At 44.3% G+C, this 1153433-nt stretch overlaps 1 protein-coding gene, 1 long non-coding RNA gene and 1 other non-coding gene across 27 annotated transcripts; 1 reads left to right on the top strand and 2 right to left on the bottom strand.

Annotated features, from left to right (window-relative positions):
- Nucleotides 1–225266: 225266 nt before the first annotated feature.
- Nucleotides 225267–225337, bottom strand: TRNAG-UCC (transfer RNA glycine (anticodon UCC)). The gene has a single exon. It is a non-coding gene; the product is annotated as a tRNA-Gly (tRNA).
- Nucleotides 225338–333421: 108084 nt separating this feature from the next.
- ZFAT (zinc finger and AT-hook domain containing) lies at nucleotides 333422–670099 on the bottom strand. 23 transcript variants are annotated; one of them, XM_049854205.1, is made up of 22 exons: nucleotides 614174–636464; nucleotides 591495–603693; nucleotides 584003–584112; nucleotides 581799–581882; nucleotides 581301–581412; nucleotides 564111–565111; nucleotides 561711–561815; nucleotides 520558–520734; nucleotides 500607–500858; nucleotides 468272–468460; nucleotides 465403–465553; nucleotides 457097–458553; nucleotides 456042–456274; nucleotides 444819–444906; nucleotides 442305–442454; nucleotides 439467–439640; nucleotides 418285–418373; nucleotides 391269–391407; nucleotides 376538–376656; nucleotides 367996–368122; nucleotides 364363–364493; nucleotides 333425–334667 (listed from the first exon to the last, which is right to left on the bottom strand). In XM_049854205.1, the coding sequence occupies exons 7-22, from the start codon at nucleotides 561742–561744 to the stop codon at nucleotides 334428–334430; spliced, it is 3750 nt and encodes a 1249-aa protein (XP_049710162.1). In that variant the 5' UTR covers nucleotides 561745–561815; nucleotides 564111–565111; nucleotides 581301–581412; nucleotides 581799–581882; nucleotides 584003–584112; nucleotides 591495–603693; nucleotides 614174–636464; the 3' UTR covers nucleotides 333425–334427. The 23 variants fall into 23 exon arrangements, with proteins under 23 accessions (XP_049710174.1, XP_049710175.1, XP_049710162.1 ...); XM_049854197.1 differs by lacking the exon at nucleotides 581799–581882 and having other exon boundaries at nucleotides 564111–564264; nucleotides 564755–565111; XM_049854198.1 differs by lacking the exon at nucleotides 581799–581882 and having other exon boundaries at nucleotides 591495–591592; nucleotides 592216–603693.
- A 701-nt stretch (nucleotides 670100–670800) lies between these two features.
- LOC126058536 (uncharacterized) lies at nucleotides 670801–1007483 on the top strand. 3 transcript variants are annotated; one of them, XR_007513246.1, is made up of 5 exons: nucleotides 670801–670878; nucleotides 786474–786920; nucleotides 938294–938454; nucleotides 948148–948282; nucleotides 1007415–1007483. It is a non-coding gene; the product is annotated as an uncharacterized LOC126058536 (long non-coding RNA). The 3 variants fall into 3 exon arrangements; XR_007513245.1 differs by lacking the exon at nucleotides 1007415–1007483 and having other exon boundaries at nucleotides 948148–948491; XR_007513247.1 differs by lacking the exons at nucleotides 938294–938454; nucleotides 948148–948282; nucleotides 1007415–1007483 and adding an exon at nucleotides 817828–818204.
- The last annotated feature ends 145950 nt before the right edge of the window (nucleotides 1007484–1153433 follow it).

Below are 1153433 nucleotides of genomic sequence, written 5' to 3'. Positions count from 1 at the left end.
TGGATTCGAACTGCTGACCTTTTGGTTATCATCTGAGCTTTCAACCACTGCACCACCAAGACCCCTCAATTACCCTGGTTGGGGAAAGAAATGCATGTTGGGTGCTTCACTGAATGGATTTGAATAGAGAGGTAAATGTGGGCATACATATGGAAGGCATTCTCTCTTCTCTCAATCACTGTCCAGCTGTTATTTGTTAGAGGAAGAAAGGCCAGTTAGCCTTTTGATGACAAAAAAACAGAAAGTCTTACTTTAAACTCTCCAATTAATTGACTTTACAAACAGGGCATAGCTTCCTTCACAAAGGTCTGCAGTGATTCTGCTAAGTTCCTACAATGGTCACAAATTTTCCTGTTCCAACATTTATCCAATCCACACTCCTTAGGATTTGAAGAGCTTGTCAACCGTGCTGGGGAGAGCCAATCACTGGAGGTATGAAATGGCTGCCAAATTGCTCTTCATTTGTTAAATTCCTTTGACACATGCTGCAACTTTGAAAAGGACGAGCTTAGTATTTGTCAATCCATGAGTGCACTGCAAGAAGATTTCAGGGAGCATTTTATGTACAACACACCACAGTCTGACTGGCAGCTGAAAAGCAGCCACAAGCACACTTGGTATTAAGGGAAGTTATTAAAACTCTATAACCTGAAATGGATTGCTTGCCCCCTTTTCCTCCTCCCATTGCAGATTCTGCTGACCAATAATTTGAGTCCACCCATTTTATCGCCTGTACTTTGACTGTACTAAGTGAAATCTAAACAGGCCCAAGAATGAAATCTCATTCCTTGTTTCCTTCCTGCCATCTTGCTGTCCACATTTATTAATTTATTAAATACCTACCATACAGTACTGTCTGTGCTAAATTATATGAGAATGATAGGCAAATGAGATATGATCTCTGACCTTGGCATCTCAGTCTAGATGGGAAGCAAAAAGTAAGTTTTCTCCATGATTTACCTCTATATTTCTACTGCACACTTTACATAATTGCATTATGCTATAGCATCACTATGAGTCAGAATCAACTCGATGGCACTGGGTTTGGGTTTTTTGGTTTTAAGCATCACAGTGCATCATAATTGTTTGTGCTATTGTCTTTATTTCCTTAATGCTTACCTACCTCTTCTGTTTATAGATCCCACCGTTCTGATGACAAGGATGAGCTTGTGAATACGGTGGGGCCAGTCATAGAAAGTGTCCCTTGGGCCACGATTATTGATTCAGGGTTGTTCACACAACCCAAACTTTATGAGCTGGAAACGTTCTCTGCAAAATTTCTGCTGGAACTGGTAACAGAAGGGTGTTTTTTGTTTGTTCATTTGTTTTAATTCTCTATTGTTTGTGGTAGAGTTATGAGGCTGTGACTCTGACGGCTCTTTTACTGCCACATGGATAAACCCATGAGAATAAAGCTGATCTCTAGAGAGACGCAGTGCAGAGAGTCAGACAGAAAGATCTCTGGAGGCATCAAGTCACTTGCTTCTATCCACGAGGTATCTCTAGTCAATATTTCTCCCAGTAAATTTTCTTCCTTAAGTTAAAACAGGTTGATTTTTGGACAATTTGAACTGAAAGGACACTAGTATGGAATTTGGTACCAGAAATAGGGTTGAAATCTTTGAGAACTGAAATGTTGAAGTGCCTCTGTCAAGATGGGATAGGGGTAATTTTATTTCCCTGCCACCCTCAGATAGGATGCTGGGAATTTTTTTTTTTTTTTGGCCAGGTAGCAAAGAATCTGGTTACATACTTCTTATAGTATCTTGAGACTTCAGTCTTCTGCCCAATAAACTGGACATCTAGTGACTTGGTAGACAATTTCAGGATATTGATTGTAGGCTTGTCCTACAGTCTTCAGTAAGATTTCAGAAAGAGGAGGCAAACTGGTCTATCTGAAAGTAAAAGGACACTTTATACACATTTGTTTAAGAAACCTTTTCTAAATGACCTTATCAATGTTAAAATGTAAAGCTCAGGCAATAATAAACCCTGTAAAATTGCAAAACGGCATTTCCTATCCCATGATAAATATGACCAGACAGGACAGTGAGATATGAGGCGTAAGATGAATTCTCCCCTGCCTGACGAAGGTAATAATTCCTGACGGCATAAGTAACTCTGATGCAGTTGTGGGCTGGAAAGATTAGCCTTGTTTTATCATCCTATCTTGTTCACTTTTCTCTGAGGCAGAAGTCAAGACAGAAGCTATTAATCTGAGGCCAAAGAGGATGGCCTGAACGTCAGATCTATCGATAAGAGATAGAAACTAAAAGGGTAGTGTCCTGATTCAAAGATAATCACCAGACATAGTTTCTGGCATCAGTTCCTGCAGTCTTTAGAAAATGGAACTGTCAGATAGTTGACTGAATTTTTAAGGGATATTTATGGCTAGTGGAACACCAAATCTCATAAAAAGAGGTCTGGATTTCCCACACTCTAAGATTATCAGCAGACTCATTAAAGTATGTTAAGTAATGGTTCAGGCCCAGAATGTGACTTCTCCTCACTGCAATGCACCTTTCAGAAATGGCCAGGGATAATATTTGATGAAAGAATCCACTTAGTAGGCAGATTTTATGGCAACCATATTGGTTGATCAAGGAACTCAGTCTATTGCTAACCAGCAAGACAATAAATGGATGTATGTTTCCATTCTTATCCGTTGAAGTATTGTATATCTCACTTGCTCTTTCTCTCTTTTTCCTATGGAACATGTATTGTGATATTCTATTTTACCTCAGGATTGTTTATTGTAGGAAGTAGGTAGTTATATTTATCATTAGTTCAAAGTTTGCAGAATCTTTCTCAGCCACAACTAGATCTAGGAGAGGAGAAGGCGTAGCGTTGAAAGACCCTGGAATTGGGAATACAGGCAACATCTGGACATGATTTCAGGGGCAGGAATTCTGTCTATACACACAGCCGGTGTATTATATCAGGTGGGGGCATTTTTGGAATTCTGTATATGCTAACAAGTATTTGTACATATTCTGGGAACTTGAAAAGCTAGATTGTACACAGTACACAAATCCCCTTTCATTTGGTAATAGAAATAACCTTCTCTGACCACCACTGATGGGGGCACAAATCCAAGTTTAGACCTCCCATGTTACTCTGTTCCCCTAGGGTTATTTTAGGGAAAGGCACGTGACCTATGCTGGGCCAATCTGAGTCTTTTTGAGGAATTTTCTGCTATGGCCATTGAGGAGAGATCTATTTCTGTTCTCAGAATTTTTGGAACTTTAGGAATTAACCCTTGAAGGAGACCTCCTGCCAACATGGCACTATAGATGGAAGCACCATGCTGTCCCTCCACAGCAAAGACCTGAAAAATAACAGAGGCAAGCACCAATCCTGGAACCCTAAGCATCAAATGAAGAGGTAAAGAACTCAGACAAGCACCAAATGAAATAAGAAACTGACAGAGAACAGAGAGTGAGGAGAGATACATGCAGAGCTTCCCTATCAGATAATGCTGCATGGATTTGCCAATTTGGATTCCTGTTGGAGATTGGCGGACAGGGAGTACAGGAAAGCAGCATCGTGGAGCTCCCAGCAGGAGACAGAGCACCAAGTAGCCAGCGATATATGCCTTCCCATCCCCCATCCTTCTCCTTCGTGCTCTACCTCTGCAGCTTCCTAGGTGGCTGTGGTAGCTTGGCCAGTCAGGAAGTGCAAGGACTGTGCTGCTTGGATTCGCCCCACGCACACTGGAGTTCAGCAGACAAAGAGTACAGGAAAGAGCTTCAAGGAGCTCCCAGAAGGAGACAGAGCACCCAGTAACCAGCGATATATGCATTCCCACCCCCAACCTTTCTCCCCTCCCCCACCCTGGCCCATTGGCCTCCTCTGCTTCCCACTGGCTACAGTCTCTTGGACAGAAGGCACTGGCTTTGGCCCTGTGCCTGTTGGATTCGCCCCCCCCCAACCCTGGGCGGCTCCCAGAGCACCCTTTGTTTGTTGCTGGTGTTGCTTTTTTCCACTTCTTTTGGTTTCTTCCGTGCCTCTTACCACCTCCCCCTTCTTTCTGTTGAACACCTGGCTCTGTGTGCTACCTTTCCTTCTTCTTGAAACGTTGTGAAGTACCACTCAACTGGGGAGTTGCTTCCCCAGCCCTCACCACCATGCTGGTAGGATCCCTGGGGCTTTTTTTTTTTTTTGCTCTCATTTTGCTTTGTTTGTTTTCTGTTTCTTTTCACAGCTTGGGAGTCCCTCTAACCCAGCTGTCCTGTGCAGATTGGAAGCCACTTCCTCAGTTGGAGCAGCCACGCCAGTGGGATTCCTGAGGGTATTTCTTTTTCCCTTTTTGTCTTTCTTCATTTCTTAGTTTCTGGTCTCTGTATACTTACCTTCTTTTCCTGTCTCCTGAATACCTAAGGCTGTGTGACATCTCTACCCCTTCTAGCCATGCAGTACTGTGCAGCCTGGGAAGCACTTCCCCAGTCTTCACAGCCTCACCAGTGGGCTCCCTCAGTGTTTTTTTATTTTAATTAATTAATTAATTAATTTTTCTTTTTCTTTTCTCCTCCCCCCACCTTTGGTTCTCTCCATTTCTCAGCTTCTCATCTCTTCATTCCAATGGCAAACTCCCTTAGCACTTTTTTGTTTGTTTGCTTGCTTGTTTTTGGCTCCTGTTTCTCTCTCCTCTCTCTCATCTTTCCTATTTCCCATGCTCCACACTCTCAACCTCACACCTCCTTCCTGCCTATCTGAACTGTGAGCTGAACACCACACCCCCAACCAACACAGGCACAGCCTACTGGAACCTGACAAGCACTGATTCCCAGCCTGCCCTAGCAGCCCTAGTATGTGCCACAAACAACCCATCCCAGCCCCTCACCTTCAGCTGCACCTGCCCTACTGCACCATAGCTGAGTGACTGGCCCCACCCATTGGACAAGGAGGTGAAAAGTATCATGCCAACAGATAAGCAAACAATAAAGAATGCACAGTCCCCCTGCTCAGATATAACAAATGAAACAAAAAAGCAGGACAAAAACAAACAAATCTACAATCAATAAAGGAAGAAAATAACTACTGAATGTCCCAAAGACAGCAGAAAATGTCAAAACATAAAAAAAAAAAAAGGACAGGATGGTTCCAGTAGGTGTCCAAAATAAAACACCAAATGACTTTCCAGTAAAAGAAAAGGCACTAGAATTACCTGATACAGAATTCAAATCTCTAATATTCAGAGCTATTCAAGAGTTGAAGCAAAAAGCAGACAAAAATGAGGAAAAAATAGAAAAATTCATGGAAAAGGCAGGCAAATTCGTGGAAAATACAGACCAAAAAAAAAATGGAAGAATTCAGGAAAATAATACAGGAACAAAGTGCAAAATAAATTCACAACTAGAAAGCATACAAAAACAACAATTAGAAACCCAAAAGATAAACAACAAGATTTCAGAAATGGCAGTGTCATAGAAGGAGTGAGGAGCAGGTTTGAAACTATTGAAGACAGGATTAGTGAAATTGAAGACAAACACTAGGATATAACTTCATTTGAGGAAAAATTGGAAAAAACAAGAAAAATGAAGAAACACTGAGAATTATGTGGGACACAATCAAAAGCAAAAATTTGTGAGTGATCAGATTTCCAGAACAGGGGAGAAAACAGAAAACACAGAAAAGATCATTGAAGAATTGCTGACAGAAAACATCTCTAATATCATGAAAGATGAAAATCTGACCAACCAAGAAGCTCAATAAACCCAATATAGTATAGACCCCAAAAGAAAATCACCAAGGCATGTCATCATCACACTCGCTAAAAACAAAGACAAAGAATGAATCCTGAGAGCAGCTCAAGAAAAACAAAAAGTCACATACAGAGGAGAAAAAAAGAATAAACTCTGATTATTCAGCAGAAACCATGTAGGCAAAAAAGCAATGGGATGCCATATATAAACCCTTGAAAGAAAAGAATTGCCAACCACGAATAATATATCCTGCAAAACTCTCGTTCAAATATGATGGTGAAATTAGGATATTTCCAGATAAACAGAAATTAAGGGAATATGTAAAAATCAAACCAAACATACAAGAATTATCAAAGGGAGTTCTTCAGTCTGAGAACAAATAATATCAGACCATAGCTTGAATCTAGGATGCAAGATAATACCAGCCAGATACAAACCTAGGAAATGAACTCTCAAGGACTATACAAAACCAGAAGAATTACAACAGGGAACCAGAGAGGTTAATCTGTAAATGACAACAGCGTCAGAACAATAAAAGAGGGAATAAATGGTGTAGATATAGAACTTTCTAATGATGAGGAAGGCAAGGCAATACCAAGTAATAACAGACTGGTCCAAACCTAGGAAGACAAGGGTAAATTCCAAGGTAACCAAAAAAAAAAAAAAAAAAAAGTTAACAAGCCTACTCATCAAAATAAAGAAGAAAAAGATAAAGTCTCAGTAAAACCAAATCTACAAAAACAAAATTACTAACAAAAGGAATTCAGCACAGGAGAGTAAGAGAAACAAAGAAAACATCAGCACCACAAAGAAAAGCGCTACAAAATGACAGCAATAAACTCACACCTAACAATAATTATGCTGAATGTAAATGGCCTAAATGTACCCATAAAGTGACACAGAGTGACAGAATGGATTAAAAAAAAAGCATCCATCAATATTCTGTCTACAAGAGACACGTCTTAGAAACAAAGATGTAAATTTATTAAAAATCAAAGGATGGAAAAAATATTATCAAGCAAATAACTACCAAAAAAGAGCAGGAGTGGCAATACTAATCTCCAATAAGATAGACTTTAAAACGAAATCCACCATAAAAGACACAGAAGGGCACTAAATAATGATTAAAAGGATGATCCATCATGAAGACTTAACCATAAAAAACATCTATGCGTGCAATGATAGGGCTCCAAAATACATAAAACAAACTCTAACAGCTCTGAAAAGAGAAATTGACAGTTCCGTAATAATAGTAGAAGAGTTCAATACACCACTCTAGGTAAAAGACAGAACATCTAGAAACTCAACAAAGATACAGAAGAGCTAAAGGGTACAATCAGCCAACTTGACCTCATAGACATATATAGAACACTCTGCCCAACAGCTGCAAAGTACGCATTCTTTTCCAATGCACATGGAACGTTCTCCAGAATAGACCACATCTTAGGCCACAGAACAACCCTCAACAAGATCCAAAACATTGAGATAAACAAAGCATATTCTCTGATCACAATGCCATGAAGGGAGAAATTAACAACAGGAAGAGCAAGGGAAAAAAATCAATTACATGGAAACTGAATAACACCCTGCTTACAAACCACTGGATAATAGAAGAAATCAGAGATGGAATAAAAAAATTCCTAGAATCAAATGAAAACACATCATACTGAAACCCTTGGGACACAGCAAAGGCAGTCCCCAAAGTTCAATTTATGGCAATAGATGCACGTATCAAAAGAGAACAGAGGGACAAAATTAAAACACAACTTGAACAAATAGAAAGAGAACGAAAAAAAAAAAAAAAGCCCACAGCAAGCAGAAGAAAGGAAATAATAAAGATCACAGCAGAAATAAATGAAATAGAGAACAGAAAAACAATAGAAAGGATCAACAAAACCAAAAGTTGCTTCTTTGAGAGGGTCAACAAAATCAACAAACCGCTGGCCAAACCAACAAAATAAAAACAGGAGAGGGCACAAATAACCCAAATAAGAAATGAAATGGAGGACATTACAACAGACCCAACTGAATTAAAAAAGATCATAACAGAGTATTATGAAAAATGAATTTGAAAACCTAGAGGAAATGGACAAATTTCTATAAACACACTACCTACTCAAGCTTACACAAAATGATGTTGAAAATCTGAACAGACCCATAACAAGAGAAAAGATTGAAAAGGTAATAAAAAAAAAAAAAAAACTCCCAACGAAAAAAACCCCAGGCCCAGGTGGCTTCACTGGAGAATTCTACTAAACACTCAGAGGAGAGCTTCCACCAGTACTACTCAAACTATTTCAGAACATAGAAAAAGAAGCCATACCTCCAAATTTATTCTATGAAGCCAGCATAACCCTGATACCAAAACTGGCAAAGATACCACAAAAAAAAAAAGAAAATTACACACCAATATCTCTCATGAATATACATGCAAAAATTCTCGACAAAATTCCAGCCAGTAGAATTCAGCATCACATTAAAAAACAAAAAACGCTACGACCAAGTAGGATTCATACCAGATATGCAAGGATGGTTCAACATTTAGAAAATCAATCAATGTAATTCAACACATAAATAGAAGGGAAAAACGACATGATCATCTCGATGCAGAAAGGCATTTGACAAAGTCCAACACCCATTCCTGATTTAAAAAACTCTCAATAAAATAGGTATAGAAGGGAAATATCTCAAATAATAAAGGGCATCTATGCATTTTTTTATGCAAAACCAATAGCCAACATCATTCTTAATGGAGAGAGGCTGAAAACATTCCCCTTGAGAACAGGAACAAGACAAGGATGCCCTTTATCACCACTCCTATTTAACATTGTGCTGGAAGTCCTAGCTGGAGCAATAAGGCAAGAAACAGAAATAAAGGGCATCCAAATTGGTAATGAAGATGTTAAACTGTCCCTAGTTGCGGATGATATGATATTATACACAGAAAACCCAAAAGGCCCACCAGAAAACTACTGGAACTAATAGAAAGATTCAGCAGAGTGGCAGGACACAAGATAAACATACAAAAATCAGTTGAATTCCTATACACCAATAAAGAGAACCACGAAAAGGAAATCAGGAAAATAATACCATTTATAATAGCCCTAAAAAAAAAAAACTTAGGAATAAATCTAATCAGGGATGTAAAAGACCTATACAAAGAAAACTACAAAACACTACTGCAAGAAACCAAAAGATCTACATAAATGGAAAAACATACCACGCTTACCGATAGGTAGACTCAACATTGTGAAAATGATGATTCTACCTGAAGCGATTTACAAATACAATGCAATCCCAATCCAAATACCAACAACATTCTTTAAACAGATAGAAAAACTAATCATTAATTTTATATGGAAAGGGAGGAAGCCCCAGATAAGTAAAGCACTATAGAAGAAGAAAAATAAAGTAAGAGGGCTCACACTACCTGGCCTCAGAACCTACTATACAGCTAAGGTAGTCAAAACAGCCTGGTACTGGTATGACAGATACATTGACCAATGGAACAGAATTGAGAATCCAGATGGAAATCCATCCGCCTATGGTCACCTGATCTTCAACAAGGGCCCAAAGTGCATCAAATGGGGAAAAGACAGTCTTTTTAACAAATGGTGCTGGGAAAACTGGATGTCCATCTGCAAAAAAAAAAAGAAACAGGACCCGTACCTCACACCATATACAAAAACTAATTCAAAATGGATCAAAGACCTAAATATAAAGCCCAAAACTATAAAGTTCATAAAACAAAAAATAGGATCAATACTACAGGGCCTAATTCACAGCATTAACAGTATACAAACCATAACCAACAACACACAAACTTCAGAAGATAAGCTAGATAACTGAGATCTTCTAAAAATTAAACACGCTCATCAAAAGACTTCACCAAAAGAGTAAAAAGAGAACCTACAGACTGGGGAAAAAATTTTTGCTATTACAAATCAGACAAAGGTCTGGTCCCTAAAATCTACAAGAAAATCCAACACCTCTATGACAGAAAGACAAATAATCCAATTTAAAAAATGGGCAAAGGAAAAGAACAGATGTTTCGCCAAAGAAGAATCAAGCAGCCAACAGACACATGAGGAAATGCTTGCAATCATTAGCCATTAGAGAAATGCAAAGCAAAACCACAATAAGATACCATCTCATCGCAGCATTACTGGCACGAATCAATAAAACAGGAAATAACAAATGTCAGAGAGGCTGCAGGGAGATTGGAACTTTTATGCACTGCTGGTGGGAATGCAAAATGATATAACCTTTTTGGAAAATGATACGGTGATTCCTTAGAAAGCTAGAAATAGAAATACAATTTGATCCAGCAATCCCACTCCTGGGAATATATCCGAGAGAAATAAGAGTCATCACACGAATAGACATATGTACACTCATATTCACTGCAGCATTGTTCACAATAGCAAAAAGATGGAAACAGCCTAGATGCCTACCAACAGATGAATGGATAAACAAACTGTGGTACATACACACAATGGAGTATTACGCAATGCTAAAGAACAATGATGAATCTGTGAGGCATCACATAACATGTATGCATCTGGAGGACATTATGCTGGGGGAAAAAAATCAGTCACAAAAGGACAAATATTGCATGAGACCACTACTGTAAAAACTCATGAAAAGGTTTACATACAAAAAGAGACAATCTTTGAGTGTTACCAGGGAGAGGAGGGGTGGGGATGGAAAAACATTTAATAGACAATAGGTAAGTGGTAATTTTGGTGAAGGATAAGACAGTACACAATACTGGGGAAGGCAGCACAGTCTGTACAAGGCAAGGTCATGGAAGCTCCATAGAAACACCCAAACTCCCTGAGGAACCGAATTGCTGGGCTGAGGGCTGTGGGGACCATGGTGTCAGGGAACATCTAGCTCAATTGGCATAAAAGAGTTTATAAAGCCTGTGAGTGGCCATCTAAGATACTCCCCTGGCCTCACCCCACTGGGAGCGAGGAAGAATGAAGAAAACTAAAGATACAAGGGAAAAACTAGTCCAAAGGACTAATGGACCACATCTATCGCCGCCTCCACCAGGCTGAGTCCAGTACAACTAGCTGGTGCCCAGCTACCTTCATTGACAGCTCTGACAGGGATAAAAATAGAGGGTTCTGGTCAGCGCTGGAGGAAAATATAGAACAAAATTCTAACTCACAAAAAAAGACCGGACTTACTGGCCTGACAGAGACTGGAGAAACCCTAGGAGTATGGCCTCCAGAAACCCTTTGGCTCAGTAATGAAGTCGCTCCCAAAGTTCACCCTTCAGCCAAAGATTAGACAGGCCCATAAAACAAAAGACCAAAGGGGCACAACAGCCCAGGGTCAAGGACTAGAAGGCAGGAGGGGACAGGAAAGCTGGTAATAGGGAACCCAGGTAAAGAAGGGAGAATGTTAAAATGCGGGATTTTTAAAAAGTGTCATCCAACGATACGTGTACTCACGGTTTAATGAGAAACTAGTTTATTCTGTAAACCCTTATCTAAAGTACAATAAAAAGTAATAATAATAATTTTTTTTTTAAAAGAAAGAAATTTAAAAAAATTAACCTTCGGACCATTTGGTTGCAAGAAAGACAAACTCTAGGAAGAAGAAGAGACAAGATTGGTCCAATGCTGACCTTCCATTTCTGGTCTCTGATGTCCTCAGAGCTTGATTCTTGTGGTTCATCCTGAAAATATGTGAACTAAGCCAGTGTCTTTCCTGTTAATTCTTTTTGATTAAGATAGTTAAAAATGGGTTTCTGTCACTTCTACATTGCGTCCTGAAAGGTGTTCTAATCTTTTCATGCTGTCATTGGCAATTAGTGTAACATAATGCAACATTTCTTAACTAATAGAAAATTTTAATCCAAATTAGTAATGCATTTAATGCTTGTTAATTAAGAGGGAATCACTATGAAAGGAAGAATTGATATAAATCACTATTAACAGTCTTCCAATTGAAACATGTTTATCCTCTCAAACAATACGTTCAGGTATCATACCTATTCATTCAGATAATAAATAGTATGTAGCTAAAAGGCAGTGGAGCAGAGTGGTTAAGATCCTGGCCTTCTGAGTGGACCATCCCTGGGTTGGATCCTTACCCCATCATCTACTAATGGCATGACAGTTTAATTACCCTTCCTCAACCTGCTTTTCCTCATCTTTAAAATTAACACAATACTGTGATGGTTGTAAGAATTAACTAAGCAACCTTGCAATACCCTTAGTCAGCACACACCTCAGGATTAATAAGTGGTGTTTTTAGTGACCCTCTCACTCATTTATTCAGATGTTAAATACACACATTCAGTGATTCCCATGTGTATCAAGATTAGGTTCAGTTATGACATATATACATACACATACACACACACATATATATATAATTAAATGAGATATCACTTTGTCTTGCTCATGTAAAAGAAACCCAGAGCTAGGCAATCTAAGTCTGGTAAATGGGCTCCACAAAGCATTTAGGGGAAAAGGCTTCATCTAGCTCCTCACTTGTTAGGTTATGCCTCTCATCCTCATGTACAAGATGGCTGAGTGTGAAGAGACCCTAAGTTGTCCCCCAATATAGGTTCTCTGTCTATACACATTAATACATCTTTGGGGATATCACTGTCTAGAGGTCTCAACTTCCCTGACAGCTGGGTATGTCTGCAAGATAAAGTTCCTACTAATAGAATATGAGTAGAACTAAAGGGTGTGTCTTTAGTGGGTTGTATCTTTAAAAGGACATGTTGGTGCTCTTCTGGTTCTCCTAGGAGGTGGCTAAAATTGTAGCCAAACGGCCAACTTGGATCAAGAGATGGAAGCCATGAATTGATACTAGAGTTGTCTAACAACCCTGGATGGAGCCCAGGTGATGGTGCAAGTGGTTTGCGATTGGCTGTTAACCAAAAGATTGGAGATTAGAACCCACCCAGCAGCTCCCTGGAAGAAAAGGCCTGCCAATTTGATTTTGTAAAAACTTCAGCCAAGACAACTCTATGGAGCCGTTCTACTCTGCCACGTGGGTCTACGAGAGTTGGAGCCGACTGGACAGCATCACAATGAAGACAACCCTGGAACATGTTCTGTTGTTAACCATAAAATTCTTGATGGACTCAACTCTACCAATGGTCATGGAGTTGACACGGGACCAGGCAAGGTTTTGTTCCGTTATATATAAGGTTGCCATGAGTTGGAGTGGATTTGATAGCAACTAGTTAACTAAACAGCATCCCTAGACCTCCAGCTTCTAAGCCAATATGCAAGAAAACAGTTAACTGCTATACAGTTTAAGCAGCTATGTTGTTGTTCTTAGGCTCTGACTCATAGCGACCCCATGCATAACAGAACGAAACACTGCCCGGTCCTGTGCCATCCTTACAATCGTTGTTATGCTTGAGCTCATTGTTGCAGCCACTGTGTCAATTCACCTCTTTGAGGGTCTTCCTCTTTTCCGCTGACCCTGTACTCTGCCATGCATGATGTCCTTCTCCAGGGGCTGATCCCTCCTGACAACATGTCCAAAGTATGTAAGATGTGGTCTCGCCATCCTTGCTTCTAAGGAGCATTCCGGCTGTATTTCTTCTAAGACAGATTTGTTCGTTCTTTTGGCAGTCCATGGTATATTCAATATTCTTCGCCAACACCACAATTCAAAGGTGTCAACTCTTCTTTGGTCTTCCTTATTCATTGTCCAGCTTTCACATTCATGTGATGTGATTGAAAATACCAAGGCTTGGGTCAGGCGCACCTTAGTCTTCAGAGTGACATCTTTGCTTTTCAACACTTTGAAGAGGTCCTTTGCAGCAGATTTGCCCAATGCAATGCATCTTTTGATTTTTTGACTATGGCTTCCATGGCTGTTGATTGTGGATCCAAGTAAAACGAAATCCTTGACAACTTCAATCTTTTCTCCTTTTATCATGATGTTGCTCATTGGTCCAGTTGTGAGGATTTTTGTTTTCTTTATGTTCAGGTGTAATCAATACTGAAAGCTGTGGTCTTTGATCTGCATTAGTAAGTGCTTCAAGTTCTCTTCACTTTCAGCAAGCAAGGTTGTGTCATCTGCATAACACAGGTTGTTAATGAGTCTTCCTCCAATCCTGATGCCCCATTCTTCTTCATATAGTCCATCTTGTCGTATTATTTGCTCAGCACGCAGATTGAATAGGTATGGTGAAAGAATACAACCCTGATGCACACTTTTCCTGACTTTAAGCCAATCAGTATCCCCTTGTTCTGTCCGAACAACTGCCTCTTGATCTATGTATAGGTTCCTCATGATCACAATTAAGTGTTCTGGAATTCCCATTCTTCGCACTGTTATCCGTAGTTTGTTATGATCCACACAGTCGAATGCCTTTGCATAGTCAATAAAACACAGGTAAACATCCTCCTGGTATTCTCTGCTTTCAGCCAGGATCCATCTGACATCAGCAATGATATCCCTGGTTCCACGTCCTCTTCTGAAACTGGCCTGCATTTCTGGCAGTTTCCTGTCGATATACTGCTGCAGCCGTTTTTGAATGATCTTCAGCAAAATTTTGCTTGAGTGTGATATTAATGACATTGTTCTATAATTTCCACATTCAGTTGGATCACCTTTCTTGGGAATAGGCATAAATATGGATCTCTTCCAGTCAGTTGGCCAGGAAGCTGTCTTCCATATTTCTTGGCATAGATGAGTGAGCATCTCCAGCTCTTCATCTGTTTGTTGAAACACCTCAATTGATATTCAAACAATTCCTGGAGCCTTGTTTTTCGCCAATGCCTTCAGAACAGCTTGGACTTCTTCCTTCAGTACCATCGGTTTCTGATCATATGCCACCTCTTGAAATGGTTGAATATCAACTAATTCTTTTTGGTATAATGACTCTGTGTATTCCTTCCATCTTCTTTTGATGCTTCCTGCGTCGTTTAATGTTTTTCCCATGGAATCCTTCACTATTGCAACTCGAGGCTTGAATTTTTTCTTCAGTTCTTTCAGCTTGAGAAACACCAAGCGTGTTCTTCCCTTTTGGTTTTCCATCTCCAGCTCTTTGCACATGTCATTATAATACTTTACTTTGTTTTCTCGAGAGGCCCCTTGAAATCTTCTGTTCAGTTCTTTTACTTCATCAATTCTTCCTTTTGCTTTAGCTGCTTGATGTTCGAGAGCAAGTTTCAGAGTCCCCTCTGACATCCATCTTGATCTTTTCTTTCTTTCCTGTCTTCTCAATGACCTCTTGCTTTCCTCATGGATGATTTCCTTGATGTCATTCCACAACTCATCTGGTTTTCGGTCACCAGTGTTCAATGCGTCAAATCTATTCTTGGGATGGTCTCTAAATTCAGGTGGGATACACTGAAGGTCATATTTTGGCTCTGGTGGACTTGCTCTGATTTTCTTCAATTTCAGCTTGAACTTCTGTATGAGCAATTGATGGTCTGTTCCACAGTCAGCCCCTGGCCTTGTTCTGATGGATGATATTGAGCTTTTCCATCGTCTCTTTCCACAGATGTAGTCAATTTGATTTCTGTGTGTTCCAACTGGTGAGGTCCATGTGTATAGTCACCGTTTATGTTGGTGAAAGAAGGTATTTGCAATGAAGAAGTCATTGGTCTTGCAATTTTATCATTCGATCTCCGGCGTTGTTTCTATCACCAAGGCCATATTTTCCAACTACTACTCCTCTTTGTTTCCAACTTTCACATTCCAGTCTCCAGTAATTATCGATGCATCTTGATTGCATGTTCGATCAATTTCAGACTGCAGCAGCTGATAAAAATCTTCTAGTCCTTCATCTTTGGCCCTAGTGGTTGGTGCATAAATTTGAAAAATAGTCATATTAACTGGTCTTCCTTGTAGGCGTATGGATATTATCCTATCACTGACAGCGTTGTACTTCAGGATAGATCTTGAAAAGTTCTTTTTGACGATGAATGCAACACCATTCCTCTTCAAGTTGTCATTCCCAGCATAGTAGACTATGTGATTGTCCAATTCAAAATGGCCCATACCAGTCCATTTCAGCTCACTAATGCCTAGGATATTGATGTTTATGTGTCCCATTTCATTTTTGACTGTTTCCAATTTTCCTAGATTCATACTTTATATATTCCAGGTTCCGATTATTAATAGATGTTTGCAGCTGTTTCTTCTCATTTTGAGTTGTGCCACATCAGCAAATGAAGGTCCCGAAAGCTTTACTCCATCCACGTCATTAAGGTCGACTCTACTTTGAGGAGGCAGCTCTTCCCCAGTCATCTTTTGAATGCCTTCCAACCTGGGGGGCTCATCTTCCAGCACTACATCAGACAATGTTGCGCTGCTATTCATAAGATTTTCACTGGCTAATGCTTTTCAGAAGTAGACTGCCGGGTCCTTCTTCCTAGTCTGTCTTAGTCTAGAAGCTCAGCTGAAACCTGTCCTCCATGGTTGACCCTGCTGGTATCTGAATACCGGTGGCATAGCTTCCAGCATCACAGCAACACACAAGCCCCCACAGTATGACAAACTGACAGACAAGTGGGGGTAAGCAGGTATATCTGGTGTATTTTCACTATATAGCAGTGTAGCCTATGATTTAACTAATACACTGTATTCCACACAGTAGGATAAACAAAGGAAGAGAAAATAAGGGGGAAAATGTACCTCTAAGATGTCTTCTAATGAATTTTCTCTTACGTTACCAAATGATACCTTCACTTACATCTAATTGTTCAGAACTTAGTCACGTGGGAGCCTGGAAAATGCAGTTTCATTCAAATGACCATGCTCCCAGTGAAGGTCAAAGTCAGGGATCTGTCACTGAGGGAGACGGCAGGAAAGAATGTTGGGGTAACTCATGGCCTTTGCCAGGTGGTCAAATCCCACACATAAAGGGACTAAAGGAGGTTCTGCAGCTCTGGGTCCTTCATAATATTATCTCCAAGTGTTTCGTTTGTCCCCAGGGACTCTCTGCTATATACACGTCTGTACTTATCTATCTATCTATCTGTATCTCTATCCCAGAAAACCAGTTGTCTTTGAGTTGACTCTGACTCATGGTGGCCCCATATATGCCAAAGTAGAATGGGGATCCATGCTCTATAGGGTTTTCAATGGCTGATTTTTCAGAAGTAAGTTACCAGGCCTTTCTTCTGAGGTGCTTTTGAATATATATAATGAGTCTTACCTGACTATGGGACCAATGCATCTCCTACTTTACACTGTATGGGGTGACTAGCATCAGGCCTCAGACAGGGAAGCAGTTTCCCCTTTCTTTTCCAGCACCCACCTTTGTCTTTTGCCCTTTACTCTGTCACACAGCTGCCGAAGGCTCACCTTAGGGATGCTAGCTTCAGCTGGATTTTAGCCTGCCAGTTTGGATCATTTCATCCATCTTTGGTAAAACCCATGCTCTAGCACAGAAGCCCTCACACAGAGTTAGAAACATCCATTCCCACACTGCTCCCTCTTCATTATCCTGTGTTTTATAACCATCTCAGTCTAATCAATAACAGAGGCCTATGCAACCCTCTGTGAAATGCCCGGTGCTGAGTGCCACCAGGAATCTCCAGATGATGCAAGAAAAGGCCTCCAGCAAAGTATAGAGAAACAAATAATTTAGACACTTAAATGCTTGCTTCCCAACACACCCCTTCTCTTTTCCATTTCAAATATAACCAGTGGAACACAATTATGAAAAATTCAATTAAGATAAGCTTGTCTTAAAAGAAAAAATAAACATTTTCAATTTATACCATTTCTTAGAATTAGCTTGGTAGGAAAAAAATTCTCATCATACTATTAAATTCCCTATTCAACCCTCAGCCAGAGAACAAGGGCTCCTGGCAATAATTGCTTTTTTAATGACTCACTGAAACTCAGGGTAAACCCTGCTGTAATTATAGTCTTGCAAGGGAAGTACCTTATGATGAGATTTGGGACAGAGACAAAGTATCATCTCGTGTTTTCTGCCTCTTTCCTTGAAAGGTCTTCAGTCTCTCATTTCTGACACTTATTGAGTAAGTTCATTTGACAAAATTATCGTTTTCTTTTGAGGAGCTAAGTAGGCAAGAGGAAAGAAAAGATTCACAGAACTGCCCTTACGATTGGCTTAGAGAGCCGCTCAACTGTGACCCTCCATCCTATCTCGCCTGGAGTATCTGCTTCATTCATCTCACTCTGCAAACTGGCTACCCCATTCTGTGCAGAGGGCAAATAAATGAACTCTTCCCCCAGTCCTGGAACAACCTTAGCTCTCATTTGGGTACTACGCCCAACTGCATGGTTTCCCAATGTAATGTCCCGATTCCAAATTCTAGGGAAAGGGGATCTCATTAGCCCTGCATGGGCCAAGGACCCCCTCTGTTACTTGGGAGGAAAGATCGTGCAGCACAAACGCTTCACCCTCATAGGTGGACAGGAGAAACGATTGTTTGATAAGAGGGCTGAAGGTTGATCGGATTGCCCAAAGGGTTCTACTTAGCACGTGTTATCCCCAGTTTAGGAGTCCCTGGGTGGTGTGAATGGTTAAACACTAGCTTAGTAATGGAAAGGTTGGTGGGTCAAACCCACACAGAGGCACCTGCTCCCTAAAGGTCACCGCCCTGAAAACCTGTGAAACAGTTCTACTCTGCACACCTGTGGTCATCGTGAGTCAGAATCAATCTGACGGGAACTAACAACAATGACAGCAACACCTTCAGTTTACTGCGAAGGAAATTGAGGCCCAGACAATTTAAGTAATTTGATCAACTCACCCAGCTTTTGAGTGTATAGATCTGAACTCATGTCTGACTACAAAGCTGTGGTTCCTACTAAATTCAAACAAAAAGCCAGACTCATTGCCGTCAACTAAATTCTGACCCATAGTGACCCTATAGGATGGAATAGAACTGCCCCATAGGGTTTCCAAGGTTGTACATCTTCGCGGTAGCAGACTGCCACATCTTTCTCCCACAGAACATTTGGTGGGTTCAAACTGCCAAGTTTTCAGTTAGCAGCCGAGGGCTTAACCATTGAACCACCAGGGTGCCCTTCCTATTAAATCAGTAGTCTCCAAAGTGGGGTGCACAACATAATTCACTGGGCTTAGGAAGAAAATGTTAGACCTTCTTCTCTTTTTTACCTTATAAATGAGAAATAAATTGTAATTAAATTCCTGCATTTATAATGCAGATCAACACCAAGGCCTTCACTTGGTCCACATGTCAAATGGAAACACATATTGTAGGGATAGGTGGTGGTTTCCTACCATGGAGAATTTGAAAGTTACATCCACTCATTTATTTCCTCCCAGGTTATTCATGTATGTTGCAGTTTAGGTATGCCTAGTAAAGAGGGGCCACAGGTTACTTTACATAGCTTTGACTAATTTTACTACCACTACATGGATAAATAATCTAAAAAGAAAAATAGTCCTGCAGAGAAACCAAGGCTTGAACATAATACTGATAATTATGCAATAAAAGGATCAAGGAGAAAATGGCAAAGCTATATGAAATGCAGATTTAGAGCCACTATTCTTCATGATAAATCTTGCTTCAAGCGTATAGTGAGATATTAGCTAACGAGAATACAAAGCCACTCCAATTAGAAAGACATTTAACATTGAAGTATCCAGAACATTATTAATAGTAATATGCCTCAGTGAAGAAAAAGGTTCTCTGTGCTAGGAAAACTCAAATGACAAAATTTTTAAATGTCACTTATTGCATTTTCCTCTCATCCCTTCTCGATTTATATTTTGGGTTGTTATTACAACATATTAGGTCGGACTGTATGAAATGGCCACGTTTGGTAGGTTACAACGTTGAATATTGGCGATTTCATATGGTTTAACCCATTTATAATTACCAGCTGCCATCAAGTCACCTCTGACTCATGGTGACCCCATGTGTGTCAGAGTAGAACTATGCTCCACAGGGTCTTCAACGGCTGATTTTTTGGAAGTAGATCTCCAGGCTTTTCTCCTGAGATGCCTCTGGGTAGACTGGAACTTCCATCCTTTTGGTTAGCAGCCAAGCGCGTTACCACCCAGTGACTCGACAGGAACTCATATGAGTTCAGGTAAATAAATATGAATGTATTGGAGGAACGGCTGTATTTTTTTTTTGACAGATGGGGTGTATGATCAATAAGTTTTATTGTCTTATACCATGTTATAATAGACGAATACTTCCTGGAGAAGACAGCATTGGATGGCACCATAAAGGACAAGTAAACTGGCAACAGATGGAGAACTTCTAAAGGAGAGAGGGAAGGAATCTGGGAGCAGGAGGTAGAAACTAGACTGAAGTCAGCATGAGTCAAGGCAAGAAGACATGGAATACATGTCGGACTGGGGCAAAGGGATTCATTTTCTCTGGCGGAAATGTGGAGGACAAGGTGACATTCACTTGCTTGCATCGAAGAGAGTCATCAAGTAGGCAGCAGGACGGGGCAAACTCTAAAGGTATATGCCTTACAGCTACTGCCTGGACATAGTACTACTCACCTGCCACCTGCCACTGAAGACCCTCTAAGGCGAGTGGAAGGGCTGATCTCAATGGTGGCACCCGCTTTTTCTGTAAACACTAGATGTTTTACACATTTATCTGGAAAAAATACAAAATATGTTCCTTACTGCTCTTCTGAAAGGAGCCCTGGTGGCACAATGGTTAAGCGCTTGGCTACAAGCCAAAAGGCTGGCAGTTCAAACCCATCCAGCCACTCTTGCAGGTGAAGACCTGGTAATCTGCTCCCATAAAGATTACAGCCTAGAATACCCTATGGGGAAGGTCTATTCTGTCACATGGGGTCTCTATGAGTCAAAATTGACTCAACATCACCTAACAACAACTGCTTTTCTAAGATTTTTTTTCCTCTGGGGACCACCAATTTTCTGTCTCCACCAATATGTGACACAGATTTAGAAAGTCAGGTGTAAGTCCATGACTACGTCTGTGAAAAAACAGCTAAAGACAAAAAAAAAAAAAAAAAAGCTGACCACTGTTTAATACTTTAAAAAGTAAAAAAAATATATATTAAAAAGCTTGTCAAAGTAGCATGAACCATCTCTCTCTCTCTCTCAATTTCTCTCTCTCTGTCTCTCTCACACACGCACACACACACACACAGAGTTTTAAGTTATAATATTTTTTGGTCAGTGATGCAGAACTCACATTTATAAACCATTAACCAAAAGTATCCTCAGTAGTCAAAAAATCAAACGACATACCGCATTGGGCAAATCTGCTGCAAGAGACCTCTTTAAAGTGTTAAAAAGCAAAGATATTTTGAGGATTAAGGTGAGCCTGACCCAAGCCATGGTATTTTCAGTCACCTCATATGCATGCTAAAGCTAGACAGTGAATAAGGAAGACTGAAGAAGAATTGATGCGTTTGAATTATGATGTTGGCAAAGAATATGGACTATACCACAGACTGCCAGAAGAGTGAACAAATCTGTCTTGAAAGAAGTACAGCGAGAATGCTCATTAGAAGCAAGGATGGTGAGACTATGTCCCACAAACTTTGGACATGTTATCAGGAGGGATCAGTCCCTGGAGAAGGACATCATGCCTTGGTAAATTAGAGGGTCAGTGAAAAATAGGAAGACCCTCGACAAGATGGACTAATACAGCGGCTGCAACAATGGGCTCAAGCATAACAATGATTTTGAGGATGGTGCAGGACCAGGCAGTGTTTCATTCTGTTGTACATAGCGTTGCTATGACGTGGACTCGACGGCACCTAAAAATAACAAGTGTATCCTACTACCCTCTTTTTGGAATGGAGAGTAGGAGACTCTAGAAGGAGGAAGAAATCTGTTGGATGTTCTAGACATGATTCACCTTACACACACACACACACACACACACAAATTTTGTCGTGGTATTTCACATCTTTCCTCTAAAAATTGAAAAAAATACTTCTGTCATGCCAATGGATTTTTGTCACCCATATGTTATAACAAGATAAAGAACTTGACTATAGGATAATTTGTGTTCAATGAAAAGGCAAACCAGTTGTCCTTAGCTGTTTATTTTCCTTACTGCTTTGTGCATCCAGAGTACTTTATGGTTTATCGTTAGAAAATGTAGTTTAAAATGTCTGTGCTTTTCTAAATTCTTCGTGAAAAACACTGATGAATTATTGAGTAATCTAACCCAGCTTCCTCCTGTTAGCCATGCTTGAAGTAAGTTCAAAAGCTTTGCCTGTATTATCCTAATCAGGGACTACTAATCTTCTGGTATCAAGGTAAGAATGACTCACGGGAGTGTAAAGGAATTAAACATGTTCTCAAGGGCTCCTGAGAAAACTTAACCCTTCACCTGGAGGGATTATAAGCATCACGATTTCCTAGGGTTTTTTCTTTTCTTTAATAGAAGACATGGTTGTTTATCCAACATTTACAGAGCTCAGCTTAAGCAGTGTAACTCAGAAAAGAGGTGATAATCACTGTGATATTTACATTATTATTTTCAATTTGCTTTATTTAACCCATGCAGACTCTTCATGAAGAAGGTATTATTAATCATTGTTATTATTATTCCAGTCCTATTTTTACAGGTGGAGAAACTGAGCCAAGTATTTTTTTGTGTGTGTGTGCCAAAGAGCTTAAATACAGCAAGATACAGGCAGGGCTGGAATGCTCGCTCAACCTCAGAGCCTTCCCTTCCGCTATGCCTAAAATTACAAGAAGAATCATCTTTAAACAAGCCCCAAAATGCACCACATAGATAATGATATTTGTATTAAAACTTTGATGTGGAGAAAATTTCTATAGCAAATTCTTTTTACTGTGCTTTAGGTGAAAGTTGACAGAGCAAATTAGTTTCTCATTAAATAATTACTACATACATTGTTTTTTGACATTGGTTGCCAACCTCGCGACGTGTCAACACTCTCCCCTTCTCAATCGTGGGTTCCCCATATCCATTCACCCAGCATTCCTATCCCCTCCTGCCTTCTTGTCCTTGCCCCTAGGCTGGTGTGCCCATGCACCCATTTAGTCTTGTATATAGGGTTGAACTACGTGTGATATTGTTTGTTTCATAGGCCTGTCTAAGCTTTGGCTGAAGGGTGAACCTCAGGAGTGACTTCAGTACTGAGTTAAAAGCGTGTCCAGGGCCATACTCTTGATGTTAGCTGGATACATTTTGACATATCTTGTATCAGTCAGCTTTGAATAGGCTGTGCTGCAGTAACAACTGATCACAAAATTCCTGAAAGTTTAAAACCACAAAGATTTCATTCATGTTCATGCCCACGTCAGTAGAATGCAGCTCTGATCCTCATCCATTTCATCCTAAGAGCAGGCTGAAGGAGGCGCGTCTATCTGAGATATGGTGGACGACTGGCAAAAGTAATACAGCAATCATAGAACCGCATGATGGCTCTTAAAGGTTGTCCTGGGACATGGCATACTATACGTGACTTCCATTCATATTCCATCAGCAAAAATAAGTAATGTGGGCAAACCTGATCCTCATGTGGGGAGAACCCTCCTGCCACAGGGAGGGACGCCAGAGAGGGGACTCTGTAAATGGGGCTGCTCAGAGGATGACAGCAAATATTTTTAAAAAACAAAGACAATATTATGCATAAGCATACCAATTATTTAATGAGGCATTAAACCTATAGTTAATGACCTGGAAAAATATGCATGATGAATATTCTACCGTGATAATCACCCTTCTCTTCTCACTACAAAGTAAACTGAATGAGGGCAGAATTCTTGTCTGTTTTGTCCATTGTCATACCCTGACTGCTTTGGACAGGCTGGAAAAAAATCACAAACCTGTAATGAAAATTTGCCAAATGAATGAACAAACGAATTTTACTCACAGCACAATTTTATCTTCATATCACGATATTTATATACTATTTGAATCACCATTCAGTCCAAAGTACTTTCTTCTTTTCATCATGATTTATTTTTTGATCCATTAGTTATTTAGAAGTTGCATTAAATTTCCAAATGTATAAATACTTTTGCATGTAAGAGCTGGACAATGAATAAAGAAGAACGAAGAATTGATGCCTTTCAATTGTAGTGTTGGCAAAGAATATTGAATATACCACAGACCGCCAAAAGAACAAACAAATCTGTCTTGGAAGAAGTACAACCAGAATGCTCCTTAGAAGCAAGGATGGCGAGCGTATGTCTCACATACTTTGGACTTGTTATCAAGAGGGATCAGTTCCTGGACAAGGACATCATACTTGGTAAAGTAGAGGGTCAGGGAAAAAGAGGAAGACCCTCAACGAGATAGATTGACACAGTGGCTGCAACAATGGGCTCAAGGATAGCAACAGTTGTGGGGATGGTGCAGGACCTGGCAGTGTTTTGTTCTGTTGTGCATAGGGTCGCTGAGTCAGAACAAACTCGACGGCACTTAACAACATAACAACAACATAAATACTTTATTTACATTCTAATTACAGTGATATTATAAAAATAATGCATTTGCTAAAGAACCTTTGAAATTTACTAGGATTTATTTTATAGCTCAATGTATTGTAAATATGTTTGTAAATGTTCCCTGTGTACTGAAAATAATATGTATTCTCTAATCTTTGGATATAAAACACCTTTATATGTACACTAGATCATATAATCAACTGTTTTGTTTAAATCATCTCTACTCTTCATTTTTTTTACCTTGAATTATCATTTATTAAGAAAAGAATATAAAAATTTCTCACAATTAATCTGGACTTGTACATGAATTCTTATAATTCTGTCAGTTTTATTTCATATATTTTGAATCTGTTATCAAGTACATATACATTTTGAATTGTTATAGTTTCCTGCTAAGTTGAACCCATCATTGCTGTATAATAAGATAGCCCTTTACTAATATTTTTGCTTGAAGTCTACCTTGTTGGCTATCAGTATGACAACACTAGCATCACTTTTTGTTTGCCTTTCGTAGCTTTTGCAAATCCTTTCCCTCTTGAATTTATGTGCCAGTATCTTTTAAACCGTTGTTGGTAGTTGCTGTTAGGTCAGCTCCGCTTCATATTGATCTTGTGTTGCATCTTTTAAATTAGTCTCTGTTAAATAATCTATTGCTTTATTAACTTTTCTATTCTGTCTTCAAATATTTAATAATTGCTAAGTTTTTTCCATGAACAGAGTAGTCTAGCCACATAGGAGGCCCTCAACAAAAAGTTTACTGAAGCTACCCCCAAATTTGTAGAAACCTTGGTGGCATAGGGGTTAAGTGCTACAGCTGCTAACCAAAGGTTTGGCAGTTCGATTCCGCCAGGGGCTCCTTGGAAACTCTATGGGGCAGTTCTACTCCCAAAGTCCACCTTTCAGCCAAAGGTCAGACAGGCCTATAATCAAACAATAACACACGTGAAGAACGTGCTTCTTAGTTCAGTCAAGTATATGAGACCAAATGGGCAACACCTGCTCAAAAGCAAAGACAAGAAGACAGGAAGGGACAGGAAAACTGGATGAATGGACACAGAGAACCCAGGGTGGAGAAGGGGAGAGTGCTGACACATTGTAGGGATTGCAACTAATGTCACAAGTGAATTTGTGTATAAATTTTTGAGTGAGAAACTAATTTGTGCTGTAAACTTTCAACTAAAACACAATAAAATTTTAAAAAAAGAATTTCAAACAAACAAAAGTTTGTTGAATGAATAAATGAGTGAATAATTGAGTAAGTTTTGGGGATTACTAGTATTTTTGCATTTTATTCTATTATTTTCTTTTGTTATTTACTGTAATTGTGTGTGTTTGGATTTATTTCTACCCTTTTATTTTGCTTTCTCACTTTCCATTATTACCTGAAAGTGAAAGACAGCAGTGCAGAGATTCATACGCCAACGATACGAATTCTGCCACCCCTGGAAGGCAGAAGCAGTTTCATGCCACTCAAGTGCTTGACCCTGCCATGGTACATCTGTTTTTTCTTTCCAGGTTACAAAATGATAGCTCTACAAGAGACCCTGGCAGTTCCAGAGGGAGCGGTGTGTCGAAGACTGAGAAAAATGATCTAGTTGGTTCTCTTTTTCTTAGACATTTATTTATTGACCATCTCTTGTGGGCAGGTCCTGTGCTAATGCTACGGCCACAAAGATAAATAGGACGTTCCTTCTCCTTGAAGGGCCAATGTCTAGTGGCGGAGACAGGGACACAAACCTGTAATTTCACAGAGTCCAAATAGCTAAAGCGAGCGTTAAGGCATGTCCTGGAATGTGCAGAAGACTTTCTGGAGGACAGGAAGCGTGGAAGAGCTTTTAAAATTCAGAGGGTCAGGCAACAGAGGATTGTTGTGTTGACAGAACTGTTGAGAATCTTCACCCTGGTGATGGACATGCAAACATACAGGTGATAAAACCGCATAGAACTAAACACACACAAGAGAATAAGTAAAACTGGGTAATTCTGAATAAGTTCAGTGGATTCTATAACTGTCAGCATCCTGGCTGTGATATGGTACCACGGTTTTGCCAGATGTTATCACTGAGGGAAAATGGGTGAAAGGTACACAGGGCCTCTCTCTGTTATTCCTTACAACTGCATGTGGATCTACAATCATCTCAAACTTTTAAAAGAAAAAAAAGTTTAGTCAAAAAAGGTCTTTGAGGAGAACAACAGGGCCATTCCAGCTGGAACTGGAGCCTGGCTGGAGCTGACATTTTGTACTCAGTCACGGGGCTGTCGTCCTACTTCCGTGAGCAGCCTGCCTCCCGCGGCTCCAGGGAAATACTGGGCCCTCGGACGTGTTTGGGCTGAGGCAGAGATGCTGGGCCTGAAGCCTAGTCTTTCTGAGAGGACTGCGGGGCCGTTTCTTGCAGCCAGAATTCTGGCAAAAAGCCCGAGCACTTACGGATAGAGTGGAGCTGAGGTGGGATGGCTGGCCATTCTCATAGACAGCACCTGTGGGAGCTTCCCTCAGACTGGTGGAGAGGCTGACCCGAGACAGGTGAACCCTCTGCCGTCGAGTCGATTCTGATTCATAGCAACTCTGTAGGACGGAGTAGAACTTCCCCATATGGTTTTCTAGGCTGTAATCTTTACAGGAGCAGATGGCCAGGTCTTCCTCCTGCAGAACTGCTGGTGGATTTGAACTGCTGCCCTTTTGGTTAGCAGCAGAGCATTTAACCATTGCACCGCCAGGGCTCCTTGAAGCAGGCTTATGGGTCAGAAATGTGCTCCATTTGGGCAGGTCAGCCATTGAGGAATTCTGGCAGGATACCCATTTATGGTCTAGAGGCAGGACTTCCCTTGGGAAACCCCTGCTTTTACTCTTAAGGCCTTCAATGATTGGATGAGGCACCCCGACTACGGAGGAGAATCTGCTTTACTTACGGCCGGCTGCTTTAAATGCTAATCACGTGCAAATAATTCATAGCAACATCTAGACTAGTGTTTGACTAAACAACCGGGCACCATCACCAAGCCAAGCAGATGCTGTTGTGACTTTCTGGGTGTGGTTTCCTACCGAGGCTTTTAAACCCCGAGTTAACTCAGAGAACGAGATGGTTCCGGGACGCACTGGGAAACCACGAGCAGCCAACTCCACACCAGCTCCCAGTGGAGTCAGCTCTCAACGGCTCCAAAGCTGCCCCTGGGCTGGAGCTCCTCACAGAGGACCCACGCACCCTAACGGTGCTGAAGGGACTGGCTTCTTACGTCGGAGGGCAGTGATCCCTTTCCCCCGTGTCTATGGTTTGTTTTGTTACTCAGATCATCTGTATCAGGGCTGTCTTTGAGTAATATTTAATATCCTCAGCTGCTAACCAAAAGGTTGGAAGTTCAAGTCCTCTCAAAGGCACCTCAGTAGAAAGTCCTGGCAATCAACTCCTGAGAAATTAGTCACTGGAAACCCCGGGGAGCACAGTTTTGCTCTGACACAAGGAGGGGGCCATGAGTTAGAGTCGACTTGACTCGGCAACCGGTTCAGCTATTACTGACTCAGCAGGTCGGGCAGGCGGGGCTGCTGGCCTTTTCGCTCCTCGCCGCCCACCTTGTGCTCCAACGCAGATTAGCACGCTTGGCTAAAGACGGCAACTTCCCCATCTGTCCAGGCAAGGCTCCAGTGGAGCACGCTGACTGCATTTCTCCTTTCTGCCACCGTCGGAAACTGCTGAGGGGCAGTGTCAGGGTGACCACAGGTGAAGCAAAGGTCTTCCCTAGGCAGTGGAGAAGGATGTGGTCTCTACAATGAACAGTAAAGACCATGAGACCCGGAGGCTGTGGGCACCCCATCCCATCATTTTTCTGTTCTATTTTCTGTTCAACCACCTTCCTTTACTAAACGTTTGAATCCAGGGGCTTGTGATTGTTGACTACCTGGACCTGTCTGGAATTCTCCATTTGATTTAACTGAATCTTGAAAAGATTTAAAGCAAAAATTCTCCTTAACTTCCTCTATTTAACTGGCTTACTTGGTAAACCAAAGTGATCCAATGCCCCTATAGAACATTCTAGACTGAAGCTGTCTGCAGAATGAGTTCTCACCCCCAACAGCCTTTCGCCTGGGATGTTTTACTACTCCCAACAGGTCTGCTGTGTGTTAAGAGTCCTTGTATCTTTCTGAAAACTGTTTCACAAATCAAAGATCTATTAAGGCAGAAAGAGAAAACGTCTGTGAAAACTACATCAAGCACCTTGCAAAGACTCCAAAAAAATAAGGTACATTGCTTTAAAAAATGCTGGAAAATTAAAGGAGGTCATTATAACTGGGAGAAAAAATGCGAGAGGTGTCATAAAAATCTAGAAGATATCTGCATTGAAATTGTAGCTCAAGTATCATAAATTCTTTCTCCACTCTAAGGAAAGAAAAACCAGAAATGGTAGAGGATACTTTATGTACATAGTTTACACAAGAAAGACAAGACAGGACTGTACTTAAAGAAACAGCCTTGATGTTCGCCATGTTTAGTAAATGCATTTCTATTTATACTAGTAAGTATTTATATAATTTGGAATAAAATACTTAAGGGCTTAAGCTATGTATATATAATTTTTTTTTAATTGCCCACCTTGACTTTTTCACTTAGCCAATGAGCCCTTGGTTCCACTCACTTTGGAGCAGAGGGTGGTAGAACCTTTTCTTTAGTGACTGACTCAATGAGAGGCTTCTGGAAGCAGTGCTCAAGAGCATGGGCTTTGGAATGTGAACAGAGCTTGTTATCAGAGCCCTCTAGGTCTTCAGGACTCTCACCTGCAAAGTGGGTGATTGAGAAGATTAGACAAAATAATTTCAGTTAGGTGTTTGGCAGATTTCCCAGCATATATTAAGAATTTAACAAATATTGGTGACTATGAAAATGATAATACTGATGAGTTATTAGACTGTTACTAATTGTCAGGTCACAAGCTGAGTAGACACAGTTCCTACCCACATGAAGCTCACAGTCCACTAGGGACAAAAGGCGCAACAGATAATCTCAGTAGATGTGTTCATTCAACAACTAGGTACTGCACACCTAATTGCTGTTGTTAGGTGCTGTCAAGTCAATTCTGACACATAATGACCCTACGTACAACAGAACGAAACACGGCCCAGTCCTGTATGACCTTCATGATTGTTGCTATACTTGAGCCCATTGTTGCAACCACTGTGTCAACTCATCTCATAGAGGGTCTTCCTCTTTTTTGATGACCCTCCACCTTACTAAGCATGATGTCCTTCTCCAGGGACTGGTCCCTCCTGATAACATGTCCAAGTTATGCTGAGACAAGGTCTCACCATCCTCCCTTCCAGGGAGCACTCTGGTTGTACTTCTTCCAAGACAGACTTGTTTGCTCTTCTGGCAGTCAATGGTATATTCAATATTCTTTGCCAACACTGTAATTCAAAGGTATCAATTCTTCAGTCTTCCTGATTCATTATCCAGCTTTCCCATACATAAGAGGCAATTGAAAATATCATGGATTGAGTCAGGCATACCTGAGGCCTTAAAGTGACATCTTTTCAACACCTTAAAGAGGTCTTTTGCAGCAGATTTGCCCAGTGCAATACATCGTTTGATTTCTTGACTGCTGCTTCCATGGGCATTGATTGTGAATTCAAGTAAAATGAACACTTTGACGACTTCACTCTTTTCTATTTATCATGATTCAGCTTATTGGTCCAGTGGTGAGGGTTTTTGTTTTCTTTATGTTGAGGTGCAATCCATATGAAGGCTGTAGTCTTCGATCTTCATCAGTAAGTGCTTCAAGCCCTCTTTACTTTCAGCAAGCAAGGTTGTGTCATCTGCATAACACAGGTGGTTAATGAGCCTTCCTCCAATCCTGATGCCCCACTCTTCTTCATATAGTCCAGCTTCTCAGATTATTTGCTCAGCATACAAATTGAATAAGTATGGTAAAAGGATACAACCCTGACTTCTTCTGATTTTAAACCACGCGGTATCCCCTTATCCTGTCAGAACGACTGCCTTTTGGTCCATGTACAGGTTCCTTATGAGCACAATTATGTGTTCTGGAATTCCCATTCTTCGCAATGTTATGATCCACACAGTCATAGGCATAGTCTATAAGACACAGGTAAACATCTTTCCGGTATTCTCTGCTTTCAGCCAAGATCCATCTGACATCAGCAATGATATCCCTCATTCCATGTCCTCTTCTGAATTGGGCTTGAATTTCTAGCAGTTCCCTGTTGAAGTGCTTCTGCAACCACTTTTAAATAATCTTCAGCAAAATTTTACTTGCATGTGATATTAACGATAACTGTTCGATAATTTCTGCATTCTGTTGGATCACGTTTCTTTGTAATGGGCACAAACATGGGTCTCTTCCTGTAGGTTGGCCGGGTAGCTGCTTTTCAAATTTCTTGGCATAGATGAATGAGCACCTCCAGTGCTGCATCCATTTGTTGAAACATCTCAATTGGTATTTCATAAATTCCTGGAGCCTTGTTTTTTTGCCAGTGCCTTTAGTGCAGCTTAGACTTCTTCCTTCAGTACCATCAGTTCTTGATCCTATGCTACCTTCTAAAATGATGGAACATTGACCAATTCTTTTTGGTACACTGACTCTGTATATTCTTTCCATCTTCTTTTGATGCTTCCTGCACCATTCAATATTTTCCCCATAGAGTCCTTCAAAAGTGCAACTTGAGGCTTGAACTTTTTCTTCAGCTCTTTCAACTTGAGAAATTCCAAGTGTGTTCTTCCCTTTTGGTTTTCTAACTCCAGGTGTTTGTACATTTCATTATAACACTTTATTTGTCTTCTTGAATTGCCCTTTAAAATCTTCAATAAAGACATCTATTAATCACTGCAGATTTACAATGGTGATCGGTACAGACCCCTTGCCTTCATAAAGGGAAAATACAGTGGAGAAAATGTTATTAAATACTAAAAACCCATAAAGTATGTCATAGAGGAACTAATATGAATTGACTTGTGTCACCCAAAAATACATAGTGAAGTCCTAGCTGCCGTATCTGTGTATGTGATCCCATTTAGAAAATATACTTTCTCCTCGCTTATCGACTATCTCATTATTGGACATTTTGTGTTTACGACCATAATAAAAAATCTACTATCTGACTGTTTTGCGGATTAATGACATACATCTGGCATATCAAACACCAAGGTATGAGGCTAGAGTAACAATGATTTTGATGGTTAAGATTATGTGTCAGTGTGGCTGGGCCATGATTCTCAGTGGTTTGGCAGTTATGTAGTAATGTAATTTGGCAACTATATAATGATATGGTCATACTCTATTTTGTGATCTGATGTGGTCATCCTCCATTTTCATGTAACACTGATTTCACATAACTACCTGGTCTTTGAAACCTAACCATGTTGATAAGTAAGGAGAGGATGTACGGTTTTCTTTTGTTATATTAATAAGGTCATACCAGAGTAGGGTGGGTCCTAAATCTAATCACTTCTGAGATATAAAAAGAACAATAGGCACAGAGACACACACAGAAGGAAGATACCATGTGAAGACAGACACACGGATTCATCTACAAGGTCAGGGAACTCCAAGGATTGCCAGCTTTGAAATAGACAAAGAAGAACCTTCTCTTTGAGCCACGTTCTGGATTAAGACTTCTAGCCTCCTAAATGGTGAGAAAATCGATTTCTGTTCTTTAAAACCACCCACTCGTGGTATTTTATGTTACAACAGCCCTAGAAAACTAGTCTACTTGTCTTGGACACCATCATAGAAATAACCTCTCAAGCTAAGACAGAGTCTGATGGATACTTAGGGAAACTTGGTATTTGTTGAGCGCTAAACCACCTGGCTCCAGAGAGTGACTCATTTAGGGAAATGAGGCTTCCAAACAAAGGAGGAAGAGCAGGTAAAAGCTGGAAGAGTCAGATGGAAGACACACTCATTTGAAAACTTTCACACTGTCCACATGCATTTTAACAGATGCTTCCAAGACTTGCTGATGATGAATGCTCTTGGGTACAGACTGATGACAACAGAAGTCACTTGAGCCCTGGCATTGGTTTTTGTTCTCTTAAAATGAGACAAGGCTGATAAAATGGTCTGCACCTCTGGAATTGGCAAATATTAGGAAGATCAAATACAATTGCCAGAGCCATTGAAGTGCCTCGCACTCTGTGGGGCACTGGGGCTGAATCCTTTGAAATCCTTAAGTCTGCGGCTGGTGGGCTGTTCAATCACAGTCTGCATTGCTTTGGAACCACAGCTACATTTTGGTATGGAAGAGACTATCCACACTGAGGCCCTTGGGGAGAAAACACAGCAAGATGTGTTGTCAGGATGATTTTAAGCAGTGATCTGAGACACAAGGTTTCACTGGGTAAGGCAATTTTCGAGCTTCAAGCTTTTTTCATGTTCCCATTTTGCTGTTTCCAATTTGATGTACAATATCCACAATTCAAATCCTTCCCTGGGAGCCAATGGTAAACATGCAGACTTAGAAAAGCAGTGCGACCCTGGGCCTTGGTTCCGCCTTATGTAAGGGGAGGGGTGTCCTGCTGCATAGGCGCTGGGCCTCCACTTGGTGCCAACACTTTATCATTAATCGGCTGAGTGTATACATTTGGATTTAGTCAATACTTATTTAGGAACTCTAAAACTGAGGCACTTTAAAAAGGTCAGTGGTTGCTGGGGGCTCAAGGGAAGGGAGGAAGGAATGAATAGGCTGAACACAGGGCATTTTTGGGGTAGTGAAACTATCTTGCATGGTACTGTAATGCCAGACTCATGATATACAATTCTCAAAACCCATAGAACTGTACTACACAAACAGTGAGCTGTAACATAACCCATTTACTTCAGTTAATAATAAATATCAACATCAGCTGGTCAGTTGTAACAAACATACACACACGAATGCGAGATGTTAATAGGAGCATTGGTGTGCAAGGCGTGGAAGCATATGGAGCTCTCTATACTCTGTGTATAATTTTCTGTAAACCTAAAACTGCTCTAAAAAAATTAAATCTTTAAAAAAAAAAAAAAAAATGGCTCCGGAAACATTCCTTCTGGAAGAGCCATGATTATACTTAGTTTTTCTTGAAAAAAAAAATTTTTTTTCAAATTTGCTTGCTTGATTTTGGAATTTTTTCCAAAGACAGTTTGAAAATAATACATTTCTGTCTTTTCTTTCTTTCTCACTCCTTCTTACATTCAACAAATACCCACAGGGCATCTGCTATGTGGCAGCACAGTTTGCTACAATGGGGTTCAAGTTTTCGATTGCCAACATGGGCAAGGGCTCCCTAAGCTTCAACATAAATGCAGAAACAGTCCCAGATGTGTAACGGCTCAGATGTGTAATGGCAATGACTTCCTCAACTCTCTGTACGGGGACGCTCTCAAACCAGTTCTTCCAGGATTTAGAGATAGAATCTGAGTGAATGAGCTCAGAAATGAAAAATTGCCAAACACCTGAGGGTATAAGCCATTGAGAGTGAGAGTAGCCAAAATTCAAAGCAAACAAACAAGCGATAACTTAATGATTGAAACTATGGGAACGTTAGTACCATTAATGCTTTCGTATCGAGGTTCTCATGGATGGTATGCAGGCACCCAATTTGTAGGATTTATTGCTGTTATTCAGGTTCATCAAGGCTGGCCGTGACCTTTGGTAATTGGGGGAGGGCTTTCTTATTTTCTTCCCAGTTAACTTCCTCTTCTTGCTGTACTGGATGAGAAAATGTTTAAATAGGAGCTAAGCTGCTTATATTTGAATGTTGTCTCTACCAGCTACTGGCTGTGTTATCCTGGGTAAACTGAAGCCTCTGTGCCCAAGTTTCCTTCATTGTAAACTGGGGTGATAATGATACCTCTTGTGATCCATAGGGTTTTCAACAGATACTTTATTGTTGTTAGGTGCTGTCAAGTCGGTTCCAGCTCATAGCAACACTCTGTACAACAGAACAAAATACTGCCTGGTTTTACACCATCCTCATAATCTTTGCTATGTTTGGGCCCATTGTTGTAGCCACTGTGTCATTTCATCTCATTGAGGGTCTTCCTCTTTTTCACTAACCCTCTACTTTACCAACCATGATGTCCCTCTCCAGGGACTGGTCCCTCCTGATAACATGTCCAAATTATGTGAGGCATAGTCTCGCCATCCTTGCTTCTAAGAAGCATTCTGGCTGTACTTCTCCCAGAACAGATTTGTTCCTTCTTTTGGTAGTCCATGGTGTATTCAATAGTCTTCATCAACACCATAATTCAAAGACATCAACTCTTCTTTAGTCTTCCTTATGCATTGTCCAGCTTTCAAATGCATATGAGGCAATAAAAATACCATGGTTTTAGATCAGGTGCACATTAATATTCAAAGAGACTTCGTTGCTTTTCAACACTTTAAAGAGGTCTTTTGCAGCACATTTGCCCACTGCAATATGTTTGATTTCTTGCCTGCTGCTTCCATGGGTGTTGATTATGGATCCAAGTAAAATGAAATCCTTGACAACTCCAACTTTTTCTCCATTTATCATGATGTTCCTTATTGGTCCAGTTGTGAGGATTTTTGTTTTCTTTATGTTGAGGTGTAATCCATAATGAAGGCTGAGGTCTTTGATCTTCATCAGTAAGTGCTTTAAGTCCTCTTCGCTTTCAGCAAGGATGGTTGTGTCATCTGCATATTGCAGGTTGTTAATGAGTCTTCCTCTAATGCTGATGCCACATTCTTCTCCATGTAGTCCAGCTTCTCTGATTATTTGTTCATTGTACAGATTGAATAAGTATGGTAAAAAGATACAGCCCTGGCACACACCTTGCCTGATTTTAAATCATGCGATATCCCCTTATTCTGTTCAAATGACTGCCTCTTTGTCTACATACAGGTTCTGCATCAGTACAATTAAGTGTTCTGGAATTCCCATTCTTGGCAATGTTATCCATAATTTGTCATGATCCACACAGTCAAATGCTTTAGAACAGTCAGTAAAGCACAGGTAAATATCTTGATGCCATTATCACCCCATTTTACAACAGCAACCTTTCATTCATTCGTTATTGATTTCTGCCTTACACCATAAGTTGGAGCTGACTCGATGGCAACTAACAATGACAATGGCACCTAACTCTTAAGATTATTGTTGTTGTTGGGAGCTGTCCAGTAGATTCTGAGTCATAGCAACCCCATGTGATGAGTAGAACTGCCTCATAGGGTTTTCTTGGCTGTAATCTTTACAGAAGCAGATTGCCAGGTCTTTCTCCCAAGGGGATGCTGGGTGGGTGCGAACTGCCAGCATTTCACTTAGCAGTGAAGAACTTAACAGTTGCACCACCAGGGCTCCTTTGGAATTATTAAGAGGATTAAATTAAGTAATACATATAAAATACTCAGAACAGTGTTTATCATCTAGTTGAAGAATACTACTATTATTTTAAAATCACATTGCTTGATTTTCTCTACCCTGCAGTCAGAGATTCTGGTGGAAATGGACTATGGTCCCTGGAAAAGGGGAGTGGAGGAGGTAGGAGGTGGGGGAGAAAGACAGAGGCCATGGGACAGAAGGAGTGCACATTCTCTGAACTGAAATCAGTGGGAAATCCGGGCGATGACTCTACAAAAGCATCCAGAGGGCCAGCCTGGACAAAATCCATGTTGAGAAGAAGGATGGCCAGTTGGATAAAGTGAAATTCCCTCAAATTTTCTTCCTCACCGAGACCTTTCCTGTAAACATTGTGTAGGGTCATTTGAGAGCTGACTTCACCAGTTTATGAGTCGTAAGTCATAGAACGAGGAGGTGGGAATATGTAACATGGTGAATAAATGAAAAGATTCAGTCACAAGAACAGTAAGAGTGGAACAGAACTGTGGGAAAGTCAAAGGGAAAAGAGAAATTTGCAGAGCCATCATGGAAAGAAGTCAGCGATGGGGAGCGACAAGAAGGAGAATTGTGTTCTCCATAATTTGCTCAACCTTAGACTTTATGGCAAGTTGAAATAATCATGATTTATAACACATTTATTAGTCAAAATTTTTCATATTAAAACATAATACCTGCTTATAAAACCAAAGATTAAAAAAGAAGAAAAGGTATAGCAGCAACAACCACAAAAACTCTCCCAATGTTAGTTTCTTCGTCCACAAATGGCGTATGAAATGTACCCAATGGGGTTGTTCTGAAGGACACATGCCATACCACGTGAAATGTTCTGGCAATAGTGTAAATTCTCAGTAAAATTTAGCCATTGTCATTGACCATAAAGTAAAGTGGAGCCTCAGTGGAAAACGAGGAAGACCCTCAAGGAAATGGATTGACACAGTGGCAGCAACAATGGGCTCAAACATAGCAACGATTGTGAGGATGGTGCAGGACCCAGCAGTGTTTCATTCTGTTGTACAGAGAGTTGCTACGAGTCGGAACCAACTCAACGGAACCTAACAACAACAACAACAACAATTAACCATAATCTTAATAATAGGTGGTGAGCGTCCTTGTAAGCTTTTTCTATGCCTTGTTTTTTTAATATATAATTGTAATCATACTGTATGTATAAATCTAGAACCTGCTTTTTTTTTTTTTAATGTTATAAGCCATCTCTTTTGTTTTTAAAAATATCACATAAACCCCTCTTTAAACTCCGTCCCCCATTTTTCCACTTGCCCTTGCCTCTCTTCTCGGCTGCCTGACATTTCTGCTTCTACAGGACAATATTCTCTCTGAAGGAAATGCTTCTCATTTCTGCCATAATGTGCTGTTTGTTCCTGGGTGTGGAGGAACTCTGTCTGGAAAATGTGTTGACCAGCTGGGCAGCCTGGAGCTCTGACCTAAAGACCTTTCTGTATTTTCATGAAAGATGTATTTCAGTTGTTTCCTCTTTACCACTCGTGTTTCTCCCAGCTGTTTGTGTGTCCCTTTCTGTGAGCAGAGAGCTCAGACATAAATTACCCATAATGGGCTGGCGTCAATTTATATCAGAATGAAGAGAATAATGACAGAAGGAGCGTACAACATGCAATTCAGTTCATACTCATGCAATGAGTTACATGGTTATTATCTCATCGAATTTCCAAAAAGCTCTGTGAGAGAGTCAAATAAAACAGTATTCTCCTCCTTTAAAAAATTAAAAAAAAAAGAAAAAGCCAGATCCAAATCTCCAGGAAGGAACGCAGCTTGCCTGATGTCCCACAGTTGATATCTGGTGGTCGCCACATTAGCTCTGGTGTCTGACCCTCAGCTAGCTGTCATTTACAAAATCAGAGACCTGCTGAGCTGGAAGAGACTAAAACATCACTTGGAGCAAAGGTTTTAATTTTCACAGGAAGACATTCCACCTGGTTGCCCCTGAGTCCACTCTGACTCATGGCCTAGAACTGTGCCTCGTGGCTGATATTTCAGAATTAGATTGACAGGGCTTTCTTCCCGGGCATCTCAGGGTAGACTCAAACCTCCAACCTTCCTGTTAGCAGCCAAGAGCGTTAACCATTTGCACCACCCAGGAACTCCATGAGGACATTAGGTCTAAAGAATTGACTAAAAATTATGATTAATATTTATATAGAAACTTGTATTTTATATTATCAGTTAATAACTCATTTCACCCCTCCAAGAATTGAGTAATAATATCATTCTGATGTGAAGACAGGAAGAGTAGGGTTTTTCTAGGGTGACATCAGAACTAATCCAGCACTGATCCTGGAGTCGGAAAGCCTGCCCTGGAATCCTGATCCTGCTACTTGTGAACCATGGGTCCCTGGGAAAGTCACAGTATCCCTCGAATCCTCAGTTTTCCTCATCTGCAAAATGGAACTTTGAAACATACCTAAGTCACAGAGTCGTTGTGAAGACCAAAGAAGATAATATCCGAAGGAGGCAAAAAGAAATCAGTAAGCAAAGAAAAGAAACAATATTCCCTAAAAAAAATTTCCTGAATCACTTATTTAATATGTTTGGGAAATGCTTACATCCTGTCCTGTATAAACAATCTCAAATAGTCCTGGTTTCATTGTGTTTTACCCACCATTCTCCATCCTTATTTCACCACAGAATACTTTTCCCAAGACACTATTGTCGACACTCACAAAATGATGGCTTGGTAGAACATGTTTAGTGGAATATCCCTGCCAAGCCTTTAACTATGCTATTTTGCTTTTCCCTCTCTCATCTGGTAACCACAGACCACACCAGATCCTCTGACTCCCCACCTCCTGCTCCTTCTATCCCACAGGCTGCCTTAGGGTGAAGAGGCAGACACCCCTTCTGCCTTGCCTTGGGGAACAGTATTCTTTCCAGGTTCTGACAGGTATGAATTGTCAGTCATAAGTCAGTGTTATGCAAAAAGGGTGATTAATTGATGGTTAGCTAGAAGTTTGCCAGTAGGGACTGCCGATAAGGGAAGCTGGCTTCTTGGAGGTGCACTATGAATATTTAGCAGCTCTCATCACCTCTGTTGACAGATAATGGCAACAGCAGTGTTGAAAGTAGAGATGATGCTGCTGGAGCACTTGCCCTTTAACCTCAATCACTCCTGAACAATATCACCTGGGTGTCGATATCACCTGGGTGTCCATCCGATCAAAGCTGTGGATGCTCTGAGCTCCAGGAGCCTGGATTTCTGGAGGAGGCTTGAACGCACTGCAGCCCAGGTTTTCCAAGAAAATGGTCAGCATTTTGTGATGCTGAAACTCTGATTTGGATCACTCAATTTATTTCAGAGGAAAACACTGTGCAAGGGGGCAGCGAGGTGTCATGAAAGGAGCCTGAACTCGGGAGTCAGAAGAAGCACTCACCATCGGTTACCTCATGTGGCTTTGGGCTATGTCTCAGTTTCCTCCTTAACAAGCATTCATGGGATTAGTTCCAGTAGGCATCACTAGTACCAGAGGTACCTCCAGGGGCAAGGACATCATGGCAATAGCTTATACAGAGTCTGGATGGCTTCACCCCATGGCTCTCTGTGGATGTCATTCAGAGCAGATCCATCACACAGCAACAAGAAAATGAGAGGGGTGTCTCCTATGGACCAGGCACCTATTGGTCCCTTTCCAAAGGTGTGATGAAGGTTGTGTGTCAAGCTGGCTGGGCCATGATTCTCAGTGACTTGGCAGTTATGTAATGATGTAATTTGGCAGTTATATAATGATGTAGTCATCCTCCATGATGTGATCTGATATGATAAGCCAATTTGTTGTAAGGGAATTTTCCACAGGACATGGCCTGCATCCTATATATACATAAAATAGACATTATGGCAAAGCCCACTTGCTTGCTCTGAATTTTGAGTCTGGCTCATCATCATCTGACCTCCAGTTCTTGGGACTTGAGCCAGTAGCCTGCCATATTGCTGGCCAATCTTGGGACTTGTCAGCCTCCACAGTCTGTGAGCCAGGTGAAATTGTGCACTACAGATTAGTAAGTAAGCACAATTAAGCCCGTGCATACCTTGCTTATTGGGTAATCTGTCCCTACCTAGCAACTTAGAACCTAGGCGTGGGCTGTTCTTTCAGGAGGAAGACCTAAGTACTCCAGATAGTAGAGTCTAGAAGAGAAAATAAAGGTCAGGAAGTTATGAAGGAAGAATACCTAGAACCCAAATATACCCAACCAAGGAAGAACAACGCAAATCAACACCATAGTGGGACTGTTAGCAGCAAAGGTAAAGGCTGATTCATGAAGTAGCAGTATAAACATGGTATTTAGATACATAGAGTTAAATCCTAAAAGAAGCAGCCAATGGTGTGGAAAGTGGTTGCCTCTGGAGAATGGGGAGTGGAGCCTGCCGGGTACAGTAAGCGAAGCATGAGGCTTGAAGACATGAAGACTTATATGGCTTTAACAGGACAACAAAACTAAGTGCATGTGTTACCTCTGGAAATAATAAGAAGCAACCATAATAATACATCCTGTAACAGAGAATACATTATTCCCAATGGGCTTTGCCCCAAGTTGGGCAGATCAGCTATCAAAGCACAGATAATGCACCATGAAATCAATGGTTTTTCCTTTGGAAATGTGACATTTATTCATGCATTTGCGACAATCATGAATGGAGTCTAATGTCAGAGAACATTTCTTGGAAAACTCCTTCGGTGTGGATTCTGCTCTCTGTGAGCAGCAATGTACCATTTTCTAGGAAGTTTATAAATTATTGATACAGAATCGATCAAATATATATTCCAAATCTGTAATCAAATCTGAATCTTCACTCAGATCCCTCTCCTGATAGCAAAAACGGGTTTTCCCCATAGCCTCTGGACCTCTCAATTAGAAGCTGGACCAGCACTTACAGCTAGGATGCCCCAAAACATCTTCATTATGTTGTTGGGTGCCATCAACCCAATTCCAACTCTCCTTGAAAATACCAATAAATTTGATAAGCCTCTAGCCAGACTGATCAAGAAAAAGTCAAAAAGATACATATTATCAATACCAGGAATAAACAAGGGAATATTATCTTAGATCCTAAGACAGTAAAATTGTAAAAAAGAAATTATTATGAACAACATGAGAACAAATCTAAACACTTTGATATACTGGATAAATTTCCTGAAAGGTAAAAATTAGCAAAAATATAACAAAATAGAAAATTTGAAATGAAAACTATAGACCATAACCCCTTAGGAGAATAAATGGAAAAATTTTCAAAAAATATTTGTACATTGATCCAATATTATATAAAATAGATAACATATCTCAATCAAGAGGGGTCTACCCAGGGAATGCAAGGCTGGCTCAACATTTGAAAATCAGTCAATAAAATTAACCTTATCTGCAGACTAAACAAGAAAAACCAAGATTATCTCACAGATGTAGAAAGACTGACAAAATTGAACATCACTCCTGAATAAAAAAATTAAAAATCTCTCAGCAAAGTAGAAATAGAAGAGGGCTTCTTCAACTTGATTAAGGATATATATACTAAAAAAAAAAAAAGAGAGACTTAAGACTAGGGTCATACTTAATGGTGAACCACTGAATCAGTTCTCCCTAAGAACAAGGGAATTCATGAATTTTATTCAAATTGTACTAGAGGTTTTAGCCAGTGCAATAAGATCAAAAAATAAAAAGGCACAGAAATTCAAAAGGAATAAATAAAACTGTCTCTGTTCATGGACAATGTAATTACTCATGTAAAAAATCCAAAAATATTTCAAAATAACCTCTTCAAATTAATAAATGAGTTTAGCAAGCTTGAAAAATACCAGGTCAACATACAATATATTTTATATTCTAAAAAAAAAACAAACACTTTGCCACTGAGTTGATTCCGACTCACAGCGACCCTATAGGACAGAGTAGAACTGCCCCATGAGGCTTCCAAAGAGCAGCTGGTGGCTTCAAACTGCCGACCATTTGGTTAGCAGTTGTAGCTCCTAATCACTGTGCCACCAGGGCTCCATTTTATATCCTAGCAATGAACCATTAGAAATTGAAATAAAAGCGGTACCATTTACAATAGATCTAATGGACATAAAATACGTGTAAGTCTTACAAAATACATTCAATATCTGTGTGCTAGGAACTACAAAACCCTCATCAAAAATAAAAGAAATCTATGTTTATGAATTGGAAGGTTCAATTTTGCTAAGTTGTCAGTTCCCCTCAAACTGCTCTATAAATTCAATGCAATTTGAAACAAAATCCCAACAGGATTTTTGGTAGAAATCAGCAAGCTGGTTCTAAAGTTTATACGGAAAGGGAAAGAAAATGGAATAGCCAAAACAATTTTGAAAAAGAACACAGAATTCTCTAACTTATATTGGAAGCTATCTCAGGAAACACTGGTGGAGATAGGGCAAAGTGAGACAGGGAGGGAAGGAGCCAATAAAGGGACCATTCTCCAGCAGGTCACCAATGTCGGGAGCAGGAGCTTAATCCCAAGGGGAACTCTGGGAGGCAGTGTAAAAGAAGACCATTAGTTACCCACCCAAACTGTGAGGAAGCATGGGCATCTCTACACCAATTCCCACCATTCTTTAGGCGAGGGCTGCTGAAAGGGTGTATTAATTTCCAGGCATTTCCAGCCAGGGCAGGGATAGACAGCAATGTGGGCTCTGTCAGGTAAGGAAATCCCTCATACAAGAAAATACTGGGGCAGCCAGTGGGAACTCAGGCCAGGGAGCAGGGCAGTGGTAAAGGAAGGGGGCCATGGCAGGCACCAAAAGCATCCTCCACACGGACCCAGTCAGACCCTCTCCATGAGACCTCCAGCACAAGATCATAATTAATGACTGTCTAGTTTGTCAGCAAAGTCTGTGAAAATGCTTCAAACTAATTAACAGGAGCCCAGAGAGACAGGCTCATCTGCAACAGGCACAATACTTCTGGCTGTCTTCTCTCTCTTGGGAGGACATCGATGCCCTTCACTGACAAAACTCATGTTGTTGTTAGGTGTGGTCAAGTCCATTTCGACTCATGGTGACCCCGTGTGACAGAGTAGAACTGCCCCATAGGGTTTTCTAGGCTGTAATCTTTACAGAGGAAGCCCTGGTGGTGTAGCAGCTAAGAGCTACAGTGGCTAACCAAAAGGCTGGCAGTTCGAATCCACCAGGCCCTCTTTGGAAACTGTATGGGGCAGTTCTCCTCTGTCCTATAGGGTCGCTATAAGTCAGAATTAAATCAATGGCAATGGTTTTATTTTTTTGTTGTTTGTTTTTTTTCAATCTTTATAGAAGGAGCCCTGGTGGCACAGTGGTTAAGAGATTCACTGGTAACTAAAAGGTTGGTAGTTCGGACCCACCAGCAGATCCCACAGGAGAAAACACCTGGCGATCTGCTCCCATAAAGATTACAGCCTAAGAAACCCTATGCAGCAGTTCTCCTCTGTCATATGGGGTTGCTATGAGTCAGAATTCACTCGGTGACAAGGGGTTTAATCTTCACGGGAGCAGATTACCAGGTCTTTCTCCCACAAAGCCCCTAGGTGGGTTTGAACCTCCTTTTGGTTGGCAGCCAAGTGTTTAACTACCACGCCACATAGGACATGTTAGAGCTGGCTGGAACAGTGAGGGGGCCAGCCCTCTGGCTTTGTGGCACACCAATGCCATTATCACGTTACCTCTATTCTGTTTCTCAGGCCGACCATCTTGCTGTGTGTGTGCTGTAGGGTAGAGGAGGCTGTTCAACTTTCTCTCTGACCTGCTCTGTTTCCCTCGGCTTTTTAAAAAATTTTTAATTTTTTTTCTCTGCTTTGTACCTGCACGGAAAAGCATTTCGCCAGAGGTAGGGCAAAGGTTAGAGAGTCTTATGGTTGGGAAATTTGAGCTTTTCTAGTAAAGGTTCAAGCGGACCTTGTCACGCCCCATCTCTACGCCCTCAGAAACTGGTTTTCAAATATTTTGTAGCTTTTCACTGAACTCTAGAAAAGCAGGGTCAAGGGCCAAGCATCTTTCTTCTTGCCCGCTGCTCTGCCAGAGAATGAACTCGAGACTACCCAACCACTGACAGAGGCACCGTGGTGGCAGGGGCCCCGTATGTGACACGACTCTGGCAATATTTACCCACCGTGATTGGCCAGACCCCTCGGACTAAACATATTTCACAAAGGTGATCACTGTGGCTGTGGATAATTAGACCAAGGTGAGATGAGGCTCAGCCGAGAAACTCTTTGAGGACGCAACTTTGGCGGTTAAGACACTCTTCCTGGAAACATGGTGCCCCGTGGAAGGACCAAACCAGTTACCACGGAGTCAAGTCTGACTTGTGAAGACGCCATGTGTGTCACAGTAGAGCCGTGCTCCATAGGGTTTTCAATGGCTGAGTTTGGGGGGAAGAAAATTGCACAGCCTTTCTGAGGCACCTCTGGGTGGACTTGAACCTCCGACCTTTCTTTTAGCAGTCAAGTGCCCTAACCATTTGTACCACCCAGGGACACAGATGGGGACTGTCAAAGCCCAGAGCCCTGGGTACGAAGCCGGAGATGCTCAGTGGGCTTGTTGGTGTGAGCTGGTTTCAGCAGCTACAGTGAGGTGGAGGGGAGGGAGGACAGCTGATGGAGGAGGGACGTAGGTGCATCCTCAGAGCAAATGGACCAGGGTGAAATTTTCAAACTTATTCTCATATCTCACTCTGAAAAAGCTCCTTACCCTGAAGATTTGAGGGAGGGTCTGGGAGACACCGTAGTTGAAGGATAGATGGAGGGAGAAGGTGACCACACCCCCTAAGTCCTCAGATCATATTTTCTGCATCACTTTCCCATGTTTGGTTTGGCTTCATTTAAGACTAACAATCATTAAACACTTAGTTTGTGCCAGAGACTGTTTTTAGCGTTTTGACTGTGTTAATTCATTTAACCTTTCCTATACTATGGTTCTCACCACCCATCTGTCAGTTTGTCATACTGTGGGGGCTTGCATGTTGCTGTGATACTCGAAGCAATGCCACCAGTATTTCAAATACAAGTGGGATCACCCACAGTGGACAGATTTCAGCAGAACTTCCAGGCGAAGACAGACTAGGATAAACGGCCTGGAGACCTACTTCTAAAATTAAGCCAATAAAAATTTATGGATCGCAACAGAATATTGTCTAACTGGCTTGCTTTGGATACATCATCAGGAGAAATCAACTGCTAGAGGAAGATGTCATGTTTTGGGAAGTAGAGGGCCAGCGAGGGTGAGGAGACCTTCAGTGAGATGGACGGTGTAGTGGCCACAATGATGAACTCAAACGTGCCAGTGATCACGAGGCTGACACAGAACCAGGCAGTGTTTAGCTCTGTTATACCCAAGGTTGCGGTGAGTTGGAGTCAGCTTGACCGGGCGGCTCTCTCTCTCTCTGTCTATGCTATGATTCAGGTATTATTATCATCCTTATTTAAAAAATGAGAAAACTTTGATGCAGTAAGTCAAAAGTCTTCCTCAAAGCCACACAGTAAGAGTGACAGTCTGTACTGTTTTTTCATTAAAGGGCAGGAGGATGTAAAGGGCTGTAAAGGGAAAAATGGTGTGCTATGCTGTGGGCATCTCTGAAGGACACACAGAATCTTTGGTGGATGGTGTCAGAGAAACAAAAGGAAGCATTGATGGGAGGATGGGAGGAGGTGAAGTCAGCTGTGGGGATATGGGAAAGAGGTGAGGGGCTGGATGGCACCCATGGTAGAGTTGATGGGGAAGGGGGACGTGGGGAAAAGGAATTGGAGTCATTGGGGAGGGAGAGTAGAATGACCAGGAGGTGAGCCCAGCCCCCTCTGACAGGATGCCAATTTCTGCCCTTTAGTGGTAGCTCACAGAGTTGCTGCTTCCCAGAGGGCTTGAAAACCCAGGACACTGTCCCCTAGTGGGCATGCCTGGTGCTTGTCATGGCCTCCACTCACCCTACTGTCCTCCAACCCAGCTGGGATAGCCTTGCTGGTCTCACAGTCCAACAGCTTCGCCTTCCCCCACCCCATGCTCTTTCCAAGCTGAGCCATTTGTTTCATTTCAGGGCTCTGTGAGGTACGGACTTGAACGAAAGGCAAGTTTGAAGAGATCAACCTAACAATAAGAGCGAGCATCTGTCTGCTTCCTGGGTGCCACACACTGGGGTTACCGCTGGTCAGGCCCTATCATGAAGTCCCTGGGTAACATAAATGGTGAAGCTCTTGGCTACTAAGTGAAAGGCTGCTGGGTCAAACCCATCCAGAGGCACCTTGGAAGAAAGGTCTGGCAGTCTGCTCTTGAAAGGTCACAGCCAAGAAAACCCTATAGAGCACAATTCTACTCTGACACACATGGGATTGCCATGAGTCAGAACCAACTGGAAGGCTACTAGCCTGTTTCTTTAGGCCCTATTAAGCTATTTTTTTTATTAAGCCTACTGCACACTCATAACAAACCACAGGGAAAGGCGCTTTAATCCTCGTGTCGCAGATGAGAAAACTGAGGTGCAGGGAGCTCCCTGTGGCCACCCAGCCTGGAAGAGGTCGAGATGAGATGGTCTGACTCTAGGGCCCTCACCCTGGATGACCAGGCTGCACCACCTGAATCCATGGCCACAGGGGACCCACATCGTGCATCCACGCACCAAGAAACACACCTTCCAGCCATCTGGTTACATGTTTACTGACTTCTACTCTGAGCAGGCTCTGTGCTGGGCCCTGGGAATACAATGATGAAAGAGGGACCTCAGGTATGGGGAAATTCGATGACTAAAGGGTGGACAAAAAGCCTAAGATAATTGAAAGAGAGTAGTCAATCAGAGAGGAAGGAGCCCTAGTGGTGCAATGGTTAGGTGCTCATCTGCTGATCAAAATGTTGACAGTCGGAACCCACTCCGTGACTCCACAGGAGAAAGAGCTGGTGATCTGCTCCCGTGAAGATTACAGCCCAGGAAGGCCCACAGGGCAGTTCTACTCTCTCATATGGGGTCGCCAGGAGTTGGACCAACCCGACAGCACAGAAGAACAGAAACAATCAGAGAAGGTTGAGGCTGACTAGAATCGTGGCATTGGCTCATTCTGGGAAGTTATCTTCCTAATGAGGAAATAGGGAAGCAAGAATGATTTGGGAAAATATATGCTTATCTTAGGGTGTTGAGAGCCCAAAACAAAGCATCCAGAGTTTCAAAATGACACCAAACAACACCAAGATCAGGGTTCCACCAAAAATTCCTTCATAACCCTCAGGTCTCATTAAAAATAAAAAAAATTAGAAACACACAACTGGTAAATCATTTAGCTCTGCTCTCACTGGGGGCCTGGAATCAGAATTCCAACGCGAGTATGCAAGCCCAGAGGAGTTCCACTTGATTTCCATCCCCATCAATTTGCAGGTTATTTGCCTGAAGGCCTGTGACAGATATAGCCACCTCAGCTGGGTTCTGCGATTTTATGAGGGCATTTTGGCGAGAAATGCTATTTTAAGCACCATTTAGGCTTTGCTCAGACTGTTTTTATGGGGAAAGTTATGATTCTTGGTAATTGCTGGAGTTTACTTTTAGCGCCTCCCCCTCAGATGTTAACGTGGGCGTCTTTGCCTTCTGGAACGGTTGCAGCGCATTGCCCCTTGGTCTCTAGGCTGACGTTATTTACAAGCAAATGACAGGGCAATAAATATTGTAGTAAACAGTTGTGGGTGATATTTGCTGAGCCAGTTACAGGTACCTGGAGCATGCTCCTGTGTGAGGTGGCTTTCACCATCCCTCCCATTACAATGGCCTATGGTGTCCATAAATATGCATCTGCCACCCCCTCCCCAACACTGCCATTTCCTCCTAAGATCAATGGACCCGACCTTTCAATGGAAACTGCTTCACATGCACTCGTCCCTGCATGATTCCTTTGACAAGTTAACATGTTGAATTCAAAGGAACCACTACATACCCTGAATGGATCCAGTTCCAATTTTTTGCATAGGGTCCATAAGCCACATGTACTGATACTTATTCTGGGTGGGACTGGGCAGTGTTTGTTCTGTTGTACAGTGGGTCATTATAAGTCGGAGCCAGCACCTAACAATAAACAGCAACACCCTGCATGGTGCAAACAGTTAGCAGACTTGTTTACTAACCAAAACGTTAGGGGTTGGAGTCCACCCAGAGGTGCATCGGACGAAAGGCCTGGTAACAAAGCAGCCACCGAAAGCCCTATGGAGCACAACTCCACTCTAACACACGTGAGATGGCCGTGAATCAGGGTCGACTCAATGGCAACTCGTTTTTACTATACTAAGACACTCTGCCGTCTGATGCTGGGGTAGAGTAATGAAATGCCTTTCTTAAAAGAGCTCATACTCTAGAAAAGGGGGTGAAAACGTAAACAATTCAACACACCCCAAAAGTAACTAATGTCTTTAAAAAGTACAGATAAAGTGACACAGGAGAATTAGAGAAATTATTTAAGGCTAACCTCTGCATTTGTTCCCTGGCTCCTGTCTCCTCCCACCCAAGGGGACTCTGCTCTTACACTCTACACACCTCTCTCCTATACCATCACTTTTTCCTCTTTCTTCCTGAGTGAATCCCATGAGTTTATAAAGCTGCTGTCATAACTCCCAACTTAAAAAAAAAAGGGAAAATATACTTGACCTTCTATTTCTCTCCAGCAACTAACCACCTCCTTTCCTTGTTAAAAGCTAAACTCCTTTAAAAAAAGACCAAAAAAAAAAAAAAAAATTGCGATCAAGTCAATTCAGACTCATGGCAACCCTATAGGCCAGAATAGAACTGCCCTATAGTTTTCCAGGAAACCCTGGTGGAGTAGTGGTTAAGAGCTACGCCTGCTGACCAAAGGTCAGCAGTTCGAATCCACCAGGCACTCTTTGGAAACTCTATGGGGCAGTTCTACTATGCCCTATAGGGTCGCTATAGTTTTCCAAGGAGCGGCTGGTGGATTCAAACTGTCAACCTTTTGGTTAGCAGCCGAGCTCCTATGGTACTTAGATGAACTAAAGCAGATTTAGGTGTTTAAAAGATATAACAGAATAGCATCCCCTTCTCCAGATTCTTGGAGACAAAGGCGGAGGGTGTGCTACAGCGTGCCAGGAACCATGCATTGGAAGCGTGAATAGCATAGAAAGGCTTCCATGTCTATTTCAGGCTTTATGCTGTCAAATGCAGTAACGGGAAGAAAAGAGGCAAGGGCTAGCTGAGAGACCTCATAAAAAATACACGGTTCAGACTCTTGTCTTGGCATGAACCCGCATCTCATTAACAGTGACTTGATAACAGGTCTTATTTCCACACTTATTAAAGAAAGAATTATCTGTCTTCAATGGTACTTGAGTCCAATATTATACACATGGCACATGAAATGCAGATGAAGTTTCAAGCCCATCATATCCTAAGTTTGGAGAGAAGAACAAGCTGATGACAATCATACGTCATTTCTCAAGCCACAGACTAGATGTCATTTAATCTGTGAAGCCTTCCCAAATAACCCCGGCAGAATGAATCACTCTCTCTTTCAGGCCCCATAATTTTTGCTTTTTTTAACATTCTTCTGCACTGCAGAGTAGACTCTGTTGGAAGGACAGTCACCAGCTGAAATATCATTGCAGTTACGTCAACTACAAAATGGACGTAACAGAACTTACCATATATAACGGGAGAGAGGGAGGTTTGGATAAAATGGAAGAACGAAGAGGTGATTATCATAAACCCTGGTACTAAGGAAACGTCACATAATTACTCAATATAATGCCTTCATCTTTTGGTTTGAGATACAAGACCTGGCCAGCTCTCCTCTGCCCGCTGGCATCTCACTCCAAGACAATCACAGTTGAAATGACCAGGAGTCTACTTTAATTTTTTTAACATAGTGGATTAGATGAGAAATAAACCTTAATCTCTTTTGAGGATGACCACACTTTTATTTTTTAGGAAACCTAATTGTAAAAGGCTCACTACCTAAATAGGAGGACAACATAGATAAATAATAAGAGACAGATCCCCAGTAACAGCTACTCCGTTTGTTTCTTTCTTATGGCTACGGAACACATGTTGGGCTCTACATTCTGGTGCAGAGCTTGTGCTCCGCACGTCACTTGCGATGCCAAGACCAAGACACGGTGGTGGGTTCAGAGTTTACTGCAGAGAAAAATGTGAAAAGACAACATGGATGCTTTGTGTAGATTAGGCCTACTTGCCCCTAAACCAAAAGACTTCCAGCTTGCTATTTTCGTTACTTTATTTTATAGTCTATCTTCTAAAATATTATATCAGCTGTCAGGTGTCACTACCCACTGCTGTCAAGTCGATTCCGACTTTTAGCGACCCTACAGGACAGAGTAGAACTGCCCCATAGGATTCCCTAGGCTGTAATATTTACCACACCAGATGGCCAGGACTTTTCTCCCTTGGAGCTGCTGGTGGATTCAAACCGATGGTCTTTTGGTTTAGCAGCCGAGTGCTTAACCATTGAGCCACAGGGCTCTATCAGTTGTTACTACTCACACCCTATTTCCCTTAATCAATATTGAACAGGTTATTACTGTGTTAAAGCAAGAGTAAATAGGGTCTGAGTGAGGCCTTGAAGAGTGATTTTACCAATTAAAAAATGTGAGTTTAGTGCCAGCATTTCCTGATGTCTATTTCTGCTTCTGTTTACCTCTTCTGCTTTGAATAACCGAGGTGGGCTTTAAAGAACACTTTGGATAAGGCAACCCAGGGTGTTGAGAATCTATTCGTCATATAGGCTTTTTAGGGTGCTGTAAAGCACAGAATGCAAAGAGGTGCCACCGTGTGATCAGATCACTGTGGGTGGAGAAGCGTCAGATCCGGGAGTTTGATTGGATGGTGCACGATTACCCAGCTTCAGCCTCCTCCTTCCCGCCCTCTGGGATCTGCATTTCTCCATCTGGGAATTCACAGGCCAGCAGTAAACAAATTCCAGGCTTCATTTCCATAAACTGACAGAAGATAGTCCCCAGAGTAAAGACGGCCTTCCACCCTTCATCCTGGAGACTTACGGCAGTAGATTTGATAATAAATGTTAAGGGGGAGCAATTAACATACAAAGTAGCAGCTGGAAAGGGCACAGCTGACAGGCGCTGGCTTGAGTCCCTTCTGTGCCTGAAGATACTGAGTAGCTAATAAATGCTTCTCTCTAAGTGTTGCCTTCTGAGGCACTGGGTTTTGAGTGTTTTTTCGGTCCAGAGTTCATCTGATCTCAAGCACTCACTCCCCAAAGGAGGAAGAGGCCACCATCTTTGCCCTGGATCGGCAAATAGAGAACGTAAAGAACTAAGAAATTCTAAGAATTCCCCAGAGGGGAGAGAAGGAGCCAGGGGACTTTTTGTGTCAGGTAGCCATGTGATGCTCTCATTCTTTCAGCTGACATAATCCATTGTTGGGAGCTGCCGAGTTGATTCCGACCCATAATGACCCCACGTGGCAGAGTAGAACTCCCCCATAGGGTTTTCTTGGCTGTAATATTTAAGGGAGCAAATCGCCAGGTCTTTTTTCCCAGGCAGCCGCTGGGTGGGTTCAAACAGGCAACCTTTCTGTCAGCAGCAGAATGCTTAACCAGTGTGCTACCAGGGCTCCATTAGCATATGCAAAATGCTTAGAAAGAGGGCCTAGAACAGAGAGAGTGCAGAATATCTGATAGCCACCACCACCAGCAGCGCCACCATCATCATACACCCGGTTCCAGATATTATACCAGCTTCTTAGGGTTCGGATATTAAACAAACATACGTACATACAGATAGGATACCCCTAAGCATTCAGAATGTATGTGTGGGCAAGTTAACAAGTCTAATTAACTTCTACCATCCATGAATGTACAGAAAATCACAGAGAGCCATGGTTGTATTTACTGGCGCAGTAGGTTACATGAAGGAGATCTGCAAAGAAGAGGTAACACAAGCTAAGTTACCGTTCACCAGGCAGGCAAGGGAAAAAGGACAGTTTCAGGGAGAACAAACACACAGACATGCAAAGTGGCTGGCGCACCTGGGGAATTCTAGGAAGTGCACTTTGTCCCTTGAATCTGATGTGAAGAGGTAAAGGTAACAGGTAATGCTAGGGAGAGGTAAGCAGGCACCAAACTTTGGAAGTGTTTATTTAGATAGAGCCCTAGTGGTGCAGTGGTTAAGAGTTTGGCTGGTAGCCAAAAGGTCAGCATTTCAAATCTACCAGCTGCTCTTTGGAAACCCTATGCGGCAGTTCTACTCTGTCGTATAGGGTTGCTATGATTCAGAATTGACTCAATGGTGATTTTTTTTTTTTTTTTAATGCTGTCCTGTTAAGGTGTTCAAGTTGTATGTCATGGGGGCCCATTGGACAGTTTCAAGAGGGCCATGTCACCAAGTCCCTGAAGATAGTAGGCCCTGATGATAGCAGACCTTTGAAAACACCTACACAAATTTGAACTCCCTACTTTGACTTCCCCACCTATTAAGTAAAGATTATCATGAATGGAACGTGTTAAAAGATAAAAACGAAAGCAACACTCAAATCTTAGGGAGGATCACAGAGTTTTGTGTTGGCATTAAAACTTGAAAGATGCAGGGAGGGGGCAATTTGAATCACATTCCCATTTAACTTGTCTGTGTGTATGCTTCTTACAAAGTAGGATAGATTTCAGAAGTCAATGGATTGTTGCAAATATAATATAGACTTGATTCCAACTGTACTTACTGTCCCAGGTGCAGTTACTGGATCAAACAAACAGTTTCTGGAGCCAGATACGGTGTTATTATTCCAGAAAACAATTACTTTTACTCAGTCCCATGGGTCCACAAACCACAACCCACGGGCAAAATTTAACCCTCTACTTAGTTTTGTAAATAAAGTTTTATTAGAACACAATCATGTCCATTCATTTATATATTGGCTATCACTGCTTTCATGCTACAATGACAGAGATGAGTCACTGCAACAGAAACTGTTTGGCTGACAAAGCCTAAATTATGTACTATCTGGTCCTTTACAGAAAAAGTTTGCTGACCCTGGTTCTATCATAACAAATAGAGAACATCAGAAACAGGGTGCTTTTACCTGGCATGGACAGCAGTCCACCTTTCCTGAAATTACCTGGAGCCATGGCAACTCTTACACTGCCTTTATAATCCAGTCCTTAAGAACACTGATCATCTTGATATTCTGTAGAACACCCAGCTTTTCCACTTATACATTTGATATCATGTTGATAGGATCTGGTGAACAGAAAGTAGAAAGTACTTTAAGTCTTTTGGTAAGACTTAAATGACAGGAGGAGGTGTTGCTGTTGTTGTCAATTCCAACTCATAGCAAGCCCACTTGACAGTAGAAATGCCCGATCAGGTTTTCTAGACTGTAATGTTTAGGGGAGCAGATCTCCAGGTCTTTCTCCTGTGGAACATCTGGTGGGTTCTAACCACCAACCTGAGGAACTATAAGGCTGTCAGGTTTTGAGACAGATAGGGTTAGCTGTGCTGGTGGAACAAGAGTTTTTAAAAAGATTACCATCTAGAAGTTGGGTAAACAAGAACCCACCCTGTCAACATGAGATAGGATTGGGGCAGCCCTTCAATTCCTATCTCCTTCTTAGTGTCTTTCTAGTCCCCTTCTTCTTTGCAGGCTCCATATGCGTGCAGAGGAGCAGAGTATGACTGCTGTCTGACCTTTCGTGGCCCTCCAAAGATGGTGATGTAGTGCTGAAGATCAAGCGTGCTTGTACTATATCCCATAATAAGTGATGCCAAGGGCTGCCGAGAGGGCTCCATCTTGAATATCAGCGGGTTCCATCTTAGATTCCAGATGCACGGCATTCTAATTAACATGCACCGCCATTCCGAGAAGTACCCGCCCCTTGAAAGAAGCCCACTAAATATTCATTATTCTGTTGTCTCCACCGAACCCATATAAGCCCTAGCCTTGCTTCCCTTTTCCAGTCAGTCTTTTGGAGAGGCTTAGATCCCCGCTGACTCCTTTTGCTTGACTCAAACAAGACAAAACTTGCTGAAGATAAAGTTTGTCTTTCACATGTATTCTTACTGGGGAAAAGACAAGGACCCTTTGTGTCAGATTGGCAACTGGTAACAGTTTGAGTGGAACTCAGAGCAAAAGAAGATTCTCCAGCTAGCACTGGCTGCAGTTCAAGCAGCTTTGCCATTTACGACCATCGGATCCAGTGGTACTCAAAACGTCAATGGCAGGTTAAGAAATATATGAAGCCTACTGCAAACTATAATAGGAGATTTAACTGTGCATGTCTAGACTTTTGAAGCAAAGCCAGGCAATTGCAGGCAACCAACAATTCTGCCGTTGAGAAATATCTCCAAACCACCTTAGCACACCCTGGCAGGAGGTAAGCAGCTGACTGGGATCCAAAACACAACCATGAGCCCCGAGCTTCTCATTAGACTGTGTGCCAGAAGAGTAGCAAAACCATAACCTGTGCATGCCATTCTACTTTGTCCCTTCCTCAATCCTACTGCCTGAAAAGCTGAAGCCAGCTCAAAGATCACATGGTAGCAACAGTGCAGGGTGAGTTAAAAAGAGCTTGGATTTTGGAGGACTTTATGGAGCAGAGCAGTGTTACAAGACCCTGTACTGCAAAACCCCAAACTTCCATCTTATTAAGACTCTGCGGCTCTCAGGAGTAACACCCAGGAGTGGACAGCAGTGTAGAATTATTGCCTTGAATCTACAAAGGGATAGAGAAGAGTATAAGTGCCTCTCTCCTAAAGAAAAATCTGAGGGATTTTCATTTAAAGAACATGTGTAAAAATAACACAGGTGTCATGGATTGAATTATGTCTCCCCAAAAATGTTTGCATCAATTTGGTTAGGCCATGATTCTCAGTATGGAGTGGTTGTCCTCCATTTTGTGATTGTAATTTTATGCTGAGAGGATTAGGGTGGGATTGTAACACCACCCTTACTCAGGTCACCTCCCTGATCCAAGGTAAAGGGAGTTTCCCTGGGGTGTGGCCTGCATCACCTATCTCTCAAGAGGTCAGGTACAACTATTTGGTCTTGAGAGACTTAAAATTTTCTTATTTATAGGATGAGGATAATAATATCTACTTTACAAGATTTTTATGCAGATTAAATGATAACTTATATGCAAAGTGTACTTGGAGTTGCCTCACAGAACTAGTGAGAGTTGCAATACTCAATATCTGTCTCTATCTACCTGTTCTCATTAAAAAAAAAAAAAAAAAAAAAAAAAACTTTCAGTGATGTAATTGTAAAGTGGAAGACCAGAATCATAGCTACCGGACTTGTCAAGTTTAACCCACAGGTAAGAAAGAGAAGGTAAAGTAGAAGGGTGGAGATCGAGGTTTGCACAATGTGATGTCGATCGAAAATGGTCTAGAAGAGCATTTCTAGAAATGGACATAAACAGTGTAATTAAAGTTCCAGAATTCCACTTTAAACATCAAGAATACAGAACTAAGTCATATGTTGTGACATTTTACTTTAAAATGCACTTCATATGTATTTTTCTAAGTTGTATTCAAGAGCTTAGATATGACAGTTATGTTAGGTAAATGGAACACAATGAGATGCTATAGCAATTTATGAGATTTAAGTTACGTGCATATTTGACTTGAGACACGGGAAAAGGAGAAGACAATTCATGTACTGGAGAGATCTTGAGCCTTACCATAGTATACATATACATATATATATCTGGGGAAACAGAGACTGTGTCAAAATTGGCTAATATCTAGACAGTAGGGATGGTAACTAGCTCACGGTAAATAGTAGCTCAGTCCTTGAGTTATCACTTAACCCCGTAATCCGTCGTGGTCAAGTTAATTCCAACTCATAGTGGCCCAATAGGACAGAGTAGAACTCCCCCATAGGGTTGCCAAGGAGTAGCTGGTGGATTCAAACTGGCAACCTTTTGGTTAGCAGCTGAGCTCTTAACCACTACACCACCAGAGTCTCCGAGTTATCACTTGGGCAATAAAAATGATTGGGTGGAGAGCTAAAGAAGTAATCTAGTTTACTGACTAAGAGCAGGAAAAATCATGTCAAATAACGTGCGTTGTTTGAATTCCGCCTGCTCACTTCCTCATCATAAACCCACAAAACCCAGTGCCGTCATCATAAGTCATCTGATTATTTAGTCAACCTTTCTGCAATTCGTCATCACTTTATTTTTTCAGTGTCTATGCCAAAGACCAAGATTGGCTCCTTTCTTTGAAATGAGCCTCCGGGGGATGGGTAGAGGACAGAAAGGAGCCAGGAGAACCTGTTTTCCCCTGAGTTTGCTGTCCTGAGCACTCTCTTCCCAAAGCTTTTAGTCCTACTGCCAGGGGATCACATCCCTCAGGTTTCATGCGCCTACTCATTCATTCATCTGTTCACTCATTAGCTATTCAAACATTCCCATCATCCATATTCATGGAGCCTCCATATACCAGGCCCTATTCCAGACTCTTGGAAACCCTGATGGCGCAGTGGTTAAGTGCTATGGCTGCTAACCAAAGGGTTGGCAGTTCAAATCCGCCAAGCACTGCTAGAAAACTCTATGGGGCAGTTCTTCTCTGTCCTATGGGGTCTCTATGAGTCGGAATCAACTTGACGGCACTGGGTTTTTTTTATTATTATTATTCCAGACTCCAGGGACACAGTGGTAAAAAGAATGAGCCAGGTTTTGCCCTCTTGGCCCTTATATTGCAGTGGAGGTGATAGAACTTAAACAAGTAAATGAATAAATTGGAACAAGTAATTGCAGGCTCTTATAATTGCTACTAAAATTGCTTTAGAAATTTGGTATTATGAATTGGAGCTCTATGACATGCCCAGGGCAAACCATCAGAGCTCTCAGTCTCCTTATCTAAAAATAGAGAGCTAAAAATAAAAACTGTCTACTCAGAGCTTTGAAGAGTCTTAAATGAGACAATATATGTATAAGGGCTTTGGAAATAAATTATATAAAACTGATCATGGCTAACATAAAAACTTCATTTTCATTTTTCTGACTGCACTTGCAGGTTTGTCCCTGGTGGGCAATGATAGGTGACAGTGCAGGGAAGGAAAGTCTGTCAGAGTCGTCTCAGGGACACTTTCAGCTGCACACGGCTCCACTCCAGCTCCTTCCCCTACACAAGTAAGGGATGAGGTGTGACAGGGTTCAAAAACCAAAACCAAACCCATTGCTCTGGAGTCAAGTCCAATTTACAGTGACCCTATAGGACGGAGTAGAACTGCCTTATAGGGTTTCCAAGGCTGTAATCTTTACAGGAGCAGATCACCAGCTCTTTCTCTCTCAGAGCCACTGGTGGATTCGAACCGCCAACCTTTCGGTTAACAGCTGAGCGCTGAACCACTGCGACACCAGAGTTCCTTCACTGCAGGTTTAAGAACCATTTTATGCTGTGTCCTTGCTGATGCAGAGCCTGTGTCCCAGGTTCCGGGAAGAAGAAAAACGTGGGACCCAGCTCGAGACATGCTGACGTTGAGAAATCCTTACTGCAAACTAGTAACAGGCTACTGTAATTTATCAATCAGCTTGACTGGAGTTTATTTCATAAAAATCAATTAATTCCCTGGGGCCTAATTATTCATGGCAGAGCAACACTGATGCTGATTCAGAACCGGCACTCCTGGGAACCACACTGGGGTTACACGGTTAAGAGCTCTCCCAGTTTCCTCAAGCCCAGACTTCTAGCACAGCATCAGCTGGAGCCTCGTACTGGGCAAAACCTGCAGAAAAACCTCTGAAGGGGGAGTGTAGAAGCCAGAGCAGTTTCTCCAGAATGCTCTACTAACATAAGGAGTGCAGAGACAATGGGGGAATCACAGGTGTTGTTATGGACTGAATTGAGTGCCCCCAAATATATGTTGATGTCCCAACCCATCACTGATGAATGCGACCTCATTTGGAAATAGATTTTGAGTTTCTTGGCTATTATCAGTTAAGTCGAACAAGGTCATATCAGAGTCCACCCATAGCGACTCATAACGACACTATACGATAGAGTAGAACTGCCGCATAAGGCTTCCAAGGTTGTAAACATTTACAGAAGCAGACGACCACATCCTTCCCCCATGGAGCAGCCAGTGGGTTCAAACCACCAACCTAAGTGCTTAACCACTGTACCACCAGGGTTCCTCCACACCAGGGTACCAGAAAACCAAACCCCTTGCTGTTGAGTGGATTATGACTCACAGTGACCCTATAGGACAGAGTAGAACAGCCCCTCAGGGTTTCCAAGGAGCTGCTGGTGGATTCGAACTGCCGACCTTTTGGTTAGCAGCCGAATGCTTAACCACTGTGCCACCAGGGCTCTTCATACCAGAGTAGGGGGATACTAATCCTACTCCCTTCCGAGAGGTGTCTTTTAAAAGAGAAGAATGGGCACAGAAAGAGAGTCACACACAGGGGAAGGCAGACGCCATGTGACGACAGAGGCAGACACACCTACAAACAGCAAAGGAAGGCCGAGTATTGCCAGAAAGCAGAGAGAGGCATGCGGAAGCCCCTCTCTCAAAGCCTCACAGGAAATCGGCACGGCGGACAGCTTGACTTGGACTTCTAGCCTCAAGAACCATGGGAGAATAAATTTCTGTTTTTTAAACCCACCCACTTTGTGGTATTGTTACGGCAGCCCTAGGCAACTCATACGGGTACAATGCCCAAACACCTGTTGGAAAATTCTCAGATGCAGGTAGCAGCCATTGGATTACTGGAGAGAGATGTCATCACCGACATAAAGGTTGTATAACTTGAAGGGAGAGAAACTTTTGATATCTGAGTTCCTATTACGTTCTATGCCCTATGGGTGACTAAGGTTTCATTCCTCTCCTGCAGTCTAGAGAGGAGGCAGAGAAAATCAATAGACAGCAAGTGCTGTGTTGGAGGTGTGTGCAAAGTACTGAGTGAGGCCTGGTCAGTCTCCGATCGGGGCATGGAAGGTCTGTCCGGGCTGACCACAGAGCTAGCCTTAGAGAATGGGTATGAAATTGTCATCCAGAGATGGGGTAAGAACTTTGAAGGCATCAGACATAGAGACGCCAAAGTTCCTATGGATCCATCAGACAGAGTGTGCTTGTGTGACGAAAAGGAGGGACACGGGGGCCAAGTCAGCAAGGGCTTTGATGCCAGGTTGACTACCGAGCTCAGATTTTACTTAGGAGCTAATTTTTTTCTTTTTTAAAGGAGGACACAGAAAAATGTTTTGTTTGGCTAAAAACTGAAGAAGGAAACAGTACATAGAAAGACCAAGAAATTGCCAAGATTATCACAGGAATAAAGGAAATAAAAGGAGGAAGGAAAAAAAAAAAAAAACCCTCAATAATTCCCTTCAAAAGTGCCCTACTCTAAAAGTCAAAAGCTTCTTTACGCTCCCAGGATCTCAACACGTGGCTAACGTTGGTAAGTGGTGAACCCATGAATCACTTGGCTGGTTGCGGTCCTGTCCTTGAATGTTGCTTAGCTGAATTCTCAGAGTTTAATCAAACCTTTCAGTTAGAGGAAGAGACCTCTGTGGGAGCAGGTTTTTTTTTGTTGTTGTTTCTGAAACAACCATGATGATAATACGTAACAAGAGCTGAATACGTACTCTTGCCTGACACTGCGTCAACACATACTGTGCACATTTACTCATTTAATCCTCGTAACAGTTTCAGGAAGTGGGTACTGAACTCATTCAAAGACACACACAGTAAGTCAATGGTATAGCCAGGATTTGAACCCAGAACCCATGTTCTTAACCACTAGGCTGGGAGCCAGTTTTTTTTTTTTTTTTATTGCACTTTAAGTGAAAGTTTACAAATCAAGTCAGTCTTTCACACAAAAACTTATATACACCTTGCTATATACTTGTAGTTGCTCTCCTCCTAATGAGACAGCATACTCCTTCCCTCCATTCTCTATTTTTGTGTCCATTCGGCCAGCTTCTGACCCCCTCTTCTCTCTCATCTCCCCTCCAGACAGGAGCTGCCCACATAGTTTCATGTGTCTACTTGACCCAAGAAGCTCACTCTTCACCAGTATCATTTTCTATCCCATAGTCCAGTCCCATCCCTGTCTGAAGAGTTGGCTTTAGGAATGGTTCCTGCCTCAGGCTAACAGAAGGTCTGGGGACCAAGACCTCCGGAGTCCTTCTAGTCTCAGTCAGACCTTTAAGTTGTTACTGCAAATTGCAGATTCGAGCCGCCTGCCGCAAGCCAATAGTGAGACAGGAGGAGGAGGAGGTAAGCAGCAAGAGGGCTTTATTGAACATCATGTACAAGACACAGAGGGGGCAAAGTTTCCCCCAGATTCTGTCTGCCCCAAGAGGGCTACAAAAGGATTTTATAGGGAGAGGGTCAGGGTTTAGAAATTCCCAGGAATGTTGATTCCTCTTTGAGGGGGACGTAATGATAAAGTGACTTATTGTTGACATCTTGCAGGCCTCTTTACGCCATCCTGGTTTCGGTCACCGGATGGGTCCGGGTTTTGCTCAATTATGCCGGGTGCTGATGGTATCGCTCATTGTTTTTGTCACCTCGGAGAGAAACATGGTTTAATCAACAACAAAAATCTTGATTATCTTGTTTTTCTACAATGGAATTTGTTTTTCTACAATGGAACAATCGTGAGACAGATTCCAGAGCAAATAATCGACGTTTTTAAAGACTAAAGATTTTAATCACAGCTTATACAGCTAAACTAGAAAATATATTCTCCCTTGTTTTAATACTAAAACACTACAGAAAATGTATTTTCTCTACTTCAAAATCTGATCTTTTTACAAGAATTTCAGGCCTGCATCCCACTGCTCTCCTGCTCCCCCAGGGGTTCTCTGTTGTGTTCCCTGTCAGGGCAGTCATTGGTTGTAGCCAGGCACCATCCAGTTCTTCTGGTCTCAGGCTGATGTAGTCTCTGGTTTATGTGGCCCTTTCTGTCTCTTGGGCTCATAATTACCTTTTGTCTTTGTTGTTCTTCATTCTCCTTTGCTCCAGGTGGGTTGAGACCCATTGCCGCATCTTAGATGGCTGCTTGCTAGCTTTTAAGACCCCAGACACCACTCGCCAAAGTGGGATGCAGAATGTTTTCTAAATAGATTTTATTATGTCAACTGACTTAGATGTCCCCTGAAACCATGGTCCCCAAACCCCTGATCCTGCCACACTGGCCTTCAAAGCATTCAGTTTATTCAGGAAACTTTATTTATCCATTCATCTGTTGATGGGCACCTTGATTGCTTCCATTTCTTGCGCTATTGTAAATAGTGCTGCAATGAACATGGGTGAGCATATATCTGTTCGTGTAAAGGCTCTTATTTCTCTAGGATATATTCCAAGGAGTGGGATTGCTGGATCCTACGGTAGTTCTATTTCTAGTTTTTTAAGGAAGCGCTGAATAGATTTCCAAATTCGTTGTACCATTTTACATTCCCACCGGCAGTGTATAAGTGTTCCAATCTCTCCACGGCCTCTCCAACATTTATTATTTTGTGCTTTTTGGATTAATGCCAGCCTTGTTGGAGTGAGATGGAATCTCATTGTAGTTTTGATTTGCATTTCTCTAATGGCTAATGATTGTGAGCTTCCCTCATGTATCTTTTAGCTACCTGAATGTCTTCTTTAGTGAAGTGCCTTTTCATATCCTTTGTCCATTTTTTAATTGGGTCCTTTGTCTTTTTGTAGTCGAGTTTTTGCAGTATCATGTAGATTTTAGAGGTCAGTTGCTGATCAGAAATGTCATAGCTAAAAACTTTTTCCCAGTCTGTAGGTAGTCTTTTTACTCTTTTGGTGAAGTCTTTGGATGAGCATAGGTGTTTGATTTTTAGGAGCTCCCAGTTATCTAGTTTCTCTTCTGCATTGTTAGTAATGTTTTGTATACTGTTTATGCCATGTATTAGGGCTCCTAGCATTGTCCCTATTTTTTCTTCCATGATCTTTATCATTTTAGATTTTATATTTAGGCTGGGAGCCAATTTTTAAAAGTTATCCAGATAAGTGGCGTGATTACAAACAGCAAGTTAGAAGGATGGCAGTCACAGCAGTGTGGAGAACAGACTGGTGGGAGCAAGACAGGTCAAATGGCCCTGGAGTGAGGTGGTTCTTGTTAGGTGTCATCAAGTTAACTTCAATTCAAAGTAACCCCATGTGGCAGAGTAACCCCATGTGGCAGAGTGGCAGAGTAAAACTGCCCCACAGGTTTTCTAGGCTGTAGTCTTTACATTTACATTGTGTGCTGAGCAAATAATCCAAGAAGCTAGACTATATGAAGAAGAATGTGGCATCAGGATTGGAGGAAGGCTCATTAACAACCTGCAATATACAGATGACACAACTTTGCTTGCTAAAAGTGAAGAGTACTTACTGATGAAGATCAAAGACTACAGCCTTCTGTACAGCTTAAACCTCAACATAAAGAAAACAAAATTCTTCACAACTGGACGAATAGCAACATCATGATAAATGAAGAAAAGATTGATGTCGTCAAGGATTTCATCTTACTTGGATCCATAATCAGTGCCCATGGAAGCAGTAGTCAGGAAATCAAACGACATATTGCATTGGGCAAATCGGCTGCAAAAGGTCTCTTTCAAGTGTTGAGAAGCAAAGATGTCATCTTGAGGACTAAGGTGTGCCTGACCCAAGCCATGATATTTTCAGTCACCTCATATGCATGGGAAACCTGGACAATGAATAAGGAAGACTGAAGAACTGATGCCTTTGAATCATGGTGTTGGTGAAGAATATTGAATATAACATGGACTGCCAGAAAAATGAACAAATCTATCTTGGAAGACATACAGCCAGAGTGCACCTTGAAAACTAGGATGGTGAGACTTCGTCTCATGTACTTCGGACATGGTATCAGGAGGGAGAAGGACATTATGCTTGGTAGAGTATGAGTGAAAAAGAGGAAGATCCTCTGTGAGATGGATTGACCCAGTGGCTCCAACAATGAGCTCAAAGATAACAATGATTGTGAGGATGGTGCAGGACCAGGCAGTATGTCATTCTGTTATGAGTCAGAACTGACTCAACAGCACCACTACCAACAACAACAATCTTTACAAAAGCAGATGGCCAGGTCTTTCTCTCAAGGAGCCACTTGTTGGATTCAAACTACCAACCTTCTGGTTAGGTGCCTTGCATGTAACCATTGCACCACAACCCCTTCTTGTTAAGATGTCCCAGCTGGCAAATGTTGAGCAGTGGCTGGTCACAAAGCATCATGCCTAGCCCTCTACCTGGATCATTTCCTAGGATCCTCCCAACACTCAGGTTCCATAATCACTCCATTTTACAGATAAGAAACGGAACATGAACTCATCCAAAAGGATGAGTTGTCCAAGGTTAGGCATGTGGTATGTGGTTGTGTTGCAGTTTAACCAGAGGTTGTCTGACTCCAGGTTGCATGTTCTTAACCATTAGGGAGAAGTTTCCAGTGCAAGATAAACAAGAGCTTTCTAACAGACCACAGTCATTAGGTTCCTGGGAGAACAAATAAGGTAACGCACATGAAGGAGACAGAATGAGGCAGCGAGCCACCTGTCGAAGGAGCTGAGCATGCAGGTACTGTCCGCTGAGGCTTAAAGAGTTGAAGAACTTTCTCAAGGTCACTTGGCTCATAGGAGCCTAATCCAGAATGCAAATCCAGACTCCCCTGACCTCAAAGCTTGTTCCCCGAAACATATTTCATGCTGACATTTAGTGTTCCCTTCCGTCTAGAGGCTACATTTCCATGCCTTGCCCTTTAATTCCCTTTAAGGGGAGCACCTACAGCTAGCTGCACGTCAAACCCTCCTCTCTCTTTTCTCCTTAATTGGGGCTTTTCTGTCCTGCTGGAACAGTTGTGTTTAGAAGCCCAACAGGGTCACAGATAAAGGGCCAGGATCCTTCCTTTTCTCCTGGTCCCCCTTCCATCTGGTTTCAAAGGGAAGACAAGGAAAAGAGCCAGCTTTATTTCAGGCTCTCCTTGCTAATTCTGAACACCAGGTCTCCACTGTAGGAGTGGAACATTAAGGCAAAAAGTGTAAGGACTAAAAGAAGAGAAATCCTTTCAGTAGTTGTCCATGACGATGTGAGCAGAGTGCATATGAGTTTGTGAAGGTACAGATGTTAATGTGAGAGTCTGAGTGTGCATTCGTGCATGTGCGTGCATATGTTTGCATGTGTGTGCATGTGTGTGCGTGTGTGTGCATGTGTGTGTTGGCTCTCTAAACAGGCCAAAGAGAATAAGAGTAATCAGGGCAAATTAACCACAAGCGAGGTATCAATTGGCTTGCACTGAGCAAGGTACAAATGGCTTAACTGTATTTACTTGCTAATATGTGGCGAGCAATTTCACATGGGTTTCACCACCTCAAAGATGTGGTGAAGGAGCCCTGGTTGCACAGCGGTTAAAGTTATTGACTGCTAACTGAAAGGCTGGTGGTTCGAAACCACCAGCTGCTCTGCAACCACCAGCCACTCTGCAGGAGAAAAGATGTAGCAGTCTGCTTCCATAGAAATTTACGGCCTTAGAAACCATATGGGGTCGCCATGAGTCAGAGTTGACTCAATGTCAGTGAGTTTTGGTTTGGTTTGATGTGGCAGGGGGACAGGTGAAATTGTACACTACAGATTGGTGTGAAGGCACAACTGGGCCCAGAAGAACCTTGCTTCTTGGGTAATCCAGCCCTAAGAATAGTAATGCAGAAAAATAAAAAGTGTTTAGGAAACTTAGAGGACATGGTGTGGTGTAGAAGAAAGGTCAAGAGATCAGAGTCCAAATGAACTGGGTTTGAGTCCCTTCTTGACCATTTACCTGCTGGTTGACTTTGGGCAAGTTAATATCCCCTCTTCACCTGTAATATGGGAGAAATTCAGTGTGCTCATACAGATAAAAGTATCTGTAAGTCCTTATGCTCCATCCATGTTATAGCATGTATCAAGACTTCATGTCTCCTTCTGGCTGAGTAGTATGTATGTACATTTTGTTTATCCATTCATCTGTTGATGGGCATTTAGGTTGTTTCCACCTTTTGGCTATCGCGAATAATGCCGCAATAAACATATGTCTGTTCGAGTCTACAGAAGAAGCATGACCAAAAGGGAGAAAATGCAGAACACAATTTCAAATTCTCATGGAATCCAGACTTTCTGGAGCCAGGAGGTTGGGTGAACCCCTGAGACTATTGCCCTGAGGTAATCTTTTAAACTTCAACCAAAATATCCCCTGAAGGAAGTCTTAAAACTAAATAATAGTTTGGCTTAACTAGTAAACAATGTCTGTCTTCAGCATCGTGCTCTTTTGAGAACTGCCTTATAGGATCAAATTGACAATAGCAACTCAAAAAATTAGCTAGGAAACTTAGGGGGCAGTGATTTTTAGTGGGGGAGGAACAATTCAGAAAAAGAGGGTGAGGCTGGTTGTACAACTCGAAGAATATAATCAATGTCACTGAATTGTACATTTAGAAACTGTTGAATTACTGTGTGTTTTGCTGTATACATTCTCTGCAACAACAAAAAATAAAATAAATATTAAAAAATCTATTAGAAGTTTAAAAAAAATCTGTTAGGACAAAAAACAAAAACCAAACCCACAGCCTTCAAGTCAATTGCAACTCGTAGCAACTCTGTATGCCTGGCCCATAACAGAGACCTCACCAGTGTTGTGCCCTTTTCTGCTTACGTCCCTGGACCTGTCTACACTCCATACCTCCTTCCTCAGACACGAACAGGAGCCCTCGCAGGTGACTGTCTTCTGTAATCCTCAAGGGAGCACTTAGGGCTCCCCTCACATTTGACCCCTGGGACCTTAAAATGCAATGATGAGTGAGCAAAATGGAGCAATAGTATCCATTAAAAGCACCTGTTTTTTCCCCAACTGGACCCTTTGGGTCTCTGGGCATCTGTGTCCTTGCTGACACTCACCTGAATGAATGCTGTCGCGTGTAAGGGCTGGCCCTCCAAAGGTGTCAGAAGAGGGATTCGCATCTCTCATAGGAATGGGAACTAGCTATCCAGAGGCTCTCAAGGGTCTGAAGTTTCCTCCATGTGTATGTTTTGTTTCCATGTTAATTACCAGTGCAGTCCAATTTCGGCAGAACCAACCAGTTGCTGTCCAGTCAGTTCCAACTCAAGGCAGCCCCATGTGTGTCAGTAGAATCATACTCCATAGAGTTTTCAATGGCTGGTTTTTTGGAAGCACATTGCCAAGCCTTTCTTTCCAGGAACCTCTGGGTAGACTCAAACCTCCAGCCTTTTGGTTAGTAGCCAAATGTATCAACCATTTGCATCACCCAGAGACTCCCCAGCAGTGGCAGGGTCCCATCTTTCCACATCCCAAACGGGGAGTTGTCTGACCCTTTTCCTGTGTCAGCAGAAAGAAGGGCCAGGAAAACTATCATTCCTCTTTATGCTTCTGGAAGAATCTTCCGGTCTGTATTTCTCTGTTTTTTGTTGTTGTTGTTGTTGGGCACCATTGAGTCGGTTCTGACTCATGGTAACCTCATGTGGCAGAGTAGAACTGACCCATAGGGCTTTCTTGGCTGTAAGCTTTACAGAAGCAGATCACCAGGTCTTTCTCCCAAGGAGGAAGAAGAGAGTGTGGAAATGTCTGTTTTAACTGTTTTTAAATGATTGTTTAGCTCAGAATGCAATTCTAGGTTGACCCATGGCCTTGCCATGCTGACGACAGCATTACTTAGGCTTCTGGCCTCAGGCGTTGCTGTTGAGACATCTCTGAAATGGCTGTCCACAGGCCTGATGTGTCTGTGTAGTGAACCTGCATTTTCTCTTTGGTTATTTTAAAAGCCACCTTCCTCCTCTTTGGTCTTATTTGGCTCTACAGAGCCAATAAATAAAATTAATTCACCCTAGATAAATACTATTAAAACAGCAGAAGACTAAAGGCTAGTAGAGTCTTGAATCTGAGGATTGATAGTTTTTCATGAGTTCTAGAAAGCGCTCAGACATTTTCCCTTTGATTATATCTTCCCCCATTCTATTTCTTCTGGAAATCCTAGAGATAGGTAAAACCTTTTTAATCTACCCTATTTTTTTTTTTTTTAATGCCAAGGATTCCTGTTGGCACAGTGGTTAAAGCACTTGGCTGCTAATCGAACGGTCAGCAGTTCCAACCCACCAGCTGCTCCACAGGAGAAAGAGGTGGCAGTCTACTTCCAGAAAGATTACAGCCTCGGAACCCCTATGGGACAGTTCTACTCTGTCCTATAGGGTCACTGTGAGTCAGAATCAACTCAATGGCGGTGGGTTTGAGTTGGGTTTGCTTTGTCTTCTTATGTCTCTTTCAAACTCCCCCCTTCCTCAGCACTGTGCGCTACAGCCTGGGTAATGAGGCACCCCCACCCCCACCCCCCAAAAAGAAGTTGCTGCAGAGTCTCTCCTGACTCACGGTGACCCTGTGCCCTCAGCCATCTCCCAGTTCACTAACTCTTTCTTCAGGTGTGCTACTGTAATTTGATGTTTAACTCATCTATCCCCTGAGGGCTCCTCACCCAATGGCAGTGATTTTTACAAACATTGAATCAGATCTTTTTCAGATTTGCCTGTTCTTTATTCATTGTCTTCTTAGTTATTTTTTATTTGTTGTTGTTGTTGTTGTTTTAATTTTGTATCTTTAACATTTGAGATATACTTGCTCCACTTTCAGGTTGTCTTTCTGTTATCTCAGCTTCTCCACAGTCTAATCCTTTTCGTTTTATCTGAAGACTTTCCCTCACAGTGAGTATTTTCCATTTTGTTATTTGTTTGTTTGCTTTTAGTATGAACTCATTTCTTTCCTCAAAGCTTTATGGTTCTTTTTTTTTTTTTTCATTTGCCCCTGAAAATCCTTTTCTGCTCTGTGTTTTGAGTATGATCCTCCAGAGAAGTCTGAGTTTCTATAAGTATGTCCAGCCTGGTTTTTATGTCAATTTCTCAGCACGGGATGTCCAGACCCCTATAAAGGCAACATTTAATCAAATCCCAGGTCCACATGAAGCACAGCCTAGGTTTTCCATCCTCAAGGAAAACTGTATTTTTCCCTCCCAGAGTCCAGGCAGCAGAGATCATCTTCCTGTTCTAGATTGTTTTCTGTTCTACCTTATGAAAACTTTGAATCATAAATCCTTTAGTCCTTATTTCATCCTTGGCTAGAAAATATAACTGAAGCAGAATTTAAATGAAATTCAGTGAGCAGTTAATAAAGAACTCTTAAGAATTGGAAGTCTGTTGACTCAGATACTTTGAGATTAGCCCTGAGCTAGACAATATATCTTCTTAGATAAAGAAGGAAAATATTAGCGGATCTAAGCATCACTGCTATGATAAAAATTAAGTTAATTCTATATTTATTCTGAATCATGTCATCATGGAGCCGAGTTTCTTTCTGAGTTTGCTAAAATAGGCAAAGGTCTTTTTTATAATATTGAAAGGTTTACAATATACCACAGTTACCAGGACTCTTGACTTGCAGCCTTGAGGCTAAACTATATTTGCCATATAACAAATATTGTTAAGTGTTTGTACCATAACAGTGAATTTATTGCCTCACATTACAAGCTATGTTTGTCATTAAAGGTTGATCTTATCCTCCCACCAGGGTGATAAATGGACTCGCTATAATTACCTCATTCTGACATCACCGATGTAACCCTAATTAGCTTGATCTTTATAAAGGGCCATAAAGATATTTTTTAAAATAAGGCAGGTAGCTAAATCCATAGCTTACCTGGTAAGATGTATTCACAAGTGAAACCAAAACCAGTTGTCACTGAGTCAGCTCCAACTCATGGTGACCCCAAGTGTGTCAGAGTAGGACTGTGCTCCATTGGGTTTTCAAGGCTGAATTTTCAGAAGGACATCATCAGGGCTTTCTTCCAAGGTATCTCGGGGTAGACTGAAGCTTCCAACCTTTTGGTTACCAGCCAAGTGTGTTAATCATTTGTACCACCCAGGGACTCCAATTTACATGTGAAAGCAGGTGACAGATTAAGTACAATATGGAATCTCAAACCCCTCCCCCCCTACTGAAGCTACATAGCTTTACCTCAAGACCCAGGACCTCCTCCTCTGCCCTCACTAGTATTAAGACCCAAGCCCATAGGTTACTGGGAGGTTTTATATTTTTTCAGAGTCCCTGGATAGTGCAAACAGTTAACACACTCAGCTGATAACCAAAAGTTTGGTGGTTCGAGTCCACCCAGAGGATACTTGGAAGGAAGGCCTGGCAATCTATTTCCAAAAATTCACTCACACTCACGTGACCTTGGCTCTCACTCAATATTTGTTAAAAATCTTGGGAAGTACATTGGGCAATTTCTATTTATCTGGATTTTGAGGGAACTGAGTCTCAGGCAGGTAAAGTAATGTACCATGTCATTAGATTAGTAAGTGATGGAGCAAAACCTTAAGTTATTGACTCCTATTCTCCTAATGTAACTGTTATATGCAGCACTGTCGCAAAAGCTGAATCATGCAGGAGCTATACATAAACCCCCCCAAAACAGAAATTATTTAAGGGTAAGGTAAAGCACAGAGAAAAGCCACACAATACCGTGAAGCAGCATCAAAGCCATCTTTAGCGTTTGGAGAGTGACATCATGCTGCACAATGCCTATCCTCTCTACAGCTTGACCTTGACAACATTATCCATTAAATACTGGGTTGGATGAATGAGGGAAGTGACTGGGGTGTCAGGTTGAACGGCTTTTCAACACTGGAGAAATAGAACAAGTTTTAAGAGCTCCCAAGAATGGCTTTGCCAATTTTAAGACTTCTATGTGGCAATGTGGTATAGTGGAAAATATGTTTCTTAACAGAGGCCTGGGGTGGAATGCCAGTGTAGTTGTCATGGCCACGTCCCCTCGCCTAGCTAAACCTCAGTTTTTTCAACTTTGAAATGAGAATGATAATCTACACCACACAGGGAAGATTAAATAAGATTTTATATGCAAAGCCCTCAGCACATAATAGGAGCATAATAAATCCATCTCCACCTCTACTCATACCTAGAGGGAAAAAAATCAGAGAATAAACTAAATAAGCTCATACATGTGCTTGGACATCTTGCAGGACCACGTTGCCTCTTGCACTACAACGTAATACATTATGTGAGCATCTAAGTGGGGTGAGTAGCTAACAAATGCCTGTATAAGTCCCAAAGTTGTCATCTAGCTGTTACGCAGAAGCATAAATCAGGACTTTAAACTGGTTCTTCCCCATTTCAGTCATGGCCAAGAAAATGAAACCCAACAGACCTGAATTTTTTTTTTTTTTTTAATTTGGGCGAACTGGAAAGGAAGAAATGACAGCTTAGAGTTCTGCTAGAAACTTAATTTCCATCTTAGTAAACAAGAGCAGCGTATGCCTTGCATAGCAACCAAATATCTTGCTGGTGGGATTTTGAGCTGAGTTGGAAACAGTGGTGCCCTGCTTGAAGACGGCGGCCAGCTGCTCTGCTTTGTATGTGTGTCGCTCCACACAGTCCTGCCAGCAGTAATCCAGTCTCATACATCAGGCTTCTGAAAGGGCTCCCTCCACCCCTTCTGAGTCTCCCATTCCTGGGCTATGACCTGTAATTTTTACCTTCCGGATCATTCTGAGTCACCCAAATTGTAAAACTTTTGTTTGTTCTGGTTTTGCTTCATTGGCCATGACTGAACCAGTTTGAAGTCCTGGTGTAAACACTTTGACTTTTGAATGGGCTGAGACCTCTTTGCTCATAATTCCCTTTAAGTAAGTTCTGACTTGGCACACAAAAAGAACAATTCTTTCCAAACGTTTTGCTTTGAGAAGCTTATTGAAGCAATTGTAGATATATTATTCTACTCTGATCTATCCGCACCGTTGGTTAATTCCACATCTCCATCAGTAAAAAAAAAAAAAAAAAACTAGCTACCCTAAAATAAAGGTTTGCTAGACAATCCCAGGGCCAAGCCCAGTGCCAGAGCCCACGGAGCCAGCTGCATTTAAAATGTGCATCTCTGGCCAGGAGAGCTACAGCACTGTCTGAATGAAGGTTCCTGCTCGGGCACGCTGTGTGCTACAGAGCAACAGAAACTTAATAGCAGCCAAGTGATGGAAAGACCCTAATCACAGAAAAGCGGTGGGGAAAAGAAAAAAGATAAAGAGATTTCAGCAAAATGCTCTCCGAGAGGTAATAAGGTTGGAAGTTCTTCAGAAATTGGTAGTGGGAGGCGTCATTAGTGATTAAAGGAAGAAACTGGGAATGAGATGACCTTGGTTCAGCTTCTGGAGGCAGGGCCATTTGCCAGGTGATCCAAGCAAAATAGAACTTACCTTTGATGGTAGTTACCTCCTTAAGCTGTAAACAAGCGCCCTCACAGGGCAGTTAGCAATAGTTCTCCCTGTGTACCTCACTCTATAAATGGCAATGTGGAGTTGTTGAAGGAGCACAGACTTGGCATTAGTGAGACCTGGGCTCAAATCTCAGTACCACTGCTGGTTGCACGACAGTGGATAAGTTTCAAATTGCCCTGCTGAGTCTCTGTAAATAGTTCTCTGAATGCCTATCAGGTACTGATGTCCTGATGGGATTGTCCATACACAGCATATGAAATGGGGTTCTCCTTTGCTTTAGGTATTTTAGAAAGGAAATAGACCATAATGATCATTTGGTTTGCTGCCCTATCAATTTTCCCTCCCCTCTCTTTCCCAGCCCCCACTCACTACCTCCCTAGTCGTCTACAGGATGTGTTAAAGTCATAGGAGGGAGAAGACCTTGGCTTTGTCCAGGCTCTACCTGTTTGCCGGCTGTATGATGCAGTGGGTCATTAACCTCTCTGAGCCTGTTTCTTCATCATTAACATGAGTAATGCAGAATTTCCCCCATTTACTAGTTATCCTAAAGAGCCGTGGTGGTGCAATGGTTAAGCGCTCAGCTACTACCCGAAAAGTTCAGCTGTTCAAACCCACCAGCCACTCCTTGGGAGAAAGATGTGGCAGTCTGCTTCCAAAGATTTCAGCCTTGGAGACCCTATAGGGCAGTTCTACTCTGTCTTATACGGTGGCTGTGAGTCGGAATTCACTCGATGGCAATGGGTTTATGGGTTGACTTATTGTTCTGCATAGCAAAAGAGATAACACACATGCAAGGATTTTACAACTTGTGAGGACCATACAGATATTAGCGGCTAAACACAAGGCCTCAGGGACATGGGCATGTAGCCAATTATGTATTCATTAAATGTGTGAAAGCTGCCTATTGTGTACCTAGCAACATGGCACGTGCTAGGTTAGCAGAGATTTTTTTTAATGTCGTCATTAAGGAATTCACAGCTTAACATACAAGACCACCAGAGTGCAGCCAAAGCAGCATAAAATAAAGATACTGGAACAGAGCAATGAACTCTTCTTTTTCTGGAAAGCTAGATCATGAGTATAAAGTTACGAGAACAAGGATTGAGGTAGAGACCTTAGGTTGAAAAACACAAGCAAATCAAATTCCCTAATTCACAAGTGGCCGTGAAGGATGCTAATGGACCCGATAAGACTTGGCGTGATTCTTCAAGCCCATATACACCCGTGCGCCACATCTGCATGTATGTAGATATTGTAGACATATTTTATGCATATATTACACATATGTGTATTACATGTGGGCGTCGTTGGGTGGTGTAAACAGTTAATGCACTAGAGGCTAACCAAAACGTTGGAGGTTCGAGTCTACCCAGGGATAGTTTGGAAGAAAGGTCTAGCAACCTATTTCCAAAAATCAGCCATTGAAAACCCTATGGAGCACAGTTCTACTCTGACACACATGTGATTATCATGAGTCAGAACTGAGTTGATAGCAACTGGTATTACATACATGTATATTACACAAATGTATATTAATATGAATACATATATGAATGTATATGACTATATATACATATGAATGAAGTTCCAGATTTTTTAATACGGTAACTTTCTATTTTAAAAATCATAAGCAGATGGAATTTGACTTTGGCACGGAACCTCCCTTTATTTACTTCAACCCAGTGAAGTTAACCAAAAGCAGATGCTTCATGCTGAGATTTCTCTTCAGGAAAACAAATTGGATACAAGGGCCGTGGTATGCCCTCGAAGACCTGGAGTTGTTTTTCTCCTAAACTGGCCTTCAGCCACCATATTCCTGACAACAATGGATGGCTCTTGGGAAACGATTGCCCACATTAGATTGAAGTGGCGCTCTGGCCAAAGCAGAGAGGTTGTGCTGACGTGATTCATGCCTGGCTGGAAGGCAGATCTTGAAGAGGGCTGGGCTACTTGTCTCTGTCACTCATGTGGTATTAATCCAAGTAAGGCAGTTTTTTTTTTTTTTTTTTTTTTTATTGTACTTTCGATGAAGGTTTACAGAACAAACTATTTTCCCATTAAACGATTAATATACATATTGTTTTGTGACATTGGTTGCCAACGCCACAGCATGTCAACACTCTCTCTTCTCGACCTGGAGTTCCCCGTTACCAGCTTTCCTGTCCCTTCCCGCCTTCTCGTCCTTGCCTCTGGGTTGGTGTGCCATTTACAGGCCTATCTAATCTTTGACTGAAGGGTGAAACTCAGGAATGACTTCATTACTGAGCTATAAGGGTGTCTGCAGGCCCTGCTTTCAGGGCCAAATAATGCAGATTTGAGAGGACACCTTGTGGCAATTGCATTGTCTCAGTCACGGGACTAGACTCTACCCTCATGAGTGGTGTGGGTTCACCCTCAACATTCTCCTCCCCACTTTTATTTTTACTTTTGCTTTTGTTACCAGTCTGAATCTTTATTGTTCTGAAATAAATGTTATAAACATACTCAAAGCAAAAACTTCAAGATCCAGTCTCAGGAGCAGAGTGGCTGAGTTCCTATCACATGCTGCAAGAAAACTTCCTTTAAAAGGTGGTAGTGGTGGTGGTGGGGTATTATGAGAAACCTTTCGTCTAAATAAAAATGCACCCTTTGGGTTTTTCCTCATCTCGTTAGACTGTGCGCTTGTGGGAGGGCAGTCCAGGCAAAGGAAGTGCATACAAAGGTAATCAGTTCACACGCAGTCCAGGGAGGTGTATGAAGGGCAGCAGTGGGGCCCAAGGTGCTGGTGGGGGGGGGGAGTTGGAAGAGGTCTCCAGTGACACTGTGACATTATCCTAGATTATCCAGGTGGGTCCAGTCTAATCACATAAGCCCTTAAAAGCAGAGAGCTTTCTCTGGCTGGAAGCAAGACAGATGCAGCAGAAAGAGAAGTTAGAGAGATTGGGACTCAGTTTGCCATTGCTGGCTCTGAAATGTAGGGTCCCACACACAAGGATCAGAGAGAGGTTCCACTGAGCCCATGGAAAGCAGGAGAAGGAATGTGGGCAACCTATAGGAGCAAAGACTGGCCTTTGGCTGATAGCCAGCGGATCCCAGTATCTCCCCTTACCTTGCTTTCTTTTTCTCCATTACACATACCACCACTGACGCTCTCTGCATTTTTTTTTTTAATAGTCAGCCATTAGCCTACCTCCTTCACTAGCATTTAAGCAGGGAGGCTTAAAGGAAGGGACTTTGTTTTTTCATCACTGTATCTACAGTTCCTAGAAGAGTACCTGGTCTATGGCTGCTGCTCGATAAATATTTAAGTTAATACGTTATTTATATCAGTGTATCCTACTAAGAACTCCATGGAGTCCCTGGGTGGTGTAAACAATTAATCAATCAGCTGGTAACCAAAAGGCTGGAGGTTTAAGTCCGCTCAGAGGCACCTTGGAAGAAAGGTCTGATGATCTACTTCCAAAAAATTAGCCATTGAAAACCCTACAGGGCACAGTTCTGCTGTGACACACATGGGGTCATCATGAGTTGGAGTTGACTAAACGGCAGCTCATACAAAAGCCCCATGAGGTAGTCATTATTGTCCTTGTTTTATAGAAGATGGAAAGGGTCTCTGTGCGGTTAAGAAATTGGCTCCAGATCTCACACCTAAGTGCCTCCAGCTCTTCACCTCAGCACCTAAGGCAGGTAGGAGCCTGCTAAACGCTCTCTGACTGACTGAGGGGGCTGCATTTGAACCCAGGTCTGTCTCTCAGCCAAGGCATGGGATCTTTACAATATCCTGCAGCCTCCTCTGCTCAGGTGTGCTTGGGTGTGCACGGATGTGCAGGTGTGCCCCAACGTGCCAGGCACTGTGTGAATGCAGGTCTGCCCACCTCTGTTCATCTCTGTACAGGTACTTCCCTCCTCCTTGAGTTTCCCCTCTCCTCACTGGTAAAGGCTCAGTTTATTTCATGCCAGAGTAAGCTTCAGCTTTGAATCACAACAACGAACATTACCTGACATCAATTGCCACAACTTTTTTTAAAGAGGTTTAGGCTTGACAGACTGTAAAGTCGTTTGCAAAGGCTAGAGCTGAGTGACAAAATGCCCGTCATGAGGTGTAAACCTGTCAGCCACAATCGCCCACAGGGGGATTCCAGGGAAGCAGAAGAATTAAACCTTGTAAACTTAAAGGCCCAATTGGAATGACTTACTTATTGAACAACATTTAACGAAGGCTCCCAAATGAAGTTTGCTCCTCTGCACAGAACTTTGCTTTCTCCCTGTTTGCGTAAGACTGATCCACAAGTGGAAAGGGGAGGTTCTGGAAAGGTGTCCAGGTACTGTGAACTCTCCATGCTGTAGATCAGAGGTAACTCTTCATTATCCAGACCAGGCTGCCCAAAGCCATCCACTGGGACTACCAACTGTAGTCATATCTTCCAATCTATATCAACAAAGGGCACTAGAAAGCTTCTGGTCCAACTTTGAGAGACCCATCACAGTGCTCAATAAAATATGGCATCTGTTCATAAAGTGGGGCTGGAGCTGAAATAATGTTACATATTCACCAAACCTCACTTTTTCCTCCTGTCCACACAGCTGCATTTAAGTTGTAGTGTTGGCAGAGAATATTGAGTATACCATGGACTGCCAGAAGAATGAAGAAATCAGTCTTGGAGGAAGGAAAGCCATAATGCTCCTGAGAAGCAAGGATGACAAGACTTCATCTTGCTTACTTTGGACACGTCATCAGGAGGGGCTGATCCCTGGAGAAGGACATCATGCTTGGTAGAGTAGAGGGTTAGCAAAAAAGAGGAAGATGCTCAATGAGATGGATTGACACAGTGGCTGCAACAATGGGCTGAAACACACTTACTATTGTGAGGATGGTGCAGGACTGGTCAATGTTTTGTTCTGCTGTACACAGGGTCACTATGAGTCAGAACTGACTTGACAGCACCTAACAACAACAACAGCAACACAGCTAACCTAAATTTTCCAGTCTCATTTCCAGTTAGGTAAGGCCATATGTCTATGCTTTCATAGATAGAATGAGAGTTGAAGTGACAGGTCATATCTACCTCTCTCACACTCTTCCTTCCTCTCTTCCCGTATATGCCGGGCAGATGTAGAAAGTCTAGCAGAATGCTCTATGGCCTCATAGGATGCTAAGGCCACTAAATAGAAAGAACCTGAGTCCCTGAATGACTTCATGGAGCAGAATTTCGCTATTGCCCCTCTCTGTTCCAGTATATATTAAATAAATGGTAGGTTTTGACAAGGAAGGCATCAAGGTATTTTTTGAAGAATGACTAGAATCTGAGTAGGAAGGAAACATAGAAAAAGTTTTTATTGGATAAAAAGGTCTTGTTTTGTTGTTGTTGTTGTTGTCTGGTGCTGTCAAGTTGGCTCTGACTCATAGAAACTCTATGTACAACAGAACAAAACACTGCCCAATCCTGCCCCACTGTTCATGATTGTTGTTATGCTTGAGCCCATTGTTACAGCAACTGTGTCAATCCACCTCATTGAGGGTCTTCCTCTTTCTTGCTGACCTGCTACTTTACCAAGCATGATGTCCTTCTCCAGGAACTGGTCCTTCTTGATAACATGTCCAAAGTATGTGAGATAAGGTCTCACCATCCTTGCTTCTAAGGAGCATCTGGCTGTACTTCTTCCAAGACAGATTTGTTTGTTCTTCTGGCAGTCCATGGTATGTATACTCCATATTCTTCATCAACACCATAATTCAAAGGCATCAATTCTTCTTCGGTTTTCCTTATTCATTGTCCAGCTTTCACATGCATACGAGGTAACTGAAAACACCACAGTGTTAGTCAGGCACACCTTTGTCCTTAAAGCAACACCTTTGCTTTTCAACACTTTAAAGAAGTCTTTTGAAGTAGATTTGCCCAATGCAATGAGTTGTTTGCTTTCTTGACTGCTGCTTCCATGGGTGTTGATTGTGGATACAGGTAAAATGAAATCTTTGATAACTTCAATCTTTTCTCTGTTTATCATGATGTTGCTTATTGGTCCAGTTGTAAGGATTTTTGTTTTCTTTATGTTAAGGTGTAATCCATACTGAAGTCCATGGTTTTTGATCTTCATCAATAAGTGCTTCAAGTCCTCTTCACTTTCAGCAAGCAAGGTTATCATATGGTTGTTAATGAGTCTTCCTTCAATCCTGATGCCTCGTTCTTCTTTATATAGTCCAGTTTCTTGGATTTTTTACTCAGCATATAGATTGAATAAATATGGTGAAAGAATACAATCCTGACAAACACCTTTCCTGACTTTAAACCATGCAGTATTCCCTTATTCTGTTTGAACAACTGCCTCTTGATCTATGTATGAGTACCTCACGAGCACAATTAAGTGTTCTGGAATTTCCATTCTTTGTAACGTTATCCATAATTTGTTATGATCCACACAGTCAGGTGCCTTTGGATAGTCAATAAAACTCAGGTAAACATCTTTCTGGTATTCTCTGCTTTCAAATCAGCCAGGATCCATCTGACATCAGCAACGATATCCTGGTTCCACGTCCTCTTATGAATCAGGCTTGAATTTCTGGCAGTTTCCTGTCGATGTACTACTAAAACCACTTTTGAATGATCTTCAGCAAGATTTTACTTGCGTGTCATATTAATAATATTGTTTGATAGTTTCCACATTTGGTTGGATCACCTTAAAAAAAAAAAAAAAAAAAAAAACCCTAACCCATTGCCTTCAAGTCAATTCCAACTCATAGTGACCCTATAGAACAGAGTAGAACGCCCCATACAGTTTCCAAGGAGCAGCTGGTGGATTCGAACTGCCAACCTTTCAGTTAGCAGCCAAGCTCTTAACCACTACGCCACCAGCATTTCCTTGGATCACCTTAGATGGTAGAAAACATATATTTCTTAAGAATAACAGTGCTACTTAGCATAGATTAACTGATTTCATACTTGGATGTCTTAGATTTCTCAAATACATCATATTCCAAATTAAACTCTTGTTTCCTAAATCTCCCCCCACTCTATAAAAAAGGATCCTCTCCCACTCTTCAATTTGTTGTTGTTATTGAGTGTCATTGAGTCAATTCCAACTCATAGTGACCCTATAGGGCATAGTGGAACTGCCCCATAGGTTTTCTAGGCTGTAATCTTTACAGGATCAGATCACCAGGTCTTTCTTCAGCGGAGGTGCTTGGTGGGTTTGAGCCACTGACTTTTCGGTTAGCAGCTGAGTACTTAAAACACTGCTCCACCAGGGCTCCTTACTCTTTCAGTTTAGTAAATGGCAATTCCATTCTTTCAGTTGCATAGAACAAAATTCTTAGAGCCAAACTTGACCACTTACTTTTTCCCATATCCCACATGTAACTTGTTAGCAAGTTTTATTAACCTATTTAAAAATTATACCCAGATCCAACCACTTCTTATCACCTCCACTGCTAGGAATATTCTAATTCCCATTCATCTTTCACTTGAATGACTTCTAAACCCTCCTAACTCATTTTCTTGTTTCTGCCTTTTCTCCATCCCCACTATTGTTTCCTCTTCACACAGCAGAGAGATCCTCTGAAAATGTTTGTCAGTTTTTTTGCTTTCTGAACAGCTTCCTATCTCACTAATAACAAAAGCCAAAGTCCTAACAATGGCCTGTAGGGTCTGCATGAACTGCCCCTTCATTACGCCTCTGGCCTCCTCTGCCACCACTCACCCCTCGCTGGCTCCGTTCCAGCCACACTGGCTTCTTAGCTATTTCTCAACAACAAAGCACACTGCGACCTCAGGGCCTTTGCACTTGATGTACATTCTGTCTGAGAAGATTCTCTACCCAGGTAGCGCACTGTTGTACCTCAGATATCCCTAAACAGGGGAGCCCCCCACCCTATTTGAAACAGCATCCTCACCACTCTCCACCTCTGTGTCCTGGTTTATATTTTCTGCATAACCCTCATCCGACCCTGATATAAGGTCCCATATTTTTATTTATTGTCTAGTTCCTGCACCAGAATGTATGTTCCAACACAATAAAGATTTCGAGGCTTTGTTCACTGCTTTATCCATGTTTACCCCCTGCTTTTTCCACTTAGCTTTACGTCAGACTTTTTACCACAGTGTTAAAAATAGCCTTGAGCCAGTTTTTACTTAGGGGGTATTGAGTTTACATTAATAGTAGTGGAAAAAAATCTATAAACACAAAATGATTTGTTCTGATGATCTTATAAGACTTTGTAAATTTGATGGCATTTAAATGGAATCTTCAAGGGTGAGGAGAATTTCAGCATTTGGGAAAAGCCATCCCAAGCAGAGGGAACACACGGCATTAAAATGCCATCTCCGTGGAGGCATGGCCTCTTGTATGCTTTTTCACTGCTCTCTCCAGTACACAGTGGAAACTCCATCTGTGGAATGAATGAACATTCAATAAGCAGAGGTGTGGAGAGGCAAAATTGATTAACTACAGGAAGAGCACTAATGCTGTGTGGTTTATACACCGAGACTGTATTGAACCACAGTAGTTAGGACACCGTTGGTAGCAAGTGACAGAAACCCAACATATACTAGGTTACAGAAAAAGGGAAATTAGATGAATACCAAAGTTATACCAGGCAATCAAGAGTTGAGTTGTCCAGTGTGTTAGTGCCTTCCAGCCAAAGATCACCAGGAACATACCTGTACTTATATAAATTGGGTTTATCACTCATTGCATCAAGGGCAAATGCTCACCATAGGGAACCATAGGGTGTCTCAGTAAGATAGTGTTGTAAAGAATCTTACAGGAATTGGGCTTTTGTTGGGTGATTTTGCCAAAGCTTTAAATGGTGGGACTTTGCTCTGGATTGGATGCTGTCAGGAAGCAAGGGAAATTAATTAAATGCTTGAGTAGCTTAGTAAATCATATTTATAAGTAGGGCAGGCTACAGCAAGGCTAAATTGCCATTGGTAAAGAAGTAGCAGCCACTCACGTTAGCTGAAGTTGTTGGTGTGAGCTGCCATCAAGTTGGTCTCCAACTCAGGGTAACCCCAGAAAAAAAATGCTGCCCAATCCTGTGCCATCCGCATGATTGCCTGTGGATTGGACCGTTGCGATCCATAGGATTTTCACCGGCTGATTTTCTAAAGAAGATTTTTGCCAAGCCTTTCTTCCTAGTTCATCTTAGCCTGAGAGCTTTGCTAAAACCTGTTGAGCATCATAGCAACCAATCCTCCATTGACGGACAGGTGGTGGCTGCTCATGGGGAGCATTGACTGTGAATCGAACCCAGGTCTCCTGCATGGAAGGCAGGAATTGTACCCCTGAACCCCTACTGCTTCCTATTGGCCTTTACAGGGGACAGTTGGGACGTCATAGTTTAAACAATGTCCATGTTTCATTCTGTGTTCAGAAGCGATTATGGACTGGTCTTGTTTTGTCTTGATCCACCACAGTCACAGAGTGGCCTTGTCTGATGTTGACATTCTATGAGATTGTTTATGTTCACGGGGGCCTAACTGTGAGTGCCAAGCCAGGTTGTAGCAAAAACAGAGTCTAGCTGAGAAGGCTGGGCCAGCTCCTGGATGTCAGGGCCTGCTTTGCTCTTTCTCAAGCGCAGTGAGGGAATGGCAGGATGCCGTGGGTTTCAAGAGGAACTGAAAAAAAGGAGAGACAGTCAAGTCTCCCCTTTCAATCCATCTCTCCTTTCCACCTCAGTCTATGGGTCCACTGTGTTCTGCTTGCAGTCAAATTCCCCTTGTTGTGGGAAATATGGCACCTGGCAGCATACAATTTTCACCACTGAAAATTTTAATGAAGGAAGAACAACATACTGACTTTCTCAGTTCCCACTGAGAGCATCCCTTATTGCATACTGATTTGACAAGCTTTGGTCAGCTGCCCATCTTAAATAATCAGCTATTATTGTGTGGATAAAGGAGCCCTGGTGGCACAGCTGCTAGCTGAAAGGCTGATGGTTCGAACCCACCCAGGCACTCTGGTAGAAACACTTAAAGATTTGCTCCCATGAAGATTGTTGTTGTTGTTGTGTGTTGTCGAGTCAATTCCAACTCATAGCGACCCTACAGGACAGAGCAGAACTGCCCCATAGGGTTTCCGAGGCTGTAATCTTTATGGAAGCAGATCTCCAAGTCTTTATCCCAAAGAGACACTGGTGGGTTCAAACCGGCACCTTTCGGTTAGCTGCTGAGCACTTAACCATTGTGCCACCTGGGCTCCTTCCCCATAAAGATTAAACCCATAAAGATTACAGCCTAGAAAACCCAGTGGGGCAGTTCTACTGTCACATGAGGTCGTTATGAGTTGACATCAACTCAACAGCACCCAAAAACAACAATAATTGTGTTGATGGCAGTAGGGAGTAGATTCTGTAGGAAAACAATAGTTTTTGACTTTTCATTTGAACCACATGTTAGTCAAATGGTGGTGGCAGGTATTCAACCTGAAATAGCCAATTTTCCCAAAAGTCTTCCATAAGACTGCACTGCAGGAATGTAACAATTTCTCCAAGGTGATCTTTTCTCAAAACTTGCCAAACATGGGGACACTGCCACTTTCCCTCTCTGCTCACGCTATCACACAGAGTTGTAGTTTCACGCCTGGGCCCTGCTCTCACACCAAGGTCCCTTGGCCTGGCAAGAAAACATGTGCTAGCTTTTAGCACTTACTGTGTTTTCTTATTTGCAAGGGGCTATTTTTTTTTTTTTTATTGTCGCTATGAGTCAGAATCAACTCGACGGCACTGGGTATTTGCTGCACCGGACAGTGACCTCCTGCCTGCAGCAACCTCCAGCTCCTCAGTGAGATCACAGGCCATTTCACTTCATAATAGGGTTCTTTTATTATTCCCCTAGGTATGCAAATCAAACGGCATCTGGAGCTCAGGTCTTTGCTCAGCAAAGAAAGCTGGCAGAGGTGCCAAGTTGAGAATGGCTTTGGCTGGATCTGTTAATGGAGCTGCCGCCAACCCACCTCCTTCCTTCAGTCTATGTGCTCTGTTGCCTTCTTCTCAAAGAAATCATGCCCCACTGTCAATTTGCTTTGAGGCTAAGAAAAAGGGTATCTTAAGGGGCAAGGAAATGACCAAGAATTTATTGAGCACTAACTGCGAAACAAGCACTGCACAAGTGTTGTTTCATTTAACCCTCCCAACAGCCCTCTGGAGGTAAATATTAACCCCCATTTTACAGTTATGTAAAGCCAGATGTAAATCGAGGCTGAAAGAATTAATGTTTCTTGCTGGAGGGCACACAGCTAGTAAATAATAAATCAGAGATTTAAGCACACCCTCTATTTAGAAGAACACCATCTAGGATCAGGGAGCACACAGAGACAGGAACAAAGAGGTTCATCAAGTCAGACAGCAGCTGGTATCCAGACTCCAAGAGGACACAGCAAGTGGGAGATCCCTTTTTGCAGTTTCTCAGTTTGGAGGGAAGAAACTAAACCCAGGCTCTGGAGGCAAGAGACAGGTAAATATTAGGCTAGGAAGAGTCTCTCCCTCTCCTTCTTTCCTCTATCTTCAGTCCTGCCCTCTCTCCTTTCTTTTCTTCCTGCCTGCCTGCCTCCCTCCCTTCCTCCTTTTCCTCCTTCCTCCCCTCCTTCCTCTCTCCCTTCCTTCCTTCCTTCTAACACATGCTCCTAGGCAGGCACTGTGCTACGAATCAGAACACTGAAATGAGTTAGCTACAACCTCTACTTTTAAGGGCTACTGCAGTGCAGAAATCAGGATCCGGGACCAGCCTCAAAGTAGACTGATGTCAGTTCCAGGAACCCTAAAAGAGTCTCTGCAGACAGACAGGGCAATACCCAGGAGGATGAAGGGTGCACTGGCAATGTGGAGTTTATGCAGGAGCACCCTGGTGGACCACCTAACATAGGAAGCGGAGATGGACTCCTGGACCTCACATGAGTGGGCAAGAGTGCTTTCCAACCTAGCAAGACAGGTTTTCCAAGCTTTGGGCCTGGGAAGGCTGGGGCTGGACTAGCAGGGGCTTTCAGCTGGACTGGTGAGGCAGCTGAAGCTGAGAGTACCAGTGGGTTGGCCTCAGCTGTGGAAACTCCATTCCATTCAATTCTTGTGAGCACTACGGCCTCACCTTCTATTTCTGTCTCGATGTAGGTCCCCTACTCATATAAGTCAATGTTTACTGAGCATCTACTCTGTGCCAGTCTTTGTGTTAGCACTGGTATAACAGTGATATGTAATGGTGGGCAAGACAGAGAGGGCTCCTGCACTCACAGGATGAACACGGTGGAGGAGCCCGAAAATGGATATGAGGGCTAGGATGAAGGGAAACAGTGATGCAGCCAGGGCTTGTGGGGGCATCCAGGTACCCCACCTGCTAGTTTCTTTTTGCGGGGATTGGAACAACTTCTATAGGTCTCTGCATGGGGCAAACGGTTTGTGCAGGACTACTAACCTAAAAAGGTTGGTGGTTTGAACCCACCCAGAGGTACCACAGAAGCAAGGTCTGGCAATCTGCTTCTGTAAAGATTACAGCCAAGAAAACCCTGTGGAGCAGTTCTACTCTGCATCACATGGGGTTGCCATGAGTCAAATTGACTCAACAGCAGTAGGTTTTGTTTTCAGTTGGAGCGATTGCTAGTCCTCAGTCCAGGCTTTGCTCACACTGAAACATCGCAGAGAGCGGAGACTCTGCCTCCTCTTCTTGAAAGAGTAAGGCTGGAATTTAGGATCCACAGGAGCTAAACTCAAAGACTCCCCTGTTGTAAGCATCTCAAAGGCTTTCGTTTCTAGTCCCGTGGTGCCTCATTCAGTGTCTGAGTTTTCTCTGTGTCTAAGAATCCTGCCAGGTGGAGAAGTGAGCTCTGCTGCAACCCTCCAGCACAAGAGCTACCTTATATCCCAAGAGAGCCCTCTTATATCCCCAGGCCATCCTTAAATTGCTCTGAATTTACTTTTTCTCTGCTCGGCTCAGTTCACTCTCTTAGGGCCTCAAACAATATGTCATCTAACGAATACTTTTGGCACTTCTATGTGCCAATTTTTTTATGTGCCAATCACTCTTTTCTTTTTTCTTCTAAATTTTATTTATTTTGTTGTTGTTGTTGAGAGTGTACACAGTAAAATGTACACCAATTCAACAGTTTCTATATGTACAGTTCAGTGGCACTGATTGCATTCTTTGAGTTGTACAGCCATTCTCGCCCTCCTTTTCTGAGTTTTTCCTCCCCTATTAACATAAACTTACTGCCCCCTAAGCTTCCTATCTAGTCTTCCAAGTTGCTGTTGTCAATTTGATCTCGTATAGATAGTTCTTAAAAGAGCATAATGCTTAAGGTAGGCCTTTTTTTAAGTTAAGATAAACTATTGTTTGGTTTAAGAAGATTTCAGGGGATATTTTTGGTTTAAGGTTTAAAGATTATCTCAGCAAGATTATCAGGGGTTCATCCAGCCCCCATGGCTCCAGAAAGTCAAGAGTTCATGAGAATTTGAAATTCTGTTCTGTACTTTCCCCCTTTGGACCACTCTTCTTCTATAGAATTTTGGATCAAAATGTTCAGTAATGGTAGCTGGGCACCATCCAGTTCTGGTCTCAGGGAAAAGGAGGCAGTGGTTCATGGATGCAATTAGCCACACAGTCCGTATCCTCCTCCTATTTGTGCCAATCACTCTTACCTATGACCAGCCTTTCACCTGTTTGAGGAGAGTTCTAATAAATCCCCAGTTATTCTCCTGGCCAAATGGAAAGGCAAAAGTTTATTTTACCCCTAGGATTTTTGTTTATTATTGGTTGACAAAATACCCAGAGTATAAACGTTCCCACTTGCATACCCATTGAGTATTTACACATATAAAATGAAAACCCTAAAGCCCAGCTACAGACAGTTTACTTTCTCCCAGCCAGAGGCTGGGTGGCGTCATGGCAGGAGTGCTGGCTTTGGAACCAGAGAGAAGTGGATCCCAAACATCGTGTCCTCGCTTACAAGCTACGTTAAGCTTTGGCAAGTGTGTGCACATCACTGAGTCTTATATTCCTTCTCTATAAAACAGAAGCAGTAGAGTCTAAACATTAGGGCTGCAGTGAGAATTAGTTGTTCCTTAAATAAAGCACATGACCAGGACCTTGAAAACACCTGTTAATATTAACTCCAAGCACAGTCCTATTTGCCTTAAAAAATCTATTTGAATTCATAGGATGGCACAGCAACGAGGGATTTCAAAGATAATTTAGCCAAGTATTCTAAAGGTAGCAGATGATGAAAATAAGCCTGAAATGGTCTGTGTAAGATCACACAACAAAATCAGAGAAAGAACCCCTGGCCTAGTGCCTCATCTCACTCTGCCTGTGTGCTCCGAGGAGTCTCTGCGTGGTGCAAACGGTTAAGTGCTCAATTACTAACCAAAAGGTTGGTGGCTCAGACTCACCCAGAGATGTCTCAGAAGAAAGTCTGGAGATGTGTTTTGGAAACGTCACAGCCTTGAAAACCCTACGGAGCACAGTTCTACCCTGACACACATGGGGTCGCCATGAAGCAGATTTGACTCAAAGGTAACTGGGTGGTTTTTTGGCTTGTGTGCCCCCAAACCTTGGAATTTAGCATGAAAGCATTTGGAAACTTGAATGGGTGAAGGGAAATTTCAAGGAGTCTATAGTCTGCCCCAATCCCATTACCGCTAGGGGGGGAAAAAAAAAACAACTTGCTGCCATAGAGTCAATTCTGACTTATAGTGACCCTATGGAACAGAGTAGAACTGCCCCATAGGGTCTCCAAGGAACGGCTGGTGAATTCGAACTGCTGACCTTTTGGTTAGCAGCTGAACTCTTAGCCACTGCGCCACCAGGGCCCCCAGAGCAACCCCTAAACTTATCCTTTCAATACGTTGGTGTTCTGTACACGTTCTGGGGGTCCCCGGGTGGCACCAACAGTTAAGCACTTGGGTACTAATCAAAAGGTTCATGATTCAAGCCACCCAGAAGTGCCTTGGAAGAAAGGCCTGGCAAATCTGTTTCTGAGAAATCACAGCCTTGAAAACTCTATGGAGCACATTTCTAGTCTGCACTCATGAGGTCGCCAGGAGTCAGAATCAACTCGACGGCAAAGAGTTTTTTTGTTTGTTTGTTTTTATATAGGTTTTTATTTGGAAAAAAAAAAGGTACTACTGCTTTAAAAGGAAAAAAAAAAGAGTTCACACATCTCTTTAGAACACCATGTTCCAATGCCTTAAGAAGGATATAGACACTTGGCTAATAAGGCTCCCTGTCGTGTTGTATCTTCAGAGAGCTGAATTTTTTAAAAGTGCATATTCACATAGGCTGTCAAGCTTTAATTAGTCCGCCTTTGAGTGTGAGAAACTTTACTTACCAAGATCAACTTATTCCCCACCGCCTGATTCCCCCATTAAAAACCCATTTTAAAGGTTTAGCTCAATTACCTGAGTTGAATGGTTGATATGGACTATTTCAAATAATAGAGGCAGGCAGATAATTGGAAGCATTTTTCAGGGGCAAGATAAGCAGTGAAACACAGAGGCCCTCTAAGGATAGGGTGCAAGGTTTTTTCTCTGAATTTTCATTTGAAAGGATCCCTCCCAACCCCTGCCCGACTATAAAGAACCGACTGCCACCCCAAGCCACAGAGCTTGCTCTGTCCTGCCCAAGAAAACACCCAGCTGGCTGGAAAAACGGATCTGAATTTAATAGAAAAACGCAGTGATGGGAAGGAAATTTAAGTGTATATAGATTTTTTTTTTGCTGTTAGATTATTTCAAGAAGCATCCATTGCAGGGAAAAGGAAAAATGTTTCTAAAACAGTGGGTGGATTTGCATCAAGTCCTTAATCAATTAGCTCTACCGCTTCAGTCACTACCAGTCATTTGACTCGCTGCTTCCAAATAAGAGAACTTGTAACCCCATGAGTAAGCAACACTGCCCACGGTGCCATCCTTTCATACATGCTGTGCCCAAAACGCTGCCCAAGCCTGCGCCATCCCCATGATTGGTTGCAGATAGGGCCCTTGTGATCCTTAGGGTTTTCGTTGGCTGATTTTCAGAAGTAGAAAACCAGGTCTTTCTTCCTAGTCTGTCTTAGTCTAGAAGCTCTACTGAAACCTGTTCAGCATCACAGCAATACACAAGCCTCCACTGACAGGCAGCTGGTAGATGCACATGAGATGCGTTGGCCAGGAATCGAACCCAGGACTCCTGCATAGAAGGCGAGAATTCTACCACTGAACACCACTGCCCTCTCTCATGCTTACCTATCTGGTGACCTCTGAACCAATGCTGTCACCCTGTACAGCCTTCTCTGGGTCTGGCAGCAGACAGAAGACCCCTTACCTGATTCAGCCATTATGTCTTGCTGTACCTCCATTATAACACATATCACTCCCTACTATTATAAAAAAAAAAAATTTTTTTTTAACTATTATAGTTCAGATATAATAGTAATAAACCAAAAAAAAAAAAAAAAAAAACCCCACTGCCGTCGAGTCGATTCCAACTCATAGTGGCCCTATAGAACAGAGTAGAACTGCCCCACAAGGAGCGCCTGGTGGATTTGAACTGCTGGCCTCTTGGTTAGCAGCTGTAGCACTTAACCACTATGCCACCAGGGTTTCCATAATAGTAATACTGACCACCAAATCCCTTTTAATTCACACATCAGTCTACTATGGTCAATATGCTCATCTCCATTTCATGGTGGAGAAAGCCGAAGTTCAGAGGGGTAAAAGAAATTGCTTGAGGTCACAGCTAGTCAGAGTGGACTCTGATGAGAACCCAGGTTTGAGGTCAGGTGGTGAGTTCCCTGTGTTTTCTGACTCTTCCTCCTGGAAACATGAGCTCCCAGAGAGCAAACTAAGCAAGTTGTTGATGCTCAATAAGTATTTGTTGAAAGCTTTTGAATTGGACACATCTGGTTTTGCCCACTTGGGTTATGTATGTCCATGATGCTGATTTGTAAAGGTGAGCCATGGTCACCTCTTCATGAGGGAAGAGGTTTTAAGAAGTCCCTTGTCCTTGTAAATCATCTATGAGATGGGCAGGGTCACCACCATTCATTCCCATTCCCTATGACTTTCCAAGGCAATAGTAACATCATATTTTCTGACCACTTCTTCTAAAACTACAAGTCCTTTAGTTAGATAATACGCATCCCAAGTTTCCAAAGGCTAACATTTTGCCAAATATTTGTGTTGTTGTAGGTGCTGTTGAGTTGACTCCAACTCGTAGTGAACTTATGTATAACAGAATGAAATATTGCCTGGTCCTGTGCCATCCTCAGATTCATTGCCATGTTTAAGCCCATTGTTGCAGCCATTATGTCAGCCCATCTCACTGATGGTCTCCTTCTTTTTTGCTGACCTTCTACTTTACCAAATGTGATGTCCTTCTCCAGGGATTAGTCCCTCCTCGTAGCATGTCCAAAGTAAGTGAGATGAGGTCTTCCCAACCTCACTTATAAACCAAGTAGTTGCTACTGCATAATACAGATCTCCATTTTCCAGCCTCCAGTAACAGCTTCCTCACTGCCCAGCAACCAAATTGGGTTTTTTTGGGTAATGACAGCACCTTCGCTGTTCAGTACTAATTTCTGTATCATCCAAAATAGGCTAGATTATGCTGTGTAACAAACAGCCTGGGAATCTCCACGGTTAAAATCAACCTAAGTTTAATTCATGCAACTTGGGCGAAGCAGATTGGCAGGGAGGTTCTGCCCATTGTGGTCACTCTGAGAACTGAGCTGATAGAGACTCCATATCAAGAGAAGACTTCACAATCCCCAAGGCAGGAGTAAGGGCATGTAAGAGTTGCTCAGTGGCTTTTGAAGCTTCTTCCCAGGAAGTATCACTTTCACTGACATTTCATTGGCCAAAGTTAGTTACACAGCCATGCCTATTCAATCCTCGTAGCCAGAAAGAGAGCCCCAAATATTGTGGGCAGTCTTAGCTACGCTTACAGCCTACTTATCAACTATGCCCAGATGTAAAAATAAGCTCGGATGACATAAACTCAGTATCTAGGAAGATTTCCAAGAGTTTGTCGTTTGAGGTAAGGGGTATCCCACAATCGTCTTTCAGAAAGAAGTCTGGAACAATAGGGGTGAAAACCAAGGAGTATCCCACTGAAGTCACCTGAAGGGCTGGATTTCCTACACACAAAAAAAGCTCAAAGTAGTTGATGGGTAACTAAAAATATTGCTATAACAGCTGGTAAAGACCTACTGCTGACATTGGGAATCTGTTGTTTATTGACTTGGCTTTGTACCTAAATCATATCTTCCTCACATCTCATAAGAGGGTAACACAAAGACTCTGAGCTTTCTTCTGTTTCTGGTTTTGTTTTTGCATTTCCTTGTTTCGGGTGATCCATCCCTTAGATTGTGGTATCAAGAAAATCACATAAACTGTTTACTGGTTTTAAATAGGAATAAAAGTGATCACAGCCCTACTTGAATACCTCGTGGGGTTGTCAGTGGAATTCAACAAAATCATATAAGACAAACCGTTTGGTCAACTTTGAAACAAATCCAAACCTTGACAATTATGGGGAAGATGTCCGGGTCATCATTAACAACAAATTCGATCAGTGTCCACAGAACGGAGAGATTTATTAACCAGAACTCAGCACCAATTCAATTGTCACGTTCAAACATTGAAAGTAAAATCCCAGCCTGTTCATAAACTAATAAAGAATTTATGAAAAATGTTTGGAAACTATCCTTCTGTATTTCGAAACCAAATGCCCAGACCTGTCAATGCAGTAATATATCAGAAGACCAAAGAAGAATGGATGCCTTTGAATTATGGTGTTGGCAAAGAATACTGAATATATCATGGACTGCCAGAAGAATGAACAAATCTGCCTTGCAATAAGTACAGCCAGAATGCTTCTTAGAAGCCAGGATGGGAAGACTTCTGTCTCATGAACTTTGAACATGTTATCAGGAGGGACCAGTCCCTGGGGAAGGACATATGCTTGTTAGACCATCAGCAAAAAAGAAAGACCCTCAAGCAGATGGATTGACATAGTGGCTGTAACAACAGACCCAAACATAGCAACAATTGTGAGGACGGTGCAGGACTGGGCAGTATTTTGTTTTGTTGTACATAGGGTCGTTATGAACAGGAATTGACTCAACAGCACCTAACGACAACAACGTAATACTCTAGTTTTATCTAGATTAGACTTATCAAAACAAACCAATACTGTTTGCTACAAACTAAGTTCATTTTACATGCAGTAACTAGTTTAATCCTTACAGCAAACACACATGGTAAATACTATAATCATTACCACAACATATGAATATATACCCTCTGCATTATCCTGTAGATAATGGGAAACCATTTGTCTTAGTCATCTAGTGCTGCCATAACAGAAATACCACAAGTGGATGGCTTCAACAAAGAGAAATTTATTTTCTCACAGTCTAGGAGGTTACAAGTCCAAATTCACGGTGTTGATTCCAGGGGAAGGTTTTCTCTCTCTGTCAGCTCTGAAGGAAAGTCCTTGTCCTCAGTCTTCCCATGGTCGAGAAGCTTCTCAGGCACAGGGACCCTGGGTCCAAAGGATGTGCTCTGCTCCTGGTGCTGTTTTCTTGGTGGTATGAGGTCCCCAACTCTCTGCTTGCTTCCCTTCCCTTTTATCTCTCGAGAGATTTTCTTGAGAGATAAAAGGTGGTGCAGGCCATACCCCAGGGAAAATCCCTTTACATTGGCTCAGGGATGTGGCCTGAGCAAGGGTGTTACATCCCATCCTAATCCTCTTTAACCACAGGCAGAGATTATGATTTATAATACACAGGAAAATCACAAAATGGAGGACAACCACACATGGCCTGACCAAGCTGACACATATTTTGGGGGAACACATTCAGTCCATTACACTCCACCCTTTGGCCCCCCCAAATTCACTTCCCTGCAACACGCAAAACATATTTACCCATCACGTCATAGAAAAAGTCTTAACTCCAAGTCCAAAATCCAAAAATTCCTCTTCATCTGTGAGATCTAGAATACAAGTTATCTGCTTCCAAGGGTAAAATGGCAGAACAGGTACAAGCTAGACATTTCCATCACAAATGGGAGAAACTGAAGGAAAGAAGGCATAACAGTCACCAGGCAAGTCAGCAGAACACATTACATTAGCCCTCAAAGCTTTGAAAATATTCCTCTGTTCTCTGAGACAGTTCACACAATAACCCTGCCCTCCAGCCTCTAGGTATTGGCCACACTCTCCGGATTCTGAGTGGAGGCCTCTTGGCCCCAGGTTTCAGCTCTGCCTTCCAGACCCACTGGGACAACTCTGCACCCTCGGTTTTAGGGGCACCATTCTCCCAGTCCATCTGAGTGGCGACTCCACCCTTAGAAACACCAGAGGCCATGGCTCCAACCTTTGGAACCCCTGAGGTCATGGCCATACCTTTTGAGACTGAGGCAGCTCAGCTTCTTGTGTTCCTTGTCTCTTCAGCTTCTGTTTCCTGGTTTCTTGATCTCTTGGCTCCTCAGGCTTTACACCCACATCTGCCCTGCTGGGGCAAGTGTTCCAAAGCTCTGTAGCTCCACTGATAAGTGCCTGGAGGCACCCCACCCTGCCAGGGAGCCTCCTGCACACAAATACTCAGCTCTCTGGCTTTGTGTGTTGGCAAGCCTAGCTCAACCAATAAGTGCCCAGAGGCACCCTACTCTACCAGGAAGCCTCCTGTGCACAGGCACTCAACTCTTCTTGCTCCGTGGGTCAGCTCCAGCACTGTCTTGTACTGGTCTCCTGGTTCTGCTGCTGCTGGTTCTCTGCTGTGCTGCTGTTACAGCTCTATTCATTCACAGTTTCAAAACCTTCTTCCACATTTTAGGTATCTGTTAGAGCAGCACCCCACTCCCAGTACCAAATTCTGTCTTAGTTATCTAGTGTTGTCATAACAGAAATACCACAAGTGGATGGCTTTAACAAAGAGGAATTTATTTTCTCACAATCTAGTAGGTTACAAGTCCAAATTCAGGGCATCGGTTTCAGGGTAAGGCTTTCTACCTCTGTCAGCTCTGAAGGAAAGCCCTTGTCCTCAGTCTTCCCCTGGTCAAGGAGCTTCTCAGGCACAGGGACTCTGGGTCCAAAGGATGAGGTCTACTCCTGGTACAGCTTTCTTGGTGGTATGAGGTCCCCAACTTTCTGCTTGCTTCCCTTTCCTTTTATCTCTTGAGAGATAAAAGGTGGTACAGGTCACACCCAGGGAAAATCCCTTTACATTGGTCAGGGATGTGGCCTGAGCAAGGTGTTGCATTCCACCCTAATCCTCTTTAACCACAGCAGAGATTATGATTCATAATACATAGGAAAACCACACAGTGGAGGGCAGCCACACATAGCCTGACCAAGTTGACACATATTTTGGGGGGACACAATTCAATCCATTATACCATCGAAGAGTTACAGGCAGGGGAGTGATGGTGCCAGCTCATTGTCTTGGAAATGAGCGTCATATGGAGCGAGAAAGGAAGAAGGAGAGTCAGGAATAGGAGGAGGAAGTGGAATATGTGGCTACTGCCGCCATAAACACCTGCCATGTTTGCAATGAGGCCAGAAAACTGGATGGTGCCCAGTGACCAGTACTGAACATTTTGATCAAAGATTCCATAGAAGAATTCTGATCAAAAGGGGGGGAAATGCAGAACACAATTTCAAATTCCCATGGACTCCAGGCTTTCTGGAGCCATGGAGGCTGAATAAACCCCTGAAACTATTGCCCTGAGATGATCTTTAAACCATAAACCAATATATCCCCTGAAGTTTTCCTAAAACAAAACAATAGTTAGCTTAACTAGTAAAAAAAGGTCTGCCTTGAGCATTATGGTCTTTTAAGAACTATCTGAATGGAATCAAAATGACAACAGAAACTCGAAAGTTTAGATAGGAAGCTTAAGGACAGTGAATTTATGTTAACGAGGGAGAAACAACTCAGAAAAGGAGGGTGAGAATGGTTGCAAAACGTGAAGAATGTAATCAATGTCACTGAATTGTACACGTAGAAACGGTTGAATTGGGTATATGTTTTGCTGTGTATAGTCTCAACAACCACAGCAAAATAAAATTTAAAAAAATCGTATTCTAGTAAGTTTTAAATAATTTATTTATGTACTAATTTATTACCAGAGATTAACATTAAACCACTTAAAAACTAAAAAGAAAAGAGCATCATAGATGTTATTGTTTGCTGCTGTAGAGTTGGTCCCTGACTCATGGCAACCCCACACACAATGGGACCAAACGTTATGATCTGTAGGATTTTCATTGGCTTATTTTTTCAGAAGCGTATCTCCAGGCCTTTGTTCCTAGCATCATAGATTGTCACTGTAGCTATTATTATTATTATTAGTTGCTGTCGAGTCGATTTTGACTCATGGCAACCCCATATGTGCTGAACAGAACTGTGCTCCATAGGGTTTCCAAGGCTGTGACCTTTCGGAAGTGGATCACCAGGCCTGTCTTCCGAGGTGCCTCTGAGCAGGTTCCAACAGCTAACCTTTCAGCTAGTAGTCGATTGTTTAACTGTTTGTCTCACCCAGGAGGAGCATAAAACTGGTATCAGGGAGCTCGATCAGGAGACACGTTCAGCCCTAAGGACATGAGATGGTGGCAGAGGGCTTTGACTGGAAGAGATGGAGCCAACTGATGTTTAGGAGACAGAATTAACAGAATGTGGGAATCAGGGATCAGGGAACCAGAAGAGCCAAGGCCAACCCCCGGGTGAAAAACTGGTGGGACCATTGGCTAGAGGGAAATAAAGCAAGGCCAGGGCCTCTTCTCAACAAGCAGTGAGTGTGGCTCAGCCTTCATCGAGAAGCCTGAGATGTAAGGTTCAGTTTGCACCCCTCTCTTGAAACACACCCAGAAGCAATGGCTACTGGTCAAAATGGAGGGGAAAAAAAAATGACGATTTGGTCAGCATTAACGAAATGGAGCTGAAATGTCAGCTCTTGGGAGCCACTTCAGTTCTGCTTGAAATGAAATTCCTTTTTCGTTTCCTTTCTGTTTGTTTAGTAAGGAAAGAGAAAGCAGGAGAAAAGAGTACATTTTCTGTTGCTGCCTCACAGTCCCCATCCACTTTGGAGGGCGGACGTGCCTCTCAGCCTCACAGAGGGCTAGCTGGAGCTCATTCGTTAATACTCACGAAGCTCGTCCAGGATGAAAACCAGTGTGTTACGTGATGACGACTCCTGGGATGTTCCTGCAAACTTCATTTTCAGTGCTGAGTCACTTTCATTAACATAAGGGGCAGTGCATGATCAGTCCCTCTCACTGACCATCCCCCAGCGAATCCCCCTGAAAGGATAGACATTTAAAAGCATAGTGTGACACTGGAAAGTGTAAAAACAACCTGGGGGCAGTGTCTGACCCCCTCTAATGTCACAAAGGGGAAGGAGACTCAAGACCAACAGCCCAAGGCTGATTCCTCTGAGGCAGAGATTACACGCGCCTCCTTCTCCACCATCTTTACCAATTCTGACACCAATCGTCCCTCCCATGGCACTCTCTACTGAGGTCGATAATTCATTGCAGTGGCCACACAGAACTCACAGACCATACTCACGATTATGGGGTTTATTAGGGAAGCAGCAGCTACAATTCAAGCTTAGGAATACTCAGGATACAGCTTCTTTTCAGCTGTGCTCGCAGGCACACCTCTCCCTAGCCCTGGGCCTCTGCCCAAAGACACTCGGCTTTCTCTCTCCGTGGGCCAGGAAGCCCACCACACTGTCTCCTGCTGCCGTGTCTCTCCTGCCATCGCTTCTTACCGTCTTCAAGCTGGCTCTCCGTCTCCTGGGTCCAGGAGCTTCTCAGTGCAAGGATCCCAGGTCCAAAGGACACCCTGGCTTCCGGCCACTCTTCTGTGGTGGTGCTGGGATTCTCCTCTCTACTCTGGAATTGGCTCTCTTTAAGGCACAACTGACCAATCCCCTTGGCAGGCCACAATTACCCTGTGGCACAATCCTGCCCAGTCACCTGGGTGGGAGTTACAAGACCGTCGCTAGAAAGGCCACACGCCAAAGTAATTAATCCACCACAGGAACATGGTCGGAAGGGTGACTACAGTCTAGTTTACCTGCTGTTGTCCATGTAACCCCCTGCTCAGGAGAAGGTTTGAGAACCAAAAGCAGAAGATAAGAGGCTGCCAAATGGGGTCTCAGATGGAAACTGGTATTGGGGAGAGGGTGGTTTGGATTTTGAAGGCTGAGCATAAAACAAAGCATATCATTTTCGTACAATGTTATTGCTCTGGAAAAAAAAAAAGCGAATCTCAGATCCATGTTTCACAGCTTCTGAATCCTGAATGGAGGCCCTGGGTGGCACCAAGGTTAATGTGCTCAACTGCTAACCAAAGGGTCGGAGATTCCAGTCCACCCAGAGGCACCTCAGGAGAAAGGCCTGGCAATTTACTTCTGAAAATTCAGCTGTTGAAAACTCTATGGAGCACAGTTTTACTCTGACACACATGGAGTCACCATGAGTCAGAATCAACTTCACGGCAACTGGTTTGTTGTTTGTTTGTTTTTTGTTTTTGTTTTACATCTAGAATATCTCATATTGTATTCTGAGTAACTTTGGGCATATAAGGAACTCCTCATATATAAGAGTATCCTTAAAAGATAAGAGGTTGTTATGAAATTCAAGGAGTTAGAACAGTGCCTGGCCTACGTGAGTTCCCTGTAATTGCCTGTGACAGCAGCGGAATAACGGCGGTGTAGCAGTCGTGGTGACAGTGGTGGTGGTACTGTATCCATTCACCAAACTCTCAACAAACTGTCACTCGGTTCCTAAAGTGAGTCAGGCCCAGTGCTAGGCACTGGTAATAAAAATGGAAATAAAATAATGTTACCTTCAAAGAAATCCTATCAGTTTATTCATTCATTCATTCTTTGCTGCATCCATTTGACGGGCATGTATCCATTAAGCACCTAGTATAAACAGCTCTCTGCTAAGCACTGGAGAACTGGCCAAAATGGAGTGACCTCTGTCAACAAGGAGCTCGTAACTGGTTCATTAATTCATCCATTAATTTCCCCACACACATTAAGCATGCTTTCTCTCTCTGTCCCAGGCACTGTACTAGGCAAGTAGATGCTGGAGAAAACGTCTGGATTTAGCTTCAGAAAACCTCACTTTACGACTGAGAACACCCATTTACTAACTTCAGCTGAGTCCTGTCCCCTCCTTCAGCCTCACTTCCTTCACCTGTACATTTGTGCTAGTTTCTGTACTCTAGGTACCTTGCAAAGCCTTCATGAGGTGCAAATGAAATGGTAGGTGGCATAAGCCTGCCACACAAACGTGCCATGTCATTATATTATTTGTCAACTCTGATATGATTGTTGTTCTGTGCTGTTGAGTGGATTCCAACTCACAGCAACCCTACAGGACAGGGCAGAGCTGCCCCCATAGAGTTTCCTACGTGAAATTCTTTACAGGAACAGATGGCCAGGTCTTTTCTCCTATGGCGCTGCTGGTGAGTTCAAACTGACGACCTTTTGGTTAACAGCTGAGCACTTAACCATTGTGTCACCAGGGCTCCTTGTATAAATATCTGATGAAATAAGCGGAGGCTTCAGGATCAGGATCAAAAGACCAGATACGCCTCTGAGTACCAGTTATTCCCAGCTATGGGATAACAACCGTCCAGTCAATTCCTACCCACTGTGACCCTGCAGGACAGAGTAGAACTGCCCCATAGGGTTTCCAAGGCTGTAAATCTTTAAGGAAGCAGACTGCTCATCTTTCTCCATCAGAGTGGCTGGTAGTCTTGAACCACAGACCTTTTGGTTAGCAGCTGAGTGCTTAACTACTGCACCACTAGAGCTCCTCAATAATAATAATAAAAAATAATAATAGACACCATTAATATTAATATGATAACATCGATAACATTATTGTTATTACCACTATGATATAGTGGAAACCCTGGTGGCATAGTGGTTAAGTACTATGGCTGTTAACCAAAAGGCTGGCAGTTCAAATTCACCAGGCATTCCTTGGAAACCCTATGGGGCAGCTCTGTTCTGTCGGACTGGGTCGCTATGAATCGACTTGATGGCAACAGGTTTTTGGTTTTTTTTAATGGTACAGTACCAAAGCATAGTATTTAAAACAGAAGCTTTAAAACCAGAGAGACCTGATTTCAAAGCATAATATTTAAAACAAAAGTTTTGAAATCAGAGAGACCACTTCCCAGCTATGCAACTTGGATAAGCTAATGCACCCCTCTGAGCCCCAATTCCCTTGTAAGTAAAATGAAGACGATAATCAGAACTACTTCACAGGGACGTTTGTAAAGATGGAATTACACAGATGGAGGCATTCTGCTTCTCTCTCTAGCTGGTAGAAGTGGCTTGGTGATTGGTAGCTATTCATACTATTGCCATGGGAATCTACTGGTGTAGAAATATCATAGAAATGATTGCACTCTCTACAAGTTAGGAAAAAACAGTTTGAAAACTGAGACCAGAAAAAGCACATAAATGAGCATAATTGACCCAGTGCAAAAATGGCATTACTTGTCAACAAATCATAGAAATGAAATACAAATGGTTCAACTATAGTGAGCACAGAGATGTGCTGTTTGGAAATGTGGTGTAGAAATGGAAGGAAAGGACTTAGCTCCGTCCAGGACAGAGCTACGGCACAGTACAGAAGGTATACGGTACAAAACTTACTGACTCCCGCTTCCTGTACCAGGCGGCATCTCTACGCCTATTCCACTCCCTATGGAGCCAAAAGGAGCTTCCCTGATTCTGTGTTTAATATTAAAACTATGCTCATGTTGCAATTTCTAGGGTGTCTTTTGCTTGCGAAGTCATTGTTGATTAGGGAGAAACATGGAGAAAGTCAGTGTTTTTCATCCTGTTGTTAAAACATAAAGAAAAAGTGGATTCATTCCTTTACTCAAATCCTGCTTCATATCCTAGCAGCAGTCAAGAAAATGTCAGCGTCTCAAGAAGAGTCTAAACATTTCAAATGAAGCCTATGCCTGTGGAGCGTAGATGTGGAAGACTGTCCTTGCTGGCCCTCGGTATTGGCGCCAGGGTCATGTGTTCATCAGAAGCTTACCCTACCAGATCTGTGGCTTTCTTAAAACCACCTCCATCAGGAGGGCATGCCCCTTCTTAGAGTTTTTATTCCCAAAGCACTTTGTTCATATCTTTCTTATGGTATTTGTACCGAGAATATGTTTTGAAATATTAATCCAGGTGGATTTTTCCATATTTCTTGTAGCTATTACCTTTTTTCTGCTATTCGGGCAGAAGAATAGCTTTCTAAACTCACTGCATTCATAGGGGAGAATTGTTCAGGCTGGAGGGCAGAATCAAATTCTTGGCTTTTAGTTTACATACAAAAAGAAACAATCTTTGATGGTTACAAGGGAGGGGAGAGAAGGGGTATGGATGGAAAAACACTACATAGACAACAGTTGAGTGGTAACTCTGGTGAAGGGTAAGACAGTACACAATATTAGGGAAGCCAGCACAACGTGTACAAGGCAAGGTCATGGTAGCTCCATAGACACATCCAAACTCCCTGAGGGTTGGAATTGCTGGACTGAGGGCTGTGGGGACCATGGTCTCAGGGGACATCTAGCTCAATTGGCATAACATAGTTTATAAAGAAAATGTTCTACATTCTGCTTTGGTGAGTAGTGTCTGGGGTCTTAAAAGTCTGTGAGCGGCCATCTAGGAAACACCACTGGTCTCACCCCTTTGGGAGTAAGGAAAAATGAAGAACACTAAAGATACAATGGAAAGGTTAGTCCAAAGAACTAATGGACCACATCTATGATGGCCTACACCAGACTGAGTCCAGTACAGCTAGATGGTGTCCGGCTACCACCACTGACTGCTCTGACAGGGATCATAACAGAGGGTCCCAGACAGAGCTGAAGAAAAATGTAGAACAAAATTTTAACTCAAAAAGAAAGACCAGACTTGCTAGCCTAACAGAGACTGGAGAAACCCTGAGAGTATGGCCCCTGGACACCCTTTCAGCTCAGTAATGAAATCACTCCTGAGCTTCACCCTTCAGCCAAAGATTGGACAGGTCCATAAAACAAAATAAGATTAAAGGGGCACACCAGCCCAGGGGCAAGGACTAGAAGGCAGGAAGAAACAGAAAGCTGGTAATACAGAACCTAAGGTTAAGAAGGGAGAGTGCTGACGTGTTGCGGGGTTATTAACCAATGTCATAGAACAATATGTGTACTAACTGTTTAAGGAGAAACTAGCTTGTTCTGTAAACCTTCATCTAAAGTACAATAAAAAAAAAATTCTTGGCATTTAATTTCAAATAAATGTTCTTGAATTATGTTGTTGTTGTTGTTGTTAGTTGCCATCAAGTCAATTCCGACTCAGGGCAACTCCATGCATACAGAGTAGAACTGCTCCACAGGGTTTTGAAGGCTGTGACCGTTCAGAAGCAGACCACCAGTCCTGTCTTTCAAAGAGTCTCTGGGTGTGTTTGAACAGCCAACCTTTAGGCTAGTAGTAGGGTGCTTAATTGTTTGTGCCACCCAGGGACTGCTACTTCAACAAAGGCAAAAGGCGTGAAATCCAGGCCCAGAAGATGATCACAGGAGGCTGAGAGAGGAAGAACGGCCCCAAAGACCATGGCCTCGTATATCCAAGGATCTTTAATTTATCTTCACTTTGAAGCTGGACATAAAATTCTGTATTTCCTTTAATACAGTAAAAGCGTTTCTCCTTTGGCTTCTTGCAACCAGGGCTGCTGTTGAGAAGTATGACGTCAATTTCTTTATCGTTCTTTGACAGGTGATCTGCTTCTTCGGAAGCTTTTGGAATATTCTTTGCAATCTTCTAAAATTTCACCTGTTTATAATGTTTTTGTTTTGTTTTCACCTGTGCCACACTCCTTATCGTCTCATTCCTTAACTTGAGAAATTCTCAGCCATTCATTCTTTATTTCTTCTCCACTTAATTTCTTTTTTCCCCCCGGAAGTCCTTTCTTAAAGGTGTCAGTATTCCACTTCTACCCTTTATATTTATTAGCTACGCTGCATGTTTTCTTTCTCCTAATTCCTTTGGGTGCTTTGCAGGAAGGGCCCTTCATCTGATCTTTCGGTTCAATAATCTGTTCTGGGTTTGTTCCTGTGCACTGATCTCAACCTTTATATTTTTGTTACTTCAACCATTATATTTTTCCTGGCCAGTATGCCCAGTTTTTTCTTCTTTATAACTTCTTGTCTCTGCTTTATGTTACAAATATCTTCCTTGACCTCTTTTAGAAAAGTTTGTTCTATCTGGTCCATTATTTTTGCTTCACTTGTTGCCTGCTTTGTTTTCTACAGCGTTGTCTTCACTTTGTTGAAGTTGTGCTTGCTTGTTTCATGATGTTGTCCTGTGAACTCATAGTCCTGATGGTAACTTGTACAGGGAGCAAGGCACAACAGTTTCCTGCTTGTTACCCCTCCTGCCAGGTAAGTCTGCCTCTCAGGGATATGCCCTGTATCTCTGAGTAGAGCCGTGTACTTTTTCAAGATGGTTTATCAAGTGTACAGAGGGAATGAGATGAGAAAGCCACCTGGTCAACCTGCGCAAGCCATTAGATACTTCTCACTCAGCCAGGTTTTAGAGCCCTCTGCTTTTTCCCTGCCATCCTTGGCAAGCCCCTGTCTGGTGCTGTTCTTTCTCAGTTTTTCATTTGGCACTGAATGGGCACCACGGACCATCTTGGGGAAAAATGGGGGACTTCTCTCAAAAGGGAAACCCAGTCTGTCCCCCATCTGGATTACTTCAATCTGTTCTTGTCTATGATCCTATCTCCCCAACAAAGGACCCAAATGTATTGCATTTGGTAAACTGTATTTGGTAAAATCCTGGGGCTTTACCAAACGTTTTTTCTTTTTAAATTTTATTGTGCTTTAGGTGAAAGTTTACAGTGCAAATTAGTTTCTCACTCAAAAATTTATACACAAAAGGACATACTTAAGTGGAAAAACATACCCTGCTCATGGATAGGAAGACTTAACATAGTAAAAATGTCTATTCTACCAAAAGCCATCTATACATATAACGTACTTCCGATCCAAATTCCAATGTCATATTTTAAGGGGATAGAGAAACAAATCACCAATTTCATATGGAAGGGAAAGAACCCCCGGATAAGCAAAGCATTACTGAAAAAGAAGAAGAAAGTGGGAGGCCTCACTCTACCTGATCTCAGAACCTATTATACAGCTACAGTAGTCAAAACAGCCTGGTACTGGTACAACAACAGGCACGTAGACCAATGGAACAGAATTGAGAATCCAGATATAAATCCATCCATGTATGAGCAGCTGATATTTGACAAAGGACCAGTGTCAGTTAATTGGGGAAAAGACAGTCTTTTTAACAAATGGTGCTGGCATAACTGGATATCCATTTGCAAAAAAATGAAACAGGACCCATACCTCACACCATGCACAAAAACTAACTCCAAGTGGATCAAAGACCTAAACATAAAGACTAAAACGATAAAGATCATGGAAGAAAAAATAGGGACAACCCTAGGAGCCCTAATACAGGGCATAAACAGAATGCAAAACATTACCAAAAATGATGAAGAGAAACCAGATAACTGGGAGCTCCTAAAAATCAAACACCTATGCTCATCTAAAGACTTCACCAAAAGAGTAAAAAGACCACCTACAGACTGGGAAAGAATTTTCAGCTATGACATCTCCGACCAGCGCCTGATCTCTAAAATCTATATGATTCTGTCAAAACTCAACCACAAAAAGACAAACAACCCAATCAAGAAGTGGGCAAAGGATATGAACACACATTTCACTAAAGAAGATATTCAGGCAGCCAACAGATACATGAGAAAATGCTCTCGATCATTAGCCATTAGAGAAATGCAAATTAAAACTACGATGAGATTCCATCTCACACCAGCAAGGCTGGCATTAATCCAAAAAACACAAAATAATAAATGTTGGAGAGGCTGCGGAGAGATTGGAACTCTCATACACTGCTGGTGGGAATGTAAAATGGTACAACCACTTTGGAAATCCATCTGGCCTTATCTTAAACAGTTAGAAATAGAACTACCATACAACCCAGCAATCCCACTCCTCGGAATATACCCTAGAGATACAAGAGCCTTCACACAAACAGATATATGCACACCCATGTTTATTGCAGCTCTGTTTACAATAGCAAAAAGCTGGAAGCAACCAAGGTGTCTGTCAACGGATGAATGGGTAAATAAATTGTGGTATATTCACACAATGGAATACTACGCATCGATAAAGAACAGTGACGAATCTCTGAAACATTTCATAACATGGAGGAATCTGGAAGGCATTATGCTGAGCGAAATTAGTCAGAGGCAAAAGGACAAATATTGTATAAGACCACTATTATAAGATCTTGAGAAATAGAAAAAACTGAGAAGAACACATACTTTTGTGGTTATGAAGGGGGGAGGGAGGGAGGGAGGGAGAGGGTTTTTTATTGATCAATCAGTAGATAAGAACTGCTTTGGGTGAAGGGAAAGACAACACTCAATACAAGGAAGGTCAGCCTAATTGGACTGGACTAAAAGCAAAGAGGTTTCCGGGATAAAATGAATGCTTCAAAGGTCAGCGGAGCAGGGGCGGGGTCTGGGGAACATGGTTTGAGGGGACTTCTAAGTCAATTGGCAAAATAATTCTATTATGAAAACATTCTGCATCCCACTTTGAAATGTGGCGTCTGGGGTCCTAAATGCTAACAAGCGGCCATCTAAGATGCATCAATTGGTCTCAACCCACCTGGAGCAAAGGAAAATGAAGAACATCAAGGTCACATGACAACTAAGAACCCAAGAGACAGAAAGGCCCACATGAACCAGAGACCTACATCATCCTGAGACCAGAAGAAGTAGTTGGTGCCCAGCCACAATCGATGACTGCCCTGTCAGGGAGCACAACAGAGAACCCCTGAGGGAGCAGGAGATCAGTGGGATGCAGACCCCAAATTCTCATAAAGAGACCATACTTAATGGTCTGACTGCGACTAGAGGAATCCTGGCGGCAATGCTCCCCAGAGCTTCTATTGGCACAGGACAGGAACCATCCCCGAAGACAACTCATCAGACATGAAAGGGACTGGTCAGCGGGGGGGAGAGAGATGCTGATGAAGAGTGAGCTAATTAAATCAGGTGGACACTGGAGAGTATGTTGGCAACTCTTGACTGGAGGGGGGATGGGAAGATAGAGAGAGAGGGAAGATGGCAAAATCGGCACGAAACGAGAGACTGAAAGGGCTGACTCAATAGGGGGAGAGCAAGTGGGAGAAGGGAGTAAGATGTATGTAAACTTACATGTGACAGACTGATTGGATTTGTAAATGTTCACTTGAAGCTTAATAAAAGTTAATTAAAAAAAATTTTATACACAAATTGTTCTGTGACATTAGTTGCAATCCCTGCGATTGTCAGCACTCTCCCCTTTCCCTTTATATGCTCGGTTCCCCAAGTCCATTCCTCCAGGTTTCTTGTCCCTTCCTGCCTTCTCATCTTTGCTTTTGGACAGGTGTCGTCCATGTGATCTTGTTTACTTGATTAAACTAAGAAGCACATTCCTCATGTGTGCTATTGTTTTTTCTATAGGTCTGTCTAATCTTTGGCTAAAAGGTAGACTTCGGGACTAGCTTCAGTTTTGAGTAAGCAGGGTGTCCAGAGGCCATAGTCTCAGGGATTCCTCCAGTCTCTGTAAGACCAGTAAACCTGGTCTTTTTTTATGAATTTGAACTTTGTTCTACATCTTTCTCCTGGTCTGTTCGGGACCCTCTGTTGTGATTGATGTCAGAGTAGTCAGTAGTGATAGCCAGGCACCGTCTAGTTCTTCTGGGCTCAAGCTGGTGGAGGCTGTGGTTTGTGGGGTCCATTAGTCCTTTGGACTAATATTTTCCTGATGTCTTAGGTTTTCTTCATTCTCCTTTGCCCTGAACATAATGGGACCAACTTCCTACAATTTTTATACTCATTCTCATATCCATCAATCTCTTTGTCATTTTTTTGTGGCATCTCAAGGTTGAGTATCAAGGAAATAGCAAGGAACCTATGAGATGACCACCTTGACAATAACTAGAAATTCTAGTCTCAGTTTTCTCAGCGGAATCATTCAAAAGAAAAAAATCGATTGCCTTATACCTCTGTCTATAACCGTCAGTGGTTCCCCATTGCTTTAAAAATACAGATGGAGCTTCTCAGCAACACATATAAGGCCTGTCCCCTGCTTCCTTTGTCAAGGGGTCACGCCTTCAGCTGGTGTGAGTTTTGCAGAGAATCTTCCATGTTCACAATGCTGTTTTGCACCTCTTACCTTTGTGCATGTGACTGCTCCTCTTTTTCTTTTACAAAATCTTGAGATTTCTATTTATCTTTCTAAAAGTCCGGCCAGATCTCCCATAGCCACTCCTCACTCCACTAGGGGTTTGGTCCCTCCTGTCTGTCCACACATCGCTGTGAACATCTTTTTCATACTTTTTGTCATCCAGGATAACTACCTGTCTACTTACTAATGGAATATAGTCTATCAATATCCCCAGTATTCATTTTTTCTTTTCAAATAAGTTTAGATCATTTGATCAATCAAATGGATGTTTATTTAAAAGCACTGTTTTATTTATTTTTTTGCTTGCTTATAGTAGCATTTTGTCATTATATATTTTCTCCAATCACTGGATATTAAAAGAACTATAACAGGACCTAGTAAATCGTAATAAATTCACTAAAAATAGCTTTATTATGTCTGACTGAGACTGGTGGAACCCCTAAAGCTATGGCCTCTGGAGGCTATGTTAACCCAGAGCTAAAACCATTCCCAAAGACCACTCTTCAGACAAAGATTAGACTGGACTATAAAACATAAAATACGTATGAAGAGTGTGGTTCTTAGTTCAAGCAGATACATGAGACCAAATGGGCGGCTCCTGTCTGGAGGCAGGATGAGAAGGCAGGAAGGGACAGGAGCTGGCTGGATGGACACAGGAAATCTGGAGTGGAAAGGGGGAGTATGCTCTCACATTATAGGGATTGCAACTAGTGTCACATGACAATATGTGTATAAAATTTTGCATGAGAGGTTAGCTTGAGCTGTAAACTTTCACCTAAAGTACAATAAAAAGTAAAAATAATAATAATAACTTAATTATTTAATACATAAATTAATTCTTATACTAGATGGTCTAATGACTCTCTTGTGAAACAACGAATTTTTTGTGTATAAAAACTACATGTTACAGGATTATTGTATGTTCAATCTAGGCTTCAGGCTTAGACACTATTGACGGTTGTATTTACTTTTCTCCAGTCCTTAATGTATCCATTCCATTTTGGGTATTGAAACTTGCCAGTTTGTCTCCTCTGTCTAGCGATTTGATTCTGTGAATAGGAATGGAAGAATATTCTGGGAAAAAATGGAGACTGGACATCCCAAATGGAAACCCTGGCGGCGTAGTGGCTAAGTGCTACATCTGCTAACCAAAGGGTCGGCAGTTCAAATCTGCCAGGTGCTCCTTGGAAACCCAATGGGGCAGTTCTACTCTGGGTTTAGTTTTGGTTTGGACACCCCAACCCTTCCACTTTAAAGTCCAAAGTTATTTAAACGCATCTGATGGACTGGGGTAGCTCCCACTGCGGCTAAATTTCAAGAAAAGGTGCCGTAAACCTGGGGTGGGGGGAACTTCTCACAATGGAGAGTGGTCTGGGCTGGGAACTCATAGCCCAACATCTGGGCTTGGGTCTACAGAGGAGAATTTACACCACACAACATGCTGGTTGAGGAGTGAGGGAGACAGCTTTGGGAGAAGACTCAGATGTATATGACAGACGCTTTAATGGACGCATCATTTTCACAATAAAGCCATTTGGGGGTCATTTGGGTACTGTTTAATGCCCTCCTATTTTGTAGTCACTGGCTGGTGAAGTCCAGGACACAACGGTTGCGCTATGTAGATTTTAGATGAGAAAAGGGACTGTAGTGGTGGAAAAGGTTAGAAGCCCGATTGATTTCCTTGTCCCCCAGTGGTTTCAAACTCCTTTCCTCAAAGCCTTAGCAGTTTAACAAAGGACCCAGGGGGAGCAGATGGGTTTTAGTGTTTCAATTTCCCTTCCTTATTTCAACTACATGTCCTACTTTTATCTATTTTATATATGAAGTGTCAAGTAAGATTTAGGTATTTGACAACCTTTGATGTTGTTGTTAGTTACCCTCGAATCAGCCCTCGATTAATGGCAACTGTCTTAGTCATCTAGTGCTGCTATAACAGAAACACCACAAGCGGACAGCTTTAACAAAGAGAACTTTATCTTCTCACAGTCTAGCAGGCTAGAAGTCCAAATTCAGGGTGTCAGCTCAGGGGAAGGCTTTCTCTCTCTGTTGGCTCTGGAGAAAGACCCTTGTCATCAATCTTTCCCTGGACTAGGAGCTCCTCTGCACAGGAACCCCGGGTCCAAAGGACACGTGCTTTGCTCCTGGCACTACTTTCTTGGTGGTATGAGGTTTCCCTTTCCTTTTATCTCTTGAGAGAGAAAAGGCAGTGCAGGCCACACCCCAGGGACTCTCCCTTTACATTGAATCAGAGTAAGGGTGTTACAATTCCACCCTAATCCTCTTTAACATAAAATTACAATCACAAAGTGGAGGACAGCCACAGAATACTGGGAATCAGAATCGTGGCCTAACCAAGTTAATACACATATTTTTGAGGGGACATAATTCAATCTATGATATTCCACCTTTTGACCCCCCCCAAATTCACATCCTTGCAAGATGCAAAACATATTCATCCCATCATATCATAGCAAAAGTCTTAACTCCAAGCCCAAAATCCAAAAATTCCTCTTTATATGTGAAATCTAGAATACATGTTATCTGCTTCCAAAAGTATAGTGGCAGAACAGGCACAAGCTGGACATTTCCATTACAAATAGGAAAAAGTGAAGGAAAAGAAGGGATAACAGGCACTAAGCAAGTCAGCAGAACACATTACATCATCCCTCAAGGATTTTAAAATGATCCTCTGTTCTCTGAGACAGTTTACACAATGGCCCTGCCCTCCAGACTCTAGGTATTGGCCCCACTTTTCAGATTCTGAATGGAGGTCCCTCGGCCCAGGGCTTCAGCTCCACCTTCCAGGCCCACTAGAACAGCAACTCTGCTCCCTTGTCTTCAGGGGCACAATTCTCCTAATCCATCTGAGTGGCAACTCCACCCTTAGAAACACCAGAGGCCATGATCCCACACTGTGAAACCCCAGATGTCATGACCATACCTTTTGAGGCTGAGGCAGCTCAGCTTCTTGTGTTTCTTGTCTCTTCTGCTTCTGCTTCCTGGTTTCTTGGCCTCTCAGCTCTTCGGGCTTCACACCCGCATCTACCCTGCTAGGGCTAGTGTTCCAAAGCTCTGTAGCCCCACTGATAGGCACCCTACTCCACCAGGAAACATCCTGGGCAAAGGCACTCAGCTTTCTTGTTCCATGGGCTGCAAGCCTAGCTCTGCTAATAAGTGCTCAGAGGCACCCCACTCTGCCAGGAAGCTTCCTGTGCACAGATACTCAGCTTTCCCGCTCCATGGGTCAGCTCCAGTGCTGTCTGGCACTGGTCTCATGGTTCTGCTGCTGCCGCTCCTCCGCCTCTGCAGGTTCTCAGCTGCTGCCAGTTCTCTGCTGCTGCTGGCCCTCTATCTCTGCTGCCCCTCTATCCATTCACAGTTTCAAAACTGCTTCCACATTTTAGGTATCTGTTAGAGCAGCACCCCACTCTTGGTACCAAGTTCTGTCTTAGTCATCTAGAGCTGCTATAACAGAAATACCAGAAGTAGATGGCTCTAACAAAGAGAAATTTATTTTCTCACAGTCTAGTAGGCTAGAAGTCCAAATTCAGGGTGTCAGCTCCAGGGAAAGGCTTTCTCTCTCCGTCGGCTCTGGAGAAATGTCAATCTCCCCCTGGACTAGGAGCTTCTCTGCACAGGAATCCTGGGTCCAAAGGACTCGCTCTGCTCCCAGCCCTACTTTCTAGGTGGTATGGAGTCTCCCCTCTCTGCAAGCTTCCCTTCCCTTTTATCTCTTGAGAGAGAAAAGGTAGTGCAGGCCACACCCCAGGGAAAATCCCTTTACAATGGATCAGGGATGTGACTTGGTAAGGGTGCTACAATCCCACCCTAATCGGCTTTAACATAAAATTACAATCACAGAATGGAGGACGACCACAGAATACTGGGAATCATGGCCTAACCAAGTTGATACTCACATTTTTGGGGGACATAATTCAATCCATGACAGCGACCAGGGCAACTCATGCACAGCATAATGTTGCCCAGTCCTGCACCATCTCCATGATTGGTTCTAGACTGGATCACTATGATCCCCAGTGTTTTCGCTGGCCGATTTTTGGAAGTAGGCTTCCAGGCCTTTCTTCCTAACCCGTCTTAGTTTGGAAGCTCTGCAGAAAGCTGTTCAGTGTCATAGCAATGTCTAAGCCTCCACTGACAGTCTGGTAATGGCTATGCATGAGTTGCGTTGGCCAGGGATCAAACCTGGGTCTCCTGCACAGAGGACTCAACCACAGGGCCACCAGTGCCCTCATCTGACCACCTATACCAACAGAGAATTCACTGCACCCCAAAGTATCTCTTTCCTCATAACTATATTCATTACTGTTAATGTGAGGTGGCTCCCAGTAACTCATTCTCATTCACAGTTTCAGGCTTTATTCTAGCATCTCGCTTCTCCAGTGTGGTCCAGGGACAAGCATCAGCAGATTCTGACAGCTTCTTAGATTGCAGAATCTCAGGCCACATCCAGAATGACTGTATCAGATTCTACATTTTAACAAGATCCCCATCTATCTGTGTGTACATTAAACTGTGAGAACAATTAATCTAGAACTAAAAGTACAAGACAAGCCTGAGGGACAAAATTACTGGGGTGAGGGATGTGGAGACCATAGTTTCAGGGAAAATCTAGCTCAATTGGCATAACATAGTTTATAAAAAAAATTCTGCGTACTACTTTGGTGAGTAGCATCTGGGGTCTTAAAAGCTTGTGAGTGTCAAAGTAAGGTACTCCACTGTTCTCAGACTGCCTGGAGCAAGGGAGAACAAAGTAAACTAAAAACTGAAGGGAAAGATTAGTCCAAAGGACTAGTGGACCACAAGTACCACAGCCTCCACCAGACTGAGTCCAGAACAACTAGATGATGCCTGGCTACCACCACCGACTGCTCTGACGGGGATTACAATAGAGGATCCCGGACAGAGCTGGAGAAAAATGTAGAACAAAATTATAACTCCAAAAAAAAAAAAAAAAAAAAAGCCAGACTTACTGGTCTAACAGAGACTGGAGAAACCCTAAGAGTATGGTCCCTGGACACACTTTTAACTCAGCAATGAAGTCTCTCCTGAGGTTCACCCTTCCCCCAAAGATTAGACAGGCCCATAAAACAAAACAAGACGAAATGGGCACACCAGCCTAGGGGCAAGGACTAGAAGGCAGGAGGGGACAGGAAAACTGGCAATGGGGAACCAAAAGTCAAGAAGGAAAAAGTGTTGACGTGTCATGAGATTGGCAACCAATTTCACAAAACAATGTGTGTATTGTTTAACGAGAAACTAGTTTCCTCTGTAAACCTTCATCTAAAGTACAATAAAAAAAAATAATAAAAGTACAAGTGAAATGCAGCTTTGTAAATTTCCCCTTCCGTACTTCACAAGGGCATTGTGTGTGCGTCAAAAGGCATCTACATCAAAGCAAAAAGAATAAATCTACACTTTTTAAACCATGGCATCAAAATAATATCTGAACTTCTGACGTTATACTGTACTCCAGAAATTAGACCAGCAAGCCCTGGTAGGCAAAAAATTTGATTCTATTTTAATTTTAATGCTACTGCTTACGTGTGGTAAGCTCGGTTTGCCCAGTAAAATTATCCTTAATGTAAAATAAGTTAAAAAATGCACACACCCACTTAAAATAAATTGGAGAACTGTTACTCAGGTTTTAGCCAGCTGGGTGTCCAGCTCATTGGAATAGCGATAAGCAAAGCACATTCTCTGAATTGTCTTGATTAAGTAGGAGGGTCCAAGATGGTCCATTCCAAACCCCGACCCAGCCTCAGAGATGGGCGCACTCAATCTGCCGGCAGACAGAGGGTAAAACCGGGCCAGAGTGGAGAATTCTACAGGAGAGATGGGGAAGACTAGGAATGAAAAAGAGCTGGAGAAGACTTTAGGAATGACTTAGTTCAACCTAAGAGCCCTTCTGGTACAGTGGTTAAGTGCTTGGCTGCTAACCAAAATGTCAGCCATACGAACCCACCGATCCCTCCACAGGAGAAAGATGTGGCAGCCTGCTTCCATAAAGATAACAGCCTTGGAAACCCTATGGAGCAACTCTACTCTGTCCTATAGGGTCACTGTGAGTTGAAATCAACTCAATGGCAATGGGTTTCATTAGTTCAACTTCCTCCAACCACGGGTGAAAACACTGAGAGTCATGGAGATGAAGTGAAATGCCCCAAGTCATTTGCAAAACTAGGATACCTGGATGTATTTAAAAATATATATTTTACTTTCAACAAAATATAAAATGAATTTGTCAATCACTTCCTTTATGACAGAAATTAATACATGTGTTGTTTAATAGCTTTATTGAGGTGCCATTTACTTATACTACAATTCACACATTGTAGGTGCACAATTATATAATTTTAGTAAATTTGTACAATTATTCAACCATCAACACAATCAGTTTTAGAACATTTCCATCAGCCCCCAAAAGTACCCTTGTGTGCATTTGCAGTTAACACCCACTCATCCCCAGCCCTGGGCAACCACCAACCTGCTTTCTGTCTCTAAAATTTTGCCTTTTATGTAGATTTCATATAAATGAATTCATACAATATATAGTCTTTCATGTCTGGCTTCTTTGCCCTTGAATAACATTTCAGAAGTTCACCCATGTTGAATACATGTCAGTAGTTTGTTCTTTTTTTATTGGCAAAAAGTACTCCATTGTATGGTGTCTTAGTTATCTAGTGCTGTTATAACAAAAATACCACAAGATGATGGCTTTAGCAAACAGAAATTTATTCTCTGACAGCTCCAGAGGAAGAGGAAGGCTTTCGGTTCCTGTGGGCTGTGGGAGAAGGTCTTTGTCATCAATCTTCCCCTGGTCTAGGAACTTCTCAGAGCAGGGACCCTGGGTCCAAAGGATGAGCTCTTCTCTTAGCTCTGCTTTCTTGGTGGTAGAAGGTTCCCCTGTCTCCCTGCTTGCTTCTCTTTTTTGTATCTCAAGCGAGATTAACTCAGGATACAACCTAATCTTGTAGATTGAGTCCTGACTCATGAACATAACTGCCTCTAATCCTGCATCATTTGTTGTTGTTAGGTGCTGCCGAGTCAGTTCCGACTCATAACAACCCTATGTACCACAGAAGGAAACACTGCCTGGTCCTGCGCCATCCTTAAAATTGTTGTTATGCTTGAGCCCATTGTTGCAGCCACTGTGTGAGTCCATCTCATTGAGGCTCTTCCTCTTTTCCGATACTCTGTACTTTATCAAGCATGATGTCCTTCTCCAGGGACTGATGGCTCCTGACAACATGTCCAGAGGATGTAATGTGCACTCTTGCCATCCTTGCTTCTAAGGAGCATTCTTGTTGTACTTCTTATTAACATCATAGAGGTTAGGATTCACAACACATAGGAAAATTGCATCAGATCACAAAATCAAGGAAAACCACACGATACTGGGAATCATGACCTAGCCAAGTTGACACACATTTGGGGGGACACAATTCAATCCATAATAATGGGCATACTACATTTTGTTTATCCATTCAGCAGTTACTGAAGCTTCTGGTTGGTTCCAGTTTGGGATGTTCTCCTGTGTTGTGGGACCAGTTTATAATCTAGCAGAGCCATCTGGGACACACTACATTGCTTCCCTGAGCTTCAGTTTCCTAACAGGTAATACTGAGATCATAGTCTGTGTCTTCTCTTTCCCAGGTTCTGGCTAACTGCAGGCTGCCTCATGCTTCCCTGGGAAGCTTCTGAAATACAGAGATTCTGTTTCTGCTCCAGAGATTCTGACTCAGTAGGTCTTGGTTAGGGCTCATTATCATCAAGGTCCGCAATTGCCTCTCACGGGCCACTCAGTTTGGGAAATGTTGTCTATCTCATAGGGTTATTGTGGGTATTAAATCAGACATGATGCAAATACCCTAGCGCAGTGTCTGGTGCATAATAAGATCAATAATCAATGGCCATTATTATTATTGTTGTAATTATTAGCTTGAAATGAGATGATGCGTATGGAAATGCCTAACATAACACCTAGCGCGTGGTCTCCTCGTATCGTCTAGCCCCAGGTAGCACCCAGTGACTATTTAAGAATGACTTTGTGATTAATTCATTGGCAGGGTTTTCACTCTGGCAGATTAGAAAAATCAGATAGCGTGTTAAATGTTCTATAAGACACATTCAACACATAGAGTGTGAAATTCTATGAAAATACCGACATCACATGACAAGGATGCGATGCAAATGGCAGATGGTTGAAAGTCTCACTTCATGCAAGGCTATTTTGAGCTGATCAACAGAATATCTGCTCTGAGCTTTGTCATATGGTGTTGCCAGAAGAGGAAATGTCTGGCCAATTTGGCTGTGCTTGCTCTCTGTCTGATCCACTCATTCACCTCAGAATATATTAAGATGGTCTGTCAAAGGAGCCTGTCTGCCCAGGTGTCTTTATAAAACATATTTTTGGTTTTGTGTTTTTCTTTACCTGCTGGATAGAGTTTTTTTTTTTCTTAGGAAGAAAGTTTTAAAGACTCCAGACAAAGTGAGGGTGGGATATGGGCTGGCTCTGTCTCAAGACAGAGATTTGATGTCATGTGCTCTTTAAAAATCTTCAGGGTTCCTCCGAGATGAGCAATTTAAAATGTACCTTGTAAAAAAAATTGCTTCATTAGAAGACATTAAGGAATAATGAGATGGCAATAACACCATCTTGTACAAGATATTGTACAATATATTTAAAAGAACCCATGCAAAGAAATGCTGGGTTGGCCTTGGGCAAACTTGTGCAGTAGAGAAATCTCCTCTGTGGCAAATGTCTGTTATTGTACCTTATTATCTTTGTGATGACTTTTCCCCTCATTTTAAAGGTCTGGTAGCTACTAATACCTCAAGTAGATAAAGTCATATCGAAGGCACCACACTGGAGGTAGTGGTGTCAAACAGACGTGCATGAGTCTAGCTCTGCCTCCACTAACTGGGACACTTGAACAGTGACTAGTCTTGCATCTCAGTTTTCCAATCTGTAAAATAAGGTTAAGTGATACAAAATGTAAAACTCCTGGCATAGAAGTTTAGTAAATCTTAGGCCTCATTACTTCTTTATCTTGGAGATGGAAGGACTGAGCTTGCTGGCTCTTCTAGACAGAGCACTCTAAGCAAATAACTTATACTCTCTTTGCTTCCCTCATTTGTTCAACAGGAGTGATAATCCCTGGTGGCTCGAAGGTTGAGTGCGCCACTGCTAACCAAAAGGTTGGCAGTTCAAACCCACCCAGTGGCTCCGCAGGAAAAAGACCTGGAGATCTGCTCCGGTAAAGATTACAGCCTAGAAAACCCAATGGGGCAGATCTACTCTGTCACTTGGGATCGATATGAGTCAAAAATCTAGTCAACAGCACCTAACAACAACATCTTTATCAGATAAAAGCTCAAAGGAATTGGGAAGATCAAAGGATAGGTGGTTACGCTCTCAAAAAGCCTGGTCAGGGACTTGAGAGACGACAGTACCCTCTGTTTTATTAATTGCTTTCACCGCCCTCGTCGGAGGCAAGGAATCACACCAACTCTTTCCTACTAACAAGTTAGTGACCCAATGTCAGCCCTCCCAGGAGTCTGCTCATTTTAGAAGGGGATACAAAGGAAACGTTAACCTACAGGAAGAATTCATCAGCAGTGAAGTGTGTGCATATGACATCAGCTGAATAAATATTCCAGGCTGAGGCATTTCCCAGTGTCTTCAAACTAGACCACGGGCATTGAACTTGTCAACTATATCTAGGTAAGGTAACTCTTAATGTACACACTTTTCTTCAACAAGATTCAAAAGATTTAACGTTTGAAATTTCAAACAAAATTCAAGGAAGTCTCGTCAAGTAAAATCTTCCTGAACATGTAACACAGAAACAGGGACTGAGTAACCCATAACAACACAGATTTATGCGTTTAAGATTCCTTTACAATAAAATTTTCCCAAAATTCTGTTCTACAAAACCCTTGTTCCATGTCATGTAATAGGTGTTATGAAATAGGTGTTTCTTCTGGGGTAAAATTAACTTGGATAACACTGAGTTGAACACAGTCAAATTTTTGCAGCACTTCTCAGAGACTTTAAATTCCAATGGGCTTTATAAACTTATCAGAGTGGTTAGAGTATGTAGCAGATCTGCCTTCATTTACTAGGGCTGCCATGACAAAAATACCACAAGTGGGTGGCTTTAAAGAACAGAAATTTCTCTCCTCCCAGCTCTGGAGGCTAGGGATCAGAATTCAGGGAATTGGTAGGGCTAGGCTCTCTCTCTGTAGACTCTAGGGAGAGATCCCTGTCTTTTACAGCTTCTGTAGCCCTAGGAGTAAGGAGCCCTAGTGATGCAGTGGTTAAGTGCTCAGCTGCTAACCTACAGGTCAGCTGCTCTGTGGGAGAAAGATGTGGTGGTCTGCTTCCTTAAAGATCACAGCCTTGGAAACCCTATGGGGCAGTCCTTCTGTCCTATACAGTCACTATGAGTCGGTCACTATGAGTCAGAATCGACTCCACAGCAATCCCAGAACCCAGTGCCGGTTTGGTTTTTCTTAGCCCCAGGCATTTCTTGGCTGCTCAGAGATGTATCTTTGCATAGTGTCTTCCCCTGTGTGCACAACTCCCAAGTCTGTTTTCCCTTCTTAGGAGACACCACTCAGAAGGGATTAGGTTGAGGACTCACTCTGCTCTGGTATGACCTTATTAACATAACAAAAGAAAAACTCTATTGCCAACAGGGTCACATTGGCAGATACAGGGGTTAATATCTCTTTAGGGGGCATAATTCAATCTGTAACAAGTTCCCACATTACTTGGCCATGGAACAATTTTCCCCACAGTGTTTCACTAGGAAACAGTGTCCTTAGAACCTTGCTTTTGATTGTGATTTATGAACCAATAGCCACAGCTTTACCTGGACCTAGTTAAACATGCAGACTCCAAACTCCTATCCCAGACTTCGTGAAACAAGAAGCCTGGATGATTTGAGTATATATGAAAGTTCAATAAGTGCTACCTCGTGCTATTGCGAAGTTCAGTTACAAATTACTGAGCAGTGATGACCACAAGGGCTTAACTGAGGGTACTTTCTAAGTACACAGATTGAATAATGATCTCTCTGGATGCCAGAGATGGAAACCAGCTTGGAAGTCATCTCCTTCAATGGTTTTCAAACCATCTTGTAGTGGTATTAATGGAATCTTATATGGAAGTCCAATATAAGAAGGAGAAAATAAGCAGATCCTAGCTGGTTGAAGCCAGGCATGGCTCATTCTCTTTACTCTCCTCCCACCTCACCATTGACCCTGTCCTGCATACTCAGAATCCCTATGAAGCTGCAGTCCAACCCTTTCAGGCACATAATCAAGAGTCCTGCAGATAAGGGAAATGACTTGCCATCTTCCCCAAAATCTTTTCGCAGCAAAGCTAGGAATACCTACCAAGTCTCTAGCTTCCTGCTTCAAAATTTGTATGGTGACACAGAAGGTCAGCTCAACTGGACTGGACCAAAAGCAAAGAAGTTTCCGGGATAAACTGAATGCTTCAAAGGTCAGACAAGCAAGGGCAGGGGTCTGGGGACTATGGCTTAAGGGGACTTCTAAGTCAATTGGCAAAATAATTCTATTATGAAAACATTCTGCATCCCACTTTGAAATGTGGCATCTGGGGTCTTAAAAGCTAACAAGCAGCCATCTAAGATGCATCAGTTGGTCTCAACCCACCAGGATCAAACGAGAATGAAGAACACCATGGTCACACAATAACTACGAGCCCAAGAGAGAGAAAGGGCCACATGAACCAGAGACTTACATCATCCTGAGACCAGAAGAACTAGATGGTGCCCGGCCACAACCGATGACTGCCCTGACAGGGAGCACAACAGAGAAGCCCTGAGGGAGCAGGAGAACAGTGGGATGCAGACCCCAAATTCTCAAAAAAAGACCAGACTTAATGGTCTGACTGAGACTAGAGGATTCCCAGCAGTCATGGTCCCCAAACCTTCTGTTGGCCTGGGACAGGAACCATTCCTGAAGACAACTCATCAGACATGGAAGGGACTGGACAATGGGTTGGAGAGAGATGCTGACGAAGAGTGAGCTACTTGTATCAGGTAGACACTTGAGACTGTGTTGTCATCTCCTGTCTGGAGGGGAGATAGGAGGGTAGAGAGGGTTAGAAACTGGCAAAATTGTCATGAAAGGAGAGACTGGAAGGGCTGATTCATTAGGGGGAGAGTAAGTGGGAGTATGGAGTAAGGTATATATAAGCTTATATGTGACAGACTGACTTGATTTGTAAACGTTCACTTAAAGCTCAATAAAAATTATTAAAAAAAAATTTGTATGGTGAATAATCTCGATCTATATTGCATCTTTTAACTGCCCTCAGCCTGTGCCATTGGCCACATGTTCCCTACACATTCTGGATAGACAATGGCGTCTCTGCTACATTCTTAACAACCAATGTCCACAGTCAGGTTGGCATCCCTGGGTTGCGCAAATGTTAACACGCTAGGCTGCTAACTGAAAGGTTGGAGGTTCGAGTCCATCCAGGAGCACTTAAGGCCTGGCATTTTACGTCCGGAAAATCAGGCACAGGAAAACCTAGGGAGCACAGTTCTACTCTGACACAAGTGAGGTCACTATGAGTTGAAGTTGTTGCGACAGCAATTTTTTTTTTTTAATAGTTGGGTTAGAACTCAAGCAAAAGCCTTTCATTACACCTAGGTGGTAATTTGTTCTGAGGATTCCTGATTCTCCACATAGTGCCTGCCCATCTCACAATGAGGAAGGACAGGTTTTGTTAAGCCCATGCCCTCAGGGGGAAGTACAATAATTGAGATGGGACTTGAAGACATAACAAGTGTAGAAAGGTATTCTAAGTTTGTGGGGGGAGGTTGCATAGATGATGGCATAAGGTGCTTGAGTATAAAGGACAGAGTGTACCCCACAACTGCTAGAACACAAAGCCTGGAGGAACTGAGGAAGGTGCTAATGTCGAACAGCTGAGACTGGACGGTGACTGGCTTTCAGGTCTAAGGAAAGAATATTGGATTCTACCCTATTGTTCCTAAGTACACTCTACAGCACCCTAGTTCCTCCAAATTGCCTTTGAATAGAAAGGGCTCTGTGGTTGAATATGTTTGGAACCTGTTTGTAGTCCCGCTCTTGGAGTCTCAAACGACACACATATGCAGGTTTAAAAAAAAGTAGGGGGTGGAGGTCAAGAAGTCCTGAAGTTAAAAAATTAACTTTTAAAAATTTTATTTTATTAATTTTAGGCAACCGCCTCCCCCCCCCAAAACACACACACTTTTTATTTATTTATTTTTTTGGTAACCCCTATTAACATTGCAGGGAACATGATTTGGGAAGTATGCTTTGGGCAAAAGGGGAATCACTGAATGTTTTTGACAGCAGGATTCACAAGGCCTAGTTCTACCTCCCACCTCTAGCCACTCTTCTACAAGTCCTGCAGCCCCACACCACGTACACTGTTCCCTCCTTCTAACTCCCAATAAGTCTTCCCCAGGTTTGTCCCCCTTTTCTCCTCCCCATTAATAAGAAATATATGAGAAACTTAGAACTAGAACAGACTTATTTTTCAAACAGTATTTTTCAGTTCTAGAAATTCCATCTGGTTCTTTTTTTTTTTTAAGTTTCTATTCCTCTGCTGAGACTTCCTATTTCATTATTTATTGCAAGCTTATTTCCCTTATTTTTTAGCAAGATAACAAAATCTGCTTTAAAATACTTGTTTGGTAACCCCAGTAACTGAGTCATCTCAAGATTGGTTGATGTTAATTTTCTTTTCTTTTGAGAATGATGACCTTCATGGTTCTTCAAATCTTGAGTAGAATTTTATTGTGTCCTGGACATGTTAATGTTATATTGGAGACTCTAGATCCTGTTATAGTCTTCTGAAATACGGCTTTGTGTGATTGTCTGCTTGTTTGCTTTGTTTTAACAGGTGCTTAATGTGATTAGACTCAAGCTGCAGACTCTAGCCCTTGGGTGGCGGCTGAAAGTTCAGTTCACGTCCCCTTGGCTGGAATCTGTCCCACACTTGCGTACTTCCTAGATTATTCAGAGATCAGAACAGAGTTTAAACTTGAAATTTCAGGTACCCCCTCTCTGGCACTTTCCTTTCAGGGATTCTTCTCACTTCCCAGTGGCTGCAGTCACCCCAATCTCTGTCCTCCAGTTCCACAGGCCAGAAAGATGGTAGGCTTTACTTCCTTTTGTTTGTGTTTTTAACCATAGTTGTAGCCACCTAGTGGGGCATCAAGGAGCGCTGGTGGCACAGTGGTTAAGTATTCAGCTGCTAACCAAAAGGTCAGTAGTTCGAACCCACCAGCCACTCTGCAGGAGAAAGATGTGGCAGTCTGCTTCTGTTGAGATTCAAAAAAAATACCAAACCAGTCGTGTTGATTCCAACTCATGTGAGAGGGCCAGGGCTGGTAAGGGAGAGCTACTTAGCCATACACAAACACCTCCCCCTCACTTTTTGTTTTTCTTGCTAGTGCCGAAAGCCAGTCCCAGTGAGGTAGGTTAGTCAAACAATTGATCGGCAACTTATCAACTCACCATTTTATGTATATATATATATTTTTTTTACAATGCTATATGGGGGTGGGGGACAAAAGAAGCTCAAAATATGACAGACCCTTATTGTTCACTCTTCTAAGAGCTGTGTTGGCTGAAGAGCTCTTCTTGGACCGGCAAGGCCCAGGGTGGAAGCCTTTCCTGGGAGACAAGGGGCAGAGATTCTGTCCCCAGTTCTACCGCTACCCAGCTGTGAGCCGTGGGTGAGACACCTGACCTGTCTGGGACTCAGTTTTCTCATTGGAAATGAGAACCAGTTGTACTAGGGAATTTCTGACTTCCTGTTAGCCTAATGTTCTCTGGTTTTTCTGAAGAGAAGTAGCTACTTCCGGGGCCCTAGATGAGCAGACAGTTGTCATGATGGAGAGCTGTCAAGAGGACTTTTTTATGTTCTTGGTTTTTCACGTCCAGGGTTATTCCGCACAACACCACACTGTGAAGAAACCAAGAGAAGGTCCCTTCCTCCTTTGAGCTTAATACATAGGCCACAGGCTCTTCTAATTGGGTAGGTCGCCCTGGATGGCCTCTTACACTTTGATGGAACGAGACCAGAGGTTGGCTGGGCACCCCTGGGGAACGGCACAAAGATACGGTACAAAATCCAGGTTATTAACCTAAGTCCACTTATGAGGTAACTGTAGCCCAGGAATTAAAATACAGCTTAATTTTGTTCTTCATGGAGGGCAGGTTTTAGAGCCAGAAACATCAGGGCTTGTATCCTATTTCACCACTTAATAACTGTGTGTTGTGAGCAAATTATTTCAACTCTGAGCATCAGTTTCCTCAGACGTAAAACTGAACTGGCAACCCCGAGTTACATAGCAGCTGTGAAGACACGACTGTTAACAGATGTAAAATGCCTAGTGGTGGTGATGCCAGTCGCTTAGAGTTGAGACTTACGGCAATCCCATGGACAAGAGAACAAAATGCTGCCAGGTCCTGCACCATCTTCACAAGCTGGTGTGCTGGAGCCCATTGTTGCAGCCGCTGTGCAGTCTGAGTGCCTTCCAACCTAGGGGACTCATCTTCAGTACCATATCGGACAGTATTCTCTTAAAATCCATAGGGTTTTCACTGACTAATTTTCAGAAGTAGGTCGCCAGCCCTTTCTCTAGTCTGAAAGCTCCACTGAAACCTGGCCACCACAGGTGACCCTGCTGGTGTTTGAAATCCCAGGGGCACAGCTTTCAGCATCGCAGCAACATAGGAAACATCACAGTATGACAAACTGACAGGCAGGTGGTGGAAAATACCTACCACAGCGCCTAAAGTGCAGTATTTGCTCAGTAAATATCAGCACCTCCCCTACACTGAGCTAGGCTCTGGGCAATGGGACAAGAGAGGGAACGAAAGGAAGCCCAGCCTACAAAGCATTTGCAATCCTACGTGGAGACAGAAATACTCCACAGTTGGATGAAATCTAAAATGCATCGTGGCAGATGGTTAAATTTGTGTGGATTGTAGGCATTTTTATTCACTACAGCTTGTCAGAAGATGCCTGCAAACCTTGGGGACTCAGACGTACTATCTCTTATCTACTTCCAAAAAAAAATCCAAACCCCTTTGTCATCGAGTCGATTCTGACTCATAGCCACGCTACAGAACAGAGTAGAGCTGCCCCCTATGGTTTCCAAAGAACAGCTGGTGCTGACCTTTTGGTTAGCAGCTGAGCTCTTAACCACAGCACCACCAAGGCTCCTTATTTACTTAGCCATATGTAAACTTGCAATTTTAGTTTACAAACACGTTGTTGTTGTTAGTTGCCATCAAGTTGGCTCTGACTCATGGTGATCCCACGCACGATGGAACGAAACGCTGCCTGATCCTGTGCCATATTCATGGTCGTTGCTATGTTTGAGCCCATTTAAACCTTAGAATGACACCACAATGCAGATGGAATACTTTTTATCTTCCCTGGGTTGTAGTGGAGGCAAATGAAGTTTAGATGGGCCAAGAGACTTGCCCAACATCTTATAGCTAGAAAGCAGTAGTGTTGTACCTACATTCCAGTTTTGTCTGAGTTTATGCCCATTTCTCTTTCCCCATCCCATTTCTGCAGTCAGTTCAGACCTTTAAATGATTTTGACCAGGCCCAATTACACTGTGTCTAGTGGGACATTGTATAGTGTAAGCATCACATGTTGTCCTGGGGGGTTTCATGTAGCAACATAACCCATGAGCACAGAGAACTTATTCTGAGGACACTTAAAGCATCTGACATTTCATAGAAGGTTTCCTGAACTTGAACCTGCTTTTCCTTTCCTACCATTCTTTATGTTTTTCCAGACTTAAGTGCTCCTGACAGCTCTGCTACCAATCTTTTGTGTGGCCCTGAGGGAGTTTGTGGGTGGTGCGAACAACTAAGCACTCAACTTTTAACTGAAAAGTTGGAAGTTTGAACCCACCAAGAAGCACCTTGGAAGAAAGGCCTGGTGATCTGCTACTGAAAAATCAGCCGTTGAAAACCTTATAGAGCATAGTTCTACTTTGACATACATGGGGTTGCCATGGCGACTGGTTTTTTTTTTTTTTTTAAGGAATCCAACTAATCTGACTTTCACAATATTCCTTACTTCTGTACCTAACTCCCATCCTACGACTTCTCTCTGTGTTCTGGTTCTCATCATTTCCCTCCTAGACTGTGTGTCTCTCTGGTGTACCTTCAGGCTCTCACCAAGTGAGCCTTCTAACTAAGACGCAGATGGATCCAGCTGCAGTCTTCACTGGTTCGTCATGGCATTGTGAATCCTAGCTGCTTATTTGCAAGACATCCAAAGTCCTCCTTGATTTGGGTTCTTCCTAATTCTCTAGTCCTGCCTTTTGCACGTTGTCCCCACACACCCTCTGGTCCAGTCCCCTTAAGCCTATTTCCCAAAACCTATTACCATATGTTTACGAAAATAACGCAGGCCTTCTATGTTTGTTTGCCAATGGCCCCCTCCACCCTTGAGGTATTTTCATAAGCACGATATGTTAATTTTTTTTTTTTTTTACAGCAACATGTAAAAAAAATCAGCATTGCCTGCTTAGGAAGTTACCTCATGGGGGAAGGAGCTGTTGGCAAACAAACAAAGAAGGCGTGCATAATTTGTGTAAAAATACAATGTCTGGTTTCAGACTGTGATGGTTAAGGTTGTGTGTCAACCTGGCTGGGCCGTGATTCTCAGTGGTTTGGCAGTCGTGTGATGTCGTGATCACCTCCATGATGAGGTCTGATATAGTATGATCACCTCCATAATGGGATCGGCTGTGAGTAGCCAATCAGTTGAAAGGGAGTTCTCTGGGGCATGTGGTCTACATTGAATATAAGTGGACAAGGTTTATGGGCTTTTTGTTCACTCTGGATCCTGCAGCTGACTCCTGTTCATCTGACCTCCAGTTCTTAGGACTTGAGCTAGCAGCTTACCTGTGGTCTTGTTTGCCTATCTTGGGATTGTTGATCTTTGCAGCCTGTGAGCAAAAGCCCTGCTCTGTGACCTGCCAATCTTGGGCTTGTCAGCTTCTATCCTGACCCACAGGCTTGGGATGTTCCAGCTTCTACAACCACATGAGCCATTTCCTTGATACAAATCTCTCTGTATTTATATTTATATACTTTATTGGTTTGGGTTCTCTAGAGAACACAGCCTAAGACATAGCCCTATATGCCTTTTCTTATCTCATTCCTCTTCTCTATCATTATCTCTTTAGGGTAAATTATTTTGAAGGCTTGGTCAATATACTTTTTATTCAGCAAAGCTCTCCTGCATCTCAGACAAAACTAATCCCATAGTCCTCTGTAGTGACATCATCTCAGTAGTGTCAGTCATATGAAACAAAGGCTACACCAGTTGCCATGGATTCAATTCTGACTCTTGATGAACCTATGTGTTGCAGAGTAGAACTATACTGCATAGGGTTTCCATGGCTGTGACCTTATGGAAGTAGAGCATCAGGTCTTTCTTCCAAGGCACCTCTGGGTGGGTTTGAACTGCCAACCTTTCAGTCAGTAGTCGAGCACTTAACCACTTGCACCACCCAGGGACTCCAGCAAAGGCTATGAACTTTTTTTTTAATTAATATGGTAAAATTGGAGCCCTGGTGGTGCAATGATTAAGAGCTTAGCTGCTAAACAAATGGTTGGCAGTTCGAATCCACCAGCTGCTCCTTGGAAAGCCTATGGGGCAGTTCTACTGTGTCTTATAGAGTAGCGATGAGTCAAAACTGACTTCGTGGCACATAACAACAAGAATGGTAAAACTGCCTTCCAAAAAGGCTCTACAAATTGACACTCCCGTCATCAGTGCCTGAAAGGACCTTTCTCTAAATTGCCATCCATACTGTTAATATTACCCAGTTTTTTTGTTTGGTTTAGTTTTTTTTCACCAGAATAATGGGCAAAAAATGATGGCATGGCATGGTTACTACTTGTGGCCCCTTCCTGTCTCTTATAGTGGGCAGCCTTTGCTCAGGACCCCCATGGCCTGGCATCCCCGTCTTAGAACGGTGCTGTGCACTGAGCCTTTTCCTACCCAGTTTTCCCTTCCAGCTCTCCTTTCCCAGGCACCAGACCTGAATCCTGGGCTGAAGGGTCACCCCATCCTCCTGCTCCCTCTGGATTTACCTTTCATAGCATTTCCCCTATAATTCTCATCCAAGTCCAATTCCATCTTGCAGCTGCTTCTGGGAAAACCTAAACTAGCACAATCAGCTTGGCATGTCCCATTGAAAACCCTGAGGAAATTGTATTTGTTCCATTGACAATCCTGGTGAAATTTTATTTTGTCTTTTAATGAATTTATGGACAGATTTTTGGAGAACCACCATCTTTACAATATTGACTTTTTCCATCCAGGAAAATTATAAGTCTCTTCATTTATCCTAGTCTTCATTCATACCCATCAATGAAGTTTCATTCTTTTATTTATGTTGGACTTTCGTATTTCTTCTTAGGGTTATTCTTAAGCATATGAAAGTTTTGAAGCAATTATGAGGTTTTTTTTTTTCCTAACAGGCAATTGATCATTTATTATACCACGTTGAGATGGTCTATTTGGCAGCCTCCACCACACTGAGTTTGTTGAGGACTAGGACTGTGTCTGTTTTATTCACCAGATTGTCCCCATTGCTGAGCATAGTACTTGCCACATAATTAGAGCTTAATATGCCTTTCCTTGATTAATCATAGCTGATGTGTGTGCTACCAAAACCTATTGTGTCATCATTAAAAGGACAACAGTACTCATATTTTCACCAGATTTTGTCCAGCCATTGGAACTAATCCTTCTGCTACTGGGAGAATGGAGCACTAGCTGAATGGAGTCCAAACCATGTGCTCTGCAGGGCATTTATTTTTGTAATTAGTGGAAAAAGTTCTGAGCCTTCTTGTTGGCTACTCTGACAATGTGGCTGCTCTAAGCAACGCCATTTTGATGCTTGTCCACTCCCTGACTTTGCTAATTCTTCCTTGCAGCTGAATGTCCTTTGCAAAGCCACTATCCCTGATCTCCTGTCCAGATTCTACTCATCCTTAAAGACTCGGCTCAATTGTCACCACTACATTAATGCTAAGACTTTCTTGGCCCTCTAAGCTTCAAGGAAATGCTTACTCTTCTGCAAATATGCGCAATTATGGTGTGTGTGCTTATAGCTAATATAAACATGTGTGTTTATATATATCAGCTAGTTTCTGTGTACATATGAACTGTTTTATTTTTAACAAAACAGAAAATGTTTGAAGTTAAGTGAAATGAAATGATGTGACATGAAATGAAATATAATGAAATGACATGAAGTGAAAGCAGCCAGGAGGTTTGTATAGCCATGCATCACTCCATCACTGTCCATTCCCTCAAGGAGCCTACATCCAGAGAACAGAGACAGTCAAGAAAAAGGTTATCCGGAACACTAATGATGTGTCAGGCGCTGCATTCACAAAGGGCAGAACCTTCCATTCAGTTGTACATCAGGTTGCCATGGGTCAGAGTCAACTCGACAGCAGCTAATGACAAGTTTATGATCATTTGTTAAGCGGCCATAGAAAACAAATACAAGAACTCTGAGTTTGGGCAGAAGATCTTACTAGCTTCCAAAGAGAGGAAAAATTAAGTTTTCATATGCAGGATCAAGGATAGAATGAAGCTGGACTTTTCACCAATAATAATGAAAGCTAGAAGGCATGGAACAATGGCCTCCCAATTCATTTTAGGATGCAAAGTCCAGTGAAACTTATTCACTAAGTATTAAAAACACTTGTTGCTGTCAAGTCGTTTTTGACTCATAGCGACCCTAGGGGGAAGAAATATTTGTAATGGAACATCTCAGAAACTTTACATGCAATGCGTCTATTATAGGATGATAACAGGAACTCTGTTCCATCTGAACTTGGACAGAAACCAAAGAAGAGGAAGAATGGGATTCAGAAAGCTGAGAATTCAACTTGAGAGAATCACAAGGAATCCCCAGAGCTAGGTGGACAATGAATAAGGAAGACCGAAGAAGAATTGATGCCTTTGGATTGTGGTGTTGGTGAAGAATATTGAATATACCATGGACTGCCAAAAGAATGAGTAAATCTGTCTTGGAAGGAGTACAACCAGAATGCTCCTTAGAAGCAAGGATGGTGAGACTGCATCTCACATATTTTGGACATGTTGTCAGGAAGAATCAGTCCCTGAAGAAGGACATCATGCTTGGTAAAGTAGAGGGTCAGCGAAAAAGAGGAAGACCCTCAACGAGACGGATTGACACAGTGCCTGCAACAATGGGCTAAAGCATAAAGAGAATTGTGAGGATGACTCAGGACTGGGTAGTGTTTTGTTCTGTTGTACAAAGGGTCACTATGAGTCAGAATTGACTCAATGGCACCTAACAATAACACAATAATGGTGAAGGAAGACCAAAGTTGGCAGCCACACACTAGTCCTAGAGAGCAAGTAGCCCAATGGAAACAGGTCAGAAGGCTGTGGGAGAGATGCTTTCAAAAAAGAGAGTTGAAAGATTACCTAATGGAGTGAACATTTTAGAAGAAATTTTTATAGCAAAGGCAGAATCTGGGGTCAAATTAGTAAGAATAATATTTAAAAAGTAAGTAAACAGGCAAATAAAATAATAACTTTGATGGAAACAAATGTAAGATAGGAAAAGAAAAATCACAGTCCAACTCTTACTGTTGTCTGCACACCCGTGATAACATCAGCGCTGAGAGCAGGGGCTGGGGAAGCGGGGAGTGCGCGTGTGCAGAGGCTTAGAGCCAGGGGTGTGGAGCTGAACACAGGCCTATGTTCCGTTGTGGAAAATGAATGGATACTAACTGTCTCAGTTTCCTGAGACACCATTATGAAGGAGTCCCTGGGTGGTACAAATAGTTAACATGCTTAGCTGCTAACTAAAAGGCTGGAGGTTCGAATCTACCCAGAGGCTCCTCAGAAGAAAGGTCTGGCGATCTACTTCTGAAAAGGCAGCCACTGAAAACCCCAGGGAGCACAGCTGTGCTCTGACACACATGGGGCTGCCAGGAATTGGAGCTGACTCGACGAAGGCAATTGGTTAGTTGCTTGTCATTTCAAAACATCAATAGACATTTATTTTCTCACAGTTCTGGGGGCCAGAAGTCCAAACCAGGGTCTTAGCCATGTCAATTCCTTCTGGGAACTTTGAGAAAGGAACTGTTCTAACCTCTCTGCTCCTTTCTAGTGGCTGCTAGCTATCCTCAATGTGTTCCCTTTCTGCTTATCGATCCATTTGCCTCTGTTGTCACGTGGTGGCTGTCTTCCCCCTGATGATTCTGTTTCCACGTCTGTCCCCTTTTCCCCTTTTAAGATACACCACCACTCAGAAAGGATTAGGGTTAGGACCCTTCTTCTCCGGTATGAACTCATTAACTTAGCTGACAACATCTGCACAGAAAAACCCCATTTCCTCAAACAAGGTTACAGTCAACACTGCAGGGGTTAGGACTTCAACATATCTTACTGGGGGACAAAAATTAACCCATAAAACTAAATGATGAATAGGTAGCAATATAAACAGGTCACTTAGAAATACGAATTAGCTAAAAGATTTCAAAGTGGTCGACTCAGCACAACATCTGATAAGAGTTAAGAGTGTTTTGCAGCGTTGTTTATTTTTTCTTCTTCTATAACAAGCCTGATGGCATAGTTATGGTTAAGTGTTCGGCTGCTAACCAAAAAGCGGCAGTTCAAATCCACCAGGCACTCCTTGGAAACCCTATGGGACGGTTCTACTCTGTCCTGTGTGGTGGCTAAGCATCGGAATTGACTCAGTAGCAATGGGTGTGGTTTGGTTTTTGGTTATAACAAGGCTTGAAGGGCTATCTGACTTTATAAATGCACTTTAACTAAAATATATATAAAAACAAAATGGAAGAAAGAGAGAGAAGGAAGGAAAAAGAAATGAGGGAGGGAGGGGATGAAGGAAAGAAGGAAGGGAGGAATAGAAGGAGGAAGAGAGAAGGAAGAAGGAAGGGAAGAAGGGAGGAAGGAAAGAAGGAAGGCGCAAGGCAGGCAGGCAGGCTGGGAGGTAGGAAGGCGGTGTCAACATAGAGGAATCCCTTATTGATCTGCTGTGCTGTCATTCTCAGAATTTTGTTTGTATATGACAGGAGATGTTCCCACAACCACCGTCTGGCAAGCCCTTAACTGAGTGGAACCAGGAGACACTTGCTTTGGTTTCTTTCCCAGCTCAGATTCTAGTTTTCTTAGGACCAGTTAATGAGAGTGGAATTTCAGGAATGTATTCTGTGAAATAATAGTTTGCTTAAAAAAATATTTGGGCAGCAGCGAGGTGACAGCACATATCGTATTAAAGAGGCAACACCTCACGGAGGTTCTGTGAGTTTTCTTTTGATCTGTTAACATGCAAAGCATTCAGTGGATTTGATCTGAAAATGATACATTGCCCAAGTTCTTGCCAGAATGTATAATTTTCTAGCATGATGGCTTTGGCAGCTGTACATTTAATGAAGATGCAGGGCCAAAACAATAATATTCTCAGGAAAATTCTAAGTTTAACTAAATAGAATTTCAGAGGAAAAGAAAAAGGAGGTAAAGGAAGCATCTTGTTTGAAAAGAAATGAGGAGGAAAAAAGAAGTATATTTTGAGAGCAACTTGTATGCAACCTTGTAAGAATTCAACATATGTCACAAGCAAACACACATACACAAACATGTACACATCGACTCGCATACCTGTACACACACACACATCAAGGAGGCAGTCAGAAGGGGAGAAGTCGTGGTCAGATGTCAGTGAAACCTTTCTGTCTCTTGCTTCCTGCTTCTATGTCTCTCAGTACATCCATCTCTACCGCCTCTCAACTTCTCAGCCTGTTCTCTTAAACAGACTGAGGTGTCAGCTGATTTCACTGAAAAGAAGTGCATAAAATATGGTCCTTCTCTTTGCAGAAGATACAGTACGATGCGATGTAATTGCTCTGGGAGTCCCTGGGTTAACGTGCTCAACTACTAACCAAAAAGTTGAAGGTTCAAATCCATCCAGAGGTGCCTTGTAAGAAAGGCCTGGTGATCTAATTCCAAAACAATCGGCCATTGAAAAGCCTACAGAGAACCATTCTCCTTTACACCTGGGCCACCATGAGTCGGAGTCAACTTGATGGCAACTGGTTTGGTTTTAGAATCTCTCAGTTGTGCAAAGAGTTAACGTGCTTCATTGCTAACTGAAAGGTTGGAGGTTCAAATCCACCCACAGGTGCCCTGGAAGTAAGGCTTGGCAATCTACTTCCGAAATATCAGCCACTGCAAAACCTATGGGCCACAGTTCTATCGACACACATGGAGATGCTGTGAGTCAGAGTCGGCGCCATGGCAACTGGTTTTTACGAGACTTAAGTGCAAGGTACAGTCAGCTACATAGAGGAGTCGAACCATAGAACATTCTGGCAGTGAGCTGGCACTGGGAAAGGAGTTTGGGTAAAGAGAGATGACTCTGGGTTTAATCCTGCTGTGTCCGAAATGTGCAGCTAGTATAAGCTCTGGTATATACGGCAGGACGTGGCCAAACGCGAGGCTGCTTTATGACTTGGTATAAAGTACAATTCTCCGCTTTGCAAGGTTGTTCAGGGTGGCCAAGACAAAGCACTTATTGGATTTTTTTTATCTCGTTCACTTCATTCATATATCCATTCATTCACTCATTCATTCATCACTTTGTTCTTTTGACACATGTCTTGAGTGTCACAGACCATGCAAGGTGTTAGAAATACAGACGTGAACAAAAACAGTAGCTGCTCTTGAAGTATTAAATGTCTAGCAATAAGGCTTCAAGAACTTCAAAGGGAGGCAACATAGAGACAAGTCATAATCAATACAATAAACGTGCCTTTGATACGGGGGGATCTGGAGGTTTCTGCGTGCTTGGACGGGGCCAGGGAGAATCTGTGGAATGTTCTGGAAGGTATAGAAATCGTAGAACTTTGGCAGGTGCTTTTGGAAGGGAAGAGCATCCCAGGCTCAGGAAACAGGTTGAACAAAGTCCTGGACTGAGAGAGCAGAGACATGTCTGAGGAATGGTAGAACGAAACATTCTCCAAAGCTCCCTGATCAAGTCCAGAAGCAACCCTTGAAGCGTACAGTGCCCAGCTGTCTCTAGTTCTAACATCAGTCACAGATGGGCACAGGCTGGTGGCTGGCAAGGGTCCACTCACAACATAGGTGGTGCCACATTAACTCAGAAAACGCCTAACTCTCCGTGACATAAGCCTGACTAAAGTCATTCCATTCGGTAATGGCTTCCTAGGAATAGCAGTGTCCTCAAAGCTGCGTTCCACTTCACAATTCACAAGGAATTTTCACATTCAACCCCTCACCCTTCCCAGGGAATATGTATTATTGCCTCCCTTGTACAGATGAGGAAATCAGCTTTCCAGCAGCCATGTGTCCTGGGGTACCACAGGGCCATGTAATCTGGAGGGCGATCAAAGGGTCCAGGACAGCCAGTGAGATGAGGTATGCCCTGACAGTTTCGACGTGGTTGAAATGGCAGTTTTAAAGGTGGATTGCGATATGCTAAAAACAAAGTACAATCAAAATTCGAATGAGGGCAGTTCATCTTTAAACAACAGTAACTTCCGGACTCCATATTAGAAGTTGGGTAATAGAAGCCCAGGTTTTAGGACTACTCATGTGATCGGGAGGAAAAGCTAAAGGTAAACAGAATAAAGTAACAGCAAGCTTGTCCCTAGTTCAAGCATCAGCTGTGATGCACTGAAGTGCATCGAGGAAGAAAAATGGAAAAATACCCTCTTAATACGATTTTTAAGATCGAAGTCATTTTGCCAGAACTGGTCAAAGGCAGAAGTAGAGGAACCATTGAGAATACACCGCTCAGTCTTTGCATTCTCATGATTACTCATGGTGGATCAAGAAAGCCAATAAATAGCACATTCAGTGGTCGTTGCAAAAACGTGGAGCTGAGTTGATTTTCCTTTTCCATCTTCTCTGTTATGACCTATTAATTCCTCCTCTCACATCAAGACCAAAATTCTAACTCCAAGCTTTTTTGTCAATCTATTCCACTTTCTACAACCCCTTTTAAGATAACTTTTCTGTTTTATTTTTACTAGGTAATCTATAATTTAAAAAGTTGCTTCTTTCTTACCAGTGTGGAATCCACTGCCCTGGTGTTCTCCTCGTTGGATTCACAGTTCTTAGAAAATCATTGTATCTCAGATATCAAAGAGCATGAAAAAGTTGCCTAGCTCAAACATCTGCCCACTGATCCTTGTCAGACAGCCTGATAAAATTGTGCTGGGACATCTCCAGGGAACACAGTACTAACCGAGGCTTCTTGTTCTATCACTGGGCAGCTATTTATCACAAGAACTCTCCAGTTCTGCTTCCTGAATCCCATGGAACAAGCCCGTTTCTACTTCTGCATCAAGCTTCTTCAAATAATTGATGGAATCCTACCTCTCTCCAACTCTGCTGCAGGGTACCAAAAGCTTCTGCAGGTTGAACATCCTCGGTTCTTCCAACAATTGTTATGACACATTTCAGCCTGTTCCCTACCCTACCTTGTATGGATCACCCTTCCCGAAATGGGCCTCAGTCATACAATGAGCCAGGGGCAATCTCCCAACACATATCAGAAGGCAACTATGCGTTCCTTTGTCACTTTGTATTTCTTAGACAATATTTGTAATACAAAATCCGGGTAAAATTAAATCAGCATCTGTGTAGTGAACGTGTGCCCTTTGCCTCTTCAGCAGCCACTCTCACTTCATGAGGCAACGGGCCCAAACGTTATGTGGAGGTGCCTGTGATGGTTAAGGAGCACTGATGGCAGCACCCACTCTCACTTCATGAGGCAATGGGCCCAAACGTTATGTGGAGGTGCCTGTGATGGTTAAGGAGCACTGATGGCACAGTGGTTAAAGCACTTGGCTGCTAACTGAAAGGTTGGCAGTTCAAACCCACCAGCTGCTCTTTGGGAGATAGGTGTGGCAGTCTGTTTCTGTAAAGATTTACAGACTTGGAAAACCTATTTGGTAGTTCTACTCTGTGCTAGAGGATCGCAATGAGTCAGAATCAACTCAGCTGCAGTGGGTTTAGTTTTTTTGGTGATGGTTAATGTCATATGTCAACTTGGCTAGGCCATGATTCCCAGTATTGTGCAGCTATCCTCCATTTTGTGATCTGATGTGATTATCTTCCATTTTATGTGTTGTAAAGCCTAACTTCTATATGTTAATGAGGCAGGATTAGTGTGGGGTATATCTTGAGCCACAGCCTTACAGGAAGGTGTGACTTAGGTTGCATCCTTACTCAAGTCATACCCTTGTTCAAGTCATATCCTTGCTTTGATGTAGGGGGAGTTTTCTTGGGGGTGTGACCTGCATCCAATATATATATGGATGCTCTGGCAAGGCTCTCTTTCCCTTGGTCTGGATCCTGCATCCAGCTCATCATCATCTGCCCTCTGGTTCTTGAGACTTGAGCCTGTCATCTAACCTGCAGATTCTGGGGTTCATCAGCTCCCACAGCCCCGTGAGCTAACAGCCTACTGTCTGACCTGCCAATTGTGGGTTTATCAGCCCCTGCAATCACAAGAGTCAGGAGAAGCCTCCAGCCTGACACCTGACCCATGAATTTGGAACTTGACAGCCTCCCCAACCATGTGACCCATTTTCTTGAGATAAATCTCTCCCTAAATATATATATATATATATATATATATATATGCTTCACTGGTTTTGCTTCTCTAGAGAACCCAGCTTAAGACAGTGCCCATTCCTCCACGCTCACGTCATGATGTTTGAGTCAGGCTTACCCTCAGCCCTAGAGAAGAAGGTGAAGCAAGTCTTGGAAAATCAGCAGGCCTTGATGATTGGTTCAGCAACAGGCTCATGGCCTGAGTCAGTCCAATCCCAGCTAACCTCAACTGGGACATCAACTGGGCATACGGAGACAAAGGTGGCCACTTTAGTGCTGGATTTGAACCTTGAGGATGCAGGCTAAGATCTGTGCATAGCCAACTGGTTCCCTGAGAACCTGTTGGAGAATGGGTCAGCAGAGAGGAAGCCGAGCCACAGAGGGAAAGAGAAACCAAGTCTTCACGGCACTAAAGCAGATATGCCGCCGTATTTGGAATTGGATGTATTCTGGGGTAGGAGGGTTCCATGAGCTGATACAATCCCTTCTGTGGTCAAGTCAGTTTAAATCCAGTTTTCTGTTATTTGAGCCTAAAAGAATCCTAATTAACAAAATATTGCAGTACAGTCAAGAATGTAGGAAATAAAATTAAAAATTGTGTGTCCTAATTCTGATGCAGATTTATAGGACATTTTCTGGGCCTGTTTAGCCATCAATAAAATCAGTAACTTTATATCCATTATCAAAGGGAAGCCACATGGCTTGTCCAAAAAGATTTCAAGAAAATTTCTGAAGATGGCTTTAGTATATTGTTATTGTTAGTTGCTGCCGAGTCAACTCTGACTCGTGCTGATCTTATGTGTAACAGAACATAACGTTGCCCGGTCCTGCACCGTCCTCATGATCGCTAGTATGTTTGAGTCCATCTCTGTGGCTCTTGTGTCAGTTCATCTCACAGAGGGTTTCCATCATCTTCGCCCACCCTCTACTTTACCAACCATGATGCCCTTTTCTAGCGATTGGTCTTTCCTGACAATATGTCCAAAGTAAGCAATCCAAAGTCTTGCCAACCTCATTTCTAAGGGACATTCTAGTTGCATTTCATCTAAGACTGATTGTTCTTGAGTACACTGCAGTCCACGGTATCTTCAATGTTGCTCACCAACACCATAATCTGAATCATCAATTCTTCTCCTGTCTTCCTTTTTCGTTTTCCAGCTTTTGCGTGCACAAGAGGTACTGAAAAGACCATGGCATTAACATGAACATATGAATAACAGAAACAAATCCTGTCCTACCTTTATTGGTGAATCAAAATATATAAGATTTGAAGCTGCTACATGGACTTGGAAGTGAACTGACTCTCGAGAATTGAAGAATAAAATTACTGTCTTCTTGTACTCTAACACATAATAAGCTCACAGGACATGTGGGCTGAACAAATAAATGATTGAATAACTTAGATTAGACAGTTTTTCCTACCTAGACCTTGTATATCAATATATATTCAAAGACACTGTTCTACCCTCAACAACCATGAGAGAGGGTTTTGTGTGTGTGTGTTAGATATATATGTAACAAAACACTAGCCGTTTCAACATTCTTCACATGTACAATTCAGTGACATTACTTGTGTTTGTTTTCATCATTTTGTGCAATGATCATCATTCTTTCTCTAGATTTTTCCACCACCCTTCATAAAAGCTCAGTGCCCCCTAAGCAATGAGTCCCCACGCTCCCCTCTCTTCTACCCACCCACAGTAATCACCAATAAACTTAGGTCTGTATACACTTGCCTATTCTAGATATTTCATACAAGTAGAACCATACAATGTTTGTCCTTTTGTGATTGTCTTACTGTAGATGTATGACAATTTCCCATGCTAACTAAGTGGATGGTCTTATGGAAGGGCAGTCCCTGGGCAAAGAGGTAGTTGAGTAAACCAAAACATAGTTATCAAAACTACACCTACAATGAACCTGTTTTCTCAAGCATACTCCCACCAACTAACATTGTCATACATCCAGTATCATCGAAATCTGAGATAAGCAAAGGAGCCCCAGAGCAAGGTGGGGGGTTCCCCCAGGAGAGCCTGACACTCAAGCCCTCAAAGAGAGCATCACCCACCTGCCACTGAAAGGGCATGAGTCAGAGCCAAGGCCCACAGCAAATTACATCAGCTTACTCTGACTTAGAGGTCTCAGTGCATTTTTACAAATAGAAATAATAAACCCAGAGGAAATGTTAGGAAAATGAATCTGTAAACACTGAAATTGAATGTAATCAAGAGAGAGTCATAGCTTAGATTAATGAAGAATAAATTACGCTGAAATGCAGAACAGGCTTTGTTTCTCAGCTTGGCTGCAAAAAAAAAGTGTCAGTGGGAGGAAATGCCCTGTGACTCTGAACTTGAAGACACCAGTCCATGAACCACTGCAAAACTGCCCTCTGGACAGACTCGCTTGGCGGTGAATACAGGTCAGCCACATGAGCTGGAAAATCATAAAAATATTATAACATTGCAAGAGCTCTTTCTTGCTCTAAGTCGTCCCCTCTTTTTCCCTCCTCTGCTCTTCTCTGCTTCAAAGGGATGCGGGCTTGTTAATTCCTTGGGGTCTATTTGACCCAGATTTGCTGCTCTAAAAACCATCATCTTTTTCCCCCAAAGATACTGCCAAATAGTTACAACTTTGGGTTTGGAACCAGGTTTTCATTACTTTCTCATTATGGAAATATATTTCTCCCCTTTTTGTTGCCACTTAAATTGCAGATTCAATCCCGTGGCCATCTCTTGGGCCAGTTACTGGCATAACCTGAAGTATCTTGTCTTTTGTACCTTTGCCGGCCAGATCATTAATGTTTAAACTTTATTCTGAAGAATATGCTTTATTTATACATTCTTCCCTGTTTGTGTACCTGAGATGAATGCTATCCATGCCCTCTACACTCTACCCAGCCCAATATTTCAAAATGAGAATTCAAGTTTTCAAAGAGAGCATAGATCTGCACAGATCATTGAACTCCAACCCTAAGCCACACACCCATCGCCACACAGAATCTGGCCTCTGTCACCTTTGCATTATTCATCTCTTTAGTCCTCAACTACTCACCCCAAGGCATTCGAGGCCATACTAACTAACTTTTATATGATCTGACAGTTTTCATAATCATCTTAACCCAGGTGTGGTAGCCAGTCTCCAAGATGGCCCTCAGTGATTCTTGCCTCCTGATACCCAAGCTCTTGAATAGAGACATGACTAATGGGATATTACAAAAATGACAGCGTGTGACTTTCAAGCCTAGTCATAAAAGTCATAGTGGCTTTTACCTTGCCCTTTCTTGGACCACTCAGTCTGGGAGATGCGAGCTGCCATGTTGTGAGAGCACTCAAGCAGCCCTAAGGGGTGGTACATACGGCAAGGATCCAAAGCCTTCTGTCAACAACCAGCAATGACTTAGCAAGTAAGAGTGAACCATCGTGGAATTGGGGCCTCCAGTCCCAGGCAAGCCTTCTGCCTGCTACAGTCCCAGCCAAAATCTGGACTATAATTTCATGACACATCCTTAGCCAAGCCATTCCTACATTGCTGACCCACATCCACTCTGTGAGGTGGTACATGTTTACTGCTGTTTTAATCCACTCAGTTTTAGGGTAATTTACAGGTTAACAGATGACTAATACATGGAACATTCTCAATAGCTTATATACACCAACAATATTTTTCCTATTAAAATAAGACCTTATGGAAAATAAAAACAATCATTCAGGCACTTAATCTACTTGTCAATAGTATTAAATGACAACTACGTATCAGAAATTGTGATTTAAATGAGTTGCATTTATATTCATCTACCAACTATTTATCACCTGAATTATGGGGATAAAAGAGTACTACAATACAAAGTTTGTATGAGAATTAAATAAGATAATGTATATAAAAAGTTTGTAAATATCTGGCGTATCAGTGGCATTTAATGAACGTTAGTAATAGTAGCCATACTTATTATTAATATTTTGATGTTTAGACAGTTAAGTCACGTAAGTAAGGTCACAGTAGGTAGGTGGCAGGTAAGAACTCAAACCCAGGTCTATTTGAGCTACCGTCCATGCTCTTAAAAATCAACTGGCTACAATGATATAACCTACTATTTTGCCAAGCACAGTACTGGGCATTTAGGATAGGAAAGAGAATGTCAAACATTCTCTGTCCCCAGCCTTATAGGGAAGTAAAGGCAACTTATATTTTATAAGTGCTACCATTTTTTTTTTTTTTTTTACCAATTTGAGTCTCCCCAGAGGCACCTCAGAAGAAAGGCCTGGCTATCTACTTCAAAAAAATCAGTCACTGAAAACCTTGTGGGGCACAGCTATACTCTTACACACATGAGATCATAATGAGTCAGAATTGGTTGAACCATAACTGGCTGTAACCAATTCTGGAAAGCATCAGCATAGAAACTATGCAGCATGGAGTCACGACGCAAAGAACAAAGTGACTGATCAGCTGCTTTGGCTTCTTACCTTCACCTCTAGCCATTTGTGACCCAGGCCTTGCCCACCTTCCCAACGCCATCTTTCCCCACACACCCAGAGATTTTCCTCCAGCCACACCGAACTGCTTACTGTCTAGTATGTCTCCCTGCACCGTGATACCTCACATACTCAGATGCTTGTTCTCGTTTTTTGAAACCACATGTTGCACTGGGGGCTGTGGCTTCTGAGGGGTCAGCACTTCCGGGTCTGTGGTGACAGGCCTTTGACATAAACCTCGCGGACTTAGATGCCGTTGGTTGCCAGTCACTTGCTCGGCCCCCTGGCTTGATCTCAGCAGGTCTTTGGACGGAAGAAGGAGGAAGTGAACCTTTCAATACCAAGGATGGCAGATGGGCAACTTCTACCCTTCGAGAGGAGCTGGCTCATGCTCCGTTACTGAACATTTTGGTCAAAGATTTTACAGCAGAAGCCTGATCAAAAGGGGGAAAATGCAGCATAGAATTTAAAATTCTCGTGGAATCCAGAATTTTTGGAGCCATTGAGACTGGATGAACCCCTGAAACAATTCCGCTGAGATAATCTTTAAATCTTAATATATAGCCCTTGGTCTTCTTTAAACCAAACAGTAGTTTAGCTTAACTGGTAAACAATGTCTTCCTTGAGCACTGTGTTCTTTTAAAGAACTATCTACCAGGAATCAAATTAACAAAAGCCACTCAAAAGGTTACAGAGGAAGTTTGGTGGAGGGGATGGAGGGGCAGTAAATTTATGTTATTGGAAGAAACAATTCCGAAAAGGAAGGTAAGAATGGTAGTACAACTTGAAGAATGTAATCAACGTCACTGGATTGTACATGTAGAAATTGTTGAATTGGTGTATGTTTTGCTGTGTGTGGTTCTCAACAACAACGAGAAAATAAATTACAGGAAAAAAAAAGTGGCACAGGCACTATTGATGGACTTCATCCTAAGGAGGGCTTCCTTGCAAGGCCCCATCCTCCCCGAGGTCTACCTTCTTCCAGAACCTCATTATTGCTTAGCCAAGTTTACTTCTCCAGCCACAAGGAGAAAGAAAACTTTTCTTATTCTTCAAAGAGGATAAAGTGAGGAGTGGGAAATTTTGACTTAGCTTGTTTTCAATACCTGTAGCATGGAAGACTGGCCTGGCGACTTGCTTCTGAAAGGTCACAGCCTTGAAAACCCTATGAACCAATACTATTCTGCACATGGAGTCGCCATGAGTCAGGATCAACCTGACGGACTGACAACAAGCATCCCTGCAGAGATGTTATACTGAGCCAAGAGTTTTCATTTCCACCAGTGGCAGTTCCTGTCAGCCCTCGGTGGCTGACAATCATTGCAAATGGGAACATTCTCAAATTACCACTTTCCATTGCAAACTATCATTCCCCCAGCTCAGGCCCAGCTGGTCATTGGACCCAATGGATAAAATGCACGTGATGACAGGACTGGCTGAGGTTTAGGCTTCTGCCATCCTTTCACCACTGTCCAAGCTTTAATTACACGTTTGTCATTGTTCCCAAAGCTCTAAAATGTTTCAGGAGCGTATGCATGCTTGAAGTCCAGGGGACAGAGAAAAGGCTAGTGGTAAAAATGTGGGAAGGAAATATCACCTCCTCCTTTGTAAACTCAACCAATCTGACCCACGGGACAGTGACAGGCCGTAAATACAGAGCTGTGTGACGTCGTATTTATAGGCGTTTTATGAGTGTCATAAGCCCATGGCTGATATGCAGTTGCGGTTTATGGAAACGGTCACTTGGGCTGGTTCTCTTTATATATCCTCCTTCTGCATTCTTTACAGAGAAATGAGTTAGCTGGCCCTAGTTCTACGTAAATATATGAACATACCACTTTCCATCCTTCTGAGGAGAGCCAAGATGAACTTAAAATCCTGCCTTTGTGCAGTTTTTATACTAATTAATGCACTTTTATTGCAATCCATTTATACTTAATGATCCATCCAATAGCAGGACAATTTGGAAAATGTAAGTGATGTTACATTTTTTATAACTTTTAACTTTTTTTAAGCTCTTCTATGTCATGGAAAAATGGAAAGGATCAGCCTTAGTTCATCTTCTAGATCAGAAAAGAACACTTTGCAACTTTCTTTCTTAATTGAAAGCTTGGTTCCCCCACGGCCCTTCTTAGTAATTCCTTACAGCCCACTCCAGGCAGCCAGAGAGGAGGTTTAGCAAGACATTGCCACATGTGAATGTATTAACTGGGAAATGGATCCATCCATCATGTGAATGTTTTCAACCACTCCGAGGCGGACAGCGAAACTCTAATGAGAGTCCATTGTACACTGTGAGGGATAACACCACTGACAAGTGCTTTTAATCAATCAATCCCAAGGCCTCAGTTAACCTTTCTTGGAGTTGGTTTTGTTGTGCTTTGTAGTTTCACAAGATTGTACACGTGACCAGGCCAAACCAAGCAAGGTATTGCCTGTGCTTCAGAGCAAAATCACCCTGAGATGTCAGGTGGTTGGGGGCTGAGGGAGCAAGCACTCCATGTGGGGCCCAAAAACGTTGCCTTCCTTAATGAATGTAAAACCAAATACCTCCTTCCTCCCTGTCCCCCTCTTTCTCCTTCCTCGATAACCAGGTCTAACACTTCCACGAATCATATTTTGTATGGTATATTAGAAACGCCAGCTACGCATACCTAATCCTTTACAGCCAACTTATGAGAAGTTTCATTACCCCAAATTGTTGTTGCTGTTGTTAGGTGCCGTCGAGTTGGTTGCAACTCATAGCGACCCTACGCACAACAGAACGAAACACTGCCCAGTCCTGCGCCGTCCTTACAATCATTGTTAAGCTTGAGTTCTTTGTTGCAGCCACTGTGTCAATCCACCTTGTTGAGGGTCTTCCTCTTTTCCGCTGACCCTGTACTCTGCCAAGCTACCCCAAATTATTATCTCCAATTTTAGCGATGAAGAAACAGATTGAGAGACTGACATACAACTACGGGCAAAGCCTGAGACTTGGACCTGATTTCATAAACAACCAGCTGCTGTCAAGTCAACTGCAAGTCGTGGAGACCCCACATGTGTCACAGTAGAGCTGTGCTCCACGGGCTTTTCAATGGCTGAGTTTTCAGAAGTAGATCACCAGGCCTCTCTTCTGAGGTGCCTCTGGGTAGACTGAGGCTTCAAACCTGCTGGTTGGCAGCCAAGCATGTTAACCGTTTTCACCACCCAGGGACTACTACCTAATAGATAACTCAGAATAATCCTCTAAATTATATATTATCTCCATTTTATAGAAAAGAACTTTATAGCCAAGGTCACTCAGCCATTAAGTGCGAAAGTAATATTTGAATCCCAATTCTGTCTGAATTCAAAGGTCTTAACCACTATGCCCCACTGGCGCCGAACAACATGTGATAATTAAAATTTCACTGCATCCTTTGGTACTGTTATTGAGGATGAGGGCAGAGGATTAGATGCCAGTCTAAAATCAGGAATCTGAGGCCCTGGATTTCTATAAACATGTATCACCGGATGTTTGAAGGAACACATATACCAATTGTTATAAAACATTCATTGTTGCCAGAAGCTTATTTCTTTTCTCAATGACACTCGTTAGGTAGTTGCCTTCAAGTAGATTGTCACTCATGATGGCCCCACCTGTGCAGAGTAGAACTGCTCCACAGGTTTGTCAGGAGCCCTCGTGGCACAGCCCTGGTAGGGCAGTGGTTAAGAGCTATGACTGCTAACCAAAAGGCTGGCGGTTCAAATTCGTCAGCGACTCCTTGAAACACTTCTGCTCTGTCCTATAGGGCTGGAATGGGTTGGAATCGACTTAGTTTGGATGGATTTAGTTTGGTTTATACGGTTTTCAAGGTTGTGACCTTTTAGTAGCAGATGAGTAGGCCTGTCTTCCAAGGTGCTTCTGGGTGAGTTTGAACTGCCAGGCTTTGGTTAGTAGTCCAGCACATAACCATTGTGCCACCCAGGGACTCCTGTGATGAATAAAATCAAGAATAGAAAATATATCTGGAAAAATGTATCTCGTGACCCCTCCAAAATACTAAAAACTGCATCATTGAACGGAAGAGACTCTGTTTCCCTTACCTCCTCTTCTTTCTTTGTCTTTTTTTTTAAATCAAATAGTTTGTCAGCTTTTGCAATTAATTTGAAGTAGAGCACACCAGTTCGTGCTCTGTAATGGTAGAAGAAAACATATAAATAAACCTAAACTGTGGGTCAGGTAGGACCTACCTTGCCTGACAACCAAGTGTGTCATCAAAGCAGAGTGGTTCTGGCGGGTGAGGACATGGCAAGACGGGAGATGGAGTACAAAGTCCAGAATTAGACCAAAATCTATGTCAGCGTTTGGCATTTGATAAAAATGAAATTACAAATCAATTCAGGAAAGAAATGATTATTCAATACATTATTAGGAAAAGTGATCGTCGTTTGGAGTTAAATATCTCAAACCTTATACTAAAATAAATTACAGATAGTCCGAAAACTTATTTTAAAAAAATGGGTACAATGACTGGAGGAAAATATGTATACACAATCTTGACGTGCCTAAGACAGTTCTAAGCATGGCACAAAACCCGGACTCCCTGAAAGTCTGACAACACAAAAATAAAAACAAAGTCTGCACAAGGGAAAAAACATAAACAATATAAAAAGGAAAACTGAAAAACAGTAAAATTAAGAGCAGAAATAAAAATTCAGTTTCCTTAATATATAAAGGAAAAAAGTGTATATATAAGGAAAAAAAAGACCTCCCCCCCAAAAGGAAAAAAAAATGGGCAAAGAGAATGAAATTATTATGTTCAATAATAAAAATATAAAGAGCTCTTAAACATTCAAAACCAGATTATTAACTCTACATATAAAAAGAAAAAAGCAAATTAAAAGGGAAGAGTCAATTGTTGTTGTTAACTGCCATCTAGTCAGTACAACTCCAATGTACGACAGAACAAAATACCACCCAGTCCTGTGCCATCCTCACAATCACTGTTACGTTTGAGGCCATTGTCGCAGCTACTGTGTCAATTCATCTCACTGAGACTCTTCCTCTTTTTCACTGACCCTCTACCTTACCAAGCATGATGTCCTTCTCCAGGGACTGGCCTCTCCTGATACCATGTCTAAACTATGTGAGATGAAGTCTTGCCATCCTTGCTCCCAAGGAGCATTCTGTCTGTACTTCTTCCGAGATACATTTGTTCATTCTTCTGGCAGTCTATTGTATAGTCAATATTCTTCACCAACACCGTAACTCAAAGGCATCAATTCTTCAGTCTTCTTCACTCATTGATCAGCTTTTGCATGCATGTAAGGCGATTGAAAACACCATGGCTTGGGCCAGGTGCACCTTAGTCCTTAAAGTGACATCTTTGCTTTTTAACACTTTAAAGAGGTCTTTTGCAGCAGATTTGCCCAGTGTAATGCGTCTTTTGATTTCTTGACTGCTGGTTCCATGGCTGTTGATGGTGGATCGAAGTAAAACGAAATCCTTGACAACTTCAATCTTTTCTCCATTTATCATGATGTTGCTCATTGGTCCAGTTGTGAGGATTTTTGTTTTCTTTATGTTAAGGTGTAATCCATACTGAAGGCTGTAGTCTTTGATCTTTCACCAGTAAGTGCTTCAAGTCCTCTTTACTTTCAGCAAGTAAGGTTGTGTCATCTGCATAAAGCAGGTTGTTAATGAGTCTTCCTCCAATCCTGATGCTCCATTCTTCTTCATATAGTCTAGCTTCTTGGATTATTTGCTCAGCATACAGATTGAATAAGTATAGTGAAAGAATACTTACATGTCTTCATATACTGATTCTAAATCATGCAGTAGCCCTTTGTTCTGTTTGAACGACTACCTCTTGGTGTATGTACAGGTTCCTTATGAGCACAATTAAGTGTTCTGGGATTCCCATTCTTTGTAAAGTTATCCATAATTTGTTATGATCCACACACTCAGATGCCTTTGCATAGTCAATAAAACACAGGTAAACATCTTCCTGGTATTCTCTGCTTTTAGCCAAGAGTCAATAGTGTGATACATAGTCTGTTGAAGAGGAAATGGATAAACTAAGCATGTTTATACATTGCTGTAGAAATATAAATTGATACACCCCTAGGAAAGGCAGGTTGCTTATTCTCCAGTTTTCTATCCACCTTTCCCTTATACTTTCTCTGCCCTTTTGTGCATCCTGCTTTGTGTCTACAGAGGCTGATTTCTGTGGGCTATGTGACCAGACTTTCTTACCAATTGGCTATGGTTGGGTTCGACTAATGGGAGGTGCCAGAGAAGTTAGGCCATCCCCCTCCCCACCGTGGGGTGCATCTGATAGGCAAATAACTTGACACTCTGACACATCGGAAGTATCCAACTTTTATTTGGAAGAGCAGCCGAGTACTGGAGGAGGGTTGACCTGGAGACCAAGTATCTTTCCCAGAATGTGTTGTTGTTAGGTGCCATCAAGTGGGTTCCAATTCACAGCGACCCTAGGTACAACAGAGCAAAACAGGGCCTGGTCCTGTGCCATCCTCACAGAATGTTGTCACTGCAAAATGCTCTGTTGAAAGTGTTCTTTGTCACAGATTTGGAAAGTAGGCCATCATATCACTCCCTTAGAAATTTACCAAGCACAGGAACATAGTAAAAGCCCTAAGAAGTCCGGCGAAAATAGAATCTTCCTGGATTTCTTTAATCCAGAACTGCAAAATTTTGTTTTCAAGGTATCGGCCAGAAAGTCAGAAATATGCAGAGTGTGCCAGAGACAGGCACAGCCTTATCAGCAAAGCTGTGCTGACATCAGAGTCTTGGGGAAAAATGTTAAGTATGTGCATACAAAAAGGTGAGTAACTTCCTCATAACAGTAGCAAGGGTAACAAGGGCTCTGACGTAGGAACCCAACCATCGGTGCCAAGTCTGAGGAGCCTGAAGGGGGTGGCATCCAAAGCGGTAATGAAAGGAAAGTTGGATTGTAACACAATGTATTCTTTACATATTTCTAAATGAAGAGGGTCTTATATGTAATTATAGTTTGTTATACAAAAATCCGAGTTTAAGATAACTATGGTGAACAGTTTATTAATTCCCATGTGAGATGCTTCTTCTATTTCTTGTTTGTTTTCTTCTACAGTGGGCCAGGCTAGGGTGGGGTGAAGGACTGGCCAGATGGTATTACTGGAGGGCCAGAGATTACAGGAAAGGCCTTCCTTCTTTCCTTCCTTCCTTTTTTTTCTTCTTTCCTTCCTACCTTCCTTCCTGTCACTTCCTTTCCTCTTCTCCTTCCTGTCTTCTTTTCCTCTTTTCCTTTCTGTCTTCCTTCCATTCTTTCTTCTTGTCTTCCTTTTTTCTTCTTTCCTTCCTGTCTTCCTTTCTTCTTCCCTGTCCCTTCCTTTCCTCTTCTCTTTCCTTCCTTCTTTCCTGTCTTCCTTTCTTCCTTCCTTCCTTTCTTGCTTGATTCCTGCAAGTCCCTTCAACCAAGGCCTTCTGTCTCTACTTCCACAGAGTTAAAAGTCGTCTACCTCAGACTGAAGTGCATGGAAAAGATAAATCACCATCCCGCTACGGAACATGGAAAGCTAAAAGGGAGAAAGAAATTGCCTTCGCCTTCGTGCTCAATGTCTCAAAGTAATTTATGTCAGAGCTACACTGCCTGCTTTCATACATATTCGGTTTTAAATAAAATCAATCTCTCCAAACCCGTAATAGCTTTCTTTGCAAGGCTCTTTTTAAAAAAGTGTTGAAATCTGGTTCCATTAGAAGCGAAGCTGGTTTATTGCCTCACAAAATCACTCATTCTAATTGGGTGCAGGTTAAGTGATGTTCCTCAAATACATTAAACAGTTAATGACCATCCAGGAGCTGAGAATGAGGCTGTTAGAGCTTACATCCAAACCGGGCAAGGAAGGGTTAACTATGCAGGCTTTTAGACTTGGGGAGGGGAGGGGCCCTAGAACCAGAGGGGCTTGGAATGGACCCTGGGGAGGTGAGACCAAATGGTGAGACCAGAGGATTTCAGCCAGCAAAGAGGGTCATGAGGACCAACAGGTGGGTCAGCCTACTCATCTTCTGGAATCAGCCTAACTAGGAACAGAAGGGCTAGCACCATTTTCACACTGGGAAGATTTATTTTCAATTAAATTCAACAAAGTTGTATTAAGAGTCTTCTATGTCCTGAGTACATGCTAAACCCTTGAGAATTGAAGGACAGTAAAAACTATGATGAAGGCTACAGGGTAAAGTGTCATTGATTAGAGGAAGAATATAATGAGGTGGTTAATAGCAAATCCTGGACCATATTTCTGGCTTCAAATCCAGCTCCATCACTTAAAAAACCAAACCCATCGCTGTTGAGTCAATTCTGACTCCTAGTAACCTTAAAGAATAAAATAGAACTATCCCAAAAGGTTTCCTAGGCAGTAATCTTTACAGAAGCAGAAAGCCACATCTTTCTCCTGCGCAGCGGCTGGTGGGTTCCAACCACCAAACTTTCAGCCAGCAGCCAAGTGTTTAACCACTTCACCATCAGGGCTCTTTCCCACCAAAAACAAATCTACTGCCATTGAGTTGATTCCAACTCATAGCAACCGCATAGGGTTTTCAAGGCTGTAAATGTCTATGGAAGTAGACTGCCACACCTTTCTCCTGCGGAGCCACTTGCGGTCAAACTGCCAAGCTTTTGGTTAGCAGCCTATCGTTTTAACCACTGCACCTCCAGGGCTCCTTCATGGCTCCTGAGTAGCTGTTAAACATCAGCTCAGTTTGCTGACCTCACTGAGCCTGTAAAAGATGGACAAATGGGCTTAAGTAAGGTAATAAATGTGAAGTTCTCAGAACAATCCATAGTACATAGAAAGTTATGGGTAAATGGTAGACATTTTTATCACTGAACTTGAAGAGTCTCGAGGGTTAACCAAACATACTAATTCCATCAGTGAGGATACTGAGGCCCAGAAAAGCAAAATAAAATATGAGTTAAAAATAAATTCCAAGTGAATTTATGACCAAGATTTAAGACTTCAAAAAATATTAGAAGAGCGTAGAGAAAAATATCCTGATGATCTTGGATGATCTTGGAATAGGAAACAATTTTTATACAAGAGCCAAAAAAAAAAAAAAAAAAATTCATAAGGAAGAATTGTGACACCGTCTAAATTTCAAAATTCCACACAATGAAAGACACTATAAACAAAGGTAAAGTACAAACACAGTCTCAGAGAAAACACTTGAAACTCATAAACCTGATGCAGGATTTGCATCCATTGTTATAAGACCATTCATTGTTGCCAAAAGCTCATTTCTTTTCCTAATTACACTTGTTAGTTAGTTGCTGTCAAGCAGATTCTCACTCATGACATCCCCACCTGTGCAGAGCAGAACTGCTCCATAGGCTTGTCAGGAGCCCTACTGGCACAGCCCTGGTAGTGCAATGGTTAAGAGCTACAGCTGTTAACGAAAAAGGTCAGCAGTTCAAATCCACCAGCCACTCCGTGGAAACCCTATGGGGCAATTCTACTCTGCCCTATAGGGCCATTATGAGTCAAAATTGACTTAACAGCAGCGGGTTTGGTTTGGTTTATAGGGTTTTCAAGGCTGTGACCTTTCGGAAGCAGATTGCTAGGCCTGTTTTCCGAGGTGCTTGTGGGTGAGTTTGAACTGCCAGGCTTTGGTTAGTAGTCCAGCATATAACCATTGTGCCACTCAGGGACTCCTGTGATGAATAAAATCAAGAATAGAAAATATATCTGGAAAAATGTATCTCATGATCCCTCCAAAATACTAAAAACTATATCATTGAATGGAAAGGACTCTGAGTTTCCCTTCCTCCTCTTCTTTTTTTGTCAGTTTTCTTTTAATCAAATAGTTTGTCAGCCTTCACAGTTAATTTGAAGTAGAGCACACCAATTCATGCTCTACAATGGTAGAAGAAGACACAAATAAACCTAAACCTGTGGGTCAGGTAGGACCTACCCTGCCTGACAACCAAGTATGTCATCAGAGCAGAGTGGTTCTGGGGGATGAGGAGGTGGCAAGACAGGAGATGGAGTAGAAAGTCCAGAATTAGACCAAAATCTCTGTCAGCATTTGGTATTTGATAAAAATGAAGTCACGATCAATACAGGAAAAAAATGATTATTCATTGTATTGTGTTAGGAAAAGTGGTAGTCATTGGGAGTTGAATATCTCAAATCTTACACTACAAATCAATAAGAAGGTGACAAAGAACCCAACAGAAAAATGGACAAAGGATGTGAACCAGCAATGCACAGATGAGCCAGTAAACACATGCAAGATGCATAACTTCAGTGGCAATCTAGGAAACAGAGAGGAAAATAAAAATGAAATACGATTTTACACCCAGTAGATTGTCAAAACTCAAAAAAAGTTGACTATCAACTGTCAACACAGATGAAGATGAACAGAAACTCTGGGGCTGGGGTATCTTTTGGTACAACAGTTTTTTACACTGTCTTAGTAGGGTCCCCACCAGAATCAAACCCTGAGACCAGAAGTCACATAACCGATGAGTATCAAAATAGGAATTCTATCCAGGTCATTGGATTCCAAGTCCAGTGCTCTTTCTGCCACAATTTACTGCCACCCAAGGTGGATGAAATAGACATTGATAGTAAAACCTTCAACTTACAGTGCTTCTAATGTCACAAAACGTTTCTCATCCATGATCTCACTGGATGACATAAAGCTCAGGGGAGGTTAGATACGGTGCTATGAAAGGCTCAGGTCATTGAGGGTGAACCTGAAGTCGGCTGCATTTCAGGGAATCGAGCATAAACAGAAATGTTAGGAAAGTGGAGCCCATCCAGAACACCAGCAGGATGGGGAGATGAAAGCCACGGGATGGTGGTAAGCCTCAGGTCTCCTACCTGCGAAACAGGCATAATTCAGAGCCACCGCACTCAGAGCTGTTGACGTGACCATCTCAGTACCTGGTCCCTATGCATTCATCCCACCACTGTGAAGATCTGCAACGTGGCGCTCAGCACCCAGGCACTGTGCTAGGTGCCACAGGCTCCAAGACAGCAAATTCTGCCACATCTATTAGGGGATACGGGCGCATAAAATACCATGTGAGGTGATAACATTCTGCTGTTATTCATAGGATACCGATTGGTTTAAAGTCAGGAAAGGCGTGCGTCAGGGTTGTACTCTTTTACCATACCTATTCAATCTGCATGCTGAGCAAATAATCCGAGAAGCTGGACTATATGAAGAAGAACGGGGCATCAGGATTGGAGGAAGACTCATTAACAACCTGCGTTATGCAGATGACTCAACCTTGCTTGCTGAAAGTGAAGAGGACCTGAAGCACTTACTGATGAAGATCAAAGACCACAGCCTTCAGTATGGGTTGCACCTGAACATAAAGAAAACAAAAATCCTCACAACTGGACCAATGAGCAACATCATGATGAAGGAAAAAAGATTGAAGTCGTCAAGGATTTCACTTTACTTGGATCCACAATCAACAGCCACGGAAGCAGCAGTCAAGAAATCAAAAGACGCATTGCATTGGGCAAATCTGCTGCAAAGGACCTCTTCAAAGTGTTGAAGAGCAAAGATGACACCTTGAAGACTAAGGTGAGCCTGACCCAAGCCATGGTATTTTCAATCGCATGATATGCATGTGAAAGCTGGACAATGAATAAGGAAGACCGACGCCTTTGGATTGTGGTGTTAGCGAAGAATATTGAATATACCTTGGACTGCCAAAAGAACGAACAAATCTGTCTTAGGAGAAGTACAACCAGAATGCTCCTTAGAAGCAAGGATGGCGAGACTGCATCTAACATACTTTGGACATGTTGTCAGGAGGGATCAGTCCCTGGAGAAGGATATCATGCTTGGCAGAGTACAGGGTCAGCGGAAAAGAGGAAGACCCTCAATGAGGTGGGTTGACACAGTGGCTGTAACAATGAGCTCAAGCATAACAACGATTATAAGGATGGCTCAGGACTGGGCAGTGTTTCGTTCTGCTGTGCATGGGGTCGCTATGAGTCGGAGCCGACTCCACGGCACCTAACGACAACAAGGTGATAACGGGGGCAGCAGTGGTTCAGTGGTAGAAGTCTCCCCTCTCGTGCAGGAGACCCCAGTTCTACTTCCAGCCAATGAGCCTCATGCACAGCCACCACCTGCCCGGCAGTAGAGGCTTGAATGTTGCCGTGGTGCTGAACAGGTTTCACTGGAGCTTCCAGGCTAAGACAAGGAAGAAAGGCCTGGCAATTTACTTCCACAGATGCATACACAGTAATTTATTTTCCCATTTCCTATTGATAGGCATTTAGGCCAAAACTGTTTTTTGTTTTGTGTGTAATTACAACCAAGTGAGAATCCTTGTAAATACATCTTTTTCACACTTATGCAAGTATTTTTGCAAAAAAAAACATCATTGTGCTCTAGGACCCTGACCCATTGCTGTTCCTCAGACACACCAAGTTCATTACCACCTCAGGACCTTTCAGCTGTTCTTCCCTCAGCCTGGCAAGTTCTCCCAGAGAGCACATGGCTCACCCTCACCAGGGCCTCACAGAGGCCTTTCCTGACCTCGCTTTTCCACATTGATGCACCTCTCCCCACCCCTCTTGCTTTGTTTTCAGAACTCTTATTAATGCCGAAAATTATATTGGAGCCCTGGTGGTGCGGTGGTTAAGCACTTGGCTGCTAACTGAAAGGTCAGCATTTCAAATCCACCAGCGACTCCACAGGAAAAAAGACCTGGCGATCTGTTCTCATGAAGATTATGGCCTAGAAAGCCCTCTGGGGCAGTTCTAATCCGTCCTGTAGGGTCATTGTGGGTTGGAGTCGACTCCCAGGCACATAACGACAACATTTTACTACATATTCTCTTATTTATTGTCTACCTACTAGAAGGCTTGGTGGAGGCAGGGACTTTGTTTTATTGACATCTGTGCCTCCAACATCCTATATGATCTTGGCACCAAATCAAAAAACCAGACCTGTTGCAGTCCAGTCAATTCTGACTCACGGAGACCCCATGTGTTACAGAGTAGACCTACTCCACAGAGTTTTCTTGACAGTAATCTTTACAGAAGCAGATAGCCAGGCCTGCATTCCAGAGAATCACTGGTTAGATTCAAACCACCAACCTTTAGGTTAGTAGTGGAGGGCTTAACCATTTGCACCATCCAAGAACCTAGTGATTCTGGCACACAGAACTCAAAAACTAAATGAAAGAATGAATTCATGAGTTAGGTAGAATGGCTGAGTTGATGAAAATGGGCATTTAATATTAACAGATATTGCCAGATTGCTGCTTTGAAAGGTTTATATTCTCTCCAACATTGTAAATTTTGCTTACCCATGCCAGAATTGTGTCATACGAATACATAGTAAAAAATGCCCTCGCCCAGCCCTTTTTTTCGGGTTTGATTAGTAATGAATTAGTGAGGTTGAACATATCTCCCAGTTTGGCCTCTGCATTCTCTGTGCCTGTTTTGTATTGAGTTCCTTCTTGTTTCCTTATCTGTGGAAACTGCAGTACATGGCTGTTAACTTATTATATGACACATGTTTTTCCTGATCAAAGTTTTGGGTACCTTATACTCTAGAGAAGCCATTCTTCCTTAATTATTATTTATTTTGTTGTTGCTGAAAATATACACAATAAAACATATACCGAATTCAACAGCTTCTACATGTACGACTCAGTGACGTTGATTACATTCTTTGAGCTGTACAACCATTCTCACCCTGGTTTCCTGAGTAGTTCCTCCTCATTAACATAAACTCATAAACTCACTGCCCCGGGACATTCGTATCGAATCTTTCCGGTTGCTGTTGTCCATTCGATCCTATATAGATAGCTCTTAAAAGGACACAATGCTCAAGGCAGATCTTTTTCACTAGTTAAGCTAAGCTATTGCTTGATTTTAAGAAGATGAGAAGCCGTTATTTTTTATGAAGTCAAATCTTTTCTTCTATAAATATGTTTAGCTGGGACTGGAACACTGTATAGGAAGGGAAAGGCTGGAAACAGGAGCTCAGACAGAGGCTGTTGGATGAGCTACTAGAAGTGACAAGGCCTGAGCTGAGTGCATGATTGTGGGTAGAGAGAAGAGGACAGCTGGCCGTGGGTCCCCTGTTAAATAGTGGCATCTTTGGGGCAAGTATATTAGCCTGTCTCTCTATCAGTTTCTTCCTCTATAAAATGAGAATCAAACACATTGCCACTCTGACCTCGCAGGGGCTTTGTGGAGGTCAAGCAAGATGTTCCTTCCGTTTACTGTTTATTTTCTTCTGCACTGGGTCAGGTGAACCCCAAAGCACAGAGCGTTCTACTCTGACACAGGCATCAGATGGGAGAGCGAACAGAGTGATGTTGACCCAACCTCAAGGACAGTGCTCAGCCCCAGAATCAATTTACAGGGAAATAAGTTCAGAAGAAAGATTTCTTCTAAAGAACCCTAGTAATTACCTCCAAATAATCACTCGAGTTAATTAATAAGCTTGTTGTAATCCTCTTGTCTAGTAGGAAAGAACACAGGAGTTAGACTCAGGCAAGCTCAGTCCTACCCCTGCTTCTGCACTAACATTAATCCCTCTGTGTTAGCATCTCTGAAATGCAGGCTTAGTTTTTAAAAAGATAATTAAAAACAAATGTATCTCCTAGAGTTTCAGTGAAGATTAAATGAGATTTTTGCAAAAGTACCTTACAGGCAATTATTATGGACTGAATTGTGTCCTCCAAAAATGTGTGTCAAATAGGCTAGGCCATCATTCCCAGTATTGTGTGATTGCCCACCATTTTGTCATCTGATATGATTTTCCTATGTGTTGTAAATTCTACTTCTATAATGTTAATGAGGCAGGATTAGAGGCAGTTATATTAACGAGGCAGGACTCAACCTACAAGATTAGGTTGTGTCTTGAGTCAATCTTTTTTTTTTTTAATCGTACTTTAGATGAAGGTTTATAGAACAAACTAGTCTCTCATTAAACAGTTAGTACACATGCTGTTTTATGACATTGGTTAACAACCTCATGACATGTCAACACTCTGCCTTCTTGACCTTGGGTTCCCTATTACCAGCTTTCCCATCCACTTGTGCCTTCTAGTCCTTGCCCCTGGGCTGGTGTGCCCCTTTAGTCTCCTTTTCATTTTATGGGCCTAATCTTTGGCTGAAGGGTGAACCTCAAGAATGACTTCATTACTGAGCTAAAAGGGTGTCTGGGGACCATACTCTCAGGGTTTCTCCAGTCTCTGTCACACCAGTAAGTCTGGTCGTTTTTGTGTGTGAGTTATAACTTTGTTCTACATTATTCTCCAGCTGTCAAGGACCCTCTGTTTTGATCCCTGTCAGAGTAGTCAGTCATGGTAGCCAGGTACCATCTAGTTATACTGGACCCAGACTGGTGGACCCATGGTAGCTGTGGTGCATTAGTCCTTTGGAATAATCTTTACCTTGTGGCTTTAGTTTTCTTCATTCTCCCTTGCTCCCAATGGGGCGAGACCAGTGGAGTATCTAGATGGCCGCTTACGGGCTTTTAAGACCCCAGACATTACTTACCGAAGTTGAATGTAGAACACTTTCTTTATAAACTATGTTATGCCAATTGAGCTAGACTTTCCCCGAGACCATGGTACCCACAGCCCTCAGCCCAGCAATTCATCCCTCAGGGAGTTTTGATATGTCTGTGGAGCTTCCAAGACCTTGCCTTATACAAGTTGTGCTGACTTCCCCAGTATTGTGTACTGTCTTACCCTTCACCAAAGTTACCACTTTTCTATTGTCTATTTAGTGTTTTATCATCCCCACCCATCCCCTCCCTCATAATCATCAAAGATTGTTTCCTTTTGTGTGTAAACCTTTTCATGAGTTTTTATAGTAGTGGTCTCTTATTCCATTGTCTCTTTTGAGATATAAAAGAGAGATGCGAGCAGAGAGACAGGGAGGCCTCATACCACCAAGAATGAAGAGCCAGGAGTGGGGCACTTCCTTTGGACCCAGGGTTCCTGCACTGAGAAGCTCCTGACAAGGACCTTCCCCCAGAGTTGACAGAGACAGAAAGCCTTTCCCTGGAGCTCGCGCCCTCAATTCGGACTTCTAGCCTCTTAAACTAAAACTTGCTCTTGAATTTCAAGTAACAAAAAGAAGAAATGATGAAGTAAAAGAGCTGAAATGTTTCAACAAACAGATGCAGCGCTGGAAGTGCTCACTTGTCTATGCCAAGAAATTTGGAAGACAGCTACCTGGCCAACCGACTGGAAGAGAGCCATATTTATGCCTATTCCCAAGAAAGGTGATCCAAACAAATGCAGAAATTATCGAGCAATGTCATTAATATCACATGCAAGCAAAATTCTGCTGAAGATCATCTAAAAGTGGCTGCAACAGTATATCAACAGGGAATTGCCAGAAATTCGAGCGGGATTCAGAAGAGGACACAGAACGAGGGATATCATTGCTGATGTCAGATGGATCCTGGCTGAAAGCAGAGAATACCAGAAGGATGTTTACCTGTGTTTTATTGATTACACAAAGGCATTTGACTGTGTGGATCATAACAAACTATGGATAACACTGCAAAGAATGGGAATTCCAGAACATGAGGAGCCTTTACATAGATCAGGAGGCAGTTGTTCGAACAGAACAAGGGGATATTGACTGGTTTAAAGTCAGGAAAGGTGTGCGTCAGGGTTGTATTCTTTTGCCATATCTATTTAATCCTTATGCTAACAAATAATACGAGAAGCTGGACTACATGAAGAAGAACAGGCCATCAGGATTGGAGGAAGACTCATTAACAACATGCATTATGCAGAAGACACAACCTTGCTTGCTGAAAGTGGAGAGGACTTGAAGCACTTACTAATGAAGATCAAAGACCACAGCCTTCAGTATGGATCACACCTCAACATAAAGAAAACAAAAATCCCCACAACTGGGCCAATAAGCAACATCATGGTAAATGGAGAAAAGACTGGGGTTGTCGAGGATTTCATTTTACTTGGATCCACAATCAACAGCCATGGAAGCAGCAGTCAAGAAATCAAAAGATGCGTTCATCGGGCAAATCGGCTGCAACTTTAAAGTGTTAAAAAACAAAGATGTCACCTTGAAGACTAATATGCACCTGACCCAAGGCATGGTGTTTTCAGTCATCTCATATGCATGTGAAAGCTGGACAATGAATAAGGAAGACTGATGCCTTTGAATTGTGGTGTTGGTGAAGAATATTGAATATACCATGGACTGCCAAAAGAACAAACAAATCTGTCTTGGAAGAAGTACAACAAGAATGCTTTTGGAAGCAAGGACAAAGAGACTGTGTCTCACATACTTTTGGACATGTTGTCAGGAGGGATCAGTCCCTGGAGAAGGACATCATGCTTAGTAAAGTAGAGGGTCAATGAAAAAGAGGAAGACCCTCAACAAGATAGATTGACACAGTGTCTACAACTCAATGGCACCTAACAACAACAACAAAACTGTGAAAGAACGAAATTGTCTTTGTTAAAGCCATCCACTTGTGGTATTTCTGTTACAGTAGCATTAAAAACTAAGACAATGATGAAGGTATGTAAGAATGTAAGTGAATTTGTTATTACGATAATGGTTAAAGCCCTAACTTTCAACGATGGTCACTCTAGTGGTTGTACATGTCTGTATGAGAATAGTGAGCATGGGTGTTGTGGCTCTTGTTAGTTCCGGGGTTAGATCTTAAGTTATTTCTTCCATGGAGTTCTTAACTTGTTTTGTGTCTTTTGTGTTCCTGCATTTGTAGAGGCAATGGGTCAGTCCATTTTAACTCTGGTAAATTACTGCCCTTGCTGCCTACACTGAGCAGTATCAACTCTGGAAGCCAGTGGGTACTACTCCCTATTCAGGCCCATGAATACACGTTATTATAAGAATTGCAGGGAAAAAAATACAGCATTTTTTAAAGATAACATCAGGATAAATGAAGTACCACCGTTGTGCCCTAATTTTAAGTACCTATTTAAGTGCACTCAGCTGCTAATCAAAAGGATGGAGGTTTGAGTCCACCCTGAGGTGCCTGAGAAGGAAGATCTGGCGATCTGCTTCTGAAAAATCAGCCACTGAAACCTGTATGGAGCACAGCTCTTCTCCGACTCACATGGGGTCTCCATGAGTCAGAATCAACTCGATGACAACAGGTGGTGGTAGTGGCGGCCGGTTAAGGGAGGCTGGTTGTTTTAGTTCCTGTTTATAGATTTGAAAACCAAAGTCTAAGGAGCATAGCTGGCTGGCCAATAATGACAAATAATCGTTGTCCAAGCAAAATGGAAATTCAAGCTTCCTAACTTTTTTTTAACTCTAAATGCGGCATCTTTGCGCTGAAACAAGCCGCCTGCCACCCACCTGTCATGTGACATTGTGTAAGTCGTCTAAATTCTCTGGAATTCAGCTTCTGTGTCTGTCAAGTATTTAAAATTCTTAGCAAACTTTATAATTTTACAGCCTGTCTAAATAGCCTTTAGAACCCTTTCAGATCCTTCTCTCAGGGAGAAGGAAGCCTTGTTATAATGCAAGCCCAGTGATGTTTTCTTCAAATCCCCAGCTTTAATAACATCATTGGGCACCTTAGAAATGGAAGAAGCCCTGTGTCTCCTGGAAGTGGAGGGCTGGAAGTGGGGAGAGCAAGGTGAGCTGGTGTGGAGCCTGTTCACCCAGGTCAGCCACATCCTCAGTGGCCATGATGTATGGCACTGCTGGGCAGCCCTGACTTCCTCTCTTGCTTTTTAATCATTAACCTTGTGAGCAGAAGCCGTAGTTTAATCATCAAGGTTGCAATGAGTCTTCTCATCTGTAACCACTTGGTTCCCAGATGGAAGCCAACAGAAGTTCTCTCTGCTGTCAGCCTAGCAACACGAAGCCTTTGACAGATCTTTTTCTAAAAACAGAGCATGCTGCTTCCTGGGAGTGGCAGACGGGACAGTAGAGGTGTGTGAGGCTCACACTTCCAGGGGCTCAGGCTGTGGGGCCAGAGGCTGGGATAGGGGGACAGGTTGGACCAGGGAGTGCCAGAGGAAAGTAGCAGCAGAAGGAAGAGACCTGAGTTTAAGGTCAGGGTGTTTGGGTTCAAACTCTGACTCTGCTATTGTGAGCTGTGTGGATCCTTGGAAACTTACTCCCAAGCTTCAATTCCCTCATCTATAAACCCATAGCCGTAGAGTTGATTCTGACTCATAGCAACCCCGTTAGACAGAGGAGAACTACCCCATGGGATTTCCAAGGCTGAAGTCTTTATGGAAGCAGACTACCACATCTTCTCCTACAGAGCAGCTGGTGAGTTTGAACTACTGACCTCTGGGTCAGCAGCCCAGTGCTTAATCACTGAACCACCTTCCCTCATCTATAAAATGGGGATAATAGTGTCCTGAAAGCAACTTGGACAGAAGCAGGTGCAGCCCTGGATGGCCACACCAGCCGGACAACAGAAGCTCTCAGGAAGCATCAGTTGACAGGGTCTGTGTATATTTTTATTACATTAAAAAAAATCCATTGCCATCGAGCTGATTCCGACTCACAGCAACCCTATAGGACAGAGTAGAACTGCCCTATAGAGTTTCCAAGGAGCAGCTGGTGGATTAGAACTGCCTGTTTGAAATAACGTAAACAAATAAGTAGAATTTTTTTTTTTTCTCCTGGTGCTATTATATCAAAGAGCACCATCAATGCCCTCTGCCCCAGGAGTGAAAATATCTTCCTGTGGCCCTGCCATCACCTTCAGTCTTCAGCCTTCATCTCTACTGCGTTCCTGCCAATCTCCCTCAAACACCAGCTCTGTCAATCCCCTGTCACGTCCCCCGTTCAGAATTCCTTGTCTCCCATGAGGCCCCATGGCACTCTGCTCACACCTCCAACGCAGCCTACATTTTATTCCCTGGAGGTGAACTGATGTGTGTACATATCCGGCTCCCCTTCCACACTTTAAATTCCCCAGGGTGCTGCAAACAGTTAAGATCTTGAATACTAGCCGAAAGGCTGATGGTTCAAACCTACCCAGAGGCCCTCAGAAGACAGGTCTGGAGATCTGCTTCTAAAAGGTCACAGCCTTGAAAACCCTATGGAGCCATCCTGCTCTGTACGTACACGAGTCAGAGTCAACTCCATGGCGACTAGCAGTAAAAACATATACGTCCTCCTCGCTCCCAGACCGTGTCTGAGAAACGTCTCAGCCCTCAGTCAGTGAGTCAGTGTGTTGTAGGAACATTAATTTAACTTCACTCGTATGCTCTTCCCAAAGGAGACTGCGTATCTGACACTTTCACAGTTCTTCACTTGAGAGAAATCTGAAAGGAAGGGCCCACTGAACACCCTTCAGAATTCATCTAACTTGAAAAATCCTGAAGCCGTTGTAACTTTTCTTTCCACCTTCCCTGAGAACCTTCACAACTTCTCCTGTGGCCTTTGTTCAGGGCTTTAAAGGTTGTGTGCTCCTCCTAGCACTGCTTATCTTTCAAGGAGTTTCACGGCATCACTGCAGATTTATCAAGAGAAAGTTCTTCTAGTCAAATTTTCCTGCCTGGTAAACAGTCTTCAAAGCATTTGTAGTTGGGCTTCCGGTGAGTTGAGCGGTCACAGCTTCATCTGTGCTAACGTTGGTTGCTTGGGCCTGCAGCTATCTGAGCGCGCAGATTTGGGGGCATGGCTCCCACCAAGGTTTGAGATTTTTCAGCTTGTTGTCAAGGAATCAGGTATAATAGCTAACTATGCTGGCCATGAAGTCCCTGCGCAATGTAAACAGTTCATGCCCTGGGCTGTTAACCGAAAGGGTGGCAGCTCGAGTCCACCCAGAGGCACCTTGGAAGAAAGGCCTGGTGATCTACTTCTGAAAAATCAGCTGTTGAAAACCCTGTGGAGCACAGTTCTCCTCTGACACACGAGGGGTCCCCAGGAGTCAGGGTTGACTTGACAACAACTGGTATGCTGACTGGGTGTCAGCACTGTTCTCAGTGCTTTACATGTAATAAACCATGTGGCCATCACAGCCACCCTACAAAATAAGAACTAATACAACCCTCATGTGATCGATAAGTAAACCGAGTCATTGATCCCTGAAGGAGCTTGCCCAAGGTCACACAGCTGTAAGTGTAGGACTGGGCTCCAGCCACTCAACGCCACTGGCTCTGAATTGACAGAGCACCATGTGCTACGGCCGGACAAAAGCAGCTCCATCCACATGACCATAGTAAACCAATGAACCTCTCAGAACGCCATTTTTATCATTTATGGGAAGAAGATGGCACAGGTACAAATATCAGTTCCATGAGCTTACTCATGCAAGGAATGGAACTTTAATTTTATATCTCTGATTCTGTTAATGGTAGCCTAACTTTCAAGCAATGAGATGCTCAGAATGATGCATTCAGTGTCTACAGGTGAGACCAACACGAGCTCAGCGGAAACTGGAAATATGATACGAAACACTAGATGAACAGGAAGTTTGGGAGCCCTGACTAGCTGAGAATGTGAAGAGGGTGAGTGCTGATAATGGGAACTGAGTGTGGTGAGTGGCTTGGGCCATCTCTGGCAGTTGGAGTCAAAGCCAGTGAAAATAGAGGAACATAAAGCTTAAAGGGCCTGGGAGCTGAATGTAGTTCCTGGAGAGTTCTGCTCAGGTTCCTCTTGACCGCTCAACAGCTGATGTCCCTCCACCTTATGGTCTTAGCTCTCCAAGCCAGGTAACATGCTACATGGAAGGACCTAAGGCCGGACAGCTCTGGGTGTGCACACAGTGTCCGCCTCCTGTGGAAGCAGCCTAGTGCGGTTAAGAGATCGGCTCTGGAGTTAGACTTAGCTCTTCCGCAGAAGAGTTATATGACCTTGGGCAACTTACATCACCTCTCTTTTCTTCCATTTCCTAATCAATAGAACGGGAAAAATTATTGGAGGGGGAATGCCTTTTCTTTTGACCTCTGGTTTTCAGAACAAGGAAGGGATTGTCCCTCAACAGCCCTGGCCTCTTGCCCCACCCTCCCCCCTTCCTGTCAGAGGTGGAGTAAGTTACCTGGTTGGTGAACGATAGCCATTGGTACACATTTTTTGTTTGGGTAGAGCTGATTTATCAAAAGCCCTAAGCACAGCTGTTTCCATCTCTTTTTGGCTCCCACCTGGACTGGAGAAGTGAAAGCACATTGCCATCTACGTGTCTGCTCTGAAAATCCCATGTATCTCCTGGTGGGCTTTTCTAAGGGCCAACTTGGAGGCAAGAGCAGTGTGGCCACACATCTAAGTCTTGTCCTCTAACTCCGTTTTTTGCTTTTATTGTGATGATAATATACATAACAAACATACCCCATTCTACATGTACAATTCAGTAACATTGCTTACATGCTCCCAGTTGTGCATCCGTTCTCACCATCCTTTCCCAAATCATTTCACTACCAGTGACATAAGCTTAATGCACCTCTAAACAAAAACTCCCCCTTTCCCCTTCCCTTCCAACTCCTGGAACCACTAATAATCTTTAGTTTTTATGTATTTGCTTATTCCATATAAGTGAGATCCTACAGTATTTGCCCTATTGAGACTGACTTATTTCACTCAGCATAATGTTTTCAAGGTCATCCCCATAGGGACCTGCAGCAGGACTTCATTTCTCCCACTGGCTGAGTAGTGTTCCACTGTAGGGATACACCACATTCTGTTTATCCACTCATCTGTTGTTGGACAGTTCGGTGGTTTCCACTGTTCCTATTGTGAATCCAACCCAGTTTTCATCAATATTTTGGCTGATTTATTACTTCCACCTACCTCATTATATAGGTTTTTTTTTTTTTTTTGCAATTATTTGTGGATATTTGGCTTTGACAAGTCACGTAACCTCTCATTTGCTCCGTTTTCTTGTCTGTAAAATGCCATTAATAATTGTAACAATTAAATAAGAAAACATACATAAATTACTTAGCACATGGCTGTTGCTGTTGTTGTTAGCTGCCATTGTTCAGTCAGCTCCTGACTCATGATGACCAGGCAAGGTTTCGTTCTGTTGTGCGTAGGGTCACCATGAGTCGGAACCAACTTGACGGCACCTAACAACAACAATCTTTATGGAAGTAGACTGCCAGTTCTTCTTCCATGGAGTCACTGGGCAGGTTCAAACAACCAACCTTTCGATTAGCAACTGATAGTTGTTGTTGGTAGGTGGTGTTGAGTCATTTCCAACTCGTAGCGACCCTATGTACAACAGAATAAAATACTACTGGGTCCTGTGCCATCCTCACAATCGTTGTTATGCTTGAGCCCATTGTTGTAGCCACTGTGTCAATCCATCTCCTTGAGGGTCTTCCTCTTTTTCACTCACCGTCTACTTTACCAGGCGTGATGTCCTTCTGCAGGGACTGATTCCTCCTGGTAACATGGCCAAAGTATATGTCCTTCTCCAGGGACTGGTCCCTCCTGATAACATGGCCAAAGTATGAGACGTAGTCTTGCCATCCTTGCTTCTAAGGAGCATTCTTGCTATACTTCTTCCAAGACAGATTTGTTCGTCCTGCTGGCACTCCATGGTATAGTTAATATTCTCCATCAACACCATAATTCAAACGCATCGATTCTTTGTCAGTCTTCCTTATCCATTGTCCAGCTTCCCCATGCATACGAGGTGACTGAAAACACCATGTCTTGGGTCATGTGCACCTTAGTCTGTAGCTGTTGGAGGGAGATAAAAAAGTGGGCTTGGGAGGAGGAGAGAGAGAGAAAGAGACAGAAGTGTGGAGTGTGGTAGAGTCAGAGACCCAGACACCGTGGTAGCAGAGAGGGGTCCAAAAGAAACCTATGGCTGTGGAATTGAAAGCAGTGATGCTATGATGCTGAACAGGTTTCAGAGGAGCTTCTGGACCAAGATAAACTAAGAAGAAAGGCCTGGCAATCCACTTCCAAAAACCAGCCAATGAGAGCCCTATGGATCACAATAGTTCGATCCCATTGTGCATGAGGTCATCATGAGTCAGGGGCCAATTTAACAGCAGCTAACAACCAGCACCAACTGAGGGAGTGCTGTGGGATTAAATGAGCAGATACATACAAAGCTCTAGGAGTAGTGTCTGGGCCCATAATTATAAATGCTAGTTATTATTTTTATTATTATTCTCAGCTGTGAGTCCTTAGTGAAAAATCTGAAAGTGTAGGACATAAGCCATGTAATGCCTTGCATCACCCAGAGAGCTCCTAGTTCAACCACTCCATCTTCTAATGAGGAAGCAGGCACCCACAGGCTCTCAGAAACAGGCCCAATGCTCACTGACGTTTTCTCTTTCTCAGCGTCCATAACATCCATTACCTGAATTATATGTTTTAGAAAATGATTGCATTTAGTTTTAGAATTTGATTAGAGCGGCTAATCCTTTTCTCTGTAATTTCTCTGTAATGGAATGCTGAATAAGACTCTCCCTGTTTCCAAAGAATTAAGACTTAGCGCTAAGAACAAAGAAAGCCTAATTACCCCACGTTCTAAAGAAGGCGATAAACAACTAGGCCTGGGCTTCTCACTCAGGCTAAGAGATAAAAGAACTACCCCTAAAACAATCTTCAGCCATCCCACCCCCCTGCCTATGCTATAAAAGGGAAGGAAAGAGAAGGGAAAAAAGAAGAGAGAGAGTAGGGGTAATTGTCCTAGAGGGTAGAATTACCCAGTAAAATACTGGACACAAGTTAAATTTAAACTTCAGATAAACAGAATTTTTTTTAATCTGTAGGTATGTCCTAACTATTGCATGGGACATAGTTATACTAAAATCTGTTTGTTGTTTTTCTGAAAATCCAATTTACCTGGGCCTCTGGGTTTTTTGTTTCGTTTTCTTTAATGTTTTTGCTAAATCTGGTAGTTCTATTGTGGAGAGAGAGGATTCTGTCCCCTCTGGGATAGCCAGGGTGAAGCCGAATACCCCCTAACGAAACCATACACACCACTCTGCCAAGGTGGCCATATTTGGGAATCATATATCTGGTAAGGTTATAATATCCAGAATATATAAAGAACTTCTATAACTCAACAACAAAAAGACAAATTCAGCCATAAAGAGAAATGAAGCCCTGATGCACACTACAATAAGGATGAAACTTGAAAACATTATGCTAAGCAGAATAAACCCATCACCAAGGGACGAAAATTGTAGGAACAACCTAGAATAAGCCAATTACATGAACTCTCTAGAATAAACAAACGTATACATACCGAAGTTTATTGGTGGTTACCAGTGGTGGGAGGATGGAGGGGAAAGGAAACAGTTGTTTAGGGGGCCCTGACTTCTGCTAAAAGGGTAATGACAAAATTTAGAAATGGATAGTGGTGATGGCTGTACAACACAATGAATGGAATTAATTTATATATATGTATAAAAAACATTATGAACATTATTGTTGTTGTTAGTTGCTATCAAGTCAATTCTGACTCATAGCGACCCCATGTACAACAGAAAGAAACATTCCTGGGTCCTACACCATCCTCACAATCATTGCTATGTTCGAGCTCATTGTTGCAGCCACTATGTCAATCCACCTCATAGAGCGCCTTCCTCTTTTTCACTGATCTTCTACTTTACCAAGCATGATATCCCTTTCCAGGGCCCAATCCCTCCTGATAACATGTCCAAAATATGTGAGACGAAGTCCCGCCATCCTTGCTTCTAAGGTGTGTTCAGGCTGTACTTCATGGCAGCCCATGGTATATTCAACATTCTCCACCAACACCATAATTCAAAGGTGTCAGCTTTTCTTCAGTCTTATTGTCCCACTTTTGCACACACATGAGGCGATTGAAAACACCGTAACTGGGTCAAAAGAATCTTAGTCTTCAAGGTCCTTTTTAATGCTTTGAAGAGGTCTTTTGCTGCAGATTTGCCAAATGCAATGCATTCTTTGATTTCTTGACTGCTGTTTCCACGGGCGTTGATTATAGATCCAAGTAAAAGAAAATCCTTCACAACTTCAATCTTTTCTCCATTTATCATGATGTTGCTCATTGGTCCAGTTGTGAGGATTTTTGTTTTCTTTATATTGAGGTGTAATCCCTACTGAAGTGCTTCAAGTCCTCTTCACTTTCAACAAGCAACCTGTGTCATCTGCGTAACACAGGTTGTTAATGAGTCTCCCTCCAAACCTGATGCCCCGTTCTTCTTCATATAGTCCAGTTTCGTGGATTATTTACTCAGCATACACACTGAATAAGTATGGTGAAAGGATACAACCCTGACACCCACCTTTCCTGACTTTAAATCACTCAGTATCTCCTTGTTCTATTCGAACAACTGCTTCTTGATCTATGTACAGGTTCCTCAGAAGCACGATTAAGTGTTCTGGAATTCCCATCCTTCGCAAAGTTATCCGTAATTTGTTATGATCCACACAGTTTAATGCCTTCACATAGTCAATAAAACACAGGTAAACATCTTTCTAATATTCTCTGCTTTAAGTCAGGATCCATCTGACTCAGCAATGATATCACTAGTTTCACATCCTCTTTGGAATCCAGTTTGAATTTCTGGCACTTCCCTGTTGATGTATTGCTGCAATCACTTTTGAATGATCATCAGCCAAATTTTACTTGCCTGTGATATTAATGATATTATTCAATAATTTCCACATTCAGTCATATCACCTTTCTTGGGAATAGGCAAAATATGGATCTCGTCCAGCCAGTTGGCCAGGTAGCTGCCTTACAAGTTTCCTGGCATAGAGACTGAGCACTTCCAGCACTGCATCCATTGGTTGAAACATCTCAACAGGTATTCCATCAATTCCTGGAGACTTGTTTTTTGCCAATGCCTTCAGCGCAGCTTGAATCTCTTCCTTGAGTACCATCGGTTCCTGATCATATGCTACCTCATTTCTTCCCTTTGCTTTAGCTGCTCAATGTTCAAGAGCAAGTTTCAGAGTCTCTTCTGACATCCATTTTGGTCTTTTCTTTCTTTCCTATTTTTTCAATGACCTCTTGCTTTCTTCATGTATGATGTCCTTGCATCATTTCACAACTTGTCTGGTCTTCACTCAATAGTGTTCAACACATCAAATCTATTCTTGAGATGGTCTTTAAATTCAGGAGAGATATACTTTGGCTCTTGTGGACTTGTTCTAATTTTCCTCAATTTCAACTTGAACTTGCATATGAGCAATGGATAGTCCATTCCACAGTCAGTCCCTGGCCTTGTTCTGACTGATTATATTGAGCTTTTCCATTGTCTCTTCCCACAGATGTAGTTAATTTGATCCCTGTGCATTCCATCTGGCAAGGTCCATGTGTATAGTCGCCAATTATGTTGGTAAAAAAAAAAGAAAAGGTATTTCTAATGAAGAAATCTGTTTACACAAAACTCTATCATGTAATCTCCAGCATTGTTTCTATCACCAAGATCACATTTTCCAACTACCAATACTTCTTCATTTCCAACTTTTGCAACCCAATCACCGGTAATTATCAACACATCCTGATTGCATGTTCCATCAATTTAAGCCTGCAGAAGTTGATACAATTCTTCAGTTTCTTCATCTTTGGCCTTAGTGGTTGGTGCATAAATTTGAATAATAGTCATATTAACTGGTCTTATTATGGGCGTGTGGATATTATCCTATCACTGACAGTGTTGTACTTCAGGATAGATCTTGAAATGTTCTTTTTGAGGATGAATGCAATGTCTTTCCTCTTTAATTTGTCACTCCCAGCATAGTAGACCATATTATTGTCTGACTCAAAATAGCCAATACCAGTCCATTTCAACTTTCTAACAACTAGGATATCAATGTTAATGTGTTCCATTTTATTTTTGACAATTTCCAGTTTCCCAGGATTTATACTTCGTACATTCCAGGTTCCTTTTATTAATGGATGTTTGCAGCTGTTTCTTCTCATTTTGAGTCATGTCACATCAGCAAATGAAGATCTTAAAAGCTTGACTCCATCCACATCATTAAGGTTGACTCTACTTTGAGGAGGCCGCTCTCCCCCTAGTCATCTTTTGAGTGCCTTGCAACCTGAGGGGCTCATCTTCCGGCACTATATCACACAGTGTCCCACTGCTTTTCACTAATTCTTTTCAGAAGTAGACTGTCAGGTCCTTCTTCCTAGTCTTAGTCTGTAAGCTCAGCTGAAGCCTATCTGCCGTGAGTGACCCTGCTGGTATTTGAATACCAGTGGCATAGCTTCCAGCACCACAGCAACATGCAAGCCCCCACAGTACGACAAAGTGACAGACATGTGGGGGAGCTAGGCCATAAAACAAGCTTCCACAAAATTTGAAGAATTTAAATCATACAGGCATGTTCTCGGTCTACATAGAATCAAAGTAAAAATCAAGAAAAGAAAACTAGCAGGAACATTTCTAAACACTGGGAAACTAAACAGCACACTTCTAAATAATGCACGAAGCAAAGACAAAATCTCAAGGGAATAAAAAAGTATGTCGAATTGTTGAATGAAAATACAACATACCAAATTTGTGGACCTCCCTTAAGGCAGTGCTGAGAGGGAAATTTAGAGCAACAAATGCTTACAAGAGAGGAAAAGCCTCACATCAATAAGTAAGCTCCCATTTTAAGAAATTAGGAGAGCAAAATAAAGTCAAAGCAAACGGAAGGAAACAATAAGAGCCGAAATTAATGAATTTGAAAACAGAAAACCAATGAGAAAAGCAATAAAATAGAAAGTTGGTTCTTTAAAAAGATTAACAAGGTTGACAGACCTCTAGCAAGACTGACAAAAACAAAAATGAGAGAGAAGACAAATTATTAATATCAGGAGTAAAATAAAGAATGTCACTGCAGACACCAAAGATTAAAAAAGCTTAATAAGGAAATACTACAATTTTAAAGAAATAACTTTGACAACTTAGAAGAAATGGACCAATTCCACAGAAACTGAAAACTAACCTAATATGAAAAAGATCATCTGAATAGTCCCATAACAATAAGAAAATTGAATTCTAATTAAAAACTACTGAAAAGAAATCTCCAGGTCCTGATGGTTTCACTAGAGAGGTCTACCAAAGGTTTCAAGAAGAATTAATGCCAATTCCACACTCCCTTACCCAGAAAAACAGCAGAGGCAGAAACATGTCCCAGTTCATTCTATAATACCAATATTACACTTGTACCAAAGCCAGACAAAGACACGTTGTTAGGTGCCATCGAGTCCGACTCACAGCAACCCTATGTACATACAACGGAACGAAACACTGCCCGGTCTTGTGCCATCCTCACAATGATTGTCAGGCTTGAGCCCGTTGCTGCAGCCACTGTGTCAATTCATCTCGTTGAGGGTCTTCCTCTTTTTCGCTGACCCTCCACCTTACCAAGCATGATGTCCTTCTCCAGGGACTGATCCCTCTGGATAACATGTCCCAAAGTATGTGAGCTGAAGTCTCACCATCTTGCTTTTTAGGAGCATTCTGGTTGTACTCCTTCCAAATCAGATTTGTTTGTTCTTTTCGCAGTCCACGGTATATCCAATACTCTTCGCCAATACCATAACTCAAAGGCATCAATTCTTCCTCAGTCTTCCTTATTCACTATCCAGCTTTCTCATGCATATGAGGAGATTGAAAACACCATGGCTTCAGTCAGGTGCACCTTAGTCTTCAAGGTGATATCTTTGCTTTTTAACACTTTAAATAGGTCTTTGGCAGCAGATTTGCCCAACGCAATATGTCGTTTGATTTCTTGGAGTAAAATGAAATCCTTGACAACCTCAGTCTTTTGTCTGTTTATCATGATGTTGCTCATTGGCCCACTTGTGAGGATTTTTGTTTTCTTCATGTTGAGATGTAATCCAGACTGAAGGCTGTGGTCTTCGATCTTCATCAGTAAGTGCTTCAAGTCCTCTTCACTTCCTGCAAGCAAGGTTGTATCAAAAAACTACAGACCATCATCCCTTGTGAATACAGACATAAAATCCTTAATAAAACACTAGTAAACTGAAGGTGCTCCACAGGGTTCTCAACGGCTGATCTTTTGGAAGTAGATCACCAGGCCTTACTTCTGAGGCACCTCAGGGTGGGTTCAAACCTCCAACCTTTCAGTTAGCATCCAAGTACATTAATCATTTGCACCAACCTAGGGATTCCCTGGGGACCATAAATAGACCAAAAACCTCTCCTAGGAGTTCCTTTTATATGGATTTTTCACAGTAGTTATGAAATTCCTGGCATCTAAAAAGAATAGAGTGAGATGGAATCGGATGGGAGAGCACTGGTAAACCAGCTGCTGTTGGGCAGATTCAGAGGATTGATAGGACTGGAAATGAAAGAGGCCTGGAAGAAGAAAACTCCTGAGCGTGCCGTTCAACAAATGCTCCACGAACATGTATTGAATGCCTACTAGGTGCCAGGAGCCCTGGTGGCCCAGTGGTTAAGAGTTCGGCTGTTAACCAAAATGTCAGCAATTTGAATCCACCAGTCACTCCCTGAAAACCCTATGGGGCAGTTCTACCCTGTCCTATAGGGTCCCTATGAGTCAGAATCAGTACAACGGCAATGGGTTGTTTTTTGTTTTATGTGCCAGGGACCCTTCTAGGCGCTTAAAATACGTTATTGTTGTTGCTGTTAGTCGGTGCTAAGTCAGTTTGGACTTCTGACGACCCCGGGTGTGCAGAATAGAGCTCCGTGGGGAAGCAGATCACCAGGCCTGGCTGCTGAGGCATCTCGGAGTAGGTTTGAACTGCCAGCCTTTCAGCGAGTAGTTGACAGCAGTGAATAAAATTAATAAAAAATCTTGCATTCATGAAGCTTACATTGAAATGGAAAAGACAGAAAAGAAAAGAGAAAAAACAAACAAAGGAATGACTAGTATATTGAAAGGTGATAAACTTTCTGAGGAAAGAATCACAACCCCTTAATTTAAAATGTGAAATCTGAAGTTCTGAGTAAGTAGCTCATGAAGTCAAGCATAGTAAGAAACAAAGCTGCACTGGTACCCAAGGTCTGCCTAGACCCAAAGTCCCTGAATGTGGCACAATGAAATATAGCGCTCTTAGTCACTAATTCATTACTAACACCTCAACAAGAAAAATCAATCTTAGTCAGGTAAGTTACCCTTTGGCTCATGGAACATTGGCCATAGGGTGTAGGAAAAAGAACAAGTAAGTTTTGATTGTTGAGGGATGAAGAAGAAGAAATGGGTAGACGTTCCTCAAGAAGGTTGCTGCTCTGGCAGTTCCTGGGCATAACTCTTATAGAAGGTCAGGCATGACCAGGAGAGACAGCAATCAGTACCAGGGGCATGATAGATCCTAGAACAGTAGATACTTCTTGCAGGTAGAAGGGGCTCAGTAACCTAAGAGGCAAAGCTACAAGAGCAGCATCACTGATTGGTTCCATTACACATTTACTGAACACATGCCTTGTGTTGTGAGCATTGTGTGAGGCACTGGATAAAACAGAGATGTTTGAGACACAGTCAAAGCTTTCCAAGGCTCTCATGGCCTAGTGGGGAACCAGATGGGTCCACAGACTGTTTCAATCCATGATCGCAAGTGCAAAGTTAGAGGAAACCTGGGGCAAGATGGAACCTTGGAAAAGAGGTATTTGGTGCCATGTTACAGTGGACCTGATGTGGTTTCCAAGGCAGTATTCATACCCCTTTCCTTTCAGATTTCGACAAACCAAGAAATAGACATACATGCCATAAAAGAAGTATTTTTTTTTTCTTTTGGTAAAAGCTGTACAAGTACCTCAGCTTAGACCTGCAGTCAAAATCAGCCTGGATCTGGAATGAACAGAAGGGGAGAATTAGGTGTGAAGAGCAGACCAGAAAGCTGGAGAAGCCCAGTGGCTTCACAGCTAACAAGCAACGAGAAGACAATTCTCTTTGTTAACCATGAACCTGACAAGCTACTCCTTTTTTTTTTTCAATTGATTAGGGAAACAGGTATAATTGGCATCTTAGAGTACCCTAAAGATGCCCAGGCTTCAAGAATTCATAAAAGTGAGCCAGATACTGTCATCAGGGAAAAGCTTCATGGCTTACGTAGGGAACCTCATGTGGTCAGAATCACAAGGCTTCAATGTTAGGGAGAGAGTGCAGTCTGCCACTGGTGCATAGAATAGCGTGCATTGGGGGCGGTGAGGACCAGTGGGCTGGAGAGAGGATGGGGATGGGGAATTCAGCACTAGCTCTAGGATGTTGGAGCTAGTGGGGTCAAGTGGCTCCTGATGAGGGCCTGACAATCAGGAAAAAAATATGATGTTGTGTGCATCCAAGATGGTGCCATGGAGAAGAGTAAGCACAACAGAGGCTCCATCCACTCCACCATGCTCTCGAGGGCCAAGTTTGCTGGGGACACACTCCTCTGGTACCCGTTGTTCGTGACACAAGATTCTGAGATGATGAATTTTGAATTAAATGTATTTTTTTCCCAGGGACTTTCACTACTAACATTCTCTGTGAAAATCCTTTTCTACTTTCTTACAGAACAACTCCTTAATTGTGGCATCTGTAGTGCAATCTGGAGCTTAACCCCTTTCAGGGTCATCAGCCCACCTGAGATTCATCTGCTCCCTGGCTGAGTTACTGGGGGTATCCCACAATAGCTGGCATCTCCAAGCACTTTTCTTTCTCAACTCGACTATAAAGGCACGCTTTTCCAAATGCCTGCCTTTAATTTGCCATGCATCTTCCTTCCTTTGGTCAGGGCCTGAGTTTTGAGTCCCAGCTTCAAACTCCCAACGTGATCTTGAGCAAGTCTCCTAAACTCACTGAGCCTCACTTTTCTTACACATAAATTGGATATATGAATTTCTAGGATTATGTGGAATATTAAAGGAAACAGCATTTATAAAACATCAATCAAGAATTTGGCATCATCTCGGATCAAGTAGATACTTGAGACTATGTTGGCATCTCCTATCTGGAGGGGAGATGAGAGGGCAGGAGGGTTAGAAGCTGGCAGAATGGACACGTAAAGAGAGAGTGGAGGGAGGGAGCAGACTGTCTCATTAAAGGAAATGCAATTAGGAGCATATAGCAAGGTGTATATAAATTTTTGTTTGAGAGACTGACTTGATTTGTAAACTTTTACTTAAAGCACAATAAAAATTAAAAAAAAAAAGAATTTGGCATCAATCAAAGGCTGAAGTAACAGGCTTTTCATGGAGACTTTCAATTACTACAAAACAAACCATCACAAAATTCAGTAAAACAATTAGCATTTTATGGTACACTTTGTGGGGCAGGAACTCAGGTAGATACTGTGAAGATGATTCATCACTGTTCCCCAGTGTCTAGGGTCAGCTGGGGTGACTCAGATGGCTGGAGATGGCTGAGATGACTCAGTGGGGGCCTTGTGTCTGGGGCATCAGTTCTGGCTGCCAGCTGGGTTCCTTGGTTCTTTTCCACATTGGGTCTGGACAGGCTGGAATGCCCAAGATGGCTTCTTCTTCCTCATATGTCTGTGACCCCAACTGGGATAGCTGGAACAGTTGGGGGCTGCTTGGGCATCTCTCTCTTTCCACACTGCCTCTCTACATGGCTGGCTTGGGCTTCCTTGCAGCATGGTGGTCTCAGTATAGTTGGATTTTTCACATGACAGGCCTCTTTCCCCAGAATGAGCATTACAAAAAGTCTAGGTGTAAGCCGTAGGTCCTCTTATAACCTGATTTCAGAATCCTGGTATGTTTGATTACTCAGGCAAGTCACTAGGGCCAGCCTCAATCCAAGCAGAGAGGAATTAGACCCCACCCCTTGACTGGAAGAGTACAGAGGATGTGCAGCCATCTGTGATCTGAGTATAAAGCAAGCTTTTCAGCCTCTCTGGTACCCATCACAAAATCCACTAAGAGATCTCTAGATCTTCCTGATGGAATTTCTCTGGGTAGGTCTTTTCCTCATCCTCTCTTCTCACTTCTTGAGTTTATGGCAAATTGTACATTATACACACTTCTTTCTACTTCTGATACCTTAGAGACGCAGTCAATATGCATCGTCTGGACCTAAAAAGGAAGCCGAAAAGAGCTGTTGATTCAACAAGCACATTTGCACTCTCAGGGCAGCAAGGGCTTTGGATAAAACAGGGACAAAGATGTTAGATCACCCAGCCCTGGGCACACAGTGAGCTGGCATCAGACTTTAGAAAAAAAGCGACTATGCCCTTATCTGCCTGATCTTCCATCATTGTGCTTCCTCCCTCATTCTCAGCCACCTGTGTCCTATCGGGAAAGTTGGCCTGGTTTAGGAAAAGGTTCCAGGTTCTCTCCAACAAGGCTTTGGGTATGATATGATTATTCTGTCTTTGCATTTTTCCAATCATGTATTAAGTAAACCATAACTAATGAGTTCCAACTACATACCAAGTTCAGTTAGGCACTGGGGTGCATTTGCAAATGAATGACCAATTCCCTACTTTCATGGAATAATAATTCTAATGAAATAATAATCATAGCAATGACAATAATAATACAATAATAATAATGAAGTAAATGGAATCCTTAGGAAAATGACAACAGGTTACTAAAAAATATCAATTTAATATTGGTGTAACAATGTAAAAGTTTAGGGGAAGATTCACAAAACTGTGTAAGAAATAGGCATTCCCATTGCTTTCCAAGTGGTTTTAACATCCTGCTCCATGTTAACCAAGCACAATAAAAACAAACACTAAAACCGGCCTCAAAGCCAATGTACTCTAGATATCGATTATATACTGGTTTGTAGGGTTATGCCATAGGCAGGAAGGTCTTCTGAACTCCTTATAAAGTTATTATTCTCTAAGTTTCTTGTTCCATTTTAATGGGTCTATTTTAAACCTTTCATTTGTTTTAAACTTACCCTGTTGTAAAGTGGAAGGTAAGAGTTCAACTGTAGTTGAGATAGTTACTCAGTTGTCTAAAGAGCATTTACTGAATAACACAATTTTTTAATTTATCCACTCATTTGTCAACAGCTTTGTGGGCACTATTGTGTGCCAGGCACGGATCTAGGTGGTGGAAATACAGTGGTAACACAAAACAGAAAGCATTCCTTCTCATATTAAGCTTCACCGATATCAGATGCCAAATTTCTTAATCCATTCGGGTCTGTTTTTGGACTTCTTATTTCATTCCTCTGAACTGTACATTAATTTATGTGCCAGCACCACTCACTTCAACGATTGGGGCTTTTAATTAATATGCTTAATGTCTAATAAGGGGAATTGCTCCTTAGTATACTTTTTGAGGCGCCCTGGTGGTGCAATGTTCAAGGCTCATCTGCTAACCATAAGGTCAGCCATTTGAATCCACAAGAACGAACAAACCTGTCTTGGAAGAAGTACAACCAGAATGCTCCTTAGAAGCAAAGATGGTGAGACTTCAACTCACATGCTTTGGACATGTTATCGGGAGGGATCAGTTCCTGGAGAAGGACATTACGATTGGTAAAGTAGAAGGTCAGTGAAAAAGAAGAAGCCCCTTAATGAGATGAACTGACACAGTGGCTGCAACAATGGGCTCAAGCATAACAATGATTGTGAGGATGGTACAGGACCAGGCAGTGTTTTGTTCTGTTGTACTTGGGGTCACTGTGAGTCGGAACCGACTTGACGGCACCTAACAACAACAACAACAACAACATTCAAGAATGTAATAGATCTTTCTAATTTTTGAGCAGTTTTTTGTATTCCTATGTAACTATTTTTAGTTTTCTTCATATAAAACCCATCAACCAAACCCATCACCATCAAGTCAGTTCTGACTCATAGTGTCCCTATAGGACAGAGTAGAACGCCCCATAGGGTTTCCAAAGAGCAGTTGGTGGATTCGAACTGCCGACCTTTTGATTAGCAGCCGAGCTCTTAACTACTGCACCACCATGGCTCCTTTCTTCATACACATCTTTCGAATTTCTTGTTTTTTACCTTGTATGTTGCTATTGTAAATGTCATCTTTTCTTCTATTCCGTCAACTAACTGGCCATTTTGTATATATGAAAAATATTGATTTCTCCATATTCTCTTTCTAACTGAATTTTCTCATTATTTGTACTATGATTTCTATTGATCCTCCTGTGTTTTCCAGGTATGTAATGTTACCGTCTGTAAATAATGATTTGTAAATGAATCTTGTAAATAAATTTTTCAAGAACCACTTGTAACAGCCACACAACGTTCTGCCTACTTCCTTGCTGGAAGACTCCAACCCAGTCTTCACAGTGCAGCTAAAGTGGGCTTAATAAACCACGGTGTAATCATGCCCCATGGACTACACCCCATCCATCCCAAATGCTCCTTGTTTTTCTTAAGATAAAAACCAAAATCCTTTACAACGCAACTCTGTATAGTTTCTTATCTAAATTTCTAGCCCTATTCCACGCAAAACGTTTACTTCATCTCTATTCTCCAGCTCCTTGACCGTGCCAGGCTTCTTCCCAACATAAGGAATTTGCCAAAGCCTTTACCTCTGTCTTGAATGTTTTGATATCTACTCTGCCTAATTAACACCTACTCATTCTTGGATTTCAACTGTCAAAACTTCAGGGACTGTTTCCCTTGACTTCCTGAATTCTGGCTCATATTCCTGTTATTCACTTTCATAACACCGTGTATCTACCTTCAGAGTGCTTATCACACTTGTAGTTCTATGACTGGTCAACTTCTCCTTACTCTAGATGCCCCATGACAGAGGGGTCATGTCTGACTGCTCTTGTCATTATTTCCCAAATTCCCAGCATGTGCCTGCCTCACACATGGTAGGGGCTCAATGAGTGTTTGCTGAAAGCTTGCGTGCCTACCATTGCCCTCCCCAGCAACGTTATGAATATTTAGAAGCGAGAACCCAAGTCTTACTCATTTGCAGTTTTATCTGTTATCACAGTGCCTATACAATCTGACACAAAGTTATATGATGATTTTAACACCTGAGTTAAAATTAATTCATAAGATTAGATCTTATCACCTAGATGCTGTACAAGGCAATGAAGTTTAGAAGACACAAGAAATGGGATGAGTATGGGCGTGAGAAATAGGAAACGCCCGGAGTCAGGGATCTATACGAAACGGTTGGGGAACACCAAGGATGAAGACAGCTTACATATTAGCCTGGCTTGTGTCAATAAATAATATGTAACTTCCGCTTAATCTTAGCTCTACCATCCAGACCCCATCCTCTGAGCGTCACCTGAAACTGCTAATGGTAGTTTAAATTTTGCCCCCAAAGTTTCTGAAACAGCCCAAATAATCAATTAATTATATGAACTCCAAAAACTCTATACCCAAGGTGAAAATGCGTTCCTTTTTCTTTCTCCAACTCCAGCTATGTTTAGGCAAATTGTCTAATACAGCTCGTTAGAGATTCTGTGGTAAGATTTAAGAATGGCTGGAAGATACTTTGATACCTAAAAATCCATCACATAGAAATGCCCTGAATTTGTCCACAAGTACCACAGTTGAGTACCAGACAGAGCCTAGAGCAACTAGACGGTGCCCAGCTACTGCTACCAACTACTCTGATATGAATCACAATAGAGTGCCCTGGACAGGGATGAAAAAAAATGTACAACAAAATTCTAACTCCACCCCCCCCCCCCCGAAAAAAGAAAAAGACCAGAGTTACTGGTCTGACAGAGTCTGGAGAAGGTGGAGAGTATGGCCCCCAGATGTACTTTTAGCTCAGTAATGAAGTCAGTCCTGAGGTTCACCCTTCAGTAAAAGATTAGACAGGCCCATAAAACAAAAAGAGACTAAATGGGCACACCAGCTCTGGGGCAAGGACAAGAAGGCAGGAGGGGTCAGGAAACCTGGTAATAGGGAACCCAAGGTCAAGAAGGGGGCGGTGTTGACATGTCATGGGGCTGGCAACCAATGTCACAAAATGATTCGTGTATTAATTTTTTAATGAGAAGCTGGTTTGCTCTGTAAACCTTCATCAAAAGTACAATAAAAAATTTAAAAAAGAAATACCGTAAATTTGAGTAAAAACCACCCCATTATCAAATTTGCAGAAAGAAATTAAACTCCTTTTGTAAGATAAAACCTGAAGAATTTAAAGTCTAAAGGAATTAAAGGCTAAAATCAAGTTCTCTTGCCTTTGTTAGCTAAAAGTCTGTAGACTGTGGCATAACCGTCCACTAAAAATTCAAGCTCCCCTTTCATAATACAGAGTTGTTGTTGGGGAGTGGCTGCTGGCTACATTGCCCAGACCCCTCCCCGCTTCATCCACGTGGAGCCAAGTAGTTGAGTCCTGGGTTTGCTCGTTACAGCAACCAGCATTAACTTAACCAATAGAAAGTAAAAAACAAAGCCTAAAATTCGGCACCCCTAAATTTTGTTTCAGAAAGCCCTGGTGGCACTATGGCTAAGTGCTCGGCTGTTAAACAAAAGGTTGTCAGTTCAAACCCATCAGTGGCTCTGCAGGAGAGAAGGCCTGGTGATCTGCTCCTGTAAAGACTAAAACCAAAAAAACCAAACCCACTGCCGTCGAGTCGATTCTGACTCAGAGCAACCCTATAAATCTGCAAAGATTACAGCCTACAAAACTCTATGGGGCAGTTCTATTCTGTCACATGGGTTCACTATGAGTTGAAAATCGACTCAATGGCACCTAATAACAACAATGATAAATTTTGTTTTATGATACTCAGTCTCAGCCTGGATGTTCACTTACAGGTAAAGGTAGGGTTACAGTTCCTTCTCGAGTCCACTCTGAGCTACTCCACATATATGGGACCTCAGCAAATGAATCTCTTTGGAGCCTGTCTTAGTTACCTAGTGCTGCTGTAACAGAAATGCCATGAGTGGATGGCTTTAACAAAGAGAGTTTATTTTCTCACAGTAAAGTTGGCTAAAAGTCTAAATTCAGGGCATCAGCTCCAGGGGAAGGCTTTGCCTCTGTCAGCTTTGGAGAAAAGTCTTTCTTGTCAATCTTCCCCTAGACTAGGAGCTTCTCTGTGTAGGAATCCCAGGTCTAAAGGATGCGCTCTGCTCCCGGTGCTTCTTTCTTGGTTGTATGAGGTCCCTAACTCTCTGCTTGCTTCCCTTTCCTTTTATCTCTTGAGAGATAAAAGGTAGTACAGGCCACACCCCAGGGAAACTCCCTTTACATTGGATCAGGGAGGTGACCTGAGTAAGGGTGGTGTTACAATCCCACCCTAATCCTCTCAACATTAAATTTCAATCACAAAATGGAGGACAACCACTCCATACTGAAAATCATGGCCTAACCAAGTTGATACACACATTTTTGGGGTGACATAAGTCAATCTATAACAGCACCTCATTACAGAAAGAGTTCAAATTGTTAATATGATGCATAAGATTATCACACCCCTGGTCACAGCCCTGTGAAATTTAGAAAAAAAGTAAACCCTTAGTTCCTAAGGTAGTTTCACCAAGTAAAATGATGTTTCCAGAACCTAAGAAACACAACCTCCAAAGATGAAACTGAGGGAAGGAGGGTAGAGAGATAGAGGCATCTTCCTTGGGTTCAGCCCGGCCAAGTGATCACTCAATATAACGATGACTGGCCAGGGCCTGTGACCTGTGAAACTAAGTACAATTGCAAGCGGTCTCCCAGAGGGGATCATTTTAGTACCAGGTTACAGCGTCATATTTTCCCATGCTGGGGACGGAGAACCTACCTATATACTTCTCATCTTCCAGAGAATGGCATTTTTAGCAAAGTTTCAGATTTTACAACGGTGCCATCCCTGGTGATCAGATCTTACTCAAGGTGTTTTTCCTTCCCATGCTTCATAGTCAAAATCTCAATTTCTGTCACCTTTCTGAGCCCCCAAGCGTTTGATGGCCTTAGTTTAGAACTGAATAAGCATGACAACAAGTAGAATTGCCTCCACAGTCTCCTTTGAACCAGGCTCAGTTCTTGTGCCCCAACGGCTATTGATTCTCCTTCACGATTGGAACTGCTTAGATCAGAGATATTGCTTTCTAGGGTATTTTTTCCTCTAGTGCCCATATTTATTCCCAATGGGGAGTCATCAACAACTTCCTGAACAGAAACCACTGCTGATGTTACTAAGGCCCATGCCTCCAGGGGCTTTGGAGGATAGACAACCACCATCGGCCTCACCTCAGCTTTTCAAAGTTCTTTCTTGGATATCAGTTGCCGCGAAGTTGATTCAGACTTATGGCAACACTACTTGTGTCAGAGTAGAACTGTGCACCATAAGGTTTTCAATGGCTGGTTTTTCAGAGGTGGATCACCAGGCCTTTCTTCCATGGCACCTCTGGGTGAGCTTGAACTGCCAACCTTTTGGTTACTAGCCAAGCATTTAACCATTTTTGCCACCATGAGCTGGAATCAACTTGACGGCAACCGGTTAGTCTTGGGTAACATTTCTTCTATCTTTATCTTCTTTTTTTTTTCCTATATTTTTGGACATATTTCTACTGATTCATTCCCATCTGCTGTCCCTCTCTTGGTCTCAGGGGTACTCAGCTGACTTTCTAACAGTTTAACTTTCCTCATACGTCAGGCCCTCTCCCTCTCTAATACACATAGGCCAGTCTGTTTACTAGAATTCGGTGCCTGTCTTCCTTTTTCTTCCTCGTCTTGCAGATAATATAATATACATCCTTCTAGAGTGTTTCAAAGGGTTGGCAGTTCGAATCCACCAGGCACTCCTTGGAAACTCTGTGGGGCAGTTCTGCTCTGTCCTATAGGGTCGCTATGAGTCGGAATCGACTCGATGGCACTGGGTCTGGGTTTTTAGAGTGTTCCACCTCAAAAATGACACTTGTCTTCATTCCCTCACCATTTTACTTTGAACCCATCTTTCCAGAGGGCACAGGCAGCAACAGAGGAGAAGCATCATCCCATTATTCACCGCCGTGCCTGCTGTGGGTCTCGCACATGGCAGCATCACAAACCTCAGCACGCTGGCATGACTAACGTGGATCGCTGAGCTTCAGCACACATCCCAGCGGCATCCTGGAGCTGAAGCCAGCAAGCCTGATGCTCTCACTACCCCCCACCATCCTTGCTAGCTCCAAGGAGTGCCAAGCACTGCCAGCAGCTACTTTGATGACTTACAGACATGTAGACTGGATCTGTAAGCCCCTTATCAGCCTACAAATGACTTTGACAATTTTTCTTGTGTGACTTTTTTTTTTATCTTCAGTTCGAGGGAATGTTTGGATTCCTGTTGCATAGTCTTGTTTATATACCAATTAAAGCAGGAAGCAATTATCATCAATTATCATGTGAGACTAGCTACTGTCTTATAATTACCGTGTTAATTGACATTAAGTTTAGATAGAAATTCTCGTTGCCTCTTCCCAACTAAAACTAAAGAATGGCATGTCAGGAGTAAAGAAAGCACGTCCACAAATGTAATCTTCCTCTCTAAGAAAATCTATCAAGAGAATACTTTCCTTAAATCCTTAAGTCGCTCACTCATTCAAAAATTTATTATGATGATGTGGTATATAGTCTCCAGGATGGTCCCCAATAACCCTTGCTTCCTAGTCTTCTTCTCTTTGTATACGATCTCCAAGATGGTCCCCAATAATCTATGCTCCCTGGTCTTCTTGTCCCATGCTCCAATCATCAATTAAACTGACCCATATAAGCAATAGGATATTGCAAAAGTGAGGGTGTGTGACCTCCAAGGTTAAAATATTGTTAAAGACATCGCAACTTTGACCTTGCTACTTGAATTGTCCACTCTGTGAGAAGCCAGCCACCATGTCATGAGCACACTCAAACAACTCTATGTGGAGGCCAACATGGCAAGAACTGATGTCTCCTGTAAATATCCACCACCAACTTGCCAACCACGTGAGTGAACCATTGTAGAAACAGATCCTCCAGCCCCACTCTTCAGAGGGCTGCAGCCCCAGCTAACATCTTAACTGCAATCTCATGAGACCCTGAGCCAGAACTACCAAACTAAGCTGCTCCCAAATTGCCAACTCACAGAAATTGTGAGGTGTAATTTATATTTATTTTTTTAAGCCACTAAGTTTTGGGGTAATTTGTTACACAGCAATAGGTCACTGATACTTATGGTGATTATTATTATCGTTGGTGATGATGGTGATGCTAACTCCCAACCCCTGGAGAGAGACAATATATACTTAGACACAGGATTCTTCCTTTAAGAAAACAACTCTAATCAAAGATAACTCACAAAGCAAATCACTTGGAGCTAAAACGACATAGTTTATTTAGATTCTGGTTGGATATCTTGGTGATAAAGGTAGAGTAAAAGCTCCGATATTTTGATTCCAGGACCTAAAGGAAAACCTTATTTTCTAACTAAGGAGATGGAAGCAAAGTTCTCAGAAAGAAGAATAATGACAGGGCTCTTCTCGCCCACATGTAGGCATTTCTCTGTTGCGTTTCCTACATTCGGTGTGAAGACAGACACGGCCTCACTGTCAAATTGTTTTCTTACAGAGCTGTCTTTACCCATCTGAAATGCAAACCTCTACGTTTGCACAGATGTCAAAGTTTGTGAGACATGTTTTAGATCATTTTATAAAGCGATATAATACTTTTCTATCTGAAAAAACATATTAGAGGAGATAATCAATTTTTACAAATGTTCCTTTTGTTACTTATTTAGATATAATTGAACTGAAAATAAACCTACTTTGTTCAGCTTGTTCTCCTTAAATTGAAAGCAGTAGTGAGCAGACACTATTAAAAAAACACACAACAAAATAAGAAACTCAGCGCAAATTCTGGTGTTTTGAAGTGACAGTTATAATTTTCTATAATCTTTTTTTAGCGGTTCACAAAAAAGATTGATCCAAATAATAGTACTTCCAATTGTTTGCAATGTGAAATCTTACTCATCTTCACATGCGTGTAGCACTTTGTGGTTCATAAAGAAATCTTTTACTCATTTTGCACAAAAATTTGTAGGATATCAACAATACAAATAACAACCAAGGAGATATTTTGATACTCATTTTACAGAGAAGAAAATTAAAGATCTGAAAAGCGTGGCAACTGATCAAAGGTCACTCAACTAGAAAGGCCAAGCTAGAACTGGATTCCAAGCTTATTAAGTAACATACCCTGGAGCTGAGTCCAGGGTTTCTGACTTTAGACTGTGGCTACAAGTGACCGTAAGTAAAAACCAACCAGTTACCATCAAGTTGATTCCAACTCATGGTGACCCCATGTGTGTCAAACTAGAAATGTGCTCCACAGGACCTCAATGGCTGGTTTTTCAGAAGTAGCTTGCCTGGCCTATCTTCGAAAGTGCATTTGGGTGGACTTGAACTTCTAACCTTTTAGAAGCATGTTAAATTTGCACCATCCAGGGACTCCTAATTACTATTGAATGGCATTTTAGTCAAAGTACCCATGAATTTGCTAATCCTGGCAGGCTCTACCACCACACCCCACAAGGTTCCCAAGGAAAATATATGCCTAGGACCCACCTGGCAAAGCAAAGCCCTTTCTCATTAGCTGGGATTTTGTTCCCAGGCCCCAGTACAAAACACTAGTAAATCAGGCTGGACCATGTGACCCAATTTCCCTAAAATCAAAGCTAATTCTTCATCTTACCAACATATTGCAATTATACTGGGCAGAAGACACAAAGGCAAAGAATGCAAATTTATCTTGAATGTAACAGGCCTGGCTATTGGCCCCTGGCCGTCTCAGACTGGAGCTACAGGGCTAGTTGTTGCTACAACATGGGAAAAAGAACAAGTTTCCCGAGACAGAGGGAAACAGACAGATAGACACACAACTGGCGACCAGGCTGACGTTACTCTCGGCATTTGATCCACACAGAAGGGCTGATGGAGGAGACTGCACCTGCTACCATGCAGTCTTTATTTCTTTTCAAAGCTTTACTGTGAAAATGTGGCCCAACCAGTTCCATAGACAATGACCTAACCCAATGAGAGTCCTGACCTCAATCCTAGGGAGTCTGGCCCCTGACCCTGATTCCTCCTTATGGTGTTGCTAGAGCAGGGGAAATTAACGTGCTCAGGGCCCACATCTAAGTGTTTTCCATCTTGCCACTCTCTTCTGAGGAACAGGATTCCTGCCATGGTTTCGGTTCCGTGGCTGTATATTTACCACCTGCTGAGAGATGCACCTCCCCCCCACCATGCTAACTACTTACTAAACAGTCTGGATGTCTGTGTCCCATCTGCTCCTGAGTTATCAGACTCCACCACATCTTGGGTTGGATCTTACTGAAATGCCAATCACTGTGCCAAACTACCCATCACCAGCAGCTGTCTGTTGCCTGATCTACCGATGGAGGTTTTGTCCAGCCCACCAGGCTGTCCTCCCAGCATCCGCAGAAGGCTCTCCCTCTGTTCTCCTCTCTCCAGCCCCACCCTGCTCAGGCACCACCTCTCACCAGGATGACCGTAATAACCAGTCCCAACACTCTCCGCTACCCCTTTACTACCCAGTTTCCACACAGGAGCAGAGTAAGTCAGATCACAGCACTCTTCTGCTCAAAGCCCTCAAACCCATGAAATGGCATCTAAACTCCTCACCACGAGCAACAAGAGCTGATGGAGGCTCTGCCTGTCTCCAACCTCGTCTTCCTAGTGTCAGTTTCCACCTGGCTCCTATGTTTTACGCCAGTGACTTTCAAACGTTTTTGGCCAAGACCCACAGTGATAAATAAATTTTACACTAAGATTCAGTCCATATGTATGCGTCTGTATTTGCACACTACACATACACACACACACAACTGAAATAAAAGTTGTGTTAATAAATCTTAATGAATCTTCCTAAGTACTTAATATTAGTGTGATGGACTCTGATATATCTCATTTGGTTTTATTTCAGTCTATGCTATTATTATCTATCCATCCAGTTTTACTCTATTCTATTACATTTAACATGTGGATATAAGTGTTGGCCCACTTAACTCATTAGCACATGACAAATTCTGCAATTTGGCACACATCATCTATGACACACTGGTTTGCTTTCTATTCTTCAAACATGCCAAGCTCAGGGCAGCCCTGGGGCCTTTGCAGTGATTCCTCACATGGTGGTTCCCAATGGGCCCTATTGGCATTTGGGGTGGGACAATTTTTCATCCTAAATGACTGTCCAATACATTGCAGGATATATACCATCCTTAGCCCCTAACCCACTGAATGCCAGTAGCATCCCACAATCACTATGATAACCAAAAAATATTCCCATATATTTCCAAATACCTACCCCCCCCCCCCACACACACACTCCAGTCGAGAACCACTACGTGGAAGGCTTTACCCTAAATCTTTCCATGGCTGTTCCCTTCTTTTTATTCCAGTTTCCCCTTTCAAGCCATCTGCTCAGAGAGGCCTTCACCAACCAGTTACCAGTTACCATCAATCCCCATGCCCTGCTTTAATGATCCCATTAAACTTCTCATTCCCTGCAGTTATTTTACCCATTCATTTACTTGTTAATTAGCTGTCCTCACCTTTCACCTTAGACTGAAGTCTCTCTCCAAAGCAGGAAATTAGCTTGCCTTGCTTTCTGTGCTGTCCCAGCATCTAAATGATCTGGGCCCATGGTATGTGCTTTGTGAATAAATGGATTAATCCCCTTGAATCTTGGTATGATTCCAGACCTAAGTTTGTCTGTCTGTTTTTTCATTCTGTTTATAATTCTTCTCCTCTCCCTTTATATCTTACAGGCGTAAGTCATGTCAACCAGGAAACTTGGCCTTTCCAGACCGAAGCAACCCCGTTTTTTCGGTCTGATACCTAAGAGCAAATACCCACACTTCTAAATAATGCAGTGTTGAAAAGCAAGGATGTCATTTTGAGGACTAGGGTGTACCTGACCCGAGCCATGGTATTTTCAATTGTCTCATATGCGTGTGAAAGCTGGACAATGAATACGGAAGACCAAAGAAGAACTAAATTATGGTGTTGGTGAAGAATATACCATGGACTACCAGAAGAATGAACAAATCTGTCTTGAAAGAAGTACAGCCAGAAAGCTTTTAGCAGCTAGGATGGTGAGACTTCATCCTATATACTTTGGACATGTTATCAGAAGGGACCAGTTACTGGAGAAGGGCATCATGCTTGATAAAGTGGAGGGTCATCGAAAAAGAAGAAGACCATCAAGGAGATGGATTGACACAGTGGCTGCAAAAATAGGCTTGAGCGTAGCAAAGATTGTGAGGATGGCGCAGAACTGGGCAGCGTTTCATTCTATTGTACACAGGGTCGCTATGAGTCGGAGCTGACTCAATGGCATCTAACAATAATTAAATAACTCCTGAATATTTGGGGGAGGATTTCCCTGAATTTCACAAGCACCATGGTAGACAAGAATAAGCACTTTGAACCCGAACAAATGTAAAACTTAGCTTCAGTCTTGAGTTGTTATTCACCAGCTATGCAATATTGCACAGTTTTCTAAGTTTCAGGTTTATCTTCTGGAACAATGGGTCCTTAATGCCTACTTCTCAAGATTATTATAAAGATTAATCAAGACAATATATGTAGAACACTTGTTGTATAGTAGTACTCAATAGATGGTAACTCCTCCAAGGGTTTACCTTCACACTAAATATCCATATCCTCATCCAGGAGGTGAATGTGCTCATTTCTATATCCCTTATTTATAACATTCTCTGTAATGGATCCATCCAGTAGGTTAACTACAGGCTCCTATAAAGTAGGCCATGTGCAGGAGCTCAAGGACAGAGTAGCTCTATCCCTCTAGCCTTGTAGAGCCTGTACCCCCAAAGCTAAAAGCTGCCATAATGAAGAACATCAGTGTTGCAATATTCAGATGCACTTGGGGTCCTAGTAAGGTTTTCTTAGTAATTTCTCCCTATGAAATGATCACATGCATTCTGCTAGCTACACTCGTGTAGTTCTCATGTCCCCTTGTATGCTGTTTGGTGCTCAGATTCCTGTTCCTGCCTTAATTCTGCTCATTCTCTTCCAGTTTTATGCAGCAAACATTGTGGTTTCTCTATAAATATGAGCAGCATCATGGCATAGCGGCATCACGGTGTAGTTGTTTGAACTGTGGATTTTGACCAGGGCTTCAAACGGGTTCATTCCAGTTCAAACCCCTGATGAGAATTTGCATTTCCATCCCAGATATACTGAATCCAAATCTACGTTTTAACAAGATCCCCAGGTGATTCTTATGTCTAATAAATTTTGAGAACTACTCTACTGCTGTACTAGTGGTTCTTAGAATTTGTCCCTAACCAGCAGCATTACCATCGCCTGGGAACATGTTAGAAATGGGTTCAAACCAGAATGAACCAGATTGAAGCCCTGATTTTGACAAAGAAACCTGAGTTTTAAGCAGATCTTTGTAACTAAATGGCTGTGTGATCTTGGAAAAGTCTGAAAGTTTTCTGAATCTCAGTCGGCTCACCTATCAAATGGACGTTGCAGCACCTAACTGACCTGCTCACGAGATAGTTAGGAGGGGAAATGAGAAAACACATGGAGGTGATTGATAAAATGTAATAAAAAATAAGCTCCTATAACAGTACCCTGAGATAGCACCTATTCAAAAAGGAGCTCTGGAATAGATGAATGAAAAAACCAAGTAAATGGACGACTGTGTAACCATGTACCTTGCCTGCTATAAAATCTTTGGGTGGCCCCATCAGGCTTTCAGGAGAAATCTAAGCCCCTTAGATCCATGCCAGGTGGGTGCCTCTCTAGCCATCATCATCCCCTACAATTGTCTGGCCATGTCCTCCAGCCTCCCTGTATCAGCTCGCTCAGGTTCCTCATGTCACCATGCCTGGGCACATGTTTGTCCTTCAGAAAGCTCTCACCCTCCCTGGGCCTCCCAAGTCCTCCCCATCTGGAGTCTTTCTTGGCATATATGAGTAGGCTTCTTCCCCAGTGCTCCCGTATTACCCAATGACAACACTTATCACACTGCATTTTTGACCGAATATAAGTCTTGACGTTAATTATTTTTCTACCTCCCAAGTGACAGAAGGCTGTTATGGATGGGTCAGCATCTAGAACATCATATCAGTTGCTGGTGAAGAGTCACATAGCTTTCGTTTGTCAGGATAAATGTCCTCAATGCCCATAGGGCTCCCTTTGTCCTTGATTTGTTCCAAACAAGTAAAAAGCTAAGCATTGCCCAGAATTTGTTACCCTAAACTAGAGGAGGTCTGGAAGGAAGTAGAACTAAACAATAAGGCAAACTCTCTTCAGTCATCTCCATACTTCTCTGCACATGCACACCTATCAGTTAAAACTTGTTGAGCACGTGCCCTAATATGTTCTTGTTTGCATAGAAATTAAATTAGTGTACGTAGTCGGTCTTCGTTACTTGCAGATTCTGTATTTGCAAGTTCACCTACTCGTTAAAATTTATTTTTTAACCTCAAAATCAATATTCATGGCACTTTCACAGTCACTCACATTTCATTCGGCTACACACAAGGTTGCAAGAGCCAGAGCCAACTCCATGACAACCAACAACAACAATTTATAAATGAAGTCTTAGCGGCTGTTAAGATTGAGTAGGCACAACAGGTGAAGAGGGAACAGCAGTTAAGCAGAATTGTTGTCTTGGGTTCCTTGAAAGTCTATGGTCTTGGCAGCTTCCTGAGAGCAATGACCAACTCATTCATCATTGTGTTTCCAGTCTCTAGAGCATACAGTCCCTGTACTTTGCACACCACAAATGTTTGTTAAATAGATTAATGGATTAATAAACCAATGGATGTTTTAAAAGGAATCCTCCCCTGAAGCTTGGTTGAAGGCACAAATAATCTGCCTCAGTTTGGAAAGAGAGAAGAGGGTCTTAGGTACTTAACTTCACAGTGCTCACCCAACACCATAAAAGCATCTCAACTCACACAACCAGCTATCTGACAATGATGCCTTCCATTTGCTTAAATTTGCTAGGGCTTACCTACATCATAATTGATTTTGTTGGATTCTGGAATGTTTCAGGGTAAAGGGACTTTAGAGATCATCTGTACTAGGCAAGGTAGGCTCACACCCATTATCAACAACTCCAAATTATAGTGGTTTACCACAGTAAGGATTTGTTTCTTGCCTATGGAGCACTCTCATGCAGGTTCAGTGGTGTGTAGAAAATCGAGGCTCCTTTCATCTAAGATTTTGTCGTATTCCATGCATACCCCTGTAGCCTCCCAATGGACTGTGTAGAGAAGCAAGAGCTTGAGAAGCCTTGTACAGAAGGGTTTATGGGCCAGGCCTAGAGCTAGACTTCCTCCAGCACTCACTGGTCAGCATTCAATCACATGCTTCATCTACCTGTACAGGGGGCTAAGAAATGTGGTCTAGCTGAGTGAGGTGAGGGATAAGAGAAGGAGCCATGCTTATTAAGCGTCTTTTCAGTATCTGTCACATCATGGAGCCCAACATCTCACTGAGGCAAGAACTCATCTAGCACACTCGGCCTTGGGAGATTGTCATGGATTGAACTATGCCCCCCAAAACATGCGTCAACTTGGCTAGACCATGATTCCTAGTATTGTGTGGTTGTCCTCCATTTTGTGATCTGATGTAATTATCTTCCATTTTGTGATGTGTTATAAAATCTAAACTCTGTGGTTATAATCCCGTTTGTGAATGGGTTGTGTTTGTCGTGTCAATGAGGCAGGGTTAGGTTATGTTAATGAGGATTAGGTTATGTTTGTTATGTCAATGAGGCAGGATTAGGGTGTATCTTGAGTCAATCTCCTTTGAGATATAAAAAAGATAAAACAAGCAAGCAAGAAAGTGGAGACAGGGGAAGAGAAATGCCAAGCCATATAAAGACCATCCAGGAGCAGAAGCTTAAAGAGACAAGGACCTTCCTCCGGAGCCAACAGAGCAAGGATACCTCTCCCTAGACCCGCACCCTGCATCTGGACTTTTAGTCCCCTAAACCATGAGAAATAAATTTCTGTTTGTTAAAGCCACCCACTGTGGTATTTCTGTTGTACCAGTACTAGAGTCCAAAGACAGAGGACCTGTCACCTAAGGACATCGAACCTACTACTTTGTGAGATACTCGATTTAATTTTTAGATGTTTGGAATTATTAGAAAGTTCTAGCATTCACCTGGGTAACATTTAACATTTTGCAGTGGCAGAAGAATACTCACATTAGAGTCCCTTTGCCTTGGGTTCCAACCTCAACTGTGCATTCACCAGGTGTGTGCCTTGAGGTAAGTTACTTTGACTTTCTCAGCCTCAGATTCCTCATCTATATTGTTGTTGTTGTTATCTGCCCCATCAAGTCAGTCATGATTCATGATGATCCCATGCACAACATAACAAAATGATGCCCAGTCCTGCACCATCCCCATGATCGTTTGCAGACTGGACCATTGTGAGCCATAGGGTTTGCACTGGCTGACTTTTGAAAGCAGATGGCCAAGTCTTCCTTTCTAGTCCATCTTAGACTGGAAGCTCCCCTGAAACCTGTGCAGCATCACAGTAATAGGCAAGCCTCCACTGACAGATGGGTGGTAGCCATGTATGAGGTACATTGGCTGGGAATGGAACGCAGGTATCCTGCATGGAAGGTGAGAATTCTACTACTGAACTACCAAGGTCCTCCTTCTCATCTATAAAATGGGAAATAATGCCTGGTTCAGAAACTAATGAAAATACTAAATAAGGCAATTATTAAGTTCCTGGCTTATGAAAAAGGTGCTTAACTTACATCAGTCTCTTCCCCCTTTAATTTTCATCCATTTGCTCTGGTCAAACTTATCATTGATTAGAGAATGTTCTCTCCCTCTTCCAAAAGACTGCCATTTGGATTATTAAACAACAGTATTCTCCTTATAGTTCCACTCCTAACAAAATGGACCAGGTTCCCTCAACAGTGAGCAACCTGGCATAGTTTATGATTTTTATTGATCCTACAGAAGGTCAATATGAGCTCAACAGCAAATAAGCAAAGTGGACCTGTCGGGCTACATGTATATTTCTTCAGGAAAAATAGGATCGGAGAAGTGGTGGCTTGTCTGAGGTCACACAGCCAATTATTAGGTGAAGTAGAACTAGAAGCCAGCCCTACCCCAGCCCTATCTTCTTCCCACCTGCTTCTTCCCTGCCTTGCCCAGGGCAGACACTATGTGCCTTTAAGCTGCAGTCACTTTCAAGCCTCAAAATGAGAAGTTGTTTTCACACAGTTTTGCTCTAATTAAGTCATCAGAACAACTCATGAAAACAAAACTGCGCCTTTTTAATTAGCGTCTTGAATGTGAATGAATGGTTCATTATTCTTTCCCATCTCAAGCTGAGATCACTATTAAAGTTTGAAGAAATAATGAATTGCCAGACAGGGAAATTCAGAGCAGTATGGGGAGGGTCACTGTTCCTACTTGGACCCCAAGAGCACAGGAGTGACCTGGGAGGACAGGCCCAGTGACCAAGCAGCAGGTTGGACAGTGGGAAGCCAAAGAAAGCTCCCAACACTTGGGCTTGGGGCATTCTCCAAGTGAAGATCCACCATCTAATAAATAAAGACTTTCTGGTAAGATCCACCTAGGTCTCTTAGAGGAGCAGATAGCACATACAGATGAACAGCCAATCCTATAGAAGGCCAATTATCTTGACTCTGGATCACAGAAGTCAGAGCCATTTTTCCATTTGTCCACTCCACAAACACTTGTTGAGGACCTGCTATAAGATGCAGTCCTTAACTTCAAAGAAGAGACACAGTCAATCATGACAAATGAGTGCAGTCCACTACATCAAGTTCATTCAGCAAAGCTGACTGGCTGTTTCCCCAATGTTCAGGGGAGGTCTTTGCAGAGGAGCTGATGTTTAAAACTGGGTTTTGAAGATTTAGAGGGAGGTTGCCAGGCAGCTTGATGGCAAGAAGGAAGAAACTTTCAGGATGAGAGCACAGCACAGACAAATGTGTGAGGCATGAAATAGCAGACACACTCATTGTCAACATCAGGAGAAATGGGATATGGGCCTCGTAAGCCAGAGTGCAGGTCCCAGGCTGGCAGATCCTTAGATCTACTCATCCTCGCTACCCTGCTTTGAATCACAGGGAGGCTGACCTTTCAGGCTCCATGTCAACTGGTTTCTAGCTGTATTCAGGCAATGAGAGAGAAGGGGTTGGAGCATTGGAGAGTCAGAAAATGCCAGGATATTTCTTCCTTCACCCTGGCTCCTGTGACATCTCTGGAAGCAGCTGTGCCTCCTCTGTGGCTCCATCTCTCATTGGACTGACCTGCCCATGATGGTTTCAGCTTTCACAGGTGACCATGGCCCCTAAGTGCCAGTAACACCAGCTCCTGCCTCTGTCCCTCTGGCTTAGGGCACTGTTGTCACTAAACTCTGGGTTGCCTTACTACCCCTTGTCTGCCTTCTCAGCAAAGCAATCAGCAATATAACTAATTCCCTGCATGGAAGACCCTCCATATGAAATACTTAAGTGGTCTCTGTTCTCTGGTTAGACCCTGAATGAGACACCACGGCTTAGTTATCTAGTGCTGCTTTAAAAAACAAATTTTTTTCTCTCATAGTTTAGGAGGCTAGAAATTCAAATTCAGGGTGCCAGCTCGAGAGGAATGCTTTCTTTCTCTGTTGGCTCTGGGGGAGGGTCCTTAGCATCAATCTTCCCTTGGTCTGGATTCAAACGACATGTTCACTCCTGGCTCTTCTTTCTTGGCGATAGAATGTCCCTACCCACATTGCTCGGTTCTTTCTTCTGTATCTCAGAACAGATTGACTCAAGATACAACCTAATCCTATAGATTGAGTCCTCCCTCATTGGCATAACTGCAGCTAATCCTGCCTCATTTACATCATACAGGTTAGGATTTGCAACACATAGGATAATCACATCAGCTCACAAAATGGTGGGCAGCCACACCATACTGGGAATCATGGCCTAGCCAAGTTGATACACATTTTGGGGGGACACAGTTCAATCCATAACACACCATTATAAAGACTTCAGACTTTATTCTGAGCTGACAGAAGGCCACAGAAGGTTTGCACACACTGGAGTGACTATTAGAGTCATTTTAGTAGGACAACTCTGGCTGGAGAGTGGAGTGTGGATTAGAATGGGAGACCCTGGAGACAGGGAGGCCAGAGAGGAGAATAATCAAGAGTGCAGGTGAGCAATGTTTAAGCTTGAAGCAGAGCATATGTATGACAGGCTGATCTGGGAAAATAAAGAAAGACTTCCTCAGCAAGTTCTTTTTTGGTCGCCTCTGACATCCTTAATATCATCACAAGTCAGTTAAGTATAGTGGGATCGAAGTCAGAGAAACTGAATTCGAGTGCTCACTCTGCTCCCAGTATGCTCTGGTTCTGACCTTGGGCAAATGATCTTATAGGAACTCCATGCATACCTACTTAGGGAGAGAAACCTTCTACCACTGAGTTCTACAATCACCTGCAAGATAGTATTTTTAATACTCTATTTTAAGGAAAAAAATGGAGGTGGGGGATTTAGGATTCAGAAAAGCTGAGCAAATTACCCAGGATAACTTAACAAGCAATGGAAGCAAGAATTGAATCCGGGTCTGTTTGACCTCAATGCCTATATTTTCTCCACTGTGAAAACCCATCTTATTGTGTGTCATGGAATTAATTGTGTCCCCCCAAAATATGTATCAGCTTGGCTAGGCCATGATTCCCAGTATGGTGTGGCTGCCCACCATTTTGTGATCTGATGCTATTTTCCTGTGTGTTGTAAATCCTAATATTTATGATGTAAATGAGGCAGAATTAGAGGCAGTTATGTTAATGAGGGAGGACTCAAACCATAGGATTAGGTTGTATGTTGAGTCAATCTCTTTTGAGATATAAAAGAAAGAACTGAGCAAAGCGGGTTGGGACATCCTATCACCAAGTAAGAACGGCCGGAAGCGAGTGCATCCTTTGAATCCAGGGTCCCTGCACTGAGAAGCTCCTAGACCAGGAGAAGATTGATGATAAGGTCTTTCCCCCAGAGCCAACAAAGACAGAAAGCTTTCCCCAAGAGCTGGCACCCTGAATTCAGATTTCTAGCCTCCTAAAGTATGACCGAGTAAACTTCAGTTTGTTAAAGCCATCTACTTGTGGTATTTCTGTTATAGGAGCACTAGATAACTAAAGTACTGTGCTGGTGCCTATCTAGTTTACTGACTTTTAGTCATAGAATCTTCCAGCTAGAAGGGACTTGCAAAAACTGTCTGTTATAGCAGTCTTATTTTTGAGATGAGGGAGCTGGGATTAAAAGGGGTAAGAGGCTTGATCTAAAGCCTTAGCGTCAGTGCGTAGAAGGGGCAAGAACCTCCAAGGGCAATTGTTTACCCCTAGCACATTAAAGATGAGCCTCTCAGCTAAGCTAGTGATGTGCCCAGTCCCCCAGACCCCCTGACTTCCAGCCCACTGCTCTTTCCATGCACCCTGTTGCCTTTTCAATTTAAAAGTTTGAATGTTTTTATCCGTGGCTACAGTACTTTTAAAGAGATTGACAGTTAACCAAAATGCCAGCAGTTCAAAACCACCAGCAGCTTGTGGTAGAAAGACGTAGCAGCCTGCTTCCATAGACATTTACAGTCTTGGAAACTCTGTGGAGTCACTATGAGTCAGAATTGACTCAACGGCAGTGGTTTCTGGAATAGCACTTCGGACTCTGTGTTTCAAAGTGTATTATGTTTCCCACAGTGTTAAAAGGAAAGATCGTTTTCAGTTAACAAAAAGAACCCTATGTCAATTATTCCTCAAAGGCAAGCATTCCGGGCCTTCTCCAAGAAAGAAGGGAGGAAAGTCTCTGATTTCATTTACTGGTAGAGAACTCTAATACTGAATTCGGTGTGTTTTTCTAGGTAGACAGAGAACATTTTAGCTTCTCTCTCCAAGTCTCAGTCTTCAAATCCCAAGCTCAAGATAGTAAAATAAGGTTCATAGTCACGCTTACTTTTAGGTGCGACCCCTACTCATTATTTACTTAGCTTTGTGATCTCACTTTACCTCTTTGGCTAACCTAGAAGGAAATATCTTCTTTGTAGAGTTAAATGAGAACGTGTCCATAAGTTATCTGATAAAAATCAAACAACGAATAGCTATGCCCTTTCCTCTGCCCAGTGTTATACAGCACATTTTTTTTTTTTTAATATCATCCTAAATATTTCATGACATCTACTTTAGAGGACCTACCATATAACCAGATAAAGATAGTGGTTTTACTGAGAACCTTTTGGTAGCTCACAGCTGTGCTAGGCACAGTGGGGTTATAAGTGATATAGCAGCTGGGTTCTCAGCCTATCACCGAGGGTCATTGTTCTCCACTAAAAGAGATAGAATCACAAAGATCATCTCATTCTATGATCAAACAAGGGTTGTTCTAGTTCCATTTGTTAAATTAGCTTGGACAAGTGACTTTCCCCTCTGGTGTCTCATCTGTAAAATGAAGAGATCAAAATTAGAGTCGCTAAGCTCCCAGCATTGTAAGTCTATGATTCTACAATTTCTATGAAATATGTTTCTCCCTTTGAAGCAAAGTTCCGGAGTGACTCCACCCACAAAGACAGCCCTGAAACTCAGTTAAATGCCAAGATGTCCGATGGCCGAGAACAAAAAATTCATTACCCCAGAACATTGAAGGAGAATTTAAAAAATCCATCAGAAAGTAGCCAACAACCTTGCTTGTAATTGTGAGAAGGAGACGGGCCCCCTGTGCCGACCCACAGAGCCAGGTTGTAAACGAGGGCAAGTCAGCGGAATGAAATGCTTGCCGGGAGCAAGGACCCATAAATATTCCATGACACCCAATTGATTTCTCAAAACGAGTTTCATTTCTCATTTGTGAATCAAGCCGATGAGGCTTTTGGCTGCTCTTTAGCCTCCGCCATCCTCCACATGCTGTCCACAGCTAAATTTCTTCTGCTCCAGTCAAATAGTCAACCTCAATCTACCTTAATACTGCCAAGCCTGCTGAAGCTTTCTAACATTTGGCTTAGAAAAGAGCCCCATTAGGTGGAGAGGGACACTTGAGAAAACTGGGGTAAAGTAGTAAGTAAGAAAAAAATCGACAAGGGTGATGTGATGAAACAAACAGTTCTCAGGACGAAATGCTCCTTTCTCCTAATTCTTGAGATTAGATTCTTTTCACTTACACTGTTTCTCAGTTTATACAAATTATAGCATGCAGAGAAATGATCACTTTTGTCTGATACATTGCAGCTAATCATTGAGGCTGCTTGAAACTGGGGGAGATAGGCCCAGAGGTTCTGAATGCCAGGTATCTCATCCCAAGGACTAAGGGAAGCCGTAGTTTAGCATACCTGTTGTACCAGCCAGGTAATCTGGGCCAGTTGCTATAACAGACAAAATCTTGGTGGTTTAATATAATCAAAGTTTATTTCTGTCTTGTGATTCTTCTTGATGTTAAAATGTAGATTCTGATGCAGTATATCTGGGGTGGAAATGCAAATTCTCAGCAGGGGGTTGAACCGAACTGGTTTGAAGGCCTCATTATTGCCCCAGACAAGCTCACATTCACAGGTACAGAGGCTAGGAATTTCACATATCTTTTGGGGGGACACAATTCAATCCACGGCATCCACCAACAGACAAAAACAGGAAATGAGGGGACTCCTGGAACATTTTATGCTCTAGAATCCATCACTTCCTCCTATCCTCCATTGACCAGGTACCAGTCATATGGCCTCAGCTAATAGCAAGAGAGTCAAGTATCCCTGGTTGCCCAGAGAAGGGAATGGGGTGGTTGAGCATCAACCAGTCTCTGCCACATCCAGGCTCCTTCTTAGACCTCTGTCCCTTAAAGTATGGTTCATGACTAGCTGCCCAGGCATCACCTGGGACCTTTTCAGAAATACAGGAGATTGGGCCCCAACCTATGCCTACTGAATATGACTCTACATTTTAATAACATCCCCAGGTGACCTTGTTTTGAGAAACATTGCACCAGACCACACACATTCTTAGTTACCATGTTGAACTCATCAAATAGCAAAGAAGTATAATCCATAAAGGTTTTCTGTGATTACTCTCCCCAACTCAAAAGTGATGTGAATTGAATGAATAGAGAAAGGCACCTATCACGCAAGGAAATCAATATTTATTAGGCACTTATGTTGTGTCAGAACCCTGGTGATGCAGTGGTTAAGAGCTCAGCTGCTAACCAAAAGGTCAGCAGTTCAAATCCACCAGCTCCTCCTTGGAAACCCTAAGGGGCAGCTCTACTCTCCTATAGGGTTGCTCTGAGTCAGAATTGACTTGTCAACCCGAGTTTGGTTCAGGTTTTATGTTATGTTAGGCACAGAACTGGACACACCACCCATATTACCTCATTTAAGAGTTACCACAATCCTGAAGGGGGAGTTATGATCTGCTTTTAAGAAACATGTGAGGAAAAAAAAAAAAAAGATAAATTTGATAAGAGGAAGAAACTTACCCAAGTTCACCTAACTGGTTAGTGAGACAGTGAGAAGAACTCCATGTTTCTAATCCGGTACTTTCCACTCTCTGCCATGTGGCAGCTGAGCTACATTTCGAGCTTGTTCTTTAGAAAATGGCTCAGTGGATAACAACTTGTAAGGAGCTCTAGAATTATGTGATTTGGAGGAGAAAATGGAATACTCAGTAGAGACTCATAACATGCAAATTTTAAATTTTTGAATTATTCAGTGAGGGGGAAAAAAAAAGAGGGATATTGTCTTTAAATTGGATTAAAAAGAAGAGATGAGAGTTTACAGGCTGTTCCAGCCAATGTGAACCTCCACGGGCAATGTAACATTTCCCATGTGTCTGTGATTAGAAGTCCAGGAGAGTCAGGACACCCTGTCTCATGTTGATTTCCATGAGGACTGTATGGCTTGTGGGGACAATTATAAAACTAAAACTCATCCAGTGTGAACAAGAGGAAGAAAATGAACCACAGATTCCAATATTCCAAGGGCGTGGAGGACCAGGATATACCAGCCTTTAATCATTCCCTGAAGGCACCACCATTGCTGTAGGCCTCTGAGCTCTGAAATGCCCCTTCCTCCTTCTTCTCTCTATTTAGTCTCCTCAAAGGCCTCGTCAAATTCTGTCTTCTCAAGAAAGCTCTCTCAACCTCATCTCCTACGGGAATATCAGCTATTAGCTTTTTGTATATACTCCTGTAGGGGCCATGTTATAATACTTATTTACTCCTCCAGTAGTTGTTTGCCCCTCATTGGGGTGACGTTGGTCTTTGGGTGGTGCAAGCAGTTTGCACTTGACTACTAGCCTGAAGGTTGGCAGTTCAAACCCATCCAGCAGGGCCACAGAAGAAAGGCCTGGTGATCTGCTTCCAAAAGATCAAAGCTTTGAAAACCCTATGGGATTGTTCTACTCTAACACCTGGGATCTCCATGAGTCAGAACTGACTCAACAGAAATGGGTTTCATTTGGGCTTGGTTGGGTTGAGGTTGGGGTTTCTAATGATCTCAGGAAACGAAGTATTTCTCATGATGTTGACTGACTAGTCGTTCTCAAAAGTAAGTAAGCATGAGAATCTGGGGAAAGTTTCCAACACAATGTGTGAGAGTGAGTATCTAAGAGACTCCAGCTGAAGGTGCTAACAGGGAGGTGCTCACACTGGTCTGTAGGCCAGGAAGGAGGGGTAGGCTGGAGGGTCCCAAATACCCAAGGAGAGGGAACAGCTCACAGACAGGCAATACTTACAATATGATACATCTACTTAGAGACTTTGGAAAGAGAAATGTGCAATCTTCAGTATTGTTTCCTGCATAACTCAGCAAACAGATTTTCCTCCTGCCTTTCCTTCAATATGAAGTTGTTGTTAGGTGCTGTCAAGTCTATTTCAACTCATAGCAACCCTATAGGATGGAGTAGAACTGCCGCATAGGATTTCCAAGGCTATAATCTATATGGTAGCAGATCACCAGGTCCTTCTCCTGCAGAGCTACTGATGGGTTTGAACCGTGAACCTTTTGGTTAGCAGCCAAGCACTGAACTGTTGAGTAAACAGGGCTCCTTCTTCAGCATGATAGCTAATGTTTTTACTGAAGGCCTGACAAATGCCAGTTCATTCTACTGAGTGTCCACTCGTGCAACAGACCTGTAATTCCAACGCTATTTATTTATTGTAGCATGCATTGATGTTTAGCTTCTGTGTCGTCTTCTCCCTTAACATTTCTTGTACCAGTCTTCTCCTCTTTAGTTCTATGGCTGCTGTCCTAGTTAATTACCTCCTAGTTCCCACTCCCTACCTCCAGTCTTTCATTTAACCCCTGACCCAGCCTCCACGTGCAATCCAGAGACTCCTCCTTAAGTACAAATCTGCTCGTGTGGCAGCTCTGCAAGACTCACAGGTGAGTGTCCAACCCCTCTGCCTATGGAGCCCTTCCACCCTCAGGCTCCAGACACTTCCCAGTCTCATCTCAGACTCCAGACACTTCTTCAACCTCATCTCAGGCTCCAGACACTTCTCTAGTCTTATCTCAGACTCCAGACGCTTCTTCAATCTCATCTCAGGCTCCAGACACTTCCCCAGTCTCATCTCAGGCTCCAGTCACTTCCCCAGTCTCATTTCAGACTCCAGACACTTCTTCAATCTCATCTCAGGCTCCAGACACTTCCCCAGTCTCATCTCAGGCTCCAGACACTTCCCCAGTCTCATCTCAGACTCCAGACACTTCTCCAGTCTCATCTCTCAGAGAGTACCCTTTCATTCCTAAGCCCTACTTTTATCCTTCTACTCACGGCTCTCCAAACTTCCTGCTACTGTTCTTGCTATTCCTCTGCCCAGACTGACTTGTGAATCTGTGCCGAGCTCTTAATAACGTTCACATGTGCCACCTCCTCTCGGAAGGCTACCATAATTCCCAATCAATGCAAGAACAGCCTGCCTTCTTCCTTGTACTCTCACTGTGGACGTTTCTAGCAATGTCCCTACAATCCTGCACTATACGTATTACAGCTCTGTCTCCCTAGGACAGAAGACCTATTTTGCAGGTGAATGTGAAATTCGACATCGGAAGGCTTCTTTCCCTAAGTGGTTATGTGTGGAGTTGCTACAAAATCACTTGTCCAAAGTCACAGAGCATGTTGGGAGCACGGTGAGCAGCGAACCCAGTTCCTCTGACTTCAGCCCATTGAACTTCCCGTTATACTTAACTGCCTTTTGACAATATCAAGAAAAGTGACTGTATCTCATTTGTCTTTTTATTTCTAACACCTGGCAAATGGTGCCTAGTAGGCCCTCAAAAAGTGTGGCAAATGAGAACAACAAAATATTTTAACTCCAGGGCTTTGAATGGGTTTATTCTGGTTCAAACCCCCGCTGAGAATTTGCTTTTCTACCCCACACATATTGAATCAGAGTCTACAGTTTATCAAGGTCCCCAGGTGATCCTAATGTAGGATAAATTTGGAAACCCACTGCTCTACTAATGGTTCTCAGAATTGGTACCCAACTGGCAGCATTAGCATTGCCTGGGAACTTGTTAGAAATACAGATTCTCGGCAGGGGCTGGAGCCTGAACAAACCAGTTTGAAGCCCTGCTGAAAACCTGCTGAAAGCCTGTCCTCTGTGGGAAAAGCATTCAGTGTGAGCACCTTGGGAATTTCCCATCAGGGCTACGTGATTTACGAGTTGTATGATTTATCAGGCTTCAAGTACGAGGTGTCACCTCTGCATTCAGCTTCACTGATCAAGAAAATGAATTCGATCCCGAATCTCTGTCCTCCTGATAGCAGCTTGCCAGAAGAAGTCGGTAATGCGGTAAATTATCTTCCCAGCTGTTAATATCGTGTACCCGTCTTGTTTCCCTTCTTTGAGTTCAGCTGAGCATCAATTTGCTCAGTGATATTTACATGAATATCTTCATTTCGTTGGGACAATTGTCCATCTGTTTGGCTGAGGGTTGAACTACCAGGCTGTGGCCAGGAGTGGAAGCATTAGCCAGACTGAAAGATAACCTCTCCCCAGAGAGAAAGCTGCCTCGTTCCTCGTTGTCTGGCCCCTGCTTACAGCTGAAATACAGCCTGGCAGACGCAGAGCAGAAGATTAGAAAAGCCGTCCTTTAGAAGAAAGGGAAAAAACAAGGGAGCATTTGTCTTCTCCGAAACAGAGGCTCTGCCATGGGAGCTGAGTGGAGAAAACAAAAGCAGCACCTTGATTTTTTGAGCTGAGTTCTTGGCGTGCAGTCCCACATTCATCATATACACATTTTTAAAAATGTGTTAAAAAAAAAAAAGAAAAAAACACTTAAGTTCTTGTGGACCTACTATGTGCTGGACTGAGCACAAAGGATGCAAAATAGTCTCTGAATTCTTCTCCATTCTATTCCATTAGGTCAACAAATATCTCTGGCACATCTACTGGGTACCAAGCACTATTCTAAGCACTGGGTATGAGCAAGGATGAAGAAGATCATGCCCTTGGAGTCTGAGGAGTTGGTGTTTGAGTTGAAAGCTGCATGGTGAAAACATCAGGAGAAAAATTTTCCAAGCAGAAAGAGTAGCCCATGCCAAGGTCCTGAGACAGAAATGAGCTGGACATGTTCAAGGTAGAGAGAAAAGGTGGTATGGTGGCAGTGAGGAGGTATCTGGGAAGATGAGGCCTAAGAAACAAGCAACAGCCATTGCATGGCTTTTGGATTTTTAGTATGATGGGAAGATATAAAGGGTTTTATGAGAAGTGCTGACATGATTTCAACTACCCTTAAAAACTTCACCTGGGCTGCCTCTGTGTAGAAAATGGACCACAGAGGAAGGAGGCTGGAGGCAGGTAGACCACTTAGAACTAGTGCTCTTGTCAAGGTGAGGGATGCGGTTGGCTTCAGCTGGGGTCGTTGCATTGAATATGGTAAGAAGTGACAGAATTGGGGATATACTTTGTGATAAAGTGGACGGGACTTCCTAATGGAACAGAATGTCTTATGTGTAAAAGAGGGAAGCTGGCTAACTCCAAGGTTTGTTGTCTGAGCACTTGCGTGGATGGCAGCACCATTTATTAAGGAAAGAAGGCTTGTAAGTGGACAGCAGATTTGGAGAGGAGAATCAATAGGTCTGTTAAGAAAGTGTTACATTCGAGATGTCTACCAGACTTTGGAGGGGAGATGTCAAGTGTGCGATTGGAGCTTAAGGAAGACAGAAGAGCCTAAGGAAGACAGGTGAGGGCGTTAAAACAGGAACCTGAATGGTGGCTTAAAAACACTGCACTCAACAAATCATATTGCTGAGCATCGGCCATATGTCAGGCATTAGACTTTAAATCCCATTTCACCCACACTGCCAGGGAGATGTTATTTCCAGAATGGTATAGGGCTCCGTGTGAGCACTGCAGTCTGTCCGCCTTTGTACCCCAGCTCCGCTACTTTGTTTGTATGACCTTGGGCAAGTGACTTAACCTCTCTAGGTCTCTGTTTTCTCATCTGTGAAGTGGAAATATTAATATAACCTTGACGAGGAGTAAAAGAGTTAACACATGTAAATCTCAAATTACAGCAGATAATAAGCAATTACTAAATAATAGATATCTTGGTTAGCATTGTTTATGATAGTTCTATTTTACAAGTGAGGACATGGAAATCCCATAGAAGTGGCCTTGCTCACCTGAGGTCACATGGCAAAAAGTTGACACCTCTGAATTCATATCAGGGCACTATGCTGGCTCTATCCAGCTCCTGTGAATTGTGAAGCACAATATTAGGAACCTTTAGGACTTGTAAATGACTTAGACAATCAGTGCCCTAAGGGTACCCACAGTCCATGGAGACAGGGAGAAAACTGAGCAAAGTGAGCTAAGTGCTGCTACCAAGTTATCTAGGAGCCGTAGTGGTGAAACGGTGTTAAGCACTTGACTGCTAACCAAAAGGCTGAAGTTTCTGCTCCATGAAAGAAAAGACCTGGCGACCTGCTCCCGTAAAGATTTCAGTCTAGGAAACCCTATGAGGCAGTTCTACTCTATCAAAGAGTCACTACAAGTTGGAATCATCTCAATGACATACACAACCACCAGGCTACCAGAAAAAGGCAATGGGAGTATACAGTCTGAGCCATTCTGACTTGGGCAGTGGTCAAAAATTTGACAAGGATGTGAAAGAACTGGACGCGAACTTGCATAGTGAATGGCAAATGTAAGGAGTTAAAATGAACACAAGTGTGTGGCCAGCACCTGTGAAGTGTAAGAAAGAGCACAGAGTATGGACTCAAGCAGAGGAGGGAGGGAAGGTTCCATTTGTACAGGCTGCCTGGCACTCTGCAAAAACCCTTTACGCACACTGTCCGACCAAATTCTCACACTAGCACTTTGAGGAGGGCGCTATTATACATGTATTGGACACACAAGAAAACTGAAGCTTGAGGGGCTAAGACCCTTGCCAACCTCATTCCTCATCTTGACAAAAGCAATAGTTCTAAGTGGTCTACCTACCTCCAGCCTCCTTCCTCTGTGGTCTATGTGCCACACAGAGGCAGCCCAGGTGATGTTTTTAAAGGCCACACAGTTACTGCCTATGGACAGGAATAATAGGTTGTCCCTAGTCCCAGGACCCCCTTTTCTAGCCACTATGCTGTACTGGTTCTTATATTATTTAGTTATGAAAAATAATGTTCGTCATTCATTCATTTATTCAACAAATCTCACTAGTGCCAGACACTAAGCTGGGAACATACTGGTGAATAAAACAGATACAGCTCCTGCCCTCATGAATTTATAGACTAGTGGGAAAGACAGAAATTAACCAAGAAAACAAAGAAATAACTAACTTATCACAAATGACTTTGTTACATTTACAAAAAAAAAAAAAAAAAAGATGTGGTAACATAAAAATGGAAAGGAGCATCTGTTTAGATTGGATAAGGAAGATCATTCTGAAAGGGGACATTTTAGATGAATCCTGGAGTACTGAAAGGGGGTCAGCCATGCAAATAGCAGCAGGAAGAAAGTTCCAGAAGGCCTGAGGAAGGGAAATGCGTTTGAGGATCAGAGGAAGACCAATGAGACTAGAGGAAGTGAGTGAGGGGAAAGTAGAACCATTTTACCTGCAGACTGGCAAGACCTGGAGAAGAAAGAGATGTAATGAAATACTAATTTTAACACTCTCATAATATCAATGATAATGACCTCCTTTTATACAGTCCATTATACTTCAGAACGTACTTCTCATCTATATCTCACTAATTTTTCAACCCACAATCCTGGGCATTAGCAAGGCAGGCCCTAAGAAGTCCATTCATATGAAATAACTGAGGCCTGAGAGGTTGTGACTCATCAAAAACATAGCTAATGGTAGAGACTGCAAGCATTCAATTTAGATCTCCAAGATCTAAGTCTAGGCTGACTGGAGTCATTATGTAATGATACTGGTCACTCTTAATCCTTCACTTCACTAAGTCATTGGATCCCTCTGCAGACCCCCAACTCTTCAGTAGAAGCTCTTACCCCTGGACCAGCAGGACCTGTGAAGCTCCAGTCTTCTAGCTTAGACACTTCCTGTAAGCATGGCACACATTCAATGTGACTCTACTAATCAAGAAAATAAATTAGATCCCAGAATCTCTTTTACTCTGGATAATAGCTCATTCCAGGAAGTCATTAATTCAGTAAATCAAACTCACAACTGCTGACACCATGAAGGCACGTTGTTTACCTACCTTTGATTCAACCAAGTATCAATTAGCTCAGTGATATTTACATAAATATCTCGATTTGGAGGGCAGAATTGTCCATCTGCTTCTGCAAAGATTTAATTAGGTTCGTTTTGCTAGGGAAGAAGAAATTAATCCTTTTCAACATTAACCTTTTTGATTAATATATGTTTTGCAATGTATCGTGTAACATGTCTTGTTACATAAATTGGACATACTAGAATATATCAGGCTAGGGAAATGGTGCCTTTTTAAAACTGCAAACACATCTCTCTTTCCAACTTGTGAAAATAAACGCTTACATACATGCATTTCCTGCTTGATGAAGGGTTTGTTCACCCTGACTTCTTGAAGGTTTCTCTTTGATGTTGCACATGTCCTTCAATCTATAGGGAAGGCTCATGTCCACTCTACCTACCTGATTAACTCCTGCTGGGCCTCCAGTCTTAACATTCTCGTCATCAAGGCATGAGGCCTTCCTCAAACCAACCAGTAAGAAATATCAGGACCCTCTGTAACAAGCAGGGGGGCAGATCATGCAGTAGGCAAGGTAAGCACAGTTGTTTACCAGATCATCTATAGTGAAAAATTTCACATTTTTTTACCACATCAAAGATTCTGCTTCTAGGTATGGCTGGCATCTGTCTCTTTCCCAAACCCACAGTACCTTCCTACAGAATCAAAGCCTCTTTTCAATCTATAATCCCTGTCAGGGATGGATTACCCAGTAACAAGGTAAGCATGGGCTTACTTGTGCTTAACTTCCTAATCTGTAGTGAACAATTTCACATGTGTGGTGAAAAACATGTGAAATTGCTCACTATAGGTTAGGAAGTAAGCACAAGTAAGCTCATGCTTACCTTGCTTATTGGGTAATCCACCCCTGGTTATAAGCCTTTAGCTCCTTTGCCCTTTGCCTTCACAGGACACTGCTCTTGTAATGGCTCTTTTATGTGTGGCTCAGGGACCATGGATTCCTTGCCCATTGCTGTTTGCCTTGTGCCTAGAAGAGTGCCTAGCACATGGAAGGCATTCAACGAGTGTATGTGGAATGAATGAAGGAGTAAAATGGGAACCATAGGTGACAGTTTTACTGTGATCTCACAGCCTGTAACACAGCTCACAGAAGCAAAACTCTTCTTGATGCTACATGAACTTCTAAAGTAGAAAGAGGATTAAATGCAGAAGTCTCTCCCCTCCCTCCTGTCTACATCCTGACAGGAACAAGAGCTGCTGTCCCCAGGCATCCTCACCATGAGCCTTGTGCAGCCAGGTGAGCTCTCAGGAGCTCCTGCCCGCAAGCATCCTCACCATGAGCCTTGTGAGGCCAGGTGAGCTCCCTGAGATGCTGGCGTTGCTCATCTTGACTTTCTGAGATCTCCCTGTTTGAGGAACAGGGCATTTTGGCTTCATTCCCTAGGATCTACCTCTTCTCTTCTCTCTCACCTATACTCAAGGTATTTTTCAGTCCCCTAGAAGCTTTCCATAAGGGCTAAATGTTTCCATATAACTTCTCAAAATCTTCACTCAATTCAAGGAGGGGTTATCACAATAATTATAGCCACCACCTATCAGATTCCTACTATGTCCCAGGCGCTGTTCTATGTTACCCACTAACCCCTCTGCCATCGTTCCGATCTATGTTACTCGCATGTAAATCCCTAAACTTACAGTGGCCCTGAAATAGTTGCCATAATCTGTTTCATAAGTGGCAAATCAAAGACTCAGAGAAGTAGGTGATCTCCTCAAGGTGCCATTGCTAATTGGGTAGATTTTTAAACTCAGATCTGTGTGTCTCAAAAACCCTCCTACCTGCCTGCCATTAGGCCACACTCCCTCCAGAGCTGTACTGGGCCAAAGCTTCAGTGCTGAGTGAAAGACTAGGTCTTCAGTTACTACTTTGTTACACCAATAGCCAGGGTGGAAATGGCTCAGAAGAGTTGGTCTCTAAAGATGTGACTCTATGTTATTTCTTCAAAAAGAAATCAGCCCCTCTGTTAAACTGGTTGACAAAACCTGACCATATGGAGCAGGGATCAGCAAATTATTCCTATAAAGAGCGAGATAGCAAATATTTTTTTACTTTGCAGGTCATAAAGTTGCTATCACAACTACTCAACTCTGCCATGGTAGAGAGAAAGTAGCCATAGGTAATACATCAAGAATGAGCATGGCTGTGTTCTGATAAAACTTTATTTACAAAAACAGGCAGCAGGATGGATTTGGCATATTTTGCCAGTTTGCTTCTTTTTGGAATAGAGGGAAATTTGACTTGATATTTTGAACAGTCTACATTAAGAATATCGTTTAATACTTATATTAATGTTTGAAAGTAAGTATGAGGATTACTTCCCCAAGTTAAATAATTGGCTGAAGGTTACACAGCTATTAACTGTGTCTGTAGCCACGAAACCAAGTAGGTCTCTATTTCAATGCTGGGTTGTTGTTGTTTTTCCAGTAAACTGAGAATGTCTTTCAACTGAGGTGTCAGAAGATCTAGCCCTTTCGGGGACTTCAACCACTCATTATTCAAAGCACTCTCCCTTAGTCACTCCAAAGCTCCCTGTCCGTGGTGAGGGCAGGGGACACAATTCATGAGCTGTTATACGAAGGTGCCAGAGACCAGATTTCCCAAGGAAGTGACAAGAAGTGACAGCTCATGACAGAAAGGACCATGACAGCCTTGAGACAGGCCAGCACACAGTGATGATCAATAGTTCAAATACTGAATGATTTAAGAGAATGGGGGAACTTCATGGGAAAGGGTCAGCTGTGTTGATTTGGGATGAGACAGATTATTAGAACTGTGGCTTTTGGTCAGACTGACCTCCCCCAAGTCCTAATCTTTCCATGTGTTGAGCAAATGACCTTGGGAAAGTTACTTAACGTTGGTGGACCCAGTTTCTTCATCTGTAAAAATGTCAGTGATGATGCGAATACCACTTTAATAAGTTGTGAGGGTTAAATAAGACAATGCATGTAGGTACCTAGCTCAGGTTATAACCCAACAAATGGCAGCAATTGTGATAATTATGATCACCGCTATTATTTGCTGTATGTACCACACTGGTAATTTTGGGCTCTCTAGGGTTTCCGTGGTCATCTTCCATCCTAGAGAGAAGAGCCATGTACAGGGGTTAAGAGCAGAAAGCCCTGTTGTATAATATACTGGTTTAACCACAGTTGAATTTATCACCACCCTGTCTCAAAGACCTAAATTCTAAAAGACGTTAGCTTAAAAATATACCGACATTGCAATGTAAGATGATGGTGGGTGCCAATATGGAAAAGCTACCTGGGTAGCACACTTTACACCTGGGTTGGTAACCGAAAGGTTGGCGGTTTGAACCCGCTCAGTGATGCCACAGAAGAAAGGCCTGGTGATCTGCTTCCATAAAGATTACAGCCAAGAAAATCCTATGGAGCAGCTCTAAGCTGTCGTACACGGGGTTGCCATGAGCCGGAATCTAGGCAACGGCACAGGACAGCAAAGATGCCAGTGTGCAGGCTAAAGAGGAAAAAGACAAAGGCAGTTAGGTTTACTGAGGCTTATGAGGGTTTTTTTTTTTTTTTTGGTGTTTTGGCTTTTATTGAGTTCCATTAAAAGCACCACCGTGTTACTTAGGAGATAAGAAAAACGAAGAAAAATTTCAATGAACTGACATTTAAAAATCAATTAAAAAACAATTAAATCAATTTAAAAAACTCCTCAAGCCCTAAAAATGAAATGAATCTAGTTTTATTGACTTACGCATTCATAAGCTCACCATTTCTCTAACTCCTTTAAAGGGCGTTTATATTAACTGCACTTTTCTTAATCGCTCATGAACTTCTGTGTTTCTGCTTGTGGACCACAACACAGGCTGCTCAGCTGATTGCCTTTCCCTTTTCCTCCATGTTTACTACTGATTTCCATCCAACAGAGGCACAGTGAGACAACCGGGCTCTTCGGAGGAAAAACTGACAACCGTTTTCACGAGCTATGTCTACGCCATCAGACAGACTCCCGTAGAACTTCCGAGACCAGTGCAGATGGAAGACGCTCAGAGCAGAAGGTCATGTACTTGCCACTCCAGATAACCAGGCCAACTCATTGACCAGTGAAGCAGGCAGGCCTTGAGTTTTCTGAGAGTTCTCGTTTCACAATATTTCCACGCGAGAGGATTAGAGATGTATCACAAGTCCCCTGAAGCCCCCGGAACTTACTTGTCCCCAAAAGGGCAATCTAAATGGAGTTAGCAGATCTGGGTTTGAGTATAGCTCCACCATTTATTAACCATGTAACCTTGGACAAGTCACTTAGTTTTCCCAAGCTTCAATTATATTAGCTGCCCTACCGACCTCACCAGTTTCTATTTTAATCATAATTGATTCATTCCTGAAACACAAACTGAGCACCTACAAGGTGCCAGACACTGTGCTAGATGTTTAGAACTCAAAATGGAATGCACAGATCCTGCTCTTAGGAACCCAGTAGGGAAGACAGACACACAGAAAGACAACCAAAATAAAGGGTGCTGTGGTAGAATTCTTGCCTTCCATGTGGGAGACCAGGATTTGATTCCTGGCCAACGCACCTCATGTATAGCTACCTCCTAGTTGACAAAAATAATTCTTGCTGCTATCCAGAATTAATATGAGGCTGAAATGAGGGAAGAACACTGAAAAGGAAAACATACTTATGTTGGCTAATGCTAACATGACATGGTATTGAGAATGAACCTCAGAAAAGTTGAAATGTAATAGAATAGCTAACATTTTGTTTGTTTGTTGTGAACTATAGAACAAGTACCATCACAAGCGTTAACTGCCTTCACCTTTCTAACATTACTATGGGGTAGGCATTTTTCATATTTTGCAGATGAAAATAGTGAGTCCTAGAGAGATTTTAGTTACCTAACAAATATTACACAGCAGCTGGGCTCTGAAACCAATTGAGTGTACATCTCAGCTTATCAAAATCTACCCACGTCTCCCATGTCAGTGCTGGGGTGCAGAAAAGCACTGGGGCAGCTGGTGAGAACAGGTGGCTTATGCCAGACCCCTGAGTGGTTTGAACAATGATTTTCATACCGTGATAACGAAGCTCAAACATGTGACTGACAGTCAAAATCAGGACAGAAGACTAGAGCAGTAATACTTAAACTCTGGTCATATCATCACATGGGCGCTCACTAGAAATGCAAATTCTCAGATCCCACACAAGGATCTGAATCCCTTGGTCTGGGACCCAGAAATCCATTTAACAAGCTGTCTAGGGGACTTTTAAGCACCTTAAAATTTAAGAAACCCTGGGTGGGGGAAAGGTGTCTACATGGTTTACTATACTTTCGACCAATTATATGTGTTACAGAGAAGCATGTAAAATGTCTTCTCTCAGGGAGTATGCCCCAGGGATGTTGTTGTTGTTGTTAGATGTTGTTGAATCGGTTCCAACTCACAGTGACCCTATGTACAACAGAACAAAACACTGCCAGGTCCTGTGCCATCCTCACAGTCATTGCTATGTTTGGGCCCATTGTTGCAGCCACTGTGTCAATCTATCTCGCTGAGGGTCTTCCTCTTTTTTCCTGATCCTCTACCAAGAACAATGTCCTTCTCCAGGACTAGTCCCTCTTGATGACTTGTCCAAAGTATGTGAGACAAAGTCTTGCCATCCTCTGTTCTAAAGAGCATTTTGGCTGTACTTCTTCCATGATAGATTTGTACATTCTTCTGGCAGTCCATGGTATATTCAATATTCTTCAACAACACCATCATTCAAAGGCATCAGTAAGGTCTTCCTTATTCATTGTTCAGCCTTCGCATGCAGAGGAAGCAATTGAAAACACCATAGCTTAGGTCAGGCGCACCTGAGTCCTCAAAGTAACATCATTACTTTTAAACATTTTAAAGAGGTTTTTTGCAGCGGATTTGCCCAATGCAATGTGTTGTTTGATTTCTTAACTGCTGTTTACATAGGCGTTGATTATGGATCCAAGTAAAGTGAAATCCTTGACAACTTCAATCTTTTCTCCGTTTATCATGATGCTGCTTATTGGTCCAGTTGTGAGAATTTTTATTTTGTTTATGTTAAAGTATAACCTATACTGAAGGTTGTAGTCTTTGATCTTCATCAGTAAGTGCTCCAAGTCCTCTTCACTTTCAGCAACCAGGGCTGTGTCATCTACATAGCGTAGGTTATTAATAAGTCTTCCTCCAATCCTGATGCCCCGTTCTTCTTCATATAGTCCAGCTTCTCGGATTATTTGCTCAGCATACAGGTTGAATAAGTGTGGTGAAAGGATGCTGCTGTGGGCAACTGCGGCTCAGCTCCACAGAGGACCTTCTGAAAGCCTATAAACATACGGTGAGGAAGCGAAGGTCCTTATCTGCCAGCCTTCCTCCTGCACTGGTTGAGGGGTGCTCCTGGGGCTTTAACCCCTGACTCTTCAGGCCTGCCTTGTCACATACAAAGCACACTCCAATGGCCAAAGAGACTCATGAAACTGCAGGAGCGTGTGGGAACTGTTTGCAGGTGACCTCTGGGGCAGCTGAGGAGTCCAGGTGAGTGCTGGCAGTTATTCTGCAATACAGAACACCTCCTATAGAACCAAACCCACAGGCCTTGTGTGTCTGAGGGTCGGCGACATTGTTGCCAGCAGGAAAATCTATTGCTGTCTCCTGCTCCTAAACCTCAATTTGGGCAGGACAGAGTTCTTTCTGTTGGCTTCCGCAGCCATCCTATGTCTTACAGAGTAATGAAAATGTTTTCCAGTGAGATATGCAGTGGTAAAACACGCAGGGGTGACAGGATTCCAGGCAATGGCATTTCCATTCCCCGGCGCAATCATTACGGTTAAATGTAAGGAGACATTTGTCAGAATATGTGAAATACTGAAAATTACTGGAGGGTTCTAATCATGGCCTACAAAGACACATGAACCCTCTTTGGATGCCTTAGCAAGGTCCTGAGCCATGCAGACTCAGTCTCTGCATCCCTGAGCCCACCAAACGCCCCACAGGTCAGGAACTCACCGGCGGTGTGAGGTTTGCTGACTGCGATAGACTTTCCAATCTTTACAGGGCTTTGGGTGTGCCTCATTTCATAGCGGCCTAATTTGTTTAAAAATTCTTAGAGTTTCAAATGGATATGTTGAAAATTCACGCTTTCATTCACTTTTAATGAGAACTTTCTTTTTTCAAGAATAATGTGCAGACTGCCTTGAAAGTAATTCCACAGCCATCTGGAAGACTGGTGCTGCTACTTAGAAGTGCTAAAAGGGGTATATATGGAGGCTGGCTCCAGACAGGCTTGGAAAAGAAGGGAAACAAGCTCGAGCAATACCCTCTCCCTTTCCACCCTCTCTCTGCGCCCCTTTATTCCCCAGAACCTGGGCTTCAACTCCAGGCAAGCCTCCAAACCAGGCGAATGCTATGGAAGTGTAAGGTAGCACTCTTCCACCAATATATTCTGTTTTACAAGGACACCTGGAGGAAGAAATACTTACCTCGCAAGAATGCCTCAATAATGGCAGCATCTCAGGCCTGGTGATTTCAGGCAGGAAAGACAGTCCAGGACAAAACACTCTGTCCAGCGCTCCAGAACCCTAAGACATGAGCCGGCTGCATCTATTCCTAGGAGCGAAGTCGGGCTTCAGCACCTCCACTCCGTACACATCCCCTGAGCAGGTATTGAGTGCCAGGTACTGTTCTAGGCACAGAGGAGACACAGATGGGAAATCCACGCGTCCAAACACAAGGTGGTACAAACAGTTAATGTGCTCACAGCCAGCTGAAAGACCGATGGTTCAGGTCTACCTAGAGCTGCCTCAGAAGAAAGGCCTGGTGATCTACTTTCAAAAAACCAGCCATTGAAAACCGTAGGGAGCGTAGCTCTACTCTGACAGCCTCCGGGAGCCTGTAGCCCACACACACATACACACACAAGGAGAGACGACATCTTGATTCTGCTACCCGTTTGTCAGTTTGCTGCACCATGGTGGTTGGCATGTTGCTGTGATACCGGAAGATATGGCACCAGTATCTCACATACCAGCAGGGTCACCCGTAGTGGACAGGTTTCAGCAGAACTTCTAGACTAAGAGAGACTAGGAAGAAGGGCCTGGTAATCTGCTTCCAAAAATTAGCTAGTAAAAACCGTAGGAATCACAACAAAATGTTTTCCAATATAGTGCTGGGCAATGAGTCCCCTGTGTTGGAAGACACTGCTCAATGGCCACAATAATGAACTCAAACGTAGCAATGATGATGAAGATGATGCAGGACCGGGCGATGTTTCATTGTTGTATGTAAGGTCGCCACGAATTGGAGCCAACTTAACGGCAACCAGCAACAACAATAACACACTTCAATGAAATGCTGCGGTCTAAGCCCTGTTGTGGGTGTTTTACAGGTGTGAATTCATTTAACCCTTACAGCATCCCATAAGGTAGATGCTGTTACCATGCCCATTGTACAGATATGGTAACTGAGGCACACAGAGGTGAAGTAACTTGTCCTGGCCACACCGCTCAGTGGTAGAGGCAGGATTGGAACTCAGGCAGTCAGCTCTAGGAGTTACACCCCTAATCACTACCCAGAGAAAGAAGCAGAGCACGAGATGAGGAAGACAACGACCAAGAGGAAACATTTAGGGAGAGCTTGCTATGTAGCAGTCTGGCTCCAGACAAAGCACTTGGGAATCTCACTGTCCTTGAATCAACACCGTGCTTTTTGTACTATTATATTCCCATTTAACTGTGGAAAAAACTGAGGTATAAAAAGAGTAAATAACTCACATCACTGCTGATCTTGAATTCTTCACCACTGGGCTGGAAGGGGCGATGGGAGCAGACAGTGGAGGGGAGAGAGAGACAGACGAAGGAATGGAGGGATACCACACACATCATTATATGTCTTGTCTCCCCAGATAAACAGAAAATTCATAATTGCACCTCCTTGGTTCCTATCATGAGGCCGAGCACACAGTAGGTTCTGAAATCTGCTACTAAATTTAAGGGACAAAACTCTCCAGTGCACAAGCCTTTTGCACATGAACAGCCATGAAGACGAAACTGAGATTAGTTTGCATCAAAAAATATGCGTATTCCTCTTGTAGCCAAGGAAGACTTTCCCTCTTGAGAGCCTTTAATGATTCTAACCCACCAGCTATTTTAAGACCCAGATTTTATTGCTTTCGTTTGTAGCCCTAAAAGATTCTGATAGTCCTATCCTTCTCTTTTAATATCTTCACACATCCTCCCACCTAATTCACTGGGAACGCATAACTTGGGGTCACGTTCTCTGCCAGTCCTATCTAAAGATAGCCAGCCACACGTTATGAAAACGGCCCGGCCAGGCTGCGTCTGGCAGCGGAGTGTCTGAGGTCAGCAGACACAGTGCAGGGGCCGCAGGGAAGGGGAAGGGGGGACCAGGCTATTTGGTCCTGTGTTGACGGCAGTTGTGCTTTGAAATTGCCTTTTTAAAGAAACTCCTTTCAGTTGAGAAAATGACATAAATTTGATGTGACAAAGCAAGCATGGTGTGATTGGAAAACTTTGCACTTCTAGAGGCTTTGGTATTTTCCAATGCAGATCTACAGCTAATTCCTAGCAAAGGGAAGGACAAAAATGCCATTTCGTTGCGAGAGGCTTACACTGTAATCCCTGGACTATTTGTTAGAGATTAATAAGAAACAGAGTCTTATATTTTGTGTTGGTTCAGCTCAGGGACTTTTGCCAAAAAAAATATATATATATATAATAAGCAGAAGAAGGAAAATAGATACAGAGACACACACAGACAAAGATATGGGTAGAGATAATGGAGATAGGATGTGTGTATGTGTGTGTGTGTGTGTACAAGTGTGCGTGTGTATGAGTGTGCGTGTGTATCTATGTATAGATTCCTAAAAGGATTTCATGAAGTTAGCAGTAAAGGGGATAAACCCAGCAAGAATAACCCTAGAATCCACACAATAAAATTAGAATAATAGACTTAAAAGGTTGCCTTTCAGCAGCCACCACTGTATAATAATTGCTACAGGCAAGAATCATTTAATTGATGTTGTTCCGGTTACTATTTCTGCATTGCAATGACCTCAAAACTCAGGGGCTTAAGCGACCATTTTATCTTGCTTGTGGTTTTATAGGTCAGGAATGTGAAATGCCTTTTTCTGGGCAGCCCTCGCCTGCAGTCACTCATACAGTCAGTCAGCTGTAGGATGGAGAGGCAGCCATCTGTGAGGCTCGCCTCAGCGGGGGCCATCCGCCACAGCTCACTCACTTACTCACTTGGTGGCAACCGATCCTGGTGGTGGGCTGTTGACCAGAGAGCCCACTCACAAGCTCCCCGGTATGGCATTCTCAGGGTGGCCAGGCTTCTCACATGGCCCCGAGCTCTCCCCAATGCCAGCATCCTGAGAAGACAAGGCAGAAGCCCCATGACCTTTGGTGAGGTAGCCTCCAAAGCTACATAGCATCACTCCCCTGTGCTCTAGGGCCAGAGCCATCCAGCCTCACCCAGATTCAAGGGGAGGGACGCAGACCCTGCCTCTCAGTGGGTAGAGTCTCAAAGACTTTTGGGACCACTTTTTATAAACTGCCACCACCCTAGTGATCTGCTCCTAGAAAACCCTATAGGGCAGCTCTACTCTGTCACATGCAATCACTTTGTTGTTGTTGCTAGGCTCCGTTGAGTCAGTTCTGACTCACAGCGATCCTATGCACAACAGAACGAAACACTGCCCGGTGCTGCACCATCCTTACAATCATTGTTATGCTTGAGCTCATTGTTGCAGCCACTGTGTCAATCCACCTCATTGAGGGTCTTCTTCTTTTCCCCTGACCCTGTACTCTGCCAAGCATGATGTCCTTCTCCAGGGACTGATCCCTTCTGACAATATGTCCAAAGTATGTAAGATGCATTCTCGCCATTCTTGCTTCTGAGGAGCATTCTGGTTGTACTTCTTCTAAGAGAGATCTGTTCGTTCTTTTGGCAGTCCATGGTATGTTCAATATTCTTCGCCAACACCACAATCCTAAGGCATCAATTCTTCTTCGGTCTTCCTTACTGTAAGTCACTATAAGGTCACTACAAGTCAAAAATCGATTTGACGGCACCCAACGACAACAACATGTTACCAGCATCCAGTAACACTTTATTGCAGAAAAGAATATCTACACAGTCTCCAAGTATTATTTATTGCTGTTATTGTTCAGTGCCATCAAGTCAATTCCAACTTATAGTGACACCATGTGACAAAGGATAACTGCCCCATAGGGTTTCCTAAGCTGTAATCTTTATGGGAGCAGATCTCCATGCCTTCTCTCTGGTGGAGCCGCTGGTGGAGCCTTGCGGTTAGCAGCTGAGAGCTTAACCATTGTGCCACCAGGGATGAAACATATCTTTACAGAGGCAAAATCTGACAGGCAGCACGTTAACCCAGAGAACAAAGTTGCTATCGCCAGTAAGGACTTATTGCATCACGTGTCTCTGATACGATGTATTGAGAAGACACTTGGATTTAAACAGGAGAAAACAATAGGACCATCCCTAATTGGGGGACATTCTACAAAACAACTGCCCTGTCCTCTTCAAAAATGTCCATGTGCCTGCATACGGGCAGTGCCTACCCCCTGCCCTCAGCACTCACCATTCCAGCATTATATCCAGGGCTCTCCAGTGGTAAGCTGGAAGCTGGGAGGCTAATGGATCAGCCTTCATCCAATAATAGAGGCGGTTAGGATAACACCCCTGCTTTCTCATCCACCAGGTAGGAGAACTCTGGGGCATTTTCTACACTGTCTCCCAGAGCTCCTCATTGGAATTTGCATCTTGGTTGCCTACAAGGGTAACTTGTTCAATAACACACCTATACTGGTGACCTTCCTTTCCTTGTTCCACTTCCCCACTCTCTACCCATACTTTCTGGAATCACCACTCAGATACCTACTTGCATTCAAATCCCTGACTCTGCATCTGCATCTAGGAAAATCCAACCTGACACAGTCTCAAAGACAACAGAAAAGACCGAGAACACATACTAAATTAAAGGAGAATAAGGAGACATAGCAATAGATGCAATGTGTGGTCTTGGATTGGAACCTAGAATGGAAAAAAAAAAAAATGCTATGAATGGCAGTATCGGGACCGTTAGCAAAAGTTGAGTATGGGCTATAGATTAAACAACAGTATTGTATCAGTGTTAAGTTTCTTAAATTTTATAATTACATTGTAGTTACTTAAGAACATGCCCTTGGTCTTAGGAGGCGCATGCCAGCATATTTCTGGGCCATGACGTCTGCAGCTTACCTCAAATGGTTTAACAGATAAGCAGAATTGGAGAGGTTTAAAGCAAATACAAAGAGATATTAACAATAGGTGAATATAAGTGAAGGCCATATATGTGTTAATTGTTTTATTCTTGCCACTTTTCTGAGCTTTTGAAATGGTTTTAAAAATCACAAAAGAGTACTAATGATTAAAAAATATGATTGATGTAATAGAAATTAGAAAAGTTACATGTATGGAAAAGGAGAGTAGCTGCAGCTAATAGAAGAGAAAGAAAGAGGGGGAGGGAGAGAGTGTTGGGAAGGGGGAAGGAAGGAAGGAAGGAGGCGGGGGGAGGGAGGCAGGTGGGCATGAAGGAAGGAAGGAAGGCAGGAAGTGTAGCTGTGAGCTTCCTGGCAGGTAACAAAGGTAAATGGTATTGGCAGATGTAGTGCCTGCTGAAGACAAGTGAAAATTTCCTTGAATTTTAGATAAATGTGAAGACTCAGGCTTATAATGAGTTTAAGGCAAATGAGAAAGGAAGCTAGTTTCTGCCTCAGCACCAGGCGATTTGCACCATTCTCACCCTTTCATGGTAACGCCTGCATGACTAGTGTCTGTCGTGTTTGCATTGATCTGAGCTGCTACGAATTTCACAGCACCCCCATTTCTTTCAATATTGTGAAGGTGTTCCTCCAGCTCAGAGAATGACCCAAGATCTCACAGCTAAAACTTGGCAGGGCCATGATTCAAACCCTGGTCCGTCTGCGTCAAAACCTTTCCTCTGTTACCAGCTCCCATGACACATTCCGATTTTCCATAAAGAGACAGAGATGCTGCAAGCCGCTGTCTAGCCTTGGGGAAGCATGACCTTTGTCATCAAGGCTGTTAGCTGTGCCAGTGTCAGCACTGGCCTGTGCGAGCCCCTGGGTTGACTCCACGTGGCAGACCCTATGTCCCTAGGTAAAGGGACAAGTAGGCTGATGGGAGATGCTGCCCCCATTGTGGGCGTGGCAGCTGTGAATTATATCCCCCCACCCTTAAGGGAAACCAGTTGCCACTGAGTCCACTCCAATTCATGGGGCAACACCATGTGTCACAGTAGAACTGTGCTCCACAGGGTTTTCAATGGCTGATTTTTTAGAAGCAGATTGCCAAGTCTTTCTTCTGAGATGTACTCGAACCTCCAACCTTTTGGTTAGCAGCTGAGTACGTTACCATCTGCACCATCCAGAAGCTCCTCTGAAGAGAAGGGAACACTCCTGTGACAGCTGCCAAGCCCTCGGCCGAATCACCCAAGAGTGTTGCTGGACTGCGCACCACGAGTCAACACTGCTGCCAAGAAAAGCTAATTGAAATTCAAACTGGAATCACTGGAGGTCCAATGTAGTTTATTATTTTATAGAACTCAGAGAAACCTTAGCCACCTAATCCGCAAATTTTTACCAATGAGGAAACTGAGGCCCAAGGGGGAGAGATGCCTTGGTTGGAGCTGCAAGCTAATTAGCAGAAGAGGTGGGCACAGAGCCATTAGCCAACCCAGGGTGGTTCCCCCAGGGAAGAGCTGCAGGCATTCCCAGACTCCATTTTTCTTTCTTTATTTAAAATCATGCTCTTTCTGTTTTATTGAACTAGAAGTGTTCTGACAAGCTTGGAAATGTTAATAGGCTGAGAGAGCTGGCCCCATATACAGACGAAAACTTAAAAAAAGAGAGTCAGGACTCTGCCTTCCTTTTTCCCTTCAGTGTAGCTGATCTTCTTCCACAGGCCAGTCTCAGGAACAACTTCACAGAGACTTAGCCAGTCACCATTGCATTGAATAGGACCTCATGTGTGTCAGAATAGAACTGTGCTCCATAGGGTTTTCAATGGCTGATTTTTCAAAAGTAGATCCCCAGACCATTCTTTCTTCTGAGGTGCCTCTGGGTGGACTCGAACCTCCAACCTTTCAGTTAGCAGCTGAGCACATTAACCCTTTACACCAGCCATGGGCACCTCATCTGGATTAGTGTGGCCATCAATGATACGCAGACTTAGGACAAGCCAGGCCCTGAAAAAAGGTCCATTGCACTGACAGGGGAGTCAGGAAGTCAAAAGGGCCGTGGACAGAAGTAAATCCCTTGAACCAGCTTGGTGCCTTCATTTCCTCAGGCTGATGTAACAAAATACCACAAAGTGGGTGGCTTTCAAGAACAGAAATGTATTTTCTCACAGTTCAGGAGGCTTAAAATCCAAATGGCCCCACTGATTCCTTCTGAGACCCCTGAAAAAGGAAAGGTTCCACAGCTCTCTCCTAGCTTCTGGAATCAACTCAACGGCAATGGGTTTGGGGTGTGTGTGCATTTCTTTTCTGAGAGCAAATAAGCTCTAGGTCTGGAGGCTGAACATAGAACACTGGCAGGTGGAATCCAGATGTCTTCCCTCCCCACTTGGTCTAAGTGAGATGAGATATGCATATTTATATTTGAAAGACAGTCAATCAGCAAAATAACTCTGAAATTGCCCACTGTTTGGCCCAGATTCATACACCTGAGCATTAAAGCAACACTGATCTTTATTTCTAAATTGCTACCTTCAGGCACTCCCCAGAGAAAGTGACTGATGCCCACAGAGTTCAGAGCATGGACGTTCGTAAAACAAATGGGCGAACTTGGTTTAAAACCCACCCACAAACCATTGCATCATCCTAGGGCTGGCCGTCTTTAGGATGCATGACCACACGCTTGGAGGGATGGTAAATTTTATGGGGCCATCATCAAATCAACACATTATTGGACTCCATCAGATATGCCAACAGGACTGATGGTTGCCCATCAGTGAAGTCAGGATTTGATCCACTGGCCCAAGGGTGTAATCAAAACATCACCCACTCTGAGTCCCAGGACCTGAGGAGAAGTTAGTAGGGGGCTGTTTTTATTATTGATGTTATTAATCCCTCCAGTGGCCTCTGTGACTACTGAATTATCACTGGTTTCTCTTAAAGTTTATTGCAATTTGCCATTTTGCTCCTCATGTCAAAATCCCAATATAATCTTCAGCCATAAAAATTAGGCACTACATTGTGATAATGGCAGCAGTATTTCATCCATCAGCAGGGACTGAATGCATTACTTAACACATTGCAGTGGAATTCATGATGAATTTGAAAAGTTGCCCTTTTGGAAAGTACGTACTTAAATCTTTGGATTACCTTCTAGGTTTGGGGAAAGCCTGGCAGCCTGGCCTACCAGAGATGAGAGAGCTTTTGCAGAGAGTGGCCAAGACCACCTCCCACTCACTGATAGGCCGGGGGAGGGATAATAAGAATCAGCTGGAAGGAAGTTCACAATCTGGCCATGGCTGCTCCAAATCCCACAGCCACTGGCTTTGAAGAGCCATCTGTCTAGACTCAATTGGCTCAGAAGGCTGGCACACAGAGATAATGAATCCAAGGTCACGGGGTCAAGTTCATGTACATCTGATCCAACTAGCTTGGGGAGGAGGGTAGGAAACCATGAATTCACAGCTTCTGGATCTCCTCCAGCTCCCTTGGCTTTGCGTACAACATTAATTGCCAAGAAGAAAACGGGCAGGAATGGATGGGTAGCTGGTTCCTTCCACTCAAAAAGCCTGGCTTGAGCATCTACTATTTGAACAACATGATGCCCTCCCAAATAAGTGGAGTTAGCAAAAACAAGACCTGATCCCTGTCTTCAAGAAGTTCACAGTCTGGTGGAGGAGTCAAAGAGGTAAACAAGCAATTCTCATTAGAGCTAGAATAAAGGAAGAAACAGAATGCTATGGAAATGACAGGGAGATAGTATCTTAGAGGGTGGGAAAGGGCTGGGGAAGGTGGCAAGGATCAGGTGGTATTTGCAAAGAGCCCCGGGGGAAAATTATTATTTCACTAAGGAGGAACAGAGGGTGAGGTTTGGGTAAGTACATTTCCAGGTCACTTCTTGAACAGTCACTGCAGGTCCCTCAATGACAGATGTCTGTTCTTCATAAGGCAATCTTCTCTATATGACTCTACCCTCTTTAAGTTTCAGTAGCCACTCAGATTTCTTCACCCAGTATGTCCTAGAGGTGGTATCTTAGTTTGCACACTCTAAGCCAGAGGTTAGCAAATTTTTCTGCAAAGGGACAGATAGTAAACATTTTCAGCTTCCCAAACCATCCAGTCTCCGTTGTAACCACTCAACTCTGCCATTGTAGCACAAAAGCAACCATAAGCAATACCTAAAGGAATTGGCATGGTTACGTTCTAAAACAAATTATTTACAAAAACAGACAGTGGGCTGGATTTGGCCCGTGGGCCAGTTTGCCAACTCCTGCTCTAAGCCATGGATTAAAGAACAAGCAGTTTATTGGTAGCATAAGGAACATAGGTAGGAGAGATGGGACATGTTGTAAGGAAGGAAAGGTGGCCAGGAACAATTGAGACTTTAAACCAGCTATTAAAGTGGGTTACTAGAACTTAATCCCATGCGGATACTAGAAAATGGTAGAGCACACACATCTCATAATATCCTGGCCACCAGGCAAGGGAACTGAGGTATTTATACTCCCATATACAGGAGTCATTGGTTGGACATTCCAACCCCCCAGATTCTCAGGCAGATTGAGTTTTTTTTTTTTTTTTTTTTTGCCTCTGACAAATACACAGACACTGGACTGGAAGTCAGGCTGGCATACACAGAAAAGGCACTATGCTCTATGGCAGTGGACATGTGACAGGCCATCCCTTGACCCCTCGGATCCAGTCATGCCCCACATTAAGCTGGCTCAGCCAAGTAACTAAATCTTCAGATGTGTACCTAAAATAAGTTAAAACAAGAGGGTCAGTGGGACATTGGGCAAGCTACAGGTTCTACTACTATAGCAGAAGGCAAGGCCGTAGTTGATAGTCATCAGCTGTCTCCTCTACCAGCCATTCTAGATCCCCACCCTCAGCCAGCTCTTTTGCTGGCCAAGCTTACTTGCCAAATGGTATAAAAAAACCTTAATGCTCCTTTAACCATGAGCACATATTACTTTGAAAACAAAATATATTTCAGAAGAAAATAGCGACACTATCTATAAATCTCTTAGCAAATAATAGGTGCTCAAAATCATTAATTCTCTTCCCTCAAATTGTACCCTGCTCACATGCGAAATGAATGTGTGAGCTTACTTCCCAACAATATAGAACGCTTTTATGTTTTGTTTAGTTTTGAAACCCTTCTTTTGCCTGATTTCACATGCTAACGTGTTCTTGCCAAATCCAGCTGTTGGCTCATCAAAGAGAGTTCATTAGCACTGATTCTTCTTGCGCTTCCCTAGCAGATACCATAGCATGCCACTTAAATAAAACAGCAGCATTGCTGGCTGGCAAAGCCAAAGCCAGAGAGATGATCCTGTGCCCAGAAGCAATTTCCTCCCCATCACACTATCTGCTCTTCCCGTCAGCTGCCCTATGGAGCCCTGCTCCACAGAGGGAACAGCTCTTCTTGCCCAGGTGCTGCTGCCTTTCCAGAACCCTGGGGTTCTTCCAAACAGCATATTTTCAGGCTCATTTCACTTGCTACTTTTGCTCCAGTAGTCTGTAAGGGAAGTCAGGAGCATGGCGCCCCATCCCTTTTCCCAGGGCTTGGAGAGGTCATACCAGCCAAGTTGATGTCAATCTCTTGGGCAGAAACATGATGGGGAGAGGACTCTGGAGTCCCTTGGTGCTGGACGTGCTCATGAAGCTGTTGGTGAAATCAGCTTTTTCTGTACCCCCATCCTGAATGAGGAGAAGCAGGCCATCAGGGATGAGTCGGCATGGCTAAAATGAGAGTCTGCAGAAGAGGCGAAAGAGGCCTTCTCTCCCACCTGACTCCGCAGCCAAACAAGGGAGCTGTAGGAGATCCTCGCAGCCAGGGCACCAGTGGTTGGGGTTCCAAGTTCAAGCAGAGACCAATGGGCAACTCGTCCAGCATGGAGACAGCGCAGCTGAGCACGGCACAGGATCCTGGCTGTCCCTGGCTCTACTGCCTACTCGCTGGGTAACTTGGCCAACTTGCATCATCTTTCTGTGGAAAGGAGTTGGTAAATCATGCCCTATTTCACCAAGGTTCTTGACAAAGACTAAAGCTAAGGCCATAAATTGTTATGGATTGAATTGGCGGTGCTGGAATCCTACCCTCTATAGTGGTGGATGTAATTCCATTTGGGGACAGGGCTTTCTTTTTATGTTAATGAGGCCGTATCAGTGTAGGGTATGTCTTGAACCTAACTGCTCCTGAGTGATGAAAAGGGCAGGCTAGGCAGAGGAGCAAGTGCATGCTGGGGGGCGGGGGCGGGGTGCCAGGTGAGATCACCGAGGAACTGAGGCACCAGGCTACAGAAGCTGAATTCAGGAGACAAGGATCTTCTACCATAGCCGACACAGAGAGAGACAAAGAGAGTGAGAAAGAGAGAGCGCCTTCCCCTAGAGCCAGTGCCCTGAATTTGGACTTCCAGACTCCTGAACTGTGAGAAAATAATTTTCTATTCTCTAAAGCCACCCCCTTGTATTTCTGTTACAGCAGCACTAAGAAATGAAGACATGGCATATTCAACTGTTTCGAAAACTGTGAAACCCATTATCCTGAGTCTCGATGTGGCTGCAAGGAAAAAACCTCGTTCAGGAGTCTTGGGTTTGAATCCTGGCTCTATCTAAGATTAGTTAGAAGACTGCAACACTCTTGACCTCAAAGTTCTATTATTTTAGAAAATCAAGAAATGAGTTCCCCCAGCAGTGGTCTGCCTTGGACTTTAAGTGACCATGTTCAGAGTTTCTTGAGGCAAAGAAGCAGCTCCTATTTATCTCTGGCTCCAGTGTATGGAGCATAGAAGGTATAAAACAAAGCAAACAAATGCGTTCCTTGAATGAATGAGCAACATAAGTTAATGTTAGTACAATGTGTAACATAAAGCAAGATCACAGACTTAAAACATTAACAATGGTAACAATAACAACAATAATAATGACAAATTTCATCAAGTCAGGCACTGTTCTAAACACTTCGCCTGCATTATCACATTTAATCCACACAGCACCTGGCGGGGGGGATCATTCACATCGGAAAAGCAAGGCTTAAAGAGGTTAAGCAACTTGTCAAAAGTCACCGAAATAGTGTATGGGAGATCCAGGACTCAGAACCATCTCTCTCTCCGCTATGAGTCGGAATCGACTCGACGGCACTGGGTTTTTCTCCACTATTATAGAAAAGGTTTAAACACAGAATAAAACATTCTGTGATGGGTGTGAAGGGAGAGGGGTATTCCCTAATTAGAGAGTGGACAAGAATTATCTTAGGTGAAGGGAAGGACAAAACGCAATACAGCGAAAGTCAGCACAACTGGACTAAGCCAAAAGCTAAGAAGTTTCCTGAATACAACCAAACACTTCCAGGGACAGAGTCGCCGGGTTAGGGGTCTGGGCACCATGGTTTCAGGGGACATCTAGGTCAATTGGCATAAAAAAAGCTTATTAAGAGAATGTTCTGCATCCCACTTTGGTGAGTGGTGCCTGGGGTCTTAAAAGCTAGCGAGCAGCCATCTAAGATGCATCAATTGATCCCAACCCATCTGGAGCAAAGGAGAATGAAGAACACCAGAGTCAAGGAAAATATTAGCCCAAGAGACAGAAAGGGTTACATAAACCAGAGAGTCCATCAGCCTGAGACCAGAAGAACTAGATGGTGCCCGGCCAGAACTAATGACCACCCTGTGACAGGGAACACAACAGAGAGTCGCTGATGGGGCAGGAGAAAAGTAGGGTGCAGAACTCAAATTCTATTAAAAAAAAAACAGACTTAACGGTTTGACTGAGACTGGAGGAATCCCGGAAGACATGACCCCCAGAGTCTGTTAACCCAGAACTAAAACCATTCCCTAAGCCAACTCTTCAGACAAATATTAGACTGGACTATAAGACATAAAATGATAGTCGTGAAGGGTGTGCTTCTTAGTTCAAGTAGATACACGAGACTAAATGGGCAGCTCCTGACCAGAGGAGAGATAAGAATGCAGAAGGGGTTAGGAGCTGGTTGAATGGTTACGGTAAAATACAGGGTGGAAAGTAGGAGTGCACTATCACATTATAGGGAGAGCAGTTGGGGTCACATAACAATGTATGTATAAATTTTTATATGAGAAACTAACTTGAGCTGTAACCTTTCACTTAAACCACAATAAAAAATATAAATAAACATAACCATCTCTCTTTGACTCTAAGGACCATGTTCTCTTGGATAGACAGACAGCTATCCACATACATGTGCATGCATCAATAAGGGCACAGAGCTTCACGTACACACATGATCATAAATGGTTAACACTGACGGAGTGTGTGCAAGCACTTCACATGCATTAACCTTACAATCTTGCTACTATCATTAGCCCCATTTTACAGATGAGAAAATCGAGGAATGGTGAGGCCAAATAACTTATGCAAGGACAGCCCCTAGTAAACGGCAGAAACAGGATTTGAATCCAAGCATTCTGGCTCTAGAGTCGAGGCTCTAGGCTAGTAAAAGGCTGGTTCTAACTCACTGCTTCACGGACATACACAGCCACACAAAGAGAGGTGCATACACGCTTGTGTGTGCGTGCACACACCACACACACACACACATACACACACAGACCCCTAACCATGGGACTCTCTTCTTCCACATGGGGTTTCCCTTCCCCTCGTTCTGTAGGACCCCTGCTAGTATCAAAAGGAGACAGAGAACTCCCATGTCACAGTCACGAGTGGAACCTTCTGGCCCTGCCAGTATCAGAGCCCCTTGGGGATGGGAAACTGCCAAGGCAGCTCCTACATGGGTCAGGTACCAGGTGTGTCTGAAAAGGCAGGGTTGGCCCATGAGCTCAGAATTCTGAAGAGTCTGGTGTCACTTTGAGACTTTTCTGGGTCCACAGGACAACAAAGGAAAATGAGCCACAGGCTACTCTCAGCATCTCCTTGTGAGCCATCCCACTTTGCCTTTTTATGTTGCTGGTAGTGAATCAGTAGTTTCTGTTTGCAGTGGAAAAACATCCCACCTGGAGGGAGCCCTCAGCTCAGTCTTCACTGACATCAACAAGGCAGAGACGGGGCTGTAGTCCACAGAGAAAGCAGGGAACCTTGGAGGTGGGATGGAAAGACCACCAGCAGCTGGGACTGCAAAATGCAAACAGGTGCGCCCACCCCTGCAGCAATATGCATCTGTAGGATTTTCTGTCTCCAGGGCACCCACCCCCCACACCTTCCACCTCCACCAACACCAATCACTCCTCTTCACAGTCCCCCCATCACACCTCTGCATAAAACCTCGATGGCTCCCATTGCCCTCAGGAAAAATCGAAACTCTTCAGCAAAGCTTACAAAGACCCTCCTGATCTGGCTTTGGCCAGTCACCCCAAACCTCATCTCCTGACACCTCGCACATGCCTTGCCACATCCATACTAAGCTGGGCAGCCTTCCCCACATGACAGCATCGATGCTTTTGCCTCGGCCTATAACATCTTTCCCTTCTATCTTCCACTTCACAAACCCCGACACTTTCTCCAAGATTCAGATTAGTCTTCTCTTCCCTGACTCCACCCAATCACCACACACACCACCAAAACCCAAAACCAAAACACCAAACCCGTGCCGCCAAGTCAATTCTGACTCACGGAGACCCCGTGTGTTACAGAGTAGAACTGCTCCATAGTGTTTTCTTGGCTGTAATATTTACAGAAGCAGGTAGTCAGGCCTTTCTTCCGTGATGCTGCCGGGTGGTTTTGAACCACCAACTTTTAAGTTAGTAGTCTGGTGCAAACCATTTGTGCCCAGACCTTCTCAATTTCAGATCCCCTCCTGTGTGTTTCGTAGGCAGCCTGCACTGTTCTTTCTCAGAGCAGGCATCCTGCTATATTATAGTCACTGACAGGAATGGACTCTGAGCTCCTTATGAGCAGGACCAGGGCTTATCCATGCCCAAATCCCTCACCCCACAGACAATACCTGGCATACAGTACATACCGAACTAACACCCACAAATCACCCTCATTCACTGCCCAGCTGGAATCCAATCAGATGGTAGATGTAGAATATTTGGTAACCTGAAAATAGTTATGCAGGTTAAATGTGCTCATTCATAACGACTCCTCAGATAAAAGGACTTTTGTCAAAAGCCTATCTGAGAGACATTTCTGACATAAAAATTGTCGATTTAAAGTGCTATTTCAATATTTATCAGCAATTTTTTTCTTACAACAGAGATTTCCTTTTTTTTTAATTTTGTTTATCTGCGTAGATGTAGGTGTGGTTTTTTGTTTTTATTTATACCCCCACCTTATTCCAGAAAGATCTGAAGGTAACTTTTAAAGGAGTCTACATTTTCTATATTTTCTACCCTCCAGCCTTGCCAAAGACACCCCTGGGCAGCACCAACGGTTTATGCTCAGCCAGTGACCTAAAGGTCAGTGGTTCGAACCCACCCAGCCACACCACAAGAGAAAGGCCTGGTAATCTACTTCCATAAGATTACAGACAAGAAAACCCAACGGAGCTGTTCTACTTCCTCACACGGGGCCGCCACGAGTCAGAGTTGACCGTAATGAACTTAGTTTTGGTTTTGGAACCTTGCCAAAGGGGTAAAAATGTCACGTTGCCTGAATTTTGGTATATTCAGAGGTAACTTCACTTGGGAGTGTTGCTGACTAGGGTTCATAGGGCTGAGAGATCTATGATGGTGGGGGCAGGGGTAGTGAACGTTAATCCCAGAGTTTACACTCGGTCCAGGCTTTGGAGATAAACTTGAGATGGTAAAAAAAAAAAAAAAAACTAGGCTGTCAGGACCTTCTTGAAAAGAGAGCAGTCAGACCAGCTTAAAACCAGTTGGCAGTGAGTCAGTCCCAACTCATTGTACCCACGTATGTCAGAGTAGAGCTGCGCTCCATAGGGTTTTCAATGGCTGACCTGTAGGAAGTAGACTTCCAGGCCTTTCTTCCAAGGCAATTCTGGGTGGGCTTGAACTCCCAACCTTTTGGATAGCAGCCGAATGTGTTAACCAGACAGACTTAGACTCTGGTTAAATATTACTAACTTCTATTAGAACTCCCTTTGTAACCTGTATTAAGTGCTTTGCATGCATAATGTTATTTAAATCTTACAGGAGGAAGCCCAATTGGCTCCCAAGTTTATATTTGAGGGACCTGATGTTCAGTGAGATGAATCAGCTTGCTCCAGCCTCAGAGCAGGGGTTACGCTCAGGACTGTCAGAGATGTCAAGTCCGCCCTCTGTGACCAGCATCAACCTGTGGAGCAATCGCTCTGTTAAAGCAGAGGATGGCATCATCGCACCTCTGACACCTGCTCTGAGACGTGCATACAACAGGATGAGGCGGCCTGTGCGTGGATGGACCCACGGTCAAAACCTCCTCCTGGGTGCTGGTGAAAGTCTCAGGAGGCCCACCAACATGCAGCACAATAGGGTATGGAGAGGAAAGAATAGGCTCGGGGGTTCAGAGAAACTCCAGAAATTCTAGTTCGACTTTGTAAGCATTCGTGTTCTTTTTAACTTAGCCATATTATAAACGAATATTCAGAAATTAAAGATTCCTGTAGACATGCTCATATTGAAAAGCATGACATACATTTAAAAGAGTTTGAAGCAGTGTTGCGTGAAACATTTAGGATCCATTAAGTGGTGGTGTATCTGACCAGGGGAATAAAACATTAACGATCTCTTTGTTCATTGAGATTTTAACCTTTAAATATTCCACATAAAGTTCTATTGATTATGGAGACTACGTTCCTTTTTGGATGACCTGGACAAATTCATTTTAAATGCATTTCTCTGGCCACCCTGCCGCAGAGCGAGTGTTGTCGCTGGAACTCAGTGAGGCACCCAGAGGTGGTAGAAGTGAATCTGTAGGGATAGTGAGTTTACAAGGCCAGGATGCAGTGACTGATTGGATTTGAGCCGGGGATGCATGCAGGTGGTGGGGAGCCAAGAATCACAACAGAAAATGAGAGAGAACAGCTTTAAGAAGGAAACGATGGGTTTGATTTGTACGGGTAGAAGCCTCTGTGAGGAAACTGGGACAGGGCAAGGACGAAAAGGAGGCAGCCGACACAGCATCCCAGGCTCACCTGGTTGGTACCGTTTACCTGTTCTATTCTTTCTTCCTATAAGCCCTGGTGGCGCAACGGGTAAGCACTCGGCTAACTGAAAGTTTGGCAGTTCAAACTCCATGGGAGAAAGACCTGGCGATCAGCTCCCATAAAGATTAGAGCCTAGGAAACCCTATAGGACAGCTCTGTCATATAGGCTCGTTATGAGTCGGCATCAATTCAACAACACAATATTCTTTCTTCCCGGTCTTAGTCTGGAAGCTCCGCTGAAACCTGTTCAGCATCATAACAACAAGCAAGCCTCCACTGACAGACAGGCCGTGGCTAAGCATGAGGTGCACTGGCTGGGAATCGAACCCAGCTCTTTCACATGGAAGGCGAGCGTCCTACCACTGAACCACCAATGCCTCAGGCAGAGATGTTGCCTGTGTAATAAGTGTCAGGTTCCCAAAATTGGGGATCTCGTTAGCTCTGGGACCCAAGCAGAACCCCAGACACAGATCCAGTGGCCAAGACTAGGCTTCAGAGGCCAGGAGGACGTAGGGATTAATGAAACACCCTTAGGACCAGTGGTCCCTTGGGCCAAGCCTGGGGGCAGAGGTGAGGCATGGGTGCACTGGAGAAGGCGAAGTCTCTGAGCTGAACTTCCAGTAGCTTTGTTTTTGAAGGCAGTTGCTTGGACAGGCTCTGAACTAGTCAGGGGCTGACCATCCACAGCGCACCTTCTCAGCAGGCTACTTCTCTCCTGCCTCAACTCCATCTCCCAAGGGGAACAGCCTATAAGAACTCACAGCCCCCTGTCTTCCAGGACAGGGAGATGCCCGCTCTGGCAGGAAAGTGTACCCTGCAGCTGACAATTAAGAAGAGCAGACTTGAACTTCCCTACCTCGTGAGCAAAGAGAGACACACACCAGCTATAACACAATACTGCTCTTGCCTCACCGGGATTATTACACGGCTCGATCATAACAGTAAAACCAATCTATTCCTAGCCCAAGCTGTCTGTGGAGATGCAGCCTCAAAGGAGCGAAGCAACTCCTAAGCCATCAGAGGAAGCCACGTGTCATAAAAGTGCCCGGGAAAAGAAAGGGCTCCCAGGTGGCAGAGGAGCAGGGCAGCCTTGTGGGCCCTGCGATTTGGGGTGACTCTTAGACAATTTCATTTTTATTCTCGCTGCAAGACAGGCCCATTTCACTGCCTCTTAGCTCTTTTCCCAAAGACAATTTAGTAGCATCAGGGGCTGGATCTGTCTTTTTTATGATCTGATAAATAACAATCACCCAGTCTGGCCTTGGTGGCTATTCTCTCCAAATATTAAATTGGCTTCTGTGGGAGACAATAAATTTAAAAGACATGCCTTATTGTTTCCACAAAATCTGGGAGCATTGGGGCAGGGCCTGCTCAAGCTGGGATTGCAAAGGGAAGGACAAAAAGGCAGAGAAGAGGGGCAGCCCAGGCTGGAGGGTTCACCTTGTGTGGTCACGCCCCCTGCCAAAGTTCTTCAACTAGATGGTCGTAATTTTATAACAATTCTCAGATCCCAGGCTCTTTATTATTTTCATCTTGGAAATGAATACCAATGACTTCTCAATGTTTTTCTAGAAAGGCTTTGTGAACTTAAGACTCAACAACATCTGTCAGCCTCCATCCTGTCCCATCCTCGTTACTTAGAATAAGAGTCCAATTGTTGCAGGGTCCAGCTCTTCCGGAAGCAGTGAAAGGAAAGCTTTATTGAGCGTTTTGCCTATAAATCAAACAGGCTCAGGAGCAATCCTTGTGACTCCTTGCCTGAAGGTGGAAGCCCTGAATGCTCCTATTCATGTATTCATTCATTCAATGAGTAGATATTAAACACCAACTGTGTTCTTGACACTGTGCTGGGCACGGGAGGCACTGCCATGAACACGTGTGTCTTAGTTATCTAGTGCTGCTACAACGGAAATACCACAAGTGGATGGCTTTAATGAACAGAAATTTATTCTCTCAAAGTCTAGGAGGCTAGAAGTCCAAATTCAGGTACCAGCTCCAGGAGAAGCCTTTCTTTCTCTGTCTGCTCTAGAGGAAAGTTTTTGTCATCAATCTTCCCCTCATTTTAGGAGTTTCTCAGCACAGGGACTCTGGGTCTAAAGGATGTGCTCTGCTCCCATCTCTTCTTACTTTGGTGGTATGAGGTCCCTCTGCCTCTCTGTTCACTTCTCTCTTTTATATCTCAAAAGAGACTGACTCAAGATACAACCTAATCCTGTAGATTGAGTCCTGCCTCATTAACATAACAATCTCTAATTCTGCCTCATTAACATCCTAGAGGTAGGATTTACAACACATAGGATAATCACATCAGATCAGAAAATGGTGGACAACCACATAATACTGGGAATCATTTTGGGGGACACAATTCAGCCTATAACAACGTGCTTGGAGAGATGACAGCTGAGTCAAGGAGAAAGGCTTTGGGAAGACCATTACAATCCAGTATGTGTGTGGACTGTACAATAGAAAATTTAAGGGTGCTGTTGAAACACGCAGGACAGGCACCCAACCCAATCTCAAGTCATTAGAAAAAGCTTCCAAGAAGAAGTGAAGCTAAGGCCTGAAGAACGAATGTGAGCTGCCCAGGTAAGAGGGAGCATACTGTCAACACAGGCAGAGGTAAAAGAGAGCCCCACGTCAGACTGGCCCATGTGGCATGAAGGGGGAGTGATGAAAAAAGAGAACAAAGAGCTAAGTGGGGGTTAGACCATGCGGGGTTTAAAAACTGGCACCATACTCAGTGGAAGTTTCCAGAATTCCCCTGTAGAGTGACCAGGTTAATTGTCTTATCACCTTTTCCAGGAATTTTCCTGTAACCTCCCCATGTTCTTTTCATTCCACTGATTTTCCCTCCTAACATGATCCCAGTGACAGGATTTTTCTCGAGTTAGCATCTCTGCCATTGGCTACTGCAAACATTACACCTGGAAAAGTCACGTAAAGACTAGCTTGGTTGAGGTTTATAGAGAGAATTCATACCCAGCTGTTTGCTATCACGCACACAAGTACCAAAATTGAGTCAATGAGTTTTCCTACTTCCCAATGGAAGTAGAAGCTAAACCTACTCCCTTACCCCAGCAGGCTCCCCGAAAGGTGCTGCAACGCACCCGGGAGTTGAGGCAAGGAGACAAAGGCCCAAGAAAAGCTATAGGGCCAGCAATTTTCCCTAAGGGACCTCTTCCTGTCAAGGCATCTCTGAGTTACCCTATCAGAGGAAAATTTCCTTCAGAATCCAGCTCAGCAAAGCACCACGGTGTTCCTCTGGAAACTGACCTTCCAGAATCAATATATTAGCTATTCCGATTCCTCAGCTCCTCTCCAAGGCATATCAGGAAAAAGCTGGTAAGCCACAATTATTGCATTTGTATTTCATGCTCTGTGACCAAGTTGATTATTTTGGAAGGCTAAGTTGAATCTCAATTCTATAGATCAGCTTTTGGAATGAGGTAATCTGCTAATTTTTACAAATTCATGTTATTTAAAATTACATGCACACAAGCATATCCACACAACCTGGGTCACAAACCCAAGGGCTTACAAGGACAAGGCCAGCTACAAAAATGAGTAAAACTGGTCCTAGGAGGACTGCGATGAACTGGAGAACAAATGACCTCTAGAGGGCGCTACCCCCATCAGTTCTATCAATGTGTGGCCATGTGGAAATGTGAATACAATATGGCAATACTCTAACCCACTGTCAGTAACTTCAGTCTAATGTTTTGTCTCACTGTCCTAAATGTTGCCTTAAACCTTCACTTCCTAAACTCACTGAGTAGCTTTGCACACCGTTTTACCATCTGAAGTCCACCTCAGGGTTCATTGAGCTTCACACAACTCAGTACAAGACCAACGTGACATTCCGAAGAATAGATGACCCCTCTCCCGGATAAGTCTCCCACACTTCTGTACACAAAATAGTCAAAACAAACATTTCAGAGAACATGGCAAGCATTAAAACACTCTAAATTTACAAACATTAATTTCCTTATTAAAACATAAGAAATCTCCCTCTCTATTTCATACACTGGAGGTTGGTCAAAACTCCGTTGCAGGAGTCATGTACTTTGGATGAATAAAGAATTTGTTATGGAATTTTGGAAACATGGGTGTATCTCTACTATCGTTTAGCATACTCTGTTACCTTCACGAACCCACACTCTTCTCAGAGACTCAACTTTTCCCACTCATTGCCATCACTGTTTTCATTTTTTATCTCTACTGGTCTCCTCTTGGCTACTAGCTACATCATCTTTATCATTTTTAGCTCCTGTAAAGCTAGTCATTTGCAACAACTACCCTTCCTTTGCTATTTTCCTACCTTCTCCTTTATCCTCTTTACCTTCCCAACTCCTTGAGCCTCCTCAAAAGGGAAAGGTAACCCAGAGCTCCAGCATCAGGACTTGAGTATCTGCCAGGGACCCCGACCTTCCTCCTTTTATCTTACCTTTCTCTTACAGATGTTCATTGCTTTTCCATAAGGGGGAACCCCTTTTGGTTTCCTTCTTCCCAGGTGCCTTTGCAGACTTGGCATAGCTCTGATTTGACCAGGTACATGGTTGCCCCTTCATTTCAGTTGCCAGAATGGAGTGGACAGATATTTATAGGCACCTTGGTTCCGCCACATATTTCTAATGCTTCCACTAAAACCATATCCAAAACCTGTCACAGGACTCCCTTGTCCCAGGTCCCTGTTTACAAGAGCAGACACTGTCAAGGGCCCCGCCCCTTAACCCTCCCCACTCACCACTCCAAGCATCCGTAACTCTCTGCATGAGAACTTTCTGTAGCCACAATGGTGTCCTCCCCTGGCATGCCAGGCCATTCAAAAGTGCTGGGGAGTGGATACCCTTGGGAGCTGAGGTTATGCAGGATGGAAGTAGGGGTGCAAATCGTCCAGCTTCCTCACTTCTTGACTAGGACAACATGGTCTACACTGTTTCTCAGACATCCCCAGTGAGATGGAGCCTCAGTTGTGCCTGGTGGTAACCCACCATTAATGCACCCTGGGTTGGCTTCCTTCCCTTCCTGGCTTCACTTCCCCTCCCCTTATAGGAGCTTCCTGGAACCACCTCTCAAATAAACTACTTGCAATCCAATGGGAACCCAACAGAGACCAACATGTTTTCCATCCACTGCTGATAACACCTCTTGCTCCACCAATCAGAGTTCATATCCAGGTTTCCTTCAGGGGCATCAAAACTTCATGCCCATTTGCAAACTTGACCCTAGGATAAATTGAATAATACTAGCCTGGAAGCAGCATCCCTTTGAAAAACTTCATCCTGTCTGAACAGGCTTTGCTGGCTTGGACCCCTAAGCATGGATCTGTTGAGCTCTATTACTGGGGTCCCTACAGTGACCATCTTATACACCTGCTCACTGGACTAAGTAGCTGACACTCCATTCTAGTCACCATTACATGCTCTGCTTAATGCCAAAGGCACAGAGCTAACTCTTAGTAGCAGGCAACTTCAATGGCTCCAATTGCAACTAATTTCCAGAGGGCGCCAGGTGAGTGAGCTAAACTAATTTCCACAGAGCACCAGGTGAGTGAGCTAAACTAATTTCCACAGGGCACCAAGTGAGTGAGCTTCCAGCATTTACCAGAACAAGTTGATTCCAGAAAGTGTTGCTGGGGAGTAGAATAGAAATGATATCTCGTGTGTGCAACTAAATTATTTATTATCTACACCATAATAAATAGGAAACCCTGGTGGTGTAGTGGTTAAGCGCTATGGCTGCTAACCAAAGGGTTGGCAGTTCGAATCCACCAGGCGCTCCTTGGAAACTCTATGGAGCAGTTCTACTCTGTCCTACAGGGTCGCTAGGAGTCGGAATTGACTCAACAGCACTGGGTTATAATAAATAAGTCAGTAGGAGAAACAAAAAATATATAGACAATCTAATATTCTATCTTGAATGGGTAGTGTTATGGATTGAATGGTGTCCCCCCAAAATGTGTGTCAGTTCGGCTAGGCCATGACTTCCAGTATTGTGTGATTGTCCACCATTGTGGCCTGATGTGATTTTCCTGTGTTGTAAATCCTGCCTCTACAATGTTAATGAGACAGGATTAGAGGCAGTTATGTTAATGAGGCAGGACTCAATCTACAAGATTAAGTTGTATCTTGAGTCAGTCTCTTTTGAGATATAAAAGAGAGACACGAGCAGAGTGACAGAGGGATCTCATACCACCAAGAAAGTAGTGCCAGGAGTAGAGTGCATCTTTTAACCTGGGATCCCTGTGCTGAGAAGCTCCTAGACCAGGGGAAAATTGATGACAAGGACCTTCCTCCAGAGCGAACAGACAGAGAAAGGCTTCCCCTGGAGCTGGCACCCTGAATTTAGACTCCTATCCTCCTAGACTTTGAGAGAATAAATTTCAATTTGTTAAAGCCATCCACTCGTGGTATTTCTATAGCAGCACTAGATAACTCAGACAGGTAGGTTCAAGTTAATTCAATTCCCTCTTGACCTAATTCATTATCTGTGGGACAAACCCATCTGAAATCCCTACCTAGATGTTCCCCAAAGTGGAACTGACTAGACAGATTCTGTGTCTAATTGCCATTTACCTCACTTTTATGGGGTTTCCTCAGGATAACGTCATAAGATGGCTGGCTGTTGCCAGGACTGCCAGGAGTGGTGTTTGGGAAGTTTCTGCTTTTATTGCAACTAAAACTCCACCTACACAATTCTCCATTTTGTGCCTGTCACTTCACTATGGTCAACAGAAGCCAAAACATCCTCAAGTTTTTCCATTTTCTTGCCCTCTTTTGCTCTCTCTTTTCTTAAGACCTTGTTACATTGAAATTAGCTGACTTCAGTACCATCCCCTGCAAACACTAAGCATCCGTTAATGGCAGTGGGAAATTTGGCAGTGGGTACCTACCGGTGATGGCCACACATCTTGAGTAATGTAATCAGTGCCACTGTAAAAAAAAGTCAGATTGGCAAATGTTGGGTTGTATATATTTTACCACAAGAAAAAATATCTTCCCCTTCTCCTATTTAATAAATTCCCACTAATAATTCCCTCTCTGATCAATAATATAACTCATTAACCAGATGTCTTACTTCTTCGAAAGAAACCAAAACATCATAATTTTGACATAAAATCTCCAGATTTTTAAGTATAGACAATAATTTTTTTTTTAATTAAAACATTCTTTGGACCAACAAGAACACCTCTACAGACTGAATGAAGTCGACTTGCTTCTGATAATTACGTTAATTTTATTTGCCCATGGCTCCACCAACACACCATGATGTCTCCTGCGTCTGTGCCTTTCCATTGACTATTCTCTTGGCCTAGAATTTCTCCTCTACCCCTTCAGACTGCCGTATCCCATCTTACAACCTTCCTCAATGATGTCTGCTCTGTGGAAACATCCTGTTCCCCTACCCTGTTGATCAGAGTCCACACTGCCTCCTTTACAATTCTTCATGACTTCCGTGCACACCTTCAGCTGTATTCAACGTATTATACAGCGTTTGGGGGAGCATTAGGGTCTCCTCCACCAGCTAGTTCTTCAACATCAGGGCCTTGTCCTGTGCAGCTGGGCATATCCACATCTCCAGCATCAAGCACTATACCTGGAAAAGGAAGGATGCCCAGCGCAACTTTATTGTATAAATAAAAGATGGAGAGAATGAATGAATGGGTAAAATGATTTCTTCCACATGCCATGAATTAGAGGTCTTCAACAGCACAAACCATAGAACCTAGTCAGTGAGCCTGAATGTGTCTGCCCCTCAAACTTGTGACCCTAAACTTGGGGAATATGCAAACAACATCCACAATGCTCAACTGCTTACCCACGTGTCGACAACTCCCACATATTATCACTATGCATGTATTTGCATGGTTGTCTGCTATGAGCGATTTTGCCCCCCAGGGAACATTTGGCAATGTCTGAAGACATTTTTGTTGTCCCAACTGGGGAGTCCCAGTGGCATCTCATGGGTAGAGGCCAGGGATGCTGCTACATCTCCTGCTACACACAGGACGGCCAGCCTCCAACAACAAAGAATTGTCCAGTCTAAAAGGTCAACGGTGCCCAGGCTGAGAAACTTTGCCCTAAGAGACATTCACTTTGGTTGCTACATTAGTAGGCACCCAAAGGATGTTTACTGAATTTAGGTGATAAATAAGTGTGGTGACTCAGAACGGAAACTGGGCTTGGAGTCAGCAACCACTTCACAGAAATGCTAGCACGGACTAGAACATTGTTCAGGCGAAGCTGCCAGCGCCCTGACCTGAGCTCACTCCTTCCTAAGAACTGCTCCGTACTATGCATGACTTGTTGTGTGACCTTTCCAGATGAATTTGACCTGAACTGCACAATTGATGTTAAAGAAACAAATGGGCTGCATTTTCCCCTGCAATTTTGATGAGATTAGACTATTTTCCTCTACAGAAGTCAGTGCCTTCTGTCTGGCTTCTGTGGAAAATACCACTATTATAATAGTAATGCTGTCTTTGTCAGCTGCCAACAAGTTGGCCCCTAATGGTGACCCAGGCACAATAAAAGGAGACGCTGGCTGGTACTGCGCCATCCCCATGACTGGTTGTGGATCAGACCATTGTGAGCCACAGGGTTTTTACTGGCTGATTTTTGACAGTAGATCACCAGGCCTTTCTTCCTGGTCTGCCTTAGTCTGGAAGCTCCACTGAAACCTGCTCAACATCACAGCAACACACAAGCCTCCGCTGACAAACGGGTAGTGACTAACCCTGTAAGGTACACGGAGCAGAAATGGAACCCAGGTGTTCTGCATGGAAAGCAGGAATTCCACCAATGAGCCACTACAGCCCCCTTATAATAGTAATCCAGCCGTCCCTCGGTATCTGCAGAGACTAGTCCCAGGACCCGTGTGGACACCAAAATCGGAGGATGCTCAAGTTCCTTGTGTAAAATTGTATAATATTTGCATATAACCTACACACATCCTCCCATATAAAAAATAAAAAAATCATCTCTAGATTACTTATAATACCCAAAGCAATGTAAATGCTATGTAAATAGTTGTTATATTGAATTGTTTAGGGAATAATGACGAGAAAAAAAGTGTATTTTTGTTTTCAAATGTTTTCAATCCATAATTGATTGAATACACAGATGCCGAACACCCAGATACAGAGGGCCAATTGTACCACCCAAAAACCAAACTCATTGCCGTCAAGTTGATTCTGACTCATAGCAACCATATAGGACAGAGTAGAACCGCCCTGTAGGGTTTCCAAGGTTGCAAACCTTTACAGAAGCCAACTGTCACATCTTTCTCGCATGTAGCAGCTGGTGGGTTCAAACCACCAACCTTTCAGTTCACCAAACCAACATCCGTTGCCATCAAGTCAATTCTGACTCATAGCAACCCTGTAGGACAGAGTAGAACTACCCCATAGAGTTTCCAAGGAGCACCTAGTGGATTCGCACTGCCAACCTTTTTGGTTAGCAGCCATAGCTCTTAACCACTATATCACCAGGGTTCTTTATAGTAGCAATAAACCAAAATCAAACCCGTTCCTGTCGAGTCATTTACAATTCATAGTGACCCTACAGGACTGAGTAGAATTGTTCCATAGAGTTTCCAAGGAGCACCCGGTGGATTTGAACTGCTGACCTTTTGGTCAGCAGCCATAGCTCTTAAGCACTACACCACCAGGGTTTCCACTATGCCAGGGTTTCCATACAGCTACCTTTTATTGAGCATCTACGATATACTAGACCTGGTATATATAATACTTCACTCAGTCCTCGAAACCATTCATGAAGCATTAGTATTCCATTTTACATTGGATAAAAGTGAAGCTTAAAGAAGTTGCATAACGATCCTACCGTCACATGGCTAATAGCAAGAGTGTTTGGATTCAAATTCCAATCTGATCCCACATACCACGCCCCTAATCACTTCTCCTCCGTGGGCCCCAGGTTGTCAGTTTCCCCTCTCCCCGATCCAGGCCTGGAAAAATCAGAATTTCAGTCAAAGCTTTGCTGCTTCTCTTCATCCTTCAAAGTATGGGGTACGATTTTCACATAAACTCTCATACATTCTAATTTTCTTTTGAAATGAATCTTTGTCTAAGTTTACCTCGTAACAACAGTCATGAGAATGGCTCAGGACTGGGCCGTGTTTTCTTATAATCCTTAGGGATAGTCAATCATTTGACTTGGCCACATCTCTGCCTTCCCAGGAGCACTGGTGATATAGTGGTTAAGAGCTGTGGCTGCTCACCAGAAGGTCAGCAGTTCATATCTACCAGGCACTCATTGGAAACTCTATGGGGCGGTTCTACTCTGTCCTATACGGTCACTACCAGTTGGAATGGACTCAAAAGCAACAGGTTTCGTTTTTTCTGCCTTTCCAGAGGGTCTTTCCTGTGCCCAAGGGTTCCAAAGGAGCCTTCCCAGTCTCATCATTTGCAACTCTGCTTCCCTGCCCCAACCTGAGTTCACGCGAAGGAAGACCTCCAGGTGAAATGTTTATTTTATTTGCTTTGATGCCACAGACCTGGGCTTGGAGTCCCTGCTCAGTCTTTGGCTTGGCGTCTCCAGGTCCTGGTCTAGAAAACACAGACGGGAAGTGAGTCTTTCACTTTGTCTAGGCTTCTACCTGCCATAGCATCACCTATGAGGGTGCTCCAGTCCATGGCCAAGCAGTCCAGGTAATATCTCATAAAATAAACACCTTCTCTATTTCTGACCAGAGACCCCTGTGGCACAATGGTTAAGCGCTTGGCTGCTAACAAAAAGGTTGGCAGTTCAAACCCACCCAGTGGCTCCCCAGGAGACAAGACCTGCTGATCTGCTCCCATAAAGATTGTTGTTGTTGTTGTTGTTGTATGCCACCAAATTGATTCTGACTCACAGCGACCCTATAGAACAGAGAAGAACTGTACCATGGGGTTTCCTAGGCTGTAATCTGTCTTGGAAGAAGTACAGCCAGAATGCTCCTTAGAAGCAAGAATGCTGAGACTATGTCTCACATACTTGGGACATACTGTCAGGAAGGGCAAGTCCTTGGAGAAAGATATCATGCTTGGTAAAGTAGAGGGCCAGCAAAAAAGAGGAAGACCCTCAAGGAGATGGATTGGCACAGTAGCTGAAGCAACGGGCTCAAGCATAACAACAATCATGAGAATGGCGGAGGACTGGGCAATGTTCTGTTCTACTGTACATAGGGTCACTATGAGTCGGAACCGACCCGACGGCACCTAAACAACAATAACACTCTTTACGGAAGCAGACTGCCAGGTCTTTTCTCCCTCGGAGCAGCTGCTGGGTTCGAACCACCAACCTTTCATTTAGCAGCCAAGCACTTATCCATTTCACCACCGGGGCTCCTTCCAGTAAAGCATACAGCCTAGAAAACCCTATGAGGGGCAGTTTTACTCTGTCACATGGGGTTGCTATGAGTCAAAAATCAACTCAACAGCACCCAACATTTGTGGCCAGGATGTAAGCCCTATTCCCATCTTCTTGCCCACTCTGTGGGCCATCCAGGCTCATAATCACCACCCCAGCCCTGTGATACATTCCTGCCACACCACATTGCCCTTTCCCTTGCTCAGCCCGTTCTCCAATTCCTTAGCAGCTATTTCTGACTCCAGCAGGAAACACCCGACAGAGACCATCAGGGGCAAAGGGCAGGGTACAGCTTGGAGGACACGGTTGAATCTGTTCTGGAAGGTGGTGACAGATGCACAGTTGCAGGGTAGGTCTCTCATAGGTCCTGCCGTGGCAACTTCAGAGCCTCCCCTGATGACGACCTCTAAGGACAGCTCTTTTAAATGCAGACAGTGTCTCCTCTCCACCTGGGCTATGCGGATCCAGTCATTTTCACCCTGGGCTTTGGCAGTTCAGTCCCCTCGCTGTCTCTATTGAGCTCCTGCTGGGCCAAACACTGCTTCCAAATTTCTGTATGTTTACTTGGAGCCTGTAGAAATTATAGTTTGGCACTTTGATAGGAACCAAATGTCTGATGAACTGAGAGTTAGCGGTAGGTCCAGTTTGCTTTATATACAAACTGCATTTCTGTTAAGTATGCTTTATTGTGGTAAGCCTTCCAGCCTCGGTTGCTGCCAGCGCTACTTTGGGTGAACGGAAATGTAAATTTATGCAGTGAGCCACTCACTATTGGATGGAAAAGTAACCAAAAAGCAAAAATGAAACCACACTATTTGGGGCCATGTAGAGAACACGTTCCCATTTGCCTTCAAGCTGATTTCTGACTCAGTGACCCTATAGGACAGGGTAGAACTGCTCTACAGGGCTTTAGGGAAGCAGACTGCCACATCTCTCTCATGTGGAGCAGCTGGTAGGTTTGAACTGCTGACCTTTCAGTTAGCAGTCAAATGCTTCAACCACTGTGCCACCAAACCAAAAACCGTTGCTGTACCCCAGAGGTCATGGTCCTCAGACCTTCTGTTAGCCCAAGATTGGAACCATTCCCAAAGCCAACTCTTCAGACAGGGATTGGACTGGACTATAAAATAGAAAATGATACTGATGAGGAGTGAGCTTCTTGGCTCAAGTAGACACATGAGACTATGTGGGCAGCTCCTGTCTGGAGGGGAGATGAGAAGGCAGAGGGGGACAGAAGCTGGCTAAATGGACATGGGGAATACAGGGTGGAGAGAAGGAGTGTGCTGTCTCATTAGTGGGAGAGCATCTACGAGTACATAACAAGGTGCATATAGATTTTTGTATGAGAGACTGACTTGATTTGTAAACTTACACTTAAAGCACAATAAAAGTAAAAAAAAATTTTTTTTTTAAAAAGAAAAACCATTGCCATCAAGTCAATTTCAACTCATAGTAAACCTATAGGACAGAGTAGAACTGCCCCATAGGGTTTCCAAGGAGCAGCTGGTAGATTTGAACTGCCAGCCTTTTGATTAGCAGCTGAACTCTTAACTACTGTGCCACAGGGCTCCTTTTATGTAGAGAACACATCTCCCTTCATTCTGGGTTTCCAGCCCATCACCCTGCTACAGCGAGGCTGAAAGTCTTGTTTCCCGAGAACATATGTGTTTATCTGTTTTAACACATCCAAAACCAAACCCATTGCCTACTGTCGAGTCTATCACGACTCATAGTGACTCTACAGGACAAAGTAGGGTTTACCAAGGAGTGGCTGGTGGACTCAAACTGCTGACCTTTTGGCCAGCCGCTGAGCTCCCAATCACTCTGGAGTTCCCCCAATACCAGGGCTTCAAACTGGTTTGTTGGGGTTGGAACCCCTGCCGAGAATTTGCTCTTCTCACAAGTTTCCAGGTGATTCTAAAGCTGCTGGTTAGGGGCCAATTCTGAGAACCACTCGTAGAGCAATGGTTCTCAAGATTTATTATACACAAGAATCACCTGGTGATCTTGTTAAACTATAGATTCTGATTCAGTATATCTGGGGTGAAAATGCAAATTCCCAGCAGGGGTTAGAACCACACCGAGCTGGTTTGAAGCCCTGCATAACAGAGGGGTTTGCACTGGCTCTGTACCTGGGCTTCAGATTGGGCCCCTTCTGTGCACTTAGGCCCCACTTAGGACTATAACGCCACCTGCTGGGCCCCAGCCCTAACAGCCAGCCACACCTCCCCTCTCCCCAAGACTCCCACCCTGCTCTCCAAACTCTGGCTCCTAAGAACATCTTTTCACTGAACTTGCCATGCTCTCTCTCCTGCTGGCCTTCACTACTGCCCATCCGTCTTGGCCATGTCCCCTTGCTAGTTTGCATTGCCAAACGGACCTAGCCCAGGTCAAGCCCGAAGCCACCACATTCCTTCAGAAGTCTAAGGATTGGAAAACCTGGGGTGAAGAGGCAGGGGATGGCCCAGGGACATGCTGCCAAGCTTCCTCCCCTACCTGATGTTACAATCCTAACAGGCCTTGCAGATGAAACCGTGCCAGTTAGGATAGTTAATAGCCTTGTCCCTCAAGACATGTATCATCCAAATCCCTCCAGTAATCATTAGGCCAAGCCAGGACCCCATTAGAGTGTAGCTTCTGGGTACCCAGAGAGCAGTTTTCCAAGGCTGACCTCATTCTTTCTTTTCCTTGCTTTTTAAGATTTTTTTTCTGTGATAAAAGTAATACATTCATAATGTAAAAATTAAAAAAAAAAAAAAAGATAATTGAAATAAAAAGCACTTTCTGTTGTATTATTCTTCCCAGGGAGAATAGTGGTTTTCACTGACTGTTTAGTCCATTTATCGCCATTGCATGGATGCACCATGATTCATTCATCCACCCTCCTACATTTCTCTTGATAATTAGGGTCCTTCCTGTAATCACCCAAGAAGCTTTCACTTAATGCCACTTATATTCTTGCCATAAGAAAATATCATTTCATGGGCCATTAATGAGCTTAGCAGTCTTATTAAAACAGTAAAAATTCTCAGTTATTTCTAAGTGAGGTTGAAGCAAAAGCAATATGCTTTGATCCCTCATTTCATTTGCGCTAATATTTATTTAGCACCTTCCTGGGCCTGAAGCCCTATTTGACTCACACAGCAACCCAGTGAGGTAGGCATGAGTGCCCCTTATGAATGGGGAAACGGGTGCAGCAAGGTTACTTTGTAAATGTCACAGTGTTAGGAAAGTGTAGAGTCATGATTCAACCCCAGGTGAGCATAGTACCAGCGTCCATGCTCTGTGGCATGTGACCTCAGAGAAAACAATATATGCCCTTAGTAATTCTGGTTTAGAACAGAATCTGGAGCCAGGCTACTGGGGTCAGCGGCTTTCTCCACAACAAGCAAGCTCTGTGACCTTTACTCCATGTCTCAGTGTTCTCAGCTGTAAAATAGGAATACTAATAATGGTGGCCCCACCAGACTGCTGTGAGAGCGAGATCATACAGGGAAGTGCATAGAAAAGTGCCCTCCAGGGCTCTTGTATGTATACTGTGACTGCGGATGTGACCATCTGGCTTTCTCATTTGAAAAGCTAAGCTTACATTGCAACCTTGTGTATTTCTCCTATAGCAACTTTAAGACCTTTTAGAGATGAGACTATTCATTCCTTCCTCTTTATATATAACTAAGATTTCGCACATGCTTTCCCCTCACCTACCCCCATGCTCTGGAACCTTCTTCCTATCCCCTTTCTCTAACCAGTAGCCACCAATTGTTGAAAGCCTTCCCTTATGCCGTCCTCTACCTTCCCCCTGGCTAAGTCAAATGTGTCTCCTCTGTTCTCCCACAGTCCTCAGATCTTGCCCTCAAAGCAACATTTTCCCAGGGCGTCATAACTGTCAATAACCCCTCCTTCTATTAGACAGTGAGATAAATGCATTCTTAATGCCAAAGAGTACCATAATCCAGTCTCCAAACAAGACACATCCTCTTCACTCCAAACCAAACCCACTGCCGTTGAGTTGATTCAGACTCATAATGACCCTATACATCAGAGTAGAACTGCCCCATAGGGTTTCCAAGGAACAAGCTGGTGGATTCTAACTGCTGACCTTTTGGTTAGCAGCCAAGCTCTTAACTACTGCACCACTGGGGCTCCCTCTTCACTCCAGACAAGTGCTTATATCAACCTATTTGACACCACCACAAGGATATCCGGAGATACTGGAACTTTCTCTATACATCCAACAGAACTCATGAGCTTCCCCCATAAATCTGGTTATCCTCCAGTGTTCCTTGTCTCAATAAATGATTTTGACCTTAGTTTAAGCACCCTCAGAACAGACCCCAAGACAGGGATTCAAATGTGAGTATTTTATTTGGGTGATTCAGGGACTATCAAGAGTGGAGTGGGGAAATAATATAGGAAGGAAGGGCATTATTACTGTGGTGACCGGTGTTGAATCTCATGGAAAAGTGGTCAAAACACATACCTCAGAATTATTCCACCTGAGGGTCAAGGAAACTGGAGTACTGATACACCAACTCCAAAAAGTCATTGGTTGAGGCTGTTCCTGTGAGAGTATATTCCCCCAAGACTTTCAGCCTGCCACACTCACAGATAACACAGCCTCCTGCAATCCAGAAGTCCTCAGGTGTACAGATGCCCCTAGTGCAGGTGAGTGTTGGCAGGAGCATGCTGAAATGGCCAGGTCAAGGGATGTGGGTGGGGCATGATTCATCTAGAACATTGGGGGACATTCTTAACACTTCCTCTACCTTCAGTCCCCATATACAGCATAGCACTGTCCTTCTATCTCTTAAATATCTCACGCGTATGAACCTTTCTTTCCATCCCCACTATCATCATTAGCATAGATTTCAGTTGTGACCATTCATTCCTCTTACCATAAGAGGTTTATACAAGGAACTTGCTGTTCCTTCCAATGGGAGGAGTGAAATTCCCTATCGTCTTAACATTAAATGGCTCAGCCATACAACTTGTACATAAAACGTGATCAGAAGTGACAACTCACTTCCAAGAAGTTTAAAGAGCCTTGATATGGTCTCAGCTGTAGCTCTTTCCCCACTTCCAAGAGAATGGCATGTCCCACACAGGATCTGGACCTTCATACTGGACCCCAGAATGAAGAGGACGCTTGGAAAAGAGTCAACATTTACCCACAGCCAATATGTAATGTGAGCAAGAAATAAAGTTTTGCTAAAGTAAGCTACTGAGGCTTTGGAGTTGATTGTTTATGCAGTGTAACCTAGTGACTACTAACTGCCATACCCCTAAACAGGTCCCTTTCCCATCTACTCTGGCCCCCTCCACTCACTCTCCCACTCCATCAAGGGTGACGTTTTAAAAATACAAACCTGATCCTGTTACTTCTCCTTCTTAAAAGCATCCAGTGGTTTCCAGAACCACCGCTCTTAAAATCAACAACAAATTCTTGATCTTGGCTTCCAAGGCTTGGTCCCAGCCTCCTTCTCCAGTCTCCTCTGGTACCACTCTGTCTTTCTTCTCTGCATTCTGGTCACTGTGCCCTTTTTTCATTCCTGGAAGGTGTCACCTTCCCTTCTACCCAAAGCTTTTGGACATACTATTTGTTTTCCCTGGAATTTTCTTCCTTCCCTCTTTCTTTGTATACTTAATTCGTATTCATTCTTAGACCTCAGCTCAAAGGAATCTGTATTTATTCAGTGGGTATCTACCGAGTGCCCGCTAATACTATACACTCTTCTCTCTTCTGAAGACACAGTGGCAAACATTTCTTCAGGGAAGATTGTTCTTAGCCTGTGTGGCACCCTGCACTGTCCTTCATTGCATACAGAGTCACATATTTACATATGAGATTATTTGAATGAGGTCTGTCTCCTCGCTAGAAGTTCCATGAAAATGGAGGTCAAATATGCATCATTCCCCACTCTATCTATTGCCTGTGTTTAGTACAGAACTGACTCATGGTAGGTTTCATTAAAAATTTCAAACGAGACACAGCTGCCATGTTGCAGGCATACCTCATGAGAACCCTATGAGTTGGGTACTATTAAGATCCCCGTTTTGTGAATGAGGCACACAGAAGTTACAGAACTCAGCAAGATCATCCAGCTAATATGCAACGGAGCTAATCTTCAAATCCAGGCAGCCTTGGTTCCAAAAACCATGCATGCCCTAAACCAGTACATGAATGAATGAATGAATCTCCTTGGAGCACATGAAAATGTACCTAATTATTTCTACAGTCACACCACTGACAGCACAGGACCTAGCACTTAGTATTTAATAAGGACTTGTCGAATGAATCAATCAATCCATAGATAAACGAATGAGCTGCCCCAAGTGGTTTGCCATTTCAGAGACTGGTAATGTAGCAAGTCCCTTCTCTTGGGGACTCAACATATGCAAACGCTTTCTGTGACAGAAGTAGCCACTTGAGAATGAGTGTCAACCACAGGGGCCCTCCCTATGAAACATATGAGAAGACCAACATCCAAAGGGTCTCCTTTAATCCTGGAACCACTCATCCATTCTTAGATGCCAACTCTGAAGACTCTGTCTTCCCAGGGGGAGGTGGGATGGGAGTGTTATCTACAAGCTCTTTTTAAGGTAGCCCAATTGCCTTTAGTCCCCAGGAACTCCAATCAGCTTCGATTTGCAGCGAGGGAGGCCTGGTTTGTGAGAAGATGCTGAGCCTCTTGCGTACACAGACCAGCACCCTGGAGAAGCTTTTTGCATTCCAGTTTCCACCAGGAAGCAGTTAGGGAAAAGCTATTTAGGCAGCACATATGTCCCTCGGAAGAAGTGACAACAGGTTTTTACTAAGCGAACCATAAACGAATAATACGCTAACACGCTGGATCTGATTGGAATCCAGTCTTCATCACTTTGCTTGCTTCCTGAAAAGCTGTACATCAGTGTAGGCGAACGAAAAGGCACATGAAATGCACTTGGAACTTTTCTAAATGCACTTAGAACATTTTTTTCAATAAATGTCCCAGAGTATACTCCTGCCAGGCGCTGTGTGGGCTAAACAGATCATTGAGACCCTACATCAGCCTTCAGGGGCTCACAGCATAGAGGGACACGAAGAAGCTCACTGGCAATTTTGCGCAGAAAGTGCTATGGAAGAGAACAGAGGCAGAAACATCTCTCAGCCTAAGAGGGAGCTTCCTGGAAACTGTGACATTAGAATTGAACTTGGTGTTCCCTACATTGAAACCTGTTGCCCCAAGTTGATTCCAACTCATAGCGACCCTATAGGACAGAGAGGAACTGCCCCATAGGGTTTCCAAGGTTGTAAATCTTTACAAAAGCAGGCTGCCACATCTTTCTCCCACAGAGCAAAGCAGCTGGTGAGTTCGAACCACTTAACCACTGCACATCAGGGCTCCTTCTTCTAACATTGAAAGCCTTCGTAAAACAAAAAAGTGCTTTGTAAAACAAAGAGTGTGAAGTAGGAGAAGGAGGTGAATATGGCTGATGCTGACCAAGCTGCAGGAGAGAGAGGTGGTGAGAGAGTAACAGGGCGAACCCTCCAGGGCTGGGGCACCATGTTGAGGACTCTGACTTGTGTTCTGAGAGAGATGTGGGGAGCATTCCAGGTGTTGGAGCAGGGGAATAACATGAACTGACTTATATGATCACTCTGGCTGCTGTGTTGAGAACAGACGGAAGGGGGCAAACCCCGAAGCAGGTAGGCCAGGTAGGTGAGAGGTGATGGTGACTTGGAGGAGGGTAGTAGAGGTGGAAGTGGCCAGATCTGGATCCCTTTTGAAGGTAGAGCCAACAGGATCGATTATGTGGTGTAGGAGAAAGAGCAGAGTCAAGGATGACTTCAAGCTTTGGGGGTGGTATGAGGATGAGGAAGAAAACCTTTACGATACACTTGGCAGAGTACCTAGCACGTGATGGGTACTCAACAAAGGTCAGTCAACGTTGTTAGTATGGCCATGATTTAATTTTCCCAAGAACCTGATTATCTCCTCAACTCATCCCCAGCAAGGTAGAAAAAAACAATTGAGGGAAGAGAGCCACTCCTAGAAAAGGACTGATTGGAATGAACAGAAATGTCAGTCAGCAAGAGAAGAGAAGGCTGGACAGATTCATCAAGAGGGGAACACAAGAACTTGCCAAAGCCACAGCCAACCAGAGGCAGTCAGGGGAGAGCCCATGTTCCTTGATGCCTTGGTACATCCCTGGGAAATATTATGTTATAAAAGTTAATTTTCTTAATGCCCGTGAGTAATCCAGAAGATTAGATTATGTTTATTGCATTCTGCTTAAATGATCAGTAAAGTGTGCAACCCATTATAGAAACAGTTCCATCTGAAATGTTTAAAATAAAATGCTTGATGCTTAAAAGGATAAGTCCTCAGATACATTTTTTAAAAAATGGCGATCTCGCGATTTTGGGACTCTGCGTGTTGTTGTAACGGCATAAATCCACTTATATTCACAATATGAAAGATATATTCACATCCATTATCTCCTTTGATGCTCATAAAAGCCCTATGAGGTAGGTAATTATCCCTAACATCATAGGCATGAAACTTTATAAGCCCAGAAATATTAAGTGATGTGTTGGAAGTCACGATACAGAATGGATCAAAAGCCAAAGCTAGAAACATGGAAGGAGGACTCCTCCTACCCCAGGTTCTTTTCATTGGCCCATGCCCTCCCAGACTCCATGTACACAGGAAAGTTACCCACACTGGGAGGATCAAGACCTAGGCTTGAAATCCAGTTCTGCCACCAAGACCTGCGTGATCTTTTATAATCTAAGTATGGGATAGCCAACATTTTGGTTTACATGCCAACTGCAACTACTCTATAATGGCCTCTAGGACTCCTGTGCCCAAGAACTTCATGACCAGATAGACTCAACTAGTAAGAGATATGAGTTTGATTAGCAATGCCTGCCATGAGCACAGAGTGGGACATGGAGACATGCATGTCTCTTATTTGTCATTGTTGGGTTGTTGTTGTTGTTATTGTACTTAGTTGTGATCCAGTCAGCTCTGATTCCTGGCGACATTACATATCACAGAATAAAACATTGTCAATCCTGCAGCAACTTAAAAATCAGTCCATCTCATCTTCCAGCGCTATATCTGACAATGTTCCACTGTGATCCATGGGATTTTCACTGGCTGATTTTTGGACGTAGATTGCCAGGTCATCCTTCCTAGTCTCTCTTTATCCTGAAGCTCTGCTAAAACCTGACCACAATGGGTGACTCTGTGTTCGTACTTGCATATCAGTGGCATAGCTTCTAGTATCATAGCAACACACAAGCCATGACAGTACAACAAACTGACAGACGGGAGGTGGGTCACTGGGTTAGACGACCTATAAATTTCCTTTCAAATCTCATGTCAGATGATTACCTCTAAACAGAAATGTTCAGACACATGAGTAAAGGAGGAATGGAAATTCTTGAACAGACCAGTCTTTATAGATATTAACCTGCTTTCCACAATACATATCTCTCCACTAGAGGCTTTTTGTAGCATAACATTTTCAAAAATTTATACTTCACATTTTTGGAATACCCTTGCTCTGAGAAGCTCAAAATAATATACTTTACTTACAATTTTGTTTATTTTCCAATTGCCAGTTGTAAAAACTTTATCTTAATCTGACACTATAGCCAACAGGTCTTTGCTCGTATTTCCACAATGTGTGCTGCCATTAACAGTGAAGGGAGCTTTATTGCCTAATCAGTTACTCTACAAATCCTAATTTGTTGAATATACGACATTTTTACAGAGAAATAAAGTCATGGCCTAAAAGTAGTTGGGGAATGTTGCAATTCCTACACCCAACACTAACAAGAATTACCTGTACACTATGCAACTGATGTTACTGTTGCAAGGTGGCTTCTATGGCTTAGTTGGGATGTATCACTTTGGATGGGGGCTCTGATATCAGTTATGGGTGTATCTGTGTAACAAAGGTCATTCTGACCATCTAAAAAGGCAAAGGCCTAATCACAGTTCCTTTGACACTGGTTTATTCCAGAAATTATTATTTACTGCTCTGAATAAAACTTCAAAACAAAACTCATCGAATTGAGTCTGACTCATAGTGTCCCTACAGAACATAGTAGAACAACCCATAGGGTTTCCAAGGCTGTAGTCTTTACAAAAGCTGACTGCCATATCTTTCTCCTGTAGAGCGGCTGATGGGTTTGAACCCCTGGCCTTTGGTTAGCAGCCAAGAACTTAACCTTCTGAAGAAAATGTATCTGTGAAATCAACTTGCAGCAAGCAGAAGAACTCCATTATTTGAACGATAAATATACACCAAGTTCTATCCTGCCCCCTACCTCATGTAACACTGACAACCTTTGAGAGAAAGGAGCCAGTCACAAAAGACCATGTATTATATGGTCTCATTCCTTTGAAAGTTCAAAATAGGGAAATCCACAGAAATAAAAAGTAGGTTAGTGGTATCAAGGGGCTGGGAGGAAGGAGAAAATTGGGAGTGACTGCTAAATGGGTACAGGGTTTCTTTTTGGGGTGATAAAAATGTTTTAAAATTAGACAGCAGTGATGGTTGCACGATTCTGTGAATATACTAACACCAACTGAATGGTATATTTTAAGAGACTAAATTTTATGTTATATGAATTATATCTCAATAAAGACATTGTTAAGAGAAAAGAAAAAAACACAGAAGTCCTTTCACATGTAACTGACTGGGCTAGACAGCAATATCGATGGGAAAGCACATAGATCAGAAATAGATCCTCATATTTCTAAGATTTAAGATATGACAAAGGAAGTATGGCAAATAAACAGCAGACAGATTATTCAAGACAGAGTGTAAAAAAATGGCTTTTACTAAAAAAAAAAATCAAATTTAGATTCTCACCAACATACAGCAAGGAAAATCCCATTTGTGCTAATGATTCATACATTTAGAGAGAAACCAGACACAAACATTAGGGTATTTCTTGCTCCGTAGAAGAGAAAAGACTTTCTGGCCATAGAAGCAACAGAAGGATCACCAACTAGAGCGCTGAAGGATGTGCCACCTCAAAATATCAACAAACAGCTACTGAAGAGAAAGGCCTTCAAAATGTAAAGGACAGCAATATAACTGAACCAAATGTACCTAAAGAATTCTTCACACTAGCGTTTAATATTCTTACTTAAACAGCTCATTAAAAATGGATGACTGCCTAACTGGAAAATGAATAAATAATATTAAAAGACAGAAGAAAATCAAATAGCTAATAAATGGTGCAATTTCATAAATAATAATAGAAAATTGGGATATTTTCCCACCCTTCCACCTAGAAAACATTTATAAAACAGTGCTGACAAGGGAAGATGAGTTAACTGAGACATTCTGGTGGAAGCGCAAATCTGGACAGAAACAAGTGTGTGACTTGTAACATGCTCTTGAACTGTTTAACATCCAGGTAAAGATGGATCGAGAGCTTTGAAATAATTCATTCTCTGATAAATGGACTTCTAGGAATCTATCCTAAGGAAAAACTCAAATACGTAAAGGAATTGATACATGCGTATACTATTCATTGAACAAATGTTTACCAGGGCATCTACTATATGCCCTGGTAGTGTATGGTTAAATCACTGAGCTACTAACAAAAAGGTCAGCGGTTCAAACCCACCAGCTGCTCTGCAGGAGAAAGACGTGGCAGTCTGCTTCCATAAAGATTACAGCTTTGGAAACACTATGGGGCAGTTCTGCTCTGTCCTATAGCGTCCCTATGAGTTAGAATTGCCTTGACGGCAGCAGATTGGTTTTTTTGTTCGTTTGTTTGTTCTGTTTTTGTACTATGTGCCTGGTTCTATCCTAGGTAATAAGGAGTTCAGCAGAGAACAAAACAGACCAAAATCCCTAACATTATGAAGCTTGCATTCCAGACAGACTATAAACAAAATAAACCATTAAAATGCATGCTATATTAGATGGTGATTAGCTCTGCCTGCTGGGAGGGCTACCTTCTGTCTTGGGCACAGTTCTCTAGGAAAACAAAACTAATGAAGCATCTATATATACAGAGAGAGAGAGAGAAAGATTTATATCAAGGAAATGGCTCATGCAGCTGTAGAGGCTGGAAAACCCCAAGTCCATGAGTCAGGATGGAGGCTTGTCCTGACTCACATAGCTGCAGGGGCTGGCGAGCCCAAGATCAGCGGGTAACACAACGCCACTGGCTCACAGACTGCAGAGGCTAACAAATCCCAAGATTGGCAGGTAAGCTGCTAGCTCAAGTCCCAAGAACCAGAGGTCAGATGAGCAGGATCCAGCTTCAGGATCCAGAGTGAGCAAAAGTGTACCTATACTGGACTGATCAGCTACTCACAGCAGATCCCATCATAGAGGTGGATCACATTTTATCCAATCTCATTATGGAAGTGATTACATCATTATATGACTGCCAAACCACTGAGAATCATGGTCCAGCCAAGTTGACACGCAACCTTAATAATCATACCTTCCATTTCTCTTTGCCTTTTGGGGGACCACCCATGGGTGGGGCTGCAACTTGGCAGCAGTCCATTTGGGTGCACACCCTCATCTCTCATGCTGACCCATCTAGTAACCTGACCCAAGTGTCTGTCCTCCTTTGACAGCTGGTGGTGTGTGTGCATGTGTTGTGTGGTATTGAAGTGATTCTGATTCATAACAACCTTATAGGACGGAGTAGAACTGTCCCATAGGGTTTCCTAGGTTGTAGTCTTTACAGGAACAGCTGGTGGTAGGGGATTTGAAAAGTCTGATTTCTGCAACATACAGCATGCTGTCCCTCTGGTAAATGGCCACACATCTTTTGGGGAAAGATTGAAAGAATTTCTGCTATATTTGCTTGCTGCTGTTTTGCAGGTTTCTTCTGCAAAGGGACTCAATCTCCTCTCAAACAATGGTCTCTGGGTCTGAGAAACATCTAGAAACGGGGTGGTAGGTCACAATTTTCCATTGTGATGGCTGGCTTCACCTTTCTCTTCACCAGCTTTTGATTTTTTCCAGCTATACAAGTCAAGCGACACTCTAAAGGCTACCTGTACATCTCTATGCCCCTTGATGCATGACACGGTTGCCCCTCCAGCCTTGGTGACCCCTTACTGTAAGTATATCCTCCAGACTCTGCTAGTCCAGAACCTATCATACCCGGTTCTGGGGCATCATCTGTGGATGTCAACACTGGCCTATCAATGACACTGGGCTTTGCAAAGATGCCATGCCCCCTCAGCTGGGTATCCCTTACTGCCTAAGTGAAGGGTGTGCCATCCTACCTGCCCTCCCAGGGAGCATACTCAGGTAGTGCAGGTAGCTCTCACATAAGAAACCCATCCTGCTACTCCCACCTCTCCAAGCCTTCTGAGCCCCTCCTCATTTCTCTGCTAAGGTTGTCTGGCACCTCCATCTCACTAAGCCATAACTGTTTCCAAGTCTCAGGGAGTCATCCCAACAAAAGATTAAGATTAGCTCCAAGGTGTCTTTCACAGGACATTAAATCTTGAGTTGTAGGAGAGCACCTCCAAGTCAATAATTTCCCCCTCTCCAGCGTACTTTTTAAATTCTCTAATCTAAGACCCTCAAGAGACACTCTCAGACCTGCTGCCATTCCAATACATGCATATTAGCCAGATCCTGCAATCCTTTCACTGTTTAAGCTATTTCCTCCTAGCGAAGGCACTGTATTCCCTACTTAGGGGATGCCCAATAAATATCCACTGAATGAATGACTACTATATCCACACATCAACTAATTTACCTAGTGTTGTATATGCTGAGGTCTGACTCTATTGGCTTGGAGACACCAGGAGAAAGTAGGGGCAGATTCTGAGCGGAACGAGCATCATGGCCCAAGTCACCTGCCTCAGATAAGGTCTCTGCATGAGTTTCTAAGTGCGGCTTCTCTCATCTACCAAGGGGAGGAGAGCTGCTTCTGACAACCTGGAAGGTTCAAAGAAATCTGGGGATTTAAGAAGCCCACACACTCCACTCAAATGCCCCATCCCAGGTCTCAGGGCCTTATTCTTCCCCTGTTATGGCCCTGACTTTGACATTGGAGACCTGTGGAGGCTGTGCATAGAGTCTCCTTTGCAGCTCTGACACCTTTACAATTCAGTCTCGGGCTTGATTTTTCTACAGCCTCCCTGCTACTGCAGGAGAGAGGGTCTCTTTAAACTTTGCTCCAGAGGCATTCCCACTTTACAATGTGCCAATAGTTGAGAGCTGATTTGAGCCTGTCATTTACTTTGTAAAGGCTTCTGAAGCTGTTAACAGAATCCAGCCCACTTCTCAATTCTTATAATCATCGTCGTTCCCCATGCTATTCACACACAAAGGCTACTGCACAATCATGGTGCAGGGCATCCGCTCCAACCTGCAGTCATTCCTTCAGGTGAAAGTTGTAGTAGTTTTGATGCTGCAGCACGCCAGGTATTCAGAGGCGTGAGGGGTGAGGGCAGAGGGAAGCACTTGCCCCTGGGGCAAGTCCAAGGGGGCACCAGACAAGGTACAGAATGGTATTCCGAGGCACCACAAATATGAAAGGTGCCCGGCTGAGGCAGCTGGACAAGAAGGCGGGAGGGTGTTCCTGCTGATGCGACACCACTGTCAACATCTATTCATCTTGAAATTGTAGGAGGTAGGGGCACAACTTAGAGATTGTCCCTGGGCATTTGAAATGGGAGGGGTACAACTTAGAGATTGCCCCTGGGCACTCGTTACCCTCTATAGGCCCCTGCAGGCATTATCAACACCACACTTAAGTTACCAATTGGGTTCTTATCACGGTCTGATTTGGTGAGTGTTCTTATTCCAGAATCTCATCCAGAGGACCTGCTTTATATGGGGTCTTTCCAGTGTCCTCAGAAGCAGAGCCTGACAAAGGACTTGAACAGACATTTCACCAAGGAAATGTATGCGTGTGTGTATATATACATAGATTTCATCACAATAAATGTTGTTGCTATTGTTAGGTGCTGTCGAGTTGACTCTGACTCATCGCGACCCTACGTACAACAGAACAAACACAGCCCAGCCCTGCGTCGTCCTCACAATCGTTGCTGTGTTTGAGCCCACTGTTGCCGCCACCAATAAAGATTAGAAAAATAAAAATTTAAAGAGCGGAGCCTGAAACTAGAACTTGTGTGCAGGTGGTGTACTTGGGAGAGGTGAGCACAGATGAAGTGTGAGGGGCTGGGGGGAGTATATTCATTTCCCCTCCAAGAATCGTAAGAGGCTTTCCCATTTTAGAGATGAGGAAGTTGAGTTTAGAGAGGCTCAGTGTTGTGTCCTAGGTCTCCCAACCAGTGCGCGGCAGGGCCGTGATTCAGACAGCAGAGCACGCTGCTTCGTCGGTCCTGACTCGGGCTGAGCCGGCTGAGCTGAATGCTGAAGCTGCCCGGGACTTGCATCTGTGTGGCTGTCTGATTAGCACCTGCCCTGGTAACCTCTCTGGGTTATTGCAAGAAAACCATAACTAATATAAAAGTGCATTGTCAGGGATTGTGCCCAAGAAAACATAAGGGGTTTTGCTGATGTGTTTATTATTAGTTAGTGCTATTTTGTTGTTGTTTTTATTCTTGTCACCATCATCATCTTAATTTAAAATCCTAGCAGGCTGAAGAATTAGGAAGGCAAGTAATGAAACCTCTCGTGGTTCTTTCTTCCTTCCCTACTTGGGACTATAAATTAAATGTGTGAGAAAACTAGCCTTGACTCCTGAGGAGAGATGATTTAATGTTGAATGACACCAACCCAGGCAGAAAACATCCCTGATGAGATAGGAAGTCCAGGAGTAATATAGTGTTTGGAGATGTTCAAGCCGGAGATCACCCCAGGAGGCAATTAACCCAGAGTAACATGACCAATGGTTTCTGAACCCTGACAAGCTGAGGTGAGGAAGGTCCAGCAAGTCTGCGGGGAGCCATCCAAGGGGATCACAGTTTGTAATCAAAATATCCAGCGAGGGTGGAGTGACGCATAGCATCTGTCCAAGAAGGGTTGTTTATCCAGAAATTTATTCTACCTCGACAGCAGGCATCTGAGGGGAGCTTCCAACCATCTGTCCAGGGCTGTTTGTTGTGGGGGTAGTGTGCATGTACACATGTGAGTGTGTATGTGTGTGCACACATGTGTTGTATGCATGTGTGTGTGCATATAACTATACACACTTGTGTTTGTATGTGTACGTGTGTGTATATATGTGAGTGGGTGGGTGTGCATATGAGTGTGTGTATATGTATGTGTGTGTGCGTGTGTGCACGTGTGTGTGCATGCATAGAGACAGCACATATGAAATGCAATAAACCAAACACCTGGAGCAGAGGTGCAATGAGTGAGGCAGGACAGTGTCATTGTAAGAGCTCACTCAGTTCTTTGGAATCAGGCACAAGTATGTTTCGGTCCCGGCTCTGACACCATGTGTTCCTCAGAAAGGTTCTTAAGCTTTCTAAGCTTCCGTTTCCTTCTGTGTAAAACAGGAGTGGTAACTGTAGTGCTTCTGGGAGGATTGTCTGAGTTAATGTACCTAACATGCCAGCTGCATAATAACAAGTTATCAATAAATTTTATCCACGAACTACCATTATTGTTTGTCTATTCTGAGAGCACTGCAGAAGGATAATAAAGCAAAAAGCAGATTGCTTGAATTTTCTTCTTTTTAATCATATGTGTGTTTCTAGGAGCCCGAGTGGCACAAATGGTTTGTGATTGGCTGCTAACCTAAAGGTTGGTGGTTCAAACGCACTTGGCAGTGCTCCAAAAGAAAGGCCTGGCAAACAGCTTCAGTTAAAATTACAGCCAAGAAAACCCTCTGGAGCACAGTTCTACTCTGTGACACCTGGGGTTCGCCATGAGTCCAAATCGACTTGAAGGCAATGGCGTGTGTTTGTTTGTTTGTTTACCTATGTCTCAAGCAAAAGCAGCTGGGATTAAAAACCATCAGGAAATTTAAACAGTGGGCCACATTCAAAGAACAACTTTTGAATTACTTCAGAGCAAATTCTTCACAAAACAGAAGGTCCTTGCTACTCACATTGTGCCCTGCAGACCAGCAGCTTTAGCATCCCCTTGGAGCTTGCCAGAAATGCAGAATCCCAGGTCCCAGCCAAGTGATTTGTAAGCACAATGAAGTTTGAGAAGCACTGAGCAAGGACACCTGCCTGTATTTGTCCACAATTGTGTTAAAGTGCTAATGAAGAGTCCATTTAGTAAGCAGCCGATCCATTCAGTCACACCTGATCAATTTATGTCCCAACAAGGAACCAGCCACACTGACCAGCTCTATGGAACAGTGGCCAATGCTATCATCCTAAATGGGAAGCAGATGGTGTAGGTGATGGGCCATTCAAACACATTTTAAATAAGACAGCCTCTTGGCCCCATGAAGTTTACAGCTTACCAGAGGCAACCAAGGAGTGAACTACTGGTCATCTTGCTAGGTGGGTAACAAGAAGGGAGTGTACTCTAACTTGGAAATTCATAGAAATTTTCTCTGAGAATGAAGCATTTTAACAAGGCTTCAACCTCCTCCCCCCCCAAGTATTTGCATTCCACCCTAGATATACTGAATCATGTGTATACATAAGAATCACCTGGGGATCTCGTTAAGCTGTAGATGTATACATAAGAAAAGAAGCCCTGCTAACTGAAAGGTTGGCAGTTTGAACTAGCCAGCCACTCCACACAGGCGTGGATTATCCAATAGGCAAGGTAAGCATGGTGCTTACCTTGCTTACCAGATCATCTGTAGTGAACAATTTCATATTTTTTCACCACCTCAAAGACTGTTTCTAGATATGGCTGGCATCTGTCTCTCTCCCGACCCCACAGCACCTTCCTGCAGATTCAAAGCCTCTTCAAATTTACAATCCCTGACAGGGGCAGATGACCCAATAAGCAAGGTAAGCACAGGCTTACTTGTGCTTACTTCCTAATCTGTAGTAGAGAATTTCCCATGGGTTTCACTTTGATGTGGCATAATGAAACCCATGTGAAACTGTTCACTACAGATGATCTGGTAAGCAAGGTAAGCACCATGCTTACCTTGCCTTTTGGGTAATCTGCCCTTGGCTCAGTGGGAGAAGAATGTGGCAGCCTGTTTCGTAAAGATCTACGGCCTTAGAAACCCTAGGGGGAAGTTCTACTGTGTCCTATAGTGTCGTTATGACTCAGAATCAATTCAGAGACAATGGGTTTGGTGGGGGGGGGTATACATAAGAATCACCTGGGGATCTTGTTAAAATGTAGATTCTGATTCAGTATATCTATGGGATAAATGCAAATTCTCAACAGGTGGTCAAACTTGAATGAGCCAGTTCCAAGTCCTGCATTTCAAGTGAGTGATAAATGGGCAGGATTTCGGCAGGTAGAGAAGAAGGAGAGGAAGACGCAGTTCAAGTGAAGGGCCCCATGAGGGGTGACAGCAGGAAGTGCAGAATACATAGGTTCAGCTGCAGGAGGGGGCATATGAGAGCTGAGGATGATGGATGTTTGGGGCTGGATTGTGGAGGCCTCAAAGCGGTCAGGAGTTCCAGCTCCACCACCAAGGCAAAGAGAGTAGACACAGCAAGGACCTTGGCTTTGGAAAGGAAGTGACTTCAGCATGTGCTTTTAGGCCACTGTCTTCAGCCTCAGCATGAGCAAAAAGGCACAGTCCCTACACCCTGAGATGAGACCATTGTGCATGTTCTGGCCTGGGTGTGCTGTGTTTGGGTAAGAGTCCTGTTTGTCCTCACCCTGAGGCATAAGGAAACCATCCCTCTCTGCTGGGATTTCCAGCCTCACTCAGTTATTTCTCTAATACATAAAATGGGCACCTTAGGCCCAGAAACTGGAGACAGAGGTGGCCAGCTCACCATGAAAATTTGGCTTTCACCTTCCAGAGTAGAGGGTTGTCACCAAAAAGTCGCTTGTCATTCTGGAACTTCGCTTCCCAGCCTCCCTTGCATTTACGTGAAGCCGCGAGACTAATTCACACTAAAAGACAGAAGCAGGGGCGGTGTGTTCACTGCCAGGTGAGGCATCGAAGAAGTGGCTGTTGACGGCGAGACCCTAGAAGGTGGTGGAGCCTGGGCCCTGAATCACCAAATGAAGTAAAGCCAAGGGCCAACCAGTAACATTCTCATTGGACTGATACACAGGTAAGCAAGAAGCTTCTGTTGTATTTGAGCCACCGTATGCTTCTGGGTCTCTATGTTACGGCAGAGAACTGGATTGGCAAGGCCAATGGTGGCAGTCCCAGCTGGTTATGAAGAACCTCTGATGCTTTTCTGATGCCCAGGTAGGTGTAGACCTTAAAGGGCCAGCAGGGGCAGCAGAGAGCAGGGCCAGGGGCCTGGCTGGGATAAAGCAGTAAAGATGGACAGTTACAAACCCCAGCTGCAGGTGAAGACAACACAAGATTCCTGGCAGGGTGGGAGGGCTGACCTCACTACACAACTCCAGGGACACCTTTGCCTTGCCTACACTGAGTACAACACAATGGCGCCCCCTGGAGTTGTGCAGGATAGAGCTGTGAGAGCTCACTAAGAATAGCAATAAGAAGCAGCACCATGGACTGAGTGCTTTGGGTGTGCCAGGCATTGTGCCGAGGACTTTATAAGTTATCTAGTTCTCCCAGCAACATTGTAAAACCAAATAATCAAACCCTTTGCTGTCGAGTCAATTCCAACTCATAGCAACCCCATGTGTTACAGAGTAGAACCAAGCTCCATAGGGTCTTTTGGCTACAATCTTTACAGGTCGGTGGTTCAAACCCAGCCAGCGGCTCTGCGAAAGAAAGGACGTGTCATTTAATAGTCAAACTCAAGACTTGGGGAGATTAGTAACTTAGACCAAATCATTTGGTTTTTAACTAGCCAAACCAGAATTGGAACCCAGACAGTCTCACTGCAGAGCTTGAGCCCTTAAACACTGGCATATACTGCCTTCCTACAATCAGATAAAAAGTTACTTCACTTTGCAAGATGCTGTGCACAACCGTTTTTGAATTCTGCTCTAGCAACTGAGGATCCCTCCCTAATGTGCTGATTCCAGGATCTCACCTGGGAGGAGCCTCTGTGTTATAGTGCCAGGGCAGGTAAGAATGCTCTGGAAACATGCCCCCAGAGAGAGAGTTGTGCCGGCAGACCTGGCCTTGCAAAGCTTCCCCAGCAGAGCAGGACAGATTGCCCCTTGCAGAGAGGTCGGTGGCAGTAACAGGGCGTTTATTAAGTCCCCCTGGCTAAATTCTCCCTTCAGATGAGAGCAGACGGCACCTATTTTCCTTAAAGAGAGCCATGTAAGAGAGTTCAAGGGCAGAGCATAGCCAGGGGCTGGATTCTGAAGGCACAAAGTCGGGGTGCATTGTGACAGCCGGGGCTTCACCCACACCTTTCAGAGAGAAAGCTGTCAGTGTGGAATGATGCCTGCCCAGCGGCAGCGATGGCTGTAACCAGGAGACCCCTGTCTGTAACAAGAAGAGGGGACAGCGTCTCTGCAAAAAGAAGACACACCTGTGACATTTCTTCACCAAGATGTCCAGGTGTCCCCTGGCTCTGCTACGCTGAGGCGAGTGGAAAAAAGTGGGAGGCGAAGCAGCTTGGAAAATCGCAGCTTAATTCATTTCACTATTTTCTTCTTCTTTGACTGCTTTATTCTAGGTCACCTTGTTGGTAAACTGTATTTCTATCTTTTAAATGTTAGATTTAACTTTTCAATCTTCCTGGGACCTGGTTTGGTTTAGTGGTAGTCTCTTTCTTCCTTCCTTTCTTTCTCATTGTTTTGTCTGCTTTTCTGTCTTTTTCCTTCCTTCTTTCCTTTTCTTCTACATCTTTTATTTTTTGAGCAATTTTACGTTTCCAGAAAATCTGCACAGCAAGTGCAGAGTTCCTGCCCACCTCCCCGTCCCCCCTGCACACACACTCCTGTTAACAGCTCGCGCTCCTGTGGCACGTTTGCTCTGCTGGATGACCCAGTACTGATACATCAGGATTAGTAAAAGTCCGTAGCTCGCTTTAGGATGCACTCTTTGTGTTGTGCAGCCCTGTGGGTTTTGACAAATACGTAATAACACGTATCTGCCATTACGGTGCGGTACAGAATCATTTCACTGCCCTGTAAATGCCCCACTCCACCCATTTCTCCTTCTCCCCTCACCCCCTGTCTTAGTCAACTGGTGCTGCCATAACAGAAATACCACAAATGGATGGCTTTAACAAAGCGATATTTATTCTCTCACAGCCTAGTAGGTTACAAGTCCAAATTCAGGGCGTCAGCTCCAGGGGACAGCTTTCTCTCTCCGTCGGCTCTGGAGGAAGGTCCTTGTCCTCAATCTTCCCCTGGTCAAGGAGCTGCTCAGGCACAGGGACCCCATGTCCAAAGGACTGGCTCTGCCCCTAGTGCTGCTTTCTTGGTGGTATGAGGTCCCTAACTCTCTGATTGCTTCCCTTTCCTTTTTATCTCTTGACAGATAAAAGGTAGTACAGGCCACACCCCAGGGAAACTCCCTTTACCTTGATCAGGTAGGTGACCTGGGTAAGGGTGGTGTTACAGTCCCAACCTAATCCTTTTAACATGAAATTACAATCATGAAATGGAGGACAGCCACAGAATACTGGGAATCATGGCCTGACCAAGTTGATACACACATTTTGGGGGGCACATAATTCAATCCATGACACCCCCCTCCCAAGTCCCTGGCAACCACTGATCATTTCACTGCTTCTATAGTTTTATCTTTCCAGAATGTCACATAGTTGGAATGATACCGTTTGTAGCCTTTTCAGACTGGCTTTTTTGCACTTAAAAAACCAGTTGCTGTCAAGTCAACCCCCAACTCGTGGCAATCTCATGTGGGTCAGAGTGGAACTGTCCTCCACAGGTCGATCTGCGTACAGGCTCCTCACGAGCCCAGTTAAGTGTTCTGGAATTCCCATTCTTCACAGTGTTATCCATAGTTTGTTATGATCCACACAGTCCAATGCCTTTGCATAGCCAATAAAACACAGGTAAACATCCTTCTGGTATTCTCTGCTTTCAGCCAGGATCCATCTGACATCAGCAATGATACCCCTGGGTCCATGTCCTCTTCTGAAACCAGCCTGAATTTCTGGCAGCTCCTGTTGATACACTGCTGCAGCCGTTTTGAAAGTACTTCAGCAAAATTTTGCATGCGTGTGATATTAATGATGTTGTTCTATAGTTTCCAAGTTCGGTTGGATCGCCTTTCTAGAGGATAGTCATAAATATGGATCTCTCCCAGTCAGTTGGCCAGGAAGCTGTCTTGCATATTTCTTGGCATAGATGAGTGAGCACCTCCAGTGCTGCATCTGTTTGTTGAAACATCTCAATTGATATTCCATCAATTCCCGGAGCCTTGTTTTTCGCCAATGCCTTCAGAGCAGCTTGGACTTCTTCCTTCAGTGCCATCGGTTCCTGATCATATGCTACCTCTTGAAATGGTTGAACATCAACTAATTCTTTTTGGTATAATGACTCTGTGTATTCCTTCCATCTTCTTTTGATGCTTCCTGCGTCGTTTAATATTTTCCCCATAGAGTCCTTCACTGTTGCAACTCAAGGCTTGAATTTTTTCTTCAGTTCTTTCAGCTTGAGAAATGCCGAGTATGTTCTTCCCTTTTGGTTTTCCGTCTCCAGGTCTTTGCTCATATCATAATACTTTGTCTTCTCGAGCCACCCTTTGAAATCTTCTGTTCAGTTCTTTTACTATATCTATTCTTTTGCTTTAGGTGCTCGATGTTCATGGTCAGGTTTCAGACTCTCCTCTGACATCCATCTTGGTCTTTTCTTTCTTTCTTTCCTGTCTTTTCAATGACCTCTTGCTTTCTTCATATATGATGTCCTTGATGTCATTCCACAACTCGTCTGGTCGTCAGTCACTAGTGTTCAATGTGTCATATCTATTCTTTAGATGATCTCTAAATTCAGCTGGGATATACTTAAGGTCATATTTTGCCTCTCATGGACTTGGTCTGATTTTCTTCAGTTTCAACTTGAACTTGCATATGAGCAATTGATGGTCTGTTCCACAGTCGGCCCCTGGCTTTGTTCCGATGGATGATATTGAGCTTTTCCATCGTCTCTTTCCACAGATGTAGTCAATTTGATTCCTTTGTGTTCCATCTGGCAAGGTCCATGTGTATAGTTGCCATTTATGCTGATGAAAAAAGATATTTGCAATGAAGAAGTCGTTGGCTTTGCAAAATTCTATGATGCAATCTCTGGCATTGTTTCTATTACCAAGGCTATACTTTCCAATTGCCGATCCTTCTCCTTTGTTTCCAACTTTGGCATTCCGATCACCAGTAATTATCAATGCATCCTGATTGCATATTCAATCAATTTCAGACTGCAGCTGCTGATAAAAATCTTGTATTTCTTCAGCTTTGGCCTTAGTGGTTGGTGCATAAATTTGAATAGTAGTCATATTAACCGGTCTTTCTTATACTGACAGTGTTGTACTTCAAGATACATCTTGAAGTGTTCTTTTTGACAATGAATGCAACACCACTCCTCTTCAAGTTGTCATTCCCAGCATACTAAACTATATGATTGTCCAATTCAAAATGGCCAATACCAGTCCCTTTCAGCTCACTAATGCCTAGGATATCGATGTTTATGCATTTCATTTCATCTTTGATGATTTCCAATTTTCCTACATTCATACTTTGTACATTCCAGGTTCTGATTATTAATGGATGTTTGCAGCTGTTTCTTCTCATTTTGAGTCATGCCACATCAGCAAATGAAGGTCCCCAAAACTTTACTCCATCCACGTCGTCGTTAAGGTTGACTCTACTTTGAGGAGGCAGCTCTCCCCAGTCATCTTTTGAGTGCCTTCCAACCTGGGGGGCTCATCTTCCAGCACTATATCAGACAATGTTCCGCTGCTATTCATAAGGTTTTCACTGGCTAATACTTTTCAGAAGTAGACTGCCGGGTCCTTCTTCCTAGTCTGTCTTAGTCTGGAAGCTCAGCTGAAACCTGTCCTCCATGGGTGACCCTGCTGGTATCTGAATACCAGTGGCATTGCTTCCAGCATCACAGCAACACGTAAGCCCCCACAGTCTGTCAGTTGTCGTACTGCGGGGGCTTGCATGTTGCTTTGATGCTGGAAGCCTCCACATGTCTGTCAGCCTTCATGAATATAAATGTAAAAATCCTCAGAAAAATTATTAGCAAACCAAATTCAACAACAAATAAAAGAATTATAAACCATGAACAACTGGGATTTATCCCAGAAATGCAAAGTTGGTTTGGCATCCAAAAAATCAATTATGTAATACATCATATTAATAGAATAAAAGACAAAACCATACGATCATTTCAGTAGATACAGAAAAAGTATTTGACAAACCCCAAGACAAATTCATTATAAAAATTCTCAACAAACTTGCAACAGAAGGAAACTTCCTCAACCTGATAGAAACCACTTATGAAAAACTACAATGAATATCATCCTCAACCTGATAGAAACCACTTATGAAAAACTACAATGAATATCATAATTAATGGTGAAAAATTGAACGAGTTCCCCCATAAGATCAAGAACAAGGCAAGGATGTCAATTCTTGCATCTTCTATTCAACACAGTACTATTGCTTCTAGCCAGTGCAGCCTGGCAGGAAAAACATGAGTAAAAGGCATCCAGAGTGGACAGAAAGAAGTGAAAATATTTTTATTTACAGACATTATCACATATATATATATATATATATATATATATATATATATGATTACCTATATGATATATATATATAATCCTAAGGAATCCACACACATACAAAAAAACTATTCGAACAAGTAAGCAATGACATACCATTTTACATGCATCACAAAGGCTATAATAATTAAGACAGACAATAGCAAATGTGTTGAGAATGTGGGGAAATGGGAACCCTCGTGCATTGCTTTTGGTAATATAAAATGTTACAGCCACTTTGAAAAACATTTTGGAAGTTTCTTAAAAAGTTCAAAATAAAAGCACTGTATGAGCCAGCCGTTCCCCTCCTAGGTACCCACCCAAGAAATGAGAACATTTACCCACACAAAGACTGCAAATAGATGTCCACAGCAACATTGTCCATAACAGCCCAAACCAGGAACCAACCAAAATGTCCATCAAGCAGTGAGTGAATACACAAAACCTCTATCGAGGCTTGCATTGAGCCTAGGGATCAGCCCGAGATGAAAGCACAGGGTCCTCTTGGGTATTTCCTGGACATGTGTGAGGCTTTTTAAACCCCCCAGTGCATGGGTGCTTTCCAATGCCCTAATTTCCCAAAGAAACTCTATCCTGTTCTCCTCCTAGGCCCACTCCTTAGGCACCTATTACAAGTCTCCATAGTTTTCTTTTTCCCAGGTGGCTAAAGAAATGAGCTTTACTGACAGTCTTTGGACAATGTCTGCCACTCTTCAGCCCTATGTGAATTCGGAGGTAGATCAAAGAGAAGCCACCACCTTGAGTCAGTCCTTCAAGGAGCCCCTGGATGGGCGGGAGTAGACACCGTCAATGTTGACCATAGTCTGCTCTGCTTCCTCCAGAGCCAGGGACCGGCGCCTCTCTCTGGGAAGGCTACCATTGCAGCTTTAAGAATGCCATTGAGCTGGGAAGGTAGTGGGGCATGGGTGGGTACAAAACACACAAGGTTTTCCTAACATTTTAAAATTATCACTTTCTTGATTCAGTGTTTGGTTGTGGTAAATCTTTGGTTTCTAGAGTTCTGACAAAATTGGTTCTGCCAGTTTCTGCTTGTTTTTGCGGGGGGGCGGGGGGCTTAGGGTATTTCTGTAGGTGGACAGGAATGTGGAGCTACTTACCCTGCCATTGTGCCTCCTGGATCTTGTGTGGCTTTTTGAACACTTGCTACTCCCTGGCTTGTGGAAGCGCAGGTGTGACTCAAATGTAACCTTCTTAGTGAGCCCTGTCGTTGCTGTTGGGTGCTGTCAAGTCGATTTCAACTCATAGCAACCCTATAGGACAGAGTAGAACTGCCCCAGAGGGTTTTCCAGGCTGTAATCTTTGTGGGCAGATTGCCAGGTCTTTTCTTCCGCAGAGTGGCTGTTGGGTTTGAACTACCAACCTTTCAGTTAGCTGCCAAGTGCTTAACCATTGCATCACCAGGGTTCCTTTCACCTTTCCCCACATTTCTATTCCTTTGATTGCTCCAAAGCATTGACCACTGTCTTAGTTATCAAGTGCTACTATAACAGAAATACCACAAGTAGATGGCTTCAGCAAACAGAAATTTATTTTCTCACAGTCTAGGAGGCTAGAAGTTCGAAATCAGGGTGCCAGCTCCAGGAGAAGGCTTTGTCTCTCTGTCAGCTCTGTGGGAAGGTCCTTGTCATAAATCTCCCCTGGCCTAGCAGCTTCTCAGCACAGGAACCCCGGGGTCCAAAGAAAGCACTATTATCCTGGCTCTGATTTCTTGGTGGTATGAGGTCCCCTTGTCTTTCTGCTAGCTTCTCTCTTTTATGTCTCAAAAGAGATTGACTTAAAATATAACCTAGTCTTAAATTGAGTCCTGCCTCATTAACATCATAGAGGTAGGATTTACAACACATAGGAAAATCACATCAGATGACAAAATGGTGGACAATCACACAATACTGGGAATCATGGCCTAGCCAAGTTTTGGGGGGACACAATTTAATCCATGACACCCACCATCTTACACTGTGGTAGACTACAAAAACCAAAGGCTTCAATCCCTTCCTTGTACCCACTCCTCTTGTAATATGACTTTGCAACTCTTCCCAGCAAGTGGGCAGGCCTCTGCCATTTCCCCATTAAATAAGATGCTGGCTCTTGCAAATCCCACACTTTTAGTATCTGTTGTTGTTGTTAGGTGCAGTCGGGTCAATTCCAACTCATAGCAACCCTGTGTACAACAGAAGGAAACACCGCCCGGTCCTGTGCCACCCTCACAATTTTTGTTATGTATGAGCCCATTGTTGTGGCCACTGTGTCAATCCATCTTGTCAAGGGTCTTCCTTTTTTTCACTGACCCTCTACCTTACCATGCATGATGTCCTTCTCCAGGGACTGGTCCCTCCAAGGAACATATCCAAAGTTTGTGAGATGAAGTCTCGCTATCCTTGCTTCCAACGAGAATTCTGGCGGTACTTCTTCCGAGACAGATTTGTTCATTTTTCTGACAGACCATGGTATATTCAATATTCTTTGCCAACACCATAATTCAAACACATCAATTCTTCTTTGGTCTTCCTTGCTCATTGCCCAGCTTTCCCATGCTCATGAGGTGATTAAAAATATCATGGCTTGGGTCAGGAACACCTTAGTCCTCAAAGTGACATCCTTGCTTTTCTGTCTTTTTATACCTTATACTAACTTAGCCGGTGGAGAAAGGAGCTGAGAGATAAAACAATGATGACACTAGACCATTTTACAAACATGAAAATGCAAAAACAAGCTCACCCTACTTAAACCCAGGCCCCCTACTCAGTTCATTTCTCTTTCCAGAACAACCCAATGCCACTCAGACAATTATTAACTGATCCTAACCTTGAACATTCACAAAGCACTTGAGTCATAGTCTGCCAAAGCAATAATTCTAAGCTTGTCCGCGTGATAGCCCCAGGAGAGAAGCAAGTCAACCAGGCCATAAACAGTACAAAGGCAGCCACACAACCAAAGGTATAAATAGCCTTCCACAGCTGATGCAAGTGGGATTAGAAGTAATAAAGTTTCATCACTGAAGACATTGCACTTCACTGCAGAACCAATTTAGTTGTTCCTCCGATGTGTTTTATAAATAATCCAGTGCTCTCAGAGGCCGGCTCAATCAGGTTCCCACCCTCCTGCCAAGAGCTTCTTGAATCTCAACAGCGTCAGTCACATCTGAGGCCCTGGTTAAATCTAGGCCTGCTTTAAGAAATTCTACCCCAAAATTCTATATGGTAGCATCAGATAATTTACTGATTATTTGTAATTAATATGTGACAACAGCTATAATTGGGGGATTATGGGATGTCATGGGACCCTGCAGCCGAGGGACTAGCCTGCTATGCTCTAAACATAAATGTTGGGGACTCTTTAGCATATAGATGGTAATCATGGGATTAAGTGATTTTGACCAGGGGAATTTGAAAGATAAAAAGAAGAGGACCAAGAGTAGAACTTCAAATAATGGCAGCCAGCAAAGGAGACTGAGGTGGAGCCAAGAAAGAGGCAGAAACCCTGCTGGTGGATGTTACAGTAGCCAAATGGAAATGGAAATTTAAAGTTAGGCAACAAATAGCTAATCCCAGCAATGGAAAGCTAGTCCATTGATTTTAACGCTTTCGCCTAGAATGATAGAAAAGCAGGATAAATGTCTGCTTTTTTAAAGAGAAAAAATAACCGTTTAAAATCATCAGAAAACTTCGTTCAGTTATAGGTTGGGGGCCAAACTTCTATAGAAAAGGAAAACATGAGTACAGGAGCTCAACATCATAGCAATAGAAAGGACACATAGGTCGTAAATATATGGGTAAATTTAAATTAATATGGACTCTAAAAATATAATAATACTGTTACGTGGTATTTAAATATGTCGTATAGGATTAAAATATTATATACGATAACAACAGGCAAAAAGGTAGGAGAGGATAAATGATGTTAAAGTATTTTAAAGTCTAGAAATGAAAAAGTACTATTTTACACTGGTCTACAAGAACTCAATAGTGCATGTTCAAATGCCTATGTAACTCCCATCAGGATAATACAAGAATGTATACCTAATGACCGCCACGTGTCTATCAGACGGACTAGGAAGAAGGACCCGGCAATCTACTTCTGAAAAGCATTATCCAGTGAAAACCTTATGAAGAGCAGCGGAACATTGTCTGACATAGTGCTGGAAGATGAGCCCCCCAGGTGGGAAGGCACTCAGAAGGTGACTGGGGAAGAGCTGCCTCCTCAAAGTAGAGTCGACCTTAACGACGTGGTTGGAGTAAAGCTTTCGGGACCTTCATTTGCTGATGTGACACGACTCAAAATGAGAAGAAACAGCTGCAAACATCCATTAATAATCAGAACCCGTAATGTACAAAGTATGAATCTAGGAAAACTGAAAATTGTCAAAAATGAAATGGAACGCATAAACATTGATATCCTAGGCATTAGTGAGCTGAAAGGGACTGGTATTGGCCATTTTGAATTGGACAATCATATAGTCTACTATGCTGGGAATGACACCTTGAAGAGGAATGGTGTTGCATGCATCGTCAAAAAGAACTTTTCAAGATCTATCCTGATAGACCAGGAGTCTGTCTTAGTCTGGAAGCTCAGCTGAAACCTGTCCTCCATGGGTGACCCTGCTGGTATCTGAATACCAGTGGCATGGCTTCCAGCATCACAGCAACACACAAGCCCCCACAGTACGACAAACTGACAGACACGTGGGGGCTATTGCACATACCCTCGCCAATACTGCCAGAAATATAAGGCACATCAGTTTCCTCCTGATGCTAGTGGTGTTGAAGTCAGTGTCTCCGAAGACTCCCAATGAGACCAACTACAGAATGCTCCTTCCTCAAATTGTGCCCTTCTGGACATTTAATTCTGAGCCCTGGTTCGATCTACATACTCTAATAACAGAACAAAATTCTCTTATCACATGTTCTCCTGCTTCCTCAGGACTAACCACCCCAGGATATTAGTCCTTCAGACTCAACTCAAAAAAAAAAAAAAAAATAGGGTAAAAATGGAAAAAGAAAACCACTTTGTCAAAATAAAATTAGATTTCTGCTATGAATGCCCAACTGAAAAATCTCATACACTGGTGATCTTCTAGAACCATGCTTGCCTGATAGAACTTTCTCTGCAGTGATGGAAATGCCCTGTATTTGTCTTGTTCGAGATGGTAATCACGTGTCACATGTAGCTATTGAACATCTGAAATGTTAGACTAGTGCAACTGAGGAACCGAAGTTTTAATTTAATTTAATTTTTATTATCTTAAATTTAACTTTAAATAACCACATATGGATTGTTTTACCTGAAGAGAGCAACCTCATCCAACATGAGGCCCTCTTCTTAGGGTGACCCATATCAATGAATGTCCCACAAGGGTAGAAAGGCCAGGCCAGGCCTCTCGCCCCAACTAGGGAAAATGAGGAAAAGCCATTTCAGCTTCAGAGCTTCCCATAGGGTCGGCCAGGCTCCATTGGGACTGCTTCACAGCTTGAATTCTCCTCTGACTGTCCTGCCCCCTTTTTCTTCCCCTCCATAGGTGGTGATTCCAATAGCACTTCCTAGTCAACACTCTGCTTGCTAATATTGAATACACTGTGGACTGCCAGAAGAACAAAAATGTCTCAGAAGAAATACAACCAAAATGCTCGTTAGAAGCAACGGTGGTACTTTGGTCATGTCATCAGGAAAGACCAGTCTCTAGAAAAGGACATCATGGATGGTGGTAAAGTAGAAGATCAGAGAAAACAAGGGAAACCCTCACTGAAATGGACTGCATAACAGCCACAGCAGTGGATTCAAACATACCAATTACCATGAAGACGCTGCAGGCCCAGGCGAAGTTTTACTGTCATACACAAAGTCGCCGTGAGTTGGAGTTTACTCTGTGGCAACTACCGATAATGCTAATCTCTAATTCAGAGACTCGGTCGCAGGGAACCCAACCTGAGTCATTTGGTGCTACAAGGACTCCAAGACAGCGGATTCTATTATGGGATTTTGAGCTCGGTTACCCTCCCCCTGGCTGACAATGAGGACCCCATCACTGGTGGCAAGTGGTGCATATATAGTTAAAACTTGCACCCATTGTGAACTGGGATGGAATACTGGTGGAAAAAACATGTGAACTGGTGTGCTGCATCAGACATTTGAAAAATATGGGAGGAACAGTAAATGTAATAAAGGACAACAGAGTACTGAAATTGAGTGATTGTTCTGTTTTGATGGATGCAATGGAAACAAAATAATGAACAGCTGAGAATAATTAAACAGCAACTAAAAGGTAAGTGTCAAAGTCAAGAGGGCTTCCTTGGTAGCATATTATAAGGTTTCTCTCCCCTGTAGTAAAGGGCAGAGAAAGCTGAGAAACAGACCCAGGACCAAATTACCAGAGTAACCAAGCTCCAAAAAAGGTTGAACTTCCAACTAAGGCAGGGTTCAGAGCCAGAAGCCCATTGAGGATGTTTGAACCAGCCATTGTGGGAAACGTAGCATTATCGGAGTAGACTTACAACATGCCCTGCCATCTCCACCTGGATTCATTAATTAGGCCCAGATAGGTCATCTCTAATATTCATAACTCCAGCCCAGCATCAGAGGCAAAGGGAGAAATCACTATGCTTCACAGCTGAAGGCCTCAGCCCTTTGATGGACCACTTTTGCCATGTTGCAGGTCAAGTGCTTCCTCTGGCTTCCCAAAGTGCTCTGGTTGGACTCCCCAGGGTCCTGTCAGATGGGTTTGAGGAACGAAGAAACCAAAGTCAAGCCCACTTGTATTTAACTAAATGCACTCTGAGTTCTCACTGATTGGCCTTTCCCCTACCTGGGGATGCAGATCTCAAAGACACAGCACCCTACTCTTGAGAGGACCTCTTGCCCTGCATTCCTGACTCAGTGTCACCTCTGTTTCTCTTCTTGTCTTCTCCGACACTCTTGTTATCATTGTTCTCCTTTTCTCTCCTTTCCTATTCTATGTCTCTCTCTTTGGTCTCTACGTTTCTTTATCTCATTCATTTACTGTTTCATGTAGTCATTCCACAGATGTTTTTAGCACCTATTTTGGGCCATACACACCACCCACCTGTCAGTTCATCATACTGTGGTTGCTGTGATGCTGAAAGCTATGCCACCAATATTTCAAATACCAGCAGGGTCACCCATGGTAGACATGTTTCAGCAGAGCTTCCAGATTAAGACAGACTAGGAAGAAAGGCCTGGCAATCTACTTCAGAAAATTAGCCACCAAAAACCCTATTGATCTCAACAGACTCTAACTTCTCCTCACTTATCAACATGGTTAGGTTCTAAAACCAAATGCAAAATTGGCATTATGCAAAAATGGAGGATGACCACTTCAGATCACAAAACGGAAGATAACTACATCATTATATAACTGCCACAGTATATCATTATATAACTGCCAAACCACTGAGAATCATGGCTCAGCCAAGCTGACACATAACTTTAACCATCACAGCCAGCATCATTCTTGCCTCACACCTCGGCATTCATTACTGCTAGACTTACATCAGTAATGCACAAAATAGTCAGAAAGTAGATTTTTTACTATTGTTGTAAGTGCAAAATGTCAGATAGTGAGATACTCGAGAAGTGAGGAGAAGGTGTACTGTCCTATATTGTGCTGAAAGATGAGCCCGCTTGGTTGGAAATCACTCAAAATACAACTGGGGAAGAACTGCCTTTTCAAAGCACAGTAGACCTTAATGATGCAGGTTGAGCAAGTCCTTCAGGACCTTCACTTACTGGTGTGGCACGGCTGGAAATGACATCCGTCAATGAAATGCACTGGCATAATAGTCACAACAATCGGTTTTAGAATTCAATAAAAAACATCTTTTTAGACAAGAGGGGTACACTCAGGTTCTGATCACTTAGAAAATTCTCTGAAGAAACATTAGCTTTCTTATCTCAGCTTCCTGATAGGGATGTCAAGGGGCCCTTACAGGTTTAACTGTGCCATCTGTGGAGGTGTGTGTGTTGGCTTACATCTGAGGGAGTTGGAAGGTGCTTATTTTGCTTGAGGAAGGAATAGGCTGGTCAGAGCAGTCCAGCAAAGGAGCCCTTTGGAATGAGCCAAGAGCAAATGAACTTCTCAGTGCCCCACAGCTGGAGAGGAAGAGTCCCAGATGTGCTCATTGGAAAGCTGAAGCCCCAACACATCAAATTGTTCTTCCTGTCAATTGCTTAACTCACCCAGTAGCAGTGGAAAAAGCCCTCCCAGTTTTGTGCTGACATACACAATGAAAATAAAAATTGGGCCCACTTGTCTCTATTCTTATCCTTCGGTGGTACAAAAGGTTAACATGCTCAGCTGCTAACTGAGAGGTTGGAGGTTTGAGTCCACCCAGCAGCACCTTGGAATAAAGGCCTGGCAACCTAATTCTAAAAAGTCAGCCACAAAAAATGCTATGGAGGATGGTTCTACTCTGACACACATGGGATCATTATGAGTTGGGGTCAACTTGACGGTAACTGGTACTGGTATCTCTATTCTCCAATTTAAGAGATGAAATCATGACCAAAGAATGGATTGTTCCTCACCTTTGCAGCCTCTCCTCCTACTCCAGCAGTCCCCCCATGGAGCTTAATAGCTTGTGTAAGGGCTTCTAAAATAAAGCTGTCTGGTGTAGCTGAGAAAGTTGGTTCCGACTCGAGCTCAAACTCCATTTTTGGTGACTTCTGCTTTTATCCTAGCAGCAGTTAACCTTTGTACAAACTTAAATGTTGTATCCAAGGAAATGTTTTCTTTGTAACTAAGCTATGCAAGGCACTCCCAGGAACCACATTGTACAAGAAAGCTATGTTAGCAGAAAAGAATGTCCTATGATGGTTTTGTAACTACCCTGTAAACCCCCTATAGTCACCACGCAGTAACTAATCACCAAAGCACCCATATTGCTGAGTTGTAATTAATCAACAGACTTTTTAAACCCATCATGTAAACCCACACATGTTGTTCTCACCAATCACTGTAAAGCCCTGCTTTTGTGACCCCGCCTTTGAATTTTACAAATCACTGGAGTAAGCCAATCAGAACGGTAGGTTGTTAGTTCCTGGTTTAACAATATAAATATGCCTGGATGCCTGTGCTGGATTCCGAGTTGTCTTTCCTTTCAATAAATCTCTCGATTTTGTTTTAAATGGAGTATGCGTTGTCACTCTATGACAAGATCTATTGGAATTTATGTTCTGTCCCCTTTAACTTTAAAAACTGGAGTACAATGAGCTATATTCAGAATATTGAACTGGACTGGAAACGCTGATAACCAGCTAATTCGCTCTGGGGAAATCATGTAGCTCTTCTGAGATTTGGCTCCGTGACTTACAAAATGAGGATGAAAAGACGATACAGGAATGGTCTTTCCCACGGGATTGTTGTGAGATCAACTGCGCCCAGAAGCAGCACGGTGTCCTGAGGAAGAGTCTGGCTTGAGTGGAATCTTGGTTCTACCACTTGTTAGCTGCATGTCCTTGGGCATGTCACTTAACCTCACCTTATTTTGGTGTCCTTATCTGTAAATGTGATATAAAGAGCACCCACCTATTATTTCAAGGGCTACTGTGAGAATAGTAATAAGTAAACACATGTGTATAAAGTGTCTACTGCATGCCTGGTACATGGTAGGAGCCCAAGAAAATATAGCAATTAGAAGCAATAGCTACATTAATATAGGAGCCCTGGCAGTGCAGTAGTTAGGTGCTCAGCTGCTCTTTGAAAGGTCAGCGGTTTGAACCCACCAGCTGCTCCATGGGAGAAAGACCCGGCGATCTGCTACCATAAAGATTACACCCTAGAAAACCCTATGGAGCAGTCCTACTTTGTCCTATAGGATCGCTATGAGTCAGAATTGACTTGACAGCACATGACTATAACAATAAATGCAATTTAAACTATAAATCACTCTAATATGTAAATACGATCAAGATCACTAAGATTAACACCCAAGTCAAACCCTGCCTTCTTCATGAAAAGGTTTCCTAAGAACTATTGTCTATTGATCTCTCTTTTTCCTAAACTCCTCCTGAATCTCTTCACCATGCTACATATTTGGAAATTGACTATATCCTCCCATATATTTTCTCTAGTGGTTTCAGTTATAGTTCAGAACAAATGGCGCTCTCTCTCGGGCTATACCTCTCAGGTGTGGGGGCGGGAAAGGGAGCAGTACAGGATGAGCCACCTAACCCAGGGTCAGGCTCCCCTCCCAGCAGCTAGGGACTTTACTCAGAGTCCATTCCCAGAACTGAGCAGTCTCTCAGAGGCTGACTCATGCTAACATCCTCCTCAACTCCACACATACAAACACATGAATATAAATAATCCTAGATTCTGGTGGGTCCTTTGGAGTGGGGGGTAGCACCTTCCAGGCAAGAGAGTACTACATTTCACAACGCAGGGGCCCCTCATTGGCTGGAAAGCTGGGAAGTGCCTGGCATGAAGTAACTGCTCAATAAATACTCATTGACTTAATAAGTGAATATGACTAATGAGAGGATTGTTGGGGTATCAGTTCTCTATTGCCACAAGAATGCTGCAAAACAAGAAACCAAAAGGCCTTGATGACAATCCACAGGTGTTTACTGCTTATACTTGTTGTTGTTAGCTGCCATCAAGTTGACTCTGATTCATGGCCACCCCATGTGTGCAGAGCAGAACTGCTCCATAGGGTTTTCCAGGCTGTTACCTGTCAGAAGCAGATGGTCAGGTGTATCTTCCAAGGCACTTCTGTTGTTGTTGCTGTTGTTAGGTGCTGTCGAGTAGATTCCGACTCATAGTGACCACGTGTTCCACAGAAGAGGCACTTCTGGGTGGGTTCAAACCACCAACCTTTCAGCTAGTAGTCGAACGCTTACATATGTCTGGTCATCTGCAACCAGGCTGAGTGCTCGGCTGTGCTAGCTGACAGGTGATGGGATTTGTCTATGACCATCATCACTGGAAGTGACGGACAGGAGTGGTCCTCTGGTGCCCAGCCCAGGGCCCTCTCAACAGTCTCAGGTCCTTCCAGGTCCCCGTCATGCTAAGATCCTGTGTTAGACAGTGGTAGAATCTACAGGGGAGGTGGATCCACAATATCCATGCACAAACACAAACTTCCCATTGCATGCGGGACCAGTCACAAATACCAGTGAGCTGGGTCAGGCCGGAAACAAACTCTAGTACCATCACCAAGTTCAAGGAGGCAGAATTTGGGCCAGTGCTATTAATGGGCTAGATCTAATGATGAACCAGGAAGCAGAAAGGGCTCCATGGGGGACAGGAATGTTTGCCTACAAGAGGAAAATCATCTGTCTCAGCCACTGCGAGGGAAGCCATTCACTTGACACATGCATGGATTACCTCCCAAGAGAGTGTTTCCTCTTCCAGCTCACAGATAAGAAATCTTCAGGTTGTGAATGACTTATTACAGGCCTTCTGCAAACCTGGATTCAGGGCTCAGAATGGTCCCCACTGGGTCCAAGGTTGCAATTACACACACAAACCACTGCAATTGAATTAATTTTAAAAGCTCTTATAGAATCCATTCAAAGTTCTATTTATCTCCTCTTTCTAGCTCCAGATAATCAGTTGGGTGGACTGTTTTGATCTTTACCAGTTGGCTCACACAGAAAGAATCTGAATGTGGGAAAGGCAAGACAGCCTTCTGCTCAAGGCCATTCCTCCTACAAGGGCATCTTCTGATGTCAGCTGATCTCAAGATGTAGCATGGTCACTATTCTGTTATGATTCATTCATCCATCCAATAAACACATATTGAGCGTTAGGTGTCAGCCATTGTGACAGACACTAGAGTCGAGGAGTGAATGAGCCACAGACTGTAACCCAAAGAGCTTTTTTCCCTCCCTAATGGTTTTTCTGGGTAATAGGTAATGAGTCAGAATCAACTCGACAGCAACAGGTTTGGTTTTTTGTTTTTTGGGTTTTTTGTTTGTTTGTTTAATGGGCGAAAAATAACCATAAATAATTATAAAACCTTTTTAGAAAAATATTGTAAAAGGTGTATGAGCCACATGACATGAGATTAACAAGTGAGCTTTAAGGTGGAGGTGACATTTGAGGTTGTCCTGAAGGATTAGAAGGGAACTCTAAACAGAGAGAAATTTGTGTGCTGGACAATGTGGATCAGATCTCTCTAACTCCTTCCCATCATCCTTCTAGGGGAGACTGGGAACTAAAATTCACATTGCCCAGGCTCCCTTGCAGCTAAGTTCTGTAAACCAGTCAAATTCTTCTGATCAGATGCATTCGAGTGGTGTTTGAAAGGCAGAAATAAGTTAAGCCCACCTCTATGTGACAGAAATAAGTTAAGCCCACCTCTATGCCCATTTTTAGGCTGCTTTTGCTGATGATGAAGGTCATAGGAATGTGAGGATTTCTGCAGCAGCATTTAAGGTCTACCCTCCAGTTTTGTGTCTTTCAGTAGGCTTTTGAAATGACAGCAGAAATCCTCTATTTCAGAATAGCTCACCAGCAACCTCAGAAATAGACATTTCCCTGATGAATCAATGTTATGCTGATTTGGGGGTGATTCTTTACAATGATTTTATTAGCACCCAATTCCCTGTACTAAATTGGTTTGTTTCCTGAAGACCTGAGATTTGTTAAGCTTACTAGATTTGAAAGCAGGAACAGTGCCATTACCATTTGAACACGGGACACGTGGCACACAATGGCAAAACAGTTTTGTAAATTATCACCTCTGAGCTTCCAGCTATGATGGTCCAACTGGCATCAGGTTTGCCACCCTTCCATAAACAATCATAAAACTGGGAAAAATATATACGGCAGCTGTGTTCAGGCATGTGACAATGGGAAGCACAAAACTGAAGTCCTCGAGAGAACGGATATCCATAAGATGAGCCTTATAACTGCCCAGATCTCTCTATGAAAGAGCAATTTCCTGGCTGCGGACTGGAGCCCAAGCACAGCACAGTTAGAACCTCTGAGCTGAAGAGGCAGAGGTCAAGTTCAGAACAGCTAAGATGGCTGAACTCTGTAGAGCAGAGCATTGGAGAAGAGAGAGCTGTACAGAGGGGGGCCCAGAAGTCTAAGTGTGGAGGAGGTGGGGATGCCTGCAAGATATTGACTGGGGGAAAGCTGCACAAGCAAAGGGTGGGACGACCGGAGACTTACCAGAGAGTAAACCAGTGTCCATCAAGTTGACTCCAATTTATGGAGCCCCCATGTGTGTCAGAATAGAACTGTTCCCCACAGGTTTTCAATGGCTTTCAGAAGCAGACCACAACTTTCTTCCAACATGCCTCTGGTGGACTCAAACCTCCAATTTCTCATTTAGCAGCCGAGCGGTCCTAACCATTTGCACCACTCAGGGACTTCCCAGAGAGAACAGAATAGAGATACTAAAGGTCGAACAGTGCCAGGGAAGTAGAAACCTGGCTCAGCAAGAGTGTCAAGGCATCCCTGAGTGGTACAAATGCTTAAGCACTCGTCAACTAGCCCAAAGTTCGGCAGCTTGAACCCATCCAGAGGCACATCCGAAAACCCCATGGAGCACAGTTCTATGCTGCACACATGAGCTTACCATGAGCCAGCAACTAACAATGAAAGTGGAAAGAGACCCAGGCATCAAGCTAGATAACAAAAAAGCCCTGATTTAGGTTTAAAGACCACACCCAACAGTAAGGCCTGTACTGTTGTTGTTATTGTTGTTGTTGTTATGTGCCATCGAGTCAGCTCTGACTCACAGCAACCTATAGCACAGAGTAGAACTGCCTGATGGGGTTTCTAAGGAGAAGCTTGTGGATTCAAACTGCCGATCTTTTGGTTAGCAGCCCAGCTCTTCACCACTGGGTCACCAGGTCTATGTTACATCTAACAAATCCTAAAAACAAGACATGATAAGACCTACGATACAGACAGAGTTTAGAGATTGAGTCCCCTCAAATTATAGGGGCTGAAGAAACACTTTTAACCTTGGTAGCATAGTGGTTAAGAGCTACGGCTGGTAACCAAAAGGTCGGCAGTTCAAATCCACCAGGTGCTCCTTGGAAACCATATGGAGCAGCTCCACTCTGTCCTATAGGGTCACTATGAGTCGGAATCGACTCAATGGCAACCGGTTTGGTTTGGTTTTAAGAAACACCTTAGGCTTTTCACAGATCAACCTTTACAAAACAAAACAAACCAAACCAACAGAAGTTCAAGGTGATCATCTAATAATTAAACCAACTCCAAAAATAAATCAATATCTTCAGAGGAGAATAACAGAATCCAGAGTGTGTATAATATATCATCCATATTGCTCAGTAAAAAACTCAAAAGTGCTAGACATGCAAGGAAAAAGAAAATGTAACCTATTCTAGAGAAAGAAAAGTCAATAGAAACCCAATCTGAATTGGCACAGATGTATTATTTAACAGACCAAAACTTTAAAGCGGCTATTATAACTATGAAACCCTGGTGGCATAGTGGTTAAGTGCTATGGCTACTAACCAAGAGGTCAGCAGTTCGAATCCACCAGGTGCTCCTTGGACACTCTATGGGGCAGTTCTACTCTGTCCTATAGGGTCGCTATAAGTCAGAATCAACTTGATGGCAGTGGGTTTTGGTTTTTATTATAACTATGTTCATAGAATTAAAAGAAAATATAATCTAAATAAGTGAACAGATTAGGGAATCTCATCAGAGAAATGGAAACTCTATAAAAGAATAAAATGGAAATTCTAGAATTTAAAACTACAATATTTGAAAGGAAGTAACTGAATGGGCTTGATGGAAGATGGAAGAGGGCAAAAGAGTCAACAAACTTGAAAAGAGGTAATCAGAAATTATTGAATCTGAAGAGCAAAGAGAAAAAGATTGAAAAAACTGAACAGCACTTCAAGGACCTGTGAAACTATATTGAATGTGTGATGAAAGTCCCACAAAGAGACAAGAATAAGAACAGGCAAAAAAAAAAAAAAAAAAAAATCTGTGTTTCAAGAAATCACAGGCCACTGGGTTAAAGGCAGGAATTCTCAGAAGACTTAATGAGCTCTGCACTAAGAATCTTCAAAGACTGACAAGAGACCATCATGAGTAGAGTCTGCCAAATGCATCTGGCCTGGAACTCTCGTTTCCTGGAGCATCGAGCTGAACTCTGTTCTGTAGATTTCACTTTGGGAAACATTGCCTACAGATTGGAAATGCACCTCAGGCTTTTCTTGTGGAAGGTGGCCCAGGTGAGGAGTGTTCCCGGGCCCCCAGAGGGTGGTGATAGTTGGCTGAGTTATGATGACAAGAACACTCTAGGAGGTCAGAGGGGACACAAAGAGGGAGGTGGAGACAAATAGCCTCTGTAGGCCCTGATCCCTGGCTCTGAGCCAGTCCCCTTTCAAGCTCTACTTAACTTTGTCAGGTCTTCAAGCATTACATGTGAAAGCATCCCAGGAAGCCCCTAGGGAAATCTGGATCCAGGACTCAGAAAACTCATCTTCACCAAGGGAGATAGAAACCTTGGAGAAGTGTCAAAATCCAGGTGGAAAGGATTGCTTTGGGTTTTCATTCCATTTTCCGAAAGTGACGGAATTGCAGGGAAGGCTACCTGATATAAGAAAAATAGCACAAAACTGCAAATCACAGTTCCCTGGATCACAGCCCTGGGTCTAGCCAGCGTGTCTCGTGTGACAAACGGAAAGACCCAGAGGATATCAAGTAAGATATGCCACAACACATAACACAAAAACTCAGTTAATGACTAAGAGGCAGGCCACGTGATTCCCCATAGAAACTCTCACAAGCACACAGCCCTTTCATTTACAGAGATTTGAGAATTCATCATTGCATTTGATCTGCAGGACAACCTGCAACACGTGTGGCATATTTTCCATTTCACAAATGAAGAAACTGGGACTCAGGAAAATGCTGTGAATTTTCAGAGCTCACATATTTAGTAAATGACAGGACAGAGACCCAAATGTAGCCCGTTCCTTTTTAATAACCAAAAAGAATGAAGAGCCCAGGCAGCTGCTGTTATTGCTGTTGGGTGCCACCGGTCGATTCTGACTCATAGAAACCCCCTGTGGCAGAGTAGAACTGCCCCATAGAGTGTTCTTGGCTGTAATCTTTACGGGAGCACATCACCACCGGGTCTTTCTCCCATGGAGTGGCTGGTGGACTTGAACTGCCACCCTTTAGGTTAGCAGCCAAGTGCTTAACAGTTTGTGCCACCAGGCTCCTTAGCTCTGGCAAAAGTGTAAAAATGATGCTTCATCCCACTTCATGTCCAATGTCCCTCTCCCCACCCCAGCATCTGCTCACCGATCCTCATCATACCCTTGAACCTGGCAGCTCTTTTCTTCCATGGTGCTATTGTTTCTTAGGCACAATTGGGCAAGTTACTCTCTCTGCCTCGGTCTCTTCACTTATAAAATGGGATGATAATTCCTTCCATGCCTATCCCGTGGTTGTAAATATCAAACAACAACAAAGAACGCACATGAAAGTACTTGGATACTAAATGCTGTGTAAGTTCAACTGGAAGGTCCCTTTGTCCCATCCTACCAATTAAATCAGTATTCTACACAGCTGGATTTTCTCCACAATGAAAATAACTCCATTTTTCTAATTATAAAACAACTCAAGCAGATTATGAATAATTTAGACAACTATCAAAAAGTATAAGGAAGAAAGTAAAACATTCATTTTATAGACACACACATAAATACACATATATATAGCTGAGATTCAATATTGTAATGATGTCATTTATCCCCAAATCAATCCAAAGATTTAAAACCATCCCAAATCCCAGTTGGTTTTTCAGTGGAAATTGACAACTGATTCTACAGTTTATACGGAAATGTAGGGAGACCAAAAAAACAAGAAAATCTTGAATAAGAACAAAGTTGAATAGATTGCCGATTATCAAGATGACAATAACTAAGATGGTATGGTGTTGTATAAGGACAGGGAGAGGCTGACAGAACAGGATACTGAGTCCAGGAATAGACCCACACAGCTATATCATCACCTGATGTATGACAGAGGTGGCGCTACAGAGCCATTGGGATAAGGTGCTTTGTTTAATAAATGATATTGGGACTACAGGATATCCATATGAGAAAAAACTAAACACTAACCCCTCCCTCTCACCATGAACAAAAATCAGTTACAGATGAATTACCTATCTACATGTGAAAGAGAAAACAACAAAGCTTCTAGATGACAATATAGCAGAAGATAAGCGTGGCTGTGAGGGAGGCAAAGCTTTCTTAGGACACAAAAAGCAGTAACCACACACACACACAAAAAATAAATTGGAGGTTTTTTTTTACTCAAAAACTTTTTTTTTTTAATCAAAACACACCATTAAACAAAACATTTGTAGTATGCATATCCAACATAAAGGGTTCATATCCAGGGTACCTAGAGAACTCCCCCAAGTCAATAAGAAAAACACAGATAACCTAATAGAATATAGTGAAAATCTTCATGAAGGAACATAGCAAAATGGCCGATAAGAGCTTTTTCCACTTCTACCCCTCATCCTAGGTCATCATTTTGACCAAGGGGGCATCAGCCCAACCCTCATCTATTATCAGATTTCTCCTCCAAGTGAACTTTGGTAGACGGGTGGGCGGTTCTGCCAAAATCACAATATAGGTCATTACCATCCTGTCCTATGAGGCCGCTAACTCAGACACACAACCACCAAATGACCCAGGTGGGGTTCAGGTCTACCCCTCAGGCCATGCCCCTAACCCTGCCATCCCCACCTTATTTCCAGAACTGAGTTCAGTGGGAACCCAGGAGGGCTTTGTGGAGAGGGCAGGACTTGAGTCGGCCTCCCAGGAATCTCCCTGCCTGTGCGCCATCAACAGCCTTTGCTGACTGCTGGTACAAAAAGGAAGCAGGTGATTCTCTTCACAGTGGGACGGTGGCTCCCTCCTTCCAATCCATTAAGCGTGGCGTGAAGCTGTGTAATTCTGTACACTCCTGGCTGTTCTGTATAAATAGGGACCATCCATCAGAATGTCACAGACAGGAAGCCAATGGAGTCTGTACAACCAATTTACAACCAAGATCCGTTGTGAAATACACGCGAAAAATGCCTTAACAGACTGCGAGGACGTGAAATTCATATTATGTATGGCCAATGAAGCTCTGTTAAATCCAGGGAGTTTGCAGAAGGTTCAAAGAAGAGAAAGGTGGAAAAGCACACAAACGAGGAAAGAAACGAAAAGAGAAGCAGGTGGGCTCCCCTGCGCATTTAAGGACGAAACCAGCAGCCCCATAAATAGGAAGAGGAATAATGTCCTGTTTTTTGCCATTGCAAATTCAGCAAATCAGGGGCACTCTTGCAAAGAAGTTTTCTTCTTGATGCTGAATTTATTACCACTGGGCTAAAAACTGTAAAAATTGAAGATTTCTATTTAGACAGAAGATAAATTTAACCAAGAAGATAGCAAAGCAAATTTTCTGTAGTTGAACTGCCAACTTCCCTCAACCTTATCCCAGAAGATTCACTCACAAGCCTAAAATTTCTGCCTGGCACCTAAGTGATTTCACATAATCATTACCTATAAAAAAAACAGTCTCTGTCCCATAAAATAAACAATAACACCCAAGAGGAACATGCTTCTTAGAACAATCAATTATATGAGATCAAAAGAACTTTTGCCCAAAAGTACAGATGAGAAGGCAGGAAGGGGTAGAAAATCAGGACAAAAGGAAACGGAGAACCCAGGGCAGAAATGGGGAGAGAGTGGACATGTTGTGGGGCATGCAACCAATGCCACAGAACAGTTTATGTACAAACTAGGGGATAGGAGACTAATTTGCTCCATAAACTTTCACCAACTACACAATTTTTAAAAAGTTGCATTGAGTCAACTCATGGTGACCCCCTGTGTGTCAGAACTGAACTGTGCTCCACAGGGATTTCAGTGGCTGAGTTTTTGGAAGTAGATGACCAGGCCTTTCTTCTGAGATGTCTCTGGATGGGCTAGAACCTCCAACCTTTTAGTTAGTAGCCGAGTGTGTTAACCATTTGCACCATCCAGGGACTCATTAGGTCAGTATTATAGGCCCGCTTTACAGATGATAAAACCTAGACTTAGCGAGACTAATTATCAATTAAGTGATAGAATCAGGATGCCAGCCCCAGTCTTTCGAGAGGCCAGACCATCACCTACAGGCTGGCAATTCCCAGTGTGTTTCTCCATTCCAAATGCATCTACCAAATTCCTCACTAGTATAGTTATTAACTAAATCTAATAAGAGTCTCAGATTTAACAGGTCGAAAACAGAGCTTTACTATACATACAACTTGCAAAAAATCTCCCCTTCCACAGTCCTTCCCTTCTCATTATAGAGCAACTCCTTCCTTGGTGTTGCTCAAGACAAACACCTTGGGGCCATCCTTAACTCCCCTCTTCCTCTCCATGCATCACCCATCAACAAACACTTTAGACTCTACCTGCAAAACCCAACCATTTCTCACCACTCCCCTGCCATCACCCTAAGCCAAGGATTACTACTGTTGTTGTTGTTATGTGCCATTGAGTCGATTCTGACTCATAGCAACCCTATGTACAATAGAATGAAACACTGCCCAGTCCTGTGCCATCCTCACAATCGTTGCTATGCTTGAGCCCATTGTTGCAGCCACTGTGTCAGTCCATCTCATTGAGGGTCTTCCTCTTTTTTGCCGGCTCTCTACTTTACCAAGCATGATGTCCTTCTCCAGGGATTGATCCCTTCTGGTAACGTGTCCAAAATACAAGAGACATAGTCTCGCCATCCTGGCCTCTAAGGAGCATTCTGGTTGTACTTCTTCCAAGATAGATTTGTTTTTTTTTTGGCAGTCCATGGTATATTCAATATTCTTCTTGTTAGCTGTCATCAAATCAGCCCCAGTAAAATGGAATGAAATATTGCTGGTTCTGTACCATCCCCATGGTCAGCTTGGCATCAGATCATTATGAGTTATACGGTTTTTATTGGTAGGACTTTGGAAGTCCAAAAGGCCTTTTGCCAGGCCTTTCTTCCTAGTCTGCCTTAGTCTGGACACTCCACTGAAACCTGTTCAGTATCATAGCAACACGCAAGCCTCCACTGGCAGATGGATGGTGGCTACACAGAGGTACATTGGCTGGGAATTGAACCCAGGTGTCCTGCATGGCGGAAGATGAGGCTGTAAAGATTATAGCCTCAGAAACCTTATGGGTCAGTTCTGCTTTGTCCTATAGGTTCACTCTGAGTCAGAATCAACTCACGGTAGTGGGTTTAGCTTGGTTCTCCCGCATGGAGGGTGGGAACTCAATAGCCTCTTAACTCGCCTCTTTGCTTCTGTCATTCCCGCCTTCATAGTCTAGTCACCAGACAGCAGCCACTGGGGTAGCTTGTTACGCTAATTGCCCCAGTGCCCCTGCCTTCTGATATCCACAACTGTGTGTGATCATCATGCAGGCTGTGAAGACTCTGGGTGGGGTGGAATTAGCACCTGTGAGTCAGGCAGAAGCTAATAATGTTTGTTCTCCAGGAATGTTGCCCTCCTAGGAGGAAGCCCAGGCAGGTGTAGGCTCTCTGAGGATGGAAGACCACATGGAGAGAGAGGACCAGATGTCCCAGCTTGCCCAGCCCCCAGCCAGCCCTCCAGCTGAGTGCAGCCCCAAGGAGAGGGCTCAGGTGACCCACAGGACTTCCCAGTCAATACATAGGATTGTGAGAAATAATCAACCATTGCTGCTCCATTCACAGCAGAGACCTGAAGCAGAATCCTAAGCCAGTCTGATCATGTCACTCCTCGGCTCGACATCCTCCAATGGCTTCCCATCTAACTCAGAGGAAAAGCCAAAGTCCCAGCAGTGGTCTGCAAGGGCCTACCTAATCCACCCGCCTGCTCCCTTTCTGACTCATCCCCTGCCACGCCCCTGCCTCCTCCTGCCAGACCCCACGGGTTTTCTCCAGCCAGCCCCGAGGGCCTCCTCCCCCACAGCCCCTCAGGCCTCCTTGGTCTTAACCAGGCACACACTGCTCCAACCTGGCTTCTTTCCCTGCTCCCTCCTTGACCAGTCAGGTCCCCCCACAACCCCTCATCCTCTCCTCCAGGCCTCCTCCCCTTGCCTGTGCACTGCTCCCCAGCACTCCAGCACCACTGCAGACACTACACGTGTGGTCGTTTATTGCTTGTTTCCCCGAGTGTAGCGTAAGCTCCACCAAGGCAGGGGTTTTGTCTTGTTCTGTTCTCTGCTGTATCCTCAATGCCTCCAACAGCGTCTCAGTCACGGCACTGACCAGCAAATATTTGTTGAAGGAAATGAATGAAATCAGAGAGTCTAACCACCTGTCCAATGCTGTTGTACGGAATCTCTAAGGATGCTGCCCTGGCTAAGCACTGGAGCGGAACCGAGAACTCCGACAGGCGTGATGTTAGCAGCTGAGTGCTTAACCACTGTGCCACCAGAGATCCTTATTAAATTGCTACTTTTTTTTACTACAAAGTATTAAGAATAACTTCTACCCCACGCATGTCAGTTTGTCATCCTGTGGGGCTTACACGTTGCTGTGATGCTGGAAGCTATGCCACTGGTATTCAAATACCAGAAGGGTTACCCATGGTGGCGAGAAGAATGAACAAATCTGTCTTTGGAAGAAGTGCAATTGGAATGCCCCTTAGAGGCAAGGATGGAGAGACTACGTCTCACATACTTTGGACATGTTATCAGAAGGGACCAGTCCCTAGAGAAGGACATCATGCTTGGTGAAGTAGAGGGTCAGCGAAACACCCTCAGCAAGATGGATTGACACAGTGGCTGCAACAATGGGCTCAAGCATAACAAGGATTGTGAGGATGGCCCAGGACCGGGCAGTGTTTTGTTCTGTTGTACACAGGGTCACTATGAGTTGGAACTGACTCAATGGCACCTAACAACAACAATACAAAAATCACTCTTAGGCTAGTTCTTTCACTCTCCCATTCTCTGCAAGAGATCAGCCTGGTTCTCAAAGCTCATGTTTGCCCCCTTAATAGATCCGTGTTTCTCCAGGCACTGGAAAGAGGGGCTGGAGTGGTTGCTTACCGAAGATGAGAAGTCAATTCCACAACAGAGCAAGAAAGTCATTTTCCAAGGAGCTACACCAGCCAACAAACAATATTCAAACCTCTGGCACTGGCCTCGTCCAAGGAAATAGCTCTTGAATTTCAGGAAGGAAACAGCCTGCAGAAATCCGGGTGAAGTTGCCTGTCTAGAAACTGACAAGACCAATGACAAAACGTGGCAGCCGAGTTCTCAAGCTCTGCACAGTTAATAGAAACGTCTGTATAGGTTTCAAACTGCCATCCACTGGATGCCGTAATGTCTCCAAAGTGAATACAGATCCTGTCAATTACAAACGAATGAGCCTGCCTTCCATTGTAAATGCCGCCGGATGAAAATGAGGAACTTCTTTATGAGCCCGGCGTTGAACGCGACTTGTCAAATCAGCTGTGTCCTGTGCTTGCAGGTGGCAATGGACTCAGGGCTCTGGAGTTGGCTGTGTCTGTATTCCGGAAGGCTACGCAAGGGCCTTGAGCTCTTAACCACTGCACCACCAGGGCTCCCGGGACATGATAGAGATCCATTAAGTGTTTAGTAGGCATAAGGAAAAAAAACAGTTGCTGTCAAGCGGACTCTGACTCCTAGCACCTCCGTGTGTCAGAGTAGAACTGTGCTCGTTACGGTTTTCATGTCTGAATTTTTGGAAGTAGATCTCCAGGCCTTTCTTTCCAGGTGCCTCTGGGTGAACTCAAACCTCTAACCTTTGGGTTAGCATCCAAGCACACTAACCATTTGTACCAACCAGGGACTCCATGGTAAGTGTAACATTTAATGGATTGTAGCAGATGAGGCCGGCGTCCTGCCCAGATCCCCTTCACCCACCTGGTGCACCCATCACCCAGTTGTCAGTGTGGCTCAGACTACACCCTTCTCTGCACAGTTGCCCTTGGCTTCCCCCGTGAGAGCATATTCGCTTGTAGATGCCTGGACATTGAGGCTTCCCCCACAGCTGGGAGCAACTCAGAAACAGTGGCTACTTGGCAGCCTTCTTTTCTTTGGGGCAGGAAAACCACTGTGGTGTCATTCATGCTTCCAATCCTTGGTGGGATCAGGCGGAGGCCAGACTTCCCTGGAGCCACCTTTCGTTGCCCAGCTCCTTTCCTTGACTCCGGCTGCCCTCTGCTTTGGGGACTTCCTCGATGAAACCCTGGGGCATGAGAACTCTTGTCAGATTCAGCTTCTAGGGAATCTGGCCTAACACACTGGCAACACTTTACACTCAACAGAGTAAAGAAGGAAAATAATTCCCGCAAGGTGCGCTCACTGCAATATTCCTGTGGTGGTTGTGTGCCATCGAGTCAATTCCTACTCACAGTGACCCACGTGACAGAGCGGGACTGCCCCACAGGGTCTTCTAGGCTGTGATCTTTACAGAAGCAGGTTGCCAGGTCTTTCTCATGCAGAGCAGCTGGGGGGAGGGTTAGAACCGCCAAACTTTCCAACCTTTTTGTTAGCAGCCCAGCACCACCTAGGAAGAAAAAACCCCAGAAGCAAATTCCAAAAAGGGGAATTGAGGACCAAAAATGTTATGATCGGACAAGGGAAGTGGGGGTATAGTGAAGAGTTGACCAACTGAAACGGAAGAGGCCTGGATGTGTTTTGAATAACTGTTATCAGTAATTTTCCTTCTTAATCATAACAACCTTGTGAGGGCTATACTATCCAGAAGCTGAGGATCAGAGAGCAGTGTACCCAAAAGTCAACGTGTTAGAGTGGCCTAAGGCTGTAACAGTCAGCCCCCAGATTTCAGTGGCTCGTCACAGGAAAAACTTACTTCTCCTTCATTAAATAGTCCATCAGAGATATTCCTGGTCAGACAACTCTCCAGGAAAGGGAAATAATTTTGGGTAGAATTCTCACCTTCCATATGGGAGACCCGGGTTCACTTCCCAGCCAACGCACTCATGCACAGCCACCGCCCGTCTGTCAGTGGAGGCTTGCGTGTTGCTGTGAAGCTGAACAGGTTTCCACAGAGCCTCCAGATGAAGCTGGGCTGAGAAGAAAGGCCTGGCAACCTACTTCTGAAGATCAGTTATTTTCAGGTGACAACAATCCGGTGCCACTGTGCAGGAGGTCGCCATGAGTTGGGAGGCTGACTTGACAGCAGCTAACAACAGGAACAGTAGACCCTGGGAACTGTTTGAGCTGAATAATTCCGGGAAGAAGGAACTGTACAGAGGATAAGGTGGCCCCCTCAGTCCCTGTGGCAGAAATAAAGTTCAAAAGCTTGTCACAAAATTATGGCTTCACCAAACATCCTAAGTAAGAGGAAAACTGGCCACACAGCCTAAAACCGCCTCATCCCTAGTAAGTATAATGAGACGCTCTATTGAGGCAAAGTATCCAGTGATTAAAACTTCATAAACATGGGAGCAGACAAGAGAATACCTGGATGCAAGTAAGACCCGAGAAGTGATGGGTAATTCCTAAATCTTCTTCTCACTGCCCATCTCAGTAAGGGGGATATTCAGTCAATACTTATTTCATCACACTAAATTTATCTTGCTGTAATTATTTAACAGAACAGGCAGTGTTTCATTCTGTTGTACATAGGGTCGCTATGGGCTGGAATCGACTCGAGGGCACCTAACAACAACAACCATGTAACATCACTAAGCTCCACATTTGTTATCTGTAAACTGGTGCCAATAATTTCCACCATGTCTGGCTTCATAGGATTATGTTAAATCCCAAATTAGATCATTCACGTGAGTTTTCTTTATAAACTCTCAGGCACTATGCAAATATATTTACCTTTTCTGAAAGCCAGAACCCAAAATCGAACCAGCTGCATTGAGTCAATGCCAACTCACGGCAACCCCGTGTGTTACAGAGTAAAACTGCTCCATAGGGTTTTCTTGGCCATAATCTTAATGGAAGACAATCGCCAGGCCCTTCTTCTGTGGCACTGCTGGCTAGGCTTGAATGGCCAACCTTCAGGTTAGTTGTGGAGTGCAAATCATTCGCGCCACCCAGGGGCCTTCTCTGAAAGCAACAGTCCCAAAATATGAGCATGTTAATTATGTTTTTAATGGTTGGAAAATGAAAGGAAAGCCAAAAAGTGACTTAAGAATACTGTCAAGGACACAGGAGATGGGGGGAAACGCTGCTTGCCATGAGAAAAGGCATTAACCTGTGGCAACTTTTTGCTCCTTCTCTTCCAAACTTGGGATGATTTGCTGAGGAACCAGCTGGGTGCCGGTGGGTATGTGACCTGCCCACAACAATTACACAGCTTTATGGTGCTTTACTTCATCCCAAAGATAAAAATCAAAACCAAAGTTTTGGAGCTTGTCAAAACTAGTCTAATTAAAGTAGCAAATGTTCCAGCTACCAAATGTGCCTCTGTAGCAACATAACTCAGATACTGTTGGCTGTAGAGCATACTGGGGTCTTGCGGGCATGGGTGGATGGGGAAAAGGATAGAACTCAAACTGAGGGGTGAGGGGCAGAGGGCTTGAGAGTCTAAGGGCAGCGGGTGTCCAGTAGTCCAGAAAGTAGTGTTCAGGGGGCAGTGGTCCCAGGCTTGATTGGGGCTGGCCATAAGGCTCAAAAACATCCAGGCTGATGGGGGCAGGGCGGAGGCAATGGGCAGTTCATTTGGAAAGAGGACCCTAACCAGTGGTTGGGAGCATTGGTGTAGTTCAGAGGCTCAGTCAGGAGCTGTCCGAGGTGCTGATGGTCCAGACATGCATCAAACCCAGTCTTAGTGCGCAAGCAACTAATAAACTGGCAGGGAACGCAAAAATATAAGCAGGGCATTTTTACACAATAATAACACAGGTGCCATTTATTGAGCCACTATTAAGTTCCAGATAGTGTTTTCGGCATTTTTGACACCATAAACATAAATAGCCCTTAACACAACCCTTCATATTCTGGCCCCTGCCTACATCTCTGAACATCTACCTCAATTACACTAGTTTTGGCAAGCTCCAGAACTTTGGTTTTGATTTTTATCTTTGGGATGATTTAAAGCACCATAACGCTGTGTAGTTGTGGGCAGGTCACATGCCCACCAGCACCTGCAGTTTCTCGGGTGTTCTTGCATCTAAAAACCAAACCAGCTGCTGTCAAGTCAATTCTGACTCACGGCGACCCCTTGTGTGTCAGAGTAGAGCTGTGCACCACAGGGTTTTCAATGGCCGTGATCTTTTGGAAGTACATCTCCAGGCCATTCTTCCAATCGTTTGGTTAGCAGCCGAGCACATTAGCCATTGGCACCACCCAGGGACTCTGAAAAATATAGTAGACTCCCAATTAATATGTATTGAATCATGGAATACATATGAATTCAAGTGTTGGCTGTCCTTTACTATTTAGACGACCTTGGGAGAGAAAAACCACTCATTTTCTCTGAGTCTCAGTTTCCTCACCTATAAAAATTAACAGCCCTTGTAAAAATATATATATACATATAACTTCAAAATGGCATGGTTCCGTGACATGGGGCCTTTGGTGGGTATTAGAATGAGAACCTTGCCCTTGAATAACTTTTTTTAACGACTCCTCCGTAATGCAAACAGTGAAGTTGCACAAGCGTGATGTCAAGGTTGATCAGCCCAAATCCCACTGAGTGTATTTAGTCTGAGTAGAAATGAAACCCAATCATTCACTTCATAACCACCTCAGGGGCTTCCTAGAGCACCCATCCTGTCCACTTTACAGCTGGCGGATTGCATCATAAAATTCATGGATCCTGGCATTTATCTCTGTCTGCCAGTCTACGTGCAGAGGAGGTGTCTGCGTTTATCTAACATTAATGACAACCTCAGCTTTTGGTCCCTGGGCTGGGCTTAGAGCAGTCAGAGGCAGGGAGGATAAGTGTTCCAGCCCAACTAGACCACCACTTATCCTCTACCCTCCTTCCCACGCAGTCAATCAGACTTTCAAAGAAAATAGTTGTCAGTCACAATTGCTCCCAACATTTGGCAGAGGCGATATTAAAGAAGATTAACGGGCTGCAGCCAAGACTGCTTTGCCTTTTACTCTATTCTTCTTGCAATTTACTTAACCCCTCTTTAAATACGGTTTAGCTAATTCTATGTTCCAAGTTATTTCTTCCTGTAACATTTTGGAACTATTTCTCCACTGTCTTCTTGACCCCTCTGATGTCTAAGGCCAACCTGTTTGTAATCCTTAGTGAGCAATCTGTCCTTTCTCCCAAATCTTTGAGAGCAGCAGGAGAGCCGGGTGTTTGAGAGACCAGGCTCTGGAGCAGGAGACTGGGGGCTTCAAGTCCCAGCCCCTCCATGTCTTGGCTGTGGGACCTTGGCCAAGTCAAATCCCTGAACTTCAGGGTCTTCATGTGCAAAATGGGGATAATAAGAGACCCCACATTGCAGTGTTGCTACAAGGACTAAATAAGTTCATGAATGTGAAGTGCTGAGAGCAATGTCTGTCACGTAATGTCGTTGTCAGCTGCCGCTGAGTCAACCTCCAACTCATGGCAACCCCATGCACAACAGAATGAAAGGCTGCCTGGCCTGTGTCATTCCTGTGATTGGTTGCAGATCAGACCATTGTAATCCATAGCGTATTCACTGGCCGATTTTCTAAAGTAGATTGCCAGGCACTTCTTCCTCGTCTGTCTTAGTCTGGAAGCTCCGCTGAAACCTGTTCAGCATCACAACACACTGACAAGACAGGCGGTGGCTGCACTTGAGGTGCATTGGCCAGGAATCGAACTTGTGTCTCCTGCGTGAAAAGCAAGAATTCTACCACTGAAGCACCAGTATCACTGGATTAATATTATCTGCTGTCATTTTTCGATTTCCTCTTTGCCTTTAATAGCCTTAAGTTTTTTTCCAACATGTAAAGATGTCTGACCCACCCTGTCTTCCACTCCATGAGGCTTTTCAATCCCAGACTTGTCATTGTTCTTGACTTTCGGGAAAATTTTAAGTCATTATTTTTATAATGACTTCCCTCCATTTCTTTTTGTCTTTCCTTCTGGTGTCTCTAAGGTTCCTAGGTGGCGTAAATGATTTGCACTCGACTTCTGACCTAAAGGTTGGCGGTTCAGACCCACCCAGCGGTGCCACGGAAGAAAGGCCTCGTGGTCTGCTTCCATAAAGATTACAGCCGAGAAAACCCTATGGAGTAGTTTTACTCTGTCACACAGGGTCGCTAGGAATTGGAATCAACTTGATGGCAGTGGGGTTGGAGTTTATTGTCTGGTATTTCTAGTATAAGATTATTGACATTTCTTTAAGTCTTTTTTCCCTCCTGACGTCTTGTGGGAGAATTCCAGCTAACTTTTCCTTTGACTATAAGCATCTGCCAGGTAGCCCTTCTATTGCTTTTTTTATTTTAACATCGTATTTTTCCCAGCCTGCATTTCAATTTGATTATGTTTTATTAACTTCTTGCTCCTGCTCCTATTACCAATATCCTTCCTTATCTCTGCAGGAAAATTTATTATGCTTGTTTTGAATCTATGGCCTGTCTAGCCCATTCATTTTGATTTTTACAGTATGCCGGGATCTCATATCCTTGTCTTTCTCTTATAGTGACTGTGTCCCTCAGAAGTGTGGTTAGTTTTCTCTGTGCCGTTATCTCCCCAGAGAGTATCAGACACTAGTCCATGGCCCTTATAGCAAGGGTGTGTTCGATTAGGTAACACCAGCCAATACAGCAGATAAACACACAGTTCCAGTGACTTTTGCATTGCAGACTTTTATTTCTCATGACCATAAACCCCAAGTCTTGTATCCCCTGGTGGAAGCATCTATCTCCTTGGGGACGAAGATTTCCAGACCATCAAAAGTCCAAGTCATTGGGGCAGAAAGCAAAAACTCTGCAAGTGGACTATGAAGTATAGAGAGGCCACTGACCTTGAGCAAGATTTTGTGAGGATCTTGTTTAGGATTGTGCTGGAACAGTGATGCCTCCTAGTACTCAGGTCAGAACAGAGAGTGTCTGTGTCATGGATTGAATTTTCTCCCCAAAAAGATATCTGAGAGTCCTAACCTCTGTTCCTGTCCACGTGGCCCTGTTTGGAAACAGGGTTTTTGAAGACGCAATCAGTTAGGTTACCATGAGGTCACAGTGGAGGAGACTGGCTGCTACTGCCATATAACGGGAGTTCTTATAAGAGACAGAGAGACAGAGGAAGGACACCACGTGACACTGCAGTTGCAAGCCAAGGAATGCCTGGAGCTACCAGAAGCTAGGAGAGAGGCATGGACCAGATTCTGCCTCAGAGCTTCACATAGAATCAACATAGCCGACACCCTGTTCTCGGACTCCCAGCCTCCAGAACTGTGAGACAATAAGTTTCTGTTCTCATAAGCCACGTGATCTACAGTATTTTGTTACAACAGCCCCAGGAGACTAATCTATCCTCTAAGACAAGACCAAAGAGCACCAGAACAGCTTTGGTTCTGGAGCAAACCTGATCCACAGAGCTGAGAGGAAACATACTGCTCAAGCCTGAGTCCCACATGCCTAAGTGGGTTCTCTTTACCTCTCCCACACTTGGACTTTGCAGAGACTGACTTGGGTTCAGATCCCAGTTCTGCCACTTTATTAATTCTGTGGCCAAATAATGTAGCCTCTCTGTGTTTCTGTTTCTTCACTGTAAAGCAGAGCATGCTGTGAGGATCGCACATCAAGCACCTACCATAAGCCAGTCAGTGATCAAGATGAGTCATTGTCCCTAACCCCCTGGTGTTCACAATGGCACAGACTAGCAGACACACAACTACCATAGGGTGATGGGGCCTTGGGAGAGGCAGATGTGACTGCTTCAGGAGTGGGAGGGTGGGAGATCACAGATGGCTTCTTTGTGATCCTGCACTGCAATCTCCTTTCACATTGATCTCTCAGCCGAAATCAATTGCTAACTCAAGCTGTGAATAACCACAGCACAATGTTATTACAGCAGCCATTTCACAGAGATAAGGTTCTACCCAGATCACATCCACGTCCCCCTCCTTCTGTATGTTCCACAGAGGGCTCTGGCCAGCAGACAAAGGACGGACCCCCTTTCCCTCTGCATCCCAAAGTCCTCCACTGACTCTAGCTCCCCCGACAAACTCCTAAACAAAGTGGGCTGGAGCCTAAGGCATGCCGGGACCTTGGGGCCTGTGTCCACAGAGAGCAGGAGAGCAGGGGATTGGCAGAGCCAGACTGGGGGGCAACTGGGCCAGTGTAGGGGTGGCCCAGGGTGGGATTGTTATTGGCAGGGTTCCAAAGAAGCAACCATTGAAAACCCTATGGAGCACAGTTCTACTTTGACACACATGGGGCCGCCTCCATGGAAAATGGTTTTTTGGCTTGGTTAGGGCATAGAGTGGTTAATTGATCACAGTGAATGAGAAGTTGATTCTGCTAGGGCCAAGGGCACTCCAGGCCTTGGAAATGGTCAGAGATGGGAACACGGCAGAACCGGGCAACAAGCTCTGCACCTATGCGCCTGTGCCTGACCTCAGGTAGCTGCCCATCCAGAGCTGGAAAGAGCAAATGAATGCTTTACAATGGTTCTGTGCCACATGTCCATCTCTGTAGGCCTAATGGGGACACAAAACGTAGAGCGTTTACAGCTGTAGAGGGCTGGGCTAGGACATTACGGGCTTAGAGAAGGGGCTCCCAACAAGCAAAGGCCCCTCTTAACATCCAAGCCTATTTGCCACAGTGGTTCAGAGACCAGTTTCACTGTGAGATCATCCTATATTTGAATCCCAGCATTTCCCAAATATATTTGACCGGGAACCCTTTAGCTTTTGACAGCAATTGACATCCTGTAGAACCAGTGCTCCAAGGAAAACCCTGGCCAGAACATGGCTCAATGGCATGTCCAGACAATGTAGTACTTAATAAACATGAACTTGTATTGATCCCTAATGGCTTCAATTAATCAACCATGGATTAAATGAAGAGAGAAAACCCACTTGGAAGAGAGAGAAAAATATCAATTTAAGATAGCTACGCACTTTTTTTTTTTTAATGCACTAAGTTTTTTTTTTTTTTTATGCACTAGACTGGAGCCCTGGTGGCGCAGTGGTTAAGAGCTCAGCTGCTAGCCATAAAGTCAGCAGTTCAAATCCTCCAGCCACTCCTTAGAAACCCTATGGGGCAGTTCTACTCTGTCCTATAGGGTCACTATGAGTTGGAATCAACTTGACGGCAATGGGTTTGGTTTGGTTTATGTTTTAACTTATTTCCCTTATGTTGAACATATGATCCCCTGCCTGAAAAATTTTCCCCACAATTCCCTTCCCAGCACGTGCTCCATCATCCCAAATCCTAATCCCACTTTAATTCTCCCTTCAGTCATCCCAGGGGAGCATCCCAACCTCTCCAAGTATTTACACACATCCCCTCTGCCTTCCAGACACCTGCATAAACCGCTAGGTAGTAGTGTCTCCTGGTACTGAAATAAAGAACTTGTCTCCCTCACAGGACAATTTAAGCCCAGGTACAGGGTATCTTGAAGACAGAAGAAGAATTGATCCATCAAATTGTGGTGTTGGTGAAGAATGCTGAATATGCCATAGGCTTTCAGAAGAAAGAACAAATCAGTATTAGAAGAAATACAACCAGAATGCTCCTAGGTAGCAAGGATTGTGAGATTTCAGCTCACTTACTTGGACATGTCATCAGGAAAGACCAGTCAATAGAAAGGGGCTCATGGTTGGTAAAGTAGAGGGTCAGGGAAAACGAGAGAAACCTTCAATGAGATGGATTCCCACAACAGCCACAGCAATGGACTCAAACGTGCCAGCAATCATGAAGATGGCGCAGGATTGGGCAACGCTTTGTTCTGTTGTGTATAAGGTCACCATGAGTTGGAGCCAACTGGACACAAAGTAACAACAACAACAGTAGGGTATAGGAACTGCAGGCCTTAAGGTGATGCTTTTCAAGTATAAGTTGTTAGAGAACACTGGGGACGGTATTAAGGGCCTCAACAGACTGCTGGCACACAGAAAGTGTTACACACGTCTTGTTGTTGTTGTTAGGTGCTATCAAGCTGGTTCCAATTCATAGTGACTATATGTACAACAGAGCAAAACACTGCCCAGTCCTACACCACCCTCACAATCATTGATATGCTTGAGTCCGCTGTTGCAGCCACTGTGTCCCTGTCGTGTGGTGAGTGCCGTCCGACCTGAAAGGCTCATCTTCTGCCACTATATCCGACAATGTTCTGTTGCTATTCACAGGTTTTCACTGGCCAGTTTTCTCAGGGGTAGGCCACCAGCTCCTTCTTCCTAGTCTGTCTTAGTCTGGAAGCTCTGCTGAAACCTGTCTACCTTGGTTGACCCTACTGGTATTTGAAATACCAACGGCATAGCTTCCAGCAACACAGCAACAGGCAAGCTACCGCAGGATGACAAACTGACAGACCGTGGTGGACATACATCCTAGAACTTCCTAACTCATGGCTCTTCCTCCTTCTTCCCCACCTCGCATTTACCCCCAGGCTATTCTCCTCGCTACCACCTGTGTGATTTTTCTCAAACACATTTCGTGATATTTCTCTAACTAAAGTCCTTTAAAGTTTCTTCTTTGCCCACAAGAGAAACTTCAAATCCCCTGCCGTGGCTTATAAGTCTCTTCACAACCCAGCCTCTCTCTCCACTCCCCAACATGAATTTGCTCCAGTGGAAAACCAGGTGCTGCTCTGTCAGCTCCAACTCCTGGTGATCCACATGTGTCAGAGTAGAACCGTGCTCCGTAAGGTCTACAATGGCTGGTTTTTCCAAAGTGGGCAACCAGGACTTTCTTCCAAGGCACTTTCCAAGGTACTTGAACTCAAACCTCCAAGTACATTAACTATTTGCGCCACCCAAGGACTCCTTATTCTAGTCAGATCAGAGTAAACTGTAGTTAGTTTCTGAATCTAGCATGTTCTCTCAAATTTCCACAAAATGTTCTCTCACTTTAGCCCTTCTCCAATCTACTAACTCACCTTCTCTCCCCTCAAAACTCAGTCAATGCAGTTGGCCCTCCACTGCGCCTGCCCTGAGCCTACTCTCTGGTTTAGATGCCCTCCTTTGTGTTCCCATGATGCTCTGTCTAGCGCCATCTTGACAACCCATGCTCCATCCCATCTCTGTCCTCTAACATGTGACCCCTTCAAGAAGCGCCCCGCAGTCAAAGCCCCTGGCCCATGGCTGCCCACAGCTCATCCTCAGCAAATGCTGAATGGATGGGTGGGTGGGTGGATGGATTAGTGACCCTAGTTGTTGCCTTTCTCCAAACTGAAAGATTACCAGTGTTTTGTTTTTTTAATCTAAAAATGGGAAGGGGTCTGACATCATGTGAAAACACACTCTGATTTGAGTTAGAAGAATCTTGGGATTATGATGGAAACCCATGCGCTGAGGACTCCTAGGTCTGGATTCAGATCCTGGCTCTGTCACTTACTTGCTGTGTGACCTTGGTCCCATGACTGAGCCTCTCAGAGACAGATATAGCTAAACTATCCCTCCCATAGATAATTGCAGAAATAAAATGATCTGGAAATGTAGCCAAGAAGAGGATGATATTAATTGCTACACGAGCAAGCACAAGGCCCCAGCACACATTTGCTGAATGAATTAATGAATAAATTACTTAATGAACAAACGAAAATGGATTCCTCCAAGCCTGGAGGTAAACTTTCAGAAAGAAGATTTAAATGTTCCCTTGGTCCTTTTGAGAGCTGTGTGCAGAGGGCTCACAGTCTGTATCAATTTAATCTTCCCCTGGAGAAGCCACCAAAGGCACTGTTTACAGAAGGAGCCCAGATCTGCTCTGACACGTTGGTTGCAAACTCAGAACCAGTTGAGGATTTCACTGTCCCAGCCCTCAGATCCTAGGCTGTGGCTGTCGAATGGGTCCTGGTATCAGTGTTTTAATAAAAATGGAATCAAGCAGGATCAAGTCCTTGCTGCATATGAGCTCCGTCTTCTGATACACGGTGAAGCCAACAGAGCGAGTCACATCTGGATGTGGAGGTGCAGCCTCGGTTTCCCATCAGGGAGACAGGGGGTAATGCAGCCCTGGGTCATAGGACCGCTGTGGGAAGCCACGCTCTGGGGTTCAGGCAATAATTCTAGAATCTTCCATGCCAATGTGAGCTCTTTGTATTGAGATAACTGTGGCATCATAAGAAGAGGTTGACTTTATTGAACAAAGCTAGTAGGATGGGGAGTGATACAAGGAGCCTTGGAGGTGGAGAGAGCTGGGTTGAGATTCCAGCTTGGCTACTGTCTAAGTGAGGGATATTGGCAAGGTACTAAACTCTCTGGGCCTTAATTTCCTTGTTTGTAAAACAGGAATAATAAAAATAAACACCTCATTAGGAGAATTCAAATCAAAACCATGATAGATACCACTTTGAGCTCACTAGGATGGCCATTATCGAAAAACCGGAAAATAACAAGTGTTGACAAGGACATGGAGAAGTTGGAACCCCCGTGCATTGCTCATGGGAATGCCAAATGGTGTAGCTGCTATGGAAAACAGTCTGGTGGTTCCTCGAAATGTTAAACATAGAATTATAATATGATCCCGGCAATTTCACACCTAGCTATATAGCCAAGATACTTGAAAGCAGCAACGTAAACAGATACGTGTACACCAGTGTTCATCGCAGCATTATTCACAATAGCCAAAAGGTGGAAATGGCCTAAATGTCCATCGGCAGATGAACGGATAAACAAAATGTGGTACGTACATACGGCGGCATATTATTCAGCCATAAGGAGAAAGGACCTTCTGATCCATGCTAGAACATGGGTGACCTTGAAAACATTATGTTGAGTGAAATAAGTCAAGCAAGATACCAAAGGACAAATAGGGCACAGTCCCACCTCCATGAAGTGACTAGAACAGGCAAATGCATAGAGACCAAAGCCGATTAGGGGTTACCTAATCAGGTGGAAGGGGGAGTACGTGGGCACAGGGTTTCTGTTCAGGGTGATGAAAAAGTTTTGGAAATAGATAATGGTGATGGTTACTCAACATGGCGAGTGTAATTAAGGCCACTGAAATGTACACTTCAAAATGATTAAAATGGCAAATTTCACTTTATATTATATATATCTCCACAACGACTTTTAAAAAATGGTTTAAATGCCAATTTTATGTTATATATATTTTATCACAATAATAAAAAAAAAAAAAGCCTCCTGGGATTGTGAAAATGTGAGAATTAAATGCGATGATGCCCGTCGTTAGTCCCAGACACCATCCCACCAGCTTGTCACAGGTGCACGAGGGAACAAGAAGCCAAACCAGCCCAGAAAAAGAGCCCAGACCCAGGGTAGCTCTGGGACGGTGAGCAGCAGAATAGGGCTGGTGCCATTCGGCACCTGAGAAAGTACTGGAACACCTTGCCCTGGCTGGAGCCTCCGTGTTTTCTCAGCAGGCCCCGTCAGTGGGAACCCACAGGCTGACATCTTCCAGGGTACAGGGCAGAGGAACATGAAACACTGTGCCCCAGAACTTGAGACACTCCCCTGGCACCCTGGAAATGATGGAAGTGCTTCTTTACATGGGGATGAGGGAGCCATGGAGCAGCCAAGCACAAGGGGCTTGTTCTTGACATAAACCCGGGAAACTGAGGAGATGGAGCAGGATGGAGTCTTCAGGGCACCTGAGGACTGCACTGTCGCCTGCCCAGCCGAGTCACAGGTGAAGCCAGAGAAGACAACCTTCCCAAGTTCAAGCTATGGGTGACGTTCCCCAACTGCAACTTGTCAGTGGATAACAGGAACAATATTAAGCCCTATATGAAACAGAAACGTGACTTCTCCACCTTGAATCCCTATGAAATGCTCCACAGGCCATTTTATTGACTTTTGTTTTAAGCAATATGAAGCAAACAAATGTGGCTGGGACATACTGTGCAATCATGAAAGGTTCCTTGAGTTGAATCACAATGGAATGCATAATTTTATTACCTCAGGGAAGCCATTCGAAAGGGTTTTGGAAAACACTTTTGTCTAATTAGCCAAAATGATCAGGTATCTATGGAAACAACAGTGTATTACTGCTGAAAATAGGCAGTCGCTTCTTGAATGCACATTTCAAAACAATTTCACAACGATTAAATCTGGTTCCATCACATCCTAGCAACTTCCTGAATTAGACAATACGGGAATTAGCAAGCAGATGAGGAAACGGAGACCCAAAACAGGAGAGACAGCAAGGTCCCATACCTGGTGAGTGACAAAATCCACTGCCACTCATCACGTGCCCCTTCTCTGAAAATGACATAGAGAAATTGCAGTAAACTCATCTCTGGGGCAGGTCCTCCACAACCCTGCTATCCATGCGATCATTACAACTAAAACAAGAGGTAAAAAAGAAGACAAAAAATCCTTGCCACCAAGTCCATTTTGACTCGTGGTGACCCCATGTGGTAGAGTAGAACTGCTCCATAGGGTTTTCTGGGCTGTAAATAATGCAGTAAAAACATGATAGAAAGGAAAACGCAAAGCATAAATAGGACTGTAATATCCTCCCATGCTGCCTAAAGAAATCTTAGTGGAGGGAACAAGTACACAGGGCCTGGGCCAGAGGTCCAAAGAGTTGGGGTCTGGGAAGCAGTTTTACTAAAGGGAAAGAACAAGAGCCATGGAAACTAAAGACCCCGGAGTGAGTGCCAGCTCTACCCATTATTAACTGTATGGCCATTTAGTCTTGGCTTCTTTCAATCCTCCTCATCTGCCTCTTTCATTTAACAAATATTTCTTGAGCGCTTACCATGTGCTAGGTTCTGACAGAAGTCAGGCCAGAGCAGTGAGAAACACAGCCTACGCCATAACAGGGAGGTACTTATAGAAAGAAATAGCGACAAAGGAATATAAAAGTCTACCTCTGATAAGTGCAATAAACAAAAAAGAACATGGCACCAGAGAGTACATAATCGGGGATCTGACCAAGTCAGTGAGGTCAGGGAAAGTTGCCCTGAGAAAGCAGAGCTGAACCAAGGCCAGAAGGAAAAGAGAGTAAGAAGGACCAAACCCAGAAGAGGGACAGCGTGTGCAAAGGCCCTGTGGTGAGAGGGAGCCTGAGGCCCTTGGCAGATTAGAGGAATCTGAAGTCCAGTGTGTCTGAGGCATAGAGTGTATGCAAGGGTGGTGCAAGATGAGACCAGAGAGGTAGGCAGAGATGAAAGCAGAAAGAATGCTATAACACATGGTAACAATGGGAATGTTGATCCTGAAACTGGAATAGTTAAAATTCCAGGTTCCAGGATGGGTGGAGGGGCTGCAAACCATGCAGCCGTGTAGGAGGAAGCAAGAAGAGATACCTCAGCTATAGATCTTAGAAAAAACCCCCAAAATATACTTCTGCAGTTCAGAGGTATATTCTGGGGTACAAAATTAAAGCCCTCATCCAAGGTGCAGTAATGGAGGAGTACCAACTGACAGCAGGAAAATCCCTGCTTCTGCTTTAAGAAGCAAGGAACAAAGAAATAAACACGAGACACATGGAAGACATATTTGTTGGAAGCTCACTGCCTGTGCGGCGGCGGCGCAGGAAAAGAGAGGCCTGACATTGCAACAAGGTGCCTTAGTGGCACAGTGGTGAGCACTCAGCTGCTAACCAAAAGGGCCACGTTCAAAACTTGTCAGCTGCTCTGTGGAAGAAAAGACCTGGCGGTCTGCTCCTACACAGAATATAGCCTTGGAAACCCTGTGAGGCAACTCCACTGTATCCTGTAGGGTCTGTGAGTCAGAATCAATCAGACAGCAACAGCTTTGGTTTTGTATTGCAATGATACAACTGAACAAAATGGCAACTGCCTATCTCCATTAACAGTAAAGGTAAATAGTCATACAGGCGCCACCTAGACAAAACCCTGGATCATAAGAAGTTATTTTAGATAGCCTGGAACACAACCTTGGCCCTTCCCCTGAGTGAACTTCCTCCTAATAGCTGGTCTAGCAGGAAAAAAAAAAAAGATCCAAGCCTCCAGCACTTCACTAATGAGTGCTATGAAATGGGCCTGCAGATAATTCATGTAAATACATCCTGAGAAGGGATAAGGAAACATCAACTGGCAGGCAAAGCAGATTAAAAATAGGGCCAATTTGGTATGAACTAAAACTCTACGAAGCAACTGCAAAAAAAAGCAGCAGTGCAGCAGCGGGAAGGGACAGTGAGAAAACAGGCATCTGGGGACTCACCTTGGTCCTGATGTCTGGTGGCCTTGGGTGCACACAAGTCACTTGAAGCCCTTGTTCTAACCACAAAGCCTCTTTGGGATGCTGTTTTCAGGAGACGAGGAGTCTGTTGTCGCTCTGTGGGTCTTTCTGGGTGCATGAAGACGTTGTGGGGCTCTCAGTGCCATCTCTCTGGACACCCCTCTCAGCCAGGTCCACTCTGCTTCCGGAGCCGTTGAACTGGAAGCTTCTAGGCCCTGCTCCATTCCCTGGCTCTCCTCAGGAATGGAAGGACAGCTTCTCGAGGCTCTTGGGCTCCCTGCAGCCTGTCTGGGGCCCCCAAGGTGGGCCTGGGGCAGAGGTGGAGCTGGGTCCTCCCAGGAGCACACAACAGTCCTCTCGTTTCCCCAGCCCCTCCTTTCTGAGTCCAGAGAATCCTCACCTGGGCCTGGCAAAGTCAGCTCTTCCTCTGTCCTTATGAGTCCCATCTTCACGGCACACATGTTTACATTCCAGGTCTTCCTGGCCTGGGGTCTGTGAAATCCCAATGTACTCCTCTCCTAACTCAAAGCCCTGGCTATGGCCCCTCTCTGCTTTTGCGCTACCATCCGTCCCTTGAGGAATGGACACCACTGCCAGGGAGGAGAGGTCAGCAAGGAGAAGAAAATGTGGAGGGCTGGCAGGGCTGTTCGTACCCAAAGCACTGTGCTGCATGTAACTGCCAGGGTCTCGTGCACACGGGTGCACAGTGAGCCGTGGGGGTAGATGATGTCCAGAGAGAGCACAGGGTGAAAGAAGGGTACCCCAAATCCAGCCCTGGGAAACAGATGCCTTAAAACAGGGGCCAGCCACCTTTCTCTATAAGGGTGGGGAGAGGAAATATTGTAGGCTTTGCAGAGCCTCTCACCTTTGCCTTTGTAGGCCCAAAGCAGCTGTAGATAATTCCCAGATGAATGACTGTGGCCATCCAACAAAACATGGCTTCAGAGTCAGGCATCCGGCCAGATTCGGCCCAGGTGCTGTAGTTTATTGACCTCCCCCCCACCCCCCTCCACCGCCCCTCCACCTCCACTGTAAAGGGGTAGAAGTCTCTGGGTGGCACAAACGATGAAGGTCTGGGCTACTAAACAAAAGTTGGCAGTTCGAATCCAGTAACTGGTAAAGGGGTGAGCCTGAGACCAGGCCCCAAGCTGGAGGCTGAGACAGGAGCAAAGGGAGGGAAAGGCCTTCAGTGTTACAATTTACACTTGGGTCTGTTTCTTGCACATTTCAATCACAGACTGAACTTTGAAAGGTTCCAGCGACCCAGGCCCAGCCCAAAGATTCTCATGTAAATGGTTTAGGGTGAGGCCAAGGCTGCAATTCCAAGTATGGTTGGGGGCGGGGGGTGGATGCGGGCTTCTCCAGTGCTGCCTGGTGGGCCTTGGTACCAACTCAGTATCGCCCCCTGAGTCCCTGCACCTCCTGCCTTCCCCTCAGCTCAGAAACACAGGGCAGCCGTCTGAAGTCCTGCCCCACAAGGTGCTGCAGGGACCCTGATTTCTCCATTCCAGGGGTCAGGGACGGCTGCCCAGAACAAACCCAGAGTTGTGGTAGGAGGTAGGACAGAGGAAGCCTGTCACGTTCTCATGTTTGGATCCTAGTTGTCACAGGAAACAACAGCTTCCTGGCTGGGGCACAGATTCCTTTTGCCTTCTTTTGTTTTGGGGCTGTTTTGTTTGAAAATGAGGCCAATGAGAAGGGCTCCTGCAGGGAGCAGAGCTGGGGGAAGCTGGGGAGCTGAACTTTACCTTTGGACTCCAGCCAGGCGCTCCAGTGCCCAGCAAGGCCCAGGGTGCTGGGGATCTGAGACGCCTGAGGACCAGGGGACAGCTCCTTTTTGTCCGTCAGGCCCCAGTGGGCACCAAGGCCTCCTGCCAGGGAAGAGACCCTGTGAGCTGGCAGCCTTTCCTCTCATTAGCAGCCCCTATGGAGGGAGATTCCTCAACCGGCTTCCTCCTCCATGAAGAAGCAATCACCTGCCTGGGTTCACCGTTCCTGCTCTCAGCAGGAGGAGGAGGAGAGAGTCAGGAACCACTCTGGGAAGGACGATTCCAGCCCACTCAGAATCCACCCGCCTGTACAGCAGCATTAGCAGTCATTTCATACCCACAGTAACCCCACAGTAAAGAAACCGAGCTTCACAGAAGCTAAGTGTGCTGGGCTCACAGCCAAACCCGTTGCCATCGAGTCGACTTCAACTCATAGCAACCCTACAGAACGGAGTAGAACTGCCCCATAGGGTTTCCAAGAAGCGGCTGGTGGATTCCAACTGCCAACCTTTTGGTTAGCAGTTAAGCTCTTAACAACTGTGCCACCAAGGCACACACAAGGAATGGGCAAATCTAACCTCAAACCCAGGCCAGCCGAACCATGTAAGCCCAGCTCTTTCCACAACATCATGCTGCCCAGTGTCCTCCTGAGGCTTTGCATGGGGATAAGGCAGGAGCTGACAGTGCTGGCCAAGGCCTCAGACAGAGTGAGCAGGGGCCATAACTGCCTGGGGTTCAGGAGAGCGGGCCTGACCCCTGATGCCAGGATCACGGCCTTCTATGGTCCAGCTCCACCCTGTGAGGAAGCCTGGCATGTGGTCCAGAACACAGGCTGCAGAGCTGCACTGCCTGGGTTCAAATCCTGGCTCTGCTACATACTAAATGCAGGATACTGGGCCAGGCATTTAGACTTCACTTTCTGCATTGGTACATGGGGACCCTGCCCGCAGCGTCCACCTCACAGGATTTCCCTAAGATGAGACTTGAAAATGCTTAGTCAGTGTCTTAGTCATCTAGTGCTGCTGTAACAGAAATACCACAAGCTGGCTTTAACAAAGAGAAATTTATTCTCTCATGGTCTAGTAGGATACAAGTCCAAGTTCAGGGTGTCAGCTCCAAGGGAAGGCTTTCTTTGTTGACTCTGGAGGAAATTCCTTTACATCAATTTTCCCATGGTCGAGGAGCTTCTCAGGCACAAGGACCACAGGTCCAAAGGACGTGCTCTGCTACCGGCACTGCTTTCTTGGTGATATAAGGTCCCCAAGTCCCTGCTTGCTTCTCTTTCCTTTTATCCATTAAGAGATAAAAGGTGGTGCAGGCCACACTCCAGGAAAACTCCCTTTACCTTGGATCAGGGAGGTGACCTGAGTAAGGGTGGTGTTACAATTCCAACCTAATCCTTTTAACATAAAATCATAATCACAAAATGGAGGACAACCACACAATATGGGAATCATGGCCTAAGCAAGTTGATACACACATTTTGGGGGGGTCATAATTCAATCCATGACAGTATCCAATAAACCATGCATTCTCAATGGGGGCATATCATCCCGAAGGGGGTAAATACTGGTTCTTGGGAGGTGAAAAATCTTAGACATTAGTTTATGGCCCTCCAAAGCTCAACCCTATTTGACAAAACCTTATTCCTTAGTATTTAATTTCTTTCGTTAGGGAGAAATTTAATTTCAATTTCATTTCATTTTTCTCCTCCAGGGAGCAATAATAAAATACAGGTTGAGGAACACTGCGATAAACATTGGCTCCCATTAGCTCTCTATACTTATCGCTCTATGTCCTACGTACCCTCTCTCTTCTGTAGAATGAGGTAGAATTGGCCCTTTTCACCCATAGCCCTGAGATTCTCCCGCCCTGGAAGTCTGTCCGTGGTGTTCCTCATTCAGGAAGGCTTCCTCCCCTCCCTGACCTGTGGACATTCACTTTGTCTTTCACAATCCATCTCAAGTCTCACTGCTCTGTGGAGCCCAGCCCTGTCTCCCCAAGACAGATGAATCTCTCTTTCCAAAGCCTGCCAACTATGCCTCTCTCAGAGCAAGGAATTCACTCTGCATCCTAACAGAGAGAGTTGTTTACATGGATGAGGATGAAAACGGGGAGATATTGAATCACAAGTTCCCATAATTCCCTCACCCCACCATGCTTCACCTTCTTGGGAGAGTGGACTCCTGCCAGCTGGGTCAGCTCCAGGGCCCTCCTCAGCAATGCAGACTCTGAGTGGAGACACTAGAGTGGCCAAGGTGGTGACATTTGCAAGAGCTGGGCCCAGGGAGGAGGCAGGCAGGGCTGTGTGCCCTGGGGAGGTTTGGGAAGCCCTAGGTCGGACCCTGGGGGCACCGTGGTTAAAGAGCTCGGCTGCTAACTAAAAAGTCGGCAGTTTGAATCCACCAGGTGCTGCCTGGAAACCCTATGGGGCAGTACTACTCTGTTCTATAGGGTCGCTGTGAGTTGGAATTAACTCAATGAAATGCGTTTGGGTTTTTTTTTTTGTTTGTTTGTTTGTTTTTTAAGTCAGAGGACAAAGTGTGAGGCCAAGCATGTGGGGAATAATGCCAGGACGTGAAATTGAGGGCAAGAGAGGTGGGGGACTCAGGGCGTGCAGTATCTCCTGAGCATTCATTACTCTGGCATGTTTTCAGGAAACACAGGAGCGATGTCAGTTTCTTTTGCTGACTCTGGGCAATGGGTTGATGTTTCCTTTCTTCTGTAGCTGCACCACGGCGCTGAGCTCGAACCAGAGGTTGCTGGGCTCCTCGGGGGTCCTTGGTCTTTCACAACATGGGACAGGTAGCACTGGGAGAAGACAGGCAGGTTCACGCACTGGGGTCCCCCAACACCTGGTCCCAGGCAAGTCCCGAAGGGACCCCACCCCACCTGTCCCTGAGAGTGCAACTGTGGGCACATCACCCCCCTCCCCAGCCTCAGTTTCTTCACTGGGAACAGAGGAGTGGATTAGAAGCTCCCCAGATTCTTTCTTGTTCTTAAGTTCCTAGAGGCTACTGGTAGGTTCTGTGGGCGGAAGGAAGGAAGGAAGGAAATTTATACACAGAATTTAGGGTGCCCCCATGTGGCTCTCGCCTTTGTGGGTTTACCTTCTCACTTGGAGCGGCTGAGGTCCTCCCAAACTCATCCTCTTGACTCCCCAACCAGTAAGACTGCACAAAGTCTGAGTTTCCACCACTCCTGGCAGTGGCGGCTGGAAACCACCCTCAAGTGCAAAGGTGTAAAAGTGGGAAGCCAGCCAGCCCCGATCCCTTCACCCAGGAGTCAAATCCCCTGTCAGTCACCCCTGCCTGCTTTTGTTACTCTCTGGGGCCTTCACACACTGTTGTTGCTGTTTGTTTCTAATGTATTATCCAGAGTTCATAATTCTTATTGGAGGGATGGCTGGTCACCAGCAACCCCACCTACTGGAGGCCATACTGCAGCTGTCAGCAGAGGTGTCTGATGCAATTAAAAAAAAGAAAAACTTGTTATCGATTCCAACTCATGGCGACCCCACGTCAGAGTAGAACTGTGCTCTATAGGGTTTTCAATGGCTGCTGTTTGGGAAGAGCAGTAAGTCCCAGGTTACAAACATCCAACTTGGGGACAATTCATTCTTGCCCTTTAATGTTACATAAATTTGCCCTCACTTTGAAATAATTGAACCAACTCTTACTCTCAATAAACTCTCCATCGCAATCGCCTTCACCTGCTGCACGTGCCCCTAAACCACTTGAAAAGGCTCCGGGCCTGTTCTTGCACTAACCACCCAAACCAAACCCGCTGCTGTCGAGTCGACTCCGACTCATAGTGAGCATATAGGACAAAGGAGAACAGCCCCGTAGGGCTTCCAAGGAGCGGTGGTGAGTTTGAACTGCCAATCTCTTGGTTAGCAGCCGAACTCTTACCACCGTGCCACCAGGGCTCCCTCTTGCACTAAGCCAAAAACCAAACCCGATGCCATCGACTCAGTTCTGACTCACACACTAAAGTAAGGCTAAATAAGCACTTCTTGGTGTTAGGTGCTTTCCAGTCAGTTCTGACTCATAGTGACTCTATGTGCCACAGAATGAAATGCTGCCTGGTCCTGCGCCATCCTCACAATTGTTGTCATGCTTAAGCCATTGTTGCAACCGCGGTGTCGATCCATCTTATTGAGGATCTTCCTCTTTTCCACTGACCCTGTACCTTGCCAAGCATGATGCCCTTCTCCAGGGACTGATCCCTCCTGACAGCATGTCCAAAGTATGTAAGACGCAGTCTCACCATCCTTCCTTCTAAGGAGCATTCTGGTTGCACTTCTTCCAAGACAGATTTGTCCATTCTTTTGGCAATCCATGGAATATTCAATATTTTTCGCCAACACCGCAACTCAAAGGGGTCAATTCTTCTTCAGTCTTCCTTATTCATTGTCCAGCTTTCACATGCATATGAGGCGATTGAAAATGCCGTGGCTTGGGTCAGGAACACCCTAGTCTTCAAGGTAACATCTTTGCTTTTCAATGCTTTAAAGAGATCCTTTGCAGCAGATTTACCCAATGCGATGCATCTTTTGATTTCTTGATTGCTGCTTCCATGGCTGTTGATTGTGGATCCAAGTAAAATGAAATCCTTGACAACTTCAATCTTTTCTCCATTTATCACGTTGTTGCTCATTGGTCCAGTTGTGAGAATTTTGTTTTCTTTATGTTGAGTTGTACTCCATACTGAAGGCTGTGGTCTTTGATCTTCATTAGTAAGTGCTTCAAATCCTCTTCACTTTCAACAAGCAAGGTTGTGTCATCTGCATAACACAGGTTGTTAAATGAGTCTTCCTCCAATCCTGATCCCCATTCTTCTTCATATAGTCCAGCTTCTCAGATTATTTGCTCAGGATACAGATTGAATAGCTACAGTGAAAGGATACAACCCTGAGGCACATCTTTCCTGACTTTAAACCACACAATATCTCCTTGTTCTGTTCGAACAACTGCCTCTTGATCCATGTAAAGGCTCCTTATGGGCACAACTAAGTGTCCTGGAATTCTCATTCTTCCCAATGTTATCCATAATTTGTTATGATCCACACAGTCGAATGCCTTAGCATAGTCAATAAAACACAGGTAAATATCCTTTTGGTATTCTCTGCTTTCAGCCAGGATCCATTTGACATCAGCAGTGATATTCCTGGTTCCGTGTCCTTTTCTGAATCCGGCCTGAATTTCTGGCAGTCCCCTGTTGATATACTGCTGCAGCCACTTTTGAATGATCTTCAGCAAAATTTTGCCTGCATGTGATATTAATGATATCGTTTGATAATTTCCACATTCGGTTGGATCACCTTTCTTGGGAATAGGCATAAATATGAATCTCTTCCAGCCGGTTGGCCAGGTAGCTGTCTTCCAAATTTCTTGGCATAGACGAGTGAGCACTTCCAGCACTGCAGCCGTTTGTTGAAACATCTCAATTGATATTCCATCAATTCCTGGAGCCTTGTTTTTTGCCAATGCCTTTGGTGCAACTTGGATTTCTTCCATCAATATCATCGGTTCCTGATCATATGCTACCACTTGAAATGGTTGAAAATCAATTCTTTTTGGTATAATGGCTCTGTATTCCTTCTGTCTTCTTTTGATGCTTCCTGTGTCATTTAATATTTTCCCTATAAAATCCTTCACTATTGCAACTCGAGGCTTGAATTTTTTCTTCAGTTCTTTCAGCTTGAGAAACACCGAGTGTGTTCTTCCCTTTTGGTTTTCCATCTCCAGCTCTTTGTTCATGTCATTATTTTACTTTGTATTCTCTGGCTGTTCTTTGAAATCTGTTCAGTTCTTTTACTTCATCATTTCTTCCTTTTGCTTTAGCTGCTTGATGTTCAGAAGCAAGTTTCAGAGTCTCTTCTGACATCTATTTTGGTCTTTTCTTTCTTTCCTGTGTTTTTAATGACCTCTTGCTTTCTTCATGTATGATGTCCTTGATGTCATTCCATCACTCGCCTGGTCTTCAGCCATTAGTGTTCAACACATCAAATCTATTCTTGAGACGGTTTCTAACTTCAGGCAGGGTGTACTCAAGGTTGTACTTTGGCTCTCGTCGACTTGTTCTAATTTTCTTCAGTTTCAACTTGAACTTGGATATGAGCAATTGATGGTCTGTTCCACAGTCGGCCCCTGGCCTCATTCTAACTGATGATGTTGAGCCTTTTCGTCATCTCTTTCCATAGATGTAGTCAGTTTGATTCCTGTGTATTCCATCTGGTGAGGTCCACGTGTATCGTCGCTGTTTAACATGTTGATGGAAAAAGGTATTTGCAATGAAGAAGTCATTGGTCTTGCAAAATTCCTTCATGTGATTGCCGGCATTGTTTCTATCACCAAGGTCATATTTTCCATCTACCGATCCTTCTTTTTTTCCTACTTTTGCATACCAATCACCAGTAATTATCAATACATCCTGATTGAATGTTCGATCAATTTCAGACTGCAGAAGCTGGTAAAAAACCTTTGATTTCTTCATCTTTGGCCTTAGTGGTTGGTGCGTAAATTTGAATAATAGTTGTATTAACTGGTCTTCCTTATAGGCATATGGATATTATCCTATCACTGACAGCGCTGTACTTCAGGATAGACCTTGAAATGTGCTTTTTGTCAATGAATGCAAAGCCATTCCTCTTCAAGTTGTCATCCCAGGCATAGCAGACCATATGATTGTCTGATTCAAAATGACCAATACCAGTCCATTTCGGCTCACTAATACCTAGGATATCAATGTTTATGTGTTCCATTTCATTTTTGGTGATTTCCAATTTTCCTGGATTCATACTTCGTACATTCCACATTCCAATTATTAATGGATGTTCGCAGCTATTCTCATTTTGAGTCATGCCACATCAGCAAATGAAGGTCCTAAAAGCTTGACTCCATCCATGGATGACTCTCCTTTGAGGAGGCAGGTCTTCTCCAGTTGTCTTTTGAGTGCCTTCCAACCTGGGGGGCTCATCTTCCAGCACTACATCAGACAGTGGTCCGCTGCTATTCTTCTGAATACCAGTGGCATAGCTTCCAGCATCACAGCAACACGCAAGCCCCCACAGTACAACAAACTGACAGACACGTGGGGGCGTTCCAATTTAGCTACAAATTTAGCTTAAAGACATACTTAGGAATGTATCAGCAGAGTGCCTTAACCGTTTCCACCACCCAGAGACTCAACTAAGGCAACTGGTAAACAAAGCCATAGGTCTTTCTCTCATGGCAGCTTAAATCAAGCCAGCTCAGAGTCTCAAAGATGGGAAGGACCCTGGACTAATCTAGTGTTTGCTTAAACTGGGTGTTTAATCAATGTTGAATTAAACTCAACAGCAAATGTTGGGATTTTGGGGACTGACTTGTACAGCTGAAACATGGCTCTGATCGACAGCTTATTGACTGCTGTCTAGTCTGACACTACAGAAGACATCTGGGCAAGCTGGTGGGGAGAGCCAGAAAAGCATGTGTCCTGGGAGAAGGGTGTGGCTTCACATAGGGCCAGGCTGGAAAACCACCTCCCCGCCCACTGCAAGCTGCCGTAATTCTGTGCCTTTATGAACTCAGGTACAGGTCACCAAGCTCGAGACCAGAGTGGGAGAGGCAACGAGGAAAAGTTGCAATTTGGTAGCTCTGAGAACTAGGAGACATAGTTTCATAAGGAAAATGTCCCAGCATAAATTTAAAAAAAAAAAATGCTACCAGACTGTGCTCCATAGGGTTTTTAATGGCTGATTTTTCAGAAGCAGATGGTTAGGCTTTTCTTCCAAGGTACCTCTGGGTGGGTCCCAACCACTAACCTTTGGATTAGTAGTTGAGTGTATAACCATTTGCAGCATCCAGGGCATCTTTGGGTACAAGTGTGATGACCATATAATTCATCACCCAGAAGAGGCACTCATGAGATCAATGGGAGTTTCCAGTGATGATGAGCCAGCACAGGAGGCCTGAAAGGACACCTCCCCGCCAAAGAGGCATGTGTAAGACCCAAGCAGTGCTGGGTGCGGGCAGCTGTCCTGCTGGCATTGGAGGATGACCTGCCCATGATGTCCCACAAGCAATAAAATAGTGAGCCACACGGTCATTCCCCAGCCAGCTTGCATGCCAACAGCACAGCTGCATTAGGTTGGCCCTGAAGCAGGCTAGAACTTCAGCAACGGGAGCCTGAAAATTGGGAATCTGGCTATCTATAAACCAAACAAAAAAAATCAAACCCGTTGCCGTTGAGTCAATTCCAATTCATAGTGACCCTATAGGACAGAGTGTAACTGCCCCCATAGGGTGTCCAAGGAGCAGCCAGTGGATTCGAACTACAGACCTTTTTGTTAGCAGCCAAGTTCAATTGCTGCACCACCAAGGCTCCAGCTATCTCTAAAAAAACCAAACCAGTTGCCATCTAGCCTATTCCAACTCATAGCAACCGTATAGGACAAAGTAGAACTGCCCTATAGGGTATCCAAGGAACGGGTGGTGGATTTGAACTGCCTACCTTTTGGTTAGCAGCTATAGATCTTCACCACTATGCCCCAAAAACCAAACCCGTTCCCATCAATTGTGACTTATATAGTGACCCTGTAGGACAGAGTAGAGCTGCCCAATAGCGTTTCCTAGGCTGTAAATCTTTACCGAAGTAGACTGCCAAATCTTTCTCCCACAGAGCTGCTGGTGGGTTCAAATTGCTGATCTCTTGGTTAGCAGCCAAGCGCTTAACCATTGAGCCACCAAGGCTCCTTTCAAAATGCCCAATCCCAGGAAGTCCTCAAAATCTAGCCAATCCTGCCTAACATTAAACTCAGGCCAAACTCTGGGGCCCAGCTCACCAGTTCTAGCCTCTTGCCTTCCCCGGCTCCCATTGCTAAGGCTCCAGCCTGCTGTCAGGTGTGAGCATACACAGCGCTGTGAGCTCTTCACCCCGGGTGCACGCACCCTTGTAAGCCTGGTTTGCCTCAGTTCCCTTTTGTTCACCAGTTCTTTGCTTAACCTGCAGCCCAGACATGAACCAAGCAATCTCAACAGAACCCAGACGACCTGGTGAGTCCTTGAAACCCCTGTTTCTGGAAGTCAGGCCCTGACTCCCATAAATTGGGGTGTGCTCTAAACTGCCACCATATCCTTAACCCCAGTGCTCAAGGAATGCTCGTTGAATGAAAGGCTGAATGGATGAAACCTGCCAGAATTCCACAGCTTCGGAGTCTCCACAGCCTGCAGCACCACTTGCTTCTGGTCCCCAGGTTTACAAAGAAGCCTGCACCTGGGGATGGAGTGGGGCACTCACACCTGTCACACCCACTGCCGGGTGCCAGGAGAACGTCCAGACCCACCTGCCACTGGCCTGTGGCTGACCTTAACCTGCCAGCTGGGCCAGGGCTGAGCCTGAGGGAGGAAGCTCAGCAGGCCGAGGAAGCAGGACAGGCAGCTATTTCGGAAAGGCTGGGAATCTCAGGGAGGCCAAGACACACCTGTGGCTGAGGATGGGGGAGGAGGACAGGAGAAGAGCACGGGACGGAGGAGCCGCTGCTCGGTGCCAGCCACACCTCTGCTCTGTCCCGGCATGTGCCAGCTCCCCTGAAGACAGACCAGGGCTTCATAGCTAAAGGTGGTTTCCCCTTCGATCACATCCTTTCTTCACCCCTTCCTCCTCCCTATGGCCCTCTTTACTCCCTCCCTGGGTTTCCCTGACAATCATGCCTGCATGAAGTCACATACACCCAAACTCCTGCCTCAGGCTCTGCATCTAGGGAGCCCAACCCAAGACAAGGGTTAAAGGAGATACCTCCAGGGAACCCCTGACCTCTCAGCTCCCTGCCCTCCCAATCCCTCCCTAGGGTACTAGTTCATTTGGACAAACCAACCATTCCAAGTCCCAGCAGCAACTGCATTTTAATGGAGCACTGTTAGAAAGAAAAAGGGCTTCAGAACCCACAGGAATTTTCTCTGTGCTACGCTTGGCCCTGAGCCCGTGGGTCAGACAAGCGGTGAAATTGCTTGGCTGTTAACTGAAAAGCCAGAGGTCTGAAACCCCCTGGTGATCTACTTCTGAAAAATCAGCCAGTGAAAACTCTAACACACACGGGGTCGCCATGAGTAGGAGTCAACTCGATATCACCTGGTTTATGCTGGGCTAGGGTGACCTCCTCTGCTGGGATGAAAGCTGGAACCTGGGGTTCTTATCTGGGCTTTGTGGTTGTAGATTTGCTCTCTGACCTGGAACAACTTAATCTCTTTTACAACACCCAGTGGTGGGAAATGAGGTTGAAAGCTCATGACTGAAGAGGCCATGTTGAGCCCTGTGTACACTTAGGTTATGAGCGAGCAGAAATCACCAAGCAAGCAAAAGCCTTGGGCTGCACACAAGATACGCTGAGCAGAGGAGGTCAGGTTCGCCAGGGGCTTAGTGTCATGGATTGAATTGTGTCCCCCCAAAATGTCTGTCAACTTGGCTAGGTCATGATCCCCAGTATTGTATGATTGTCCACCATTTTGTCATCTGATGTGATTTTCCTATGTGTTGTAAATCTGATTACTATGAAGTTAACCAGATGGATTAATGACAGTTATGTTGATGAGATCTACGAGATTACATTGTGTCTTAAGTTAGTCTCTTTAGATATATTAAGATAGAGAATCGAGCAGAGACATGGAGACCTCATACCTCCAAGAAACAAGAGCCAGGAGAATAGAGCATCCTTTGGACCCGGGGTTCCTGTGCTGAGAAGCTCCTTGACCAGGGGACAATTGATGACAAGGAACTTCCTCCAGAGCCCACAGAGAGAAAGCCCCTGGAGCTGATGCCCAGAATTTGGACTTGTAACCTACTAGACTGTGAGAGAATAAATTTCTTTTTGTTAAAGCCCTCCACTTGTGGTATTTCTGTTACAGCAGCACTAGATGACTAAGACACTTAGTGTCAGAAGAAAGAAGCAAACATGCTGCTAGAGCAAGACCCTCGTGTCCCTTGAGAGAAAGAAACAGAAAAGGTCCCTGAGCTTCTTATCCTCACCCAGGCCTCCCATGTCCTCCGTAGCCCCGCTTTTCTTAAGGTGGCCTGGATGACTGTCTGCACCTTCCAACCAAAGAAGAGCCTAGGGCGTCCTTCCTCTTCACACCTTCGTTTGGCCAAATCTTGCCACCTTTGAATCACAGTATGACCACAGCCTCCTAGGGAGGCACCCTGACCTCTGTCTGATTTAGATGGCCCTCCCTGTACTCCCATACCCACCCCTCCAAGCACTTGCGGTATCTAATTTTGTATTTGTCTTCCTGATAGACTGTGAGCACCCCCAGGGCTGGGGCTATGTCTTATCCATCCCTAGACCCAAAGCACAGTGAGCAGCACACAGCAGGTCCTCAACAAATGACAGCCACACAAGCTGGGCACCATGATGGTAGGCTGGGAAAGGGATAAGATGCAGCTGTTCTCACGTTGCTCCCACCTTCAGAAAGTGGCTGGTGCACGGCTAGTTACTATGTGAAGCTGGTTGCTGTAGCTGTCACTACCCAGACGTTCCCCAGGAGAACACAAAGGAGAGGTTAATTCCAAGTGGGCAACTCCAAGAAGGTTTTCAAGAGGAGGTAGCGTCTGAGCGGGGCTTCGAAGGATGAGTTGAACACTGACAAGCAGACAGGAGAGGCTCTGCTGGGTGGGCTGGGAAGCCAACATGGCATCTGAGAGGTGAGAGGAAGTGAGGTGGGGAGACAGCTCTGGCCCAAAAGAGACTTCCTCGAGCGCTTACACCAAGGTCTGCTCCTTCTGTCCACCTGGTCAGGCCCAGTGCAAAAACAAAGGTTGTTAATCGGCTGCCGCAAGTCAGTGCTAAGGCCCAGCTTGGATTTACAGTGACACTCATTGATTTTGGCTCTCGAGGGTGTCAGCTCCCCGATAAATTAGAAGATTTATCTGCAGGTGCTACAGTGATAAATGGCTTTGCAAGTAAATACCTTTTTGTTTCTTAAAACTAAGAGTGCTAATGTGCTGAGGGCGTTTCCTGGGAGAGGCTTGAGAAAACTCCTGTAAGATCCCCGGGGTCAGCCCTGGGTGGCACGTGAAGATGACTGAGGATGTCTAAAAGGTCTCAGCTTCTGAGGCATCAGCAACGTGGAGTCACGATGTCATCAGCTTGCTTGCACCCAAGTGCACAGAAACCCACTCTAACCTTACAGAAGGAAGAGGTGTGCTGTCTGTCCTTCATTCCTTGCTTGGTTCTAAAGGAGTCACTTACTTACTCATTAGTTCATTCATTCTCTGAAATCTACAGCAGGCCTGCTATTGGCCAGACTCTGGGCCAGGCTAGCAGATGAACGCAGAGATGAACAAGGGGAGTCCGGCCCTGGGGGAGCTCACATCACAGTGGAGGAGATAGGCGATAACTAACTGGGATGTGATCAGGTGTGACCAGGGAAGAAACTTCAATAACTGATGTGAAAGCTACTCAGATGGGGTGGTGTGGGAAGGACTCCCTGGACATGACACCTGAGCAGAGACCTGAAAGATGAGAATGACAGCTTGCAAGGAGGAGGAGGATAGAGAGTATTCCAGAGGGAGCTACAGAGGCCGGGCAGAGCTTGGAGTGTCCCAGAAATGGAAAGGAGGCCAGTGTGGCTGGAGAAGGAGGAGAGTAGGCCTGGTGGGGAAAGTACGTGGAAGGTGGAAAAAATACCCCAGAGACCTCTTTAAACTGAAGAAAATAAAACAAAGATATACTGTTAATTGCCCACCCCACTATCCCTACCCCCTACAGGTGTGTGCTTGGGAGGAAGGTTGGATCAATTCTAGAACATGTAGGTGCTATACTTCCCTGCACACCTAACTCTAGCCCACGTGTTTGTGACAGCCTCTCAGTAGCTAAGTGCCCTTGGGTGTGCTGCTTAACCTCTCTAAGCTTCAATTTCTTTGGCCACAAAATAGGGAAACGAGGCAGAGCTCAGAGCATTGCTGGGAGGAGTGAGATACTATGCCTGTGACATGCAAACTGAATGGGGGCTCTGGGAGCTCACAGAAGACACCCCCTTTGGGATGATAAGACCTTGCGAGAAGGCAGGGTTTTGAGAGGGAAAGGTGGTAGGGGCAGAGCCCTGAGTGAAGGGAACTGTGGGAGCAACTCCCGGAGGGCACTGGGTATAATGGAAGCAAGATGGAAAGAGGGAAGCTTTGAGAGACAAAGCCTCCGAATGGGCAACTTTCAGCGTCTGATGGTCCATGCACAGTTGTTGTCAGCTGTCATCAAGCAGCTCTGAGGCATGGCCACCCATGCACAATGGAACGAAATGCTGCTTGGTCCTGTGCCATTGTCACAATCATCGGCATTCCAGTCGGACAATATTCTGTTGTGAACCATAGAGTTTTCTTTAGCTAATTTTGGCAGTAGATCACCAGCCCTTTCTTCCGTGTTTTAGTCTGGAAGCCCTCCTGAAACCTGTCCACCATGGGTGACCCTGCTGGTATTTGAAACACTGATGGTATAGGCTCCAGTATCACAGCAACACACAAGCCACCACAGTAGGACAGACTGACAGACGGGTGGTGGTCCACGCACGGGACCTAAATGCTTGAGAACTTCCTGGGCCATTTGCCTACGGAAAACCCTGCAGTCTCTCCCGATTTGTTTGGTTGGTTTTCGGCAGTGCTGGAAAAGACTCTTTTTTCTCTTTTCCCAGCAATACATCAAGAGAGATTAAAGTTGTAAATCCAACCCCCGGCACAGAGGCAGCCAGCCAGTCCAGGACCTGAGTCCCGGCTTCAGGAAGCATCAGCCAGAGGCAGACAGGGACGAGGGTGCTACAGGGCAGCCAGCACACCAGTCAGCGAGGGGACAAAACCTTTCCTCTAGGCTGGAAAATAAGAGCGATGGGAACTCGGGGGATGGCTAAGAATCCAACATAGTCATCTTTGAAGACTATTAAGGTGGAATGCCACTCATCCCAGTGCCAGCCCACCCCAGATCAAACAGAGCTTTCATTACAGAACAGACAGGGGACGAACGATGGAGAGACGATGTTCTCCCGAGTGTGTGTGTGTTTTACAGACTGCACTGATAATTCGTGCTGTACATAGTGATGAGGCCCAGCCGCCTTCTGGGCCCTCCCCCAGCCGCCAGCACCTGCTCCCCAGTCCTCACCGCCACAGCCTCCTTGGGGGCCCCGTCCCTCTCTCTGCCTGGGACCAGCAGCTCCTGCCAGCATGTCATTCAGCGCCTGACACGCCCGTGACAGATGCGGACATCCCCTGTCAGCCTTTTCCTTCCGCCCACCCAAAATCAAAGGGGCTACAGTGTGGCAGCGGGTCCTCCCTCCCATTGTCCTCTGGGGCTCGCCCTGCCCACCGGGAGGAGGCCGGCTGAGTGGGCCTCCGGGATGCAGGCTTTGTTCTGATTGGTCTCTGCCCTGCAGGCAGCAGCCAATTAGGTGCGACCCCCTGGGGCCCGCTTTTCCTAAGGTCCCAGATGCTGCCTGAAGCCACAAAGCAGGTTTAAGGTGGGGAGGAGGAGATGAACTTAGAATTGCACCCCCTCCTGCTGCCCCCAGCCCACTTCTCCATTCAGATTGTCCCAGCAGGTCCCTGGGCAGACTCTCCTGTTCCTTGGACTTCTCCCGTTCCTGTTCTACTTTATTACTCAAAGTGGCACTGATACCCTGTCCTGGTGGCCACCCAGTCCCCATGGAGGAGGGGTGAGATTGGGACTCAGTCCCGGCTACTCCCCGCCCCCCCCCACCCCCAGCTAATGAAGAGGCTGCAGCCCCAACTCAGCCCCTCTTCTTACTCCACACCCCCCTGAAGTGAGACTTAGGACTTCAAAGCAGCCCCCATTAGATAACACCCAGACCATAATGCAGGCGTGGGAAATGGGCGTGGTACTGAAGATTTCACTAGAGACTAGAGAAGAGGGTCACATCACACACTTCAGGCACTTTCCCCATTTATCTCCCTCTTGGTTCACTTTTTTTTTTTAATTTATTTATTGTGCTTTAAGTGAAAGTTTACAAATCAAGTCAGTCTGTCATACAAAAAGCCATACACACCCTGCCATGCACTCTCAGCTGCTCTCCCCTTAATGAGACGGCACAGTCCTCTTCTCCAACCTGTGTTCCCCATGTCCATTCAACCAGCTCCTGTCCCCCTCTTCCTTCTCATCTCGCCACCAGACAGGAGTCACCCACATAGTCTCATGTCTACTTGAGCCATGAAGTTCACTCCTCGCCAGCGTCATTGTCTATCTTATAGTCCAGGCCCATCCCTGTCTGTAGAGTTGGTTTTGGGAATGGTTCCAATCTTGGGCTACCAAAGGGTTCAGGGACCATGACCATCAGGGTCCCTCTGATCTCAGACCATTAAGCCTGTTCTTTTTACAAGAATTTGAGATCTGCATCCCACTGTTCTCCTGCTCCATCAGGAATTCTCTGTTGCATTCCCTGTCAGGGCAGTGATCTGTGGTAGCTGGGCACAAGCTACTTCTTCTGGTCTCGGGCTGATGGAGTCACTGGCTTATGTGGCCCTTTCTGACTCTTGGGCTCATATTTACCTTGTGTCTTTGGTGCTCTTCATTCTCCTTTGCTCCAAGTGGGTTAAGACCAATTTATGCATCTTAGATGGCTGCTTGCTAGAGTTTTTGACTCAACATGCTTATTGAGCACCTATGTGATATCAGGCGCTGTGCTAGATCCTGGGGACAGAGCAATGAGCAAAATAAGGTCCCTTCCCTCCTGGGCCTTATGTTGTAGTGGGAGAGTGGACAATTATGGCATATGGATAGGGAGAGAGAGAAGTGGTAGCTATAGGTATTAATATTAGCTATTGCCGTCCAGTCAATCCCAACTCATATGGACCCTATAGGACAGAGTAGAACTGCCCCATTGGTTTCCAAGGCTGTAATCATCACAGAAGCTGACTGCCACATCTTTGTCCCATGGAACAGCTGATGGGTTTGAACTGCCGACCTTTTGGTTAGCAGCTGAGCACTTTAGCCACTGAGCTACGAGGGCTTCTTATGTACAGATACTAGTCAACATCAACTGATGGAGAAAAACAAGGTAGCAGCAGGGTGGGGAACAGTGGTGCAGTGGGGGGGGGTGTTGTTGTTAGCTTTAGGGTGATGAGGGACAGCTTCATTAATAAAGACTAGAGGAAGGGCAGGGCAGGCCCTGTGGCTGGGGTGAGGGAGGGGGGAAGGAATGCTCCAGGAATGGATGAGCAAGTGCCATGCTCTGAAGTGGGAGCTGACCTGGCATGTCCAAAGATGGAAGGCCGGGAGGCTAGAGGGAGCAGAGGGTCAGGAGACGAGGTCAGAGAGGTCGAGGGGCAGATGAGGTAGTGCCTGGTGGTAATACAGGGACTTTGCTTTACCCTGATGGAGTGATGAAGCCTAGCAATCTACTTCTGAAATCAGCCAATGAAAACCCTAAGAATTACAACAGAAGGTTGTTTGATATGGTGCTGGAAGATAAGCCCCCTAGGTTGGAAGGCACTCAAAATACACAGTGGTAGCAACAATGCTAAAATATCATTTTTCTTGGGTCCACAATCAATGCCCGTGGGAGCAGCAGTTAGGTGATCAAATGATGTATTGCATTGGGTAAATATGCTGCAAAAGACTTCTTTAAAGTGTTAAAAAGCAAAGATGACACTTTGAGGACTAAGATATGCCTGGCCCAAGCCATGGCATTTTCAACCACCTCACATGCATGTGAAAGCAGGACAATGAATAAGGAAGACCAAAGAAGAATTGACACCTTTGAATTACGGTGTTGGTGAAGAATGTTGAATATATCATGGACTGCTACAAGAACTAACAAATCTGTCTTGAAAGAAGTACAGCTGGAATTCTCCTTAGAAGCAAGGATGGCAAGACTTTGTCTCACTTACTTTGGATACATTATCAGGAGGGACCAGTCCCTTGGAGAGGGGCATCATGCTTGGTAAAGTAGAGGGTCAGCAAAAAAGAGGAAGACCCTCAACAAGATGGGTTGACACAGTGGCTGCAACAATGGGCTCAAACATAATAACTGTTCTGAGGATGGTACAGGACTGGGCAGTGTTTTTTTTTTTAATAATTTTTATTATTAAAAGTGAAGGTGATTTAAGTGAAAGTTTACAAATCAAGTCAGTCTCTCACACAAAAACTTATATACACCTTGCTACATACTCCCAATTACTCTCCCCCTAATGAGAAAGCCCGCTCCCTCCCTCCACTCTCTCTTTTTGTGTCCATTTTGCCAGCTTCTGGCCCCCTCTACCTTCTCCTCTCCCCTCCAGGGAGGAGATGCCAACAGTCTCAAGTGTCCACCTGATCTGAGAAGCTCACTCCTCACCAGCATCCCTCTCCAACCCATTGTCCAGTCCAATCCATGTCTGAAGAGTTGGCTTTGGGAATGGTTCCTGTCCTGGGCCAACAGAAGGTCTGGGGGCCATGACCACTGGGGTCCTTCTAGTCTCAGTCAAACCATTAAGTCTGGTCTTCTTATGAGAATTTGGGGTCTACAATCCACTGCTCTCCTGCTCCCTCAGGGGTTCTCTGTTGTGTTCCCTGTCAGGGCAGTCATCAGTTGTAGCCGGGCACCATCTAGTTCTTCTGGTCTCAGGATGATGTAGTCTCTGGTTCATGCGGCCCTTTCTGTCTCTAGGGCTCATAGTTACCTTGTGTCCTTGGTGTTCTTCATTCTCCTTTGATCCAGGTGGGCTGAGGCTGATTGATGCATCTTAGATGGCCATTTGGTAGCATTTAAGACCCCAGAGGTTGGACAGTGTTTTGATCTGTTGTACAAAGGGGCACTATGAATGAGAACCAACTTGACAGCACCTAACAACAACAGCAACAATGCACTCAAGCATGCCAACAATTGTGAAGATGGTGCAAGACCAGGCTATGTTTCATTCTGTTATGCACCAGGTCTCCATGAGTGGAAGCCAACTCAGCAGCAACTAACAATACGTAGAAGACAGGAAAACACAGCTTCCTTGTGCGAGGCCCTGCTGGGTGCTGCCACTATGCCAGGCCCTTTTCATACATGGCCTCGGCGAAGCCTCAGAATGGACCTAAGAGGCGGGACTCCTCAGCCCATTTTATAGATGAGGGTTGTTAGCATAGTAAGCATCCATCATGGACTGGCCATTGTATTTATGAGCTGAGGACTGGGCAGTGGAGCCAGCACTGAAACTGGGGGCCATCTGACTTCAAAACCACTTTCTTTCTCCCGTGCCCTCAGCTGCCCCCTAAGAAGTTTTCTCTCTATCTTGTCCTGGAGCAGAAAGACTACCCACTTCCTCTAGCCTGCAAGTCTCTCTGCTCAACTGCTTCACTGAGTCACTTGCTGTTTCTCCCCCATTTCTTCTTTCCTCCTTCCTCCCAGATGACACCCTGCTTTTACGTCTTTGAAAAGGAGCAATTTTATGAGGGAAAGAAAAAAAACTGCACTGAAAATTATATAGACAATGTAAACTCATTTTATAAACCAAAACACATGTTTATACCAACATCGCGGAACCCTGGTGGCACGTGGTTAAAGTAATCAGCTGCTACCCGAACATTGGCAGTTCAAACCCACCAGCCACTCTGCAGGAGAAAGATGTGGCAGTCTGCCTCCATAAAGACCACAGCCTTGGGAACCCTGCGGAGCAGCCCTACTCTGTCCTACGGGATCACTGTGAGCCGTAATCGACATCGACTTGAAGGCAGTGAGTTTATACTTGTATCAACACGTTGAAAATAAATCCACCAAAATGTAAACAGTAGAATTATCCAGAAGTTTGCATTTTCTTGTTTAAGTCTTTGTGTAATTCCAAACAATCCACAATATTTAGGAGGCATTATCACATGAGGTTTACAACTTGGGCTTGGGGATTGATTATACGGTCCGGATTCACCCTCAGCCCCAGACCTGATGACCTGGGGCCATTACTTGGCCTCTCTTTCCTCTTCTCTAAAATGGGGGTTATTATAACACCTGCCTTCTAGGGTTGCTACCAGGGCCCAGTGAGGTAAGTTAGATGAACTGCTTACCGCATTCTAGCACGCAGTTAGAGTCTGACGAATGGCAGCGCTCACAATGAACCTGTGTTGCTTTGAAAATCATGGGAGGCGAAGTATTTTTAGAGGAATATTTAAATAGTAATTTCAAAAGCTGGGGTTGGGGGGAGAATTAAAACTTGTTCTAATCTTCAAAGTACATGAATCGAAGGCTTCTGGGTTGGGAACATTTCAAAGCTCCCTGGAATCTATCTTCATTTGGTGCCCAAGCCCTGGGGAAGCATGATAAAGAGGCCCGCGGTAAGAGAGTCAATTAGCAAGCCATGGGCTATGGGAGACAGTTCTCAGAGAACAAGCAGGGTCTCCTTTGCTCGTGTGTGTGTGTGTGTGTGTGTGTGTGTGTGTGTGTGTGTGTGTGGACATGGGTTCCCAATGCTGGTACAAGCTGCAATGGCTGGAGGCTCAACTCCCTGGCTCCACCTTGATCATTTCTGCATGCCCAGAGCCTGTGTGCATTGGCACGTGTGGGCTGGGCATTGAACAGCCAGATGTGCAGAGGGCCCAGGGGTCAGATCATAGCCATGTACCCACTCGTGAGCCAAGCACATCTGGAATGGCCGCCCTAGGGACCCTTGAGGCATCTCATGGAAACAATGGCAGACTAGATGGCCTGGCTCTGTAAGATCCTGCCCCTGGCCCAGAGAGCCTGGGCTGTGCGAGGCTGCCCATAAAAGGATGACTTGAGAACTGTGCCTGGTCCAAGAAGTGGACCCTGAGCCACAGCACTCCCCCCGTGGTCCACTGTGACTCATTCTGTCTCACGGCCTTCGCTCTGTGAATTTCCTTCTCCAGATGCTGGGCTGGCACCTTCTAGCTGGTGCCCTTTTAATGGGCCAAGGGGAAGGTGGGCAGCTCATGGAGTTCGCTCAGAGCAGGGTTGGAAGATGGAAGAGGTAGACCCTGGGTCACTGTACTGAGCCTTCTGGATTGTTACCCAGGGGTCATGCCCACACTGATGAGTCACCAGAGATGTGACCTGAGGTGAGGTTGGAAACCAGGGAGTTCAGGACCAGATTAGAGGGCTGAGTGGGAGGCAGGACAGGGGAAATGGCTCAGATGGAGCATGGGACCAAGGACGGGATGTTAAAAGCATCTTCTAATGGGCGTCTGGCTGCATTCTCGCTGGTCGGGTTCTACCCACTCCACTGCTCCTCTGCCTGGCCTCCAAGGACTTGTGCTCACCTCCATCACTGACTGTGGAGTCCGGCTCACTGCACTGCACCAGGCTGAGTGGTCTGGGGGCCTGGCTGTGGTTCATCCCAGAAGCCAGCATGCAGGAAGTGGGAGGAAGAGAACGTGAAACCTGGAGTGGGCTGCCTGGCAACCAGACATGACAGTGTACATAAGGGGTGGGCACGTCATTCAACCGCTCTGTGACCCAGTTTAACATTTTAAGAAACTGCCATAGGATCCAGCCATTCCACTGCTAGGTCTCTACCTAAGAGAAAAGTAAATATATGCTCATACAAAGACTTCTATATAAATGCCCACGCAGCTCTGTTTGTCACAGCCAAACACTGGAAACAACACAAATTTCCAACAGGAAAATGGAGAAGCAAGTGGTGGCACATCCATACAATGGAATACTACTCAGAACTGAAAAAGAATGAGCTACTGATACACTCAACAGCATGGCTGAATCTCAAAATAACTACGCTGAGTCAAAGAAGCCAGACAAAAAAAGGGTATGTAATGTATGGTGTTGTTGTTAGGTGTCGTCAAGTTGGCTCTGACTCCTAGCAACCCTAAGTACAACAGGATGAAACACTGCCCGGTCCTGCGCCATCCTCCAATCATTGTTATGCCTAAGCCCATTGCTGCAGTCACTGTGTCAACCCAGCTCATCGAGGGTCTCCCTCTTTTTCGCTGACCCTCTACCAAGAATGATGTCCTTCTCCAGGGACTGGTCCCTCCTGACAACATGTCCAAAGTATATGAGATGTAGCCTTGCCATTCTTGCTTGTAAGGAGCATTCTGGTTGTACTTCTTTCAAGACAGATTTGTTCGTTCTTCTGGCAGTCCGTGGTATACTCAATATTCTTCACCAACTCCACAATGTACTGCATGCATTATATCAGATTCTAAGGAATACAAACTAATGTATAGGGACAGAAAGCAGAGCAGCAGTTGGCTGCGAGGTGGCGGGGGGATGGGAGGCGGTGTGGGAGGGAGGCATGACAACATGGCAAGAAGAATTTTGGGGAGGTGATGACTATATTCATTGTCTTGACTGGTAATGGGCTCACAAGTACATACATATTTTGAAACTTCCCAAACTGTACACTTTCAATATGTGCAGTTTATGCAGTGTAATTACACTTCAATAAATCTGTTTAAAAAAACAAAGGTAAGACTCAAGGCCAGCCCAGATGTGTTACGGAAGCGACTGCACTGGAGCATGAATATAGTACCGGGAAGTATAAGTCATCGGGGGCCATCTTTGGAGACCAGCTACCACGTGAGGACGGGGGAGAATCGTCTACTTCCTTTGTTTCCCCCCATTGCTTTAGCATAGTGTTGAGCATGTTCAATCCAAGAAGCATTTACTGAGCTCCAATCCATGCTAGGCCTTGTCCTGGGCTCCGGGCATGCAGAGGACACAGACACAGGAGGACATGGGGAGGGGTACGACCTACTGCAACTTGGGGTGGGGCAGGGAAGCATTCCTGTTGTGGTGGGCAGAATTCTAAAGAGGGCCCCTCCCCAAGGTCCCCATCCCCTGGTTATTCAACCAAACATGAATCTAGGTAAAGTCGTGAAGGGGCTTCACAGATGGAATTAAGGTTACTCATCAGCTGACCTGGAGATGGGGAGATTAGCCCAGATTATGTAGGTGGGCCCAACACAATCACACAAGCCCATAAAAGGTTAGGCTGAGGGGTTGCATTAGGGAGATGAGGCAGAAGGAGAAAACTGAGTGAGACTCAGGGTGCGAGAGGGACTCAACCTGCCATGCTGGCTTGCCGGGCACCAGGCAGGGAAAGCAGGTGGAAGCGGAAAAGATGCAGAACTGAGGAGAGTGAGCTTCTGGTTTGAAGTGAGCCCCAAAGCCTGGGTCAGGATCCATCTTCCACTCTGATGGGAGCTGCGGAAGGGGTGGGTGTGTGGGGTTGGGAGGGTCAGAGTACAGGGCTCAGCCTTAGGCAAGATAGCTAGTTACCAGGTGCTGTTGAGCTGACCCGGACTCCTGGCAACCCCATGTGTGTCAGAGTAGAACTGTGCTCACAGGGTTTTTCATGACTGGTATTTCAGAAGTAGATTACTGGACCTTTCTTCTGAGGCACCTCTAGGTGGGCTTGAACCTACAACCTTTCAGTTAGCAGCCAAGCACATTAACTGATTGCACCACCCAGGGACTCCTAAGCATCATAAACCAAAAACCAAACCCACTGCTTTCAAGTCGATTCTGACTCATAGCGACCCCATAGAACAGAGTAGAACTGCCCCATAGAGTTTCCAAGGAGCACCTGGCAGATTTGAACTGCGGGCCTCTTGGTTAGCAGCCATAGCCCTTAACTACTACGCCACCAGGGTTTCCCCTAGGCATCATAGAGCCTACATTTTAGAGGGACATTCTCCTAGCTTCTTCAGGAAGGGCAGCTGAACCAAACTGAACCCACATCCCTGCCTAGGGCAGAAAGCACAAACTGCTTTTGCAAGTCTGAGAAACATCCTCCAATTTAACAAAGATTGTTCTGCTCCGGGAACAGCTATCAACTCTTGGCAAGGCAGTAAAGGAGGGTGGCTGGGGGTGGGAGGAGAGGAAGAGCCCCTGGGTACTGGCTGCTGTGCTGAGGCAGGAACTTCCCCACCCAAGGGGTTTGCTAAATGATCCTCCAGGCAACAGGCCCCTGATGTCCTCAATCACTAAGAAGAGGGAGCAGAGCAGCCTCTTAATTAATCCACAGAGAGGCTAGCCCCAGCATCGCCCCCTACTTCCTCTCACTCAATCCTTTTAATTTCCCAGCAATTTAATTAAAGGATCTTCCCCCTTACAAGAACGTCTCATTTTCCTCAGAGCAGCATTAAAAGAATCAGGAGCCAGGAAAGCTGATCCAATCACAGTTGTCTCTGAGACGTTGGTCTAGAATATCACAGCAGAAGAGAACCACCAGGATGGCTCGGACTCTCCCCCCCCACCCCACCCCCATTAAACAAGCAGGAAACTGAGGCCTAGACAGAGGGACTAGCCTCAGGATCACACCAGGAATTGGTGGCAGGATTAGACTCTGACCATCCTTTCCATCTGCTCCACCCTAGCAAAAAGGACTGGGACCTCCAGCCAGTGATCTCAGTTTATTTGTTTTTAAAATAGCATAATATCTGTAAAAATGAAATTATGAGCATAAAAATGCTTGGCTATTGGAAATCAAAACACAAATACCTTTGCAGTATCTATGAATCTGGCCCGGTTAGACCCAAGCATCTAGGATGTGGATGAGCAAACTATGGTCTGTGGGTCAAATCTGGCCCACTACCTGTTTTTGTAAATAAAGTTTTATTGAAACACAACCATGCTTATTCATTAACATACCATACCATCTATGGCAGCTTTTGTGCTACAGGGCCTTAAGCTGAACAGTTGCTACAGAGATCACATAGCCCGCAAAGCCTAGAATATTTACTATCTGCCCCTTATCTAAGTTGCCCCTGTACAGAGCTGTAGAAGCTCATGACTCCATCAAGATTCCTCCAAGGGCTGGAAGAACCCAAATACTACCCTAGAGCAAACAGCAATAACAGCTTTCCGATAGGGAGTACCCACTGTGTGCCGAGTCCACCACATGACGAGTTTTAGAATGGTGCCATACTCAACTTCACATCCACTTTACAGATTGGTACGAACATTCCCAGAGTCCCTGGGTGATGCAAGCTGTAATGCACTTGGCTGCTAAGCGCAAGGTTGGCAGTTCAAGTCACCCAGAGGTGCCTCGAAGAAAAGCCTAGCAATCTATTTCTGCAAACTCAGCCATTGAAAACCCTGTGGAGTGAAGTTCTACTCTGACATAGGGTCGTCAGAGTCGGAACTGGTTTTCCTGGTATGAACGTTCCCACTTACAGATGAGCGAACTGAAGGAACCTGCCTGAGGACAGAAGTCCTGTGAGCCATGTGACTCCACACCTTCCCCAGGTGCAGGCCAGGACAGGAGAACTGGTGGGGCCTCAGTGATCTTCCAGCCCAGCCCCCCGCACTCTACTGCAGGGAAACTGAGGTCCAGACAGCAGAAGAGACCTCCAGGGTCACTCAGAGAGTTGGCTGCAGCAATGGGGAAGGGTCTAAGGACTCCCACTGCCCTGCTCCACCCAGCTACACAGGTGGGCTCTATTGAGCACACACTCCAAGTCAGGTGAGGCCCTGGGCAGGTAACAGACCTGATCCCTAATCTATACGACAACTGTGGTAGAAGTATCATTAGCCCCATTTCCCAGATGAAGACACTGAGGCTCAGAGACAGAAAGACATGAGTTCCAGGGCACACAGCTTGCAGATCAGGGCACACAGCTTGCAGATCAAGGCACACACACAGGTTCCCCTGACCCTGCAGCCCATTTTCTCCCCATTGCTCAGACTGCAGGGTGAACAGAGCTGTCAGGAGAGCAGGGGAGGGCAACCCCGCTCAGCTCTGCAGGGCAGTATGGAGTGCTGGCAGCCACCGCCGGTCTCCATGGACCCAACATGGGCCCTGCAGGAAGCTCCTAGCACCCCCTGCTGGTGTGCGGCCTCCAGAGCTCCACTCCTCAGTTTTTCTTGTGAAGGCTACCCTAGAACCACACGTACCTGCATGCTGGTCCTGTGCCTGCAGGTACAAAGAGGTGCCTCAGGCTTTAGTGCAACAGGCAGAGCGTGGGGTGGGAACGGAGGCAGGAAGGGAGGGCCCTTTTGGGGCTGGGTGGAAATGCAGAGGCTCATGAGAAGGTGACGTACCCGGCTAGCAAGTGGTCAACCCGTGACTCAGACCCAGGACTCTGATCTCAGACCTAGCATAGGTTCTGTCACTCACAGCATACCCACAGTTCTTCACAGAATGCCAGGTGATAGGCTGTTAGGGAGTGAATTATATCCCCCAAAATACGGTTTGGAATCCTAGCCCCTAGCCCTGTAGATGTGATCCTGTTTTAATATAGGTTTTCTTTGATACGTTAATTAGATCATACCCAGTGGAGTGGGTTCGAAACAGGACTCCTTCCAAGTTCGAACCCATGCCAAAAATTTGCATTTCTAACAAGTTCCCTGCTGAGAATTTGCATTTCCGCCCCAGATATACTGAATCAGAATCTACATTTTAACAAGATCCCCAGGTGATTCTTACCTATAACTTCCTGGGAACTCATTAGAAAGGCAAATTCTTAGCAGGGGTTTGAACCAGAACAAGCTGGTTTCAAGAGGGAGTGGAGGGGTGGGTTCTAAATCTAAACACTTCTGAGTTATAAAAAGAACAGATTACACACAGAGACACAGGAGAAAACAGATGCCACCTGAGGATCGCCAAGAACACCTGGGCCACCAACAGGGAAGTAACTGACATGGCTGAGACCCTGATTGGACTTGTGGCCTCCAGAACTGTGAGAAAATACATTTCTGTTCTTTAAAGCCACCCTCTTGTGGTATTTCTTTTATGGCTGCACTAGGTAACTAAGAGTAGTCCCTGGGTGGTGCAAACCACTAACCATTTGGCTACTAATAAAAGGTTGGTGGTTCAAGTCTACCCAGATGTGCCTTGGAAGAAAGGCCTGGTGATCTCCTTCCAAAAAAGCAGCCATTGAAAACCCTTTGGAGCACAGTTCTACTCTGACACACATGGGGTCACCCCAAGTCAGTCAGCTTGATGACAACTGGTTGGTTAGGAAAATAAGACATCAGCCTATGGAGACACCGGACTGGGTGAGGTGGGCTCTGCTGATTATTACAGGCAGAATCCTGCAACCCACAAGAGGCAGACGCAGGTGAGCACGCCTTACCTGGACCCTGGAGAAGCTGTCTTTCGGGGCTAATTTCTGTCTAGGCATCTGGGTAGCTGTGCCTGACCTAAACACCTGTCACAGATGGTCTCCCCTGATCCACTGTGAGCCCCCGAGGGCAGGGCTGCTGTCTGGGACATCACTCTACCTCCCACAGGTCTGGTTCTGGGGACTCTCCGGAAAAGATGTGCAGATGGAGTCACCCTGACCGAGAGCTCAGGAAGCAGCAAGCCAGACTCGCTCCACTGTGGCCCCCCCACCCCTCCCAAGTGACTCTGGCCTGACTCTGCCTCAGCTGTCTACGCAGACCTTCCTGTTCCCTTTGTCTGCTTTGTGACGGCTAATAGAGCAAGCCAGCACTGCTTCCTTAGCCTGCAGGAAGTGTAACAACTGTTATCTACCACGAGCCACCCAAGTCTTAAATTGCAGCAGGAATGGTGACAGTGATAGATTAGAATTTTTTAAATCAAACCCAAATGTGTCTCCACCGTGACAAAGGGCTGAGTTGACTTGAAAATAATTTACTTAGAAAATTTTGTGATGCATGGTAAATTAAGCACAGCCACCCCGCCCCCCCAACTCAGCACATTTGTCCCAACTCAGCACATTTGTCTTTTTTTCCTCCTCCAGCCAACTATTAGCCTACTTAATTGATTCCCGAGGCCTTGCCACTTGGACTTAAAACCATTACCGCTGGGACGACAGAGATGCAAACGTGGCTTCCACCCAAGGGCAGAATGGACCATTCATTCTGAAATTTTAAAAGGGGTGGGTGGGGATGGGTTCAGATCCAAGGGTCTTTGTCTTCCAGCCTTGAGAGACAGAACCCGAAGAGCGACATCATCAGTGAAAATCATCAGTGACACCAGCTAATGAATTTTAAAAGCTTACCACAAGAAAAATTAATCTGCTAGATTGGCCCTGTGGATGCAGGTTATAACACGAGTTACCATCTCCTCCAAAACGCAAAGCTCAGAGCAACGAACGCAGGTCAGACCCGCTGTGCGTGGCCAAGTTGGAAGGTCATGTCCACGTTTCTGAGCCCCGACAAGAGTGCCCAGAACTTTCTGTCCTCCCCAGACACTGTGCTAACCACATCGCAAATATTATCTCATTTAGTCTCCACAACTCTGGGGTGACTTTATAAACTCCCTGAAAGCCGGTGTGCTCATCTATAAAGTAGGGTGAGCATTTCTGCACCCCACTGTACTCCTGGGGACAGAAGGAGAATCACATAAGCCCTGCGCACAGTCCTGGACACGTGCTGAGCTGTTAACGCTGTGGTTAGTGGCTGTAGAGCTGGCTGTGATTCATGGCGACCCCACATACAACCGAATGAAACGTTGCTCAGTCCTGTGCCATCCTCACTATCGTTGGTATGCTCAAGTTCATTGTTGTAGCCACTGTGTATTCGAGTGCCTGCCAACATAGGGGGTTCACCTTCCAGTACTATAGTCAACAATGTTGTGATCCTTAGGGTTTCTGTTGGAAAATTTTTGGAAGCAGATTGCCGGGCCTTGCTTCCTAGCCTGGAAACTTTGCTGCCCATCAGGGGCGCCCCTGCTGGTGTTTGAAATACCGATGCCATAACTTCCATTGTCACAGCAACGTGCAAGCCACCGCAGTATGACACGATGACAGACGAGGTGGAAACTATTAATGTCTTGGGTGATTCCTAATTTAGCTTCCTCGTTGCACTAGCAGAGGAGAGGTGATACGACCTGCCTGAAGTTACACGACCGTTAACAGGCAGCGGCAGGCGCAGGTCTGTTGTGTGGTCTGCAGCTCCTCACTTCACCTTCTGGCCTTTTGTCCCCTTGTTAATCGATTCCAGCCTGAGGGCAAGTGCACACTGCGTGGGGAAAACTTGACCAGAAGCAAGATCTGGATTAGGGCTGCCGCAAGGGCGCCTTTGGGATTGGGCCGGGGCCATCCGGGGCCAGCCTGTGTGATGCTGCTCTGGGTCCCTCTCCATCCCCCCAACCACTGCAGACCCCTCTCCATGGTCACCCTCTCCCAGCTCAGCTGTCTCTGACCTTGGGCTGGCTCTAGCTCACACTGGCTGTCACTTCTCAATAACATGGTCCCTGGGCTGGAGCCCCCTCCCCACCTTTCTGGAGTCAGTGCTGACAGATAACGTGGGAGGTGCGGGTGGTACCTGATGAATCAGGAACCTCACACCTGGTCTCAAGTCCAGGTGCATCACTTTTTAGCCTCAAATATCACCCGTGGCAAGTTCCTTATGAGCCTCAGTTTCCTCAGCTATAGAAGGGAGAGAAGAGCTTGCAGAGGGCACACTGATTACTAGTCCAAATATGGACACAGACAGCCTGGGCTCAAACATTGCCTCCACCACTTCCTGTGTGACCTTGAGCAATTACTTAACCTCTCTGTGCCTGACAGTCCTTGTCAATACTCTAACAATAGCATCTAACTCACCAAGTTGTCAGGATTAAATGAGGACATCCATACGTCTGGCATGGGGTAGGCACTCTAAAAGAGTTCACAGTTCAGTCTTATAAGACGCAGGTGGATGGGAAGATTAAATATGGTGATGCACATTAAAGCACTCTGTGTAGTATCTAAGGAGCCCTGGTGGCACAATGGTTAAGTGCTCAGCCGTTAACTGGAAGGTTGGCAGTTCGAACCCACCCAGTGGTTCTGTAGGAGAAAGAACTGGTGATCTGCTTCCCTAAAGACTACAGCCAAGAAAGCCCTATGGGGCAGTTCTCCTTGGTCACGCGGAGCTGCTATGAGTCAGAATCTACTCAATAGCACCCAACACAATAGTGGGTATCTGGGTCACAAAACCAAAAGAAATGAAACCAGCTGCTGTCGAGCTGACTCTGACTCATGGAGACCCCAAGGGTAGCAGAGTAGAACCACGTTCCATAAGGTTTCAGTGGCTATGACCTTTCAGAAGTAGATTGCCAGGCCTTTCTTCTGAGGTACCTCTGGGTAGGTTCAAACCACCAACCTTTCAGTTAGTAGCTGAACCCTTAACTGCCTACCCCACCCAGGGACTCCATATCTGGCAGTGGTTAAGAGCTCTGGCTGCTAACCAAAAGGTGGGCGGTTTTAATCCACTAGCTGCTCCTTGGAAACTCTATGGGACAGTTCTACTCTGTCCTATAGGGTCACTCAGTCAGAATCGACTCGATGGCAATGGGTCTGGTTTTGGTTTCTGGTGGGTACTGAATACACATTTAAAATAGGAAAACAGGGACCTATTCAGCCTTTCAGCACAAGTTTAACCCTGTCTGACACAAAAACACCAGGTGGGTCAAAAAATATCAGAGAACAGAAAACAGCCTAACACTAGTGGCACTCTGAGAAGGGGCAGCGAGAAGCTGCATTTTAAAATCACTCACCTGTCCTCTCTCCCTCCCGCCCCTTCCTCCACCCTTACTATCAGGGGTCCCTGCCGCCCTCCTCTAGAAGCACTGGCCAAGGCCCCCCAGGCTCCCAAGGCTCCAGCTGTAACACAGGGGAACGGCTGGGAGAGCAGTTCTCAAGTCAGACAGCCATGTCTCAATTCTGGCTTCTTTCCGGCTGTTGACTCTGGGCAAGCTTCTCAGCCCCCTGACCTGTTTCCTCTGGGTCAAGCACAGGGGGGTGTGGGAGGAAAGAGTAGGATACAGGGAGCCTTCAGCAGGGCACTGGCTCCCGACCAGGATGGTCCATGTTTGCTCCTAACCTTGACCATGTGCCCTTTCCCAGAGGGTTATGTTGGTTTCAGCCTTGGGGCCGTGCTGCCCTGCTCTGCCTGGCCCATGGCATCCCACAGAGCACATGGGCCTTCCTACTCTGCCCCACTGCCCACCCAGCTCCACCCACCACTGCTCTGAGTATGGGCTGTGGCGGCCTGTTCCCTCCTCCCACCCCTGACCAGATCATGAATTCCTTGAGGCCCCAGACCATGTGTCATCGTGAGTTGTGTTCTCAGTTCACAGCTCAACGTTTGGTACCTAACTGAGTGGTAATCAATTCATGTTTGTGGAATCAATGCATGCATGCTAGGTCTCGTGACAGGCCCAGGCGACAAAAGGCAGAGATGATGACAATGGTATCATTGCAGGATCAGAAAACAACTAAGATACATGGGAACTTTCATTCCGCTCACTGGCAAACAAATCCTACATCCTAGGTCAAGCCGCCATTTCTCATTTGCCACATGGTCTCTATAAAGAACCTACCATGAAAAATGGGGAGGTAAAAAAATAACATTGTGTTCCTACTCTGTGTGGTACAACATGCTGGGCACTTTGACATATGCTATCACGGTAAACCACGACTCCTCTTCAGTCTGTTGTACCTCTGAAATGTGCTGTTGAACACAGAGCAGCTAAAGCAAATGGAAGAAATAATGAAGTAAGAGGTGAACAGATTTCAAAGGCCAACTTGAGAAGACAAAGTAAAGTATCATAATGACATGTGCAAGGACCTGGAGTTAGAAAACCAAAAGGGAAGAGTACATTTGGCACCTCTCAAGCTGAAAGAACTGAAGAAAAAATCCAAGCCTTGAGTTGCAATACTGAAGGATTCTATGGGCAAAAAATTCAACAATTCAGGAAGCACCAAAAGAAGATGGAGGTAATACACAGAGTCAGTGTACCAAAAAGAACTGATCAACGTTCAAACACTTCAGGAGGTAACATGATCAAGAGCTGATTATACTGAAGGAAGAAGTCCAAGCTGCACTGAGGGCACTGAGAAAAAGCAAGGCACCAGGAATTGATGGAATATCAATTGAGATATTTCAACAAACGGATACAATGCTGGAAGCACTCACTCGTCTATGCCAAGAAATTTGGAAGATATATACCTGGTCAACTGACTGGAAGAGATCCATATTTGTGCCCATTCCAAAGAAAAGTGATCCAACAATATCATTAATATCACATGCAAGTAACATGCTGAAGATAATTCAAAAACAGATGCAGCAGTTTATCAACAGGGAACTGCCAAAAATTCAAGCCAGATTCAGAAGAGAAGATGGAATGGGGGATATCACTGCTGATGTCAGATAGATCTTGGCTGAAAGTAGAAAATACCAGACAGATGTTTACCTGTGTTTTATTGACTATGCTAAGGCATTCGACTGTGGATCATAACAAATTATGGATAACACTGCGGTGAATGGGAACTCCAGAACACTTAACTGTGTTCATGTGGAACCTGTACATAGACCAAGGGGCAGCTGTTGGGACAGAACAAGGGGAGACTGCATGGTTTAAATCAGAAAAGGTGTGTGTCAGGGTTGTAACCTTTCACCACACCTATTCAATCTCTATGCTGAGCAAATAATCCAAGAAGATGGACCCTATGAAGAACATGGCATCAGAATTGGAGGAAGACTCGTTAACAACCTGCGTTATGCAGAAGATATAACCTTTCTTGCTGAGAGTGAAGAGGACTTGAAGCGCTTACTGATGATGATTGAAGACCACAGCCTTCAGTATGGATTACACCCCAACATAAAGAAAAGAAAAATCCTCACAACTGGACCAATAAGCAACATCATGATAAAGAGAGAAAAGATTGAAGTTGTCAAGGATTTAATCTTACTTGGATCCACAGCCAACACCCATGGAAGTTGCAGTCAAGAAATCAAGAGACGCATTGTATCGGGAAAATCTGCTGCAGAAGTGTTAAAAAGTAAAAATGTCACATTGAGGACTAAGGTGCACCTGACCCAAGCCGTGATGTTTTCAGTCACCTCACTTGCATGTAAAAGCTGGACACTGAATAAGGAAAACCGAAGAAGAATTGATGCCTTTGAATTACGGTGTTGGTAAACAATACTGAATATTCAGAGGAATGGACAAATCTGCCTCGGAAGAAGCACAGCCAGAATGCTCCTCAGAAGTGAGGATGGCAAGACTTCATGTCCCATACCTCGGACATGTTATCAGGAGGGACCTAGAGAAGGATGTCATGCTTGGTAAAGGGTCGGCTAAAAAGAGGAAGACCCTCAACAAGATGGACTGACACAGTGGCTGCAACAATGGATTCAAGCATAACAATGATTGTGAGGATGGCGCAGGACTGGGCAGTGTTTCATTCTCTTGTACACAAGGTTGCTATGAGTCGAAACCGACTCAATGGTACCTAACAACAACACACCATGCTCAAGTTGAAGAGTGTACAGGGCTGAAGAAGACCCAGTAGATACCTAGCACCTTCGCCCTGGAACAGAGAAGGGCCAGGGCACGGGGCTGTGAACTCCACCCTCTTCATCCCGGCCACCTGGCACTCTGTACACTATGTGTTTATGCACCTGAAGACGGCTTCTCAGAGGACACACACCTTGACCTCAGTGAGATGGAATGGGGGAAGATGTGAAGAGACCACAGGGCTACATGGGGCAGACGGACTCCCCTCCAGACCTTCCACAAGGGGTACAACACATCGTGGGGTCCCCAAAATGGATGGAATTAATCAATAGCGGCGAGCTTGAATTTTCAAACAATACTGCATGATGAAGGCTTCTGATTGTCAGTTTATTGTTCCTCCCAAGTACAGTGTGGAAAAGAGGGTGCTGCCATTTCTCGGCTGGTGGCGAGCCGTCTGCTGGGAGCCAGGAAACAGACGATAAAATCTTTAACCCCAAACAGTGGGCCCCAGGGAAAACCTAAATGCTTTACAGGGGAAGGAGCATCGTCTGTACTATGAGTGCCTGGGTCTCGAAAGGGGTGGTTCGGGGTGGTTCTGGGTGGGGCCCACCGCAAGATTTCACTTCAGGAAGGGGATATGAACCCCCAGCTGAGGAGCAGAGCAGTCAGGAGAATATTTACTCCCATCCACCTTGCCTCCTTAGAAGCGGTGGTAACAGTGAAAAGCACATTTTTTAAAAGGAAAAGAATTCCGAGATGGTGGCTGAGGCTCCACCTGAGATGGGGTAGCGAGCTGGGGGCCAGAGGAGGGGTGTCACCGAATCCTGCTGACTTCACTGATAACAAGCACCCCGGTGACCGGAGGCAGGACAAGCCAGGCACCCTGCCCCTATAAGCCCACTTTCAACGGGATGGCTGTCTCCCTTTTGCCAGACTGAGCAGAGGTCCCCAATGAGGGTTCTGTGCCTACATGGGGTGGCGAACTGGGGACGCAACAGGGAGGAGCTGACGGGGTCTGGGAGTCTCTTTCTGAATCTTGCAGCAAAGGGGTGATGCGGTGTAGGGTGTGTGTCAGGGGAGCTGATGGGGAAGTCTTTCCGGAAGCAGAGGATACAGGGTAAAGGGGGGTGTGTGTCTGTGCTGGGGGTGGTGGTGGTGAGAGCTGAGCCACCGGTCCTGTGTTGCTGGTGATGCTAATCACCTTGCCCATCCAATGCCAGTGGTAGGACGAGACGCTAGGGTGGGGAGCACAGTGCCATCCTGCAGGGCCAGGCGGGCTGGGAGGCTCCTGCCCTGGTGCATGCCCGCAGCCACTGTGCCGCGTGGCCCTAGAGCTCTGGGCCAGGTGGCTCCGCAGGCTGCCCCTCGGCGGGCTGCACCGCCTCCTGCACGTAGAAGATGAACTCGGAAGCCTCGCCGCCCTGCGTGTACACCGTCACCGTCTCGATGCCCTCCACGTCGTTGGAGGACACCACCAGGTGGTGCTGCTCGGCCAGCTCCACGGAAGCCTGCTGCAGGGTCTCTTGGATCATGACCGTGTGGTTGGAGCTGGGCTCCTCGTCCGTCACCTGGGGGAGGCAAGAGACAGGTCACATGGGCCCCCGTAAGAACAAAGTTATAACAGGCATGTTCCAGGACCCTGCCTGCACTGCACACAATCCTCTCGGCTGTGCTTCATGCTTACTCTCGCCCCATCTCACAGACAAGGAGAGCAAAGCTCAACGACACCAACAACATGGCCAGGCCCCAGGCTGTGGTAAATGGGGGAGCCTGAGTTCAAACACAAAGCCCGAGCTCTTTTCTCGACCCCACACTGCATCCTGGACTCCCAGGAAGTACCCGGGTTGCCCAAGGTACCAGCGTTAGAAGACTCAGTGGAAGTTGTTTACTTCAACACAGACGGCGGCGGGGCGTGGAGGGGGGAGCTGGGGGTGCACCTGGAGATTTAGAGCTGGTCCCCTTGGCAGTGGGAAGGGACTAGGCTGGTCCCGGGTCATCTGTCTTCCCACACATTCTGAGAGCCCAACACTTTGTGAGAAGATCAGTATCATGCCAGGCGGGAGCAGATGGCCTCGCAAGACTGATTTTGCCCAGGTGTCGTCCATCAACACTAATGCCTCACCCACGCAGGGTGGAGGTGGCTGACGGAAGCTCACTGACAGGCGCGGGTCAGGCAAGTCCAAGGGAGCATCCATGAGTGAGAGGACCTGCTGAGTCTCCCTGTCTGGCCTTTCTCTGCCAGCTCCAGGGAGGCTGGCTTCTGCAAGACCCAATTCTGGCAGGTGCTACTTCCCTGTTCCTGGCTCCATGAGCTCTGGGCTGTCCTAAAGAACAACTGGCTTAGAGCTTGAGAAGAGAAACAACTGCATTTCAAGAACATGGGAAAGAGAAAGAATGGAGACAGGAGCTGCAAAGATGGTGACAGGTGAGCAAACCAGACCGGGAGGAAAGCAGAAGGCCAGAGCACGAGAGCCCGCAAACTCGTGAGGGACGTCAGAGAGGCCTGTCCATTTCCAGGGCTGGACGGTAAGATGCAGAGAGCGCACGCTTTGTCCTGCTCTAACTGGGTCTGAACATCAGCTCCACTTCTTAGGAGCTGAGGGCCTGGCCGAGGTACCTCCCTCTACAGCCCTCGGGATTCTCGTCTGTCAAACGGGAATTAAAACGCACACTTAGGGTTTCTGGGAGAATGGGAAGAGGTTCTGCATGCAAAACCAAAACCCAAACTCACTGCTGTTGAGCTGATTTCCACTCGGGGCGACCCCATGGGCTACACAGCAGAACTGGGCTGTGGAGTTTTCCTGGCTGTGATCTTTATGGAAGCAGGTCACCAGGACTGTCTTCTGTGGCTCTACTAGATGGTACAAACCACTAAACTTTCCAATTAATGCACAGCAGGGCTTACTTGAAGCAGGCAGTCATGAAAGGGTTAGTAAGGGTTATTAACCATCCCATAATAGCTGTTTTTCAGAAAAGTCTACCCTTGCTTCATTTTTGTTACAACTTTTATGGCACTTCACGATGATTGGTCAAATCTCCAGATTTCTTGTCCTGGCAGGAGGCGAAGGCACAGGAGCACTGACTCCGAATCTACCCGCTACATGACCTTCCTGGGGCGGCAGCAGCAAGCCGTCACCATTTTTCAGGGCTGTGCACAGTATTTTTAGAGCCGTGTGCAAAAACCCATTCACTAAAATTACGCGGACTGCGCACACATCACAAGACCGAAGGTCCTCCCCTCACTGTTCATGCATACGTATGGTACTCCCTATAAAAGGAACCAATCTGCCCTGGTTCAGGGAGCTCGCAGCCTTAGGTCACGAGACCCTGCTTGTCTCCCAGTTTGCAAACTGTGAATAAACCTTTCTGTTCTTCTAGCCCTGTGTCTGGCTGACTTCAATTCGCTAGTCCGCTGGGCAAGAACCTATTGATGGCTTCATACTGACATCACTGCCCTTTCCATGCCTTCAATCATTCATCAACAGCTGATGTAGACATCTTTCCAGAAGCAGACGATATGGGTAAGGGTGAGTGGTGGTGCTTTATTAGACAGCTACTACCTGAAAGGGTGCTGTGCTGTGTCAACTGTCCGTTCGCTCGTTCAGCAAACCTCATCTCACCAGACTGTCAGCTCCGGGAGGCAGAGGCCCCTGGCTTGCCACAGCTCTTCTCCCAGAGCCATACTCCATGCCTGCAAACAGCAGGCACGCAATATGTGCTCAGTGACATCCACTAGGTGGCAGATACTGTGACAGCACAGAGACACCGCATTAGAAAACCACAGGCTCCAGGTCTAGGGGCAGCCACATGCAGAGGTGACAGAGGGCAATGGGTGGGCAGTCAGGGAGGGCCCCCAAGGGGGTAGAAAAGAAATCGGGGGGTGGGGGTAGGGAGGGGAATAGGCCTTCAGGCTGAGAGGACAGAACAACCAATGACTCCCGGGGGGACAGGAGTGGCAGTTTGCTCAGGGAGCCTCCTCTGAGCTCTTATTCATCCACCTCTAACCCCTCCCCCAGCTCAGAGTGGCACTGCGAAGTTCCCTCCCGACAGCCCTATTCACATTTAGCGTCCTCCGACACCACAGGCTCTCACTGCATCCACTGTCAGCGCACCATAACGCCACGTGCCCTGTCCACCGTTAGCGCTCCATGACGACACACGCTCTCACCCCATCCACCATTACAGCTCCATGATACCATGTGCTCTCTGCTCCGTCACCATTAGCACTCCATGACACCATGTGTTCTCTACCCTGTCCGCCATTAGTGCTCCATGATGCTACGCTCTCTCTGGGAATGTATCGATTGGTTTCCCAGGGTCTCATTCTAGCTCTGGGATTATCCTGGGGCTGTGAGCAAGGAGAACTGTGTCAAAGGATCGTTGTTGTTACCCTTGAGTCAGCTCCAACTCATAGTGACCCCATGTACAACAAAACAAAACATTGCTTGGTGCTCACCATCTTTGCAATTGTTGTTATGCTCAAGTCCATTGTTGTGGCCACTGTGTAATTTGAGTGCCTTCCAACCCAGGGGACTCATTTTCTAGCACTATATGCGAAAATGTTCTGTTGTGATCCATAGGGTTTTTGTTGGCTAATTTTTGAAAGTAAATCACCAGGCCTGTCTTCCTACTCTGTCCCAGTCTGTCCACCATGGATGACCCTGCTAGTATTTAAAATATCAACAGCATAGCTTCCAGCATCATAGCAACACACAAGCCACCACAGTATGCCCAACTGACTGAGGGTGCTGGGTCAACAGGGTGGCCATTTAAGTCAGAAAAACACACAACGCACCTATGCTGGGCTCCTGACAGTGTCATGGATGGGAAGGGGCTCTTAACTTGGGCTGACAGAATTCACCAGGAGCAGGAGAGCTGTTCTGAGTAGAAACTATTACTACATTTAGCCTGATTTGTTTGTCCGGAGTAAACCAAGACCTCTTCTCTTATTTTACCTGTGGTTTCATTTCACTGGGAAGATGTACCGCAAATCAGGACTTTAGACATAAATACTGATCTGTTTCACTTTGAGAGAAGGAGCCTAACAGAGGGTTGGGGAAGGGGAGAGAATCGATGACAAATGCATTTCTCCTTTTAGCTGTCAGTAAATTCTACACAAAGGAACCGGCGAGGGTAAAGTAAATTCTACACAAAGGAACCGGCGAGGGTAAAGTAAATTCTACACAAAGGAACCGGCGAGGGTACAGGACATGAATTCTGCTCAGGTCCCCAGGACCTCACATGTGCAAACGAGCTTATCGCACTCCAGGTGAACAGACGCGTGATAAATACAGTGAGGTCAACTGATACTCAAGATTTAAGACATATTCTCACATGTGATGTCATTACTTGGACACAGTGATTCTCACAGAGGCTGCAGTCTAAGACGATGACATCTTCACTGACAGAAATCTTCCACTGCCTAAGTGTAGGGGTTCAGCTGTGGCTCCAAAAAAGATATGTCCATGACCTAAGCCCTGGAGCCTGTGAATGGGACCTTATCTGGAAAAGGGATCTTTGCAGATGTGACTAAGTTAAGGACCTGGAGATAAGACCATCCCAAACTGTCCAGGGACTCTAAATCCAATGACAAGTCTGTTTATGAGAGTGAGGCCGGCAGGGAGCTCACACACACAGAGGAGAAGGCCACGTGGGACGGAGGCAGAGACCTGAGTGAGGTGTCTACAAGCCAACAAACACCTGGAGCCCCCAGACATTAGGGAAAGGCATGGAATACTTTCTCCCTCAGGCCCCCCGAAGGAACAAGCCCTGCTGACTCCTTGATTTCAGATATCTAGCTTGCAGAAGTGTGAGAATGAATTTCTGTGGTTCTAAGCCCCCAAGTTTGTGGTCATTGGTTAAGGCAGCCCTGGGAAAGGACACAGGAAGTTACTTTCCTTTAAACAGCTCTAACACCGCGAGTATTGACAAGGCGACCTGCTTCCAAAAGGTCACAGCCTTGAACACCATGGAGCAGTTCTACCCTGCACACACGGACTAGCCATGAGTCAGAATTGACTCGATGGCAACAGCAACAAGCCAGTGACTTGCGTATTAGTAGCGACTTGCGCATTAGTAGCTGCTCAGTAAATGGTTGTTGGCTCCAAAAGCGAAAGATCAGACATTGAAAAAAAAGGGGGGGTATAACCAACAACTCAGATATAGCAAAAAGAAAAGAATAAGAGATAAAATAAGAAATGACTGCCAAGGATGAGGAGGGCCTGCCCCGGCCCAGGCCTTTGAGAAGCAGAGGCCACAGCCTCCTGTCCCCAGACAGCTGAGTCAGCACACGCTGAGCCCTTGCCCCAGGAGAGCGTGGGAAACCCAGGATGACCAAGACATGGCCACAGCCACAGACATGGGGGAGGAGACAAGGCGAAGCCAAGGGGCGGCCAAGGGCTGGGGTAAAGGTCAACTGAGGAGCAGGTGTGTGCTGGCTGTCTCCTCAGGGCCTGGGGACACACCACGGGAGGGGGGTGTCACACACGGGCCACAGTGTGGAAGGCACTGCAGGTGGAGAGGCGAAGCAGAGAGCAGTGTGCACCCAGATGGCCCTGCCAAGTCACCGGGCACCCCCATCTCCAGCCCCACTGGGAAGTTCTGTCTTCACCCTTCAAGAAGGCACTGTGCCATCTGCCCCCACTGGCCTCCCCGGGACGTCCTCATCCCTGGATTCTGGGGTCTATCCCGAGCCCTCCCCCAGACTCCAGGGCCCTCTACTCCTCTTCTTCTGCCCCTCACAAAACCCGGAGGGGTCCTGGATCTCCATCCTTGACACCCAGCCTCTGCTCCTGGCTGAACCGGTGACTCCAGACCCCAGCCTGAGCAGTGCCCACGTCCACCTGCCCAGACCCAGCACATGGAGGTCTCGGGGATGTCTGCGGAATGGACAAGCGAACGGGCTGGCCGTAAGTCACAGGGTGGGGGCTGGGCAGAGGCAGATAAGGCTCAAAATGAGTTCTGGACCAGGTCTTGAAAATCCTGATCACCGGCTGAGGCTGAGACTTTGTTTTACAGACAAATGAAGACACTGTAGTTTTCAAGGAGGAGCCCCTTATCACCCAGTCTGTGGCACCTTGTGACTCAAACCTCACCTGACACGAGCAGGACTCACTGACCTCCAAATATTTAGGTTTATGTGCCCAGAGAGGGAGCCCTGGTGGTGCAACAGTTAAGTGCTTAAGTCCTCGGCTACTAAGCAAAAGGTCGGTGATTTGAACCCACCCAGCTGCTCTGCAGGAGAAAAAACCTGGTGATCTGCTCCTGTAAAGATGACAGCCTAGGAAACCCTATGGGGGCAGTTCTACTCTGTCACTTGGGGTCACTATGAATTGGAATCAACTTGACAGCACCCAACAACCACACCATGTGCCCACAGGCCCTTTTTTAAGTATTCAGGCTATTTAAAGGGAACTCTTTCTCCATTTTTTTTTTTTTTTTCAGTTCTCAGCTCCAGGGTTTTGCCCGGCAAAGTCACCATTAAATGAACCTACTGCTAATTCCCAGAGTAAATAAAGTTCCCAGTCATGGTCCTCTGGGCTTCATTCCCTGGGAAGAGGAAGAAGGCATGAGCAAGTGGGTACCCCACACGAGTTCTGCCAAGAGCAGCCTTCTTCGTCAGGGCCAGTGTAACGGGCTTCACGGTGCTGCCCAACCGTCTGCACGGAGCGTCCAGAGCCCATGTAATGAGCGGCCTGCTCGCTTACCTCTTCAGGCTTCCTCGAGGGCTCTGCCGGCCTGCAGGTGCTGGCCCTGAGGAAGGCCCACATTCCATCAAGGTGATGTGGCAGTATTTCCTAAAGAACACTGATCAGTGGTGAAGGCCCGGGGTGGCACAATGGTTAATTAGGCATGCAGCTACTACCCAAAAGGTCGGTGGCTCACGTCCACCTAGAGATGCCTCAGAAGAAATGCCTGGTGATCAACTTCCCCAAAATCAGCCATCGAAAACCCTCTGAAGTTCTAGTCTGACTCACATGGGGCTGCCGCGAGTCGGAATTGTTGATGAGGATGGGGGTTTGCTTTACAGAAGGGGTTTATAAGTTGTCTGCAGAGGAAGCCCCACCTCCCCACACTGACGCTCTGTGACTCACAGTCTACTTGCTTTTAAGCAGTTTCTACAAGTCCTGCGCTTCCTTGTCCCCGTGGAACCCAACATTCGCCAGCCCCTGGCAGCTTACTGAGCACTCTCCTAGGCTCATCCCAGTCACACACACACAACACCTGTGAGGCCTGGTTATCTCCTTTCTCGCTTTACAAATGGGGACACTGAATGTCCAAGTGGGCCAGTGGCGTGTCTCAGCTCAAACAGCTGGAGAGCAGCAAAATCTGAACTGGGACAGCGGGACTGCAAGTCCAGGGACACTCCTCCACTGCCTGCTGTGGCACTGTGTGTCAGAGATCAGCAGGACTAAACGGTCGCTCAGTACCCACTCATCAGCTGGCTGCATAACTCTCAGCCGCTCCCTTTATTCAAAATGATCATGCCAGCAGCTTAATCTATTAGCACAGGCTTAAAATTGTTCTCTGCAGTAGAAATAGCATGGCTTTCACACAGTCATTATCCCCTGAGATGGTACTCCACTTTCCCCCAAACGCTGTGTCGAACACATCTTTCAGCTAAATGATTAGCAGCAGAGATAGCTGAGTAGAAAATCTTAACCCACGGGACTGCACCGATTACCCGCTAAATCCGGCACTGAGGTCTGCACTGAGGCCCGCCTCCAGTGTTCTTCTAGAATCTAGACTGGACCACTGTCAGAACCCTTTGAGGCAGTGGCAGTTCAGGGACAGAATTCTCGCCTTCCATGCGGGAAACCCGGGTTCGATTCCCAGCCAGCACACGTCGAGTGCAGCTGCCACCCCGTCAGTGGAGGCGTGCCTGTTGTTACGGTGCTGAACGGGTTTCAGTGGAGCTTCCACACTAAGATGGACTAGGAAGAAGGCCTGGTGATCTACTTCCAAAAATCAGCCAGTGAGAACCCTGTGGATCACTAGGGTCCAAACTGCAGCCAATCATGGGGATGGTGCGCAGGACCCAGCGGCGTTTCATTCCATTGTTCACGGGGTCACCATGAGTCAGGGGGTGACCCTACGCCAGTTAAGGACGACATCCATGCTGAGGAGCGGCTTCCTGTCGAGAGACTCTCTTCCACCTCTCCCCGTCCGCTTACTCAGCGAACACTGACAGAGACTTTGCTCTGGGCCAGGCAGCCACATATGTACATGCCTCACCTGCCCTGTTTCTCTCCCTCCCCTCAGCCCCCCTTTCCTTTTTAAAAGCTGTCCCTAACAAATTAAGGTGCCCTGGTGGTGTAATGATTAAGCATTAGACTGCTAATGGAAAGGTCAGCAGTCCGGAAACCCCCCTCACCTCCAAGGGAGAAAGACCTGGCGATCTGCTCCCGTAAAGATTACAGCCTAGGAAACCCTGTGCGGCAGTTCCACTCTGTCATATGGGGTCACTATGAGTCGAAATCACCTTGAAGGCACACAGTAATACGTTAAGCTTTCTCCCTCTCAGCACGTGAGGGAATTCCCAGAACCCACAGCTCTGGGGGCCCACCACTCTCCTGATGCTGTGTGCATGCTCTGCAGAGCAGGTTCACACTGGCTTTGTCCTACACCCCATCTCCTCTGCACACATCTCCCCATTAAGCTGGCAGCGTCCTGAAGGCACGAACAGCCCTGACTCCTCCATCCCCAGCAGGGCCACCCTCTCGGCAGGCACACGGATGATGCTGGCGAGGTTTGAAGAACTCTTCACGATGAAACCTTCTGGCAAAGTGAGGATACAGGGGACAGTCTGGAGCAGCCACAGACTCCACACACAGTGGCTGCTTGCCCCGTTTCACCTCTGCTGACAGGAGCCAGCCCAGATGGTGAGACAGCAGGGGAGATCGACTATGGCCCATGGAGGAGAACCCCAAAGCTCCAAAAGCGACCCTAACATCAGTTCCTGTATTTTAGGGGTGAAGGGCCAAGGCTTAGAGGGGTACTAAGCTGCCCAGGGCCATATTCCATCCAGAAGCGGAGCCCAGATGATCCAACTCTGGAAATCTCCCCACCCTGCAACAGGCAACTTCACACCAAGACACGAGCAGTTTGGTTATTGGAAGAACATGGCCAAAACGTCAGTGTGGCGCCTGGATGAACGCTAAATGGATTTTCTCTGGAATTACTGAATGAATAAAGGAAGCGGCAAATGCATACAATGTGGAGAACACAGCTGAGAATGACTCTGAGGCCCTGAGATAGACTGTTTCCTTGTGGCTAAGCGCTGTCCAAGTAATCTGTAGGAATAATAATAAAACGACCGTCATTAGTACTGTTGTTTGAGTTGGAATTGACTTACAGACAACGGGTTTGATTTTTGTTTTGGTATGTCAGATACTGCGTTTAACATTTTACGTATAGTATCATATTGACTTTTTGGGGATCATATTGACTTTTCATAACACCCTAAGAGGTGTTACCCAGTTACAGAGGAGACTAAGGCCATCAGGATTGGTGGAGGACTCATTAACAACCTGCGTTATGCAGATGACACAACCTTGCTTGCTGCAAGTGAAGAGGACTTGAAGCACTGATGAAAATCAAAGACTACAGCCTTCAGTTTGGACTCTACCTCAACACAAAGAATACAAAATCCTCACAACTGGACCAATAAGCAACATCATGATAAATGGAGAAAATACTGAAGTTGTCAAGGATTTCATTTTACTTGGATCTACAATCAACACCCATGGAAGTATCAGTCAAGAAACCAAACGCCTTAGTGCATTGGGCAAACCTGCTGCAAAAGACTTTAAAGTGTTAAAAAGCAAAGATGTCACTTTAAAGACTAAGGTGCACCTGACCCACCAATGGTCTTTTCAGCTGCTTCATATGCATGTCAATCTGGACAATGAAAAAGGAAGATTAAAGAATTGATGCATTTGAAATGTGGTGTTGGCGAAGAATTTGAATATTCCATGAAGTACCAGAAGAACTAACAAATCTTAGAGGAATACAGCAAGAATGCTCCTTTGAAGCAAGGATGGCGAGACTTCATCTCACTTACTCTGGACATGTTATCAGGAGGTACCAGTCTATAGAAAGGCATCATGCTTGGTAAAGTAGAGGGTCAGCAAAAAAGAGGAAGACCCTCAATGAGATGGACTGACACAGTGGCTACAACAATGGGCTCAAACATACCTACTATTGTGAGGATGGCAGAGGATGGAGCAATATTTCCTTCTGTTACATGGGGTGACTACGAATCAGAGCCCACTCAATGGCACCTAGCAACAACAAGAAGGCTCGGGGGAGGATGAGAAGCTACATGGCGTCCCACTTCCCCCACTGGGCCATGAGCTAGTCTTGTCCGGGCTGCTGCACTGGACTCTGAACAGATGGCTTCAGGGCATCTTTCCCAGCCCAGGACTCGCCACACACCCTCTTGATGTTCCCACTAGCCTGCTGCACTTGGTCCTGGCTCAAACTCTTCTCACCCTTCTACTTCCTCTTTAATAAGAACATGTCCACAGACTTCTCTGTAAAAGTGTCCCCGTGCCTCGGAATCAGATGCTCTCCAACATGTACAGAGGGTGGCAGGGACAGGGAGGGGGCCCCTACCCCTGGGGTCGTCCCCTGATTCTCCTTCCTCAGGGACCCGATGCTGGCCAGGAGCAGTGTCCGAAGGGGGTTGCTGAGCCAAACAGGGACAGAGAGCACTCAGGGAGGCATGGCCTTCCTTTTCTGGCCAGCCTACATATCCTCTGAACCCAGTTCCCTAAGACACATTTTTCTGTGTCACAAATTGCACCGACTACAATCCCTCCCCTGGACATGAGAACAGCCCAGAGACACACTTGTGGGCACCATAAGACAACACACACAGACTAAGGAAGAAAGAGCGGCGTCTCACAGCTGAAAGCCATGGAGTCGGCCATGGGAAAAGGGAAAAGACCACTTGTTAAAGTTGCTGGTGGAGGAGAATAACCAGCCCACGTCTGCAACACACCTTTCACCAAAGCTTTCAAAACACAAGCCCATCACCTCATGGAGCCCGAGTTCCCTGTGTGCTCCTGCCAGAGGGTTTCAGGCCCACGAAGCCACAGCCCTCATCAGCTCAATTACCTACTCGTACGTAGGGTCGCTATGAGTCGGAATCGACACGACGGCAGTGGGTTTGGTTTTTTTGGTTTGGTCCTGACGGGCACCGGGATTTCCAGGCATCAGTCAGGCTAGGTGGAACCTAGAACATTATTTGAACTCGGCTTCTGGCAGGTACATAAATGATGAATAAAGAAAGATAAATGAAACCTTTGTTGGCCCTGAAATGGAAAGAAGCCAGAACGACATTTATTGGGATGACATGGGTTTAATACCTGTTCGGTTTATAACCCTTTGAAGTGAAAATCGCCACCAAAGCACCTCCATTTAGAAGGTGCCCAAATGCCCAGAAGTCTGTTACCCTCATCAGGCACTGGAAGGTGATGATGCCTTCACTTGGGGAGATTCTTGTTTGCAGCATCTCTTTAGGACAGGGATAATCCTCGATGTTAGTGGAAAAGAAACAGCAGTGCGCCACTGCCACCTCATAAAGGCCACCGTCATCACTGCAGTCACAGCCACCACTGGGAGACGGTTTTGCTCCAGGCATTCTTCACATTTCAAATCCATTTTTAAGTAAGTTGAACTGGATTCCTATTTGTTAAACTGTATCTTGGGGAACAGCTGTCTCTCAGATGTCATTAATGTCCTTGGAAGGGAAGGCACCTGGGGCTGCAGCCCAGCAAGTTCACAGAGGAGCCGCTATTCACTCTTCTTTGCTGGCACTCCCGTTGTTCTCATGGTTAACTCTCAGGACCTGCTGTGTGTCTGCACGAGACCCAGCCTTCGGTAGTTTGGGGGACGCGGACAGGACTCAGAATGCCAGCGGAGGAGAATACAGGCAGGACCAAGATCATCAGTACACAGAAGGTAACAAGCACTCACAATGTGCAGGGCTTAAGGAGACCAGGCATGGAGGATGCAAAGAATCCAAGACCAGAGCCAAACTCCCATGACTTCTCAGGCTAGATGTATGTGGTATGGGCATGTGTGTATACACGTGCATGTGTATGCGTGAGTATATGTATATACACGTCCATGTGTACATACATATATGTACATGTATGTATTTGTATGTGTGCATGTGCATGAGGGTATGGGTACACATGTGTGCATATATATGTGCAGCCATTGGGCATGGGTATGTGTCTGTGTATATACATCCATGTTCCCGTGTATATATGTGCCTGGGCCCATACATGGGTATGGCGGAGGCTGTGTGTGCACCTACCCTTGTATCTCTCTCTCTCACTCTATCTCTAGCTCACATCTCAACAAAGCCCTCCAGGTAGAAGAGATCTCTCCTTCTCCACACTTCCTTCTGTACCGTCTCAGTCTGTATCCCATTACACCACTTTCTAGTATAGTCATTTCTAGTAATGAGTTGACAGGTAGTCTCTTCACGGTCTGCAGAGTACTTCCAGATCCCTTAGTGTATTTAATTCCCATGCAGCCTGGGAAGAAGGAGGGCAGGGAGGAATTCTGCCATACCCCTTTGAGAAGCTGTGTTCAGAGCGTTTCTGAGATCCCTTAGCTGGGAACAGAAGAGTCTGGAATTTAAAGAAAAGTAAAGAGCCTCCAAGGTCCATGGTCTTTCATTTGGAGGCTTCCTGTAACCCTCAGGAAGAAGCTGTTTGGTGAAGAGACCCCCAGGAGGAAGCCCTCTGGTGAGGAACCCTCAGGAAGAAGCTCTTTGGTGAGGAGACCCCCAGAAGGAAGCCCTTTGGTGGAGACCTTCAGGAGGAGGCCCTTTGGTGGATACCCTCAGGAGGAAGCTATCTGGTCAGGAGATCCTCAAGAAGAAGCCTTTTGGTGAGGAGACCCTCAGGAGGAAGCTGTTTGATGAGACTCTCAGGAGGAAGCCCTTTGGTAAGAGTCTCTCAGGAGGAAGCTGTCTGGTGAGGAAACCCCCAGGAGGAAGCTGTTTGGTGAGGAGACTCTCAGAGGAAGCCCTTTGGTGGAGACCCTCAGGAGGAAGCCCTTTGGTGAGGAGACCCTCAGAAGTAAGCCCTTTGGTGAGAAGACCCTCAGGAGGAAGGGCAGACAAAAACCCAAATACGATCAAAGAAGAATTAAAAAGAAAGAGGCAGTCAATTCTTTTAGGTGAATCATTCCCCTGTGTGCTTAAGCTCTGGGGAAGGAGCCTTAATCTTTCAGCAAGTAGGGTTGCACTCGCTGCTTAAGTTATAACTGAGCGACAGCTGCCTCTAGCTGCCTCGAAAGGGGACCAGCAGAGCCATGGGACAAGGTCAACAAGCAGTGCCTTGGCCTTCACAGCCTGGATGGAGTGTGGAGCTGTGTGCTGGAGAAGGAGGGAAATGGTAAATACTATCCTGAATTTACAGAGGAAAGAAGAGGTGTAAATGAGGCCAAGATGGCGGACTAGGCAGACGCTACTTCGGATCCCTCTTACAACAAAGACACGGAAAAACAAGTGAATCGATCACATACATAACAATCTACGAACCCTGAACAACAAACACAGATTTAGAGATGGAGAACGAACTAATACGGGGAAGCAGCGATTGTTTCCAGAGCCTGGAACCAGCGTACCAGTCAGGTACGGCACAAGCACAGAGAGCTGCTCCACGCCCCTGAACTAACCTCGGGAGGGGGACCAGCCGGTTCCACGGGCGGCGTGGGACGCAGCCAGTAGAAAAAGTCCCCGGGAGGCAGTGACTGCTCTTGGAGCAGAAAGAGCAGCGTCCGAGCCGGGGAACCGTCCCACAGGGATTTGGACTGGACACAGGTACGGCATAAACACGGAGAGTTGCCCCACCCCCCTGAACTAACCCCGGGAAGGGGACCAGCCGGGTCGAGCGGGCGGCGTGGGACGCAGCCGGTAGGAGAAGTCCCTGGGAGGCAGCGACTGGTATTGGAACGGGGAGAACAGCGTCCCAGCCGGGACACTCGGTCACGGCACAAGCACGGGGAGCTGCTCCACCCATCTGAACTAACCCCGGGAGGAGGCCCAACTGGCTCTCGGGTGCGGCACGGCCACGCGGCTGGAGGGACGAGAAGTCCCCGGGAGGCAGCGACTGATTTTGGAGTCGAGAGTGCACCGTCCCAGTAGGGGAGCCTTGACGCTGGGCGTGGGGCTGGAAGCGGAGGATCTGACCGTGACTCCAGCGGGCCAGACCCCCCGGGGGCAATCTCCACACAGCCAGCACACATAGGCGACGCGCCCCGCGGGAAACTAAGATATAATAGTCATTCCAAGCAAGACAAGCAACTCTGGCTATATTCTGAGGTGCTACTCTCCTATCTCTCTGTTCCCTCCCCCACCCTCCCCAGGCGGCTTCATTAACATCTGAATAGCCTGAGCCAGAGGGAGAACTCTGATAGGGATCTGACTGCATTTTTTTTTTATCGGATCTTCTGGAAAAACTAGTTTCCCAGTGATGGCGCAGAGACAACAATCCATATCAAACCACTTAAAGAAGCAGACAATGACAGCTTCTCCAACCCCCCAAACAAAAGAATCAAAATCTTTCCCAAATGAAGATACAATCCTGGAATTATCAGATACAAAACATAAAAAACTAATTTACAGAATGCTTAATGATATCACAAATGAAATTAGGATAACTGCAGAAAAAGCCAAGGAACACACTGATAAAACTGTTGAAGAACTCAAAAAGATTATTCAAGAACATACTGGAAAAATTAGTAAGTTGCAAGAATCCATAGAGAGACAACATGTAGAAATCCAAAAGATTAACAATAAAATTACAGAATTAGACAATACACTAGGAAGTCAGAGGAGCAGACTCGAGCAATTAGAATGCAGACTGGGACATCTGGAGGACCAGGGAATCAACACCAACATAGCTGAAAAAAAAATCAGAGAAAAGAATTTAAAAAAATGAAGAAACCCTAAGAATTATGTGGGACTCTATCAAGAAGGATAACCTGCGGGTGATTGGAGTCCCAGAACAGGGAGGGGGGACAGAAAACACAGAGAAAATAGTTGAAGAACTCCTGACAGAAAACTTCCCTGACATCATGAAAGACGAAAGGATATCTACCCAAGATGCTCATCGAACCCCATTTAAGATTGATCCAAAAAGAAAAACACCAAGACATATTATCATCAAACTCACCAAAACCAAAGATAAACAGAAAATTTTAAAAGCAGCCAGGGAGAAAAGAAAGGTTTCCTTCAAGGGAGAATCAATAAGAATATGTTCTGACTACTCAGCAGAAACCATGCAGGCACGAAGGGAATGGGACGACATATACAGAACACTGAAGGAGAAAAACTGCCAGCCAAGGATCATATATCCAGCAAAACTCTCTCTGAAATATGAAGGCGAAATTAAGATATTTTCAGACAAACACAAGTTTAGAGAATTTGCAAAAACCAAACCAAAGCTACAAGAAATACTAAAGGATATTGTTTGGTCAGAGAACCAATAATATCAGATATCAGCACAACACAAGGTCACAAAACAGAACGTCCTGATATCAACTCAAATAGGGAAATCACAAAAACAAACAAATTAAGATTAACTAAAAAAAAAAAATACACATAACAGGGCATCATGGAAGTCAATAGGTAAAAGATCACAATAATCAAAAAGAGGGACTAAATACAAGAGGCATTGAACTGCCATATGGAGAGTGATACAAGGCGATATAGAACAATACAAGTTAGGTTTTTACTTAGAAAAATAGGGGTAAATAATAAGGTAACCACAAAAAGGTATAACAACTCTATAACTCAAGATAAAAGCCAAGAAAAACGTAACGACTCAACTAACATAAAGTCAAGCGCTATGAAAATGAGGATCTCACAATTTACTAAGAAAAACGCCTCAGCACAAAAAAGTATGTGGAAAAATGAAATTGTCAACAACACACATAAAAAGGCATCAAAATGACAGCACTAAAAACTTATTTATCTATAATTACGCTGAATGTGAATGGACTAAATGCACCAATAAAGAGACAGAGAGTCACAGACTGGATAAAGAAACACGATCCATCTATATGCTGCCTACAAGAGACACGCCTTAGACTTAGAGACACAAACAAACTAAAACTCAAAGGATGGAAAAAAGTATATCAAGCAAACAATAAGCAAAAAAGAAGAGGAGTAGCAATATTAATTTCTGACAAAATAGACTTTAGACTTAAATCCACCACAAAGGATAAAGAAGGACACTATATAATGATAAAAGGGACAATTGATCAGGAAGACATAACCATATTAAATATTTATGCACCCAATGACAGGGCTGCAAGATACATAAATCAAATTTTAACAGAATTGAAAAGCGAGATAGATACCTCCACAATTATAGTAGGAGACTTCAACACACTACTTTCGGAGAAGGACAGGACATCCAGTAAGAAGCTCAACAGAGACACGGAAGATCTAATAACAACAATCAACCAACTTGACCTCATTGACTTATACAGAACTCTCACCCAACTGCTGCAAAGTATACTTTTTTTTCTAGCGCACATGGAACATTCTCTAGAATAGACCACATATTAGGTCATAAAACAAACCTTTGCAGAGTCCAAAACATCAAAATATTACAAAGCATCTTCTCAGACCACAAGGCAATGAAACTAGAAATCAATAACAGAAAAACTAGGCAAAAGAAATCAAATACTTGGAAAATGAACAATACCCTCCTGAAAAAAGACTGGGTTATAGAAGACATCAAGGAGGGAATAAGGAAATTCATAGAATGCAACGAGAATGAAAATACTTCCTATCAAAACCTCTGGGACACAGCAAAAGCAGTGCTCAGAGGCCAATTTATAGCAATAAATGCACACATACAAAAAGAAGAAAGAGCCAAAATCAGAGAACTGTCCCGACAACTTGAACAAATAGAAACTGAGCAACAAAAGAATCCATCAAGCACCAGAAGAAAACAAATAATAAAAATTAGAGCTGAACTAAATGAATTAGAGAACAGAAAAACAATTGAAAGAATTAACAAAGCCAAAAGCTGGTTCTTTGAAAAAATTAACAAAATTGATAAACCATTGGCTAGACTGACTAAAAGAAATACAGGAAAGGAAACAAATAACCTGAATAAGAAATGAGAAGGACCACATCACAACAGAACCAAATGAAATTAAAAGAATCATTTCAGATTATTATGAAAAATTGTACTCTAACAAATTTGAAAACCTAGAAGAAATGGATGAATTCCTGGAAAAACACTACCTACCTAAACTAACACATTCAGAAGTAGAACAACTAAATAGACCCATAACAAAAAAAGAGATTGAAACGGTAATCAAAAAACTCCCAACAAAAAAAAGCCCTGGCCCGGACGGCTTCACTGCAGAGTTCTACCAAACTTTCAGAGAAGAGTTAACACCACTACTACTAAAGGTATTCCAAAGCATAGAAAATGACGGAATACTACCCAACTCATTCTATGAAGCCACTATCTCCCTGATACCAAAACCAGGTAAAGACATTACAAAAAAAGAAAATTATAGACCTATATCCCTCATGAACATTGATGCAAAAATCCTCAACAAAATTCTAGCCAATAGAATCCAACAACACATCAAAAAAATAATTCACCCTGATCAAGTGGGATTTATACCAGGTATGCAACGCTGGTTTAATATCAGAAAAACCATTAATGTAATCCATCACATAAATAAAACAAAAGACAAAAACCACATGATCTTATCAATTGATGCAGAAAAGGCATTTGACAAAGTCCAACACCCATTCATGATAAAAACTCTCACCAAAATAGGAATTGAAGGAAAATTCCTCAACATAATAAAGGGCATCTATGCAAAGCCAACAGCCAATATCACTCTAAATGGAGAGAACCTGAAAGCATTTCCCTTGAGAACGGGAACCAGACAAGGATGCCCTTTATCACCGCTCTTATTCAACATCGTGTTGGAAGTCTTAGCCAGGGCAATTAGGCTAGACAAAGAAATAAAAGGTATCCAGATTGGCAAGGAAAAAGTAAAGTTATCACTATTTGCAGATGACATGATTATATACACAGAAAACCCTAAGGAATCCTCCAGAAAACTACTGAAACTAATAGAAGAGTTTGGCAGAGTCTCAGGTTATAAAATAAACATACAAAAATCACTTGGGTTCCTCTACATCAACAAAAAGAACACCGAAGAGGAAATAACCAAATCAATACCATTCACAGTAGCCCCCAAGAAGATAAGATACTTAGGAATAAATCTTACCAAGGATGTAAAAGACCTATACAAAGAAAACTACAAAGCTCTACTACAAGAAATTCAAAAGGACATACTTAAGTGGAAAAACATACCCTGGTCGAAGACTTAACATAGTAAAAATGTCTAGTCTACCAAAAGCCATCTATACATTTAACGCACTTCCGATGCAAATTCCAATGTCATATTTTAAGGGGATAGAGAAACAAATCACCAATTTCATATGGAAGGGAAAGAAGCCCCGGATAAGCAAAGCACTACTGAAAAAGAAGAAGAAAGTGGGAGGCCTCACCTTACCTGACTTCAGAACCTATTATACAGCCACAGTAGTCAAAACAGCCTGGTATTGGTACAACAACAGACACATAGACCAATGGAACAGAATTGAGAACCCAGACATAGATCCACCCACGTATGAGCAGCTGATATTTGACAAAGGACCAGTGTCAATTAACTGGGGAAAAGATAGCCTTTTTAACAAATGGTGCTGGCATAACTGGATATCCATTTGCAAAAAAATGAAACAGGACCCATACCTCACACCATGCACAAAAACCAACTCCAAGTGGATCAAAGACCTAAACATAAAGACTAAAACGATAAAGATCACGGAAGAAAAAATTGGGACAACCCTAGGAGCCCTAATACAAGGTATAAACAGAATACAAAACATTACCAAAAATGATGAAGAGAAACCCGATAACTGAGAGCTCCTAAAAATCAAACACCTATGCTCATCTAGAGACTTCTCCAAAAGAGTAAAAAGACCACCTACAGACTGGGAAAGAATTTTCAGCTATGACATCTCCGACCAGCGCCTGATCTCTAAAATCTACATGATTCTGTCAAAACTCAACCACAAAAAGACAAACAACCCAATCAAGAAGTGGGCAAAGGATATGAACACACATTTCACTAAAGAAGATATTCAGGCAGCCAACAGATACATGAGAAAATGCTCTCGATAATTAGCCATTAGAGAAATGCAAATTAAAACTACGATGAGATTCCATCTCACACCAGCAAGGCTGGCATTAATCCAAAAAACACAAAATAATAAATGTTGGAGAGGCTGCGGAGAGATTGGAACTCTCATACACTGCTGGTGGGAATGTAAAATGGTACAACCACTTTGGAAATCTATCTGGCGTTATCTTAAACAGTTAGAAATAGAACTACCATACAACCCAGAAATCCCACTCCTAGGAATATACCCTAGAGATACAAGAGCCTTCATACAAACAGATATATGCACACCCATGTTTATTGCAGCTCTGTTTACAATAGCAAAAAGCTGGAAGCAACCAAGGTGTCCATCAACGGATGAATGGGTAAATAAATTGTGGTATATTCACACAATGGAATACTATGCATCGATAAAGAACAGTGACGAATCTCTGAAACATTTCATAACATGGAGGAACCTGGAAGGCATTATGCTGAGCGAAATGAGTCAGAGGCAAAAGGACAAATATTGTATAAGACCACTATTATAAGATCTTGAGAAACAGTAAACCTGAGAAGAACACATACTTTTGTGGTTACGAGGCGGGGAGGGAGGGAGGGTGGGAGAGGGTTTTTTATTGATTAATCAGTAGATAAGAACTGCTTTAGGTGAAGGGAAAGACAACACTCAATACATGGAAGGTCAGCTCAATTGGACTGGACCAAAAGCAAAGAAGTTTCCGGGATAAAATGAATGCTTCAAAGGTCAGCGGAGCAAGGGTGGGGGTCTGGGGAACATGGTTTGCGGGGACTTCTAAGTCAATTGGCAAAATAATTCTATTACGAAATCACTCTGCATCCCACTTTGAAATGTGGCGTCTGGGGTCTTAAATGCTAACAAGCGTTCCTCTAAGATGCAGCAATTGGTCTCAACCCACCTGGAGCAAAGAAAAATGAAGAACACCAAGGCCACACGACAACCAAGAGCCCAAGAGACAGAAAGGGCCACATGAACCAGAGACCTACATCATCCTGAGACCAGAAGAACTAGTTGGTGCCCGGCCACAATCGATGACTGCCCTGACAGGGAGCACAGCAGAGGACCCCTGAGGGAGCAGGAGATCAGAGGGATACAGACCCCAAATTCTCATAAAAAGACCAAACTTAATGGTCTGACTGAGACTAGAGGAATCCCGGCGGCCATGCTCCCCAGACCTTCAGTTGACACAGGACAGGAACCATCCCCGAAGACAACTCATCAGACATGAAAAGGACTGGTCAGCGGGTGGGAGAGAGACGCTGATGAAGAGTGAGCTAATTATATCAGGTGGACACTTGAGATTGTGTTGGCAACTCTTGTCTGGAGGGGGGATGGGAGGATAGAGAGAGAGGGAAGCCGGCAAAATTGTCACGAAAGGAGAGACTGAAAGGGCTAACTCAAGAAGGGGAGAGCAAGTGGGAGTAGGGAGTGAGATGTATGTAAACTTATATGTGACAGACTGATTGGATTTGTAAACGTTCACTTGAAGCTTAATAAAAGTTATTTAAAAAAAAAAAAGAGGTGTAAATGAATATGGTTTGCAAAGAAAAAAAAAGCATCATAAATTCCTAATTCTAGAAATATGTATGTACATCCAGGATAAAAAAGGGGGGATATTATGTATGAGAACTTGTGGAACTATCAAAAGATATTCATAAAATATTCATAGGTGGGCAGAAACTGTTCTGTACATCAAATGAAGATTTAATGCCTTTTAAAAAGCAGGGACTGCATGGGAAGTAAGGAAGGCCGTGATTCCTCCCAGTGTCAGGTTAGACATCTTTCATGGAGGAAGATGACAGGCCTCCCCTCCTCTGCTATTTTTCTCTGGGTTCTAAGTAGACAGCAGATGCTTTGTCTTTCTGCAAATATAGACCTCGTAAGCGGTCCAAACCCCAAGCTATAAAGGTCACTTGCTAAAAACAGCCACGGACAGTCCCCTTCTGTGTATGTCCTGGTTCTCTACAATGCTGTGACCCTGTTTCTTACATGTACCAGGGGAGACAGAGCCACTCTGCATAGGGTCACGCCACCTTCAATACAACGTGTCCACTGTGTTCCCCAGACAGCAGAACAGGAAGAGCCAACTCTCTTCCCTGCAAGAGAGGCCTGGATGCTCAGAGGAGGGATGCTAGTCCCTCCTACCGGCTCCTTAGTCACACACAGGATCAAGATAAAAAGGTTTCCATACTGGCCAAACCAGCTCATTAGGGAGCCGAGGGTTTGAGACGGATACCCCGGGCAGCAAAAAAAGGGTACATGTGGTTAGAGCACCTTACCTCGTATGTCTCAGGGATCTAAGCACCGTTTGACCTGATCTGGATAATTATCTGAGAAACGAAGAATCCTTCTTCTAAACTGCAGTGAAATGGGGAAAGCAATGCAATTTCTCAGTGCGTGAGAATTAAGAGAGATAGCGGAGCCCCTGGGTGGTGCAAACAGTTAACACTCTTGGCTGCTAACTGAAAGGCTGGAGGTTTGAGTCCACCCAGAGGTGCCTTGGAAGAAAGGTCTGGCGATCTACTTCTAAGAAATCAGCCACTGAAAACCCTATGGAGTACAGTTCAGCTCTGCCACACATGGGGTCATCATGAGTTGGAGTTGACTCAACTGCAAACTGGTTTTTAGTGGGGAATAAAGCGCCAGGCGCCTGCCCCAGGCTGGGTGCTTAACACATGGATTTAGATTGTTACCGTGTGCCACCCCTTCCAGGAGGGCTTGTCTGATGCCCGCTGGCCCATCTCCCTCGCTGGGCTGCTGTTCCATCCACCTCACATGCCCCTCCCATGCCCTCAGCACACCCCCTACAGACCAGGTCCACACAGCACCAGTCTTCTAGTAGGTGCTCAACAAAGGTTTGAACTGAAGTATTCTAATGCGTACCTCAGGAAACACTTCAAGACGGAACTGAACCAGAACCAGGGCATGTGGATAGTGAAGGGGAAGGAGGAGGGCAGAGGCTTCTCACTGCCTATGGATAGCCTGTGATATTGAGACAAGTTTACCACATATCACACTCTATCTTGCTGACCTTTGAGTGCATCTAGGCTGACCTTCTATTTTATTCAGTGCCAGGCACTGTGGGCACTACGTCACGACCACACCAGAAAAAACAAACCCGTTGCCATCAAGTCGACTCTGACTCATGGCAACCCCACGTGTGTCAGAGCAGAGCTGCGCTCCACAGCTTTTCAGTGGCTACGAGTTATGTAACCTGCCAGTGATCCACCCCACAGGCGGGCATCTCTCAGGGTCAGGGGTGCCCTCCTCGGTTCTTCTCCCCTAAGCCCCCTCCATGGCCGTGTAAGAGCATCTCCCTGGCACGCTCCTCAGGAGAAAATCCCTCCACCCACTAGGTCACAACACACCCTGAGCCACCATCCTCAAAGGCTCTGGCCTCGCTCACTGCCGACGGTTCCGCCATGGTAAGGTTTCATTCTACGTTTCTTTTTAGGTTACTGGAGGGTTTTAAACACAGACCCTGTGGCCTGATTTACATTTTTAAAAGATCACCCTGTCTGCTGTGTGAAGACTGGGCCTGAGAGCAGCAGTGGGGAAGGAAGGCAACCAGTGAAGAGCAGCTGCTGTAAGCCAGCTGAGACAGTGGGAGCAGCACTCTCAAACTCTGGTGTGCACGAGGCACCCGGAGATCTTGTGAAGACACAGGTCTGACTCGGGAGCTCAGGGCCTGGCTGGGGATCCTGAGTGTCTAACAGGTTCCCTGGTGAGGATGCTGCTGACCCCACTGGCCCCGCTGATCCCATTGGCCCTGCCGACCCTGCTGGCGCTGCTGGTCCTGCTGGCCTTGCTGACCCTGCTGATCCTGTTGGCCCTGCTGACCCCGCTAACCCCACTGATCCCGTTGGCCCTGCTGACTCTGCTGGCCCTACTGGCCTTGCTGACCCTGCTGATCCCATTGACCATGCTGGTCCCACTGACCCCGCTGACCCCACTGGCCCCACTGACCCTGCTGGCCCTGCTGGCCTGGTTGGCCGGGGACCACACTGTGAGTAGCAAGGGCTAGGATGAAGGCAGCAGCCATGGAGACGGGCTATTCCAGCTACATGGTGAAGGCAGAGTTGTTAGGCGTCATGGATTCCAACTCATAGTCACTCCCTGTGACAGAGTAGAACTGCCCCATAGGGTTTCCAAGGAGTGGCTAGTGGATTCAAACTGCCGACCTTTTGGTGAGGCAGCCAAGCTCTTTACCACTGTACCACTATGGCTCCCCGTAAAGGTTACAGCCTTGGAAACCCTATGGAGAAGTTCTACTCCGTCCTATAAGGCCACTATGAGTCAGAATTGACTCGATGGCAATGGGTTTTGGAATCTTTACAGGAGCAGATAGCCAGGTCTTTCTCCCATGGAACCACTGGGTGGGTTAGAATTGCCAACCCTTTGGTTAGCAGCTGAGCACTTAACCACTGCGCCACCAGGGCTACTTGGCGAAGAAGGTAGAGTGCATAGAAACTGCTGAGAGGTCAGAGGTGGAGTGACAGACACCGAGCAGTGAGCCTGGCGCTCGGGTTTTAGTCTGAGCCCTGCAGTGCGGAGCTTGCCATTTTCTAGACAGGAAAGACTCCGGAGCAATGGAATGTAGAGCCAGAGTCCTCGGTGGGAGGACTTCTCCAGCCAGGATGGAGGCTACTGCACCAGGGGAATGAAAAGTAAGGGCAGCCCAAAGCTGCGCCGGATGGGGACAAACCAAGGAAGGCCTGCATGGCGCCTCCCGTTGGTGGGCATCATGGCTCTGGTTTTCCCCTCTCAGGGCTATAATGGTGCTGTCCTTTGCCCCAGACCTGAAATAGACTGAGTGATCTCACACAGCAAGGACGTCCTCTCAGGGTGTGCTGCAGAGGGGAACGCAAGCAAAAAAGACTGCCCGGCCTGGCAGAGCACCTGGGTCAGGAAGTGGGCGCCCAAGCAAACTGTGATAAAGATGACAGCATTAAAATTCAAATAAATTGGGGTTCCACAAATAGCACCAACCAAGCTGCAGCTTCTTGAGGCATGACTGCAGAAAAAATCAGGGCTTAGGAAAAGGAAGAGAGACACGTAGTTCAATAGGCCGGCGTCCTCAGATGAGTGAAAGATGTATTACGTGGGAAAAAGCACCAGAACAGCACAGAGAAAGACCTTTATTCTCTGTTTTTTCAAACCATTTCCCATGTGGCCACAGCTACTCGCAGGAGTTATTTTTACTCTAAAAATTTCACAAAGAAATGGAATTTGCCATAGCTACTTTTTACTGTGGAATAAGAAGACTCAGCAGGAAATAAAGGGCTGTGAAACAGATGCCATTTGGTACATCAGCCCCCAGAAATCGCACCAGAAGCAGAAATCTCTGAAACAAGTTTTACTTAAGACAAAGAAAAAGAAAAATTCCAATGACAAGGGAGAACTAAGGAAGGCTGACAAAGGCAAGGGCTGGCATTAAGTGACAAGGGAGAGGGCCCACTGCCAAGACCCTGAATGAATTTTCTGACTCCTGGTCTGCATGCTGAAGGCCACTGTCCAGTGACAGCAGATTGAATGTTCTAGAAGGGATGTGACGTATGAAAATATTTTGAAAGGCTACCTGTATGTCTAGTTAGGGGATTGATATAATTAAAGTTGGCAGAGCTCCGGGATCAAATCAACTGCACCACAAAGTTCTCTAGGCAGGTGCCAAAGCTTACCAAGCAAACATGCAGCTGAAAATTGGGTGTCACTGTCAGGGTTCTGACAAAAGGGAGAAGCAAAGAAGGGAATCAGTTAGGCTTCAGTGTTTTACAGAGATCAAAACGACTGGGAATTAAAAGATAAAAGTCAAGCCTGGATTGTAAGCATCTATTAGGAGTCTGAATCGAATACCCGGGAATCCAGTATTCCCTCTTCTGTGGGCTCCGGGGACACAGGGGATGCTTATGTTCTGGGTCCCTGCAATATGCAACTGGCTGAGATCATCTATGAAGGACACATGTAACTCCCTTGCATGGGTCTTGCAAAAGGCATGAATCTACCATGACTGTAATGACACTCTAGCGTCAGTAGGCATGGAACGCAAGTGACGTTCCAGTGGCACAGTGAGTGGTCACAACAAACACAAGCAGTTAAAGTGGACAGAAGCCACGGTTACTATCAGTCCTTGTAAATTTTAATATAAAGACACTACTAATCTCCTAGGAAATGGTGCTGGAGAAGAATATTGAATATACCATGGACTACCAGAAGAATCTGGGTTTTTACCAGAAGAATGAACAAGTCTGTCTTGGAAGAAAGTACAGCCAGAATGCTCCTTAGAAGCAGGGATGATAAGACTTGTCTCATGTACTTTGGACATGTTATCAGGAGGGACCAGTCCCTGGAGAAGGGCATCATGCTTGGTAAGGTAGAGGGTTAGCAAAAAAGAAGAAGATCCTCTACGAGATGGACTGACACAGTGGCTGCAACAATGGGCTCAAACATAGCAACAGTTGTGAAGAAGGCACAGGAGCGGGCAGCGTTTTGTTCTATTTTAACTAGGGTCGCTATGAGTCGGACTCTATGGGAACAAGAAAAGGGAAATCCCGTTAACTCCTCAGTTATTTGAGGTTAAAGGGATAGCTAAAAAGGAAGGCTTCACTCAATCCTTGGATAGGATAAGGGGAGAGAACTCAACTCAGACACACTGTTAGACAATGGCCAGTACCTTCTGTACTGTCATCTGAAAAGGGCTAAAGATTACCCCACACCAATAGGTTTTTCATCCATGGTCTCCTGAAATGTACTTATACAATCAGATTAACAGAATACAGTGATTGCTTTGAAAAGATAATGAAACCGGATTCTGACGACTCACATGAGTCCTCTCCGTATCACTCTCCTTATCACGGCAGCCCCGCAGGTGTCAGGGTACAACTACGCTCCGTAGAGTTTTCAGGGTCTGACTTTTCAGAAGCAGATCACCAGGTCTTTCTTCTGAGATGCCTCTAGGTGGATGTGAACCACCAACCTTTAGGTCAGTAACCAAGCACTTAAACGTTTATGCCACTGAGGGACTCCAAGTCTTATGAAAGTTCAACATACGCCCCAAGGGCAAGGAGAGCAATTTAGGCTCCCCTTTCAGGCAGATCACAGGGCAGGCAGCTTCTGTCTGGCCAGAGGCTGCACTTGAGAAGTCCCTTCTGCACCCATCAAATGTCGTTTACAGACTAGCAGTGGAAAACGGCTCCAGGGGACCAGCTAAGAAGGACCTTAAATGAACACAGGACAGGCTGGAGCCGTACTTCCTTGCAAGCAGGCCACTGGTGTGCATGGTCACCACAGACGTGGACTGCATTCCCTTGCAAAAATAACGCACCGCAAATACCTAACAGTGATTCCAGTGTTGGCTGGCAACCAGCATATGTCTTCCAGTGAGAACTGCCATTGCAATTTCCTCTCAGATGCAGCACTGCATGCTGAGCCCATAAAGGGGCTCTGCCTGGTCCTCTCTGCCCAACTCACACTTCCTCAACTTCACCCTCCAGCGCCAACCACCATGGCGGCCAAGCCAAAGACAACAGAGGTCAGGGGGAGCAGGTAGGTTGATTTTGGCAAAGCTGGAATTCATCTTTTTTTTTCAATCAGCAGTAAAAACATGGGAAGAGCATGGTGGATTTTGAACAAGGTTATGGGAGCATAACCATGCACCATGCCAGGCAGGGGTCTGTGTGGGGGAAGGCAGGCGCCTGCAGGTCTGAGGTGGCCTTAACTGCTCCTTCCCAGGGTTCTCTGCCACTTCTGCCACCAAGGCACCACACGACAGCTTGGAGGATCTAGCACTTCAAGGAAAAACAATAAACAGAAGAGAACAGTGGCAATCCCGGGGGCCTTGCAAAGAACCAGGACAGGGGAATGGGTAGGCCACCCTCCAGCATGTGAGCCATGGCAGCCAACTCCTAGGCTGCAGGCGAGATGCCCCGGCGGGGACAGAGACATGGCTCCACCGACAATCAGTGTTACTAATAACAGTTACTAGTGAAATGCTGGCTGCCATGAATGGTGATTCTTATGGAATAGTCTGCTGGCTCTTGCCCAGGGAATTAAAGTGGCGTACTGGCACTCAGCGGAGGACTTCTGGGGGTCAGGTGACTGGGCTGCCATCTCCTCGAGGGCCTGCAGGGTTGAGCTGAATCCTTGAACCCAGAACTAGTTTTGGGTCCTGTGGTTGATGCATAGATAACAGAGATCTTTAAAAAGATCTGGAAACATGCTACTCAGTGGTCATTTCAGAAATACTTGCCCCCAGTATGGGCCATGCACTTCAAGATGAGGCACGCTAGGTTTTCTTCTCTGCTACGGATTTGCAGGATTTAATGGAGGACTCGAAGCGTGAAACCCACGGCATCTGCAGTTTGGTTTAATAACCACCGATCGAGCACTTACTCTGTCTGACGTCCTGGGTTGGAGTTACACAAAGTCCCCAACACCAAGGTGCTCCCCGCACAGGGGAGAAGGAAGCACGTTCCTGCTTACTAACAGGGGCACCAGAGTTCATGTTTAAGTGACTTGGAAGCACTCTCACTGTGCAGGTATAATTTTCCTACTAAAAAAAAATAATAAAACCAGGATTTAATTAAAAGAAATCAAAACAAATTTGTCTAATAAAAACAGCTACATTTATATTTAAATGACATGACATTTAACTGAATTCAGTGGGCATTCTTTCAGCTAGGAGAGCCTGGAACATCACAATCTCTCCCTTATAGAGTGAGCGTTTAATGTTCACCTGCCCATCCGTCCACCCGTCAGTCCGTCCGTCCATCCGTCCACCCACCATCCATCCATCCACCCACCCATCCATCCATCCACCCACCCATCATCTTAACCATCATCTATCAACGGCATGGATGAGCTAGGTTCTCATCCAGGCAAGCAAGAAAATGATTAGAACATTCATGTTATTCTAAAACATTTCTAAACACAGTTAATCAAGACTTAAACAGTGACACTACTCTTAAGCCTTGTGTTTTCAGCAAGATAAAAAAGAGTCCCTGAGGGGTGTCCCTGCTGTCTCTTACTGTGAGCATGCTGTTCCTGTGTACACTGGTTGTCCCAGTGCTTACCTGCCTTCTCCCTTGTCGCGCTGTCAGGCTGATGCCTCGCAGCATATCTAAGCTGTATCCTAAACCCCACGACCTTGTATATCGCCGCATTGCCTGTGATGCTCAATAACTCATGTCCCTGAGTAGCAGCAAATCAATCTTGCTCTTTCAAGGAAGACACAAATCACAATCTGCAGCACCTTCCTGCAATGCATGAGAGGCTTTGGCATATTAAACGTCCAAAGTTCCCCTGATACCGTCCCTTCCTGAGGGGCCACGTCTAGCTCGGGATTCCACATGCCAAGATGCAAATAAAGAATTTCAAAAGAGATTTATAAGACAATCTGAAGACTTCAATCTAGGAATCACCAAGAAAAGTTAAAAGAGGATTTGGTTGGACGTAGATGACTCTGTTCTCGGTCAATACAGAACACCAGCCCAGGGCAGGACTGAAAGACCAGACTGCCTACTCCCCAAGCTCTGTCCACAGCTGTTTGGAGAGAAACCACACGTATGTAGGATGGTTTCAGGACATACTGTTCAAACTTTCATCTATAGGGCTGTGGATCGTGTCTGTGGATCAAGAAATCCCGAGCTGAACCCTAATGTACTCGTTCCCGAGAGGATGATTTAGGCTGAACATCATGGTCTGCACTGAGTGCTGGGTACACCTGGAGGCACAGTCATGAAGAAGCACTGAGAAGTCCACTCCCGACCCATCGAAGGCAGGTCTCTGCGGACGCCTCGCTCAGGGGTCCCTACCCAAGAGCCCTCATTAAGGAATATAGATCCGTAAGTGCCAAGAAATCCTATCCTTTCCCCTAATGTTAACTGTTTCGTGTTTCCCTCTTGTTTTCTGTTAACAAAATTCAGTATCAAATTTACTGTCAAATTTGGATAACTCCAGCCTCACACACCTCTCCCAGGTCTCTGCTCAAACGTCAGAGCCACCTTCCCCAACCATCCACATACCCGGCCCATCTCCACTCCCCTTGCCTTGCTTTGCTCTTCCACGGCACGTGCTCACTGTCTGACATCCTGTATGCCTCGCTCGTTTCTTTGTGCATTATCTCTTCCCCACTAGAGAATAACCACCATGACAGGCATCGGTCCGCTCCCGTATCCCTGGCAACAAGAATGCGGCCTGACAATAGCAGCACTCAATAACATTGACGGAATGAATGACTAAAAGAATGGATAACTGCGCAAAACCCTATGGTCGGTGTTTCAACTTTCTCCGTAAACTTGAATTTCGAGTCTAAATTATATATCTCCCTGGTTCCAACATATTTCCTGTTTTGTTTTTAAGTATTTGTGTAAGCCAGCTTAAACCTTTTGTAAGAGGAGGCGGGAGATAGGTACACGGATATACATGCATCGAGAGGTAGAAAGGGTGATTTAATTACCTAGCACACTGCGTTTCAGCAGATGGCAAAGTCCCTACTGAGGACAGAAGAGGAAATGAGCCAGACAGTACAATTATCAATAAGTAGAGCAACTTTTAGTCAAACACTGCTCATTTCCTTCCTGTCTGTTCAGTCCTCCTGTATTGATCTGATCGGGTAATGTTTTATATTTAAAAAAAATAAAAAGGCTTAAAAAGACCAGTCCACTGGGAAACCTCCCAGCTTCTCCGCTCTCCCACAGTTCCCAGGCTCTCCTTACTGGCACCTGAGCACCCACGGACGTAATCATGGTAAGGTGTGTCTAGATCATGTATCATGTTTGTTTTCATTCTAGGAGTCTTTACGAAGAGCTTCCAGATTGCTTTGGAAACACACTACGCCTCTCCCAAATGCAGAGCTATTGAAGACACCGTCCCACAACAAGTGGAGGTGGAATATGAACAGGCATGAGGTGAGGCCAAGTTCCTTCCAGGCTCTACCTGAGACAAGTTAAGACCTTGGAGAAATCAGGGGGCAGGAGAAAAGGAGGATTCCTTACCTGCTTCACAACAGTCACGGTCCCTGGTGCCATGGCAACCACCGAGGCCACAGCGGTGGCGTCGTGGGTCTCAGTGCCCAGCTCAATGATCTGCTGGAGGATGTTCACAGCTGTGGGGTCCAGTCTGTCACCTTACAGGGAAGAAGCAAATGGGAGACCGTGAGGCCACTTGTGCTGACGGTCACTGAGGCAAACCCAGCCCCTCTGTTCTCTTGGGTGAAACCTCTTCTGTAAAACACGTGACTTCTCCGTCATCTCTCCTTTTGACAAGAGAAGTGATATGTAGTCTCAAAACCCCAGACAGCCCTGTGAGGAAGATGATACTGTGATGATACTGGCCCCACTTCACAGATTAGACACTAAGGTGCAGAGAAGCAGAGAGGCTCTTCTCAGGCCTTGGGGGCAATCGAATCACAAAGCCAGAATGCAAGTCCAGGTATGCTGAACACAAACTCTAAGACAAGGCTTCTCTCAAAATGGAAATGCCCAGGAGGATCAGTTCATACATTAAACCACTGAGTTAGTTTTCCTTTAGCACACAGTAAACCAAAAAAAACCAAACGTGCCATCCAGTCAGTTCCGACTCATGCAAGCCCACGTGTTACAGAATAGAACTGCTCCATAAGGTTTTCTCAGGTATAATCTTTATGGAAGCAGGTAACCAGGCCCTTCTGCCATAGCACTGCTGGGTGGGTTCAAACTGTCTACCTTTCGGTTAGTAGCTGAAAGCAAATTATTTATTCCAACCAGGGACCTTTTAGCACGTAGTGGAAGGTACTCAAAAAAGTCTGCCAACTTATTATATAAGTTACAGGTAAAACATCTAAGGATGTCTCAATTATCATACTCATGGGCTTTATAATTCCAAATGAATTTAAGCTCGGGATCCTATTTTAATCATCTCACAAGACTGGAGTCCACATGACCAGGGCAGCTGTTTAGTATAGCTGCCTGCCCTCACCATCTGTGCGGCCATCTGTAACTCCCCCGGACACGGCACCCTGGCCCCGGTCATTAACTTACTAAGAGGGAAATTACTGCTTGATCTTTGTGTTCACATAATGTCATGGAGCCTCTGCCAACACTTGCTTCCTCATGGACAGCTTCCAACGCGGGCCGATCAATACAAGATGAGAGAAGGTATGTCCTGTGTAGAGTGTGGGGCACGGCAGGTGACTGAGGCAGTGACGTCAGTGACTCGCACACTTTCACAATGAGCCTTTCCAGGCTTTCTCCCAACACGCCCCTCAGGGGAGATGTTTCAATTACGCCTTGGAGCCAACCACCCGAGTGTCCAAAGATGAAAACACGTGCCTCTGAAACATACTCCTTCAATGACCCTTTCTCAAGTACTGTCAGCTGGCCCTGGGTGGTGCAAACCATTAACATGCTCTGCTGTTAACCAGAAGGTCAGAGGTTCAAGTCCACCCAGAGGTGCCTCGGAAAAAAGGCTCAGCAATATACTGAAAAATCAGCCACTGATGGTTAACCTCCTCGGGTGCTAACTGGAAAGTTAAAGGTTCAAGTCCACCCAGAGGTGCCTCAGAAGAAAGGCCTGGCAATACACTTCCAAAAACCAGCCACTGAAAATCCTACAGAGCACAGTTCCACTCTGACACACATGGGATCACCACGAGCTGGAATTGATATGATGGCAACTTGTTGTTGTTGTTGTTATTGTTAATTGTTGTTGCTGTTGTTAACTGTCAGCCAGGAAAGTTATTCCTCAAGGAAATACAAAGAACTAGCCCTCTCCCCACTTCTCCTCCCAGAGCTCATAGTCTACTGGGACGGAGCAATCACTAGAACCCCTTGGGAGGTTCCAATTAGGGGAAGCCCATAGAAGGCAGCTGGGTTTCTGAGAGGTGACACACAATCTGAGTACTGAAGAAAACACGCTGTGGGGACCCGGAGAAGAGGGCCGGCAAGAGGGGCAAAGGGTCAGACCACGTGCTGTTGAGCATGGAGTCTGTGGGTGAGAAACGCAGCAGCTGCTGGGACCTGCAGAGTCTGGTGGCCAGAGCAGAGGTGGCAGGGGTTGCGGGCCAGGAGATGCATGGCAGACCAGCCCAGGAGCCAGGCCACCACCTTGCTTGCTGAGCTGCAAAATCGGAACCATGTTCTAAAAACTAGTGAGAGACATTGGAGGGTTGTTAGAAGGAGTGAGTGTGCGTACGTGAGCGTGTGTGCGTGGGTGCGTGCATGTCTGTGCACACACATGCGCGCTGTGTGTAAATCTTCGTGCGTGTGCATGCGTGTAAGCATGTGTGTGGGAGGAGGTGAAGACAGATCGCATTCTGCAGCTCTTGAGCAATCACTGAAGTCACTGAACATTAGGCAAGGAAACAAATTCCGGAAACTGCACTTACCGGCCTGGCCTGGACTCTCCCCTCTGCAGAACGTGCCACCGCCAACGGGCTGCCAAGTGGGGTTGCTATCTCCCAAAGCCCCTCAAGCTCAGCAAGCAGTGGATGTGGACCTGCCAATTAGTCTCCTCTAAACTGAACAGCCCAAAAGAGGTTTCCACGCAGCTTTCTTACAACCTGGGGTTTAGGGGTTTATGAGTTCATATCTCCTGGTGGCGTAGTGGTTAAGAGCTACAGCTAATCAAAAGGTCTGCAGTTCGAATACCCCAGCCACTCCTTGGAAAGCCTATGGGGCAGTTCTACTCTGTCCTATAGCGTCGCTATGAGTCGGAATGGACTCAACGCAATGGGTTTTTGGGTTTTATCTCCTATAAGGTCGCTATAAGTGAGAATCGACACGATGGCAATGGGTTTTATCTCCCAGCACCCCTTGACGTGACCTAGTGCTTTCCTCTTCCCCCTTCCACCTGGTCAATCTCTGACCCCCAAATACAGATAGCACAGTGGTATGGAACACTGACTTGCATTCTGTTTATATTTTGGAAAGAGCATCAAGAAAAGACGCCCTAATCCCACAGGCTGGCGCAGTGGTTTATTTTTTAATACTTATCTAATATTAGAAAATCATGACATTTGACATAAAAATTCTCATTTGGCCTTTCGGGAGACCTGGGGAGCAGGTAGTCCTGGGCCCCGTCCCTGCAGGCGGCCCTCAGCTGGAGTTGGCAGCAGCCGTGCCCTTCAGTAGGAGCTATGTCCCTGAGCACGCTGCTGTCTCAGGCACTCTCCACCTCTCAGACCCCACACACACCCCTGCCACTGCCAGCCTGGCCCCACAGGCCTTTAAGTGTGGGGCTCCAGAATAGGCGTCCATGAGGAAGCAGGAATGGGGAAGACACCCTGACGAGAAGTCAGGAGACCCAGGTTCCAGGACCAAGTGGTGACCCCCAGGCAACCATCTACAACAAAAGGCCACGTTCTGCTCCCAAGACGTGAGAACAGCAAGCTCTGCCTCTCCTGCGGACTATTCCGATGGCCGACTGTGATAACATGTGCAGAAGCCTGGCACAACCTTTGCTGTGGATCTGCCTGGGTATTTCTGGTGGCAGAGCTCCCTGGCCCCCAACAATGGGCCGGCTTCTGAGTCTGAATGCCAGGTCAGGGATTTTAAAGTCCATCAACTGACTGACACCACTCACTCCCAAATGCACTCACTCAGTGCGTCCTCTAAAGGCCTGTTCTAAGGGGTTAGAGGGAGTCTGCTCACCACTCTCAGAGCTGTATCTCAGATCCTGGAGTGCGGCCACGGCCGCCTGCGTTCCCTGAACGTCCTCTTCAGCTTCTGTGATGTGGAGATACTGGGTGGATGGTTCCTCAGGAGTTTCTGTTGAAGGCTACATAAAAATATAATGTCATCTAAGTGACCTTCTGGAAGATTAACAGTTACCCAGAAGTTCAAAGATCATGTATTAATACCAAACCAACGCACATGACCAACTCATACTCTGTGATATCCTACCTGGTATCCCTGGGGAATCAGCTGTGCCAATAAATATATTTTCCAGACAGAAAACGTCTTTTTGCAAGTACGAAGACTTTCAAAAACCAGTTTGATAGAACACTTTCTCCTACGCAGTCTTGCCTTAGGAAACAGAGTGTGCTGTTCATAAGGAGAGATTTGACATGCGCAGATACTACGATTGTACGTGTGCTTCTGATGGCTCCTCCGCCTCCTTCCTCTGCCACCAAGACTGTCTCTAATCTGCCTCTTGCACTGGGGCCTCAGGCTATGTGGCTGCCAGAGGTGAGGACACGGCAATGGAGCAGCTGATGATGGAAAGAAGGGGACGTGGATAATTACATAGCACCTGTAAATCTTGACACTTTGGGCCTGGCACACAGTAAGAGCTCAGTAAATCTTAGCTATTCATGTGAATCTTATTTTTATAAGAAAAATACGATAAACAAAGCTGACCAGAGAAAAATGTATTAGTGCAAAATCAGAACTTGTAATGGGTAAGAGGAAGGAGCCCTGGTGGCAAAATGATTAAGTTCCCAGCTACTAACTAAAAGCCTGGTTCAAACCCACCAATGGCTCCATGGAAGCAACACCTGGCAATTTGCTCCTGTAAAGATTACAGCCTACAAGACCCTATGGGGCAGTTCTACTCTGTCACAGAGTCATTGTGAGTCCGAATCGACTCGACGGCACCCAACAACAACAACTACAATGGGTAAGAGGAGTGAAGACAGCATTCACAGACACTTTGTACCTCAAGGAAAGACCAGGTGGAACAGAATTTACATAAGACCTAGATATTAATAATGGTCTCTTTCTAGAAGGGCGGGGGGGCTGCAAGTGAAACTGTAAGGCAGACAGCATGAGCATCACCAATAAAGAAGACCAAGATGGAGGACTTTAGACAAAACTGATAGGTGTCAATTTTACCATGCCCTGTGAGCACTTATCAGTAACTAACACAGAAAAGTATGTAATTATTCTTTTACAGCCAAGTGGCCAAATTCATTTGGGTATTTACACCCTGACATATAGCAGACACCCAATAAATACTTGATGAGTGCATAAACGTACAAAAAGAAGCATGATTCCTTTGAATTACCATTAAGCAACGCATTAACCAACACTGTTTAGATACAAGTAATGCCTTAGAATGTGAAAGAATAGCATTGGATGGGTTCTCCTTCTCACTTTGGGAAAAGCACATGTAGTAATCACTCGAGAGAAGGACTGTCCTCATTGCCAGGCATTCTTGGGAGCCAGGTGGCAGCCAAAGCTGCTGGGAGAGGCAGCATGGTAGTCTACCGGCAGCCATCTGCACCAGCCTCTTGGCCGCTCTGCTGCCTCATGGAGTGGAGTGCATGGACTTGGTGTCAGCTGTTTTTGTTGAGTTCACAGCTCGGCTGTGTTGGAATCTGCTAGAAAGGAGGCCTTCAGAGATGAGGGGCATTACTGTACATCCTGCCTGACCAAGACAGACTGAGTTACATCAGGAATTGTCTATTTTGCTTATAGGGAGCAAATTTATGCAGTATGAATTTGAAACATCAGGGGATTAATTGCTTTATTGTAAGGATGGCACAGGACCGCAGTGTTTCATTCTGTGGTATGCAGGGTTGCTATGAGTCGCAACCGACTTAACAGCACCTAATAATAACAACAGATGGGAATGTGATGTTGATGACATCATCACCATCAACAATTATCATAACAGCTGCCATTTACTGAGGGCGTGCTGGGGACGAGATACTGACCTTAGTATTTTATGTATTGTTTCTCTCGGTCCTTTTGACCTCCCAGGTGCTGTTAGCCTCACTGTATGGATGAGAACACTGAGGCTACAGAGACTAAATAATGGCTGAGTCAAGCAATTTATAGGCAAGAGACAGGATTCAAAAGAAGTCTGTCAGACTCTAAAGTGCATACAGTTTTATTTTTTTAATTTTTAACAGTAAATTCCAAACGAACACAGAACCAGACAGATGAATATAATGAGCCTCCATGTACCTGTCATTCAGTTTCAAATTCGATGAGCATCAACTCATGGCCAATCATATTTCATCCATATCCCCACATAATCAGCTCCCTGCCCTTGGATCATTTTGAAAAAGCAAACCTAGAAACCGTATCATTTTCCTGTAAATAGTTCAGAATGTATCTCCAAAAGATAGACTCTTTCAAAACATACTGTAATACCACTGGAGCCCTGATAGTGCAGTGGTTAAGGGCTCAGCTGCTAACCAAAAGGTAGTAGTTCGAATCCACCAGCCACTCCTTGGAAACCCTATGGGGCAGTTTTACTCTGTCCTATAGGGCTGCAATACCACTGTCATACTGAAAATTCTTAATAATTCCTCAGTATGATCATACGCCTAGGCAGTGTTCAAATTTCCCCAATTATCTCATCTTCTAACAGTTTCCTTGTTCAAATCAATCTAAATAAGGTCAATGCATGTGAACTGATGGCTGTCGAACAGGGCTTCTTTAATATACTGGTTCTCCGTTCATCTCTGACTTTTTCCCCTCGTAGTTTATTTGTTGATGAAAGCGGGCTGCTGCCTCACAGAGGTCCCACCAGTCTGGATTTTGCTGATCATGTCGCCACAGAACCATGTAACCTGCTCCTCTCCCCTCTGTGTTTCCTGTAAATCAGTGCTCAGATACAGAAGCTTGGTCAGGTTCTGCTTCCCTTTTTGATAAGAGTGCTTCAGCGGATATATTGTGTACTTCCACTGGAAGACACATAATAAATGGTGACCTCTTTGTTTGTGACGTTAGCAGGTAAGTGATAATCACTGCCACATCCATCACGTTGTTGTTGCTATTGTTAGCTGCAGTTGAGTCTGCCCCCGGCTCATGGCGACCCCACACACACAGAACGAAACGCTGCCCAGCCCTGTACCATCCCCATGATCTGTTCCAGATTGAACCATTGTGATCCACAGGGTTTTCACTGGCTGATTTTCAGAAGTACATCTCCAGGCCTTTCTTCCTAATTACATCAGCAGGGGACTGCAAAGTAGCAGTATTCAAATTCTGCGTTTGTTAGCTGACATGCTTCTATAAAGAGAAGTCTGTCCTCATCAAATATTTGGTTACCCTGAGATACAGTTTATTTGGAAAAGGTAGAATAATTGCTTGATTCTTGGCCTTTATTTACCAACTCAAAATAAAGAGTTGACTCCCTAGCATCCAACAAAGGTGACTAGTGAGTTGTTCCTTCCCAGTGTCATTATAAATTCATGGATTTAAACGTATTTTATGTTTTACTGCAGTTATTAAACACTAACAACAGCCTTAAAATAACAACACCATCCCTACCACCGAAAACATAATAACTGTAAACGATTCATTTTTTTTTGCGGTTCTTTTTGCCCTCAGGTTATATCCCACTGAAAACAAAAAACCAAACGTGCTGCACTTATTCCGACTCATAGTGACCTTACAGGACAGTAGAACTGCCTCATGGGGTTTCTAAGGAGCAGCTGGTGGATTTGAACTGCTGACCTTCTGGTTAGCAGCCATGGCTCTTAACCACAGCACCACCACGGCTCCTATATCCCATTAGGGAGATACAATCAAATTACTATTTTAAAGTCGCTTGAAACAGTTCATCTCTGTAGTTAGGCCACTAGTTTGATAAAAAGAATCATTTATTTCATTTTGCTCTCAATTTTTACAGCTTGCTTTTTTTTTCAAGTTTAATTTTGTTTTTATCATTATGTAAAATATTTCCATAGTTTCAGAGTCAAAACTATACAATAAGGTATGCTAAGAGGAGTCTGGCTTCTCTCCTCGTCCCCTCCATCTTGTTCTCTCCCTCCCATTCCCCCTTATGATGGCCCCCCCATCAAGGTCCCTGGGTGGCGCAAACAATTTGCGCTTGACTACTAATCAGAAGGTTGGCGGTCCAAACCCAGCCGGTGGTGCCTCAGAAGAAAGAGTTGGCAGTCTGCTTCTGTAACATTACAGCCACTGAAAGCCCGACGGAGTGCAGTTCTCATCTGAAACACATGGGGTCTCTACGAGTCAGAACCAACTCCACAGCAATGGGTTTTGCTTTTGTATTTTTAGAACTATTTGATTTTGAAATAATTTTAGATTTACAAAAAAGTTTCAAAGATACTACAAGGAGTTCCCATATATCCTTCACCAACTTCCCCTAAAGTTAACATCTTACATACTGGTGGTACAATTATTCAAACTAATAAATGAACATCGGTACAACGCTCTTAACTAAGCTACAGACTTTATCCAGATGCTGCCAGTTTTTTCACTAGGATTCTTTTCTGTGCCAGGATCTAGTTCAGGATACCACATTACATTTAGTTGCTACGTGTCTTAGGATGGGCTCTCTAGAAGAGCAAAACCAGAGAAGCGCATATATATTTAAAGATAGAGAGAAATTTATTTCAAGGAAATGGCTCACACAGTTGTGGAGGCTGCCAAGTCCCAAATCCGTGGACCAGGTGTCAGGCTTCTCCTGACTCACATGGTTGTAGGGGCCGACAAACTCAAAATTGGCAAGTCAGCTGGCAGGCTGTTAGTTCACGGAGCTACGGGAGCTAGTGAATCCCAAAATCTGCAGGTAGGCGGCCGGCTGCTGGCTCATGTCTCAAGAACCGGAGGTTGTATGATGATGAGTCAGATGCAGGATCAGGAGAGAGCGGGCTTTGCCAGAACATCCATATATGCTGGAAGCAGGCCACGCCCCCAAGGAAATTCCCCTTACATCAGATCACAAAATGGAGGATAATTATATACTGTACTTTTATGCAAATACTGCATGTCTTCTGTGACCGTTCGCCTGCTGCGTCCTCCCTTGTGAGGTATTTTCGTAAGTGCTTTATGCTAATTTTTTTACAGCAACATCTGGAAGAGGACTGGCATAGTGGTGTTTGTAAGGGTGCTCTGCCGGGTGGTTTTCTATTTCCCTTAATCCTTCTACATTTGTTAATCAGAATCCTTCTTTGGGGAAGAGTTGTCCCTTCTCCATTTATTTATTTATTCAACCATTTATTTATATTGGTATGGACTCATGAGAATTTTATTTTGGGGGTTATAATCTAATGTTGTTGCTGTGTGCCTACGAGTCAGTTCTGACTCACAGGATCCTATATGACAGAGGAGAACTGCCCCATAGGGTTTTTCCTAGGCTGTACTCTTTATGGGAGCAGATCGCCATGTCTTTTCTCACACAGACCTGCTGAGTGGGTTTAAACTGCTGATTTTCTGGATAGCAGCTGAGCGCTTAACCATTGCATCACCAAAATGTAATACTATCATTATTTTGTTGCTCAAGTTGTTCTAGCTTTGGCCTTTGGGAGCTCTTTCATGTTGTCTCCTGCATCATTTTGACATGTCCTTTTTCTGCTCATGAGGAACCCGTACACAGATCAACAGGGAGCCATTGGAACAGAACAAGGGGATGTTGTGTGGTTTAAAGTCAGGAAAGGTGTGTGTCAGGGTCGTATCCTTTTACCATACCTATTCGATTTGTATTCTGAGCAAATAATCCGAGAAGCTGGACTATATGAAGAAGAACAAGTCATCAAGATTGGAGAAAGACTCACTAACAACCTGCGTTATGCTGATGACACAACCTTGCTTGCTGAAAGTGAAGAGGACTTGAAGCACTTACTGATGAAGATCAAAGACCATAGCCTTCAGTATGGATTACACCTCAACATAAGAAAACAAAAATTCTCACAACTGGACCAATAAGCAACATCATGATAAATGGAGGAAATACTGAAGTTATCAATGATTTCATTTTACTTGAATCCGTAATCAAGACCCATGGAACCAGCAGTCAAGAAATCAAACTACACATTGCATTGGGCAAATCTGCTGCAAAAGACCTCTTTAAAGTGTTGAAAAGCAGACATGTCACCTTGAAGATTAAGGTGCACCTGACCCAAGCCATGGTGTTTTCAATCGTCTCATATGCACGCGAAAGCTCAATGATGAATAAGGAAAACTGAAGAACTGACGCCTTTGAACTGTGGTGTTGGCAAAGAATATTGAATATACCATGGACTGCCAAAAGAACAAACAAATCTGTCTTGGAAGAAGTACAACCACAAAGCTCCTTAGAAGCAAGGATGGCAAGACTACATCTCACATACTTTGGACATATCATCAGGAGGGATCAGTCCCTGGAGGAGGACATCATACTTGGTAGAGGGTCAGTGAAAAAGAGGAAGACCCTCAGTGAGATGGACTGACACAGTGTCTGTAACAATGGACACAAGCATAACAACAATTGTGAGGCTGGCATAGGACCGGGCAGTGTTTAGTTCTGATGTACACAGGGTGGCTATGAGTCAGAACTGACTCGACAGCACCAAACAACAACAGTGCCAGAAGAATGCTCTAGGCCCCTCATGTATTTTCTCTTCTTCAGCCCTGGAATCAATCACTTTTCCAAGGGACTCTGGTTCCTTTTATTGGACAATGCTATTAGAAACCAAGATCTGGGCACAAGGTGTACTCATTGCTACCGGGGTATCACTGCCTCTAGGCTCTCTTAGCACAAAGGGCTAGGGAAATATATGCATGTATTACTACCCACGTCCAAACGTATATCTAACTATCCCATGTACACACATGTATCTATAATTATTTCTGCATCTATCTGTATGTACATATATATAAAAAACTGAGTTCATATATATTTTTTAAATGCCTTCTCTAACAGTGAAAAACCTGGTTCTCGTGATCGACGACATATTTACTTATTTCTTTGACCCTAGTGTACATAATATACACATGAAGTAGTTTCAGAGTTGTTAACCTATACTACTGTCAGAAACACATTCACTGTGATAATTGACTAAGACCACTGTAGTTACATAAGGTTTTTTCTTTAGCCTTCGGGTATTCAGCAGAAACACCGTTTTCCAAAATTTCTTAAGTCAGCTCCTTTCTTCCCTGCCCCCTTCAGTGTGACTTTCATCTGAAACATGGTTAAAGTCATTTGTCACACATGCTCCTTTTTAAGTTTATCTATCCTTCCACATTTTTTAATATAAGCAACACACAAACACACACACACTTTTCTTCACCTCACTTTTTCACTTAACAGTAAACCCTGGAGACCACCTAGAACAGCACGGGGATGTCCCTCGCTCCCTTTGACAGCTGCGTGATTCTCCGCTGTGTCTGCATCACCATGTTCTCAGCCAACCGCCTGTGGACAGGTATTAAGTTGTTTCCAGCCACGTGCTGCAATGGGCAGCCTTGTGTAGATACTTTTTCTTATTTTTGCCAGTGTAACTTTGGGATCATTTCTTAAGGGTTGTTTAGTTAGTGGATAAAGAAATGCATTTGTAATTTTGCTAGGATATTTCTAAATTCCCCTCCACAGGAGTTGTGCCATCTGCATTCCCATTAGCAAAGTATGACAGTGAGTATTCCCCTCACAGACTTGCCAACAGAGATGACATTCAACTTCTGGATTCCTGCCAACCTAACAGGTGAGAGAGCCCACCTGAGACTAATTTTAATTAACAATGCTTTTATTACGTGTCGGGCTAATTAGATTTTCATCTATTCAAGGTGATCTGCATTTCGTGTGCTATGAACTTCTTTCTTGCCCATCTTTCCACTGGGTTGTTGATCTTTCTCATCACTATTTTTAGAGGCCTTTTATATTATAAAAATATTAATCCTTTTTCTATATGACTGCAAATGCTTTTTGTCTTTTGCCTTTTTACTTGGCATATTTTTTTTTCATAAAGTGTTTAAAAATTGTTCATGCAGTCAATTTTTTTTCCCTTATGGAATCTGGATTTTTGAATTATGGTTTGGAAATTTTTTCACAGTCTCAGTTTGTGGATGAATCCACTCATGTTTTCTTCTAGTATTAGTAAGACATCACTGTGCATTTAAATCTCTGACTCTTGGAATTTATCTCACATAAACTGAAAAACAGATGTGATTGTATCTTTTTCCCTAAGGTTATTTAGTTACCATACATGACTTATAAAAAGGTCCATCTCTTTCCCATCGACCTCAGAGGTCCTCTTTACCACACGCTAACTTTCCGTGCATGATTTGGTCAATTCTGCAATTTCGATTCTGCAGCTTTAGACTGTCTGTGTGTTTACACACCCTTACCACACTGTTTTGGTTATAGAGGTTTTGTAACATGTTTTCATATTTGTCAGAACTGTCCTCCCACTGTCACTTTTCCCAAGGTTTTCCTAGCTATTTGTACTTGTTCTTCCAAGTAAACTCTATAAATAACTTTTTAAGTCCAGATCAATACCACACTTTCAAAAGTTACCTCCCACTTGGGGTCTCCTTCATTTTCCACCAGCTTCAGCCCATGTTTGTTCTTCAAGTGCCTGTTGAACTCCCATTTGGTGCCATATACAAAGCTGCAAACGGGACACTTCATACCACCTGAAAAAACAGAGGCAAAAAGACGTGTTCCTGAGCACACAGAAACCCAACGTTTCGTCCTTCCAGCCAGGCACCTCGAATCTAGGAAACCCAGGATTTTGTCTCCAGCACTGACATTCAATTCAAGCTTACATTAGCATTTAAACACAACAGCAACTGTATGTATCTCAGTGCAGAGTTGTTTTTTGTTTGTTTTGTTTTGTTTTTATTGAATAATCATTTGCTGAGAGTCTAGTATGTGCTTGATATTTTAAGTCTCAGAGAGAAATAAGATGAATAAGATAATTCCCTTGGCTGGGTGGATAAATGGCTTGAGTCATTCTTTCATTTTTCCCTTTGTAAATAATAATTGAGGGAAAAAAAAAAAAAAAAAGGACAATGGCTGCCTTTCTCAATCTCCCTTTTCCCAAAACTCTTAAGACTGAGAACAAGCCTCTCAGGCTCCTGCACATTAGAAACAGTCACTGGTATAACTACCCCGCCCCCTGCCCCCATGAATTTCCCAGCAAAGGACAACTGGGAAAGCTGCTTACATTCTAAGATGTCACTATTTCCTGAACTGACTCAATTTTGCCCATGTTCTTGGGAGTGTTTGGATGCTTTAGAAAAATGTCAAACTCTAGGCTAAAATACAAAAATTGAAGATTCATACAAAAGACTATCTTTCTAAAAGTATACCAATTAGGGCCTGGGTAAAAATCCCTTTGAACAGGTTGTGTCTTTAGAAGCCAACTCAGCCTCAGGGCTAATTCTTGTGCCGTTGTCAGGCCACCAGGGCCACCGACCTGGCATGGGCCTGAGTCACCCTGTGGCCCAGGTGACCTGGACTCAGGCCCTCACCACAGTCCCCATCAGCGTGATGGTCTGGAGCTTTGAGGCTCTGCAATTCGGGCAGGTCACCCTCCAAGCTGCAAACCCCTGGAGCCACCCAACCACTCTTTCCCGCACCCCATCCTGCTGTGTGTTCTCTTCCACGACCCCTCAGCTTCCCCTCTCGTGCCAATCCCTTCACCGCAGCCTGAGTCTCAGAACCCAGGGCAACACAACTGCCTATGTTAGCTCATCACAGACAGTACGCTCCTCCCCACCCCCATCCTTAATTAAGCCCTGGCTGGTCCCTAAAGCCACACTCCTGGAGGCTCTTTATGCTCAGAAGCCCCAGGTAAGGAGGAGGTCAGGGGCAGGGGCAGCAATGCCACTTCCATCAGAGAGTAAGAGCGTTTCCTGGTTTTATTCCTCCACTCACAGTGCCATGCCCATCACACCCAGGCCCTCTCCACTCTGTACTGTTGTTGTTGTCATTTGCCGTCAAGTCAGTTCAACACTGACTGGTCCCGTGCCATCTTCATGATCATGAGTGCCCAAAAAACCCACTGCCATCAAGTCAGTTTCTACTCATACAGACTCTACAGGACAGAGCAGAACTGCTCCATAGGGTTTCTAAGGCTGAAAATCTTTACAGAAGCAGACTGCCCCATCTTTCCCCTGCTGAGCAGCTGATGGGTTCCAACCGCTGACCTTTCTTTAGTAACCAAGTGCTTTAACAGCTGTGCCACTAAGGCTTCTTATGATCGTTGGTAATTGGATAATATTCTGACTGTAACGTTAGATGGAAAGCGTTCCCCACTACTTCACTGTTGGTGAAAATCTTCTTCATTCATGCAATTATTTAGCACCGCATTGTTGTTGCTGCGTGGGAAAAAGTCTGCTTCCGTAAAGATTACAGCCTCGGAAACTCCATGGGGAAGTTCAACTCTGTAACATAGGGCCTCTATGAGTCGGAATCAACTCGACAGCAACAAGTTTCATTTTTTTTGGTTTTTGTTGTCGTTGGGTGCCATCAAGTTGATTCCAATTCATGGAGCTCCTATAAGACAGAGAAGAACTACCTAGGTTGTAATCTTTACGAGGGTAGACTGCCAGGTCTTTGCTCCTGTGGAGTGGTTGGTGGGTTCAAACCGCTGACCTTTCAGTTAGCAGCCAACCACTTAACCATTCCACTACCAGGGAGCTTTTGGCACCATGCGCGGGGTTGATCCAAACACCCTGCTCTGACAACAGTCTGCCAACATGCTCTTACTCTCACTACAATCATGTTTTGATTTCTTAGGGACCTCCAGTTTGTACCCTGGTCCATTTTTTCCCATTCCACCAGCCTCTCCTATCTCTCTTTCCCTCTCTAAACAGCCTATACCCCATGGCCCAAACCTTCAAACTTTTATAGATAAAACCCTCAAAGTCCTTATCTACTTCTCATTCTCTCAAACCCAAATGGCAAATCCACAGCCTAGAATCAATGCAACTGGAATCTAGAGAGTAGAAGCCAGGGGTGCTGTTAAATACCCTATGATGCACAGGACACCCCACACACACATACACACGCACACGCAAACAGAGAATTATCTGATCCCAGATGTCAGTAGTGCCAGGTTGAGAAGTTTTGCCTTAGACCATGGCAATCTACTTTCTGCCCCCAATTCTCTGTTGGCATTGCACATGACAAGGTCACCAACTAACTTCCTCATGGATTAATCCAATGAACGCTTTTTATTTGTTACTTTACTATTAATACTACTAGCACCATCACCACCAGTAACAATACACCCTCTCCTCACTTATCAACATGGTTAGGTTCCAAAGACCAGGTCATTGTGCAAAATTGGCATTATGCAAAAATGGAGGACAACCACATTAGATCACAAAATGGAAGATGACAACATCATTACATAACTGCTAAATTACATCATTACATAACTGCCAAATCACTGAGAATCATGGCCCTGCCAAAATGACACATAACCTTAACCATCACAGCCAGCGTTACTCCCACCTCATACCTCGGTGTTTGTTGCTCCTAGACGTACGTCATTAATGCATAGAATAGTCAGATAGTATTTACTAGTGTTGTAAATGCAAAATGTCAGATAATGAAATAGTCAATAAACAAGGAGATGGTGTAATGACAACAAAACACATCTTCCATTTATTGGACAGTTATCATGTCAGACACCTCATATGTGAAGTCATGTGTCTTTACCACAGCCCAATGATACAGGTGTGATTACCTTGTTGTTTTACAGAGGCTCAGGATGGTCAGATATTTCTGGGGCCACACTGCAAAACCAAGAACTCAATCCAAGTCTCTCTAACTCTAGAACATACATCTTTATCCCCCAGGCTCTGCTCTTGTCCAGAGTGAATTTTGTGCATTCTATGCTAATGCTTCGGAGAGCAAGTTTGAGAGTCTCCTCTGACATCCATCTTGGTCTTTCTTTCTTTCCTGTCTTTTCAATGACCTCTTAGCTTTCTTCACGTATGATGTCCTTCCACAACTCATCTGGTCTTCGGTCACTAGTGTTCAATGTGTCAAATCTATTCTTGAGATGGTCTCTGAATTCAGGTGGGATATGCACAAGATCATATTTTGGCTCTGGTGGGCTTGCTCTGATTTTCCTCAGTTTCAGCTTGAACTTGATATGAGCAATTGATGGTCTGTCCCACAGTCAGCCCCTGGCCTTGTTCTGACTGATGATATTGAGCTTTTCCATCATCTCTTTCCACGGATGCGGTCAATTTGATTTCTGTGTGTTCCATCTGGTGAGGTCCATGTGTATAGTCACTGTTTATGTTGGTGAAAGAAGGTATTTGCAATGAAGAAGTCATTGGTCTTGCAAAATTCTATCATTCGATCTCCGGCATTGTTTCTATCACTAAGGCCATATTTTCCAAATACTGATCCTTCTTCATTTCTAACTTCTGCATTCCAGTCGGCAGTGGTTGAGCAGCTAAAGCAAAAGGAAGAATTGATGAAGTAAAAGAACTAAACAGAAGATTTCAAAGGGACTCTCAAGAAGACAAACTAAAGTATTATAATGACATGTGCAAAGAGCTGGAGATGGAAAACCAAAAGGAAAGAACACGCTTGGCGTTTCTCAAGCTGAAAGAACTGAAGAAAAAATTCAAGCCTCAAGTTGCAAGAGTGAAGGATTCTATGGGGAAAATATTAAATGATGCAGAAACCATCATAAGAAGATAGAAGGAATACATAGAGTCATTATACCAAAAAGTATTAGTCGACTTTCAACCATTTCAAGAGGTGGCATATGATCAGGATCCAATGGTACTGAAGGAAGAATTCCAAGCTGCTCTGAGGGCATTGGCAAAAAACAAGGCTCCAGGAATTGATGGAATATCAACTGAGATGTTTCAACAAACAGATGCAGTGCTGGAGGTGCTCACTTGTCTATGCCAAGAAATATGGAAGACAGCTTCCTGGCCAACTGACTGGAAGAGATCCATATTTATGCCTGTTCCTCCCAAGAAAGGTGATCCAACCTGATGTGGAAGTTATAGAACAATATCATTAATATCACACACAAGCAAACTTTGCTGAAGATCATTCAAAAACAGCTGCAGCAGTATATCGACAGGGAACTGCCAGAAATTCAGGCCGGTTTCAGAAGAAGACGCGGAACCAGGGATATCATTGCTGATGTCAGATGGATCCTGGCTGAAAGCAGAGAATACCAGAAGGATGTTTACCTGTCTTTTATTTACTATGCAAAGGCATTCAACTGTGTGGATCAAATTATGGATAACATTGGGAAGAACGGGAATTCCAGAACACTTAATTGTGCTCAAGAGGACCCTTTACATAGATCAATAGGCAGTTGTTCGGATAAAACAAGGGGATACTGATTGGTTTAAAGTCAGGAAAGGTGTGTGTCAGGGCTGTATTCTCTCACCATACCTATTCAATTTGTATGCTGAGCAAATAATCCGAGAAGCTGGACTATATGAAGAACAGGGTATCAGGTTTGGAGGAAGACTCTAACAACCTGCGTTATGCAGATGACACAACCTTGCTTGCTGAAAGTGAAGAGGACTTGAAGCACTTACTAATGAAGATCAAAGACCACAGCCTTCAGTATGGATTGCACCTCAACATAAAGAAAAGAAAAATCCTCACAACTGGACCAATGAGCAACATCATGATAAACAGGGAAAAGATTGAAGTTGTCAAGGATTTCATTTTACTTGGATCCACAATTAACAGCCATGGAAGCAGCAGTCAAGAAATCAAAAGACGCATTGCATTGGGTAAATCTGCTGCAAAGGACCTCTTTAAAGTGTTGAAGAGCAAAGATGTCACCTTGAAGACTAAGGTGCGTCTGACCCAAGCCACGGTATTTTCAATCGCATCATATGCATGTGAAAGCTGGACAATGAATAAGGAAGACCGAAGAAGAATTAACGCCTTTGAATTGTGGTGCTGGCAAAGAATATTGAATATATCATGGACTGCCAAAAGAACGAACAAATCTGTTTTTAAAAAAGTACAACCAGAATGCTCCTTAGAAGCAAGGATGGCGAGATTGCGTCTTACATACTTTGGACACGTTGTCAGGAGGGATCAATCCTTGGAGAAGGCCATCATGCTTGACAGAGTACAGGATCAGTGGAAAAGAGGAAGACCCTCAACGAGGTGGACTGACACAGTGGCTGCAATAACGAGCTCAAGCATAACAACGATTGTGAGGATGGCTCAGAACCGGACACTGTTTCGTTCTATTGTGCATAGGGTCACTATGAGTCAGAATCGACTCGACGGCACCTAACAACAACAACAACGTGACAATGCTGACCACATTCTCCAGCCATGATCTAGTCTTCCCGGGTTTCTGTGATACCCCCCATTCCTGATACTTCTGACAAGCCTCCCTCTGACTCAAACTGATGGGCAGTCTACTGGTTCTGTCTTGAGTCCCACAGCCTCACAGACACTCAAGTCTCTTCTATACCCCTGATGCCTCAAGCTTTCCCTTTCTTCCAACACACACCTGCCTTGAACAAATTACTAAGATGCTTCTATTTTTTTTTTTTTAGGCAGGAAAAGAGCTGAGCTGAACACTGAATGTATCCCAGCCCGTCACAGTTATTATTGTTATTGGGGCACTAAGGAGGAGTGGAAGAACTGTGTTCTGATGTCGTGATCGTCTTGACAAATCATATAAGAAGCAGGTAAATCTCATGGGAATACATCACACAATTTAAGTATCTCCCTGATGCAGTTACGATATGTTCCGTCTCCTCAATCAATTCCATGTCAGTGGAACCTATACAGAGCACTCTTGTGTAATTGGGGTTTCCTGTCTATCAGCTGAGGTGGAGGGTGATTCTTCAGTCATTAGCAGAAATGGAGGCCAACGCGGATGACGCACGGTGCATCCTCCAGGACCTCCAGCTATTTGCTGTCCAGCTCCCAGCCCTAGAAGAGCACAGAGAGTCCTACAGAGACAGAAGGACCCAGCTGGGTGGGCTCCTGCCATCAGGAGAAAGGCTGGCAACAAACACATCTTTCAGTTCCAGAAGATTTTACAGGAAAGGCAGCTCAAATAGGTATGTATTTTCTGAAACAAAAACACGCTTTTTTTTTTTTAAGGCAACATAAAATGTGTTCTTTCTTGTCCAGAGAATAAACTTAATTTTTAGCCCCCTTTGTGCAGTGGTTAAGAGCTCAGCTACTAACCAAAAGGTCGGCAATTCAAATCTACCAGCTGCTCCTTGGAAACCCTATGGGGCAGTTCTACTCTGTCCTATAGGGTTGCTATGAGTCGGAATCAACTCGATGGCAACGGGTTTTTCTTTTTTTTTTTTTTGTCGTTATTAATCATCTAAAATGATGTATTTTCCTATAATCATTTTTTTAACCCCCCCCTCCCGCCCTTGCCCATGGTGTGGTAGAACCTTCCTGCCTTTTCTTTTGGTTAAACTGATGCTGTTTCTCCCATAAAGACTTAATATGCTTCAGGATCGAAAGCAAACTACCTAAGGTTAAGCTTAGGCTTTAAGAGATGATATTAAAGTAGGCTGTTTACTGGAAACTAATTAGGGAGGGAAAACTTCCTTATATTATGTTTAAACTAAAACTTGTATGATAATGCCCTCACATTAATTAAAACTTCAACCTTTGCCGTGGTGACTTTAATTAAAGAACAAATGGAACTATGTACTCTAGATGGAAATGTATAACTGTGCCAGTGAATTGACAGCAAAGCTGAGGGAAATTAACTTCTGTTTCAACTGATGAAATTTGTAGGCAGTGCACAGTAAGGGTCAGGGAAGGAGCTGGTGAATTTACTTCCAGCACTGATATTAAGGACACACCACAAAAACTGCAAATGAAACTGAAACCCTCGAATCCCGATTTCCTCACGTGGACTGATTAACCAGGCACAAGTATTGAATTTTAGAAGCAATTTGAAAAATCAGTTGTGGCATCTTTTGCATTCTTTTGGAATGCAATATATTCCAGAGGAGCCAGGCATTAAAGTATCTGCACGCCTTTGTGGTGTCTGATGATATTGAAAATTCAATTTCACTTTCAATAACATAACTCCTGGAATGGCACAGAGCACCGGATGGGGCAGCCAGAGGACCTGAGCCTGGTACTTGCTCACGTGACCCAAAGCTACTCCCTTAGACTCCGAGGTGTCAGCTTCCCACTAAGGAAGAAATGCTAAAGCCCGTAACATTGAAGAATGCACTGTGGGAATCAGGATAATGACCCCCGAAATGCCCAGGCCCAATCCCAGAACCTGGGCACATGTCTCCTCACATGACAAAAGGGGCTTTGCAGGTGCAATGAAGTTACAGGTCTTCAGATGGGAAAGAAGCCTGGATTGTCAGGTGGGCCCAATGTAACCACAAAGGTCCTGATGAGGGAAAGAGGGAGGCAGGAGGACAGCTCATAGTGATGCCATGGGAGAGGACTTGACAGGCCACTGCTGGCTTTGAAGATGGCAGAAGGGACCATGAACCAAGGAATGCAGTCAACCTCCAGAAACTGGAAAATGCAGCTAGAGCCTCCAGGAAGACATGCAGGCCTGCGGAAACCTTCATCTTAGGCTGGTGAGACCCGTTTCAGATGTCTGACCTCCAGAACTGTACCTCAATGAATCTGGGCTGTTTTAAGCCACCGTGTTTGTGGTCATCTGTAACAGCAGCCACAGGAAGCGAATGCAGGCACTAGAGGGTTCACTGGACCAAAAGCAGCTCAAGCTAACGAGTAATCGTATTTTTGTAATATTAACAAGTGAAAGACAGAGTCGGACTGGTTGATGTACTCATTTCTCTTGCTGACTCTTAGTGTCTGCTCCGGAGCCCAGCCTGAGTCCCAGCCTGGCACCAGGAAACACGTTAAAGGGGCCTCACCATGTGGGAGTCACATGCAAGCCCTGTGGTAGAGGGTTCCTATCTGACACTCAACCCAGGGATATCTGAATCCTGCCTCAAACCCCAGTCCCCCTCCGCACAGGGTCCCCAAGAGAAACAGTATAAGGGAAAATATAAACCAAGCCCGTTGCTGTCGAGTCAATTCCAACTCACAGTGACCGTACAGGACGGAGCAGAACTGCCCCATAGGGTTTCCAAGGCTGTGAATCTTTATGGAAGCAGACAGCCACATTTTTTTCCCAGAGAGTGGCTAGGGGGTATGAACTGCCAACCTTTCAGTTTGCAGCTGAGCACTTAACGACCGCACTACCACGCCACCAGTACACCTCAAGGGAAAACATGGGAGAGAAAAACAAAGTTCATTTTATTCTTAGCCAGCTGATGTCCTGGACTCCAGTGCAGAACATCTGGTAAACTGAGCTTAAGCAAGATCTCCACCGTTCCCCCTAGTACCACACACACTCCCCAAAATCTTGGGATCTGAGTACCCTCTGGTCAACCATGGGGAAAAAGCAGGAAAGGAACACAGGTCCCAGAGACGGCCTTGCGTCAGATGAGCAACCAGCCCGGGGGCAAAGAAATAACAAGCTTAGTAGCCCTGGTGGTGCAACGGTTAAGCACTCAGCTGCTAACCAAAAGGTTGTTTGTTCAAACCTACTCAGAGGCTCCTTGGGAGAAAGATCTGGCTATCTCCTTCCATAAAGAAGCCAAGGAAAACCCAATGGGTATATTCCACTTGTTAATATTATGAGACACAATCACAACCAAGAAAACCCTATGGGGAATTCTACTCTGTCACATGAGGTCCCTGTGAGTCAGAATCCACTCGATGGCACCCAACAACGAGCAGCACCCCATGTGTGACCTTTCCATGCGTGATCACGCGGCCAGAGCAAATGCAACCCAGTAAGTGTCCTAGAATAGGACTTCCCCTCTTCCTACCCCAGCCCTCCTCCTGAAAGAGTGCAAGCTTTAGAACAAAACAGAAACAGGAGACACCTCGAATCAGGAGACTGGGTTTGGCTCAGCCACTGACTAGCTCTGTGATCGCGCTTGGTGACTCTGTCTTCGTTTCATTTCTTCATCTTAAAACAGTAATGACGATGCCATCCTCAGGGGTGATTATGAGGAATAAATGAACATATAAATCAATCGATCAATGACATAACAGCTCCTTGCTGGGAGCATCTACCAATAATTTATTGAATCTGGGCCCTAATAAAAACAACTTCAAAATGAAAATGTCCCCAGATCAGATCAACGACTGTGGTGATACCTGATAGCCACCAGGTTTTCTGTGATATCAATTTTCCCCGAATCTAGTGTGAAACTAAGATATGCATGCCAAGGCACAGACATACATGTATTTACACTCTGATACAGCAGTTCAAAGCAACATACCAAAGATTTTGGCAGGTGCCAAAAACTAAGCCTCCTCTTTGACCTCCTCCTCTTCTAGCTCCTCTTATCTCCAGTCCCTTACCTGCCCCCTCAATGACCCTCTCAAACTGGGGGCCTCTGAGAAAGGTCAGCTCCATGGTAGAACCAGTTAATTCTCCTCCTGTGAGCTGAGGGTGCTGGTGAAAGGAATACAGGGTTCTCCTGCTACAAGGGTGGAACGTGGAGCCTGGGGAGGGCTGCTCGGCCTCCATTCCAACCTCAGCAGTGTCAGAACGTGGAGCCTGGGGAGGGCTGCTCAGCCTCCGCTCCAACCTCAGCAGGGTCAGAACGTGGAGCCTGGGGAGGGCTGCTCAGCCTCCGCTCCAACCTCAGCAGGGTCAGAACGTGAGCCTGGGGAGGGCTGCTCGGCCTCAGCTCCAACCTCAGCAGTAATAATAATAAGTGTCATCAGGGAGTCGCCTTGTCCGACGCCATCCCCCAGTGCTGGGTACACTGTAGGAGCCTGAGAGATACCTGCCGAAAGAGGGGCCGTGTGGGTAAATACAATACAGTGAAACCTGTCAGAGCTGGAACCAAACCCAGCGGGACTGCGTTGTTTTTCCAGATCTCGCAAGCTTTCCGCCTTTGACAGGGTGCAGTCTTACCACCATTCTGTCACTTGTTTTAGTGGAAAATATTGGAGTTTTCCTTCTCTGACAGGATTCTGCCTTAGAGAGTTTCCAGCTTTTGAAAGGTTTACTGTATACGTTTGAACCATTTATCAAGCACCTACTACATGTCAGGCACTGTCTGGGAATCTCAGAGAATAATTTCTAATCTTTGCAACTACTGTTGAATACATATGAGTCCTTGCAGAGAAGTTATGTAACTGGTCCAAGGGCAGCAGTGATCAGAGACCCAGATCCAGGTTCATCTGACTCCCAGCCCTGTGCTCATTCCAAAAACCTTGAGTAACTTGAGGGAGTGTCTTGTGGCCACTGGAAAATGACCAGTCTCCTAAGCCCCGTCTTTATCCCACGATGAGCTGCAGGAAGAAGCTAATAATTGGAAAAGCTTAGCACCTTCTGCCCTTCACAACCTGTAATTTACTGAGCCAGATGCGACGCTAGCTTAATGGGGCGTATTGTAAAGGGAGGAAAGGGGGCAGGCACACAGAAGCAATGCAAGTCTGCCTTCCTTAAACATGAAAATGTGCACTTGTGTGGGAGGCGGCCTTGACCCCAAGTTAACGAGCAAGTGATGGGTAGAGACGAATAAACAAGGCGTCATCTGACCAATCTGCCTCCAAACTATCAGATGTACAAAAACTATAAACAGGCAGTGAACCATGTAAACAGTGCTCAGTGCAACCCAAAGGTACCAGAGTCCTGAGGGAGTGGTACATCCTGAAGGGGCCCAGCTGAGGGGGACTGGGTGGCGTTCCCATGTGCCCACGGGGCCAGAGCATGCTGGAGCCAGCTGTGCCTGCTCAGGAACTGCGTGCACACGTGGCTTCCCAACTCCACGTGCAGTGATGTCATACCGGCAGCTTAAAGTTGGACATATAAAAACCCAGTGCCATCGAGCCGATTCTGACTCATAGCGACCCTATAGGACAGAGTAGAACTGCCCCACAGAGTTACCAAGGAGCGCCTGGTGGATTCGAACTGCCAACCCTTTGGTTAGCAGCCATAGCACTTAACCACTACGCCACCAGGGTTTCCAAGTTGGACATGGTGGGAGTATTTACACCGTGGAAATCGGCAAACGCTATAAACCAGAGCCTGCATCTCGTCCTCACAGAGCCAGTTGTTAGATCTTTACGGCTACCACTGGGTACACCTGAGCAGCCACCATTCCCACAAGCTTCTGGAACCCGTTGAAAATAACCAAAACACCATGGTAAATGCCATGGTACCTTCTTTCAGGAACCCACAAAGAATAGAAATGTCCCATCTGGGAAAAGCTCAGTTCCTGTTGGGCCACCTTCCCTAACTCCTCCACACCACTGGACATTGACTTCCTTCCCAGACTCCCTTGTGGCTCTGTGAGTAGAAGAACCCGCACTGGCAATGGATGGCTTTGTGCATGTCACAGTGTGTTGATGGTCTTTGGACACAGTTGATTGTGTTTAAACTCTGCACTTGGTTTATGGACGGTGTAGTATCATTTTAGGGAAACAGTTATGATTTTTTTATTACCATGGAATTACTTTAACACCTATCCCTCTCTATCAAAACAAGGAATTATAAAACCCCATGAAGATATTTTTTGGGAGTGAGTGGGGCGGAGCTGGGGGAATAAAATAAAATCGGGGTGGGGAGAACTGTTTGAAATTAATCAAAAGAAAATGAAAAACTCCAGTGGCAGCAAAACAACTCCTCATTTCCAACCCAGTAATTTAATCTGGTCTCATTCTCTCCCTCCGTTCTCCTTCCCTCTCCAGGCATGAGATCAGTGCGGGCTTTGTGCTTCTGAGATCGCTAAAACATGTCCATACGCAGCCAGCTCTCTGATCCCAGGCACTGTGCCCCTGCCAGGGCTCAGCAGCACAATGTCCCCTAAGAGCCAACACCATATAAGTTGTCTCTTTGAAGAGGGAATATATAAATACATATATACTATACATGATTTGAAATTGACTAGACAGCAATGGGTTTGGTTTTTTATATATGTCTAAGGAGCCCTGGAGGTGCAGTGGTTAAGTGCTCAGCTGCTAACTGATAGTCAATAGTTCAAACCCAACAGCCGTTCCATGGGAGAAAGATGTGGCAACCTGCTTCCATGAAGATTAAACCCGCTGAGGGGGACAGAAGTTGGCTGAATGGACACGGGAATACAGGGTGGAGAGAAGGAGTGTGCTGTCTCAGTAGGGCGAGAGCAACTAGAAGTATATAGCAAGGTGTATATAAATTTTTGTATGAGAGACTGACTTGATTTGTAAACTTTCACTTAAAGCACAATAAAAAATTTTTTTAAGTTTTTTAAAAATTAAAAAAAAAAAAAAATAGATTAACCCTTGCCATCGATTCTGATTCATAGTGACCCTACAGGACAGAGTAGAACCGTCCGATAGTTTCCAAGGAGCGCCTGGTGGATTCGAACTGCCAGTCTTTTGGTTAGCACCCGTAGCATTCAACTACTATCCCACCAGGATTTCCACATAAAGATAACGGCCATGGAAATCCTAGGGGGCAGTTCTACTCTGTCCTATAGGGTTGCTATGAGTCGGAACCAACTTGATGGTGATGGGTGGGTTTTGGACACATACGTTGGAAAGAAGATGACCAAAAAAATAGCCCTTGCTAAGATTAAAGACTGAAAACTAAAACCAAGACCCAGTTAAGAAATGCCAGCTGATTATAGACAGTCTTAGGAAGTTAGGTGAGAGCTAAGGGCGTGAAACTGTCCAACCTCAGCACATTTCTGCGAGGCAGTGATGAATGTCTGGAACCAATGATGCAATGACAGTGTCATCCATCAGGTTCCCACCGCTTGTCCAACAGGCACAGTACAATAAACAGCTATTTCCTGCCAATCCGACCCAAGAGCCTGAAGGATGTTAACGGGCCTCTCTAGCCCACTGCTCCAGCTATTTACTGCGACTCTAAGCAAATCCATTTGATCCTGTGATTTCTGGACAGGGAAGTCATCCAAAATAATGCAATGGGTACAGAGGCCTTAGATTTTTTCAGGGGGGAAAAAAGGGAGTGAAAATTTATTGAATGCCAGACGCTTGGTCTCTCCAGCTTAATCCTCTCAACCATCACGTGCGCCACTGTGCAGATGAGGCCCTAAGGCAAAGAGGTAGTCAGGTGGCTTGCTCAAGTGGACACAGCTACAGAAGAAGGCAGATTGGAGCCCGGGCCGTCTCCACAGCACCATCCTGCTTGCCAGCTCCTAAAATGGCCAGGAAAAGAACCGCAAGGCAGGCACACTCCCTTACCCCAGACGGATGGCTTTCAAGTCATCCTGAGTTTTTTACACTGCTCTTCTATTTCTGTACATCATCCCTGTCACTGAGAGCACTGAAGGATACGGTCAATTCATTTGTTTGACATTAAGATGCAGTCCATGGCGCTTACAGCTGCAGCGGTTTCAAATCTCACATCTCTGTTTACTGGGGGCTGAATTCTAAAACCGGCTTCTGCTTCACATAGTCACAGGGCTTGGCAGCGAGCAGCAACCAGCACACTGTGTGCTGCAATCATTTTTTAGCTGAATTACCAAAGTGCAGATATAAACACAGCAGCATTTCTCTGCACGGTTACGGCACAGGAGCCGAGCCCTCCCAAGTGGGAATACTTAATGCTTGATAAAAGAAGGGAAAAAAAAAAAACAAAAAACCTATTTTTCAATAACATAAGAGGTTTTCATCCATTCTCATTAGTTTAAATGCTCTAACATGTTTTTCTTTTTCAGGACGAGCAAGTAATCTGAGTACACGGTCAATATTTTTAGATCATCCAGAGAAGCTCACCTCTCAATACGCTTACCACAGCACCATTTGCAACTGCAAAAAAAGAAAAATCTGGAAAAAAGGTCCATAACAGAAGGATGGTTAAATAAAGTGGGGAACTGCCACTCGCTGCTATATCACAATTGCTCTCTAAGTAATGTAATTAGGAGGGCAAGTTTCCAAAATAAAAGAAAATGTTCACGCTACAATGTGAAGCAAAGAAGGTAAACCATGAACTTTTATCAGAGCAAGCTGCACTTAAGGACAGAGAACGTCGTGGAGGGCGGTATAACTGGTGGGTCATTTTTACTTCCTTCATTTTAGACTTCCATTAAAGCCATTATAATGTTATCCAGGCAGTGAGTAACGGTGATAGATAATAACGAGGAGGAGGAGGAGGACAACAGTAATTACAATGAAGAATTAACATCACTCAGCGTTCACGGGTTAGAACTCAACGGTCAGATGCCTACACGTCTTTCACCCAGTATGTCGGCCAGGAGGCACTGGGCGCAGGGGTGGGCGGGGGGCCTCTCACCTTGCTGAACCAGTGCTTCGGCTGCCAGCTCGCCGGTGCCCACGTTGGTGTACTCCTCGTTGGGGTGCTTCCTGTTGTAGTGCCGCTTCAGAGAACCGGAAATGTTACAGGAGTAATGGCAATGGGCACAGCGGAAAGGCTGCAGGGACAACGAGGAGGGGGAGTTAGAGAGAGCCAACCCCAGGTGAGACCAAGCCCCTCAAGGAAAAGACACAACTCCCCAACGAAAGGGTTTCCTTCACGACTTGTCCCACCTGCTGAGTGTCTGACAACCCGAGTGCCTGTGATGGGCATCCTGTTACCCTGTGATATGCTTTAAGGGGACACGCTGACCTCGGGAACACCGGGTCCTGCTGCAGCAACCACCAACCAAGTGACCAGGGGCACGTCGCTCCCCAGATAGGAGTCCTCTGCTGAGGGGTTGCTTTCCTTTCCCTTTAGCGCACCCCAGAATTTACAGCTCTTGTTCAAGAAGAATGAGGCCCTTGGGTGGAGAAAACTGTTTGCTCTTGGCTACTAACTGAAAGGTTGGTGGTTCAAACCCACCCAGTGGTGCCACAGAAGAAAGGCCTGGCAATCTACTTCTGTAGGATTACAGCCATTGAAAGCCCTATGGAGCACAGTTCTACTCTGAAACCTGTGAGGTCGCCATGAGTCAGAATCAACATGATGGCAGCAGGTTTTGTGGTTTCAGAAGAAAATAACAAACAACACAGTAATCGATCACTTTTCCTTTTCTTAACTGAATGTCTCTAACAGTGTCTCCCGTTACAATTCTCTGACAGACTTGTCACTAAGTGACTTCCTCCGCAGCGTCTACACTGAGCACCTCACACAGGGTGTTGGCCATGGCAGTCCACTGCTAAGGAAATCCACCTGGTAGAATCTATTCCAGCCCCTGTGGGGCCAAGGACAGGCCCTTTCAGAACAAGAATATGGACTGAGGCACACAGCCTTGTCTGCCAGCTTGACACTGCTTTGGGAGGGCTTCTAACAAGTGCTGGGCTTGGAGGGGTGCCTGCTCAGGCCTCCAGAGAAGCCCATGGAGATCTGGCCACCATACAGTGACTGGCGTTACACCCTGATCACCGTCACCTCCCACACCCTTATTCCTGGTCAGGACACACACAACCAAGCATCCTTCTAAGCCACGTGCTGTGCAGTCATGACAGTGGAGTGCTGCAGGAGCCCCAGCTTTTCACTGGGACCCGTCTGGTCCTCCAAGCAGCTGTGCTTGGAGGACCAGAGGAACAGAGGAACAGAAGAGCAGGGAGCAGCCCACAAGGGCAGTGACAGTCTGCTGAATCAGGAAGGTGCCTGCGACTTAGACAATGCGAGTCCAACTATGCCTCGGACTCTAAGGAGTCCTGGTGGTTCAATGGTTAAGCACTAGGCTGCTAACTGAAAGGCTGGCAGTTCACACCCACCTAGCTGCTCTGTGAGAGAAAGACCTGGCAATCTGCTCCCATAAGAGTTAAACCAAAAACCACCCAGTGCCGTCGAGTCGACTCCAACTCATAAAAATTACAGCTTAGGAAATCCTATGGGCAATTCAACTCGGTCACATGGGGTCGCTAAGAGTCGGAATTCACTCAACAGCACCTTAAACACCTAAAAAAAAAGGAGGCACTTCTTATTGTTTTTATTAGCAATTTTACCACAACTCTTCCTGCGCATCTGGGACCTGATGTACCATTGTGTCTGTTCAGATCTCAAAACCACCCTGACTTGACTGTCCAGTTCTTCCATGGCTTCACCACTATTACCCAGGAGCGCAAGGCCAACAACAGTGGCATCTCTGAACGTGAAGTGCAGCAGCAACAAGTAAGGAGAACTGTCCTCTTGAGTATTTAATCAGCCCTCTCTCAAAGGCTTCTTCCTTTCAAGAAACGCCTCTTGGACATGGCTCTCACCAGGCTCGCCTTCTCACTCTCTGAATTTTCTTTCTCAGTTGATTTGCGAGATCTGCTTCCCAGGTATGATGGTTAGTTTTATGTGTCAACTTGGCTAGGCCATGGTGCCCAGTTGTTTGGTCAAACACAAGTCTAGATGTGCTCTGAAGGTATTAAAAAAAAAAAAAATTGCCACAGAGTCAATTCCAACTCATAGCAACCCTACAGGACAGAGCAGAACTGTAAATCTTTAAGGAAGTACGCTGTCACATCTTTCTTCCGCAGAGAGGCTGGTGGGTTCAAGCTGCCGACCTTTCAGTTAGCAGCCAAGCACTTAACCACTGCGCCACCACATGGGATTAACTTTTAGATCAGCTGACCTAAAATAAAGCAGAGCAGTCTCCGTTATGTGGGTGGGCCTCATCCAATCAGTTGAAGGTCTGAAGAGCAAAACCTGAGGTTTCCCGAGGGAGAAGGAATTTGTATCAAGACTGTAACATGCACAACCTTTCGGAGTTTTCAGCCTGCTTGGTCTACAGGTTTTGGATTTGTCAGCCCTCACAATCATGTGGGCCAATTCCTTAAATCTCTCTCTCTCTACACACACACACACACACACACACACACAGACAGACATATATATGAATACACCTTATTGGTTCTGTCACTCTGGTGAACCCTAAGACACCAGGCCTAATACTTAAATGCTGGCTTTCTCCAAGGTTCTGTCTTTGGGCCCGTTTTGTTCTTTTGCCCGGTTCCAATTATCTCCTTTACACTGCTGATTGCTGGATCTGTATATCCAGTTGTGATGTCTCTCCCAAACCACAAACAGGAATTTTCCACTGCCTTCTTGGTATCTCTACAGAGTATTCTATTGGCATCTCAAAATAAACAAATTCAGATGCACTACCTTCCTGCGAGATCAGCTCACGACCCTAAGACAGAAACCCGAGGGCTATCCTAGACTTCATCTTACTATTGAAATAACTACTGAGCCTCGTCCAGTCGACCTCCGACACCTGCCCAGACCTGCCTTGTCCTCTTCGTCTGTCACTCCGGCAGAGAAAGGTGCTGTCCCACACTATAAAGGAGAGAGTATTGTCCCCAGGAGGGTCGTTCTTGGAGAGAAAGACACAGGGGAGTTTATCCTGTGAGCCACCCTGCTCTAGAACATTCCTGAGGGACTTGGCTCTACAGCTCTGGTGCCCGGGGACTTTGTGCTCCATTGAATGTGCCCTGTTTGGTCCTCCACATAAGGGCAATCCTTGCATTATGACCACAAGCATTAACTAAACAAAGGGACCTGGAATAAAGGCAAAAATTAGTCAGCCTTTCTCATCTAGCTACTGAGCAGGGAACAGGTGGCTCAAATTCCAACATGTAATGGCTGCTAACCAAAAGGTAAGGAGTTCAAACCCACCAGTGGCTCTGGGGGAGAAAAGGCCTGGCGATCTACTCCCGTAAAGATTACGGCCTTGGAGATCTTACGGGGCAGTTCTCCTCTGTCCTGTAGGGCCACTATGAGTCGGAGTCAACTTGACAGCAAGGGGTATGATTTTGGTTTACTCGAGTCAGGCACTGTTCTCTAACACAGGGACACAACGACAAGAGACAGATTTGTGACTCTGAATATACACAGGGCTCTGGACTTAGGTACCAATTCCAAAGATTACATGCTAGCTAGGCAAACTAAAGCATAAAACTTGGTTTCTAAATCAGATGCTTGAAAATAGCAAATGACACTAGATCTGAAAAAGCAGTTATTTATCGAAAGCTTTCAAGCCAGAATCTGGCAAAGAGTTAAGAGGACAAGGTAAGCAGGCTACAGAAATGTAGTTCATTTGGAACAAAACCCAAAGGTTCTCACTTTGATCAAAAAGAAACTGAATCAAAAGCAACACAAGGAGCCTGCTTTCAAGCCTGTTATTCAATGTTGACTGGAGCTGTTAACCAAGGAACGAGCTCTAACATAGTGATTACTGCTATCTCAGCCAACATTTACTGATGGCTACCATATGCCGGATAATTCTAAGTGTTTTGTATGGATTAATTCGCAAAATCCCCATGTAGTAGGTAAAATTACTTACCCTATTTTACAGATGAGGAAACTGAGGCACAGAATGGTTAAGGAACTTACCCAAAGTTTCAGAGTCTCCTCATCTGGCCATTTGGTCTGCATTAGAATTTGGGACCTGGGCCCAGTCAGCCATAAAGAAATGATTTTGCTTCTCATTCACCATTATTTCCTGAGCGTTTATGTTCCCTGGGAACCCCAGTGGGAAGGGCATGGTGTCGTTGGATCTCCTGGACATAAGGCAGCCCAGATCTAATCATTGACTTCTAATAATGGGAAACACCTTGGTAGACTGGAAAAATGTAGGCTGTTGCTGTGTGTTATGGATTGAATTGTATTCCCCCCTAAAAAATGTAAGTCACCTTCACTAGGCCATGATTCCCAGTATTGTGTGACTGTCCACCATTTTGTCAGCTGATGTGATTTTCCTATGTGTTGTAAATCCTGTTCTACAATGGTAATGAGGTAGGATTATCGGCAGTTATGTTAATAAGGCAGGACTCAATCTGCAAGATTAGGTTGTATTTTAAGTCAGTCTCTTTTGAGATATAAAAGAGAAACGTGAGCAGAGACAGGGGGATCTCATACCATCAAGAAAGTCGTGCCAGGAGCAAAGAGCATCCTTGGGACCCAGGATCCCTGCACAGAGAAGCTCCTAGACTAAGGGAAGATTGATGACAAGGACCTTCCTCCAGAGTCAACAGAAAAAGAAAGCCTTCCCCTGGAACTGGCACCCCAAATTCAGACTTCTAGCCTCCTAAACTACTCTCAAGGGGCCACGTGTACCAGGTGAGGAAAGTGGACTTCAGGTAATGGGAACCACCAGCAGGTGTCAAGTTGGGGGCGAGAGAACCATCTTCACATTTTAGAAATATCACTCCAACAATAAAATGAAGGATGGATTTGAAGGGAACAAGAATGGAGGCAGGGAACCAACTCTCAGGTTACTGCAGTAGTTTAGACAAGCGATATCAAGGGCCTGAAATGAGATGGAATGATAGAAGAAGAGGAAGCAATAGTTTAAGATGGAGGAGGTTGAACCAGCCAGACCTGATGACTGGGTTAATGTGTGAGAAGGAGATGGAGAGCCTCAAGGATGACTCTCAAGTTCCAGCATGGATAACAAAGGGGACAGGAAGGCCACCAGCTGTAGGGAAAGGTCTATGGATAAGGAGAGCGTGAGTCTACAGAACTCTGGCCATCAACGGAGGTAGGTCCAGAAGGTGGTTGGAGACATGAGTCCAGAATTCAGAGGAAGGTCCTGGACTATAGATAAAGATCTCAGCACAGCCAACGAGCAGGCGCCCTGAGACTGAACATGCTGTTGTAAAGCTAGAAGAAGTCAAATTAGGAGTATAAGGGACAGACAAAAAAAAGGGGAGCTCACGAGGAGGACAAGGAAGAATGATGGTGGGCAGAAGAATCAGAGGAGTCTGGAGTCACAGAAATCTAGGGAGCAATGTCCCAAGGAGGGGGGGGGACAACAGGGTCGAGTGCACTATGATGAGGCCTACCAAGTTCCCAATGAGTTTGGTCACTGATGCCCTTACTGAGAGGTGTTTTCAGCAGCAGGCTAGAAATGAAAACCAGGTGACAGCAGGTCAAGAGAAGAGAAGGGGTGGAAGCTGGGTTTTGGGTCATGTTCCTTCTTCCAAAGATGCATCGACGGTGGTTTCTCAAAAGATACGTTTGAATATCACCCATCTGCATTAAAGAAAAAGGGCAGTTGGGTTTGTTGAGGCTCAGGCTCTTAAGATTTCTGATTTATGTCAATAATGCTTACAAATTACATGTTTTCACAACTGGAGCATTTCCTGCTCTGACTCTTCAAATAGAAAAAGAAAACAGAAGAGGACTGGAAGTCCCGTCTCACTCGTTACAAGACACGTTAACTTCATTAAAGAGAGGCTAATCCAATTTCCTCTGGCGTCAGGGAAGGGGTTTGGTGTGATGTTTTAAAGCAGATTAGAAGCTGGTGATGACGTAATATCCAAGGTCATGACACTGGTGACCAATTATGAAGCGTAAGGGTAGCTTTTTAGTAAACGGACCCGCTGCCTCCATTCACAGTAAGTAGGAAGGCCCCCACCAGGTAAGATTTTGCAGTCTGATTTGTGCAAACCAGTACAGTGTGATGGTCACAGAACTGCATCACCAGGCACAGAGATCAAAGTGAGAGGCTGCCCTGTGTGATGCGCCCACCACTCTCAGCGGAGGCCGGAGAAGAACGCACTGGAAGAGGTTCTGCATGACACCAGTGGGGTGAGGCCTGAGCCTTAATTCACGATTTCATAACCTGACAGAGACAGAGAAGGCAACCAACCATAAGCCTAACTAGTACCCAAGTGAATCTGTACCCAAAATGCAGAAAAAGGCCATGTGATCGTTACAGCTGACATTAAGTGCGTCGGTTGGTAGAAGCTAATTTAGACTAGGTTTTGACAGATGCAGAACTATTAGCAAGTGGATGCCTTTGCCGCACAGAGACCTCTGTGATGACAGGTGTTACGGACTAAATTGTGTCCCCCAAAACGTGTATCAACTTGGCTCAGCCATGATACCCAGTATTGTGCGGTTGTCTACCATTTTGTGATCTAATGTGATTTTCCCATGTGTTGTAAACCTAAATCTCTACCTGTGGTTAATGAGGCAAGATTAGGTTATGTTAAAGAGGATTAGGGTGGGATCCAACATGTTTACTCAGGTCACAGCCCTAAGCCAATGTAAGGGCAGTTTCCCTGGTGTGTGGCCTGTATCACCTTGTATCTTACAAAAGATAAAAGGAGAGAGAAGCGTGCAGAGAGAGGGGCCCTCATACCACCAAGAAAGCAGCACCAGGAGCAGAGTGCATCCTTTGGACCTGGGTCCCTGCACTCAGAAGCTCCTAGACCTGGGGAAGATTGTGACAATGACCTTCCTCCGGAACTGACACAGAGAGAAAGCATTCCCCTGGAGCTGGCGCCCTGAATTTGGATTTCTAGCCTCCTAGAATTGTGAGACAATAAACTTCTGTTTGTCAAAGCTGTCCACGGGTGGTGTTTCTGTGGTAGCAGCACTGGATGACTAAGACAGCAGGGTATTATTTTCTCATCAGGCACAGGGAGAAGAGTGGAGTAAACAAGCATGAACCAGGGGCCAGAAAATCAGGGGTTTGGTCTTGGGCCTGCCGCTAATTAGCTGGGTTGCTCTGGCTGAGCCCTAAAACTCCACTGCCTTTCAGTCCATCTCTGTGAAGTGTGGAGCACAAACCTCCCCTGCCGACCTGAGAGGGTTTGAGCGAGGCAGCAAAATGCAGAGGATGTGACTGCGCTTCGAGAAGAATAAAGCCCATCAGGCTTGCTTTCTGCGGTCCTTAATTAACGAGCATACCGACATTTGTCGACGTGGTCACTGAAGGCACCGGAAACCTCCTCCTGGTGGATTCATCCCAATCCCTCCACGAAAAGGGCAGCCTCCCTCCTCGGTGGCCTGTGGCTCTCCCATAGGGCCCAGTCACGGAGGAGGGCAGTTCCATCCGCAGGAGCCCAGGCAGGTCCCCACCATTCAGCAGCAGGGACATTTTTACCTCCATCACAGGCTCCAGTGCCCCAGCTTTAGAGGTCCCCCCCATACCACATCACCCATACAACTGTACGCACTTCACATATTACTCACTCCTATAAAAACAGCTACAAAGAATTGTATAATGTTGCTTTTTAAATTATTTAGCAACCCTAACATCACTCTAATAAAACATGATTTCTCAATGGCAATCAAGCTGAGCTCATAATAATAGCAAGCAGAGCTCATAAAAACGACAAAACAGAAACCACCCAATCCTTCATCTGCAATCACATGAATAAAGACACCATGTTAAGTTCACACAGTGGAATACTATTTCACTCCATTAAGGTCTTGCAGTGGAATACTATACAGCCCAGAAGGGAATGCACCAGAGCTGCACGGGAAACTGCTGATAGTCTTACCTATATAATGTTGAGCAAAGAAGTGAAGTTCAAAACAAGGTCCAATATGGTCAAATTGGCATAAAGTTCAAAAGTATGCAATGTTAAATTACTTTGCTTAGGTGTGTGTACGTGGATGGTGAAACTATAAAGAAAACAGAAAAGTAATGCCCAGAGAAGACAGAAAAGTATCACCCCTGGGTAAAGAAGGGAGTGGAGCCAGGCGTGGGTCCCATGGGAAGAGATCTGATTACCAGCAGAGGTCTGTTTCTGGGTGGTAGCTACATGGTGTGATACATTCATTCATCGTACCACCTATTCGTGTTATATGCAATGTTCAGGGCATATCTTCTACTGCACTAAGTAAAAAAAGATAAATAAAAAAGAAGTAAAAGAAAAAACAAAGAATCACAGAGAACTTACAGAAAAGGCTTAGAATGATGCGCCACATGTAGCACCCAACACATGGTGGCCATTACTACTATTAATAACACTACCAACAATAACAGCACTTACACCCAGGCATGCAAAGCCATTTTTAGGTATCTTTTCTTTCATCTGTGTGATGAAAATGTCATTGATACCAGTACAGTGTCCTAACACATCCGCCATAATCCAAAACATCCAAAAAGGACACTGCAGCCAGAGTCTCTCTCTAAAGGCCCGGTGACAGGCCTGGAGAAAATATGAACTATAGCTCTGGCACTGCCACACTTAAATCAAGTTACACAGGTGGTGAGCCAGTTGTGGCTCCTGCAAGTGCTTCCCTGGGGCTCTGGCTGCAGGGCACCTACAAGATTTACCACGGGCACTTCTGAGGCTGAGAGACCTCCACAGGAAGATGGAGATTTTTTCATTAGTGTCAGAGGTAGCCATCAATTCCCTAAAATGCAAGCTAGCACCAAGTGACCCTGAGACCTGTACAACTGGGGGAGGAGAGGTACTGAATTCTTTAGAACGTGTAATGTGGGCTCTTCCCTCTCTCAGGCTTCATTCAGTTACATCTGAGGCAATTTCTTCTCCTCAGAGCCTCGTTGAAAGGAAAAGATGCCATGGTGGCTTCTTCAAACTGAGGTTTCACCTGGGTTTTATTTCTGGAAAAAAATAATCAGAGCAGATGGTTCTGATAAATCCCTCCCCAGCCCCACACCCACGCCTACCCCCATTTGCAGTGGAGAGCTCTGTGGCCACAGGACATTTCTTGTTAACCATCGTGTGGCAGAAGTTTCTGGAGTCAGAGAGACCTGGAATCAAATAGGGTTCTACCATTCGACGGCTTTGCAACTTTGGGCAAGTTTCCTCAGTGGATGGCAAGGCTTAGTAACGATGTCAGTCAAGCAGCTCCTGGAGACGCTCGTTAAATTGTCTTCATGGACTGCTGAGACAGGAACTCAGTGCCAACGGCATCCTCTCAAGGGAAAGAATGGTATCCCTTTTGCCTGAAAACTTCCGTTTGGAATCTGCGAATGTTCATGTTTACATTCTGCATGCAGCAATGAAGGAAACCCAGATGAAGGAAACCAAACCAAACCTGTCACCATAGAGTCTATTCCAATTCATAGCAACCCTATAGGACAGAGTAGAACTGCCCCCATAGGGTTTCCAAGGAGCAGCTGGTAGATTCAAACTGCCTACCTTTTGGTTAGCAGCCGAGCTTTTAATCACTGCACTACCGAGGCTCACCACATAAAGAAGGAAAACCATAATTCACTGGTAATAACAATAGTTCTCACCAAATCTCTAATACAAGCCTCACAACCCAACCTTCTGTGTAGACAGCAGTATTCCCATTTCACAGATGGGTTTGCTGAGGCCCTGGGAGGTCATGTGGCTTGCTGAAGGTCACACAGTTAGCAAACCAGCCAATCCAGGATTTGGATCAGGTCTATCTGGCCCCATGCTCCACTATTCGCGGCCACTGGGGCCACTGACCACCAAGCCCCACTGCAAATGGGAACTGCTTTGGGGACAATCTCTCCTGCTGATGGGCTGTCATTGTTGGCTGACATTAAGTCAATTCTGAGTCCTGGCAACCTCATGGGTGCAGAGTAGAACTGATTCACAGGGTTTTGAAGGCTGTGACCTTTCGGAAGCAGACTGACAGCCCTTTTTTCTGAGTAGCCTCTGAGTGAGTTTGAACTGTCAACCTCTCAGCTAGTAGTCGAGCGTTTAACCATTTGTACGACCCAGGGTCTCTGATGCGTTGATGGACTATTTCTCCAAATTTCCCTGTTATGATGTATTTTCACTTCAGCAAATGGCTTTTTGTTTCAAATCAAAGAACCAACAAGACGGCGCTGTTTTTATAATAGGACTTTCAGCACATAAAGTTCTGGTAGCTCGAACTACTTCCCATTTTCTCCCTTCCCTTCCTTACTCCTGCCTCGCTTTGCACAGCGCCCCCAGACGGACTACCCACAGAACTACCTGCTACCTACCAAAACCAAACTCACTGCCGTTGAGTAGAGTCCGACTCCCAGTGACAGAGTAGAACTGCCCCCTGGGGTTTCCAAGGCTGTAAATCTTTACATCTTTCTCCCACAGCGTGGCTGGTAGCTTTGAACTACTGACCTCTTGGTTAGCAGCTGAGCACTTAACCACTGAGCCACCAGGGTTTCTTGCTACCTACCAGCCCCCTCCAAACACTGCAAGTCAGACAGAAGTAGCACGCTGCAGTACTGAAGAGCTGTATTTCCACAGATTTCCAAAGACAAACCACAAACAGATTATGTACCATCCCTTTTACAGGAAGGCATTTCCGTCCACTGTGAGCTGTGAGGTTCCTTGAACATACTACGCTAATGAAGCAAGGCTTACTGTGCCCGAGTAAGGGAACGTGCACTTCCAGATTCTCGGTCTGCTCTTAGCTCCTGACAGGTGGCTGAGCCTTTTCTGGTGATTGTCCCTGCACCCGCCCAGGGCCTGACTCACAGCAGCTGGTCAGTAACTTATGGGAAATTCAGAGAATCACGTGAGCCTTGAGTCCACAGCTCAGTTACCTCAGGACACAGCACCTCACTTTCAAAGAAAGTGCTAAGACACATTTTATCACATTTTCACCTCACTATGCCCCTCACTGGGGGCAGTGGTGGCTCAGTGGTGGAATTCTCACCTTCCATGCAGGAGACTCAGGTTCGATTCTCAGCCAATGCACCTCACGTGCAGCCACCAGCCCTGTGGCAGTGGTGTTGTGTGTTGCTAAGATGCTGAACAGGCTTCAGCGGAGCCTCCAAAGTAAGATGGACAGGGAAGAAAGGACTGGTGATCTACTTACGAAAATCAGCCAACGAAAACCCCGTGGATCACAATGATCCAATTGACATCCAGTAATCAGGGCGGTGCGGACCAGACAGTGTTTCACTGCTTTGTGCCTAGACTCTATTTTTTTTTTAATTGTGCTTTAAGTGAAAGGTTACAAATCAAGTAGTCTCTCATACAAAAAATTATATATACCTTGCTATATTCTCCTATTTGCTCTCCCCCCAATGAGACAGCACACTCCTTCTCTCCGCCCTGTATTCCCGTGTCCATTCAGCCAGCTTCTGACCCCCTCTGCCTTCTCACCTCCCCTCTAGACAGGAGCTGCCCACACAGTCTCATGTGTCTGCTTGAGCCAAGAAGCTCACTCCTCACCAGAATCATTTTCTATCTTACAGGACAGTCCAATCCCTATCTGAAGAGTTGTGTGCCTGGACTCTTTAAATGCTTAACTAAAGGTCACCACGAGTCAGGGCTGACTCAGTGGCAGCAAACGGCAACAGAATACACCCCTCACTACCACAAGGCAGGGGAGGCATTGAGAGGCAAAGCAAGTTGTCCAGTCATCTGACAGCCGAGTGAAGAGGAACCGAGAGATCGATAATGGAAGGTCTACTGAATTCCATGCCCTGTGGCTGACGGGGCCTAAAAAGAGCTGGAGTCCCACCTCCAACTATCCAGAAGTCTTTCATCATGAATCTATTTCACTGAAGTTCGATAGAATCCATTCATTTACCCATCAGCTCTGTTAATGAATGTGTGCCGAGTATTGTCTAGGTGCGGAGAAGAGAACAAAAGCTACAACAGTGTCCCCACCAAGGCTGACATTCTAGTACCATAGACAAGCAATTACATAATTCCTCAGATGCCACTGAACACCATGCAAAAAAATAAAGGTGGGATGGGGGAGTGACTCAGGGGAAGGAGGGAAGATGGTGACTCTTCTGGATTGGGGAGGGGACACAGGGAGGCCTCTCTGGTAGGTGGCATGTGACTGAGAGCTGCAGGAGGGGAGGGAAAGCCATGCAGATCTCTGGGAAGAGGGTACTGCTGTTGAGGAAGGGCAGGAACATGCACCGTCAGGGAGGGGCCTGCGTAGGAGCACAGGGTGCAGGGGGAGAGTGTGGGGACTGGGGGCTGGGATGAGCCAGGGCCAGGGAGAGCAGCGCTTAAACCATTTGCAGGATTTGGGCTTTGAGTGTGATCGGAAGTCACTGGAGTACCAGATATATGGGCAAACCTCGTTTTACTGCGCTTTGCTTTACTGTGCTTCACAGATACTGTGTTTTACAAATTGAAGGTTTGTGGCAACCCCGTGTCACTCAAGTCTATCAGTGACATTTTTCCAATAGCATATGCTCACTTCGTGTCTCTGTGTCACGTTTTAGTAATTCTCACAATATTTCAATTTTTTCACTATTAGTGTATCTGTTTTGGAGATCTGTGATGACTGATCTTTGCTGTTACTACTGTAATTGTTTTGGGGGTGCCATGAACCGTGCCTGCGTAAGATGGCAAACTAAATAAATGTTGTGTGTTCTGGCTGCTCCACTGACTGGCCATTCCTTATCTCTCTCCCTCTCCTTGGGCCTCCCTATTCCCTGAGACACAACAATATTGAAACTAGGCCAATTAATAACCCTACAATGGCCTCTAAGTGTTCAAGTGAAAGGAAGAGTCGCACATCTCTCACTTTAAATCAAAAGCTAGAAATGATTAAGCTTAGTAAGGAAGGCATGTCAAAAGCCAGGACAGGCCAAAAGCTAGGCCTTTTGCACCAAACAGTTAGCCAAGCTGCGAATGCAAAGAAAAAGTTCTTGAAGGAAATTAAAAGTGCTATTCCAGTGAACAAACAAATGATAAGAAAGCAAAACAGTCTTACTACTGACATAAAGTTTTAGTGGTCTCAATAGGGGATGAAACCAGCCACAACATTCCCTTAAGCCAAAGCCTAATCCACAGCAAGGCCCTCACTCTCTTCAATTCTATGAAGGCTGAGAGAGGTAAGGAAGCTGCAGAAGAAAAGTTTGAAGCCGGCAGAGGTTGGTTCACGAGGTTTAAGGAAAGAAGCTGTCTCCACAACATAAAAGTGTAAGGGAAAGCAGGAAGTGCTGATGTGGAGGCTGCAGCAATTGTCCAGAAGATCTACCTAAGATAATTGAACAGCCTTATACTGGAAGAAGACGCCAGCTAGGACTTTCATAGCTAGAGAGGAGACATCAGTGTCCGGCTTCAAAGCTTCAAAGGGCAGGCTGGCTCTCTTGTTAGGGGCTAATAATTCAGCTGGTGACTTTAAGTTGAAGCCAATGCTCATTTACCACTCTGAAAATCCTAGGGCCCTTCAGAATTGTGCTGAATCTACTCTGCCTGTAAATGGAACAACAAAGCCTGGATGACAGCACATCTGTTTACAACATGGTTTACAAAATATTTTAAGCCCACTTTTGAGACCCACTGCTCAGAAAAAAAGATTGCTTTCAAAATATTTTTGCTCATTGACAATGCACCTGGTCACCAAAGGGCTCTGATGGAGATGTACAAGGAGATTAATGTTGTTTTCACGCCTGCTAACACACCACCCATTCTGTAGCCCATAGATCAAGGAGTAATTTCAACTTTCAAGTCTTAATATTTAAGAAATGCATTTCATAAGGCTATAGCTGCCATAGACAGTGATTCCTCTGATGGATCTGAGCCAAGTAAATTGATAACTTGCTGGAAAGGATTCACCGTTCTAGACCCATTAAGAACATTACTGATTCATGGCAGGAGGTCAAAATATCAGCATTAACAGGAGTTTGGAAGAAGTTGATTCCAACCCTCATGGATGACTTTGAGGGGCTCAAGACTTCTGTAGAGGAAGTAACTGCAGATGTGGTGGAAACAGCAAGAGAACTAGAATTAGAAGTGAAGCCTGAAGATGGGACTGAATTGCTGCAATCTCATGATAAAATTTTAACGGAGAAGAAGTTGTTCCTTAGGGATGAGCAAAGAAAGCGGTTTCTTGAGATAGAATCTACTCCTGGCGAAGATGCTAAGAACATTGTTGAAATGACAACAAAGGATTTAGAATATTCCATAAACTTAGTTGACAGAGCAGTGGCAGGGTTTGAGAGGACTGACTTCAACTTTGAAAGAAGTTCTACCGTGGGTAAAATGCTATCAAACAGCATCACATGCTACAGGTAAATCTTTATGAAAGGAAGAGTCAGTCAATGGAGCAAACATCATTGTTGTCTTATTTTAAGAAGTTGCCACAGCCACCCCATCCTTCAGCAACCATCACCCTGATCAGTCATCAGCCTTCAACACTGAGGCCAGACTCTGCACCAGCAAAAAGATTATGACTCGTTGAAGGCTCAGATGATATTTAGCATTTTTTAGCAATAAAATATTTTTAAACTAAAGTATGCACATTGTTTTTCAGACATAATGCTACTGCCCACTTAACGGACTACAGTATAGTATGAACGTAACTTTTATATGCACTGGGAAACAAAAACATTCATGTGACTTTGTTTTACTGCAGTGGTCTGGAACTGAGCCCACAATATCTCTGAGGTATGCCTCTACGGAGGAGTTCCTTATGCTATTTTTTCCCCTTTTATGTTCTCTGATAGCCAGTATTTCCCAAAGTCAGTTTTACAAATCTAAGTGCTGGGAGGCACTTTGGAAAATTAAAACAAAAGAAGGTTTCGTGGTCAAATAGGTTTGGAAATTACTGCACACTGTATCTGTCTTAGTTATCTAGTGCTGCTATAACAGAAATAGCGCAAGTGGATGGCTTTAACATAGAAGAAATTTATTTCCTCACAGTCTAGTAGGCTAGAAGTTCAAATTCAGGGTGTCAGCTCCAGGGGAAGGCTTTCTCTCTGTTGGCTCTGGAGGAAGGTATTCGTCATCAATCTTTCCCTGAACAAGGAGCTTCTTCACACAGGAACCCCAGGTCAAGTGCTGCCTTGACATCTCTGAGCCTCACAGGGCCCCAGAAGCCTAAATGTGCACTTTCCTGCTCTCGCCAGATACGTGCTCTTGCCAGATAAGGCCCCCACCCCAGTGAGAAAGACTCCCCACCTGCTAGTTTCCCTATCAGCTAGACCAAGTCCTCAACCTAATGGGTTTCAGTTCCTTGTTGGCCCATGGAATTATTCAAACAAGCGGATCACATCTTCCTGCCGGAACGAGGGTCACCCCACCCTCTTTTTACTACAAAGCCTGTCTCCCACTATACCTGCTGGTTCACTCTGCTCCCAACTTCAACAATTCCCATGTGGCCCTGCCTGGTATGTGTGTCTTCTTCCCCCCACTGTGAGTGTATGTGACTAATTAACTGCTTCCAATCTCATCTGTTCAGCGTTGAGTCTTGTACTGTTTAGGAGGGTGTGCTGTTCATCCTCCTCCAACAATGGGGTTAATAGAAGGTGATCATAACAGCAGGTCAACCACCAAAGAATGCATTTGCACTCCTAAACAGGAAAGTAAGCCGAGTAAAAAAAAAAAAAATCTACATATTCATAAGAAAAAGGACTAAGATTGCAAATTATTAACACAGACAGTGATGCTTATAAGGGAATATTTGTATCTGGATACCACCTGTCTCACCTCCACCTCTAGCCTCAGCTCAGCAGAAAATATGAAGTACAAACTCATACAGCAAGGTAGGATACTGGTAAGCTGCCTCCCAAGATGCCATATATACAAATAACCTAAAGATGCACAGTCACAGGAGACGGAGAAGAGAGAAAGAAAATGAAGAGGCAGAAGCAAGGAGATATAAAGAAACACACACTAAAAAGGAAAAAGGCCTACATAACAAGGAGCACAAGGAACCCTGGTACCACAGTGGTTAAGCACTTGGCTGCTAACTGCAGTTTAAACCCACCAACCACTCTGTGGAAGAAAGATATGGCAGTCTGCTTCCGTAAAGATTACAGCCTTGGAAATCCTGTGGGGCACTTCTACTCTGTCCTACAGGATCACCACGAGTCAGCATCAGCTTGACGGCAGTGGGTACCAGGGAGCACCAAGAGGGAATCACACTTTCACAGACTCACGTTCCCAATGTTTAGCCTTTAAAGATGTTTTTACTAAAGTCTTCCACACAACACTGGGTGCTCACAGGCTATCACCATGCGTGTCATTCCCTTCTCCTTGTCCCACTGGCCATGCACAATGCAGACAGGCTATTTCTACCACGGGACTCCTGCATGGTATAAACTGTTAACATGCTTGTCTGCTAGCTGAAAGGTTGGTGGTTCAAGTCCACCTAGAGGCACCTTGGAAGAAAAGTCTGGTGATCTACCTCCAAAAAAAAGCAGGCTTTGAAAACTCTGTGGAGCACAGTTCTACTGTGACACGCATGGGGTCACCATTGGAGTTGACTTGATAGCAATGGATTTTGATGTACACCAACTGTGCCTACGATCTCGGCCTTCCTGGAACCCAGTCACCTTGCACCACCCCCATCCAGAGAGTACACCCACCCACTCCCTGGCTTGTGACTTTGTATTTATTTATTTCCCTGAACTCCCCAGGATTTATAAATGGGAGAATACAGGGCTGGGTTGTGTTCAGGGTCAACCACAACAGGGACAACATCAAGCCTGGGATGGAAGACCCAGACAGAAAAAAGCCAGGTCTTCCTATCTCTTAGCAAGCACAAAGCTATTCCTGTTTTTAAAATAAGACCAGAGACAAATTAAGCAATTTAAAAGAATAAATGTTTTGAGACCCAGAGGTACCACAAGGTCAAAACTGACTTGCGTGGAGGCAATTATCTCATCACAATAAGTAACAGTAAATCAATCCGTACTAATTGCTTTTTGTGCAAAAGCTTAGAGGACTCTTTAGCGCTCTCTGATTATTGATCTTTTTTGTAATCGCTTGTGCTATCAAAAATTCAATATTTCCAGAGAATATACTGCTCGCTATTAGACAGACAGATTTTAATTTAGCATAAAGCAATCCAATTTCTGTTTTTTCCTTTCCCGATGTGCTTAGAAATCTACAATACAATGAAGCAGAACATGGCACTAAGAGGCTTTCAGCAAAGATGATTTCAGTTCAAAACAATCTAATAAATGGCCTTTCCTGGCCCCCTCCTCCACCAGGCCCCCTCCTTCTCCCTACATGCAAACACGTCCGGTAATCCCCGATTCTCCACTATGGGGCAGATTCAACGCTGAAAAGCAAAGCCAACAACAGAAACAGAAGCCCCACACTTCGCTCCCTACCGTCTCTGTCCCCTGGTTCAGCAATTCCCATGGATCTTGGGGAACGCTCTGCTTGCTAGGTTTACACTCAGTCAGCATTTTGCTTAAAGACTTTGCTTGAGTTTTGATAATTAAACGTATAACTTCAGGCTTATGTAATCAAGGCAGCAAAGAGAAAAATGACAAAACCCAAAACCCACTGCCATTGAGTCAATGCCCACTTATAGCGGCCCTATCCGACAGTGCAGGACAGCCCCACAGAGTTTCCTAGACTGTAATCTTTATGGGAGCAGCTGTCACATCTTTCTCCCACGGAGCAGCCGGTGGGTTTGAAGTGCAGATCTTTCAGTTTGCACCTGAGTGCTTTAACCATTGTGCTTCCAAGGGGAGTACAAAATGTCCCTTTGCTTTGCATGAAAAAATGTAGACTACTGGATAGAGAGCAGCTTTGTCCAAAAGGGACACGGATCAAAATCCCAGGTCCCCCACTTCCTAATGGTGTTACTCTTGAGCATGCTACTTAACTGTGAGACAGAGCCCCACAGCGCTGTATTCTTTACATGGCTTCCTCTCCTACCGTGTTGTATTACAAAATCCTTCCCTTTGCTGGGCTCCCCCCACCTCAGCTTTGCATTTGAATCCTGCTTTTGCTTGGACGTTATAGGTAAACCCTATTGTGCCTGTGTACTATGATTAAGAGTGTTGCTGACATCCCTTGTATGAACTTCCTACTTGTAAAATCCTTTAAAAGTAACTTACCTGCCGGCCCTTGGCAAGCAGTCTTGGCAGCAGGAGCTCCCACTGACTCCATTTCCTTGTACAATGAAATAAAGGCGCCTTTCCTGTTCTCCTACCTCGGTCTCTCATTTTTTGGCCGATGAGTCATGCCCAGTAGGAACCTGGGGTTTCCACCCGGTAACAACTGGACTCTGGGCCTCAGCCTCCTCATCCGTAAAATGTGGCTATTAATACCTACCTCATAGGGTTTTGTGATTGCTACCTAAGGTTAACACAGGTAGCACACCTGCTGTAGTGGCTAGCACGTAGCTGTTATAAAAGGGACCAGCTCACTTGTCTTCTTTATTCTGGTTCTAGATATGTGACTGGAAACCGTGGTGGGATAGTGGTTAAGTGCTACAGCTGCTAACCAGAGGGTCGGCAGTTCAAATACCCCAGGCGCTCCTTGGAAACTCTATGGGGGCAGTTCTGCTCTGTCCTATACGGTCACTATGAGTCAGAATCAACTCGACAGCACTAGGTTTGGTTTTTTTTTTTTTTTGGTTAGACATGTGACTAAACGTTCAACCCTGTGGTGGAATCTTCTGGTGGAAAGAGAAATCCATCTCAATAACAGGAAGAGTTGTAGGACGAATGAAACCATAAGGTCATAAGCGATGCCACATGACTCATCACTCTGAGGGGCACTAACAATCTCAGACTAAGAATTAAGTTAACCTGTGTACAAATGTGTGGCATCCAATCAATCCTGTTTATTTAACACCATCTCCTCACTTTTACTCACTTGCTAAGTTTAGAGTAAAAATTCAGAGTAAATTACTTACACAGCCACATCTTTGGCTGACATCACCAATTATAGATTGAATTATGTCCCCCAAAACTTTATGTTGAAGTCCTAACCCCTGAACCCGTAAATATGACCCTATTTGAAAATATGGGTTTTCTTTTGTTACGTTAATGAGGTCATGCCAGAGTAGGGTAAGTCCTAAACCTAATCACTTCTGAGTTGTGTCTCATAAAAAAAGAGCAGAATAGACACACACAGCAGGAAGAGAGACGTCACCTGGAGATACATCTACAAGCAGCCCAGGAGCCCAGGGAACACCAAAAAACGCCTGGGGCTATATAGACAGGAGGAAACAAGATCTTCCTCAACAGCAACCACAGAGAAAGCCTAACCCTACTGACGCCCTGAATTAGGTCTCCTAGCCTCCAGGACTGTGAGAAAAATAAATCTCTGTTCTTTTTTTTTTTTAAAGCCACCTACTTGCGGTATTTCTGTTACAACCACACTAGGGCACTAAGACATCACCTTGCACCACTTTTGTTCAGTGTAGCACCTCAGCCCCTCACGCATCCTGTATGCTCAAACGCCTGGCGTCTTCTGTACAGATAACTGGTTTTAGCTTCACATGGGCACATTATGAAGACCTTTCAGACCCATTTCATTACCAGGAATGCATGAGAGATTGCACTAAGGTCCTTCGATCTGTGGGTATCATTCAACCAGAGAACTTTCAATCTACAGATTTCACGGGCTAGGATAAGATTCACCCAACTAAAACATGATTTTTTAAAAAATGATAGAGTTGGGATAATTAGTTGGTCTTCCGGGTTCCACAGAGTTTTTGTACATAACTTTCTGGTGGTACTTCACATATCTTGCTGTCATGTTTATGCACATACTGCTCTCCCCAGGCTTGTGAGCCTAATCCCCCGTCTCCAGTATAGAACCTGGTACACAAGGTGCACAGAAAAGGTGTGGTACATGTGACATCTTAGTACTTCATTTGTACTTGGGCTGTCTCTTAAATTTCTAAATGTTAAATTATGGTGTCCTGTACTCCGCACAGAAGATTTAGCAACTGTTCGTCTGTCAATAACAAAAGCAGTGATTGAAATCTTCCTGTCATGGATTGAATTGTATCCCCCCCACAAATATCTGTCATCTTGGCTAGGTCATGATTCCTTGTATGATATGATTTCCTTACATGTTGTAAATCCTATCACTATGATGTAATAAATGTAATAAATGGATTAGCAACAATTACACTGTTGAGGTCTACAAGATTAGATAGTGTCTTAAGCCAATCTCTTCTGAGATATAAAAGAGAGAAGCAAGCAGAGAGACAGGGGGACCTCAGACCACCAAGAAAGCAGTGCCGGGAGCAGAGAGTGTCCTTTGGAGCTGAGGTTCCTGCGCTGAGATGCTTTCAGATCAAGGGACGACTGACACATCACAAGGACCTTCCTCCAGAGCCGACAGAGACAGAAAGCTGTCCCCTGGAGCTGGCACCCTGGGTTCAGACTTCTAGCCTAGCGGACTGTGAGAGGATAAACTTCTCTTTGTTAAAGCCATCCGCTTGTGGTATTTCTGTCAGAGCAGCACTAGATGACCAAGACAGTTCCTTATTCCTCACTAAGTTTTGTAAAAATAATTTAGTCGTGCAAATTTTAAATCGACAACAGGCAATAGGTTTCTTCAGGGTTCATGATACGAATTTTTGAGGATTCAATTTTTTTAAACACATACTGAACTTAGAGTGTCATTTCAAGGTGACAGTGTGACTGGTTCCATTGCTGAAAGAACAACTCAGCTACAAATAACAGGTTTACGGCCAAAAGAGAGACGGCCAGCCCTCGCCTTCCGAAAGCCAGGGGCAGAAGAACCATCAGAGCTATTCGAACACCAGCCGAGGGGGCTACCTTGCTTCAGGAATGAAGAATTTGAAAGCAAGAAAAAGTCACACAGAGCGTGACATTTTCCAAAATGCACAAATTCTGAAAACTGCTGACTTCAGGCTGGTTTTTTTTTTTTTTTGCAGGCTTGCACTTTCACACCCCAAAGTCTTGACTTGTTTCCCATAAATCAGGGACCTCTTGGTACACTTGGAGTCTGCCTGATTCTCTGGTGCTACTATAACAGAAATACCACAAGCAGGTGGTTTTAACAGACAGAAATTTATTTTCTCACAGTTTAGGAGACTAGGAGTCCGAATTCAGGGCTCCAACTCTAGGGGAAGACTTTCTTTGTTGGCACTGAGAGAAGGTCCTTGTCTCTGAGCTTCTGCTCCTGGGAGATCACCATATGGCTTGGCATTGCTCTTCCCCCATCGCTGGTTTCTTGCTTCATCTGCTCCCTTTATATCCCAAAAAAGACTGACTCAAGACACACCCTACACTAATACTGCCTCATCAACATAACAAAGAAAACCCATTCCCAAATGGGACTATACCCACAGGTATAAGACAAAAAACCAAACCCACTGTCGTTGAGTGAATTTTGACTCATAGTGACCCTATAGCACAGAGTAGAGCTGTCCCATAGGGTTTCCAAGGCTATAAATAGGGGTTAGGATTTATAATGCATATTTTGGGAAGACACAATTCAATCCATAGCACAGCCTCACAGGGGAAGATACAGTGCAAACTCCTTCCAGCACTGGTGCCTGGTGGCACGTCTTAGTGTGATGCAAAAATCGGATAGGAAGATGTGATAAAGGGAGAACGGTGTGCAGAAGGAAGGCAGGGCTAGGCCCTTTTAGAGGGAAGCCAGGCTCTGTGGAATTCCGGGCAACAGGTCCATCAGGGAAGGCAGTGCGTGCAGGAGGGACAGTCACTGCGGTAGGAGGACGAGAATTTATTACGAACCCTGCATGGAAGATGCCCCTGATCAGGGGACTTAGGTGAGGATGACCCAGTGAGCAAACACAACATACCCGGGCGCCAAGAGCCCCACAACAAACGCATGATAAAGAGGAAGAGACCGTACAGTTTTGATAGTCTTGAGACAAAATGAGAAAGGAAGAAACTGAGATGGAGTTGGTGTCAAACTAATATTTAAGAACTATGTGCCAAGCTCTCTTTTCACTTACTTAATACTCACAAGTCCCCCAAGAGGGAGCCACTCCCTTCCTCCTTGGGCTGCAATAGGTTTCAGAGGCTAGGTGGTTTGCCCCAGGTCTCACAGGTAATAATAGCAAGGCTGCATTCTAAAATAGTCTGAGGGAAAGCCAAGATGTGGGATGTCAAAAAAGGCAGGGCTTGTGCCAGACAGAATCTCAATGGAATTACAAAATGCAATTTGTCATTATCTTGACAGCATGCTGCCAGGGATGAGAAACAGTTACATTCTGCTTGGACACCGGGTGATTTCCAAAATAGCATTTTGTATTTAGTTTTCCTGCTTTTTACTTAAATTTACTGAATAGCTACAACATTCAATTCACCTGGTCCAAAAGTTATACACAGGGAAAAGTCTCTCTCCCAGACCTGTGCTCCCACCCACCAGCTCCAGCCCCCACCTGCCCTGGAACAGGTAATGCTTCTGGGTTTCTTTTGTGTGTATTCTTCCAGGGGCTTTAAAGTAAAAATAAGTAAATACAAATATATCTTTGCCCTTTTTTATCCCAACGGCAGCATACTACGGGCCCCTGGTGGCATAGTGGTTACGAGCTCACTGCTAACCAAAAGATGGGCAGTTTGAATCCACTAGCCGATCCTTGGAAACCCTATGGGGCAGTTCTACTCTGTCCTGCAGGGTCGCTATGAGTCAGAATCAATTCGACAGCCAGGGATTTTGGCAGTATGCTCTGCTCTGCTCTAAATCTTCCTTTTTGCACCACATACTGTATCTTACACAGCCTTCCAGAGAAGTGAGCAGACAGGTTCCTTAATCTTTTATAGCCACACAGCATCTGTTGTCTGGATGCACCGTTGCGTATTTAATCCTTACCCTATTCATGGGAGTCCCTGGGTAGTGCAAAGGGTTAACGCACTTAGCTGTGCGCTGAAGAGCTGGAGGCTCGAGTCCACCCAGAAGCTCCTCGGAAGAAAGTCCTGGCCATCTGCTTCTGAGAACTCAGCCACTGAAAACCCTGTGGAGTACGGTTCCACTCTGACACGCTGGAGTCGCCATGAGTCGGAGTCAGCTCCACACTAACTGGTTCACCCTACTCACGGGTGTTTCCCTCGCTTACAATGAATAACCTACCTCTGCCCGCCCTTGCGTCTGCAGGCTACACCCCACCCAGTGGCAATGCTGCGTCAAAAAGAATATGCATTTGCACTTTTGTGAGATTCTGCCAAACTGCCCACCTTGTGGGCTGCAGCCATTAACACTCCCACCGGCAACGTGCAGGAGTGGCTGTTTTCTCACAGCTTCCCCAAGGGAGTGGCTATCAAACGTTTGAATATTTACTAATCTGATCAATGAAAACTGGCATCTTAGTGTGGTTTTATTTGATTTTTTTTCTATTACCAATGAAGGCGGGCATCTTATTGTACACCCCAGAGCCACTCCCCTCTCTGTGGCCTGTTCTGTTTATATCCTCTCCCTGAATTTCAAATGGGCTGCTGGTGGCAGTTTATTTTTAATATAAGATCATCATTCACAAAAATAAATATTAAAAAGCATGAAAAGGAAAATAATTCCAGCTGTTTGATCATTTTTTCTTGGATTTTTAAAAAATATATCTTGAAGTGCCATTCTCAGCTTTCAGTATCTAACAAGTTCACATAGAAAAATCTAGGGTAGTCTACTAGAATCAATAGGTGAATCCAGCAAGCACACAATGTGAGGAGCGAGTCAGAGCAGCCAGAATCAGCTAAAATGGCACATCTGTAGACCCATTTTGTAAGGGGTTCTGATGCAAGCCCCGATTCGTCTTTCCTCTGACATTTTCTTTCTCTGTCTCATCAGCACCTCCCACCTCAACCTCAATGCCTCTGATGACAAAAGGGAAAACAGCACAACTGCTCCTTTCAGAATCTGTCATTACAATTCAATATTTCATAGGTTATATAAATCCCAGGGAGCCCCTGGGTGGTGCAAACGGTGAGCGTGCTCGGCAGCTAACGGAAAGGTTGGTGGTTCAAGTCCACCCAGAGTCACCAGTGAAGAAAGCCCTGGCGATCCACTTCTGAAAACTCTTCGGGGCACATCTGTACCGTGGCACCCACAAGGGTGTCAGGAGTCCGTATCAACTCAATGGCAAGTGGCAGTAATGAATCCCAGTGAATACGAACATATAACAAACTATGTACGTGATGATTTATGTAAGGTTGGCAAAAGAATCCCCTCTTTAAATGAGTGTCTCTTTTAAACGAAAAGGTCAACTTTATTTAAAAAGAAAGTCACTTTTGATTCACAGGCAAGGATATTGCTGCTGAATCAACCAGCCCTGCTTTCTTCTCAGTCATGATTCTAATATCACCAACTGTAATAGAGAACACTTCTCCATTATATAACAGAGCTACGGGTCAGCGTGCGTCTACAAGACAAAGAAAAACCTACAAGGTGATTCCTACTTATCAATCACACTGCCTTACATAACGGTGTGTGGGCTATTTACTTGCAAGGAAACAAGCCGTTGACCAGATGACTGAAGGAGCAAGCCTATTTGTGCTTAGAGACTCCTGGCTCACCACTGCTTTCTCTTGGCCAAGCACCCCCTCTGGTACTTTCAGTGGACAGTGTCAGCTCTACCCCGGAATGCATTTTAACTGCAACTGCAACAACACCTAACATTGTCACTATCTGTGACTTCTCAATGCAGCAATAGGCCTCACTGGGGGTGCTCCAGCCCTTTAGGCTCTAGGATGGCATGGGAATGCTTTCAACACGAAGATGTCCATTATAGAGTTATTTATAATAGCAAAACCTGGGAAAGACTGAGCTATCTAATCACGCAGGGAATGGTTAATTAACCATGATACAGACATCCTTCAGCAGCCATTAAAAAAAACGTTTATGAGTACATTTTCATGGAACAGGAAAATGCCCATGAAATGATTATAAATAAAAAGAGCAAGATTTATAATTGCAGCTAGACTCTCCAGCTCTGCCTCTGCCTGGGAGGTTATCCTGTCTAGCTCTGAAGTAAAATATTCTTAGCAAACCATCTGGCCGCTCTCCGAAGCCACGTTCTTCAATAAAGCTGTCTCAGCAATAAAGCTGATGCTTTCAATCTCCATCAAAAAAGTTGGCATTTACAGTATGATATCAAGTATGTAAAAACGATAATATCACATCAACACATTCTCCAAGGTAAGGGATCAAAAAGCACTCAGCAAATCTTACGGAGTGAACACATATTACTTTTATCTTAGAAATACACAATACAGGAGTTTGTCCTTATTCCAATGTTTCCTGACACACACATATATATACACACACACACACATATGGAGCCCTGGCAGCAAAGTGATTAAAGCAATCGACAACTAACCAAAAGATCCACAGTTCAAAACTACCAGCAGCTCCGCGGGAGAAAGATGTGGCGGTCTGCTTCTGTAGAGATTTACAGCCTTGGAAACTCTACGGGGTCACTATGAGTTGGAACTGACTTGATAGAAAAAAAAAAGTTTTTTTTTTTTTTTCGACTTGATAGCAGTGGGTTATTTATAGAGAGAGAGAGAGAGAGAGACAGAGAAAGAGATCTGGAAAAGCAAATTAGCTTCATCTTGCAAACGACAAGAGATGAGTAGTATTGGCTTGAGGATTTTCAGGCCCCAGTAGGCTCAGTAAAAACACAAGCCTTGATTTCTTAGTAATGTTTGCCACTGGTATGAAGGGAGGTGTGGGGTGTGCAGGCTACGTATATTCTGACCTTGATGAAAACTTTCTGACACAGAGTAGATGTGAAGGGAAGAAAAAAAAAAAAGTGAGGGGAATGTGGTAGGCAGAATAACAGTCCCCCAAATATGTCCAAGTCCTAGCCCCAGAAACTGTAAATATGCTACTGTACATGGGTAAGGGAAATGAAGACTGCAGATGGAATTACAGTCACTAATCAGATGACCTTAAGACGGAGACATCATCCTGGGGTAGCCAAGTGGGCCCAAGGTAATCACAAAATCAGCTGCAGTTAAGGCTACTCCCACTCTTGACAACCTCGTGTGTGCAGAGTAGAACTGTGCTCCAGAAAATTCTCCAGGCTGTGACTTTTCAGAAGCAGATTGCCAGGCCTTTCTTCCGAGGCACCTCTGGGTAGGTTTTAACCATCAACTTTTTGGCTAGTAGTCTAGCCTTTAACCATTTGGGTCTTTAAAAGTGGAAGAGGGAGACAGAAAAGTAGAGTCAGAGACAGAGATATAAGAAGACATGCTCTGCTGCTGGCTTTGTGGATGGAGGAAAGGGCCACAAGCTGAAAGGTGAGTTCTTTCCACATTCTACCATCAGGGATTTAGAGCTGGACACAACGTCAACAAACATTTTAGGGCGAAATGTTTGCAAATCTTGATGATTCTACTTCTCGTGTGTATACGCCGGCATCAGAGTCAGCATCGATTTCCAGGGCCAAGCTTACCCAAGTACTGAGCAGAATATTTCAGAAAACAAATTCACTGGACACGGTTCTTGCTGTCAATACCTGCACCCTAAGCAGTGGCAAAGCAGATCTGACCACCTGCACTGAAGAAACACTGATGAGAGGCATTTAAGGCACACCACGAGTCACCATCTCCTGAGCCCCTGCTATGTGAGGGGTGCCGGGCTGGGCACCCATGAACACTCTCTCCAGCTCTTACAGCAGTCCGCCAGGTGGGCATTTCCACACCTGTCATGTTGAGTGATTTCCCTGAGACAATCCAGGATCTGAAAGCGCACACGTGTATCCCTAAAGCCTATACTCTTTCCTCTACATCGCTCTGGTTTTCCTGCAAACAGCCTGCCTTTTCCCAGGCCGACATCCTCACACACACTGTTTCTTGCCTTGGTTTCCAAAGTGCAGAGAACATGCTACGTATCTGAAGGGAGCGAGCATAAAGGGTACCATCCAAGGAGACCAGAAAATGAAGATAACGCCCAAGGTGATAAAAGGATGCTCCTCTGCCTTCGTTGTGGAGAGCGATGCCCTCTGCCCAAGCACCCATCTGCCTGCCAGACCCCCATACCTTGAAGGAGGCGTGCTGTTCCATGTGCCGCAGCAGCTGTGGCTTCTGGGCCGCCGTGTAGTCACACACCGTGCACTTGAACTGCTTCCCTGCAAAGAAGGGGAGCACCAGGTGAGCACAGCCGGCTGACAGTCCCTACGTGTGACCTCAGAGCAAGGCACGGAGCTGGGCACACAGAGACGTCCCTGCCATCTGGGAGTCCAGAATCTAGAAGAAACTAGCAGAAACATGCACAAACACACACAGCCTGTCCACTCAAGAGCAGAGCCCAAAGTGGTGGGAACGGAAAGAAGCTTGATCGTGGAGAGGCCAGCCTGCTCCGCCTGGGGAGATTCCATGAGCAATGTACCTGGTGGGGGGGGCCTATAGAGTGAGCACAGGTGTGCCCAGCTGATGAGAGGAAAGGGCACCAAGGGAGAGGGACGTGCATGGGTGAGAGCACGGAGGCATGGACCCCAGGTGGTCAGGACATTGGAGCAGCTGGGACTTTCTCCAGAGCCTAAAGAGAGGGCTGGAGCCAACCAAGAGAGCTCATCCTGCAGAGACTTTGGAGCAGAATGTCACAGCCCAGAGCATCTCACTGAGGGGGGAAGATGGTATCCTGGAAGCCAGGAGGATCTGTACAAAGAAACTCAGCACGGGAGCAGAAGTCTGTTTTAGAACTTCTACCTCTGGGAGGGGTGTCAAGGGTGGATTTGAGACAATGACAGAAAGAAAATTACATCCACTCCTCACTTGCTGATGTGGTTAGGTCCCAAAGACCAGGTCATTACGCGAAAGTTGGTGTTACGCAAAAATGGAGGATGACCACACCAGATCACAAAACACAGGATGACATCATTACATAACTGCCAAACCACTGAGAATCGCGGTTCAGCCAAGCTGACACATAACCTTAACCATCACAGCCAATGTTTTTCTCGCCTCGCACCTCAGCATTTGTTACTGCCAGATGTATTCATTAATGCAGAAAACAGCCATAGAGTAGATTTTTACAATTGTCATAAACGTGCAATGTCGAATAACAAGGCGGTCAATAAGCGAGCAGTAGGTGTACAGAAGACCCTCAAACACTGCTATCTTAAGAGGGTTAATGTTTTAGCAATATGTAAATATTTAAAAATGGGGTGAATAGGCACACATGTTAAAAATCAATTCACAGATATACACAGTGTATTACATGTTTTGCTCCTGATCAGCTTAAGTAAAACTTAATTTGCAATAACGCAAACATGTGCAATCACACATAAATATGACCTGCTTCTCAATCCTGATTCAGGTAGCAGTCAATTGTCAGGGTGAGAACGGTGGCTCAAAAAGCAGTCTTTGCTGCAACCACAGCCTCTGCTGGCTCCTTCCCATCAGGCCTCGCACCTTTCCTTCTTATACCAGCTGGTGAAGAGCTGCCTAAGTGGCAGTCTCCATTCTCCCTTCCTATAGACCCTTCAAGTCAATGGAAACTGGCTGTTGGCACCAGCTCACCCAAAATCTGTCCTCACTGAGGTAACCAATTAACTCCATGATGCCAAGCCACTGGGCGGGTGTCAGCCCTTATGCTACTGGACACTTTACTGCATGTGTCTCTGCTGACATTCCATGCTTAGAGGTTCTCTGTTCCTTGCAACCCAGGACACCACTGCCTACCTGAGCCTCTCTGACTATCCATTCTTCGTACCCTGGAGGCACTCCCTCCCACCTACCACCTTCTGCAGACTCACGTTCCACAATGGCCCAGCCCACTTACCTATTCTTCTCCTTCTGCAAGCATCCTTGCACCTAATTGCTTGCTATGGGCTTTTATAAACTGTTAATGTCAAAATCTGCATTTTCTAGTCTGACCTCTTCCCTAACCCTGATATCTGATTACCCAACTATCTGATGGACTAGCCACTTAGCTGCCTCAAATGTCCTAAGCTGGACTCATTATCTTCCTCACCAAACAGTTTCCACCTCCAGCCTTTCCTGTTTATGACCCACCTGATGACCCAAGTCAGGAACCTGGTAGCCTCCTCAACATCTCCCTGCCCTCAATTTCACTTACCTTGTTTTTGTAACACCTGATTTCAACTCCTAAATATTTCTCATGACTCTGTATTCCTCCTTATTTCCAATACTTCAACATGAACTTAGACCCTCCCCATTATCTTTCCTGGACAATGGCAAAAGTTTCTGAACTCTTCATGCTAATCTCCCATCCATCCATCTGTCATCCATCCATCCATTCATCATCCACCCATTCTGATCATCCACCTATCCATCCATCCTGATCATCCATCCATCCATCCTGATAACCCATCATCCATCCATCCATCTGTCCATCCATCCATCCATCCATCATCCATCCATCCATCTTGATAACCCATCATCCATCCATCCATCCTGATAACCCATCATCCATCCGTCCATCCATCATCCATCCATCCATCATCCACCCATCCTGATCATCCATCCATCCATCCATCCATCCTGATCATCCATCCATCCATCCTGATAACCCATCATCCATCCATCCATCTGTCCATCCATCCATCCTGATCATCCATCCATTCTGATAACCCATCGTCCATCCATCCTGATAGCCCATCATCCATCCAGATGATTTAAAGCAGAAGCCCTTCCACGGCCCTCCTGCATAAAACCCACCAACAACCCCAACTGTGGGACAAAGTCAAAGTTACAGAGCATGGCACAGAGGCCCTCCAAGATCAGAATCAATCAATCCATCAATCAATATCTCTGTCTTTCTGACTTCCTCTTTTGCCTGTCTCCTCTGTATGCTAGATTCTATAACACAGAACTCCTGCAAACACCGCATCATGCCTTTGCAGTCTCAGACCCCCAGGGCCTTTGCTAACCTTTTTTGTGGCTGGGATGTACTGCCATCCTTCACTTAACTCAAAATTCAATTTGAGCTTCTCCAGGAACCAGGGCTTTGAACCAGTTCATTCCAGTTGGACCTCCTGCTGAGAATTTGCATTTCTACCCCAAATATACTGAATTAGAATCTACATTTTAACAAGAGCCCCGATGATTCTTACATATACACACAAGAATCACCTGGAAATCTTGTTAAAATCTTACTTATACAAAAGAATCACCTGGGACTCTCGTTAAAATGTAGATTCTGATTCAGTATATCTGGGGTAAACCCAGAAACCCAGTGCCGTTGACTCGATTCCAACTCATAGTGACCCTATAGGACAGAGCAGAACTGCCCCATAGAGTTTCCAAGGAGCGCCTGGTGGATTCAAACTGCCAACCCTTTGGTTAGCAGCCGTAGCACTTAACCAGTACACCACCAGGGTTTCCACTATATCTGGGGTAGAAATACAAATTCTCAGCAAAGCATCAAACAGGAATGAACCTGTTTGAAGCCCTGCCAGAAACCATGCTAAAAGCTAGTCCCTTCTCAAGCTCCCATCCCACACTGGCCACACACTTCTGCCAGGGCCCCGACTCTACAGCATTGTAACTACCTGTTCACAAGTCTGGGTTGCCACCCGCTGCCCACGGCCAGGCACTGTTTCTTAGCCATCTTGGTGCCCCCACCACCTGAGTACTTGGCACATATGGATCATTTTATTAAACTGAACTGACCAAGAAACTAACAGGAAGCTTGGTCCATCTTACGTTAACAACACTCTTCAGAAGAGCAGCATCCTTGTTCAAACAGAAGGCCACGGACTGCACACGCCCATCTCTGCTGACCCATGGATCACCTCAATGATTATCATTGGGCAGGGCAGCCTGCCTACAGGGAGTTTGGGTTCTCCACATCCAGAGATGGGGAGGAAAGCCGACAGCCATTTTCCGAGTTGATAAATATTCTGTCACTTGGTGTCAAGCCACTTGAACCAAAAAGTAAAACATTAAGTGCTCAAACCCATACCTAAAACCCATTGCCGTCGAGTCAATTCCAACTCATAGCGACCCTATAGGACAGAGTAGAACTGCCCCGTATGGTTTCCAGTGAGCGCCTGGTGGATTCGAACTGCCGACCTTTTGGTTAGCAGCCGTAGCTCTTAACCACTATGCTACCAGGGTTTCCAAGTGCTCAAAAGCAATCCCAAAATGACTAAATGGAATTGCCTCATTTGAGGCCAAGGGTCAGTTTTTTACAGATACACTCCCAAGGCTCGCAGGAGAGCGAACGCTGGCAGCTCCTAAAAGCCACCCTTTCCTTAGGTATCAGAGCCTTGGCAATAAATATTACAAACGTTTGCACCAACCACTACAAAACTCATCAAACAGGCCTGGGAGAGCATCTGACATGATCGTCTGCTGCCTAATTAAAATAATGGAATGCAGCTTCACGACTAATCAGAAAAGAGCAATGCACTGTGATGACCGGATCGTTTTCCACCAAAAGACTCTTGAGAATTACAGGGAGAGATGACAGTGATGCTGAGTACTTATTCTAGGTTATAGTGACCTCAAAGGGCTGGGAGATGAACATTCAAAGGCTGGCTCTGGATGCAAATCGCAGGGCACCCCAGGAAAACAAAAGGATTAGAAAGAAAAAAGGGAGGGTGATTGCTAAAGAAGTAATTCATTTTCACACAACATACCTAGCACTATGGATTGAACTGTGTCCCCCAAAAACGTGTGTCGGAATCCTAACCCCTAAACCTGGGAATGTAATCCCATTTGGGAATAGGGTTTTCTTTGTTGTGTTAATGGAACCACATCAGTGTAGGGTGTGCCTTAAACCTACTCACTTTTCCTACACAAAGAGTGCAAACGAGGCACAGAGAAGCAAGCACAAATTGGGTAAAGACAGATGCCACATGGAGATCTCCAAGAAACACCAAGAAGAATGGTGGAGAAGCTAAGACAAAGATTCCCCAGAGTGGACAGAGAGCCTAGGGAAAGGCTCTGGCCTTCCTCTAGGGCCCGTGCCCTGAATTCGGACTTCTAGCCTCCTAAATTCTAAGAGAATGAATTTCTTTCCTAAAGCCACCCACTTGTGGTATTTCAGCTACTAGTGGAGTGGTTAATTGTTTGCGCCACCCAGGGGCTCCCAAAATAAATAACCAAAATAAAATAACCACCGTTGGAGGAATCCCCAAAACTATGGTCCCTGGACGTTCTGTTAACCCAGAACTGAAATCATGCCCGAAGCCTACTCTTCAGACAAAGATTAGACAGGACTACAAAACAAAAAAATAATACACATGAGGAACATGCTTCTTAGTTCAATCAGGAGACCAAACGGGCAGCTCCTGTCCAAAAGCAGGATGAGAAGGCAGGAAGGGATGGATAGCTACTGGTCAAATGGACACACAGAACCTGGAATGGAAAGGCGGAGTGTGCTGTCACATTGTGGGAACTGCAACTAATGTCACAGAACAATATGTGTATAAATTTTTGAATAAGAAATTAACTTGAGCTATAAACTTTCACCTAAAGTACAATATAAAAAAATAAAAAACCTTCCTGTTCATGGAAATGTACCCTAAGAAATTAATTTAAAAGAAGAAAAGATTTCTGTTTAAGAAAAGCTTTTCCTGCCACGCAAGTTATAAAAATGACAGGAAAAAGGGAATAATAACAAGAACATTGTTCAAAAGTAAACAATAGGTTATGTAACTCATGGATCACTTTGACGTAATATTCCACAACTCTTAGATTTGTTATTTATAGAATAAATGATAATATATATAATACTAATTTTAAAATAATAAGAATAATATCTATAGTTGAATCACAACCATGTACTCATTCTATATGAACGTGAATAAAGATTAAAAAGAACATTAAAAAGAATAATTTATTTGTTAGGTGACAGAATTGTGGCACATGGGTAGGAAGGGGTTGGATTTCTGTTATGTTTTAATGTTGCCCAGCTGTTGGAATCCTAACCCCTCTACCTGTGGAGGAAACCCTGGTAGCGCAGTGGTTAAGAGCTACAGCTGCTAAACAAAAGGTCGGCAGTTTGAAACCACCAGGCACTCCTTGGAAACCCTATGGGGCAGTTCTACCTGTGGATGTGATCCTGTTTAGAAATAGGGTTTTCTTTATTACATCAGTGAGGCCATATCAGTGCCCTAAACCTCATTACATCTGTGTTATACAAACAGCAGATGAGACACAGAGGTACCCACACCTGGCGGGAGACAGACGCTACGTGAGAATTGTCTACAAGGCAAGGAACCAAGGAACGCCCAGAACCACCCACAAGGAAAGAATTCACACAGCCAAGACCCTGACTTGGAACTTTCAGCCTCTGTAACTGTGAGAAAATAAATATCCGTTCTTTAAAGCCACCCACCTGTGGTATTTGTGTTACAGCAGCACTAGGTAACTAAGACACTGCAACAAAAAGGTATTTAGGACCATTAGCGTCTACCTTGAAAGGGTTGAAAGACAGGTCTTTCAACACAGAACCCTAAAATGATGTCAATGATTTCTGAACTTGAATGTTCAAAAAAAGTTCACTGTCTTTAAAGTACCACGCAGCCCTGACCAGCTACAGGCTGACTTATGGGCACTATTCTTCGTGAAGGGCCTGCAGAGATCAGGGCCCACCTTAGTGTCTAAGCTCAGGGATGGCTACTTCCTGTCCTTGGAGGCAGGACTTAACTTTTGTAGACACTCAAAAGTCATTCTCAGCTGAGTCTTGTCAACAGGAAGATGGAAGAATGCTGAGTCATGCCACTTTTTGGAAAAACACTCTTGCAGAAAGCACACCAAGCTTACTGCCAAAAAAAAAAAAAAAACACTGCCATGATGAAAAATGCTAATGGCAGTGACAAAGGCTTTCCTTTCACAAACTCCGGGATTCAGAATTTCATTTAGGTGTGAAGTTCTTCCAATTTGACCAGGGACCCAGATGCTAAAAGTCAAAACCGCAACAATCTAGATGAAGCTGAAAAACGGGATGTGAAAAGACACCAAACCCAACAGCACAGACAGTGCAGGAATGAATTTATAGAAAGTCCAAAGACAGACAAAACAAAGCTATGGCGTTAGAAGTCAGCGTATGGTTACCTGTGAAGAGGACGGGGCTATAGCTATGGCGAGCGGGGCCGAGGGGCGGTTTTGAGGGGCTGGCAGTGTTCTGTTGGTTACCCTGGGATACGATTTCATAGGTGTGCTTCCTTTGCGGTAATTCACTGAGTTGTACATTTGTGAATTATGCACTCTTTGCATGTATGTGACACTTTCATTTTAAAAAAGAAAAAAAAAAACACAAGAACAAAAGAGTCAGGCTGCCTTCCCCAGGAGGCATTCGGGAATGTGCATCAAATTAAAGACGGGAAAGTGATGTCCCTCAGCTCAGGGATAAGGTTTGAGGATTACACCACACGGGAAAGTGATGTCCCTCAGCTCAGGGATAAGGTTTGAGGATTACACCACACAGTCTGTAGACTGTGCAGGCTGCTGCTGCAGGAGGGAAGAAAAACCCACAATCAGCATTGTTTACCCACACAATTTGCAGCCAGGCATCTTCCCAAGTGCCAGGCTTGCTGGAGATTTCCACTGCAGATACTGCGGCTCATTCTGGAATCAATATTTCACCATCAGCTCCCTCAAAGCTGTGTGATCTGCTACAACTTCCCTTCAAAGATGGGGGGGAGTGTCATCTCCACTATTTCTATTCATCTCTCACAGGTGTGGTGCCACCTTTGCAAATACGTTCCCATTTCAAGTTTTCTTTTGGAAGGAGTCTGTTTCTTCGTCCAACGTGAGCCCTTCAGCCAGCATCTCATGGACAGCTGGCTGACAGAACGAAGCTCAACTGTGAGCTCTTTAGCATGGGCCTGGGTCTGGCGACTGGGTGTCGGCTTCAAGTGGCACCAGACAGTAAAGGAAAGAACAGGGCCTGAGGTCAGAGAGCGCTCAGCTCTCCCCTTTGCTCAGCAGCTGATTCTGACCCATAGTGACCCTACAGGACAGAGCAGAACTGCCCCATAGGGTATCCAAGGAGCAGCTACTGGATTCGAACTGCTCATCTTTTGGTTAGCAGCCAAGCTCTTAACCACTGCACCACAAGCGCCCCTTGTTTCCCTTACCTAAGTAGAGAGTTACTCAGCTCCTCCTGTTACGGTGGGGGAGAAAAACCTGGAGGGGGACTATTGGAACGGGAATATTTATTATTCTGCCTTGGGTTATGTGGCACAGTGGTTAAGAGCTACAGCAGCAGTTTGAATCCATTAGGCACTCCTTGGAAACTCTGTCTTACAGGGTTGCTATGAGTCGGAATTGACTTGATAGCAATGGGTTCTTTGGATTATGTAAAGAGAAGTACACCCAAACCCTGGGACTTGGGACTGCCCTTCCTGTTGAATTTCCTTCTGTTATGGAATGACAGAAAGGAGCCCTGGTGGCACAATGGTTAAGCGCTTCACTATTAAGTGCTTGACCTCTAACCAAAAGGCTGGCAGTTCAAACCTACCTGGCAGCTCCACGGAAGAAAGACTTGGCAATCTGCTTCCATAAAGATTACTGCCAAGAAAACCCTACAGGTCAGTTCTACTCTGTCACACGGGTCTCTATTAGTGGAAATCACCTCGCCGCCACTTAACAACATGGGAGGAGAGAGTGGCACAGCAACAGAGGCTGCCTGGCTGAGGGCTCCCTGCTCAACGGAGTTATCTGAGTAGAGGGAGGGAGCCTGATATGCATTGATCTGTCGGCCCCCAAAAAGATATGTTTGAGTTCTAACTACCAGTACCTGTGAATGTGACCTTATTCGGAAATAGGGTCGTTGCAGATGTAATTAGTTAACCTAAGGTCATACTGGATTGGGTGGGCCCCAGTCCAATATGAGTGGTGTCCCGAATAAGAAGAGAAGAAGACACAAAGACGCAGATGCAGATGCAGAGGGAGGACGGCCAGGTGAAGACAGAGGCAGAGACTGGAGTGATGCTGCCACAAGCGGAGGAGCACCTGGGGCAGAAGTGGATAACTCAATAATCAAGGTAAGCATGGGTTTACTTGTGCTTACTTCCTAATCTGCACTGAACCATTTCACATGGGATTCTTGTACTTCCTAATCTGTGAAACCCATGTGAAACTGGTCTCTGCAGATTAGGAAGTAAGCACAAGTAAGCCCACGCTTATCTTGCTCCCTGGGTCATCCGTCCCTGTCAGGGATTGTAAATTTGAAAAGAGGCTTTGATTCTGTAGGAAGGTGTTGTGGGGCTGGGAGAGAGACAGATACTAGCCATACTTAGAAACAGAATCTCTGATGTGGTGAAAAAAGGTGAAATTGTTCACTACAGATGATCTGGTAAGCAAGGTAAGCACTGTGCTTACCTTGCCTACTGGATAATCTGCCCCTGCCTGGGGCTACCAGATGCTGGAAAAGATAGAAGGATCTTCCCGTCGAGACTTTGGAGAGAGCATGACCCTGCTGACACCTCAAATTTGGACTGCCAGCCTCCAGAGCTGCGAGAGAATCCATTTCTGTTGTTTTAAGCCACTTGGGCTGTGGTATTTATAAGGCAGCCCCAGGAAGCTAAGATAGAGCCCCCTGAGGGACACGGAAGCACTAAAGCACTCGAGTTGCCCTGGACCTCCGGAGCTGAGTGATCAACACTTCAAACTTCAGTTTTCTGCTCTGCAAAACAAGGTGACCGTAGGAGGGCCCGTTCCAGGATACAGGAAGGCCCGTCTGGGGACCGGAACTTAGTGAGCACATAAATCCTTGCATTTCCTTTGTTTCTACTCCATCCCTGTCTGCTTGATGAGTTTCCCTGAGGATGGTTCCAGATGCCTGGTCACTTTACAGAGTTCTGTATCAAAGTAAGGAGGAGTGGAATGGCAGAAAACAACTTAAACCGTCACAGGAAAATAAAACCACCACCTTGGGCTTCCGGCACTTGGATTCCATCAGAACACACAGAAAGAGAACAGTGGAAAATTCCTTCCGATTTAAGGCGACTTGTTTGAAATAACCTGTAAAATTAAATCATGCCTGCCAAATCGAACTTTATGTGTACTTCAAATGTGAAGCAGCATTAAAATGTTTAGAGAAAGAATTTTCATAAATCTAAACTGTTATTAGCAATAACACCTAGAGGTATAAAAGTAAAAATGCTCCCTTGTGAGCCCCGATAGCACAGTAGTTAAGAACTCAGCTGCCAAGCACAAGGTTGGCAGTTCAAATCCACCAGCCGCTCCTTGGAAAGCCTATGAGGCAGTTCTACTCCGTCCTATAGGGTCACCATAAGTCAAATCAACTCCATAGCAGTGGGTTTTTTTTTTTTTTTTCTAGTTTTGTGAGTATTTATCCAGTCTTACTGGGAAAGACAATATTTCACATTAACTAAATTCTTCAGAAAACTGATTTTACCTTTTCAACACAGATACTTTTTGAATATTAATATTGCACTCCACCTTCATCGTGGTGGGGGGATACAATCTAGTGATGTCTTTCCTAGATGACCTAGACTGACCACTACAAACATCCATTCTCACTCTGTGTCCTTGAGAAATGTCAGGACTATTTTTTGGGTTTTTATGAGAACACTGACCATGAAAGGTACACCTACATCTACCGAACACTTAGGCTAAACCCAGTTCATCTTCCCACAACCTCACTGGGGTAGGCTGAATAATGCCCTCCACAAAGATACCAGCTGCCGTCAGGTTACCTCTGGGTCATGGCAACCCCATGTGTGTCAGAGGAGAACTGCACTTCATAGGGTTTTCAGTAAGTGGTTTTCTGAAGTAGATTGCCAGGCCTTTCTTCTGACGCACCTCTCAGAGAACTCAAACCTCCAACCTTTCAGTTAGCATCCGAGCACGTTAACTGTTTGCCAGGGGACTGCTCCACAAAGACATTCAGATCCTAACCCCCAGGGCCTGTGAATGTCACCTTATGTGGCAAAAGGGACTTTGCAGATGTGATCGAGGTAAGGATTTTGAGATGGGGAGATTGTCCCACGTTATCTGGGTGGGCCAAATGCAAAGACAAGGGTCCTTAAAAGATGGAGGCAGGAGGGTTAAAGTCAGAGAAAAGAGACTTAATGATGCCAGCAAAGGGCTAGAAGGAGACTTGAAGGCACTGCTGTCGGCTTTGAAGATGGAGAGCAGGCTCATGAGCCCCAGGGTGCAGGAGCCTCTGATTGGACGACTGACCTCCAGAACTGCAGGATGGTAAGTGTGTGTGGTTTGTAGGCCACTGAGTTTGGGGTAACTTGTTACCGCAGTCATGGGAAACGGATACACCCACGTTACAACTGGGGAAGATGAAGCCGCCTGTTCAAAGCCACACAGGCAGGCAGTGGTTCCACCCGGGGTCTGCCCTCTACAGCCCGTGGTTTTTCCCATGCCGCCTCACTGCCTCCCCACATAGCCTGGCCATGTAGGTTTGCCACCTGATGTGAGAAGCACATCCTGCAGGAAGCGAAGCAGGCACTCTGCACCTGCGCTGTACAGAGCACGTATCTTCACAGCTCCAGCATCTGCAGTAATTTGTGCAATGGCAAATCAGAACAGAAATAGCTCCAGCCATCAAAATACAGTTTAGGACGTCTCTGTGCTTTAAAGGCTGAACGTCAGGCAAGCGCAGATGTAGACACTGGCGACTCTCTGTAATTAGTACACCAGCTTTGACACCAAGAGGAACCAGCGGCAGGCCAGGCAATGCAGCAGAAAATGGCAGCAGGGAGCCAGGTGACAGGAGAGGAGGGCGAATGGGTGCAGACGGGTTAAAGGCGCAGACCCTGCACCAGACCTCTGCAGCTGAGCCCTGTCTACCCTGGTGAGAGGCTTTAGGTAACTGAGACCCATTCAACAGTTAAATCTGTACACTAGTCTAAGTTAACTGTCGGTAAGCTGTATAGTTAATTTTAAGGAGCACAACGGTTAAGCACTCAGCTGCTAACTGAAAGGTTGGTAGCTCAAACCCACACAGCAGCTCTATGGGAGAAAAGGCCTGGTGATCTGCTCCCGTAAAGATTACAGCCTAGAAAACTCTATGAGGCAGTTTTACTCTGTCACATGGGGTCGTCATGAGTCAGGATCGACTCAATGACACCTAACAACCACAACAACAACGTAGTTCATTTTATAGAATGGGCTCAGTTATTCCCAAGGGATCTTGGGGTTTATAAAAACCTGAGATATAAAGCATCCCTTGGACCCAAACAGGATGTACTTATAAAGTGGTGTCCTGGGGCCTTGAAACCAACCGTCTGTCTCCTGCCCATTACCCATGGCCAGCCCACAGAAATAAGTAACAGAAACGTGGAGTGGTCAAGGCAGTTGCCCCCACACCCACTCTCTGCCCCTGGGGTGAGTACAAGGAAGGGTGAGAAGCACTGGCAAGGGCCCAGGCTCACTCCTTGGTAAATGAGCTTGGTAAGATCAGCCAAGCTGGCAGCCCAGGTCCTTTTCTTACTTGCTCCCGGTTGTTTCTGGAAGGAAGAGACCGTGGGATAAGGGGAGATGCTTTATCTTCAGTGATTTTACTTCTCAAAGGACAGAGGAGAGAAGAGAAAATGAAAAAACAACTCCATACTACCTGTCCTAGAATACTTCAGTGTGTATACACGGGATCTTTATGATAGGTGGAAAAATGGGAACACTGGCCACTGCCTCCTCTCAGACTCGATTTCCATATTGGCCTCCCTACTTGGCTAACTATTAGACATGTAAGAACGCTTGAAGCCTGGACCGTTCCCTTTGTAAACTTCACAAGAAAGCTTCTTCCTGACTCACATGTATGAGGGAAGGTTGGGTTGTGGGGAGGGGAGGACCCAAAGGAATGAGCACTGAACTTCAGAGCGCTTTTTATTTTATGATTAAAGAATTTGTGTTTGGTTACAAGACATAAAGCACTGCACCATTTAACCCTTCTCCTATGCTCAGGGTGGGAAGAACCACGTATAAACCTCTAGACCACACGTCACGTCTAGGTCCTCTCTAAAGTCAAAAAGGGAGTGACGTCTTACAGCATGACTTTGCATTACATTCTCATAAACTGTTGGCATCCATGCAAAGGGGTTAACTGGGCCCTTTACAGATCTATCTCCCCTCTGTACATACTGACTGGCAAACTTTCCTAACTGAAACCTGACCTATCCTTTCTAAGGTACAGTAATACATTCCTTGGGAATTAGGAATGTAATAAGCAAGGATGGTTGTTGGTGTGTGCTGTTTAGTCACTTCTGACTCACACTGACCCTACAGGACAGAGTAGAACTGCCACTTAGGGTTTCCAAGGCTATAATCTTTACCGGAGCAGATCACTAGGTCTCGTGTGCTGCGGAGCTCCTGAGTGGGTTTGAACCACTGACCTTTCAGTTAGCAGCGGAACGCTTAACCACTGCACCACCAGTGTTCTCTAAATAAACCAATAAGTATGAAAACTTAGATTTGCAAGCAGGCAAAAGGGAAGGCAATTACTCAATTCTTACTTCATTAAAAGATACACAAGAAGATTCATTTAATAAGTGAGTCCTGCTATCATATTTTAAAAGACCTAAGTCGCAAGGGCTCCAAGTCACAAGCCTTTGATTTAACATAACTAACGGAAACCCTGGTGGTGTAGTGGTTAAGAGCTATGGCTGCTAACCAAAGGGTCGGCAGTTTGAATCCACCAGGTACTCCTTGGAAACTCCATGGGGGAGTTCTACTCTGTCCTATAGGGTCGCTATGAGTCGGAATCGACTCGACAGCACTGGGTTTGGTTTGTCTCAGAGATGAGATGGAGAAAACCACTGGTACTTCTTAAGTGCTACACATTCCAATCACTTTATATAAGGCATTTTACAACTGTTTTTCACTCTTTCAAGCAACAGGTATTTACTGAGAACCTACTATATGCCAGGCACTGTTCTAGGTGCTGGGTGGGTTCTAGGTGCTAGGAATACAGAACAAAATATAATAAATAAAAAAGCCCTGTGTAGGGAGCTTACTTCTAGTAGAAAAAAAAAAAATAGAAGAGACAGAAAAGTCATAAATAAGGAAACTAGATAGTACATTAACCTACCCATTGCCGTCGAGTCGATTCCGACTCATAGCGACCCTATAGGACAGTGTAGAACTGCCCCATAGAGTTTCCAAGGAGTGCCTGGCGGACATTAGAGAAGTTAAATCTTAGGCGAAACTGTAAGGAACATGGGAGAGGGTATGGAGTAACTGGTGGGACAGTTCTAGTGGCAGAGACAGACACATGATAAATAAGGAGACTACACAGTACACCAGAAAAAGGTAAGTCTATGGAGAGAAACCTGGGAAACGCAGAAGGGAGTGTGGATTATTTGGTGGGTCATCGAGACTTTAGATGGAGCCCTGGTAGTGCAGGGGTTAAGGGCTATAGCTACTGACCAAAAAGTCGGCAGTTCAAATCTACCAGGCACTCCTTGGAAACACAATGGGGCAGTTCTACTCTGTCCTACAGGGTCACTATGAGTCAGAATTGACTTGACAGCAGTGGGTTTGGTTTTTGGTTTGGGGGCTGTAATGGATTGAATTGTGTCCCCCCAAAATAGGTGTCAACTCGGTTAGGCCATGTGTGGTTGTCCTCCATTTTGTGATTTTCCCACGTGTTATAAATCATAATCTCTACCTGTGGTTAAAAAGGATTAGGGTGGGATGTAACACTCTTGCTCAGGTCATATCCCTGATCCAATATAAGGGCATTTCCCTGGGGTATGGCCTGCACCACCTTTTATCTTATAAGAGATAAAAGGAATGGGAAACAAGCAGCGAGTTGGGGACCTCATACCACCAAGAAACCAGTGCCGGGACCAGAGCACGTCCTTTGGACCTAGGTTCCTGTGCTGAGATGCTCCCAGGCCAAGGGAAAACTGATACATCACAAAGACATTCCTCCAGAGCCGTCAGAGAGAGAAAGCCTTGCCCTGGAGCTAGCACCCTGAATTCAGACTTCTAGCCTACTGGACTGTGAGAGAATAAATTTCTCCTTGTTAAAGCCATCTACTTGTGATACTTCTGTTACAGCAGCCCTAGATGACCAAACAGAGACTTTAGATACACAGCTGGGAAGGCTCCCTGCAAATATGCCTCTTAAGTAAAGCCTGACATGAATGAGGTCGAATTAGAATATTGGGGAAGAGTACTGTCTTAGTGGGCCTGCTGCATCAAATGTCCTTCAAAGGACGTGGGCCTGGCAGGTTCTAGGAACAGCAGGAGACCAATATGTCTGAAGAGATGAGAGCCTGGGGGTGATGAGGAAAGAAAGGTGACACGGTAGGTGGGAGGATCAGGCAGGGTGGCGTGAGGATTTTGGCTTTTACTCAAATGAAAGGAGATACATGGGAAGGTTCTAATCAGAGGAGTGATGAGATCCAATGTCCCACAAGATCACTCTGGCTGCTGTGTTGAGAACAGACTGTAGGGAAAAGGATAGAAGTAGGGAGTCCAGTTAGGAGGCTACTGGAAGAAAGGAGCCAAGGAATAACATTTATTTGGACAAAAGAGGAGACACCGGGGATGATGAGAAGTGATAAGATTCTGCATTGTGTGGAAGAGAGAACACACAGAATTCATTAAGGACCAGATGTGGGTGTGTCAAAACTTGTCCCAAGCAACTGGAAAACCAGCCGCCATTCACTGAGAGGGGGTGAACCATGGGTCAGCAAATCCACGGCTCAGGCCAAATCTGGCCTGTGCCCTGTTTTCATACAGCCTACAAGAATGAATTTTATGATTTTCAAGGTTTATAATAACGAAACAAAACAAAAAAAAAGGAAAAATATGGAGCAGGGACTGTATGTGGGCCGCAAAACCTAAAATATTCACTATCTCTTTACAGACTAAGTCGGATGACCCTGGAGCATACAAGGCGCAGGTTTGGGAGGAACACCAAGAGCTCATGGTTAAACATGTTAAGTTTGAGGTGTCTTTTGGACACCCAAGTAAAGACGCTGAGTGGGCAGTTGTAGATACAGGTCAGGAGCTTGAGGGAGAGGACTGGGCTGGAGATATAAATGTGGATGTCTTCAGAATAGATCGGGTTTAAAGCTAGCAGGCTGGAGGAGATCACCTAGGGTGTGAGTATAGAAAGAAAAGAAGTGATAGACTGAGCCCTTGGGCCTTCCAAGACATAGGTGGATCAAGGCACTCCTTCTTTACTAGTTAAGCTAGACTATTGTTTGGTTTTTAGATGACTTCAGGGGATGTTTTGGGTTCAAGGTTTAAAGATTATCTCAGGGCAATACTTTAAGGGCTCATCCAGCCTCCACGGCTCAGAAAGCCTGGAGTCCATGAGAATTTAAAATTCTGCTCTGCATTTTCCCCCTTTTGATCAAGAATCTTCTATAGAATCTCTGATCAAAATATTCTATGTTAATTGGGGAGGAACAGCTCAGAAAAGGGGGGTGAGAATGGTCACACAACTCAAAGAAGTAACCAATGTCACTGAATTGTAAATGTAGAAACAGTTGAGTTGGTGTGTGTTTTGCTGTGAATATTCTCAGCAAAAAAAAAAAATTTTTTTTTTTTAATTAGAGGAAAAAAAAAATATGAAGAAGGATGAGGAGGGACCAGAAAAGGAGACAGAGAAGGAACAGCCAAAAGAGCAGGAGAAACTCCAGGCAACTGTCAGGTGCCACTTCCTGTCATCTGATCCTCAAGCCCACTTAGCAAGGTGGGGAGCGATAAGTATCCCCATCTTACTGATGAGGAAAGTAAGGCTCAAAGAAGCAATCTGACCAAGGTCACCCTACTAGGAAGTGACAGACAAGACTCAAATGCAGGCCTTTCTGGCTCTACCCTACTCCACAAGGCTTCTTTTGGAAAAACCAACTGAATTACTTCTGATACAATAACTACAATTAAAACCAGATAATTTCAGGCTGGCTTTAGAGCAATGCTTGCTTCTGAATTAAGAGTTAATCCTGTGGTAAAAGCTGACGGCCTCACGGAGGCAACCATGTGATTAGTATGACCACACCTCTCCAGAGAATTCAAAGCACATTACAGGTGTTGTAAAATGGCAACAGCACCAAGTGTCCTTCTCTTCTTTCACAAAGGGGAAGGGATTTTTCATACCTCAGTCAGTCAATTGCAAGGTTCATCCAAAGTAATAATAATTAAATGACAGCTAAGGAAAGTCCGGGGAGAAGGGGCACTAAAAGCAGGAATAGCGCGTGCCTGTTTGTGTTTAATTGTACAGGCAGTGCCTGGCCTACGAAGCAGACAGGTTCCTGGGCACGTCTGTAGGAATCTGTAGGTAAGCTGGACCGGGGCGTACCGTTCTGATTCAGGCTGTCTGTAGGAATCTGTAGGTAAGCTGGACCGGGGCGTACGGTTCTGATTCAGGCTGTCTGTAGGAATCTGTAGGTAAGCTGGACCGGGGCGTACGGTTCTGATTCAGGCTGTCTGTAGGAATCTGTAGGTAAGCTGGATCAGGTGCATACGGTTCTGATTCAGTCTGTCTTTTGTGCAAGAACGGGCTCAAAGTCTTTTCAATGATTTAAAAGCTGCACTTGCAACAAGTGAAGGTGATTGCGATGGACAGTTTGTTGTGAGCAGCCGTTGGTTCAATGGCTTCAAAGTGAGAGCAAATTTACATAACACTAAAGGGCAGGTGGAAACCCCGGTAGTGTAGTAGTTAAGAGCTACAGCTGCTAACCAAAAGGTCAGCAGTTTGAATCCCCCAGGGGCTCCTTGGAAACCCTATGGGGTAGTTCTACCCTATCTCTATGAGTTGGAATCGACTAGACCGCAGTGGGTTTGGTTTTTTGTTTTTTAAAGGGCAAGTATGAGTTGTCCATAAGTTGGAGGTTTGTAACCTGGGGACTGCCTGTAATTATTTTTTTAAATGCCATGTAAGACAATGTACCACAACAAGGATCACTGAAATAGAACAAAAAACCCAGAATCAGACCCAGCATCTTGGGATATTCTGGCATTTCAAAATAACACTGAAAGGGTTATTTCTCTATAAATATGCTGACTCAATTAATAACTGGAAACAGACTAATAAGATCCCTACCACACATCACACACCAAAATAAATTTCAAGAATATTAAACTTCATAAATATTTTGAATGCATAAAATAAAACTTAAAAAATATATAAAAGAATTTTTCCCTAAGTGGGGAGATTTCTTTTAACATATAGAAAACATGGAGGAAAAATAAAGAAAAAGACTGACAAATTTGTAGTTTTTTAAATCTGCATATAAAAAATACCATAAAATTTAAAAGCAAATGATAAATTGAGGGAAATATTTGCAAAATATTCAAAGCATTAATATACAAAGAGCCCTCAGAAATCAATAAGATAAAATATGAGTATTACCCAAAAATAGGCAAGGCAGGAAATAAACTTTCTTCAGAGTTTCTGTAATAAACATGTATTATTCTATTATCCGGTGGATGAAACTTTAAAAGAAGTTTTAAAGAAAAAAATAGTCTATAAATTGCTTAAACCTACCTAATAGATCATCAATGGCATTGGAGCAACTGGTCTATGACTTAATACCCCACTCACCAAACCAGCCCTCAAGAAAACGTAAGACTATAGTAAGTGTCAAAAGGGAATTATAAATAAGGTGCCATGGCAGCCCTGGGAAGAAGTGATCACCTTCAGTTTAGAAAGTATAAAGCTATTTTAGCACCTCTTACTTGCATACCTTTAGCCTCCTCCACCCTTGTCTCTTGGAATCAGGGTATTAACACTAAAAGATACCCAAGAAAGAGAAGGTCTCATTCTCCTATTTCACAGATTAATAAAATTGAGGCCCCAAATAGGGAAGAAAGTTGGCCCCCCAAGGTAGGCCTTCTGTCCCAGTGGTGTTCTGTTGCCTCTGTGACTGATACCTCTCCTCCTAGGCTGCTGCTGAGTGCCTGAAAATAAAACACGACTTTACAAATACCTTATCCTCTCAAAAATATTAGGAAAAAAAATGGACAGAAACAACGCAAATTTCCAAAGTTTTGTTAGAAAAAATTTCACAGTGGCTGGATGAGGACTTTCAAATTTAGGAAGGTCTTTCCCTTTTAAAATCTTAAATAAGTTACCATCGAGTCAGCTCTGACTCATGACGACCCCATGTGAGTCAGAACAGAACTTTGCTCCACAGGGTTTTCAATGGCTGATTTTTCAGAAGTAGATCACCAGGTCTTTTTTCCAACATGCCTCTGGCTAGACTCAAACCTCCAACTTTTTGGTTGGCAGCCTATTGCGTTAACTGTTTGTACCGCCTAGGACTCCCTCTCCGTTTTAGAAAGCTTTGGCTACAGAAACCACATTTTTGCCTCTTTGATTTCCTCTTCCTGCTGCAGAACTCAGAGAAGCAAGTACACTGTCAGGCAGAACACGCTGTGCGGGCCACTGTGATTCTGTGATACTCCACGCACACCGAACCTACACTCAGCGCAGGGTCCTCTGGATGCAGCACTCTTCCTGTCTCCTCCTGGAGGCCTTTCAGCAGAGTGCCAGGCAGGAGCCACGCATCCTCCACGCCCTGCGAGCTCCTCCTGGCTCCTGTGGCCTCATGGACCCTCCAGGCCACACCAGCTCTGGGGACAACTCCTCTTCATTATAGTCATCTGTTACTAGGGACTTCAGTGAGCAGTGTGCTGTCATGTCAAAAAAACACGGTGCTTGGCTAAATGCTCAGGCAACTGAGAGGCAAGGATTGTTTGTGGAGGCGGAGAGTTCATGAATAATTACATGACTTTAAAGCGTTCATAATTCAGGATCTGACTGCTTTACTGCCACGGACTTTTTAGTCATTTGGGTGATGGATGTTTTCTATTTACTGAGCACTGCTTAAATTTTAATAGTTGTGATTTTGGCTTTCTCCCAGGCCTAGGCAAACCTGTGGTCCTTAATTCTGACGAATCCCATTCAAGCACTCAGCCTCCCCATTGAGTCCCTCAGGTTCAAACAAATCCTGCCCAGGATCCAACTAGACGCTGCCAGGCTCAACCAGTGACAATGCTCACACAGAGGACAGGTTCTCCAGAACATTCTAAAATAAAGGTAGGACCCCATCGATGGCTCTCTCATCCTCTTAGCTCTGAAATCAAAAATTATCGTTGACACCCGAGAGGAATATGCTCCTTAGAACAATCAATTATACGAGATCGAAAAGGCAACATTTGCCCCAAAACAAAGATGAGGCAGCAAGAAAGGGCAGAAAATCAGGATGAAAGGAATTGGGAACCCAGGACAGGAACAGGGAGAGAGCTGACACGTTGTGGGGAATGCAGCCAATGTCACAGAGCACTTTATGTACAAACTATCAAATGGGAAACTAATTTGCGCAAAAAAAAAAAAAACCCACAAAAATTGTTGAACTTGCTTTGATTTTTAAAGTAAACTCTAATTTTTTATGTAATTATATTAAAATAACAATAAATATATGTATAAATATAGTTTATCTATCCCATTACACACTCTATACACAAGTCCTTCACACAACTGGGGTTTTTAGTAAAATCAACCTTTGTAAAGAGCTGTTCTGGTTCAGCAGCCTGCCTCCCTAGGACGAACCTTCTTTCCCTCCATCCAGCCCTCACCACTGCCCGCCAGGACTTACCCCTCCTCCCCGGGGCTCCCAGCTCTCTGCCGTCACAGCACCGACCCTGACCACAGCCTGCATGCTCTCTGTCCTCTTTGCCAGATTATAAACCCCTTGAAGGCAGGACTGTTCCCTGCTGACCTTGTACCCCTAAAGCCTATCTTCATGGCTGGCACACTATTAGAACTCAATCAATGGTTCTCAAAGAAATTAATTAAATTAGAGATCCATGTAAGTGTACTTCACCAGGTCAAACTTGCCCAAATATTGTTTCTATTTTAGACTGAGCCCCATTCTTCCCTGAAAATACCAGACCTCTGATATAGGAAGATGGTAAGAACATCCACTTAAAAAGCCAGACCGTGTGGAGTCCTGGGTGCCCCTCACAATCCTCAGGCTCCAGGTACGTGGAAACAGTTGAAGAGGGTAGAAACTTCCAGAACCACGTATCAAGGCTTCATGAGGATGCCTTCTTCCCTGAAGCACCTTCCTTCTCGTGCCCACTGCCACCACGAGCACTTAACAAGCACCTCAGGCTCACTCCAGGTGCCCAGGGCACGGCTGTGGATGAGCTGGGCAAGGGCTTCGCTGCTCTTTCAGAGAGCAAGAGCTAAGAGACACACCCTCTTTCCTGCCTCCTGGTATATGGGCAGTTTCCTGGCCTCGGATGCAGCGTCCAAACACACATTTAGAGGAAAAAGACTCACAGTGGAGTCATTTACTCACCATCAGCCGTGTGAAGGAGCTTGTGACTTTTCAATGTCCCTTTTGATTTGAATTTCTTGCCACACATGTCACATAGGTGGGTTTTCTCAGTGCTGTGACGGTTCATATGAGCCTTGAGGTTACTCTTGCTACGAGTTGCATACTCGCACAAAGAACATTTGAAGGGTTTCACACCTACCAGGAAACAAAACAACAAGCGTGTATGTGTTACGTGTGTGTATCTGCCTTGGTCCTCCAGGCTGTGCCTTTCTCTGACCCTCCTGTATTAGTCATCTAGTGCTGCTGTAACAGAAATGCCACAAGTGGATAGCTTTAACAAACAGAAATTTATTCTCTGTATAAATATATAGAGAGTACAGTAGGCTAAAAGTCCAAATTCAGGCTGTCAGCTCCAGGGGAAGGTTTTCTCTCTGTCGGCTCCGGAGGAAGGTCCTGTCATCAATCTTCCCCTGGACTAGGAGGACATGCTCTGCTCCTGGCGCTGCTTTCTTGGTGGTATGAGGTTTCCATGTCTCTCTGCTCACTTCCCTCTTTTATATCTCAAAAGAGATTGGCTTAAGACACTATCTTGTAGATCTCATCAACACAACTGCCGCTAAACCCTGGTGGAGCAGTGGTTAAGAGCTATAGCTATTAACCAAAAGGTTGGCAGTTCGAATCCACCAGGTGCTCCTTGGAAACCATATGGGACAGTTCTATTCTGTCCTATAGGGTCACTATGAGTTGGAATCGACTCAGTGGCAATGGGTTTGTTTTTTTTTTTTAATTTGTTTTAATCCATCTCATTAACATCACAGTGATAGGATTTACAACACATAGGGAAATCACATCAAATGACAAAATGGTAGACAATCATACAATACTGGGAATCATGGCCTAGCCAATTGGGGGACACAATTCAATCCACGGCACATCCCAAGTACAATTCTTTGCCTCCCTATCCACGTCACAAACCCTGCAACTCTCTATTAGCAACGTTCACATGCGTTACTGTGAGCCGTCACATCTGCCTCCCCCACCATCTGGGAGCTCCCTGAGGGCAGAGACCCTGAGCTGCTTACAAAGCACCGATCATTAAACCATCTGAACTGAGTCAAACTGAAAAAAGTTAAAGAACCAAGAGGCTTTGCAAAAATCAATGGCATCAAGCACCCAGGATAAAATATGGTAACCGATGTAAAAGCTTATTTTACTTCTGAAAATCATGAGCTTCACAAACACTAGTTGTTGCTGTCACCAGGGTCATGATGCAGACTATAGGGACATCAGGCATTCAGCTACTCCTTCATTCAGGAAATGTCTGTGAAGGAGTTACTTTGCACTAAACACTGAGGGTTTAATCTTGAAACTGAGAAGACGTGGTCCCTACCTTCACTGTGGTGGGAAATGCAGACAAGTAAACGGACAGTTACAGTAGAGAGCAATGGGCTACTCTATCATTGGGGGTGCCCAAACCTGACCAGAAGGGCATAACAGACCATTTTTACTGAGCCAAGCATTTTTACCCATTATCTATACTGCCCATGACTTTGCAATTGAAGAAACCAAGACTTCCAAGAGGCTGTGGGATTTGCCAGGGGCACACAGCTGAGAGCCACACACAGGCCTGACTGTGCTTTATGGCCCAGGCAAAGGCCAGCACTGGGCTAGACTTCTGGAAACTGGAGTGAGAATCTGACCACGAGCACCAATACATGTGGGACCATGACCTAGTGTTTGGACCTTAGTTCTCATGTCTGCAAAATGATGGGATCGGAAATCACCTCCCAAGGAACCTACTAGACAGCCTACCCCCTCTCCTAGGTTGGTCATTTATAACACACTCTGATGAAGGGAAGCCACCACCTGTCTGTCAGTTTGTTGTACTGAGGTGGCTGTGTGTTGCTATGATGCTGAAAGCTATGCCACTGATACTGCAAATACTAGCAGGGTGACCAATGGTGGACAGGTTTTAGCAGAGCTTGCCAATTTCAACAGACTAGGAAGAAAAGCCTGGTGATCTATTTCTGAAAATTAGCCGATGAAAACCTATGGGTCACAGCAAAACACCGTCTGACTAGCTTGTTTTGGACACTTCATCAGAAGAATCAATCCCTGGAGGAAGATGTTGTGTTTGGTGACGCGGAGGGCCAACAAGGGTTAGGGAGACCCTTGTGCAATGGATTTGCACAATAGCCATAATGAAGGACTCCAACACACAGGTGATTGTGAGGATGATGCAGGACCAGGCAGTGTTTTCTTCTATTGTACATGAGGTCGTCATGCATCAGAGTTGGCTCAACGGCACCTAACAACAGTGAAAGCAAGATCACAGTGCTGGTGCTACCTTGGGTTGGACAGCATCTTTCTGTATCACATGGGAACCTGACCAGCCATTTCAACAGCAGGTCCAAAGTACAGGTGTTTCAAGGACAATGACCACCATGGAGGAGAAGACCACACCAAACACGTAAAGACTGAACATGGCTCAGCAATGCTATCTTTATATTCATGTATCATTTGACCAGGTGCTCTTCTAAAAGATTTAAATAATTCCAGAATGCAGACACACCCTCTTTCACAATCCCAGAGAAGCCAAATTCCTAATTTCTGTTCTTCAACATGACTGGGAAGAGAAGAGCAAAGTAAACACACAGGCTTTGAAGCCAGATGTGTTTTCATAAGTCCTGCCTTCACACTGGACAGCTGTGTAACCTTGGGCACCCTACCCTAACAGCTCTGTGCCCTGTGCCCTCACCTGGTGTATATAATGGTTGGGGTAAAGGAGGTGGACCTCTAAAATGCTGCACGGACACATGAAGTTAAAAGTGTGCTCTTTTTTGAACAATGAGTACTCACCTTCATGAGCCCAGATGTGACGCTGTAGGTCTGAGCCATTCTTCATGAAATAGAAATCGCAGTACGGACACTTTGTGGCTCTCTTTCCAATTAGCCCTTTCAGCTGCACCCGCCTCCCGAGAACCTCAGAAATGGTGCTCATGGAGACCTCTGGAAGAAAACAGGGCAATAATCAGAAGCAGCCAAAGAACCTCAGTCAAGGTAGATGTAAATGAACCTCGCGACAGCAGCTCAGCCCACTGATGGACCTCAGCATCACTAGAAGTGGCAAACCCAGGTGGGATGTGTCTCTTGGTGTCATGGGATAGAATTCTTGACTAAGAAGTGAAACCAGACTCCAATCGAGTCTCAGATCTAAATACCTGTCAACATAAAACTGAGGGATGTACAGAGAATCCCTGATAGAGCAGTGTTTAGAACAGTGAGATGCAGACCTAAAATTCTCGTGAAAAGACCAGGCTTAATGGTCTGACTGAGACTAGAAGGACCCCGAAGGTCATGGACCCCGGACCTTCTGTTAGCCCAAGACTGGAACCATTCCCAAAGCCAACTCTTCAGACGGACTGGACTGGACTATAAGATAGAAAATGATACTGGTGAGGAGTGAGCTTCTTGGCTCAAGTAGACACATGAGACTATGTGGGCAGCTCCTGTATGGAGGGGAGATGAGAAGGCAGAGGGGGACAGGAGCTGGCTGCATGAACACGGGGGATATAGGGTGGAGGAAAGGAGTGTCCTGTCACATTGCAGGGAGAGCAACTAGGGTCACACAACAATGTGTGTATAAGTTTTTGTACGAGAGACTGACTTAATTTGTAACTTTTCACTTAAAGCACAATAAAAAAAAAAAAAGAAAAAAAACATGGAGGATGCAGAAGCAACATTGAGAGGCAGCAACTGACAACTGCAGAACGTGAAGTAGCCCAGTTTCTGTGAAGTAGCCCAGTTTCTGTGAAGTAGCCCAGTTTCTGTGAAGTAGCCCAGTTTCTGTGAAGTAGCCCAGTTTCTGTGAAGTAGCCCAGTTTCTCCAACAAGTCAACATCACAGGAAAAAAGGCATGGGGGCTCTTCGGGAATAAAAGAGACTTAAGTGCCATAACAACTAAAAGCAAAATATTTGGGTCTTGAGTCAAATGAACTAATTGTTTGAAAAAAAAATCTTTGTACCAACTGGGGAAATTTTAATATGGACTAATGCTAGGTGATAATAAAGAATTACTGCTAATTCTGGTTGTTTTAATAGTGGCATGGTGGTCATATCATACTGAAAAAAAATCCTTATTGCTTAGATATGTGTACCAAAGATTTTATGGAGAAATGACATGATGTCTGGGATATACTTTAAAATATTCCAGAAAAAAAAAAGGTGTGGCGGGGAGGAATATATGAAACAAGTTTACCAAAATGTAGGTAACTCTGGAAGCTGCGGTACGGGTTCACGGGGGTTCCTTATATGGTGCCGTGTACTTTTGTGTATGCTCATGAACAAAGGTCAGTGGTTTGAATGAATGTGTCCAGCTCACACAGGACCACAGGCTACACAGAACATGGGTTAGCATGGTAAGGACAGAATGGGGCCTTCAGAGGATCACATAACCTCCCTGTCCCCCCATGAGAAGGCCTCTACCCTCCATCCATTCCCAGAAAAAACACGAGTGGTAGAGCCCTTCTGCCATTTATTTTCCTCTGTGAAGTACCACTTACAAGCAGGGAGTCACTTTCCTAATATCAGGAGCAGACACAAAACAGAAAAAAAGAGATATGGAGGAAGGAAGAGGTGTACTTGGCTTACTTGTAACCCACGTGTACAATTCATACACCAGTGCCTGCTCCCCAGCCCTGCTGGAGACATGGTTCTGAGGCACTGGGCATGTGGGGAGATGGCGATAAAGGACAGATGGCTAGAGCCCTGTGAGTGGGGTCAGGGCAGCTAGAGGAGTGCATGGAAGGGCCTCACCCAGACTGGGAGTCACAAAAGACTCCCCTAGGGCAGGGCTCTGGGGGAGAACTTAACGAATGAATAGGAATTAGCCAGAAAGAAAAGAGAGGGAAAACATCCCAGGCAGTGAGGACAGGAGTGACCAGGCATGGAGGCCAGGGGCCCATGCCTGCCATACCTGAGAAGCGTGGGGAGTGAGGAACCAAGGTTCCTCAGCCTGGGTGGGAACTAATGCCCCGTCATAAGCCACCCTTTAGGGATCACAAACTTATGGGCCCCGTTGGGGGAGGAGGTGGGATCTATGTCAGACCTCAGAATCTAACAGGATTCAGTTAACTTTAAATGGGAGAGCTGCAGGGGGGAGATGCATCTGAAGACAAGATAAAGGATAACAATAAATTAATAAGTATTAAAAAAAAGAGTTACAACTCTTTAAGTAGAGATGCTTCCCTTGAATTTACTCGTGTCTTCATCCCTCTTCACTTCCATCTAGTGCAGCTGATATACACTGCTGTGCTTGAAAATAAACATAAGCATTGTTAAATTAATCTTTTGCTCTAAAATACATAACCTTACCGGGATGGTTGGTCTTGATATGTGACTTTATCAATCGATCTTCTGAAAAAGACTTTTCACACACAGGACAAGAATAACTCCTTTTGTCCTTAACAGAAAGAGAGTACAATCAATTGATTGTTTCATTTAAACTTGGGCTCTGTGGAAAAATAACCTCCACCACCAGCACCACCACCACTGCCACCGTTACCATCATTACCACCACCAGCATCACCACTGTCAGCATTACCACCACCAGTACCAGTACCACCACCATGATCATCACCATCACCACCATCACCATCGCCATCACCACCGCCACCATGATCATCACCATCACCACCATGATCATCACCATCACCACCATCACCATGATCATCACCATCACCATCACCATCGCCATCACCACCGCCACCATGATCATCACCACCACCACCATGATCACCATCACTACCGCCACCATGATCATCACCATCACCACCATGATCATCACCATCACCACCATCACCATGATCATCACCATCACCACGATCATCACCATCACCACAATCACCATCATCATCGCCATCATTACCATCACCATCATCGCCATCATTACCGTCATCACAGCAACACCACCATCACCACCACCCCCATTACTATCATCCCTACCACCACCACCACCATCACCACCATGGCTACCACCACCTTCAACACTACCACCACCATTACCATCATCACACCACCACCACCACCATCACTGCCATCATTGCCAGCAACACCATCATCGCCACCACCAACACTACCATCATTACCATCAACATCACCACCACCATCATTACCATCATCACCACTATTACCATCACCACCAGCACCACCATCACCACCAGCACTACCATCATTACCATCACCATCATTACCACCATCAACCCATCACCACCACCACCACCTTCAGTAACAGCAGCAGTAGCATCAAAGCTAGACACGCACTGCAGCACAGTGCACCTTTTAAAGTAATGTTAACAGGTAGCCTCCACCTGGCCCCAGACAGCCTGGGGAGCTCAGGAGTAGGGGAATGGTGCCAGCTCCATTTGAGAAGACAGGTATAGGGCTTAATGGGTCTTGTGAAGATAGCTGGACTGGTAAAGGGCGGGGTTCAGCCTCAAGGCCAAGAGTCCACCACGCAGGCCAGTGCAGCTACACGACCCAGCAGCTTATTACCCCCTTGCATTTCCCCCAACACGAAATGTATGGTCCGTATGGGGTTTTCACAGAATTTCTTGTACATGAGACTCGCAACTACTCTCAAAGGTTATGTTATGGTCACAGTACAGATTGGGAAACTGAGGCCTGGGGTGATGAGCCCTAGGTCCGAGAGGAAGAGCCAGCATCTGCACACAAATGCCCGCCCAGGATGCCTCCCATCACACCAAGACTGAGTCCCACGCAGGCCACTGGTGGGGGGTTCGCTCTGCACTGATGTGACTTGACCAACCCAGGAAGCTCAGTGTCACCTTCTCAATTAGGGAGAAGCCAGCTTTAGCTCATCTGCCTTTCCTCCCACTACTTCACTTTCCAGCTGTTTCACACCGAGGTACCATTTTCCCTAGAGGGTGGGTGAGCTGAGACAGGAAAAAGAGCAGCAGTTGGAGTCAATTCTGCCAGGTAAAAAAGATGCTTAGAAGGCTGGTGGGATGAAGCGGTTCGTTATCTGGTCAACGGAGGGCTGCAGGGTGCAAGATTTCTGCCTGTCCCTCTCAGCTCCCCCCATCACCTCCATCAGGGAAGACAACGAACTGAAGCAGCATCTGTGCAAACCTGTCAAACAGAGAAACAGCCTGGCTACACCCAGAGCTGAGCTTCAAAAGTGTGACCAGGATCATATGCACCAAACACCCACCTGAGCAACAAGGTTTACAAGTCCACATTCTTTGCTTTTTAACACTTTAAAGAGGCCTTTTACAGCAGATTTGTCCAATGCATTGTGTCCACATTTACAAAAACAAAGCAGGTGTTTTGTGCAGAAGCAGTGACTATGAGGAAATGTTTTGGGCATGTTTCTCAAAGCGTGTTCCATAGGATGTCAACAAGGTCTCTGCTCCCTTCGATTTAATAGGTGAATGAATTTCCACCACTTACTGAGCCCCTACTGTGAGCTCAGGATGCACTAAGGATACAACCCTCACACCACCCCCAAGAGGCACAATCCTCGTGCCACTAAGTAATGATAATAATAATTGTTGTTGTGTGCTATTGAGTCGATTCCGGCTCACAGCAGCCTGATAGAACAGAGTAGAACTGCCCCATAGGGCTTCCTAGGTGGTAATCTTTACCGGAGCACACTCCTAGGTCGTTCTCCCATGGAGCCTCCGGGTGGGTTTGAAACGCCAACCTTTCAGTTAGCAGCCAAGCACTTAACCACTGCACCACTAGGGCTCCTTACAATAATAATAGTTGTTGTTGTTGTTAGGCGCTGTCCAGCTGGTTCCAGCTCACAGCGACACTATGTACAACAGAATAGACACTGCCCGGCCCGGTGCCATCGCCACATTACTGCTATGTTTGAACCTACTGTTTCAGCCCCTGTGTCAATCCATCTCATCAAGGGTCTTCCTCTTTTTCGCTGACCCTTTACTTTACTGGAAACCCTGGTGGCACAGTGGTTAAGAGCTACAGCTACTAATCAAAAGGTCGGCAGTTTGAATCTACCAGTTGTTCCCTGGAAACACTATGGGGCAGTTCTACCCCGTCCTATAGGGTCGCTATGAATTGGAATCAACTCGATGGCAACAGGTTTGGGCTTTTTTTGAGGGGGGGGGGTTCTACTTTACCAAGCATGATGTCCCTTCTCCAGGACTGGTCCCTCCTGATAACACGTCCAAAGTACATGAGATGAAGTCTCGCCATCCTCACTTCTAAGGAGCATTCTGCCTGTAGTTCTTCCAACACAGACTTGTTCATTCTTCTGGCAGTCCACAGTATATTCAATATTCTTTATCAACACCATAATTCAAAGAGTCAATTCTTCTTCAGTCTTCCTTATTCATTGTCTAGTTTTTGCATGCGTATGAGGTGACTGAAAATACCATGGCTTGGGTCAGGCACACCTTAGTCCTCAGAGTGACATCTTTGCTTTTTAACACTTTAAAAGAGGTCTCTTGCAGCAGATTTGCCCAGTGCATTGCATGGTTTGCTTTCCTGACTGCTGCTTCCATGAGCATTGATTGTGGATCCAAGTAAAATGAAATCTTTGACAACTTCAATCTTTTCTCCATTTATCGTGATGTTGCTTATTGGTCCAGTTGTGAGGATTTTTATTTTCTTTATGTTGAGAAGTAATAATGATAAAAAAAAATATAATATTTTTTTATATATAATATAATGATAGCTAGCACTTATTCAGAACTTACTGCCTGCTGAAGCTATGAGAAACACTTTGCGTACCACAGCCCATAAAGCATTGGGAAGGAGCCCACGGTCACCCCACCACAGAATGCAGGGCTGGACGGCCACACCGGGCCTTGGGCTCCGGAGCTCCCTTGCTCTTCTAAGACAGTGACTAGAATACAGACTCTGGGCTTAGAGTCCCTGAGTTTGAGTCCTGCTTTCACCACTTATAAGCTGGGAAGCTTTGGGCAAGTGACTTAGCCGCTCAGTGCCTCAGTTTCTTCATCTGTAAAAGGCAATAAAAACACTGCCTCCTTTGCAGGGTCACTAGAACGGTAAGAGAAATGCATGGGAGAAAAGACTTGGTGATCTGCTTCCATAAAGGTTACGGCCTAGGAAGCCCTATGGGCGTTCTACTCTGTCACATGAGCTTGCTATGAGTCAGAATCGACTCAACAGCAAACAACAAAGTGCTTAGACCGGAACCTGGCTTACAGCGAATGCTCGATAAATTTGAAAAGACTTGACTGCTGTGCGCTGCGTTGTTATCACGCAACTCTGCCTCAGACAGCAGGCCTTCACGGAGCTTCTCACGTGCTAATGCCCACAGCAAATCTCCCAGGAGGGGATCTGAATGAGCACTTCCCCCAAATCTCCGGAGCCAGAGTCTCTTTGTAGGTGGGCCAGGGCTCCACAGGGCATGCTTAGGAAAAGGGCTGGCAGTTAACTAGCAGCCATCCAGTCAATTCCGACTCCTGGTGGTTAACAATCAAGCACGTTAACCAGCTGCACAGCCCAGGGACTCCTAGAAAAAGGGTACTTTATATTTAAAAATAAAACAAAAGCCCTCTGAACAAAACAATGCAGCAGCATCCCCCACTAAGGACTGGATACCAAACCACACCTTCCAAGGTAAGATGTCCCCAGGGTCCAGGCAGCGCCTGTGACGCGGTCCTCAGCTGCCCACCCAGACAATGCCACACACCTCTGCACAGTGACATCAAGGGCTCCGGCTTCTCCGGGTACTCCGTCCCCATCCTCCCCTGCCCTGCCCCTCCAAGGTCACACACCGCCCTGTGTCTGCACCCGGGAATGGGTGCTCATGCCACCATCCTAGAGCAACACCCAGGGCCCTCTGACCTCCTGAAGAAGGGCTCTCAGCACCCCGGCAGCCCCAGGTGCCCTTGTCATCAGAGTAGATGGAGGCGCTCAGGAGGGCTTTGAAGGAGTTTACAGCTATCTCCCTGGAGCCTCTGCTATTTGATTTTTATTTCTTTTAATCTCTGATTGTCTGAAAGTAAATTATCTTAGAGCTTGTCAGGGCCCCTTATTTCTTGATGCCTTTGAAGACGGTCATAAGGACACGGCAGTAGGAAAGGGTGGTGGCAGAAAGGTGGGCTCTTAGGACTCATTTCTTTCTTTTTCAAAACCTCTGTTCTGTGCTGGAGATGAAAACCCAAACTGACAGCAAACTTATAGTGGTGGCTGAGGAGTTCTTGGCATAGGTCGAGAGTGTGAGACCTAGGCCGTAATGACAATGGAACAGGCCGGCCCTCAGAGTTCGTTCCTTGTGATGGGACCAGCCTTCACAGAAGCATCAGGCCCTTTAAAGAAGGGGTGGAGTAGCAAAAGGCAGTTATCATGGCCTGGGGTGCACACTGAGGCCATAGTGGGCTCTCTGCTCTGGGCAAGCCTCCCTCAGGCTAGGCCTCAGAGGCACCTGTCCAGCCTCACAGGCACTGGAAAGTTGTCAAATCTACCAAAAAACCAAAACCAAACCCACTGCCATCGAGTCCATTCAGACTCACAACAACCCTACAGGACAGAGTGAGAAACTGCCCTACAGGGTTTCCACGGAGCGGCTGGTGGATTCGAACTGCCGGCCTTTCGGTTAGTAGCCAAGCTCTTAACCACTGTGCCACCAGGGCCACATCAAATCTACAGTAGGCATTAATTGGTAAAGAAGGTCTGCCTTGGGCATTGTGCTCTTTTAAAAACTATCTATATAGGATTAAATTGACAACAACCTGAAAGGTTAGACAGGACGCCTGGGGGCAGCGAGATGTTGACTGTGGAGGAACAATTCAAAAGAGGAGGGTGAGAACGGCTGCACCACTTGAAGGATGTAATCGGTGTCGGTGAATTGTACATGTAGAAATTGTTGAACTGGTGTATGTTCAACAACAACAAAAATCAATTAAATAATTTTTTAAAAATCTACAATGAGCAGTGGTGCAGAATATCAACCCCGCCTCCATGTATGTAACTGCTACAAAGTCAGGGCACCTAGAAAACATTGGCATCAAATTTTTAAAACAAATGAAGGTGTGAGACTCTGCTCCAAACTCTTTCTCAGGAACCAAAGGCCCACGGTTACAAGATATCTGCTCTCCTCTGCAGATTCCCACATCCAGTCCCCAAAGTGTCAGGGCCCGATACTGTTCAGAAGTCCCTGGGTGGCCCAAATGGTTATCCACTTGGCTACTAAACAAAAGGTTGGAGGTCCAAGACTACCTAGAGGTGCCTCAGAAGAAAGGCCTGGAGATCCACTTCCATTAGAACAAAACCAGCCACTGGGAACCTGATGGAGCACAGTTCTACTCTGGCGCACGTGGGGGTGCCAGGAGTCAGAGCTGACTCAGTGGCAACTGTCTTTTCTTTTTTTTTTTTTTTAATTATGTGCCAGGCACTGTGCTAAAGACAAGGATGTGAGATACTGGCCCTGCCCTCAAGGGGTTACAAGCGAGTCAGGACAGATGTGCCACCACCCAGATGACATGCCATTGAAGGCCATGTGCACTACGTGCAGCACAGGACGGGGACGCTGGGATGGTGACTGATCTGGACAAGCTGGGAGACAGCCAGCACTCCGCTTGGGGCATGAGCCTCACCCGAGCTTCTTTCCCACTGAACACAACTCGTTTCGCCCGCGATGCCTCTTCCTCGAAGCATCCTGGTTTATAAGGCTGCTTTATACACAGGATTCTCCGGTGGCCTGAGGTCTTCGGTGCTGGGGATCAGCCCTAACAGGGCAACCCAGAAACACACTTGTTGTTGATGAGTGCTGTCAAGTTGGTTCCAACTCATAGCGACCCTACGTACGACAGAATGAAACACTGCCCAGTCCTGCGTTATCCTCACAATCGTTGTTATGTTTGAGCCTACTGTTGCAGCCACCGTGTCAACTCATCTTGTCAAGTGTCTTCCTCTTTTTCACTGACCCTTTACCAAACATGATGTCCTTCTCAAGGGATTGATCCCTCCTGACAGCATGTCCAAAGTATGTGAGACGCAGTCTCACTATCCTTGCTTCTTAGGAGCATTCTGGCTATACTTCTTCCAAGACAGATTTGTTCATTCTTTTGGCAGTCCGTGGTATATTCAATATTCTTTGCCAACGCCATAATTCAAAGCCACCAATTCTTCTTCAGTCTTCCAAAGAAACACACTTACTTATGATCGAATAAGAAAAGACCATATTGCTATAGCCGTTGGAAAGGAAAACGGTTATATTCAACCATTTCAGTTAAATAACATTTTCTTCCACTAAAAAAAGAATACATCCTGACTGGGCGGGCACATTGGTTTCCAGAAAGATATTGGAAATAGTTCCTTTTACTTTCTCCGTGCTTTGTTGGCAATATATTATTTTACCTTATTTCTAGGAAGAACATTTAAAAATTTTTTAAATATATGTATGTTTATAGCCAAAAACAGACTATGCACTTCTCAAAGACAGGGGCCAAGTATGAACTTAAAACCTGTGCTGAGAGATCACCAGATACCACCACACCACAGCAACTGTTCCCATGGCTTCTCCTGGAAAGAGGAGAGAGCTGCTCTGTCTAGCTCTCATTAGGTACCTGGGACTATGCTGTGTCCCTGTCTCAGTCACCTAGTGCTGCTATAACAGAAATACCACAAGTGGATGACTTTTACAAACAAATTTATTTCTTCACAGTAAAGTAGGCTAAAAGTCCAAATTCAGGGCGTCAGCTCCAGGGAAAGGCTTTCTCTCTCTGTCGGTGCTGGAGGAAGGTCCTTCTCATCAATCTTCCCCAGACCAGGAGCTTCTCCGAGCAGCAGACTCCGGGCTCTGCTCCCAGCACTGCTTTCTTGGTGGTATGAGGTCTCCAACTTTTCTGCTTGCTTCCCTTTCCCTTTATCTCTTCTAAGATAAAAGGTGATGAAGGCCACACCCCAGGGAAACTCCCTTTACATTGGATGAGGGATATGACCTTAGTAAGGGTGTTACAATCCCACCCTAATCCTCTTTAACATAAAATTACAATCACAAAATGGAGGACAACCACACAATACTGGGAATCATGGCCCAGCCTAATTGATACACACATTTTGGGGGAACACAGATAGTCCCTTACAAACATAATCTCACTAAACTCATGGGCAGCCCTGGAGACAGGGATTGTTATGCCTATTTGGAGATTTCTTTTCAGTAGTTTTTGTTAGGATTAAATTTCCTTAAGAGTTGTAAAAAGCAAAAACACCAAACCTGTTCCTGTTGAGTCAATTCCAATTCAGGGCAATCCCATGTGTTACAGAGTAGAACAGCTCCACAGGGTTTTCTTGGCTGTAATCTTTACGGGAGCAGATTGCCAGGTCTTCCTTCCAGAGCACCGATGGGTAGGTTGCTAACCTTTAGGTGAGCAGATGAGTGCAAACTGTTCAGGCCATTCAGAGACGTGGATATGGTCAGAGTCGGGGAAAAATTGCTATTTTAAATGTCCTTTGCTTTTGCTTTGCATGGGAATCTGTGTTGAAAGAAGGTTAAGTGCTGGATCACAGAACAAATCTGAGCCTGGTCTCAACCTTGGGATCACTGATAAAAAAAAAAAAAAAAACCAAGCCCTGTATCAATTCAAGAACTTGCCCCAGGTCCCACGCGTTTCCCAGTCAGAGCAGCACGGCTCTCCAACTCAGTAATACCCTTCCATGATCAGTGAGCCAGCACATTCACACTATTTCATCGGAGCTTCGCCCCTTCCTGAGAAAGCAGAGCGGGTCATTCACTCCAGTCTATGGAGGAGGGAAGGAAGTCCCAGCCGCCTGCGCCAGGTCGACAGCCGGCACGACTGGGAGCCGAAGCTGGGACTCCAAATCCCCGCGTATAACCACTTGACAGCAGTGAGGACCCACCAGTATCAAGAAAGGTGAAAGACAAAAGACAATGGGGCAGTGAAGATGACACAACTATTTACGGAGGCAGCAATGAAAAATAATGGGAGCCACATGATTCTCAGATGCTTTATAATTTCCGAAAACCTTTCCAAGGAGAAGTTAACATTTAACCCCCAAGAGACAGCACGCTGTACTTGGCAGACTTCACAAAGAATTGGATCAGATCTTCTCAGGGAGAAGAAACCGTGCCTGAAGGCTGTAACACAGACATTCTGCCTGAGTTTCCAGTCTGCCTGCTCTGTGGATTTTGGACTTGTCAGTCTCCACAATGACGTGAACCAATTCCTTAAAATACATCTCTATAAATCTTTCTCAACAAACGTATATGTTGTTGTTGTTGTTAGGTGCCACTGAATTAGTTCTGACTCATAGCGACCCTATGTACAACAAAACAAAACACTGCCGGGTCCTGTGCCATCCTCACAATTGTTGTTCTGCTTGAGCCCACTGCTGCAGCCACTGTGTCAATCCACTTTGTTGAGGGTCTTCCTCAACATATATATATATGTACATAGTTGTTAGCTGCTATTGAATCAGCCCCTGACTCATGGCAACCCTATGGACAACTGAACAAAACACTGGCCAGTCCTGTGCCATTCCCATGATGGGCTGCAGATAGGACTCTTGTGATCCACAGCGTTTTCATTGGCTGATTTTCCGTAGATTGCCAGGCCTGTCTTCCTAGTCCATCTTAGTCTGGAAGTTCTACTAAAATCTCTTCAGCAACATAGAAACACACAAGCCTCCACCAACAGACGGGTGGTGGCTGCACATGAGGTGCACTGGCTGGTAACCAAACCTGGGTCTCCCACGTGGGAGGCGAGAATTCTACCACTCGACCACCGCTGCCCCCGTGTGTAGGTATGTATGCGTATGTATCCTATTAGTTCTGTTTCTCTGGAGACTGGTGACTGATACACCCCCACGTTGCCATATGGCCAGTATGTTTGTTTATCTCCCTACAAAACGAAGAGTGCCCTGAAGGCAGAGCCGGATCTTACTCTTGTTTGAAATCCCAATAGGTGGTACACAGAGAGCGGGGCCTCCAAGCTATGTCAGTGAGACTCAGAAGCAGCAGCTGCATGTTCACCTCCAGGAGCACAGACAGCACCAACACAGTCCCTGCCTTCGGCTGGCGCGCGCAGTTAGCTAGGTGACAAGCACCCTGCCGAGTTCTTTGTCTGGTTTACAGGTAGTCCCCAACTTACGAAAGACTCGTGTTACGACGAACCGCACTTACAACCGTCTTTTTGCTGCTGTTGTTGTTGGTATATCTTATTGTTAGTAACATGTACCACATACAATGTTGCAGCAAGTGGTTTGCTGATGGTATCATTCTCAGGCCAACCCCAAAGACAAATAAAGATCAGATTTATAAAGATATTGATAATAAAAGGCAATAGTAATGAAACCTAAAAAAAAATGAGGCATTTGACTTGTGCAGGACTGACTAGCGATGAAGCCATCGGAACGGAAGCCTGTAGTAAATCAGGGACTACCTTATTAGAATCTCCCAATAACCCTAGGAGATATAGATACATACAAATATAAATAATACATACATATATTTCATATATATGCACGCACACACACAAATACACGTGTGCATATGTACACGTACATATATGTATGTATACATGCGTGTGAATACTTGTCTATAGATACTGTCTGTATACATGCAGGTATACGCGTGTGTGTACTCCATTTTATATATACTTATACATTTTTATTTTAGAGAGGCTACCAGGTCTCAGAAAGGTCAAGTGACTTGCCCAAGGCCACACAGCTTGTGAGCTGCTAGATGCAGTATTTGAATCCAGGTATCTCTAACTCCAAAGCCTGTGCTCTTACCTAACCACTTTACCCAAAACCCTGAATTTAAACTTCACGCCAGAAAACAGGGGTAACACTTCGAGTGTCTGGAGCCTCAGTCTGTACTTCTGAAGCATCCAGCAGAATGCAACCAACGCACAGCCACACCTGGGGCCCGGCCTGCTCAAATCACTCTCAGCTATCAGCCTCCTGAGTTAGGTTAGAGTTAGCAAAAATAAACATTCATTCATTGTGTGGCATGATCTCCCATGAAAAAAGGAAATATTACCATCGTGAATTATTAACCTGATTACGTACCCTGAATTAACTTATCACCTTTTTTTCTAAATAAAAGTGTTTCACAGAGAGTTTACAATAAATAACATCATAGTATTATCTCAAGAGTGGCAGTTGGCATTTACAGACTCTACTAGGAACCAAACACTGTGCTGGCACTTGACAGGCGTTATCTAATTCAACCTCCAACAACCGTTTGGGCATCTATTATTATTATCATCCCTGTTGTTAATAATTCTTTAAAATGTCATTTAAGAAATCTCTGCTTTATTTCTACTCTGTAGACCTTACCCTATAGATTTTCTACGATCCTGAAGAATTTGCGTAGAAAGCAAATTCATTCCATCTCATCTTTTTTTCAAGGTACTAGAGAGTCTCGCTGTGACAGGAACACTGGGGTGAATGAGGCCTTCTGGAAAGTGAAGAGGGGTGGGTTTAGTGAGAAGCCCCTGTCTACCTTTTCCGGGTCACCTCTCGGGTTTACTTGCAGCCGGACACCTCGATATGCACGTATTTGAGAAAGCAATGCGCACCCAGGGGAAACGGGCTGCCGCTCGGCTTGCTACTTACCAGCTCTGTGTGAACTTTAAGATGTGCCTGTAGCTTATATTTATCTGGAGTCGAGTAGTCACAGCCGTCAGTGGGACACTTCAGCAAGATGTTACTGTGTTTCTGAATTACGTGGCGTTTAAGGCAGTTTTTGGTGATGGAAGAATAATGACACTGGGAGCAATAATACAGATGTTCTCGGGTGTGGGTGCGGACATGCATGTCAAAATGCACTTGGTACCAAAAAAGTTTGCCTAAAAAAATATTTTCACATGAGAACAAGGAAGTTTCTTTTATACTGAATTTGATTTTTTTTTTTTAATTATTTTTAACTACTATATTTCTCTCCCTCATGTGCTTGTCCTGGTCACCCTTCACAATTTCCACCACATCTCTGTCTGGAAATGACTTTTCACAGGTGGGAGACTGACTGCAAAGATTAAGGGTGCTACTATTTTTGCACAAGGTCAGAGCTGGGGAAGGAGAAACCCGTTGACTGAGGGCCGATTAGGGTGCCAAGCGCTGCTACGCACACGCGTCAATCACAGGGTCTCTAAGCTCTGCTGACTCCGGGGACACATGGTCCAGGGCTGGGCCTTCTACTCCTGCACCGCCAGCTCTCTGGGAGTTTCAGAAGCCAAACATTCTTTGTGACTCTGCCTGGTTAAGGTCAGGGCCTCCCTACATGGAGCTGCAGCCATATTAGCGTGCTCTGCTCACCTAGAACACGGCCACAACTTAACACTCTATTTTAAACATGTCACATACCAGAAAAATGCTCTTCTTGGTTAAAGTTCTGAGGTGGTGGATAAACCTCCGCGTGAACCCCTGGCCAAGCCAGCACGCTTTACTGAGCTGTCATTGAGGCAGCCTTCCAAAGACCAGGCACTAAACTGTACCATGGATGGGTACCCATTCCTGTCTATATGTGAAGGAGGACAGCTCACTCAGAAGGTGTCTTTGCAAAGAGACATGAGCTCAAACACACCCAGGTGACCCAAAGCACAACGGAAGTGGTTGGGGGTGCCAGGAAGGAGAATGCCCGCCAGCCACTCGCCTGGCACCACCCTCCTTACCACAGTATTCACACTCCAGGTCTCCGTACACCTTCCGGATCCTCTCACACAAGCCCGTGTTCATTTGCTTCTTCTGTAAACTGTTTAGGATCTTCATGAAGGGAGTGACATCACTTTGGGGCTCTGAGGCAGGTTTGCAGGAGTCGGGCTGGCGAATGACAACGTCCCCACCACCCGCCACGGGAGGAAGAAGTTCAGAGGCCTCAGCTGGGCCTGACCTGAGATACCTGCTAGGGTCTGGGCTGGTGGGTGGGAGGGCAGCAGGGTCCTGCCGTTCACACGGAGGGCTCTCTGCATCCCGGGCCTCCCGGTGCGGGTTAGTGCCTTTGTCCTTAGACAGCAGTAGTACGATCCCTTCGTCCTGAGTGTGGGTTGGGTCTCCATGCTGAGGGTCCACGGTCTTTTCAGGCACAGTGTGAGCCTCAGCAGTGGAGGAGGTATCATTTTTCAAGAGAAAGTCACTGGAAACCACTGCAGGTGAAGAAAGGGCTGATGACACCACAGTGGCTCCCAGCTCGCAGGGGGGCAGGGTGGCACCTTCGGCCGGAGGGGTAGCTGAGTGCTCGGCCGGGGCAGGGATTTCCACAGGGGCCTCCGGCTCCTTCTGGCCCTCCTCAGGCCGAGGATCCGCAGGACAGGCTGCCTCTTTGGGGGCACTCACCCCCTGGAACACAAGCTCCTCTTCTGCCAGCTGCAGCTGGTCCCCCAAGGCTTCCTGGTGGATGTCCCCCCCAGGCTCCAGCAGGCAGAAGCTCTGGTTGACCGAGCTGTTGAAGACCGCGGCCTCCTGGGCAGCCCCGTGTGCCTCTTTGATGTGGGCGCGCAGCCTGACAGAGCTGACGAACTTCTTGAAGCACAGGGCGCAGACGTACACAAAGGGGTGCTTCCGAATGTGCAGCTCCAGCGCCTGGTACTTGGTGGCGCCGTGGCCACACAGCTCACAGGCGAAGGGCCACTGGTCGCCGTGCACCAGCATGTGGCGGTCGCGGTCCAGCTCGTTCTTGAACTTGCGCTCACAGATGTGGCAGTCGTAGAGCAGCTGCCGCTTGCCCTCCCTGGTCATCAGGCAGAGCTTGTCCAAGGCCTCCTTGACCTTCTGGTCCTGCGGGTCGTGCGCGTCCCTGATGTGCCTGATGAGGTTCTTGACGTCCGAGTACTTCTTCTTGCAGAAGCGGCAGTGCTGCTTGATCTTCTTATGCACCCGCTCAATGTGCACCTTGAGGTGGCCCTTGCTCAGGCAGGTGAAGGAGCAGGCATCGCAGGCGAACTTCTCGCCCGTGTGTTTGCGCAGGTGCACGTTGAGGTTGGCCTTGATGGCACTGGCGTAGCTGCACTGGGGACACTTGTAGGGCTTCTCATTGGTGTGGATCCGCAGGTGCGCCTGCAGCGAGTGCTTGAACTTGAAGACCTTGTTGCAGTATTCACAGGTGAAGATTTTCAGCTGGGTGGGACCTAGCCTGGGAAGAGACGACAGCACAGTTACATTGGGACATCCTGCACCTTCTTAAAGTCTTGCTGAGAATTTGCTTCTGATGAGCCAAATGCCGAGGGCTGAACAACAGTGAACCCAACGAGGCTGAGGATCAGTGGGTGTGGTCATTCATTCATTCAACAAGCAGGACCTGAGGGCCCAGTAGGAACCAGGGACACACAAAGATGAAAGAGTGGGTCCTTGTCCCCGAGGAGGTCACAGCATGGGGGAGGGTGAGCAGCACCGCAATGAATGCATCACAGTGTCTAAGCATCACGGGGACAGGTGCAAGGTGAGGAGAGAAAGGGCCCTCTGAACTGGATTAAAGGGAGCCCTGGTGGTGCAGTGGTTAAACGTTCAGCTTCTAACTAAAAGTTTGGTGATTCAAACCCACCAGCTGTTCTGCAGGAGAAAAGATCTGGTGACCTGCTCACGTAAAGATTACAGCCTAGGAAACCCTATGGGACAGGTCTACTCTGTCCTATCAGGTCGCTATAAACCAAAAAAAAAAAAAAAAACCTGTTGCCATCAAGTCGATTCCTACTCATAGCAACACTATGGGACAGAGTAGACCTGTCCCATAGGGTTTCCAAGGAGCACCCGGTGGATTTGAACTGCCGACCTTTTGGTTAGCAGCTGAATTCCTAACCACTGTGTCACCAGGGCTCCATCAGGTTCCCACAGGGTTGCTATGAGTTGGAATCAACTCAACAGCACACAACAATAACCTGGATTAAGGTAGTTGAGAAAACCCACTGAAGAGGAGATATCTAAGTCAAGGTTTGAAGAACAAGAAAGAAGGGCCAAGAGGAGGAGGGAAGAGGGACATGCCATTCACCACCTGCACAGCAGTAACTAGCCGGGCTCTGCAGCTGGCCTGTGTGTACCTGGGGGATTTGGAAAGGACCTGTCTTAACAGGATGAACTCAGTCTCTGTGACACTGACGAAGCCTGATCACGTCTGCTCAAGAGCTTCAACAACTCCCATCTGCCTACTCATTCCACTGGCTGTTGAAGGTAACCCTCCTTCCCTTTGCGCAAGTTTCCACGTGAGGGCCAGCCACCAGTGAACACTCCAGCCGTTCTCCACGGCCTCGCTTCTCCTCAGTGGAGGAGAACTGACGAGTCTGACAGGGGAGTCTGGCACAGGACCTAGCATTCACGGCTGCGCCCTTTTCTCGAAAGGACATGCCTGCAGCGGAGAACATGTGCCGTTGCAGGCACTCTGCCGGTAGGCACCTGTGAGCTGGCCAGCAGCGGACGAGGACTGCCGGTGAGGGATGGCCAGGCTGTCCACCTGGAGAAGGCAGGCAGCTCACTGCCGACTGCACCACGCTGTTTCTCTCACTGCTGAACCTACCATTTCCCCTCCTCACCTCAGCTGGTTTAGAGCTCTGACAGGGAGAACAGAATTGTCACTCACTGACCTCATAGGCCATTTATTAATTAATGATTGGCATTTATTACCTGTTGCCCTCAAATCGATTCCGACTCATAGCGACCTCATAGGACAGAGGAGAACTGCCCAGTAGGGTTTCCAAGGAGTAGCTGGTGGATTCAAAGTGCTGGCCTTTTGGTTGGCAGCTGAGTTCTTTAACCCCTGCGCCACCAGGGCTCCTGGCATTTATTAACACCTGCCAATATGTCTCAGACACCATGTGAGACTTTGTGTGTGTAGTGGAGAAGACAAGCATGGCCTGCCTCAGGGAGCCTTTCTCCTTCAACAAGGCAACGTGGATTCTGACTGAGGTGATAGTAACAACTAATAATTGTGGGGAATTTCAGATATGCCAAATCATATGCTCAGTATTTTACCTCAATCCTATTACTAGACCCATTTTACAGATGAGAAAACTGAGTATTTGCCTAAGGTCATACACTTAGTAAGTGGTGAAGCCAGGATTTGAACCCAAGCAGGTTGTCTGACTCTAGAGTCTGGGCTCCACGGGATTTTCGAAGGCTGATTTTTTAGAAGTAGAGCACCAGGTGTTTCTTCCACGGCACCCCTGGGTGGACTCAAACTGCCAACCTTTCAGTTAGCAGTCAAGTGCTTAACCATCTGTGCCACTACAAACCAGAACGCTGGTAGTTCAAACCCACCCAGTGGCACCTCGAAAGAAAGGCCTGGTGACCTGCTTCCAAAAAGTCACGGCCTTGAAAACCCTATGGAGCACATTTCTGCTCCGCTCACATGGAGTCGCCGTGAGTCGGAATCGACTCGATGGCAACTGGCTTGGTGTTTTTTGTTTGTTTGTCTGTTCAGAGCCTGGGCGTTTATTGTCATCCCTACATTGCCTGAAAACACCGATGCACACCAATTGCCTCCCCACTGTGGCCGTATACATGGAGAAGGTTCCCCGTATGGGGCTTCCATTGCTGTGGAAATGGTCCGAACTTATGTCCGAAATCAGCAAATGTTGGTCACCAAAGCACTACCAAGGGGACACAAAAAAATCACTCTGCTCTTTGACCAAGCACAGCGTGCACCAAAGCAGAGCTGGTGAGACTCCTTCCGCCCCACCTGCTTCCTGCAGGTGCTGTGCCGGCCTTATTAAAAAAGGGCTTTAGAAACACCGAGAATCACGTAGTGCCATTGACTGCAGATGATTAACGTCCACGTTGCAGTTGTGAGGTCTGTAATTACGAAACTACCCATACGGCTATGCTTGATCAGCACAGGCTGCCTTGTCTTTAAATTAGAAATATTTAAATGGATGGCATTCCACAAACACCAGAGGGCACGATTCACATGACGTAATTAAAATTTTCAAACATGAAAGTTACTAGGAGGCCTGTGTGCTAAACTCAAGGCTAATTTAAGGAACCTCACCTGAATCTTTCTCAGATGACAAAGGTCTCTAGAAGGCAATACATTTTACGGGCACAAAGAACGCCAAAGGAAGAACTCATGGAATCGTGACAGAATTTCTCCTCCAATGCAAGTTCTAAATGGTCTTAGGAGAATCTTTTGCATTGATTTTTTGATATTATTAGACAAATACCTGGGAGGACCCTCAGTGGCCCGCTTCCCGCCGAGGGCAGTGAGTCTCATGAAGGTGCTCAGCAGCCCACGGTGGAAACTCCGGCCCCAGCCACCTATGACTGCACTGATGCAGCTGTAATGGCCAGGAGATTGCTATTAAATGACTTGGTTCCAAACCCTGTAGCTGCCTATTCAGCTAGAGAGGCGCTCTCACCCACTGTGGTTCAGAAAGCAATCTAGCAGAGCCTTGAAAGGTCACTCCCCTTAATCCAGTTATTACACTGCTGGGAAGCTGTCTGACAGGAAGAGTACACCAGCCAGGGGAGGTGTTTTTGTACCGTTCTGCATGACAGTGAGGAATCGGGAGCTGCTCAAAGGTCCCAGCCTAGAGGCCAGTTTGCTTATTTATTTTTTTCGCTTGTTCATTCATTCAAAAAAAATATTCTAGACACTGGAGACACAATAGGGTACAAACACAGGCCAGGCTCTCAAGGAGCTTAGGTCCCACTGGGAGGAGGGGCAGCAGCCTGCTGGTGGTGTTAGGTGCTGTCAAGTTGGCCCCAACTCAGGGAGGCCCATGCACAATGGGACTGAACCCTTGTGATCCACAGGATTTTCAGTGGCTGAGTTTTGGAAGCAGGTCACCAGGCCTTTCTTCCTACTCTGTCTTAGTATCAGAGCAACACACAAGCCTCCACCAAGAGAAGGGTGATGGCTACACTTGATATACATTTGGCCAGAAATCAAACTGGGTCTCCCATATGGAAGGTGTTGTGGATTGAACTGTACCCCCAAAAAATATGTGTTGTAAATCCTAACCCCTATACCTGTAGTTATAATTCCATAAGGGAATGGGTTTTCTTTGTTATGTTAATGATGCAGTATTAGCGTAGGGTGTGTCTTAAATCAACCTCTTTGGAGATATAAAAGAGCAGATTAAGCAAGTCAGCAAGCACAAACGGAGGGGAAGATGTGTGATTGCCAAGGAACCTAGGAATAGAAGCTGAAAAGAGACAAGGACCTTCCCCCAGAGCAGACAGACAGAGAGAGAGAGAGCCTTCGCCTAAAGCTGGCACCTTGAATTCAGATTCTAACCTTCTAAACCATGAGAAAATAAAATCTGTTCGTTAAAGCCACCCACTTGTGATATTTCTATTATAGGGTCGCTATGAGTCAGAATCAACTTGACAGCAACTGGGGTTTTTTTGTTTTTTTGGTTTAGATAACTAGGAAAAAGAGCCCTGGTGGCACAGTGGTTAAAGTTTCTCAGCTGCTAACCAAAGGGTAAGACATTCAAACACACCAGCTGCACCACAGGAGAAAGATGTGGCAGTCTGCTTTCATGAAGATCACAGCCTTGGAAACCCTAGGAGGCAGTTCTACTCTGTCCTACAGGGTCACTATGAGTCGGATTCAACTGGATGGCCGAGGGTAGATAACTAGGAGAGAAGGCAAGAATTTTACCACTGAACCACCACGGCCCCAGAGGCACCAGACTAATAATCATAAGACAGTGACCGTCGGCTGCTGAGAAGGAGAGGGCAGGCTGCTCTGAGAGCCTGGGTGAGAGCCGGTGGGCCTGGTCTAGGGCAGGGGGCCTCCCTCAGGACTCCACACTTGGGCCAGTGGCTGAGGCATGAATAGGAGTTAGCCCAGCATGCAGGAGGGGAAGCATGCCAGGGAGAAGGAAAGGCACCTGTGAGAAGAGAACAAGGAAGTGAAGAAGGGCTGATGGGGGATCACAGAGAACCAGGGGGAATGTGAGTAGGCAGGAGAGGCAGTAGGACCAAGCGCCCATGCCTGTTAGGCTAAGTTCTCCCATAAGCAACATGAAACCTTAGGCAGTAACAATCAGATGGACATTAGAAAAATCTCATTGGCTACAATGCTGAGAACTCAGTAGATTGCAGGACACCCTCACGGAGGTAGAGCATGTCAGTTTGTGACTAATTTACGAAACAAAGGAAAATAAGCATAATGTGATGACATTTGGAAAGCAAGATACAAAATTGCATGTAAAATATAAACTCAATTTTACACAACATACGCACTAAAAAAAAGGCGGGAAGGAAATACATTAAAAGTATTCATGGTGCTTATCTGGATAATGTTACAAATGATTTTTCTCCTTATAGTTTTCTGGTTTTCCCAAATTCTCTAAGTATATATTACATTTGTTGTAAGAAAAAAAATTAACATAACCTAAAACTTTCTTCTACGTTGTGCAAAGCAAAATCGTCATGCGTAAATGTCTCTTCCATAACTGACTCATGATTTACACATACAATATTCATGGAAAGCATGAGAAGAGGAATACAGCCCAGGTCTGTTGGTTAAATACTGACTATAGTCACCTGTAACTAGACTGGCATTTGGTTGAGTCCCTCCCCAGGAGACCCTGAAATACTGTGATGATAATCAGGTAAGGTCTACGAATCGACCCGGATGGAGACACAGGCTTATCCTGAGATTTCCATCTATTACAGATTTACCTGAAAATAAGTATTCTTACAACTTCCTCAACAAATTTGGTGCTCACATGTACCAGAAGAGAGGACTCAGGCTACTAATTAATGAAGCATCCCCCACATCGTATTAGAATATAATTTAATGCAGCCCAACACGTGCCAGACACTTTACATATAATCTACCATTTATTCTCATCTCTAAGCTACATCAGATTCTATTAGACAACTAATTATGGCTGATGTAGGAGAGGCTGGGAAAAATGGTTTCAGACCTCAGGTGATAAACATTTGCTAATCTACTCCCCCAGGTGTATAGCAGAGCTAAAGACTTGAGAACCTGGGGAGGCTGTGGAGAAACAGACGCTCTCGTTCACTGTCGATGGTGTGTCAGCCTGTCCAATGTTATCAGGAGGTCAGCTTTTAACGTCCATTAAAACTGTGGGCACTCATACCCTTGGATACAACAGTTCTACGTTCAAACAATCTACCTCACATAAAGTCTTGAAGTACGGAAAGATGTGCACACCAAAATGTTCATCGCAGCATCACCGATCAGAGCCAAAACTGGCTCCGTAAACTATGGTACCATTATATAACAGCAAGCATAAACTTTCAAAGTATGTACTGGAAATGAAAGGTTTTCAAGGTGTACTAAGTTAAAAAAATAATAATAATTTGTGAATAGTGGATTTGGTATTCCATTTTGAAAAAAATTAATAATAAAATTGAAGCAATATATGACTGCCGACTGTTTGGTTAGCAGCCGTAGTGCTTAACCACTATGCCACCTGGGTTTCCATGATATATGTGAGCACATCGCAGAAAAATATGGACGTACGTGATCCAAACTGTCAACAGACGTTACCTCTGACAGGAAGAATTATGGGGTACTTAAACTCTACATCATATGGGATGTTAGAACTCTCTACAACATGCATGTGTTGCCTTTGAATGTCCGGGGTATAAAATACAGAATTGTTTTCATTATAAAACGGAAAAACTGAGACAACAAATGTCGGGTGCAGCTGTGAACAGCAAATTTGTGAAGTAAGGCCTTGTTCACACTTGCTACACTGGTTCGCACTTCCTTACAAGGTTAAACATATTCTTGCTTTAAGTAAAATGCTCCCCCTTCATTAACCATTTGGTGCTCAGCTCCACAAGAATGTTGACCTGCCACAGATTTCACAGAACAACTTAGGCTCAGCCAACACACCAATGGCTGCAATGGAGGGACTAACTCTCGCGTTACGTCAAGCCCTCCATCTCCTTTACAGACAACTCTGTACACGGAGCTCTGATGGACTAACATGCTCGGCCCTCTTCCCTCGATGGAGATCACTGGTGTTCAGCCTTTGGAGTTTCACAGAACAAAACCCTTTACCTGCTTGACTTCATCGGTTGCTCATATGGCGTCTGCTGGATGGCATACTCCTGGTACCCTCTGCGATGTGCCAGGTCAGCCACAGCGGTCTCTGGGTTCGCTGCCTCTGCTTCTGGGGGCCCCGCTTCCACTGGAACAATCTTGGTAGCACCTGACATCGATGCACAAAGCACTGCTTGTTAACGAGGCTCCACAGGGGGCACTGAGCCCACCCCAAGGAGGAGCCATTCTTGGGAGTATATTTCTTTACCGTAAGATACTACGCAAGCTCAATTTTCCTTCAGTTCACACATGTAACTTCCTTCTCTCTGTGTGTGTGGAGGGGCTGTTTTTCTAATACTCTGCCAAAATGTCTTCTTGGCCTACATTTTCACCTTACCTACTTGTTTTATACACATACATCTATACACACACAACATTTGTGTCTATTAGGTACTTGGAAAATTTTATATGGGACCACAAGAGTTTAAGTAAATTAAAACACCCACTGCTGTCGAGAGTGAATTCCAACTCCTAGTGACCCTATACGACAGAGTAGAACTGCCCCATAGGGTTTTCAAGGAGCAGCTGGTGGATTCCAACTGCCACTGACCTTTTGGTTAGCAGATGAGCTCTTGACCACTGCATCACCAGGGCTCCAAGTAGTATGGAAGAGTAGAATAAACTGTGAATTGGAATTTAAGTCACCTGGAGTCCCATCCCAAACATGCCACTAGCTTAACATCTCTGCACCTCCATTTCCAGCCTATGAAATCGGGGTTTGAAGCTGAAAATATCAAAGGTCACTTTTACTTCCGCAGTTCTTTGATGTGAGATAATCAAAGACCTTTTGCAGCAGTGGACAATTCACATGTAATGTGTACATACGTGTGTGTGTGTGTGTGTGTGTGTGTGTGTGTATCAACTACACTAACGAAAAGACTCTAATCCACCCCTTGTTTCTGGAATAGTAAAGGAAATTAATCAGACTTTTCACACCACTTTACAGAAATCTCAAAGTATCACCACTAATTTTTAAGAAGAAATTATGGAAACTTTCTCTAGAGACTACTGAGAACAGGAGAATCTACTACTGCTCTCTCAAGTAGGATGGGGTAGACAAGACGGCTTTCCAGAAAGTGTTTCTAGTCACAAATATTATATGGCTTATTCTCTACTGATCACCTTATTCTGCACGGAAATATAAAAGAGACATTTATTCAAAGCTCATTTTAAATAGTGAGTTACTATTGGCACTGAAAATAGATGCTTACAATTTCTATTTTCTGAAAATTCTAAACCTGACTTTTTTTTAAATTTTTATTGTGAAAGTTTACAAATCAAGTCAGTCTCTCATACAAAAATTTATATACACCTTGCTATATATTCCTAATTGCTCTCCCCCTAATGAGGCTTTTTTTTTTTAATGAGGCAGGCCACTCCCTCCCTCCACTCTCTCTTTACGTGTCCATTCCGTCAGTTTCTAACCCCCCTGCCCTCTCATCTCCCCTCCAGATAGATGATGCCAACCAAGGCTCAAGTGTCTACTTGATCCAAGAAGCTCATTCTTCACCAGCATCTTTTTCTATCCCATTGTCTAGTCCAATCCCTGTCTGAAGAGTTGGCTTTGGGGATGGTTCCTGTCCTGGGCTAACAGAAGGTCTGGGGGCCACGACGGCCATGACCACCGAGGTCCTTCTAGTCTCAGTTAGACCATTAAGTCAAACTTAACTTTTCAAATTTTATTTGACAGCTATCACATAAATGCTTAGGAGAAAAAAAATTATTATATACAACTGCATTTTTGTCTGAAGTGTCCTGTTATGGGTTGAATTGTGACCCTTCAAAATACACGTTGGAATCCTAAACCCTATCCCTGAGGGTTAATCTAACTTAATCTAATGTAATCACCTTCCATAATGCAACCTAATGTAGTCAGTTGATCAGTTGAGGTTGTATCAGTGTAGGGTGTGTGGAAAACCTAATCACTTCTGAGTTATAAAAAGAGCAGAAGAGACACAGAAGCAAGTATACACAGAAGACGGACACTAGGTGACAATGAGGAAGGCAGATGAATCTACACGCTCAGGAATGCCCAGGATGGCCGACCAGTAGAGCCTCAAAGGGACGAAGAAGGACTTCACCCTGGAACCACACCCTGAATTTGGACTTCTAGCCTTCTGGGCTGTGAGGAAATAAATTTCTGTTCTTTAAAGCCACCCACTTATGGTATTTCTCTTACAGCAGCACCAGGAAGGTAAGACAGACCCCATCCTGGAAAAGGCCTTTTTAAAAAAAGCCAGTAGAACATACCCATCAGCTGCTTTTTGAGAAAGGAGATGGAGATGGACATTTCCAGTACTATAAGTATTTTATGAAACCCACTAAAAATACAAAGAAGTTAGGCAGAGGGAAAATAAGTTGCAGCATTTTGGAGGAGCAGCCTGGTTGAGCAGCGTCTACAGTGCACGGGAGGCGGCATGGCTGACAGCGGGTAGGAAGAAGGAGCACACCCAGATGAGGGGCTGGATGGGGTGGCGGTGGGGGGTGGGTGGTAAAGAGGAGAAACACTGCTCTGACCGCTACGGTAAGGACAGGACGTGGTTGGAGGGGAGGTGGGCGCAGAGGCAGTAGCCCCCGCTACCTTTTCTTTCCTGAGGGCTTTGGATCCTTCCTACACATTGCCCACAGCAGCCCTAGGCAGTAAGTAGGTCTGCTGTCTTCCAGACCTCACAGGTCATTAGATGGAGAGACTAGATCAGTGAACGCCCTGCTCAGGATCACAGGATCCAAGTCCAGTAACCTGTCTCATGCTATTGCCTCAGGCTACCCTTTGGTACAGACTTGCCCAAAGAGTCTCATTTCGCCACCTCCCGTTTGTTGTAGTCACCTGGAATAGCTTCGTGTGCAGTCAGAACCACGCTTATAATGGGCTTCTTCACTCCAGAAAGCTGCCCAGCCTCCTTTCCTGAGGAGATTTTCTGGACCTTCTCTGTTTTCTGTGCTCGGGGTCTTTTCGAGGCCTTTTCTCGATCATCTTCCTTGTACTTCTTTTCCAGTTCAATGTCAGACTCATTACCTAAGAAGCAAATACCAGAGATATATAAAATATCGTTTTATATCAATGATAGAATTGGAGAGCAAACATGATTCTTTATGGGCTAATAAAGGAAATAAATATACATATAAAAATACATACATATCATATTTATAAATAAATATATACACACACATATATAGGAGCCCTGGCGACACAGCAGTTAAGTGCTTGACTACTAACTGAAAGGTCAGCAGTTCGAACCCACCCAGCCACTCTATGGGAGAAAGATGTGGCAGTCTGCTTCCATAAAGACTGCAGCCTTGGAAACTCTATGGGGCAGTTCTGCTCTGTCCTATAGGGCCATTATGAGTTGGAATTGACTCAACAGCAATGTGTTTGTTTTATACATATAAAATCTTAGATCCACGGTGCTGTGGAGACCCACTGTATTACTTCTGGAACTATCTTTGGCCTGTCTTTCATCCCATTCAATAAACATTTACAAAGCCACCACCTAGGCCTGGGATAAAGCAGGCGCAGTCCCCTGCCTTCATAAAGCTTAGCAGACTTCAGCATCATTAATAAACAACATGGCAGAGAAGGTACAGTCTCCAAGATTTACAGTCCAAGAAAGAAATCACTCATTTATTCACCATACATTTGCTAGGTGCCTTCTATGTGCCAGGTACTTTGGATAAAACATCATCTGAAACAAAGACTCTGCCCTCAAGGGACTCACAGTCCAGCAGGGAAACAGATGCACAAACCAACAGTGCAAGCAAGGACTGTCCACTGCGCGTTGATTCAAATGAGAAGGCGCGGTACCTGACGTTGATGGGAAGGGATGGTAGAATCTGCTTGGAAGGTCAGAGAACCCTTCACTGGGAAGGGAAAGCTTCAGTTAAATAGAAAACCAAGTGTGTGCAAGCAATGTCTACAGGACACAAGGAACAGGCATGAGGCAACAAGGGGAGTCCCCGAGTGGTGCAAACAGTTAAGCACTCAACTACTCACCAAAAGGTTGGTGGTTCAAACCCACCCAGAGGCATCTTAGAAAAAAGTACTGGCCATCTGCTTCCGGAAGGTCACAGCCATGAAAACCCTATGGAGAAGAGTTCTACTCTGCAACACATATGGGGTCGCCATGAGTCAGAACTGACTCAATAGCAACTGGTTTGGTTTTTGGTTTTCATGGGGGAAGGAAGTAGGTGTGCTAAAAAAATGGCAGTATTCCATCTAGGAAAGGGACGGCAAAGACAGAGAGCGCGCTGTTAGCCAAGCATACTGTATGGCTACAACCTGATGGAGATGCAAGGAGGGAGAGACAAAAATTGGTGGAGGGAGTAAGAGCTAGGTCCTAGAGGCCTTGGATGCCCATGAGAAGTCTGGGGTGTGCCTTTGGTGAGAGCCAGGGGATAAAACTCAAATGCTCACAGGAACCAGTCAAGTCGTGTGAGTGCGTAAAGCTGACCGTGTGGCAAACAGCAGAGCATAACCCCTAGCCAAGCGCTGCCCTGAAAGGACATGGAACAGAGTGACTAAATCTTCTGATGGCTCAAAGGAAAACTGCAATTCCAGATTTTTCCATGAAATCTTCTGATTTTTCAAGGTTGGCTCTAATTTGAAATTTCTTAAAACAATGTGGGAGCCAGACAAAATGCATCTGGGGCCACATCTGACCAGCAGCCTCCCATCTGCCACCGCTCAGTGGCAACAGTAAGCCACTGAGGAACATGAAGCAGGAGGATGGCAGGAATAAATTTCTGCTTTAAGTCTGTGCCCTAAATCTGTGCCCAGGCTGGAGGGAATGAATTGAATGGGTTCAAACTACCTGCAAACACGCTGAAGAATCAACGTCAGCTAACTTCACAGGGCTGAACTTGGCATTAGCCTGAGGGGTGAGAAAAGCTTCAACATCAGAGTAGAGAACAAAGGAGCAGTCTCTTAAATGCATGCTATTCCAGACTCCTAAGTGAAAGGAATATAGAGCAAAGGGATGGAAAGAAGTTTTCTCTTTCTTAAAATCACTGCCACAAAACCCACAACCGCCTGCCCAAGAATCACTTCTTCAGAAAGGTATGACAAGCACACAGGGAACACGACCCGCTCTGAGATGTCCCTGGGTGGGTGGGTGGGTGGGTGGGGGACCAGCAGGAAAGCAGGCCGACGGCGGGGCAGTCAACACGCTGGAATGTGGCGTCATCCGCGAGGCTGAACTTGAGCCGCGTGGTAATAACGCAGACTCTGGAGCAATGGGAGAGGCCAAGGGGAGCTGTCAGAGGCAACGCGGTAAGTTCACTTTTCCTGTGATTCCCGTCTGCACATAGATGTGCCAGCGAGCGCCTGAAGGGAAAAGATAAAATGAAGAAGCAGGCCTGCATTCTTAGGAAGACATGCTGGTTGGAGGAAAGCCCTCACGACGAGGCAAGGAAGGGACTTGGCTGATGGGGCAAATGGATCAGGACAAGCATTCTCATTTTCTAGCATCTATAAAAGAAAAAAAAAATTTTTTTTTCTTTTTCTATAAAAGAATGTCTTTTGGTGCTTGTCTCCAAAATCCAGGGGCTCAGATTATTTTGTGACCCAGTGAAACTTTAACGGACTTGAAAAGGGCCTTAACTGTTCAGTGTATTCTCACGCCAGCTAGCAGATCAGCTCCTGCTCTGGTTTCCTTGGGCTTCATCTTACTTAGACAACGGGGCCTAGGGAGGAGGCTGCCAGGGGGCTTCTGAGAATGGAATCAACACTAATGTCGACGCTAAATGTGTTGACATCAAACTGAAAAAAAAAAGTAGATGAGATCATGAATCAGACAGAATAGTGCATAACACTTCCCTAGGCCAAAGGGAAAAAAAAGCCATTAACCGCCATGCTCCAAGTGTGCGATGTCTCATATAAAGGCCCAAGAATGGGGCAAAAATAGTGATTGCCAAAGTCACTGCCCGTGTCCACATTTGAGATGCCTGATTTCTATCACAGCTGATGGCAAGTCCTACTTTCTTTTATTTATTTATTTCTTAATGGCTATCGTGCAAAACATTTCAAAAGGTCTATAAACTGCCTGAGACAGAGTTCCTTACGTGGCCTACAAGTTGGGTGATACAAGTACACAAATCATTACAGAAGAATGTACTGGATATGACAGAGGGATTACCTGTTTCTAAAATGGTGCTTCGCTTTATAAGAGAATTCACCACGGGATACATTTCAATATGTAAGTGATGTGGCAGGAGTAGAAATGCTTACATAAAAAATTTAAAAAAGCCCTGAAAACTAGAGTTCACCATAAGTTTAACCCAGGTTAACAGCATGAATCAACAAAAAAACCAACACACAGGCAACATTAGACCCATTCAAAAGAACTAGCTAAAGAGATTCTAAGTAAAACGTTTTTTCCATACTCTGCACTGGATGACCTCGACATAGACTCTGCTCTGGGCATCACAGGTTAAGATACACTGAAGGGCTGGGGGCATAAGGATGGTGGACAGGTGAGGGTGAGGGTTTGGAATCCAATAATTAGCCCTAAGCTGGCCAAGGTGGAGAAGAGAACGCTTGGTAAGGATTTCATCATCTCTCACACCAGCCCTACCCTGGTTTCCTTGCCTCTGGCTGCTTCTCCTCTGTGGAGCCCAAATCTCAGTCCCTTCCCTTCTCGAGGGCAACACCACCTCTCACTACAGGAACTGAAAATGCTGTTCCACCCATCCTGGCAGCTAGAGCATGGCCACAGGACTTCATCTTGGACAAGAGGGCTTCTGAGAATGGAACAAATGACAAACCGAAGGCAGTTCAAATTTCCCCTCCTCTAAAAAAAAAAAAAAAAAATTTTTTTTTTTTTAGTGATACTCTTATTGCTCTTCACCTTTGTATCTCCACCATTCTCTTTACACAGATGCACACACACACATGCACCAACATATCAACTGTTGGATCTCCCACAATGCCTTGCAGGTATCTGTTTATATGCCTTCTCTGTACTGTGACCGCCTGGGGACTGGCTCTGTGTCTTTATTTTATTAAGCATAACATAGGCCAACAGAAGATAAACGGCCTAACATAGAAGATAAAGAAGACTTGCTCTGCTGTGCTCAGAAAGATGAAGCCAGAACCACTGGGTAGAAGAACTCAGGCAACAGACTGCAGCCCAGAGAAAGACACTATCAAGAGTCAGAGCTGTCCAACAAGGTGACTTTCAGAGATGTGTTTCTAAGGAAGGTTTTCAAAAAAGTCTCAAACACATTTGTGATGCTGTGGAAAAGACTCTGAGCCCCACGGGAAGTCAAACCAGAAAACCCCTGTATCTCTACATTCTAAAACCCTAACACGCAGGGGAGTGGAGCTACTGCTTATGGAATATGGAGAGAGAAAGGAGGTGGCAGGAAGAGAAGAAGGTAGATGACTGAGAAATATGAGATAGTCAAAGGAAAATAATCTATCATTTACTTTCAAAAGTTGTCTTTTCTCCACTGAAAAGGCCTCCCGGACTCAGTCCGGAAGTCACGCTGGTGGGTGCTTTCTTGAGTGCCCATATTTCTCATCTTCAGCTTACAGGAATCATAGCATTTCAATAAGGTGCTTTTAAACAGTCTCCTGCTTCCTTTGAGTTACTGACCTGTTGTTAAACTTTGCCACTTTCCCTCCAAGCTAGTGCCTACACTCCCTTCAGTTTCCTTTTCTCTTTAAAACTCAAATATGACATGATGGTCCCCCTCCTGAGCCTGGTCACCATGAGCACCAAGGCCAAGGGCTGCTGTGGGCCTGCTAATGGGACAAGGAATGATGTGAAGGAGACCATGGGGCATGCTGAGTATCTGAGTCAGGTGGGCCAGGCTTGGACACCACACAGCCACGAACAATGGAATTTGGGGAACTGATTAATCTCCATAAACCCCAGGTCTCTCATAAAAAATAATAATAATAATAATAACAAAACGGACCTCAAAGAACTGCTATGAGGTTTAGATAACACAATTTACGTGAAAGCCCCTGGCACGTGTTAAATATCTCACCGCTGTTCATCTTTCCTATCTTCTTCCGGAAACATTTTTGGAACTCTACCCCAAAAGACTCTACAGACCACACTACATCCATAGCCACTCTCACACAGCAGTCTTAGCAGTCTGCCGATGGACACTCATTTTAGGAATCATAAGGACCAGGCAAAACTAAGTCAGTAGCCATAGTTGGTCTTGGTGCAGACCCTTTCTCACCTTCTAAATGACTGTTTTAGTCTCCTGGTGCTGCCATACAGAAATACCAGAAGTGGGTGGTTTAAAGAACAGAAATTTATTTTCTCAGAGTTCTGGAGACTCAGAGTCCAAACAAGGTTCTTGGCTGTGTTGATTCCTTCTGTGGCCTCTCTCCTAGTTTCTAGGGTCTGTTCATAATCCTTGGCATTCCCTCGTGCTCCTTGGCATCTGTGTTCCCCCCATGTGTGTGTCTGTGTCTATTCTGGTCTTTTTACAATTCAGAAGGGATTAGGTTTAGGACCCACCCTACTCTGGTATGACCTCCCTAGCATAACAATAGAAAACCCCTATATCCAAACAGGATCATATCCACAGTTCCAAGGGCCAGGAATCGAACACATATTTTGGGGGAACGCAATTCAATCCACAATAATGCCTATCAGAATGTCCCAGGCTTCCATGCAAACCTTTCAGAACAGATTATCCTGGAGGAAGAACCATGGTTCCCTACAGTGAGAAATGCAACAAGGCCCCTATACTCCTATTCTCACACTCAACACAGTCCTCTTCCTCTGCTGGAAGTACCTGAATTCTTTCAATCCAAAATATTTTGCTTTTGCATTTGGCTTTGTTTTGCTTTTAAGATTTTTAACATTATACCTGCTCTGCAAGTTAAATTAATATATAACTGTGCAGTAAAGGATTAACCTTACCCAAAGAAAGACTTGGCCCTTGGCCCCGGCTCCTGGGAGGTAACCTCCAACTCCTTGCCTACTAAGAATGTCTTTGTTTACCTGGGGCCTTGGATCATACCAGAGTCTACGTCAACACTGAGATTTACAGTGGGGGCCTTGCGTCACATGGTATCACCTTGACCTCTGGAGTAACATTGGAATTTCTGGTGGGGGCCTTGCGCCACATGGTATCAGCTTGACCTCTGGGGTAACACTGGAATTTATGGAGGGGACCTTGCACCACATAGGATCAGCTTGACCTCTGAAGTAACGCTGGAATTTATGGTGGGGGCCTTGTGCCACATGGTATTAGCTTGACCTCTGGAGTAACACTGGAATTTAGGTGGGGGCCTTGTGCCACATGGTATCAGCTTGACCTCTGGGGTAACGCTGGAATTTAGGTGGGGGCCTTGTACCACATGGTATCAGTTTGACCTCCAGTGTAACGCTGGAATTTATGGTGGGGGGCCTTGTGCCACATGGTATCAGCCTGACCTCTGGAGTAACACTGGAATTTATGGTGGGGGCCTTGTACCACATGGGAGCAGCTTGACCTCTGGAGTAACGCTGGAATTTATGGTGGGGGCCTTGTGCCACATGGTATCAGCCTGACCTCTGGAGTAGCACTGGAATTTATGGTGGGGGCCTTGTACCACATGGGAGCAGCCTGACCTCTGGAGTAACGCTGGAATTTATGGTGGGGGTCCTTGTACCACATGGTAGCAGCTTGACCTCCGGAGTAATGCTGGAATTTATGGTGGGGGACTTGTGCCACATGGTATCAGCCTGACCTCTGGAGTAACACTGGAATTTATGGTGGGGGCCTCATACCACATGGTATCAGTTTGACCTCTGGCATAATGCTGGAATTTATGGTGGGGGCCTCGTACCACATGGTATCAGCTTGACCTCTGGAGTAACGCTGGAATTTATGGTGGGGTCCTCGCACCACATGGTATCAGCTTGACCTCTGGAATAATGCTGGAATTTATGCTGGGGAGGCTTGCATCACATGGTCTCAGCTTAACCTCTGGAGTAACACTGGAATTTATGGTAGGGGTCTTGCACAATATAGTATCAGTCTGACCTCTAAAGTAACACTGGAATTTATGGTGGGGGGCCTTGCACCACACGGTGTCACCTTGACCTCTGGAGTAATGCTGGAATTTATGTGGGGGGCCTTGCACCACACGGTGTCACCTTGACCTCTGGAGTAATGCTGGAATTTATGGTGGGGGGCCTTGTACCACATGGTATCAGCTTGACCTCTAAAGTAATGCTGGAATTTATGGTGGGGGGCCTTGCATCACATGGTATCAGCTTGACCTCTAGAGGGGCTGGAAACTAATATCAGCCACATGGACAAGCAGCCATACTTGCATGCCCAATTCCCAATGAAAACCCTGGACACCCAAGCTCGGGTGAGCTTCCCTGGTTGGCAACACCCCATGTATGTTGTCACACATCATTACTGGGAGAGTTTTGTACCGTCTGAATGACTCCAGTGGTGGAGGATAACTGGAATCTTGTGCCTGTAAATACCATCTAGAAATACCAATAACAACAATTAAGAAAAGCTGCGGGGCAATGATACAGCAACACACCCGAAACAACAAAAATTCTGAGTTCTAATCTAGATTCATTGACTTAAAGGTCTAAGGGCAGGTGGAATGGTGGAAAGTTATTCTGTACAACTCCCTGTCACCAAGCAGCCATAACCAAACCATCTCAGAAGAAAGCTGCCTATGCTTCTTATAAACCACTCTGGGATTGGGGACCCACCATTACAAAGCAGGGTTTGTACAGTCACCTGCTTAGAAACAAGCAGTTCTGCCCAACACGCCCTGGACAGACGAGAGAGCCCTTGAGCTCACCCTCCATCAGCTGTGGGCTTGTTTGGATAAACTGCAGATGATCTCAGCCATGGCTGCCACAAGCAAATCCACTGCTGAGAACTTTACAGGAAACACACAGAGTGAAAAGCATTTCAAAGACACACATGCCCCTGGGTGACCAGACCAGCCACTCTTCATCTGTGTAGAGGTGGCAAGAGAAGGGAGGCCAAGTATTAGGCTGCGTGTCTACCCACTTCCTATCACCAGGCTGTCCTCTTCCCCGTCCCTCCTGCCACTCCAATCTCTTACCTTACACGACATGCATGCTGTTTGCTGCAGAATGAAGGAGGGAGTAGCACTCCTGGGCTCAAGACTCTGGAGGGACTGTGACTTCATCAGTGAGGGACCCACTGCGAGAGTCCCTGGTCCTTTGGGATCATGAGAGAGCCCCAAGAACTCATGGAGCCACCCTCTACCTTGTCCTGGCTTAGCCTGCATTCCCCACCCAAACTGTCCCAGGACACGTCTATACTTGGACACACCACGGAGACACTCGCTCCAGACCTAAAAGCCTTTCCTCCTCACCTGGAAATGCTGGAACCTGAGACAAATTGAACTGCCAGGCTCTTTGCACCTGGTCACTTTTATCTGACTATGAGGAACCAAGTCAACTTTGGGTCTGACTTCAAGCTGCCTCTTCGGCTTCTACACCTACTTGCTTTTACCCTCTCCTCAACGTGGCTAAGGAGCATTCACGTCAAAAATTGCTCTTCTGGAAACAGAATTTCCATCTCTAATACCAAGTTCAGCAATATCTGTTTACTATTACTTCATAAAACATTCACTTTGTGAGCTGGTTTCGCTTTGTGAGTTGCGTTTCTTGTCTCACTCTCCTCCTATTCCCAAATGTTCTGCATTGTTACTACACAAAAGAAAAAAATATTTACTTGGCAATTATCTAAGCCCTACAAAATATTATTTATTTATCTATTTTGCTAGCCACAGTTCATTCAACAGATGCTTCTGGACTGCTAGGCACTGTTCTGGGCATCTGTGACACTTTAGTGTACAAGACAGAGAGAGAGCCCTGCCCTCTGCTGTTTACATTCTAGTGGGAACAGACAATAAAAAAACATGATAAATAGGTAAATTATATAGTATGTCAGAAGGTAATAAATGAGATGGGGGCAGGAGAGAGGACTCAAACATCTGGGGTGAAGGGCAGGCTGGGTTTTTAGATTGTTCTAAGTTCTGCACTAACTAAACATTGCGGGGTGACACCTCACCAATGAGCAAAGTTGCTGCTAACTGATCTAGCTGTTGGCTCGTCTCTTGTCTGTCTCCCCCAGCAGAATGTAAGCTCAATGAAGCCCAGCCCAGAGCCAACCCAATGCTGTTGTTGCTGTGGTCGTTCGCTGCTATTGAGTCAGCCCCCAACTCACAGCGACCTCATGCACAGCGGAACAAAATGCTGCCCGGTCCTGCACCAGCCCCATGATTGGATGCGGATAGGACTGTTGTGATCCACAGAGTTTTCACAGGCTGGTTGCCAGGCCTTTCTTCCTAGTCCCTCTTAGTCTGCGAGCTCTGCTGAAACCTGTCCAGCATCACTGCAACACACAAGCCTCCGCTGACAGGTGGGTGGTGGCTGCACATGAGGTGTACTGGCCAGGAATCAAACCTGGGTCTCCCGCGTGGAAGGCAAGAATTCTGCTGCTGAGCCACCGATGTCCCTGTCAGCAAAATGTGCTCACTAAATACTTACTGAGTGGAGAGAGAAAAGGGCCTCAAGCCTCACAAAGCTGGATGAAAAGTTATCCACTCATTGTGTGCCTGGCCCTGTGCTGGACACCGGGGCCCATCTCTCCCCTCAGGGAGGCCACGCTCACCTGGGTGGCAGACACGCAAACACCAGCCACTGCCCCGGCAGCCTGCAGCACGCCACACACGCTCACCCGGGTGGCAGACACGCAAACACCAGCCACTGCCCCGGCAGCCTGCAGCACACCACACACGCTCACCCGGGTGGCAGACACGCAAACACCAGCCACTGCCCCGGCAGCCTGCAGCACGCCACACACGCTCACCCGGGTGGCAGACACGCAAACACCAGCCACTGCCCCGGCAGCCTGCAGCACGCCACACACGCTCACCCGGGTGGCAGACACGCAAACACCAGCCACTGCCCCGGCAGCCCTGCAGCACGCCACACACGCTCACCAGGGTGGCAGACACGCAAACACCAGCCACTGCCCCAGCAGCCCTGCAGCACGCCACAGACATCGTCTTCTTTAGTCCTCTAAAGCCCTAAGGTGGCAGGACTTTACTAAGCTCTTTGGAAAGATAAGAGAACGTGGCTCAGTGGTGATGCAGTGACAGGGCCACAAAACTCTCCCCTGTAAGTCCATCTGACTGCAAAGCTGGCACTTCCTGCTACCCTCTCCTGCCTCAGATGTTGCACGGAAGTCAACATTCAGCAAATAGTGCTGGGCAGATCAACTGAACACCAGGCTTCACCATGGGGTGGGGTGGTGGGCACAGCACTGAGCTTAATGTCTTATGGCGGCCGAGGGAGCAGATGGGCTGGCTAGTGGGCCAGTAAGTGATCTCCACAAGAGTCACTGCCTCCTTGTGGGGAAAGCTGCTCAGCCTCCAGGCGGTCCACACACCGCAGCCTCTGGACATCACCTCCAGGCACCCCTCCTCCCAGCACAGTTCTCCCAGAGGGCACCGGCCCATCACCTTGCAGCACCCCCTCCTCCCAGCACAGCTCTCCCAGCAGGGCATGGCCTATCCACACTGGAGGCTGAGTGGGGGAAGTAAAGGCTGGATCCACTCCGTGTGCTCTCAGCTGAACTCTGTCAGCGAGGAGTCTATTTGCACCTAATCACTTTATGCAGATGACAGGCCCCACTCAGGTAGGCACCAGCCCACCAGGACTAAGGCACACCTCTTGGTCAGCTGCACTGCTGGCTCCTGGCACAACTGGCTGCTGCTCCAGCCCCGCATCCAGGGCCAGGATTTAAAGTCCCATCACAGCCTGTCCACAGCATGCACACTTTATCCTACGCCGCAGCCAGGTCCCTGCTATGAAAAGACAATGCTGGGAAAGTGAAGGAAGTAACAGCTCTGGCTCTGTTCACACAGGGTCAGAGATCCTAGTGCAAATCCAGCTCCCGCTGCCACCAATGGCACTTCCAGCCAATTTACTCACCTTGGTTCAGAGCCTGCCCAGGGACCCTGGGCCTAGACAGCCTGCCCAACTAGGAGTGGTGTATGGATTGCACTGTGTCCCCCCAAAACATGTTCCCCCCAAAACATGTATTGGGGTCCTAACCCTTACACCTGTGGATATATGGGAGTAGGGTTGTCTTTGTTAGGTTAACGAGGCCATATCAGTGCAGGGTGTATCTTAAATCTAACCACCTCTGAGTGACAGGGAGCAGCACAGACACAGATACAAGCGAGGAAGCCAGGCTCACATGTGAGAATCGCCAAAGAAGCTGAGACAAGGATCTTCCCCCAGGGCCAGAGACAGCCTTCCCCTAGATCCAGTGCCCTGAATTTAGACTTCTCGCCTCCGAAACTGTGAGAAGAGGAGCCCTGGTGGCACAACAGTTAAGCATTCAGCTGCTAACCAGAAGTTGGTGGTTCAAACCTACCCGGCGGCTCCACGGGAGAAAGACCTGGCGATCTGCCCCGGTAAAGATCACAACCTGGAAAACCCTGTGGAGCAGCTCTACCCCGTCACACCTGGTCGCTTCGAGTAGAAAACTGACCGCACAGCATCTAAGGACAACCACAAAACTGGGGACCCTGCGGAGCAGCTCTATCCTGTCATACATGGTCGCTTCGAGTAGAAAACTGACCGCACAGCATCTAACGACAACCACAAAACTGGGGACCCTGCGGAGCAGCTCTATCCTGTCATACGTGGTCGCTTCAAGTAGAAAACTGACCGCACAGCATCTAACGACAACCACAAAACTGGGGACCCTACGGAGCAGCTCTACCCTGTCACACGTGGTCGCTTTGAGTAGAAAACTGACCGCACAGCATCTAACGACAACCACAAAACTGGGGACCCTGCGGAGCAGCTCTACCCTGTCACACGTGGTCACTTTGAGTAGAAAACTGACCGCACAGCATCTAACGACAACCACAAAACTGGGGACCCTGCGGAGCAGCTCTACCCCGTCACACGTGGTCGCTTTGAGTAGAAAACTGACCGCACAGCATCTAACGACAACCACAAAACTGGGGACCCTGCGGAGCAGCTCTACCCCGTCACACGTGGTCGCTTTGAGTAGAAAACTGACCGCACAGCATCTAACGACAACCACAAAACTGGGGACCCTGCGGAGCAGCTCTACCCCGTCACACGTGGTCGCTTTGAGTAGAAAACTGACCGCACAGCATCTAATGACAACCACAAAACTGGGGACCCTGCGGAGCAGCTCTACCCCGTCACACGTGGTCGCTTTGAGTAGAAAACTGACCGCACAGCATCTAACGACAACCACAAAACTGGGGACCCTGCGGAGCAGCTCTACCCCGTCACACGTGGTCGCTTTGAGTAGAAAACTGACCGCACAGCATCTAACGACAACCACAAAACTGGGGACCCTGCGGAGCAGCTCTACCCCGTCACACGTGGTCGCTTTGAGTAGAAAACTCACCGCACAGCATCTAACGACAACCACAAAACTGGGGACCCTGCGGAGCAGCTCTACCCCGTCACACGTGGTCGCTTTGAGTAGAAAACTCACCGCACAGCATCTAACGACAACCACAAAACTGGGGACCCTGCGGAGCAGCTCTACCTCATCACACGTGGTCGCTTTGAGTAGAAAACTGACCGCACAGCATCTAACGACAACCACAAAACTGGGGACCCTGCGGAGCAGCTCTACCCTGTCACACGTGGTCACTTCGAGTAGAAAATCGACAGCACAGCATCTAACAACAACCACAAAACTGGGGAAACAAACTTCTGTTCTTTAAAGCTACCCATTTGTGGTATTTCTGTTACAGCAGCACTAAGAAGCTAAGACGCGTGGCCAGCAAATTGAGGCCTGTGAGAAGTACGGCCAACGCGGAAAACGGGGAGGGGGCCCAGGTCAAACCGAGACTTCTAGACGTTGTTCTCGAGAACCATCTTCCAAACGCCCTGCTTTGTTACATGGTTAATTATACAATTAAATCTAAGGTAGTACTTTGTTTTGCAATTGTATTAAACATCTAAAATGTCTTCTCCACGCTCCAGAGAAAGTTCTTTATTCAACAGAAAACAGGGTGCAATTTTAGTGAGATCAAGAGCTGAAATCTGCCTGAGATACTGAGAGGGCAGGTCACGTCAAACCCGAAAGGGCTCTTTACAGCCAGGTTCTGGGCCACTCGCCCCCGTGCCAGGTCACAGGAAGGGGGGAAACATCTGACAGTGGCCGGCGCCTGTCTGGCATTTTTCTCTCGTCAGTAGTCAGACGGGGAGATGAATACACCACTATAACACTCACAGTGCACTCTGTGAATGGCACAGGACACCCTGCGACGCACTTCTACGAGCACTAAGGAGCACCTGGGACGCTGAAGTCATGGACTCAGCGTGCTTTTTTAACCAATCTCGTTGTGTTACCTTTTTCTCCACGGCTCTTCATAGACGTGCTCTTCGAGAATACAGACCCTTAGCTGAAGTCTCTCCTCCATTAAATGTCACACCACGCTGCATCGCCGTCCGAATCTGACTGTGATCACCAATGCATTAGGATGCTGGTTCTCTAACTGTTTTTAGCAGCAGGACCTTTTCAAGTGGGCTCTTGAGGCAATTTCAATATAAGCAGTAGATAAACGAGCCTGGCTGCTCTAGTTAAAGTGGGTTCCTGCCAGCCTCTGCCTCGCTGCCTCCCACACCAGCCCTCTCTCTCCATCCAACCCCAGCCACAGGCACCTTGGAAGGTTCTGGAAACAACGTTAAAACTACTGGATTAGGATTACAAGGCAGGCAGTGGTGGTTCAGTGGCAGGACTTCCATCTTCCATACAGGAGACCTGGGCTCAATTTCGACCACTGCACATTAAGTCCAGGCACCACCCGTCCGTCAGTGGAGGCTCGCGTGTCGCTACGATGCTGAACAGGCCTCAGCGGAGCTTCCAGACTAAGAAGAACTAGGGGAAAAAAAGCCCAGTGAACCACTTTCAAAAATCAGCCAAAGTAAACCCTATGGGTCACAACGGTCTGAGCCACAGCCCATCCTGAGGATCGTGCAGGAACGGGCACTTTTTTGTTCCACTGGGCACGGGGTCACGACAACAACAGGATGTACAAGTATTATGTCAAACACTTGCATGTGTTGGGGGGTCCTGGTGGAGAACGTGAGATCTAGAGTCCACGGCATCGGCGCTAAAACGCAGGCTCTGCCGTGTAGCTGGATGGACTTGGAACACTAAAGGCCACACGGCGCATTGCAAGATGAGTCACCGCACAGTTTGGATGCGGGGACACAAGCAAAGTCTTCTCACGTGGGGAAGGAGCACACAGTCGGGCTCAGAAGTGTCTGCTGGGTGTGAATCTGATGCCTTCATGTCTGAAGATCCGTGTATGTCCAACTCAGGTGTAAGGCCAGGATGACCATTTCTGGAAGGTTCCATTTTGTCTGCACTAATAACAGAGAGCTAAGTGAGTACTTGCCTCACCAGCCACCTACCTTGTGTGTTTGCCAACATACTGAGGTTCTGAGAACTACTTTTAAATTCTTGACATGGGGGCCGTATTGCTCTTCAATCCCAGCACATTAACACAGCTCTTTGTATTTCATTTCCTTCTGAAAAGGCGGTACTTAAAAAAGCAATGACGCTGGGTGATGTGGCATGCAAATGTGAACCAGGGAGGCAGATGCACGAACCCTGTGAGGCAGAGATCTTTTACTGCAGCAACCCGGGCCAGTGCCCCACAGCCCAGGGAGGCCTTCAGGGTGTAAACTTAGAGGCAGTGATGGCTTAAGAGCGGGGAGACAATGCCTGTGTCCCTTTGAAGGGTAGATAATGAGCAAAAATCCAAGCAGTGCCTCTTGTTCTGGAGAGTTTCCCTTCCCCCCATCCCCATCCTCCCTCTCTCCTTGTTCTATTCCACTGCTGTGGCCCCAGAGCTGACCTCTGAAGCCATACCAGGGGCTCCACTGCCCTCTGGCTTCTAGGTGGTATGGCCAGTGAAGGCACCAGCAGGAGATGAGGGGAGGGAGGAGAGTGGGGCAGGGGCTTATCCTCCAGGCTCACTCCCTCTAGCCAAGGCCACAGCCACCATCAGGCCTTTCTCTAACTTGGAGTTCTGGTGACAAGTCTCCCCACTTGCCTTCTTAGCCTGGGTGGTAGGAACACCTCATTGTTACCAACGTCCTCCAGGACCACACCATGGCTGGGTGTTGCACCCAAGCCCTGCCCATACTGTCACCAATAGTTCCTTGATCAAACTTGTCTCTTGTGAGTGAGTCCTCTGCCTTTGGCCAGGGTCCTGACTGCTCTGCTTGGCCATCCATTAGTCACCTCCACCTGACTCCTCTTGCCGCCAACCCCATCTCAACCATCTCCCACTGACCACCTTCCACTGGTGCTGCTCCTGCCCAGGTCAGCAAGGAGGCCCATCTCCAAAACCAACACTCTTTATCCCAGCTTCACTTTACTTCATCTCCCTGCATCGCCGACCATTGCTGACACATTCTCTCTCTCCTCACGAGGGAAGCCTTTCTGCCTCCTCACCTCTCTGGACTCTCCTCAGGAGCCACCACCTTCTAAACCAGGGTCCTCCCAAGACTGCCCTTGGGGCTTTGATCTACTTCCACCCAGTGCCCCTGATGACCCCCATCCACTGATGAGCCCCCAGGGGGCAGTTCCAGCCCAGCATTCCTGCTGGCTCCTCACCCAGGCCAATGGGTAGCATCCTCCTGGGCAGCCTGCAGTCAACTAAACTCAGTATGTGACCAAAACTAATTCATCCTCTTTCCCCTAAATCTCCTTCCCCTCCCGGGTTCTCGAGATTGGCAGGGGTGCCACCATCTCCCCCAGCAGTCAAGTCCCACCCAAAGCACCCTCCCGTCTCCCTGCTTCTCATTTTCTGCACACTCCAATCTCTGCCTAGGTCCTGAGTTTTCACTTCTCAACATCTGTGGAATACGCCCCCTTCTCCCTACACCACTGCCTACTTTACATGCTGTAAGACCCCCACTGCTCACTGTGACAGCCTCCTCAGATCGCCACACCACTACTGGTGGTTTTCCAGCCACGTGCCCTAAACACACACTGGTCCCTCTCCCAGTGCGGGCATCCCCCACTCCAATGCCCCTCCCTCCATCCCCCTTCCACTCCTGCGCTTAGAATATGGTGCCTACATGGCCAGAATGCTTCTTAGAAGCAAAGATGGAGAGACTGCAGCTCTCGTACTTTGGATGTCATCAGGAAAGGCCAATCACTAGAAAAGGACATTAGGGTTGGTATAGCGGAGGGTAAGCAAAGACAAGGGAAACCCTCCATGAGATGGATTGATACAAGAATCAAAACAATGGATTCCAAGAGACAGAAAGGGCCACATGAACCAGAGACTACATCATCCTGAGACCAGAAGAACTAGATGGTGTCCAGCCACAACCAATGAATGCCCTGACAGAGAACCCCTGAGGGAGCAGGAGAGCAGTGGGATGCAGACCCCAAATTCTCATAAAAAGACCAGACTTAATGGTCTGACTGAGACTAGAAGGACCCCGGAGCTCATGGCCCCCAGACCTTCTGTTGGCCCAGGACAGGAACCATTCCCAAAGCCAACTCTTCAGACATGGATTGGACTGGACAATGGGTTGGAGAGGGATGCTGGTGAGGAGTGAACTTCTCGGATCAGGTGGACACTTGAGACTATGTTGGCATCTCCTGCCTGGAGGGGAGATGAGAAGGTAGAGGGGGTTAGAAGCTGGTGAAATGGACACGAACAGAGAGAGTGGAGGGAGGGAGCGGGCTGTCTCATTAGGGGGAGAGTAATTGGGAGTGTGTGGCAAGGTATATATAAGTTTTTGTGTGAGAGACTGACTTGATTTGTAAACTTTCACTTAAAGCACATTAAAAATTATTAAAAAAAAAAACAATGGACTCAAACATACCAACAATCATACAGACAGCACAGGGCCGGGCAACGTTTCGTGCTGGTAGCCATGAGTCAGAGCCAACTCATGACAATTACCAGCAACAAACACGTGCTTTCTAACCTCTGCCCAAGCTTTTAGCCACGAGCCCCCCCACCACCACCTGCTCTCCCAGGCCGCTTTGGAATCACCTTTACTGAGCTCCCTAAGACCCTGCATTACTCTACAGGATGCTCAGCATGCTTACCCCCACAGAGCTGTGCAGTGTTCCATCTGGCCCACTAACTGCAAGCAACTGCTCTAGGGCACGAGCCTCTGCCCGCCTGATGCCACGTTCCCAGCCACCACCACGTGGCTGGCACACAAATAGTAACTGCTCAGTGCATTTGTTGAATTAATGAATGACCCACAGCAAGGGTTCAAAAATGCCATTTTTCTCAGAGCCTAACCACACACAAAGGAGCCCTGGGAGTGCAGTGTTTAAGAGCTTGGCTGCTAACTGAGAAGTCAGTGGTTCAAACCCACCATCCGCTCTGTGGGAGAAAGATGTGGCAGTCTGCTTCTGTAAAGATTATAGTCTTGGAAACCCAACGGGGTAGTTCCACTCTATCCGACAGGGTTGCTGTGAGTCAAAATTGACTTCATGCCAGTGGGTTTGGGTTTGGGTTTAGAACCACATGTGCGGAAGAAAGGCCTGGCAATCAAACAGCAAAACAATTACACACACACACACCTTCGACTCTGAGATGTTCTCTAACCTTACTAAGAAAAATGAGTCCATATGATACAAACTCTCTCAAGTCCATTCCTTCTGCCTCAAATCATCCTGTCTCTTAGCTCACCAGCCTATTACCATCAAGTCAATTCCAACTCATAGTGACTCTATGAGACAGAGTAGAACTGTCCCCACTGGGTTTTCAAGGCTATAGTCTTTATGGAAGCACACTGCCACATCCTTTCCTGCGGAGGGGCTGGTGGGATCCAACAGCCAACCTTTCAGTTAGCGTGGAGTGCTTAACCACTGCACCACCAGGCTCCTCTTGGCTCACCATCCCCCCTGACTTTTGGATGAGTTCTTTTAGGAGGGAATCTGCCCTTGTTCTCTAACCCTGCACTCCTAAAGCACAGAGGGATCTGAGTCTGTATGCTTTACCTTTGAATTCCCCACAGAGCTCTGTTACAGAGTACCCGACATGGAACAATATTTGAGCAAAGTATGTCGCACTATTAACGAGCAGGTGAGGAGTTAAATGGAAATGGAATCTCGCATCTGTAGAAATTGGTTCATATGCATTCATCTATAATTAACACCGCACTAATATTCTCAAGTACCTATTCTAAATTGCTCAAGAACTAATTAAATCTCAGAACACCCCAGCGAGTAAAGTGTTATCAACCACATTAATAAAAAGCCCCAAACAGTTGTCAGAGCAGCAGACTGATAAGGGATTATATTCTGGGACTCTGCCACCAATTCATTCCACCCTGCTAATATAGCAGTTTAAAACCTTATCAGGCCCGCAGTAATTCTCTCCACCTGCTGAATAGACATCACTCTCTCTTTCCCTTCCCCTCAGGCTTTCTCACGTCCTCCGGTCTCTCCTGCTACCAGAGGGGATAGGGCAGCACAGCCCTCCCTCAAAGGGATTACCAACAAAGCCAAACTCCTTGCCGCAGAGCCGATTCTGACTCGTGGCGACCCCATGTGTGCAGAGCAGAGCTGCTCCACAGAGTTTTCAAGGCTGTGATCTTTCAGGAGCGGATCTCCAGGCCTGTCTTCTGAGGCACCTCTGGCTGGGTTAGAACCGCCAGCCTTTGGGAAAGTAGTCCAGCATTTAACCATTTGCATCTAAAGCAATTCCAGAAACCGACAGTTGCAAACAAGTATCTTTAGTGCTATGATCACTGCACACACACTAAAAAATAGAAATCAAACCAGTTGCCACCACATCGATTCCAGTTCACGGTGACCCACGCGTGCAGAGTAGAACTGCACTCTGTGTAGGGTTTTCAAGGCTGTGACCTTTCAGAAGTAGATTGCCAGGCCTTTCTTCTGAGGCACCTCTGGGTGGGTTTGCACTGTCAACCTTTTGGTTAACAGTCCAGTGTTTAAGTGTTTGCACCACCCAGAGACTCCCACTGGAAGTTCCTAGAGGACAAGTAGTCCCCGATATATGAATGAGATCCGTCCCCAAGTTTGTCTTTAAGTAGTATTTGCAGGTAAGTCAGAACAGGCACATATGGTTCTCACGTAGCGTCAGTTAGTCAAGTGTTTGTCTACCTTTCTATGTATACAAAGGAAACCCTGGTGGCGCAGTGGTTAAGTGCTACTATGGCTGCTCACCAAAAGGCCGGCAGTTTGAATCATCAGGTCCTCCTTGGAAACTCTATGGGGCAGTTCTACTCTGGCCTATAGGATCACTATGAGTCGAAATCGACTCAACGGCAACAGTTTTTTTTGTTTGTTTTTATGCATATAAAATACTTGAGAAACACTTCCAAACCGAGCAATGTTTTCATGAGCATCACAAAGTAGTGCATGTGTACGTTATTATGAACCACTGTACGCATTTAACTCAAATTTTTGGTAGAATAGGTTTCATGGCATCCCATTCTTAAGTGCAAGCTGTCTGTAAGTCAGGCGTTTCTAACCTGGGGACCACCTGTAATAAAGGTCACGAGCATGGACTTTTATGAGGGCAGAGCCCTGGTAGCGCAGTGGTTAAGAACTCAGCCTCTAAACAAAAAGATCTGCAGTTTGAATCATCCACCAGCTGTCCTTAAAACTCTATGGGGCAGTTTACTCTGTCCTATGAGGTCACTACAAGTCAGAATCAACTCAACAGCAATGGGTTTTTTGGTTTGGTGCCCTAAAGAATGAGAGGGAGCCAGTTAGCTGGCTAGGAGATGAGGGAGGCTTCCAGGAAGGAAAAGCCACCAGCACACAGGACCAACGGTCCCTGTGGGGCAGAAACCCTGCAGTGGGCAGGGGCCTGGATGAAGCCACCCAGTGCAGTAGGGTGTGACCCCACTGGGCAAAAGGTGGGTTTACGGGGAGCAGGTCTAGAAGGAAAGCGACTGGTCAGCCAGAGAGGTAGGAGGAAAGTCGGGGGAGAGGATTATTGACTGTGCCAGGGCAGATTTCCCAATTTACAAGCATCCGGAAGACCGGAGATGGCTGGAGGCCGCTGTACTAGAGGACCTCCGGACTTCCACCTGCCTGGTTAGGACAGAGATAAAGCCAGGTTTCACTGTGTGCCGTCGAGTCCATTCCAACTCATAGCAGCCCCACGTGACAGAGCAGAACTGCCCCATAGTGTTTCCTAGGCTGTCATCTTCACAGGAGCACATCGCTGGCCTTTCTCCCCAGAAGCCGCTGGGTGGATTCCAGCCACACCAACCTTCAGGTTAGCAGCTGACTGCCGAACCGCTGCACCACCAGGGCTCCTAAGCAAGGTTTGCAAGGCATCAAAGAGGAACAGACATCACCGTCATATAGCTCCCCAGAGAGAACAACTGTCTGTTCAGACACTACCAAGGCACTGCACTCTCACCTGCAGGTTTTCAAACACACACAGTTCTCAACCACAGTAGCCACTCATCAAGTCAGCTGTTTCGCTAACACATACACAGCAGAAGGCAGAGGCTGGCGATACTGCTGTAAAAAACCTTCCTGAAGATTCTAGGTGCGTCTTAGGTAAGACCATAAGATAAACACCTTGTCTTCTTCATGAGGGTTTCACAAGAAGGAAAGCAAAGTTGTGCCACTCTTCTTGCTTACAATGACCCCAGCAATAACAAGCCGAGAAAGGTTGAAAAGCCACTTTTATAAGTTTGACATGTTGATTTCTGTAGCCCGCAAGATGGCTTTTCAAAAACACCAGCTGTTCCACATAACGGCGGGGGAAAAAAATCTTCTTTTCCTGGTTTCTCTTACTATTCAAATGCAGAGTAAAATAAATAAACGTTGAATACATAGCAAAACTGTCATTTTAACTTGCCCTGGCTCCGAAAAAAAAAAAAGGGAAAAAGAGTATTTTGTTTTCTTTAAATTGTTTTAACAAGCTAAAGCGTCAAGGTCAACTATAGGAAATGTCACTAAATTGCTCTTTACAGGGCATGTATGAAAATAATTAGGGGAGAATTTTCCTAATACCGTGCTTGGCAAACAAAGAACATGGGGCAAGTCACATGGCCGTCAGCCACCAGGCAGCCTGGGCATAAGGTCACTTCTGCATATTTTAGAGGCTTCACCAGTGGCCAGGAAGGGAAAAACACACAGTGCTTTTACCTTTCCACTTGGTATTCATTAAATTACAACCCAGTTCGGCCATTCAAACCAATGGGATGTGAGGCCATTTTCTGCACAGGTATTTCTGGGGGAAGCCGATAATCTCATTAGAGAGGAGCGGGCTGTCTGCGTGGCTGGAGAGACTGCCTCGTTAATTACAGAGCAGAAAACAAACACTGGGAAACAGACTGGAACCTTCACTTCTTATAAGGTCAGAGAAAAATCTGAGATAGATGCACGGAAAAAAATAAAATATACATCCGTGAGGTGGAAATACTATGCTGTTTGAAGACACCATGGGATAGACGGGGCTGGCGACAGAGAAGGAGCAGGGAGACGTGGGTTCCTACCCTGACACTACCCCAAATGGGCTGTGTGGCTTTGAATAATTAATACCTCTAGACCTCAAATTCTTCACAATTTGCAGTCAGGTCTAAAATTTGAAAATGGGGCCTAAATTCAAAATCAGGTCTAAAAGAGAATGTTTTTTTAATGTACTCTGAAAAGGTCACATAGTGTATGATCCAATCTATACGGTGAAAACTGTGAAAGCCAGAACTTGATAGGACTGCCTTATTTTTCTGGGTTGCGAAGGTTTGCTGCCCTTGACGGGGTGCAGTCTTGCTTTTCTATCACTCGTTTTGGTGGAAAACATTTACGTTTTCCTTCTCTGACAGGTCTCTGCCTTCCACAGGTTCCGGCTTTCACAGGTTTTGCTGTACAATATTCTCAAAAAGACAAAATTACGGAGCTGGAGAACAGATTAGGAGTTGCCAGGGGCTGGGGAGGGGGTGACTGTGAGGGGTAGCACAAAGGAGACTTTGTGGTGATGAACAGTTCTATCCTGATTACGAGGGTGGCTGCACACATCTACAAACGTGACAGGATGGCACACACCTAGACCCACACGTTGCCCCAGTGGCAATTTCCTGATTTTGATATTATACTACAGTTATGTAAGATGTAGCTATCGGGGGAAACTGGGTGAAGGGTATGGGGGACTTCCCTGTACTATCTTTGCAACTTCTGTAAATCTGTAATTCTTTCAAACTACAAACTTTCACTTTTCAAAATTTTTTAATTTTTTTAAGACTTGAAACTGACAAAGGCCTTATCATTTTCTCTACGGAGCCTATGATTATAAAGATTTCATCTACCAAACTGCGTTTACTATAATTCCTTTGTCCATATTTAATGATCAAGTGTGTATGTGTGTGTATATGAATATACGAAACATGTTACTTTACAACCTACACTAAACATGACTTCCAGGTGGATCAAAGACATGAGTAAGAAATGCAACCATACAAATGGCAGTGGAATATACAGAAGCACATTTTTATAATTTTGGGGTGTGGGTGAGTTTTCTAAGCATGATTTAAAAAAAAAGGCAAGGAATTTATACGAAACATTTGACAGTGGTGCCTGTACAGAAACTTAGAACACCAGCAAAACGAAAAAAAAAAAAAAACATTACAAATGAAAAACTGTGAGGGAAGTATTTTCAGCACATACGACAATCCAAAGGTGTAGTAAGTAAAGGACACGAATGAGGAATGCCCAACCACACAGAACACACAACAGCTAACAACTCTGTGGAAAGACAAGGAGTCCTGGTGGCATAGTGGTTAAGCCCTTGGCTGAAAACTGGAAGGTTGGCGGTTTGAACCCACCACTGGCCCCATGAGAGAGAAGACCTGGCTATCTACTCCCATAAAGATCCCAGCCTAGAAGACCCAATGGGTCAGTTCTACCCTGTCCTACAGGGTCAGTATGAATCAGAACTGAGTCAATGGCAATGGGGTTGGTTTGTTTTTTTACGTGAAAAGACAGTTCAGTAGGCACCAAATAAACGCAAATTAAAACAACCAAAGAGGGTCACTTACATATGAGGTCAGCAAGGATGAAGACTGACACAACCCAGGATAAACGATAAAGGTGGATCTGAGGACACAGCCTATGATAGAAGCATAATTGATACAAACTTTCTACAGGGCAGCTGGACAATATGTATACGTATCAAAATATAAGGCATGCCCTATTAGCTCAGCAACTACATCACTAGGTAGCTGCTTAATAACGGCACAAGTGCAAAAATAATAATAAAAATGCACACTCAAGACTGTTCACCTGAGTAGTTAGTGTTTCTTTATCAGGGAGACAAAATTAAAAACCAACCCTAAATGTCCATCCACTGGAGACCGATAAAGTAAAATTTATGGCCCCTGCGTAAAATGAGATACCGCCCAGCCTTTAAAAATGACATATATATACACGCTTTCTTTTTTTTCTCAGAAAGCATAGCGCAGTTGTCAAAAGCACAGCCCCTGAAGCCAGGTCACCAAGTTCATAACCCATCTCCCCGCTTCGGGCTGTGTGGTCTAAGCAAGCTGCTGAATCCCTCCGGGCCTCCCTTTCCTCTTCTGTAAAATGGGAATAATAACAGCACCTGCCTCTTAAGATTGCCATGAGGATTAAGTGAGCTAATAGTTGTAAAACATGGAAATCAGCATCTGTAACACAGAAAGTGCGAGAAAACTCCTTGTGAAATGAAAATTACTGACATGAAAAAACCTACCTGCCACATTAAAAAAAAAAAAAAAACCAAACCCACTGCCATCAAGTCAATTCCGACTCACGGCGAGCCTACAGGACAGAGCAGAACTGGCCCCACAGAGTTTCCAAGGAGCGCGCCTGGCAGATTCGAACTGCCGACCCCTTGGTTAGCAGCCACAGCACTTAACCCGCCACATTGGTGAGTGAAAAACGATCCCAGAACATTATGAATCATCCCACTTCTGTAAAACACGTGTAGGAAAAAAAACGCAGGTAGAAGTGAGAAGGCTCTTCTGTTTGTGGACAGTTAAATCGCTGTTATACCTGGGCAGTAAAATTCTGGATTATTTTTATTTATTTATATCACTGTTTTGTTAGGTGCCGTAGAGCTGGTTCCAATTCATGGCGACCCTGTGTCCAAGAGAATGAAACACTGCCCCGTCCTGCATCATCCTGACGACTGTCGTCATGCCTGAGCCCATTGTTACAGCCACTGTGCCCAGCCTGGGGGGTTCATCGTCCGGCACTATATCAGACAATATTCCACAGCTATTCACAAAGTTTTCACTGGCTAATTCTTTTCAGAAGTAGACTGTCCTTCTTCCTAGTCTGTCTTAGTCTGGAAACTCAGCTGAAACCTGTCCACCATGGGTGACTCTGCTGGTATGTGAACACTGGCGGTATGCCTTCCAGCATCACAGCAACATGCAAGCCCCCACAGCACAACAAACTGACAGACACGTGGGGGTCTGGATCATTACCCAAAAAACCAAGCCCACTGCTGTCTAGTCAATTCTGACTCAGGTATTTAAAAAAAAAAAAAAAAACGATAATATCCACTAGGCACTCTGACACACTTTTCGGATCAAAATTGATGTGAGCTCTCTACGGGAAAATTTGTGATGATATGTAAGATGCTTTTTGGCCCAGCAGTTCCACTTCGAGGAATGGATTCTAAAGAAATAGCCACACAGATGCATATATGTATGCACACACAAACATACACATATGCACATGTATACACATACACACACCCATAAGGATATTTGTTAAAGTACCATTAATAGCAGCAAGAAATTGGAAAAAACCTCAACATTCATCAACTGATTGACAAAATCCTGGTCGGTACAAACAATGGAACGCGTGGGTCAGACTCTCAGAAGGACCCCGGCAGAAACGGCCAACAGCTGCCTTCTGCTACCGATGGCCAAAGCTGGCCCCTCTGATTAAAATGCAACCACTATCTGCACAAAAAAGCGAGTGAGGGCACGTGTGCGAGAGCGAGACGTGAGAGAGCAAGAGGAAGGATGACAGACTCCACGACAGAGCCCAGGGAGCAGCTACGTCACGGGGGAAACTGGAGTTCCAGGTCCAGGGGAGGCATGTCCCGATCCCCCGCCCTCGGCCAACTCATTTCCAAGATTATCTTTATTTACCAAAAGGACACCATCTGGGGACAAGACGCTGCCTCCTCTGCAGTGACAGCACTCTCTGCCCCCTCCTCTCACGTGACGACTGCTCACACTCCATCCGGGGACAGCGGCCACCGGCGCCTTAACTTGCTCAAATCCTCGTCCTTGATTTGCATCGTCCCTGCAGCCTGGTGAGGTCTCAGGAGCAGCTTTCTGAGAGCGGGACACTGCCCTGTATTTTCTACCATCTGCAGAGATGTTGCCAGCGTGCCTCAGCCACCACCCGAGGTGTGTGTAAGTGTTAGCTGATGAGTTACTCAGTAACTCATGCTACCTGTGCCAGGACCTTATACTCTAAGGGCCTTGCTTTCACTGTTGGGAGGCGTTTACGGTAAAGGGCTTCAGAATTGGGGCTCAGCGTCAGACGCCTGGGTTCAAAAGCCAGGTTTCCTTTATTAGCTAAAGGGCCCTGGACAAATTACTTCACAGCTCAGTAAAATGGGAAAAGGCCAACAGTACCATTTCCAGGCTTGGTAAAATAGAGGGTCAGGAAAAAGAGGAAGACCCTCAACCAGACGGACTGACACAGGAGCTGCAACGATGGGCTCAAGCACAGCAACGATTGTGAGGACAGCACGTGACCAGGCAGTGTTTCCTTCTGTTGTGCACAGGGTCGCTGTGAGTTGGCACCGACTCGACGGCACCTAACAACAACCATTCCCATAGGGCTGCGAAGAGCTGTCAGTAACAGCTAACACTGATGCTTTCGACAGGACAGTTCCAAGCACTTTACAAGTCCTTTCTCATTTAATCATCTTTTAATCATCAAAGCAACCACATGAGACAGTACTGTTTATATTCCCATTTTACAGATGAGGAAAGTGAGGCTGAATGTTCTTGTTTATACAGTTAGTATAAGCAGTGCTGGAACTGGGATTCAAACCCAGGCAGCCATATTCCAGAGCCTACGGTCTTAACCAGTACAGCCTCCCACGAAACATGCTCAGCGCAGTACTAAACACACACTAAGAGCTTCTTAAAATATCAAGTATAGTTTTGTGCAAGAACCAAACAACAGTACCCACAGCAGAGGCCCTCATCTCTCCAGTGCGGCTCTGCTATCTTGTTTCTTCTAAGAAGGCCATGGACAAGACGTACTACACGGCAGTGGCTTCACTCCCTGCTCACGTCCATGTTCCTTTCAGCCTCCCTCTAGTTGCTTCAGAACGGAAGCCTAACCCAGAGCCGATTTGGAGGAAATACCCTGATATCCTTTATTTTCTTCAAGAATGTCAGTGCAGTCTAGTCCTCAGCCACCTCACGGGCCTCGAGCACCCTAATCTCTGTGCTTCTGCTCACATGGTTTCATCCAGCCACCAACCCTCCCCCCAAGGCCCACCTGAACGGTGAGACCCAGGCCAATCCTGACTTCCCATCAGAATGCTTTCTCTAGCTACCGATTTACTGCCACTTCACATTTTGCACTTTCAAACCTTCCACCCAGGGCATAAACTCACTGAAGGCGGAGATTATGTTTCACGCATTCTGCAACTCCCAGGAAAAAAAAAAAATAGTTGCTGTCCAGTCAACTCTGACTCCTGGCGACCCCATGTGTGCAGAGTAGTAGAACTGCACTCTGTAGTGTTCTCAAGACTGCAACCTTTCAGAAGGAGATTACCAGGCCTTACTTCTGAGGTGCCTCTGGGTGGATTTGAACCGCCAACCTTTCGGTTAAACAGCCAAGGGCTTAACCGTCTGTACCACCTAGGGGACTCTGCAACCACCAGAACATCCACTTAAAGCCCCCACGACATGCACCCCATGGGCATTCGAAAACCAGATGACACATTCAATTAAAACGTTGTAAAAATGGTTTGACAGGGACGGGCAAGTTAAACATTGTCCTGGGGGGAGTAACAGCATGAAGTGGCTGGCTTACAAGCTTTCACGGGTGCGCTTACCATCAAAATGAGAGGGACAAGTGAGGATCCCCACTGAACAGTTTCTCTTTTCCTGATGGGTCAGGGGAAGAGTGGGTGGAGGACAAGGCTGATAGGATTATATGATTCAGCTGTGAGTGTTGGCTCTTAACTGGGTGATTGTAGAAACTGCAACTATAAAAGCTGAAAGTGTGAAAGAGTGGACTAAGGGAGAGGTACTGCTTGACTGAGTACAGTGGCCGAACCTAAAGTCTCTTAAAGGTTTTGCTATGCTGATAACTTGTGAGGCTCAGAGTAAGGGAATGGTCTTCTCTCAGGTAAATTTTATCGGAGGCCAGAAAGGGTGAAGATGAGACAAACTTTTGGAGAACCTGACCAAATCAGATGGATACCTACAGCAGACCTAAACGGCTGGTACCTGAGTAACCTCACCCTGTAGACTCTTTGCCCTATTGAAGGACTAACTATTAATGTCTGTTTTAGACTGGTAAAATAGGAGGAGGAAGTTAATCTTTCAAGTATGAAACAGCCAAAGGCTAGCAGTGTGTGGTACTGTGGTAGCTTGTGTGTGGCTATGATCCTGGAGGCTATGCCGTTGTATTTCAAATATGAGCAGTGTCACTCATGGTGGGCAGGTTTCAGCAGAGCTTCCAGACTAAGAAGAAGGACCTGGCCATTTACTTCTAAAAAAAAGAAATTAGCTAGTAAAAACCATATGAATAGCAGCAGAACACTGATATAGCGGGACCAGGCAGTGTTTTGTTCCATTGTACATAAGGTTGCTATGAGTTGGAACCAACTTGATGGCACCTACCAACAACAACAACAACAACAAACCAGTGCTCTGAGGAGACAGGCATGTTCCCTGGTCTTGAACAATCTTGCCATCATATCCCTGTGGCCTTGGGCCTCTGGCTGGATGGAACCAGATGACCCTGGCTGCCTAGCAGTCATCCCATTGAGCCACCTGGCCCTTGCCTGGAGCTACCCCAGATGTGGCTTTTCTCCCCTGCCGGGTAACATCTCTCCCTTTCCTTTCAGCCATCACAGATAACAATAGCCAAGGTAACCACCCAAGAATCACAAGTTCCACGCCCCACGCCCCTCCGTTCTTTCTCTTACAGAGCCCCACGCTTCCGTGAGTCTAGGACTGCAGTGAATTCTGCTTCTGACACCAACCCTAAAACTGGCAGCTGAACTGTCTGACCTCCTCCAACTTCACAAGCGGGAAGAGAAGCAAGATCAACAGCCTAAGGCTGCTTCCTAGGAGGTGGTCGTCAGACACACCCCCACCCTCTAAACTTCTTACCAGTTCTGACACCAAACCTCTCTCCCAGGGCACTCTCTACTTCTCTGCTAGGTTCAATAATTTGTTGGAATGGCCAGACAGAACTTACAGACCATACTTACAGTTATGGGGGTTATAAGGGGAAAAAAGGTTACACCACCACATGTCTGTCACTTGGTCACACTATAGTGGCTTGTATGTTACTATAATGCTGAACACTTCGACATCCATATTTCAAATACCAGCAGGGTCAGCCTTGGTGGACAGGTTTCAGCTGAGCTTCCAGACAAAGACAAACTAAGAAGAGGGACCTAGCAGTCTAGTTCTGAAAAAACTGACCAGTGAAAACCTTATGACTAGCAGCAGAACACTATCTGATATAGTGCTGGAAGATGAGACCCTCAGGTGGGAAGGCACTCAAAATACGAATGGGGAAGAGCTGCCTCCTCAAAGAAGAGTCAACCTTAATGACATGGATGTAATTAAGCTTTTGGGGCCTTCATTTGCTGATGTGGCATGACTCAAAATGAGAAGATACAGTTGCAAACATCCACTAATAATAGGAAAGTGGACTTTATGAAGTATGAATCTAGGAAAATTGGAAGTTGTCAAAAATGAGAAGGAACACATGGAGATGGATATCCTAGGCATCAGTGAGCTGAAATGGACTGATATTGGCCATTCTGAACGAGAAGTCATATGGTCTACTAGGCCGGGAATGACAAACTGGAGAGGAATGGCATCGCATTCGTCATCAAAAAGATCATTTCAAGGTCTATCCTGAATGGAGCACAACTACCACAGCCTCCACTAGGCTGAGTGCAGCACAACTGAATGGTGCCCAGCTACCACAACCAACTGCTCTGAAAGAGATCACAATAGAGGGTCCGGGACAGAGCTGGAGAAAAATGTAGAACAAAATTCAAATTCACAAAAAAAGATCAGACTTACTTGTCTGACATAGAAGCCTTAAGACTATGTCCCCCAGACACTCAGTACTGAAGTCACTCCTGAGGTTCACCCTTCAGCCAAAGATTAGACAGGCCCATAAAACAAACAATAATACATGTACCACAAACATGTATACAAGACTAAATGGGCACACCTGCCCAAGAGCAAGGACGAGAAGGCAGGAGGGGACAGGAAAGCTGGATAAATGGAAATCGGGAACTCAAGGTCGAGAACGGGAGAGTGTTGATGCTTTGTGGGGTTGGCAACCAATGTCACAAAATAATATGTGTATTAATTGTTTAATGAGAAGCTAATTTGCCCTGTACACCTTTATCTAAAGCACAATAAAAAAAAAAAAGAAAAGGTAAAAACAAAAAAAAGATCTATCCTGAAGTACAATGCTGTCAGTGGAGGGATAATATCTACATGCCTACAAGGAAGACAAGTTAATATGACTATATTATTCAAATTTACATACCAACCACTAAGGCCAAAGGTGAAGAAGCTGAAGATCTTTACCAACTTCTATAGTCTGAAATTGATCAAACATGCAATCAAGACGCACTGATAATCACTGGCGATTGGAATGCAAGAAATTTGGAAGACAGCTACCTGGCCAAACGACTGGAAGAGATCCATATTTGTACCCATTCCAAAGAAAGGTAATCCAAAAGAATGAGGAAATTACCAAACAATATCATTAATATCACACACAAGTAAAATTTTGCTAAAGATCATTCAAAAGCGGCTGCAGCAGTACATCAATAGGGAACTGCCAGAAATTCAAGCCAGAGTCAGAAGAGGACATGGAACTAGGGATATCACAGCTGATGTCAGATGGATCCTGACTGAAAGCAGAGAATACTGACTATGCAAAGACATTTGACTGTGTGGATCAAAACAAGTTATGGGTAATATTGCAAGAATGGAAATTCCAGAACACTTAATTGTGTTCATGAGGAACCTGTACATAGACCAAAGGGCAGTCATTCGAACAGAACGAGAGGATACTGTGAGGTTTAAAGTCAAGAAAGGTGTGCCATTTCACCACACTTATTCAGTCTGTATGCAGAGCAAATAATTTGAGAATATGAAGAATTACAGACCAGTAAGTCATATATGAGAATATATGAAGATGGGGCATCAGGATTGGAGGAAGACTCAGTAACAACCTGTGATATGCAGATAACACAACCTTGCTTGCTGAAAGTGAAGAGGACTTGAAGCACTTACTGATGAAGATCAAAGACCACAGCCTTCAATATGGATTACGACTCAACATAAAGAAAACAAAAATCCTCACAACTGGACCAATAAGCCACACCATGATAAATAGAGAAAAGACTGACGTTGTCAAGGATTTCATTTTACTTGGATCCACAATCAACAGCCATGGAAGCAGCAGCCAAGAAATCAAAAGACACATCGCACTGGATAAATCTGCTGCAAAGGACCTCTTTAAAGTGTTAAAAAGCAAAGATGTCACTTTAAAGACTAAGATGCACCTGACCCAAGCCATAGTGTTTTCAATCACTTCCTATGCATGTGAAAGCTGGACAATGAACAAGAAAGACTGAAGAAGAACTGATGCCTTTGAATTATGGTGTTGGCGAAGAATATTGAATATACTATAGACTGCCAAGAGAACAAAAAAATCTCTCTTGGAACAAGTGCAGCCACAATGCTCCTTAGAAGCAAGGATGGCGAGACTGCATCTTACATACTTTGGACATGTTTTTAGGAAAGACCAGTCCATGAAGAAGGACATCATGCTTGGTAGAATAGAGGGTCAGCAGAAAAGAGGCAGACTGTCAATGCGATGGGGCTGACACAGTGGCTGCAACCATGGGCTCAAACATAACGATTCTGAGGATGGTGCAGGACCGGGCAGTGTTTCCTTCTGTCGTACACAGCATCACTATGAATCAGAGCTGACTCAATTGCACCTGACAACAACAACAGGTTACAGGGCAGGTTCAGGAAGCCTCAGGATCCAGTTCTTTGATCAGGAGAGCCTCTTCTCAGCTGTGCTGCAGGCAGCTCTCTCTGGCCCTCGGCCCCTCGGCTTGGCCTCTGCCCAGCTCAGGCAAGTGTTTCAAAGCTCTTTTAGCTCTGCCGGTAAGTGCCCAGAGGCACCCCACTCCACCAGTAAGCTTCTGCCCAAAGGCATTTGGCTCTAGCTCTGTGGGTCAGCAAAACTAACTCCACCAAGTGCCTGGAGGCACCCTACTCTGCCAGCAGGCCGCCTGCCCAAAGATGCTCAGCTTTCTTGCTCTGTGGGACGGGAAACACACCACGCCGTCTCCTGCTGGTCTGATTCTGCTGCCACTGTTTCTCTACCGCTGCTTCTCACTGTCTCCAGTGTTACAGCTCTCCCTCTCTGTCCTGGTTCTGTTGCCTCTCTCTGTCTTCTGTGTCACGGGTCCTTTCTCTCTCTCTCTCTTTCACTTTCTCCACGTCTCCCTTTAAGGCTTGCAGGATGGCAAAACTGACCAATCCCCTTGTTAGTGTTTCATATACCTTACTTGCATGGTCCCACCCCCACAAGGGTACCATGCACCTTATTTACATTTAGCAAGCTATCCAATCCCCTTGGTGGGCCATAAGTACCTTATTTGCATAGTTTAACCCAGTCATTTGGTGGAAGTGACAAAGACAATTACAAGTGACGAAGTGGCTAGACAATTACAGTAATAATCATCATTATAAAAATAAGCACTTTTCCAGATGGGGGAGACCCGTGTAAACACAGGCTATTTCCACGTACTAGAGTATAAATTTGGGTTTTGGGTTAGAGTATAAATTGCCATGAGCAGTTCCATCTGTTGACGAGAAAACGGCACGTTCGCCTTCGGCAGCGTTTACCTGCGTCTCCGTCCTCCTCGCCCAGATTCAGCACTATAATGCAGATGTGCTTTCTCAGCTGGCGGGTGTTGGAGAACTTTCGGCAGCATTTGCTACACTCCAAGCTGCTTGGCGCTAGGCTGCTCCCTTCCTCTGAGGCCAGCGGACTGTTCTCAGCTGGAGTCATGACGTGCTCTGCCAGCTCCTCTTCAGCACAGGGCTTCTTCGTCGACCCCTTCGGCCTGCCTCTTTTCCGCTTCACTACCAAAAACTCTACGGAGGAAACAAGAAGACACCATGTAGTCGCATGATCAGACAGTGCAGGCCTGACGCTCAAATGTCCAAGCTTGAGAATATGCTCGGGTGTCACGTTTCTTTAAAAACAAAAAGCGTGAAGCAATTCCAGACACTGACAGTTGCAAACAAATAAATACCTTTAGCGCTATGAACACTTCATCCACACGAAGATAAAAAAAATCAAACCAGTTGCCGTCGAGCCAATTCCAATTCATGGCGGCCCCATGTGTGCAGAGTAGAACTGCACTCCACAGGGTTTGTCAAGGCTGTGACCTTTCAGAAGTAGATCGCCAGGCCTTCCTTCTGAGGTGCCTGTGGGTGGGTTCGAACCTCCAACCTTCTGATGAGCAGCCTAGGGCTTAACCGTTTGTGCGGCCCAGGGACTATTCCACCTACATAGCAACATATAATCAGTTCTGGAATATTTTGAATAAAGAATATTTTATCAGAACCTTTGCGCACGTTTCTTCTGCAAAGCTGGGAGGATTTTAAGTTGTGACTGTCAGCCCCAGTTAACAAATCACGTTCCTTGTTAACCACCACTTTCATTTAAATCCAGTTCTCAAAAAAGAGCTTAGGAGCCTCTTTGCAAAGGGTTCTCTAAGGCTGCTTGGCCTTCCATACTCTTTATGAGTCACTACTCAGCCTACCTCAAGGAGTCATAACTATCATAGCCTGACTGACCTGGTGAAAAAGAAAAATAACTACAATTTAAAGCCACCAATTGCAGCATTGAGGACAATTATAATATTTTTTCACATTTGCAAGAAACTAGTGATTTTAAATGTCACGATCAGAGCTGGTTTGGCAGTTCCAAATCACTTCACAACCACTGGACATAGAGCAATCATTGTATTTCCTCTTGACTGGCATCCATTTTTAAGGGAGGTGGACGAGACAGCTCCAGCACCAAGGTGATAATGAAGACAGGTGAGCGGGGCTCAGGGAGCATGGTACAGTTGTGTGAAGGTGAGCGGGTGGTCTTAAGTCATGGTCTTAGGTGATGTGGCTTGAGAGGTAGCCCTGCGACAGGCCAGCAGAGGGCACTTGCCACCCTGGCTGACATCCCGCCACCAGTCAGGGATCTGGCTGAGGCAGTGTGCTGACAATCCCCTTTCAACCTGAATGTCAGGGTGGATGTAGACAAAGGAGTCCTGGGATCTAGCACCATCTTGGGCCAACGTTCATCTGTAGAACTGGACTGTCTTCCAGGTCCCTTCCTGCTCTCTCTGGAGCTACGCCTCTGTGCAGTGAAACATTAGTCACGGTACTGGCTGCTACCACTGTGGGGATACGTCTAAGTCCTTCACTCATGAAGCCTTGAGGAAATCAGAGAGGGGAGGCCACAGAGCGGGAGGGCAGTGGGTCCTGGAGTAGAAGGTCCAGGAAAAATGCTGCATGACAATGATGGCTCTGGACAAAGGAGTCTGCTTCAGCACAGGGTCCACAGGGGCACAGGGTCCACAGGGGCCCAGGGAGACTGGTCACCAGGTGAAGGAGGGGCCCTTGACAGAGCAGAGCTTCTACTGAGCTGCAACACCAAGGGAGGGTCAGCCTCGACTGAGAGCTCAAACGAGAGCTCCCCTGGACCATGCAGCCAATACAATTCCTTCCTTCCATCTCACTCAGGATGTGTTGGGAGTGGGGAGACGAGGATGGGTAAAAATACCTCACAACAGGAAGGCAAATGGAGAGATGAGATCAAATGACCAGTGGACGGAGACCCTTCAGTCCCCTTGCCCACACTGAGTTTCACGGAGGAGGAGAGCCAAAGCTGTGCTTACGTGAGAGTCAGCCAGTGAGTATGGGCGGCAGTCAGCAGTAAGAACGGAATACGCGGAGCAAAGACAACCCATTCAACCTCAAAGTCATTAAAGCTTTTTTTGTCATTATTCTCTACGACAGCATGTACTTGTACAACCTACTGAAGCAGCAATTAATAGTCAGAGAAGCAGAATTAGAGGAGAGGCTATAAAACACCCACCTTCTGTCACATCAGTTGAGCTGCAGAAACATGTTACGTAAGAGTTTCCTGAGTTTATGGCCCAAGCCTAGCCCCAATGACAAACCCGACTTCCTGGCCATGTGGATACAAATGACTCCTCTCAAATGCTCCATGGGGTGCACAGCTTTTCCCCAAGGGCCGTGCCCAGGCACAGTGATAGCAACTGCAGTCCCCAATGTGTGTGAGACCCCGTGCTTTCCACATAGTGTGAGCACGGCCCTGGCTGCCATCTGCGAGCGTTACCTGTGCGTCACTCTTCTCAGACTGGGGGCTCCTTGAAGGCAGAGCTATTGTCTTGATTGTCTTATCACGTAGACTGGTCCCTACAGAGCAAAAACTCAAACCCATTGCCATCGATTCCAACTCATGGTGACCCCATGGGCAAGCAACACATCTGGGTGCATTGGCCTCACGAGCAGTGTGCAATCTAGGTATCAAGGATGAAGCCCAAAATGGGTCCTGAAAGCTCTGGAAAGCCTCTAACACAACGGTGACAAAAGCAATCCTACATTTTGCTGCGTCCATAATTCAGCTCCTCAAGACCAATTAGCTCAAAATGAAATATTCAGAAATAAACTTGGAATAATTTAAGCACTCCAAACAATTGCTACTGTCAACTACCCACATTTATATAAGAGCTGAGGTTCTAGGAATCGAACAAGGAAAACCTTGTAACCTCTAAATCAAAAAATTTTAATGGCGTCACCTTGAATTCCTCCTCCTCCTTCCTAAACTCTTCATTTAATCTGCCAGTGAACTCTATGGATTTTGCCCTAAATTACTCAGTGCAATTTTCTAACCAGTTGCTGTTGAGTCTATTCACTCACGGCAGCCCCACGCATGTCAGAGCAGAATTGTGCTTCGTAGGGTTTACAATGGCTGATTTTTTCAGAAATAGATTGCCAGCCCTTTCTTCTAAGGCACCTCTGAGTGGACTCAAACCTCCACAAACTGAGCAGGCTAGTAGCCAGGCGTGTTAATGTTTTGCACCAGTCAGGGACCTCTAGGCACCGTAATACCCACAGTTAATCCCTGTCTATTTTTAGTTACCTGTATTATCCCCCCTTCCTGTGACCACACCCCAAACCCAATTAGATCCCAAACCCCAAATCAAATCTTAACATTTAAGGTCCAGTCCAAATGTCAGCCCCTCCTCCACGAGGTGCCTCCAGCTATTTAAGAAGGACAGCCACTTCCTCATCTTGGGTCACGTTCACAGTCTGAAGCCCACGTATGAGTGTATGCTCACCAACACTGTTTCCTGACTGTGTTTCTTCTTCCCCAACCTATATCATAAACCCCGAGGTCTGAGTGGGCCCTGTAAGTGCCGGCTTCCCGAGGTCTTGTGAACAGAGCTGGATATGTAGAGTAAGCACTGAACAAACACAGGCCCATCTGTTGCCTAAGCAGAGGAACAGAAACATGTGGGAAATAAGGCATCGCCCTGCATCTCAAGTTTCCAACAGGACAATAGGACGGAAGGGGCTGAGCCACCTTACGTCCTGGACCCTCTTCTTTCCATGTCTCTAGCTTGGGACACTTCCTCTTGGTCAGAATATCATCTTAAGAGATCCAAGGTCAAGGCTGGGGATGGACAGAAAGAGTCAATTGAAGGCTTTTAAATTCAATCAAAAGACAACGTAAGCGTTATAAAAGTCTATCACTCAATGTTTCAAGGCACTTTCCCAGCTATTATTTCATCCTCATAAAAACCTTAAGTGATGATGTAGCAAATGTAATTCCCTGGATGGAAAAAAAAAGGGAGGGGCCAAGAGTGTAAGCGACTTCGCTCGTCTGCAGAACCAGCTGCTGGGCAGGCAGAGCTAGGACGCACTTAGGTTTCCCTTCTCCTACCCAAGGGTCCTTCTGCTGAGTCATCTTGTCTCCCGTACCAGGTTGGTAAGTACCAACCAGTTGCCATCCAGTTGATTATGACTCATTGCAACCCCATGTGTGCCAGATACAACTGTGCTCCCCTAGGTTTTCAATGGCTGATTGTTCAGAATTAGGTCTCCAGGCCTTTCTTCCTAGGTGCCTCTGGGTGGACTGGAACCTCCAACCTTCCGGTTAGCAGCTGAGCATGTTAACTGTTTGCACCACTCAGGAACTCCAGCTTGGATAGTATCCTCCCCTCCCCCCCTCAAAAAAAGTGTCCTTCCTGGAACCTCAGAATAGAACCTTATTGGAAACAGGCTTATTGTGGATGTAAATCGGCTGAGATGAGGTCCTGCTGGAGCAGGCTGACTGCTGTCCTTCTAAGGAGTCAGACATGGAGTCCGACAAAGGGACAACAGTCACATGAAGATGGCGTCAAGAACGCCTGCGGTTACCAGAAACAGGGAGACAAAGAAGGGTCCCCCCCAGAGGATTCAGAGGGAGCAAGGCCTAGCTAACACCTTGATTTCAGAATTCTAGCCTCCAGAACCCTGAGAGGGTAAGTTTCTGCTGTTTGAAGCCACCAGTTTGCAGTACTTTGTTAAGGCAGCCTTAGGAAGTGAACAGGTCCCTAGGTAGCACAAGCAGTTTGCGATCAGCCACTAACCTAAAGGTCAGTGGCTCAAACACACCCAGTGGCTCTGTGGAGGAAAGGCCTGGGGATCTGTTTCCGTAAAGATTACCGTCAAGAAACCCTAAGGGGGCAGTCCTACCTGTAACACGTGGGATCACCACGTGTTGGAATGGACTCTATTGCAATGGCTTTAGGAAACTAAGACACCTCTCCCCAGGTGCGGATGACAGAGGTCGGTTCTAGACATCTTAACAGTCTATGTGTGTGATGGAGAGAAAGCTGCCTTGGAGTCAGACAGACCTGGATTAAAATCCTCCCTGAGCCTCAGTTTCCAGTGTGAAAAATAAATACGAAACTGCCTCTACTTTATAGAGTCACTATTAGTAAAATCAGTCCTTTAAAATGCTGAGCACAGTACTCGGAAGGTGACCAATAAATGACAACTGTTTCTCACTATGGCCACAGTTGCTAATATTCTGACTTGGAATACCTCTCTGAAGACACCTGTACCTCCAGCCAGCCCACTGGCAGCTAATGCGGTTACGTGATGTATACACATTCTCATTCACTCTGGCTCAATATTCATTTCTTCCTTGATTTCTTCATTCTAAAATATCTCACACATCAAGAAATCTAATATAGAACTGGGGGGGGGGACAAATTTAATTATGCTAAGCCCACAGATAAAGGCAGCCTTCCGCGCCACCGCAAGAATTTAGGGAAATTCTGAAAACCTAACATTTTAGGGCTCTGCCAGTTAATCTTTCTGACATTTATTTCCAAAGCCCAGGAAGCAAGAAGGGAGACAATGAATTATTTATCATGAGCCACGGAGTGCGAGCCTTTTAGGCTTACAAGGAGGCAACACCCCTCTGCGGGGACCGGTTGCCTCCTCTCCTCAAGTCAAGGCCCTGGGAGGCAGAAGGCATTCAAGCCCACTGTCTGCGGCCCGCAGAAATGCTGCAGAAATAACAGCAATAACTAGTCATTACCAAGTACACACATCGCCTGCACCCTGCTAAGCACTTCACACACAATTCCTCCTTTCACCAGTGAGGCAGGCATCAGTATTATCCCCATTACACAGATGGGGACACTGAGACTTGAGAAGATCATTGATTTGCCCCCAAGGTCACAGAACTAAGAAAGTGGCAGAGCCAGGATTTTAACCCAGATCTCTTTGCTTTGGCCAGTGGCCATGACATGTATTTTTACAGCAAGTCCATCTGGTCAGTTCGATCCACATTACGAGATGAAGATATCGAGTTGTGACCTCTGCTGAGTTTTGCAGAAAAAACCCTGCTGCACTCAAACTGCCTCTTTGCCTAATGCCATCCTCATTGTGGTCTGACTCTCTGGACTGAACAGCGTAAAGGAAGGCGGAGGGGTTCTATCTGCACCAAGCACTTGCTATGCACTAAGACACATATTAACGTTGTTTGTCTACCAAAACCAAAAACCAAATCCATTGCCATCGAGTCAATTCTGATTCATAGCAACCCCATAGGACAGAGTAGAACTGCCCCACAGGGTTTCCAAGGAGTGCCTGGTGGATTTGAACTGCCAACTTTTGGTTAGCAGCCACAGCACTTAGCCACGACGCCAACAGGGTTTCCTATTTGTCTACAGAACCTGTGGAAGGGGCTAATATCTTATCTCCATTTGACAGGTGACAAAGTCACATCTGGAGGGGTTATCACTCACCCAAACTATCACCAGGGCCTCCCCAGATGTGAAGCAGCTTGAACCTGTTGCTGTCGAGTTGATTTCAACTCATGGCGACCCTGTAGGGCACAGTAGAACTGCCTAACAGGATTTCCAAAGAGAGCCTGGTGGATTTGAGCTACCAGTCTTTTGATTAGCGGGGGAAGCTCCTAACCACTGTGCCACCAGGGCTCGGGGCAGGTTGAGTGGGGTGGATACAAGGGCTGAACTCCACCAGCCAAGCCCTGAGCTCTGGCACTGAGGCATGGGCCTGAGGAAGGGACACAGCACACCATATGTCTGTCCCCAGACGGGTGCCTGTTCTAGATCATCGGCCAGGAAGGGGGCACCATTTTGTAACGTGCACAAAGGCACCTTATGTGCCAACCTAGGTCCAGGCAGTCACGTGGCTGCCCCAAGGTTGCAACCTGAGTCTGTGGCTCCACCTGAGTGCTCCAGCATCCCTCCCAGCCCCTACCGGAGGTTGCAGGGCTCTGGTTTCAGGTGTTACTGAAAATCAGTACAACCTCCCCGCATACACTCAGAGGGATTTCATTTGTGGTAAATGCTCTGGAGAGACAACACATAGATTTAAATTTAGATACCCACCTCCCCTGGGAAGGCTCCTTTTACCTAAGCTAGGTTAATGACTGCCATTTGGCAGCCAACACTAGACCCTAGAGAAGCTCTTTCCCTGCTGCACTCAAACTGCCTCTTTGCCTAATGCTATCCACAGCCAGGGAGGGGGACCCGCAGACAGAGATATAACTAAGACACGGCAGGGAGGGCCGTGCCCTGGGCGCCCCTTAGGAGGGCACTAAGGAGCAGTTTCTATTGGCCATCAGTTTTCATTGCTAGCTGAGATCGTTCAGCAATTTAACACTAATTGCCCTACGCACTACCTTCCTTAGACAGGCCCTGCCTGCAGGGACAGTGCTGGGTCCCCACTGTGCCCTTAGCACGTAGCACAGTGCCTGGGCAGGCTCCGGATAAGCACTTACTAAACAAGGACATGGAGGAAGAGAAAGCAGCAGAGGAGAGGAAAACCAGGGGAGAAGGGAAGAGTTCCCGTGGAGGCCGGAAGGGAGAAGGAGGCAGAAGAGCCAGAACGAGGCTAGCCAGGAAATTTTCCTCAAGGATTCCGATTGCTCCAGCCTTGTCAGGGTGAATGAGTGTGCACACAACGCAACACTCCCTCACACTCACATGTACAAGCTCACCCAAGACACACACGTGCACACACACTCACACATACAGACTCACCCGTGACATACACGTTCACACATACTAGCACATAAAGCTCAACCAAGACACACACATGCACACACACTGGCACAAACTCACCGGTGACACACGTGCACACACACTCGCACATACAACCTCACCCAAGACACACATATGCACACACACACAAACTCACCCATGACACACAGCATTCACACATACTTGCACATAAAGCTCACCCAAGACACACACGTGTACACACTCACACATACAAGCTCACCCAAGACACACACATGCATACACACTCACAGATACAAACTCACCCAAGACACACACGTGCACACACACACATACAAACTCACCCAAGACACACACATGCACACACACTCACACATACAAACTTACCCATGACACACACATGCACACACACACAAACTCACCCAAGACACACACATTCACACATACACACACAGACTCACCCAAGACACACACATTCACACACACTCACACATACAAACTCACCCAAGAGACACACATTCACACACACTCACACATACAAACTCACCCATGACACACACATTCACACACACTCACACATACAAACTCACCCATGACACACGCATTCACACACACACATATAAACTCACCCATAACACACATTTTCACACACACTAACACATACAAACTCACCCATAACAGATGCATTCACACACACTGGCACAAACTCACCGGTGACACACGTTCACACACATTCGCACATACAAACTCACCTGTGGCACACACGTGCACACAGACTGGCATATACAAACTCACCTGTGACACACATTCACACATACAACCACACACACAGTCACAACACAATCTCACACTCACACACATACAATCACACACACAAATAATCACACACTGATATGCTGAGATGCATACAGACGCATGTGCACGTACGAGGGAGAGAGGGAGAGAGATTAAGATTCCACTTGGTCCATTAGGCAGTTTCTTCTGGGCCACAGGCAGACACCTGATTCGGACGAGAGTAGGAAAATGAAAGGTTCTGCAGACCACTTCCTTCAGGAGCAAAAAAGATTAAAAGGCTATAAAATAAACCAGAGGAATTAGGAACCTTCTTGTTCTAAAGGGAGGCCAAAATAATAAATCAATTACTACTTGGTTAAAGGTTTAATTAAACCATTTCAAGTATCTCTCAACTTAAAATGAATTGTGAAGGTTAAACCTGAATGGAAATCATTAGAGAGAAACTAAGACTCTACAAGCCTCAAATTTTATGGACTTTCACAAAGAGAAAAAAAAAAGTGGGGGTTGGGGGGCTTGGATCTCTTAATGAAGGACTTCTGAAGAAATTTTCTCATATTAAAAGCCTGAGTTTAATTAGTGTCTTAAAAAATACTTTTTTAAATTAAACCACACAGGCAACTAATCTTCCAGTATACAGAACAAAAAAGAGAAAATGTATTCAAGAAGTCAAAAGTAAATTATTTAATAAAGGAAAGTAATTTCTAAAAGCAGCTCAACGTTGAGAATTTTATTATACACAGAGTACCCCAGACACATGCCATCAGACCAGCTAGGACTAAACCCCACTCTCCCTACTTATCAGCCAGGTGATCTTGAGTAAGTTGTTTTAACTCCTCTGCGTCTCTGAGCCACATATTCCTCAGTTATAAAATCTGGGCAATAGGTCAACAAGCAAGTAGAAGAGTTAACTAACTCTGTAAACCAACTAGACCTAACACATCTGCACAACACTCTGTCTAGAACGTATTCTTCTCAAGGCACATGGAACATGCTCCAGGACAGACCACACGTCAGGCCATAGAGCAAGTCTCGATAAATGCAAAATGACTGAAGTCACACAAAGTATGTTCCCTGGTCAAAACCGAATGCAATTAGAAATCAATAACAGAAAGAAATTTGAAAAATTCACAAATTATGGAAATGAAATGGCACAATCCTAACTAACCAGTGGGTCAAAGGAGAGATCAAAGTGAAATTAGAAAATACTTTGAGATGAACAAACATGAAAATACAACACAGCAAAACTTACAGGATGCAGTTAAAGCACTGTGTAGAGGAAAATTTATAACTGTGTATACCCGTTGCCATTGAGTTGATTCCAACTCATAGCGACCCTAGAGGGCGGAGTTGAACCTTCCCATCGGGTTTCCAAGCACAGTGGTTAAAGCGATCAACTGCTAACCAAAAGGTCCGCGGTTCGAAACTACCAATGGCTTTGCAGGAGAAAGATGTGGTGGTCTGCTTCCACAGAGACTTACAGCCTTGGAAGCTCTGTGGGGTCACTACCAGCCAGAGGCAGCTCCACAGCAGCGGGCAGGTCGTCTTCACCGAAGCTGACTGCTGCGTCTTTCTCCCAGTGTGGCTGCTGGGTTCAAACGGCTGACCTTTCCGTTAGCAGCCGGGCACTTAACCACTGTGCCACCAGGGCTCCTTGTAGCTGTAAGTAAAAATAACAAACCAAAACTGTTGCCTTCAAGTCAATTCTGACTCATAGTGACCCTATAGGACAGAGCAGAACTGCCCCATTATGGAAACAGCTGTAAATACCTGCGTTAAATAAAGAAGAAAGATCTCTTTAATAGCCTAACTTTTCAACTTAAGAAACTAAAAACATAGGACCAAACCAAACTCAAAGCAAGCAGAAGGATGGAAATAATAAGTATTAGCATGGAAATAGATGAAACAGAATAAAGAGAAAATGAACATGTTTTTAAAAGATCAATAAAATTGATAATCCTCTGGCTAAACTCACCAAGAAAAAAAGAGATAAGATAAAAATTACAAAATCAGGAATGAAAGATGGGAAATTTTCAGCAACCTTACAGAAATGGTAAGAATTATATGGGGATACTATAAACAATTGCATGCCATCTAATTGCATAGTCTAGATGAAATGGAAAAATTCCTAGAAATATACGAATTACCAAAACTGACTCTAAAAGAAATAGAGAATCAGAATTCCCCTATAACAAGAAAACGGATTGAATTATTAATCAAAAAAGTTCAATTCCACTCAACATTTAAAGAAGAATGAAAGGAGGGGCCAGCATCCAACAGGGAAAAAACCAGGCCCAGGTTTAACACTGCTCCTTGCCTGGCAAAAACAGTTCGCGCCTGGCTATAAAGGTTAGCGGTTTGCACCCACCCGGTGGCACCATGGAAGGGAGTCTTGGTGCTCTCCTTCTGTAAAGATTGCTGTTGTTGTTTGGTGCCATCAAGTTGGTTCTAACTCATAGTGACACTGTGTACAACAGAAGGAAACACTGCCCTGGCCTGCGTCATCCTCACAATCCTTGCCATGCTTGAGCCCACTGTTGCAGCCACTGTGTCAATCCATCTGACTAAGGGTCTTCCTCTTTTTCACTGACCCTCTACTTTACCAAGCATGATTTCCTTCTTCAGGGACTGGTCCCTCCTGATGACATGTCCAAAGTATGTGAGATGTAGGCTCACCATCCTTGCTTCTAAGGAGCATTCTGGCTGCACTTGCTCTAAGACAGATTTGTTCGTTCTTCTTGCAGTCCATAGTATATTCAATATTCTTCACCAACACCATAATTCCAAGATGTCAATTCTTTGGTCTTCCTTATTCAATGTCCACATTTTCCATGCATCTGAAACAATTGAAAACGCCATGGCTTAGGTAAGGTGAACCTTAGTCTTCAAGGTGACATCTTTGCTTTTTAACACTTTAAAGAGGTCTTCTGCAGCATATTTGCCCAATGCAATACATCATTTGATTTCTTGACTGCTGCTTCCATGGCTGTTGATCATGGATCCAAGAACAATGAAATCCTTAACAATCTTTTCTCCGTTTATCATGATGCTGCTTATTGGTCCAGTTGTGAGTATTTTTGTTCTCTCTATGTTGAGATATAACCCATACTGAAGGCTGTGGTCTTTGATCCTCATCAGCAAGTGCTTCAAGCCCCCTTCACTCTCAGTAAGCAAGGTTGTGTCATCTGCATAAGGCAGGTAGTTAATGAGTCTTCCTCCAATCCTGATGCCCTGTTCTTCTTCATATAGTCCAGCTTCTTGGATTCTTTACTCAGCATACAGATTAAATAGGTATGGCGAGGATACAACCCTGATGCACACCTTTCCTAACTTTAAACCACAAAAGTATCTTCTTGTTCTATTCGAACAACTGTCTCTTGATCTATGTACAGGTTCCTCATGAGCACAGTGAAGTGTTCTGGACTTCCCATTCTTCTCAATGTTATCCATAATTTGTTGTAATCCACACAGTCGAATGCCTTTGCATAGTCAATAAAACACAGGTAAACATCCTTCTGGTATTCTCTGCTTTCAGCCAGGATCCATCTGACATCAGAAATGATATCCCTGGTTCCATGTCCTCTTCTGAAATCAGCCAGAATTTCTGGCAGTTCCCTGTCAATGTACTGCTGCAGCCACTTTTGAATGATCTTCAGCAAAATTTTACTTGCATGTGATATTAATGATACTGTTTGACAATTTCCACATTTGGTTCAATCACCTTTGGAGTAGGCATAAATATGGATTTTTTCCAGTTGGTTGGCCAGGTAGCTGTCTTCCATATTTCTTGGCATAGATGAGTGAGCACTTCCAGCACTACATCCATTTGCTAAAACATCTCAACTGGTATTCTGTCAATTCCTGGAACCTTGTTTTTTGCCAATGCCTTCAGCGCAACTTGGACTTCTTCCTTCAGTACCATCATTCCTGATCATATGCTACCTCCTTAAATGGCTGAGGAAGCCCTGGTGGTGTAGTAAGTGCTACGGCTGCTAACCAAAAGGTCGGCAGTTTGAACCCACGAGGCGCTCCTTGGGAATTCTATAGGGTTGCTATGAGTCAGAATTGACTCATTGGCAACGGGTTTGTTCTGTTTTGTTTTAACGACCGAATGTAGACCATTGTTTTTGGTATAGTGACTTTTTGGTATATTCTTTGCATCCTTTTTTGATGCTTCCTGCATTGTTTGCTATTTTTCCAGTAGAATCCTTCAATATTGCAACTCAAGGCTTGAATTTTTTCTCTTGTTCTTTCATCTTCAGAAATGCCGAGCATGTTCTTCCCCTCTAGTTTTCTATCTCTGGTTTTTGCACATGTCATTACAATACTTTGTCTTCTCAAGCTGCCCTTTGAAATATTCTGTTCAGCTCTTCTACTTCATCACTTCTTCCATTTGTGTTAGCTACTTGGCATTCAAGAGCAAGTTTCAGGGTCTCTTCTGATATCCATTTTGGTCTTTTCTGTCTTTCAATGACTTTTTGCTTTCTTCAGGTGTGACATCCTTAATGTCATTCCACAACTCATCTGGTCTTCAGTCACTAGTATTCAATGTGTCAAATCTATTCTTGATATCATGTCTAAATTCAGGTGGGATATACTCAAGGTCGTACTTTGGCTCTCGTCGACTTGTTCTAATTTTCTTCAACTCTAACTTGAACTTGCATATGAGCAATTAATAGTCTGTTCTGCAGTCGCCCCTGACCTTGTTCTGACTGATATTGAACTTTTCCTTCGTCACTTTCCACAGATACAGTCCATTTGTTTCCATCTGGCAATATCCACATGTATAGTTATCATTTAAGTTGTTGAAAAAAAAAGCATTTGCAATGAAGAAGTTGTTGGTCTTGCACAATTCTATCGTGCAATCTCCGGCATCGTTTCTATCATCAAGGCCATATTTTCCAACCACCAATCCTTCTTTGTTTCCAGCTTTCGCGTTCCAATCTCAAGTAATTGTCAACATCCTGATTGCATGTTTAATTTCAGGCTGCGAAAGTTGGTAAAAATCTTCAATTTCTTCATCTTTGGACTTAGTGGATGGTATGTAAATTTGAATAACTGTCCTATTAACTGGTCTTCCCTTTAGGCATATGAGTATCATCCTATCACTGACAACATTGTACTTCAGGAGATCTTGCAATGTTCCTTTTGACAATGAACACAATGCCATTCCTCTTCAAGTTGTCATTCTCGGCATAGTAGGCCATAATATCCAATTCAAAATGGCCAATACCAGTCCATTTCAGCTCACTAATGCCTACGATATCCATGTTTATACGCTCCATTTCATTTTTTACGCTTTCCAATTTTCCTAGATTCATACTTCCTACATTCCATGTCCCAATTATTAATGGATGTTTGTAGCCGTTTCTTCTCATTTTAAGTCATGCCACACCAGCAATTGAAGGTCCCAAAAGCTTTACTCCATCCACGTCATTAAGGTCGACTCTACTTTGAGGAGGCAGCTCTCTCCCCAGTCATCTTTTGTGTGCCTTCCAACCTGAGGGTCACATCTTCCAGCCCTATATCAGACAGTGTTCCGTTGCTATTCATAAGGTTTTCACTGGCTAATTCTTTTCAGAAGTAGACCGCCAGATCCTTCTTCCTAGTGTATCTTTGTCTGGAAGCTCAGCTGAAACCTGCCCACCATGGATGACTCTGTAGGTATCCGAATACCAGTGGCATAGCTTCCAGCATGGCAGCAACACAAAAGCCCCCACAGTAAGATAAACTTACAGACACTTGGAGGCCATAAAGATTACAGCCAAGAAAACCCTATGGAGCTTAGTTCTCTTCTGTAATACACAGAGTCACCATGAGTCAGAACCGACTCGCTTGCAACAGGTTGGGTTTTTGAGCACATACTAGCTGCATTACCTGAAGCAAGTTATGACGTTTCTCTAAGGCTCACTTTGCTTATCAGAAAAGTGAAGACAAATATGCCTGTTCAAAGGTAGGGGCAGAGGTGCGATGAGGATTAAATCAAAGAATATGCTAACCGCACCTAGGATAATGCCCAGCACACGGAAGACAATAAAGGGAAGCTGGTGTTTTAGCGTAAATGATGACTAAATCAGTAGATGTCATCTTAGAAACAGTGTTTCTGAAATGATCATGTAAATCTGCAACAAGGATTCAAATGGCAAAGTTTTGATTCACACAGAATCCTTCAGGTTCACAGTCCATGTACAAAGTGAGACTCATCTTGTCTACAGTGTACAGATGTCTTCTACTGAATAGTATCAGGTGCAGCAGGTAGACGGATTAAACAAGCTGTCCCGCACAGTAATTAGGTCCCCACAGACAAAGACGACACATAGCACAGGAGGAACCGCTGCAAACCAGAGTGAGAAAAATCCCCCACAAAACTATTTTTACTTGAAGAGGGACAGCAGCCAGCCTCCTGTGCAGAAACACAACCTATAGCAATAAGCATCCCACTGCGGGATTCACTAGCCACACTAATAACCAACGGCTACTTCCTGGGAATATTCAGACTGGCATTTCTGAACAGGCTGCCTTATCGACCATCTGCCTGACACTGGTAACAAGGAGAGACTTCAGACAGAAAAGGTTTTCGTTAACAAGTTCCTCTGGCCGTTCCCAGGGTGCTCAGAGAAATATACCTGGCAGAGGATTAAGTCATTCAGAAGTTAGGAGATGTTCCCTGAGTTACTTTTAGTGGCATAAGGTGAAAACTAAGAAAATACAGCACCTGAAACTTGTTGTTGTTAGGTGCCCTCGAGTTGGCTCCAAATCGTAGTGACCCTATGTACAAGAGAACAAAACACTGCTCAGTCCTGTGCCATCCTCACAATCATTGTTATGTTTGAGCCCATTGTTGCTGCCACTGTGTCAATCCATCTCACGGAGGGTCTTCCTCCTTTTCACTGACCCTCTACCAAACATGATGTCCTTTTCTGGGGACTGATCACTTCTGATAACATATCCAAAGTATGTGAGCCATAGTCTCACCATCCTTGCTTCTAAGGAGCATTCTGGTTGTACTTCTTCCAAGACAGATTTGTTTGTTCTTTTGGCAGTTCATGATATATTCAATGTTCTCCACCAACATCACAATTTAAAGGCATTCTTCTTTGGTCTTCCTTGTACACTGTCTAGCTTTCACATGCATATGAGGTGACTGAAAACACCATGGCTTGGGTCAGGTGCACCTTAGTCTTCAAGATGACATCTTTGCTTCACCTAAAACCAGTAATGTCAAATAAGGAGGAGCAACTAGTGTATTTAAGGACATCACCATCAATTAATATTGGGGTGTGGCCGTGGGACTCTTTCTATTTGTGATGTCACATAGCTGTCCAAGAGCTATTCATATACTTTTTATGTAGCATTTCTGAAACTGACATATGGTTTGTAGCCTGAATACTTATTTCTCTGCCTCTACTGTGAGCTCCTTAATGTCAGGAGCTGGTCTCTCTCTCTCTTTCTCCGGCACCTAGCAAAGGACCTCACGAAGCCAGTATTCAATATATGCTTGCTGAAATGAATCATATGTTGCTGGGGTTCTATGTGATTTTCTACACCTCGCTCACGAGTGAATCAAGGCTCAGAAGGCAAAGTAAGCTGCTCAGAATCACACAGTTAGTGAAAGGCAGAGCCAGGTATCCTATCCTGGTCTTCCTAACTCCAAAGCCTATGCTTTTTCTACCAACCCACTAAACATTCAACTCATGTCTTAGCATTTCCAGATGTACCATCTAGACAACCTTTTCTATGCACCTCATGGAGGTCAGGACCACCAAGAAAATGTTCTCCATACTTTCCTGACACAGTATTCTCAGACTTGGAAATACTGAGTGCAACATGCTAGAGGTAGCTTCCCAGGATTGTAGGTAAGAGTATCTTTGGACCTCTCCCCAAGGGCTCCAGCCTGCAGTTGACTTGCTGGGTTGAACTGTATTCCCTCATTAAAAGGTCATCCCCCCATCTCCACCACGATGGCATCACAGACCCAGCCAGCCAGTTTCCCACCAGAGCCTCTGGCAGCACCTCTCCATCCGGATGCATCTCACCCAAAGCAAGTGCCCAACTAATGGAGGCTTTTCCTTCTCCACTCTCTGCTGTGGGTCATCCTAACTGAGCACCAGTGGACACCCTGGTGTCCTACTGACAAGGGCTCCTCACCCCAGTTTGCAAAGGGCTTGCCTAGAGAACCTCTGGCTCCTGATTCTCACAACAACAGCTCCTTGAAGCAGAGCATTTTATAAATGCAGAAACAGGCTCACTTGCCACAGTTGTGGAGTAAATAATGACCACCCAGGTCCTTTGGACGATGTAGAGCTTCTCTTTGATATCCAAGGCGAATGCTCTGCAGTTTCCTCCCCTTGAGGCCTGGCATTCAGACATGGGACAGGAAGGATCAGTCCCCCTTAAACTGGGTTGCATTCCTGTACCAAACATTCTCCAAAGTCCAGAGCCAGAGCAGCATACTGTTAACCAGGGAAAGGTCAGACATAGGGGCCAAGGCAGAGCCACACATCGACTTGGGTTCTTGCCTGTGTGGGTCTCAGGGCTGCTTCCCTCTGTCCCTGGGAAAGAGAGTCAGGGGAAGAGTCTCACATCTCAGCTGATGGCACACATCTGTCAGCTACTGGAGAGGCATGGGTGCCAGGTGCAGAGTCCAGGGTTGGGACTCAGACCTGAGCTCCAATCATAGATCTGTCCCTGACCTTGGGCAAGACGCTGATTTTCTCTGTGTCTGAGTAAAGTAAAATGACAGTTGTCTTTGTCTTATAGCACTGTTGTGACAACAAAAGAAGAAAATAACTGTAACCTACTAGGTGCAGTGCCTGGCTCTTAGTAAGTGCTCAGCAAGTAGAAAGGCCATATAAGCTAACATCCAAGCCGAGCCACTTCTGAGATTGAAAGAGGGCGTTAACTGAACCTGAGACTGAACAACACACAAAAACTGGGACTGTCCTGGGAAACCGGGACACATGGTCCTCCTAAGTAGTAGCTATTTCACGGTAATGATCTACTTCTGTGGAACATCATATTATGGCCACTTAAATGGCAATTGCTGTTGTTGTTGTTAAGTGTCAGAGAGTCAGTTTCAACTCATAGTGGCCCCATGTACAACGGAACGAAACACCGCCCAGTCCTGCACCACCTTCATGATCGCTGTTATGCTTGAGCCCATTGTTGCAACCAGTTTGTCAGTCCATCTTGTTGAGGGTCTTTCTCTTTTTCGCTGACCCTCTACTTTACCAGGCATGATGTCCTTCTCCAGGGACTGGTCCCCGCTGATAACATGTCCAAAGTACTTGTACTCTCGCCATCCTCGCTTCTAAGGAGCGTTCTGGCTGTACTTCTTCCAAGACAGAATTGTTTGTTCTTCTGAAAATCCGTGGTATATTGAATATCCTCCACCAACACCATAATTCAAAGGCATCAATTCTTCTTCAGTCCTCTTTATTTATTGTCCAGCTTTCACATGTGTGAGGTGACTGAAAATGTCATGGCTTAGGTCAGGCACACCTTAGTCTTCAAAGTGACATCTTTGCTTTTGAACACTTTAAAGAGGTCTTTTGCAGCAGACTTGCCCATGGGTGTTGATTGTGGATCTAAGTAAAATGAAATCTCTGACAACTTCAATCATTTCTCCGTTTACCATGACACTGTTTATTGGTCTAGTTGTGAGGATTTTTGTTTTATGTTGAGGTGCAATCCATACTGAAGGCTGTGGTCTTTGATCTTCATCAGTAAGCGCTTCAAGTCCTCTTCATTTTCAGCAAGCAAGGTTGTTATCTGCATAACACAGGTTGTTAATGAGTCTTCCTCCAACCCTAATGCTATGTTCTTCTTCATACAGTCCAGTTTCTCAGATTATTTGCTCAGTATACAGATTAAATAAATTTGGTGAAAGGATACAACCCTGATGCACACCTTTCCTGATTTTAAACCATGCAGTATCCCTTTGTTCTGTTTGAATGACTGACTCCTGGTCTATGTACAGGTTCCACATGAGCACAATTAAGTGTCCTGGAATTCCCATTCTTTGAAATGTTATCCCTAATTTGTTACGATACACACACACAGTTGAATGCTTTTGCGTTAAATGACGATAAAATGCCTACGTTATTCGGGTTTCTTAGGTAGTTTTAGTTTTCTCTTTAACATGCAGCTTTTTGACACGTAGGTACACTGCGGCAGGAATTTACTACATTTAGAATACATGACTATAAAAATCACACACATATCGATGCATTCTGAATACACGCTGGCCTGCGGACAGCACACAGCTTGTTATCAGAGTAAGCACAGAGCCAGCATCCTGTGCTAAAATACCTGCTCTGGCTCCCCCATCAAGACGGTGAGACCCTAGAAGCCAGACGCAAAGCTCTGCATTTCCAGTACCAGAATCGGGCCTGGCACATAGTAGGCACTTAATAAATGTAACTCTGGAACAAGGATTCAAATACACGCATGGGACAGGAAAGTCCCTGGATTAGCTTCCCAGGGCTCCTGTAACAAAGTACCATAAACTGGGGGCTTGAAACAACAGAAATGCATTCTCTCACAGTCCTGGAAGCTTAAAATCCAAACCCAGGGTGTCTGCAGGGCCGTGCTCTTTCTGAAGGCTCTAGGCGATGGTCCTTCCTTGCCTCTTCCTAGCTTCTGGTGGTCCCGGGGCTTCCACGGCGTCCCTTGGTTTGTAGATACATCGCTCCAGTCTCCACCTCCGTCCTCACATGGCTGCCTTCCCGGTTTCCGACTCTGGGCCTCTTCTCTCCTCAGGAGGACATCAGACACACTGGATCAGGGCTGGCCTTACCGACCCCATTTGACCTTGGTGACAACCGCAAAGATCCTATCTTCAAATAAAGTCATATTCACAGGTACTGGGGATTAGGATTTCAAATATATCAGTTTGGGGGAAATGATTCAACCTATGAACTCATAACAGTCGCCTAAATAATTCTTTCATTAATCTCCCCAGTTCCCCAGTTTTGTGGTTGATCATTAGTTCAAATGCCACCCAGGCACCTCTAGGTGGGTTTGAACCGCCAACCTTTTGCTTAGTAGTCAGGCGTTTAACCATTTGCATGACCCAGGCACTCCATGTGTGAACTAGTAACCCCAACAGGGCAGACCACAGGCAGCCGGGCTCCGTGCAAAACACAAGCTGTGCCAACCACGTGACCAGGACACCACGCTCCTCTCAATATTGGTGTTTCGTGGTATTCTTTGCCAAGGACAGAACCGAAGCTTAAAGGAGCTCAGCCCCGCAGTCCTTCTCCTAGCCTGTCCTGGAAGGAATTTTTCCTCAACTTTCTGCTCAGTCCACAAACAGAAACCTAGCACCAAATCTGTGCGAGTGAATCAGCACTGTAACCAACAGGCATGGGGAGAACATGGCACCGTGGCATGGCGCCCCACCCAGCACCCCGCCCCCTTACCATCTCCCGTTTTGCTGGGGTTAGTGGGCTCAGGGGTGCTCAGAGGTCGAAGGGGAATGATGATCTCATCCGCGTTCACCCCTTCTTCCGCGTGCTTCTCAGAGACGTGGGAGAGGAGTTCCGACTGACTCGGTGAGAAGAGGTTACAACATTTACACATGAAGATGGCAGTGTTTTCTGTAAGAGAGAAAATACAAACCATGTTATTTCACCTCCCACCACAATAATGACAACTTCCAACTGCTACAGGAAAACGCTAAGGGTCTCCTTCGGAAGCACCAGCAGCCTCCAGCAGGTGGCGTCGCTCTGGCAGACACCGCCGCTGCTGGGCAGCTCAAGTCCACAGAGGCACCCTTTCCATCTTCCGAAGGCTCCAGTTGTAGAAAAGTCCATCTTCATGGTTTCAGAACTCCGGTCCTTCTGCATAGTGTCTAATATGGGCCTTCCTATTACCCAGATCTGGAGTCCCTGGGTGGTGCAAACAGTGAACATGCTCAGCTGCTAACCAAAAGGTTGGAGGTTCAAGAGACACCTTGGAACAAAGCCCTGGAGATCTACTTCTGAAAAACCAGCCACTGAAAACCCAGTGGAGCGCAGTTCTGTACTGACACAGGGGGTCATCGTGAGTCAGAGTCGACTGAACAGCAACTGACGGCTACCTCCACCTACGCAACGGCCCAGAATCCAGTGCAGGTACAAACGGCAAGGTGAAAATTCACCTGGAACGTGAATCACCAAATCCCACCCTTCAGATGAATGAGCCGCACTAGCAGCAATTAAACATTCTAGCTAGACTCTCTGAAATCCGGTGCGAGAAGGAATGGAACAAATGGCGTTGCACAGGAGCCAAGACACCTTCACTGACCCGCACAGGAAGGGAGGACACAAAGATGGGACTCTGTTGCTTGGGTAAGCCCCTAATTCCTACTGAAAGCATTATCACCTTTCACCAACACTTACTAATAGTCCATTATGCCCGTCCCAATATACTAGGCAGGAAGACATAATTGGAAAAAAACACTCATTTTTGAGTCTGATAAAACAATTATAGGCACATATAAAAATGTTAAATTTAGGATTGCAAATTAACAATTAAAACCTAGATTTTTTTTTTTTTCATTTACACTAAAAAGAAGAATTGTTAAAATGGAAAGGACAATCAATGGCTTTGAAGTCAGACAGGCCCAGGCTGAGTTCTTGGCTCTAGTCCCTAAAGCCAGGCAGCCTTGAGTAGTAACAGTCTCTCAGGTGCTGGAATTCCATAGGAAATGCAGGGCAAGTGCCTACTCGGTAAGAGACATGTAAAGCCAGTTGCCATCAAGCCAGCTCCAACTCATGGCGACACCATCTGTATCCAACAGGGTAGAACTGTGCTCCACTGGGTTTTCAATCGCTGATTTTTCAGAAGTGGACCAACAGGCCTTTCTTCTGAGGTGTCTCTGGCGGACTAGAACTTCCTTTTGGTTAGCAGCCAAGTGCGTTCACCATTTGCACCACCCAGAGACTCCCGAAACACAGTGTCGTTGTTGTTGTTGGGTGCGATTCCAACTCATAGTGACCTCATGTGACAAAACAGAGCTGCCCTGTAGCGTTTGCTTGGCGGTAGTCTTTACGGAAGCAGATCACCAGGCGTTTCTCTCACAGAGGCGCTGGGTGGACTCGAACTGCCAGTCTTGTAGAGAGCAACCAGTGCTTAACCGTTGGGACAGCAAGGTTCCTTAGAAACATAGCACCCGTTGCCATCGAGTTGATTACGACTCACAGTGACCCTGTAGGACAGAGTAGAACTGCCCCATTGGGTGTTCAAGGAGCAGCTGGTGGATTTGAACTGCCAGCCTTTTTGGTTAGAAGCCTGAGATCTTAACCACTGCGCCACCAGGGCCCTGGAAACACAGCAGGCACTCAGTAAGCCACATCCTAATTCAATCCATCTCTCCAACTGCCACCTGCCCTCTCCCAGGCAGATGGCCTGGGGAAAACCTCCACCCCTCTGCCTGGTTCCCCAATATTCACCATCCCTAGCCTGAGGGGACTCCACAAGCTGCCACTTGCATCTGAGGTCTCCAGGCTATTTGCTCTCCCTAGGGCAGAAACAAATATTTCACACCTCTCTCCTTTCCTCACTCCCTCCTCACTCTCAGCTGCTGACCCTGCTTCCTCTTTGACCTGAAGCAGCCAGAAGACACCTTCCACGAGCTTCCGCCCCACCTGCCAGCTGCCTGCACCTGTGCCCATCCTCTCGGCCTCCCTCCAGTAGATATGAGGTTTGGCAAAAGCGGTGGCATACAAGTGGGTGGGGGGGGAGGCTCAGCAGGGTGGTTCACCCCAGTTGGAAGAGCGTATCATCACTGCCATAGTTCAGAATTGCCAGTCCACGGAGATTATAAAAAGGAGCCCAACTTTTAGCTGGTGCTATCATCACAGTGGTTAAGAGCTCGGCTGCTAACCAAAAGGTCGGTAGTTCGAATCCACTAGCCACTCCTTGGAAACCCTATGAGGCAGTTATACTCTGTCCTAAAGCGTCGCTAGGAGTCAGAATCAACTCTATGGCAACGGGTTTGTTTTTTTGTTTTTGTTTATTATTGCTGTGAAATTCCCCAAAGACAATGTACCCCTTACTGCCTGCGCCTGGGGGGAGGGGGGCTGCTCCCACAGCCGCCACCCTGAAGGCCACTGGACAAAGGACAATGCTACCACTTGTGCACACCAAATCCTAACCTGTAGTCATGGATTGAATTGTATCCCCCCAAAATATGCGTATCAGTTTGGCAAGGCCACGATTCCCAGTATTGTGTGACTGTCCACCATTTTGTCATCTGGTGTGATTTTCCTATGTGCTGTAAATCCAACCTCTATCATGTTAATGGACACCCTGGTGGCATGGTAGTTACGTGCTGCAGCTGCTAACCAAAAGGTCTGAAGGTCCACGGTTCAAATTCACCAGGCACTCCCTGGAAACCCTATGGGGCAGCTCTATTCTGTCCTATAGGGTCACTATGAGTTGGAATCAATGGCAAAGGGTTTAATTTTTTTGGTTTTTATGATGTTTATGAGGTGGGATAGGCGGCAGTTATATTAATGAGGCAGGACCCAATCTACAAGATTGGATTGTATCTTGAGCCAATCTCTTTTGAGATATAAAAGAGAGAAGTGAGCAGAGAGTCAGGGGGACCTCATGCCACCAAGAAAGCAGTACCGGGAGCAGAGTGCATCCTTTGGACCTGGGGTTCCTAGGCAGAGAAGCTCTTAGTCCAGGGGAAGACTGATGAGAAGGACCTTCCTCCAGAGCCAACAGAGAGAAAAAGCCTTCCCCTGGAGCTGATGCCCTGATTTTGGACTTCTAGCCTATTAGACCATTAGAAAATAAATTTTACTTTGTTAAATACCACTGGTGGTATTTCTGTTACAGCAGCACTAGATGACTAAGACACTCCCACAGCAACTCACAGACATGGTCCCAGTAATGTTTCTTTATCCAGACCATCAATTTTCCTTCTCTGTTGGCTTTTTCCTATTAGCCTGCAAACACGTCATCATTTCTCCTGTCCTGAAACACAACAAAATCTTTCCTGATTCCCATTCCTGCTCTCCCTACCCCATTTTTCTCCTTCTTTTCACAGAAAACCTCCCAATGCAGAGAAGAAATGAGAAAGGAAGGGGATGGCCCAGGGCGACATAGCTATGGTGCAGACAGGCCCCGGCAGGGCACTGGGACCACAGGGGCAAGGCCACTCTCTGGATTCAAAGAAAGGGTTTCTCCATGAGCCAGCAGTGAGGAAATGGCCTAAGAGAATTCTCCCTACCACACAACACATGAAACAGAAATTTAACAAAGCAGAACATTGCTTCATCAATGAAATTCTCTCATGAATACTGCCAATAGATATTTTATTTTTTTTCCAAGAAATGTCTTATTCCTAAGGAACCCAACATGCTTCCCAAACAAGAGATTACAGGAATGCTTTTTTTCTTTCTATGAGGCCATGTGGTTTTCAATGTGCTTCCTGCTGGTCCTACAACAATCTTATTATTCCAGCAAAAAAGGCTTCATGATCCCCAGTGTACAGATGAGGAAACTGAGGCTGAGAGGGGTAAGCAGCTTGCCCGGGGCCACCGGCCCCACGCACATGCTCTCGTTCAGTTTTCCACTTCCCTTCATGACCCTCCCGTCATAGGTGCAGGCCCAGGTGTGGAGGCTGCCCTTCCCCAGGTCACACAGCCAGGAAAGCCCAGGGCCAAACTGAACCAGTTTTACCCAGCCGAAACCCAGAGTCGTCAGGGTGCACGGCCTTCCCAGAGTCAGCACTGAAAAGGACCATACAGCCACACAACAGCCACCAGGCTGCCGAACCCCTCAGCTGCGCTGGTGGTGTACTCTCCTTGGCTATTAACAATGCAACCGTGTATTTAAAAACAGCCTGTTCCACCACTATGGAAAACAGTTAGGTGATACCTTAAAAAGTTAAACAGAATTACTATATGGTCCAGCCATTCGACTCCTAAGTATATACCCAAGAGACTGGAAAGCAGGGATGCAAACAGAAACGTGAGCACCAACGTTTACTGACGCGCTACTCACACTAGCCAAAAGGTGGAAACAACCCAAGTGTCATCAAGAGATGAATGGATAGACAACATGGATAAACATACAGTGGAATACTGCTCAGCCGTAAAGAGAAATGCCGTTCTGATACACGCTACAACATGGGTGAACCTCGAAAACATGCTGCTGAGTGAGATAAGCCAGACACAAAAAGACCAATCCTGCGTGATCCCACTTACAGGAAATATCCAGAATAGGTTAATAATGCTCAGAGACCAGGGTTGATGAGTGGTCACCAGGGGCTGGGGAGGAGAGAGAACGGGAGTGACGGCAGCAGGGGTCCCGGAGTTTCTGTCAGGGGTGATGTAAAACTTAGGGTAGCCGTGATTGGTGGCAGCACATGATGAATGGAAATAATGGCACTAAACTGTACGACCAAAAAAATGGTTAAAACGGCAACTTTTTGTTACACGTATTTTACCACAAGATAAAATTAAAAAAATTAAAAACCAGCCTGTTCCAGGAGATGCCAGGGCAGAGCACAGGCACTTATACCCTCTTAAAAATCCCTGTGGGGCCTCCCAGGCTTCGACCTGAGGGTCCTGCGCTCTGCAGGTGCTCCCAGGGCACAGTACGGAAACGCCAAAGCCAGCGACCTCACGCAGAGCGCCCAGTCAGGCTGCACCCTCAAATACTAAGAGCTGCTAATCTACCAAAAGAACAACAAAGGAGCTATTTTCATTTTTTATCATGGACCAAAACGAAAAAATGTATCTTGTACCCTGAAATATAATCATAATTACGTTGTCAGCTAATGCTGATGAAGATGCTATAATTTGGGGTACATTTTTAGGTCCAATTACTGCACACTCATCCTTAGCACAAGAATTCAAAGGAAAAATGATATACTCGGCACGAGGCAAGTAACACAAGTTTGGGGTTTGAGCATTCATTCAGTTTCCATGAATTATTGGCCAGTTGTTAATCTGTGACTGTTCTATTAAAAGGAAAACCTTAAATAACTCTATAAACAAGTCCTCATTTCCGAGCTGATTTGCAAACCTTCCTAGGCAGGAAAAGCCAGTCCCTGCTGCACCCTTCGCCTGCCGTCTGCTCACCACCCTGCTCACCACCCCACCCCGATGTGGTGTCTGGGGACAAGGAAACAGTGAAGAGCTCCCACCTGCTCCTCCTGGGACGAAGGGCAGGGATCAGGATGGGTCTGTTCCAGGAGGCTGGCTAGGCCCCTTAGACTCTGGAGGGCCACCGCCAGGTGAAAGGTCACAGCCAGAGGGTGGCTAGAGGGTCATTGCCAGGTGAAAGGTCACAGCCAGAAGGTGTCTAGAGGGCCACTGCCAGGTGAAAGGTCACAGCCATAGGTGGCTGGAGGGTCACTGCCAGGTGAAAGGTCACAGCCAGAGGGCAGCCGGCGCTCTGGCCTCTTCCTCTGGCCACAGGCAGCAGATGTGGTCAGCCAGAGCTGGCCTCCTCCTAAAGGAACCTCTCCAAATGTCAGGCCCATGAGTAAAGGGGAGAGAGCAGTTAGTTCAGCCTGGAGCTTAAGGCACATGCTCCAGCCAGCTTATGGGGCACTCAGGCACCCAGCACACAGTCAAGGGAATCTTCCCCTTGAGCTAGCGTCCTCTGAAAGGCCCTCTTCTGTGGGAGCCTCAGCGGGTGGGGCGACGAGGGCAAGGCAGGGTTTGGACATTTATGGTGTCCCAGCTTTTATACCAGCTTTTGACTATTATTATTATTATCAGGGTCCATAGGTGGAGCAAAGAGTTTGTGATCAACTACTGACCTAAAGATCAGCAGTTTGAACCCATCCAGCAGTGCTGCGGAAGAAAGGTCTGGCAATCTGCTTCTATAAACATGTCAGCCAGGAAAACTCTATGGAGCAGTTCTACTGCGTAACACGTCAGGATCAACTCAATGGCAATGGGGAAAAAAAATTATTTACTGCGGGTTTTTTACTGCAAAAGTTACAATACAAACACATGCTCACTGTAAACAGTCCAATAATACACAACCACGCAGACTAGAAACGGCCCCTTTCTCGTTCTCTCTGGGAATAAGGGCACCACTGCACTTCCCTGAGCACGGTGTGCCTGCACTTCCCTGGGCACGGTGTGCCAGACCTATTGCTGCATGCTAGGGACCGGAACAGGCAGATGCGTCGTAGGGGAGGGGAGAGAGGGTGGTTAATACTATCTCAACAGCATCCACACCTTCATGCAAGCCCCTCCCCCCGTCCTGGGGCCCTGTGCCCTCCCCTCCCCTCCCCTCAGGGTCCCTGGAACCTGCGCCCTTCCCCCTCAACCAGGGTCCCCCAGGGCCCTGTGCCCTCCCCTCCCCCCAGGGTCCTGGGGCCCTGCGCCCCTCCCCTCCCCCCCACCCCTCTAGAGTCCTGCTTCAGATCAGGGCTCAGCACAGGAAGGCAGAGGAGGTATCTAGTGTTGCTACCATGGAAGGTCTCAGAGGCCCTGAGTGGAAACTCAAAATCCATCTTCTTACAGACACAATGTTAGAAAACAGCATCCAGGTCTGAGAGGTCTCATGGAAACTGCCTAGACCTTGGTGCCCGAAGCCCTGTGTTCTGGCCCTCTGACTGGCTGTACATCTCTAGGTAAGCCACTGAAGCTTCCAGACCCAAAGATCAATGGTGGAAGGGGCAGCTTAGGGAAAAAATGTCCCTTCTGGTGCAGGTCTGATGATCCAGGAGTGACACCAGACAGCCTGCACTTTACCGTGAAGCAAATGGCTTCAGTGGGTTACTGGAGAAAGGAAGTACAGGGTGTGACCTGCTCTCCACATGCCAAGCTTTCTCCTTAAAAACAAACACCATGAGGACACGGTTCTCCTGTCTACCTGTCTACAGGGAGCCAAGTCCAGTCAGGCCGAGACCAGGATGTGGAAGGAGGCAGCTGTTAGGGCCTAATCAAAGCAATGTACTCTCAGCTGCACCTGGAAACATTTATTTTCCAAATGAAAGCTGACTAAAATGAAAGCCAGAAATTTAGGGTAAGCTGGAGGTGAGAAGAGGAAGGCAGCTCAACGGCAAATGTCAAGGCCTTGGGGTGGGGGTAGCGGGGAGCTGGCGGGTGGTAAACAACAGGGAGCTGTGGGGAGTGTGGCAGCCTGTAGGGCTTTCACCCTCCGCCTGAGGCACTCTGATACACACAGCGTTTTTAAAAAATGCTGTGGCAAGAAGTTCCAAAAAGATGCGGTAGATGTTCTTTTCTCCCTTCCTCCCACTAAGTACAGTTGAAAAGCCTGGACATTGTATGTAAACCAAGTACGCAAAGACCATGAATGTTGGAGAGAAGGCAGCAGACCAGCTAGCAACCTCGGGACCTAAGGAACAATGTGGTGGTAAGCGCCAGACATGGAGCTGAAGAAGCCAGCAATCGCAACACCAACAACAGGGCGCAGGTAAAAGCAGCTTCAAGACAAGCCTGCTGTCTCCAGCCAGAGGGACAGGAAACAGCCTGGCAGGACAGGACACTTGTGAGCAATCGACGCTCTGCCACAGCCAAGCAGCACGGAAAAAACCTGGGCCTCACCCCCACTCCACCAGCAAAGGCCAAGTGGCAAGCTGTCCGCCCACCTGGTAGCCAGAGCCTCACCTGACTGAGCACCACCTTCCTCAAAGTGCGGCGCTGCCAGGCACCCAGTGAGCACTCCACAAGTGTTATATGAATGAACGTTACAATATGCTTCAACGTTTATCAATAATCACAAGAAGACAAAATGCTACATTATTTAAATCGGTTCATTTAAAAGCTGTGGTTTAAAAATCTCTTACTTCCTCTCTTTGTTAGCATAGATCATTCCTTCTGCTTTTAACAATCTTTTATTTAGATTTATTAACTTTGAAGAGAGTTCAACAGCCAAAGCTATGATCTTATTAAATTATCTGTCTCACGAGCAGAGGATGTTGTTGTCATTAGGTCCCGTCAAGTTGGTTCCGACTCATAGAGGCCCTGTGTACAACAGAAGGAAACCCTGCCCGGTCCCGCGCTATCTTCACAATAGTTTCTGCGCTTGAGCCCATTGTTGCAGCCACTGTGTCAGTCCATCTCATTGAGGGTCTTCCTCTTTTTCGCTGACCCTCTACTTTACCAAGCATGATGTCCTTATCCAGGGACTAAACCCTCCTGATAACATGTCCAAAGTATGTGACACCAAGTCTCACCATCCTTCCTTCTAAGGAGCGTTCTGGCTTGTGCTTCTTCCAGTGCAGACTTGTTCATTCTTCTGGCGGTCCATGGTATAGTCAACATTCTTCGCCAACACCATAATTCAAAGGCATCAGTTCTTCAGTCTTCCTTATCTATTGTCCACCTTTCGCAAGTATATGAGGTGACTGAAAATACCATGGCTTGGTCAGGCGCATCTTAGTCCTCAAAGTGACATCTTTGCTTTTGAACACTTTAAAGACGTCTCTTGCAGCAGACTTATCCAATGCATTATACATTGTTTGATTTCTTGACTGTTGCTTTGACTGCGGCATTGATTGTGGATCCGAGTAAAATGAAATCCTTGACAACTTCGGTCTTTTCTCCATTTATCGTGATGTTGCTTATTGGTCCGGTTATGAGGTGTTTTGTTTTACGTTGGGGTGTAATCCATACTGAGGGCTATAATCTTTGACCTTCATCAGTAAGTACTTCAAGTCCTCTTCACTTTCAGCAAGTAATGTTGAGTCATACTCCAATCCTGATGCCATGTTCTTCTTCATATAGTCCAGCTTCTCGGACTATTCGCTCAGCATACAGATTGAATAAGCATAGTGGAAGGATACATCCCTGACACACACCTTTCCTTGACTTTAAACCATGCAATACCTCCTTGTTCTGTATGAATGATTGTCTCTTGATTTACACACAGGTTCTGCATAAGCACAGTTAAGTGCTCTGGAATTCCCATTTTTTTGAAATGTTATCCATAATTTGTTATGATCCACACAGTCAAATGCCTTTGCATAGTCAATAAAACACAGGTAAACATCCTTCTGGTATTCTCTGCTTTCAGCCAGGATCCATCTGACATCAGCAGTGATATCCCGGGTTCCACATCCTCTTCTGAAACCAGCTTGAATTTCTGGCAGTCCCCTGTTGAGGTACTGCTGCAGCCATTTTTTAATGGTCTTCAGCAAAATTTTACTTGCATGTGATATTAATGACACTGCTCGATAATTTTCATCTTCTGTTGAATCACCTTTCTTTGGAATGGGCACAAATATGGATCTCTTCCAGTTGGTTAGAATAGCAGGGAAGTGGATTCTTTGAGTCTTATTTTTTGTTTTCTTTTCCCTTGTCCTTATGTTATTAAATTCATATGAGCTGGCAGCTTCTCAATAGGAGTGGAAATATTTTAACAACAGGAAGTCAGACTGCTGTCACATTCAACTTAATGAATAAAGTCTCATATTGTGTAACTTAGTACAATTTAAAATACTTTTTTTCTTTATCTGCAGGAAAAGGGGCTCGGGTTAGGACAAGACACTTCCCTTCCATTTAGCTTATTCTGCAGAACTTACAGCCAGCTGTGCATCTGCTGTACCAACACCATCATCATCACCACCATCATCATCACACTTACTGAGACCCTGCTGTAAGCAGAACAATGCAATTCAAAGAGGAAGAAGTCGAAGGAAGCTTTGATGAAGTGAGCCCTCGCCTGGAGCCAGGGACCGACCATGCGAGGCTCGTGCTAGGCATATTTAATCTTCACACCAATCCTATGAAATAGGTGTTATTACTGTATTTCCTCCAACCTAAGACAACATCTATTTTAAGGAGCACTGGTATTTTACATACTACTAAAAAATTAACAAACGCTGCCACATAAACTATGACACACTGGTTCCTTATCACACCAAGGGCAAGACACCCCCTGATTTTAGAGATGTTCAGATGTGAGTCTTTGAATCAAGAAAATTCAGTCGCTGTTGTTAGTTGCCGCTGAGTCCATTCCATGTGTGCTGAGTAGAACTGCCCCATTGGGTTTTCAGGGCTGTGACCTTTTAGAAACAGATCACCAGGCCTGTCTTCCAAAGTGCCTTTGGGCGGGCTCGAACTGCCAACTTCCCCATATTTCAACTGAGGATATGGAGGCTAAGTGTGGTCCAAGTGATGGGCAGAGGTGGGGCTGGGACCTGAGCTCAGGAAGCCTCACCCCCAACCTTTGCCTGCTTTTCCACTAGAAAGCACCTTCTCCCCACTCTACGCTCCAGCTCAGGCCGGAAGCCCCGCTTCTGAGGTTACCTCCACGATGGCACTTCAAACCCTGCTTTCCAGAGAAGGAAGGAGACTTAACTGAGTAGCAGGCACTTCCCCAGTTGTTAACACATTCAATCCAGACAAGCAGGGCTTGCAAGCCCATAAGGTATCTCCAGGAGAAGTGGAAAGCGCCCCCTTCCGTAAGACACCAGCCCTCCTGCTCAGAAAGTAGTCATACTGATTTTGTTGGAACAAGACCCTTGACTACCATTTACGGAAAACTGTCATAATGTACAAATCTACATGGTGAAACAAACCTCCTCAGATGTGGCATTCTTCTGCAGTGTACAACCCGCACGAATGCGCACCACGGCACAGCTAGTAGGTCACACGTTGCTGTTAGCTGCCGTCGAGCCGGCTCTGACTCAGGGCAACCTCCTGCGTAACGGAGTAAACCGCTGCCCGGTCCTGCGCCACCTTCACGGTTGTTGGCGTGTTTGAGCCCGCTGCGGTGGCTACTGTGTCAGTCCATCTCACTGAGGGCTTCTCTCATTTCCACTGACCTTCTAAGAACCTTACCAACCATGATGTCCTTTTGTAGCATTTGATCTTTCCTGATGACATGTCCAAAGCAAGCGAGCCAAAGCCTCACCATGCTCGCTTCTAAGGAGCATTCTGGTTGTATTTCTTTTAAGACTGATTTGTTTGTTCTTCTGGAAATCCTGGTGGCATGTGGTTAAGAGCTACAGCTGCTAACCAAAAGGTCAGCTCAAATCTACCAGGCACTCCCTGGAAACTCTATGGGACAGTTCCACTCTGTCCTATAGGGTCACTATGAGTCAGAATCGACTTGACGGCAGTGGGTTTGGGTTTTGGTTTTGGCTGGTTCTTCTGTACCCTATCGTACATTCAGTATTATTCGCCAAAACCACAACTGGAATGCATCAATGCTTCTTCTGTCTCCTTTTTCACTGTCCGGCTTTTGCACGCGTATGAGGCAACTGAAAAGACCACGGCAGGGGTCAGGCAGGGGTCAGACGGGAGGGTATCGTTACCCCAGGTGAGGAAGCTGTCACTTGCTTAAGAGGATCAGCTTCAGGCCTTTTAAGCAGCTTAAAAATTAGGCGGGAAGGAGGCAAGGTATGTGTGTATGGGGGGGGGGTTATAATAAAACGTGCTAACCATATGCCACAGGGGGGTGTCTGGAGGGTGCAGCAACCCCTTGCTGGGGAAGGCTTCTCAGGGGAGGGGAAGTTGAGCTGGTTCTCCGAGGAGGGCAGGACAGCTGGAACGGGTAAGGAGAGGGGGGCATGCTGAGGCAGGGGGCGGCAGCTGTCCCCCTGTGGGAGGTGAACTGGGGAGAACCAGACACCCACGAAGAGCTCTGAATGTAAGGGGGAGCAATTCCAAGGCCTGTGAAGCAGGCAGCAGCTCCTCAGGGAATCCACCAGACGTTTAACCAGGAAGGGCAAGAGGTGCAGGCCTTCCTAGCAGAAGGCCCGTTCCAGGAGGGGTGGGGATGGATTGCAAAGCACCCAGGGAGCCTGTCCCATAGGAAGGTACAGCTGATGGGGGCCAAAACACTGTATGTGAAATCTCCCGAGGTTTAAATGCTGGCAACGAAATAAGATTTTTCTGCAAAAACACCGTGCAGGTTAAACAGAGCAAGCCTGCAGGTTAGGTTGGCCAAGGGCCACCAATTTGCAGCTTCTGATGAACGGTTTTCCACGGGGAAGAGAGGAAGGCTATTAGCCTGAAGGGAGACATGGAGAAACTGATCTGAAGCAGGCCTTCTGACAGGTTCCTTCTGGCTCAACCCTCCCTCGTAATCTGCGTTTCTAACAAGTTCCCAGGGGTGCTAATACTGCTGCTTAGGGGCCAGTTCGGAGAACCACCAGCCCAGAGGAGGCTCTCAACATTTATTCTACACATGGGTCACCAGGGGTTCCTGTAAAAATGTAGATTCTGATTCAGTATATCTGGGGTGGAAATGCACATTCTCAGCAGGGGCTAGAACCGGAATGAACTGGTTTGACGTCCTGATGTGTAGAGACAGGCGTGGCAGGGAGAGGCCGGCCCCACTGTTTTCGCATCAACATCCAACTGGCCCCACAGCCCAGCTGTAGGGTTGACTCCAAGGAGGCACATTACAAACGCGAGCTATTTTCTACTTCATAAAGTTCCTCTGAGCCTTTCAGATTTCTCACAGTGGGAATTCCATTTGTACTCCAAGGAGAAAAAAATACATTTAAAAAAAAAAAAACATTTAAGTTGATATTAGAAATGGAAGTAGGTAAGCGACAAAATACTAAGGTCTCCCTCTTTGGGGAGAAAGGTGTATTGATCTCCAGACAGCCTTGGAGAAAGCGCCTCCGCCAATCCAAGCACACACAGGCTGAGAAGGAAGAGCAGGAACCAGGGCTGCTGACCCTCGGGGAGACAGGGCAAAGCGTACTCACAGACGGCTGATGATATTTTGGTATTTCTCTTTGAGTTGATCAGACATTTGACTGGGTGGGCGAGGATGGGCTGGGATATGCCCCATGCCTCTGTCTTCCTATCATAACGGCACTTAGAATGATGAAGTGAATAGTAGATGACAAAAAAAAAAAAAGCCCACATACACACGAGCACAAAAAGGAAATTAGTTTAACCAGGAGCAAGATAAATTTAGATTTGATGAAGAAAAGTCATTCCTGAAGGTGGGTGTGAACAGCCTAGCCGTTAAGAGAAGTGCCTGAATCCTGAGCGGTAAGCACCTGGACTAGACGAGCAGAGAGCCCAGGTGAGCAGAAGGTCCAGGTGAACAGAGGGCCCAGGTAAGCAGAGGATCCAGGTGAGTAGAGGGCCCAAGTGGGCAGAAGGTCCAGGTGAACAGAGGGCCCAGGTAAGGAGAGGATCCAGGTGAGTAGAGGGCCCAGGTGGGCAGAGGGCCCAGGTGGGCAGAGGGCCCAGGTGAGTTTAGGGCCCTGGTAAGCTTAGGGAGCAAGTGAGCTCAGGGCCCAGATGAACAGAGGGTGCAGGTGAGCTTAGGGCCCAGATGAACAGAGGGCCCAGGTAAGTTTAAGGCTCAGGTAAGCTTAGGGACCAGGTGAGCTTAGGGCCCAGGTGAGCACAGGGCCCAGGTGAACAGAGGGTCCAGGTGAGCCTAGGTCCCAAGTGAGCTTAGGGCCCTGGTGAACAGAGGGTCCAAGTAAGCTTAGGGCCCAGGTAAGCAGAGGGTTCAGGTAAACTGAGGCTCCAAATGAGCTTAGGGTCCAGGTGAGCTTAGGGTCCATGTGAGCAGAGGGTTCAGGTGAGCAGAGGGTCCAGGTAAGCAGAGGGCCCAGGTGAGCAGAGGCCACATGTGAACAGAAGGCTCAGATGAGCAGAGGGGCCAGGTGAGCTTAGAGTTCAGGTAAGCAGAGGGCCCCGGTGATCAGAGAGTACAGGTGAGCAGACAGCCCAGGTGAACAGAGGGTCCAGGGTTAAGGGAGGCAGGGAAATTTCAGGCAAGGAAGGTACAAGAGTTGTGAGACGGGGGGTGGCCATTCCAGGAAAGTTTCTACACATCCACCAAGGGAGAGAGAGAGGCATCAAGACTCCATGGCCCAGAGTGAGGTTCACAATCTAACCACTTTGGGTTCTTCACTGGAACATAGAAAGCAGCGTGTGAATGTGAGCTCCAAGGTGGTCCTATACCTGCTACAGATGCCCCTTGGAAATCTGAGGAAGCAGGAAAGTATTCATATTCAGTATTCGTTGACTGAATCAACAAATGAATGGGCCCAACCGGTAAAAACACTACACATGTGGGCGCACACAGCCCACGCAGAGAGGGTGAAGTCCCTGTGAACTAGCCACAGTCCTCCTTCCTTCTCTGGCTGGCGCCCAACTTCCGCTGCCCACCCAGCTGCTGAATAAGATCTGGACTGCCTCCTGCGGATCCTCCCTGCGGATCCTCCCTACGGTTCTGGGAAGGAACCAACTAGCTGATACCACCATCATCATCCTCGATTTACAGATGAGGGAGCTGGGACTCAGGGAAGTTAGCGATTTGCCAAAAAGCCCCCAGTCAGATAAATAATGTCAAAACTTGAGCAAGACTTTCAAAGTCAGTCCCTCCATCTGCCATCTGCTGGTAGCCAACACTGTGCTGGAGATAGTCTGTTATTTCCTGACACCCACACAGAGCTGCTGTGAGTAAAATAAGTCTTGACATCCCCAACCCATAGTGGCGTCACGTTAGAGCGGGAGTTCCACAGTCTCCGCGTCTCCAGGCCTTCCTGCCAGGATTCAACTGAGGGCGGGAGGCCCCTAAGCTTGTGTTCTCCCCGTCAGCCATCCCAAATGACTGATTGCAGTGAAGGAGTAGCTACGCTAAAGAGGGGCTTTGCTCTGTGTCGTAATTTACTACGGCAATTCATTTCAGGGAACAACAGGCTGGAAAATGAGAGGGCCATTTGTGGTTAATGCTCACTCAGTGAGGCACACACGTAATTAGCATGTCCACTGCACAGCGCGGCAACAGCTCCAGAACCTGAGACAGCTGACACGGAGGGCCACACGGGTATTCAGCAAAAAAACGTTGGGAGTTAGCAACACAGAAAACGCAGGCCCTTCATCAACCGGCAGGCGCCATACACGTGCTGACAGCTCCCTCTTGTGGCAGATCTGGGCACTACGCCTCCTTTCGCAGGCCGGGGTTATTGCCAAGACCCAGGAGGCCAATAGAAAATGCTGTTGCGTGCTGGCGAGTTGGTTCCGACTTATAGTGACCCTATAGGTCAGAGCAGAACTGCCCCATAGGGTTTCCTAGGCTGTAAACTTTATGGGAGCAGATCGCCAGGTCTTTTCCCCCATGGAGCTGCTGGTAGGTTCGAAATGCCGTCCTTTTGGTTAGCAGCCACAAGTAACAGCTCTTATTTCCATTATAAGAAGCCCTGGTGGCACAATGGTTAAGCACTTGGCTGCTAACCAAAACGCTGTCAGTTCGAATCCCCCCAGGAGCTCTGTGGGAGAAAAGACCTGGTGATCTGCTCCAATTCTGCCACTGAACCATTAATGCCCCCATGGTGGGTCAGTGGTAGAATTCTCGCCTTCCATGCGGGAGACCTGGGTTTGATCCCCAGCCAATGCATCTCATGCATAGCCACCACCCATCTGTCAGTGGAGGCTTGTACGTTGCTATGATGCCAAACAGGTCTCAGTGGCTCTTCCAGACCAAAACAGACTACTTGGCGATCGACTTCCAAAATCAGCCAGTGAAAATCCCTATGGATCACAATGGTCCAATCATGGGGTTGGTGAAGAACCCAGCAGAGCGTCATTCCGTTGTGCACTGAGTCACCATGAGTGGGGCCAACTCGATGGCAGCTAGCAACAACAACATGGACATACCAATTCAAAAAATTTTATAAAGCAATTTTTGAAGAAAATGAGATAGAAAGAAAAGGGATATTCGGATCCATAAGCCAATCTCTTATTTTAAAGCATAGTGAAGTTAAAGAGCAGCTTGAAGCCCAGGCCTAGAGCTGAATCCCAACTCTGCCCCCTAGTGGCTGTGTGGCCTGGCCGCCATACTTTTGCTCCCCGCAGGAGACCAACCAGACACCTCTGAGGCACTGCCCTTCATGAAGCCGCAAAGCGGCGCCCGGGGTCTCCCACCTTAACTGGCCCTTGCACCCCTGCTGGGACAAAGTCTGCATTCATCTTTGAACCTCTTTAGACCTCAGTTTTGTCATCTGAAGAATGAGCGGCCTAATTTAGAAGTAGAGTGGTGCAAAGGTTAACACGCTCAGCTGCTAACTGAAAGGTCAGAGGTTCAACCACCCAAAGGCGTCTCGGAAGAAAAGCCTGGTGAGCTATTTCCGCAAAACCAGTCTGGAAAACACCTCTAGAGCACAGTTGTACTCTGACACACATGGGGTCTCTGTCAGTTGGAGTCGACTTGATGACAACTGGTTTGGTTTAAATCAGAAATGGCCTTTGAAGGTTTTAAAGCAGAAGCCGCTCCTCAAGCCGTATCCAGAGACTAAATGTGGAGACAGAGACAGAAGCACCGGGACCAAAGCAAGGGTACAAGGACAGAAGCACCAGGACCAAAGCAAGGGTCCAAGGACAGAAGCACCGGGACCAAAGCAAGGGTACAAGGACAGACCCACCCGGCATCCAGAGACAGAACCACCGGGACTAAAGCAAGGGTACAAGGACAGAAGCACCGGGACCAAAGCAAGGGTACAAGGACAGAAGCACCCGGCATCCACCTCCCCAGGAGCCTGGAGGGGCTCTGGGTGAACCGACCCCTCTCCCCCACTCCGCTGCCCATAACTAATCTCCAAGGTGCCCTCCCAGCTCTGATGCTCCGAGGGTGGAGGTCCCAGTGAGCTCATACCCTTAATCTGGGGTATTACCATCGGGCATCTCATAAAACGCTGAGGAACATGTCAACTTCTATAGCTCACAAAGTTAATGTTTTTATTAAAGGCAGGGGAGAAATCCCATGGGTGTTTCTTTGCTGAAACCAGATTACCAAAATAAAATGTGAAATGCTCAGCATCAGCTATAATTAAGGTTGGGCCAACAGTCGCATGATAATTTTATGCGCACACATTTCTTCCATGTAGAAACTTGGCATAAAATTTTTAAGTTATTTTTAAGCACTCTCAAAGTGAGAGCCCTGGACTGTGAAGTAGATTCACATTGAACATAATAATCAGAGCTGGAAAAAGTGGCCCTTTCCTTTGGGAAACAGGAACCACCCCAGCCCCCAGGTTCTCTGAGTGACAGTACGCATCCCCCCCGTCCACCCAAAGCAGCTGTGTAGGAGGCTCTGTGGACGTGGGGAGCTCCGTTGACTTCACGGCCCCCTGTTTTCAAACTGCCAAGGTGGCCGGGATTAGCCACCCACACAGAACTCCCCTCTAAAGTAACCAAGTCTCTGTGGTCACGTCCACACTAAAAACAAATATGCTGAATCCTCTTCCCATTGCATAATGTATCTGAGGGGAAAACAGGGATGTGTGCCACCGCCACCACTACCACCCCGCCTCGGGGTTTTTGGTGTGTGCTGCCGTGGCATTTTTTACTTCATTTTGGCTCCTGTGTATACCTGGCCCGCTTTTCGCCTCACTTCCGAAGCATTAACATTTTCTCCAGTTTCCACTGAGGCGACGCCAACTCCCGGCGACCCCACGCATGTCAGAGGAGACCTGTGCTCCACAGGTTTTCAGTGGCTGGTTTTTCAGGAGGAGATCGCCAGGTCTTCCTTCTCAGGCACCTCTGGATGGACACGAACCTTCAACCTTTCGGTGAGCAGTGAGAGCATTAACCATTTGCTGTTTATATGAGTAAAGTACAAGGCAGAGCGCTGCCTCATAACAGTTTTCAGAAATACTGCCTGCCTTGCCCCCACTCCTACAGTCGTACCACCTGGAGTGAGGCTGCAAAGGCCCTTAGACGTCCTCATTTCATCCAATCCCCTGCTCCTGCTTAGGCAGCGTCTTAATTTTACAAATGTGTAACTGGCACATTTTTTAATGAGTTTACAGGTAAAGCGTGGCAGGCTCCAAACCAAGGCCATCACCGTCAAGTCAGTTCTGACTCCTAGTGACCCTACAGGACAGAGCAGAAACGCCCCATAGAGTTTCCAAGGAACAGCGGGTGGATGATGAACTGCTGACCTCTTGGTTAGCTGCGGAGCCCTTAATTACCACACCACCAACGGTAAGGACAGTTTGCGCTTGAATGCTAACCTAAAGTTTGGCAGTTCAAACCCACCCAGTGCTACCACAGATGTGGTACGATTGATTATTTTTGTGTGCCCTTTCTAGCCATGGTCTTGTAACTCTCACCCAGGTGTTTGAGCAGGACTGTGTGATAGGGTAATTGTGGCCTACCAAGGGAATTGGTCAATTTTGCCTTAAATGAGAGCCAACTCCAGAGCAGAGAGAAGGATCCTACCACCACCAAGGAAGAACAGCCAGAAGCAGAGAGCATCTCCTTTGGATTTGGAATCCCTGTGCTGAGAAGCTCCTGGAAGCAGGAGACTGAGAGAGAGAGTGAGCTGTAACCCTGAAGGCTGTGAGAGAGAGTGAGCTGTAACCCTGAAGACTGTGAGAGAGAGTGAGCTGTAACCCTGAAGACTGTGAGAGAGAGTGAGCTGTAACCCTGAAGACTGTGAGAGAGAGTGAGCTGTAACCCTGAAGACTGTGAGAGAGAGTGAGCTGTAACCCTGAAGACTGTGAGAAGCGGTGGCAGCAGAGACCCTGGCAGCAGGAGACAGCCTGGGGGGCTTCTTGGCCCACAGAGAGAGATAGCTGAGTGAGTGCATTTGGGCAGAGACTGAGGCCCGGGAGAGGCGTGCCTGTAAGCACGGCTGGGAAGAGGCTGTCCTGATGGAGAGCTGCATCCTGATTGTTCCCACGCCTGAATTGTAACTGTTACTTCCCTAATAAATCCCATAATTGTGAGTAGGGTCTGTGACTATGGCCTGTAGTTGTGTGTGGCCATTGCAATGAATTATCGAGCCCAGGAGACAGCACTGTGGGAGGGATGGTTGGTGTCAGAACTGGTAAAGGCGGTGGAGAGAAGAGTTGTATCTAACCTCGACCTCAGAGGAATCGGCCTTGGGCTGTTGATTTTGGTTCTCCTGCCGCCTTGTGAAGTTAGAGGAGGTCAGACACCCTCATGCAGGTTTTTTCCCAGGGAAGATGAAGATCTGCTTCCGTAATGACTCCAGCCAAGAAAACCCTGTGGAGTGGTTCTATTCTGTAACACATGGGGTTGCCACGGGTCAGAGTCAACTCAGCGACAACTGGTTTGGTTTGGTTTTATACCCAGAATACTATCATTTCAACGTGCAATCAATTTTAAGAAGACTGAGAAATTTTACAAAGCACTCAACTACTAGCCAAAAGGCTGGCAGTCCAAATCTACCCACCAGCACCTTGGGAGACAGGCCTGGCAATCTGCTTCCAAAAGGTCAAGCCTTGAAAGCTCTATGGAGCAATTCTACTCTGCACGCATGGGGTCTCTATTAGTTGGAATTGACAAGACGGCAAGTACCAACAACTGTGTTTTACACTATTTTACACGTTTTTTGCTGCACATCACAATACGAACTAGCCCCAAATCCAGTACAGGCAGTCCCCTGCCTAGGAACGGACAACGTGAACGAACGACTTACGGACAACCTGTCCTTGCCCCTTAATGTCATATAAATTTGCCCTCACCTTGAAATGACTGAACCAAACTACTGGCAACAAACTCTCCATGACAATCACCTTCACCTGCAGCTTTTACATCACTGAAAAGGCTTCGAGCTGGCTCTTGCACTAAACACAGCCTGAATCAGAACCGTACCCCCCAGTCCAGCTTACCTACAGATTCCTACAGACAGCCTGAATCAGAACCGTACGCCCCGGTCCAGCTTACCTACAGATTCCTACAGACAGCCTGAATCGGAACCGTACGCCCCGGTCCAGCTTACCTACAGATTCCCACAGACAGCCTGAATCGGAACCGTACGCCCCGGTCCAGCTTACCTACAGATTCCCACAGACAGCCTGAATCGGAACCGTACGCCCCGGTCCAGCTTACCTACAGATTCCCACAGACAGCCTGAATCGGAACCGTACGCCCCGGTCCAGCTTACCTACAGATTCCTACAGACAGCCTGAATCGGAACCGTACGCCCCCGTCCAGCTTACCTACAGATTCCTACAGACAGCCTGAATCAGAACCGTACGCCCCGGTCCAGCTTACCTACAGATTCCTACAGACAGCCCGAATCAGAACCGTACCCCCCTGGTCCAGCTTACCTACAGATTCCTACAGACAGCCCGAATCGGAGCCATACACCCCTGGTCCCGCTTACCTACAGATTCCTACAGACAGCCTGAATCGGAACCGTACGCCCCGGTCCAGCTTACCTACAGATTCCTACAGACAGCCCGAATCAGAACCATACGCCCCTGGCCCAGCTTACCTACAGATTCCTACAGACAGCCTGAATCGGAGCCATACACCCCTGGTCCCGCTTACCTACAGATTCCTACAGACAGCCTGAATCGGAGCCATACACCCCTGGTCCCGCTTACCTACAGATTCCTACAGACAGCCTGAATCGGAACCGTACGCCCCGGTCCAGCTTACCTACAGATTCCGAGCCGTACACCCCTGGTCCAGCTTACCTACAGATTCCTACAGACAGCCCGAATCAGAACCGTATGCCCTGGTCCAGCTTACCTACAGATTCCTACAGACAGCCTGAATCAGAACCGTACCCCCGGTCCAGCTTACCTACAGATTCCTACAGACAGCCTGAATCGGAGCCGTACACCCCTGGTCCAGCTTACCTACAGATTCCTACAGACAGCCTGAATCAGAGCCATATGCCCTGGTCCAGCTTACCTACAGATTCCTACAGACAGCCTGAATCAGAACCGTACGCCCCGGTCCAGCTTACCTACAGATTCCTACAGACAGCCTGAATCAGAGCCGTACGCCCCGGTCCAGCTTACCTACAGATTCCTACAGACAGCCTGAATCAGAACCGTACACCCCTGGTCCAGCTTACCTACAGATTCCCACAGACAGCCTGAATCAGAGCCGTACACCCCTGGTCCAGCTTACCTACAGATTCCTACAGACAGCCTGAATCAGAACCGTATGCCCTGGTCCAGCTTACCTACAGATTCCTACAGACAGCCTGAATCAGAACCGTACGCCCCTGGCCCAGCTTACCTACAGATTCCTACAGACAGCCTGAATCAGAACCGTACGCCCCTGGCCCAGCTTACCTACAGATTCCTACAGACAGCCTGAATCAGAACCATACGCCCCGGTCCAGCTTACCTACAGATTCCTACAGACAGCCTGAATCAGAACCGTAATGCCCTGGTCCAGCTTACCTACAGATTCCTACAGACAGCCTGAATCAGAACCGTATGCCCTGGTCCAGCTTACCTACAGATTCCTACAGACAGCCTGAATCAGAACCGTACCCCCCTGGTCCAGCTTACCTGCAGATTCCTACAGACAGCCTGAATCAGAACCGTACGCCCCTGGCCCAGCTTACCTACAGATTCCTATAGACAGCCTGAATCAGAACCATACGCCCCGGTCCAGCTTACCTACAGATTCCTACAGACAGCCTGAATCAGAACCGTAATGCCCTGGTCCAGCTTACCTACAGATTCCTACAGACAGCCTGAATCAGAACCGTATGCCCTGGTCCAGCTTACCTACAGATTCCTACAGACAGCCTGAATCAGAACCGTACCCCCCTGGTCCAGCTTACCTGCAGATTCCTACAGACAGCCTGAATCAGAACCGTATGCCCTGGTCCAGCTTACCTACAGATTCCTACAGACAGCCTGAATCAGAGCCATATGCCCTGGTCCAGCTTACCTACAGATTCCTACAGACAGCCTGAATCAGAGCCGTACGCCCCGGTCCAGCTTACCTACAGATTCCTACAGACAGCCTGAATCAGAACCGTACACCCCTGGTCCAGCTTACCTACAGATTCCCACAGACAGCCTGAATCAGAGCCGTACACCCCTGGTCCAGCTTACCTACAGATTCCTACAGACAGCCTGAATCAGAACCGTATGCCCTGGTCCAGCTTACCTACAGATTCCTACAGACAGCCTGAATCAGAACCGTACGCCCCTGGCCCAGCTTACCTACAGATTCCTACAGACAGCCTGAATCAGAACCGTAATGCCCTGGTCCAGCTTACCTACAGATTCCTACAGACAGCCTGAATCAGAACCGTATGCCCTGGTCCAGCTTACCTACAGATTCCTACAGACAGCCTGAATCAGAACCGTATGCCCTGGTCCAGCTTACCTACAGATTCCTACAGACAGCCTGAATCAGAACCGTACCCCCCTGGTCCAGCTTACCTGCAGATTCCTACAGACAGCCTGAATCAGAACCGTACGCCCCTGGCCCAGCTTACCTACAGATTCCTATAGACAGCCTGAATCAGAACCATACGCCCCGGTCCAGCTTACCTACAGATTCCTACAGACAGCCTGAATCAGAACCGTAATGCCCTGGTCCAGCTTACCTACAGATTCCTACAGACAGCCTGAATCAGAACCGTATGCCCTGGTCCAGCTTACCTACAGATTCCTACAGACAGCCTGAATCAGAACCGTACCCCCCTGGTCCAGCTTACCTGCAGATTCCTACAGACAGCCTGAATCAGAACCGTATGCCCTGGTCCAGCTTACCTACAGATTCCTACAGACAGCCTGAATCAGAGCCATATGCCCTGGTCCAGCTTACCTACAGATTCCTACAGACAGCCTGAATCAGAACCGTACGCCCCGGTCTAGCTTACCTACAGATTCCTACAGACAGCCTGAATCAGAACCGTATGCCCTGGTCCAGCTTACCTACAGATTCCTACAGACAGCCTGAATCAGAGCCGTACACCCCTGGTCCAGCTTACCTACAGATTCAACTTGACCTCGTTCATTACCCAGGGACGACCTTACTCTATTTCTAAAAGACCAGCAACGTCCTCACCATAGATGAGAGAAGGGTGATACTCACGTGCCCACCACCACTCCCAGTGAGCAGGGAATAGGCCTCCACCACCCTCAAATCTCCGAGGCCCACAGAGTCAGCAAAAAGAAAGTAAACAATTAGGAAACATAGAATCTGCAGACCAGAGTTGCCATCCACACCAGGGACACAGGAGAGGCGGCTGGCAGGAAGGAACATTTTCATTTATGATTATCATAGGTTTAACAGTCGGCTGTCTGCTCTGGGCTCCCGAGGTCATAATAAAAAGGATAAAATTACAGCCACAACAGGAAGTGGAGGCAGGATGTGGGCGACATGCAAATTCGACTTCAAGTTTCAAATGTCTCCTTTATTTATTAAGAAAGCCTGAGACTGGGCCCTGTTACAAAGTGTTCTGAATTTGAAAATTAATTCTGGGAGAAATTAATATTCAGACAACCCAAGGTCTTTTCGTATTCCAAGCGTAGAGCTCTCCACTGAAGCAGGAAGAGCCACTGGGGTAAGAAGAATTCTCCACAGCTCCACCGGCCGACCATCCCCAGCCTACCAAAATCACCTCATCCGTTTTTCCTGCTAACTAAAAATATGAAACAAGCGGTACATATATTCCCCAAATACCTGGTCTATCTAGGAGGTATTAAGGGAAAAAAGTAAAAACATTTTAAATTTATGTTTATTAGCCACATAATTCATTCAAATTTTAATGAATGCCTAGGGCGTGTCGGAGTCCCTGGGTGGTGCAATCGGTTAAGCGTTCAGCTGCTAACCAAAGACTGGAGGTTCAAATTCCGCCAGAGGTGCCTAGGGAGAGAGTACTGGCAACCTACTTCTGAAGGATCACAGCCACTGAAGACCCTGTCCAGCACGGTTCTACCCTGAAACACACGGGGTCGCCAGGAGTCAGACCGACTTGACAGCAACTGGGAGTGTACGTCACATGCTGTGCTGGGCACATTCGGAAACAGCTTATATCCAGATCCTCCCGTGAGGAACTGAAACAAATCCATTTTGTTCATGAGAAAAATTTTTCATTCCTGTGGTTTTATTTGTAGCCTAATGTCACAGCCTGTTGCTCTTGGAAGGGGCAGCGAAGTGCCTGAGTCCCTCCCGCTGCCCAGCCAGTGTCTAGGAAGGTGGGGCAGCACCCACCTGATCCCTCCCAAAGATGTGGGGACGTAACATTCTTGGAATTTTACAAAGTCAAACTGTCCATCTTACCCCTATCAGGCTTCCCTCTCCTCCCCCAGCTCAGGCTGCTTCAGCCTCTGGGTGACACTGGCAAGCCCCATACCTCCCCAGAACAGCACTGTAGTATCTAAACAGGGCTATCCGGTGACCCTGGGTCTTCTCTCACATGCTCGACTTCCCAGTCCTCCAGCCCTTGCCAGTCTCGGACCCTCAGGTGCCATGGGTACCAGGTCCATGCACATGCATGTCCCCTAGGGGGCAGTAGAGGGCAGCACAGAGCTCTGCCACAAGAGGCAGTAGAGGGCAGAGCAGAGCTCCACCACAGGGGGCAGCGGAGGGCAGCGCAGAACTCCACCACAGGGGGCAGCGGAGGGCAGCGCAGAACTCCACCACAGGGGGCAGCGGAGGGCAGCGCAGAACTCCACCACAGGGGGCAGCGGAGGGCAGCGCAGAACTCCACCACAGGGGGCAGTGGAGGGCAGAACAGAACTCCACCACAGGGGGCAGCAGAGGTCAGAGAAGAGCACCCCCTGCAGGGGCCAGCAGAGGGCAGAACAGAGCTCCTGCTGCAGAGCTGGTCACCTGGCTCCCTAGAAATTCTGCCAAGTGGGGGGAGGGGGGGCCTGCCAAGCACCTGCTCTCCAGTTATCAAGGTTTTTTTTTTTTTTTCCTCTTTTCTTTTTAATTCAGGAAAATCATTCTTCATATCTCAACTCCAACCTCAGAAGGACCTTTCTTAAACTCCCTTCAATATAAATCGGGTGTCCATTTCTCTCTTTCCCCCTGTATTTGCTTTAGTAGCAATTACTACAATTTGTAATTATGTATTTAATGGTATGTTTATGTATTTAACCTCTGTCTCCCCCAATAGACTGTAAGCTCCAAAAACATCAACATCATTTAATTCAAAAAACAGTTAAATGTTAGGTCAGTGTTAGAGGTTATACAGGATATTTGCCTATAAAACAGAAAGGCTGCATTTCCTCTGTCGGGAAGACTAAAATGTTTCCACAGTGTTCACATAAGAGGCCCTGAAAATAATGTCACTCAAGTCACCTCTAACAAATGCTTCCTAACAAAGCATGCAAGACAGTGAACTGGGGGAGAAAGAACGGGCTCAGGCTGGACAGCCCTGTCCAACCCTGGCCAGGGGAAAGTACTTAACTTTTCTGACCCTCTGACTCATCGTCTATAAAAGAGCAATCAATGTAACAGCGGGATGGTGATTTTGAGGAGAAATCAGACCAAGCCCGGAAAAAAGATGCTCATAATGGATACCAGACCCCAGATTTGACAGGCACCACTCCCCCACTGCATTGGGGCACCATGCTTCAATTCCACAGACTCCCTGGAGTCTCTACTCCTTCCTGGAAACTTACGCCCTGGCAACATCTCTGCCACTCCCTGTCAAGACCTAGTTAGAAAAGCAGAGTAGGGTTGCATCAATGCCAATGTCCTGCTTGTGATATTGTACTACAGTTATGCAACATGGTACCACTGGGGGAAACTGGGTGAAGGGTACATGGAGTCTCTATTATTTCTTACAACATCATGTTACTCTACAAATATCTCAAAATTAAATTTTTTTAAGTTCTCTCCCTGCAGTACAAGAAATACACTCACAACAAAAACTCACATACTCAAAGAAAATAAATAAAATAAACAAGTACAGGAGAAATAAATGAATATGAGCAGAAACAAATGGACTGAACCACATTTTAAGTGAACAGAATAACTGCTCTGAACCTGGAGGAGAGGGGAGAGCTAACCCAAGTTACTTTGGAAGGTACTGTTGGTACCATATGCCCTTGGGCTACAGAGAAAAAGAGCTCTAATTAAATACTGAACTCTAGTTAGTAGGTTTCTTTTTTCACAAAGGCATGGGTTAGCAATTCTGAAAAACTATTTTAAGTGTATTCTAGGATTGAGCAAATAAGTAAATATGCTGTGGAGACTGGAAGCTGGTTTTCTTTCCGGCAGAAAAGTGAGTTACAAAAGGGAAAGGGGAGAAGACAATAAACCCTGCAGAGTTGGACGGAGTTGGAAGAATCTGTATGAACTCAGTGGTTTTTAAGATGGAAAGACATGGAAATACAGAGATGGGTGGGGCATTTATAAACATATACACACATATTCATTGTGTCTGTTTGTACACATTATCTATCTTAGCTGTGTTTACTGAGACGGCCAAGAGGCAATGGCAGCCCAGTGACAATGAGCTCACCTGGTACCATGATCTGCACTTCTAAATACCATTCTCACTAAAAGAAACCAAGGCTCCTTGTAGAAATAGCTGACTCCAGAGCAGGTACAGAGAAGGTATGAAATCAACCCAGAATATTTTCTTGTGCCAAAAAGCAAGGAAGTGCTCAAAGAGGGGGCAAGCGTAAAGGGGCTTCAACTGTCCAAATATGGGACCACTTGCTCATTCTGAGCATCAAATTAAATAAATATGATAAAGCATTATAAACCATCGACTAAAAAAAGAATTTGTGAGTCCACACTACTATAAGAACGTAGATAAAAGAGGAAGGTTCTTACACAGAAAGGCAATCAATAAATGCAGAAGAAATGATGGAATTATAAACTCATCCTTTGAACCATCATAATGGTAACTGATTGAGGCAATGATTACTGATAGATGCTAAACTGGAGACTGAAGAGAGTTTGCAGAGGATAAGTACAAAATACCTCTATAAGACATTTAATCACAATCAGGTAAATCAAGGTCATGTGCCTCCTGATATGACGGGCTGAGAATCCAGTGTCGCTACAGTGGTATTCCTGCCAAAAGTGCAGAATCTAATCATGAGGGGATGCCACACAAAGCCAAAGGGAGGGACATTCTACAAAATAACTAACCAATCCTCTTCAACAAATGGATGCAACACTGGAAGCACTCACTTGTCTATGCCCAGAAGTTTGGAATACACCTACCTAGCCAACCAGCTGGAAGACATTTATATTTGTGCCCATTCCAAAGAAAGGTGACCAGCAGAATGCGGGAAATTTTCTAGCAATGTCATTAACATCACATGCAAATAAAGTTTAAAAACAATTGCAGCAGTACATTGGCAGGGACTGTCAAAAATTCAAGCAGGATTCAGAAGAGGATGTGGAGTGAAGGATACCATTGCTGATGTCAGATGGATCCTGGCTGAAAGCGAAGAATGCCAGAAAAATGTTTACCTGTGCTTTATTGATTATTCAAAGGCATTCGACTGTGTGGATCATAACGAATCATGGATAACATTGCAAAGAATGGAAATTCTAGAACACTTTATCGTGCTTACGCAGAAGCTGTACACAGACCAAAAGATAGGTGTTCGAACAGAACGAGAGGATACTGCATAGTTTAAAGTCAGGAAAGGTGTGCATCAGGGTTGTATCCTTTCACCATATTTATTCAATCTGTATGCTGAGCAAATAATCCCAGAAACTAGACTATATGAAGAATGCAGCATCAGGATTGGAGGAAAACTCACTAACGACCTGCGTTATGCAGATGACACAACCTTGCTTGTTGAGAGTGAAGAGGACTTGAAGCACTTACTGATGAAGATCAAAGACCACAGCCTTCAGTATAGATTACACCCCAACATAAAGAAAAGAAAAATCCTCACAACTGGGCCAATAAGCAACATCATGATAAACGGAGAGAAGACTTAAGCTGTCATGGATGTCATTTTACTTGGATCCACAATCAGTGCCCATGGAAGCAGCAATCAAGAAATCAAACAACATATTGTACTGGGCAAATCTGCTGAAAAAGACCTCTTTAAAGTGTTAAAAAGAAAAGATGTCACTCTGAGGACTAAGGTGCACCTGACCCAAAAAAAAGAAAAAAAAACCCAAGCCATGGTATTTTCAATCTCCTAATATGTATGTGAAAGCTGAACAATGAGTAAGGGAGACCAAAGAAGAATTGATGCCTTTGAATTGTGGTATTAACGAAGAATATTAAATACACCACGGACTGCCAGAAGAACGAACAAATCTGCCTTGGAATAAGTACAGCCAGAACACTACTTAGAAGTAGGGACGGTGAGACTCCATTTCACATACTTTGGACATGTTATCAGGAGATATCAGTACCTGGAGAAGAACATCATGCTTGGTAAAGTAGAGGGTCAGTGAAAAAGAGGAGGACCCTCAATGAGATAGACTGACACAGTGGCTGCAACAATGGGCTCAAAGATAGCAACGATTGTGAAGATGGCCCAGGACCGCGACGTGTTTCGTTCCGTTGTACACAGGGTCACTATGAGATGGAACCAACCTGACAGCACCTAACAACAACATCCTCTTCAAAATTATCAAACCCAAACCCAAAGACAAGGTCGCTATGAGTCGGAACCAAATCCACAGCACCTAACATCAAGGAAATTCTACAACTGAACACAACGCACGACTCAAGATTTTCTTTTGCTATAGAGGACGTGGAAACCCTGGTAGCGTAGTGGTTAAATGCTATGGCTGCTAACCAAAGGGTCGGCAGTTCGAATCCGCCAGGCGCTCCTTGGAAGCTCTACAGGGCAGTTCTACTCTGTCCTATAGGGTCGCTATGAGTTGGAATCGACTGGACGGCACTGGGTTTGGTTTTGGTTTTGGGTATAGAGGATGTTACTGGGATAATTGGTGAAATAGTATTACGTGGATGTTATTTTCCATTTGACAGCTGTAATATGGTTATGTAAAGAGCCTTGGTGGCTCAATGGTTAAGAGCTCAGCTGTTAACCAAAAGGTCAACAGTTCGAACCCACTCAGAGACTCCACAAGAGAAAAGACCTGGTGATCTGCCCCTGTAAGGATTACAGCCTAGAAAACCCTATGGGACAGTTCTACTTTGTCACATTGGGTTGCTATGAGTCAAAATTGACTTAACGGCACCTAACAACAGCAATGTGGTTACGTGAGAAAATGTCCTGGTTTTTAGGAAATAAACTGAAAATATTTAGGGGTGGGGAATATGTCTTCAACTTACTCTCATATGATTCAGAAAAAGATGATGGACAGACGGACGGACGGACGGACGGACAGATATATATAAATAGATAGCGAAGGGGGTTAATGCAATATGGTTAAATATTAACATTTGGAGACTCTGGATGAAGGGTACATAGAATCTTTTGTACTATTCTTGCAACTTTTCTGTAAATCTAAAATTATATCAAAGTAAAGTTAAAAGAAAAAAAATTCTGTAGGTTCAATATACTTTGTCCAATGTCTGAGAGTCTCAAGGTTTCAACACAACACGCTGTATTCCGCCACCACTATGGCTCATTCACCTCTCTCCCTTCCATTGCTGGTTCTCCCCCTACCTCTCAGAAGGTTCCCAAAGCGCCAAACCCATCCGTTGATTTACAGAGAAGTCCCTGAGCGGTGCAAATGGTTAAAATGCTCAGTTAACCCTTCTGTCATGGAGCACCCGGTGGGTTTGAACTGCTGACCTTTCAGTTAGCAGCCGAGTCCTTAACCACTGTGCTACCAGTAGTCCTGGACAACTGGTTTACTGGTTTTTATTTACAGAGCATTCAGCTCTCCCAAGCTCCTGCACATGAATGCTCAAACTGAGAAGCTGCTCAAAGAACAAAATGCTTACAGAAAGCCTCTCTCCCTGGGAGGCATTTGGGATATTAAATTAAAAAAAAAATTTTTTTAATGAGTTATTACTACAGCTATTACTATAATTAAAATTCCCTTCAATGTTTCCCCAGTATATATCTGAGGTTTAAGAAAAAGAAAGCTGAAATATAAGTTGTCAAAGGACTTTTCTATAGTCAAATATGACTGAGAATAAAGTCACCTGAGAATGGCTTAATACAGGGAGGATTCTTGTGCCAACAGCACCCTAGGAAGAAACAATATCAGCATGATTTTCATGCCACAAACTCACAGGCTTTCAGGTTTCAGGTGGGAGAAACAGGGAGACTGTGGTCCAGGCAGGGAAGGCTGGATGGAGGTCCCAGGCCTCACTTCCCAGGCACAGCCCACCAGCTGCCCAGCTGTGTCAGATCACTCCACACTGGGCCTGAGTCCATAACATGGGCCATGTGAAGTCCACGGGGATAGGATCACCTCCATGCCCCTCACCACCATGTCCCCAGCACCTAGTACACGGTCTGGTACAAGAAGACCTTCACATGTGATTATGAATTACTACAGCTCTAAGATCCCTTCACAAATCATTCCAGGCACTGACGGTTTGTGCTCAACTACTATCCTAAAGGTTGGCAGTCTGAACCTGCCCAAAAGTATCACGGAAGAAAGGCCTGGCGATCTGCTTCCAAGAAGACTATATGGAGCAGTTCTACTGTAACACATATGGGGTCACCATGAATTGGACTCGACTTGATGGCAACAGATTTTTTTTTCTTATGGGACTTGGCTCCAATTTCAGCTCAGTCGCTGGTCATGTAATCTTGAGCAAATTACTTAAGCTCTCTGGGTTTCCATTTCTCTGAAAGGGAAGTTGTTGTTCTGAGTGGCCCTCTAAAGGCTCTCCCAGCCCTGAAACTCTGGGGTTCTCAGTCCTATCTCTCCAGCTAATATTACTATGGCCCTTGACACAGTCCCTACTACTGCTGGTGTCCGTGTGAAGGGAAATGGCCGTGCTGTCTCTGGCGTGGAAGTCAGAGGGAACCACACAGCCCAGCCCTTCCCTGACAGCAGGGTGTTACTAGAAACTACGGAACTAGGAGATTTCAGCTATGTCTAAGAGGTCTAGAAGGAGCCCCAACATTGGCCTCACCACCAGGTCCCAAACCAGGGTGACCACTCAGGTCCCTGTGATCAGTCCCTCCCCTGGGAGGAAGCTCAGTGACACTGGCCCTAGAGGGACCAGCCTGAGCTTCTGGTTCCTCATAAGTAAGGTGGAGACAATAAGGCCACCTCACAGTGCTTCCGTGAAGATTGAACTAAATAATGGTGTGAGGCCCCTGGCAGGGCAGGTCTACACAAATGGCAGCTGTTATTACGGGCCCCACAGTATTTCCCCTGGGATGCATGATCTAACATCATGCATTATTGTTTATTACTACAAATGCCTTTTATTATTGCATTTAATTCTTAAAGGTGCTGTCAAAAAGTATAATACTCTCATGGGAAGAAGTAAAGCTGAAAAAGGGAGAATGGAGCAGAAGGGAGGGAGAGGGCAGGGGGAAGGAAGGACAAGGTGATGGGGAAAGGGGAAAGTAGCCTGCCATGTGCCAGGTGTGCTCCAAACTTCCTCTGTGGAATCATACCACCTCAGGCTCAATAGGTCGATAGAGACTATTTTTGTTTAGCAGTCGACTGAGTGCCATGCCAACGTCACACAGCTTTTGAAGTAGAGGATTGACAGGTAGGATCAGGGCTTCAGTCCATTTCTTCCAATGCCAATGTCCCCTCTCCCTGCATCACCTGAGCCTTGGTTCTCTGACTGTAACCCGAGGTGATAAGTGGGTGAGGCAAGGCTCGCTCCTGGCCAGGACAGAGTCCCAGAGCTCCTGATGCCCCTAGCCTGTCAATGGCCCAAGGAAGCCCAAGGCCCTCCTGAGGCTTGGAGGCACGTGATTTTCAGCCCCAGGAGCTCAGTCTCCAAGAAGGGTCTCCCGAGGTGCAGGCGAAACCTGGCAAGCCCTGCACCAACCCCCTGGCCCAACTCAGGAATAAAAACAGGGGGCAGAATTCTAAAGGGGCTTCTCGCCACCACTGCAGGGGTGAACTGAAAATTGAAGACAAAGGCTGCTTGTGGGAACCCTAGAAGGTCTACCTGTCCCTGTCCCTTTCCCTAACAACATGTACAGATGGCAGGCTTGCTGGTCTCTAAGGAAAAACTCCCTTGGTCACTAGTCCCCTGGGCCTTTTCTCATAACTTTGCCTCCACCCACAACTACAGCCAAGGTGAGCATCATCAACCCATGACTGCACCACTGTGGCGCCTCCTGACTGTCTCTCTCCCACCTGCATTTTTGCCGCTCCGAAACTCTCCTCCTACTTTCTCTTTATAGCTTCAAAAACTGCTACAAAGCTACAATAATCAGGACAGTGTGGTATTGGTGAAGGACAGCTAAACAGATTGATGGAACAGACCACAGAGCCCAGAAATGGGCTCACGCATAACTTCCAACAACAGGGCCATAGTAATCCAATGGAGAAAGGAAAGTATTTTCAACAAGTAAGGCTGGAAAAACTGGACACTCACGTGGGGCAGGGGGGGACTTCAACCCCTACCTCACACTATATCCAGAAACCAAATTGAGATAGATCGTAGGCCTAAACCTAAAAGCAAAAAGTATAAATCTTTTTTTAAAAAAAAAAAACCTAGGAGAATATCTTCATGACTATGAGATAGAAAAAGATTTCTTAGGTCACAAAAAGCACTACCCAAAAAAGCAAAATATAAAAAAAAAAAAAAAGAGAAGCAAGCAGAAACTGGGAGAAAAATATTCACAACACATATATACGGCAAAGGACTTGTATCCAGAATATATAGAGAATTCCTATAGCTCAATAACAAAAAGAGAAGCAATCCAATTTTAAAAATAAGATAAAAAACCAAATCAAACCAAACCCATTGCCGTAGAGTCAATTCCAACTCACAGTGACGCTACAGGACAGAGAAGAACTGCCCCACAGGGTTTCCAAGGAGCACCTGGGGATTTGAACTGCCAGCTTTTTGGTCAGCAGCCATAGCTCTTAAGCACTATGGCATCAGTGTTCCCTAAGATAAAGAAAAGGCCACCAAAAAAAACTTAAACTCTGTCCTATCTTTCCATCCACAACTGTCACAAGCAGATGACAACATATGGCGCTGATCCTGGGTGAGGCAGGGACAATTAATATATCCTGAGTAGCGTGCAGTAAGTCTCACTGTACATCTGCAGAGGCCAGAGCACGAGTTCTTTCCACCTGAGAAACATTCCAACCCTTAAAGCTAACGCCTGCCCTTGAGAAATTCCAAAGATAATGAAAGTTGAACAGAGCAAACAGCTGAGAACAGAGGAAAACTTAACTCTAGGGTAAATCCCTTCTAGGTAATTCAATCAGCCCACCGAGGGGGGAAGGAGTTCTGAGGGGGGGCATGCAGGAAACCCTATAAAAGGAAATGCAATCAAGGAAAGGCTTTTTAATATATCTAATCCTTGACTGCCCTTGCCCTAGGCAGAAACTTAATTCTACTTAAGGATAGCAATCTTTGAAAAATCGTTATGTAAATTATACGGTTGGAGAAGAAAAGCAGCAGGAACCATTTCACCAGAGGCCAATGAGAAAGAAGCTGGCTGAGAAGGGAGCACTGCAGGAACAGATTTACAGCCAGGACCATCTCGGCTCTTTTACCACCTAGAAGCTGTACCTTCCCGACTATGACCACGTACAACTCCATCTCATTACCATTTATTGTACTGCCTCTCCAAAATTAACCCAACCACCAAACAAACCAGGAGCCTCTTTTTCAAAAACTGTCTACTAAATGTTTCAAAACACGGTCTTTTCTCATTTGTTACAGCTGAAAACTGAAACAATCTACAACACATATCCAGGTTATTTTTTTAAAACTGTGAGTAAATTTCAGCAGATAGACAGAAGGTTCATTGTCTGTATCAGCAGAGGCAGAATGACTTCAGGGAGGGGAGACACCAAACCGATGAGAAGTCATTTTTCACAAAGGCATGCCCAACTCAGTTCAGGGGTCCTGTCCCAGAGTTCTGGCTTTGTGCCAGCTCTGTCATGCCACTAAACACACAGGTATCTCTGGCACAACCGTTCTAATTCTCCTGGAAGCCAGGTTTCTGGGTTCATGGAGTGGGGGTGACCCACCCAGGCCATTTGCCCTCAGGTATTTGTTAGGGATTGAATTATGTCCCCGCAAAATGTGTCAACTTGGCTAGGCCATGATTCCCAGTATTGTGTGGTTGTCCTCCATTTTGTAATCTGATGTAATTATCCTGTGCTGTAAATCCTAATCCCTATGATGTTAATGAGGCAGGATTAGAGGCAGTTAATAAGGCACTACACCAATCTACAGGATTAAGTTGTTATCTTGAGTCAATCTCTTTTAAGATGTAAAAGAGAGAAGCGAGCAGAGAGAGAAAGAGGAACCTCCTACCACCAAGAAAGAGGAGCCAGGAGCAGAGCACTTCCTTTGGACCTGGGGTCCCTGTGGTGAAAAGCTCCTAGACATGGGAAGATTGATGACAACGACATTCCCCCAGAGCCAACAGTGGAAGAAAGCCTTCCCCTGGAACTGGCACCCTGAATTCAGACTTCTAGCCTTCTAGACTGTGAGAGAATAAATTTGTTGGAGCCATCCACTTGTGGCTTTTCTGTAACAGCAGCACTAGATAACTAAGACAGTATTCCTTTGAACCTTGAGCCTTGAAGGAAGTCACCATTAAGTCAAACAACAGCCTAGTAAGCAGCTTAGTGGAGACCTTTTTGCCTTATCCATGTTCAGTTTCAAGAAACAGGAACTCCAGGGTCTGACTGGAAGCTGTGTTTCAGGATAAATTGTTAATACATAAATATTGTGCTGCTCCCCCCCACCCCCCCGCCCCATATCCATGGCAATGCTGATAAGACGATAAGATGTGGTATAAGAATTTTGGAAGTTCTTTCATCTTCAGAACATTTCTGACTCTCTAGTGGAAATGTTACTCCAACTTGCAAATAGTATATTAAATAAACTTTAATCAACTTCTATCATTGGCTTAATATGATTATTTTAATAGCCCACACTGCTTTTTACCTCTTCCTCGTATGTGAAGGGGGGGCACCATACAAAGCTGTTGGCTTAAAACGAAGAAGTCAAGAAAGGTGCCTCTTGGGTCAGGGGTGGAGGGGACAGTGGTGATACCAAATAGCCAGCAAAGCTAAGCTCAGGAGGGCATGGACCTCCCTGTCTTCTCCACCCTCGGCATGGGGTCACTCACTACAGATGTTTCCATGGTGGAAACGGTAGACTGAGAAAGATCCAGCTGGAGAGGGGCAGCTGGAGAGGGGCAGCTGGGGAGGGTAAGCCCCAGGACTACATGAGGTTTGCACTTCAGAGAGGTCATGGAACAGGAAGTGACCAAGTTAACTTATTCATCCTTTTATTCAATAAATACACATTGAGCATTCACAATACACCAGCACTATTCTAAGGGATGGCCGTAGGAGTGAGGCTGGGGTGCAGAAGTTTGGATTTTATTCCAAAGCGGAGGGAGCTGGCTATAGGCTCAGTTCTGCCATTGTAAAACTATGAGGTTAACTTCTCTGAACTTTACTCCTCATCAGTAAACCCAAAACCCATTGCCATCCAGTCCATTCAGACACATAGCGACCCTATAGGACAGAATAGAAATGCTCCCTACGGTTTCCAAGGAGCAGCTAATGGATTCCAACTGCAGACCTTTTCGTTAGCAGCCGAACTCTTAACCACTCAGCCACCAGGGCTCCCTCATCAGTAAATGACCTACTAATTAGAGTTGTGAGAACTAAGTGGCAAAAGGTGTGCAGTGTCCAAATGTGGATTTTCCTGTTAGAGATGAGGGGCCCAAAGCTCAAGGTCAAGTGACTTGCGCCTGCTAATAAGAAGGTTCATCAGACCGTATGGATTCAGGGGCTCTGAGGGTCCTGGCAATCTACTTCCAAAAAAATTACAGCCAAGAAAACCCTATTCAGCAGTTCCACTTAGTAACACTCAGTGTCGCCACGAGTCGGAATTGACTTGACGGCAAGGAGTTTGGTTTGATTTTTGGTTACAGGACACAAAAAAAAACTTTTCCTCCGACAGCTCAATTGAGCCCTGATCCTTCAGGACATCCTGCCAAGGACGCTGGTCTAATAATTACCGAAGCTGCCTTTTCACAGATGACAAAACTGAGGCGAGGCAGGAAGGGGTTCCGCCAAAGGTCCACCCCGCCAGCGTTAGCAGCGTGGGGATTTGAGCCTCCCGCCCGCCAGGACGCAAACGCTCCGTCGAAGACGCGCGCCCTGGCCCAGCCGTTGCCCTGGAAACGCCATCCCCCGCGCACGCGCAGCTCTGCTTTCTCCGTCGCGCACTCTCTCGCGCCTTCGTTACTTTTTTTTTAACAAAAACCCAAGGCGGCAGGATACGGCCAATAATTTTGAAGGACGCCGCTACGTTCGCTCTCCGCCCCGGGCCAAGGATCCTTCCGCGTTCGGCGGCCTGCGCGCTTCTTTCAGACTCCACGCTCGAAACGGCTTCCCGCGCCGCGCCGCACCCCACCCCCACTCCACCCCAACCCCCAGCCCGGCTCACCTGCCTCCTGCGTCTCCATGGCAACGCCCCCACTGCAGAGGAAAAAAAAGCCTCGGGCTCTTCCGGGCCCCGTCCCGTGCCGACCGAGAAGGCGGGGCGACCCGTTGACGCTTCGCTTTTTATTTTTATTTTTTTAAGAAAAGAGCCGGCGAGCTTATGGCGAATCTGCGGCATCCAACATGGCGGATGGAGTCTTCGCCCTCCTCCCTACGGGGCGCTGACGCCGACGTAGCGAGCGTCAGCTTCGGATGACCCGCCCCCAGCGCCTCGCGCGGCCGTGCTGGGCTGGGTTACTGCGCATGCTCGTATCCGTCGGGCGCGCTTTTTCTTCCGCTCCGGTGATCCGCCGTTCCGCGTTTTGGGCTCTCCCGGAACACCGGGAGACCTGGAGTACGGATCGAAGGATTGCGAGGCGTCCCAGTTCCGCCCGGAGCCGCATCCTCCAGCCCACGCTGGGACCCACCTATCGTGCAGCCTCGGGGACGGGATGTGGGAGCAGCGTCCAGGGTTCGAGTCCTGGGCCTGACCTGGACTAATCTGGGCCGGCGGTTTGACTTTCCCTGGCTCGGTCCACTAACTTTGGAGCCGGGGTCGTTACAGCCCCACGTTCTGTGTTAGGAGAAAGCGTTTCCCGGAGAGTGAGGTGCACTCCGCTGGGGCCCCCACTTTAGTTGGCACCGACAGAATTAAGCAGCGCGGAGTCACATCGTGAGAGGCAGTCCCTTTTCTTGGCGTCTTCCTGTTTGGAGAAAGTCTCAGTCGGGTGCGTGTGAGCATGCCTCTAACACCTGCTCATTTCCCGATTTTTTTCCCCGGAGCTTCCGAGGGCGACCGTGTGCTTGAAATTCAGGGAAACCGTTTGACTCGACTTGACGGCACTGGGTTTTCTTTGGGGTTTTAGGTTTGGACTTTAAGGCGATTAGCTGTCACTCGCTTCAGATCAAGTGATGTCTCAAAAGGGACCCTCCCCGACCAGCCCACCTGGGGTGATCTTTCTGTGTCCCTTTGTTTTCTGCAGGGAATCTATTAGCATCTGGAATTAATTCACCCCGATTGCCTAATTCTGCCTGTCTTGGTCACCCCTTTAGCCCCAGAACCTAGAATGGAGCCTGGCACAATTATTTGTCAAATAAATGAATAAGTTTGTGTTTCCTGTGTTTAAGTTGCCTTCTTTTTATAGTAAATGATAATGTTTTTTTCATTTTTGGTAGTAATACAGTTTTCTTGTCAAGCTTATTTACATTTTTAAAAGTAATTTAAAGGAAATGGCAAAAAAAAAAAAAATGTAAAGGTGCACTTTAAGTTACTGAAGTTTGGGAAAGTATTTTTATGGTTCCCCTGAAACGCTAGTCTTTACCGTTATGTGTCTTTTCCTGGAATACCCCACCCTGCCTTAGGAATCCCAGTTAACTTGCTTGGCTGCTAATCAAAGGGTTGGAGGTTCAAGTCCACCCAAAAGTGCCTCAGAAGAAAGGCCTGGAGATCTGAAAAACCAGCCACTGAAAACCCTGTGGAGCACAGTTCTACTGAGTCAGAGTCCACGTAACAGGGGCTGGTTTTGGCTCCTGCTCAGCGTGATAAGATTTTTCTTCAAGACAGCCCTGAAACCAGAGTCTGTGTCTTCCCACAGCTCTGGGCCATACTCACCTGGCAACATTCCCCACCCAGAGCTGCATTCATCTGTTTGTCCAGCCTTCTCCCCCACTAGACCATGAGCTTCTTGGCACAGAAACCAGACAGGTCTGTTTCATCTTCATTCTCCCAGAGCCTACATCATAGTAGGAAACCCTGGTGGGGTAGTGGTTAAGTGCTACAGCTACGAACCAAAAGGTCAGCAGTTCGAATCCGTCAGGCACTCCTTAGAATCTCTGTGAGGCATTTCTAATCAGCCCTATAGGGTTGCTATGAGTTGGAATCTACTCGGCAGAAAAGGGTTTGGTTTTGGTTTTTTACATCATAGTAATGTTACTGAGTGAGCATATTTGTTTCCATTGTCACTTATTTTTCAGTACGAAACCCCATGGGCCTAGGGCTTTGAGATGGCTTGTCTGATTTCTCAGGAGCTTTTCTGCCTTGCTTTATTTTTTTTTTTTTTAAATAATTTTTATTGAGCTTTAAGTGAACGTTTACAAATCAAGTCAGTCTGTCACATATAAGTTTATATACACCTTACTCCATACTCCCACTTACTCTCCCCCTAATGAGTCAGCCCTTCCAGTCTCTCCTTTCATGACAATTTTGCCAGTTTCTAACCCTCTCTACCCTCCTATCTCCCCTCCAGACAGGAGATGCCAACACAGTCTCAAGTGTCCACCTGATACAAGTAGCTCACTCTTCATCATCATCTCTCTCCTACCCATTGTCCAGTCCCTTCCATGTCTGATGAGTTGTCTTCGGGAATGGTTCCTGTCCTGGGCCAACAGAAGGTTTGGGGACCATGACCGCCGGGATTCCTCTAGTCTCAGTCAGACCATTAAGTCTGGTCTTTTTATGAGAATTTGGGGTCTGCATCCCACTGATCTCCTGCTCCCTCAGGGCTTCTCTGTTGTGCTCCCTGTCAGGGCAGTCATCGGTGGTGGTCTGCCTTGCTTCTTAATCCTGTTCTTGGAGATAAGGATTCATGATAAGACCTCTCATTTTCACTGTTCATTAAATATAGGTTCAGAGGTTCCTCCTCATCTCATTCTTACAACTTGAGGGATCAAATTGGACACATACGATTTTTTTTTTCCCCCAGATGAGAAAAGGAGTGTTCAAATGTTCAGAGAGGCTATGTGACTTTCTGAGATTACACAGCAGGCCAATGTGGCCTTTCCGTGCTCTGTTCTTCCCACTGTACCACATCACCCATCCGGGATGTACCCAAACTATGCAGCATGCCCCCCAAAAAGAGCCAATTCCAAGACAACCATGGAGTTATGGGTACACACCCACACATTCCACATCACAAGATGGATGGCTTCATGGGGCCCATCACAATCTTTTATTGGGAAACAAACTGCTCAGAAAACTACATTGGAATGCATCTCATTTTAGAACTACACTTATTTACAACAATTACTTTTGCTGTGAATCGATTGCTGTCAGGAAATCAGAGTTGTTCTGAGTTGCTGACAATATTGGTCATGTGCTGGTTGCCTTTCTTGCTGCAGCATTTAAATATGATGTATTGATTAGCAGATGGATTCCTCCTGGATATTGTGACCAAAATGAATTCTGGAAATGAAGCACTTTAAAATTTGTCTCACAACCCAAAGTCACCTCAGAATATTAACAAAGTCAAATTAAGAGAAGAAACTAGACTATGGTTGATGGCTCTGGGTTAATTCTTTGGATATCTATGATTCCATTATTTCCATGACATTTTCATCCATCTATCCATTCGTCATTCAAAGAATTACTGAACACCTATTATTACTAAAAATTGCACTCGCCATAGGCACATGGCAATGACTGAGAGACGGTCATTTTCCACAAGGAACCCAGATTTGTAAATAGAGATGAGTTTCACACCTGACTCTTCCATTGCCTTGCTAAGTGATTTGTACATTTTCATTCACAAGGCTTTTTATACCTTCCATCTGCCAGTTTGCCATCAATTAATGAAGAAGCATTAGTAGAGTTAAACATAAGTTGTTCAAAATTATATAATTAACGGCACTCCACATCAATGAGGATTTCTAGTGAAGATCAGCTTCCCAGGGGCCCAGTGGGGGCAGTCAGCCTCCAAAAGCCAGCTTATGAATGAATTCACATCAATTCATCGACATGAAATGGCATTTAGTTATATCATAAAACCAGTTGAGTATATTCCTGTCAATTTTATAATTATAACCAATAGTTCTATGACAAATATGCATTTACATACAAACAGAATAATTTGTGTACATAATTTTATAGCAGGTTTTGATAGGGGATACATATGGGTGACCTCAAAATAATGATCTTTGAGGCAACTAACAATGGTAAAGTCAGAGGTGGGAATAATCACAGTTTGGGTGAAGTGTTAAGAATCTAAGTTGGCACGTTGTAGAGAAAATTTAGTTGAGAAGGGCAGACAAGGTAACTATGAGTAAGTCAGATACTCCCAGAAAGTGTAGTCACTGTACCAAAACCAAGAAGGGCAGGTTAGGACCAACAGTTTCATAAATAACCAGGTAGAAAGAGGGTTCAACAATTTGTGTTGCAAGTTAATGCATTAACCAAATCCCCTAGGAGAATAGCTGATAGATTAAACTGCTTATATGGCCCTACTAATTACAACTAGATGTTAATGAAGTTAATCATAAACTGAGGCAGGGCATCATGTACCCAAGACTTAATGTACACAGGGGTGAAGATTGCAAGAACATGCCTAGAAATCGCATTGGCAAAGCAGGTGAACCTAGGCTGAGGGAGCCAGCCTGGACTGGGAAATCCGGCTCACCTTGGAGAACGCTGCGTCCTCTCCCAGAATCCATCGGTCCAGAGGCTGCGACTCAGTGCGCCTCGGAATGAGATCATTTCTCTTTTGAGTTTGAAAACTGCAATCCTGGAAAAGTGCAAAGTAAGTTTTATGGAGATAATAAAATTAAAAACTGCGATTTTTACAAATGGGTTTAAGTATAGTGATTTTTCCCAAGGCGTTTGAAACCAAAACACCAAACCAGCGTTTAAAACCAAACCAGTTGCCATTGAGAAGATTCGAACTCACGGCAACCCCATGTGTTGCAGAGTAGAACTGTGTTCCACAGGGTTTTTAAGGCTGTGACCTTTCAGAACAGATTTCTGGGACTTTCTTCTGAGGCACCTCTGGGTGAGCTCGAAGCATCAACCCGTCAGTTATTAACTAAGTGCTTAACCTTGTGTACTACCCAAATCTAAAGATGTGTCATGCATTGAATTGTGTCCCCCAAAAATGTGTGTATCAATTTGTCTGGGCCTTGATTCCGGGTATTGTGTGATTAGCCACCATTTCGTCATCTGATGTGATCTTCCTATGTGTTGTAAACCCTGCCTCTATGCTGCTAATGAGGGGGAATGGGCGGCAGCTGTGTCGATGAGGCAGGACTCAAATCTACGGGATTGGATTGTGTCTTGAACCAGTTTCTTTTAGGATATAAAAGACAGAAGCGAGCAGAGAGAGGGTGGACCTCATACCGTCGAGAAACAAGTGCTGGGAGCAGAACATGTCCTTTGGACCTGGGGTTCCTGCACAGCAAAGCTCCTAGTCCATGGGAAGATTGATGAGAAAGACCTTCCTCCAGAGCCAATGGAGAGAGAAAACTGTCCCCTGGAGTGGACACCCTGAATTTGAATTTTTAGCCTACCTTGACGAAATAAATTTCTCTTTGTTAAAGCCATCCACTTGTGATATTTTTGTTACAGCAGCACTAAACTATGATAGGGTGTAAATTTTTAAAGAAATTTGATTTCTAAGGTTCTAATTTTTTATTAACCAGCTGTAATTAGTGTTTAAATAGTTTAGAAAACAAGTTAATGGATTTCTAAGTGTAATAAAGTGGTTTTAAACCAATTACAAGTTGTAGTAGCTGGTCCACTGAAATAAAACAGTGCAGGGGTGACCACGGACCCCAGCAATAAGTGAAAGAAACAGCAGAACTAACCATGGCCAACCAGACCCTACAGACATGCAACCAAAAAAAAAAACCTCATTGCTGTCAATTCCAACTCATAGCGACCCTACAGGATGGAGTAAAACTGCCCTGTAAGGTTTCCAAGTAGCATCTTTTGGATTTGAACTGCTGACCTCTTGGCTGGCAGCTGAGCTCTTAACCACTGTACCACCAGGGCCCCCCTTTAAATCACGTCCTAGCATAGTCCCCTCCCAAGTTGACCTTGGGATTGTCCATGTGACTTGCTTTGGCCAATGGAACGCAAGCAAGCACAACATAAACAGAAGCTCAGTAAGCTCTTGCACACTGAGTCTTGTCCTCTTGGACAGCTCCCTTTTGGAAACCAGCCACCATGCTGTAAGGAAGCTCAGGGGAGATTACCAGATGAAGATATCTAGCCCCCTCCCGACATGCAAGACCCAGCTGCATGCCTGCCAATGCAGCCACATGAGTGACCTCAACAAGTCCATGTGATATAGAAGAACTATCCAGCTGAGCCCAGTCAACTCACAGAGTTGAGGAAGGATAAACCATCGTTGATTTAAGCCTTTAAGTGTGGGGTGTTTGTGAGGTGGCCATAGATAACTGACACTGCATCACCCGACTTTGTCTTGGGAGAAGCTAGAACCTCAGTTTCAGAGAGGATTTTTCAGAGCCTCGTGTCCATTGGGGTAGGATACCGCCTTCAGCTTGCTTCCCCAGAAGCTAAGGGGAAATTAGACAATAGAGGTTCAGAAGGACTCTAAGCTGGCTTTCAACCAAAGATTTATTGAAAAAGAAAGAAGACACTTGGCTGAGGAGGGGTGGTTAGAATTTGGATCAGAGGAGACGGCGAGGATGGAGCAGGGGCAATCAGGGCCGAGAATAATCCAAGGAGGGCCTGACCTCAGGAGTCATACAATACATACTGGTGGTGTAAGGAAGAAGGGGTTGTCCAGAAGAGTCGCAGTTCCAAATATCCCATCCTGCTCTTGGTTCAGAAACCCTGGTGGCATAGTGGTTAAGTGCCACAGCTGCCAACTAAGAGGGCAGCAGTTCGAATCCACCAGGCACTCCTTGGAAATTCTGTGGGGCAGCTCTACTCTATCCTAGAGGGTCACTATGAGTCAGAATGCACTCGGCAGCAACAGGTATTTTTGCTTTGGCTCTTAGTTCACCTACATGACTCTCAGGCCACGTCTGTCGATGTGGGGCCCAGAAAACATGCTCACCAGGCAGAGCTGCAACAGGGGTGAATCTTCTTGCTGCTGCCAAAGTGGGTGAAATGAAATCAAATAAAACAAATTGTAACGATGGCATGGGCCCTGTCTTCTGGAGTGTTCCAAGCCCTTTAGTGTTCATCATCTCACAGCATCCATCACCGTCCTGTAGGGGGGGACGTGCAGGGGAAGAAGCTTCGCTGTAAAGATGGGAGACTTTCCCACAGCCACACAGACCATCAACAGTAGCCGCGGGGCCAGAAACAAAGCTTTTCTGCGTGACCCCTCTATCACTTCCTGCCAGATCCTAAAAAAAAATGGGTCCTTGATTCACGGCCAATGCGCCTCATGTGCGGTCAGCACACATCAGTCAGTGGAGGCTTGCTTGCTGCTGTGACGCGGGGCAGGATTCAGGGGAGCCTCCAGACTAACCTGGACTAGGAAGAAAGACCTGGCCATCTATTTCCGAAAATCAGCCAGTGAAACTCTATGGACCACAACAATCCAGTTCCCAGCTAATCACAGGGATGGCACAAGACCAGGCAACGTTTTCGTTCTGTTGTGTCCGGGGGCCGTCGAGAGTCAGGCACTGACTCAACGACTCAACGGCAGCTACCAACAACAATAACAGCGTACAGAGAGGAGAGCATCTTTACCTGAGTCCCCGTGGAATGGGAAAGAAACGCAAGCGGAGGCGGGTGGGGGGCGGGGGGCCGGGGGAAGGCGGCCTGGTGCTGGTGTCTGGCCAGAAGCCTCGCGTAGAGCAGCAGGTGGAGAAGACGCCTATGAAATGTTACACTCCTTGCCGCCTGGCCCAGATCTGTGCCACCAGGCACCACGTTCCACTCCCTCTGCTGGCCTCTGCTCAGCCCCAGGGCATTCCATGGATCCCAGAGGTTCCCCTGCCCAGCCGGTGAGCATTCGGCTGGCTGCCACAGCCCAGTTTCCAACGGTCAGCTGCTTTTCTTCTTGCAATAAACTCAAGTTTGGGCACCCAGCCTCGGTCACTGATGCTGGAATGAGAGGAAGGAGGCTTACTGTTTTAATAAATTCTCACAGGTACCTTTTCAGCCTCAAACCAAGGAGCTCACAGGCTGCTGGAAGAGGCAGACACAGTGGAGGAAATGAATGCTCTGTCCCAGAGGGTTGTTTATAATATACGTACCTGCTTCCCCTCATACCAGACACGTTACAGTTCGCCTAACAACCCACCGTTCCACAAAGATGCCAGGCCGTTATACAACCCTGAGACTTTGCACGTGTCTAGACAATTTTTCCTACATTTCTCCACCTGTTGGACTCCTTTACGTCCTTCAAAACCCAGACCAAATGTCCCCTACTTTGCACTGGGCTCATCAGGCTCCTCCACCCTATCCACGCCAGGAGGGTATGCCTGCACAAGACACCTACCCAAGCCAAGATCCTGAATCATCCTTCTACCAGTGAAAACTTCGCCAATAAGCCAATAACAGATTTAGACAGCTTACAGCAGCACTTCGGAAGTTCACATTCCTGGCATGGCTTTCGGATGTGAAAAATTGAGGGTCTGTTTTTAAAATCAACCTGCGTGCACACACATCACAGCATCTATGCTGAAATATTTTGAAGTAAATTATATGCCATATACCTCTCTCCTTTTTTATTGAATTGGTGATGATTTTTTTTTAAACAATTTTTCCAGCTACTTGTTCTGGATTTTATTTTTAATAGGAAGTGAAATAAAATGTATGATTTTTTGTTTTTGATTTCAAAATTACAGAAACACACTATATACGAATATCATATTTAAAAGTTTAAAACAGCCCTTAAAAATTCTTCTTAGAGGGACTGTATTATACGAGGAGAAAGCACAGCTATCCAAATCAATAGCCCTCCCTCGACTGACGCAGTTATAGACTGATGACCTGTTATTCATAAACAGACTCCAGCGCTAATGGGCTGCTGAGCTGACCTCACACAATCTTTCCACCACAGCAAATTCAGGACATGGGCTTAACAGGAACGTGGGGCATATGAAAAACAAGAAAAAGGAAAAATGTTTCAAAGCTTGTTTACATGAAAATGGAAGATGCATTTAACAGTTTGAGTGAAGGATTTGTGTGGATCAGCTCATAAGCTGATGGCTGGACAACTTAATTTTATCCAAGGAAATGGTCAAGATAGTAACTTTATTTAACTAGATGTGTGTTTATGGCACGCTGAAAAAAATAGGTGCTAATGGACAGCCTGATCTGTATGCTTCAGTTAGCCTTTGCTCCATGCAAACGGCCCAACGTTTGGTGGCTTTAAAACCACCATCATTTACTATTGTAGTTCCCATGCCTGCGGGCCAGCTGGGTGCCTGCTGGTCTAGGTTGGGCTCAGCTGGTGGCAGCTGGGCTTGCTCATGCCAGTGCAGGTTGGATGGGGATTCCACTCCAGCCTGGATTTGGCTGGGGCACCTTAGCAGGAGCAGCCCTGCTTCACGTAGCTTTCATCTTCTTCAGGGACAGCAGGTGAGCCTCAGCATGTCCTTCTCTTGTTGACCGCAGAAGCACAAAAGGGCAAGTAGAAATGTCAAGTGTTTTTTCCAAGTCTCTCCTAACATCCGATTGGCCAAAGCAAGTCACGTGGCCAAATTCAGACTCGAGGGGCAGGGAAATGTAATCTGCTTCTTGACAGGAGAAGATAAAAAGTCACAGGGCAAAGGGCATACCTAAGGGTGAAGAGTCGGCCACTAATGCAATCTACCCCACATACCATCACATACTCACAGCATAGCACTTGTAGGGTGTGCCCCAAGTACATGTCTTCTAAACAGCTGACCCACTACATGCTTGGCTGAGTAAACAAGGGGGAAGGCTTGGCAGAGGGCCTGGGAGTTCCTTGTCATTCCTGGCATCTGTTTTCTCCCCGTATGTGTGCCTCTGTGTCTGTTCTGTCTTTTTACAACACACCACTCCAAAGGGATTAGGTTTAGGGAAGCACTTTATTCTGGTATAATCTCACTAGCATAACAACAAAAAAAAATTCCTATTTCCAAACAGGGTCACATTTACAGGTACAGGGGTTAGGACTTCAACCCATAAAAATCCACTGCCATTGAGTCAATTTGGACTCATGGCAACCCTATAGGACAGAGTAGAATTGCCCCATAGAGTTTCCAAGGAGTGCCTGGTAGATTCAAACTGCCCACCTTTTGGTTAGCAGGACATCAACATAACTTTTTTTTTCACGGGGGTGGGGGGCAGAGAGGGGCATAATTAAACCCATAACAGTTGGATTAGGTAGCTCCTCTGTGGGATTTCAACCAGCTCACCATTCCAACACCTTAAGTGGCCAAACTGCCAGGCCCCAGAGCCTGGCCTGCAAAGGAAGGTTTCCTTCCAAATATGCAGTGGTGTTGTGATTTAAGCAATATCTATCAAGCTGTTGTTGTTAGTTGCTGCCAAGTCAATTCCAGCTCATGGTGACCCCAGCGTGTGGAGTAGAACTGCTCCATATGGTTTTCAGAAGTAGATCACCAGGTCTGTCCTCTGAGGAGACTCTGGGTATGTTTGAGCCACCAACCTTTTGACTAGTAGTCAAGCACTTAGCTGTACACCGCTCAGGAACAAATACTCTGAAGCTGTTGTGTGCCATCAAGTGGATTCCAATTATAGCAACCCTACAGGACAGAGCAGAGCTGCCCCATACGGTTTCCAAGGCTATAAATCTTTACGGAAGCAGACTGCCACATCTTTCTCCTGAGAAGCAGCTGGTAGGTTCAAACCACCAATCTTTTGGTTAGCAGCCAAGCACTTAACTAGTGTACCACCAGGGATCCTTTCTCTGCAGCTAGACTGCCTGAATTTGTAATCCTGACTCCACTGTGATCCTGACTCCATGTTTACAAGCTGATACCCTGGGCAAGTTCTAAAACTTGTCTCAGTTTTCCCATTTGTAAAACAAGGATGATAACACCTACTTCACACACCTGTTGTGAGGCTTAAATTAATACATGATAGGTAGTACTGTCTTTTAAAACGTGCAAAGCCATGTTCCCATTAGACTCTATGGAATCTGACTTCTCACAAGCCTAATTAGTATTTTCATTTTCTCCACCCTGCCTTTATCATGATAAATGGAGAAAAGATTGAAGTTGTCAAGGATTTCATTTTACTTGGATCCACAATCAACAGCCATGGAAGCAGCAGTCAAGAAATCAAAGCACGCATTGCATTGGGCAAATCTGCTGCAAAGGACCTCTTCGAAGTGTTGAAGAGCAAAGATGTCACCCTGAAGACTAAGGTGCTCCTGACCCAAGCCATGCTATTTTCCATCACATCCTATGCATGTGAAAGTTGGACAATGAATAAGGAATACCAAAGAAGAGTTGACGTCTTTGAATTGTGGTGTTGGCGAAGAATATTGAATATACCATGGACTGCCAAAAGAACAAACAGGTCTGTCTTGGAAGAAGTGTGGCCAGAATACTCCTTAAAGGCAAGGATGGCGAGACTGCGTCTTACCTACTTTGGACATATTGTCAGAAGGGATCAGTCTCTGGAGAAGGATATCATGCTTGGCAGACTACAGGGTCAGTGGAAAAGAGGAAGACTCTCAACGAGGTGGATTGACACAGTGGCTGCAACAATGGGCTCAAGCATAACAACACTTGTAAGGATGGCGCAGGACTGGGCAGTGTTTAGTTCTGTTGTGCATAGGGTTGCTATGAGTCGGAACCGACTTGGCGGCACCTAACAACAACAGCCTTTACATTTTGACAGTGTTTGTGTCAGTTAAAGTAGGCTGGTCTCCTGCAAAATCCAAGTATCAGAGGTGCCTGCCATCTGGGTTCGCAGGCCTGTCCTTTGGTCCTTACATGCTGCTGACACTTGTTTCAGGAAGAAAGAGGGAAAAGAAGTCTGGTGGAGAAATGAGTTGCTACAAAGAAGTAAACCTCGAGAGTGCTGCACATGCAAGGTGCACCCTCTGCATCTCCAGAGGGAATGATGCCCCAGGCCCAGCGCCCCAGTGACAAGGCACAGGCACAGCAAAACATCAGAGCTCCTTTCTCCCAGTTAGCTTGTTACCCTCCAGCCTCCACTGATGGTCATCAGTGTCAACATTTCCCATGACTCTTGCCTTTTAAAATGCATTTGGCATAGTTACAACCTCCCGTGGAGCCCACAGGGTACGCTAGGCACACGATCTGCGACCCACCCTCTTCCTGCCCTAGCTGTGTTTGTAGCAAGAGAGACCTACACCATCTGATTGTCCTTAGCAGCTACTACAGCACTTGGAACATTCTCGGCACTCAGGAAACATCCACTGTGAGAAGGAGAAAATAAAAGAATAAATATCTCCATTCTCCCCTGACAGCACATGTCTGGGAGAGGTTAAGCAAGACCATCAGGGCCCCACATTTAGAGATGCATGTGGACTCTGCAAGAGTTTCCATGATAACATTTAACACAGAGTATTGGAGTTAGAATGACTTTGTTGTTCTAGTTAGGTGCCACAGAGTCGGTTCTGTCTCACAGCGACCCTACGTACAGCGGAACAAAACACCGCCCGGTCCTGCGCCATCCTCGCAATCATTGCTATGCTTGAGCCCTTCGTTGCAGCCACTGTGTCAATCCATCTCATTGAGGCCGTTCCTCTTTTTCACTGACCCTCTACTTTACCAAGCATGATCTCCTTCTTCAGGGACTGGTATCTCCTGATAACACGTCCAAAGTATGTGAGATGGAGTCTTGCCACTCTTGCATCTAAGGAGCATTCTGGTTGTACTTCTTGCCAGACAGATTTGTTCGTTCTTCTGGCAGTCCACAGTATATTCAGTATTCTTCGCCAACATCACAACGCAAAGGCATTATTCTTCTTTGGTCTTCCTCAATTCACTGTCCAATTTTCACATGTGTATGAGACAATTGAAAATACCATGGCTTGGGTCAGGCACACCTTAGTCCTCAAATGATTTCAAAGATCTTTTTAATCAAAACCCCTTGTTTTACAAGATGGGGAAACTGAAGGCTCGAGAAGCTAAACATGTTCATCAGGTGACCAGGATCATGAGGGCACATAAATCCACTTGTCTTAAAGAAAACCAAACTCGTAGCCATCAAGTTGATTCCGACTCATAGCTACCCTATACGACAGGGTAGAACTGCCCCATAGGGTTTTCAAGGAGTGGCTGGTGGATTCAAACAGCTGACCTTTTGGTTAGCAGCTAAGCTCATAATCACTGCACCACCAGGGCTCCCCACTTACCTTAAGCAACTTTAAAGAAGTTGGAATGTTTTGTCTCGTTCTGGAAAAGACAGCATTAAGTGGGGGAAATGAGACTTAATTTTTAAGTATCTGAAGTGTTAGTATATGAAGAAGAGCTTCCTAAGGGACCGGAACTGTCCAAAGAGGAAACAGTCGCCCCCTAGAGGCAGGGAGTGAGTGCTCCATCACTGGAAATGGCCAAGCACAAATTGAGCAATAGCTTAGGGAAGAAAGGCATCAAAATGGAGGCAGAGGAAACGGCTAGAATGAGAAAGACAGAAAATACCAAATGTTGATAGAATATGGAGCAACTGGAACTCTCAGGCACTGCGTGTGGAAAGGCTAATGGTACAACCACTTTGGAAAACCATTTGGCAGTTTTTAATAAGGTTAAACTTACATATAACCTATGATCTAATAATTCCAGTCCTAGGAATGCAGTCAACAGAAATGGATCTGTATCTTTTACCAAAAGACATATGTGAGAATGTTCATGCTGAATTACTCACAATCCCCAAATTGGAAACTACCCAACAGCTCATCAACAGTAGAATGCATAAATACATTTTAGTGTATTCACACAATAGGATATTACACAGGAGCCAGAAAACTTGAAAAGGCCCAGATAGTATTTTTGCTTTGCAGACCACATAGTCTCCATTATTACGGTTGTTGTTAGTTGCCATCGAGTCTGATCCAACTCATAGCAACCTTATGTATAACAGAACAAACCATTGCCCAGTCCTGCACCATCTTCATGACCACTGGTATGTTTGAATGCATTTTTTTGGCTATTGTGTCAATCCATCTCATTGAGTGTTTCCCTCATTTTCGCTGACCCTCCACTTTACCAACCATGATGTCCTTTTTTAGTGACTGGTCTTTCTTGATGAGTGTCCAAAGTAAGCACGTCAAAGTCTTGCCATCCTTGCTTCTAAGAAGCATTCTGGTTGTATTTCTTCTAAGACTGATTTGTTCATTCTTCAGGTAACCCACAGGATATTCAGTATTTTTCACCATCATCTCTTCTTCTGTCTTCTTTTTGAATTCAGAACTTCAAGACTAAGACACACTAGGAAAAAAGGCCTGGCTATCTCCCTCCAAAAATTAGCCAATGAAAACGTTATGGTTTCCATTGCACCTGCTTAGTTCTGTCACTGTAGCATGAAAGCAGCCAGAGACCATACAGAAATGAATAGGCATGGTTGTGTTTGGAAAATAAACCTTTATTTATTTTTTTAAATAATATTTTATTCTGTTTTTGTCAAAAGTTTGCATAGCACATTGGGTTCCCATTAAACAATTTCTATACAAATTGTTCATTGACATTGGTTATATTTTTCACAATGTGTCAACATTCTCATTATTTCTGCCCTAGTTGTTCCATTTTCAGTAACCTAGCTTCCCTGTTTCCCCTCTCCCCGTACCTTCTCATCTTTGCTTTCGAGTAAAAGTTGACTATTTGGTCTCAAATAGATGATTTCTTTTTTTTTCCCCCCACTTCAAAGCCACTTTGTGTGTGTGTGTGTGTGCCTTAGATGAAACATACAGAGCAACTTAGTTTCTCGTTCAACAATTTTTACACAAATTGTTTTGTGACATTGGTTGCTATCCCCGCTATGTGTTAACACTTTCCCCTTTCACACCCCAGGTCCCCAGTTCCATCTGTCTGTTTTTCCTGTCCCTTCCTGCCTTTTCATCATTGCTTTTGGGCAGGTGTTGCCGTTTTAGTCTCGTATACATGACTGAACTATGAAGCATGTTCCTCACATGTGGTATTGTTTTATAAACCTGTCTAATCTTTGGCTGAAGGATGAACTTTGGGAATGGCTTCAATTCTGAGTTAAAAGGTTGTCTGGGGGCCATAGCCTCAGGGGTTCTTCCAGTCTCTGTCAGACCAGTAAATCTGGTCTTTTTATTTTTATTTTTTTAATTTGAATTTAGTTCTACATTTTTCTCCTGCTCTGTCCAGGACCCTCTATTGTGATCCCAGTCAGAGCAGTTGCTGGTGGTACCTGGGCACCATCTAGTTCTTCTGGGACCAGGCTGATGGGACTCTGGTCCATTAATCCTTTTGATTAATATATCCCTTATGTCTCTGATTTTCTTTTTTATTGTGCTTTTAGGTGAAGGTTTACAGAGCAAATTAGTTTCTCGTTAAAAAATTATTACACATATTGTTTTGTGACATTGGTCGCCAACCCTGCGATGTGTCAACACTCCCCCCTTCTCGACCTTGGGTTCCCCATTTCCATTCGTCCAGCATTCCTGTCCCCTCCTGCCTTCTCATCCTTGCCCCTTTGCTGGTGTGCCAATTTAGTCTCATATACATGGTTGAACTACATGTATTATTGTTTGTTTTATAAGTGTATCCAATCTTTGACTGAAGGGTGAACCTCAAGAGTAACTTCAGTACTGAGTTAAAAGGATATCCGGGGCATACTCTCTGGGTTTCTCCAGGTGTCTTTGATTTCTTCTTTGTCCTTTGCTCTGGATGGAATGGGACCAGTAGATGTATCTTAGACGGCCATTCACAAGCTTTTAAACCCCAGACGCTACTTACCGAAGTTGGATGTAGAATATTTTCATGATGAACTTTGTTATGCCCATTGACTTAGATGACCCCCATGGCCATGGTCCCCAGCCCTCAGCCCCAGTTATGTAGTCCCTCAGGGTGTTTGGATGTGTCTAGGAAGCTTCTATGGCTTTGCTTTGGTCAAGTTGTGCTGACTTCCCCTATATTGTGCACTGTCTTTCCTTTCACCAAAGTTAACACTTAGCTACAGTCTAGTTAATAATTTCCCCTCTTTTCTTTACCGCTCCTGTCCCTCACAATCATCAAAGATTGTTTCTTTCTGTGTGTAAACCTTGTCTCAAGTTTTTATAATAGTGGTCTCATACAGTATTTGTTCTTTTGTGTTGACTTATTTCATTCAACATAATGCCCTCCAGATGCAACCATGTTGTGAGATATTTCACGGGTTTGTCATTGTCCTTTATTGTTGGGTAGTACTCCATTGGGTGTATGTACCATAATTTGTTTATCTGTTTATCTGATGATGGGCACTTAGGTTGTTTCTGTCTTTTTGCTATTGCGAACAACGCTGCAAGGAACATGGGTGTGCATATGTCTATTTGTGTGATGGCTCTTATTTCTCTAGGGTATATTCCTAGGAGTGGGATTGCTGGATCATACAGTATTTCTGTTGACAAACCTTTGTTTACAAAAACAGATGGAAAGCCAAATTTGGCCATCAGGCTGTAGTGTAGTTTGCCAATCCCTGCTATACGGCAAGGGGAAGGAACAATCTAGAATTGCTTGCAACAGTATGGATGAATCTCACAGTGTTGGAAGCTTGAAAGAAGCCAAACCCGAGTAGTTACCGCATGATTCCAGTAATAAAAAGTGTAAAAACAGGCAGAGCTACTATCTAGGGTGTTGGAGTCAGGGTAGTGGCTATCCCCTTGCAGTTGGGGTAGGGGGAGGAGTGGGTGACTAGAAGGGAACATGAGGGGGCTGCAGAGATGCAGTTTCTTATCTGCGTCCTGAGTACATAATGTGTTCAGCTTTTGAAAGCTGATCAAGGTTCACAGTCATGATATGTGTACTTTTTTGGTCTATTTAAAAGCTTTTCAATAAAAAGTTGAAGAATAAATAGGGGCAGGGGAGCTGTTGGCCTATAAGTGAGTCTCCATGAATTTATGATGCAATGGCTAGTCCCAGATTTCATAGCTAGATAATAGCAAAATTGGGACTGAAACCCAGGTTTCCAGCTCCCAGAAAGGAGAGGGAACTCATTTTTAATGTTTCCTGTGTGCAAGACACAGATGATAACATTTAATACCCGTAATAGTGCTCAGAGAAGGAACTCTCATGTTCATTTTGGCAGAACAGAAACCTGGGGCTCAGAGAGGGTACAAACATCTCCGGGATTATACAGCTAGTCAGCACCAGCTGGAACGGCATTTGAACCCAGGTCTGTCTGATCCCAACCCCATGTAAAGCTGCCTCTTAGGGCTTTAAATGCACATACGCTATTTCTTATGTATTACCGTGAGTATAAAAATAAACTAAGTCCCACTCTAAGAAATATTATCTACTTATCAGTGTCAGCAGCTAAGGCTGCTAAATCTTATGAGGGAGAACCGTGCTGGCTTCTTCTTGGCCAGTACCGCCACGGGGCACAGCTGGAACAGGCCCTGGCCTCTGCAGGCATTTTCTCTGTGGTGTCTCCCTCTGAAGCAAGGAGGGAGAGTGGGAACCAGGCAAGGTGCTGGGCTCTGCAGGACCCACAGTGGGGGAAGGCTGGGAAGGCAGCCCCGGTGAGGGTGAAGGGGCTGGTCACAAGCTCGGCGTGTCCAGAGGGTATCTAGAAACCACGCCCCCTTCAGGAGTCTTTGGTCCTCACGTTTGAGTCTGCCTCTGTTATGGATTGAATTGTGTCCCCCAAAGAGATATGTTGAAGACCTACCCCCAGAACAGGTAAACGTGACCTTGTTTGGAGATAGGGTCTTTCTCTGAAGATGTGATCCATTAACAATGTCATACAGGAGTACGGTGGGCCCCAATCCTTTCTGAGTGGTGACTTATAAAAGGGCAGAGACGGAGGGGGAAGACAGATACATGTGAAGACACATCTAAAAGCCAACCAGCATCTGGGGTAACCAGAAGCTGGAAGAGGCCAGGAAGGGTCTTCCCGTAGAATGGACAGACAGAGAGCATGGCCCTGCCAACACCCTGAATTCAGACACCCAGCCTCCAGAACTGTGAGAAGGTAAGTTTCTGTTCTTAAAGACACCCACTTTGTGTTATTTTGTTATGGCAGCCCTAGGGGCCTAGGACAGACTCTGACGTGATTTTCTCTCTCACCCCTACCCCACCCCAAAACTGGTTATCAAATGAAGAGAAAGGCACCTCCTGAGCCAACTTAGAGAATGGCTTAGGGTGAAGGTCACTCACCAGCAGCCAGTGGGCTGAATATGGCTAAAGTCAGCCCTTCTGTTTTTTTGCGACAATTTCAATTAGTTCCCAATGGATAAAAATGAGGATATTTCATGGAACCATCAGGATTTCTGGCCTCATTGGGGAACTCCGATCTGCTAACATTGGCCCTGTATTTCTAGATCTGCCAGAGTTCAGCTGTATACAAACTGAGGCTGGAGACACGCACCTTCTTTTCTGGGGCTCCCTTGTTAGAATAACCCAGTTTTGTCACAGCTAAAGTGAGCCAAGGTCACCCTTGTATGTTACCTGTCTGGCATTTGGGTTATTGGAGTTTGGCATATCGAGGGGAAAACTGCAGGCTGTTAAAGTTGGAATGGCCTTAGAAACAATTTAGTGCAATGGTTTTCCAGGTGGGCTCCTCAGAGACCTTTCTGTCTCTGGGGTGGAGGGGCTTAGAGGAGATGGTGCTATGTGTGGCCAGGGCTCTGGACCCCTCGCTGCTGCTTCTTCACTTTTATCTCCTGGACCTATTGGGCTCATCGCACAAGATTCACTTCAGTAAGGTGGTCTCTGGATAAAAAATGTGTGCAAACCACTGGACTTGTCCAATGGCTGCCTTTAACACATGAGGAAACTGAGGCTCAGAAGGGAGATGACTACCTGAAGGTTGTTGCTCAGAAGTGAAGTTGGTCCTGTATGTATTGATTGTCTTCCTGGAGTTTTCTCTACTTGCTGTTGTTGGGTGCCATCGAGTTGATTCTGACTTACAGTGACCCCAGGTAACAGAGTAGAACTACCCAATAGGGTTCCCTAGGCTGCAATCTTTATGGGGAAAGATCGCCAGATCTTTTCTCCCATGGAGCCTCTGGTGGCTCTGAATTGCCAACCTTTCTGTTAGCAGCCGAGTGCTTAACCATTGCACCACCAGGGCTCCTTTTCCTCTACTAGAACACCCCAGTTCTCCATTGGTTTCTCATCACTGGCAGTTCCTTATGGCATCACTCATTGCCCACATGACTTCCAAGAGCGCCTCCCTCCACCTGTCCAGGGCTGGTAGTTCACCCGACAAGCTTTGTCCTGTCCACACCCATCTCAGAGGAGCCGAAACCTTCTCACGTCAGGGCTCAGACAAAGAGGTTTAATTAAAAGACAATAAAGGCATGTGGACCTTACAAACATTAGCTCTCTGCGATGCTTTTGGGAAATGAGAATCCTGCATGAAAACCTTCAGCTTTTGATGTGCTCACCCTTGTTCTAGAGTGCTGGAAAGGCGGTGGAGCACCTCAGGCACCCACCCCTGCTTTAGGAGGCCATTTCGGGATTCTGCTATGAAGCTACTGTCTGTGTTCAGTGTGCAGGCTCAGAGCACTCAGCCCTCCAGGAGCAGCTTCTATGCTCAGCTTTGGGCTGCTCCTGCCATTCCAGGCTGCTCCTCCCATCCTAGGCTGTTGCCACTCCAGGGTGCTCCATCCATCCGGGGCTGCTGTCTCCACCCCAAGGCTACTCCTTCCCCTCCAGGCTGCACCCTCCAGCCCAGGCTACTCCCTCCACCCCAGGCTGCTCCCACAACTCTAGGGTATTCCTGCCACTTCAGGCTGCTCCCATGCTCTTGTGACCAGTCTTTATTTTTTATTTTTTGTGGTAAATATGTATATATATATATAAAATATATATAATGTATATATATACACAAAACTTTAGCCATATCAACATTTTTTTGTATGCACAATGAAACGACATTAATTACATTCATCATTCTGAACAACCATCCCCATTATTCATTTCCAAAATTTTCCATTGCCCTTAACAGAAGCTCGGTGCCCCCTAAGCAATGACAAGTCTTTATTCGTAGGAAAGATGTTGTCATGAATCTTGGCACCTCCCCTGAGCGGCTGTGTCCTATATGACGTCAGTGGATTTCTTTCAGTAGGTTGGCCATACATCATATATACCCGTAAATGTTTATGTCTAATTATCTTGTGGTGGAAGCTCGTCATCTTGGCAGAGAAGATGACCGTGGACAAGCACTGTGGGACAGTGTGGTAGCTCAGGACGGGGGTGGGCCTGGAGCCCGGAGAGTGAGCGCAGAGGAGGGACAGATAACCCTTCCTCCCTCCCCTGATTAGGGCAGCATCTCAGAGGAGCTGAAACCTGAGATGTGTCTTGAAGAGCAAGCAGGTACCTGATAGGAGGCAGGGCATCCCCAGCAGAGGGCACAGCAAGGGCAAAGGCGTGAAAGGACATCAGGTGTGCAGGGAAGGGCTGGTGGCTCAGGGTGCTGGCATGTAGCTATTGACAATGAGACAGAAAGACCTTTTCAAACCAAGAAAGAATGAAGACAAGCAGCAGGCTTAGCCCGAGGGCATTAGAGATGGCCAGGAGGGAAGCAGCAACCTAATCCTCTTATCAGATCACTGGCGCCCCATCCCGCCCCCACTTCTTTCTGCTCTGTCCCGGAGTTCAACCGTTCAGCATCCAGGGCCAGTGACCCACACCTGTCATTGTTCCCTGTGTAGTCTGTGACAGTAGAAGTGAGGTCACATGGGCACAAATGTCCCCTTCTCACCTATTCCTACTCTATGATTTATTAGGGGGGCTGTCCACTTTAGGAGTTGGAATCGACTCGACAGCACTGGGTTTGGTTTTGGCTTTGGTCCACTTGGAAACCCTGGTGGCATAGTAGTTAAATGCTACGGCTTCTAACCTAAAGGTCGGCAGTTCAAATCTGCCAGGCGCTCCTTGGAAACTCTATGGGGCAGTTCTACCCTGTCCTATAGGGTCGCTATGAGTTGGAATCGGCTCGACGGCAATGGGTTTGGGTTTTGGTCCACTTCATCCTCCTTCGCATATCAACTTCATCCTAAGTTGGGCCTTTATGATCTTGGAATGTCAGAGCTGGAAAGATGTTAGAGCCAGGTCCTCTGAACCCACAGCCTTGAGGGGTGATATGAACATCCAGAAATTCTATACAAATTTTGGTTAGTCTGGGCATTTTTCCTAGGAAAAAGCTCCCGAGTTTTCATCAGAACTTCCATCTCTCACTCCTATCCGAGTACTCTCCCACGAGATCGCTGGATTTCCAAGCCTGCTTACTTTGTTGTCGTTAGGTGCTGTTAGTTGGCTCTGGCTCATAGCGGCCCCATGGATAACAATGAAATGTTGCCTGCTCCTATGCCATCCTCACAGTCGTTGCAGTGACTGTGTCGATCCATCTCGTTGAGGGTCTTCCTCTTTTTCGCTGACCCTTTACTTTAGCATGATGTCCTTCTCCAGGGATTGGTCCCTCCAGATAATGTGTCCAAAGTAAGCAAGATGAAGTCTTGCCATCCTCGATTCTAAGGAGTGCTCTGGCTGTACTTCCACCAAGACAGATCTGTTCCTTCTTTTGGCAGCCGTGGTATATTCAGTGAGATATTACTTTATATCCCATTAATTATTCAAGCAAACAATTTAGTTTCCCTCAAAATAGGGACAAAAACCCATTTTGTGCACAAAGACGATTGCCCTGCTTCTGCTCCTATCAAGGTCTCTTAGCTGTTACTGTAAACACTCCACCCAATTACGATACTTTGAGGACTGACCTACCAGGGCTAGGAATCACCTTGTCATTATCTCAGTTCCTCTAGTTTACTGTAGCTTATATCTCAACTTCTTATGAACATATTTGGAGAAGGAAATCATTTTGCGAGCATCAGCAAAGAAAACAAACATGGTAGAACTCAAATCTTCCTTCAATGGCTCCACCCAGCCTCCTCCCTTGTGGTACAGCGGTTAAGAACTTGGCTACTAACCAAAAGGTCTGCAGTTTGAATCCACCAGCTACTCCTTGGAAACCCTATGGGGCAGTTCTACTCTGTTCTATGTGGTCACCATGAGTCGGCATTGACTCCGGGCTAGTTAGTGGTTTCGCCTAATCAGCAGCCTTCCCTGGGAATACTCTTATTGCCTCACTCACAGGCCGTCTGGCCTTGGACAGGCCCAAATCCCCTGAGTGTCTGCCTCCTTATCTAGAAATGAGATTGATAATGGCTATCTTGGGAGGAGCTGGTGAGGATTAGCTTTTTATTGGTTCATTAGTCCATTAATGCATACAAAATATGTGAGCACTGACTACGTGCTAGAGATGAAGCACTGAGCAAAAGCAGACCCGAGCCCATTCCTCAGGGAATTGTTATCTAGTTGGGAGAGGATATCAGCCACTTTCTTTGAGTAGGTTGACCATATATCAACTGCACCCATAAATGTTTATAAAGTAATGATCATGAGTTAGACACTGTGCCTACTTTCAAACTGGAATAAATGCCATCAAAGAAATCACACAGCTCCCTGTGAGTGGGGGAGAAAGTTGCTCAGGTGAGGGTGGGGGGCAGAGAGGGAAGGGTTCCCTCCAGAAGAGACACCAGAGCTGAGAGCTGACCAGTGAAGGAGGAGGTACCAGGCGGAAGCAGAGGACAGCACTCCAGGCAGAGAGAAGAGTGTGCCAAAGGCCCTGGGATGGGACGGCCCGACATGGCTGAAGGACCCACGGGAGAGGGGTGTGAGGAGGCACAGGGCCTACACTGAGAAGCAGGCTTCAGTCATCCATCCTCCAGGAAACCTGCCAAGGGAACAAGCTCGGCTGAGGCTGCACAGTCACCGTGATCAGCAGCACCCTCAGGACACTCGGTTGGGGGAGGACTCCTGTTAACAGGGTTTACAGTGAGTTTGAGGGGGGTATAGCTGAAGTCATTCTCTGTTCCTTCCTTTGTATTGTGAAATCCATCTGTGAACCACCTCGGAAAGGACAGCACCACGGACACTTTGCAACTTGTAAGAATCTATTAGAACAGAGAATACTCTCTTATTTTCATCATCTCACCTTGCCATCAGGAGTCCCTGGGTGGCCCAAAGAGTTAAGCACCAGGCTACTAACCAAAAGGTTGGCAGTTCAAATTCACTGAGAAGTGCCTTGGAAGAAGGGCCTGATGGCCTGCTTCCAAAAACTCAGCCACTGAAAAGTCCACAGAGCACCGTTCACACATAACACACATGGAGTTGCCATGAGTTGGAATCTACTCAAGGGCAACTGGTTTGGTTTTTGTTTTTGTTTTTTAACCTTGCCATCAGTCCAAAAAAAAAGTGTATCAAGCATCTGCAGACTGGGAGTCAATAGTGTGCGTGTGTGGTAGTGGTGTGTGTGGTGTGTAGTGTGTGTGCGGTATATGCTGTGTGTGTGGTAGGTGTGGCATGTGGTACGTGTGGTATGTAGTGCGTGTGTGGTATAAGCTGTGTGCGTGTGCTAGGTGTGACATGTGGTGTGTGTGGTATATAGTGTATGTGTGGTATATGCTCTGTGTAGTGTGTAGTATGTGTGTGGTATATGCTGTGTGCATGTGGTATGTGTAACATGTGGTGTGTGTGGTATGTAGTGTGTGTGTGGTGTGTAGTGTGTGTGTGGTATATGCTGTGTGTGTGGTATGTGTGACGTTTGGTGTGTGCGGTATGTAGTGTGTGTGTGTGGTACATACTGTGTGTGATATGTAGTGTGTGTGTGGTATATGCTGTGTGTGTGGTATACGCTGTGTGTGGTATGTGTGACATACGGTGCATGTGATATATAGTGTGTATGGTATATGCTGTGTGCATGTGGTATGTGTGACATGTGGTGTGTGTGGTGTGTAGTGTGTGTGTGTGGTATATACTGTGTGCGATATGTAGTGTGTGTGGTATATGCTATGTGCGTGTGGTATATAGTGTGTGTGCGGTATATGGTATGCATGACATGTGCTGTGTGGTATGTTGTGTGTATGTGTGTATGCACACATACACAGGCTCATGATACAGGGCAGTATGAGGGTAAGGAATGGAGAAGAAAGTGTAGGCATCTGTGATCAGATGAGAAGAATCCACCATTTGGAACTGGGGTAGATTTCTGTTTAAGATCTGAATCTGCTACTAATTAGCTCTGTGACCTAAACCAGGTCACAACCCCTCTCTGAGCCTTAGTTTCTTGATGGACAAAATGAGGATAAAAGCAATCCTACCCTGGGGTGTTGTGAGAGTCAGATTCCTGCATTCTTTCATCTTCTGGTACCAAATGCCACAGCTTCCAATGGGATATGGGATATGCCTCTGCACACACTGAGGTCCTAGATGCTGGGAGGAGACAAACAAGGAAACAGGTCATTACAAAGGAAGCCATGGGGTATGATGGGACTAGAGATAGAGGTAGATGAGTGCCTGAACTTGGATTCTGCTAGTGCCCTGCTGATGTCATTTGCCCTTGTTATCCCAACTAAACCAAAAGCCAAACCCGTAGCTATCAAGTAGATTCTGACTCCTGGTGACCCCATGTGTTACAGAGAAGAACTGGTCCATAGGGTTTCCTTGTCTATAATTTTTAAGGAAGCAGATTGCCAGGCTTTTCTTTTATGGTCCCACTGTGTAGGCTCAAACCACCAACCTTTAGATTAGTAGCCAAGCACAGGCCATTTGTGCTACCCAGGGACCTATTTCAATTGAAGGTGCCTCATGTCTTTTACCTGGGGTCTTTGGCCACTGGAGTCCTCTCTTCCCTGCAGGCTGGATGTGAGGGGGAGTTACTGCTGCCAGGAGCAGCTCTCCATCTATGAATGACAGTGGTGTGTCAATATCCAGCTGCCTCAGGCCTTGGGTGGGCTAACTCAGAGGTAAATGTTAACCCTATTTCTTAGAACCTACCGGTAGTACTGCACTCCAGTTGCCCACAAAGACGACTTGCACAGCAATGGACCCTTCATGGACTCCTTCCCTTCCTTGTTTCAATTCCCCATTTCCTTACTTGCTGTAATTATTCCCCAACTAACTCCTAGCACTCAAATCCTTGAGTCAGAGACTGCTTCTGGAACAACCCACTGTCAGGCTAGGCACCTAATGCTGCCGAGGAGGAGCAGGAAGATATTACATCTGAGCTGAGAGACATCCTGAATGCAGGCACACCTGCCCAGCCCTGAAGGTGAGGCACAGGTAAGGCATCAGAATTAGCATCACTGTTAAGAGGAGAATAAGCCAGCACTACTCGAAGTGAGGAGCTTAGCTGCTAACCAGAAGGTTGGCAGTTTCAATCCACTAGCCACTCCTTGGAAACCCAATGGGGCAGTTCTGTCCTATAGGGTCGCTATGAGTGATTCAACAGCAATGGTTTCGTTTGGTTGGGTACATGAAGTGTAGGAGCCCTGGTGGTGCAACAATTAAGCATTTGGCTACTAATCTAAAGGATCGTGGTTCGAACCCACCCACTGTCTCTGTGTTAGACCTGGCGATTTGCTCTCATTGTCGTTGAGTCAATTCTGACTCATGGCAACCCTATAGACAGAGTAGAGCTGCCTCATAGGGCTTCCAAGGAGCTGCTGGTGAATTTGAGTTGCCAACCTTTTGGTTAGCAGCCGAGTTCTTAACCATAGTGCCACCAGGGCCCCCCATAAAAATTACAACCTAGAAAACCCTATGGGGTGGTTCTACTCTGTCACACAGTGTTGCTATGAGTTAAAATCGACTCAACGGTACCTAGCAACATGGTCCTTGAGCTGGTGCAGGCCCACGATTTGTTCCCAGTTCAATGGCAGAAAGTGAGAGTAAGCATCAGTCTACAACAGGTCAGAAATTAAATAAAACAAAACTCACAGACCTTTATTACAGAGAGTTTGAGAAGCACTAGTTCAGAAAACCTAGTTCTCTTCTTAGCCACGTTTTTCTGTTTGCTGTGTCCATAGTCAGAATAAGCGGGGCTTTGTCCCAAGCCTTTTCTAGCATAGGTCAACCCAGAGGAAGAACAAAGCACAAAGGCTCTCACATGGAACTTAGCCTCAGGCTCCTGAAACCATGGAATGCCCTGGCCTTTGGAAGGACCTCCGGCCTCTAGCTTTCCAAGGACTCAGCTTATGTGCTTGATCCCCCCCACCCCAAGAAGGCTGGGGAGCCACCTTTCTAATGACCCTTGGCACAGACAACCAACAAGCTCCAGGAAGCCAATTAGCAAAACAATGTCTGAAGTCCTAGTGACAAATAACATCAGTATTTTACCCACCAGACCCAACTTACAAACACAACTTTGAACAGATTTCTAATAGGTTGGGAAGTCATTAAACTTGACATACAATCCCCATCCCCCCCACCCCACATACAACAACCAACAGAGCCTGGGGCCTTTCACACAGGAAGTGCTCAAGAAAGTTTTTAAGTGGGTAAATGAAAAAATATGATTTTTTAAAATTGTAAATCCAGGCCCCTTTCCAACAGAATTCAAACATTCCCAAGTATTTTCCCCCACCCCTCCCAAAACACAACTGCCTCCCACCTGTCTGAGTCCTACTTCTTGTCTCTCCCCTATACCTCTTGGCCAAGTTCTTGAAAGAACGATCTTCAGTCTATCTGTACTTCCTCATCTCCTAATTATTCTCAGATCACCTCACTCTGGCTTCCGCCCCTGTACTCCACCGGAGCTGCTCTGGCCAAGGTCTCTAGCAACCTTCTCCGTCGTTAAGTCAAATAAACACTTCTCAGACAGAGTCTGTATTTTACTTGCCGTCTCTGCAATGTCTGGTGCTATTGACCACTTCCTTATTCTCTAAATACTCTCATTCCTTGGCTATCATGATGTCACACTTCCGTCTCCTTCCTACCCTCTGGACTGCTCCACCCCAGTCAGCTTTGTAGGTCTGTTTTCTCGTGCCTGTTTTTTACATGTAGTATTTGCCAGGCATCTTACCTATGTCTTCCATTCTCCTCATGCGTGCCCTCCTGGGTGATGGAGACATTCACCATGGGTTCAATTGCCATCTATAGGCTCGTGGCTCCTGTAGTAGTTTCCTGAGGCTGCTGTAACAAAGCATCACAGATTTAGTAGCTTAAAAACAACAGAACTTTATTCTCTCACAGTCCTGGAAATTAAAAATCCAAAATCCAGCACAGCTGTGCTCCCTCCAGGGCCTCTATGGGGGAATCCGTTCCTTGCTTCTCCTAGCTTCTGGGGTTGTTGTCATTCCTTGGCTTGTGGCTTAATCTCTCTGCTCCTTCTTCACATTGGCTTCTTCTCTATGTGTCTCTTTTTGCCTCTCTTATAAGGATACATGTGATGATATTTGGGCCCAGCCTGGATAATCCAGGGTAATCCCCTCATCTCAAGATCCTTAATTACATCTGCAAAGATCATTTTTCTGAACAGGGTAACATTTACATGTTCCATGGAACAGGACATGATATCTTTGGGTGGCCGTTATCCAATCTACTGAAAATCAGTTGCCAATGAGTCGATTCCAACTCATGGTGACCACCTACTCCTTAAATACATATCCCAGTCCAGACCTCTCTTCTTAGCCCCAGAATGATATAGGCTGCCTGCTTGGTTGTCCCACAGGCACCCAAAACTGAACACACCCAGAACATAACTTACCATCCACCTTAGTCTTACTTTTCATCCTGTGGTTCCCATGTCCGTTGAATGGCAGTACCATTCTACTAGTTACTCCAAAAAGAAACAAAGATACCATTTCTTCTGTGCCTTACCAACTCCTCAAGCCAATCAGTGAGTTCTTTAGAGTCTTCCTCCTAAACATTTGATCCACCAGCTTCTCCCCGCCCCACTGCGAAGGTTCAGGCCACCGTAATTTTGCTCTTGAACCACTGAGATAGCCCCTTAACTGGTCTCCCTGCTTCCAATCTTGCTATTTCCAATCCAGTCTCCTCTCTGAAACCAGGGTACTTTTTCTAAAAAAAGGTTTGTCTGACTTTATTTTTATGTCAGGACAACACTTTTGCCAAATTTAATCTTCCCAGACCCCCTGTATCAACCAGCTAAGAGCAGTGGTGGGATCACTGGCTCAAGGGACTCCTCAAGCAACCCTAGGACTCTATGGGACAGTTGAAAACTGTCCTAGGGGTAGATCTGATTACATCCCTCTCCTTTTTAAAATGCTCTGAGATCTGATTACATCCCTCTCCTTTTTAAAATGCTCTGAGCTCCCCACCATAGTCCGTTCCAATTACCTAGCATGAGCAGCCTTCCCATGAGCTGGCTCCTTCCTGCCTTTCTCTGGTAGACACCGCTCCACACACTGGCTTACTTCTGTTTCCTGATCTCATCCTACTCTCACTGCAGGCCTCAGGCAGGGGTTCCCTGAATGCTCTCCGTCCCCTTGTTCTCCAGGCAATTTCTGCTCACCCTGTAGGTCTCAGCTTCGATGTCATATCCCTGGGCAGACATCTCTGACCTTCTGAAACTGGGTGAGGGGATCTCTTAACACACAGTGCTCATCACTTGTCACCCTGTGTTAAGGGTCTAAGTCCCCCTCCAGCACTTTGTGGCGAGTAGGAAACATGACCTTTCACCTCTATAGCTCTCCCACACCCCAAGTCCAGCGCACACTCCATATTGGTTGTAGGCATGAAAAGCAGAGTGCCTATTTTATCCCAGGCACGTGGTAAACCAAACTCATTGCCATCGAGTCGATTCCAACTCATGGTGAACCCATGTGTTACAGAGTAGAATTGCTCCATAGGGTTTCCTTGGCTGTAATCTTTTTATAGAAACAGATTGCTAGGCCTTCCTTCCGAAGTGCTGCTAGGTGGGTTGGAACATCTAACCTCCAGTTTAGTAGTTAAGAACAAATTGATTGTGCCACCCAGGAACCTTCAGGCACACGGTGCCAAGCCCATTGCCTGCAAGTCTATTCTGACGCACAGCGACCCTACAGGACAGAGTAGAATTGCCCTGTAGGGTTTCCAAGGCTGTAAATCTTTACAGAAACAGGCTGCCACGTCTTTCTCCAGCAGAGCGGCCGGTGGGTTTGAACGGCCAACCATTCATCTGGTTAGCAGCCGAGCACTTAACCACTGTGCCACTAGGCTCCTTAGGCACATGGTACACACTCTCATTTGTGACATCTCATTGAGTTCGCACAACAATTGCTTTACATCTATTTGCTGGTGGTGAAAGTGGCACTTAACCATGGCCCCACAGTAAGTGATGGAGGTATGACTACTCAACTCTATGTAGAAAGACCTCTAAGCCGCTGCCTGTCTCGTCACCCCCCACTACCCCTATGGGATCAACTTGGAAGCCTCACTGGTTTAGATTAATTGTGGCCAAGGTCAATCTAAATTAGTGAAAATACAACTATTACACTCTTCTTTAAAAAAAAAAAAAAGTTCTATTGCCGCCAGGGACCTATGTAATTGCAGCAAAGTATTACTTGGAAGAATGAATTTAGGAGACAAATAAGAATTCTTTAGAATCAGCATGTCAGTTGTTTATTTGTAAAATAATGCTTTTCATAAAGTCATGGAATCTTAGTATCAGGATAGCACTTGAAGGTTGCCTGGTCCAGGCCACAGCCCCACGTAAGCACTGTCTCTTCCTCGACCTTGGCACCAGCCTGTCCAGTGACAATAGAACTCTTTGAGATCATCACCCACATGTCACGGACTCTCTGTTTCTATCGATGCAGCCTAAAATCACATTGGCTTTTTTTTTTTTCTTAAATAGCCACATGGCATTGTTGGCTCATATTTAGTTCACACTTGGCTAAAATCTTTGGGTCTTTTTCAACCAAGTCAGAGCCTTTCAATCCTGAACTTGGATGTTGGACATTTTAACCTACTGTTTCAGCTTGCTTTCTAGCATGTTCAAATCCTTTTAAGTCTGAGCCTGCAATGCGAGGTATGGCCTCCTCCTCCAGGTCTGGGTCAACTGAACAGTTGACACATGAGTTTTCTATCTCTTCATCCAGATATGAGTCAAGTGTTATAACAGACAGGTTCAACGGTAGAGTTCTTTGGGGCTGGCATGACAAAAAGCTAATTAAGTTCAGTTAACTGATGGCTAAAAAAAGAATAATTCTTTAATTGAATTATTGAATTAGCATCTGTACTTTGTGAAAATTAAGATATGGTTTGCCTATGACATTTTCTTTCTCCAAGAAACTGGTGATTCTCTCAAAAATGGATACGAGATTAAAGAGAAATAATCGTTCCTTAGAAAAATTAGGCTAATTCTTGGTGATTACTCATGATCATAACCATCCACTAAAGGCACACTGTTTGTCAGGGACTGATAGTATTATACTCTGCTCCTGGAATGTACCTGCTTCATCTTTCTAAAGATCCTCAGAGTGCTTGGAAACCTAGTTTAAACATCGTTTCCAAAATCTTGTTTATATAAATAATTGGCTTAAGTAAATATTTTTCCTAATAGACTTTTAAAAATAATTCAACCCTCTCTATTCTGTTAATCCAAAATGCCAAATCATCAGGGTCCTAACAATGTTTCTAACTACTATTATTTATAATTCACATACTCCCAGAGTATAACCAAATATACCGAGCCTGTGAAACACATTTATGGAACTTGTAAATATGAAGAGCAAATCCGGATAAATTACGACCTTCAGGTCAGCAGTGAAGGAATCCAGGCCACTTGTTTCTCTTTGTTCTTTATTTTTGAGGTAATCTTTTCTTCACTTTTTCTGAGGCCCTGGGATTTTCTGCTTCCAATTCCTTTTTTATGAAAATGAAGGCATCAAACCCCATATTAAGATCTGAGAAGACCAAAGGAGATGCAAATTAATCTGAAGATCTCGGTCTCTGATGCTTAGTGAAAGCCACCTGGGCTTTGGTCTTGATGAAGTCCAGAATTCATGACGTGTGGAAAACAAGAATCAAAGCTTATTTCCCATAATGAATGTGCATAGTATGTACAGATGGGTAGATCTGTCCATTTCATTACAATATCAAATATTCATTGGATCACAGAAATATTGGGGCATTTTGGGTAGTTTTTTAAGCATTTTTAAATTGAAAATATGTTACACAGACAAGCGCATAAAAGGCATATGTACAGTCTAACAAGTGGTTGTCATGCAGACACCCGTGCAAGCACACCGTGGCCTAAACCAAAACCAAACCAAACCCACTGCCGTCGAGTCGATTCCGACTCATAGCGACCGTATAGGACAGAGTGGAACTGCCCCATAGAGTTTCCTAGGCTGTAACCTTTATAGAAGCAGATTGCCAGGTCTTTTCTCCTGTGCAGTCATTGGGTGGGTTTGAACTGCTGACTTTTTGATTAGCAGCCAAGCGCTTAACCATCGTGCCACCAGGGCTCCTTAGAATATTAATAGCATCAAAGAAAAAGAAGTTGTTACCAAGTCGGCTCCGACTCATGGTGGGCCCGTATGTGTCACAGAGTAGAAATGTGCTCCACAGGGTTTTCAGAAGTAAATAACCAGGCCTTTCTTCCAAGGAGCTTATGGGTGGACTTGAACCACCAACCTTTGTGTTAGTAGCCAAGCACATTAACTATTTGCACCGCCCAGTGACTTCAGCACCACAAAAGTTCCTCTAAATTCCTTACCAATAACAACCCAATCCTACTCTCCAAAGGTAACCACTTTCCTTTTATGGTGATAATTTTCTTGTTTTTCATTGGAGGGTTATTGCCTGTGGATGCATTTCTAAACCATACTTACCAGTTTCAGCCGTGGCTCTCAACCACTATGCCACCAGGGTTTCCATTTTTAAATGATATAGAAATGAACTATATCATATTCTTCTTTTGTGACTTTTTTTTTTTTTTTTTTGCTTTACAGTGTAAGGTTCATCACATTGTTGCATATTTGCTTAAGTCTTTGCCCAGTTTTTCACTGTCAAGTGTCTGTCTTTTACTTGTTTATTTTTTAAGATTCTTTATATATTCTGGATTCTAGTTCTTTTATTATAAGTTATTATAAGGACACTGTGAGTTGGAAATGGCTCAAAGGCACACAACAACAGCAAATATTCTATCTCTTGGCCACAGGGTGCTTGCATGGGTGTCTACATGACAACCACTTGTTGGACTGTACATATGCATTTTATGCACTTGTTTATGTAACATATTTTAAATTTAAAATTGCTTAAAAAAATACCAAAAATCCCCCTATATGTTGATTATATGTTACAAACATGTTCTCCCATTTGGTGGCTTGTATTTTAACTCTTTTTAACATCTTTTGATGAACCAAACCAAAGCCAAACTTGTTGCTGTCGAGTTGATTCTGACTCACAGTGCCCCTGTAGGACAGAACAGAACTGCCCCATAGGGTTTCCAAGAAGCAGCTGGTGGATTCCAACTTTTGACTTTTTGATTAGCAGCCTGAGCTCTTAACCATTGTGCCACCAGGGATCTTTTTTTTTTTAAATAATTTTTATTATGCTTTAAGTGAAAGTTTACAAATCAAATCAGTCTCTCACATATAAACTTATATACACCTTACTACATACTCCCACTTACTCTCCCCCTAATGAGTCAGCCGGCTCCCTCCCTCCAGTCTCTCCTTTTGTGACCGTTTTGCCAGTTTCTAACCCCCTCTATCCTCCCATCTCCCCTCCAGACAGGAGATGCCAACATAGTCTCAAGTGTCCACCTGATGCAAGTAGCTCACTCCTCATCAGCATCTCTCTCTAACCCATTGTCCAGTCCAATCCATGTCTGATGAGTTGGCTTCGGGAACGGTTCCTGTCCTGGGTCAACAGAAGGTCTGGGGACCATGATCGCTGGGATTCTTCTAGTCTTAGTCAGACCATTAAGTCTGGTCTTTTTATGAGAATTTGGGGTCTGCATCCTACTGTTTTCCTGCTCCCTCAGGGGTTCTCTGTTGTGCTCCCTGTCAGGGCAGTCGTTGGTTATGGCCAGGCACCACCTAGTTCTTCTGGTCTCAGGATGATGTAGTCTCTAGTTCATGTGGCCCTTTCTGTCTCTTGGGCTCACAATTACCTTGTGACCTTGGTGTTCTTCATTCTCCTTTGATTCAGGTGGGTTGAGACCAATTGATGCATCATAGATGGCTGCTTGCTAGCATTTAAAATCCCAGATGCCGCTCTTCAAAGTGGAATGCAGAATGTTTTCTTAATAGATTTTATTATGCCAATTGATTTAGATGTCCCCTGAAGCCATAGTCCCCAAACCCCCGCCCTTGCTCCGCTGACCTTTGAAGTATTCAGTTTATTCAGGAAACTTCTTTGCTTTTGGTCCAGTCCAGTTGTGCTGACCTCCCCTGTATTGAGTGTTGTCCTTCCCTTCACCTAAAGCAGTTCTTATCTACTATCTAATCAGTAAATAACCCTCTACCACCCCCTCCCTCTCCCCTCTCGTAACCACAAAAGAATGTGTTCTTCTCAGTTTATAGTATTTCTCAAGATCTTTTAATAGTGGTCTTATACGATATTCGTCCCTTTGCATCTGACTAATTTCACTCAGCATAATGCCTTCCAGGTTCCTCCATGTTATGAAATGTTTCACAGAGTCATCATTGTTCTTTATCGATGTGTAGTATTCCATTGTGTGAATATGCCATAATTTATTTATCCATTCGTCCGTTGATGGACACCTTGGTTGCTTCCAGCTTTTTGCTATTGTAAACAGTGCTGCAATAAACATGGGTGTGCATATATCTGTTCGTGTAAAGGCTCTTATTTCTGTGGGATATATTCCGAGGAGTGGGATTTCTGGGTCGTATGGTAGTTCTATTTCTAGCTTTTCAAGGAAACGCCAGATCGATTTCCAAGGTGGTTGTACCATTTTACTTTCCCAGCAGCAATGTATAAGTGTTCCAATCTCTCCACAGCCTCTCCAACATTTATTATTTTGTGTTTTTTGGATTAATGGAATCTCATCGTAGTTTTAATTTGCATTTCTCTAATGGCTAATGATCGAAAGCATTTCCTCATGTATCTGTTAGCCGCCTCAATATCTTTAGTGAAGTATGTGTTCATATCCTTTGACCAGGGCTCTTTTGATGAATGGAACTTTTAAATTTTAATATAACCCATTTTTGAATTTTTCCTTTATGTTTAATATTTAGGGCTAGGATCCCTGTTTCAAGTTACCTACTCCAAAGTCATTAAGATAGGCTCAAGTCTCTTCTAAGAGCTTAGTATTTTACCTTTCATATTAGGTCTTTAATCTACCTGTGACTGATTTTCTATGTGATATGAGGAAGGTGTATATTCTCAACATTTTCCAATATGGATATCTAATTGTCACATCATCATTTTTTTTTTTAAATCTCTGTCCTACACCTCCTTGGTAAGTGTTGGTTTATGAAGTCTCCGCTCGGCCTTCTCTTCCAGAACAAAAACACCCACCCCACAGGATTTTCATAAAAATAAAATAATACAAGTGGAGAATGCTTTGCACAACCCGTGCAGGATCACAGCAAACACACCTTCCCTCCTTTTTGTTTCCCACGTAGAAATCTTGATTAGAGACAAGAAAATTGGTGCTGGGTAATGAAGATCCTCAAGTAAAGAACAGAGAACGAATCTGGGCAAAAGGAAGAGCAAGTTGTCATGAGATACGCACCAGGAAGAAGTATATTGGGATATAATAATTCTCCTTTATATTTTCAAATATATTGTAATTAATTAAATTAAACATATAATTAATTAAACCATCTATGATTGTAAAATACTTTGGTAAGAAAATGGATATTTATTGGTACGCAATTTGGCTATTTAAATGAGGGCATTATTAATCTTATTATCATATAACATTAATGAAGCAGTCAGATTGTGCTCACGAGTTCCATTAGACAGGCTTGCCCCTTGGGAGTTTCTACTCTGATAGACAAATTAGCAAAACCAATGATCACTGACAGACCCATGAAAAAAAGCATTTGAGGCAACCCAGGTGGATGGAGGGAGCACTAGTCCGTGGGTCTGAACTCCTGAATTCTGAGTCTTGTCACTAACACCTTGGCCTCAGTACACTCCATGCATCTCCTCTGTAGCATTTACATGGTTGTAAGTGCTTAATTTTAAAATACCTGTCTCCCTCAGTAAACTAGACAGAGAACAGGAGTTGTGCATACCAATAAATCTATCCCCACTACCTGGCACAGTGCCTGGCTCACGGTGGGCTCAGGAAATATTTGTTGACTACTTTACCAAACTATCCGGAATGTACCGACAAGCTTCTTTGTCTCTCTGCTCCTCAGTTTCTTCATCTATAAGATGGAGTTACACTGTGCTCCTTCAAAAAGTCACCTACTTGAGGCCAAATAGTCAACAATTAGATTAAAACATAGGTGAGAATATAAGGAAGCAGGGAAACTAGATTAATGGAAATGGAACAACCATATGAAAACAATGAGAACGTTCATGCATTGTAAAGACTGTGACAAATGTCACTGAACAACTTGTGTAGAAATTGTTGAATGGGAACCTACACTGCTGTGTAAACCATCACCAAAAACACAGTAAAATATTATTAAAAATGGCAAAAAAAAAAAAAAAGATGAAGGGGTTGCTAAACGGTCTCTAAGGGCTCCCTTCACTTGCTCACCCTTTACTCCTCGCGATTGCCTTCTTCCTGGCCTTCATCACCCCTCATCTTTTGTGTCTCTGGGCTGAGGTCTCTGCTTCAGGCCTCGTCAACTCCCACACTGTGGCTAGAGCTCTCTGTAAGTGCTTATCTGACCAAGTTGCCTCCCTACTTAATACTCTTCAAATCCCAGCCTCTGCAGGCTGAAGGCCAAACTCCTTAGCCTGGCAGAGAAGGCTCTTCCACCTCTGCAGTACTCACACTTCACACCTCACGCTTAAGCCATCTTGAACCACTTAAAGTCCCACAGTGCCTCTCCCACTCTGTGGCCTCTCAGCCTTTCTTAATTCTCTCCCAATGGCCTGGCTGTCTTCTGACCTCTCCTTTCCAGTCACCTGAGATCCAAGTAACTCCTCTCTTGAGACCTGGCTTCCTTCCGTGCTTCTCTGAAAGCTTCCTGACCTCTTTTGCCTTAGGCTATACCTCACGCAGACTGGTTTTCAAGTTGTTCTCCCTCTTGAAGGGTGTGGCTGTCTTTATGCCCTGAGCACTGGGCGCTGTGCTTGGCATGCGTAGGTGCTGGGTCCATGTTGAGACAACAACCACTATGAAGACCATTAATAACGCTATAGACTCACAGAGCACGGCACCCACTCCCTACTCAGCCCAACTGCTGGTGCCCGTGCCAAGACTCCCAGGCATCTCTCAGCTGAGATAAAAGCATGTCTACTCTGAGTGCTCAAGTCAAGGCTCTTTTTGGGAAAATTCAAACATGCTAAAAATAAGACAGTTTTTTTTTTTTTTTTTTTTTTAAAGATTCATAGATTTCATGGTTTTCTGGAGTTGCAAACAACATGTAGCTGGACTTCATGCCAAGTGAAACTGGGCTCTGGGCAGCAATTAGAAACCAAAATCTCTTCTCTCCACTGGCTGGGGGCTGCCTGAGCTAACTGGTTCTGCTTTCTTCTGGACATATGCTCCAGGCTCCCTTTTTGCCAAAAGAGCATCTTTTCTCTCATTCACTTGGGGAAGCACAGTTGTCAAGGACACAAGTTCTGGAACCAAACTGCTTTGCTTCAAATCCCGGCTCTGTCACTGCATGGGATGTTACTTAGCCTCTCAGTGACTCAGTTCCCTCTTCCATAAAATGGGGTTACTGGGGTATTACATGATTTAAAGAGTTAATGTTTGTAACACAGCCACAACAGTACTGGGCACAGGGCAAGCACTGAATAAATATTAGTTGTCGTTATTTCGCACAAGGCCAACATAGACCCCCAGCCCTGACTCTCTGTGGTCTTTCAGCTCAAGCACATACTACTGGCCAGCCCAGTTTGTTAGTGGCCCATTACTGTAAGCCCAAGGGAGAACTCGGCCTGGGCCAGCTCTTCCTTTCAAGACATGTGGACTGACCTTCAGTCCTGCATCTGTTCCTGAGTCAATTAGCTGTGGCCAGCAAGGAAGGGCCACAATCTGTACTGCCCATTCATCAAGGGCTGTCAGAGCATAGACTTTAAGGAATGAGGCAGGGTGATGGTATGTGTATGTCTTGTCTAAAATCCCATTCTTCTGTAAGCATCCAAACACCTTGAGCTCTAAAGGGGGACAAAGAGTGGCATGGAACATGGTCCTCATTCAAGTACAATGGGGGTCTTCTACTGACTGCTGCCCACATAGACTGTACTGGCACTGGCCTACCTAGTACTTGATTAAATCAGTCGCCATTAAGGATCGCCACCCTCACACTCCCCACATAGTCTCACTGGTTACTATGGATCTCCTTCCCTCGGTAACTGAATCCATCCTGTGTCTTTGAGGAGCTCAGATTTCTGTTCTGGGATTGATCAGCCTGTGAGTAGCACAATGGACCTGAAGCTGGGAATCGCATTCTGCTGGGTTCTGGTTTCAGTTCTGACTCATGCTCACAATATGGCCTTGGAAAAGTCTGCTGACTTTTATCGTTCTATAAACAGGGCTGTCACGAGGAGTAAATAAAAAAAGAAATGTGGAAACATGCTATACATTCTAAATGATCTATTTAGATATCTATTAGCATCGCAAATGTTAAAAGACTAACGGATTCTGAACAAGAGGGATAATGGCCGATAACGGGTCTTTGGCCATTGATCCAGCACCCTGCCCCAGTACAGCTCCTATAGTAGCAGGAATTTCGTGTTAAAACAAGATGTCCTGTGCATGGAGAACTCTTTGCAGTTTGTTTGGTTGAGGATGGGGAAAACGGAACGATGGAGATTGTTGGGAAATTAGGGGGCTATGCCAGGAAAAAGCCAGTTCATGAAGAGACCTTGTATAACTTACCAAAAAAGTGTGGATTTGATCACATGGATGACTGATCCCCTCCCACATGGCTTGAAGAGCTAAAAATGTTTATCCTAATAATTCCACCTTTGGGAATTTATCTAACGGAAAAACTCAAAAGATCAGGAAAGGTGTGTGCCCAAAGATATTTCTTACATTATTTAGGATAATAAAAATTGGAAGCAACCCACAGAGGAATAGTTAAGTACTTATTAAATAAATGTTTGTTGAATGAACAAACTAATGTTTATTGACTATAAAGCAGCCATTAAAACTGAAGTCCAGGTTAACAGTGTGAAAAGAAAATCTCTGAAGAAAGCTGGACAATGAATAAGGAAGACTGAAGGATTGATGCTTTTGAATTACAGTGTTGGTGAAGAACACTGACTATACCATGGGCTGCCAGAAGAACAAACAAATCTGTCTTGGACGAAGTGCAGCCAGAATGCTCCTTAGAAGCAAGGATGGTGAGACTTTGTCTCATGTACTTTGGACATGTTATCAGAGGGGATTAGTCCTGGGAGAAGGAGGTCACGCTTGGTAAAGTAGAGGCTCAGTGAAAGAGAGGAAGACCCTCAACAAGATAGATTGACACAGTGGCTGCAACAATGGGCTCAAGCATAACAATGATTGTGAGGATGGCACAGGACAGGGCAGTGTTTCATTCTGTTGTACAGGATTGCTGTGAGCTGGAACCAACTTGATGGCACCTAACAACAACAACAATATGGGTGAATGCTCTGAGGTGGTCGTCTGTGGTGTGTGCTGCCCGGTTTCCACCACTTCAATCCTCTTTTATAGCTGCACACTCTGAAGAACCATCTGCTTCCCCATCTCATCCCTGTGCTCCAGGTAGACCCTGAGACACTCAGCACATCCCATTCTCCCTGTACAGGTACTGGGTCAGAAGGGAGTGTGACCCAGTGAGAAGTGCCGAGGGGGTGAGACTGAGGCAGGCATGCAGGGCCGAAGCAGGTCCGCTTCCTGATGCATCTGAAGCTGGGAGGAGGGAGGGCACGAGCCACTGCCTCCATCTTGGTCAACTTGCATAAGTAATTGAGAACAAATCCAGTACAGTGGAAGGCAGAGCCGAGATGGAAAACAGAGGTTTTGGGTCTTGGAGACAAAATTTAAGTCCCAGAGTCAAGTTGTTTCTGAAGCAAGCCATATTTTTCCATTGTTCAGCTAAAACATTCCTTTCTTTTTTGTTGCTAAGATAGCTTGGAGTGAGTCCTTTTGCTTAAGATAGTTTGAGCTGGATCTTCTTTCACTTGCAACCAAAAGTCCCCCAATCTAACAACTTCCCTCATGGAGAGAGATCACAGGTATCAGTGCAAGCACTGCTCCTGGCATGGGGTCATTGTTGAACAAATATTGGCTTCATTCTCTTCTCTTTCTCCCTCACTGGGATTCCACCTCCTCTTTCTTCCCCCTTCTCTCATTTCTTCATCAAGTTTCCTCCTTCCTTTTGGGCCCTATCCCTACAATCCCCCTTTTCCTTGAAGCACAGGGATAAGAAGGCCACCCCTCCTCCCTGTAAAACTCTGGTAGAAGACGTGGTGAGCTCTGCCCTTGAGCTCACCATCGCTGTTCTGCACTTCTTTGAAATCAGACCACATTAATAATAACCTCTCACATTGGTACAATATTTCACTAAGGGCTCGCACATTCATATTCTCATTTAAGTTTAGTAGTGTGCAGTGCCAGGGCAAAGTACACTTACCATCATACCCATTTCTCAGATGAGGACTCAAAGGGACAGAAAGGTGAAATGACTTGAGCGAAGTCACACAATGAGTAAGTGCTGGAACTGAGGCACAAACATAGGTCCCGGTGCCAAACCTAGTGCCCTTCCACTCTCCAGCACAAAGTAGAACATGTACCATGTGCACAACACGAGGTCCTGGGGATACAGTTCAAAGAGCATCTTATGGGTGAGGGAGGGGACAGGGTAAGATGAGAACATGCAAGACTTTAATATACGAGTCTGCTGATGGCTACAAGATAGGTACTAACTGCTGTGGACATTCAGTGGAAAGATTTGGGGAGCTGGATCTGGGGACCAGAGGATTTCTGGATATGGTGGGAACTGAGCTAGGTCTTGAAGGATGGTTAAGGTTTTGACAGCATGGGTGTACAGGGTCTGGAGTTGCTGCTGTGTGCCACTCTGACTCATAGCCACCCCATATGACAGAGCAGAGCTGGGTTTTCTAGGCTGTAGTCTTTACGGGAGCAGATTGCCAGGTCTTTCTCCCACGGAGCCGCTGGTAGGCTCAAACCACCGACCTTTTGTTCAGCAGCCTAGCGCTGAACCATTTTGCCACCAGGGCTCCTTAGAGGCTGGAGCGAGGTTATATACTGCAGTCTCTTCTGGCCTTTAATCTCAGAGGGGTCTAATGGTGGCTAAAGCAGAAATCAACAACGCACACATCCAATGCATACACCTGCGATAGAGGGCCGTGTCTACAGAAACACCTGCAGACAAGGGCGTTTGCTGATCTCAAATCATTGTCCTTTGTTGATTCATTCCATTCAACAATTATTGAGCCCTACTATGTGCCAAGCAACATAGCAGGCACTGAGGATACAACCACATGAGACAGGCCCAGCCAACCTTCACAGAGTCGAGGGAGTGATGGGAAGACAGGTTGTGAACAAGTACCTTCAAGACAGTGTGTAGAGCATCATGATAGCAGAAGCATAAGGGCTACAGAAGCACATGGCAGCGGAGCTTAACCTAGTCTGGGGAATCAACGAAGGCTTCCCAGAAGTGGTATGTAAATAGAACTTGAAGGGCAAGTCGCAAAAAGTGATACTCGCGATATCTGGTTAGTTATATCTCCTCTGCTCTTTTCAGTGTAAAGAAACCCTGGTGGAGTAGTGGTTAAGAGCTACAGCTGCTAGCCCAAAGGTCGGCAGTTCAAATCTGCCAGGCGCTCCTTGGAAACTCTACGGGGCAGTTCTACTCTGTCCTATAGGGTCACTATGAGTCGGAATCAACTCGACAGCATTGTTTTTTTGTTTTTTGTCTTTTCAGTTAGAGCTGCCGGGAGCCCAGGGTCCTCAGGTAGCACACCCCAAGCCCTGAAACCGTCAGACTCACCCTCCTAGAAGGAGCCAGATGTTGCACACACACTTTAATTGTGATCAGAACATTTCAGATGCTTGTCCCGTTTTCTCAGGGTTCCTGCACAGCAATCTAGTAAGTAACCATGTGATGGTGGTAATAACAACAATGATAAAAATAACAGTAGTGTTGTTAGGAGTAAGAAGGGGTAGTAGCTGCTGCTTACTGAGGGCTTGCCTTGTGCCAGGCACTTCCACCTGCTTTAACTTCATTCTCATTTACTCCTCCCACCTGTGAAGAGGGGCGAGCTGTCTCTGCTTCTATTTAAGGTCAATACCTTTGTAAGTGCCCTGGTCCTTCTCCTCTTGCCTATTCAAGGACTGTGCTTTTACCAGTGTCCCCTGAGTCCTGAAATATCTGTCATTCCGTTCTCAGCATGACCTGCACGCCTTCCATTATCTGCTTATCTCGCTGACTTCCTCTCCTCTTACACCTGATCTCTCTCACTCTGCTTCCATTGCAAGGCTCTTCTTGGGTCAGGTCAACTTCATTGCCACCTCAGAGACATGTTCTAGTTATTCCCTCTCCTTAGTATGTTCTTCCTCCAGACTTTGGAATGATTTGCTCCCTCATCTCGTTTAGGTCTATCACAAAATCTTACCTCCTTAAAGATACATACTTGACTTCATTATCTAAAATACACCCGTCCTCACTCTCTTTTTCCTTACCCTGCCTTTTTTTTTTTTTTTGGTGTGGCACTCATTGATTGATTTATCAACATATTTAATTTAGCTACTTGAATATAAATTTGCTAGAATGTAAGCTCCACAAGTGCAGGGATTTTGACAGAGTCACCACTATATCCAGAGCCCTTGTGGCGAAGTGGTTAAGACCTTGGCTGCTAACCAAAAGGTCGGCAGTTCAAATCTACCAGCTGCTCCTTGGAAACCCTATGGGGCAGTTCTACTCTGTCCTATAGGGTCACTACAAGTCAGAATTGACTCGATGACAACGGGCTTGGTTTACCACTATATCCTTGAGCCTAAGAATAGTGCCTGGCACACCGAAGTTGCTCTATAAATATTTGTTGAATAAATGCATAAATGCATGAAGGAATGATCTGTGTGGTAGCCCTATGAGTCAGATATTACCCTCATTTAATCAGTGAGGAAGGCGTGGCTTGGAATTTTCAGCAGCTAGTCTGAGCTCTTTTAGTCTGAGCTCTGTAACTAGCTAATGGTTCTGCCTTCCAGCATTTCTAGATTTCTAGGATTTCCCAAGTCTATCTGATTGTGGTGCAAAAGGTTAACACACTCAGCTGCTAATTAAAAGATTGGTGGTTTGAATGTGTCAGAAGAAAGGCTTGGAGATCTAATTCTGAAAAAGCAGCCATTGAAAACCCTATGGACCACAGTTCTACTCTGACACACATGGGGTTCCATGAGTCAGATTCAACTTGATGACATTTTTTTTCTTTTTTTTTAATGCAATTCTATTAGACCTGGACTAAGAATTAGGAAATCTGGCTTCCTATCCTGGCTATGAGGAAAATTTTCTGCACGACCTTGGGCAAATTACTTGAGTTTTCTAATCCTGTAAACAAAAGCCAAAGTTTTCTAAAATCTCCAAGGTCCTTACCAGCTCTACTGTTACTTAAATAGAAAAGAACTCACAGTTTTAAGTTAATCATTGTTGTATTTGCTTCCTGCCTTGGGACAAAGAATGCATAAGAGAATAGTTAAGGTGTAGATGTGTAACTCCATGGTCTCACAGTCACCCGGCCAAGTCTACACCAACCTTTCTGGTCCCTGGCAGGGAACCAGGTAACTCCTGTACTTTCTAGGCAGCTGGTGCCCTTGTTCTTGAAAGTTCTCTTATCTTGGGCAAAACATTTAGTCTCCCTAGGTATTAATCAGTGTTGCAAAGGTTTAGTGGGATAAAATACCTAAGACAGTTGAAATTGCTTATGGTTTTGTATGTTTTGATGATTGCTCTATGTAGCTCTTACATTGAAAATACGGAAAATATTGCCTAACTGTGGAAATACAATAAATATAGGATTTATGTATTTTATCTGGGAAAGAAATTAGATAGATGTGCAATCTTATACAGACTCATTAAAGGCAGCAAGAATATAACCTTGAATGTGTCTCATAAAATCAGCATAGCTTTTGCAGGCCAAGGGTAAACAAAAAGACCAAGTGGCAAGTACCATGACAGATGCTGTGGATATATTATCCCATTTAACGCTCAATAAATATTGTTGGCACAACAAACCCCTGTTCTCTATGGTCAACTACTCAGGTATACCTGATGTTCATCTTTTTATTGGTATGTTCTTAAGAAAAAAGGCTATTTTTTTGGGGGGGGTGTAATCCATACTGAAGGCTGAAGTCTTTGATCTTGCTTTTTAATTGCACTTTAGATGAGGTTTACAGAACAAACTAGCTTCTCATTAAACAATTAGGGCACATATTGTTTTATGACGTTGGTTAACAAGCCCACGTGTCAACACTCTCCCTTCTCGACTTTGGGTTCCCAGGCACCAGCTTCCCTGGCTTCTCCTGCCTTCTAGTCCTTGCCCCTGGGCTACTGTGCCCCTTTAGTCTTATTTTGTTTTATGGGCCTGTCTAATCTTTGGCTGAAGGGTGAATCTCAGGAGTGACTTCATTGCTGAGCTAAAAGGGTGTCCAGGGACCATACTCTCAGGGTTTCTCCAGTCTCTGTCAGGCCAATAAGTCTGGTCTTTTTTTGTTCTACATTTTTTTCTCCAGGACCCTCTATTGTGATCCCTGTCAGAGCAGTCAGTGATGGTAGCTGGGCACCATCTAGTTGTGCTGGACTCAGTCTGGTGGAGGCTGTAGTAGTTGTGGTCCATTAGTCCTTTGGACTAATCTTTCCCTTGTATCTTTGGTGTCATCATTCTCCCTTGTTCCCGACGGGGTGAGACCAGTGGAGTATCTTAGATGGCTGCTCACAACCTTTTAAGACCCCGGACGTGGTGTACCTTGTCAGGGGGGACATAGGGATCTCTCATGCATTGCTGGCAGGAAAGCTAGCTGACACAGCCATTCTGGAGAACAATCCGTCCAGTTCTCAGCCAAATTCCAATCACACATCTTTTGATCTGGGTATGTATCATGGAGAGATTTGTTTATTGCAGTGTTGTTTATGAAAGCCAGGAGCTGAGATAGGCAGCAGTGTGCTGGAGCTTCCATGGATGGTTTGTGAGAGCCAACTGTTAAATTTTCAGGAACTTGGACAGCCAGTTACTAAACTCAGCCGTTATTAAAAATTGAATTATATAAACTTACAATTAAATAGTTTAAAGACAAAAGAAATACCCAAAAGTCATCATTTCCTGATTATTTTTCTCTATTTTACCATTATCTATGCTCTTGAGGTTAGTGACACCTACCATGTTTGTCTGGTAGAATACTGTATAATGGTGTACTGCCACTGCTCATCTCTTCCAAACTCTGTTCAGTTATATCACGTTGGTAGCTTGAAATAGCCAAAAACCCCACTGCTGTCAAGTCGATTCTGACTCCTGGCGACCCTATAGGATAGAGGAGAACTGCCCCATAGGGTTTCCAAGGAGTGGCTGGTGGATTCGAACTGCTGACCTTTTGGTTAGTAGCCCTAGTTCTTAACACTACCCCGCCAGGATTTCCTGAAATAACCTGTGATGGGAATAATTACACCATGGAAATCAGCAAACACTATATACCAGGGCTTCTTTTTTTTACCTTGAGAGTTAATTGCTAAACATTTACCGCTTCACCGGAGATAGGTATTAACTCTTCTTTACCAACGAGAAAATAAGGGTCAGGCAAGTTATGAAACTTGTCAAAATTCATACAACTTGCACATACTGGAAATTGGGATCAGACCCAGGTCTGTCCCAGACCTTGTTCTTTACTTGGATAAAAACTACAAGTGAGTTCTAACATTTAAACTGTAAAATTCTGTTTTTACCTTACCACTACCATGGTACTTGTATTGTTTGATAAAAAACAAAACAAACCAAACAAACAAAAGCTACAAAAAACTATTGGCTGCCAGCACCTGGGTACAATGTGAAATCGAGAAAAGCACAGCATTTAGATCCACCTGTTTACCAATCGAGCTTCGTGAACGCCTTGTGTGAGAGCTACCCTGAAACACAGGTGCCGCTGCTTCCAGCATGCATGAAAAATAAATGAGCTCGGCTTTCAAATTCGTGTTGTTAGGCTGTACAAACCAATCATTAAACATGACAGCTAAGATATTTTAGCTGTTTAATTTCCAAGATTTGCTAACAAATAATGCTATTGGTACACTGGAGGCCTTGAGCCCGTCTCTACCCATGTCAGAAACTTGTGTGTGTGTTTACACTGAAGTTACTTCCTAAATTTTCCTTGGAGGGTGACTTGAAATTTAGCCATATATTCTTCTCATTGCCAAATATTTTCTCATGCATTCAGTTCATCACTAACAAACATTTATAAAGCACCTCCTATGTACAAGATACCATGGAAACAAAGATGAATAAAATATGCCCTTCGGAAGCTAACAGTCCAGCATTTTAAGTATATAACTCTAGTAAGACCCATACAAAGGCTATAGAAATAACTAACTCATCCTTTAAACTGAACAGTGTTGGGTCTCTTTGGCCAAGGAAATGGTAACTTGGGTCCTGTACCAAAGAAATAAGGATAGAACCGTCTAGCCTGAATGAGATTACTCTCGTAGAGATTACACTGTTGATCAATTAAGCAAGGGAATGGATACCAGAAGACACTGATACAAGTTCTGGCTCTGTTGCTTCTTTATTGTGTGACCTTGAGCTAGAACTGAAAACTTCCACCTGGGATTCAAACTTTTCATCTTACGTATTGGTTAAAGCAAGGGCTAGGTTGTTTTAACAAAGTAACCCCAGAATACAGCGGCTTCAGGAAGACAGAAGTTTATTTCTCTGTCTGAGAATAGCCTGGCTGATGTAGGCCAGCAGGGTAACTCAGGGCTATGAGATCATACTCGAACACAAGTCCCTTCCACATTGCTGCTCAGACATGCCCTAAGGTGTGGTCTTGTTTGTGTGGTTGAAGCTGGGTTGCAGGCATGCCTCTGTTCAGGGTGCAGGAAGTTGCATGCATTACTTCTGTTATATTCTATTGATTAGATGGCCCTGCCTGGCTGGAAGGAAACTGGAAAATGTAGTCTCTGGTTGGGGTCTTTAGGATCAAAAAAACGAGAGGAAGGACTTTGAGGGAGGAGTCACTTTGTCTACTTAGTTGTTGAGCGCTTCCTTGGCTGTGGACAATTACGTTAGACACAGCATTCCTCTCACTTTGTATTCACACTCATTGGTCCACCTATATGGCTCATACTCAAGACTTCCTGGTCTCTGCCCTTCCAATCTTGTCTTTTTAGGCCCCTGAGCACCAAGCCATTTGCTACCGCCTAAGAGCACTTAACCACTATGCCACCAGGGTTTCCTATTTATCCACACTTCAGGTCCTTTATCTCTTGATGTAAGATGAACTGATAGGAAAACTGCCGACTGGCAGGATTTTCCTTGATCACTGTCCTTACGTTTGTGTGAGCTGTTGTGTTACAGCAGTGCATTTTCAGCCAGCGCAAACATACTGAGTCAACCCACCTGGAGGCCTCATTGTTTCTCTTCCTCTGCTGGTTGGTTGTGGGGAACGTGCACTCCGCCAACACACACATGCTGTGAAGCAATAGGAATAATTTGAGTGAGAGATGTTGAAGCAACAGAGGTAGTCATCCAAGGAAACCTGGGTCACCTGTTCAAGCAACTTGCTTGTGCCCCCTGGACCTGTTCCCAAATGTATGGTTTCCACTGTGTGAAGGATTGCTGATACAACTACCTGACTCATGGCTCTGTAGACAGAACACCCAATTCATAATGCCCCACTCTGGTTGGAAAGTCACTAGTTAACTTTCGTCAGTTATTCAGACTCTATTATGGCTAAGTCACATGCCAGGAGTTGCTTTTCAAATGCTGAGTACATCTCTGCTTCAGAACCCAAAGGCTATGAAATATGACTCTCCTAACTGCAGTTTGCCAGGGTCCGCAGAGCACCTTGATTTAGCAGAGATACCATTAGAACCAAGTATTTACCAAGTCATACAGACCAACAAGCAGCATGCTACTTTGCAGTGCAGCCTGGCTGTGCTACAGAGCCCTCTTACTCTAACTCTAGGACCCAATTAAAACTAGAATCTTTCAAAGCCACCTAAAAAGTGTATTGGAGCAATATTCCTAAATGTTTGCTGTCTCCAAAATCCAGTGAAGGACACCAACCACTGTGCTCTTAGTGCCAGGTGGTGCAAACTTTTAAGAACTGGCCCATTGTCTTAGAGGAGGTGGACTGACATTAGATCCTTTAAAACTTGACTGCTGTGACAGGTCCCTGAGACTTAACAGGTTTTATATTTCCAGCCTTTGGCAGGACTGTTTCTTACCAGAGTATCTAAAGGACTTTCTACTCCCTGCAACCTAGTCCGATTAAGATGATATCATCAAAATCATGGTACAGCATTATCTTCTGAAAAATGCCAGGATGGTGTAGGTGCCTGTGAATTATATTGACAGATCTGCAGTTAAATTGCTCTGGAGCATGGTCGTGAATGTATATTGCTCTTCTTCCCACATAAATGCAAACTGCTTTGTGTGTGCATGTGTGCCTGTGTGTGTGTAGTGTGTATATGTATATAACAAAACATTTGCCATTTCAACAGTTTTCACGTGCACAATTTGACATTAGTTATGTCGATCGTGTTGTGCAACCATCACCATTATGTTTCCAAATTTTTTCAAAATGCCAACTACTTTTTCTTTTTAATTTTTATTGTGCTTTAAGTGAAAGGTTACAAATCAAGTCAGTCTCTCACACAACTTATATATACTTTGCTACACACTCCCAATTGCTCTCCCTCTAATGAGACAGCCCACTCCCTCACTCCACTCTCTCTGTGTCCATTCCGCCAGCTTCTAACCCCCTCCACCCTCTCATCTCCCCTCCAGGCAGGAGATGCCAACATAGTCTCAAGTGTCCACCCGATCAAAGACGCTCACTCCTCACCAGCATCCCTCTCCAGCCCATTGTCCAGTCCAATCCCTGTCTGAAGTTGACTTTGGGAATGGTTCCTGTCCTGGGCCAACAGAAGGTCTGGGGGCCATGACCACCGGGGTCCTTCTAGTCTCAGTCAGACCATTAAGTCTGGTCTTTTAATGAGAATTTGGGGTCTGCATCCCACTGCTCTCCTGCTCCCTCAGGGGTTCTCTCTTGTGTTCCCTGTCAGGGCAGTCCTCGGTTGTAGCCAGGCACCATCTAGCTCTTCTGGTCTCAGGCTGATGTAGTCTCTGGTTTATGTGGCCCTTTCTGTCTCTTGGGCTCATAATTACTTTGTGTCCTTGGTATTCTTCACTCTCCTTTGCTCCGGGTGGGTTGAGAGCAATTGATGCATCTTAGATGGCCGCTTGCTAGCGTTTAAGACCCCAGATGCCTCTCTCCAAGATGGGATGCAGAATTGTTTTCTTAATAGATTTTATTATGCCAATTGACTTAGATGTCCCCTGAAACCATGGTCCCCAAACCCCTGCCCCTGCTACGCTGGCCTTCGAAGAATTCAGTTTATTCCAGAAACTTCTTTGCTTTTGGTTGAGTCCAGTTGTGACCATGCCTGTATTGCGTGTTGTCTTTCACAGCACCTAAAGTAGTTCTTATCTACTATCTAATTAGTGAATACCCGTCTCCCACCATCCCTCCCTCCCCTCTCTCATAACCATTAAAGAATATTATTTTCTTCTCTGTTTAAACTATTTCTTGAGTTCTTATAATAGTGGTCTTATACAATATTTGTCCTTTTGCATCTGACCAATTTCACTCAGCATAATGCCTTTCAGATGCCTTGCCAACTACTTTTGATCTTCTCTATTGATGGGGATTAAGAAGAACACTTGTAAGATCAGTACCCATATATCATGGACCAGAGGTTGTGTTGACTTGTAATGGTACTTCTGCCAGCACAGCGGCTATGACTGTACTGGAAGAAGCATCATTACAAATAATTTATGTCTACAATTGTCAAGTGTAATCCACCAAAATTCATCCCCCTACTCGAATACCAAAAACATGAACTGAATGAGAACATGATGGGGATTCCACTTCTACAACCACACTAATTTCAAAAATTTTTCCCAGGTTGTTGAGGGATTGCTTTTAATGTTCTGTCTTGACCAGGGAACAGAGGTAGCTTTAGGGACCTCCACTTTCCATTCTTACTTATTCCAGGGAACTAATGTGAGTTTTCTATTAACTGCTAAATACATCAATCTCAAGTATGTACTAAGAGACTTAGGGAAAAAGTGGTTGAATCCATTGTGAGATGGATCCAATGGGTCAAGGCACTCTGGTTGCCATTCCAACTTGTTACGTGTTAAGGTAATCATGCCTCTACAAATTAAATGTTGCCACCTGTCCTCTGCAATTCCAGAATGCTATACCACTGAGACAAGGATTTCCTACCATCGACAATGACCCATGGAGGACAGTCACTTCTGAGCTTCTCAAAAATCAAGGCATCACCAGTAAGTGCCTATAGCTTTAGTGGAAGGAGTGTCCTTTAGAGACGTAGTCAAGTTTGGCCTATCTCATATCACATAGCTGAACTATTCTAATAATCCCACCTCCTTGAGCCTTCTGACCCATTCCTGAATGCTCTTCCAAGGTAGTTCCAGTATCTCCATCTCATTTACTGAGGGCCATTGTAGTGTCCAAGCTACAAGGGACAAGCTCAGCACATACAGCACAACTGCAAGTGTCTTTGCCAGAACATTAGACCTTCAGTCATAGGAGAATTCTTCCATATCAACAATTTCTCCCCTTTACGGCCTTGTATTTCATCTTCCCTGATTCAACATCCTTAAGGTCCACTCCATCACAAGTTCTCCTGGCTCATGTTAGTGCATATTAACCAAATCTTGCAATTCTGTAGGTGTGTATATTTCCTCCTGGAGAAGGGGTTGCACTGCCCTGAGACCTGACTCTTGGTCTGGAGTAAATAAGAGAGTTAGAGGCAGATCTTAAAGACGACAAGGAACACCTTTTGAGGCTCCTGCCTCTAGTAGTGTCTTCACAGGATGTGCAGGCAAGGGAGACTGTTCTCCTAGGAAGTGGGGAGGGTGCTGCTTTTCTGGTGTTCAGAGGAATCTGAGGGTTTAAGGTTCTCAGGTTTTTCCATTCAAATAACCCTATCCCATGCCTCAGGTCTACTCTTTTCCTATCTGGGTCCTGACATTGAACTCGAAGATCTGTTGAGGTCGTGCATTTTTCTCCTTAGTAAGTGTGTGGCTCTCACAATTAAAATCTGGGACTGATTTTCTGCAGTCCTCTTGTGGCTGCCATAAGGAGGGGGCATTTCTATGCTGCTGTAGAAGCTTTCTGACTTTCACAGCATTCCTTGAGGTTGACAGTTGGCTAACTTTCTTTTCCTTTTACAAGACTTCTAAAAGCCGTTAACCAAAGCCAGCTAGTTTTACATTCCTTATAATTAACATTGACCACATATTTTTTATGTGGTACCACTAGCACATAAGTCAATTCTTCATCTTCTACTTTGGGCATTCCAATTACAACTGGTGAAAATCTCAGTAATTGTCATGCTACTGTATGCCAGGGGTTAACACCACCCCATTTACCAACATTAATGGGGTCCTTTTTATCTATTTCATGGAGCCCTGGTGGTGCAGTGGTTAAAAGCATGTGGCTGCTAGCCAAAAGATCAGCAGTTTGAATCCACCAGCCACTCCTTGGAAACTCTATGGAGCAGTTCTACTCTGTCCTATAGGGTTGCTCTGAGTCAGAATCGACTCGATGGCAATGAGTTTTATCTCATTGGCCCAATTCCAGAATCCATGGAGAGTCTGTTGTATGGCTACTTGTAGCACCAGATAGCTTAGCATAGATTCCAAAGTAGCAGAGCTGAGACAAGTGTTTGGGTATGAGTTTATTATGGGATATGATTCTAAGGAACAGAAATGGAGGATTGGGAAGAGGAAAACAGGGAAGGAGGACAATCCAGTTCAAGGGTGCTTTATTGAGTTGATCACTTCTAAGCGGAAGTATGGCATTATTTTGCTGGGAACTCTCTGAAGAGTCCTGTAGAATGGGCTTCAAAATTGTCCACTTGAAGGGTGAACGTGGTGAATAACTTTCTACTGGCTTTCCTCCCCACCCCCCCGCCCCCGGGTAAGGGTTACCTCATGAAATTCCAGGCACCCAATCCTCTTGTGTTTTCACGAATATCAAAATAGTTGAGCAGGTTCCTGCAGGCAACACGTGTGATGGCAGCAGAAAAGATTCAGGGGAAAGGATATACAGGGTGCAGCTGAGGCATGGTACGGTTAACTTTTACCTTTGTGCAGCTAGTTGCCACAGCAATGGTTAAAGTAAAACGTCAGGTTAAGAGATTATGAAACAGAGCACAAGAAGTGTCTGATACAGCTGATTAGCTCATTTCCTCTTTTCTAACGTTGTTGTTGTTAGGTGCAGCTGAATCGGTTCCGACTCATAGTGATCCTATGTACAACAGAACTTAACATCCCCCGGTCCTGAGCCATTCTCAGTCTTTGCTATGCTTGAGCTCACTGTTGCAGCTACTGTGTCAATCCATCTCATTGGGGGTCTTCCTTCTTTTTTGCTGACCCACTACTCTACCAAGTATGATATCCTTCTCCAGGGACTGGTCCTTCCCGATAACGTGTCCAAAGTATGTGAGAGGAAGACTTGCCATCCTTGCTTCTAAGGAGCATCCTGGCTGTACTTCTTCCAAGACAGATGTATTCATTCTTTTGGCAGTCCATGGTGTATTCAATATTCTTTGCCAACACAACAATTCAAATGCATCAATTCTTTTTTGGTCTTCCTTATTCATTGTCCAGCTTTCACATGCATATGAGGCAGCTGAAAATATCATGGTGTACTTTAGTCGTCAAAATGACATCTTTGCTTTTTATCATTTTAAAGAGGTCTTTTGCAACAGATTTCCTCAGTGCAATGCATCATTTGATTTCCTGACTGCTGCTTTCATGGGTGTTGATTGTGGATCTAAGTAAAATCAAATCCTTGATAACCTCAATCCTTTCTCCGTTTATCATGATGTCCTTATTGGTCCAGTTGTGAGGATTTTTGTTTTCTTTATGTTAAGGTGCAATCCATACTGAAGGCTGTGGTCTTTGATCTTCATCAGTAAGTGCTTCAAGACCTCTTCACTTTCAGCAAGCAAGGTTGTGTCATCTGCATTTTGCAGGCTGTTAATGAGTCTTCCTCCAATCCTAATGCCCTGTTCTTCTTCATATAGTCCAGCTTCTCGGATTATCTGCTCAGCATACAGACTAAGAATGGTGAAAGGATACAACCCTGATGCACACCTTTCCTGACTTGAAAACACACAGTGTCACCTTGTTCTGTTTGAAAGATTGCCTCTTGGTCTATGTACAGGTTCTGCATAAGCACAATTAAGTTTTGTGGAATATCCATTCTTTGCAATATTATTCATAATTCGTTATGATCCACAAAGTCGACTGTGTAGATCTTTTCTAATACGTGCATTTAATTCTATAAATTTTCATCTAAGTACTGCTTTAGCAAGTTTTGATATGTGATTTTTCATTATACTTTCATTCAGAATATTTTCTCATTTCTATTATGGTTTCTTCTAACACTGATGTGTTATTTTATATACATACAGACATATATGTATTTTTTTCCCCAATCACAGGGGATTTTATAGTTATCTTTTTGTTACTGATTTTCAGCTTAATTTTCATGATCAGAGAATGTATTCTGGCTGGTATCAAACCTTTGGAATGTGTTGAGAATTTATGGTTCACTATATGGGCAATTTTCATAAATATTCCACGTATACTTGAGAAAAATGTGTATTTTGCAACTGTTGGGTTCTTCATAGGTCCTTTGGATTCAGTTTGGTAATCATGTTGTCTATCTATACACTTCCTGATAGTTTGCCTACTTGTTCCATCAAATTCTAGACTGTGTTAAAAATCTGTCACTATGACTGGATTTCTCCTTATATTTGCAACAATTTTTGCTTTATATCTTTTGAAATAATGTTAATACATACAAATCTATAATTAATATATTCTCTTGGTAATTTGGACTTTTTATCATTATATTTTGACCCTTTATTCTTAGTATTTTATCTGCTAATAACTGTTGTTGTTGTTGTTAGGTGCCATCGAGTCAGCTCCAACTCAAAGCGACCCTATGCACAACAGAACGAAACACTGTCCGGTCCTGAGCCATCCTTACAATCATTACGCTTGAGCTCATTGTTGCAGCCACTGTGTCAATCCACCTCGTTGAGGGTCTTCCTCTTTTCCGCTGACCCTGTACTCTGCCAAGCATGATGTCCTTCTCCAGGGACTGATCCCTCCTGACAACACGTCCACAGTATGTAAGACGCAGTCTCGCCATTCTTGCTTCTAAGGAGCATTCTGGTTGTACTTTAAGGCAGATTTATTCGTTCTTTTGGCAGTCCATGTTATATTCAATATTCTTCGCCAATACCACAATTCAAAGGTGTCAATTCTGCTTCAGTCTTCCTTATTCATTGTCCAGCTTTCACATGCATATGATGCGATTGAAAATACCAGGGCTTGGGTCTGGCGCACCTTAGTCGTCAGGGTGACATCTTCACTCAAGAGTTTAAAGAAGTCCTTTGCAGCAGATTTACCCAGTGCAATGTATGCTAATAATACCACAGTATAATTTCCATCTTTTTACTTTCAATATATTGGTATACATATATTTTAGATGTGTCTCTAATGGTGTATAGTTGGATTAAAAAAAATTAGTCTTACAATCTTTGTCTTTTAACTGGAGCGTATATTCTATTTACATTTGATATTACTGATATATTCAAATTCAAGTCTATTCTTAAGTACTTTGGACATGTTATCAGGAGGGACCACTCCTTGGAAAACGACATTATGCTTGTTAAAGGAGAGGGAAGGTGAAAAAGATGACCCTCAACGAGATGGACTGACACAGTGGATGAAACAATGGGCTCAAACACAGCAACAATTGTGAGGATGCCGCAGGACCAGGGAGAGTTTTATTCTGTTGTATGTAGGGTCACTGTGTGTTGGAGCTGACTCAACAGCACCTAACAACAGTACTCTTATTAAATGTTTTTTATTTATTTGGCCTATGTCCTAACATCCTCTAGATTTTTGTCTTCCTTTTTTTATCATCCCATTTTGGACTCACAATTAGTTAAGTATACACTATTTTCTCTGTTGTTTTAGTGGTTACACTAGGTGTAAATATACACTAACTTATCAGAGTCTGATGTGAATTGATTCCTTTACTCTCCTCAGACAATGGAAGGACCTTAGCACACTTTAATTCCATTTACCTGCCTTTAAATTTATAGGCTATTGTTGTAGTGTATTTTGATTCTAAATTTTTTTTTTTTATTTCAACTTCACAAGATATCATTTTCTTTGCTCTCCATTCATCTCTCCATCAGTAACCTTCTATCAATTTGAAAGTTATCACTAAAATTTCCTTTGTGCAGGTTTATGGGTGGCAAACTCTCTTGCCTGAAAATGCCTTTATTTCTCCATTCTTAAAGAATAATTTTGCTAGGTGTTGAATTCTGATTTGGTAATTAATTTCTTTTAGCACATTTCACCACTATCTTTTGGCTTCTGTTATTGCTTGAGAAGTCAATTCCTTACTTTTTTAAAGGTAAGCTTGCATTCTCTTTCTTTTGTCTATCTTTAAGATATTCTTACTGCTTTTAGTTTTCTACAACTCCACTGTGAAGTACAGATTTTGTTTATCTTGTTTGACATTTGTATGGGCTCTTTAATCTGTGGACTGATGCCTTTCATAAGTTTTGGAAAATTATCTGCCACTATCTCATGCAAAATTGACTTCCTTCTATTCGTCTTTCCCTCTGGACTTCAATAAATATATACTAGATCTTCTAACTGTATCCTTTAAGACAATCTCTCTTCTATTCCTTATCTCCCAACTTTTTGTCTTTTCATTCATCCTGAATTACTTCTTCTAACCTATTTTCTCATCCACTCTCTCTTTAGCTGTGTCTAATTTGCTGTTAAATCCTTCCAATGAATTCTAGAATTTTACCTAAAATTCAGAACCTAGAATTTCTATTTAGTTCTTTTTCAGAACTGACATTACTTTCTATGGTTGCCAGTGCACTGCTGAAATTTTTGGGTTTGGCTTTTGTCTCCTTGAACATAGTCCACTTGTTTTTCATTGTTAGCAGTAATATGTGAAAGCCCTGTGGGTCTCTTTTGTTTCTGTTGTGTGTCTCACTTATGCTGTCTGGTCATTTTAGGGACTCATTGTCTTAGACTGTGTGCCTTATACTGTAATTGAAATATTATTTACAGAAATAACTTGAGGCATAGGAAGTCCTTTGTTTCTGCTAGATGCCTGCAGATGCTTACAAATTTTGAAGTTGTCTGTGTTCTGGGCCACCCATCTGACACGATCTCTGGTTAAGTAGATTGATGGCTGGTTTATTTCTGGTTTTCTTTTGTTTCCAGAATATTATGCAAGGGTACTCTCCCTGATAAGCCCTGGGCTTTGACTTTTGTACCTGTAGTCCCACAATGCCATAACAATAAAGCTCCCCATACAGCTTGGTGAATACTGCCAAAAGTGGTTGTGAGTGCTAGGCTAATCATTCTATATTTGCACCTTTTTTCAGATCACAGGTGGCAATTCTTCACTATCTTATTAGTTCTCTTTTGCTTTAAAAATATTTTTTATATTTGGTTTGGATTTTTTATTGCTTCTGTGGGAAGATTTTTCAAATTATGAGTCTTCCATTACCAGAAGGAGAAAAATCTATTATTATTTCCCCACAGAGTCCATAATCCTTAGTTATTTGACAGAACTAGTATACTAAAGGTATAATAACAAAAATCAAAGGAGTGAAGTCCAATATTGAGGGTAACACAGGGGTGTGAAAGGATCAATGGGATGGAAGAATGGAGATGCTGAATTGTACTCATATTTGTTATTGCCACCTTTATCATCAGAACAAATAGCAAAAGCTATAGCATTTGAATAAAGCATTATGGTTAAAGATAGTTCCCAATCAAAATGGCAATGTTTAGGAGGATCTTTAACCAACCCCTGATAGTCTTTATCAACACTACAACCCTTGTTTGCTATGGACGGTTCACACTTCTTGATCTTATATAAATGCTGCTTCCAGTTTCCTTTCAAACTGCTAACCTTAAGTCATCTTACACAGAAACAGAAGCTCCTCTCCTGATACATCATGTGATTTAATATGTTCAGCAAAGTTGTATGGTATTCTCACTTTATAGACAAAGGCTGAGGCTTAAAGCAGACTACTCTAATCACAGTTTCTAGATCCAAATTCAATGTTCTTCCCATTCTGCCATTTTACTTGCTCACTTTGGGTAAAACATTTCAAACCTCCTTCCTGAGACTCAGTTTCCTTACAGGAAAATGAGAAGATGAGACAACATGAATTCTAAGATTTCCCCTCCTGCTCTGACATTTTTTGGAAAACAATTAGGCCTGTTTGGCTGATGGACTTTTGTAGCAGTTACATAAGAAGTCCTGAGGGAGAAAAGCCAGCTGGAAACTCTCTTTTAGTGGGTGGACTTCTAAGCCTTCTCTGTCTGCTGTGCTGAGGACCACACTCATATAATTTTAAATGAATAATGATGGTTTAACAACTTGCATGTGTTCTCTCACTTCCATTTGTGGAATCTTAAGATGCAGAGTGGTATCTACACCTCCAGATAATTACAACAGGATATGAAGGGGCTTGTGTGTGAGTACCTAATCAATTCCATGCCTCAGAAGGATAAACTTTTTTCAAGATAAGAAACAAATGGAGCTCTGGAAAGTGACATCCTCTCCCATGCTTAGAGAAAAATCACACATGTTCTCACTTGAGGACGTAGTGGAAAGAGTATCTGTAATCAGGAATTCTGAATTTATGTAAAAGCCCTCTACTATTAGCTACGTGACTTTGGGTAAGTCATCAAACCTATCTGGGCTTTAATCTTCTCCTTTGTAAAATGAGAATGAAGTAAGATGTTGCTAATTCTTTGAAAATGATATTCAAATGTAAATTATTACCTTGTAATAACATCAGTCTGGGCACTGAAGACATAGGCGTAGGGGCAGAGAATGCAGGTTTCCTCATCTTCTCCAAAGGAAAAAATAAGAAAGCTGTTATTGTTAGGTGCGCTTGAGTCAGTTCGGGCTCATAGCGACCCTATGTGCAACAGAATGAAACACTGTCTGGTCCTGTGCCATCCTCACAATCATTGTTATGCTTGAGCCCATAGCTCCAGCCACTGTGTCAATCCATCTTATTAAGGGACTTCCTCTTTTTTGCTGATCCTTTACCAGGAAACTCTGGTGGTGTAGTGCTAACTCAAAGGTTGGCAGTTTGAATCGACCATGCACTCCTTGGAAACCCTATGGGACAGTTCTACTCTGTCCTATAGGTCACTGAGTCAGAATTGACTCAACAGCAATAGTTGTTTTTTTTTTTGGCGGTAGGGGGGTTTACTTTACCAAGCATGATGTCCTTCTCTAGGGACTGGTCCCTTCTGATAACATGTCCAAAGTACATGAGACGAAGGCTTGCCATCCTGGCTTCTGAAGAGTATTCTGGCTGTTTTTCTTCCAAGACAGATTTATTCATTCTTCTGACTGTCCATGATATATTCAGTATTCTTCATCGACACCATAATTCAAAGGCATCAATTCTTCTTTGGTCAACAGAGCTAAACCAAAAAACCAAACCTGTTGCCCTAGGGGGGTGGAAATTTATACGCTAGGGCACTTTATTTTGCTTCCTGTAACATATTTGCCTCTGATAACAAGGTTTCTTATTGCATGGTCATTGGAAAACAGTAACGCAGTGGAAAGAATAAAGATTTTAAGTCAGATGGACTTGGTCCATTCCTTAGCTGTGCCACATGCCTATAAATGGGGATGGAGCCCTGGTGGGTCAGTGGTTAAGCATCTGGCTGGAACCAAAAGATCGGCAGTGCGAATCCACCAGCTATTCCTTGGAAACCCTATGGGGCAGTTCTACTCTGTCCTATAGGGTCGCCGTGAGTTGGAATCGACTCCACGGCAGTGGGTTTTTTTTTTTTTTCTTTTTCTTTTGGTTTTAAAATGGGGATAGCCTTCTAGGATAACTGTGTAGATTTCCTGATATACCCTAGTGGGGGGGAGGGGTGGGGAACACCTAACATAGTGATCTGGACAGTAGATGATCAATAAATGGAAATTCCATCATTCATATAAGGGAATTACTACACTTATGAATTTAATTAAGTTAAACTTTCACCAGAATTCACTGAGACCATCAATGGAATGAGTTACGGCAAGGTAGGGACATTCCATAGAACTTTTTGTTCTGTGATAATTATCTAGGAGAAATAAAATGCCAATTAGGGCATAAGGCAAAGGAAGCTTAAATATCATCTAAGAATGATTTTGAAAGCAGTGTGTTTTATACAATAAAATACATTAAGTGGCACAGCTTCCAATTCATTCCATGTTTCATTGACTCACACCATCTTGTAACAATCAAATGTAAAACACTCTTCCTTTCAAGGGTATGATTTGCTGTTTTTTTTTTTTTTTTTTTCCTTAAAGCATAACAAAGTATCATGGAACTTCCTGCTAGCTTTCAAATTACCCCCATTTAACCCCAGAAGAATATTCCAAAGAGCAGCATCCTCTAGCTGATATTTCAGCTTAAATGTTTTTATAACTTCCCAGCTGAGCTGTCATTCTTAAGCCTTTTAAAAATTAATTATTAAAACCATTTCCATTAGGCTTTTGTTTAGCCTTCATGCAACCATTATTCTTTTGCTGTTTAACAAGTGAAAAACCACCAGCATTAGCTATAAATACACGGCACCCGATACGGAGAGAAGGGAAGTAGCTGGACTTGCGTGACTCATGCTGGGTTGTTCCCTAGGGTTAACTTGGTGATGACTGCATTCTGGGAAGTATGGTGTCAGGTCCACTCTTAACCTACCAACAAATTAAAACAAGCCGCACTATGTTGAGAATTCTCCTCTGTCGGTTCCTTTTACTCTCCTACATAGTTCAAGGTTTTGGGACACGTCATTCACTTTGGTCCATTGGTAAGTCCTTCATCTGTCTGTCCATCTGTGTATCCAGTAAACATTACTGATTACCAACACATGCTTGACACTAAAGGCAGAATCTCAAATAAGAATGTGTCCTTGCCCTCAAAGAGAACACAATTACAGTGGCGGAGAGTCTAATAAATTAACTATTAGAGCACAGTGGATTCTATGACGTTGATGCTGTCGAGTCGGTTCCAACTCATAGCGACCCTACGTACAACAGAACCAAACACTGCCTAGCACTGCGCCACCCTCACAGTCACAGCTATGTTTGAACCAATGGTTGACGTGGTAGTGTCAATGCATCTCATTGAGGGTCTTCCTCTTTTTTGCTGATCCTCTGCTTTACCACGCATGACGTCCCTCTCCAGGGACTGGGCCCTCCTGATAACGCGTCCAAAGTAGGTGAAGCAAAGTCTCACCATTCTCGTCTCTAAGGAGCATTCTGGCTGTATTTCTTCCAAGATAGATTTGTTCGTTCATCTGACAGTCCATGGTATATTGAATATTCTTCAGCAACACCATAATTCAAAGGCATCAATTCTTCTTCGGTCTTCCTCATTCATTGTCCAGCTTTCACACACTTATGAGGTGACTGAAAATACCATGGCTTGGGTCAGGTGTACCTTAGTCCTCAAAGTGACATCCTTGCTTTTTAACACATTCATGATGATGTTGAGCTTCTCCAATGTCTCTTTCCACAGATATAGTTGATCCGATTCCTGTGTATGCCATGCGGAGAGGTACACATGTATAGTCACCTTTTATGTTGTTGAAAAAAGGTATTTGCAATGAATAAGTCTATTCTGCAGTTGGCCTCTGGCCTTGTTCTGATACTGAGCTTTTCCATTGTCTCTTTACACAGATGGAATCGATTTGATTCTTGTGTATTCCATCCAGAGAGGTCCTCATGTAGTTACCGTTCATGTTTTTAAAAAAAAGGTATTTGCAATGAAGAAGTCATTGGTCTTGCAAAATTCTATCATGCAATCCCCTGCATCACTTCTATCACTAAGGCCATATTTTCCAACTACCGATCCTTCGTTTCCATCTTTTGCATTCCAATCACCAGTAATTATCAATGTATCTTGATTGCACATTTTATCAATTTCAGACTGCAGAAGTTGGTAAAAACCTTCAATTTCTTCATCTTTGGCATTAGTGGTTGGTGCGTAAATCTAAACAGTCTTATTAACTGGTCTTCTTTGTAGACGTATGGATATTATCCTATCACTGACAGTGTTGCGCTTCAGGATAGATCTTGGCATGTTCTTTTTGATGATGAATGCAATGCCATTCCTCTCCAGTTTGTCATTCCCGGCATAGTAAACCATATGATTGTCTGATTCAAAATGGCCAAAACCAGTCCATTTCACCTAATGCCTAGGATATCTATCTTTATGCATTGCATTTCATTTCTGATGACTTCCAATTTTCCTAGATTTATACTTTGTACATTCCATGTTCTGATTATTAACAGATGTTTGCAGCTGTTTCTTCTCATTTTGAGTCATGCCACGCCAACAAATGAAGGTCCCGAAAGAAATGATAGAGGAGCAAAATGAAGGCTGTGGAAGCACACACAAGCGTATCAGGGAAGATAGCTAGGAAAAGGTGCTATTAAGGAAAATTAAGTGTCATCAAAATTCAATATGTGCATGTGTCATTTCCAGCGGAGAAACAGCACATGCAAAGGCAAAGGACTGCAAAACCGAAAGACTCCGTGGAGAACTGCCCGTCGTCGAGAACGGCTAGACTGGAGAAGTCACGTAGGCTAGTGGCCAGAGATGAGGAGAACAAAATAGGCATACTTAAATCAGTGGTTTTCAAATTGTGCTTCTCAGATGCCATGAGGCGCAAGCGCATGCTATGGACTGAACGTGACCTTCCCCCTAATGTGACAGCGTTAGCCCTTGTTCTATGACCTTGTCTGAAAATAGGTGTTTATGTTAATAAGGTCACCCCAGAGTAGGGTGGGTCCTAAACCTAATCACTTCTGAGTGGTGTCTTATAAAAAGGACACACACACACACAGGGGAGACAGGCATGTTAGGACCCATCTACAAGAAAAGGGATGCCAAAGATTGCTGGCAGACACCAGAAACTAGGAGGCCCACAGAAGGAAGTGACATGGCCAAGACCGTGATTTGGACTTTTAACATCCAGAGCTATGGGACAATTCTGTTCTTCAAAGTCACACACTTGGGGTATTTTTTGTTATGGCAGCACTAGGTAACTAAGACAGTGCGGAAGCAGCCCAGCAGTCGGGCTCACATTTAAATGCTTTACACATTGGGCGTTGAGGCAAGGCTGCTCTCTATAGAAGAGGCTGCACTCCTAAAAAAATACTTGAGAACTACTGTCCTAGCTTATTGTCTGTGCTACACCAAAGAGTTTGAACCTTATCCTCAAATCAATGCTCAACAGATGGAGGAATAGAATCTTTGTCTTATTTTGCCTCATTCTGTACAATACAGGAAGTCTTAACAGCAGGAGGGGGATGAGTTCGAAAAACAATATAATTAAAAATTTAGAACATAAAAAACTGTGTACTGTTTCAACAATATGAACTACAAGAAATGAAATCAGACAAAGCTGGCTGGGGGAATACGGATTAAGAATGTTGCAAAACACTGCTGGAGAGGTAAACCCAGCACGGGACACACTGCAAGCATAGGGAACCTATTTGCTTGTAGCTTATATATCTCCTGAGTCTGCTAACCAGCAGAAGAGCACGTGTAGGGGAATTCACCGTCTATACTTTGTACTTTAACAGCATTATTACATATGAAAATAGAACAGTTACTCACATTGCCTTATGCCCAAAATGAGGTTTCCCTTGGCTTCAGTTACCTCTTTAATTTGGAAAGTTTGGGTACATGGGCATAATTTAAGTCTTTTTAAAAATCATTGCTAGAAAAACAGAGTGTGTGCTGTATGTATGTATGCATGTACATATACATACATAACCTACTCTCTCTTCTGGCAATGATTTTATATACCTACAGACTTATCTGTATACCTATTTTATACGCCTTTTCAAGTTAGGAAGCTGGAGTGGCCACTAGCCAAAAGGTTGGCAGTTTGAATCCACCAGCCGTGCACTGGAAACCTCATGGGGCAGTTCTACTTTATCCTATAGGGTCGTGATGAGTCAGAACTGACTTGATGGTAATGGGTTTTTTTTCAAGGGGGCAGAAAAACTTCAGAGCATATGTTATGATCAACTTCCTTCCCACTACTCTTTTGCAGTTGTAAAGATGTCGGCGGTACGTGTAATCTATCATCCACAGACTTTAGGGTTTTCGAAGCATTTTTGTATCTATCATATTATTTTTATCCCCGCAATCCAACAGGTAGGACAAATGTGGTGACTGAGGCGCAATGCATTCACGTGAACTGCATAAAATCACTGAATCCTGTTTAGGGGGAAGAAAAAAAACACAACCAAACCAAACCCGTTGCTGTCGATTCCGACTCATACCAACTCTATAGGACAGAGGAGAACTGCCTCGTAAGTATTCCAGGGAGTGCCTGGTGGATTTGAACTGCCAACCTTTTGGTTAGCAGCTATAGCTCTTAACCACACCACCAGGTTTCCATTAAGGAAAGAGCCTACTAATTTCTATCCCAGTGTTTCAACCCCCCAACACCTCCCTTCTAACTCACCCCAATGCCTAGGACTCAAAAATTAAAAGAAAAAGTTGCCTTCTACAAAATGTTTAGTCAGTCCTCTGATGCAGCATGTTTACAAAACTATATAGATGTTACATCATTGGCTTTACCCTGACCTTGAGGTTGGGCCTTGTACTTGAGTTCTGAAAATAAGCAGAACCTCCCATCATTTCTATCTTCTTCAGTTCTCCGTGCTGCCTCAGTAAGTCCCCCACTCACCTATCCCTAGTTCATATCCTGGGACCAATGACTGCCTGAGGCAGGATGGCCAATGGGGAGGGATGTTAGGTCCTGACCTTTCAGGACACACAGCCTACTATTTGACTCAGCCTAGTAAACGGTAATTATAGTAACGTTCACTCTTCTTCACCTACTAAACTCTGGCTACCCTTCAGGGTCTACCTCAAGTCCTAAATGTTGTAGGAAGCCTCCCCTAACTGCCCCATCCACACTGATGTTTTCTCACTCATCTTCTCTAACAGCTGGTTCTTTTCGCTAAGCTATTTAACACTTAAAGATTTTAGCTTTCTTATTTGGTGAAACATAGGTTTTGAGCCAGAGATGTGGGCGCAAATGCTAGCTCAGGGACCTGTCAGATTTTCATTATCTAACTTCTCTGAGCCTCAGTTTCTATGCGAGAAACAGGGATATTACTCACCTTGTCAGGCAAACATGCGAACAACACATAATGCACTTAAAGTGTCTAAGCTCCTGTCCACTAACGCACAGTAGGTGCTCAACAAATGCTGATTGAGGAAAAGGTAGGGACCATGCCTTACTCTTCTCTCATTGCTTATATAACCTGGTACAGGCTACAAAGAGCTAAATGAGTATTACTTTTCCTTATTAATTGCTGACACAGCTTACCTTGGGCCTAAGGAAGCCATGAGAGTACGTGTTTGTTCTCCTTCACAACTGCAATTAGCCTGCCTGAATGTCTTCATGGTCAGGGTGACAATAATTTTAGAAGACTCATTAACACAGTATTTTAACATTTATAAGGTTTTTTTTTTTTTTTTTTAACGTTTATTATCTCATTTATCTCATTCGATTCTCCCAGTAAGTACAGAAATGTAGGTAGGGATGATATCATTAAATTTGATAAATTAGGAAACAGAGCTGAGTGGTTAACATTACCCTAATTTACAGTTTACAAACCATTTAAGAAATTTTTTTTTTTACAAAGCACTTTAATGCCTGTTTTCTTATTTTGTGACCTTTTTTTTAGAACACTATCTGCACTCACCCTCCTCCTGTCTTTTGTGTCACTGTATGATGCATTTTCGTTCCAGATCTGTTAAATCCCAGTTTAATAGTATTCACTCCTATTTGTCCACATACTAACCAGCCCCATTGCTCTTCATTAATCCTGCATTCCTGGATTTCATCTGGGATCATTCTGCTTCCGCCTAAAGCACTCTCTTTAACATTTCTTGTTGTGCACACCTACTGCGTGATGAATCCTCGATTTTTCCCCCTGCACAGGCTGTATTCTGCCATCACATTTGCAGTGTGTCTTTTTGCCCTTGCCCCTTTTTCCTTTTTGTTATTTGGAATGTGAGCAATGCAGCTGCCATTTTTTGACCATGAGAATGCAAACTGCATGGTGGATGAGAGAGAAAAGGCCAGGGCCCCAGTGAGCTTGTAGAGCTACTGTACTGGACATCGGAGAGAAAAATAAATCTCAACAGCTTAAGCCACTGTTGCTTTCATTCTGTGTTGCCAGAAGGCAAGTGTCATTATCGAAAACAATGTCCTTCATCAATTCTGGAAACTTCTTAGCCACTTCTCTTTCCATATAGTTGTTAAGGTACCTGTAACGTACTTTTACCCAGCATGTACAGTGTGGTATTATGTTCTACTCTGCATACATGGGGTTGCATGAGTTGGAATCGACAAGAAGGCAACTATCAACAACATATGTGTAGTTACTTATGCAAAGCCATCACTTAGGCCCTGCAGGCATTCTGATCAAGAAAGTGGAGTCCAGGAAGATCAGCTAGCACTCCAGTCAGGAAATCCATAGTCCAGAGGAAACTATTCTAGGTACTGTTATCTGTATCTTGATCATCATACAATGCTGTTAATTTATACACTAAATTTCAAAGAGATTTTTATTGGTAACATTAACGGTTTGTTAACTAGCATGATGAAATTAAAAAATGGGCCTCCGGTGGTAAAACTGAAGGTTTCAGGATTAAATGAATTGGCTCATAAGAAAGTTCCCCCAGCCTTTCAAGAACCAGCCGTTAAGAATCCAGCTTGGCCTGCAGCCCTTACCCTTTGGGGTCATGCCCTCCTCTAATCCCCTAAAAGGCCCTATGTCCAGTCAGGAACACTGGTTTTGTTTTGCCTAAAGCTAGTGTTGTGTAACTGAATTCTGCCTCTTGAAGAACCCTTTCCGGCGAGATGGCAGTCAGAACATCTGTGCCTGAAAATACTGTGCGTGAAGCCATTAGCTTAAGTCATTCCCAAGTGTCTCTCCTCACTGTCTTTTCTCCCTCTTCTTCCTGAAGTACATGTATACTGACCCTTACAGTTTCCTCCATGAGTTAATCTTCTGCTTTCCATCTCTTTTCTGCTACCTTCTGGCTTACTCTGTCCTTTCAATAATTTTCTTCAGATGTGTCTAATATTTACACCAGTTAATTTTTTTTCAATGACATTATGAGCCCCAAGTGGGCAGACACTGCCCTCTGTTTTACTCATTGCTTTATTGCCAGCACCTTTAGAACGCTACCTGGCACCTAAAGCAGGTGCTCACAATACTCGATTGTAATGTAAATTTCAACCCTTTCTCACGGAAATCTCCCTTTCCCCACCCTAAAGTCCAGTGCAGACTACTTGGGGCCTCCCTGGGATATGGTGTGGAGCTCTGCTAGCCCCTTTCCGAGGCTGCAGCACCTTTTAGATCTTGGCTTCACGCAGGCCTCAGTTTCAGCCTCCCTGCCTGTGTCTGTGTTGAAACCCCAGAACCCCTTACTGAGGCTCACAGTCAAAATCATCATCCCCCTGGGCGGGGGTGTTTCAGCTCCTGAGTTTATACCCTAGCTCTGCTTTCTCGTCATCCTTGGGAGCTGGCATTTCCCTTTTCTCTAGCAGTCAGCTCTGTATCTTTTTGTTATGTTTCAGTTGACATTTCTATGAATTTGGAGCTGTGTGAGGCTGATGGTATGACAGTCTGTGTTAGTCGGCCAGGCCACCAAGACTCCTGGAAATAAACCCCACTATCTCTAGACATTGCCCAACGAAATGAGTTATCTACATTTAACTTCTCTACCCTCGTAGGAGATCCTCTGACCTATGACAAATGGCTACTTAAGCCCTTGAAAAAGTGAAACAGAGTTTGTACAATGACCCAACCGGAACTTTGAGTCTATTCAGGTGGCTATGTGCCCAGCAGAAGAACTGTATTTCTGGGCCTCCCTGGCAGCTAGTGGGCAGCCATGTGACAGCTGTGGCAAATGAGACATCAGCTGGAGTTTCTGAAAAAGCTTTGTCTTCCTGATAGAAGCAGCGACGTTCTGGGTTCTCCCTCTCACTCGCTGCAGTCTATCCTGAGGATGTCACAGCTGCAATGCCAAAAGCCAACTTGGCCACTCCATCTTGTTTAAGTCACTGTTTTAGTTTTCTGTTACACTGCAGCCAAATTCAATCACTAACTTACATACTTCGAAAAACAGATCAAGAAAGCACAAAACTGAGAGTTGGAAAAATATGTTCATCAAAAAGGTATGAAGTACCCAATTAAAAAATGGGTGAAGGATATGAACAGACACTTCACCAAAGAAGACATTCAGGTGGCTAACAGATACATGAGGAAATGCTCATGATCATTAGCCACTACAGAAATGCAAATCAAAACTATAATGAAATATCATCTCATTCCAGCAAGGCTGGCACTAATCAAAAAAACACAAAATGACAAATGTTAGAGAGGTTGTGGAGAGACTGGAACACTTATGCGTTCTGGTGGGGATGTAAAATGGTACAACCATTTTGGAAATCGATTTGGCACTTCCTTAAAAAGCTGTTAATAGAAGTTCCATACGACCCAGCAATCCCACTCCTTGGACTATATCCTACGGAAATAAGAACTGTCACATGAACAAATATATACACACCCATAGGTGCCCATCAACAGACAAATGGATAAACAAATTATGGTACATACACACAACGGAACACTACGCAATGATAAAGAACAATGATGAATCCACAAAACATTTTACAACATGGATGAATATGGAGGGCACTATGCTGAGTGAGCTGCAAAAGGACAAATATTGTATGAGACCACTACAATAGGAACACAAGTAAAGGTTTAAACACAGAAGAAAACATTCTTTGATGGTTATGAGGATAGGGAGGGGGAGAGGGGTATTCACTAATTAAAAGGTAGACAATCATCTTAGGTGAAGGAAAGGACAACAGACAATACTGGGGAAGTGAGCACAACTGGATTAAACCAAAAGCTAATAAGTTTCCTGAACACAACCAAACACTTTGAGGGACAGAGTAGCTGGAGTCTGGAGAACATGGTTTCAGGGGGCATCTAGGTCAACTGGCGTAACAAAGTTTATTTAGAAAATGTTCTGCATCCCCCTTTGGTGAGTGGCGTCTGCAATCTTAAAAGCTTCTGAGCGGCCATCTAAGATTCATCAATTGGCCCCAAATCACTTGGAGCAAAGGAGAATGAATAATACCCAAGACACAAGGAAAACATCAGCCCAGGAGACAAAAGGGCCACATAAACCAGAGATTCCATCAGCCCGAGTCCAGAAGAACTAGATGGTGTCTGGCTACCAACAAATGACCGCCCTGACAGGAAACACAACATCAAGTCCCTGATGGAGTAAGAGAAAAGTGTGGAGCGGAACTCAAATTCACGTAAAAAGACCAGACTTAATGGTCTGACTGAGACTGGAGGAAGCCCTAAAGCCAGAGCCCCCGGATGCTCTGCTAACTCAGAACTAAAACCATTCCTGAAGCCCACTCTTCAGACAAAGATTAGACTAGACTACAAAACATAAAATACTTGTGAAGAGTGTACTTCTTAGTTCAAGCAGATACACGAGACCAAAGGGGTGGCTCCTGTCTGGAGGCAGGATGAGAAAGCAGGAAGGGACAGGAACTGGTTGAATAGACATAAGAAACCTGGGGTGGAAAGGGGGAGTGTGCTGTCACATAGGGATTACAACTAACGTCACATAATAATATGTGTATAAATTTTATATGAGCAATTAACTTGATCTGTAAACTTTCACCTAAAACACACATACATACATACGGACCTACATATATATATATATATAAAAACTGCTCATTGACAATGCCTCTGGTCACCAAAGAGCGATGGAGATGTACAAGATTAATGATTTCATGCCTGCTAACACAATGTCCATTCTGCAGCTCACGAATCAAGGAATAACTTTGACTTTCAAGTCTTATTTAAGAAATAAATTTTATAAGGCTATACACTCGACGGCACTGGTGGGTTAGCTGCTGTAGATAGTGATTCCTCTGATGGATCTGGGCAAAGTAAACTGAAAACCTTCTGGAAAGGATTCACCATTCCACATGCCATTAAGAACATTCATGATTCATGGGAGGAGGTTGAAATATCAACATTAACAGGAGTTTGGAAGGTGATTCCAACCCTCATGGGTGACTTTGAAGGGTTCAAGACTTCAGTGGAGGACCTAACTACAGATGTGGGAGGAACAGCAAGAGAACTAGAAGTGGAGCCTCAAGATGTGACTGAATTGGGGCAATCTCAAGAGGAAGCTTTAATGGATGAGTTGTTGCTTCTTATGAATGAGCAAAGAAAGTGGTTTCTTGAGATGGAATCTATGCCCGGTGAAGATGCTGTGAACATTGTTGAAATGACAACAAAGGATTTGGAATATTCCATAAACTTAGTTGATAAAACAAAGGCAGGGTTTGAGAGGATTGATTCTAATTTTGAAAGAAGTTCTACTGTGGGTAAAATGGGTTCTACTGTGGGTACTGATGCAGTAAACTTTGTGGTTGTCTTATTTTAAGAAACTGCTGAAGTCACGCCAACCTTCAGCAACCACAACCCTGATCAGTCAGCTGCCATCGACACTGAGGAAAGACCCTTCACCAGCAAAAAGATTATGCCTCGCTGAAGGCTGAGATGATAGGATGATAGTTTGCAATTTTTAGCAATAAGGTATCTTTAATTAAAAAAAAGTATGAAGGTAGAAAGCCAGCAGGAATAGGAAGGGGAGAAATGAGAAAAAGGGGGATTTTGAGAGGTGGCTTTAAAACACGGTAACTGGGAAATAATCTAGGTCAAACTCTCACAGGTAATGAAGTTTCATATGCCATAATCACTAGATTGAAAAAAAAAAACTAATAATCAAACAATTTTATTTGCATTAGTAGTATTGAGAATAATTTTCACTACGATGCAATCAATACAGAACTACCAGTCCCAGTGTTTTCGGGGCATGTCTCAAGTTAACAATGGGGAAGGTACCCACGTGGGAAAAGTAGGGTGAAGCAGAGCCTTCCTGTGTTCAGAAAATATCAGCCTTTAATGATGTAGCTTAATACTCAAGTATGCCTTTGCCATTTGGTCCTTTACTTACTCTTCCCTACAACATTAGCAAGATGGAAGTAAAATTATTTGGTCACCATTTAACATCTCAGTTCTATTTTTCAACACCCAACCAAGGGTATCAACTAATTTAAACAATATTTCTAACAGTAAACAATTAAGTACTTGTATATGATAAAATAAGCTGGTTCTTCTAAAATTTAGAGGGTATAGTATTAACTGAACTAACTCCATTCAAGAAATACGAGTGTCTTCTATTTGCCAGACAGTGCTAGTATTGTATGGATATTATAATATCATAACAACCTATGAAATAATATCCCACTTTGTAAAGCTGAAGAGATAAAATAGCTTAATCACTGTCACATGGCTAGAAAGTAGCAGAGCTATAATACGAACCAGGATTTTTGATTCCAAGATCAATGCTTTTTTATAATACCGTTATGATGCCTTTATACCATTTCTGATCATAACAGCATTTTATACCCATTTAGTCAACACTTTTCTCCATCTGACAGTGCTTTCTTATTTTCTTTTATTATAAGGCAAACAATGTGAAGACGAAAAAGTAAAAAACTGATCTAATTCTTACGCTTAAAATGGCAATTAAACAGCTGATTCAAAAAAAGAAAAACAGTGGTTTGTGAACATAGCCAGGATTTTTGAGAAAATTTCTCTGTATCACCTTTGCTCTGGGATTAACTTCCACCATGGGGGCGGGCGGGGCGGGGGGAAGGCTCCACTCAGAAAAGTGCCATTTTATTCCTTCAACAAATACTTCTCATGCCAGACACTGTACTTATGACCATGACTAACCAGCCTCTGTCCCTGAAGGGCTCGTCATCTCGGCGGGGAAACAGACACACAGACCAGTGAGTAACGAGCTAACAAGAGTGGCAGGGCTAACCCAGAGGTGAGTGCCATACATGTTAATGGCACAAACAGAAGATCAACTTCTACCAAGAGATCCAAGCTCAAGATACTATTAAGACTTGACCTCAGAACTCAGCTTTGAAGAATGAGATGTTCCTGAGTGCTTGGTAAGTGCCACGCAGCGTGCTGAGTGGAGTAGCTGAATTACCGAATTAAATCCTCAACAGTTTAAGAACCAGACAACCCATTTTAGAGACAAGTCCAGGCTGTTTAGCCAAGAACTCACACTGCTAAATACTGTGCTCTACTGACACACACACACAATAAAATAGATAAGCCGACAGAGTCACAGAGGGAAAGGAATTTACAAGACTTTCTCATTTTACATACAAGAATTAGGAGGCAGAATGCTTAAGGAATTAGCCAGAGCACAGTATTTACTCTCCAGGGCTTGTCTGGTGTCTGATCACTTTTGCCGCCAAATGTTAACCCATTAGCTCTGAAGCCTATCTCAGATCATACCCCAACTTACCAGAGAAGTCATTAAATGGCTGCAGCACAAGGACACATGGTGTAACAGGGTTCGCTTATATTGAAAACAAGATATTTACTGTAAACATCAGTGTTTTATATAAAGACTGAAAAGCAAGGAAAACAAGTTGGTCAACTTTTATGAACATTGCTTTTTACATACTCAACCTACTATATATGGAAATAGAGAACGTAGGGCATGAATTCAGACACCAGGATGTCTTCCCAGGGCATGCTAACCCTGCACACCTATGATAGTCTGGTTTTTTTTTTTTTTTTTTTTTACTGTTACAATTTCCCCATATGGCCTGGCCACATCAAGGTTTTCTAGGCATGCTGATTGGGTTTTTTCCTGCTTTCAGTCTTTGGGAGTCTTCCATCTGCCTTCTCTGAGATGTCTGAGACACGTTCAATCATTTTTTTTAATGTATAACTTAACAGTATAGGCTACCTTGTTTGTCCAGTTTGAAGCTAAAAGTTGAAGGCTTGTGTGAAACAAAAAAGTCTGAAAGACTTCCTTAGGGTCATAATACAAATCTATCATTCTTATACTGCATGAAGTTTTAAAAATATACTTTACGTAACTTAAAGGTTCAAAGCAGCCAACTTTTAAGATTGATTAGAATTCTAACCTAGATAATTTGCTCAATGCTCATGTGCAACTATAATCTTTTGTTCTGGTTTAGGTATAACATATGAATGGAGGGAAAGGTTATGCAATTTTCTCAGTATCACTGCATTTATTTCCTACCTTAAAGTGAAGACCCAATTATAAATCCTATTGATTCCAGAACCATAAACACATAAAAATTTACAGAAATCAAAAACTATCAGCAAACTTATTAATAAGGTAAAGACAAAAGGGTGATCTATTTGGCAGCATAGCATGTATTTGAGGATAGACCTCTTCCATTTATTTATTTTTTTAATCTCCGCAAGGAGAAAAAAATTAAGTTCAGAGCTTCTATCAAATTCCAATTCAAAGCTGTTAACTACATAATTTGTCTTAGAAGCTTTATTAATTTTGTGTCTAAAAAAAATATCTTTTTTGGCCTTAAGTTTTGAAATATGTTACCACAGTGCAGTGCAAAGCCAGGACACATTCCAACAAGTGCTTTCAGTTAACACTGCTGCACTGCCCTGGCCCCTGAGGGGCTACAGTTTCTAAATACCTTCTAATAATGGTCCCTGAACAAATGATGCTCGGAGCCCTGGTGGCACAGTGGTTAAGAGCTCAGCTGCTAACCAAAAAGGCTGGCAGTTCGAACTCAACAGCCGCTCCTTGGAAACCCTGTGGGAAGGTTCTATTCCATCCTCTAGGGTGGCTATGAGTCGGAATCGATTTGACTGCAACGGGTTTGGTTTTTTTCTTGGTTTCTACCCTTTAACTCCCCTCATTTTTATCTTCTTCCCTCCATTCAGACATCTGCTCTTTGCCTGCTTCCATAAAAAACACAACTAAAAAATTAAGAAAGAATCTGAGGGCTTTTCAGTTGAGCCTCATTCAAAGGAAAATACGTAGTTCCATGTTGAAAACTTTCAGTTGACAACATTTTCAGTCATCAGATAATAAACAGGTGGTGAGGTTTCTGGTCTTGAAGACATCACCACTTCAATTTCCGATGCATCAAAAGCGTCTTCACTACTCTCTCTCCCACAGGGAGCCTCGGCTCTGAAGTGTGGGTGACTCTCACTGCAGCCTCTAAGAGAGGTTTCTTTAGAAAGGTGAAAACACGGGTGTGGGACGAACATCTTTTCTCCCAGCAGGCAATCTGTAGGCCCCACATTCTGCTAACTCAAGGATGCAGCTGTATTATTCAGAACAGATAGTATATCACTGCTACTTCAAGGCGTGTCATATGATTTGGAGGTAGACACTGAAGAAACTCTTATGAGCTTGAAAGAAAAGGAAAAAGAAATATTTACTGAACACCTATGTCCCTAGCACTGTGCAGGGTCCGTCACATAGTTCTTTTATTTAATCCTTATAACAACCTGATGTAGTCATCATCATTTTTTTACAGCAAACTATAAAGGGAGCAACTTGCCCATGGTCACAGAGATGGTCAGTGATGGAGGTCTTTCTACTCCCTGGTGCACGCTCCTTTCAGCACACTGTCTCCTCAGGAACCACTGGAAATGGAGGGGCCTCTGCTTTCAACATGTGCCACTCTGTGGGCTTGTGATGATAATGGGTAAATAAAAGAGACTCAAGAAAAAAGAGAAAATATTTGTAATTTAGTTTGGCCATACAGATGAATAGCACTCAGTCAGAAAAGAAAGAAAATGCCAAAATGGACATCAGAAGAGACTCTGAAACTTGCACTTGAAGGTAGAGTAGCTAAAGAGAATAGAAGAAATAATGAAGTAAAAGAGCTGAAAAGAAGATTTCAAAGGGCAGCTTGAGAGACAAAGTAAAGCAGTATAATTAAATGTGCAAAGACTTCAAGTTAGAAAATCAAAAGGAAAGAGCTTGCTTTTATTTCTCATGGTGAAAGAACTGAAGAAACAACTCAAGCCTTGAGTTGTAATATTGAAGGATTCTATGGGCAAAACATTAAAAGATACATAGTCACTATACCGAAAAGAATTGTCAAGGTTCAACCATTTCAGGAGGTAGCATATGATCGATAACCAATGGCACTGAAGGAAGCAGTCCAAGATGCACTGAAGAGATTGGCAAAAAAACAAGACTCCAGGAAACTGACAGAATACCAATTGAGATGTTTCAACAAACAGATGCAACACTAGAAGCTCTCACGCATCTATGCCTAGAAATTTGTAAGATAGCTACCTGGCCAACTGACCAGAAGAAATCCATTTATGTGCTCATTCCAAAAAAAAGGTGATCCAATGAACTGTGGAAATTATTGAACAATGTCATTAATATCACATGCAAGTAAAGTGCTGCTGAAGATAATTAAAAAACGATTGTAGCTGTACAATAACACGGAACTGCCAGAAATTCAAGCCAGATTCAGAAGAGGACGTGGAAAGACAGATATCATTGCTGATGTCAGATGGATCTTGGCTGAAAGCAGAGAATACCAGAAGGATGTCTACCTGTGTTTCATTGATTATGCAAAGGCATTCGACTGTCTGCATCATAACAAATTATGGATAACATTACAAAGAATGGGAATTCCAGAACACTTAATTGTGCTGTACATGGACCAAAAGGCAGTTGTTCGAACAGAACAAGAGGATACTGCATGGTTTAAAATTTAAAAAAAGTGTGCATCAGGGTTGTATCATTTCTCCATACTTATGGTGTCACAGTGGATAAGAGCTTGGGTGCTAACCAAAAGACCAGCAGTTCGAATCCACCAGCCGCTCCCTGGAAACTCTATGAGGCACTTCTACTCTGTCCTGTTTTAAAAAAAAAAAAAAAAAAACCCATTGCCACTAAGCTGACTCCGACTCATAGTGATCCTATAGGACAGAGGAGAACTGCCCCATAGAGTTTCCAATGAGTACCTGGTGGATTTGAACCGCTGACCTTTTGGTTAGTAGCCACATCAGACTGGGTTGCTATAAGTCAGAATCAATTCAACAGCACCAGGTTATGCAAACTGTAGGCTAAGCAAACCATCAGAGAAACCACACTACATAAAGAACATGGCGCCAGGACTGGAGGGAGGCTGACTACCAACCTGCGACACGCAGACGATCCAACTCTGCCTGCTGAAGAGCTGCTCACCTCCAGATAGTTCACTGCCGTATACAGACGATACGACTTGGCTTACTGAACTAGGAAGACAGACCTGGTAGTCTACTTCTGAACAAACTGACCAGTAAAAGCCTTATGAATGCCAGGGGAACACTGTCTTACGCTGACAGTAATTTCTATACATGCATGTTCAGTGTTCATTTGTTATCCATGTAACACAGTCTTCTGGGATCTAATCATGAAGTTGTATCAGGTCTGCAAAAATACTTATTCACTGCATTTAATACAAAAATGTCAATTTAGGGAATTTATAACATAAAAAAATTAGTATTATAAAATGAACGACCAAACATTTAGAAAGTGAACTGCAAATGAAGGCCTGCCAATATCTAGTCTCCAAACTGTTTCTCATTCATACTGATATTTTTACTTGAAAGTACCTAAGTATTTTGGTTAATATAGAGCCCTTTTGTGCTACAGGGTAGGCCCAGGAGATAATTTTAAGTGACTGTTAAATATAACAGGATCCCAAAACAAAAATTTTCACAGATAATCTAGAAGGGGGAAAACTTCTCATAATGTCAAAATGACCGGGCTATCTAAAGGAAATCGTTAGGGACTTTTTATACTTTTTCAAACAAAGAACCTTAAAAAGAATCCCTTTTTTTCCTAGGGAATTTGAACTCCTGTAAAATTATCATAGTGAACTAGTGGCAAAGGAATTTTTCCAATCTACTTTTTAAAAACAAAACAAAGCCTCCCAAACCCTGTTTTTAAATGTTTTTAGACAGCAGGGCCAATACTGAACCTAGCTCAGTAGTCTTTAAAGAATGATTTTGAAATAAGCAAGGAAAAGGTCACAGCTTTTAAACCAGTTATAATTGCATCCAGATAGTCCCAAGACAGACAGTTAAGTAGCTGAACAGGTTCTACCGCTAAGGTTTTGATTCATGGAACAGTTTTAGTTAGCCTCACAGGAATAACACGGATTAAATTATAAAAACGCCCTTGGGGCTAGTTCTCTTCTGTGAAATGAGCAGAAGGCTAATGCAAAAAAAGTAATCCTAATTTTTAGACATATAAACATCCTAAATGTAAAACTGCTGTTGATTTCACAATGTACTGGTAGCTTTGTGAAGAATTAAAAGTTTGTTTTATTAAAAAACAAAAACAAACAAAAAAACCTTTCAGTTTAACCCAGAATTTGAAACAAGCATATTTCTATTTTTTAAAATAAATCTCAGTATTACAATATTAAGCCATTAACAAAGAGGTTAACAGTTGCTTATTACAATTTTGTATAATATTTTGCATTGAATCACACTTTGACCTTTTCCTATAAAAAAGTAAAACCTTCTTTTAACCTTTTTTATAAATATAACTCAAAGGTGAAATTAGTTATGTATCACAGATTCCTTTCTTTAGCTAACATTTTTCAATTACCGAAGTCTATCAGAGACATGTGAAATCATAAAATTCTACTGCTGCGAATCCATGAGACAGAAAGATATAATGAAACACGGAGAAGGTAAATAATTTTATGCCAGATGCTGAACAAATAATTATTATGTAAGTAGAGATATCAAATCTTCAAAATTCACAGAAAATAGAGTTTAATTTCGGAATATATCCAAATATCCACTTTATGTTATGTTCTCTATTAAGACAAATAACAATGGTAATTTGGTAAATGAGGGGGAAAGAAGGGTGTATTACAACACTTGCCCGGATTTTGTAACATTTAAAACTGAGAAGTATGTGTTCATCAGAGGTATGTGTACATTTCCAATAAATACACAGCCCTTAAGGAAATCAAGGCCTGTGTTTTCCTGTAAGGATGGGGGTAGCTCAGTGTGACTTACAATGTTTCACTGTATTCATTACAAGATACATAGCACATTTTCACTTAACTAGAACTTAAGTTTCATGTTCAACTTTAAGTGACAAAATGAGGCAAAGCTGATAGCTCACATGATTAAAGACCCTATTATATGATCAGGACAGTTTGTAAAGATAAAAACATATGAACATTAAACAGAAGAAAAAAGAATAATTCACAATAAAACACTAGAATTTAGAATTTGAACTACAGGCCATTTGGTAGCCTAAACCACACACAAATGGTAAATATTTCTTTCTTATCTTGAGAATATCAAAGAAAAAAACTCTATATTTGATGCATTAAAGTTCAAAGGTAAATTGATGGGAAATCCCCAACAACGGTTCATTTGGAAAACAGACTGCACTACACCAATCTTTAGATTATATCACGCTTCCACAATGAACTGCAGTATTCTTCTTAAATTAGTATAAATTACAAAACAACTTAATAAGCATTTGACAAGTTTCAAGTTTTATAACCCTGAGGAACTCACCGAAATGAAGGCACAGTGATGTATGTTTTGTATCCAATATATTACAGAAGAGCTACCTCTTAATAAAATGAAAAATTATTTGTTTACTGAACAAATATAATCAGAAAGACAGCAGTCACCTTCAAGAACAGCTCTCCATAGCTTTATTCCACATTTTTTACTTCATTGTGAATTTCTCATAACTTGCAGATATCTTCCACAGAAGAAGCATCGAACTTGAACTCTAATTCTGGATTTAGGCATAGACATGTTCATAGACACTTGGTAGAAAATACCAAACCCGTTGCTTTCCCGTTGACTTTGCCTCACGACAGCTACATCGGCACTTGGTAACCTGCTGGAATAATACCCACATCTGAAGTAACTGAGGTCTGGTAGTTGTTATTTGCTTTTACCTAGAGAGAACATAGACGTGTCACCAAAAATTGAAAAGTAAAGCTCATTTCATGGAATTGAAAAACAAAGCTATAGAAAATTAATTTTGACTATTTTTAATAGAAGTATGAAATAAAAAAATATGATATGAACCAAAAAACACATACCTGGAACTAATATCGGGGGTTAGTTTATCTTTAAATTACTTACAAATGCATCACACAACTACTGAAAAAAAAAGAAAAAGAGGATGACAGGAATGTTTTTAAAATAATAGTAATAAGAGAGCTGCCATCGAGTTATCATAACGTACTGGCACCTTTGTGAAGAATGGAAAGAATTACTCCAACTCATGAAGACCTTACATACAACAAAACAATATGCTGCCTGGTCCCGCGCCACCCTTACAATTGCTGGCGTGTTTGAGTCCACTGTTGCGGCTACTGTGCCAACGCAATCCATCTCACCGCGGGTCTCCCACGCCCTCGCTGGCCCTCTACTTCACCAAACTTGATGTCCTTCTCCAGTGACTGATTCCTCCTGCTGACATGTCCAAAGCAAGCAAATCGGACAATGTTCTGTTGTGATTCATCAGGTTTTCATTGGCTAATTTTCAGAAGGAGAGCACCAGGCCTTTCTTCCTAGTTTTAGTCTGGAAACTCCTCTGAAACCTGTCCACCATGGGTGACCCTACTGATACAGGAAATACTGGTAGCATAGCTTCTGCATCACAGCAACAGGCAAGCCACTCTTTGAACAGCAGTAATAGCTACTATTTGTTAACCTTAGTGTGTACCAGGAACCACTGGAAACTTTATCAGTGTTCAATAATTGATAATAACTCAATTTCATAATAATCCTATTAGGTAATTTAGCAGACTGAAGAAACTGAGGCACTGGGAGACTAATAACTTCCCCACAGCTAGTAAAGACAGCCAGAATGTGAACTCAAGAAGCTGGGCTTTAAAATTCTCTACCACTAAATTGCAGTGAAATCAAAGATTCAAAACCATTTCCAGTAAACCACAAAGTTGGCATCATCTTCAAAACAAAATAAAAACAGGTTATGTCTACTTGAAACATAACAGCAACTATTTATTGAACACCTAGAAACTGCTACTATATTAGGTATCACAGCTAATATTTACTGAGTACTTGATGTGACAGGTGCTAGATTAATGAGCCACTTTACAGACATCATAGAGCTCAATCCTTACAACCACCCTGTGAAATAGGTACCATACCTATTCCGCAGAGGAGGAAACTCAGGTGTGAAACAGTGTCTTTCCCTCCCCCAAATCATGTACGTCGCAAATTCACCAACAAGTGTCTGCGGCCGTCGCAAATTCACCAGGTGTCTATGGCCAAAGCCTGTGTGCGTTGCAGCGCAGGGCGATGCCTGCAGGCCGGACCCCAAAGACTAAATAAAAGGCCATTCCTTCGTTGAATACGCAGAACCTCATGTCATGTGAGAGATGTAATAAGAAAGCTGAAGAGAATATAACAGTAACTTAAAGTTATACTACTTATATCAAAAAACCACACCTCTGTCTACTCGTCATGCCAGATCCTTTGTCATATGTTAGGTGGTTGATATTCCAAGCCAGCTGAAGTAAACATCCACCTCCCAGCCAATCCACGCACCACAGCTGAGTGTAGGATGTTTACATGAACTGAAACTCGGTTTCAAAGGGAGGGCTTACGAATCCCATTGCTGTGTTTATGTCCGTCTTTTCCCTGAGGCTCAAATTTATATTAAAGTATATATACAAAAAGACAGCTTGGTAGAAACTGCTGAAAAAACTCTGAGGCACAGGGACGTATATAAACGAGAAAAAGGTCAACTAACAAGGTATTGTGACAAAGCAGAGGATCCAAGGAAAAGGGAGAAGTGGTATTTTTTTTGACTGACGGAGCTTATGGCAATAAATACACACGCCCTGAGTGTATTCTTTATGTAAATGCAGTTGATTTTACAGTCTCACACTTCCCCGTATCCTTCCTCAAAACAAGTGATCTTGCAAGGTACGGGAACCCGTTGGATGGCCAGTATCATCAGCCTCCCATTCCTCCTTACTAAGAAGATTCCTGTTTTGGGTAAAAGACAGTTAATAAAACACCTCTGAGGAGCTCAAAGCTTAGCTGTGGCCTTTCTTGTCCTCCCCACCTCCCTCCCTCCCATCCCTCCCCCACAAACTCCTAATTTAGGATAACTTCCCCTCAGGCACATCTTTCCCAAATACTCTGATCTCCTTCTACCTTCTCCTCTTCCAAGTGCTAAGTTGCCTCAAAGAAATTTCTCTCCCCCCATTCTGCATTCCTTTTGAGTAGAAACAAAGCAAAACAAAAAAGCTCACAAATACCTCTACTAAGCATTAAAAGTGCCCCTACCAATGCACTTGCATCAAAGAAGAGGAAATCCTCAAATTTGGAAGTAAAATTAAATACGAAAACCACTGCCAGCAAACTCTAAAAATCTGTGGAATTTCCTAGGCATCCCAGGACCTTCAGGAACCCCCTAAGTTTCTACCTGGCCTCTCCTTCCCTTTGGGCTACTTTTCCCAAAGCATCAGTTCTCGAGATCACAAGTATGTGAATGCAAGAGAGCGCGCACACACACACACACACAATTTTTCTACGCAAGTATACTGTTGCTCTCTTTCAACTACTCCTACTGCAACAGTTTTTTTTCTTTGCAGATTTATTCAAATAGGTCTTTGTGGGGCTAGACAATTAATATGATACTTTGGGTGAAAAGTGGGTCCTTAAGCGTCCCACAAATCTTTTTATAATCAGATTTTTGGGTTACCACATGTGTTTAAGCTGAGGGTTTTCTGCATTTGACGCCAGTCGTTAATTGGGCAGAATACCTAACGGGGACAACAGGCAGGTAAGACACGCTCTGGGGTTCTGACAGCACGGACCAGAACGGCAGCACCAGCGGCAGTTGTGAACTTATAAGAAACGCACTTTCTCAAGTAACATCCCCGATCCACTGAGTCAGAAACCCTGGGGTGGAGCCCAGCAAGCTGTGTTTTAGTTACTAACCCTTCCCAAAATTCTGATGTGCACTCATATCTGAGAACCAGGGCGGCTGTTCCATGAAACATGCTGGAAAGCTGAAGCAGACAGCAGTATCTAAGTGTTAGGAAATCTGTAATGTAACAAGAAAGCAGCAACATCAGAACACATCACATGCCCACCCACAGCAAACCAGGTGGGGGAAACTGTGGCAGAGGTCATTCGAAAGAGTACAATTTTAAAAAGTAATTAATATCAAATTGATAGTTAAACTTTTAAAAATATTTTCTTCGTATGGACAGGAAATAATAGAACACTCATGAAATGGATATTTAATGACGTTTTAACACAGGAATGAGAGGGAATCCTTCAAAATGTGCTACCTGACAATGGGACGGCATGCTGGGATTTAAAGTTTAAGGTCCATTTCTGGGTTGCCCCCAAGCTTATGACTACGCAAAGGGAGTCAGGCAGGGAGACCAATCGGGACGCATCCAACACTGTAACTCTATACCATTTTCTACCCAAGAATATTTGTACACAGTACATTTAATTGGAAATGAACTTGATGGCACAATTTTGTAGTTGTTTGCTTAAAAAGGTAACCCCTAAGCAATCTCAAGATCGTTTATATTTTACACATTATGGAAAAAAATACTGTCATCTGCAGAATGGTGTTCTGTGACTAAAAATGTCTTATTTTTAATATAAATTGGATCATTCTCAAATAGTTAAGAAACTAAAGAAAAAATACTTCTTAAATAGTAAAAAAAATTTGAGCTTTCTAAACTCTGTCAAAATACACCACAAACTTCTCCCCAAATGCTAAGTTAGAGGCTGAGGAAAAGAGTTGTTATAGGTTCACTGGCAAATATTGATGATCTAACGTTTCAAAGCATTTAATAATCAATAGCTAAACATTCAGGCCAATGGGAAGTGTGTGGTTCACAGTTAGAACAGAAGCAAGTCATCTGCAAATGACGAAAACGCTGCACTTAAGCAGGCGGAAGCACGCGCTGAGCAAGGGCATCCAGAATTCAGGCTGACATGGTCTTTGATTCACCTCATTAGGGCAGAATAATGTAGAACAAATGTTACGTAACACAGCCTGTACCATTAATCCTGCAGCACTGACGCATAACTGGACTCGCTGGGCCAAACGTTAACAGCTTTATGCAGAATACCTATCCCCCTTTTAGCTTAGATTCAGCCTTCGGTTAGAAAAACCTTTCAAATTCAGCTATGCAAATTACTAAACCATTCATCTTACTAGGCAGTTTTTATCCATATACCAAAGTTTTTCACAGGAAATAAACTATGTCACTGATCAAACAAAATAACCCTATTACCAGGGAACACAGTACATTCTACCTGTGCCAAGGAACACTTCTTAGGCCTTATGGAAGGGTTTTATCTACTCGCTGCTATTTGGAATCTAAGTGAATCTAAATTCACTGCTATTTCCAGTGTGCTAAAAAAGAGGGTCACAGAATATACATCTGCTTTATTAAGAGTTCACTAGGAAGTGCCACTTGATGTATGCTAATCACTAAGCTTGAAAATTATAACATTATGTTATAAAACGTAATTGCAAACAAAGGAGCATGTAAAAATAAATGCTGTGGCCTGGCCACGTCTGCAGTAGCTACATTATGACCCCAACAGTCACTTACTCATCCAGATAAAAGGTAAAGGAAATAGCAGACACTGTTGCAATAAAATCAAATTGTTACTACATGCAAGATGCTTTACCCTTATGGTTATCGCAAGAAAACGTGAATTGTAAAGATATGGTGTCCCTGCCCTCAGAAGGCTTGTAATTGAATCAAGGAAGTAAGTATGCAAAAATTAGATTAGCAAGAACTTCACCTTTTGGTTTAATTATGAGCTGCACCTAACAGCTGGATGTTTAGCAGTCTAATAATAATGATAATTTATTATTAATAATGAATTAATAATAATGCTTTATTAAAGAGAATATGTTCAATAAAATAGAAATGTTTCCCAAAGTCTACAAGACAAACAGAAACGAGAAAACAGAATTTTAAAACTCAGAAAAATAGCTGGTATAAAATGATGTCTCATCCGTGAGTCCACACTGAATGCCACCTCTGAGAAAAGCCCTGCGTTCTTCAGCTCTGTGGGGATATAAAGTACAGTACACCTGCTCAGAGGGGATCTACCCGCTACTGAGGACGAGAAACCAAGAAAGAACCTGGAAATGCTTTTCATCATAATCAGGTACACAGAAGCTGAGACATATATAACCAGCAACAAATGCTGCTGTATATGGGCTTAGTGGTCTGAAGGCATCAGATTTTTCAGAGAGGAGAGCTCTGAACAGGAGCTAAGGCTTCATCCTGAGTGAGGAGAAGAGGACTTTGGTGGGGGGAGGTTGAGAGGAGGGAGACAAAGTTCACACACACCTCTCCTAGCTACACAGAAAACTGAAATTTTCAGATGGCAGAGTGTGCGGTGGTGGTGGTGACGGTGGTACATGTATTCTCCAGAACTTCCGTGGAATTTCTGAAGGAGGATATCAGTCTCCTGAACTGTTGGGAAGTTAAACTCTAACGTACTTGGAAAGGCAATAAAGGATACAAGTTCACTGAAAGGGCAAAACCAAATAGGAACCCACTGGGGCGGGGAAGAACTACATTCTCTAAGGCCCAGCAGCGGCATCTTCAAGTCTGTGAAGCTCAGATGCCACCTGCTACAGGAAGTCCTGTTATCAGGGCAGTATCCTATACTAAACTTTACCGTACTGTGTGCACTCTCAGACAGCAGTGAGGGCATCTAAAGAGTTCTGATTCCACGCCCCCCGTCCACATTTACAGCCTCTCAACTCCATTCCTTAGATACAATTCCTACAAGGTGATGTCTGTGAACAGCCGGTAGCAGCAAACATCTGACTGAAAGCTTGGCTCTGTCTTACAGCTTCCAGTCGGGGATGTTTACAACAACAGACTTCCCAAACAGCAAATCAACAGAAGGACTGGTCACGGATGTTGCTAATCACCATCTTTATCTGATGACTGACAGAATTTCTAGCAATGACTGATATCTGTGACATCTTGGAACAAACATGACAAAGTTAATGCCACTAATTAACAACAGAATGAGTGGTCCACCAACTCCACTTTTTCCTAAAAAATCTAGTTAAAAATGAAAATATGCATTATAAATTTATCTTGGCAAATATGCAGTATTACAGATATTACTCACTTATGCTACAGGAGGGTATGCTGTTTTTCTGTTTAATAAATGCAAAAATAAGTTTTCCTCTCCCTACACCCAGAGTTTCAAAATTAATAACACACTAGAATGATAGCCCTAATGATTAGTGGCAATATGTCTCAGTTTGCCTGACACCGTCCTAGATTGTGACTGTTGCTCTGACGTTGTTATTACCAGTGACCCCTTCCACACACCAAAGTGCCCTAATGTGGAGGACAGACAGTGCAGCTGGCTTTACTACACTGAGTCAGAGTCCACTGTCTTCTTCCCCTCTCCCCAACAGGTCTGGGTTAGGGATGTACAGTCCACTGAGACAAGCCAAGTAGGTAACAAGAGAAACAAACTCATGACCTTGGCTTTGTTTATAAAGCAATACACTGAAACCATTTTGTTTCCCACACCACTTTCCTAAAGAGAAGAGGACAAAGTGAAGTACAGTACATCTGCACTCCACTGAAACCCAGATTTTCTTTAAGATATGTAGAAGTATTGTCTCCTAAAAACAAAAAAAAGTCTCCAATTAAGTCCCAGTGATTTCCAAGGAATGAATACATATGCATACACGCGCACGCACACACACCTTATAGGAGAGATAACTACTGAGAAAAAACAGCATATTGCACACAATTTTGCAAGACGACCAATTCTCCAATGCCAATTTTCTTTTTGAGAAACTGTGGAGTAAGGGATTTCAGTCACTGATATTTACCCTGTGACAGTATTTAAAGGTTGCTTTTTCTGAAATACTGTTTTGTTCAAATTTGTAAATAACTGTTTCAGAAATAATGTTGGCTATAATAAGGAAAGTGCCTGTTGTCTCTATGGATACAGGATTGACCTTCTTTGTTTTTGAAGACAAATGCTTAAAAAAAAAAAAAAATCCACTGGCTAGTTACAACAAAGACTTTCAAGCTGTTGTACAATTGAAAATTTCCAGAATTAAATCAGGAAAAAAAAGGTTATTTCATGCCTAGGTAGACACATGATACTTGACTAATTAAGATGCTTCACATCAAGCTGCGATGAGGCGTTATTACAACTCACCCCTTTAAACAACTTCCCTCTGTTCTCATTTAAATTTTTTTAAAAGGTTGATCAAAAGGAAGACATTTCTATCAAAGCCACTATGTTATATAACTCACACACATAATACAAAGAATCTCTTCTTCATCAGGGTTATTACGGAACTTTGCCAAATGCAGTATGTTTTTGTACATGATGTATTCTTGAAGACATACTAGGAAAATTAAATATACATAAGTTGAATAATTATATATGTTATAAGGGAGCCAATTATAAGGTATTTTTTATAATTACAAAATATCTTCTGTACACAATCTTTGTAATCAATATTTCATGTGTTCTTTAATTTTGTTATTTTATTCATCATCAAATACACAGTAGTCAGGTCCAGTATTAGACATGTAGAGTATACAAAAAAAACCAAATCCATTGACACTGAGCCAATTCCAACTCATAGAGACCCTATAGGACAGAGCAGAACTGCCCCACAGGGTTTCCAAGGCTGCAATCTTTATGAAAGCAGACTGCTACATCTTTCTCCTGCAGAGCAGCTGGTAGGTTGGAATCACTGACCTTTTGGTTAGCAGCCAAGCACTTAGCACTGTGCCATCAGGCCTCCTTATGTATAGCACTGGTAGCCCTAACTTATGACGTATTCAAGTTACATTATTAGTAATATGCAGTGTGTAATTTGCTGATGTTACCATTCTTGGACGTTCACTCCCAGATGTTCAAAGATTGGATTTATAAAGATACTGATAATAAACGGCAATAATAATGAAAACGTAAAAATAAGAGGTATTTGACTTAAGTCAGAAATACTTAGGATGGTGTCATCAGAACGGAACCCCATCGTGAGCCAGGGACTACCTGTATAAGTTGATGCTAAAGATTTACCATTCTGGCACGCTTAATGACGTCCATCCTTGTCACAAATGTATTACATATTTGAGAGCTGCCTCTGTTACTATGAGAATTAGCACTTTAATTTTCCATTTACACATTTTTATAAAAATGGGCAAAATATAACACACATACAATCTACCGTGCAGACAAAATGAGCGTTACTAAGACTGAGCTGCTGGCTGGAATAGTGCGACATCAAATCAATCTATCAAAGGCAGCTGAGGAGGAGCGTCTCTATGTAACGAATACCAGGCCGCACACTCTGCCGTATCCCAGATCTCTCCCAAGTACAAGGCGGAGCGCAAGCCAGATACCTGAATGCATCTCTTTCAGTGTGACAACTCGTAATAAAGGCATTAGTCACTAGCAGTACTGCTGCAAGGGAGTTTCACTGGCCTTAGGAAATTTTACTAGGAACATGTCAGAAAACAGTTAACGACAAATGTCATTTTGTAACTTAATAATATAATGAATAAAAGAAACCACGTAAAATTCTGAACTGGCCCAGATTTCATGTCCTCTGAAACAAATGGACTAACTGGTTGACGTTCAGTGGTACCTAGGTAATCTCTTGAAAATGGAAGGCCACAATTCTGACCCTGAACTTTGAAATAAGGTAGGGCAGCTGGGATGACAGGTGTGAGAAGAAGTAGCAGGATGATTACGTCAAGTCTTAAGAGAGACAGAGTGGTAGCAGGAAGGCAGACATTCGCAAACTAGAGGAAAAGAGGCAATAGAGCATTAAAGAAAAAACAGAAAAAAACAACCCCCCAAAACAGATACAGATACCCTGTGTTTACAACCCATTCAATAATTACTACCATTCTCCATTACATACATACTCCACGAGACGGCACAGCGGTTAAAGCACTTGGCTGCTAACTGAAAGACCAGCAGTTTGTACCCACCAGCCACTCCTGGGGAGAAAGATGTGGCAGTCTGCTTCCACAATGATTTACAGCCTTGGAAACCCAACAGGGCAGTTCTACTCTGTCCTACAGGGTTGCTATGGTTTGGAACAGACTCGACTGCAGTAGGTTTTTGTTTTTTTTTATTGTTGTTGTTATATCCTCCATATCAAAGAAACAGCAAACAAAACAAAACAAGATCTAAACCAACGAACTGAATCCATTTGGAATTTAGAGTAGCAAAGTGCTTAGGCTAGAAAGATGAAAACGACATGTTTCCAGTTCCCTGAGGGTTATTTAACATTTACTCATTATTACTCATTGCAGTTTGTAACAAAGGCTTCAAAGTATTTTCATACAGTTTCTCATCCTTACACTACCCAGCTGTAAGCTTAACAGCAGAGGAGGTGTGAATCCCGTTTTACAGTCGAGGAAGAAGGTACAGACTAGAGAAGTGATCCGACCAAGCTCACAGGGTAAGGACAGGGACAGAGGGCAAATACTGGTTTCCCACATGTGCACACATTCATATGACTGTATGTGTACACATCTCCATCTGTATATGTACACACATATTGATACTAGATCCTGGGAGATAGAAAGACGAGCAAGTCCCAGGAGGCTCTGCTCTACGATTAATGACATTAATACCTGGAAGTCTGAGATCAGGTTGCGAGAGGATGCTGCTTACCAGTTAGCTGTGGAGTAGGAGCGCACTGCTTACCCTCTGCCTTGTGTTCTCCACATACAAAACGGGGCTTAGAGAAGAGAATTACCTCAGTGGGAAAACACAGCAAATCCTCCTGATCAGGCAGGCCCACTCATGGAGTGCCAGGACTATGAGCCACAGCCTAGGAACTGCCACCTACCTGGTGCCAACCTCTGAGGTCACACGTGCCTGGCAAACTCAAGTCTGTGAGGAGGCTGTGACAAAAGCCACAGGGAATAATAATGTCCGCAGCCCCGCTTACTTTCCTGGATTCTGAAAACGATCCTGAGGTGACGAAGATGAAAGTGCTGTGAAACGTTCAATAGTGAAGTCGATTCTAACAACCACCATGACGTCCCACCTTCTGCCGCATGCCGCACCTCTCACCTAATTGGATTTTTGTCGCGGTAACAACTCTGAGGAGCAGACAAGGTGGGTACTATGATCCCTACGACATACAGCTTGCATCAACCGTGCTATAATAATGAAGAGTTGTTCTCTGCAAGTAATCATCCATTTCAGATGTTCTGACCATTTGATATTCACACTGAATATCAAATGAGAAAGTGTGTCTAAGAACTAACTGTACTATAAACTAACAAAATACATACAGGCCATGAATGGCTTCTCAATTAGACTGTTTTTTAAAGTCCTTCCCCACTTCTGTCACCTCTATGAGGACCAAGCCTTAACTTTTTTTTTTTTTTGCTACAGTTTTGCCAGCTTTAATCTGTATCTGCAGGAAGGCTGAGCAATCGTCCTTGTTTATCCAGGACTGTCCTGGTGTTAAAACAGAAAGTCCCTTGTCCAGGGAACCCTCTCAGTCCCAGAGAAACCCGGATGATTGGTCACTGTAACAGCGGCCACATTGCTGATTGGGCTTTAAGCATACTATTGAAACTGTGGGCAATGGTCTAGATGGGTGGTTGTCAGAATCCAGCATGCATTAGAGTCACCTGGAGGGCCTGTTAAGCACAGACTGCTGCGCCCCATCCCCCTAATTTCCGATGATACAACTTAGCTTGCTGAAAGTGAAGAGGACTTGAAGCACTTAAAGATGAAGATCAGAGACTACAGCCTTCAGTATGGATTACACCTCAGCATAAAGAATGCAAAAATTTTCACAACTTGACCAATAAGTAACATCATGACAAACAGAGAAAAGACTGAGGTTGTCAAGCATTTAATTTTACTTGGATCCACAATCAACAGCCATGGAAGCAGCAGTCAAGAAATCAAATGAAGCACTGCGTTGGGTAAATCTGTGGCAAAGGACCTCTTTAAAGTGTTAAAAAGCCAACATGTCACTTTGAGGACTAAGGTGCACCTGACCCAAGCCATGGTATTTTCAATTGCATCATATGCATGTGAAAGCTGGACAATGAATAAGGAAGACTGAAGAAGAATTGACGGCTTTGAATTGTGGTGTTGGCAAAGAATACTGAATATACCATGGACTGCCAAAAGAACAGACAAATCTGTCTTGGAAGAAGTACAGCCAGAATGTTCCTTAGAAGTGAGATGGCAAGGCTTTGTCTCATGTATTTTAGGCATGTTATCAGGAGGGACCAGTCCCTGTAGAAAAACATCAAGCCTGGTAGAAAGAAGAAGACCCTCAAGGAGCTGGACTGACACAGCTACAACAATGGGCTAAAGCATGACGAGTGTTGTGAGGATGGTACAGGACTGGGCACTGTTTCGTTTGGTCGTACTTGGGGTCTCTATGAGTCAGAACCAACTCGATGGCACCTAACAACTAGATTCTTAAAATACCTAATGTTTGTGTTAGTTATATGGTACTTCAAAATATACAACACATATTTCTGTACATGGTTTATATTCTGAACTAGCATCTTCCAGTACTAGGAATGCTAACAGGAGCTTCTACATCTAAGCATTCCCAAAAGATTGTTTTAAAATTTATTAATTACCAAGTCTCTGAAAAGGTGCTAGGCATCAGAAATACAGAGACGCATAAATCAAAATCGCTGACTTCAGAAACTCTATATGTAATAAAGACTCCAGAAACATTTGTTGAATAAATACTGTAGTCTTAAAGGAATAAGCTGAAAGCTACTTTAATGTCTGATTCTTTAATAATTCAGAAAATTTTAAATAATCTAATTTGAAATATAACAGATATCATTTAACACTAAATATGAAAACCTGAAAGAATTTTAACCAAATAACTTGTAGTAAGTCTTCAGTACTTCTATAATTCACTGAATTCCTGAGTATTCTTCAAAAGAATAAACTTTATGACATCTAACTGGCTCTATTTTTTCTTTGTTGAATGAATGGCAAATTCCATGTGACAAAAGGCACTTCAGAATGTTCAAGATGACTCAGAAAACGGTTATTACCCACATGTGTATGAAATCTCTGGGCCTTAACCCAGACTTACTAAGAAATCACTAGGCATGTACTCCAGAAATCTATTTTTAAAAACCTAGGAGATTCTGAAGATAGGGCAAGTTTGGAAACCACTCATATATTCGATGAGGTCTAACATGCAATCTTCCTAAAGATATCAAATATGAAATATATACCAAATATGAAATATGTTCAAATATGAAATACATTCAAACATGAAATACGTAATGGTTGTTGTTTCTTTGAGAATAGTGTTTTATGTTATTGGCAATGGGCATGCTAAATCTCTGACCAGCAAGGACTTTCCCAAGAGTTCTGCACTTAAAATGTGTACCAGCTATGCATCAGTGATAGACTAGGCTAGTTAACATTTATATAGTGCTTACCATGTTTAAGGCAATGTTCTAAGTGCTTTATATACATTAACTCATTTAATCTTCGTAACAACCCACTTCGGTAGCTACTAGTATTATCCTCATTTTGTAAATGAGGAGCGAGAGACAGAAAGCAATCTGCCCAGAGTCGCACAGTTATTGGCAGAGCCAGGCTGTGAACCAGTGGCCCGGTCCAGAGCCTGCTCTTACCTTGCTACTGTGCCTCTGCTGTTAACTGAGAAAAATGATGAATTATTGCACACAGGCATTCCCAGAGCTGACAGTTTTATAACTAGGACAGCTGGAGATGTTTTCTATACAGGGTAAAACTGTTCACCACGGATAGCTGATTCACGCTTTCAGAGAAAATATTTCAGTTGTTCAGTTCCTCAATCTGCACAAAATAAAGGGTGAGTTACTCAGACACAGTTTGGTTTTATCAATTTTTTTTTTTTGGCTGCTAATCTGGGTCCAATTTTCTCAGTTCAAACTTCAGGATTCTAGCTCCGTTCCTCATAAGGCCCAGGAGATGAATAATCCTATTCTCTTAAGACCCAAGAGATGGGTAATACCAGATCACCTACATTAGATTGTCAAAACTGGCTGTCACATAATACTCCGTGCAAATCTGGTAATCGGGATTGATCACTAAATATTCTCAACAACATATGCTGTATAAGGGTTCTGATTTGCACATACACACAAACCATGTCCAAGATACTCTTTTGTAAATAAAAGATATTATTCTTCAAAACTAAGGCGGGCTGGAGGCATGGAATTAAATTAGGTCTTAAGGGGTGAAAAAACCAAATAAGGACCTTTTTTGTGTAGGAGACAAAAGTTAATATCTTTCCTTTTTTAATCTAACTCTGTAACACAAAATCAAGAGCAAGAATAAACGAACCTGCCCAAGGGATAATGTTAGGGTTTTAAAGAAATTATAAGCTCTTGAAAGAGGCTTAAAAGGAAACTACTTTTTCCTCCTAATTATAGTAGGGCTACTTTATCTACCTGTTCTCTGCATATATTTTTGGTGCCTTATTTTAAGATTCCACCACTTGTCCGTCAGTTGTCATACTGTGGTGGCTTGCATGTTGCTGTGATGCTGGAAGCTGTCACTTTGAGGACTAAGGTGTGCCTGACCCAAGCCATGGTATTTTCAGTGGCATCACATGCATGTGAAAGCTGGACAATGGATAAGGAAGGCTGAAGAAGAACTGATGCCTTTGAACTGTGGTGTTGGCGAAGAATATTGAATATACCACGGGCTGCCAGAAGAACAAACAAATCTGTCTTGGAAGTAGTACAACGAGAATGCCTATCAGGAGCAAGGATGGCGAGACTACGTCTCAAATACTTTGGACACATTATCAGGAGAGATCAGTCCCTGGAGAAGGACATCATGCCTGGACAAATAGAGGGTCAGCAAAAAAGAGGAAGACCCTCAATGAGATGGAACGACACAGTAGCTGCAACAATGGGCTCAAACACAGCAACAACTGTGAGGATGGCACAGGACTGGGCAGCGTTTTGTTCTGTTGTATACGGGGTCTCTGTGAGTTGGAATCAACTTGATGGCACCTGTTATAACATCAACAATAAACTTCATGTCCTAGTGTTCCTAGGAATGGCTGCACTCCAAAAATTAAATATAGCGTCTTAGTTTGCTAGTGTGGCTGTAGCAGAAATACCGTTAAGTAGGTAGTTTTAAAGAACAGAATTTTATTTTCTCACAGTTTTGGAGGCTAGAAGTCCAAATCAGGGTCTCAGCTGTGTCAATTTCCTGTGTGCTGCTCTCCTAGTGTTACAGATTGAACTGTGTCCCCTCAAAAATGTGTGTCAACTTGGCTAGTCCATGATTCCCAGTATTGCCTGATTGTCCACCATTTTATCATCTGACACAGTTTTTCTATGTGTTGTAAACCCTGTATCTATGATGCTAATAAGGTGGGATTAGAGCCAGTTATGTTACTAAGGCAGGACTCAATCCATAGGATTAGGTTGTGTTTTAAATCAATCTCTTTTGAGATATAAGAGAGAAGCAAGCAGAGGAGCATGGGGTCCCCCTACCACCAAGAAAGCAACGCCAGGAGTGCGGAGTGTCCTTTGGATCTGAGGTTCCTGTGCTGAGAAGCTCCTAAACCAGGGGAAGATTGACGAAAAGGACCTTCCCCCAGAGCTGACAGAGACAGAAAGCCTTCCCCTGGAGCACCTGCCCTGAATTTGGACTTTAGCCTCTCAGAATGTGAGAGGATAATTTTCTCTTTGTTAAAGCCATACACTTGTGATATTTCTGTTACAGGAGCACTAGATAAATAAGACACGTATTTCTGGTGTCTGGATGTGATCCTTGGCTTCCTTTTCTTGTAGACAGGTCCTACACAGCCTTCGCTCCCCTGTATGTCTGTGTTTGTTCTGCTTTTTTTTCTAAGACACCATTCAGAAGTGTTTAGGACTCACCCTACTCTGGTATGACCTCATTAACATAACAAGGGAAATCTCCTATTTTCCAAACAGGCTGATATTTATTGGTACAGAGATTAGGATTTCCACATTACTTTCTGGGTGACATAATTCACTCCCTAACATACAGCAAAAAAAGCTAACAAACCAAACCAAACCAAAAGATTTGCTGTTTGTCATTTTCCTCTCAGAGTTTTTTTTTAAAAATTAGGAATTAATAAAATTCACATCATTTGAGAGGAAGAATACATCTATTCAAAATCAACTACTCTTAAATTAGTCCCTAACTGGGTTTTTATTTAAAATAAGACATGCTGTCATCACAGTGCCTTATCACTGGCCATGGGTCCACACTGAGGTCTCCTGGCTCCCAAGAACCAGGAGCAGAACAGGACTGTCAAGGCAGGTTTTAGGTTAGACATGGACTGACCCATGGGCCTTCAAACTGACTTATGTTTAGACCAGGGCTATGGCTGGTAGGCAAGCAAGTACGGGAAAGGTCAAATAGCCAAATCAAATAAAAAACAGACCAAGCACATCCAGCTATACAGGTAAACAGACTAACTTCACAGCCACCAAGCAGACATGCCCATCATGTACCCACTCCACCTAGGTTTGCCTTGATCATAACGTTTAAATTGCGTGACAACTATTTGTTCACCTGTCTGTTTCCACACTTCAGACAGTGAGCCTCCCAGAGGGAGGGATTGTCTGATTCACCCCAATACTCTTAGTCCAGGTATTAGTGTAAAACAGCATACGTGTCAAATAAGTGAGCAACAGAGGAGAATACAGAAGATAAAGAAAGCAAACTGATGCCACTGTCTTTCCCCTCATTCCATATTTTGCCTCAAGAACCTCTTATGCTACAACTGTGAAAATAGTAAAAAAAAAAAAAAAATTAAAATTAAATAAATTTTATTATTATTATTTTTTAGTGTTTATATATAACGTGAGCCACTTGACCTCTTTGGACCTAAGATCCCTCTTCTATAAAAGGAAGATATTAAGATTGTTTAATTCTTAAGGTCCATTTAGCTTAATCCTATGATTTGATAATGGAATCGTATTCAAGCAATAAGAATTTTGTGAATATTTACAGAAAGTTTCTTTGTACTCAATAATTACGTTCACATCTGAAACTGAAGGTTGTGCTCTTTCCTGCTGTACTCATTGAAAATACATTCAAGTGTTTAATAAGTCTCAGTAAACGTGGCTTTGTCAGAGTATGGCTATGCTTTTATATCAGAGAGAATATGTAGTTTTGTACTTAGTTTAATATTTCTTGGGCAACTAGAAGTCCAAGTAGCTAAATGATACAGCTTGCTGATGTCTCAGAGCTAGGCTCACATTTCCAAACATCCATGGCAACACTGCCATCTCATGATCACGTCACTTCCTTTCTGAAAATCCTCCAATGGCTTCCCTCAGCATTTAGGATAAACTCCACTCTTCCTACCATGATAGCTTATGAGACCCTACGGGAGCTGGCCTTGCTAACCTAATCTGACTTCTCTACTACTCTTCAACAGCAGCACCCCTAGGATTCTCTCATTTCCTCCACCTTGCCAAACCTTCCTTCAGGGCTTTGCACTGTCTTTTCTCTGCCAGGTGAGTTTCTACATGCCTAGCTCCTTCAAATCCTTCTGGGTCTCTATTCAAAGGGGACCTCTTCAAAGTGGTCTTCCTTGGCTACCCACTCTCAAGTGGCCTTCCCACCCAGTAATTCTTTATCATATCTCCCTCTTTTATTTCCTTGTTTTTCATGACTTGAGATTCCTTTTTTGTATTCCTTTACTTTCTTATTGTCTGTCTTGCCCTTCACGACCCACTCTATGAAAGCAAGAACTTTGCCTACCTTTTTTACTCCTGTAATTCCAGGGGTCAGAAGTGTCTGGCACATAGTTAGGTGTTGAACTTTTGCTTAAATAATAATAGAAGCCCTGGTGGCGTAATGGTTAAGAGCTCAGCTGCTAACCAAAAGGTTGGTAGTTCGAATCCATCAGCTGCTCCCTAGAAACCCTATGGGGCAGTTCTACTCTGTGCTATAGGATTGCTATGAGTTGGTGGCTACGAGGTTTTTTTTTTTTTAAATGAGATATACATATATCTAACTGCACCATGCCAGGCTCTTTGCACAGAGCATTTCACCTCAACTTCATGATGGCTCCATGAAGTGGATATCATTACCCCATTTTACAGATGATGAAGAGCAGAAGCTCAAAATGTTAAGTGACTTGATCAAAGAAAGAGAACGGCATAAAGTGATGTCTACAATATGAACATGTATTTTTTCTCCCAAATGTTCTGCAGCCCCTTTGGGTTAACTACACCTTCATTCTACCAATTATGTAGGTTCTAGACCCTAAATTCACCTATAATTAAATTTTTAAAAATATTTACGGGCTATTATAATCCTATGATGAATAAACAGAGGAAGATGGCTGAAATGAAATAAGACAGGATTCTTAAAATAAAACTGCCATTTATGCCAGATGATTCCAACAAACAAAGTCAGAGGTTAAATAACCACATCAGGAAGGTTCTAAAAAAAATTCATATTTTTGAAGGATATGTCTAAAAAGATGGAAGATAATCCTAGCACAGAATCAATGCACAAGACTGTTACACATCTGTTTAATAATAATGAAAAGGTTACAGTATTAAAAAAAAGACTACAATCAGAAATTGAAATAAAATAATCATGATTTACAACAGCATCAAAAATATGAAATACTTAGGGATATTTCCGACAAAAGTTTAAAAGACCTGTATCCTAAAAACTACCAAACATTGCTGAACATTCAAAAAACAAACAACTCGTTGGAGTCGATTCTGACTCATAGAGACAAGAGAAGAGACCATAGATGACGGAGTAGAACTGCCCCAAAGAGCTTCCAAGGAGCGCGCCTGGTGGATTTAAACGGCTGATCTTTTGGTTAGTAGCCAAACTCTTAACCACTGCGCCACCAGGGCTTCCGAACATCAAGGAAGACCAAAATAAAAGGAGCACCATACAGTGTTCTTTGGCCAGAAGACACAATATTGCTGAGATGTCAATTCTTCCCACACTGATTTAGCTTCAGTGCAACCCCAATAAAAATGCCAGTAGGCTTTTTTGAAGAAACTGACAAACAGATTCTAAAAATCATATGGAAATGCAAAGGACCTAGAATAGTCAAAACAAATTTGAAAAAGAGGAACAAAGTAGGAGAACTAGCATTACCTGATTTCAACACTTACATAAAAAAACAATAAGCCTTCAGTAATTAAACAGTTTAAGACTGGTGTCAAAATCAACAAATACCTCAATAGAACAGTGCAGCAAGTCCAGAAAAAGAATTGTGTGTGTATCAAAAATGGATTTTTTACGAAGATACAAAGGAAATTCAGTAGAAAAAGGATAATCCTTTCAATAAACGGTGCTGGAAAAACTGGGTATCCATATGAAAAAAACCAATGAACTTTGATTCATACTTGCACCATATAGTGAATTTAACTCAAAATGGAGCACAGAACTGAATATAAAACACGAAAACTATAAAACTTCTGGGAGAAAATCTTTGTGACCTTTGGGTAGGCAATGATTTTCTGGGTACACATCAAAAGCGTAATCCATAAAGAAAAATGTAAATTAGATTTCATCACAATTAAACACTTCTGCTCTTCAGAGACACTGTTAAGAGAATTAAGAGACAAACCACAGCCTGGGAGACAATATCTGCAAATCATAAATCTGTAAAGGACTTGTATCCAGACTATGTAAGGAACTCAGAACACTCAATAATAAGAAAACAAAGAATTCAATTTTTAAACGTGGGCAAAAGATCTGAACAGATGTTTTACCAGGGACAGAGGGATTGCAAATAAACAGATTAAAAGATGCTCGACATATTTAGTCAATATTGTTATTGTTCTTAGCTGCTGCCTACTCGGCCCCCAACTCATGGCGAACCCATACACAACAGAACGTAACACGATGCTGCCAGGTCCTGCGTTGTGATACACAGGTTTTTCACTGGCGGATTTTTTGAAGGAGACCAACTGCCAGGCCTTTCTTCCTAGTCCATCATTAATTCTAAAAAAACACACGCCAGGATCCTTGTTTACTTGGGACAGATTGTCAGCAGAACTACTTCACTCCTGGATCAGCCTCTTTAAACAAGAATAATAAATATTTAATCTGGGAAGGGTAATAAAAATTATGAAGAACAGAAAAAGAAAATGAAGCCCCAGACAGGAAGGAGACAGCAAAAGAAGATGGAATTGCTTTAAATTAATTCATTTTCATAGACCAATAAAAATTATATCCTAAGGCACTGAATGTACCTCTACTTCTGAGAATTCCAAGGAATCATAAAGAAGTGACCTAAGAATGGAGAATGACAAACTTTGTCCCAATTTTCACACAGGGGACAAAAGATTTAAAAAAAAAAAAAAAAATCCATGCAAAATTCTAGAACGGATTCTTTTTTTTTAAAGTGAATAAGGGACTGGCTTCTTTGACATTCTTTTTGCTGCTGGTTCTCAAGCCTTTCTAACTTTTCCTCCTCTGATGTCTTTCGGGCCTCTCGTTCCAGCTATGCCTTGAACACCAGCACTCCCCAGGTCTTTTCCTACTTCCAGTCTCCCTCTGCAACAGGGTTCTTAAGCTTCCAGGGAGGTCAGGAATCCCTTTGAAAGTTTGTTGAAAGCTAGGGACCAGAACAATGTATATTCCCCATACAATTTTACATGTCATTGTTTCAAAGGTTTCGAGAGCTCTCCTAAGGAAGCATTTCTTAGCTTCCCAGGGTAGGGAAGAGATTCCTTGCAGAATCCAGCCTGGGCTTGGTAAAGTGAGGAGCAGACACAGCTGTGGCAAGGGGACATCTGAATGGTCACCAACAGCATTCACAGAGACCCTAGGACCTCATGATGTTTTCTGGGCATGGTGAGGAGACAGTTCAGCTAGGGAGACTCTTAGCTTACCTAGTGGATCTGATTAACAGATTTATGAAGAAAGCTTCTAATGACTATTCCACACGAGTTCACAGTCTTAAAATATTCACTTTTAAAAGGTGATCTGAACGATGACAGAACACGTGCTTATCAAATCTACGGATGAAAATAAAAATGTCTCAACAGTGAGTAGCTGGATCACAGAGACAACTGGTTGATTCAGCCTAGGGAGGAGGTGAAGGTCAGGGAATATCCTCAACTTCAGAAACACTTTCGTACACATACTCTCCTCTTCCCCGGCTCCAATCCCTGTGCACATCTAACGCATCCACCGAGACGCAGGCTACCTGAGGACAAGGCCTAAGTCTCACTTATCTTCATGCCGCATGCTGAACAATGCCGCATCATTCCATAACAGGCTATTAATTACCATGAGCAATGGTTAAGTGCTGAGCTGCTAGCTAAAGGCTAGCATTTGAATCCACCTAGTGGCTCTGTCAAAGGGTCACTCGAAGGCAACTTTTTTTTTTTCGTGACTCTGCAAGAAAAAGACATGGCGATCTGCTCCTGTGAAGATTACAGCCTAGAAAACCCTGTGGGAACAGTTCTACTCTGTCACGCGGGGTCACTATGAGCTGAAATCAATTCAAGGGTACATAACAACAACAACAGTGAGTATTAGGCTACATTATGCTATGGTAGCAAATGTCTCCAAAATCTTGGTGGCTAACGACACAAGGGTTTATTTCTCACCTACATTACAAGTCTATCAAGGGTCGGCTTCGGCTTGGCGCCATCATTCTGGGATCCAGGCTGAAGAAGCAGCTCTATCTAAGGCATGTGGCTTCCAGGACAGAAGGGCAAGAGCAATGGCAAAACCACAAGATGGAACTCAAAACATCTGCTCAAACACAGGACATGTCACTTCCTCTAACATTTTAGGGTCAAGAAAAGCCAAGAGGCCAAACATGATGTTAACAGAGGCTGGCAGGGAGAGGAAAAGAAATATTTTTGAACAATAATACAATCTACCATGGTGCCTTCCCACATAAGGGTTCAGTAATTGGTGGTAATTATTTATATCCCAGGCCATAAGCACCACAAGGAAAGGACTGCTATCCGCCTTGCTCACCGCCGCATGAGCACCACACAGTGCCCGCCACACAGTGAAGGGCATACTAAACGCCTACTAAACGAATGAACAGTGATAAAATGAGTATGGGCCCGTGACGAAGGTACTGGGTCTGCCGATTCCTGACTTTGTAGAAAGTCATTTTTCCCTTCTGATTCTTGTCTGGCTGTTGTGGAGATTAAATAAAAATATATGTGAAAGCCCTATGTACACTTGCTGCATTGTACAAACATTACCTGGTTATCTCTGGATAGTCAGATGGGATGAAATCTGATAAAGATAAATTCATTTAAACTTTTATAGTAATATAATACATAATATACTGCCTTTACATTCAAATCATCAATCAGCAAATAAAGAAAGGAGATTAGACTTAGAACAGTTCACATGAAAAACAGGCTTTCGGTGACCATAAACTCAACATGATCAAAAGGGTAACGCGGCTGCCAAAAAATGTAATGCAGGTTTCAGGCTGCATTAAAAAAACTGCAGCATCCAGATAATAGCTTCATTGTATCTGGCAATGGCAGGCTCACATCTGAAGGAGTCCGCTCAGTCCGGCCACCGTATCTTGAGGTGCACTGACCAACGGACCTTGTCATGAGTTAGCAACGTGGAAGGAGGAAGGTCCATAAACCACGTCATGTGCGTGTGGTTTGAGAATTAGGGCTTTTTTCCTTAGCTTGGCGAAAAGACAACTCAAATAGGATACACAGTAATTGTCATTTCTGAGTACTTTAGGAGTCACTGTGTGTAAGAAGAGTAAGTCTCCCACATGTAAGCACAGACTGCCAAGGGCCAGGGAGTGAAAGCTGCAGGGGAAATAGATTAAGCTCAATGGGGAGCTATTTCCAACAATTAGAAGCCTTTCCAAACAAGGAAGAGTGGATGACCTTATTGCCAGAGATGTTAGGAGATCATATTTGGTGAGAGTCTTGCAAATCTCACTCACTCCTCTATGCAACTAAGCATTTTTGAGGTATTTGAAAATTTTCAAACAGTATTGACCATTTCTGGTTAAAAAACAAGTAATTATAATAACAAGGAACGAGAACCGAGGTAAGAAGTAAAACAAGAAATTGTTTGGTTCAACAAACAAGGAAAGGCATGCTGTTGAAGGGAAATGAAATTTCAAGGCTAGATAACATTACACACAGACACAATGTCTTGGGTTTTTAAAAAGGAAATAGGCTTGGTCAAAATTGTATTTATTCTAGAAGTTGTTTATCCTAGAATGACCTAACTCTTATAATTTTCAGGGGAGCTACAAAAAAAGATTTAAAAAAGTTCCTACCATGGCAGTTGGGCAAAATTTTGGTTGTATTAAAAACTAAAATTCTAAATTAGAATACTATGGTATCAATCAACCTGTATAAGCATTCAGATTTCCCATGACAGATTATTATACAAAATCCTACTGTCATTTAAAAATCACCCCTCACTAATATCTTGATTTTTTACGTTATTTAAACCCCATACTTTTCCAGTCTCATCCCCAGCTTCCAAATTCTCATGTATTATCTGCATACACGGGTCTCCCCAGTAGGTTATAAACCTAAACCAAACTCACTGCTGTTAAGTTGATTAGCAACCCTATATGACAAAGTAGAACTACCCCATACAGTTTCCGAGAAGCCTCTGGGGGATTCGAACTGCTGACCTTTTGGTTAGCAGCCAAGCTCTTAGCCGCTGTACCACCAGGGCTCCCAGTAGGCTATAAGTAGTATAAACAGATAAATGTCTGACTCATCTTTATATCCCATGCTCTTATCTTAAATTTAGTGACAACTAGCAGAGTAAACACTCAAAATTATTTGATAAATTCCTTCACTTAATACAATACACCCAATCCTCCCTTATCAACATGGTTAGGTTCCCAAGACCTGGTCATTACGTGAAAATAAAGGTTGACCACATCAGATCACAAAATGGAGGGTGACTACAACAGTACACAACTGCCAAATTACATCATTACATGACTGCCAAACCACTGAGAATCATGGCCCAGCCAAGGTGACAGATAACCTTAACCATCATGGCATTACTCTCCCCTTGCACCTCCCCTCGCACCTCGGTGCTTGTTATTGCCAGACACAGGTCGTTTATGCGCAAAGTAGTCGGGTGTTAGATTTTTCACTATTGTCGTAATCAAAAAATTTCGGATAATGAGATAGCTGGTAAGTGTATAGTACGTGTATGTAAAGAAAAATAATCACCCAACTAATTTTTCATTATATTGTAATTGTTGCAGAAGAAAGAAGTCTACCTAATAAAAGAACAAAAGCACAAACAGCAAAAGACAAAATAAATGAGAACTCACGAAGATTAAAAACTTTTGTTCATCAGAAGACTTTACAAAAAAAGTGAAATGACAAGCTACTAACTGGAAGAATATCTCCAGAAACCATGTATCTGACAAGAACCTGAGAACTAAAATATATACATAACTTTGACAATTTAACAACAAAAAGACAATGCAATCATAAAATGGGCAAAGGACTTGAACAGACATTTCACCAAAGAGGACATTCAAATGGCCAGCAAACATATGAAAAGATGCTCAGTGTCATTAGCCATCAGAGCGATGCAAATCAAAACCACAATGAGATATGAATTCACTCCCACTCGACGGCCGTGGGTTTTTTTTTTTTTTTTTTAAGATGGCTAAGAAAAAAAGCAAGCAAACAAACAACAGAAAACAACAAGTGTTAGCAAAGATATGGCGAAACTGGAACCATTACCCATTGCTTGTAGGAATGAAAAGTGGCACAGCCGTTGTGGAAAACAGTGTGGCAGTGCCGGAAAAAAACTAAATATAGAACTACCATATGGCCCACCAATCTCACTCCTAGGTATATACCCCAAAGACTTGAAAGCAGAGACTCATAGAGAGCTTAGTACACCAATGTTCATTTCAGCACTATTCACAATAGCCAAAAGGTGGAAACAACCTAAATGCCCATCGACAGATGAGTGGATAAACAAAACATGGTACATATACACAATGAAATACTACTCAGCCACTAGGAAAAAAGAAGTCTTGATACATGCTAGAAAATGGATGGAGCGGGAAGACATTAAGCTGAGTGAAATAAGTCAATCACAAAAGGACAAATATTGCATGACCTCACTTATCTAAGTCGGAATTGACTTGACGGCAATGGGTTTGGTTTTTTGGGTCACTTATACAAAAAGACAAGAAAAGACAAATGTATACAGAACATAGTTTATCAGTGGTTACCAGGGACAAGAGGGAGGGGGAAAGGGGAGTGGTTAACAGTGATGGAAATATTGTATTGATTAAAGATAGGGTGGAACTGTCAATTACTGTAACTGCTGTCAATATGCTGTACACCTGTAAAAAGCTGAATTGGCAAAGTTGTGTGATAGATACATTCACAACAGTGACCAAAAGGGAAGAAAGAAAGAGTTGCTGCTAAGTCTGCTAAATCCCTCATGGGATTTGGTTTCTTGGTTTGGAGGTTTAAGGTCATGGTTCCCTGGGACATCCCAGTTAACTGGCCTAATAACATGTTTAGTGCCTCTCTTCTACCTTCTAGTTCCATGCATAGTGCCTGGGGTCTTAAAAGCTTGCAAGTGGCTGTCCAAGGCATAACAGTTAGTCTCTATTCACCTGGAACAACAAAGGAAGAAGGAGAGTCAGCAACAGGAGGACAATATGGAAAGTGTGGCTAATTGCTCCTTTGCAAGGAGACCAGAAGAACTAGATGGTGCCCGGGTACCATTACTGAATATTCTGATCAAAGATTCCATGAAGGACCCCTGATCAAAAGGAGGAAAATGCAGAACACAATTTCAAGTTCTCATGGACTCCAGTCTTCCTAGAGTCATGAAGGCTGGATGAATCCCTGAAACTACTGCCCTGAGATAATCTTTAAACCTTAAACCAAAAATAACCCCTGAAGTCTTCTTAAAACTAAACAACTGTTTAGCTTAAATAGGAAAAAATGTCTCCCCTGAGCATGGGATCAAACTGACAACAAGAAAGATTACACAGGAATCTTAGGGGGCAGTGAATTTACATTAATGGGGGAAGAACAACTCAGAAAAGAAGGATGAGAAGGGTTATATAACTCAAAGAATGTAATCAGTGTCACTGAATGGCATATGTAGAAACTATTGAGTTGGTGTATGTTTTGCTATGTATATTCACAACAACACAAAATAAATAAAAATATATCAAAAAAAAAAAAGGAAGAAAAAGTCAAAGGAGGCTACAAGGACAGACTGGATATTATTGGTCAGAATGGCAAATACACACTCTTCACAAAATACCTGGGAAGACAAACCAATTTCTTCTTTCTTTAAAACTTTCTTTGCATCCCAAATGCACACTAACAGGACTTCACAGATGTACACAGTCCCTGACACAAATTACTCAAACCCTGCTCACGTCCTTCACTACAGGTACATAATGTAAAAAATTACTTTAAAAAAATATGACTATTAACTTGTAAAACTTAATTTGCACGTGCCTTTCTGGTATATATATAAATTCAAGTTTCTAAAAAAAACTATCTTTCCAAGCCAAGAACTGAAGGTAAACACAAAAAAAAGAAAAAAGGTGAATTCCTATCCTCCACTAAGAAATTTGGAAGTTTAGGACTGATTCCATACAGGTTGAGGCTTGTTTAAGAACGCGTCACTGGATTCCCCGGCTCACCATCTCTCTCTCCCCTCTCCTGTGGGCACCACCAGGAATTGCACAGGCCATGGGAACACAATGTTCAGCTGCAGAAGTCAGGGGAACAGTTTCAAATCTCCCGTGTCAATCCAGCCGACAGAAACGGGCTCTGTTCCATTGGGGGATGGGAGACAGTCAGTAAGGAAAGAGCACTTTGGCATGGGTTGAAACTCTTGCCAGTTTAAAGGTTCCGTAAATCAAACACCCAACCCGCTGCCATCTAGCTGATTCTGACTCATGGTGACCCTACAGGGCAGCGTAGAACTGCCCTGTTAGGGTTTCCCAGGCTGTAATCTTTACAGAAGCAGACTGTCAGAACTAACTAAAAATGTTACGTTTATTTTAAATGGTATACTCATGCAGTAAAGCAAATATTCTTAAACAACAGAAATGATGCATGATAAGCATTTCATTTATTTAAATAGGAAGCCCCTTTAAACTAGTAATAGCTGAAATTTGCTGAGTGCTCTCTGTGTGCTGGGCATTCTTTTAAGTGCTTAATGTGTATTAACTCACACGCGACGTTCACTGCAGTTGTATCAAGTAATACTATCATTACCCTCAGTTTACAGATGAGGAAAAAAAAACCAAACCTGTTGCCATCGAGTCGATTCTGACTCACAGTGACCCTATAGGACAGAGCAGAGCCGCCCCCATGAAGTTTCCAAAGAGTGATTGGTGGATTCAAACTGCCAACCTTTTGGTTAGTGGCCAAATGCTTAACCGCTGTGCCACCAGGGCTCCAGATGAGGAAAGGAGGCACAAAATGGTTGAGTAACTTGCCCAGGATCACACAGCTACTGATAGGCAAAGGAAGGATACGAATTTAGGCAGGAGAGCTCCGGCCTCCATTATTTCAACGTTTATGACAGGTCCTGTTATCCTGTACGCTGTGACACCTGAAGGACATTTTGAGTCTCTTAGCTGTAATCATATATAAAGAAGTATTTTCACAAACATCCAAAGCTATAGAATTTTTATCAAAATGATTTATTTCACAACCAAATTTTAGGGTTAGATGACAAAACTCAAGATATCACTTCATTTAAGCCACCAGTACCCAATGTTCTCATGTAACAGATCTTTTAGTCTTATTGTACTTCCTGACGAGGGTAGCTGTCTCTTATACACTTAGCACAACGCCTGACACCATCATGCTAAAAAAAACCCAGACTACGTATGGGATGTTTTATTCACATGAGTTGTGCATTAAAATAATTTTACTATGTCTCAAATTCAAAATGCAATTATTTAACAGATATTTGAATACTTAGTGAACACCAAGTAGTATGGATACAAAGAGACGTTAGGTGGTGTCTTCTCTAGGGAGGTGACAGCTACAAAACCATGTAGTGAGTGTTTTTATAGACATCCGACCTAGGTTCCAAGGAAACAGTTTCACCTAGCTGGACCTGGAATGATGGCAGTTTCATGCGTAAAGGCACAGAGATGTGAAAGACCATGTTCCTCACAGGGAACATCAAGCAATTTAAGTAGGACTAGAATGCGGGGTTTACATGAAAGGAAGGGAAATAGTGATAAAAGAGGAAGACTGAAGCCAGAGCTAGATAAAGAAAAGTCTTGTAAGTCATAATAAAGAGATCCAACCATTGCAAGGATTTAAGCAGGAGAGCAGTTAAGATCAAGTATGTTAACAATAGTGGTTACCACACTTTTTCTTTTAAACAACAGAACCTTCCTCTCAAATGAAATTTTATGGAAGCTTCCATATTTAAAATGGGTAAAAGTGCACTGGTTGAAACTGGGATGAACCTGACTGACTTCCTCAGACCCTTGGCAGAAACAGTTTCAAAACTACTGCTTTAGAAAGAAAAATTAATAACACTACACAATTACGCTCCATTTACTTCATGCCTCTGTCATTGTGATGCTAATTCCTTGGGTGCAAGGATTCATTCCAGTAGCTTTTCATTAATTATAGTACCAAGCACAGATAGTCCAAAGCATATATATATTTTTTTTTCAAAATTAATGACAAAAATGTATAATACAGAAAAAAGACAAAGATTATCAGCTTTTTCACTTTTGAGTTAAAACTATAAATGACCATATTTTCTATTTCAAAAATCAGTGTATTTATAAACACAAAATATTAAAAACTGGTACTATGCTGAAAAATACAGCATATAATGTAATAATTTTTCTAAGATGAATACACTTGAATTTTCCTAATAATGACTCCGGAAATCCTTCTCCACCTATATAGCTTAAACATCTATTCTCTCACCTTATAAAATGCATAGCTCTAAACGTGATCAAGGAGCTCAGGCAGAGCAGTGGGTAAGTACCTGGCTGCTAACCAAGGCTGGCTGCTAACCCACCAGCCACTCCCTCCTCAGGAGAGAGATGCGGCAGTCTGCCTGCATAAGGACTACAGCCTTGGAAACCCTGCGAAGCAGTTCTGTTCTCTCCTTTAGGGTTGCTATGAGTTGGAATCCACTTGATGCCAACAGGATTTTTGGTTAAATGTGATCACTGAAAAGGATTATCAGTGTGAAAATTGCTTCTTATCTTCTTCATAACTATCTAGTTTGTTCCCAGCAGTAACATCTAAAACTGATCAAAGATGCAGAAGCCTCTCTTGGTAATTTACTCCTGTTGATTATAGTGAGAAGAAAAGCAAGGTTATAATCCTAGGGAAGAGGTATAAACCAAAACCAAACCTGTTGCCATCAAGTCGATTCTGACTCATAGCAACCCGATAGGACAGAGTAGAACTGCCCCATAGGGTTTCCAAGGAGCACCTGGTAGATTTGAACTGCCAGCCTTTCTTGGTTACAATAGTTACTTTAACACATTTTATTTTATTTTTTCCTTTTTTTTTTTTAACTGTGCTTTAAGTGAAAGCCTGTAGTTCAAGTTACTTTCTCATACAAAAATTTATACACATATTGTTACCTAGTTGCCCTCCCGATAAGGTGACAGCACACTCCTCCCTTCTACCCTGGATTTCCTATGTCCATTCAACCAGCTCCTGTCCCTTTCTGCCTTCTCACCCCACCTCCGGACAGGACCTGCCCATTTAGTCTCATGTACCTATCTGAGCTAAGAAGCACACTCCTCACGCATATCATTTGATGTCTTATAGTTCAATCTAATCTTTGTCCGAAGGGTTGGCTTCAGGAATGATTTTGGTTTTGGGCTGAGGGTCCGGGGGCCATGTCTTCTGGGGGTCTCTCCAGTCTCAATCAGACTATTAAGTCTGGTCTTTTTACTAAAATTTCAGGTCTGCACTCCACTTTTCTCCTGTTCCATCAGGGGCTCTCTGTTGTAATTTAACACATTTCATATCAAAGCAATTATGTTCACTTTATATAATCTTATCTACTCCAATCCCAACAACAATCCTTCTAGCTTTACCCTTTCCCCCACGCACTAACATTTTTGGTAAACATAGCCACTTAAACAGTCAACACTTTTAAAAATGTCATCCCCTTTTTAAGTGGGAGACTGAAAACAAATGCTCAAAATAGTGTTTAACAGTTTTATGAAGGGTTACAGAACAATCTCATGTAGTTACTTCTTTTCTTCATCAAAGACATTAAAAAAAAAAGTAGGCCACTCTATCATGCATTAAAAGTTCTCTCATAGTACGTGGCTAAAGGCCAACTACTGACAATTAAAAGTAAGAAGAGGGAAGAGAAGCATAGACTATACATAAAATAAAATTCTTCAACAAATACATCGCTTGACCACCACATACAATATACACAGTCAAACCTGTGAAAGCCAGAATCTGTGTCAGAGAAGGCAGACTCAAACATTTTCCACTAACAGAGGGCCACAGAAAAGTGGTGACTGCACCCTGTCAAAGGCAGAAAACTTGTGAGACCCTGAAAAGCAAGGCAGTCCCATTGAGTTCCGGTTCTCACAGGTTTCACCATATTTACTTAAGGTGTATTTAAGAACTGGTCCTTGAACAGAAACAAAATACATCTCACTATAAGGAAAATAAATTTTGATATGATATTGTGCACTCAGTCCAACATTTAGCATTCAAGAAATTATTTCTGGCATACTCCAGCCTCCCTAAATTTACAAAGATAGCAAGCTATTCCATTATAAATTTGTTTGGGTTAAAGACAGCTCTCTACATTATAGTAAAAATGAATTACATCACATGCATTTTTTGGCAAACAGCTTAATAAATTACTCATTTCTACTTCTATCGAATATAAAAGGCTGAGGGCTGCCATATAATCATTAAGAACAAAATGACTTTTTTTTAGAAAAGCTTCGGTCATAAATCAAAATGAAGAGAACATATTTGAAAGTAGGCCCAAAGAAATGTTGCAAAACTTCTTATACATACAACAAGAACAACCAATATCAAACGTTTAAGTCTACATTCAATAGATGGTTTCAGGGTTAAAGTTTCATCTCTTGGCCACTTAAGGGCAAGTTTTTTAGGTCCTATTAAAAAACATTCCACAGACAAATATTTTCTAAAAAGACTGTATACCTACTAAGTTGAATTCAACAATACATCCAATAAAGTAAATTTAGAACAAATGCCAATAATATGTTGGAGCTCTGGTGGTGCCGTGGTTAAGCACTTGGCTGCTAACCGAAAGGTCAGCGGTTCGAACTCACTGGCCACAGGGCAGGAGAAAGATGTGGCAGTCTGCTCCCATACAGATAAAAGGCTTAGAAACCCTATGCGGCAGTCCCACACTGACCTATAGGGTCGCTATATAGTACGTTAAATAAAATACTAACAACGTATCAGAATATAAGTTATACATACTGTGTTTAATTGTCCCCACAAGAACACAAAAATGTTTGTAAATACCTTAAGATAAATATATATTTCGCCCCAGTTTGTAAAAACTGAAATAACCTTTCTATTTAGAATAACTTCTGATTAAACCACATTTAGTAACTGAAATTAAAACCTCCCAGACAGAACAGCTGGGAGGAAATAAGGACAGTCTTTACAAATGAATTTTCTATTGATGCTATAGATAAGATGACCCAAAATTAAATACTACTATGACTGGAGAATGGAAAATATAAACGTGGAATAGTGAGACAAATTCATGTAGGGGGAGAGAAAGAGGCAATTACAGGCTTACCTGTAACTAAAACTCTGAAATCAGCCTTTCTTTATATTTAAAAACTGTCACCCAAATTTCTGCAGATTATAAGGTATGAATTATTTAAGTTCCATATTAGTGGATTTATACACGCATTTTAACCTTAGGTAACACTTTATGCATAAGAAATATTACTTTAGAAACCCTAGTTTACATAACTATATTGTACAACTAATTTCTTTTTGTAGAAGAGGAAACTAACTGGGAACAGAAAAATTAAATGACATTTTAAAAGTGACACTGGGTTAAATTATGAAACTGTGAATATAAATCAGCCTTAAGTTCCAATTAAAATTTCTAATCATTACCTTTATTCACTCATATCTTGGCACAAATAACAAAAACATGCAGCACTATACTTATTTTTGCGTGCATTTAAAAAAATGAATCAAGTACTCTCATAAACCATAAACCCAATCTACTGTAGTTTTTTTAACCTCACTACACTCTGAAATTAGCAATCCTTTGAGATAATTTCCTGGAATTAAAAAAAAAAATGAAAACATTCTTTTTAACACCACATCTTCTTCAATCTTCGTTATTACTCATTTGTCCAACTGAAGAACAAAGAGCTTGTACTAAAAAAAAAAATCAATGATATCATTCTAGCTGTGCCCTCAATTTTTATAATATTCAATTATGTTAAGAGGAACAAACTTGTGTCCAGTATCCCCAAGTCGAGCTCTCTGGCCCAGATACAGCATTAAAATAATTTCTTGCTTTCTGTCTAATGCACAAAAAATAAAATAAAAAACTACTAAGCGCTCAAGACACTTTTATCTGCTTAGCTAAGCTCTTCAAATTCCTTCTCCAAGAATAAGACTTCTCTAAAACGGGGGCAGTGAGAGTCACTCTCTTGCAACAAGCAGGGCGGGGGAGGGAGTGAGAGTCACTCTCTTGCACCCAGGCATGAACAGCATAAAGCAAACTAAATTTGACTGTTGTTATGTGCTGTCGAGTCAGTTCCAACTCATAGTGATCCTATAGGACAGAGTAGAACTGCCACCATAGGGTTTCCAAAGAGCAGCTGGTGGTTTCAAACTGCTGACCTTTTGGTTAGCAGCCAAGTTCTTAACAACTGCACCAACAAAAACCAAAACCAAACCCAGTGCTGTCGGGTCGATTCTGACTCATAGCGACCCTATAGGACAGAGTAGAACTGCCCCATAGAGTTTCCAAGGAGCATCTGGTGGATCTGAACTGCTGACCTTCTGGTTAGCAGCCGTAGCACTTAACCACTACACCACCACTGCACCACCAGGACTCCTAAGTTTATCCTTAATATAGTCTGTGGCCACTTCTTCCTTATCCCAACATGAAGTCTGAGCTATCCATAATCAAGTCCCACTAATATTTATTCACATTCCTTTTTCTTTTTTAAGATCATCAAAGCAAAATAATTTCAGAATAAAAAGTTCCCCAAGTACTTCATTCAGTATTTCTTGTCATTCCAAATAAACCCAATCCCATTAACAAAAAGGAGAAAAAGCTCCCTTGAAAGTTTTAAGAGTATGTAGTCATTCTTTGATCAAAATAGCATTTTTTCACAAGTGACCCAAATAGAATAACCGCTTAGGAAAATCAAGCCTTTAATTCTGAAGACTAATTTGCACCTAGAGAAAATGTCAAGGTAACTGGTTTTTACTCTACCTGAAGTTTAAACCGGATCTATTTATTTTGACTTTGCTATAAAAAAAAAAAAAAAAAAAATTTTTTTTTTTTATAATCTAGGTATACCACCACTTGCTGGTCTGTGCCAAGGGATCACCATCACATAAGTGTCTAGTAACAAGGTGCTTTTGATACCTAAGGAGCCCTGCTGGCGCACTGGTTAAAGCAGTCAGCTACTAACTGAAAGGTTGGTAGTTCAAACCCAACTCCTTGGAAAAAATGTGGCTGTCTGTTTCCATAAAGATTCACAGCCTTGGAAACCCCATGGGGCAGTTCTACTCTGTCCTACAGGATTGTTACGAGTTGATATTAACTTGATGGCAGTGGGTTTTTGTTTTGTTTCTGTTTTTTTGATACCTAAGTAACTGAACTACCTTGGATAGGGTTCCAGGCTAATCTGGCTCATAAAATTTTACTCAATGGTGAAAAGTATTTAATTAGGCTTCAATGTACCTTTTAAATGGTACAGCACAAATTAGATGACACTTTTTCTATTCATTTAAAATATCAGTAAGTGGTATGCATGTGGTACACTTTGAGTTTATGAAGTCCATAAATATTAACTTCGCCAACAAACAGTTTTGGGAAAGGGGCAGTTCAAGGAACACACTGATAAACCTTACATTATGCCAAAAATCCACTCCTAAGGAGCTGTAATGCAACCGATTTTTCATAAATCAAATCACATTTGTTAAGTACCATATAAGGGGGATTAATTATTTGAAGGCACCTTTTAGCGAATCCTTTTCGTAAAATGTAGAGTTCTCACAAAACGCAACTAACGACTGCTTAATTTATTTGTTTTGTAACTTACACTTTTAATATCAGATTCCTTACAGTAGAGTGCAGCTGCTTTCAGAAGCCAAATTCACCCCACCATCACTGCTCTTCTCCCTCCTTCCCTTCACCAAGCTTTAAAATTGACACCAAAACTCCCAGCTGTTCATCTGTGATATACAAGCAATATTAGAAAAGCTGAAAAAAGAAATTAAGTGATCATTTTTTAAAAATGTAAAACAGAAATGTATGCCCCCCCCCCGCAAAAGTTAATAATTTTATTTTTTGGCAGTTGATCGCAATAAATGTTCAATAAAAATGATTTCAAAAAATCAAGATATGCAGGTTTCAAATCACTTTCACCTGTGTATCACCTGGAGGAAACTGTTCAAGAACTGTTTATCAACACATGACCTCCATAATGCCACCAAGGTCAATGAGACCTACAGGAGGGCATCTGCTGAGTAAGCGCTGATTTGCCCAATTCTACAGCTGCCTTTAAAAAGAGACAGAAGGGAGAAAGGAAAGAAGAAAAACAAACAGAAAAATGTTTTGTATACTAAAGGAAATAATGTTTTTAGGTTGCAACATCCAAGTGCCCTATCACAGGACTGTATACAGACACATGTCAGCAATGGCCAATAAGAGCAAGATGTACAAGGGACATCACAGCACAGAACCAGGTACAAAAATAGCTGCACAGAAAGAATTAACAAGACCCCAAGTGAATAAACTTCCTTTGCATCTTGTACGGGAAAACTTCAGTGCCCTGGCTACCTGCCACAAGGACTCAATTTCAAAGTGAGGCGCCCTGTTGAAGAGAACTTTTTGAAAATGACAAATAAGCCAAGCTCCATAATCAACAGAGTAAGCAACTGCTCACTCAGAACTGCTTCGGTGAAGGGCAAGTAGGTCTGGATATGCTGAACCTGCCTGTTAACCTCTATTCACGTTCTGACATTTCCTCAGCTACCACCATCCTGACCTTTCACAACGAGGAAGTGTTCTTGGATGGGATTTAAATTTTAAAACACATTACCAACTTGCTATACTTGGTTACGCTAGATTTAGAGGTTAAAAAAAAATCCCCACCGATTTGAAACTATTTTATCTGAAATTTCCAAACAACTTTCAAATGTGAAAAAAGACTGTCAGAGCCAGTGCCTGATCATTTAGAAGTGTCGGGAGAGCAAATTAACTACGGATAATTCATTCCAACGTTTGATAAATGGGTAGCATTCATGCATACATTATAAGGGTGGAAAATTAAAAAGAAGAAGAAGAAAAAAAAAACCAGAGAAGCGCTGGTTATTCACAATCGGCAAAGTACTGGGCTGCTAGCACTTTTCTAAGTTCCTTTCAGTGACGCCCAGGCTGGTGAATTGTGACTTACCCCTGCCAGTTACAACTAAACTTCACTTTGTGGGCTCCAAAGCTTATTACAAAAAGGATAACAGTACTTCGCTGTCCTCCTATTTTCCTTCCACAGAGCACGGAGCCTGACATTTGAAACTCTGAAACTCATCAGACCAACATCACCTCGTTTCGGGGCTTTTGAGTTTCGTGTTTATTATTTTTAAAGTCCACTGAGAAGATTCCCTTTGGGGGTGGGGGTGTGGGGCGAAAAATTAACCTAGTTCCTGAATACGCTGGGAAGAAATCATGACCATTAAAGCACTGCCCTCGCTCCCAAGTAACTTTTTACCATTTCGTCCTAAAATAACCATAAAGTAGCAAACATAAAGCATTGGCATGGCAACGTCCACACAGCACGCCCCAGTGCTCCCCCCAGGCCGATTTGACCGTCTCCGGTTCCCAGCCTCTCGGGTCCCCTGGCCCTCTCCCGTCGTCCGCTCCAGCCCAGCTTCACCCGAGTTTTGCCGTAAAACCTGGCACTTTGGCTGCCACGGCAAAACCCGGCGCCCGTCCCAAGGGCAGAGTTCCTTCCAAGTGCCCACGAACATTTCCTGAAGCCCTCCTGCGGGCCCCGCGCGCACCTTGCCGGCCCCGGGCCCCTGCCCGTACTTTACCCCAAGCAGGGGCCCACCTGGCCCCCGTCGCCGGTCCCCACGCCCGGGTCGCTCTGCCAACTCTTGCCCAGAGGCTGTACCCCGGGCCGCAGCCCCTGCTCCCCCGGCCCCGCACGCCCTGAGCCTGAGGGCAGGGGGCCACGACGCCCCCCAGAGGCCGGGTCCGAGCGCCTGTCAGGACCTCCGGGAGGGAATGGAGGGGGCCGAGCAGCGGTGCCCGCCCCTGTCCTGACACCCTGTCCACCACCACACTCACCTGGCGGCGGTCGCCGAGGGGCCGGGCGAGGGGTCGGGTGCGGCAGGAGGCCCCGCGGCCCCCACCCTCCGCGCTCCGCTCCGGTCGCGCGCCCTGGGCCCGACGCGCGCCTGGAACGGCTGGGGGCGCGGACGCGCGAGCTCGGGCGGGGAGGGGGGTGCGCGGCTGGGGGCGGGGGGCGCGCGGCGGGGGGCGCGCGGGGGGCGCGCAGCGGGGGTCGGGGGGGCGCGGCGGGGGTCGGGGGGGGCGCGGCGGGGGGCGGGGGGCGCGGTGAGAGCAGGGCCCCGCGGCGTCCGCGGAGAAACCAGCCGTCATGGCGCGCGGCGGCGGCGGCAGCGGCTCCCTCCGATCTCCCCGCTCCCTCGCCTTTAGTTTGACCTTTCCCTCCAGTGTGTCTGAGGGAGAGCGGCTGTGCGCGCGCGTGTGCATGTCCCTGTGTGTGTATGCGCGCGCGCGTGGGCAAGGGGCCGGGTTCGCTCCCCGACGCCTGACGTCACTGCCATGGCAACGGCGGCCCCCGCCCCTCGCTTCCCGTTTCCTGCCCCCACCCTCTGTGGACGTTCCGGGGTCTCACGTGCTCACTCACACGCACGCACGCACGCTCGGAGCGCGCGCGCCTAGAGCGCTGAGGGGGTTGGGAGAGAATCTGGGCCTCCTCCTCCCTCCCTTTTCCTCGTCGCCTCCCTGAATCCGACCAATCAGTGAGGAGGAGGCGTGGGCGGGCGGCTCGGCTTCCAGAAGCGTGAAAAATTTCCCGAGGCAGAAAGAAAACCCGGCCTGAGGGACTGCGCATGTCCACTGATGAAAGGGGCCGGTTGGACGGGTGTTTAGGGAGGAGGAGGAAAGGGGGCGTTTGGGCAGTGGAGGGAGAACCCACTCCCGGTCGGGGGGAGGTGGGCCAGTCTCAAACTGAGGTAGCGCTGCAGTAGATTCAGGTAAGCTTAGACTCTAGTCTAGCTTCACTTTTATCTTGCTGTGTGACCTTGTAAAATGGGGCTAGTGCAGTCTTCCACTATGGTTGTGAGGATTAAAAGAGAATGGGGAAAATGCTCAGGGGGAACATGGTAAAAGCCAAACCAAACCCGCTGCTGTGAGTCCATTCCGACTCATAAACCAAAAAAAACCAAACTCTTTGCCGTGGAGTGGATTCCGACTCACAGCGACCCTATAGCGACCCTATAGGACAGAGTAGAACTGCCCCGTAGAATTTCCAAGGAGCACCTGCTGATTCGAAGTGCAGACCTTTTGGTTAGCAGCCATAGTTGTTAACCACTACACCATCAGGGTTTCCTCCGACTTATAGCGACCCTATATAAACCGTATAGAACAGAGTCGAACTGACCCATCGGGTTTCTGAGGAGTGGCTGGTGGCTTGGAACTGCAGACCTGTTGGTTGGCAGCCATAGCCCTTAACCAGTGCGCCACCAGGGCACATGGTAAAAACCCAAAACTCATTGCCAGACCCTCAAAACGAACAAAGACCCAAACTACAATGCATAGCTATTATTATGGAGCCCCAAACCAAACCGGTTGCCTTCCAGTGGTTCTGCTTCATGGCAACCCCATGTGTTAAAGTACAACTGCTCCTGAGGGAGAGGAGCCGTGGTAGTGCAGTGGTTAAAGTGCTCCGCTGCTAACCAGAAGGTTGGCGATTGAAACACCCAAGCTGCTCCGCAGGTGAAAGATGTGACAGTCTGCTTCCATAAAGATCACAGCCTTGGAAACTGCATGGAGGCAGTTCTACTACTTTGTCCTGTAGGGTCGCTGTCAGTTGGAATCCACTGGATGGCAATGGGTTTGGTTTGTAATCTTTACCGAAACAGATGGCCAGGCACTTCTTTAGCAGCGCTGGTGGGTGGGTTTAAACTGCCACCCTTCAGGTTAATAGAAAATCACAATTCATTTATGGAGTCCCAAAACTCCTTATTTTACAAATGGGGACACAGGACTCAGATTAAAAGATGTCATGGTCAATATTCTTTGCCTTAAGTGGCATTTCCCTTGAGAGAGGGAAATAAAACATTAAAGGAAAATCCCTAAACAGTTACATTGCTCTCTGTGGAACCCTACTGTGCCCCACCCCACTGCCCATGGTAAGGTTATGAACTCTGGACAAAAGGGCTGGATGACCATAACGCAGCTTTGGAAGACCGCGGTCGTTTAGCTTCTGAATTTGCATCTGAAACAAGTGACAGAATGGTGCTTTCTTCAGTACTTTGGGGCCCCTACATTTCTTCTCAAGGTTGGGTTGAAGTGTAAATCCAGTAGTTAAGAGATGCAGGCCCTCCACAATCTCCAGCTATCCAAGGAAAATGTTAATGCAGCCCACCTCCATTTACCCAGCATCCACAGTGTAGGCAAGACCACCTCTCCAGACCACCAGGTGCCTGTGACCTCAGGACTGGACATTCCTGCATAGGTACCTTAGGATTCAGAGACTGATGACCTCATCATTCCACAGACTTGCACTTTGAGTCCTTTCCCCTATTTTGGCTTTTAATTATTTACTGCCCTGTGGTGTTTCTTGAATGTTGTGCCAGTATTTAACCCCTGATTTGCTGTTTAACTCTTTTAAAAGTGTGTGCCTGTATGTTGCTCCCAGAAACAGATAAAAATTATGCAAAGAGGAGGAGTCTTGAAAAAGAAAAGCAAACAGTGTTTTTTCTGATCTTTTTGTCTAATTTCGCACTATAATCTAAAGCCCTCTGGAATTCTGGTAGGTAGCATTGTTCTTGTCTCGATATGCTATTTAACACTATTTTTTTTATGTGTGAGTCTTGTGTCACCAAATTTAGTCCTCTTATCCGTGATTGTGTTTATGGCACTGCCACACCTCAGAGCCATTCTCAGATTATCCCTATCTCCATCCCATCAGTGTCTGAATCCCATGAAGTCTTCCTTGAAATGGCTATGTTGTTAGCTGCCATGGAGTTGGCCCCTGACTTATGGCGACCCCATGCATGATGGAACAAAATGCACTATGCCCATGATCAGCTGGATATCAAACCGTTGCGATTCATAGGGTTTTCATTTTTGGAAATAGATCTTCAGGTCTTTCTTCCAAGTCTTTCGTAGTCTGGAAGCTCTTTTGAAAACTGTTCAGCCTCGTTGCAACACACAAGCCTCCACTGACAGATGATGGATTGGCTGCTCTGGGAATTGAACCTGGGTCTCCCTGGTGGAAGATGAGAATTCTACCACTGAGCCACCAGTGCTGCTAGTGTTGTTGTTAGGGGCCGTCGAGTTGGTTTTACTCATGCTGACACTACACGGCAGAGTAGAAGTGCCCCATAGTATTCCCTTGGAGTGGCTGGTGGATTCAAACTGCTGACCTTTTGGTTAGCAGCTGAGCTCTTAACTATTACACCACCAGGGCTCCTATAATAGCCATTGAGTGTTCTCCACTCCTTTGGCCACTGCCTTAGTGTAAGCCCTCATCATCTCTCATCCAGAATCTTGCAAAACCTCCTAACTGATCTTTCTGCCTGACCTTGGGCCCATCCAGGCCAGCTTCCACAAAGACCCCGGACTCCAGAGGGAACTTTCTGAGAAGGAGAACACTGAGGCATGTACTCAAACAGCTTAAAAGTCTTCCATGGCTCCTTCTTACCTCTTCAGGAATGAGGCCAAATTTCTTCAGTGGTTCTTCATGCCCTGTCTTCAACCCATTCCGCTAGCTGCACCATCTACTATGTCTGCACGAGCTGTTTTACCGCATAGATGGTTAAAACTTCCAGCTTCTGAAACTTGTTCTTTGTGCACGTAGGTCCACCTACCTAGAATTCTCTGCTCAGTCCCAGGTCAGTCTCATCCATGCTTTCTAGTTCTGTGAGAAGAGTCCATAATGCCTAACTGTGGTTAAGTTCTTATTCTGTGTTGTAAACACTTTATACTTACGTGTCTTCTTTTCCACTAGGATGTGGAGCTAAGTATTTGAGGGCAGGAGACTTGGCTTTTCTTATTCAGGTTTGAATTATTGAGTGCCTGTTATGTGCCGTGTACAACGGTAGAAGCTTTAACATCTACCGTTGTACATGACACATAATAGACAATAATTATTTCTTGAATGAATGAATGTATTATAAGCTCCATGAAAGAGAAAAGCTATTATATTTATTTGATTCTTCACAGAACCATGCCCAGTATTATGCAAGCTACAAGTAGGTACTCAAAATAACAACAAATGAATGAAAGAACAGTAAAGAGGTATTAAAAAAAAAAAAAGGCATTAAAAATCTACCATGTTGTCAGGGATTAAGCTTAATACTTTCCATTCTTTGCCTCAGTTAATCCCCCAACAACCCTATACAGTAGGCATTGTTATCCACATCTGCGGGTAAGGAAACCAGAGCTTATTTAATGGAAGTGACTTAGTCTTGGTCACACTGTTAGTTGGTGGCTAGCCTGAGATTTGATAGCAAGTTCACCTGATTTGGAAATAGGTTATTACGTAAGGCACTCTGCTTCTGCTGCTGCTGTGATGGGGGTGGTGATGATGGCGTTGACGTTTCCTCTTCTCTTCACCTGCTTTGTCATGGCCGAAAGCTCCTTCTTTCTACCAGAGAAATCAGAACCCCCCCCCCCCCCTTGCTCCAACTGAAGAAACCCGATTACATTAATGACTAAATGCAATCAGGCTAAATGGTGGTCATTTTTTTTTTTTTAACACTTATTTTCCCATAATTGAGGCCACAATTACTTAGTTTTAGAATATAAGTGTTGAGAATGTGACATAAAATGTTTAAAACTGGCCTTTGGGATCTGAAGAACCCAGCTAAGTCTTGTTCTTGGAGGCTAAAAAATGAATTTTGAATTAGTGACATTCTTAGTTCATGAGGAGCTAAGGTATCTCTTGGTAGTGAAAAGGCAACCCTCAAAAAGTAGGTTTAAAAACATCTATTATGTGTGTTTGTTTAAGTATCTCATTAGGAAGAAAGGAAGAACATACAGTTTATACCTTGAAGGACTTGCCTGAATCATGATTACCAAGAGGCCCTTAGAGTTTACGTGGGGCTCAGGGTTGGATTACCCAACAAGCAAGGTAAGCACAGGCTTAATTGTGCTTACTTACTAATCTGTAGTGGGCGAATAAGCACAACTAAGCCCGTGCATACGTGCATACCCATGCTTACTGGTTAATCTGCCCCTAGGGGGGCTCCACCAGTGTCACAAGCACACCCGTGACTGGAGGGCACTTTCCCTAGTCTGAGAAAGTCAACATCTTTGAGCAGAACAGAGGCTTGTGGGAGAGGTGGTAAATAAGGAAGAAATGGGGCTGTGGGTAAATGAGAGCCCACATCTATCCAGTTAGCCAGACCAGCTTAGTCAGTCGATCCTGGTGATAACTGAGATGAATCAGCTGTTCTACCCTCATAGCCTGTTCCAAAACCAACCTACTGGCAGGGAGTCGATTCTAACTCATAGCAATTCCATAGGGTTTCCAAGGCTGTACATTTTTTTTTTGTAATTGTACTTTAGGTGAAGATTTACAGAACAAACTAGCTTCTCAATAAACAGTTAGTACACAGGTTGTTTTATGACATTGGTTAACAACCCCACAACACGTGAATGCTCTCCCTTCTCGACCTTGGGTTCCCTATTACCAGTTTTCCTGTCCCCTCCTGCCTTCTAGTCCTTGCCACTGGGCTATTCTGTCCCTTTTGTCTTGTTCTGTTTTATGGGCCTGTCTAATCTTTGGCTGAAGGGTGAACCTCGGGAGTGACTTCATTACTGAGCTAAAAGGGTGACCGGGGGCCATACTATTGGGGTTTCTCCAGCCTCTGTCAGGCCAGTAAGTCTGGTCTTTTTTTCGTGAGTTAGAATTTTGTTGTACATTTATCTCTAGCTCTTTCTGGGACCCTCTATTGTGATCCCTGTCAGAGCAGCCAGTGATGGTAGCCCGGCACCATCTAGAAGTACTGGACTCAGTCTGGCGAAGGCCGTGGTAGATGTGGTCCATTAGTCCTTGGACTGATCTTTCCCTTTTATGTTTAGTTTTCTTCATTCTTTGCTCCCAAGGCTGTAAACTCTTCCTGAAGCAGACTGCCATATCTTTCTCCTGTGGAGCCGCTGGTGCTTTCGAGCAGCTGACCTTTTGGTTAGCAGTTGATTGTGTTATCCACTGTGTCACCAGGACCCCACATAGCCTATTGCAACTGATGCGTTGAAAGTTGGCTGCTGTGTACAGGCTATGGAGGCTCTGGGTGGTGCAAACGGTTGTTAACACGCTCAGCTGGAAATTCAGCCGTTGAAAACCTGAGGGACTGTAGTTCTACTCTGACGCACGTGAGGTTGCCATATGTTGGAATTGACTAAACAGGCAATTTCAATTATCCTGATCATGCCTTTGCTAATATAAATAAATTGGTATTACTGAATACCTGTCAGTTATTGTCTCAGAAACTTAAATTATTTTTTTGTACAAAAGTATATGTAAATATTTGTATGTGTTTCAAAGCTATTAGACACATATCATCACCATTTATTTATTCTAATAAACAGCCATCGAACATCTGCTAAGTGCCAGGCATGAGTCAGAAAGCTAGATTCAACAAATGTTTTGAACGTCAACTATAACTACAAAAACTATTAACTGATTCCTTCAAAAATAAAATATTATGCTTTTTTTCAGTTCATTTATGCCATTTTATATATGAAGTTGTTCTCCAAATACTCTATTTCCTTTACGTTCATCTACTAAAACCTAGAGATAACATCTGGTTCATCTATTTCAGACAATCCAATTATAGGAGGATGCCATAGTCAGTGGAAAGCTTTTGTAGACTTTGTGTTTCTCCAAGCTGTATAAGGGGTTTGAGAACGTTGGCTGTTTTAAAGTGTCTTCTGGAAGCACTGGAGAAAACCACCCTTAGTAGAGTAAGCCCATGGCCCCATTGTCCAGGAAAGCAGGTATAATTAGACTTGGATCCCTGGATCACTCTGTGGAGGAAAACTGCTACCCAGCCAGAAATGTTTGATTTGGACTGTTACATAAATAGGAAATAACTAAAAAAATTGGGAGGTTATTCATTAGAGCAGCTAGCTTTACTCAGTGGGCTAATTGGAAAACTGTAAGCAACGTGGCCATATTACACTCCGAGTTTGTGTCACTGCTCATACTGTTACTGTTAAATTCGTATTTTTGGAACACCCAATTAAGTGAGCCCTTGCTTCTAGTTGTCTTTATTACCTTGGTTCCAAGTCAGTGATGGCCTTGCTACCTGTGAGTGTCACTGCTGGAAAATTGTTATGTGCAGTTGCAGAAGTGATAATTAGTTTAAAAAAAAGCCACCCAGGAGGAACCAACACACACACACGCACACACACACACGCTACAGAATAGCAGAACGCTCAGCCCCATGCAACTTCCACAGTTTTCACCATCATCATGGTCAGCATCAGCATCTTCCCCACCATCATTTTTTAAGTCAGAAGGCTTGAAGTCAGAAATAATAGCCTCGACTATTGCAGCAACTCAGAAAGAATGAACGCATTGTCCTTAGGAAGGCGTTGGACTGTCTTTTCTCTGAACCATACTTCTGCTGTGACGTTTGCCCTGTGCCCTCAGGTGGCATGCGGGCTATGCCAGGCCTCTGTGTTCGAATGGCCCCTTGGCTCCTCCAGAATGACTGAGGAGCCAAGAGCTGGCATTTCTTCTTGATATTTTATGTCAGAGTCGGTGTGAAAGAGTTCTGTGTGGCTGAGTGAGCTCCCATTCTTCCTGAGGCTAGGCTCAGGATCTACACTCTGCAGGCCAAGCCATTCGGTCTTTCTCTTGGACTGACAGTTTGGACCAACCTAGAGGCTAAGAGACATAATGCACTAACACCTAGAGGGTGAATTTTGCTAAATTAAAATAACAGCCATTCTTCCAGGAGAGCTGGAAAAGTCATTCCTGTCAGGTGTACTCAAAATCAACAGCCATGTTACTCCTGCCAAAAACACCGAGACTACTGAATAAAGCTTTGCATTATTTAGATGGTAAACTCAATGATCATCGTGATAGTAATTCTTTTTAGTGTCCTTAGTAATGAATGGTAATGATTGTATATTGAGTAACCCTCATGGGAAAGGTACTCTGCTAGGTGCTTTACCTATGACAGGTATTTAAGCTTCATAATAGCCTTGCAAGGTAGGACCTCATTATCCCATCTCGTAGATGGAGAAACAGAAATTCAGAGCAACTTGCCCAACATCACCATTGATTGTCAGTGTACCTAAAGGGTGCTCTTTAAAAAAATAACGTAAGAATTATCTAGGTAAGAACTAATTCCAAACTCAGGGACATTTTAAACTTTTTATTGGAAAATTTTAAACATGTGCAAAAGTAGAGAGGTATATTCTTAGAGCAGCTTGTATCAGGCATAATGTAGAATTAAAGTTTTGTTTTTTTTTTAATTGTGTTTTAGGTGAAAGTTCACAGTGCAAATTAGTTTCTCATTCAAAAATTTATACACAAATTGTTTTGCGATATTGGTTGCAATCCTGCATTGTGTCAGCACTCACCCCCTTTCCCTTTACACCCAGGTTCCCTGTGTCCATTCGTCCAGGTTTCCTTCCCTTCTTGCCTTCTCATCTTTGCTTTTGGGCAGGTGTTGCCCTTTAAATATCCTATACTTGATTAAACTAAGAAGCCTGTTCCTCACATGTATTGTTGTTTGTTTTGTAGGCCTGTCTAATCTTTGCCTGAAAGGTAGACTTTGGAAGTGGCTTCAGTTCTGAGTTAGCAGGGTATCCGGGAGCCCTAGTTTTGAGGGTCCCTCCTGTCTATGTCAGACTAGTAAGTCTGGTCTTTTTTTGTTAATTTTAATTTAATTTTATATATTTCTCCTGTTCTTTCTGGAGCCCTCTATTGTGATTCCTGTCAGAGCAGTTGGTGGTGGTAGCGGAGCACCATCTAGTTCTTCTGATCTCAGGTTGGTGGAGGCCATGGCTCATGTGGTCCACTAGTCCTTTGAACTGATATTTTCTAGAATTAAAGAGTTCTAAATGATCTTTATCTTATTTTTTTTTTGGAAGATAGCCAAGTCCTTAATAAGAATTTCTGCAAAAGAGGAACCTGGGGCTAAATCTCACTTGTAGAGGCAGAAGATTATTTTTATTTCAATCTCACATTCTTACTCTCCACTTGAAGTCGTCAGTTAATGGAAGAATAACAAATCATGTGGAGACTTAATTTTGTGTTGCCTAGTCCTCTTCATCCCTACTGTAAATTCTTAGTTTAGACTGAAGGCAGGCTTCTGCTGAGTCATATGATATTCTCCTTTCTTGCCTCCAGGGCTTCGAACTGGTTCGTTCCAGTTGGACCCCCTGCTGGAAATTTGCGTTTTCACCACAAACCAAATCTATTGCTGTCAAGTCCATTACGACTCATAGTGACCCCAATAGGACAGAGTAGAACTGCCCCGTAGGGTTTCCAAAGAGCAGCTGGTGGGTGTGAACTACCGGCTTTTTGGTTAGCAGCCAAACTCTTAACCACTGTGCCATTAGGGCTCTGTTTCTACTCCGAACCAAACCAAACCAAAGCCAACCCAGCCCACTCTCATTGAGTCAGTTCCCACTCTTAGTGACTCTGTATGATTTCCAAGGCTGTACATCTCTGTGGAAGCAGACTGCCACATCTTTCTCCCACAGATCCGATAGTGGTTTTGAACCGCTGACCTATTGGTTAGCAGTCGATCACCTTAACCAGTGTACCACCAGGGCTCCAGTTCCACCCCAGATACACTGAATCAGAATCTACATTGTAACAAGATCCCCAGGTGATTCTTCTGTGACCTTGTTTGGAAATAGGGTATTTGAGATGTTAGCAGTTAATATGAAGTAATACCAGAGTAGGGTGGGTCTTATATAAGAGGAGAATAGACATGGAGGGAGAGGCAGGCAGAAGAGGGACAGTCGTGATGACAGAGGCAGATACAGCTGTTTGGCAAGTCCATGAATGCCAAAGATTGCTAGGAGCTACCAGAAGGTAGGAGAGAGGCATGAGCAGTCTCTCTCTCTGAACTTTCAGAAGGAATCAGCATGGCTGATATCTTGATTTAGACTTCTAGCCTCCAGAACTGTGAGACAATGTCTGTTCTTAAAGCCACCCACTTTTGCAGTATTTTGGTACAGCAGCCTAAGGAAACTAAGACGGGCACCTTCTATTAACACTTCTGAATTGGTGAAGGTTTTCAGTTGGACAGAATGGCTCAGGGAAAAGAGATTAAAAGCATGGCTCTCAGATTGAAGCCTGATAAATTCAAGTTACCTGTGATTAACTCTAAAGAGAGAGTCCTATCTAGAATAGAATTGTGGATATGGCCATTGGCACTGAAGTTGTTTTGAATCAAATAGATAAGAATGTGAGAAAGTTATATTGCCAAAAGAGTTGCCAGCCGATATGAAAATAGATTATAACTGTTTGAGGCTTGAAATGAACTTTGAGTCACCAACTTTCTGTGGGCAGGAAGAAGGCAGAGAAAGCTGCTAAGCCCTCAAAGAGGATGTATCTCCAATGTCCTTCACAAATGTGTCTCAAGAAGGTAAGCTTTTGCTAGGACCACCTGGAGGACAGAGGCAAGAGTCATGCAGAATAATAGACTGGGTCCTACTATTCCAGGACCAGAAGAGGCCCTGATAAGGGAGCAGTCCCCACCCTGGCGTAGGTGGTCCTTGTAACATCTGCTCAGTGGACTTTTGGAATGGCTATGAACAGTGACTTCCATGTGCCCAATATCCTTCCACTTTCCGCATGAAAGTGTTTATTTTGGCTACCCTACCCTTCATGGTGCAGTGGTTAAGCCCTTGGCTGCTAACCAGAAGGTTGGCAGTTCGGACCCACCAGGGAGAAAGATGTGACAGTCTGCTTCTGTAAAGAGTTACAGCCTTGGAAACCCTGTGGGGCTGTTCTACTTTGTTCTGTAGGGCCACTATGAATCAGAATCAACTCAGTGGCAGCAGGTTTGGTTTGGTACCCTTGTTCCATTCCTACACGTTGGGTGCGTAAGGGGCAGATTGCCTGTCTTTTTGATCTGTAGGTTTTGCTCTCAAGTGAATAAACATCTGGGTCTGATGTAGAGAATTCCATGAGATCATGAAAGATGCACCTGATGCTGTAACTGAATAGAATCTTTAGTTTGTCTTCCTTGGGTAGAGTTCCCAGAATTAGAAAATAAGAACATAGGACATGTAGTTAAATTTGAATTTAAGATAAGCTATGAATAATGTTGTAGTATACATATGTCCCAGTTGTTGGGATATAAAGCCAAAACCTGTTGCCGTCTAGTCGATTCTGACTCACAGCAGCCCTCTAGTTAAACTAAAACATTATTCATTGTTTATCTGAAATTCAAATTTAACTAGGCATCCTGTATTTCATGTGGCAGCCCTATGGAAAAAGGTAGGTGTATTTTGCTTACAAAGAGAGGGAAGCAAATATTCATGACCAAGGACTCTTTTACTATTTATTTTGAAACTGATTGTGTCCCCTCCTTGGGCATCACCTGCCTGGTGGCCTTCCCTATGAGAAGGTGTTCTCCCTGCCGCATTGACATCAAGTGTGACCGTATGTCTTGACTTGGCCAGTTTAATGTGAGTGAAGTGGTATTTGCTACTTCCAGGGAGGAGCTTTAGGTGCCGTCATGTAATTGGGCCATTTTGTTTGTGCCTCTGCTGTGCCGCAGGCATGCCTAGTTGGGGCTGTGCCTTGCGCCTGGGTCCTAGAATAAAAAGAGTGTGGAGCAGAACTGCAGCTGATCTTTACAGCCTGTGAACACGAGCAAGGGATGAACCGTTACAGTAAACCATTGAGATGTGGGGTTTTTACTGCGCTGTAATTTACTCTAAATGGCTTAATACCCCAAAACCAAACCCAGTGCCGTCGAGTCGATGCCGACTCATAGTAACCCTATGGGACAGAGCAGAAGTGCCCCATAGGGTTTCTGAGGCTGTAACCTTTACAGAAGCAGACTACCACATCTTTCTTCTGTAGAGCAGCTGGTGGGTTCAAACTGCCAACCTTTTGGTTAGCAGCTGGGCACTTTAAGCACTGTGCCATCAGGGCTCCTTGAAATTGATTAATACAACATTTCTTTCTCTCTCGCTATATATATATGTATGTATATGTGATCCCAGCTGCTCTGTGGTTTTCATTATAAAATTAAATTGATTTCTGAGTAAAATACAAACAAAGACTAGAGAAATCACACCTAAGAATGATTTGTACTTTTGAAGTCGTGTTCTTTAAAAATGTTAACTTTAGGGTGTGAATAAAATACGTTTTTATTAGGATCAACATATTTCTTAATAAAATAAGCTTTCTTACATTATTACAATATATCTTAGTCATCTAGTGCTGCTCTAACAGAAGTTAACACCAGTGGATGTCTTCAACAAACAGAAATTTATTTTCTCAGTTTTGGAGGCTAGAAGTCTGAATTCAGAGTACCGACTCTAGGGGAAGGCTTTTTCTCTCTTTCATCTCTGTCAGCCTCTGTCTTTTTGTCTCTTCAGCCTGTTTCCTGGTTCCTTAGAGATCTCCAGGTGTCTGGGCATCTGCCTTCCCCCATCTCTGCTCCCTTAATGTGCTTCTTTTATATTTTGTAAGAGATTGACTCAAAACACACCCTACACTAATCCTGTCTCATTAACACAACAAAGACAACCCATTCCCAAATGGAATTACAGTCACAGGCATGGAGGTTAGGATTTACAACACATGTTTTTAGAGGACACAGTTCAGTCCGTAACACAATGTAAAATTTGTAATTTTTATATTGAAAGCAAACAAGCAAAAGCGCACCTAAAACTTAGAAAAAAAAAAAAAAACTTAGGGTGAGTGCCAAAAAAAGGGATGTATTTTATTTTCCCACTGCTGTTGATTATAGTATGTGGCGGTGTCCATTTAATTGTAGATTCAAATTATTTTTTATGCATTCCTTTATTTAACAAGACGTGCCTGAGTATGTGAATGGTAGGAACATGACCTGCCCAATGTGGACAAGGCATTCCAACTAAAAGACGGAGCAGTGTTGCAGGAACAGCTGTGCTTTGGAGCCAGACAGACCTGGGTTACAGTCCTGCACCAGCCATGTCCTTGTCATCTGACCTTGGGCAAATTTCTTACCCTTTGAGAGTCTCAGTTTTCTCATCTGTAATGGATAAAATGGTAATAAAACCACCACTTATGAAGCCCCTACTATTTGCCAGGTACTCATGAGGTACTCTCCAGGTGTTGTCTTCTTGAAGCCTCACCATATCCAATGACATGGGTATTTTTATCTTCATTTGACAAATGAGAAGCAAGTGAGGCTTGGGGATATTAGGCCATTGGCTGGAGGTTACTTATGGGAAGAAGGTGGTAGAACCAGGGTTCCCAGCCCAGCTCTGCTGGCTCACTGGAAACCTCCATTCTTTCTGTTGTGTGAAAGAAGTGAAAGAGTGTATCTGAAATTGATAATTACAGATTAATTGATAATAACCTTAACTCACAGAATTCCCCAGAGGATATATCTGTGTAAATGACATAATACAGTATCTGGAACATAGTAAGTCTGAATAAAATCTGCCTTGTCAATATGATCACTTCCAGATGCAAAGGTCATCTCAGGGTCTACAGATTGATCTGGAAATGAATCCCCAATTCTCCTTTCTGTCCTTGACTGTATATTGCTTTATTACTTGGGGTTTTGCTGTCTTTCCCTTTTCTGATCTTCTCTCCTTCTCTTGTTCCTTTAGCCATAATTGAGAGTGGTGTATAGCATTATTTGCTATATTTCAAAATATGTAATCTCATATTTCCTCTTTTTAATTTAAGAAATTAAAGAGCAGAACGTTTTATATTTCAATAAAAAAGAACATTTTGATTTTCTTTTTATATCTCCCCATTAAGTTTCTTCTGCTTGGCTTTGGTCCAATGTTCCACCCTGTCAGAATCATTTTAAATCTTGAGGCTGTCCGTTACTGGCTTTGCCATCCTTCCTGGGTTTATATCATCTGCATTTTAAGCCTTCAGCAAGTCCTTGACAAAACCTGCAGTTTAGGACTACTCAGTAAGTTAGGATCGGGTTAGTTATGTGTGCAGGGAAACTCTAAATGAGTACCTCTCAGACGTTACTGAGACAAGAATCACCTGGAGAGCTTGGTAAAATACAGATTCCTGGGCCCTCTCACCTAGAGATTCTGATTCAGTAGGTCTGGAGTGGGGCCCGATAATTGCATTTCTAATAAACTCACACCCCCACATGTCTGTCAGTTTGTTGTGCTGTGGGGGCTTGTGTGTTGCTGTGATGCTGGAAGCAATGCCACCAGTATTCAAATACCAGCAGGGTCACCCATGGTGAACAGGTTTCCGCTGAGCTTCCAGACTAAGACAGACTAAGAAGAGGACCCGACAGTCTACTTCTGAAAAGAATTAGCCAGTGAAAATGTTAGGAATAGCAGTGGAACGTTGTCTGATATAGTGCTGGAAGATGAGCCCTTCAGGTTGGAAGGCACTCAAAAGATGACTGGGGAAGAGCTGCCTCCTCAAAGTAGAGCTGACTTTAATGATGTGGATGGAGTCAAGCTTTCGGGACCTTCATTTGCTGATGTGGCATGACTCAAAATGAGAAGAAACAGCTGCAAACATCCATTAATAATTGGAACCTGGAATGTACGAAGTATGAATCTAGGAAAATTGGAAATCGTCAAAAATGAAATGGAACACATAAACATCCATATTCTAGGCACTAATGAGCTGAAGTGGACTGGTGTTGGCCATTTTGAATTGGACAATCCTATGGTCTATGCCGGGAATGACAACTTGAAGAGGAATGGTGTTGCATTCATCATCAGAAAGAACATTTCAAGATCTATTCTGAAGTACAATGCTGTCAATGATAGGATAATATCCATACGCCTACAAGGAAGACCAGTTAATATGACTATTATTCAGATTTACACACTGACCACTAAAGCCAAAGATGAAGAAATTGAAGATTTTTACCAACTTGTGCTGTCTGAAATTGATTGAACATGTAATCAGGATGCATTGATAATTACTGGTGATTGGAATGTGAAAGTTGAAAACAATTTAGAATGATCAGCAGTTGGAAAATACAGCCTTGGTGATAGAAATGATGCTGAAGATCGCATGATTGAATTTTGCAAGACCAATGACTTCTTCATTGCAAATACCATTTTTCACCAACGTAAACAGCAACTATACACGTGGACCTCACCAGAGTCAAATTAGTCACATCTGTGGAAAGAGACGATGGAAAAGCTCAATATCATTAGTCAGAATAAGGCCAGGGGCTGACTGTGGATCAGACCATCATTTACTCATATGCAAATTCAAGTTGAAACTGAAGAAAATTAGAACAAGTACATGAGAATCAAAGTACAACCTTGATTATATCCCACCTGAATTGAGAGACCATCTCAAGAATAGATTTGATGTGTTGAACACTAATGACTGAAGACCAGATGAGTTGTGGAATAACATCAAGGGCATCATACATGAAGAATGCAAGAGGTCATTAAAAAGACAGGAGAGAAAGAAAAGACCAAGATGGCTGTCAGGAGAGACTCTGAAACTTGCTCCTGCACGTCAAGTAGCTAAAGCAAAAGGTAAAAATGATTAAGTAAAAGAGTTGAACAGACGATTTCAAAGGGCAGCTCGGTAAGACAAAGTATTGTGATGACATGTGCAAAGACCTGGAGATAGAACACCAAAAGGAAGGAACACACTCAGTATTTCTCATGCTGAAAGAGCTGAAGAAAAAAACTCAAGCCTTGACTTGCAATACTGAAGGTTTCTACAGGGAAAATATTAACAATGCAGGAAGCATCAAGAGAAGATAGAAGGAATACACAGAATCGTTATACCAAAAAGAATTGATTGACATTCAACCATTTCAGGAGGTAACATATGATCAGAAACTGATGGTACTGAAGGAAGAAGTACAGACTTCAGTGAAGGCATTGGTGAAAAACAAGGCTCCAGGAATTGACAGAACACCAATTGAGATGTTTCAACAAATGGATGCAGCGTTAGAAGTGCTCACTTGTCTATGCCAAGAGATTTGGAAGACAGCTACCTGGCAAACTGACTGGAAGAGATCCATATTTATGCCTATTCCCAAGAAAGGCGATCCAACCGAATGTGGAAATTATCAAACAATATCATGAATATCACATGCAAGCAAAATTTTGCTGAAGATCATTCAAAAGCGGCTGTAGCAGTATATCGACAGGGAGCTGCCGGAAATTCAAGCTGGAGTTAGAAAAGGACTTGGAACCAGGGATATCATTTCTGATGTCAGATGGATCCTGGCTAAAAGCAGAGAATATCAGAAAGATGTTTACCTGTGTTTTGTTGACTGTGCTAAGGCATTCAACTGTGTGGATCATAACAAATTATGTATAACATGGCAGAGAATGGGAATTCTGGAACACTTAATTATGCTCATGAGGAATCTGTACATGGTTCAAGAGGCAGTCATTGGAACAGAACAAGGGGATGCTGCATGATTTAAAGTCAGGAAAGGTGCGTATCGGGGTTATACCCTTTCATCGTACTTATTCAGTCTTTATGCTGAACAGATAATCAGAGAAGCTGGACTATATGGAGAAGAACGGGACATCAGGATTTGAGGAAGACTCACTAACAGCCTGCCTTATACAGATGTCACAACCTTGCTTGCTGAAAGTGAGAAGGACTTGAAGCAATTACTGATGAAGATCAAAGACCACAACATTCAGTATGGATTACACCTCAACATAAAGAGAACAAAAATCTTCACAACTGGACCAATAAGCAACATCGTGATAAACAGAGAAAAGAATGAAGTTGTCAAGGATTTCATTTTACTTGGATCCACAATCAACAGCCATGGATGAAGCAGTCAAGCAATCAAAAGGCGCATTGCATTGGGTAAACCTGCTGCGAAAGACCTCTTTAAAGTGTTGAAGTACAAAGATGTCACCTTGAAGACTAAGGTGCACCCGACCCAAGCCATGGCGTTTTAAATCACCTCCTATGCATGCAAAAGCTGGTCAATGAATAAGGAAGACTGAAGAAGAATTGACACCTTTGAACTGTGGTGTTGGTGAAGAATATTGAATATACCATGGACTGCCAAAAGAACGAACAAATTTGTCTTGGAAGAAGTACATCCAGAATATTCCTTAGAAGCAAGGATGGCGAGACTGCGTCTCACATAATTTGGCCATGTTATCAGGAGGGATTAGTCCCTGGAGAAGGATATCATGCTTGGTAAAGTAGAGGGTCAGCAAAAAGAGGAGGACCCTCAACAAGATGGATTGACACAGTGGCTGCAGCAGTGGGCTCAGTTATGGCAATGACTGAGGATGGCACAGGACCGGACAGTGTTTTGTTCTGTTGTGCATAGGGTTGCTGTGAGTCGTAACTGACTCAACAGCACGTAAGGACAAGCTACAACAATAAACTTGCCAGTGATGCTGAGTAGGGCTGCCCTAAGTAATACTGGCTTAATCAAGTTAGTAGTTTATTTTTCTCTTATGTTAAGGAAGTCTTTAGGCCGATGGTCCAAGGCTGGTACCAAGGTGTCAGAGTCCAGATTCCTTGTTTCCTTTCTGCCATTTAGTATGTGGATTCCTACTTGTGGTCCAAAACGGTTGCTTGAGCATCAGCCATCAGGTCCACATTCAGACCTGTAAGAAAGAGGAAAGGGGGAAAGACATGTCACAGAAGTTGTACATAGCACTTCCAGTTACATCTTCTTGTCCATAACTTAGTCACACAGTCAGATCTCACAAGCTGCAAAGAATTCTGGGAAATAGTTTTTATTTGGGGTGTCAGGGTCCCAGCTAAACATCACAGTTTTATAACCAAGGAATGGATTTCTGGGATTACTGATTTTTAATGTCAGTACAATCATTGTTTCCGCAGCTTTCTGGCTAGAGGTTTGTAATGAAAATCCTACTGTGTGTTTGGCAGTTAATATAAGATTCTGACTCTCTAATTCTGATCATCTCCCTCTGGGCAAATATTACCTTCAGTTCAGGGTTGAACAAATAGAGTCTCAGAGAGTTTTAATGATGTTCTGAAATGCCCAAAGTAAGATTCAAACTCAGCTTTGCCAAAGCCCAGGCTCTTTCTGGTGCATCATTCTGCATCACAGGAGTTGCACATTTGTTTGCTTGAATCAGTCAACTACTGTTGCATAATACGCAGTCACAAACACCTCAGAGATACAAGCATTTGTTTCACTCCTATGTGTGTGCATCCACTGGGGATCGGCTCATCTAGGCTGGGCTGGCCTGGGTGGCTCTAAGCTGCAGGCTGGGTCTGGTTCTGCTCCATGAGTCTCTCATCTTCCTTGGGCCAGTGGACCAGCCAGGGTGTAGTCAGTCTTCTCATGAAGAAGGCGAGCATGCCTAGCTGCGCAAGCACATTTTAACCCCTGCTTGGTGCCCTGGTGGTGCAGTGGTTAACAGCTCAGCTGCTAACCAAAAGGTTGGCAGTTCACATCTACCACGGTGCAGTTGTACTGAGTCCCATAGAGTTGCTGTGAGGCAGAATTGACTCGATGGCAGTGAGTTTGTTTTTGGTTTGGTGCAGCAGGCCAGCTACCATTCCACTGATCAGAGGAAGTCATAGGGCTATGGCCAAGGCCAGGTTTAAGCAGTGGGGGAGCATACTCCTTCCGTGGAGCTGGGAGGGAGTAAATACTTTTCAGTGTACTCTAATCTACTCCAAACTCTCGGCAGATGCAGTGGAGTGGAAAGAGCACCTTGGCTGAGAATCAGGAGTCCTGAGTTTGTCCCCAGATTTGTCATTAATGCCTTGTGTGACCTTGAACAGGTTGCTCCTCTGTTCTGGGTCTCATATTTATTCTAAGAATCTCTAAGACCTATTCAGGCTTTGACTTAACAAGCTAAGGCTTAAAAAAAAGAAGTGCCTTTAAATCCCCTCTGAGTGTTGCTTAGCCTTTACTTTGAGCAAAAATGCACACAAGCACTAGAGCCCTTTCCACGGAGCCGGGCTAGTGTTCATGGCCCTGTTAACGTTCAACTGGAGCATGTCCCGCTGGCCACATGCAGGCCTGGAAAGAAACGGAGCCGCTGAAAGCTGCCGATAGTGTGACCTTCCGCTCGCAGGGCCCACGCCCAGGCTGTGGCTTTGCTCAGACAGGTGGGCTTTAATTTTGGTGATTGATGACAAAGCGTCTGAGTGTGCTGGTAAACATGCCACGGTTTATCTTACAGAATTAGTGAAATCTGATTGATCTCCCGGTGCCCAGCAGAGTCCGCTCTGAGAAATGGAGTGAGACGGCTAGACTGCTGGGCCAATTACGGAGGGAGGAGGAATGGCTTGGGAATCCCCACAGCCTGATCCCTTTGCTCCTGTTGGTCCTCCAGGTACATTATTTGCCCTCAGACTAGATGGCTGTTGACTAGGGAGAGATCCTCTTGACAGTGCAGTGAGCGACGGAGTAACAGCAGCCAGTGCCACCTGAGCAATGACCATGTGTGACGCACTCCGTGTGGTCTTCAACGTGCTCTGTCCCAACTATGGGAAAGAGCATACTTTCAAGTCGGGCAGATAGGAGTTCAAATCCAGATTTTATACCTATAACTGTGTGCCCTTGGATGTATATAGTGGACACTTTTGGTCCTCGCTCTGTATGCTACACCCATATCTTCTCTGCCATTGAAGTTCTGTAACTTGGAAAGTTCCAACATGTTGACATCTCACCTTTTGGTGGTTGTTAGTTGTTGAGTTGATTTTGACACATGGAGATCCCATGTGTTACAGGGTAGAACTCCTCCATAGGATTTTTTGTCTGTAATCTTAAGGGAAGCAGATCCCCAGCCCTTTTCTTCGAGGTACCTCTGGCTGGGTTTGAACCACCAACTTTGAGGTTATTAGTGGAGCACAGACCCTTTGCTCCATCCAGGAACCTTCAGGGCTTCGAACCTGCTTGGTTTGGTTTGAACTCCTGCTGAGAATTTGCGTGTCTAATAAGTTCCCAGGCAATACTAACTGCTGGTTAGAGACCAATTCTGAGAACCAATAGTAGAGCAGTGGTTCTCAGAATTTATTATACCTAAGAGTCACCTGGGCATCTTGTTAAAATGTAGATTCTGATTCAGTGTATCTGCGCTGGCAATGCAAATTCTCAGGAGGGGTTTGAGCTGGAGCAACCTGGTTTAAAGCCCAGGGAACTTTTCACCTTTTGGTAGGAGAGAGAAATATGCTAAGCAAAAGGTGGTATTGAAAATAAAACACATGGTAGAAAAACTCAATTTATCCACAACACTAGGGTTAAATCCCTCTTCTTCAAAAGGCAGATGGGAGGTTCAGCACCGAGTCGTTGGGTGTGTTGAGAAGTCCTTGGGTGGTATGAATAGTTAACGTGCTTGACAGCTAAGCGAGGTGTGAGTCCACCCAGAGGCACCTCAGAAGAAGGACCGAGCTATCTACTTCTGAAAAATCAGCCATCGAAAACTCCATGGAGCACAGTTCTACTCTGACACACATGGGGTGGCCCTGAGTCAGAGCTGTCTCCACGGCAGCTGGTTTAACTGGTGTGTCTTAAAATGTGCAAATGGGGTAGAGAGGTTATGGACCTGGGGAAAGAGCCCTGTCACAGCAATCAGGAGTTCTGAATTTGGGCCCTGATTCTGCTGACCACTGGGCATGTGCTTTGGGTCTCAGTTTTTGAGTCTCAGTTTCCTCATCCGTAAAGTGGGAACGAACAATAATGCCAGCCCTGCCCATGGCACAGATTTATTACAGAGATCCTAGGAGATAAAAGCTATTAATTATGAGTTGCTCCATTTCACAGACGGAGAAACAGAGGACACAAATGTACAAGGTAGAACAGCCACACAGGTCTCCTAAGCTCTTCCTCGACTTCACCTCATCACTTTTCCCCTACTCACTCTGCTTCAGCCACACTGGCTTTGCCCTTGGCTGTTTCTTCTCCCTAGAATGTTCTTCCCGTGTCTTCATTTCTTCAGAAGTGTCATTCAGGTCTCAGCTCAAACATGACTTCCTCGGAGAGGCCTGCCTTCCATGGACACCTACTAAAGGGGTCCCGCTCCCAGGCTCCCTTTAGCACATCACTGTGTTGTATTTTCGCTTAGCATTCGTTGCTTCCTGACATCATATTTGTTGACTTGTTAATTGTCTGTTCTTGAGAACAGAGACCTTCCATGTCTGTCTTTATGTCACATCTCCAGTGCTAAGAACAGGATTTGGCACATGGTGGGCACACAATGAATATTTTTTGAATGACTTATTTTTAATGGCTTTATAATACGCTGTATGGATATGCCACAGTTCATTTAACCAGGCCTTTAGGGATGGATACTTAATTTGTTTACTTTTTGTTTTTTAATATTTTTGTTATACCAGCAAATGAGTATAATCTGTGTATACTTGTTTGATTATATACATAGAGCACATTCTAGACCAAGGAGGATGAGAAACATTTGGAGTATACTTGGACCTAACTGGCACTAAACCTAAAGGAGCTCAGCCTAGGTCAGCTGAACCCCAGCTGTCTTGCAGATACATAAGCGTGTTGTCATATGCCCCCAGATTTTTTTTTTCAACTGTTACACCGCAAAAGTTGATACAAAGTAGGTTGGAGATGTAGTTCTCATTTTTCAGCACCTTGATACTTCCTATGTCAAATATTAAACATTTCTTAGGGCTTGGTCCCAAAACCCATTGCTGTCGAGTCTAATCCGACTCATAGCAACCCTATAGGACAGAGTAGAACTGCCTCGTAGAATTTCCAAGGAGTGGCTGGTGGATTCAAACTGCCGACCTTTTGGTTAGCAGCCATAGCTCTTAACCACTATGCCACCAGGGCTCCTAGAAGTGGGTTGAGTAGTTAAATATTCCCCTGCTACCAAGCCCTAGGAGCCCTGGTGGTGCAGTGATTAAGAGCTTAGCTGCTAACCAGAAGGATGGCAATTTGAATCCACCAGCCTCTCCTTGGAAGCTGAAAGGGGCAGTGGTACTCTGTCCTATTGCGTTGCTATGAGTCTGACTCAACTTGATGGCAACAGGTTTGGTTTGGAGCTCTGGTGGCGAAGTGGTTAAGAGCTTGGCTGCTAACCAAAATGTTGGAATTCAAATCCACCAGCTGCTCCTTGGGAACCCTACGGGGCAGTTCTACTCTGTCCTATAGGGTCACTGTGAATCCAAATTGACTCGAAGGCAACGGGGCTTAAATGAGTCCCCTGGGAGGTGAGCGAACAGTCCTGCTCCTGAACGGCATGAGCCAGGGTGTAGGAGGGATGTACAAGGCTTATGCTAGGAATACTGAGCAGACTAGGAAATATATCACACATTGAAGAACATCGGGAGGAAGCAAGGTTGGAGTTAGGAGATAAGGAACTGAGGAAGTTAGATTTAGTTTTTACTCTTTAGCTACAGCTCCAGCAAAGAAATATAAGCCACAGGCGCCCTGGGTGCCAATTGTATGTCAATTAGAGACTGTAAGTCATCGACAGCCAGAGGTCAGCTACGTAATGAAGACAAGTAAGGGATTAAGACTAGGCTGGCTGTGCCAAAGAGAAAAGGCTGGCAGGCAACTTCGCTCATAATTTTGTTTCCATTTAGAACATCATTATTAATTAAGCTGTGTTGAGCATCGTGCCAGCCCACGGTCCAGGCCTTTAACCGTGGTGAGGATGACGTTGCGTCTTCATAGCAAACAGCATTTAGTTGCAGTACTTGCATGTCGCCCTCGTTGCGGCCACGTGCTGTCCACTTTTTCCCCAGAATCCAACAGTCGACCATTATTTTTCAAATAGTTTTTGAGTATTTGATCCAATCACTTTTGCTAACATTCATCCCTTTTTAAAAAAACATATTTTGCCTCTTGAGAAGCCACACAGACTGGAGTTTGAATTCCAGATCAACCACATATTGGTTGTGTGACCTTGAGCAAGCTACTTTGCCTTAAGGAGACTCAGTTTCTTCATATGAAAGACAAAGTGAATAAAATCTGTTACATTAGGTTGCAATAATAATTAAACGAGTTAATGCACAGAAAGCACACAGCATTGTCCCTGGCCCAAGGTGTAGGTACTCAGTAAATGCCTTCTACTGTCACTCAGCTGAAGATTTATCGAGAAGAAGTAACTGTGTGGCAGGCCTTGTGCTGGGTACAATGAAGGAAAACATCTTCGCCCTGGAAAAACTCAAAGTCCAGGAACAAGCAAGCCAGGATTTCCAAAACAAAGTAAGAAGCCAGTTGCCGTGGAGTTGATTCTGACTCGTCAGCCCCACGTGTGTCAGAGGAGAACTGTACTCCATGGAGTTTTCAATGGCTGATTTTTCGGAAGTGATCTCCAGGCCTTTCTCCTGAGGCGTCTCAGGGTGAACTCGAACTGCCAACCTTTTGGTCAGCAGTGAGTGCGTTAACTGATAGCACCACCCAGGAACTCCAGAGGGGTGGTTAGTATATACCTAGTTGATTGCAGTCCTAAAACATTGCAGCTCCTGTGAAGGGAAGAGAACGGAGTGGAGGCAGGGCAGGGCAGTTCACGGAGCATGATGTATGATGTGAGGGCTAGTAGGTCTCTTTGGAAAAATAGAGGGGGTGAACTTATCTATTTCATTCCTTAAAGGGAGTTTTTGTAAACATGCTCAAATGCCTGGCATTCTCTAAAGGGGACTGTTTGAAACAGATGCAAACACTTGACTGTGTCTTCTAAAGAAAGGAATTGTTTACTTAATTTCAGAGACCAAGAGGTTTAGGTGGCTGAGTGTTTGAAGGCAGTGCCGCCAAGAGCTCCGTTCTGCAGTTGAGAGGCAGTGCTCTCTTTGATGGATGGCCCTGACTTTCCTCTACACAGGAGATGAGATGTTTTCCAGGTAGCACTTTGTCTTTGTCAGTTTTGCATCTCCACACCCAGCACAGTGCCTGGGTAGAGTAAGAAGCTGAATTTCATGTTGAGAGCAAGGTACTTAATCTGAGATTTGGTAACGAATACTGGACAAGTTGGATTACACGTGTGTTTCTTGGTCATTGTTTTCATGTTGTAAGGCAGGAGTTCCCACCCTGACTTCACGTTAGAACCTCCCAGGGAACTTTTAAGCACACCAGTGCTCAGGTGTGCGTCCCCAGAAATTCCAACATTCTTGGCCTGGGATGAGCCCGAGCATGGGGATGGCTGTTAGCAGCTGCCTGGTGATTGTGCTGTGCAGCCCGGTTGGGCTCCACTGGTGAGCAGGAAGGCGAGTGGTTAGGATGAGAGTCAGCAAAACTGGATTCTGGTCCATGTTCTGTTCACCAACTTGCTCCGTGACCGGAGGCAACTCACTCCGTCTCCCAGCTTTCTCATCTGCAAAATGAGAGGACTGGATTAGAATTAAAAACAGAAACCAAACCAGTTGCCGTCGAGTTGATTCCAACTCATAGCGACCCTATGGGACAGAGTAGAACTGCCCATAGGATTTCCAAGGAACTGCTGGTAGATCCAAACTGCTAAACTTTTGGTTAGCAGGTGAGCTCTTAACCACTGTGCCGCCAGAGCTCCTGGATTAGAATAGTCAGTCTTAAGCTTTCTAGTTTAGGAACTCACTGAGAACACAGATCCTGTCTCCAGGAAAATATACCCACGCATACATGAAATGATGCATCTGTTGCAAGGAATTCATGAAACCTCTTGTATTGGTCCTGACCAGTTGGTCACAGGCGACAGGGACCCAGCTCAAATCGGCATGCACCAAGAGGGAATGAAACGGTTCATGGTGCTGAGAAGTCCTGGGGTAGGTACGGGATTAGTCATGGCTAGATCCAGGAACCTAAAGGATGCCGTAAGGAACCTGTCCTTCTGGCTATTGGCACTGCTTTCTGAGTTGCTGGGTTTCTTTTCAGGAAGGGTCTCCCCACGTAATGGCGAAGACGTCAGTCAGCAGCACACGCTGACATTGTACCAGCTGAGCGGCAGCAGAAAGAGCACAACCCCTTCCTGTGGTTCTGGTGGAAATCCAGCCCAGACCTGACACAGTCACTCTGGACCTGGGAGTGAATGCCTGGATTGGCCACATGCCCACCACTGTTACATGGGGTAGCAGGCCCCACCTGAGCCATCTGGAGTGGTTTCCCACAAGAACATTAGGGAAGTGTTACCCTGGGATGGGGCAGTGGATACAGGGCAGGCAAAGTCACAGACATCCATCTTACCTCTGAAGGCTGTGTGTCTAGGGAATCCCTAGAGGTGCATGGCCCCAGGTTGAAAACTTGTAGACTGATGAACCCTGAGGTCTCTCTCAGCACCAGTAGTCTACAATGATAGATAAGCGTGGTTCTCTTATGAGTTCTGTTTTTGAAAGTTACACGCACGCACACATGCACACACAGATATATATATATGTACAAATACATATGTATGTGTCATATATGTGTTGTTGTTAGGTGCCTTTGAGTCAGTTCTAAGTCACAACGACCCTACGTACAACAGAAGGAAACACTGCCCGGTCCTGCACCATCCTCATAATTGTTGTTATGCTTGAGCCCATCGTTGCATCCACTGTGTCAATCCATCCCTTCGAGGGTCTCCCTCTTCTTTGTTGACCCTCTACTTTACCAAGCATGCTGTCCTTCTCCAGGGACTTGTCCCTCCTGATAAGATGTGGAGACTATGTGAGACGAAGTTTTGCTATCCTCACTTCTAAGGCACATTCTGGCTGTGCTTCTTCCAAGGCCGATTTGTGCCTTCTTTTGGCAGTCCGTGATGTATTCAATATCCTTCGCCAACACCGTAATTCAAAGTGTCAGTTCTTCTGTCTTCTGCATTCATTGTCCAGCTTTTGCATGCAAGAGGCAATTGAAAACACCATGGCTTGGGTCAGGCGCACCGTAGTCCTCAAAGTGACATCTTTGCTTTTTAACACTTTGAAGAGGCCTTTTGTAGCAGATTTGCCCAGTGCAACAGGCTGTTTGATTTCCTGACCGCTGCTCCCGTGGGCTTTGGTTGTGGATCCCAGTAGAATGAAAGCCTTGACAACTTCAGTCTGTCTCCACTTATCAGGATGTTGCTCATTGGCCCAGTTGCGAGGGTTTGTGTTTTCTTTATGTCGACGTGCAGTCCACACTGAAGGCTCTAGTCGCCAGTGGCTGCTGAGCCGATCCTGACTCGTGACCACCCTGTGTGTCGCAGTTGGATGGTGCCCTGTAGGATTCCAGTGGCTGATTTTTTGGAAGTAGATCACCAGGCCTTTCTTCTGAGGCACCTCTGAGCAGACTCAAACTTCCAGCCTTTTGGTTAGCAGCTGAGCACGTGAACCGTTTGCACCACCAAGGGTACAAGAAGGGCTACTGATTTTTTACGTCTATGTTTAGTTTTCTGTTCCACTCACATTTGCTGGAGCTGTAGTTAGATCTGTCAGCCCTGTTTTTGGAATAGCAATACTGAATCTTAGGAGGCTCGGGAACTTGGAGAAAACTCACAGAGGAGGCGTGAATGCTGGGGTTCGGATCCAGGCCTCCCAATTCCAAATTCAGTAGTGTTTCCATTAAAGTACTGCTGGGTGTCCTGTCCTAGTTTTTTTTTCCTTATTTTGAGAGATTTGGCCCGTGGAGTACAGTTGAACTTGAATCAGTGGTTCTCCCTTGATCACTGAGATGGAATTGCCTTCTTAGTGTTAAAGGCTGTGTACCCCATGTTCTCAGGAAACAGGGTAGTTTTTGTTTGTTTCAATTTGACCATTTTGTCTTAAGAAAATAATACATCCGGTGATTTTACCTATCCCTTAAGCCTGTACTTATCTAGCTTCTCCTACCTCCTGTTCCCCAGGAAGTGAGCCTCAGCCCAGGGGGGCATGTCTGCAATCAGTGAGTGTGACAACTGTGACCGTGCCCTGAAATCCTTGGGTGACTAGTGGGGAGGAGAGTGTTAGGTTTGGCGTCCAGAGTGGCTCAGGATTCCTGAAATGCTGAGACCATGATGAATGGCCTGCCTTTCCCCCCCCCCCTTTTTTTTAAATTGTGCTCTAAGCGAAAGTTTGGCCTGCCTTTTTTGAAGGAGGTGTAATTTCAAAGGCAGTAGTCCAGCCCCAAGAAAAAGGAAATAATTTTTGTCTGAACTCTCCAGTAATTTATCTATTTAATCTAGAACCTCTCGTGGTGTCTTAGCAGAATAAATAAAAGGATTCACTGCTTAACGTACAAAACATTTACTGCTTGACTCCCAGAGATTTTTGGAGGATGAAGCTGAAGAGGGAATGAAACATGCCTTTTTAACGCGTGAAGAAATGTTGTCGACTAAAAGGAATACACTGAATGACGTGGAAAGCTGTATTAAATAACTTTATTTGGTTATAACATGATAAAGCACGTGGATAGGTTGCACTGATGCCTTCTCTGAATAAGTTCCCACAGCCCATGCCGCAATCCAATACTCCTTAGCCTTCGAGCTCTTCAGAGCACTTGGACGTTTATGAACCTATGCACTTTCTCTAACAGCTCACCCACTTCTCTCTGCCTAGGGGACCTCGGTTGAGTCCCAGCTGTGGTACTTAGTAGGCTGAGCCAACTAACCACTGTGAACACGTTGTGATATTTCCTTCTAGCCCTTGTCTTATCACTTTTAATTGTTGAAATACTATTGTGTAATTTTCTCTCTTGTCCTTCTCATCTAACGTAAGCCCAATGCTGTTGAAAACACCTCTTTGTCCATCACTTTAAATGACTGCATATTATCTTTTTGTATGAATAACCCTGGTGGCGTAGTGGTTAAGTGCTACGGCTGCTAATCAAGAGGTTGGCAGTTCGAATCCGCCAGGTGCTCCTTGGAAACTCTACGGGGCAGCTCTACTCTGTCCTGTAGCGTCGCTATGAGTCGGAATCGACTCGACAGCAGTGGGCGGCAGTGAGACACCATGATTTTCACATCCTTTCCTCTGCTATCAGAGGAGTTTAAACCAGAGACTGCCATGGTTATGGTGCCCTGGTGGCATAGTGGTTAAGCATTTAGCTGTTAACCAAGAGGTTGACAGTTCAAACCCACCAGCCGCTCCTTGGAAGCCCTATGGGACAGCTCTACTCTGTCTTATAAGGTCACTATGAGTTGGAATTGACTGGAGGGCAGGGGGTTTTGGCCACGGTTATATTTGTGCTGCTGGCAATCTGGAGGGTCACTAAAGAAAGTGAAGGTGGGGAGGGGCCTGGTAACTGAGAAACACTTTTACTAAAGGATTATCATAAAAGGAGTCAGGGAAGGATCATTGAAGAGGACACAAAAGAGCTATTATTATGTTATGGTTGAAGAAACAGAGACAGGTTGAATAGCTTCCCCTTGGTCTCCCATCCTCACCTGTGGCGCCCTGGCTCTCCGTCCAGTGGGCCCAAATGTGGTGGGCCAGAACCCACGCACACGCCTGGGGATGTTGCATTAGGAGACCACGACCTTGTTGTGAAATGCATTTGGCAGTTCATTTTCTTACAGATGGTCAGTGTGATTGGTGATCGCCGTCTGCTGGCTGGAAACTGCTTCCTGCCCTGCTAAACAAAGCAAATTAAGGGGAACAAATGATGTCACCCTGCTCGATTAAAAAAAAAAATCCATTGACATTTTCCCCTAAGAGGGGGGAGCTATTATTATCCCAGACTTATAAATGGGAAGGTAGGAACAGGGATGCTGGGCAACTTGTCCAAAGTGATCAGCCAGAATTAGCAGTCAGTTTCTGCTGCCCAGCCAAGGGCGAGAACTCTCCTGGCAGCCGGGCCCCGCTGGCGACACGGAAGGCCAAGTTAAACAGACATCCTTCGGGATAGAGCTCCCAGGCTTTCTCCTGCTCCATGACCTCCAGACCAAGTGGCTCTTGCTAAGTTTCTGGCTGCTGTTTAAAAGGTCTGACCCTCATGCAGGCAGCAAGATGAAGCAGAAAGAATTGGGAGAGGTCGATGCTTGTGCTCCCTAACCCTGCCCTCCAGAGCACGTGGTTGCACCTCTCGGGTGTCTCCTCTGGAAATGAGGATAAGAGCTTATTGCCTGTCCAGCTCAGCACTCCAAGACGTGAAGTGAGAAGTGCAGCCGTAAGGCATTTGCCAGGGCTCTTTAGGTGGCAGGCGGTACAATTCCAGTTTCAGGGAGATTACGCACAGGAGAAATTTGCAGCAAGAACTAGTGTCACTGGTTGTGACTGCTTTTCTCTGCACAAAATAAAAATAAAAAATAAAAAAACTCTTTGCTGTCGAGTGGATTCCAACTCATAGCGACCCTATAGGACAGAGTAGAACTGCCCCACAGGGCTTCCAAGAAGCAGCTGGTAGATTCAAACTGCCTACGTTTTGGTTAGCAGGCAAACGAATAGCCACTGGACCACCAGGGCTCCTTTCTCTGCAAAGGGCAGAGTAATAATAGTAGTAACACTTGCTTACAGTCCCCACTAGACAGGGTGGGGTGTCCAAGCTTCTAGGACCTATTAAACCCTTTGAACCTATGACATACCTAGTATTCTCAACCTTATTTCATACAGGGGCAAGCCAGGTGTTATGGATTGAATTGTGTCCCGCCCCACAACAGTTAAGTTGAAGTCCTAACCCCTGTACCTGTGAATATGACCCTGATGGAAATAAGGGTTTTCTTTTGTTGTGTTAACAAGGTCATACCAGATTAGGGTGGGTCCCAAACTGAATCCCTCCTGTGCATGGTGTTTCATAAAAAGAGCAGGATAGACACAGAGCACAGGGGGAAACACCATGCGAAGATGGAGGCAGATGAAGCTACAAGCCCAGGACCGTCAAGGATGGTGGGCAGGAACTGGTAGCTGAAAGAGGCAAAGAAGAACCTTCCCCTAGAGCCAACGCCCTCAATTTGGACTTCTGGCCTCCTAAACTGTGAGACAATAAACTTCTCTTCTATAAAGCCACCCCCTTGCAGTACTTTTTGTCACAGCAGACCTAGGACAGTAAGGCGCCAGAGCTTGAAGACCAGGAAGTCGTCAGGCAGAACCAGAAAGCCAGTCTCCCTGACTCCAGAACCCAGACTCCAAGTCTCCATACTATTCTGCCTTCAGAATTTGAGGAAGGAGAGATCAGGACCTACCCTAATCCAGTATGACCTCACCTTAACCTGATTACATCTGCAAAGACCCTGTTTCTAAATGGGGTCCCCGGCACACGTAAGGCCTGGTGCGAGGCGGTTTGCGTTCACCTCAGAGGCAACATTCCAATATTCTTAAAATGCTGACCAGACTGGATGTGGAACCAGCCCAGGGGTGGGGCTGACGGCATAAGAAGGGAGGGAGACAACATGCTGTGGCTAATTGAACGGGCTCCTGGTCAGAAGACACGCAAATAATGCTCTCACAGGTCTGGCTGCCTTTCTACATATACATCTCGATAACTCAGGAGAGTTGGGGAAATTTTCATTTATTCCAAAGTCATTCAAATGCTCGAGCTGAAACTTTGTACAGGCATATAGACGTACTTGTTCTCAGACGCCAGGTGTGACCGTATCACCTGCTCCGGGTGACCTTTTGGGGCCCACTCTAGCTCGGAGATCTGTGATTGTTGAGTGAGAAGCACATTTCCAGATTTACTGTGTTTTCTAGGACTTTTTTGGTGCTAAGTGACAGGAATAGATGAGGCACAAGGGAAAATGTACTGGAAGAAGTTCTATTTGTATGTCATGGCAAGCCCTTTGGGTGACAGAAGATTGTAAGGTACAGTCCAAGGGGACGTGCCTCCCCAAGAGCATGAAGTGCCCCTAAGAACAAAATGACATCTGAGTTTTGTGCGGGATGTGGAGCCAGGATCCCCTGCTTTGTCGTGTACTAGCTTAGCAAATACTATAAAGTCTTGGTTTCCTCATCTTTAAACTGGGAACACTGATACCTTCTTCGTTGCATGGTTTTTTGGAAAATTAGCACAGTGTATGCTCTTGAGTTCCTGGGTGGTGCAAATGGCTGGCGTGCTCAGCTAGTAACCAAATGGTTGGAGGTTCAAGTACACCCAGAGACGCCTTGGAAGAAAGGCCTGATCTACTTCTGAAAAATCAGCAATTGAAAACTCTGTGGAACAGTTCTGCTCCGACACACATGGGGTCACCATCAGTGGGATCAACCCAGCAGCAGCTAACAGCAACAGTAATGCAAAGTGCCTACCACACTGCCAGGTACACACTAAGAACTTAATAAACAGCAGCTGTGGTTTTTTGTGGGTGGTCATAATTATACTAGTCCGTTGGTGGTCCTGGAGTTGTTGAGACCTGTGAACGGAGGGGAGCAGAAACTCCAGTGGCACAGTGGTTAAGAGCTATGGCTGCTAATCAAAAGGTCAGCAGTTTGAATCCACCAGGTGCTCCTTGGAAATCCTGAGGAACAGTTCTACTCCAACCGATAGGGTCGCTATGAGTTGGAATCGACTTGATAGCAATGGGTTTGGTTTTGTTTTTGGGTGATCGGAGGGTCTAGGGAAATTTTAGAAAGAAGATGGGGTTGAGCTGGGCCTTGGAGGATGGGGAAGATGTAGGTAAGTGCCCCGCAGGTGAAGAAACTGTGTGCGTGGGTGTGGAGATGGAAGTAAGCCCTGCTTAGGGGCAGGGCAGACTGTCCTGGCTGGAGAGGAGAAGCTGTACAAGGGCAGAGGGTTAGAACAACACCCGGACCTGTGATAACTGGTTGGAATTGCCCTCTGGTCCTCTCTGACATGCCTTCACCCTTGCCAAGTGGAAGCTGGCATCCTTTGCTCTGACTGGAGATGCTTTTCTCCTTTCCCTTCTACATCTGGGCTGAGGCATGGAGCCAATGAATTGCTCTCATTCTCTGCCAAGTACCCGATTAAGAGACCACATACCTGGCATTTTTGTGGAGCTGGCCTGAGTGCAGTCTGAGCCTGGGTCAGCCAGGCCCAAGGAGCCGTGGAGGGGCAACGTTCAGAGACCAAGGAACAGCCAAGGCCAGGACCCTCTGTCTTAGAATCCCTTCTTTCCTGGGCTTCAGTCCAGTCCCTCTTTCCATGTAGACTTAGGGATTGGAAATTCAGAGAAGGGCTGATTTACTCTGGTACTCCGAGTATTTTGCTTGGAAGAGCCCAGAGAAGCCATCCAGTGGCTAGTCCAACGTCAGGCCCAGCATTCACTGCAGGAAGCCTCGCAGAGCATTTCCGACAGATGATCATAGCTTCTGTTTGCGCACCTCCAGCGCGGGGGGATTCACTACCACCTACAGCTGCCCCAGTGCGGACAGCTGTAGCAGCGCATATACTTCTTCTTACATTGAATTATGCACAAAGCCTCCTTGTGTTTTCTGTGTACTGACTTTTGTTTCGTTTTTATTTAATGCATAGTTACAAAGATGGATCACATTACCTTAATAGCTTTTCATGGACCCTAACTTCTAGGAGGTGAGATGTGTAAATAACACAATGGAGCAACTGGGAGGGGGAGGGAAGGGGGAAGTTCTGGCTGAGAATAGAGCCAAGCCCACCTCCAGGCTCCAAACTCCCCCAAAGCCAACACGTCTTCAGGGACCTCTTAGAGACTTTCTGATAGGGAAAAGGCCTCCCAGGTCTTGGGACAGGGGAGCAGGCTTGCTGGAGGAGGCTCTTCTTTAGGTTCCTGCCATAATAAGCATTCCGTTGATGTTTATCCTCTGGAGCCAGAGAACACAGGTACCCCCTCTTATCCATGAGTGCTCTTTCCTTTCATGGGTGGATGAGACATAGTCCCTATTCCCAAGAAGATGACGACAGTCCAATGGGGAAGAGAGATACGGAAAGACAAGTATACTAAGGGTAGTACACCCTGGGACAGAGGCATATATAAGGCACTAAGACAAGGAAGATGAGGGCCCTTGACCAGTCGGGCCTGGGTCTATCTCCCACCAGCCATCCTCACCCTGTCCTCACTTGTTCTGTGCTTTGAGGATAGGATCAGTTGATATCTATGTCTTCACTCTTTTCTAACTACTCTCCAACAGCGATACTTTACGGAGTATTTACTACAAGCTGGGTCCTGTGCTAAGAGCATTGCACTGCATAGGGTATTACGTTTAATGAAAACCCTGGTGGTGTAGTGGTTAAGAGCTACAGCTGCTCTGACCACAAAGGTTCGCAGTTCGAATTCACCAGGTGCTTCTTGGAAACCCTATGGGGCAGTTCTACTCTGCCCTATAGGTTGCTATGAGTTGGAATTGACTCGAGGGCAACGGGTTTGGTTTGTTTTGGTTTATTACATTTAACAGCTGGTGGCATGATGGTTAAGCATTCAGCAGTTTGAACCAGGGCTTTGAACTGGTTCCTTCAGGTTTGAACCCCTACTGAGGACTTGTAGTTCCACCCCAGATATACTGAATCAGAATCTACATTTTAAGAGGATCCCCAGATGATTCTTAGGGTCTTATTAACATCAGCGTTTATAAGAGAGGTGGAAGGCAGTGGAGGAGGTGTCTCTGGGAGGAAGAAATTAGAGTGGGGACTTGAATTACAATTAGAATCACCTGGGAATTTTTGAGTGAACCAGTTTGGAGTCTTGATTTGAACCCACCAGCTGTTCCACGGGAGAAAAGACCTGGCAGTCTGCTCCCATAAAGATTAAAACCCCACTGCTGTTGAGTCGATTCCGACTCATAGCGACCCTATAGGACAGAGTAGAACTGCCCCATAGAGTTTCCAAGGAGCGCCTGGCAGATCTGAACTGCCGACCTCTTGGTTAGCAGCCGTAGCTCTTAACCACTACGCCACCAGGGTTTCCTTCCTGTAAAGATTACAACCTTGGAAACCCTATGGGGCAGTTCCACCCTGTCCTGTAGGGGTGCTGTGAGTTGGAATTGACTCCACAGCACACAACAACCACCACCTGGGGAAGGGCTGTGATTATCCTTACCCCCTACGAAGGGCAGAGCAGTGAACTAACCTGACGAGGTAACTGTGCTAGAGAGTAGTGGAGCCAGAATTTGAGTTTGAATCACGGCCACCTGGCTGATAGCCTGTGTGCCTACCCACTCTACCACACGGCCTCTGCATCCCATGTCCCCCATTGTATACCCGCTGTACCCAATAAATAATAACAGCTTTCTCCCAACAGGTTGGGGTTGGCTTTTTTTTTGTGGGGGGGATCATTCAGAAGAGATGAGACTGGACAAATAGATTGTAGTTAGTTGTAAAAAACCTTTATATTTCATGGATCCAATTTGGATTGAATTCTGAAAGCATTAGGGAGGCGTGGCAGTGTTTTGAAGAGAGCAGTGATGCGTGTGGATTTGCCTGTAAGGACGGTGCTCCTGGAAGTGGTGTGGGGAAATGGATCCCACGGAGGGAAGGGGAAGCAGAGAGGCCCCTGGGAGGCTGTTCAGGTATTCCAGGTGAAAGGTGAGGGGGCAAGGGAAGGCAAATACATCGGCATTTTGGCTAATAATCTCATTCGACCTTTACAAAAAGTTTGTAAGGTAGAGATGAGAGCCGTGTTTCTCAGCGTGGGCCGTCCCTCTGATCACCCAGAGAGCTTTGTGTCAGTGGTTCTCACAGAGTGGTCCCAGATGGGCAACTAGCTTCAGCTTTATCTGGAGATTTGTTAGAAATGCAAATTGTGGAGCCCCTGGGGGTGGGGCCCAGCCATTTTTATATCCTCAGGTGATTTGGAGCCCTATGGCACAGCTGTTAAGCATTTGGTTGCTAACCAAAAGCTCGGCAGTTCGAATCCACCGGCCGCTCCTTGGGAACCGAATGGGGCAGTTCTGCTCTGTCCCATAGGGTTGCTGTGAGGTGGAACTGACTCAACGGCAACAGGTTTCTTTTCTTTCTTTTTTTTTTACTTCCTTCATAGTCTATGTCACTGTTTCTAACTTCTTTATTCACCTGTTTACTTTCTACTTTCCTCATCGAGAATTAAACTGCGGGAACGACCGCCTTATCTGCCTTATCCACAGCTGTGTCCCCATGCCTGGCGCAGTGACTGACCCCTAACAGGTGTCCAAGATGGGTTTGTTGAACAAATGAATAAGTAAAACATTCTAAACTCCTTGAAGGTGGCTCTGAGGCCTGACCTCTGAACGCCTGAGAGTGTTTGGCCGAGCACCGAACACTCTCGGCTTTCAGTGGATTCCTCACTCTGCCCGCGGGTCCCCTGACTCCGTCACGTTTTCAGTATCAGACGGATTAGTCACTTTGGGGTGGTGGTGGACCAGTGTGACCTAATCTCTGGGTTAGACGGAAATAAAGCTGGTCGAACACAGGAGAGTCTACAAGAGAGGTGGAAGGCAGTGGAGGGGGTGTCTCTGAGAGAGAGAGGAATCTGAGTAGGGACCTGAATTACAAGAAGGAGCCGGGCATGCAAAGATTTGAGGAAGAACATTCCAGACAGAGGGAATGAGGTTTGTCCAGAGGCTCTGAGGTGGAGGTGAGATTGAGTAAGAGACAGGAGGTCAGTGCAGCTGATTGGGGCTGAGCGAGAAAGAAGATGATGTGGGTCAGGGCTGGAAGTCGGTATGGGCCAATGCCTGCAGGTGGGTGCAGGTGGCTTCAGGTGGGGAGGGCTTCAGGTGCCGGAGCCAGGTGGTCCCTGACAATGCCTGAGAGTTCCACACAGACTGGGAATTATCCCTGGGGTGGCTGGCCACCACCTGTGATTCCAGCTCCTGAAATCATGGGATCCCTTATTGATCCTGTGATCCAAGGACCCTGTGGATGCCTTCAATCCAAGTTCAGCCTTCAGGAAACCCACTTATGTGTCTTTCTCACACACTCTCTTTCAAAGGAAAATAAACCAGGGACAGGCCTTTGCAGAAGAGGCAGCTGGAAGGCTAGTGGACCACACTCTCAGAAGCTCTGATGTCAGAGGTGAATCATCTCGTGCCGAAGCCCAGCTCCCAGTTTTGCAGAGGAAGACACTTGGTCCAGGGAGCAGAAGGGGCTTGCCACAGTAACGGGAGGGCTGCTGATCCTGACTGCAGACCTAACACCCTTTGCTTCATGTCCCAGGGCTGAACTCTCAGCTCTAAACCCATGCTTTTCCACCCTGCTCTGTGATGTTAGGGCTGGGATGCCACAAACTGCACTTCTGTTTGGCCCACTGGCTCCGCATTAGGCTCTTTAGTAGGTAGCAGGTTCGAGTCCACCCAGAGGTGCTCAGAAGAAAGGCCTGGTGATCTGCTTCTGAAAAATCAGCCAGCGAAAACCCAGTGGAGCACAGTCCTTGGACACACAGGGGGTCACCATGAGCTGGATTGACTTGACAGCCGATAGAGGGGGTTCTGTAAGCATGAGGGGGAGGGAGGGCTTGCTCCTGTGCCTGCTTCCTGTCTCTCCCCAGCGGTGCAGCGACACCAGCACTAGCCGGCCGGAGCCCCTTCCTCAGAGGTCCGCCTTCAAGCGCCACGGGGCCCCCTCTGCTGGGCTTCTGAGCTTTTCCTCCTGTTTCGGTTGGAAGCTGCGTCTGCCGTTGCGGCACCTGTGACTCCTCTGTGTCCCCTTTTTTCCTCTCACGTTTTCCGATTGTAAATCACGATTCTTTTTTTTTTTTTCTTTTAAAGAACATTTAAAAACTTTATCGAAAGACAGTAAGACCTTAATAAGCAGAGGGACACCATGTTCATGAATGAAATCTCAATGATATTAAGATGTCAGTTTCTCCCAAAACACATTAAATAGATGTAAATTCAGATCAGTTCTGTCACTGTCTCGTGTGTGTGTGTGTGTGTGTGTGTGTGTGTAAATTGTCAAACTGATTCTGCAATCTACATGAAAGAACAAGGGCTAGATGTATCCGGGGAATTTTTTTTTTTTTAATTTTATTGTGTTAAGTATATATTACAGAAGGTTTGCCATTTTAACCATTTTTAAGCATATAATTCAGTGCCATTAATTACATTCACTGTGTTGTGCAACCATCATCCCTGTAATTAAAAAAAACCCCATTACTCTCAAGTCAGTTCTGACTCATAGCGACCCTGTGGACAGAGTAGAACTGCCCCATACGGTTTCCAAGGAGCAGCTGGTAGATTCGAACTGCTGACTTCTTTGTTAGCAGCCGAATGCTTAAGCACACCACCACTAGGGCTCCTACCACTGTGATAACAATTCTTTATATCAAGTTCTCTGTGTTAAAGTAACTGGTGGGGCTCTTGTCTCCTGACGGGACCCTGGGTTACACACTGCGTCTTTCTTTCAGATACAGTTCACGAAGCCTGTTGGCTGACTTTTCCTCCCCTGGCCCTCATTCCCGTCTCATGAGGAAGGCTCGTTAATGTTATCAGGGAAACTGAGGCTGAGACAGTTTTTGGAGACTTCATCTCCCAAGTCCCTCTAAGGGCAGCCTGTTTTTCCACAGCCTGGCAGCTTGTCTGTTAGAAGGGACAAACCCAGGCCTCTCACCTTGACCCGTAAAGGGGGATTATGAGGCACTCTGCAGTAGACATTACAAAACAGACCTTTTAAAGAATACACTTCTTGAAAATAAAATGGCAAGAACCAGAATTTGTTAGTAAGTTTCCTTCATAAGTTCTAAAAGAAAGAAGTCTCAGTAAAACAGGCTATTACATGAGGCTTGCGGTACTAAAAGGAATTTACTGTGAAAACGATGTAGTTTCTTGTTTCGTTTTTGTTCTTCTCTGTATGACGTTTTATTGGTTGTATAGTTTAGAGCACGTATTCAGATGTATGTTTTTCTATATGTCGTGTATGTATAAGAGTTTTGAGGTGCATAAAGGAAATTTGTGTTTGTCCACAGTATTAGAGACGGGGTTTCTCCTTAAATATTCTGTTGGAGTGAATGTAATTTGTATATTGATTGATTGTTTGAAAACAATGAAAATAATCATGGCAAACACTTACAGTGTTTCCAGTGTGCCAGGCACTGTTCTGTGTGCTTTATGTGTATTCACTTCTATAGTTTCACAACGATCCTACGAATGGACAGTATTATCTCTTTTTCATAGGTGAGGTTAAGGCACAGCGTGGCTAAGTAACTTGTCTAGGGTCTCACCAAAAGCCAAACCAAACCTGTTGCTGTCGAGTTGATTCCGACTTATAGCAACCCTATAGGGCAGAGTAGAACTCCCTCAGCTGATAAGTATTAGAGCTGAGACCTGAACCCCTGATACCTGGCTCTGGAATTCTTGCTCTTATCTAGTGCACTGAATTTATTTTTAAGCTCACTCCTGTTTTGAGTCTGCAGTTGCTAGCATAGGCATATTATTTGTGTGTATGTTGTTGTTGTTATTTACTGTCAAGCATTTAACCATATGCACCACCCAGGGACTCCCATAACCCATTTCCATGGAGTCGATTACGACTCATAGTGACCCTATAGGACAGAGTGGAACTGCCCCATAGGGTTTCCAGGAAGCAGCTGGTAGATTAGAAATGCCGATCTTCCACTTAGCAGCTGAGCTTTTAACCGCTGCGCCACCAGGGCTCCGTATATGTGTCTAGAGCTCTGAGAAATAAGAAAAAGAAAGGCTGATCCAGGTTGGTAGAGCATGCAACCATGGTGGTGCAGTGCTGCTTGGACATAGCGGTGTCAGCAGCGGCCCACAGGCCCTCCGGTGCGTGGACAGTGTGACGGACTGATGGCGTTCATGGCTCCGGTTCATGCTGCTCTGTGTCCCACCCTTTGGGGTTGCTCTCCATGCTGCCTCTGGGATCGGCCGCATAACTTGGTGTGTTCATTTTCTGTGCTTTGGAACAAATCACCACACCTGGAGCAGCTTAAGACAATATACACTTGTCATCTCAACACTCATGTGGGTACGGGAGCTGGGTCTCACGGGGCTGTGGTCACCAGTCAGTGTTCCTTTCTGGAAGCCAGCTTCCTCTTCCAAGCTCACATGGTTGTTGAGAGAACTTAGTTTCTTCCAGTTGTAGGGCTGAGATCCCTGTTTTCTCACTGGTTGTCATCTGGGGCTGTTCTCGGCTCCTAGAGGTCACTTCCAGTTCCTTGCCACCAGGCCCTTTCTCAACCTGACAGCTTGCTTCTTTAAGGCTGACAGGGGATCTCTCCCTCCAGTCTGCTAAGACAGAGTCTTATATAACATATTCAGTCATGGCTCTGCTACCCCATTCCCTATGCCATATTCTGTTGGCTAGAAGCAAGTCAGGGTTCCACCTGCATTCAAGAGGAGGGATTATACAAGAACATGACTCATCAGGTACCAGGGATCATCTTAAAATTCTGCCCACCACACTTGTTTTGGGCTCCCTGGGTGGTGCAAACTGTTAAGTGCTCCACTGCTAATTTAAAGATTGGAGGTGAGGTTTGAGGCCACCGAGAGCTACCTCCGAAGAAAGGCCAGGCAATCTACTTCCAAAAAACCAGCCATTGGAAACCCTGTGGAGCACAGTTCTACTCTGACACACATAGAATCGCCATAAGTTGGAATTGACTCAACAGCAACTTGGTGGCGCACTTGCATTGGCCAGTGGGACCATAGCAAACTTGATACAAGAAGAAGCTTGACAATGTGCTTGTATGTTTCTGCTGAGTCCCTGGCATTGCCCCGAGATCATATCCAAATTAACCTACTGGAGGGATGTGAGAGGATGTGCAGGAGAGCTGAGTCATCCCAGCCAGAGCTCAGCTTAGCTTAGAGCCGGTCAAACTCCAAACTTGGCTGAAAACGCCCAGCCGAGATCACCAGGGTTGCCATTTGCCATTCCAACCTGCAACCGTCTGTAGATGCATGGTGAGCCCAGTCAAGACCAGAAGAACCATCCAGCCGGCCCATAAATTTGTGAGCAATAAACAATTGTTGTATTAGGCTGCTGAATTTGGGTAGTTTGTTAGATAGCACAGTTGTAGCAATGGATAAGCGATTATAAAAAAAAAAAAACTTCAAACCCATTGCCGTCAAGTCAATTCCAACTCATAACAACAGAGCTATCATTTATTGCGTGTCCCCCTTTGCCATGCACCATGTTAGGTTTTTCATGTATGTATATTCTTTCATTTAATCCTGCAAACAGCCCTGTGGGACCTGGTCCTTATTTTCTTTTTTCACCTTTGAGCTGGAGGAGGGTATAAGAATAATGATCATTGTCTTTTCTGTTGCAGTGCCCATCCTCCCACCAAAATCCTTCTCTTGCCTAAACCACTTCCTACAAGTACTACCTTTGTGCAGGTGGGTCTTTTTTTATATTGCAGTTTGTTAGTGGTGGTTGTTAGGTGCCATCGAGTTGGTTCCAACTCAGAGCAACCCTAAGTACAAGACAAAACGCTGCCTGGTCCTGCACCGTCTTCACAACTGTAATTATGTCGGAGCCGAGTGTTGCAGCCACTGTTTCAGCGGATCTGGTTGAGAGTCTTCCTCTTTTTTGACGACTCTCCACTTTACCCAGCATGATGTCCTTCTCAAGTATGATGCCAGTAAGAACCATATTTAAGGGTAAATAACGCGGGGAGGATGGGCAGTGGTGGTTCAGTGGTGGAATCCTCACCTTCCATGCAGGAGAGCTGGGTTCAGTTTCTGGGCTTTCCACCTAATGCGTAGTCGCCGCCCAGCTCTCAGTGGAGGCTTGTGTGTTGCTGACAGCGAACAGGTTTCAGTGGAGCTTCCAGACCAAGACGGACTAGGAAGAAAGACCAGTGATCAGCTCCCAAAAACAAGTCATTAAAAATCCTATGGATCGCAATGGACCAATCTGCAGCTGATTATGGAGGTGGTGCAGGACTGGGCAGCGTTTCACTCCATTTTGCATGGGGTCGCCATGAGTTGGCAGCAGACTCGATGGCAGCCAACGACAGCAACACATGGAGGCAGCATAGCAAAGCCCTTAAGCTCATAGGCTCTAATATTAGACCATTTGGGCTCAAATCTGGATTCTACCACTGACCAGCTCTGTAATTTTGGGATAGTTACTTAACCCTCCTGTGCCTCAGTTGCTTCATATGCAAAATTAAGATAATAATGGTTCCTATCTACCCGATAGCCTTGTGAAAATAGAGTAATGTGGTGCAATACAATGCTGGGCACAGTGCCTGGCAAGAAGTAAGCCCCAGTAAATGTCAGCTGCAGTTGGTACTTGATCCAAGATAACACCTACTTCGTGATCCTAAAAAGACACAATAGATACTCATTATCATGCAGAACATAAAGAACACAATTAAGAATTTTGGCAACCAAAAAGCAGCATATGGTTTCATACCTATTTTGTGATCATAGGAACAAAACACTTGTTCTTTCCTTTCGGCAAGTATTCAAAATTAAAGGAAAATTGCTCACAATCAAAACCTGGGCGTGATAAAAATGAGTCATGGGACAAATGATTCAATTAGTGTTGAGGTGACCACGGCATAGCTTTAGAGCCCCTTCCCTGCTCTTCCTAGCTCACAGGCATCTCTCCCTTCTGAAGCCCTGAACCTCTGTTGAAGGATTGGTACGTGACGTCCTTTATCAGCATCGCACAGGCCTTCTCTCGCTCACTACAGGGAGAGCGCTTTCAGGGTTGGTGTCCCGTCTGACTCATCCTGCTGTACATCACTGTGCTGGACACAAAGACAACCGTCCTGAGCACCCCTGGATTGAATCAATAGTGTCGTGAGGACTGGGGGATAGAGTTAGATGCTTGCTAAAAACTTGGAAATAAGTTTAACCAGGTGCCGTTGAGTTGACGCTGACCCATGGAAACCCCATGTGTGTCAGAGCAGAACTGTGCTCCACAGGGTTTTCAGTGACTGATTTTTTGGAAGTAGATCACCAGGTCTTTCTTCCAAGGCACTTCTGGGTGGACTGAAACCTCTAAGCTTCTGGTTAGTAGCCAAGTGTGTTAATCCCTTGTACCATTCAGGGACTCCTTACTAATGTTAAGCTCCTTTTTTTTCTACATCAAACCCTTGGTGGAGTACTAATGAATAAATTGGCACCAGCAACCCTGCTTAGCTCCCATGCCACCTCTTAGAACGTGATTCGTCTGTGGAACAGGGCTGAGAACAGATGTCATCTGACCATGATCTAGTCCAGTGGTGCCATATGGCATGTAACATGTGACCTTCACTCACTGAATACTCTGATTCACTTTGCCAAAGAGGAAACCTGGGTCTGAGGGCTGGAGTGGCTTACCCAAGGTCATGCATCTGTACCCAAGGTCAGCACCTGGAAGGTGGCAGGGCTGGAACTGAAACCCCATCTCCAGACTCCCAGTGCATATCCTTTCAGCTCTATCAGCCTCTCATTCCTCCAAGAGCCTAGCTCAGTGCCTTGTATGCACTGAAAAAACAAAAAACCATTGCCCTCGAGTGGATTCTGACTCATAGTGACTCTATAGAATGGAGTAGAACTGCCCCAGAGGGTTTCCAAGGTGCAGCTGGTGGATTCGAACCGCTTACCTTTTGGTCAGCAGCTGAGCTCTTAACCACTAAGCCACCAGGCCTCCACTGTATGCGGTAGGAGCCCCTTGAGTGCTTCCACAATGCGGCTGTGGTTGTGCACAAGAGAACTGTGACTGTGTCTCCTTGTCTTCAGCCATTCTGCTGGTTGACCGCTTGGAAGCACTTGGCTTTCATCTCTCAATTGGAGATACTCATCTCTGGAAGTCATCTGACTACTTATGTCCTTAACTCACTCAAGAGGTGGCCCAAAAGGGCCTTGAAGCCTTGTTCTAAATTTTCCATTCAAATAACCGTGTAAGTGGAGAGGCCCCTGATTCCAGCCAAGCCCCAAATTGCCACTTTCTTTCTGCTGTGACGGGCTGCCTGAACAAGTCATGTGCTGGGACATACTGAGTGCTTCATGGGGCAGGATCTTTGTCAGCTTTATTTTTCCATTTTTCTGCTGGGCTTAAGGGGAAGCATTGTTCATTGCTCATTTAAGCCACAGCAGAGGAGATTTGGACCTCACCACTTTCCCCACTGATGGCAGGTCCAGTGAGTTGCATTCAGTCCCAGAGGCACTAATTACGTAGCCATACCCCGTGCCAGGCAGCGAAGATATAGGGATGAGCACAAGAGCAACTGCTCTTGGGGATTACAAGTATCTGGCCTGTGAGGGGCAGAGGAAGGGTCAACGCAAAGCTAGACTCAGCGTCCTAGTGCTGCTGAAACATAAATGCCAGAAGTGGGCAGCTTTAAAGAATAGAGATTTACTTGCTCACATTTCAGGAGGCCAGAAGTCCAGATTCAGAGTGTGGCTAAAAGGGGAAGTCCTTCCAGGTCTATTTCAGCTTCTAGTAGCTGCCAGTAACCCTTGGAGATGCATCTGTCTCTGTCATCTGTCTTTCTCCTTCCCCCCGTGTGTCTTTGTGTCCGTTCTGCCCTCTGTCTCTCTCTCTTTTTTTTTTAATTGAGTTTTTGGTGAAAGTTTACAGGGCAAGTTAGTTCCCATTTGACAATTTCTGCACGAAATTTCCAGTGACGTTAGTTATATTTATTACAGTGTGTCAACATTTTCTTTAATTGTGTTTTGTTTGTTCCATTTCCAGTACTCTAGTTTCCCTGCCCCCTTATCTTCTCATCTTTGCGTTGAGTAATTGTTGACCTTTTGGTCTCGTACTGATGGTGTTTAAGTAGAGCACTAATCTTACAGTTAATATCCTTTCTTTTGTGTGCCACTCTGCTATTTCGCTAAATGGTGATCTCGGGATGGGCTTGGTTTAGGCTTAAAGAGTGTCTCAGGGTAATAGTCTGAGGGAGTTCTCTGTTCTCTACTGTTCCAGTTTGTCTGGCTTTTTTTTTTTTTTTAAGAATTTGAGTTCTGCTCCACATTTTTATCTCATTTTATCCGGAACCGTCTATTGTGACCTCATTCAGAACGGGTGATGGTGGTAGCAGGTCTCAGGGTAGATGAGATTGTGGCTCATACAGACTTGTTTCTTCTCTGAGCCTTTGGTTACCTTTTTACTGTTTTGCTCCGGGTGATTAGAGACCTGTAGTTGTGTCTTAGATGGCTGCTCGTGAGCTTTTAAGATCCCAGGCACTACTCACCCCACTAGGATGCAGCAGAACGTGATTTTTGTGAACTGTGTTATGCCAGTTGACTGAGTTGTCCCATGGGACTATGGTCCTAAGGTTTCAAACCCAGGAAACCCATCTTGGAAGGTGTTTGGTTATGTCTGTGGAGTATCTGTGTTTGTGTCTTCAGTGAATGTATGTGCCTATACCCACATATTTGTATTTCCACGTGCCGATATATATTTCTACCTGTTCTCACCTATGTACACGCCTGTACCTACCAATATGCCTGTTCCCATCCATATGTGCTTGAACACTCATTTTTACTTTGGTTGTGCTGTGCTCACTACATCCACACTCTGTGCCACTTTTTTCAACACCGAGAAAAACCATCACAAGCGCGCTTTCCCCTCCCACTCCTCTCCCTTGTAACCACCAGTGGGTACTGGTCTCTCTCTTTATATATCTATTCTTGTCTTCATATAAAAGAGGGATCATACAATACTTGTCCTTATGTGCTTGACTTATTTCACTTAGCATTACGCCCTCCAGGTCCATCCATGTTATGTTTTGTGGATTCATCATTGTTCTTTATGGTTACATGGTATTCCCTTGTGTGTATGTACCACAATTTGGTTATCCATTCATCCACCCATGAGTACTTCAATTGTTTCCATTTATTTGCTATTGTGAATAAAGCATCAGTGAGCTAGGTGTGCATATTTCTGTTCGTGTCATTATTTTTAGGTCTCTAAGGTGTATGTATGCTGGAGCCCTGGTGGCACAGTGGTTAAAGCACTTGGCTGCTAATCAAAAGGTCGGTGGCTTGAACCCCCCCAGCTGCTCTGGGGGAGAAAGATATGGCAGTCTGCTTCTGTAAAGATTTACATTCCTGGAAACCCTATGGGGCAGTTCTGCTCTGTCCTGTAGGATTGCTAGGAATTGGAATTGACTCGATGGCAGTGGATTTTATTATTTTGGTTTTTAGGGTATATACCTATGAGTAGCAGCGGAACATTGTCTGAAATAGTGCCAGATGAGCCCCTCAGGTTGGAAGGCACTCAAAAGATGACTGGGGAAGAGCTGCCTCCTCAAACTAGAGTCGACCTTATTGACGTGGATGGAGTCATGCTTTCGGGACCTACATTTGCTGATGTGGCGTGACTCAAAATAAGAAGAAACAGCTACGAGCATCCATTAATAATCGGAATCTGGACTGTTTGGAGTATGCATGTAGGAATATTTGAAATCATCAAAAATGAAATGGAAAGCACGTGACAGAGTAGAACTGCCAAGTAGGGTTTTCTAGGCTGTAGTCTTTACAGAAACGGATCACCGGGCCTTCCTTCTGCACTGCCGCTGGCTGGTTCAAGCTGCTAATCTCTAAGTTAGCCAAGTGCAGACAGTTTACAAATACAGGGACCAAGATTTCAGTTCCTGGTTTTGGGGGATGCAATTCAGTCCGTAACAAGAACTATCTGTGCTATGCTGTAGCTAAGTGGTCTAGTATGAGAAGCAAAGACAGGTCCTCTTCTGAACTCATATGGTATGAAAACTTGTGTTGGCTCTGAGATGCTTTGTGTATGTTGTATGTAGTATCCCTGTGGCAAACTCTGTGACTGAGCCGTTCTCCCCACTGCGCAGACAAGGAACCAGAGAGAGGACCCAGAGCATGGAGCAGTAAGATTCAGGAAAAAAAAAAAAAAAAAAGAGCATGGAGCAGTAAGATTCAAGAGGACTTAGGTCCAAATCCTAGCCTACCAACCCCTAAGTCTACACTTTGGGCATTTTTCTCAGTGTCTCTAAGCCTCAGTTCAAAACACAAAAAACCATGCCAGGTGCTGTGGAGTCGATTCTGACTCATGGCAGTTGTCAGTGTACCAGAGTATGGCTGTGCTCCATAGGGTTTTCAGTGGCCGATTTTTCAGAAGCCAAGTGCCGGAGGCCTCAGTCAGCTGGAAAGAGCAGACCTCCCGGCTTGGCTGTGAGGTTCACTGAGAAGAGGCACACTGGAAAGTTGTTAGCTCAGCGCCAACGTGCTAACTTCTCATCTGAAGTCAGAGCCTGCCGTTAGGGATGAGACAAGGAACTGGTGCTTACTTCCAGCTCTGTGGCCTTGCTTGAGGAGTTCCTGGGCTCTCCTGCCATCCCAGAGGAAGGTCCTGAGTGGATTCTGTGGTTGTGTTTAGTGGCCTTCCTCATCACTGTTATTCTCTCTGGAGGAGATCTGCTTTGCCGCCTCTGTTGTTGTTAGGTGTCGTCGAGTCGGTTCCGACTCATAGTGACCCCATGCACAACAGAACGAAACACTGCCTGGTCCTGAGCCATCCTTACAGTTGTTGTTATGCTTGAGCTCATCGTTGCAGCCACCGTGTCAGTCCACCTCATTGAGAGTCTTCCTCTTTTCCTCTGACCCTGTGCTCTGCCAAGCATGATGTCCTTCTCCAGGGACTGATCCCTCCTGACAGCACGTCCAAAGTATGTAAGATGCAGTCTCGCCATCCTTGGTTCTAAGGAGCGTTCTGGTTGTACTTCTTCTAAGACAGATTTGTTTGTTCTTTTGGCAGTGCATGGTATATTCAATATTCTTCGCCAGCACCACAATTCAAAGGCATCAATTCTTCGGTCTTCCTTATTCATTGTCCAGCTTTCACATGCATATGATGCGATTGAGAATACCATGGCTTGGGTCAGGCGTACCTTAGTCTTCAAAGTGACATCTTTGCTCTTCAACGCTTTGAAGAGGTCCTTTGCAGCAGATTTACCCAATGCAACGTGTCTTTTGATTTCTTGACTGCTGCTTCCATGGCTGTTGATGGTGGATGCAAGTAAAATGAAATCCTTGACAACTTCAATCGTTTCTCGCTTTATCATGATGTTGCTTATTGGTCCAGTTGTAAGGATTTTTTTTTTTTTTTTTTTATGTTGAGGTGCAATCCATACTGAAGGCCATGGTCTTTGATCTTCATTAGTAAGTGCTTCAAGTTCTCTTCACTCTCAGCAAGCAAGGTTGTGTCACCTGTATAACACAACCTTGTTGTTAATGAGTTTTCCTCCAATCCTGATGGCCCGTTCTTCTTCATATAGTCCAGCTTCTCGGATTATTTGTTCAGCATACAGATTGAATAGGTATGGTGAAAGAATACAACCCTGACACACACCTTTCCTGACTTTAAACCAATCGGTATCCCTTTGTTCTGTCTGAACAACTACCTCTTGATCTATGTAAAGTTCCTCATGAGCACAATTAAGTGTTCTGGGGTTCCCATTCTTCCCAATGTTATCCATAATTTGTTATGATCCACACAGTCGAATACCTTTGCATAGTCAATAAAACACAGGTAAACATCCTTCTGGTATTCTCTGCTTTCAGCCAGGATCCATCTTACATCAGTAATGGATGTTTGCAGTATTTTCTTCTCATTTTGAGTCGTGCCACATAGCAAAGGAAGGTCCCAAAAGCTTTACTCCGTCTACGTCATTAAGGTCAGCTCTACTTTGAGGAGGCAGCTCTTCCCCAGTCATCTTTTGAGTGTCTTCCAACCTGGGGGGCTCATCTTCCAGCACTATATCAGACAATGTTCCACTGCTATTCATAAGGTTTTCACTGGCTAATACTTTTCAGAAGTGGACTGCTGGGTCCTTCTTCCTAGTCTGTCTTAGTCTGGAAGCTCAGCTGAAACCTGTCCACCATGGGTGACCCTGCTGGTCTCTGAATACCGGTGGCATAGCTTCCAGCATCACAGCAACACGCAAGCCCCCACAGTACAACAAACTGACAGACGTGTGGGGGGCACCCCCCTGGCAGTCCTGAAATTGGTGGATGAGATAAGAAGGGGGAAGAATGGCCCATAGGGTCCTCCCTGCGGCAGCCCCCTCCCCCCAGTCCTATGTGTGGATCCCAGGCCACCTGGCTGGCTCTGGGGCCACCACCCTCACAGCTGTGGTCAGCAGCCTTCCAAATTCAGCATCCCACCATCTGACGTCCACCTGGGAGGAGGCAGCTGGACGACTCATTCGCCTGGACCCTAAGACCTGACCTGGCACTGGTTCTGTCGAGGGTGGCAGAGGGCCTGCGTGGGGGTTGTCTATTGATTTGGGGCTGGTTTTTCTGCTCCTTCCTTGTTTCTCTCATTTTATTCTGTTCAAGCTTGGGCTTCATTTTCCACCTGCTTCTGGGAAGCCCCCTGGAGAGCCTGATGCAGGGTCTTCCTCACTAATGCACATCTGCTCCCGGCTGCTTTGATGGATAGAGGCAATTTTCCTTGGAAATTGGCTGCAGTATTGGCAGTTCAGCAGGACATACATTATGTGCCTCTAGGAGGGAGCTTTTCCATGGGGCCTCAAGACGGAGTGATACTGTTCAATAGGAGGTGGTGGAAGCAGAAATAACTGGAAGGAAATGCATCTATTTTAATTTTCTGCAGAGCAGCAGCTCCTACTGTATGTGTGCTGCCCACTCTTTAAGAAGTGGCTGCTTTTGGAAACCGAGGGGACTTGCAAACTGCTTGTTAAAGGTTGTTGTTAACTGCTGACCTTATACATAAGATCGCTGTGAGTTGGAGCTGTCTTGACTGCACCTAACAAAAACAGCAGCAGCCGATTTGCCATGGTGTGAGCCGTTCCAGCAGGTCGAAATGTCAGTGCAAGGTAGCGTGCTCTGAGGGCTAGAGCCCTGGCCGGGGAGTCAGAACAGCTATTCCATGAGTTCCTTTGTTCTTCGTTCCTCAAGCTTTTTGGGGGAACCAAGGGTACAAAGCAGCCTGGGACACATCCTTTGCCTCAAGAGGCTCCAATTTTATGGGGGGGACAAGGACAATTGGCCCGGCACTGGCCAGCAGAGGTGCGAAGTGGGTAAAGGACACGGGCAAATTCAAGTCCTCTGGCTTTTGGGAGATGCACCTGAGAAAATTAGAAAGTAAGGGCAATTCTGTTACTATTAAGAAATTAGGAACCTTAGAGGGCAGTGAATTTCTGTTAATGGGGAGTAACAACTGAGAAAAGGAGGGTGAGAATGCTTGCACAACTCGAAGAATGTAATCAGTGTCATTGAATTGTACATGTAGAAACTGTCGACTTGGTGTATGTTTTGCTGTGTATATTAACAACAACAAAAAAAAATAAAATATATTACAAAAATCTTAATTAAAACAACATATGTATTATGTGGTCAAAATATAATGTAGTAAATATTAATGGGACAACCAAGCTGGTCTGCTCAGGGAGACTCACAGAGAAGCTGGCCTGAGAAAGTAAGTAGGAGCTCGTCATGGGTAGGGGCATAGGCCAGGAAGGTCTCTGTAGAGGGAACAGAAGGCTACTTCACCTGGGGGTCCCTGACCCTCTTACTGGGGATATGGGGAGGGAGGGGGAGTGTTGAGGTCAGATTTAGGGGGAGAATCTGTGATTCCATCATACAGCCTACGATTAGGAATCTTCAGAACTAGCCAAGTCCCCAAAAGCGGGAAACTTTAAAGACCTCGCTGAAGTCTGGGCCTGGCAAAGAAAAAAAAAACCAAAACCAACTTTCTCCTCCTAAATTCCAACCCAGCACATGTTATACTTCCCTCTAGTGGCTAAATGTGAAATGATAAGCCCACAGATCCTAAACAAAGTGCTCCCCATTTAGTAATTCACAAGTTCATTGTACTTTACTCCATGTACTCCCCCACACATCTGTCAGGTTGTCAAACTGTGGGGGCTTGTGTGTTGCTGTGATGCTGGAAACTATGCCACCAGTATTCAAATGCCAGCAGGGTCACCCATGGCAAGCAGGTGTCAGCTGAGCTTCCAGACTGAGACAGACTAGGAAGAAGGCCCCGGCAGTCTACTTCTGAAAAGCATTAGTCAGTGAAAACGTTATGAAGAGCAGCAGAACTTCGTCTGGTGTGGTGCTGGAAGATGAGCCCCCCAGGTTGGAAGGCACTCAAAATACAGATGGGGAAGAGCTGCCTCCTCAAGGTAGAGTCAACCTTAATGACGTGGATGGAGTCAAGCTTTGGAGACCTTCATTTGCTGATGTGACACAACTCAAAATGAGAAGAAACAGCTGCAAACATCCATTAATAACCAGAATCTGGAATGTGTGTTGTACGAATCTATGAAAATTGAAAGTTGTCGAAAAGGAAATCGAACACATAAACATCGATATCCTAGGCATTAGTGAGCTGAAATAGACCGGTATTGGCCATTTTGAATCAGACAATCATATCGTCTACCATGTTGGGAATGACAGCTTGAAGAGGAATGACATTGGATTCATTGTCAAAAATAACATTTCAAGATCTATCCTGAAGTACAATGCTGTCAGCAATAGGGATAATATCCATATGCCCACAAGGAAGAGCAGTTAACATGACTACTATTCACATTAATGCACCAATCACTAAGGCCAAAGATGAAGAAATTAAAGATTTTTACCAACTTCCGCAGTCTGAAATTGATCAAACTTATAATCAGTATGTTGATAAATTACTGGCGATTCGAATGCAGAGGTTGGAAATGAAGAAGGATTAGTAGTTGGAAAATAGGACCTTGGTGACAGAAACGATGCTGGAGGTCTCATGGTAGAATTTTGCAAGATCAAGGACTTCTTCATTGCAAATACCTCTTCTCACCAACATAAATGACAGCAATGATATACGTACACTTCGCCAGATGGAATACACAGGAATTAGATTGACTACATCTGTAGAAAGAGACGATGGAAAAGCTCAATATCATCAGTCAGAACAAGGCCAGGGGCTGACTGCAGAACAGAGCATCAATTGCTCATATACAAGTTCAAGTTGAAACTGAGGAAAATTAGAACAAGTCCATGAGAGCCAAAGCATGACCCTGAGTATATATCACCTGAATTTGGGGACCATCTCAAGAATAGATTTGACACATTGAATACTAATTACCTAAGACCAGACGAGCTGTGGAATGACATCAAGGACATCATCCATGAAGAAAGCAAGAGGTCATTAAAAGACAGGAAAGAAAGAAAAGACCAAAATAGATGTCAGAAGAGACTCTGAAACTTGCTCTTGAACATTGAGCAGCTAAAGCAAAAGGAAGAAATGATGAAGTAAAAGAACTGAACAGATTTCCAAAGGCGGCTTGAGAAGACAAAGTAAAGTATTATAACAACATGTGCAAAGACCTGGGGATGGAAAACCAAAAGGGAAGAACACGCTCAGCATTTCTCAAGCTGAAAAGAACTGAAGAAAAAATTCAGGCCTCAAGTTGCAGTAGTGAAGAATTCTACGGCGAAAATATCAAATGGTGCAGGAAGCATCAAAAGAAGATAGAAGGAAAACACAGAGTCATTATACCAAAAAGAATTGGTCGACATTCAACCATTTCAAGAAGTACCATATGATCAGGAACCAAGGTACTGAAGGAAGAAGTCCAAGCTGCACTGAAGGCTTTGGCAAGGCACTGGAAGGAGTTGACGGAATACCAACTGAGATGTTTCAACAAACGGGTACAATTGTGGAAGTGCTAACTCGTCTATGCCAAGAAATTTGGAAGACAACTACCTGGCCAACCAACTGGAGAGATCCATATTTATGTCTATTCCCAAGAAAGGTGATCCAACCGAATGGGAGAATTATCGAAGAATATCACTAATATCACACGAGAGTAAAATTTTGCTGAAGATCGTTCAAAAGTGGCTGCAGCTATGTATCAACAGGGAACTGCCAGAAGTTCAAGCCAGATTCAGAAGAGGACATGGAACCAGGGATATCATTGCTGATGTCAGATGGATCCTGGATGAAAACAGAGAATACCAGAAAGATGTCTACCTGTGTTTTATTGACTGTGCCAAGGCATTCGACTGTGTGGATCATACATTATTGATAGCATTGTAAAGAATGGGAATTTCAGAACACTTTATTGTGCTCACCAGGAAACTACATAGATCAAAATGCAGTTGTCTGAACCGAACAAGGAGATAGATGCTGCTTGGTTTAAAGTCAGAAAAGGTGTGCATCAGAGTTGTATCCTTTCACCATAGTTATTCAGTCTGTATGGTCAGCAAATAATCAAGAAGCTGGACTATATGAAGAAGAACGGGGCATCAAGACTGGAGGAAGGCTCATTAACAACCTGTGTTATGCAGATGACACAACCTTGCTTGCTGAAAGTGAAGAGGACTTGAAGCACTGCTGAAGATGAAAGACCACACAGCCTTCCGTATGGATTACACCTCAACATAAAGAAAATAAAAATCCTTGTAACTGGACCCATACGCAACGTCATGAAAAACAGAGAAAAGACTGAAGTCGTCAAGGATTTAATTTTACTTGGATCCGCAATCATCACCCATGGAAGCAGCAGTCAGGAAATCAAACGATGTAACTCATTGGGCAAATCTCCTGCAAAAGACTTCTTTAAAGTGTTAAAAAGCAAGGACGTCACCCTGAGGACATAGGTGTCCCTGACCCAAGCCATGGTGTTTTCAATCACCTCATGTGCATGTGAAAGCTGGACAATGAATGAGGGTGGAAGTAGAATTGATGCCTTTGAATTATGGTGTTGGAGAAGAATATTGAATATACCATGGACTGCCAAAATAATGAACAAATCTGTCTTGGAAGTAGTGCAACCAGAATGCTCCTTAGAACCAAGGATGGCAAGACTACATCTTACATACTTTGGACATGTCATCAGCAGAGATCAGTCCCTGGAGAAGGACATAAAGCTTTCTAGAGGGTCAGCGAAAAAGAGGAAGACCCTTAACGAGGTGGTTTGACACAGCGGCTGCAACAATGGGCTCAAGCATAATGATGATTGTGAGAATGGTGCAGGACTATGCCTATTCCAAGGAAGGGTGATCCAACTGAATGTGGCAATTAGCAAACAATATGACTAATGTCGCACACATATGTAAGGCACATAAGCCTTGTAATATCGTACCTACATTATAGGCTAGCCATGTCATACATAACTTTCGTTGTGCTGCACATAGTGTTGCTGTGATTGGGAACTGACTAAATGGCACTTAACAACCACCACCACAACAACTCCATGAACTTACAGGCTTGGCAAACATCATCTTTCCATGTTGTTCTGCTGCGTTTCCACAGACAAATAACTTCTGCCTCCTCAGTTGTTGTTACCGATTCATATGCTAGACTTTTCAGCACCTGCCTTGCATTCGAGGTGTCTGTGAGTACAAGTCTGTCTACTCAGGCTCACTGGAAACTTCTGGAAGCCAGAGAGCCAGATTTAGTCTTTTCTGTGTTTAATACAGGGGAAAACATTTTTGAGAACCAAACCAAAGTTGGTCACCTGTGCCTTCAAAAGAGGTACGTGTGGTATGATTCCTCCCCATGGCAAAGTACATTTCTATTTTGATTTTTTCCTTTTGGTGAGATTAGCGGGAGAAGGGGAAATGGTGGTGTGATGGTGCCACTGCTGCTGTTGCTGTAGACCTCGCTAACGTTCACTGAGTGCTCCATAGACTTGATCTTTCTGTACGTCAGTTTATCCATCTGTCGAATGGAAATAATAGCACTTATTGCATAGAAAACTTTGCAAAGATGGCCTGAGCTATTGTTTATGGTGCGTAGTGTTGTGGTTAAAAGCAGCCTCAGTTTGAATCCTGTTTAGCCTTTTCCTAGAGTGAGATTTTGGCTTATGGGATTATGATAACAATACCTTCCTCTTTGGTTTGTTGTGAGGATTAAATGTGAAAATGCCTGTAAAGTGATTGGAACATTGCCTGGTATATAGGAATAGCTCAATAAATGTTTAATTATTAAAACAGTAACTGCCATGGAGAAACAATGTTAGATATTTATTTTATCATTGCATTTAATCCCCCCAGCAAAACTCTGGGATAGTTACTATTATTAGCCTTATTTTATAAAGAAGACACTGAGGCACAGAGGGAGCCCTGATGGTGCAGTTGTAAAGCATTTGGCTGCTAACCAAAACGTCGCCAGTTTGAATCCACCAGCCACTCCTTGGAAACCCTATGGGGCAGTTCTACTCTGTCCTATAGGATCACTATGAGTCAAAGTTGACTTGATGGCAGTGGGTTTGGTTTTTTTGTTTTGAGGTACAGAGAGTTCAGTATCTTGCCCAAGTGGCGAGCCATTGTTTGAATACTGCATTTGCTTACAGAAATGCCCACTTTACCCTCTTTTCTGGCTAATCTGACTGGAGGACATGGGTTGTCTGTTTCGTTACTACATTTTTTCTCAAAAAAAAATTTTTTTTGATGGCATGTATTTTCAGTATTGGAGTGCATGCTTTCTAGTTGAGTGTGTTTAAATTTTTGGTTGGTAATATGGATTTTGAGAAATATGACCTGGCAATACAATCCACCAGTGAGGTGAGTGGCACTTTGGCCCCACTGATTGGTGGCATGACAGTGTGCCACTGAGAACTAGGTAGATAATTTATTAATGGCACCTTTCCATTAGGTTACATGGGGAACCTCTTGTATTCCAAATATGACACAGAAATAAACTCATCAGGGCTCCCAAACTATCACACAGCAAAGCCATAATCATGCTTGCAAGCCTTAGGTCACAGAAATAAAGGAAAAAATGAAAAGGTTTACAAAAGTAACACAACCAGGAAGCGTCCCCTAATAGAATTTTTAACACCTATGCAACAGTGAGGAAACCCTCATGGCGTAGTAGTTAAGTGCTACGGCTGCTAACCAAGAGGTTGGCAGTTCAAATCTGCCAGGCGCTCCTTGGAAACTCTATGGAGCAGTTCTACTCTGTCCTATAGGGTCGCTATGAGTCGGAATTGACTCAACGGAAGTGGGTTTGGTTTTGTTTTGGTTTATGGAACAATGAGGCTCCAACTCTGGTCTGCTGAGCTTCACACATTTCAAAAGTGACCTACCTTATGAGCCCAAGAGAAAGAAAGGGCCGCATAAACCAGAGACTCCATCAGCCTGAGACTGGAAGAACTAGATGGTGCCCAGCTACCACCAATGACTGCCCTGACAGGGAACACAACAGAGAATCCCTGATGGAGCAGAAGAAAAGTGAGATGCAGACCTCAAATTCTAGTAAAAAGACCAGACTTAATCGTCTGAGACTAGAGGGACCCCAGAGGCCCTGGCCTCTGGACTCTCTGTCAGCCCAAAAGTAAAACCATTTCTGAAGCCAACTCCTCAGACAAAGATTAGACTGGACTATAAGATATAATAGTGGTGAGGAATGTGCTTCTTAGCTCAAGTAGGCACATGAGACTATGTGGGCAAATCCTGTCTGGAGGCGAGATGAGAAGGCAGAGGGGGGCAGAAGCTGATTGAATGGACACAGGAAATACAGGGTGGAGAGAAGGAGCGTGCTGTCACATTGTAGGGAGAGCAACTAGGTCATGTAACCATGTGTGTATAAGTTTTTGTATGAGAAACTGATTTGAATTGTAAACTTTCACTTAAAGCACAGTTAAACAAAGTGATCCACCTTAATGCTGAATCCATTAGAACTGGAGTAACGTCTTAATTCAGAGGTGTAAAAAGTGTCAGGCATACCATTTATGCCAGTGGTAATGAAAGGGTTATGATACTGGAGCACCTTGGGGTGCAGATAGACATACAGAAGACAACCATTGATGAAATGTGGTGAAACAGTTTGGCTCCTCATTCTACAGGTAACTCTGGAGCTGGGCTATCCCTTCAGAGTAGGCACAAGCTGGGGTAAGGGGTGCAAGCCTTTTTCATTTGTTTTGACCTGACATTTGGTGTGGGCTGCCCCTGGGAAAGGGCTGTGACTGACCCTGGGCGAGGAGGCAGTCCCCCTCAGCCATGGGAAGTCCGTGAAGAGGGGCTCAGCTGGGAGCAAAGAGTTGCCGACACCCCCAGTAGCTGGGCACACGCTGACTTTATTGCTAAGGGTGGTGGGTAACCTGGCCAGCACATTATGGCGTCCACCGCAGAGCCCTGAAGCCACAGCATGCTGCCCGTGTGCGGGGATCTAGCTGGGATCGTCACTCTGTTCTGCTGCTTCCCCTGGGTGCTGTGGTCTGTGTTAGGATCAGTGCCCATTGTTATACCTTCTTCACCATAAAATGGGCCCCTCGGATTTATTGGGATGCCATGTTCAGTAGATCGGGCAATCAGGAAGTCTTTGGATGGTGACATTGGTAGAGGCATGGTGGGCAGGAGAGGCTAATCCCTGTCTGCTATAGACATTCGGGCGGAAGGAGTCCAAATGGTGTCAAACCCTTCATAAGGGAATTTAGATAAAAAATGAAAAACGACACGTCTCTGTTCTCAGAGGCTCTACAAGTGGCATGGTGAAAGTAGGCCAGGAAGCCCACATGATGGATGACTGCTCTGGAAACTGAGTCACGTCAAAGTGCTATGGGGTGCCCCTGGGAAGAGCTGGAATAAGTAAAAACACTGTTAGGCCTTCTGTTTACTTTTTATTTTGATGTAATTTTAGACTTTACAGAAATATTGCAAAAACATTCCCAAGTACTCTTTATACAGATTCTTCAAATATGTACATTTTACCACATTTGCTTTATCCTTCTCTCTCTTGCTCTTTCTCTCTCTCCCCTCATGATTTTTCCTGAGCCATATGGGAGTAAGTTGTAGACATGGTGCCCGTTTATCCCTACAAGTCCTGGTGTCACAGTGGTTAAGCGCCCATTGTTAAACCTTCTTCACCATAAAATGGGCCCCTTGGATTTACTGGGATACCATGATTGGTAGATCAGGTATTCAGTAAGTCTTTGGATGGTGACACTGGGTGGCATTTTGAACCCACCAGCCCACTCCATGGGAGAAAGATGTGGTAGCCTGCTTCCGTAAAGATCACAGCCTTGGGAACCTTATGGGGCAGTTCTACTCAGTCTTACAGGGTTGCTATCAGTTGAAATAACTCAGTGGCAATGGGTTTTTTTTTTTTTTTTTGGACTTCAGTACTTTTTCCCTAAAATCAAAGACATCCTTTACCTAACCCACAGTGTATGCGTGAAAATCAGGAAATTCACATTGATACAATACTGTCACTGTACTCTTTCACCACCTGTCCCAACAACAGCAAAACACGGTCCCAGGTCATGCATGGCTTTCTGTCGTCACACGTCTTTGGTCTCCTTTAATCTGGCTCAGCCTGTCAGGATGCTGACTTTCTGAAGAGTCCCAGCCAATTGTTTTGTAGACTGTTCCTCAATCTGTCTGATGTTCCAGTGTGATTAGATTCAGGTTAGGTGTTTTTGGCAGAAAGACCACGGAAGTAATGTTTTCATTTATCTTGGTGCTTTGTATCAGAAGGAACAAGATGTTGATTTTTTTTCCATAATTGATGATGTTTGCTTTTGGTCAGTTGGTTAAGGCAGCGTTGCCAAGTGTGTGCACTGTACTCTTCTTCTTCTGGGGAAACTGAGACTTACATAAATATCCTGTTACGCCTTAAACTTCGACTGGCTAGGTTCACATCCATTGATGATTCTTGCCTGCAGTTTCTGCCCTGTTCGAAAGTTCAGATTTTAGATCATTTATTATATTTTTTACTTGAAAATAACTTTTATGAAAAGAAATTTCTGCAGATATTTTCCTAATTCTAAGAAAATCCACATCATCTTTTACCTAGTTGAGATATTCAGTTCTGGGGAATTGAGGCATTGACAGTAGATTGACGACCACACAGTTGGTCAGGAAAATCACCTATTTGTACCAAACACAGAAGACAACTTTAAGTGAAACAACACGGTTTTCTACATAGTCTCTTCTAACAAATATTTATAGTTCCAAGGTTACATGTCAGTGACCCTTGGAATCATTAAATACTGTTATGGGAAAAGCTGTTTATCTCTCTTGATGAACAGACATGGATAGAAACTTAACTTGATGACTGAGCTACAGAAAAAGTACAAATTTAACTTAAGTTTGATGGTTAAAACAAAACATACCCATTGTTGAATCGACTCGGACTCATAGTGACCCTATAGGACAGAGTAGAACTGCCCCCAAAGAATTTCCAAGGAGCAGGTGGTGGATTCCAACTGACGACCTTTTGGTTAGCAGCCAAACTCTTAACTGCTGAGACACCTGGTCACTGTTATGTAAATATTTGCTAACTTTCTTCATTATCTTTCTTTCTAAACAAAGGTTAAAGCTTAATCCAGTCCTTCCAGTTCTGTAAAGGATTTGGGTTAACAGCTACTAAAATCTAACCCTTGTGGCCTCTGGCTACAAAATTTCATTTTAATCAAGCCTTAATCATAGGGGCTTTGCTAGTTCATCTCTGCCCTTTGCAGAGATGGTAAAGTTTGCTTAATAAATTGAATGAATGAATGATATGGCAGAAGTTTACCCTGATAATATTTTCACTGTGGAAGTTCCATGTGACTGGCCAGAGGCCCTAATTTAGCTTCATAAACTGAGGCAGCGGTGGTCATGTGGGAGAATTCTCACCTTCGATGCAAGATGCCTGGGTTCGATTCCTGGTCAATGCACCTCATGGACAGCCACCGCCCACCTGTCGGTGGAGGCTCACATGTTGCCATGAAGTTAAACAAGTTTCAGTGGAGCTGACGTAATAGGAGGAAAGGCCAGGTGATCTGCTTTCAAAACTCAGCCAATGAAACCTTACGGGTCGCAATGGTCTGATCCACAGCCATCATGGGGACAGCACAGGACCAGGCAGCATTTCATCCCGTAGTCCTTGGGTCTCCGTGAGTCAGGGGTGTATTGACGGCATCTAGCAACAACAGCACTTGAGAAACTGGTGGTAAGTGGCAAGTGCAGCTCCTAGTTAGTGTTGTTAGTGGAAGGAACAAAGAAATGAATAATCTTGGGTTAGGCTTTTTTGACTTGCGATGACATATAGCTAAGAGTAGCTTAAGTGAATGGGAGCAGATAACTTCCTGTAACTCCACCGTCCAAGGAGGTCTGACTTCAGGCATGGCTGGGACCAGGGGTCCGTGGCCTCACTACGGTTGCTGTCACTCAGTGTGGTAACTCATGGTGGCATTCCCCGCCCCCCGCCCCGCCACAGACCTTCTCCCTTACCAGGTCATACAGAATCCTTAGTAATGTTTTGTACCAGTGCTATTCATAAGTCATAATTACCATCTATCACTGAATACAATGGCAATAGTGACACAGTTAGCAAAATTAAAAGGACACCATTAAACTATAGTGTCATACAGCCTAAAGGTGTTTACATTTACATAGTTTCACATGGTTACAGTGGCAGAGGAGTGGGGCCAGCTCTGCAGAAGGCAGCTGGCCAGCAGGATGGTCACATCCCACTGCAGGGGCTGGTGGAACAGCTGCTATAGGGGACCCAGGCCAGTGGCCAGGACAACGCCCCCGCCCAGGGACAGCCTGTGCTGCCCTTCTGAGCTCCGGGCTCTGTAGACCCTTGGCCAGTGCCCACTTTGCCACTGCCCTTGACCCACAGCTCATGCCCATGCTGGGATGGGGTGGGGGCAGCGCCACGGAGCTGGGCAATAGGCCACCCGCTGGGAGCCCAGCAGCCCCCGATGCCTGACAGACCGCAGACTGGCAGAGGTAGGTGTGGGCCGGTCAAAGGCGCTCATCCCCTTTGATGGTGTCACCCAATGTGGTCCACACTCCTTTCCCCACTTGGTGACTCTACTGCCAGGGGTTCAGGTGAAGCCCTCAGCTCTCTTCCTTCCCATGCCTCTTCTTGACATTGTTCTGTAGTTAGTCTCTCTCCCTATCTGGGCAAGGTGGCTGCTGGCAGCCTGTGACTCACATCCTTCCGACTTAGCACCCCAGGGAGACAGGAAGCTTCTTGGTTGCAGTGTCCATACATCAGTCTTGGTAAAGACCCCAGTTTGTGTTTTTTGTGTCACATGTCCATCCCTTAAGTGATCACAGGGGTTAAGGGAATGGCCACTGGTTGTTCAGTTTGGGTTGCATGGCTGGGGATATAAGAGCGTCCCGTAAGGCCCAAATGGATTTCAGATTCCCCCAAAGAACTGGAAATGAAAGGGGAGAACTTGTGAGGCCGTCTGAAACTAGTCACCATACTCACTACAAATCCAAACTGGCTATTAAAAAGCTTTGGACTTGATTTCTGTGAGACAGAAGTCCATTTCCCGAACCTCCCCTGTTGTCCTTAGTTATAGAACTCTGGGCACACGAGCACCAAGGGGCAAAACATTTCAGAACCTTCCTTGCAGCTATATGTGACCATGTGACTAAGTTCTGATTAAGGAAATGTTGAGTGATGTTCTGTGAGACTTCTGGGAAGCAGCCTTCAAGTGAGGGGTTGACTTTTTTTTTCTTGCTTCACCTTCCTGTTGGCTCAATAATACAAGCATGATGGCTGGTGCTCCAGTAGCCATCTTGAGACCATGAGGAAAACTTGGTAATGGAAGCCATATTTGACAGAAGATCAGGGTAGAAGAAATGGGTCCCTGATGCCATGGAACACCATACCCACTTTGGGTTGTATACTCTGTTCTTGAATGTATGAGAGAAATAAATCTCTATTTTTAAGCTACTTTTTCTTTATAGTTTCGTGTGTCTCATTATCCTAAATAATACTGCTTCCCTTTTGTGTTTGCCTGTGAGTAATGCTGATGTCTTAGGAACTCTGTGACTTGGTTAATGCTTATGGATTCTTCAAGATTCATTTCCGGCATCAGCACCTACACGAAACCTTCATTGATAACCTTTCTGTCACCGTCTCCATCCCTGCCACCCAAATTTAAGGCTGAGTTTGTTGTTGTTGTTAGTTGTATTTGGTCCACTCTGACTCATGGCCACCCTGTGAGTGCGGAAGAGAACAGTGCTCCGTTGGGTTTTCAAGGCTGTGACCTTTCGGAAGCAGATCACCAGGCCTGTCTTCCAAGGCGCCTCTGGATGGGTTTGAACTGCCAGCCGTTCAGCTGGTAGTCGAGCGCTTAGCTGTTTGCACCACCCAGGGACCCCATTTTCTTTCTGCGCCCCTGGTACCACATGGTTACCTCGATTTTAGCTTGTTACATTGTATTACAATTTTGCATTTGTTTGTTTCCCTCAACTGTGAGCTCCTTACCGTAAGGGTCACTGTATGTTCATCTGCGTACCCCATGCGTAGCTCAGCACCTGGTGGTGCTCAAAATATTTGTTGAATTGAATTGAATTTTCTCTGTATCAAGCAAGAGCGTGATACAAACATATAAAGATGGTGTCAGATATTTGGTGGGGACGTCTAGGTTTATCACCTGGCCTCCTGCTCCTGTGTACCTTGAAAAAAGGGTGCCTCATGTCTCAGACTGATGGAATGTACCTGTTAGTGGAGCTCTGCCTGCTGGCGAGCCTTCCTGCTCATGGTTGAGGTTTACAGTACAGGGAGTCCCCAGTTTACACCAGGGTTCTGTTCCGTCATATGTTGATTCTGATGTAAGTCGAATACCTTTTTTTTTTTTTTTTTTAGTTTTCATTACTGCCTGCTATACAGCAGTGTTTTGAACGGTAAATCATAACATGGAACGTCTGCAGGGGAACATCTGAGAATGATAACATTAGCAAATTATGTACTGCAGGGCGGGGCCAAGATGGCGGACTAGGTAGACGCTACCTCGGATCCCTCTTGCAACAAAGACTCGGAAAAACAAGTGAATCGATCACATACATAACTATCTATGAACCCTGAACAACAAACACAGACTTAGAGACGGAGAACGAACAAATACGGGGAAGCAGCGACTGTTTTCGGAGCCTGGAGCCAGCGTCCCAGTCAGGTGACCTTGGCGCCGGGCTTAGGTCTGGGCCCAGAGGAGCTAAACTCAAAATCTTGTGATGGCGCAAACAAGGGGCGCAGCCCTACCCCCCTGAACTGACCCCGGGAGGGGGCCCAGCCGGTCCGCGTGGGTGGCATGGCAACGTGGCTGGTGGGAGAAGTCCCTGGGAGGCAGTGACTGGATTTGGAGCCGGGAGTGCAGCATCCCAGCCGGGGAACTTTGGCGCCGGGCTTTTGACTGGGCGCTGTCACGGTGCAAGCATGGGGCGTAGCCCTACTCCCCTGAACTAACCCCGGGAGGGGGCGCAGCCGGTCCTGAGAGGTGGCGCGGCGACGCGGCTGGCGGGACGAGAAGTCCCCAGGAGGCAGCGACTGATTTTGGAGCCGGGAGTGCAGCGTCCCAGCAGGGGAACCTTGACGCTGGGCTTTGAACTGGAAGCAGAGGATCTGACAGCGGCTTCAGCGGGCCAGACCCTCGGGGACAATCTCCACACAGCCAGCACACATAGGCGACACACCCCTTGGGAATCTCAGATAAAATAGTCATTCCAAACAAGATAAGCAACTTTGGCTATATTCCGGGGGGCTACTCTCCTATTTCTCTGAGCCCTCCCCCACCCTTCCCAGGCGGCTTCATTAACATTGGAATTTCCTGAGCCAGAGGGAGAACGGCTCCGGCTCCGAGGTGGCTTTGCTTTTCCCTTTTTTTTTTTTTGGTCTTTTCCTAACCCATTCTTTCGGCCTGAGAGAAGGAACCACAAAAAACCCAGGGACCAAAAACCCATCCCTAATCAGACTAAAAACACAGAAACAGCTACTGCCAAGCATATATGATCCAAATCTCGGACTTTCATCCTAACAGGGAACAAGGTGGCGGTTATAATCCAAAGGCAGTTCTGATAGGGATCTGACTGCATTTTTTTTTTTTAGCGGATTTTCTGGAAAAGCAAGTTTCCCAGGTCTGATATCTCTCCTTATTCAACAGAGCCCTAACTGACCCACAACAGGGAACTGAGGGCTGAAGCTCCCCCCAGACCACCTAGCCTCTTGCCTTAGGGGTCTAAGGAGGGTGACACCTACCAATCAGTAGAGGTACTTGCATTGGGGGCCTAAGGTACAGCTGCAGTGCCCTCCCACCAAGGTGCTACAGGAATAGAGACACACCTACCTCACTGACACTTGGGGGAAGCCTGTCAGCATCCTGCCCCCGCTGGAGGGTGAACCCCAGCTGCTAATAGAATCTGATGCACACAACTATCACCACTACTTCTCGAGGTGGATAGGTGTTAGGGTGCAACACACACTTGATGACCCCAAATCAGATTCTACTCAAGAATAGTGAATAGACTCAGGCATATATATCTGGCAACAGCCCAAACCAGCTGGTAATAGGTCATAAGTAAGTCAAGGGCTACAACAAACAAGACAGCACAATCTAGTAGCCCATCCACGTATATTGAAAGAAAACAAAACAAGATAAGACTCAGTGAGCAATTACAGAATAAACCACTACTATATCTTAGTGATGGCTCGGAGATAGCAGTCGATATCAAACCACACAAAGAAGCAGACCATGACAGCTTCTACAACCCCCCAAACAAAAGAATCAAAATCTTTCCCAAATGAAGATACTATCCTGGAATTACCAGATACAGAATATAAAAAACTAATTTACAGAATGTTTCAAGACATCAGGGATGACCTCAGAAACGAAATAAGGCAAACTGCAGAAGAAGCCAAGGAACACACTGATAAAACAGTTGAAGAACTCAAAAAGATTATTCAAGAACATAGTGGAAAAATTAATGTTGCAAGAATCCATAGAGAGACAGCATGTAGAAATCCAAAAGATTAACAATAAAATTACAGAATTAGACAACTCAATAGGAAGTCAGAGGAGCAGACTCGAGCAATTAGAATGCAGCCTGGGACATCTGGAGGACCAGAGAATTAACACCAACATAGCTGAAAAAAATCAGATGAAAGAATTAAAAAAAATGAAGAAACCCTAAGAATCATGTGGGACTCTATCAAGAAAGATCACTTGCGTGAGATTGCAGTCCCAGAACAGGGAGGGAGGACAGAAAACACAGAGAAAATAGTTGAAGATCTGCTGACAGAAAACTTCCCTGACATGATGAAAGACGAAAGGATATCTATCCAAGATGCTCAGCGAACCCCATTTAAGATCGATCCAAAAAGAAAAACACCAAGACATATTATCATCAAACTTGCCAAAACCAAAGATAAAGAGAAAATTTTAAAAGCAGCCAGGGATAAAAGAAAGGTCTCCTTTACGGGAGAATCAATAAGAATAAGTTCAGACTACTCAGCAGAAACTATGCAGGCAAGAAGGCAATGGGATGACATATACAGAGCACTGAAGGAGAAAAACTGCCAGCCAAGGAGCATATATCCAGCAAAACTCTCTCTGAAATATGAAGGTGAAATTAAGATATTTACAGATAAACACAAGCTTAGCGAATTTGCAAAAACCAAACCAAAGCTACAAGAAATACTAAAGGAAATTGTTTGGTCAGAAAACCAGTAATATCAGATACCAGCACAACACAAGGTCACAAAACAGAACATCCTGATATCAACTCAAATAGGGAAATCACAAAAACAAATTAAGATTAATTAAAAAAAAAATGCTCATAACAGGGAATCATTGAAGTCAATACGTAAAAGATCACAATAATCAAAAAGAGGGACTAAATACAGGTGGCATAGAACTGTCATATGGAGAGTGATACAAGGCAATATAGGACAATACAAGTTAGGTTTTTACTTAGAAAAATAGGGGTAAATATTAAGGTAACCACAAAGAGGTATAACAACTCCATAACTCAAGATAAAAGCCAAGAAAAACGTAATGACTCAACAAACATAAAGTCAAACACTATGAAAATGAGGATCTCACAATTTACTAAGAAAAACATCTCAGCACAAAAAAGTAAGTGGAAAAATGAAATTGTCAACAGCACACATAAAAAGGCATCAAAATGACAGCACTAAACACTTATCTATAATTACGCTGAATGTAAATGGACTAAACGCACCAATAAAGAGACAGAGAGTCTCGGACTGGATAAGAAACACGATCTGTCTATATGCTGCCTACAAGAGACACACCTTAGACTTAGAGACACAAACAAACTAAAACTCAAAGGATGGAAGAAAATATATCAAGCAAACAATAAGCAAAAAAGAAGAGTAGCAATATTAATTTCTGACAAAATAGACTTTAGACTTAAATCCACCACAAAGGATAAAGAAGGACACTACATAATGATAAAAGGGACAATTGATCAGGAAGATATAACCATATTAAATATTTATGCACCTAATGACAGGGCTGCAAGATATATAAATCAAATTTTAACAGAACTGAAAAGTGAGATAGACACCCCCACAATTATACTAGGAGACTTAACACACCACTTTCAGAGAAGGACAGGACATCCAGTAAGAAGCTCAGTAGAGACACGGAAGACCTAATTACAACAATCAACCAACTTGACCTCATTGACTTATACAGAACTCTCCACCCAACTGCTGCAAAGCATACTTTTTTTTCTAGCGCACATGGAACATTCTCTAGAATAGACCACATATTAGGTAGTAAAACAAACTTTGCAGAATCCAAAACATGGAAATATTACAAAGCATCTTCTAAGACCACAAGGCAATAAAACTAGAAATCAATAACAGAAAAACTAGACAAAAGAAATCAAATACTTGGAAACTGAACAATACCCTACTGAAAAAAAGACTGGGTTATAGAAGACATCAAGGAGGGAATAAGGAAATTCTTAGAAAGCAACGAGAATGAAAATACTTCCTATCAAAACCTCTGGGACACAGCAAAAGCAGTGCTCAGAGGCCAATTTATATCAATAAATGCACACATACAAAAAGAAGAAAGAGCCAAAAGCAGAGAACTGTCCCTACAACTTGAACAAATAGAAAGTGAGCAACAAAAGAATCCATCAGGCACCAGAAGAAAACAAATAATAAAAATTAGAGCTGAACTAAATGAATTAGAGAACAGAAAAACAATTGAAAGACTTAACAAAGCCAAAAGCTGGTTCTTTGAAAAAATTAACAAAATTGATAAACCATTGGCTAGACTGACTAAAGAAAAACAGGAAAGGAAACAAATTACCCGAATAAGAAACGAGATGGGCCACATCACAACAGACCCAACTGAAATGAAAAGAATCATATCAGATTATTATGAAAAATTGTACTCTAACAAATTTGCAAACCTAGAAGAAATGGAGGAATTCCTGGAAAAACACTACCTACCTAAACTAACACATTCAGAAGTAGAACAACTAAAGAGACCCATAACAAAAAAAAGAGATTGAAACGGTAATCAAAAAACTCCCAACAAAAAAAAGCCCTGGCCCAGATGGCTTCACTGCAGAGTTCTACCAAACTTTCAGAGAAGAGTTAACACCACTACTACTACAGGTATTTCAAAGCATAGAAAATGACGGACTACTACGCAACTCATTCTATGAAGCCACCATCTCCCTGATACCAAAACCAGGTAAAGACAGTAACAAAAAAGAAAATTACAGACCTATATCCCTCATGAACATAGATGCAAAAATCCTCAACAAAATTCTAGCCAATAGAATTCAACAACGTATCAAAAAAATAATTCATCATGACCAAGTGGGATTTATACCAGGTATGCAAGGCTGGTTTAATATTAGAAAAACCATTAATGTAATCCACCACATAAATAAAACAAAAGACAAAAACCACATGATCTTATCAATTGATGCAGAAAAGGCATTTGACAAAGTCCAACACCCATTTATGATAAAAACTCTCACCAAAATAGGAATTGAAGGAAAATTCCTCAACATAATAAAGGGCATCTATGCAAAGCCAACAGCCAACATCACTCTAAATGCAGAGAACCTGAAAGCATTTCCCTTGAGAACGGGAACCAGACAAGGATGCCCTGTCACCACTCTTATTCAACATTGTGCTAGAAGTCCTAGCCAGAGCAATTAGGCTAGACAAAGAAATAAAGGGCATCCGGATTGGCAAAGAGGAAGTAAAATTATCTCTGTTTGCAGATGACATGATCTTATACACAGACAACACCAACGAATCCACCAGAAAACTACTGAAACTAATAGAAGAGTTTGGCAGAGTCTCAGGTTATAAGATAAACATACAAAAATCACTTGAATTCCTCTACATCAACAAAAAGAACACCGAAGAGGAAATAACCAAATCAATACCATTCACAGTAGCCCCCAAGAAGATAAAATACTTAGGAATAAATCTTACCAAGGATGTAAAAGACCTATACAAAGAAAACTACAAAGCTCTACTACAAGAAATTCAAAAGGACACACTTAAGTGGAAAAACGTACCTTGCTCATGGATAGGAAGACTTAACATAGTAAAAAGTCTATTCTACCAAAAGCCATCTATACATACAATGCACTTCCGATCCAAATTCCAATGTCATTTTTTAAAGTGATAGAGAAGCAAATCACCAACTTCATATGGATTGGAAAGAAGCCTCGGATAAGCAAAGCATTACTGAAAAAGAAGAAGAAAGTGGGAGGCCTCACTCTACCTGATTTCAGAACCTATTATACAGCCACAGTAGTCAAAACAGCCTGGTATTGGTACAACAACAGGCACATAGACCAGTGGAACAGAATTGAGAACCCAGATATAAATCCATCCACATACAAGCAGCTGATATTTGACAAAGGCTCAGAGTCAGTTAATTGGGGAAAAGATAGTCTTTTTAACAAATGGTGCTGGCATAACTGGATATCCGTTTGCAAAAAAAATGAAACAGGACCCATACCTCACACCATGCACAAAAACTAACTCCAAGTGGATCAAAGACCTAAACATAAAGACTAAAACGATAAAGATCATGGAAGAAAAAATAGGGACAACCTTAGGAGCCCTAATACAAGGCATAAACAGAATACAAAACATTACCAAAAATGATGAAGAGAAACCAGTTAACTGGGAGCTCCTAAAAATCAAACACCTATGCTCATCTAAAGACCTCACCAAAAGAGTAAAAAGACCACCTACAGACTGGGAAAGAATTTTCAGCTATGACATCTCCAACCAGCGCCTGATCTCTAAAATCTACATGATTCTGTCAAAACTCAACCACAAAAAGACAAAGAACCCAATCAAGAAGTGGGCAAAGGATATGAACACACACTTCACTAAAGAAGATATTCAGGCAGCTAACAGATACATGAGAAAATGCTCTCGATCATTAGCCATTAGAGAAACACAAATTAAAACCACGATGAGATTCCATCTCACTCCAACAAGGCTGGCATAAATCCAAAAAACACAAAATAATAAATGTTGGAGAGGCTGCGGAGAGATTGGAACTCTTATACACTGCTGGTGGGAATGTAAAATGGTACAACCACTTTGGAAATCTATCTGGCGATATCTTAAACAGTTAGAAATAGAACTACCATACAACCCAGAAATCCCACTCCTCGGAATATACCCTAGAGAAATAAGAGCCTTCACACAAACAGATATGTGCACACCCATGTTTATTGCAGCTCTGTTTACAGTAGCAAAAAGCTGGAAGCAACCAAGGTGTCCATCAACGGATGAATGGCTAAATAAATTGTGGTATATTCACACAATGGAATACTACGCATCGATAAAGAACAGTGACGAATCTATGAAACATTTCATAACATGGAGGAACCTGGAAGGCATTAAGCTGAGCGAAATTAGTCAGAGGCAAAAGGGCAAATATTGTATAAGACCACTATTATAATATCTTGAGAAATAGTATAAACTGAGAAGAACACATACTTCTGTGGTTACGAGGGGGGAGGGAGGGAGGGAGGGAGGGAGAGGGTTTTTTACTGATTAATTAGTAGCTAAGAACTGCTTTAGGTGAAGGGAAGGACAATACTCAATACATGGAAGGTCAGCTCAACTGGACTGGACCAAAAGCAAAGAAGTTTCTGGGATAAAATGAATGCTTCAAAGGTCATCGGAGCAAGGGCGGGGGTTTTGGGACCATGGTTTAAGGGGACTTCTAAGTCAATTGGCAAAATAATTCTATTATGAAAACATTCTGCATCCCACTTTGAAATGTGGCGTCTGGGGTCTTAAATGCTAACAAGCGGCCATCTAAGATGCATCAATTGGTCTCAACCCACCTGGAGCAAAGGAGAATGAAGAACACCAAGGTCACACGACAACTAAGAGCCCAAGAGACAGAAAGGGCCACATGAACCAGAGACCTACATCATCCTGAGACCTGAAAAACTAGTTGGTGCCCGGCCACAATCGATGACTGCCCTGACAGGGAGCGTAACAGAGAACCCCTGAGGGAGCAGGAGATCAATGAGATGCAGACCCCAAATTCGCATAAAAAGACCATACTTAATGGTCTGACTGAGACTAGAGGAATCCCGGCGGTCATGGTCCCCAAACCTTCTGTTGGCCCAGGACAGGAACCATCCCCGGAGACAACTCATCAGACATGAAAGGGACTGGACGGTGGGTAGGTGAGAGATGCTGATGAAGAGTGAGCTAATTATATCAGGTGGACACTTGAGACTGTGTTGGCATCTCCTGTCTGGAGGGGGGATGGGAGGATAGAGAGAGTTGGAAGCTGGCAAAATTATCACGAAAGGAGAGACTGGAAGTGCTGACTCATTAGGGGGAGAGCAAGTGGGAGAACGGAGTAAGGTGTATATAAACTTACATGTGACAGTCTGACTTGATTTGTAAACGTTCACTTGAAGCTCAATAAAAGTTTAAAAAAAAATTATGTACTGCAACATTGTATGGAGTACATATTACTAACGATCCAGAAAACCAAACCCGTAGCCGTCGAGTCGATTCCAACTCATGGCAACCCTACAGGACAGAGTAGAACTGCTCCATAGCACTTCCAAGGAGTGGCTGATGGATTTGAACTGCTGACCTGTTGGTTAGCACATGAGCTTTTAATCACTATGCCACCAGGGCTCTATTGCTAATGACAAAAAAAAAAAAAAAAAAATGACAAGACGTGCAAAAATAAAGATGGCCTTTAAGAATGGTTTGTCATTACTCAAAAGCGTCATGAGTTGGGAACTGGCTGTGTTTTCCTGCTGGGCTGTAGGGAGGAGAGAGAGGAAGCCGTATGTCGGCGAAAAGCCCGAGGGCAGAGTGCTTACAGCGCTGCCACCAGAGCCGCCTCTCCTTCCACGGCTCATCTTGGGTCCCGTCAACTGGCTTCACACTCACTGAGGTTCAAAACTGGGAGGCATCCCATTTCTTCCTTTCTTCCTTCTCCCTTCTCCACTTGGTCACTAGGCCTTGTGCATTTTCCCTCCAAAATGCCTCCCATGTGTTTCCCCTCTTCTCTTCCTCCAGCTCGGGCCCTGGGGTGCCCTCTACCTGGACTTCTTGCCTCCAGTCTCTCTCTTCCCTCCAACCATCTTTCCGGTGGGACCCAGAGTGACCATTCCAAAGCAAAGGCCAAGGTGTGGCTGCTTCTTAAAAGTTGCAGTTGCTTTTTGCTGCCAACCAACCAAATTCAAGTTCTGGTATCTCACATCAAACTAGGTTTCCTCCTCTGTTTTCCTGGAGAATGTTGTTTGTCTTTCTGTCTAGAACGGAATTTGTACTTTAGAAAACGGGAGTTGTCTGTGTGGTTGTCCTCCTCATCAGGGGGACCCTGTGTGGTGGGTAGATATTTTGTAGAGGACAGAGTTCAAGTTTAGATTTCGGCGCGACCCTTGGCTTCCACAAGCCCTCTTCCTGGATGCAGTATCGTTATTGGAAAATGGGGATACTGACACTGTTATTAGGGTTACACGCTCACTCCCCCACTAGACTGTTGGTCCTCGAGGCTGAAACTCGCTCTGTTTAAACTCCAAGAGCCTGATTGTCCCCACGAAGATTCCTGCTTATGCATGCCAGGTAGAAAGAAAGAATCTGATCAGTCTGCAGGGTGCCTAGCATTTGGCCGCATTGCTTCTGCTGCTGCTGCTGCTGCGAAGGGGTCCCACGTGGTCTGGCACATTCCTGCCCGCTGTGCACTGGCCCCTTTGTGGCCAGATGCCAGTATGTGCACAGTGGCCACAGAAGGTAGATGACCAGTCCCTCCAGCTTTGAGTTCCCCTAAGCATGCTCTTGTTTTGTTGTCAGCTGCTGTCAAGTTGGCTGCAACTCACGGTGACCTTAGAGATAAGAGAACGAAACATTGCCTGGTCCTACACCATCTTCATAACCCTTGGTATGTTTGAGTCTATTGTTGCAGCCATCGTGCCAGTCCATCTCATTGAAAGTTTCCCTCACCTTTGCTGGCCCTCCACTTTACCAAACATGATGTCCTTCTTCAGCGGTCGGACCCTCCTGATGACATGTCCAAAGTAACCAGGTTGAAGTCTCTGAAAATATTCTGTGATCCATATGGTTTTCACTGGCTTATTTTTGAAAGTAGATCGCCAGGTCGTTCTTCCTCGGCTGTCTTAGTCTGGAAGCTCTGCTGAAATCTGTCTACCATGTGTGACCCCGCTGGCATTTGAAATACCAGTGGTACACCTTTCAGCATCGTAGCAACATGCACGCCACCACGCTAGGACAAACTGACAGACAGGTGGTGGCTGCCTTAGTTAGGGCTCCCTAGCTTGCCTCCCATGTTCTCTCACTGTTCTCACTGCCCTGTCAGCCAGAGGACAGACCTCGAGCCTCTTCTGTGCATTGTCCCACCTGCTCCTTTGGTCTGGAACCTCTCCTGGGTCTGGGAGCTCACCAGGTTGCCCCTTCTTCCTTCAAGGTGTGCTCCCTTATGGTTCCTTGGTGGCTTTCCTGCCAGGAGACCCCTTTGTGACCACCACGGTCACCAGAGAGGTTCCAGTAACATTGATTCTCAAAAGGGAAGGTGTGGGAATTACTGGTCTATTCTCCCAGGGGTCCCTTAGTTGCTATGCATTTCTCCCCAGCCTTGTCAACAGAGTAGGGGATACTTAGAGGGACAGCCTCTGTGAGGTCACAAAATAGTCCTATTACACCCTTCAGAGGGCCACATTTGCATTACAAAGAGGGGCCGTGGATGTGACTTCAGAACAATGAGGATTTGCTTCAAGCTGATTCTGACTTCACCCAGACTGGGACATAAGGCAACTTAAAACCCAGTTGCGGTGGAATCAGTTCCCACTCAGGGTGACCCCATGTATTTCAGAATAGAACTGCACTCCCTACGGTCTTCAATGTCTGTGACCTTTTGGAAACAGATTGCCAGGCCTTTCTTCTGAGGCACCTCTATGTGGGTTCAAACTGCCAGCCTTTCCAGTAGCAGCCAAGCGCTTAAACTGTTTGTGCCACCCAAACCCGAAAAGCCAAACCTGTTGCCGTCGAGTTGATTCTGACTCACAGCAACCCGATAGGACAGGGTAGAACTGCCCATAGGGTTTTTAAGGAGCAGTTGGTGGATTCAAACCGCCAACCTTTTGGTTGGCAGCTGAGCTCTTTACCACTGTGCCACAAGGGTTTCTTTGCGAAAGCAAGGACTTCTCAAACCTTAAAGTACCAGCAGCTTGCCCAGGCATCTTGTTAAAATGCAAATGATAACTCAGTAGGTCTGGGGAGGGGCCTGAGGTCCTGCATCTCAAACAAGCTTGATGGGTGATGCCTTTGTTGCCTGTTTGGGGGCCACACTTTGGGTCTGGTTACACGACAGGCATCTGGCCAAATCCCTGTCCTCAGCTCCTAGCATTAGTCACTCGGTAGATGGTGGGCGACCAGTAAATTTTCACCGAATGGTGTTGTTAATTAACTACACTAATTATAATGTTGTCAGTAAAAGCTGTTGACTGAGTTCTAAGTATCTACCAGGCATCATGATTTATGTTAATTCTCACAAGAGCTGTGGGATGGATGCATGGTCATCACCCCCATTGGGCAGATGAGAAAACTGAGTCTCGGGGAGGTTGAGTGATGGTCCTGAGTGGACGGTGAAGCTACGGCATAAACCCGAAGCCTGAGCCCTGTCCGTGTTATCCAGCCTCTCTAGGAACAGGGGTACAGTTACAGTCAGTATCCTGTGTCATCTTGTGGAGTAGCTTTGTGCTCAGTCATTTCTCTTCTTGATGCATTGGATTTGTCTTTAAGTCAGTGACAGAGTTCCCCAAAGTAGAAAGCATTATTGTTTTGCTCTGAAGCACAGATTTCCAGGTGATCAGGAGAGAAAGACCCTGTACACCTGGAACTGTTGTTAACCTGGTGCTTGGAGGAGCATCACAGAATCAGAAAACACAGGCAGCGTTTTGTACATAGGTGTGTTTTCTGGGGAGTGAACCCCCAGAATTCACAGATTTCACCAGATTCTTCATGGGTTTTGTGACCTCAGAAGAGCCAAGATCAGCTGCTTTAGAAAATGAGAACTTTTCTGGAAATCGTCCTTCCTGATAGAAATCATTTACTAAGCAGAATTTTCAGAAAGAGGAAATAATTTTGAAGATGTGGGAGAAAAAGGCAGAATTGCTGAAGGTCTGTTAACTTGCTCAGGAACTGCCGGGTCTCTCGGGCATCGTAACACCTCTGTCTAGTCCCTGTCAGACACTGCTCAAATCCTTTGTGTCACGTCTGTCTTCCCCACCAGGCAGGGGCCATGTTTCATTCATCACTGGTTCTCTGAAACCTGGCTCTGTGTCTGGCACATAGCAGGACTATGAAAATGTGGGTGGAATTGTTGGGCCCAGGCAACAGTGGGCCTGCCTCTACAAGGCCATTTTCCACTAACAGGTGCTTTCCGTCAGCCCAGGCTGATGGGGACATGAAGGTGTCATGCCCTAGATGGCCACTAGGCTGTGCTATTGGCCTGCAGTCGGGTCCTTCTGCCGCATTTTTCAAAAGGGTGGTTGCTACCAACAGCCTTTAATGTCACACAAAAATCATCAATGATGGCATGGGATGGCGGCAGATAATTAGCTGCATCCCGACACCCTGTACCTTTTTTTTTTTTTTTTGGCGTGGAAGGTGCCTGCAGGATGGAACATCACCTTGCCCACGGTCTGAAAGAGTCACAGGCTTCTTGCGAAAACCCACAGGTTGCTGCCAGCAATTTCAACGGGATGTAAGCTCTGCGCTCTGTGTGCTTCATCCTGAGGCTGATGGGAAATGATCCCTCTAGCCGAAGCGGCACCTATTTCCAGGCTCAGTTTTAGTTTGGCGACGTGAGATGGTATAAGTTACCTGAGACTCCCACGAGTGCACAAAGTTTGCAGTGCGTGGGCAGCAGCTGGGCCACAAGTGAGGCCGCCCCTGCTGGCTGCAAAGTGGGTGAAAGTGGCCTCCTTGGCCGCTCTCAGCATCCCTCTCTCTCGCTGTGGTCCACCAACCTGCCCAGACAAAGCCTACCTGCCTCGGGTCCCGTGCTCTGGGATCATGCCTCTGGGCAGCAGCGTGGAGTAATGGAAAGAGCTCTGGGGCCTCGGTCAGGGGACTGGGGTTCTAGCTAGTCCTGGTTCTGTCCAGAACTTCCTGTCTCAAGGCTTCCATTTCCTCAGGACTTGATTACCTGCTCTATGTGGGTATGTGAAGGCTCTTCATACACTGCCATGTGCTTTTCAAGTGGGAGGCATTGAGAGGATTAGGGAGTCCTGGGTTCTAGGTCTCCCTCTGCTGTGTGGCATTGGGCGGATCTCTTAATCTCTCTGGGCCTGAAATTGCTGACTGGTGAAAGACGAGGTAGGAACAGATATTCCTTAAGGTTTCTTCTGTTCTAACACATCAACCTTTTTGTGCAGTATACCCAGCCTGCGTTCTACACCTTCATAGCCTTGGCTAGAAGACAGCCAGGTAAATGAAAGAATAAGAGAGTAAATGAGAGGGCAAGTAAAATGACCTGGATTTCTTCTCTAGTATATCAACCCCTTGCCATCACATCGATTCCGACTCATAGTGACTGTGTACGACAGGGCAGAACCGCCCCATAGAATTTCCAAGGCTGTAACATTTGCAGAAGCAGACTGTCACATCTTTCTCCCACAGAGACGCTGGTAGGTTTAAACCACCGACCTTTTGGTTAGCAGCTGAGCACTGAGCCGCTGGACTGCCAGGGCTCCTTTTTTCTAGTATATCTCACCTTTCACCAGGGAACTAAAGTGCCCATGAGACCTCCTTTTCCCAGTCTGCAGGTGAGTTACCATCATAGCTCAGAAAGTGCCTCTTCCCTGTCCCCTGGGTAGCCTTACCTGATACCCCAAGCAGGGGCAAGCACGTTGCACTTCAAAACCTGTTGTTCACCTGTTTGTCTTTTGAATTGGGTCTTATTATGTTTCTTGACTTTTTTTTTTTTCTTATAGCATGTTATCCTTGGAAACCCTATGGGGCAGTTCTACTCTCTGGCCTATAGGGTCGCTGTGAGTTGGAATTGACTGGACGGCAGTGGGCTTGGTTTTGGATTTTATAGCATGTTATAGATAAAAATTACCATCTCTGGCTGGTGCAAATAGTTAACGTGCTTGGCTACTAACTGGAAAGTTGGAGATTGAAGTCTATCCAGAAGTGCCTCAGAAGAAGGGCCTGGCAATCTACTTCCAAAAAAATCAGCCATTGAAAACCCTATGGAGCCCGGTTCTATTCCGACACACATGGGGTCCCCAGGAGCCGGAGTCGGCTGCATGGCAACTGGTATGTTGTGATTATGCAAGATACGTGCCTGTCTCACTTGCTATCTGTAAAGCAGGTATTTGCAGCGAGGATGTCAACAACTTCTGCGTGCCATCAGCTGGCATAGTGCCTGGCACATGGAAATCACTTGAGAAGAGGGTTTTTGGATGAAGGTATCAGTGAAAACAGTAGATGGGACAGAAAAAGAATAAACAAATGAACGAGTGAGGGCATGAATGAATGAGGACATCTCTAACAGCAGGGGCTTGGGGCTCCATGGTGCATTGTGAGTGAGGACGTAGTTTGTGGAATCCAACCGTGCAGTGGGCTGCCTCCTTCACCAGGGCTGATGAGAACAGTCCTTTTTATGCTGCCCCAACGATTGATGTCAAGGTCATGCATTTGCAATCTCAGACTGTGTCTTTTTTTTATGGTATTGTGTGTGTTCAAGTATAGACTCCATGTTCTCTTATTTTTCCTGAGGTTTCAACTTCTGCTTTTTTTCATCTATAAAGGTGTTTTAAAAATCCCATCTTGAAGCTTTAAAGATTTTTCTCCCAGCAGCTAGATGTGTTGTTGTTGTTGTTAGGTGCTGTCAAATCGGTTCCTAATCATAGTGACCCCATGTACAACAGAATGAAACACTGCCCAGTCCTGCGCCATCCTCGCAGTCATTGTTATGCTTGAGCCCATTGTTGCAGCCACTGTGTCAGTCCATCTCATTGAGGGTCTTCCTATTTTTCACTGACCCTCTGCTTTACCAAGCACGATGTCATTCTCCAGGGACTGATCCCTCCTGACAACATGTCCAAAGTATGTGAGATGAAATCTTGCCATCCTTGCTTCTAAGGAGCATTTTAGCTGTATTTCTTGCAAGACAGATTTGTTTGTTCTTCTGCCAGTCCATGGTTTATTCACTCTTCACCAGCACCGTAATTCAAATGAATCAATTCTTCTTCGGTCTCCCTTGTTCACTGTCCAGCTTTCACATGTATATGAGGTGATTGAAAACACCATGACCTGGGTCAGGTGCACACACCTTAGTCCTCAAAGGGAGATCTTTGCTTTTTAACAGAGGTTTTTGCAGCAGATTTGCCCGGTGAAACACTTTGTTTGATTTCCTGACCACTGCCCCCATGGGCATTGATTGTGGATCCAAGTAAAAGGAAATCCTTGATAACTTCAGTCTTTTCTCCGTTTATCATGATGTTGCTTATTGGTCCAGTTGTGGGGATTTTTCTTTTCTTTATGTTGAGGTGTAATCCATACTGAAGGCTATAGTCTTTGATCTTTATCAGTAAGTGCTTCAAGTCCTCTGCGTATTGAGCAAGCAAGGTTGTGTCATCTGCATATCGCGGATTGTTATAGATATAAAACAGCTAGATGTAGGTATATAAAATCCACCCACCTTACAAATGAAAATGATTGATACACATGGAGAAAGTTATCTGTGTCAGGTAATAAAACCCAGCTTTCTTTAAAAGCGCACTCCAGGAATTTTACTTAAAAGGCAGGCTCCTTAGAGACTTTATGATTGGGGGTTTAGGATCGGGGAGAGTTGGTAGTGGGAAGGGAAACACACTTATAAACGTTCTATCTTTTATGTAAAAAAGATACAACGTTTAATGCTCCTAGTTGCAAGGCAGTTAGCTTCAGCCCTAGTTTTGCAGGGGAGGGAATCCTTTTATGTTAAACGACATGTTCAAGGAGGCACATGCCAGTTAGTGGTGGCGGTGGTGGTTAGGTGCTGTCCAGTCTGCTCCGACTCAAGGTGATCTTGCATCTAACAGAATGAGACATTGCCGGTCCTGCACCACCTTCGTGATTATTGGTACGTTTGAGCCCATTGTTGTGGCTGTGGTGCCAGTCTGTCTCATTGAGGGTTTCCTGTGTTTTTGCTGATCCTCTACTTTCCCAGACATGATGACCTTTTCTAGTGGCTGGTCTCTTCTGATAATATGTCCAAAGTAAGCAAGGTGAAGTCTCGCCATCCTCGCTTCTGAGGAACGTTGTGATTGCGTTTCTTCTAAGATTGTTTTGTTTCTTTGGAAGTCTGCAGTGTATTTGATATTCTCTGCCAACACCACAGTTTGAACTCATCGATTCTTCTTCTGTCTTCCTTTTTCATTACTGACCTCCAATTAGGTTTCTCTACAAGCAGACCCTCCACCTGGTACGATTCCAGCGTGTGGAACTGCATGAAAAAAGACACTGGCAGAACTGTAACTTTATGCAAAACGTGTCAGCTTCTGTGGGAGTGGCCTTTTTGAGGTCCCTTCTTGCCCAAGGTGTGCCTTTGTCACCCAGAGAGGCTAGGAGTGAGGGCTGGGAAGTCAGGCAGACACAGGTTCAAATCCTGGCTCCTCCACTTTTGAGCTGTACGGCTTTGGACAGCTTAACTACTTGGTTTCCTTATCTGTAAAATGGGGGCTATAACATTGCCTATCGCATAGGATTGTTTTGAAGATTACATGACTTAATAAATATAAAGCTCTTCAAAGTGTACCTGGACACGGTAGGTGCTCAGTAAATGTTAGCTTGGTAGCAGGATGAGACATTGAGAAGTTAATGGTGTTTGACTTTCTCCCCTTTGCTTGGCAGTAGACTCCTCTCAGCTCACCTCTAGCCCAAAAGACACCCTGCTGTGAATTAAAAAAGGACTTCCGTTCCTCAGGCTAATTTACTGCATTTTCCTAGAAATGGCCTTAATAAGTATTTACATCTGTGACGACTACTGATATGAATTGACATGAATTGGAATCGACTCAGTGGTGACGAACAACATTAACAGAATTATATAGTTTACAACCTCCACAACAGTCCATGGCGGCCCTGAATCTCTTAAGCAGAGAGTGTGGGAGAAGCTCATTTTTTTCCTGAGAGAAACGGGAGAGGCATTGGTGGTTCAGTAGTAGAATTCTCACCTTTCGTGTGGGACACTCAGGTTCGTTTCCTGGCCAACGCGCCTCATGGGCAGCCACTATCTGCCTGTCATTGGAGGCTTGTGTGTTGCCATGATGCTAACCAGGTTCCAGCAGAGCTTCCCGACTAAGACAGGCTAGGGAGAAAGGCCTGGAGATCTACTTCTGAAAATCATCCATTTACAACCTTGCGGATCACAAAGGTCTGATCCTCAGTGGATGGTGAGGATGGTGCAGGACCAGGTGTTTTGTTCTGCTCTGCATAGGGTGGAGGAGACAGGCAGCTAACAACAACAGCAACAAGAGAAAGGGGAAGCCTTGAAGTCCTTGAGGGCTGAATCTCCCTTGCTCCAGGGTGGAACTGACCTGTGGATGAAAGCCTAGTCGTCAGGTGGGGGTGGAGGCTGAGGCCTTGGGAGGGCGTGGGGAGGACAGGGCCCTGATCCGGGAGGGCGACCAAGAAGAAGGGTTTGGGGGATGTCAGGGCAGCAGGACCTTGTGATGGGGAACTGCCCCTGGATGCCGGGTGTATGGAGTGCTCAGTTCCATTGTGCTGTGGGCCCTGGCTGATATCTCCCTGGTAAAGGTTTCCGGGGTGCAGAGGGAGTGAGTGGCCATCATCCGCAAGGCCTTTCCTCTTTGAATGGGCCCCATAGGCCCACAGGGCTTGGAGCAGGAGCTCCCACGACAGCCTTCACAGCAGTTGGAAGACCAGAAATTCTCCCAACTTGTCACACTGCAGGAACCTCTCTTGAGATGTGGTACGGTGTATCAGTTAAGAATACAGGGTGGAGAGGCAGAGCGTCTGAGTTGAAAGCTCTCTGTCTTACTGCCCACTGGGCACATCGCCGACTTTCCTCATCAGTGATATGGAGATGCTAATAGTATGTAACTCACAGGTTGTTGAGAAAATTAAATAAATACACATAAAGTACTTAGAATAGCGCCTGGCATGTAGTGTTTAATAAAATGCTCACCATTTTTATCATTTTGCAGTCTCAAGGGAGACTGCCTCTCCCACCCAAATGACTGAAATTGGATTTACTGCCTGTCCTGGTTGATTAGGCAGAGACAGATTTACTGTGACCTAAAAATGCACCTTTTCCTCACTTATCGACGGTCTTGTTATCTGATATTTTACATCCACAGCAATAGCAAAAAGTCCACTATCCAACTATTTTGCACATTAGTAATGTATGTCTGGTAGTAACAAATGCGGAGGTGCAAGGTGAGAGTGACGCTGGCCTGTGATGGTTAAGGTTATGTGTCAACTTGGCCGGGCCACGATTCTCAGTGGTTTGGCAGTTATGTAATGGTGAAATCTGGCAGTTATGTAATGGTGTAGTCATCCTCTGTTTTTGCGTAATGCCAATTTTGCATAATGACCTGGTCTTTGGAACCTAACCATGTCAATAAGTGAGGAGAGGGTGTATGCAGAAATATGATATTTCTTGGACATGTTAGGGGATGAGGCAGTGCGGGAGGGCCCAGGGCTTCCCTCTGAGTTGATGGCCAAGGCCTGGGGGGTGGGGTTGATGAGGCCTGTGGGGACTTGCCTCTGTCTAGTGACTCAAGGGTATAGGCTGCTTCTATCTTGTACCACTGCCATCTCAACATGTGGCTTCAGAAGCCACCACAGCAGGGGAGGAGGGCAATGGGCAGAGCCTGTCTGCCTCCATTAGAAAATGACACACTCTGTTCTGTTCGCCACCCGTTGTCCCAAACCGGTTGATGGCCTTGACCTAACTTCAGGTGTGGCTGGGAGATGTAGGAGAACACCTGGAGGAATTTTGTGATTGCTCCCTATATATGCAGCACCACCTTGTCTCATTTCTCCCTCCTTGTCGTTTAATATTGGTTGTTTTAATCATCAGCCAGTACTTACATGGTCATGGCCATTAAAATGCACTATTCCGATCTCCTGCTGTGGCCCCAAATGCTGCCATTGTGGATGCCCTTGAACCAGGCTCCTGCAGAGTGTCCCAGACTACGACTTAGCCCAGTGGGGTTCTAACTCAGGCCACTCCTGCTAGATGGAGTCTCCTTTAATAAAAAAAAAAATGGGAGGCTTTAAAAAAAAAAAAAATTTTTTTTTTTTTTTGATGGGAGAACTCAGTTTTGGCCTGGCCAGAATTGTCAACTTTTTCTTCTTCACAAGTGCCAGAACTGCATGGTGATCTTAAGGCCCTGCCTTAAGCTTGCACAGGTGTTTCTCCCAGTAACTCTCTTGCACATCTTATCCTATCTCAGCATCTGCTTCTCAGAGAACTTAAAATAACACATATGTCATGATGACTTGTATATATTTTCCAATCCTGAGCACTGTGTTTTCCTATAATTAAAAATTGTCTCATGTATTTAGTTTTTACATATATTATTACTTACTTTTTTGAAGTGATCTAACATTACCAAGGAGGCCTGGTGGTACAACGGTTAAGAGCTCGGCTGCTAACCGCAAGGTTTTTGGTTTGAATCCACTTAGCAGCTTCACGGGAGAAAGCCCTGGCGACCTGCTTTCATAAAGATTACAGCCTAGAAAAACCTATGGGGCAGTTCTGCTCTGTCCCATGGGGTTGCTATGACTCAAAATCAACTTACTGGTACCTAACAACAGCAGATTACCAGATGCCTTCTTTTCTAATACTCAGGCGTATCAACACCTTTTATTTTCCTGAAGACCTCCAGAGTGCTCTGACCCCTGCACTAGTCTGGGCTGCCCTAGTCCTCTGGGCCTGGATGCTTGCTGCCTGGATCTTCCCATCACCTGGGCCTATGTTAGATTTCCCATCTAATTCTTGACTTACTTTCTCATGTTGTTCAAGCGCAGCCTCCAGTAGCTTCCCAAGAAAGGGTGCACAGAAGAGGACTTTTGACTCCAGGTGTCTGTAAATGTTTTTATTTCACTCCTTCAGCTGAAAATAGCTGATGGTGTTCTGATTCCAGTTCCTTTGTATATGACCTGTGTTTTTTTTTTTTTTTTTTTAATAATTTTTATTGTGCTTTAAGTGGAAGTTTACAAATCAAGTCAGTCTCTCACACAAAAACCCATATACACCTTGCTACTCTTCCCCTTAATGAGAGAGCCTGCTCTCTCCCTCCACTCTCTCTTTTCTGTCCATTTCATCAGCTTCTGACCCCCTCTACCCTCTCATCTCTCCTCCAAGCAAGAGATGCCAACACAGTCTCAAGTGTCCACCTGATCCAAGAAGCTCACTCCTCACCAGCATCCCTCTCCAACCCATTGTATATATGACCTGTTTTTTAGTTTTTGTTTTTCTATATAGAAGTCGGTTGTTGTTAGGTGCCATCGACTAGGTTCCGACTCATAGCAACCTTGGGTACAACAGAATGAAACACTGCCTGGTCCTGTGGCATCCGTACAATCCTTGTTATGCTTGAGCCCATTGTTGCAGCCACTGTGTCAATCCATTTCATTGAGGGTCTTCCTCTTTTTCACCGACCCTCTATTTTACCAAGCATGATGACCTTCTCCAGGGACTGATCCCTCCTGACAACATGTCCAAAGTATGTGACACCAAGTCTCACCATCCTTGCTTCTAAGGAACATTCTGGTTGTACTTCTTCCAGGGCATATTTGTTCCTTCTTTTGGCAGTCCGTTAGTGGGCGGGTAGTATATTCAGTATTCTTCTCCAACACCACAATTGGAAGGCGTCACTTCTTCTTCAGTCTTCTTTATTCATTGTCCAGCTTTCACATGCATAGGACGCAATTGAAAACACCAAGGCTTGGGTCAGGTGCACTTTAGTCTTCAAGGTGACATTTTTGCTTTCCAACACTTTAAAGAGGCCTTTTGCAGCCGATTGCCCTATGAGATGCGTCTTTTGATTTCTTGACTGCTGCTTCCATGGCTGTTGATTTTGGGTCCAAGTAAAATGAAATCCTTTACAACTTCAGTATTTTCTCCATTTATCGCGATATTGCTTATTGGTCCAGCTGTAAGGATTTTTCTTTTCTTTATGTTGATGTGCAATCCATACTGAAGGCTGTGGTCTCTGATCTTCAGCAGTAAGTGCCTGAATTCCTCTTCACTTTGAGCAAGAAAGATTGTGTCATCTGCATAACACAGGTTGTTAATGAGCCTTCTTGCAATCTTGATGCCCCCTTCTTCTTCATATGGTCCCACTTCTCAGGTTATTTACTCAGCATACAGATTGGATAGGCATGGTGAAAGGAAACAACCCTGACGCACACCTTTCCTGACTTTAAACCACTCAGTATCCCCTTGTTCTTTTCAAATGACTGCCTCTTGATCTGTGTACAGGTTCCTCATGAGCACAATTAAGTGCTATGGAATTCCCATTCTTCGCAATGTTATCCATAATTTGTTGTGATCCACACAGTTGAATGCCTTTGAATAGCCAGTAAAGCACAGATTAAACATCTTTCTGGTATTCTCTGCTTTCTGCCTGGATCCATCTGACATCAGCAATGATATCCCTGGTTCCTTGTCCTCTTCTAAATCTGATTTGCATTTTTGGCAGTTTCTTGTCAATATACTGCTATAGCCGCTTTTGAATGATCTTCAGCAAAATTTTGCTTGTGCGTGATATTAATGATATCGTTTGATAATTTCCGCGTTCGGTGGGATCACCTTTATTGGGAATAGGCGTAAGTATAGATCTCTTCCAGTCGATTGGCCAGGTAGCTGTCTTTCAGATTTCTTGGCATAGATGAGTGAATACTTCCAGCACTGCCTCCGTTCATTGAAACATCTCAATTGGTATTCCATCAATTCCTGGAGCATTGTTTTTCGCCAATGCCTTCAGTGCAGCTTGGACTTCTTTCTTCAGTAGCATTGGTTCCTGCTCATATGGTACATCCTGAAATAGTTGAACGTCAACCAATTCTTTTTGGTATAGTGACTCTGTGTATTCCTTCCATCTTCTTTTGATGCTTCCTGAGTTGTTTAATATTTTCACCATAGAATCCTTCAATATTGCAAGTCGAGGCTTGAATTTTTTCCACGTCTGCAAACTGTGTCATATTTTAATATATGCATGTACCATGAAGTTTCTTTAATTAATTAATTGACTCTTGTGAACCTCTAGGCTGTTCTCCTTCCTGTATTGTAAGCAGTGATGGGATAAGCATCAGTAAATCTCTGCATACATCTCAGATTATTTCCTTGGATTCTGTTTTCTACAGCGTGTTCGTGTTTCTGGCTTAGAGTAGACACGGTCTCATGGGGTTTGATACTCATTTCTCCCTGTGGACAATGAGGATGGGACCCTCTTTTATGGGTGATCAAGCATGAATGCCACAGACCATTTGCTGGTCCCTCGCCCACATGTAGAGGACAGAAATTCCTTTCCTGCAAATGATTTTTCACTGAAGGGAGGCTTTCTCACTCACACCAAATGACATCATCTCCAGGCCCAGCTGTCCACAGATTCTCAAAGCTGCGAGCCTTGGAAGTCACGATTTCCCAGTGCCTCTCTGAGCTTCTAGAGCAAAAACAACAAAGAAATTACCCACCTTTTTCTTTCTCTCCACAAGTTCTGAATGCTTAGCTCAGCTGTCTCAGAATTCTACTCTCAGTGAGGTTTGATGCACATGGGGTAAGCACCTTAGGCTGGTTGGACATTTTCTTCTCTAAAGGTTTTTTATAGCTGGAAATAATATATCCGATCCCCATTCCACGTCTGCAAGGTTTTAGAGCAGGCTCCTTGTTGTCACTGACGATGAAATGGCCTCTTTGTGGTCAGGCCCTCCAGCTCCTTGACTTTGCAGCTCTCGGCTCCCGTGACCACGTCCATCTCCTCACGGCACTCATCTCAGTCTCTCCTTGTATTCCTCTGTCCTCCGGATGTACTGCTATCTTCAGGGCTACGAAGCTCCCCCATAAGCCTCTTCTCTGCTCATCCCAAGCACTCTCCCCAGTGATCTCTCCCCCTTCGTGGCTCCATGGAGTCCCTAATCTGGTCGCTGTCTGCATTGCTCTTGCCCCAGCTCTTGGATTGGCAGCTCCATCTTCAGGTCTCAGCTAAGCCGTCCTCCCCTGAGAAGCCTTCTCTGACTCCCCATCACAGAAGGCTAGTCTCGCCTTTATTTCCTCTGTGGTGCTTTCCACAGTCTGATCTTGTTGATTTATTTGTATTTGGCCACATTTCTATTATTGCCTTCCCCACTAGAATGTGAACTTGTGGGCTTAGAGGCCTTGTCCTTTTTGCCAAAGTCTAGCAGAGACCATGGCACGTAGTGCCTGCTCTGTAAATATAAGTATAAATATATAGAAATATACATGCATGTGTGTGTATTTAATGAGCAAATAAATTAATGATGACTATCAAATTGTATTCCATCATAGATAGCTTTTAGGGTCCCTGGGGTGCAGACTGGTGATACTCAGGAGCTATGGGAACAGCAAGAGCCCAGGAGGCTGATGAGTCAGTGGTGGACAGCAGGCTAACTCGATGTGGGGCCCAGAGACAGACTCTAGCAAAGCTCCAGTTCCACTTGGAACATCTAATTGGGTTGTGGTTTGAGAATACTGAAATCTTACAACTCTCTAGCTGAAGGGACTTTCAATTTCATTCTGTTCAGTTATCTCATAGTGTCACAGCTCTTATGGTATGATGTACGTATTTTAATGTATTTACGACGGCAGTGGGTTTTATTAGTCAGAATAGGTTAACCGCTGTAAAAAGCCCACCTCCAAATCTCAGTGGCTCAACACATTAAATATTTACTTCTTACTCACACCAGGTCTGTGGCAGGTGTTCCTGGTCAGCAGGTGGTCTTCCATGGGGTCATTCAGGGACCCAAGCACCTTCTATCTTGTGGTTCTGCCCTTCCCCCAGGCCTGGGTGCCCTCTGCTAGATCCTGGGAGCACTCTTTGAGCCAGGCCTGGAAGTGGCTCCCATGACACCCATCAATTGGCCAGAACTCAGTCCTATGGCCCCATAAATTGCAAGGAAGCCAGGAACAGATCAGCTGTGTGCCCATGAACACAGTGAGATGGGTTTTGGGGAGCATATAGCAGTCCTCATGTGTGCACACCTCCTTGCCTAGAGTGTGAATTCTTTAGGAGGCTGGGACTTTGCCGTGACTGTCACATGGCCCCAGGACCTGGCCCCGTGTCTGGTGTAGGCTGGGAGCTCAGCGCCTGTGGATTGAAGCCATGGTACTCCTTGACTGTCCTCGCTTCAGGTTCTGTCCGTGCTCACTAGACTCTGACTAAGCCAGCTTCCTGTTTTTACCCCACAGATTTCTCTGGGTTTGTATTCGTCCTGCTTTTTCCTGTTCTGGCTCCATCCCATCTTGGGCCTTTTGGCCCCAAGCCCCGCCCTGGGCCCATGCATCTCCCTACATGAAGTAGGAGGGCCAGAGAGCTGGAGGGAACTCCTTTTACCACCTGTCTTAGTTCTCTAGTGCTGCTGTAATAGAAATACCACAAGTGGATGGCTTTAACAGACAGAAATTTCTTTTCTCACAATTTAGGAGGCTAGAAGTCACAATCCAGGGCACTGGCCCTAGGGTGAGGCTTTCCCTCTGTCGGCTTTGGAGGAAGGTCCTTGTCTCTTCAGCTTCCTGGTGCCTTGGAGATCTCCACATGTCTTGGCATCTCTCTTACCCCATCTCTGCTTGCTAGCTTGCTGTTTAATCTCTTTATATCTCAAAAGAGGCTCACTCAAGATACACCTCTGCTACTCCTGCCTCATTAACATAACATAACCTGTTCCCAAATGGGATTATAACCACAGGCAGAGAGGTTAGGATTTACAACACATATTTTTCAGGACATAATTCAATCTATAACACCACCTTACCAGCTTTTTACCACTTGCCTCGTGGCACAGTGGTTAAGAACTTGGCTGCTAACCAAAAGGTCGGCAGTTCAAATCCACCAGCTGCCAGCTGCTCCTTGGAAACCCTGTGGGGTGGTTCTACTCTGTCCTGTAGGGTCGCTATGAGTTGGGATCGAGTTGACGGCAACGGATTTGGTATCGAGTCGATTCTGGCTCAGAGCCACCCCAAGTGTGCCAGAGTAGAGCTGTGCTGCATAGGGTTTCCGGTGGCTGATTTTTCCAAAATCAGGGCTTTCTTCTGAGGCACGTCTGGGTAGACTCAAACCTTTAAGCTTTCTGTAGCAGCCAAGTGTGTTACCTGTTTGCACCCCCCAGGAACCCTCCCCTAAACCATCCTAGATTGTCTAGGCACATGAGACATCAAGCCCTGGCCAGGCCCCCGTTTGAATTGACACCTCCAGACTTTCTCAGCAAGAAAAGAGCAGGCCTTGTGCCAGGGCTGTGTGTGTGAGATCAGAGACTCCTGGGCTGGGAACTGCTAATCAGTGTGACCCACAAAGCCAACAGGGACCACTGCTGCCAGCGCAGTTGCGGCCAGACAGACAATGCCCTTCCCAGGCCATGTTGATGGCGGTCTCTTGCTGTGACAGCCATTTGGTGGCCTCAGACCCAGAAAGGGCGACTCAGAGGAGGAGAAAGAAGAAACAGAAACTCCCAGCATGCAGCCTGATGTTTCTCAGTGGAGAAAGCAGCACGTTCCAAGGGCTGCCCCAGTTTTCAGCAATAGGGTTTCCCTCAGGAGGCAGGGGGACAGGGGAGTGATCAAGACAGCAGGTGGGGAGAAGGAGAGGAACTTGCTTTTGGTAGACAACTTTGACTTCTCTAAAAGAAGAAATTTGGAAAGAAAAAAGATAATGGAATAAATAATAACTGCCTTTTATTTCTTTGTGTTTTGGTCTACTAGGTGCCAAGTACTTTTTATGTCATTGAAATAGTCCAGGAGTCTGTAGGGTGGGCATATTATCAATATTTTGTAGGCGAGGAAACTGAAGCTCAGAGAGTTTGAGTAAGTTGGTCAAGGTCACTGTGTAATAAAGCATTTGGCTGGCCTTTGTCCCTGGTTCCTAGAAAAAAAAAAACCCATTGCCATCTATCAAACCTAGAGGACAGAGTAGAACTGCCCCCTAGGGTTTCCTAGGCTGTAATCTGTGCAGAAGCAGATTGCCACATCTTTCTCTTGCGGTGCAGCTGGTCGGTTCGAACTGCTGACTTTTGGGTTAGCAGCCAGACTCTTAACCACTGCACCACCAGGGCTCCTGGAGGTGATTCCTAAGTACTTGGAATTTCCCAAGTGATAGGAATGTCCTTTTTATTCATGGCGGGCCCTGATGGCTTATGCTAACAAGGTGACATACAGTGACCTCTAGGTAGTTTGTGGAGCCCTGGTGGCACAATGGTTAAAAGCTCGGCTGTAACCAAAAGGTCGGCAGTTTGAATCCACCAGCCGCTCCTTGGAAGTCCTGTGGGGCAGGATGCTGTGAGTCAGAATCAGCTCAATGGCAATGGATTTTTGGGGGTTTTGGTAGCTTGTGCTAAAGTGATGACTTAGGATGGGAACTGGCCATACTGGAATGACCAGCCATGTGATTAGAGGGTTAGGGCTTTGAGCCTTGTGATATCAACCCAACCTCAGGGAGACTGGAGATTCAGTTCAATCACATGGTCAATGATTCAATCAATCATGACTTCATAATGAAAGCCAGATAATGACTCTGGACACCAAAGCTCCAGTGAATGCCCCTGATAGGCAATATTCTGGGTATCGTCACACAGTAATGCACTGGGAGGGAGATGTATCCTGGCTCCATGGGAAGAGGACCCTCCCAGACCTCACCCTATATGTCTCTCTCCCTTTGGCTGGTTCTGATTTGTTTCCTTTTGGTATAATAAAGCTGTAATCATCTATCCTGAGTCTGCATGTTCTAATTACTAATTACTGAACCTGAATTTGTAGCCAGCTGGTCCTAGGTGAGGGTGGCCTGGGGATCCCCAAACTTGTGGACTGAAGTGAGGGCAGTCTGGAGGATTGTGCCTTTAACCTGTTTAGTATGGCCCACCTGTGGGTAATTGGTAGCAAAACCATTACGGTCATATAGCTCGAAGTGGCAGAGCAAAGAGTGGAACTTGGGCCCTTTCTGATTCCAAATTGATTTTCTCTCCAGTAATCATACTTTTGGAGCCCTGGTGGCAAAGCGGTTAAGCATTAGGCTGCTGACTGAAAGGTTGGTGTTTCGAGCCCACCCACCTCTTTGTGGGAGAAAAATGTGGCAATCTGTTCCCATAAAGATTACAGCCTTGAAAACCCTGTGGGGCAGTTCTGCTCTGTCCTATAGGATCTCTATGAGTTGGAATCGACATGACAACAATGGTTAATGGCTATATCATTCTTCCCAGATTCCAAATTTTTCTCTTCATGATGGGAAGGAGTCACTGTTGTCCTAACTTAGACTTCATCATTTGGAATATTTGTGACCAATAACACTTTACATTGTTCTCTCAGTTAAGCCTCACAGCAGTCCTATGAAAAGGACACCATTGTTTTCCAAGTTTTGTTTTGTTTTTTGATAAGGAAACAAACCCAGACATGTTAAGTAACTTGTCCAAGGTGCTAGAGCAGGAAGTAGTAGAGCTGGGACTGGAATGCAGCTGGTGATCCCAAATTCCACGCAGAGCATGTCAGCGATTCCCTGAACCATTCTTTATACCATTCACTCCTGCCCCAATCCCTTCCTTACTCTTTCCTATCCATCCAAGGGAGCCCCAGTGGCACAGTGGTTAAGAGCTCAGATGCTAACCGAAGGGTTAGCGGTTAGAATCTACCAGCCACTCCTTGGAAACTCTACGGGGCAGTCCTCCTGTGTTCTGTAGGGTCGCTATGAGTCAAAATTGACTCAACGGCAATGGGTTATACATCAAGGCCTGCTAGAGTCCTGACTTTCCTTTGACACCTACCTCCCAGGACCTGGCACTTGATCATCTTAAAGAAGCTATCTGCAGGTGCGTGCAAGGGAGTGGTTGGATGATGTTTCCACACTGCATGAGAAGGTGTGCTGTGTGTGGAGTTGAGGACGATGAGGGCTCATCAAGAAAACTGGAAGCTATGCAACGTTTACCCATTCGTTCACCTGTGCAGTGAAGATTTACCGAGTGCCTGCTGTCTACACAGGACACCTGGGTGGAGGGGTAGGGAGCAGGGAAGGTAACAGGCATAAATGATTATCATACAACGTAGAGAATGCTAAGAACCATAAGGGAGGCACAGTAGTATCACGAGAGTTGAAAATAGGGATTGATTACCTCCATCAAGGGCTGTCAGACTGTCTTTCTGAAGAACTACCACCTGACCCGAGTCTGAAAGATGGGGAAGGATATAGATGTACAGATGATGGGAAAAGATTCTCCATGTTGAGTTGTCAAAGGCATGGAGGTGGGGATTATGTGTGGAAGAATGTGTAAAGTGGAGAAAAGTTGAGAAGCAACATATCAGCAAGACCATGGAATTGAACTAGATATTCATGAACAAAAGGCACCTGTGAGGTAGAAATAAACCAAGCCAAACCCATTGCTGTTGAGCCGATTCCGACTGATGGCGACCCTACAGGACAGAGTAGAACTGTCCCACAGGGTTTCCAAGGCTGTGATCTTTATGGAAGCAGACTGCCACATTTTTTTCCCACAGAAGAGCTGCGGAGTTTGAACTGCCAACCTTTTGGTTAGCAGCTGAGTACCTAACCACTGTATCACCAGGGCTCTTTGAGGTGGGAATATGGATCTCTCACTCTTATTGAGCACTTACAATGTGCCAGACACTTTTCTAAGAGCTTTCAATATGGTAACTCACTGTTTTCTTACAACGTCAGTTCCCATTTTACAGATGAGAAAGGTGGGGCATGAGAAATGAAGTAACAGGAGTCAAACCCTACAGTCTGTGCTCTTGATGGTTCTGCTCCACTGCTTCTCGGTGTGGAATGGAAGGAAATGGAAAGTAGTGAGCAAAGAGACGAAATGAACCCCATTTAGAAGAACTTGGACCAATTCTTAGGAGTAAAGTGGATCTTCCCAACGAAGATAAGCATCAGTTGTTGGACCCACAAGCTCAACTATGTTCCTGAGGTGAATACACCCTCCCCCAACCCCGCCCCCGTTTGCAAATCTACAGTAAATCAGTTGGGGCTCTCAGGGCCGGTAAGGAATGCCTGAAAGACTCTGCTGAGCCTAACAGTCCTCTCAGGAGAGCAGTCACTGATGGAGCAAGTGTTCCTATCCTCTCCGTCATCTCCAGGCTCCTGCCTGTCTCCCTTTGTTTATTATTACTGAAGCCATTTGCGTGGCAACAGGGTTTTCTCAGCCTTCTGAGGGCTTGGCTTCCTGCTGCTGATTCTCACCTGAAACCATCATTCTCCATTTGTGACTCAATAACCATCTCCTGGTGGCTAATTATGGTCCATATGCTCCTGGGGCTGGTATGCTGGAAAGGCAGGGAAACGTTCCCATGCCTGCCTCTTGTTCCCATTTCTCTTTTGGATGTGCTAACTCATAGCCTGCTTCCCACAGCATCTCCCCAGGACCCCTGCTAGACTCTTTTCCTCCTCAGGTAGTGTTCCATTTTGCAGATGACCCCAGCTGGGCTTAACTGGGCATTCACAAGTCTGCCTGCCAGCATCTCAGGGTTGACCAGCTGGCAAAAATCAACAAAAGGCAGGTGATGTCTGCTGCTGAAATCCCATCCATGCAGGTGGGGTGATGGAGTAGAAGGAGCTTTGGCTTGGGATCCAGAGGTCTGGTCCTAGCTTTGTTGAGAAATTGCTGCATGACTTTGGAGAAACCTCTTTAACTGTCTGGTTCTTAGTTTCCTCTTATATAAGAAGAGGAGAGATTTTGGTTAGATCCGTGGTTTCTAACCTGATTCCTGGGTGTCTAAAAAGGTAGCAATGGGGATAGAGGGGCTTAAAATAGCTTTGAGCTCCTTTTGGCTACAAGCTCCTGGAGAGAAGTGATGGTTGCCTATTCATTTTTTAGTCTCTGTTATCTAGGGCAAGGGCTTGGCACAGAAGGTACAAACAATGAATGATTGTTAAAACACAAAGGCTTTTCACAAAATCCAGACAAAATTGTTTTCTGGCCTCTATGAAATTGGGTAAGCTGACAAAAACCTTGACTTCCTTAATGGTCAGCACTACATGGGTTTTTTGACTGTATAATCGACTCTAAGTAAGGTAAGCAAAAACAAAATCTTTGGGGAGTGTGCTGGCTAGCCACAGGGTTGATGAAAAGGCTCAAACAAATGGACACCCAGTGGGGACAAGACCAGAGAACACAGCTGAATTTCAGTGTTCAAGGTGGGAATGTCCAGTTGGGTAAGCCAAAGTCTTATGGCTGCCCAGCTGCTGGGTGGTGGGAAGGCGGTTTTCTGGTCTCTTTAGGTTTCCAAGGACTCTGCCCTCACCAAGACTAACACAGTATGGGGATTACTGTCAAATAGGAAGGAGATTTGGATTTTGGGTAGCTAAAAAATATCAAAGGACCACTCTACCCAGTAACTCTGGGCTGCTTATGCTTACTGGAGCTCTGCCTGGCAGTTATGGGTGGCTTTGGTGAAAAAGAATGGCAAAGAAATTTACACATGAATTTTAATACATAAAATTACAGTGTGCCAGGAGTATATGTAAAAGGAATTATGAACAAGGCCCTTGTGGATAAAAAACCAGTTGCTGTTGAGTTGATTCCTACTCTTGGCATCTGCATGTGTGTCAGAGTAGAACTGGGCTCCATAGGACTTTTCAATGGCTGATTTTTTTTTCAGCAGTAGATCACTAGGCCTTTCTTTTGAGGAGTGTCGGGGGACAGCCCCAGCAAGGAAAGACCCTCACTGTGTGTCCTGGCAGATAATCCAAAGAACTGACACATAGCCCTTTGCAGATTCATACGTTTGTTCAGGGAAACTTACTTACACGGGCAAGCAGCCGCTCTCTCCAGTGGCTGGAGTGTTTTCTGTGCCGAGCCAAAGAGGCAGGGAAATTTAAAGGGGAACACAAACAAAAGATGCACGCAGCTGTTTTTCTAAGACCCAAGAGTTAAACATAATCAAACTCGAGTGAGGGTGGCTTCTTCTCACGTGCTCAAGGCTAATGGGAGTTGTTATTCTGGGATCCAAGGCCAGGAGTTGTTGTTCTAAGACCCGGGCCAGTTCTCATTGGCTTGGAGCCAGTGGGACCGTTTCCAGGACCATAGCCAAGGGCCTGGCTTGACCATAGTGCGGCCATGATGAAATCTTGTCTCCCTGTGGAGCCCTCTGGGTGGACTCAAATCTCTAACCTTTTGGTTAGCAGCCATGTACGTCAACTGTACCACCCAGGGACTGTGAAGACAGGCTTATTTCTATTCTACAAAGTTGAGGTTTTCTACCTCTAGGACTCAGATAAGTACACGAAGAATCCCTGTGTAAATGCAGAGAAAGGTGCAAGGGAGACTCACCTCTGTGTCTCTAGTTGTTTAGTGGGAGCTCCATTGGCTGCTGTCTTACCTATTCACTCCGTCTCTGAGCTTCATAATTCTAAGCTAGTTTATCTCACCAGATTTTGTGATATCCGGTGAGATAAGGATGAGAATGTTCTCTACAACACTAGATACGTACGTGTATTCAGTAATAATCAGTAAACCACGTCAACGATGTCAATATCTGTCTTGGTATTTTTCTGGACAGTGTGGGTGGGTGGTCATTGATGGGAAACACCTTCCCTTCTCCTTTTCACTAATTTATTTTGTGCTCATTTTGTCTCTGCAGTGGACATCTATCATTTGCTGCTATCTAGTATCTTTTGAGGAAACCCTGGTGAGGTAGTGGTTAAGTGCTACAGCTGCTAACCGAAGGATCGGCAGTTTGAATCCTCCAGGCGCTCCTTGGAAACTCTGTGGGGCAGTTCTGCTCTGTCTATAGGGTTGCTATGAGTCGGAATCGACGGCACTTGGGTTTTTTTTTTTTGGTTTTAATATCTTTTGGATAGCTTCACTACATCTGAACTATTTTTCAAATTATTACTCCTGTCTTTTCAAGATAGAACCCACAAAACTTGCATTTTGAAACTTCCTTTCAGGTACAATGAAGGCAGCTACCTTGGTGCCTATACTCAGCGGAACCTGTTTGAAACTTGGAATCGGAAGTCAGCAATAAGAGGCTTTAACCTAGTAAGGAGATGATGGAGTCGTTGGATTCTTTAAGGGTAGCAGTGGTGGGATTTCCCTCATCCATTTTTTTTTTTAATTTTTATTGTGCTTTAAGTGAAAGTTTACAAATCAAGTCAGTCTCTCACACAAAAACTTATATACACCTTGCTACATACTCCCAATTGCTCTCCCCCTAATGAGACAGCCCACTCCCTCCCTCCACTCTCTCTTTTCCTGCCGATTTCGCCAGCTTCTAACCCCCTCTACCCTCTCATCTCCCCTCCAGGCAGGAGATGCCAACGTAGTCTCAAGTATCCACCTGACCCAAGAAGCTTACTCCTCACCAGCATCCCTCTCCAAACCATTGTCCAGTCTAATCTGTGTCTGAAGAGTTGGCTTTGGGAATGGTTCCTGTCCTGGGCCAACAGAAGGTCTGGGGGCCATGACCACTGGGGTCCTTCCAGTCTCAGTCAGACCATTAAGTCCTTTTACCCTCATCCATTCTTGATCGTCATAGCTCTTGTAGTGATGGTTGTGATGTTTTTGTTAGAGAATTCTCCCAAGTGTGTTTGGACTTGGTGGCTTCAGAGTCAGTTCTTTGGTTTTCTCAGAGATATTGTGCACTATCTTTCAACATTTAATATGTTCATTTTATGTGCTTATAGTGAAAAACAAAATATAACGAAAAAATCCCCAAACTAAAACAAACAGAAAAAAAACACAGTTTCCATCAAGTGGATTCTGACTCATGGTGACCCCATATATGCAGAGTAGAACTGCGCTCCATGGGTTTTCAATGGCTGTGACCTTTTGGAAGCAGTTTGCCAAGCCCTTCTTCAGCGGCCTCTGTGTGGGTTCAAACTGCCAACCATTTGGTTAGTAGTCAAGTGCTTAACTTTCCCAGACAGCAGGATGTGGTAGAGCCAGACAGACTAACCAAAGGATTTCCCTGCCTGAATCGGGTATCCTTGCTGTTCCTGCCCATTAGGATTTTATATTTTCAAAGGGCATATTCGTTGTATATTTCTTATTCGCTCCTTCTGCTGAATGGAAATTATTCTGTCCCTTTTCCATCACTATATATGGATGATGTAGGTTGTCTTTAGTTTAGACCTTATTCGTGTCTCGATTAAACTAGATCCCAAGGGACATCCAGGCCTGATGTGGTTCCCATTGATCTTGAACTTTGAACTGAAATCAATAGGTAGATGAGGCGTTGGGGTGTTTCCGTTGAGGGTCGTAGGTGGGTTATTCATATAGGAGGAATGGAGTGGATGGGAAGAACTATCTACCCAATATCTATTACTTGTTATTGGGTAGATAATTCCCTCTATCAACCAGTCCCAATAGAAAATAAAAGACTCACTAGAAACAGAAAAAATTGAACAAGCTTTATTTTTGAAGGCCCCGTTTATAAAGGTAAGGGTATAGAAGAGTCACTATGGATTATGGTGTAGTAGCTTGGTCTTAGTACAGTGTCTAGGTCCACAGGGAGAAGAGGAAGGTACAGTGACCAGACCTGGAAGTGCAGATATTGCCTTGGGAGGGGCACAGATCAAGGGACACAGCCAGCTCAAGACAACACTGCAGGGAAGAAAGCAGGGGAATGAATACCCCGGCCTTACACTCTTCCATCTCTCTTATCTTCTGTTAGCCCATATCCACCTGGAAGACAAGGAGCATGGGAGCCATAGCCTGGTACACAAAGGGCAATCTCCTGGGTCAGAGAGTGAGGTAGAAAAGGGTGGAGAATGTATCTCTTGTTGTTGGGTGCCATTAAGTTGATTCCAACTCATAGTTACTCCATGTGACAGAATAGAACTTCTTGAGTGTAATATTTATGGGAGCAGATTGCCAGGTCTTTTCTCCTGTGGAGCCAGCTGAGCGCTTAACCATTGCACTACTAGGGCTCCTTGGAGAACACACCTACGGGGGGAAGAATGGAAGATGTGTAGTGTGGTGCCTAACAAAATCCCTAGATTTCCTCAAATCTAGGAGCGACCGTGTAACATTTCTTCCCAGTGAGATGAAAACTGAGGGTACCTGGGAAAAATTTGCTTTCTGGACTGAGGCACCAACCCTTCATTCTTCTTTTCCTCTTTTTGCAACCCTGGATTGTGGGCATGTTGGCTGGAGCTGCAGTAGTTACTCTGCAACCATGAGGGGAAGATCAAAGCAATCTCGGAGACCCTTGATTGATGAACCAGACAACTGAAGCATGTAACTATTCCATGCCTTGTGGGGAATCAGATACCCTCTCACTCAATTTTTGTGAATTACAGCTACCTCAGCTTCTAAATTTCTTCATCTCCGTGAGCTTTAGCTATTCACCACTTCATTGATACTGCTATGAATATTAGTTCTTTCTTGAGGCTCATAGACACATAAACATGCATTCAAAGCATCTGTGAGCACAGTAACTTTGTTGATCTTTTTTTTTTTTTTTTTTAAGCAGCGTTGGTAGAAGTAAAAATAGAGCAGGGAGTTATATCATAGCACCATAAATATATAAGGATTGGATATTTCATGCCCTTAAAATGTTCTTCCCTCACCCCGATAATCCAGATAACCCCCAACTACCCAGTACTACCGAGCCCTCTATCCACTCTCTTTTCAAAAATGGATCCAGCTCCCTCCTTGTCTCCGGCCGTGGTTTGGGCATCTCCTTTGTTGCCTTGACTCCCACTGATAACCAAGCCCTCAGGATCAAGTGCCTTATCTCAGGGTATTTTATATTAAAAATACCCCTAATTGATGCTGGTTATTAGAGAAGTAATATATTTTTTACTTCATTTACAATGGATATTATAGTCCATGAAAATATGTTGACAGATAAAAATTAATGGAGGAGATATATGTGACAGAGGAAGAGAGAAACTGTGCAAGAGAGAGAGAGACAGACAAAAAGAGTGACAAAGTGACAGAAGCAGAAAAAGGGCCTGGCCACCCCAGAAGTGATCTCTAGTGAATTAGCTCCTGTGGTAGCCAGTCTCTACCACGGCTTCAGTGATCCGCACCTTGGCCTTCTGGATCATCTGCTCTGAGGGAAGCCTGCTGCCATGTTGGAAGGACACTCAAGCAGCCCTGTAGAGAGCCCACAGGAAGAGGAATGGCCATGGGAGCGAGCCTTCTCGCAAGTGGCTCCTCCCGCCTCAGTCCAACATTCTGATAACTGGAACGACAGGTGGTATCTGACAGCAGCCGCCTGAAAGACACGGAGTCAGAACTGCCCAAACAACCACTCCTAAATCCCTGACTGTGGAACTGAAAGAGACAGCAGCCGCCTGAAAGACACGGAGTCAGAACTGCCCAAACAACCACTCCTAAATCCCTGACTGCGGAACTGAGAGAGAAGTGATTATGGTTGTTTTAAGCTATTCGGTTTTGCGTTACTTGTGACATAGCATTAAAAAAACAAGTTACCATGGAGCTGACTCTGACTCATGGTGACCCCCTGTGTATCAGAGTAGCACTGTGCTCCCTAGGTTTTCAGTGGCTGGTTTTTGGGAAGCAGAGCGCTAGGCCATTTTTTTGAGGTACCTCTGGGTAGAGTCAAACTTCCAGCCTTTCCATTAGTAGCACTTAACTGTTTGTACCACCCAGGGACTCCTTACATAGAGTTAAAACCTGAAACCAAACCCGTTACTGTTGAGTTGATTACAACTCTTAGCCACCCTACAGGACAAAGCAGAACTGCCTCATAGGGTTTCCAAAGCTGTAATCTTTATGGAAGCAGGCTGCCACATCTTTCTCCTGCAGAGAGGCTGGTGGGTTTGAACTGCTAACCTTTTGGTTAGCAGCCAAGTGCTTAACCACTGTACCACCAGGGCTCCATTACATAACACTAGATACCTAGTAGAGTTCTCCTGCTGTCCTTCCTTTTGGTTACAATACTATGGTCTCTGAGGTAGGGTCATGCAATGGAGATGTTCAGAAATCTATCTCCTCCCTGCTGGCATTATTGTTCTGCTTCATAGCCCCATTCATTCTCCACTGAGCAGAAATTCCTCTTGGGCTCTGGCAAATACCTGAATGTTATTTCTGGCTTTCAGTATTATTGCACCTTTAATTCTCTTGGGTCTATTTTCATAAGTATTTTGATTGGAAGGTGGCTGAGGATGAATCAGATGTTGTTATCTTGCCATTCTCTTAACCAGGAAACCTGAATCTATAGCTCTCTGTATAGGTTTTTGATTATGCATTCCATCAATACACATTTTTCCAAAATATATCTGCTTGCTTGTTCCTTTACTTATTTATTATGTCTTTATATGCCAATGTATTGTTTTATCATGTACATTGTAAGACATAAAATATAAATTTAGCAAGTAAGAGATAAAAATAAATAGAAATAGAAGTTCTAATGTTTTCTTCATTTTCTGCCCAAATGGATTGTCTTGGGTATGGCTGGTGAAGAACCCTCCTCCCACTCTGGTGGCCACTGGTCTATGGCTGGGTTTTTATATTCTTGTATTATCTGCAGGAGCCTTGGTGGCACAGTGGTTAAGTGCTTGGCTGCTAACCCAAAGGTCGGTGGTTCAAATCCACCAGCCACTGTATGGGAGAAAGATGCGGCAGTCTGCCACTGTAAAGATGACAACATTGGAAACCCTGTGGGGCAGTTCTGCTCTGTCCTGTAGGGTTGCTGTGAGTTGGGATTGACTCCACGGCAGTGGGTTTGGTTTGGTTTATTCCTCCCTCACAGAGGGCAATGGGTTTGTATTATCTGCACGTTCTTTAGGAGCAGGAATTATGCCTTCTAAAAATCTTGTTTCCAAGATAAGTAGGGTAGCTGCTCCAGTCACATTTCTTAAAGGAAAGAATGAATCAATGAGTGAATGAATGCATGAGTGAATACGTGGTTGAGTGGAGGAACGACACCTCTGTTAGCACTAAATGCAAGGAAAACAAAAACTAGTAAGATTTGTGAAGAGATGAAGCTTACAGTTGGCCTCTCTGGCTCTCTGCAGACCCTCAGCAGTTAGGATTTAAAACCTGATTCCAAAACCTTGTCCATCATTTAACCTCCCTCAAATTACAGAAGCCTCTCTCCATCACGATCTCTGAGAATTGCACCTGTGCTAAATACGCCCTTGGACAAAATATCCTGGACTTCCTTGTAAGACAAATTATGTCCTGTCTTCCCCACCCACCTGCATGCAGAGACCCACAAGTCACATCCCCGCACATAACAGTTTTCTCCTTCCCCTTCAAGCTGTCTTCCAGGCCTGGCTCTCTGGCAGACAGCCATCTCAAGTGAAGACGTTTAAAGTGAGCACACGTGTGGGGGAAGTTTTTCATGGCCCTTAACTAGCTGCCTCACCAGGACTTGGGGGGCTGTCTGGATTTCTGTCTTCTTACATTTGCTGGAGCTGAGGCATTGTGGCAGACACGATTATAACCAGCTTGTCAAGTCTATTTGTTCAGCCTAGGCTTCTTTCTTCACTGTCAGTTGACTTAGTTCTTCATCCTCATTTAGACTTCAGAGCTGCCTAATGAGTGTCATTCATGGTGGCGATATTCCCTCCCCCATCTCCACTCTCCACGCCCATTGGCTTTCCTGGCCTAGGGTTGAACAAGCAACTGGGAGCCTAGAACAGGCAATGAAGGGGAAGCTTCTCTATGAGAACAGAGAGCTTTGTTCTAGGTGTGTTTTGTGTGTGTGCATCTGGGCACACACATTCAGAGAGTTATGGGGGGTTATACCAAGTGAGTCCCTGGGTGGTGCAAAAGGTTAGCACACTCGGCTGCTGACAGAAAAGTTAGAGGTTCAAGTCTACACATAGGTGCCTTGAAAGAAAGACCTGGCAATCTCCTGAAAAAATCAGCCGTTGAAAACTCTGTGGAGCGTAGTTCTACCCTGCTACACGTGGGGTTCCTGTAAGTTGATGTTGACTCCAGGGCAATTTTTTTTTTTTTAAATACCAAGTTGGATTTAGAAGACCTGATCTCTAGATTTTTCAGTCGTTGCTGGGCTTTGGGTAGGACAGCCACATCAGGACTAGTGGGCAGGAGCTCCTTGGAAACATAAATTTACAATGTAGCGCTGCAGGGGATATGCTTGGGGCTGCTCTGAGCCTTCTAAACACTGTGGTGGGCTCGTGTAAGATCCCAAATCTCAGTGGCTTCAAAGAACACAGTTTATTTCTCATGAATGCTGCATGACCATCATAGGTCACTGGGGGCTCCGTATTGCCCATGGTTCAGGCTGACAGATTAGCCACCGTTTGCCAGTCGCCATGGGGGAGGAAAAGAGCATGGTGGATCTCACACTGCCAGTCCCCGTGGGGAGGACAAGGGCATGGCAGACCTCACACTGCCAGTCCCCATGGGGAGGACAAGAGCATGGCAGATCTCACACTGCCAGTCCCCCATGGAGGAGGACAAGGGCATGGTGGACCTCACACTGCCAGTCCCCATGGGGGAGGACAAGAGCATGGCAGACCTCCCACTGCCAGTCCCCATGGGGGAGGACAAGGGCATGGCAGATCTCCCACTGCCAGTCCCCATGAGGAGGACAAGGGCACGGTGGACCTCACTCTCCAAGTTGCCATGGGGAAGGAAAAAAGCATGGCAGACCTCACACTGCCTGTTAAGACTGTTATCTAGAAGTGCAGCAACCATGTCCACTCATGTTTCAACAACCAAAGCAAGTCACAGGGACATGACTGTTTACAAAGGGGACAAGGAAGTGGCTGACTGTCTCAGGAAAGCAGCGGCAGCTCCACAGAGGAGGTGACATTTGGGAGACAGGAATGGCCTGTGCAAATAGTGAGGGTGGAAGGATTAGGTGTTTATGGGGAGTACTTTTAGTCCAGCTGTGGCACTTGGAATATACAGCGAGCCATCGGGGGCCCAGAGAGAGGCCAGAGAAGGCAGGGAGGCCAGCTGGAGCCAGACCACTAAGAAAGCCCTTTAGTGCTTCCCTGAGCTTCCCTGCCACCTCGTAAGTTACGGAGAAATGACACAATAAGAGCCCAATGAAAGGGCTGAAGTGGGGGGCGAGCTCATCTATTTCACTTATTGTTTGTTTGCATTTACGGTTATCAGTTTCCTCTTTTTACTCCATTTGCGACACATTTGGATTATTTACCCACCGGTAACTCAACAGCCTACATGTGGCATGTGCTGTAGTGTACAAGAGACTTTTACTAACATCGAGACGTCTGAGTCAGAGCATGACCCGAAGGTTCCATCAGAATCCGTGTTGCCCCCACGTGGCCAGTGTCTCAGGCTCTCTTGCTGTGTAACAAACAGCCCCAGAATCTTGGTGGCACTAAGCAAGCAGCACTTACTTCCCTGCTTATGGGTCTCCAGTTGGCTGCGGATCGGCTGACCTGGGCCAGGCTCGGCAGGCGGCTCTGGCTCAGGCTATGGATCTAGTTGTGCCTGGCTCCAGCCTGCAGGGTGGGCTTGGGTCTGGGTCCCGGGCAGAAGGAAGAGAAGCTCCCTGAGGGAAGCTCTGTTCATGGCAGATCACAGAGGACAGAGGTAAGCCCCACGGAGGCCTGACTGCATTTCAAGTGTCTGCTCCTGTCCTACCCGCCAAAGCACATGGCCGGCTAAAGTAAGCTCCTGGCAAGAGGAGAAGCAGAGGGCTGTTACTAGGGCCTGAGGAACTGAACCTAGTTCTGTCTACACAGCAGAGAAGGAGACAGGCTCGGAGACATTAAGATGATTTCCTGGGCTCTCAGGGGCCTTAAATGCCATCAAGCCAGAACTCGTGCAAGTCTCCAGCAGGAAACCCTCTGGGCACCCCTGCCTGCTTTTGTCCTAGCCTTGTCTTTCTGTTTCTGGAGGTTTATCTGTTTTCAGACCCCAGTGTGTGAACAACCAACCACAGCTCACCACTTACCCCTCTGGATGTCTCCTCTGCTCTGTGATCAATCTCCCACATCTTTCCTGACATGACACACCTCTCCGGGGCCTCTGCCCACTCATCTGTAAAGAGACCTAGTTCTCCATCACACTGTGGGCAGCAGCTTTGCGAGCAGCAGAATCGTTGTTAGCCTTTGCAGGCTGCTCGGGGCCTCTTCCTGTAGTGTCTTCCTGGCCCACAGGCAGGGGATGGCCACTGCCAGAAAAGCCAGCCGTGTCTCAGACACCTTCAGAGCAGACTGTCCCCACGGGAGGGCATGGACCTGCTCTGAGGACCAGAGCTGTACAGACTGCACGTGTGGGTTGTGTGGAGGCTAGGTCACCCCCATGAAATGGAGACTTGTTCCTGGGGGTTGCCTGGAGTGACCACGAGATCTGGAGTGGCTCATTTAGCCTGCAGAAGGGAAGACTTGGAGGGAGGGCTGGGTGTGTGTCAGGTATTGCTGTCAGCAGATGCAATTCATTCCAACAGCATTTCTTGAGCCCTGGCAATGTGCCAAGGAGCCATGGTGGCACAGTGTTTAATCGCTTGGCTGCTAACCGAAAGGTCGGCAGTTCAAACCTACCAGCTGCTCTGTGGGAGAAAGACCTGGCAATCTGCTCCCGTAAAGATTACAGCCTAGAATACCCTATGGGACAACTCTACTCTGTCACGTGGGTTGATAGCACACAACAACAAAGCCATGTGCCAAGACCGGTGCTGGGAACTGGGGTTATATGTGAATGAGATGCTTGGGGTCTAGCAGGGAAGATGAGGCAAAGTTCTCTTCATCGAGCCTGTCAAAAGCCATGCTGGCAAGAGCTGGAGTAAAGGATATTCTTTTCTTTTTCTTTTTTTGTGACTATATACAGAGCCAAGCATACATCTATTGAACAATTTCTCCATGTACAATTCAGTGACATTGGTTACATTCTTCAAATTGTGTTACCATTCTTTTTTTTGTTGTTTTTTTAAATTAATTTTTATTTAGCTTGAAGTGAACATTTACCATTCCAATCAGTCTGTCACATGTAGGTTTACATACATCTTACTCCCTTCTCCCACTTGCTCTCCCCCTATTGAGTCAGCCCTTTCAGTCTCTCGTTTCGTGCCGATTTTGCCATCTTCCCTCTCTCTCTATCTTCCCATCCCCCCTCCAGTCAAGAGTTGCCAACACACTCTCCAGTGTCCACCTGATTTAGTTAGCTCACTCTTCATCAGCATCTCTCTCCCCCCCACTGACCAGTCCTTTTCATGCCTGATGATTTGTCTCCAGGGATGGTTCCTTTCCTGTGCCATCAGAAGTTCTGGGGAGAACATTGTTCTCCTGCTCCCTAAGGAGTTGTCTGTTGTGCTCCCTGACAGGGCAGACATCGATTGTGGCTGGGCACCAACTAGTTCTTCTGGTCTCAGGATAATGTAGGTCTCTGGTTCAAGTGGCCCTTTCTGTCTCTTGGGTTCTTAGTTGTCGTGTGACCTTGGTGTTCTTCCTTTGCCTTGGCTCCATGTGGGTTGAGACCAATTGATGTATCTTAGGTGGCCGCTTGTTGGCATTTAGGACCCCAGGTGCCACAATTCAAAGTGGGATGCAGAATGTTTTCATAATAGAATTATTTTGCCCATTGACTTAGAAGTCCCCTCAAACCAAGTTCCCCAGACCCCAGCCCCTGCTCCGCCGACCTTTGAAGCTTTCCTTTTATCCCGGAAACCTCTTTGCTTTTAGTCCAGTCCAATTAGGCTGACCTTCCTTGTATTGAGTGTTGTCTTTCCCTTCACCCAAAGCAGTTCTTATCTACTGATTGATCAATAAAAAGCCCTCTCCCTCCCTCCCTCCCTCCCCGCTTTGTAACCACAAAAGTATGTGTTCCTCTCCGTTTTTTCTGTTTCTCAAGATCTTATAATAGTGGTCTTATACAATATTTGTCCTTTTGCCTCTGACTCATTTCGCTCAGCATAATGCCTTCCAGATTCCTCCATGTTATGAAATGTTTCAGAGATTCGTCACTGTTCTTTATCGATGTGTAGTATTCCATTGTGTGAATATACCACAATTTATTTACCCATTCATCCGTTGACGGACATCTTGGTTGCTTCCAGCTTTTTGCTATTGTAAACAGAGCTGCAATAAACATGGGTGTGCATATGTCTGTTTGTGTGAAGGCTCTTGTATCTCTAGGGTATATTCCGAGGAGTGGGATTTCTGGGTTGTATGGTAGTTCTATTTCTAACTGTTTAAGATAACGCCAGATAGATTTCCAAAGTGGTTGTACCATTTTACATTCCCACCAGCAGTGTATAAGAGTTCCAATCTCTCCGCAGCCTCTCCAACATTTATTATTTTGTGTTTTTTGGATTAATGCCAGTCTAGTTGCTGTGAGATGAAATCTCATCGTAGTTTTAATTTGCATTTCTCTAATGGCTAATGATCGGGAGCATTTTCTCATGTATCTGTTGGCTGCCTGAATATCTTCTTTAGTGAAATGTGTGTTCATATCCTTTGCCCACTTCTTGATTGGGTTGTTTGTCATTTTGTGGTTGAGTTTTGACAGAATCATGTAGATTTTAGAGATCAGGCGCTGGTCTGAGATGTCATAGCTGAATATTCTTTCCCAGTCTGTAGGTGGTCTTTTTACTCTTTTGGTGAAGTCTTTAGATAAGCATAGGTGTTTGATTTTTAGGAGCTCCCAGTTATCTGGTTTCTCTTCATCATTTTTGGTAATGTTTTGTATTCTGTTTATGCCTTGTATTAGGGCTCCTAGGGTTGTCCCTATTTTTTCTTCCATGATCTTTATCGTTTTAGTCTTTATGTTTAGGTCTTTGATCCACTTGGAGTTAGTTTTTGTGCATGGTGTGAGGTATGGGTCCTGTTTCATTCTTTTGCAAATGGATATCCAGTTATGCCAGAACCATTTGTTAAAAAGACTATCATTTCCCCAATTGACTGACACTGGTCCTTTGTCAAATATCAGCTGCTCATATGTGGATGGATTTATATCTGGGTTCTCAATTCTGTTCCATTGGTCTATGTGCCTGTTGTACCAGTACCAGGCTGTTTTGACTCCTGTAGCTGTATAATAGGTTCTGAAATCAGGTAGAGTGAGGCCTCCCACTTTCTTCTTCTTTTTCAGTAATGCTTTGCTTATCCGGGGGTTCTTTCCCTTCCATATGAAATTAGTGATTTGTTTCTCTATCCCCTTAAAATATGACATTGGTATTTGGATTGGAAGTGCGTTATACGTATAGATGGCTTTTGGTAGAATAGACATTTTTACTATGTTAAGTCTTCCCGTCCATGAGCAGGGTATCTTTTTCCACTTAAGTATGTCCTTTTGAATTTCTTGTAGCAGAGTTTTATAGTTCTCTTTGTATAGGTCTTTTACAGTTTTCTTTGTATAGGTCTTTTACATCCTTGGTAAGATTTATTCCTAAGTATTTTATCTTCTTGGGGGCTACTGTGAATGGTATTGATTTGGTTATTTCCTCTTCGGTGTTCTTTTTGTTGATGTAGAGGAATCCAAGTGATTTTTGTATGTTTATTTTATAACCTGAGACTCTGCCAAATTCTTCTATTAGTTTCACTAGTTTTCTGGAGGATTCCTTAGGGTTTTCCATGTATACGATCATGTCATCTGCAAATAGTGATAGCTTTACTTCCTCCTTGCCAATCTGGATACCCTTTATTTCTTTGTCTAGCCTAATTGCCCTGGCTAGGACTTCCAGCACGATGTTGAATAAGAGCGGTGATAAAGGGCATCCTTGTCTGGTTCCCGTTCTCAAGGGAAATGCTTTTAGGTTCTCTGCATTTAGGGTGATGTTGGCTGTTGGCTTTGCATAGATGCCTTTTATTATGTTGAGGAATTTTCCTTCAATTCCTATTTTGGTGAGAGTTTTCATCATAAATGGGTGTTGAACTTTGTCAAATGCTTTTCTGCATCTATTGATAAGATCATGTGGTTTTTATCTTTTGTGTTATTTATGTGATGGATTACATTAATGGTTTTTCTGATATTAAACCAGCCTTGCACACCTGGTATAAATCCCACTTGATCATGGTGAATTATTTTTTTGATGTGTTGTTGGATTCTATTGGCTAGAATTTTGTTGAGGATTTTTGCATCTATGTTCATGAGGGATATAGGTCTAAAATTTTCTTTTTTTGTAATGTCTTTACCTGGTTTTGGTATCAGGGAGATGGTAGCTTCATAGAATGAGTTGGGTAGTATTCCGTCTTTTTCTATGTTTTGAAATACCTTCAGTAGTAATGGTGTTAAGTCTTCTCTGAAGGTTTGGTAGAACTCTGCAGTGAAGCCGTCTGGGCCAGGGCTTTTTTTTGTTGGAAGTTTTTTGATTACCGTTTCAATCTCTTTTTTTGTTATGGGTCTATTTAGTTGTTCTACTTCTGAATGTGTTAGTTTAGGTAGGTAGTATTTTTCCAAGAATTTATCCATTTCTTCTAGGTTTTCAAATTTGTTAGAGTACAATTTTACATAGTAATCTGAAATGATTCTTTTAATTTCATTTGGCTCTGTTGTGATGTGGCCCATCTCGTTTCTTATTCGGGTTATTTGTTTCCTTTCCTGTTTTTCTTTAGTCAGTCTAGCCAATGGTTTATCAATTTTGTTAATTTTTTCAAAGAACCAGCTTTTGGCTTTGTTAAGTCTTTCAATTGTTTTTCTGTTCTCTAATTCATTTAGTTCAGCTCTAATTTTTATTATTTGTTTTCTTCTGGTGCCTGATGGGTTCTTTTGTTGCTCACTTTCTATTTGTTCAAGTTGTCGGGACAGTTCTCTAATTTTGGCTCTTGTTTTTGTATGTGTGCATTTATCGATATAAATTGGCCTCTGAGCACTGCTTTTGCTGTGTCCCAGAGGTTTTGATAGGAAGTATTTTCATTCTCGTTGCTTTCTAAGAATTTCCTTATTCCCTCCTTGATGTCTTCTATAACCCAGTCTTTTTTCAGGAGGGTATTGTTCATTTTCTAAGTATTTGATTTCTTTTGCCTAGTTTTTCTGTTATTGATTTCTAGCTTCATTGCCTTGTGGTCTGAGAAGATGCTTTGTAATATTTCGATGTTTTGGATTCTGCAAAGATTTGTTTTATGACCTAATATGTGGTCTATTCTAGAGAATGTTCCATGTGCACTAGAAAAGAAAGTATATTTTGCAGCAGTTGGGTGGAGAGTTCTGTATAAATCAATGAGGTCAAGTTGGTTGATTGTTGTAAGTAGGTCTTCCGTGTCTCTATTGAGCTTCTTACTGGATGTCCTGTCCTTCTCCGAAAGTGGTGTGTTGAAGTCTCCTACTATAAATGTGGAGGTGTCTATCTCACTTTTCAATTCTGTTAAAATTTGATTTATGTATCTTGCAGCCCTGTCATTGGGTGCATAAATATTTAATATGGTTATGTCTTCCTGATCAATTGTCCCTTTTATCATTATATAGTGTCCTTCTTTATCCTTTGTGGCGGATTTAAGTCTAAAGTCTATTTTGTCAGAAATTAATATTGCTACTCCTCTTCTTTTTTTGCTTATTGTTTGCTTGATATATTTTTTTCCATCCTTTGAGTTTTAGTTTGTTTGTGTCTCTAAGTCTAAGGTGTGTCTCTTGTAGGCAGCATATAGATGGATCGTGTTTCTTTATCCAGTCCGTGACTCTCTGTCTCTTTATTGGTGCATTTAGTCCATTTACATTCAGGGTAATTATAGATAAATAAGTTTTTAGTGCTGTCATTTTGATGCCTTTTCATGTGTGTTGTTGGCCATTTCATTTTTCCACATGCTTTTTTGTGCTGAGACGTTTTTCTTAGTAGCTTGTGAGATCCTCATTTTCATAATGTTTAACTTTGTGTTTGTTGAGTTGTTACGTTTTTCTTGGCTTTTTTCTTGAGTTATGGAATTGATATTCCTTTTTGTGGTTACCTTATTATTTACCCCTATTTTTCTAAGTAAAAACCTAACTTGTATCCTTCTATATCGCCTTGTATCACTCTCCATCTGGCAGTTCAATGCCTCCTATATTTAGTCCCTCTTTTTGATTATTGTGATCGTTTATCTATTGATTTCCATGATTTCCTGTTATGTGTATTATTTTGTTTATTTATTTATTTTTTCGAATTAATCTTAATTTGTTTGTTTTTGTGCTTTCCCTATTTGAGTTGCGTTGATATCAGGACATTCTGTTTTGTGACCTTGTATTGTGCTGATACCTGATATTATTGGTCACCAGGCCAAACAATCTCCTTTAGCATTTCTTGCAGTCTTGGTTTAGTTTTTTTAAATTCTCTAAACTTGTGTTTATCTGTAAATATCTTAATTTCTCCTTCATATTTCAGAGAGAGTTTTGCTGGATATATGATCCTTGGTTGGCAGTTTTTCTCCTTCAGTGCTCTGTATACGTCGTCCCATTCCCTTCTTGCCTGCATGGTTTCTGCTGAGTAGTCTGAACTTATTCTTATTGATTCTTCCTTGAAGGAAACCTTTCTTTTCTCCCTGGCTGCTTTTAGAATTTTCTGTTTGTCTTTGGTTGTGGCAAGTTTGTTGATAATATATCTTGGTGTTTTTCTTGTTGGATCAATCTTCAATGGGGTTCGATGAGCATCTTGGATAGATATCCTTTCGTCTTTCATCATGTCAGGGAAGTTTTGTGTCAGGAGTTCTTCAACTATTTTCTCTGTGTTTTCTGTCCCCCCTCCCTGTTCTGGGACTCCAATCACTCGCAAGTTATCCTTCTTGATAGAGTCCCACATGATTCTTAGGATTTCTTCATTTTTTTAAATTCTTTAATCTGATTTTTTTTCAGCTATGTTGGTGTTGATTCCCTGGTCCTCCAGAAGTCCCAGTCTACATTCTAATTGCTCGAGTCTGCTCCTCTGACTTTCTATTGCGTTGTCTAATTCCGTAATTTTATTGTTAATCTTTTGGATTTCTACATGCTGTCTCTCTATGGATTCTTGCAACTTATTAATTTTTCCAGTATGTTCTTGAATAATCTTTTTGAGTTCTTCAACAGTTTTATCAGTGTGTTCTTTGGCTTTTTCTGCAGTTATCCTAATTTCATTTGTGATATCTTTAAGCATTCTGTAAATTAGTTTTTTATATTCTGTATCTGATAATTCCAGGATTGTATCTTCATTTGGGAAAGATTTTGATTCTTTTGTTTTGGGGGTTGGAGAAGCTGTCATGGTCTGTTTCTTTATGTGGTTTGATATGGACTGCTGTCTCCGAGCCATCACTGGGAAACTAGATTTTCCAGGTAATCAGCTATAAAAAAATGCAGTCAGATCCCTATCTGAATTCTCCCTCTGGCTCAGGGTATTCGGATGTTAATGGAGCTGCCTGGGGAGGGTGGGGGAGGGATCAGAGAGCTAGGAGTGTAGCACCACAGAATATAGAGCTGATCCCCGCCTTCATGCTCCGCCCCCGTCCGCCAAAATCTCAGCGGGACGGCTCCCCGGCTGGGACGCTACTCTCCCTGCTCCGAGACCGGTCACTTCCTCCCGGGGACTTCTCCCTCTGGTGTGCCACACCGCTCGCGCAAACTGGGTGGGCGTCTCCCGCACGACCAGGTGGGCCCGCCCCCTGGGTCAATTCAGGGGAATATAACTGATCCCCGCGCTCACACCCCGCCCGCTTTCGCGAAAATCCCAGCGGGACGGCTCCCCAGCTGGGACGCTGCTCTCCCCGCTCCGAGACCAGTCACTTCCTCCCGGGGACTTCTCCCTCCCGTGCGCCGCGCCGCAGTCGCGAACGGGGTGGGCGTCCCCCGCACGAATGTGTGGGCCCCAGCCCGGGGTCGCTTTAGGGAAATGTAGCTGATCCCCCTGCTCGCGCCACGCCCGCTTCCCGCCAAACTCCCGGCGGGACGGCTCCCTGTCTGAGACGCTGCTCTCCCCGCTCCAAGATCAGTCACTGCCTCCCGGGTGCTTCTCCCTCCGGCTGCACTGCTACGCCGCCCGTGCCAACCAGCTAGACTCCCTCCCGGGATGGGTTCGGGGGGTAGGGCTGGGCCCCTTGTCTGTGCCGTTGCCCCCCTGGGCTCTGCCCCAGGTCAGGCTCCGAAGGTCACCTGCATGGTAGGCTGGCTCCTAGTTCTGGAAACGGTCGCTGTCTGCCCGTATTTGTTCGTTTTCCGTCTCTAAGTCTGTGTTTGTTGTTCAGAGTTCGTAGATTGTTATGTATGTGATCGATTCACTTGTTTTTCCGAGTCTTTGTTGCAAGAGGGATCCATGGTAGCGTCCACCTAGTTCGCCATCTTGGCCCCGCCTCTGTGTTACCATTCTTGCTATCTATTCCCAAATTTTTCACCGCCATTAACTTAGACTCACTGCCTCTAAACTTCTCATCTGTGCTTTAGAGTTCCTATTGTCAATTTCATCTCATACAGGTCATTTTTTGTAAAAGTGCAATGCTAAAGCCAAACATTCTTTACTAAATGAGCTAAACTGTTGTTTGGTTTAAATATGACTTCAGGGGATAGTTTAGGTTCAGGATTTAAAGATGATCTCAGGGCGGTAGATTTGGTCATTCCCCAGTCTCAGTGGGCCTAGGAAGTCTGGATTCTGTAGGCATGTGAAATTCTCTTCCACGTATTTCTCTATAGGGTATTCTTAGCAGCTTTGGGGCCTTGTTTGAAAAGGGTAAGCAGTTGCTTTCCTGTCTTGTAGCAGATAGTGAATGCCTGTGTTGCAGGAGAATGCTTATTATTCTTGTTTCAATGGGGGTGGGGTGGGGGGAGGGAAAGCTCACCCCCGAAAAGGGAAAAGTTTGGGAGAAACATGTCTGGCATCTTTCTCTATGTCTGCAATCCCTCACCTCTCCCCAGGCAGGGAGAAGGGATTCTGATTCCACTGATGAGTTTTGGAGTCAGGTTCAGAGTTCCTGTTGAGTGGTAAACCAAAAAAACCAAACCCATTGCTGTCGAGTCGATTGCAACTCACAGCGACCCTGTAGGACAGAGTAGAACTGCCCCATAGAGTTTCCAGGGAGTGGCTGGTGGATTTGAACTGTTGACCTTTTGGTTAGCCATAGCTCTTAACCACTACACCACCAGGGTTTCCAGGTGAGTGGTAGGACCCCTGAAACTGAGTGGAAACTGGGAACTGAGGTCCAGGGAAGAGAAGTGACTTGGTGTCCGTCTGTGGCTGTGGCAGAGACAGGAGGGGTGTCCACCTCTCATGATCCCTGTATGCACTGAAGAAGGGGAAGACTGGCAGCCAGGGACCAGTTGGCCGTGTGGTAATGATGCTGAGAGGGGCGGGAGTGCCCAGCCTAGACCAGCCCATCCACAGCCAACAGGAAGACCCCTGAGCAGGGAATAGATGCTTGTTGCTTGATGCCACTGTGATTGTGTGGGTCATGCATGAGGTGGAGTCGGAGAGACTGGAGAAGAGGGGCTGCATCAGGGGATGGCTCTGAAGGTCAGTGGATGGGAATTTGGAAAGAGATCCAATGGAGGCCTGGGGAGAAGGAGTTGGTGGGGCTCACACTCACTGAGTCCTGTAACTGGGAGTGTCCCTGTGTGGCCATTTTTGTGGGGTTCTCCCTGAGCAGCTGTGTGAGCTTCTCATTGAGAGACTCCAAAACAGAACCTCCATGGTGGTGGATGGAGTTCAGGCTGAAGCCAGCCTGCAGGTGTGCTCTGTTTAACCCAAACAGTTCTTAAAACTTTGAACTAGCCAAAGGGGTAGGAGAGTAGAGGATTGTAAGCAAAAACCTAGATTTCCATTAAAAGAAAAAAGTCAGGAACCATTGAGCCCACATTCCTGGTTGTCCATATCTCCTGGAGCTGAGTGGTGGTCACCCCGTTTTGCTAGGCAGGAGCTCCCAGTTTGCCATGGTCCCCATGGATTCTTCTGCTTCTTCGACTCGTCCAGCTTCCCTCCCATTACCTGCCTGGGTCAGTGGACATCTGAGTTTGCAAGCCCGGCTGGCCCCCACCCCACCCCCTAGAATGAGGTTAACCTTTCCTGGGTGGTGGAAATGGTTAATGCGCTCAGCTGGTAAACAAAAGGGTGGAGGTTCCAGTCCATCCAGAAGCGCCTCGTGAAAGGCCTGGTGATCTACTTCCAAAAAATCAGCCCCTGAAAACCCTATGGAGCGCAGTTCTACTCTGACACACACACAGTTGCCATGAGTTAAAATGGACTCCAGGGCAACTGGTTGGGGTCAGAGATCCTTTTAATGTAAGCTAAAGGCCTTCTCCAGAGAGATGCATGGTGTACTACACCAATTTGCATACAACTACAGGTTGTTCCTAGAGCCCAGACCCCAGATTAACAACCCCCAACTACCCCCTGGGAATGTTTCCTTCCTTGAGTGGAGATGGCAGCCAACAATAACAACAATTTGCCATTTCTCTTGCAGGAGCACTTTGTAAAGCACGCCCTCTTCCTTGCAAAACACCCAGCTGCCCCCTGTCCTTTCCCTTGCAGCTCCACCTTCCTCACTCCTCCACCCCCTTTCCTCATACCCTCTTCAGGCAGGCAGGGCAGGGCCATTCCCACTCCCTTACAGATGCTGAAATTGGGGTCCAGGGACTCGAGGTGACTTCGACAGTACCACACTGGTAGGAATTGGAGGGGCTGGTGCTCAGCCCTCCCCAGGAGTCTTGGCTTTCGTCTTAGCTCCCTTCCCGCTATCTTCCATTCACCAGTCAGTTATAAATAGCTCCAAAGAAGATTTTATTTCCAGCTTCGAAGTGACATGTGCTGTCAGCAACACCACAAAACACTCCATTGATGTTTTTAAGGGGACGGGGAAAAGGAAATAAAATTGCTTATTTGCCCAAAGCAATGTGCAGTGAACTAAAATCCATTGACTCTCCGTGGGATCTCTGCTTTTCCCAAGCGAATTTTCAAATTTGGAACACAGGTGGCCTTCAGGCTGAATGGCCGCCATCCGCCTCCCTGATTAATTCAGGCAGTGCCGCAGTTCACAGAGTGCTGGGCAGGGGAGCTTTCCTGCCTCAAGCCTGGGGAAGTCATGTGAGGAGGAGCAGGGGGGCGAGGAGGAAGGGAGGCAGTTCCGAACAGCTTTGGGGGCCTTGTCTGAAAAGCATAAGCAATTGTTTTGTTGTTCTGCTGCAAGTCCAAGCAAAGGCTGTAGAGAGAGGGCAAATCTCAGACGGGAAGGCTTCCCAGCAGAAGGGGGAGAAAACCCAAACAAACCAGTTGCTACTGAGTCAATTCCAATTCATAGCGGCCCCATGTGTGCAGAGCAGAACGGTGCTCCATAGGGTTTTCAAGGCTGTGCCATTTCAGAAGCAGATTGCCAGGCCTTTCTTTGAGGTACCTCTGGGTGGGTTTAAACCACCAACCTTTAAGTAGGTGTGCACTTAATCTTCTGCACCACCCAGGGATTTCTAACAGGAGAAACCACGGCCAAGCCTTTGCAATCACAGAGATAAAGGGCTGTGTTAGAAGTCGGACTGAGACTGGAGTGCTTCTCGATGGGATCCAGGAATAACCAAACGGAACCCTAGACCACTGCCAAGGAGGCAAGGACATGCACGAGCATGGAAAATGGAAGGGGAAAGTAACCAGCGTTGTTGGCTGAGCCTTCGACAGGAAGCCCAGTGCTGAATGCTGATAAATGAAACAGGTTTTGACTGGGTTGAGAGCCTAAGAAGCTTCCTTTCTCTGCTCAAGTAGAAGACGCCAACAGTTACAGAGTGCTTGGAGTCCCTGGGTGGTGCACACACTTAACATACTCAGCTACTGACCAAAATATTGGAGGTCTGAGTCTACCCAGAGGCACCTTGGAAGAAAGGCCTGGTGACCTACTTCCAAAAAATCAGGCTTTAAAACCTGGTGGAGCATAGTTCTCCTCTGACACACATGGGTGTGCCACGGGTTGGAATCAACTCAAGGGCAAGTAGTTACAGAGCACTTACTGTGTGCTCGGCCATCTATAAGGCGCCTCTCTGCTCCCTTTTGATGTGAAAGTCATTATGATTGTACTCATTTTATAGATGAGAAGATAGAGGTGTGGAGAGGCTGAGTAACTTGCTTGAAGTCATACAGAAGGAGGGGACTGAGCCTGACAGTCCGGCCCCTTAACTTTGCCTTATTGCCTCAGTGAGCAAACCGTGGGGTGGGGGACAGCTCCAACATACTGGGGAAAAGGAACTCGAGGCAGAAGTCTGTGCTCCAGCGGGACAGAGACAAGGGCACTTGTGGTTAGGGCTAGTAAGCTCTCGTCACTTTGGACTCATGCAAAGAAGAAGAAAAAAACTGCTTTGTGTAGCCCTACCCTGAAACCCCCTTTGTCCTGGAAGCTGCGAATCAGATTAGGTTTTTTTTTTTTTTTTTTCTTTCCCTTGGAGAGCTGGACAGGGTAGGAGCAGAGAGGGACCTGGAATATAATACAGTAAAATCTTCAAAAGCTGGAACCTGTGTAAGGTGGAAACCTGTCAGAGAAGGAAAACTCAAATATTTTCTGCTAATAGAGTGCAATAGAAAAGTGGTGAGAGTGCACGCTATCAAGGGCTGAAGATTTGTGAGACCAGAAAACAGGGCGGTTCCATGAGTCCCGGCTCTCACAGGTCTCCTTTGTACAACAGTACATTTCTGGTCTCCGCCCCTGCCCCACCCCCTTCCCAAGAAACCCTTAGAGTCAGACCTGGGAAAGGGGCAACAGTTTCTGAAGTTCCTATTACATGCCGGTATTGTACAGGCACTTTTCCTGGCCTGTCTTTTTCTGTCCTCTCTTGAGCGCTACGAGGAGGGTCTGGTTGTCCTGTTTTGTAGACGAGGAATCTGGAATAACCATTTTATTCACTGTTTGCTTTATCTCTCCCGCTGGAACATAGGCTCCAAGGGGGCACTGACCTTATTTACCTCAGTCATCCTGGGTCTCCAGTGGCTAGCGCAGTGCTGGCACGTAGCAGGTGCCTGGAACGTATCTGTGAATTGAGTGCAGAAGGTACCTCGGCCAGTCACCGTAATTTAAACCTAGTTCTGTGTGACCGCATTGAGGAGAATACGCTGGATGCATACATGGCTGTGCTCTGGCGGTGGTGAGAGCCAATTGAATTTAGGTGGATATACCTGGGTGCGACACATAGCGACCCTATAGGACAGAGTAGAACTGCCCCATAGAGTTTCCAAGGAGCACCTGGCAGATTCGAACTGGAGACCTTTTGGTTAGCAGCCATAGCACTTAACCACTACGCCACCAGGGTTTCCAATAGGGTCGCTATAAGTTGAAATCAACTCAACGGCACTGGGTTGTTTTGGGGTTTATACCTGGATGCAAAGGGCCCTGCGGGTGCAGCGGTTAAGTGCTTGGCTACTAACTGAAAGGTCGTTGGTTCAAACCAACCAGCTGCTCCTAGGGAGAAAGATGTGGCATCTGCTTCCATAACGATTACAACTTTAGAAACCCTATAGGGCAGTTCTACTCTGTCCTATAGGGTCACTATGAGTCGGCAAGGACTGAATGCCAATGGGTATACCTGGAAGCAGCTAATGAGTAACATGCTGGGAACCAGCCCACCTGTTCCCGTTACGGCTAGGGGAGAAGTCTATGATATTTATTATTCAATTTAACTCAATATGCATGTACTTGGCCCTGGTCATGTGTCCAGCACTGTATTTGGTGTCAGAGTAAAAACCAAACCAAACCAATTGCTATTGAGTCGATTCCAACTCGTGAGTTGCAAAGTAGAGCTAACATCAAAGACAGGCACGGTTCCAGCTTTTGAGAAGTTTCTACTATAAATATGAAGTTAAAATGAGCAATTGGCTTAGGGACGAGCATGGGTCTTAAACTAGTCAAATGAAATGTCATCTCAAGGCTTATGTTGGAACTATCAGGAACAAGGGCATTCTTCTGAGATTATAAGCTGCAAGGACCATGTAAGGAGGAGGTTTAAGGAGCTGGTTAGTGGTGTGGGCCAAATTTAGGTTCTTATCCTAACTCTGCCATTTAAAGTTTTGTGGCTTTGGGTAAGTTACTTAACATCTCAGTGCCTCAACGTTATCATCTGTTAAAAGGGATTCAAAGTAGCACCTACCTTATGGAGTTGTTTTGAGTTTAAAGGATTGAATGTTTAGAAAATATTTAGAATACTGTCTGGAGAGTATAAGAATTTAATGAGTGTTAGTTAATATCAGCTGTTAGGTTAGCCATAAATGCCAGCAGGCACCATGAGAAGAGGGCCTGTCTGATAGCGAGCCTAACAGAGAAGCAAGACATGGAGAGAGTAAGTCCCGATGTTACCCATTGATGGCCTGGATCCATCCATGCCTAAAGCCAATACAATCTCTAAAATTTTTTAAGTCAACCTAGAGTTGCGTTTCTGTTACTTGCAACTAAAAGAGTCCTGTTATAATGATTATTTCCACACTAAAAGGCTGGTCATTTATAGCACACTCGAACTTTATGATTCCCCTTTGTTTTTAGGCTGATGCCTAAATTCCTTAGCGAAGCCTCTAGGTGTTTGTGACCTGGCCCCTGCCTGACTTGCTGGCTTCATCCCTCTCTGAGTCCACTTACCCTCCACCTGCCAACCTTTCCCAACCACTCTAGTACCCTGAGCCCACCCTCCTCTCTCCTCCTCTGTGACTTTGTGCATGATGCAGCTCTCACCCCTGGGAATGCCTTCCCCTGGGGTTGCCTCTTCCTCAAGTGGTCTTGCTTTGAGCAGTTCTCGTGAACTCTTCTGAGGCTGGAGTCAGTGCCCCTCCTCTGTTCTTTTTTTAAAAAAATAATTTATTTTTGTTGTTAGTTTTGAAAATACACACAGCAGAACACATACCAATCCAACAATTTCTACAAGTACAATTAATTGACATTGACTTCATTCTTCAGGTTGTGCAACCATCCTCACTCTCCTTTTCCAAATTGTTCCTCCCCCATTAACATCAACTCACTGCCCCCTAAGCTTCCCGTCTAATGTTTCGAGTTGCTGCTGCCCATTGGTTCCCACCTTCCTGTGTTCTTGCTTCACAGGCATTTACCCCAACGAGGAGCATACTCTGCTGTGAAGGTCCATTTCCTATTTGCACCTCACCCTCATGCCAAGACTGAGAGTTCCTGGAGGGCAGACACCATTTAGACCTGAATAAAATAGCTCTGTATCCCCAGGGTCCAGCACAGTCTCGGGTACATATAAGGTGCTCAGCACACATTCGTGGAATAACTCATGAACACTAGTGCGGGTAGGGAACAAGAGATTAAAGAGACGTGCAAAATACCAGTCTTTTGGTATGCTAAGAACCCCTAATGTGATTTGATCAAAACCAAGCCTTTGGGGTGCCAAAGAGGCCAGTCCACTGAGAAGCTGTAGCTGAGGTTCATGTTGGATATGTGCTGATGGCTGGTTTGGCCATGCCATTCACAGTGTGCCAAAATTCCACCTGACAGGTGCTTGATTTAATAAAAACCCTAAACTCATATCAGCCCTGACATGCCCAGGGACTAAAACTGCAAATTAAAGGGGTGGCAGCTCCACTCTGGTACAAGCCAAGATTTAAAAGGGCCTGGTAGCCCTTATTTATGGAGTCTGGATTTCCCTGTAACCCTTGGGTAACAATGGGACAGTGTACTGGCCCTAAATACTAATGAATTTTGTGCTGTGTTCTGCCTCCTGGTGTGAAGTGCTTAATAAATGTTCCCATCCTTCTACAGGGAAATTTCTCTCTGCGCTAATTGCTGTCAACATCCATCAGGATCACCAGGAAAGCAACATCCCAGCCAAAGGGGCCTTGGGGCCGAGCTCCATCAACAGGAGACAGGCTCTTTGGGAGGCTGAAGGACACGGAGAACTGTACCTCCGGGGCATCTTCACTGGGGAGAGCCCAGGAGTGACAGCACTGCAGGAGCCTAGGACAGCAGCTTTCAAACTACAAACCTTGGAGCCACAGTACATGGGAGAGTCCTTAGTGACCACTGTGAGGCCCAGGGAGCATCTAAGTCAATGGCAGCACTGGACCCCATCATCCTCTCAACCAGACCAGCTCCACTGTATCTCTTTGAAATCTCAGACCAGCCCTGGAGACTTTGTCCAAGGGATTCTGCTGATTCAAAAAGGAAGGCTTGGGAACCACAGATCTATCCAGCCTTCACATGTAACGGGTGAGTAGACACAACCCAGGGAGACAAGAGGGGCAATACCACAAGGTCAAAGAGAGAACCAGCTTCAGACCTGGGGCTTGAACCCGATCTCTGGATCGCACAGGCAGTGTTTTTGTGTTTTGTTTTCTATCCACGTCACCATGTCTGCCTACATCATACTCTTTAATGCTCAAGTACCTATCTCCTGTGTGGACCATAGGGACTGCAAGTGAGGAAGAGTGATGGGGCTTGAGCCTCTAAAGGGAAAGGGAACTTAGACGTGCCACACACAAGTTAGGAACGTCACAGCCTTCCTCTCGTTTATTTAGATTATTACAAATGTTTGTTGAGTGTATATTACATGCTGGAGTGCAGGGCAAAACAAGAAACAGGTCCCAAGCTTAGAAGCTCGGATTCCAGTGGGGGTAGCAAATAAACAAGTAAACACATAAATCAAACAATTACAAGCTTTGCTTAAGGCAGTGAGAGAGAGAAATTAAGTCCTGTGATGAAGTAGAATGGAGGGTCAGAAGTGGTGGGTGCCGCGTGTCACAGGGTGGTTCTGGAAGGAGACATTTGAGTTGGGACCTGAGGGTGAGAAGGAGACAGTTCAACATCTGGGGGATAGGCATTCTTGGCAGAAGTCCCGAGGCAGAGTTCAGAAACATCCCATGTGACCCCCTGGCGTTTGCATCCCTCAGCCCCTTCCCTTCAGCAGCTTCCCCCAGCCATCTTCAGGTGCCACCCTCTCCCATCTTTAAGCTCAGCTGGTTGGTTTATCTACTACATTGATCAGAGGCAGTCAGATGGGAATCCTACTTCTTCCCACCACCAAATCCACTGATCCCCCCATCTATCTGCTTCTGTACTTTCTTCCTTTCCCCCTATTTCAATGGATGGACTTTCCCAGCTTTAACCAAGGACCAAACTTCCACTTTCAGAATAATGACATCCTCTAATATCTCCCGCCTTTACCAAACCCTCCTTGACCCACACTCCCCACTAGCTTCTGTCGCTTTTCTCTGCTCTCTGTCATAGAACTTCTTTAACATCGTTTTCACTGCCTCATCTCCCACTTCCTCGCCAGCCGTGGCAGTTAGGCTGAATCTGACCCTGCCACTCTACGGAAACTTATTTGTGAGGTCATTGATGCCCTCCAAGCTAGCAGGCCCAAGGGTCTCTTCATCACCTTTACTTCCTAGTAACATTCTGCATGGCTGGTTACTTTGCTTTGTTGAAACAACCTTTGGCTTCACTGACAGCACTCCCCGCCCCCACCTCCCAGGTGTTCTTACTTGGTCTTCTTTGCTGACTTCCCCACCTTCCTCCCAGATCTAAATGTTGGACTATTCTAGGGCTCAGTTCTGGGTTCCCTTTTCTTCTTTACCTAACTCTCCTTAGGTGACCTCATCCATTTCCATGGCTTTAAATACCATCTTCATGATAATGACTTCCAAATTTATATCTCCAGCACTAACATCCCTGAAGCTACAGGCTCATATATCCTGCTCCTTGACATCTCTACTTAGATGACTAACGGGCATCTCAACTTAATACATCAAAAAAGTCTTAATTTTCTCACTCTCTCCAAAGCTGTTCCTCCCTTAGCTTTTGCCATCTTGGTAAATGTCACCACCACCTCTCTGATCACTCAAGCCCAAGTCCCAGGAATCGTTAATTTATCTCACTGCTTCACCCCCATGTCTGGCTCATAGGTGAGACCCATAGGCTCTATCCTAAAGAGATTCTGGATCTGCCCACTTCTCTTCATCCGCCTGCTGCTGCCCACGCCCCAGACTCTACCATCACACCCTGTGGCTTTACAGTAGCCTCCCAGCTGGTCTCTGTGCTGCTTCTACTGCCTTCTCAACCTGTTCTCTGCAGAGCAGGCCCAGTGCTCTTAATAAACAATGTAAATCAGATCACCTCAGTCGCCAACTTAAAGACCTCCAGTAATTCCTTATAGCATTTAAAACTTAAACTATTTGCCATGCCTCACAAGTCTTTACATGAGCTGACTCCCACCTGCCTGTGACTTCATCTCACGTTGTACTTTCCTTCCCTCATTATGTCTCATTTACTCTGGCCCTTCCTTCCTTCCTTCCTTCCTTCCTTCCTTCCTTCCTTCCTTCCTTCCTTCCTTCCTTCCTTCCTTCCTTCCTTCCTTCCTTCCTCCCTCCCTCCCTCCCTCCCTCCCTCCCTCCCTCCCTCCCTCCCTCCCTCCCTCCCTCCTTCCTTCCTTCCTATCTTCCTCTGTGTTTCCTCCCTCCCTCTGCCTCTCCTCCCTCATTCCCTCCCTTCTCTCCTTCCTTCCTTCTTCCTTTTTCTCAAGTGCCCCTTAGCCTGGCACCACAACGGGGAAGAGAATGAAGAGGACGATGGGCCTGTCTGGAGGGGCCAGCTTTGCCCAGTCTGAGGAAGGAGCAGAGAGGTCAGTACCTCTAACTCCATCTCCCTGCCCATGAGTGAAATGTGACCCAGTGAAGACACCACACTGACCAATCAGGTGGGCCCTTCTTCCTTCTGTGGAGGGATGCTGGGAAGGGAGTGAGCAGAGGAGGAAGCTTCCAGAAAAAAGGCAGAGGTGATCTTGCCTCAACATGCTCCATGTCCCACAGGACCTAGCCAGGCCCTGTGCAATTTGAAGGCTCTGTGGTCCCATCAGAGTTGCATAATGCAGCACTCTGCTAACTGTTGCTTCATTTTGGCTCTTACATGGACCTGGCGTTTCCCCATTCTCCGGGTGAGGAACTGGAGTTCCAGGAGCATGAGAGACATGTCTGAGGTCAGGTAGCTTGGAGCTCTCAGAAGCACATGGTTGCGATTAAATGCTTCTGTGGTTGGAAAGAACCTGGGCTTCCTCGCCCCCTGCCTCACGCTAACTGCATAAATAATCTCGGGCAGGTGACAAGCTCTCTGAGCCTTCGTTTCTCATGTTTAAAGAGCCATGTTGTGGATTGAATTGTGTCTTCCCCAGGATATATGCTGAAATTTTAACCCTTGTACCTGTAAATAAGGGGCCCAGGTGGCACAGTGGTTAAGTGCTTGGCTGCTAAATGAAAGGTCGATGGTTCAAACCCACTAGCTGCTCCTCAGGAGAAATATGTGGCAGTGTGCTCCCTATGGGGCAGTTCTGTCTGTTTTATAGGGTCACTATGAGTCAGAATCAGGTTTTGGTTTTTGGTCCCTGTAAACGGGTAAATTACCCAGTAAGCAAGGTATGCGCAGGCTTACAATAAGCAAGGTACGCACAGCTCGCTTTTGTTTACTTACTAACCTGTAATGCACAACTTCACCTGTTTTTTACCACATCAAAGATGGTGAAACCCATGTAAGTAAGTAAGTAAGCACAAGTAAGCCTGTGCATACCTTGCTTATCGGGCAGTCTGTCCCTAACTGTATATATGACCTTGTTTGGAAATAGGGGTTTTCTTTTGTTATGCTAATTAAGCAATACCTTAGTAGGGTGGGCCCTAAATCTGATCACTTCTGAGGTATAAAAAGAGCAGAATGGACACAGAGACACGTGCAGGGGGAAGATGCCATGTGAATACAGACACAGAACAGATGCAGCTACAAGCCCAGGGATGCAAGCATTGTTGGCAGCTACCAGAAGCTGAAAGAGACAAAGAAGGCCCTCCCCTGAGAACCATGCCCTGAATTTGGACTTCTCGCCTCTAGAACTGAAATCAGTTTCTGTTCTTCAAGGCTACCCACTTGCGGCCTTTTTGTGACAGCCGCACTAGGAGACTAAGACAAGCTGCATCTCATAGGATTGTGTAGGGGTGAAATGGGGTTTTCACGAGTGACCTGGCCCGCAGGAACCACTCTGGGGCTCGATTCACAGCATGGTTGCTCACTCAGTCCTGGAAGGAGAGGCACATGAGCCATGGAGTGGCCTTCAGAAGGATTCCCTCAAGAGCTAAATGCACTCCTCCCATCCCGCCAGGCAGCTGGGACTCAGGAGACACCGGTTGGAGGCGTGGTAACTTGCATTTTCGGGTCAGGCTCACTAAGCCAGCTTTGTTATGCTTTACCTCTGAGACTTTGGCGAACCCCTCCGCCGTGCTAAGCCTGTCTCCCTGTGTGTAAAGGACCATGAGGACATCTATTCAAAGGTGGCCATGGGCATTCCATGAGCTGTCACATGGTGCTGACATGCACGGTGGCTCCATACAAGTCAGCTGCCTCTCTCCTCTCGTTCACCCTCGTCACAGGAATCATGACGGTGGTGTGGGGTGGGAGCAGGGGATGGCTTAATAAAGGGACCTGAAGAGGGAGCAGAATAAAGCCATCCAGAAACTTTCTCCTGCCCCAGCCTCTTCAGCAAAAATAACCCTGTGTGACTGACTAATCACGGGCCTGAAGTCACAGGGCCGCGGAGGACAAAGGGAATATAAATGTTACATGAGGATAATGGTCTGCTCTGAAAGCCCCGCGGCGAGGCGTCTTTCTTACCCTGTAATTGTCCCCAGGCTGTGTCAGCGCCAGCAGCAGGGAGTCACTTTGGAGGGCCTGACAGGAGGAGGGATGTCATATCCATAGGGGATGACACGGCTCAGTCCGGCAGTGATGATGGGCCAGCTTATGCCTCAAGCGCAGCTCTGTGGTGGCTGTGGGTAGGGCAGACAGCCACACGGGGGCCTGGTGCTGCTGTCCCAGTGGGCAGAGACAGGGAGGGCCACCAGCCTTCACTGACACCTTCTGTGGTCAGCCGGGCACTGGGTCGCTACCCCAACTCTCAGCAGCAGCCGTGCTGGCCAATTTATAGTCGTCTAATAGTGTTGACTGCTAACCAGAAGGGTGGCAGTTCAAACCCACCCAGTGGTGGCACAGAAGAAAGGCCTGGCAACCTGCTTTTGTAAAGATATACAGCCAAGAAAATCCCATGGAGCACAGTTCTACTCTGTAACACATGGGGTGGCCATGAGTCGGAAACACTTGAAGGCAATGGGTTTGGTTTGGGTTTTCAATATGACCCACTCTTGTCAACCATCTGCCTAGAAAACATTTCTTCTCCCTTGGTCCTTGGGTAAACTGACATGTTTTTCCAGTCTGGACTCAGATAGTAAACCTTCTAGAAAGCCTCTGACCTCCCGGGTCCCCCTCCCGTGTTCCCATGCCTTCTGGTGCTCTCTTCTCTCTCACTCCATGATAATTTGCTGCCTACAATTTCTGAGCTCCTAAAGGCCAGGAACTTAGTCTTACTTTCATATCTATTGTACCAGCATCAAGCACTGTGCTTGGTTACTAGCAAGCACCCAGTCCGGGCTGATGTCACGAATCTCTAATATGACTGTCATTGCGATCCTGGCATGCAGCCTGTGAAATAAGCATGCAACCCGTACTTTTCAAATGAAGAAATGAACTTGTAAATCATGCAGCCTGGATTTAAATCATTATCAGAGTGATTGTTTCAACTAACTGAGCACCTACTATGTGTCAGGCACTGTGCTTGCCTCTTCATGCATTACCTCTTATTCTCACATTAAACCTAGAAGTCATAGATTATCCCTACTGTGGCGCAGCGGTGAAGAGCTTGCCAGCTAACCAAAATGTAGGCTGTTCAAATCCACTAGCCACTCTATGGAACCCTGTGGGGCAGTTCTACTCTGTCCTATAGGGTCGCTATGAGTTGGAATTGACTTGATGGCAATGGGTATGGTATATATAGATGAAAGGAGCTGCTGGGTGGCACAAACTAAGTGCTTGACTACTAGCCGAAAGGTTGGTGATTTAAACTTAGCTAGAGGCACCTTGGAAGACAGGCCTGGTGATCTGCTTCCAAAAGGTCACAGCCATTGAAAAACCTTATGGAGCAGTTCTGCTCTGCACATGTGGGGCTGCCATCAGCCAGAGTCTACTTGACAGCTAACAACAGCAAAAACAATAGGTGAAAAATTGAGAATGAGGGGGTTTGTTAACCTTCCCAAGGTTATATAGATAATGTAGTGGTAGAGATGGGTCAGGACCCAGGTCTGTTGGTGTCCATGCTTACTTTGCCATGCCATGCTTGCTCCCAGTCTTTTAGCAGGAGGGGAAGGGGTAAGGCGTATACTTGCAAAGGGTACAATAGAAGCTGTGGTTGATGAGTCTAGGCTATGATGGTTGAGTGCCCTCAAAACCAACATAGACCGTGAAGAGACGCAGCATCCTACAACCCTTGCTGACAGTGCCTTGACTGTAGCTTAATCAATGATAGGAGATCATTGAAAGAAAGGATGTGGCCCCAGAGGTGGATGGTTGGCATAAGAAAAATTGAGATTCAGAGAAGCAAAACTGGTCAGCCTGTAGGGCCAAGAGTTATGGTTCTTCCATCCTAGAAAATCTCCCTGGTAAAATAACCGTAGAGACAAGGGCAGTTTCTTAAATTTCGATAACCCTCAGTAGCCATTTCACATGTCTCATATCGTTATATCTTCACTCCACGCCCTGGGATTGTGGTGTTATCTTTGTTTTATAGATGAAGAAACTGATGTTTCATTCAAATTAAAGCGTGACAGCTTTGAGATAACAGTTTAAAGTGTGACTCCAAACAGGATGTTTTTGTTGGAACAACAGTCAAAACTCTGGGAGTGAAATTTCAGGCATGAGCCAGCAGGAAAGATGGAATTGGAGGGGAATTAGAACTATTCGTGGGTCCCTGTGAAAAATCATGTACGACATTGTGTACTACACTTTCGTAGGTGGACCTGGGGCCAGCAATCCTGGGATTTTCCTGGCCCCTTATGGCTCTGTTGGAGAATGGTTTTTGCCACTGTAGAGTAGTGCGTCATTTCACAGAAAGCCCGAGGACCTGGAGCAGGAAAGAAGCTGCCTCTGATTTGGGGAGAGGTGGTCTGCTCTGACCATCTCTCCTTTGTCAGGGTATTTCTAGTTCCAGTGAGTAGGCTTTGGAATAAGGAGGTGTGTTGGGTCAGGGTCCCATGTCCCAGACACTGAGACGAGGACTTGTGTGCAGGTGGTTTACTAAGGATGTAATTTCAGAAGCCAGTGGGGGGAGGGCAAGCAGGGTAGGGAGGAGAGGAAGCCAAGCAAGGATGCAATTTCAGCAAAGTTCTGAGGGGGACAGCTTAGGCCTGATCCCACAGAGGGTTCTGGAGTGTGAGTTACATCTCAGGCTTGGGGTAAGGGTGCTGGGAATTCATATTCTAGCAGCATCCTCAGTGGCTAAGGCCACCACATGGGGAGATATGAACTCCCGGACTCTTCCTGCTTTCCTCAACGCGGGGCAAAGTGGCCCCAGTACCCTTAGGAGATCTTTGGAAAGTTTCAGGTTTGGGGTTGAAAACAAAAAGCACACTAAAGTCTGGGAAGGGAGTACACACAGAAAGAGATCTCCAGGGATTCGGATGGGCCACACCAGTGTCTGCCATAGAACAGGATCCCACCTTCTTGGGGCGGGTCAGAAAACTAAGAAGGGGATGTGATACTCCCCTTGTAGGTGTGAGGTCTACACTAAATGCAAAGAGACACAGACCTGAGAGGTAAAGAATAGTGTTTGAGTCTTGGCTCTCTCACTCACAAGACACATCCCCTGGGAAAAGTCAATGGATCAGAGCCTCCATTGCCTATTTGTGAAATGTGGATAATCACACTCATCTCCCAGGGCTGCTGTGAGTGTTACATCTGGTAAAGTACTATGTAAACCATTGCGTCAACATGAGGTATCAGTGTTCTCTAAGCAAGGGGACATTGTGTAATGCTAGTGGGACCTGTGAAAATGGGAATGTCCACCGTGTCACCATAAAACATGGGAGTCAAGTTTACCTCCCTCACAAGCACCACTGAAATGACAGAAGAATGACAACCTTAAAAGAAAGCAGAGCTGGAAAAAAAGAAGGGTTTCATCCAGTGGGTTAGAGCACTGAGACATTTCTTATGGATAACAAGTTGATGGGAACAGGCTGGCAGAGAACCTGGCCCAGCTGAATCCTACATTGGACTGGGGAACTCCAGTCCAGCTTGTGCAAATGACCAAGAGTCACCGAACATTTTGTGGAAACTGTTGGAATAACAGAGTGGCCATTGATCTCCATGCCGACCCATGAAGAAATAGCGTTAATTGGAAAACAAAAGAGAACTTAAAAATAGTGTGAAAAAAATACCTTCAGAACAAAACCACAATAAAAATTTTAAAATGGCCACTCTGGAAAAGAACCAGAGTTCTTAAAATTTTAAAATGTGTGATTAGCAAAATAGAAATGAAAAGGTTTATTATTAGTGTGTAGCTAGATACTTGTAAACAAATATCCTATACATCCCATGTACAGGTGTACATTATGTTATTTTAAAAGTATATGTAGGGATATACCTGATTTCAACTTGTTTGTAGATGGTATTATCTAGAGATGAACCCATAATTGAAAAAAAAAAAAAACCTCTCAAAGTTTAATCATCACGACAATAACCGAACCAGTTGTGGCGGTGTTCACTCCGACTTAGGAATACTGTTCCTCCTTGCATTATATGCACGAAACTATGGGACCACTAAAGTGGTTTATCTAAGGATTTGTTGTGTTTACTAAAAAACAGAAAAAGCAGCAGGCAACTTTCAAATAGTAACAGCTTCTCTCAAAGCTGAAAAACTCAAGTCCTGCCCCACTAGACCCCACCCTATATCAGCACTCTACAACTTGAGAAGACCAGAGCTCCTAGGCTGGAGGGGCCAATGCAGGCATCATGGAGGAGGTGGAACTGGCACTGCATCTTGAGTGACAGGTAAACTTTAGAAAGGAAGACAAAGGGCTGGGGTGGGCATCTCAGGAGGAGTGACCACTGCGAGGCAGTTCTCACAGGTGTAAAGGCTCTACCTGGAACTGAGCTGTGCTGCCGAGACCGTTTTTGTCCAAAATGGAAGATTTGAGAAAATACGGGCTTTGCTGAGGAAGGCAGTGAGACTGGAAATGAAAGAACTTGTAGAAGTCTGTGATATTTTCATTTTCAGCCTGGCTGATATCATCCGTGGAGTACCTGGACCCAGTTATGCCTAAAGCCCGACCAGGCCCACACGTCCCAGGTATAGGAGAGTGTTTTACTGGTTTGAGTTTGAATAGTGTTCTGTGCAGCTGAAACCGCCCTGGTAACTTAGAAATGCTAAGAAAGGTCAGGGGAGTGTGTGTGATGGCTCTGTGGTGGGCGCACATAGGGAGAGGGATTGGACACCTGTGATAGATTCCGTCCCGTCTGAAACAGTCTGGAGTGTTCATGGACAGAGTGTGACAGAGTGGAAGGAGTATCACATTCCAGGAACATGGAGTTGGTTTCCAATCCCCCTGAGTCCTAGCTGAGGCTCTCTGGGAAAGCCATTAGAATATTTGGGACTCAGTTTCCTCATTTGTAAGACAGAGGAAATATTGGTATTACTTATGGCACGGATGAAATAAATTTTGCTAAAGTGCTTCAGTGCTATATCTACACGCGAGACAATGAACACAACAGGCTTCTAAGCCACTGCAGTTTGCTTCTGTGTAATGTCTGTTGCTTTCCATTTGGCTTTCTTCAGTAGTAATGATGGTTATACTTCACCCGTTGGAGTTTAACCGACCTCAAAGTACTGTCATATGAGTATCTCCTTTTCTTTCCATACATTTTCCTTTGGGTTCAGGAGGCTGTTGGTGCAAGGGGAAATAGCTGGGGAGATGTGGAACTGACATTTTAAAATCATCTAGTATGTTTCAGGCATCAGGCATACTTCACCTGGCTTCACTGTCTCTACAGCCCTACAAGGCTAGGATTAATGTTTCCAGTTTAAGGTGGGAAACTGGGACTCTGAGAGGTCAGCGGGCTTGCCCTGGGTTACACAGCTAATGGGTGATGGAGCCTGGAGTCAAAGCCAGACTGGAATTGTAGCAAAACCCCAGGATTAGCTGGGGGTGTGGGATGGATGTTGTTGGCTCAGCCTTGTGGGGTCATCCATGGAGAGTCCCTGGGCTCCTGGGTGGGAGGTCAAGCAGAAGCAGTGTGATCGCCTTCCCAGGAGCATCCCAGGTCCAGCGTTTGGATGCATCTTCATCCCTCGCCTCCACTCATGTCTCTCACTTGCCTTCCCTGAAGTCGTGGGAATGACTCCAGTGCCTGGCTAATTAAGGCTTCCTTTTTTCAATTTAAACAGTAGTGGAGCCACTTCTCCTAACTCCCACCTTTCAGGAAGACTGCTCCAAAGTGGTTGAGCTGACAGCTCTGAAGAGAAGGCAATTCAGGCGACAGCAAAATTTCTCGGAAGCTCCCTGGGGGCACCTGGAACAGGAGAGCTGTCTGTACCCACAAGAAAACCAAATACTCTCCTTTCTTTCTTTTTTTAAGGTTTTTATTTTTATTATTTTAAGAAAAGGATTTAAACAAGCCCTCCACACATCCTTCTCTTAAATGGAATAAAATTATAAATTGATATACTTCCCTGGGGGAATACTGTTAGTGAAGTCTTTGCTGCACTGGTCATATCAGCACTGTTTTTCTAGACTAGGAAGCCCATTTCCACTGCCTCCACCACATAAAGCAGAATATTCCACTTGTTGTTGTTGGATGCCATCAAGTCGATTCTAACTCATAGTGACCTCAGGTGACAGTGTAGAACTACCCTGTACAGGGTTTTTTAGGACACAGTCCTTACAGGAGCAGATTGCTAGGTCTTTCTCCCAGAGAGCATATACTTTGGTCCTTTTTTTAAAAAAGGCAGTCTGACAGCCTCTGCCTTTTAATTGGAGTGTTGAATCCTTTTACATTTAATGTAATAATATGGTCAGATTTATGTCTGCCATTTTGCTGTTTATTTTCTATATGTCTCATGTCATTTTTGTTCCTCCTTTGTGAACTTATTTTGTGTTAATAGAGATTTTCTAACCTGTTCTTTTTTAAAACTCAGCTCAGGGTTTTCCTCTACCAGGAAGGCTTCCCTTGCACAGTGCACAATCCAGCACATGCCCCTGACCAGATTGAGAGCTTTCCTCTGAGCTACCAGTGCCAAAGCAGAAACCACACTAGGCTAAGAATCCTCGAGGGCAGCAACCATTCTTTTCTCATCACTACATCATCATATGGGGCCTGGTACATAGAGAAGTCCAATAAATGCTTGTTTAGAGGCATAGAAGATAAGCAAATAGACAATTATAATTTTGTGTACTAAATGCTGAGATGAAAGAAGTACAGGGTGTTACAGAAACCTAAGGAAAGATGAGCTAGCCAGACTTGCTAGGACATAAGAGATGAATAGGAGTAATTCCATTAGGAAGGGAGGTGTAACATAACAGGAAGACGGAGCTCAGTTTGTTGTTGTTGCCAGGTGCCGTTGAATTGCTTCCGACTCATAGCAACCCCGTATACCACAGTACGAAACACTGCCTAGTCCTGTACCAGGCTCACAATCGTTGTTGTGCTTGAGCCCATTGTTGCAGCCACTATGTCAATCCATCTCATCGAGGGTCTTCTTCTTTTCTGCCGACCCTGTACTTTACCAAGCATGATGTCATTCTCCAGGGACTGATCCCTCCTAACAGCATGTTCAAAGTATGTAAGACGCAGTCTCACCATCCTTACTTCTAAGGAGCATTCTGGTTGTACTTCTTCCAAGACAGATTTGTTCATTCTTTTGGAGGTCCAGGGTGTATTCAATATTCTTCGCCAACAACAAAATTCAATGGTGTCAATTCTTCTTCTGTCTTCCTTATTAAATTGCCCAGCTTTTGCATGCATGTGATGTGATTGAAAATACCATGGCTTGGGTCAGGTGTGCCTTAGTCTTCAAGGTGACATCTTTATTCTCCAACAATTAAAAGAGGTCCTTTGCAGCAGGTTTGCCCAATGCAATGTGTCTTTTGATTTCTTGATGCTGCTTCCATGGCTGTTGATTGTGGATCCAAGTAAAATGAAATCCTTGACAACCTCAATCTTTTCTCCATTTATCATAATGTTGCTTATTGGTCCAGTTGTGAGGATTTTTTTTTTTTTTTTTTTTTTATGTTGAGGTGTAATCCGTATTGAAGGCTGCGGTCTTTGATCTTCATCAGTATGTGCTTTGTCCTTTTTACTTTCAGCAAGCAAGTTTGTGTCATCTGCATAATGCAGGTTGTTACTGAGTCTTCCTTCAATCCTGATGATGCCCTGTTCTTCTTCATATAGTTCAGCTTCTCAGATTATTTTCATGAATACAGACCAAATAAGTATGGTGAAAGGATACAACCCTGATGCACCCCTTTCCTGACTTTAAACCACTCCGTATCTCCTTATTCTGTCTGATCAACTACCTCTTGATCTATGTACAGTTTCCTCATGAGCACAATTAAGTGTTCTGGAATTCCCATTCTTTGAAAAGAATGGGAGCTAAGGTATTGTGTCCCAAAATAGAGGGTATGTGCTGCCATGGACGATGCTTTGAGGTGGCATGAGGACAAACTTTATTTTTTGTTTTAATAATTATAAATGTGTTTTGTTATGAATTAGAAAAAAAAGTATACACACGCGTACATACGCACCTATCCAGTACGTCAAACCCGTGCTTTCACAGTTATTATTGCTAAGTTAAAATCCACTTTAGAAGTAAAAGTTAATTTTTAAAAAATAAATATTAACTACATAATGGTACAGATGGTGTGTGAAAAGGGAAAAATTGTGAAGGTGATATTTGAATGCCTGGAGTTTTGAAAATACTAATCTAAGGCAGAGAGGCGTGAAACAGTATGGGGTAGGCAGACACTACAGGTATTTAAACTGGCAGAATTTTAAACAAGATGTGGGGACACCATGGGAGAATTTCCGGATGGCTTGGAAGGGACCACATCATGCAAGGCTTCAAGCACTTGCCAAATAGCATGGGGCAAGGGACAGTCACAGAGGTTGTCAGGATTTTGTTTGAAAAGTGGAACACTTGATCCCACTCTTCAAAAGTCTTAAAAAATCCGTGCCAGCTCAAATAGCCAGAGATGCAAGCAAAGATAATGAACAAGGAGATTCATAGTAGCTTCATTTTTGTTGTTGTTTAGTGCCGTCAAGCTGGTTCCGACTCATAGCAACCCTTTGAACGACAGGCTGAAACTCTTTCCAGTCCTGTGCCATCCTCATAATCGTTGCTGTGTTTGAGTCCATTGTTGCAGCCACTGTGTCAGTCCATCTCGCCCAGGGTCTTTCTCTTTTTCACTGACTCACTGTCTTACTAAGCATGATGTTCTTCTCCAGGGACTGTTCCCTCTTGATAACATGTCCAAAGTACATGAGACAAAGGTTCACCGTCCTCGCTTTTAAGCAGCACTCTGGCTGTACTTCTTTTAAGACAGACTCATTCTTCTGACAGTCCATGGTGTAGTCAGTTTTCTTTGCCAACACCGTATTCAAATGAATCAATTCTTATTCATTGTCCAGCTTCATCTACCATGGTGAAAAGCCACAAACAAGTTAAATGTGGGACAAAAGATTGAGTACATTGCAGCAGATCTGTGCATCCCTTCATGCAAATTGCATTCTTTCATACATGCAAATTCATTTTCGAAGAATATGCAGTAACGTGGGAGAAGTGCTTACACATAATGTTGAGTAAACACATATATTATAGGATAAACGTTGGAAGGAAATGCACTAACACACTCACGCTGGTTCTGTCTGGTGATGCACTTACAGTTCTCTTCTAAATACCTTTTGTTTTTTTCTGAAATTTCTACCACAAGTGATACTGTTGCTTACTTATATTTATTGGGAGGAAAAATTACTTTTAAAAGAAAAAGACTTTTTGACAGGATGGCCCCAAAAGCAAAGGAAGCCATTGGCCCTCCTTAAACTGAAGCCAGGGCAAAGGCTTGGCTTGGAAGGCCTGCACTCACAAAAGAAAGATTGACACGTCACCACATTCCAGTAGCCTAAGACACTGTGGCTGTCAAAAAACAAAACCAAACAAAAAAACAGTTGCTGATGAGCTGACTCTGACCCACGGTGACCCCGTGTGTGTCAGAATAGAACTGTGCCCCATAAAGTTTTCAATGGCTGATTTTTTTGGAAGTAGACTGCTAGGCCTTTCTTCCGAGGCACCTCTGGGTGGACTGAAACCTCCAACCTTTTGGTTAACAGCCAAACATGCTAACCGTTTGCACCACCCAGGGACCGTATGGCTCTCAAGGCAGCCCAAATATCCCATGAAGAACCACCCAGGAGAAACAAGCTGGACCACTATTCCATTCCCTGATGATGGAGTCGGCCATGAAAACAAAGTCAACACCTCTCGTGTTCAGTGTGGACATCAAGACCAACAAGCACCAGTTCCAACAGGCCATGAAGAAGCTCTGTGACCTTGACTGGCCAAGGTCGACACCCTGTTCAGGTCTGATAGGGAGAAGAAGGTGTATGTTCAGTCAGCCTTGACTACAATGCTTTGGATGGTACCACCAAAATGGGGATCATCTAAATGGAGTCCAGCTGATTAATTCTAAATATAGTAAATTGTCTTACCATCAAAAGAAAAATAAGAAGTGAAGGAAAGTCACTGAGAATTATCTATTGCTGCCCCTGTAATAATCTCCCCAGGAAAAAGAAAAAAAGAAGCAATCTTGTGACTCATTTTAAAAATCAGAGGATGTATTCAAATTCCCTTTTATAGTCACACCCCTTTTTTCTCCTGCTGACTGGGTGCTAATACAAGGAGATGGGCTTTTGTTCCTGCAGCCCTGGGCTCGTCTTCATCAGTAATGGTTTGTCGGAACTATTTTCTGAATCATAACAGGAGCCATGGAGCAGGAGACGGGACTTGAAGTTCTGATCAGGCCCCAGTGTTTGTCCTGTACAAATGAACTTTCAAATGGCTAAGAAAAAGAGAAAATGAAGATACAATGTGAGAGAAACAATGTTCTTCATACTCCAGCTAATTATTTTAATTATCTGATCATTTTTAAGCACTGGAGAAAAATGGAGCTTAGACTTATTTTTGTTTTTAATGCTGTCCTTTTTCTCTCCATTAACTGACTCATGGAATCTCAGGGTTGGAAGGGACCTACAGCCCTTTCATTTTGCAAAGGAGAAACCGAGGCTCATTGGTGTCTTAGTCATCTGGTGCTGCTATAACAGAAATAACCACAAGTGGATGGGTTTGACGAAGTTTATTCTCTCACAGTCCAGTAGACTAGAAGTCCGAATTCAGGGCACTGGCTCCAGGGGAGGGCTTTCTCTCTCTGTCAGCTCTGGAGGAAGGTCCTTGTCATCAGTCTTCCCTTGGTCTGAGAGTATCTCAGGGCAGGAACCTCAGGTCCAAAATACATGCTCTGCTCCCAGTGCTGCTATCTTGGTGGTATGAGGTCCCCACTCTCTGCTTGCTTCCCTTTTCTTTTATCTCTTGTAAGATAATAGGTGGTGCAGGCTACACCCCAGGGAAACTCCCTGTACATTGGATCAGGGATGTGAGCTTAGTTAGGGTGATATAATCCCACCCTAATCCTCCTTAACAAAATGGAGGATGACCACGCAATACTGGGAATCATGGTCTAACCTAGTTGACATGTATTTTTAGGGGACACAATTCAATCCATGACATTTGGGTTGATTTAAAATTTGGTAAAGGAAATATCATGAGGAGAACAAATTGCAGAGTGGGCTGCATGGTGGTCTCCCACGAGACGTGTCCCCAGGAACATGCGAAGGTAACATTACTTGAAAAAGACTCTTGCAACAGTAATTAAGTCAAGTATCTTGAATGAGATCTTCCTAAATTATCCAGGTTGGCCCCAAATCCAAAGGCAAATGTTCTTTTAAGAGAAAGTAAGAGGGAATTTGAGACACACAGAAGGAAGACAGCCGTGTAAAGACGTGGCAGAGATTGGAGTGATGTTGCCACAAGCCAAGAAACTGGTGTTACCAGAAGCTGGAAGAGACCAGGAAGGATTTTCTCCCCTAGAGCCTTTGGAGGGAGCATGGCCCTGCCAAACTTGATTTCAGACTTCTGGTCTGCAGAACTGTGAAAGAAGAAATTTCTGTTTGAAGCCATCCAGTTTGTGGTCATTTGTTGCAGCAGCTCCAGAAAATGAATGTAAGGAAGAACAGCTGGAAAATATTACGTGGTTTGTAATTATACAGAGCCCTGCCCCTACTATTTCTTATCCATGAGAACTTTAATAAATGTTTTATTTCCACTGAGATTCAGGTCTACAAATGCAAATGGGGATTGTATAATCTACTGAGAGAATGTCTGGAAAACAGCAAGCCAGTGCTGGGTACAGGCTTGGGTCTCAGTATCAGCCAGACACTGTGACAAGCGTGTGACACGTGTATGTCATTCCTCACTGCGGGTGGAACATTCATACCAGCTGCATGAGGTGGGCAGCGACAGGTGCCATCCCTGTTTTATAGATCAAGAAGTTGAAGTTACAAGGCTAGAGAGCTGTAGGGCCAAAATGCACGCCCGGTGTCCTTTTAAACTCAGCAGTGAAAGGGCTACAAAAATTGCCAAAGATTTGGAAATTTAAGGAGTTACTATTTTTTCTAAATGTCCAAAAAACCGAAGTGTTTTCCTCAGGTTCAAAACTGACCTGAATGGATCTAGGACTCATTTTAAGTGGTTTTAAAGGTAATTTGGTTGTCATTCTGAACATCCAGGTCATCTGATTGCCTTGGTGTAGGCACACACGGGATCAAAGAGGTCATGTGTGTGAAGGAGAAAAATATTACGCTTTGAGGCTACCACTAAACTGGGAGTCAGGAGTTCCCGAATCCCGTTATACTGCCACTTGATCCTCTAGTCTAGGATTCATACACTTGAATACCTACAGGGGCCAGGCAGCAGCATAAGCGAGTGAAACTAATGCGAAAGACCTCTTCAAAATGTTGAAAAGCAAAGATGTCACTTTCAGGACTAAGGTGTGCCTGACTCAAGCCATGGTATTTTCAATTGCCCCATATGCATGCAAAAGCTGGACAATGAATAAGGACGACCAAAGAAGAATTGATGCCTTTGAATTATGTTGTTGGCGAAGAATATTGAATATACTATGGACTGCCAGAAGAACAAACAGATCTGTCTTGGAAGAAGTGTAGCAAGAATGCTTCTTAGAAGCAAGGATGACAAGACTTGGTCTCACATATTTTGAACATGTTATCCGGAGGGACCAGTCCCTGGAGAAGGACATCATGCTCAGTAAGATAGAGGGTCAGTGAAAACGAAGAAGACCCTGGATGAGATGGATTGACACAGTGACTGCAACAATAGGCTCAAGCATGGCAACGATTGTGAGGATGGTGTAGGACCAGGCGGTGTCTCGTTCTGTTGTACCTACGGTCGCTATGAGTCTGAACCGACTTGATAGCTACTAACAACAGTTGTGTGTAAGACAATAAGGAGTGGTGAGGATTGTGGTGAGCTGAGGAGTCTCATCAGAAGAACTGTTGAACTCCAGCTTTGTGCAGAGATGCGAGCCCAAGACTTCTAGATTTTTCTCATTATTGAAAGAAGACAGAAACCTGAGTTTTCAATGAAGCATATTCTGAATTTTAAATGTTAGCAATTAATTCAAATTATTTTTGGTACTATTCAGGCCAAACAGACATGTCTGAGGGCTGGATCTGGTCCTTGGGCCGATGGTTTGCAACCTCCAATCGACAATCTCTGTCACGTCTCCGGCAAGGACACTGTGGTCTTGTCTCACAGCCAGGCCCGAATGTAGGCAGCCTGTCACCCAGTTCTAGGCTCTCCGGTAGCACCTGGTCACTTCTCCCGTGATTCTCTGGCACGCCCCGGAAGATTATAAATTCAACATAGCCAGCAGCAAGGCTTAGGTCCACGTCCCTCTCGGAAGTGTTTTGACCAGAGCCTAAGGCTCAAAAAGAACCATTAGCGTCCTCCCCTCTGACATGCCACGAGGTAAGCAGTGGGAGAGAAGAAACGGGGGGCCACACGACACAGTTTCAGAGAAACTGCCTTCTGCTTCAGACGCTGGTATATCTGCATATTCGTAAAAGTCTCAATCACTATTCAAATGATGCCCACAATTTCCTGTCTGTTTCTCAGGTGTTACCTCCTTCTTATCTGCTCAGCGAAGAATACCCCAAGGTGTTTCTCCCACAGAAAGACATGCTGTTGCCAAGAGAACCGGCTTCAGAAGTCAGAACCATGGAGGATAAAAGGCATCTGGCTGCACAGAAACAATTATACCCCAAACCCTAATTGGATTATCAGCGGCCCCAAATTCGGCTTTAAGCAATTATCTATTCTAAGCCCATGAAAAAGTAAAGCACAAGTCGTTTCTTCAGTGTCCTTCCCAGCAAAGGGGAGGAAAAGGTTCTTACCATGTGTGGGAGAGCTTCTATTAATGAGGCAGAAAACGAATTCTCGGAGGAAAAAAATTACATACAGCCACAAAACTCACTGGTAGATTTTCTTCCATTATTAATTTTTTTTTTTGCAACTAAAGGAAGCAAGTAGTTTAAATTTCTATTTATGGCCCAGTTATTTTTCTGTATGGAGGCCTGTAAAAGTTCAGGTACTTCTTTTCTAATCTCACAAATTTCTTCTTGTCTCCCACGAATCATCAAAGCTTCAGTTCAAGGCAGCATAGAGTACAGACCTCCCATGTGCTGGTAGAGAGCTGAGCAGGGTTAACTGGTGAGACCTCAAGTAGCTCGAAATCTTTTGAGCCCAAAGCCTAGGGGAGGAGAAGGCGAGACCAAAATGATCATCTCAGAGTTATTTAAGGTGTGTAAGTTTGGACTTCTCCACTAAGGGCTGTGGGAGCAGAGAAAGGAACAGCTAACATGTCTGGGAAACTCAGGGGAGGCTGCAAGAGCCAGTGACATTGACGGGCATTGAAGGATGAATAGGAGTTTGTCAGACAGAGAAGGCAGTGGATTGTCATTACCAGCAGAGACGTCAGGTGACTCCTGGTCATGGTGTGTGAAGATCCTGGTCTATCCTGGGACCCTGGTAGCTGATGATCAGGTCCTATGGTACGCAGGGCAGAGTGCACACAAGTCATTTTGTGCAAAGTGCTTTTTATCATCATTATCTCATTTGACCCTTAACATGCCCCAGACCCCATGACTTGTTCTGAGCACTTGCAATGGCCCAGGCACTTGTGTAAGTACTTACACAAATAAGTCCCTCAACCCACACCCTCAGTCAGAACAAGGAAGAAGTCCTGGCCAGTCCAAACCAGATTTACATTCCCTCTGGCCCCTCCTTACACTCCAGCAAGGCTGCAGGCAGTTTCCAGAAGGCCCTGCCCTCAGCTTCACCAGCCTCCGAGGGTCTCTCCTACTTCTGCCTCCCTGCCATGCTTCTTGAGCACCAAAGACCAAACCCATTGCCGTCCGAGTCCATTCTGGCTCATGGCGGCCCCACGTGTAATACGGTAGAACTGCTCCATGGAGTTTTCTTGACTGTAATCTCTATGGAAGGAGGTTGCCAGGCCTTTCTTCTGTGGTGCTGCTGGGCGGATCCGAACCCTCAACCTTTAGATTAGGAGCTGAGCAGGAACTGTATTGCCCAGGGGCCTTTGCTCTGTTGTAGCTTGGTTTTATTTGTTGCTAATTCCAGACCCACTTCTTGCCTCTCAGTCTAATCCCTTTTAGTTTGTACCTCCAGGCTGTCCCTTTATTTCTGAATCCTTCACCCTCAAATCCCTTGACTCCAGGAGGCTACAGGCCTGCCCTGACACCCCGCAGTTCTGCCCCCACATCCCTGGCAGGAGAGTTCTGACATAGGTTCCATGCTCAGTCTGGGACGCTGATCCATCTCCAGGTTTTTATCTCTTACCATCACTTACCATCCCAGAGAGCTGATTATTCCATTTTCAGTTCCTTAAAATCTAGCTTATTAACTAATAACTCACCTAAATTTCCCTTCAGGAGGTCACCAGTGATGTCTGAGGAGTCCCTGGGTGGTGCAAATGGCTAACACACTTCGTTGCTAACCAAAAGGTTGGAAGTTTGACTCCACCCAGAAGCACCTTGGAAGAAGGGCCTGGTGATCTAATTCTGAAAAATCAGCCATTGAAAACCTTATGATGTGCAGTTCTCCTGTGACACACATAGGGTCTCCATGAGTCGGAATCGACTCAATGGCAACTGGATTTTTTAGTGATGTCCCATCCGTGACCTGAACCCTGGAAGAAGGTCCCTTCTGGCCTTGGAAGTTTCCATGGGGTTGAGGACTAAAGGCCCTCTTGTCCAGAGCGGCAGGCATCACTAAGTCAAGAATGAGTTAGGAATCAAGCAGGAGAGGGGTCAGGGGTCTGTTGCCAGAGGGGAGGCTGGCCAGGTCACCAACCTAAGGGGAGGGCCAGAGCAGATACCAGCGCCAACATGGAGCCAGGGATGCCAGGAGCCAAGTGCAGGGAGTGCGTCCAAGCAGCTAAGTGCCCAGGTGGGCCTGTGTGGGCCTACTGCCATTCGCATGTGGGGTGTAGTACCTGAGAAAGAAGGCCTGATTTAAGAGGCCAGCCAGAGAGTAGGGTGGACCTCCTCCTCATTGCCAAGTCCAGCAGTCCCTTCCCAGGACTATTCCTCCTCAGATGCCATCATGTGTGATCCCCTTGACCAACCTTCCTACCTGAAGCTCCCCCTGTATGGCACCCTCCTAGCTCTCTGCTTTTTCTCCAGATCCAGTTTTCCCTGGATTCTCTCCTTTTCTCCCTCCAAACTTCCCTGTGGCCAATAAAGGCACCAGGCTAATAAGTTTAAGAGCTGGGGCCTGACACCCCCCCGTCTTTTAACCCCCAGTGACTCTATTGGCTCCATTTCTGTTGGGGTATAGATGACAAGCAGCTGAAGAAATGAAGATCATTAAAAAAAAAAAAAAACATCAAATATCTAGCATGGGACTGGACCTACACCAGGTGCAGCAGAAGATTCTGACATGGCTAGGGCACAGTCCTGACCTTCACGGAGCTTTAGGTTAGAAGGTGGGCGGAAGATGGACATTTTCATACGCAGAGTCAAGGCTTCCATGCCTGTGACCCGGAGTCTGTTTTGGACCAGAGGGAAGGCCCGTCTTCAGAGTCCTGATGAGTACTGGTCCCCAGCAATTGCTCCCCTGTGCATTTTTGGAATCTGGTGTATTTGTAAAACTATCAGCTTTATCATCAATCCCTGAGCCTGTGTGTTCTTCTGAATTATTTAATGCTACATTCCAAGAGGCTGTGAATAATGGAAGGGGGTGTAAATAGTCTTACCTCTCTCTACATGCAGAGGTGGTGAAGGGGCACCTAAATAGACTGTATTCTGCCTGAATCGCACAACACCTATGCATGATCAAAAACCAAACCAAATGCCCCCTAGACAGCTGGTATTCCCTAGTGGATGAAGGAAACAAGCAAGTGCCTCATCATATTTCCCCTGTGGAGAGAAGCAATTATGTATTAGGCTTCAGGCTTAAATGCCTCTAGGATAATTACAGCAGGACTTTAGAGTTGTATGGAGCCTGACAGATTGCCCAGTTCTTTCACCTGCTTTGTGAAACAGACAGGGTGGCTCTTCCAATTTGCAGATAAGGTTACTGAACCCTAGAGTGATTACCTGGCTTACAAGTACAGCTAGAACAAGGAAGAGCCAAGCCTGGAAAAGAAGTCTCCTGACAACTCGTTCAGTGTTCTTTCTTTCCCACCTGGCTGTCTATAGGTTGTGCCAACAGTTTATTAAACTAAAGGTTGGTGGCTTGAACCCATCCAGCAGTGCCATGGAAGAAAGACCTGACAATCTGTTTCTGTAAAAATTAAAGCCAGGAAAACCCTATGGAGTAGTTCTGCTCTGGTGCACGTGGGGTTGCCGTAAGTCAGAGCAGACTCGGCAGCAGTGGGTGTGGTTGGGGTTTATCTGCACATCATGCGAACCTGCATTTATCTCCCATTCACCGAGCAGTGGTGATGTGGTGCATCAGGTTCATCTTACCTTAGGGCAGATTTTTGTGTGGACATGGGGAAAGGATCTCTGTGCTTTTTAAGTCCCACACCAAAAGTGTCAGGCATTTGACCTACTTAGATAAAGTGAGCCATTAGGGTAAAGGAAAGAGAGCAAGTCTTTGTGGGGTATCGGGTGCTTTGTCAGTGAGCAGACCCCAAAGTGCTATAGCACGGTAGAAACAAGCTTTGGACTCAGGATCAAGAAATCTAGGAACAAGTTTTGGCTCTGCCACCACCAGCCGTATGATCTTGGGCAAGTCTCTTATTGCTGAGTGTCCGCTTTCTTCTTCAATAAAATGAGATAAGTAACAATTTTTTTTTTCCAACAACATAAGTGGTGACTATACACATTTATACACATGGCCCTTGCCAGATGGAATACACAGGAATCAAATCCACTACATTTGTGGAAAGAAACAATGGAAAAGCTCAGTATCATCAGTCAAAACAAGACCAGGGGCTGACTGTGGATCAGAGCATCAGTTACTCATATGCAAGTTCAGGACAAGTCCATGAGAACCGAAGTATGACCTTGAGTATGTTCCACTGGAATTTACAGAGCATCTCAAGAATAGATTTGATGTGTTGAACACTAATGACTGAAGACCAGATGAGTTGTGGAATGACATCATACATGAAGAATGCAAGAGGTCATTAGACAGACAGCAGAGAAAAAGACCAAAACAGATGTCAGAAGAGACTCTGGAACTTGCTCTTGAATGTCGAGTAGCTAATACAAAAGAAAAAAATGAAGAAGTAAAAGAGCTGAGAGATTCCAAGGGGTGGCTCAAGAAGATAAAGTAAAGTATTATGATGACATGTGCAAAGACCTGAAGATGGAAAACTAAAAGGGAAGAACATGCTCAGCATTTCTCAAGCTGAAAGAACTGAAGAAAAAATTCAAGCCTTGAGTTGCAATACTGGAGGGTTCTATGGTGAAAATACTAAATGACGCAAGAAGCATCAAAGAAAGATGGAAGGAATACACAGAGTCACTATACCAAAAAGAATTGATCAACATTCAACCATTTCAGGAGGTAACATATAAGCAGGAACCAATGCTACTGAAGGAAGAAGTCCAAGCTGCACTGAAGACATTGGCAAAAAACAAGGCTCTGGGAATTGACAGAATACCAATTGAGATGTTTCAACAAATGGATGCAATGCTGGTAAGTGCTTGCTCGTTTCTGTCAAGAAATTTGGAAGACAGCTACCTGGCCAACCAACTGGAAGAGATCTACATTTATGCCTGTTCCCAAGAAAGGTGATCCAACCGAACGTGGAAGTTATTGAGCAGTATCACTAATATCACATGTAAGCAAAATTTTGCTGAAGAGCATTCAAAAGTGGCTGTAGCAGTATATTGACAGGGAACTGCCAGAAATCCAAGCCGGATTCAGAAAGGACATGGAGCCAGAGATATCATTGCTGATGTCAGATGAATCTTGGCCAAAAGCAGAGAATACCAGAAAGATGTTTTCCTGTGTTTTATTGACTATGCTAAGGCATTCAACTGTGTGGATCATAACAAATTATGGATAATATTGTGGAGAATGGTAATTCTGGAACACTTAATTGTGCTCATGAGGAATCTGTACACGAATCAAGAGGCAGTCATTCGAACAGAACAAGGGAATAATGTATGGTTTAAAGTCAGAAAAGGTGTGTGTCAGGGTTGTATCCTTTTACCATACTTATTCAATCTGTGTGCTGAGCAAATAATTCAAGAAGCTAGACTGTATGAAGAAGAACGGGACATCAGGATCGGAGGAAGGCTCATTTACGACCTGCGTTACGCAGATGACACAACCTTGCTTGCTGAAAGTGAAGAGGACTTGAAACACTTACTGATGAAGATCAAAGACCACAGCCTTCAGCATGGATTACACTTCAGTGTAAAGAAAACAAAAATCCTCACAACTGGACCAGTAAGCAACATCATGGTAAATGAAGATTGAAGTTGTCAAGGATTTCATTTTTACTTGGACTCACAATCAACAGCCATGGAAGCAGCAGTCAAGAAATCAAAAGATGAATCGCATTGGGCAAATCGGCTGTAAAAGATCTCTTTAAAGTGTTCAAAAGCAAAGATGTCACCTTAAAGACTAAGGTGCACTTGACCCAAGCCATGGTTTTTTAGTCACCTCATATGCATGTGACAACTGAACAGTGAATGAGGAAGACTGAAGAAGAATTGATGCCTTTGAATTGTGATGTTGGCAAAGAATATTGAGTATACTGTGAACCGCCAAAAGAATGAACAAATCTGTCTTGGAAAAAGTAAAACCAGAATGCTCCTTAGAAGCAAGGATGGCAAGACTTTGTCTCACGTATTTTGATCATGTTATCAGGAAGGACAAATCCCTGGGGAAGGACATCATGCTTGGTAGAGAGTCAGCGAAAAAGAGGAAGACCCTCAACAAAATGGATTGCCAGTGGCTGCAACGATGGACTCAAGCATAACAACGATTGTGAGCATGGCTCAGGACCCAACAGAGTTCCATTCTGTTGTGCATAGGGTTGCTATGAGTTCAGAACTTACTCAACGACATCTAACAACAACAACAATTACCCCACAGTGTTGCTATTTGACTGAAATGGGACCGTGTGTTAGTGGTAGTTGTGTCCCTCTTTATTAGGTCAGGTCCCTAGAACTGCTGGGGTGATGCATGAAGACAAATACTCATCAGATCTGTAAGAATTTGGGGGAATTTGTAATCCCCCTGGAGATGAGCCACACAAGAGGCAGACACATTGTGCCTCAAGCTGATTTGTGGGAACAGTTCATGTTAACCCAAAAATTGCCCATGGGAACCATTCCAGGTTCTCCTCCAATTTCAAGATTACAAAAATCCATCTCCCTTGATAAGGATGGAAGAGAATATTGTCAGAAATGATGGAATGAATAAACTCCCCACTGCAATCTTGACCCTCATTTCACAAGTATTTGTCTTCAGCAGTCCTCTTTCTTCTCTTTGGAGATCTTGTGACAACTGTCACCCACCCATGCACCCTTAAGGGTCCACCCATGCACTCTTAAGGGAGTCCATTTAGATGTATGTCTCCGTAGACATCTTGTGTCCTCCCTTATGTCCACCTTAATAAGACATCTGACCACCATTGCCACAGAGATATCAACCAGAAGGTGGGTGAACAGCACTTTAATGTAATTAAAGAAAGAAGGTTATCATAGGGAGGTCTATTAAAAAAATAAGGAAATTGCTATGACAGGGAACTAAAACACCACCCAGTTGGGAGAGCAACTGGGAAGAACTATTAACCAGGATAGATTCAATTCCAGACACCCTACCGCAACAGGTGGATGAGCTTGGAGGTAGGGTGATAACATATTATAAAAATGTAAGACTCCTGCTTGCTCTTATCCTTTCTTCTCTCCTCTGCCCTGTTTTATTGCACCATTGAATTGTGTTTACCTCTGTAATGTTTCTGTGAGCATCCTGCCAGGAGAAAAATATCTCTTTTTTCCTTACTTATTCAATAACTTGCTGAAGATCTCCACCTATGTCATCTACAGACACCCTAAATCAAATGTCCAAAAGTGTGTTCCATTTCCCTCAAACAGTTAAACACAGACTTGACCCAGCAATTCCACTCCTAGGTAGATTAAAAAAAAAAAAGAAAACCAAACCCATTGCCATTGAGTTGATTCCGACTCAGAGACTCTATAGAACAGAATCGAACTGCCCCATCGGGTTTCCAAGGAGCGGCTGGTGGATTCAAACTACCAGCCTTTTGGTTAGCAGCCAAATGCTTAACCCCTGCACCTAGGAGAAATTAAAACATATATCCACACAAAAACTTGTACGTGAATATTCATAGCCGCTTTATTCACAACAGCCAAAAGGTAGTAACAGCCCAGATATCCATAAACTGATGAATGGGTAAACGAAATTTGGTGTACACACACAATGGAACGTTATTCAGCCATGAAAAGAAAGCAAGCACTGATACATGCTACAACGTGGACTAAACTTGAGAACGTAAGAAAAAGCCAGTCACAAAAGATAACATACGATTATATGAAATGTCCAGAAAAACAGGTACATGTAGGGAGACAGGTAGTAGCTTAGTGGTAGCTTAAGGCTGGGAGGTTGGAGGCATTGAGAGGTGACAGCTGAAGGGCACGGGGTTCCTTTTTGAAGTGATGAAGATGTTCTAAAATTGATAGCGGTGATGGTTGCACAACAAGCATTCAAGTTACACTCTTGAAATGGGTGAATTTTAGGATATGTGAATCATGTATCAATAAAACGCATTCCTTACCTGCCCTGTTCTTCCTCCTAATCCTCTATCTCAAAAGGTGGCACTACCAACACCCTAGTCACCAGGCAAGAAGATGAGGATTTACCCTTGGCCCCTGCAGCTTTTTCATGCCCTACACCCATCACCCATATAGTGGAATCAAGTCAGTGGCAACTGGTGTGTGCCCTGGTGGTGTTTACAGTTAAGTGCTTGGCTACTAACTATATGCCGTCTACAGAAAAAACACTTAGGACTCAAAGATCCCACTCCACTTTCTTGTACATGTCGGGGGTTAGGCGGGTAGAAAGAAAAAGCCATGGGTCTAAGTGATAGCAGCCCTTTAGGGCAAGGTGTGGCTGTGGGTTTGGGTTTACAGAGGCAGCCTTGCAGGGCACTCTTCAGCTAGCCACGCAGTCTGAAGCCCAGTCAGAAGACCCCAGTTCTAGCCCCAGGTTTGCCACTCACTAGCTGTGTCACTTTGCTCGAGTCATTTAACTTCTTGGGCCTCAGTTTCCTCACAGGCCCTTCAGAGGGGCTGGAGTTGATTGCTTTCAGTGTGTTAACTGCTTGAATCTGTTTCCTATGTCAAGCGGGAATAAAGGTCCCTGCCCTCCCTCCACTGATTTTCTAATAAATGTTAAACAATTTCTTTATTCGTTCTCTGGAAGCAAATAAACAAAAACCAAGAACCCCACCCCCCCCCAAACCAAGAACATCAAGGTTTGTGGCATTTGCTAATTTCTGTGGTATAAATGCTTCCACCATGGCTGATTTCAAGCTTCCAACATGATGTCACTGACTAAGGGATTGGGATGAGGTATGCACAGTCAGCTGACCTGGTAGAAGCCACCTTGAGTGCTCCACCGCCTCCTTCTTCAGAGACCAATATGGCTTCCAGCAGCTCTCATCTCGATGTCATAGAAGGAGAGCCAAGTTTGGACTCCTAAATCATACAAAACTAAGTTTGAATTTTGCCTTTGCTTCTAATTGTGTAATCCTGGCTAAGTCATCTTACTCTCTAATCTCTAATTACCTTACCAAGAAAATATAACACTAGAATTTACAACACGGATCTGTTCATTCATTCATTCAACAAATGTTAATTGAGCAACTGTTGTGTGGCAGGCATCAAACCAGTTGCCAGTGAGTGGATTTCAGCTCATGGAGACCCGATGTATGTCAGAATGGAACTGTGCTCCATAGGGTTCTCAATGGCTATTTTATTTTTTTTTGAAGTAGATGGCCAAGCCTTTGAGGTGCCTTTGGGTGGACTCCAACCTTCAACTTTTTGATTAGCAGCTGAGCGCGTTAACTGTTTGCACCACCCAGGGACTCCTGTGGCAGACACAGAGGTAGGCACACTGGAAAGATTAAGTTTAGGAGCCTAGCTAAATGTCAGGCACCGTATTTTTTCTCCACTAAGAGAGTGTCTCAAGATTTGGTCTTTGGCTGTCTTTCCTTCTTGTGCTGCAAACTTTCCTTGAATGATGCCCTTTACCTTCCTGCAAGGGCTGGGCCTGCCTGGGCTTGGGGGACTCCCCAGTCACTGTTGGCCACAATACTTCTCTGAGCTCCACATGCTTGTATCCACTACCTGCTGGCCCCCTCCCCTGAGTTGTCCCACAGGCCCCCCGACTCCCAGATGAACTCATTATCTCTTTTCATCAACTCCATCTTTTCCTCCTGCCGTGTTCCTCTCTTAACTAATAGGGCCATCGTTTTTCCAACTGCCAGAAACTTTGTGAAAGCCTCCCATGGCTATACATTTCCTTCCATGAAGGGTAGCTCCTTCCCAGGGCTTTGCTCAGACTGGCACACTGGGCTCCATCCAACTACAATTTCAAGTTAATCTCATAGAGTTCTTGTCACAATCGATATTTGTTGAACGAAATGAGTAAACTAATGGTGAGAATTTCATGCCTCTTAATGGGGTCTGAGGGCAGCTATTTGGGGGTATAGAGAGAGCTATTGATCTCTCTAAAATCACATCACTGGGACAACTATACATTTTATCATTCCTAAGCTGAGAGCTGGTGCTTAATAGACAAATGAGATTGGCTCCAAATTGATAGATTGGTTCGTTCATTCTTTCATCCAGCATATACATTTTGAATACTCACTACTATGCCAGGCACTTTTCCAGGTTCTGGGGATACTGAGATGAAACTGAATACAAGTCATGAAGTATCATACCTAGCTGGGGAAAAGACTTGAAAACCGTGTAATTGAATGTGTATCCTGATGAAGGACTGGATAAAATGCCCCATGCACACAGGGAGAGAATGACAGACTCAGCCTGGGAGAGTTAGGGCGGGCTTTACAGAAGCAGTCATGTCTGTTTTGGGCCTTTTATAATGAGGACAAGTTTGCCAGTTGGAGAAAAGAGTGGGAGAGGAGGAGGAAAAGGAAACCTGGGTGGAGAGAACAGCATGTGCAGAATGCAGAGGTGGAAACTACCAGTTACCGGCTGCCGTTGAGTCAATGCTGAGTCACGTGTGTCACAGTAGAGCCGTGCTCCATAGGGTTTTCAGTGACTGATTTTTTGAAAATAGATCATCAGGCCATTCTTCTGAGGCCCACTGTGTGGACTTGAACCTCCAATCTTTCAGTTAGAAGCTGAGCGCATTAACCGTTTGCACTACTCAGGGACTCCACAGAGGTGGGAGGGATGTGGCACTTAGGCACTGGTGCGAGTTTCTTGGCAGCCCATAGGGGGGCGAAGATGTGTGTCAGGAATGAGGTCGGGAGGTCACTGGGGACTGAGGGCTGCGTGAGTCCAGTGCAGGGGATCCTCAGAGTCACCTGGACACCGTCTAAAGAGATGGACTCCTGGGACCCACCCAGACCTGAGGGATCAAAACCGCTGAAAGTGGTGCCTGGGTACCATTATTTAGAAATTCTCCAGGTGGTTCCAGTGCAGAGCCAGGCCTCCAGGTTCTGTCAGCAATGCTCAGTGACCTGCTCGTGGTTACGCAGAAGGTAGCAGAAGCAGCTCTCCCATGTGGTCCCCTGGGTCGTTATTAGTCCAGGCTGCTGTCCCAGCTGCCTCAGTGGGCTGCTCAGCTGCCTGCTGGACTCCACAAACTGTCACAAACCCTGATTCTCTTCAAAAGGCACCACTTTCCTTTGTCTGCCTCAGCTGAGTCCAGAAACTAGCTTCCCCCGCAGCCCCTCAGGTCCCTCAGATAACGACAAAACTCTTTGTCTGCTCTCCATTATTTCATTGTAAATGAGAAAGTAATAAAGCGAGGCTGCTCCAGGACTAATTAAATCAGACATTTCTAATCCCATCGATTCAGACTGTGGAGAGCTGGCCAGGAGAAAGGCTTTTGATTCAGAGTCTGCCAAATACATTTCCGCCACAATGCAGAGATTGAGGAGTGAGGGAGAGACAGTGCCCATCTGACCTCTCCTGGGGTGGGGGGTGGATGGAGGGGGAGGTCCCACCCGCCCGGGGCTGAGATGGGGCTGGAGACAGGAACGCATGATCTCCCTCTCTAGCCAGAAGGCACAGGTGGGTGGAAGGCTGTAGGAGCAAGAACCTCTGTCTTTGTTTTGGGGGAATGAACAATGATGGTGAACAGTCAGTACCGAGAGTGGAAAAAATAAATACACAAATAAATAAATAAATAGATTTTTAGTAGAGACCTAGGGAAGCCCAGCTGGTGTGGCTTGTATGGGCGGACTACGCAGCACTGGGCAGCGTGGAGTTTTGCTATTGTTGGTAGTTGCCGTCCAGTTGATTCTGACTCATAGGGATCCCATGTGGTATAGAGTGGAGCTGCCCCATAGGGCTTTCTGGGCTGTAATCATTACAGAAGCAGGTCTCCAGGCCTTTCTTCGGAGGCTGGGTGGGTTCAAACCTCCAGCCTTTAGGTTAGCAGTCGAGCACAAACCGTTTGTGCCACCTAGGGACCTTAGCATTGAATTTATTATCATTATTTTTTATTGTACTTTAGATGAAGATTTACAGAGCAAACTAGCTTCTCATTAAACAATTAGTACACATAGTGTTTTGTGATGTTGGTTGCCAACTCCACGACCTGTGAACACTCTTCCCTCCTAGACCTTAGGTACTCTATTACCAGTTTTCCTGTCCCCTCCTGCCTTCTAGTCCTTGCCCCTGGGCTGCTGTGCCCCTTCAGTCTCGTTTTGTTTTGTGGGCCTGTCTAATCTTTGGCGGAAGGGTGAACTTCAGGAGTGACCTCATTACTGAGCTAAAAGCTTATACTGGGACCATGTTCTCGGGGTTTCTCCAGTCTCTGTCAGACCAGTAAGTCTGGTCTTTTTTTTTTTTTTTTTTGAGTTAGAATTTTGTTCTACATTTTTCTTCAGCTCTGTCCAGGACCCTCTATTGTGATCCCTGTCAGAGCAGTCAGTGATGGTAGCCATACACCATCTAGTTGTACTGGACTCAGTCTGGTGGAGGCTGTGGTACTTGTGGTCCATTAATCCTTTAGACTAATCTTTTCCTTGTGTCTTTGGTTTTCTTCTCTGTTGCTCCAGATGGGGTGAGACCAGTGGAGTATCTTAGATGGCCACACACAAACTTTTAAGACCCCAGATGCTATTCACCAAAGTAGAATGTAGAACATTTTCTGTATAAAGTATGTTATTAGCACTGAATTTAGAGATAACATTTCTGTCCCCCTTTTCTGTAGAAGGCCATTTTCTGGGTCACGTGGACTAGCCCAGGTCTTCCCCAGTGGTGGTCTCCAGTTTCATCTTCCTGGCGCCCCTGTTTGAACCACTTGCAATTCCTGAGAGGTACCTGAGTGATTTGCACCCTCTCATCTTTATTCCTGTAGAACCACCTGCGTGGGTTCCATCCACCCGCCCGAGCCCCCTCCCCCAGAGATTCTAGTGTGATCTGTGGACCACTTGTCTTGGAAATTTTGGACACTTGAGGACTTCGCTAGCAGTGCAGACTCTAGACACCAGCACATTCCTGCTGAATCGCTGTCTGAGCCTGGATTTTAGCAAATAAGGTGGACAATTCTTAGCGACACTGAAATCTCAAAAACACCAACCGCCCTTTCCCACTTCTCTTTCCTTTCCATGTGGGAGCACCTATTTCTCTCTCTCTTCACAGCTCTAGAGTATTGAAACGTGGACTGAGCTCCTTATTGTTTTAGGCTTATGAATAGTTTAAAGCATTTTTATTTGATGCTAACTTGTCATAAACTTCTGCAGAAACAAGACAGTGAATTGTAATATCCGCCTCAAAACCTAATGAGATTTTATAGTAGTTGAAGAACAAACATCTAGAGAAGAAGATAAATAATTTATTTTAAACCGGGCAAGTTTGAGCTCAGTTGTACCTGAAATGAGTAACAGTCAGTAGAATGATGAACTATCATTATCTCTTACCTTAGCCATGTTTTATGACTTTCTGAAATGAGCTGAAACATCTTTTGCAAACTTTGACAGCCATAAAAGAGATGAACATCAATATTTACAAGTTAGGTTGGTGAAGACTGACTCTGGAATAAAACGATTTGACTGTAAGAGTCCTTGCCTTTTCTAGTGGACATTAGTTGAGTTTTTGGATTGCCTGGCATCTTTGGAAGTCAACACCCTCCTTGGGTTTGGGGGAATTTCTTGCCTTACAAGCTTTATATCACCAAGGAAGAAAGGCTAAAACTTAATCACAGCCTCTCCTGCAACTAGAACTCAGATTGTGTGCTCTTTTAACAGGTTGGCCATTAGCACCTGCATGAGATGGAGCTTGGGAGTGAGCAACAGGGGTACGCTGGCTCCCCCAGTGGTACATTTTGCTGCAGAAGGTGGTGGCAGGAGGACCTGGCTTTGGGAGAGTCTTGGATGCAGGTGAAGTTCCTGGTGCAGAAGTGTTCTTGCGCTGGCGCGTTAGGTCCCAGCAGTGTACAAACTGTGGTAGGTTGGTTAGCAGTGGCCGGGCCATTTAGGATGCTGCTCCGGGCTCACCAGCTCTCACCACAATTCTCTTAAGCTGCCCTTTCACCCCAAGTCTTCTAACCAGGGCTTCTAACCAGTTTGACCAAATTGGAACCCCTCCTGAGAATTTGCATTTCTGACAAGTTGCCAGGCAATGCTAATGCTGCTGGTTAGGGACCAATTCTGAGAACCACTAGTAGAACAGTGGTTCTCAAAATTTATTACTCATAAGAATCACCTGGGGATCTTGTTAAACTGTAGATTCTGATTCAATATATCTGGAGGTGGAAATGCAAATACTAAGCAGGGATTTCAACCAGAAGGAACTGGTTTGAAGCCCTGCTTCTGACATAACCTTAGAACAATGACCAAAATCAAGGAATTCACATTGATACAATTTTATCACCCCAGTCTACAGACCTTAATCAAATTTTACCTGTGGAACTACTAATATTATTTACAGCAAAAGGAAGAAGCGTTATGTTCTGGTCCAGGATCCAATCTGGGGCTACACATTCTATTTAGCTATCCTATGTCTTTGGGCCCTTTTACCCTGGAACAGTTTCTCGATGTTGCTCTGTCTATCATGACCTTGACATTTGTTAAAAGTATCAACGGGCATAAAATTTCTCAGTTTGGAGTTACCTCTTTCTTGCTCATTGTACTGGGCTGAACAGTGTCCCCCCAAAATTCACATCCACCCAGAAACTCAGAATGTGGCCTTTTTTTGGAAATAGGGTCTTTGCAGATATAATTAAGATGGTTCACTTACTCATGTTAAGTTAACCTAGATTACCAAAAGACAAAAACAAACCAAACCCATTGCCATTGAGTCAATTTCAACCTATAGGACAGAGTAGAACTGCCCCATAGGGTTTCCAAGGAGCAGCTGGTGGATTTGAACTGCTGGCTTTTTGGTTAGCAGCCAAGCTGTTAACCACTGTGCCACCAATGCTCCAATTTGCCTCATAGATCCCCCTAGTTAAAAACTGATTCCCTTCTCGGGGGGAGACTCACATTTCTGATGTATATTTTGCTTTCTCATGAAGGGGGCTCATGTTATTTATAAACCCAAATCATCACCTCCTCTGAGAAGCTTCCTGGCTACCTCCTGAGTGAACCTGACCACCCTCCCTCCCTCCATCTGGGCTCCCACTCTGCCCTGTACAGGTGTAACACCTCAGACACTTGTGCGTTTACTGCTGCCCTCTTGAAGTAGACGGTTAAAATCTGATGGCAGGGAACTTGCCTTCCTCCCTTTTGCGTGCTCAGCACCTGGCGCAGAACCCCCGTGGGTAAGTGCTCAGTGGGTGTTTGTTGAATAAAGACATCTGTGTAAGAAGACACAATTGCAGCAAGTTCTGGTGTGGCCCGTCAGGGCAATTCCGTGGAAGTGATTGAGATGACGAGGTCGCCTGAGCCCGGTCCTGCCTTTCTGTCACTGCCCACATCTTCATATTCCCTCGCACAGTGAATTCTGTGCCCCTTTGGAACTATTATGGGGGTTTAAGCAGGGAAATGGCACCATCGTGTCTAGTTCAGGCAGCATCTCTTTGGCTGCATTGGAGGAAGAGTAGCGGGGCAGACAGGAGAACAGGCAGGGAGCTCTGTTAGGTGGCTTCTGCAGATGTCCAGATAGGAGGTGCAGAAGAGGGGACAGGAGCAATAGACACTTCAAAAGATAATAGAAATGCTGTTATTGTTGTTGTTATATGCCATGGAGTCAATTCTGACTCATAGTGACCTTACAGGGAAGAGTAGAAATGCCTAGGCTGTAACCTTTTATCAGGAGCAGATTGCCAGGTCTTTTCTTTCGCAGAGCTGCTGAGTGGGTTCGAACTGCCCGCCTTTCAGTTAGCAGTTGAGCATTTAACTGTTGCACTCCAGGGCTCCTTAAATAAAAATGATACCATTCACGCATGGCCTACTGTGTATCAGGCCCTTACATATGCCGTGTCTGTTCACCAGGATGGCCCTCTAACAGATACTTAAAATGTGGAAGAGGTTGTGAAATTGAGTAATGGGTGGAGGCTGCAAGAGTTTGAGTCAGAATCGACTCAAAGGCAACTGTGGTTTTTTTTTTTTTTTTATAGTAAAAGCCTAGATTGCCTTGAAGAGACTGTTGGTAGAATTGTGGACGTCAAAGGCAATTCTGGTGAGGGCTCAGAAGGAAGTAAGGAGAGCTATAGAGAAAGTCTCTATCATCTTAGAGAACACACGTGGCACCAGCAACAGAATGTTTCTAGAAATGTGGACATTAAATGTGCTTCGGGTGAGGCTTTAAAAGGAAATTATGAACATGTGATTGGACAGTGAATGAAGGGTGACGCTTTTTATGCAGTGGCAAAGAACTTTTCTGAATTATGTTCAAGTGTTTGGTGGGAGGTAGAATTTGTAAGTGATAAACTTGGCTGATGAGATTTCTAAGCAAGATCTTAAGGGGTTTCTCCTTGCTACTTATAGTAAAATGTGAGATGAAAGAAATGGACTTAAAAATGAACTTTGCAAAATAAAGATTTGGAAAATTCTGTTATACAAACTAAGGGCACATGTCTTAGAATGTTCACCAAGGACGTGGCTATACAATCTTTTGTTAAAGAGATTAAGCCTGTGACTGATGGATCAAACCAACTACCACAGCAGAAAACCCATCACCTCAGACTGAAGGGGACAGAGAAAGAACAAAAGGAAAGAATGTGTCTGCCTCTTGGGATTCTACAGGCAGGAAACAGGCCAAAGGAACTACATCAGTTGTCCTCCAAGATAACAAAAGGACCATCCCTGGAGCAGCTCGGAAATCAGCAGAACTGTTGGAAGCAGCATGGGAAGCAGAGCATTCTTAGTTTCAAAAGGTGGGGCCGCTGTCTCCTGGATCTCCAAGGGTGGGGCCACAGCCTCCTAGGTTTCAGAGTCGGATCCTCACCAACTTGGTTGCAGAGTGTGGGGCTGCCGTTAAGGTATGCCTGGGGAATGAGGTGCTGTCCAAAGCTGAGGAAGTGGGGCTGCCAAGTCCAAGGGGCAGAAGAACGGGGCCTGTGGGGTCAAGGGGGGGTGGGGTTGCCACTCAGATGGACTAGGAGAATGGGGCCACCCAAAGCAGAGGGGACAGAGTTGCTGTCCCAGTGGGCCTAGAAGGTATAGATGAAACCCAGGGTGACGGGCCTCCACCCAGAATCCAGAGGGTGTGGCCAACACCCAGAGTCTGGAAGGTGGGGCCATTGCCCAGATGGTTTCAGAGAAGAGAGGATTATTTTCAAGATTTGAGAGCTAATGTAATTGTTCTGCTTGGTTCCCCCCCCTTTTTTTTATTAGCTTTTATTAAGCTTCAAGTGAACGTTTACAAATCCAGTCTGTCACATATAAGTTTACATACATCTTACTCCGTACTCCCACCTGCTCTTCCCCTATTGAGTCAGCCCTTTCAGTCTCTCCTTTCGTGACAATTTTGCCAGCTTTCCTCTCTCTCTATCCTCCCATCCCCCCTCCAGACAAGAGTTGCCAACACACTCTCAAGTGTCCACCTGATATAATTAGCTCAGTCTTCATCAGCATCTCTCTCCCACCTGCTGACCAGTCCCTTTCATGTCTGATCAGTTGTCTTCGGGGATGGTTCCTGTCCTGTGCCGACAGAAGGTCTGGGGAGCATGGCTGCCGGGATTCCTCCAGTCTCAGTCAGACCATTAAGTATGGTCTTTTTATGAGAATTTGGGGTCTGCATCCCACTGATCTCCTGTTCCCTCAGGAGTTCTCTGTTGTGCTCCCTGTCAGGGCAGTCATCGGTTGTGGCTGGGCACCAACTAGTTCTTCTGGTCTCAGGATGATGTAGGTCTCTGGTTCATGTGGCCCTTTCTGTCTCTTGGGCTCTTAGTTGTCGTGTGACCTTGGTGTTCATTTTCCTTTGCTCCAGGTAGGTTGAGACCAATTGATGCATCTTAGATGGCCGCTTGTTAGCATTTAAGACCCCAGATGCCACATTTTAAAGTGGGATGCAGAATGTTTTCATAATAGAATTATTTTGCCAATTGACTTAGAAGTCCCCTCAAACCATGTTCCCCAGACCCCCGCCCCTGCTCTGCTGACCTTTGAAGCATTCATTTTATCCCGGAAACTTCTTTGCTTTTGGTCCAGTCCAATTGAGCTGACCTTCCATGTATTGAGTGTCGTCTTTCCCTTCACCCAAAGCAGTTCCTATCTACTGGTTAATCAGTAAAAAACCCTCTCCCTCCCTCCCTCCCTCCCCCCCTTCGTAACCACAAAAGTATGCGTTCTTCTCAGTTTTTACTATTTCTCAAGATCTTATAATAGTGGTCTTATACAATATTTGTCCTTTTGCCTCTGACTCATTTCGCTCAGCATAATGCCTTCCAGGTTCCTCCATGTTATGAAATGTTTCATAGATTCGTCACTGTTCTTTATCGATGCGTAGTATTCCATTGTGTGAATATACCACAATTTATTTACCCATTCATCCGTTGACGGACATCTTGGTTGCTTCCAGCTTTTTGCTATTGTAAACAGAGCTGCAATAAACATGGGTGTGCATATATCTGTTTGTGTGAAGGCTCTTGTATCTCTAGGATATATTCCGAGGAGTGGGATTTCTGGGTTGTATGGTAGTTCTATTTCTAACTGTTTAAGATAACGCCAGATAGATTTCCAAAGTGGTTGTACCATTTTACATTCCCACCAGCAGTGTATAAGAGTTCCAATCTCTCCGCAGCCTCTCCAACATTTATTATTTTGTGTTTTTTGGATTTATGCCAGTCTAGTTGGTGTGAGATGAAATCTCATCGTAGTTTTAATTTGCATTTCTCTAATGGCTAATGATCGGGAGCATTTTCTCATGTATCTGTTGGCTGCCTGAATATCTTCTTTAGTGAAATGTGTGTTCATATCCATTGCCCACTTCTTGATTGGGTTGTTTGTCTTTTTGTGGTTGAGTTTTGACAGAATCATGTAGATTTTAGAGATCAGGCGCTGGTCGGAGATGTCATAGCTGAAAATTCTTTCCCAGTCTGTAGGTGGTCTTTTTACTCTTTTGGTGAAGTCTTTAGATGAGCATAGCTGTTTGATTTTTAGGAGCTCCCAGTTATCTGGTTTCTCTTCATCATTTTTGGTAATGTTTTGTATTCTGTTTATGCCCTGTATTAGGGCTCCTAGGGTTGTCCCTATTTTTTCTTCCATGATCTTTATCGTTTTAGTCTTTATGTTTAGGTCTTTGATCCACTTGGAGTTAGTTTTTGTGCATGGTGTGAGGTATGGGTCCTGTTTCATTCTTTTGCAAATGGATATCCAGTTATGCCAGCACCGTTTGTTAAAAAGACTATCTTTTCCCCAATTAACTGACACTGGTCCTTTGTCAAATATCAGCTGCTCATACGTGGATGGATTTATATCTGGGTTCTCAATTCTGTTCCATTGGTCTATGTGCCTGTTGTACCAGTACCAGGCTGTTTTGACTACTGTAGCTGTATAATAGGTTCTGAAATCAGGTAGAGTGAGGCCTCCCACTTTCTTCTTCTTTTTCAGTAATGCTTTGCTTATCCGGGGTTTCTTTCCCTTCCATATGAAATTGGTGATTTGTTTCTCTATCCCCTTAAAATATGACGTTGAATTTGGATCGGAAGTGCGTTAAATGTATAGATGGCTTTTGGTAGAATAGATATTTTTGCCATGTTAAGTCTTCCTATCCATGAGCAAGGTATGTTTTTCCACTTAAGTATGTCCTTTTGAATTTCTTGTAGTAGAGCTTTGTAGTTTTCTTTGTATAGGTCTTTTACATCCTTGGTAAGATTTATTCCTAAGTATTTTACCTTCTTGGGGGCTACTGTGAATGGTATTGATTTGGTTATTTCCTCTTCGGTGTTCTTTTTGTTGATGTAGAGGAATCCAAGTGATTTTTGTATGTTTATTTTATAACCTGAGACTCTTCCAAACTCTTCTATTAGTTTCAGTAGTTTTCTGGAGGATTCCTTAGGGTTTTCTGTGTATAAGATCATGTTATCTGCAAACAGTGATAACTTAACTTCCTCCTTGCCAATCCGGATACCCTTTATTTCTTTGTCTAGCCTAATTGCCCTGGCTAGGACTTCAAGTACGATGTTGAATAAGAGCGGTGATAAAGGGCATCCTTGTCTGGTTCCCGTTCTCAAGGGAAATGCTTTCAGGTTCTCTCCATTTAGAGTGATATTGGCTGTTGGCTTTGCATAGATGCCCTTTATTATGTTGAGGAATTTTCCTTCAATTCCTATTTTGGTAAGAGTTTTTATCATAAATGGGTGTTGGACTTTGTCCAATGCCTTTTCTGCATCTATTGATAAGATCATGTAGTTTTTATCTTTTGTTTTATTTATGTGATGGATTACATTAATGGTTTTTCTGATATTAAACCAGCCTTGCATACCTGGTATAAATCCCACTTGATCATGGTGAATTATTTTTTTGATGTGTTGTTGGATTCTATTGGCTAGAATTTTGTTGAGGATTTTTGCATCTATGTTCATGAGGGATATAGGTCTATAATTTTCTTTTTTTGTAATGTCTTTACCTGGTTTTGGTATCAGGGAGATGGTGGCTTCATAGAATGAGTTGGGTAGTATTCCGTCATTTTCTATGCTTTGAAATACCTTCAGTAGTAGTGGTGTTAAGTCTTCTCTGAAAGTTTGGTAGAACTCTGCAGTGAAGCCGTCCGGGCCAGGGCTTTTTTTTTTTGGAAGTTTTTTGATTACCGTTTCAATCTCTTTTTTTGTTATGGGTCTATTTAGTTGTTCTACTTCTGAATGTGTTAGTTTAGGTAGGTAGTGTTTTTCCAAGAATTCATCCATTTCTTGTAGGTTTTCAAATTTGTTAGAGTACAATTTTTCGTAGTAATCTGAAATGATTCTTTTAATTTCATTTGGTTCTGTTGTGATGTGGTCCTTCTCATTTCTTATTCGGGTTATTTGTTTCATTTCCTGTATTTCTTTAGTCAGTCTAGTCAATGGTTTATCAATTTTGTTAATTTTTTCAAAGAACCAGCTTTTGGCTTTGTTAATTCTTTCAATTGTTTTTCTGTTCTCTAATTCATTTAGTTCAGCTCTAATTTTTATTATTTGTTTTCTTCTGGTGCCTGATGGGTTCTTTTGTTGCTCACTTTCTATTTGTTCAAGTTGTAGGGACAGTTCTCTGCTTTTGGCTTTTTTCTTTTTGTATGTGTGCATTTATCGATATAAATTGGCCTCTGAGCACTGCTTTTGCTGTGTCCCAGAGGTTTTGATAGGAAGTATTTTCATTCTCGTTGCTTTCTAAGAATTTCCTTATTCCCTCCTTGATGTCTTCTATAACCCAGTCTTTTTTCAGTAGGGTATTGTTCAGTTTCCAAGTATTTGATTTCTTTTGCCTAGTTTTTCTGTTATTGATTTCTAGTTTTATTGCCTTGTGGTCTGAGAAGATGCTTTGTAATATTTCGATGTTTTGGACTCTGCAAAGGTTTGTTTTATGACCTAATATGTGGTCTATTCTAGAGAATGTTCCATGTGCGCTAGAAAAAAAAGTATGCTTTGCAGCAGTTGGGTGGAGAGTTCTGTATAAGTCAATGAGGTCAAGTTGGTTGATTGTTGTAATTAGGTCTTCCGTGTCTCTACTGAGCTTCTTACTGGATGTCCTGTCCTTCTCCGAAAGTGGTGTGTTGAAGTCTCCTACTATAATTGTGGAGGTGTCTATCTCACTTTTCAATTCTGTTAAAATTTGATTTATGTATCTTGCAGCCCTGTCATTGGGTGCATAAATATTTAATATGGTTATGTCTTCCTGATCAATTGTCCCTTTTATCATTATATAGTGTCCTTCTTTATCCTTTGTGGCGGATTTAAGTCTAAATTCTATTTTGTCAGAAATTAATATTGCTACTCCTTTTTTGCTTATTGTTTGCTTGATATACTTTTTTCCATCCTTTGAGTTTTAGTTTGTTTGTGTCTCTAAGTCTAAGGTGTGTCTCTTGTAGGCAGCATATAGATGGATCGTGTTTCTTTATCCAGTGTGTGACTCTCTGTCTCTTTATTGGTGCATTTAGTCCATTTACATTCAGTGTAATTATAGATAAATAAGTTTTTAGTGTTGTCATTTTGATGCCTTTTTATGTGTGTTGTTGGCAATTTCATTTTTCCACATACTTTTTCGTGCTGAGACGTTTTTCTTAGTAAATTGTGAGATCCTCATTTTCATAGTGTTTGACTTTATGTTAGTTGAGTCGTTACGTTTTTCTTGGCTTTTATCTTGAGTTATGGAGTTGTTATACCTTTTTGTGGTTACCTTTTTATTTACCCCTATTTTTCTAAGTAAAAACCTAACTTGTATCCTTCTATATCGCCTTGTATCACTCTCCATCTGGCATTTCAATGCCTCCTGTATTTAGTCCCTCTTTTTGATTATTGTGATCTTTTACCTATTGACTTCCATGATTCCCTGTTATGTGTATTATTATTTTTTTTTTAATTAATCTTAATTTGTTTGTTTTTGTGATTTCCCTATTTGAGTTGATATCAGGACGTTCTGTTTTGTGACCTTGAATTGTGCTGGTATCTGATATTATTGGTTTTCTGACCAAACAATATCCTTTAGAATTTCTTGTAGCTTTGGTTTGGTTTTTGCAAATTCTCTAAACTTGTGTTTATCTGTAAATATCTTAATTTCGCCTTCATATTTCAGAGAGAGTTTTGCTGGATATATGATCTTTGGCTGGCAGTTTTTCTCCTTCAGTGCTCTGTATACGTTGTCCCATTCCCTTCTTGCCTGCATGGTTTCTGCTGAGTAGTCTGGACTTATTCTTATTGATTCTCCCTTGAAGGAAACCTTTCTTTTCTCCCTGGCTGCTTTTAAAATTTTCTGTTTATCTTTGGTTTTGGCGAGTTTGATGATAATATGTCTTGGTGTTTTTCTTTTTGGATCAATCTTCAATGGGGTTCGATGAGCATCTTGGATAGATATCCTTTCGTCTTTTATGATGTCAGGGAAGTTTTGTGTCAGGAGTTCTTCAACTATTTTCTCTGTGTTTTCTGTCCCCCCTCCCTGTTCTGGGACTCCAGTCACCCGCAAATTATCCTTCTTGATAGAGTCCCACATGATTCTTAGGGTTTCTTCATTTTTTTAAGTTCTTTTGTCTGATTTTTTTTCAGCTATGTTGGTGTTGATTCCCTGGTCCTTCAGATGTCCCAGTCTGCATTCTAATTGCTCGAGTCTGCTCCTCTGACTTCCTATTGTGTTGTCTAATTCAGTAATTTTATTGTTAATCTTTTGGATTTCTGCATGCTGTCTCTCTATGGATTCTTGCAACTTATTAATTTTTCCACTATGTTCTTGAATAATCTTTTTGAGTTCTTCAACAGTTTTATCAGCGTGTTCCTTGGCTTTTTCTGCAGTTTGCCTTATTTCGTTTGTGATGTCTTGAAGCATTCTGTAAATTAGTTTTTTATATTCTGTATCTGATAATTCCAGGATTGTATCTTCATTTGGGAAAGATTTTGATTCTTTTGTTTGGGGGGTTGGAGAAGCTGTAATGGTCTGCTTCTTTATGTGGTTTGATATGGACTGCTGTCTCCGAGCCATCACTGGGAAACTAGTTTTTCCAGAAAATCCGCTGACTGGTACGCTGGCTCCAGGCTCTGAAAACAATCGCTGCCTCCCCGTATTTGTTCGTTCTCCGTCTCTAAATCTGTGTTGTTGTTCAGGGTTCGTAGATTGTTACGTATGTGATCGATTCACTTGTTTTTCCGAGTCTTTGTTGCAAGAGGGATCCGCGGTAGCGTCCACCTAGTCCGCCATCTTGGCCCCGCCCGCTCTGCTTGGTTTTGAACTTGCTTGCTGCCTGTTAGCCGTTCTTCCCCTCCAATTTCTCCATTTGTAATGGAAACGTCTGCCTTGTACCTGTTCCACTATTGGAATTTGGAAACAGAAAACTTGTAGTCTAGAGTCGACAGGTTCACAGATGAAGAGGACTTTTGCCCCAGGATGGAATTTGCCTGAAGCCTTACCCACATTTGATTTAGATGATTCATAAAATGAAATTTTAGATACGGAGTTGATTTAAGACTTTTGGGATGATGTGATAGCATGAATGTGGTTTGCATGTGGAAGGACATGAGTTTCTAGGAGCCAAAGGGTGGAATGTTATGGATTGAACTGTGTCCCTGCAAAATATGTGTTGTCAATCCTAACCTCCATGCCTGTGGTTATAATCCCATTTGGGAATGTGTTGTCTTTGTTAAGTTAATGAGATAGGATTAATGTAGGGTGTATCTTAAGTCAACCTCTTTTGAGATATAAAAGAGATTAAATGCAAGCTAGGAAGCAGAGATGGGGGAAGAGAGATGTCAAGCTATATGAAAATTGCCCAAGAGCAGAAGCTCTAAAGAGTCAAGGACCTTTCCCCAGATCCGACAGAGAGAGAAAGACTTAGAGTGGGTGCCCTGAATTCTGACTTGTAGCCTCCTACACTGGGGAAAAAAAAAACACTGGGAGAAAGAAAAAATTCTGTTTGTTAAAGCCTTCTACTTGTGGTATTTCAGTTATAGCAGCACTAGATAACACAGCCCTAAACACTGCGTTTGACACCCCCTATGGATGTGTCCAGATTTGTCTAAAAGCACAGAGTTGATGAAGCCAGGGTTCCAGTCCAGGGGCATGTGACCCAAAGCCCATGCATCTGCTTCTCACGCCTGACCTGGACCCTGATTGTGTGCCCTCACTGGTGCCTCTGAATGGCCCTGACATGGCAGTGACAGGATAGACACAGCTCTGGCAGGTGTGTGGCCAGGTCAGCTAGCAAAAGGGCAGAGGGCATGATGCAGTTTACTGTGTGCTGTGGCTCAAGGGAGAGAAGAGCAGGGACAGGTCTGTGGTCTTGGGTCCAGCCACAGGGCTGCAGCTCAGAGGGAGGAACTCTGGGAGAGGGCAGGCTTTTCCAAACGCAGCCAGTCTGAAGTCTAGTGGTCACTGCAAATCCAGATGTACCCCGGGAGCTGGAAAGGAACCTGGGGTTCTTGCACCCCAAGAATAAACCAAAAACCAAACCAAACCTGTTGCCTTCAAATTGATTCCGACTCGTGGTGACCCCATGTGTCACAGAGTAGAACTGCTGCATAGGGTTTTCTTGGCTGTAATCTTTTTTGAAGAAGATCACCAGGCCTTTCTTCTGAATCCCAAGAATAGCATGGGCTGAAGCAAAGGAAGGCAAAGAGAGAGAATAGATAAAGCGCCTGTATTTTACCATCTGTACGAGGGGCCACTGAGAGCGGCACGCTTACTTCCCTCTGTTTTGTCTCCCACGTGATTCTTTACCTAAACTGGACTATGGGGCGGGAGGAGAGGCAGACAAGATCCCTGCAGTGCAATTGAAGGAGGTGCTCCCTCTCAGGCCATGTGCTTGTGGACGTCACCCTAGGCCCACCCTGCTGGACTCTGATGGCCATCTGACAGTGGGGCCATGAATGGGCGTCATTGAAGGTCCCTGCTAGTTAAAATCCTGTAATTTCTACAGGCTTTCTTCAAGTCTCTCTCATTATTTCCCAATGCGTTGCCTCTTTTTTCAATGTTAATTAATATTTCAGCAAACCTTGGTGTTTGAAGTTTTAACCTTGTTATTTCTGCTATTTGGGAGAGTCTCTGAAGAGCTATGTCGTATAATCATTTGTAAGATTGTTGAGGCAAAGTTTGAATTTAACTGACTGCGAGCCCAGCTTGTCTGGTGAGTGAGCTGAAGGCGGCCCCATCACCCTCACCTCAGTTGTGTGGTAGCACCACATTATCATGCCATGATAATAATTAAGATAGCTTCTGCCCACACACCAATGTCCATAGCAACACTACCCACAACAGTGAAAGGTGCAAACAACCCTAGTGTCCATCAGCAGATGAATTGATAAACACATGTGGTCTATCCATACAACAGAGTATTATTCAGTCATAAAGAGAAATGAGGAGCCCCCGGGCAGTGCAAATGATTGAGTACTCGACTACTACCCAAAAGGCTGGCAGTTCAGATTCACCCAGAGATGCCTCAAAAGACAGGCCTGGCGATCTGCTTCCGAAAGACTTGAAAATCCTGTAGAGCAGTTCTACTCTGCACACATGGGGTTGCCATGGGTTGGAATTGACTTGACGACAACTAACAGTAATAGCAAAGAGAAATGAAATTCTGATATATGCTACAACATGGATGAACATTGAAAACATGCTGAGTGAAATAAGTCAGTCACAGTAGGACAAACTATTGCATGATCCCACTTTATGAAATATCTAGAACAGGCAAATGCATAGTGGTTACCAGGAGCTGAGGGAAAGGGGAATGGGGGAATTACTGCTTAAGGGGTACTGAATTTCTGGTTGGGGTGATGTAAAACTTTTGGAGATAGTGGTGATCATTGCATAACATTATGAATGTAATTAATATCACTAAATTCTACCCTTACAAATGGTTAAAATGGCAAAGTTTTTAGCTATATATATTTTTTCTACAATGTTGTCATTGTTGTTAGTTGCCATTGAGTTGGCTCTGACTCATGGTGACCTTATGTATAAGAGAAGGAAATGTTGCCTGGTTCTGCTCCATCTTCATGATCATTGGTAGAGTTAAGTCCATTATTGAGGCTATTGTGTAGTGCCTTCCAACCTAAGGGGCTGATCTTTCAGCACTATATCAGGCAGTATTTTGTTGGTTTTCACTGGCTAAATTTGGAAGTAGATCACCAGACCTTTCAAATCCCTTGACCTCCCCTCTGTTGCTGGTAACCACTAATATACTTTTGTTCTTATGAATTTGCCTATTCTAGATATCTAGGGAAGAGGGGATAGCAAGACTTCATCTCAAGTACTTTGGGCATGTTATCAGGAGGGACCAGTCCCTGGAAAAGGACAACATCCTTGGTAAAGTAGAGGGTCAGCAAAGGAGAAGAAGACCCTCAACAAGATGGATTGACACAGTGGCTGCAAAAATGGGCTCAAGCATAACAATGATTGTGAGGATGGCACAGGACTGGGCAGTGCTTTGTTCTGTCGTACATAGAATCACTCTGAGTTGGAACTGACTCAATGGCACCTAGCCACAACAACAACAAGATATCTAGGAATACACAGAGCCACTGTACCAAAAAGAATTGGTCAACATTCAACCATTTCAGGAGCTAGCATATGATCAAGAACCAGTGGTATTGAAGGAAGAAGTCCAAGTTGCACTGAAGGCATTGGAAAAAAACAGGGCTTCAGGAATTGACTGAATACCAATTGAGATGTCTCAACAAATGGATGCAACCCTGGAGTGCTCACTCATCTATGCCAAGAAGTTTGGAAGAAAGCTGCTTGGCCAAATGATGGGAAGAGTTCCATATTTGTACTCATTCCAAAGAAAAGTGATCCAACAGAATGTGGAAATTATCAAACAATATCATTAATATCACATACAAGTAAAATTTTGCTGCAGATCATTCAAAAATGGCTACAGGAAAACAGGGAGCTGCAGAAATTCATACCAGATTCAGAAAAGGGCATGGGATGAGAGAGATCATTGCTGATGTCAGATGGATCTTGGCTGAAAGCAGAGAATACCAGAAAGATGTTTACCTGTTTTTTTGACTATGCCAAGGCATTTGACTATGTGGATCATAACAAATTATGGATAACATTACAAAAAAAGGGAATTCCAGAACACTCGATTGTGTTCATGCAGAACCTGTACATAGACCAAAAGGCAGTTATTCAAACAGAATAAGGGGATACTGTGTGGTTGTCAGGGTTGTATCCTTTCAGCATACTTATTCATATCTGTTTGCTGAGCAAATAATCCAAAACGCGGGACTATATGAAGAAGAATGTGGCATCAGGATTGGAGGAAGACTCACTAATAACCTCCCTTATGCAGATGACACAACCTTGCTCACTGAAAATGAAAAGAGGACTTGAAGCACTTACTGATGAAGATCAAAGACCATAGCCTTCAGTATGGATTACACCTCAACATTAAGAAAACAAAAATCCTTACAGCTGGACCAATAAGCAAAATCATGATAAACAGAGAAAAGATTGAAGTTGTCGAGGATTTCATTTTTGGAGGTACAGCCAGAATGTTCTTTAAAAGTGAGGATGGCAAGACTTCATCTCACATATTTCGGACATGTTATCAGGAGGGACCAGCCTCTGGAGAAGGACATCATGCTTGGTAAAGTAGAGGGTCAGCAAAAAAGAGGAAGACCCTCAAGGAGATGAATTGACACAGTGGCTGCAACAGTGGGCTCAAACACGGCAGCGATTGTGAGGATGGTGCAGGATCGGGCAGTGTTTTGTTCTGTTGTACATAGGGTCTTTGTAAGTCAGAACCGACTCCTCGGCACTTAACAGCAACAGCAACAGATATTTTATATAAGTAGGATTGTACACTGTTCTTTTGTAAATGGGTTATTTCATTCAGCATAATGTTTTCAAACTTCATGTATGTTGTGGCGTGTATCAGGACTTCATTTCTCTTTATGGCACAGTAATACTGTATTTTTATGCAAATAATGCACATTTTATTTATTTGCCAACTGTACCCTTCTCCTATGAGGTATTTTCGGGGTGAAAAAAGCATAACGCATTATTTGCATAAAAATACAGTAGTCTGTTTATGTACCTATAACATGTTTTGTTCACTCATTCGTCTGTTGATGGACACTTGACTTATTTCCACAAGTGATTCAGTTTTAAATAAGAGATCCAGGGATCCCCTGCAAAGGTCACACATGCATAAGGGCTCAGAGGTATGGGAGTGTGCCATACACTGGGTGGAATATTCCAGAAAGAGGAATGATAATTCATATGTCCCAAGGTGGGCAGTGCCTGGTGCGTTCAAGGATGACGAGGAGGCCAGTGTGGCTGGAGTGTGAGACTGAAGGGTGGGTCATGGGAGACGAGGTCAGAAAGGCCACAGGGTTATACCACACAAGGCTGGCAGCCATTCTACTGACCTTGGCTTCCACTCCTAGAGAAGTGGAAGCGTCTGGGAGGTTTGCTGCAGACAAACGACCTGTTCTCACCAGTGTTTTAAAAGGATCACTCTGGCTTGTGGAGAATCGACTAAAGGGAGAGGGCCAAGGACAGGAAGAAACAGAGTCCAGGTTGGAGGCTATTGTAGGCCTCCACTAGAGAGGGACTGGTGAATAGGTGGAGGTGGTGGGAAGTGGTCAGACTATGGATGTGTTTTGAAGGCAAAGCTAACAGAATTCAGTGACCGATTAGATGCAGAGTACAATGCTGAGTTTATTTTCATGACAGAATTTACATAGTAGTTTTTGAATGTCCAGAGGTCATGTAAAGATTTTGGTTATATTTTCCTGCATTTAGAGAAGGAAACAATTTGCCACCACAAATGTGGGGATTAGCGGAGGCCTTGCCCTATAACCCTCACAAATGTCTAACGTGTATGCAATTCTTACCTGGTCCCAGACTTGGGCCAGGGCCAGGGACCAAGAAGATGCTTCCAAGACCTAAGAAACAGAAGTGGTGCTCATCTCTGAGGAGGTGAGAAGCCAAAACCACAAAGGGAACAAGCTGAGGTGGTGACAGCAGCCCTCCACACTGGGAGAACCAGGAACCCGTCCTTCCAAGACGAAGCTGCCAGTGAAGGGGGTGGCAGGCCCAGCCTTGGCAGCGTAGATCCTCAGGTGCCTTTAACTTTCAAAGCGGCAGATTTCAACAAGGGGCAGGGCAAGGGACCCTGACTCTCTCTTCTGCCAGACAAGCCAGTTGGAAAGAAACGTCTCTGAATGGGTGTTGTGGTTCTCAAGTTGCTTAGGGTGGCCACTACACAGAGTCTTATGTCCACAGGAAGGCTAGGTTCTGCTTGGGGGTCTGTTACATCATTTTTAAGCCAGGTAGGCCCTTAAATTCCTCTCCTGGTATGGTAGAACATGCCCTAGACTTAGAGTTGGAAACCTTGATTTCAAACCCTTCCTCTGCCACGTCCCAGTTGAATGACCTTGGACAAATCGCATAACCTCTTTAAAAAAATAAACAAACCCTTTGCCATCAAGTCGATTTTGACTCATGGCAACCGTGTGTTACAGAGTAGAACTGCTCTATAGAGTTCTTTGCTGTGATCTTTACAGAAGCAGATCACAGGCCTTTCTTCTGTGACACCCCTAGGTGGGTTCAAACTGCCAACTTTAAGTTAGTAGTCAACCACAAACCATTTGCACCACCCAGGGTTTATTCATCAGTACAATGGAATAGTAGAATATGTCACTGATGACCAATATTTGGTGCCCCTCCCTGTAGGGGGATTATGCATTCCTACCCAGTTGAACTCACGTGTGTGACCACGTGATTTGCTTTGACCAAAGAAATGTATGCAAAAGTGACATGTGACACTTCTGGGCAAAAGCTGTCAAGAGTCAGCACGTGGTTTGGCATGTTTTCTTTCCCTTGTCTGTGTGATCTTGGGAGCATGGATCTAGATGGCACCTGTACCAGCCTGGGTCCCTGAGGAAATACACTGGGCAGAAGCCTCTGCTGGCCTGCCATGGACGTATGGGTATGAGAAGGAAATGAACTCTTTTTTGATTTAAACCTTTAAAGATTTTTTTTCATGAAAGCAAGTTTATTGAAAATAGAAATTTACAACAATTAAGATATGGACCCTGACATCATTTTCAACCTCTTATCCTTTTTTAAAAAATTTTTATTTTATTGTGCTTTAGGCAAAAGTTTACAGCACAAATTAGTTTCTCATTGCAAAATTTATGCGCACATTGTTTTGTGAGATTGGTTGCAATCCCCGTAATGTGTCAACGCTCTAAACCTTTAAAAATTTTTGGGTTGTTTGTTACCGCAGTATAACGTAGCCTATCCTGACTGATAGATATAGAAATGATAATCCCTGTTCATGTATGTTATGAGTAGAATTGTGTCCTCCAAAGATATGTCTTGTAAATCCTAACCCCTGTATTTTTTTGTTTTTTGTTTTTTTTTATACTTGTTCTTGAATCCCTAGTGGCACAGTGGTTAAGAGCTCAGCTGCTAACCAAAAATTGGCAGTTCGAATCTATCAGCTGCTCCTTAGAAGCCCTACGGGGCAGTTCTACTCTGTCATGTAGGGTGGCTATGAGTTGAAATCGACTCAATGGCAGCAAGGTTTTTTTTTTAATGGTAAAATCCTAGATTGTCTTGAAGAGACTGTTGGTGGAATTATGGATGTCAAAGGCAATTCTGATGAGGGCACAGAAAGAAGTGAGGCGAGCTATGGAGAAAGTCCCTATCGTCTTAGAAACACGTATGGTAGAATGTTGCTAGAAATATGGACATTAAATGTGTCCTGGTGAGGCTTTAAAAGGAAATGATGAACGTGTGGTTGGACAATAGAGGAAGGGCAGTGTTTTTTATGCAGTGGCAAAGAACTTGTCTGAATTATGTTCAGATATTTGGTGGAAGGTAGAACTTGTAAGTGATGAACTTGGATATCTGGCTGAGGAGATTTCTAAGCAAGATCTTAAAGGGCCTGTGGGGCTTCTCGTTGCCCCTTATAGTAAAATGCGAGAGAAAAGAGATGGATTTAAAAATGAACTGTGCAAAATGAAAAAAAAAAAAATTAAAGATTCAGAAAATTCTTTTGTACAAATTCAGTGTTCTAGAATTTTCACCAAGGGTGTGGCTATACAATCTTTTGTAAAGAGATTAAGCCTATGACTGATGGGTCTAACCAACTACCACAGCAGAAAACTCATCAGTTTATACTGAAGGAAACAGAGATAGGACAAAAGGAAGGAAGGCTGTCTGTCTCTTGGAATTCTACAGGGAGGAAACAGGCTAAAGTAGATGTTGCCCTTCAAGAAAAGAAAAGGACCATCCCTGGAGCAACTCAGAGATCAGTAGAACTGTTGGAATGAGCATGGGAAGCAGGGCTGCCTTGATTTGAAAGGGTGTTTTTTTGTGTGTGGGAAGAACATGAATTTTGGAGGGGCCAGAGGGTAGAATGTTATACATAGAACTGTGTCCCCCAAGAATATGTCTTGTAAACCCTAACCCCTATACCTATGGTTATAATCCCATTTGGGAATGGGTTTTATTCGGATATTAAGACACCATATCAGTATGGGGTGTGCTTTAAGCCAATCACCTTTGAGACATAAAAGGATCAGATTAAGCATGGAGAAGCAGGCAGAGATGGGAGAAGATAGATGCCATGCCACATGAAGATCACCAAGGAGCCAAGGAATCAGGACCATCTCCCAGAGCCAACAGAGAGAGAAAGCCTTTCCTTAGAGCCGGCACCTTTGATTCGGACTTCTAGCCTCCTAGACTATGAGGAAATAAACTTTAGTTTGTTAAAGCCACTCACTTGTAGTATTTCTGTTATAGCAGCACGAGATAACTAAGACAGTGTACATAGCACAGAATTGTCCCGAGGATTGAATGTAACTCTTCCCTCTTACTGGAACTGTCTCTTCCCCTCTACACTTCAGGCTAACTCTGATTCACACTTTGTAGGTGTGAACTGAACCTAGGAGTGAAGGAGAGGCCCTTCCTCATCCCTTCAATGAGTTAGCTCCTTCTGCCATTAGAGCTTCTCTTTAGCCCCTTGCTTCTTCTTTTGTAATCTTTATCTCACCTGTTACCTCTTCTTGAATAGTGTATCACAGTGAGTCTCTACAAATTCCACGAGGACAAGCCCTTGCCTATCTTGTTCACTGCTGCACCCACCACCTTGCTTGGTACCAGGCACAAAGTAAGTGTTCAAATCCCAATGTGGTCAACTCTCAAATCCCAACACACAGAATGCCTGGCCAAGTCATGGCAGCCTCCTTTGTCTCTTTTCACCACCAAATGTTCCTTTGTAATATTGCTCTCCTTCCCTCTGGAGCTCCGTATTTGGAAAGATTTCCATCTAAGAAACAAACTGCATTTATTACAATGCAATTCATTTGATCATTTCTGATTATTCAAAGACACAGGTAGTTTCTGATAAGAGACTCTGATCAGCAGGAGATAATCACCGTGACCACATCCACAGATATAATTCCAGCCGCTAGCACAGCAAACAGATGTTTGCATTTGTACAGCTCTCTGGAATCCTTAACTAACAGTTGTTTCAGCCGAAAGGACATTTATTGTTTATTTAACAAGAGGTCCTGAGGGAGGCATTTTCAGAATTGGTCAGGCAGCTCAGCCATGCCATCAAAGATTCTGGCTTCTTCTGTCTTTATCCTCTGTTGTTCTTAGCTTTCTCTTCACGGTAGTTGCCTCCTGGTTTTCTCAAGATGTCTGCAGCTGCTCCAGAGACCTCGAGGGCATTCTGGGCAGGGTGAAGGAGCAGAGCCAACAAGCTGTCCTCTCCTATCTGCCCCTTTCATCAGGAAATCAAAAGCGTCTCCGAAACTCCTCATCAGACTTTACTTTGCCTCCTTCATCAGAACTGGTTGACCACCCTAGCTGCAAGGGATTCTGGGAAAGGAATATCTGGCAAAGGGACCTGGGAGTCAGTGCATAGCATCTGGGCTTGGCATATGGCCATCTTGGACAAAATACAGGTCTGTTAGTAAGAAATAGAGTGGGGAGAGTAGCTTCTAGTAAGCAATAAACAGTGTCTGCTGTAGTTAACAAGAGCTCACAGCCCCATCACTTCTTTCTCAGCATCCTAAACACCCAAGAAATCTCAGACTGGACACCACTGTTGTAGTCAAATCCATTCATTTAACAGATGAAGAAAATAAAAATATCCAGAGAGGGAAAATGTCCAAGGTTCCATCTTGACTTAAGGGAGAGTGGAGGTTAGACTATAAGCCCTCAAGGTCTTGTTACTTCTTTAAGGAGGTTCATAACCCAGGCAGGTTGCTCAGTACAAGCAGAGGGTTTATCCCCCAGTGTTCCATAGGGGGAACAGCATGAGCCTTGGTCTTGCTTAGTTAGCCACCGTTACTTAATTTGATTTTCCACCTGAGGAAATTGAGACCCAGAGAAGTGAAGGGACTTGACCAAGGTCTTGATCATGTGTGAGATCTTTGTGGCTTTTAGACTCTGCTGGGGAGGACTTTTGGTTGACATTTCTCCTTCCTAAGGCATGGCCCTCACAACCACGAGGGTGTGCCCTCTTTGGGTTCCTGGAGCTGCTGCGATCCCCCTGGGGACCACTGTAATTCTACAGGTGCAGCTGCTGGCTGTCCTTTCCCAAGGTGCCTGACTTGACTCTATCTGACTACTCCTTTCTCCTATTCTGTTAAGGGACCCCACTCTCACCCCTCCTCTCTGGCGTATGTGCAGTGTCGACTTGCAGTCTTCAGTCAGTTTTTACTGGAAGACACCTTCTTCTGTTTTTAAAGGGTTTGGAAAAAAACCCAGCAAATTATAAAAAAGTTCAACCAAGCATAGCAGGTGTTTAAGGTATATGCACTAAGACGTACATATTCCGGAAGGTGCACGGCAGAGTCAGAGAGCTCTGCACGGAGGGTCAGGAGCCCCAGCTAGAGATTGCTGTCCAGTAGCCTGCTGTGCGGCCTTGGGCAGGTCACTTCCCTTCTCTGGTCCTCATTTTATCCTCTGTGCAATAGATGACAGGCTGAGAAGAATTCTCAGGTGCCTTCCTGGACTGACCTTGAGAACTCTGAAGTTGGCAGAAGCTTCTCCCCAGCAAGGGCCCACAGATTGACCAGAAGGGCACATCATGTGGGCCGCAACCTGCACTCGTGTTTTCTTCCTAGATCCGAAGAGGAATGTGCCAGCTTATCATTCTGGCAGAATCCTCCACCCACACGGACGGATGTCAATTCTGGCATTTATTAGAGTGCCAGTAAATCTTGAAAACAATAAATATCTCATTACTTTGCTGATGATGTGTCTTTAAGTGCTACTTCAAGATGCCTGTCTTTGCTATGTTTGATTTATACCAAGGACTCGTTTTAATCTTGCAGTCTTTCAACTTTGGCGAGCACCTTGTTGGCCACTCTTCAGATTTCTGTAAATTCCCCAGAACAAGTCTTGAGGGGGCTAAAGGGGCATTTTAGGGGTGGTGCTGTCCCGCATCCCGAGGGAGTTGGGATCTGATTTCCTGACCTCTGATCGTCAGTGTAAAATGTAACGTAGTTGAAATGATACAGACCCTAATGTCAGACAGCTGGATTAATATCCCAGAGCCCATCTCTGTCACAGGTTAGCTGGGTCATCTTAGACCAACCAACTTAACTTCTCTGAACCTCAGTCTCCTCGCCTGCAAAATGGGGATAATGGCTTCTTTGCAGAGCTAAAGTGAAGAGAAAATGAGCTAACAAATGTAAAGTACGATGCCTGGAACAGAGTAAATGGTAAGCTGTTAAAATTATTATTACTCTGAAGAAAGAATGGAGAGCCCCTACTTAGAAATCCTGGAGGGCCATGTCAGGGTATAAATCAACTCCCCTTCTGTTTTAATACTGAATTAACAACCAGGAAGGGGAAAAAATGGAACATTTAAATATTTAAACCAAACATTTAATTTTTAAACATGGACATTCTTTTTATAACTTGGATTCCTCTTCAAGGCCTGTGGAAAACTCCCCGAGTCTCTGCTACCTGCCTTCCTTCCTGGTACATGCTAAAGAACTTTTGCTAACCTTGGATGCTGGAAAGCTTGGCAGGGGCTAAGAGATTTGCTTTATTCAGTAGAAGGCACATTTGTGTCCTAATAAAGATACTACTGACAAGTTTCTATAAAGAAAGGGGAGCAAGTCCCTGTGTAATAAAAATGAAACTAAATCTGAAAGAAAAGAAATTATTTCATGTGACTCTCCGGGTTCCTGCTTTCTGCCAGACACTGTTCCGGGGTTTTTATATGTTATCTCTTTCAAATTACACAAAAAAATATGGCAAGGTTTTCATTGTAATCATCTCTTTGTTCACAAGGAAGCTGAAGTTCAATGAGGCTAATTAAGTAACCCAAGGTCATGAGTTTAGATAATGGATGTTTCTACTTTGTCTCCCCGGCACCCACACCCATAGTTCTTTCTGTAAGAACTTGTCGTTTTCCTTTGGGGTCCACCTCCTCTTCCTCTTCCTCCTTGTTTTTGTGGAACTGAATCCACCTCTAGTTGGGGGAAGGATCTTATGACCAAGAATAGTGGCCACAGCGATTGGCTCAGGAACAGACTTATGAACCGCCAATCAGTCAAGGAGCTGCATCAAGAGCTTGCCAGGGTGCTGGAAGAGGGCGTTGAAGACGTTCATATTCATGGCTGTCTTGCCATCAGGAAGAGAGAGTCTGCTGAGAAGAGAGCTTGGAGAAGCTGAAGGAAAGAGATTATAGCCAGTCTAGTTGAATCTCTGGGGTCATCACTTCCTTTTAAGAAAAGGGGTTCCCCTCCTCTTAATGACCTCCTATTTGTTTATGTGTTTCTTTCACTTTATTAATTAGTGGGACAGATTTCTACGGAGCAATTGCTATGTTTTGGGTGCTGTGCTAGGGCTGTGTGTATCTAATCTGCCCTAAGTCTCAGCATCCTCTGACTACAAAATACCATGACACTCTATTTATACCCAAATTATTACATAAGCTCCTTGGTTTCCTCATCTAGCTGGTGTCTCAGCTAAGAAGCCATGGGATTTTGACTCTCTTCGGGGCACTGTGCTCCTCTGGAGATATTCAGCACAGATCCCCACCCTGGCCTTAATTAAGGAGGGCCAGGAGAAAGAAAGATGGGCAGCCAGCTTCCATAAAAATTTACAGTCTTCAAAACCTTATGGGCTAGTTTTACTCTGTCCTGTACGGTTGCCAGGAGTTGGAATTGACTTGATGGCAATGGGTTTGGTTTTTCGGTTTTAAAAGACTTCTTTAGAGTTTTAAAAAAGAAAGATGTCACTTTGATGGCTAAGGTGTGCCTGACCCAAGCCATGGTCTTTTCAATCAACTCATGCATGTGCCTGACCCAAGCCATGGTCTTTTCAATCAACTCATGCATGTGAACGCTGGATGAAAAAGGAAGACAGTAGAAGAACTGATGCATTTGAAATGTGGTGTTGGTGAGGAATATTGACAGTGCCATGGACTGCAAAAAAGAAGGAATAAATTGGTCTTAGAAGAAATACAACTAGAATGTTCCTTAGAAGCGAGGGCGGTGAGACTTCAGCTTACTTTGGACACTGCATCAGGAAAGCTTAATCACTAGAAAAAGACACCGTGGTTGGTAAAGCAGAGGGTTAGCAAAAGCAAGGGAAACTTCCTATGAGCTGGACTGACACGATAGCCACAGCAGTGGACTTAAACATACCAGGGATCGTGAAGATGGCACAGGACCAGGCAACACTTAGTTCTGTCATGAGTCGGAGCCAATTTGGCAGCAACTAACAACAATGGCGTAGTGGTTAAGTGCTACGGCTACTAACCAAAGGGTCGGCAGTTCAAATCTGCCAGGCGCTCCTTGGAAACTCTATGGGGCAGTTCTACTCTGTCCTATAGGGTCGCTATGAGTCAGAATCGACTCAACGGCACTGGGTTTGGTGTTTTTTTGTTTTTTTTTTTAACAACAACTGCCTCTAAGCGCAGCACAGGCATTCCCATTGACATTACAGGCGACTGTTCTTGGAGTCAAAGGCCTAAACCTCATTTTATGGTTGTTATGTAGCCATCTGCCCACTTAGCTCATGGCTTGCCCCACAAGGCAGGGGAAAGCTCCCCCAGACTCCAACCCACCCCTTCTCAGGACCTCCTGGCCTCTCTGAGTCTCAGAGGCCAGCCTGACTGGCTCCTGAGCCCTCAAGATACCTCAGATTTATTTCCCTAAGAACAGTGAGTAGGTAAGTACTTAAACTTGCCGATCTATGAAGATCCTTCCAGAATGATGGAACAATTTTCCCCAAAGTCAACTCTCCAACCTAGCAGGCAGAAATCATTTCTCAATTTTAAAATGACTCTTTTGATAACCTTAAAGCAAAATCCAAAATAAAAAAACAGCAAAATCCAAAACAAAACAGCAACAACCATAACAGCAATAGTAACAGCAACCCCAGACTCCCCCACCCCCTACCCCAGGCCAGTTCACACTGGACAGGGAAGGAGGGAGAGCAAGTATAACATGAGACTCTGAGCTGGCCTCAGCTTCACTGGAAACAGCCATTTTCTGGGTCACACAAGACTTCTTAAGAGGTCATGTGGAAACAAACACTCCTTCTTGGAAGAGCCCAGCCAGCATTTGAGGAAAGGAAAGGAATTCAACACCCACTCCTTGTTGCATACTATCTCTTAATGGTCAAATGTCACCCAATGGGTGCTGATTGATTCTCCTACACTGCCAGACTCTGTGGCTGACCCTCTGGGCAGCCACCTGGAAAGCAAGGCCCATCATGGCAGTAGCAGCATCGCAGGACAAGCTGCAGCATGCAGGCTGAGTCTGGGAGTAGGTTGAGCCAATGGCACTGCCTGCCAGTCTGTCTGGAGCCTGGATCCTTGTGGGCCAGCAGGGTGGGCCAGTGAGTATGAAAAGATGCTGGGAGGTGTCTTGCATCTTCGAGTTCAGAGGGAAGACCTGCATATGAGGTCACATAAAACACTGTTGGGCCGTGCTACATGACACAGGGGACCACAGCTGCAGAGGCTTGTCTGGTTGAGCAGATGGAGGGTTATGACCATGTAGCTGCTGTCATGGAGCTGGTGAGGAGCATACAAGTCTCTCTTGAGTGAAGATCTATCTTCTGTTTTGGTCTGCAAGATTGTGATTGTGCTGGATGCTCTTTCTAGAGGGAAGCCGTGGAAAGGGACATAAAGAGAATCCACTATGCTTTTAAAGACCCATTTACACGTAAGTTCACAAAGCATGGTGTAGCAGAAGTAGAAACAGTTGCAAGCCAGAGGTCTGAGTCCTACTCTTTCATTAACTTATTTTGTGACCTCAAGGTTCCTTAGCCTCTCTGTGCCCCAGATTCCCTGTTTGTGAAATGAGAGCCGTCTCCAGGCAAAACCCTTTGCAGCTCTGCCATTCTGGGGCCCAAGGGCTTTACACAGGTGCAGTGTGGCTGGGGCACAGTCATCCTACCTTCTTACTGGCATGCACAGGAGTGGAGGAGAGGCAGACTCACTGGGAGGGAGTCACAGAGGGTAATGAATAGCCAAGGTCGAGGGCAATTTCCCTGCTGCTACAGTGTAAGTTAAATATAGTCGTCTAAGACCTCCATCTAGTGCTGACCAGCTGCAAATATTTAACACATCTCTCTGTGGAAGGAATGGCCACCAACCATCAGCAGTCATTGGTGGTGACTCTGAAGGAAGCAAATTCTCACCGGTGCCAACATTCTCAGTTGGCGTCTGTAATGCACCACGAAATGCTCGAAGCCCCTTCTGACTGTGTTTTTCAAGGTGTCTCCCTCCTTATTTATGAGGTCCTGGAGTCCTTTAGCTTTTGAACTTTTTGATGGGTTGAGCCTGCCAGAAGGTGACTCGAAGAGCATTTTGAGAAACGCATTTTTTTTCCCCAAAAGAACTATCATCATTGGACTAATGATTATTACCCGCTTGGTTGGTGCCAGGCATACATTTGTACCTGCATTTCTCCTTTAACCTTTGCAGTGACCCTATGAAGTGGATCCCAGTTTATCCTCATTTTATAGACGGGGAGCCTGAAATTCATAGACGTTAAGTAATTTTCTCAAGGTCGCCCAGCTACTAAGTGCCAGAACTGTGTTAGCTTAGGCAGCTTGGTGTCAGAATCCAAAGTTTAACAACTTTGTGATTCCATGTTTCTCCATCAAAATTCTGAGTATAGGACCAGTTATATAGGTAGAGTGAAGGACCCCTTGTGGTACAGTGGCTAAATGCTCAGCTGTTATAACTGAAAGGTAGGTGGTTCGAACTCTTCAGCTGCTCGATGGGAAATAAATGTGCCAGTTTGCTTCCATAAAGATTATAGCCTTGGAAACCCTGTGGGAGCAGCTGTAGTCTGTCCTACAGGATCGGTATTAGTTGGAATCGACACAGTGGAAACATTTTTATAGGTGGAGTGATCATATAGCTTATTACTCAAATCAGAACACTCTTGGGAGTAAAGGGGGCAGCTATTAACAGTCATCCCAGTATAATCAGAATCCAACACTTATCTATGAAGTTGTCATGCTTGCATGTTGCTATGATGCTGGAACCTATGCCACCAGTATTTCAAATACCGTCAGGGTCACCCATGGTGGACAGGTTTCAGGGGAGCTCAAGACTAAGATAGACTGGGAAGAAGGACCTGTTGATCTACTTCTGAAAAAATTGCCTAGTGAAAACCTTACAGAGAGGAACAGAACATTGGTGATATAGTGCCAGAAGATGAACCCCTCAGATAGGAAGGCACTAAAATATGACTGGGAAACAGCTGCTTCCTCAAAGTAGAGTTGACCTTAATGATGTGGATGAGGTAAAGCTTTAGGGACCTCCATTTGCTGATGTGACACGACTAAAAGTGAGAAGAAACAGTTGCAAACATCCATTAACAATCAGTACTTGAAATATACGAAGTATGAATCAATGAAAATTGTTGTTGTTGCTAGGTGCTGTTGAGTTGGTTCTGACTCATAGCCACCCTGTGTACAATAGACTGAAACACTGCCTGGTCTTGTGCCATCCTCACAATCGTTGTGCTTGAGCCCACTGTTGCAGCCACTGTATCAATCCATCTCGTTGAGGGTCTACCTTTTTTTTTGCTGAGCCTCCTTTTTACCAAGCATGATGTCCTTCTCCAGGGACTGGCCCCTCCTGATAGCATGTCCAAAGAACTTAAGATGAAGTCTCACCCTCCTCACTTCTAAGGAGCATTCTGGCTATATTTTTTCCAAGACAGATTTGTTCACTTCTCTGGCACTCCATAGTATATTCAATATTCTTCGCCAACACCATAATGCAAAGGCATCAATTCTTCTTTGGTCTGCCTTATTCGTTGTCCAGCTTTCACATGCGTATAAGGTGATTGAAAATACCATGGCTTGGGTCAGGCGCACCTTAAACCTTAGTTCTCAAGGTGACATCTTTGCTTTTCAGCACTTTAAAGAGGTCTTTTGCAGCGGATTTGCCCAGTGCAATATGACGTTTGATTTCCTGACTGTTGCTTCCATGGCCATTGATTGTGGATCTAAGTAAAAGGAAATCCTTGACAACTTCAATCTTTTCTCCATTTATCATGATGTTCTTTGTAGTTCTAGTTGTGAGGCTTTTGTTTTCTTTATACCAAGGAGCAATCCATACTGAAGGGTTTATGTTGAGGAGCAATCTATACTGAAGTCTTTGGTCTTCATTACAAGTGCTTCAAGTCCCCTTCACTGTCAGCAAGCAAGGTTTTTATCGTCTGCATATCACAGGTTGTTAATGGCATAGCTTACAGCATCACAGCAACACGCAAGGTAACGCAGTATGATGAACAGACAAATGCATGGGGAACGAAAATTGGAAGTTGTCAAAAATGAAATGGAACACTTGAAGATCAATATCCTAGGCATTAGTAAGCTGAAATGTATTGGTATTGGCCGTTTTGAATTGAACAATTATACGGTCCACTATGCCAGGAATACCAAATCGAAGAGGGATGACATCACATTCGTTGTCAAGAAGAACATTTCAAGATCTATCCTGAAATACAGTGCTGTCAGTGATAGGATTTCTATACACCTACAAAGGAAGGCCAGTTAATACGAATGTTATTCAGATTTATGCACCAACCACTAAGACCAAAGATGAAGAAGCTGAAGATTTTTACCAACTTCTGCAGCTTGAAAGTTTGAAATTGATCGAACATTGATAATTACTGATGCATTGGTAATTACTGATGATTAGAATGATCAAGTTGGAAACAAAGAAGAAGGATCAGTAGTTGGAAAATATAGCTTGGTGATAGAAATGATGCTGGGAATCCCATCATAGAATTTTGCAAGACTGACAACTTCATTGCAGATACCTTTTTTCAACAACATAAATGACAACTATACACATGGACCTCACCGAATACTATTTACAGGAATCAAATCTACTACATCTCCGGAAAGAGACGATGGAGAATTTCAATATCATCAGTCAGAACAAGGCCAAGGGTCATCAATTGCTCATATGCATGTTCAAGTTGAAGCTTAAGAAAATTAAAACAAGTCCATGAGAGGCAAATTATGGCCTTGAGGATATCCTACCTGAGTTTAGAGACCATCTCAGGGATAGATTTGATGCATTGAAAACTAATAACTGAAGACCACAAGAGTTGTGAGAGGACATCATACATGAAGAAAGGAAGAGGTCATTAAAAAGACAGGAAAGAAAGAAAAGACCAAAATGGATGTTAGAAGAGACTCTAAAATTTGTTCTTGAATGTCAAGTAGCTAAAGTGAATGGAAGAAATGATGCATTAAAAAGCTGAACAGAAGGTTTCAAAGGGTAACTTGAGAAGACAAAGTACAGTACTATAACGAAGCATGCAAAGATCCTGAGTTAGAAAAACAAAGTGGAGGAACATGCTTTGCATTTCTCAAGCTGAAAGAACTGAAGAAAAAACTCAAGTCTCCTGTTCTAATATTGAAAGATTCTGTGGGCAAGCTATTGAATGACACAGGAAGCATCAATGGAAGATGGAAGGAATGCAGAGTCACTGTACCGAAAAGAATTGATGGATGTTCAACCATTTCAGGAAGTAGCATATGATTAAGAACTGATGGTACTGAAGGAAGAAATCCAAGCTGCACTGAAGGAACTGGTGAAAAACAAAGCTCCAGGAGTTGACGGAATACCAATTGAGATGTTTCAACAAATGGATGCAATGCTAGAAGCACTTACTTGTCTATGCCAAGAAATTTGGAAGATAGCTATCTGACCAACTGACTGAAAGAGATACATATTTGTGCTTACTTCAAACAGAGGCGGTCCAAAAGAATGTGGAAATTATTGAAAAATATCATTACTATCACATGCAAGTAAAATTATGCTGAAGATCATTCAAAAATGGTTGCAGCAGTATATCCACAGGGAACTGCCAGAAATTCAAGCCGGATTCAGGAGAGGATGCAGAACCAGGCATATCATTGCTGATTTCAGATGGATCTTGGTTAAAAGCAGAGAACACCAGAAAGATGTTTACCTGTGTTTTATTGACTATGCAAAGGCATTCAATTGTGCTGATCACAACAAATTATAGATAATATTGAAAAGAATGTGAATTCTCAAACAACCATTTTCATGAGAAACCTGTACATAGACCAAGAAGCAGCCATTTGAAGAGAATAAGGGGACACTGCATGATTTATAATCAGGGGAGGTATGCATCTGGGTTGTATCTTTTTACTGTACTTATTCAGTCTGTATGCTGAGCAAATAATCTGAGAAGCTGGACTATATGAAGAAGAACATGGCATCAGTATTGGAGGAGGACTTATTAACAACCTGCAATATGCAGATGACACAACTTTGCATGCTTAAAGTGAAGAGGACTTGAAGCACTTACTGATGAAGATCAAAGACTACAGTCTTCAGTATGGATTACACCTCAACATAAAGAAAACAAAAATCCTTACAGCTAGACCAATAAGCAACCTCATGATAAACAGAGAACACATTGGAGTTGTAAAGGATTTCATTTTACTTAGATCCTCAATCAATGCCTTTGGAAGCGGTCGTCAAGAAATCAAATGACATATTGCATTGGGCAAATCTGCTGCAAAAGACTTCCTTAAAGTGTTAAAAAGCAAAGATGTCACCTTGAGGACTAATGTGTGCCTGAACCAAGCCATGGTATTTTCAGTTGCCTCATATGCATGTCAAAACTGGACAGTGGATAAGGAGAACAATGAAAAATCGATGCCTTTGAATTATGGTGTTGGAGAGGAATATTGAATATACCATGCACTGCCAGAAGAACAAACAAATCTGTCTGGGAAGAAGTACATTCATAATGTTCCTTAGAAGTGAGAATGGTAAGACTTCATCTCATGTACTTTGGACATGTTATCAGGAGAGACCAGTCCCTGGAGAAAGACATCATGCTTGGTAAAGTAGAGGGTTCATGAAAAAAAGGAAGACTGTCAATGAGATGGATTGACACAGTGGCTGCAACAATTGCCTCAAGCATAACAATGATTGTTGGAATGGTGCAGCACTGGGCAGTGTTTCATTCTATTCTACATAGGGTCTCTATGAAGCAGAACTGAGTTGATGGCACTTACGTCATGGATTGAATTATGTCCCCCCAAAAATGTGGGTATCAACTTTGTTAGGCCATGACTCCCCGTATTCTGTGGTTGTCCTCCAGTTTGTGATTGTAATTTTATGTTAAAGAGGATTAGGGTGGGATTGGAACACCCTTACGAGGTCATATCACTGATCCAATGTAAAAGGAGTTTCCCTGGGGTACGGCCTGCACCACCTTTTATCTCTCAAGAGAAGCTAGCGGAGAGGAGAGACCTTATACCACCAAGAAAGCAGCGCGAGGAGCAGAGCGCGTCTTTTGGACCCTGGGTCCCTGTGGCTGAGAAACTCCTCGACCAGGGGAAGATGAAGGACCAGGACCTTCCTCCAGAGCTGACAGAGAGAGAAAGCCTTCACCTGGAGCCAAAGCCCTGAATTTGGACTTTTAGCCTACTGTACTGTGAGGAAATAAATTTCTCTTTGTTAAAGCCACCCACTTATGATATTTCTGTTACAGCAGCATGAGATGACTAAGACACCTTACAACAACATAACCAAAATAAACCAAGCCTATCTCTGGCACATGAGGATATCTGGTCACCCAAGAACCCAGGCGCAGGGCAAGTAGAGTAAATGGAGAAGTCAGCCTATGCTGACCTTGTCCCCCCTTCTTACATCCCATCTAGGATTAGTCTTGGAACATCCAGGTCTGTCATTTATTGAAACCACTGTAACAGACATAAATGTGAGTGTCCATTGTAAACTGTAAAGCGTTGTTCAAACCCAATTAGCTCATGCAAATCCTATTTTTAACCTTGCAGTGTGCTGGGCATAGTGATGTCACTTTACCTGGGTTATTTCATTTAATCCTCAAAATAACCCTGCCATGTATTATTACCTCCATTTTTCAGACGAAGAAACTGAGGTAAGATGAGTTAAAGCAGTATATCCACAGGGAACTTCCAGAAATTCAAGCTGGATTCAGAAGAAGACATGGAACCAGGGATATCATTGCTGATGTCAGATGGGTCCAGGCTGAAAGCAGAGAATACCAGGAGTTTTACCTGTGTTTTACTGACTATGCAAAGGCATTCAACTATGTGGATCATAACAAATTATGGATAACATTGCGAAGAATGAGAATCCCAGAACACTTAATTGTGCTCATGAGGAACCTTTACATAGATCAGGAGGCATTTGTTTGGACAGAACAAGGGGATACTGATTGGTTTAAAGTCAGGAAAGGTGTGCGTCAGGGTTGTATCCTTTCACCATACCTATTCAATCTGTATGCTGAGCAAATAATCTAAGAAACTGGACTGTATGAAGAAGAAAAGGGCATCAGGATTGGAGGAAGAACTCATTAACAACCTGCCAGATGCAGATGACACAACCTTGCTTGCTGAAAGTGAAGAGGACTTGAAGTACTTAACTAATGAAGATCAAAGACCACAGCCTTCAGTGTGGATTGCACCTCAACATAAAGAAAACAAAAATCCTCGCAACTGGACCAATGAGCAACATCATGATAAATGGAGAAAAGATTGAAGTTGTCAAGGATTTAATTTTACTTGGATCCACAATCAACAGCCATGGAAGCAGCAGTCAAGAAATCAAACGACGCATTGCATTGGGTAAATCTGCTGCAAAGGACCTCTTTGAAGTGTTGAAAAGCAAAGATGTCACTTTGAAGACTAAGGTGCGCCTGACCCAAGCCATGGTATTTTCAGTTGCATCATATGCATGTGAAACCTGGACAATGAATAAGGAAGACCGAGGAAGAATTGACGCCTTTGAATTGTGGCGTTCACAAAGAATATTGAGTAGACCATGGACCTCCAAAAGAATGAACAAATATGTTTTGGAAGAAGCACAACCAGGATGCTCCTTGGAAGCAAGAATGGCGAGTCTGTGTCTTACATACTTCGGATAAGTTGCCAGGAGGGATCAGTCCCTGGAGAAGGACATCATGCTTGGCAGAGTACAGGGTCAGCAGAAAAGAGGAAGACTCTCAAAGAGGTGGATTGACATAGTGGCTGCAACAGGGAGCTCAAGCGTAACAATGCTTGTAAGGGTGGCGTAGGACCGGGCAGTGTTTCGTTCTGTTGTGTGTAGGGTTACTATGAGTCAGAACTGATTTGATGGCACCTAATAACAAAAAAAAAAAAACAAAAAAAGAAAAAAACTTTTTTTTTTTTTTTTGCTAATAACAACAGAAGAGTATAAGTAGCACAGTGTGAAAATACTGTTTTCTGTGTAAATACCTAGTGTCTGTTGCCCTGCATAACTCTTGTCTATTATTAGACGGGATTATGAATCCCTGAGTAGTGCAGTTAATGTGGTCTGCCACTAACTAAAGGGTCGGAGGCTGAATCCACCCAGAGCATCCTTGGAAGAAAGGCCTGGTGATTATTTCTAAAAACTCAGCCATTGAAAATGGTACGGAGCACAATTCTACCTTGACACACATGGTGTCCCCATGATTTGGTGCTGACTCGATGGATCTGGTTACTGGTTATTTTGTGTTGTTAAGCAGAATCTTTGGGAGAGAGACAGTTCTACCTCCCCTCCCCATCCTGGATCTCAGTTTCCTAGAGCCTCATTTCTCTGCAGTGGCAGTGGCTCTGATGTTAGGTGATAAGTCTATTCTCACCAATGTACTTGAGATCATTATTAACTCTCCTGGGAAACGTCAGAAATCCCGATGGTTAAGTGCTGTGGCTGCTAACCAAAAGGTTGGCAGTTCAAATCCACCAGGTGCTCCTTGGAAATTCTATGGGGCAATTCTAATCTGTCCTGTAGTGTTGCTATGAGTCTGAATCGACTCAATGGCAATGAGTTTGGTTTTTTGTTTTTGTTTTTGTTTTTTATTGGGAAAACCTCAGGGGCCCTGGTGGTGCATTGGTTAAGAGATACAGCTGCTAACCAAAAGGTCGGCAGTTCAAATCTACCAGCTGCTCCTTGGAAACCCTACGGAGCAGCTCTACTCAACTCCATGGCAATGGGTTTGGTGTCTTTTTTTGTGTCTGTGTTGAGGGGGGGGAACCTCACACTTTAACCCTGAAGAACAGCTGCCAGTGCTTAGGACTCCATGATATTGGTGGAGAGGCTTTTGGGAGAGGTTTGGAAGCTGTTGCAGAGCCCCTCAAACCCTGCACCTGTGGGAGGCAGCGCTGGGGTTGCAAAGAGCCTGAGGCCATGAGTGACGAGGACAGGCTTTTGTCCTGTCCCGCCGCTAAGGGGCTCTGTGGCCTTACAGACCATGTTCCCTCCCCAGCCTTGGGAAATGGTGGGGCCTTCATACAGCATTTGGGCTAGAGCTGTAAATATATGTTCCTAGCCTTTGACTCCATAATTCCCTTTCTGAGACTTTGCCCCAGGGAGATAATCCTATACAGAGTGCTTTCCTGTACAGAGAGGGGGAAGAGGCCAGCAGAGTCAAGGAGAGTGAGGGGCAAGCAGTCTGAGTGAGAGAGTCCTGGGCAGCATGGGAAGAGGATAGAATCAGACTGACCTGGGTTTGGATTTCATTCTGCCTCTGATAGTACCTGTGTGACCTTGGGCAGGTCACTTAACCTCTCTGAGGCTAACTACTAAACATGAAAATGGAGATAGCAATGCCTTTCCGTGGTTAAGAGCTCAGCTGTTAACCAAAAGGTCAGCAGTTTGAATTCACCAGCTGCTCCTTGGAAACCCTATAGACTGGTTATACTTTGTCCTGTAGGGTCGCTATGAGTTGGAATTGACTCAATGGCAACAGGTTTTTTGGTTTTTATCTGAACTTTTGTAATAAAAATAGAACATAAACAACAGAGTGAGATACGAATAGAAGAAAGTAAGGATGTGAATATGCAAACTTAGGGGTCCCACCTAGTCGTGAAAGTGGGGACATGACTTGGTTATTTGCCTCCTGTTGGCCAGTGCAGAGAGGGAAGCATCACCAATGATACAGTTCTTTTTGTCTTTAAATGAAGAGGGAAGATCACACACAGGAATGGGCTTGGCACAGAACTGGTGCTCATTAATGGGAAGTTTTTTGTTTTTTCCCCCTTTCCCATACCTGGTTTAGAAATATCTTGTGACAACTGGCCTATTTGTAATAGACTAGAATTCTGGGGCTTGGTGCTGAAGTGGACGGTGAGGCAGAGGATCATCATGGTCCGTTGTCTCAGATGAGCCCAGCTGGGACGCCAAGAGAAGCTAGCCTTACCTCACCCGAAGAAGGAGATTGGGATGTGGGGCTGTATTTCTTTTTGCGTGTTGCAGCTTCCATTGATGGGGTCCCCACTCTATGTCATGCGCTAAGCAAGCAACCTAGCTCTCTTCGTTACTCACGCCAGTCATTTGAAGGATCAGTTCCATCATATACATGGGAAATGGGAGCTCAGAGAGGTTAAATGACTCATTTAAGGTCATACGCCCATGGCTGACAGCTGAGGTTCCATCTGAGCCACACTGCCTGCCCTCTTTATGTGTTCATTTGATGGGAGCTTGATTGCTGGCACGTCTTTTGAGTTTCTAACTCACCCCACGGAAAGAAAAGACCCACAGTTGTGCAAGCCATTACTCCAGTGAACAAAGAGTAATCCGTGCATTCACTCAACATGTCATTATTATCCTCCATGTCCAGGCTCTGGGAACACAGCAATGAAGAAAACAGACTGAGTTCCTGCTTACAGTGGAACTCATGTTCTGTTGAATACTTGTGGATTTCAGAAAAGTCATTTGTGTCCATAGCTCCCAATTCCCATCACACCTCATCCCCTGGTTGTGTGACTAGTGTCACAGTTGTCTTCTGTTGAACACCTGCTATGTGCTTTATATATGTTATCTCACTTAAATACTAAATGACCCAACAAGAAGGGCAAACCGTGCTTATTTTAAAGATGAGCAAACTAAGGCATAGAGAGGTTGGGTATTTGCCCGAGGTCACACAGCTGTAAATGGGAGAGCTGAGACTGGAACTGAGATCTAAAGACCACGTCTTCTCTGTTCTACCATGATGTTTTCGTCTGGGTTCTAGTCTTGGCTCTGCTGCTCATAGCTGTTGTTGTTATTGTTGTTAGCTGCTGTTGAGTCAGCTCTGACTCATGGTGACCCCATGTACAACAGAACAAAATGTTACCCAGTCCTGTACCGCTGTCATAATTGTTGGTATGCGTGAGTTCACTGTTGTGGCCACTATGTATTTTGAGTGCCTTTCAACTTAGGGGTTCACCTTCCAGCATTCTATTGGATAATATTCTGGGACAAAACCCTATGATCCCCAGGGTTTTTATTGACTAATTTTCGGAAGCAGATCACCAGACCTTTCTTCCTAGTCTGCCTTAATCTGGAAGCCTCACTGAAGCCTGTCCACTGTGGGTGACCCTGCTGGTATTTGAAATACCAGTGGCATAGTTTCCAGCATCACAGCAACACATAAGCTGCCACAGTATGACAGACTGATAGATGGGTGGTGGCATAGCTATATAACTTTGGATAAGTAACCTTTCTTATTGGGGACTCAGTCATCCCTTCTATAAAATGGTAGGCCTGGATGAGATGACTTATCAGATCCTTCCAAGTCGAATGTTCTCTCTAGCAAGACTCTGACAAGGACAAAGGTCGGAGCTTCACAGGATACCCAGAGGTTTCGAAGAGGGCTGTCTGATTGGAGGAGTGGAGAAGGCTACTTCCTGTAATGCTCACCAGGCTACCCACTTCCAGAAAGTGAAAGAAATTGCAGCCCCCTTCAGGAGGAAGCTTGAGGCTCACTGAATGTGCAGGGGCTTCCACCTTTCTGTTAAGACCAGAGCAAGCTTGAAATTCCAAGCTGGCTAAATGGCAACTCAGGTGCAGACAGAACGGCCATCACCCAGGAAACCATGAAGCTGGCTTTTTTGCAACTGACTTGTGGATCCTTTTCAAATTACTCAACTTTTGGGTTTTTTGTGACCTAGCATGAACCATGCATCCAATTAGGACTAATTAGGGAGGTGACGCCGTGTCTGAAGAATGAAACCTGGAAAGTAGCAAAATAAAGGAGCTTTCACTCCTGCAGCAGTCATGGAGATGCCTTGGACAACTGGGGTGAGGGAGAAGGGATTTTCCAATTGTGTGCAGACTTCAGGGAGTTTGCATTAAGGTGTCTTTGTTGCTTTCATCAAAGCTTTGTTTTTCTGAAAGTAGTAACAAGGAATCCTAAAGTGGGCTCCAATTTGATGTTTGTCAGGTCTAGAGTTAACTTCTGGCACTGTCACCACCAGCTGTGTGTGACAATATTAATTAAGGTGACACTTGTTTCAGTGCTCCAATTCTCAACCCCCTTCCAATGTAATCTTAGACTCTATTTCCTCACCCCTTGATTATGGCTGGCCTTATGACTTGCTTTAGCCAATGGAAAATGGTAGAAGTGACATTGGTCAATTCCAAGCCAAAGCATCAAGAGGCCATGCCTGCTTCCACTCTATCTCTTGAACCCCACCCTGCCATGAGCAGCAGCCTGGACTAGCCTGTTGGAGTGTGAGAAACCATATCATGGATTGAATCGTGTCCCCCAAAATGTCTGCCAGCTTTGCTAGGCAGTGATTCTTAGTATTGTGTGATTGTCCACCATTTTGTCACCTGATATGATTTTCCTGAGTGTTGTAAATCCTGCCTCTATGATGTTAATGAGGAGGGATTAGAGGCAGTTATGTTAATGAGGCAGGACTCGATCTACAAGATTAGGTTGTGTCTTAAACCAATTTCTTTTGAGATATAAAAGAAAGAAGTGAGCAGAGAGACATGGGGACCTCGCACCACCAAGAAAGAAGCACTGGGAGCATAGTGTGTCCTTTGGATCCTGGGTCCTGGTGCAGAGAAGCTCCCTTAGTCCGGGGGAAGATTGATGAGAAGGCTGACAGAGAGAAAGCCTTCCCCTGGAGCTGGCACCCCAAATTTGAACGTCTAGCCTCCTAGACTCTGAGAGAACAAACTTGTGTTTGTTAAAGCCATCCACTTGTGGTATTTATGTTATAGCAGCACTAGATGACTAAGACAGACCACATGGAAGGAAGTGGAATCATCCTGGCTGAAGCCTTCCTAGATCATCCAGTCCACAGCTAACTTGCTAGTTGACCTCAGATGAGTGAGTGAGCACATTCAAAGATCATTAAAGTCTAGTCAAGATACTCAGAATTGCCCAGGTGACCACAGATTTGTAAGATATAGTAAATGGTGGTTGTTTTAAGCCACTACCTTTTGGAGTACAGTAAGAAATGAGCTCCCAAATCTCAGTGGTTTAACACAGTGAGCATTTATTTCTTCCTCACGTGAAGTCTGATGGACAAAACTCCGTGAGCCACGTAGCTAGTTGGAAACCCAAGCTAAAAGATTCCAAAGGTGCCCTGGGCACTGATATTCAGCCAGGAAATGGGTGAGGGAGACAGAGTGGAGGATCACAACAGAGTCCTTGATGGGCCAGGACCAGAAGGGATTTATATCATTCCACCTGTGTGCCAAGGCCACATTTACATTCAGGCGAGGATAAGAAATGTAGTTTCAGGCTAGTCAGCTGTTTCCTGGGAGCAGCAGCTCTACCTTACGAGAGAGGATACGAATCTTGGTAGACAGACAGCCATCTCTTCCTCAGTGACCTCGGGCAAGTTGACTTTTCAAAAAAGAAAGTATTTCCATCTGACAGTTTTGTTCTAGAACAGGTTAATATTCTGGAATAGATGAAGGCAATATTGGGTTTAATCTCATGAGTTAATGTGAATAATTAATAGTGGCTGTCGTCATTACTGTGTTAAGGAGGATTCTGAGCCTTGCCCAGGCTCAGCTCAAAAGATCTTTATCTTTTAGCAGTGTCTGCCATGGTATAAAGGAGTCCTGGTGGTGCAGTGGTTAAGCATTTGGCTGCTAACCAAAAGGTCAGCAGTTTGAACCCACCAGCCACTCTGTGGGGGAAAGGCGTGGCAGTCTGCTTTCATAAAAGTTACAGCCTTGAAAACTCTATGGGGCAGTTCTACTGTGTCCCACAGGGTCACTATGAGTCAGAATTAACTTGATGGCACCCAGCAACAGTAGTTGTGGCACAGAAGGTGGGAGCGAGGCAACACGTGTGATTGCTCTGCCTACATCTTTGAGGCAATCATATTACCTAATTTTTAGAAGACCTGTATGATGTGAACATTGTCTCCACTTTATAGACAAGGAGACTGAGGCAAAGAGAGTCTAAAATAACTAGCCAAGAGTCCACAGACACCATTTTGGGCACCAATCTACCTGGTTCCAAAGCCTTGCACTGCTGTGGCTCTCTAAACGTAGATTAAATAGGCTTTGGTCCCTACCCTGCAAATCTCAAAGAAAGAATGGAGAAAAGCACTGGGTTATTCCTGCTTCCCACCTACAAACAGGTAAGGAGCCTTCTCTGTGATGCCTCCTACAAGCAGTATGTGGGAAAGTGTCATTAGCTACTTTTCATTCCTTATGAAGTTACCGAGATGAACTATCTTCTGATCAGACAAGCTGCTAGTCTCCTAGAGCTATGGGTTCCAGTCTCAGCAAGGGGAAGTTGGGCCTTCTTCCTGTGGGCAGAAAAAATAATATTGGTGCACTCAACATGGAGCACTCAGTTGGTTGGGCCTGGGGCCAGATTCAAACCCTGCTCTCTCGGACCCCGAGCCTTTACTCTTCTCACTCCATAAACAAACAAAAAAAACAAACCTGTTGCCATAGAGTCAATTCTGACCCATAGCAACGTTATAGGACAGGGTAGAACTGCCCCATAGGATTTCTAAGGCTGTAGTTTTTATGGGAGCAGGCTGCCGCATCTTTCTCGTGCTGAGTGGCTCGTGGATTGGAACTGCTGACCTTTTTGGTTGGCAGCCAAGCACTTAACCACTGTGCCACCGGGGCTCCTTCCTCTCACTCCGCAGCTCTGGCCTTTCTACCACCTGTGGACCTAAAAAGGAGCCCTGGTGGTACAGTGGTTAAGAGCTTGGTTGGCAGTTTCAGTCCTCCAGCTGCTCCTCGGAAACCCTATGGGACAGTTTACTCTGCCCTGTAGGGTTCCTATGAGTCAAAACTGACTCAGTGGCAATGGGTTTGGTTGGTGGGGACTTGCCTCTGACATCAAAGTCATCTTGGCTCACTCTGTTCCGCTTCTCCTTAACACTGTCTACTTGAGAAAGGGATGGGTGGGACGAGGGAAGGCATTTCAGAAACATTGTCATTGCTTTTCAGAGTGATGTTGGCAATGACTTATAAAATGGCCTAAACGCTGAAGGAATCTGGGTCACCTTAGTAATGGATGGGGGGCCAGGTGATTTGCTACAAGGATATTAACTCCCAGATGTTTAATGAATTCTGGAATATAGCCAGGAAAGGGCAATGGCCTGTTCTGCTTTTCTCTTCTCCCTTTCCTTGTTTCCCTTGTTTCTGAACCTTCCACCAGAGAACAGTCATTTCTACCACAGTTAGTTTGGGCTGGAGGCGAGAGTGGGTGGGATGAACTAGAAAATTTCTCTATCCATGTTGTCCTAAATTTAGTCTCCTCTGTAGCTCCTAGCCCTCATCCAGAGCTCTTCAGCAATGTTCCTGAGAGGAAGGCCATTTGCAGGAACCCATTGCTCCACTTTGCAAATACAGACACCAGGAAACTTTACTCACAGTTAGGGTGGCTTCATAATTTATCATCCAAACAGGAACCCTTATGAAAGTGAAAGAGGACACCATTATTAACGATACTGTGACAGCAGGTATGGACACAGAGGAAATGGTTTGTGCTCAACAGCTAACCTAAAGGTTGGTGATTCATACCCACCCAGTGGTGCCACACAAGAAAGGCCTGGCAATTTGCTTCTGTAAAGATTACACCCAAGATAACCCTATGGAGCAGTTCTACTCTGTGCCACATGGGGTCAGCATAAGTCAGAATTGACTCTATGGCAACAGGTTGGGTTTTTGTCCCGGAAAAAGCAGGACATATGGTTTCTCTATTCATCGTGGGTCACCCTGGCCCCAGAGCTGAGATACCCTATCAAGAAGTAGGAACAGACCCTCAGATTTGAAATCTGCTCTGCTGGCATGGACTGGAAAAGTCTCAGGATTTGAAGTCAGTCCTAATGCCGAGTTAGGTACTTTTCAAGTCACTTGTGCCCTATGAACTTCGGTTTCTTCATCGTAAAATGGGGGTAATAATAATCACTACAGTGAAGGCTATTCAAGATTAAGTAAGCCAAGAACTAAGAAAAGACTTTGTAAATGTTGTTACTATGTCCTGCCCTGCCCTGAAGTTCTCACTGATAAACATTTATAGCTCTTCTTATTTTCCTAAATTCCTTTGGCATTTTCCAACTAAGCATCAACATTGAGCACGTGAATACGTATTGTCCTTTGTTCAACTCTCATATTTTTGGTTACAAAAATTCTGCACATGTAATAACCCCTTTTTATGCAGTATTTTAAGCCCTGATATTCTAATTAATATTCCATGCTACTTAAGAGCTACATGGCTTTCAACAAGTTACCTAATCTCTCTGTGCATCAGTTTCTTCATGTATTACAGTGGGAGTAGTAATAACCGCCTCATAGGATTATGGTTAGGATTAAATGAATTAATGCATGTAAAGCACTTAGCCTAGTCCCTGCCCAGGGTTCATACACTAGAAATTCTAGGTTTTGTGGTTGCTGTTAAAATGGATACTCAAGCCGCCATGGTCTCCAGGGGTTGCCAGCTTGGGAAGAATGATTCTATGCCTTGCCTAAGCACTATATAAAAAAAACAACATCAAATCAAATTGTTGCCATCAAGTCAATTCCAACTCATGGTGACTCCATGTGTCACGGAGTAGAACTGAGCTCCATAGGGTTTTCTTGGCTTTTCCTTCTGGAAGCAGTTTACCAGGCCTTTATTCCGTGGTGCTGCTGGGTGTGTTTGAACACCCAACGTTTCAGTTAGTACATGAGTGCATACAGTTTGGGCCACTCAGGGACCTATCGCTATATAAACCTTGAGTTAGTACCTTTCATTCCCCCTGGGGTGAAGGTCCTTTCTCTTCAGGAAACATGCCACTGAACCAAGGGGCAGAGAATTATCTGAGAAAGCTCTTGCCTCCTCATAAGCCTGCCATTTGTGTGAACTCCACGTTTTCAAATAAGGAAAGCTGAGCTGATGAAGGACATGACATTGGAGGGCTGGGTGGGGCTCTCAGGAGTGGTTTTGTCACCAGCAGTTGGGGGTTGGTGATTATTTGGGGACTAAGGCTCAGCACAGGGAACCCATTTAGCTGGTTAATTACCCTTGAAAGAATGAGGAGGTCAGAGGAGGGCATGGCTGACAGAATCCATTGAGCCTGCTGGCGGGAGGCCAAGTCCAATTCCCATTGACTCCTCTTTCTCCTCTGAAGGTGGCAGTGGCTGCTTGGGAGCTGGGCACCAAGGAAGCACTCTGATGCCTTGGAGCAGGCTAGTCTATGGGGAGGCCCTGAGCTTGGAGCCAGGAGACCCTGGTTCTAATCCTTTCTTTTCTGCTACCTCAATCTGCAGCTTTAGGCAAGATTGGCCTTGTCTCTGGGTCCCAGACTTCTCTCCCCAAATGAGGGGTTCAGCCCAGGTGTTGCTGGGAGGGCCTTCCTATTCCAACAGTCCTTGACCATGAATTTGGGGAAAGCAGAAACAGCTCATTATCAATAATTCCTTTGGGATTCATATCTTAAGAATCTGCCAAGGAACAAGACTGACCATATGTTGAAAACTGTTGAAGCTGATGATCGGTATCATGCTCCTTGCTCTGCTTTTGCATGTGTTTGAAATTTTCTATAATGAAGTTAAACCAATCCATGGAAATACTTGAAAGTTAATGGCAAGAATGAGCAAATCGAATTAATTTGTGACTGACCAGAATTTTGTATGTATCAACTCTGGTAATAGGTGGTAAAATTCAAGGAAGGTCCACTGAAGACAGCCGCTCTCTACCACCCATTTTAATACTGCCTAGAGCCTGCCAATATCTACTTCTTAAAGAGAGAATGTAGTGTAGTGGTAGAAATATAGATCTTGGTGTTTTAGGTAGGTCTGGATTTGATCCTGAGCCTCGGTTTTTCATCTGTAAAATGGTAATAATTGTACTGACCTAATAAATCGGAGCAATTCCACAAGAGCCAAAATATGACCTTGAGTATATCCCACCTGAATTTAGAGACCATCTCAAGAATAGATTTGATGCATTGAACACTAGTGACCGAAGACCAGGCGAGTTGTGGAATGACATCATACATGAAGAATGCGGCCATCTAAGATGCATCAATGGATCAAAGGAGAATGAAGAACACCAAGGACACAATGTAATTACTAGCCCAAGAGACAGAAAGGGCCACATGCACCAGAGACTACATAATCCTGAGACCAGAAAGACTAGATGGGGCCCTGCTACAACCGATGACTGCCCAGACAGGGAACATAACAGAGAAGCCCTGAGGGAGCAGGAGAGCAGTGGGATGCAGACCCCAAATTCTCTTAAAAAGACCAGACTTAATGGCCTGACTGAGACTGGAAGGACCCCGGTGGTCATGGCCCCCAGACCTTCTCTTGGCTCAGGACAGGAACCATCCCTGAAGCCAACTCTTCAGACAGGGACTGAACTGGACAATGGGTTGGAGAGGGATGCTAGTGAGGAGTGAGCTTCTTGGATCAGGTGGACACTTGAGACTATGTTGGTACCTTCTGCCTGGAGGGGGAATGAGAGGGTAGAGGGGGTTAGAAGCTGGCAAAATGGATACGAAAATAGAGAGTGGAGGAAGGGAGCGGGCTGTATCATTAGGCGGAGAGTAATTGGGAGTATGTAGCAAGGTGTATGTAAGTTTTTGTGTGAGAGACTGACATGATTGTAAACTTTCACTTAAAGCACAATAAAAATTATTTAAAAAAATAATGCAAGAGGTCATTGAAAAGACAGGAAAGAAAAGACGAAGATGGATGTCAGAGGAGACACTGAAACTTGCTCACGAACGTTGAGCAGCTAAAGTAAAAGAAAGAAATAATGAAGTAAAAGAACTGAACAGAAGATTTCAAAGGGCGGCTCAATAAGACAAAGTAAAGTATTATAATGACACGTGCAAAGAGCGGGAGGTAGAAAACCAAAAGGGAAGAACACACTTGGCGTTTCTCAAGCTGAAAGAACTGAAGAAAAAGATTCAAGCCTCGAGTTGCAATGGTGAGGGATTCTATGGGGAAAATATTAAACGACTCAGGAAGTATCAGAAGAAGATGGAAGAAATGCACAGAGTCATTAGTCAATGTTCAAGCATTTCAAGAGGTAGCATATGATCAGGAACCGATGATACAGAAGTCCAGGCTGCTCTGAAGGCACTGGGAAAAACAAGGCTCCAGGAATTGACGGAATTATCAATTGAGTAGTTTCAACAAACGGATGCAGCACTGGAAGTGCTCACTCGTCTATCCCAAGAAATTTGGAAGACAGCTTCCTGGCCAACTGATTGGAAGAGATCCATATTTATGCCTGTTCCCAAGAAAGGTGATCCTACTGAATGCAGAAATTATAGAACAATATCATTAATATTACACACAAGCAAAATTTTGCTGATCATTCAAAAGCGGCTGTAGCAGTATATCGACAGGGAACTGCCAGAAATTCAGGCCGGTTTCAGAAGAGGACGTGGAACCAGGGATATCATTGCTGATGTCAGATGGATCCTGGCTGAAGGCAGAGGATACCAGAAGGATGTTTACCTGTGTTTTATTGACTACGCAAAGGCATTCAACTGTGTGGATCATAACAAATTTATGGGTAACGTTGCAAAGAATGGGAATTCCAGAACACTTAATTGTGCTCATGAGGAACCTTACATAGATCAAGGGGCAGTTGTTCAGACGGAACAAGGGGATACTTCGTGGTTAAAAGTCAGGAAAAATGTGTGTCAGTGTTGTACCCTTTCACCATACCTATTCAATCTGTATACTGAGTAAATAATCTGAGAAGCTGGACTATATGAAGAAGAAAAGGGCATCAGGATTGGAGGAAGAACTCATTAACAACCTGCCAGATGCAGATGACACAACCTTGCTTGCTGAAAGTGAAGAGGACTTGAAGCACTTACTAATGAAGATCAAAGACCACAGCGTTCAGTATGGATTGCAACTCAACACAAAGAAAACAAAAATCCTCGCAACTGGGCCAATGAGCAACATCATGATAAATGGAGAAAAGATTGAAGTTGTCAAGAATTTCATTTTACTTGGATCCACAATCAACAGCCATGGAAGCAGCAGTCAAGAAATCAAACGACGCATTGCATTGGGTAAATCTGCTGCAAAGGACCTCTTTGAAGTGTTGAAAAGCAACGATGTCACTATGAAGACTAAGGTGCGCGTGGCCCAAGCCATGGTATTTTCAGTTGCATCATGTGCATGTGAAAGCTGGACAATGAATAAGGAAGACCGAAGAAGAACTGATGGAACTGGTGGTGTTGGTGAAGAATATTGAATATACCATGGATTGCCAAAAGAACGAACAAATCCCTCTTGGACGAAGTACAACCAGAATGCTCCTTGGAAGCAAGGATGGCGAGACTGCATCTTACATACTTTGGACATGTTGTCAGTAGGGATCAGTCCCTGGAGAAGGACATAATGCTTGGCAAAGTACAGGGTCAGTGGAAAAGAGGAAGACCCTCAACAAGGTGGATTGACACGTGGGTGCAACAATGAGCGCAAGCAGAATAACCATTGTAAGGATGGCGCAGGACCAGGCAGTGTTTCGTTCTGTTGTGCATAGGGTTGCTGCATGTCGGAACTGACTTGATGGCACCTAACAACAACAACAGTGAGGTTTTGGTGGGGATCAAAGATGGTATTTTTGTTGTTAATTGCCTTCAAGTTGGCTCCTATTCATGGTGAACCCATGTACAATATAATGAAATGTTGCCTAGTCCTGTACCATCTTCATGATCATTGGCATGTTTGAGTCCATTGTTGTGACTGTTATGTAGTGCCTCCCAAACTAGGGGGCTCATCTTTGGGCCCTATATCAGACAATATTCTGATGTGATCTAAACGGTTTTCATTGGCTAATTTTTGGTAGTAGATCATCAGGCTATTCTTTCTAGTCTGTCTTAGTCTGGAAGTTCCACTGAAACTTGTCGACCATAGGTAACCTTGCAGGTATTTGAAATGCTGGTGGCATAGCTTCAAGCATCCTAGCAACATGTAAGCCACAACAGTATGACTAACTGACAGATGGGTGGTGGAGGGATGGTATAAAAAGTGCTAATTGTACAAAATGTTCATTATGACTTCTTGGTTTCCCAGAGGTTCTTTAAAATACAAATACTGTAGAGAAAACCAAAACCAAACCCATTGCTGTCAAGTCAATCCCAACTCATACCGACCCTATAGGACAGAGTAGATCTGCTCCATAGGGTTTTCAAAGAGCGCCTGGTGGGTTCGAACTGCCAGTCTTTTGGTTAGCAGCCATAGCTCTTAACCACTACACCACCAGGGTTTCTGGTAGAGAACAAGGCCCAGCCTTACAACTGAACTTAGATGAAGGCACTATAAAGCAGCATATCTTGGAGGTGGTTGATGTCCCTGGTTTCTGGGGTGAGGGGTCAAAGGGAAACAGGCACGAGGCTGGAGACAGAGTCAGGAGGTAGGTGTGTTAGTCATCTAGTGCTGCCATAACAGAAATATCACAAGTGGGTGGCTTTAACAAAAAGAAATTTATTTTCTCGCAGTAAAGTAGGCTAAAAGTCCAAATTCAAGGTGTTGGCTCCAGGGGAAGGCTTTCTCTATCGGCTCTGGAGGAAAGTCCTTGTCCTCAATCTTCCCCTGGTTGAGGAGCTTCTCAGGCACAGGAACCCCGGGTTCAAAGGATGTGCTCTGCTCCTGGTGCTGCTTTCTTTGTGGTATGAGGTCCCAACTCTGATTGCTTCCCTTTCCTTTTATCTCTTGAGAGATAAAAGGTGGTGCAAGGCACACCCCAGGGAAACTCCCTTTACCTTGGATCAGGGAGGTGACCTGAGTAAGGGTGGTATTACAATCCCACCCTAATTCTCTCAAAATAAAATTACAATCACAAAATGGAGGACAACTACACAATAATGGGAATCATGGCCTAGCCAAGTTGATACATACATTTTTGGGGGGACATAATTCAATCCCTGACAGTAGGTGAGGGAGTGTGAGGAGCTTTGGAGGCACTTGGCAACATGGCCGTACTTCTCCATGTGTCCTTACAACAGACCTCGATTTTCATAACAAATATGAGCGTGCCTCTATGCTTTTCATCCTGCAAGAGCCTAACAGCTGCATGACCTGGTGTCAGAAGAGGGTGGATTTTGCTATCAAAGAAATTTGGCTTCACATCCCAGATCTTCCATATCTTAGCTCTGTGAAGTTGATTAAAATCACTTAAGCTTTCTGAGACTCAGTCCCTCATCTCTAAAATATGGAAGGTAATTTTTTTTTTTCTTAATGACTTATTGAGAGAATTGAGTAAGAAAATGTCATGTTATCTGGTTCATAGTATGTGTCCAGTAAATGTTTGCTCCCTTCCCCTTTCCTATTATGGACAGCTCTGATGGTTCAAATGTTCTTCCTTTTGCTTCATGCAATTTGTGCCCATTAAACACTATACTTCCTTCTGAACCCATTTAGAGCATATTTAATTCTTCTTACCCATGATATCTCTTTAAACATTTGGAAACAATGCCATGTGTTGCCAACCCTCTATTTCCTGTAACATCTCTCCCCAGTCTTCACTTCTCAAGGTGAAATCTCCTCGGAGAATTTTAACTAATTCTCATGTGTCTAAGTGTGATAAAAAATGGCCACAAACTCTCCCCGTTTCTTTATCTTCATATTTATATACTTTTAGCTCCTCCTATCAAGAGGTAAGATCTTCCCCCACCTCTTGAATCTGGACTGGCCATATGATTTGTTTGGCCAGTGGGGCAGTAGCAAATGTGAAACTTGAAGAACATCTGCTCACTGGAGCTTGATTTCTTGGGATCCCTGTCACCAACAGCGTATGAACAACCTTGGGCTGTGGTCCATGACAGATCACTTGGAGCTATGATGAGCCGTCACAACCAAGTCCCTGGGGATAAGAGTCAAGCCAAGACCACACTAGCCGGCTAAGCTTGGCACAAATTGCTGCCCTGAGGAATAGTGAGCTAAAAAATGATTGTTGTTTTAAGCCACTAGGTTTTGGGGTGGTTTGTTTTGCAGAAAATCTGATATACCAGGATTTCTGAGCATTCGTTTTTTTCCTGCCTCCTTGGATTTGCCCATTCTTCCCCCAGTGGTTGTTGTTTTTTTTTTTGGCATTTTGAACCAGGCTTTTTTTGTTTTTTTTTTAAGAACTGTCTAAACTATTGGGTGCTTGGCACAAGTGGCTCATTCTGTCTGTTCTTGACTTCTTCCTACTAAATTCAAGCCATATGGTACACAAGTACAGATTAATGTCCAAAAAGCCTTTAGAGCCTCTTTGGGAGCTTAAAAAAAAATCTCACCTAAAACTTTTGCAAGGAAATCGTGCTTGGCCAAGGAGAAGGGAACTTGAACAGCTTGAGTTCTGCACAGTTCTCCCTGAAAATGGTACATGATTCTATAGTTGGAGAATTTCTTCTGTAATTTTGAATTAATAAGGAGGTCTCTGCATGACATCCAGTGGATCTGCGTAGAATTTTAGAGCTGAAAGAACCCTCAGATCTTCTTTGGTCCAACTGTCTTTTAACATATGAAGAAATTAGGGTCATGATAGTAGGCTGTGGAAAGTGACACTTCAGTGGAAGAACCGCAGGTTCCTTGAATCAAAGACCAGTGCTTACAATGTTTGAGTTTCTATGGGCTTGGCCTTCCTACTTTCTGGGGCACTGGACTCAGGAGTGTACATAAGGGTCTGAGAATGAAAGTAAGGAGGGAAGGAATGTGGAGTTATTGGCTTCGTCTTGGCCATTGAGGAACCCACTGGGCCCAATTGTGTGCTCTTTGAGATACAGATTTATTTATCACTGCATTTTCAGGCCTATCATGGTGCTTGGCACAGCATGTTGAATGAAGTGCTAAGTGAAGCCACCTGATAGATACTTCAGAACCCTGGATAGGTCTCCACAATCCTTGGACCGGTAGTATCTGTGATGAATAAGGTTGTGTGTCAACTTGGCTGGGCCATGATTCTCAGTGGTTTGGCAGTTATGATGTAGTTTGGCAGTCATGATAATGTGATCACTTCTATGATGAAATTTGATTTAACGTGGTCACCTGCATGATGGGATCTGCAGTGAGTGGCCAATCAGTTGAGGGGGAATTTCCTTAGGGGTGTGGCCTGCATTGAATGTAAGTGGACTTTCTAGCAAGGTTCTCGGGTTTTTGCTCACTCTGGGTCCTGCAGCTGGCTCTTGTCCATCTGACCTCTGGTTCCTGGGACTTGAGCTCACAGCTTACCTGCCATCTTGGCTGCCAATCTTGGGATTCATCGGTCTTCGCAGCCTGTGAGCAAGAGCTCTGCTGTCTGACGTGCTGATCTTGGGTTCACCAGCCCCTGCAGCTACATGAATCAGGAACAGCCTTCAGCCTGACCCACAAACTTGGGAGGTTCCAGCCTCAACAACCATATGAGCCATTTCCTTGATATAAATCTCCCTGCATATGTATTTACACACTTTACTGGTTTTGCTTCTCTACAGAACCCAGCCTGAGACAGTACCTTTCCATTCTTTCTGCTTTAGCACTTTTATAAGGCAAGTGCTAACTCATTCTATATGTAATTATCCCATGGACACAGCGGTAAATAAGAATCAGCTCTTGCCATAGCAGAGCTCATGTTCTACTAGGGAAGACAGATGCATAAATCAATGCTTACTAGGCACCTTTGACAGAAGTCTTACACCTGAATCCTTGAGAGTAAGAATCTCTCAGTGGAGCTAGTAGTCAGTAGAGGGGTTGGTTGTCCAGCCCCTCTTTTTATTATATGCATCTGCTGCCATCTTGTCTCTGAGACGCCAGTGAGGTCTGGGTTGCTGGACCTGGCTAAAGCCTCCAAAGGCTAGTGAAGCATGAGAAGGAGAATAGATGAACTTAAAGGCAACCATAAAGGCCATGATTGTTCTTAGCTCCTCATTACAGTAGTGGGTCATAATATCATTCCTGAATTTATTTAAAGGAGCACTGGTTCTAGAGACAAACAAGTCAGGATTTGAACCTAGAATTTGATACCCACTCACCATCTGAGTTTTTTTTTTTTTTTTTTTGAGCCTTGTTTCCTTCTTCTCTAAAGTGTGTGTTGATGGTTGACTTATGACAGCTTTTCAAAGCCATGGTCAATGAGCCACCACCTATTTGTTTTACAACCCAAGTTCCTGGGAAATACCCTAGAATTAATTTAAAAAATCAGGAATGTTCTTCAGAACACATTAACTTTTACGAACTATTTATTGTTATAATAATGGCTCTTCTGGCTAAAAGGAGAGAGGATAGGAAGGGCTAGGCAAAATTGTCTATTTACAAAGCAAAAGACATCTGGAAGAGGAAGGATGGTTAAAGGAAGAGTCACTGATTATATTGTAATAAACTGCCAATTTGTTGGGGTACATCACCAAACTATGAACACGAGGGGAACATGGTAATATGTACACTTTGGAAAGAATGCACTACGATTGGAAAGATGTGTGGCGGAGAATATTGGTGCACATCAAATATCATGAGCTGCTCTACACTTCCCCATCTTCCATGAAATTAGGTTCAGGCCATATGATTGGGCTCTGGTCTAATGGATGTGGGCAGAAGAATTGTGACATCTAGGCTTCTCTTACTAAAACCCTCTATCTCTTTCTTCCTCTGCTGTGAAGAGCTTGGAGGCCACATGCTTCAGAGGGTTCAGACAAAAGGTGAGAGAAGCCAGCCTGACTCACATCTGATGATGGCATAGTAAGACCCTCACATGGTGTTCAGTCACTGGGATTCCAGGATTTATCTGTTGTGGCAGCATAACCTCTCCTATACTGACTAATCCGGGGGATAAGACGAGAGACAAAGAGACGAGCTAAGAAGCCATTGTAATAGCAAAGGCTAGTGATGATAAGCACCTGAACTGTAATAGAGATAGTGGAGACAATGAAGAAGAAACACATTCCAAGAACGTTATGGAAGCAGCACAGATAGATACCAAATCTCCCAGGCAGTGTTCCTGGCTGGTCTCTTGCTTCCACCTGTCCTCTCTATCAGTCTATTGTTAACCCAATTATAAGGTATCTGGTTAAAATACAAGTCAGACTAGGCTATTCTCCTGCTAAAAACCCTTCCATTGCTTCCCATTTCTCTCAGAGTAAAAGGCGAAAATGGCCTATGAGGTCAACATGGTCTGCCCTTTTGTTACCTTCTGAACCAATCTCCTATTCCTGCCCTTCCCCTGGAACAGCACTTTGCCCACGCTGACCTCCTCACTGTTCCATGAACCCACAGGCATACTTGTGCCTCAGGGTCTGTCAACGTTCTGTCGTCTGTACCTGAAATGCTGTTCCTTGCACCTTCACGTCATTGCTCAAATGTTGTCTTTTGGTGATGCCTTTCCTGAGTGTTCTGTTTAAAACTACATCTCACCTCCCCAGCATTTGTGACTTCCCTTCTCCGCTTTACTTGTCTTCATAACACTTCGTTGCTCTTGCTGTTTGTTGCCATCAAGTCAGCTCCTGACTCCTGGAGACCTCATGCACAATAGAAGGAAACACTGCCTGATCCTATGCTATCCCCATGATGGGTTGCAGGTAAGACCATTGTGATCCATAGAGTTTTCATTGGCTGATTTTCAGAAGTAGATTGCCAGGCCTTTCTTCCTAGTCCATCTTAGTCTGGAAGTGCCACTGAAACCTGTTCAGCATCGTGGCAACACACAAGCCTCCCCTGACAGATGGGTGATAGGTGTGCATGAAGTCCGTTGGCTAGGAATTGAACCTGGATTTCCCTCACGGAAGGCAAGAATTCTACCACCAAACCACCACTGCCCTCTGTGTTACACTTAACAATTTCTAAAACATTATGTACTTTAACTTACTATTTTGTTTAATATCTTTCTCCATCCACTAGAATGGAAACTCCAGCAGGGCAGGAATTTTTATCATTTATTTGTTCACTGCTAGTACTAATGGAAACCCTGGTGGCACAGTGGTTAAGAGCTACAGCTGCTAACCAAAGGGTAGGCAGTTAGAATCCACCAGGTCCTCCTTGGAAACCCTATGGGAATTGACTTGATGGCAATGGTTTTTTTTTTTTTTTTTAAGTAGTCCTAATGCCTACAACAGTGCCTGACACACAGTGGGCACTCAGTAAATACTTATAGAATGAAGGTTGACTACAGGAATAAACTAACCCTAAAGAATAATATGGATGTTTGTAGAGTGAATAAGCTTTGTAAACATGTACTGTGCAGTGGGTAGTAAGGCTACAGGGCAGGACTGGGAAAGCTTGGCTTGTCTTCAAGGAGATTGTGTTTGACAGCTTGCATCACTCAACACAGCTGCTTCCCTTGGCCATTCTAGACTAAGTGGCTGAGAAATCAGATTTGTAACTCCCTTAAATGTCTTTACGTCTTCCTTACTCTAGCAACCCCAGGACAATCAATACAAATTGATGGGGAGGAGCAATCTCTGAGATTGCTCCAAGAGTTAAGTATCTGCAAGAATGTGTGTGAACTCATGCCTAGAACGGTGCACGGCACATAGCAGGTGATCAGATAACCTCCATTTCCTTCCTCCACACTTTCCTTTGTCATTTCTCCCTCTGCTGCCATCTTTTCTTCTTCCTTCCTCTTTGCGTTTCTCAGCCACCTTAGTAATGAATGGATTAAATATTATACTGATTCCCAGGTTAAGGATAGAGGCTGAGAAGTAGGAAAGCAAAGAAGGAGGGAGAGAAGGAAGATGAAACGATAGGAGGGGCTCTGGGAACACTGCTTGTGATTCACAGTTATTTGAGTATCATTTCATTGGGTTTTGCCAAGTATTAGGCCATATAGTCGTGCTTAAAAAGATTTAATTCCCAACTTGAGAAAGATGACTATATATTCCCCAATCACTGTGACACTGGGCCTGCATGGACTATTGAGAACCCCCACTGCAGCATTCATTGAATTATCCCAGTCCTGATGAATTCTGCCATCTCCACCCCAGATTCAATTTGGATGCTGCAGATGCAGAAAAGATGATGAATGCGGGGACGGATCTAATTTCATTAACCGAAGCCTTCATATTCCACACTTCCAATAAATATCGATGTGTGGTGTGATGAAAATGCTTGTAGCTGGTGGCAGTTTTCCAGCTTCCTATTGCCAGTGTCTGATAGAGAAGCCACAGAAGGAAGCAGCACTGGGTTTAGCTCAACAGGCTTTGGGTGTGAGTCCTGGGTTGAACTAGTTGGGTAACTTTGTATGACAAAGCCTTAGTTTCTTCATCTGTAAAATGGGACCAAACATCAGCTCCTCAAAAGATCCAGTGAGGTAAAGTGTACAAAGTGCCTGGCACATTGTGTAAGAAATGTGATTTCTTCTTGTTTTCTCTGCTCCAAAGACTTCAAGGCCCTCCAATTACCTGGCCCACATTACCAGTGAAATTACCTCATGTTACCCCTACACGAGGCTGCCTCCTACCAAGGCTGCTTCTGAAGGGAAGCTCAAATTTGCCCCATTAGGAATTGGATGTGTCTCTATAGGCCATCCAGCATCAGGGCTAAAGTGTTGAGTTGTTTGTCCGTGTCATGGATTGGGTTGTGTTCCTCAAAAGTATCTGTCAATTGGCCAGTACTGTATGATTGTCTACCATTTTGTCATCTGATGTGATTTCCCTGTGTGTTGTAAATCCTATCACTATGATGTTAATGAGATGGATTAGTGGCAGTTATATTGATGAGATCTACAAAATTAGACAGTGCCTTAAGCCAATCTCTTCTGAGATATAAAAGAGAGAATGAGCAGAGAGACATGGGGACCTCATACCATTAAGAAAGCAGCTCCAGGAGCAGAGATCATCCTTTGGACCTGAGGTTCCTGCATGGAGAAGCTCCTAGGTCAAGGGAAGATTGATTACTCGGACCTTCCTCCAGAGCTGACAGAGAAAGCCTTCCCCTGGAGCTGATGCCCTGATTTTGGACTTGTTTAGCCTACTAGACTGTGGGAGAATAAATTTCTCTTTGCTAAAGCCATCCACTTGTGGTATTTCTGTTACAGCAGCGCTAGATGACTAAGACAGTCTGGGAGTAGGGGTGGACTGTTGTGAGTCAACTGTGTCTCCTAGTCAGACCCTGCTGTGCCTCTTCGTGTCAGTCAGGATGGGCAAGGTAATGCTGCTTAACAACTAACTCCAAAGTCTCAGTGGCTTATAAAACAAAAGCCTATTTCTCATCCATGCTTCATGTTCATCATGGTTTGGCTATAGCCCTACTCCATGTCACCTCTAGGGCAAATTGGGAGAAGTGGGCCACTCTAGCCTCAACTCCAGAGTCAGTAGATACGGGATGGGGAGGGTGGTCTGAGAATTTGCATTTCAGATGGTTCGCAGATGATACTAATATTGCTGGCCCCACACCCTGAGAACCAGCGTTCTGCCCCAAATGTCACAGTCACTACCCTTATTGCTGTAGCTACAAATACTGTTGGACTGGCTCAGGCCAGATGCCCATCCTGGTTCCAGGGCGGTGCAGTGTCCTGGCTGCACAGTCAGCATGTGGAGCTGGAGTCAGCCTCTGTGGAGCTGCCATGAAAGAGAGAAGGGGAACTGGATGCCAGGTGTCTCTGTTGCAAAAGTTAAAATTATTTCCTCATCTAACTACCTCTTTGAGGTATAGAAGGTACCTTGGTGGTGCAGTGGTTAAAGCACTTGGTTGTTAACAAAAAGGTTGGTTGTTAGAACCCACCAGCTGCTCTGCAGAAGAAAGATGTGTCAGTCTGCTTCTGTAAAGATTTGCAGCCCTGGAAACCCTATGGGGCAGTTCTACTCTGTCCTACAGGGTCGCTGTGAGTTGGAATTGACTTAGCGGCAGTGGGTTTGGGTTTGAGGTATGGAGGGGAGGACCCATGACCTTTTTTCTCCATCCCCCTGACCCTCTCTCCTCCCTATCTATAATTGCCAGATGGTGAGGTCCAGACAATAAAAATGTAGGAAGGCCTGGGAGGCTGGCTGTGTGGACTGCATTAAGAGGCTCACCTGCCCTTTGATTTAGAGTTGTACCTGGCCAGTAGGGAGCCCGGGCAGGGGTTAGAGCAGGGGAGTAGAGTGAGGCTGGGGCACTTGTCCCCCTGACACCCTTCTTTCTAGGCCATCTTGGCTTGGCAGCTGTGTTTTAGTGAAGACCACAGCTCCTGACGGGAGGCCCTCTCCATGCAGCTTTGCTGTCCGGATTCTGGTTAACTTCTCTCTCCATTTGCCTTTTGGACCTGGAGGTGGTAACTGCTCCCTGCTTTTGCTGGCTCTTGGGTTCTGCACTATCCCTTACTGGTTTCCTTAAACCCAGCCATATGTGTACATAGTTCGATCATTAAAGTCTCCTCAAGTTACAGCTTTCATGGACCACTGCTTTCCTGCAAGGACCCTGAGTGAGACATACCTTTATTATTTATTTAGAACAGGTTGACAACGTGCCGTCTTTTGACTATGTTCTCTATCTCAGGGTCTTGCCTTCTTGTTCCCGCTCCATCATCTCTTCGTCGTGCTCTAAATGTTGCCGACAACAGCACTGCAGCCTTGACGACGCTGCGCAGCCACGGGGATGCGGCTTCAGGGACACTGTGCTTACCTTGCTGTAACTACCTGAACCTGTGGCGTATTCACAGATGACTTGTGATGGCCGGGCAGGGTTTGTGGTGTGAGCGGGTTGGCTGAGTTTAGAGGATCAGAGACCAAGTGGACGGAAAAAAACACCCTTTTTATCTTATAAGTTCTGAGACAGGGCTCAAGTGCGCATAAAGGAAAGGTGAGACAGCCCAAGTCAAAGGTAGGGCCTCAAGTTTTCAGCCTCCTGGGGCCTCCTGTTTTAACTGCAAAATGTAGCATTTAGAAGAGCAAGACTTCCTGGGCGGGGGTGGCGGGGCCGAGAGGGATGCTGGGATGATCCCTGTGAAGCTGTCAGACTGGCTCAGGCTCCATCCCACGGAGCCCGTGGGCTCAGCCTAAGTCCCGGGTGAGGTGGCACTCCTCCCTTTGACACTTGGTCCCTTGTCACCAGAGCTCATTATCTGCTCAGTGTGAGTCACCTGTGTCCTGCTCAGCAACCCCACGCCCTGTAGCTGAAGGAGGCTGTGAGACTTCCTGGAGAGGAGTAGGGAGCAGAGAGGGCCCCAGGCCGCAGCCTTCTGGGACCCAGGGAAAACTTTGGCTTCCTCCTCTTTACACAGCCTTGTGGGACATGGGGAGGGAGGAGAGGAGGGGTGGGGAGCAGGGTGTAAGTACCTGGATTCTGCTCCGGAACGCTGGAGTCAGACAGAAGGGGGCCCGTTCTACAGAGGAGAAATCTCAGCCTCATTAGACCCCACTTGAACTGCATTCATTTTAGTGACACCCCTTCTCCACTGTCTGCCCCTGTTAAGATCCTCCGTGGCTAGCCCCCGTTGTCTGCCCCTCCCATCTAGCCCCTTACTCTCTCCTTCCAGTCCGTTCTGCCCCGGGATCTCTCTCCAGCCAGTCTCCTTCTATCCCCCAGTCCACCACCACCTGCCTCAGGATCATGGCCACCACCTCCTAACTGCCCTTCCTGCCAGCTGCCCCTCGTATCCATCACACTGCCGCCTCAGTGCTCTAAGATACAGATCACCCCCAATGGCAGCTGCTCTCCCAGCCCTCAGCTGCTTACAGGAAGGATCAGGGTTCAGGTCTGCATCCCAGGCCAGGAGCTCCTCAAGGGAAGCCTTGTCCCCTTCATCTCTGTATCCCAGTACCCGGCATAGTGCTAAACCGGTGGTTTCCAATCAAGGAGATTGTGCCCCCAAGGGACTTTGAGCAATGTCTGGAAATACTTTTGGTTGTCAGAACTCGGGCTACTGCTGGCATCTGGTTGGTGGAGGCCAGGGATGTTGCTATATATTCTGTAACACACAGGACAGCCACCTCCCTCCCCAGCAGAGAATTATGCAGCACAAATGTCAGTAGGGCCAAGGTTAAGAGACCCTGTTTAAACACATGGTAGCTACTCAGTTAAGGATGAATGGATGTCGTTGTTAGCTGCTGTAGAGGCGGCCCCTGACTCATGCCAGCCCCATGTACAACAGAACCAAACGCTGCCTGGCCTTGTGCCATCCCCGCGATCAGTTGCGCATCACATCGTTGTGATCATAGGATTTTCGCTGACTGATTTTAGAAAGTAGAGTGGCAGGCCCTTCTTCCCAGTCCGTCTTCATCTGGAAGCTCTGCCAGAACCTGTTCAGCATCATAACAACACACAGGCTTCCACTGACAGATGGGCGGTGCATTGGCTGGGAATTGAACCCAGGTCTCCCAAGTGCAAGGCGAGAATTCTACCACTGAGCCAGGACTGAGCACTGTGAAAAATCAGGCACTTAGCACCTGCGCATGCTGTCCCGGAGCTTTCCCCTGTTTGTCTTGAATCTTCCCCTCGATACGGGAGGTTGTATTCACTGTGGAGGCACGTGAACCCCCCTACACCATGGCACCCTGGCACCTAGCGCCTGCCTGGCACACAAAGGGGATCAATAACTGCCTGGCAAACTGAGGCCCAGCGAGGTCATAGGACTGGAAAGTGCCCTGCTGGATGCAAGCAAGCTTATCTTGTTTCCACTCTGCTCCACCATGCAGTGACTCCTGCAAACTGCAAAGGGCTTTCATGCTCACAGGCTCCCTGACCTTTAGAAATGCTGGTGGAGCTGGTTTTATTGAGCCACATTAGAGATGGGGAAATTCAAGTACAGGGAATCTCAGTGGTTAGCGCATGTCCTCCAGTAAGTCTGGGTGGGGCCCGACCTCAGTCTTTCAGAGGAATTAACAGGTGGGGTGGTGAGGGGATCGGGTTGAGGGGGTCTGTTTCTTTTTATGCTGCGATGAATAGCGTTTCCCTGCTGGCCAGTGCCCCTCGGCTGGAAATGACAGTAACCATGGCAGGTCCCTGGCTCAAAGGAGCACTAGTGGTGCAGTGGTTGAGTGCTCCTAACTGAAAGGTTGGTGGTTTGAACCCACCGGCTGCTCCAGGGGACCAAAGATCTGGTGATCTGCTTCTGTAAAGACTACAGACTGGGAAACCCTACGGGGCAGTTCTGCTCTGTCATATAGGGCCTCTATGCATAGGTCTCAACTCAGTGGCAATAGGTTTTTTATTGTTGTTGTTTTGTTTTTGGTTTTCATGAAGTTGACTGAACACAAAGTAGACCCTCTGGTTAACTGAGGTCTTCTTGCCATTTCAAGCAATAGGGTGAATTAGAAAGACCCCAGAACTTGAGTCAGAAGATGTGTGGGCAGAAGTTCTGGCTCTGTCACTCTTTGGAGAGACTTGATACGTTTCTTAAACTTATCTCATTTCCTCACTGTCTTAGTGCAGTTAATACCCAAGGTTGATGTGAGGCCAGAAAGATATAAACCAAAAACCACACCAGAGGCTGTCAAGTCCAACCATGGCAACCCCGTGTGTTTCAGAGGAGAACTGTGCTCCGCAGGGTTTCTAATGACTGATTTTTCAGATGTAGACCACCAGACCTTTCTTTTGAGGTCCTTTTGGGTGGCTTCCAACCCCCAGGCTTCCAGTTAGTAGGCAAATGCTGAACTGTTTTCACCAACCAGGGATTCTGATAAAGGAGATGAGACATGTAGACCCTCTTAGTCATCTCTGGAGCTCTATCCCAATGTATGCGATTGATATTATGAGTTGATTTTTGAATTAAAAAGTAACTGTTGGATTTTCAAAAGGATTTGTGTGTTTGGTCTTCTAAAATAGAGGCCTTCATCCAACTTTCCATTTTACAAATGAGACTGTGAAGGCAAAGAGGCTAGATGACTTGCCCAAGGACACGTTCATGCTAGGTTGGACTTTAAGGAAAACAGGACCCAGGATATGTGAGTTGGACTTACTGTTTTTTCTCAGTGTACCATGCAAAACTTCATTAGCCATGGGTGAGCTTGGCTGCTGAATGCCAGGGAAGATGCCTGTAAGGGTGTTGGAACATGCTTTTCTGTAAAGACAAACCAGGGACAGTGGTAATGAATATTCACGAAGATCAGAAACCAAGCAGATAAAAGTCATTTGGCCATCAGTGTGCTTGCTACATGAAGCAAGGCAGGCCTATTGGTTTCATCCAGCCACACAGGGGTGTTTGAATCAGTAGCTGGATGGTGGGACAGGGTGCGTGTGATGGTTAATGTTATGTGTCAGCTTCGCTAGGCTATGATTTTCAGCAGTTTGGCAGACACTGGACTGGGTGCTCTTCCATAATGTAATATAATGTAATCACTTTCTATGATGTGATCTGATGTGATCAGCCAATCAGCTGAAATAGAGTTTCCTTTGGGTGTGGCCTGCTTCTGGTATATAAATGAATGTTCTGCCAAAGCTCTTTCTGTCTAGACCCTGCCCCCTTCTTGTTGCCTGACCTCTGGTTCCTAGGATGCACGCCCGCGGAAGTCTCTGGTGTAGCACCTGACCTGAGGATTTTGGATTCACCAGCACCCATCACTCTGTGAACCAGCAGAGGCCTCCAGCCTGCTGCCTGACCTATGAATTTGGGACTTGCCAGCCCTCACAGCTGCATGAGCCATTTTCTCAAAGTAAACCTCTCTCTCTCTCTCTATATATATATCACTGGTTTTGCTCCTCTAAAGAACCAAGACTAAGACAGTGTAGCAATTCCAGAAGTACACGTCTCTCAACCTAGTCTTGCTTTCGACTTGGCACATGAGTGGTTGTTGAATGAATGCATAAATGAACAAGTAAATTGAGTAGAAGGAGCTGGAGTCAGATCTACTGTTGAATACCAGATTTGCTGCTTACTACCTGAGTCCTGGGTTCAGTCACTTACCCTCTTTGGGTCTCAGTTTCCCATCTGTAAAATGGGGATAGTAACAGTGCTTATCTCATAGGTTTGTTGCAAGGATCGAGTATGGAATGTGATAAATTTATAATAACTTATTTATTAATATATTATTAGTAATCAATAAGGATGCATTAAGCATGGAATGTGTGCTCAATACTCTTCTCTGTTTCACATGATGCCAAAGGTTCAAGGTCTTCAGTGGGCTTCCAGTGTAATCAGGGAGCTATGCTATCCAGGCATGAAAGAGTTGGAGGACGATATAAGGCCACCTTTGACCACAGCTGTTTGAGGGTGGTGCAGAGAGCACAGGATGGGATATTGGAGACTTGGTTCAGCTCTTGGCTCAGTGATCTGAAGGAAGTCCCTCTTAATTCTGCTTAATGCCGTGTCCTCAGTTGACAAGGGGCCAAGATGTTCCTTTTGCTGTTTGGCTTACTCTTCAGAATTATTGTGACTTCCATCAGAGATAACATACACAAACGGGCTTTGTGAACTGCCAAGTGCTACGAGGTATGAGCAGGTGCTAACCGAGTGGGTCAGACCACAAATCCTCATCTTCTGTGCCTCTGGTTTTCTGTCTTCACAGTGGGGATCGGGGTCCACTCCCTGAGAGGTTGGGGGCCTGCCCCAGGAATAGCAGTGTTCCTGAACTTCTCAGGAGAAAGGCTCTGCCTGCTTGCAAGACAAGTCTATAATTATAATTTTTGATCTGGAAAATACCATGACTCAAGCTTGAAGTGGCAGGCAACGTGGGTAGTTACGCCTTGGTTTCTTTCCCAGAAAGTCCTCAGCTAGGTACAACACACCTTTGATGAATGTACAGTAGAGTTTTTTCTTGACTTGATTTCAGAGACCTCATTAATGCATTTGGAATACTAATTAATTCTATTTTCAGCCACAGAGCATGAACCTGAAGCTGAAACTTTTCTGGATCTTTCCCTTTCCAAGTGACTTTCTTTACCGACCACTTTCAGATTCAGTCATATTAACACAGCCCAAATGGTAACAACAGGGAGGGGAGAGGAGGGAAGAAGGGAAGGGACTTAAGAATGGGCTTTCACCTCTCTGGGCCTCAGATTACCCACCTGTACCAGTAGGTGGCAGAGGAGGGTTGGACAAGGTAATCTCCAAAGCTCCTTTTGGCTCTCTGCAAATGTTATTTCTTAAACTCACAAGCACCCTGGGAGGTGGCCACTGTTATCGCTGATTAAAATCAGACAGCTGGGTCTCAGGAAAATGAAGTAACTTGTCCAAGTTCATGTGGACAGTGACAGATTAGCCTGAAAGCCATGGTGTATTGGACACCAGGCTGGTGCCCTTTTCACTGCTCTACACTGCCTCTCAAATCCCATGCTGGGCGGGGTGGGTAGGGGTGGGGGTAGAGAAGGACCCACAGAGTGGTATGATCTAAATGAATGGCTGGCAACAGAGACAAAGCAGAAAAGCACCCCAGACAGTCTGGGTTCAGCTGCTTAAAATAGGCAAAGAAATTCTTTGGCTAATGCATAATCACTGCAGGGATTAATGCAGGCCTGCTCCTTGGGGTTAATTTATGCTCCATGAGCCCCTATTAGATGAGATTTCTAAAATGCGTAATAGCACAGGGATCGTTAGGGATGTTCATAAAAGCCTGATACAAGGAGAAGAAAGGGAGCCAGAGTCATTCCTGGTGCCATGATGCCGGCCCAGAATAACATGGGCAGAATAATGGGGCAGGTGAAGTTGGCTCTGCCCTGCTGGGCTGTGCCTGCTGCTCCACCCACCTTCAGAGCCTTCTCTGCTCCTGGCCTTGTTTAGCATCGAAGAGAAGCAGGACTGGAGAGCAGAGATGTTGGGTTCTCGTCAAATTCTAGAAGAGTGCAGCTAGAAGAGATTTTGGAGATCATCTCCAACCCTCCTCTGCCACCCAAAGGTAAAGATGGGGAAACTGAGGCCCAGAGAGGCGAAAGCTTATTGGTGAGTGCCTTTTCTTCCCTTCCACTCTGGTTACAACCAAGCACCCTTCCCTTCTGTCGAGTCTTCCCTAACAGTATCTCTTTTTACCTTCTGCTTCTTTCAGTCAGCGCTGACCCGAAGTTCTGACTCTTGAAAGGAGGATTTCATTCACTCATTCGTTCATTCACCAATTCATTCACTTACTCAGGGTGAACACGCTGGCCACCTTCTTACCGGGTCCTTTGTTCAGCTCTGAAAAATACAGTTGAATGTCTTTGTGAAATGCCTTTGAGTCAGCTCCGACTCATGGTGACCCCACGCACAACAGAACAAAACATTGCCTGGTCCTGTACTGTCTCCGTGATCGCTGGTATGTTTGAGTCCATTGTTGCGGCCATTGTGTCAATCCATTGTTAAGGGTTTCACAGTTGAGTATAACTCAGCATCAGCCCTCAGGAACTCAGTCTGGTGTGTGCAAGACCAAGTCACAAATGATTTCTGAGTTTTCTTCTACCTCTTTCTACTCAGTGGGTCTCTGCTGAATCAGGAAGGCATCTCCTGATTACTTTTCCTACTCTAGGCTCTGTCTGTTGGTTCAGGAAACATGCTCTGCAGATTAATCTTCCAGAAAACAGCTCTGATCACTCAAAACCCTCAGTGGTTCCCATGGCCTATGACAAAATCCAAACCCCTAAACCCTTTTCTTCCTGACACGGGGACAACACAAAATTCCTGGTTGGTGCTGAAACAACATGCCCTCTGTTGCTTTACCTCCAACAATGGGGTTGGCTTCTTGTTGGTCCAGCCACCTGGAGCACCCACATCTCCGAGTCTACCTACAAGAGTCCTCATCTTCATTTAAGGCTCAAAAAAAAAAAAAAAAATTTTTTTTTTATCTGCTACCTCCTCCATGAAGACTTTTCTGAACCTCCCCAAGAGAGGAGAGCCCTCACAGTTGCCACTTGCTGTGAACATATACAACCTTGGTCTGGCATCCAGGAGGGAGACTGCAGTGACCACTTATTGGGAAATTGATTAGAGCTGGAACTTGCTCTACAGAGTGGCTTGCTCAGCCAACACCACTTTAGTCAGAGCTGAGGACAAAAGTGCGACGGGAGGAGTAGGCTGGAAGGCACACATGTCTCTGGGAAATGGAAGGGCTTCAGTCAGAGGCTGCTGGCTGCTGGGGTGGGAACGGCACCAGCGGCAATGAAGCAAAAGCAGAGTTTTCAGGGAATAATGGGGTAGTGTAGGGATCAGGTGCTCCAGAAATTGCACTGGGACTGCTCCATCTTTGGGTTGGAATGGAGGAGGGACTACACTGGAAATGGATGGATTACCCAATAAGCCAGGTACGCATGGGCTTAATTGTGTTTACTTACTGATCTGTAGTGTACAATTTCACGTTTTCCTTTGATGTGATGAAACCCATCTGAAATTGTGCACTACAGATTAGTAACCAAAAACCCTGTTGCCATTGAGTTGATTCCTACTCATAGAGACCCTATAGGACAGAGTAGAACTACTGCATAGGGTTTCCAAGGAGTGGCTGGTGATTCAAACTGCCAACTCTTTTGGTTAACAGCCAAGCTCGTAACCACTGTGCCACCAGAGCTCCACAGGGCTCCACAGATTAGTAAGTAAATACAATTAAGCCACTGGGTACCTTGCTTACTGTAAGCCAGTGTGTACAGTGCTTACTGGTTGGTTAATCAGACTCTGAGCGGAAACTGTTCCATCTCTGGGGTTGGAACAGGGGAGAGACTACATGGGAGACTGTTCCATCACTTGGGTTAGAACAGGGGTGTGACTAGCGTTTGAGGGGCTCTTGGATGGGCCCAGTACCCTGTTAATTTACCATCACTCCCTGAGGTCAGGGTTTACCATTCCCTCTTGGTGGAAGAGAAAAAGGAGCTTTAGGAAGGGCAAGAGGATACAGAGCTGGGATTTGAACCCTCGCCTGTCTCACTGCAAAACCCGTGCCTCCCTTTTGGGCTGAGGACAGATGCTGGGCGTAGCCTGTGGCTCATCAGAAGCCACTCCATCATCAGTGACTTGAGGAGCAGGGCTACCTGAGCAACATGGTGCCTCAGGTGGGACAGGTGGGTGGGCCCTGCCATCAGCCCGCTCCTGCGTACTGCCTCCTATCATCTTTAGTTCTGGGCTGGGTGTCAGGTCTTAGCGACACAAGGGTGACTAAGACATGCCTGATGCTTTCCAGGCTTTGCCTTCAGGTCTTTGGCGGGCTACTGCCTTGGCCTGGAACGCCATCCCTGCATCTTCACCTTGCCTCAACTGCTCCCTTCCCCTGGCTGACTCCTACAAAATTCAGGTTGGAAGTCTCTCTGGAAACTCACCTGGCCACCATTTCCCCACCTCTTGCACCTGTCACAGGAAGCTTCAGGACTTCTACCTCTAGCCCCCACAGCTCCCTGAATGTCCCACTGTGGTGACTTCCTGCACCCCATTATTGTGGTCTGTATGCTTGTGTCCTCCCCCACTGGACTACAGACCCTCCAACTGTGTCTTATGTTCTGTGTGTTGCCTCACCCTATCTTATGCCCACATTTAGCTCCTGGTTACAATGATGGGAACTCTTCATTTCGGCATTCCCACTGGGGAGCCAAAGCAACCTGACCTTGTACAGCTGGGAAGAGGCCACGCTAAGCCTTCCACTGGCCTTTATCTGTAAAGTGGGGCTAACAGTCCCTGCCCATTGAAGTCAGACATGGAAAGGGGAGTGAGCATTGACTTGGAATGGCAGAGCATGGCGACAAGGTCAGAATGTGCTTGGAGGGAGTAGGCCTGGAGGCCTTGGCTCAGGTCTGCCGGAAGTTCCTGCCGGGAGGAGGGACAGCAGTGGCTCCCGTAGGGAGGCCTCCTCTCATCAGTGCAGTGTGCTGGGTGGGGGCCAGGGGGGCGATTTCCAGGGATTCTTGGCACTTCACTGAGTGTTCGCAGGCAGAGTAACAGCTGTTGACACGGATACTGTAAGCGCCTGAGAGCCCAAGTGTCAAAGCCCACGAGAGCAGAGCTAGAAGGAAAAATGCTTGAGAAAAGAGGCAGCCAAGCAGCCTCGCCAGCTCTGCAGCATGGAGTCAGGGCTGCATCTCAAGGTGGCTGAAAATGAAGCTTCCAAGAGCTCAGGTGTGAGTGGGGTGGAGGAGGGACTGCCCAGCCTGGGGACCTGAGGTGGCAGCACACAGGTAAATGGGAGCTGAGCACTGGCAGACACCAAAATGGTCCCTGAAGAGCCCAGGGTGAGTTAGGGAGGCAGAGAAATGAACAGAAAATTACCACACAGAGTAATAAGCGGGGGGAACACAGTGGGAATGGAAACCCAGAGGAGGTACAATTAAAATTGAGGGTTGCAAACAGGTCTCAGCCCAAGCCATGTAGTAAAATCACCTGGGGAGCTCTTAAAAAATACTGCTGTTTAGGTCTCATCCCAGACCTAGACCAATTAATCCAGAATCTCTGCATGTGGGACCGGAGTATATATTTTTTTAAACTCCCCAGGAGACTTTATTTTCTCAGTCAGGGTTGAGAACAATATTGGGCTGAGGCATCTGGGAATGATTTTCGGAGAAGGTGGTTCTTGAGCTCGTCTTTGGTGGAGGGTGGGAGTCAGATGAAGAAAGCTGGTGCAGGGCTCTCTGGGAGGAGAGGTGTGTGCAGAGGTCCAGAGAGTGCCGTGGAATGACACACAGAGAACAGATGAGCAGTTTTGTACGACCAAGAGAAGAGTGCATGGGGCATGGTCAGAGAAAGGGCTGATTGGGAAACTGGGATCACATCCAGAAAAGATCCGTGTGCTCAGTCAAGGGGTAGAAAGCTTCCTGGAGGCTATGGAGAGCTTCCTGAAGTATTTTAACCTACAGATGATGCCATCAACTTGTGATGTTGAAGGAAACCTAGTAGAAGTGTAGGGGGTGGGCCAGAGGGGAAACTCTTGATATGGAATGAAATAAGTTAGGAGGCTGGCACGAAAGTCCAAGGAGGGAGTGATGAAGGCTTGAACCTAGGTAATGGAGGTAGACATTGAGAGAAGAGGTTAGATTCAAGAGATATTGAGGAGATAGAATATGCGAGAATTAGACTTAGTCTTGCTGCAGTAACAAACAATCCTGAGTTTCAGAGGCCTCCAACAGCAAAGCTTTATTTCTGATCCAGCTAATGTTCGTTGAGGATCAGCTACGTCTCTGCTCCTCATGGTCTTCATTCTAGAGCTAAGGCTGAAGGGGAGGCCTGTCCTGGACATGCCCAGCCTTGAGGCAGAGGCAAAGAGGGAGGAGAATGATGCAGTGTTAAAGCTTCTGTTTAAAAGTGGCACACATCACTTTCATTCATATCCCATTGGCCAAAGAAAGCTGTGTGGCCAAGCCTGACATCAGTATGTAAGGAAACATGACTCTTTAAAAGGGAGCTAAGGCAAATATTTCCAACAAGGAAACAATCAGCAGGGGCAGGAGGGAGAGGGAAGAACCTATATAGACTACCAGCATTAGGGTGCTTGGTAGCTAATATCATCTCCCTCTACTGGACTCAAGGATCTCAAGGGCAAAGACCACTTCTTTTTGCATCCATGGTGTCTTGGATCCCAGCAGCTCTCCAGGGTCCCTGGGGAAGCTCTGCTTCAGGCTACAGTAGTCAGATGGTTCTACTTCATATGTCTCTCATCTTTCTCAGGACCAGTGGGTTGGCTGGTGTATACTCTTCTCGTGGCAAGTGGCAAAAGTGCAAGAGGGCAAGCAGAAACATGTGAGCCCTCTTAAGGCCGAGGCTCAGGCCTGGCTCACTGTCACTTCTGCCATTGACCAAATCAAGTCACATGGTTGGACCAAGTCAAGAGGTGGGGAAGTACTCTCCAACCACAGTGAGGCCTTGTGGAGAGTGCTGTCACAGGTGGTGGTGGTGAAAACTGCAGCCAGAGGTCCTATCTACCCCAAGTTCTAATTTCTCTTCCAGGCAACGGGACTTTCGATGTAGGAACATCGCTCCATCCATGCTTAGCCTCCCCGATTTTTCAGCAATGTCTTATTATAGAGGCACCTTGGAGGTCCACGCTAAGCACTGGGAGTCAGTAGATGTAGGACCCAGTTCTTATTGTTTCTTAATGTTGAAATTGTTGGGCCTTCCAACAAGAAGCCTCTCCACCTCTCTAAGCTGTGAAATGAGGATAAAAATTTTCCCTTCCTACCCCAAAAGTTTATAGGAAGAACTAAATGAGGTGATTTTTATAGAAGTGTTTGGCAAACTGTGACAGGCTATGCACATGTTAGCTTTCCATGGCATGGGATTTAGGTATTTTATCATTCCAAACCCTCTTGTCATGATATGGCCTACACGCTCATGTCCAGTATCCAGATGTGGCCTGATGTGTGTGTCATTGCTTCTCTTGTTGTGAATATGATGTGCCTAGAAGTTCCATTACGCTACGCACACTCGTGTCCTGCTTCCAGCCATGTGGTGCTTCTAGGAAATGCAGACAAGCTGGAGGAAATGAACTGGACCAATAAGAGGCCAAGCAGTGCCACTAGAGGAAGGAGTCAAGGTGAAAAGTAAAAGAATGGGTGGCAGAGAGTCACAGGTGTGAGATGACAAAGGCCAATTTTGCCTGGATGAAGACAGATGGATCGTCTTAAATAGCAATGGCATCGGACACTTTTTGGAGACTGTCAGGTGTCGTGCCTTGCAGTTTTCAAAGTGCTTTCACATGTGTAGCTCTTTCTGATGAACAAATTATGAGGAATCATAATTAGGAAGAATCAGAGCATTTTGAGTGGAAGGTGAGCAAGCTGGGCATGTGGGCTGGAAGGATAAAGGGTATTCCACAGGGAACTTTTGTCTTGGGTCAAGGGTTAGACTGAAAGCCCCTTCAAGGCCTTCTTGACTGGGGTTCAGTGGCTTTGTGTTTGTTTCTGGGCCTTCTACCCAGAACCTACAACATCTGCCCCAAAGAAAAAGATCTTCTACTTGACAGTCAAAAACTGTGATATTGGGGAAAGCTTCAGGAAGCTTAGACATAGTCTCGACTCTTCCAGGAATTTTCTGGGTGACATTGAGCAAATAGTTTAACCTTTCTGAGATTTATCTTTGTTACCTCTATCATGAAGGGACTGTGGTAGACATAGAGACACTCTTCAAAGATCCTTCTTCAAGGAACTACTCCCTTCAAGCTCAGAGCCAGAGTGTGGTCAGAAGACAGCCTCCAGTGGTTGGCTTCTCCGGGTCATCTTCTTCCAAGTCATACCCTTCCTGGGGACTGCCACATCTGGTGACTTATTGAGGTGAGGGTTTAAAGTCCTGGCCATTTTGGGTGGGCCCGGGACAACCCTAAAAGGCAACACTTGTCCCAGAGTTCTGTGTGGAGTTGGCCAAGGCTTTGTCAAACTTGTACCACAGCTCAACTTCTCTCTTTCCCCAGTCTTGCTTCCTCCCTTTTCTTTCACAGTGTGAAATAAGCATCTTATTAAACATTTTGCACCCCAAACTCCACTTCAGCATCTGCTTCTGAAAAACCAAATCAGTAACAGTGGTTCAAGGGAGCAGGAGATAAGATGGGGCTTTGGAGCTGGACCACTCACCGCCCAGCTGATGATGAGGACCTACCGCTGATGGCAGGTGGAGCCCAGACAGATTCGTTGCCTTTCACTGCCTTACCAAATCACAGCTAAAGCCACCACAAATACGTTGCCTCAGAGTTTCTGTAGGCCGGAAGTCCAACACAGGTCTCACTGGGCTAAAACCAAGGTGTTGGCAGGGCTGTGTTCCTTTCTAGAGACCCTGTTTCCTGCTTGTTGGGTTATTGGAAGAATCCAGTCCCTGTGACTGTGGGACTGAAGTCCCTGTTTTTTTGCTGGTTATAAACCGAAGGCCCTTCCCAGCTTCCAGAAATCACTGCATTTTTTTATTTTTAGTTTTTGGCTTATGGCCCCCTTTCTTTATCTTCAAAGCCAGCAATGACAGGAGGAGTCCTTCTCATACTTGTAATCTCTCCTCCCTCTTCTTCCATCCTCCCATCTCTCACTAACTCCTGCTTCCCTCTTTCCCTTTTAAGGACTCATGTGATTACATTGGCCCCATTTGGGTAATGACAGCCAATCTCCCCATCTCAAGGTCTTGTCCTGAGTCATAGGTGTTAGAGTTCTTAGTGATGGGAAAAGATGTCGTGTGGAGTTTGTGGCCAGCCCCAGAAGGATAATCCCACTGCAAGCCTCGGGAGTTCTGGAGCAAGGCTGTGCCATTGTCAACAGAGGGTTATCCTGTTTACGAAGATAATTCCTGTTGTGCACCTTGGCCTTGACAGGGATGAAGCATCTCACCATGAGACACCAAGTTACCACGTAACCAGTACAGGCATCATGGGCCAGTTCCGGTCAGACTCAGTAAGATAGTGGCCAGCAAGGGGCATGTGTGTGGGTATAGGGAGATGGCACACGGTGTAAGGAAGGAAGTCAGCCCAGGCAGAGGGCGGAGTATATGCCAGGCCAGTTTGGCACTGATGGGGTTGTGTAAAGAGTTGTATGGTCCTGGGGTGCAATGCGAGAGGGTGCCAGTGGCTCCAGCTGCTGCAAGGTAGTCAGGGGCTGGATCATGTACGGCCTTCCAGGCCAGATAAGGGTTTGACTGTAACCTGACCTGAAGGCCGTGGAAATTACTGAAAGGATTATTATCATGGATGAGAGTTCTATTTAAAATACATGAGTTTTAGGTGCCTAGCTGGCGTCCCTGGCTGGCACAAATGGTTAAGCACTTGACTACTAACCAAAAGGTTGGTGGGTTGGACCCACCAAGAGGTGCCTCAGAAGAAAGGCCTGGAGATCTGCTTCTGAGAGGTCACAGCCTTGAAAACCTTATGTGGCTCAGCTCTATTCTCACTCGACTGCAGCTGGTTTGGGTTCTGTTCTTTAGGTGCCTAGCACATGGCCTGGAGCCCTGGTGACACAGTGGTTAAGAGGTACGGCTGCTAACCAAAAGTTCGGCAGTTTGAATCCAACAGCCACTCCTTGGAAACCCTTGGGGCAGTTCTACTCTGTCCCATAGGATCCCTATGAGTTGGAATCGTCTTGATGGTACAGGGGTGATTAGTTGGCACAGGGCCTGGCCCAGAAATTGCCTAATAATAGAAAAAAATTATTTATCATTTATTTATCACAGGGGTTTTTCCCCTGTTCCGTTTGCCTATTCTCTCTCTTCCTCCTCTTCAGTTTTGCCTTCATCCTCAATCTATTCTTTCTTCTATTTGGAAAGATCCAGCCTCCTCTAAGTACCCAGCCTCCCCCCCACCAAAAAAAAAAAAAAAAAGGAAATCACCTTGCCCAAAGAGAGAGAGTCTGTAGAGTCTGCCAGCTGGCTCTTGGCTCTTTCAAAGGCAGGTAGGGGTTGGCGGAGAGAAAGGTCTGTCTCCCAGATAGGTGGGTGACATGTTATACGGAATAATAAGAGGCTTTCTGTAAGACAGCTGTGATGGGCCCTAACAACGTCTGGGGTTTGTATTTGGGTGAGTATATATTATTATAGCAGAGTCCCCGGACATACGAGGTTTCTAGCCAGGGGAATCTGTAGGGCAGGAGACTGGCTTTATGATCAGGCATCATCGTCGTTATTGTCATCACGATTGCCACGATGCAAAGGCAACTGGGGCTCCCAGGCTGGGCCTGAAGGTGCCATCGAGAAGAGCTCTTCTGGCCTCCCCAGACTGCCAGCAGGGTTCCTGAAGCATAAAAGGTCCAAACCCCTGCTCTGAACCGTGTCTGGGTCTCCAGCCCCAGCACAGTGTCTGCCTTGGAGGAGGGAAATGGCAGGAATGGAACAATATTTACTGGTGACCTCCCATGGTCCAAGCACTTCCATTACCACGGGAATAATGATGGTGTGAATATCAGTATCCCATTGCACAGATGAGGACACTGAGGGGCCGAGTAGAGTGTTGAGTAAGTTGGCCAAACTCTCAAGCTGTGTCAGTTGCAGAGACAGGATTTGCACCCAAGCTCGCCTGTAATCACGGCTATGATCCCCTTCGCAATACCCCTTCTCCTTTCCCTGGGAAGGTCAAATTAAGTCATTCCCTGACATTTCTACATCTGGTCTTAAAAATAAAGTTAGACCACCGTACTTATTTTTAGATTTCCTCCCCTCTCCCCACCCCCTTGTCTGAAGGTATAAAGCAGCTCTGGGCAGCAGACCCTGCAGCTGAGTCCCTGAACGCCAAGTTTTCCAAGAAGTCAAACTGAAATCGTATGATGACTTGCTGAGCCCTGCATCCTTCCAATCAGCCATGTTTACAAATCTCAACCAAGCTTATTTTCAGAGAAGGGGAGAGAGAGGCCTCCTCTGTGGCCTTTTTAATGATGTTTATGATTTAAAAAAAAAACAAACCCATTCCTGTCGAGTTGATTCTGACTCAGAGCTACCCTATAGGACAGAGTAGAACTGCCCCATAGGGTTTCCAAGGAGTGGCTGGTAGATTCGAACTACTGACTTTTGCTTAACAGCTGTAGCTCTTAACCACTGTGCCACCAGGGCTCTAACGTTTGGGATTATCAAGTACCAAGTAGCCACTGAGATCACATGGTAGTTAAGGGCAAGAGCTCTGGAGTCAGACTCAAACCCGTTGCCGTTGAGTTGATTCCGAGTCATAGCGACCCTATAGGACAGAGTAGAACTGCCCCATAGGGTTTCCAAGGAGTGGCTGGCAGATTCGAATTGCTGACCTTTTGTTAGCAGCCACAGCTCTTAACTATTGCGCCACCAGGGCTGGCGTCAGACTGCTTGGGTTCAAATGCTGCTACTGCTCTTGTTAGCTGTGTGACTGGGTGAGTCTCTTAACTGCTGTGTGCCTCAGTTTGTTTATCTGTAAAATGGAGATAATAATGGCTCCTGCCTCCTAGGGTTGGAAGGATTAAATGAAAATGTAAAGCACTAAGAATAGAGCCTGAAATAGGGTTACAAACTCAGTATAAACATTAGCTTCTTATTTTTCATCCCCATCGTCAACATTGTCATCATCCTGCAGCCTGCTTCTCCACTCCCTACACAGACGTGCCTCATTGCACAGACGCTAGGGCTGCAAGCTACCAGCACCCTCTGGGCTTACGTTTCTCAGTTCTTTTCACACTGAGTTGCAATTGTCGGCCTAGTTGTTGCACCCACGTCTGAAAAGTGCATTCTTTGAGGGCAGGAATGTTGTCTAAATTGGGGGCTCTTATCCTGGGTCCCTGGAATTTGGTCATTTCATGAACTTGTATGTGGAAATTACATTTTTATTTTCACTAACCTCTAAGTCCAGAGGTTCTCAAATGTTCAGAATTACCTGGAGGACTTCTTCAGACAAGATTTCTGGGTCCCACCGGAGTGACCGACCAACCCAGTTGGCCTGGGACTGAAGAGTTTCTAAGACATGAAGCTTTCAGTGAAGTATCCTGGGAAAATTGGGACGAGTTGGCCATCCTAGCCTCAACCCCAGAGTCTTAGTAGATCTAGGGGTGGGGAGGGTGGCTCGAGAATTTGCATTTCAAACGGTTCCTAGATGATACTAATGTTGCTCGCACCACTCCCTGAGAACCAGCGTTCTGCCCAGAAGGTCACAGTCACTACTATTATGGATGTAACAATAAACTACAGTATCGTTAGCAGTACCAGTGATTTCACCGCCACCGGAAATTGTGGGCACTTTCTTATCACGTTCCAGTTGTTACAGACGTCTCGGAATATCATCTACACTCAGTCCTCTGCTGCTCCCTCTCATTATTTGTGTGTCACTGGAGATGCACATACATTACTCTACAGCAACTTTTATTTTTAATGTTTTGATAACTACATCTGAATGTAACTGGTTTCCTTTGTAACCTTATTTTATTTTTAAAATAGTGCCCTGAGCAGAGATCCCTAGGTTTCCATTGACGGCCAGAGGAGTCCATGGCACTACATAGTTCAGAATCTCTGCACAGCTCTGTGCCCTGGCACCCGGCACAGGGTCCGACACACAGTGGGAACTCAGCAAAAGCTTGTTGCCTGGATGAGAAGTCCTCTGGCGTGCTTTTCTCCTCATTAATACACAGAATGCTGATTGAGCACCTACGCAGTGCTAAGAGGGCAGCCGTGGGCAGTGGTAGAACCAGAGTGATCCTGGTGCTCATTGGAGAGGCACCTGTTTAGGCTGACCTCCCAGGATGAAATGGAGGAGTCCGTTATAATGGGGAGTCAGTAATAATGACTGATTTCACCACCTTAACAGCGTCACCTCTCATCATCTACCCTTCAAAACTACACTACATGTACCTGCCAGAACCCTCCATCCTCTCCCATGCCTCCCAACTCTATTCAGGCTGTGTCCCCTCCAGAAGGTGCTGTCTCTCCGTGACCACTGCACACATTTTTGGCCCTCCTTTAACACACAGGCTATGTGTCAGCCATTCTGGGGTGTCTCTGCTCTGTGCCCCCACAGGCCCCGTGTAAGCCCCCTAGAGCATCTATCACATCTTTTTAAAAACTTGTGTTCAGTATGTATATATATATTTACATATACACACATATACGTATGTATTATACACAAAAAAACCAAACCTTTTGTCACTGAGTTGATTTCATAGCAACCCTATAGGATAGAGTAGAACTGCCTCATAGGGTTTCTAAGGAGCGACTGGTGGATTAGAACTGCTGACCTTTTTAGTTAGCAGCCTGAGCTCTTAACCACTGTGCCACCAGGGCTGCATATAACCAAAAAAAAAAAAAAAGCCAAACCCACTGCTTTCGAGTCAATTCTGACTCATAGCGACCCTATAGGACAGAGTAGAACTGCCCCCTAGAGTTTCCAAGGAGCACCTGGCGGATTCGAACTGCAGACCTTTTGGTTAGCAGCCGTAGCACTTAACCACTACGCCACCAGGTTTTCCAGGGCTACGTACATATATATACACACACACACATACATACATACATATATATACATATAACATATACATACATAAGGAACCCTGGTGGTACAGTGGTTAAAGTGATTGACTACTAACTGAAAGGTTGGCAGTTCAAAGTCATCAGCGACTCTGAAGGAGAAAGATGTGGCAGTCTGCTTTCGTAGAGATTTACAGCCTTGGAAACCCTCTTGGGTCACTGTGAGTCGGAATCAACTCGGTGGCAGTGGGTTTAGTGTATATATATATATATATATATTTATATATATATAAAACCCATTGCTATCGTGAAAGAAAAAATAGGGACCATGCTAGGAGCCCTAATACATGGCATAAACAGTATACAAACCATTTCTAACAATGCAGAAGAGAAACTAGATAACTGGGAGCTCCTAAAAATCAAACACTTATGCTCATCCAAAGACTTCACCAAAAGAATAAAAAGATTACCTACAGACTGGGAAAATGTTTTTAGCTGTGATATTTATGATCAGTGCCTGATCTCTAAAATCTGCATGATACTGCAAAAACAACTACAAAAAGACAAATAATCCAATTAAAAAATGGGCAAAGGATATGAACAGGCACTTCACTAAAGCCATTCAGGTAGCTAAAAGATACATGAGGAAATGCTCACGATCATTAGCCGTTGGACAAATGCAAATCAAAACTACAGTGAGATTCCATCTCACTCCAACAAGGCTGGCATTAATGCAAAAAATACAAAATAATAAATGTTGGAGAGGCTGTGGAGAGACTGGAACACTTATACACTGCTAGTGGGAATATAAAATGGTACAACCACTTTGGAAATCGATTTGGTGCTTCCTTAAAAAGCTAGAAATAGAACTACCATACAATCCAGCAATCCCACTCCTTGGAATATATCCTAGAGAAATAAGAGCCTTCACAGGAACAGATATGCACACCCATGTTCATTGCAGCATTGTTTACAATAGCAAAAATGTGGAAGCAACCAAGGTGTCCATCAACGGATGAATGGCATGTTCACACAATGGAATACTACACATTGATAGAGAACAAAGATGAATCCATGAAACATTTCATAACATGGAGGAATCTGGAAGGCATTAGGCTGAGTGAATTTAGTCAGTTGCAAAAGGACAAATATTGTATGAGACCACTATTATAAGACCTCGAAAAATAGTTTAAACAGAGAAGAAAATATTCTTTGATGCTTATGAGGGGGGAGGGAGGGAGAGGGTTTTTCACTAATTAGACAGTAGATAAGAACTATTGTAGGTGAAGGGAAAGACAACACACAATACAGGAGCGGTCAGCACAGCTGGACTGAACCAAAAGCAAAGAAGTTTCCTGAATAAACTGAACACTTTGAAGGCCAGCGTAGCGGGGGTGGGGATTTAAGGACCATGGTTTCAGGGGACATCTAAGTCAATTGGCATAATAAAATCTATTAAGAAAACATTCTGCATCCCACTTTGGAGAGTGGCTTCTGGGGTCTTAAATGCTAGCAAGCAGCCATCTAAGGTGCATCAATTTGTCTCAACCCACCTGGATCAAAGGAGAATGAAGAACACCAAAGACACAAGGTAATTATGAGCCCAAGAGACAGAAAGGGCCACATAAACCAGAGACTACATCAGCCTGAGACCAGGAGAACTAGATGGTGCCTGGCTATAACCAATGACTGCCCTGACAGGGAACACAACAGAGAACCCCGAGGGAGCAGGAGAGCAGTGGGATGCAGACCTCAAGTTCTCATAAAAAACCAGACTTAACGGTCTGAGACTAGAAGGACCCTGGAAGTCATGTTCCCCAGACCTTCTGTTAGCCCAAGATAGGAACCATTCCCAAAGCCAACTCTTCGGACAGGGATTGGACTGGACTACGGGGTAGAAAATGATACTGGTGAAGAGTGAGCTTCTTGGATCAAGCAGACAAACATGAGACTATGTGGGCAGCTCCTGTCTAGAGAAGAGATGAGAGGGCAGAGGGGTTCAGAAGCTGGCCAAATGGACATGAAAATAGAGAGTGGAGGGAAGGAGTGTGCTGTCTCATTAGAGGGAGAGCTACTAGGAGTATATAGCAAGGTGTACATAAGTTTTTGTATGAGAGACTGACTTGATTTGTAAACTTTCACTTAAAGCACAGTAAAAATTAAAAAAAAAAAAAAACCCCATTGCCTTGTGTCGATTCCAACTCATGGTGACCCTATATGACACAGTAAAACTGCCCCACAGGGTTTCCAAGGCTGTAATTCTTATGGAAGAATATTCTCAACATCTTTCTCCCGAGGAGTGGCTGGTGGATTTGAACTGCCAACCTTTTGGTTAGCAGCCTAGTGCTTAACCACTGTGCCACGAGGGCTTTCTCCTTCTCTCTCTTTATATATAACGAAACTTTTGCCGGTCGACCATCACCATGACCCATTTCCAAACATCTAGAACAGGCAAACGGATAGAGACTGAAGTGTATTAGCGGTTACTAGGAGTGGTAGGCAGGGGGAAGACGGTGCCATTGCCTCAGAGGCACAAGCTTCTGCCCAGGGCGACATAAAAATTTGACCTTCATCATTTTTTGCTATAACTCCCTGCAGACCTGTTTCTTCTTCCATGAGTTTGCTCCTGGAAAACACACTTTCTTAACTTTATACCCTGAACACATAGCAGATATTCTACACACATTTGTGGGGTGAACAAGATGGGTCAAGATCTTGCTCTGGGGCCCATGCAAGTGAGTAGGTGCTTACTTTTTATCTAATCCCCCCCCCATTTCTGATGAAGATGTCTCTTACGCTCACTGCATATTACAGTGGAGAGACCATAGTCTTGGGAATCAGACCCACCCGTGTGTGAAACCTGACTCTGCCCTTACTAGCTGTGGAGCCTGGACTCCTCTGAGCCTCACTTTCCTCAGCTATACAATGGGGCTAGAAATGCCTGTCTTGTTTGCCTCTTATGTGGACTAAGTGAGAGAGTAGTCACGAAAGCCCTGGCCATGGAAGGCCTGCTCCCAGCAGTGGTTATGAACTCGCTGCCCAACCTCAGACCTCCCGTGACTGAGGCTTGCCCCAGTGCAGCCCTCTTGATCCTAGTGGTGATTTCAGTGATTGGTTATTGAGGAAATATTATGTCGCTTTTGCATTTCACAGTCCTCCCGGCTGACTGTGTGCATCTGTCTGTACTTTGACAGGTGAGTAGTAGCTGAAAGAATTTGTCTCAAAACTGTGTGTGTATGTGTGTGTGTGTCTGTGTGTGTGAGAGAGAGAGAACGTGATGTGGCAGTCTTCCTCTGGCCAGTCTACACAGAATGGGGCTGGATGTCACCAATACTCCACTACAGCACTGCTCTACCAGGAACAGGTCCAGACCCTCGGTCAAGGCTCCCTGCCTGCAGGGTCCTTGTCCCTTGTAAGTGGTCAGCGTGCACCATGTTTGAAAACTCGTGGTCCCAGTGTAGCGTTGGTGGCGGGCTTGGCACAGTCCTGGAACCAAGCAGAAGATTACTCGTGGAATTCCTCATCCGAGGCCTTGGTGGGGAATCACTCATGAGGAATCTCAGCTGCCTCAGCCTCCCCTTCTGGGAGGCCTGGACTAAGAGAGGCATGGTGTGGGATGGTGGCCAGAGCCCCGGACCTTCGAGGTGGCCTCTGTTGAGTCACTTGCTGTCATGTGAGCTTGAATTAAGTTTCTGACCCCTGTGGGCTTCTGATCCTCATAGGTACAAATGGGAATAACCAAGCAGTCAACCTTATGGGGTGGTTGGGAAGGTTGAAAAACACAAAATCTGTGAAAACATTTTGAAAAGCATGAAACACTTAGAAAAGAGTAATGAAATAATTATGAGAACAGCAGCAGCAGCAGTGATGGTGGCAGTATTAACACTAGTTATGCCCAGGGCTGACACGTGGCCAACGTGTCAATTTTGGGGGTTCCTGTTGCTGTTGTTAGGTGCTGTCAAGCTGATTTTAGACTCATAGCAACCCTGTGTGACAGACTAGATCTGCCCCATGGGGTTTTCTATGCTGTAATCTTTATGGAAGCAGATTGCCAGGTCTTTCTCCTGAAGAGCTACTGGGTGGGTTAGAACCACCAGCCTTTCGGTTAGCAGCCAAGCACTTAACCGTTGTGCCACCAAGGCTCCTTCTGGGCTTCCTAGACCTATTGAATTCCACCCTTTTGCACCAGACTTCAGAAATTCTGTGTTCACAGATGACACATTTTTATCAAGGCCCCGTAGTAGTTCTGGAGTCCTGGTAGCACAGCAGTTAAGAGCTCGGCTACTAACAAAAAGGATGGCAGTTCAAATCTGCCAGCCGTTCCTTGGAAACCCTGTGGGACAGTTCTCCTCTGCCCTGTAGGATTGCTGTGGTATGGAATCCACTTGACTGCAGTGGGTTTTTTTTTTTTTTTTTTTTGGTTTTGTAGTGATTCTGGGTTCATGGTTGAGAACAAGGAACGGAGAAGCTGTACGAGGCAGCTTTGCGACATCCTGAAGGTGAGGATTCCTGTCACCATTTTCTAGATGAGAGAAGCAAGCCTTTGAAAATTCGGGAACTTGCCAGCAGCCACACAGCTGGAGGATGGAGGCTGAGCTAGAGAGGGCCCCCAGCTTTCAGACCAGGGCAGCCTCTCATCAATCTTCCCCCTTCTCAGAGTTTCTCCAAAACCATCCAAGGACTACTTCCTTTTCTTCTGAAACCCAGGTGTTGGACTAAAACAGAGTTGGGAGAAAAAGGAAATGAAGTAGCAGACATTTTTAGAGGCAAGATGGTTTTCAAAAAAGGGTGTTTTCTGTTTTCCCACTTGCAGGTGAAGAGAAGCCAGTCAAAGGGTGTGTGGGATGATTGGGGTGGGGGATGGGCCGTTCGCTTTTCTCTCAGCGTTAAGAATATCTTCCTGACTTTTTCCTTTTTTGAGACGTCTGTGCACCGACAGAAAATGATATGTTAAAAAAAAAGAAAAACCAACACATAAAGAGAAATAAAAAGCGCCTTTTAGCTTCAAGGCAGAGATGTGAAATGCTCACACCCAGTGGCTGGCAGGAGGCTGGAGCTTCTCTCTGGAACTAAACCTGAGGCCACTCAGTCTTAGGAACCTGGGGAGTCAGCTGCTTCATCTTCCTTGTGTATGGAAGTTCTTGGACAATAGCAGAAAACTGGTAAATTCATTAATTCATAACACAAACCCTTCCTAACCACCTAGCTGAGCCTGAGTGGGCAGTGGTGGTTCAGCAGTAGAATTCTCACCTTCCTTGTGGGAGACCCGGGTTCAGTTCCCGGCCAGTGCACCTCATGGGCAGCCATCACCCATCTGTCAGTAGAGGCTTGCCTGCTGCTCTGATGCTAAGAAGGTTTCAGTGGAGCTTCCAGACTAAGATGACCAAGGAAGAAAGGCCTGGTGATCCACTTCTGAAAATCAGCCAATGAAAACCCTGTAGACCACAAGGTTCTGTTGTGCACGGGGTCACCGTGAGTCGGGGACCAGCTCAGCAGCAGCTAAAAACAACATCTGAGCCTGAGATGTTCTGAGCCTGAATTTTCCCCTCATCTCTCAGTTGGGTCCACTGCCCAGGGTTTGGCATATTGTAAATGTTCTATGATGTTTCTTACGAGATCCTAAGAAACATAAGCAGCCTCAACAGCTGCTTTTTTTTTTTTTTAATTAACTTTTATTAAGCTTCAAGTGAACGTTTACAAATCCAATCAGTCTGTCACATATAAGTTTACATACATCTCACTCCCTACTCCCACTTGCTCTCCCCTTCTTGAGTCAGCCCTTTCAGTCTCTCCTTTCGTGACAATTTTGCCGGCTTCTCTCTCTCTCTATCCTCCCATCCCCCCTCCAGACAAGAGTTGCCAACACAATCTCAAGTGTCCACCTGATATAATTAGCTCACTCTTCATCAGCGTCTCTCTCCCACCCGCTGACCAGTCCCTTTCATGTCTGATGAGTTGTCTTCGGGGATGGTTCCTGTCCTGTGCCAACAGAAGGTCTGGGGAGCATGGCCACCGGGATTCCTCTAGTGTCAGTCAGACCATTAAGTTTGGTCTTTTTATGAGAATTTGGGGTCTGTATCCCACTGATCTCCTGCTCCCTCAGGGGTCCTCTGCTGTGCTCCCTGTCAGGGCAGTCATCAATTGTGGCCGGGCACCAACTAGTTCTTCTGGTCTCAGGATGATATAGGTCTCTGGTTCATGTGGCCCTTTCTGTCTCTTGGGCTCTTAGTTGTCGTGTGGCCTTGGTGTTCTTCATTTTCCTTTGCTCCAGGTGGGTTGAGACCAATTGATGCATCTTAGAGGGCCGCTTGTTAGCATTTAAGACCCCAGACGCCACATTTCAAAGTGGGATGCAGAATGATTTCATAATAGAATTATTTTGCCAATTGACTTAGAAGTCCCCGCAAACCATGTTCCCCAGACCCCCGCCCTTGCTCCGCTGACGTTTGAAGCATTCATTTTATCCCGGAAACTTCTTTGCTTTTGGTCCAGTCCAATTGAGCTGACCTTCCAAGTATTGAGTGTTGTCTTTCCCTTCACCTAAAGCATTTCTTATCTACTGATTAATCAATAAAAAACCCTCTCCCACCCTCCCTCCCTCCCCCCCTCGTAACCACAAAAGTATGTGTTCTTCTCAGGTTTACTATTACTCAAGATCTTATAATAGTGGTCTTATACAATATTTGTCCTTTTGCCTCTGACTAATTTCGCTCAGCATAATGCCTTCCAGGTTCTTCCATGTTATGAAATGTTTCACAGATTCATCACTGTTCTTTATCGATGCGTAGTATTCCGTTGTGTGAATATACCACAATTTATTTACCCATTCATCCGTTGATGGACACCTTGGTTGCTTCCAACTTCTTGCTATTGTAAACAGAGCTGCAATAAACATGGGTGTGCATATATCTGTTTGTGTGAAGGCTCTTGTATCTCTAGGGTATATTCCCAGGAGTGGGATTTCTGGGTTGTATGGTAGTTCTATTTCTAACTGTTTAAGATAACGCCAGATAGATTTCCAAAGTGGTTGTACCATTTTACATTCCCACCAGCAGTGTATGAGAGTTCCAATCTCTCCGCAGCCTCTCCAACATTTATTATTTTGTGTTTTTTGGATTAATGCCAGCCTTGCTGGTGTGAGATGGAATCTCATCGTTGTTTTAATTTGCATTTCTCTAATGGCTAATGATCGAGAGCATTTTCTCATGTATCTGTTGGCTGCCTGAATATCTTCTTTAGTGAAATGTGTGTTCATATCCTTTGCCCACTTTTTGATTGGGTTGTTTGTCTTTTTGTGGTTGAGTTTTGACAGAATCATGTAGATTTTAGAGATCAGGCGCTGGTCGGAGATGTCATAGCTGAAAATTCTTTCCCAGTCTATAGGTGGTCTTTTTACTCTTTGGGTGAAGTCTTTAGATGAGCATAGGTGTTTGATTTTTAGGAGCTCCCAGTTATCGGGTTTCTCTTCGTCATTTTTGGTAATGTTTTGTATTCTGTTTATGCCTTGTATTAGGGCTCCTAGGGTTGTCCCAATTTTTTCTTCCATGATCTTTATCGTTTTAGTCTTTATGTTTAGGTCTTTGATCCACTTGGAGTTAGTTTTTGTGCATGGTGTGAGGTATGGGTCCTGTTTCATTCTTTTGCAAATGAATATCCAGGTATGCCAGCACCATTTGTTAAAAAGACTATTATTGCCCCAATTCACTGACACTGGTCCTTTGTCAAATATCAGCTGCTCATACGTGGATGGATTTATATCTGGGTTCTCAATTCTGTTCCATTGGTCTATGTGCGTGTTGTTGTACCAGTACCAGGCTGTTTTGACTACTGTGGCTGTATAATAGGTTCTGAAATCAGGTAAAGTGAGGCCTCCCACTTTCTTCTTCTTTTTCAGTAGTGCTTTGCTTATCTGTGGTTTCTTTCCCTTCCATATGAAATTGGTGATTTGTTTCTCTATCCCCTTAAAATATGACATTGGAATTTGGATCGGAAGTGCGTTAAATGTATAGATGGCTTTTGGTAGAATAGACATTTTTACTATGTTAAGTCTTCCTATCCATGAGCAAGGTATGTTTTTCCACTTAAGTATGTCCTTTTGAATTTCTTGTAGTAGAGCTTTGTAGTTTTCTTTGTCTAGGTCTTTTACATCCTTGGTAAGATTTATTCCTAAGTGTCTTATCTTCTTGGGGGCTACTGTGAATGGTATTGATTTGGTTATTTCCTCTTCGATGTTCTTTTTGTTGATGTAGAGGAATCCAAGTGATTTTTGTATGTTTATCTTATAACCTGAGACTCTGCCAAACTCTTCTATTAGTTTCAGTAGTTTTCTGGAGGATTCCTTAGGGTTTTCTGTGTATATAATCATGTCATCTGCAAATAGTGATAACTTTACTTCTTCCTTGCCAATCCGGATACCTTTTATTTCTTTGTCTAGCCTAATTGCCCTGGCTAGGACTTCCAGCACAATGTTGAATAAGAGCGGTGACAAAGGGCATCCTTGTCTGGTTCCCATTCTCAAGGGAAATGCTTTCAGGTTCTCTCCATTTAGAGTGATATTGGCTGTTGGCTTTGCATAGATGCCCTTTATTATGTTGAGGAATTTTCCTTCAATTCCTATTTTGGTAAGAGTTTTTATCATAAATGGGTGTTGGACTTTGTCAAATGCCTTTTCTGCATCAATTGATAAGATCATGTCGTTTTTGTCTTTTGTTTTATTTATGTGATGGATTACATTAATGGTTTTTCTGATATTAAACCAGCCTTGCATACCTGGTATAAATCCCACTTGATCAGGGTGAATTATTTTTTTGATGTGTTGTTGGATTCTATTGGCTAGAATTTTGTTGAGGATTTTTGCATCTATGTTCATGAGGGATATAGGTCTATAATTTTCTTTTTTTGTAATGTCTTTACCTGGTTTTGGTATCAGGGAGATGGTAGCTTCATAGAATGAGTTGGGTAGTATTCCGTCATTTTCTATGCTTTGGAATACCTTCAGAAGTAGTGGTGTTAACTCTTCTCTGAAAGTTTGGTAGAACTCTGCAGTGAAGCCGTCTGGGCCAGGGCTTTTTTTTGTTGGGAGTTTTTTGATTACCGTTTCAATCTCTTTTTTTGTTATGGGTCTATTTAGTTGTTCTACTTCTGAATGTGTTAGTTTAGGTAGGTAGTGTTTTTCCAGGAATTCATCCATTTCTTCTAGGTTTTCAAATTTGTTACAGTACAATTTTTCATAATAATCTGAAATGATTCTTTTAATTTCATTTGGTTCTGTTGTGATGTGGTCCTTCTCGTTTCTTATTCGGGTTATATGTTTCCTTTCCTGTATTTCTTTAGTCAGTCTAGCCAATGGTTTATCAATTTTGTTAATTTTTTCAAAGAACCAGCTTTTGGCTTTGTTAATTCTTTCAATTGTTTTTCTGTTCTCTCATTTAGTTCAGCTCTAATTTTTATTATTTGTTTTCTTCTGGTGCCTGATGGATTCTTTTGTTGCTCACTTTCTATTTGTTCAAGTTGTAGGGACAGTTCTCTGATTTTGGCTCTTTCTTCTTTTTGTATGTGTGCATTTATCGATATAAATTGGCCTCTGAGCACTGCTTTTGCTGTGTCCCAGAGGTTTTGATAGGAAGTATTTTCATTCTCGTTTCTTTCTAAGAATTTCATTATTCCCTCCTTGATGTCTTTTATAACCCAGTCTTTTTTCAGGAGGGTATTGTTCATTTTCCAAGTATTTGATTTCTTTTCCCTAGTTTTTCTGTTATTGATCTCTAGTTTTATTGCCTTGTGGTCTGAGAAGATGCTTTGTAATATTTCGATGTTTTGGACTCTGCAAAGGTTTGTTTTATGACCTAATATGTGGTCTATTCTAGAGAATGTTCCATGTGCGCTAGAAAAAAAAGTATATTTTGCAGCAGTTGGGTGGAGAGTGCTGTATAAGTCTATGAGGTCAAGTTGGTTGATAGTTGTAATTAGATCTTCTGTGTCTCTATTGAGCTTCTTACTGGATGTCCTGTCCTTCTCCGAAAGTGGTGTGTTGAAGTCACCTACTATAATTGTGGAGGTATCTATCTCACTTTTCAATTCTGTTAAAATTTGATTTATGTATCTTGCAGCCCTGTCATTGGGTGCATAAATATTTAATATGGTTATGTCTTCCTGATCAGTTGTCCCTTTTATCATTATATTGTGTCCTTCTTTATCCTTTGTGGCGGATTTAAGTCTAACGTCTATTTTGTCAGAAATTAATATTGCTACTCCTCTTCTTTTTTGCTTATTGTTTGCTTGATATATTTTTTTCCCATCCTTTGAGTTTTAGTTTGTTTGTGTCTCTAAGTCTAAGGTGTGTCTCTTGTAGTCAGCGTATAGATGAATCGTGTTTCTTTATCCAGTCTGTGACTCTCTGTCTCTTTATTGGTGCATTTAGTCCATTTACATTCAGCGTAATTATAGATAAATAAGTTTTTAGTGCTGTCATTTTGATGCCTTTTTATGTGTGTTGTTGACAATTTCATTTTTCCACATACTTTTTTGTGCTGAGGCGTTTTTCTTAGTAAATTGTGAGATCCTCATTTTCATAGTGTTTGACTTTATGTTAGTTGAGTCGTTACGTTTTTCTTGGCTTTTATCTTGAGTTATAGAGTTGTTATACCTTTTTGTGGTTACCTTATTATTTACCCCTATTTTTCTAAGTAAAAACCTAACTTGTATTGTTCTATATCGCCTTGTATCACTCTCCATATGGCAGTTCAATGCCTCCTGTATTTAGTCCCTCTTTTTGATTATTGTGATCTTTTACCTATTGACTTCCATGATTCCCTGTTATGTGTATTTTTTTTTTAATTAATCTTAGTTTGTTTGTTTTTGTGATTTCCCTATTTGAGTTGATATCAGGACGTTCTGTTTTGTGACCTTGTGTTGTGCTGATATCTGATATTATTGGTTCTCTGACCAAACAATATCCTTTAGTATTTCTTGTAGCTTTGGTTTGGTTTTTGCAAATTCTCTAAACTTGTGTTTATCTGTAAATATCTTAATTTCACCTTCATATTTCAGAGAGAGTTTTGCTGGATATATGATCCTTGGCTGGCAGTTTTTCTCCTTCAGTGTTCAGTATATGTCGTCCCATTCTCTTCTTGCCTGCATGGTTCTGCTGAGTAGTCTGAACTTATTCTTATTGATTCTCCCTTGAAGGAAACCTTTCTTTTCTCCCTGGCTGCTTTTAAAATTTTCTGTTATCTTTGGTTTTGGCGAGTTTGATGATAATATGTCTTGGTGTTTTTCGTTTTGGATCAGTCTTCAATGGGGTTCGATGAGCATCTTGGATAGATATCCTTTCGTCTTTCATGATGTCAGGGAAGTTTTGTGTCAGGAGTTCTTCAACTATTTTCTCTGTGTTTTCTGTCCCCCCTCCCTGTTCTGGGACTCCCGTCACCCACAGGTTATCCTTCTTGATAGAGTCCCACATGATTCTTAGGGTTTCTTCATTTTTTTAAATTCTTTTATCTGATTTTTTTTTCAGCTATGTTGCTGTTGATTCCCTGGTCCTTCAGATGTCCCAGTCTGCATTGTAATTGCTCGAGTCTGCTCCTCTGACTTTCTATTGCGTTGTCTAATTCAGTAATTTTATTGTTAATCTTTTGGATTTCTACATGCTGTCTCTCTACGGATTCTTGCAACTTATTAATTTTTCCACTATGTTCTTGAATAATCTTTTTGAGTTCTTCAACAGTTTTATCAGTGTGTTCCTTGGCTTTTTCTGCAGTTTGCCTTATTTCATTTGTGATGTCTTGAAGCATTTTGTAAATTAGTTTTTTATATTCTGTATCTGATAATTCCAGGATTGTATCTTCATTTGGGAAAGATTTTGATTCTTTTGTTTGGGTGTTTGGAGAAGCTGTCATGGTCTGCTTCTTTAAGTGGTTTGATATGGATTGTTGTCTCCGAGCCATCACTGGGAAACTAGTTTTTCCAGAAAATCCGCTAAACAAAAAATGCACTCAGATCCCTATCAGAGTTCTCCCTCTGGCTCAGGCTATTCGGATGTTAATGAAGCCGCCTGGGGAGGGTGGGGGAGGGAACAGAGAGATAGGAGAGTAGCACCTCAGGATATAGCCAGAGTTGCTTGTCTTGCTTGGAATGACTATTATATCTGAGACTCCCGCGGGGCACGTCGCCTATGTGTGCTGGCTGTGTGGAGATTGCCCCCGGGGGGTCTGGCCCGCTGGAGTCAAGGTCAGATCCTCCGCTTCCAGCCCCACGCCCAGCGTCAAGGCTTCCCTACTGGGACGGTGCACTCTCGACTCCAAAATCAGTCGCTGCCTCCCGGGGACTTCATGTCCCTCCAGCCGCGTTACCGTGCCACTCCCGCGAACCAGTTGGGCCGCCTCCCGGGTTTAGTTCAGGTGGGTGGAGCAGCTCCCCGTGCTTGTGCCGTGACCGAGTGTCCCGGCTGGGACGCTGTTCTCCCCGCTCCAATACCAGTCGCTGCCTCCCGGGGACTTCTCCTACCGGCTGCGTCCCACGCCGCCGGCGTGACCCAGCTGGGCCCCCTCCCGGGGTTAGTTCAGGGGGGTGGAGCAGCTCTCCATGTTTATGCGGTACCTGCGTCCAGTCCAAATCCTGGCGGGATGGTTCCCTGGGTGGGACGCTGCTCTCCCCGTTCCAAGACCAGTCACTGCCTCCCGGGGACTTCTTCTACCGGTTGCGTCCTACGCCGCCCGCAGAACCGGCTGGTCCCCCTCCTGGGGTTAGTTCAGGGGGGTGGAGCAGCTCTCTGTGCTTGTGCCGTACCTGACTGGTACGCTGGCTCCAGGCTCTGAAAACAATCGCTGCTTCCCCGTATTAGTTCGTTCTCTGTCTCTAAATCTGTGTTTGTTGTTCAGGGTTCGTAGATTGTTATGTATGTGATCGATTCACTTGTTTTTCCGTGTCTTTGTTGTAAGAGGGATCTGAGGTAGCGTCTGCCTAGTCCGCCATCTTGGCTCCATCTCGCTTTTTTTTTTTTTTTAATAGAAGTTTGAATGAGAAGATTCACAGGGGACAGTGAGTTTAACATAATGGTGGTTGAAGAGTGTGGAGGATAGAATGGAGCCCAACTTGAAGGATATAACCAATGTCACTGAACTGTACACAAAGAAATTGTTGAAATGGTGTAGCTTTGGCTTTGTATACTTTCACCAAAATTTAAAAAAATAAAAAGAGGATGGAGGTGAGGAGGTGCCTTTGACCCCAGCAGCTTCAGAGCGTGATGGCATCTTCCTAACACCCCTTCCAAGGTCCTCTCTCCTCCTCCACACCATCTACTCCCCACCTGTCCCTCCTACCTGCCCTGAGGAAAAACGACTTCAGGTTAGCTTCAATGCCATTTCACTCTAAGTGACTGGACACAGCTCCTGTTTGTACTTCCTGTGATGGTTCACAGAGACTTATGAGAAATACATTTTGTGGACTTTAGGAAGCAGCCACATAGCAGTGAGGGCATGGTCTTAGAATGGAAGGAGGTGGGTTCCAGGCTGGTCTACATGTGAGCTTGGAGGTTATGGTCAAGTGTCAGTTTTCTCATCTGTCAGCTGGGTATGGTAGGCAGTATAATGGTCCCCAAAGACATCCACATCCTAATCCCCAGAACCTGTAAATATGTAACCTTGCACAGTGAAAGAGACTTTGTAGATGTGATTAAGTGGAGGACCTTGAGTACCAGGACCAGTGACTGTCAAGTCACTTCAGACTCATGGTGACCCTATACGTGCCAGAGTAGAACTGTGCTCCATGGGGTTCTCTGTGGCCGATTTTTCGGAAGTAGATCATCGGGCTCTTCTTCCAAGGCTCCCCCGGTTGGACTTGAACTTCCAACCTTTAGGTTAGCACTCAAGCGCATTAACCATTTGCACTGCCCAGGGACTTCAAGGACCTTGAAATTGGGAGATTACTGTGGAATATTCAGGTGGGCCCAGTATAAACATAAAGGAATTTATAAGACGGACGTGAGGGGGGAGGAGAGGGACAGAGAGAGACAGAGTCTGAGACAGAGAGATTTGAAGATGCTACTAGCTTTAAAGATGGAGGGAGGAACCAGGAGCCAGGGAATGCAGGTGGAATGTAGAAGCTAGAAGGAAGACTACAATGGGGGAGAGGAGCTGGGTCATTGCTCTGTCTCTCAGCTTCATCCCCATCTTGCTGTGACATCTTGGGCTTCTCACTTAGCCTCACTGGACCTGGTGTTCATATCGACACACCCTCCTCTGGAAGGTTTGCTGTCGACCTAGTGTTGATGGCGGGGTCTAAACGATAGAGAGGATTTGCCTGGGGGCCTTTGGTGGCAGGACAAGTTCCTCTGCTGTTCAGTGGTAGCCCAGGGACAAATCAAGCCACAGGGACCACGTTCTTGGCATGGGCATGAACAAAGCATGCTGAGAAGAGACGCCAAAAGCTGAGTGCCAGAGCGAAGGTGGCCAGGGAGTAGGAAGAGATTGGCCATCCCCTTTGCCCCTTGCTCCACTTCTCTCATAACTAGGACAGGTACAGCTGCAAGACATGCTGGGAACTCAGCCCAGCCGGCTGTTGGGAGTGAGAAGAAGTGACATGCGGCCAGTGGGAAAGTGGGGCAGAAAGGGCTTCGCTGGGGCCAGGAGGGAGGGCAGTCAGAGAATGTCCCAGCAGACGTGCAGGAGGAGAGAGCCCCACAGATTAAACAAGTGAGCAAACACATCCATGTGTAATTACAGTCATGATGCAGCTGTGGATGACAGGAGCGGGAGCTTCATGAGGAAGCTGAGTTCGCTTACAGCGGGAAGGACAAGAAGGAGCCCTCCACGCAAAGGCTAGGGGAAGAATGTCCCAGCAGAGAGCTCAGGCTGGATGGCCATCCTCCCACCCTCTCTACAGAGAAGCAGAGAATGCCGGGGTGCCTCTGAGGCACCTCTTCTCTCAGTGATCACCCCAAACCCAGGCATTTCCCATGACATACAACACAGGAGAGGAAAGAGAAAAGGAAGGGAGGGAGAAAGGAAGGAAAGAAAGAAAGGAGGGAGGGAGGAAGAGAGGGAGGGAGGAAAGAAGGAAAGAAACTAGGGAGGGAGGGAAGAAAAAAGGGAGGGAAGGAGGAAGGAAGGGAGGGAGGAAGGAAGGGAGGGAGGAAGGGAGGAAGGGAGGGAGGAAGGGAGGAAGAAAGGGAGGAAACCCACCTTTCCTGGCACTATATTTGCTGCTTGGAGATACCGTGAAACCTGTGAGATGTGAAACTCTCTGGGTCTGCCATGTTGCTCTGGGTCCGGCAAGTGCCTTTGACAGGGTGCAGTCTTACCACTTTATCACTCATTTTAGTGGAAAATATTTGAGTTTTCCTTCTCTGACAGGTTTCCGCCTTACACAGGTTTCGGTTTTAGCAGGTTTCACTGTAGCTTGTTTCTTTCCCAGGTACTCACCCTGATTCTGGGCCTGGGTGTGGATTTGCCAGCTTGTCCATGAGCAGTGTGCAGCAGATATTCTGGGTCGGGAGCTGATGGGCAGTGGAGCCAAACTCCTTTCGTTCTGTGTGACTCCAGAGGCTGAGCCCTTCTGTCCCCCTCACTACCACCCACCACCTCATGCTTGCTCTAGGAGGTATAACGGGGACAGAACAGGGTCACAGAGTTTGGCACCTCCGTCTACTAATACTAACGATACTGCGAAGCTCATTAGCGGCTTCTTCATCAGGGCTTTGTCACACACCCTACCTGTCTCTTCAAAAGGGCCTGGGTTTTTCTACCCACAGCCACTCCTGAGTTCCTGTCTTCTCTCACCTCCAACAGCTGTTACCTCTCTGGTCCGCAGAAATCGGGCAGGGGGTGAGGTGGGGGAGGAGGCGCAGTGGAAACTCACAGGAATAATAATAATGAGCCCTTTCTGAGGGCCCACTGTGTGCCCCTTTAAGTGTTTCTTCTCACTGAATGCCCAGTTGACCTGGGTGGGGAGTTACTAACCTCAGGAGTCAGCTGTGTCTCCTCTGCACGCAAGTCATAGAAACTAAGTCAACTTAAGTTCTTGTTGTTGTTGCTGTTGGGTGCCGTCAAGTTGATTCCGACTCATAGCGACCCTACAGGACAGCGTAGAACTGCCCCATAGGGTTTCCAAGGCTGCGCTCCGCTATTAAGTAGGTCGGCAGTTCAAACCCACCAGCCACTTGCAGGAGAAAGGTGTGGCAGTCTGTTCCTGTAAAGATTTACAGCTTTGGGCACCCTATGAGGCAGTCCTACTCTGTCCTATAGGGTTGCTGTGAGTCGGAATTAACTTGAGGGTTTGGCTTGGTTTTCCATCTTTACAGGGGGCAGATCGCCAGGTCTTTTCTCCCGTGGAGCAGCTGGTGGGTTGAACTGCTGATATTTCAGTTAACAGAAGAGTGGCTAACCATTGTTCCACCAGGGCTCTTTCTACCTAATTTAAGCCCCAGAAAATGTAAGGTGTTTGTTATTAAGATGAAAGAGTGTGTTATGCAGTCCCAGGGCAAGAATTAGCAGGCTCCATGATGGCAGTGGGTTTGATTTTTTGGTTTGGGGAGGTCCTGAACTGTAGCCTGCAGAGCTGGATGGATTCGGTCCCGCTGCCCTCCTCTGTGTCCCTCTCTGGCATATGAAGGTGTGCTTAATGCCTCTCTCTCAGGATCAGCCTGCCCTGCACCCCACTAGCAAGGATGGTAAAAACATGGCTGCCCTGAGTTGCCATGTCATGGATTCAGCCACTTAAGGGACTTTTCTCTCTGTTCTGATTCAAAATACACAGGAAAGGGGCCTATGGCTACAGCTGGGTGAAAAAGGTATTACAACAAAACTGGTGACTGCTGAAAGCACCTCATGGGATGGGAACAGGGGCAGATTATCCAATAAACAAGGTAAGCACAGGCTTACTTGTGGTTTCTTACTAATCTGTAGTGAACAATTTCACATTTTTTCACCACATCAAAGATTCTACTTCTGGGTATGGCTGGCATCTGCCTCTTTCCCAACCCCACAGCACTTTCGTACAGACTCAAAGCCTCTTTTCAAATTTACAGTCCCTGACAGGGGCTGATGATCCAGTGAGCAAGGTAAGCATGGGCTTACTTGTACTTACTTTCTAACCTATAGTGAACAATTTCACATGGGTTTCACCACAGCACATCAAAGTGAAACCCATGTGAAATTGTTCACTACAGATTAGTAAGTAAGCACGATTAAGCCCATGCTTACCTTGCTTATTAGATAATCTGCCCCTGGGTGGGAATGCAGGAAGAGGCATGCAGCAATTCCCGGACAGTAGGCAGAAATGGGAATACCACCAAACCAAACCCATTGCTAACGAGTCCATTCCAACTCATAGCAACCCTATAGGCCAGAGTACAACTGCCCCATAGGGTTTCCAAGGAGCAGCTTGTGGATTCGAACTGCCTACTTTTTGGTTAGCAGCCAAGCTCTTAACCACTGTGCCACCAGGGCTCCAGAAGTGGCCGTAAGTGTCCATTAAAAAAAAAAAAAGAGTGGTGGTTGAGTCGACTCCGACTCACGGCTTCTCCATGTTTCTCAGGGAACTGTGCTCCATAGGGTTTTCAGTGGCTGATTTTTCACAAATAGATCGCCAGGTGCCTCTGGATGGACTGGAACTGCCACCTTTGTGGTTCTGCAGTTCTATTCTCTACAGTTTCACTTGAAGGCAACTGATAAAAATCCCATTTCAACCCAAAAGGTTTCTTTAACTTTTTATTTCTAACTGGGATGGGAGCTTCAGGCTGTTCACGTCCAGTAAGCCTTCTGGGCTCCTTGTGTAAAGTGGCCATGTCCACTCCCAGCTCTGCAAACTCCCAGGTGTTTAAAGGGGGCTCTGTGTCAATTTGATGAAAATCCTTTCACAAAACCCAGCTTGATAGTTGATGAATTTGCTGAAGGACCATTTTAGTAAATTATCAAATTTCCTGATTAGCCCAACACTGGCTTTAACAACGTGTCAGCTTGCAGCAGTTTGTGGCATGGGGGGTGGTTCAGCAGTTATGTCTTGGAATCGTGGTCGACTAGTTTCCATTTTGTCTCAAGCAGTCTTTCAAAAAATGTTTAATTAGTCCAAAGTTAAGAGTTAGAGTGCACTTTGGTCTTATTGTGGGCACATGTTCAATGTTGGCCCTTTCAACATTCACCTTTAGCTTCTAAATAACTCTTTGCTAATTTGATTTGATAGGTTACAAATTTTAAAAAATCCCTGGATCGAGACTCACCAAACCCAAGCTATGGAATGAAAACTGTGTACTCTACAGTTTTCTAACCTAAACATGATACTAATTATTTTTAACGCTATGTTAGAGTATATTCATTCTTATGTATTGAATTGTATTCCCCCCAAAATATGTGTTAGAATCCTAACTCCCGTACGAGTGGATGTAATCCCTTTTGGGAATAGGGCTGTCTTTGCTACGTTAATACAGCCATATCAGTGTAGAGTGTCCTAAACCTAATCACTTCCGAGATGTAAAAAGAGCAGGAGAGACACAAAAGAGCACAGACAGGGAAAGATGGCTGCCACATGAAGATCACAAATGTAGCAGAGAACAGCGGGGCAACAGAAGCTGAGACAAGGACCTTCTCCCAGAGCCGGCAGAGAGAGCCTTCCTTCCCCTAGAGCCAGTGCTATGAATTCCAACTTCTAGCCTCCTAAACTGTGAGAAAGTAAATTTCTGTTCTGTAAAGACACTTGTATTTGTGTTACGGCAGCTGTAAGTAACTAAGACACTTGTATACATAAAACTGGATGAAAATTGACCCAGATGTCAACGACAGTTTTTTGTTTTGGTTTGTTTTCAATGAGTAATGTGCCTTGAGTTAGATTAATTCATTTCATAAAGGTAACACAAGTATGTACTCTTCGCTGTTGGAAAAGCATATAACAGGGTCATTTGTTTTCTGGGTCTTAACAAGTCCACACTTCTCAACATATCTTGGAATGCCGATCCCTGGGGAGAGGTAAATCCACCTGCTTAGAATTGTTAAAAGACAGAATGGAAAATATAAATCAAATGCACCAACATTGCCTCCTTTTTGGTCCACGGCCGGTATTGCTCCTACCAAGCCCAGAGCACCATTAAAATTGGTGGCAGCCACTGTACCATGCAGGGAAGATCACATGGCAAGCTTTGGGGTGAGATGAAATCGACTGGCCATCTTAGCCCTGGTTCCGGCTAGACTGTATTCTTTCACTGACCTGGTTCTATTTGCCAACATTGTTTTCCTCTGGTCCACATTCCATTTTTCACTCTGCAGTAATGGTTGCTTTCTCGCTTCAGAATGTGTATACCCATTGGAGAAAACGATGCATTATCCTGCCATTCTTTGCTCTTCCTTCTGAATTTACGCACAGAGAGCTGACAGCTCTAGCTTCCCTTCTTCCTAACTTGTTCCTGAAAAAGCAGATCTGCCTCACCAGCCCAGCACGAGGGCAGCCTCCATCAGAAAGCTCACCTCCATTTATTTCACAACACACATTGCATTACCACCGTGTCTTAGCAACACCCAACACCATAAGTCACAGGACGCTGCTCCGCCATTTCCTTGGCCACAGCCTGCACCTCGGATTCCGTTCTCCAGGCTCTGGACCTTCGGTTTTTCCATTCACAGAAGAGCTGAAGCTGCAGAATTTCCAGAGTCTATGGCCAAGGAGACCCTTGGAGATAAACAATCTTTGGAGACAGGAGTTTATTTGCCTGGTCCTGCAGAATTGCCTGTCTGCCCTGGGCATCTATCCTGGAAAGATCACAAAACTCTCCAAAGCTACACTCAAGGTTATTCCTAAAATCCTACCACTTTACACATGTATTTGTTTTGGCCCTTCTCACATCTTATTTTAATTATATGTGTGTATCTTGTCCCCATGCTCCCACACAGATGGGGAGGTCCTTTAGGGCAAGGATAGTTTTATTCATCTCGGTGTGCTGAGGCTGGCTACGATGCTGAGTGATTAACCCAGACCCAGTAACCCAGTGTCATCGAGTCGAAAAGTTCACAGGAAAGGGAACTGCCTTCAGCATTCGCTAGCTCTGGGGTCAAATCCTAGGACTGATAGTTCCTGGTTATGCAGTTATGTGTGAATTACCTAGGCCTTTTCTAATTTTAGTAGGTTGTGTGTCTTTACATAATTAAAGAGAATCGAACATTTTTATAACAAAAAGAGAAGCCTGTTCTCCCCTCCTGTGTCCTGCTTCTTAGGGGAAACCCCTTTCAACTCTTTGAACTATTCCTTCTGGTGAATATCTCCATATCTCTGTATAACATGCTTGTATTGGTCTTTTTCTTTCCATATAGATGTTGTTGTTAACTGCTGTCGATTTGACTCAGACTCATGGTGACCTTACATGCAACAGAATGAAATGGTGCCCTGTCCTACATCATCCTCATGATCACTGGAGTGTTCGAGTCCATCATTGAGGCTGTTGTGCCAATCCATCTCACCAACGGTCTCCTTCCCCCTCCCTGGCCCTCTGCTTCACCAAACATGATGTCCTCCTCTAGCAATTGATCTTCCTGATGATGTGTCCAAAGCAAGCCAATCAGACAATGTTCTGTTGTGATCCGTAAGGTTTTCATTGGCTAATTTTCAGAAGTAGATTGCCAGGCCTTTCTTCCTAGTCTGTCTTAGTCTGCAAACTCTGCAGGCCATGCCCCCAAGGAAACTCCCCTTCAACTGATTGGCTACTCACAGCAGATCCCATTATGGGGATGATCACATTATATCATATCTCATCATGGAAGTGATCACATCATCATACGACTGCCAAACTACATCATAACTGAGTCAACCAGCCAAGTTGATTCACAGCCAAATTGATTCACAACCTTAACGATCACACAAGGATTTCAGTATTATCAGTATTTAATGTTTGTTATGAAGCCAAAAACCTTGGTGGTGTAGTGGTTAAGTGCTACAGTTGCTAACCAAAACTTCGGCAGTTCAAATCCACCAGGCGTTCCTTGGAAACTCTATGGGACAGTTCCACTCTGTCCTATAGGATTGCTATGAGTCAAAATCAACTTGACAACAATGAGTTTTGAGTTTTGGTTAAAGCCAGGTGTGCACTATGATTTTATTTTTTTCTTGTATAGTTTTTGTCTTGTTTCATTTTGCCTAAAATTTCTAGTTGCAGTATCTTCCTTATAACTTTCCTCAAAAGCTACAACTAACCAGGTATTCTTGTTTCCCATCCTGGATATCTCTTGGGCCCTCGCCTGGGCAGGGGAATCTGTCTGCTGATTTCCACATTTTACTTGCATTGTTCCCTCATTTTCCTAGGCACACCCTTACTTTGTAAAAGGTAGGTAAATTTTCAGAGCCCTCACATGTCTGAACATGAACTTATTTCCCAGTTGGGCTAGGTAAAGGCTGGAAATTGCTTAACCTCAGCATTTAGGAGTACTCCCTGGTCTTCTAGCATTCAGTGTTGCTGGCAAGACATCTACTACCATTCTGAATATCATTCATTATGAAACCAGTTACTGTTGAGTCCATTCTGACTCATGGTGATCCCATATGTGTCTGAGTACAGTGTGTTCCATAGGATTTTCAATGGCTGAGACCTTTTGGCAGCAGATCAACAACCTACTCTTCTGAGGTGTCTTTGGGTAGATTTGAACTACCAACCTTTCAGTTAGTACCCCAGTGCTTAACTATTTGCACCACCCAGGAACTCCTCATTGGTTTATACTTGTTTCTGTTGAGTTGATTTCGACTAACGGTGACCCTATTGGACAGAGTAGAACTGCCCCATAGGGTTTCCAAGGAATGGCTGGTGGATATGAGCTGCCTACCTTTTGGTTAGCAGCCAACTCTTAACCACTGTGCCACCAGGACTCCAGAACCACTATGGGGCCTCGATAAAAATGTGTCATCTGTATCCTTATAATGAAAATATTACTTATACATGGTCATACATAATTTTAAAAGTCAAATAGTCTGTGATTTAGGTCAAGTTCCTTTGACAAACCAACCAAACCATTTGCCCCTGCTTGTGAATCTATGGAGCCCTGGTGGTACAATGGTTAAGAGCCATGGCTGCTAATCAAAAGGCTGGCAGTTTAAATCCACCAGCCATTCCTTGGAAACCCTAAGGGAGGCACTTCTACTCTGTCCTATAGGGTCACTATGAGTCGGAATCCGCCTGACGGCAATGGGATGAATCTATGTATATCCTTCTTTTAGATAATTTTCTCCCAGTGCTAAGTGCCCTAACAGGTCCTACAGTTTCTGTGGGTATACTTCTTCTCCTGCCTTAGTAGATAGAGAACATCTACCAGAGTCAAGCTGAGATTGGATCCTAGTTATCGGTCTAGTGGTCAGGAGGAAAGGTGGGAACAGGTCCTGAAGAGAATAGGCATTATCTTGCAAAGACACGTACCTCCACTGAAACTTCAGTATAAATATTAATAAAATGGGGGCACTATCTTTCAAGAAGGGGAGCTAGGCCACTTCAGCAGGCCCAGGGGATTAAAAAAATGCACCTACTCAGATGTCAGGGACTAGGAATTCGCCACGTAAAACCAGTGATGGGTCTTCGTTGCCAACAGCTGGCAAGTGATACAACTCCAGAATCCTGTCCTTGGCTTCCTAGAACCACTTGTACCAACTGTCTGCGGTTGGGTTCTCCAGAAGCAAAGCCTGAGACAGGCATTCTTGGACATGTGATTCACTGAGGGAGCACTCTCAGGAGAAATCTGTCAGGAAGTGAAGGAGAGAGGGCGGGGGAAGAAGCTAAGCAAGGAGCTAGCTTCAGCTGAAGTCTAACCGCAGCCTCATCCTGTGGGGAAGCTCTGAAGCATGACTGGCGTCTTAATCACCTAGAGCTGCCATAACATGGTATCAAAGTGGGTGGTTTTATAGAGCAGAAATTTATTTTCTCACAGTCTGGAAGCTGGAAGTCCAAATCAGAGTATTGGCCGTGTTGACACTTCTGAGGGCTTTCAGAGAGGAACTGTTCCCTGCCTCCTTGCTTCTAATGGCTCCTGGCAATCCTTGGTTATTTTTCTTCTTGTAGATGTATCTCCCCATGGTGTCTTTCCCGCTATGGTACTCTGTTTTCGTGTTTGTTGTCCCCTTTTGTAAGATGGAAACCCTGGCGGTGTAGTGGTTAAGAGCTACAGCTGCTAAACAGAAGGCTGGCAGTTGGAATCCACCAGGTGCTCCTTGGAAACCATATGGGGCAGTTCTACTCTGTCCTATAGGGTCGCTATGAGTCAGAATTGACTCAGTGGCAATGGGTTTGTTTTTTTGTTTTTTTATAAGATGCTAGTAAGAAAGAGTTAGGATTAGGACTTACCCTACTTGTATATGACTTTGTTAACTGATAACGTCTGCAAAGAAAATACTGTTTCTCCAGACAAGGTCTCATTCACTCGTGCAGGGATTAGGACTTCAACATATCGTTTCCAGAAACACAATTCGATCCATAACAACTCGTATCCCAAAGCTGTCCCATCTCGAGGGAAGGGGGTTAGGCTTTCGTACCCCACAGCAGGCAGTCAATGGCTAGGTGCCGTGCATAGGGGGAGAGCATAGCCTCTTAGACATTTCCAGGTAAGACTGTTCTTGTTGGCTGAGTGAAATTTTCTGGAAAAGGCTGCAGCTCTGAGCATTAGTAGAAAATACACAGTGCTTGGAGGATGGGTGCACCTGCCCAGTAAAGGGCCTATGGACAATGGATTGAAAGTATATACTGTTGTGCTAAAAAGCTCGTGATATAACCCACCCCTATCTCCATCAGCCACCCCTCTGAAATCTTTTAGCTATTTATTCTTTTTTTTTTTTTTTTTTATAATAACTTTTATTAAGCTTCAAGTGAACGTTTACAAATCCAATCAGTCTGTCACATATAAGTTTACATACATCTCACTCCCTACTCCCACTTACTCTCCCCGTCTTGAGTCAGCCCTTTCAGTCTCTCCTTTCTTGACAATTTTGCCGGCTTCCCTCTCTCTCTATCCTCCCATCCCCCCTCCAGACAAGAGTTGCCAACACAATCTCAAGTGTACACCTGATATAATTAGCTCACTCTTCATCAGCGTCTCTCTCCCACCCGCTGACCAGTCCCTTTCATGTCTGATGAGTTGTCTTCAGGGATGGTTCCTGTCCTGTGTCAACAGAAGGTCTGGAGAGCATGACCGCCGGGATTCCTCCAGTCTCAGTCAGACCATTAAGTTTGGTCTTCTTATGAGAATTTGGGGTCTGCATCCCACTGCTCTCCTGCTCCCTCAGGGGTCCTCTGCTGAGCTCCCTGTCAGGGCAGTCATCGATTGTGGCCGGGCACCAACTAGTTCTTCTGGTCTCAGGATGATGTAGGTCTCTGGTTCATGTGGCCCTTTCTGTCTCTTGGGCTCTTAGTTGTCATGTGGGCTTGGTGTTCTTCATTTTCCTTTGCTCCAGGTGGGTTGAGACCAATTGCTGCATCTTAGATGGCTGCTTGTTAGCCTTTAAGACCCCAGACGCCACATTTCAAAGTGGGATGCAGAATGATTTCATAATAGAATTATTTTGCCAATTGACTTAGAAGTCCCCGCAAACCATGTTCCCCAGACCCCCGCGCTTGCTCCGCTGAGCTTTGAAGCATTCATTTTATCCCGGAAACTTCTTTGCTTTTGGTCCAGTCCAATTGAGCTGACCTTCCATGTATTGAGTGTTGTCTTTCCCTTCACCTAAAGCAGTTCTTATCTACTGATTAATCAATAAAAAAACCCTCTCCCACCCTCCCTCCCTCCCCCCCTCGTAACCACAAAAGTATGTGTTCTTCTCAGGTTTACTATTTCTCAAGATCTTATAATAGTGGTCTTATACAGTATTTGTCCTTTTGCCTCTGACTCATTTCGCTCAGCATAATGCCTTCCAGGTTCCTCCATGTTATGAAATGTTTCAGAGATTCGTCACTGTTCTTTATCGATGCGTAGTATTCCATTGTGTGAATATACCACAATTTATTTACCCATTCATCCGTTGATGGACACCTTGGTTGCTTCCAACTTTTTGCTATTGTAAACAGAGCTGCAATAAACATGGGTGTGCATATATCTGTTTGTATGAAGGCTCTTGTATCTCTAGGGTATATTCCGAGGAGTGGGATTTCTGGGTTGTATGGTAGTTCTATTTCTAACTGTTTAAGATAACGCCAGATAGATTTCCAAAGTGGTTGTACCATTTTACATTCCCACCAGCAGTGTATGAGAGTTCCAATCTCTCCGCAGCCTCTCCAACATTTATTATTTTGTGTTTTTTGGATTAATGCCAGCCTTGCTGGTGTGAGATGGAATCTCATCGTAGTTTTAATTTGCATTTCTCTAATGGCTAATGATCGAGAGCATTTTCTCATGTATCTGTTGGCTGCCTGAATATCTTCTTTAGAGAAATGTGTGTTCATATCCTTTGCCCACTTCTTGATTGGGTTGTTTGTCTTTTTGTGGTTGAGTTTTGACAGAATCATGTAGATTTTAGAGATCAGGCGCTGGTCGGAGATGTCATAGCTGAAAATTCTTTCCCAATCTGTAGGTGGTCTTTTTACTCTTTTGGTGAAGTCTTTAGATGAGCATAGGTGTTTGATTTTTAGGAGCTCCCAGTTATCGGGTTTCTCTTCATCATTTTTGGTAATGTTTTGTATTCTGTTTATACCTTGTATTAGGGCTCCTAGGGTTGTCCCAATTTTTTCTTCCATGATCTTTATCGTTTTAGTCTTTATGTTTAGGTCTTTGATCCACTTGGAGTTAGTTTTTGTGCATGGTGTGAGGTATGGGTCCTGTTTCATTTTTTTGCAAATGGATATCCAGTTATGCCAGCACCATTTGTTAAAAAGGCTGTCTTTTCCCCAGTTAATTGACACTGGTCCTTTGTCAAATATCAGCTGCTCATACGTGGATGGATCTATGTCTGGGTTCTCAATTCTGTTCCATTGGTCTATGTGTCTGTTGTTGTACCAATACCAGGCTGTTTTGACTACTGTGGCTGTATAATAGGTTCTGAAGTCAGGTAAGGTGAGGCCTCCCACTTTCTTCTTCTTTTTCAGTAGTGCTTTGCTTAGCTATTTATTCTAATAGAGAAGTTCATAACTCTAAATTTTGTATTTCTTTATTGGGTCAAATTTTCAACATTTGCTATTGGTTTCCTCTTGTGGTAGGTGAGGAATCGTGCTTCCTCTAACCTCTTCTACCCTATTCTCTCAAAATGGTCAAGCTGCATTTTAAATTCAAATGGCTGAGTTAGAATTTTGAAGAATTGGCTCCATTTTCTTAGCTCCCTGTGTTCCTGTTTTGAGTAGCCGAATGCATTCATATTCCCTTGCCTTTTTACATAATTTTGTTTCCCTCCAGAGCACGTAGGATCTTCTTTTGTTCTGAAATTTCATAGTGCCATGCTTTGGTTTGGGGCTCTGGCCTTCGGCAATTCCTTTTTTATTTTTTACTCAGAGAACTTGTGCACTTTCATTCTAGGAAATGTTCTTGCCTTTTTTTTTTTTTTTTTTTGTCTGTAATAATGTCCTCCCCTCTGTTTTCCCTGATCTCTCTTTCTGGAAACTCTTAGTAGAATGTTCAACGTCCTTCGAATTTTCTTGTCTTTTTTATTTTCCATTGCTTATTTTTTTTTTATTCTTTCGGGGGAAGTTTTCTTGACTTTATTATCAAGCACATATTTTGAATTTTTTTAACTGGAGGTCTGCTTCCCTTTTCCAAGCTTCACATACTTCATGCCGATGCTTCGAGGAGTAAAGAAGCTAATGTATGGAAAACACATGGCACATGGCAGGCCCTACAGTTCTCCATAGTAGTAAACACCCCTTAGATGTTTGTGGAATGACTGTTGAAGAAGGTTGGATGTCAGATGACTAGTCCTGACCATTCCCCTCTCTCTCTGTGACTCACACTAGTCAACAAACCTTTTGGAACCTTGGTTTCTTCACATGCAAATAGATACTTGGCAAAGTTACAGTGATGATGCATATGGCGGGTACCACGTAAACTATAAAGTGCCTTATAAATAATAAGGTATGTATGTGTTATGTGTGTACAAGTGAACCCCTGAGCTAGGCAGTCCCAAAGACAAAATGGAGAATGGGAACACCCACACAACGTTGCCTCGGAGAAGCCAGAGAACTCCGCCTGTTGTAAATGTTGCTGTGTTTCTCAGGTGTGGTAACCCAGACTCTCCTGCCCAAGAACAGCTCGTTAGTGCCAGAGCCTGCAGACATGCGGTCTGCCACTTTCCCGCTGGCGTTGGCTCCTGGTGACCCCATCAAACATCCCTCTGCACGGTGGGAGATGAGTCACTTCCCACCAGGTTGCTTCTCTCGCTGAAAATAATAATGAGCACAATTCCGATGACAAAGAAGAGAGAGTCCACCGATCTCTGAGTCGTTGCGTGGAGACCAAGGATTATAAATCAATGCCTCTGAACCAAGAGAATTCCATTTTTTTCTGGAGCTCTCAGAGGTGGGTTCTATTTTTGTAATTTTTCTCCATTGGCACTAAGCAGTGCTCAGAAATGACCAGCGAGAAAACGGAAGAATGCGCTGAAAATCCAATCTCATCGCACCAAGTGGCTCCCACCCAACTCCCTAGAGACTGCTGCTTACATTAACATCCCTCCTCAGGCGCCCAGTGGGCCTTCCCCGCTTCAGGCAGACCCTGCACCGCTTCCTCCGCTGCGCCTGTTTACAGGGGAGTTAATTATTTTTCCTCATGCAAAAGCCCACCTTTGACTTAGCAGCTGTGCTCAGCCTCCCAGGGGAAAATAGGTCCAAATTTCAGCGATCCTGACTGTACGTTCAAGGGCCTGAAACTGGTCCTCGCTTTCCTCACTAGGCTGGGCCCTAATCAAAAGGCGAACTCTTCAGACAATTTTGAGGGATTACTACTTCCCACCAAAGGCACCATCTGTAAGTAGCAGCCTTCCAGGTAGTGCGCTCAGCATTACTACAGAGGAAGTTTGCTGCTGTTGAAGGGCTCAGGGAGGAAGAAGGCTTGGCCCCAGATCTGGGGTTTGGAGACTCTCACCGTGAGCCACCCGGCAGCCCTGTTGCCATACAGGCCCACTGAGCTGGGCACTGGGGACACCAATATGCACATGACAAGCTGTGGCTTTCCAGGGACTTATAGTATAAAGCAGGTGTCCCTGGGTGGTGCAAACGATTAACACACATAGCTGATAACCAAAAGGTTGGAGGTTCAAGTCCACCCCGAGGTGTCTCAGAAGAAAGGCCTGGTGATCTAGTTCCCAAAAAATCAACTCTTAAACTCTATGAAGCACAGTTCTGCTCTGATACACATGGGGTTGTCATGAATCAGAGTCGACCTCAAGACAATGGTTTTATAGTAGAGAACAGCACTGTCCAATAGAAATACAGTGCAAGGCACATTCATAATTTTTAATTTTCTAGTTGCCACATTAAGGAAATAAAATAAGAAATTGGCAAAATTCTTTTAAATAATATGTGTTATTTAACCCACTATATCCCAAATATTTTAATATGTAGTCAATTAATAATATGAGATATTTTACATTCTTTTTTTATACAAAGTCTTCGAAATCTAGTGTGCATTTTATACATTTAGGACATCTCAATTGGGATTTTAATTTTTCATTGGAATTATTTGATATGTACTTAAAGTTCATAAATTTGCAGCGAAAAATGTAGATTCATGGAGCAGGGGGCGTTTTTAAGGCAGTGAAACTATTCTGTCTGATACTGTAATGGTTGAGGCGTGATGTTATGCTTTGTCAAAACCCATCACTGTACAAACACCAAGAGCAAACCCTGGTCAACAAGTTCTTTAAAACAAAGATGAGAAGATAAGGAGGCAGGGAAACTAGATTAATGGAGATGGAGCAACCAGATCAGAAATAATGACAATGCTCACACATTGTGAAGAGTGTATCAAACGTCTCTGAACATATAGAAATTGTTGAGTGGGAACCTAAACCGCTGTGTAAACCTTCATCAAAAACACAATAAAATATTACTAAAAAAAAGAGTGAACCCTAGTGTAAAATATGGACTTTGTTGTTGTTAGGTGCCATCGAGTCATCTCCAACTCATAGTGACCTCATGTACAACAAAATGAAACACTATGCAATCCTGTGACATCCCCACAATAGTTGTTATGCTTAAGCTCATTGTTACAGCCACTGTGTCAATCTGTCTCGTTGAGGATCTTCCTCTTTTTCACTGACTCTCTACTTTACCAAACATGATGCCCTTCTTCAGAGACTGATTCTTCCTGATAACATGTCCAAAGTAAGTGAGACAAAGTCTCACCATCCTTGTTTCTAAGGAGCATTCTGGCTGTGCTTCTTCCAAGAAAGATTTGTTCGTTCTTTTGGCAGTCCATGGTATATTCAATATTCTTCAGCGATGGCATAATTCAAAGGTGTCAATTCTTCTTTGGTCTTCCTTATTCATTGTCCAGCTTTCATATGCATATGAGGTGACTGAAAACAACATGACTTGAGTCAGGCACATCTTACTCCTTAAAGTGACATCTTTGCTTTTTAACATTTTAAAGAAGTCTTAACAGCAGATTTGCACAATGCAATATGTCATTTGATTTTTTGACTGCTGTTTCCATGGGTGTTGTTTGTGGATCCAAGTAAAATGAAATCCTTGACAACTTCAATATTTTCTCCATTTATCATGATGCTGCTTTTTGGTCCAGTTGTGAAGATTTTTGTTTTCTTTATGTTGAGGTGTAACCCGTACTTAAGGCTGTGGTCTTTGATCTTCATTAGTAAGTGCTTCAAGTTCTCTTAACTTTCAGCAAGTAAAGTTGTGTCATCTGCATATTGCGGGTTGTTAACGAGTCTTCCTCCAATCCTGATGCCCTGTTCTTCTTCATATAATCCAGCGTCTCAAATTATTTGCTCAGCATACAGATTGAATAAGTATGGTGAAAGGATACAACCCTGATGCACCCCTTTCCTGAGTTTAAACCACTCAGCATCCCCTTGTCCTGCTCCAAAGACTGCCTCTTGGTCAGTGTACAGATTCCTCGTGAGCATGATTAAGTGCTCTGGAATTTGTATCTTCAAAATGTTACCCATAATTTGTTATGATTCACACAGTTGAATGCCTTCGTATAGTCAATAAAACACAGGTAAACATCTTTCTGGTATTCTCTGCTGTCAGCCAAGATCCATCTAACATCAGTAGTGATATCCCTCATTCCATGTGCTCTTCTGAACCTGGCTTGAATTTCTGGCTGTTCCCTGTCAATGTACTACTACAACTGTTTTTGAATTATCTTCAGCAAAATTTTATTTGTGTGTGGTGTTAATGATATTGTTCAATAATTTCCTCATTCCGTTAGATCACCTTTATCTGGAATGGGCACAAATATGGCTCTCTTCCAGTCAGTTGTCCAGGTAGCTGTCTTCCAAATTTCTTGGCATAGACAAGTGAGTGCTTATGGTCTTGTATCCATTTGTTGAAACATCTCAATTGGTATTCTGTCAATTCCTGGAGACTTGTTTTTTTCCAGTGCCTTCAGTACAGCTTGGACTTCTTCCTTCAGTACCGTTGATTCTTGATTGATGCTGCATCTTGAAATGGTTGACTGTGTATTCTTTCCATCTTCTTTTGATACTTCCTATGTCATTCAATTTTTTTGCCCATAGAATCCTTCAATATTGCTACTCAAGGCTCGAATTTTTTTTCTTCAGTACCTTCAGCTTGAGAAATACCAAGTGTGTTCTTCCCTTTTGTTTTTGTACCTCTAGGACTTTGCATGTCATTATAATACTTTGTCTTTTCAGGCCTCCCTTTGAAATCGTCTGTTCGGCTCTTTTACTTCATCATTTCTTCCTTTCACTTTAGCTGCTCTATGTCCAAGAGCAAGTTTCAGAGTCTCTTCTGACATCCATTTTATTCTTTTCTTTTTTCCTGTCTTTTTAATGACCTTTTGCTTTCCTCATGTATATAGACCTTGATCTCGTCTCACTGCTTGTCTGGTCTTTAGACATTAGCGTTCATCAAATCTATTCTTGAGATGGTCTTTAAATTCAGGTGGGATATACTCAAGGTCATACTTTGGCTCCTGAGGACTTGTTTAAATTATCTTCACCTTCAACTTGAACCGCATGTGAGTAATTGATGGTCTGTTCCTGAATTGGTGGTTCCTGACCTGTTCTGACTGATGATAGGTGAGGTCTACATGTATAGTCATCATTTATGTTGTTGTAAAAAAGTATTTCCGATGAATAAGTCATTGGTGTTGCAAAATTCTATCACGCCATCTCCAGCCTTGTTTCTGCCACCAATGTCATATTTTCCAACTACTAATCCTTCTTCTTTGTTTCCAACTTGCACAGTCTGAAACCAAAAAAACTATCCTGTTGCCCTTGAGTTTATTCCGACTCGTATCAACCCTATAGGACAGAATATAACTGCCCCATAGGGCTTCCTTTTGGTTAGCAGCTGTAGTTCTTAACCACTGTGCCACCAGGTCTCCTTTGCATTCCAGTCACTAGTAATTATCAATGCATCTTGACTGCATGCTTGATCGATTTCAGACTGCAGAAGTAGTTAAAAATGTTTAATTCCTTCATCTTTGGCATTAGAGGTTGGTGGGTAAATTTGAATAATAGTCATATTAACTGGTCTTCTTTGTAGGTATGGATATTATCCTATCACAGAAGGAATTGTAAAAAATGAAGTTTCTCGATGGTACCAGGCATATTTTGGGTGCTCATTTGGCACATGTGGCCAGTGATTGCCATATTGAACAGCACAGGCCTAGAGCTAAGGTAGGCTGTAGGGTGATCCCACTTGTGTGGAGCAAATTGCAGGTCCACCACTCACTGGCTGGGTGACCTTGGGTAAATTACTTAACCTCTCTGTGCCTCAGTTTTATCATCTGGAAAAGAGGTATAATAATGCCTACCTGTGGGGCTGCTGCATGCATTAAATATGCAAATAATGTAAAGTGTTTGTTGTGTAGTAATTACTGAAAGGGGGGCAATGGTGGTTCAATGGTAGAATTCCCACCTTCCAAGTGGGAGACCTGGGTTCGATTCCCAGATGGTGCACCTCAAACACAACCACCATTCACTCGTCTGTCAGTGGAGGCTTGTGTGCTGCTGGGATGCTGAAGAGGTTTCAGCGGAGCTTTCAGATTAAGACAGACTAGGAAGAGGGGCCTGGTGATCTACTTCTGAAAATCCAGTCAGTGAAAGCTCTGTGCATCTCAGTGGTCTGGTGCCAAGTCACCATGAGTTAGAGGTCAACTCAGCAGCTAACCACAACAAATACTGAAAACGTGTTAGTTATACAGCCAAGCATGGGGGTGGATGCAAACAGTATTTTATTAAAGATCATGCGATATGAGCTACAGTAAAACGTGGAGTGTTGTGGAAATACAGAAATACGGAGGAGAGGCCCCTGATTCTGCTTGGGGAGAGGAGAAGGGCTTCTTAGAGGAGGCAGCCCTTAGCTGGATCTTGAGTGCTCACCAGGAGTTTGCCAAGCAGGCAAGGGGAAGCTGGGGTAGGGGAGCAACTTCAAGGAAGAGGCTTGAGGGCAGAGGTGAGCGGGGCGTGTTCAGGCAGAGGAGAGGATGTTGGTGTAGCTGGAAGGAGGATAAGCCTTATGGGGGGCAGGTGGTAGGACATGAGGCTGGGTGGGCTTAAAGGGCTCATGAGTTTGTTAACGTAGGAAGCAGGGGTTCTTAGAGTACGAAGGGGACCAGCAACATCAGCATCCTCGGGAGCTTGTTAGATATGCTGATTCCTTGGACCCACCCCAGACCCGAGGAGTCAGAATCTCTGGGGGTGGGGCCAGCAATCTGTTTCACAAGCTCTGCAGCTGATTCTGATGCAGCTCCAGTTGGAGAGCCTCTGCAAAGACAACAGAGTCGTGATGGGGCTTAGTGCCAGCAAGTGCCACCATCAGAGATGTGGTTCTGAAAGGGTCTCGCCTCCCATCTAAGCCCGGCTATGCCTCTTGGGTGAGGGGGCAGTCACCCCCTCTTGGGGCCTCAGTCTCACCACCTGTAAATTCAGGGGGTTTTACTAACACACAGGCCCCACCCATCCTATCTGTTTACTCCTGAGACACTAGAGCATAATTTCAAAATGCAAATCAGTTCAGATCCTTCTTGCTAAAAATCTGGCAATGGTTTTCCAAGGTTTTGGTTTGGATCAAAACCAGATCCTCGACTTGACTGATAAGCCTACCTAATACACGACCTGCCTGTTTCACTCACGTCCTCTCATGCCACATACCTTCTCTTTCACTGTGTGCCCACCACACTGACTGTATGGTTCTTAATTCCTCTTTTTCAGGGTAACCAGCCTCTTTCTACCTCAGCCCTTTGACTGTGCTGTGCTCTCGTCTCTCGCTCTCCATCTCCTCCCCTTTACCTCCTGCTCATCCACCGCTTCTCAGCCAGACTGTGACCTGCGCAGGCTACACCAGGCCCCCTTTGTAAATTGCTCTTGTTATCTCGCCTTCCTTCTTCTTTGGCTCATCCTTCAATTAGCACACACTGGCTGAGAGCCTTCCAGGTGCCAGGAGCCATTCTAATGCTCGGGACATGTCTTAGTTACCTAGTGCTGCTATAACGGAAATACCACAGGTGGATGTCTTTAATAAATAGAAATTTATTCCCTCACAGTTTAGGAGGCTAGAAATCTGAAATCAAGGTGCCAGCTCTAGGGGAAGGCTTTCTCTCTCTATATGCCGTGGGGAAAGTCCCCTTCAATTTCCCCTGGGTCTAGGAGGTGCTCGGCACCTGGGTCCAAAGGATGGGCTCCACTCCCAGCTCTTCCTTGGTGGAAGGAGGTCCCTCTCTCTCTGCTCACTTCTTGATGATGCAGGCCATGCCCCAGGGAAACTCCCATTACATTGGATCAGGGCTGTGACCTGAGTAAGGGTATTGCATCGCACCGTAATCCTCTTTAACATAACCTAATCTTGCCTCATTTTAATCTTGCCTCATTAAGCACAGGCAGAGATTAGGATTTACAACACATAGGACAATTACATCAGATCACAAAATGGAGGGCAGCCATTGGGAATCATGGCCTAGCCAACCCAAAACCCATTGCCATCAAGTTGGTTCCAAGTCATTGTGACCCTGTAGGACAGAGTAGAACTGCCCCATAGGGTTTCCAAGGAGTGCCTGGTGGATTCGAACTGCCGATCCTTTGGTTAGCAGCAGTAGCACTTAACCACTATGCCACCAGGATTTCCAACTTGGCCTAGCCAAGTTGACACATATTTTGGGAGGACATAATTCAGTCCATAACAGGACACATCTGTAAATGAAACAAACAGGCATTGCTGCCTCATAGAGCTCACATTCCAACTGGGGGAGGAAAAGAATCAACTGTAAATGTGATAAATAAATCCAGGATACACTATTTCAGAAACTGTTAAATGCTATAGAAAAAATATCCCCTGGGACCTTATGTAGACCAAGGTCCCTGTGTAAGTTGATATTAAACAACTGTCACTTCCTTTCACCCTCTATTCCCAGTCTCTTCCTCAGAGGGAAACCGTATCTCCAGGTGTAGCCTCTCCACTCTTTGGCTCCAGAGGTACCCTCTCAGGTTGTGGTGGAGGGCCAAGAGACTTGGACTCTCAGAGTCCCTTTCATAGGTCCCTGGGTGGCACAAACAGTTTGCACTCAACTACCAGCCTAAAGGTTGATGGTTCAAACCCACCCAGCACTGTGGAAGAAAGGCCTGTTGATCTGATTCTATAAAGATTACATCCAAGAAGACTCTGTGGAGAAGTTCTATTCTTTAACACACAGGGTCACCATGATCAGAATTGACTCAATGGCAACAGGTTTAGTTTTTTTGGCTTAGGGTGCCTTCCATCTCTAATGCTTTGAGGTTTCATGTGGATCAGTGTCAGCCAATCTCACAGGCCTACTGTGAGGGGCTTTACTCCCTTTCCTCCCTGTCCTTGTCCATTTGGAAGAAAGTTTGAAGAACTTTAGGTGGTTTTATCCTCTTGCCTGGCTAGAGAAACCGTTTGGCTCAGGGCAGGGAGGCCAGATGGCTGGAGGCGGGAGCAGATGAGGGAAAGGAGAAGGAGATGGTCAGACAGCCTGGGGGTGCTGATTCTCAGGGGTGACTAAAGCTTGGCCAAGAAGCTCATTGTGAATTCCCCAAATGGCAAGTCCCTTCTTATACCGCCCCCAAGATGTGGCACAGTGCTGGAAAGACCACAGATGGAATCCCAGTCATTCTAAGGAGAGAAAAGTCAAGGAGCTGGTAAGACAGCTGGGCTGCATCAGAACTGCCACATCAAACCCACTGTCACATGTGCTCCCGGAGAATCACTGCAGAGCCTGCTTTCACATGGGCGGGACAGGGGAGGATCCCTGTTGAATTCCTTTCCTTTGGCCAACTGCATATCTTCTCCTCAGTGAAGAGAGAGCTGCTATTTGTTGAGAATATCTAGCACTTTGCACACCCTGATTGCATTTTTTTCATCTTCAAAATAACCCCAGACAGGCATTATTTGTTGTGGTTAGTTGCCGTAGAGTCTGTTCGAACTCCTGGAGAACCTGTGCACAACAGGATTGTAATTTTCCTATGTGTTGTAAATCCTAATCTCTGCCTGTGATTAATGAGGCAAGATTAGATTATGTTAAAGAGCATTAGGGCGGGATTGTATAATCCTTACTAAGGTCACATCCCTGATCCAATATAAAGGGAGTTTCCCTGGGGTGTATCCTGCACCACCTTTTGTCTTAAAAAAAAAAAGAGATAAAAGAAAAGTGAGCAGAGAATGGAAACCTCATACCATGAGGAAAAAAGCACTGAGAGCATAGTGTGTCCTTTGGACCCAGGGTCCCTGCGCTGAGAAGCTCCTCAGCCAGGGGAAGATTGATGACAAGGACCTTCCTCCAGAGCCCACGGAAAAAGAAAGCCTTCCTTTGGAGCTGATGCCCTGAATTCAGACTTCTAGCCTACTAGATTGTTGGACCCCCATGCCTTGGTCAGTTTGTTGTACTTTGGGGGCTTGTGTGTTGCTGTGATGCTGGAAGCTATGCCACCGATATTCAAATACCAGTAGGGTCACCCATTGTGGACAGGTTTCAGCTGAGCTTCCAGACTAAGACAGACTAGGAAGAAGGACCTGGAGGTCTACTTCTGAAAAGCATTAGCCAGTGAAAACTTTATGACTAGCGGCAGAACATTGTTTGATAGAGTGTCGGTAGATCAGCCCCCTAGGTTGGAAGGCACTCAAAGTACGACTGGGGAAGAGCTGCCTCCTCAGAGTGACGTGGATGGAGTCAAGCTTTTGGGACCTTCATTTGCTGATGTGGCCTGACTCAAAATAAGAAGAAACTGCTGCAAGCATCTACTAGTAATCAGGACATAGAATCTACGGAGCGTGAATCTGGGAAAACTGAAAATTGTCAGAAATGAAATGGAACACATAAACATCAATATCCTAGGCATTCGTGAGCTGAAATGGACTGATATAGGCCATTTTGAATCGGACAGTCATATGGTCTGCTATGCCAGGAATGACAACTTGAAGAAGAATGGCATTGCATTCATCATCAGAAATAACACTTCAGGTCTATCTTGAAGTGCAGCACTGTCAGTGGTAGGATAATATCCATATGCCTACAAGGAAAAACAGTTAATATTACTATTATTCAAATTTACCCATTAACCACTAAGGCCAAAAATGAAGAAATTGAAGGTATTTACCAATTTCTGCAGTCTGAAAGTGATCAAACATGCAATCAGGATGCATTGATAAGTACTGGTGATTGGAATGCACAAGTTGGAAACAAAGTAGAGGGATTGGTAGTTGGAAAATATGACCTTGGTGATAGAAACAATGTCACAGATCGCATGATACAATTTTGCAAGACCAATGACTTCTGCCTTGCAAATACCTTTTTCACCAACACACCAGATGGAATACATAGGAATCAAATAGACTGCATCTGTGGAAAGAGACTATGGAAAGGCTTAATATCATCACCCAGAACAAGGCCAGGGACCAACTGTGGAGCAGACCATCAATTGCTTGTATGCAAGTTCAAGTTGAAACTGAAGAAAATTAGAACAAATCCATGAGAACCGAAGTATGACCTTGAGTATATCCCACCTGAATTTAGAGACCATCTTGAGAATAGATTTGATGAGTTGAACATTAATGGCCAAAGACCAGACAAGTTGTGAAATGACATCAAGGACATCATACATGAAGAAAGCAAGAGGTGATTAAAAAGACAGGAAAGAAAAGACCAAAATAGATGTCAGATGAGACTCTGAAATTTGCCCTTTAACATCGAGTAGCTAACACAAAAGGAAGAAATGATGAAGTTAAAGAGCTGAACAGAAGATGTCAAAGGGCGGCTCGAGAAGACAAAGTATTATGATGACGTGCAAAGAACTGGAGATAGAAAAGCAAAAGGGAAGAACACACTCAGCATTTCTCAAGCTGAAAGAACTGAAGAAAAAATTCAAGCCTCGAGTTGCAATATTGAAGGTTTCTACGGGGAAAATATTAAATAACACAGGAAGCATCAAAAGAAGATGGAAGGAATACACAGAGTCACTGTACCAAAAAGAATTGATCAATGTTCAAACATTTCAGGCTGTAGCATATGATCAGGAACCGATGGTACTGAAGGAAGAAGTCCAAGCTGGACTGAAGGCATTGGTGAAAAACAAGCCTTCAGGAATTGACAGAATATCAATTGAGATGTTTCAACAAACTGATGCAGCGCTGGAAGTGCTCCCTCGTCTATGCCAAGAAATTTGGAAGACAGCTACCTGGCCAACTAACTGGAAGAGATCCATATTTATGCCTATTCCCAAAAAGGTGATCCAACAGAATGTGGAAATCATCGAACAGTATCATTAATATCATACGCAAGTAAAATTTTGCTGAAGATCATTCAAAAGTGGCTGTAGCAGTATATTGACAGGGAACTGCCAGAAGTTCAAGCTGAATTCAGAAGAGGAAATGTAACCAAGGGTATCATTGCTGATGTCAGATGGATCCTGGCTGAAAGCAGAGAGTACCAGAAAGATGTTTACCTGTGTAATAAAACACATGTATGCAAAGGCATTTGACTGTGTGGATCATAATAAATTATGGATAACGTTGCTGAAGAATAGGGATTCCAGAACACTTAGTTGTGCTCATGAGGAACCTGTACATAGATGAAGAGGCAGTCATTGGAACAGAACAGAACAATACTTCATGGTTTAAAGTCAGGAAGAGTGTGTGTCAGGGCTGTATCCTTTCACCATACCTATTCACTCTGTATGCTGAACAAGTTATCCGAGATGCTGGACTCTATGAGGAAGAACCAGGGCATCAAGATTGGAGGAAGTCTCATTAGCAACCTGTGTTATGCTGATGACACAACCTTGCTTGCTGAGAGTGAAGAGGACTTGAAGCATTTACTGAAGAAGATCAAAGACTACAGCCTTCACTATGGATTACACTTCAACATAAAGAAAACAAAAATCCTCACAACTGGTCCAATAATCAATGTGATAAACAGAGAAAAGATTGAAGTTGTCAAGGATTTCATTTTACTTGGATCCACAATCAACAGCCATGGAAGCAGCAGTCAAGAAATCAAAAGATGCATTGTGTTGGGCAGATCTGCTGCAAAAGACCTCTCTAACGTATTGAAAAGCAAAGATGTCACCTTGAAAGCTAAAGTGCACCTTACCCAAGCCATGGTGTTTTCAATCCCCTCGTATGCATGCGAAAGCTAGACGATGAGTAAGGAAGACAGAAGAATTGGTGCCTTTAAATTGTGTTGTTGGCAAAGAATATTGAATATACCATGGACTCCTAAAAGAAGGAAAAAATGTGTCTTGGAACAAGTACAATAAGAATGCTCCTTATAAGCAAGTATGGCAAGACTATGTTTCACATACTTTGGACATGTTGTCAGGAGGGAGCAGTTCCTGGAAAAAGACATCATGCTTAGTAAAGTAGACAGTCACCAAAAAAAAGTAGGACCCTCAACGAGATGGGTTGACACAGTTGCTGGAACAGTGGGCTCAAGCACAACAACGATTGTGAGGATGGCACAGGACCGGGCAGTGTTTCATTCTTTTGTGCACATGAGGTTGCTCTGAGTCGGAACTGACTCCACGGCACCTAACAACAACAACAACAGATTGTGAGAGAATAAAATTCTCTTTGGTAAAGCCATCCACTGATGGTATTTCTGTTATAGCAGCACTAGATAACTGAGACACCATTTCTTTCCATTCTTTTCCAATCCATTTTGTCCCGTACCAGATGACCTGAAAGTCATACTCAAATCCACACAAAGGCTCTGTTTCCATCTGATCACCTAGTTTTTATTTAATCATGGAAACTTAATGTCAGGATTGAGAGGAGCCTTAGCAGGCAATTTTTCTCATAAGAGATCAAGTTCTTGTAGAAGGCTTTGCAATTAACAATTGTCGTTGATTTGCAAAAAGGCCCCATAAGAGTAGGAAAGCATGTATTTTTGCTCCAATTTTTCAGCGAAGCAAACTGAGGAACAGAGAGGTTCTCCTAATCTTTCCCCCCTTCAGGCCAGTTCTTTTCTCTTAAAATTCCTTACCCATTGGACAAGGCTGTACTTGGCTATTGTGTCTGACACATTCTATAACCCATTGCTGTTGAGTAGATTCCAACCGTAGTGGCCTTATAAGGACAGAGTAGAACTGTCCCATAGGATTTTCAAGGCTGGAAATCTTTCCGGAAGCAAGCTGCCACACCTTTCTTTAATGGAGCGGCTGGTGAGTTTGAACTGCTCACCTTTTAATTAGCAGCCAAGTGCTTAACCACTGTCCCACTGGGGCTCCTTCGTTTTGCACGTAAACCAAACACCTGTTGCTGTTGAGTTGATTCTTGGCACGTAACAGGTACTTAATGGCTGTTTGCTAAATGGGGACCCACGGTTTTTCTACTGCCTCCTGGTTGCTCAGAATGTTGTAATATATATCCCTTCTCTCCGCCTACAGAATGAGTCTACTTTCTGGGTAGGATACTATACTTTTATATCTATGCCTCTCCTCTCTCCTTCATGAAAATTACCTGATCTATGCTCAGTTACTACAGTATTTAAAATAGAGGTGTTAAACAAAATTACGTATTTATCTATTATAATTTTCCCCCCAAAAAAGGATTTAAGGTGGTTTAAAATTAAAGTTTCCTATGCAATAATGACATTTAGAGGAAATATAGAAGGAGGGACTCTGGGGCAAGGTAGAAAAGAAAGACTTTATGCTAACCTTTATCCTTCCTTCTCTCCTGTTACTGTGGACAAACTGTTTATAAACAGTCTTATCTAATGATAACCTCTCTTTTTGTTTATCAGATACCATTACCTCTTTTGATTCAAGGACATCATTTCACAAATTCTTCCTCTTCTCTCCTAAGTCATCAATTTTCTCCTTTCAGTTGGGTCATTCCCATGAGCATGTAAATACCCTGTAATTTTGGCCATATTTAAAACAACAAAAAAAATCTTCTCTCAAACCTAATTCTTCTCAAGCTATTGACCCTTTCTTTGCTGCTTTTTAAAGCTCTGATTAGACGTATACACATTTAGGATTGATCCAATTAGCATTACATAACATTACATAATGCACCTTTTTATCCCTGACATTATTTCTTGTTTTAAAATTGTCTTTGTCTGACATTAATATAGCCACTCTGGCTTTCTTTTCTATATGTATGGTACCTTTTTTCATCCTTTTACTTTTAACATATTTATTTTTAAACTGAATCTATTATAGACAACATATTGTTGGATCTTGTTTTTTAAATCAATATGACAATATCTGTCTTTTAATTCATATATTTAGACCATTTACATTTAATGTAATTATTGATAAGGTTGGGTTTAAATCTAATTGTTTTCTTTTAGTTCCATCTATTATTTGTTCCTTTTTTTCCCCTCTTTTTCTAACTTTTGGATGAATTGAGAATTTCTTGTGCTTCCATTATTATTTAAACCTTTTAAAATGTTTTAGTGGATGCCCTATGGTTCAACATATGTATCTTTAATTTATCATAGCCTACCTTCAAATAATATTATGTTGCTTCACATATAGTGTAAAAACCTTAAAACAGTACATTTTTAATTTCTCCCTCCCATATTTTGTGTTCTCATTGTCATCTTACTTCACATATCAACAGTATTTTACACATGATCTCTCACTCCATCCTCATTGAAATACTCTCTTAACCTGGCTTCCAAGACATCATACTCTCTTGATTTTCCTCCTACTTTGATGGCTGCTTCTTCTTGATTACCATTTTTGGTTCCTTCTCTCTTTTCTGATGCTAAACATAGAGTGTCAGGGCTCAGTTTCTGAATCCCTGTTCTTCTTTAACTGTACTGTACTTATATTCTCTTTGTGATTTCATCTTGTCTCAAAGTTTTAAATATCATCTATCCACTGACAACCTCCCATGAATTCCAGATTTATGTACTACTAGACATCTCTTTTAAATGCCTAAAAGGCATCTTAATTTAACATGTTTAAAACCAGATCTTCCCCCAACAAACCTGTTCATCCTCCAGAATTCCCAAACTTAGTAAATGTATTCTCAGTAAAATTCCTTCTAGTTTCTCAGACCCAAAACCATTGGAGTCATACTTGACAACTTCTCTCAGATCCGACATCTAATCCATCAGCAAATATTGTTGACTATACCTTCAAAATATATCCAGAATTGACTGCTTCTCACAATCTCCACTTTTACTACTCTCATCCAAACCACAGTGATTTTTGGTCTGGGTTATTGCAATAGAAGTCTAACTGATTTCCCTTCTTCTACCTTCCTTTCTTATTCAGTCTTTTCTCTATTATAATTGGTATTGTGATGTGGGACAGGTCACAACATTCTTATGTCTCATTTTTCTCATTTGCAAAATAGAAATGTGGTAGGCAGAATTCTAAACATGGCCCCTGAAGTTCCTATCCTTTGGCTATTCGATCAAACTCTCATCTAGGTAATGTTGAGAAGGGATGTTGCAGATGTAATTAAAGTGCTAAATCAGTTGACCTTAAGATACAGAGATTAATTGGATGGGCCTGACCCAATCAGCTAAGCCCTTTAAAAGAAAAAAATGCTTTCTCCAGCTGGTGGCAAAAGACTAAGTCAGAGATTCAAAGCATGAAAGGAATTCAGTGTTTCATTGCTGGCTTTGAATATGGAAGGGGCCATGTGCCAAAAAAGGAAGGCAGCTTTTAGGATCTGAGAGTCGCCCCCAGATGACAGCCAGCAAGGAAATGGGAACTTCAATCCTGCAACCTCACAGAACTGAATTTAGCCAACAACCTGAATGAGTTTGGAAGTGAATTCTTCCCTGGAGCTTCCAGATAAGAGCCCAGTGTGGCCCACACCTTGAGTTCAGCCTTGGATGACCTAACACAAAGAGCCCAGCTGAGCCTTCCAGGAATTCTGACCTATAGAACTGTTGTTGTTGTTGTTGTTAGGTGCCGTCCAGTCCGTTCTGACTCATAGCGACCCTATGCACGACAGAATGAAACACTGCCTGGTCCTGAGCCATCCTTACAATCGTTATTCTGCTTGAGCTCATCGTTGCAGCCACTGTGTCAATCCACCTCGTTGAGGGTCTTCCTCTTTTCCGCTGACCCTGTACTCTGCCAAGCATGATGTCCTTCTCCAGGGACTGATCCCTCCTGACAACATGTCCAAAGTATGTAAGACGCAGTCTCACCATCCTTGCCTCTAAGGAGCATTCTGGCCGTACTTCTTCTAAGACAGAATTGTTCGTTCTTTTGGCAGTCCATGGTATATTCAATATTCTTCACCAACACCACAATTCAAAGGCGCCAACTCTTCTTCAATCTTCCTTATTCATTGTCCAGCTTTCACATGCATACGATGCGATTGAAAATTCCATGGCTCGGGTCAGGTGCACCTTAGTCTTCAAGGTGACTTCTTTGCTCTTCAATACTTTGAAGAGGCCCTTTGCAGCAGATTTGCCCAATGCAATGCGTCTTTTGATTTCTTGACTGCTGCTTCCATGGCTGTTGATTGTGAATCCAAGGAAAATGAAATCCTCCACAACTTCAATCTTTTCTCCGTTTATCATGATGTTGCTCATTGGTCCAGTTGTGAGGATTTTTGTTTTCTTTATGTTGAGGTGTAATCCATACTGAAGGCTGTGGTCTCTGATCTTCATCAGTAAGTGCCTCAAGTCCTCTTCACTTTCAGCAAGCAAGGTGGTGTCATCTGCATAATGCAGGTTGTTAATGAGTCTTCCTCCAATCCTGATGCCCCATTCTTCTTCATATAGCCCAGCTTCTTGTATTATTTGTTCAGCATACAGATTAACAAACTATGGATAACACTGCAAAGAATGGGAATCCCAGAACACTTAATTGTGCTCATGAGGAACCTTTACATAGATCAAGAGGCAGTTGTTCGGACAGAACAAAGGGATACTGATTGGTTGAAAGTCAGGAAAGGTGTGCGTCAGGGTTGTATTCTTTCACCATACATATTCAATCTGTATGCTGAACAAACAATACGAGACCTACAGAACTATGAGCTAATAAATGGTTGTTCTTCTAAGCAACTAAATTTGTGGTAATTTGTTATGCAACAATAGAAAACAAACGCAAGGAATGTGATAAGAAACTTGTTATTTTCATGGTAATTACTCATTTTCAAGACAACTATGTCTTTTTTCTTCTTTTGAGGAAATGGTTTTTCATATAACTTTGAATAAAATGTGAAGCTGTTAAAGGTTCTACAAGACCCTGCTTGTTCTTGCCCTATCACCTTTTTGACCTGTTTTACTACTTTTCCTCTCCTTTACTTATCTCCGACCACACTGGAATGCTTGTCCCAGGATGTTTGCACTTGCTATTTTCTATGCCTGGAGTAATTCTTTCTCCAGATATCTGCATGGCTCCCTCCTTCAGCTACTTCAGGTCTTTGCTCAAATGTCATCTTCTTGAATCTGTGGCTTGAATGAAATATATTTCATTAACTCATTAGTTATGGAAAGTCTTAAGTCATAATGTTTTCAAACATTGCCTTTAACCCATTTTCTCTCTTCTAAGATTTCATTCACTGTTAAACCTTTTGATCGTGTGCCAAATGTATCGTATTATCTTTTTCTGTTCTTTCCATCCTTTTGTGTTGCCATGATTTAGGAAGAATATTTTTTACAGACCTATCTTCCAATTCAGTAATCTGTCTTCCACTGTATAGCCTGCTGTTAAATCAATCTACTGAGTTCTTAAATTAAGACACAATATTTTCAGTATCAGAATTTCCACTTATTTTAAGTAGATTCCAGTTCTCTGGTCAGATTTTCCACCTTGCACATATTAATCACAGTTATTTAAAAATCTTTTCTGCATCTACTTTGTTTCTAATGCCTTCTTCTTTTTGTCTGTTTCTAATGCCTTCTTTTTTTTCTCTAGGAAAGGAAATTTCACTGAATTCCAGCTATTATGTATGAAAAAATTCTAGAAGTAATTTGCAAGTTTGGAATAAAGTTATCTTCTTTACAGAGTACATACTCCTGGTAGGAAGTTACAGTTGACGTAATAATAAACCAGTCTGAGATTGAGCCACATTGAAGCTGTGTTTTCAGAAATTGTGGACTTGGTAAATTCCAGTTTTCTCTTATTCCTGGAGTGTAGCCCTTCAGTAAGGAGCCCTGGTAGTGCAATGGTTAGGTGCTCAGATGCTATCCAAAAGTTGGCAGTTCAAACCCACTTAGCAGCTCTGTGGGAGGAAGACCTAGTGATCTGCTCCGGGAAAGATTACACCCTAGAAAACCCTATGAGGCAGGTCTACTCTGTCACATGGAGTCACTCTGAGTTGAAAATCGACTCAACAGCACCCAACGACAACAGCCCTTCAATACTCCCAGCTGAAAGCTGTGGCATTTGCTGTGTTGCCTCCAACTTGACATGTCCTGAACCACAATTTTAATCTTCCTAGCCCTGTGAGACCGCTGGAATCTCTGCTCAGCTACTCAGCCTCTTAGCTGTAGTTTCTTCCTGCCTTCTCAGCCTCTCGGTCATCATTTACTAATGAGTAAATACCTCAAGGGGACACCAACTTTAGGGCTCACTTCTCTGTGCTTCTCTTCTCTCTGGGATCTTGGCCCTTCAAGTTAAGTAGCTCTTTAATTCGTTCAAACAGAATATTAAAAAAAAAAAAAAAATTATCCAGGTTTTCTGGTTGTCCTGAGGGGGAAGATTGTTCTGATACAAACTAGGTAGGACATAGCTGGAAATGGAAGAAATACCATCTTTCTGAGACCTTCCCTGACACCCTGTAAAATGGAACCTGCTACCTCTCCTCCTCTATCCTGATGATCTTTGTTTCTCTTGTTGGCTTTTTGCCTATATGGCACTTATTGCTATTTGATATGCTATATATGCTTTTTATTTCTTTGTTTATTTCCTGTCTCTTCACAAAAGTACAAGCTCTAAAAGAACAGGGATTTCTATACTTATTTTCTGTTGCTGTATCCTTAGCCTGTAGAAGAGTGCTTAGCACAGAGGTTGCACAATAAATATTTGGTCAAGGAATGAAAAAAATGAATGAATGGCATTTTGAGTCACTTAAGAATAAATTTTCTTTAGCTTTTTTTTTTTTGTGACAGATGCAAAAGAGAAAATATGATAGATTGAAATGTTCTTATTATCTGATTGAAAAAAGGATACCGGTTATTCAAGAAGTGTAAACTTATTTCCTGGCATGAGATTCTTAAAGGAATTTATCTGTATGTAGGAAGTTTTTAATGACATAATAAACAATGCATTAAATAGTACTTTCATAGCAGGTGCAGAAGTGATTTTATATGATTTTTCTTGGTTCAGTTATCAAAAAAAAATTGAGAAAAAAATAATTCAAGCTGGGGGAGAAAGGGCTGAAAAGAACCCAAGGTAACTAGAACGGTGATATTTGTATTTTTATAGTTAGTTCCCGGAAATGTAATGATTGAATTCAGTAACATTAGCGCTGGAAACAATGAAAATAAGCAGGGCGACAAGGGGCAAGTTAATTACCTCTCTGAGCCTCAGTTTCCATTTTTATAAAAGGGAACTAATGAGACCCTTACTCTTTCCAGGTCTGCTGTGACTATCAAAGATAGAATCCAAATGCAGGCTAACAAACAGCTGAATCGATTTCTCATCGTTTATAAGATGCTCTTAATGCACATCTTCCATTCTTCCTCACCATGGGTCTGTGATAGGAGTGTTATCCTCATGCTGTCTGTTTTCAGGTGAGGAAACCACTTCCAAGATGCCCACTTGGAGCAGCCAGCACACAGCAGACATAACTCATTCCCACGTCTTTGACTTGTGTGCTCGGTTCCCAGAACCATGCTGTCTTCCCACAGGGGAGATTCTCAAATGGTGGGAACTTCAGACATCAGGGCAGATAATTACATTTCTAGAGGCCTTTTTAATGTTCCTGCAGTTACTCCATCCCCATAGACCTGGCTCATCTCCCACTGAAGATGGGGAAATAGATGGAAATCCCAAGAACTGGTTCCACCTCAACATCAAGCCCAAGGTCTTGGGACCAGATGAACTCCCTCCAGTTATGAGACATCTACACAACTTCTATTTTTATATCAGGTAAAAGGCAAAACATTTATTTATTTATTATATATTGATTTATTTGCTTAAAAGTCAATGTCTTAGGCTTGGCTCTCTGCAGGGGCAAAACCAGTGAAATATATATATATAAATATATACATACTAAAAACCAAAACCAACCCATTGCCATCAAGTTGATCCCTAGTCATAGTGACCCTAGAGAGATTTAATTCAAGGAAATGGCTCACGCAGTCGTGAAGGGTAGCAAACCCCAAATCCACAGGTCAGGTGTCAGGCTGGAGGCTACTCCTGCCTCCTGTGGTTGCAGAGTCTGACGAACCCAAAAAACAGCAGGTCAGATGGTAGGCTGCTGGCTCGCATCTCGAGAACTGGAAGTCAGATGATGATGGGCTAGATGCAGGACCCAGAGTGAGAATGAACCTTGCTGGAACATCCATTTATATACTAGAAGCAGGCTACCCCCTCCCCCTGCCCCCTAAGGAAACTCCCCTTTCAACTGATTGGCTGCTCATAGCAGATACCATCATGGAGGTAATTACATTATATTACATTACGGAACAGCAACCAGTCCAATGTCTGCCAGACCACTGAGAAGCGTAACCCAGCCAAGTTGACACACAACATTAACCATCACGGACAATATTTGGTCTTTATCTGGAGCAGTATGTGAAGCCCCTCCTAATGCCTGATTCAGCAAATTAACTCTAGTCTTTGAACTTTGCAATGTCCTCAGGCTACCAGAGTATGATAAATGTCTTCACAAATATCAAAGCCCAGCAAGTGTTATCTCTCTAAACGTCATGCCTAAATATCGAGGACACTGAGAAAATAGACTTCGTTGCGGTCCCAGCTTCCTTGCTGGAGGCCGTGGTGATGCCTTGGGCTAAAGGAATGAGGTCCTGTGCGTCTGGAATCTTCTAGGAAGCTTTTGAGCCTAGGACCTCTGGACCTAGGATGGCACATATTCAGGGTTTCCTCTAGCACTTGTGACCTCCTCCACTGCACCTTTATCTCTACTCCCAAGACAAGAGGAACTGAGAGCAGATGAATCCTTTATTTCATGGGCTAACAGATTGGCCAGTATCTCAGTCTCAGACAAGTCAATTCTTTGGGAACAAAAATGCCAAGAAAATTCAGTTGCAATTAGCTGCAGCTAAAGAGCCCCACACAACACGGTGGTGATGCTGTCATTTATTTTTCATCTTCCTTTGTGCCACATGCCATATGTACACTTTACATCATTATTTCGATTATGCCTCATGGTTTCTGTGCAATATGGAGTGCCACCCTCAGTTTACAAACGAGGAACGGAGACTCTGAGAGAGTAACCTGCTTGCCTTAAGGTCACACGGTAAGCGAGTGGTAGAGATTTGAATCTGTATGCTCTCTGATATCAAAAGTTAACATTCTTTCCCTTGGCCATTATTATTGTTGTTAGCAGCTTATCATTTGTGGTTGTTGTATTGCTGTGTTGATTTTGACTCATGGCAACCCCATGTGTGCCAAGTAGAGCTGCTCCATAGGATTGTCAAGGCTGTGGCCTTTCAGAAGTAGATTGCCAGGCCTACGTCCCAAGGTCCCACTGGGTGAGTTTGAACCACCAACCTTTCGGCTAGTAGTTGAGCACTTAACCATTGGCACCACCCAAGGACTCATGTTGTTTGTGGTAGAAAGCCTCTAAGATGGCCTCCAGTGATCTCATCTCCATCTCATGATATTCATGTCCTTGTATTATTTCCTCCTGTTCAGGGTGGGTTGACCCAGTGACTCACTTCTGACAAATAAGGAGACAGCAAAGTGTTGGGCTGTCACTTCTGAGGTGAGGTTATAAAGAGACTGCACCTTCTGTCTTGGGACTCACTCATTCTCTCCCTCCCCCAGAGTCCTTGCTCTGGGAGAAGCAAGATATGTATCGGTGAAGCCCATGTGACAAGTAACGGATGCCACAGACAGACAGCCAGTGAGGATCTGAGGCCTGCCAACAGCTGATGTCAGCGTGCAGCATTCAATGACCTTGTCTGACAGAGGTCTGCCGGCTGAACGGGTCCCACCTGCACACCTGAAACATGAAGCCCTAATGCTCTGCTCAGTGATGCTGCACCTTGTACTTTTCAAAGCTCCTATCAAGGCTTTGCACCTTTGCACCAAGGACGTTGGACCAGCAAGCAGCCTGGCACCCTGGGATGCAGTTTGTGTTGTCTTAGTCTTGTAGTGCTGCCATAACAAAATACTACAGAGTAGGGACTTTAAAGAGCAGGTGTTTATTGTCACGGTTCTGGATGCTAGAAGTCCAAAGGAAGGAGTTGGCAGTGTTGATTCCTCCTGGGGGCCTTGAGAGAGGACCTTTTCCATGTCTCTCTCCTAGTTTCTGGTGGCTGCTGGCAGCCGTTGGCATTCCTTTGAGACTTACAGATGCATCTGCCTCTGTGGTCACATGGCATCAATCTTCTCCCTGTGTGACTCTGTTTATGTCTGTCCTTCTGTCTTATAAAACGGCTCTCAGAAGGGATTGGGACTAGGACCCACCATACTCTAATATGACTTCATTAATTTAACTGATTACAAAAGAAGAACCATATTTCCAAACAAGGTCATATTCACAGGTATGGAACTTGGACTTCATATCATTTTGCGGGGGGCACAATTCAAACCATAATAGGTTGCTTGTGGGTATTGGCCCTTAAATAAATCAAAAAACCCTGTTACTGTCGAGTCGATTCCGACTCATAGCTACCCTATAAAACAGAGTAGGACTGCCCCTTAGGGTTTCCAAGAAGTGGCTGGTGGCTTTGAACTGCTGACCTTTTGGTTAGCAGCCAAGCTCTTAACCACTGTGCCACCAGGGCTCCTAGAGCTGATATAAAACCAAAAAACCAAACCCACTGAGTCCATTCCAGTTCATGGTGACCCCATCCGTGTCAGAGTACAACTGCTAATTAGAGTTTTCTTGGACGTAGTCTTTATGAAAGCAGATTGCCTGGCCCTTTTTCCACAGAGTCTCTAGGTGGGTTTGAACTGCCAACCTTTAGGTTAGCAGCTGATCACAAACTGTTTGCAACACCCAGGGTTCTAGATCCAATACAGAGGCCCAGAAATGACTTTGCTGAGGGGCCTGCTGGCATCTTTCTCAACAGAAAGTTCCGGGCGACTTTGAGCAGGGCTTATTATAGCCAAGTCGCATTCATTTCTTTCATTTGTTAATTCTTTAAATAACATTTATTTTAAAGAGGTCCTCTCTTTTTTTGCCAGGTGCTGTGATAGGAAGGAATCCCTGGTGGCATAGTGGTTAAGAGGTTCTTAATAACTGTGATCCACTGATATTCACAATAATATCACCGGACTTCAGAAGCAGAGAAGCTGGGTTCACATCTCAGCCCTGATGCTTACTTACTCTGTTAGAGCTAAGTAGGACTGCAGAACCTGCTCCTTCAACAGTGAGGCAAGGATTTGTTGCTGGCTGGCAGCCATTGAGTTGGCCCCGACTTATGGGACCCCAAACACAGTGGAACAAAATGGTGCCAGGTCCTGTGCCATCCCCATGATCAGTTGTGGATCAGACCATTGTGATCCATAGAGTTTTCATCAGCTGATTTTTGGAAGTAGATTTCCAGGCTGTTTTTCCTGCTCTGTCTTAGTCTAGAAGCTCCGTGGAAACTGTTCGGCATCATAGCAACCTGCAAGCCTCCACTGACAGATGGGTGGTGGCTGCGCATGAGTGCACTGGCTGAGAATTTAACCCAGGTCTCCCGCGTGGAAGGCAAGAATCCTACCGCTGAACCACCACTGCCCTCAGGCAAGGATAACAATACCTAATGCACAGGACTGTTGTAAGAATCAAACAGCATTCTGGACCCGGCCATCCTTAACCAGTGCCGGGCTGATACTGTGCTGCAAATGCCGTTCGTGGTCTGGCTTCAGCCTGCTTACTTCCTGTCCCTTTTCTAGTCAAGTCTGCACAGTCCTTGGAATGCCTCGTGCTCCTCCTACCTCCTGGCCTCAGCAAAACCTGCCTCTTCAGCTTATTGCTGTTCTTAATAAACGTAGTAATAGTCAACATTTTCTGAGAACTTTCTGTGTTTGCAGTAACATTCTAAATGCTTTCTAAGCATTTTCTGATTCATGTCTCATAATAACACTATGTTGTGTTCCATCATTAACCCAGTTTTGCAAGTGTAAAAACCGAGGTTTAGTGTCTTGCTCCCAAATCCCACAGTCATTGTGGCAGAAGTGGGATTCTACTTCTAGGAGACAGCCTAAGAGACTCAGTTGGTTCTTCCAAGACGGATCTATTCATTCTTCCGGTAGTCCATCTCTACTAAAAACCAAACTCACCACCTTCAAGTTGATTTCAGCTCCTGGTCCCTGGGTGGAACAAATGGTTTGTGCTCAACTACTAACGGAAAGGTTAGCAGTTCAGACACCCCCACGTGCCACGGAAGAAAGGCATGCTGGTCTGCGTCCATAAAGATTAGACGATAACCACTCTACTCCAGCCAAACACCACAAAAAGAAAAAAACCTGTGACCCCATTCCCGCCCGCACCAATACAAGTTGGGTGGAAAGTCTGGACCTCAGCTCTCACAAAACTGTAATGAAGTGCCCCAACAACCCAACTGGGGTGCTGTCAGAGAAGGCCAAGAAAACCCTAGGGAGCAGTTCCACTCTGTAACACATGGGGTTCCATCTCTATTACTTCTGCTCTAATCCAACTCGCCATCCTTTTGCGATAGCCTTTCAATAGCTGGATAAAGACAAACTGGATGCCGTGGGAAACTGAGCACTGGCATCTAAATAAAATCAGGGAAAACACTGAAGCCTCCCCAGGGCGAGAGAGGTCCCTAAGCTGAGTCCTGAAGGATGAGAAGATGGAAACAGCTTTCAGAGAAGTAGAGTCAGCATGCACGGAGGCAGAAATCTCCATGAATTTTTCTGGGGGCCGCACACGGACAGGGGAGTGTGAACATGGACTAGCAAGAAATTCTGCGGGAGATAATAAGTCACCTTAATGATTGAACGAAAGCTAGTCCCTCCCCTCCCTACCACCCTGCATTCCAGAAAACCAGAGAGAAGAGTCTTGAAGGAATCACTTAAAAGAAAGAAGACTTTGTTGAATTTGATGGCCATGTTTGCTGAATTCATTTATTCTTTCATTTATGAAACATTTATTCTTTCAACACACAGTTTTGAGTTGCTGCTATATACTAGTAATTGGCCAGCATGCTGGGAGGATATAAAACCAATGAATAGGATGCCGGCCTTTTCTTCAAGGAGCCCATCATTGGGGGCGGGGTGGGGGGGACATATGTAAACAACAGTAAAAGACACTGTAGAAAATCCTGTAATAGTGGTGAGTACAAAGTGCTGTGGGAAAAGCGTAGGACCTGGAGGATTGTTAGAGAAATCTTAGTGCAGGCAATCGACAGTGAACATTAGGAAGATGAGAAGGGGTGTTCCAGGAGGAGACCAAGTACAGGGAAGAGCACTCCAGGCAGAGAGGATTATGTGTGCAAAGGTATGAAGGCATGAAAGATCACGGGGTGTTCTGAGCATAGTAATAAGTTCAGCATGGTGGGAGTGCAGGATTCCTGGCAGGGAGAGATGGGGTCAAATAATGAGCGACAGGAATAAACCAAGAGTGGGTACTAAGGCCGCCCATCACCAGTTTGTCTGTTTGTTGAACTGTGTTGTCTTACATATTATTACGATGCTGGAAGCTATGCTGCTATTTCAGATATCAGCAGGGCCACACCTGGTGGACAGGTTTCAGTGGAGTTTTCAGTCTAAAACTGGGAAGAAAGGCCTGGTGATCTACTTCTGAAAATTAGCCAGTGAAAACCTTATGGATCACAACAGATCATTGTCCGATATAGTGCTGGCAGATGAGCCCCTTACGTTTAAAGGCACTTAAAATACATAGTGACCGCAGCAATGATCGTGGCCTATCAATGGTTGCAAAGATGGCACAGGACTGGGCAATGTTTTGTTCCATTGTACATGGCGTCACCATGAGTTGAAGATGACTCAGTGGCAACTAACAACAACAACAACAGGTAATAAAGACATTCCGTAGCTTCCTTTGGATTCCTACCTCCCTGCCTCACAACTCTTGCAGTCAGTGTTCCTTTCTTTCCCTCTTGTCTAGCTGAGTTTTCTTGCTGTGATTGACTGAATCTGCAGATTTTCGAAGCACTTTATTGGTACCAGCAATTGGTCCTCATCTTTGATCTGATATTCCTTCACTTTAAGGCAGTTGGAAACTCTGGTGGTGTAGTGGTTAAGTGCTACCACTGCTAACCAAAAGGTTGGCAGTTTGAATCCACCAGGTGCACCTTGGAAACTCTATAGGACAGTTCTACTCTGTCCTGCAGGGTCGCTATGAATTGGAATTGACTCCACGGCAATGGGTTTGGTTTTTGTTTTAAGGCAGTTATGAGACCCGCCGAAGGTCTCTCTATATTGGGTTAAGTAAAGCCAATTTCTTTTGCTTTTCCTTAGGGCTTTGCTTTTATTAGAAAAATTAATGAAAAATACAGTTTTTTTTCATGCAAATGTCCTCTCCCTTGGGTTTATGACATTTTCAACTATAAAGTTTTATTCTCATCTCCAACACGTAAGGTCTGCCTGAGGGTGATGTTAGCAACTTCACTGAATGAATTAGAAAAAGGAAGAGTTGAGGAAAGGGAAGGGACATTTGCCAGGCTATGTGCAAGGTGCTTGGAATGTGTAATTTTCTATAATCCTCCCAGCATCTATGGAAAGTAGGTATTACCCTCCCCAGTGCAAGTAAGCAAATGCAGACTTGGGAAGGATTTTGTGATTTTCCCAAGTCCACATAGCTAGGAAGAGGCAAAATTGGGGTCTGTGGCCATGTCTGTCTGAATTCAGAGCTCACGTTTTCCCAGTTAAATCCTGCCAGCTTTCCTTCACTAGTCCAACAAAAACTGATATACTTTCAAGTGGCTTGTCACTGGCCAAAGCTCACCAAAACCAAGCCAAATAATTGCCCAACAAAAATAATCACAATCACAACATACACACCCACCACCACCACAACGTATACTGCATGACAGATGAGAACAGAAAGATAACAGATGGAAAATAGAAGAGGAATCACAAGTAAGTTAGAGGATCTATCCAACATCTGATTTAGAGCCAGAAAGAGGAGAAAAAATTATTTTTAAAAATAGTGTAAGATTTCTACTTCCAGGAAGATAGAGTAGATGTACTTTTCCCTATTCCTCCAACTTTATACAACTAAAAACTCTGGACATTATATATAAAACAAATATAAGGAGACTCTGAAAGGTGGCAAGAAGAAGGCAGACCAACTAAGGATCTTGGAACCTGAGAAAAGACACATTAGTGAGTTCCTTGAGTTATCATTTGCCTCATATATCCCAGACTTGGAGTTGAAGAAGCTGGCCATCCAGAAATGCCAACAGCACAGACAAAAAAAAAAAAAAAAAGCCTCTCTTTCTAGCCAAGGACTAGGAAAGAGGCAGCCTAGCAAGACAGAAAACTTTTAGACAATAACCACTTTACCCCAGCCAAACATCACAGAAAAGAAACCTGTGGCCCCACTCCTACCCACACCAGCAAAAGTTGAGTGAGGAGTCTAGACTTCAACTCACAAGGTTATAATGAGGCATCCCAACAACACAGATGGCCAAGACATAGAAGGCCAAATAAGAAGCCTGGACTTTCATCCCTTTTGGCCAGTAATGTGCCCCCTCTCTACCCTCTGCAGTGTTAGTAGAAACCATGAGGGGGGTTAAGGTACCCCCCTTCCCTTCCCTGCTGGGGCGGTCACAGGAAGGCCCAATGGAATATCAAAATTCACCATTGCTCAGTAAGGTCATTCCCATTACAGTGCGAGTTGAGACCATGTGGGGGGCCAGAACTTCCACCTGACCCAGGTGGAATGAGAAGATCCCTCCTTCAGAGTTAACAGAGGCCAAGTGGGGAACCTGGACTTCTCTATCACTAACTGGCAATAATGGGTGGTAACCCCCTATTTCTCCTACCAGAGCAGTGTCAGAAAAAGTCAGCTAAAACAGAAAATTTAAATAAAATCCAGAGTTTCATAACATAATATAAAAATTTCCAGGTTTTAATAAAAAATCCCTGATCATAGCAAGAACCAAAGATCTCAAACTGAATGAAAAAGACAATCAATATACAAAGATGTTAGAAATATCTGACAAAGATTTTAAACCAGCCACTATAAAAATGTTCAAAGAACAATTATAAACATGCTTGAAATGAATGAAAAAACAGAAACTCTCAGCAAAGAAATAGAAAGACTCAGCAAAGACATATAAGATACAAAGAAGAATCAAATGAAAACTTTAGAATTGAGAAAATGCATTAACCAAAATAAAAAGCTCAGTGGAAGTATTCAACAGCAGAATGGATGGGACAGAGGAAAGAATCAGTGAACTAGAAGACAGAACAACAAATTATCAAACCTGAACAACAGAGAGAAAATAGACTGATTAAAAAAAAGGAACAGAACCTCAGGGATCAATGAGACCATAAAAAAAAGATCTAACATTTATGTCATTAGAGTCCTAGAAGAAGAGGAGAAAGAGACTGGGGGCTGAAAAGGTACTTGAAGAAATTATGGCTAAAAACTTCCCAAATTTCCCTACGGATTCAAGAAGCTGAGCGAACCCCAAACAAGATAAACCCATGGAAATGTGCACCAAGACAAATCATAATTAAACTTCTAAAAATTAAAGACAAAGAGAAAGATCCACAACCAGAGAAAAGCAACACTTTATCTATAGTGGAAAACAATTAAAATGACAGCGAATTTCTCATCAGAAATCATGGAGGCAAGAAAGAAGTGGCACAATATTTTTCAAGTACTGAAAAGAACTGTTCACCACAGAGAAAATATCATATATCCAGTGAAAATATCCTTCAGGAATGAAGAGGAAATTAAAATATCCTCATGACCAGACCTACCCTAAATGGATAGCTGAAAGAAGTTCTTTAAACAGAAAGGAAAAGTTAAAAGAAGGAACTTCAGAACAAAGTTAAAACTTGGAACACCAGAAAGGAAGAAAATATACAGTAAGCAAAAACATGGGGTTAATACAGTAGACAGAAAAAATGCAGAGAACTAAATAAAAATTAAAATACAGCATAACAAAATTCATGGGACACACCAAAAGCAGTGCCAAAAAGGAAATTTATACACTAGAAGATAGAAAAAGTCTCAAACCAAAAATCTAAGTTTAATTAAAAATTGTATAAGAATATTTCCCAGGATTGGATAACGTAAGTTTTCACCTTGTTAGGGTCCACCTGAGTATGCAAACATAGACTATATCAAGAATCATTTTTTATGTGAAATTCTAGAACAGAATAAAGAAAGATCCTAAAGGTGCATGTATGATACAGAAATGGAGGAGGTAGAGGGAAAAGGAAGGTGGGGCGGAGAGACAGAAGGAGAAAAATGGGGGCGGGGAGGTAGAGTGAGAACAGGTCATATGAAAAGGATAGAGTAGCTGATGATACTGGGTTACTTAATATCAACGTTGGAAACTAAAAGAAAATGGATCAATGCATTCAAAAGTCTGAATTAAAGGTGTTTCACCTAAAATTCTCTCTCTCTTAGCCAAGGATGAGAGTAGGATAAAGATATTTTCAGACACGTAAATCCTCAACATTTTTACTTTCCATTAATTTTTTTTTTTTTTGTAGAAAACTATTGAACAATGTTCACCATCAAATTAAGGGAGCAAGCCAAGAGAGAAGTCAGATCCAGAATCAGGAGATCTGGCATTCAGGCCAGTTGAAGAGAAGCCCCCGAGTGACAGCTGCGCAGTGGGCCTAGAGGTGAATCGGTTCAGACTAAAGTGGGTAGGTGGGGACTTCAAGGGATGCCTTCAGGAAATAAATTGATTTGGGAGATTTATGAAGTGTACCTTTGTGAGGAAATAGTACTGAGAATGGTTATAAAATTTTGTCAGAAAATTTGGGACATAGAAATCTAAGCAAGTTCCCAATATCAAAATGAAGCAATTCATAACTCCAGGAAAAAGAAAAAGCTGTGTCAAAAAGAAAATTATGTGGTTGTAATAGGGTAAATAGTGAATACTGACTTAATAAGAAATTATGATAGAACTATAATGAGCGAGTGGGGAGAGTGGAGGAAGGTGTGTAAGGAGTTTAAAGTGTTTGTTAACTTGCATGTTATATATGTATAAATAATGTCCAGATCAAGAAATGGAAAATCATAGTATAAGCATTTTAGGCAAAACATCTAAGACGAGGGTAAGGGCAGAGAGAAGAGCTAAAATAGTGGAGATTGGTTGCGTCTGAGGGTAGGGAGAGATGATCTTATTGCAGTCTTCTAGTGATTTTGACTTTTTAAGCCAAGCACTCCAGGCATTTTTGGAGGCTTTTTGGTTTTTTTTTTTTTCCCCCATCGAGTTATAATGTGGACACAGGCTTGGTTGGGTCAGAAGTATTTACTTTTCTGGGGATGTTTCAGAAGATTCAGGCACACTTTTTTTTTTTAATAACTTATTTATTTGTTGTTGTTGACAATATGCACATCAGAATCAACAGTTTCTACGTGTACAATTAAGTGATATTGATTAGAGTCTTGAGTCGTACAGCCATCGTCACCCTCTTTTTCCGAGTTATGTCAGCACACTTTTGGAAGAATTCCTCAGCAGCCTCCTTCCACCACCTGTGTTAGTAATAACCACAGTCACCTGACCAGATGCTCCAGTAGCTGGAGCCAATGGAGAAGGCTACGGTAGAAAGATGGCAGACACACTCTGATATGTGTCTGCTTGGTCTCTCCATTTTGGCTCCTTGTCTTTATGAAGACGGGGTTGGGGTTGTGGCTTTAGAGCAGACCCGTGCACCACCTTAATGACCTCGTTTTTCTTTATGACCTGCTGAGGACTGAGTGATTGACAAGAAGTGTGTTAAATTCAGCTGCTAGCTCAGCTTTACCAATAAACCAAGGAAAGGAGCAAAGATTAGCCTAAAAGGTGGCTTTCAAGTCTGATTGAAGGAGTCATTTATTGCAGCTTCTGCCCTGGCAGAGGCTAAGATTTCTTATTTGCACTATTCTGTTCTGATAATTTGAGTTTCTGGTAACTGGTAGATAATCTTTATGTCTCACTGAGCTGAGGGTTCACAAAGCACCGTCTGACTTGTCTGCAAGGGAGCTAAGAGCATCCCCATTTTACAGGTGAAGAAAGTGAGATTTGCATTCATTCATCTGTCTAGCAAAGCTATCTCATAGGCACCAACTATGAGCCAGGGACTTTCCTGGGCACTGAGATACAGAGGTGAAAGTCAAGGCCCTTGCTCTCAAGAAGCCCAACCCATCCTAGGTAGATACAGAAGTAAATGTAAGTTATAGTGCTGTGGAATAAGTGCCAGTGAGAGTAGGAGAACACAGGAGAGTGGTGGTGACCCATTCATTCATTCACTCATTAAAATATATTCATTAAGGACTGAGGGCTAAGTACTGGCTGGAAGCTGGAGATATAGCTAGGAATAAACTAGATTCACTCTTGGCTTTCATCAACCTTAGAGTCAAGTTTGGCGGCTCTCGACCCTGGCTGTGAATTGGAATCACCTGGGGAGATTTATAAACTTCTCATGCTCAGGCGATACCCAAGACCAGCTACCTCAGAACCTGAGGGGATGGGGTCCGGGAACCAGTATTTTCTAAAGCGCCCCGAGTGATATCCATGTGCAGGCAAGTGGAGAACCACTGGCCCAAAGGAACACAGCAACAAGAAATCAATAACTGCACAATTTCAAGTGGTGATAAGTGTAACGAGGGGAACTCAAAGTGTGCTGGGAGGGAGGATGAAAGGTGGCAGGGATCTGTGCCACACACTCTAGGCCAAGGAGGCTTCTCTGAGGGGTGATATGTAATTTGGTGTCTGAAAGCCAAGGATGAGACAGAGCATTCAAGGAGGAGAGAGGAACGGGCTCTGAGGAGAGGGAGAACTTGGCCCGTGCCACGTCCTGGGAGGGCTGGTCAGGGGTGGCCCAGGAACAAATGGCTTTACATACGAAAATGGGAACAATTTTGCTAACGCTCTTGAGGAGAGAAAGGAAGGAAGGTGAAGGAAGGGGCAGGGAAGGGAAGAAGAGAGGGAAAACAGCTACCCTGCGGGAAGCTGAAGTTAGACAAGGAAAGTCCCAGGGATTTGTCCTCTGCCCTGTGCTCTCCTCTCCCCTCCCTTCTCTCCCACCTCTGGCTCCTCTCCTCTCTTCAGTCCCTCCCCTCCCCTTTCCTTCCTTCCTTTCTTTTTAAGAATGAGCATGTCCAATGTTTTGTTTTAAGGGATTCGAGCTGCTATGATGCAAACCCCTCTATCTTGGCACGTTCAGGGCCCACCTGGGTGAGCCTAGGGTTGCGGCTGTGTGTGCTTATACTGTAGAGATTAAGGGAAAGGATAAGTTTCCCATCTCAGGGCCTGTGCCCTGTGACACAGGGGGAGGGGGAGGGGGTAAAACTTTAAAGCGAGCCAGCAGGTGGGAGCAGGGGCTTGGGGCAGAGGCGGCCAGGACAGCCTAGCCTGTTGGGAATATACTAGGATAACAGGCATCTACTACTGGGGTTCTCCGGAGCTAGGTTGGGGTGCATGGTCATCCTAATCAAACGTGTGGCAGACACAGGAGGGCTGTCTTGGGCCTGTTTTTGCAGATGAGAAAGCCGAACCCCAACTCCCAGAGCTGGTGAGCAGAATAGCTGGATTCTGCACGTTGTAATATTCCGAAGTCCATGCGTTCATCTTCCATAGTGACATCCTGCCTTCTGATGCCCCTGCATTTTACTCATTTCTCCAAAGTACAGCTCCCTGCTGGGGAGGGGGTGGTGCTGGGCACTGCTAGCAGCCCCACTCCTTTGCCAGCACATTAGAGACACATCTTCTCCTCCAATCTGTTTATTCCCAGAGACATCCTGTTCTTACTTCCCCATATGGAGGCTCCCTCTGTGCCCAGCCCTGGGGACTGGGCAGCAAGAGGGGTGCTTTCCTTTTGCCAAATGCATAAGACTCTGCAGGTCTCAGAATTCTCAGCCCATCTGACTGTCCCACGGCTATTGTTCCTTCTTCACCCAGATTCCTGCTCATCATTCATGTGTGCACATTAAAGTGTATTAAGCTCTCCTTGAATCCACTGAATGTTTATTGAGCAAAAGCACAGGAGTCCCTGGGTGGTGCAAGTGGTTAAGCACTCAGCTACTAACTGAAAGATCGGAAGTTTGAATCCACCCAGAGGTGCCTCAGAAGAAAGACTTGGGGATCTGCTTCCGAAAGACCACAGCCATTGGAAACTCTAGAGAACACAGTTCTACTTTGAATCAACTCGATGGCAACTGATTTGGTTTTTAGTTTAGGACCTCTATTAAGTGTCGGGGATTAAAAAGAATGAGGCACATACTCTTGGCCCTCAAGGAGCTCACGACCACTATAGGAGGCAAATGGGTAAAAGCCCCCATTATCCAATCAACAAAGTACTGGGAGCACACAAGGAAGGGAAAGGCTATTGCCACCTGCCATGAAGAGTCAGTGACATTTTCTTAGAAGAGGTGGCAGTACTGGGTAGTTACATCCATTTACCCACCCACCATTCATCTATCTATCCATCCAACAATTGTGCTTAAATACATTGATGCCTAACGAGCCCTGACTGCTCAATGTAATGGTTCTCCAAATATTTATGGGCTTCTACGGGCCAGGCTCTGTTCTGCAGACACAAGGCTTAGGAGTGAGCGTGCCCTTGTGGAACTTAGAGTCTACTGCAACTGGGTCCCTAAGTGTGCTGAGGATATGAATCGCCTGGGGAATTTACGAACAACATGGATTCCCAAAACTCACTCTAGAAATCTGGATAATGAAATGAGGAGAGCAATTTCAGACTGCTATGAAGTGTCCCAGGAGATTCAGCTGGGTCACACTTCCAAAGAATCAGCCATTGAAATCCCTGTGGAGCACAGTTCTGATACACATGAAGTCACCATGAGTTGGAGTTGGCGTCAACTCAATGGCAACTGCAGAGAGTTGCTCACCACCCTGGCAGTTACAGTCATCTCCTCTTTGTGCCATTCTTCTCCTGCCCTTTATTCTTCCTTCCAAATCTCACTATGTTACAGCCATGGCCCCTGAGGGACAGCAGGCAGAAGCAATACAGTCCCTGGGTTCTCTGAGCTCCCAGAGGGCAGGGCTGGCATCCTGGGCAACTCCTCAGTCATTTGGCCTCCAGAAGCCCTGCCTTTTCCAGCCTTTGCCACTTCTTCATGGCAAACACCTGGGCTCCTCTTCGTCTCTGTCAAAATGGCTCTGGATTCTGGGAACAGGAACCTCACTTACAGGGTCTTTTTCTCTCCTAATGGGTGAGTTGGGTGGGTGCCTAGAAACCTATTAAAGTTGTTGATTCATTAATTGAATTGTTCCCCTCTCTCCCTTGGCCTAAAGACTCCAGCGTAATCACAGTATGATTCGGGGGCTGCACTTGGGTGATTCAGTGAAGAGGGGGAAGCCTGCAGGGGAGGAGTCTGGCTGCAGGGCCCTCAGTGCGATAACCCTTCCAACCCTCCTACCTCAGGGCTCACTGGGAGCCTGCAGTGGGCCAAGCAAAGCAGACTCGATGGCGAGAGGGATGTGGCCCTCGTTCCCATGGGGTCCATAGTCCAATGGAGAAGACTCATGAGTGAATGAAGCACCCATGCAGGAATGCTGCCACCTGCTCTAAGACACTTTCCTTGCTCGAATCATCTGCCCTCATCCCAACCCCAAAAAAGTCAAAGCATAATTTGCCCATTTTTCTAAGCCTCTCTCAGCCTGGGCATCCCCCTGATCAAGCTGACACCACTTAGCACTGAGGAATTAGTGCCTGTCCTTCAGTAAAGCATGGACTCTTTAATTTCAGGGACAGAAACCTACTAATTTCTGAATCTTTAATGCTTATCCCAGCATGTGACACATGACAGGCACTATAGATGTTTGGGTCATCAATGAATGAATGAATAGATGGATAGTTGAATGGATGGATGGATGGATGGATGAGGAAAGCTCTGACTAGCTTTTCTGAAACTTTATTACTGTCACAGTCCAGCTGTATCAGGAAGCTTGACCCATTGAAATCTTCAATTACAGCACAGATTCTGATTTGTAAACTGTGGGGTTGATGTAATTTGTCACTACTTTTGTTGTTTTATGCAGCATTTTATTATACACGGACCCGGTAAACACCAAGTAGAAAAGGTGAATTCCAGAGAGCGTCATTCTTATGCCACTCAGTGAAAGAAAAGATGGCCTGTAATCCCAGCCCATTCCTGTTCCCCAGAACAACAGGAACAGCACCACAGCTAGAGTGATGGGCAGCTCCTGGGATTCAGTGAAGAGAGGTTCTGGACCCTTCCCAGGGAGGAGGGATGCAGAGTTTGAGTGCTCTTCACACCTCGTGAAGTTAATTGATTCAAAGCCCCAGCAGCCCCGGGAGGCTGATTGCTGGCAAGAATGAGGCTCAATTCCAGCCTTCAGAGGTTGGATAACGCAAGGAGAAATATTCACGAGGGAAAGCACCCGAAGGAGCACAAATGGATTGATGGAGGGGAAGGAAGGAGAGCTAAGAGGTTGGAATAGTCCGTAAAAGGCGTGGGATGCAGCTCCAGCCAGATCAAGAAGTCAAGATGAGTAGAGATACACCAGCCAGGCCCCACATGCCAAGAGCAGAGGCCCCTCAATGAAGTCAAGGAGGGGCAAACTGGGCTGTAGTAAAAGGAAGGCCTTCTCAACCTCACAAGCCCTGGAGACCTCCCCCACCCCGGGAAAGAATATTTCAAGTTAAAATTACATTTTCCCTATGAACATTATTACGTCTATCTCACATTCCTCCTCTGCTTCCTTCTCCTCGAACAGCTGTCATCTGGGCTTTTCCAAGGGGCATTCATAGATACTTTTAGATACCGTCCTTACAAAGAACTGAGGCAGAGGTGAAATAACTTGGCCGGGGTCACAGTTTGTGGCTGGAGCGGGACAGAGAATACACAATTTCCTTTGGCCAGTGGAGTCCTTTTCATCCTATTACAAATGAGCCCATCATTCTCAGGATGAGTTTGCCCCAGACAGGAATATGTCTTTCTTTTGAACGCTTGACTGAAATGTAACATCGCTGCTCTGGTTAGCTGCCATCGAGTCGGCCCCAGCTAACGGCGACCCCTGCACAGCAGAAGGAAACGCTGCCTGGTGCTGTGCCGTGGTCAGCTGTGGATTGGATGGGGTTCGGTTGTGACCCACAGGGTTGTCACTGGCTGATTTTTGGAAGTTGATCACCAGGCCTTTCTTCCTAGTCTGTTTTAGCCTGAAAACTGCTGAAACCCATTCAGCATCATAGTAAGTCACGAGCCTCTGCTGACTAATGCGTGCTGGCTGTGCGTGAGGTGTATTGGCTGGGAAATTCTCGAACAATCTCTGAGCCTCGGTTTCTTCATCTTTAACATGGGCACGATGACACCCTGAAGCATGTTTATGAGAGTTAGGCAAGATATCAAAGGGATTTAACATAGTACCTGGTACTTGATGAGTGGCAACAAATACAGGTGGTCTTGCTGCCTTCTTCAGTAGGTTCTCACATAGAAGTGGACTAAGGCTCTGGGATGAAATACTTTACCTACAACACAACAACCAGAGTAAAATTTTACATTATTATTATGGTTTGTAAAGAGGAAAAAAAAATCACAGTGTAGAAGCGGAGGTGGGGTGGACCGGCACTGCAAAATTTTTAACTAGGATGGAGCCTCTGAGTTGAAAGAACAAGAACCGCTTGAGGGGATCACAGAGGGATGTGAAAGGAAGCTGCGCATTGGCAGAGCAGGAGCTGACCCCTCCTCCTTCTTCACGCTCCAGTCTTGGCAGTGTCACCTTGCAGAGAAGCAGGGAGCCAGGATGCTTTGAAGGGTGTTCAGTATGTTCTCACCTGCTGGGAGGGTGGGGGCAACGAAGGGAGCCGGGTAGCGCATCAAAGCCCTCGGCTGTCTGTCGGGGGTGTTGGGCAGGCAGGAATTTTAGTCTCGCTGGACAGGTTTTGATAATCTAAAGGCAAGAGCACTGCCATTCTGCTAGCCCAGGAGAAGATGCTGAGGTTTTTCTCCAAAGTCAAAAGCAGAATAAAGACTTTCACTGCTGACAAGGAAACGAGTGACCCACAAAGGAAAAGACTGATGAGAGGGTCTCTCCAGGGGCTGCCTGGGGGATAAAATCATGAAACTGCCTGGCTTTGACAGTGTCTCCCTCCCCCCTCCCTTCTGAGGCCAATTCAGGGCTGATCTGAGGCCGAGCCCACAGCAAACCATGGGCTATTATTTGAAGGATGTGGGGGAGGGACCCATTTCAAATTTTCCTCCCTCGCTCTGGGTTCTAGTCATTAAAAGTCATGCCCAGGTACCCAAGTGATATGTTAGCTCAAAGTTCTGTGTGTTTATTTATACCAGTCTGCATACCGTGAAGAGTTCTAAGTACCTTACCAGAACATAGTCACTAGAAGTTAAGACACAAATAAGAATTACAAAGGGCCAAGTATAAATAAAGCTGGTGCTGGTTGTTAATTGCCGTCAAGTCAGTTCCGACACATTGCTCCATAAGAGATTCAAGGCTGGGACCTTTCACGTACAGGTCGCCAGGCCTGTCTTCCAAGGCACCTCTGGGTGGGTTTGAATTGACAACCTTTCAGCTAGTAGTCAAGTGCTTAACCCTTCGTACCTCCCAGGGACTCCATAAATAAAGGTGTTGTTGTTAATTGCCATCGAGTCGATTCCGACCCATGGCGACCCGGTGTGGGCAGACTAGAACTGTGCTCCATAGGGTTTTCAAGGCTGTGACCCTTCAGAAGCAGATTGTCAGTCTTCCAAGGCACGTCTGGGTGGATTCCAACCTTCAGCCTTTCAGCTAATAGTCAAGTGTTTAATGGTTTGCACCACCCAGGGACTCCATAAATAAAGGTACAAAGTTACAAAGAGAAGTAAAAAGAATACAAATGTGAAAGGCATAAGGGTCAATATACCAAACCAAAACTCATTGCCACCAAGTTCGCTTCTGACTCATAGTGACCCTAAAGACAGAGTAGAACTGCCCCATAGGGTTTTTGAGGCCATAATCTTTACGGAAGCAGATTGCTACATCTTGCTCTCACGAGGGTCTATATAGGTGCTAAAACTGAATCTGAAATTTTTCTCTTAGTTTCTTGGCTGGAAAAAAAAAGTAGAAGATGTAGTCAGTTATACAGTTCATATTATGAGGGAGGAAAAACTCACATGTTAGCATATTTAAGGCTCTGAGAAGTCCTGCAGCAGATAACAAAATAACAACATCAACAATAGCTGGTTATTGAACTCTTACTGTGCTCCAGGCACCGTTCGAAGCTCACTACTCCTGTAATCTCATGATGACCCCTTGGAGTGGAGGTCCATTGGCGCCTGGCACCACTGTGACCTCCTTCTTGGGTGCCCTCTGGAAACGCAAAGGCTGGGACTCCGAAAACAACATGGCCTGTGCTCTTACTCATGAGCTTCTAGTTGGGAGAAAAGGTCCCCAGCGAGATGCCCTGTGGCCCGAGGGGATGGTGGAAGTGAGGCTGAAGCCTGTTTCTCCTCTCTAGGGGGCATGGCCTGGGGCCGCCAATGCCCAGCCGCCAGCTCTGGGTGCAGAGAGGCAGGGGCAGTGGTGATAGTGACTGAGGGATTGAGTTTTTAATCCAGGTCTTGGCGGCTTCCTGAGCCCAGAATTGTGGCTACCCTGGTTGTTCAAGTAACGCCCTACAATTCCTTGCTTTTCGGATTGCGGCCGAGGCTGTGGCTTCCTGGTCACCCAGTCAACCGGCTTTCTTTTTTTCTGGGAGTTACTGGGAGAGGCCCAACCTGGACTTTTCTCCTTTGGCCTTTCCAAAGATTTTTGTCACACCTAATTCCCTATATGAATCCCTTTGGGCTTGGAATACCCTCCCCAAGCCTCATCTTTGTTGATTTTTAGCTGCAAGGAGAAGAGCAATGTAACCAAAGCTCAGTAAATAGCAGGCGTTCCCGGGAGGCCTTCCTTCCAGTTGCTGGCTCTTGGTGCGCTGACCCTCTCCTCTGCCCTCTCGCCCACTCAGGGACTCAGGGTCATTCATTGTGTTTATGATAAGTGCTTCAGGAAGATACGATGCTTGACCCTGGCTAAGGAACCATTCAGTCTCACCGTTGCTCTGGGAACTTTTCCCACCCAGTTGCCTCCCAACCTTCTGGACCCCTTTGCCAGGTGGCTGGATGGAGCCGTGCACTAGGGGCCCCACAGCAGAGGGAGATGCCTGATAACCCAATGAAGGGGGTGGTGCACCACAGCAGCTGAAACCAGGGGAGGACAAATGTCAGCATGGCCACAGGCTGGGTGGTGCAGGGCCTGGGAGGGGGAGCCCTGTGCTGGCCCTGGCACTTGCTGGAGTGCTACCTTGGATAAGTCTTTTGGCCTTTCAGTGCTGAGAGGACAAGAAGGCCCTTGGCCTGGTCCTTCCTGCTCACTTTCCTTCCTGCTTGCTTCCCACCCTATCAGCTGTGCCCAGGCACGTCACCACTCTGCAGATTCACGAGCCTCCTGGTATCTCTGAATCCTGGCTCTCCGCTGTCCAGCTGGATAACTTTGAACTGAGCCTCCGTTTTCATGGTTTTTCTTCCCAGTATCTATTCACCCTGCTCTTAGTAACCGTTCCCCACATTGCTTCAGGAACACCACTCCTGACCCCGACTTAGTGCAGCTGCTTTGGATGATGTCTTAGTTACCTAGCACTGCTCTATCAGGAATTCCACAAGTGGGTGGCTTTAAAGAATAGAACTTAATTTTCTCACAGTTCAGGAGGCTAGAAGTCCAAATTCAGGGTGTCGACTCTAGGGAAGGTCTTTTTTTGTTTGTTTTATTCAGATTTTAGTGACAGGCCTCAACCCCTGGTGTTCTTAGTTGTGTTTGGGTGCATCTGCTCCTGTCATCCAATGAAGTCTTCCTCTGTGTGTCTGATTCTATGTCTGTGTTCCCTTCTTAAAGGACATCATTCTGCAGGAATTAGGTTCATTCCACTATGGCATGACCTCACTAACATAATGAAGGAAAAACCCTATTTCCAAACGGATCATATCTGCAGGTACAGAGGCCAGGTCGTCCGTACCTATTTTGGGGGGACAAAATTAAATCCACAACACGTAGTGGAGAAATGGAGAATGAACAAGTCCTGATGACATCATGCAAGGTCCTGGATTCAACTCTATCTGAAGCCGAACTACTCCCTAAACTTCTTTTCAGTTCCCGAGCCAATAAATTTCCTTTAATACTTAACTCAATTTGAGTTGGTTTTCTGCTACTTATAACCAAAAAAGTCTTACTAATAATTTCACCATCTATTAGATGGATGTGTTAGTTGCTAGTTTTATCCTCTCAGCACTGTCCTGGTGACACAATGGTTAAAGTGCTTGGCTGCTAACTGAAAGGTTGGCAGCTCAAATTCACCAGCCGCATTGCAAGAGAAAGATATGGCAGCCTGCTTCTGCAAAGATGAAAACAAAAGACCCAAACCCGTTGCCATCAAGTCAATTCCAACTCATAGCAACCCCCTAGAACTGTCCCATAGGGTTTCTAAGAAGCGGCTGGTGGATTTGAACTGCCATACTTTTGGTTAGCGGTGAACACTGAACCACTGCACCCTCAGGGCTTCACTCCCAGGGCTGGTAGGAGGAGTAATGTGCTGATGCACCGAGTACTGTGTAGTGCGGTACAGGACAGACAGGAGTGTGATCCTTGAGACATACTGCTCCAGAGTTAACCCAGGGGCCATGGGGCAGGTGACATGAACTGGCCCCTAGGAGGGTCATTCCCAGGGCCTTAGCCTCGTTCGCACATTCTCCTCCGTGAAAAATGAGAAATGTCCCAGAGCTGAGGATAGCTATCCTGCAGTCCCCGAGGGAGAACAGTGAGGTGTTTTACCGAAAGACCAGAGAATCAGAAGTTTCCTTCAGCAGGCTTTAACTAAGCAACAAGATGAAACATCAGGAGGACCACGAAGCACCGCAAGGCTGACCTGCGTTTCTCGTGCCCGTGCACCGTGAGAGATAGCCAGCTTTGAAATAAAGGTAGTTTATCATTCATCTGCCACATCTCTTTGTTGCCATTAACACTCTCAGCCCAGAGAGCCAGCCTGCCTCCCTCCCTGTCACACAGGAGTGGGGAGACAGGTGGGCTTCCATGCTTGAAAGTTTGGAAAGAAAAATTGAGCGGTGATTTTAGAATGGTGCCTCTGGCTCTGCCAGAGCGAATAGGTCATTTCACCCGGGGCTGGATGTAGGGAGAGAGGACAGGGAGAGGAGGGGAGGCAGGAGTGGAAGAGGAAGAGGCCTGCAGTCAGGGAGCAAGGAGGGGTGCCAGGGAAGGCAAAAGGAATGAAAAAGAAAAGAGAACACCAAGGGAAGAAGGACGGAGGGGAGGAGGAGGAGTAGAAGGATGTGGGGAAAAAGGCTAGTCTTAGCGCGCTGAAGAAAGCAAAGACTTCTGTGACAAGGTCAGGAAACAGGGAAAGGTGTCTCCTGGCCACTCCAGCATAATGGCCAGTCTCTCCGTGGTGCACTCACTGCCAGTGGTGGAGAGGTCGGCAGCTGCCACTTCCTTCTCTGTGAGAGTCACTCCTTGCTTCAGTTCCACTTTGCATTTTCTCTAAGTTGTCCTGTTCTGATTACCGTCTCTTGTGTTAGAGAATTTCCTCAAATATGCATCTGGCCATCTTTGTTCATTTGCATTTAAGAGAGGGACCCCAGAAAGCCAGATGGAAGTTCTGAAGGCCATGGGTGGGGCTTGTGGACAGAGAGGATCTCCATGAGTGACGGAAATGGAGCATTCCTTGGGGGAGAATTCCTCACGTCAGTAACTGTAGTCTCTCCTCTTGCGCTACTCAGATCAGTCAGAAAAGGATATTTTGACCTCTCGCTTTGAGACTTCAGGCCAGGCTACCTCAACCTGGGAACATTCAGTATGCAAACATTCATTTAATCCCCCTGTTTCCAATAAGTTATGCCTGATCTCAACTGTCTCCCAGTCCATAGACCCTCTGTATAAAGTTTCTGTCTGGATAGGTGGGGGGCAGTCACACACAGGGGTCTACGGAGCTAGGCAGTTCCTAAAATGACTCCACCAGCCTTCCTGTTTTTAACTTCACCTTTACCCTCCCTGGACTCCCTGAGTGGGGCGAACCGTTAACATGAAAGGCTGGAGGTAGGAGTCCACCCACAGGCACCTCGGAAGAAAGGCCTGGTGATCTACTTCTGAAGACTCCCCCGTTGAAGACGGTGTGGACCACGGTTCTCCTCTGACACACACACGTGGGGTTGCCATGAATCGGTTCACTTGATGACAGCTGTTTTTTTTACTTTCTCTTCCAGAGATTTTATGGGTTCTGGGGTTCACTCGAGTTGTTCTTTGCCTTTACCTGCTGATAGTTTAAGATTCGGCTTCACTGGGCTTTCTAATGTAACCCTCACCCATATATCTGCTTTCCAACTCAGAATTTTTTTCTTTTTGTGAACTCCCCTCCCGTTCTCTCTGTGCTCATGGGTTTAGGCCTTTCGGAAATCCCTTTGTCGTCACCTTAGTTTTTGATTTTATTTTTGTGGGGGGAGGGGCAGGGAGCAGAAATAAATGTGTGTTCAATGTCTGTCGTGGTTACCTGGCAGGCTGCGTTAGTGTTTAAAGACATAAACAGCGCTTCAGGTGAATTTCTTTCACCGAGGCACTTGTCTCACTAGCGGGCCCCCCAGGCCCTCTCAGGACATCCATGCCTGATGTTAGCACACTGGTGGGAAAGCTGAGAAACTCTGATGAGATGCTGCGAAGACGTGAGTTCTACTCCTTCCTCATCTGCCAAAGACAAATATTTGGCTCACGTGGATGACAGATGGACTCCTCTCTCTGTTTCTTCATCCTTTCCCCTCGAAGCAAAGAAAGTTTAGAAAGGTGATCGCACCTCGGCCAGGTAGACTTTTTAAGGTAAAAGCTAATTAATTTAAGTGTCATTGTCAACTTGTTACCAGGCTCTAGGCTTAGTATTTAAAATGTCAACCACCCCGTCTCTGTGACTGGTGGGAAATTAGAAATGACTTATCTAGATAAGCAGACATCCAAGGTGAACACCTAGAGAGTTTGATTTAAGAGTTGGGGAAGGAGGGCCACCAAGTCTGAATGATGGCAGCAAACAGTTAAGGTAAATTTATGAAACCAAAACCAAACCCATTGCCATTGAGTTGATTCTGACTCATAGCGAATGTATATGACAGAGTAGAACTGTCCCATATGGTTACCAGGGAGTGGCTGGTGGATTTGAACTGCTGACCTTCTTTCTGGTTAGCAGCTGAATGCTTAACCATTACCGTGGTAATTGTGACTATTTAGTTTATAAAGCACAGTAGCCACTGTTAGAGAACACAAACAGTTCCATCCCTGGCATTGGACTTGTATCTGTCTGGGTCCTGTTAGGAGGCACAGAAGGGAGCCCTGGGCCCAAGAGGGCAGCCTGAGGGAGCCCATCCAGAGTGGACCCCAGGCAGGAGCAGAGATAGCTGTGTGGACCACACTTACACGCAGAGTAAAGGGATGGCATCAGTAAGGGCAGCAAGGATGCAGGTGATTCTTGTGAGGGGTAAGTCCAGGACAAGTGGAGACTGCAGGAGTTGGGTGGGGTGAAGGCTCAGGGCTGAGCCTGTGAAGAGTGAGTGAGCACTGAAACCCCTTGCTTGCAGGCAGCTGGCCATTGCGTAGTCACATAATGATCCAGCCCCAGCCTGGGTGGCCAGAAAGAAGATACAAAGACGGAGGGAGCGTGTAAGATGAGAGAGGTACAGAAAGCATAGGCTTTCAGACAATCGCTAGTAGAATGGACGAGATCTACACGGTGTGCAATGACCTGGCCAAGGTACCCAGAATACAACAGCCTGGGCTGGCTGGTAGGTGTGCACCGATGAAGTGGTTTATCAAGTAACCGATACTACCGGCTCACCTCTGCCCCTTCTCTCTCTCGGGCATGTGACAGAGCACAGTCACCTTATGGATGACCTCCAGTTCCACTCCACTAACTTCTAGGTGGTGTGCTAATGTTTTTAAATACTAATGGGAATCTTTCCCCAAGTTTTTTCCTGACTTCTAGGTAGGGAGGAAGCCCTGGTGGTGTAGTGGGTAAGTGCTACAGCTGTTAACCGAAAAGGTCTGCAGTTTGAGTCCACCAGGCGCTCCTTGGAAACTCTGTAGGGGCAGTTCTACTCTGTCCTATAGGGTCACTGTGAGTCGAAAATTGATGCAATGGGTTTTTCTGGGTTTTCTGGATAGAGATAATACCAAAAAAAAGGGGGGGGGGCGGTGTCCTATGCTTTTAAGATAAAAAAAAAAAGGCCTTTTGAAGAATGGAAACAACTTTGGTGAAGAGAATAGATTAAAGAACTAGATGAAGATCCAGGCCACCTACTCCCCTCATAAGCCTGGTTGAAAATTTGCTAGTTTAGAAGAAGAAAAGAATTAGGGAGACAAACACTGGGGACACAGCGGATCCTTAGTATGAGGCACTGTGCCTGGTCCCCACCTTCTTCTGGACCTCCGTTTTTCTGATTTTGGAGCGATGTGGCAGACTTCTGGGCATCCCTCAATATCCACTCGGGCTTTTCTCAGTAATAGCATTCTGGTTGGGTGGGTGGCTCTCATATCTCTTTGTTGCTATTGTTGTTGTTCTTTTTTTAATATGACTTATTTTTGTTGTTGAGAATATACACAGAAAACACACACCAACTCAACAGTTTGTACATGTACAATTTGGTGACATTGGTTACACTCTTTGAGTTATACAGTGGCTTTCATATTTCTTAATCTTCACATGCCAATAAACCTCAAAATATAATGTTGTATATTTCATGTAAGCAGTCATGCATTTTAAAGAAATGATGAGGTTTAAAAAAATGTGGTCTTTTAGGTTCAGGGATGTATTTCCCATTCCTTGGTCACTGAATTTCTTTCTGAAGATTTGAGTTTCTATTTGGTGTTGTTGCCTTCAGCCTGACTTCTCTTAGCATTTCTTGGAGTGATGATCTGCTAGTGATAAATTCTATTAGTTTTTTTTTTTTAATCTATAAATGTAAATGTTTTGTCTTTATTCTTGAAGAATATTTTTATTGAACATAGAATCCTGGGTTAAGAGTCTAAAATACTTACTCTCTGGCCTTTTACAGAAAATATTGGCCAACCCCTGATGTAGAGATACTCCAGGCAACCCTCCATAAATATGATTTCTTATTACTAGGACTTTCGTAAGAATGAGATGGTAGGAAGTTTAATGTTTCATTTTTCTGGCAAAAACTTGGCCTAGAAACAGCCTGGCTTGCTGCTTAAATGCAGATCTGTATGCTTTTATAAACTGAGTATCAGGGGCTTAGAATTCTTCAGCAAGTTCCCACAGGTAGTGAGGCCAGGACATGGGTCAGAGCTGGGTCATGTCGCTCCAAGGTTTGTGCACTTTCTACAACACCCACAGAATTTCCCCATTCTTGGAAAAAACGTTCTTCTAACGCAGCCTTTTGGGAAGCTTTGTGGAGAGAGCAATTAAGAGTCTGGCTTGAACTACTAGATCATCTCAGGCTCAGAACCTCTTAAGGTCAGAGGCCAATCAACTGGCCTCCTCCTGCTGCATCTGTCTTTGTTCACTTTTCCCCAGCTCTCTTTTAAGACAGGCACGTTGGCTTTTATGCCTTAGCATAGCACCTTCCGCTTCGCTGCAGGAGACGCTATCCTGGAGGTCTGTTTCACATAGTATTCACCAAGTCATAGCCCTGCTTCTCTGCTCTTTGCCGACCTTTTTTTTTTTTTTGCTTATAAGTTAAATTGGGTAAATGACTGCCCCTTTCATGGATGAAGAGGAGCCCTGGTGGTGCAGTGGTTAAAGTGATCGACTGCTAACTGAAAGGTCAGCAGCTCGAAACCACCAACAGCTCCATGGGGGAAAGAGGTGGCACTCTGCTTCTGTAGAGATTTACAGCCTTGGAAAACACAATAGGGTCACTATGGGTCGTAATCGACTCAATGGCAGTGGGTCCCCCCCCCCACCCCGCCCCGTGGATGAAAAGTCTAGTCCTCATTTTCTTGTTGTTACGATGCAAAGAGGTGTTCTCCAGACCAGCAAGTACAGGGGAATCACACGCTGTTTCTTAGCACTGCTTATGCTTTCTTCAGAATGTTTCTTGATACAAAAATTATTATTCACAATTTATTCCTAATAGTGCTCTTTGGGCAGTGGGAGGCAGAGAGGAAGGAAGAGAAGAGGTGGGGTGGTGGGGAACTATAATCATCGATGAAGTCGGAGTAACCTGAGACAACAGTGCAGCCCAGTCAGTGAGTAGGACCCTCGCTGCATTTGGGTGGCCTCTGTGTTTTTATGTGGGGAGATGTTGGCATTTGTGAACTCTGGCTGGGGACACGCAGTTGCTGTACTCTTCTCTGTTCTTTTTTGCATGTTGAAAATTTGTATCTCCTGCCAAAAACTCTCCAATGAATTCCAGTCTTGTGTATACAGCTACTTACTCACCATCTACACTTAGGGGTACCGTATACATTGCAAACGTAAGAAGTCAAAAAAAAAAAAAAAGGGAGAGAGAGGGAGAGGAAAAAAAAACGAAAGGAAACAGGAAAGAAAAGAAGAAAAAGGAGAAGAAAGAGAGAAAAATGGAGGCAAGGTAAGAATAAAAGGCAAGGGGAGGGAGGAAGGAAAGGAAGGGAACACTCACTCACCTCCCACCTCTAAGACCTGCCTGCTCCTTTCTCCAGGTCCCCTCTTCGGGACTAAAATGCCTATCCCCCCTGCTGCTGGGAATGTCACCTTCCCTTGGCTCACAGGTCAGTCGCTCTCTGGAAATTTCTCTTGGCAAAAGGGAATTAATAGGATAAGGAAGACTGAAAAAGAACTGATGCCTTTGAATTGTGGCATTGGTGAAGAATGAACAAATCTGTCTTGGAAGAAATACAGCCAGCATGCTTCTTAGAATCAAGGATGGCGAGACTTCGTCTCACATACTTTGGACATGTTATCAGAAGGGACCAGCCCTTGGAGAAGGACATCATGCTTGGTAAAGTAGAGGGTCAATGAAAAAGAGGAAGACCCTCCAAGAGATGGATTGACACAGTGGCTTCAACAATGAGCTCAAGCAGAACAAGAATTGTGAGGATGGCGCAGGACGGGACTGTGTTTCGCTCTGTTGTACATATGGTCGCTATAAGTCAGAACCGACTCAACGGCACCCTCCAATAATGACAGTCACTTGCACCCTCCTGGGAGCACTCACGCTCAGTGATTGACTGATGCTAAAGTTCAAAGTCTCATCCCCGATGCTTCAGTTGGTGTAACTTTGTAGAGCCACCCCAGGCCCAGCGATCTTTATGGGATTCTTTGAGGCCTCCAGTCCATTCCATTTTGTGGATCAGCTCCTTCCTCTGATCAACACTGCCTTCCTTACTTCCTCTTGGTGCTCTCCAAAGAGTACTCTCCAAAACACGGTCTGCACACGTCTCCATCCCAGATTATTTTCTAACAAATAACAAGTGAAATGTCTGAAGAGGAAAAGAAAACTCATATTTACTGAGAACCAGCTATACGCCAAGTACTTTGCACAACCATTTCATTTAACTCATGTAACGCACATCTCAGCTGTGTGAATAGTTTGTATCCATATAACACGAAAACCTAGCTTCATCTCATTTTTTAAGAGTTATTGTTCTCTGGTATACTTGGGTAAAACTGGGAGTGGGCATGCTCCTTGCCTACTGTACTCCAGCCACACTGGGCTGCTTGTGTCCCCCAAAACCTCCAGGACATTCCTACCCCAAGACCTTTGCATTTCCTCTTCTCTCTGGCTGGACTCCCCCCACCTCCATCTAGTCTCAGTTCTCATCGTCTCAGTGAGGCCCACCTTGACATCTCTATCTAAAATGGCAAGCTACCTGCCCACATTTGTCCATCACGACATGCTTGATCCCTGCTAACATACTTTTCTTTTACTCTTTTTCCACTCACATGTCACCTTCTCCAAACCAAAGCTGTTGCCCTTGAGGTGATTCCTATTCATAGCAACCCTATAGGACAGAGTAAAATTGCCCTATATAGTTTCCAAGGAGCAGCTGGTGGATTCGAACTGCTGACCTTCCGGTTAGCAGCCAAGCTCTTAACCACTGCACCACCAGGGCTCTGTCACCTTCTCACCTACCTATAATTTACTTAAGTTTATTATTTATTGTCTGTCTGCCTCTTAAGAATTGGGCTCACTATTCTGCTTACTGGTATATTCCAAGTACTTAGCAGTATCTATCTAGCCCATAATACCAAAAAAAAACCAAACCCGTTGCTGTCGAGTCGATTCCAACTCACAGCAACCCTATAGGAAAGAGCAGAACTGCTCCATAAGGTTTCCAAGGGGTGGCTGGTGGATTTGAACTGTCATCCTTTTGATTAGTAGCCGAGCTCTTAACCACAGCGCCACCGGGGCTCCAGCCCATAATAAGTGCTCAAAAATATTTGCTGAGTGAGTGAATGAATGGTCTTCGCTCTCTCTTTGGCCAGTTAACTCTTCTACCAACTTCTCTGCTCACCCTTTCTCCTCTTTCTCCTCACCTCGCCTTCATCCCCAGACCTCCACTTCCAACTTACATGTGGGTGGCTGCCTTCTGGAACTCCAGGACCACCCCTTTTCCTGATTCTGTTCTTCTACCACCTCATTGGCCCCAGAGGAGGGAATTCCACACATTCCTTCCCCTCCTCACTCTAGGCATGTGCATCCATACCCTTTAATTCCTCCAAGGCAGCAGAAACCCAAGTTTGCTGCACATGGTGGACTTTAACTGACAGTTTGAAGGAGAATCAAGTGAGTGTATGCTTTAGTTATCTAGGGCTGCTGTACCATTAATACCACAAGTGGACGGCTTTAACAAAGAGAAATTTATTCTCTCACAGTCTAGAAGACTAGAAGTCCAAATTTAGTGTGCTAGCCCCAGGGGCAGGCTTTCTCTCTCTGTCAGCTCTGGAGTAAGGTCCCTATCATCAATCTTCCCCTGGTCAAGAAGCTTCTCAGCGCAAGGACCCCGGGTCCAAAGGGCATGCTCTGCTCCCCGTGCTGCTTTATTGGTGGTATGAGGTCCTTCTGTCTCTCTGCTCACATCTCTCTTTTATATCTTAAAAGAGATTGGCTTAAGACAAAACCTAGTCTTGTAGATTGAGTCCTGCCTTATTAACATAACTGCCTGTAATTCGACCTCATTAACATCATAGAGGTAGGATTTATAACACATAAGAAAATTATATCAGATGACAAAGTGGTAGACAATCACACAATAATGGGAATCATGGCCTAGCCAAGTTGACATACATTTTTGCGGGGACACAATTCAATCCATGGCAGTGGCAATACCAGCACTGTACAGGGATCAACTTCGAATCCAATGTCCGGCCTCTCTCACTGAGGCTAAACCTCAAGGTATTTTGCACAAACATCCATCTCACTCAGATTTCCACCCAATAATACAGGAACACAGGAGCTATGAGGTTACGATTTTGCTTTCTGCTTTTGGGGTCTGTAAGGACCAGATCAAACGTTCAGGCGGGTGTCCCACTCACCTGCCATCCCTGTGAGTGGAAGCAGAGGTAGGGTCTCGACCAGACGAAGGCTCCAGGAGCCATGGCTTTAGGGTCTTCCCTTTGCACTAGTGGTTCTTAACCCTGGCCGTGCACAAGAATTGCCCAAGGAGCTGTTGAAAATCCTGATGCCTAGGCCACATGCCAGGCCGATTAAATCAGAATCCCAAGACCTGGACCCAGACATCAGTACTGCCCGCTCTGCAGATGGGCTGAGAATGACAATTTGACACATATTAAAACTGTAAAGTGGGAGGTAACCACTTTAGGGATGTGGAGTTGAAGATTAGGAAGGGGAAATAGGGTGCCTAAGCCTGCACAGCTGGTCCTCATGGAGGGTGTCAAACATGAGGCTCCTGAGTCCCTAATCTTCCCGCTAAAACGAATACCTCACCTTGTAGGGGAGTCAAACCCGGTAAAAGACAATTCCAATGTAATATTACGGTAAAGGCACGTGGACACCAGTTGCCGTCGACCTGCCTCTGCCTCACGGCGGCCCTGTTTGTGTCAGAGGAGAACCAGGCTCCATCCGGGTTCCAGTGGCTGGTTTTTTGGAAGTAGATCACCAGGTCTTTCTTCTGAAACACCTCTGGGTAGGCTTGAACTGCCGACCTTCCGGCAAGCTAGCCATTAACACTGCCCAGGGACTCCAGAGGGCATTGTAGGTGCTTTCAGATCACAGAGGGAGGTCAGGGATGGGCCTTTTGTGAACATTTTCCTTCTTTATGACGGACAGGGATGCTTCGTTTGAGCCTGGTTTTGCCTGAATAAGCAGGCTGGAGAGTAAAGGAATGGAGGACGTGAGGGATGAATTAGTGCACCCCTCCATCCCCCAAGAAAAGAGTCCTCATCAGACTTCCAACGAGCTTGTGATCCCCCTCTTCATTAACCAGGGACAAAACATCTGTGGTCCTGCTCTGCCCTTCTAGGATGGTTCATTAGTGGCTCAGCGGCTCCCTTCCCTGGGGTCTGCTGAGAGATGACTTCATCCATCTTTCCACGGTACAGTTAGGCCTGGCCTGACTCCTGTAAACGGCCTCCTGGGAACATGGGCCATCAGTAGACCAGCAGAGTGGGGAGGATGCACCTAAATGCTGTGAAAGATTGTGCTTCTCTGGCTAGGTTTTCTTTTAAGTGGTTGTCATGGATTGAATTGGGTCCCCCCAAAATATCTGTCAATATGGCTAGGCCATGATTCCCAGTATTGTGTGATTGTGCACCATTTTGTGATTTTCCTGTGTGTTGCAGATCTTATCACTGTGATGTTAATGAGCTGGATTAGCGGCAGTTATGTTGATGAGGTCTACAAGATTGGATTGTGTGTTAAGCCAATCTCTTTTGAGATATAAAAGAAAGAGGTGAGTGGAGAGACAGAAGGACCTTATACTACCAAAAAAGCAGTGCTGGGAGCAGAGCGCATCCTTTGGACCCCGGTTCCCTGCGCAGAGACGCTCCTAATCCCAGGGAAGATCGATGACAAGGACCTTCCTCCAGAGCCAACAGAAAGGGAAAGCCTTCCCCTGGAGCTGAAGCCCTGAGTTTGAACTTCTAGCCTCCTAGACTGTGAGACAATAAACTTCTCTTTGTTAAAGCCATCCACTTGTGGTATTTCTATTATAGTATCACTGGATGACTAAAACAGTGGTGGAGGAGAGGCACAAGGGGAAAAGACGTAGATGGAAGAGACCATACTAACCTGTTGCCATCAAGTCTATTCCGACTCATAGCAACCCATAGGAAAGAGTAAAACTGTCCCATAGGGTTTCCAAGGAGTGGCTGGTGCATTCAAACTATTGACCTTCCGGCTAGCAGCTGAGCTCTTAACCACTGCACTATCAGAGGTCGTTCTCCAAATCTTGGTTCATTTTCCCATTACCTGGCACACAGAGGATTACACTCACAGTCTCCATTGAAGTGAATCAGGGTCATGTGGCTGCATTTTGGCCAATGAGATATATAACCCATTGCCTTCCAGTGGATCCCAACTCATAGCCACCCTGTAGGACAGAGTAGAACTGCCCCATAGGGTTTCTAAGATTGTAATCTTTACAGAAGAAGAATGCCACATCTTTCTCGAGTGGAGCAGCTAGTGGGTTTGAATTGCAGACCTTTCGGTTAGCAGCTGAGGGATTTAACCACTGCACCACCGGGGCTCCTTATGAGCTATGTGTAGAGGGCAAAAGCAACTTCCAGGGCTGACCCTTAAAAAGCACCTCGTACACCACCTTTGTTCTCTGTTCCTTTGTGGCAACAACACTACACGTTGTATATTGAGATGGCAGCACCACAAGATGGAGGAAACTCAATCCCATGCAAGAGGGTTGTGCCAGTGAGTCTCTTGGCCTGCCTTGGACTTCATGTATATTAAGTTAAGGTGTTGACATTTCTTTTTTGGTATTGTGAATTTGTTTATTAATGTTTATACTTATTTAAAAAATTATTTTCAAAAATATTTTATTTTTTATTTTGATGAATATATATATAAATGTTCTTGAATTATACATGTAAAAATATTGACAGCAAATTTTTTGTTTTATATATACACAGAATATACATAAATTCATGTATGCAAGCACATATAATCTTCTTACACAGATAGTGTGGATACAAACAGAGACAACCTCATGTGCATGGACTCAAACCTTCAGCCTTTCTGTTAGCAGCCAAGTACACATGCAAGTATAGGCACAAATGTATTAACATACTCAGAAACATGGTGCATCCACACATATTTTGCTCCAACATGTGAGACACACCCCTTGACATGGTTATGGGCAGCCAAATATACACTCACAAAGTGAGCCAAGTACTGATCACCGCATCACTTGTAGTCCAAGGCTTAAACTGCTTTAAGTGCCCACCAGTGTACTCCACGTTCAAACTCTGCCTATTCCCCTTCCTTGATAAAGTCTCCAATGTGGGACTGTTCTTCCTATCTATGTGGGAGAGAGACCTCAAGTTTTTCCTTCATGGCTCTTTCGTATTGAAGTCTCTTTTAAGAGGTAAGCATCCTATAATGCCACACCTTACTCATTGTGTAAAATGTGTCAGGCTAGGGAACGAGGCTGCAGGATGTCCTCTGAGAAAGCATGGTAAAATGGAAAGGGCTTAGTGTCTGAATTCAGAAGATCTAGATTCAATCCCTGGCTCTGTGACTTATTGGCTCTGATCTTGGGTGAGTCACTTAACTCTCTGAGCTCCAGTGTCCTAAAGTAAAAGCAGCGATAATGTGATCCCTACCTCACAGCCGTATGAGGATGAATTGTGGTTATTTATAAGAAAATCCACTGTGAATACTTTAGCTCAACAAGCTTGGCTTGAGTGCTCACTATGTGCCATACCATGTGGTAAATGCTAGGATTACAGAGGGAAGTAGGCCTGGTCCAGGAGTTCAAGGGGCTACAGTTTAGTGGAGAGAGCCCATCTATACACCCACCACCACACTGGAGGGATTTACAAGGTGCAAAGGAAGCTTTGGAGAAAGGGCACTGAAGTGGGAAAGTGAAGGAAGTCTTCATAGGAGAGGTGATGCTGGAGTTGTCTCTTGAGGGATGAGCAGCCCAGTACCGACCAAGTGCGCAAATGAAGAAGCTGCAATCAGAGGAACAGCACTCGCAACGACCTAGAGACCTAACGGCATGGCCTGCTCTGTGTGTCTTGCTGGGTAATGGGCCCTATTTCCTTAATTTCAGATGCATGTTTTTCATATTTTTGTATTTTTTAATAATGTATGCATCTTGAAACTAAGGAAATACATTATAAAACAGACCCAAAAATGTTCCCTGCAAAACTAAAAAACACAAATAAAACAAAAAAACAAGGAGAGAAGTTCCAATTTCTTTTGGAAAGCCTCTCTTTATGAGTTTTTGAGGCTAACTTTACAGATTCAAATGCTTCCAATTTATGCTTTTATATTAAACTGGAATAAAGGAATCATTTCTGGACCACTTTACCACCTAACTTAAAATTCAGGTTCACTTTTTTCCATGAGTTTAAGGATTTACATTCCACTAGATCTTATTTGTGAGTCACTTCTGTTGGGGATAATTTTTGAAAAAGGATGTTAGAGAGTTTGCAAAATAGCATCTCAATCAAGGCAATTTAGTAAATAAAGGCATGGTTTCACTTTGTTTTGGCATGGAAAATTATTTCCTCAAATAGAAATACATGCTGTTATTTCCCATGGATTTTGACAATCTCCAAGCTTTTTCTCAACCCACTTTCCATGTCACGCATCCAAGTTACTCTGCATGTCTGGAAGTGTGTTGGAACCTGAGAGTCAGAATCAAACCTTCAAAATTTAAACTGAGGAATGAATTAGGCATTAACATGGGGAGAGGGCTGGGTGAGGGACTCAAAGAAAGGCCTTCTTCATATGAGTGTTGTCTACAAGAAAATAAAAAACCTTTTTGACCATTTTCTTGAAATTTAAGAGTAGGAAATCTCTGAAAAGTTTTTAGTAAATTGTTGTTAGGTGCTGTTGAGTCATTTCCAACCCATAACAACCCTATGTACAACAGAACGAAACATTACCCAGTCCTGCGCCACCCTCACGATCGATGTCATGCTTGAACCCATTGTTACAGCCACTGTGTCAATCCATCTCATTAAGGGTCTTGCTTTTTTTATCTGGCCCTCTGCTTTACCAAGCGTGATGTCCTTCTCCAGGGACTGATCCTTCCTGATAACATGTCCAATGTATGTGAGACATAGTCTTGCCATCCTTTCTTCTAAGGAACATTCTGGCTATATTTCTTCCAAGACAGATTTGTTCCTTCTTCTGGCAGTCCATGGTATGTATATTCAACATTCTTCACCAACACTGCAGTTCAAAGGTGTCACTTCTTCTTCAGTCTTCCTTATTCATTGTCCAGCTTTCACATGCATATGAGACGATTGAAGACATCATGGCTTGGGTCAGGCGCACCTTAGTCTTAAGGTGACATCTTTGCTTTTCAACACTTTAAAGAGGTCTTTTGTGACAGATTTGCCCAGTGCAGTGAGTCCTTTGATTTCTTAACTGCTGCTTCCATGGGTGTTGATTATGGATCCAGGTAAAATGAAATTGATGTTCCACTGCTATTCATAAGGTTTTCACTGGCTAATTCTTTTCAGAAGTAGACTGCCAGGTGCTTCTTCCTAGTTTGTCTTAGTCCGGAAGCTCAGCTGAAACCTCCCTGCCATGGGTGACCCTGCTGGTATCTGAATACAAGTGGCATAGCTTCCAGCATCACAGCAACACGCAGGCCCCCGCACTGTGACAAACTGACAGATGTGTGGGGTTTTAGCAAATAAATGTTATCAATAGTGTAAAGTCCATTAGATCCACTGGTGGTTTATTTTATTTTTGTGAAGGTAAAAATATCTATTAGGGTTCTCATAGGCTGACTGGGATGCTGCTCCCTCTAACACTCTTATCCCACTGGGAATCACATTTCTAGGTTGGGAATTTTCCCACCACATTGTGATTCCAGAAGCTTACCCTTTGTGGTTAGGAAGGAGTGAGTATATTCCATATTTCTCTTCTGTAGCTGAGAAAATTCTTTTCTTGGTCCTCCTCCTACCCCTAATAATGTTGTTGCATGTCTGTTCTGTCTCCCCAGGAGCTTGGGGCTGGCTACGTTTTGGTTAAGAGCCTTTGAAAAGCTCAAGTCTGCTTTTTTAAAATGCCAAATCATACACATGATTTTGCTTTGCTTTTTGCAATGGAACATCATCTCCTCAAATAGGAATTGTCATCATTTCCCCCTCATTCTTGACATCTCCAAGTTGTTCAGCAACCTACTTGGATTTTGTCTCACTTGTAAGTGATGACATGGGCCTGAACATGCCTTCTTTGTGTTTTGATGTGTTTCTCCTCTGGGGACCTTTGCTTTATGACAGTCATCATAAGAGAATTGATTTAAAAGAAGAGGAACTTGATGTTGCTGCAGAAACTTCCTGAAGGCTGGCGGAGCCTGGCCATTGACAATCATCTTTTCATTCTGACTCAGATAACTTGATTGTATTTATCATTGTGCTTTTTTTGTTTTGTTTTTTTGCTTCCCAGAACTCTAGGGTAAGGGGCTGGGGTGAGGACTAGTATTTATTGAGCATATTGTATGTACCAGAGAATTTACAAACATAATATTAAGTATTTTCATGATAATAATTTTGTCATAGAAGTATTATTATAGTAACATCATTTTATGAGTGAGAAAACTGAGGGTTTACGAGGTTGAGGGTCTTGTCCAATTTTCTGTTCAGAGCCAGTGATTAAAGCATTGGCAAGTGAAGGAAGGAAATCAGCTCTGTAATTTTGAAAGAATTATTATAACTTAGTAAATGGCAGCTCTTATTTTCATTTTTATGTTTTAATGCTTCTTGCTTCATGTTTCACTTTTTGTTTTGGTTTCAGTATAAAGCTATGCTGAAGTCATAAGAAGCACAGTAATAACACAGCTTAAAGAACTCAGATGCGTACTTCTCTCTCATGTAACGGTCTGAGGAAAGCATTCTGTTCAATGGCTTCTTTGTGCCACAAAGTCATTCAGGGATCCAGGTTCCTTTTTTCTTGTGGTTCCTCCATCTTCTAGAGCATTGTCCTTATCTCATGGTCAAGTCTGGGTCACCGCCATGTCTCTATTCTATGTAGTGGGCAGGAGGAAGAAGAAGGGAGGTGAACAGATACGCCAGCTGTCTTAAGGCACCGACTTGGAAATGGTGTATATCATTTCCGCTATAGTCTGCCAGCCAGACAGGTGCTCGAATACACTCCTATTACTACTGAAGACAAGAGAATTGCTTTGGAAGAATATATGACTATCTCAAAAATATTATTATTATCCTAAACAATTGTACTAAATCACATCGTTTCCAGAAGTCCTTCAGTGCTTCACTCCTTTCCTTGGATTGGGTTAACTTTAAGAATTCATTTTCTTGAGGTATTTTACCTCTGTATGTTCAACGAAAGCAGGGACTGTGCACATCACCTGCTGGATCCAGCCCAATGCCCTGCGGAGAGTAGGCATCCAATAATTATATATAATTATTTGGTCTAAGCCTAAAGAAGAGGAAAATTTGGCATTGCCTTTTCAAGGACAAAGTTGAGATTACCTCATCTCCTTTTTCAGTCCTTGGGAGAATAGAGACAGGCTATGGATGCAAAGTGGTTTGCATCAGTTGCCTCTACCTGCTGGACTTGAAAGGAGACCCTTGGGCCAACAGGCCTGGTGATATTCAACTAATTGAAGGGAAAAGGTGATGAAAGGGTCTTCCTTCAAAGCTCAAAAAGGCAGAACAAGCTGAAGGTCACAAATACTCAAATACGTATTAATTATAAGTGCTGGGGAAAGAATTTTGCCACAAATGACATCGCGGATGCCCTGGCTTCACAGCCTAGTGGTCCCTTTAGAAAGCTTGTCCTCATTTAACAGCCGAGGATCCCTCTGATCCTGCAGGTGAGAGCACTACAGCCAACAAGAGTCAGAGCGAATTGGACTGGCCTTGGCCTTGATGTCTCTAGACGTTGTCAGTTCAACCTTAAACTCAGAGGTTTTTTTCTTTAAAAAAAAAAAAAAATTCACATTCTATTCTATTTTTGTTTCTCATTATATTCTAAAGTGTAGCCCGTGTTTGTTGTGAAATCTCAGGATGCTTGGCCGAACCATCTTGTCCCTGATTGTGTTCTCACTGCGTCTCTGTGATAAATGACAGAGCCTGCAACGGGACTCCAATAAGTATTGTTAACTTAATTAATTGATCGGTTAGTTACTATGAGGGCCTGACAAGCATGTAAAGATGTCAGAGTTGAGGAGATTCTAACCTAACCTTGTTTAGCAGACCATCCAGCTGAGGTCTGAAAAGCCAAGGCCACAGAGTGAGTGAGCTTCAGAATGAGACTAGGATCCAGGTTCTCCAGACTCCTAGCCTAGAACCCAGGGGCACTTCTCATTTGATGCTATGTTAGCCACAAATAGTGGAGATTTTCCCCTCTTTTCTTCTTCCCTTCCTTCCTTCCTTCCTTTTTTCTTTCCCTCCCTCCCTCCTTCATCCCTCCTTCCCCCTTCATTCCTTCCTTCCTTCCCTTCTTCCTTCTCTTCCTCCTTCTTCTTCTCTCTCTTTTCCTTCCTTCCTTCCTACTTTTCTCTCCTTTTCTTACTCCCTTCCCTCTCTTGCTCCCACTCTCCTTCCTCCTCCTCTTCTTCTTTCTCTCTCCCTCTTTTTCTCCCTTTCTTATTTCATTCCTGTTGTCTATTTGTTTATAACTTACACTCACCTATTCAAAAACCATTGAGGCCACTTGCACCATAAACACAAGCATGCAGTGACATAGTTTACACAGAAAGGAAAACTAGGAACCTTTAAGAGAAGAGAAGGAATGGGACTAAGAGCTTAGGTTGAGATTCATTTACTCATGAAAACTGTTAACATTTACTGGTCATCTTACCAATATCAAAAGCGGGGGGGATGAGGAGTGAGACACAGCCTCTGCCCCCAAGAAGCTATTGTCTAAGAAGAAATAGAAAGTTATTTTAAAAAAATACTTAGTCATTTTAATATAATCAAAGCCCAATGTTAGGGATTGCAATGAAGTGCTAAATTTAGCTGTGTTACATGGTAAAAAAAAAACCAAGGCAAAAACGTGTGTAGAAGACTGTGAGTTCTATCCTCCCCTTTCTCTGATAAAAGGACACAAGCAAATTCTTCTCATGAAAAAGCTCAACCCAGATTTACACTGTTACTGACCTAGCCATACCTCCTAGCTACCATGTTCATGCCGTTCATGAACAATCCTAATTCAAAAGTGGTAGTGACAGCAAGTTCAATCAACATGGATCGCATAATGTTAACACTGTGTGTTGGTGGAGAGGGGGCCACACCATTTAATAACAACTACAGCAATAATGCACCAGGGCTCCTGTCAAGTTGATTCTGACTTATAGTGACCTTATAGGACAGACAGAATAGAACTGCCACATAAGGTTTCCAAGGAACAGCTGGTGGATTCAAACTGCTGACCTCTTTTTTTTTTTTTTTTGGTTAGTAGCCATAGCTCTTAACCACTGTGCCACCAGGGCTCCTGATTTTAAAAACAATAGCAATGATAATTATTTCATTTCAAAAGGTCTAATTTTGCCTTGGAGCCCTGGTGGTGCAGTGGTTAAAGCTACTGACCGCTAACCCAAAGATCGATAATTTCAAACCACCAGCGGCTCTTCAGGAGAAAGATGTGGCATTTTGCTTCAGTAGAGATTTACAGCCTTGGAAACCCTATGGGGTTGCTATGAGTCAGAATTGACTCAATGGCAGTAGGAATTTTGCCTTTAGAGTGTCTTGGCCTTGCTTTTTGGCTTCTCTTTGCCTCTAATTTGGCCCCTATCAGTCTTCAAGCCCCCCGTCCACTTGGAACGGCCTCCCACTTTCCAGAGCTGCCCCCACTACTGCCCTGTGGCAGCTGATCATCTCTTAATTACTCTCGCATTCAAAGGCTCACTGATTACTCTCAAGTTCCATCACTGAGGTAGCCTTTTCCCTATTCCATTCTCTCCAGAGTGTGTTCTCTTGGGGCTCCATTGAGAGCAACGCCAACCCTGTGAAGAACCGGGATGAGTGGGCACAAATAGGCATGCAGGCCTCCTTCCTACACTCTGGCTTTCTTTTCATGGCCACCCACTCTTCTTAGGCCTTCAGTTGACCCCTGACCATCGTATCACAGTCAGAACTATTCTTGACATTTCCAGGGAGCTTTGCAATTTACAAAGCACTTTTACAAGTCTCTTATATGTTAACTTGGTGAGATTACGTATATATTTTTAACTCCTGCCTTTTCCACTTATCTTTAGATAGTATTTTTTTTTTCTTTGAAAGCATCACTTTTGAAGGGAGCATGATAGTCCATCTTACAGATGTAGCAAAAATTTCCTATTGTTGGACACTTAGGGTGTTTCCAGTCTTTGGCTGTTATGTACAAAGCTACACTGAGAATCTTTATGCAGAAATCTGAGCTTTTTTGTCTCAGACTATTTCTTAAAGTTGGATCCATATAAAGGGGATTTCTAAGTCAAAGGTTATAAATCATTTTAAACCTCTTGATAAATATTTGATCTTTGGATTATTGGTTGGATGTTCAGGATATTTACAAGATATTTGCAGCTATCTTTGATGTATCTATAGAAGGTCCTCTAACTGGATTTTTTAATGGCACAAAAGGGTTAATTCAGAAAGATATGGACCAATCTATGGTCTGTGGAGTGTCACACACACACACACGCACGCCCACACACATATACATATACACCACTCACACAGCACCCACACCTACACACCGTATACACATCACACACACATACACACATATACACACACCCCACACACATACACACCACACACACACACTACACATACATACACAACACACACACACATACACATACACAGGCATATATGCCACACACATATATACCATAGACATATACACACACTATACACACACACCACACACACACATACACATACCACACACACATACACACATACCACATACACATACACACATAACACAGACATGTACAGCACACACACATACACACATATACACACACCACACACACACACACCACCCATGCACATGTGTGGTCTAACCATACTTCCTTTCCATTGAGGAACTTGTGGAATTCCTCGTCAAGTGTGGCCAAGTAAACTCCTACCCTGACCCCGCGGTGATCTGAGTCTTTAGCTGGTCTGTCTCAATGCTGAATGGTAACCCTCTTCTTGATCTGCCTCATGTTTAAAAATAGCTTGTGTTTACATGGCCCCACCTTGTGTCAGGGTTTTTACACTGTTTACATAGCAGTCCCTTCTCTGTCTGCAGACAGTACAGGCTCACCAGCAACTACTCCTGGCCGCGTCTATTCCTAACTTGCCATTGCACCTATGTGTGCAACGAGGGAACATAAAGGGGCCTTCACCTTTGGGGAGGGGTCTGCAGAATGTCTGATTCTGTTAACTGTGCTCCTGTGAGTAATTACTCTTCCTGTGTCCCGGGACTCTGTGACACTCCCCCTAAGCCTAAATAGCCCATAGCTATGTTTCTGGTGGAACCCCTGGATTCTGCAAATGGTTGACATGCTTGGCTGCTGTCATGGACTGAATTGTATCCCCCCAAAATGTCTGTCAACTTGGCTAGGTCATGATTCCCAGTCTGATGTGATTGTCCACCATTTTATCATCTGATGGGAATCTTCCTATGTGTTGTAAATCTTATCTCTATAATGTTAATGAAATGGGATTAGTGACAGTTATATAGGCTCAATCTACAAAATTAATCTATAATTTAAGCCAATCTATTTTGAGATATACAAGAGAGAAGTGAGCAGAGAGACAGGGGACCTCATACCACCAAGAAAGCAGCACTGGGAGCAGAGCACATCCTTTGGACCCGGGGTTCCTGTGCTGAAAATCTCCTAGACCAGGAGAAAATTGATGACAAGGACCTTCCTCTAAATCCTATGTAAAAAGAAAGCCTTTCCCTAGAGCTGGCACCCTGACTTCTAGTCTCGCAGACCGAGAGAATAAACTTCTGTTTGTTAAAGCCACCTACTAGTGGAATTTCTGTTACAGCAGCACTAGATAACTCAGACAGCTGCTGATTAAGACTGGAGGTTCGAGTCTACCCAGAGGCCTAGCAATCTACTTCTGAAAAATCAGCTACTGAAAGCCCTGTGGAGCACAGTGCTACTCTGACACACGTGGGGTTGCCATGAGGCAGGACCAGCTCCACAGCAACCGGTTTACGTCCCTGGCGCACCCTTCCAGGCAGACCCTCTAATCTCGTCACCTAGCGGTTTGTGGTTTAACCGCTCACACATCTGTGGGGCTTTGCTAGGGTTTGAGCAGGTTTTTAATTTTAATTATTTGTCCGGCTTTGGCCTACAGGCAACTTCTCTACTTTCAATGTGCCATCGTGTCATAGTGCTTTTTGTGATCTGCGTACCAGAAATGGTTGGCTTTTCTTTCCATTTTCTGGTATTTCTTAGTGCTATCTTTTGACCAACTCTAGTATAAGTATAGTATGGAGGTACCTGGGACTTGTAAGGCCACAGCAAAGCGGGGAGGGCAGCAAGAAAGGGGTAGACACTGCACCAGTAATAAAGACATCAGTGCCGCTACCTCATATTTCACAGAAGAAAAAAAATAAACAACAGCGAAAAATGAAGCCTGTTGGAAACTGAGGGTAGAATTTAGCTCATATATTTGGAATCTATAACAAGCTAATTGGCTCCCCAAAGACAGTTCTTTGAGAAAGAAATTCTGTCTGGGCAGATGAAGCCAATTTTAAGGAGAAAGTGCTCTCCGTTCAAGTGAAATTGTTTGGGAAGAAGCCTCTGCTGGGAACCAGTAAATACTTGCTTTGCAAACACCACCTCCAGCTAGTTGCTGGCTGGGAGCCGGCAGACACCTTTAGGGGTGGCAGCCTTGGCCACCAAATGAGGTGTGCTCACTCGGAGTTGAAAGGAAGGGGTTAATTTAATTGAGATTTTGTTGGCTTCTGTGAGGAAGCTGAAGGGAAAACCACATAGAGGAACTCATGCACCTTCATGAAAGTTTAATTTGATTTCATGAAAAGGGAACGACTTGTATCCGGGCTTGCTGTGTTTAATATTAAAGCAAGGATGAGCTCGTAGGATGGGGATGGAGCTGGTAAACCCATAATCCCAGAGATGATAGATCCTGTGTGTGCGTGCACATGGTATGTGAGTGTGTGTGTGTGTGTGTGTGTGAGAGTTTGTGTGTGTGTGTGTGAGAGAGAGAAAGAATTTATGTATGTGTGTGAGAGAGAGAGAAAATTTCTATGTGTGCACCTGTGAGGGAGAGAGAATCAAGGGAGAATCCCAGGGAGACTCCCCCACATTGGTTCCTGGGGATAGGTGAGAAGTGTATGGATCAAACTCAGGACCTGGTAGGGTTGGAGGCATCAGGCTTAGGCCTCATATTCACAAAAGACCTCAAATACAGACTTTTCTTCAAATGAGGTTTAAAGAACATTTAAAGAGGTATCTCGACAGCATTGGCTGAAGTCAGTGTTCCTCAAACTTTAAGAGTCATCACAGGCCTGTCTTAGTTGTCTAGTACTGCTGTAACAGAAAAAAAAGATACCACAAATTGGTGGCTTTAACAAACAAGAGATTTATTTTCTCACAGTTAGAAGACTAGAAGCCCGAATTTAGAGTGCCAGCTCTAGGGGAAGGCTTTCTTTCTCTGTCGGCTCTGGAGGAAGGTGCTTATCTCTTTTAGCTTCTGCTCCTGGGCAATCTTCATGTGGCTTGGTATCTCTCTTCCTCCATCTCTACTCTGCTTGCTTGTTTAATCTCTTTTATATCTCAAAAGAAATTGACTCAAGCAAGACACACCCTATACTAATCCTGCCTCATTCCCATAACAAAGACAGCCCATTCCCAAATGGGATTATAACCACAGGCATAGAGGTTAGGATTTTATAGCCCATATTTTGGGGGACATAATTCAATCTGTAACATTGACCTCCAGGCTTGAGTGCGCCGCAAATGAATGTTTTAAAACAAATCCATAATTGTCCTATGAAAACTCCAATTATATTGTTTTTGTGTTTGTTTTTATGTTAAAAGTGTTAATTTATCAAAAGTAAACATTTAAAATAGGCCACAAATTTGTAAGATGTTTTGGCATTTTTCCATCTTTTTAGTATAATGAGAAACTCTTAAATCAGAAGTGGCCTGGGCTGCTAAGAGGCCCTATTTGAACTAGGACCCAAATAACAACCACAACAAAAATAGAAGTAATTGTTAGTATGAATAATAATAATAATAGCTACCAGTTAGTGAGCCTTATGCTACAGGTGCTACCTGGTCTGTATTCCAGGTACTTTAATACATCATCCCCATATGTAAACCCTACTTTTTGTAGGGTAGAGGGTAGTGTGTTATGTATGTGTCCTGTGAGAGAGAGAGAATCAAAGAGGGGGTCAGAGGGGGACCCCACCAACCTGGTTGAGGGTAGCAGACCACTCCTAGTGTACACGGGCACTTTTTTTCTCACCAGCTGAGTTTTATGCTCTTTGTTACTGAACCAGTTTATGCCAGGTGTACTTGTGATTATGGGAAAGCTGGACAATGAAAAGGGAAGATCAAAGAACTGATGCCTTTGAATTATGATGCTGGTGAAAAATACTGAATATACCATGGACTGCCAGAAGAATGAACAAATCTCTTTTGGAAGAAGTACAGAATGCTCCTTAGAAGTGAGGATGGCGAGACTTCATCTCACATATTTTGGACATGTTATCAGGAGGGACCAGTCCTTGGAGAAGAACATCATGCTTGGTAAAATAGAGGGTCAGCAAAAAAGAGGCAGACCCTCAACAAGATGGATTGACACAGTGGCTTCAGCGATGGGCCCACATAGTGAGGATGGTGCAGGACTGGGTAGTGTTTCATTCCGTTGTGCATAAGGCTGCCATGAATTGGAGCTGACTCCAAGGCACCTAACAACGACAACATTTGCTTAACTAGTAAATAACATGATGAAATATCATGGCAAGTAACAAGTTGTTGTTTCCATGGATACCAGGTTCAATATTTTGGAAAGGTTTTCTTGGGCCCCTACTATGGGCCAGGCTCTGTGCTGAGCCTGTTGTACACATCATCCCCTTTTCTCCTCACAATAACCCCCCAAAAGTTATGCTCCTTAAAACCCTCTGCCATCGAGTCAATTCCGACTCGGGGTGACCCTACAGGATAGAGTACAACTGCCCCAGCGGATTTCCGAGGCTGTAAATCTTTATGGGAGCAGATTGCCACATCTTTTTTACTTGGAGTGGCTCGTGAGTTCGAATCACCAATCTTTTGGTTAGCAGCCGAGCATTTAACCACTGTACCACCAGGACTCCTTTTAAGATCCTTGTTGCAATGATAATCAACATGAAGCTCAGAGAGTTTAAGTAACTTATTCAAGGTCATAAATCAAGTTAGTGGTGAAACCAAAACATGAACCCAGGCAGTCAGACTAAAGCCTGTGTACTTGACCCCACACTGCAATGTCTGGCCAAGCCCCCATCCGTGCCTGACACCACACACATTGTATTGCTTTCCATTTGTTTAGGCACAAGGGGCAGTGCTGAAAGAGACACAGCCTTTGCCCTTAAGTAACTCAGAGTCCTAGGAGAGCAGGCAGATGAGTAAACAGACCACTGCAAAAGAAGTTCTGCTTGATTGTGTGAGAGACGGGGACCCAGGACGCAATGGAAACACAGACATGGGGCACCTGACCCAAGCTGGAAGAGGAGGAACTGGAGAAAGTTCTGGAAGGGGAGACCTGGTTAGAGTCTTAAAGATAAGCAGAAAGCTACCAGGCCTGCATGCTACAGATTCTACACCCATCACAGCAGCCGGTTGTATTGGAGCCTCTTCCTGGTGAATCTCTGTCCTCGCTGTGGTGAGCTGGACTGTGCTTGGGCACCCAATGGAATGATGATGGAGGCAGGTCGGAGCCAAGGCTGGGCCCTTCCCTCCACGCCTGTGTGTCTGGATGGCATCAGCCGTCCCAGGGCCTCCTAAATACCATTTTAATTTTCTGCAAGGTAAATAGAGCTCTGTCAGAAAGCTGGAAGTTGCTGACCTTGTCTTGTTCATCAGTTTAAGGCCAAGAGTGACGGGGGCGGGGGCGGGGGGGGGGTGTCAGAGGCTCCAGGGACTCTTCCAGGCTCATTTGAAGCGAGAAACGCTAAGCCTGCCATATTTAATGGCAGGCCTGGGAGTGCAGTTGAAAGCACAGAAGTGCCCTGTAACACTGCCTCAGGCATTGCTAAGTGGTAGCTCCATGCTCACCATGGACGCGGGGGCGAGGGATGGGGGAGATTCTCACACAGCCCCTCCACCTGCCAAGCCCGTGGGTTTCTTTTTATTTTTTCTCTTACTTTTAAAGAAATTAGTTTCTCTTCACGTGAGGTCTCCAAGGTTCTTTAGGGGCTACAAAAAGCTTCAGAAACTGTTCAAAATGCAGAGCTGATAAGAAGGGTAGAAGGAAGGGACAGCTTCTAATGGAACCTGGAGTCACAGTAAAATTGAGCTGGTAACCAGTAACCCCACGTTTGAGTAGAACTGAGCCCCACAGGGCTTTCAATGGCTGATCTTTCAGACGTACATAGCCAGGGCTTTCTTCTGAAAGTGCCAGGTGGACTTGAACTCCCTTTCAGTTAGCAGCCAGGCAGTTTACTGTTAGCACCACCCAGGGGTTGCAGGAAAAGTCTGAGAACCCCAAATCCTCATGTTCGGTCTCATTTGCCCCTATTGCCATCTGCCTTTTTAGAGAGGAAATCTTGATGACTGATCAAGATGGCTAATTGGAAGCTATCTCCTTACACGGCATTCTTGGATTAAAAGCTTTCCTGGCTCCCTGGGATTCCGGCTTGTAGGGTTGTCCATTTGATCCTTTGATTATGTTTGCGCTAAGTACTGGGGTCTTCTGGGAATCACTCAGAGTGCCTGCCTATCTCACAGGGGCCTGGCAACAGAGGGGGTCAGACTGTGCCGGTGGAGATGTGTTCTTCTCCACCCGCTGACATCTGATCAAAGTCTTGGCCCATCACCTACAAAATAAATAAATAAATAAGTAACAGCTGCAGAACCAACACTTTAAAAAAGCCTTCTCCTTGCCTTTCCGGAATGTCTAACTAATGATGCGAGTGGGTAATTTGCTGCAGTCCTCGCTGATTAATTTATCAAAGCTGAGGCCTTCCTCGTTTGCCTCTCAGTCCAATTAGTGAAGTGTTGGATGTGACAGGTAAGGTGGCATCCCTGGGAAACCCTTTGTCTCTCCCGATTATGGTCCTTCCCCTGGGGCCCGATTCCCTCGCCATTCCTCCCCGGTGAGCTGCCCAAGACTGGTTCCTAATAGCTCAGGCCATCCCATCCTCTCTGGCATCACTGGTCCAAGGCAGTCTGTGCTCAGAACAAAAGCCACAAGCTCATTAGCTGTCCAAGATGGACCACAGTCACTTACTGCCAGCACTTCCCAGCCCACCACTTGATTAGACTCAATTTAGCTCTTTACAGCAGATCAAATTTTGTTGTTCTCTAATTAATAACAAGCAAGAGCTCACATGTGCTAAGCGTGTCATCATTTGCAGAGTGGCTTTCACACCTGTTGTGAGGAAGAGCCTAGGACAGTAATTATTATCATCTCCATTTAACAGAGCAGAACACTGATGCTCAGATACTTTAAATTGTTCAAGTTCAGTGCGCCATTTATCTAATTGCCACAATTGAGATGCATTACATACCACCCTCAAACTCAGTGGCATATAACAAGGAGCATTTACGTAGCTCACTTGTGCATGGGTCAGCTGATTTAGAATGGGTTTGGGTGGTGTGGTTTGGTTCTGTTCCATGGGTCTCTCATTTTCCCATTGGGACAAAGAGCTGCCATGGGCACGTTCTCCGCATGGTGGCAGTACAGACACAAGCGCCTAGACCTGGAGTTGGTAGTTACTTCTGCCTCATCCAATTGGCCAAAGGAAATCATATGGGTCAACTAAGTCAAAGGCTGGGGAATTCTTCCCCCTTTTGTGGGAGGAACTGCAAAGTCACATGACAAGAGACATGCATCAAGGAAGGGTGAATGATTGTGACTAATAATACAATCTACTACAGCCACACACAAAAGGAGGAGAGCCAAAACCCAAACCAGGGTTTTACTCCAAATCTTCTGTCTTTGTCATTGTGCAAATATTTTGGGAGGTGCCTACAATGTCCCAGGCACTTTCTAAAAATGGGAATGAGCAATGAACATAAAAGACAAAGCCTCTGTTGTATGGAGCTTAATTTCTAGTGAGGAGATACAGAAAACTAAACAAGAAATCAGCTGGTGACATGGACAAGGTAGAGCAGGAGCTGGCAAACGTTCCTGTAAAGGCCACAGAATAAATGTTTTAGGCTTTATGAGTCACATAGTCTCAGTTGCAACTACTCAACTCACGGTTGTAGCCTGAAAGACTGTACATCAATGAACACGTGTCGCTGTGCTCTAATAAAACTTTATTTACAAAGACAGGCAGGGGCTGGATTTGGTCTGCAGGCTGAAGTTTGCTATCCTCTGATGTATAGAATTAAAACAGTGATGGGACAAAATGAGCAGCAGTGGTTACTTCAGACTGGGTGATCACAGTGGATCTTTCTGGGGCCATGGCGTCTTGACTGATATCTAAATAACAAGAAGAAGTTAGTTAAGTGAAAGCCATATGCGAGGAGTTCTCAGCAAAGCAAAGAGCTAGCACAAAAGTGCTGAGGTGAGAAGATATTGACATGTTTACAGAACCAACAGAAGGCCACTGTGGTAGGAGCCACTGGGGCGGGGCGGGGAGGGGAGGAAAGAGTGAGAGATGATATCTAGGTTAATAAATCTGGATTTTGTTCTAAGTGTAATAAGCCACTGTAGAGTTTTAAGCAGAGGAATGATGTGCTCTGGTTTTTAACCATCGAACTGATTATTGTTTCCAGAACCGATTGCAAGGAGACAAGAGTAGAAATGAAGACCAGTTGGAAGGCTACTTCCCTAGCCCAGGTGAAAGGCTCTGATGACTCAGATGAGAGCTGCATAAGTAAAAATAGTAAAAATGGACAAAAATGTATGGACTAGGAGATGTTTAGAAGGGAGCTGATAGAATCTGCCAGCTAGTTGAATATGGAAAAAGGACGAATACAGGATCACCCCTAGAATTTGGAGTGCATACTTGGTAAGGTGGCTGTGATGCTTACTGAGATGGGAAGACTGGCAGATGGGAAGCAGCTTTGGGATGCAGGGGGGAATAGAGTTCTGTTTGGTCTGGGTAAAGTTTGAGGTGACTATTAGCAATCTGTGTGGAGCTGTCAAGTAGATAATGGATCTGTAAATCTAGAGTTCCATGGACATGTCCTATCTGGAGATAGACATTTGGGAAGTCATCTGCATACAGATAACATTTAAAGTCATAGGAATTGTTGATATTACTTTGGAAGAGAGTGCAGGTAGGCAAGAGAAATTGACCAAAGATTGAGTCCTGGGGCATCCTAACATTAGAGGTTGGGAAGAGAAAAGGAAGCCAGCAAAGGAGACTGGACACCTTTACAGGACTCTTTGGCTCTACCCACATAGAGTCTAGTGGGGAAGGTAGATGATAATCATGATTATCAATATGAAATGAATGACTACAACCATGATGAATGACTGGTTGGGCACTCAATGTTTTCTGAGAGAGTATAATGGGGAGCTTTGACTTAGTTGGGGATATCTGGGAAGACTTCCCTGAGAGAGATGATTGAGCTGGGATCTATAGGATGGGGAGGAGCTAACTAGGTGAAGATTGCCGGGCATGGCCTCCGTGCAGAAACCAGCATGTCATGTGCTAAGGTGCTGTGGCTTGAGGCAGCCACAAAGGAGAGCGAGGAACAAAAATGAGGCCAGTGGGCTCCAGCAGAGAGAGCAAAGGAAAGGATGGCGAGAAGAGTGCAAAAGAGAGGAGATGACCCCACAGGGCGCTGTGGGCCGTGTTAAACACATTTCCATTTATCTCAGGCACAATGAGAAGCCAAGTATGTGGTTTAAGCAGAGAAGCCACATATGTGGTTTAAGCTTTACATTTTGAAATCATCACTCCAGCTGCTACTTGGAAAACAGCTTGGAGGAGCAAGCCCGTAATTGGGTGAAGGGGCAGTTGCATTGTTCAGGTGAGAGACGACAATGGTTTGAACTGGGATGGAGGCTGAAGAAGCAGAGTGAAGTGGAGGAATGTAGGAAATAATTCATAGATAAGATTGGCAGGGCTTGGATATGGGTTGCAGAGTGAGGGAGAGGTATCAAGGACTCCTGGATTCTGGCTTGCTCAACCAGATGGCAGAAGGTCATTCACTGAGCAAGGTCTAGTTGTCCGTAAAAGGGGGGCAAACTTGCCAGTCTTGCTTCCCTCACAGATTTGCTGCCAACCCTCGTTGAAGTAAAGTGTGTGGCAATGCTTCGTAAATCATGGGGCACTGGAGATGTGTAAATTATGATTATTTTCCCATCTGCCATCATTAATGGCACTGAAGTGCCCGGCAACCAAATCTTCTCAGGAAATCTAAGTTCTCACTGGGGAGCAAACAAAACGAGTTGATCTCATCTTGGCAACAATCAGAAAAATCAGACATAATAAAATCCTTGGGGCAAAAAAGATATCTTTTGCCAAAACTACCGCCCACTCACAAACGTCAAGTTCCAAGTTTCCAACTCAGCTGAAACCTTTTACATTTCTAGTTCTTCTCCTATTTGGCAAATGGCAATAGAGTGAGCAGAGAAAGCTTCCCTGATTACTAACCTTTCTGGACCTTTTTGCTCTTGCAAAACAGTATTTTGAACAACACCCAAGTGATTCAGAGGTGTAAAGACTCAGCTGGCTTGGGACACTTACACATGCACGTAACACGTGCCATGTGTTCTTCCTCCTTGTTAAGGAGGCATCTTCGACTCTTTGTTGCCTTGGGATAAAATGCAATTCCTGCATTTTATTTTCATGGTGTCACCTTGTTTACACAGATCAGGGCAGCTCCGAGGAAGATCAAGGGCATGAAGGTCACCGCTAGGTGGTGGTTGTTGGTCGCAGTTGAGCTGATTCGGCTCATAGTGACCCAGTGTGCTGAGTAGAACTGTGCTCCGTATGATTTTCGTAGAGTTTTCAGTGGCTGATATTTCTGTAAGTAGGTCACCAGGAATCTCTTCTGAGGCACCTCTAGGTGCATTAGAACAGTCAACCTTTTCGCTAATAGTTGAACGCTTAACTGTTTATGTCACCCAGGGACTCACCACTAGGTTATGTGCCCTTGAATTTCCAGCCAGATTTATTACTTGAACTGAAAAGTCCCTGAGTCCTCAGCCCATCCTGTGAGCCCTCAATGACTCATGCTTCTAAGAACAAAATCCATATTCTGCTGCTGTTATTGTTAGCTCTTTTTTTACTGAGTAGGCCTCCGAGTAATAACAGCCCCATGCACAATGCAACAAAATGCTGCCTCGTCCTACGCTATCCCCACAATTGGGTGCAGCCTGGACTGTTGTGATTCACAGGGTTTTCACTGGCTGGTTTTCAGAAATAGATCACCAAGCCTTTCTTCCTAGTCCATCTTAGTCTGGAAGCTCTACTGAAACCTGTTCAACATCAGTAAATAAGCTCTCCTCCTTCCTTGTATCTGCTTCTCATTCTTTGTCCTGTTCTTTCGTCCTTTCTCTGCAGATCAGCTTCTCAGCTTTGTAGTTCACAAGGAGGCACACGTTCAGATCTCTCGTGGGTCTGACCTCAAATTTCAGAAAGAGGAGTGCAATTATTTCAGTTAGAGTAAAATATCCATCTTTTGGTCCAGGCAGCCATGGCCAAGAGAGCGAGGCCATATGGTCAGAACATGGCTTCCAGTGAGGGCTAGTCCAGGGAATTTCCTGGAGAAGAGGAGCCTTTGTGATTTCTGATACAAGGAGGCAGCAGGGCCTTAGATTCAGTTGAGAGCTGCTGAGTTCAAGTTCTCAGCAGAAGGGGTCATGTCATAAGGGTCGAGATTCACATGCTTTTGCTAATCAAAGTGTGACCTTGAGCAAACATTTAACTTTATTTTCCTTATCTGAGAAATAAAGGCACTAGAGTCAATTGTTTCTGTGGTTCTTTCCAACCCTGACGTTTTATATTATCAATATACTAACACCCCCCCACCCCTATGTTAGCCTCTTCCCTCAGGTTAACCTACCTTTGATTCCGTTCTCCACGCCTCATCTACCTAGTCCCACTTGTGATGGTAATGTATCAGAGAAAACGTAAACTTGCATATTATCCTCCAGAGGCCAGAGAATGCTGAGAAATATCAGAACTATGGGAGAAAGGGAAAGCATGCTAACGTGCACGAAAAAGAACTTTCCCTGTACTTATAATAAAGACCACAAAGGAAGACCAATAAAAGATGTCTAGATCTCTAGATTCAGATAAAGTGAACAGAGTATTCCACGATTGAGGGAAAAGAGAAAATGTGTAAGAAAAGGTGAACTCAGATGGGAAAATGACGGAGATGCTCAAATGGAGATTTTAACGTTCCCAGCTGGACACACTCAACAAATGGATTGGTATAATCCATTCCCACGTTATGACACTCCAAGCCTTAGGAGAATGAGCGTTCTGAATCCTCCAAACATCCCCGACCATTACCGCATTACTACCTTTGCGCGTGTACTGTGCTTTGAGACATCTTTCAGCTGAAAGATCATTAGAAACAGCTCTGTGCAGGCTGAGGATTTGAGGTGTCTCAAGTGCCTAAGTGGTTCTGGCTGCGATCAGCAACTGCTGAGATGCTTTGACTCAGACACAAAATTAATTGAACAGGGGAGGACTGACAGAGAATTGCAGGGGCACAAGACAGGTGACCTAGAGATATACTGATGATGTAATGAACTTTTCCGTTTCTTTGCTCCCTGACAGCAGGGACTACATCATCTGTGCTTTATTTTTAGTCCCTAACGGCAGGTGCCATGATGCCAGGCACAAAGGAGGTATGGTTATATGTTTATGGAAGAAATGTCCATGTTGAAATTGTGGTGCTTAAGGGTCTACAGAAGACTTCCAGCCCTACAGAGGCTTCCTCTGTAATGTTTTTGGTTTGGCTTTCCCTCTTTGCCAGCCTGGGATTTTTTAGGGCTCTCTCACATCGAGAAAAATTCATGTGTGCTACATCTTGATATCTGGAATTATAGACCTCCAACAAGACTTTTTTTTTTTTTTTAATATTTACCTTTGAAAATCTTTAATAGACCTTGATCATCTTCAGGATAAAGTCCAGATATCCTGGCATGGCAACCAATACTCATTATATTCTGGCCTTTGGCAAACTCCTCCAGCTCAACTCTTAGCACTTTTCTAGCTTACAGCTTGAAGTTTCCTGGCCCTGCCATACATCTGCTAGCGTCTGAACCTGGCACATTCTGTTCCTGCTTTGCTGGTAATTCCCCTCCTCCTCCACCACCAGTCCCATGACTGGCGAATTCCTTTAGGATTCAGCTCAGATGCATGCCCCGCTCTGTCCTCTAATAGACCACTCATTTGCATCACCACCACAGCACTCATTATGTGCTATAATTCACCCTTTCCTTTTCTTCTAATCTAGATTGAAAGCTTCTTGAGGGTTGGACCTCTGTCTTATTCATCACTACACCCTCAGTGCATACAGCCATGCCTTGTATATCCTAGGTATTCAGTAAGTTGTTTGCTGAATGAATGAATGGTGATATGGGCTAAAGATCAATGCAGGATGATGTTATAAGAACCTCTCTGTGTTGAGGATCTCGTTCTCTCCATTCCTTCATTAAGGGAGCCCATGGAACCAGTGTGATTGAAGCCACACTCTGCATCTCTAAAATCCACAACCTACGGCTGTTAACCAAAAAGTCAGCAGTTCGAATCTACCAGGAGCTCTTTGGAAACCCTGTTGGGCAGTTCTACTCTGTCCTGTAGGTTTGCTATGAGTCGTAATCGACTTGACAGCATTGGGTTTTTTTGGTTTTGTCAGAGCTTATCTAGGGATAAATTAGAATCAACTTGAAAGCACAATGTAGTGGTAACCTTAGACAGGCTACAGGGAAGCCTCATGAGCAAATGGAGGCTATTCTGCCGTGGCTTCCTTCTTGACCCTGGATTCAGGCTGCAATACTAATGATACAGAGAAAGAATTCAAAATGAATTAAAGAAGCAGCTGATCTTGTACCACTTATTGATGCTTGCCTTTAATAATGTACAAATCAAAAACCTCAAACATTGCCGTCTTCTCTTTTTTGGGATCGTGGTAGATGGAGAGAGTCTTATCCTAGTCCACATGGAACTCGTTGTTCTTACAGCCTGAAGTCCAAGTCAAGCTTTGAAATACAAGGTCTCACATCTAGTTGTGGAAGAGATCAAAACGATGAAAGGATGAATGTGTAGATGGATGGATGGATGGACGTATAGATGGATGGATGGGTGGATGGATGGACGGACGGACGGACGGATGGATGGAGGAAGGGTTGGAGGGAAAAGTGGGTGGGAGGGAGAGAATTTGAGCTAGAAGAATTTATTGAACATGGTATTTCATTATATATCGGAGACAGAGGAAGCGGAAAAATTAAATATAGCTAACATTTTCCATCCTAAGAGACTAGAAGAATAGTGGCAAAAACCAGGGGAGAGAGAAGGGTAAAATGCTGCCTGGTTCTGCAGCATCCCAAAGATCAGTTGTGGATCAGACAATGTTCTGTTGTGAACCATAGGGTTTTCACTGGCTGTAATTTTGGAAGTAGATCACCAGGCCAAGAGGAAAATTTTCTGTAATAAGAGTCATTAGTCTAGTACATGGCCCAGAAAACAGAGAATTGGGTAGACTTGACAGCCAGATGAGAAATACCTGATTGGAGGGTCCAGCAGTTAGAAACTTCGAACCAGGTCATCACTTCCTGAGTCACAATCATGGATAGAATGGGGATTCTTCTGAACCTCCTTCAGTGAGCCTGCCCGACGCCATGTGGCAAGACCCACCCCTCACCTCTTGGAAGCCTTTGAGATAGGGTTTGCAAGGACAAAGGACAGCCTTTCTCTCTCAGGGTTTTTTTCCAACAGATCAGACAAGCACCCTGCCTGGGGTCTTTGAAACAATGTGCTGTTAGCTGTGAGGCATTCTTCATGCTCTTTTTTTTTTTACATCTCTTATAGATAACCTTGACTCCTCTAAGAGTCAGCTTAGGAATTTCACTGTGTCAAACCTCTCTGGGGAATAATCAGAGGATGTGCCTGGACTGTGTGGCACTAGAAGCTGAGGAAGACTCATTGGAGAGACTCACTTTGTATCCCTGTGGTCTGCACCCTGAGAGAGTGTGAACTTGCAGATGAGAGAGGTCTTGTCCCTGGAGTCTTGATATCCTAGAATCTCTCCCTCTGCACTAGCCATGCCGACCTTTTATCACTTCAGCTTGTGGGTTGAACATCTGGTGAGTATCAGGCACTGGGCTGGGTTCTGAGGCCACGGAGGTGAATAAAGATGTCCTTCCTCCAGGATTTAGACTTCTGTTGAAGAAGCAGTCACAGGAACACCTGTCAGCAACCCTGGTCATTTTCAGTGAATGGCAGCGTCACCCACTGGGATGCTCAAACCGAAATGTGGGTGTCATCTTTGATACTTCCCTGGGTGGTGGGAAGGGCGATCAGCCCACAGTGGGCAGTCCACCTGAGAGATACCTCAGGCCTCAGGGGCCAGACCACCCTCGTTACACGCCCACAGCTCAAAGCTATGGGGCTGGGAGGGATGGTGGGCCTGGACAGGGACTCATGGGTGGAGGTGAGAAAATTTCCCCCTGACAGTAGTTCTAAGAGCTGTTCCAGGGGTCAGAGCTCACTCAGAACTGGAGCTCACTACTTGTAGATGTAGCCTTAAGATTGAACACTTCTTTAATGTTCTCAAGGGAAGTTTATTTGTACATGAAAGATTACTCACAAGTTATCTTAGTTTTAAAATTTAACATCAGGTTTATTAAGTTTATATACTATACTATATATAAACAAGTTGTATTATTTCTCAGGTTTTAAGTTCAGCATATAAATCTTATTCTTCTGTTTGCAAAAATCTAGCAAAACTTAACAATCATTTATGAGACTTTGATTAATACCTAGTCCCATTTACAAGCTTAAGGATTTTCAACTGTCTTTATAATTTTGATGTGTTCTATTTTCAATACTTTAAATGTCTAATTAATGAAAAAAAATTTCAGATACTGGAGTCTTATAACTCTAATGGAGCCTTGGTGGCACAATGGTTAAGACCTTGGCTGCTAATCAAAATGTTGGCAGTTCAAATCCACCAGCCACTCCTTGGAAACCATATGGGGCAGTTCCACTCTGTCCTATAGGGTCACTATGAGTTGGAATTGACTCAACAACAATGGGTTACAGGTACACTTGGATTTTTATTTTCCTGTTCAAACTTTATTTTTCTAAGGAATGTGCATTACTTTTAATCCAGGGAAAGACATAATTTATAAAAATATTTTTAAGTCCCTGTTCTGGGCTGGGTTCCATGCTGGGTACTAGGGGTCCCAGGATGCCTACAACCCCCTGTGTGGTCTCTATAGGCCATCTGGAACCTGGACCCAACCTAATCACTGTTGCAGACCTCATAGGACATGGATTCTATGCCTCAGTATGTGCAAAAGTACTTCTGAAATTAGGCTCTGAGGCTTATTATTATTATTTTTAACAAAAAGAGAAAATTTATACCTAGGGTCACACAGCACAGTCTGAACCCTTAGAGGCCATCATGCAAATTCAAGTTTAATTGAAGAAAAACATAGCTTAGAAGCTGTTCGCTCAAAGGCCTGGTGGGCAAGTTTACTATGACTTAGTAACTGATTACCAGACAGACTGGCTGAAGAAGTGATGAATAAAAGAATAAATAAAAGAATGGCACAAAGAGTTAGTAACTAGCCTTGAATATCTGAATAAGTAAGCCAATGGATGAGTAAATAACTGATTACTTAATGGCTGATCGACAGAAGCAAAGACTAACTGGAAAAATGAATGAATAGATAAGAGAGTCAAATGACTGGGGCTGCACGTGTGTAAACGAATTAATTGGCTGAATAAATGATGAGAACAAATAGATGAAAGACTAAATGACTGACAATATCAGACAGACTGAATTGCTGACTCTGACAGCCTGAATAAATGAGTGAATAAGAGAATGACACAGGAAGCATAAAAAGAAGATGGAAGGAGGGAGGCGGGGCCAAGATGGCGGACTAGGTGGATGCTACCGCGGATCCCTCTTGCAACAAAGACTCGGAAAAACAAGGGAATCGATCACATACATAACAATCTACGAACTCTGAACAACAAGCACAGACTTAGAGACGGAAAACGAACAAATACGGGCAGACAGCGACCGTTTTCAGAACTAGGAGCGAGCGTACTAGGCAGGTGACCTTCGGAGCCCGATCTGGGGCAGAGCCAAGGGGGGCAGACGGCACACAAGGGGGCCCAGCCCTTCCCCCCCGAACCCATCCCGGGAGGAAGTCTAGCTGGTTGGCGCGGGCGGCGTAGCTGCGCAGCCGGAGGGAGAAGCACCCGGGAGGCAGTGACTGATCTGGGAGTGGGGAGAACAGCGTCCCAGCTGGGAAGCCGTCCCGCCGGGAGTTTGGCGGGAAGCGGGTGGGGCGCGAGCGGGGGGGGCAGCTATATTTCCCTAAAGCGACCCCCGGGGTGGGGCCCACACGTTCGTGCGGGGGGACGCACACCCAGTCCGCGCGTGTGGTGCGGCGCACCGGAGGGAGAAGTCCCTGGGAGGAAGTGACTGGTCTCGGAGCGGGGAAAGCAGTGTCCCAGCCGGGGTGCCGTCCCGCTGGGATTTGGGCGCGCGCGCAGCGGGGTGTGAGCACGGGGTCCAATTATATTCCCCTGAATAGACCCTGGGGGCCGGCCCACCCGTTCGTGCGGGAAACGCCCACCCAGTTCACACGAGCAGTGCCGCGCACCGGAGGGAGAAGTCCCCGGGAGGAAGTGACTGGTCTCGGAGCGGGGAAAGCAGCGTCCCAGACAGGGACCCGTCCCGCCTGGATTTTGGCAGACGGGGGTGGAGCGTGACTGCGGTGTTCAGCTCTATATTCTGTGGGGCTACACTCCTAGCTCTCTGATCCCTCCCCCACCCTCCCCATGCGGCTCCATTAACATCCGAATACCCGGAGCCAGAGGGAGAATTCAGATAGGGATCTGACTGCATTTTTTTTAGCTGATTACCTGGAAAATATAGTTTCCCAGTGATGGCTCAGAGACAGCAGTCCATATCAAACCACATAAAGAAACAGACCATGACAGCTTCTCCAACCCCCCAAACAAAAGAATCAAAATCTTTCCCAAATGAAGATACAATCCTGGAATTATCAGATACAGAATATAAAAAACTAATTTACAGAATGCTTAAAGATATCATAAATGAAATTAGGACAACTGCAGAAAAAGCCAAGAAACACACTGATAAAACTGTTGAAGAACTCAAAAAGATTATTCAAGAACATAGTGGAAAAATTAATAAGTTGCAAGAATCCATAGAGAGACAGCATGTAGAAATCCAAAAGATTAACAGTACAATTACAGAATTAGACAACGCAATAGAAAGTCGGAGGAGCAGACTCGAGCAATTAGAATGTAGACTGGGACTTCTGGAGGACCAGGGAAACAACACCAACATAGCTGAAAAAAATCAGATAAAAGAATTAAAAAAAATGAAGAAACCCTAAGAATCATGTGGGACTCTATCAAGAAGGATAACTTGCGAGTGATTGGAGTCCCAGAACAGGGAGGGGGGACAGAAAACACAGAGAAAATAGTTGAAGAACTCCTGACACAAAACTTCCCTGACATCATGAAAGACGAAAGGATATCTATCCAAGATGCTCATCGAACCCCATTTAAGATTGATCCAAAAAGAAAAACACCAAGACATATTATCATCAAACTTGCCAAAACCAAAGACAAACAGAAAATTTAAAAAGCAGCCAGGGAGAAAAGAAAGGTTTCCTTCAGGGGAGAATCAATAAGAATAAGTTCAGACTACTCAGCAGAAACCATGCAGGCAAGAAGGGAATGGGACGACGTATACAGAGCACTGAAGGAGAAAAACTGCCAACCAAGGATCATATATCCAGCAAAACTCTCTCTGAAATATGAAGGAGAAATTAAGATATTTACAGATAAACACAAGTTTAGAGAATTTGCAAAAACTAAACCAAGACTGCAAGAAATGCTAAAGGAGATTGTTTGGCCGGATGACCAATAATATCAGGTATCAGCACAATACAAGGTCACAAAACAGAACGTCCTGATATCAACGCAACTCAAATAGGGAAAGCACAAAAACAAACAAGTTAAGACTAATTCTAAAAAATAAATAAATAAACAAAATAATACACATAACAGGAAATCATGGAAATCAATAGATAAACGATCACAATAATCAAAAAGAGGGACTAAATATAGGAGGCATTGAACTGCCAGATGGAGAGTGATACAAGGCGATATAGAAGGACACAAGTTAGGTTTTTACTTAGAAAAATAGGGGTAAATAATAAGGTAACCACAAAAAGGAATATCAATTCCATAACTCAAGAAAAAAGCCAAGAAAAACGTAACGACTCAACAAACACAAAGTTAAACATTATGAAAATGAGGATCTCACAAGCTACTAAGAAAAACGTCTCAGCACAAAAAAGCATGTGGAAAAATGAAATGGCCAACAACACACATGAAAAGGCATCAAAATGACAGCACTAAAAACTTATTTATCTATAATTACGCTGAATGTAAATGGACTAAATGCACCAATAAAGAGACAGAGAGTCACGGACTGGATAAAGAAACACGATCCATCTATATGCTGCCTACAAGAGACACACCTTAGACTTAGAGACACAAACAAACTAAAACTCAAAGGATGGAAAAAAATATATCAAGCAAACAATAAGCAAAAAAGAAGAGGAGTAGCCATATTAATTTCTGACAAAATAGACTTTAGACTTAAATCCCCCACAAAGGATAAAGAAGGACACTATATAATGATAAAAGGGACAATTGATCAGGAAGACATAACCATATTAAATATTTACGCACCTAATGACAGGGCTGCAAGATACATAAATCAAATTTTAACAGAACTGAAAAGTGAGATAGACACCTCCACAATTATAGTAGGAGACTTCAACACACCACTTTCGGAGAAGGAGAGGACATCCAGTAAGAAGCTCAATAGAGACACGGAAGACCTAATTACAACTATCAACCAACTTGACCTCATTGACTTATACAGAACTCTCCACCCAACTGCTGCAAAGCATACTTTCTTTTCTAGTGCACATGGAACATTCTCTAGAATAGATCACATATTAGGTCATAAAACAAATCTTTGCAGAGTCCTAAACATCGAAATATTACAAAGCATCTTCTTAGACCACAAGGCAATGAAGCTAGAAATCAATAACAGAAAAACTAGGGAAAAGAAATCAAATACTTGGAAAATGAACAATACCCTCCTGAAAAAAGACTGGGTTATAGAAGACATCAAGGAGGGAATAAGGAAATTCTTAGAAAGCAACGAGAATGAAAATACTTCCTATCAAAACCTCTGGGACACAGCAAAAGCAGTGCTCAGAGGCCAATTTATATCGATAAATGCACACATACAAAAAGAAGAAAGAGCCAAAATCAGAGAACTGTCCCGACAACTTGAACAAATAGAAAGTGAGCAACAAAAGAACCCATCAGGCACCAGAAGAAAACAAATAATAAAAATTAGAGCTGAACTAAATGAATTAGAGAACAGAAAAACAATTGAAAGAATTAACAAAGCCAAAAGCTGGTTCTTTGAAAAAATTAACAAAATTGATAAACCATTGGCTAGACTGACTAAAGAAAAACAGGAAAGGAAACAAATAACCCGAATAAGAAACGAGAAGGACCACATCACAACAGAACCAAATGAAATTAAAAGAATCATTTCAGATTACTACGTAAAATTGTACTCTAACAAATTTGAAAACCTAGAAGAAATGGATAAATTCTTGGAACAATACTACCTACCTAAACTAACACATTCAGAAGTAGAACAACTAAATAGACCCATAGCAAAAAAAGAGATTGAAACGGTAATCAAAAAACTTCCAACAAAAAAAAGTCCTGGCCCAGACGGCTTCACTGCAGAGTTCTACCAAACCTTCAGAGAAGACTTAACACCATTACTATTAAAGGTATTTCAAAGCATAGAAAAAGACGGAATACTACCCAACTCATTCTATGAAGCTACCATCTCCCTGATACCAAAACCAGGTAAAGACATTACAAAAAAAGAAAATTATAGACCTATATCCCTCATGAACATAGATGCAAAAATCCTCAACAAAATTCTAGCCAATAGAATCCAACAACACATCAAAAAAATAATTCACCATGATCAAGTGGGATTTATACCAGGTATGCAAGGCTGGTTTAATATCAGAAAAACCATTAATGTAATCCATCACATAAATAAAACAAAAGATAAAAACCACATGATCTTATCAATAGATGCAGAAAAGGCATTTGACAAAGTTCAACACCCATTTATGATAAAAACTCTTACCAAAATAGGAATTGAAAGAAAATTCCTCAACATAATAAAGGGCATCTATGCAAAGCCAACAGCCAATATCACTCTAAATGGAGATAACCTGAAAGCATTTCCCTTGAGAACGGGAACCAGACAAGGATGCCCTTTATCACCGCTCTTATTCAACATCGTACTTGAAGTCCTAGCCAGGGCAATTAGGCTAGACAAAGAAATAAAGGGTATCCAGATTGGTAAGGAGGAAGTAAAGCTATCACTATTTGCAGATGACATGATCGTATACATGGAAAACCCTAAGGAATCCTCCAGAAAACTACTGAAACTAATAGAAGAGTTTGGCAGAGTCTCAGGTTATAAAATAAACATACAAAAATCACTTGGATTCCTCTACATCAACAAAAAGAACACCGAAGAGGAAATAACCAAATCAATACCATTCACAGTAGCCCCCAAGAAGATAAAATACTTAGGAATAAATCTTACCAAGGATGTAAAAGACCTATACAAAGAAAACTATAAAACTCTGCTCTACAAGAAATTCAAAAGGACATACTTAAGTGGAAATCATACAACTGCTCATGGATAGGAAGACTTAACATAGTAAAAATGTCTATTCTACCAAAAGCCATTTATACATATAACGCACTTCCAATCCAAATACCAATGTCATACTTTAAGAGGATAGAGAAACAAATCACTAATTTCATATGGAAGGGAAAGAACCCCCGGATAAGCAAAACATTACTGAAAAAGAAGAAGAAAGTGGGAGGCCTCACCCTACCTGATTTCAGAACCTATTATATAGCTACAGTAGTCAAAACAGCCTGGTACTGGTACAACAGGCACATAGACCAATGGAACAGAATTGAGAACCCAGATATAAATCCAACCACATATGAGCAGCTGATATTTGACAAAGGACCAGTGTCAGTCAATTGGGGAAATAATAGTCTTTTTAACAAATGGTGCTGGCATAACTGGATATCCATTTGCAAAAGAATGAAACAGGACCCATACCTCACACCATGCACAAAAACTAACTCCAAGTGGATCAAAGACCTAAACATAAAGACTAAAACGATAAAGATCATGGAAGAAAAAATAGGATCAACCCTAGGAGCCCTAATACAGGGCATAAACAGAATACAAAACATTACCAAAAATGATGAAGAGAAACCAGATAACTGGGAGCTCCTAAAAATCAAACACCTATGCTCATCTAAAGACTTCACCAAAAGAGTAAAAAGACCACCTGCAGACTGGGAAAGAATTTTCAGCTATGACATCTCCGACCAGCGCCTGATCTCTAAAATCTACATGATTCTGTCAAAACTCAACCACAAAAAGACAAACAACCCAATCAAAAAGTGGGCAAAGGATATGAACACACATTTCACTAAAGAAGATATTCAGGCAGCCAACAGATACATGAGAAAATGCTCCCGATCATTAGCCATTAGAGAAATGCAAATTAAAACTACGATGAGATTCCATCTCACACCAACTAGGCTGGCATTAATCCAAAAAACACAAAATAATAAATGTTGGAGAGGCTGCGGAGAGATTGGAACTCTCATACACTGCTGGTGGGAATGTAAAATGGTACAACCACTTTGGAAATCCATCTGGCATTATCTTAAACAGTTAGAAATAGAACTACCATACAACCCAGAAATCCCACTCCTCGGAATATACCCTAAAGATACGAGAGCCTTCACACAAACAGATATATGCACACCCATGTTTATTGCAGCTCTGTTTACAATAGCAAAAAGCTGGAAGCAACCAAGGTGTCCATCAACGGATGAATGGGTAAATAAATTGTGGTATATTCACACAATGGAATACTACGCATCGATAAAGAACAGTGACGAATCTCTGAAACATTTCATAACATGGAGGAATCTGGAAGGCATTATGCTGAGCGAAATGAGTCAGTTGCAAAAGGACAAATATTGTATAAGACCACTATTATAAGATCTTGAGAAATAGAAAAAACGGAGAAGAACACATACTTATGTGGTTACAAAGGGGGGAGGGAGGGAGGGAGAGGGCTTTTTATTGATTAATCTGTAGATAAGAACTGCTTTGGGTGAAGGGAAAGACAACACTCAATACAAGGAAGGTCAGCCTAATTGGACTGGATTAAAAGCAAAGAAGTTTCCGGGATAAAATGAAAGCTTCAAAGGTCAGCGGAGCAGGGGCTGGGGTCTGGGGAACTTGGTTTGAGGGGACTTCTAAGTCAATGGGCAAAATAATTCTATTGTGAAAACACTCTGCATCCCACTTTGAATTGTGGAGTCTGGGGTCCTAAATGCCACCAAGCGGCCATCTAAGATACATCAATTGGTCTCAACCCACCTGGAGCAAAGGCAAAGGAAGAACACCAAGGTCACACGACAACTAAGAACCCAAGAGACAGAAAGGGCCACATGAACCAGAGACCTACATTATCCTGAGACCAGAAGAACTAGTTGGTGCCCAGCCACAATCGATGTCTGCCCTGTCAGGGAGCACAACAGACAACTCCTGAGGGAGCAGGAGACCAATGGGATACAGACCCCAAATTCTCATGAAAAGACCATACCTAATGGTATGATTGCGACTAGAGGAATCCCAGAGACAATGCTCCCCAGAACTTCTGTTGGCACAGGACAGGAACCATCCCCGAAGACAAATCATCAGGCATGAAAAGCACTGGTCAGTGGCGGGCAGAGAGATGCTGATGAAGAGTGAGCTAATTAACTCAGGTGGACACTGGAGAGTGTGTTGGCAACTCTTGACTGGAGGGGGGATGGGAAGGTAGAGAGAGAGGGAAGATGGCAAAATTGGCACGAAACGAGAGACTGTAAGGGCTGACTCAATAGGGGGAGAGCAAGTGGGAGAAGGGAGTAAGATGTATGTAAACCTACATGTGACAGACTGATTGGAATGGTAAATGTTCACTTGAAGCTTAATAAAAATTAAAAAAAAAAAAAAGATGGAAGGAATACACAGAGTCATTATACCAAAAAGAATTAGTCGATATTTAACCATTTGAAGAGGTGGCATATGATCAGGAACCAATGGTACTGAAGGAAGAAGACCAAGCTGCTCTGAAGGCATTGGCGAAAAACAAGGATCCAGGAACTGATGGAGTATCAGTCGAGATGTTTCAACAAATAGAAGTAGCGCTGGAGGTTCTCACTCAGCTATGCCAAGAAATATGGAAAACACAGCTTCCTGGCCAACTGACTGGAAGAGATCTATATTTATGCCTATTTCCAAGAAAGGTGATCCAAACTGAATGTGGAAATTGTAGAACAATATTATTAGTATCGCGCAAGCAAAATTTTGCTGAAGATCATTCAAAAATGGTTGCAGCGGCATATCAACAGGGAACTGCCAGAAATTCAGGCTGGTTTCAGATGAGGACGTGGAACCACGGATATCATTGCTGATGTCAGATGGATCCTGGCTGGAAGCAGAGAATACCAGAAGGATGTTTACCTGTGTTTTATTGACTATGCAAAGGCATTCGACTGTGTGGATCATAACAAACTATGGATAACACTGCGAAGAATGGGAATTCCAGAACACTTAATTGTGCTCATGAGGAACCTGTACATAGATCAAGAGGCAGTTGTTCGGACAAAACAAGGGGATACTGACTGGTTTAAAGTCAGGAAAGACATGCGTCAGGGTTGTATTCTTTCACCATACCTTTTTAATCTGTATGCTGAGCAGATAATATGAGAAGCTGGACTATATGAAGAAGAACAGGCCATCAGGATTGGAGGAAGACTCATTAACAACCTGCGTTATACAGATGACACAACCTTGCTGGCTGAAAGTGAAGAGGACCTGAAGCACTTACTGATGAAGATCAAAGACCACAGCCTTCGTATGGATTACATCTCAACATAAAGAAAACAAAAATCCTCACAACTGGACCAATGACCAACATCATGGTAAATGGAGAGAAGATTGAAGTTGGCAAGGATTTCATTTTACTTGGATCCACAATCAACAGCCACGGAAGCAGCAGTCAAGAAATCAAAAGGCGCATTGCATTGGGCAAATCTGCTGCAAAGGACCTCTTCAAAGTGTTGAAGAGCAAAGATGTCACCCTGAAGACTAAGGTGCACCTAACCCCAAGCCATGGTATTTTCAGTCACATCATATGCATGTGAAAGCTGGACAATGAGTAAGGAAGACCGAAGAAGAGTTGTCGCTTTTGAATTGTGGTGTTGGCGAAGAATATTGAATATACCATGGACTGACAAAAGAACGAACAAATCCATCTTGGAAGAAGTGCGGCCAGAATGCTCCTTAGAGGCAAGGATGGTGAGACTGGATCTTAAATACTTTAGACATGTTGTCAGGAGGGATCAGTCTCTGGAGAAGGACATCATGCTTGGCAGAGTACAGTGTCAGCGGAAAAGAGGAAGACCCTCAACAAGGTAGATTGACATAGTGGCTGCAACAATGAGCTCAAGCATAACAACAATCGTAAGGATGGTGCAGGACCGGGCAGTGTTTAGTTCTGTTGTGCATAGGGTCTCTATGAGTCGGAAGCAACTCGATGGCACCTAACAACAACAAGAGAATGAATGAGTGAGCGAATTGATTACAGGATTGGCTGACATATTGAATGTGTGTATGAGAATTAGTTGACTGAATGAATGATGTCTAAAACAACAAAACGGTTAGATGATTACAGTAAATGATCAAATGACTGAATGAATGAAAGGCTGAGATTAAAGGAGAGAGGGTCTGACTGGAACCCTTATGCCATACTTCAGTTTCAGCACTATACTTTCAGCCCAGCCCTAGACAGCTCCTTCCCTCGACATTCACGAAGACCTTAGCGTCAGGTGCAATAATCCAGGACCCTGCTTGCTACCTTCCCAAGTTGCCCTCTTTTCACTTCAGTCTGTGGGTGGACCCTGCCCCCTGGCTTTTGGCCTGTTCTTGCCCTTCTGATTTTTTAACTAATTTTCACTTCTTTGGCTTGCTTCAATGGTATCTAAGAACACTGAGTCAGACTTCTGTCTTGGGTCTGTCTGCTCCTGGGCACCTTGGGAAGGATCCAGGCCCTGGGAATGCAGCCGTTGGCCAGCGTCCTTCCTAGACCCTGGGAAGGTCATTCAGACCTCAGGTCTTAAGCAGTCTATCTGTTGGGTGCCCCAGAAGCCCTTATGGGAGGCCCAGAGCTCATTCAGGAGTCCCTGGGTGGTGCAAAGAGTTAACATGCTCAGCTGCTAACTGAAGGGTTGGAGGTTTGAGTCCACCCAAAGGCAACTTGGAAGAAAGGCCTGGTGATCCATTTCTAAAAAATCAGCCATTAGTAACCCTATGGAGCACAGTTCCATTCTAACACACAGGGGCTTACCATGAGTTGGAGTTGACTCAGTGGCAACTGGCTTGGTTTTGGAGCTCATTTGTGCCACTGCTCGGGACCTGATGACCTGATGTACATCTATTCTCAGACCACTGTGGGGGAGCCAGGGAGTTGAACAGTTGTGATGTTTCCCTGCTCCTTCTTGTGTTATTGTCCTCACCTGCTACGGCTTTACCAGCTGTCATCAGTGGCATCGGTGGATTCCTGAGCCGAGCTGCAGAGGGCATCCAGTGATCCTGGTCTTGTTCCCATTAGGTTAAGAGTCTGGACAATGTGAAAAAAAAGACTGGAAGCAAATAGGCCAAGGTTAACTCTTGATCATGGGATTTTGGATGGTTGACTTGTTTTTCTTTATGACTTTCCATATTTTCTTAAAATAAGCATGTATTGCTTTTGTAATCAGAGAAAAAATGTTTGGAAAAGACCAAAGAAATGAAAAGCTCTTCTTGCACTATATTACATTTTCCTGCCTGTGGGTCTGTTTTAACTACTGATCCTTGAGCACTGCTTTTTATCTTTGCCTCTCAGCACCCAGCGCATCGAAGTGCACGAGTAGTGAGCAATAATTATACCTTATGTTTATAAGTGTATTAGTAGTGATAGGATAAAGATCCCTGGTGGCACAATGGTTAAGTTGGTGGTTCGAACCCACCAGCAGTTCCACGGGAGAAAAGACCTGATTATGTGCTCCCATAAAGATTACCCACAGCCTAGGAAACCCTATGGGACAGTTCTACTCTGCCATAGCGTGGTTGCTATGAATCAGAATTGATTCGATGGCACGTGACAACAACAGAGATGGGGTAGACTAGGCTTTGGTGACCAATTAATCTTAAAATCTCAGGAACATAACAAAATAAAGATTTGTTTCTCACTTTACATGTCTAATCTGTGCATAGTGACTCAGGGCTCTGGATGGAAGAGGCTCCCATGTCTTGTAGCTGTACCTTCTGGAACTATAGCTTACTGTGTTGCCATAGCAGGGAAAGAGAAAATGGAAAATTGTGCACCTATTGGCAAGAACTAGTCACATGGCCTTGCTTATCTGTAAAGTAGCTGAGAAATATAGTCTTAGGTTTGCCCCGAAGGGAAAGAGGCACAGATGGCAATGCATTCAAGTTGGAAGGAGAGTTCCTAAGTGATCAGAGTAAAGGGAACAGCCAGACTTCCCCAGGCTAAGATGGGGAGGGGCTGGAGGGATTCAGTGTTAACTGGCCAGCACCTCTACATCAGGCTCTGTTTTAGACTCTCAGGCTTTCTCATGAGGCTCTTCCAAGAATCCTGATTGTCTGATCATCTGAAACTGAGGACCAGAGCTGTCAAGAGTTCTTCCCAAAAGTCACACAGCCTGCTCTTTTCACATCTGAGCCCTGGTTTATCTCACCCTGCAGGCTCTGCTCTTCCCCACAGAAGCCATCGATCCAGGAGGGTGTCACGGTCTAGATGTTAACCTTATGCTTCCTCTCTGTGTAGGGGCTTCCCCCATGCTTTTCCTGCTCCCCTTCCCCCTCTGCCATTGGCAGGGTCATAGGTTCCCACGCCTGGAGTTTGGTTCCTTGTTACCAACTCTGGCCTCTGTGGGGACATTACTATCTCCATCTCTAGATGGAGAACCTGTTACTCAGGTGTTGTGGTACATTGGAAAGGTAAGCCAATATACCCATACACTTGGACTCAAATAGAGACTCTGCCATCTCTTAGTTTGTGACTTTGTCTGAGTCACTTAATCTTTCTGAGCCCCTCTTTTTCATCACTGGGTTAACAGGTAGATGAAATGATCTGGTTAGGATGTGGGAGGCCACACAGTACAGTGACTAAGGATGTAGCCTGTGGGTCAGACCCACTGTTGAAATTCTAGCTCCAAAACTTAAAAGCCATGTGACTTAGGCAAATCATAATTTGCCTAAAGTCACATGGCTTTTAAACTCTGTAAGTCTCAGTTCCTACACTTACGTAATAAGGAGAATTTGAGCACCTGTATTAGGAGTTTTGGAGTCTTGGTGTTTTGGAGTTTTGGAGCACAGTGGTTAAACATTTGGTTGCCAACCAAGAGGTCAGCAGTTCAAATCCACTGGCCACTCCTTGGAAACCCTATAGGGCAGTTCTACTCTGTCCTATAGAGTCACTATGCGTTGGAATTGACTCAATGGCAGAAGGTTTGGTTTGGTTTTGGTTTATTAGGAGTTTTGTAAAGAATAAAGGAGTTAACGTAGCTGTTTAATCCAACTCCTGATACACTGTAAGCACTTCATGATGTCGGCTACCACCATCCATCATGCTCTTCATCATCAACATCATCTTCACCATCATCGTCATCATTATCATTAGTATCAGTGTAATTTTCAGTACTCAGAAATATTACTTGCCCTTATTTCTCTGGCTCACCCAGAAGGGATCTGGCTGACTCTTGAAAGAATCTTTGTTGAACAAAACTCCTCCCCAGGCACCCCCTCTGATTCAGCATCTGAAGATGCAGCCCCACCCCCCCCACCCCTCCTTTCCTGCCAGCTCAAAGCTGCCTCCACCGGGCAGGGAGATTTTACTAAAAGAGGCTCTGTGTGTTATCAAAGGGTTTGTTAATTGGGGGCTCACTGGATGTCTCTTGTTCGTCAGTTTCAAATCACATAGTGGATCTGTTATCTATTTATATTTGTTAGAGGAACATTTCAAAAGGGTATTTCTTTCTGAAGCAAAGCTCACAGGTTACCTCTGAATTTCAGAGTGAAGATCCGCCAGAATCCATGGCAAAGAGGCTGAAAATAGATGCAGTGTTTACTCATCAGCAGCCTCTCCAGGCGTGTTATTAGCTGTTGGCACAGAGTTGGAACATCACCTGGCGCACTGGGCTGAACGGAGATGGGGCTGACATGACCGCGGAGACAGGACAACTGTGTGAGAAGTTGCACTGCTTGGTTCAAACCTCATAAACAAGAAAACGTCTAATTAGACATCAAATTTTCCCTCCAGATTTGTAGAGGGGGCTTAATTCTCAAAGGGTCTTCCTATGTGTGGATGCTCACTCCGATCCTGGGAGTAGAGCAGCTAGAATTAGCCCAGGTTTACCCCTCTCTCTGTCTAGGGTGCTCCCCTGCTTCCCTCCCTGCCAATTTCCATAATCTACTGGAATGTAATTCCACATATATTTCATTCACCCCATACCGTGACTGGCACATAACTGGTGTTTGATAAATATTTGTTGGTGAAATGAATTAATAAATGAATGGATGTCAAATCTACTTCATCCTTTCAGGCTTGGTTCAAATTCCACATCATCATTTCAGTGTTCCTTCGTAGTCTACATTCTACTTTCTTGAACTGTAAGAGGGATTCTGCCTATGCTTGTTGAATTAAAGCAAAAGGAAATGAATTGTATTGGAATACATCCCAAGGCATTTGACACCTCTAATCTCGGTCTCTTCTTGAAAATCTCTGCTGGAAACACCTCAGGGATATTTGCCTCTTCTCCCTGCATTAGTGCATTAGGCCACTTGTGAAAACTTACTGAATTCACCTTCTTGACTTCTCTTGTCCTTGACCTCTTTGAATCTAAGCCTACTGGCCCGCTGTCACTGCTAGTGCTCTAGACCAGCTTCTCATCAGCTGTCGTCTTGATTTTTGGATGAGCCCTTGCAGTGCCCCCTGCTATTCCTGAGCATCTCCTCTGTTCATGCTTCCTCTCTAATCTAGCCTCTCCGAGACTGCCAAAATGGTTGGCAGCTCAGCTACTAACCTAAAAATCAATGATTCAAACCCACCCAATGGGGCCATGGGAAGAAGGCCTAGTGATCTGCTTCTGTAAAGATTACAGCCTAGAAAGCCCTATGGAGCATTTCTACTCTGTCACTTGGGGTGGCCACTAGTTGGAGTCAACTCGACAGCAACAAGGTTTTAAGGCTGCCACAGTGGGCTTTATTTTTGTGGCATGCACACCTGACCACATCATGTCCGTGCTTAAATACCTTTAAGGTCGATAGACTTTTCAAACTCAAATCATCTGAAAACTTCTTATATTCTCACCGAAAACTTCTCTTCCTGCAGGTTCCCTGTCTCAGGTGAAGAAATGCCATCCTCCCAGGTGCTTAGCTAAAATCTTGAAGTCACCCTTGATTCCTTTCTCTTATATCCCAGGGCCTCTCCGTCAGCAAATCTGGGTGTCTCTGCCTTCAATGCATGCCTACAATCCCATCAATTCTCACTCCCTCCTCTGCTCCCACTTTGGTACAAGCCACCAACATATTTCACCTGGACTATGTTTTTTTTTTTTTTTATTGCAAATCAAAAAACCAAACCCATTGCCGTCAAGTTGATTTCAGCTCATAGCGACCCTATAGTACAGCGCAGAATTGCCCCATAGGGTTTCCAAGACTTTAATCTTTACTGAAGCAGACATCACATCTTTCTTCCAAGGTGCCAGTGGTGGGATCAAACCACCACCTTTTGGTTAGCAGCCAAGGGCGTTAACCACTGCGTCACTAGGACTCCTTGTACTATTGCAAGAGCCTTCTAATTAGTCTCCCTGCTTCTACTTGTCTTTTTTGGCCTGTTTCTTACAGAGCAGTGAGAGAGATCCTTTCACAATATAAGTCAGTCTCATCACTCCAATGCTTAAAATCCTCCAGTGGCCCCCGCATGAGAGACCTCCAAGTAAGAACCACTCAGGAAAGCCCAGTCAACCCACAGAATCGAGAGAGATAATAATGAATTATTATTTTAAGCCACTCATTTGGGGAGAAATTTATCATGTAGCAATAAACCCATTGCTGTCTAGTTGATTCTGACTCATAGTGACCCTATAGGACAGAGTAGAACTGTCCCATGGAGTTTCCAAGGAGCGCCTGGTGGAGTCGAACTGCCAATGTTTTGGTTAGCCATAACACTTAACCACTACGCCACCAGGGTTTTCTATGTAGCAATAGGTAACTGTAATTTTTCACTTATTGCTTAAAGACCCTTCCTTTCTGGACAATCCTGCTGTCCCTAATGGAGAAATTTTGAATGAGAAGCACATTCCTTCCCATTGCAAAAGTCCTCTAAGCCCCTACCTCTAACTGTAGGCATGATCCGCTTTCGTCCAATTACAGTACGGCTCGGTATGCCTCTTGCTAGAGTCCACACAAAATCCCGGCCCCCTCACTTCTCTCATTGTACCAGAAGAGCAGGATGTTTCTCTAGCAGCTCATTCTGTAAATAGCATCTACCCTGTGCAGTGCTGGGATGTGCACTGTGAGCCAGTGCCTGGTGTAGATGAATGGGAAGGACGTGTTTCGCTTTGGTTTTGGCCCACAACACACAGCAATTTGCTTTCAACAAGCACATTTTAAGGCTCCTACATGGTGCTTTCTCACATGGGGATCTCCTCAGATGCCCTAAATATTTCCTGTACTGTAGCAACCCTCGTACCTGTCTTCCTTCGCTAATGAGTGTGTTAGCAGCACGGGACCAGGAATGTGTCACATGTTCCTGTGTTGTGCTGTCTTGTTTATAGAGCTGTGTAATCCCAGGATGACATTTGGCTTTCATGGGGACATGGTTTTCCATAATTTTGCAGTTTAATCTCTAGAGGTCAGCCTTATTTTCCTGTTGTTGGCTGCTGTTGAGTTGGCCCCCAACTTCTGGCTACCCTGTGCACAGCAGAACAAAATGCTGGCCAGTCCTATGCCATGCTTATGATTAGTTGAGGATCAGACCATTGTGATCCAAAGGGTTTTCATTAGCTGATTTTATAAAATAAATTAACAGGCCTTTTGTTCTAGTCAGGCTTAGCCTGGAAGCTCTGCTGAAACCTGCCCCGCATCACAGCAACACGTAAGCCTCCATTGACAGATGGATGGTGGCTGCCCTTGAGGTGCATTGGCCAGGAATTGAGCCTGTGTCTCCAATTCTACCACTGAGCCACCGTTGCCCCCTCCTGTACATAAGGAGGTAAAACAAACTGTATATTGTTCCATTTCACAATGTGGGGTTCAGTCTGTCTCCATACATTATTTATAAATTCCCAAGATAAGACCCCGTTTAAGGTGCGACTACCTGCTAGTGTTGCAGAGTACCATCAATGCAGTCATCACTGTGGGGCTCAGAGTGGAGAGCTGGGTTCCTCACAGCACGCAGCCACGGTTCAGCTGTGTTTATGGTTGAGCTGTCCCACACAGAGATAGAAATCAAACACGAGCTAATCATTTCCTTTCTTTTCTCTGGATCACAATGGCAAATGTGTAGACAGAAACTCACAACTTGAATACCCTCCCGATGGGCTCACCTATCTTGGATTTCATTATCTTTTAAGCAAAAAAGGTAAATGGCTGGTTGAGTTTCTCTTTGGTTATGTTGTTGACCCGCTAACCCCCTGTGGCAGGTGGTACTGCATGTGTGGAAGGGCACGGGCTCTGGAGCCAGGCTGCCTGGGTGAACTCCCAGCTCTCACGCTTATCTGCCGTATTACCTGGAGTCACTTAACTTCTCTGTGCCCATCTCCTTGTCTACCTCATGTGGGTTATTGTAAGGATTCAATGAGTGAAGATATGCAAAGCTCTTGAACAGAGCACAGCACACCTGCCCAGATGTGGACCTCTGCCCCCCTCCTTCATTAACACAGAATACCTCATGCACAGGTATCTGGTGATTTTACTGAAGATCTGAGGAACTGGGAGCAGGTGCAGAGCTGGGGGAATGGTGATTGCAGAAATGAAGAGCCCATGTTCATAGGAGCCCTTGTCCCCTTCCTGGACCCCAGCTTCATTTCATCTCAAGGCTTCTTTCTCCATGGACTTCTCCACTGATTTCACGCCAAGACTTAAGGGACCTGTGCTTGTCTGGGGAAATTTTTCTACTTTCAGGGGTATTTTAGTTTCCCAGGGCTTCAATAGCAAAATACCACAAACTGGGTGACTTATAAGAACAGAAATTTATTGTCTCACAGTTCTGGAGGTTGGAACTCCAAATCAGGGTATGGGTCATGTTGATTCCTTCTAAGGACTCTGAGGGAGAATCAGTTCCGTGCCTCTCTCTTAGCTTCTGGAGGCTCCAGGCATCCCTTGGCTTACAGCTGCAGCATCACATGGTGTCTTTCCTTTGTCACCTGTCTCTGGGTATCTTCTCCTTTATTGGGACCCACCCTATTCCAGTAGGACCTTACTTTAACCTCACTGATAACATCTGCAAAGACCCTATTGCCAAGCAAGATAACATTTACGGGTACAGGGATTAGGCCTTCCACATCTCTTTTGGAGGGACAAAAATCCATCCGTAACAAGGGAGAAGCCCTAGGTTTTTCGGTAGTCCAGGGGTGAAGCAGGAAGGACTATCCTATGTGTTTCCTCATGGGGGTTGCCAGGTAAAAGAGAATGCCCAATTAGATTTGAATTTCAGATGAGCAATAAATTATTATTATTATTATTTTAGCATATCTTCCAAATATTGCATGGGACATACTTGTACTAAAACATACGTTCGCTGCTTGTCAGCAATTAAATTTTAACTGGGCACCCAGTATTTTTTTTTTTTAATAATTTTTATTGTGCTTTAAGTGAAAGTTTACAAATCAAGTCGGTCTGTCACATATAAGCTTTTATACACCTTACTCCATACTCCCACTTACTCTCCCCCTAATGAGTCAGCCCGCTCCTTCCTTCCAGTCTCTCGTTTCGTGACGGTTTTGCCAGTTTCCAACCCTCTCTGCCCTCCCATTTCCCCTCCAGACAGGACATGCCAACACAGTCTCAAGTGTCCACCTGATAAAAGTAGCTCACTCTTCATCAGCATTTCTCTCCAACTTATTGTCCAGTCCCTTCCATGTCTGATGAGTTGTCTTCGGGAATGGTTCCTGTCCTGGGCCAACAGAAGGTTTGGGGACCATGACCGCCGGGATTCTTCTAGTCTCAGTCAGACCATTAAGTCTGGTCTTTTTTTGAGAATTTGGGGTCTGCATCCCACTGTTCTCCTGCTCCCTCAGGGGTTCTCTGTTGTGCTCCCTGTGAGGGCAGTCATCGGTTGTGGCCAGGCACCATCTAGTTTTTCTGGTCTCAGGATGATGTAAGTCTCTGGTTCGTGTGGCCCTTTCTGTCTCTTGGGCTCATAGTTATCTTGTGGCCTTGGTGTTCTTCATTCTCCTTTGATCCAGGTGGGTTGAGACCAATTGATGCATCTTAGATGGCCACTTGTTAGCATTTGAGACCCCAGATGCCACATTTCAAAGTGGGATGCAGAATGTTTTCATAATAGAATTATTTTGTCAATTGATTTAGAAGTCCCCTTAAGCCATAGTCCCCAAACCCCCACCCTTGCTCCGCTGACCTTTGAAGCATTCAGTTTATCCCGGAAACTTCTTTGCTTTTGGTCCAGGCCAGTTGAGCTGACCTTCTGTGTATTGAGTATTGTCCTTCCCTTCACCTAAAGTAGTTCTTATCTACTAACTAATCTGTAAATAACCCTCTCCCAACCTCCCTCCCTCCCCCCCTCATAACCACAAAGTATGTGTTCTTCTCAGTTTGTACTGTTTCTCAAGATCTTATAATAGTGGTCTTATACAATATTTGTTCTTTTGCATCTGACCAATTTCACTCAGCATAATGCCTTCCAGGTTCCTCCATGTTATGAAATGTTTCACAGATTTGTCACTGTTCTTTATTGATGCGTAGTATTCCATTGTGTGAATATCCCATAATTTATTCAACCATTCATCCGTTGATGGACACCTTGGTTGCTTCCAGCTTTTTGCTATTGTAAACAGAGCTGCAATAAACATGGGTGTGCATATATCTGTTTGTGTGAAGGCTCTTATTTCTCTAGGGTATATTCCGAGGAGTGGGATTTCTGGGTTGTATGGCAGTTCTAGTTCTAATTTTTTAAGAAAACGCCAGACAGATTTCCAAAGTGGTTGTATCATTTTATATTCCCTCCAGCAGTGTATAAGAGTTCCAATCTCTCTGCAGCCTCTCCAACATTTATTATTCTGTGTTTTTTGGATTAATGCCAGCCTTGTTGGAGTGAGATGGAATCTCATCGTAGTTTTAATTTGCATTTCTCTAATGGCTAATGATCGAGAGCATTTTCTCATGTATCTGTTAGCTGCCTGAATGTCTTCTTTAGTGAAGTGCGTGTTCATATCCTTTGCCCACTTTTTGATTGGGTTGTTTGCCTTTTTGTGGTTGAGTTTTAACAGAATCATATAGATTTTAGAGATCAGGTGCTGGTCGGATATGTCATAGCTGAAAATTCTTTCCCAATCTGTAGGTGGTCTTTTTACTCTTTTGGTGAAGTCTTTAGATGAGCATAGGTGTTTGATTTTTAGGAGCTCCGAGTTAACTGGTTTCTCTTCGTCATTTTTGGTAATGTTTTATATTCTGTTTATGCCTTGTATTAGGGCTCCTAAGGTTGTCCCAATTTTTTCTTCCATGATCTTTATCGTTTTAGTCTTTATGTTTAGGTCTTTGATCCACTTGGAGTTAGTTTTTGTGCATGGTGTGAGGTATGGGTCCTGTTTCATTTTTTTGCAAATGGATATCCAGTTATGCCAGCACCATTTGTTAAAAAGACTATCTTTTCCCCAAGTAATGACACTGGGCCTTTGTCAAATATCAGCTGCTCATATGTGGTTGGATTTATATCTGGGTTCTCAATTCTGTTCCATTGGTCTATGTGCCTGTTGTTGTACCAGTACCAGGCTGTTTTGACTACTGTGGCTGTATAATATGTTCTAAAATCTGGTAGAGTGAGGCCTCCCACTTTCTTCTTTTTTTTCAGTAATGCTTCACTTGTCCGGGGCTTCTTTCCCTTCCATATGAAGTTGGTGATTTGTTTCTCCATCACATTAAAAAATGTCATTGGAATTTGGATCGGAAGTGCATTGCGTGTATAGATGGCTTTTGGTAGAATAGACATTTTTACTATGTTAAGTCTTCCTATCCATGAGTGAGGTATGTTTTTCCACTTATGTAGGTCCTTTTTAGTTTCTTGCATTAGTACTTTGTAGTTTTCTTTGTATGGGTCTTTTACATCTTTGGTAAGATTTATTCCTAAGTATTTTATCTTCTAGGGGGCTACTGTGAATGGTATTGATTTGGTGGTTTCCTCTTCGATGTTCTTTTTGTTGATGTAGAGGAATCCAAGTGATTTTTGTATGTTTATCTTATAACCTGAGACTCTTCCAAACTCTTCTATTAGTTTCAGTAGTTTTCTGGAGGATTTCTTAGGGTTTTCTGTGTATAAGATCATGTCATCTGCAAATAGAGATAATTTTACTTCTTCCTTGACAATCCGGATGCCCTTTATTTCTTTGTCTAGCCTAATTGCTCTGGTTAGGACCTCTAGCACAATGTTGAATAAGAGCGGTGATAAAGGGCATCCTTGTCTGGTTCCTGTTCTCAAGGGAAATGCTTTCAGGCTCTCTCCATTTAGGGTAATGTTGGCTGTTGGCTTTGTATACATGCCCTTTATTATGTTGAGGAATTTTCCTTCAAGTCCTATTTTGGTGAGAGATTTTATCATAAATGGGTGTTGGACTTTGTCAAATGCCTTTTCTGCATCAATTGATAAGATCATGTGGTTTTTGCCTTTTGTTTTATTTATATGGTGGATTACATTAAGGGTTTTTCTAATATTAAACCAGCCTGGCATACCTGGTATGAATCCTACTTAGTCGCGGTGGATTATTTTTTTGATATGTTGTTGAATTCTATTGGCTAGAATTTTGTTGAGGATTTTTGCATCTATGTTCGTGAGGGATATAGGTCCGTAATTTTCTTTTTTTGTGGTGTCTTTACCTGGTTTTGGTATCAGGGAGATGGTGGCTTCATAGAATGAGTTAGGTTGTATTCCATCATTTTCTGTGCTTTGAAATACCTTTAGTAGTAGTGGTGCTAACTCTTCTCTGAAAGTTTGGTAGAACTCTGCAGTGAAGCTGTCCGGGCCAGGGCTTTTTTTTGTTGGGAGTTTTTTTATTACCTTTTCAATCTCTTTTTTTGTTATGGGTCTATTTAGTTGTTCTACTTCTGATTGTGTTAGTTTAGGTAGGTAGTGTTTTTCTAGGAATTCATCCATTTCTTCTAGGTTTGCAAATTTGTTAGAGTACAATTTTTCATAATAATCTGATATGTTTCTTTTAATTTCAGTTGGGTCTGTTGTGATATGGAGGATCTTATTTCTTATTCGGGTTGTTTGTTTCCTTTCCTGTTTTTCTTTAGTCAGTCTAGCCAATGGTTTATGAATTTTGCTAATTTTTTCAAAGAACCAGCTTTTGGCTTTGTTAATTCTTGCAATTGTTTTTCTATTCTCTAATTTATTTAGCTCAGCTCTAATTTTTATTATTTGTTTTCTTCTGGTGCCTGATGGATTCTTTTGTTGCTCGCTTTCCATTTGTTTAAGTTGTAGGGACAGTTCTCTGATTTTGCTCTTTCTTCCTTATGTATGTGTGCATTTATGGATATAAATTGACCTCTGAGTATTGCTTTTGCTGTGTCCCAGAGGTTTTGATAGGAAGTGTTTTCATTCTCGTTGCATTCTGTGAATTTCTTTATTGCTACCTTGATGTCTTCTATAACCCAGTCTTTTTTCAGCATGGTATTGTTCAGTTTCCAAGTATTTGATTTCTTTTCCTGATTTTTCTGTTATTGATTTCCAGTTTTATGGCCTTGTGGTCTGAGAAGATGCTCTGTAATATTTCGATGTTTTGGATTCTGCAAAGGTTTGTTTTATGGCCTAATATGTGGTCTATTCTAGAGAATGTTCCATGTGCACTAGAAAAAAAAGTATACTTTGCAGCTGTTGGGTGGAGTGTTCTGTGTAAGTCTATGAGGTCAAGTTGGTTGATTGTAGCAATTAGGTCTTCCGTGTCTGTATTGAGCTTCTTACTGGAAGTCCTGTCCTTCTCCGAAAGTGGTGTGTTAAAGTCTCCTACTATAATTGTGGAGGTGTCTATCTCACTTTTCAGTTCTGTTAAAATTTGATTTATGTATCTTGCAGCCCTGTCATTGGGTGCATAAATATTTAATATGGTTATATTTTCCTGGTCAATTGTCCCTTTAATCATTATGTAGTGTCCTTCTTTATCCTTTGTGGTGGATTTAACTTTAAAGTCTATTTTGTTTGAAATTAACATTGCTATTCCTGCTCTTTTTGCTTGTTGTTTGCTTGATACATTTTTTTCCATCCTTTGAGTTTTAGTTTGTTTGTGTCTCTAAGTTTAAGGTGTGTCTCTTGTAGGCAGCATATAGACAGATCATGTTTCTTTATCTAGTCTGAGACTCTCTGTCTCTTTATTGGTGCGTTTAGTCCATTTGCATTCAGCGTAATTATAGATAAGTATGTGTTTAGTGCTGTCATTTTGATGCCTTTTTGTGTGTGTTGTTGACAATTTCATTTTTGCACTTACTTTTTTTTGCTGAGACATTTTTCTTTGTAAATTGTGTGTTCCTCATTTTCATAGTAGTTGAATTTATGTTTGCTGAGTCATTACATTTTTCTTGGTTTTTATTTTGAGTTATGGAATTGTTATACCTCTTTGTGGTTACTTTAATATTTACCCCTATTTTTCTAAGTAAAAACCTATCTTGTATTTTCCTACATTGCCTTGTTTTCCTCTCCATAGGGCAGTTCTGTGCCTCCTGTATTTAGTCCCTCTTTTTGATTATTGTGATCTTTTATGTATTGACTTCAATGATTCCCTGTTTTGAGCATTTTTTTTTCTTTTTAAAATTAATCTTAATTTGTTTTTGTGATTTCCCTATTTGAGTTGATATCAGGATGTTGAGTTCTGTGACCTTGTGTTGTGCTGATATCTGATATTATTGATTTTCTGACCAATTTCCTTTAGTATTTCTTGTAGCTTTGCTTTGGTTTTTGCAAATTCTCTAAGCTTGTGTTTATCTGTAAATGTTTTAATTTCACCTTCATATTTGAGAGAGGGTTTTGCTGGATGTATGATCCTTGGCTGCCAGTTTTTCTCCTTCAGTGCTCTATATATGTCAACTCATTGCCTTCTTGACTGCACGGTTTCTGCTGAGTAGTCTGAATTTATTCTTATTGATTCTCCTTTGTAGGAGACCTTTCTTTTATCCCTGGCTGCTTTTAAAATTTTCTCTTTATCTTTGGTTTTGGCAAGTTTGATGATAATATGTCTTGGTGATTTTCTTTTTGGATCAATCTTATATGGGGTTCGATGAGCATCTTGGATAGATACCCTTTCATCTTTCATGATGTCAGGGAAGTTTTCTGCCAACAGACCTTCAACTATTCTCTCTGTATTTTCTGTTATCCCTCCCTGTTCTGGAACTCCAATCACACGCAAGTTATTCTTCTTGATAGAGTCCCACACGATTCTTAGGGTTTCTTCATTTTTTTTAATTCTTTTATCTGATTTTTTTTCCAGCTATATTGGCGTCAATTCCCTTATCCTCCAGCTCCGCCACTCTGCATTCCAATTGCTCGATTCTGCTCCCCTGACTTCCTATTGAGTTGTCTAATTCTGTAATTTTACTGTTAATCTTTTGTATTTCTGAATGCTATCTATGGATTCTTGCAGCTTATTAATTTTTGCACTATGTTCTTGAATAATCTTTTTGATTTCTTTAACTGCTTTATCAGTGTGTTCCTTGGCTTTTTCTGTAGATTGCCTTATTTCATTTATGAGGTCATCCCTGATGTCTTGAAGCATTGTGTAAATTATTTTTTATATTCTGCATCTGGCAATTCCAGGATTGTATCTTCATTTGGGAAAGATTTTGATTCTTTTATTTGGGGAGTTGTAGAAGCAATAATGGTCTGCTTCTTTATGTGGTTTGATATCGACTGCTGTCTCTGAACCATTTATAAGATATTGTAATGATTTATTTTATATTTGCTCACTGAGTCTTGTTTTGTTCTCTTTCAGTATACGTAGGTGGGCTACTAGATTGCGCTGTCTTGATTGTTGTAGCCCTTGAATCACTTATGTCCTATTACCAGCTTGTTTGGGCTGTTACCAGATATATAATCCTAAGAGTCCATTCACTATTCTTGAGTAGAATTTGATTTGGGGGTCACCAAGTGTGTGGTGCAGACTGTCACCTATCCACCTAGAGGAGTAGTGGTGATAGTTGTGTGCACCAGATTCTAGTAGCAGCAGGGGGCCACACTCTGGGCGGGGGGCAGGATGCTGACAGGCTTCCCCCAAGTGCCAGTGAGGTGGGTGTGTCTCTATTCCTAAAGCACTTTGGTGGGTGGGCTCTGCAGCTGTACCTCAGGCACTCAATGCATGTACCTCTACAGATTGGTAGGTGTCACCATCCTCAGACCCCTAAGGCAGGAGACTAGGTGGTCTGGGGGGAGCTTCAGCCCTCAGTTCCCCGTTGTGGGTCAGTGAGGGCTCTGTTGAATACACAGAGGTATCAGACCTGGGAAACTTGTCTTTCCAGTAATCTGCTAAAACAATTACAGTCAGATCCCTATCAGAATTGCCTTTGCATTATAATAGCCACCTTGTTCCCTGTAGGGATGAAAGCCCAAGGCTGTGGCTCTCATATGCTTGGCTGGAGCTGGTTCTGTATTTTTAGTCCAACTTCGGGAAGTCAGGGAAGGATTTTTGGTTCCTGGGTTTTTTGTAGCTACTTCTCTCAGGCCAGGAGAATGGGTTAGGAAAAGACCAAAAAGAAAGAAAAACTGCCAGCAATTCACTCTCTGGCTTAGGAAATTCCAATATTAATGAAGCCGCCTGGGGAAGGGGAGGGGAGGGATCCAATAGGAGAGAGTAGCACCTTGGAATATAGACAAAGTTACTTATCTCGCTTGGTGAGGACTGTTTATCTGAGATTCCCGAGGGATGTGTAGCCTGTGTGCATTGGCTGGGTCGAGATTGTCCCCGAGGGTCAGGCCCGTGTCCTGTGCTTGTGCTGTCTCAGAAGCCATGGTCAGTTCCTCCACTCCCAGTCCAAAGCCCAGTGCCAAGTTTCCCCGGCTGGGATGCTGCACTCCAGGCTCCAAAACCAGTCGCTGCCTCCTGGTGACTTCTCCTCCTGTCAGCCACGTTGCTCTGCTGCCTGCATGCACTGGCTGGGCTTCCCCCAAGGTCACCTCTGGGGGCTAGGGCTGTGCCCCATGTTTGCACTGTCTCTGGATGCTGTGCTTAGCTTCCCTGCACCCAGTCCAAAGCCTGGTGCCAAGGTTTTCTGACTGGGACGCTGGCTCCAGGCTCTGAAAACAGTCGGTGCTTCCCCGTGGTTGCTCATTCTCAGTCTCTGTCACTCAGGTCACCTCTTTAGATCTGTGTTTGATGGTCAGGGTTAGTAGATTGTCATGTATGTTTTCGATTCACTTGTTTTTCTGAGTCTTTGTTGCAAGAGGGATCTGAGGTAGCTTCTACCTAGTCAGCCATCTTGGCCTCGCCTCTGCACCCTGTATTTTTATTTGCTATATCTGTTGATCCCATCATGAGGTCCTTCTATTTTGCTCTTATCACATCGTTTGTTTATTGCCTTTTTTTTCCTCTGTTTCCCTTAGTCCCATGAGGGCAGTGATTGCATTTTACTCATATTTGTATCCCCAGTGTCTAAACGGTCTTCAGTACTTTGATAGATGGATAGAGATAGATAGCTGCCATTGAGTCGACTCCCACTCATGGTGCCCTAATGACAACAGAACAAAATGTTGCCCAGTCCTGCATCGACCTCACGATCATCACTGTGTTCGATTCCATCGTTGTGGCTATTGTGCCAGTCCATTTCACTGAGGGTCTCCTTCACCCTCATTGACCCTCTCCTTCATCAAACATGATATCCTCCTCCAGTGATTGATCCCTTCTGATGACACATCTAAAGCAAATGAGATAGACAATGTTCTGTTGTGTTCCATAGGGTTTTCATTGGCAAATTTTCAGAAGTAGATCACCAGGCCTTTCTTCCTAGTCTGTCTTAGACTGGAAGCTGTGCTGAAAGCTGTCCATTGTGGGTGATCCTGTTGGTATTTGAAATACCAGTGGCATAGCTTCCAGTATCAAAGCAACACTTAAGCTGCCACAGTGTGACAAACTGACAGACGGGTGGTGGCTCCAGCACTTAGTAGGTGCTGAATATATGTTTGCTGAACAAATGATACAAGGAGTATCATATATTGCTCCCTGCCCCCTGCTCCACCTCAAGTGTCCATACTCACACACATATTGACAATTTTCCAAGTACAAGGGAAAATTATTCCATTTCATAAGCAACCACAGGGAGTTTTTGCATGGAGAGCTCTCTGCCCCTCCTCTTTGTGGCATGTCATCCCAAGGTCTCAGCAGGTCTCAAGATCGTGAAAGGTCAGAGCCCTCCAACCTGCTCTGATTTGGGTCACCATTTCCTTGAGACTTCCTTCTCTTCTCTAATTAAAGCTGTGTTTGCCTCAGCTCCCGCTTTTCTAGCAATTACACTAATTAAGCTAATTTTTCTTTGTTCTCTCTTAGCAATTTGCATAAATGGCAAATTTATATATAGTGTCCCTAATTCTCCTGTAACTGCTCTGTAATTAACAGGATGCTCAGGCTAAATATAAATAAGTGCAGAAGGAAAAACAGGCTTCTGCTAAAATACCGATCAAATCTGGTACCGAAGGGGACAAAAGAAAGGCAGACAGAGGAAAACAATTCCGAGTCCTGTTCTACGCTTATTATGTCTGATCGGGTCACATATGGAGGAGACTAGCTAAAGTTCACCTTTCGCATGAGTGTCCCTCTGAGGACTTGCCTCCTGGAGCAATTTCAGGACAGCATTTGGGCCATTTGCTTGCAATAATAATGCTACACTGTTGCTCAAGGGCATGGAGAATCATGGTATGGGGGGTGGTCAGTGGCTCCGGTCTGTGGTCCAGCCTTGATTCTGACCAGCTGGGTCACCCTGAGCTGAGAAACAGCAAAACCTAATGCCTCGCCTCCAAGTGTTCTCCATCCACCTGAGACTAGGACCCTCAGCAATTCCATCATCACATCCTTTTCCACCAAAACCAAAACCAAACCGAGTGCCGTCGAGTCATTTCCAACTCATAGCAACTGTATATATGAAAGTATCCCACTGATGCGGATATGCTTAAAAGAGTACTAAATCAGACTAAGACTTCCTTTTGTAAACATATGTTAATAGAGTGACACAGGGCTTATTTTTTTCTTGTTCCTTAGGTGAAGGTTTACAGCTCAATTTAATTTCTCATACAAGAATTTGTACACATATTGTTTTGTGACATTAATTGCAATCCCTGCAATGTGATAGCAAGCTCTCTCTTTCCACCCAGGTTCCCTATGTCCATTCAGCCATTTCCTGTCCCTTCCTGCCTTCTCATCCTGCTTTTGGACAGGAGCTGCCCATTTGGTCTCGTGTATCTGATTGAGCTAAGAAGTATATTCCTTACATGTATTAGACACAAGACTTATTTAATAGTCCTTTGTGAATTGGTTTAGTGTAGAATTAAAAAGCTGGTCCTTGGATTCTGGCTTTAATTCTGCCACTTGCTCTGTGACCTTGGACAAATTGCTTAACGTGTCTAAGCCCAAGTTTCCATTTCTGTAGGATGTGATGTAACGGCCTTGTGAGATTGTGGCCAAGATTAAAGAAAACATCATTAAAGCACTTCGCATGGTGTCTGACCCATAGCAAGTCCTCAGTAACATTGAAGTTTCATCTTTGTTAGATCACGTGATTTAGTCCTCACTGGTTTCAGGGGAATCAATGAAATTGAGTTTCCCAGTAGAGGTATATGGACTCTAGACCTAGAACTTTGAATGACCCAACCAAAGAACTCCAGAAGACCTGCCTAAGAAGAAAATCATCCTTTCCACCAAACATTGGCGTTGCAATCACCATCATTGTAGCAACAATATTAATGCTTCCTTTGTGTGTAGTCTATGGAGGGTCTTTTCTTGACAAGCACCGCCCTAGGCACTGGGCACACGGAGATGAATGGAACCTTGTCCTCAAGGTGGGGAAATAGGTAATCAGATGACTCTAAATGGGTGAGAAAGAGCAGTGCTGGTCCCAGGTGCCCTGGGGAGAAGGGTCACTCTGTCTGGACCAGTGGCCTCCAAATAGGCTATGTCCACTCCACATGCAGGTGACCCATTTCAGCATGGGAGGATCATTCTAGAACTTCTCTCCCTCCATTTATTATCTGACACTTTTAAAATGTATGTTTTCATGTATATATTGTACATTAGAATATGCATACTTGTTTCTATACATTATAAATTAGAATATGCATAATGTGTAAACCATTGCCATTGAGTCAATTCTGACTCATAGTGACCCTGTAGTCCAGCGTAAAACTGCCCCACAGGGTTTCCAAGGCTGTAATCCTTGCAGAGGCAGACTGCCACATCTTTCTCCCACAGAGCAGCTGGTGGGTATGAACCGCCCACCTTTCAGTTAGCAGCTGGGTTCTTAACCACTGTGTCATCAGGACTCCTTTAGAATATGCACACAATTTATACATAAGTAATACACTTACATAGAAGGACATGCTTAAAGGTTTTTACTGAGAATGGAGTGAGATCAAAGGGGATCACTGATTTCAACAGAGAGGACATGGAAGGGGCTAAGCAGGGAAGGGTTCCCTAGAGAGAAGCTTGGCTCTCAGCTCCATGAAGGCAGGGGCTGTTTCTCTTTTCTTCCCCATCATGCCCCCACTATGTAGAAGAATGTCTGGCCCATGGGGGGACTCAGTATCTGCTGAATGATGGCTGTGGTACGATGAGGTGAGAAGAGCTCAGATGCGATGGGAGGAAGTGAGAGGACAGAGGAGAGACGGGGAGAGGAGATGACCGTGAACTGCCTAGGTGGCTGTGACTTGAATTAGGTCTTATGGCTAGAATGGGAGTGGGCGGGCAGTGAAGGGTGGTATGTTCCAGAAAGGGAAGGGTATGGACTGCAGCACATCAGCCAGAGGGAGCCACAGCAGCTGGCCGTAGAACAGGGGGCGAGAACGAGGCGGCACAGAGGATCAGAGGGCAGAGGCCTCTGGGTCAGCCGAGGAGCCTGGACGCTACGCCGTGGGCCCCAGCGACTCCCTGCGGGACACACGTGGAGAATGCAGTTGTGCCTTTTGCGGCGGTCACTTCCAGCAGAAGTAGAGAATGGAGTACATTTGCCCTAACAAGTGACTTTCAGACCCCGAATCTCACTGGAACTAATTTCATTCCCCTTGAAAGAAATGACTGGAGACAGGGCTGGTTGCTGCTTGGAATGTGGGAAGGTGACTGTGTCAGAGTCCCCAAGACCACCTCCAGGTTTGATGATTCACCAGGAGGACTCACAGGACTCAGCGTGTAATCATGCTCATGGCTGTGACTTATTACACTGAAAGGACACAGAGCAAAACCTGCACAGGGAAGAGGCATACAGGGAGAAGTCAGGGGAACCCAGGCACAAGCTTCCAAGCAGAGTCGCACAATTGCTGAATTCCTCCAGTGATGAGCTGTGACCACACGTGTGAAGTGTTATCTACCAGGGAAGCTCATTAGAGACTCTGTGCCCAAGGCTTATTTGGGGGGATGCTCACATAGACACCCTCTGCCTAGGATGTACCCAAATTCCAGACTCCCAGAAGGAAAGCAGGTGTTCTGCATAGGCCACATTGCTTGCACAGTCTACCCACAGTAACCCAGTTTTATATCAGTGTAGGGAACCATTTACCAGACAACTTCCCAGACGCCAGCCAAGGGCCAACCTTGAAAGGGGACCTTTCTAAGAACAGCAGCCTCAGGCCGACCAGGTTAACTCTTTTTTCACAGTGACCTTTGACATTATTACAGGGATGTATCCAGCATCAGAAGGTACAACATGAAAGATACAAGTGGAGTGACTAGAACCGCTCTGACTTGGGCTAAAGTCCTGCCTTTTTTTCAGCAAGTGAAAATAACAATAATGCTCAGCTCCTTATTAAAATGGGATAAACAATATGTCACTATGTTTATGAAAGTTAATGGGATAATTACGTAAACTGTACAATAAGTGCTGGTTCCTTCTGTCCTTGTGCCCAGCATGGTGTTGGGATAAGAAAGTCTTTCCATGGGCCCTTATGGATTGACCGAGGTCCCTTTGCTCAAGTGGGCAGTAGGATGCCTTTTCGAAGACCAGAACTGCAGTTGGCATCGGTCAGCAGAAATTGTTCTCAGTGAATGGACATTTCCAAGGCCATCGAGAGTCCCAGAGATACTTCCTTACTTTCCTGCTGGACAGAATTCAATGATCCTTGTTTCAACAATACATCACTGGGGGAGAACTCAATTCAAAAAAGAATCCAAAAATTTGTTTTCATTTTGGTTGGGAGAAATAGTTTTAACAATTTTCAGGTATGGGCAAAATCTTTTCTTTCTTTTCTAAATTGATTTGTGTGAAATATTTTAATGGTGTCAAGGGGGAAAATGTCTTTTGTACCAAATGGAGCTCATTACAGGAAGTCTTTGTTAGCATTTCTAGCGGCTGATGAGCGCTCCTTTAGTATGGTGCAAGGGAAAGAAAACAGAAAGTGTCTGCATTCCAGACCTCCTTTGGATCCTGGTTACCCTTTGTGTGAGCTTGGACAGACCAGTTAAGCTCTCTCTGAGTGTCAGTTTCTTTTTCTGTAAACGGGGGAAAAGTATTTCCTGCAGTTTTGTTAAGAAGGTAAAATAGAATCAGGTATGCAAAGAATCTACAGAGTAAATGGTCACTAAATGTTACTTCTTTCACTGGGACCAAAGTTTAACTATTCATAATTCTAATTTAAGCAATAGTTCTCTCCCAGAAGCCCAGCAAATTCTAAGAGACTTCCAAAGAAAGACCTTGCTCAAAATCATAATCATTGCCTTTTCATTGTTAAAAGATGAGGTTTTTACTCTACTGGACAGCTTTGCTGTGTGACAAACAACCCCAAATCTCTGCTGCTTGCATAACCAGTATTTATTTCTAGATCATGTTACATGTTGGCAGCTGTGGTTTCTCATGGCTGCTGCGGTTCTGCTTGGCTCTGCTCCACATATCTTCTCATTCTGGGATCCAGGCTGAGGCAGCAGCCCCTATGTGGGGCACACCCATCCCTAAGACTGAGGAGAAGAACAAGAAAGGCCAGGCTGGACCAAGCAATTACACTGAAAGCCCTGCTCAGAACTGGCATCAGTTACTTCTGCTCATGTTCCGTTGGCCAAAGTAAGGGAAGTGTATCCCTCCCATGGGGGAGGAGAAAGTGAGTATCTGTGAACATTAATGCAATCTACTACACATACCTTTGAAAATCTGTTTTTATGCTTCCAAGTCCACAAGAGCCAAAATGCAACCTTAAGTATATCCCACATGAATTTAGAGACCATCTCAAGAATAGATTTGATGCAGCACTGAAAAGTAATGACCCAAGACCAGACCAGTTGTGGGATGACATCAAGGACATCAGACATGAAGAAAGCAAATGATCATCAAAAAGACAGGAAAGATAAGACCATAGTAGGTGTTAGAAGATACTCTGACACTTTGCTCTTCAATGTAGAGCAGCTAAAGTGAATGGAAGAAATGAGGACATAAAAAAGTCAAACACAAGATTTCAAAGGGCAGCAAGAGAAGACAAAGTGAAGAATTATAATGAAATGTGCAAGATCTGGAGTTCGAAAACCAAAAGGGAAGAACACGTTTGGCATTACTCAAGCTGAAAGAGCTGAGCAAAACATTCAAACCACGAGTTGCAATATTGAAGGATTCTGTGGGCAAAATATTGAATGATGCAGGAAGCATCAAAAGAAGATGGAAGGAATATACATAGTCATTGCAGCATATAATCAGGAATGGATGGTACTGAAGGAAGAAGTCCAAGCTGCCCTGAAGACATTGACAAAAAACAAGACTCCAGGAATTGACGGAATACCAACTAAGATGTTTCAGCAAATGGATGCAGCACTGAAGGTACTCGCTCATTTATGCCAAGAAATTTGGAAGGCAGCTACCTGGCCAACTGACTAGAAGAAAACCATATTTGTACCATCCCAAAGAAAGGTGATCCAATTGAATGTGGAAATTATCAAACAATATCATTAATACCACACACAAGTAAAATTTTGCTGAAGATCATTCAAAAGCAGTTGCAACAGTATATCAACAGGGAAGTGCCAGAAATTCAAGCAGGATTCAAAAGAGAACGTGGAACCAGGGATATCATTGCTAATGTCAGATGGATCATGGCTGAAAGCAAAAAATACCAGAAAGATGTCTATCTGTGTTTTATTGACAATGCAGAGTTGTTCAACTTTGTGGACCATAACAAATTATGGATAACATTACGAAGAATGGAAATTCTAGAACACTTAATTGTGCTCATGTGGAACCTGTACATAGATCAAGAATAGTTGTTCGAAAAGAACAAGGGGATACTGAGTGGTTTAAAGTCAGGAAAGGTGTGCATTAGGGTTGTATCCTTTCACTGTACTTATTCAATCAGTGTGTTGAGCAAATAACCCAAAAAACTGGACTATATGGAGAAGAACTCGGCGTCAAGATTAGAGGAATACTCATTAACAGCTGGTGATATGCTGAAAGGAAAGAGGACCTGAAGCACCTACTGATGAAAATCAAAGACTACAGCCTTCAGTATGGATTACAGCTCAACATAAAGAAAACAAAAATTCTCACAACTGGACCAATAAGCACTATCATGATAAATGGAGAGAAGATTGAGGTTGTCAAGGATTTCATTTTACTTGGATCCACAATCAACACCCATGGAAGTAACAGTTAAGAAATCAAGTGACATATTGGGCAAATCCGTTACAAAAAAACTCTTTAAAGTGTTAAAATGCAAGGATGTCACTTTGAGGATTAGGGTGCACCTGAACCAAGCCATTGTGTTTGCGATAGCCTCACATGCGTGTGAAAACTGGACAATGAAAAAGGAAGATCGAAGAATTGACACCTTTGAATTATGGTGTTGGTAAAGAATATTGAATATACCATGGACTGCCAGAAGAACAAACAAATCTGTCTTGGATGAAATACAGCCAGAATGCTCCTTAGAAGCAAGAATGGCAAGACTTTGCCTCGTGTACTTTGGACATGTTATCAGGAGTGACCAATCCCTGAAGAAGGACATCATGCTTGGAAAAGCAAAGGATCAGAAAAAGAGATGAAGACCCTCAACAAAATGTATTGACAACAGTGGCTGCAATGATGGGCTCAAGCATAGCCCACATAGATTGTGAGGATGGCGCAGGACCAGGCAGTGTTTCTGTTGCACACAGAGTTGCTATGAGCCTGAACCTAGTCGATGGCACCTAACAACAACAACATGCCTCCCCTCTTTGGGCATCTATAAACTCTTTTGAGAGAAGGAAGTTGTCTTAGTTATCTAGTGCTGCTGTAACAGAAATACCACAAGTGGATGACTTTAACAAAGAGAAATTTGTTTCCTCACAGTAAAGTAGGCTAAAAGTCCAAATTCAGGGCTTCAGCTCCAGGGGAAGGCTTTCTTTCTCTGTCGGCCCTCTTATCAATGTTCCCCCAGACTAGGAGCTTCTCCACGCAGGGGCCCCAGGTCCAAAGGATGCACTCTGCTCCTGGCACTGCTTTCTTGGAGGTATGAGGTCCCCCGTCTCTGATCACTTTCCTTTCCTTTTTATCTCTTGAGGGATAAAAGGTGGTACCGCACCCCAGGGAAACTCCTTTTATATTGGATCAGGGATGTGACCTGGGTAAGGGTGTTACAATCCTACCATAATCCTCTTTAACATAAAATTACGATCACAAAATGAAGGTCAATCACGCAATACTGGGAATCATGGCCTAACCAAGTTGACACATATTTTGGGGGGACACGATTCAATCCATGACAAAAGTTTAACCTTTTTCTCATCTGAATTCAGAGTAGGTTCTTAAAGGGGCCTTGAAGTGCTAGTCCCTCTCTGATAGAGTAGCTTTTCTCAAGTGTTCAGTGGGACATTATTAGTGTTTCCTATACTTATTGGGCCACAGGATCCCCCCAACCCCATTTTGTTCTGAGCATATGAGCCTTACTTGGACCACACTCTGGGAAACATTCATTTATAGCACATAAATTAAGGTCTAAAGCAACCTGTGATTTTTCGAATCTCCCATTAAATGGGTACCAGAGCCAAGGAGTGAATTCCCAGGGCTAGGGATAAACAAGGGGAATTTCTTCTGAGCACACTACAGTTTCCTGGGCCCCAGAGTGGCAACCGTGGGAAAGTCAGGTAGGAAAAGACAAAGCCTGAACCATGAGAGACCAGGCCCCATATCCACACAGTGCCTGGCTCAAAGTGTGTTGTCAACACATTTGTTGAAAGACTGAAGGAGTAAATGAAGCCTGGGCATCAAAGGTAGGAACAGGAGAGGGAATACCCAGAGAGAAGTACTGTAGAAAAAGGTCGAGAAGCTGAGGTCATCCAATGGACTGGGTATTAAGAGCCAGGGGAGAGGAGAAACATCTCCATACATCTCTCCACCTCTGTCAAGTGAACCAAGAGAAAGGCTGGGCCTGGGTTAGATGGAATTAATGAACAGTGCTGTAACCATTACCAGTTCTGGCAGGAAGGACAGGACACACACAGACCTGTGTGCGTATCAGGGAAATAAAGGTTCTAATTATGAAGGTGTGGGTACAAACAAACAAACAAACAAACCTTTTGCAGCCAAGTCAATCCTGACTCACAGCAACCCTATAGGACAGAGTAATACTGATCTGTAGAGTTTCCAAGGAGTGGCTGGTGGATTCGAACTGCCGAATGCTTAACCACTGTACCGCCAGGGCTCTGGAGGTGTAGGTAGGGCTTAGGAAAAACTACAAGGAATAGTGCAGTGGCCTGAGCTAGCAATAGCTGGGAGGCATGACCACCCCTAGGACAAAAGGAACAATGGGAGGGAAAAGTTACCAGATCCCAGAGAGAAAGAGCAGGACCACCGAGCAGGAGACACGACTTTTGATGGAGGGATACGGTGGACTGGCAGCAACACAGCAGAGAGGTAACCAAAACTCCTAAACCAAACACATTGCCATCAGGTCATATTCCCACTCATAGTGGCCCTATAGGACGAAGTAGAACTGCCAATAATATTTCTAAGGCTGTAATCTTTACGGACCCCCATGTGTCTGTCAGTTTGTCATACTGCAGGGGCTTGCGTGTTCCTGTGAAGCTGTAAGCTATGCCAGCGGTATTCAGATACCAGCAGGGTCACCCATGGAGGACAGGTTTCAGCTGAGCTCCCAGACTAAGGAAGAAGGACCTGGCAGTCTACTCCTGAAAAGCATTAGCCAGTGAAAACCTTATGAATAGCAGTGGAACATTGCCTGATATAGTTCTGGAAGATGAGCCCCCCAGGTTGGAAGACACTCAAAAGACGACTGGGGAAGAGCTGCCTCCTCAAAGTAGAGTCAACCTTAATAACGTGGATCGAGTAAAGCTTTTGGGACCTTTACTCGCTGATGTAGCTCGGATCAAAATGAGAAGAAACAGCTGCAAACATCCATTAATAATCGGAACCTGGAAGGAAGACCCTCAATGAGGTGGATTGACACAGTTGCTGCAACAATGAGTTCAAGCATAACAACGATTGTAAGGATGGCTCAGGACAGGGCACTGTTTCATTCTGTTGTGCATAGGATTACTGTGAGTAGGAACCAACTCAGCGGCACCTAACAAGAACAACAACAACAATCTTTACGGAAGCAGACTACCACATCTTTCTCCAGCAGAAGGGCTGGTGGGTTTGAACCACCAACCTCTTGGTTAGCAGCTGAGCGCTTAACCACTGTGCCACCAGGACTCCAGAGAGGGAACCAGTGGGATTGATTTCTCCACCCCACAACTTAGTGCCTTCTGCTGTCCTGTGGGTGCTCCCCAGTGACTGAACCCGAAGAAAGCCAGGAGGGCAAGAAACACATGGTGAGTGTCCCAGGCAGAGGACAGATAGGGAAGGTGTATAGTGGATGCCCTGCCCACTATTCTTGCAGGCCACTGACTTCACCTGCACTTGGAGTCCTTGGGTGGTGCAAAAGGGTAAGAGCTCAGCTGCTAACCGAAAGGTTGGAGGTATGAGTCCACCCAGAGGCAACTGGGAAGAAAGGCCTCTACTTCCAAAATATCAGCCATTGGAAGCCCTATGGAGCACAGTTCAACTCTGACACACATGGGTTCGCCATGAGTTGGAGTTAACTGTACGACAACTGGTCCGTTGACCTTTCTCCCTTCATTTTCTCACTTTTCCCGTTCCTTGTATATTTTTCCTGGAATCACCTTCCAAATGAACTACCTTTCTCCTAGTCCTTGTCTCAAGATCTCTCTTGGAGGAAAATCTAGACTAAGATGCATCCAGAGTAATCTAGAAAGACAAACAAGAAATATACATCATAGCAATTAGGGAGCCTGAGTGTAGTGGGAGAGGCATTCCAACCCAGTGCAGCAAGCCAGCGTGCAGGCAAGCACCAGGGCTAATGGGAGCTCAGAGAAGGGGTGCAGCACAGCCCCGGGGGGAAGGTGGTCGGTGAAGCCTTCTCAGAGGATATGACATCTAAGCCCAGTCTCCTTTCAGAAAGAAGTTGTCTTTTTCAAGACTGAAAACCTTGTGGAGCCTGAAGGTGAGACTCTCGCCCCCACCTCCTCTCTACGGGAGAGGAGGTGATTGGAAACCCGCTCACAATTCCTTACTTCTCCTGCTGTTTTGAAAGGTTCTGATATGAGGGAAAATATCCTCTCTGGAGAGCCCTTGCCCTTTCATGATTTGCCAAACGCCTCCTCAGCAAGGTACCCAAAAGCCTGCTGCAACCAACTGAGATTCAAAGAGAATGCGGCACTAAATGAAGGGTTGGGGTAAAAAGACTGTGTTTATCCTTGCTCTCTGCATCCTGGCAGCCCTCACTGGAGGAATTTCAGCAGCGGGCTCGCTTCCTGCCAGGCAGTCAGGGGAAGGGCTTCTCCTCAGAGCAGCCGACACATCTGTTTAAATGAAGAAAGGCTCATGATGGTGGATCGGCAGCTGTTTGATGAGCTTTAGGGCAACTGCCCTCAATGGCCCTTTGAGGATTGTCTCTTAATAACCTCAGCTCTGACTGAGACCCATGTAATTTTAGAGATAAGGAGATGAGGGGACTGTGGGACCATGATTCACTCCCCTCATTTTATAAATGGGAAACTGAGGTCAGATGGGGAAATGACTGGTCCAGGGTCACATAATGTGTGAGCAACCCAGCAGAGCCCAGTCAGCAGGGGTGGAGGCACCAGTAAGTATGGTATACACCACCTTCCAGTAAGCAGGGTACACACAGGCTTAATTGTGCTTGCTTACCAATCTGTAGTACACAATTTCCCCTGGTTTTCAAGCAAGGTATAAAAAAAAAAGCAAGGTATACACAGGATTAATTGTGCGTTTTAGAGATTATAAGGAAACACAAGTCCGTGCATACCTGTGGTGAAAACCAGGTGAAATTGTGCACTACAGATTAGTAAGTAAAACCAATTAAGCCTGTTACTTGGTAATTTGTCCCTGCCCAATAGCCGTTTCCAATGCAAAGGAGCGTTTGCCTGATTGGTTTACTCCAGAGGCCTCAGACATTCTCTCAATGACCTTGGAGACCCGCAACAGCCAGTCTTGAGAAAGTTTTGACTGTAAATAGTTAAATTTCACACCCACTTACTGAATGACCACCCTGAGCCTGGCCCTGTGCTAGTCCTGGATAATGAGCTGTGAGAAAAAAACCAAACAAACAAAAAGTGGGCTTTGCCCTCAAGGCCTCACCATTTGGTAAAAGACACAGGCTCGTAAACAGTGATTATTACCATTGTGAAAAACTCAGGCACAGAGCAGAAGAGAACATCTCTCGGCCTGTCCTGATCATCGTCAAGGAGGGGCCTGGCTTTATACCACTGGCTCTGGGGAGCCGCAGAAAGGCAGGTTCTGTCTTTGATACAAGGCTCCTCAAATTCCTATTTCTGTTTTCTACCCTTCTCTCCACCACCTCGAATTTGCTTTTGTATAAGGAGGGATCTAAATATGTGAGGTAGAGACTAATTTGATTATTTTCTGTGGGGTTACTTAGGAGCCCTGGTGGCACACAGTTAAGCTTTGGCTGCTAACCAAAAAGGACTCAATGTCAGCAGTTTGAATCCACCAGCCACCAGCCACTCCTTGGAAACACTATGGGGCAGTTCTACTGTGTCCTATATATGGTCGCTATGAGTGGGAGCCTACTGGACAGCAATGTTGTTTTTGTTGTTGTTGTTGTTGGGGGGGAGTGTTGATTAATTGCTCAAGGGCATTAGAGAATAGTCCTTCCCTATCCACTGACTTGGAATTCTAATTTATATTCAAAGTTGAAATATACGGGTGGTTTTCTTTCTAGGATCTTCTTTTTCTTTGACTGATCTGTGTGGCAGATGGTTTGCAAAAATTGCCACAGCTTAGGCAGAGACGCCACAGGGGAGACCAGTGGGAATGGCTGATGTGTTAGTCAACAGTGTGATAAATTGGAGTAACCTATTTTCTTAATATTGAGCCATCCTTGCATTTTTGTTCTGTGTGCCTGTGTGTGTGTGTTTAAATATGTTGCTGAAATCAGTTTGCTAATATTAGGATTTGCCTATAATGTTTTCTTCCACTGTTATCCTCCTCTGTTTGGCATCGTTTATTACACTGGCCTTATGACTTGGCTCTTGCAGTACCTGCCAGCAGTAGCCTTAGTTTCAACCAGACATTTAGATTCTAAATCTGAGTAGACCGCACCTGGCACCAGGTTACACCAAAGGCTACCGGACAGACACAGCACGTCAGCAGAGCATTTCTCATTGATGGGAGTCCTTGTAGCAGTCCACAGAAGACCATACGTGTTATGGATTGAATTGTGTTGTGTACCCCCAAAATATGTGTTGTCAATCCTAACCTCTATACCTGTGGTTATAATCCCATTTGGGAATGGGTTTTCTTTGTTTGTTAACGCGGCACTGTTAGCGTAGGGAGTGTCTTAAATCAATCTCTTTTGAGATATAAACAAGCAGATTGAGCAAGTAACTAAGCAAGCAGAGATGGGAGAAGATATGTATCTATCTATTTATTTATTTATTTTCACTGTAGATTATGTTGCTGGGAATAAAGGTGATGGTCCATGTTTATAAGGATTTCAGGCTTCACCCCTGGTCAAATTTGTCCATTGACGGAGAGAAGGGTTTTGTTCACGCTTTTACTCATGAGTAGCTTACCTCTTTCTAGTCTCTAGAATACTTGTATAAGATAGGAATTGTCTTTTCCTTGATGGTTTGGTAAATCTTGCCTATGAAATTGTTATATGCTGTTGCCTTTATAAATATATATAATTTCTTTTTTGAAGGGGCAGATTTTTTTTTTGTTGTGATTTAGGTGAAAGTTTACAGAACAAATTAATTTCTCATTAAACAGTTAATACACGAATTGCTTTGTGACATTGGTTGCCAATCCCACAATGAGTCAACACTCCCCTTCTCTACCCCAGTTTCCCTGTTCCCATTCATCCAGTTTTCCTGTCCTTTCCTGCTGAAGTGGGCAGGTTTTTGACAAGCAATTTAATTTATCTAATGGTCAATTTGAGATTTTCTATTTTTTCCTGAGTCAATTTTGATAATTTTTATTTTTCTGAAAATCTTAATTCCATTGACGTTATCAAAATTGTCATAATCCTGTTCGCAGCATTGTTTAATAATTGCTACAATTTCCACTGAAACAGCAGTTATATTTCCTTTGTCAATGTTAACATTGCTTATTTGTAACTTTTTTTCCCTGAAGCAGCCTTGTCAGAGAGCTATTCTCTCAGCCTTTTCTGTGAACTGCCTATTAAAAATGAAACACCTTTACAGTGTTCTTATTTTCTATTTAATTAATTTTTATTTTTTTAATGTCTTTCAGTTCATACTGTGATTCATTTTCTAGTTCTTTAAGTATGTGATTTCTTTACTTTTATTTTCTAATACATATATTTAGTATAATCTATTTCTTTCTAAGTTGTCCTTTGAATCATATGACTCAGGTTCCAACATGCGGTGTCCTTATCACCATCCACCTCTAATCTCCCATCATGATTTCTGCTTTAACTCACAAAGTATTAACTATGGTTTTTTTTTCCGTTTTCTAAATATATGCTGTATTTATTTCTTTGCACAATTTTACTCCAATAAGGCAGTTGTTGGCAGCCTATCCTATTTTACAGGAAAAAAGCAGAAGGCTCCCAGAGAAAAATTATGCTGGAGGTCATCAGTGCACAAGGTTTATCGTACAGTTAAGAAAATAGAAATAACTTTATTTCATAGATCAAGGGTACAACTGCATAGAACGATGTTTATTTACCATTGAGTTTGATTTTATTTTTTATGGGCAGGTTATCATTCGGCAAACATTCATTTAGTCCTCATTGTACGCACGGAATGTACTTGGGACCATAACCACAGTTTCCCACAGTGAGTAATCAGGCACAAGGACAGTTTTGTGATGGGCCAGTGGAAGGTGTAAGGGGTGAGCCATGAAGCGGCCGCTGACCCAGAGAGATGAATGAGAAATGAGGAGCATGAACACAGCCTCCTCAGAGGGGATGGCTGAGCTGTGCCTTGAAGAAGCAGAGGTCACCCAGATATGGGAGAATGGTTATCCAGACAGATGGAACAGCCTGTCAGATGCCTGAAAAAGGACGGAGAAGGTGGACCTTGGTATGATTCGAGAATGGCTAGAGCTCTTGAGTCATTTTTTACTCATCCTCAGAAATAAGACCAGAAAAATGACAGGGTTTTTGGAGTGATGGTTTGAACATTGCACTTCATTTCTGTCCATAGCTTCCAGCCTCTCCTAGGCTTCACATTACTTCCTCTGTTGCTGGGCCCGGGTAGACATTCCTTACCTCCCCCCAAGGGATGATACAATCTATTCAGTCATTCAGATAGAACAAGGGGATACTGCATAGTTTAAAGTCAGGAAATGTGTGCGTCAGGTTTGTATCATTTCACCATGCTTATTCAATATGTATGCAGAGCAAATAATCTGGGAAGCTGGACTATATGAAGAAGAACAGGGCATCAGGATTGGAGGAGGATTCATTAACAACCTTCAGTGTGCAGATAGTGCAACCTTGCTTGCTGAAAGAGGACTTGAAGTACTTACTGATGAAGATCAAAGACCACAGCCTTCAGTATGGATTGCACCTCAGAATAAAGAAGAGAAAAATCCTCACAACTGGACCAAGAAGCAACATTATAATAAATGGAGAGAAGATTGTTGAAAAGGATTTCATTTTACTGGGATCTACAATCAATGCCCATAGAAGCAGTGGTCAAGAAATCAAATTGGACATGGCAGGAGGCAAATGTACTGCAAAACACCTCTTTAAAGTGTTGAAAAGCAAAGATGTCACCTTGAAGACTAAGGTGTGCCTGACCCAAGCCATGGTGTTTTCAACCACCTAATAGGCATATGATACTGGACAATGTTTCTTCTCATCTTGAGTCAAGCCACATCAGCTAATGAAGGTCCCCAAAGCTTGACTCCATCCATGTCATTAAGGCTGACTCTACTTTGAGGAGGCAGCTCTTCCCCAGTCATCTTTTGAGTGCCTTCCAACCTGGGGAACCCATCTTCCAGCACTATATCAGACAATGTTCCGCTGCTATTCATAAGATTTTTACTGGCTAATGCTTTTCAGAAGTAGACTGCCAGGTCCTTCTTCCTAGTCTGTCTTAGTCTGGAAGCCCAGCTGAAACCTGTCCTCCATGGGTGACCCTGCTGGTACCTGAATACCAGTGGTATAGCTTCCAGCATCACAGCAACACACACACCCCCACAGTACAACAAACTGACAAACACACAAGCAAAATTTTGCTGAAGATCATTCAAAAACGGCTGCAGCAGTATATCGACAGGAACTGCCAGAAATTCAGCCCAGTTTCAGAAGAGGATGTGGAACCAGGGATATTATTGCTGACGTCAGATGGATCCTGGCTGAAAGCAGAGAATACCAGAAGGATGTTTACCTGTGTTTTATTGACTATGCAAAGCCACTCGACTATGTGGATCATAACGAATTATGGATAACATTGCAAAGAATGGGCATTCCAGAACACTTAATTGTGCTCATGAGGAACCTTTACATAGACCAAGAGGCAGTTGTTCAGACAGAACAAGGGGATACTGATTATTTTAAAGTCAGGAAAGGTGTGTGTCAGGGTTGTATTCTTTCACCATACCTATTCAATCTGTATGCTGAGCAAATAATACGAGAAGCTGGACTGTATGAAGGAGAACGGGGCATCAAGATTGGAGGAAGACTCACTAACAGCCTGCATTATGCAGTTGACACAACCTTGCTTGCTGAAAGTGAAGAGGACTCGAAACACTTACTAATGAAAATCAGAGACCACAGCCTTCAGTATGGATTGCACCTCAACATAAAAAAAAAGAAAACAAAAATCCTCACAAGTGGACCAATGAGCAACATCATGATAAATGGTGAAAAGATTGAAGTTGTCAAGGATTTCATTTCACTTGGATCCACAATCAACAGCCATGGAAGCAGCAGTTAAGAAATCAAAAGTCTTATTGCATTGGGTAAATCTGCTGCAAAGGACCTCTTTAAAGTGTTGAAGAGCAAAAAACATCACCTTGAAGACTAAGGTGCGCCTGACCCAAACCATGGTATTTTCAATCGCATCATAGCATGTGAAAGCTGGACAATGAGTAAGGAAGACCAAAAAAGAACTGACTCCTTTGAATTGTGGTGTCAGCAAAGAATATTGGATATACCATGGACTGCCGGAAGAACAAACGAATCTGTCATAGAAGTACAACCAGAATGCTCCTTAGAAGGAAGGATGGCGAGACTATGTCTTACATACTTTGGACATGTTGTCAGGAGGGATCAGTCCTTGGAGAAGGACATCATGCTTGGCAAAGTACAGGGTCAGCAGAAAAGAAGAAGACCCTCAACGAGGGGGATTGACACAGTGGCTGCAACAATGAGCTTAAGCATAACAACCGTTGTAAGGATGGCTCAGGACTGGGCAGTGTTTCGTTCTGTTATGCATAGGGTCACTATGAGTTGAAACCGACTCGACGGCACCTAACAACAACAACACTGGACAATGAATAAGGAAGACCGAAGAAGGATTGACGCCTTTGAACTGTGGTATTGGTGAAGAATATTGAATATACCATAGACTGCCAAAAGAACAAATCTGCCTTGGAAGAAGTACAGCCAGAGAATGTTCCTTATAAGCAAGAATGGTGAGATTTCTTCTCACATACTTTGAACATGTTATCAGGAGGGAGCAGTCCCTGGAGAAGGACATTATGCTTGGTAAAATGGAGGGTCGCCAAAAAAGAACACCCTCAGTGAGATGGATTGACACAGTGGCTGCAACAATGGGATCAAGCATAGTAACAATCATGAGGATGGCGCAGGACTGGGCAGTGTTTCCTTCTGTTGTAGTACATAGGGTCACTATGACTCAGAATTGACTCTTAAGCACCTAACAACAACAAGAAGCCAGTCTCAAAGCAATTAAAACTAAGGCTTCGAACCAATTTGTTCTGGCTCGAACCCCTGTTGAGAAGTTGCATTTCCCCCCAGATATACTGAATCAGAATCTACCATTTATCAAGATCCCCAGGTGTTCCTTATGTAGGATAAATTTCGAGAACCACTGCTCTACTAGTGGTTCTCAGAATTGGTCCCTAACCAGCAGCATTAGCATGGCCTGGGAGCTTGTTAGAAATGCAATTTCTCAGCAGGGGTTTGAACTGGAACGAGCTGGTCTGAAGTCCAGATTAAAACTCATTCAATGATCTCACATCCCCACGGGTGATGACGAGGAACGATCGCACATAGTGACTGAGCCAGGCGCTGTGCTAGCTGCCTTACGTGCATTATCTCATTTAATTCCACAGCAAGCTGTGGGTAGGTCCTGCACCTGTGCTTCATATTTAAAACAAAAAACAGTTGCCGTCAAGTGGATTCCTACTCATGGAAACTCTGTATGTGTCAGAGAGAACTATGCTCCGTAGAGTTTTCAATGGCTGAATTTTTGAAGTAGATCACCAGGCCTTTCTTCTGAGGCATCTCTGGGTGACCTTGAACCATCAACCTTTTGGTTTACAGTCAACCACTGTTTGCCCCACCTAAGGACTTCTTTCTTCACGTAACAGATGAGAAAATTGAGTTCCAGGGTGGGTAAGCACTTGCCCAAGGTGACGCAGCTAGAACATAGCTGAGATAGGATCCAGGCTCTTCAGACTCACAATAAAAGCCCATGTCTCCCTCTGGGTTCTCTCCGGAAAATAAGAGCTCAGTGTTCCCTCTGGACCTCCCCAAGGTAACAAGGAGGACTTACAAACAACCCTCAATATTATCAAAAGCTTTGCGGAATTTGTGCATACACAATAAGGTCTCACAGGTGAACTGAAGCAACGGCCAACTCATTAAACAATTATGTCAGTTAGGAGGTTTTCAGCTAAAAATAGCAGAATGCCCAATTAAACATGACTGAAACAATAGGGTTTTGTTTATCGCAATAACAAGATGTCCAGAAGACGGTGGTCCCAGAGCTGACTTAGCAGCTCCTGAATGTCATCAAGGACCAAGTGTTCCCCTCTTTCAGAGCTGACTTCTAAGTGTATAAATCATGTCGCCACTCATGGCTCCAGGATGATAATGTCTGAAAGCAAAAGGGAAGGGAAAATGCTTTGTTTTTCATTTCTTTTTGTCATGGCTGGGGGAGGGGAAGCATTTTCTGGAAGTCCCCACCAAAGGCAACAAACTTCTCTTTGTGTCTATTTGGTTAGGACTGATTCACATAGTTACCCTTGTTGTTGGGTGCTGTCAAGTTGATTGCAACTCATAGTGACCCCATGTGACAGTGTAGAACTGCCCCATAGGGTTTTCTAGGTTTTTTTTTTTTTTTTTAATCTTTACAGAGCAGATAGGCAGGTCTTTCTCCTGATGAGCCACTGGGTGCAGGTCACCCCTAGCAGTAAGGAACGTGCAGAAAGCAGGGATCTAGCATGCTCCTCCCCATCAGAAGTGGGCTGTTTTACTGACAGAGAGAGAATTGTTGTTGGTTAGGCAACCAGCGGTGCCAACCACAGAAGCTAAATTTAATAGTGTTTTATTGCTGTTTACCACTTTGCATTTATTGTCTGCTGATTTTTATTTTTATGATTTAAAAAAAAATTTTTTTATGATTAATTTAGAAAGGGGAAACAATTACTTACTACTTAAGAATAAAATGTGTCTGGTGGAAACCCTTTCAAAGCCAAAAGTCAATCATTTATCCAATTTATACAGATAATATTTACTGAGAACCTACTTCATCTGACCAAGCAAGGCTCTGTGGACAGAGAGAGAAAAATAATTTGTCATACAGATAATAATAATGATAAAAAAAGACTCCTTTCTGGTAGAAAAATTTGAACAATCCCAGATTCCGTTGTTTGAGATTTTCACCATTAGGGCTGACAGATCAATACCCTAAAGCATTTATTAAGCACTGCCTCCTCACCCCCCCACCCCAGGGCAAGGAGCTGAGCTGGAAGGACTAAAAATTGGGGTTGAGCATGCAGGTCGTACCCCCAAGGAATGTATGAGCCAAAGCAGAAAAACACCATGAAGCTGTAATTCTAGGAAATACCAAATTTGCTGGTTTGCTTCTGAAATGTTCACAGCAAGTCCCAAATTTCCTAGGTCGCAGCATCCCGGGCTTTCCACTGGAGGATCTAAATAAATTTAAGACTGTTCACCACCTTCACAAGGTTTACATTTTGTGCTGGATGCAGAAGCTGGCAACTGTGGTCACGTGGTGTCACTAGGGGGGGAGGGGGTGCAGAGGAGGGGTGCAGACTGCACCGGGTGACACTGACAGAGGGTGACATCAAAATGACTGTCTATAAAATTTTTTGCAGTGTATCAACAGAAATTTATTACTTTTTTATAAAAATATCAATCACTGTAGTTAGTTTTAATAACAAAAATGTGTTTTGTAAGCCTGGCTTACATGGATCAGTATACCTACAAGGCTAAAACTCTGTGCTGATTTACTTTTTGAACCTTCTAATGCACTCTGGTCAAAGCTGTCATTATTACCCAATTACAATGTCACTTCAAATCACGTGGTTTCATCTTCACACACTGCAAGCACGCACTGTTGTTTTCATTGCTGCTGGTGTTTTGTCAAATTTTGTGGTGTTTTAGCTACAATATTGTGATAATTAGTATTTATGAACCTATATCAATAACTTTTGTGAGAATGAAGTCAAAATTAAAGGAAAAGAAGAGAAAAATTGCAAAAGGCTTCTACTCAATTTCTAATAACACTGTAATTAATAATGTAATTCAGTGTAGAAAGATTCTACAAGACAATTTTGCCATCAGTATTCATACAATCTAAGAAATATTAAATTTTAGCAGTTCACAACTATATCACATATTGTTCTATGATTGAAATTGATAATAAATATTACCAAGGATTCTGTATGGCCTGGTATAGGAGAAGGTCCGTGGGGGTACGGGGGTTTACACCATGAGTTACCGCACTGGGTGACATCAACCCATGTGACACCACCGACATGACTCACAATCCAGGTCTGTGGGACATAAGCAGAAAGAGCGGTGTCTTAGTCTTCTAGTGCTGCTAGAACAGAAATACCACAAGTGGAAGGCTTTACCACAGGAATTTAGTCTCTCACAGCCTAGGAGGCTAGAAGTCCAAATTCAGGGCACCAGCATCAGGCGAAGGCTTTCTCTCTCTCTCTTAGCTCTGGAGAGAAGGCCCTTGTCATCAATCTTTCCTGGTCAAGGAGCTTCTCAGCTCAGAGACTCTGGGTCCAAAGGACACGTGCTTCTGGCTCTACTTTCTTGGTGGTATGAGATCCCCATGTCTCTCCACTCATCCATCTCTTCTATATCTTAAAAGAGATTGGCCCAAGACACAACCCCATCTTGTAGACTGAGTCTTGTATATATCAGAGTCAAATTATGGAGTATGGACTTCACCCTTTGGTTATCCCGGAGTCGGGAAAACATCAGAGCAGAGAAGAGCACTGTTTTGGGATTGGATTTGAGAAATAGAAAAAAAATCTTTATTCCCAAGTACGCTGAGGCTGTTTGATTGTATCCCCTCTGAGGAGCCCTGAGGTGTTACACCTGGCTCTGGCCAATGCCTTCATGGGTGATGGGCTCTAAGTTCAGCAAGGTGGGGGTCTTGCACAGGCAATAGGGAGAGGTGGGAGCCAAGGGGTCTGCCCCAACACATCACCCTTTAACCTCCTCCCTGCCTGCCCATGGGTGAGGCTACCATGCCCCTGAGGTGCCCTTGCCTTGGGGAAGCTCCTCTGGCGCCACCTCCCATTTGCAACCCAAGTCAACTCTCTTCGTTATGAACACTTCCCTTCAGCACTGGCTCCTGCCCCGCTGCCTGCCCCCTAGGGCACTTGGGCACTTTAAACTCCTCCTGATTCTCAAACCATCCCAGTGTCTTTTTTCTGGGGTGCCATCTTTATTCTCTATTTGAAACATGTCCAGAGCAATGAGATATATGTCTTCTCCTTTGCTAGGCCTGGTTGACAGAATCCCACCCTCAAGTTTATCTAGAGATTCTCAAAGATAGAATAGACCTGCAAGTGTCCAGTTCAAATTTTTACCCTGGGCCTTTTATGAAATCCCTGGCAGATGGTCATTAGACTGCCTTTTAAAGTATGACTGGATAATGAGGCCCAAGTCATTAGCTTACAGAGCCATCCATTCCATTCGACAGATTTACCTGACTGAAAGTCCTCCCTGAGAATGGACCAAAATCTGACCCCATTTTCTCACACCCATATTGGTCATAGTCCTGTCCTCCTGAACTGCAAAACATTAGAGTGGTCTTTCTTTCACATGCAGCTATTCTTGCCTTCTGTGTCTTCTTTTCTTCTGTGTCCTCACCTCTTTCATGGAGTTGAGACCCCCACCACTCACTTCAATCCTTTAGACTGCCCAGGTGCTCATCTTGCCAGCCCATGTGGGAACATCTCCAACCTTTGTAGAACGCCCATTATTTCCAACCAGCTCATTCCATTTTGGGGCTGCTCTGACCTTCAGAAAGTTATTTTCTCCATTGAGTGTTCATGCTGTTCGCTGTGAATTCTCCCTACTTCTACCCTTTGTGGCCACCCAGAGTGTTTTAATATCACATTTGTTTCAAGGAGCGGTGGGGTCGGGGGTGGCGAAAAGGAAATAGGCTCAGGAGATATAAGAGGGATACAATCGATAGAACTGTTCCCAGCGAGACCTGTTTCCCAGAATGCCTTGTAGCTCTTTAGTGCTGAGGCAGATGCCCAGACCCCACCCCATCTCCTTCCTGTCACCAGCCCTTGGGATGTATATTGTTGTTGTTGGTAGGGGCCATCGAGTCAGTTCCGACTCATAGCGACCCTATGTGCAACAGAGCGAAACACAGCCTGTTCCTGCACCATCCTCACAATTTTTGCTCTGCTTGAGCCCGTTGTTACAGCCACTGTGTCAATCCATCTCGTTGAGGGTCTTCCTCTTTTTCGCTGACCCTCCACTTTACCAAGCGTGATGTATATTACCACCAATGTTTCCTGATGAACAGTTCTTCTGACTCCGATTTTTAGCCAGAAAAAGTTTCACTGCCTCTTTTCTGTTCAATACTGGCTGCGTGGGCAGGAGTGGCAAGATGGGATGTCACCAAGTAAAATTAGGTAATAAAACCTAGGTGACATAGCTTTTTGAACACTCATTCCTCATGCAAAATGCAGTATGTGGTAGCTTTTGTCCACAGAGCTGCCAGAGAATCCCGTTTTTCATTGCTGAGAAAGATGATTTTTGTTTTGTTTTGTTTTGTTTTGCTGGGCTTTTTAACGTCTTGGTGCTCTTCAGTAGACATGGAGTTTTTATTTGCTTGTTTTTTATTGCCACCTTTGAAGTCCTGGAAAACTGATGCCCCCTTCCTACGTTTTATTCACATTGCTCTTTGTAATGAAATACAATTTAATTTTATATTTCTGAATATATTCTGTATTTCCTGGTCCTTTGCTTTCTTGAAAGCTTACAGATATTCCCCACTTCCTCCCCTCACTGCCCTCCAAAGTAAGATCCCAAATTAGAATATACTTATGGAATCGATACCCTTTTTAAATACATATATTTGGCAGCTGGCTTTAATTTATAATTTCATCTCATTCCTCCAGTTGATGGCAAAGAGATATGACTTTTGAGAATGCCAAAAAAGTGTACTTGATTCTTGAAGGCAATTTACACGTTATAAATATGTTGCCAGCCTCCATGGGTTTCTGCATGTTCATGCATTTTTGATTATGGACAGCCAAGTGGCTATAGCACTTCAGTGAGCAAGGCGTATAACAGAGCAGATGTGAACTTGTTAGCAGGGCCAGGGTTTGGGATGCTAAGAGCATTGTCACTTACTGAATTAGTAAAATTATTGACCACATTTTGCTTCCAGAAAAGCAGAGAGAAGAAGCTAACATCTACTGAGCACATACTATAAGCCAGGGACCAAGATTTACAGAGAGTCTGTCCTATTTAGTCTTTCCCTCTGGGTTTTGACTCAGCTGACCAGTACCAGGATAGGGTTACAGGGGCAAAAACACCCAGGAAGGGAAAAGACCAGGGGAGCTGTGCAATCATGTCCAAGAAAGAGGCAGTCGTAAGAGGCATAAGAAGCACGGGGGCCAGATTGGTGCTCGGCACTCCTCACTCCCCCTCCCTCTGCTGCCCCCTCCTGAGCTCTTCCCCTTGTTATCCCTCACCCTACCATTCAAATGTACCTGGAATTGCCTGAGAACTCAGTGGGCCAGGACCAGCCCAAGGGTATCTAGTTGAGATCAGAGTACAGGGAAAGTAAGCAGATAGGATGTAGAGAGGGGTGGAGGGGTTTCAAGCAATGGGGAGAGGAAAGAGAGACATGGTAGCTGCTTTAGGAAAGGAAAATTTAGGAAAAGAAAAAGATGCCTAAAGGAGAAATTTAGAAGCCTTGGGCTTTGGTATAAGTGATTTATTCCTCTTGTTTGTAACCTCGAACAGCTTTCAGAAATAATTTTTTTTTTAATCTACCTATCTCCAAGTTTTTGGGATTGGTGTGTGGTGTGGCAGAGGAACTGAGAGTTTGGGGTATGTGTGTGTGTTTTGATGTTTATGTGTTGAGAAAAGACCTAAGTGTAGATTAGGGTGCCCCAAGTGGTTTCAGCTAAATCCAGGTCACAGCAGTGGACAGAGCACACTGTTTTTAAAAATGGCGCACAATGGTGGTGGACAGTGAAAGAGATGTTCTGTGACTTCCTTTCCCACTCTGCCCAACCTCGAGGATTCTGTTCCTGAAACCCTTCTTGGGTAAGAATTTTAGGTTGATGAACTCAAGCCCTTAACAGGAAAGAATGAGTTGGCCATGACAAGCTAACCGTAAAGATTCCGACAAAGGGTGTTTACATTTCTTTTAAAAAAATGAGAACAGAGTGCAGGATCAAGAAAATAACAGGGACATTTTGCACATGCTAAGTGAACATTGAGAGCCGTCGTACCGTTGATATCCATTTACCACTTCTTATTCTTAAGTGATTTTTAAGGATTTCTCTTTGTAGCTTCAAAGAGATGCTTGTAAATTCTATATAAAATGCAGGTTGAAAAAGCACAAATTGTGATTCAATTTAAATGCACCTTTGTTTTGTTCTCCCAAGACATCTTTAAAATTTATTCAACGGGGCAATCTTCCTCTGCCACTGGATGAAAATAAGGCAAGTCCTTATTTTCTAGGCTTTTCTGGTAACTCGCAGATAGCTGACAGTCGTATACTGTAGTCATTTTAAGTCTCAACATAATCTCTATTCAGAACAGTGCCCAGTTGAAGATGTTAACCGACAATCTAAACAAAATTTGGTAGAAAGTCTTTCTCCTCTCCCAGCTCAGTTATCTTTAGTCTGGGAGCTTAACCAACAATCTAAACAAAATTTGGTAGAAAGTCTTTCTCCTCTCCCAGCTCAGTTATCTTTAGTCTGGGAGCCTGTGGAGGAAATGGTAATAGGTTGACTTCTCTATTTCTCAGTCTTGTGCTTTACACTTTTCCTGGCCCCAGCTTCCCAGCAGCTTCTGGCCCCTCCAGGGTTGGACTGGTGAGGGTGTAGGAAAAGTTGTATTTGGGTGGCACCCTAGCTGCCCTAGCACCTCAAGGCCTGGAAGATATTAAAATCTGACTCTCTCAGGAAAATTCTAGACTCTTCAGAAATCCTACCACTGAGAAAACCAGCTGCTATTGAGTGGGCTTTGACTCATGGTGACCCCATGTGTGTCAGAGTAGAACTATGCTCCATAGGGTTTCAAATAAATGATTTTTCAGAAGTCGATCACAAGGTCTTTCTTCTAAAGTGTCTCTGGGTGGACTTGAACCACCAACCTTTTGGTTAGTTGCTGAGTGCTGTTAATTGTTTGCACCACCCAGGTATCCCTTACCACTGAAAACCTCCCCTGAAGTTCACTCAACCCAGATGGAAGTAATTCTTCAGGCACCTACTTCCCCTCCTTCCTTAGACCCTAGGGATCTAGGTTCTCGATGATGGGATCTTCCACCACTGGGGCAGCCCTATTAATTGAAATGTCCCCTCCGTGGCTCTCTGCCATCCCCAGGACTCACACATTGGCTCATAGAAAACATTCCCACATCCCTGGCTTCAAGAAACACAGGGTCCTAAAACATAAGGATTCCTCAGGTTCCACCCCCAAGGCAGGAGTCACTCTCCTCCCACCTCTGCACATCCTGGTTAGGGCTCAGACCTCACTGCAGGGAACACGCTTCAAAGCTCTTGAAGCTCTCACCAAACGTGAGGTGGCACCCAAAAAACACAATAGCATCTCTGAGGAAACCCCCTCACCGATTTTCCCACTTCCATCCTCTGAACTCTCTTCAAGTCCTCAATGAGGAAGAGGGTCCCAGAGCCCTGGGGCAGGTCTTCTGACATTTCCTTTGTAAATGCCATGCATGCACTTGAGTGGCACGCACGTGCGCGCGCACACACGGATCTGGCTTTGAATTTCTCATCTGCTCTTTCCCGATGCTTATCAGAGGCTTCAATTTTGACATCCTGTTGCAAATTTGTTTCAAGATATTTTGTGTGCCAAGAGGAACTTTTATTTTCCCTCCCTTTGGTCCCCCGTCCAAATGTTCCTTGCCTTTGTGATTTTATGACTCAGTCTCTAAGACACACTCTCTAAGTCACAAGATGGAATGACTCATGCTAGGTCTGTACTCTCTCTGAAGCCAACAACATGCAGGATGCTGTATTAAAGTAAGTCTGTGTGTTCAAAAATTCCAGGTAAAGGGAATTCAAAATAGGGAGAGGACTCTGTGTGCTAAGAATTGAAGGAAGAGATCTTTGAATAAGGAGACCCTTACATTTTTCCGACCCAATGGCACTGGGGACTGGGTTATGTTATTCCAGGAAGATGGTGGCTAGATCCAGGTAAAAGTGCCTACAAATTAAGGCCAGATAAGGTATTATTTATTGAGCACCTACTGTGTCTCAGGTGTCTCTGGGTGGCACAAATAGGTAAGTACTCATCTACTAACCAAAAGGTTGGTGGTTTGAGGTTACCCAGAGGCACCTCAGAAGAAAGGCCTGGAGACCTACTTCTGAAAATGAAGCCATTGAAAACCCTCTGGAGCATAGTTCTACTCTGCACACATGGGATCATCATGAAATGGAATCAACTTGATGGCAACTGGTTTGGTTTTACCATGTCCTGAGGCGAATTGCTACGTGCTTCACATACAACGTACTACCTGATCTTCAAAACAACCCTGGTTATCCCCTAATTAGCACTCATCCTTCAGATTCTGATTAAATGCTACTTTACTAGGAAACCTTTCCTTATCTCAGACTATATCAGGTACCCTTCCTGTATTCTTCCACAGCAAACTTTTTGAGTACTTATCACTCCATGTTGTAATATGTCTATTTACATCCCTACTTTATCATTAGTTAGCTAGGTGAAAACAGGGCTCCTGAGTTTCTTTTTCACCATTTTCCTAAAACCAAAAACCAAACCCGTTGCCATGGAGCTGATTCTGACTCATAGCAAACCTATCGGACAGAGAAGAACTACCCCATAGGGTTTCCAAGGAGAGGCTGGTGGATTCGAACTGTGGGCATTTTGGTTAACAGTGGAGCTCTTAACCACTGCACCACCAGGTCTTCATTATCCTAAAGACCTTGTATAAAACCAGCAAAGACCTTGTATAAAACCAGCAATAGTAGATGTTTAATAAACATCTCACAGTTTTCATTATGTAACATAGGTCAGGTTATGCTGTACCAACCAACAAGCCTCAAATCTAAGCAGCTTAACACAGCAGAGACTTAGTGCTTAATCATCCAAACTCCACTGGGGTCCCGGAGACTCTCCAGGACATCATCGCTTCATGCAGTGACTCAGCAATCCAGGCTGCTGGGATCTTGTGGCTCCATTTCAACGGAGGTCTCTCAGTTGTCATAGTGGAGAAATGGACAACTGGAAGGTCGTCAGCTCTTACGTACTTTGACCTAAGAGTGACATGTATCACCTCACCCAGGGCCCATTGTCCAGAACTGGTCAGATGGTCCTGCTCACCTGTGAGGGACTTGGCAATGGGGGGTGAGGGTAGGCACAGGAAATACTTCAGTGGACACCAAGACCACTGCCCATCTTGATCCCCAAAGCCTCAGTTTCATCCCCTTCACAGGAGAGGTCCTGTTGTGCAGAGCCTCTGCAATGCCTCAGTTTGATGTGGTGCTGAGAAGTAGGCAGGAGGCTGAGCATGGGAGACCTTCAGTGCCAGACTGAGGAGTCTGGACTGCCTTTAAACAGTAGGAACCAATAGGAACTGCCTATTCTTGGATGGCTACTCTGTGCCTTAACTACATTATTTCTATTTCTGTTCTTTGCAATAAATCTGTAAGGCAGTGATTAGTCATTACAGTAGTCATGTGGCAGAATTGGGATTTGAGCTTGGGTCTGTTGGATTCTAAGGCCTACACTCTTTGAACGATGGAAGTGCTTGAGTCAAGCCTGGAATGTTCAGACTTGTGTTTGAAGGAGAAAAAAAAAATCCTAGGCAACTTGCAAAGGAGAGAAAAGTTAGGAGACTATTGAAGTGGGTCTGGTGAGAAGTTATCAGGGCTGAGCCATGGCAGCAGCATTAGGGTGAAGGGGCATGGCCTCTAAGGACACAGTGGAGGTATCCCTTCTTTCAATCAGCTATCAGTCATCCCCTCTGCCTTGTCCCCAAGAGTATTTCAAAGAATTTATGTCAATGTTTGATTTCTTCCCTCTGCTTTCTCTTCATCAACCCACTCCTGATGACCCAGATCTAGGCACCAGACATGTAGAACAGCTTGTGGGGAGGGTGAACAGTAGTAGGGAGTGAGGTAGGGAACTGTGTATATTGGCATCTCTGGGGAACTGTGCCTGGCTGCAAGGGCTTCTTGGGCTACTGTTTGGGTAACATGGATATCAGTCAGTGTGTAATATAGAAAGAGTCCCTCCAAATCACAGCAACAGTCCACTTCAGATAATGCCAAAAAGAAAAAAAAAAGATAATGCCAAAGAAACCATTAATTATGCCCGTCAATCTTTTCTCAAGAAAGTACATTTTGATTTTTGTAATATGGCTGTGAAATTTCTTGTGATAGATTTTATTCTAGCAACTCTAAGTCGTGCCTGTAGGAGCCATGTAGGAGCTAGGTGTCAGGAGGGCTTACAAATGGAATAAGACCAAGTCCCAGCCCTGAGGACTTCAGCATCTAAAGGGGAACAACGTTCAGATAAGCCTCTGAGACACACCATAGAAAAAAGGCCATCATTATGAGGGTTGGTATCTGGAGCAACCTAGGCACAGAGGAGGTAGCTGATGCATAAAGGGTCAGAAAGTTGATTCACTGTGTCCAGGGGACCTTGCAGTTGAAGGAGAGGTTGGGATTCATAATCCAGGGCTATCTGTTTATGGTAGGTTCTGAGCTCACCTCCCGGTACTTTCTGAGAAAAGAGAAAGCCAGGGAGGGCCCCTGCACTGCAATCATACCCCCCCCGTGCCTCAGCATCCTGGGCATTATCAATGTGGCACAATGGAGGGAGCACTGGGCTTTAGGAAACCTTAGGAAATCTCAGTCTTAACTCCTAAGCTGTCACCAATATGTTTTGTGACCTTGGACAGACACTTCTTTCTCTCTGAACCCTGGTCTTCTCTCAGTCTTCCAGCAACCTATGAAGTAAGCCAGGCAGGATTTATTCTCCCCATCTTGCAGAAAGCAAAATCCAATGCCAAAATTCAGTGAAGAAGGGATGTTCTGATTTGAGCATTGTGGTTCCCCGGTGGGGCGGGTTACATCACCTCCTCACTTCTCAGAGAAGGCAACACCCTAGAAAGATTAAGTTATTTAATCTAACTTGTACAGCTGGTTAGGGTGATCACTGGGTATTGCAAGCCAGGCTGGTCTGTAGCCAGAGAATACAGTCTTTCACTTCTAGTTGCAGGTTTGGGGTACAAAAGCTTGCGTGAGATTTTCAGAAATTGTGAAACATATTTTTACCAGAGTGAATATTTTTCATGCTTTAAAAAATTCGTAAGACATTCTAACTCTGGAAGCTTCTCTATAGCTCTGAGGTCATTGCACAAGCGGAATACTGTGAAAAAGGCCACTGACCTTTACATCCCCAAGTCCTTCAAGAATTAATATTTTTTTCCTTCCTAAAGCAAATTAAATATTCCCACAATGAAGCATAATTTAATAAACCTATGAAAATGAAGCTGTGGCTCTCATTAAAATGAAAGCCACTCAGTTACCTTGTCTGTCATCATTTGGGGAAAGTTTTGTGTGACCTGTTGGATCCTGAACCACCCCAAAGCCTTCAATCAAAGCCATCTTGTGCTTTTAGACTCCCAAGCTCTTCCTTCTTCAAATATTATTAAGTTCATAAAATCTTGAGTAGAACGACTTTGATCTAGTATTTCGGTATAGAAAAACCATGTCACTAATTCATAAAATGTGGAAATCTGGGCTTGAGATGGGCTGAAGTTGACTTTCTACTTGGTATTTTTCTAAAAGTCTAACGTTTGCAGTATACTTTGCATTTGCATGAACTAATTTCACTTCTCACCTTAAGTTCTGTTGGCATTTATTCCCAATATTCCTACAAGTTGGTCCCCTTTCACACCTTTGTTGCTTCCTCAGTAGCTGTAGCCACCATTTTGCTATTAAAAACAAAAAAATTGTCAAGTTGATTCTGATTCATGGAGACCCCATGTATGTCAGAGTAGAGCTGTGCCCTGTAGGGTTTTCAGTGGCTGATTTTTCAAAAGTAAATCACCTGGCCTTTCTTCCTAGTCTGCCTTAGTCTGGAAGCTGAAATCTGTCCTACATGAGTGCCATTGCTGGTATTTGAAATACTGATGGCATAGCTTCCAGCATCGCAAGCCGCCACAGTATGACAAACTGACAGACAGGTGGTGGTGCTGCCGGGTGCTCAGTACACGTGTTTTCATGCATAATACTGTGGAACATGCTGAGCCTGGCTAAGAGAGTGTGGTTTTCTAGAACTTAGAACCAAATGTGGCTAGGGGGCTGGTAGGAGGAAAGCTCAGTGGTGTCAATGACCTAGAAGTGAGTCCCACAGTCTCAGTTTATGTTCTCTCCTCTAGGGTCACCTCAAGAAGGATTAGGAGAAAGTCAAAACAGCTGGGTGATCCCATTAACAACCCATAATCTGGAAACGCTGCCGAATACTTTTGAAACTGAACTGGCAGTAACTCCCCGAGGGTCCATTAACCTGCAGTTGAAATTGGATTATGTAGAGATAACATTAAATAAAGAGCCAAAGTCCTCAGTTAATTGAAAGGCAAACTTGTGAATTATAAGATTGTTCTCATTGCAAAGCAGGATATTCCATTGCCTCACATTCCCTTGGGGCCACTCTTGAGTGTCCACCTTGAGGTTCATTTCAGAGAAGACACATTTCCTACAGGGGCACTTTAGAAATCTATTTGCACAAACAGACTGAAATGAAAAAAAAAAAAAGAGCTACAAGGTTTGGAGTAAGGCCACACTAGTTTTGTATCTTGGATCTACCACATACTAGCTCTGTGACCTTGTTTGTTGTTGTTAGGTGCCGTCGATCGGTTGTGACTCATAGCGACCCTACGTACAACAGAACAAAACACTGCCCGGTCCTGGGAAATTGTTGTTATGCTTGAGCACATTGCTGCGGCCACTGTGAGGGTCTTCCTCTTTTTCGGTGACATTCTACTTTACCAAGTGTGATGTCCTTCTTCCAGGGACTGATTCATCCTGATAACCTGTCCAAAGTATGTGAGATGAAGTCTTGCCATCCTTGCTTCTAAGGAGCGTTCGGGCTGTACTTATTCTGAGACAGATTTGTTCATTCTTTTGGCAGTCCGTGGTATATTCAATATTCTTCATCAACACCGCAATTCAAATGTGTCAATTCTTCAGACTTCCTTATTCATTGTACAGCTTCCGCATCCACATGAGGTGATTTAAAGCACCATGTCTTGGATCAGGCTCACCTTAGTCTTCATGGAAACATCTTGGCTTTTCAATGCTTTAAAGAGGTCTTTTGCAGCAGATTTGCCCAATACAATGCGTCTTTTGATTTCTTAACTGCCATTTCCATGGGTGTCCAAGTAAAATGGAATCCTTGATGTCTTAAGCTGAGTTCTCTAGAGAAGCAAAACCAGTAAAACATATAAATTTATATATAAAAAAGGTTTCCAATTTATATATAGAGAGATTTATATCAAGGAAACAGCTCACACAATTGTAGAGGCTGGAACATCCCAAGTCTGTGGATCAGCATAGAGGACTGTCGCAATTCATGGAGCCACAGAAGCTGTGGACCCAAGATTGGCAGGTCAGAGAGCAGGGCTCCTGCTCAGAGGCTGTGAAGATCCATGAATCCCAAGATGGACAGGTGAGCTTCTAGCTCAAGTTCTAAGAACCGGTCAGACAAAATATAGCTGCTGCATCTAGAACAAGCCAAAAACATTGGCAAGGTGAACAGGAAGAAAGTAGGCAGTGGAGGGCGGGGAGATGAAGGCTGAGGGAGCAGTGAGCTGCCACAGGCCCCACCCCTGCCAGTACCACTCAGCAGATTCCATCATGGGGATGATCACATATCAGATTTCAACAGGGAAGTGATCACAACATTATAAAACTGCCAAAACACTGAGAATCATGGCCCAGCCAAGGTGACACACAATCTTAACCATCACACATGACAACTTCCATATTTTCTCCATTTATCGCTATATTGCTTATTGGTCCAGTTGTGAGGACTTTTGTTTTCTTTATGTTGAAGTATAATCCATAATGAAGGCTGTAGTCTTTGATCCTCATCAGTAAGTACTTCAAGTCCTCTTCACTTTCAGCAAACAAGGTTGTATCATCTGCATAACGCAGGTTGTTAATGAGTCTTCCTCCAATCCTGATGCTGAGTTCTTCATATGGTTTAGCCTCTCGGATTATTAGATCAGCATACAGATTGAATAACTATGGTGAAAGGATATGTCATGGATTGAATTGTGTCCCCCCCCAAATATGTGTATCAACTTGGTTAGGCCATGATTCCCAGTATTGTGTGGTTGTGCTCCATTTTGTGATTGTAATTTTATGTTGAGAGGATTTGGGTGAGATTGTAACACCACGCTTACTGAGGTCACCTCCCTGATCCAAGGTAAAGGGAGTTACCCTGGGGTGTGGCCTGCACCACCTTTTTTCTCTGAGATAAAAGGAAAGGGAAGCAAACAGAGAGTGGGGACCTCATGCTATCAAGAAAGCAGCACCAGGAGCAGAGTGCGTCCTTTGGACCAGGGGTCCCTGTGCCTGAGAAGCTCCTCAACCAGAGGAAGATTGAGGACAAGGACCTTCTTCCAGAGCCACAGAGACAGAAAATCTTCCCCTGGAGCCGACACCCTGAATTTGGACTTGTAACCTATCAGACTGTGAGAAAATAAATTTCTCTTTATTAAAGCCATCCACTTGTGGTACTTCTGTTATGGCAGCACTAGATGACTAAGACAGGATATAACACGTCAAACTGACTTAATAAACGTTAGCCTTCATTCCTTCTTTCCTAGTTTTTTTTTTTTTCCTTCCTTCCTACTAAAATTCTCATATTCCCTCTCATCCTGGCCTAAGTGAAGCTTGAGGAAACTGTCAGTGACCATTCTCCAGGCTCGAGTGGAGTAGATCTTCTTGTTCCCTCTCTTCCTGACACCACCAGTCCCTGCTAAGGACAGGACATTGTCTTCGTTTCCCTCTGCATAAGCAGATGGCAGGGAGTGCCGTGTGTTCCCACAAAGGAGCACGTTGTCCCTGCTCCTGAGTCTGTCAGCAAGTCTTGTCCGGGAAGGCATCCAGAAGAATTTGGAACTCATCGCCTGCCTTTCAAAGCACAGGGGCATTCATAACTCACAAAACCTCCAAGACGGAGACGTGAATGGGGCTGAAGCACTAGGGACGAGGTCCTGAGGACAAGCCTGTGACCCATGAAAATCCCTTTACGTGGACACTGTGCTTTGGTTGATGGAAGTGGCAGGAGTGACTATCACTATCCCTATTTTATACATTAGGAGACTGAAGCTCAGGAGGATTTAGTAATTTTCCTCAAGTTACACAGCAAGTGTTCGGTAGAAGCAGATCCCAAGCCTGGCCTCCTGAATCCAAACTCACTGCTCATTTTGCTATTAACCAAAACCTGTTGCTGATGAGTTGATTCCTACTCATGGTGATCCCATGTGTGTCAAAGCAGAACTGTGCTCCAAAGGGTTTTCAATGGCTAATTTTTAAGAAGTATCTGGCCAGGTCTTTCTTCCAAGGTGCCTCTGGGTGGACTCGAACCTCCACCCTTTTGGTGAACAGCAGCCAAGCATTTGCACCACCTATTTAGGACGCTGTAATTGGCATGCATGAATGGGATATGTCACTGGGGATGTTTCAGCTGGCAGTTACTATAAATGAATAAGTCTCTGTTGGCTTCTTCTGGAAAATTATTTCAAGATTTAATTTTTAAAACATAAAGGAAATGAGACTTGATTCCCTGGCCAGGCTAATTACCATACTTCTAAGTCTTGTGGATGAAATGGCTTCAGAAAAACATCAGCCTCCCACTGAGTCCCAGGTCAGGGGGCCATGGTGTTACTTTCAAGGAGGATCATGGCTGGGCTGAGCATACTGCTTCTCGAGGAATGAAACCATCATAATTAATCTGTTTAGTGTTTCTGTGTGGTGAGGGGGCTCTTCCTCAGCAGTAAATGAGTCAATGAAAGGAAGAGTGTGTGTGGTGTATGGGCACCATGCTGTCAGGCTTGTCGATATCAAGTTTGAGGACAAAAAATAAACAGAACAAAAGAGTTTGTCTTTGCAAAGTTATTGAGGATGAAAATGCTGGCTGCGGGGTAAGGGCTCTGTGAATTCAGAATGCCAGTGGCTCCGGGTATGTGGTGGAAACAGGACTCTGTACCTGACTGGAGGGATGGAGGGTAGTGACACTGATCAAAGTCAACCAAAAAAACCAAACCCGTTGCCGTCCAGTAGATTCTGACTCATAGTGAGTGTATAGGGCAGAGTAGAACTGCCCATAGCGTTTCCAAGGAGCAGCTGGTGGATTCAAACTGTCAGCCTTTTAGTTAGAAACTGAGCTCTTAACCACTACTCCACCAGGGCTCCAACCAGAGTCAGGGGACCTGATTTTAGGTCAGGTCTGCAGCTGAACCACTGGGGATCTCCTGGACGTCCATTTGCATCTCTGGGTCTCATGTTCCTGTCCTGTAGAGGATTGAACCATTTCACTGTTTGCCTAATCATCACAGTTTCTACTTTATCCACACCCTTCCTGTTCTCTAATATTTTTCTTCCAATTTAAGTCAATCTTCTTTTAAAACATTGCCATTTCCTATGGAGTAACCCAAAAGCCAAACCCATTGATCTTGATTTGATTCAGACTTATAGCAAAGGAACCCTAGTGGTGCAGCGGTTAAGCGCTCAGCTGCTAACTATAAGGTCAGTGGTTTGAACCCACCAACCACTCCATGGGAGAAAGCTGTGGCAGTTGACTTCCATAAAGATTACAGCCTTGGAAACCCTATGGGGCAGTTCTTCTCTGTCCTGTAGGGTCACTATGAGTCCTATGGAATAAGATCTATAAAATCATGGGTTTGATTTGCTAATTACATGTGTTCCAATTCATATATCAGTCAGAGGGTCCTTGATTATAAGCAACCGAAAATAATTCTAGCTGCCTTAAGCAAAGAGAAACATTACTGGAGGGGTATTAGGAGCTCAGATAACTTTCTGGAGGCTAGACAACCAGACTGGAAAGCAGGTGTTAAGGATTGAATTGTACCCTCCTAAAATATGTGTTGAAGTCCTAACCCCTATGTTTATAAATATGACCCTGTTTGGAAATAGGAGTTTTGTTATGTTAATGAGGTCAGATCTGCGTAGGATAGGTCCTAAACCTAATCACTTCTGAGTTATAAAAAGACCAGAACAGACACAGAGACACACAGGAGGAAGAAAAACATGAAGGAATGACAAGGAATGCCAAGAAACTCCCAGGAACTCACAGGGCTACTGATAAGGAAGGGCCTCTCTCTAGAGCCATGTCTTAAATTTGAACTTGTAGCCTCTAGAACTGTGAAAAAATAATTTCAGTTTTTAAAGCCACCCTCTTGCAATATTTCTGTTAGGACAGCACTGGGTAACTAAGGCAGCAAGTGAGCATCGAGTTGTTCTGGTTGACCAGCTAACAATACCACTGCAATGGTCCTGCAGCATAAACAGTATGGTCTCCATGCCACGTCACACCTCTGCTATGAATATGGCCATCAACCACCCCCAAGTCACTGTGTCACCTGCTCTGAATTCACAGTCCTGGGGTGAGTGTTTGATTAGCCAAGCTCAAGTCTCGTTTGCACCCTGCGTACCTGGAGCAGGGGTAGAAAGAATGAAAATCTGGTGTTTTCAACTTCCAGAGGCAGCCAAGAGTTCCCAGGGCAACACAAAACAGAAGGTTCCTCAATAGAGAGAGTACGGTGTCAATTGGAAGGTAAACTGAATGATGGACAGCCAAAAAATATCTATTACATTAATTAAAATAAATACATAACTATGAAAATAAAAAATTCATTGATGTATTACTTGAAATAATCTCATGCACCACCCTTCAGAAAGTACCGAACCACTTAAACCAAATAAAAGTTTAGAAACAGTGGAATAAACAGACTTCACCCAGTCTCTCTGATGCCCTGTGCAGAACGTGTTGTCTCTGGAACCCTGGTGGGACCCTGGCATGAGATGGTGTCTTGACCATTGGAAGGACCTGGCAGCCTTGGCATTTATTTTATGCAAACGAACATCGCCATATTAGAAAGCGAAGGTTCATCTGTACGTTTCTTCACAAACTGACCCTTGGCTGTTTTTGTTTGTTTTGTTTGGTAGCTACTTTGGCTTGCAGCTGGAGAAGCTGTCTAGAGCCATGCTTTGAATCTTCTAGGTTTACCTTCCAGTCCACTTCCACCTCATTTACCATGTGTTCAGACTCACGCACCCTACCCAGCTTTATATTTCACTAGGGTAAGTAGCAAGCAGTTGGCAAGAAGGCAGGAACATGAACCTTCCTAATGGCCTTGAGATCCTGGCATTTTGTGATCAGAGTGTAGCTTCCTGGAATTCTCTGGGCTGTGCCAGGAAGGGCATGTTTCCAATGGTCAAGATATCATCTCAGGCCACAGTTCCACCAGGGTTCCAGAGACAACATGCTCTGCACAGGGCATTAGAAAAACTGGGCGAAGTCACAGTTTATTCCACTCTTTCTAAACTTTTATTTGGTACTTCCTATTAATCTGCCCTGTTGTGTTGTTGTTGTTAGGTGGTCCTGACTCATAGTGACCCTGTGTACCACAGAACAAAACACTGCCTGCTCCTTCACCATCCTTACAATTGTTGTTATGCTTGAGTGCATTGTTGCAGCCAGTGTGTCAATCCATCTCGATGAGGGTCTTCCTCTCTTCTGCTGACCCTGTACTTTACCAAACATAGTGGCCTTCTCCAGGGACTGATCCCTCCAGACAACATGTCCAAAGTATGTAAGATGCAGTTTCCCCATCCTTGCTTCTAAGAAACATTCTGGTTGTACTTCTCTTCCAAGACAGATTTGTTTGTTCTTTTGGCAGTCCATGGTGTATTGAATATTCTTCGCCAACAACACAATTCAAAGGAGTCAGTTCTTTTTTGGTCTTCCTTATTCATTGTCCAGCTTTCACATGATACGGTGCAATTGAAAATACCATGGCTTGGGTCAGGCACACCTTAGTCTTCAAGGAGACTTCTTTTCAACACTTTAAAGAGGTCCTTTGAAAGTAGATTTGCCCAATGCAACGCATCTTTTGATTTCTCGACTGCTGCTTCCATGGGTGTTGGTTGTGGATCCAAGTAAAACGAAATCCTTGACAGCTTCAGTCTTTTCTCCATTTATCATGATGTTGCTCATTGGTCCAGTTGTGAGGATTTTTGTTTTCTTTATGTTGAGGTGTAATCCATACTGAAGGCTGTGGTCTTTGATCTTCATTAGTAAGTGTTTCAAGACCTCTTCACTTTCAGCAAGCAAGGTTTTGTCATCTGCATAACTCAGGTTGTTAATGAGTCATCCCTCAATCCTGATGTCCCATTCTTCTTCATATAGTCCAGCTTCTTGGATTATTTGCTCAGCATACAGATTGAATAGGTATGGTGAAAGGATACAACCCTGATGCACACCTTTCCTGACTTTAAACCACTCAGTATCCCCTTGTTTTGTCTGAACAACTGCCTCTTGATCTATGTATAGGTTCCTCAAGAGCACAATTAAGTGTTCTGGAATTCCCATTAATCTGCCCTACATCTCATCAAATAAATGTGTGTTAGTTCTGGAAGGAGCCTTAGCAACAGTCTTGTCCATTTTTGTTAATAAGGCCCAGAAATGCAAATGATTACCCCGAGTGAGCTCCAAGGAAATAGTACACTAAGGCTAGAATCTTCTAGAATCCTTTCTGAAACCCATAATAGAAGTTGTAGTTCAAGCATTATGTTACATTTTTCTTCCTAACAGATCCCCTTCTACCTCCTAAGGAAGACTGTTCTTCAACTACCTGATATGGAAAACTGAAATAAATTCTCTACGTGGAGTTTTGGCTCCAAAGGAAATTAAATGCACCTTAATACATGTTGTTTTTTGTTGTAGTTGGGTGCTGTTGAGTGGGTTCCAACTCAGAGCGACCCTGTGAAGAGCAGAACAAAACACTGCCCGGTCCTGCACCAGTCTCACAATTATTATGCTTGAGCCCATCATTGCAGCCACTGTGTCAATCCATCTCATTGAGGATCTTCCTCTTTTTTGCTGACCCTGTATATAACCAAGCATGATGTCCTGCTCCAGAAAGAAAGTGATCCCTTCTGATAACAATGTCCAAAGTATGTGAGACAAAGTCTTACCATCCTTGCTTCTAAGGCGCGTTCTGGCTGTACTTCTTCCAAGACAGATTTGTTCATTCTTTTAGCAGTCCATAGTATATTCAATATTCTTTGCCAACATCATAATTCAAAGGCATCAATTCTTCTTCAGTCTTCCTTATTATTCATTGTCCAGCTTTCACATGCATATGAGGTGATTGAAAACACTATGGATTAGTCTTCAAGGTGATATCTTTGCTTTTCAATACTTTAAAGAGGTCTTTTGCAGCAATGCATCTTTTGATTTCTCGACCACTGCTTCCATGGGTGTTGATTGTGGATCCAAGTAAAATGAAATCCTTGACAACTTCAATCTTTTCTCCATTTATCATGATGTTGCTTATTGGTCCAGTTGTGAGGATTTTTGTTTTCTTTATGTTGAGGTGTAATTCATACTGAGGGCTGTAGCCTTTGTTCTTCATCAGTAAGTGCTTCTTACCCTCTTTACTTTCAGCAAGCAACGTTGTACCATCTGCATAACTCAGGTTGTTAATGAGTCTTCCTCCAATCCTGATGCCCCGTTCTTCTTCATATACTCCAGCTTCTTGGATTATTTGTTCAGCATACAGATTGAATAAATATGGTGAAAGGATACAACCCTGACGCATACCTTTCCTACCTTAAATCACGCAGTATCTCCTTGTTTAGTATCTTACCAATAAATTTAACTCAGGCTCATACATGTTTAAGTTGGTTGTTGTTCAGCTGATCTCAGCTAGGCTCAGCAGACCCCAAGCCTCAGGTTGGTTCAGGCTTGCTCCAAATGCCTTCATTCCAGAACCCATACTGAAGGAGGTATGAGTGTCTAAGGCACACTATTCTCACATCAAAGGATGGAAGCTCAAGAGTTAATCGAGCCATGCAAGCTCACTTAAAGCCTCTGGTTGTATATGACAAGTGTAACTGCTGTCCTTGACTAAGGTGCAACTGACTCAAGCCACAGTATTTTCAGCAGCCTCATATGCATGTGAAAGCTGGACAATGAGAAAGGAAGTCCAAAGAAGAACTGATGCATTTGAATTGTGTTGGTGAGGAACATTGAATATACCATGGACTGCCAGAAGAACAAACAAATCTATCTTAGAAAAAATACAACCAGAATGCTCCTTAGAAGGGAGAATTGTGAAACTTCGTCTTGCTTGCTTTGGACATGTTGTTAGGAAAGACCAATCCCTAGAAAAAGGCATCCTGCTTGGTAAAGTAGAGGGTCAGAGAAAAAGAGGGACACCCTCAGTGAGATGGATTGACACAGTGGCTGCAACAGTGGGTTCAAACATAGCAATGATTGTGAGGATGATGCAGGACTGAACAACATTTAGTTCTGTTGTACATAAGGTTGCTATGAGTCAGAGCTGACTCAACAGCCCTAACAACAACTACTGCTGCTCACATTCCATGACCAAAATAACTGGTCAATTGGGCATGGTTGCATACTCCACCTTCTCTAGAGCAGTTGTTCTTAACTAGGGGGTGATTTTGCCCTCTAAGGGACATTGGGCAATGTCTGGAGACATTTTAGGTTGTCACAACAAGGAGGCTACTGCCAGCATCTAGTGAGCAGGGCAGGTATGCTGCTAAATATACTACAATGCACAGAATAGCCTCCTAAAACAGCCTCAATCGATACAAAATGTCAGTAGTGCTCAGGCTGAGAAACCTTCCTCTAGAGGGAGACACTGCAAAATGGCCTAACCAAGGATAAACCAAAAAAACCCATTGCTGTCGAGTGGACTTCAACTCATAGCGACCCTATGAGACAGAGTAGAACTGTCCCATAGAATCTCCAAGGAGCACCTGGTGGATTCGAACTGCCAACCTTTTGGTTAGCAGCTGTAGCTCTTAACCACTACGCTACCAGGTTTTCCTAACCAAGGGTGCTGGCGTGTAGCTATCATAGAGGTAGGGAGTAGAGAGCTGGGACAGTAAATCCAGTCTACCACACCCAGCAGCCACTCTATCTCAGCTGCCTCTCATTTTATCATTTCATTCTTCTGCCTTAAAAAAAAATCATCTGTATGAGACCAAACAGTGAACATTTACCGTAAAGCAAAGACGAGAAGGTAAAGAGGTTAGCAGACCAACTCTTCTTAACCACTACAGCCAAGAAAACCCTATGGAACAGTTTTACTCTGGAACACATGGGGTCACAATGAGTCAGAATCAGTTTGACGACAGCATCAGGTAAGATCATAATGGGGCCTTGAATCATGCTAAGAAGTTTGAGCTTGGAGGCAATGGAGAGGTTTTTTGTTTTGTTTTATAATATTTTATTGTGTTTTTGGTGAAAGTTTGCACAGCCAGTCTTGCTCACCCTCCTCTACTCTGGGTGCCCTTCCTTAGATCATCTCTCACCCTGGACAGTGATGCTGGACAGCGAAACCCTTTCCTTCTCTATCTCCCACTTGAGACCATGAGCTCCAGGTGGGACAGGGCCGTATCTTAGGTATCTCTGAATCCTGTGTCTTACAAAGCAACAAGCATGAAATATGTGCTCAAGGAATATTAGACAAATCAAGTTGAATCAACCTCGAGGAGCTTAACTGTTGTTGTGTGCCGTGAGTCGATTCCTACTCATAGTGACCCTATAGGACAGAGTAAAACTGCCCCATAGAGTTGCCTAGACTGTAACTGTAACTGCTGTCCTTGACTCTTTACGGGAGCAGATGACCAGGCCTTTCTCTTGCAGAGCAGCTGGTGGGTTAGAACAGGCTACCTTTTGGTATGCAGTGGATTGCTTAACCATTGTGCCACCAGCGCTCCTTCTAACTGAATAAGGCAGTAGAAGGACATTCATATAAAGCATTAAAATGAATAGTGAGCCTCTTATAACCCAATACAAAGGACTGTGAGAGCAAAGAGAAGAGAGGAGAGAGGATCCATTGCATGCTCCCTATATTTGTAAATTCCTTAAGGATATGGAATGTCTAGGGCAGATGTGGAGCTCTGTGTTCTGCACAGATTGTTGCTCTTCAAAAGATTAAAGAGAGAACTTCAGAGACAAGTTATTTCTATCAGGCATATACATCTTAACCTGAAGTTGTCTGCAATGCCCTCCTCTCAAGGAAGCTGACATCTTGAGTTTCTTCCTTTGTAAAATTAAAATTTTGTTGGGGTCAAGCATCTATCACCAGGGGAGAGGAAAAGTGAGGGATAGAAGTGTAAAGGACAATGCTAAAAGGGGGTCAACTTCTCTGAAAGGCCAGTTTAGCTCCTGGGGCCATGCCTCAGGCTGGCCTCCCTTCCCAACTCAGAGATTCTTTGCCTGTGCATTGTACACTCCTCTGACCCTCCAGGAGATGAAGAATCTCGGCACTCTGATATCTCCATCCTGGTCCTGCCAGAAGTGGTTTATTTAGTTGTTTACGTGCTGTAAGACACAGACTTATTTGATGGGAAGTGTGAATAAATAGACTTGAGGCAATACCTCTGCTTCTGTACCTCCTACTGGGAACAACTGTTTCTCCCTCTTTCCTCCCTCCTCTCTGGAAGGAACTGAGTACAAATATCATCTGCTAGAAGGAGCCCTGGTGGCACAGTGGTTATCACCAGCTGCTCCGTAGGAGAAAGATGTGGCAATCTGCTTCCATAAAGATTATAGCCTTGGGAAACCTATGGGGCAGTTCTACTCTGTCTTATACGGTCACTATGAGTCTGAGTTGACTCGACAGCAGTGGGTTATCATGGAACATTTGAGAGCATGGGCCTTAGAGTCAGGTCTTCTGTAATCAAATTCCAACATCACCACTTAAATAGCTATATCCCACTCCTCAATTGACATGGTTAGGTTCCAAAGACCATGATGTTATGCAAAAATCGATGTTATGTGAAAATGGAGGATGACCACATCAGATCTCATAACTGCCAAACTACTGAGAATCATGGCACAGCCAAGTTGACACATAACCTTGGCCATCATAGTCAGCGTTATTCTCACCTCACACCTTCATATTTATTACTCCCAGCCATAGGTTGTTAATCAGAAAAATAACTGGAAAGTAGATTTTTTACTGTTGTCGTAAATGCGAAATGTCAGATAATGAGATAGTCGATAAGTGAGGAGTAGGTGTATTTTTTTCATCTGTACCTTGAAGATGATGATACTACCTTCATACTAGGAGCCCTGGTGGTGAAGTGGTTAACTCACTCGGTGCCTAACTAAAAGGTCGGTGTTTTGAACCTGATGTGGCAGTCTGCCTTCGTAAAGACTTATATCGTTAGAAACCATATGAAGCAATTCTACCCTGTCCTATAGGATCACTATGAGTTAGAGTCAACACAATGGCAATGGGCAGGGTTTCCCTCCATTCTACAATGGACTCAAACATACCAACAATTATGAAGATGGACTAGGACTGGGCAACGTTTTGTTCCATTATACGTAAGGTTACCAGGAGTTGGAGCTGATTCGACGGAAACTAACAGCAGCAACAACTCCCATACCGGCACTGTGAGAATTTAATTAGAGACTGTGTTAATAGCAACCGAGGAAGCATTAGTAAGAATAAAAGCAGAATTTTTTTTTTTTTGGAGTGTGCAATGCTGAAAATAATAGAGATCTAGGGAAAGAGAGGGAAAAAATTCCTACCAGGTGCCAGGTACTATGCTAGATGCCTTATGTTTTCCTGTTTTAAGTCTCAAAACTGTTCTCTTCAGCACTATCATCCCCATCTCACATGTTAGGAAATTAAGGGTACAAAGGATAGAGAATTTGTCCCAGGATGCTTGATTGGTATGATGGGGTTATAATATTTGAGCTCACACCCCCAAAATTTCAAATTCTTTGCTCTTTCCCTTCCATGGACTAGATGCGTGGTTCCTTCAGCTGTCAGGTCATCAGAATGGCCTGGGCACCTTCTTGAAAATACACTTTCCAGACCTCTATTCTTGATTTCGGGACATGGTAGCACAGTGGTTAAGCATTTGGCTGCTAATCAAAAGGTTAGCTGTTCGAATCCACCAGCCACTCCTTAGAAACCCTATGGCGCTGTTCTACTCTGTTCTGTAGGGTTGCTGTGACTAGGAATCAACTTGACGGCAGTGGGTTACAGGTACACTTGGATTGGAATCGCCTAGGAACCTGTATTTTTAACAGTCATCCCTGGAATTTTCATGAGCGGCCATGCTTGGGCACCACGTGAGGCTGGGTGACCTCTCAGGCCCCTTCCACCTCCAATTTTCTAAGTATAGCCTCAAGAGATCGCGAGAGTGAAAAACCCAGCCGAAGTGATTATCGAATTGCAAGAATAAAGTGCCACACTAAGAAAAGGCTGACTCTTTCTAAGGGACGTATAATTAAAGCCCAATAGATTAAAATTCCTGTAAGAAATGAGTAATGCAAAGATTAAGGCATCTCGGAGAGTTTCCTGAAGGGCTGCTCAAAGATTTATAGGCAAAGGATACATCAGCTCTAACGAGAGAGAAACAAATGCGTCTTATCGCTCACATCTTGCTGTGGCAGGCAAAATGTGCAGAAACGCAGAGTTGGGGATGAGCGAGCAAGGCTCCGGAAGGGCCCCAGCAAACATATTCAGGAAGCAGAAAAAGAAACCCCCCTTCAAGGAAGTGGGGAAGGTTTCATTGTCAGTCAAGAGTCAAATGGCTTTGCATGTCAAATTCCTTTCTTGGGTGTTTTTTTTTTTTAAATGTCACACACAGAAAATGAGCAAAGGAACGTGAAGTAATTAAGAGGTAATGAAGATGTCAGAATAAGCTATTGACCAAAGAGCAGACAAGGGAATAGATGAAAAATTTAAATGTTTCTAATTTAGCCCATCTGGTTTTTTTTTAGGAGGCTATGCATCCTTTGGCCAGATGGGAATTATCCTCAGTGCTTAATGAATGAGGCTTTCTGGGCAAAGCAGGGAGCAGCCAAGAAGACAAAGGAAGAAAGAATTGGGATCAAGGTCCAAAATAATAATAGCAATAGTAATAGGGATTATAAGGAATCCTTTACATTTTTGTCCGTCTTTGCAAAGCACTTGAACATGTATTACCTCGTTCAATTTGCACAAGAAAGCTGAGTGGGCAGAATAAACATCTACATGTGTAAGTATGGGAAGTCAGTCAGTGGAAGTAAAGGTTTGCTTAAGGGTCACATAATTCAAATTTGCGACTGCAGAGTTGAGACTTGGATTCTGGTCCCTCCAGCCCAAAGCAAGTGTTCTTTGCATTATATAATAACATGGAGAACATTGAGACTAATTGGAGTGAAGAAATGGACAGGCCTCATTCAGGGCTACCGTGCCCAGAATAGTGCCTGCTACACAGACAGACGGCACCGATATTTATAAAACGAAAATCTGCTCTCCTTTAGCGTATGTAAAAGATCTCAGAAAAGTTTCACTAACTTTAAAAGCAAGTCTTTAAAGAGTTTTTTAACTTTAAAAGAGGGACTAGATAAGCTTTCACTGCAATAAACACCAATGGCCAACGATCTTGAAATTCTAGAATCGTGTCTTCACGGACTCCTAAGGCTTAGATGTGTCTCTAATGTCACCATTTTTACTCCTACATCTTTGATCTTCATTATAGGAAGCCCAGCTTCTGCACATCTTACGGGCTTCAACCAGCCTTGGCAGGATCCCTCCAAGATGTGTACTCCCTCACACCATACTCAAAGCAAAGACAACCTGTGGCCCAGCTCAATTGTGAGGCACTGGGTTTGGGTTTACCCTCACACCAAGGAACCCTGGTGGCACAGTGATTAAAGTAGTCACTGCTTACCTAAAAGTGGACAGTTCAAACCCACCAGCCACTCCATGGATGAAAGATGTGGCGGTGTGATTCCGTTAAGATTACAGCCTTGGAAATTCTAGGGGGTATTTCTACTGTGTCCTATAGGGTCGCTGAGAGTTGGATGAAATCAATTCAGCAGCAAAGGGTTTGCTTTGGTTTTGAACTTTCACACCCGGGAGAAGTTTTGAGAGGTGCTGCCTTGTTGGGGAGAGTAGGGAAGAGGAACAAGAAAGGAATGTCCAGAAGATGACCCAGCATTTAAGGAAAATGAGGAGATGCCCACAAAGGGAGCACTCCAAGAGGCGGGAGGAGAGAAACCCAGCTGGGGTGGGATGTGGCTCCAGTGCCCTGTTCCTGGAACCTCAATGGTAGCCCCATCTGAACCACATGCTCTGAGTGAGGCACGGGTGTTCCCACAAAGGAAAACCAGAGTGGAGTTACTAAAAAAAAAAAAAGGAAAAAGAAAGTGATGTCCAACAGAAATGGCTTTCTAAATTATTTTTAGTCCCAAAGCTCTTTCTTCCAATGTTTCTTGAGCTCCACTCCTCCTATGATCTTTTCCCATCCCTTACCTCAGCTTCTCATGCCCATGGTCACACCCTAGAACTTCAGTCTCCCACAACCTAAATGTCATGCCTTCCAGCCTCTGACCACCTTCCAGCTCAGTCCCACTAGTGCTCCAACTACAGCAGTCCTTCAGCAGTGGGAATTCCATTCCATTTGAACCTATTCCCTGACCCATTGATGTCTTCTCACATTCCCTTCCCAGCTGAAATTCTATGGTCATTCATTATAATCTCTCTTGCATGCATCTTGTGTCTCTCAGTTCATTGTATTGACTTAAAAAAAAAAAAAGTATCTTGTTCAATATAATGCTCCTTCTTGCATACACCAATGGAACCTGGCTGGAGGAAAGCCCAGAGCCACACCTCCTGGTCTCACTTTAAACCCATGCCGTTCAGTGCTTCCAGGCAACTGTTTCTCACCTTCTCCTCTCTCCTCAAGTCCCCAGCCTCTGCTCCTCCACTCTTGCTCTCAGGGGACATACTTGCTCCCTCCTTCACCGAGAATAGTGAGGCTAGCAGAAAACAACTTCCACGGACCCCATTGCTGCTTCAGCCTCACCTACCCACGTGCTAGCATCTACACCCACACACTGCCTTCTCACTTGAGCTGGTCCTGGGCCAGGACCTCACATTCTTACCTTGCCCTTCCACTGCTCTTCATTGTATGCATAGGGGGCTGCCCTTGGAGCCTGCGTTCCCCAGCATCCCCACTCAGCTGACTTCCAGATAAGTCTGAGCAAAGGGAAGCACTGGCAGGAGCTCCCAGAGATGGGGTGTGTGCCTTGAACCCGAGACAAATAACAGAGGCTGCTTCTCCCAAATCCTGCTTATTGCAGTTGTCTGACCTGGGACAAGTAACAAAACTTCTTGAGCCCCCATTTCTTTTTTGTTAAACTGAATGATTGGATGGAGTCCTGGTGGCACAGTGGTTAAGTGCTCAGCTGCTGACCAAAAGGGTTGGTGGTTTGAACCCACCAGCTGCTCCATGGGAGAAAGATATGGCAGTCTGCTTCTGTATAAATTATAGCCTTGGATACTTATACCTTAGGGGGCAGTTTTACTCTGTCTTATAGGGTCAGTATGAGTCAGAACCGAATCAACAGCAACAGGTCTGGTTTTTATGGGTGAGATGATTTGATTCGATCAGGGCACTTGAGTCCATACAGCCCCCCAGGTCTATGGCAATGAGGAAAGGAAGCACATCTATGTGCAAAATATTGACTGACGTAGGAGATGTCAAAAGAAGATGGAAGGAATACATAGAGTCACTGTACCGAAAAGAATTGGTCGATGTTCAACCATTTCAGGAGGTAGCATATGGTCAAGAACTGATGGTATTGAAGGAAGAAGTCCAAGCTGCACTGAAGACATTGGCGAAAAACAAGGCTCTGTTAATTGACGGAATACTAATTGAGATGTTTTAACAAATGACTGCAACGTTGGAAGTGTTCACCCATCTATGCCAAGACATTTGGAAGACAGCTCTCTGGCCAACCTACTGGAAGAGATCCATATTTGTACCCATTCCAAAGAAAGGTGATCCAACAAAATGCAGAAATTATCAAATAATATCACATGCAAGTAAAAATTTTGCTGGAGATAATTCAAACGCAGTTGCAGCAGTATATTGACAGAGAACTGCAAGAAATTTAAGCCAGATTCGGAAGAGGACGTGGAATGAGGGATATCATTTCTGATGTCAGATGGATCTTGGCTGAAAGCAGAGAGCACCAGAAAGGTGTTTACCTATGTTTTATTGACTACACAAAGGCATTACTTTGTGTGGATCACAACAAATTATTGATAACATTACGAAGAATGGGAATTCTCAAACACTTAATTGTGCTCATGAGGAAATTCTACATATATCAAGAGGCAGTCGTTCGAACAGAAAAAGAGGATACTGCGTGGTTTAAAATCAGGAAAGGTGTGTGTCAGAGTTGTATCCTTTCATCATATTTATTCACTCTGTGTAAAAACCAAACCAAAGCAAACCCACTGACGTCGAGTCGATTCCGACTCCTAGCGACCCTGTAGGACAGAGTAGAACTGCCCCAGAGAGTTTCCAAGGAGCGCCTGGTAGATTCAAACTACTAACCTTTTGGTTAGCAGCCATAGCAGTTAGCCACTAGGCCACCAGGTTTTCCTCAGGCTGTACGCTGAGCAAATAATCCAAGAAGCTGGACTATGTGTAGAAGAATAAGGCATCAGGATTGGAGGAAGGCTCACTGACAACCTGTGTTATGCAGATGACATAGCCTTGCTTGGTGATAGTGAAGAGGACTTGAAGCACTTACTGACGAAGATCACTGACTACAGCCTTCATATGGATTACGCGTCAACATAAAGAAAACCACATTCTTCACAAGTGGACCTATAAGAACTATCATGATAAATGGAGAAAATATCGAAGTTGTCAAAGATTCTATTTTACTTGGATTCACAACCAATGCCCATGTTAACATCAGTCAAGAAATCAAAGGACATATTGCATTGGGAGAGTCTGCTGCAAAAGACCTCTTTAAAGTGTTGAAAAGCAAAGATGTCAATTTAAGGACTAAGGTGCACCTGACCCAAGCCATGGTCTTTTCAATCGCCTCATACGTGTAAGTTAAAGCATCTTGGTCACTGCATTTTTCCCCTCACTATATATTTTTTTATATTACTGCCTGGAACCCTGTTGGTGCCGTGGTTAGGAGCTACAGCTGCTAAACAAAAGGTTGGCAGTTTGAATCCATCAGCCACTCCTTGGAAATCCTATAGGGCAGTTATTCTCTGTCCTATAGTGTCAATATGAGTCGGAATCAACTCGACGGCAGTGGGTTTGATTATTTATATATTATTGCCTATGAGTTAAAACTGACTTGATGGAAATAGGTTATATTATTGCTACCTCCATACGCTTCTTTCATGCCAATGTGAAAAGCTGCTTAAAATTGTTGCTCTTAATGTCCCTACCATAAGCCATCCATCCCTAGGTATTTCTACTCCAAAGGCCACCAGTGACCTGAGTCCTTGCTGCCGTGAGCAATCTTCCTGATGAAGAATCCATTGTGAGCAGAAAGCCATAGGTGCTAACAGACATCTTAACGACAACATCTCAACTGCTTTTACAGCCAAACACATTTTTAATTGGCCTTCCTTGGAGACCACCGACTCCGTGGTGTGCTGAGGAATGTTCTTGCTGGCATCCTTGTGTGAAGGACACTTCACAAATTTCGGTGCTAATTATTCTCTGAGGAAAGAGGAAAGAGACCCCAGCAATGGCTGGTTCTGTAATCTAGGTCACCTCTCTGGAGTTGGTCTTTTGTTATTTCAATTTCCTCAAGCTCACTATCAGGAGGAATCTATATAAACTGATTAAGTGGGCCCCAACTGAACGGAACACTTGATTTCCAGTGAACTTTCCAGAGTCCTCCTTTCAAAATGCAAGGGGTAAATCATAGTAAAACAAGTTGATATGAAACAATTCAGAACAACAAAAAGGAACTTAGCAAAAAAAAACAAAACAAAACAAAAAAATGTATGACTCTAGGACATTTGTTGTATTACTGTGTAATTATGATTATTTTTACTTGTTTACAGCAGCAACCACGTTATTGCCTGTGCTTCTGTGGGTCAGGAGTTCAGACTGGGCTCAGCAAGGTGGCTCATCTCTGCTCCACATGGTGTTGGCTCAGGCAGCTTGATTGGGGCTGGAGAATCTAAGGTGGCCTCATGCATGTGTCTGGGGCCTTGGTGCTGGCTATAGTCTAGGGAGCCTTGCTTAATCTCTACCTGGCATCTCTTTCTCCACATGTGGTTTCTCATCATTCAGGAATCCAGGCCAAGATTTTCTACATGGCACATGGATTCTCAGAATACATACTGTTTTCGAAGCTTGCATTTGTATTCTCCCAGAAACATCAGTCAGAGAAAGACCATCAAGAAGTTATGGGCATCAATACAGTGGTAAGGAAAGAGTCTTTAGTTCCTACTCCTACCATTGGGAACTCATGTCTCTCAACTCTCAAGCTTCTTCAAGTTCGGCGAAGCAAAGTAACTAGGATGCTTAGACTGTGAAAGCATTATAGTATAATGCGTAACCTTTATTAATGTGCTTCCTTTGGTATAAGTTAGAGTAGAAATCTCTGTGTGTCTCAGTGTGAGATTTCTCCAAAGTTCCCTCCAGTACATAGCATTGTGAACTGTAAACCATATGTCAATTATACACCCATCCTTCAAGTCCTCTGCCCACATGCACTGTCTCTGGGTTTGTCTCATTACCCAACTGGCTGCAACTTCAACAGCTGTTCAATTCCCCTAAAGAATCCACTTGTACCAAAGCATTAGTGAGCAATGTGGATTAACTGGCAATTATGAAGTGGATAAAATTTACATAGTACAACCCTCAGCAAAATTAAGAAAATATATAGATCCCCTGTCAGACACTTCTCTTTTCCAAATTGTCTTCCCCTCCACAGAATTCCTGGGAGTTTTTCTCTTTTCTTTTGCCTCCTAGTACACCCAGGCTCCCTGGATCCTCTCTCACCTCAACCAGATGTTTCCAGGTCCTTCAAATTCATCTTGTCTCTATTATCTGGAGCACTTCAACTCCTGCTCTTAAATCCTTGACCTTTCTCAGTAAAGCACTGTTTTTTTCATTTTAAGAGCTCAGCCTGTGAAATCTGCAAGGTAGAAAAGAACAGACCATTCTGAGCATGGTCTACCCACCAGTCCCACCATCAGCACCATTACCATGATTGCTACTAAGACAACAACAGGATGTGACATCAGAAGCCAGTTCAATGGCCCATGTCTGCTAATTTGTCCATTGATTCAATGAGCATTTATTGAGAACCCTACTGTGGGCCGGGCACAGTGCTAATCACTGGCGCTACAAGGGTCTCATTCTGGTGTGTGGAAACAATTAGAAGGCACACACATAAATCGAATAATGCATGGGTTGACTTAAGTGCTAGGAAATAAATAATCAGGATATTTTGATAGGAAATAGGACAGGAGAAGCTTCCTTAGACAGTGTGGTTAAGGAAGGTCTCCCTGAGGATGGGGCTTTTGGGAAGAGAGCTGAAGGATAAAAAGAAAGATTCCTTCCTTGACCAACTCTTGCCATTATCCTGCCATCTTCTTGCTCTCAATGGAATAAGCCCAAGGAATGTTCAAAAAAGAAAATATCAACATGAAAGACATTACATTGGCAAAGAGCTTGCCATGGTCCAAGAGCAAGCAAAACCTCAGGGAGAGTGGAATAGAGTGGGCATGGGGAGATACAGTGAACTGGAGAGGCAAGTGCGCCCTGATTGTATGGGGGTTTGTGGGACAGGTGTGTCTTCCAGGTTACAGCCAGGGAAGCAGAGGCACTGCAAGTATTAGGGAAATCAGGGATTTATTAGAGGAGTTAGACCCTCCTCATGTGTGGGAGGTGGTGGAGAACTGAAAGTCTGGCAGGAGGAGTTGACGGATCAGAGAAACAGTCCCTGACGAGTCCACCTGCAGCACCTGCAAAACTGGACAAGTCAGAGCTTGTGGGAAAATCCCAAATCACAAGTAAGTCAGGCCCTGGAGGGAAACCATGAAGGGGAGCACAGGAGAGGGCTGTAGGAGCTGTTGCCTTGGGAGATGAGGCTGAATTTGTGTGTGTTTCCTCTCTGGAGTTGCAGCCAAGGGTCTGAGTTGTGGTCAGGAGGGCCAACAGCTGGGGAGGTGAGCTGAATGAAGGGGAAAGCATGGACAAGTGTGGCTTGTTGCCCCAGTCCTGTTCATTGCTGCATATGACCATGGCCACCTTCTGAGAGTAGTAACTCTGCTTCCCTCCTACCTTCCAAATATCATACAAGTGCCTCTCTTGGCCAACTCTAAACCAGAGCCATATAGGGAAGAAATTCTGGGAAACAGGGCCTCCAGCACTCCAGGTGAAGATTTGGATCTTATTCTCGTGGTAAGAGAAATCCATTCATCATTCACAGTGCTTACCTTGTGACTACATCATCTATAGTAAATGATTTCACATTTTTTCACTACATTAAGATTCTACTTCTAGGTACAGCTGGCATCTATTTCTCTCCCAACTCCACAGCACCTTCCTACAGAATCAAAACCTCTTTTCAAATTTACAATCTCTGACAGGGTGGATGACCCAGTAAGCAGGGTAAGCACAGGCTTAATTGTGCTTATTTACTAATCTGTAGTGAACAATTTCACATGGGTTTCACTTTGATGTGGCATAGTGAAACCCATGTGAAATTGTTCACTACAGATTAGTAAGTAAGCACAAGTAAGGCCATGCTTACCTTGCTTATTGTGTAACCTGTCCCTGCTTACCACCATTTTGTCTCTCTAGCCACCATCTTCCTTCTATATTTGATGATTACTAACAAAATTCCTAAGCCCCTCAAGTCTTTTTTTTCTTTCTTTCGGTAGACAACTGGAAGTATCACCCTTCTCCTCTTGGGCATTCAAGTTCCCTCTTCAGTTATAGATGCCACTCCAGGTCCCAACCCTTCAAGGGGCCCAGAGGTCAGGGGTTTTGGAGGGAGGATGGGTTTTAGACTTGAGTTGGGGCAACCATCTACCACCCCTTAGATATAATGCAGAGTAAGTTACCTGTCTGAGCCGTAATTCGCCCCCTAAAAAAGGGTATAGAGACCCCTACCTCATAGAATTGTTAAGGAGGTTGAATTAGATAATATACTATAAGCAGACAGAATATATGCAAAAGGCCTTACTCATACAAGCAGTCAGTGAAGGATAATTCACCTTCCCTTTCCCTCTGCATGGTGGCCCGGCTAACACTAAGACAACGCGGGGATTGTCATTGCCCCAGTGACATCACTTGTTCCTAAGCCATTGTTAAGTTTTAACAGGCTGAACCAGATTTCTCGTGTATCAATCCTCCTCAGCACTGAGGTGCTATAATTAGCCTTCTCAGCTGTAAAACAGGCAACATGAACATGGTGCTTAACTCAAGCTCCTTGTGAGGGCTGAATGAGATAATGTATGAAAAGGGCTTAGGACACAGCCTGGTTCATGGGAAGGACTCAATAAATAGTACTTACTATTATCACTGTGGGCATTGGTGGTTCCGTGATAGAATTCCCGCCTTCCATGCCGGAGACCCAGGTTGAATTCCCAGCCAATACACTTCGTGCACAACCACCAGCCATCGTCTGTCAGTGGAGGCTTGCAAGTTGCTATGATGTTGAACAGGTTTCACTGGAGCTTCCAGACTCAGATGGACTAGGAAGAAAGGCCCGGTGATGTACTTCCAAAATCAGCTAATTAAAACCCTATGGATCACAAAGGTTCAATCTGCGATTGACCACGGGGATGGAGCAGGACCCGCCAGCAATTCCTTCCTCTGTGCATGGAGTTGCCATGAGTCCGGGGCCTACTCAATGGCAGCTAACAACAACATTGTTACTAAAATTGCTATTATCCTATGCAGCCTTCTGTCAAAGATACTTGGTCAAGTTCCCTCTGGTGTGAGTGGGAGGACTTGAAAGAGTGCTGGGCTCGCATATTAAATCAGAATTACAAGATAAAAGTCAAATACCTCAATCTGTTTCTTCTTCAGGAGAGCTCTAAACTCCTGGAAAGGACTTTGTCTGTTGGCCTCTGATTTGAGATGCTGTATACTATTGCCTAAGGAGCCCTGGGGGCACAGTGGTTAACGCTCTCAACTGCTAATCAGAAGGTCAGTGGTTTCAACCCTCCAGCTGCTTCATGGGGGAAAGATGTGGCAGTCTGCTTCTGGAAAAATTTAAAGCCTTGGAAACCCTATAGTAAATGGTAGAAATAGGTTTCAGTCTTAGATTTGATGGACCCGTGCCCTAGACCAAAGTATTTCACCTTCTAAAATCCTTAGGACTCTGTCCTATATGGTCACTGTGAGATGGAATCGACTCAATGGCAGTGGATTATACCAACGCCTAGGGCAGATGGTAATTTCAAGCTCCATTAGCTACTTCTCCCAGGGGTCCACTAGGACCTTATATAAAAAGTTCAGAAGTGTTAGCTGAAAGGAGAAACCCATCATTGTCCCTTTCTAGGATCCTCCAACATATTGATATTTCCAAATGCTTGTCCTTGTTTTGATAATACAAAATAGTAGTTCCCAATATTTACTGAGCATTTACTATGACTGACAATGTGTTGGGTACATTAGATGCATTACCTATTTTTTCTTCACGTTGATCAGTGAGGTAGAAGGTGTTATATCAGTGTTATAGATGGTGAGACTGAGATGTATACATATGCATTGTTCTGTGTGACTTGGTAGTCTTAGTTAATCTGGCACCCTTCCGGCTGTTCCTCTATGACAAGATTTTGAGTCACCTTGGCGTCACCTTCTCTGGATATGTTCCAGTTAATTATTATTCATCATCATCAATGGATGGTGAATATAAGCCTATGGCTATGCTCTGCCTTGATGGGCATCATCTCTTATAACCCTTAAAACACCCCTGGGTATAGGTATTATTGTACCCATTGTACAGATGGGGAAACGGAGGCTCTCCAAACTTAGCTAATGTAACATGACTGGTACGTGGAAGGTCCTATCTGACTATAACGCTCAGCTCTTAGCCTCTACTGCATGCGTGGCCTCCTGCGTAGCTCTGTTCCCTGGATATGTATGAGAAGCTGAGGACGAGTTGACACCTTTCCACTCTCAAGAACATATGCTGTGGGACACAAATGTCCAAAATGAGATAGAAATTCTGCGATTCAACATTTGAAGCAAGAATAAGAATGTTTTGGCACCTCTTTTAAACAAGCGTTATGTCCCCCAAGCACCTGGAGGTCCATTTGTGCATTTAATATACATTAAAACCATCTGTGCATTCTAAGTACAATAATCAACTGCATAATTTATGGGCATGATCTGGGGCACAGATGGAAAATATGTTCTACTTTCTGTGTCAGCTCTGATTCTGTGGAAGTGACCGCCTTGAACCCTGTGTTGAGAGGGATCCTGAGGCTACATTTGGGATCATTAAGAGAGTGGCATGATCGATAAGCAATGTTTGCGGAAAGAAAGACGCTATGGCATGCAGGGTAAACATTTGTCATTCCCAAAGTAGGGAAGACCACCTACATGAGCCAGGAAATAGATCTCCCTGAAAAAACAAGAACTAATATATATTTTTTTAATATTTAATTGTATAAAAAGGAAAGAGAACGCTAATGTTATTTTAGCACCTACCACGGATCACATACTTTATTACACTTACTCGTCTCAACACAATGCAAATGGATATTAGTCATTAGTGTTCCCAGGGATGGATTACCCAGTAAGCATTTTGGTGAGACCCGGGTGAAATTGTGAACTACGGATTAGTAAGTAAGCACAATTAAGCCCGTGCGTACCTTGCTTACTGTAAGCCAGTGCATACCGTACTTACTGGTTAATCTGCCCCTGAGTGTTCCCATTTCACAGTCCAGAACATCAAGGTTCGGAGAGGCTCATTAGCTCCTCCTGAAATCACATAGCTAGTAAATGGTAGAAACAGGATTCATTCTTAGATCTGATGGATTCTTGCCACTAGATCAAAGTATGTCACCTTCTAAAATCCTCAGAACTCAATAAAATGTCCCACTGTTTTGTTGTTTTGGCATGATATGGCTCAGCTCCAGGATACCCAACACCTCTCTGTTTCCATCTTCCCTCCTTCTCAGTGGCTGAAGACTCATTCCGCTCAGAACACCAATGGCTGCAAGGCAAGACACTTGGCGGTGGACTGGATCGTGCCTCCTAAAGGTGGCAGGTTTGCATCACGACTTTATATAAATGCTCCTGGCACTGACAGCGGGAGGCAGGCAGGGGTGCGGCTCTACCAAGCAACGAATATAGAGCTGCTGTCCTTAAAGACCTAACGAGAGACTAGCCCTCAGGGGAGATGCCATGCAATAAATAATTTTTGCCATAACACATTCCTTCCTTTTGCATAAATTTAACACTCTGTACAATATGTGATCTTCCTGCTAAATCCCCATAGACAGAAATAGCTCTGCTAAGATGTGATCAAAGACAAGCGGCAGAAGGGAAGGGAGACACGGCACATTTGAACTTGACTTTAGTGCAATGGATATTATTTTTGCATCCTTCACAATTAACAACCTAGAAAGAAGGGCCACAATGTGGCAGATCTCCAGTCTGATGGGACCCCTGAAGCATGAAAGAAACTGTATTTTTGGACTCTTATGTTGCTGGTTGACTGTTTTTTCTTCCAGGTGTTACCTGGCTGCTGGGTGTCTGTCTTCCTCCTTTCCTCCCCAGCAATGGCCACAGGACCCCTCTCCTTTTCCCATATATGAAGGGGAGCCCAGACCCCAGCTTCAAGAGCTAGTCTTGCCTTGGGTAGAAGGGTTCTGAGAAGGCCTAGCAAACTTCAGATACTCAGCTCGTGACTCTGGTTGTGTGGCCGGCTCAGGTTAGAGTGGAACCGAAGGTGAAAACACAAGGATACGTGGGGTCCTTCTTTCTGGACATTATGTCACAAGCACAAATGTGCCTTGGATGTCTCAATTCTGCTTAAACAATGTGTTCCATATTTTACATTCCCCAAACAGGGGGCTTTGGTTGCCTGAAAAGGCTTTAATTGTTGGGTAGAAGCCCGTGTTCTCTTTGATCTTGATCATCTACATAATGTTGAGGTTTCTCTCCCTAGGAGGATGCACACTGCGCTGAGGAATTTCTGGCTGCTTCAGACAGGTGGAGCCCAGATTAGGTAAGGAACCAGCCCAATATCTCCTTACAGCCAGAATTCTAGCAATAATACCCTTTGTCTTGCACTACCCTTCTCCCGTCCCAAGTCATTCTGTTGGGAAAGCCAATCACAATATCCCATCCTTCTCCACTCCTGAGTGTGAGGGTGAGCACAGCATCTATATGATACTCCACTCCCTGAAAATCAGGCCACAGAGGGAGTTCCGGGGTCAGACACACAGCTAAAGCGAGAGCAACCAAATCACTGCCACTGTACTGGTGAGTTTCCCAGTTTCAATTGACAAAAACCCCAAACCAAACCACTGTTGCCCTGCTGCAGTTTATTTCCCACATACCAGCCAGAGGGATCTTTTCCAAAGACGAGTTGACTTATGTCAACCTTACGCTTGTCCTCCAGTTGCTCCTCTTTGTCTTAGTCCCTATTCAATCACTACTCCTCAGATTAAATGCAAGTTCCTCAGGTCATGTTTTCTTGACTACTTTCATGTTGTTGTTGTTTGCTGCCACCCGGTCAACTCCACCTCAGAGCTACCACGTGTACAACATGCGGCCCGGTCCTGCGCCATCTTCCCGATTGTTGGTATGCTCAAGTCCGCTGTTGTGGCACTGTGTATTCTGAGTGCCTTCCAACCTAGGGGCTCACTTCCAGCACTGTATTGGACTACATAGGGTTTTCATTGGCTGATTTTTGGAAGTAGATCTCCAGGCCTTTCTTCCTAGCCTGCCTTAGTCTGAAAGTTCCACCAAAACCTGTCTACCGTGGGTGATCCTGCCGGTATGTGAAATGCCAGTGGCATAGCTTCCAACATCACAGCAACGTGCAAGTGACTACAGTATGATGAACTGACAGACAGGTGATGGGGCCACTTTCATAGCATCCTATCTTTAATCTTCATAATGTTAATCACAGCTGGAATGCATCAGGTATTTATGTTACTATTTCTTCCATATCTGCCATTGCAGGTGAACTAAATTCCATGAAGGGCAAGCACTGAGTCTAATTTTCTCACCCCCTGCTCCCCAGAACCTAGTTCCCCATGACTTAATGCTCAATAAATACTTGATGAGTAAACTCATGAATGAATAACACTGTACATTCAAGCGGTGCCTAAGCAGAGCCTAAGTAATCACAATTCTGGAAGAGAAAACTGATTTGCATGAGGAGATAGGACTAGATCATTCGTAAAGCTCCTTGCAAGTAACACTTTCGATTCTCGGAGCCTCATTGTCCTGTTTCCAAGCATTGGTGGTCATTGCTCTATGCTACAGCACAAACATAGGCGATAAAGAGGTAACCCCAGCATTTACCAATCGATCATAGGAGGTACCATGGGTCGTTTATTAAGTCATCTTGTTTCCATTTCATTTGCAAGCGCAGAAGGCTAAATATGAGCAAGAGGGGCAACATTCTATTGATCTGATTTATCATCATCTAAAAAAAATTTAAACCTACCAATCCAATTAATTAGAAAATGGTTTTAGGCTTTACTAAAGGGTACACCAAACAGGTTCCTTGAAACAGCAAGCTCTCTAAGGGCATTTAAAATTGGATATGATTTACAAAAAATTTGATTTGCACGTAACTATTCAGGAACATATTGATTGCTTAAAGTGAGGTACGCCAAGATGTAACTACCTTTAATCTTTTATAACAAAGGCAGCAATTAAAATTGCTTTTGCTAAGCAAGTTGTGAAATGGAAGGTTCGATCTCTTTACTGGCTTCTCCTCACCCAGAAGACTTTCTATCTCCCCACATCCTTTCCTCCTCCTAATTAAAAGAGGTAACTATTTTGGATTCTTTGTAGAATGAGTTTCTGACAGAATTGCACTCCCATGGTATAGATACTAAAAAAGCCAGGCAAGGGGTTTCATTTCGTTTCCCTCGTTCTTTGTTAATACAGTCTCTTCTCGCTCTCGCTTCTCGGAAGCATTGTTAGAAAAGAAATCGATTTGTTGGTTATTAAAAAAATGGTCAGTTACTACGGTATTAGCTGGACCTGAATTCCCCCAACCACAATGTCATTTTCATCCCATGAAAAAGTTCGCCCTTTCTGTGCATGTCTGTTTGTTTGCTTTATTTAGCTTGTGGTGTGGAGAGCCTAATAAGGAACCCTGACGATAGCTTGCACCATCTCCAGATTGAATTTCTGTATAGATCAGCCTCAGTAATTCATTTCCCAACTGGTTCTGATCAATACAGCTTGACTCGGCTTAAGGTTAGAGAAACTAACAAAAAAAAACCCTGCAGTACCGATTGGCCACCTCAAAGCACCTTCTTCATAAAGGCCCCCTTTGGTGGTGACCTGCCAAACAGATCTGCAGCCTCTTAGTGGCATCAGGGCCTGAGTTCTGCCCAGGCCCAACACAGTCATTGAATGTTTTCTTTGATTGTGTGAAGCTGGAGGTGAGAAATACTTCTGCAAAAGCAGCATGAAGGGTGTGGGGAAATATGTCGTGGTGCATCAGGGTATCAGAGCCCAAGGCCAACAGCGCTAATAACTTGCTGTGTGAGCATCAGTGAGTGGCTTGACCATTTGTGATCCCGTTTCAGCCTCTACAGAACGAGGCAGCTGGTGTTGTTGTTAGTTGCTATCAAGTCAGCTACAACTCATGGTGACCTTATGTAAAACAGAATGAAAATTGCCTGGTCCTGCACCATTCTCACAATTGTTAGCATGTTTGCAGCCACCATGTCAAGCCATCTCATGGAGGGTTTCTCTCATTTTTGCTGACCTTTTACTTTACCAAGCATGGTGTCCTTTTCTAGCAATTTGTCTTTCTTGATGATGTGTCCAAATAAGGAAGACAAAATCTTGCCATCTTGGCTTTTAAGGAGCAATCTGGCTGTACTTTCTACAAAACTGATTTGTTAATTAATTCTTCTGACAGTGCACAGTATATTCAATGTTCATCAACACCACCATTTAAATGCATCAATTCTTCTTTGGTTTTCCTTTTTCATTGTCTTGCTTTCAGCAAGACCTTTTGATATCTAAGTTCCCATTGAGCTCTGAAGTGCTAAGATTTGGTGTGGAGGTAGAAAAGTCTGCTGTATTCCTAAACATCTGCCTCACTTTTAAACAATGTGTCCTGGAATGACTACCATTTGGGTAAAGGGATAGAAAACCATTATTCCTAGATCATGGAAAAAGCCCTGTCCTGTGTCCCAAGGGTTCCAAACCTGGCTCTCAAACTTCTAGCTATGTGGTCTTGGCCAACTCACCTTATCTCTCCCAGGCTCTGTTTCCTTATCCGTAAAAGGGTGACACTCAGTTCTGCCCTTTGTCAATTAAGAGGCTGTTGTCAGGGTCAAATGAGGCCACAGATGTGAGAAGCACTTTGGAAATTAAGCAGAATACGTAAAAGGGGCTGTTAATCAGATGCCCATTTTGTTGCCAGAGATCAGAGGCATGCACACCACCCTGGAGCATTGTAAATCTGGCTCCCTCCTCTCCCCACTCTCCTTGCCTCCCCACTGCGGCTGTTGCTCATGCTGGACCAGAAATCATGGCTTGTTTACAAGCTATTTGAGTGCAGAGACTCATTAGTGTAGGCAATGACACCCATCCTCGGGGACTGCTGCAGAGATTCAGCCAAGTAAGCTTGGCCACCCTGTTTACCCCGCCAGGGCGAAAGCCCTTACATCTGCTGGTCAACTACCAGTCAGCCATCCAAGCTCTACTTATAAAAAGCTGGGAGCACAGGCACATGCATGCTTCCAGGGACAGAATCAAAGGTGAGTATGAGCTGGCCCCATACCTTTTTAGATCAATAGTGGCATTCATAGATTATTCAATGAAATTCCAACATGAGGCATGTTTATGCTTTTGTCCTGAGATATTACTGATCTGTTTCTTCAAATGGAATATCTGTAGGTCCCAGGATCCTAAAATGTAGTTATAGTCAATAATCATTTAAGTATCTATAGTGTCTTAGATCTCTACTCTGGGCCAAGTTTTGTACTGATCATGTTATGTAAACAATCTCAGGTAATTTAATCTTCACAACATCCCTGTGAGGTAGGTATTCATTTAGTAACACTTCTTGAATGAATGAATACATGAATGAATGAATGCAGTTAAATAATAAACCTATGTTGGGTGCTTTCTACATGCTGGCAATGTGTTCAGCATTGGGGATCCAGAAATGAGCAAAACAGGCAAGATGTCTGTCCTTATTGAGATCATGATCTAGGTATCATGAATCCCATTTGTAAATGAACAGATCACAGAAGATAATTAACTTGCCCAAAGTCACACAGCTAGAAAATATCAGATCAAGGGATAATGCTTAACTATGCTTCTGATCACAGTGGAGTAACCAGTATTAAGCTTACCTTCTTGCCCCAGTGGTAAAACTGCACAAACTATATGAAGCAATTGTTTTCAGGTATTGGACATCAATCATCACAGGACTGAGATCCTTAGGAAGAGAGAATTACTCAAGATGAGTTTCATAGTTTTCCAAACTCTTTTCTTGAGGGCACTTTTCCAGCTTCAGCAAAGAGAGGTGGAGCCCAAGTGAGATGGTGGTTTCGCTAAGCTGAAGAGGCAGAGAACATGTTTGTGGGGCAAAGCACCAGGGAAGAAGGGTCTGCATGAGACTGGGAGGGGGTAAAAATATGCATGGGGGTTCCCAGTGCACTTGCACAAGACAAGACTCCACAAAGCCTAATAGAATGCAGTACTGTGGGCTGAGAACTGAGTGGAAATAACAAAGGTCGTGGAGTTCTGGAAGACGTTGGAGTTCCTGTTCAGCCAGAGTGGAGGGACCTCTCAAAGCACCTCAGGCAGTCAGTTGAGACCTCAGAAAGGCCAAGCTTTAGGAATAAAGAAAAAGCCCTAGAGTGAAGATCAATCCCCAGGGTAAGGATGTAATGAAAACAAATCAGCTGAAACAAAATAGAAAACCAAACCTGGGAACAGAACTTACTACTCCTTAAAGTAATACATGATACAAATATCCTACAATATGTCTTTGTAGGACACTCCTCCCAAAACAGAACTTACTACTCTTTAAAGGAAGACCTGATACAAATGTCCTACAATAGCTCTTTGAAAATGTCCATAATATAATTTAAAAATTGCTAAACATGTAAAGAAGCAGGAAAATGGAAGCTATAATATATAGAAAATTAATTCAATAGATACTGACCCCAAGATGACCCTGATGTTGGCATTAGCAGACATGGACTTTAAAACAGCTCTGGTGGTGCAGCGGTTGGGAGCTCAACTACTAACCGAAAGGTCAGCAGTTTGAATCCACCAGTCGCTCCTTGGACACCTTATTGCGCAGTCCTACTGTGTCCTATAGCGTTGCTATGAATCAGAATTGACTTGACGGCAACAGGTTTGGGGTTTGGGTTTGTTATAAATATGTTGTAGGATGTAAATGGAAAGGTAGACATAATGATTAAAAAGATGGGAAACCTCACAGAGAGATGAAAATACTGAAAAAGAATAGAACAAATTGGTAATTCTAGAACTAAAATTATAATACTAAAATTTATTGGCTGTTTAACGGATTAGAGATGACAAAAGAGCCAGTAAACTAGAGATAGAACAGTAGAGATGAGCCACTCTAAAGGAAATAGGGGGAAAAGCTTGAAAAAAGAAAAAGAGCTTTAGTGACATGTGGGACAGTATCAAGAGGCCTGATACACATGCTCATTTGGAGCCCCAAAAGGAGAGAGCCAGGAGACTATGGAAGAGAAACTACTTCAAGAAATAATGGACAAAATGTTCCAAATTCAATAAAAATGTCAACCTATAGGTTCAAAAGAACTCAGCAAACTCAGAATAGGATAAATGGAAAGAAACCCCAGAATGTAAAAGGAAATAACAGTACAGATTTTAAAGAGATAATAAGGGGCTATTAGGAATATATTTTTACCAATAAATTCCAAAATTTACATAAAATCAACCAATTCTTTTAAAAGCACAACAAAAGTGACACAGAATTTTAGAAATTGAAAAAGTCATTCCAAAATTAAAAGGAAGCGCAAAGGACCTAAAAAACAAAATCATCTTGAAAAAGGAAAAGTTGGAAAACTTACACTTTTTGATTTCCAGATTTACTATAAAGCTACAGTAATCAATACAGTGTAGTATTGGCCTGAGGATAGACAAATAGATCAATTGAACAGAATGAGAAAATCCGGAAATAGACCTACACATTTGGATTAATTGATTTCCTAAAACAGCATGTCAGCAATTTAAGAGAGAAAGGAAGTTTTACCCAACAAATGGGAAGAAAAGGAATTTCAAAACTTTCCTAATGAAAACTTAAGATAGCTCATGAAGATATATGAAAAAGCTAAAACTATTAGTCTCTCTTAAGAAAAAAGAGAATATATTCACACTTTACACAGGAGAAAGTTTCTTTAAACGGATACAAAAATAACTAAACATAGAAGAAAAAAACTGATATAAGTGATAAATTAGACGTCATGGATTGAATTGTGTCTCTCCCCAAATATGTGTGAACTTAGTTAGGCCATAGTTCCCAGTATTGTGTGGTTGTAATTTTATGTTGCGATTGTAATTTTACGTTGGGGGATTAGGGTGGGATTGTAACGCCACTGATACTCAGGTCACCTCCCTGATCCAATGTAAAGGGAGTTTCCCTGGGGTGTGGCCTGCACCACCTTTTATCTCTCAAGAGATAAAAGGAAAGGGAAGCAGGCAGAGAGTTGGGGACCTCATACCACCAAGAAAGCAGCACCAGGAGCAGAGCGTATCCTTTGATCCTCAGGTCCCTGCACCTGAGAAGCCCCTCCACCAGGAGAAGCCTTCCTCCAGAGCCGACAGAGAGAGAGAAAGCCTTCCCCTGGAGCTGATGCCCTGAATTTGGACTTGTAACCTACTAGGCTGTGAGAAAATAAATTTCTCTTTGTTAAAGCCATCCATTTGTGGTATTTCTGTTATGGCACCACTAGATGACTAAGATAGACTTTGGTACCGAGAGAGTAGGGTGCTGCTCTAACAGATACCTAAAATATGGAAGCAATTTTGAAATGGTGAATGGATAGAGTTGCGACAGTGGCAGAGGACCAGCGCAGCAGAGAACCTGCAGTGGCAGAGAAGCAGTAGCAGCAGAGAACCAATAGCACCAGAACCAGGGGACCAGTGCACAGGAGGCTTCCTGGGGGAGTGGGGTGCTATAGAGCTTTGGAACACTTGCCCTAGCAGGGCAGATGCGGGCCTGAGGTCGGAGGAGCCGAGAGGCCAAGAATCCAAGAAGCAGAAGCTGAAGAGACAACACAAGAACCTGAGCTGCCTCAGTCTCAAAAGGTATGGCCATGACCTCAGGGTGGAGCCACGGCCTCTGGTGTTTCTATGGGTGGAGTTGCCATTCAGATGGACTAGGAGAATGGTACAACTAAAGCCAAGGGAGCAGGGATGCTGTCCCAGAGGGCCTGGAAGGCAGAGCTGAGGCCTAGGCCCAAGGGGCCTCCACTCAAAATCCAGAGAGTGTGGCCAATACCTAGAGTCTAGAGGGCAGGGCCATTGTGTAAATTGTCTCAGAGAACAGAAGATTATCCTCAAAGCTTTGAGGGCTAATGTAATGTGTTCTGCTGACTTGCTTGGTGCCTTTTATCGCTTCTTTCCCTTCAGTTTCTCCCATTTGTAATGGAAATCTCTAGCTTGTGCCTGTTCTACCATTATACCATTAGAAGCAGATAACTTGTATTCTCCCCCACGTGCCTGTCAGGTTGTTTTACTCTGGGGGCTTGCATGTTGCTGTGATGCTGGAATCTATGCCACCAGTATTCAGATACCAGCAGGGTCACCCATGGAGGACAGGTTTCAGCTGAGCTTCCAGACTAAGACACGCTAGGAAGAAGGACGCAGCAGTCTACTTACGAAAAGCATTAGCCAGTGAAAACCTTATGAATAGCAGTGGAACATTGTCTGATATAGTGCTGGAAGATGAGCCCCCCAGGTTGGAAGGCACTCAAAAGATGACTGGGGAAGAGCTGCCTCCTCGAAGTAGAGTCGACCTTAATGATGTGGTTGGAGTAAAGCTTCCGAGACCTTCATTTATTGATCTGGCACGACTCAAAATGAGAAGAAACAGCTGCAAACATCCATTAATAATTGAAACCTGGAATGTACGAAGTATGAATCTAGGAAAATTGGAAATCGTCAAAAATGAAATGGAACACATAAACTTCGATATCCTAGGCATTAGTGAGCTGAAATGGACTGGTATTGGTCATTTTTAATTGGACAATTATATAGTCTACTATGCTGGGAATGACAACTTGAAGAGGAATGGTGTTGCATTCATCATCAAAAAGAACTATCCTGAAGTACAACGCTATCCTGAAGTACAACAAGATCTATCCTGAAGTACAGCACTGTCAGTGATAGGATAATATCCATATGCCTACAAGGGAGACCAGTTAATACGATTATTATTCAAATTTATGCACCGACCACTAGGGCCAAAGATGAAGAAATAGAAGGTTTTTATCAGCTGCTGCAGTCTGAAATTGATAGAACATGCAATCAAGATGCATTGATAATTACTGGCGATTGGAATGTGCAAGTTGGAAACAAAGAAGAAGGATCAGTAGTTGGAAAATATGGCCTTGGTGATAGAAACAATGCCAGAGATCGAATGATAAAATTTTGCAAGACCAACTACTTCTTCATTGCAAATACCTTCTTTCACCAACATAAATGGCGACTATGTACATTGACCTTGCCAGATGGAAAACACAGAAATCAAATTGACTACATCTATGGAAAAAAAAATTTTTTTTCTTTTCTTATGGAAAGAGATGATGGAAAAGCTCGATATCATCAGTCAGAACAAGGCCAGGGGCTGACTGTGGAACAAAGCATCAATTGCTCATATGCAAGTTCAGGCTGAAACTGAAGAAAATCAGAGCAAGTTCACGAGGGCCAAAATATGACCTTGAGTATATCCCACCTGAATTTAGAAACCATCTCAAGAATAGATTTGACGCATTGAACACTAGTGACTGAAAACCAAACGAGTTGTGGAATGACGTCAAGGACATCATACGTGAGGAAAGCAAGAGGTTATTGAAAAGACAGGAAAGAAAAACCAAGATGGATGTCAGAGAAGACTCTGAAACTTGCCCATGAACGTTGAGCAGCTAAAGCAAAAGGAAGAATTGATGAAGGAAAAGAACTGAACAGAAGATTTCAAAGGGCATCTCGAGAAGGCAAAGTAAAGTATTACAATGACATGTTCAAAGAGCTGGAGATGGAAAACCAAAAGGGAAGAACACGCTCGGCGTTTCTCAAGCTGAAAGAACTGAAGAAAAAACTCAAGCCTAGAGTTCCAATAGTGAAGGATTCTATGGGGAAAATATTAAATGACGCAAGAAGCATCAAAAGAAGATGGAAGGAATACACAGAGTCATTATACCAAAAAGAATTAGTTGATGTTCAACCATTTCAAGAGGTGGCATATGGTCAGGAACCGATGGTACTGAAGGAAGAAGTCCAAGCTGCTCTGAAGGCATTGTTGAAAAACAAGGCTCCAGAAATTGATGGAATATCAACTGAGATGTTTCAACAAACAGATGTGGCACTGGAGGTGCTCACTTGTCTATGCCAAGAAATGTGTAAGACAGCTTCCTGGCCAACTGACTGGAAGAGATCCATATTTATGCCTATTCCCAAGAAAGGTGATCCAACCGAATGTGGAAATTATAGAACAATATCATTAATATCACATGCAAGTAAAATTCTGCTGAAGGTCATTCAAAAACGGCTGTAGCAGTATATAGACAAGGAACTGCCAGAAATTCAGGCTGGTTTCAGAAGAGGACGTGGAACCAGGGATATCAATGCTAATGTCAGATGGATCGATGGATCCTGGCTGAAAGCAGAGAATACCAGAAGGATGTTTACCTGTGTTTTATTGACTATGCAAAGGCGTTCGAATGTGTGGATCATAAGAAATTATGGATAACATTACAAAGAATGGGAATTCCCGAACACTTAATTGTGCTCACAAGGAACCTTTACATAGATCAAGAGGCAGTTGTTCGGACAGAACAAGGGGATACTGATCGGTTTAAAGTCAGGAAAGGTGTGCGTCAGGGTTGTATTCTTTCACCATACCTATTCAATCTGTATGCTGAGCAAATAATCCGAGAAGTTGGACTATATGAAGAAGAACGGGCCATCAGGATTAGAGGAAGACTCATTAACAACCTGCGTTATGCAGATGACACAACCTTGCTTGCTGAAAGTGAAGAGGACTTGAAGCACTTACTAATGAAGATCAAAGACCACAGCCTTCAGTATGGATGACACCTCAACATAAAGAAAACAAAAATCCTCACGACTGGACCAATGAGCAACATCATGATAAACGGAGAAAAGATTGAAGTTGTCAAGGATTTCATTTTACTTGGATCCACAATCAACAGCCATGGAAGCAGCAGTCAAGAAATCAAAAGACGCGTTGCATTGGGCAAATCTGCTGCAAAGGACCTCTTCAAAGTGTTGAAGAGCAAAGATGTCACCTTGAAGACTAAAGTGCGCCTGACCGAAACCATGGTTTTTCCAATCACATCCTATGCATGTGAAAGCTGGACAATGAATAAGGAAGACCGGAGAAGAGTTGACACCTTTGAATTGTGGTGTTGGTGAAGAATATTGAATATACCACGGACTGCTAAAAGAATGAAGAAATCTGTCTTAGAAGAAGCACAGCCAGAATACTCCTTAGAGGCAAGGATGTCGAGACTGCGTCTTAAATACTTTGGACGTGCTGTCAGGAGGGATCAGTCCCTGGAGAAGGACATCATGCTTGGCAGAGTACAGGGTCAGTGTAAAAGAGGAAGACCCTCAATGAGGTGGACTGACACAGTGGCTGCAACAATGAGCTCAAGCATAACAACGATTCTAAGGATGGCTCAGGACACGGCAGTGTTTCGTTCTGTTGTGCATAGGGTCGCTCTGAGTCCGAACCAACTTGAAGCCACCTAACAACAAAAACAACAACAACTTGTATTCTAGATATCACAGATGAAAAGGAATTTTTGAATTTTGGACATGGAGTGAAGACTTGCTATGATATGATGGGGTGAATATGTTTCCCATCTTACAAGGATGTGATTTGGGGGGCCAAAGGGTAGAATGTCATGGTTTGAATTGTGCCCCTCAAAAAATATGTGTCAACTCAGTTAGGCCATGATTCCCAGTGTTGTGTGGTGGTTCTCCATTTTGTGAATGTAATTTTATGTTGAGAAGATTAGGGTGGGATTGTAACACTGCCCTTACTCAGGTCACTTCCCTTATCCAATGTAAAGGGACTTATAACCTATTAGACTGTGAGAAAATAAATTCCTCTTTGTTAAAGTCATCCACTTGTGTTATTTCTGTTATGGCAGCACTAGATGACTAAGACATTGGACTTCATCAGAGTTAAAGACTCCTAAACTCGATGGCAGTGGGTTTTTTTTTTTTTTTTAGTTATTGAAAAACAAAACAAAACAAAAACCTGTTAAGAAAAAGAAAACATAAGCCATGGACTGGGAGAAATTATTCATATACCTGACAAAAGTCTTGTATTCAGACTATGGAAAAATCCCTACAAATCAATAATTTAAAAAGAAAACCAGCTTAATAAAAATGGGCCAATGCTGGAACAAACGCTATGCAAAAGAAGATATATATATATATATATATATGGTCAATGAGCTCATAGAAAGAGCTGACAAGTCTTTTCTTGGACATCGTTAGTCATCAGGGAACTGCAAATTGAAGCTGCAATGAAATACCACTACATATACAAGAATAGCTAAAATTTAGGAGACGATACCAAACGTTGGCTGGGATAGGGAGCAACCAGAACCTTCATACGCTGCTGGTGAAAATACAGTAAGACAGATGCTTTGGAAAACGGGCAGTTTCTTATAAAGTTAAGCATATGGGTATCCTGTTGTTGTTAGGTACCCTCAGGTTGGTTCCAGCTCACTGATACCCTCTGTCCAACAGAACGAAATATTGCCTGGCTCAACTCCATCCTCACAGTTGTAGCTGTTTCAGGCCATTGTGGCAGCCACTGTGTCAATCCATCTTATTGAAGGTGCTCCTATTTTTTGCTGACCCGCTGCTTTACAAAGGATGATGTCCTTCTTCAGAGATTGGTCCCTCCCAATAACAGGTCCACAGTCTTGCCATCCTCGCTTCTAAGGAGTATTCTGGCTGTACTTCTTCCAAGACAGGCTTGTTTGTTCTTCTGGCAGTCCTTGGTATATTCGATATTCTTTGTCAACACCCTAATTCAAAGGCACCAGTTCATCTTCCATCTCCCTTATTCATTGTCCAGCTTTTGCATGCATATGAGGCGATTGAAAATACCATGGCTGTACTGAGGTTTGGGTCAGGCACACCTAAGTCCTCAAGGCGACATCTTTGTTTTTTAGGTATTTACCCAAAATAAATGAAAATACATGCCCAAGGAAAGACTTGTCCAAGAATGTTTATAACGACTTGATTTAACAGACCCAATCTGGGAACAACCCAAATACCCACCAACAGGAGAATGTACAAATATATATTAATCCAATGGAATACTAATTAGGGATGCAAGTTGTGGAGTACTGATTTCCACAACAACATGGATGAATCCCCAAAACATTTTGCTGAGTGAAAGCAGTCAGACATTTATGTGAAGTCAAGAACAGGCACCATAAAGAACAGGCACAATAAACTAATCTGTTTCTTGAAATCGGAGCACTGGTTGCCTCTGGGGCAGTGAGGATTAAATGGAGAGAGGCATGAGAGAACTTTCTGGAATGACAAAATTATCCTACACAGTATAACCTGAGAAAGCCGGAACCTGTATAAGGCAGAAACCTGTCAGATAATGAAAATGCAAATACTTTACACTAAAATAGAAATAGAAAACGGGTCAGACTGCACCCTGTCAAGGGCAGAAAACTTTCAAGACCCATAAAAACAAGGCAGTCACATCGAGTTCCAGCGCTCACAGGTTTCACTGTATTTTTATTGGAGTTGTTGTTACCTGGGAGTTTGAATTTATGAAAACTTACTGAACTATACCTTGAAAATCTGTTCATTGCCCTCTGTATAAATTTTACCTCAGCTAAAATAATCCAGTCTGCTTGACTCCAAAGACCACACTTTCTCTACCATGCTATGCTGAACATCAAGCAAAAAGTTTCCTACTGGGAATTCCACCACTCTGCAATGAGGCGGCACATTATGGAGAAGAGAGTGAATTTCTCTGTCAGATGGGAATGAGTGAGCAATATTACACCCTAGCTATTGAGAGCCCTTAGCTATATGGGCTTTGGAAAGAGCGGGCATTGGTATCAGCCACCTATTGCTGTATAAAAAAATACCACAAAACGAAGTGGCCTTTATTCTCTCACAGTCTCCATGGGACAGAAGTCTGGAAGTGGCGCAGGGTGCCTCATGAAGTCACAGTTAAGCTGTCAGCTGAGGCTGTAGTCATCTGGAGGCAGGAGGACCCACTTTCAACTTCACCCATATGGTTGTTGACTGGCCTCAGTTCCTCACTGTTGGTAGAAAGCCTTAGTTCCTTTCCAAGTGAGCCTCTCCATAGCCTGCTTGAGTGTCCTCATGACATGGTTGTCAGCTTCCGCCAGAGTGAGTAGCCAAGAGAGCGAGCATAAGAGCAAAATGGAAGCAGCTATGTCTTTCGTATGCTAATCTCAGAAGTGGCATGCTAGCACTTCTGTCATATTCTGTTGGTTACACAAACCAGTCCCGGTACACATGGAAGGGAACTAGACCAGGTGTGAATACCAAGAGGTGGGATTCATTGATGGCTGACTGGTTGTTGCTGTTGTTAGCAGCTGTCAAGTCAAACCCCGACTCAAGGCAACCCCATGCACAACAGAAGAAACCCTGCCAGGTTCTGCGCCACTGTCAGTTGTGGATTGGACCATTGGGATTCAAAGGGTTTTCACTGTCTGATTTTCGGAAGTGGATTGCCACTTTTTTCCTAGTCCATCTTAACGTCGAAGCTCCACTGATACCTGCTCAGCATCACAGCAACACACAAGCCTCTGCTGACAAACGGGTGGTGGCTGCACACGAGGTATATTGGCTGGGAATCCAGCCCCTAACTCCTGCATGAAAGGTAAGAATTCTCCTTGACCCACGACTCACTTGATGGATGATTGGGAAAAGTTACTTATTCTCTTTTAGCCCCATTTTCTTAACCTGTGAAATGGAAAGGAATAATTATATTTCCCTCAAGGGATTAAATTAGTAATGTTTGAAGTTTCTTAGAACAGAGCCTAGAATGGGGTAAGTTTTCACTATTGTTACCTTAAAACACAAATAAACTAGTATAGTCCTAGGGAACATGAAGAATCACTCTCCTGGCACATAGTTTGCTTAAATACTCTTCCACTGATCGCCCGTCTACATCAGCTTTTTAAAATGGCACCCTTTTCTAATGTGGACTCCTAGAGCTGGTAAGTTCTATAATCAGCCCATATTCAGCAGCTTCCCTGCTTTGTTTACCCCATGTGTTTGGTGTCTTTTGTTCCCTCTTTCCCTATTAGACTGTGAGTTCCCTTGTAGGAACTCTGTGCTTTAATCTTTGAATTTCTCACTTAACATGAATGAACAAATCTGTCTTCGAAGACGTACAAACAGAATGTTCCTTAGGGAGATTATGTCTCACATACTTTGGAATATTGTCAGGAGGGATCAGTCCCTGGAGAAGGACATCGTGTTTGGTACAATAGAGGGTCAGTGAGAAAGAGGAAGACCCTCAAGGAGATGGATTGGCACAGTGGCTGCAACAATGTGCTCAAGCATAAGGACTGTGAGAAAGGCGCAGGACTGGGTGGTGTTTCATTCTGTTGTACATAGGGTCGCCATGAGTCTTCTTCACATAGTCCGGCTTCTCGGATTATTTGCTCAGCATACAGACTAAGTAAGTATGGTGAAAGGATACAACCCTGACCCACAACTTTCTTGACTTTAAACCATGCAGTATCCCCTTGTTCTGTCCGAATGACTGCCTCTTGGTCTATGTACAGCTTCCTCATGAGCACAATTAAGTGTTCACAATTAAGAATTTCCATTCTTCACAATGTTATCCATAATTTGTTATGATCCACACAGTTGAATGCCTTCGCAGAGTCAACAATACACAGGTAAACATCTTTCTGGTATTCTCTGCTGACATCAGGATCCATCTGACATCAGCAATGATATCCTTGGTTCCACATCCCTTTCTGAATCCAGCTTGAATCTTTGGCAGTTCCCTGTTGATACACTGCTGGAACTGCTTTTGAATGATCTTCAGGGAAATTTTACTTGTATGTAATATTAATGATATTGTTTCATAATTTTTGCATTTCGTTGGATTACCTTTCTTGCGAATATGCATAAATATGGATCTCTTCCATCTGTTGGCCAGGTTGCTGTCTTCCAAATTTCTTGACATAGACAAGTGAGCACTTCCAGCACTGCCTTTGCTTGTTGAAACATCTCAATTGGTATTCTGTCAGTTCTTAGAGCCTTGTTTTTCACCAATGCCTTCAGTGCAGCTTGGACTTCTTCCTTCAGTACCATCAGTTCTTGGCTATATGCTACCTCCTGAAATGGTTGAACATTGACTAATTCTTTTTGGTATAGCGACTCTGTGTATTCCTTCCATCTTCTTTTGATGCTTCCTGTGTTGTTTAATTTTTGTGTGTTGTTTAATATTTTCCCAATAGAATCCTTCAATATTGCAACTAGTGGCTTGAATGTTTTCTTCAGTTCTTTCAGGTTGAGCAATGCAGAGTGTGTTCGTCCCTTTTGGTTTTCTATCTCCAGCTCTTTGCATATGCCATTATACTTTACTTACTTTGTCTTCTCAAGCCACCCTTTGAAATCCTCTGTTCAGTTCTTTTACTTCATCATTTCTTCCTTTTGCTTTAGCTGCTCGGCATTCAAGAGCAAGTTTCAGAGTCTCTTTTGACATCCATTTTGGTCTTTTTTTTTCTTTCCTGTCTTTTTAATGACTTTTTGCTCTCTTCATGTGTGATGTCCTTGATGTCATTCCATAACTCATCTGGTCTTCGGTCATTAGTGTTCAATGTGTCAAGTCTATTTTGAGATGGTCTCTAAAATCAGGTAACAAAAACCCAGTGCCGTCGAGAGGATATACTCAAAGTCGTACTTTGGCTCTCATGGATTTGTTCTAATTTTCTTCATTAGAAATAAATTTCTTCAATGACATAAAAGTGTTTTCAACTTGAGCCTGCATGTGAGAAACTGTTGGTCTGTTCCACTGTTGGCCCCTAGCCTTGTTCTCACTGATGATATTGAGCTTTTCCATCATCTCTTTCCACAGAAGTAGTCTATTTGATTCCTGTGCATTCCATCTGGTGACATCCATGTGTATAGTTGCCTTTTATGTTGGTGGAAAAAAGGTATTGGCAATGATGAAGTCATTGATCTTGCAAAATTCTATCATGCGATAGTTTCTATTACCAAGGCCATATTTTCCAACTACCGATCCTTTGTTTGTTTTCAACTTTCACATTCCAATCACCAGTAATTATCAGTGCATCTTGATTGTATATTTGCTCAATTTCAGACTGTAAAAGTTGGTAAAAATCTTCAATTTCTTCATCTTTGGCATTAGTGGTTGGTATGTAAATTTGAATAAGAGTTGTATTAACTGGTCTTCCTTGTAGGCGTAGGATATTGTCCTATTACTGACAGCATTGTACTTCAGAATAGATCTCGAAATGTTCTTTTTGATGATGAATGCAACACCGTTCCTCTTCAAGTTGTCATTCCCGGCATAGTAGACCATATGATTGTCCAATTCAAAATGGCCAATACCAGTCCATTTTAGCTCAATAATCCCTAGGATATCGATGTTTATGTGTTCCATTTCATTTTTGAAGATTTCCAATTTTCCTAGATTCATACTTCATACATTCCACATCCTGATTATTAATGGATGTTTGCAGCCATTTCTTCTCATTTTGAGTCGTGCCACATTAGCAAATCAAAGTCCTGAAAGCTTGACTCCATCCACATCATTAAGGTCAACTCTACTTTGAGGAAGCAGCTCTTCCCCAGCCGTCTTTTGAGTGCCTTCCAACCTGAGGGGCTTATCTTCTGGCACTTTATCAGAGAATGTTCTATTACTGTCCGTAAGGTTTTTACTGGCTAAATCTTTTCAGAAGTAGACTGCCAGGTCCTTATTCCTAGTCTGTCTTAGTCTGGAAGATCAGCTGAACCCTGTCTGCCATGGGTAACCCTGCTGATGTTTGAATACTGGTGGCATAGCTTCCAGCATCACAGCAACACCCAAGCCCCCACAGTAGGACAAACTGACAGACATGTGGGGGCAAATGTAGAGATAATAAAGCCCACCCAGGTTGTTGTGACCATTAACATAAATTAACATATATATGATTACTTGACACTACTAAGTGTTCAATGGTTGTTTCCCCATCTGTCACCTTAGAGTGACAGGAAGGGTGGAGGGAGCTTTAATTTTCTAGCAAGCTTCAGAGACCTGGACTTGGGCAGGGAAGATAAAGACTCAATGACAGAGAATCTGCCCCAACTTCACCTTCTTGTTGCTTAAACACAGATAAGGGCTCATCTGTCCTCTATTTTGGGTACTAAAACACTAAGTTATTGCCATAGAAACATAATTATAATGAGTAATGAGATAAAAGTGTTTTCTGAAATCTTTTTGAATTAAAATTGTAAATTTCTACCTTTTACTCAATTTGCATAAGCATAAGTCAAAAACTAGCACATATGTTATTTTCTTCCAAATCAAATCAGTGGGTTATTTGTAGTAATTTTATCAAAAGGAATGAATGAAACCCTCTCTAACCTTATTCTCAATGTGTAACTTTCATTTTTTTTTCTAAAGAAGTAGGATCTAACCTACCAAAGCAAACTGGAACTTAAACTTGTTTTGCTTTTGTATCCCAGGAAAGGCCTGTGAGCAGGTCAATAACCATTGAGAAGGATATTTGGGGCACCCTTAGCTGAAGAGATGGTCCCTGGGTAGTGCAAGTGGTTTGTACTCAACTACTAACCTAAAGATTGGAGGTCTGAACTGACCCAGTGGTGCTGCAGAAGAAGGCCTGTTGGCCTGCATCCATAAAGATTACAGTCAAGAAAACCCTATGAAGCAGTTTTTCCCTGTAACACATGGGGTTGCTGTGAGTCAGAATTGACTCAATGGCAATGTGTTTGGTTTGGTTTAATGGTGGAGAATTCCATGGAGGAATCTTGTAAGGTGCGTAAGAAGTCTGTTAGCTCTTCTCCCATCAGTCTGTTTTCCTCAAATCCTACAGTCAGTCTGCCACCAAGCCAAAATATATTTTACACCCAAAATACATTTCAAATCCATCTCTCCGACACTCAACATCAATGACCTGGACTACAACTCTAGCCTCCCAATGGTCTGCCTGCTTCTCCACTTCTCCATCCCAATTCATTTCACATCGCAATCACATTGGTCTTTTAAAAACCCAGAATTGCATCACTTCTTTCTCTTTCCAGCCTTTCAATGGCTACTTATTGTATACATGAAAAAACCCAAATTTTGTTAAGGCCATCAGAGGTCTGCTTTGGTCTGTTACCTTGCCCTTGCCTACATCTAAACCTCATCTCTAGTTACTTAATCCCACCATACCGAGCTTTCTTCTACCTCTTTGGTGTTCTAGCTCTTTCGTCCTCAGAATCTTTGCATAGGCTGTTCCATCTGCCTGGAACATCCTTTCCCTACTCTTCACGTGTTAGGTTCTTTCTCATCTTTCAGATCTCAGCTTAAATGTCACCTCCACAAAGAGGTCTTCTTTGATTGCCAATATAAAAGAGATCTCCTTATTATTCTCTGCTACTAAGCCATTCATTTCCTTCATAGTATTTACCCTAATTTGTGATTATAAATGTATTAGTGTTTTGACTTGTTTGATGCCTGACTCTCCTTTGGGTGTAAGCCATATAATGACAGGGGTGATATCTGTGTTTTGTTCACCACAGTGCATGCTGCCTGTGTGAACCCGGAAGATGTTCAATAAATGCTTCCTAAATAGATGAATGAATGAATGAGTAAATGAAGGAGGCTAAGTCATCAGTCTCTACCATGAAATCTAAAACATCTCTGAAGCCTCATCAGATGGCCCTCACTGGAGCATTGCCTGTAGAACCAGAGGGAGTCTACCCTGAAGTCAGACAGTATCTCCTAGAGAAAAAACACCAGCTTGGGGGTGAGAAAGCCTGGGTCCTGGTTTTGATCTGTTTCCAATTTCCTGTGTGACCTTCGACAAGTTTTGGACTCTCCCTGAGCCTCTGCTTTCTCGTAGTTAAAATGAGAGGCAGCAACCAAACCTGGGATGTTCAACCACAAGGTGCACAAGCCCCTTGTTGTTGGCATTGTTTCTTTCTGTCAAGTCAATTCCAACTCTTGGTGACCCTGGGTGTGCAGGGTAGAACTGTTCCACAGGGTTTTCACAGTGTGACCTTTGGGAAGCATTTCACCTAGTCTGAAAGAACTTTTTTTGTCTTCTGAGACACCTCTGGGTGAGTTTGAATCACCACCGTTTATGACTAGTACCGTATTTTTTTGCAAATATCGTGCATGTTATTCATTTTTTACGAACCACACAACCCCTCGCACATTATTTTCCTAGGCTTGCTATGCATATTATATGTGTGCACACATTATTTGCGTGACATGTCATTTGCATGGGCATGTTATTTGCAAAAAAAAATGGTAGTTGAGCATTGAACCATTTGCGCCACCCAGGGTCTCCTCCACAGCCCCTATGGATGTCCATTTTATCTTATTTTAGAGTAGTAAGCTTTCATTAACTTTTTTTTTTAATTAACTTTTATTAAGCTTCAAGTGAACGTTTACAAATCCAATCAGTCTGTCACATATAAGTTTACATACATCTCACTCCCTACTCCCACTTGCTCTCCCCCTCTTGAGTCAGCCCTTTCAGTCTCTCCTTTTGTGACAATTTTGCCGGCTTCCCTCTCTCTCTATCCTCCCATCCCCCCTCCAGACAAGAGTTGCCAACACAATCTCAAGTGTCCACCTGATATAATTAGCTCACTCTTCATCAGCGTCTCTCTCCCACCCGCTGACCAGTCCCTTTCATGTCTGATGAGTTGTCTTCGGGGACGGTTCCTGTCCTGTGCCAACAGAAGGTCTGGGGACTATGGCCGCCGGGATTCCTCTAGTCTCAGTCAGACCATTAAGTTTGGTCTTTTTATGAGAATTTGGGGTCTGTATCCCACTGATCTCCTGTTCCCTCAGGGGTCCTCTGCTGTGCTCCCTGTCAGGGCAGTCATCTATTGTGGCTGGGCACCAACTAGTTCTTCTGGTCTCAGGATGATGTAAGTCTCTGGTTCATGTGGCCCTTTCTGTCTCTTGGGCTCTTAGTTGTCGTGTGGCCTTGGTGTTCTTCATTTTCCTTTGCTCCAGGTGGGTTGAGACCAATTGATGCATCTTAGATGGCCGCTTGTTAGCATTTAAGACCCCAGACGCCACATTTCAAAGTGGGATGCAGAATGATTTCATAATAGAATTATTTTGCCAATTGACTTAGAAGTCCCCGCGAACCATGTTCCCCAGACCCCCGCCCTTGCTCTGCTGACCTTTGAAGCATTCATTTTATCCCGGAAACTTCTTTGCTTTTGGTCCAGTCCAATTGAGCTGACCTTCCATGTATTGAGTGTTGTCTTTCCCTTCACCTAAAGCAGTTCTTATCTACTGATTAATCAATAAAAAACCCTCTCCCACCCTCCCTCCCTCCCCCCCTCGTAACCACAAAAGTATGTGTTCTTCTCAGGTTTACTATTTCTCAAGATCTTATAATAGTGGTCTTATACAATATTTGTCTTTTGCCTCTGACTAATTTCGCTCAGCATAATGCCTTCCAGGTTCTTCCATGTTATGAACTGTTTCAGAGATTCGTCACTGTTCTTTATCGATGCATAGTATTCCATTGTGTGAATATACCACAATTTATTTACCCATTCATCCGTTGATGGACACCTTGGTTGCTTCCAACTTTTTGCTATTGTAAACAGAGCTGCAATAAACATGGGTGTGCATTTATCTGTTTGTGTGAAGGCTCTTGTATCTCTAGGGTATATTCCGAGGAGTGGGATTTCTGGGTTGTATGGTAGTTCTATTTCTAACTGTTTAAGATAACGCCAGATAGATTTCCAAAGTGGTTGTACCATTTTACATTCCGACCAGCAGTGTATAAGAGTTCCAATCTCTCCGCAGCCTCTCCAACATTTATTATTTTGTGTTTTTTGGATTAATGCCAGCCTTGCTGGTGTGAGATGGAATCTCATCGTAGTTTTAATTTGCATTTCTCTAATGGCTAATGATCGAGAGCATTTTCTCATGTATCTGTTGGCTGCCTGAATATCTTCTTTAGTGAAATGTGTGTTCATATCCTTTGCCCACTTCTTGATTGGGTTGTTTGTCTTTTTGTGGTTGAGTTTTGACAGAATCATGTAGATTTTAGAGATCAGGCGCTGGTCGGAGATGTCATAGCTGAAAATTCTTTCCCAGTCTGTAGGTGGTCTTTTTACTCTTTTGGTGAAGTCTTTAGATGAGCATAGGTGTTTGATTTTTAGGAGCTCCCAGTTATCTGGTTTCTCTTCGTCATTTTTGGTAATGTTTTGTATTCTGTTTATGCCTTGTATTAGGGCTCCTAGGGTTGTCCCTATTTTTTCTGCCATGATCTTTATCGTTTTAGTCTGTATGTTTAGGTCTTTGATCCACTTGGAGTTAGTTTTTGTGCATGGTGTAAGGTATGGGTCCTGTTTCATTTTTTTGCAAATGGATATCCAGTTATGCCAGCACCATTTGTTAAAAAGGCTATCTTTTCCCCAATTAATTGACACTGGTCCTTTGTCAAATATCAGCTACTCATACGTGGATGGATCTATGTCTGGGTTCTCAATTCTGTTCCATTGGTCTATGTGCCTGTTGTTGTACCAGTACCAGGCTGTTTTGACTACTGCGGCGGTATAATAGGTTCTGAAATCAGGTAGAGTGAGGCCTCCCACTTTCTTCTTCTTTTTCAGTAGTGCTTTGCTTATCCGGGGCTTCTTTCCCTTCCATATGAATTTTGTGATTTGTTTCTCTATCCCCTTAAAATATGACATTGGAATTTGGATCGGAAGTGCGTTAAATGTATAGATGGCTTTTGGTAGAATAGACATTTTTACTATGTTAAGTCTTCCTATCCATGAGCAAGGTATGTTTTTCCACTTAAGTATGTCCTTTTGAATTTCTTGTAGTAGAGCTTTGTAGTTGTCTTTGTATAGGTCTTTTACATCCTTGGTAAGATTTATTCCTAAGTATCTTATCTTCTTGGGGGCTACTGTGAATGGTATTGATTTGGTTATTTCCTCTTCGGTGTTCTTTTTGTTGATGTAGAGGAATCCAAGTGATTTTTGTATGTTTATTTTATAACCTGAGACTCTGCCAAATTCTTCTATTAGTTTCAGTAGTTTTCTGGAGGATTCCTTAGGGTTTTCTGTGTATATAATCATGTCATCTGCAAATACTGATAACTTTACTTCCTCCTTGCCAATCCGGATACCTTTTATTTCTTTGTCTAGCCTAATTGCCCTGGCTAGGACTTCCAGCACGATGTTGAATAAGAGCGGTGATAAAGGGCATCCTTGTCTGGTTCCCGTTCTCAAGGGAAATGCTTTCAGGTTCTCTCCATTTAGAGTGATATTGGCTGTTGGCTTTGCATAGATGCCCTTTATCATGTTGAGGAATTTTCCTTCAATTCCTATTTTGGTAAGAGTTTTGATCATAAATGGGTGTTGGACTTTGTGAAATGCCTTTTCTGCATCAATTGATAAGATCATGTGGTTTTTGTCTTTTGTTTTATTTATGTGATGGATTACATTAATGGTTTTTCTGATATGAAACCAGCCTTGCATACCTGGTATAAATCCCACTTGATCATGGTGAATTATTTTTTTGATGTGTTGTTGGATTCTATTGGCTAGAATTTTGTTGAGGATTTTTGCATCTATGTTCATGAGGGATATAGGTCTATAATTTTCTTTTTTTGTAATGTCTTTACCTGGTTTTGGTATCAGGGAGATGGTGGCTTCATAGAATGAGTTGGGTAGTATTCCGTCATTTTCTATGCTTTGGAATACCTTCAGAAGTAGTGGTGTTAACTCTTCTCTGAAAGTTTGGTAGAACTCTGCAGTGAAGCCGTCCGGGCCAGGGCTTTTTTTTGTTGGGAGTTTTTTGATTACCGTTTCAATCTCTTTTTTTGTTATGGGTCTATTTAGTTGTTCTACTTCTGAATGTGTTAGTTTAGGTAGGTAGTGTTTTTCCAGGAATTCATCCATTTCTTCTAGGTTTTCAAATTTGTTAGAGTACAATTTTTCATAATAATCTGAAATGATTCTTTTAATTTCATTTGGTTCTGTTGTGATGTGGTCCTTCTCATTTCTTATTCGCGTTATTTGTTTCCTTTCCTGTATTTCTTTAGTCAGTCTAGCCAATGGTTTATCAATTTTGTTAATTTTTTCAAAGAACCAGCTTTTGGCTTTGTTAATTCTTTCAATTGTTTTTCTGTTCTCTAATTCATTTAGTTCAGCTCTAATTTTTATTATTTGTTTTCTTCTGGTGCCTGATGGATTCTTTTGTTGTTCACTTTCTATTTGTTCAAGTTGTAGGGACAGTTCTCTGATTTTGGCTCTTTCTTCTTTTTGTATGTGTGCATTTATCGATATAAATTGGCCTCTGAGCACTGCTTTTGCTGTGTCCCAGAGGTTTTGATAGGAAGTATTTTCATTCTCGTTGCATTCTATGAATTTCCTTATTCCCTCCTTGATGTCTTCTATAAGCCAGTCTTTTTTCAGGAGGGTATTGTTCATTTTCCAAGTATTTGATTTCTTTTCCCTAGTTTTTCTGTTATTGATCTCCAGTTTTATTGCCTTGTGGTCTGAGAAGATGCTTTGTAATATTTCGATGTTTTGGACTCTGCAAAGGTTTGTTTTACGACCTAATATGTGGTCTATTCTAGAGAATGTTCCATGTGCGCTAGAAAAAAAAGTATGCTTAGCAGCAGTTGGGTGGAGAGTTCTGTATAAGTCAATGAGGTCAAGTTGGTTGATAGTTGTAATTAGGTCTTCCGTGTCTCTATTGAGCTTCTTACTGGATGTCCTGTCCTTCTCCGAAAGTGGTGTGTTGAAGTCTCCTACTATAATTGTGGAGGTATCTATCTCACTTTTCAATTCTGTTAAAATTTGATTTATGTATCTTGCAGCCCTGTCATTGGGTGCATAAATATTTAATATGGTTATGTCTTCCTGATCAATTGTCCCTTTTATCATTATCTAGTGTCCTTCTTTATCCTTTGTGGTGGATTTAAGTCTAAAGTCTATTTTGTCAGAAATTAATATTGCTACTCCTCTTCTTTTTTGCTTATTGTTTGCTTGATATATTTTTTTCCATCCTTTGAGTTTTAGTTTGTTTGTGTCTCTAAGTCTAAGGTGTGTCTCTTGTAGGCAGCATATAGATGGATCGTGTTTCTTTATCCAGTCTGTGACTCTCTGTCTCTTTATTGGTGCATTTATTCCATTTACATTCAGCGTAATTATAGATAAATAAGTTTTTAGTGCTGTCATTTTGATGCCTTTTTATGTGTGTTGTTGACAATTTCATTTTTCCACATAGTTTTTTGTGCTGAGGTGTTTTTCTTAGTAAACTGTGAGATCCTCATTTTCATAGTGTTTGACTTTATGTTAGTTGAGTCGTTACGTTTTTCTTGGCTTTTATCTTGAGTTATAGAGTTGTTATACCTTTTTGTGGTTACCTTATTATTTACCCCTATCTTTCTAAGTAAAAACCTAACTTGTATTGTTCTATATCGCCTTGTATCACTCTCCATATGGCAGTTCAGTGCCTCCTGTATTTAGTCCCTCTTTTTGATTATTGAGATCTTTTACCTATTGACTTCCATGATTCCCTGTTATGTGTATTTTTTTTTAATTAATCTTAATTTGTTTGTTTTTGTGATTTCCCTATTTGAGTTGATATCAGGATGTTCTGTTTTGTGACCTTGTGTTGTGCTGATATCTGATATTATTGGTTCTCTGACCAAATATATCCTCTAGTATTTCTTGTAGCTTTGGTTTGGTTTTTGCAAATTCTCTAAACTTGTGTTTATCTGTAAATATCTTAATTTCGCCTTCATATTTCAGAGAGAGTTTTGCTGGATATATGATCCTTGGCTGGCAGTTTTTCTCCTTCAGTGCTCTGTATATGTCGTCCCATTCCCTTCTTGCCTGCATGGTTTCTGCTGAGTAGTCTGAACTTATTCTTATTGATTCTCCCTTGAAGGAAACCTTTCTTTTCTCCCTGGCTGCTTTTAAAATTTTCTGTTTATCTTTGGTTTTGGTGAGTTTGATGATAATATGTCTTGGTGTTTTTCTTTTTGGATCAGTCTTAAATGGGGTTCAATGAGCATCTTGGATAGATATCCTTTCGTCTTTCATGATGTCAGGGAAGTTTTCTGTCAGGAGTTCTTCAACTATTTTCTCTGTGTTTTCTATCCCCCCTCCCTGTTCTGGGACTCCCGTCACCCGCAGGTTATCCTTCTTGATAGAGTCCCACATGATTCTTAGGGTTTCTTCATTTTTTTAAATTCTCTTATCTGATTTTTTTTCAGGTATGTTGGTGTTGATTCCCTGGTCCTCTAGATGTCCCAGTCTGCATTCTAATTGCTCGAGTCTGCTCCTCTGACTTCCCATTGCGTTGTCTAATTCTGTAATTTTATTGTTAATCTTTTGGATTTCTACATGCTGTCTCTCTATGGATTCTTGCAACTTATTAATTTTTCCACTATGTTCTTGAATAATCTTTTTGAGTTCTTCAACAGTTTTATCAGTGTGTTCCTTGTTTTTTTCTGCAGTTTGCCTTATTTCATTTGTGATGTCTTGAAGCATTCTGTAAATTAGTTTTTTATCTTCTGTATCTGATAATTCCAGGATTGTATCTTCATTTGGGAAAGATTTTGATTCTTTTGTTTCGGGGGTTGGAGAAGCTGTCATGGTCTGCTTCTTTAAGTGGTTTGACATGGATTGTTGTCTCCGAGCCATCACTGGGAAACTAGTTTTTCCAGAAAATCCGCTAAACAAAAATGCAGTCAGATCCCTATCAGAGTTCTCCCTCTGTCTCAGGCTATTCAGATGTTAATGAAGCCGCCTGGGGAGGGTGGGGGAGGGAACAGAGAGATAGAAGAGTAGCACCTCAGAATATAGCCAGAGTTGCTTGTCTTGCTTGGAATGACTATTATATCTGAGACTCCCGTGGGGCGCGTTGCCTATGTGTGCTGGCTGTGTGGACATTTCCCCCGGGGGGTCTGACCCGCTGGAGTCACGGTCAGATCCTCCGCTTCCAGCCCCACGCCCAGCATCAAGGCTCCCCTGCTGGTACGGTGCACTCTCGACTCCAAAATCAGTCGCTGCCTCCCGGGGACTTTTCGTCCCTCCAGCCGCGTTGCCGTGCCACTCCCGCGAACTAGTTGGGCCGCCTCCCAGGGTTAGTTCAGGTGGGTGGAGCAGCTCCCCGTGCTTGTGCCGTGACCGAGTGTCCTGGCTGGGACACTGTTCTCCCCGCTCCAATACCAGTCGCTGCCTCCCGGGGACTTCTCCTACCGGCTGCGTCCCACGCCGCCCCCGCGAACCAGCTGGGCCCCCTCCCGGGGTTAGTTCAGGGGGGTGGAGCAGCTCTCCGTGTTTATGCCGTACCTGCGTCCAGTCCAAATCCCGGTGGGACGGTTCCCCGGCTGGGACGCTGCTCTCCCCGTTCCAAGACCAGTCACTGCCTCCCGGGGATTTCTCCTACCGGCTGCGTCCCACGCCGCCCGCGGAACTGGCTGGTCCCACTCCTGGGGTTGGTTCAGGGGGGTGGAGCAGCTCTCTGTGCTTGTGCCGTACCTGACTGGTATACTGGCTCCAGGCTCTGAAAGCAATCGCTGCTTCCCCGTATTAGTTCGTTCTCTGTCTCTAAATCTGTGTTTGTTGTTCAGGGTTCGTAGATTGTTATGTATGTGACCGATTCACTTGTTTTTCCGTGTCTTTGTTGTAAGAGGGATCTGAGGTAGCGTCTGCCTAGTCCGCCATCTTCTTTCATTAACTTTTAAAACGCTCTTGACTCCAGAAAGGTAAAAACAAACAAACAACAAGAAGAAACACTGGATTAGGTTAAGTGTAAAGTCCCATGTACCTCTGACAATCTGTGCTCTACAGAAGGAAGATCAGTGTACTGGTCAAGATTTGATGTGGCTGCACGTACATTACGCTCCAGTTGTCCAGCCTTTGGAGTAATCCAGGAAGCAGCTTGTGAGAACCTGGATTAAGGAAGAGGTAGCACAGAAAGGGAAAAGGGTTTCATCTTCTCTGATTTTATGCATGTTTTTTTAACATCTTCCAACCTAGGTTTCCTTATTGGGAAAGCAGAGGTAATAACACAATTCTCAAAGAGCTTTTGTAGGGAATATACAAAAATATATGCAGAGTGATTGACATATACTCAGCATGGTAGATAATCAACACATGTCACTCCTCTTTCCCTTCCCTCCCCTCCACTAACACTTCTCTCCCAGCACACCATCTACCCTCCACCCACCACCCCAGTACACATACACACTTAACTTTTACTGGCCTGGTATTTAAGAAAATCCAGCCTGATCTTTTAACCATGCTCTTAAGAGTGAGAGGATAGTTCAAGATCAATGAGTCCAACTTACTAAGACTTTTAGAAATAGAAGAGATCATTGATCAGCTACTGCATATGCAGGCAGACATGAAGAACTACTCAATACATAAAAAAAAAAAAAAGAGTGACAGTCCTAAAGAGCCAGAAAGGTAAAGTAATTTGCCTAAGGTTACACAGCTTGAAGTTTAAGAGCTGACCTGATGTGTACTCCACTGTTGATTCCACAACCCTATGGGACAGTTCGGTTCTGTCCCATAGGGTAGCTATGAATTGGAATTGACTTGACAGCAGTGGGTTTTTTTGGGGAGTTGATTCCACGGCCACCACCTATTTCTTCCAGAAGGTCTGAAAACTAGCCCCGTGTGGAATGTGATGGGATTGTCAACATCCAGAAATTTTAATTAACCATATTCATAATTAGTAATATCAGCTAACTGAGGTAAAGCAGAAACTGTAGAGCAATAATACCTATGACGTGGAACATATAAACTGTGTGCCAAGGACTTGCTTGCTTTCCTTATATTGCTTCATTTCATTCTCATTATTATTCTCATTTTACAGATTAAGAAACCGAGTCTCAAAGTAGTAAAATAAATGCTTGTGATAGGATTCAAATGCACTAAAACGTTAAACAAGGCTTCACTAAGTAGTTGTTATTTGAGGATTTATTGTGTGCCAGATACTCTGCTAGATAGGGGATTGGTCTGACCCTAAACTCACCTCTGTCTTACTCTAAAATCCACGCTCTTAATCACTGCTCACCCGTGCACACCAAAACCAAAAATCTGTTGCCATCAAGTCAATTCTGACTTACGGCAACACTACAGGACAGAGTAGAATTGCTCCATAGTGTTTCCAAGGAGCAGCTGGTGGGTTTGAACTGCCAACCTTTTGGTTAGCAGCCAAGCTCTTAACTACTGTGGCACCAGGGCTCCCACCCATGCATAGCTCTATTGAAAACACCGTGTATTAAACCTGTTATGAATTGAATCGTGTTCCCCGCCCCCAAAATATGTGTTGTAAATCCTAATCACTATACTTGTGGTTGGAATCCCATTTGAGATTAGGGTTTTCCTTTGTCATGTTAATGAGGGCATACCTGTGTAGGGTGTGTCTTAAACCAGTCACTTTTGAGCTATAAAAGAAGCAGATTAGGCACAGAAGCAAGGATGCACAAAGGGAGAAGGATTGATGTCACATGGAGATCACCAAGGGACCAAGGAAGAGAAGCCGAAATAGACAAGGATTTTCCCCCAGAGCCAACAGAGCCCTGAATTCAAACTTCTAGCCTTCTAAACTGTGAGTAAGGAGCCCTGGTGGTTAAGTGGGTAAGTGCTGGTCCACTAACCTGAAAGTCTGTGGTTGGAACCCACCAGTGACTCCCCGGACAAAAAGGCCTGTCAGTCTGCTTTCATAAACATTACAGCCTAGGGAACCCTATGGGGCAATTCCACTCTGTCCTTTGGAGTCGCTATGAGTCAGAAGCAACTAGATGGCAATGGGTAAAGCTGTGAAAAAATAAATTTCTGTTGGTTACAGAGTGCCTTGGATGTGAAAATCTGCATTCATTCATACATTTACTGAAGGTCTACTATGTTCTAGGTGCTATTTTAGAACCTGGGGATGCAGACTAGAGCAAAACAGTTGAATTCCTGGCATCTTGGAATTTCTCTAAAGAGAATGTTTTTGAATTAGGTGCCATGAAGTCAGTTCCAACTCATAGCATGATCCTATGTACAACAGAACAAAATACTGCCCAGTCCTGTACCATCCTCACAATCATTGCTGTGTTTCAGCCCATTGTTGCAGCTGCTGTATCAATTCATCTCCTTGAGGGTCTTCCTCTTTTCTGATGACCCTCTACTTTACCAAGCATGATGTCCTTCTCCAGGAACCTGTCCTTCCTGATAACATGTCCAAAGTATGTGAGATGAAGTCTTGCCATCCTCAGTTCTAAGGAGCATTCTGGCTGTACGTCTTCCAAGACAGATTTGTTCGTTCTTCTGGCAGTCCGTGATATAGTCAATATTCTTCACTGACACCAAATTCAAAGGTATCAATTCTTCTTCGGTCTTCCTTAGCCATCGTTCAGCTTTCACATGCATATGATTCGATTGAAAATACCGTGGTTTGAGTCACATGCACCTTAGTCCTCAAAGTGACGTCTTTGCTTTTTAACACTTTAAAGAGGTCTTAGCAGCAGATTTTCCCAATGCAATATGTTGTTTAATTTCTTGACTGCTGCTTCCATGGGCACTGATTGTGGATCCAAGTAAAATAAAACCCGTATTCTAGTGAGAACATGTATAATAAATACATCAGCCAGCATGTAGATGGAATATAAAACTATAGGACTGGAGCAGTTTACCTAATTGGAGAGTGTACGTGGAGAAGAGGGACAAAGTCCCGGACCATCCAACATGGAGCCATGAGGAGAAAGGACAGGACTCAGCAAAGTGGCAGTAGTGTAGGAAGAGAACCAGGAGAGTGTGTCTTTTCTAGAAACTCAATGAAGAAAGTGTTCCCAAAAAGGAGGGAGAAAAACAAGACACAAAAAGGTAGGGCAATCCACTTAGAAGGCTTCATGATTTGGCTTCACCATGCCCTTCTGGTAAGATGGGTCACTTGGCTTCCAAGAATCTCGGTTTATCCCCCAGAAGGTCTGCTCAGTCTCCTAAAAATGATGTTATCTACCTCCAGAGGTGGTTGTAAGAATAAAATTAGCTAACGGATATGGAGTCCCTTTGTCAATTGTTTTATAAATGTGAGAGATCACCATTTTGCCCTCTAGAAAACACGTGTGTCTAGATTTTGTTTTCATGGCTTTTCCATTTGAAGCCATCATAACCGAGTGAGACTAGTGATGGGAACAGGGGAGCTCTTTTTCTGAAACAGAGCATCTGAGAGAAAGAACCAGAAACAACCTGAGGAAAGAGCCAAGGGAAGTGTTTCTTTATCATTATTTTCAAGTTCATTAAGGATGCTTTGGCCATTTTTTTTTTTTTTGTAACTTATTAACAAATTCACTTCATGAGCATTTTCCCTGACATTAGAGTAGGGTCAGTGTGGTCTGTAAAAGTCATCCACAATCATGTAGGGGAAGAACTTGAGGGTATTTTCCCAAAGGATATTTGGGGGCTTTTGCGAAACGGAAAATAGGGAAATAAATGCTGGGCCAAAAACCCCACAGCTGCCGAGTCACTTCTGCCTCAGAGACCTGTTGTGTTTCAGAATAGAACTGTGCTCCATAAGGCTTTCTTGGCTGTAATCTTTACAGAAGTGGATTACCAGGCCTTTCTTCTGAGGCACCAGTAGGTGGATTCGAACTGCCAGTTAGTAGTCCAGTGCAAACTGTTTATATCACCCAGGGACCTTAAAGGCTGGGTGGGCAGCCAGAAACATTCACTAAGCTGATGATTCAGCTAAAATCCTGGAGGAATCTTAAATAGGGAGCCTCAATTCTTAAAAATAGCAAACATTTACATCACTCTTACCATATGCCAGGCACTGTTCTAAGCGCTTTATATATACTAATGCACTTAATCCTTAAAGCAACCCTATGAGGCAGGTACTATTGTGATCCCCATTTCACAGATGGAGAAATTGAGGTTGAGAAACTGTCAAATGTCACACAGCTACCAAGGCCAGAGCTGGATGTGAACCACTTATCTGTGTCCTTTCTCATTGTAGAGATGCATTAACAGAGGTGCAGAGAGGTGAAGTGGCTCAGCCAAGCTTGACACCTGGTTGGTGGTGGAGAGACCTTTCATTTCCTCTGTCTCATCAGTCAAAATGATCAAACAGCCAAGTTTTTGTGTGTGTGTGTGTGTGCATATTAAGACTATAGGAGTTTTTAGGAGGTCTGTGAAGATATCTCTGAAGGTGGGAGAGGGGAGGAGCAGAGACAGGACCATTAGATTTCACCATGGCAGCATCAGAACCAGCCTTTATCTCATGACTGCCAGGACTAGCTCAACATTGTCCCGACAAGTCTGGACTGATGTCCCTCTGCCTGCACCATTCCCTACCCCTGGGCCACCAGCCTCTGTGTGGGTGACATACCACAAACTGGCCCATCCCTCAGGGGCGCCACCAACAAGGCTTTGCTGTTTCCCAAAGGCTACCACCCATGTGAAGTTAAGCCTTTCCCTTCAGAATTCTGAAGCATCAGGATTTCCTGAGCACAGCTTCTCGGGCAATCCTGGGGGAAATCAGCCACTGAACCAAGCAGCCAGATAAGTGTTTCCCTCTGGAATTCACACAGGCTACAAAGGAATTAACGAGACCAAATTAAGGTTGTCAGAGCTTGGGGAAGTCAAGCTATTTTCTACCCAGGAGCAATCTGTTAAGATCATAGAAATCTGAACAAATAACTGGGAAGCACATCTCAGGGAACAATTTTGGACCAGCGAGCAATACAGAATGATTGTCTGGCTAAGCCGTGTCCACCCCTATTACCTCCAATCCTATTTCTGTCAGGTCTCTGTAGAACCATCTAGTCAATATCATCTCTCAACAGGGCCCTGTATGAGTCTGCCTGAGGAGGTAACAGCCTTCCCTGTCTCTGCTTCCCTTCCTCTCCTACTCTGCCAAGGAAAACTCCAGGATGAATTCTGTAAGTAAGATGTTTTATTTCTAACTGACCCTGGTTGATTATCAACAAAGAAAGATATGAATTATGCCCCCGCCCCCATACGTGTTGTAAATCCTAACCTCTACGCCTGTGGTAATAATTCCATTTGGGGATGGGTTGTCTTTGCTATGTTAATTAGACAGGATTAATGTAGGCTATATCTTGAGTCAATCTCTTTTGAGATACAAAAGAGATTAATTAAAACAAGCAAACAAAAGAAGGAGAGATGGTGGAAGAGAGATGCCAATCCACATGAAGATTGCCCAGGAGCAGAAGCTCAAGGAGACAAGGACCTTCCTTCAGAGCCGACTGAGAGAGAAAGCCTTCCCCTGGAGCCAGCACCCTGAATTAGTCTTCTAGCCTCCTAAAATGTGAGAAAATAAATTTCTGTTTGTTAAAGCCATCTACTTGTGGTATTTCTGTTACAGCAGCACTAGATAACTAAGACAACATGTCTATGCTAAGGCTGATGGGAAGCTATAGACAAGAGTGGAAATGACATGAAAGTATGTTTCTCCTGATTGATCTTGAAACTTATATTTTTCACTCAGCTAGGAGAGGAATTTTTTTTTTTTTTGTATATTTGTTGTTTGTGTTTAACAATTGAACAAAGACCATCAGCTGATTTCCCTGCTTAATAAAAAAAAGAAAGAATCTTGACCCGATTATTGAATATTTGCCAAAATATACACATCATGGAGGGAAGAATGAATGGATAGATGGACAGTGGATATACAAACATAAGTTTGCATTTTGTATCAGGTGTTTGTACAAATGTTGAGGTTTACAGAGGCTTTGAAGGGTTCTATAGAGGCAGAGAAAATTGTTGTAAGACTATTATACTGGAGTTCTCTTTCTAAAAGATGTACTGCACACTTACTTGGGGAGTCCCAGTGATGCAGTGGTTAAGAGCTAAGGCGCTAACCGGAAGGCTGTCAGTTTGAATCCACCAGCCACTTCTTGGAAACTGTATAGGGTAGTTCTATTCTGTCCTATAGGGTCACTATGCATCAGAATCCCCTCAATGGCAATGAGTTTGGTTTTGTTTGCATACCTACTTGTGCCAGACAGTGCCCAAGGCTTCACATAGATTAACCCTGTTTAAAACACTATGAAATGGGTACTATTATTGCATACTCTTATTTATAAATGAGAAAACTTAGACCCAAAGAGGTTAGGTAATTGTCTAAAATTACACAGCAAGTAAGTGGCAGAGCCAAAATTTAATACTGGTCTATACCCATCTTCACTCTCCCCCAGCCCAATCAAGGCTCTTAACCATGAAGTCATATTATCTTTTACCAAGTAGTGATAGGTATCTCTTTGTTGAAATACAATAGATCTAATCCATTATGTAAGCAGAGCCCTTGATCTAGTGGAAGAAAACATGGAACACAAAACCTTATAGCCACAGCCGAGGTGCGACATTTATAAGAATCAGGGTCTTGGACAGGTCATAACTTCACTGAGGCTTGGTTTTCCCATCTGTGAAATGAAGGCACCGAACTGGAAACTCTCTAAGATCCCTTCCATATTGAACATTTGTGCTGGATCCGATCTTATGTGCCATTCCGCTTCCTTTGGCTACTTGCCTCCCCAACTGCACTGCACCCTAGGCCAACCAGATACTGGGAGCACAGAGCCCTGTCTCCACCACAGCCATTGTCTCCAAGTCAGGCTGATCAGCTGCACTCATTGAGTTCTAGTTCCTTCTACCACTTCTAGATGAATGAAATGCCACCACACCTTAGGACAAGGGATCTAGTATTTTGAACAGCCACTAAAGAGGCCGGGGAATGCAACTCAAAAGGACAGGACAATGAACTTCCAGTGGGGTAAATTTTGAGCCAGTGGTAAATAAGGCACGGAGAAAGGCTAGCAGATAAATCAACCCGATGTCCTCCCTCCCATGGACTGCTTCACAGTGCAATCTCTCCATACAGCTCATCGTCCCAAGATGTTGTGCATGCCAGGAGAATGTCCTGCCAGGAAACCGAAGGTACCTCTACGCAGCTCATAATGAAGCCACAACATCATGCTAACACACCACCTGTCTATCATCTATTCTTTCCTTCTATTCTTTTCCTCGCTTTTACTGTCCTGGGATTACAGTTTTCAAATAAGGTATTGGCACTTAGTTCTTATCTCCAGCTCTCTTTTCTAGGAAATTCAGAATAGATAACATTTGTAACTATCATTTTAGTAATTTTGATGACCCTGTATCTCGACCTAACCAGACAGAGATCCCCAGTGACCTTGTCATTCCTCCTACAGTATAGTTCAGTGAGAAAAGTGTAACAAAAACAGAAGGTTGGTAATTAAAATCCTTTGGTGACATCTACCACTGAGCCATAGAATTCTCCTAGGACCAATGAGCAGACCCCAAAACTACCCTCAGACATACATAAAACAGGTCATCATAAATGATTTAAGTTCAATACAAGGCTATACTCATCATGGTTTATTATAAGTTCTAGATTAATAATTTCCCACCAGACTGAATGCTCCCTGAGGGAATGGACTGAGGCTGTCTCATTCACCATTATTTAGCCCAGTGTTTGCTACACACAGACAAACACTTGTTGAATAAGGCTGCAGTGCACTCCTCTTTGGATGACTGTGCAGCTCACAAAGATGCCCCTTCTTCAAATTCTGGATGAAGCTTCAGTGGGCATGTCTGTACCGTGTAATCCTGAGTCTTGCCATAGCTCTTTGGGCCTAGGGTGAACACCTGCCTCTCTCTCTCCTGGGAATTTGAAGATTGAAACAGAAATACTGAAATTAATGGCATGCTCACAAATTCTTTCTTTACAAATAGGTACTGAAAAGTGTGATTATATAACAACACCACAATAACCAAGTGGCAACAGAAAGGTCAACGATACCAAATATCCAGGTGTCCTGGCAGCTGGATTTCTGCAGACAAGGCACAGTCATGGTCTCCAGTGAGCTCAGTAAATACTAGTGGAAGCTATGAATGGATGGATGGATGGACAGACGGACGGACGGACAGACGGACGGATGGATGGATGGTGGACTTCTGTGATATTCTGTTAAGAGGCACCTTGCCTCCTCCCTCTGTGGTTCTTCTTCAGTCTTTATTTGAGGAATTTGCACTGTTACTTGAACACCAAGGATTAATGTCTCTCAAAAAAAAAAAATTTTTTTTTTTTTTTGGCCAGTCCATGACTCGGTTTTAGACCCTGAGTCAGACCCAGCTGCACATGGAATGCTCTCAAAGTGCACAGGTGTGCCTGGACTCTTCAGTGTTGCTAGATGGCTTCCATTAGTCCTGTTCCCCACACCCCAGCCTAACTGCCTACTTCCATTACATTCTCTATCACCCCAGCCCAATAAATGACAATTATCTGATCATTTGTGGTAGACATTGCCTTATATTGTATATGGTGCCTCACCTGACATGCATTCATCCATTCATTCATCCATCAATTCATTCAACAAATGTTTATTGAGCATCTACCATGTGCCAGGCCACTGAAGATACAGCAGTTAACAAAAAAATAAAAATTCTTTTCCATTGGCACTTATACTCTAGTGGAGGAAGACAGGCAAACTAACAAATAACCATACTTGCTATGAAGAGAAATAAAACAGTAAGGTGAGTCACTCACTCATTCCGTCAATAAATAGTTATAAGCACTGACTACACAGAAAAGAAAAGACACAAAAAGAAACAGGAGCTGGCTTTCGTGGGGCTCAGACTGGGAGGAGAGGAGACCAAGGGCTGCTATACAGGTTTGAACCTATTCAAGTCAGGGCACAAAGAAGGGCACTTCTACTGAGGACAAGGAAATGGTATAGGAAGTTCTTTAGAAGCAGGGGATACTTAAGCTGAGCCTTGAATGTTCATTCTCTGAGCAGACAAGCAAGGGGGACACTATATTCCAGCTAAGGATATTCTAATCTAGAGCCCTGTCACTAAAAGTGTGGTCTGCAAACCAACTGCATCAGCATCACCTAAAAGCTTGTTAGAAATTAAGAATCTTCAGCCAACTCCAGACTTACTGAATCAGAATCTGCATTTTAACAAGATCCCGAGGTAATCCACATGCAAATTAAAGTGTAAGAAACATTTTCCTCAACCAGTGGGCTTCAAACATAGCAGCACCTTAGAATTACCTGGGAAACTTTTTAAATACTCTGCTGCCCCAGCTACACACCTGACCAACTAACCAGAATCTCTAGGGGGTGAGAGAAGACATCGTTCATTCTAAACTCTTCAAGTGAAACCTCTACCTTATAAAATTTCTTCTCACCCCTGACCTGTGTGCTTTGTCCTCCATAAATATGTGATAGTCACGCGAAGGGACTAATTTATGAAATAATGATTCCTAACCCTGACTTTACAGCCATGGCCACCTTGGTCATAAGCCCCCAGGAAGCTAAATCAGAATGAGGAGAACTTCCAACTGGTAAGTGGGGGAGGATGTGAAAATTTCTGCCGTGTGTGAAATGGATTTCCCTGCCGGTGACAAGTTGGCAGATCCGGCCTCCTGCAGATGGCTCCGCTGTTGCAGACACCATGCCGCATATCTGACACATACGTGTTGGGCTTGGTGTTCCTTGGTGAGCCAGAACAGACAGATTTGGGAAGAGAGGACAGCGGGTCTTCAGAGAGAATGAGAGCACGCTGTCCCAAGTCCTTACTGACAACAGGCTCTGTTCTTGAGAAGCAGCCAAAATGCTTATTTCTCTCCAAAACTGAGTCATAAGAAAAAAGCAAAAAGTGGAACCAAGATGCATACTTTCTCAAAAACTTTCTTCCCAGATCTTTAGTCTGGTACCATGTACCTATATGTATCCTTTGAGCCATTTTTCCCTAAACTCCCATTCCCCAGCCCCAAATCTAAAGGAGGGGACCACTGTCGAAAGCATGGGGATTGGAAGTTACCCTGGACTGGAGTGTCTAAAGATGTAGCTGTGAACCCTGTGTCTGGCAGCAATCACTGATATAAAGTCTCTGAATTTCATCCCTTGGGACATTGTAAAAAAAAAAAATAATAATATTTTTCACCAGTTTACACTATCTACCTCACACTCCTGTCCCTTTCCCGGCTGTTATCAAGGCTGAGGATAAGAGATCCACTTAGTCGTTGCCATCAAGTTGATTCTGACTCATAGTGACTCCATGCGTGCAGAGTAGAACTGCTCCATAGGATTTTCAAGGCTGCGACCTTTCAGAAGTAGATCATCAAGCTGTCTTCCAAGGCACCTCTGGGTGGGCTTGAACTGCCAGCTTTTCAATTAGTAGTCAAGCACTTAACTCTGGCACCACCCAGGGACTCATAAGAGATCTGCTAGCCCTTCCAAAGATGCAATAATAAATGTGATGGAGGACAAGGCCAAAGGTCAGGAATTCCAGGGTCCTTGATGGGCTTCACTGGGTTGCTATGAGTTGGAATCAACTCAATGGCAATAGGTTTTGTTGCACTTAGTCAGGAGCGAAGCTCTCTGTCTCCATCTCTCTGTGGTTCCTAGTTCTTTTATTCTCACTCTACTCTAGTTGGTCTTATCTATGCTCATGGCTTCACCAGTGTCTCATTTTTGTGGCTCATAAATCCATACCTCCAGTCTGGGCTTGAGCTCCTGATCAGGCTACCCAATTACCTCAAATTCAAAATGTCTACAACTAACCACCGTGGTGTCCCTGTTCCACAGACACACACACACATGCTCAACAGAACCTGAGTCTCTGGTGTGCCCCAGCTCAAAGGAAGTCACCACTATTCATCATCCAGTTGCTCCTTCTCAAAACATGGCCATCAAACTTGACTCTCTCTCCCTTTCTCCCTACCATGAATTGACTGACAGATTCCACAGTACAAATATCTCTCCACTTCTGTGCATTCTTTCTGCCATGACCCTAACCCAGACCACTGTACTCTATCCCCCAGAACATTGCCCCAGCCCCCCAGTACTGTCCATGTCTTGGGAACCTCCGAGCCCCCCTTCTCATAGCAGCAGAGTGATGTATCTGGAATGGGCAGGCTGTCTTAAGGTTAGGGTTCTAGGTAAATGAAAGAGGGATCAACATGAACTAAGAGCATCCTACATAAACAAGAATCCTGATCTAAGAGCTAACATCAAATAAGTCAGCATAGCACCTTGTTTCTCATCTGAAGAAGGCAGAAAGGCAGATGATAAACATTTACTGAATCCCTACCACATGCCAGGACTGTGCTAGTCCTGAACTAATCTTTACAGCAACTACAAGAAAGAGGTATATTTATCCCCATTTCATAAGTGAGAGAACCAAGGTTCAGGATATTGCACACACTGAAACAAAGCTAACAGAGTAGGGATTTGAACCAAGCCTAGTTGATTTCCAAAGGCCTTGCAATTTGCTGTATAATAATAAAAGGATTCTTAGGTTTAAGCACTGAATGGGTTGGCCAGTACCCTAAATATTTCCATGCATGGCCTCATTTAATCCTGCCAATGGCACTAGAATGTAGACACTGTTAATACCCATGTGACATTTTTAAAAATCTGAGGAACAGTTCGGTCAAGTTCTGGTCTAAGTTTACATAATGAATGAGTGGTAAAACTTGTATTCATAGAAGCTCTGGTCTGACCCTAAGCCCCTGTTCTTCACCTTTTCTCACTATGATTTTTACCACTTCAAAATAGATAACCCTATTGAAAGTAGCTACTCAAACAGGCAAACGTACACCAATGTTCACTGCAGCATTTTCTCAATAACCAAAAGGTAGAAACAACCCAAGTGCCCTTCAGTAGATGACTGGATAAACAAAACATGTCACGTACATGTAACGAAATATTATTCAGCCCTAAAGAGAAATGTAGTTCTGATACATGCAACCACATAGATGAACCTTGAAAACATGTTCATTGAAATAAGTCAGACACAAAAAAACAAATACAACCCCACTTAGATGAAATATGTAAAATAGGTAAATCCATCCAGACAAAAGATTAGTGGTTACCAGGAGCTGGGGGAGGAGCCCTCGTGGCACAGTGATTAAGAAGCTTGGCTGCTAACCAAAAGGTGGGCATGTCAAATCCACCAGCTGCTCCTTGGAAACTCTATGGGGCAGTTCTATCCTGTCCTATAAGGCTGCTGTAAGTCAGAATCAATTTGACAGCAATGGGTTTTAGGAGCTGGGGGGAGGGGAAAATGGGGAGTTAAAAAAAAAAGTAGATGACCCTTAAGGTCCTTCTTCCAACTCAAAAGCATCTTGATTCTTATAACTATAAACATGGTTCTAGGACTTAATTGACCCTGCTCCAGGAATTCCTTGGTGTTTCATCATTAGGGGCTCAATGTCTTCTTTAACTCTGTTTACCTTATGTTCCTGGGAACTGAAGCAGAGGACACAATTGGAGTTTATCTTCTTAAATGCCTTTCCCATCAGTAGGCCTGCAGATGACCCCAGGAGAGACCAGGAGGAAAAAGTGAAGGGCCCAGGTCTACAACGGCACTGATGATGGATGGCAGGGAGAAACACACGTGCGTAAATTATTGATGCAATAGCCTGCAAGCTGCAAATAACTATCTGGAAAACTTCTAGCTTCCTTAAGTAATTTTTATATTGTGGAAACTTGAGGAATAAACATTACAGACGATGATGCCTCTGAGTGTCTTGCTCCCTGGGGGTCCGTGACCATCAAAATGCATGATTGACCCAACATTTAGGTGAGGTAGGTGTTACCCTACTCAGTGTGGCCAAAGTTCGATCCAAGATTCTGTTTCTTCCTAAATGTCCCCCTCGTTGCCCCTCCTTCCTTTAGGGACTCCAGGGCAGTTCAGAAGCTAATCCTTTCAAAGGCAGAGAAAGTGATTGACTGACTAATGTGATTTACCCCTAATTTTCCCCCACAGCTTTTCCAAGAAGCCTAAAATATTGTCATTCGTGGCACAACTTGAGTTAGAAAGACAGCATTGTAAAATGGACAGATTATGCTATGTCATTAAATATTCTTTACAAATTGACATTTAATGAATGCATAATATTCCAATGAATATTTCTATTATTGGAAATTAAGGTTGTCTCCAGCTTTCACTACTGCAATGAATGTTTTTATATGCGCAGCTACGTAACAGAATCTATTATTATTTACTGAAGGGAGTGTTCTAGAAGTGGATTACTAGGTCAAAAGTTCTAAAATGGTGGAGGTATCACTGGTACAATACTGAGGAAAAGAATTTCCGATATTTTTTCAAATATTCTGCATATGAGTTGCTATTAAGCCAGGTCTTCCCTATCCTGTACTTGTACCATTAATTTTTTGTGTCTGCATTCATTGAGTTCAGCACATTGGGTTCACCCGTACTTAATATAATTTTACTACTGTGTGTCCATCATTACAGCCTGCTGTTGTCTTTTAGAATTTTGCTACAGTCGTCAAACATGACCTGCCTCTCCTAACACTGGGTCAAAAATGATGACTGTGTGTTCTGAGGCTCTAGCTAGGTTATGGTTGGAGCATCCCATGGGAAGTCTCTCTCCACACTGAAGTGGGTCAGCGAATACTCATGAGCTTAAATGGTCATCCAGCTCTGAGTCTGTTGTTTTTGTTAGCTGCCATAGAGTCAGACCCTGATTCATGGTGACCCCACACACAATGAAATGAAATCCTGTCTGGCCCTACGCCATCTCCGTGACCAGTTGTGGCTTGAACAATTGAGATCCACAGAGTTTTCTTCGGCTGATTTTTGGGGTCCTATGCCATCTCCGTGACCAGTTGTGGATTGAACAATTGAGATCCACAGAGTTTTCATCGGCTGATTTTTCGGGTCCTACAGCATCTCCATGACCATCTCCATCAGCTGTGGATTGAACAATTGAGATCCACAGTTTTCATCGGCTGATTTTTGGGGGTAGATCACCAGGCCTTTTAACCTAATCTGTCTTAGTCTGAAAGCTCCTCTGAAACCTGTTCGGTATCATCACAACATGCAAGCCTCCACTGACAGATGGGTGGTAGCTGTGAATGAGGTGCACTGGCTGGGAATTGATCTTGGGTCTCCTGCAGGGAAGGCTATAGTTCTGCCATTGAACACCAACAACCTCTGAGTCTACTTTAATCATTGTGAGTCGAAGATGACCCACGGTGGTGTCCTTGAAAACTGGCTGTGGCCATCCTGCACACCATCCCAGTGACAGTGTCAGTCATGGAGAATAGCCTGATATATGAGAATCACACTGGCTCCTGGGGATTGCCACTTTTTCTATGTAATATCTCCCCACAAAAAAATCTATAGAACACTGTGTTTTAGAATTTCTCCAGACAGGCAGTAATGTCCGTTCAGAAGAGATGAAGTTTAAACGTAAGATGTGAATCACAAGAAGGGTCAGCAGACAAATACCATGCGCAGGAGCAATGCTGAGGACTTAGCGTCTCTTGGGTCCAGGGCTGAGTGAGTGAGTGGAGGATTTGACAGAGAACTGCAAACAAGGCCTTGAAGTGGTGGCAGGTGGAGTTGCGAGAGATACCAGCTGGCCGGAGCTGACAAGGAAGGAGAGTGGAAGCAGCAAACAGTGGGTGGATGCTATTTTTATGACATTTCCTGCAAGTGGTTTTGCTTTCTGTTCTAAGATTTTGTTCGTCTTTAATCCAACTCAGAATTTATTTTCCCATTACTGATGATGTTATATGTCATCTATTTGTTTATTCTTCTTCAGTTTATGCCAGCGGAATTCTTCCCTACTGGCAATATGGGGGAGTGTTTGTGTACATGCTCATGCCCTTTGAGAACACCTGTATGCCACCTCAGGTCAGGTGGGACATGGTTTGCAGGTCAACCATGAAGCATTACAGAAGCTTGAGCTACCCCTGGAACCGCTCCATCCTTGAGACGGAGGAACATCGAAGAGTTATTTGCAATTTGGCAAGTTTGGCCAAAAGGCGCCTGCTATTGCTAATGAACCAACCCAACCCACTGCCGTCGAGTCGATTCTGACTCATAGCGACCCTTTAGGACTGAGTAGAATTGCCCCATAGTGTTTCCAAGGAGCGCCTGGCAGATTCGAACTGCCAACCTCTTAGTTAGCAGCTGTAGCACTTAGCCACTACATGGTTAACTGCTACAGCTGCTAACCTAAAGGTTGGCAGTTCAAATCTGCCAGGCGCTCCTTGGAAACTCTATGGGGCAGTTCTACTCTGTCCTATAGGGTCCTATAGGGTCGCTATGAGTTGGAATCGACTCGATGGCAATGGGTTTTTTTTTTATTGCTAATGAGCAAGGACTTGGGAGTTAGGAGATGGGTTCATATTTTAGGTCAGCCACTGTCTGATCTTGGCCAACTTACTGCATCTCTATGGGTCTCTATTTCCTCAGCTATAAAACAAAGATTCTTCAAACAAGTTCAAAAATTGCACCTGTATGCCCATCCTGGTCAATGAAAGCAAGCTCCCTAACTAAGCAGAAGTTTGAGTCATCACTCTAAAGCTCTTCTCCTACTCCTATCCCTCCCTCTTTCTCATCCTGAAGAGACCCCCACTGGAGTTGTTTTCCCTGGTTCTGAGCTCTAGACTTCTTACCCCCTCCTGAATAGTTGCTCAGGTAACACCATCTTCTGGATTCTCCCAGGCAGTGTACCAATCCTTTGGAACTGGAGTGTAGACACATCTATAGCAGAATACAGCAGGGTGGGGAGCCCTGGATGTTTGTTAGCTGTGGTTTCTGGTGTATTAGGATGTTTTTATATTTCTTGGGTTTTTTTTTTGTTGTTGTTGTTCCTTTGCCTCTTGTTCACCTTTATCATTTACTGGAGGTTTTATGGACTGCATTTTATCTCTGAAAAAGATATGCTGAAGTCCTAACCCCTGATACCTGTGAATATGGCCTTTTTTGAAATAAGGTCTTTGAAGAGGTTATCGGCTGAGTTAACATGAGGTCATACCAGTGTAGGGTGGATCCTAATCCAATATGAATGGAGTTCTTATAAAATAGGAGAAGAGACGCAGATGGACAGAGGGAAGACAGCCATGTGAAAACAGAGGCAGAGATAGAGTGATGTTGTACCTGCAAGCCAAGGACTGCCTGGGGCTACCAGAAGCTGGAAGACACATGAAAGGATCTTCCCCTAGAGCAGACAGAGAGAGTATGTCTCTGTTGACCCCCTGAATTCAGATTTCTGGCCTCCAGAGCTGTGAGACAATAAATTTCTGTTTTAAGCCACCCACTTTGTGGTACTTTGTTTTGGCAACCCTGGGAAACTAATAAAAGAGGTTTTTGGAAAATTTTGTTGTGCTCTGAGCACAGAAATGGAGTCTTATCCAGTTTAAATGAGAGCATTAAAGATGGAACAGTAGTCCCTTGGGGCTGGTATTGGAGGAAAACTTATTCCTATTCTTTATTTCTACTTTAGGCATCTCTCTAACCCCCAGCCCCTAAGCTCCTTCTTGAGTGAATTCACGTAAAGGCAGTCAATGATATGATGGGTGAGAGAGGCAGACATCACTGAGCATCCAGCGGCCTCGGGACAGCCTTGTTTTCTGCTTTTCCATATGACAAACTCAAGGAGTAGGGGGCTTTGCCCCTGCACAGGGGAGGCCTGAAGTTTGGGGTGGCTAAGTTCAATTGGTGGGGGGAGGCAGGAGCAAGAAGCTTAGTTTGTAGAAGCACATCTAAGACACAACTTCCAATCCAGCCGGTTCCATCATAGGGCTGGTATTTTTACTTCCATCTATCTGACTCCAGTGTGTTATAACTCCATTTATTCCAAAGGACAAAGATATTGTTTATTATTCCCCTTCAAATCTCACATATTAGAGAGCAGCCCTGGAACCCTCAGAAGCAGGCACTGGAGTTTTCCTCTGGAGGCCAAAACAGCTCAGAGAGACACTACTCCTGGCATGGGCAAGGTGGAAGGCTTTGGTGCTTCAAAAGCTCTGGCTTTGCAGGATCTTCACCTGTGGCTGTGGGATTTCTATCTGTGGTTTACAGCATTTTCTTCTGTGGATGTACCAAGGCTGTTCAACGGCACTGGCTGCAGACTCTAGTAAGTCCTGATCTTTGGGTCTTGCTCATTGATTCTGACTTGAGCAGATACCACTGAGGCAAGCATTCAATTATAGATTGAATTGCCACCCCCCACCCCACCCGCACATATGTGTTGGAATTCTAACCCCCATACCTGTAGATGTAATTGAATCTAGTGTAATATAACGAATGACCTTCCATAATGTAATCTAAGGTAATGATCAATCCATCAGTTGAGATCATGCCAGCATCAGCCGGATCCTAAATCCAATCACTTCAGAGTTACATAAAGAGCAGCATAGACACAGAAACATGCAGGAACATACAGGGGAAAGCAGATGCCAACAGAGGATCACCAAGGAACCCAGAAACACTCAGAGTTACTGAAAAGTAAGGAATTGACACAACCAAGACCTCGATTTGGACTTTGAGCCTCCAGAACTGTGACAAAACAACTTTCTGGTCTTTAAAGCCATCGCTTGTGGCATTTCTGTCACAGCAGCACTGGGGAACAAAGACGAACAGCTCATAGGAAGAAGAGAGTCTTTTAGGCCCAGGAAGGCCCACATCAGAACAAGCTCATGGGTTTGTTAGTCGGCAGTGGGAGGAATAATTTTGTGCTTCTTTTACTGTGTTTCTCAGGAAGTATTGTAAGCGAGGACTTAAAACTGCAAAAACAGCTAATTCCACATGGGCCTGAGAAGTGTAACATGTGAGGGTCTGATCTTAGGATGGAAAGGCTGGCTATGGTATGTTAGTCCAGACCATGGCTTTAGATTTGGGAAGTTTAGATTTAGGAGGCCCTGATTGTAGCTCTATCCAGTAAACAGTGGAGGATGTCATCAGTGACACAAAAGAAGAACAGGGTCCCACAGGGCATAGGGTTTGGGTCAACTTCTTGTGTTGAGTTAGAAAACAATATAATGACAGTTTTACAAATCTGATGGAGAAGAAAATTCTGTATCTGAAACATTCTCCCTTTCTAGGTTATGGTTTGCCTCAAAAATCGCAGAATTGTACTGATTGAAAATGTGCCTCAAATTTACTACCAAAGTGGCAAAGGAAAAGGAAGGCAGGCAGGCTGATTAAGCTCAAGGAGAAGGCTGGTTTCCTTTGTGGGCATTGAGATCTGGCCCCAGTATAGAGAGCCGAGAAGGTAAGTGAGATCTTAGAGGGCAAGCTGGACAGGTATGAAAAAGGAAACAAAATTATACCTGGGCCCAAGCATACTTAAAGATGGAGCTAACAAGAAATGTTTTAGCTTTCACTAGCTCATAGAAGGTGCCTGGCAGTCAAATAAGCCTAATACAGAGAGAGAGAGACAAGAACTGAGAGGTCAGACTAGAGGGACTCTTAGAAATGGACTTCAGATCCAGATAAGTACAGAGAGGGATTTTCTTTACACAAAATAATATTATGTAATAACAACCATTTTTATTTAGCCATATGTCCGGTACAAGGCTATGTGCTTTATTTGCACCATCCTATGATATCCTTGTTGTTATTGTTAGGTGCTGTCCAGTTGGTTCTGACTGATAGCCACCCAGTGTACAACAGAACAAAACACTGCCCAGTCCTGCACCATCCTCACAATCCTTGTTATGCTTGAGCCCATTGTTGCAGCCACTTTGTCAGTCCATCTTGTTGAGGCTCTTCCTCTTTTTCGCTGACCCTCTACTTTACCAAGCGTGACGTCTTTCTCAAGGAACTGATCCCTCCTGATAACATGCCCAAAGTATGTGAGACACAGTCTCACCATCCTTGCTCCTAAGGAGCATTCTGGTTGTACTTCTTCCAAGACAGATTTGTTCATTCTTTTGGCAGTCCATGGTATAGTCAGTATTCTTTGCCAACACCACAATTCGAAGGCATCAATTCTTTCTCAGTCTTCCTTATTCATGACATCCTTACATGAATCCAGTGAGGGGTTTCTACTATTATACTATTATCCCCATCTTACAGAGAAGGAAACTAGCTCAGAAAGATCAAATGACTTGTCCAAGGTCACAATAGCAAGTAAATGAGCTAGCATTCAACCTTAGCTCAGTCCATTCTGATACTGGGGCTCATACCTTTAGACACTTCACTCTAGGTCTTTTCTTGAAATGTGAGTTTTAACACTACATAGAGGGAAGGATGAAGTCTACACTTTAACTCCCAAACCAACTCCCATAGGATTTTTCAACATACGCTGAAAGGGCACCAATTGCGTAAATGTAAGACAAAGAAGAAACAACTATGGATATTGCTACACACATATTAGAATGGCTAAAATCCGAAACACTGACAACACCAAGTGTTGGCCTGGATGTGGATCAACAGAAACTCTTGTTCATTGCCTCTGGGAATGCAAAGTGGTACAGCCCCTTTGGAAGACCATCTAACAGTTTCTTAAAAAGCTAAGCATAGGCTTACTATACAATCCAGCAATTGTGCTCTTAGGCGTTTACTCACATGAACTGAAAATGTGCCCACACAAAAATCTGCGCACCAATGTTTATAGCATCTTTATTAATAATTGTCAAAAGTTGTAAGCAACCAACAGATGAATGGATAAACCAACTGTGATAAATCCACACAATGGAATATTATTCAGCAATAATAAGAAATGAGCTACCAAGCCATGAAAAGACATGTAGAAACTTTAAATGCATGCTGCTAAGTGAAAGAGGAGTTCACAGGTGGTACAAATGGTTAATATACTTGGCTGCTAACTGAAAGGCTGGACATTCAAGTCTACCCAGAAGCACCTTGAAGGAAAGGCTTGATGATCTACTTCTAAAAAATCAGGCATAAAAACCCTATGCGGCATAGTTCTACTCTGATGCACGTGGGATTGCTATAAGTGAGAACTGACTTCACAGTTACTGGTAAGTGAAAGAAGCCAGTCTAAAAAGGTACATATTGTAGGATTCCAACTATACGACATTCTGGGAAGGGTAAAACTATATAGACTGAAAAGATCACTGGTGGACAGGGAGTCAGGGTGGGGAATATATAGGTAGAGCACGGGCATTATAAGGATAATGAAACTATTGTGCATGATACTGTAACGGTAAAGTGTATAATATTCATTTGTCAAGGCCCATAGGACTGTAGAACACCAATTGTGAGCCCTAATGTAAACTATGGACTTTAGTTAATAACAATGCATCAATATTGGTTCATCATTTTTAACCAATGTGCCACACTAATCCAAGATGATAATAGGAGAAGCTGTGTGCAGGGTGGAGAAGGGAGAACGTGAAAAATCTCTGTACTTTCTACAGCTTTTCTGTAAACCTAAAACTGCTTGTGACGGTTAAGTTGTATGTCAACTTGGCCAAGCCATGATCCTCAGTGGTTTGGCAGCTATGTAATGATGCAGCTTGGCAGCTGTGTAATTGATGTAATTTGACAGTTATGTAATGATGTAGTCATCCTCTATGATGTGATAGGATGTGATTAGCCAATCAGTTGTAAGGGGAGTTTCCTCAGGGTGTGGCCTGCATCCCATATGTATATACAGATGTTCTAACAAAGCTAATTTTGCTTTCTCTGGATCCTGTGTCCAGCTCCTTATCATCTGACCTCCAGTTCTTGGGACTTGAGCCAGCTGCCTTCTGTATTGTCTGCTGATCTTGGGATTAGCCAGCCTCTACATCCTGTGAGCTAGTGGCCCACTGTTTTACCTGCTGATCTTGGGTTTCATTGGCCTTCGCAGCCCGTAAGCCAGAGGTCTGCCATTTGACCTTCCAATCTTGGGTTTGCCAGCCCCTGCAGCTATGTAAGTCAAGCCTCCTGCCAGACACCTGACCCACAGACTTGGGACTTACCAGCCTTTACAACTGTGTGAGCCATTTCCTTGGGATAAATCTCTCTCTCTCTTGCTCTTTCTCTCTTATATATATGTGCATTTCACTGGTTTTGCTCTTCTAGAGTACCCAGCCTAAGACACTGCTGTAAAAAACAAAGTCTATTAAAAAAAAAAGAAAACCATGGGTTGTCAAGGACATAGGCAAACAGGAGCTCACAGACACTATTATGGAAATTTAAGCACAGCCTTTAGAGAACCCAGTTTATTGATGCATAGGAATTTGTTCTAGGAAAATAATTATCCCAGGACACAAAGATGTGTGTGCAAAGCAGTCCTCTAAAACATTATTTGTAACAGTAAAAAAATAATTTAGACAACCTAAATATCCATCCGCAGGAGGACTGGCTAAACGTATTAGAGTAAATCCATCTGAGGCACTGTGCCCAGCCATTTACAATGATAATATAGATCTATATGAATCAATTCAAAAATATGTTAACTGAAAATGGCGAGTTACATAGAAGCATGCATAATAGAATCCCATTTCTCTAAAAAAAAACCAAAAAACTATGAGCGAGACTGCACAGGAAAAGGCTGAAAGGGTACAACAATCAAATCTCAGCGGCAAGGCAGTCTACCTAGCAGTTAGGTGAGCAAAACCAGAAAATCCAAATCAGTTGCTGTTGAGTAGATTCCGACTCATGGTGAGCCTGTGAGTACAGAGTAGAGCCGCTCCTTAGAGTTTCCTGGGCCGTGACTTTTTGGAAGCAGATCTTCATTCTAGTCTGCCATGTGCCTCTGGGTGGATTCAAACTGCCAACTTTCCAGCTGTGCTCAACTGTTTGCGCCACCCAGGAGCTCTGGTCAGAAGACAAAAAAACAAAAACTCACTGCTGTCGACTCAATTCCGACTCATACCGACCCTACAGGACAGAGCAGAATTGTCTCGTAGGGTTTCCAAGGCTGCAATCTTTACAGAAGCAGACTGCTACATCTTCTCCCACAGAGCAGCTGGTCTGTTCAAACTACTAACCTTTTGGTTAACCACTGCACCACAGGGGACCTGAATTCCATTCTCAGCTCCTGTTTGTGACCTAACCCTCTCGGCCTCAGTTTCCTGGTCTGAAAAGTGGAGATTGTGGTTCTCACCTTATGGCGCTGACTTGAGCAGTAAATGAGAGGATGGATGTCAAATCCCAGCATGGGATATGCGGGCACTTGGTAAGTAGTTCTTTGCAACTTGCCACTCCAAAACTTAGTAGCTTCAAGAAACAACTGTTTTATTATGTCTTGCAGATTCTAAGGGTCACAAATGTGGGCAGGGCTTGGCTGAGTGACCCTTCGCTCCTTGTGGCATCACCTAGGGTACTTCAGGGGTACCTGGCTATGGATGCACAGGTCTGGAGCATCCAGGGTAGTTTCACTCATGTATCCAGCACCTTGGCGTGTGTGTCTAGAAGACCAGGCTCAGCTGGCACTCTTGATTGCAGCGCTAACACATGGAGTCTCCAGCATAGTGGGTCAGGGCAATTAGATGTTTTATATGGAGGCTGGCTCCTAGAGCGAGTATCACAAAAAAAATCTGGTGAAAGCTGCCTGGCCTTTCCTGACTTACCCTCAGAAGTCACATAACATCATTGTCACCACACTCTATCAGGTGAAGGTGACAGTGGCTGTTCAGTGTTAGAATTCTCGCCATTCATGTGGGAGAACCAGGTTTGGTTCCTGGCCAATATACCTCATGAACAGGCACCACCCATTTGTCAGTAGAGGCTTGCATGTTGCTGTGATGCTGAACAGGTTTTAGCAGAATATCTAGACTAAGGTGGACTAGCAAGAAAGGCCTGACAATCTACTTCTGAATATCAGCCAATGAAAAATCCCTTGGATCACGAAGGTCCAATCCCACTGTGCATAAGGTCACCATGAGTCAAAGGCCGTTTTGATGGCAGCTAACAACAACCATTGGTGAAGTAATAATAAGCCCTCCTAGATTCAAGGGAGAGGATATAGTCCTCCCTCCAGGGAAAAAAGAGTGTCACATCAAAACTCCCACAGGGATCGAGTTACTGGGCCGAGGACTGGAGACCGTGGTCTCAGGGGACATCTAGCTCAATTGGCATAACATAGTTTATAAGGAAAATGTTGTACATCCTGCTTTGGTGAGGAGCGTCTGGGGTATTAAAAGCTTGTGAGGGGCCATCCAAGATACATCTACTGGTCCTACCCCATCTGGAGCAAGGGAGAATTAAGAAAACCAAAGACACAAGGGAAAGATTAGTCCAAAGGATTAATGGACCACAAGTACCACAGCCTCCACCAGACTGAGTCCAGCACAACTAGATGGTGCCTGCCTACCACCATGGACTGCTCTGACAGGGATCACAATAGAGGGTCCTGGACAGAGCTGGAAAAAAATGTAGAACAAAATCTAAACTCACAAAAAAGACCACACTTACTGGTCCGATGAAGACTGGAGAGACCCTGAGAGTAAGGCCCCTGGATGTCCTTTTAACTCAGTAATGAAGTGACTCCTGAGGCTTACCCTTCAGCCAAAGATTAGACATGCCCATAAAACAAACAATAATACACGTACCTCAACCATGTATGAGACTGAATGGGCACACCAGCCCAGGGGCAAGGATGAGAAGGCAGGAGGAGACAGGAAAGCTGGACGAATGGAAATGGGGAACCCAAGATAGAGAAGGGGAGTATTGACACATTGCAGGATTGGCAGCCAATGTCACAAAACAATATGTGTACTGTTTAAGGAGAAACTAATTTTCTCTGTAAACCTTTACCTAAAGCGCAATTAAAAGAAGAAGAAGAAGACTGTCAAAGTCCCATTGCAAATGAGCATGTCAGATGGGTGATACTGTTGTTGCCATCTTTGGAAACTGTAACCTGCCACTGAACCTATGTCTGTATATCTTAGGATTTTGCAGATTATAACGAACAAATCTGTTTTGGAAAAAGTACAACCGGAATGCTTCTTAGAAGCAAGGATGGCGAGACTATGTCTCACATACTTCGGACATGCTATCAGGAGGGATCAGTCCTTGGAGAAGGATATCATGCTTGGTAAAGGAGAGGGTCAATGAAAAAGAGGAAGACCCTCAATGAGATGGGTTGACACAGTGGCCACAGCAATGGGCTGAAGCATAACAATAATTGTGACGATGGCACAGGACCAGGCAGTGTTTCTTTCTGCTGTGAGTCGGAACCACCCGGACAGTACCGAACAACAACATAATATATACATCTATAATACAATGCATATATGTGTATACAGAGATTTCTACATGCTTTGTATAAGTGACACATGAGCACACAAATAGGAGACAGGTATAAAGATATTCATGTATTCTAGATGAGACTTCTTGGGTTGGGAGGCAACCCTTTTCCATGGAGTCTGGAATGTTTGCGGAGGGGCACGATGGAAAGAGGAAGGCAGTGCTCACTTGTTGTATATATAGCGTAGGATTTGCCCTTTACAATAAGATGATGTATTTCATTTTACTTCCCCTGTTGCTATGGTATTTGTCACTTTATTTATAACTGTGTCTGTTCAGTTGCATCCATGTGGTTCAGAGGTTTTTCTGCTCTAAGAAAGAACTAGATCCAGCACAGAGACTAAAGGGGCAGGGGTGGGGCCGGGGCACAGGTCAGGGGGTTGTGCTCATGCCCCTTCACTGTCTTTCCTGAGTTGGCTCTTTAGTCCCCCAACACCCACAACCAGTGCAATCTTACCTGCATCGTGCACCTCTCAACTCCAAATTGGTCATGCACAGCAGAACCGAGGTCTATCGGGGGCTCTCTGCGATCTTGTGATCTTTCTGAGCCTCCTTCTTTCCTCCTCCCCTCCACTTTGTAAATAAAGCAAGAAGGCTAAAGCAGATCTCCTGAGGCCCCTTCCAGATCTACCACTCTTGTCTTAGTTCTCTAGAGAAACGGAATCAGTGGTGTGTGTGTGTGTGTATATATATATATATATCATATATATGTGTATATGAGAGAGAGAGATTTACTTCAAAGGATTGGTTCATGCCGTGTGGGGACTGGCAAGTCCAAAATCCATAGGTCAGGCAGCAAGCTGGAGACTTCTGCAGGCTCATGTCCCAAGATCTGTAGGTCAGGTGATGAGAAAATTACAGAGTGAAGAAAGAAAGCAAGCTCTCCCAAAATATCTACTTATAGTCTGGAGGCAGACCACACCCTAAGGAACTCCTCTTTCAATGGATTGATTGATTACATTAGATTGTCTTACAGGAGGTGATTGTATTACATTACACTGTGGAACAGCAGCTACTCTAGTGTTTGGGCAAACCACTGGGAACCATAGCCTAGCCAAGTTGATACATAAAAGTAAACATCAAAGCTTCCAACTGGTCTTTCAGGTTCTCAAGAACCCTGAGCCCTTTCCACCCAATGGGTTTTGCGCCCATAGCTATCTCTGCCTGCTAGTATCTTCCTCTGCTCTTTATATAAGGGACTCCTCGTCATCCCTAAATGTCACCTCCTCCAAGGAGCCTTCCCTGACCCACTCATCTATGACAGACACACTCAGTGCTGCAGTCACATGCTCACATCCCCTAGAATTTCTGGACCATTCTTTGCACACTGGCTTCCTGGCTCTGCTCTCACTCCCAACACCCAGCACCTGAGCCTCCTTCTGGCTCCCTGTCCTCAGGCTCCCAGAAGCCACTTCGTCTGCTTGCATAGGGAGGTGGAAGTACCTGGGAATTTATATTCCCCAGGGGCAGCCCTTAACCAATGACTGAAGGGCATGGGAGTATAAATACTTCAGCTCCCTTTTCTAACTTGGAAGACCCTAGGTGTGCCCTACGCTGTCTCCAGAAACCCCTGTCAATTGAACCACATCTCTTCCCTGGCACTTTGCTGGATGTTGTTCTGTTGCTTGGCTTTCTTCTTGTCTCTGTCCCACCCTTCCACTTCTAACCAGGTTTCCCTGAGAATACTGCTTAATACACGGCTCTCACACAAAATCTCGTCTCAGGGTCTGCTTCTGGGAAACCTAACCTAAATCATTTCCTAAATTTGGTCTCCTGGCATTATTGTCCAACTTTGTGTCTGCTTATTTCCTGGATGGGACATATCCCAATTCATAAATGCTATACCAAAAACAAACAAACTTGCTGCGAACGAGTTGATTCCGACTCATAGAGAACCTGCCCCATAGGGTTTCCAAGGAGCACCTGGTGGATTTGAACTGCTGACCTTTTGATTAGCAGCCAGACTCTTAACTGCTATGCCACCAGGGTTTCCAATAAATGTTATACTTATCTGTTTACTTTATACATGGCTCTCAGCCCCATTAGGCCATGTGTCCCCTGAAGACAGAGGGTATTTCTGCCTTGTGCGCAAATTTGTGTCATCATATGTTGCTTGGAACAGAAAATGTGCTAAAAAAAATTTGTTGAATGAAGGACTTAAGGAGCAATTGAAAGATTATCATTCTATAATGCCCACCTTGACACTTTCGTCTTTGCTCTTGGTGCTGCCTGAGGTATTCTCAGTATCTTAGATATGCTCACTTCCATAGAAATTCTTTCACTTATGACAACCAATAAATGAATGCTTGAAAAACATCCTTGTCCCCCACTGAGTACCTGCAGCTCTGCCCACCCTGTCCACGATAGAGTCTTGACCCTGAACCTCAGACCTGTCATGGAGGCCTGCGTGTCTGACTAACCTCTCCTCCCTGCCTCACTGTTGCTGGGCTCCGGATGCTGTATCGGTATGGAGAAAGGGCCCCAAACATCTGCCCTCCAGAGATGTGGTGCCCTGAGTTTGAGCAGGGGGGAATTGAGTTGGTTCTGGAAGAGAAATTGAATCCCAAACAGGTTAGGTCTTGAACGTTGACTGTCACTCACTAGCTGTGCTCCTTGGTTGCCTCACATTATTTTTCTTCCTCATCCAAAAAATTGGCACAATAAGGGCTGTTATTGCATCTGTTTGAGGATTCCATGACTCTCACCTAGGGGACCCAGCACAGGGCCTGCGTGTGATAGGAACTTACTAAACTGAGGTTCCTTGTCCTCTATCAGGCTCAATTTTGCCTTGGGAGTCTTTGGGTGGTGCGAATGGTTAAGGTAGTCATCTGTTAGCCTAAATGTTGAGTTTCCAGTTCACCCAGATGCACCTGGGAAGAAAGGCCTGGCAATCTACTTCTGAAAAACCAGTGATTGAAATCCTATCCAGCACAGCTCTACTCTGACACACATGGGGTCGCCATGAGTGGGAGTCTACTCAAGGGTAACTGGTTTTGTTGTTGTTGTTGTTGTTTTTGCCTTCAGCCCAAGAACAAGCACTTTTGACCAGATGGGGAAAGGGAGCTAGAGTCCAGAGGGGTCAGTACCACAGAGCAAAGCCATGGGGTTCAACCTTCTGGAACAGTCATCCCTCCTGTTTGCCTCTTTCCACCTGTCTTCCTTTTGCTAATCAAAAAGTGAGGCATGGAGGGCCCACAGGGCCTGTGGCCACAGGGGCAGAAGGTTCAGTGGGGGCACTGAGCACCAGCCTGGGAAACAGCAGCCCTGAGGAAGAGAGAGCCCTGAGGCTCAGGGCCCTAGGAGGCTGAGAAGGGAAGCGGGGCCCCAAGGTGCTGAGAAGGGGAGTGGAGTCCCAGGGGGCTGAGAAGGGAAGTGGGGCCCCAGGGGGCTGAGAAGGGAAGTGGGGCCCCAGGGGGCTGAGGAGGGGAGGTGGGCCCCAGGGGGCTGAGGAGGGGATCAGGCGTCTGAGAGGGCTGAGGAGGGGAGCAGGGGTCTGAGGGGGCTGAGGAGGGGGAGTGGGGAGCACAGGCTGAGTGCAGAGTTGTGGGAAGGAAGCAACCTGAGCCCAGGGGCCAGTTGGACTCAGAGATGGTTCTGGGAGGTGGACAGTGCTGGGCTCCCCAACACAGGGAACCCCTGGGCAGGACCGCCTGACCCTCAGCCCTACTGCCTATGGGATCAGGATTCCTTCCACTGTAGCCAAGAACCCTTTCCTCATGTGGTTACACCCCAGAGGGGTGGAAAGGAGGGAGGAAGTACCTCCAGGCCTGTCCTCAGGGCTGTCTCCGCCCCCCTTCCCTGCTCTCTGGTCTGTTTGTGACCCGCTGTCAGTAAAACCTCTTCACTTATTGATGGTTTTGGAATGGTGCCTTGAGCCCTTGGGAGGCAAAGACCCCCAGAGACTTCTCGGACCGATACACAAGGGCAAGAAATTGTCGGAGGACTACAAGAACTGGCTTACCCTGAACTCTGCCTAATGCTAAAGGATAGGCCAGAGGGAAGTCCTTTAACATCTGTGTGGCCTTGCCCTTTAGAACGGTAACAAGGGTCACTGCTAACAACCAGTGGCCCTTCCTTTTCCAGCTGTGAAAATAAATAACAGAGACCAGTGGTTTTTCAGTCAGCTGACTCATGGCGACCCCACCTGTGTCAGAGCAGAACCGTGCACCATGGGGCTTTCAGTGGCTGATTTTTCAGAATTTCTTCTTTTTTTGGATCACCAGGCCTTTCCTCTGAGGCTGCTCCGGGTGGACTTGAACCTCCAGTCTTTTGGTCAGCAGCCAACCGTGTTAACCATTTGCACCGCGCAGGGATGGTTCATGGAACTTACCACCCAATAGAGAAAGTAAGCAACTGAGTGGGCAGTGAGGAGGTGAGTCCGGGGCTGTGCTCGCGACGGAGCTAACATTTAGTGAAGACTTACGTGGTGCCAGGCACGACACTAAGTGCTTTATATGCAGCATCTCATTGCAACCTCACGAGAGAGTCGTGGAAAGCCAGGACCACTGCCGTTTCTTACTTTGCTAGCATGTAAGCCGAGATTCAGAAAGGTCAGTCTGGGAGGTTAAGGCAATGGCTAATCAGTGGTGGACCTGGCCACTTCATGGGCTTCAACCTGCATGGTCTTCAGCCTCTGTTCTTAGCCTCTAGGTTGCATTGGGTCCTGCGCTAGAGAAGCCCAGGCTGCTACGGAGCCAGGGCAGTCCAGCAGCTTGTGCAGATGCACCAAAGCCCAAGAGCCAAGTCCATCTGAGGAAGTTCAGCACGACAGGGACACAAGGGCGAGGTGAGGAGAGGCCAGAAGTGAACAGGCAGCTCTTGTCTGCTCCTCCACCTGGGAGCAGGGAACCTCAGGTCCTGAGTAGCAGCTGAGGTTGGCTGGCACAGGCTTGGCTAGGGACAGCAGCCATCCTGGCTAATTTCCTGGAAGTGCTCTTTTCATTTTACCTCCTGCCTCCTGGTCCCAAGACCGCCCTTAACTTAGCAATTTTCCTCTCTTAGTTTCCTTTTCTCATTTTTTATTAACCAGACCTGACAGGCACAAGGACGGAGTCTGTGTTTGTTGCCATAATCGTTCGACGAGCACATAATGAGAATCGCTTATCAGATAAATATGCTGCAATTAGCCTCGAACCACAATGCCATCTGTGTTTTCATGACACCCAGATGCGGTTGAAGTCCATGGCAGGAGCTCTGCTGGGGATGTGCAGAGAGGGGATGACACCTAGGGGGCTCCCAGGGAGACGGGTGCTCTGGACTGGAGGCTGCAGAGCCTGGGACCACTTCCAGTGACTCGGGTGGTGGACTTTAAGGTCAGCACTGGCTGGGACGCTGAGAGCCATCTGTGACTTCCTGAGGTTTGGGACTCCTCAGGAGAGAGAAGTAGACAGTCATACATCTGTCCCTTTCTTTAATTGCTTTGTTAATTGGCTCTTGAAGGGGACAAGGCCTGTGTGATGGAAAACACAGTGCGGTGTTCATTGCAAGCGCTCGATAAAGTTTTGCAGGGTTGAACTGCATAGAGATGCCTCCTAAGTCCAGACTGATTCTCTGGAAGTCCTGGGCAAGAAGCCCGAGCCTAGAGTTGCTGCAGGTCGCCACATGGAGGTGAGGGGTGTGTTAGGATGAGAACAGATCAAAATTTGGAGAAATATAGTCTAGTTAGGTTTGGTCTGGAATTAAATTGGGATATCCTTTAGCATCCCTGGGTGAAACTGTGAAGCTGATGAAGCTTTTCCTCTGAGGCATGCATTCTTCTTTTCTTCATTCTTCTCTCCCCTAGTTTTCTCTTTTTGAGGTCCCAGGGCAATTCCTGGCAAGCCAGTAAACACTGTCAAAAATGTCTGCCTCAGTTAGGGATCGTTGATGTGGTTAAACCAGGTGAAGTTGTGTACTACAGATTAGTAGGTAAGAACAATTAAGCCCATGCGTGCCTTGCTTATTGGGTGATCTGTCCCTGTTTGTAACAACAACTGGAAAGACAGAGAGGGAAAGAAGGAAGGAGGGAGGGAAGGAGGGAGGGATCGGGGAGGGAGAGGAAGGGGAGAGAGAAAGAGAAAGAAAGGGGAGGGAGGAAGGGAACCTAGCTACCCATCAGTAGAGAAATGGGTAAGATGTGATGTAGTTGTGAAATAGAATAACCGAACCAAACCAAACCCAGTGCCGTCGAGTTGATTCCGACTCATAGCGACCCTGTAGGACAGAGTAGAACTGCCCCATATAGTTTCTAAGGAGCGCCTGGTAGATTCGAACTGCCAACTCTTTGGTTAACAGCTGTAGCACTTAACCACTATGCCAGCAGGGTTTCCGTGAAATAGAATACTTACTCATAAATTGAAGTTAATGAAATAGACATACATTTATTAAAATAATACTGAATAGGTAAAGCAAATTACAAAAAGATTCACACACATAAAACATGTATGTATTTAACACGCACAGAACAGAATTACGTATTGCTTGTGAACCATAATTTATGGTACAAACGTAAGTCACGATTTGGTAGGATGTGCACAATTTTTAGATTCTGATTACTTATGGATAGAAGAAGGATTGAAGGGAGGGGCTTCAATTTTATTTGTTACATTTATTTCTTTTAATTTTTAATACTATATGAAGCGAACATTTGGATGGAGAGTTTTTGTTTCTCACTCTTTGTACCTTTGTACCTCACTTTTTGGCACCTTTGATAATTTGAACAATTAAAGCAGATAAACGGATGTTTGCATATCTGGCTGTTGGAGTCTGGACAGTGGAGACCCTGGTGAAACTAGGACCCTAGGCTGACATGCTGGGATGTCTCAGCTTCCTCCCCGCAGTGTGGTCTGGCCTCTCCTCCCAGTCCGCAGTGTCTGGTTTACTAGGTCTCGTCTTTCAGATTTCAAACGTAATCAGCACGTGCACATCAAACCCCAAATATTTCTACCATCCCAAGCTTTCTAGAGCCAAGATCAGCCTCTAGCTTTTTTTTTTTAATAACTTTTATTAAGCTTCAAGTGAACGTTTACAAATCCAATCAGTCTGTCACATATAAGTTTACATTCATCTCACTCCCTACTCCCACTTGCTCTCCCCCTCTTGAGTCAGCCCTTTTAGTCTCTCCTTTCTTGACAATTTTGCCGGCTTCCCTCTCTCTCTATCCTCCCATCCCCGCTCCAGACAAGAGTTGCCAACACAATCTCAAGTGTCCACCTGATATAATTAGCTCACTCTTCATCAGCGTCTCTCTCCCACCCGCTGACCAATCCCTTTCATTTCTGATGAGTTGTCTTCGGGGATGGTTCCTGTCCTGTGTCAACTGAAGGTCTGGGGAGCATGGCCGCCGGGATTCCTCCAGTCTCAGTCAGACCATTAAGTTTGGTCTTTTTATGAGAATTTGGGGCCTGCATCCCACTGATCTCCTGTTCCCTCAGGGGTCCTCTGCTGTGCTCCCTGTCAGGGCAGTCATCTATTGTGGCCGGGCACCAACTAGTTCTTCTGGTCTCAGGATGATGTAGGTCTCTGGTTCATGTGGCCCTTTCTGTCTCTTGGGCTCTTAGTTGTCGTGTGGCCTTGGTGTTCTTCATTTTCCTTTGCTCCAGGTGGGTTGAGACCAATTGATGCATCTTAGATGGCCGCTTGTTAGCATTTAAGACCCCAGACGCCACATTTCAAAGTGGGATGCAGAATGATTTCATAATAGAATTATTTTGCCAATTGACTTAGAAGTCCCCGCAAACCATGTTCCCCAGACCCCCACACTTGCTCCGCTGACCTTTGAAGCATTCATTTTATCCCGGAAACTTCTTTGCTTTTGGTCCAGTCCAATTGAGCTGACCTTCCATGTATTGAGCGTTGTCTTTCCCTTCACCTAAAGCAGTTCTTATCTACTGATTAATCAATAAAAAACCCTCTCCCACCCTCCCTCCCTCCCCCCCTCGTAACCACAACAGTATGTGTTCTTCTCAGGTTTACTATTTCTCAAGATCTTATAATAGTGGTCTTATACAATATTTGTCCTTTTGCCTCTGACTAATTTCGCTCAGCATAATGCCTTCCAGGTTCCTCCATGTTATGAAATGTTTTAGAGATTCGTCACTGTTCTTTATCGATGCGTAGTATTCCATTGTGTGAATATACCACAATTTATTTAGCCATTCATCCGTTGATGGACACCTTGGTTGCTTCCAACTTTTTGCTATTGTAAACAGAGCTGCAATAAACATGGGTGTGCATGTATCTGTTTGTGTGAAGGCTCTTGTATCTCTAGGGTATATTCCTAGGAGTGGGATTTCTGGGTTGTATGGTAGTTCTATTTCTAACTGTTTAAGATAACGCCAGATAGATTTCCAAAGTGGTTGTACCATTTTACATTCCCACCAGCAGTGTATGAGAGTTCCAATCTCTCCGCAGCCTCTCCAACATTTATTATTTTGTGTTTTTTGGATTAATGCCAGCCTTGCTGGTGTGAGATGGAATCTCATCGTTGTTTTAGTTTGCATTTCTCTAATGGCTAATGATCGAGAGCATTTTCTCATGTATCTGTTGGCTGCCTGAATATCTTCTTTAGTGAAATGTGTGTTCATATCCTTTGCCCACTTCTTGATTGGGTTGTTTGTCTTTTTGTGGTTGAGTTTTGACAGAATCATGTAGATTTTAGAGATCAGGCGCTGGTCGGAGATGTCATAGCTGAAAATTCTTTCCCAGTCTGTAGGTGGTCTTTTTACTCTTTTGGAGAAGTCTTTAGATGAGCATAGGTGTTTGATTTTTAGGAGCTCCCAGTTATCGGGTTTCTCCTCATCATTTTTGGTAATGTTTTGTATTCTGTTTATGCCCTGTATTAGGGCTCCTAGGGTTGTCCCTATTTTTTCTTCCATGATCTTTATCGTTTTAGTCTTTATGTTTAGTTCTTTGATCCACTTGGAGTTAGTTTTTGTGCATGGTGTGAGGTATGGGTCCTGTTTCATTTTTTTGCAAATGGATATCCAGTTATGCCAGCACCATTTGTTAAAAAGGCTTTCTTTTCCCCAGTTAATTGACACTGGTCCTTTGTCAAATATCAGCTGCTCATACGTGGATGGATCTATGTCTGGGTTCTCAATTCTGTTCCATTGGTCTATGTGTCTGTTGTACCAATACCAGGCTGTTTTGACTACTGTGGCTGTATAATAGGTTCTGAAGTCAGGTAAGGTGAGGCCTCCCACTTTCTTCTTCTTTTTCAGTAGTGCTTTGCTTATTCGGGGCTTCTTTCCCTTCCATATGAAATTGGTGATTTGTTTCTCTATCCCCTTAAAATATGACATTGGAATTTGGATCGGAAGTGCGTTAAATGTATAGATGGCTTTTGGTAGAATAGACATTTTTACTATGTTAAGTCTTCCTATCCATGAGCAGGGTATGTTTTTCCACTTAAGTATGTCCTTTGGAATTTCTTGTAGTAGAGCTTTGTAGTTTTCTTTGTATAGGTCTTTTACATCCTTGGTAAGATTTATTCCTAAGTATCTTATCTTCTTGGGGGCTACTGTGAATGGTATTGATTTGGTTATTTCCTCTTCGGTGTTCTTTTTGTTGATGTAGAGGAATCCAAGTGATTTTTGTATGTTTATTTTATAACCTGAGAGTCTGCCAAACTCTTCTATTAGTTTCAGTAGTTTTCTGGAGGATTCCTTAGGGTTTTCTGTGTATATAATCATGCCATCTGCAAATAGTGATAACTTTACTTCTTCCTTGCCAATCCGGATACCTTTTATTTCTTTGTCTAGCCTAATTGCCCTGGCTAAGACTTCCAACACGATGTTGAATAAGAGCGGTGATAAAGGGCATCCTTGTCTGGTTCCCGTTCTCAAGGGAAATGCTTTCAGGTTCTCTCCATTTAGAGTGATATTGGCTGTTGGCTTTGCATAGATGCCCTTTATTATGTTGAGGAATTTTCCTTCAATTCCTATTTTGGTAAGAGTTTTTATCATGAATGGGTGTTGGACTTTGTCAAATGCCTTTTCTGCATCAATTGATAAGATCATGTGGTTTTTGTCTTTTGTTTTATTTATGTGATGGATTACATTAATGGTTTTTCTGATATGAAACCAGCCTTGCATACCTGGTATAAATCCCACTTGATCAGGGTGAATTATTTTTTTGTTGTGTTGTTGGATTCTATTGGCTAGAATTTTGTTGAGGATTTTTGCATCAATGTTCATGAGGGATATAGGTCTATAATTTTCTTTTTTTGTAATGTCTTTACCTGGTTTTGGTATCAGGGAGATGGTGGCTTCATAGAATGAGTTGGGTAGTATTCCGTCATTTTCTATGCTTTGGAATACCTTTAGTAGTAGTGGTGTTAACTCTTCTCTGAAAGTTTGGCAGAACTCTGCAGTGAAGCCGTCCGGGCCAGGGCTTTTTTTTGTTGGGAGTTTTTTGATTACCGTTTCAATCTCTTTTTTTGTTATGGGTCTATTTAGTTGTTCTACTTCTGAATGTGTTAGTTTAGGTAGGTAGTGTTTTTCCAGGAATTCCTCCATTTCTTCTAGGTTTTCAAATTTGTTAGAGTACAATTTTTCATAATAATCTGAAATGATTCTTTTAATTTCATTTGGTTCTGTTGTGATGTGGTCCTTCTCATTTCTTATTCGGGTTATTTGTTTCCTTTCCTGTATTTCTTTAGTCAGTCTAGCCAATGGTTTATCAATTTTGTTAATTTTTTCAAAGAACCAGCTTTTGGCTTTGTTAATTCTTTCAGTTGTTTTTCTGTTCTCTAATTCATTTAGTTCAGCTCTAATTTTTATTATTTGTTTTCTTCTGGTGCCTGATGGATTCTTTTGTTGCTCACTTTCTATTTGTTCAAGTTGTAGGGACAGTTCTCTGCTTTTGGCTCTTTCTTCTTTTTGTATGTGTGCATTTATTGATATAAATTGGCCTCTGAGCACTGCTTTTGCTGTGTCCCAGAGGTTTTGATAGGAAGTATTTTCATTCTCGTTGCTTTCTATGAATTTCCTTATTCCCTCCTTGATGTCTTCTATAACCCAGTCTTTTTTCAGGAGGGTGTTGTTCATTTTCCAAGTATTTGATTTCTTTTCCCTAGTTTTTCTGTTATTGATCTCTAGTTTTATTGCCTTGTGGTCTGAGAAGATGCTTTGTAATATTTCGATGTTTTGGACTCTGCAAAGGTTTGTTTTATGACCTAATATGTGGTCTATTCTAGTGAATGTTCCATGTGCGCTAGAAAAAAAAGTATATTTTGCAGCAGTTGGGTGGAGAGTTCTGTATAAGTCAATGAGGTCAAGTTGGTTGATTGTTGTAATTAGATCTTCCGTGTCTCTGTTGAGCTTCTTACTGGATGTCCTGTCCTTCTCCGAAAGTGGTGTGTTGAAGTCTCCTACTATAATTGTGGAGGTATCTATCTCGCTTTTCAATTCTGTTAAAATTTGATTTATGTATCTTGCAGCCCTGTCATTGGGTGCATCAATATTTAATATGGTTATGTCTTCCTGATCAATTGTCCCTTTTATCATTATATAGTGTCCTTCTTTATCCTTTGTGGTGGATTTAAGTCTAAAGTCTATTTTGTCAGAAATTAATATTGCTACTCCTCTTCTTTTTTGCTTATTGTTTGCTTGATATACTTTTTTCCATCCTTTGAGTTTTAGTTTGTTTGTGTCTCTAAGTCTAAGGTGTGTCTCTTGTAGGCAGCATATAGATGGATCGTGTTTCTTTATCCAGTCTGTGACTCTCTGTCTCTTTATTGGTGTATTTAGTCCATTTACATTCAGGGTAATTATAGATAAATAAGTTTTTAGTGCTGTCATTTTGATGCCTTTTTATGTGTGTTGTTGACAATTTCATTTTTCCACATACTTTTTTGTGCTGAGGCGTTTTTCTTAGTAAATTGTGAGATCCTCATTTTCATAGTGCTTGACTTTATGTTAGTTGAGTCGTTAACGTTTTTCTTGGTTTTTATCTTTAGTTATAGAGTTGTTATACCTTTTTGTGGTTACCTTAATATTTACCCCTATTTTTCTAAGTAAAAACCTAACTTGTATTGTTCTATATCGCCTTGTATCACTCTCCATATGGCAGTTCAATGCCTCCTGTATTTATTCCCTCTTTTTGATTATTGTGATCTTTTACCTATTGACTTCCATGATTCCCTGTTATGTTTTTTTTTTTTTTAATTAATCGTAATTTGTTTGTTTTTGTGATTTCCCTATTTGAGTTGATATCAGGACGTTCTGTTTTGTGACCTTGTGTTGTGCTGATATCTGATATTATTGGTTCTCTGACCAAACATTATCCTTTAGTATTTCTTGTAGCTTTGGTTTGGTTTTTGCAAATTCTCTAAACTTGTGTTTGTCTGTAAATATCTTAATTTCGCCTTCATATTTCAGAGAGAGTTTTGCTGGATATATGATCCTTGGCTGGCAGTTTTTCTCCTTCAGTGTTCTGTATATATCATCCCATTCCCTTCTTGCCTGCATGGTTTCTGCTGAGTAGTCAGAACATATTCTTACTGATTCTCCCTTGAAGGAAACCTTTCTTTTCTCCCTGGCTGCTTTTAAAATTTTCTGTTTATCTTTGGTTTTGGTGAGTTTGATGATAATATGTCTTGGTGTTTTTCTTTTTGTATCAATCTTAAATGGGGTTCGATGAGCATCTTGGATAGATATCCTTTCGTCTTTCATGATGTCAGGGAAGTTTTCTGTCAGGAATTCTTCAACTATTTTCTCTGTGTTTTCTGTCCCCCCTCCCTGTTCTGGGACTCCAATCACCCGCAGGTTTTCCTTCTTGATAGAGTCCCACATAATTCTTAGGGTTTCTTCATTTTTTTTAATTCTTTTATCTGATTTTTTTTCAGCTATGTTGGTGTCGATTCCCTGGTCCTCCAGATGTCCCAGTCTGCATTCTAATTGCTCGAGTTTGCTCCTCTGACTTCCTAGTGCGTTGTCTAATTCTGTAATTTTATTGTTAATCTTTTGGATTTCTACATGTTGTCTCTCTATGGATTCTTGCAACTTATTAATTTTTCCAGTATGTTCTTGAATAATCTTTTTGAGTTCTTCAACAGTTTTATCAGTGTGTTCCTTGGCTTTTTCTGCAGTTATCCTAATTTCATTTGTGATATCATTAAGCATTCTGTAAATTAGTTTTTTATATTCTGTATCTGATAATTCCAAGATTGTATCTTCATTTCGGAAAGATTTTGATTCTTTTGTTTGGGGGGTTGGAGAAGCTGTCATGGTCTGCTTCTTTAAGTGGTTTGATATGGATTGTTGTCTCCAAGCCATCACTGGGAAACTAGTTTTTCCAGAAAATCCGCTAAAAAAAAAATGCAGTCAGATCCCTATCAGAGTTCTCCCTCTGGCTCAGGCTATTCAGATGTTAATGAAGCCGCCTGGGGAGGGTGGGGGAGGGAACAGAGAGATAGGAGAGTAGCACCTCAGAATATAGCCAGAGTTGCTTGTCTTGCTTGGAACGACTATTATATCTGAGACTCCCGTGGGGCGCATCGCCTATGTGTGCTGGCTGTGTGGAGATTGCCCCCGGGGGGTCTGGCCCGCTGGAGTCACGGTCAGATCCTCCACTTCCAGCCCCACGCCCAGCGTCAAGGCTCCCCTACTGGGACGGTGCACTCTCGACTCCAAAATCAGTCGCTGCCTCCCGGGGACTTCTCGTCCCTCCAGCCGCGTGGCCGTGCCGTCCCCGAGAACCAGTTGGGCCTCCTCCCGGGGTTAGTTCAGATGGGTGGAGCAGGTCCCCGTGCTTGTGCCGTGACCGAGTGTCCCGGCTGGGACGCTGTTCTCCCCGCTCCAATACCAGTCGCTGCCTCCCAGGGACTTCTCCTACCGGCTGCGTCCCACGCCACCCGCGCGACCCGGCTGGTCCCCTTCCCGGGGTTAGTTCAGGGGGGTGGAGCAACTCTCCGTGTTTATGCCGTACCTGCATCCAGTCCAAATCCCTGCAGGACGGTTCCCCGGCTCGGATGCTGCTCTTTCTGCTCCAAGACCAGTCACTGCCTCCCGGGGACTTCTCCTACCGGCTGCGTCCCACGCCGCCGGTGGAACCGGCTGGTCCCCCTCCCGGGGTTAGTTCAGGGGGGTGGAGCCGCTCTCTGTGCTTGTGCCGTACCTGACTGGTACGCTGGCTCCAGGCTCTGGAAACAATTGCTGCTTTCCGTATTAGTTCGTTCTCCGTCTCTAAATCTGTGTTTGTTGTTCAGGGTTCGTAGATTGTTATGTATGTGATCGATTCACTTGTTTTTCCGTGACTTTGTTGTAAGAGGGATCCGAGGTAGCGTCTGCCTAGTCCGCCATCTTGGCTCCGCCTCAGCCTCTAGCTTTTGAAGATCTCCTTTTGCGTACCTTTTAGACACCAGGTGGCCTTAAAAGACTATACTTAAGAAAAACAGAGGAGAGCAGCAGAGGTACTCCACAGCAATTATCTGGGTCAAGAAAAGAAGAAAGGCGAGGTTTTTATGCCTGAGTTTGGCCCCTTAACTTCTTCAGCCTCGAAGTGGAGTCATATTGATGGCATTAGCTTAGTGAAGCGGGCAGGGGTCCTGAATATTTCCTGCCTAGCTTAATCCGCCCCGTATGGATATTAAACTTCCATAAGCATCGTATTCTCAGGACAACCAATCTCATCTTGCAGATGAGCTGATTCGCATTAATATTAATAATCGCTGCTCCTCAGGCAGCACTTGGTACTTGCTGAGCACCACGCTTGGGCATTATGTACATTATCCCGTTTAATCTCCACAGCTGCCCTTGGCGATGCGCACACTTATTCCTGTTCCATGGAAGCAGAAGCTTCTTTTGTGGCTGCAGAGAAGTGAAGGAAATTGTCCAAGGACACATGGCTGGTGAACGAGCTGGGACTCAACACGAAAGTGCGGCTTTGTAGGCTTGCAAATATCATGTAAGTGTGTATACATTCCTGATAGAACTGAGCCGTTCATACCATCCAGATACTGAAGGAGCTCTGGTGGTGCAACAGTTAAGCACTTTGCTGCTAACTGAAAGGTTGGCAGTTTGAACCCACCCGGTGGCTCTGCCAGAGAAAGATCTGGCCTCCTGCTTCTGTAAAGGTTGTTGTTATTGTTAAGTGCCATCAAGTTTGTTTTGACTCATAGTGACCCTATGTATGACAGAACGAAACACTGCCCGGTCCTGTGACATCCTCACAATCACTGCTATGTTTGAGCCCATTGTGGCAGCCACTGCGTCAGTCTATCTCTTTGAGGGTCTTCCTCTTTTTCACTGACTCTCTACCTTACCAAGTATGATGTCCTTTTCTAGGGACTGGATAACAAGTTCTAGGAAACCCTATGGAGCAGTTCTGCTGTGTCACATCGGGTACCCATGAGTTGAAACGGACTCAATGGCACCCAACAACAACATGTACTGAAGCACACGTGTACAGCTCCACGTTGCTTACCTGCCATCCCCACTTGGATGGCTAACACCCATCACAAATTTAGCATGCAGGAGCCCTGGTGGCACAGTGGTTAAGAACTTGGCTGCTAACCAAAAGGTCAGCAGTTCGAATCCACCAGCTGCTCCTTGGAAACCCTATGGGGCAGTTCTACCCTGTCCTGTAGGGTGGCTATGAGTTGGAATTGACTTGACGGCAACAGGTATAAAAGGGTTCAGTTTTCTCGCAGACTGTTCCTCCCCATTCTTTCCTGCTTCAGTAAATGGTATCAGCATCTGCCCAGCTGCTCAGACCAAAAACTTAGAAGATACCCTCAAGCCCTCTCTGTCCCTGAAGTCCCATCCAATCCACCTCTGGTCTTGTAGTCTCTGTCTCCAAAAGATATCTGCGCCTGACCACTTGCCAGCCCACTGCTGCATCCTGCTTCAAACCCCCATCACCTCTTCTCCAGATGGAGCAGCACCCACCCTCCTTCTGGGCTCTCTGCTTCCACCCATCATGCCCCTTCCCACCCATTCCCCACAGAGCCTTCAGAGAGATTTAAGTGAAATCGTTCTTAGCACCCCCTGCTTATAACCCTCTTGTGGCTTTTCACAGTGAGTAGACTAGATGGTAAGTAGTGGCTTATCAGGCCCCACACACAGGACTGGCTTCGTGGCAGTGTGGCATACAGCCTGTGCCTTCCTGCTTTGAAGGGCCCTGTGCTAGGTTTAATGCTCTGCTACCACCGTCTTGGGGATTCTTTTTTTTTTCTCTTCTTTTTTTTTTTTCTTAATTGTACTTTAGATGAAGGTTTACAGAACAAACTATTTTCTCATCAGTTACTACACACATTGTTGTATGACATTGGTTAACAACCCCACGACATGTCAACATACTCCCTTCTCAAACCTGGGTTCCCTATTACCAGCTTTCCTGTTATCTCCTGCCTTCCAGTTCCTGCCCCAAGTCTGGTGCACCCCTTTAGTCTTGTTTTGTTCCATGGGTCTGTTCAATCTTTGGCTGAAGGGTAAACCTCAGGAGTGGCCTCATTACTGAGCTGAAAGGTTGTCTGGGGGCCATACTCTCAGGGTTTCTCCAGTCTCTGTCAGACCAGCAAGTCTGGTCTTTCTTTCTGAGTTAGAATTTTGTTCTACATTTTTCTCCAGCTCTGGCCGGGACCCTCTATTGTGATCCCTGTCAGAGCAGTCAGTGGTGGTGGTATTCGGGCACCATCTCATTGTACTGGACTCAGTCTGGTGGAGGCCGTGGTGATGTGGTCCATTAGTCCTTTGGACTAATCTTTCCCTTGTATCTTTAGTTTTCTTCATTCTTTGCTCCTGAAGGGGCGAAACCAGTGGAGTATCCTAGATGGTGGCTCACAGGCTTTTAAGACCCCAGATGCTACTCACCAAAGTAGAATGTAGAACATATTCTTTATAAACTATGTTATGCCAGTTGAGCTAGATATTCCCCGAGATCATGGTCCCCACAGTCCTCAGCCCAGCAATTTGGTCCCTCAGGGAGTTTGGATGTGTCTATGCAGCTACAAAGACCTTGTCTTGTACAGGTCGTGCTGACTTCTGTCCTGGGGATTCTAAATAATTTTTGAACAAGGGGCCCTGCGTTTTCATTTTGCACTGGGCCCTGCAAATTATGTAACTGGCGTCCAAACATGCCTGCTCCCTAGTCTTTCTTAGACCTTTGCTCTTATTATTCTCGCCCTTGCTCCATTCATTCCAGCAACACCAGTCTCCTTGCTAATCTTCAAATATATGAGGCTTTATCCCTTTTCAGAGCCTTTGCCTTTGCTGTTCCTTCTGCCTAGAATGCTCTTTCTCTAGGTGTATGTGTGGCTCTCTTCTTCCTATTATTCAGTCCTCAGCTCAACAGCCACCTCCTCAGAGCAGCCTCCTCTGACCACTGCAGCCAATGAAGGCGATCAGGCAAGCTTGTCTGAATAGGTGACTGAAATTGAACCCTAATGGACAAGAGGGAGGAGGAGGCAATCTAGGCAGAGAGGGTGGCATGTGCAAAGGCCCCAAGCAAAGAGGGAGATGTGGGTCAGAGTTCCAGGGGTCAGTATGAGGTCAGTATGGCTGCAGCATAGGCAGCCAGGGAAAACTTGATAAAGGAAAGGAAGAACCAAGATCCTGCAGATCTTGAAAAATGCAACAAAAAATTTAGAGATTTAGGTATTGTCTAGGTACAGGGGAAGCCATCGAATGTTTTTTAGCAGGAAAAGTGTCCAGATTTTATTTAAGTGTTTGAAAGTTTTTTTGTTTTTTTCGCTGCTGTGTGGAAAGTTGATTGGAGGGGAGCAAGAATGGAAGAAGAGATTAGTCAGCGGGACGTTGCAGTCATACAGGTGAGAGTTGGGATCTTGAATTGAAGTAGAAGGGATAGGGATGAGAGGAGCAGGCAGGTTTAGGAGATATTCTGGAATTAAAGTCATCAGCAAGGTGAATACTTTGAAGGAAGCAGTCAGGGTGACTTGAGAGAGAATAACAGGGTTGGGATGGTGATGGGGATGAGAAAAGATCTAAGGGTCATTCCAAGGAGCTCAGGGACCAAAGAGTCAGTCTGAGGATAGCACAAGTGGTGGTGGAGGAGTTTAGTATTAAATGGGGACAGAAAGCACATCAATGGTCAGAGACCAGAGAGACTGGGTAGCCTACTGTGGAGCAAGTAGCAGGCGGGAAAATGAAGCAAGTGTTGGGCGCGAACAAGGCAGTTCAAGGATGCACTTATGAAGGTGAGACTCTGGCCACCATATTCCTTTTGCCATTGTTTAACTGACCATCAGGGCAGTGGCGAGGCCTTAAGGCATCAAGCCCTGCCCAGCAAGACTGACAGTAAGAGATGCGAGATGTTGCAAAACTCAAAGCAGGTTCCACATCTCTGGATAAAATCTACACAAAGGATATACAAGTGACTTGTAAGAAATGTGGCTCTATTCTTCGAGAACAGACCTCAGCAACAGGTTTGGGAACAAAATATACAGTCAGGCTCTGTATTTAGCAACAACTTTACTTTCTGTGCAGTTTGGTTCAACAGACAAACATTGAGCATCCTCTCTGGGTCAGGCATTGGGGATAGAGAGTTAAAAAGAAACAACCTCCATCTTCAAGGAGTTTGCAATCTAGAAGATAATGGCAAGTAAATAAGCCATTAAAATAGAATGTGATGCAGGCTAATACTGGGTAGGTCTGGTATACTGTAGAGAGACTAAGAATCAGTACCTAACCCAGCCTGGGAGGGCAGGAGGAGGCTTCCTTGGAAGAGGGGTGGCTGAGCTGACACATGAAGGAGAAATAGTCCCATGGCCAGGACTAGGGCGAGGCACTCATCCTGGGTCCAAAATTTAAGAGGGTGCCAAAAATATCAGTAATTCAAGATAACTAATATTTAAGGTAATATTTTTGAAAATATGAATTAATACAAAAATATGTAATAAACAAAATATCACATTTTTAAATAAATACAAGCTCAGTATTATTGATTTTTCCTTTTCGTCATGCTCCAGTGTGACTAATCCTGACACTTCATTTACCTTAGTCACATGAAGGAGTGTGCTGAGTTGAAGGGATCACATGAACAAATGCACAGAAATGTGTAAAGCGTCTGTGTGGCAATCACATTTAGCTGTCTACCCAATACACTTTTCTCCCTTGACAAGCATAGTCCAGCTTTGACTGGAATCAATGGGATCATTTCAAGTCAAATACTCACCTTTTCTCATTCTCCATTGCAGCTGGGCATAGCCAGATTACAGGCTCTGATCTATGAAAATTAATCAGAGATTTTCCCTCTATGAATACATATACATATTCTTCTGATGAAAGAGAAATAAGCATCTGACGTCATTGTTTTCCTTCCCCTACGTCTTCTTCTTGAGTCCAAAAAGGACATGATACTTAACACTGTGGCAGCTATTTTGAGATCATGAAGGAAAGATCAAGAAAAACTCAGATCTGAAATAGATGAGCAGCTGAACAAAGACTAGTAATGGGCAACATCTGGACTTCTTGTTTATGAGGAAAACAAGGTATACTGATATAAGCCACTGTGGCTTTGTCTTACTTGCAGCCAAACAGAATCCCAACTGACATGATGAAACATGGGGAAAGACTTCCAGGGCGCCTACTTTTTGGCTTCCTTACATGATGTACCTTCGATGACCAGCAGACCTTGGGGGTTGGGATCTTCCTGGGATTCATTCCTACTCTGACACTCAGTGAGTAAAGCCTCCAACCTGAAGTAGAGTCACCTCAGGTTCAAGGTCACTAGCACTGATGCTGTATGTTTGCCACTCTGACCCCTGCCTGGCTAAGAGCCGCTACTGACCCCTGATCTTAATCACATGTCCCATTTGATGCTGGACTGTTTCCCTGGCTTTTGATCTCAGCCCCATCATCTTGGGAACTCTCTAGCAACTCAGTCAAATCCCATGTCTCATTCTTAACTTTCTTTCCCCGCTCTGCCTTGACTATCCCAGCCTTGGTTTCTAGCTCTGCCTCAGAAATGTTCCTGGAACAATATGGCTATGCTTGATCTTATTTTACCTGTGCTCTGAAAGATGGTGGACTTTGTTTTTCTAATAAGCAACACGTTTCTCAGTTCATTTATTATACATTATTAGCCCCAACTTTTTACTGGCAGGATTATTTCCTAAATTATAGGCTTTCACTTTAAATTAATGCTGATTATGACTTTTCCCCAGGTGCATTATCTTACATTTATCTATACTAAATTTCATCTCATTTGCTTCCCAAAACTTGCATTCTTCCTTGTTCTTTCAACCTTTCCAATACTCACTGTTGTTTGGAATTTGGCAGCATCTGAAATGTAATCAACTTGTCTTTCTTTGTAAATTAGAAATGAACTCAGAATAAATGCCTCTAACAGTTACAGGAGAAAAACTAGTATTTATTGTCCGTTGACTAGGTGTCTAATCCGGGGTTCCCTAAAAGTAGACCCTAAGACAAGGACTTACTACTTATAGTTTACGTGGAAGGAGACCCAAGTAATCACAGCGGGGGAGCATAAAAAGGAGACAGGGAAGTGAGGAAAGGCAATAAATGGTATGTAGTAGTGAAGCCCTGGTGGTGCAATGGTTAAGATCTATGGCACTCTCGCTATGGCTGCTAACCAAAAGGCTGGCAGTTTCAATCCACCAGCCACTCCTTGGGAACCATATGGAACAATTCTACTCTGTCCTGTAGGGTTGCTATGGGCTCCTTATGAGTCATAATCAACTGGACAGGAACAGGCTTTTTTTAAAACTAGTGGTTTACTACTGCTAGCATTTGTGGTTCAGCCTATTGAAGACCCTCTGAGGGACTAGGTAGAGTACACCCCACTGCCTTCCACCCCTCATTTGTTAGTGGAGCCAGAGTTGTAAGAGTTGGGAGGTAAAAAAGTTCCCAAAATGTTCACTGGAAGTTATGGTTAACAGGGGCAATTCCTACTCCCACTCCATGTGTTCTAGCTGCCAATGTACAACACCATATACTGGTTTAAAGTATATAATACAACTTGAAGGGCAATGCCTCATCCCATAAGGATGTCATCCCCAAGCTGACACATTAGTCAAACTTTAAGAGGCCATTCCAACATTCTATTAGATCAGCAGCTTCCAAGTAGTGTTATATATTGTTGTTGTTGTTAGGTGCTGTTGAGCTGGTTATGACTCATAGGGATCCTATGCACAACAGAACAAAACAGTGCCCAATCCTTCACCATCCTGACAATCTTTGCTATGCTTGAGCCCATTGTTGCAGTCGCTGTGTCAGTTCATCTCATCGAGGGTCTTCCTTTTTTTTTTTTTTTGCTGACCCTCTACTTTACCAAGCATGTTGTCCTTCTCCAGAGGCTGGTCCCTCCTGATAACATGTCCAAAGTACGTGAGATGAAGTCTCTCCATCCTCGCTTCTAATTAGTATTCTAGCTGTACTTCTTCCAAGACAGATTTGTTCATTCTTCTGGAAGTCCATGGTATATTCAATTTTCTTTCACAACATCATAATTCAAAGGCATCAATTCTTTAGTCTTCCTTATTCATTGTCTAGCTTTCGCATGCATATTGGCAATTAAAAACCCCATGACTTGGGTCAGGTACACCCTAGTCAGTAAAGTGACATCTTTGCTTTTTAACACTTCAAAGAAATGTTTTGCAGCACATTTGCCCAATGCAACGCATCTTTTGATTTCTTGACTGCCGCTTCCATGGGTGTTGATGGTGCATCCAGGTAAAATGAAATCCTTTATAACTTCAACATTTTCTCCCTTTATCATGATGTTGCTTATCGGTCCAGTTGTGAGGGTTTTTGTTTTCTTTATGTTGAGGCGCAATCCATACTGAAGGCTGTGGTCTTTGTTCTTCATCAGTAAGTACTTCAAGTCGTCTTCACTTCCAGCAAGCAAGGTTGTGTTGTCTGCAAAACTCAGGTTGTTAATGAGTCTTCCTCTAATCCTGATGCCACTTTTTTTTCATATAGTCCAGTTTTTCAGATTATTTTTTCAGCATACAGATTAAATAAGCATGGTGAAAAGATACAACCCTGACACACACCTGTCCTGGCTTTAAACCATGCAGTATCCCCTTGTTCTGTATGAACCGCCTCTTGATATGTGTACAGTTTCCTCAAGAGCACAATTAAGTGTTCTGAATTTCTCATTCTTTACAAGGTTATCCATAATTTCTTATGAGCCACACAGTTGAATGCCTTTGTATAGTCAATAAAACAGGGGTAAACATCTTCTGGTATTCTCTGCTTTCAGCGAACATCTATCTGACGTCGGCAATGTTATCCCTCATTCCACATCCTCTTCTGAGTCTGGCTTGAATTTCTGCCCGTTCCCTGATGATGTACTGCAGCAAGCACTTTTGAAGGATCTTCAGCAAAACTTTATTTGTGTGTGGTATTTATGATACTGTTTGACAATATCTGCATTCTGTTGGATCACCTTTCTTTGGAATGGGCACAAATATGGGTCTTTTCCAGTCTTGGCCAGTTAGCTGTCTTCCAAATTTCTTGGCATAGACGAGTGAGCACTTCCAGCGCAACATCCATTTGTTGAAACATCTCAACTGACATTCCATCAATTCCTGGAGCCTTGATTTTTGCCAATACCTTCAGTGCAGCTTGGACTTCTTCCTTTGGTACATCGGTTCAGATCATATGCTACCTCTTGAAATGGTTGAACATCGACAATTCTTTTTGGTATAATGGCTCTGTATATTCCTTCCATCTTCTTTTGATGCTTCCTGCATCATTTAATATTTTCCCCATAGGATCCTTCACTATTGCAACTCGAGGCTTGAATGTTTTCTTCAGTTCTTAATGCTTGAGAAATGCTAGGTGTGTTCTTCCCTTTTGGTTTTCTATCTCCAGCTCTTTGCACATGTCATTATAATACTTCACTTTGTCTTCTTGAGCGGCTCTTGGAAATCTTCTGTTCAGTTCTTTTACTTCATCATTTCTTCCTTTTGCTTTAGCTGCTTGAAGTTCAAGAGCAAGTTTCAGAGTCTCTTCTGACATCGATTTTGGTCTTTTCCTTCTTTCCTGTCTTTTCAATGACCTCTTGCTTTCTTCATGTATGATGTCCTCGATGCCATTCCATAACTCGTCTGGTCTTTGGTCATTAGGGTTCAACCCGTCAAATCTCTTCTTGAGGTGGTCTCTAAATTCAGGTGAGATATACTGACGGTCATACTTTGGCTCTCATCGACTTGTTCTAATTTTCTTCAGTTTCACCTTGTACTTGCATATGAGCAATTGATGGTCTGTTCCTCAGTCGGCCCCTGGCCTTGTTCTGACTGATGATCTTGAGTTTTTCTATCGTCTCTTTCCACAGATGTAGTTGATTTGATACCTGTTTATTCCATCTGGTGAGGTCCATGTGTATACTCACTGTTTATGTTGGTGAAAAAAGGTTTTTGCAATGAAGAAGTCATCGTTCTTGCAAAAGTCTATCCTGTGATCTCTGGCATCAATTCTGTGATTAAAACCATATTTTCTAATGACTGATCCTTCTTTTTTGTTTTTAACTTTTGCATTCCAATCCCCAGTAATTATCAATGTATCCTGATTGCATGTTTGATCAATTTCAGACTGCAGAAGTTGGTAAAAATCCTCAATTTCTTCATCTTTGGCCTTGCCTTAGCGGTTGGTATGTAAATTTGAAGAATAGTTGTATTAACTGGTCTTCCCTGTAGGGGTATGGATATTATCCTATCGCTGACAGCATTGTATTTGAGGAAGATCCTGAAATGTTCTTTTTGACAATGAATGTGATGCCATTCCTCTTCAATTTTTCATTGCCAACATAGTAGACCATATGATTATCTGATTCAAAATGGCCAATATCAGTCCATTTCAGCTCACTAAAGGATTAGGCATGACAGACACTAGGTGTTTATCAGTTTGTCATACTGTGGTGGCTTGTGTGTTGCTGCTGTGATAATGCAAGCTTTGCCACCAGTATTTCAAATACCAGCAGGGTCACTCTTGGTGGACAGCTTTCAGCTGAGCTTCCAGACTAAGACAGACTAGGAAGAAGGTCCTGACAGTCTACTGAAAAAATTGGCCAGTGAAAACCTTATGAACAGCAGTGAAACATTGTCTGATATAGTGCCGGAAGGTGAACCTCTCAGATTGGAAGGCACTCAAAATACAACAAGGGAAGAGCTGCCTCCTCGAAGTAAAGTTGACCTTAATGACATGGATGGAGTCAAGCTTTCAGGACCTTTATTTGCTGATGTGGCATGACTCAAAATGAGAAGAAAGAGCTGCAAACATCTGTTAATAATCAGAACGTGGAACGTAGGAAGTACGAAAATGGGAAAATTGGAAGTTGTCAAAAATGAAATTGAATGCATAAACTTCGATATCCTAGGCATTAGTATAGGGTATGTCTTAAATCAATCTCTTTTGAGATACAAAACCAGATTATGCAAGCAAGCAAGCACAAATAGAGGGGAAAATACGTGCCACATGATCGTGTAGGAACAGAAGCTGAAGAGACAAAGACCTTCCCCCAGAGCCGACAGAGAGAGCTTTCCTCTAGAGCTGGCTCCCTGAATGCAGACTTCTAGCCTCCTAAACCATGAGAAAATAAATTTCTATTTGTTAAAGCCACCCACTTGTGGTATTTCTGTTATAGCAGCACTAGATGACTAAGACAAGAGAGTATAAAATGACGTCAAAAGACAAATGATAGATTGAGGGAAATATTTGCAACTCTTGCAACAGATAAAAGTGAATATAGAAAGATCTTACAAATTAATAAGAAAAATACCAACAACCCCCCCCCCCAAAAAAATGGGCCAAGGATAGAAATAGATAACTCACAGGAGAGGTTATC

Source organism: Elephas maximus, chromosome 15 (genome assembly GCF_024166365.1).
Source record: "Elephas maximus indicus isolate mEleMax1 chromosome 15, mEleMax1 primary haplotype, whole genome shotgun sequence".
Taxonomy (NCBI): Eukaryota; Metazoa; Chordata; class Mammalia; order Proboscidea; family Elephantidae; genus Elephas; species Elephas maximus.
The sequence above is the reverse complement of the archived record's forward strand: the minus strand, read 5'-3'. Positions and strand labels throughout refer to the sequence as shown.

Excerpts from the sequence above, each read along its gene's own strand:
- ZFAT (XM_049854202.1), bottom strand. The coding sequence starts at position 561,744 with ATGGATTCTGGGAGAGGACGCAGCGTTCTCCAAG. Across the intron at positions 520,735-561,710 it reads AGGACGCAGCGTTCTCCAAG|AAAACACTGCCATCTTCATG; the intron begins GTGAGCCGGATT and ends TCTCTCTTACAG. Across the intron at positions 376,657-391,268 it reads CGAAGCACTGGTTCAGCAAG|GTGGTATGAAGTGTCCCGTT; the intron begins GTGAGAGGCCCC and ends CTGTTTTTTCAG.